This window comes from Molothrus aeneus, chromosome 5 (genome assembly GCF_037042795.1).
Source record: "Molothrus aeneus isolate 106 chromosome 5, BPBGC_Maene_1.0, whole genome shotgun sequence".
Taxonomy (NCBI): domain Eukaryota; kingdom Metazoa; phylum Chordata; class Aves; order Passeriformes; family Icteridae; genus Molothrus; species Molothrus aeneus.
This window is the reverse complement of record NC_089650.1, coordinates 67552699-68706131: the sequence shown is the minus strand read 5'-3', so window position 1 is coordinate 68706131 and position 1153433 is coordinate 67552699. Positions and strand designations below refer to the sequence as shown.

At 45.6% G+C, this 1153433-nt stretch overlaps 3 protein-coding genes and 1 non-coding gene across 6 annotated transcripts in view; 3 read left to right on the top strand and 1 right to left on the bottom strand.

Moving 5' to 3' along the window:
- The window catches only part of EXOC4 (exocyst complex component 4), a 351428-nt gene extending 144379 nt beyond the window's left edge, over nt 1–207049 (bottom strand). The window contains exons 1-10 of the mRNA XM_066550131.1: nt 206953–207049; nt 185998–186187; nt 179320–179514; nt 163084–163268; nt 160158–160267; nt 152588–152831; nt 148923–149100; nt 107280–107425; nt 103098–103186; nt 31677–31773 (exon numbers count right to left, since the gene is read on the bottom strand). Coding sequence (XP_066406228.1) covers nt 31677–31773; nt 103098–103186; nt 107280–107425; nt 148923–149100; nt 152588–152831; nt 160158–160267; nt 163084–163268; nt 179320–179514; nt 185998–186187; nt 206953–207038 — 1520 coding nt within the window. The 5' untranslated portion in view covers nt 207039–207049. The remainder of the gene's footprint in view (nt 1–31676; nt 31774–103097; nt 103187–107279; nt 107426–148922; nt 149101–152587; nt 152832–160157; nt 160268–163083; nt 163269–179319; nt 179515–185997; nt 186188–206952) is intronic.
- Nucleotides 207050–265324: 58275 nt separating this feature from the next.
- On the top strand, nt 265325–410163 carry CHCHD3 (coiled-coil-helix-coiled-coil-helix domain containing 3). 2 transcript variants are annotated; one of them, XM_066550116.1, is made up of 9 exons: nt 265325–265478; nt 267619–267688; nt 287468–287552; nt 303263–303407; nt 350201–350215; nt 351093–351176; nt 379819–379889; nt 404293–404428; nt 409469–410163. In XM_066550116.1, exons 1-9 carry the CDS (start codon nt 265398–265400, stop codon nt 409493–409495), a joined length of 714 nt encoding a protein of 237 aa, XP_066406213.1. In that variant the 5' UTR covers nt 265325–265397; the 3' UTR covers nt 409496–410163. The 2 variants fall into 2 exon arrangements, with proteins under 2 accessions (XP_066406213.1, XP_066406214.1); XM_066550117.1 differs by lacking the exon at nt 350201–350215.
- Nucleotides 410164–523218: 113055 nt separating this feature from the next.
- Nucleotides 523219–1031585, top strand: PLXNA4 (plexin A4). 2 transcript variants are annotated; one of them, XM_066551057.1, is made up of 32 exons: nt 523219–523457; nt 555888–557151; nt 578699–578881; nt 778124–778255; nt 855723–855823; nt 904083–904206; nt 907812–907965; nt 910862–910961; nt 914300–914414; nt 932345–932545; nt 941820–941916; nt 945922–946112; nt 950942–951093; nt 951701–951818; nt 957465–957601; nt 959210–959377; nt 966198–966291; nt 967157–967396; nt 968332–968478; nt 973771–974005; nt 974456–974598; nt 978707–978975; nt 982464–982530; nt 984848–984994; nt 990289–990448; nt 999191–999294; nt 1001645–1001744; nt 1004598–1004788; nt 1007293–1007462; nt 1010578–1010790; nt 1023362–1023512; nt 1024283–1031585. In XM_066551057.1, the coding sequence occupies exons 2-32, from the start codon at nt 555973–555975 to the stop codon at nt 1024376–1024378; spliced, it is 5679 nt and encodes a 1892-aa protein (XP_066407154.1). In that variant the 5' UTR covers nt 523219–523457; nt 555888–555972; the 3' UTR covers nt 1024379–1031585. The 2 variants fall into 2 exon arrangements, with proteins under 2 accessions (XP_066407154.1, XP_066407156.1); XM_066551059.1 differs by lacking the exons at nt 778124–778255; nt 855723–855823; nt 904083–904206; ... (24 more) ...; nt 1023362–1023512; nt 1024283–1031585 and adding an exon at nt 579972–581138.
- Nucleotides 1031586–1093000: 61415 nt separating this feature from the next.
- LOC136557390 (U5 spliceosomal RNA) lies at nt 1093001–1093115 on the top strand. Its single transcript, XR_010783763.1, has one exon. It is a non-coding gene; the product is annotated as a U5 spliceosomal RNA (small nuclear RNA).
- The last annotated feature ends 60318 nt before the right edge of the window (nt 1093116–1153433 follow it).

Sequence of the window (1153433 nt, the reverse complement as noted above, 5' to 3'; positions counted from 1 at the left end):
TTATTATTTTATATATATAAAATATACTATATTTTATATAATATATATTATTAATATAGTTTTATAATATATTTTTATATTTTATATAATATATATTTTATTATATCTATTTTATATATATAATAAAATATATATTATATAAAATATATTATATTTTATGTAATATATATTATATAAATTTTATTTTATATATATTTTATATATAAATATATAAATATGTATTAATATGTATTAATATATATTAATATATATTAATACATTATTATATATTATTATATATTATTATATATTATATATAATAATATATATTATTATATAATTAATATATATTATATATTTTATATATTTTTATATTTATTTTGTCCATATTTTATATAATATATATTATTAATATAGTTTTATAATATATTTTATATATTTCTATATACTATTTTATATATAACATATATTATATCATATATAATATATAATATATTATATTATATTATATTATATTATATTATATTATATTATATTATATTATATTATATTATATTATATTATATTATATTATATTATATTATATTATATTATATTATATTATATTTATAGCCTAAAACTATACTAAAAGAATAGAAGAAAGGAGACATCAGAAGGCTAGCAAAGAATGAAGAATAAAATTTTGTGACTGACCAGAGTCTGACACAGCTGGACTGGGATTGGTCACCAAGTAAAAACAATCCACACGAGACCAATCAAAGATGCACCTGTTGGTAAACAACCTCCAGAGCACATTCCACAGCCATCAGATAGTCATTGTTTACATTTCTTTTCTGAGGCCTCTCAGCTTTTCAGGAGAAAAATCCTGGCAAAGGGATTTTTCAGGAAATACGCCAGCGACATCTCCCTGATCATAGCCCTGAGTGTTTCAGTCCCACTCCACAGGCAGCGGATTTGGGGTGCTGAGGGTCTCACTGCTGGGAGATTGGGTGTGGAAGGCAAGTGCAGCAATCAGGGTGAGCCAGGCACTGATGGAGCCTCACTGAAGGCAGCCCCGGTGTCGAATGAATGATTTAGCACTTGTTAAACTTCTCCCATTGTGAAAGCAACCTATTATTTTCCTGCTCGCGCTCTGCAATGCCTCAATCACTGACAGAAGGAGTGAGTGAGAAATAATAGAGTTCATTTTCCGTTGCTGTCGTTCAATAGCTCGTTCTGTGTTACCCCATCTGCCATTGTTTCAGCAACAAGAGAGCTGATGGCTTTTTGGCTTTTTTCTCATCTTCTTTTCTGAGCCCACCTCTGATGACTCCTCTGTCTTTAACAGCCTCCAATAACATCCTGTAACATCACAAGTGTTCAACCCAGGTGTTTTTGTAAAGAAAAACACCGTGGTACAGCACTGAGGGGAGGGGTACCTGCATCACTTACTGCAGGGCAGCTTCCAAACCCAAAATTTATGCTCTTGTCATAGCAGGAATTACCAACAACCTCCAGGTCAGAGCAGGTTGGGTTTTTTTGTCTCACCTCAATACCTTCATTTTTTAGCCTTTTACTGCTCTGCCATCAGCTGGGAACCTGCCCCACTGATTTGTGCATATTTTTCAAAGTGGAAAGCACAGTAAGTTAAGAAATCAAAGACTGAAGGAGACTGGGCAGTTGTTTAAGATACACAATGGTCCTGCACACTTATTTTGGCATTTTTAACATAAGGAATCAAAATGATGATCCAAAATGGCCAGACCTTTCTGGAACATATGCAGCAGACCATGAGTGACTTTGCACCTGCACACTCACAGGACAGGACATAAATGCAGATAATGTCACCCAGAGAGCTGAGACAAGTGATTAAAGCTTTGGGTTTTTGTCAGCTCCAGGACTGGGGAATTTGATGAAGTGTCACAGATGTATTTTATGAAAAATCCCTTTGCCAGGGTTTTTTCTCCTGAGAAACTGAGAAGCCTCAGAGGAAAAGAAAAACAATAATTATCTGCTGCTGTGGAATGCAACAGGTGCATCTTTGATCAGTCCATGTGGTTGTTTCTAATTAATGGCCAATCAAACTCTGGACAGTCACAAGATTTTATTATCGTTCCATTCCTTTTCTATTCCTTGCCAGCCTTCTGATGAAATCCTTTCTTCTATTCTTTTAGTATAGTTTTAATATATAATATAATATAATATAATATAATATAATATAATATAATATAATATAATATAATATAATATAATATAATATAATATAATATCTATCATAAAATAATAAATCAGCCTTCTGAAACATGGAGTCAAGATTCTCATCTCTTCTCTCATCCTGGGACCCCTGTGAGCACCACCACAGATGAAGTTCAAGAAGATCAAGTGCAAGGTGCTGGAGTGGGTCAGGGTTTCCCTAAAGAGGGGACTGAGAGCAGCCCTGAGCACAGGGACTGGTGCTGGCGCAGGAAAAGCTGGACATGCCCTGGCCACATCAACTCAGCCCAGAAAGCCAAGAGAATCCGTGGTGGGCAGGAGCTGAGGGATGGGATCATCCCCTGTGACCGTGTCCACGGGGGTCTGAGGATGAGGGAAGAGACGAGGATCTGACTCCATGTTTCAGAAGGCTGATTTATTATTTTATGATATATATTATATTAAAACTATACTAAAAGAATAGAAGAAAGGATTTCATCAGAAGGCTGGCTAAGAATAGAAAAAGAAGGAATGATAACAAAGGCTTGTGGCTCTGGCTCTCTGTCTGAGCCAGCTGAGTGTGATTGGCCATTAATTAGAAACAACCACATGGGCCAATCACAGCTGCACCTGTAGCATTCCACAGCAGCAGATAACCATTGGTTACATTTTGTTCCTGAGGCCTCTCAGCTTCTCAGGAGGAAAAATCCTAAAGAAAGGCTTTTTCAGAAAATATCATGGCTACAATCCCCCTGTGCCCAGCTGAGTGAGACCCCACCTGCAGAGCTGCCTCCAGCATCAGAAGGATGTGGAGCTGCTGGGTGAGTCCAGAGGAGGCCTCAAAAAAGAGGAGAGCAGGAAGCCTGGTGGGGATGCTGCAGTCCAAGGGGCAGCTGAGCTGCACCCCAGGCCCTGCTTTGCCTTTGCAGGGAGCTGAGAGAGAAGAACTGGGATTTACCTGGCCCAAGGTGTCCTAATGGATTTACCTGGCCCAAGGTGCCTTAATGCATTGAAGGAGCAAACAAGCCAAGAGAACAGACTCTGGACTGATCATCAAAGCTGCAGAATCAAGAGCTCCCTCTGGATTTCATCCTCCCAGGATTTCTTCTATCACTTCACACCATCCACAACCTCTGGATGTGCAGGGATAACTCAGGGATAACAGCAGCACTTGCTCATCTCAGAGGAGATGTGGCCACACAGAGCTGCTCCTTGAGTGTCCCTAAAAACACATCAATGCCAGTTTCCAGCAACAGGATGGAACAATCACTTGAGGAGGAAAACTGGGTTAATATTTGGCCCTGTAGAAATCTTCAGGAGGGAAACAAATCTCACAGAAGGTTCTCTGCCCATGGCAAAGGGGTGGGACTGGATGATCAGGAAGGTCCTTCCAACCCAAACCCTTCAGTGGTGATTCCATGAAGGGGGAGCAGGTGTGGACAGGAATGAGGAGGTGCAGGAAAAGGGATTGGAGGTGGGAATGGGAGATGTCAGCTCACTGAGACCAATTCAGCCAGGGAATGAGAAAAGCTAAAGCAGAATGTGAGCTTTCACTGTGTCTGGATGCAAAACCCCACAAAAACAGAGAAAGCAGAAAGCTGCAGGCACTCCTGACGCTACAGACAGGACTGAATGTTTCCTTGGGAGAGAAATAAATCCCCACAGAACACACTGGAAGTGCTTGCAAAGAGCAGCTCAGGAAGCAGGGGAGCCCAGGAACACACTGTGGGTTTGTGCAAACCTCAGAAGAGCAGAAATCCATGGAGCAGCAGAGGGGGGTTTTGGGAGTCTGAAAGGAGCTCAGACCCTAATTCACACCCCAACTGAATTAAAGAGGAGTGGACAACCTCCCCAAGAGGAGACACAAGCCAGAATTGATATTTCTATCTCAGCTGGCACAAAACCAAATTGCTGCTGCCTCTCTGCAAAGATTCCCTGGGGATCTGGGATCTCTTTTTGGGGGGGTCACATGAACTCTGGTGCCTGATCCCCAGTCTCCCCCATCCCAGTGTGCCTGTGGGGAGGCAGCGGACTCAGATCCATCTGTCCCACTGCCTGGTGGGAACACAATTCCCCTGAAAAGGCCGAGTGCTGCCTTCCCAAGAATAAAAAAAGACACACTGGAATATTAAAATAAAGAATTTTCAAGTCAGCCCCATTCCAGTCAAAAATCCATCTAAATATGGTTGGGTATCACATCCCAGCCCTTCACCAGGAGGTTTCCTGAGAGCAGAGCTATGGGTGTAGCAATTCAAAACCCCTGTTAATGTATAAAAACATTTGTAAGAAGCTGAGGGTTTCCACAATTCCAGACTAAAAAGCCATAAACAGGAGCACATTAAGAAAATAACTGCTGTGCTGGTCGTATCTTGTTTTTTTTTAAAAAAAACCTCTAATAGCGTGTTTTGTCTCCATCAGCAAAGAACTGCTCTCAAATAATTGCTCTAAATGACTCTTTGAAGGCACATCTCTATTTGCAAAGCCCATCAACTTGCAGACAAGTCCCAAATCTTCCCTTCTTAATTTACTGTAAGGATGAACAAACAGAGGGAACTTAACTTGGTAATTACTGCCAGCACAGCTCAGAGAGAGCCCAGTTACTCACAATCAGAGGGAGCTGCTAATCTCCCCCAGTTCTGCTTTTAGATGAGATTTAAGGGATCCAGACAGGGAATTTACATTGATGGCAGCCAGCAACGCTTCTGAGGGCATCTCTCATCAACCAGCATCAATTTGAGAGCCAAAATGTCTTGGTTTGGAAAGCCAGGTGTCTGCTAAGGAAGGCAGGAGCCTCCCCTGAAATGGAAAATGTAAATTCCTTCTCCCTGAATATTATAATTTTGAAATTAAGGGGCTCTCAGATAAAGATATGGGAGCAGGAATAACAGTTCTTTAATAGGAAAATTAAAAATACAAATGCAATGGTACAAACAAGAAACCAACCCACTGTCAGAGTGAGAGCAGGAGCTGCCCCCTGTGTGTCAGGGGGTGGCACAGCCCCATCCCATGGGGGCTCAGCCCTCCTGCAGTGCCAGCTGTGGCTCTGCTGGAGCAGGGATCCTGCACAAGGGGGGAGTTTTCCTCTGCAGCTCCAGGGCTGCTGCAGATGGGCCTGGGCTCCCTCTGGCAATGCAGGGCAGCAGGAAGCTGCTCCTCTGGCAATGCACTGGGCAAAGACTGCTGGGCTGTCCCAGCACCTCAGATTGGATCCAGGTAGGAATGCTTGGCTCCTGCCCTGGGCGCAGCATCTCCCCATGGGATGATGGGATTGGATCAGGGACACTCAATGAACAGAAGAGATCTTTTTGGAGGGAGGATTGGCTGTGGGAGAGATAAAGAAAACTGCCCATGAACAGAGAGAACTGCCCCACCTCTAACAGACAGTGACAGAATACAGACCTCCACTAATATCTTTTAACCTAAGACACAAAATCTCACAGTTCCTTCTCAGCCCTGCGTTTTCTGCGCGTTATTAAAGCCAAAACCAACTTGACTGCACCAGGGCTCAGCTCGATCCTCCTCAACGAGTACAAACAAATTACCCAGCCCTTAAAACAGCCCCCCTGCTTATTCTGGATGCCAGCTGAACTCCTACAGGTTGTAAAGTGCTCCTGGTACTGTAATATATGAGTAAGTCTGAATCATCCCAGGACATGAATAAAGATGAGAGCATTTAACAACACAACAGACTCTTCACCATGTAAACTGTGCCACAGATCAGAGTTAGCTCAGAAGTGTTTATTCCCTATAAAAACCAAGAGAAATATTTTAACCACAAGGATATACTTACCTGCAGCAAGCAAAGAATAAAGTGGAAGAGTTAAAAGATTTAAGAAAGTCATAATTCCCCTTAAGTACATGTTAGGGCAGAAAATAAAACACAGGGTGCTCATCCTAACCTCAGTCACTGTCTAATACAAACTGAAATTACATTTCACTTTGGCAGACTTAGATGCTGTAAATATTATTTTAGAGAGGTGGCAGAGAGAGTTGGAAAGGTTTTCCCATTTTATGTTTTAATATGAACTTCTCAACTCTTCACACGTTTGTAAATAAAGCCACCGGCCCAACCCCAGGGACAGGGCAGGACTGAAGTATTTTTGGAAAAATTGCATCCTTTGGGTCCCTACAAACACATCAGCACGTTGGGTCTTCCTTCTTTGTAGAGCAAGCCTCAAATTGTTCTTATGGAACAAAAACTCCCTCTCCAGGATTTGCAAACTGGCCTCACGTGCTTGGTGAGATCTGAGAAAGTCTTCAAAAAACAGGATTTATGGTGAAAACACCAATGTGCACCTGGAGCACGAGGTCCAGGTCTGTCCAGGTACACCTGGAGCAATCCCAAAGTCTCCTCCTCCACACTGAGATGGAGCTGGCACACGCCTGGCAGGTCCCTGAGAGCTGTCAGCAGCTCGTGCCCCAATTTGGGGCAAAAGGAGCTGGCAGAGCTTCCAGGAGCTCCTTTCACAGCTTTTTGATTGATGGGTGGTGCCATGGACCTGAGGAGACCCAGAAACACACCCAGCTCCAGCCCCTTCCCCAGGCTGGGCTGACAGGATTGGGAATTCATCCATGGATTCCACAGGTGATGATGGATCATGGAAAGCAGGGAGGGTTGGGAGATTTGTGAAGAACTACAGTGCCCCTGTGCTCCCAACACTCTGAAATTCCGGAGTGAATATTCATGAATTTGGAAGCAGAGAAAAACAACTTCCTTCCAGTTTGGAGGGAGAGGAAAGCTCGATGTTAAGAGAGAAGGGGGAACATTTTACAGAGTGGGAAAAAAAGACATTAATTCCATGATCTAAAGGGATGTTCTTGGCCTTTCAGGTAAGGTCAAGGGATGTAACTCAAACCCCTGCAGTAAAGATATCCAGAAAGCCACTGCTGAGTGTCAGAGGAGGGAAATGCAGCAAGTATTCAAAATAACCAGGGGGGAGCAGCCCAGTGGCATCTCCCAGCTGTGGGGGTGGATCTATGAAGGCCTGACAGAATTCCTTGGAAGAGTTAGAAAGAATCACAAGCCAAACCTGCCAAAATTTTAAGCATCTCCTTCGACCACCCTGATCATTTTCTTACCCTATTTTGCCCAGAGAGACTTTATTAAAAATTCAAGAGATGCAAAGTTCAGGGAGAAAACAGCTAAAAACTCAACCACCAATTCTTCTCTCTCCTTTCTTCCAAACCACTGTTCCCTCAATAAAAACCCCACAAAACCCCAGTTAGTTAAAACCACACTGGTTCAAACTTGGGCTTAGCCACAAATTTGACACGGATCAATGACACCTTGTCCTGAGAAATCAAAGGATCATTGGGAAACAAACTGTTGACCCAGAAAGAATTTGTACCAGTTCCCCCCAGTCTGAGTGCTCTGATCTGCCTGATGAGGCTGACAAAAGGTGTCAGCCCCAGTGAGGCAGCTGCAGGAGGAGGAGGAGGAGGAGGAGGAGCGAAGGCTCACAAAGGAAGAAAGGCCAGCTCAGAAGAGAGGAGACCCACAAGGGAAAGGAGGGGAGAGGGAAAAGCTTTACAGCTGGAAAAGAGCAGATGACATTCAAGAGGGTCACGGAGTATGGAAAATGAGCCGGGAGATTGAAAGGTTTGTGGGGGGACGAGATGACTTTGAAAACGTTCCTTGATCTCTTTTCCTTCATTGAAATGTTTTCTTCACAAGGCCCAAACAACAAAAACATGAAGGGAAAGCTGCATCTACCAGCTGAAAATGAAGGAATGTTCAATCCAAAGTTGTATTGACTAATTCTCCTCCCAGAGCCACAAATTCGATGGCACATCCATTTGTTTCCTCCCCAGTTCAATGCCACAATCATTTGTTTTTATTCCTATTAGGAAAATGAGGCATGAGGTAAAAACCAGCCTGGTATAAACCTCTTCCTTTAAATTCCACATATATTCCACGTTTCCTGCTCATTATAATGCAGCTCAGAACCTGATCCAACACACAGCCTCTCAAATCCCCCCAGGCAAAACCGTCCGCTGGTTGAAATTTGTTTAAAGCCATGGAAGTACATTTATTTTAACTAAATGAGGATCTGACTCCCAGTTCATTCCACGGCAAGTTAGCAAATATGAGGCAATGCTGGAATCTTAATTCATTCAAACAGTAGCCAAGGGCAACTCTGGACATCAAAACTCAATTTGGATTAGGAAGGGATGGCCCTGGGTTAATTCCCAGTGTTAGAGGATCTTTAGCACCATGTGCACAGAGCCACCAAAGATGTGGATTTGGATGTCACATGGTGCTCCCATGCGGGGATGGAAAGATTTAAGATTTGGATGTCCCAGGCTGAAGAGCAGCACTGTTACTGGAAAAATCTGTGAGAGCAGTCAAACAGTCCCTCTTCCCCCCCAGTTACTCTCCTACAGCATCAGAAACTGGGATTTCTTCCCAGCACAGAATTCCACCTGCAGTTTCCTCTTCATTATTCCATCTATCCCCTCATTCTCTTTTTTGAGTGTCTTGGAAAAACAAGGGCATGCTCCATTCCCCATCTTGAATATCCCAAAAGATGTTTGTAGAATCCTGGAATGGTTTGGGTTGGAATAGACCTTAAAGCCCTTCCAGTGCCACCCCTGCCATGGCAGGGACACCTCCCCCTGTCCCAGGCTGCTCCAGCCCCAGTGTCCAGCCTGGCCTTGGACATTGCAGGGGTCAGGGGCAGCCCCAGCTGCTCTGGCAATCCCAGCCCAGCCAGGAATTCCTCATTGCCAAGATCCCATCCCTGGCTGCCCTCTGGCACTGGGAGCCATTCCCTGGGTGCTGTCCCTGCAGGCCTTGGCCCCAGTCCCTCTGCAGCTCTCCTGGAGCCCCTGCAGGCCCTGGAAGGAGCTCTCAGCTCTCCCTGGAGCATTTAAACATTTTACATTGGTAAAGCAAATTCAGCCCAGAGCTGCCCCCAGGATTCCAGAGGGTTCCTCAGCAGGGCCAGCCCAGGGACAGTGCCCACCCTAGGGCTGGGATAGGCCAGGATATTGTTGATTCCCTCTTTCTCAAACAAAAACCAGCGAGAAGCTTCCTCCAATGCCCAGTTTGCCAGAAATGTGAGCATTTCTTCCAACACAGCAAGTTCTCTCCTCAGGGATTCGTGCTCTTTGTATACCCTTGTCCTACCCAGGAGAGCACAGGAATGGGGAGTTTGTGATTCCAGAAATGAGAGTGGGGCGGATGCAGACACACAAATCAACCTGGCTCACCCAGAGCAATCAGAGCTGGCTCATTCCCACACCTCCCCAAACATCCAGCATCCATAAAAGCACCATTAGGGAAGCCTGACATGTCCCTGAACTAATTTACTTCATCCAGCAGTTATTTCTGCTCACTCCTCCTCTCCACACACAATTCCTGGAGCTTTCTGCAGAGAAATGAGAGTGGATTTTGCCCAGGAAGGTGAAAATCCTGGCAAAAGTCGGTGCCAGGCTTCCAATTCCTCTTTGCATTAGGCAGCAACTGACTCCTTTTATTCCAGGATGTGTATCCAGAGGCAGAAGAGATGTCTCTAGTGGTTTCCTGGTGCCATCCTCCCCCTCCTAAAAATATCCAGTGGAGGCTGTTCCTGCAAGATTTCATTCAAGCACTGTGTGAATTGTGAAGGGAAGGAGCTCCTGCATACCAAAGCCCATGCAAAGCTTTATTCTCCTACACAGGGAAAGGATTTATTTAACCAGAATGAAAAGGAGATGGAACACAAGACACGTATCCTCCTGTCCACCTGGGAATTCCAGCCGTCTCAATGATATGGAAATTATATTCAGATTTAATGCAGGCCTGGTTGGAAAAGGGGATGAGTCTGTAGAGCCTGTTCCTGGTCCAGCACATCTGCTCTGGGTGTGTCTGTGGATCCATGGAGCTTCCACGACTAAGGGTGGTCACAAATCATCCCTGCAATTTTTCCCTGGAATTAATTATCTACTAAATAAATGGTTTTGTTCCCATTAACAGAATCCATTTGCTCCATGCAAAGCTGGTGTTTTGCTGAGAACAAAAGACAGCACCTGAAAATAGACGTGGTTCATCCAGCTGGGAATTGAGGCAACCTCAATTGGATTTTTACTGTTTCTAATTGTCTGGATGTCTCCAGGCACGTGACAGCTTCCATGGTGTGTCCAGTTCTGGGAGCCTCGGGACAAGAGAGATCTCAAAGAGCTGGAGAGTGTCCAGGAAATGGAGCTGGAAGGGTCTGGAGAACCAGGAGAGGCTGAGGGAGCTGGGAAGGGTCTGGAGAACCAGGAGGGGCTGAGGGAGCTGGGAAGGGTCTGGAGAACCAGGAGAGGCTGAGGGAGCTGGGAAGGGTCTGGAGAACCAGGAGGGGCTGAGGGAGCTGGGAAGGGTCTGGAGAACCAGGAGGGGCTGAGGGAGCTGGGAAGGGTCTGGAGAACCAGGAGGGGCTGAGGGAGCTGGGCAGGGTCTGGAGAGCCAGGAGGGGCTGAGGGAGCTGGGAAGGGGCTGAGCCTGGAGCAAAGGAGGCTCAGGGGGGCCCTTGTGGCTCTGCACAAGTCCCTGCCAGGAGGGCACAGCCGGGGGGGTCGGGCTGTGCTCCAGGGAACAGGGACAGGAGCAGAGGGAACGGCCTCAGGCTGGGCCAGGGCAGCCTCAGGGGGGATTTTGGGGAAATTCCTCCTGGAAAGGGCTGGGCAGCCCTGGCACAGCTGCCCAGGGAGGTTTGGAGTTCCCATCCCTGGAGGTGTCCAAGGAATGACTGGATGAGCAGAAATCTTGTCCTGGACTGGATTTTCCAAGCAGTAAAGAAGCAATGCCAGGTATCCAACAGCCAGCAAATTCCATGTGGATGGGACATCAGATCCTCCAAACTCCAGCTGTCCCCAGCTCCAATGGGACACAGATTCTGGCGATCCAGCTGTACATTATCCCCTGCTGGTCTCAATCCATCCCAATCCCAGTGCCAGGCATGTTGTTAACGCTCTAATTCCTGCTTTATTAGATCCAGGTATATAAATGGCATCCCTGGGAGCCCTGTGAATTTCCATCATTATTCCTTCACTGGAGCTGTGTTCCCTGACCTGCTGAGACATTGATCACCACCTCACCCCACGCCCTGGTGGGACCCATTATTTATCTTACTCCATTTTACAGCGTGGAGTAAATAAATAGCATTAAAGTGCTAAATTTATTCATGGAAATGGGGCTGTGTTTGCATCCTGGAGCCATCCCTTAAATCAAGGAAATGCTGTTAATAGGCTGCAATGAAGATGTAAAACATCCATTTTAATATGGCTGTAATAAAGGCAGATTGCAGGAGCTGATGATGGCATTTCACATGTGGGGACAGGGATGGTGACACTTTAATATCTCCAGCTCCTGGGCTCAATTCCATGCCACGCAGCCCAAGAGGGCTGTATTAATTATTACAGTGTCATCTCGAATAAATTAATTCCAGTCGTTATCAGAGGATGCTCATTAAGCAGCAATTGCTTGGCTGCTTGAGCACATCCCACAGCCTGGGAGGGGACAGGAGCACGGTGACAACCAGCTGGTGACACATCCACGGCCATCCCCAAACCTTTTGTGATGGCAGGGTTGGGTAGGACACAAGATGATCTCCACCAGGCAGAGGGGCAGAGCAGAGGCAGCAAAGCTGTTCTGTGCTGGAAGAGCACAGTGGGAGAGCTGGGATGGAGTCCTGCAAGGAGCAGGATCCCATTTTTTTTTGGATCTTCAATTCAGTTATGAAAGCTTTTTGATAAAGGTTTGATTGCTCTGATCAAAACACTGCTCCATCCCTGGAAGAGTCCAAGGGCAGGTTGGATGAGGTTTGGAGCAACCTGGGATAGTGGGAGGTGTCCCTGCCCATGGCAGGGCTTGGAACTGGATGAGCTTTAACATCCTGTCAGCCCAAACCATTCCATAATTCTGGGATTTATATCAAGAATATAAATTCTTTAAAATCTCTTCTTACGAATTAAAAACAAATTAATTTTCCCCAAACTGATCCAGAGCAATAACGAATTGAGAGGAACATCTTGGTCCTTCTGCTGCACCAGATTCACTGCAAGGCCAAACTGAGGTCTCCTTTCACTCCTCCTAAATTCTACAAGTCAAAGTTTCCCTGAATTTGACTATTTAAAGCTCCATGTCCTGTGCATAAAGGCCTTACTAAGTTATTCTCCTCTAAAGAAAATATTCAAGAAATGCAGGTCTTCCAAGAATTAGCACCAGAACCATGGAAACACAGAATGGTTTGGAATGGGAGGGATCTTAAAGATCATCTCATTCCAACCATGGACACCTTCCCCAAGGACACCTCCTGCTCTTCCCCATCCATTCTGGGGAATGCGCCAGATTCAGACCATAAAACTAATTTTCATTTTTCATCCTAATTTTATTTTAACCTCTAAAAGTCCAGTGCTGAACCAGAGCAGGTCACTCCACACAAACACCTGCCCCTCATTAGCTGCATTCCAGAGCTGTCCTTCAGAGCACGTTGATGCTTTGTTTCTTAAGCCATTTTTATTAATTTGCATTATTAAAGCAAGTTTGAAACCAAAAATTACTACACAAGTGCCAGGAGTGTGAGCACAGAATTCAGATATCTGAATTCACAGCGAGGAAAAAAGACAACAAACTGTGTCTTAGCAAGGGATGAAAAGGGAAAATTATATCCATTTATTCCTTAGCCAAATTGCTACTTGCATTTATTCATGGGATATAATTATGGATAGCAATCACATTTTCCCCTCCAGACTCAGTTTTGGTTCATAATCAAATTCAGGAGAGGTGGCAAGAAGTGAAATTTAAAGTTTGCCACTACTGAGCCAAACCCAAAGAGAGTGAGCTTTAAATCTGTGTTTCTCTTGTGGGAGAAAACTTCAACTTAAGAGCCAGAACTTCAATTTAGAGCCAGGATTTTGCAATATTTGCTCAGAAATGGGCAAGGATCATGCTAAGCCCCACCAGGTGCCTCCATTGAAACAACCAAGAAAACTCCTCCTCCTTCCCAAAGACACCAAAAATCAACCACAGAAGTTCTCCAGAAGCTTTGCCTTCAATCTGTGTTTGGTGGTGGCCACACAAAGTAAAAAAAAAAAAAAAAAAAAAAAAATCATAAAAAACAATTTAGTAAAGCCAAAGACCAACAGGCACAGACAAAAGAAACGTGGAGGAGTGGTTGGGACGAGAAAGGGAAGCATTGGGAATGTGCTGCCACACCCCCTCCTGCCCACCTGGAACCATCTCTCTCCACAATCCGCAGGAAAATAAAATTTATAAATGTTAATGTGTTGTTTGTAAAGGTCAGGTCAGTATCTGCTGCGACACGGGTTGGGGGGAAGCAAATCCATCTCAGATCAGGTCACTGTGGGACAGCAGTGACATTAAAGAGAGGAGGATCTGAACCCTTCCCCAGGTGAATTTGTTGCTGGGATCAGGTTTGATCCCCTTCCCTTCTGCTCTGTGCTCTGGGAGGTGGCAGCAAAGTGACAGAAAGTTTAGAAGAATGGATTTTTTGGTGCAGTTGTGATGCTGGTTTGTACCAAAATGGTCAGGAAAAGGAAGAGTCCTAAAAAAAACCAAGGCAAGATGAAATTTCCAGGATTTATCCACGATGGGCCGTGGCAGTGAAAGAAGGAATTCCTATTGAAGCAGGTTTAAAGGTCATTAGGGGAAGGGGGAGCTGGTGCTGCCACTTCAGCTGGTTTTGACAACAGGTTCATCTTCATCTCGTTCAAGGAAATTACAAAAACATGGGATTGATAAGGTTGGAAAAGACCTTTAAGTCCACCCAACACCACCACCATGTCCACCACTAAACCATGACCTCAATCCACATATTTTTGAATGTTTCCATGGATGGGAGTCCACTGCTTCCCTGGGCAGCCAATTCCAGCACTTGACAACCCCTTCCATGGAGAAATTTCTCCTGAAATCCAATCTAAACCTCCTCTGGCACAACTCAAAGTTCTTTCCTCAAATGTCCAACCAGCCTTGATCTCAAACCTGAAACTTTTGCTTCCACCTACCCCAACTCCTTTTAGAAGCTTTTTAATGGAAGGTTTAACCTGAGGGGAAAAGGGAAAACAAGGATTTGATTCATCCAAATTTAGAATAAGAGAAGAGCCACTGATGTCTCAACCCCACAGGGCTCTTCAGCACTTTCTTCCCAGAAGTTTCCCTGTTTTAATTAATTGTTGTGAAATGCAGCCAAGAGAAATGAAAATCACCCACCCTCGCTGTAATATATGACTTAAAAGATAAAGCATTAAAATAATAATTATTCTAATAATAAACTATGCCAATAATTCAAGGAAATGGGGTCGCTTTGGATATTTGACTGGAGAGGTCTAAGGAAAGCTGTGAACTCAGCAAAACCAAAAGTCATGGGACTTAAAGCAAGGAAAATCATTACCCTGAGACTGCCACAGGCTGAGTTTAACCAAAAGGCTGATTTTAAACTTTTTATCAGTAACAGAATCCTGGGTTCTTCTTTACCTTGAAGACATCATTTGCATGTCATCACATAATTATAATACACACAAGTACTCCATCACTTCCTTGCTGAATGCTGGAATTATGGAAATTCTAGGATCAATGGCAAAATGTGAACAACAGCCACAAAGCTGCCAGAGTTCCTGTGGGTGGAAAAGGGGAAGCAGGATAATGAGGCCAGGTTCTTTCTGACATTCATTGCAGGAAACAGAGGGCTGGATCTTGCTCTCCTTCTCAGGTGTAACTCAGAAGGTGAAAAATGTCTGTTCACACTGTCCTCACCATGGATGGAATTTGGCTGTAGGAATTCATGTGTAGCCATGATATTTTCTGAAAAATCCTTTCCGTAGGATTTTTCCTCCTGAGAAGCTGAGAGGCCTCAGGAACAAAATGTAAATAATAGTTATCTGCTGCTGTGGAATGCAACAGGTGCATCTGGGATTGGGCTCATGGGGTTGTTTCTAATTAATGGCCAATCACAGTCAGCTGGCTTGGGCTCTCTGGTCAGTCACAAGCCTTTGTTATCATTCCATTTTTTTTCTATTCTTTGCCAGCCTTCTGATGAAATCCTTTCTTCTGTTCTTTTAGTATAGTTTTAATATAATATATATCATAAAATAATAAATCAGCCTTCTGAAACATGGAGTCAGATCCTCGTCTCTCCCCTCACCCTCACACCCCTGTGCACACCAGCACAGGGAAGCTGAAGCTGCTTTTTCCAGCTGGGGATTCTCCAGCTGCCCATCCCTGCTGGCACCATGGGGGATGCCATGCCCACATCTCCATCCCAGCACGAGCCAACCCCAATCCCACCCCCCTGGGGCAGCCGGGCTTTGTCCCCCCTCCATAAACCAACATTCTCTGCTAAACCCAACGTGACCCCGGAGCCACCCAGCCCTTGCCAAGCACTGGGCACAAATCCCTGCTGGGCCAGCGGCTTTTTCCAGACAGACAGACAGACAGACAGCCCTGGAACCTCCTTCCCTCCATCCCCCTTGGCCACCTCTGGCCCCACAAACAAAGGAAAAGCCAGGCTGAGCTTTGGGAGGACGGACATTAATGGCCTGTGACACAGCTGCCCTCTCTGGGGTCACCTGTCACACGAGGTGGCAATTCTCCCCTCTAACTTTGTTGTGACACAGATATCAAAAATGTCAAAAGATTTACTGTAAAAAGCACCTCCAGGCCAGGTTTAAGGTGACTTCCATGCTCTTGTTTTGCTTTCCTTTTTCTCCCTTCGATGTATTTTGCTCCTGACAGAGGATTTTACACAAATCACTGTAAAAATACACATAAAACTTTTTTACACCTCCCCAGCTATCCTGCTACTGGGGAATTTGAGCCTAAAAAGAAGAATTAGAAGGAGAAAAGCTCCTGGCAGAGGGCAGAACTCAGCCTCAAACTCCTAAGTTCACCCCGGTTTTGCAGGCATAACCAAAAAACCACAAACTGGTTAAATTCCAGCACCAGCTGGGCCCTTATTCTCAGCCCACCTGCAGCACCACAGCTCCTATTCCATCTCTTTGAGGAAATACCTACAGCTCCTGTGGCTTTCCAAAAAAGAAAAAAAAAATATAAAAAAAACTTAACACTGGAGTTGTTATTGTGCAATTATTTTGCAAAAGTTACATATCAGTGCTAAAAAAAAGAGCAACGAAATGACAAGGCACAGGAGCTGGAAGAATTCAAACATATGTTGGAAATGTCACAAACAGCAAAGATTGGAGCAGCAAAAGCCACCAGAAAGAGGCAAAAACCCCCTAAAACTGCTAAATATAATTAAGTATTTAATTAGGAAACCAAAGCATTACTAATATATGCTTTAAAATTTGGGAACTCGAAGCATATAAGCAAAAGCACAACCTTTCTATTTTGGGATGACTTTGTGCAGAAAATGAAGCTGTAAAAATAACTTCCCACGAAGCACAGGCTCAGCAGCCTTGGGCAGCAGCAGCACTTGGAGAATCTGGGAAAAAAGAAGTGTAAATAAGGCTCCCAAACCCCATTTCTCACAGTCAGAGGGACAGAAAAGGGATTTATTTAAAGAATCTCCCTCTCAGACTTCTGCTTCAGTGGTTTCTTTGGAGCAGGGATGTCCTGGAGGAGTTGGGATCAGAGATTTATTGTGGCATAGCTTCAACCTGGAGCAGTGGAATTGGGGAATTTGAGTCTAAAAACAATAATTAGGAGGAGAAAAGATCCTGGCAGAGCACAGAACTGAGCCTCAAACTCCTGAATTCTGCTTCACAGACATAACCAAAAAAAAAAAGCACAAACTGGTTAAATTCCAGCAGTTTTGTCCAACGTTGTCCTACTTATTTGAAGAAGAGGAACAATAAAATTCCAAAGGGGGAACTCCAGTGTGAAGGTCCACGAAGTGACAGCCACTAATGACTTTTGACAATTTGACTTTTTTCCCTTTGTGGAGCTGCTGGGAGTTGCCAGCAAAGCCAGGGAACTCTTTGGAAGTGGCCGTGGGGGACAGGGACACGGGGACATGGATCATCTCCTGAGCTTGGCTTGTCATTCCCCAGGCTGATTCCAGCCAGAGAGAGATTTATGCCCATTAAAATCCTTAGAAATAAACTGTCAATCCCAGTTATCCCAACTGGATTTGTATGAAAAAAGAGAGGAAAATAATATATTTTAAATTGCCTTTGAAATTCAACACCTGGAGGTAAAGACAAGTCTCCAACAGGATCCACCTGAGCTTTGGGAATTGGAAAGAATTCTAGGAAAGATTTTATTTCAGCTTCTGTTTGAAAGAAGAATAATGTCCCTGTTGTCACAGCACTGGACTTTTCATCTCTGTTTTTTGCTAAAATACATTAAATTAGAGGAACAAGTGGTTTTTAAATGCCTGGGTTAAAGGACATTCTGGATCATGATTTTAGGGAATTTGCAGAGATGTTATTCCCATCAAGAGACTATACATGGACAAGTGCTTCCCTGGAGACAAACAAAAATATAATCAATTTACACCTCCTCATCCAAAATCTAGGCTAAAAATACAGAATATACACACAATGCCTTAATTCAGCTTTCATTGATGCTTTGTTACCCAGATAAATTCCATGTCTGAGTGGGTGTGGAGTTTGAAGTCCCAATACTGGATAATTTATCATGGAATTATTGAACAGTTTGGGGTGGGAAGGGACCTTTCCAGATCGCAGGCAGGGACACCTCCCAGTGTCCCAGGCTGCTCCAGCCCCAGTGTCCAGCCTGGCCTTGGGCATTGCAGGGATGCAGGGGCAGCCCCAGCTGCTCTGGCAATTCCAGCCCAGCCAGGAATTCCTCATTGCCAAGATCCCATCCCTGGCTGCCCTCTGGCACTGGGAGCCATTCCCTGGGTGCTGTCCCTGCAGGCCTTGGCCCCAGTCCCTCTGCAGCTCTCCTGGAGCCCCTTCAGGCCTGCAATGTGCTGGAAGCTCTCCCTGGAGCCTTCCCTTCTCCAGGGGAACATTCCCAGCTCTCCCAGGCTGGCTCCAGCCCTGGAGCAGCTCCATGGGTTCCTCTGGGCTCTCTCCAGCAGCTCCAGGTGCTGCTGCTGCTGTTGTCCCCAGGGCTGGGGCAGCTCTGCAGGTGGGGTCTCACCTGAGACGGGCACAGGGACACAATCCCCCTGCCCTGCTGTGGGATCAGCCCAGCACTCAGGGGGTTTTGCCAGCTGACATTTTTTCCATCTTAAATGAAGCTCTGGGCCAGCAGGGCTGGAGGGAATTTTGGAATTTGAAAAGGTGACAGTTCACCAGTGTTAATCCTCATGAAGCCAGAACATTGCTCTGAACCAGAATTAATTCCTGCAGCAGTAATGGCACTGTGACATGTGCTTTCATCAAAATTCAACCCTGCTGATTAAACATCTCCAGGAATTTGGTCGTTCTACATCAGAATTATCACAGTAGGTAAAGGTCACGGGGAGCCCACACTTCTGCTCATGACACTCTGGGGTTTTTTTCACTCCCTCTCTCTGTGTTTGCCTGACAAGGCTCAGGCCCTGAGCCAGGAGAATACAAATTTGGGAGCTCAGCCTCCCCTGCTTCGTTTGCATCTGTGGGTTCATTTGGGTGTGGAGAGGGGGGCGATGCAAATGGGTACCTCTGCCTCCCCAGAGAGCTCTGCCCCATTTCCCATTTTCTCACCCAGAATCAGGGGCAGCAGCACCTCAGGGAGATTCTTCCCTCCTGCTGCAGCAGAGCCAGAATGAATAATGCTCCCTGGGGCATTGATACGGGGAGGTTTTTTGTGGATAACACTTTATTCAAAGCACACAATGCTTCTCAAAGCCTGCCTGCTTTGAGGAACTCTGCAAAAGCTTTGCTTTATCAGCACTCCAGGCATGTTGCTTGCTCTGCCAAGATTTTTGGGAAAGTTTAGGGCACTGGAAGAATTTGTGGAAAAGCACCTTTGTTTTGTTTACCTCGCTGCGTTGATTGACAATCTATAAATGATATTGTGCTCTCAAGAGCTGCTGCCTTCCATTCAAAGGACTCGGTTCCATTGCTTCAAAGATTGTGTTTGGAGCATTGTAAAGCTCCTGATGGTGGGTAATTACAACAAATTATCTGAATAATTCTAATACTGCATCTACTCCATTACAAATGACAACCAGCAATTAAAGCCATCCCAGCTTTTCAGCAAACTAAACAGAAAAAACCACTTCACTCTTGACCTGGGCGTGTCCATAAATGATAATAAGCACCCATTCTGCTCACTGCAACAATAGTTTCCCCATCCTTGACAACTTCTATTTGTTGTTTTTTTTTTGTAACAGGGAAGAGAAAAATTTTTAACAGAAATTTTCCCTAGGAGGCTCCCAAGGGATGCAGATGGGAAAAGTGGGTTTTGTGAGGTGAAGAACCCCATGGGTGATGGGGTCAGCAGTGGGGACAAGGCAGCTCAGGGGAACTTTTCTATCAGAAAAGTAAAACGTTTGAGAAGAAAGATTGGCCTGGAAGCAGAAAACACAGAGAGGTTTTCACTGTCAATCCCAGTTAGCCCAACTGGATTTGTATGAAAAAGGAGAGGAAAATAATGTATTTTAAATTGCCTTTGAAATTCAACACCTGGAGGTAAAGACAAGTCTCCAACAGGATCCACCTGAGCTTTGGGAATTGGAAAGAATTCTAGGAAAGATTTTATTTCAACTTCTGTTTGAAAGAAGAAAAATGTCCCTGTTGTCACAGCATTGGACTTTTCATCTCTGTTTTTTGCTAAAATACATTAAATTAGAGGAAGAAGTGGTTTTTAAATGCCTGGGTTGAAGGACCCTGTTCCATCCCTGGAGGTGTCCAAGGCAGGGCTGGATGGGCTTGGAGAACCCTGGGATGGTGGAAGGTGTCCCTGCCATGGCACTGATGAACTTTAACTTCCCTCCAACCCAAACCATTCCACGATTCCATAATTCTGTTCTATTCCAAACACTCAGTGCCATGAAAAACTTGGAATAAATGCCTGGGAAGCAGATAAAACAAGACTTTAGGAGCCAGGCAAAGGTGAGACATCAAAATCCCAACGTTAACCTAAGGCAGCAACCAGCAACCGAGGGATTCCCTGCAATTAATCAGCTTTTATTACCTTTTAGCAACACCTTTTTCTCAGCTCAGATGAATGACTGTGCTGCAGGTCCAGCCTGGTTGTCAGGGTGCACCACGAGACCAATTTTCCCTCGCATCCCTCAGCCTGGGCACGTCAAGAGGAATGATTGTCTCAGGGATGGCTTGCAGTGACAAACTGCACAACCCCAGGCAATAAAATGAGGAATTGTCCCAGAGTCCAGGCCTGCCTCCACCTGCTGCAAAGATGCAGCACGAGGGGATGGTTTTATCTCCTGCCTGTAAGGTGATAAAGCTTTAAGAGTGTATAAATTTCCCTACTCTGTGGAGCAGTGCTGAGTTTCTGGCTGTCCACCAGAGCAGGCTGTCACTCATCCACCTCCAAAATCCACCAGGATTTCCTCTGGGAGAGCTGTTAGAAAATCACACTTGCCAACATTTTCCCCCCTTCTTGTTGTAATTACTGTTATTTCTAGAAGGTCTCCAGTTTTTCTCTGTATAAGGAAGAATTCTGTCTTGTATCCCCTGAATGAGTTCCCTGGCTCAGGTAAAAAATATCCAACTTGGGTATCCCAAAACCAAGGAATTTTGGAGGGAGCTGCACTTATTTAGCAGCATTATTTCACCTTACAGTGAGGATAAAGCTTTAATTAATAAGGACTCTTGGAGCTGCCTCAGACCTGTCACACCTCCAGAGCAAATCCATTTGTAAAAATACAACTTGGAGAGACAAAATTGCAATAAAATGGGAAATACGGAGCTTGGTAAATAACAGTGGGAATTTAGGACTTCCAGTTTTTTTCCCATTTATTCTAAATCTGCACAGATTTCAGGACCATTCAACTCTACACTTCACTCCCAACTTCTTCCCTGGCAGTTCCAGCACCAGGATTTCCATGGACAGAGCAATTTCACACTTAGGTGTGAATGAATTTTGTCTCTGAAAAGTTTGGAAGTTACCAGAGGAAAGGAACTGTGGAAGTGCTTTTCAGTGATATTCCACAAAGTGCAATTCCTGCTGAGCTATCCGAAATTCAAGATTCCCAGGACCCAAAATAACCAAACTAAAGGCCGACTTCTGGCCTGCAAAATGTATTTATGCCTATTCTGCAGATCTCTAAAAGTCAACAGAATTTAAAGTTAAATCCCTCAGGAATATCCCAACAAAAGGTTATTTTGTGTCATGACCTGGTGCTTGAAAAACCTGTTTTTTCACAGGCTCCCATCCCTAAAAGGTTTTTCCCAAGGTTCTACCAGGACTTTCTTTTTGCCACGTCCCCATGAAAACCCTGCAAGTGTTTGTGGAGCCACATCTGATGAGTCTGAAGCAAATAATTCCAATAAAATAGGAATAAATGAGGGTCATGCACTGTAATATGCAGGAATTCAGCAGAATGGGAAAATGCAGCTTAGTGGTGAAGGAACTTCAAACCCACTTTCAAACCTAGCTCAGCTCAGGAAACTGAAAAGAGGGGAACAGTTGAAATAAACAGCTCAGATTATCTTAAATGAAAATTAAACACTTTGAAAATCTCCCTTCCTTCTCTTTTAGCATCTGTGGGGGAGACAAGAATTCACCTCCATGCTCTGAGGGAACAGCTCTGGTTTCCCCAAACCACAACACTTTGTGCAAAAGGTTTTAAAGAAAAAAGCCCTGCAAGAAGAATCCAGGTAAAACACAAAGTGAGAGCTCCCACTCGAGGTGCCCAACTCCAAGGGAATTCCAGCTCACCACCAAAGGCTTTTCCCAGAAAACCCTTGAGCTGAACACCACCACACTGATGTAAAACACAACCATGACAAAAAATTAAATTATTAATCTTTCCTTTCATTGCTCTGATTGCTCCATGGGGGATGTGGGGTCATTCCAGGCTTCAGATCTTTGCTTTTGACAGCAAATCCTAAACACAGGAATCACCTTTTCTTTTGTTCTCATCCAGCACCAGCTCTCCTGCCTTCAATCAAAAATTCATAAAGCTTGATGAAAGCAACCACAGGCGTTGTGTAACAATTTTTTTTTTATGGCAATAGTACCATAAAGTGGACCTAAACCACATTGTGTTTTCATCCTTGGATTTCCCCCATTCAGGGAAAACCCTCACTGAAGTATTTTTTTGAACTTCCATTTTTTGAATCTTCCATAGACAGATTACAAATTTAGAATTTGTCAAGTTCTTTTTCCCTTTTCTTCCACCACAAAAATCAAAGATGCTTTTCTGATTGTGCCATGGGAGCTCTTCTGTTGCTCTACAGATTTTTTTTAGCAATGCCAGAGTATTATTTCCTGTATTTGAAATGAAAGTTGGGGCTATTTAATCAAGTTTTAGCTACTACTGGAAGTTCATTCCTCAATAGCAAAGGAGCTGCTTGAAAAGCATCAGCTCCTACATGGGAAGATCTCACTTGTGATTGAGATTTTAAATGTTTGGCAATTCTTGTGGCACTTGGGGACTTGTGGTGGCCTTGGCAGTGCTGGTTAATGGTTGGGCTTGATGATCTTAAAGGGCTTTTCCAACCTTAGTGAGTCTTAAACGTGGATCTCAGTGTGGAACTTGGGTTTTTTAAGGAATTTTGTACCTGAGATGGTTCAATTGAATCAATGGATCCATTTTGCCCTTCCAAAACTTCCCTGGCCATGTGGTGAGCCCTGAGCTGCTCAGGGGATTGGACTGTCAGAATTCAGGGAATTCCTCTGGCTGTCCTGGATGGGTTGAGAGACCCTGGCACAGAGCCCAAGACTCCTGTGCCTTTGATTTTGACCCATTGAAAAAATTACCAACCTTATATGAGGATCTGCAAGCCATGAAAGTCTAAGTAGAAAAGCAGTTAGTTTGTCACAGGGTGAAAAGTAGAATTTTGGGGATTTAGAATGGGGGTTCAGGGGGCAGGATGGAGGAATCTGGGTGTGTTCTGTCCTTTTTCTTGGCCTCCATCTTCTGCTGTGATGGTGGCACTTTTGGATTGGTTTAAGGTAGAAGCTCCCTGTCTAACATAGGTGATAGGTATTGGGAAGTTATGGTAAATAATGCACACGTAGTTTTTAGTATAAAATGTTAACACCACCCCAAGGTGGTCAGAGTGCCTCTGTCTGACCTGCTGGACAGACCTCAGCAGGCCAGAGAAAGAATGTTATAGATAAGAAACAATGAACAACCTTGAGAATGAGAACAGAAGAGTTCTGACTCCTTCTTCAACTGCCAGGCTGGGAAAAGAGATTCTCTAATGCATCTCAGGGTCACTGTGAGCAGCAGAAATCCCGAGACTGGATCCTGTTAGAACCCTCCTGACTGAACTGCTCTGTTCCCAAGGAATCAATAAATCCCTGGAAATGCACATGCCATCATCAACCCCTGTGACAAAATCAGAATAACAGTGCTCAGCAAGGTGGGGAAGCTCAATCCTCCTCCAGGAGAGCACGAGTGAAATGCTGGAAGTAAATTTAAGGTTTCCCAGAGAAGCTGTGGCTGCCCCTGGATCCCTGAAGTGTCCAAGGCCAGGTTGGACACTGGGGCTTGGAGCAACCTGGGATGGTGGAACATGTCCCATGGCATGGGGTGGATCTGGGTCATCTTTAATGTCCCTTCCAACCCAAACCATTCTGTGATCCCAGGAAGGAATGAGCTAATCCTGCTTTGTTGGCTCAATGAACACAAGCCTGGTTCAAAGTACCTCATTACCATGGAATTACATTAACACTCTTTTCAGCTATTCAGCCCCAGCTCTTGCAAATGTCAAAATTTCTCTGTTCCTTCAGTTTGTATTTCATCCAAAGGGAAGGAGGAGCTGGAGACATGTGAAATTTCTGACAGGCTGTTGATTTTCCCTTTGGATGAAGCATGTTTGAAAACTCCAAACTTGACTGATCTGCTGAAGCACATTCTCTGACAGACAATATAAAATCAATGCCTCACATATTAAGAGGGTTTTTTTTTGGTTTTTTTTTTTTTGGTGTGTGAGAGTTTTTGTTTGTGTGGGAGGTGGCAGTGAGGGGGGGGGGTGGGGATCGCTTTATTCTCTGTCATGGAAAATGAACAGCCTCACCTTAAGGTTTTTATAAACTGTCATCTTTAATCAGACACACACAGCAAGACTGTCAGTTCTCATAAAGCATCGGGGGGGGAGAAAAAAAAGGCACAAAATGTGAAGCTGTTCCCCATCCCTTCTCTGTGTGAGTCCCCAATCCCTGTGATGGCCCCAGTCAGGAGGAAACCTTTCCTTAGCAGTGTCACAACAAGGAGCTCGGCTGAGGTGTGTCTTCATCCTTCACTTTGTCAGGGAGGAAAAGGGGCTGGGATTCGCCTGGGAGGAACATCCATCCCTGCTGCAGGCAGACTGAAAGTACTGAACGTCAGCAGCAGCTAAAAGCCTCCTAAACACTCATTAAATGGGGAAAGGGAGGGAAAAACATTCCCAGGGGAGGTGTCAAATTGCTCCCTGAAGGTTCCCATTCAGGGCAATGCAAAGAAGCAGCGAGTGGATGGGAAGTTGCAGCAAGAGGGGAAATTCTAAAATAAAGCTGGGAGTATCCAGGGGAAAGTTCTCCTGGTGGAAGGTGCCCTGACCATGGTGAGAGGCTGGAAATAAATGAACTTTAAGGTCCCTTCCTCGTTTCCAGTGCTGAATTTTGTGTTTCTGTAATAAGGATTTGAGATCTCTTGGTGCTGGCAGTGCTGAGGGCAGTGTCCAGCTTGGGGTCACTCAGGAGTGTCCAGTGCTGGGTCCCTCCTGACAGGAGAGACCTGGAGGGGCTGGAGAGGGTCCAGGGAAGGGAACAGAGCTGGGAAGGGTCAGGAGAACCAGGAGGGGCTGAGGGAGCTGGGAAGGGTCTGGAGAACCAGGAGGGGCTGAGGGAGCTGGGAAGGGTCAGGAGAACCAGGAAAAGCTGAGGGAGCTGGGCAGGGTCTGGAGAACCAGGAGGGGCTGAGGGAGCTGGGCAGGGGCTGAGCCTGGAGCAAAGGAGGCTCAGGGGGCCCTTGTGGCTCTGCACAAGTCCCTGCCAGGAGGGCACAGCCGGGAACAGGGACAGGAGCAGAGGGAACGGCCTCAGGCTGGGCCAGGGCAGCCTCAGGGGGGACACCAGGAGGAATTTCCTCATGGAAAGAGGGGTCAACCCCCATGGAAGGGGCTGCCCAGGGAGGTTTGGAGTGCCCATCCCTGGAGGTGCCCAAGGAACACCTGGAGGTGGCACTCAGGGCTCTGGGCTGGGGACAAGGTGGGGATTGGGCACAGCTGGGACTGGATGACCTTGGAGGGCTTTTCCCACCTCAGTGATCCTGGGAATTTGTGATCTCCTGCTCTGAGCCTCATCTTTCTCACCAGAGGCCCCATCTCCCAGCCCCAGAGAGCAGGAAGAGATTCCCTACACCACAGAAGCAAGAATTCCACTAAGTGAGTGATATTTTCCTACCCTTTGAAGGGGATCTGTCAAAATGCAAGACCTGATGAAATCTGGAGGGTTCTTTTCAAGGACCCACCACCTTCAAGTTTCCTGTGCACTTAACAGCACCTCAGATATTTTTTTAATTTGCCCTGATCCTCTGCACATTACTCAGACTCAAACACAAACTTTAGGTAGTCAACACTCCAAGTTCCCTCTCCCAGCTTGAGTTAGCCTTATTGATTTCTCTGCAATCAAGTATTTTAGGTTTGATTCAGAAAGCCAAAGGCATCAGCTCTCATTATTTAGCAGTATTTGTGCCACAGGGGGACTTGACATTTTCTATCTACTTCACTAATAATGAATAATCCTTAGACTTTAAAATACCACTGATTTTTCTTAACCTATTTGGTGTGATTTAGCATAGTTTAAATGTAACAAACTCATCTAATTTTCACACTCCTTTTGCTTCCCAAGACCAACAGTCCCTATATTATCAAGTATTAATTTTATAGTGTGCAATTACGAGATATTACAGCACATTTTAAAATAAAATGAGATGATAATTGTTATTATTATAAGTGTAGAGATGTAAAAGGGGTTATTGGTGAGATACACAGGGATTCTGAGTTATACACTGAGTTTTAGATCAATTTAGTGATGGAGTTTTTAACTCCAGCAGCAGCTGATGCTCAAAGACCAAAGGATTTTGATGTCCCATGACAACTTAGCTGTCCCCTCCCAACATTTTCAAAATAAACAGGATTTAAATTCTACATCCAGCACCCTTCATCTTTACATATCCTGATTTCAACAGCAGCTTGGCAGGATTATTCCCATAGAACGTCCCTGTTATACTCATGCACCTGGGTGGATGCACTTGCCCTGCACCTTGGGCACTTCCCTCCCAAGGACAGGGAATTCCTCGCACCTGACACTTGACTGGAGAGGGACATTCTGATATCAACAGGCAGCAAAAGTCCATCACCCCCCTCCCCAGTTAGTCCCTAAAGGGTTTTTTAATTTAATAGCAAAGCAATCCCTCTTTTATTTGCATGAAAGTAACTGGAAGGAACAGTTAATTCCAAAGTTGCTGTCAAGCCTACTGCTTTCAGTGATGGAGACTGCAGGAAGGAACAGAAATACTTCATCTTACATCAGAAGGTCAGACTACTGCTGCTCTCTTCCCCTCACCCCCATCAATCCCAAAAAACAAGAGGCAGAAAACTTTGCACACATGGAGCACTAAAACTTCCTCTTTGCGTCCCAAACCATGTCTGCAGTGGCAAATAGGGAATTTTACTTTTCCTTCTTCCCTTTTTCCCCTTACTCTTTGTTTTTCTCTTTCTCTGCAGACTCTGAGCCCCAAGGCAGTGACCAGGACACCACTGGCACAGCCCAGTCCTGCCCACCTGGCAGAGGGGAGATCCCTCCCCTTCATTCTTTGCATCCCAAGTGATGCCAGCAGCGGCAAATTGGGAATTTTGCTTTTCCTTCTTCCCTTTTCCCCTTCTTCCCTTTTCCTTTTTGTTTTCCTCTTTCTCTCCAGACTCTGAGCCCCAGGGCAGTGACACCACTGGCACAGCCCAGTCCTGCCCACCTGGCAGAGGGGAGATCCCTCCCCTTCATTCTTTGCATCCCAAGTGATGCCAGCAGCGGCAAATTGGGAATTTTGCTTTTCCTTTTTGTTTTCCTCCTTCTCTCCAGACTCTGAGCCCCAGGGCAGTGACACCCCTGGCACAGCCCAGTCCTGCCCACCTGGCAGAGGGGATCCCAGCACACCCCCTGGAGATACCAGGGGTGCCAGGATAATTCCTCTCCCACTCCTCCTTCCCAAGGTCACATCCTGGTGGGAAGTGACTCTTCCTTCCGAATCAACGAGCACTCGGCTTTCTCCTCCATCCTCCCAGCCTTTTAATTGCTGCTTGATCCTAATGAGGTGTGGCTGATGGTAATAAATGGAAACCCCCCCTGGCCTCAATATCCAGCATCCAGCACTGCTCAGCTGCCTTTGCCTCAGCACCACCATCCATCCATCCATCCATCCATCCATCCCCTCCATCTCCCACCCTTCCCATTCCTCCCCCTCCAGCCTGGAGACTGCAGACATCTGTTCCTCAATTGTCTGGTAATAAACACACTCTATAAAGCATATGTAAAATGATTATTACCCCGAGGAGCCAAGTGCCTTTCAAATGCCAGCTGAAACAAATAAACATTAAGGAAAAAAAAAAAAAAAGACATAAAAAAAAAAAAAAATCCCCACCAAACAAATGGTACGACAGACATTGCTCAGGCTGCTCCATGTTCCAGATTGAGGGTGTTGGGATTGCTCCTGCGATTCCTTCTTCCAAAGGGAGATGTTATTCCTCAGCCCAGTAACTCCAGCAAAGGATGAAGGAAGCAACTGGGCTCCTCTGGTAACTTTTATACTTTGGCACCTCCCATGAAATGTAATTAAGGAAAATCAGAGGTGGGTTCTGACTCGATTTCTAAGTGCAATTATTTTCCAGGTGTAGTTAGGAAAGGCTATTCCCAGGAATCATCTCCTCTAGAACACCCACTTGCCTCTCAGAAATACATTCTTTATTTATTCCATGTCTGTGGTGGTGTCATTAAGTGCTGCTAATTAATCTGGGCCTTGGTGTGTCTCAGCTGTCCTCGTGGAAATTAGGGACCCACATCCTGAACAACACAAATCTCACTTCCCAACTCTGGCTCCCTGCTCTAAAGGAATTCAAAGGCAAGGAAAGCTTTGAAAACCATTTTTAGGTATTTCTCCTTACACTGCCCATGGTTTTAATTAAGAGTTTCCATAAACTTTGATTATTGGGAATGGATTCATTTGCACCCTACCCAAAGTTTGACCCTGTGTTGTTTGAAAGGATTTAGAGCCAAGTTCCACCCTCAGTTTGTAAATAAAAGGGATGAAAAAGTGGCTTTATAAAGCAGCAAATCTGTCCCAGTGCTTGTGCACCTGTGATGTGATCAGCACTGACACTTCTCATAGCAGGAGTACAAAAGAGAGAAGTTCCCACTGGTGAGTGTGAATGCTCTGCTTCCAACTCTCCCCTCAGCATTCCAGGGCTGAATTATCCTTTAAAGCCATCACTTGATGTGATGCTCAGGCTTTAAATCAGCACACCAGGGTCTGTTTCTCAGTGAGCCAGTCTGTTTAATACTTTGAGAAGCACTCAGCTGCCTCATAAAATCAGAGAGTCCATGCAGTGCTGAAGCTCCTCTGGCCACGCATTAATAAAAACAAGGGGGGAAAAAACCCTTGTAAATAAAATATCGATCATTTGAATTCAAACCAGATCAATTTCGAGTATGTAAAGGGGACAGTGATGAAAGATGAGGGGGGCAGGTCATAAAGAGCCTCAAAAAGGAAAATAAAACAGGTGGAAACTTCACAGCTCTGCAGGAATTACCTCCAGGAGAGCTGGACATTTAGAAAAGGAAGATCTGGAAAAGGGCAACAAGGATCTAACCAAGAGATGACGATTGTATGATTCCACGTGCCAGAAGCCACTGCAAGCATCAATATTTGAGCAAATTCACTGTACTGAGCATTTCAGCTGCTGGTGGGACAGGCCACGGCTGTCACAGCAGGATCAGAATTCCCTGTAGGGAATTACTGTCAGCTAAAGAAATCCTGTGATCACCCCAGATTCTCTCCACCCCATCCATCATGATTTAAATCTCTCAGCACATTAAACATGAAAATGAATAAAACCACATTAAAATGGGTTTTAGCCCCAAACTCTCCCATCCCACAGGGAGAAAAGGGCAACCGGGGTCATTCCATGTTTTCCTTCTTTTCCTGAAGTTATTGATGAAATCCTCAATGCAAGGGAGTGAAGATGTTGCAGGTGGTTGGCATGAAAAATCCACTGTACACAGATACCTTCATCTCCATGCAATTATTTTTTATGAGGCAAATGATTCCTCCTGCCTGACTTGCAGGCTGGGAATGCAAAGTGAAGTGTTTGGGAGAAGTGCTATTTAAAGCAGAGCACTCGTGTTTCACTCAGATGGGAGGGAAAAATAAAGGGGGGAAAATAAAGCAGGAAGGCAAAGAGAAAGAATTTCAATCCATGGGAAAGATCTCATCAATAAAAATAAGAGCACCACCACTCTCTGGGCTTGCAAGAGGCCTGAAAATTCATTAATGATTTAGAAATTGAAGTCCACATCATCACAGTCACACCTTGAAGAACACTGAATTTCATAGTCACACCTTGAAGAGCACTGAATTTCAGTTGTCCATCTTTTCCCACCATAAACCGGCTGAAAACTACAAATTATCCTGTAGCAGATTTACTTTTAGCACATTTCTTCAGTTTAAAAGAGACAGAGGTGGAAATGAAATGTGCTTATGGAATTCTCCACTTCATTATGGGCACGTAGCAAGAAATAAACTCTTTTTTTTCAAGGCAAGATCTTGCACACCATAACACATTTTTCAGGATGTTCTCAAGATTATTCCAATCCCTGCTGTTTTAACACCAGAAATTTTGATTTGGAGGCATTTATGCCTTTTCCAAATGTGTTTTTAAGTCCTGAGGAGTCACAAATAAGCCGAGCTCTCAGCCACAGAGGTACCAGGAGGAGATTCCTTTTTCTGGGATCAGATCCCAATAATTTTTTATGATTATTTTGTGCCTTTTTGGGTTTAACATTGCAGAGAAGCCCCTGCTGTTGAGTTACTCAGGACAGTGAATTCACACAAACACAGGCAAGGAGGGAAATGCTCTCCAAAGGTGCTGGGGAAGAAAGGAAAACCCCCCCAGGAAAACAGAGCTGGGAGGTTGGCATGAACCAATCCAAACTTTGTATTATTGAATTTCCACAAAACCAACAGGACAAACTGCTAGAAAAGCAGCAGAATTCAGGTACCAGGGGTGAATGATACAGTGAGAAGAGGTTTATTCAAGGCTTGCTCTGTTTAAAGCTCCAGCTGTGACAATTTTGGTAATCACAGGCTCGCTGTGGATCAGGAATTAATTTGCAGTCCCCAGCCCACAGTGTTTTATCAATGAACTCACCTTGCAGCTCCTCTGACTTTTTAATAAGCACAAAGAACAGCAAGAAATAATTTGTGGCAGGTTGCAAATAAACTTTCCCCAGCTTAGGTCAATAAATGACACTGGTTGGTGACACAGGGTCACCCAGACAGGAAATCCCAGCTGACATCACAATTCAGTTTGAAAAAGATTTAAAGATTAAAAATATTTAAAGAAAAATATTTATTTTTCTTTAAATAAATATTTTAAAATATTTAGATATTAAATACTTACATATTTCAGAAATATCAAATATTTCTAAAATATTTAAATCATTAATAGTCATAATTAAATAGATAATTTTAGAAAATAATAATTATTAATAAAACTAACATCTTAATTTTAAAAATATTTAAATGACTAATAGTAATAATTAAATATTTAAATATGTCAGAATAATAAGAAAATTAACAAATTAATTCTAGAAAAATATTTAATATTAGATATTTTAGAAATAGCAAATATTTCTAAAATATTGAAATAATTAAAAGTCATAATTAAAGATTTAAAAATTTCAGAATACTACTACTAATAAAATTAATTAATTAATTTTAGAAAAATATTTAATATTAAGTATTTGAGAAATATTAAATATTTCCAAAATAATTAAATAATTAATGTAATAATTAAGTATTTTATATATATAATTAATTATATAGAAATAATTATATATAATATATATTATATATAAATTAATTATATATAAATAATTAATTATATATAATTAATTAATTATAATATGAACATTTTAGAAAATAATAATTATTAATAAGATTAATGAAATAATTTTAGAAAAATAATATTAAATATTTAAATATTTTAAAAATAACAATTATTACTAAATTAACAAATTATTTTAGAAAAATATTTTATATTAAATATTTAAATCTTTTAGAAAAAGTGATTTTTTTTACACGCAACAACTTCCCAACATCAACAACTCCAAAGCAACCCCTTTGCTCTGGGATCTCTGAACTGGAATTTGCCCAACATCCCCACAAATCAAAGGTTTAATCCTACTTATTCTGAAGTTTTGCAGCTGTAGAAACGTGCAGAGAGGCAGATTTTACCTGAGCAGGGGGTGAAAGATGATGGTGATGTTCCTGGCTCCTGGTTTGCACACAAACTTGGACCCACCACCTTCAATTAAGTTATCATCTGGTCCTCCTGGAAAATAAGGTGGGACATGTTGTCTAACAGATCTCGACATCCCTTGATTTTCAGAGAGTAAGTGCTAATTAAACATTTAGCAAGCGATAATTAAACAGGAATTAAATGCCTATTTCCTGGTGAAAGATCAGCAATTAACGCCAGGCTTCGCTCTCTGTGCCCTCCCAGTGCAGGTGGGCTTGGAGGTGACTTTGGGCTTCTCATTCCAGAGGATTTGGGACATTTTGGCACATCCTTCACCTCGGGCCACGGGGCTCAGGTGTGTTTTGAAGCCCACAGTGCTTGGAAAGGGTTTGGAGGGAAACAATTCCCAGAATTTTCCTGCTCCTCTGACAGGGGATGGCACAGTTCCAGCCTTGGTTTGGGTGCCAGGGACATTTTCACCCATTTATTGTATTTAGTATTACTGGCTGTCCCAGGAGTTCATTCCTGAGAGGAATGGTGGATTTGTCTTTCCAAACAAGCTCTGGGTCTGCTGATGGATGAAACCAGCACTGGGAGATAAAAGAAACAATGGGAAGGATTCCACTGATTGATGAATGGAAAAAGATATTTGCTTTTGCAAATAAACTTTGGGTTTGCTGATAAACGAAATTAGACACTGAGAGATGAAAGAGACAATGGGGAAGAAAAACCCCTAAATTCCATGAGAATTAAAAATGAAAATATATTAGAGGGAAATCTCTGGTAGCAGGCATATTGTGAAGTCTGCACCTCTCAAGTACCTCAAAAATGGGGAAAGAGAGAAGGGAAATGAGGCTGGGAAATTGAGATAAAAAGGAAGCTGTGTCCTCCAAAAATTTGAGAGATCCCAGGGGAATGCCCCATGGCCTCTCCCTTTATTCCAATAAAGCCAGAAAGGACTCCTCTGTCTCCTTTTTGGACATAAACCTCTGGTGTTTGTGGATTAATTTTCCTAACAATTCCCAGCTCTGAGTCCTGTCATTCCTGCCTGGAACTCTCCCTTCTCTGAGTTCCACCTGGGTACAGATGCTCTCTAAGCTACAGGAAAAATAAATTTTCAGAATTTGGCAGCAAAACACAACTCAGGGAACATCATTTACGCACCCCAGGCTCCAGGGTTTGGAGTAGCAATAAAACCTGACCAGTGTCACTGTGTCACTCCTAAATTACTTCCACGGGCAGCTCCTGACACCCAAGTGCCTTAAATTTGGATACTGGGAGAGAAAAGAGAGGGGAGGGAAAATATCAACTTCCTTAAAGCCCTGCATGTCCTGATAGTCCACATGGAACCATTCCTGAAGAAAATGTTTTTAGGACAACAGGCCAGACACCCCACATATAAACAAATCACCATGGAATGGTCTGGGTTGGAAGGGGCCTCAAAGCTCATCCAGTTCCAATCCCATGGGGACACCTTCCCCTGTCCCAGGCTGCTCCAAGCCCCGTCCAACCTGGCCTTGGACACTCCAGGGATCCAGGGGCAGCCACAGCTTCTCTGGGAATTCCATTCCAGGGCCTCCCCAAAAAGGAACTTGGGCAAAGTCTGAATATCCCAGGTATTACCAAGCCCTTTCCATGTGAAATTTCCTTAAAGATTGATAATAAATAATAAATACAGAAGCTAACCACATTCTTGGGACAGCTTTAGAGGCAGGGAAATGACAAAGTTTTGAAATCAAAACTACTTTAAGAGGTCATTGAAGGTTTTGACTCTGACATCTCATCTGCCTCCAACAGAAAGGATTTCTCCAAATGGGAATGAGGAGCCATACAACTGATGAGAAATTGTCACATTCATATTTTCTGGAAAAATCCCCCTGCCCAGGATTCTTCTCCTGGGAAGCTGAGAAGCCTCAGAGAAAAAGGAAAACAATATGATCTGATTTGCTTCTCCTGTGTTTTGCTGCTTTGGAATGTGGTTAGAGATTGTTTATCCAACAGGTGATTGTTTCATTGGTTTCATGGGAATTGTTTTAACTTCGTGACCAATCAGTGCCAAGCTGTGTGGGGCTATGGAAAGAGTAATGAGGTTTTATTATCTTTTAGCCTTTCTGTGAGTATTCTTTCTGTATTCTTTAGTATAATTTAGTATAGCATTCTTTAATATAACATAGTATCATAAAATAATAAATGAGCCTTCTGAGAACATGGAGTCAGATTCATCATTCCTGCCTTCGTCTGGGAACCCCACAAATACAAGAGAGGAAGTGACTCCAGCCTTCTTTTCCAAGGGAATTTTATGGGCTTTAGAACAATCAATCTACAGAAAAAGCTCTTTGGTGACTGAATTTATTTGACCCTTCTGCAGCAACGTGCAAGGACTGAGCAGGTCACCAACACCAGCATTTCATACCCTAAATAATCCCTGTAGGTCAGGAGTGTTTCCTACAAGAATTCCCAGAGATTCAAAGACGTGAGAGTAAAAGCTCCAGCTCTGAATTCCCCATGGAGTGGGAAATCCTGGGGAACTGTAAGTCTGCAGTCACAACATTTCCAGAGCTGACTCAGCTCCTGAATGAACCCTGAGCACACAGAGCTCCCTCATAAATCCTACCCAACATATGGACTTGGGAAGCACAAAGCAACTGAAAACAGAGTTCTTGAAACTTTCCTGATGGTATTTAGAAAAAGGCAGCTCTAAAAAAAAAAAAAAAAAAAATTCTGGGGATTTCAGCTGGCAGCTTAAAGAGTGAACTCTCCCAAGGTGGCAGTTTAATCGGGGAAGAAAAGAGGCGTCGAGTTCAAGGAAAAGAAAATTATTCACTTCCCCTGTTAATGTCAGATCCTGCAATTTCCAGTGGGCTCTGTGTCTGAACAGAATTATTGAAGGAGCCAGCCAAGCATGAGCTGCTGAGGCAGGGATGAGGAGATGCAGGTTCCAATTAAGAGAGGGGTGTTATTCTTGTTCCATCAAGTCACCCTGCACTAATCAATATTATTGACTGGGACGAACTCCACGGCGAGGAATAAAACAATCTGTCTGATCTGCTGGGCCAGATGATGATGGATTTGAGGAGAACAGAACCCTGGCACCGAGAGAAAAACATGCTTTTACATCTCCTTGGCTCCCAGCCTTCCATGAGTAATTGTGGGTGCTCTGCAGGTAGGTGCAGGCTACAGGGGGGGAGGGATTTTGCTTATATTTAAATATTTTACCCCCCAAAAAAGATGCTGAGGTGTAAATCTTATTCCTGGTGATGCTTTGGACATCCCAACTACACAGCAGTGCAGCTTTAATGCCACTGCTCTCCCACCTCCACTGCTCCAAACACTGGAATTCTGTCATGGAAAGTCATGGAGAGTGATGGATTCCTTTCCTTGTGAACTGGAGTTCTCCACAGGGGATTCCTCTGATGGTATCAAGGTCTGAAATGTGTTAATTACATGGACCAGCCACGATTCCTCCACTGCAGCCAATTCTCTGTGCTGGAGAGCGACCAACATCTCCATAAAATGGGCCAGGAATATTCCTTCATCCTGACTGATTCCACCAAGAGCTTCTCCTGCAGGGAGGTGAAGGATTGTTCATCCAAACAACCCAAAACTGGCAGCTCTGGGGAACACAGGGAGCAGAGAATCCCAGAATGGTTTGGGTGGGAAGGGACCTTAAAGGTCACCCAGTTCCACCCCCTGCAGCATGGGCAGGGACACCTCCCATGGGCCAGGCTGCAGAAGGTCCCTGACCTGTGGGACAGACTCCAGAGGAACCCATGGAGCTGCTCCAGGGCTGGAGCCAGGCTGGGAGAGCTGGGAATGTTCCCATGGAGAGGAGAAGGCTCCAGGGAGAGCTTCCAGCACATTGCAGGCCTGAAGGGGCTCCAGGAGAGCTGCAGAGGGACTGGGGCCAAGGCCTGCAGGGACAGCACCCAGGGAATGGCTCCCAGTGCCAGAGGGCAGCCAGGGATGGGATCTTGGCAATGAGGAATTCCTGGCTGGGCTGGAATTGCCAGAGCAGCTGGGGCTGCCCCTGCATCCCTGCAATGTCCAAGGCCAGGCTGGACACTGGGGCTGGAGCAGCCTGGGACACTGGGAGGTGTCCCTGCCATGGCAGGGCTGGCACTGGATGGCATTTTCCAACCCAAACCATTCCATGATTCCATGAGGAATGGAAATAATGCCTTTTTTTTCTGTCCTTATCAAAGACCAAGGGATCCAGTAAGAGATGAATAAGAGATCCAGTTTGGAGCCTCCCAAACCAGAGCTGAACTGACAAATTCTGCACTTTCAGTGTACCCAGGAAAATATCCCAAACTTCCCCATCTCTCTGGAAGCACCATTGTTGTAGCAGTTTCCTCTTAGGAGCAAACTTTGCTGGTTTAATCTGCCCAGTAATAAATTATGAAGAACAAAAGAAAAACAAAGAAAACTTGGAGATGAAGTGAAATTTGTCACAGAGTTAATGACACCCTCCTGCCGTGCTGGCAATGAAGTGTGCCCACCTGAATGTCACTGCAAGTGGTGACAGAGACAGGGCCATTAGTGACAGAGCTCAGTGTGTCTGAAATGAACCCTAAAATGTCAGGCTTCGACATGAAAAAGGAGATGAGCAGGGAAACTGGAATCTCTGCAGGTGCTGAAAGTCAGAACAAACATCAGGAGAGCATTAGTTTTCCATTCTGCTGGGTATGTTCAAATTTAAATGTTTGCATGGAAACCTTCATGTTTACAAATGTCAGAGAATCTCAGGATGGTTTGGGTGGGAAGGGACCTTAAGGATCATCCAGTGCCACCCCTGCCATGGCAGGGACACCTCCCAGTGTCCCAGGCTGCTCCAGCCCCAGTGTCCAGCCTGGCCTTGGACATTGCAGGGATGCAGGGGCAGCCCCAGCTGCTCTGGCAATCCCAGCCCAGCCAGGAATTCCTCATTGCCAAGATCCCATCCCTGGCTGCCCTCTGGCACTGGGAGCCATTCCCTGGGTGCTGTCCCTGCAGGCCTTGGCCCCAGTCCCTCTGCAGCTCTCCTGGAGCCCCTGCAGGCCCTGGAAGGAGCTCTCAGCTCTCCCTGGAGCCTTCCCTTCCCCAGGGGAGCATTCCCAGCTCTCCCAGCCTGGCTCCATGACACTCAGGACACAAACACCAGGTTCTGTTTCTCCTGTTGTGTTTCAGGACAGGAACACCAGGTTCTGTTTCTCCAGGTTCTGTTTCTCCAGGTTCTGTTTCTCCTGTTCTGTTTCAGGACAGGAACACCAGGTTCTGTTTCTCCTGCACTGATTCACTGCACTGGCACTCACACATTTCAATTATTTTCACATGGAACCAAACACAATTTATCATCTCTCAATTTTTTTTGCATGTTTTGAATCCTCAAAGTTCATTCCCTTTCAGAGAATCCCAGAATGGTTTGGGTTGGAAGGGACCTTAAAGCCCACCCAGTGCCCTCCCTGCCATGGGCAGAGACACCTCCCACTGGACCAGGGTGCCCAGAGCTCCATCCCACTTGGCCTTGGACACTTCCAGTGGCATTTTGGGGATTATTTCAGGCACATTATTCTTCTGTAATGATGATTTTTGCTCCCTCTCCAGCCCCAAAGTGGCAGTGAGTGACCCTGCTCTGACCAGCATGTGGGGCTCCCATTCCCTCTCCTGGAATAGGAACTGAGATGCACCAGATAACAAAATCCACCTTATCAGGATTGACAAGAATAAGCTCCAGCCAATACTTGATTACTTCCTTGCTTGAGGGGAGAAGCAATTTAGCAGAGCTTTCTGACAGAGGAAAGATTGCCTTTCTTGTTTGCTTCTCTTAATCACCTGCTCTTCTTTTAATCATGGCAAGTGGGAATTTATACATCAGCCCATGAGGAAGAAGGGGCTGATGGTTACAAACACGCTGCACCCACATTTTCACAAAATCAACAGAGATCAGAGTGACATGGAACTCCTGAAGAGCCAAAATTGCTGGGAATTAGGTGGTAAAGCACTGGCTGCTGTCAGACCTGGGGCTGGAAGGGAGCTGGGAGATGATGGAGTGACTCCAAGAGCTGCTCCAGCTCCCAGTGCCTTGTCACCAGCCTGAAAGGGGCACAGGGGACACCAAACTGGCACATCCCAAAGCCACAGCACTCCCTGCTGACCTCTCTCCACTCACTCTGGAAATTCAGCTCACCCTCAAGGTTATGAAGTTGATCCCATTTCAGTGTTTCCATCAGCGATGAATTGTCACAGACACATTTTGTGGGGATATTTTCTCCTGAGGATATTTTCTCCTGACACTCTGAGAGGCCTCAATGTAACCAATGGTTATCTGCCGCTGTGGAATGCAACAGGTGAATCTGTGATTGGTCCATGTGGTTGTTTTTAATTAATGACCAATCACAGTCAGCTGGCTCAGACTCTCTGGTCAGCCACAAGATTTTATATTCCATTCCTCTTCTTTCCTTGCCAGCCTTCTGATGAAATCCTTTCTTTTATTCTTTTAGTGTAGTTTTAATATAATATATATATAAAATAATAAATCAGCCTTCTGAAACAAGGAGTCAAGATTCTCATCTCTTCCCTTGTCCAGGGACCACTGTGAACACCACCACAATAAATTCCCAACCATAGTCCCATATTCCCCGTGATATTTCCATATTCCTAGTGATATTTCCATATTCCCAGTGATAAATTCGCCCCAAAACAGTGTTTGGGGTGATGGTCCCCAGAGTGGGAGGTTCCAACCTAAAATCTTTCAGTGAAACATTAAAAATGTCTAGCAGAAATTAAGGGATGGTCAAATCAAGAAAAGTCCAAGGGCTGAAACCTCACAAATCCTTTACAGGTGAAAAAATGGGAAAGAAGGAGTGGAAAGGGATTGGGATAAGATGCTCCAGGGCTGGAGCCAGGCTGGGAGAGCTGGGGGTGCTTCCCTGGGGAAGGGAAGGATCCAGGGAGAGCTTCCAGCACATTGCAGGCCTGAAGGGGCTCCAGGAGAGCTGCAGAGGGACTGGGGCCAAGGCCTGCAGGGACAGCACCCAGGGAATGGCTCCCAGTGCCAGAGGGCAGCCAGGGATGGGATCTTGGCAATGAGGAATTCCTGGCTGGGCTGGGATTGCCAGAGCAGCTGGGGCTGCCCCTGCATCCCTGCAGTGCCCAAGGCCAGGCTGGACACTGGGGCTGGAGCAGCCTGGGACACTGGGAGGTGTCCCTGCCATGGCAGGGGTGGCACTGGATGGGCTCTGGGGTCCCTTCCCACCCAAACCATTCCATGATTCCATGAGGAATGGAAATAATGCCTCTTTTCTCTCCTTATCAATGACCAAGGGATGCAGTAAGAGATGAATAAGAGATCCAAGGTCCCTTCCCACCCAAAGCACTCAGAGATTCTGAGCAGAACTGGAATTGCTGTTCAGGTTTGCAGATCAAGCTCAAGCCTGCTTCAACCCTGAAGGAAAAGTGATTTCCCAAAGCAGGAGAGGCAAGTCTGGATTCCAGCCACAGGACTGATGTGGCCTCTCTGACCCTGATCAGGTTTCTGCATTTCAGTTCCCCAAAAGGGGAATTGAGATTGTGGCTCCAACTTTCCCCTGGCAAAGCTGTTCTGAGAAATGTCACAAAAAAGGCGCCAACCTTTTAGTCACTGTTTTAAATTCGTGCTTTGACTTCAGCTTCCCATTAAACACAGAATAATGTCCCAAACTGATCAACAATCCCAAACTCCTGCCTGAAACAGCTTCTCCCAGCACGTTCCCGTGGCACATCCCAGGACTTGGTGCCTGATTTGGATGCAGCCCCCCAGCCCCTGCTCTGCCATATTGCTGATGTTCCCAATCCCTCCCTGCTCCCCTATCCTGCCTTGTCTGAGATCCAACACCATATGCATTTAAATAAGTTGCTCTTTAATGTTTCAAAACCTGATTTATTAGTTGCTCACACTCCATCTGCCTTGAAAAACGGCGCCGTGCCTCGGCTTTCACAGCCTGCACAAAAGGTTGGGGTTCAATTCCAGGCTCCTTTATCATTTGATCACCGTGTCAGCCACATATGTAAAGTCTCCTTCCAGCTACAGAAATTGTTTAAAATGCATATTTCTCCTCTTTTTCTTGTTGTGATTTCTTTTTCTTTTTTTTTTCCCTCCTCTCCCCCAGGCCACACGACTGAGCAGCAGGCACTTTGATTAATGGATTTGTCAACTTGCATATTTAGGATTTTGTTGGTTTGCCTAAAACTCCCCGTGTACAAATCTGAGCTGTTCCAAAGCGTGGCTGCAGCAGAATTCCTTATCCTGAGCTGGAAAAAGCACTGGAGCTAATGAGCTGTGATTACTCACACCCTGCATCCACTTTTCCACTGTTCTCTACTCAGAGCTTTCTTCCTTTATCTTATCTCCTGTAGCAGCAAATGGCTCCTACCTGAATTTTCTATATCCCTGACATGTTTGCTATTCAGTTTTAATGTCACAAAGGGAAAAAAAAAGAAAAAACCACCATGAGGTAACAAAAAGCAAGTGAAATAAACTAAGATATTTCCTGACACAGTGTCATTTGCTGGTTTATTTTCTTACAAGCTGTTTAACTCTAAAATCCCTGTTTCATCTTTTTTTGATTTTTTTTTTAAGATTTAGAACCTCCAGGACATTTTAGACAAAGGAATTGGCTGGAATTACAGAAGGATAAAATGATTTGGGTGGGAAGGGACTTTCAGGATTGTCCAGTTTCAATGGGCAGGGACACCTCCCAGTGTCCCAGGCTGCTCCAGCCCCAGTGTCCAGCCTGGCCTTGGACACTGCAGGGATGCAGGGGCAGCCCCAGCTGCTCTGGCAATCCCAGCCCAGCCAGGAATTCCTCATTGCCAAGATCCCATCCCTGGCTGCCCTCTGGCACTGGGAGCCATTCCCTGGGTGCTGTCCCTGCAGGCCTTGTCCAGGTGACAAATAAAATGTTGTACAGCCTTCTGGAAGAAGCAGACATGGAATGACGGAATTATTAAGGTTGGAAAAGATCTCTGTGATCATTGAGTCCAACCAAGAGGTCTAAAAATGCTTCAGTTTTTCACCACGTTGGTAAAAGGGAGGGTTTTGAGGCTGGCACACAGCTGGGATCCAGCAGCCCCCAGGAAAGCTGTCCTGGGCTTGTTTTCCATGTATTAATGAAGGAATCTGTTCTAATGAAGATTAATTCACCCATCTTTTGACAAGTCTTGAGAATGTTACAAACCTGGCAGGTAAAACAAGGCAGAATAAATCCTCCTCATTCCACACTGGGATGCCTCCATAAATCCCCACCAACAAAGGAACCTCCTGATTCCTCATCTGCCCCTCCATGGCAGGGAATAAATTCATTTTCCAGCAACGTGCACAATGATCCCCAGGAATATCCCAGCTTTTCCCCCTGGGAATGGCACTGGATTGCCCACAGAATGCACAGGGAGCTGTCAGGCAGCATCCTTCAACCTGCTCACCCATAATCTCTTTCAGATGGGTTTCCCCACCTCCTCATCCCCCTTGCTTTGTCTGGCCTTTGGAATTCAATCAAAGATGAATTAAGACTTTGAGGGAACAGCCCCCACCGTGGGGCCTGGCAATTCATGAGCTCTGTGTTAATTTTGTTACAGCTTTTATTTCTTGCATTTTCATGCAGAGTTGCTCCCCCAGAGATTGTGGCTGATATTGGCACCAAACCCCAGGGGCTGCAACCAAACTCAAATGCCAATAAAGAGGAGGGGACTGGGCCCTCAGAGACATCAGAAATTGCAGGAAAACAGCCAGAATTTTAATCACAACTCCTCCAAACGCAGCCAGGGATTTAGAAACGCTGTTATTGTAGGATATGACCCTAATTCAGTGTTAATCAAAGCCACTGGTGGCACAAGAATAACCTGGTGATTTAATAAAACACCATTTCACAGCAGCCACTGTGTCAGGATCAGGATGTTTCCAATATCACAAATTCCATGGAGAAGGCTGACCAGCCTTTTCCATATGTTTCTGTACATTTCTATCACCAGGGAATTTGACATTTCCACTACATAACAACCAAGAACTCGGTTTTATAAAAAAATCTTAATTGATTTCTGTAATTGTGTTTCCTTTTTAATTTCTGCTCCTGCTGCACAGGTATCAAGGATAAGAAAATTGGAAAGGGTTGTGCAGAGAAGCTGCCCCATCCTTTACAGAGTGTCCAAAGCCAGGCTGGAGCAGCCTGGGATAGTGGAAAGGGTCCCTGCCCATGGCAGGGATGGCACTGGATCACCTCTAAGATCCTTTTTTAACCCAAATCATTCTATCAATTTAGGAAAAGCTCAGGAAGTACATATGGGAAAAAAAAATCAATTATTACAAATTGCCTTATTTTTGATTTCACTGAAAAGCTTCAGCAGTTAAAAGCTAAAGAAGCCAAACTTGAATGTTTCAGTCCATCAGAAAAAAAAATAACTCATTTGTGGTTTCTGCTGATTCAGCAGCTTCCAACTACAGGAACTGAGCAGTTGGTAGTCTGAAAATCTGGAATCTTGATCTTTTAACTTCAAAATTAAAGGAAATCTGTGCTCTCATGTTCAGCTGTGGGAAGCAGAAGCACCCACTGGTACAGGGCAACCAGAAATGGCAAAAAGCAGAAAGTCAACTTGACATCAAGCAGATATTTTAAAAGAAGAGAGAGAAGAACAAAACCCAAAGTCATTCTGACACCTTGGAGCACATTCCAGGCTGCCCAAGCTGAGTTGTGGCTGCAGCCTGAAAATCCAGGGTTCCCTCTTTAATAAAAACAGATGGAAGCCACTGCTCAGTGGAGCAGAGTGGGGAGTTCAGAGGTTCCCCTGCTGGAGTGCAGGGAACAGAAGCCTCCCTGAGTCCTTCAGAGAGAGTGCAAGTCTCTGCCTTAAGCTTCTCTCATCTGCCTCACGATCATCATGAAAGGGACAGAGACTGGGGACCACTGGAGAAAAAAAGACCCTTGTGTGAAATTCTGGTCTTGTTGGAGAATGTTACCTGCCAAGGCCCCTGAGGCCTGAGCACAGCTCCTGACATTGCTAAGCTGCTGTTCACAGGTGTGTTTGCTGCATGCTACACTGGGCCCAGTGAAAGGAAAAGAGGGGCACTCCGCCCTTTTTGCAACAACAGCTCTGGAGTTTTCCCCACCTCTCAGCTTGACTGGACTTCTCCTGAGGTAGTTTTTGGTGGTCCCCACAGAAGACCCTCACCTGTTTTACAGCCACCATGACAGACAGAGATGGAAGAAGCCTCTCCATCAAGGACTGAGACATGGAACCCTGTTGTCATTATAGTGCAAGAGTTCTATTGTCACTACATTGCAAGGGTTCCACATTGCCAGAGCTTTGTACCTCCTCAATGGTTCTTGTAGGCAGCTCCTCTAGCACTGACTCTTCCTCATCCTCACAGCAGCCAACTGACTCCAGCTCCCACCAAGCCACTCTTTTATAACACTGCTCTTATTGGCTACAGCTGTGGCCTGTTAACATCAGGCCTGCTCCTGATCTTTAGTAATTGGTTCAGCTGCAACTCTTTAGGGGGTAAGATTGCATTCTGTACCACCTTCATTTACCCATACTGTATCCCCCTACAAAACCCCCGTGTGAAAAGGCCCTCCCTGCTCTTTCCAAGGACTGGAACCCCCAGCCCAGGGGAGGTGTGTGGGGGAGGCAAGCTGACCAAAGCAAGATGGATGTTGCAGGTGTGAGCAGTGGGCCAAGAAGACAACGGCTCTCGCCCACTGCTGAGAACATGGACTGTGTGTACCCTTCTTCAAATACCATTTTTTCATCAGAAAATACAATAGACTACTTTTGATTCCGTTTCAAGATTCATCCCCTTCCCCCATCAAAAAGGAGCATAATAAGAGTTTGAGTGAACTAGAACCCCGAGATCTCCCCAGATGTGTCCTGGTGAACTCCATCAGCTGGACATCAAAGGTCTTTGTCTCTACATTTGGTAGCCATGTACCTTCCCTTCTCTTCCTCCCTCTTTTCCTTACTCTTTCCCTTTTTCCCCAACTCCTCCCCAACGCATTTTGCTGTGGTCATTCAATAAAGGTACATTGGGTTTTGATTAACACTGCAAACCCCCTGTGCCGTGTCAGTTCTCTTTGCACTCTGAGATCAATTCATGAACCATCACGAAACCCTTTTGTAAGGATGGATGGTGACAGGCAGAAATGCATGGCCTTGAATTAGAGCCTTTTAGAGAAGCTGTAACACCTTAAACCACACAGACATGAAACAGAAGTGTAAGTTTTAGTTTTAAGTAAACAGAAATACATCTGAAGTGCCTTAAGACACTGCATAGCTAATAAAGGCCCTAAAGCCTGGTTTTAAGTTCAGTTAACTTAGTTCCAGTCATAACAAAAACAGCAGAACTTCGCTTGCATTTCTAGATAAAATCGAGAATATTATAGGTGCAGATTTTGTGTAAGAACTGACACTACTTTCATACCTTAGAAATGAAGCTCAGATTGGTGTAGAAAGAAGAAGAAGAGGAAGGAGGAGGAGGAAAAGATGAAGATGAGGAAGATGAAGAAGATGAAGATGAGGAAGAATATGAGGAGAAGGACAAGAAGAAGAAGAAGAAGAAGAACAATAACAAGAAGAAGGAAGAAGAAGAACAAGAAGAGGAATAAAAAGAAAAAGAAGAGAAGATGATGAAGAAAAAGAAGTGAAAAAGAAGGAGAAAAAGAAAAATAGGAAGAAAAAGGAGAAATAGAAGAAAAAAAATGAAGAAAAAGAAGAAGAAAAAAGAGATAGTGTACGTTGCTTCTGCTGGGAACATTGGACTCTATGCCAGGGAGCAGCCGTAGCTGCTTCTGTTCTGGACTTTATGCCACAAAACTTTTAGCAGGGACTTTAACACTTTGAACTCTTTGCCTTCAAGATTGGTGAACTCATGCAATAAACAATTTATAACAACCAACAAGTGCTCCTGTCTCCTTGAAGACCTAAGACCCACCAAAAGTCTCAACATTGCCCCGTGCCCTGCTCCTCACCCTCCAGCTTCAAACAGCCACAAACTCGCTCTGAACACCTCAGTGCATCAAGAAAAACCAGAAATAGAAGAGGGAGAATCTGAGGGAGGGAGGGAGGGAGGGAGGGAGGGAGGATTCCCCCACAAGAGCTCTTCCCCCACAAGGGCCACTCAGAGCTGGGGAAAGCAAACAAATGTGACACAGGAAATGGGATGGGCAGGTTGGAGCAACATTTGGGAAGAAAAAGTCCAACAGCATGGCAGAAGCTGCAGAGTTGAAGTTTCCCACCTCCTGCCCAATTCTGAGTTTGGATCAAACTCCTCTGTAAGGAGCTCATGGGCATTGAGGAATCAGAGAATCACTGATAATCAGAAAATCCTGAGCTGGAAGGGATCCAGGGATGCAGGGGCAGCCCCAGCTGCTCTGGCAATCCCAGCCCAGCCAGGAATTCCTCATTGCCAAGATCCCATCCCTGGCTGCCCTCTGGCACTGGGAGCCATTCCCTGGGTGGGACTGCAGGGGCTGAAGCTGGAATGGGACAATGAACTGCAAGATGCAAATGGAGCAGAACTGATCCCAGGGAGAGACCCCGGGAGCGCTGGTGCATTTTGGGGCCATTTTGGTTCATCTTGGGTGCAGCCCTGGCTGGGCTCTTGTGCTGCCCAAGGTGCATCCATGGAGGAGATCCTTGGAATGAATCCCTGCTTTATTCTGGGACTCTGCCCAGCCTCTGCCCTAGCTCAGCCTTCTCAATGATCAGGAAGGGATAAAAGCCCCAAAATTCCCAACATTCTGCTGGCAGGGAGGTGAGGGCTCTACCAGGAGCTGCTCCCCATTCCCAGAGCACAGCAGGACACGTCCCCCATGGAACCATCAGGGATGGAGGTGGAAAAAGCCCCCTGGGAATGAAGGACAAATGGTCCAAGGCACTGGAGGAACTGCCTGGCTTTGCTAGCACTGAACTCAGAGACTGCAGGAAAGAACAGGGAAGAGAAGCAGCTGAAATCTGAGAAATCCATTGTCCCAACATCCATTGTTCCTAAAATAATGGGCTCCAGGAGCAACCCTGCCTCAGGTGCTGCTTTTGACACACTTAACACACCTCAAGCCAGAGCTCTGAGCAAACCATTGCTATTTTTACATCTCTTTTTACCACATAACATCCTTCCCCTAATGACAGTTTTACACATATCCCTGTTCAAGAGACTTGTGCTTCATTTTATTTTTTCTTTTACTTTTTTTTTTTTTTGGCAATAGATCACATGTCCCAGTGCTCCACACTTCCACACAGGCTCCTTTCCCAACCATCTGCTTGTTGGACTAATTCAAACTATTATCAGTTTTACCTCCAAGAAAAGAGACGCACCAAGGTTCAAGGAGAGCTCCAATTGCACCAAGGGAGGGGAAAAAGCAGCACAAAAAAACCCAGTCTAACAATGAGAGAAATGTCAAGAAATAGAAATGTCAAATCCCTTAGGGTGGGGGAAAAAAAAATAAATTCCAACTCCAGCTCATCTCCAAGCACTGTATTTTGCAATGAAATTACCACTCCATAGTCTTTCCTCAGGGAAAAGCTGTTCCAGCTAATCAGAGCATTGGGTTTTTTGAAAGTTCAAAACAAATGCAGGGTTGTCTATGCAGAATTCATGCCCTGGCTGTCAGGAGCTGCCTTTAACTCTTTGCAAGCAAAAAACCTCTTGAGTCTTGTCACCAAAAGCTGTAAAATGGCTCAATGTGGAAATAATTCAGAATATTTCAGGGTTCTCATGGATTCTCGTGGTTTGGGATGGAAAGGACCTTAAAGATCATCTCATTCCACCCTCCTGGTGGAGCATCCATGAGGATCCATAAAACCTGTTTCTATTTTCCATGTAAACCTTGGAGAAAAGGGCTTAAACAAAAACAGGGCCATCCTTTTCAGACAGAAACCTAAAAGTAGTGCATTAAATATTAAATAAGGTCTGTACAGAGCTGTGACTGTGAAGCTCTTGGAGTTGAACTCCTTCATCCATGATCTCCTTGTGTCATCCAAGGGATCTCTGCTCCTTCCTCACCCTCTGCCCGGCAAACTCAGCCAAATTCCAAGAAATTTTTAATTCCAGGAGCTCTGTCAGTGTCCCTGTAACAGCCAGGAATGGGAAAATGCACCAGACAGAGATGGAAAAAATGGAAAATTGTTTTTGTTGGATAAATGAAATTCATGATTGAAATGAAATCATCGAAATGCCATCTCCTCCTCCCTGCAGATAAATCCAAAAGTGCTGCATCTCTTCTGACTGCTTTTTCTCAAGGAATTGCTTTTTGTTAGCAAAATCAGATTTAATAGTGAGTAGAATTCCTTTGGAGTAGTCCCTCATTAGTTTTTTACTATCTCAAGATCTCCATTCTCTTCTTTAAAACTATTTACACGCTGGAAATGTTTTTTTGCCTGCTACTGGGTACATTTAATTATTGATGAAACCTTCAACTTCCTTAATTGAAAGCCAGCAGGATGGTTCAACTTCATTTCTGGGATGACACCAAACACGCTGGTGGTGGTGGCACTGGAGAAGTGAAACAGCTGCAGGTAATTACAGACGTGGGGGCAGAGCACAGGAATCCACAGAATTCCTCTCCAAAACCATCCCAAAGCAAATGTGGAGCAAATAAAACCCTCCTGCCTTCAAGGAGAACAGAAGCCTCTGCACCCAAGGCCAAACAGGCAGCTCCTTTTTGACCTCCACTCCTCACTGCATTTAAATAAATCTGTTTATGGCTGTTTGGAGACCTGAAAACCAAAGCCTCAGCCTGCCATTAATATTTTAATTGAAGCCATGAATATTCATGAGCGGTTTGCTTCTTTAGAGGACAAGATCCGATAATTAAATAATTCTAATATGTAAATGTGCTCCTGTCATGACACCTTGCCTTCATCTACATTACAAAACTGAGGCAATTTTAGCTCTTTCATTATTTATGTAATTTTGGTTCTACTGGCTGATTTTTTTTTCTTCTGGACTAACTCAGGCTCTTGACACAGAAGACAAATCTCAGTTACTGGATCAGTCATTATGGACTATTCCAAAGTCATCTGCCTCCCCTGACTTTGGCATTTTGGGAGGAATTTCATTTATCATTATTTTGATATGATCCAGCTTCTGTTTCCGAGCTAATTCCAACTGTGAGCACCTGATATTTTTCACAAACCCAGGAGAAGGCAGCAACCACAAAGTCTTTTGGGATTTCAACATTTCTTAGACTTCAGCACCAATAAAAGGTACCTGGGCCAGGCTGGAAAGGGTTTGGAGCAACCTGGGGTAGTGGAAAGTGTCCCTGCCCATGGCAGAGGGTGGGATGAGCTTTGAGGTCTCTTCCAACCTAAATCATTCTGGGATTCCATGAAAAATATTTGGTTTCTGTGAGAAACTAAGTGGCAGCTATTTTCTAAAATAAATCCACTTCTTCCCTTCGCAGCTGTAACCAACAACAGCAAACTCTGGATGATTCCAGCAAGTTTTCCTTGCAGTTGCTTTGAAATCCCCCCATTTCCATCCAAACTAAAACCTAAAGGATTTCAAATGAGGACAAAAAGCTTGAAAGGGCTGCCAGGGCCATTATTTGTCCCCTTCAGCTCCTCCACACAACCTCCAAGTTCTCCCCTTCACACCCACCCCAAGCTCAAACCCAGTTCTTGCCTTCACTCTTCAGACTTCACTTCTCTACTTGTTAGAAACATTTTTTTTTCCCCCATTTCCAGGTTAAAATTCCTTTTGGCCACTTCATTCCTGTCTGTGGCAACTCCAGTTTTCAGTCTGGAGCTCCTTCCCCGCCCTCTGAGGTGCCTGATACCTTTTGCAGGCAATGGGATCAAATTCCAGCATGAAATAGTCTTTTTTTCTCAATATAAACAGCCAGAAATTGCATCCAACATTTCAGAGGATTTGCCCAGTGTCTGTTAGGCAGCTTGGAGTAATTCTGGAACCAAATGTTTTCCTCATCCCCCACCTCATGGTTTGGGTTGGAAAGGACCTTAAAGATCATCTCATTCCACCCTCCTGGTGGAGCATCCATGTGGATCCATAAAACCTGTTTCTATTTTCCATGTAAACCTTGGAGAAAAGGAGCTTTAACAAAAACAGGACCATCCTTTTCAGACAGAAACCTAAAAGTAGTGCATTAAATATTAAATAAGGTCTGTACAGAGCTGTGACTGTGAAGCTCTTGGAGTTGAACTCCTTCATCCATGATCTCCTTGTGTCATCCAAGGGATCTCTGCTCCTTCCTCACCCTCTGCCTGGCAAACTCAGCCAAATTCCAAGAGACTTTTAATTCCAGGAGCTCTGTCAGTGTCCCTGTAACAGCCAGGAATGGAAATTTTCCATTTCCAATGGGTTGGCTCCAAGTTCAGCTCAGTTCCCAGGTGCATTCAGGATTCAATTTCATCCCTTTTCCTTGGATTCCCAAGATCACCCAGCTCCTGGAGGTGATTTGATCCTCGCCATCACTACAAGGACTGACAGTCATTAAAACATCTCCTACAACAAACCTAATGAGAAAGCAGAGTCCTGAAGGGCAGTGAAAGGCACCAGGTGACAAAGTGCCAATTAAATACTGACATCATTTGAGAACAATATTTGACACAATTTGTGCTGATTTTGCGTAATGTGACCTCTTGGAATGGGACACTCTGAAGGACAAAGCAAGGGAAGGAGAACTCAGCACCTCAGACTGGAGTGTGCAGCTCCTGAGGGAAGGAACCATTCCCAAAAATACACTGCCACTACAAAAAAAACCACCTTAATAACAGCTAAAAAATAAATTCAAAAATCAAGTTTGGCAAGAACAAATCCTGCTGTAAAAGCAGTGCTGTGGAAAGAGCTCCCGCTCTATCCCAAGCACCTCAGACTGGAGTGTGCAGCTCCTGAGGGAAGGAACCATTCCCAAAAATACACTGCCACTACAAAAAAAACCCCCTTAACAACAGCTAAAAAATAAATTCAAAAATCAAGTTTGGCAAGAACAAATCCTGCTGTAAAAGCAGTGCCGTGGAAAGAGCTCCTGCTCCATCCCAGCTCCAAACTGGACACAGAGAAAAGGAGATCCTTCAGAGCTCTGTGCTGCCCTTGGCTCTCCTCAATGTGACCCTCCTGCTTGGAATATTTTCCATCTGGAGCCACTTCCCCACCCAGATGTTTGAGGTGGCTGCCACACATCTGGAGCAGCTCTGGACTGGTGGTACTGGACTTTTTGGGGGTGACAGTTTGACAACGTTGATGTCCTGCCAGGTGAACCAGATGGGTTCGTTCATTACACAGAATCAAAGAATAATGAGGTTGGAAGAGACCTCTAAGATCGTTGAGTCCATTCCCTCCTCTCCTTGGCTTTATTTGGTCCCATTCCCATGGAGAGGGGGGAAAAAGGAACTTGGGTGAGTAATTAATCTAATTACCTTAGAAAATAACGAGCTGCGCGCTGGAACAGAGCAGTCCTTGCTGGAAATCAGTCCCAGACAATCCCAAATGATCTGGAGAACCTTAACTGGGAATCTCAAGGACCTGAGGCAGCCAAACCACAGAGGCTCTCCCAGACGTGCTCTGGGAGTTTTCCAGTCCCCTCCACCACAGAATCATGGAATGTTCTGAGCTGGAAGTGACCCACAGGGAATCCTGAGCTCCATGGAAAGAGGCCAAGAGCCACCACGTGTTTGTGCCCTCTTCACAAAATCAGAGAAAATCTTGAAGGGACCCACAAGGATCAAGCCCAACTCCTGTTCCCACAGGACCATCCCAACAATCCCAGCCTGTGCCTGAGCATTGTCCAAGCACTCCTGGAGCTCCATCAGCCTTGGGAATGTCACCATTCCCAATTCCAGTGCCCAAGCAACATCTTGCCAGTGTCTACAATCGTTGCCACCACACTCAGGTGGTTCCTGGGCAGCTTCACCAGCTCTGGTTTGGTTCTCATGGCACCACCAGGACAGACCCACCCTGGAGCCTCTCAAATAAGCATCAACCTGCACAGGGTTTACTCAAAATGAGTATTTTGATACATCCCTGCTTTCCCTGAGGGTGAAGAACATCCTTGATAATCCCAGCTCATCCACAAGCCTTGGAAAGAGCGATGAAAACCATCCTTGGAGTGACACGGGGCTTTAGCAAAGCAGGGTATGGGATGCCTGCACTCCTCAAATCAGCTGAAACACCAGGAAAACAAAAATAGTTTCCATATCTCAGTGTGTTTCCGGATTTCCTTCAGGTGATGAAATTGTTGCTGATTTAAGTCTCCAGTTCTGGGCTGAGGCACTTGTTCAGGAGCCACTTGGAAATCCAAGTCCTTCATTTCCAAAATATAGCTTCAAAGAAAAAAAAAATCAAAAAAAAGCAGTGGAGAGGAGCACCAAAGATCATTTCTACCTGCTCCAGTATCTTCCTCCTGAATGAAGAAAATGAATGCAAGGATTGAAAATTCCAAGCCAAAGATGAGGAGGAGCAGCACTGAGGATTTCATCAATGAAATTATGTGAGAAACAGAGAAAAGGAGCCAGAGGAGTCAGAGAATTATTTAGGTTGGAAAAGACCTTTAACATCATCAAGTCAAACTATTTCTATATAAACACTACAATAAGCAGGGAATATTGAGAAGATTGGATTCTTCACATGAAATTTTAATTTAAAAACATCCTATCTAGAAACAGGTAAAAACCACCACATAAATCTTGGACTAAATTAACCAAATGAACAAAAAGAGATGCCTAATGCAAAGTAACCAAAGAAAAACCTAAAATAAAATGGCTGATACTGCATTTATAGCCAGAGGTCTGTTCAAAACAGCAGAACCCCCAAAAATTCACTGAGGAAAAGCAGTGAGAGGTGCAGGCGTGCTGTGGGCAGAGACATCTCCAGCTCTGAATCCTCCTGCATCTCCCACTGCCAGCTGGGGGAAAACTCACCCATCCTTGGCCTGCTCCCCTCGTGCATCCCAGGCAATCCCACAGTCCGGTCATATTGAACCATTCCTCCAAAAACACACACATGTGTGTGTATATATATATATATATGTATTTATATATATATTTATGCACACATCAGTTCCTTTTTCACCTAATTAAATCCAGCACTCAAGGCAAGATAACAAGATGTTGATTAATTTACTGATTTGATTCCAACACATCCTGGCTGCGTCAGTGCCCTCCCTCCAGATCTCCAGAATAACCTTCACTCCTTGGAGCAGGCATCATTTCCTTCTCCTTTTCACATATGCAGATGGGACAATTATCCAGACATCCATCAGGAGGGATTGCAAGAGCAAGGAATTCATTTCCAGCCTGTTTGCTGTGCACACCAGCTGAATGCACAAAGGGATAAACCTGGGGAAGGTTATTCCAGCACTCACTGAAGCTCAGCAGAACAAGGAAGAATCTGAGATATCAGATTTGACCATGGTGCAAAAATCCAGCTGGGCATGGACAAAATGTGCCATGAAATCATGGAATCAGAGAATATCCTGAGCTGAAAGGATTGTTGAGTCCAGCTCCTGGTCCTGCAGAGGACAATCCTGAATTTGGAAATAATCACAGAATCCCAGAATGGTTTGGGTCGGAAGGGACCTTAAATCCCATCCAGTGCCACCCCTCCCATGGGCAGGGACACCTCCCACTGTCCCAGAGTGCTCCAAGCCCTGCCCAACCTGGCCTTGAAAACACAAATAATAAATCACATTCTCTATCAGAACATGAGGGGGCTGAAGGAACCAGCAGGAAGCCAAACATTGGTTTGCTTTTAGAGTTTGTAGGATCGAAAACCTGCCTAGAAAAAAGATGTCCAACATTTCAAACTGGGAAAAATTGAGAATTAAGGGTATAAGACCTCATAATTTTTGTTGTCCTTATAATTTGGATTTGCAGGTCTTGTGAATAAAGATGCAAGAGATAAAGCATCAAACCCTGCAGGTCAGCCAGGCCACCCTGAACCACGGGCTGTGCTCCATGAAATTCCAATGGGCCTTGTCACCGTGATATTTTCTGAAAAATCCCTTGGCCAGGATTTCTTCTCCTGGGAAGATGAGAAGCCTCAGCTTCTCCAGTGTTTGCTCCTCTGGAATGTGGTCTGGAGATTGTTTATCCAAACATGTGAATTGTTTTTAATTAATGACCAATCACCATCAGCTGTGTTGCACTCTGAGGAGTCAGTCACAAGCTTTCATGATCATTCTTTTCTACCCTTCTGATTAATCCTTTCTCTTTCTTTAGTATAGTTTTAGTATATAATTTATTTTAATATAATAAAATATCATAAAATAATAAATCAGCCTTCTGAGAACACGGAGTCAAATTCTCACCTCATCCTGGGGACCTCACAAAACCACAGGGCCTCATAAACCAACTTCCCTCGTTTGCAGCTACTCAAGTTCAATGAAGAGAGGCCATAAATAAATTGGCCACTTCCCCACCACCTCTTTTCTTGCAGCTCTGGAGCTGTCACAGGACTGTGAAATGATTGAAGACCATCAGTTGAGAGAAAAAAAAAATTAAAAATTGAGAAGTTCTTCCAGCAATAAAAATGAAATTTATGACTGACCCAAAAGCTATTTTTTTGCAAGACAATATCTGCCAGCCCTCACAAGGACCACAGACCCCTAATATTTCCGCTCTGGGCCATATGTGCCATTCTCAGGCAAAAATAAATTTGTTAACAAGTCTGCAACAGCAGTTGGCACTTTCTTCTGCCAGTCTGTACGAACATCTTGAGACTTTCTTTAATAGGGAAAAAAAAAAGGGAAAAGAAAACGTTTTAGAAAAGCACAAACCCAGCAAAACACGCCTGAAACGTAAGGGGGAAAAAATAGTAATTCGAGCAAACATTTTAAATTAATAGACAACAGAAATGCTGGCAAAGTTTGTTGTTCATAAGCTTGGGGATCATGCAGGGGTCTTGAACATTTTAAACATTCAGTGTGACCATCTGTCACCAACACAGGCACCGAACAGAACGAGCAATTACCAGAGCCCTTCTCAGACAGAATCTGTCAAGCACAGCCAGCCTGGCTGCCAGCAGAAATCAGAGTGATGAAATGGAGCTGAGGAAAGCAGCTCATCCTCCTGGGAAAAGGGATGGGCTCCACCTGAGCAGGGCAGGGAAACAGCAGCCAGAGCCCTCCTGGTGGTGCTCAGGGGATGGCTGGGAGGGTGGTGGCCACAAGGATGTGGGCAAGAGATCCCATGGGGCTGGCAGCACCCTGGAGCAGAAAAGAAGAGAATTCAGAGATTTAGGACTGAATTCCTTCTGGAATGTGATCTGTCAGAACAACTTGGGATGGAAGGGAGCTTAAATATCATTTAGTTCCCCCCCTGGATACCTTCCACCATCCCAGGTTGCTCCAAACCCCATCCAACCTGAACTAGGACACTTCCAGGGATGTGATGTGGCACTTCCAGCAGCCACACAGCTGCTCTGGTATTTGAACCGTTTCTTCAATAATTAATTTAATGACTTAATAATTGTAACAAAAGTACTCAGAGAGAAAGGAAACACTAGGGTGGAGAAGGGAGGAAAGGTAACAGGACTGTGCAGGAGTTAATGAATTTAAGGAACAAAAGAATATTATTTATACTGACAGAAGAACTGCACTGCAGAGAGGCTCCTAATCCAAATCCATGAGGATGAGCTGAGGACATCTTCCTACTCATTCTCTGATCAGAGGTTAATGTGCAAAAAGCAGGTGCTGATGAAACCAGAGATGAAGTCATTACCAAGACACAGGAGAATTGGATACTCCACACCTTGACCACTGAATATCATTTTCTACTGCCTATTTCAGTGCATTCAGATACTGAGAATGTTTGCCAGGGGGTAAACACTGCATGACTTGGAATTTTAGAAGACAAATTCAAGTATTTTCATCAATCCCAGGAGTCCTGGGGCCACACAGACCATGGAGCCATAAGGAGACAGGGGACTGTTCCCAGTAAGGTCAGGACATGAATCCTGCTAATATTAAAGGAACTCCTGAGATGCCAGGAGAAGCATTAGCTGATCTTACAAGAAAAAAAATATTAATGAAATTAAGAGATGAGATGATAAAACACAGGAGAGGAGAAGAAAGTACTCTGAGACTGTATTAAAACATGAAATACAGAGTGACCATGATAAAATCCAGACGGGATTATCAAAATAACATCAGTAAATGTCAAAGCAGTGAACTCCTGGACTGGTTTTTCAGTAGAAGATCAAGGAAAGGCCAAGTTTTGATATAAGTGCTCCTCTACTTGAGTGATTTGTTGTCTCAATGACTGAGTGACTCCAGCAGCCTCTCCAATGCTGTCATGCTGTATTTAGAGATGATTAATGGAAATACAGCCTCCACTCACCCTCCTTCCTGCAGAACTTTCCTGCATCCCTCCAAGCCAATATTCTTTGACAACTCTTACACCACATCAGCTCATTCAGGATCAAATATTGACAGGAGCCTGGCAAACACTACAGGAGAAACAGTGTTTTATTTAATGAAGTAATTAAAAGCTGCGCTATCGATATCTGGGAGCGGAGATGTTGATCAGAGCACGAGCCTGCTTCTCATAATGACAAAATGTCTGTGATCCCGTGGAGCTCACAAAGGACATGGGGTTTCAGGCAGGAACAGATGGATACAGAGGGGAAAGGATGAACAAGGGAACTCAGCTGCTTGGCTTGATAGGTGGGGTGCTCAGAACAACACAGATCCAGCAATTTCCAGTGACTTTTTTTTTTTTTTGTGGCACCTGATACATCTCCTCAATTGGCTCATTTATCACAGAATCGACTTTAAAACAACTTTCAAACTCTTTTTTTATTTTTTTTCCCCCCAAAAAGACTTGCATTTTCTGTCTGCTAATCTGCCTTATGGAAGCTGGATTTTAACTGAAAAGTACATCAGTAAATTGGCATCCCCTACTGAGACAGATAAGAGCTTCGAGTCACTGAATAAGGATGCTGAAACTGTGACAGGTATCTCTGAAAGCTCTTTTGAAAATTCCTTTATAAATAGTATTTATTTGGCTAAAATACCTGATCAGTGCAGCACTTCTGTAATCTGACTGTTTGCAAAGTGCTTTAGTTCTTGAGATAAAAAGCTGCTACAGAACTCTGAGGATCATCTGGAGGAGCAGTTTCCATGTACGTGTCAAATGCTTTTGTCCCCAGCCAGGTCTAATTTCATGGCAATTGGGCTCATTTTGAAATCGTTTTTTGTTTTTTTTTTCAGCTTTCCAGCTACATGTGAAAAGTGCATTAGGTTGGGAGAAGTCTCCAAAGCAGCAGAAAATCCTTGTAAGAGAAAAGCAGAAAAAAAAAATTAAAAAAATCAAGCCATTAACTGCATTTGCAGGGACCTGTTGACCATGAGACTGAGATTTTTATCAGGATAAAGGCACAGGGACACAAAGAATTCCCTTCCCTTCATGTGCCATCCTCTGCCTGGGCTTTGTCCCCGGGGTATTTACAGCATCCTCTGCTCCCACCGGATTGTTTTCCCTACATTTCAGCTGTTTCAACTCTCAAAGAGTTAACGAGTCTTTCCCAAATGAGATCCCTGCAGGTGTCAACTCCTTGGAAGCAGATAGGTGCAAAGGGCAGACACATCCTTATAATGAGAGAAAGATTAAGAGGGGCAGAGAAAAGGAGCCAGCATGAGGCCCAAGGAGTGCTTTGATGAATGATAGAGCCCGGCATTAATGAGATCTGGTAATTTTACATTTCCAGAAAGCCGTGGTCGTTAGGACTGGGAGGATCGTTGCTTTATTCAGCTGGAACAGAGGAAAGTTTAGGACAAAAGGCGGCTCATCAAGGAATCCTCTCCCCTTTGAGGGAACACAGCTGGGATTTGCAACATTCCCCATCCCTGCCAGTGCCAGGTTTGTTTGGTTGCTCTTTTAAAAGCTCCAGTTGCTGCCACCCTCAGCAGACCAGGCACACCTTGGCCAACAACAGTCCCAGGAAACTCTGCTCTTTGGAAAACAAAAATAAAACCGTTGTAACCTGCCCTGGCTGGGAAATTCTCTCAAAGCATGTTCCTCACGAGCCAAACTCTGCAGCCTCTTGGTTATTCTGCACCAGCTCCAAATCTCTTTGCCTGGATTCTGGAGTAGCTGAGCTACTTCAAGGTAAGAGGGGTAAGAACTCAACAACAGCTTTTCTCTCTGTTTAATCTTGGTGCAGTTTGATTTTTTAGCTCTGTAGATAAACCAGTAAAACCTGCTGTAAACAACAGCAGCACGGAGAGATGTGGCATGTGAAGGGTCAAGGTGTACAAACCCACACTGAGATGAAATTATTGAGGGCAGCCACGATGAGAAGGCCTTGGGGGTGTCCCCCAGTGTGGGCAGCAGGAGAGGGAATTCTGTCCCTATGTCCCTCTCAGGTGAGACCCCACCTGCAGAGCTGCCCCAGCCCTGGGGACAACAGCAGCAGCAGCACCTGGAGCTGCTGGAGAGAGCCCAGAGGAACCCATGGAGCTGCTCCAGGGCTGGAGCCAGGCTGGGAGAGCTGGGAATGCTCCCCTGGAGAAGGGAAGGCTCCAGGGAGAGCTTCCAGCACATTCCAGGGCCTGAAGGGGCTCCAGGAGAGCTGCAGAGGGACTGGGGCCAAGGCCTGCAGGGACAGCACCCAGGGAATGGCTCCCAGTGCCAGAGGGCAGCCAGGGATGGGATCTTGGCAATGAGGAATTCCTGGCTGGGCTGGGATTGCCAGAGCAGCTGGGGCTGCCCCTGATCCCTGGCAGTGCCCAAGGAAGGATTGGAGCAGCCTGGGACAGTGGGAGGTGTCCCTGCCCATTTTTGAGGCATCTCTTGAGTGTCTGCTCCAAGCCCTATGAAAAGTCTTGCCTTTACATCCTTCAATTCCCTTTTATCCCTATACTTGCCACAAAAAAAAATTCAAATTCTCTTTTCCCTCAGCCATGACACCACACAACAAATCAGTCTGACCAATTTCCAGCCCTGTTTTTCTCCTTCTTTCCCCACCCAAGGAGGCCCAGAGCTGAGCTGCTTCTACCACATGTCCCCTTTCACCAGCCATGCTACAAAACTCAGCACTAACCCACAAGGAATCACCAAAACCCCAAAAAACCCTGCCCTGTCTCAAACCTTGATGCTTTTTTCCTGCCCTCACTCCCTTCAAATGGGAGATTTATTGTGAATGATCCACCTTTTGAGGGATTTCAATCATCTCAAACGTATCTGGGTGTTCTGATTGACAGGAGGCCTCCCGAGGTGGCTTTGCTCCCTCACCACCACTGTTCCTCCTCATAAATATTTGCACACAATTTTCAGTTTTTAACGAATTCCAGATATTCAGGCTTCTTTCACTGAAGCTTCTTCGTATCTTTAGAGATCATTTTAACATTTTTTCCCTGTTTAACATGTTGGTTTTGCACGTGGATAATGATCAGCACTGAGGAACAGTGGAGTCCTCACATCACCACTGCCCTAACACAGATTTGCTTCTCCATTCCCATAATGTGCAGCTGATAAAACCCCAGGATTTTAAAAAAATTATAAAATAAAATACAGAAAAAGCAGATGCTACCAAAACCTGAGTTATTCCCCTTTTTTTCTGTCTTTCTTGGTGTTTGACCACTTACAAGTCACACTATTTTCTTTGGCTACTGTTCCAACCCAACCCCAAAAAAATCTAATTATTACCAAAAGATTGAACCAGTCTCTGTTTCTCTGAGGCTGGCTCAGCTCCCATCCCACTTTCACACTTCCCAATGTGGTCTTTTAGGAGTTCAGCCAAATTTCAGAAATCTGCCACATCTGATCACCTGTTCTGGTGTTTCCTTCCATCTCTCCACGTTCTTATGCCCCCCTTGGGATTTGTTCCCTCTGACATCTGTTCCTTCCACAACATTAAGCCAAATCACTTCTATGATGATTTGCTAAATATCAACCTCATTCTTACTGGTATTTTACCTTCCTCTCCAAACTTTCCACCTTCTCCTGATGGTGGGAGCGTGCTGGAAAAACATCCATACCCATGAAAACATTTACAGCCTCTCCTCTCCAGGCTGCTCTGCTGCTTCGTTTTTATTCCCTCAACTTCGTCCCCAGTCCTGAACTGAAGGAGGGAATGTTGAGATTGGATATCAGGAAGGAATTCTTCCCTGGGAGGGTGGGGAGGGGCTGGGATGGAATTCCCAGAGAAGCTGTGGCTGCCCCTGGATCTCTGGAATGTCCAAGGCCAGGCTGGATGGGGTTTGGAGCAGCCTGGGATAGTGGAAGGTGTCTCTGAAATGCCAAGGGGTGGAATGAGATGGGCTTTAAGATCCCTTCCAATCCAAACCCTTTTTCCTGCAGTCATTCTCTGTTCACTTGGGATTTATTCCACAGCCTGACCCTCACCATTCCCTGGTTTTGCCACAGCCATTTCACACAGACCTTTCCTTGCTCAATTTTCCCCTTAAAAGAGATGTGTGGTCCACAAAAAGGCCAGATATTAATTAAATCTCAACTTATTTCACCTCCCTTCTCTCTTTATTCTGTAAGTTTTTTTGATTTCTAACCCACCAGCCATCCTTCAAAGGTATAAACATCTGCTGGACCATCCTGGCCCCTTATTCAGAAGCTCTGCAGTCATTCCTGCAATAATCCCAACAGCAATTCCAAAACTAAGCCTTGAGCTGGCTCCAGACAGGAATTCCTTTGGAGATCACCTTGGGGGCCTGTGTACAAGTCACAAACAGGACAGGGCTGCTGGGAACGTGCCTTGTGCTGTTTGATTTTCCAGCATCAGCCTCATTCCATGGCTATGGCAATGGGGAGATGCCCTCAGCTCACATCCCAGGCAGCAGACCAAGAACTCAATGTCACAACTCACTTTAGCAGTTTTTTGACCAATCCCACAAAGCAGAAGCACATTGTCAGTGGTTCCATCCAACCACTCTAAGCACAGGTACCTTTGGTTAAACAATGCCTGCTTATTTCAAATCCAACCCTGCCTGTGAGCCTTCAAACTCAATGCACAGAGCTCTGTTATTAACTCAGAACTCCCTCATATCTCACCAGATGAACTTTTCTGTAGCTTGGGGAGTTATTCTAGACAAGCATTAATACACAGACCATTGTTCTATTTGTCCTTGCTTTTCTACTTCTTACATAATTTTTCTGCTGCCCAATCTCATGGCTGCCGCTCAGCTCTAATCACAGTTCTCCTGTCTCTGAGGCTGCCTTTTGCAGCTTTCCCAAAACCCGCTGAATTTATGGATTCCCACAATCAGAGCCACCAGAGTGGCCCAGCTGCTGTGGGGTCAGTGCCACTGAGCAGAGTGTCCCTAATCCCGCGCCTTCCTCCACTGAAGCCACGCCAACTTCCCCCCATGGAGCTTCATCCATCCAGCCTGCCTCATGTCCCACAGCTCCCGAAGAAAAAACCCCAGCTGCTCCTCACAAACAGCTTAATCCTTCCTGGCACAGGAACAAGGTGCAAGGAAAATGGGTACTTTACAACTTTTCCCAACAGGAGCGATGTGGCAGTCACATTTTCTGAAAAATCCCTTCACCCAGGATTCTTCTCCTGGGAAGCTGAGAAGCCTCAGAGAAAAAGGAAAACAATATTATCTGATTTGCTTCTCCTGTGTTTTGCTGCTTTGGAATGTGGTTGGAGATTGTTTATCCAACAGGTGATTGTTTCATTGGTTTCATGGGAATTGTTTTGACTCAATGACCAATGAGGGTCAGGCTGTGTCAGGACTCTGGAAGGAGTCACAAGTTTTCATTATCATCTTTTAGCTTTCTGTCTGTATCCTTTCTGTATTTGTTAATATAGTTTAGTATAGCATTCTTTAATATAATATAGTATTATAAAATAATAAATTAGCCTTCTGAGAACATGGAGTCAGATTCATCATTCCTCCCTTTGTCGGGGAACCCCACAAATACAAAGGAGCGACACCAGGATTTACCCTTCCCATGGAATTGGGAGGTCCCACGTCCCAGCCACTGCTGTCCCCATGGGGTGTGACAAGTTTAGGAGCAGGACTGAAGGATTTCCCTGCCTCAGGAACAGGCAGGAGCTGGATTCAGTGTTACCATGGCATTTTCTGGAAAATCCTTTTTGCCCAGGATTTTCTCCTGGGAAGCTGAGAAGCCTCAGAGAAAAAGGAAAACAATATTATCTCATTTGCTTCTCCTGTGTTTTGCTGCTTTGGAATGTGGCTTGGACATTGTTTACCCACAGGTGAATGTTTGATTGGTTCCATGTGAATTGTTTTTAATTAATGAGCAATCTCAGTCCAGCTGTGTCAGACTCTCTGAGTCAGTCACAGGTTTTTATCATTCATTCTTGTGAAGCCTTCTGATGTCTCCTTTCTCTTTCTTTAACATATTTTTAGTATAGAATTATTTAATATAATATCATAAAATAATAAATCAGCCTTCTGAGAACAAGGAGTCAAGTTCTCATCTCTTCCCTAATCCTGGGGACCTCACAAACACCACAATTCAGTGAATCAGGCAGCACTCCAAATGCTGTAATCCTAATTGGAAATACCCATTTCCAGCAGAGAAGGCTGTTAACAGGATTTTAGCAAATAATATATTCTGCTCTGGATGCAATTATATCCCAGAAGTTTGTTTTCATTTTGTCACAGCAAATATTTTGGCTGTTTAAAATATTTTTTAACAATGCCACACACTTTGCCAGATGTTCCATCAAATGTTATTGAGTTTTTAACACGCCTTTATTTAATATTAGATGTAAATACATATTTGGCTCCCTCTCTGCACAGATTTTCCAGTGATTCTGTGATTCCCTCCACCCACTCCCTCGTAAAATATTAATTTTTGTAGTTATCGCTGCTCTTTCCTAAATTTGCTGATTCAGGTTTTGCAAAATCTGGGTTCTGTGATTTACCAGTGTTAATAGATGTTAAACTACTGAGCCCTTTTTCAATACAAAGTGCATCTTTATCTTGGAAGGGGAAAAAAAGGGCACATTCTAAATCTGCAGAGCCAGTTTTAATGTTCTAAGTTCAACAAATGGTAAAACTGAATAATTAGTTATTTAGTAGCTAGGAAAAAATGATCAGTTGCTTTGGGGAGAAGATAATCATCACAGGATTGACTGAACACCAATATGGGTTGGGTGGGAAGGGACCTTGAAATTCATCCAGTTAAAATTCATGGGCAGGGACACCTCCCAGTGTCCCAGGCTGCTCCAGCCCCAGTGTCCAGCCTGGCCTGGGGCATTGCAGGGATGCAGGGGCAGCCCCAGCTGCTCTGGCAATCCCAGCCCAGCCAGGAATTCCTCATTGCCAAGATCCCATCCCTGGCTGCCCTCTGGCACTGGGAGCCATTCCCTGGGTGCTGTCCCTGCAGGCCTTGGCCCCAGTCCCTCTGCAGCTCTCCTGGAGCCCCTGCAGGCCTGCAATGTGCTGGAAGCTCTCCCTGGATCCTTCCCTTCTCCAGGGGAACATTCCCAGCTCTCCCAGCCTGGTTCCATGACACTCAGGAAAGGAACACCAGGTTCTGTTTCTCCTGCACTGATTCACTGCACTGGCACTCACACATTTCAATTATTTTCACATGGAACCAAACACAATTTATCATCTCTCAAATTTTTTTGCATGTTTTGAATCCTCAAAATTCATTCCTTTCAGAGAATCCCAGAATGGTTTGGGTTGGAAGGGACCTTAAAGCCCATCCAGTGCCACCCTGCCATGGCAGGGACACCTCCCACTGGACCAGGCTGCTCCAGCCCCAGTGTCCAGCCTGGCCTTGGGCACTGCAGGGATGCAGGGGCAGCCCCAGCTGCTCTGGCAATTCCAGCCCAGCCAGGAATTCCTCATTGCCAAGATCCCATCCATGACTGCCCTCTGGCAGTGGGAGCCATTCCCTGGGTGCTGTCCCTCCAAGTCCCTCTCCAGCTCTCATTAATAACAATAATAAAAATAAATTTAAGGTCCCACTTGTACTTTTGTAGCCCCTTATTGTCACCTAATTCTGTCTCCTCTGCCAATGACAACATTGATTCTATAAGAAAACAACAGCCAAAGTCATATTTTATATTATCTTAAGGAACTCTGAGGGGACAAAGAACACTAAAACCCCACTGTTGTCTTCACAGCTCAGCTGGACAAAAGAAAAGTCAGCTGAAAATGGTTTGTCCTTCCTGTTCTTGCCATTCCGAGCTGAGCTCTGCTCCATGAACCATCCAGCACTGCCTGATAACTTGTTAAACACCAAAACCAGCCCTGAAATAATCTAAAAATGGGGGAAAAATCAGAATGGAAAGCAAACAAATCCAACAAACCAAGTTCCTCAAAACCTTTCACTCCTTCTCCTGGCTGGGAGCAGCTGGATCCCATTGATGCTCCAGCAGCAACGATGCTCCTCCAGCCAAGCTCTCTTCTCTTCAAGGCTCTTTCAAGGAGCTGTGTTCGTGTTATTATTTATTTTTTAACATGAAAAAAATCCCCCCAAAAATAAAGAAATGGCACCAGGAGAGCACAGGGAAAAGGAAATGAGAGACTGAGTGAAAGGAAACAAAAATCTCCCCCCAAACTCCAACCAGAGGCAGCTGCAGGGCAATTAAACTCAACAGTTTACAGATGTTCCTGGAGAATGCTCAGTCACAATGGCACCAAATTGATCTCCTTTCTTAAAAACTTGGTGAACAAAGCTTACTTTTCCTTAAAGGGCTCTCAAAATGAAGTTTACAGCCCTTTTTATTCCTATTTATGCCACCAAAATGCTTGAACTTCACGTTTAACCCTTCCCTGCTGGAGCCTCTCTGGCTCCTCTTCCACACTTTCAGGTCAGAGTTTTGGGAAGTTCAAGTGAAATTCAAGCCAATTTTTTTCTTTCTCATCATCCTCAACCATCCTCTCTCCCAGCAGAACCACACACCTGACTAATCATTCTTTCTATTATAAAATTCAATTAGGAATTTTGTGAGGCCACGGGGAGCCAGGGAGCAAAATAAAAAGACAAAAAAAAAGGGGAAAAAATAAAAAGAGGGATGAGTCAAAGAATTAGAGTTGTAACAATTAATTGATTTTATTTTCTTCCTGGAGCCCTTTAAGCACTTTGTGCCATATCTGAACTATGTGCTGCAAATCTTGTTTTCCAAGATTTTTCCTGATTTACTCAGGATTATTTCAGTTCATCTCAGGACCTGGGTTTAACTCTCTTTTTCTCCCTCTTAATTTCTTTACAGAAATGCTCGAGCATGGCCAATGCTTTCCTTCACAAAAAGAACCAAATAAATATTAAATAAATATTCCTATGAAGTGTTAAAGGAGAGTGGAGCCAGGTGAGGGGGCCTGCTCCTCTCTCAAGTGACAGGAGGAGGGGAAACAGCCTCAAGCTGTGCCAGGGGAGGGTTAGGTTGGATATTTGGGAATTTTTTTCATGGAGAAGGCTGTAAAGCATCAGAATAGAATGTCCAGGGTCATGGTGGAGTGACCATTCCTGGAAATATCCAATAAATGTGAGGATGTGGCTGACCCCAGCACTGAGCTAAACCTACCCAGAGGTGAAGGAGCTCCTAGGAAGACGCAGGTCAAACCTAAACCACATTAAACACGTGTCCCTTAGTACCTAAACCACATTAAACACGTGTCCCTAATTATATTTACACAGCCAGCAGGACACAAATGTGCTCAGTGCCTCTCAGCAGAGCTAATTAACCTCTGCACCCCCCGTGCTCATGCACAGCCTTGTCCTGCTCACACTCCACCTTAAATTCTGCTCAAAGCAACAGGAAAATCTCACTGCTCTCCACCAAATATTCCACTGGTGACCATTCCAGAGGTGCTGTAAGTCCCCAGGATGCTCCTGTCTTTGGGAGAACACCAGGAAGTTCTGCAGCCTCGTTAAATCTCTCAAAATCAAGATTATTGAGGCAAAGTTATCAAGAAGCAGGAGTTAATTTTGATATGTAACTACATCTAATGAAAAATCATGGATCTGGGGGGAAGAAGTGTCCATGAGGGAATCAATTCCAACCTGAGAAAAATAAACTTCTGCTGTTTCCAGACAGGATGAACTCTTGTGCCCCTTGTTTTCAGTTTGAGCAGAGTGGAGGATGTTGAACACAAAAATCAAGCCCAAAGTCTATAACAAAGATGCCTGGGAATAACTAAATCCTATTTGCACTTCCAGTTCCCAAAAAAATTGGAAGTTTTGAAGGATCACCACTTGGAGAAACAGATATGCTGCCTTTGTCCCTTCAGCTTCCACACTACAATATCCAGAAATCCATACACCCATATCCATAAATATCCATATAATCCAAATATTCATATCCATAAATATCCATATATTCCATATATCCATATATTCCTATGGCATTTGCCCAGGAGACACCAAACAGGGCTGGTTTGAAGCTCCATCTCACATCCCTGGCCAGTGACTTCTGCCAACCACAGTGGCCAAATTTTCCTTGTGTTTTTCCCTGTTTTTATTCCTCTCACAGCTGCTCATGTTCACAATTTTCTTCCCCCAGAATTCCACGTCTTTGCACCTCCTGCTCCTTTCAAATTTGGCTGATATTGATCCCATTAGTGGGGAGGGACAGACAGAACAAACCTAAAGGACTCATTTCCTTTAGGATGGGACTCATTTCCTAGAAAATCAAGGTAAAACCACAATAGAGCTGCTATCGAGTCAATTTTAAATCTACATTCATCTCATGGTACGATAACATTCATTCTCCTCACTTCTGAAGAGACAGGGTTATTTTTTCCCCAAATCAAGAGGATATTGAAGAAATTATCACTGATAAATACCTGGAAGCACAGCCAGGATCAAGATATCAATTTCTACCTCCTATCAGACATCTTTCATGTAGCAGAAAATTATTTCTTCAACACCACTCGGAGAGGGACGAGCAGTTCAGGAAGAGCACAAGTAAATGATGGATTTATAAAACAATTGCATCCAAGAATACAAATAACACAGGAAAAAAACTTGTATTCCCTCGAGTCCCACACTAAAGGATCATTTCTCTGCTCCCCTGCATGTGAATTCGAGTCTCAGCACTTCCAGCCTTCCTGGAGATTCACACTCTGCAGAGACGAGGATTATTGGGATAACGGAGTCGAGGAGGAAAAGGAACAAATCCTATGAGCACCAATGCACTGCTGGGAGAACTGGTTTTGTTTAAAGACTCCTTAATTCCCTAAAATACTGAGCATGTGCAAAATTTAGCATCAATATGAAACAGTGAAAGTTGGAAAATATCATTGAGTCCAGCCTGGGACTGATCCCCAACTTGTCCCCAGGTGCCACATCCAGGCCTTCCTTGGACACATCCAGGGATGGGGACTCCAAACCTCCCTGGGCAACCTCTGCCAATTCCCATCAACCCCTTCCAGCAGGAAATTCCTCCCAAAATCCCCCCTGAGGCTGCCCTGGCCCAGCCTGAGGCCGTTCCCTCTGCTCCTGTCCCTGTTCCCTGGAGCACAGCCCGACCCCCCCGGCTGTGCCCTCCTGGCAGGGACTTGTGCAGAGCCACCAGGGCCCCCTGAGCCTCCTTTGCTCCAGGCTCAGCCCCTGCCCAGCTCCCTCAGCCCCTCCTGGCTCTCCAGACCCTTCCCAGCTCCCTCAGCCCCTCCTGGCTCTCCAGACCCTTCCCAGCTCCCTCAGCCCCTCCTGGTTCTCCAGACCCTTCCCAGCTCCCTCAGCCCCTCCTGGTTCTCCAGACCCTTCCCAGCTCCCTCAGCCCCTCCTGGCTCTCCAGACCCTTCCCAGCTCCCTCAGCCTCTCCAGATCCTTCCCAGCTCCATTCCCTGGACCCTCTCCAGCCCCTCCAGGTCCTTCCTGACCTGAGGAGCTCAGAGCTGACCCCAAGATTCCAGGGGGTCCCTCAGCAGTGCCAGCTCAGGGACAGTCCCTTCCCTAACCCTGCTGGCCACTCCATTCCTGCTAAAATCCAGGTGCCATCGGCCTCCTGCCCACCTGGGCACACCTGGGCATGTCCAGCCACTGTCACCAGCAACCCCCAGGGACATTTCCAGCCCCTCTGGCCCAGCCTGTGGAGCTCCATGGGGTTGGTGGGACCCAAGCACACAACACTTGGCCTTGATGAACCTCACCCAGCTGCTCCCAGCCCATGGATCCTGCCCTGTCCAGATCCCTCTGCACTCTCCAGCAGATCCACGCTCCCACCCAGCCTGGTGTCATCTGCAAAGTTCTGTTGACCGAAAGATGGAATCCCCCAAATGAGAGATCTCAGAGGGGCTTTGCAGATGCACAGACCTAAAGATGCTCAGCAGCCTCACAAACTTGGGTTTGTGGTGAAATGCCACAATAAATAACCCAGAGTAAAGGGAAAACAAACGGATCTGGGATGAGGTGGAGTGACCTGTGCAAGCTGGGGAGAGGTTCTGCTCATTTCTGTAACACCAGGGATGTTGGGGTCTCCAGCTGCTCAGAGTGACCCCGAGAAAAGTTCAAAACTCTCTTTTCCCAGCCTGGCACTCAAAGGAGGAGTCAGAGCTCTTCATTTCTCGGTCTCAAGGTTGTTCATTGTTTCTTATCTATAAAATTCTTTATCCTGTCCAGCTGAGGTTTGCTCAGCAGGTCAGACAGAGGCACTCTGCCTGCCCTGGGGCTGTGTTATCTTTTATACTAAAAACTACCTGTGCAATATTCACCATAACTTCCCAATACCTATCCCCTATGTTAGACAGTGAGCTTCTACCTGAAACCAATCCAAAAGTGCCACCATCACAGCAGGAGATGGAGGCCAAGAAGAAGAAGGAGAAAGGCTGGACATGCCCAGATTCCTCCATCTTGCCCCCTGAACCCCCATTCTAAAAACCCCAAAATCTATTTTTCACCCCATGATAAATTCAGTGTTATTCTACTTAAACTGTTGTGGCCTGCAGATCTTCATCTAAGGTTGGTGATTTGCTCCATGGGTCATGATCAGAACCACAGGGGTGGTTGGGCTCTGTGCCAGGGTCTCTGAGCCCCTGGCAGGGTCTGGGCCATCCTGGACAGCCAGAGGGATGTCCTGGGTCCTGACACAGGGATTTTGGAGGTTCTTTTCCAGCAGATCTTGGGTGAGTCCCCTCTGCTCCCAGCAGCTCTCCAAGGGTGCACCCATGTGGGGTCCATGAGGAGTTGGAAAACATCCCCTGGACTGCACAAAGTCTCAGTTAGTGCAAGTGAAAACTTTTAGGGACTGACATTTCCTCTAAGGGAGTTATTGCATGATGAGAGAATTAAATGATTTAATGTCTGTTTATTTTACAAATTATTTTACAAATTAATGTAAAAGTAGAGGTGGAATAGGTTATAAAGCTGTTCTTATGAGAGTTCAATGTTATTTGAGTTTTGTGCCACTGTGGGGGGGGGTGGTCTCCAAGAAGCCCACAAATCCAGGAGCAGAAACAGGAAAAACCAAAATGTGCCTTTTTTTCTCTGATAAAGCCATGCAAGAGAGGCAAATTTACAGCAAGCACATTCATAATAATCACATGTAGTTTTTCAAAATACAAATCCACAGTAAAGAAAAATAGAAATCCAGTAGCAACAGCTACTGTAGAAGAGAAATAAGAGATAAGACATTATTTTTAATTATGATATGAGTGTCTGTTTAAGCATGCACACCTGCAAATGAACATCCATATTTTAATTTTGCCACTGTAAAAACCAGAATAATCTCTTCAGGCATCAAATAAACACCCACAGCCAGACTCTGCCTCCACTTCTGTAACACAAATCTCTCCTAAGTTTTATGTCTAAATGAATTTTTCAGACATGGCAGATACAACATCCCATTAGCACTAATGTGGGGAAAAATTAGCAGAAACTTCAGCAGATTTTTTTTCCTGCAAGCTGTTTAAATGAGTTGCTATAAATATGAAGTTTTTCTTTTTAAAAAAAAAGAAGGAAAAATGATGATTTCTAATTTATTTCCATGTTGCAGGCCTTGATCCCAGCAACAATTAGGCATATGGACATGTGATTAGTCAAAATCACTGCCATACATTCAGAGTACGGAAGTATTTACAGTTTTACTCTGAGTGGACATATGGCAACATTAAAAGATTAAGATCTGTCAATATTTTAAATACTTTAAATACTTTGAAGGCTTGTCTCTTGAGAAAAGGATGGAGAAAAACCCTTGATTACCACAGGCAGAAGAATGAAAATTCACCATGTTTTTAGCCCTTTTGGAGCCATTTTATTCAGTCTTTCCCACAGTCCTTTCTAAGGACATATTTAAGCTCCAAATCAACATCATGAGGATTTTCTGATGATGCTCAAATTTTGAGGTTATTTCACCCGTGTGTTTTCCTGTGATATATCAATTTCTACTCCTTTTTTTTTTTTCAATACCTGACCAGGATGGTCCCTGCCTGTGGAACAACTGATATTTCAGAGCTGATAAAAATGCACCAGGTGTAGGGAAGCCCTGAGTACAACTGCACTGTGTGAAGAGATCAGACCAAAGACATTTGCATCCAAAAAAAAAACCGAAAAAACGCAGCAACTGCAGCAACTGCATGATCCATAAAATATTATCCACAACACCTCCTCCTCCTCTTCCTGGGCGCAGGAGGAGAGAGCTCCTTTGGATGTCACAAGAATTAGCTGCAGACACATATGGAAATTCCATTTAGGATAAGAATCAGTGACAGGAAACAGCCAGGAGGGACTATTTGTACTGAAATCCAAGCCATTAACTCCAGCCAAGCTAACAGCAAACGACTGCTCAGGCAAGTGCCTGCTGCAGATAATTAGTTTAGAACCTATTGGAACATGAATATTTTATCTGTGCGCCACAAAACTCGTTAGGGAGAGGAATTAGGGAGCCAGGACATCGGGAAGCGAGGCAGAGGTGATCTGTCAGGTCCCTGGGAAGAGCTTTTCCTGGAGAAAACAAGTCCAGGAAAATTACAGCCACACCAATCCATTAGGGGCTGAGCTGGGGGCACAGCAGGAGTGCAGGGAGCTGAGTGGATTTCATGGCTTCACTCTGCGCTGCTGGGAATTTTGGGAATTTGGGGAATCAGCCCAGCCAGCCCCTTCCTCATCTTCCTCAGGGAGTTTTGGGAATCACTGCACCCAGCACTTTCCTCGGGGAATTTGGGGAATCAGCCCAGCCAGCCCCTTCCTCATCTTCCTCAGGGAATTTTGGGAATCACTGCACCCAGCACTTTCCTCGGGGAATTCTGGGAATCAGCCCAGCCAGCCCCTTCCTATGGGAATTTAGAGAATCACACCACCCAGAACCTTCCTCAAGGAATGTTGGGAATTTGGGGAATTGCCCCAGCTAGCCCATTCCTATGGGAATTTTGGGAATTATCTCACCCGGGACCTTCCTCAGAGAATTTAGGGAATCAGCCCAGCCAGCACCTTCCTATGGGAATTTTGGGAATTATGGCAATCACACCAGCCAGCAGCTTCCTCAGAGAATTTAGGGAATCAGCCCAGCCAGCACCTTCCTATGGGAATTTTGGCAATCACACCAGCCAGCAGCTTCCTCAGGGAATTTTGGGAATCACTGCACCCAGCCAGCACCTTCCAATGAGAATTTTGGGAATCATCCCAGCCAGCCCGTTCCTCAGGGAATTTAGAGAATCACACCACCCAGCACCTTCCTCAGGGAATGTTGGGAATTTGGGGAATTGCCCCAGCCAGCCCATTCCTATGGGAATTTTGGGAATCATCCCAGCCAGCACATTCCTCAGGGAATTTTGGGAATTACCTCACCCAGCACCTTCCTCAAGGAATTATGGGAATCTCCCTCAGGGAATTTTGGGAACCACCACAGCCAGCACCTTCCTCAGGGAATTCTGGGAATTACCTCACCCAGCACCTTCCTCAGGGAATTATGGGAATCTCCCTCAGGGAATTTTGGGAATCACCCCAGCCAGCACCTTCCTCAGGGAATTCTGGGAATTACCTCACCCAGCACCTTCCTCAGGGAATTTTGGGAATCACCCCAGCCAAGCAGCTTCCTCAGGGAATTTTAGGAATCTCCCCCAGGGAATTTTGGGAATCACCCAATCCAGCACCTTCCTTAGGGAATTATGGGAATCAGCCCAGCCAGCACCTTCCTATAGGAATTTAGGGAATTTAGGGAATCAGCCCAGCCAGCAGCTTCCTCAGGGAATTTTGGGGCTAATTTGCATCACCTCCACTCCAGGGATGTGAATTCACTCCTGAATTCTTCCTGGGAAATGGAATAATGGAACAATTTGCTCCTGTTCCCCAGCATGTCAAAGCTGGAGGGGGCATTAAAACCTCTCCTCTCTGTGCTCAGTGAATCCCTAGGAAAGGGGAACATTAAAAAAAAAAAGGATAAATGCATAATTCAGGGAATCCCAGAATGGTCAGGGTTGGAAGGGACCTTAAAGCTCATCCAGTTCCAGGGTGTATTTGGGTGGAAAGAGAACAAAAAAAAGTTGATTTTACTTTCTATTTTCTATTCTTTTCTATTCTTTCCCCAACAGACAGAAAATTAAATAGAGATGGCCACGACCTTGAGGACACTGAGCTGTAAAAAATGTCCTGATGAGCTAAAAATGCTGAATTTTCAACCCATGACGGAAACTATTTTGGCTGGATCTGAGCAGGAGAGCTTTTAAATAAAATAGGAGTTAACAAAGTAAATTCACACATCTGAATTTTCCCGTTCCACATGGAGTTGCTGGGGAAGGAAAGCCCTCAAGCAACATCCTTGTGTAGACAAATCTCTTCTGATTTGTCCTCAAGTCGTTACCTGATACATCCAACTCCTTAAATCCATCATTTCCAGCCTGAACCCCATCCAATATACATTAAAAGTGTCTCTGATGCACACACTGGAATGATTTAAATCCACCTCAAAAACTCCTGGAAAGATCAGAACTTCAGATCTCTGGTGCTGCTTCCCTTGGATTATAAAATATTGCACACCTCTCACTGCAATCCTGACACCAGAACAAAGCCTAAGAAATATAAACCAGAGCCCAAATGACAGATTATTGCAAAGTCACACAGCATGTGAAAAATCCCCAAACTGTTAAAAGTTGTATGTTTATATCTATTTTTTAAAAAATCCCTACGAATACAGGATCCACCTCATACAGAATATCCAAAGCAGTAACAGAGCTGCTTAAAAAAAAAAGCAAAGAAATGTAAACTTAGATATCATATATATGTTGTAGAAAAGCCCTACATTAACAGAATAAATCTATGGCAAATCATTCATAGCATGTATTTCCCCTGCTTTTTTAAAATTCAAACCCTGATTTTTTAAATTTCAAACCTGCTCCTATTAATCATAAATTGGAACATCATTATTTCTGGGAGATGAAGACATGCTTAAATCAGTCAGCAGCAATACTTTTAATGACAACCAACTTGTTTAATTCCATTTTTTTTCTCCCCAAAGCTGCATCAAAACAAATCATTTTGTATTTCTGGAGATGTGTGGAGCCCACCTCAGCCCAGGAAACCCTTGTTCCTGGATTACTGACCCACTCATTAAATCCATTTGTTTATTTTTATATTTTTTTTTTTTTTGGTTGTTCCAGTAATTGCTGTGACAACAGCAAGCCCCATAAAAGCTGGAGTGGTTTCTGATTTCCTGATTTCAGTGCTGCACTCCCTTTGCTGCATCTCCTGGGCTGAGCCTGGCCTGGGTGCAGGTGGCAGAGCCCCAGTGAGGGTCCATATGGGGACCCATCTGCTCTGGCAGCCAGCCAGGGATGATGGAACGCTGGCTTGGGACTGTGGAACAACCCCAGGACGCTGCAGTCCTCCCCTGATGCCTTAAATTTTAGATTTTACATTTTCCAGCTCCTGTTCTGCATTTGTCTGTAGCTCTGAACTCCCTGCAGTGTTTGTGAGCTCTCTTCACAGTTTGGGCACACAGAACCATCCCTCTGCCCTGAGAACCAAGGGCACCTCACAGCCTCAGGCCCAAAAAGTACAAACAAAAGTGAACTGGGAGGGGCAAACTGGGGGAATGTGACTTCATCACCTGAAGCTGCAATTGATCAATTAACCCCTGATACACAAATGGACCAAACTTGTATCTGCCCAAAAAACTTGTAACTCGTGAATCTTGGGAACCCTAATTGCAAAATACCACTCAAACCTGTGAAGAAGAAGGTGAAGAAGGTGAAAAAGGTGAAGAAGAAGGTGAAGAAGAAGGTGAAAAAGAAGGTGGTGAAGAAGAAAGTGGTGAAGAAGAAAGTGGTGAAGCAAAAATGGTGAAGAAGGTGGAGAAGAAAGTGAAGAAGAAGAAAGTGGTGAAGAAAAAGTGGCGAAGAAGGCGGAAAAGATGGTGAAGAAGAAGAAAGTGGTGAAGAAGAAAGTGGTGAAGAAAAAGTGGTGAAGAAGGTGAAGAAGAAGAAGGTGGTGAAGAAGGTAGAGAAGGTGGTGGAGAAGGACCAGCTACAGCCCTAAAACCTCCATCTTAGCTTTATAAATATTACTATATTCTAAAACCCCAAATTCCAAGTTTCCCACCCTGTGATATTACACACTTCTGATCAACTACACACTTATAATTCCAGTGCTATCGATCAATTTTGGAAGTCTCCTCCACAGCCTCAGGTTCTCTTGGGAGTCAGAGTCTGTCAGCACCCAAAGCCATGGAGAAGGTGAAGAAGAAGCTACTGCCCTAAAACTTCCATCTTAGCTTTATAAATATTATTATATTCTAAAACCCCAAACTTCATGTTTCCCCCCATGATATCACACACTTCTGTCCAAACTGCACACCCACAATCCCAGTTCCATCATTCCATTCTGGAAGCTTCTCCATGGCCTCAGGTGAAATGCAGTGCTCTCCTGGGAGTCAGAGTCTGTCAGCACAGAAATCTCAAATTCTCAGCATCCAGAACTCCAACACTGCCTCTGCCAGGCTCTTGTACTGCCCAGTGTGTATCTATTTAGGCCTTTAATAAATCCCCACTTTATTCTCCAGCTTTGTCCAGCCTCTGCTCCAGGCAGCCTCTCAGGCATCAGCAGCACATCCAGGAATGACAAATCCTGGGATGGGACTGTGGAACAACCCCAGGACCCTGCAGTGCCTCCCCCTCTGCCTGACCTGCAGGAGTTGGATTTTCCACTCGTGCTGCAGAAGTTCTCTGTGAGCCACTGAGTGCAGAGGTGTCAATTTTGAATCTTTCCTGAAATCTCCAGAGTTGGGAAGAAGGGATGGAGCCAAACCAAGGCGGATTGGAATGTGCTGCCAGCAGTGAGCACCTACACAGCCCCTACTACACAGATACTACCAGCCAGAGCTGGGTGAGCTCTGTGAGCCACTGAGTGCAGAGGAGCCAATTTTGAATCCTTCCTGAAATTCTTTCCATGGTGGTGTTCACAGGGGTCCCAGGACGAGGGAAGAGATGAGAATGTTGACTCCATGTTTCAGAAGACTGATTTATTATGATATTTTATTAAGACTATACTAAAAGAATAGAAGAAAGGATTTCATCAGAAGGCTTGAAAGGAAAAGAATGGCATGATAATAAAATCTTGTGACTGACCAGAGAGTCTGAGACAGCTGGACTGTGATTGGCCATTAATTAAAAACATCCACATGAGACCAATCCCAGATGCACCTGTTGCATTCCACAGCAGCAGATAACCATTGGTTACATTTTGTTCCTGAGGCCTCTCAGCTTCTCAGGAGGAAAAATCCTAGCAGAAGGATTTTTCATTAAATATGTCTGTGACATCTTTCCTCCAAGATTCCCAGGCTCAGCCTGGGAGAAATGATCTCAGTTCTTTCTTTGACTGAATTGAGAATCTCCACACACCACTGCTCCCAAAACGGGTCCAAGCTCAGTTCTTATGCAGCAGCTCCCAGGAAATTATTGCATGGAAGAGCTGGGACAGTGCCCCTACAAAGATCTGTGTCCAACTGCACTCCAACACATTGAAACTCCAAACAGGAACTCAGCTCAGGCTTAACACATCAATGGTTTTGATGCATCTGACTTTAATCTCAAATAGGCATTTAACAGGAGCCCTTCCCACAGTTAAAAAACTTCCAGACAAAGCTGGGCCTCAGATCCCACTGCTTTTATCAGTGGCATGAGGCAGGATAAGAAAGCCCTGAATGAAGCACAAGATTTATCCCTCTAATAACCTCAATCTGATCTCCACATTCTTTCAGGCCGCTGAACGCAGAGCAAACTGAAACGTGCTCCTCCAGAAAAATAAACCAGCAAGAAAGATAACAGAGCAGCTCTTTTATAGACTTCAACCCAGTGGATCAATATCCTGTTGCTTAAGAAAAGGAATGTAAAAAAGATGGGGCTTTAATTTCCATTTCAAGACCAGGGTTCAGCATCAGCCAGCATTCAGCAGCAGCTAAAGTGCTTTTTAATTTTGTCCTCGTGCCAGAGCATTCAGGGAACAACAAGCAAAAGGACAAAGCCAAAGTTCAAAGATTGAAGACACAAAGGGGAGCTGAGGCTCTTGTGCCAAGCTGTAACCTCGTTTAATTTGTTGCAAGGAGATGTATTCAGAAATTCCTGTTAATGGCAAAGAAAGAAAAGTGGGACAGGCACTCGGAAATCAAGATGTTGGAATGGGAGAATTTAGGGAAATGGGTTTCACACAGAAGGTAATGAGTGTTTGCTGGGAACCACAGGACAGGTCGCTGTGCCATCAGAGTTTTGCAAGAAACCCATTTCTGCATGTGCTGAAAGGATTAGAGAGAGACTGGGGAGAAGAAGTAAAAAACAAAGAACGGACAAAAAAAAGCCCATTTGTCAGGTCACTTGAGCTTTAAGAAATTCTCAGCAGTCCCAAAATGAATAGTTGGGATTGTTCTATATTCTCACCCAAGCACAGACAGGAGTTACATCCAGCTTCTCCCTAAAAACCATATTGGGGACAGCAGAAGATGAGTGAGGCAGAAAAGCACAGCCCAGCTGCTGGCTCCCCCTGCACAGCTGCTTTTTGTAGGGACTATAAAACAGCTCCAGAGTACTCACAGGGCATAATTTGAATTTCTCAAAGCAGCAATAGCAAAAATAGGTCACAATCCTACTGAATCCACTGGGAAAGGTTTCAAAGGGAACTGCAGAAATGGAGTGCAGAGCCAGGGGAGCCCATCCTTTCACATTCACTCTGTGCTAGCTGGAGCAGGGATATCCAGGGATCCTCCTCCAGCAGTGGAGGTGCCATTGTAAGGTGAGCTGCATCCTCCTCTTCCTCCCCCCCAAAATGGGATACAGCTTAATCCTTGGCTGGGAACTGGAATTGTGGATGAGTGACAGATCCAGAAGGACAGGGGGGATCACTGCAAGGTGGAATGAAGCTCAATCCTCTTGCAAAAAGAAGCAAATCAATCTTCAAGCAAAAGGAAGACAGGAAAGGCGGGAACCTTCCCAAAGGAAGGAATTCCTGGCTGGGAGGGCGGGGAGGGGCTGGGAATTCCCAGAGAAGCTGTGGATGCCCCTGGAAGTGTCCAAGGAAAGGTTGGACGGGGCTTGGAGCACCTTGGGATAGTGGAAGGTGTCTCTGCCATGGAATGGATGAGCTTTAAATTCCCTTCCCACCCAAACCATTCCATGATATCCAAGATATCATGGAATGGTTTGGGTGGGAAGAGAATTTAAAGCTTAAATTCAAGCTTAAATTAAGCTTAAGTTTAAATTTAAGAATTAAAAGCTTAAGAATTTAAAGAATTTAAAATAGGTTGTAAAACACAGCCTTTGGTGCTGCACATCAATGAGGTAAATCCCTCTCTGCTCCTTTTATTACTCTGGAAAATCAACATTGAGATACTTCAGACAAGGCTTATACTGAATAAATAAGAATATTTCTGTAACGCTTCCAAGCCTTACATGAGGATGCTATTTAAGAACAAAGTTTTTTGTTAACTTTTAGTATTGTTCACTTAGAAAGCTGGAATTGGTCTCAGGCAAACAGGGATGGTTTCCATAATATGTGGAAACCTGGAGACTAAATGAGTTTAAGAAGAGATGAGAAAAACAGAGCATAACCAGGAGGATGAAAATACAGAACTAAATCGGGATGGCAGTGTTTGCAGAAAGCCTTGGGAGTTTTCAGTAATAAACACAACTTCAGCTCAGCAATTAAAAGAAGTGTTTATAAAAATAAAGCTGTTCTTAAACTTACAATGTTCCTTCAGCAGTTTCCTTGGGGAGCAGAGATGTAATTGTGTATAAACAGCTGAAATTACTCTTGTTTGTAAATTGTGTCATTGCCTCTCGTTTCCCCTGTGTGGCAGTTCCAGGAAAAAACTCAGCACCAATTCATTGATAAATGATCCCAAAAAATGGTTTTTTTTCCACCATAGGTGGGTATCACTGAAAAAAAGGCAAAATTACTTGGGTTTTTATCAAGTTCCAGCTTGCCAAAATAAAAAAGTGTATCACAATGCCAGCCATAAATGAGTTTGGAATCAGTTGTAAAGGATCCTCGTTCAATTAAAGCCTTACAAAACCCTGTACCAATATATCAATAACCCTATTATTTATCACACAGCTCTAACAAGATGGAAGGTATAAAATACTGAGAGAGGAAAACACTTCACACCTGCCCACAACTACTCTGACTTTTATGCCTTCCAGAGTCCACTACAGCCTTAAATTGCTGCTGAAAACCCCAAACCTGAGCTGATTTTAGAGCCAGACACGAACTTCATAACCTTCCTTTGAATCTGCTGAGCTCCAGGGTGAAATTTCCCCCTCAGATGCTGCTGTGGCCATGTGGATGATAAAAAAATCCAGATTTTAAAAGTCCAGTTGGGCCTTCCAGTACCTTCTGTGATCATTTTCAGTGTGGATCTTGAGTCCAAAGGCTTTCCATGGCTCCAGAATCCTCAGGGGATAAAACAGGCTCTGCCACCCCCAGGTCTCCTCACAACATCCCTTTTCTCACTCTCTTCCAGCTGCCCAGGGCTGCTAAAGCTGAGCTTGGATTCAGCTGCTGCTCCAGAGGGAAGAATATGGAGGCAGGAGATGCTGAGCTCTACAAATCCCACTGAAGGAGCATGGTGCTTGAATTTGATTTTTAATGTATCTCAAAAACAGACCCCAACAAGAGAAAAGTACAGGAGGAAACAAGGGGCAGAGCTTCTTCCTAATGAGTGGATCCTTTGACAAGTGACACCAGGGTAAAGGAGCCACCAGGGCTTTTGGTTTAAGGACTCTAATTAAACCCAGGCCTCACTAATGAAGAGTGCACACAGGAATTTGTTCTTTCCAAAGCATGTGCTCTGCAACTGGGTTGTTTTTAAGATTGTCTTTAGTTTATTTGCTTTTTGGTTGTCTTTTGAGGGTGTAGCCTGGAAATCAGACGGTGGGTGAGGTGGGATCTTGGAAAAGCAAAAGTGCCCTGGTGTCACAGACGTGTTTTATGAAAAATCCTTTCCTTAGGATTTTTTTCTCCTGAGGAGCTGAGAGGCCTCAGGAACAAAATGTAAGCAATGGTTATCTGCTGCTGTGGAATGCAACAGGTGCATCTGGGATTGGGCTCATGGGGTTGTTTCTAATTAATGGCCAATCACAGTCAGCTGGCTTGGACTCTCTGTCTGAGCCACAAGCCTTTGTTATCATTCTTTCCTATTCTATTCTTAGCCAGCCTTCTGATGGAATCCTTTTTTCTATTCTTTTAGTATAATTTTAATATAATATATATCATAAAATAAAAAATCAGCCTTCTGAAACATGGAGTCAGATCCTCATCTCTTCCCTCGTCCTCAGACCCCCGTGAACACCAGCACACCCTGGCAGGATCCTGGTGCCAGAAGCAGAATTTTGACCTTTACCCAGGCCTGGGGACAGCTGAAGAGGATGGAAGCACCTTTTAGCTGCCATCCAAAGCAGTGAAAGGTTACCTGTAACTCCCCTTGACAGAGCACATCTGCCACTGACAAACACCCCAGGACAGGCTTTTGTCTTTCCTTTAATGAGGCTGGCACTAATTAAGTCTAATGCCAATGAAGTCTGTGGCAGGACTGACTCAATTGTGCACTAAAACTTGGGCAAAAATTTTTGGGAGAGTGCTCAGTGCACACAGAAACTGAGGCAGGAATTGAGGGAAAGATGTTTTGGAAATTCAGCAGCTCAAGTGGCTTCAGGCAGAAAGAGCCTGGGCTGGAGTGCAGAAAATGCATCACAAACCCCTTTGCTCAAATCTTACTCCTTTACTGAGTCTTAAATGCTCACACATCCATGGATATTTGTATGGAATTCTAGCACAAATATACAGTTCTTAGTGTGGGGAAACCTAAGGGATCATAGGAATTTAATTCGGTGCCTGAGCAGCTTCATCCTGTCACCTCTCCTGCTATGCTACTGGGCACCACTGCTGGTTAACTTGTAATTTCTGCTAATTACTAATGAATTACCAAAATGCTCCTTGCACTGGACTGGGATCTTTTGTGCCAACTGGGGAAAAGCAAATTATTCTTTAGTAAAGGGTCACAGGTAGGCAAAAACCTCAAGGGAATTCAACAGAGCATGGAATGATTTGAGGAATAACAGAGCCACAAGATTTTGTGGTGATGCTTTGCACTCCTCATGGAATGATTTGAGTTTGGGAAGGGACCTTAAAGACCATCTAGGTATAACCTGAGCATCACCTGTGCTTCCAAAACCACATCCCATATTCATTCCTGTCAAAGCACCCATTCTGCTGAAACGTGGAAGCTTTTGTCTGGCCACAGACAAAACAAAAAGACAAACAGAGCCTAGAGAAGTAACAAAGGTTAGGCTGGATTAAAAGCCCAAAGCTTTACCCTGAACCTTCAGAGCCAAGTGTGGATCACCCTGCACAAATTCAGGCACAGCCAACAGTTTGTAGCTGTAACCAGACAAAACTGGGACAAACTTGTGTGAATGGGGCAAGGCAGAGATACAGGGAAAGAACATGGGGGAAAGGGAGGAAACAGAGGCAATAATCAAACAAACCCCAGGTTAATGAGACAGTGAAGATTTACCCCAGGGAGAAACAGGCAGTGCTCTGCCCTAAACATATTTGTTCATCCTCTCTCCCTAACAACTCCCCACCTTCCCAATATTCCCAGACTTAAACACCAATTCTTAATTCTGCCTCATTACCACTGAGGGTTTAAGCTGTTAATTCCAGCCCTGCTTCAGCTGAAATCCAGGTTTGTGCCCCAGATGTGAGTGGAAGGGGAACAGGGAGGGTGTGCAGGTGTTAATGTGACTCCACAGCACGAGGACAAACCCAGCAGAACAGAGTCCTTGATTAAGGCCTGAATGAAACCATCAGGGCCCATCAAGCACCCTGCTGATGAGCAGCTATTTGGCCACACACAGAGCTGTGATTTCCATCCACTTTAATAATCAGGGAGTTGGGGTTTACTGTTAATGTGACATTGATGAAGAGAAATGAGGCTAATGTGACATTGATGAACCGGAATGACAGTTCAGCCTTGATTAAAATGAGCCCCAGTTCCTCAGCACAGGACCAACCAGGAGGGCTTGACACATAACTCAGATCTTCCAGAGAGGGTGAAACAAAGGCCAAGGTGAGGGGAAAGGAGTAGAAAGGTGCTGAAAAAGCCAACAAATATTCTCTGATGAAATCCAGGATAATACAACAATGTTCAGCATCTCAAATCTTCCCCCTGCTCAATTCTCTGAATCCACAGACAAAAGAGTCAGAGTTGAAATTTAAAGTGGAGGGCAGAAAGTGCCCACCCGACTCATCCTCACCTTGGCAGCTCATGGGGACACCACTGGGCACCAGTGTTTTGCTTTAGCAGGTTCACAGTGATGCCTCAGGGTTTGGCTTTTATATTTTCACATTCTGTGCTGCTTTAGTGTGTGGGTCTGAGCTCCATATTATGGGATGGTGAGCTCTGTGCACAGAGCAGGGAGACAAAACAATTCCTGCTCCAGCTGGGCACCAAGGACAAATGACCCAAATCTCAGCCCAGGAGCACAAACCCCGTGGGCTGGAGAGAGAAAAACAAGCAGGGTGGGACTGCAGGGGCTGAAGCTGGAATGGGACAATGAACTGCAAGATGCAAATGGAGCAGAACTGATCCCAGGGAGAGACCCCGGGAGCGCTGGTGCATTTTGGGGCCATTTTGGTTCATCTTGGGTGCAGCCCTGGCTGGGCTCTTGTGCTGCCCAAGGTGCATCCATGGAGGAGATCCTTTGAATAAATCCCCGCTTTATTCTTTAATTCTGTCTGGTCTCTGTTCTAGCTCAGCCTTCTCAAAGCATCAACAGAATCTCAGGATGTTTTATGTTGGAAAGAACTGTAAAGATCATCTTGTTCCACACCTTCTACTTGAGCAAAGCTCATTAAACCAAGGCTGAAAGTCCAAGGCATGGAGACTCCTCAGGAGCCCCGGGGGAAGCCAGCATTGGATGTGGAATCAGCACAGAGCAGTTCTGCTTGAGAATCAGGAAAATAAAGCTGTGACATTAAATAAGCCAAGCCCAGGCCTTCAAAATCAGAGCTGTAACAGCAAACAGCAAATCCTGTTTCTATAGGGAAATGCACAGTGGCTCAGCAAAACTGCCTGAAGGATATTCTGAGAATGTTAAGAAAAAAAATTAAGGAAAAATATCAAGATACAACTGCTCAAGTCTGGATTCTGTTCACCAGAACATGTTCATAAGGTTTGCCCTTACAATGGCCCCTTCATGTATTTCACCATAAAAGTTCATCTTAAACTCTCTCCACAGGGAAGTTCCTGAATGCTGGAAATACTCACAGAATAAGAGCCTTGTTCAAACCCCTCTACACCAGCTCAGAGCAGCCAGCACTCACACAGGAGTCAACAGCAATCACCCAGGTTTTCCTTCCAGCTGTGAGTGAGTTGAAATGGCCTCAACCTTCTGTAGTTACACTACTTGTTCCTTTTATAAACAGAAATATTCTTTCATTCATGATATAATTTCCTAGATTATCCATTATTAAAATTCCCCCTCTCCAAAACGAATTTACATCTGAGTTATCTCATTACTTCTGAACAAGCCAATTATTGCCTCTAGTGAACAAAATAATTAGACTTGTGCTCCCTGCATTTGAGATCTTCTCCAGCAGTCCCAGAACACAGGAGTACACAATGCAAAAATACAAATACACAGAACACTTCAATGGAGCAGCTTTTTTTCCCTCCTGAGCATTGTTTACCAACTGAATAGGTTCTTTTTTTTAAAATATATACACTCAGGTATTGAGAGCACGACACAGAAGTGAAATTTAAACTCTGCCCATCAGTCAGGTCTGAAAGAGCAGACAACTCCCCTTGGTTTGTTTTTCCACCACTGGAGTCAGAAGTCTTCCCTCTCCTATGACATCTGTGCGGCCAAAAAAATCATAAAACACTGCCCAAAGCTGGGAAATGTTTCCTAGAGGTTGGTGGTGGGATTCATGGAATCTCAGGATGGTGTGGGTTGGAAGAGACCTTAAATCTCACCCAGTGCCACCCGCAACAGGGGCAGGGACACCTTCCATCATTCCAGGTTGCTCCAAGCCCCGTTCAGCCTGGCATAACTGGGCACTGCCAGGGATCCAGGGACAGCCACAGCTGCTCTGGGTACCCTGTGCCAGGGTCTCCCCACCCTCACAGCCAGGAATTCCTTCCCAATATCCCATCTAACCCTGCCCTCTGGCAGTGGGAATGCATTCCTCCTTCTACTGCCCCTCCAGGCCTTTGTCCAAAGTCCCTCTCCAGCTCTTTTGGAGCCCCTTGTCTTGGCTGAAGACAACTTAAAGAGGTGGACACTAAAATAAAGTTACCTCCACTTAAATTCAACCAATAATCCCCTTCCACCAGGAAGCAATGATTACTAATTGATATAAGTGAAAAAACAACAAGTGAAAAGGCAACAGGCAAAAATGGAAAAGTAAACAATCATTAGGTACAAAATCAATAAATCTCAGGAACTCCAGGGGAACAAAGAGACCCCAAAATGGCAGCAAGGCCCTTCCCAAGATGGCGCCCACGTGTAGGGAGACAAAGGGGAAATGGCAGCAGGGCCCCTCCCCAAGACGGCGGCGTTCCCTGGCAACCACAGGGCTCTAAGTGATGCCTATTGGAATTCAGGACATTCCTCTGGCTGTCCTGGATTGCCCAAACCCCTGCCAGGGGGCTCAGAGACCCTGGCACAGAGCCCAAGACCCCTGTGACTTTGGTTATGACCCATGGAAAAAATTACCAACCTCTATATGAGGATCTGCAAGTCACGAAAGTCTAAGTAGAAGAATAATTAGTTTGTCTTGGGGTGAAAAATGGGGTTTTTAGAATGGGGGTTCAGGGGGCAAGATGGAGGAATCTGAGCGTGTCCAGCCTTTCTCCTTCTTCTTCCTGGCCTCCATCTTCTGGGTGATGTTGGCACTTTTGGATTGGTTTAAGGTAGAAGCTCACTGTCTAACATAGGGGATAGGTATTGGGAAGTTATGGTAAATAATGTACACGTAGTTTTTAGTATAAAAAGATAACACTGCCCCAAGGTGGTCAGTCTGCCACCGACCAACATGCTGAACAGACCTCAGCAGGCCAGAGATAAATTTTATAGATAAGATACAATAAACAACCTTGAGAGCGAGAACAGAAGAATCCTGACTCCTTCTTTGACTGCTGGGCTGGGAAAAGAGACTTTCTGACACATCTCGGGGTCACTCTGAGCAGCACAAGTCCCAAGAATGCCTTAGGATTTTAGCTTTTCTCTTTTTCATGTATTTGTAATCCTGCAGTTCTTTAGTGTATAACTCCAAGCTCCACACACAGTGTCAGCTGCTGCTTTCTTATTTTGGGCAGACACAACAATTCCTCTCCAGGCCTGGCAATCAAGGACACCTCACTGCCTCAGGCCCTGAGAGATGGAAACAAAAGTACTTTGAGGGGGAGCAAACTTAAGGTAAATTACTTCATTACCTGAAGCTGTAACTGAAACATTAACCCCCCAATATGCAAATGGAACAAACTTATAAAAGTGTGAAAACCCGTGACCCGTGGTCCATTTTTTGGGTGTAGGCCTGGGGTGGGTTTCATCTGCTCTAAATGTACCTGAAGGCACTTAAAAAAAATATACAAAAATAAATAAACCCACTTTTTATTCCCTTAATTTTGCCTGGCCTCTGTTTTTAGGTAGTCCCAGAAGGACAACAGGGAAATTGCATCAGCTCTCTCCCTCAGGAGAAAACATGGCTGACCATATTTTTCCCCCCAACCGTGCGGGCTGGGAGATAAAGGGAAAAAGATCATGGCCAAAAGAGCCCTCACAGTAAGGCTGGGGATGGAGAGAAGTTCCAGTGGCAGATAAAGCCTCACCAGGGCGTGTGGGGTCAGCACTTCCTCTGGTTACCAGGACAAAACGCATCCCAAAGGGGAAAGAACACAAGGGACAGAGAAAAACAAGGCAGGACGTGCCATAAAACACGTCCACTGCTCACACAAATCCTGGGAGAGAGGTATAAAACATCTCCTGTCTGAAGGAGTGTGCTGCTCCCAGATGAGGACAAGAGGAATTTTCCCAATTTCCACATCTCGTTGCCCTGGAGGAGGAAGGGGAGAGATGCTGCAGCAGCCCAGCTCACAATTCCATCAAGGACTCTCTGCCAGCTGTCAGGATGAACCCATGGCCTTACCCTCAAGAATTTCTGAAGCAAAAAAGATTCATTTTAATCTTCTGTATATGAGTTAACAAGCAGAGAAAATCAGATCCCTCACATCTGCTTCTGAGGCCTCTTGGATACTTCAGCGATTCCCTGCATGAGCTCGAGGAGGAATTTCTCCTGCCACTGAGCATTAACAGCACAGCAGACAACATATTGAGGGCAATAAAAACAATGCAACCCTCATTTATCAGCTTGAGGAGAAGCTGTCGAGGCAACCAGCTGAGAGGGACCCACCAGCAAAGTCAGAAACACAAGATGAAGACGTTTGGGGTTTTGGCCTTTGGTTGGAAATGATGCTCAACTCCAGCACGAAGTGCAGAGAATTGAGGGAAAGCTTTGCCTCCCCTTCCTTCCCTCTGTCCCCAGCACTGTTTATGTGCAGTGTTTGACAGGACTTCATGGACTGATTTTGCTGCCAAGTGAGGTTTGAACTTCTCTCCTTGGCTTGTGCCCTCCCCTGCACAATCCACAGCCTAATGCATCGCATTTCCCAATACATATTTATATATATTTTTAATGTACTATGTCTCTCGATAAGTATATTTTTAATTAATGAGCTATTTCAAATGGAAGATGAAAAGCAAAATCTCCTTTTCTTTTTGGAAGGGTGATCCACTAACACTGACAGTACCAGATGGCTTCCTCCTCAGAAAGCCAGACAAAGCAAATGCATCCATAAATGTCCAGAATGTCAGAAGCAGGCATCAAATAGAAAAGGTCCAAGTAAATACACACAGCTCTTGCTTCTCAGAAACCAGGAACATTTGCTAGTCCTGTCAAAGAACAGATTTATTATTTTTTAATAATACTTCCCTTCTCCAATACACTGAAATTTCTGAGCAGGGCTGAAAGCATGGAGGGGCTTTGGTCTCACTGGGGAAATAGTTCTGCACAGCTGGTTTGGTCTGTGAAAACCTTCACCCAACAGCAGCAGCTGTGCTCAAAAACCAGAGGATTTCTCTGTAAAAACCCAGCACTAACCATCTCATGTTAAAAACCCTAAAAATCCCCAACACCTTTAATTTGTGGTGTGGGGAAAAGCCAAGATCATGCTCAAGCAGTGAATCCAAGTTTAGGGTTATGGACTGGGAGCACAAAACACCAGCAGGTTCTTAATTTACCTCCATGGATTAGGTTATTCCTAATTTATCTCCATGGATTAGGTTATTCCTAATCCATCTCCATGGATCAGGTTAATCCTAAATAGTTCAGGTGCTCCTGGAGAACCAAAACCATTCCAGACCAAGGCAGGCACCTGTGTCACTGCCATCTAAACCATCTCTACCTCCTGACTTAATTAGCTGTGAATACAGATGAGTTTTGTTGAGTTTTCCTGAGTAACCCCTAACAGCAATATCCACTCAATTTAATCTGAAACCCATGTTGTGGGAAGAAATCTGGTTTTGCCTAGGGGCACTTTTAGGGAAGAGCAGAACAGACCCCACAGGTGTGAAAGGCTTGTGCTCCATGACCTGCCAGCCCAACAGCCTCCTCTTCTCCTCCCTTGCTCTAAAGTACCTATTTCTTGCCCCCAAATACCTATTTCTTTCCCTGAAATACCTATTTCTTTCCCAAAACCATGAATTTTGTGCCCCAAAATATGTATTTCTCTGCTGTCTCCACTTCTCCCTTGTGAATGCTGACCAAAACTTATTAAAAGCATATTTATGTGTTTTGTATAAAATTTTTTTTAGGTAAAAAGTTGTAACATTACCCTGGATTTTGAGCAAATTTCTACAGAAAGCAAGGCAGATGCAATTCCATTTATTGAGGCTCCTCAGTCTCCAAAGTCTGTCAATCCCAACAATTTCTGGGTCCTCAAAAAAACGATGAGATCTCCAGGACATGAAGTTGCATGAAAGACTTGAGCACTCCTTCATCCAGGGAGATTCAGAGCCTGTCCCTGTATTTCTTAAAAGATCAGGCACCACAATTGGAATAAAATTATTTTTCCCCAATTTTGAGGGCTCAGCCCAAGCTGAACACAAATATCCCAGCCTAAGAGCTGGTTTAGGATATTTCTAAGACACTGAGGAGAAATGGAAGCATTTTTAAGCAAAATAGGTCAATTAAGTGACTTTGAAATTCAAATTCCACTTTAAATGAAGAAATGACACCTCCAAGTATGCACCCAAATTTTCAGGATTTGTTCACTTTCTCCAAGTGCCTCTGCAGCTCTCCTGGAGCCCCTTTATGCCCTGGAAGGGGCTCTGAGCTCTCCCTGGAGTTCTCTCTTCTCCAGGCTGAAAACTCTTGGGGAAAAAGGGAGGGAATGAGGGAAACAAGGGAAAGGAGGAAGCTTAGCAACAAATAAAATAAAAAAGACTACACTGGAAATAACAGTCTGGAAGCCAAGCAGAGCCCTTTTCTCCAATGGAATATTTCAAATTAAAACCCTGCTCTGCTCTCCATGGGAACATCAGCAACTGGACACTGAGTGTGCCATATGTGGCTATTATCAAATTAAAAACAAAATCTCTTTTTCTGGGAAAAAAAAAAGAAAAGAAAAAAAAAATGAAGTTTAAACACTTCCATCCTCTGGTTTTCTGCATAAGCACGATCCAAAAACATTAAGTGGGTTAAACACATTAAATAACTGTAATAATCTGCTCTCAGAGTGCAGAGTAATGGAAATCTTGCAGCAAGGCTTGGAATTAACCTGCTTAATTTCCCTGGTATTACATCCACCACATCCATCCCCTCATTCTGCTTCACAACTGCATCATTAACTTCCCATCCAGACATCCCAACCTCTCACTCCAACTTGCCACTTCTTCATCCAAATGTATTATAATTTGCTTATCCACTGCCATTTTCATCAAGTTCCTATTAAAACAGAGAGAAAGAGGTTTAAATCTTCTTCCTCCACATTTAATTCAATTGTCTGCCATGACTCTGTTGTAATGACTCAGAGCACAAGACGTGGTTTATGCTTGGCTTGGACTAATTCAGAAGTTTCTACATCCAGTAAGGGGGAAAAAAGACTGAAAAAATAAAGATGAAATGAAGCATTTTTGTTCCTGGCATTTATGGCTGTACCCCACACAAGTGATTTCCTACGAGCTGACAAGGAACTGGCTAATGCATCATCCAACACACCAACCCAACAGGGCTTTGCTCAGAACATTGCCAAGAAAACCTCCCAGACCAGTAAAAATCCAGGAAATCAGCCTGGATTGATGTGGATTTCCTTTATTCCAGTGGGAAAGGAGGGAAATTCATTCCTACTTTCCTTCTGTGATTTAATTCTATGTGATTTTATGGGTTCCATGCTCATGCCAGGGGTTGGAACTTGATGATCTTTAAGGTTGCTTCCAACCCAAACCTTTCCATGGTTCTCTCTCTGACTTTTTGAAGCTACTAAATGCAGAGTTAACAAACAACATTAAAAAAAAAAAAAAAAGCAAAACCAAAACCCAACACAATCACTGTGGTTCCCACCTAAAGCAGATTTTGTGCAGCCCTGAGAGATCAGATTCAATTACTAAACCAGGCCAGAAAGGCAACTTGGGACTGATTTTTACTAATGAAAAGATGGTAAACCGAGTGTCCCCTGGATAAATTACACTAATTACATTTTAAGATGTTTTTTAAAGTGATAGGGATTGTGCTATTACAGCATGGAATTAAAAAAATACAAAAGAAATGAAAGAAATTTTCAACTAAAATCTATTTTCTTTGGTCTTTTACGAGTGTGTTCACAGTGCACTATTAAACTAGGAGAACATAATATCCCAATTAACTTGGTTTTAATCACTCCTGGCTGAGGAGAATGTGAACAGAGTCAATAAAAGAGGAGGTATCAGAAGTGGCACCTTGGATGGAGGATGAAGCTTTACCTACCACACTCCAAATGCTTCAAAGTTCCCTTGAGATGTCTCTCAAGGCTGGGAATTTTTTCCCTGGGACAGATCCATCCTCACCCATGGCAGAGATCCCCTATCCAGAGCAAACCCTGAGCAATTTGCTGGCAGTGTGTTAAATCCATCCTAATGAGATCCTCACTGTTAATTCCCTTAAACTGTTGTCCACTGAGGGGGGGGTCTGCCTTGTCCTTTTGGTCCCTGTGGAAATGATTCCAAATCGATTCCAACTCCATTTCCCTTGGGCTGTTTTATCCACAGAGTACAAGAGTAAACCCTAAATGCCAATTCCCATTTTTATAAATTCAGATTGTGTCATTTTTGGTGGATACCTTTGATGGTGATTCTTTGAGTGAGCAAAAAACCACTCCTTCATGACAGATGCTTAAACAACTACAAATAATTTTTTACTATTTTACCAAGTTTTCTATGCAAGGACTCCAGTTTTCCAAAGGAGTCAAAGCAGAGGCAGAGAAGGACACAATTCTGAACCCTGGAATTCCTTAATCTCCCTTTTTGTAGCAACTTTTAACTGGGAATGGGTATCACAAACATATTTTATGAAAAATCCTTTCATTAGGATCTTTTCTCCTGAGAAGCTGGGAAGCTTCAGCTTCTCCATGTTTTGCTGCTTTGGAATGTGATTTGGAGAATTGTTTACCCAGCATGTGAAATTGTTTTTGCTTGATGGCCAATGACAGCCACCTGTGTGGAGGCTGTGAGCAGTCACAAGATTTTGTTATCATTCCATTCCTTTCTTTTCTAGCCTTCTGATGAAGTGCTTTCTTCTATTCTTTTAGAATAGAATTATATATATAATTTTCTTTTAATATAATATATATCATAAAATAATAAATCATCCTTCTGAAACATGGAGTCAACATTCTCATCTCTTCCCTCATCCTGGGACCCCTGTGAACACCACCACAAATGGGAATGGAGCATTTGCTCCTCAAGTTCCCAGACAAGAGATCCCATATTTTTTCCTGCCCCAAGCAGGGTTTATCTCTGTATTTCAGATCTCTATCACCACTTAACAGAAGGAAAAATAAAGTCATTCTCCCCTTTCTGCTTTGTAGCTGCAGCACCTGAAATAGGAAAAGCATCTTTTGTCATTCAGAGGTAAAGGCCAAGCTCCAGCAGGTGACTTTTTGTTAAATTCCTAAATTGGATCCTCCAGTTACAAAAGTCATAAAAATAAAGCCTTTAGAAACACAAACACTTCATAGCTGCAGGAAACCAGGTAGATCTGAGGTGTGCAGGTGGCACAGGACCATTTTTACCCAGTCCAGTGACTCAGGGCACCCCCACCCCAAAATCCCTGTGAAAATCCCCAATGAAAACACAAAGCCTGAAGAGTTCAGACACACAAATGTGTGAACTGGTCAAAAATTCTGGATAAAAATCACAGGCTCTGATAAAGAATTATGGAATAATCAATAAAATCAATTATATAAACTTATATAAATGAAATGAGTTCTTGAAACAAGAAGAAGCGTAAGGAATGATAAATATTTGAATAAACCCCACCCCTGGCTTTTCTCTGTAATATTCTATTCTATATTCCAGAGAGGCTCTGGGGGAATATTCCAGCAGCAAGGCAGGATATAATGACAGAGACAATGGGAGAGCAGAGAGAAGTTTTGTTGGGATTGATGGAATAATGCCAAACTGATCCATTGAAACTCCAAGTGAGACCTGAGGTGTTTGTGAGAGGAGCTCATGCAGGCTCCTACTCACACCTCTGAACAAACATTTGACTTCTTCACTTATCAAGCAAGGAAGGGCCTTTTGTTGAGGCTTTTTCCCCCAGAGCCATAAAATACCAAAAGCCCCACCAAATTCCTCAATTAGGGTTAAGAGACATGAATTAAATGTCAAATATTTACATGGAAATGCATCTTGCAAAGCATCATCTCCTCTTTACACACACACACACACACACACACACACACACACACACACACGCCCCAGCCATTACCACTAATAGAGTTCAAAGCACTTCCCTCTTCCAGGGAACTAATTAGGAAGTAAAGATTGCAAGGAATTAATTTTTATCCACATTTTAATGTGAAAGTTGCAGTTAGGAATATCTTGAGGTTGGTTTAAGACAGAGAGGGGAATAATGTAAGAAGTTGGTGGTGGTGAATTATTTTTGTTTTCTGCACCAAAATGCTTCACTTACAAATTAACTCACATGGAAAAATAATAAAGATGGAAACAATGCATAGAACAGCACAGTCTGTTATTCCAGAGGTGGAATCCCAGGATGGGTGAGGTGGGAAAGGACCCCAGTGGGTCACTGATCCCACTCCCTGCCCCAGCAGGGCCATCTCAGGGCACAGGGCAGTGTCCAGGTGCCCCTGGAATGTCCCCAGGGAGGAGACTCCAGCCCCACTCTGGGCTGGGCCCTGCCCAGGGCAGCAGCTCTGGGCCCCTCAGTTTGAGAAGGACGTTCAGATCCTGGAGCACATCCAGAGGACGGTGAGAGGCTGGGAACACAAAGCCTGAGAGGAGCCCCTGAGGGAGCTGGGGGTGCTCAGCCTGCAGAAAAGGAGACTCAGGGCTGCCCCCATCGCTCTCTGCAGCTCCTGAAAGGTGCCTGTGCTCAGCTGCCCTTGGGCTCTTTCTCCAGCAGCACTGACACAGCCAGAGCACACAGCCTCGAGCTGTGCCAAGGGAAATCCAGGCTGGAGAGCAGGAAAAAGCTTTTCCAGCAAGGGGGATAAAGTTCTGCAATGGCTGCCCGGGGAGGTGGTGCAGTCCCCAGCCCTGGGTGTGTTTGACAGCCTGGATGTGGCACTGGGTGCCAGGGGCTGGGCTGGACTCCATGGCCTTGAAGGTCCCTCCCAACCCAGGGATTCTGGGAATTCTGTGAAGTTCTGCCCCACATCCAGGGGGAATTCCTGGGCTCAGACTTGCCCCTTCCCCTGGTGCCACCACTGGGCCCAGAGCAGAGCCTGCTCCATCCTTTGGGAGCTCCTGTGCCCATGGATCCCCCATGGATGGGCTCCCTCAGCCATGGATCCCCATGGATGGGCTTCTGTGCCCATGGATCCCCCATGGATGGGTCCCTCAGCCATGGATCCCCATGGATGGGCTCCTGTGCCCCTAGATCCCCAGGGATGGTTCCCTGTGCCCGTGGATCCCCATGGATGGGCTCCTGTGCCCGTGGATCCCCATGGATGGGTCCCTCAGCCATGGATCCCCATGGATGGGCTCCTGTGCCCGTGGATCCCCATGGATGGTTCCCTGTGCCCATGGATCCCCATGGATGGGCTCCTGTGCCCGTGGATCCCCATGGATGATTCCCTGTGCCCGTGGATCCCCATGGATGGGCTCCTGTGCCCGTGGATCCCCATGGATGGGCTCCTGTGCCCATGGATGGGCTCCTGTGCCCATGGATCCCCTTGGATGGGTCCCTCAGCCGTGTCTCCCTGCCCTGAGCAGCCCCAGCTCCCTCAGCCTCTCCTGAGCACGGAGATGCCCCAAGGCTTTTCAGCACCTTGGTGGCCTTGGCAGTTCTGGAGGAACACTTGGACTTGATGACCTTTGAGGGCTTTTCCAAGTTTATGGTTCCATTTCACATCACAGCTCCTGAACTATTTAAGACTTTAAATTTTGTCTGCTTACAGTTCCAATAACTTGAAGCCAAGTCCAGATAAATCCTCACGTTCCACAGCAGCTAAAAAGGCACCCACATTGATTTCTGTACAGCCATCCACTGGGGTCAGGCCACATGGGCATCTCCCCTTGCTGAGGGCACAGCCCTGAGTGCTGTAAATCCCTTTTTACTGGAATCACAGCTTCACCCCACCACATGAACACATCCCCCATTTTGGAAGTGTTTCCATAGTCCTCCCTGTGTGAGGGAAGAGGCCGTTTGAAATCATTCATTAAGCAGACAAAGGAAGTGCCATTTGTTGCCACAAAAATCCCATTCCTCGATGCCATTGAGGTGCAGTGAATGCAGGCCTTGCAGGGAGCTCATCCAATAACTCCTGATGACAATTAAGTCAAACACAACCACATGATCAGTGCAATTAAAATCCCCAAAGAGGAGCACAGATGTACTCCAGGCCCCCAGTCACTTACAGGATTTTTTTGATATTATGTAAAAATCCAGCCACTGAGCAGCAAGGCTTTGGTATTATATTATTAAGTAATTACAATGAGATATGAAAACACTAATGAGATCTGTGGTGAGGATTTGCTGCACCCAATGTTTGAGGGAAAATGAATCAGTCTGGCTTTCTCCAGCACGCTTGGAACAACCTCCTGCAGGCAGCTGCATGAGTTTTATGTGGAGAAAACACAGAAAAATATGGTTTCAACAACTTCCCCGCCTTTGTGGTGACTACAAGGCTCAAAAGACTGGCAAAGGAAGCGAGAAAATTTGGGAAATTGATATTCAGAACATGAATTTAAATGCAGGCCTGGTGTGCACATTGATGTGGGCAATGCAAACACCACTTGGAACAGGGAACACCCTCCCTGTCCTCTTTGCTTTAGGAAATGACACAAATGTGGCACATTAATGACTACACAGCGTGACCAATCTCTGCCTGGTGTATGATCAGACGAATTCTTGGGGAGGAGGCTTCACAGGAGCCCTCCTCACCCAAATTGAGCCAATTAATGTGATCCTGGTCACCACTGGAGACACAAACCCCAAGGACTCTGTGACAGCACCAGACATTCGCTGAAACTCTGAAGCCACTGATAAAAAGAGACCCCTTGTCATAAGGAAAAGGGGCCTCATAATTTTAGGAGGAGAGAGGGAATATCCACAGGAGAAAACCCCTGTCAAGGCAACAATCCTGGGACTCCTGAGAAGCCCTAAAACTCCAAAATGCTCTGGGAAACCGAGGCAGAGAAATGTCCCTCATATTGCCCAAAATCACATTTTCTGGTGACAGTTAATTGGGAAAGAACAACCCTAGAACCCTTCCAAGGCACCCTTCCCTCCTGCTTCAGCCAGCCCAGGTCCTCTCGGGAGCCAACTGCCAACTCCACCAAATTTATCAGGTTCAAAAATAACCTTTGAGGCTGGGAATAACTCAAATGGATCCCAAAGCCCAGCCTTGCCCTTTGGAGAAGAACATGGATTCACCCAGGCCATGTCCCAAAGGAGCTGACCACAAGGATAACCCCATGGAGCTTCCACTCCTAACATTATTAATTATTATTATTATTATTCAGCTGGAGAGGTACTCAGGGCCAGTTGGAGAGAGAGGTTCTGTTTTCCCAGTGCTAGGTGGTCCACTCCAAAGTTTTTCAATTAATGCATCCAAGTTCACACCTCTTAGGCCAGTTAAATTGGAACAATCATCAAAATGAGCCCCTTTAAAGATGGATTCAACGTGCACATGATGTCCTTCTATGACTTCACCTGGAGGACCTATAAATAGAATTTTAACCATGCCATTCCATACCATCATAGGGAACCACTCACTCTGGAATAGACAATTCCATTCAAGCTTCAAAACCAACAAAAATCCAGGAGATAAAAGATTTAAAAACCCATTTTAAATCTCAGGAGGATTCAAAGCTCAGGGAAAAAAAATCTTCTCCTTGAGGATGGTGAGGTCCTGGCACAGGGTGCCCACAGAAGCTGTGGCTGCTCCTGGAAGTGTCCAAGGCCAGGCTGGACATGGCTTGGAGCAGCCTGGGACAGTGGAAGGTGTCCCTGCCCATGGCAGGGGTGGCGCTGGATGAGTTCAAGGTCCCTTCCAACCCAAACCAGTCTCTGATTCCATGATTCTCACAGACATTGCTTTTCTCCACCCTCCAGCCTCCATAAAAACACCCTTTTCCCTGCCCATCTCCTCACATTATTACTGGATGTAAAACCCAGTCCAAGGAAACTCTCCTCACCTGGAAAACATCCATATTTCTGTGTTTTGATAAGAAAATACTCTAACACTATTCCATGATCTATTAAACAAATACTCCAACAGCAGTTGATGCACTTGGCTCACAGAGCTCTTGAGAATTTGTCAGCTTTTGTATCTTCAGACCCCTAAATCACATCCCTTCATTGATTAAAGTTCCATCTTCATCCTGCAGAAGAGAATCACCTCCTCAGCAAACATTTATCTCCTCACAAAAGGCAGGGAATAATGGATCCATGAAAGCTGTTGCCTTTTTTTTGGCAGTAATTTCTCATCTATGACACACACGGAAACACAGGAGAGCAACACCTCCAATTCCTGTGCGTGTAACATGGATAACAACCAACATTAAATCAAACGTGTAGCATTTTGATCCTTTAATTAGGTAAAAAAATCACTTTCTCCCCAACAGTTTTTCCTTATAAGGAAAAAACTCAAGACATCTACAGATCCTCCAACTGTTATTCCAACTCGAAGCCACAAAAGTCTTTGGAGCATCTGGCATGTTTTGTGCTCCGTGGCAGCCTCGTTCTGTGTGAATTGAGTGATTTATTACCACCTAACCCCAGCCTCTGATGAGATTATGCTGCCAATTTGTGCCTCCTTTTTGGAGAGAGGGCTCTGCAACCTGGGCTTTGGGCTGAGCGTGGTGAATCTCAATTAAAGGCTGACCTTTACAAGGCGAGGGAAATGTTAATTCATGCTCACCTAAATGGCTTCAGCCCTCTCTAAAAGCAGAATTTTCTGAGGCTGCCCACTCCTCTGCCACTGTTAAGTTCCATTTCAACATTATGAAGATAAAAACCTCTTGGCTGCAAGGGAAAAAAACCCCAAATGCTAATACAGCTGTCTGGGGTGCATTTGTTATGCTCCTTGAAAAACAATGGTGTCGCATTTTGAAGGGATTTCAGACACAGATTAGAGGCAGCAGAGTGACAGGGCCAGAGATTAAACACTTCTTTACCCCCTGAACAGGTACAAGAGCAGCAGCAGCTCCCTCCATGCTCACCCCCAAGGTCTCTGCTGGAATTTGCCATCCCCTGTGATGTGGAATTACTTCCTGGAGAAGCCCCAGCTTGAAAGGGATAAAATTTGCAGAAGAGGCAAGAAAGCGGCTCAGCCCCCACAGATAATTGCATTGGGCTGCTTTTTAAATTAGGATTATACACTCCATCAAATGGGAGAAAGAAAAGGCATGTTTCAGCAATGTATTTATCAAGGGCTTGCTAAGCAAGCTGGTGAAAACAAAGAAAATTGACCTGCAAAAATGTGGAGAAACTTCAAGATGAAAAGGAAAATTTGATGAAAAATTCAAATGTCAGCAAGATTTCAATAGAAAACATAAACATCCATGAGCATCTCAGGACTCTACACTGTCTAAAAGGCCAGAAGAAACAAAACACAAAAAATATACAGTGTCAATTAATCACCGTAGAAAGAAGATGGAATCACAGAATGCCCTCAGGTGGAAGGGGCCCACAAGGATCAGAGTCCAAATATATTGTATGTGTATATCTATATTATATAACTCTTCCCAACACAATGTATAAGAGAAATGTACTGCAGTTTTGGCCAGTCTGGTGACTCAAGATCTCAAAAAAAAGAAAAAAAAAACAGGATTAACTGTTCAAAATCCACCAAGCTGAATTCAGACCCAGCTGATCTGAGCTCCCATGGATATTTTATTCCTCATTTCACAGCCTAACTCTGTGCTGTTTAAATAAATGGTTCACTACTGACATTTAGGCAAAGGCACAAATTCCATGGCTCAGTACTTCCAAAAACATGTTCCTCCTAGAAAAAACTCCAGTAATTGATATAAAGCAGGGTATATAATTCACAGGCATAAACATTCTCCACCTATTCTGTTCTAATCTGCATAATACAAGATAATTCCATGTTGTCTTTGTAAATTCACCACAAAGCCCTCAAATGCTTCAGTAATCCAGATTCAAAGCTGGAAAAGAGCTGTAAATAAGTGCCTTGAAAATCAAGGAGTGCTTTGTAAACAAGGCAAAGGGACACAGCGAGTCCCAACTGTAACAACACAACCCAACCAGTCCTGCTGGAGCAGCTTCCAGCAGAATCAGTGAGAATGGAGAATTTCAGGGATTTTCATACAAGGAGGATGGTGCTTCCTCACATCAACAGGGGAGAGAAGCATGGCAGAGGTGGGAGAGCTGTGAGGATGGAGAACCCAGGCTGGAAACAGAAATCGAAGCTGATTCTGATGCCCTGAGAAGGCTGAGTTAGAGCAGAGGCTGGGCAGAGTTCCAGAATAAAGCAGGAATTCATTCCAAGGATCTCCTCCATGGACCCACCTGGGGCAGCACCAGAGCCCAGCCAGGGCTGCACCCAAGGTGAACCAAAATGGCCCCAAAATGCACCAGCGCTCCCGGGGTCTCTGCCTGGGATCAGTTCTGCTCCATTTGCATCTTGCAGTTCATTGTCCCATTCCAGCTTCAGCCCCTGCAGTCCCACCCTGCTTGTTTTTCTCTCTCCAGCCCACGGGGTTTGTGCTCCTGGGCTGAGATTTGGGTCATTTGTCCTTGGTGCCCAGCTGGAGCAGGAATTGTTTTGTCTCCCTGCTCTGTGCACAGAGCTCACCATGCCCTAAGAGAACTCCACACTAAAGCAGCTCAGAATCTGAAAAATACAAAACCTAAAACCTGAGGCATCATTCCAGCATTGATTCTCCATCTTTATTTGAGAAGCTCCTCTCCTCTTACACCACCTTGATGCCCATATTTTGGTTTTCCTGTTCCAAAAGGACCATGTGGCACCTGAGGGGTGTTTGGGCTCTGAAGTGAGAACAGTGCAAGGGTTAAAGACTCAAGAAGAGGACCCTGAGGTCAAGACCCAGGTGGGGAGGCCCAGAGCAGGTGTGGCCTGCAGGGGCTCCAGGAGAGCTGCAGAGGGACTGGGGCCAAGGCCTGCAGGGACAGCACCCAGGGAATGGCTCCCAGTGCCAGAGGGCAGCCAGGGATGGGATCTTGGCAATGAGGAATTCCTGGCTGGGCTGGGATTGCCAGAGCAGCTGGGGCTGCCCCTGCATCCCTGCAATGTCCAAGGCCAGGCTGGACACTGGGGCTGGAGCAGCCTGGGACACTGGGAGGTGTCCCTGTCCACGGCACTGGGGTTGGAACTGAACTGGGTGATCTTTAAGGTCCTTCCCAACCCAAACCATTCCATGACAGTGATGCTCCCGGTGCTCCCTGGCACCAAATATCACCCTGACACCAAAATTCCTCCTCCTGCCTTACCTTGCTCAAAATCCCCGACAGAAAGCAGAGATTTCACAGCCCCAGCCTGACTTTCAACACCTCCCAGATGCCTGAGAAGTGACAAGAATTAAGTGGGAAATTCAACCCCCCCAAATGTTCTCCAGGATTAACAGAGATGCCCTGATCCTTTTTCACAGACTCGACTGCTGGCTGAGGTCAGCCTTTAATAAGCAGCAATACACACATTTAGACACCTGGAAGGGATCAAAAACATTGTTGAAAAGGAAAGAAACAAACCCACATGGATGGGAAAAGGAGGGCTGACCCCACCCAGCAATGGGAAGCTGTTGCTGTAGATGAAATGCCAAACGTGCTCTCCCCAACACCGGGAGCTCTTTGCACTGACAAAGCAAAGGGACCCTCCTGCCTCCTTTTTTTAGGCATCTCCTTCTGAACTGTCGTGGTTTTAATAACAATCTCTGAGGAAAAATCAAGAAACAAACGATTTCCTTACACATAATCCCCCTTTTGCTGTCAAGGGCCTGACCCCAGTTTGATAATCTCATTTCCCGAGAATCAAAACGCTGGAAATTTAAGCTTCCTAGAGTGTTAATTGCAACCCTGCTCCATTGCTAATCAAAAAATTGGATGGTTTGCATGAAAATGCTGCCCTAATTAATTCTCAGTCATAAAGCAGGCTGGTTTTAATAACCCCTCCTTGATTGGGCAGCCTTTGAAGAGGCTGTGGCTCTAATCGGCTACACCGGGACCAACACACACTGAGGAAATCAGGGGTGCATTTCCAGGGGCTGGGGGAGCTGATGATGGCTTCAGAGCTGGCAAAACCCTGAAAATCCCTGCTCTCCCCTCTCCCCAAGCTCAAAGCCAGCTGTGATGCTGCTCATCACGAGACAAAAGCAGTGGTGTGACAGGGAATTCAGGATATCACATCATCACATGATTTTTTCCCCCTGGTTTATTCCCTGTCCTTCCTTCAGGAATATTTTTCAACCAGCACAGGCCACTTGTCACCACATCTCCTTTAACCAGACATGAATCCTGCTCCCTCTCCCCCTCCACAGCAACCTCTGACTGACAACACATTATCATCCCCATCTCGCAGAGGTGCTGAACCGAATTTTCATTATCCCAAATGTCAGCTTTGGTTTCTGTCACCGCTGAGCACAGCTGGCTCCCTGCAGCAGCCCCTGGGTGAATCCAAATGGAACAAGGCACCTACAAATAACTGCATTTTCCCTGGACCTGGCCTTACATGGTGCCCTTGTCATAGCAGATCCTCTCTGCCTCTGCTGCTAATCTTAATTAGCAGAGTTTCTCATTGGGTTTTTTTTTAATTGCTTAAAACCTTATGGTAAGGAATTTTTCAGGCTTGGGTGGAAAGTGGATGAGTAGCAGAGTAGGGAGTAACACAAGCCCACTTCCCAAATATAGATTTGGGTCTGAGTGGTATTCAAGGCTTTCCATTTATCACCCAGGCAGCAAGAAAAAAAATCAGTGGATTTTTTTAATTCTAAAAATTATTCACTATAATTTATTGTGTTATTATACAAGAGCTTTGTTTTACTGCCACATTTTTCATCCTTTCCCAGAGGTGAGCAACCTGCAAGTTTCCTAAAATCCCAGATTGGTTTGGGTTGTGATTAAAATCATCCAGTGCCACCCCATCCATGGGCAGGGACACCTCCCAGTGTCCCAGGCTGCTCCAGCCCCAGTGTCCAGCCTGGCCCTGGACATTGCAGGGATGCAGGGGCAGCCCCAGCTGCTCTGGCAATTCCAGCCCAGCCAGGAATTCCTCATTGCCAAGATCCCATCCCTGGCTGCCCTCTGGCACTGGGAGCCATTCCCTGGGTGCTGTCCCTGCAGGCCTTGGCCCCAGTCCCTCTGCAGCTCTCCTGGAGCCCCTGCAGGCCTGGAATGTGCTGGAAGCTCTCCCTGGAGCCTTCCCTTCTCCAGGGGAGCATTCCCTGCTCTCCCAGCCTGACATTGGATCCATCTCCTCTCCAAGACATTCATGGACCCAGGGCCTTCACTTGGAATCTCAGCAAACCATGAAGGGTCTCCCTTCCCTTTTCCTCTCTTTTCTCTCCCCATTTTCCATAAAATTCCCTCAGGATGGATTCTGAGTGTCCCAAATTGCAGGATCCCAGAGCAGTTTGGGTGGGAAGGGCCCTCCAAGCTCATTCCAGGGACACCTCCCCTATCCCAGGCTGCTCCAATCCTTCCTTGGGCACTGCAGGGATGCAGGAGCAGCCCCAGCTGCTCTGGCAATCCCAGCCCAGCCAGGAATTCCTCATTGCCAAGATCCCATCCCTGGCTGCCCTCTGGCACTGGGAGCCATTCCCTGGGTGCTGTCCCTGCAGGCCTTGGCCCCAGTCCCTCTGCAGCTCTCCTGGAGCCCCTGCAGGCCTGGAATGTGCTGGAAGCTCTCCCTGGAGCCTTCCCCTCTCCAGGGGAACATTCCCAGCTCTCCCAGGCTGTACCAGTCCTGAAGGAAATATTTCACTTCTGTACTTGCCCCCACCTTTATTTTTTAATGACAGTTGTCAGAGAACATGTGTGGCCAACTTCAAGGGGAAAACACATCACCAAAGTCTTTCTCCTGCAATTTCAGTGGAAGGAAACAGAAGAATTCCAGCTCTAAACCACTTGCAGCAGGTCCCTTTCTCCCACTGAGGGATAATGTGAGCCTCATGCTCTGCACTATTTCAGTCCAAATCAAAGGGGTTAATGACAAAGCATCACTCTGATCTTCACACGTTTTTAAGGCTATTTAAATTAAATTCTTATGTCGAAAAGTTAGCGTGAGCTAAACTTTTATAAATTCCTTTCTTTTCATGCATATGTTTCTTTGAAGATCTTTTCAGGAAAAAAGATTCCCTAACAAGTCACCCTCCCCCTGCTGCCACTGAAAAATCATCCCTGTGGATAAGGCTGTTGGGAACAGAAACTGTGCAGTGTTCACAGAAGACAGAGTGTCACATGCCTGCTTTCCACTAACCTGATTGAACAATTAAATTGTATTTCTCTTTAAAAGGGATAAAAAAATTATATATATATATATATATATAAAAAAATCCAAATGCAGATCTTGCTGTGGTCTGGGATTCAGGAAGATTAATGAGCAACCTAAAAGGGAACAGCAGCTCATAATAGAGACAGAGGTTACTGCATTTTTAACGTCAAGTTCAAAGGGAAACTTTTCTTGATGGTTCAACTGCAAAGAATCTCAGCAAAGTCATCTCATCTATTGTCCCCACTGCCTCCCCACACTGACTTTTTGTCACCTATTGCATCATGTCCAGGCTCTTCCAATTGAGCTGCAAAGGGCAGCAGGACCTTGGCCCTCTCCACATTAATTCCTCTTTTGTCCTTGACTTCTTTGTCAGCTCCTGGGCTTTGTTCTTGCCCAGCCAGGCTCTCTGAGCAGCTCTGCTGCATCCTCCTCTCCTGGAAATGCTGCCAGGGTCCTGCTCATCCCAAATGCTGCCCCAAGGTTTGTCTTGTATCCCTAAGGAATCACTCTTCCATCAAATCTGGCTCTGAATGAGCTCCAAACCCAGGACTCTCCTTAAAACCCTGCCTGTAATAGAAATAACCACAAAGATAGAAATAATAGAATAGTGTAATAAAAATAACCACAAAAATCCCCAGATCTCAGCCACGAGGCACCTGGAGGAGGACACAGGTATGGAGAAGGTCAGTTCTGCTCTCTGCTTGTTTTTAAAGCCATGTGGACAATTAGGAATGACAGAATGCAACAGGACTCATCCCAAAGGGGTGGGAAATTCTGGAGCAAGTGCTGCAGGCTCCCTGATGGCCCCAAAAAGCTCAAAATGCTCAATGGCTGCAAAATTCTTAGCTTTGAGCCCACAGAGTTTGTAACAGGGAGCTCATAACTATGGAGAAGGACCTGAAATACTCCAGGAATCAAACCTGGTAATGGGATGGAACCCTAACCTCATCCCCCTGACCTGGGGGACACCTCCCAGCCAGTCCTGGCCACGTGACACTTTGGAAGGTGAGAGCCTGAACCCCAAAAGGCAGAGAGCTGTGAGCTCCACACCTCCCAGGTGTGTGAAAGGTGAGATCCCAGTTTAGCTGGCAGGTACCTCCACACCCCTTCATCCCCACAGGCTGTGGGGTCAGGGGGTGGGAGCTGTCACCTGTCACCAGGATATTTGGTGAAAAATCCTTTTGTTAGGATCTTTTTCTCCTGAGAAGCTAAAAGGCCTCAGAAATGAACGATAAACAATGATTATCTGCTGCTGTGGAATGCAACAGGGGCAGCTTTGATTGGTCTCATGTGGTTGTTTTTAATCAATGGCCAATCACAGCCCAGCTGTCTCTGGTCAGTCACAAGATTTTATTATTATCCCATTCTTTTCTATTCCTTTCTTATATTCTTTAGTGTAATTTTAATATATCATTTTCTTTTACTATAATATATATCATAAAATAATAAATCAGCCTTCTGAAACATGGAGTCAACATTCTCATCTCTTCCCTCATCCTGGAACCCCCTGCAAACACCACCACAATCACCCTCAGGTTTTTTCCTTCTCAGTCCACCCAAAAGGATCTCAGAATTCACCACAGAGCCATTACACCCCTGCTCATCAGTGCTGAGATCACCTCTGTCACTGTGATATTTTCTGAAAAATTCCTTTGCCAGGATTTCTTCTCCTGGGAAGCTTCAGCTTCTCCATGTTGTGCTCCTCTGGAATGTGATTTGGAGAACTGTTTACCCAGCACGTGAATTGTTTTTAATTAATGACCAATCCCAGTCCAGCTGTGTCAGGACTCTGGTCAGTCATGAGTTTTTATTATCATTATTTTCTAGCTTTCTGATATCTCCTTTCTCTTTCTTTAGTATAGTTTTAATATATCATTTTCTTTTCATATAATATCATAATATAATAAATCAGCCTTCTGAGAACTTGGAGTCAATTCTCACCTCTCACCTCATCCTGGGACCCCAAAACCCCCAAACAATTAATAACCACACCCCCCTGCAGTCACCCAAGTGCCTCAAGCTGTCCCAAGAACAATCTCTGCCTCTCAAGGCTTTTTTCCACACCCTTGTGGGTTTAAGTTGTCCCTGAGGACAGGTCATGAAAGAAGGAAGGGAACACAAAGGCATCCAAAAATTCTCTAGCAAATTATAAAACATTCTCAATTAACAGCCAGCTGAAAATTATCACGGACAAGAGTTCCAGGAGAAATTCTGCCCTTGGTCATCGCTGTAATATTTGAAGAACAGAAATTATTTTCCTCTTATGATTAGCCCAGGGAGAAACTGGAATAGATGATACAAAAGAATTTGTCTTAGGATATTCCCTTGATTCTGCTGCCAAACCCAACCACTGGATCATCCAGGAAAAAACAAGGGAAATGAAGCCATGCCTGGAGCAGGGAACACTTCCCTGGGCACACACAGCACCTGCCATGGGCAATATAAACCAGCAAAAGCAGCCCAAGTGCCCAGGTTCACCATCTGCAAGCCCTGTGAAGCTCCTCAGGTGCACAAAACACAAAGAATTGGTCACTTTAGTCCATCCAGCTTCAAATTGGAGCTGCCTGAGCTGAGCTCCCAGAGCAATGCAGGGTAAGTATCACAGTAAGGAAATAAACTGCAGCAAAATATCCCAGGTAGCTCCAACACCCAAACCCAGTGCTCAAAGTGAGGTTGTTTATATTCCACCTTTTGTTTTAGGAATATTTTTAAGACCTTGACCTCCAGCTGAAAATGCTGAGAGAATAAAGAGAAACCCCTTCACAACCTCATAATAAACAAGAGCTTAAATCCTGGAGAGATTCAGGGCAGAGATCAATACCTGCCAGAGGCTGGGCAGGATATTCCAGCTCCTGCAGGAGGGAATTATCCAATTGCCAAGGATCCTTTTGCTTACCTTGCAGCTCCCCACTCCTGCTGTACAGCTCCCTCCTCTGCTCCCTCAGGTAGGCACTCATGCTGATGGCATGGGATGAGGATTCAAACCTGGAATTCAAAGGAATTCAGTCAGTTTCAGGCACTGGAAGCACCCTGCAGCTCTTCATAATAGGAAAATATAAGCACCCTTCAGCTCTTAATAATATATAAAATTAAAATATAAAAGGTATTATTTATAAAATTATATATAATATAAATATAAATATTATACATTTATATATTCTATATAATATATATTATTATATATAATATAATATATATTATAAATAATATAATATATATTATATTATATCATATACTATAATAAAATATCATATATAATATATTATATATAATATAAATATAATATTATATATTATATAATATAAATATAAATAAAAATTAATATAAATATAATATTAATATAAATAAATATAAATAAAATATAAAATGTCTTATTTATAAAACTAAAATATAAAATGTGTATTATTAAAATGTAAAATATAAGCACCCTTCAGGTCTTAATAATAGGAAAATGTTCTCCTGGAAATTAGGGACCAATCAATTATTATTTATTGTACGGCTCTAATAATCCACAAGGACCAATCCAAATATTTTCCAAGCATTCCTGCCCCATCAAGAGGATTGTTGGAAGTTATAGTAACAGAAGCTGGTCCTTCTTCTTTACCTTCTTCATAAGTTTGGGTGGTTTTGTATAATTGGATAAAAAAGTCCCCATTTGGGTGGTTTTGTGTAATTAGATAGAAAAGTCCCCATTACAAGCCACAAGTAGTTAGTTATTGGGTTAAAAGTAAAAATAATTTAAGTGACATTTCTTAATTAGACAGCTTATCCTTAAAAAACCTTGTAGAAAGAGATACATCATCCTTTTTTAGCTTATTAAAATTAAGGGCTACAAAACTCACAGCTTGTGAGACTGTAATACAGATAACAAATAATAAACATCTGAGTGCAATAAGAAATACTGTCTCACACATTTCATCCCAACCTTAGCAGAAAAAAGAAGCAAAAATTCCATTTCCTGGGAGTGCCTGGATGGGCTCTGGGGACAAGGGAGAAGGGAGCTCGTGGTGGGGACAGAGCACCTTCAAACAGCCCCAGTGGACAAAGTGTCTTGGGAATCTGAGCTAGGACAGAGGCTGGGCAGAGTCACAGAATAAAGCAGGGATTCATTCCAAGGATCTCCTCCATGGATGCACCTTGGGCAGCACCAGAGCCCAGCCAGGGCTGCACCCAAGATGAACCAAAATGGCCCCAAAATGCACCAGCGCTCCCGGGGTCTCTCCCTGGGATCAGTTCTGCTCCATTTGCATCTTGCAGTTCATTGTCCCATTCCAGCTTTAGCCCCTGCAGTCCCACCCTGCTTGTTTTTCTCTCTCCAGCCCACGGGGTTTGTGCTCTTGGGCTGAGATTTGGGTCATTTGTCCTTGGTGCCCAGCTGGATCAGGAATTGTTTTGTCTCCCTGCTCTGTGCACAGAGCTCACCATCCCATAATATGGAGCTCAGACCCACACACCAAAGCAGCTCAGAATGGGAAAAACAGAAAAGCTGAACCTGAGGCATCACAAGCACCAGACTCGGAAAGGAAACTTCTGTCACAAGAACACCTCGAGATGTTGAGGATTTGCTGTAGCACTCCTCATTCCCTCCCCAATCCCACAGCTCAGCAAGGTGGAATCAGCCTCAGAGGAACACTGGGAACATGAGCATCACACCAGGGACAGGAGGAAAGCATTTCACAGCTTTCCTGGGCACTAGTGTTAAGATTATTACTATTAATGAGGCTTTTCTGCTTTAATTTGGACTCTGAGCATTGGTGCTGTTGCAACTGAACTAACAACGATTTATCAAAATACAACAAACCCTTCTGATTTTAATTAAAAGAGTGTAAATTCTTGGCTCTGTGCTCCCCACGTGCTCCTTTCTGTCATCAGTGACACAATAAGAGCAGCATTATCCCACAGGTCTTCCAGGCACCAAACCCAGACCTCATCCCCTTCTTTTCCACAACCATCCTCCAGCTTTTCTCCCCTATTTCCCTCCTTTACCACAACCATCCTCCAGCTTTTCTCCCCTTTTCCCCCCTTCTTTTCCACAACCCTCCAGCTTTTCTCCCTTATTTTTCTCCCCTATTTCCCTTCCTCTGCCACCTCCTTGAGCTCCCCCTTCCCCACATTCCTGTTCCCACTCAACTCCTTGTAACTCCCTTCCCAATGCTGATCCTCCCACAGTGCTTTCAAAACATTTTTGTTTTCCTTAGAATTACACAGAATTACAGCCAAGTCTGGGACTGATTTATTGGGTGTTCAACTCTTGCCTGTACAATTCACTCCTGTCTTATTTCCTGATTTCTAGCTTGGAAATCTGAGCTGGCAACCTGAGCATGCCCTTGGCTACTTTTGGGAAGAGAAAAAAGTTAAAAAAAAAAAAGTTTATTGTGGCATAAATTATCCAAATTCCCCTTCATCTGAAGCTTTCTTTTTCAAGTCAACATTGCAACTAAATAAATATTTTTTTATTATACCCATTTTAAAGGAAATAAGGATTCTGAGTTTCTTCTAAATACCAGCTCCTGATTTCCAGAGAGCAGGACACAACTTCCCTCTATTCCTTGAGGACATAACTAGCAGAAATATTCAATATTAATTAAATTAGCTGAGTATTTAATATTAATTAAATGAGCTCACAGCTACCACAGGACACAGCACCAACACCTGCATCCCCCAGTGAGCAAAACACGAGGTGGAGCCCTGCCCTAAGAAACTGCTGAGGAATGAAATGCAGATTTTGTGGTGACAAGAGGAGAGATTTGGACAGAGCTAATGGAAAGGCAGGGAAAGGGGCCTGGCACAGAAAGCACTGAAGATGGGAGACAAGAATAACACTCCATCAAACACGTACAAACCTCAGTGGGCTGAGAAATTCCATTTCAAGGGAGATTTCCATAGATATGGTGACAGCTGACAGATAACCAAATGAGAGATCCCAATAAGTGCTGCTGTCACTGCAGGGATGGCATCACTCAGTGACAGCACCAGGAGTGGGGAGAGATGCTGCTCCCACGAGGTGATTCACCTTCCCTTGAACAATTAGAGCCACCTGCTCTCTGCTGACAAACTCTACCCAGCCTCAGCCTGCTCCAGGTGAGCCACAGCATCCTCATCCCTCCAGCTTTAATCCCAAACTTAGTGCTCAAACCCCAAACTTGGGGCCTTGTGCACCCAGGGACAGACATGGGATGAGCTCCAATATCCATCTGCAGATCAGAGTAAATTCCAAGTGGAGTTCTCAGCCCAAAACAGCCATAAGGGGGTTAAAAAAAAAAAAGGGTGAGGGGTAATAATCATGGGTTGACAGGGGAAGGAGACAACACTTAACCTCTAATAACAGGAGGTTGTAGGAGAGCTCATCCTGGGAGAGTAAAGAAGACTTGGATTTCTAACTGGGATCTCCGGTATTATGAGAGGACATCCACTCTTTTGGGACACCCACTCATTTTGGGAGCACAAAACAGCACTTTTAGGTCCTCTCCAAAATCCTCAAGAGGCCAAGAGGATGCCCAGCACAGGCAGGTGGTGGAAGAGAAGAAAATTCCAGCACAGCTCCCCCAAATCCAGGTGTGAATCTCCTCTCCCACCAGCGCTGCTCAGCAACTCCTCACTCCTTACTGCTGCACAAATTTCCTCTCCCAAATCCTTCCCTTGGCCACCCAGCCTCTCTCATCCTCCTCTCCCTTACACTCTCCTCCCAACCACTTAATTCTTTGCAGCCTGACCACTGAATTAAAGGAGTTAGTGACAGGATTAAGTGCTTAGTCTATGCAGTAATTACACAGTTATCTTAATTCCCTTTGTCCAGTGCCCTTTATCGCTCCCTCTAACAGCTCCTGAATTTACCATGGACAAAGAGAGGCAGAATGGATCACTCCATGCTCTGCAGCAGCTCCTGTAATGGGATTCCCAGCCCTGGAATGAGCCCAGCTCTAAAACTCAGCACTGAATCCGTAACAGATCTTCAGCTCCGGGCATTAAATCCCCATCCAGGAATTTCCACACCTCTCACACTGTGAAACTGCCATTACCAGCCGCACTCCAGGCACCAAAGGCAGCTTAGCACAGCTTTAAAAACCCCAGCACTTACTTGAAGAGAGGGTTCTTGGGCCTCTGGGGTTTCTTCTTGGCGAAGAAGGCGGCGAACTCGCGGCCGGAGCTGGCGTAGCTGAGCTGGGCCGAGGGCTCCGAGGCCGCGCGCGTGTTCTTCATGTCCAGGTACTCGGTCAGCAGCATCTGGGGGAGGGACAGAGCTCAGCAAGGCTGCAGGCCACAGGCCACCATGCACACAGCACCACCAGGCAGCTTCAGAAGGCTTTAAGCAGTTCCCCACACAGAGTAACATCGTGGCACTTCAGAGGGCTGCAAACATCTACCCTTGCTGTGGTTTAGCCCAGCCTTTTATCCCCTCATGTTCATGCAGTGCACCTGTGTGCCCTCTGCTCCCTCTGGGGTTGGTCAGTGCCCCTGGGCACCCCATGGCTCATTACCCTTAATGCTGGTCACCTGCTTTAGCCAATTAGGGATGAGGCTGGGCTGCAGCCCCACTCCCAATCACCACAAACTCTGTGCCTACATCATCCTTCCATCCCTCCCTCCAGTCACAGCAGAGACAGCCACCACACCCAGAGTGTCACCACACAATATCAGAGGAATTCAACCCATACACAGTAACATCATGTCACTTCAGAAGGCTGCAAGCAACTGCCCTTCTTGTCCTTCAGCCCAACCTTTTATCCCTTCATGCTCATGCATTGCACCTGAGTGCCCTCTGTTCCCTTTGGTGATTGCTCAGCACACCTGGGCACCCCATGGCTCATTGCTGTCAGTGCTGCTCACCTGCTTCTCACAGCTGAAGCCAATTAGGGATGAGGCTGGGCCAGCTCCACACCCAATTACCACAAACTCTGTGCCTACAACCTTCCCACCCAACCATTCCATCATGAGGTTGAAGCACATTCTGGTGATGCCTTAGAATTTTAGCTTTCATATTTTTCAAATCCTGCACTGCATTATTGTCACAGCACACGTCACAGCTGAGACAGCCACCATACCCAGAGTGTCACCATACAATATCAGAAAGCTTCACCCCACACACAGTAACACCACCCCACATCAGAAGGCTGCAAGCATCTGCCCCTCTTGTTCTTTAGCCCAACCTTTTGTCCCCTCATGTTCATGCATTGATCCTGTGTGCCCTCTGTGGTGCTCAGCACACCTGGGCTCTCCATGGCTCATTGTTGTTCACCTGCTTCTCACAGCTGGAGCCAACTGAGCTTCAGCCCCACTCCCAATCACCACAAACTGTGCCTACAACCTTCCCACCCAACCATTCCATCATGAGGTTGAAGCACGTTCTGGTGATGCCTTAGAATTTTAGCTTTTATATTTTTCAAACCCTGCACTGCATTAGTGCTGCAGTACATGTCACAGCTGAGATGGCCACAACACACAGAGTGTCACCATACAATATCAAAAGGCTTCACCCCACACACAGTAACACCAAACCACTCCAGAAGGCTTCAGACCTTGGCCCTTCTTGTTCTTTAGCCCAACCTTTTATCCCCTCATGTTCATGCACTGATCCTGTGCTCCCTCTGGGGTTGCTCAGCACACCTGGGCACTCCATGGCTCATTGCCATCAGTGCTGTTCACCTGCTTCTCACAGCTGTCACCCACTGGGGATGAGGCAGCCCCACTCCCAATTATCACCAACTCTCTGCCTACAGGAGACAGCTCAGCAGCTGGGCTAAATCAGCCTCAGTGTGTCGCTGGAATTTTTAGGTTCTCTGTAGGAAAATGACCAATACTCACCAAAATTCTAAGTGACAGAAACACAGCTTTATCTTTAAAAAAAATATATCCTGAGGACTGGCTCAAATTTCATAAAAATTTAATTGATATTCCTAAGAATGGTTTGGGTTGGGAAGGATCTTCAAGATCAGTCCCACCCCTTGCCATGACCATGTTCCAAGTCCTGTCCAGCCTGGCCCTGGACAACTCCAGGGATGGGGTTTTTGACCAACTCAATCTGCTCCAGGTCCCAAAAGGAACCTACAAAAAGTTCCCAAAAGTGATTCCATCCATGGCAGCCATGGGAAGAGGGTGGGTGAGTTTATACACTGATTATAAATATAATTAATGCTCTTAAAAACAAAGGCTTGCAATAGTGAGCAGTGCAGTTAAAATACCTTGGCTTATACATGTATTTATTTAAAATACCTCGGCTTAGAAATGTATTGATGTGCTTAAATACTTCCAACATATTTATATAGAGAAATAGGAAACATCCATGTGTGTGCTGGGGGTCCCACGTGATGGAAAATATCCTGGAAAGCTGCAAAAGTTGTCCTTTAACAGCTCCCAACCCAAACATGCTTCTTTCATCATCAAAAATATGAATTTTCATCATCAAAAATATGAATTCCCACAGCTGCCAGTGGAGTTTAGGATTGGTTTTCCAACCCCAAATCACTGAGTGAGGGGCTGGGGGCTCCCTTTGTGACATCTTCCCCCCTGGGAAACCTTTGCAACCCAATATTTGATATTATTCAAGGTGCAGAAGTAAAACCAGACTCCAAGTGATTCCATTTTCATTTCCTTGTGTCTGAAGATGAAACGAAAGCCCTTGAAAATGAACTTTTGTCAGTGAATTTCAGAAGGCTGTTTATTTTCAGGAATTTTTACCTACTCACAGGCTGTTGGGAATGTGTTCCATGTGAATAATTAGCCAGTCAAAGCCCATCAAAGAGAGTTGGAGGTAATGAAAAGAATTCATCACTCCTCTGCTGCCTAAGTTGAAACAAATTACACAGGAATAAATATCCAGGCAAATGGAATCGTGCCCCTAATTAGAAACAATTTGGGATGGCTTGGAAAAAAAAAATAATACAAACACACAGAGAAAAATCTGATTCCTAAAGCATCTCAATTAAAACTTTACCTGAGCACAGGCTTTGAAAATTTGTGTTTATTGGTAAAAATAATCACTGTGCTAATTTTTGACACTAATTTAGCAAACCCGTTTGTATTCACCTATTTGCATTTCATCTTCTCCACTTAAATTAACAACCCGAAAATCGCCACGAAAATCTAATTAAACCCTCAAACTTAATCAAGTTGGGGGAAGAAAAAGGAAAAAAATTAAGCAATTTGTTCTTCCATTATGGATGAAACCTACTTATGATGGATTCCACGACTCTGGTGTCACTTTGTATCCAGGAGTGGGGAATATTAAGTGTGAAATCCAGGACTACAATAAGCCAAGAGAGGTTTGGGTTGAGAGCAGAATGAATTATCCCTGTGGGTAAAAGGTGAAACAGAGAACTGGGATATGAGTTTGCTCTAAGTTACTCAGAAAATGCCAAAAATTGGGAAAAATTAGAGAAAAAAATTAATTTGCTGTTAATTTACTCAATGAAACAATTAACTACACAAGGCTATGAAAAAGTCAGAAGCTGGAAAAGATGATTTTGATAATTATCCTCAAAATTCATCAGATTCCAGAATGGTTTGGGTTGGAAGGGACCTTAAAGCCCATCCAGTGCCACCCCTGCCATGGCAGGGACACCTCCCAGTGTCCCAGGCTGCTCCAGCCCCAGTGTCCAGCCTGGCCCTGGACACTGCCAGGGATGTGGGCACCTCTGAGAAGATGAAAGCAGGGAAACGGGAATTGGGAGTTCATTTTTCACTTAAAAATTTCAAGTGTAGCAGAAACTGGGCCAGGAAGATCAAAGCTCTTTCTGCTCCAGTGCCCTGAATTCAACAGTTCCACAAATTCTTTGGGATGAGGGAATTAAGGGGAAATGTGGCTGAGCAGTGACAGGACACAGCCAAGGGGACAGGAGAGATCTCCAGGGAGGATGCAGGGAACCTCAGGGCCTGCAGGGGCTCCAGGAGAGCTGCAGAGGGACTGGGGCCAAGGCCTGCAGGGACAGCACCCAGGGAATGGCTCCCAGTGCCAGAGGGCAGCCAGGGATGGGATCTTGGCAATGAGGAATTCCTGGCTGGGCTGGGATTGCCAGAGCAGCTGGGGCTGCCCCTGCATCCCTGCAATGTCCAAGGAAGGATTGGAGCAGCCTGGGATAGGGGAGGTGTCCCTGGAATGAGCTTGGAGGGCCCTTCCCACCCAAACTGCTCTGGGATTCTGGGATTTGGGACACTCAGAATCCATCCCGAGGGATTTTTATGGAAAATGGGGAGAAAAAAGAGAGGAGAAGGGAAGGGGGACCCTTCATGGTTTGCTGAGATTCCAAGTGAAGGCCCTGGGTCCATGAATGTCTTGGAGAGGAGATGGATCCAATGTCAGGCTGGGAGAGCTGGGGGTGCTCCCCTGGAGAAGGGAGGGATCCAGGGAGAGCTTCCAGCACATTCCAGGCCTGCAGGGGCTCCAGGAGAGCTGCAGAGGGACTGGGGCCAAGGCCTGCAGGGACAGCACCCAGGGAATGGCTCCCAGTGCCAGAGGGCAGCCAGGGATGGGATCTTGGCAATGAGGAATTCCTGGCTGGGCTGGGATTGCCAGAGCAGCTGGGGCTGCCCCTGCATCCCTGGAGTGTCCAAGGAAGGATTGGAGCAGCCTGGGATGGTGGGAGGTGTCCCTGCCATGGCAAGTGGAATGGGATGAGCTTTAAGGTCCCTTTTCTCACCCAAAACCATTCCATGATCCAACACAGCACATTTGGCTTCAAACTGCAGCAGAAAATTGAAATCCTTTCTCATTTTTCAGCCATATTCACTCATGGGCCAGGCTGAAAATCCCAGCAGCTCTTGGCCTCCAAAAGCAGCCTCAGGTTTCCCTTTCTCCCTGCCCTGAGACATCCCTGGTGCTCCCCAGGAATCTCCATGGGTTCCCTGTGTCTGGCCAGCCCCAGCTCCCCTCTTGTGCTGCTCTCCTCATCCTCATGGAGCATTTTAATCCATCTCACATTCCAGTGTTCCACGCTGTGCTCTGGCCCTGTGCTTATTAAAAACCACAGCAAGACACAACCTGAAAATCCACTTTAAAGGCAAGAAAAACCCAGACATTAAAAATATCCACTTAAAAACCACCCAAACCAGGCCTTTCCTGCCTGTTTAAGCCAAAGGAACTTTCCAGAAGCAGCCAAGTAAGGGATTTCCTGATTTGATCCCACAACACCTGCTTAGGAATTGCTGAGGCATCATCCCAAAACCTCGTTAGACATTAATCACGTGGCTGCACAGCAAGATTTATGAGGGACTGTGGAGTTTGCAGCATCCCACTCATCTGGAACAAGGATTTGGAGTTTGTGCTCCCTGGCTGAATCCTGCCATCCTTGGGCTGTGTTTACATCCCTCAAACAAATAAAGCTGTGCATAAATGCAGGGCAACAGAGCAGCCTGCATCCAGCTGCTCTCTGGGAATGAAAAATAATAACAAGAGGTTTATTAAAAAAGGATTTTTTATGGTTTTGGAGGGGTAATTAAATTTTGAAATTCTGAGAAGTCGGGGCAGTGTGTGTGGCCTGGCTGTCACATTGAGCTGGTGACACTGGCTCTGCTCTGTCCTTCTGCAACAGTGGCACAAGGACAAATCTGCTCCTGGGACACTCCACACCCTCACTTGTGGGAAGTGGATTTGTAGAGAATTCTCAAAGCCTGACAGAGAGCTCACATCTGCATGCAAACGTTGAGATGAGAAATGCTGAGTTAGAAATGCCCTGGAATGGGACAGACATTGCTGAGAGAGAAATGGAACTGGAGATGTTCCAAAGGGTGGCTTTGCAAATAAGACTGGATACTTTGGAGAAACAGAACTGTGAAAGATGCATTGCAGTGGGACCCACCTGGGGTAATTTCAGATGATTGCTTTAAGGCATTTACAGCATGGTGTGGCTAAAGCTGACAGACCAAGAAACACTTATAATGTATTTAACACTTAAAATGTATTACAGTGTAATTAGAAAATAGTTGGTAACAGTAATAGTAACAGTAATTATGAATTTACTCTGTACATATAAGGTAGTTACAATTCCATTTTTTTTTTTCTGATTGTGATGGGGTGAATTAGAACATCTGTATTGTCTCACCCTTCACATGAGACTGAAAATGGAATAAAAGTTTTTAAAACACCTCAGGTTTTTTTTTTTTTTCTCTCTGAATCAGATAAGGGACTAATCCAACAGGCATTTTCCTTCCTTGGCTGGGCCCAGGATAAGCTGGATAGGTTTTTATGCCTTTATACCCAAGATTGACCTGAACAAAGCATGGGCAGTAAAACACACCTGGCCAGGGTGACACATAAATTCATTCAGTTTTTTTGTACCTTTTGTGAGGTTTTAGACAGGAGGGCTGAGCTCTGAATAAGTTCTATTCTATGAATTACAAGCTTTCATTGGTATTTCACACCTCACATCCCCTGAGTTCAGATGGAAGCTGCAGTGTGGACACTCTGCTCCATCACCAAACCAGTTTCAAACTCCATCCCATAAACCCTGATTTTCCTCATCCTTTCTGTACTTGGGGGATCCAGAAAATCCAAGGAAAACCAACACACCATGAATTTTTCAAGGGTGAATGAGAAGCCCAGGTAATTACTGGCCTCTCCACCTCATATTGATCAGGGGCAATATCACAGAACAGAAGACAGAAGAGTCTATTAAAAAAGAATTAAGGGGGAATAATAGAATTCATGTCCAGCAACAGGGATTTCCAGAAGATGAAAAGGTCCTGGTTAAATTATTCTTATGATGGTGACAAATTCAGCTTTAAACAAACAGAGACAAAGATTTGTGTCCACCAAGGATGTGACAAAAGCCAAAACACCACAAGCCAACAAAGAAATCCAGGCAGGTGCAGAACAATGTTCAACCAGAAATGAGAAAATCACTGACACTGGATTTTACAAGCTCCCAGAAATCTTAATTCCTCTTTTTGCCCTCTGTATTCCAAGAGAAATCCCAGATTATTCCAGCCTCCTTTTCTTTTGTTGGATGGAAACCTTCTGATTTTCAGTCTCAATTCTCATTTTCAGTTTAAAAACAGCAGTAATAGGAAGGTGATCAATGATAGCACATGAAAAGAGCTTTTCCCAGAGCAGCTGTGGCTGCCCCTGGATCCCTGGAAATGTCCAAGGGCAGTTTGGATGGGGCTTGGAGCACCCTGGGGTAATGCTGAGGTTGGAACTGGATGATCTTTAAGGTCCTTTCCAACCCAAACCATTCCAAGATTCTTTAAATGTGGCTTTAAATGTTAATTAAACTTAAATTCTTTAAATGTTAAATTTCTTTAAATTCTTTAAATTTAAATTCTTTAAATTTAAATTCATTAAATGTTGCTTCAGTCCCTTTCTGGATTGAATGGACCTGGCTCACATTCCTATGGAAAATTACTAGAGAATGGTTATTATTATAATGTTTGGTTATAAATTATAATGTTTGGGTTATAAATTATAATGTTTTGGGATTTAAATTTATAATTTATAATTATAAATTATAGTGTTTACAGTGAACACAGAAAATCACATCTCCTGTTAGTGCTTTTTATTCCTATTTTCAATAATATAATCAATGTACTGGGAGGATTTCAATGTCAGCAGAGGGAAACTTCTACTCCTACAGAAGTAGAAATTTTCTGTAGAAAGTTTCTGTAGAAAATTTCTATAGAAAATTTCTACAGAAAGTAAAGGAAGTCTTGATCTGTGGGATTATTGTGTAAAGTTGAGTTTGGAAAATTTAGGGATATTAAAGGTAATGGTAATTAATCAGTTCACTGGAAATGGCTGCAAAGAGCAAAGCTTTGATCTCCCATCTGCAAGACCAAATCAAACCCTGGCATGACTGTCTCAGACATATTTAATGAAAAATCCTTTTGTTAGGATTTTTTCCTCCTGAGAAGCTGAGAGAAACAAAATGTAAGCAATGGTTATCTGCTGCTGTGGAATGCAACAGGTGCATCTGGGATTGGGCTCATGGGGTTGTTTCTAATTAATGGCCAATCACAGTCAGCTGGCTCAGACTCTCTGGTCAGTCACAAGATTTTATTATCATTCCATTCCTTTCCTTTCAAGCCTTCTGATGAAATCCTTTCTTCTGTTCTTTTAGTATAGTTTTAGTATATAATTTTCATATTGTATAATATAATATCATATAATAAAAAATTAAATCAGCCTTCTGAAACATGGAGTCAAGATTCTCATCTCTTCCCTTGTTCTGGGACCCCTGCAAACACCACCACCCATGACAAACCAAGAAATCAGGGAAAAGAGATGGAAGGTGCACAAGAGCAGTCTGGAAATTTAATATTAAAAGTCCCATTAAATGGTGGCTTCAGTCACCAGCCGGACCCACAGGGGGTCAGGTCTATTCTGACTCTGGCAGTGGTTTGTTCTCTTTTTTGTACTATTGCATTTCTATTTTTAATTTTCCTAGTAAAGAACTGTTATTCCTGCTCCCATATCTTTACCTGAGAGCCCCTTAATTTCAAAATTATAATAATTCAGAGGGAGGGGGTTTGCATTTTCCATTTTTTGAGAGGCTCCTGCCTTCCTCAGCAGACACCTGGCTTTCCAAACCGAGACACAAGCTCTGGAAACAGGAGAGCTGTTCACAAAGTGCCAGAACCAGGCAAGAAAAGCTCAGTGAGGCAGCAGTCTGTAGCTAATTACCAGTAATTTGCTGTATCAAAAGTCTTGATAATTAAAATGCTGCAGGAATTGTGGCATTTCAATAAAAAAAAAGAGGAAGAGTTAATTGAATTGGAAGAGCTCTGAGCTTCCTGTGTCAGTTTTATCACATGGAGAACATGGGCTGAGCACACAGCTGGCAAACACACCAAAGGGAAGCAAGAAGGGAAGGCTGGAGGAATAAAATTTAAAATTTTTAGGGGCTGTGAACACCTGTAATGCAGCTCAACCTGCTTTATCTAATCTTCTTGCTGCTCCTCCAATTCATTTAACCGAAATATAATAATAAAATCCCTTCCAGAATTAATTCTTTAAAGGCACCTCACAATTCTACTCCTGTACAAGAAGAATTCCTTTTTTTTTATTTTTGGGAAAGAGTAAAAAAAAATCCCTCCCAAACTCTGCAGATAATGCTATCAGTGCTCCCCTCATTATCAAGGCTAATTTTGAATTACTGCACATCTGGGAATTTTCATTTCCCTCCAGGGAGGGAGGAAGGGAAGGAATAAACCCCAAAATTACTTGAAAAGCACAACTTTCACCCAAACTGCCACAGCAGCTCCCACAGAAGGGACCCTGGCTCAGTAACAAGTGCCCAGTCTAAGGATTTAAATTGAGGTGGTTTGGGTGGTTTTTAAGTGGATATTTTTAATGTCTGGGTTTTTCTTGCCTTTAAAGTGGATTTTCAGGTTGTGTCTTGCTGTGGGCCAGAGCACAACGTGGAACACTGGAATGTGAGATGGATTAAAATGCTCCATGAGGATGAGGAGAGCAGCACAAGAGGGGAGCTGGGGCTGGCCAGACACAGGGAACCCATGGAGATTCCTGGGGAGCACCAGGGATGTCTCAGGGCAGGGAGAAAGGGAAACCTGAGGCTGCTTTTGGAGGCCAAGAGCTGCTGGGATTTTCAGCCTGGCCCATGAGTGAATATGGCTGAAAAATGAGAAAGGATTTCAATTTTCTGCTGCAGTTTGAAATTTTTTTTAATTTTTTTTTTTAATTTTCTGTGCTGTGTTGAATCATGGAATGGTTTTGGGTGAGAAAAGGGACCTTAAAGCTCATCCCATTCCACTTGCCATGACAGGGACACCTCCCATTGCCCCAAGCTGCTCCACACCCCACCCAACCTGGTCTCTATAAATGGGAACAAGATCTGAGCTGTCCTTTTTCCCCCCCCCATCCTTCCCAGGAGTTCTGCTGGTTTATTTATATATTTCAATAAAAGAGAAACAAACACTGGTGACAAATTTATTTCAGCTACCAATAGTCAATTTGACTAACTGGGTCATAAAACAATTGGACAGCATTTATTTTTCTCCAGGCACCTCAGCTGTTCTGCAAACACAGATTACAGTGGCAGAAACCATCCAAGTAACAAGGCCACTTCCTCATTTTGCTATCAGCCTCTTGGCACCCAAACAAAACACAAAACAAATAAAGAAAAATAAATCCTTTTGGAATTTTTGACAAATGAGCCCAGTCAGCTTCAGGGTGGCAGCTTGTAATTGCTGTGGTTTTGATGACCAAATAAAAATATCTTTGTGTGTGTTTGAGTGTGTGTTTTTACATATTATGTCTGCACATACATTTACACAAAAGGAGGAGAGATTTAGATGGGATATTAGGAAGGAATTCCTGGCTGAGAGGTTGGGAAAGGGCTGGAATAGAATTCCCAGAGCAGCTGTGGCTGCCCATGGATCCCTGGAAGTGCCCAAGGCCAGGCTGGACATTGGGGCTTGGAGCAGCCTGGGATGGTGGAAGGTGTCCCTGCCCGTGGCAGGGGGTTGGAATGATGATTTTTAAAGTCCTTTCCAACACAAACCATTTGAGATGATTTTTGAAGTCCTTCCCAACCCAAGCCATTCCATGATTCCACAATTCCAGTCCATGTATCTCTTTAGCACACGGTCCTTCTTGTGTGAGTGATAACTTGGTGAAATAAATCTGGTCCAGCTACGAGCCAAATGCAGCCTAAAATGCACCAAAACAAGGAATTTGACCAAAAAGGTGATATCACCACCTGCTTTGTAGATGGCACAAAATAAAGCATTTCCCTGAAGGATTCAATGCCCCTCTCAGTTTGACTGGACTTCCTTTTGCTCATGCAGCACACAAAAAGGTCAAGGAGGAGTGGAAAGAGTTGAACAAGTAATTGAGTACAGATTTCTGCCCTGCAATTATAATTTAGCCAAGCTCCAGTGGCTCTGCACAATTTGGAGGTGGGAAAGAAGATGCTCATAAGTGAAGTAAAGTTAAACATTTTTATATCACAAAGAAAGGAGCTTCCTCCACTCGTGTTTAGTACCATCCACCTTGCAGGGAAGAATTCTAATGCACACCAAACCCAGGGCTGTGCTGAACCCAGCTGAGCTGAGCTTCTGCAGCTCAAACTGCCACAGAAAATCCAGCAAAGAGAAGGCAAAAATAAAATAAAATTAAAAAAAAAAAAGGCAGCATGTTGCTTAAATACCAAGCATGTTCAGTGCTGGGTAATACAGCACACTTTGTGTATTCCATGCCTTCAGCTAATTGCTGAAGACATCCTGCTCCAGTGTGGATGGTAACAGTAATGTGCCCTCAGTCTTCATTAAATGCCAGCTCTTAATAACAGACTCCACAAGGGCTTTAATTGCATTTAGTGGCAGCTTCTGAACTTTAAAAGTTGTTAATCAGATTTCTATGGAAATGGGATGACGAGGAAAGGTTAAGTACAGGTTTCTGAAATTTCAGCAGTTGCAGACGTATTGCCCTTAACAGGAAAGAGAAACTACCAACCTTGACAGGAACTAAACATCTTAATTAAATACTCACAAGTACAGTACTTATTTCTGCGTGAAGTTCTATTTTCAAATGTCAAACTTAATCAGGCACTTGACAAAAACATGTGATATCCCTCCAGCACAGGGGAACAAAAATACCTGGGGCTGCTTCCCTCAGGAGACACCTGCACATCTCCCAGCTCTGAGCTGCTCGTCCCAAACACCAGGAATTCAGGTTTTATGGCTTTGGAAGTGCAGGATTCCAGGGGAGAAACAGGATCTCCCATTTTTCAGCCTGTCAGCTCTCCCTGCTCGCTCCATTTATCCCTGGAACAAGGCTCACGCTGCCAAACAAACATAAGGGTCCTCATAAATCTGACTCGCAGAGATTTATGCCCCTCCAGGGCACAGCCCATCAATTAGCACCAGTCAAAAGTACACAAACTTCTCCAGCAGGAGGAAATTTAGTGTGTCTGCAGCAGGCTTTGGTGCCAGACACTCCTGAGAGCAGCCAGAGTGCTGCTTGCTGCTCCCAGCATGGTGGGCTGGGGTCTCTGTACAAATCACACAGCCATTTCACACAGACCTCTCCCTGCTGGATTTTCCCCTTAAAAGAGACGTGTAGTCCATTAAAAGGCCAGATATTAATTAAATCTCAACTTATTTCACCTCCTTCTATCTTTGTTTTATAAGTTTTTTTGATTTCTAACCCACCAGCCATCCTTCAAAGGTATAAACATCTGCTGGACCATCCTGGCCCCTTATTCAGAAGCTCTGCAGTCATCCCTGCAATAATCCCAACAGCAATTCCAAAACTAAGCCTTGAGCTGGCTCCAGACAGGAATTCCTTTGGAGATCACTATGGGGGCCTGTGTACAAGTCACAAATGGGGTGGGACTGCTGGGAACGTGCCTTGAGATGTTTGATTTTCCAGCATCAGTTTTATTACATGATTATGACAATGGGAAGATGTCAGAACCCAGGACATCCCTCTGGCTGTCCTGATGGCCCAGACCCTGCCAGGGGCTCAGAGACCCTGGCACAGAGCCCAAGATGCCCCTGTGGTTTTCATTATGACCAATGCAGCAAATTACCAACCTTAGATGAAGATCTGCAGGCCATGACAGTTTAAGCAGAATAATAGTGAATTTATCATGGGGTGAAAAAATAGATTTTTGGGGTTTTTAGAATGGGGGTTCAGGGGGCAAGATGGAAGAATCTGTCTGTGTCCAGCCTTTCTCCTTCTTCTTCTTGGCCTCCATCTTCTGTGTGATGTTGGCACTTTTGGATTGGTTTAGAATAGAAGCTCACTGTCTAACATAAGTGATGGGTGTTAAAAAGTAATTGTAAACATTGTAAACGTAATTTTTATTACAAAAAGATAACACTGCCTCTGAGGCAGGCAGAGTGCCTCTGTCTGCTCTGTCTGACCTGCTGAGCAGACCTCAGCTGGACAGGAGAAAAAATTTTATAGATAAGAAACAATGAACAACCTTGAGACCGAGCAATGAAGAGTGTGACTCCTCCTTTGAGCACCAGGCTGAGAAAAGAGAGTTTAACACATCTCAGGGTCACTGTGAGCAGAGAGACCCCGAGAGGAAGATGCCCTCAGCTCACATCCCAGGCAGCAGACCAAGAACTCAATGTCACAACTCACTTTAGCAGTTTTTTGACCAATCCCACAAAGCAGAAGCACATTGTCAGTGGTTCCATCCAACCACTCTAAGCACAGGTACCTTTGGTTAAACAATGCCTGCTTATTTCAAATCCAAACCTGCCTGTGAGCCTTCAAACACAATGCACAGAGCTCTGTTATTAACTCAGAACTCCCTCATATCTCACCAGATGAACTTTTCTGCAGCTTGGGGAGTTATTCTAGCCAAGCATTAATACACAGACCATTGTCCTATTTGTCCTTGCTTTTCTACTTCTTACATAATTTTTCTGCTGCCCAATCTCATGGCTGCTGCTCAGCTCTAATCACAGTTCTGCTGTCTCTGAGGCTGCCTTTTGCAGCTTTCCCAAAACCCTCTGAATTTATGGATTCCCACACCCAGCTCCAGCCCTGAGCCACTCACGATGCTCCCAGTGACCACTTCAAGCCCTGGGCTCCCTCCCTCGTGCTGATGATTTATTGGATTTGCACATTTATAACCTCCAGACATCCTAGAACCAATATAAAAACTGAACCAATAGAAAAACTGAGTAACCTCCAGACCTGCTAGAACCAATATAAAAACTGACTCCTGCACTCAGACAGGAGTCCAAGCCCTTTTTTAAATCTAAGTTAAGATTTATTCTCATGAACTGCGAGGATTTCAGTCTCTGATTTCAACTCACTGGCAGGGACATGTGGATTTTATTATCACATCCTGCCCTTCCCTGCAGGGCTGTCCAGCAGCCACCACAGCTGTGGGATCCACCAAGGATGCTTCATGGCAAAATGTTGTAAAATAAATATTTTGCTCCAATCTTAATCTGAGGGAAGAGCAGCTGCACCTGGGATTAGCTCCCAGGCTGAGCAAGGGATTTGAGGAGTAGAGACTTTGGCCTTGGCATAGCAAATAGTGAGAAAAGAGTGTAAATAGAGAGAAAATAGTGAGAAAGAAATGGTGGAAGGACAATGAAAGTTAATTAAAGTGAGCAAGAGAATTATAGAGCCATCAGTTGCTTCATCTTCCTCCAGATCAATTAAAAACATCATCAGAGTGACTTGAAAAAAGGAAGATGAGCAGGGAAACTTCCACCCCAGGAAACTCCCACCCACCTCTTCCTAATCTGCTGCTGTAACAGGAGACATCACCCAAAAAGGGATTTACAAACTGGTGTGAATGAGGAAAAGTGGAGGAAAAAAAAGGAAATCTGCAACAGTTAAACTCAGGGTTGTTGCCTCATTGTCTAGAAAAGGTTTTTAAACAGATGTCACAGGAAGGGCTGTGATGCTGCATTTGGAAAATCCCACATTTTGTAGATTCCTATTTCATCTCTTGCATGTCAGAACTGACTTTCAGATCTCTCCCCCTTTTCAGATTTAAGAGCCTGGCACCCACCATCCCCCTCCAACCAACCCCAAAATGCTTTCCTGACCCCTTTTAAACCCACACTGGCATTCTGTAATTGACCAAACCCTCTAAGATCCAACCACATCTGAACTCACAAGGAAAAGCACCTAAAAGAGAGACACAGCCCCAAAAATCAGAGGCATGAAGAGTTCCTACAAAAGAACAGCAAAATTCCAGGGCAGGAATGGAGGTTTCTGTAGAATGAGCCCAGTGCCACCAAGAGGTTGATGAAAGGCCACGTTCCCCTTTGACACCAACCCAGCAGCCACCATTTCAAGCCCAGCTTTAAGGCCACTGAGGTCTTTGAAATGAGAGCAGAACTACAGAACCTCTTTGTCAAACCTACAATAGCCATGGCTTTGTATCCATCCCCTGCCCAAACGGGTGGGAGGTGCAGCAGTGCTGGCAGCAGGCTGGTTTTGGAGGTTTAAAAATCACTTTTGAACAAGGAAAGTGCCCCTGAGCTCGTTGCAGAAATATCTGAAAGGCTTTGGGGTCTTTGACATTATTCCAAATACTCTGGAGCCAGAGGGGGGAGCTCACAGCATAGACAAAATTCCCATTTTCAGGCTTGGAGGGGAAAAAAAAAACCAATAAAAATTTCCAGCTGTTTCCAGCTGCTGTGCACGAGGCATTGCAGCTTTTAAAGCATCCATCAGGATTGCTCCCTTCTGCCTTTTATGCTGCTCTCTAAAGGTGCAGCACCAAAATGCCAGTGTTAAGCAGATTATAATGTTTGTGAACATGTTCCATTCCAGCAGATCCCTGAATGCCTTTCTGCATCAGGGAGCCTTTTCCTCCCCCTTTCATCAGCTTATCAAATGAAGCTCAACAGTACCAGCTCCATCTAATGATACCAGGGGCCTTGTAATGGGATTAGGAAAAACACCATCATTACTCTCAAGGAGGAATGTGACCTTCAAGACACTTCTGACTTATTTAAAGGGATGGAGTAGGAACAATGAAATTAATTCCTACATAGGGATGAGGAATGGGCAGGGAGAAGCAAGAGGCTTTCAGTTCCCAGGTAGAGATTATCCTTCCTCCTCTATTATTGGCAGGTAAAAAACCCAATTGATTATCAGAAGGCAACTGAGAAGGAAAATGCAGAGCTGGGGGTGCTCACCTGGAGAGGAGAAGGCTCCAGGGAGAGCTTCCAGCACATTCCAGGGCCTGCAGGGGCTCCAGGAGAGCTGCAGAGGGACTGGGGCCAAGGCCTGCAGGGACAGCACCCAGGGAATGGCTCCCAGTGCCAGAGGGCAGCCAGGGATGGGATCTTGGCCATGAGGAATTCCTGGCTGGGCTGGGATTGCCAGAGCAGCTGGGGCTGCCTCAGCTGAGCCTTCAGCTGAATCCTCCAATTCCAAAGCACTCCCCAGCCCTGAGAACACTCTTTGCCCTGCTGGACCCCACTGGATTTAGCAAGTGTTCAAACGATTTTAGATAAAATTTCTGCAGCCAGAGCTGCAGCCATCACTCTGTTTGCCCAGAAGAGTGTAAGTGCTGCTGGATTCACTCTGTGGCCTCCCACACCCAGCCCAACCACACATGTCATTGCTCCCTTCAGTAAAAACTGTCCCTCAGAGTGCCAAGAGGAAGTGCAAATGCACTTGCAACAGGAATCCACTTTAAAGCTGAAAGCCTCACACAAAATCCCTCCACTCTGTGTTCTTAGAGGATTTCAGCAATGTATTGGTGCTGCTGCTCAGGAAGAGCCTCTCCTGAACAGCAGCCTGACATCTGCATGCTGCCTTTCACTGCAGAACACCTCTGTCGTTGTTTGAGGTGTCAATTCACCCAGATTGTCCCCACTGCCTGGCCCTTCCTGCTGGAATTCCACACAGGCCATTTTTAATGATGATCTTTGCTTCCACTGCAATTGCACAAGAGGGGTGGGGACAGGTTTGGTTTGAGAACTGAAGGAAAAGAGGTAAAATGTTTCATGTCAGCAACTAACGTGGGCCAGAAGGCTGGATATTTGAATTCAGGTTCCAACAGCCCTGAATATTCATTTTCTTGGTGCATGGCACTGAACAACAAAGACAGGAATGGATAATTCCAGAATGGGTAATTCCAGAATGGATCATTCCAAAAATGGATAAAATTCCAAACAGAACTGACCCTGCCTGGGACAGGAGCAGGAAGACACAGCGCATGTGTTTAACACCTCAGCCCTTACAAAACACCAAATCCTGCACTGGCAAGGTCTATGTGGATGCAGAATTCCTTGGAATGTGTGTGCCACTGGCAGGGGAATGCCACAGGGTGGAGCCAGGACAAAGCAGATGGCTGAGCATCCCCTCCTGCACTCTGCCAGTCTTCCAAGCTCTGAAGTGCTGCTTGCTCAGAAGAAAAGCTGCCACTGCCACGGCAAATTCCATCCTTTGAGGTCCAGCCAGTCCCCCTGCACCAGCTCCCTCCTGCTCTGAAATTTCTGAGGTTAAAAGTGCATTTATTTACTCACCCATCACTTCAAGCTACCACAATTCTACAAAAAAAACCCTTCTTGTATCCCTTGTAGGTCAAAAAAAACTAAAAATGAAGAGGCCTGTCAGTCCATCAGTGTACATGTCCAGTTGTGTCACGGTACATTTAACATATATAAACACAACTTCAGCAAAAAAAAGCTAATTACTACATGGCTGCTAACCATGAACAAGAATTAGAAGAGACAAACCTACATTAACTTGTCTCCATTTCAGATAATTACTTGTGAGGTTTTTTAAGACATTTGTGACTCACGAGGGAGTCTGTGAATTTACTGTCTCCTGCAATCTAATAATGTTGGCAGCCAGGAGAGTCACCTATTTATTGGTGTGTGACACCAATCCCTTCCCATGGATTAATAAAAGCTCTTAGTTAGGAGCTCTCCATCCCCCTCCCAGCAAATTATTCAGAAGTATTTCAAATCAAAAAATAAATTTAAAAAAATCAGTTAAAAATCCCCACAGCATGGATGTTGAGAGAGAAGAGAAGGAAGGAAGGAGTTCCATTACTCAGCTGGACAACAGGACAGGGAGATTTGTCACTTTTATTTACGAGGGATAAAAGGATCAGGCTTAGGAGAGACCACACAGAGTGGAACAAAGCTCCAGGCCCAGGAATCCAAGAGATCCAGAGTGCATTCATGAATATCTCAGAGATTCAACTAAAAATGGCATCGAGAAGAGAAGGATCCAAGAAAGGGCAAAAAAAAAAATAAAATAAATCCAGGTCCACAGGTTGCAGCCAGACAAAGGAAAGGCAACAGGCACATTCTCAACACTCTGAGCACTTGGAAATCCTGCAGACACACAAATCACTGTCAAGGATGAGCCAGCAGCTCCCAAGTGCTGCCTTTATTCCCTTCCATTAGTCTGCTGCAGCTCCCCCGCTCCTATCAGTCAGAAATGCAGCACTAATATCCACCTTTATTTTCCAAAAGTTTCAATGCATTACAGCCCAAGTGTAAATAATTGATAAATCAAGGCAAGTAGGATGCTGGGGCATGGCTGCAGTGAGGATAAAGCTTTCAAGAGCAGGAGGATGGGTGCAGATCCATATAAAAACACACAATTCCCCTCTGCCAACGGGGAGTTTGCAGGGAAACCACCCCCTCCCCTCCTCCTTCAGCTTCCCTTGATTTTAATATTGGCCCTTCAACCAAAAGCTCATTTTAATCCAATTTTAATGTCACTTGAGTTCTTACAAATAAGGAGACCACACAGGGAGCTGATGATTTTAATTCTGGCACTTAAATCACGAGTGTGAAGTTAAATGCAACACATCCCTTCCCCCTCCTGTAATTCCACATTAAATTGCCACGTTCCTCCCAGTCCCAACCTGCAGGAATTGAATCCCACAGGAAAAGTTGCAGAGCTCTGGCACCCCTGAGCTGGTGGATTGGCTCTCTGGTGTTTCACCCTTACCTGTGGGTGGTGGGGCTGTAATCCCAGAGATTTTCCAGGAATCACAAAAAATTGGAAGAGACCTCAGGAGATCACCCAGTCCATCCCCAACACTTCCCAGGAATGTTGTCCTGTCTCAGAGATATTTGGAAGTTCTTAAGGGGGATACAGAAGCACAATAAACATCCCAAAATCACTCCCTGCTTACACACAATCTCCATTGGGACAGACAGGAAAAAAGGAAAACATTGAGTTTTTTAAACTTAAATCAAAAAGCTTTTCCTGTGTGGCATTCTCTGAAAAATCCCTTCACCCAGGATTTTTCTCCTGGGAAGCTGAGAAGCCTCAGAGAAAAGGCAAACAATTCTTATCTCATTTGCTTCTCCTGTGTTGTGCTCACATGTGGAATGTGTTTGGAGATTGTTTACCCACAGGTGATTGTTCCATTGGTTTCTGTGAATTGTTTTCACTCTTTGGCCAATCAGGGCCAAGCTGTGTCAGGACTCTGGAGAGAGTCAGGAGTTTTCATTATTATCTTTTTAGCTTTCTCCAAGTATCCTTCCTGTATCCTTTAGTATAGTATAGTATAGTTTAGTATTCTTTAATATAATATCGTATTATAAAATAATAAATAATCCTTCTGAGAACATGGAGTCAGATTCATCATTCCTCCCTGCCACGAGGGTCCCTACAAATTCAATTTTCCTGCTGGCTGAAAACAAAGCCAACCAAAGATACAGGGATGCACCAAGTGGCCTCAATAAAATGACAACTCCCCAAACAAGAGTATCAAACCTCCTCAAATCAGGCTGCAGAAGAGATCTTAAACTGTCTTCTCGATCTCAGGAAGCCCAAACCCTCCTGTGGTATTTTCTGAGTCCCCCATTGTAGGGAGGAATGAATGAATCTGACTCCATGCTCTCAGAAGGCTAATTTATTACTTTATGATACTATATTATATTAAAGAATGCTAGAATAAACTATACCAAAGAATACAGAAAGGATACAGACAGAAGGCTAAAAGATAATAATGAAAACTCCTGACTCCTTCCAGAGTCCCAACACAGCTTGGCACTGATTGGTCATCAATTAAAACAATTCCCATGAAGCCAATGAAACAATCACCTGTTGGATAAACAATCTCCAACCACATTCCAAAGCAGCAAAACACACAGGAGAAGCAAATCAGATCATATTGTTTTCCTTTTCCTCTGAAGCTTCTCAGCTTCCCAGGAGAAAATCCTGGGCAAAGGGATTTTTCCAGAAAATGTGACAGTGACACCCTCCTCTGAGCAAATGACTCCCAGTCAGTTCCAGACTCCTTGGCCAGGCTTGAACTCAGCCCTTCCTATAGGATCACACCCTGGAAAACACAATTACACTCCCTTTCCCAACCCTCTTGATGGATTTGAAGCCAAAGGCCTCCCTCCACCTTAGGTTTTTTCCTAAATCCTTGATCACAGAATCCTGGAATCATTTAGGCTGGAAAAGACCTCGCAGATCATCAAATCCAACCATCACCACGTTCACCATTAAACCCCAACCTCAAATTGATTCTGGACACTTCCAGGGATGGGGACTCCACCACTGCCCTGGGCAGCTGTGCCAGGACTTTAAAGGACTTGAAAATCCTTTCCATGAGGGAATTTTCCCTGATACCCAACCTAAACCTCCCCTGGCACAACTTGGCCACCACTGCACTACAGGATTTCATAGTACCTCATGTATTATTTTCTTCAGATAATGCAATAATCCCAGAATATTCTGAGTTGGAAGCGACCACATAGTGATAACTACACTTCATATATTTATATATATTATAAATATATATTATATATTTCTAAATATATTCATTTATATATTTCTAAATATTTAATTTAAATTTTTATTAAATACATTTATATATTTCTAAATATTCTATTAAATATTTCTAAATATTTATCTATTCCTAAATATATAAATATAAAATATATTTTAAATATATAAATTTAATATAAATTTAATCTATTTATAAATATATCAATATAAAATATATTTTATTAAATACATTTATATATTCATAAATATTCTATTTTAATACTTCTAAATATTTATATATTATAAATATATATTTTTATATAAAAATATATTTATATATTTATAAATATATATATTTTATATATTTTTACATAAAAGAGTGCTATAATTATCAATGGAGGTTTCATAATATTTTCTTCAGATTTTTCCAACTTTTCAGCTTATTTTGATTCCCTCAGACCTGACCTCATTTCTGGAACCACAGAGAGGGAGAGGAGTGTGACAGCCCATAACAAAATTCTCTGCAAGAGGAAACAAAACCCACAGAGAAGCATCTAAACCCCACGGATTTGATTTATCTCCTTAAATCTGACATTTGTCAGGCAGAGCAGACAAGAAGTTTCATTCACTTCACCTGTAAATCTGCCCATAATTCATGTGAAACACAGATTTTTGGAACGTATTTCATGCCTGAACATCTTCCCATTTCAGTCCATTTCTAGTAGTAAATTTTAAACCCATGCAGAGACAGTAAATGATGAAGAAATGGTGGAGTCACCATCCCTGGAAGTGTCCAAAGAAACGTGTGGATGTGGCTTTTAAGGGCATATTTTAGTGGTTACCATGGTGGTGGTGATGCTTGGACTTGGTGATCTCCAAGTTCTTTTCCAGCCTTAATTCCATGGTTCCAAGAACATGGAGCTGGGCACAGGGAGTTTGATTCAAGCAGCAGCTCCTCCACTCAGCTGCAGTCCCAAAAGCCTTCCCCCACCCATTCCCTGCCCCCCAGCCCTGCTGATGGCCCCTGTCCCACCCTGCCAGTGTCCAAGGCCAGGCTGGACAAGGCTTGGAGCACCCTGGGGTGGTGGAAGGTGTCCCTGCCCATGGACTGGGTGGGAACTGGACGGGCTTTAAGGTCCCCTCCAACCCCAATTATTCTGTAATTCTGTAATTCTTGGAGCAGGAAGAAGCAGGAATTGCCACTTCCCCTTCCCACCCATGATTTTACCATTCCTCCTCATCTGTTCTCTTCCTAAGGGAATCCAACCCAACTCTTCCAGCCTCTCTTCCCAGGGCAGAAGGTTGTCCTAAGATATTTGTGTGTTCTGTCCCCATCTGTCAGAGGTGGGGCAGTTCTCTCTGTTCATGGGGCAGTTTTTTCTTTCTCTCTCCCACAGCCAATCCTCCCTGCAGGAGATCTCTGCTGTCCATGGCCACTGAGTGTCCCTGCAGGGCTGATCCAATTCCATCATCCCATGGGGAGATGCTGCGCCCAGGGGAGGAGCCAAGCATTCCTACCTGGATCCAATCTGAGGTGCTGGGACAGCACAGCAGCCTTTGCCCAGTGCATTGCCAGAGGAGCAGCTTCTGCTGCCCTGCATTGCCAGAGGGAGCCCAGGCCCATCTCCAGCAGCCCTGGAGCTGCAGAGGAAAACTCCCCCCTTGTGCAGGATCCCTGCTCCAGCAGAGCCACAGCTGGCACTGCAGGAGGGCTGAGCCCCCATGGGATGGGGCTGTGCCACCCCCTGACACACAGGGGGCAGCTCCTGCTCTCACTCTGACAGTGGGTTGGTTTCTTTATTTGTACTGTTGCATTTGTATTTTTCATTTTCCTAGTAAAGAACTGCTATTCCTATTCCCAGATCTTTTCCTAATAAAGAACTATTCCCATTCCCATATATTTCCCTAGTAAAGAACTGCTATTCCTATTCCCCTATCTTTGCCTGAGAGCCCCTTCATTTCAAATTCATAACAATTCAGAGGGAGGGGGTTTGCATTTTCCATTTCTGGGGAGGCTCCTGCCTTCCTTAGCAGACACCTGTGTGTCTGTTCAAACCAAGACAGATTGCCACCAATACCCTGACCCACAGGCTGTCAGGTAATTTCTGACTCTGTCAGTGGGTTTTTTGTGCTATTATATTTGTATTTTAATTTTCCTAGTAAACTCTTATTCCTGTTCCCATATCTTTGCCTGAGAGCCCCCCCATTTCAAAATTATAACAATTCAGAGGGTGGGGTTTATGTTTTCCATTTCAGGGGAGGCTCCTGCCTTCCTTATCAGACACCTGGCTTTTCAAACCCAGACAAAGGTGAATGTGCTCCAAACACCCCTTGCCCCAATCCTAATCCCTTCCTGTCCTGCAATATCCTTCAGGATGAGCCCAGACAATTCCTGGCAGACACCAGTGAGGCTGCCAGCATTGCTTTGTACAAAATAATATAAAATTTCCTTGGATATCCATCCTTTACACTCCCCACCATCTCCCAGTGTGGATCACACTTCGCACACTCACAGCAGCTGCCACTGAGCCTCCTAAAAATGACACTTTCCTGCCTTTGCCTCTTTCAGAACCATGGAATCTCCACAAATAATTTTATTTTCCCCCTCAGTGCACTTATGTAAACATCTCACAGATCCATCAGACCCTTCCTGTCCCAAATAACACAGAAGATTTTGTGGCAGGCATCAAAATTTGCTGACACTCCTGCTGTCACAGCCCTTTTTGAAGCCCTGCTCAGCACCACAAGGATCATCACCAAACCAGAATTAACCTTTCTTCCTTCCTTTATGATAATTTTCCATCAGTTCTTAAGTTTACATCTCCTGGTCAGGTTTTTTTTGTCAATTAAAAACAAAACAAAACACACACAAAAAAAGAACCCAGCAACCAACAAAATAACCCCACTGCAAAGTTCTTTATCCATTTCAAGTGCTCTGAGTGATTAAATAAATAAATAAACCTCACAAGAGCCAATTTTTCCACTACATAAATAATTTGCAGGCTCTTTTGTAGATGTAAATAAGACATTTCTGCTTGTTCTCCAATCCTCAGCTGGAGGCTTTAAGGAGAGGCTGCTGATTTTTCCTGGCTCCTCAGTGACTTCAGACTCCTCCTTCCAAAAAAACTCTTCTGACATCGTGCCTTGGAGCTTAAATTCATTTTTGAGTTCTTTCTAAAGCCTCCAGCTTTGCCTGGGTGTTTTTGTTATCAGAAGGGAAACTCTTATTTAAAAGAGTTTCTGGGTTGTTTCCTCGTCTACACTCTCACATCTCCAGACTGGTTTCAAAGAAATCGTTTCTCTTTCCCATAATGTTGATTTTTTTTCTCCTTTTTTAACACAAAATCTTGTGCAATTCAACAAACCCACGATACCTTCTGCAGGTGTCTTGTTTTTAAGGGTCTAAAGATCCATCAAATAGATTTGCTCCACAAAACCCACAACACTCATCTTCCCTCCTACAGCCTCGTCTCAAAAATATCTCAGCTTATCAGCTCTCCTGGGGCTCCATTTCTACATTTAAAGTTATTTGTGCCAAATAAACACAGCTCCAGCCTTGGCAGCTGCAGTGTTTGTGTGTTTGGTGCTTTCCTTTCTCTCCAAAGCCAAGGTCATTCCAAGACTGGGCAACTGAGAAGCAGCAGCCAGTGAGGAATTTTGGCTGCTTAGGACTTTGGAATTTGGGTTTTTTGCTTTACCTCCTTTTCTGTTAATTTTATTAATTGATACTCAGCCTGCTCTTCTGGATGTTTAATCACAGAATATCCTGAGTGGGAAGGGACTCATCCAGTCCAAACACCCTAAAATCCCACCCTGAGAGCATTGTCCAAACATTTTTGGGAATGTGCCCATTCCCTGGGGAAACTGTTCAGTACCCACCACCCTCTGGGGGAAGAAATTTTCCTAAAATCCAACCAAAATCTCCTGACACAGCTTTATTCCATTAAATAAAAGGAAAAATTCCACTCCATTCCCACTCCTTGGTCCCCAGACAGAATTCCTGCCTACACCCTCCAGTTACTACAGCACAGATTTGGGTTTTTTTCCTTTTTATTTTATTTATTTATTTTTTATATTTTTATTTTTATTTTTATTTTATTTTTTAATTTTTTCCCCTGGATGTGGCCCCCTCTTACTCTGAATTTTTCTCTCCCTAGACAGAGGAATTCTTTAAATAAAGGCATGTTCCCCCACCTCCTACAACAAGTCTGTCTTCCCTGCCTGGTCTGCAAACAGCTTTACAGATTCCCACTGACATTTGTCATCTCACCACCTTTGCATAATGCACTCTATAATTTGGCTTTCTCCATCACAAGGGAATCCATCCACCTCGTTTTTATTTAACTTTTAAGGTTTATTCAGTGTCTCCTTTTCATTCAGTGGCTTCATCTTTAATTCTTATGCCATTTTGTTCCTCCTCCTTGCAATATGGTGTTGTTTGCAAGCCATTTGCTCACTGATGGGGACAGGTAGATGGCAAATATTTACTTTACCACCCAGGACAAATATTTGACATCTATCACCACCCAGCTTTCAGATGGATAAGAAAATGGTCCCTTCTTGAATTATCATGACAACAAGATGCAGCCACATAATATCCCTTCATCCACCTGTGACTGAAGAGCCATCACGGATTTTAGACATTTCCATTTGTAAAGATAAAACTGCAGAAAGTGTTTTCTTTGTCACTGTCTTACTACTTTTAAGATCTCTTATTTAAGTTATGTTTGCAGAAAGGGCCTATTATTCATTTTTACTCTCTTAAAAGAAACAAAACAAAAACAAAACAAAAAAAACCCCAAAACCACCACTTGTTCTCTCTGAAAAATAATCAGTAAAAAATCTCCTTTACTCTGTGCCCTGAAGCTGCTGGGTCACTGAGCTGTCTTGGATTTTATTAGCAAGAAGGTGTCTCCTGCCTTCTCTAATTGCTCCCTGCACTCTGCAGCAACTTCTCTGCAAAAAGTTCCACTTGAATCCAATTCTCTCAACCCAGGGCAGGGTTTGGAACCGAGGATTTCAGAAGTGCCTGAAACACGAATTTCACGGGAGCTGAGCAAGCTCTGGACTCAAAAACTCTTCTCTTTTTTGGGGAAGTTCATGAGTTTGGAGAACCAGGGAAGGAAAAAAACCCCACACAACCAAAAGCCCAAAACTTTTCTACTTTTCCCACATCCTCTGATGAGAGAGGTTGAGGGTTGGACAAGATGATTCTGTGATTTAACTGGAGCTGTAAATCAACCTGTAAATCTATTTAGGGTTGGGATTTCTTGGGAATCTGTTCAGCAGGTCAGAAATGGAGTTTCAAAGGTTTTAATGAGGATAATGCAGGAATGCAGAACACTCCAGTTCTTGGAGCAATTAGGTGCCCTGTCTTTAAAAAAATGTCAATTCCCCATTTTCAGTGCAGGGCAATTTCCCCATTTTCTCTTTTTCAACAAGGAGAAAATGTTTTTCTCCATTCCCACATGGAAACACAACAGCTCTGACACAGGTGCCTGGCTCCTGCAGTACATCCAACCCCTCTGCTTCAGGAGAAATGACATTTTTAATCCCCAACGTGACAGATTTTGTTAAGTAAATAATGAACTGTTATCCCCAGATCCCCCTGTTTGCAGGTTGACAAACAGCAGAATACAAATGACAACTTTATTTCCTTATCCTCCCGATCCAGAAGTGCCAGAGATACTCAATAAAACACACTTGATATTCCATAAAACACACTCTGAACCTTGGGAGATTCAGGCTGGGCTATTTCCCAGTAAAGATATGAAAATGAGCTGCCACCACCTTCTGGAAAAGGCTGGACTTGTGCTTATTTATTATAAAATATTTATAATAATCACAGAATACCCTGAGTGGGAAGGGACCCATCAGGATCATCCAGTCCAACTCCTGACCGTGTTCACACACCTTAAAATCTCTAAGATTTTAGGGATTTTATAAAATTCAAATTACATAAAATTCAAATTATATAAAATTCAAATTATATAAAATTCAAATTACATAAAATATAGAATTAAATAAAATAGAATATATAAAATATAATAATTAAAAAGAAATATAATTTATAAAAATATGGCCTTTATCCTGCAGGGTGCTGGGCAGCCTGGCCAGGAGCCAGCAGAGCCCTCAGCCCTCCATCAGCCCATCCCATTAATTGCTCCTCTGGATCAGGGCCAGAGCTCCCCACCCCATAGATCAAACCTCCCTGAAAACCCTGCAAATTCAGGAAAACCCAGCTCTTACATCAGATAGGAACAGGTGATTTCTAAACTCTTGGCTCAGTCCTGGAAACAGAATATTTTGCAAGAAGCTGTTCCAATTCTGACAGATTATGGTGGATTATTCACCTCTCACAACAATTCACAACTTGCAGGGCAATACTGGAAATAAATCTCCCTCCACCTCAAAATGCTCTTTTTCCCTGAAGTCCCCACAAGATTGATCTGACAGTGACTAAACTGATTTTTTTTGCTGTTTTTTGCTCTCAGTAAAAAGTTTGGAGAGCCCCACATTGGAACATGAAATTTAATTCATAACATAAGTTTTTTTAAACTTCAATGAAAAAGCTTTTCCTGCTGGCTGAAAACAAAGCCAGCCAATGGCACAGGGATGCACCAAGTGGCCTCAATAAAATGATAATTCCCCTAACAAGAGTATCAAACCTCCTCAAAGCAGGCTGCAGAAGAGATTTTCAACAATCTTCTCAATCTTAGGGAGCCCAAACCCTTCTCTGAGCAAATGACTTCCAATTCCTCACAACTGTGCTCAGCAGAGGAAATCATCCCCAAGACACACAATCAATAGGAAGTATTGCAGACAATAATGCAGCAGAAAGGAAGGAGCAGAGCAGGAAATTCAGGGAAGATGGGAATTTGGGGAATGAGGAAAACACACCAGGCAAGCAGTGAACAGCTCCTGAAAATCCACACCAAAATAACCCAGCCTGTTCCATCAACCAGATCACAGGAGAAGGATCTGAGAGGATATTACAGCACCAAAAGAAAACAAGATTTAAATCCAGGATGTTTTCAATCTGTGCAGGAAAGCAGCAGCATCAAGTTGTACAAATTGTATTTAAAATTTATGTATTTATAGAGGAGAACCTCACCCTCCAGTGAAACACAGCAACATGGAGAGGGAAATAACTAAAATATGAACAGATTATCCCAGCAAAAGTGATCCTAATCTGAAGCCTCAGGTTTTAGCTTTTATATTCCTCACATTCTGAGCTGCTTTAGTGTGTGGATATGAGCTTCATATTATGGGATGGTGAGCTCTGTGCACAGAGCAGGGAGGCAAAACAATTCCTGCTCCAGCTGGGCACCAAGGACAAATTGTCACTGTTATATTTTCTGAAAAATCGCTTTGCCCAGGATTTCTTCTCCTGGGAAGCTGAGAAGCCTCAGAGAAAAAGGAAAACAATATGATCTGATTTGCTTCTCCTGTGTTTTGCTGCTTTGGAATGTGGTTGGAGATTGTTTCTCCAACAGGTGATTGTTTCATTGGTTTCATGGGAATTGTTTTAACTTAATGACCGATCATGGTCAGGCTGTGTTGGGACTCTGGAAGGAGTCAGGAGTTTTCATTATTAACTTGTAGCTTTCTGTAAGTATCCTTTCTGTATTCTTTGGTACAGTTTATTATAGCATTCTTTAATATAATATCATAAAATAATAAATGAGCCTTCTGAGAACATGGAGTCAGATTCATCATTTCCTCCTTCATCCTGGGGACCCAGCAAATACCACAACAAATGACCCAAATCTCAGCCCAGGAGCACAAACCCCGTGGGCTGGAGAGAGAAAAACAAGCAGGGTGGGACTGCAGGGGCTGAAGCTGGAATGGGACAATGAACTGCAAGATGCAAATGGAGCAGAACTGATCCCAGGGAGAGACCCCGGGAGCGCTGGTGCATTTTGGGGCCATTTTGGTTCATCTTGGGTGCAGCCCTGGCTGGGCTCTGGTGCTGCCCCAGGTGGGTCCATGGAGGAGATCCTTGGAATAAATCCCTGCTTTATTCTGGGACTCTGCCCAGCCTCTGCTCTAGGTCAGATTTACAAGGCACCAACCCAAGGCTGGGATGGTTCAGAAGCTGAGGGAGAAGCCAGCAGGAGTTTGGGTGAGTGCAGAGGCCACACCTGGAGCATCCAGCACAAGGCACAGCCTGGAGCAGAGAAGGCTCAAAACTTAGCAAATGTGTGCCAAAATCACCCATTCTATGATTCTGTAAAAATACAGATACAAAATCAGGCAGATAAAGCTAAAAATTAATGTTTTCACCCCAAAGTCTCCTTTAAAACAAACACAACTACCCAGGGCCGCTCTAAAGGAACAAGTCAGCTCTGCTTAAGAGAAATTCTAATTTGGGCCCAACTTCTTTGCTCCAAAGGGATGGTCAGGCTCCCAGCAATTAATGAGCCATTTTCAGGATTGCAGAAATAAGCTGAGGTTCAGCAAATACTGAGGTGGAAATGATTTCAGATTCATTAAAGTGCATGGGCTCTGTTGTGCCAAGCCAGCACATCTCTGCAGTCAAGTCTCCCAGGCAGCCTCACTGGCCTCCCTTGCAAACCCAAATTAAGCAGGTGCAGAAATGCCAACATCATCAGGATCCTCCCGAGGTGCTGGGCCTGGGCTTATTTTGACACAGCCAGGCTATTTAGCAAGGCAAAAAACCCTGCAAATACAAATCAATTACAGCCCAAAAAAGATCAATTTTTTCCTTACAATGGAAAAGCCATTGCTTCTTTTTTTTTGTTTCTTAATGCCACATTAGCACAACATCCCCAAAACCCCAAAAAATGGCACTGTGAAGCTTAAAAGGACCAACAACCCCTGCAACCACATTTTCACTGGGCAGCTCTTTCAACATCATGCAGAGCCTTTTCAAGCAGACACCCAAAAAACTCCAAAAGTTTCAGTTCTCTGCTCACAAAGGTATTTTAAATACTCTCCACACCCTCAGGAAGTTTTGCCTTTCCAGCATCTCAGCCAGGACTACAGTGGAAAGACTTTTGGAAAGATAAAGACTTTTTTAGGAATTCACAGACACTGGATGACAGGGAAAGTGGAAGTGTGGAAGAGCCTCCTGTGTGTTCCTCAAATAGAAAAAAAAATTCCAAATTACTGAATTCCCCCTAAATTTAACTGTATTGCCCTGCCCTTGATGTGTTTGCTCACTGTGCTGCTCCTGTTTGCCAGCATCTACTCCTTCAGCAGACACTGAGTTACAACTTTGAGGGGGCTGTAGCTTGGAAATGTCAAAGGGATTCACATTCCTTCTACAGCACCTTTCAAAATAAAGCCAAAAGCCCTCAGGATCATGAATACAGCACAAAATTATGCATCCAAAAGAACAATTCCCTACCAGATCACACAATAATCCTACACAGGCCATGAGGAAATATCACAGGAGGCTGTTTTTAGACCATCAATTAATCTGTGAACCCTCAAGTTGATCTTTAAGGAAATGGGTAATTTTATAGCTCCCAGCAAAACGAAATGTAAAAGGGAAGAATGTTTAAGCAAACCTTCAGTTTGAACTCCTGGCCTTAAAAAAGCACTGCCAGAAAATGCCAAGGCTGGCACCTCCCAGGGGGCTGAGCAGCACACGAGGAGTGCACCCAATAAAGATTCCTGGAAAGGCAGAGCACATTTTGGTGACCTTGGGGATAAATATTGTAAAACCTCAACCTGCAGAATTCCTTCAGTCCCTGTTTGATGTTGGGATTTTCCTGCAAGTGACTTTGCAGCCAATGTCCAAGGGTGTTTGAGTGGCTGTGAGCACCCAAAATCGTTCTGCTGCTGCTGTGGGAGCACAAAGCACACTGGCAGTGCTAAAATTCAGATTAACATCTGGTTGGCTCTCCGAAAACACAGCTAAGAGAGAAAGCAAAGGGAGCAGAGGCAAACCAGCAGATATGAGGCACAAGAAACAAAGAACAGAGCTCAAACTCAGTCTCTGAAGAATATTAAACCAAAGAACATTATGCTGAAAGAATCATTGCTAAGGAAAGAGGGATTTGGGAATAGCAGGATCAAATTCTAACCTGCTTTAAACAACCTGCAACCTCAGAGAATTCTAGGAATCACAAAGGTTGCCATTAAGGGAAGGCTGACTGTACAAATTCCTGCAAATCACATCCTCTGATCTGCATAAACCCAGATGCACTCGGGTGCCTGTTGCACAAAGATCAGAAAATCACTGAAAGGGCTGGGAGGGGACCTTAAAATAATCCAGTTCCAACCCCCTCATCCTTCCAAACAACTCTAAAAGAATAGGATCTGAAAATGACAAATTAATAATTAACAGAAAGAGTCACAGTTCTGCTCCAGGCAAATGAAGGAGCTGCTGCTGTGACAGCCCAGTCCTGAGCCACACATGAAGGCAGGGATGGAATTCTCTCTCCTCCAATCCCACTCCCCACTAAAAACTGGTCACAATTACAATTGTAATTGTAACCAATTCCAATCAGTGTAATTGGGGTTTTTTTTAAATTTTTTTTTAAAATTCCTGGATCAGGATGCTCAAATTTTGCTTGCAGTGTGATGTTTTCCAGGGTTTTGGCCTGTTTGAAGAAGCAAAACCTCACCATGCTATGGAAGTTATTTTCACAAATGTTGCCATCCTCTGGAATCCCTGTTTTTTCCCACTGTTCCTCTGAGTGTGACAGCAAAAGTGAAAATTTCCTGAGAAATACTTTCAAATCTCTGTTTTCTAAATGCCCAAGCAGTCCTGGTGAGCACTGAAGAACTGCAAGGCAGGCAGGACACTGAAAAATCAGAGTGGGCTTGGCAGAGATGAACCCTCACAAATCCACACTTCAAAATTGGTGCCACTAAAAAGAAAAGGGTCCTGTGGGAGAGCTGCAATCCCCCTGAAATGCAGGGTCTGATTCTGAGTTTGATTCTGTTTTATTGTAATTGTTGTATGTTTTCATGTATAGATATTGAATGGTTGGAAAGGTTTATATATTTTTATTATATAAATATAATAATATTATATTTATTTTTTATTTATTTAAATAAAATTTATATAAAATTTAAAAATAAAAATATATAAATATATAAAATTTATATAACTTTTATTTATATTTTTGTAAATATATATTTTGTATCTATAAATAGTATATTTTTTATTTATAACATATATATTATTTATATATACAATGTACAATATATATATATTTTGTATATTATATATATATTGCAAACATATATAATATATTTAATAAAGTTTATGTATTGATAAAAGAAAATTAATTGTTGTTTTGTTTTTGTTTTTGGGAGTTGTATGTTTTGTATTTTGAGTATTAATTAACAAATTGTTTAATGTGAGAGAAATAGTATGAGATTGCTTATTTAGTTAGCTCAGTTGATTTAATTGTTTTAAGGTTGTTTTGAAGTAGTTTGAGGTAAAAAGAAGGTTGTAATTAAAAAAAATAAGTTTAAAGTCATTATTATAATTAGGTTTATATTGATTGATGAACTTTTTTATGTTTCTATTTTTTAATTTATTTTATGTAAGAGGAAGGAATCAGCATCACTTTTCCTGAGAGATCACAAAGTTTTGGGAACAGTCTTCACCACAGCTGTCACATCCACAGAAATCTCTGGGAACATCTTCATTTTTTTTTCATTTTTTCCACCTTAGGACTACGATGGGCTCTGAGGGAAAGTCACCCTCCTGAATTAAAGCAAATCATCAGGAGAGGAACAATTCAGAGGCACCATCATTTATCACCCTGGCAGGAAAAGGGGCTGGAAAATGCAATTTTTCTAGGAGGGCACCACCCTGATTAAGCAGTGAGGGAATGAGCACCAAATGACTGTAATAAAGTGAGATCATCCCTTTCCTGTGTCCCAGATAATTCTGTGTTGTTCCAGTGTCCTTTGTCAGTAAAACCAGACAGATTCTGGGTATTACACTTAAGGGACAGCTCTGATTTATTTATTTACTGACCTGCTGGGAGGTGTAACTAATTTGGATTATTCTCCCTGTCACAGGCAGCAAATTCCAACTGTTTGAGCCCAGGAGAGAAAATTAATGGCACAATTAACCTCTGTGCAATTGGAGTGCATCAGACAAGAGTTTTCATCTCAGGTGTTGCACAGGTCAGCCCTTGGAAAAGGCAGCACCCAGCTCATCCATCCAACCTCCTGCTCCAAGCCTTTTCCAAAAGAGCTTCAACACAGGAGAGTTGGCCCGAAAAACAGCTCTACTGTCTGCTAAAAAAAGGAAAATATTACACCAAATGTTATTTTTCTTGGAGGTTTACCTTCCTTTAAAATCATGTTATTATAATATAAAATTAGATCTGGGATTTTCCAAAGAATCCAAAGTAATTAGTTGTCCAATTCCCACAAGATTGCCAAGGGAGTTAGATCCTAAATGCCTTTGGCTCTTTTTGGAAAACCTCATCCATCACAGAAATTCATAGGGTGGCTCACCAGAAACTGCAGAAAAGCAAGGTCTGAGTTAAAACACTGAGAATTAATTTTATAGCACTTTCCAGGGCCCCTCAGTCAATGCTGCACTGGGAATAGTGGGCACCACCACCACCGCATTTTCCACTGGAAAATAACATTTCACCCACAGGACCTGTGGCAAGAAGTGATCAGTGACATTCCAGGGCTCTGGAGCACTAAAAATAAAAGGCAAAGCTCCACTCAATAAAAGCACTGGGCCCACAGAGTAGAGCACACAGGGATTTTTCCTTCTTTCCTTTAATATTTTGGGGTTTTTTTCCAAGCCAGTGCAAAGCAGAGGGAGTGCAGCTTTTCTGACTGGAAAATATGGATTAACAATGCACCACTGTTGTTTTTTAATCAGATTGCAGCTCCCAGCTTCACCCAGGGTACACCCACAGCCACAATTCTTCAGTCTCTGCCAGTAAATGAAGACCCCAAAGAGGTTTCCAAGGAATTTCAATTTCCAAACATTTTCCTTGGAGATAAACTCCTCTCTCACATTTTCAGGAATTTCCCTGCATGGATCCCTCAGAGGAGGAATCCCTGCAGGGAGGACATGAGGAGTTTTTGGTCTTTTTCCTTTCACAGTGGTTTGATGGTGCTGGGAAGGGAAATAACGCCTCAGGTTTTAGTTTTTATATTTTTCACATTCTGTGCTGCTTTAGTGTGTGGGTCTGAGTTTCATATTATGGGATGGTGAGCTGTGTGCACAGAGCAGGGAGACAAAACAATTCCTGCTCCAGCTGGGCACCAAGGACAAATGACCCAAATCTCAGCCCAGGAGCACAAACCCCGTGGGCTGGAGCTCAGGTGGGTCCAAGTGTGGGTTTTGCTGTGTCAGATCCCACGTGTGCCCCTTGGAGCCCATGGAATCTCCAGGTGGGGCTGGCCCAGCAGCCCTGGCCCAGGGACAATCCAACCTTTGGGGCCAGGCCTGGCTTTGGGCCCAGCTGGATCCTGCCCAGAGGGGCTGGGAAGGCCGAGCTCCGCAGGGAGCACGAGGTCACTCTGGGAGCTCCATGGCCAGGACAGGGGCCAGGACAGGAGGGAGCAGCCTCAGGCTGGCCAGGGCAGCTTCAGGGGGGACCCTGGGGACAATTCCCCATGGAAAGGGTTTCCAGTCATGGCACTGGGCTGCCCAAGGCAGGGCTGGAGCTCCCATTCCTGGAGGGGTTCCAGAGCCCTGTGCATGTGGCACTTGGGGACAGGGCTGTCTGATGCCTCCGGTTTGGCTTTTCTATTTGTCCCATTCTGTGCTGCTTTAGTGTGTGGGTCTGAGCTCCATATTATGGGATGGTGAGTGCTGTGCACAGAGCAGGGAGACAAAACAATTCCTACTCCAGCTGGGCACCAAGGACAAATTGTCACGGTCATATTCTCTGAAAAATCCCTTTGCCATGATTTCTTCTCCTGGGAAGCTGAGAAGCCTCAGAGGAAAAGGAAAACAATATTATCTCATTTGCTTCTCCTGTGTTTTGCTGCTTTGGAATGTGGTTGGAGATTGTTTATCCCACAGGTGATTGTTTCATTGGTTTAATGGGAACTGTTTTGACTTAATGACCAATCACGATCAGGCTGTGTTGGGACTCTGGAAGGAGTCAGGAGTTTTCATTATTATCTTTTCAGCCTTCTGTAAGTATCTGTATTCTTTGGTATAGTTTAGTATAGCAGTCTTTAATATAATATAATATCATAAAATAATAAATGAGCCTTCTGAGAACATGGAGTCAGATTCATCATTTCCTCCTTCATCCTGGGGACCCAGCAAATACCACAACAAATGACCCAAATCTCAGCCCAGGAGCACAAACCCCGTGGGCTGGAGAGAGAAAAACAAGCAGGGTGGGACTGCAGGGGCTGAAGCTGGAATGGGACAATGAACTGCAAGATGCAAATGGAGCAGAACTGATCCCAGGGAGAGACCCCGGGAGCGCTGGTGCATTTTGGGGCCATTTTGGTTCATCTTGGGTGCAGCCCTGGCTGGGCTCTGGTGCTGCCCCAGGTGGGTCCATGGAGGAGATCCTTGGAATGAATCCCTGCTTTATTCTGGAACTCTGCCCAGCCTCTGCTCTAGCTCAGAACCGAACTCACCTGGGTGCCCAAGGGAACCAGGATTTTATGCCATTTATTCCCTTAAAAACCAGACAACTACTCAGATTCCCACAGCAGAGCCTTGAAATTCATCTCCAAACGCTCTCCCAGAACTCTTGGCCAAGTGTGACCCAGCAAATGCAATTTAAATGCAGCTTTTCTGCAAGATCACTCCACTGCACAGCACCATGCCCAGATGTGAGGCACAAAATGATCCCAGTTCCCTGCTCCCTCCATCAAATGCCATTCCTTTGGATAAGGAAGGATATGGGGATGGTGGAGCATCCTTAGAGAGGTTTCTCAAGGCTCAGTGTCTGCTATCCCCAGCTCTGCAGTAGCACAACAGGAGTGTGTGGGCAGCGAGGAGGCTTCAGTTCCTCCTTCCCCAGTTTCCTTATGCTTTCAGCAATGTTTGGGCTGCTAAATGACACCAATTTTGGAAAACACAGGAAAGCATTAGAGAGAAAAACCCCCAAAAAAGGAACATATTAATTGTCAGTGTCTTCTCAGCAGACAGCTCACCAGAGAGCCTGCTAAAGAATTATGTCCCAGAGAAAATACGTGTGGGAGGGAGAAAAATATAGACCCCAAAAATTGGGATTCATCAACTACAAATTCACCACTAAGAAAGGAGGGAAGATCCCTTCCTTGGAGGCAAACAGCTCCAGCCTGAGCTGTTAACTGCTCATGTCACCAACAGAACAAATCACTGGTGGCTTCTCCTGCAGCAGGGTCCCAGTGTGCTGTCCCTGCAGGCCTTGGCCCCAGTCCCTCTGCAGCTCTCCTGGAGCCCCTTCAGGCCTGCAATGTGCTGGAAGCTCTCCCTGGAGCCTCCCCTTCTCCAGGGGAACATTCCCAGCTCTCCCAGCCTGACATTGGATCCATCTCCTCTCCAAGACATTCATGGACCCAGGGGCTTCACTTGGAATCTCAGCAAACCATGAAGGGTCTCCCTTCCCTTCTCCTCTCTTTTCTCTCCCCATTTTCCATAAAAATCCCTCAGGATGGATTCTGAGTGTCCCAAATTGCAGGATCCCAGAGCAGTTTGGGTGGGAAGGGACCTCCAAGCTCATTCCAGGGACACCTCCCCTATCCCAGGGTGCTCCAATCCTTCCTTGGGCACTGCAGGGATGCAGGGGCAGCCCCAGCTGCTCTGGCAATTCCAGCCCAGCCAGGAATTCCTCATTGCCAAGATCCCATCCCTGGCTGCCCTCTGGCACTGGGAGCCATTCCCTGGGTGCTGTCCCTGCAGGCCTTGGCCCCAGCCCCTCTGCAGCTCTCCTGGAGCCCCTTCAGGCCTGCAATGTGCTGGAAGCTCTCCCTGGAGCCTTCCCTTCTCCAGGGGAACATTCCCAGCTCTCCCAGCCTGGCTCCAGAGCAGAGGGGCTCCAAGATTCCTCTATGATCCAGCACAGACACTGAATTGTCCCAGGAACCCTCAGAATTCCCTCACTCTTTATCCTGACCCAAGCACTGACACCAGCACGTGGCTCCCAGCTCTCTCCAGCCTGATCCTGCGTTCATAAGGTTTTTTAGGAGGATGTTCCACTCACTCCTGCACTGAAGAGCCCTGTGGTGGTGTTTGAGGGTGCCCAGGATGAGGGAAGAGATGAGAATCTTGACTCCATGTTTCAGAAGGCTGATTATTATATTATATTATATTATATTATATTATATTATATTATATTATATTATATTATATTATATTATATTATATTATATTATATTATATTATATTATATTATATATTAAAAGAAAATTATATATTAAAACTATACTAAAGAATAGAAGAAAGGATTTCATCAGAAGGCTAGCAAAGAAAGGAATGGAAAAAAAATCTTGTGACTGCTCACAGCCTTGACACAGGTGGACCTGTGATTGGTCATTAAGGAAAAACAATTTCACATGCTGGGTAAACAATTCTCCAAATCACATTCCAAAGTAGCAAAACATTGAGAAGCTGAGGCTTCTCAGCTTCTCAGGAGAAAAAATCCTGGCAAAAGGATTCTTCATAAAATATGTCAGCGACAGAGCTCAATTAGCTCCACACAAAATGCCAAACTTTAAGCTAAAATTTAACAAATTTCTCCCCTTCTCCCATTGATGGAACAACATGACCAAGGGCTATGCTGGCTGTGAGACAAGGGAATAACTTCAAATGGTGTTTTCCTGAACAAGGCTGCTCTAATATTTTGACAAACTGCTTTTGTTTGTTTGTTTTCTGGCACTCCCCAGCAACTGAAAAAGGTCACTCTGTCTTCTGTGTTACTCCTCCATTCTCAAAGAAAGTCAAAAATATTTCATATTTGCATGTTCTGTACCTCAGCACTGCTCAATGCTGAGAAACCTCTCGCACTACACCAGAGTGACTGGTGCAGTTATTAGGGAGAAATCCAGAAATCCAGTTCCAAAAACGAGCTGCAGAAAACAACATCTCCCCCACAAACCCCAATCTGCAGCCACCACAAGCTCCTGTTACTTGGTGAAGACATGGAGAGATAACCCTGCTGTAACCTGAATTTTCCTGAATTTCACATGCAGAGATGCACAATGCACAGGTACAGAACATTTTCCCTGGGAACTGCACTTGTATGAGGTTGTTCTGCTGTGCTGACTGAATTCCATTCATTGGGATTTGAAGGAATTGCATCACTTGCATTTGAAGGATTGCATCATTGGGATTTGAAGGAATTGCATCCCTTGCATTTGAAGGAATCCCATTCATTGGGATTTGAAGGAATTGCATCCCTTGCATTTGAAGGAATCCCATTCATTGGGATTTGAAGGAATTGCATCATTTGCATTTAAAGGAATCCCATTCATTGGGATTTGAAGGAATTGCATCAACAACTCCTACTCCACAAACCCCAATCTGCAGCCCACCACAAGCTCCTGGTTTTGGTGAAGACATGGAGAGATAACCCTGCTGTAACCTGAATTTTCCTGAATTTCACATGCAGAGATGCACAATGCACAGGTACAGAACATTTTCCCTGGGAACTGCACTTGTATGAGATTGTTCTGACTAAATTCCATTAATTGGGATTTGAAGGAATTGCATCACTTCCCTGAGCAACCTCCTCCCAGTTTTCAGCTTCCCCCATCAGCTTTAAACACTTTTAAAACTGAGTTTTCTGCTCCCTCTGCTGCAAATGTAAGATCTCCTCTCCAAAAATTATCCTTGCACAGAAAAGCAGGTTAGAGATAATTTAGGCTTTGGGATCAAAGGTTTTCTTACACTCTAAGGTAAAAATATTTTAAGCCACTCCAGTGGAACTAAGGTACAAACACCAACGAGATTTTGAACAAAGAAATGCAGCATTTCCTCCCTTCATGCCAGTCAATGCTCATCTCTTACCTTAAACCAGCAAGAGATTATGGATCTTAAAGTGCTGCTTTTATGCATTGTAAAAGCTCTTCTGGAAGCTTTTCTGACTCCCCCTGGCACCCAAGAACAATGAAACCTTTCCAAGGGGGTTGGTTTTGTTTTTCTTGGAACACTTTTCCAACGGATCTTGGTCAGACATTGTCTGCCCAGCACAAAAAGCACTTTGAGTGCTCACACCTCCACAGGTTTGAGTTCTAGCAATGCTGCTCAGGAACAGCCAATAGAAATCACTCCAAATTTCACCACACACCAGGGCTGAACCCATCCCAAACTCCCACAGAGGACAGGAATATCCAGCCTTGATGTTCTGCTGCAGTGAAGGAACTGTCTCAGGAGTGTTCTTACTCCAAGGTTTTGTCTTTCTGGAGCAAAATCTGCAGAACTCCAACCTCAAAGTTTTTCTGGGCCTCATGGATCACAGGAAGATGGCTGCAGATTCCCCATCCCAAACCTATTCCACATATCCTTAAATTTAATTCTTCTCTTTTATTCTTCCCTTATTTATTCCCACTTCAGTTCTGTGATTTTTGTTGTTCAGAAAACCCCTCCTGAACTTCTGGCTGAACATTTCCAAGCAAATTTTTGTAAGAACAGTATCTCAAACTGCACCAAGGGAAATTCAGGTTGGAGGGCAGGAAAAAGCTTTTCCAGCAAGGGGGATCAAGTTCTGCAATGGCTGCCCGGGGAGGTGGTGCAGTCCCCAGCCCTGGGTGTGTTTGACAGCCTGGATGTGGCACTGGGTGCCAGGGGCTGGGCTGGACTCCATGGCCTTGAAGGTCTCTTCCAACCCAGGGATTCTGAAAATTCTGTGAATTCTGTAAATTCTGTGAATTCTGTGAAAGGAGCTGCAAGTTTGTGGCATAGGGAAAAGTGATGGAGATTCCTTTGATAATAATTCCTCTAGAAAGACAAACATGTGGGTAAGGAGTCAGTGAAGGGGATTGAAGACCCACACCTTATCATGTCCAAGTATTTAAAGTCATTGGGATATTTGGGTAAGGAAAAAAACTGCATCACTGCACAGTCAAACAATCCTGCAGAGCAACAGCTACAAAGCAGCCCAAAACTGAAAAAGTGAGTTAGGACATGAGGCAGAGAGCATTTTCCATCACCAGCCCAGAGCTGGAATGACCAACATAAATCCTTCCACCTCCTGTAAGTAATGCCAGGCTCACTTCTGTGACCTCCTGTTGTATTCATTGGGATTCTCATGGCAGGAAGGAATGATGAATCTGACTCCATGTTCTCAGCAGGCTAATTTATTATTTTGTGATACTATATTATATTTAAAATAATATTTTAAAATGCTATACTAAACTATGCTAAAGAATACAGAAAAGATAGTTATAAAAGGTTAAAAAAATAATAATGAAAAGTCATGACTCTCCTTCCAGAGCCCCGACACAACTTAATACTCATTAGCCATTGAATCAAAACATTCACACCAAAACTCTAATGAAACAATCACCTGTCAGTAAACAATTTCTAAACACATTCCAAAAAAGCAAAACACAAGAAAAGTAAATCAGATAATATTGTTTTCCTTTTTCTCTGAAGCCTCTCAGGTTCCCAAGAGAAAAATCCTAAGCGAAGGGATTTTTCCAGAAAATGTGAATGCCACAACCTCCTCTATCACATTGCAGGTGAAGTTCCACATCTGTGCACTATGCATAGAGGTAATCTCCAAATAAATAAATTTAAAAAGAAACCTAAACATGTGTTTAGTGTAACACAAAACATACAACACAGCAAGAATGAGAGAACAGAGATGTGACAGATGAGAGCTCTGCTGCTTGAGAGAGCCTCAGATCCCTGGGTGAGAGGCACAGCACCTGAATGAAGCCTAAGCAAGGCACAGCTTTGGTCTCTTGCAGTTAAGAGGAAGAATCAAATAAGAATTTGCTGCAAACACGCCGGCAGCAAGTGTCTGAGCTGCCTAAAGCCAGCCATAATGACAGCAGAAGACAAGCCATTAGAGCTGTGACACTTTATGAGACAGGCATGACATGGTAACACAGAACAAAAATGTCACTTTGAAAGCTGCTGATAAATCACTTGCTAGGCAAAAAGGAACCAACCTTTCCAAACACCATAAGGATGAATCCACGGGATTTTTTTTCTTTTGCTGATATTTAAGCTCTTTGGAGTTTTACAATCTGTTGTAAATGTGGCCACTTACCAAAAAAACCCAAAGACAAATCCCAGCACTGCTGAGTGTTGAGCACTACAGGTATTCTCTGGCATGGTTCTGAAGGGGTTTTGTATTTTTTTGTATTTTATGGGGGTTTTTTTGGTATTATTTTGTATTTGTTATGGCTGCAAGGTGAAAATGTGCCCACTTGAGGGATTCTTACCTGTCAGGACCCAGAACATTCCTCTGACTGCCCTGGAGGACTTGAGACCCTGGTAGGGGGCTCAGAGACCTTGGCACAGAGTCAAAAACACCTTTTGTGCCTTTGATTTTAGCCCATGGAAACAATTCCCAACTTTGTGTGAGGAGTTACAAGCCACAAGAGTTTGAGTAGAATGATAGTGAATTTGTCACAGGGTGAAAAAGTAGAATTTTGGGGTTTTAGAATGGGGGTTCAAGAGGCAAGATGGAGGAATCTGGGCGTGTCCTGTCCTTCTCCTGCTTCTTGTCCTCCATCTTCTGCTGGGATGGTGACACTTTTGGATTGGTTTAGAGTAGAGCCAGACTGTCTAACATAGGTGATAGATATTGGGAAATTATTGTAAATAAAGTACAGGCAGTTCTTAGTATAAAAAGGCAACACCATGTTCCAGGTTGCAAGGCAAGATGTATTCTATTACCATCTGGATGGCAGCTGTCTTTTGTGATGTAGGCAATTTGCTTTATCTCTTCCACAATCACTCCTCCCTCTGGGGAGACATCTGCTGATAACAGACTATTGAATGTCACTGCATGACTGATAAGAACTACAGCATCCCATTGGGAGATGTGAGCTCAGAGGGAGGAGCCAAGCATTCCTACCCGGATATAATCTGGAGATTCTGGAACACCAGCACAGCTTCTCCACTGGATTGCCCAGAGGAACAGCAGCTGCCTCTTCCACTGGATCTCCAGAGGCAGAGACTGCACCCTTCTACAGGATCCCTGCTCCAGCAGAACCACCCCTGACACTGCAGGAGGGCTGCAGCCACAATTCCAATGGGACTGCTGACCCACAGGGTGTCAGGTTGTGTTCTGACTCTGTCAGTGCTGTTTTAGTTTACTGCATTGTTTATTTTATCCTTTTATTTTCTTCCCTATTAAAGAACTGTCATTCCCTGCTCCCATATTTTTTTCCTGAGAGCCCCTAATTTAAAATGTAAAGAAATTTGCAGTGGTGGGGAGGGTTTACATTCTCCATTTCAGGAGAGGCTCCTGCCTTCCTTGGCAGACACCTGGCTTTCCAAACCAAGACACACCACCCCAAGGGCAGGGACTGTGCCACAACCCAACCTGCTGGACAGATCTCAGCAGGTCAGAGAAAGAATGTCATAGATAAGAGAAAATAAACAATCTTGAAAAGCAGAACCAAGGAATCTCGACTTCCTCTTCGGTCGCAGGGCTGGGAAAAAAGACTTTTAATGCCTCAGGGTCATCTCAACCACAGAAACCCGAGCCTTACCTGCAGGACATCCTGGATCTTCACCCACACGTCCACCATGTCGTAGAGCTTGATGTCCCCGTCGTGCTGGCTGCAGGGGGAGGCCACAGTCTGCTGCAGGTGGCCCAGCACCACGGCGTGTGCGGCAGCCACCGCGTTGAACTTGTCAAAGAGCAGCTCCAGCAGCTCCAGCAGCAACCTGGCAAGCACAGAAACACTCTGCTCAGCTTCTGGAACATTCCACAGGCTCACAGCAGGGCAAGGGGACAGGGCACTGTGGGTTCATGTCCTGTTTTGTGACATGCTGAGGTCACCTCTCTGTGGTATTGTATTTTTGGGGTGCCTCCATGGCAGGAAGGAATGATGAATCTGACTCCATGTTCTCAGAAGGCTCATTTATTATTTTATGATATTATAATATCTTAAAGAATATTAAACTATGCTATACTCAAGAATACAGAAAGGATACAGACAGAAGGCTAAAAAGATAATAATGAAAACTCGTGACTCCTTCCAGAGTCCTGACACAGCCTGGCCATGGTTGGTCATTAATTAAAACAATTCCCATGAAACCAATGAAACAATCACCTGTGGGTAAACAATCTCCAACCACATTCCAAAGCAGCAAAACACAGGAGAAGCAAATCAGATAATATTGTTTTCCTTTTTCTCTGAGGCTTCTCAGCTTCCCAGCAGAAAAATCATGGGTGAAGGGATTTTTCCAGAAAATATGAATGTGACAGGGACTCACTTCAGCTCAGGTTTGGTATCCGAACATTCTTGAGGATTTTTCTCCTCACTCCCTTCCCTATATCAGCACTGCTCACTTGAAAAGTGTCCTGTTTAGGGCTACAGGGAAGACAAAACCCATTAATAATTCCACAGTAATTAAACTGGACTAACACAATATTAGAGCCCATTGTGAGAGCCCAGGCAGGAAGAGGAAGGGAAACAACCTGCTCTTCCCCAGAAAAAAGTATGACTCCCAGGGCAATAAAAACTGACTTACTCACACAACCAGGATAAAAGGAATTCTTTTTGAGTTATTAAATTAATATGGCAGGTTTCAAATGACAGGAAATATCAGAAAGCTAAAATACTCAACCCTCATCACTTTGATTTTACTCCTATTGTACTCCTATATAGCTGGTATTGTTTTACTCCTATTTCTTAGAGCTATAACATCATCTAAATGCACTGCACTGTACCTGCTCCTATAGTTCCCTACTGCCCAATTATCATAATTAAAGCACCTTTGCAAAGTCCTGAACAGTTTGTGACGAGGCAGCACTGTGGCATTCACATTTTCTGGAAAAATCCCTTCACCCAGGATTCTTCTCCTGGGAAGCTGAGAAGCCTCAGAGAAAAAGGAAAACAATAATTAACTCATTTGCTTCTTCTGTGTTTTACTGCTTTGGAATGTGTTTGGAGATTGTTTCATTGGTTTAATGTGAATTATTTTGACTTATTGGCCAATCAGAGGCAAGCTGTGTTGGTACTTTGGAAAGAGTCACGAGTTTTCATTATAATCCTTTTAGCCTTCTGTAAGTATCCTTTCTGTATAATATAATGTCATATCATATCATATATCATATCATATATCATATATAATATAATATGATATAATATCATACCATATCATACCATATAATAAAAGAATAAATTAACCTTCTAAAAAACATGGAGTCAAATTCATCATTCCTCCCTGCCATAGAGCACCCTGCAAATACAATACAGCACCATTTTTCCTGGTGGAGAGCAGCAAAATTCTGCTGGAGCTCCCTGACGTTTAATGAGCAACTCGAGTCCCCACATAACCCCACCAAAACGTGGAGATAACACTTCCCAAATCCATATGTTAGGCACTTGTAGCTCTGACAGACAGGCTCCATCTCATTTCCTGCAGCAGCTTTGGAGCCACCACATGCTCTGTGAGTCTGCCCAGCAGGAGCTGCGAGCCCCAGGGCAGGGCAGGAGCTGCTGCCACTCCTTCTGCAGCATCCCCCAATGCTCCCAGGAACAGGGAATGGGATTGGGGACACCCTCAGGATCATCCCTGGGCACTGTCCCAGGCTGCTCCAGCTCCAGTGTCCAGCCTGGCCTTGGACACTGCCAGGGATGCAGGGGCAGCCCCAGCTGCTCTGGCAATTCCAGCCCAGCCAGGAATTCCACATTCCCAAGATCCCATCCATCCCTGAGGATCTGAGTGAGCACTCAAAGAGTCATCCCAAACCAGAAAAATCTGGAGTTTAAAAATCTGGGAGCAATTAACAATATTTTTATACACAAATGTAAAAGATGGCAGCACAAAGCTACCTGGAAAAGCTTATTAAGGAAGGAAGGGAAAGAGAATTAAATTTAAGAAGTAACACGAATGAGACCAGCAGTGGCTGTTATCAGATCTGCAGCTTTTCTGGCCAGGTTCTACAAATCATTTCTGTCTTGTACAACCAGAGGGGCTCTAAATCATTGCTCCATGGGGTCTCAAAGGGAATTTCACCACAATTTCCCCAAGCAGATCCTCAGCCTCATCCTTAGTCACAGAATGGTTTAGGTTGGAAGGGACTTCAGGGATCATCTGACAGCCTAATGAACAGTTCAGCAGTTCTGGGCACTGCACTGAGCTAAAATTTGGGGTTTTACAGAGCTCTGTTGAAGCAGCAGGGCCTTGTTGTTCTGATTTATTTTTCCCATGACAGTAGGAAAGTCTCTGAGCTTTGATTTAAAAGTGAAGCTAATTTAAGGGGTGGGGACACCCTTCCATCCTGTAATTTATTCTTTTCAATATAAATGAATTCACCTGCTTGCTGTAAATTTCAGGTGTGATTTAGGTTTAGAACCAGTTCTAATTATGTCTGTACTGCACAAGAATTCAGGACACTTTCCATAAGCATCTTAAAGGCTCACACTCTGCAACAGATGCCAAAACCCATTAAACCTTTGTGTGCCTCACTCAACCCTCTGGGCAGGTTAATGGCATTGATATATGACCTGATCCAATTTATCAATTCCAATAGACAACCAGGAGCCACACAACCTCTCCAGACTGGTTCATAAAACAAGTATCAAGAATAGGTTCCACTTGTGGCATCAGAAACTAAAATTCTGCCTTCTGACCTATCTAAAAAAATCTCATTTTCGCTGAGTTATCAGCACTGTAACTCTACAAAGTCTTCAAAGCAGACTTGTTTCCCCAGCAGTGCTAATGAGAGGAATTTAAAAAAGGAGTTTTTATCAAGCTGATGTTTTCCTTGGGAGTGATTTTCCACTACAAATATTGCACATAATGAAGATACACACTTTACTTTTGTGCCATTAATTCCCTTTGGACAATGATCACGACAATGTGGAGATGAATATTTCAGCTGGAAGAGATTCCTGCTGGAATCCTTTAGTTCCAAAGGCCACTTCCAGTGAATTCTGAGGAGCAGCACAAACACAGCGCCCAGCTGGCTCCCACACCTTGCTATTAATGTAAAACAATTAGAGACTTGGCCATACATTTGTGATGGAATTAGTTCCATACATGATTTCAAAGCTTTGCACCTGCATCAGCTTAATTGGACTCTGCTACACTCGAAATCACCGAGCTGAATTTTCTCATTTCAAGCCATATTATCAATTAAGACTTTTTTTTTTTTTTTTCCTTTGCAGCAATCAAGGGCTGGGAGTTGAAATCTCCTTACCTAGGCTGATTTTCCTGGGAAATGTTCTCCCCTCTCTGGTAGCCATTGTCAGCCACCTGAGTGGTGGAGCGCTTCACAATCTGCTTGAGCTCCTGTTCCAAGCGGTCCTGGATGGCTTTCACTGTTTCTGGGATCTTCTTCAGCTTGGCCAGCCCCTTGATGAGGATTCCCATGAAGACAGCACTGTTCTCCTCTGGATCCAGCTCTGTGTCCTCTTTGATTTCCAGCAGGCTCGAGTCTCGCACTGGAAGAGATTTTCATTTTAATTTTAGCAAGAACCCAACATCAGCACCCTGAAGAAGCAGCACAGGAGCTCCTCTGGCTCCACAGAACCCCCAGCATGTGGAGGAACCAAGGATGAACAAGGAAACCAGAAACACTTCAATTTTGGGGGAAGCAGTGATGTTTCTGTTTGCTTGGGGGCTTCCCTGGACATAAACACAACAGCCTGCACATTGGATTGATTTAGGAATGTTGTCACCAATTGTTGTGGTGTTATTCTGATGGTCCCCAGGATGAGGTGAGAGATGAGGATTGACTCCAAGTTCTCAGAAGGCTGATTTATATTATATTATATTATATTATATTATATTATATTATATTATATTATATTATATTATATTATATTATATTATATTATATTATATTATATTATATTATATTATATTATATTATATTATTATATGGAATTATATTATATGGAATTATATTATATTATAATGATATGCTAAAACTATATTAAAGAAAGAGAAAGGAGACATCAGAAGGCTAGAAAAGAATGAATAGCAAAAACTCGTGACAGACTCAGAGAGCCTGATACAGCTGGACTGTGATTGGCCATTAATTAAAAACAATTCACATGCTGGGTAAACAGTTCTCCAAATCACATTCCAGAGGAGCAAAACATGGAGAAGCTGAAGCTTCCCAGCTTCCCAGGAGAAGAAATCCTGGCAAAGGGATTTTTCAGAAAATATCACAGTGACATAGGAAAAATTCATGGTGTAAATTCTGTGTTAGGAAATAGAGGAAGTCTGGTGCAATCATAGATATTCATAAATGAGAAGGTACAACATCCCTACAAATCCCCTGAATGTGTTTCAAGGAGCTACAACCCCCTCAGTTTCCTCCCCAGCTGGTTTTCCTTGCTCTTTTCTTCACAGCAGAGGAATTTTCATTACAAACACTATCAAGCTTAAGAGACTGCTGATGAATTCAGCAAAGTTTACACTGCCCAAGTGACTGATTGTTTGATTTTATCTTTTTCTGCTTTATTACGTCTGTCAAGGGGTTGATGAAGTTCCTCAAATCTTCCAGCAAGGCTTCTGGAAGGGTAAAGTGAGAAGAATTAGAGAGGATATTGCAGATATGGTCCTGAAGTAACAGGGATTGCACAGGGAGAAATCCTGTTGCTAAGAGACAGGGGATGGGGAAGCAAGAGAGACTCTGCTTGTTTTAAGTAGGTTCATTAAGCAACATTTCTTAATTTACAGATAACACCCAGCAACAACAAAAGCATGGCTCTGTTAAAGACTGGGTGAAACATTTAATAAATATATTTAAACACTTCTGTGAAGTAAGTGTCTTCAAGGCAAACTGAATTAAAAGCATCTTGGAAGATCTACAGCCACTCTGTGCCATCCACCACTCCAGATCCTTGGATCAAAATTAAAACCCAAAAGCTGTTTTATCTGACTGGGGCTGAGCTCTGAAAAGGCTGCTGGGTGACAGATGACTCCCATGGTTTCAACTCCTCACCAGATTTTTTTTTACTTTGAAACTTTTCCAGGAAGCTGAAGAAACGTCAAAAGAAGCAGCAGAAGGGTGGAAGGAACGTGGCAGGAGTGAGGAATGGCTGCCTGAAGCTGAGCTCTGACCAGAGGGGCAGCACCAGGGCTAAGGTAAAGCAAGATCAAGAAAACGATGGCCCAAGCCTGGTGCCAATTTATAAATAATCCAAATAAATAGGTGCCAGTTTTCACCAACCTCAGAATCAATCAATCAAGAGGCTGCTTTTTTCCTGCAGTGTGATCCTAAACTCTGCACCTCTGGCTCAAACCAAGTTCATGGCTCACATGGTCTCACATGTGAACCCAGAGCAGCAGGGCAGAGTGAGGAGAGGATGGATCCTGCTCTGGAGCCAGCCTGGGAGAGCTGGGAATGTTCCCCTGGAGAGGGGAAGGATCCAGGGAGAGCTTCCAGCACATTCCAGGCCTGCAGGGGCTCCAGGAGAGCTGCAGAGGGACTGGGGCCAAGGCCTGCAGGGACAGCACCCAGGGAATGGCTCCCAGTGCCAGAGGGCAGCCAGGGATGGGATCTTGGCAATGAGGAATTCCTGGCTGGGCTGGGATTGCCAGAGCAGCTGGGGCTGCCCCTGCATCCCTGGCAGTGCCCCAGGCCAGGCTGGACAGGACTTGGAGCAGCCTGGGAAGGTGTCCCTGCCCATGGCAGGAGGGTTGGACTGGATGACCTTTAAAAAGACCCTTCCAACTCCAAACTATTCCATGATCCTCAGACAATGAACACCAGGAAGATCAAACAGTGCTTGTTTCTCTCTCACACACTCTTCTTTCAATTAAATGTGAACAAGTTGCAGGACAAGCAACTAGAAACACCCAGAATGCAGTAATTAATAATAAAAAAAAAAAACAAACATCAAAAAAAGCAAAGATAAAATAAAAGACATTTCAAACACCAATTGGAATTTAACAACTGGATGCAGAACTGTTCCTGCTCAAAGCTCTGCTCCATCTCAGACCTTTCTGCTTCATCTCAGACCTCACAGAGCTGCCAAGGACTTCGTGGCTGCAGGCCTGGTCTCTGCCCACTCTGTTATTGTAATTTGTTATTCTCCAAAAACCACAGCAGAACTCAGGCACAGACACAGAAAATGAGCTCTTTGGAACCAGAGCTGTGAAAAAACACTGGAAATGCTACAGGAGGAAAGGGTTAGACTTTAATTTTTTTTTTAAACCCCTAAGTATCTTGTTCCTCTGAGTTCAATGCAGATATTTCCCAGCCTCTCAGAGGACGGGTCCTGTCATGAGGCTGCACCCTCTCTGTAAGCAGCTTGTAAATTATTCTTAATATCACACAATGAACACCCAAGAGGGAGGAAATGGAGCTGTAGCCAAATGCGAGGACAGCATTTAGGAGGAGTAAAAGCAGCAATCTTGCTGAGAACTCTGCCAGCACACTGAGACAAACTCTTCCATTTTCGAAAGAGCAAACCAATTTCCAGCATCCTCAAATAGTCAGGACATTGATTTACATCTCTCACAAACAAGAGCAAAGTGAGCAATTCGATATCTGGGAGCTGCACATGGCTCTGGAGGCTCTGTCAGATCTGGGGGTTTGATAAAACAGTGGGAACACTGCAAACACACTGTTTTCAGTGTGTTCCCTGCACATTGTCCCATTAAACAGGAGCCCTGGGCAGCTTTGGGGGCCCATCCATCTGTGAGATCTGACAAGATCCCAGCCCTGGGTAACTGTGCTGTCCTTTTCTCATGTCTTTCACACTTCAAACATTCTCTCCTGCCATTTAATGTCATTAAGGGGATGTTTGATCACAAAGCTTTGGCCCAGGAACAAGCTCCTCCTGTCCCCTTCCTTATTTTATTTGCTGGAAAATGTCCTGATGAAGGCAGGAATGATGAATCTGACTCCATGTTCTCAGAAGGCTCATTTAGTATTTTATGATACTGTATTATATTAAGAATACTATACTAAAGAATACAGAAAGGATACAGACAGAAGGCTAAAAAGATAATAATGAAAACTTGTGACTCTCTCCAGAGTCCTGACACAGCCTGGCTGTGATTGGCCAAAGAGTGAAAACAACTCACAGCAGAATGCAATGAAACAATCACCTGTGGGTAAACAATCTCCAAACGCATTCCAGATGAGCAAAACACAGGAGAAGCAAATGAGATAATTATTGTTTTCCTTTTTCTCTGAGGCTCCTCAGCTTCCCAGGAGAAGAATCCTTGCCTTTCCTGAACCCACCCTGACTGGGCTGATCCTCTTGTCCTAACAAAGCCTGCAAACCTCTTGTGAAGCAGAACATTTAAATGCATCTCATCAAAAGCCTTTTAAGACAGCAGCTTGAAGGAATGATGATTTTGCCACATTCTCTAATAAAATTGCAGCCACTCTCATAAATTTTTCATCACCAAACCATTTCTCATCTGAAAATGCTCAACTCTGTGTTCAAGCAGGCAAAAGCTGAGCTGTGGCTTAAACCTTAAAAGCTGAACCACGTCCAGAGTTACAGAGGGGGGAGTTTCCTGATCCCTGCTCCGATGATGCCCTACCAAAACCTCTGCTCCACCTGGGATTCATTTGCTCAGTGCTGCCATTTCCCAAGGAACCACCCTGCTGCAAGGAGCTCTTTAACAGCTCCGTTCTGATCCCTAAAAAGCCAACTTTGGGAACTCATTTAAGCAAAGCAGCTGAAAAAAAGGCTCTTGGGTCTTGTTTTTCATTCCAGTGAACAGCCAAAATTTGCTGCTCCTCATTATGAAGGTTTCATTATCCACGAGCTTTTATGGGAGTCTTGTAAAATGTAATGTACTATTTTCCATGATTTATGTCCTTCTGGTGATATCCTTTGTACCTTCAATCCTTCCAGAGAAAAGCACATGAGTTCCTGGTGGCCCAAAGGCATAATTGCAGATTTGAAGGAACATCACCTGCTAATTCCTGGTGCTGAATCCTTGTTCTGACATGTTCATGGAGCTACAAATGGGCAGTTCCTGCAGAAATGGGTCCTTGGAAGATTTTGGGAATTTTCTGCTCTGCATCACTACCAAACCCAGCAGAAAACTCACTTTAAAATCCTCCTAATCTATACAAGCATCAAAATTAAGTCTCCAAATAAAAAAATAAGTGGACTGTAGCCAGTTATTTGATGTTGGGACCACACAGAGGAACAACTCATGAAATTACACAGAACGAGCAGTTATGTGTTACTTTCCTGGCTTTCACCACATGGATCTAAAAATCTCCTTGATTTTCCCTTTCCTTCCTCAAACACATCCCCAGATCATTCAATTCTAAGAAAAAAAATGATAAAGGCAATTTACCCAGGCCATAAGAAGAGAGGAAATCTTCTGAAGATTTATTGAGCATGTTTGGAGTAGAGGCACCTGTGACAATGAACTGGCACAAAGGCATTTTTTAGATTCACCTTGAAAATTGGATATTCCAAACTCTGGCTCCTGCAGGGATTCTGCAGGAGCAGCTTTGGAGGTCTCCACATGTGGAGAAGTCTCTGGTTCTTGAAGAAAAAGAACCAGGAGCAGTTTTTAGACCTGGCCTTAGAACCACCACACTGCCTGCCCATACAAACTCTTTTTGCTCCCAAAAACCATTATAAATAAATATAAATAAATAAATAACATTTAATCAGCAAATAAATTAGCAATTCAACATAAAATCTACATATCCCACCCACTGCAGTATTTATTGTCACTACCAGCTCATCTTCTGCTGGATTTCTAAGAAGTATTGTCCCAGATTTCCCAGGAAAAGGCACTCTTGGGTTTGTGAGCACCTTTTAGAGTTCCAGGAAGAGCCTGGCAAAGCAAGAACCTTTCTAAATACCCTTCAGAGTACAGAAAGTTCAAGCAGAGAAATATAAATTCATTTCTCTGAACTGGCATGAAGGGAAAGTGTTACTGGTGAGCTGCCACATCTCCAATCCTCAGGTGAGCATTTCCAAAGGATTTGTTTGTTTTACGTGCAGCAGGAACAGCTTTAATTTCCTTATGAAGATTCTACAGCACAAGGTAACATCTCCTCTGGGAAGGGAGAGCAGGAAGGACTCCAAATTTTGGCATCTTGGCTGGGATGGGATGAATGAGTCAGAGCTTTAGAATGACACCCATTAATATGCACAGACACTTTTTTCATCAATAAAAAGCCAAAGAACTTAAGTGACTACAGGCAGAAACAGCTTTTGTTATGCATAGGCATAAGTTTGAAATTCTCTGCTAGTTGTGCAGTCCTGGAAAAGGCTACTTTTAAATAAAATTACAGGGGAAAAAAAAATCTACATAAGTACATTGTGCACTTGAAGCAGAAGCATATGCATATTTTATGCAGATCAAATGTTTTCTGTTAAAATCCCCATCTTTGCCAGGCTGAGGGACACTTGCCCAGCACTTCAGTGAGTGATGCAGAGCACAAGGAGGAGCCAAGGAAGAGATTTTCTGGTGCACTAGGTGAGAAGTGCAAGAAGAGATCTGTTAAAAAAAAAACAAGATCAGGAGGGGCATCTCCTGCTCTGCTCCCCAGCTGTGAGGTGGGAGATCCCCATCAGCCCCAGAACTTCAGACCTTTTGGGATTTATTACTCTACAGAAGAGCAATATTTTAGGGGGAGAAAGTAGCAGACACTATAAATATCACTGAAAAATGAGTATTTTAACATTTAGAGGGGTTGGAACTAGATGGTCTTTTAGATCCCTTCCAACCCGAACTATTCTATTTCCAGTGAGGCTGGCATTCAGGTTTTTGTGAACAGCTCCTCAAAATCCTGTGATCTTTTGCAAGAAAACTGAACTAAACTTCCCACTGATCACCGAGCAGAACAGGAATTCTTGAGTTTTTCCCTCAGAGTTTTCATATTTTCAATTTTCATTTTCTCTTCCAGATTTTGAGTGAGCAGGCTGCAGTTTCCAGCTCTGGAAGTTTGTGACTCCTCACAAACCTCCAGGACACAGAAAAACAGCCCCAAGCTCCAAGAACCAGCCTGGCAGGAGCAGAGCTGAAGAACAAAAGCCCTCCAGGAGTAGAAGATAAGAATAATCAGACAGAACAATCTGGGAGGCAAGTGTGACAAAACTAGAAACAAAAGGACAAAAGAATTAATAAGGCTGAAAAGAGAAGGAAATATTCTCTGCATTTGAGGAATACTGAAATAGGCAGGTTTGAAAGGGGGAAGAGACTGGAGGTCACTTCTGTATTATTCATCAAGGACAACCCCACTTATGAATCTCCTGAAACAATACAAAGATTAATTTCCCCTCTCTGCAGCCCTTCCAAAAGCTCAGACAAAAGCCCCCAGTGAAAAGAGTTTTCCTTGCTGTTTGTTTCAGTAACAGGAATAAAAGATCAGCCCCAGATTATTCCTGTGTACAGCCAGACCTTTAGTCAAAGTTACAAAGCTCCCACAAGGAACAGATTTGACCTTTTGGCTCCCACACAATAAAAACTTCAGTAATATCTACACAAACCTGGCTGCCTGCAGTAAATAATGCTGAGGAAACCACACAGAATGAACTCACTGCAAATCTCTGCTGCTCAAGAGATCAAGAACACGATCAAGGTGAGAACAGGCACAGGAAACTGAGTGCATTTAAGAAGCTGGAGAGGGAAAAGATGATGTTTCATGAGGAAAAAAAGCCAGGTTCTGCTCCTGGACACAGCACCCACCCATTTTGTGACACTGCAAAATCACCTCAAAGGTTTTTGTCTCCCCTGAGCCATGAGGGGATGATTTGTCTCCTCCTGCTCCAGCAAAATCAGCTGGAGATCTACAAATGAATATATATGGCTTAAATACTCACTGCTGGAGCTTCCAGGAGTACTGAACTGGGAAGTCTCGAGGAATTTCCGAGGTGTGGATAAATTGGTGACATCCATCAGAGGCACAGGAGAGGAGTCTTTCACAAGGGACCTGCAGGAGGGGGAAGAATTAAAGCAAAGAGATTATTATTTACAATATTTGTTCCCAACAAATATCCACTTACTCCTTACATGTTAAGCCTAAGAAACAGATTAAGCCTAACAGATGTTCCCATTTCCAGGCCTTCTGTTAACTTCTAATCCTCCAAACTTCTTTATTCCCTCCAGAAACCTCCACCCTTTTTTCCCGCCCTTCACATTCATGTTTTGAGCCCACCCATGTACATCACTTCTCAAATGAACCTCCTTACTCAAAAATTAAAACATTTTAAAAATTCACACTGTATTAGTTGACCAACATGTGTCCCACTGCCCCAGCTGCTGGACGTGGCAGGGGGACACAAGCAAGAAATCATTTTTAGGAGAAAGAAATGTGGAAGGCTCCTACAATGGAGCTCAGGATGTTTGCTTAGAGGTCCAAATGCTCATGGAAATGTGAAAAAACAAGGGTTAGGCTTGGAATCCTGCAGAAGAACCACCCAAAGCAACCAGCCACCCTTGTTGCAAGAGCTGCTGTTATCAAATATCCACAATGTGCATCAGGGGAAGTGAAAAAAAAAAGAGAATCCAGAGTAAGAGAAAGGTGCCTGTAGCAGCCCCACAGAAGTGCAGTTAATTAGCAGTCCACCAGTCTGTGGCTGTTTTTAATTAAGATGAGTAAGGAAGAGACTGATGACTTGCTAGCAACCCTCCTTCCTAGAAATTTCAATTTCAACCAATCCTTTCTTTCATAAATTCATTTAATGCAACTGGCTACCTTGCCTTGCATTTTTGGCAAGCAGATTTTTATTCATTCTCACAATAAAACGCTGATTTATCTTTTCTCTGCATCTCTATTAAGTGCTGGCTCCCCTTTTGCTCCCCACCACTCCTACTGTGCAAAAATTATCTCCCAACCCAGTGTCTCTCTCTTTTTGAGCCACTTTTTTCCTTCCCTGAAACAACTCAGAATTAGGAAATTCAGGGGAAAATGGCCTGTACTATATAAATTTCCACTGACCACAGGCACCAACCAGGTAAGAAGTTTGAACCCCTTTAAAACACCTTGGAACACATCAAAACCAACACATTTCAGCTCAGACACTGAAGTATTGTGGCCTCCATCTCGTCACCTTAAGGTTGGGTGGGAAGCTTTAAAAACTTGGTATTTCCTACAAAATGAGCAGCTTTTCCCTGATCTGAGCCTCATGAGCATGACATTTGTAGGAGAGGGATAAGATCAGGGAAGGGAGAGAATGCACAAAGGAGCTGTGGGAAGCAGAAAAACCCCAAGAGAAAAACAGAGAAAAGTGAAAGAACGCGAACAGGCTCGGAGGTGCATCAACAAATCTGAATTTTCTGCTCTCCAAAGCAACAGTGCTGAGGGATTTGCATGTGTCTTGATTTGGAAATGGGGGTGTGTGTTCTATCCCCATCTGTCAGAGCTGGGGCAGTTCTCTCTGTTCATGGGGCAGTTTTTTCTTTCTCTCTCCCACAGCCAATCCTCCCTCCAGGAGATCTCTGCTGTCCATGGCCACTGAGTGTCCCTGCAGGGCTGATCCAATCCCATCATCCCATGGGGAGATGCTGCGCCCAGGGGAGGAGCCAAGCATTCCTACCTGGATCCAATCTGAGGTTTGGGAACAGCACAGCAGCCTTTGCCCAGTGCATTGCCAGAGGAGCAGCTTTCTGCTGCCCTGCATTGCCAGAGGGAGCCCAGGCCCATCTCCAGCAGCCCTGGAGCTGCAGAGGAAAACTCCCCCCTTGTGCAGGATCCCTGCTCCAGCAGAGCCACAGCTGGCACTGCAGGAGGGCTGAGCCACATTTCTCCTCACAGAGAAAAGCAAGGCTTCAAACAATTCTTCCCAAGAATATTTCTGGGTTTCACATTCTCTGAACCTCAGAGAAAGGAAAAACAATTCTTATCGTTTGCTGTGCCTGTGTTTGTGCCAAAGCAGAATGCAATATGGAGATGGTTTACCCACAGTGATGGTGTTTTGTTTCCTTGGCCTGTCAGGGCCAGGTCTGTGTGTGTGTATTGGGACTGTCAGGACAGTCACGAGATTCTGTGCAGTGTGTGCAGATTTGAGTGCTTGGCAGATTCAGTTTAGATGCAATGTAATATAGTGTAATATAATATAGAATAATACAGTATAATAAAGTAATTAATTAGCCTTCTGATATCCATGGAGTCCTCCTCATCATTCTCTCCCCTTGACAGGGGTTCCCTGCAAATTTGATACAGGAGGGCTGCAGCCACCATGGAATGGGACTGTGCCATCACCCTGACCCACAGGGTGGCAGCTACTGTTCTCACTCTGGCAGTGGTGTTTTGTACTATTACATTTGTATTTTTATATTTTCTTTTAATTTTTTTTCCTAATAAAGAATTGTTATTCCTGCTCCCATATCTTTGCCTGAGAGCCCCTTCATTTCAAATTCATAACAATTTGGAGGGAGGGGGTTTGCATTCTCCATTTCAGGGGAGGCTCCTGCCTTCCTTAGCAGACACCTGTGTGTCTGTTCAAACCAAGACAGATTGCCACCAATACCCTGACCCACAGGCTGTCAGGTAATTTCTGACTCTGTCAGTGGGTTTTTTGCACTATTATATTTATATTTTAATTTTCCTAGTAAAGAACTGTTATTCCTGCTCCCATATCTTTGCCTGAGAGCCCCTTTAACAATTCGGAGGGAGGGGCTTTGCATTCTCCATTTCAGGGGAGGCTCCTGCCTTCCTTAGCAGACACCTGGCTTTCCAAACCAAGACAGCATGGCAGAGATGCAGTTTGGGGTGCAGGGGTGTCAGGGGAGGGGCAGCTGTCCCACCCGAGGCGGGCTCTGTCCCTGCCGCGCTGCCCCACGCGGTTGGTGGAGCGGATGTAGAGGTGCCGGTGCAGCTCGTCGATCAGCACCAGGTGCAGATTCATCTTCTTGCTGTGCAGCTCCAGCCTCAGGTCGCTCAGCCCCTCCACCTGCAGGAGGGGACCCTCCAGGGAATCCACTGCTGACACCTGGGGGGAAAACAGGGGACAGTTTTTACAGTCTGGCCATCAATACATTCAGTTTTGCAATTTTCTGTGACAATCATATTTTCTGAAAAATCCTCTTTGCCCAGGATTTTCTCCTGGGAAGCTGAGAAGCCTCAGAGAAAAAGGAAAACAATTTAATCTCATTTGCTTCTCCTGTGTTTTGCTGCTTTGGAATGTGGTTGGAGATTGTTTATCCAACAGGTGATTGTTTCATTGGTTTCATGGGAATTGTTTTCCCTCTTTGGCCAATCAGTGCCAAGCTGTGTCAGGACTCTGGAAAGAGTCACAAGTTTTCATTATTATCTTTGTAGCCTTCTGTAAGTATCCTTTCTGTATTCTTTAGTATAGTTTAGTTTAGTATTCTTTAATATAATATAGTATCACAAAATAATAAATTAGCCTTCAAGAACATGGAGTCAGATTCATCATTCCTCCCTTTGTCTGGGAACCCCACAAATACAATAATTTTCCTCTTGGATTAGGGAATGTGTGAACCCCAGGATTATTCTAGCCTTAAAACCCTTCTAAAGCAGAAAATCTTGAAGTAATATTTCTTTATTTCTATTCCCAAATAAATTATATAGGAGGGTCAGACATCCAAATAATTCAGATTTAATGCGCAGCCTTCAAATATTAAGCATACATATAAAACAAGTTAGTGAAAATACAGTTCTTAAATAAAAATCAAAGCACAGTTTATCCCCAAATAAGAGGATTATTAAGTAGAAAAGTGTTAGAAGAAGATATGACAATGCTGTTTGATGGTTGCTATTCTTTCCATTACAGAAACACCAAAAATACCCATTATTCCAAATTCTGCAAATGGGGAGAAAAATGGCTTAAATTTAATTTGTTTAAACTCATGACTGAAAAAGCTTAGGAGGCCTCATCCTTTAGTCTGCACAAGGGCCATGTCCTGTGGCTACACCATTTGAATATCTGAAATAATGACCAGCTGACATCCCATGGGCGCTGAAATGCCCTAATTTTCTTTTCTATCCTAAAAAAAAATGTGGGCAAAACCCAAACACAGACAAACCCCATCAGGAATGACAAATCAGTGCCTAAAAGCAACACTCTCACTGTGCATCCCTCCCAGTTGGTTTTCTATTTAACAGAGATTTCCAGTTACTGATAAATAAATGATGGCATCCCTCTGCAGCTTCCAAACTCTCAGTGCTGATGTTGTAAGAAACTGGAAAGAGCATGTTTGGCATGCAGAGGTTTAAAATAAAATTTAAAAACCCATTCCCTGCTAACTGAGGATGCTGTCAGTGAAATAAGACATTTGCTTGCACTTCAGGCTCTGGGTTCAGAACAAACCTGTCAGCCAAACATTAAAAATTAAAAGCCAAGATACAGTGAGCAGCCAGCCCAGCCAAGGGCTGCTCCCTCAGTACCAGTAAATATTAACTCTGCTGAAAGAACATCCATCACCAGAGTATTCCTTTGCTGGCCTCCAAGCCCAGAAAAACTTGGAATATCCATGGGACAGCCAGGCTTTTTATATTAATTTTTAAGTCTCCTCACTTGCCACACTATACTGTCCATCCTCTGCCTTCCCAGTATCCATCTGGAAACAGTTGGGGAAGTTTGGCCATCACACACCATAAAACCACCCCAAAAATGATGGAAAAACCCAATTTCCTTCTCTCCAGAGGAGGTGGCAGAGCTCATCCAAGTGGAGGAGCTCAGCAGACACCACGTGGGAAACTCAGGCAGAAGTGGAAATGTTCATTCCTCTCCTCTTCCTTTGGTATTATTCCCCAAATTTCCCCATTCCAAAGGCACTCTACTAAAAGAACATCCATCACCAGAGTATTCCTTTGCTGGCCTCCAAGCCCAGGACAAAATTGGGATATCCATGGGACTGCCAGGCTTTTAAAATTAATTCTTTAATCTCCTCACTGTCCATCCTCTGCCTTCTCAGTATCCATCTGACAATAGTTGGGGAAGTTTGGCCATCACACACCATAAAACCACCCCAAAAATGAAGGAAAAACCCAATTTCCTTCTCCCCAGAGGAGGTGGCAGAGCTCACCCAAGTGGAGGAGCTCAGCACGTGGGAAACTCAGGCAGAAGTGGAAATGTTCATTCCTCTTCTTCCTTTGGCAGGAGGAGCTTTTTTCCCCAAATTTCCCCATCCCAAAGGCACCTGAATCCTCCCCAGTTGCTTCAGGGAAGCTACAACTGCCCTGAGAGTGGACCAAAAATCCCACCAGAGCAAGGAGCAGGAGCAATTTATCACATTTTAGACATTTGTCATACTGAGAAAATGAGTGATGAAAAAGCAGTCAGAAAAGAAGTGAAAAGTGACATTAAAAAAACCCCAAGACATTCAGGAAGAGTTTTGTCTGAAACACAAAGAATGGGAATTTAAACTTCCCACTCAGCTCTGGTTTTGTCTTGTCAGTTCCTAAAGAGTTCATTGCTCACGAAAAATATTAAGGTCAAAAAACAGCTCTAAAGGACATCTTAAAAAAATAAAATTGAACCTTCAACCATTTACTCATGTTCATGGAAGTCAAAGGAAGGTTGGTTTAGATGACAATAGAAATATTATGCTAAAAACCAAACTAAATATTTTTCCTTTCTGCAGTTTGGCTTACAGAAAGATGATTTAGGTCCTGGCAATAAAGCAGCACCCAAGATTATATTCCACAATAAAAAATTTGAGATGAAAACCTTTGTGTGCTGGATAAACCAGCCCAGAACAGCATAAGTGACCAAAAGGAAGCAAAGCCATCAATAAAAAAATGCACAAAATTAAATATACACTAAAGGCAGATCGACAGTGGAACTCTAGAAGGAACTTTTCTGACTTTATGGCCCCCTCAGCTCCTAACACACCGAAATTTGGATTATGCAAGAGATGCCAATCAGCTTTCCCCGATTTTTAACACTCCCAGCAGCTGCTGGCTGAGTCCAAAAGCCCTAAAAGATGTGGGATTGGATAGAGAGAGGAAGAGTTATCCTGCAAGACTCCAGTTGATAAGGGAAAAGCAGCCCAAGAAAACCTGGAAATGAGATGTCCAGAAGGACTACAAGTGGTTCCAGGCTCCAGAAAAAGCAGCTGATGGTCACTCCTGGCTCTTCTTTCTACACACACAGCTCAGTTAAATAGAAATAAAGTTATTTTTTTGTTTGTTTTTCTGCAGGGGGATCCCAGCATTGTGTTAGACTGGCTGGACACAAAAGATAAGGACAGGTAAAAGAGCTCCCCCACATGAATCTTTTGGCAGGGGCTGGGGTGCAGAGAGGAGCCCCAGCCACACAGAGCAGCTGGAAAAGGAATCAACAATAAACAAGTTGTTATTCTTGTGGAAAAAAACTGCTTTACAATGAGTAAATTGTACCAAAAGAATGGGCAGTGCCCAGCAGCACCTCCTTTAATTCCTGAATTCAGCTCTCTCTCCCATTGAAAGCTGCTCATGAACACACAATAAGGGTAATTTAGTCAAACACTAATTAAAATATTGGCCTGGATTAGCAGAGAATTTGGCTTAGATGATCTGATAGTAATTCCTTATGCTCAAATCTCCTTATCTCTCTCTACTTATTAGTACCTACAATGAGCAAAGACCCTTTAGGAAACAGAGATGAAATAAGGCTGAAAAAAGAGCTGTGCTTTGTAGAAGCTAAAAATTGCAAGTTGATAGAAAATAACCATGGCACCAGCACCATTAGGCAGCTTGTTTAAAGGTCACAGGCAGTTTAGAGCAGGACTTAATTGCCTTAAAAAGAAAACACAGCTAAACACTTGCTTAGTGTAAGAGGAAATTTGGAAGGGTTTAATTCAGCATTTTACAACAAATGAGAACCTAAGTGTTAACAAGGTATTTGTCAAAATTCTTTCTTTCCTGACTTCAGCCAAAGTTTCCCAGTCTGCTTACAGTGGAATCTGTTTATTCCCTCAAGGGTTCTGCTGAACCCCCACAGGCCTGGAAGTCAGCAGAGATAAAGACAAAAGTCTCAATTTTTTTTTCAGGGTGGAGGAAAAAAACCAAAATAATGATAGAATTATAAAATCATGGAATCATGGAATGCTTTGGGTTGGAAGGGACATTAAAGATCACCCAGTCGCCATGGGCAGGGACACTTTCTGCTGTCCCAGGTTGCTCCAAGCCTTATCTAACCTGGCCTTGGACACTTCCAGGGATCAGGAATCCACAGCTTCCCTAGGCAAGCTGTGCCAGGGCCTCACCACCCTCACAGGGAAGAATTCCTCCCTCAATTATTAATTATTTTACTAGAAAACCAAATCCTTTCTGGCTGGGAAACCAGTCTGTTCTGAATTTGGACAACGGATATAAAAACATGAACACAGAACTGAGAAAGGTTTAGAGGAAACAATGTGGTGGGTCATAATTTGAGAGAAAAAAAAAGTTGTACATAAACACAATCTGACAAAAGGGAAAAAGCTGAGCCCTCAGAATAAAAGAGTAAATAAATAAGCAACAACCCAGAAGGTTGCAGCTGCCTCGCTGATGAATACAACAATGCTGACATTTAAAAGGAGAATTGATCTGCTGCCTTTACAAGGGACTCACTTTCACAAGGTACAGGAAAAGAAAATGACTAAAAACCAGCTGAAATAAGTGTAGGCAGATCTAAACAAGCAGGTCACTGAAATTCATTTGCAGGAGATAAGGACTGAGCCTGCAAACTGCTGTGGAACAGCAAAGTCCTCACCCTGCAGCCTTGGGGACCTGGCAGGGGGCAGAGAGACACAAGAGCCACAAATTGCCTCTCTTCCCTGGAACAGAATTCCCAGAGCAGCCCCTGGGTCCCTGGAAGTGTCCAAAACCAGGCTGGACAGAGCTTGGAGCAGCCTGGGATGGTAGAAGGTCCATGGCAGGGATGGGCTGGATGGGCTTCAAGGTCCCTTCCCAAACCTGTCAACCAAAGTGCTGTGATGTTGGATTAAGCCATTTTCTGACCCAGAGATGGGGCAACTAAAATAACTTATTAAATAAGTTATTAATAATTAAAGTTATTAATTAATAATCAATGTTATTATTACAATAACATTGATTGTTATAGTGACAATATTAGTGATAGTGCTTTATGTACTTCACTGTGCACAACAAACAATAAACAAAACCATCAAAGAAGTTTTTTCTGTTGAAGAGAGAGGGGGAAATGTGGGAAGTGGATTTGTAGAGAATTCTCAAAGCCTGACAGAGAGCTCACATCTGTATGCAAACGTTGAGACGAGAAATGCTGAGTTAGAAATGCCCTGGAATGGGACAGACATTGCTGAGAGAGAAATGGAACTGGAGATGTTCCAAAGGGTGGCCTTGCAAATAAGACTGGATACTTTGGAGAAACAGAACTGTGAAAGATGCATTGCAGTGGGACCCACCTGGGGTAATTTTAGATTATTGGCATTTAAAGTATTTACAGCAAGATGATAAACCAAGAAACACTTATAATGTATTGGAATTAAGAAATAATTGGCTTCTGATTGCGATGGGGTGAATTAGAACATCTGTATTGTCACACCCTTCACATGAGAATCAAAAGGGAATAAAAGTTTTTAAAATGCCTCTCAGTTGCCCCATCTCTGACTCAGAAAAGGGCTCAATCCAACACTGTGAGAGGCAGAACAGCAGCAAGAAACACGCCCAGGTGCCACCCCATCCCTGTGCCACCCACTGCCTGGCACAGGAGCGTGACAGATTGAGCAAAAGCCATGGAAAAAACAACTTGAGAAAAGGGAGGGGAATGAATAAAGCTGTTGGACATGAGTTGTACCTGGAGAGCAGTGAGAAAATGTTTACTTCAGCAGGGTTTGTCTGTGTTCTCTATTTTTACCCACCTCAAACCTCCAAATCACTCCTAAGTCTATTAGCAATAAAATAAGCAAGGAGCTCCTGAATTTAAGGCTGCAAAATTCCCACATTTTTGATGGACAATGCAGGGAATCACAGAATGGTTGGAATCACAGAATTCCAAAACCCAAAAGCCTGTGAAGCACTCACAGCCTCCACTGCTGGCAACACTTAACAAGCACATGATTAAACTTGCTTTAAACTGCATTTATATCTTTTAATACCAACCTTGACAAGTTTTATCAAGGCTGTGTTTTTAATTCCAATATCTTTTGGATATAATGGTTTTCAATTCCAGTATCTTTTGGATATATCTTTTGGATTTAATATCTTTTAATTCCAACCTTGACACAAGTTTTATCAAGGCTATCAAGTTTTATCAAGGCTGTGTTTCATCTGTAGATTTGTTGCAGTATTTTGGTTGCAAGGTGAATCAGGATGAAGCTGAAAAGTGATGGCCCTTGAGGATGGGCCAGCCAAATAATAGGATACAAGGAAAACTTTGAAAATAATAAATCCAAGGCTTGGGAATTGTCTGCTACCAAATTGCCACAGCACAGTGTGAGGTGGCATCCAAACAAATCAGTGAATAGGAATTTTTAAGATGACCCTGAACTTAAAAACCACCCTGGTGATCCTAAAGCAGAGAGTCTTCAGGTAAAATCATGGAAAACAGGAAAAGCACCAGAGATCAGTGATGATATTCCTGAAAATTCCTAAAAACAGGGAAAGGAGCAAAGGACCCCAGGGGATGAGGATTAATGAGGAGCTGATGGACAGCACTGGGTGGATATTCAGGTGAGGGAAGAAATTGCTCCCAATTTTGTTGACCTTTCAAAATCTTGTAAGACTCAACAAGCAAAAAGCAAAGAAAGAGCTGTAAATTATGATTATGGTTCCTTTGCAATATTTTGGGAAGAGCTGAACTGACTCCCCTCCATGGCATGAAAGGATTTGTGAGCACAAAAAGGGGGGGACTGACACAGATGACTGAAGCTGAGAGGGTTGGAAAATCACTTGGAAAGATTCTTTGCTACACACACGAAAAAAGGGCTCAGTTTGCAGGAAAACAGCTCATCCTGGGACAAGCAAACTGATCTGAGGGGGGAAGGAGAGAAAAAAATATACAAACAAAAGTCAAAGGGTGATTTTGGACAGACCTGGCTGAAACACCTTAACACAAAGGACAAACAGCTTTTATTTCTCTGAAGTGTTCCAATGGCAATGACCAAACACTGCTTTCCCTCTGCCAACTTTTAAATATTTATAAAATTATGTTCCTCACTTGCTGTCCTTTCCTCCAGCTAGAGAAATTTAATTCTTTTGCATTTGCCTCAGTCACCCATCAATCATTCTCCTTCCTCCTCCACTCCTGTAATTCATCAATGTCTTTCTAGCAACAAAGTGCTGGAACCAAAAGTGGAGCTCAAGGAAGACAGGGGCTAAAAACAAGAGGTTTATCCAACTGCTCACTTGGACCTGAACACAAATTCTGCAATTTCTCCACCACTATGGACAAATGACTTCCCAGAAATGGCAGAATTATCCACTGGCATGACAGAATTACCCAAGACTTTTTCCTTTCACTTCTCATTTCCATTTTCATCCCAAATGTTTCAAATGCTTTAGTGAAAACTGAATTTATTACACCTTTCTGCCAGCTTTAAAGCTGCATTTTCAAAGCAGTTCAATCAGATTTATTTCTCCAGATTTATTCAATCTGGATTATTTTATAGTGTCCCATAACCCTTCAACAAGTTTTTCATGGTGTTGCTGCAATGTTTTATTGGGGATAAAATTCTCTTCTACATCCCAGAGTTTAAAAAAGAATTCCTGGACAGCCCAATGACTGCTGGAAAAGCATCCTCTGTATTCCAACTCTGCTCCACCTCCACCACAGCCTGATTTCTGATTAAATTTGTTAATAAATAAGCTTTTACCAGCTGAAATGAAGGGTTGTTATTAGCAGAGCCAAGAGCCCCCTGATGATGCTCTGAGGAGAGCTGGGGTCAAGCATGTGGCCATGTAAATCAGCTTTAGGTATTAAAACTTCCTGCAAGAGACTGCCCTGATAAAGCAAATTACAGCAGGAAAAGAGTGAGAGCAAGTCATTGAAACTGTGTCCAGGGGAAATAAAATAAAAGTGTTTTTAAGGGACAGAAATTTCATGTTCTAATGTGTTTAAAACTAGCCTAAAATTTATTAAAAAATAATCAAAGCAGTATTTAAGGAAAAAATAATTTTTAAAAAATCTTAAATATTTAAAAAACCCCTTAAATTTAGGGAAAAAACAGGAAAAAATAGAGAAGTGAGGTGAAAAGTGATCTAAGAATAAAAACCCAAATCCTTCTGCATAAAGAACTTATCAGTATTCTATCCAACTCAACTCAGATCCTCCTTGGGTGGCCCCAGACCTTTCAGACACACAAAGCCCACGATTTCTGTGGTTTTTGGAATCACCAGAACATATTCCAGGTGCACATGGAATTAATAAAATTCACAAAAAACAAGGTGTCTCTTCCTCACCTGTCCCTCACCTTAAGAAATCAGATTTGCCAATCATTAACAATTAACAGAAACATCACATGAAATGAGACAAAAAGAGAATTTCAAAGCAGAGCCAAGATTTAAATTTACCTATAAAAAGCCAGGATGCTCTGGATTTTTACAGGTAAATTTAAATAGGTTTCATTTCTACAGGATCCCAAACAAACCCAGCTCTCTTATCCCCACTTAATTCCAAAATATCAAATTCTTCCACGGCAGCACCTGAATCCCAGAGCTGCACTAAGGAATGCAGAAAAACCAAATGAAAGTGTTTTTATTGATTTTCCTTGTTCCAGCTGAAAGGCAGGCAGTAAATAAAATGCAGGCTGAGAACTGCATTGTTATTTTTATTTATTTCATTATTCCAGGCTACTGCAAGTGTAAGAACTCTGCTCACTACAAGGCATTTTCAATTGAAAGGCTCTCCTTGTGCCATCCTGAGGACAGCCACAGGTGGCAGCTGCAGCCAGGGAATAAAAATGAGATTTTTACATCTCAGCCATGCCCAGCGCTACAAACAGCCAGTTTTGCAAGGAGATGTTGGCACTCCAAAGGATTTTCCAGAAGATTAACATGGAATGCAGAGGAGGTTGTTGAGGAGGACACAGAATCAGAATTTGGGTTGTTAAACCTCATCCATGGCAGGGACACCTCCCACTGTCCCAGGCTGCTCCAGCCTGGCCTTGGACACTGCAGGGATGCAGGGGCAGCCCCAGCTGCTCTGGAATGAGATGCTCATTATGGGATGAGTAAATATTTTGCACACAGAGCAGAAACATTTCAATATTTTAAAGCCCTTGTTTGACTCCCTCTTCCCACAGCAAGTGGGGCTCCTTGTCCTCACTGCTCTCCAGGCTGTCCCTGCCTTGAAATTTCTCCTCTATCTCCTTTTCCTGTGCCACCTTCATTTGTTTCCCAGAGCAGCTGGGGCTGCCCCTGGATCCCTGCAATGTCCCAGGAAGGATTGGAGCAGCCTGGGACAGGGGAGGTGTCCCTGGAATGGGCTTGGAGGTCCCTTCCCACCCAAATCATTCTGGGATTTGGGACACTCAGAATCCATCCCGAGGGGTTTTTATGGAAGTTGGGGATGGAAAAGGGAAGGGAGACCCTCCCTGGAGTCCTGAGATTCCCAGTGAAGTCCCTGGGTCCCAAAATCCCTTCCTAGAGAGGAGTCGGGGTGGGGATGGATCCAATCCCAGGCTGGGAGAGCTGGGAATGGAGGGAATTCCCTGGGAGAGGGAGACTGGGCTGGGATTTTGGGAAGGGATTCCCAGAGCAGCTGGGGCTGCCCCTGATCCCTGCAATGCCCAAGGCCAGGCTGGAGCAGCCTGGGACAGTGGGAGGTGTCCCTGCCATGGATGGGATGGGATTTAAGGTCCCTTCCAACCCAAACCATTCTGGAATTCCATGACTTCTGCACAGCATTTCCACTTTTTAACAGCCCTTCCTGTTCTGCCCCTGTTGTCCCCCAGTCACTCAGCTGTGTTGTAAAGTCCTGCCTTTACAAACACAAACCCACTTTTTTTGTAAAATGCCAAATGTGCAGGGAGAAAGTGATCAGCTCCAAAAAGTCCTCCTGCTATTACTCACATCACAAAGCAGAGCAGATATATATATATATATATATGTATATAAAAATATATAAATATAATTAATTTCCTGACATTAAAAACCTAAAGTTTAAGTCTTTAACACTGGAAAAGAAAGAAAAGTAGGTGCTGGAGCATTCCCTGCTTCTGGAGAAATAAAATACTGACAGCTTTTTATTTCCTGGGAAAAAGACACAGGAGAAGGATGAGCCTATGAGGAAAACACCAATTCCTCACTCTGCAACACAAGGGTGGGGGAAGTGAAGTGAAGAATAATCAAAAAGCTCCATCCTTCCTTCTTCCCACCTTCATTCTTCCTAATAAAAAAAATTCAGGTGGAAATAGCAAAGATCCTCCCTCTTATCCCATGGATAGATTTCTGCAGTTTCAGTGTTTATTACCTGCCTCAAGGGCAAATCCAGACACAAAACCAAAGCAGCCTAAAGAGTTTTGTTCAATTATATGACATGACCTTAAATTGCTTGATTCAACAATATTTCTTCACTGTTTTCAGCATTTCAGCTCTTAAATTATAGAAACAAATGGCAAATATTAAGTTTTCCCTATGGGGACCTCATGGGTCAACAATGGAATCAGAAGAATTAAAGCAACAGCACAGATCTCCACGATCTTGAGCTAATTAATTTATTAATTACTATGCAGAGCATAATCAGTGCACAGCCCAGTGCTGGGGAGATTGGACATGAAACTGTTTCCTGCAAGGGTGAATCCCCTGCCCTGGCCACTGCTGATCTCTGCTCTGGCTTCTGGTGGTGTGGAGCACTTCCAGAACTTCTCCTCTGCAAGAACTTGGATTCCTCATTCCAGCAGCCAAGCCCAGGCTCCCAGGGAAGTGACATCAGTGTCCCTGATGTGACAGTGGGAAGTGACAGTGACCCTGGCCCCTGCTCACTCCCCTCCCTGCAGACTGTCCTTAGGAAGCTCCTCCTGGTTCAGAATTTCCCCTCAATAGCAGATCACAGAATTATGGAATGATTTAGGTTGGAAAAGAGCTCTCAGATCATGGAGTCCAACCATTCCCAGCACTGCCAAGGCCACCACTGCCCCATGTCCCCAAGTGCCATATGCACATGGCTTTAAATCCCTCCAGGGATGGGGATTCCATCACCACTGCTCTTTCCATGAGGAAATTCTCCCCAAAATCCCCCCTGAGGCTCCCCTGGCCCAGCTTGAGGCCATTTCCTCCTCCTGGCTGTCCCCTCTTGTCAGGGACTTGTGCAGAGCCAGGAGGTCCCCCCTGAACCCTTCTCTTGTTTTATATTAAACAAAAACCACCCACAAATGGCTGCACGTGCACTGAAGTGCCCCATAAAAGTGAATATTGCTGGCAGTAATTCAGTGTGTGAAAAAGCAGCTCCATTTCAGGCAAATGTACAAACTCACTCTATCAAAAAGGCACGTAAAGAAATGGAAAATAAGTATAATGCATTCCAGCTCCAACAGGCATTTTAGCTGTTCCAGACATTCCCAAATTCTCCAAAGCTTCACAATTCAAAGGATGCTGGAAATGGGTTCTTTTAGACACCCTGTAATGTGCAATTATAGGACAGCAAACCTGATCCTACTGCCTGTGCTCCTGGAATTATCAAGATGCTGGAGGAACACACAACAGGAACACCTGATATTTGTGTGCTGCTCTGGCTGGATACAGAATCAGAAAGAAAAAAAAAAAAAGCTGTCACTTAAAAAAATTAACTTCATACAAATGTAAGCTGTCACAAAGTACCTCTGCATTGTGTTTATCCAACTGGGAAAAGCTGCCAGTCTTTTATTAACAATCCTTGCCTGCATTACTCAGTCACTGCACATTAGAACCAGCAGCTGGAGAGTTTTGAGTGATAATGAAACCTGTAACAAGCCATCCTCAGCCTTCTTTTCCAAACAATAAGGGAATTAAAATTTCAATTTAAATGCAGAGGTTTGAAACACGCTTCAGTGGCAAAATTACTTCAATTAATGTGAGTGGAATACAAAGAGCAGGCTGCAGGGATGGGATGCAGCAGGCTGGAATGATGCAAAGGTCTGATTCCTACTGCATGGATCACAGGGCTACAGGAACAGCATCAATCAGGGCTGCAAGTGCAGGGGGAGGGCTGCAAACTCCTGCTCAGAGCACTCTGGGCTTCTCCTGAGCCACCAGCAGCTGTTTACCTTGAGGGATGAAACCAAAGGACAGGCAGATCTATGGACACTGTGCCTCCCTGACAGATCAGCAATGATTTTACATAATGTTCCTATCATATCAAAGGAGAAGGGAATTATCCCCAGCCAGTGAGTGATTACAACATCACAGCTCTGTTAACACAAGATGGCAAAAGCCAATGAGCCTGCAGTGCTTTTTGGCCAGGGAAAAGCTCCAAATGCAGGTGAATTACTGTTTCTTTATACAGGAACATTTGTCTTCAAATGAGAATTGCAAGTGTCAATGAGTGGCTGAAATTGAGTGTTCAATTTCCACTTGAGGTTTCTCTGCATTCCTTGATATATATTCAAAAAAGCTCATGAACTAACAGCTGCTTTTTATATCATTACTATTTGATTTATTAGAAAATATTTGCTATGCTGAAAACAAAAAAACAACCAGAGCAGCAGCAGAAATGCTGCAGAGGTCTATAAATCAGAGAGATCTAATGCTGTCTCTCCCTCATAGCCACAGGCAACTTTACTCAAGCACACATATTTATATACACAGAAGTGTTTATATTTAAAATAACCGTATACAAAACATTGCAAACCAGTAAATATCAAATACACAGGTTGAAAACCATTTCTAAAGCATAATGTATGAGAAATCTTAAGCAAGGTTATTTTTCTTTTTACATTTCCTAACACGGATTTCCAATAGGAAATAGATTATTTGTCTGGCATTTTGAAAAGAATATTTTTAAATCAAAAAGGAACCCACAAAAAACAAATAAACAAACAAACCAACCAACCAATCAACCAACCAAAACAAACAAACAAAAAAAAAAAAAACCACAAACCAAAAAAACAAACCAAAAAGCAACCAAACCAAACAAACTGGTGAAAAAAGCACCAACATTTCAACTCCTACTGATGGCAACTGTGAGTATCATGTTTTGCTACCTACACTGGACATCCTTAATTTCCACCTCCTTTTTCCCATCTGACAATTGAAAATATCAGGCAAACACCACACTTGGATTCCCTCGTTTCTGGAGCTGCTCAAGGCCAGGCTGGGCAGGGCTTGGAGCAGCCTGGGACAGTGGGAGGTGTCCCTGCCATGGCAGGGGTGGCACTGGGTGGGATTTCAGGTCCTTTCCAACCCAAACCATTCCAGGATCCTGTGACTGCAGCAGGGCTGGCACAGGAGAAGAGGAGGAACAGAAAAACAAAAGGAAGGTGGTGGCAGAATGGAAGCAGACACGAGGATGTGACAGAAACAACAAAAACCAGGTGGGTTCCACAGGCCATGGGATGGGAGTGGCCTCCAGCTGTGGGGAATCCAGCACAGAGATCAAGGTAAGGTTTACAAAATCATGTTTAAGGTGAAAGAAGATAAAGCAAAAAAGGAGGAAATTAAAGCTCAGGGTGACAATTTTCAGCTCTTTCTCCTGTTGGGTAATGACTTATTAAAAAGAAGTGAAGAGGCACAGCTAAGAGAGACAACAAAGGGCAGTGAAGGGGAAAAAAACCAAATAAAATATGGCAATGAAAAGATGGCCTTAAAGGCATTGTCTGGCAAAGAGGAGGAAGAAACAGAGATAGCACTTTTGCCTCTACTTTTTGTGGTTCAGGATGGAAAGGACCTGTGGAGAATATCAAATCCACTTCCCTGCCCAAGCATGGGCACCTAGAGCCATGTCCAGCCTGGATTTGGAAATTTTCCACACAGGGAGATTCCAAAACCTCTCTGGGTCTATGGAGCTTGAACTTCTTCAAGTGTTCAACCATCCCTACATTTTAAAAGGGCTGGTTTAGGGTCAAACTATTTCTTATGCTTCAGGCTGTGCCCATTCCTCTTCTCCCATCCCTGGGCACCATAAAGGAGAGTCTGGCCCTGTTTTCTTTGCACCCTCCCATGAAACAATAATAACCATCAAAAACATCTCCCTGAGGGTTCTCTCAGCCTCTCTCCACGTGTGAGATGCTCCTTAACCATCCCTGTAATCCCCCACTGGCCTGGACCCAGTAACTCCACCTGTCTTTACTGGAGAGGCCAGGACTGGACTGAGCATTCCACATGTCAGGACTGAGAAGAGAAAAATCACCTCTCTTGTTTTTAATTCCTAAAGACAGTTCCAGGAAAGGAAGGACTGGAGCCTGGTCAGGAAATGTGCTTGTTAAGTTTAGAAAAAGAAAGATTGTTATTAGAGAAGTCCAGGAAACTCCTGGACTGTGGCATTCAAATTCTCTGAACAGAGAGACATAATTCTCTCTCTCAAAGTTTTTTTTTTCTAGAGAAGCACAGAGAGAAGAAGAGAAAAACAATTTTTCTCTCTATTTTCTGCTCCTGTTGTTTTTGCACATGTGGAATGTGTTAGGAAGATTGTTTACCTGAAGTGATTTGTCAATTGGATTCTGCTTAGAATTATTTTGCTTCCTTGAAAATTGGAAAAAGCTGTGTCCTGACTGTCATGAGTTTTCTTTAGTAATTTTTATAGTATAGTATCTCTTTAATGTAGTGCAGTATAATGTAATATAATATAGTTTTAATAAAGCAATTGTTCAGCATTCTGTATGACTGGAGTCAGATGCCAATCATTCCTTCACCAGGGGCACCCTGATTTTACTGTACTGGACAAGGCTGGAACTGTAAGGCAAGCTAATAAAAGAGATGGAACTGAAGAGAAAAAACACTTGAAGGAAGGGAGAAAAAGAGATTAACCAGGAGCTGGAAGTAAGCAGAAAAGAAATCACAAAGTCACAAATCCAATTAGGTTGGAAAAGATGTGTGAGATGTCAAATCCAACCTATGGCAAATCCCCACTGAGTGCCACATCCAGAATTCCATGTACACCTCCAGGAGTGGGGACTCCAAACCCCTCCTGTCAGTTCATTCCCACCTCTGATCACCCTTATGGTGAAGAAATTCCTCCTCATGCCCAACCTAAACCTTCAGACTTTGTCCTCTCATGCAGCCAATGAGGCAAACCCACCTAAACTGTGCAAGAACCTCCCCTGTGAATAATGCCCAAAGCTGTGAGTGCATTCTGGGGATGGAAGAGAGGGACACAGGACAGTTCCTTCTATTATAAAAAAGAGTTTGACATAATTGGTAAGATTTTAAGAAAAATTATGATCCAGGCAGGGGTCTGGAAAATTAATTTTGAAATAAAGCATGAGACTGCAAAAGAAGGAGATGGGAGGGAAAAGGGGCAGAAAGGGGGCAGAAAGGGGATGGAAAGGGGGCAAAGAGGGGATAGAAAAGGGGCAAAAAAGGGGATGGAAAGGGGGCAAAAAAGGGGGTGGAAAGGGGGCAAAAAGGGGATGGAAAAGGGATGGAAAGGGGGCAAAAAAGGAGCAAAAAGGGGATGGAAAGGGGACAAAAAAGGAGCGGAAAGGGGGCAGAAGGGGGACAAAAAAAGGGGATGACCAAAAAAGGAGGGACAGAAAAAGAGGAGGGGCAAAAAAAGGGGGGGAGGACAAAAAGGGGGGACAGAAAAGGGGGGGGGCAAAAAGAGGGGACCAAAAAAAAGGGGGGACCAAAAAGGGGGGGACAAAAAGGGGGATGGAAAGGGGGAAAAAAGGGGGGGACAAAAAAGGGGGGGGAAAAAGGGGGGGGGACAAAAAAGGGGGGGGGACAAAAAAAGGAGGGGGATAAAAAAAGGGGGGGGAAAGAGGGAAAAAGGGGATGGAGGAGGGACAAAAAGGGGAGGGAAAAAGGGGGGGGAAAAAAGGGGGGGACAAAAAGAGGGGATCAAAAAGGGGATGGAAAGGGGGCAAACAGGGGATGGAGGGGGGACAAAAATAGGGGCAAAAAAACGGGGGCCAAAAGGAGGGGCCAAAAAAGGGTGCCAAAAAAGGGTGACAAAAAGGGTGACAAAAAGGGTGACAAAAAGGGTGCCAAAAAAGGAGTACCAGCATGTCAGTGGCGTTGAGGTAGCGCTTGCTGGCCATGCACTGCTCCAGCTTCTGAGGGACCTGCTTGATGTTCTCAATCTCATCCAGGAGGTTCAGGACGTGCTTGTGCTCGATGCCCTCGATCCACAGCTTGCGCAGCTCGTCCCGCTTGCAGTGCAGCAGCATCTTGCAGGACAGCAGGTTCTCCTTCACCTGCAGCAGCACAGCAAGGGTTAATGACATCTGGCCCTGCAACTGAGAGCAGCCCTTCCCCACTTTGGTTTTATTAGGAATTCCAAATTTACTTTATTAGGAATTCCAGAAATATCACCGGGGTAAAACCAAATTTGATTTTCTTCGTGCTGTCTTGGCGGAGGGAACTTTCCAGACCCTAAAAACTGAATTTCTCTCACAGTGAAATGTTCTTTAATGTGAAAATTTAGCTGAAGTACCACAATCAAAACCCATTTCCCAAAAATCAATTCAGTATTTTGGCAAACAGCAAGAATCTAATTTTCTATGGAAGCAAATAAGCCACCACTAATTTTTCTGCTGCAAACATTTTCCATCTGCCTATTAAATCTTTTGGCAGTCTCCTCCTTTCTTCAAGTTTGGTGTTTTTTCCCTGAAACCAGACCAGCTAAGAGTAAAATCATTTTCCCAATAACTTGAGTAATACCAGTTTTTTTATTAGAAGAGAAGTTTTAATCAGAACATTTATGAGTTCAGATCAGCATTTCCATTATTTATCAAGCCATTACAAACCCTTTCGTGCTGCCATGCAGTTTGGTTCTGAGCCTCATGCCATCATCAAAGTGGCAAAATATTTAAATTTTCTCCATTTAGGCAACACCAAGAATTTTCCTTCTCTATTCCCTCACCTCACAGCATTCCCTGCTTTCAGATTCTCCCTGGTAAGGTCAGTGTAACCTAGCTTTTCCTGCTTAATGCAAATCAACAATCCATACTAAAATGTGGAAGCAATTAGCAGCACAGCTTCACACATTGCCTTCACACCACTCTTGTTTTGTGATAAGTTATGAATACTTGGGGCCCAACCTTTTCTCAGGCTGAACTCTCACTGAATTACACATGAAGAGAGACACTCAGAAGGAGCCCTTCAATTTATTTTTAAATAATGAGCCTTTAAAGCACTCCGCAAATCCCATTTCAACTGCACTTTCTCCTACCTTGTTCACCTGAAGGCAGTTAAAAAAAAAAAAATCTATGTGAAAAACACATCAGTGGACCAATACTGGACACTGGTAAATAAAAACTGCTCCATAAAACAGCCTCTGTCCAGAGGCAGGAGGGTTTGAGATTCCTAAACTGCACTCCAGAATGTCCTTCTGAAAAAGAGAAGCACGGAAAAATCCTCAGCCAACAAAAAACCCTCATCTAGGAGGGTCCTAAAAAGCAGAGGCAAAGAAAAACACACACTGAGATCATTTCACATCAAATCCCTGTTCAATACATTAATTGGAAATGTTCCACTGGCCTGGCACAGCTTCATCAGTGGACTGCTGCTACAGAGAGCCAAATTAGGTCAGCAAACAACCGTGGGGCCAGGAGGAATCTCAGCAGACATTCCTGCTCCTGTCCTTGCAAGAAAGATCATCAGCTCCATCCACATCTGGGTGTGGGAATCCATAAATTCAGAGGGTTTTGGGAAAGCTGCAAAAAGCAGCCTCAGAGACAGCAGAACTGTGATTAGAGCTGAGCAGCAGCCATGAGATTGGGCAGCAGAAAAATTATGTAAGAAGTAGAAAAGCAAGGACAAATAGAACAATGGTCTGTGTATTAATGCTTGGCTAGAATAACTCCCCAAGCTGCAGAAAAGTTTATCTGGTGAGATATGAGGGAGTTCTGAGTTAATAACAGAGCTCTGTGCATTGTGTTTGAAGGCTCACAGGCAGGGTTGGATTTGAAATAAGCAGGCATTGTTTAACCAAAGGTACCTGTGCTTAGAGTGGTTGGATGGAACTACTGACAAAGTGCTTCTGCTTTGTGGGATTGGTCCAAAAACTGCTAAAGTGAGTTGTGACATTGAGTTCTTGGTCTGCTGCCTGGGATGTGAGCTGAGGGCATCTCCCCATTGCCATAGCCATGGAATGAGGCTGATGCTGGAAAATCAAACAGCTCAAGGCACCTTCCCAGCAGCCCTGTCCCCTTTGTGATTTGTACAGAGACCCCAGCCCGTGATACTGGAAGCAGGGCAAGGAATGAACAGAAGATCTTTAAAAAAAAACTCCCCCTGAGAGCCCAAATTGGTTCTGCTTCATAATTCAGTTTTACAGAGGCAACACCTCTGTAGCTAAACCCAAAACTAAGCCTCTTCCACCAGGAGTCCACACAAGAATTGACTACAGAAGGCAGATCCCCAGATGTCAGAAGCCAGGACATCCCTCTGGCTGTCCTGGATGGCTCAAACCCCTGCCAGGGGGCTCAGAGACCCTGGCACAGAGCCCAAGACACCTGTGACTTTGATTTTGATGCATAGAGCAAATTACCTCCTTTATATGAATTACAAGCCAAGAGAGTTTAAGTAGAATAATAGTTTGTCATGGGGTGAAAAATAGATTTTTGGGGTTTTTAGACTGGGGTCCCAAAATGGAGGCATTTGGGTGTACCCTGTCCTTCTTCCTGGCCTCCATCTTTTGGGTGATGTTGGCACTTTTGGATTGGTTTAGGGTAGAAGCTCACTGTCTAACACAGGGGATAGGTATTGGGAAGTTATGGTAAATAATATACACATAGTTTTTAGTATAAAAAGATAACACTGCCCCTGAGGCAGTCAGAGTGCCTCTGTCTGACCTGCTGGACAGAGCTCAGCAGGCCAGAGAAAGAATGTTATAGATAAGAAAGAATGAACAACCTTGAGAATGAGAACAGAAGAGTTCTGAGTCCTTCTCCAGCTGCTGGGCTGGGAAAAAGAGACTTTCTAACACATCTCAGGGTCACTGTGAGCAGCAGAGATTCTGAGCCCCAGAAGGATCTGGAATATCTGCCCCTTGTACAACTCCCACCTTGCACAGAGGGGAACATGAAGAGCAAGGCTGGGAGTGTAACACAGATTGATGATGACAAACCAGATCTGGGGCCTCCTGTGAGATCAGGTCAAAACCACTTCAATGCATATTGACCAAAACCAATAAGCAAACTTAAATACCAAAAGGTCCCTCACCCTCACAGTCATTCTTCTAGGTGGGACCCTAAGGTCACACCACTCTCTGCTTGTGCTGACCTCTGCAAAGCTTTGCACACTGTGTGAAACCAGAACACTGCCTACACTTGACTTCAAATTTAGTGGAATTGATCTCTGCTTTCAGAGTGCTGAGCTTTGTCCATAAATCCTGGGATGAACTCTTACCCTAGGAAAGCAGCAGAATGCTCTCATTTTCTTTGAAAATGTTAAATGAATTTTCAAAGCCAGAAGGGTCAGTATGTAACCCACCAAGGGTAAAAATTTGGTTCTCCTAAAGCACTTCTGGGAAAGGTTTTAAGCTGAGACTGCCACAGAGCCAGGAAACAAATTAAAGTAAGAAAAATTCAGTGCCTGTTTTGCAAAGTTTAGGTACAGCAAACTGCACAGGAAGTGCAAAATAGGAGCCCAAAGAACTCTGCTCTGCTGCAGGGACAGAGCAGCTCAAACAAGTCCCCAGCCACGAGTGCCAGAGTTATTTACTGGCACCATACCCTAAAGTGTGAGCACTCAAAATGCAGAAAGATTCAGGGGCACAGAGTTCATGGGCATTCACACAACACAGCTGAGCTTGGAAATAGCATCAAAATTCATATTCTGTGAGCAAAAAGCAAGATGATGAATCACCCAGACTATTCAGGAGGTGGCTGAAGGCCAAGATAGCAAAACATGAAAAGATGAGATGGAAAGGTGTGAGCTCAGCAGCCCTGGAGACTTCAAAAACCTGAGAGCAACATGCCCAGACAATAAATGAACAGGGGCACTGCAGAGCTTTGTGCTTCACATCCACCTCTCAGTTTGACTTTTAACAACTTCTGTTCTCAGGGAGATCCTGCTGAAAGTGCTGCCAGTAAGACACAGCTTGGGACAATGGTGGGACTGGAAGGTCCTGCAGTGACAGAGTCACTGCTATTCAGGCCTGGCTTACAATTAGAGTCATGCCAAGATGTGGGGCTGAAAGCTTAAAAATCATCATTCAACCCCTGCCATGGCAGGGACACCTCCCACCAGCCCAGGCTGCTCCAGCCCCAGTGTCCAGCCTGGCCTTGGACATTGCAGGGATGCAGGGGCAGCCCCAGCTGCTCTGGCAATCCCAGCCCAGGCAGGAATTCCTCATTGCCAAGATCCCATCCATGTCACTATGATATTTCCTGAAAAATCCCTTTGCCAGGATTTTTCTCCTGAGAAGCTGAGAAGCCTCAGAGGAAAAGAAAAACAATGGTTATCTGCTGCTGTGGAATGCAACAGGTGCATCTGGGATTGGCCCAGCTTGGTTGTTTTTAATTAATGGCCAATCACAGTCAGCTGGCTCAAACTCTCTGGTCAGTCACAAGATTTTATTATAATTCCATTCCTCTTCTTTCCTTTCAAGCCTTTTGATGAAATCATTTCTTCCATTCTTTTAATATAGTTTTAATACATCATTTTCTTTTAATATAATATAATTTCATTAAATAATAAATCAGCCTTTGAAACATGGAGTCAAGATTCTCATCTCTTCCCTCATCCTGGGACCCCTGCAAACACCACCACACATCCCTGGCTGCCCTCTGGCACTGGGAGCCATTCCCTGGGTGCTGTCCCTGCAGGCCTTGGCCCCAGTCCCTCTGCAGCTCTCCTGGAGCCCCTGCAGGCCTGCAATGTGCTGGAAGCTCTCCCTGGATCCCTCCCTTCTCCAGGGGAACATTCCCAGCTCTCCCAGCCTGGCTCCAGAGCAGAGGGGCTCCAGCCCTGCAGCAGCTCTGGGGCCTCCTCTGGACCTGTTCAACAGGGTTGGACACAATACTCCAGGTGGGAATTTAGCAAGAATTTAGTGGTAACAGAAGTTTCTCAACTCAATTTTCATTCCATTGAAAATGATGCTGAGAAGCTGGAAAAACAGAGGGAGAAACAAAAGCATAAAACAGGACATTGGAGCTTCCATCACTGGTGGTTATTGGTAGCAAAACCACTACTAAAACAGCAGCCAGGAAAAATGGAGATTTGCAGCTGGAGCACAGCCTGTGGAGCTCACACATGTTGGGTTATGGTCTTTTCTGACCCACAGATGGGGCAGCTGAGAGGTGCTTTAAAAACTTTTATTCCATTTTCAGTCTCATGTGAAGGGTGTGACAATACAGATGTTATAATTGACACCATCAAAATCAGAAGCCAATTGTTTCTTAATTACAAGACATTATAAGTGTTTCTTGGTCTGTCAGCTTTAGCCACACCATGCTGTAAATGCCTTAAAGCAATCATCTAAAATTACCCCTGGTGGGTCCCACTCCAATGCATCTTTCACAGTTCTGTTTCTCCAAAGTATCCAGTCTTATTTGCAAAGCCACCCTTTGGAACTTGTTTCCAGTTCCATTTCTCTCTCAGCAATGTCTGTCCCATTCCAGGGCATTTCTAACTCAGCATTTCTCATCTCAACGTTTGCATACAGATGTGAGCTCTCTGTCAGGCTTTGAGAACTCTCTACAAATCCACTTCCCACATTTCTCCCTCTCTCAAAGGGAAAAAACTTCTTTGATGGTTTTGGTCATCAATTGTTGTGTACAGTGAAACACATAAAGCACTATCACTAATATTGTCACTATAGCAATCTGTCTTAGGTTGAAAGATGTGGCTGAGGTTGTATTCAATTGCCATCTGTCAGAGCTGGGGCAGTTCTCTCTGTTCATGGGGCAGTTTTTTCTTTCTCTCTCCCACAGCCAATCCTCCCTCCAGGAGATCTCTGCTGTCCATGGCCACTGAGTGTCCCTGCAGGGCTGATCCAATCCCATCATCCCATGGGGAGATGCTCCGCCCAGGGGAGGAGCCAAGCATTCCTACCTGGATCCAATCTGAGGTGCTGGGACAGCACAGCAGCCTTTGCCCAGTGCATTGCCAGAGGAGCAGCTTCTGCTGCCCTGCATGGCCAGAGGGAGCCCAGGCCCATCTCCAGCAGCCCTGGAGCTGCAGAGGAAAACTCCCCCCTTGTGCAGGATCCCTGCTCCAGCAGAACCACAGCTGGCACTGCAGGAGGGCTGAGCCCCATGGGATGGGGCTGTGCCACCTCCCTGACACACAGGGGGACAGGGACTGCTCTGACTCTGACAGTGGGTTGGTTTCTTGTTTGTACTGTTGCATTTGTATTTTTCATTTTCCTAGTAAAGAACTGTTATTCCTATTCCCAGATCTTTTCCTAGTAAAGAACTATTCCCATTCCCATATATTTCCCTAATAAAGAACTGTTATTCCTATTCCCAGATCTTTTCCTAGTAAAGAACTATTCCCATATATTTCCCTAATAAAGAACTGTTATTCTTATTCCCATATCTTTGCCTGAGAGCCCCTTAATTTCAAAATTAGAACAATTCAGAGGGAGGGGTTTTATTTACATTTTCCATTTCTGGGAAGGCTCCTGCCTTCCTCAGCAGACACCTGGCTTTCCAAACCAAGACACAACGTATATCAACTCCCCAAATCCATATCCCACATGCCAAAGAGAGGACCCTGAGGGCTGGCACCTGCTTGATCTTGTTGCGGGAGTTGGTGATGCGCTCGGTGATGCTCTGGTAGGTGCGGATGGCCGTGGTCAGCTCCGTGTAGTGCTGCACGATCAGCTCGTCCAGGTCGCGGTCGCACTTCTCGTACGCCTCCTCCAGCCGCCCCTTCTCGTTCTCCCTGTCCTCCACGTCATCGCTGGTGGATAAAGTCCTGAGGGCACCAAGATGGCAAAAGTTATTTGGAGTTTATATGCACTGTGAGAAAATAAAACCCATCAAAGCTGTGGTTTGTTACTCCGCCAGTTTTCAAACCCTTCATATTATCATCGTCGCCGCTTGTAATGAAGGGATGGTGTCACAGGCATATTTTCTGAAAAATCCTTTTCTCCTGAGAAGCTGGGAAGCTTCAGCTTCTTCATGTTTTGCTGCTTTGGAATGTGATTTGGAGAATTCTTTACCCAGCATGTGAAATTGTTTTTGCTTGATGACCAATGACAGCCGCCTGTGTGGAGGCTGTGAGCAGTCACAAGATTTTGTTATCATTCCATTCCTTTCTTTTCTAGCCTTCTGATGAAATCCTTTCTTTTATTCTTTAGTGTAGTTTTAGTATATAATTTTCTTTTAATATAATATATATCATAAAATAATAAATCAGCCTTCTGAAACATGGAGTCAAGGTTCTCATCTCTTCCCTCGTCCTGGGACCCCTGTGAACACCACCATAGGATGGGACCATTTTGGGGCTGAAAACAATTTATTGCTCACATAAACATCAGTCTGAGAGGCTTTGAGATTTTAAAGGAGCGAGCAGTCGGCCATAGATCAAGAGTAGTCACAAATTTCTTTGTTACAAGGCAATAGAGAACTTTCTAAACTAATAGACAATTGCTACAGGCTTTATTTTGCTTTTCTAACCTATCACCTACACTTACTTCTGTACTGCAGATACTTTTGTCCAATAGGCTTCTGTCTCACATGCACAAATATAATTCTATTCTAACTTCTAAACTCTCAGCTTATTCTATACAACCACACCCCTAAACTTTTCACTATTTTATCAATATAGTTTCTCACTTATTTAAGGCATATTCTTTCTTACAACTATAGAAACATAAGTTTATTATTTTTCTGCTTAATATCTGTGCCTTGTATTTCTACCTCAATCCAAGCTTCTCCCAAGGCTGCAAATCAAACCCTTCCATGTCTGTGGAAGTTTCTATTTTTCTGATTCCCACACCTTCAGAGCTTTTCTTTTCCCTTTTCAGGGAAAGTTCTCTGTTGATTATCACATTGCCAGACAGTCATTAATACAGGCACAATGTAACATCTGAAATAATTCTTGATTTATTATTTATGAGGAGCTATAAGGAAAAAATCCTAACTTTAGTCTTGGGAATCAGTACAACTTGTGCAATGTTGCAGTTCCTGTAACTTATCTGCCAAAGGTAAGGGATGTCACAGGGACACAGAGAAATCCATCACAAATCTATCCAGGTCTTCCATCAGTCAGTTTTCAAACATGTAGCAATACAACAAGAAAAGGCCCCATGACCCTATTTCCCCCCTTCAATTATTTTAACCTCTAACATCATGTAGTGAGATTATTTTTATTGAAATCAATTAAGCTGGAGATTGCAACAAAACTGCTGAAAACTCTGTGAAACTGGACATAACTCAAAACTTCCTGATGTCACTCCAAACTTCTATTCATGAATCAATGCAATCTTCTCCTTCTCCCTTTGAGAGGATAAAAATCCCAGAAAGAGCAGCCAAGAACCTTTTCCTGATATCCAACCTCAGCCTCCCCTGACACAGCCCCAGGTACCTCTAAAGCACCTGCAGATAATTGAAATGAAGTCCCTCAGGACCTGTCCCTGTCACAGAGAGCAGAGATCAGAGCTGCCCCTCCTGAAGAAGCTGCAGCCCCCCATGAGCGTCCCCTCAAAGCAGCTGCTTCCAAAGCATAAAACTCACTGCATTTCATGTTCCATGCTGCATGGTAGCTACAGAAACAGGAATCCTTTCTCATGCTACTACATTAATATTCTACTCCCAAGTCTTTTAATTTTGTCTTAAATCAGCTTTTCATAAAACAAAATTAAATTACATTTTAGCCAAAGCTCTTTAAAAAGGCTCTGAGAAGTAGGAACACTAGACAAGGTTGCTCAGGGCCCATAAAATATTAATTTTAGTGAAAGGCTCCCTGCCCATGACCATCTTGAAGTCCCTTCCAATCCAAACCATTCCAAGACTAAAATGAAAATCACGTGCAAGGCTGGCATAAAGTCATCCTCTGTTAAGAGCTCCTGCAGATAAATCCATTTTCTTTGTCAAGAACTGCTTATTTCTGCTGGAACAATGTTCTTCAGCATGGCTACACTGGACACAAGGAATATCCAGCTCAGGAATTGCCATTTTGTTTGAGTTTGGAGCTGCCTGTCCCAGCAGTTAATGAAAACATCCATCCTCAGTGACCTGCAGCACAGAGCACAGGAGATCCTGCACAGAGACACACAAGGGAGCAGCAGAACCAAACTGGCCCAGAGCACAGACTAGGAAAGTTGGTAGCTTTAATCAAACCAAATTCAATTTCCCAATTCTGGATTTGCCACAGAATCCATCTGCAGTGCCAGCAGTTGGTTACAAAAGCTGAAGATCTCTCTCCAAAGCTAAGACCACACTGATGTCAGAGGATGCCATGAGGATTCCACTGCTCCAGCAAATTCCCATCCAACCCAGGCTTCCTAACAAATCCCAGCCATATTTTTAAAGCAGATTTATATTGTGTTGCCCAGTCTTTTTATCCTTGCATTTGAATTTAGCTTGTGCTGTCTATAGGAAAAATCCATTTTGTTGAAAACATCTGCCCAGCAAAGCAGAGCTGCTTGGGAAGCCTGAGAGGTCCCAGCAGTTCCTATCTCAGAAACCCCACAAGTGGCAGAAGGACATGGCCAGGACAGCTGGAAATCAGAGACATTGGAGATCCCACCAGATGATTCCTACTGAGATCATAAATGAGCATGCACAGTTCTGGTCTCCTCTCCCCCTTGAAAGGGCAACTAAACCAAGATGAACCAAAGTTTCAGGCTCAGTCAATTGTCACATTCCAGGATTTCCAGCTGCCTCTGGTGGATGCAGAATAAACAGCTCTATTGGGAAGATCCTGCTTTTAATTCTTATTACTCTTTCTTTTAGTTACTATTAATTAATTTATCTTTATACACTTTTAAAATTTTAAACCTACTTTATCTTTCTTCTAATCCTATCTCACAACAAAAAATAAGTACATTAGTAATTAACCAACACCAAACCCAACACACTAATTAGTACATTAACCAAGAAATCTAAAAAGTAATGAAATCTCAAATTAACAAACCAAAACCACTACACTTAATTACCTAGGTTGGGAATATACTGTGGGAACAACCACCACTAAAAATACCACACTCACATTCTGACCAAAAATCTTGTATTTATTTACAGTCCTTTAATCTGTTCTGGTTCAAAACATCACAGAATTATTAAGGTTGGAAAAGACCTCTAAGATCATGGAGCCCAACCATTAACCCAGCAATGCCAAGGTCATCACTAAATAATGTTCCCAGGCACCACATCCTACAGCAAAAAGGATAAAAAATTCCACACAACAACAAATTTCCCCCAACAGGCTTTTTCTTAGCTCTCCACTCACTTGAATTTGCCTTAAACACCTCTAGATTATTTCCTTACAGACAGGGTAAGAGTTTAAACCAAAACCCAAGACCCAAATGGAAAAAAGTAACAGAGATTTTTTTTTCCCCTTCATTTTACTGAAAAACACAGTAAGTTTTAGAAATGTGAGGTTTTGGGTTTAAGATTTGGTTATTTCCACTGGTAATGAGTCTGGATTAATCACTTGGAATTTGAAACTCTGTATACCTGAATTTCCCATCTAAGTCTCATGGTACAGGAGCCATTTCTTTTTCTTGCTCTGTACAAAAAAAGAAGAGAAAAGCAAGGAATACTTAATATTCTTGAGCTTATCCATGCTCCTGCTAACACTGCAGAAAAGTAAGCCAAGGGCATCTCTGCTTATTTTAGTCCTATTAAAATGTGTTGCAAGGAAGAAGAAAAGTCAACACAGTGTTTGTCAAACAGAAAGGATCCAAATTGTTTGAGAAGGGAACTTTGCAGGAAGAACTTTGAAGGGGGAATCACAAAACAGGACAGGATTATGAAACAATGATAAATATACATCAGCATTTCAGAACTCCCTGAAAAATATTCCACACACAGGACAAACAGAAGGGAAATCAGTTTAGATCCCTAGTAGCAGATGATGAACTCAGTGGGGCTTTCCAGGAGGGATTCCTGAGCACTTCACTTGTTTGTTGTTTTTTTTTTTTTAATTTTGATTTTTTCCAAATGAGAATCCTCCTCCTCCTCTGTAAGATACCTGGAATTTGTACTTGGCAGCTGGATGGCTGCAGATGCCTGTCTCATTAGCAAGAGCTCACCAGGATTACAATAATTCCAACTGGCTCTGAGTCTGCTGAGAGCCATTTTTATGCTACGGTGAAAGAGAAATTCATTGAGCCAAAACTCACAGACTTCTGATTTTACATAGTTAAAAATACAGATTACACAAAAGCAAAATGCTTCATTCACTGGAGTCACTCCCACAGATGGGAGACAGGATAGAGGAGATGATCAGACACAATCCTGAAATGTTTTTATCATGGGATGTACAGCACTTTCCTCAGGAGAAAATAAATGAACCTTGTTATTTCCCTGAGGTCACTGAATTTAGACTGGAATTAGATTAATAAAAAAAGTCCTTTGGGACTATTCATTTTAGTAGAAGTTGATCTGTAGGTCACAAGCATTTTTCATCTCCTATTTCCAGCATCCAACCCAATGAGCAGAGGGAGGAGATGGAAAGATTTTTTCAGGAGTCCTGAAGCCTTGACATTGTGCAAACACCCAAAGCCTTCAACTGCTTCCTCCAACAGCTCACATGAAAGCCAGGAATAGCTCATTTCCAAAGGTAAATACACAGGAAAAAGCACTCACATTTATATATATTTTTATATATATAAATGACAGCCATACCACTTCTCCATGAAGCTGCACCTCTCTAAAAACCTGAATGAACTCCAAGCTCTCCAAGAACCTTCCTGCTTCAGCACCTCAGGTGAAGGGACAAAGTGCCACAACCCAGAAGTCTGAATTCACTCTCACCTGTCCTCTTAAAGCAGCTGCACAGACTGTAACCATCAAAAGCTAGAGGGTAATTCACTTTTTAGTGAAGAGAAAGGCAAGATTTTTGATTTATGTACTTATCATAAATGCTCAACTAAGTACTCAGAAGCAGTTGAAAAACCCACTTGTGGTATTAAAGATTTCCCCTGCACAGACCTCAGAATTTTCCTCTGAGGAGCAAAATGAAATGGTTCTGTCAGTAAAATGCTTGGTTTTGAGAAGGCAGGCTGGGAGAGCTGGGGGTGCTCACCTGGAGAGGAGAAGGCTCCAGGGAGAGCTTCCAGCACATTGCAGGCCTGAAGGGGCTCCAGGAGAGCTGCAGAGGGGCTGGGGCCAAGGCCTGCAGGGACAGCACCCAGGGAATGGCTCCCAGTGCCAGAGGGCAGCCAGGGATGGGATCTTGGCAATGAGGAATTCCTGGCTGGGCTGGGATTGCCAGAGCAGCTGGGGCTGCCCCTGCATCCCTGCAATGTCCAAGGCCAGGCTGGACACTGGGGCTGGAGCTCCTGAAAGATGTCCCAGCCCACTGAACTGGATGGGCTTTAAGGTCCCTTTCAATCCCAGCTGTTCTGTGTCTCTTGAAGGAAGTCACACCATGTCTCATTTTTATAAGGTATAAAATTGTGGTGTGTATTTACCACAGAAGTTCAGACAAGAGCTTCAAAAATGCCATGCATTCTACAGGGATAAAAGAATTTTTCTCTACAAACCAATGTAATTTATCTGGTCCCAGCAACATCTAACACCAGCACACTCCATACACTCTGCAGGAAATTATTTCACACTACAGGCAGTGTTGGATAGCTCTTTGTGCTTTTACAAATCAATGCTTTCCATAGATCTGGCCCAGATGTTCATGTGCCCAATGAACAACTACCATCCAGTCTCATCTTCTGTCCAAAATTACTCCCACACTGTGATGAATTAATTTGGGGAGGAAAGGAAGAAAAAGGAACCTCTCCAGCATTCAAACAACACAAGAGAACAACAGGCAGATGTTGTAAAAGGACAGAAAATAAGTTATCATTTCTCCACAAGCTAATACACTTCTATTATTGTTGGGAACTGAGAGAACATGATGTTTACTGAGCTAGTCAGCAGCAAAAGAAAACAAACACCATTGTACCACTCATCATGTGGCACAACAGATAAATCCAGGAGCACAGCAATGCTAGAGGCATGATCAGCTGCAGAACTATGAAACCACTCACCTCCCTCTGCAAAAATGCTATTTTCCAGCCTCAAAAGCATCCCAGCCTCAAAACAAGATTTAACATTGTCAATCCCACCAGAAAACACACATCACACACAGGTTAATCTTTATTCTGTGTATCACTCCTGCTCCCACAAATGTGGGCAGCTTATCTGCACCAAGCTCCTACAAAAAGAGCTTTGATGTGGATGAAATGCACACCAGATTTGTCTGCTCAGTCACCAGACCAAGAAGCTCAGCACAAAGTGGGAACAACCACAGGAAATCGTATGAAGTTTAGTAAGTCCAAGTGCCCAGTGCTGCACTTTGGCCACAACAACCCCTGCAGTGCCACAGGCTGGGGATGGTGTGGCTGGGGCAGTGCCAGGCACAAAGGGACCTGGTGGGCAGCAGGACAGGAGCCCTGGTGTGCCCTGGTGGCCAAGGAGCCAGTGGCACCTGGCAGTGTCAGGAGTGAGGGGCAGCACAGCAGGGAGGTCACTGTGCCCTGGCAGTGCCAGGAGTGAGGGGCAGCACAGCAGGGAGGTCACTGTGCCCTGGCAGTGTCAGCAGTGAGGGGCAGCACAGCAGGGAGGTCACTGTGCCCTGGCAGTGCCAGGAGTGAGGGGCAGCACAGCAGGGAGGTCACTGTGCCCTGGCAGTGCCAGGAGTGAGGGGCAGCACAGCAGGGAGGTCACTGTGCCCTGGCAGTGTCAGCAGTGAGGGGCAGCACAGCAGGGAGGTCACTGTGCCCTGGCAGTGTCAGGAGTGAGGGGCAGCACAGCAGGGAGGTCACTGTGCCCTGGCAGTGTCAGCAGTGAGGGGCAGCACAGCAGGGAGGTCACTGTGCCCTGGCAGTGTCAGGAGTGAGGGGCAGCACAGCAGGGAGGTCACTGTGCCCTGGCAGTGTCAGCAGTGAGGGGCAGCACAGCAGGGAGGTCACTGTGCCCTGGCAGTGTCAGCAGTGAGGGGCAGCACAGCAGGGAGGTCACTGTGCCCTGCCCTGGGCACGGGGAGGGCTCAGCTCCAGGGCTGTGCCCAGCTCTGGCCCCTCAGCCTGGGAAGGGCCTGGGGACACTGAGCGGGGCCAGAGGGGCAGCGAGGCTGGAGAGGGGCTGGGAACACAAAGCCTGAGAGGAGCCCCTGAGGGAGCTGGGGGTGCTCAGCCTGCAGCAAAGGAGACTCAGGGCTGCCCCCATCGCTCTCTGCAGCTCCTGAAAGGTGCCTGTGCTCAGCTGCCCTTGGGCTCTTTCTCCAGCAGCACTGACACAGCCAGAGCACACAGCCTCCAGCTGTGCCAAGGGAAATCCAGGCTGGAGAGCAGGAAAATGTTGTCATTATAGTGCAAGAGCTCTATTGTCTTTACATTGCAAGGGTTCCACATTGCCAGAGTTTTGTACCTCCTTGATGGTTCTTGTAGGCAGCTCCTCTAGGCACTGATTCTTCCTCTCCTCACAGTAGACAACTGACTCCAGCTCCCACCAATCCACTCTTATATAACACTGCTCTTATTGGCTACAGCTGTGGCCTGTTAACATCAGGCCTGCTCCTGATCTTTAGTAATTGGTTCAGCTGCAACTCTTTAGGGGATAAGAATACATTCTATACCACCTTCATTTACCCATACTGCATCCCCCTACAGGAAAAAGCTTTTCCAGCAAGGGGGATAAAGTTCTGCAATGGCTGCCCAGGGAGGTGGTGCAGTCCCCAGCCCTGGGTGTGTTTGACAGCCTGGATGTGGCACTGGGTGCCAGGGCTGGGCTGGACTCCATGGCCTTGAAGGTCTCTCCCAAGCCAGGGATTCTGGGAATTCTGTGAAATTCTGTGATTCTGGTCATTCTGTGCAATGCTTTTCCTGGCACCATGGCAGGTCCCACAGGCAGTCACAGGCCCAGAGAGCTCAGCTGGTGTTGCCAAACCACAAAGCTTCCAGAGGATGGAGTGTTTTGTTCACATACATGTCCACAGCAAATGTGGAAAAAACAGGTTCCTAAACAAATCTGGAGTCTCCTCCACCTCTGTTTGCAAGTCTATTTCCTGTTTCATCAGGGAGATTCAGTTTTAACACACAGCACCCTGTGGATGTACCTCAGACTGAAGCAGCTCTATTGCCAGGGGAAGGTTTGGGTGGGAAGGGACCTTAAAGCCCATCCAGTGCCACCCCTGCCATGGCAGGGACACCTCCCAGTGTCCCAGGCTGCTCCAGCCCCAGTGTCCAGCCTGGCCCTGGACATTGCAGGGATGCAGGGGCAGCCCCAGCTGCTCTGGCAATTCCAGCCCATCCCCTCCCCACCCTCCCAGCCAAGAATTTCTTCTTTAAACCTCATCTAAATCCAACCTCCTCCACCTTAAAGCCATTCTCCTTTGTCCCATTTTCCCCTCTCTTTTATTCTACAAGGGTCAACAACAAAAATAGCTCAGGTAGAGACAAATCCATGAATTTTCAAGCTCCAAATGCCCACAATCCATCTCCATTTAGGTTTGGAAGGTGCTGAATACCTTTGGAGCATGCACAACTCAGTGTTGTGAACCTGAATTTGCAGTGCCATCCACACCCCCCCTACTGCATCTCATCCCCTGTCACTTCATTCCCTTCACAGGAGTATTTTTTGCCACCAAATCCTGCATTTGCTGCCCCCCACCCCCTTGTATTTTGCACTGTGGCAAAAAATTCAGCTACAACCTTTAAGATGATCCATTTACAGGTATCAACTTCACAATTACACTTTGAACAGCAATCAGATTTGAGATTCAGCAAGACTTTCTCTTTACACTGAGGACTCATTTTCCCCACACAGTTTATATTATATTTTTTCTCTGTTTTCTAGTGCAGATGAGCAATTCCTTTTGCCAGCCCGCTGTCAGCTTCCTACCTGCCCAATCAAACACCAAGAAAATTAGATTATGTCAATTTTTAAGAGAAAACTGTTAACATTAATGAATAATAAATGTTTCATTTCTGTAAATTTGCTTTTCCTGATGCCTCCAGCCAGGCTGGGTGGATAAGTGCCTGCCTATTTTACCTGCCCTAGGGCCAGCCCTGTTAAGTGTGATTACTGCTAAGCTATGGATGGCAAACTGAGGCTTAATTATCCATTTCCTGACTAGAAAATTTGTTTCACAGGAAGAACATTGCAGTAACAGTATGTGGGCATTATGCTTCTGCAGATTCTTTTTTATGAAGCAAAATTGAAGGAACAGATAATGCAAATACAAGGTTTAGGAAATTAATGCTCAGTTAGGACCAGATAATTCTTACAGGAAAAGAGGGTTGAAGACCCTGCTGGTTTTGTCCACAACTGTGGGTGTTCAGTGTCTTTGTGTCCCTATAAAAGCCTTTTTTCTTCTGCTCCCCAACATCTGAGCAGACTTATGTAAATATTTGTGGTTAAAGGCAGAAAAGAGTATTACAGGATGCACAGGTGCAGCTTGGAAATCCAGGAATAATCCTCTTTTCCTTCTGGATCAGGTTTCTTTGAGCGTGCAATTCACTTTTCTTCACTCACACTCGCTCATTGAAATGAAAATACTCATTAAAGACAGTGGGAAACACCACCAAAAAAAAAAAAAGGCAAGGGGATCAAATTTAAATAGTTCTCATCTGATCAGGGAAAAGAACATTTTAGTGAAGTGCAATTGAACTGAGTGCTGAATCAGTGGGGGGGAATCAAACAAAGCTCCAATTTTCACAGGAATCCACAGTAAACTTGCCACCACCTGTTCCAGGTGCTCTGTGCTGTATCACACACCTTGTTGAGGCTCCCAGTTCCTCACTTTAAAACACCTTTGAAGCTCCAAACACACAGTTTGTGGTACCAACTGCTCAAAGCAGCATGGCTGAAAGCTTGTCCTGCTCAAAGCTCCAGCTGCTTTCATGTGTGGCCAAGGCAGGACTCACTGATGTACTGACCTGTTCCTCCAGCAAAAACACCAAAAATCTGTTTAACAGCAGCAGCCCTGGGCAAAATCCAGAATTTCTGGGATACACAAGATCTGTTCCTCCCAAAGAAATTGGGTGAGATTTTCACTGTTTTATGGTTTGGGTGAGAGTTAAAGGATAATTCTTTTACTGCTCACTCAGAAATCTGCAGGAAATGAATGCTGGGGAGGTACCACACAAAAGTATTGTAAAACTCTGCTGAATATGTTTCACAATTTATCACATTAAGGCTGGAAAAGATCCATAAATTCATCAAGTCAAACTGTTTCTCCAGCACTGCCAAGGCCACCATGGACCCACATCCCCAAGTGCCACATCCACAGGGCTATTTAAGCCCTCCAGGAATGGAGGGATTTAATGTCCTCCTGGACAGCCCTTCACAGAAGGAATTATTCCTGTTATCAAAATCTAAACCTGCCCTGGCCCAGCTTGAGGCCGTTCCCTCTGCTCCTGTCCCTGTTCCCGGCTGTGCCCTCCTGGCAGGGACTTGTGCAGAGCCACAAGGGCCCCCTGAGCCTCCTTTGCTCCAGGCTCAGCCCCTGCCCAGCTCCCTCAGCCCCTCCTGGCTCTCCAGACCCTTCCCAGCTCCCTCAGCCCCTCCAGACCCTTCCCAGCTCCCTCAGCCTCTCCTGGTTCTCCAGACCCTTCCCAGCTCCCTCAGCCCCTCCTGGTTCTCCAGACCCTTCCCAGCTCCCTCAGCCCCTCCTGGTTCTCCAGACCCTTCCCAGCTCCCTCAGCCCCTCCTGGCTCTCCAGACCCTTCCCAGCTCCCTCAGCCCCTCCTGGCTCTCCAGACCCTGCCCAGCTCCCTCAGCCCCTCCTGGCTCTCCAGACCCTTCCCAGCTCCATTCTGGATCTGCTCCAGCCCCTCAATGCCCTTCTTATCACAAAGGGCTCAAAATTGCCCTCAGGATTTGAGATGGGACCTCAGCAGTGCCCAGCACAGGGGGATTCATGTTATATGTATAACATAAATATCATACACACACCAGTCCATATAATAGAATATACAGTACAGCATTAAAACTATCAAAATCACCCCTCAGGAAACAAAATTAAGGGGATTATTTTGTCTTGTTATTCTCCATGTTACACCACACCAAAAGACCTGAAATACAAACCAGAGTACAACAAGGTACAGAAAAGTACAGCCTTAGCCAAAAGACAATTGTGAACAACAAAGGATTTGTGGAGTTAAACAAAGGAAGCAGTTGCTAGAAGCAACAAATAATAATTTCAGCAGAGCATTGTGGATGTCTAGAAAGCTCAGTCTCCTCTCTGCGGGAAACAGCTGCAATGTGCCAAGGAAACTTCAGTATTAAAAAGTAGGAGGAAAAAAAAAGCAGAGTAAAAAGAAACCTAACAGAATGCAGTTACTCCCATTGCTCATGGCCATGGCCACACAGCAATTCCAGCATTTGCTTTTTCATTTGGGTTCGAGCCCTTGTGATCGCTGGAGCATTTGTGGTGCTCCGACAGCCGAGGCCGAGCACAGCCACGGGAGAGAGCAGCACCGAGCCCGAGGGTTCCGCCAGGCGGGAACGCCGAGAGCCGGGGAACGGCGGCGGGGAAGGGAGGAGAGGTCAGCGTGTGAGGGGCGGCGGGAACAAGGTACCCGAGAAGAGAGGAGAGGTCAGCGTGTGAGGGGCGGCGGGAACAAGGTACCCGAAAAGGGAGGAGAGGTCAGCGTGTGAGGGGCGGCGGGAACAAGGTACCCGAAAAGGGAGGAGAGGTCAGCGTGTGAGGAGGGGAACAAGGTACCCGAGAAGGGAAGAGAGGTCAGTGTGTGAGGGGAACAAGGTACCCGAGAAGGGAGGAGAGGTCAGCGTGTGAGGAGGGGAACAAGGTACCCGAGAAGGGAGGAGAGGTCAGCGTGTGAGGGGGGAACAAGGTACCCGAGAAGGGAAGAGAGGTCAGTGTGTGAGGGGAACAAGGTACCCGAGAAGGGAGGAGAGGTCAGCGTGTGAGGAGGGGAACAAGGTACCCGAGAAGGGAGGAGAGGTCAGCGTGTGAGGGGGGAACAAGGTATCCGAGAAGGGAGGAGAGGCCAGCGTGTGAGGGAGAGGAATAAAACACCTGAGAAGGAAGGAGAAGTCAGCCTGTGAGGGGGGAACAAAACACCTGAGGAGAGAGGAGAGGTCAGGATGTGAGGGGAGGAACAAGGTACCTGAGAAAGGAGGAGAGGTCAGCCTGTGAGGGAGGGGAACAAAATAACCAAGAAGGGAGGAGAGGTCAGCCTGTGAGGAATAAATACCCAAGAAGGAAGGAGAGGTCAGTGTGTGAGGAACAAAATACCCGAGAATGGAGGTCAGCGTGGGAGGGGGGAACAAGGTACCTGAGATGAGAGGGGAGGTCATAGTGTGAGGGGAGGAACAAGGTACCTGAGAAAGGAGAGGTCAGCCTGTAAGGGGAGGAACAAGGTAACTGAGAAGGAAGGTCAGTGTGTGAGCAACAAAATACCCGAGAAGGGAGGAGAGATCAGCGAGTATGGGGGGAACAAGGTAGCTGAGAAGGGAGGAGAGGTCAGCCTGTGAGGGGGGGAACAAAGCACCTGAGAAGGGAGGAGAGATCAGCGTGCGAGGAACAAAATACCGATGAAAAGAGGAGAGGTCAGCATATGAGGGAGAAGAACAAGGTACCTGAGAAGGGAGGAGAACAAGGTACCCCAGAAAGAAGCAGAGGTCAGCGTGTGAGGAGGGGAACAAAACACTGAGAAGGGAGGAGAGGTCAGCGTGCAAGGGCAACAAGATACTCGAGAATGGAGGACAGGTCAGCGTGTGAGGGGGGGAACAAAATACCCAAGAAGAGAAGGAGATGTCAGCGTGTAAGAAACAAGGTACCCAAGAAGGGAGGTCAGTGTGTGAGGAACAAGGTACCCAAAAAGGGAGATCAGTGTGTGTAGGGAGGAACAAAATAACCGAGAAGGGAGGTCAGCGTGTGAGGGGAGGAACAAGGCACCCGAGACGAGAGGAGAGGTCAGCGTGTGAGGGGAGGAACAAGGTACCCAAGAAGAGAGGAGAGGTCAGTGTGTGAGGGGAGGAACAAGGTACCCGAGATGAGAGGAGAGGTCAGTGTGTGAGGGGAGGAACAAGGTACCCAAGAAGAGAGGAGAGGTCAGCGTGTGAGGGGAGGAACAAGGTACCCAAGATGAGAGGCATCATCTCCCACATTCACTGCCCAGCACACGCTGCCGCGAGCCAGAGCTCCTCAGGCACTGTCAAGCTGAAAATGATCCCAGGAATTGCTGCAGTGAGGGAGTTTGAAGTGCAAGTTGTTGGGAGGATCGAGCGTTGACTTCCCAGAGGTGTGGAAGATGCGTTTAAGTGCTCTGCAAGCAATAACCCGTGACAAATGCACTCATTTGTTACTGCCTTCCCCCTCAAAGCTGGAAACACAACATCACACAGTGGCTTTGACACTGAGCATTTCAAGGACTGGGCCTTGCCGTGAAAATGTCAAGCAACACCTGAGATCAAAGAAACATTTTGAACATGTTTACCTTGTCACTATTTAAGGCCCTGTGTTAATCAGAATAAAATGCATAAGTGAGGAAACAATAAGATCTGCTCCTTTCTGAAATTCAGGGGTTTATTCAAACTTCCCCCTGCTTCCAACCTTCTTTTTATGGGTGTAAAAAAAAGAGCCTGTCCAGAGCAGTTCAGCACAAATTCTTCCTCCTGACTGCCCTTACACCCCACAAGACATCACAAGCAGCTCCATTTCAAGAGATCACATCGAAATTGTTTTATAAAGCTCCCTGGGACAAGAACAACTCTACTTCAACCCACTGTGTCTCCACTGAGCTACAAATTTCCACAGGTTCATTAAACTAAATGGACTGATTTCAGTTTTATAATTGAAAACTGTTGTCTTAAAGACAAGTCCCAAATGGGGTGATCTACAGCTTCCAGCACTATTTAACCTCAAAGTGTATAATCTGATAATTCATGTTTTGAAACCTCTCCAGAGGCTCATGGAAACCACTGTAAAAGTTGGGTCCTTATAAAACAAAGCCAGACAGAAGGAAAAAAAATAAGACTCCAAAAGGTATTTAACAATTTAACTTGGCAGCAACATATTGAATGTTTTCTCATTATTTTCATAGGTTAATGGATTGTTCCTGTGAAATTCTGGATTTGTGGAAATGAATTAAAGCATTCAGGAAAGATATTTCTTCTCAGAGACCATGAGGTGCTGGAAAGCAGGTAATCAAAAATTGTAGAGTCCAAGTCAATGGGCATGGGGAATGTATTCTAAAAACTGATTGAACAATTATAAATAATAAATCTAAAAAGAAGTGAAATCCTGAGGCCAGCACCTTCCACCCTCACCAAGGGGAACAGCCTGCAGGGAACTCCCTCTCCCTTGAGCAAAGAAATAACTCACTACAAGAACAGCAGCACCAAGTCTGTTCACAATCCTGTTAAGCACCCAGAGCAAACAGAGCATTTTAAAACATTTTCCTCCTCTACTTACATTCCATTAATCTTTCATGCTGTTTACACAGTTGGTTAGAGCATTTTCAACAGAAACTGGTGATCTTTTTATCATTGAGGACTTGCAGATGGGTACAGGAGAAATGCAGCAAAAAGGCTGAGCAGCCTCCAGCCATCTAAATAAACACTAGCAGGGAATTCTTTATTTTGCTAAATTAATCAACCTTTAATCAAATTTCCTCACCCCAATGCAAACAATGCCAGGGGAGTGAGTGATCAGCTGGTTTCTGAAACAAAGACTGGACTGCAGTGGCTTCAACAGAATTCCCCTCCTTCAGATGGCTCCAACAGCAGCACAGGAAGAGATTCAATCCCCCACACAGGAAAAGCCCAGGGACACCAAGCAGCTGCACATTTCCAGGTAGGAACAGGGATGGAGGCTGCAGACAGCCCCAGGAGATGCCACTTACACCTCCAGGCACAAACAGAGGGACTCAGCTGCCACTCCACTGGGTGAGACCCTGTCCAGGACACCACAGGGACCAGCTCTTCTTTTGGCAATTAATTTTAGATCCAAAAATTAAATCAGCCATTCCATGTATTACCACATTCCCAGGAGAAAGGCAAAGCCTTGAGGATCATCATTTCCAGATCTGCAAGAGCAGAGGCTGGACAGTGCTGCTCAGACCTGTCCCCTGGATAACTGAAGCATAAAGAGTATTTTGGGAGCCACTCCCCACGCTGCACCATGAACCCATCCTTGGGATCACACCTGCAGCAGGAGGCTGGGGGAATTTCATCATCCACCTGAAGGTTTCAAACCTGCACCACAACCAAGAGCTGTTAAAGGCAACACCTCTGAAAGAGTTAAAAGCACAATCATTTCCTAACAAAACCCAGTATTTGCACTTCCTAGTTTTGCCAGGGTGGGTTCCAGCTCTGCACTGGCTAAAGCTAAAATAAGAGCTGAAAAATAAAGTACTTGGAGCTTTTAACTTGCCACAGTCACACCTCCTGTCCTTTTCTATGTGGTTGTGTATTCACATTTACTCATTTTTAAATGCAACCAAGGGTCTGTATCAATCTACAGCCCAACACTTGCAAAATACCTGAACATTTTACATAAGTGCCTGGAGATCATTTCAAGGAAGTTTATAGTTTACAACCACACTCTGCCATATACAATTTATTTTCAGGGAATTTCTGAAGTATTTTTCTCATACAAGAACTGCTACCTTTATAACACTGGAAAACACCATTTGCAATAAAAGTGGTTTTAAGAGACCATTACAGAGCAGAATAACTCGAGTTTATTCCTTGTAGCAGCTATTTCTCAAATGCAAAAGCTCCATGTCCCTGTTCCTCACTCTCCATCACAAACTGGCAACTCAGCTCTACTGTTTTAGACACAGAAAAGACCAAATGCCAGGTCATTAGCAAAAATCCATTCAGCAAGTTCACTTATAATAAAAATAATGGCCACAAGCACTAAAGAAAAAGAATCCCACTTGTGAAAAATAAAGCATGGTCAAGGTTTTTTGCCTGCAATTTCAACCTCTGCAGAGATCTGTTGGGTGCATCTGCTTCTGTGAAAGCTCAGCACAAAAATTTCACTGAGGTCTTATGGAGTCACTGTAAAGTTTGTTTTCCCCCAATTAAAGAAGCTATTAAAGGCCAGTTTTAAAAAATAGCAACCTTTAATTGGGAAGAAAACCACTCAACAATAAATAAAAAGCAGACACATTCACCAATTAAGAATCTGACAAGATCTCTCTGTCTTAAAAAAAAAAAAAAGCATTTGCTAAATGCCAGGTTGCTTCTTTCAGAACACAAAAGCTGCTTCAACCAGCTACCAACAAAACAAAAGGTTAAGAAAAATCAATATACAAACACGTGTTTGTCCTCTGAGTGATAAAAGAAAATATTGCCTGAGTTGTCCTCCAGCAGGAGACCCAAATTTGCTCCATTATCTGCATTGTTTTTAAAAAGCCATTGCCAAAGCCCCTGGGATCAGCAGGGAATCTCTGTGACAGCATCTTGACCTTACAAAGTACCTTTTATTGAAGGAAATTGAGGATTTTTCTCATCCACGAAGGAATGAGCAGGTTTTGGAGGTGGGTGTGCTGAGGAATGAGCAGAGTGCAGCAGCACAGGGATAGAAGCTGTAAGGCCCTGATATCCAATATCCACTCTGGAAGTCACAATCCCAGAAACTGTTTACTTGTAGCAAATAATGCTCATTTCTTCTCAGCACTCTGAGGACAAGAACAAATTGAAGCTACTTCCAATAGCTGTAAAGGCACAGGGAAAAGAAGGAAAGGTCCCTGGAGCTGCAGCCAAAGTGGGAATTTAAGGGCAGACTTTGCAAACACTCATCAAGCTTCCCAGACACTCTTTATTTCCTAAAGATTTGTTGTTGTGGACAATCCCTTTATTTCTCTTTTGGGAGAAACAAGAGGGGAACTGGCCAAGAACTCAGTGTGACCCCAGCACTGCTGGGGGTGGAACTACACCTTCCTAAATCTGGGAGTTCCCTGGGAGCTTCTGGCTCTCATTATGGCATTGATCAGTCCTGTCCTGGGACAGCTGCACACTCCTGACAGTTCCAAATTACTCCATCCTTGTGGCTGCCTTTAGTCTCTGTTCTTGGCAACAACCAGAAAACCAAGGTGAATTCCATGAGTGCAGGAATCCTCCTACAGGAAACAACTCACAAAGAGCAAATGTGTTCCCTGACACAACAGGAAAAAGTGACACTTCAGAGGGACAGAAAGGAATCACAGGTGGGACTCTCTTTCCTGTTGGGTTTTCCTTCATCTCAGAGCTTTCTGTATTCAGAGCTGCTGAAAAGCAGCACCACAGAGAGCAGGGATAACTTAAAATTCCAAAACCAGAGCCCATAAAATTCCATTTCTGACTGGATTTTAGTGCTGCTATGCAAGTTAAACGTGGTCATGGATCTCACCCCGAACATTCTCCCTGGAAGTGAGGCACTTTCTCCTGGCAAGTCCAGTCACAGAACTACAAGAATCCCTAAATCTGGGATCACAGAAAAGGGAATTATTCAGTCTCTTGTGAGTAAGAGCTGCTGAGCTCAAGTAAATATCAGAAATTATCCCTTCATTAACAGAATAATTTCTGTTTACAGAAAGCCTTTCAGCTTCACCCTTCAAAGCGTTTCACAGACAATATGAAGAGATTTTGCAGACCTAAACAATGTTTATTTTTTGGAAAACATCTCTGTCTTTGCTATAACCAAGTAAAACATCAATACTTAAAGAAGCTCCTCTGGTTTTGTTTGTTTACAGCAGAAAAACGCAGTCAAAGTTTTGCTGTTTTTCATCCACTGCTCCCTTTATGGACCTTTCACACAGCAACAAGGGAGAAATAAACAGCCTACATAAACAGGGACATGCAAGAGTAAAACCACAAGGATTGGCAGAAGCCTCTATTATGCATAAATGTTCTGGAAATAAAGCCATCAACAAAAGGAAACTCAGCCACATTTCAAACCAACAGCTCGCTTTTAAGATTTGTAATATTTTTCTGAAGCTGAGTAAAATTACATCTAAGCCACACAGGCTTAGATTTGTCTGCAGTGGTATTTTATGACCATGCAAGCCACTAAAAAATTCACCTGTTGCTTGGCAAGTGCATCCTCACCTGAGCTCCTACACAAAAACGACGTCTGGAGAAAAGTGATTTAAATTCCTTTTCACACCATTTGCTTTCTGCACTTGGTTAAGCCTAAGAAACATCAATATTATTACCACAACACTTTTTCCTTCCTCTGCAATCAGTTCTACCCTCAGGTTTTCATGGTCTGCCTCAACCTGCCACGTCAAGCTCTGCAGAGAATCTCTACATCCAACCCAAGTTCTAATTAAATTCTGGAAGTTTAGTTATCAGGCTGTTCTACTGAATAATTTTAATTTCATCAAGTCAATAACTCAATGTTGTGTCTAAAAACTGGTCCTAAACTAGCCAAGGTATCAGTGCCTGGAAGCCAAAGATTGCAAGACAAACATTTCTTTTATTTGAAGAACAGTGCACTGTGAGCTCACTCTTCTGGTTTTAAATAAATTTAATAAGCCCGGATTTATTAAAATACAGGTACAAAAGGAAGACCTTAAAATACTCTTGGAAATTACAGGAAACAGGGAAAAAAGATGATTACAACAAGAAATGCTGCACAACCAGTGCATGTTTATTATTCTTCCACAGACAGTGGCACCAGCTGTTTGTTTTTTTTTAATAGAACCAACATCTCCTTCAAGTTCTGCAAGATTTCAAAGGCCAGAGTGATGAAAAAATAATTTAATTTTGTCCTAAACATTATAATTTACAGAGGATATTTAAATCATAACTTTTCCTAGATACAGAACTAGTGCAACACTAACTTCTCCAAAGTAACAAAATGAATACAGCTTCTCTCCGAGACATTGGAGTAGGAGCCAAAGTTTGGGAGCTCATTACAACTGCCAGCATCCTGCTGGTGTGACTGCAGCTGCCCACACCCACTGTGTGAGAACATTCAAAACATGTGAGAACATTCAAAAAGCTTCAGTGTGGGCAATCAGCTGCCAATCCTCTGGGTTTAAGCAGCACAGAAGATATTTACAAGCAGTTACAGAAAGTACTGGGGGGGAAACAGTGAATTCACTTCCAGGTCTATCACAGAACCATCCTCCAGCAGAACCAAGTTCAGGAATGTGAGCAGACAAAAATCAGTGGCTAAACAGGACTGGACACAACTTTATTTTCAATGCCCACAAGACGGACATGGAAGCAGCAGCACTTGGCCCACTCTGGCAGTCCCACACAGGATGGAGTCCCCCCACTGGACTTGCTGGTCCTCCAGATTTCCAGCCAGATGAATTTTACTCAGTTTGAAGGTGGGGGTCACTTATGGACCCCACAGCAATAACATGACAGTGCCTTGGCCTTCACAAATGGCATTAAGCCATCAGTGAGTTTGAAAAAGATCTCCAAGACCATTGAGTCCAACCTGTGACAGAACCTCACCAGAGCACTGAGTGTCAAGTCCAGCATTTCTTCAAGACCTCCAAGGGGTGGGGGTCCACCACTGCTCCTGGAGTGACGGAGTCCCTACAGTGTTTGAAGACCATTCTTGTGTAGAAATTTCTCCTAAAATCCACTCTGAGGCCGTTCCCTCTCCTCCTGTCCCTGTTCCCTGGAGCACAGCCCGACCCCCCAGGCTGTCCCCTCCTGGCAGGGACTTGTGCAGAGCCACAAGGGCCCCCTGAGCCTCCTTTGCTCCAGGCTCAGCCCCTGCCCAGCTCCCTCAGCCCCTCCTGGGGCTCCAGACCCTTCCCAGCTCCCTCAGCCCCTCCTGGTTCTCCAGACCCTTCCCAGCTCCCTCAGCCCCTCCTGGCGCTCCAGACCCTTCCCAGCTCCCTCAGCCTCACCTGGGGCTCCAGACCCTTCCCAGCTCCCTCAGCCCCTCCTGGGGCTCCAGACTCTTCCCAGCTCCCTCAGCCCCTCCTGGGGCTCCAGACCCTGCCCAGCTCCATCCCCTGGACGCTCTCCAGCCCCTCAATATCATCTAAGTCAAGGAGCCCAGAAGGGGACACAGCAGCCGAGGTGGGACCTCAGCAATGCACAGAACAGGTGAAAATAACTTCCCCGCTCCTGTGGTCACACAAACTCTGACACAGACCAAGTGCCACTGTCCTTCTTGCCCACCTGGGCTCGTGTTCAGCCGCTGTCAGGCAGCATCCCCAGGTCCTGTCCTGCTGCACAAACCCCCAGCCCCTCTGCCCCAAGCTGGAGCAGTGCCGGGGGTTCCTGTGGTCAAAACACAGCACCAGGCACTTGGCTTGGCTGAACCTCACCCCGCTGGTCTCAGCCTCTCCATCAGCCTGTCCAGATCCCTCTGACCCCAGCATGAAGCAAAACAGGAAGAAGAGCGCCGGGCAGGGCGGCAGGACAGCGGGACAGCCCTCAGGACAAGGCTTCCTCCAGCCCTGCAGCCTCCCCAGCGCTCCAGAGCCAGCAGGGTCCCAAGCCTGGGTTCACCCCATTCCCAGGACAGACCCCACATCCCGGAAGCCCGAGGCGGGCAGGCCTCCCCAGCGCAGCAGAGCCCGCACCCGGCCCTGGGGCACCCTCAGAGGCCTGGAGGATGCAGAGCGAGGCCGCCCCTACCTGATAACCGAGATGAGCAGCCCCGAGGGGTCCTTGCTCCTGCCCACAGTGCTGCGGTACCTCCCAACCGCGTCGCCCGCCGCCATCTTGCACCCCCTCAAACACGGCGCAGACACACGTGCTAGCACGCCGCAGCCAATCATAAGCGAGGAGAGTGGGCTGCCACCCAATAGAAAGCGAGGAGGGCGGGGCACGCGACATCAAGGCGGGGTGCTCCGCCGCGGGGTCTTCTGGGAGTTGTAGTTTTTGTGGCGGCGGCGAAACAGATTCCCACGCAAACCTTCGACAGGTGGTTAAAAATGAGTAAAAGGTTAAAAAATGATCAATCTGACAAGATACACCTGCAAAGACACCTGTGCCCAAAAGCCGTCATTCACTCTGGGAGAGGCAGGAAACGGGGTGGGGGTAATACGGCACCAAATCATCCTCTCAGAGCCTTCACAGAGCAGGGTTGGTTGAACATTGAGGGATTTAAATGTTTAGAGTTAAAAGTGGGTAAAGTGCGTGAAGTATTTAAATTAACGTGTTCTATGAATTAGTAATGCTAAATACTCACACTGTGTCATAGCCTGAACGAGTCTGATCACAAATACACCCACAAGAGTTGCTGACACTTCCTTGAATTTAATGTCCTTAAGCTATAATATTATTAAGAATAATTTCCCCCAGTTTTCCATGGGAAGGCAGTGAGGTGACCAAAAATGAGCCAGCACAGGTGGTCCTTGAAGTGAGCTCTGGAAGCAAACTGGAGTGTTTGGCACAGGAATTGTGGTTTTGGAGCAGATGGAGGTGATGGATTGGAATCTGTTCACAACCTCAAAAATGCTGCGACACCCAACCCTTGCTGTGTGAGTCTCTTCCAACACTGGATATTCTGTGATCCTACAATGCTGGCATTCCATGATACTGAACAGCAACCTCCTTGCCCACAGTCCTTGCTTTACCATGGACACGCTCCATCCCTTGCCACAGGATCACCTTTGGGAAAAGGAAAGGTGCATGTGACCCTGTCCAGGGCTGGAAATCCAAAGCTTGTTTTTCACCAAACATCAAACAAACCTCTCCCAAGAGCTGCCTCACTTTCCCCATTTCTAGGACACTTTCCCAGTCACATCCTTGTGTTAAAAAACACTGTACAAACCCCAGGATTGTTGTTGCAGAGGCGGAATTCCTTAGGAAAGGCAGGAACAACCATCATTTGCATCACTTGGAGCTGCTGGGTGTTTTCTAACCCAGGTTCATTCCATCATGTCAAACACGCTGCTCTTCCAGAAGTGGTTTTACTGCCCAAAGCTGCACCTTAACGATTTAATTGCATGGAAATTGCTGAAATCTGTAGGTGAGTCAAGAGCACTCATTTATACGAGCTGTATTTGAAACACGAGGTAATTAGAAGCATGATAATTCCTTACTTACAAGGGGAAGAATTCCACAGTAGCTGTTGAGGAAGAGCCTCTATTTATTACAATCAACAGCTGTATCTGTGATCATTAGCAGAAGGGCAGAGTAAGAGCACGGGCACTTTAATTCTGAAATAAAAGATACTTTATTCCTGAATAAGCAATGTGTTTTCAGAACAGAAGAATTACTCCAAAGTAAAGTGATTTTTATCTCCAGGCAGGGTGTGCACTTCAGTGTGTTCCTGTGTAGCTGTTTTGCCACATTTCCCCTGTGCAGACGAGCTCTCAGCCCCACAATTTCCTATGCAGCGATGCCAAAATAAAAATCTCATTTTCTGTTTTTCTGAGCAGGTTTGCCAATGCCTTTGCCCAAGGACGGTGATTTGAATGGCAAGAGATTTGTGCACTGGCTGGAGGGAGTTTTTCCTCAAACTGCCGACTTGCCAATATTGTTTTTGTTAATTGGCAATTCCCATTGACTGCTCTGGACCAGCAGGGCCTGGAGCCTGCAGAGGGGGTGAAATCGATGGGTCCCACCTTTTCATCCCTGACAGCTGCAATAATCACCTCATTTAGGAGGAACTTCATCAGGACAAACAGCAGCAAATCTGCCTCAGAACTGTGACCCGGCTGCCTTTCAATCCTGGGCTCTAATTGCTAAACCACTGCCTGCTTTCATTGAGCAGCCCTTTCCCTTCACTCCTCACCCAAGCAAAGCCGCAGGTGGGAATTTATGTTTTCTTTAAATGAAAGGGGAGAAATCGACAGAGGCCTGGCTGGTGCAGCATGTGAAGGCTGAGGTCTCTCTTGATTAATAATATATGATAAAATGAGGCTGAAGTGTCTTGAGAACATCATTTTTCCTTACACAATTTACAATGAAGGGTCTCAATCTGAAACTGATGGAAGGATAAACAGACTAAAGATTTTTTTTTTCTTTTTCACATTCCTTTCACATAGTATTTTATTGCTCTGAGGTGTATCTGGTAAAATGGGTGGTTCCTGGATTACTGAAACCAAAGAAAGTCCAAACTGACAAACAAAATGCTCATGATGAGGAATGAATCCTTGTCACAACTTGTCAACAGAGATCAGATGAGCTCAGTAGAGGATCCCCCATTCAGAAGGGACTGGGAATCACAGATGGTTTCACTCATCCTTACCATCCATCCTCCCTTCAATAATAAAAAAGGAAAGGAGGGGTGAGCTTGTACTGAGCTATTCCTCATCAGCTGGGCCATTTTCCCCCATAGTGCAGAGTTCTGCCAAAGAGAATTCTGAAGAGGCACAGGCAGAGCAGTTCTTTGGGAAATATGGTTTATTCCCTTGGGATGATGCCCTGTGCAGGCTGAGCTAGAGCAGAGGCTGGGCAGAGTCCCAGAATAAAGCAGGGATTTATTCCAAGGATCTCCTCCATGGATGCACCTTGGGCAGCACAAGAGCCCAGCCAGGGCTGCACCCAAGATGAACCAAAATGGCCCCAAAATGCACCAGCGCTCCCGGGGTCTCTCCCTGGGATCAGTTCTGCTCCATTTGCATCTTGCAGTTCATTGTCCCATTCCAGCTTCAGCCCCTGCAGTCCCACCCTGCTTGTTTTTCTCTCTCCAGCCCACGGGGTTTGTGCTCCTGGGCTGAGATTTGGGCCATTTGTCCTTGGTGCCCAGCTGGAGCAGGAATTGTTTTGTTTCCCTGCTCTGTGCACAGAGCTCACCATCCCATAATGTGAAGCTCAGAACTGCACACTAAACCAGCACAGAATGGGAAAAATATAAAAGCCAAACCCTGAGGCATCGTGGGAAGTGTTTTACAAATTCCACTGGCCAGAGTTCTGTTCCCCATGTGACTTGTGTGACACTAAGGGATTGCTTCCCTCCTTTCCTGAGGTAATTTCACCTGCAATCCCTTTCCACAGTTTATCCTCTGATATTTTCTAAGTGTTTCCTGGGAATTATTGGGAATTCCTAACCCTAAGAGATTTAGGGCTGATGTACACATGGGGTCTCTCAACCACAGCTTTAGCATTTGAAAAAAATACCACAAATGCTTTGTTATTTCATTTCAAACATTAGTGAAAATGTCAGACCAAAGTGTTCAGCCCACACCACCTTCTTACAGGTGCAATTGCCCTGAGTGTAATGCTTTAATATTGGTTATAAAGAAATCCCCTTTGACTTCCAGCAGTGTAGATGGGAGCAGAGTGAAGGCCAGAATTTCCTTCTAAGCTGTAGGAGCAGTTCTGCCTGTAGAAAGTGAGCCTAATCTTGTTTGCATCTCTCAGTCAGTTTAATAAAAATGATTTTACCCTTCTTCAGGAGTTGGTCACCCCCACATCAGCTGCATTAAGCTGAAATTGGTGCATGGGTAAAGAATCAGGTTCCAGCCACTCTCTTCTTCCAAATAATTCTCGTTTTCTTATGAAGCTTTCCCGAGCTTTGCCAAACTGCCTGAGTCAAGAATAGAGTACAAGTGTGCTGAAACATCAGGATTTGGCTCTAGGATTAGTCACACATCTGGATGACCTTGTTATTCCTCTTTACCATTAAATAAGTGTGAACTGAAGCTGGTTTATGTTGTTTTTTGGATTTTCTGCACAGCCACAATCAGTTTCTCTTTCCAGCACGTAGCTGCCATCAATTCTTTTTGTCTCTGTGAATAAGGAGAAACTCCTGGGGCAGGAGGAGAAGTTGCCTGGCTCAATGCTGGGAATCAAGGCAGAGATATGATTCAAATGTCTCCTTATTGTTTTTTGTCTCCTGACATTTCCCACATTGCACTGTGTTCTGCTGCTGCAGAAAAATAATAGCTAAGATTAAGTTAAGTGGAAAAATACTGCTGCTTTTCCAATGTCAAAGCCACAGAACCTCTGGTAATGCAGTCCCTGAAGGAAAGCAGAGCAGGTGTGAGGCGTTCTCTTCACAGGCAGGTAAAATGCTGTAAGTGAGGATGTTCACCTCCTCTTAACCATTAAAAAAAATCCAGTTATTTGGTTTATTTTTCCCCTTTATTTTACTTATCCTCACTAAGGGAATGCTGTTTTCACCATTGTCCAGAGGCATTTTCCAAGTCCTCAGGTTAATAGGTGCGGGCTGCTTGTTGGCTTCTTGAAATTAAAATCCTTAAGCCTTAATCTTCCTTTGGAACCATGAAAAACCTTGGGTATACAAGAAACATAGAAAACAACTCCCATTCCAACTCTCCCATGTTTAATTATAGCTTTTTCCCCCCTTCTGTAAAGAAGTTTTTAAATCCCACCCAAAAACTTCCTCTTTTAACCCAGCTCCATTAAGTTCCTCATGACTTGAAGATTTGTTGGGCATCAGCTCTTGCCTCAGCTGATATCCAAGCCTAAATTCCTACAGTTTGGGGGAAAACAGGTGGCTGGATAGAAAAGAAAGTCCCAGAAGTCCTGCTGGCACTGAGCTGGAACCACTTGGATCATCTATCCCAGCAAATCAGTTTGGGAGGAAGAGTTAATGGATGCCCAACCCCAGGAAAAACCCTCAGATCAGAGCTCCACCTTCTTAAACCACAGGCAGCTGAGCACAACAAATGCTGGAGATAAGGCTTCAGAAATTCCAGTGCTCACAGGAATATTTAATGCAGCTTTGGATATTTTCTGGTTTGTGTAAGTAGAAGCTCCAGGCAAGAGCAACAACAAGAACTTGAAGTGAAGTGAGTAAAACTCCTGGTAGCAGCAACGCGCTCTTGTATTTCCAGGGGAAGCAGCGGTGGTATCAATCCTCCTGAAATGAGACATCAGCCAGCCAATTTCAAGGCTTGTCTTGCAGAAAATGGGGCACAAGATGCAGCAGCTGAACAGTCCTGCTGGCCTCAAATTTAATTTGCTCCGAGGTGATATAAGAGCAGGATAATACGATGGTTGTTGTACTTCTAGAGAGATTTTGACAAAGTAAATCTATCACTGACAGGCACCACCACCCCTGTTTCACAGGAGGAACTGTGGCCCACAGATGCTAAAATCAAGCACACAACAACAGTCCCCACTTACCTGACAATCTCAAGGATTTGCTGCCAAGAGGGGAAGAAACTGGAATGATCTGTGCTCGGTCTGCAGTTCAACACAGGAATTTTGATGGATATTTAAAGGACCAATTGCCTGGTCAGGCTCTGCTCCCAGGGAACAAGTGATGGGATGAGAGGGAACAGCCTCAAGCTGCACCAGGGAACATTCAGTTTGGACATCAGGAGGAATTTTTTCATGGAAAGGGTTGTCAAGCATTGGAATGAGTGCTCAGGGAGGTGGTGGAGTCTCCATCCCTGGATGTGCCCAAGGAAGGCCTGGAGGTGGCACTCAGAGTGGGGAACAAGGTGGGCATCAGTCACAGGTTGGACTCCATGGTTTTAGAGGTCTTTCCCAACCCAAATGATTCTGTGATTTTACAGAGAAGTGCCTTTGAAAGGGCTTCCCACACTGCCGTTAGAATTCTGAACCCCTGTTTGACCAGCACCTTCTTGTCCTTCATTTTCACTAAAAAATAAAAACCAGGCAGAAAAGGGTTGGTTTTGGGGGAGTTTCTTTAAGAAAAAGCCCTTCAGACCTTCTGTACTGTAATGTCCCACTCTGAGCTTCCACGATCCTGTGTCTGTCACATGTGGCTGATGGTTTTTGGGTCTGTTGCTTTTGATGGTGCCAGTTAAATTCACCCTGAGCACTGTTGTGATCCCTCCCCCTGCCCATGCCTGGGACAGCATGAGGTCAGGACGAGAGGAAACGGCCTCAAGTTGTGCCAGGGGAGGTTTATATTGGATATTAGGATTTTTTTTTTTTCATGGGGAAGATTGTGAAGAATTAGAGCAGGCTGCCCAGGCCAATGGTGGAATGTTCCTGGAAATGTTCAAAAAATGTGAGAATGGGGAACTTGAGGGCATGGTTTAATGGGGAACATGGTGGTGCTGAGTTTACAGTTGGACTTGATGCTCTCAAAGATCTTTTCCAACCTTAACAATTCCATGATTTTATGTGCCCAGACTCAGCTCTTCAGCTTAGGTGATGGAGAAGGGTTTTACTTTCCCCTCACCCAAAAACTTTACGATGCATCACGTTGGAATTATTCCAGTTTGGTGGGGAAGATGAGCCCTGAACCGCCCTGACTCTCAGGCTGGGCAAATCTAAAATTTCTGGACAAACCCATCAGGCATCCTCAACCTGGAACCTGTTGAGCAGCAACCAATCTGCAAGAGGTCAGTGACGGCAATTCCCAAATATTTGATGGTGTGAAGGGTTTGTGGGCAGAGTGAGGATGCTCACAGAGCTGCAGGCTTTGAAAGCCTTGTGATAAAGGGCCAAGTGAAGCACCAAATCCACAGGAACAGACTTAAATCAACTTTATTGCACAGCAGCGTTCTGTGGGCACTGAATAAGGCTGAAGACTGATGCCTTCAATTTATTCTGTCAGCAAGAAGGACAAAATCAGCAAGACAGATCCTTGCAGATGAACCCCATGACTCCTTCACCACTGCAGGGTTAGAGACACAGCAGACTGGGAGATTTTGGGTTGTTTCACCCATAATCTTTCAGTCACCAAAAGATCTGACAGTGCTTTAAAAGATGTCAGTGGAGCAGAGGTGACCTTTGAGGTCCACATGACCTTTGGAACACAAGAAAGATGAGTCTCTTGCGAGATTCACTTGGAATTGCAGGAATTTAAGCTGTCAGGGCACCTGAAAAGTTCCCAGAGGTGGTGGTGTATCCAAATGATTCAGCAGAGGTTTTGTGATTCCCATTGAAAATCTGGTCAGGCAATAGTAAATGCTCAGCAAGAAAATGAAGTATTACCTGCTGTACATCTATAAAATGAAATGTAATGTGATAAAATGAACTAAAAGGTCTCCTCATCTCTGCATTAAAAACGGCATTGGTGTGACTGCTGTTGCTGTGTAACAATTCCCCTTCAGGAAAGGCAATTCCTACAATGTAGTATCATTTTTTTCCTTGTGATCTTTATGGGTTTGGGAAAGAAAAACATTTCAAGGAGTACCCAGCTGCAGGGGTCTGGTGAAAAATTAGATCAGCACAAGTAACAGGTATTTCCCACAAACTGAGAGGTGTCTGTCAGAGCAGGTGCTGGAGATGACTGGGCACTGAAGGACATTCAGCTGCTCCTTTTGCTGCCTTTCATCACCCCTTCACTGCCACCCTCCATTCCCCATCCTTCCCCAAATCATCTCCTGCTTCTCACTGTGTCCCCTCTTCCTTCATCTTCACATGTCTTCCACTAAACAGCACTGATATTTTTAAAATTGTAGTGGCACAACCTAAATTTGCAAATCACTGTGCTGCTGGTTCCTGTGTTAGATCTTTCTCCTCAACTCATGTGCCTCATCTATTTGAATTATAAACTCATCAGGGCAGAGGCCACATTTTAACTGTAGCATAGTGGAGATTTATGTAGCATAATTAAGCACCATAATAAAATACACCTCAGTGAAGGCTGAAATGGAAATTGTGGAACCCACGTTGGTTTCATTGCTCTTAAAGTGAACATGTGATGACTTTTTTCTTACTTTCATAATTTAGGTGAAGGGACTTGATGCAGTGAAATTGTCACCGAGAAAGATCTGCTGGTGGGCTGCTCACCCAGTCATACCCTGCCCCAAAAGAAATTGTTCTTCTGACTGAAGTTGTGTCCCATGTGTCCTGTTTTACCTTCCTCAGGCCTTCAGCCATTTCCTGGGCCTGCAAGAGAACTGGAGAGGGACTTTGGACAGGGGTATGGAGTGTTAGAACAAGTGGGAATTGATTTACTCTGCCAGAGGGCAGGGATGGATGGGATATTGGGAGGGAATTCCTGGCTGGGCTGGGATTGCCAGAGCAGCTGGGGCTGCCCCTGGATCCCTGGAAGTGTCCAAGGCCAGGCTGGATGGGGCTTGGAGCAGCCTGGGATGGTGGAAGGTGTCTCTGCCCATGGTAGGGGGTGGCTCTGGATGGGCTTTGAGGCCCCTTCCAAACCATTCCATGATTCTGTGATTTGGTGCCACTGTGGCAGAAGATCCCCAGACCTCTCCACCTTCTTCTGTCCCAGTGCTTGTGACACCCTCATGAAACTGAGGTCAGCATCTTTCTTGTGTCGGGGGCTACGGAACCTGGAATGTGATAACAACAAATACCCATGCTAGATTTGTGCTCTCCTGAAATTCTCTGTACTGGCAGCAAGATTCCCTCATGGATCACTGTTCCAGGGAGCAGGGTGGTCCCACCCAACTGTGCTCATGGCATTAAACAGGGCAGCCATGGATTCAGGCAGACAAGGAGAGTTGAGAAGTGCAGCACAGAGCACAGCCTTGGCTGTGTGCTTTTCACACCAAGGCAAAAAGGAACCGGAGGACATAAACACAGCCTCACTTTCATTTTTCCAAGGGAAGAAGCAATAAGTTTGTAGCCTTGGGTTATGAACTTCTCGGTCTCTCAATCACAGTCTTGGCAACCAGCTGTGGTCATTATGAGTTCAGTAAATTTTGGGAGCTTTGCAAAATGCTGCAGCCTCTTCAGCAAGAAGCTGTTTGTCTGAAGTGGGTTTAGTTCAGTGAGTACAGACATTGCAGGAAAAGCCATGGGGGTAGAGATGCTCCTTAGTGTAATTTTTCAAAGTTAATGCTCCCCTGCTTCCATGGAATAAGAAGGGGCTGGAATATCTATGAGAACTTTATTCCCACCACAGCTGGAAATATAAATCAACATGCTGCAGAAGGAAAACAAAACCCAGAGATTATTTTCCCTTGTTTGGGTTCCTTCTTTCCACAGTGTCTCCACGTGCTCAGCTCTCCCTGAGCTGGGAGAGAGCAGGGAATACACAGAGGAGCCTGGAGCCACCAAGGATCACAGCAAAGGGAGCAGCTGGGCTGGAACCTCTGGGTCCAGCTCTCTCCTCTGGAAGGTGTCCATGACAATGGATCTTGGGAATGCAGCAAAATTCTTTTTTTTTTTAAATCCCTGCATATGGTGGTGTTCACAGGGGGTCCCAAGATGAGGGAAGAGATGAGAATGTTGACTCCATGTTTCAGAAGGCTGATTTATTATTTTATGATATATATTATATTAAAAATAAATTATATACTAAAACTGTACTAAAAGAATAGAAGAAAGGATTTCATCAGAAGGCTAGCGAGCAATAGAAAGGAATATGGAATGATAATAAAATCTTGTGACTGACAGTCTGAGACAGCCGGACTGTGATTGGCCATTAATTAGAAACAATCAACATGGACCAATCACAGATGCACCTGTTGCATTCCACAGCAGCAGGTAATTATTGTTTTTCTTTTCCTCTGAGGCCTCTCAGCTTCTCAAGATTAAAATCCTGGCAAAGGGATTTTTCAGAAAATATCATGGCTACACCTGCAGGCTCTCTAAATGCCAACATTTTCACCAATAACCATCCCTTGAGACAGAAAGTTTTCATTCTGCTACTCAGGAGCCTCTTTACCCCAGCAGAGCTGCTCACTGCCCTTGTTCTCAGCCAGAATGAGGCAAGTCCTGTCCCCCACTTCAAAAAATCTGATTTTGTCACGTTTTTCTCATCCAATACACACAAAGATAACACAGCTCACTGTCTGAACCCCTGTCACAGGAAGGAGTGGCCTCCTGTGGTGGGATTAGAGGACTCATCCAACCCTGAGCAGTTCTTCTCATTCCTCTCCTCTTGGGGACTACACAGCCCCACACTGAAATCAGTAAGGCTCCTGCAGTCCCAGGCTGAAGTTCTTCAAATTGCAAAACCCACGCAAAAGGTGAAAATGAGCAAAACAAATTTTAAAAAATTAAAGAAAAATTTGAGGTCTGGCATTAAGCCAGGTAAAATTGAAGTGTTTCAAACTCATGCAGGTATCCAAGGAAAGGGGAAACAATTCAGGCTGAGAATGAGGGGTGCAGAAAGCCCTGATTAGGAGAGTGGCACCATGGGCCTGATGAAGAAATGAGAGGGGACAGCTTGGAGTTAAACATCAAAGTACAGACAGGTGAGATTATAACAGAATGAAAGCCAAGCATGGACTAATGTTCTGCTGGGAATTGTTCTACTGTGCTGCAAGGAGCAAATTTCCCATTGTCTCTGCTTGAAAATCCTCTGTGCAAAGAAGACCTTTGGCAACTCGGACCTGGGTTTGGCATAGCAAAACAACATTAATCCTCAGCAATTACAAAGTGTTTTCAGGCTGACCTTCTCCTGCCACATGGAAGCCGGGCAAGAGGAAGAGCCAGAGGTTTGGAATGTGTCTCTGAGGCTTGGATCATAATGAAAACATTCATGCTGCAATCAGAGAGTGGCTGCAGACGATGTGAATGTGCCTGGGAGAGCTTTAAAAGCTGTTTGGGGAGGCAGAGAGAAGGGCAGCATCCACAATGTGATGCTCAGAGCCAGCTGCAAGCCCTGCCTGAGACACAGCAGAAATGAGTGTTTAGCTCAGCATCCCTCTAATTAGTGCTACTGGTAATTGGCTCTATGGGTTAAAACTGGAGCCTGGCAGCTGGGCTTCTTTGAAGGTCATGACCCAGGTGAACCCAAAAATCAGCTGGCAGCAAAAAGTGGGGTCCTTAGCTGGAGGTATCCACGTGTGGTTGCACGTCCCAGGACACACTGGCCCATGTGGGGACTTGGAGCTGCCTCAAGTGGCCTGAGGTGTGGGAACCTTTGGAGAAGAGATGGATCCACAAAAACGCCGGGATCAGCAAGTTAGGACAAGTGCTTGGCTGGTTTAGTGAGGAAGAAGGGAGATTGTGATGTAGGGAAAGACTCAGCCTGGATTCTGGAATGTTCCATGGATCATTCCCTGTGATTCTGGAATGCTCCATGGATCATTCCCTGCTGTGTTGAGGGAAAGAGCCAGCAGCCATTCCAGGAGACCCAACTCTCATCTTTTAGGACTTGGCTTAGCCTTCCTCCCAGTGACTGGCCAAAAACCAATGGGAATGGGAATGGGGCTCTGTGGGGCAGGGGAACACATGGCAGAGTGAGATTTCTTAGGGCAGTTTGAGTTATTAAGGAGTATCTCCAACAACAAGTGGCTGTGTTCCTCTCCCACCTTCCTTCTACTCACTTCCAGATGGGTAGCTCAAGAAATTCCTGTGTTTTCCTTATTGTCAGCACTGGGTGGTGAATCAGGAGAAAGTTCCCTGGAGCATTTACCCAGCTACTCACCGCACTCAGGTCCCAAAATGACTTGGGCCAACAGAGGGAATTCAGGATTTTAATGAGCTATCAGATCCTGAGGTTGTAGTAGAACTACACCAGCAGCAAATCCTATTTGCTGTCCCATTCCATGCTCGAGGGCGCTGACACACTGCTCACTTCTACTGGAGAAAAGTCTTTTTGTGCTGAGAATAATGAATGGCCTGAGCCAGAGTGTGGCCAGATGGTCCCAATCAGCAGTTGTTTATAGCCAGACCTGGGAGAACAGGTCAGGCAAACCCCCTGACCCTAATGCTGTCTGTAGAAAAATAATCAATTTACAAGGCCAGGCAGAGCGACCTGTGAGCCCTGTTTGTTGATCCAAGACATAACGGCTCAATAGCTTTAATTATTAAAGCCAGAACAGAAAACCATTGATCCTCCCATTTAGTGCCATCTCTGCAGCCTCAGGGCCAGGGATTTAGAGCAGGGGAATTTGCAGGGAAAGAGAGAGAACCAACTTTGAAAGGCTGATCCACTGGATCACCAAAATTTTGGACCCTGATTTTGAAATCTGCCTCCCACCTGTCCATCCATTCCAGTACCTCAGAGCAACCAAGTGATGACCCTTCCCTGAGAACACAAGTTCCTACTTTTCAGCTTAACAAGGCATTGAAAAAGTCATTTATAGAGTTGACCCAGATCATCTTTTCTCTCCAACAGTTCACAAAGCAATCGGTGTAAAGGACATTAATCAAGTTGGCGCCAAGAGGTAATTGAAGACAGTAATTACTCAGTTTTTATAGAGCTGGAAATGTAATAAGGATTTTAAGAAAGTAATAAGTGAAGCTTTCTGCTGAGAGATCCCCTGGTGCACACAGTTTAGCCAAGGGCCCATCTTTTTGAAAATACATTTTCATGTAGTTATTACATCACTGTCTTGCTGGGACATCTCTCCTGAGCTTTTGTAAATGTAATGGGCTTTGCTGAATCTGAATCCATCATCTCTGCATCCCGAATTTCCGTGGCAGATTGACACCTCTAATGCAGCAATAATGCAGGAAGCAGCAAACACACATTTTTGTGCTTTACCTTCTCCCAGCTCCTGCCTTCCCTGCTCCAACCTGGTGGACTTCTGTCAGGCACCCAATTTTTCGCTCTGCTTTGGAAGCCATGACAAAAAGGATCTGATTAAATTTCCCAAAGGCACATTCAGCTCATGCAGCAGCTCTGAGGCTTTTTGTGGTCAGAAGTGGAGGCAAATTTTCCTGGCAGGCTCAAAGGCCATTTCATCTGCTTCAATCATAAGATTCCTCAACAGAAAGAAAAACTTGGATGAAACGGGAAATTTACCTTCACTTAAACCTGATGAAAACTGACAAAAACTCCTTGTTTATGCAGAATACCCCGAGTTCAGTGAGATGCTGGTCCAGTCATTCCCTGATTTCTCAGTCAATTTTGGGACCCATGCCACTCCTGAGTCCTCTCCTTACCTGGTATTGGTTCCTTACGGGCTCTGAAGCACAAACCTAAATTGCTCCATGCCTTTGTTTCTCCACCTTTGCTTACTTTGCTCTGAATTCCATCCTTAATTCTTTGGAAATTGAATCCCTGCTTGCTGGGCACCCCTTCTGTCCAGACTTGTCCCTTGAGTTACTGATGGGGACTGTAAACTCTTCAAGGCAAACAGCAAATACACTTTAATTTGCATATTTGCAAATTGGTTTGCGCAGCGTGGTGGCACAAGCAGGTGCTGCTGGAATAGGAAGCCTCAGTCTTGGCTAAATGGGTTAATTAGGGGGAGGTGACAAAAAGCTCAGGGGATGTCCCAGGCCCACACACTCAACCTCAAAATTTCTACCACATTTGCTACTAAGGCTTGACATGACCCTGGTTCTTTTAAAATGATTTTAACATAAGTTCCAGCTACATCTGCATTCAAACACTCTGGGCTGGGAGCACACATTCCATCACTCCAGCAGGTAGCTGCAAGAGGAAAGCTCAAGTTGAAGAATTATTTGGGATATGTCTGGTTCTGGCTCTCCTCCAAGGGCAGGCAGCTCATTACTAGCAAGGCACTTCTGTCCTACAGGGTTTTGTGGCTTTCTGGCTCTGATCTTTGATGAAATTTCATTTCATGACAGGTCTATTCACAATATCTCCTACCTAACAAGGACCACTCCCTCTGGAGGGAGAAATCTTCCATGATGTTGCTGGGATGGGATCCACCTGGCTCTGCTTCAACCTTTCCCCTGCCTTGCAGCCAGCAAAGTCCTCTGAAGCTCCAGGAGGAAAAAACTGAGCTTGAATTAATCACCTGTGGTTCTAGATGCATTTGCTGCATTGCACAACTCATCTCTGCATTCACTTGTTGGTCTCATTAGGTTTGATTAAAATTTGGTAGAGGAGTCTAGGACCTTCCAGTGACCCATTGTGGTGTCTGCTGGAAATTTATTCAGGTCAATTAGACATCTGCCACGTTCAGCCTCAAAGGCCGTGACACATGTTTGCTCAACAGGGTATGGCAACAAGGAGAAATTGAATTTGCATGCTGAGCAAGGTGCCACGACGGTGTATCAATATCGGTTTTTAATGAGATGTGCTGGCTTTCACAGGCAGCAAAAAGTGTAAATTTATGCTAAAGTGTCAACAAATGCCAGTCAAAGGAATCTCTGTGTGGTGCCTGAATGCAACAGACACAGAGGGATAGGAGGAGTCATTTGGATCAGCTTGTGGACTCCAGGAATTGAATCAACTTGGATTTATTTGGCTGCATTTGCACAAGGTAAAATCCCCTTAAAACCTGGGGGGCTGTTTTGAGCCCCTCGTGACCAGAAAGCCACTGAGGGGCTGGAGCATGTCCAGGGAAGGGTCTGGAGCCCCAGGAGGGGCTGAGGGAGCTGGGCAGGGGCTGAGCCTGGAGCAAAGGAGGCTCAGGGGGCCCTGGTGGCTCTGCACAAGTCCCTGCCAGGAGGGCACAGCCGGGGGGGTCGGGCTGTGCTCCAGGGAACAGGGACAGGAGCAGAGGGAACGGCCTCAGGCTGGGCCAGGGCAGGTTTAGGTTGGACATTAGGAAAGATTTCATCCCTGAAAGGATTGTCCAGCCCTGGCACAGCTGCCCAGGCAGTGGTGGAGTCCCCATCCCTGGAAGTGTTCAAAAAAAACATAGAAGTGGCACTTTGTGATATGGTTTAGTGGGCATTCAAGTGAAGGTTGGACTTGATGATCTTTTGAAGAGGGTGATGATTGATCATTTGAAGACCTCTTGAAGGTCTTTTCCAGCCTTACTAATTCCATGGTTCTGACTTTCCCAAGCCAAGGGTAGTTGCAGAGCCGGGAAGGGAATCCGGAATTCCTGAGTGTCCGATGACAGCAGACTAACAGAGACCCTCCCACTTACTGCCATGTGTAAAGTGAGTGCAAACACAGACACAGCCTGCAGCCAGGCATGTTCAAATGTAAAAATGTGTCACTTATTAATGCAGCTCCCTCCAAAACACATGGCTGGTTCACTCAAAGAATCCCAGAATATTTTGGGGCGAGAGACCTTAAAGATCATCTCATTCCAACCCCCTGCCATGGGCAGGGACACCTTCCACCAGACCAGGCTGCTCAAATACTGAATTTTGGGCACTCAGGATACTGACCAGAGGCCACTGATTGATTTGAATGTTTCCTTTATTTCCAATTTCTTTGGTCTAAAAAGTAACTTCACCAGTTTAGCTGAGTAGCTGCTCCCTGCCAGTTGTCCCAAATGGAGAGTATTGTACACATTTTCCATAATTAGCTAATTTAACCAGCTAATTTAACATCAGTAGCAAATCTGTGAGTTGAACACCAGCAAATGAACTCATTAAAGAGAAAAAGACTTTCTCCTTTCTTGATCTTTTTTTTTTTCTTGTTCCCTCTAGTTTTGCACTTTTAGCAAGATGCTCTGGGGAAATCAGGATTTCAGGGAAATTTGGATGATCAAATAAAGAGGGATTTATCGATGAATTAAAAAGGATGCATTGGAATGTCAAAAAGCTTTTTCAGGAAGATGCCAGCATTGTCTGTCTTGTTTAGGAGGGACCCAAGGCTAGAGGACCCCACATGGGCTTCTTTTAATTTGTTCTTCTCAGCCTCCTCAAGTGCTGCACCCTCAGAGTATCCTCTCCAGCCCTGGGGCTTGCTGTGAACACTGATTATTTCAGAGATAAATCTGAGGACTTTAGAACACATTATTGTGACTTTCACATTAGTGTGGCCCAGGACACAGGGATTTAATTGTCTACTCACCCAAAGGCTTCCACCAATCCTTCACTACTTCAGATACTGCAGTTGGACCAGATGACATCCAGAGGTCTCTTCCCACCTCAATCATTTTGTTCCCTTCTTTTTTGCTGCTGTCTGTTTGTAAAATTTTGGTGCTAATACAAGGCACGAGTGTACTCAGGTAAAATGTTACAATACTCGAGTAGCCCAGCCATAGAGTGTGAAAATTCTGTTATCTCCAGACACCTGTGGCTAGAGGTAACCTCTGTGTTATCTCCAGGTACCAGCTCTGCTCCTGATCTGTGCCTGGACAGACCCTGCAGCTGTGCTCAGGTGCAGGTGTGTTTCTTCTGAGGGTCTGAGGCACACCAGAAAGTGCCTTGGGTGAGAAAGTATGTGGGAGGTTCAGGGATCAGGAGAAGTTTAGGACGGACATTGGAAAACATTTCTTCACCAGAGGGTGATCAAGCATGGAACTGGCTGTGGTGGAGTCGCCAGAGAATTAGAATCATGGAATGGTTTGGGTTGGAAGGTACCTTAAAGCTCATCTCATTCCAACCCCCTGCCATGGGCAGGGACACCTTCCACTATCCCAGGCTGCTCCAAGCCCCGTCCAGCCTGGCCTTGGACACTGCCAGGGATCCAGGAACAGCCACAGCTTCTCTGAGTACTCTCTGCCAGGGTCTCACCACCTTCACAGACAGGAAGTTTTTCCTAATACTCAATCTAAACCTACTCTCTTTCTGTTTTAAGCCATTCCCCCTTGTCCTGTCTCTCCATCCCTTGTAAACAGTCCTTCCCCATCTTGTTGCCTCCTTCAGGTCCTGGAAGGCCACAGTGAGGTCACCCCAAAGCTTCTCAGCTTTGTCTCCAGGCTGAACAATCCCAGCTGTGCCAGCCTTTCCTCCCAGCAGAGCTGCTCCATCCCTCTGCTCATCCTGGTGCCTCCTCTGGACTCTCTCCAACATCTCAAGGTCCTGTTTGTGCTGGGAGCAGAGCTGGAGGCAACTCTGCAGGTGGGTCCTTGCCTGAGTGAGCAGAGGGATGCCACAGGAAGGGTTTAAAAGCCTTGTGGCACTTGGGGACATGGATTAGGGGTGGGCATGGCAGTGCTGGGGGCATGGTTGGATTCTATGGTCTTGGAGGGTTTTTCCAACCTCAATGATTCCATGATTCCGTGATGGGCAGGAGGGCTGGCAGGAGAGCGCAGCTCCTCACCCCACCACAAGGTTAACAAAGCACAGTCACACCCACAGCTTCCAGAAAAGCAGCTCAGGGAATTGTTCCAGGAACAACTGGATGTGATCTGGTGTAGCTGATAAGGTGAGGATCAAAGGTTGGACTCGATCTTGGGAGATCTTTTCCAGCTTCAGTGATTCCATGATTCCATGATGAGAGTTGGGCAGGAGGGTTGGCAGGAGAGGACAGCTCCTTCTCACCCTGTCACAGGGTTAACAAAGCACAGTCACACCCACAGCTTCCAGAAAAGCAGCTCAGGGAATTGTTCCAGGAACAACTGGATGAGATCTGGTGTGGCTGACGAGGTGAGGATCAAAGGTTGGATGCGATCTTGGAGATCTTTTCCACCCTCAGTGATCCTGTGATTCATCCAGCGGGATGCAGCACCTGGAAGTGATCTCAGCCCTGCTCCTCTCCAAAGCTGACCCAGCTCCCACCCTGTTCCTTCAGCTGGAGATTCCACTCTTGGCTTGGACAGATTGGAACATCCTTGCACAACTTTGAAGCCCCATTAATCCTCCCTCCAGAGTGTGTGTGTATGAATAATAGATTTTCTGTGCTAAAACTATCAAAGCTCCTGCAGCAGCTGCTCGGCTCCCTTGGGCAAATATCCTGGGAAGGAGCTGCAGCAGCAGAGCAGATTTGCATGTTTGATGCATTGCTGTGTCTCTGTTTCAAAGCACACAATCTGTTGGCTCTCAGCTCCTTGCACACTTGTTGAAGCCAAGGTGCTGGACTGCAGCACAGTAGAAAGCGTGGATTTTTTTTTTTTTTTTTTTTTTTTTTGGAGACACTGAGAAGTTTCTCCCTCCCAGGAGTGCAATTTATATCTTGATTAATCTAAAAGTTTGAGGCTTTTATGCTGAGGGGTACAAGGGGACTTTTTTAAAGGAGTGTGGGTAAGAGTAAAGAGGAAAGGAAGGCGTGTGTGGAGTCGCTTTCATCCTGGAAAATCAGCTATGCTGGAGGCAAATGCTGTGCCTCAGTGGAGCAGAGACAATTTCAGGTAATTAATGTTCTTCCTTTACCAGCACTGGGAAAATCAGGGATTTTAGTGGGAGATTTATACAACTTTATGTCAAAGCTTGGAGCAGCTGTGGAGAGGGGCTGATTCATAAGGTAAAGTTCAGAATCTGCACACAGGAGCTGCGCCCTGAGTCAAGGATGCTGGGTTGGAGCTGAGGAGGTTTAAGCCACTTTCTTCCATAGCTAGTGAGTTTTTCCAGTCATTTTTCTTATCCTGATTCAGGCATTCCCCTAAAAAACCCACATTTGGCAAATAAAGAGGCAGTAAATCCCTCACACCCCCAAAGAGTAGGGAAGAAAACCCCCACAAACACAAGCTGACAGCAGTGCAAAAAGAGATTTTTAGCAGCTCTGTGGACAGCTTGACCAGCCAAGAAAGTTTCATTGTGGAGTTTAGAAAGCAAGAACTGCCAAAAATTGAGCTGACATAAAACCACTCATGGACATGAACCTTAATATCAAAAAGTCCCTATGAAGAGGCCTTGCTGTGGCATAAGGATGAGGATTTAGATTGAAGATTAGCAAGATTTTGATCACAAAATCCTCTTTCAACCAGCCTGGCCCACCACAGCTCCCTGTGGGTATTTGCATCTGATTTCATTTCAGAACTGCCCACCCAGACACAGCTGCCCGTCCATGGTGAGCATTTGGCTCTGCTCAAGTATGGGATGGGGTCATCCTTGAACTCTTCTCCCATGTGCAAAGTCTTTAGCCTCACAAGGTCCTTGGACCTACAAAGAATCCTCCAGAAATGTCCTGCTAGAAGTGCAGAAAAAGGCAGAAAAAATCAACATTGTGGTTTCTACACCCTCCCCGGTTCTAATACAAACAATTTAATTCCCAGACTCTAATATAAAGAATTTAATTCCTGTCTTCCACCTTCTAATGTGTTATCTGTCCTACATTTGATTATGTGGGATTAGAGTGAGAAGATATTATCTTTATCCTTAACAAGAGGAGAAGAGGAAAATATTTACTTTTGTGGCTCATGTATCATCAGCTGGAAGAGCTGTGAAGGTGCCTATTGATATTCAGAGGTGACTCCTCTACTCTTAAAGCAACCCTGAATGTGAGAAACCTTTCCTCCAGGTTGTAGCTCCACTCCCAAGTTGCCTGACCTTTGGATTTGCATTTCTGTGAGTGCAGTCAGTGCCTCAGCCCAGGAGTTGTGAGGGTGCCCTGAGAGGAGCACAGAGACCTTTCACTCCTGGTTTTCATGCCTGAAGATGATGCCTCAGGTTTTAGCTTTTCTATTTTTCACATTCTGAGCTGCTTTAGTGTGTGGGTCTGAGCTTCATATTATGGGATGGTGAGCTCTGTGCACAGAGCAGGGAGACAAAACAATTCCTGCTCCAGCTGGGCACCAAGGACAAATTGTCACTGTCATGTTTTCTGAAAAATCCTTTCGCCAGGATTTCTTCTCCTGGGAAGCTGAGAAGCCTCAGAGAAAAAGGAAAACAATATGATCTGATTTGCTTCTCCTGTGTTTTGCTGCTTTGGAATGTGGTTGGAGATTGTTTATCCCACAGGTGATTGTTTCATTGGATTCATGGGAATTGTTTCGACTCATTGGCCAATCAGTGCCAAGCTGTGTTGGGACTCTGGAAAGAGTCACGAGTTTTCATTATAATCTTTTACTCTTCTGTCTGTATCCTTTCTGTATTCTTTAGTATAGTTTAGTATAGCATAATATCATATCATATCATATCATATCATATCATATCATATCATATCATATCATAAAATGATAAATTAGCCTTCTAAGAATATGAAGTCAGATTCATCATTTCCTCCTTCATCCTGGAGACCCAGCAAATACCACAACAAATGACCCAAATCTCAACCCAGGAGCACAAACCCCGTGGGCTGGAGAGAGAAAAACAAGCAGGGTGGGACTGCAGGGGCTGAAGCTGGAATGGGACAATGAACTGCAAGATGCAAATGGAGCAGAACTGATCCCAGGGAGAGACCCCGGGAGCGCTGGTGCATTTTGGGGCCATTTTGGTTCATCCTGGGTGCAGCCCTGGCTGGGCTCTTGTGCTGCCCAAGGTGGGTCCATGGAGGAGATCCTTTGAATAAATCCCTGCTTTATTCTGGAACTCTGCCCAACCTCTGCTCTAGCTCAGATTCTCAAGGCATCAAAGATCTCACTGCTCCCCTAAAAAGCAATTTGCATTCCCTTCCCTGGCAACACCTCAGAGCAGCAGGGAGGATTTGGCTCTCCAGGGGCACAGGAGATGGTTTTGTGCAGGGTGAGATCCTACAGGCAGCAGAAGGATGAACCAAAACATGCGGCAGAGACTTCTTCTCCCCTTTACCACCTGCAATTTGCAAAGCCATTGCTGGGGGCAGCCAACAAAGCCCAAACAAATCCCAAGTGCCTCCCAAACAAAAGGCTAATTTAATTTCAAATTGATTTGCGCTCTCGGTACAAGACACTTGATTTTGTACCTCTCAGCAGTAGCACAAAAATAAAAAGAGCATCTAACAGTGATTAACATCTGAGTCATGGCTTGCTGGGTATGTCACACCAGCTGAATTCGAGTGTTCCACTGGCACAGGAACTTCCAGACAACATTAAACTTTCCTGGCGGAATTGAGCAGCCCTCCTTCATTTGTGCATCTGCTCAGCACATGGTCCCTGGGCTCACAGGCTGGCTTTGCCATCTATAAAAGGCTGCTGACTTCCCATCAATAAGATGCACGTTGCTGTTTGACAAGAACAATGTGCTCAAAGAACGGGCTCACAATAGCTCCTATCAATCAGGCGCTCTGTGGAAAATCAAAGATGACAATGAAACCCACAGCATTAAATAACCCACGGTGCTGGAAATTAATCAGGAATCCTGGGTGCTTGAAAAACAAATGTGTTTTTAATAAATTGGATTTGAGCATCACTTAGAAGCCCTGGATTACCAGCTGAGTGGAGACTGGTTTGATTTGCACTGATAAACTCCAGGGGAGCTGGTGCCTCTCTATATCCAAGCCATTGATGTCACCCTGAGCCTGCTGGGCTTGGTGACATTTAAGCAATGTGGACACAATTCTTTTTAATACATACAGAATAGGTTTTATGAAAAAAAACCCAACCCAGGGCTCTGATCCTGCTCTCAGCAATCCCCAAACAATCCAGGGGTTAATAAGAACCTCTGAGCAGAATTTCAGTAACAGTTCACTCCTTGATGAAAGAGGATGAAGAGTGTGTGACATAAATTGGAGAGGGACTGGGGCCAAGGCCTGCAGGGACAGCACCCAGGGAATGGCTCCCAGTGCCAGAGGGCAGCCAGGGATGGGATCTTGGCAATGAGGAATTCCTGGCTGGGCTGGGATTGCCAGAGCAGCTGGGGCTGCCCCTGCATCCCTGCAGTGCTCAAGGCCAGGCTGGACACTGGGGCTGGAGCAGCCTGGGACACTGGGAGGTGTCCCTGCCATGGATGGGGTGGCACTGGATGATCTTGATGATCCCTTCCAACCCAAACCATTCCATGATTCCATGATTCCATGCTTCTATAAATCAGTGGTGTCCCTGTCTGAATGATTTACCTCTGTTTTCATTGCTTTTTCTTCCTGCTTCGAAATTTCCTAAGTCCAAAACCAGAAAAGGTCTTTCCATTATTTTCCAACAGACTCTTTCACTCCTTTCCTCCACCCTTTCATTCCAAGAAAACCAGATTAGTTCAGAGAGTCCCTTGCTTACCAGACTATGGACTGAGTACCCCCTCCCATATCCTGGGTCAAACAAAACACTCTCCAAGGTCAGGGAAACACTGAATATAATTCCTGCTTTTGGTTTTCGAAATTAACACCTAAAAGAAGATTTTCATCTACCAAGGACATTAATAGCACAAAACAGAGGAATTTAGCCTGGAATTTGGGGAAGACTTGAGTTCCTTTTCTATTTCACAGAGTGATGTCTCCTCTTAGGTGACTGAAAATGCAGGAGACAACTGAACCTCAGAATTTTAATTATTTAATTGACAGAAATATGCAAGAAAAGAAGAAATTTATGAAGAGCAGAGTGAGACAACGGTGAAACAAAGCTGAGAGGTGATAAATTCAAAGTTAATGTAAAAAGATATTTTATCAAAGATTGCTTAACTAATCTGCACATCTCACTGTCCCAAAATAGCGCTGAGGCTTGGAGACTTGAAAGACTGAAAGCAAAGGTGTGGATACTATTTTGTCAAATTCAAACAGGCAGTTTAAACAATTTCAAAAGAGCTCAGAACAGACAAAATACTGCCAAGCTTCAAGGTATAAACCACATCTGGACTCTCAGAGGCTGGGGACAAATTCCTCCCAAGACACAGAGCAGGGAAGAGCTGAGCCAGCTGGGAGTCAAATGGCACTGGCTGCCCTCAAAAGCAGCACCAGGAATTCCACAGCCACTGCTCTGGTCATCCATGGACATCCCCACGTGCCTATCAAAGCCTTCTTATCTGAACAGGAAACTCCTTCTTTGCCAGGACGAGCATCTCCAGCATCATTAGATGCAAAAATGGGAACATGATCTGAGTGGGTCTCATCTGTAACCAAATTCCCGTTGATTTCAGTGGGAACTATCACTCTAATCCACACAGGATTAGCAGACTTCAAAAAATATTTGAAAGCACAAAGCTTGAGTGTTTAAATCCCACTGATCTCAGCTGGAGCTGGGAGCAGATCCAAGGAGAAAGTGCTGAACCCCTCACTTGTGTGGCTTCTTGTCCAGCCCAGCCAATCTCATCCCTCTTGGACTCTTCCCTGCAATTAAACTGATAATTAAGAAATAATAGCATAATATAAATGGAGAGTCGCTGGCTAGCATGGTTAACATCAGGGATAAATTGAGCAGTAATCTGCAAAGGATGTTATTGCCATTATAAAAATAAAGATCTGTCTCCCCAGCCAATCAATTCAGCAGATATATACCAACAATCAAATTGTTAAAAATGACTTCTATAAATTACCCAGTGCTCCATCTAATGGAGCCAGAAACATCTGTGAGACAATTTAGAGCTGACATAACCATACGTCGGGAGTGCTTTTTCATCCTGCTGCCTTTCTGTTCTCTTCAGAGCTGCAGCAGGCAGCTTTGTTTAATGCCCCCGTGTGAAAGCAGCCTGGATTTTCACACCACAGTCAGTTTGGCTTGGAGAAACCTCCAGAATATATATGCATTTAATATGGGTGGAATAATTCCATTTCCTCAGTATTATTTCGGCTATGCAGTTACAATCTCCTTAATTCTTCATTAAACCCTCTGGGCTCAGGGTTGTTGCTGGGTTTTTATGATCAGCCATAGTTCTTTTGAATGAGTGTGGAAAGACACACAGAGGAGCAGTCCTGGTCATGTATTTTTTAGTCAGATATAGTGGGGATTTCAGATAAATCTGAGTGATTTAGCACCTTGCTTTGGCCAGGGGAGCCCTAGATAGGGCCCAAGTAGGTTCTCTGAGAACTTGGTCTAGTGGAAGGTGTCCCTGCTCATGGCAGGGGCTTGGAATGAGGTGATTTTTAAGGTCTCTTCCAACCCAAACCATCCTATGATTCTATGTTTATATGGCTGCTCAATCCCAGAAAGGATAAAGGGATTTAAAGGTGGAATGTTCTTCCTTTTGCAGCTTTGTCCTGGCCATGCCCCAGCCCAGCCCTCTCCAGCTGGAATCCACCAAGTGGCACCACTGAAAGCCACCAAGTGGCACCATTGGAAGCCACCGAGTGGCACCATTGGAAGCCACCGAGTGGCACCTCTGTGCCTGCAGGCTCCTACCAGGGTGTGAATTTTGGCAAGGGACGGGGTGAAATGAGTGATGTCCATGCTGGCTCCTGGACTGAGCCCTTACTGAAAGAAATCAGGAAAATCCTGGCTGGGAAGAGTGTCGTAGTTGAGATAGAGACAATACAAAGCAACACACTCCATCTCCAGAAGATTTCAAACTGTTTTTATTCCAGCATTCATGCTTTTTATACATTCTTACACAACTCATCAGTTTGCACTTTATTCATGGGTCACAAGAGACAAACAAGGTGCTCATTGGAACAGGCAGTTGCAGTTTCTCTGATTTATCCTTCTTTCTGTCTTGGGTTCTGTGTCAATGACCTGGGTAGGAAATTCTTTCAGGGGTAATCGTGGATCCTCTTATCAAACATGGATCCTTTTCATATCAAACATGGATCCTCTTCTTATCAAACATGGATCCTGTTATCAAACATGGATCCTCTTCATATCAAACATGGATCCTCTTCTTATCAAACATGGATCCTCCCATCAAACATGGATCCTATTATCAAACATGGATCTTCTTATCGAACAAGGATCCTCTTCTTATCAAACATGGATCCTCCTATCAAACACGGATCCTCTTCTCAAACACGGATCCTCTTCTCAAACACGGATCCTCCTATCAAACTTCTCTCTGGCTCACAGAAGTTCCTGTAAAACCTTTTCCACAGAAGGGTGGAGATGTCGTTGTTTTCCATGTGGGGTGATTTCAGGGTCAGGACTCACACCTCAGGCAATCCTGTGAGCTGCAGGAGCGGAGCTGGTTTTTCCCAGTCCATAGAAAGTTTGGACACTGTTGTCCAAGAATCCCTCAGTAGCCTTTGCTCTGCATCAGGAATTAAATCCCTGCCTGGCTTCCCAAGGCCCTGCTTCTCCACAGCTGTCAAACCAGCGCTGGTTTTTAATGCAGACAGCAGAGGAGAGCTCATTTCTCTGTCTGGGCACTATGTGTGATAATCCAGGCTCTGTAAATTAAATTTGGGCTGCAATTTAAGTACGCAGGGATTTGGCAAGGCCCAGAGCTGCCAGCAAGCAGACGTTGCCATGATCAGCTCAGTGCAGAGCGGACATGGAAGGGGAATAAAGCTGGGAACAGTTGGGTCTAAAATCTCATCTGTGTGCAAATGTGGCTGCTCCTAATTTTTCAAATAGGACATGCACAAGCGGGACCTGCTCCTTCTGAAGCTTTGCAGCTCTCGTGTTGGTTTAAATTAATTTTGCATGAAACTCACTTTCAAATCTTAAAATTAGCTCCAACTTCCCTGGCTCCCTCTCGTCTGCTCTACGGGCATTTTCTTCTCCCTTTCATACTTTAATTCCCCTTTCAAAAACACTCTCCCCTGCACAAAACACACTCTTCTAGAATCTTCTGTGATTCCAGTTATTGTCCCATCTCTTTTCACTTCTTTTATCCGTGTATCTCTCTTACATTCATTTTTTTCCCCTCTCCATTCACCTTCTTCCACCCAGCATCATCTGTCTCCATGGAAACCAGTTTGTAATGATTCCTACCTGAACAAGTGGCCAAACCTTGCTTTATTTTTATCCCCCATTGTGATCTTTCCCTTTGAGTTCTTCCTTTCTCTTGCCTCTCATGGTTTAGTGGTGCTGTCATCTCTGTGGATATTCCCTGAGTATTTCTCTCTCTGCAGCCATCCCCTCCTTCCTCCCATTTTCCCCTGTATTTTGGAATCCTCTGGGGTTTTGTACCCCAGTGAGTGGTAGTTTCAATCCAAGGCAGGTTTGAAACTCTCCTGTTCATCAATGGCTTGCAGGGATCTGCCTTCTATTCTCCAGTCCATCTCTTCTGATTTGCATCTTCCCCCACTTTCCCGAGGGCTCAATTTGCATATTCTTTCATCTGGGGAGCACAAATTAGGTGACATTAATCTGCTTTGCCTGACCTCACTTGATATTCAGGATCTTGTTTATCCCATCATTCATTTTCACCTTCCACTCATCTGCAGTTGTTTACAGCTTTATCTGAATTTCCACTGGGGCACTCCAGGAGCTGCAGAATTCAGCTCCAGCTTCCCAAAGGAGTCACTTCCCTCTAAACTCCTTCTATTACCTCTGTTAACTAAACACACTTAATAACACCATTCTTCTTCTTGCCTTCTGGCTGATGAAACCCAAGATCATGTTTGACTTCTCTTTTCTCCCCTTTCCTACCGAATACTGCAAAAATCCACCCCTCCCTTATTTGTCCTGACAGCTAAATTACCTTCCCACCTTTCCTAAATCAATATGCCACTGTCTATCTCTGCTTCATCAATCCCTAAAATGTTGCTCCTGTGGCACTGATGACAAGGCACTGCTTCTCCTTGAGATGCACAACTGGTGCTCAGTGACTCCTGAGGCACTGGCACAGTTTTCCAGGGAAATTGTGGCTGCTGTGGATCCCTGGAAGTGTCCAAGACTGGGTTGGATGTGGCTTGGAGCACCCTGGGATGGTGGGAGGTGTCCCTGTGAATGACAGGGGGTGGCACTGGATGATCTTTAAGGTCCCTTCCAACTCAACCCAAACCAACCTCAAACATTGTGAGACTCTGTGTTTAATAACTGATAAACATCCCAGCCTGTGCCCCATTTTCCCCAGACTCTCCAGACATGCTGAGATGCCTCAGTTGCTTTTTGTGCTTCCTGAGAAGGGAGAAGTTCACAGAGCAAGTTAATAAATGCTTAATTTTCTTCTTAATTGCTTGGTATCCTCAGCCAGGTGTTGAGGGTCCTCAGGATGAGGTGAGAGATGAGAATTGACTCCAAGTTCTCAGAAGACTGATGTTATATTATATTATATTATATTATATTATATTATATTATATTATATTATATTATATTATATTATATTATATTATATTATATTATATTATATTATATTATATTATATTATATCATATTATATTAAATTATATTATACTATATTATATTATACTGTACTAATATTATATTATATCATATCATATATCATATCATATGCTATACTAAAACTATACTAAACTATAGAGAAAGGAGACATCAGAAGGCTGGACAAGAATGAATAATAAAAACCCATGACTGACCAGAGACTCTGACACAGCTGGACTGGGATTGGTCATTGAGTAAAAACAATTCACATGCTGGGAAAAAAATTCTCCAAATCACATTCCAGAGGAGCAAAACATGGAGAAGCTGAGGCTTCTCATCTTCCCAGGAGAAGAAATCCTGGTAAAGGGACTTTTCATAAAATGTCACAGTGACAGCCAGGGAGAACCCATCCTGTAGTGGGCTGATTTCATGGCAAGGTGCATCTCTTTTATGCCAAACTCTGTACCTCGTTTTCTGACTGGTAGAGTGACAAATAGCAGCAATAATAATTCCAAATATCAACAGGCAGAGAGCCCTTGCTCCTCCACACCCTCAGTCCCCACACGGTTGCTTATCCCCAAGCACAGGAGGTGTTCCCATCCTTCTCTGTGTTATTCCCAGCATGGAATTTGCTGCTTGCACCAGCAGGCAGTGGCAGCAATGCTGATGTAACCACAGCAATCTGCCTTGGATTGTTTGTGTGGAAGGGCCCACAGGTGGTCTGTGAGTCAGAAAGAGTTAGTTGGAGAAGAGAAGCTGATAAGAGTCACCTCTGCCCCTGAAGGGAGTTCTACCAAGGCCATCAGCATGGAAATGGAGAAGAAGAGATAAACAAGGGCCCTGCAGTTGGATTTTGGTGGAAAACAGTGGTGGAAATCACCCTGCACCGTCCATTATGTTGATTTATTGTGGCCAGGGAATAGGTATAAACTTTGTGAGGGGGTACAAAAAGACAGCATGCTGCTAAAATGAAAAAAGGAGAGAAGTTCTTACATACGTGGTGTTCTTCTGTTTGTTACAACCATCTCAAGGACACACTTGAACCCGAAATTCCAACTTTTTGCACACATCTGCTGCCCATCTGAGCTGTCCTGGGAGCAGCTGGAGTGGATCCAGGGGGTCAGAGGGTTCCTGCACAGCACAGCAGGGCTGCCCTACATGCTTGAGATATCCAGAAAAGCAGCAGGGGCACCGTGCCTGAACTTTGCATTTCTGCAGCAGCACAGCAGCTCAGACACCCAGAATAATGACAGTAGGATGATGAGCTGGGTGGGGTGAGGAGAGGGAGGAGGAGGACCCACAGCACTGCTGCTTCTTGCATTGGTACTGAGCCATGGGAATGCTGGTTTAGGATCATATTTGATAATGCTGCATGTCCAAATGCTGCAAAGCCCACTGATGTGAGTCTTTATGCACTATTCATTATGGAGACAGCCTGGGAGAGCTGGGGGTGCTCACCTGGAGAAGGGAAGGGTCTGGGGAGACCTTACAGCCCCTTCCAGTGCCTAAAGGGGGCTTCCAAAAAGGAGGCAGAGGGACATTTTATACAGGCAGATAGTGCCAGGACAGAGGGAGTGGTTTCAAACTGACAGAGAGCAGTTTAAAACCACTGAGACATATTGTATTAGGAATAAATTCTTTATTCAGAGCGTGGTCAAGCACCAGAACAGGGTGCCCAGAGAAGCTGTGGCTGCCCCTGGAAGTGGCCAAGGCCAGGTTGGAGAGGGCTTGGAGCAATGTGGGATAGTGGAAGGTGTCCCTGCCCTGATGGCAGGAGGTTGGAATGGGATGAGCTTTAAGGTCCCTTCCCATTAAATTTGTTTTTGTGGTTCTCTGGTGTACATTGGCTGATCTGTCTCTGCAGGCAATGGAGAGAGACTGGAGCTGCTCCAAGGGCATTGCTGAGCAGAAGGTTAAGACAGGTGAAACAGGGAACATCTCCTGCCCAGGACAAACCAAAGATGAACTCCCCAGCTAGTTTGGTTCAATGTGGAGATGCAGATCCCTCACAAGGAATCTCTGTTGATCCCACCACCACCCTGAGTCTGGTCTGACTGGAGATGTGTCTGTGTGCAAAGCTGAGCACTCCAGGGTGGGATGAAGCACTTTCTGTCATAACCTGTCCTGTTAAACACCTGTGGGAGCCAGGCTGATGTGATCCAGCCCAGCAGAGTGTGTTCCCCTCGTGTTACAGGCTGGCAACACGTGCAATATGTCAGAGCACTTAGGCAAGGCAGTGATATCAATAAAACAAAACTCAGCTGTTCTCTTAGCATCTATTTCATTTTCCCATCTGCAGTCACAATTGGGGAATAACTAATTCAAATCAGAACATCCCCAGCATGGATTTAGCACTGCTGCTAAATTCCATGTGGTGCTACCACCACTTTCAAACCCCAGAATGAAAACACCAAGTGAAATCACCTTTGGGAGGAAAAGACAAATGAAGCATTTCCTAGACAGAGGAACACATCACATCGAGAACCAGAGGTCTGCATCAGATGCACCATGACAATTCCCCTTCAGAAAACATCCCAGTGGTTCTGTTACTCCAATTCATGCTGTGAATCGTGGATTTGCTTCCAGATGAAATGGAAGTTGCCAGGTCTCCATTTAAAGCAGACACAGAAAATAGGGAAAAATTGGGTCATTCCACTGGGGGGAAAAAATGCAGGCAGGCCTGACCTCTTCTTTAATTTAAGGACCTGAATTTTACAAATTCACTGACAGGAACATGAGAAAAATATCCCAGCTCACCCCAAAGGTGTATCTTGTTCAGTGTCCTGCTCAAACACCCAAACAGACTTGCTCGGTGTGCTCTCCCAGCCTCCAGGAATTTGTAGATAATTAATTTTGTATGTCTTAATTGCCATTTTAGTGTTTAATAACTTTTGGGGCTTTATCCACTCATGTTTCTCTGAGCTGCTTGGGACATTTCAGCACCCACCTCTTGCAGTAGGGAGGCCTTTCCTTCTCTGCTCTGAACCAATCACCTCCTCATTTCATTGATGTTCCCTTAATTCTTGGCTTCAAAAACCAGTGAACAACTGTTCAAATTCACTTTCTCCAGGACCTTCATTTTTTTATAGATTTCTAACATAATTCTCCCTTTCCTCTTATTTTTTCCCCATTTTCCCTGTGGTACCTCTATGACCATTCCTGCTGTGGGAGCCACCCCACTGATCCCCAACCTTCCCATATAACCTTTTTCTTCCCATATAACCTTTTCCTTCCCATGCATCCTTTTCCTTCCCATGTATCCTTTTCCTTCCCATATAACCTTTTCCTTCCCATATAACCTTTTCCTTCCCATGTATCCTTTTCCTTCCCATGTATCCTTTTCCTTCCCATGGATCCTTTTCCTTCCCATGGATCCTTTTCCTTCCCATATAAACTTTTCCTTCCCATGCATCCTTTTCCTTCCCATATAAGCTTTTCCAGCTCCACTTTATCCTTCCCAAGACCAGGAACCCAGTGTTACACACAGTGCTCATGGCACACACAAAACCCAAGGAAATATTGGCAAAATCAGAGCTGTCTTGACCTTCTGTGGCTGGCTGCCCAAAGAAATGAAGGAGAGGGAATGGTGATAAATTGATCAAGAAAAAAAAAAGTTGGAAAACACAGACAAGGGCTGAGGGCCCCCAGCTTCTCAAAAGATGATAAAAAATCATAAAGAAGCAGCAAAGCATCCCAAAATTTGTCTCCTAGGGAGGAATCAGTTCTCCTGATTAAGGACATTGCCTTGCCAGGCCCCATACAGGCATTTAGTGTAAATTAGGATGTCTCTGGTGTTATTGCAGAAGGCAGGAAAACCTTCAGCACCTGGTCATTCATTTGCCAAATGTTCAGGGATTTGCAGAGGTTAAACAGAGTCCATAAATGTCAGATGTCGACAGCACCACTTTCAGCAATAATAAACTTGAAGCAGAAGAAAGTTCCCTTAAAATATCAACCTTTCACCCAGCAGGGCTCCTTCCAGGCTTTAAAGATGCTGCACATTACTGGCCCATAAATATTGGTAATGAAAAGGTCAAGCAACCTGTTAGGAAAAATCTCACTGCTCGGTGAATGAGCTTGAGAAATCACAACTGGTGTGAAAATCCAGTTTTATAGCCCTGGTTCTTTTGTGTCCAGCCTGTCCTAATTCACAGAGCTAAACCTTGTCCTTGCTCTGAAATGATCTTGAAGTTGCAGTGACCGCACCATGTGCCAGAATTGGCTCAGGCTGAACTTTTAACTCATTTTTCCTGATGAGCTTAGCAATGTCTTTCAGAAGAAAGTTTTGGTATTTAAAATACCTTTTTCTTTCATGGGAAATTTTCAAAAGTTTTTTTTTAAACAAATATTTTATCTGGAGGCAAAAAAAAAAAAAAAACCAAACAAAAAAAACAGCCAAGAAAGGATATAAGAAAAATGTAGTAAGGAGTATGCAGGACATGGAAGGTCAGGCTCTGCTCCCAGGGAACAGGGACAGGAGGAGAGGGAACAGCCTCAGGCTGGGCCAGGGGAACCTCAGGGTGGATTTTGGGAAAATTCCTTCCCAAAGGGGTTGTTCAGCCCTGGCAAAGCTGCCCAGGGCAGTGATGGAAACCTCTGAAAATATTCAAAAAATGTGTGGATGTGGCACTTGAGGACATGATTTAATGGTGACCACGGTGTTCGGTTGACAGTTGGACTCAATGATCTTTTCCAAGAGTTCTATGATTCTATAAATAAAAAATATTACTCAATACAGATCACCCAATATATTTTTCCCAACGCTGCCAGAAAGCAGCATCTCTTTTTTTTTCCCCGTTTCCAAACACTGAACATCCCTGGGAAAACAAGAAGGGAATTTACAGCAGGTTTTTTATTTTCCCCGCGTTAGATTGCAATAAAGATTAGGTCGGTCAGCTCTGTGCTGCTCAAAAGTTTATTTACTTCCCACTGTGATTTCTCCTTGAAAGAGTAAGGGCAGGGTAACCTTTGGATCTTCAAAAGCTCTGTCACTGCTGTGATTACTCCAAGAGAAATTTGTGTATTGTTGGGTTGGCAGCGAGCGCTCGATGCCGCCGGAGATTCCCGTTAACAGCTCAGGTGAGCCCAGAGGAGCCGCAGCTCCTTGGATGTTTCTATCCTGCATCTCATTAATTAATCTACTCCAGCCAGCTCTTCCTGATCCATTGTACATTCCCTGCTTATGCAGCCTTATCGACCCGACCCTGGGGAAAATCAATTCTTGTAATCTATCTTATTACATTTAAATATATGTACAGAGCTTGATACGCTACAGCAGCAGCGGGGCTTGGGAGAGGCAGGGGAAAAAAAGGCTGGGAAGGAGGAGGAAAAGCCCTGCAGAGCTGCCCCAATTTAGGGCTTTTCCAAGTTCAGGCCAATACAAACTAAGAAAAAGGATTTAGGGGAAGGGGTCACTTTCATCTCAGGTGAGGGCAGGCGCAACCTGGGATGTAAATTCCCAGAAATCCATGGTGGGGTTCCCAAGGCTGCCAGAGCCCAGGAGCATTGGACAACGCTCCCAGGGACAGGGTGGGATTGTTGGGGTGCCTGTGTCTCGGGATCTTTGGTCGCTGTGACCCTGAGAGATGTTAAAAGTCTCTTTTCCCAGCCCTAGTGCTTGAAGAATGAGTTGGAGCTCTTCATTTCTCGGTCTCAAGGTTGTTTATTGCCTCTTATCTATAAAAAATTTTCTCCTGCCCTGCCGAGGTCCATCCAGCAGGACACTTCCAGGCACTCTGCCTGCCCCTGGGGTGGTGTAATGTCTTTATACTAAAAAATTCTGTACACAATGTTTACAATTGCTTTCCAATACCTATCACCTATGTTAGACAGTGAGCTTCTACTCTAAACCAATCCAAAAGTGCCAACATCACAGCAGAAGATGGAGGCCAAGAAGAAGAAGGAGAAAGGCTGGACACACCCAGATTCCTCCATCTTGCCTCCTGAACCCCCATTCCAGAAACCCCAAATTCTGCTTTTCCACCCTGTGATAACTTCACTATTATTCTACCTAAACTGTTGTGGCTTGCTGGTCTTCATGTAAGGTTGGTGATTTGCTCCACAGGTCATAATCAAACCCACAGGTGTTTTGGGCTCTGTGCCAGGGTCTCTGAGCCCCCTGGCAGAGGTCTTGGCCATCCAGGACAGCCAGAGGGATGTCCTGGGTTCCCACACCTCTGCAGGGCCAGGAGCTGGATCCTTGTTGATCCCTTCTACCTCAATGTATTCCATGATTCCATAAAAAGCCCTCAGAGTTCATGCTTTTAACTCTGGATGTCCCTGCTATTTTAATCAAAATACAAAATCTTAAAAAGCAAACCCATTTTTATTCATCAGTCCAACAAAAACTGCATCATTATCCTCCTTTTGTTGTTATTGAAACTGTTTTCATACTTAAGTAGAACTTGATAGATAAGGTGACCTGAGTTTCCTCAGAGGTTGCTGTCCACAGAAGCTGGGGCTGCCCCTGATCCCTGGAAGTGTCCCAGGCCAGGTTGAGCACTGGGGCTTGGAGCAATCTGGGATAATGGGAGGTGTCCCTGTCCATGGCAGGGGGTGGCTCTGGATGATCTTTCAGGTCCCCTCCCACCCAAACCATTCCACGATTCTGTGATTAGGATGACAAAAAATATAAAAGGCCAAGAAAAAATGATCTGGGGATGTAAATGACTCCGATCCCTGGAAAAACCCTGGTGAGATTCTTGTAATGCATCCTTGGGGACAAGAAGGAGATTAAACAAGCAGGAAGGGCTAGCATGGATTTACCAAGCATAAATCATTCCTGACCAGTTTAACCAGGCTCTTCATGGTGATGGTTTGTGGGAGTGATGCCTCAGGGTTTGGCTTTTATATTTTTCCCATTCTGTGCTGCTTTGGTGTGTGGGTCTGAGCTCCATGGTGAGCTCTGTGCACAGAGCAGGGAGACAAAACAATTCCTGCTCCAGCTGGGCACCAAGGACAAATGACCCAAATCTCAGCCCAGGAGCACAAACCCCGTGGGCTGCAGAGAGAAAAACAAGCAGGGTGGGACTGCAGGGGCTGAAGCTGGAATGGGACAATGAACTGCAAGGTGCAAATGGAGCAGAACTGATCCCAGGGAGAGACCCCGGGAGCGCTGGTGCATTTTGGGGCCATTTTGGTTCATCTTGGGTGCAGCCCTGGCTGGGCTCTGGTGCTGCCCAAGGTGGGTCCATGGAGGAGATCCTTGGAATGAATCCCTGCTTTATTCTGGAGCTCTGCCCAGCCTCTGCTCTAGCTCAGCCTGCACAAGGCATCAGGAGGACTTGGAGAGAGTGGACACTGAAGCAGGAGAGGTTCAGACTGGAAAAAAGGACAAATTTTGATATGAGACTGATCAGGCATTGGCAGAAGTTTCCCAGCGAGGCTTTGTTCACTGCTGTCCAGGACAAAAGAATGATGTGAGGATAACTGAAAGCAGGAATTACATCCAGAAGGGAAATGATTGATTCTATTCTCTTTATTTTGACTTCCAATAAGTGAGAAGCAGAATAGAGCCATCAAGGAATCAGAAGTTGATATGCAGACACAAAACCCCTCCTAAGACAGAGGGTGGGTACATTGAAGCTGATTTGTAGAACAGATGGAGCTGTTGATGTGAGCTAATTTTTTGTTAAAAAGAAATGAATGCCTTTAGAAGTGGCCAATAAAAGCCCTGGGGATTATCCACCTAAGGAAAGGCAGCACAGAGTGCTGTGTCTGGTGGTGTTCCATTTTTCCTATCTACTCATTTGAGACTGAAAATGGGTGAGTTTGCTGAATCCAGAACATCCTTCCTGTGACCCAGAACTGTTGAGTTTTATTTTCTTTTTCTTCTAGAGTTGGGATTCAATGTGTGAGATGATATTTCTTGTTTGGATTTAGATGTTTATTAGTTCTTATTTATATTATAGCTTTACAAACTATGAGTTTTACAGTACTTCACTCTAATAAGTTAAAAATGGAGCTGTATCTATCTCTCCACAAGGTCTTTTAAGGATAAACTGTCTTATTAAAAAATGACACTTAATTTTACTTTTAACTTAATAACTAACTACTTGTGATTTATAATTTGGACTTTTTTATTTAATTACAAAATACTAAAACTTATGAAGAAGAAGGTGAAGAAGAAGAATGATTAGTTACTGCTCTAAAACTTCTATTTTGTTATATATATATTACTATATCTTAAACCCTTAGACTTTAAGTTTTCTACTATGTGATATTACACATTTCTATTCAAACTACACACTCATAATCATAGTTCTATTATTCAATTTTGGAAGCCCTCTCTACAGCCTCAGGTCAATGCAGTGTTCTCTTGGGGGTCAGTGTTAGCACAGAAAGTCTAAAATTTTCAGTAACCTGGGTTAAAACACAGAACCATCCAGGCATGGACAGAAATGGGTGCATGTACCAAAAATATTGTAAAAATGCCATTTTTTAATGGAAATCTGAAGGGCCTTCTCCTTTTTTTCCCCTCTCCTTTGTTTTTTCTAAGCCGACTTGAGAGAGAAGGGACAGAGGATGTGAAGCCTTGCTCTGGCTGCCTTCCTCTGACAACAGAGGCAATGACAAACCCGAGATGCTGCCAGCCCTCCTTCAAGGGCTGGATTGATGTCCCTGCCTTGTGCTCAGACCCAGCTGGGAGAAGGGGAATTAGGCCTTGTCTTTCAATTACTGCTGTTTTGCTCAGGGCCGCACATTGAAGCCTCCCAGCGGAGAAGTCCCTCTTACCGCTTATCATCTCCGCATTGTATTTGAAAATAAAGCTTTTAATTAAAACTGGCATTTCTCAGCTTCCCACTGGCAGCCAACATCTGCCTGAGAAGGAATATCTTTTGTGACACTGGCAGTACAGAAGCCCAGTGTTAAAGAGAGTAAATAATTCACCCCTCTCCTCTCCAGAGGATTCGAGCTCCTCCGCACTTCGGGCCATGAAAGACCCCTCGGCACTTCCCAGCAGCCAGGGGGTTAATCCAGTGACCTGGCTGGATTCCAGCTCGAGTGATCTCTGTCTCAAATCCCCCACCCTGCAGTTCCACAGTGAAATAATCCCCTGTCCCTGTTCTGTCATTATAGAATCAGAGGATCACGGAATATCCAGAGTTGGAAGAGACCATGAGGTTCATCCAGTCCGGCTCCTGCACAGACACCCCAAGAATCCCACCCTGTGTGTCCCTGGGCTCCAAACGCTCCTGGAGCAGCCTTGGGAATGTGGCCATTCCCTGGGGAATGCCCAGCACCCTCTGGGGAAAGAACCTTTCCCTAAAATCCAGCCTGACCCAGTTCCACAGGAGCTGTCTGAATTCCCCCACCCTGCAGTTCCACAGTGAAATAATCCCCTGCCCCTGTTCTGTCATTACAGAATCAGAGGATCATGGAATATCCAGAGCTGGAAGGGACCACGAGGTTCATCCAGTCCAGCTCCTGCACAGACACCCCAGCAATCCCACCCTGTGCATCCCCGGGAGTGCTGTGGGAATGGGAATTTCTTGGGAATGTGGCCATTTCCCTGGGCAGAGCCCAGCACCCTCTAAGGGAAGAAGCTTTCCCTAAAATCCAGCGTGACCCAGCTCCACAGGAGCTGTTGATGCTCAGAGTTAAACAGACCTCGGCTGGCTCATGCACAACAGCATTTCCTAGGTGGGCTCTTCCCCAAAATCATGCCAAGGCATCTTTTCCCAACTCCAAGATGCTGCTCCTGCTCTGAAGACAAACCTTGTGAAGAAAGTCACCCCCAAAGCAATATTTTGGCAGAGTTTTCAGCAGCTGACAGGGACCATTTCAAACGCTGCAACCTCAGTAATGCCACAACACTGCCCGCATTATCTCACTTAATTAACACCCAAGGATGAAGAGAGTCTTAACAATTTTGGCAAAGCTCTTTAAGGGCTTGAACTGCACAATGACACAATTGAATCCTCTTCTGACATCTTTTAAATGTGATGTGGATCTTTTTGTGTTCAAAGTGAGGATCCTGACATGTAAGTTAATTTTATTATGCCTCTCCTGAGGGCAAGGGTTTTTCCTCTGCTCACAGTTGCATATTCTGATGTAGGGCAATCATCTCTCATCCTCCTCCCTGCACTTCAGGCACTTTCTGTACCAAATCTGTCATGTTCAGAATAATCCTGGTGAAGGAGAATGGGGAGAGGGCAGATGGGAATGACTTCTGGACAATGTCTCTGATGGTCATGTTAGAGGTCTGTGCTCTGACTTCTACAAGTTTCACGATATTCTAGAATTCCACCAACAAAAAAAAAAAAAAAAAAGAAAGAAAGAAAAAAACCCCAAACCCAGGTGGGAAATGGTGATGATACAAAACCAGACAATAAAAATCAACATCAATTATCCTCCAGCACTGGCAGCCCTGGAGTCATGAAAGTCAGGGAAAAACAATAAATAGAAAACAAATGTGGCCTCAGGAGCCTGTTCATAAATTTCCATGGCAATAGCTCTGCATGTTTCCAAACCTGGAATAGTCTCAACTCAGATATTAAAGCTCAGAATCACCTCTGCTAATGCACCATTTCTGTCTGACACAACTGACATCACCCTGTAAATGCTTTATGGTTTTAGCAGCTTTTCCCCTCCCATCATTGAATATTTAACAGTTCTAATTTACCATTGGGTTATTTTGGCTGAGTTGTTCATGGACTGAACTGTACAGATGAGAGGAAATTATCAGTCACACATTGAGGAACGACATTTTGTGTTTCCATCTCCAATCCCTGTTATCCCACAACCTCTTCTATCAAGGTTGGGGCTGCCCCTGCATCCCTGCAATGTCCAGGGCCAGGCTGGACATTGGGGTTGGAGCACCCTGGCACAGTGGGAGGTGTCCCTGCCATGGCAGGGGTGGCACTGGATGGGGTTTAAGGTCCCTTCAACCCAAACCTTTCCATGAATCTGTGATTTAGCTTTTCCATCTCTTCGGCAGACTGGATACATTTGCAAAAGAGAAAATGTTCCTCCAAACCCAACTGTAGCAGAACGTGGCCTTTGGTATTTTTGGGGTTCCCCAGATGGAGGAGGAATTGAGAATCTGACTCCATGTTTTTAGAAGGTCAATTTATTATTTTATGATATTATATTATATTAAAGAATACTGTACTAAAACTATACCAAAGAATAGAGAAAGGGTATTTGCAGAAGGTTTAACAAGATACTAATGAAAAACTCATGACTGTTTTCAGAATCCGACACAGCCTGACTGTGATTGGTCATTAAGTCAAAACAATTCCCATGAAACCAATGAAACAATCACCTGTTGGATAAACAATCTCCAACCACATTCCAAAGCAGCAAAACACAGGAGAAGCAAATCAGATAATATTGTTTTCCTTTTTCTTTGAGGCTTCTCAGCTTCTCAGGAGAAGAAATCCTGGCAAAGGGATTTTTCAGAAAATATGGCAGTGACAGTGGCCTGTGGCCCATTTTGGGACAATCCTGACAAAAAAAAAATATAAATGTCTGCTTTGTACACTTCCCAAAAGGAGTAGAAAGAAAAAGAATTGCATTCTCCACAGGGTCTTTTGAAAATTCTCACCCTTAAAGCATTTTAGGCCCTGGAAGAACAAATGTGACAGAAGTGGGCATTTCCCTGTGGATGTGAGGCCTCAGGCCTTGGCTGCCTTTCAGGGTGGGTCATTTAATTAATCCAGCCCCTCTCCAGAGCAGGGCCCTGCCACGGCTGCTCCGTGCTGGGCAACCATTAAAAGATAAGAACTGCAATCCAAATTTGTATAAAGATCTGAATAGACAGGGCCCAAGTTGCATGAAAGAAAGAAAAGCACAATCAGCATTTGTGCTGCTGAAAAAAAAAAAAAAAGCAGGCATGGGGTCTGAGTCTTTGCACAGGCTCGGTCATCTGTGGATGTGGCACTTCTGCAAGTTCCCTGATTGACTGGCAGTGAAAATCAGAGCTGAGGAATGGCCTGAACCTGCTTTGTGAGGTGGAAAATGGATGTTGGAGTAAAACTTGTCAAATACTTTGGTTACAAGGGAGTAGGAACAAATCACTCTTATATTTCTTCCTATTTACAAGTAGAAAATCTCTGCAAAACTCCCTGCAGGAAAGATGTGCTTACGAGACTAGACTGCAAAATGAGCAGAGACCTGAAACAGATCTTGGATCTTCATCAAAATTTACATTTTTTAATTTGAAAATTGAACCTCCAGATCCAAACCTGCCAGTGGTTCAGAGGCTGGGCTGAAACTGCAGCCTGGTAAAGGGGATTTTGGCCATCACTTGCAGAAGTCCGTGGACTGATCCAACACCAAAAGGTCTCAGGACAGCTCTGGACTTGCTGAGCTGGGTGTCCCTGTGACCACAAATGTCCCCTGAACAAGGGCCTTGTGTCTGAGCTCATCTCTGGGGACACCCCCATGGCCACTGCCCAGTAAAACCCAGCCCTAGGTGGGGACAGGAAGATGGACACACCCCTGGGGACACCCAGGAGAGAGGAGGAGAAACCCCCCTGTGGACATCACACCCCTGACAGGGAAGAAGAGCTCAGGGTGGTGGCAACTCCCCACACCAGAGTGTGGAAGGAGAACAAGGAGTTCTGCATTGCTGTTATCTCAGGGCTGAGATCTCAGGGAGCTCTGTCCCTTTTCCCTTGGAGAATAATTCCCAGCTCTGGTTTGGGTTTGGATTTTGCCAGGTACAGATCAAGGGTATCTCAGAGCATCTGTCCTCGGCTCGGCTGAATCAGAAATATCACACCCTCATCTTGCTGAGCAGAATTTTCTATTATAGGCAGGAGTGTTATTAAGAAAATGTTCACCTCCTGATATTCCCAAGGGAATGAACCACCTCTCTCACCTCTCTCACATCTCAGCAGCCCCACAGGCTGAAGAGATGCAGGAATTTTACTGCCCTTGGGAACAATCTTTCCCTGAGAACAAAACCCAACAAACTGTAATTTGGCAGCCAATGTCATCTTCAGCATAATCAAGTATTGACTTAATTAGAAACCCTTTAAAGTGATGCATTGGGAGAAAAACACTTTTTTTTTCAAAGTATTCCTCATTTGTAATTATTATTTCACTTGTGAATCTTCCACACTCCATTGAAAATGCCATATGGAAAACAAATTAGTTTGCTACAGTGACTAATGTTTATTGCCTCTGCTGCTCTGAAGTTTTGGGCCAAGTTTTTAAATCACCAGTGCTTTCTCTGGCAAAAGTGCCCGAGAAATTGGTGTGGATGAGCAAAGTGTGGAGAGGAGTAGGAGCAAGACTCCAGGGAGCAGCAGCATGTCCCACCTGGGCACTGGGAGAAATCCAGGAATTTCAGAGCAGGCAGCTCCTTATTTCAGCAGCTGCCTGAAGACGTTGGATGTGCTGAATAGGAGAGAACTGAAATGCTGCTGCTTTCTCTGAGAGAGGGATGATATCCCTGGGATGCTGGTTTTGGGAAGGTTCTTCTGAGCTGCATGGCTGTGCAAGGCCTTTGCACCTTTCTTTAGATGAGTCTTTCCACTTGGAATAATATAATAAATATAATGTAGCATAATATTATATGATACTATTATATTAAATATATATTATTGTCTATTATATATATAATATATATTATATTATATTATTGTATTAAATATAATAGTCTGTAGTATATTATATGATATTATATTATGATGTAAAATGATATTATATAGTATAATGTAATGTAGCGTAATATAATATAATATATGATATGATATGATATGATATATATGATAAATAAGATATATATAATAAATATTATCTATTATATATTATCTATTATATATTATACATTATATATTATACATTATGTATATAATATATATATATATTATATACATATAATATATGTATATTATACATATATGTATATTATACAACTGAAATGCTGCTGCTTTCTCTGAGAGAGGGATGATATCCCTGGGATGCTGGTTTTGGGAAGGTTCTTCTGAGCTGCATGGCTGTGCAAGGCCTTTGCACCTTTCTTTAGATGAGTCTTTCCACTTGGAATAATATAATAAATATAATGTAGCATAATATTATATGATACTATTATATTAAATATATATTATTGTCTATTATATATATAATATATATTATATTATATTATTGTATTAAATATAATAGTCTGTAGTATATTATATGATATTATATTATGATGTAAAATGATATTATATAGTATAATGTAATGTAGCGTAATATAATATAATATATGATATGATATGATATGATATATATGATAAATAAGATATATATAATAAATATTATCTATTATATATTATCTATTATATATTATACATTATATATTATACATTATGTATATAATATATGATATATATAATTTATATTATATAAATTATATATTATATAATATATAATATAATATATGTTATATATTACATATTATATATAATATAATGCATTTTGCTTGTACTGCACCTGCCATTCCAGGCTCAAGTGTCTCCATTTCACTTGGCTCTCCTCTGATCCTTCAGTGCTTTATTTCCTCACTCTATTCTTCCCCTTCATTAAGTGCAGGCATTGCTTTTACAGCACAGTGCCTTCCAGGCTTATCCTGCTTCCCTCTTTTGAAGCCTGTCCACAAGCTGGACTCTGTCCCACCTTCTGCTGCATTTTCCATGTGCTCTGTCCTCTTTCCAAACAGGAACATAAGAAGCTTCTTTGTTGGGAATGTTTGGTCTTGTACCACTCACTCACTCACTCAGGTAGAAATCACTGGCTCTCCTTCCAGCCATGTCCAGGTTATTGTAACAACCAGAAAAGATGGGATTTCACTTTGCCTTTCCAATCCTTCCCCTGGAGCTGGGAGGGACCATCTGGATCCGAGTGCTCAAAGCCGGTGAGAGTTTTTTGACTCCCGTGCTGTGGGAATTTAATGGAAGCTCTGATCAAAGTTTCCATGGCAGAGTCCTGCATGAGCAAGCTCTGTTCCTGACAGCCATATGGAATTCCTACAGGAGAGGTGGCATCTGGAGGATGCCCACAGGACGTGTGTTCATAAAAGAGAGTATTGGGAACGTGGATCAAGCAAAACAACTTTGGCATCCAAAGGCACGAGCACAAAGTCTTGGAGAGTGTGGGAGTTGCTCAGGACTAAGGACTCCAGGGTTTGGGCTGTTTGTATCATCATTAGGTATTATTTATTACTAATAATATATTAATCACTGTTTGGAGGACAGGACAGTTGGCAGCAGTGACTCTATTAGCCAAAATTATGAGTGTTTCAAAACACCATCTGTTGCTGGTTACCTCGAAGCCACGAAAATAGAAACTCAATTTACATACTGGACTCTGCTGAGGACACACTGCTGGGCACAGGCTCCGTGATTGAGGAGGAAATTGCCTCTTGCTGTTCCCATCCGTGTCTGTCTGGACCTCCTGCCTCCCTCTTCCAATGGATTCCGATGCTCTTGTCAGCTTCTGCATCTCTGCGCTGTGGAATCATTTATTTACTAACCCTAGATAGAAATACAGGACAAAAATCTTCTCAGTTATCACAGGCCACCACGTCATCTGGAGGGAAAAGCACTCTGCTGCTGTTACCTCAGAAATCTTTGGAATAAAAGGACATGTATAAATTTAAGCTTCCCATTCAGGACTCAAATCCTGCATTAAAAACATACAGGACACAGCACACGTCCTTTAACAGGAAACCCTGTTAATGTGGCAAAGTAAAGCACTTGAAAATTAGGGAATGCCAGATTGATTGTTGCCATGGAGAAGTCCTTGAGAGCATTAATCACTGCCTGGAGAGCTGGGATTGAAGAGTGTGCAGAAAAGGAAAATGTGGGGCCACACACAGCTCCGGGGTGTGGAAACAAACCCTCCCATGGCTGGTGATCAGAGCCACCCCATTATCCCAGCAGGGAAGGGATGTGTCCTGCAGGAGAATCCCTGTGGGATGGGGTGTTTGACATTCCTGCAGCAGGGAAGGGATGTGTCCTGCAGGAGAGTCCCTGTGGGATGGGGTGTTTGACATTCCTGCAGCAGGGAAGGGATGTGTCCTGCAGGAGAGTCCCTGTGGGATGGGGTGTTTGACATTCCTGCAGCAGGGAAGGGATGTGTCCTGCAGGAGAGTCCCTGTGGGATGGGGTGTTTGACATTCCTGCAGCAGGGAAGGGATGTGTCCTGCAGGAGAGTCCCTGTGGGATGGGGTGTTTGGCATTCCTGCAGCAGGGAAGGGATGTGTCCTGCAGGAGAGTCTCTGTGGGATGGGGTGTTTGACATTCCTGCAGCAGGGAAGGGATGTGTCCTGCAGGAGAATCCCTGTGGGATGGGGTGTTTGGCATTCCTGCAGCAGGGAAGGGATGTGTCCTGCAGGAGAGTCCCTGTGGGATGGGGTGTTTGGCATTCCTGCAGCAGGGAAGGGATGTGTCCTGCAGGAGAATCCCTGTGGGATGGGGTGTTTGGCATTCCTGCAGCAGGGAAGGGATGTGTCCTGCAGGAGAATCCCTGTGGGATGGGGTGTTTGGCATTCCTGCAGCAGGGAAGGGATGTGTCCTGCAGGAGAGTCCCTGTGGGATGGGGTGTTTGGCATTCCTGCAGCAGGGAAGGGATGTGTCCTGCAGGAGGAATCCCTGTGGGATGGGGTGTTTGGCATTCCTGCAGCAGGGAAGGGAGGTGTCCTGCAGGAGAATCCCTGTGGGATGGGGTGTTTGGCATTCCTGCAGCAGGGAAGGGATGTGTCCTGCAGGAGAATCCCTGTGGGATGGGGTGTTTGGCATTCCTGCAGCACAGACACTGCCAGGGGTTCCCTGTAGGTTCACAGACCTTGTGCAGCACAGCATGGAGCTGGAAATAAACGTGGGGCAGGGAAGGGGTTGGGATGGGTGTCACACCAGATGTTCAGGATGATCCACAGAGTGGATCCTGGTATATTAAATACATATTATATATATTTGTATATGTATTATATATATTTATATTTAGTGGATCCAGAGTGAAAACCCTGAGGAGCTCTGAGCTCTGCCAGGGCTGTGTGATCCCGAGCCAGACGCTCTCCTGCTCTGCACCTGTAAAATAGGGATAGAAGTGCTTCACTTGCCAAATGCCTTTGTGAGCAAAATGTTATTCAATATAAATTAACAATTTATACATTATATATTACATAATATATATTACATATTATATATTACATATGATATATAATATATAATATATTACATAATATATATTATACATTATATATAAAATATACTATATAATATATAGTATATAGTAGATAGTATATAGTATATAATAGATAGTATATTACATATTACATATTATGAATTTTATATTCTATACTACATATTACATATTAAATATTATATATTATTGATACCTTATTCTGATATCTGATATCATATTATATATCACATATCACATATCACATCACATATTATATATTATATACTATATACTATATATAATATAGTATATATAATATAGTATATATAATATACTATATATAATATACTATATATAATATATAATATATAATATATAATATATAATATATAATATATAATATATTAATTATATATGTGCATTTTTCAATGTAAATTAAAGCTTTTTGAAACAATAACCATAGAAATACAGAATAGTTCGTGTTGGAAGGGAACTTACAGCACTTTTAATTCCAATCCCCTGCCATGGCAGGGACCCTTCCACCATCCCAGGGGGCTCCCAGCCCTGTCCAGCCTGGCCTGGGGCACTTCCAGGGATCCAGGGGCAGCCACAGCCTTGACAGAAGAGGGATAGAAGAGATTGGAGATGGAAACACAAAATGTCCTTCCTCAGTGTGTGACTGATAATTTCCTCTCATCTGCACAGTTCAGTCCATGGCCCAAACAGCTCAGCCAGAGCAACCCAATAGTAATTTACAACTCTTAAATATTCGGTGATGGGAGGGGAAAAGCTGCTAAAACCATAAAGTATTTACAGAGTGATGTCAGTTGTGTCAGACAGAAATGGCGAATTAGCAGAGGTGATTCTGAGCCCCAGATTCTGGGCACAGAACCCCAGGTGGGGTCACAAAACTGCATTTTGGGGGCCTGTCTTTGTTTCCTCTCCCTGCTTTGTTACTTCTCCCCTATTGCAGCTGATTAAAAAAGATCTGTCTCTTTCACTGCCCTTTGATGTGAGCATTGGCTGCCCTTTACTCACCACTCAGGTTTAATATTCCCAAATTTTATTAACCAGCTATTTACAAACTGCCAAATCAAACAGATTAGCAAGCAAGACCGAAAACAAGACAAAAGATCCTGTGTTAGTGTCTGACTGAGTAAATAATCTGCCTGGGTCATGCATAATTAATCAGTTTGCTGTTTCACCATTCCTGATCATCCTGGCAAATAACACACAACTCTGGGTTTTGCTTGGATTGCCTCTGTTGCACACACAGGCAATTGGCTGCATGATTTCTTCCAGAAAGGAAAAGAGCAAATTTCACAGAACAAACCTCTGGAGAAGCTGGCGACCTCCCCACAGTAACCTGAGAGCTCTGGGCTGTGTGAGTGCAGCATTAGAGATAAAATCCTTCTCCAGAAAGGGATCAAACATCTGCAGAAATGTGGCATGATCCACCTTTCCCCAGTATGTGGCCACAACAGCTGCCACAGACAGAAATATTCATATTAGGTTGGTTTATTGTATCTTAACAAGAATCTGATTAGAAAAAAATCAGGAAAATGTTTAGTTTTAATCTGTTAGATCTGCTGAGGGACCAGCAAAGGCAGGAGGTCCTTGTCAAGGCTATGCCAAAGGAAAGGACAACCAAAGTTCTTTTCCACTTTGATTCCCACAATCCTTTTTTATGCTGTTTCCCATTTCAAGCTCATCATGGAAGGCCCACTGCTCCTTCCCTGCCAGAGTGAGGCAAACTCAGCCATGGAGCAGAGATTTCATCCAGCTCACTCTGAAAGCTCTGGCCTCACTGGCAGCAATTGTACTGGGCAAAAATTGGAGTGGCAGGATGGCTCAGTGAGGCTCAGCCAGCTCCCACTTCTGGGGATCACAGAATCCCAGGATGGTTTGGGTTGAAGGGACCTCAAAGCCCATCCAGTGCCATGGGCAGAGACACCTTCCACTGTCCCAGGGTGCTCCAAGCCCTGCCCAGCCTGGTCTGGGACACTTCCAGTGACCCAGGGGCAGCCACAGCTGCTCTGGGCACCCTGTGCAGTGTCACCACCTTCATAGCAAAGAATTTCTTCCTAAAATCACCATCTTCAGCAGACGGAGGTGTCTGACACTGGCAGTAAGATGGGGCAGTCCCTCAAACTGCCCCTGCTGTCCCCAACCCAACCTGAGCAGACACCTGAGTTTTCAGAGTAAGAGTCTGTTCCTCACCTTGATCTTCCACGTGCCCACAGTAGCAGATTAATTGATGATTTTGAAATCCTTGGCAGCTCCAGGGACAGGATTTTTAACACCATTGAATCCACTTTGCCCTCCTGCCACAACATTTCCTTCCCTTGCCAACGCTCCTGAAGGAGAACCTGCTCCAGGCACGCAGGGTGGACACAGGGGATTTACTTTTCCTTCAGCTTTGTCCCAAATCCTTGCAGATCTGTCTCATAAAATGTATTTCTCCTCCTTTAACACCCACCCTCTGTTAGAATTCCTCCTGAGAGGTTGAAAAGCTCCAATATTTGCTCCTTGTGGAAGTGTTTCAGCTCTGTAATCAAATAACCCATCAGTCATCTTTCAGTCAAGGCACAAACACTGAACTCCCTGACTCACTGTGGAGCTTTATTTCCACCCCTGAGTTTTTTCCTGGGCTCAAATCCACAGTGCACCAACCCCTGGAATACATTTTTGGGGCAGAATGTCATCACTGGTGTCCCTCATGCTGCAATCAGAGGGAAATGCACCTCTTTCAATTAGTCACTGTTCTCCTGAATTGTTTAATCTCCTCTTTAATTATTATGGCACTTTAACAACGGAGCTGTCAGCCTGTTGGAAAATTTACTCCTGGAAAAGCAAACAGTGCCAGTGGAGTAACCTGGATGGCAAATAAAGGACTTTTCCCTGCTGATTCCCACAGACTGGGTCTTGTTTAAAGCTCCTATAATGAGCTGAAGGAAATACAGGCACATTTCAATTAAAGAACCACAATCTCCCTGGGGAAAGCTCTCCAAGAAAATTGTGTAAAGAAACAATCTGACTGCTCTCCATTTTGGGTTTGGATACATGGAATTAAGGTCTCTAGAAGAATAAAATATTTTATTAGGCAGTGTGGAGCAAAGTGATGCTGATCCATTTTCCTCTAATAAACTTTAGGCCACTGGATTGAATCAAGGGTTTCACTTTCCCCCAAAGATCAACCCTAAGATTGAGGCTTGAATTTCCCTGTAGAAATTGAGGGGTTTCAATGAATGCATATCCAGGACTGCTAAGAATTGCTTTTTCTTTTGAACAGTAAACTACCAAAAACACTGAAGGATTTTACATGAATCCTACTCCATTTTAAACTGTATCCTATGCAATTTTAAAGTTTCATCCTTCATCATTTTTAAGTTTCTTACTGCTGTTTCACATGATGTTGGATATTGGATAAGCTCTATTACAGAAAAAAAGTCTATTTTACTGGCAGTGGAGGTGATGTCCCAACATGGGATGATTCTTTTCATGTCTGCTGGAAGGACTGGAATGGGATTCAGGACAAGGGCAGTGGAAGTAGAAGGATCCTACCCATAAATAAAGAGACTAGGCACAGAAAATTTAATTCCAGGATGGTGAAGACTGTTATATTTGTATACAAGCAAGTGTTTGAATCCTGATTTTTTTGTTTTATCTTTTATTACTGGGGGACAGTAAAGACCTCCCTATCCTCTGTGACTTTGGAGCTTTTACCCACATGCTCCCTCAAGGAGATTTCTCTCACATTGGAAAATTAATTTCTCTTCTAATTCTTCCTGTCTCTTCTTTCCCTCTTGAGCCTTTTCCTGGTGGCCAGACCACCCCCAGGCTGAGGCTGAGCTCCTCAGCAATCCCCACATCCCCATGGACACCCAGTGACGCTTCCATGTTTCCATGGAGCTCACCATGACCACTCTGCTCCTTCCCCTGGGCTCCCTGTGCACACCAGGCCTGGCCTTCCTTGTGGAAGAGGCTTTAGAGCCACTTCTGTGAGCCAGAGAGAAGGTTGGGAAGAGGATCCATGTTTGAGAAGAGGATCCATGTTTGAGAAGAGGATCCATGTTTGATAGGAGGATCCATGTTTGATAAGGGGATCCATGTTTGATGAGAAGAGGATCCATGTTTGATAAGAGGATCCATGTTTGATAAGGGGATCCATGTTTGATAAGAGGATCCATGTTTGATAAGGGGATCCATGTTTGAGAAGAGGATCCATGTTTGAGAAGAGGATCCATGTTTGATAGGAGGATCCATGTTTGAGAAGAGGATCCATGTTTGATAAGGGGATCCATGTTTGAGAAGAGGATCCATGTTTGATGAGAAGAGGATCCACGTTTACCCCCGAAAGAATTTCCTCCCCAGGTCATTGACACAGAACCCAAGACAGAAAGAAGGATAAATCAGAGAAACTGCAACTGCCTGTTCCAATGAGCACCTTGTTTGTCTCTTGTGACCCATGATTAAAGTGCAAACTGAAGAGTTGTGTGAGAATGTATAAAAAGCATGAATGCTGGAATAAAACCAGTTTGAAATCTTCTGGAAATGGAGTGTGTTGCTTTGTATTGTGGCTGTCTCAAGCACAGCACTTCCTGGCTGCTGAGGAAGCACAAACAATAAACAGAGATATCAGATAATGTTTTCCAGAGAGGAATTCTGCAGTTCAGCCCCCACAAAAATAAAAAAAAAACAACAAGGGAGGGAGAGAGGGAGGGAGATGTTTAATGATGCAGTGAAAAAAGTGAATATTAACAGAGAGAACTTCAAATCCCTCTCTCTCTCTTCAGAGAGAGCAGAAAGGACAGAGAATGATCAAAACCCTGATGGTGAAAGCTCAGCTCCCAGGCCTTGTGACTCAACACCAGCAGCTCTCTCCATGTGTAGGAGCATTGGAGGGTAGGACGGTCGGGACGGATGGAGACGAGAGATCTCTGAAGCCAGGTCTTGGAACTTAGGGTTTATTGCAAAGGGCCTGGGTGCAGGGGCCTTTTGGGATTTGGGGTTTATTGCACAGGGCCTGGGTGCAGGGGCCTTTTGGGATTTGGGGTTTATTGCACAGGGCCTGGGTGCAGGGGCCTGCTGGGATTTGGGGTTTATTGCACAGGGCCTGGGTGCAGGGCCCTGCTGGGATTTGGGGTTTATTGCACAGGGCCTGGGTGCAGGGGCCTGCTGGGATTTGGGGTTTATTGCACAGGGCCTGGGTGCAGGGGCCTTTTGGGATTTGGGGTTTATTGCAAAAGGCCTGGGTGCAGGGGCCTTTTGGGATTTGGGGTTTATTGCACAGGGCCTGGGTGCAGGGCCCTGCTGGGAGCTGCCAGCCACAGCTCAGAGCAGGCCTGAGAGAAGAGAGGGGCAGAGAGGATGAGAGGGTGAGAGAGTAAGGGAGTAAAAAAGGGTAAGAGGGCAAGGCTCCCGTTCCAATACCATAAATCATCTTCTGTGTTGAATATTTTAATTCTCACTGACCAATCCAGTACAATAAACCAATCCTATAGCATTTCCATACAGCCTATAAGAATCACTACATTACCATACTGTGTTACATTTTAAACCCTAAAAACTCCTCTTTGGGCCCCCTCTGCCAAGCTGTAGGGTCTGCTCTGCCCCTTGGGCCTGCCTGCAAGCAGAGGGTGTTGTTCCATCAAAAGGGGATCACCTTCAGCCAGCCATGCCATCGTTTTCCAGTTGTTCAGTAACTGAGGGATCTCAAAGCTTGCTTTGATTTCAATCTCACTTATAGTTTCCATATTCTCAAAATCTTTTGCCAGATAATGATATTTATAAGGCTTTCCTGTTTCACCTTCCCCAACACCCATGGAAGTCCCAAGCCCTTGATGTTCCCTGCAGGAGGCTCTGGGATGTGGCCTGGATGATGCCCCAGCCCAGCCAAGTTCTCTGATGAAAAACTCCACAGGAGGCAGAGCCTGGTGAAGGTCAGGGAACATTGGGGCTGACATTGATGTTAAACATGAAATCCTCCTGCTTTTGTACCCGAGCAGCTGGATCCCTGTGGATGTGGCTCTTGGGGACATGGCTCAGTAGTGCTTGGCAATGTTGGGGAATGGTCAGACTTTATCTTAAAGGGCTTTTCCAAACTTTTCTGTGATTCCCTGATTTGATGTTCCTGCTTGTTTTCCAGATTCTCAATGAAATACCTGGAGTTTGCCAGTTTGAGGTGGATTTTCTGCTTACACACATCTGAAGTGGGTTCAGATCAATCACCATCAGAAGCAATTAATAGATGGATTTTGATTGCTACACTTTTATTTGCCATTCTGCTTTTTTTGTTGTCTTTTTCCCTGGTAGAAATGCACTCTCTGCTAACCACTGAAGGGAACTCCTACAATCCCATGTACCACAATTACACCAGTCCTGAAATGAGCCCATTATTTATGTGAACATATAAAATGTTCCACTTTTACACAGCCCAACTTCCCTTTCTGTTTGCAGATTGCTCCTGAGAGTTGTGAGCTGGACAGGAGTTTATTTGCCAGTAGTTAACAAATGATTTTTGGACTGCAAATTTGTGTTCAGCCCTGCCCTCCTGGATTTAGCCAGGCACAGGAGACCACCCCAGACAGGCAATCCCTGTCCTCAGGGATCACTTGAACCCATGGAGCTCCTTGTGGCATCCAGTCCATCACTCTGCTGGAAACAGCCACTTAAAAATTCATTTTTGAAGTCCCTTGGTCGTTTCTGTCTGTTAACAAGACAAAAACCCCAATACACAACGTGCTCTATGTGACCACAGCCATCTTAATTTATATTTTATTTGTACTGAGGAATGGATAAAAAGTTATCCCTAAAGTTCAGGTTTTGGGTGCTGGAGTGAAGCTTAATTTAGATTAGAGGAGCTTTATGCATGCTTGGGAATTCTGGATTATTCACACAGAGATTACTTGGAATGGATCAAATCAGGTCCTTTTTTTGGTCACTCATTCAGTAATTAGGCCTGAGTTCATCAGCTGAAGAGAAAACACAGATAAGAAATGTTTGGGAAAGAATTTTTATTGCTCCTAAGATTTAATATTCAGACATTATAGACTTGAGTAAATTCTAATTGTGTTTCTAACTCTTCATTTAATAAATGGACCATGGAAAAGGAAAGAAGAAAAAAAAGTCTGTGAGCAGTGGGAGGAAAAAGCAGGAAATGAGACCATGAATCAAATGTGGACTTGGAGATGACAGTCGGCTTGGCTACAAATCCCACAGCTCACTTGCTGCTGATGGGAACCACACCAGTCAGATAAAAGGATATCACCATAAATTATCACAGATTAATGTGACATTATGTTAATACATCACACTTTGAAGTCCACAGGTAAATCCGAGGGTCCTGCATGTAACACATCAAGCACTGAAATCAGCTTTTCTTTTTATTTTTTTTGCTCAGAAAAAGAAAAATTCATCATTGATCAGAGTGTGAAACTGACAGGAACTGAAATTTGTGCCAACAGCACCAACAGCACCAGGGTGTGGCACAGCAGGGCTGGAGGCCAAGGTCCTGCACAGGGGTCAGGGCAACCCAAGCACAAATCCAGGCTGGGGGGACAATGGCAGGAGAGTCCTGGCAGAAGGACTTGGGGGCATTGGTGGGTGAGAGCTGGACATGCCCTGGTGGGCACTGAGAGCCACAAAACCCCGTGGGCAGCAGGGGAGGGAGGGGGGATTCTGCCCCTCTCAGGTGAGACCCCACCTGCAGAGCTGCCCCCAGTCCAGCATCAGCAGCACCTGGAGCTGCTGGAGAGATTCCAGAAGAATCCATGGAGCTGCTCCAGGGCTGGAGCCAGGCTGGGAGAGCTGGGAATGTTCCCCTGGAGAAGGGAAGGATCCAGGGAGAGCTTCCAGCACATTGCAGGGCCTGCAGGGGCTCCAGGAGAGCTGCAGAGGGACTGGGGCCAAGGCCTGCAGGGACAGCACCCAGGGAATGGCTCCCAGTGCCAGAGGGCAGCCAGGGATGGGATCTTGGCAATGAGGAATTCCTGGCTGGGCTGGGATTGCCAGAGCAGCTGGGGCTGCCCCTGCATCCCTGCAGTGCCCCAGGCCAGGCTGGACACTGGGGCTGGAGCAGCCTGGGACACTGGGAGGTGTCCCTGCCATGGCAGGGGTGGAACTGGAGGGGCTCTGAGGTCCCTTCCCACCCAAATAATTCCTGATTGTCTGCATGTCCTGAAGATACAATCCATGATTTACTCATTGTGATGCCTTGAGCTTTAGCTTTCCTATTTTCCAGATTCTGCATTAGTGTGTGACTCTGAACTCCATATAAAGTGCCAGCAAGTTCTCCTCACAGCTCCGTCACACAGAACAAGCTTGAAAACCAAGGACACCACTGCAGCTTTGGGCTCAAGCAATAAAAACAGCAGCGAATTGAGGAGAGCAATCTGGGAGGATGAGACTGCATAACCTGGAGCTGGAATTGGACAATTAACCCCAATATGGAAATGGACCAAAACTTATAAAAGTGTGAAAACTCCTGACTCACCAGCCATCTTGGGTCCATCTTGGCTCCATCCATGGCTGAGCTCTTGCACTGCCCAAGGTGTATCCTGTGAAGGCCTTTGATAAATATCTTTATTCCTTTAACTCTTCTAGCCTCTGTTCCAGGCGGCCTCTCCAGGCTTCAGTGGTATCCCTGTTGAGTTTGCGAGGTCCCCAGGAGGAGATGAGAGTTGAAAATCTGACTCCATGTTCTCAGAAGGCTGATTTATTATTATATTATATTATATTATATTATATTATATTATATTATATTATATTATATTATATTATATTATATTATATTATATTATGTTATGTTATGTTATATTACATTATGTTATGTTATGTTATATTATGCTATACTAAAACTATACTAAAGAAAGAGAAAGGATACAGACAGAAGGCTTAACAAGAATGAATAATAAAACTTGTGACTGACTCCTCAGAGTCAAACACAGCTGATAGTGATTGGTCTTTAAGTAAAAACAATTCACATGTTTGGATAAACAATCTCCAGACCACATTCCAGAGCAGCAAACACAGGAGAAGCCGAGGCTTCTCCTCTTCCCAGCAGAAGAAATCCTGGCGAAGGGATTTTTCAGAAAATATGACAGTATCCCATTTCCAGCAGAAGGCTCTGTGTTCTGTGCCACAGCAAAGAGCTGTTTCCATGCTCTGAGACCTGGCAGATGTTGCTGTGACATTCAGTGGCTGCTGAGGAGGAGCTGAGGAACAATCCCAGCCCTTCCACACTGAACACTTCCATGGGGCACACAGGACTGATGGGGTCTCTGGTGTTGAGATGACCCTGAGGTGTTGGAAAGTCTCTTTTTCCCAGCCCCAAGACCCAAGAAGAACACAGGATTCCTTGGCTCTTGTTCTCAAGGTTGTTTATTTGCTCTTCTCTAATACATTGTCTGTCTGACCCGCTGAGATCTGTCCAGGAGGTCAGGTTGTGGCACAGTCCCTGCCCTTGGGGTGGTGTTGGCTTTTTATTCTAAGAACTACCTGTACTTTATTTAAAATAATTTTCCAATACCTATCACCTATGTTAGACAGTCTGGCTCTACTCTAAACCAATCCAGAAGTGCCAACATCACAGCAGAAGATGGAGGACAAGAAGAAGAAGAAGGACAGGACACACCCAGATTCCTCCATGTTACCTCTTGAACCCCCATTCTAAATCCCCAAAATTCTACTTTTTCACCCTGTGACAAATTCACTGTCATTCTACTCAAACCCTTGTGGCTTGTAACTCCTCACACGAAGTTGGGAATTGTTTCATGGGCTAAAATCAAAGGCACAGGTGTTTGTGACTCTGTGCCAAGGTCTCTGAGCCCCCTGCCAGGGTCTGGAATCACCCAGGGCAGCCAGAGCAATGTCCTGAGTCTCGACAAGGACCACCAAGGGACACCTGGCAAAGTCACTCAGTGTGACAGTGACTGAGCAGGAGATGCTCCACAGAGCAGAACCTGACAGCAGGAGTGCAATGAGCCATGAGCACCTCACCCATCCAGGGTTCCCATGGCATTTTAAAATTCCTCACACAAGAGCCTGAATTTTATTAGTCATTTGTTCCTGGGCTCATTAGGATTTATTTGGGAATGCCTGGCAAGGCTGTCCTTCAGTACTGGTTGAGTACATCAGAAAAATCGAGTATTGAGTGGTGGAAGAAATATTTCTGCCTCAATGGAATATGTTCAGACATGGACAAACAGGACTGGACAAGAGTACTGTGATTTAACAAAGAATCAGGCATTTATAACCTGGCCATAAAAATGGAAAATGTGGAAAAGCACATGGCAGAACAAAAAGTGAAAGCTTTTAACCTAAAAATAAAAGAATAATAATGACAACCTAATCATTGTTTTGGGCACTGCTGAGGCCCCACCTCTGTCACTGTTATCTGTTGTAGAAAAATTTCTTCACCAGGATTTCTTTTCTTGAGAAGCTGAGAAGCCTCAGAGAAAAAGGAAAACAATAATTATCTGCTTGCTTCTCCTGTGTTTTGATGCTTTGGAATGTGTTTGGAGATTGTTTATCCTACAGGTGATTGTTACATTGGTTTTATGTGAATTGATTTGACTTAATGACCAATCACAGGCAGCTGTGTCCAGGCTCTGGAAGGAGTCACCAGTTTTAATTAGTATCTTGTTAAGCCTTCTGTAAGTATCCTTTCTCTATTCTTTAGTATAGTTTTAATGTAACATTCTTTAATATAATCATATCATAAAATAATAAATTAACCTTCTAAAAAAATAAAGACAGATTCATCTTTCCTCCCCATGACAAAAGACCCCAAAAATTCCACACACCTCAATTCCCGTGTTCAGTTTTGGGACCCTCGTGACAAGAAGGACCTGGAGAGGCTGGAGCAGGTCCAGGGAAGGGAATGGAGCTGGGAAGGGTCTGGAGAGCCAGGAGGGGCTGAGGGAGCTGGGAAGGGTCTGGAGAGAACCAGGAGGGGCTGAGGGAGCTGGGAAGGGTCTGGAGAGCCAGGAGGGGCTGAGGGAGCTGGGCAGGGGCTGAGCCTGGAGCAAAGGAGGCTCAGGGGGCCCTGGTGGCTCTGCACAAGTCCCTGCCAGGAGGGCACAGCCGGGGAGGTCGGGCTGTGCTCCAGGGAACAGGGACAGGAGCAGAGGGAACGGCCTCAGGCTGGGCCAGGGCAGCCTCAGGGGGGATTTTGGGGAAATTCCTTCCCAAAGGGCTTGTCCAGCCCTGGCAGAGCTGCCCAGGGCAGTGGGGAGTCCCCATCCCTGCAGGGATTTCAGAGCCCTGTGGATGTGGCACTTGGGGACATGGGTGGCCTTGGCAGGGCTAGGAATGGTCAGACCTTATCCTAAAGGGCTTTTCCAAACTTTTCTGTGATTCTCTGATTTGAAGTTCCTGCTTGTTTTCCAGATTCTCAATGAAATACCTGGAGTTTGCCAGTTTGAGGTGGATTTTCTGCTTACACACATCTGAAGTGGGTTCAGATCAATCACCATCAGAAGCAATTAATAGATGGATTTTGATTGCTACACTTTTATTTGCCATTCTGCTTTTTTTGTTGTCTTTTTCCCTGGTAGAAATGCACTCTCTGCTAACCACTGAAGGGAACTCCTACAATCCCATGTACCACAATTACACCAGTCCTGAAATGAGCCCATTATTTATATGAACATATAAAATGTTCCACTTTTACACAGCCCAACTTCCCTTTCTGTTTGCAGATTGCTCCTGAGAGTTGTGAGCTGGACAGGAGTTTATTTGCCAGTAGTTAACAAATGATTTTTGGACTGTAAATTTGTTGTAGCTTTTTCCAACATTAATTTCTAACAGTATTTTATTTTATTTTTTTTCTCCATCTAGCAATACCCTCCAAAGAGCTCTCCAATGGGCCTGACAGCCCACAGAGAGAAGCTCCTGACATATAGATAGCCCTGGCCTGCAGCAAAGACTCTTTCATTTCCACCTATTAGAGGGGAGCCATAAATTCTGGGGTACCTCAGTCCTGCTCTTTCCACTGCCACTGAACTTCCCAGACACAGCAAAATCACCCAAAGCCATTTTGAGATTTAATTCTGCCCATTTGTCCCTTTTTTTTAACCCTCCTGCTGAAATCTCTGCATATGTTCTGTAATTTCCAGCCATAGAAAACAATCATAAAAAGCCCCTGGTAGGAAAGAGCTGTTGTTAAAACCTTAATTCCTAAATATAAATCTTCCTGTTCAGTGAGGCAAGGGTTGTGTCTGGACTCTGCCAAATAAATTGGGAAGAGCTGCTTCTGATTTGGAGCTGAGCGTTTCCACAAGTGCCATCACTCACTGAATAAACACAATTTGACCCTTTAAAAACATTCCCAGAGGAGAAAAATAAAGAAAACTCATCACTATCAGTTTGTTGGTGCTCAAAATAAAGACAGAGAGATCCACATTTATTCTGTGAAAATAAAACAGTTCCAGGGATGGTGAATTCTTAACAGTGCTCAGAATGAAGACAGAGAGATCCACATTTATTCTGTGAAAAAAACCCCAGTTTCAGGGATGGTGAATTCTTAACAGTGCCCCCTCATAGAAAGTGGTTTAACATCTATAAAAACAGCCCATAAACATCACATCACACCCCTCAGGAGAACAGCTTTGTGTCTTTGAAATATTCCCCAGCAATTTTTATTTGGTAGCAAAGTGGCCATCAGCAAGATCTTAAGCCCCAAGGAAGGCAGCCAGTGCTGCAATGGTGGCTGACAGACACTTTATATCCAAATAAAAACGGGTTGGAAATGGATCAAGGAGGCAGGAGCAGCTCTATTGATGCTGGTGGTGGTGTGGGGACAGAGAAATGAGATGTGGCAGCTCACAAAGGCTGCAAAAAGCTGCTGGGATTGTGCAAAACCCACCTTGGGACAAAGGGGAAGGGAAGGTTTTGGGATCACTTTGGTGCAAATAGCCTTTCCCTCCTTGAGCCAAGAAATGAAGGACTTGGAAGGGGAAAAGAAGCAAAGAGGAAGTTTCCCAAATATCATGGTTGTTGGTGCTTGGTAGCATTTGACCAGCAGAAGATTTGGGACTTCAGGAGGAAAGAGAGGTTCCCAGAATGGCCAGAGCCAGATGCAGTTTATCTTGCAGGCTGAAAAGACAATTCATTAATAACATTATTAATCTGCTGGAAAGGAAATTACATGCCCAAAGGGACGGTGATAATGGGAATTTCATGTGGAAAAGGGAATGAGGCACCGGCCCAGGCCCAGGGTGCAGCAAGGCCCTGGAGCTCTCACCCCTCAGCACAGCAGGGAACCCTGTGTGAAAAACACCAATTACTTGTTTTTAGAGTTTTAAAAGTTTAAGAGTAATAAAATGGTTATAGAAATAGCAATATAATTAGAGTAATAATAATTTTGGACAATTTGGATTAGGACAATACGAGACAATAAAAACAAAGAATTATGGATGTCCGGGTACCTTTTCTGGGCAAAATAAGCCTGAAAAAGGACACATGTTAACAGAGGATTAACCCTTAAAAACAATAACCTGTTGTATATTCATACACCTCATCCATGATGCATAAATTCCATTCAAACACAGGATTCTGTCTGGGCAGTGTCAGCTTCTTCCTCTTAATCCTAACCAGCATCTTCAGAGCTGAGCAAGGTGGGAAGAAGTTCATTTCTCCTGATAATGGAGCAATAAATTCTCTTTCTCTGAAAGATTCAGGTGTCCTGTGGCTGCTATCTGGTGTGAGTCCTTTCTTTAGGAAAAAATTATCCTACATAGCATAGTTTCTATTTTAACCTTAGGTTATAACCTAAAACTATATTTAACACACTACTTAAGAGAATTACTACAGCATAACTTTCTAACACAATACATATAATATTCATTGGAATATTTGAGAAAAGCCAATCATAAAATAGGCATTTTTCACACGTGGAATGGTTTAGGCTGGAAAAGCCTTCCCAGAGCATCGAGTCCAACCATTCCCAGCCCTGCCAAGGCCAACACTGACCATGTCCCCAAGTGCCACATCCCCAGGGCTTTGAATCCCTGCAGGGATGGGGACTCTGCCCCTGCCCTGGGCAGCTGTGCCACGGCTGGACAGCCCTTTCAGGGATGAAATCTTTCCTAATATCCAACCTAAACCTCCCCTGGCCCAGCCTGAGGCCGTTCCCTCTGCTCCTGTCCCTGTTCCCTGGAGCACAGCCCGACCCCCCCGGCTGTGCCCTCCTGGCAGGGACTTGTGCAGAGCCACCAGGGCCCCCCTGAGCCTCCTTTGCTCCAGGCTCAGCCCCTTCCCAGCTCCCTCAGCCGCTCCTCAGAGGATTTTCAGCACCCCGGATGTGCTGGTAGGAACTCGTGTACCGCACAGATTCAGGGACAGCCATGACTACATTACCCAACGCGCACCGCGCGGATGGACACGCCCTTCCCGCTTCCCCCCTCCGCGGAGCATCACGGGACTTGTAGTCCTCGCGCCCCACGTGAAGTTCGCCCCGAAAAACTTCCCGCACCTTTCCGGGTACCTGTCTCTCCCCGGCAGGGGCGGGCCGCGCCGTTTCCATGGCGACGCGCCGGCTCAGCCAATAGGGAGCGTCGTTCTACGGGCGGGGCGGCTCGGCTGGCCAATGGGGAGCGGCGTTGCTGCGGGGCGCGCTGGCAGCGTGCTCGCCGAGTCTCCTTGGGGCCGTCCGTGTGTCCGCGGGCCGAGATGGGTGGCGGCGGCAGCACCCGGCGCGTCACCTTCGAGGCGGACGAGAATGAGAACATCACCGTGGTCAAGGGCGTGCGGGTGAGCGCGGGGCCGGCCCGGGGCTCGCCGCAGCGCTGCGGGCTCGGCCTGCCCGCGGCTCCCCTTCCCACTGTCCCTCCCCCGTGTCCCAATGGCTGCCCCCGCTCGCTTCCCGCTGCCCTCAGGGATTTCCCCTCTCGGGGGGGATAAGGAGCGTGTGGGCCGTTCTGGGGGCTCTGTGCGGCTGCAGGAGCTGCGTTTGTCTTTGCCTGACCTCCACGCGGAGCTCCTCCCTTTGCCATGTCCTGCCCTGCACGCCTTGGATCCACCTTCACTGTATGTGCCACCGCTCACTGCCTGGCTGGCCTACGAGGACATTCAAGTGCCACCCCTGCCATGGCAGGGACAGCTGCCACTGTCTCAGGCTGCTCCAAACCCTGTCCAGCCTGGGTTTGGACATTTCAGGGATGCAGGGGCAGCCGCGTCCAGCTCCAGGGCAGGTGGCAGCAATGCCACCCCTGCTGTCTGTAACGGCCCTGGATCCCTGGGATGTCCCGTGTGAAAAATGCCTATTTTATGATTGGCTTTTCGCAAATATTAAAATGCATATTATATGTGTTGTGTTAAAAAGTTATGCTGTAGTAATTCTCTTAAGTAGTCTGCTAAATATAGTTTTAGGTTATAAAAAATGTTAAAATAGAAACTATGCTGTGTAGGATACTTTTTTTAAAGAAAGGACTTGCAGTGAGATAGCATCCACAGGACACCTGAATCTTTCAGAGAAAAAGAAATTATTGCCCTCTTATCAAAAGAAAATAACTTCTTCCTGCCTCGAGGGCACTGTTAGGATTCAGAGGAAGAAGGTGACACTGCCCAGACAGAATCCTGTGTTTGAATGGAATTTATGCATCATGGATGAGGTGTATGAATATGCAACAGGCTGTTGCTTTTAAGGGTTAATCCTCTGTTAACGTGGGTCCTTTTTCAGGCTTATTTTGCCCAGAAAAGGTACCCGGACTGTCCATAACTCTTTGTTTCTATTATCTCCTATTGTCCTAATCCAAATTGTCCAAAATTATTATTACTCTAATTGTATTACTATTTTTATAATCAATTTATTACTCTTAAACTTTTAAAACTCTAAAACCAAGTGATTGGGGGTTTTCACATCCAAGGAAGGATTGGGGCACCCCAGAACTTGTGACACAACGAACTTGAGGAATTCCTGCAGCTTAGGAGTTGTTTCCATGTCAGACACCGTGTGGCCCCTAGCAGGAGTGATAATAATTTATCATTTATTGCTGCTTTTTAGGGAGGAGAGGTGCAGGAGGAGCCCTGAGAGTTCATTCTGTTTCAGCAATCTGATGTTTTCCATTTCTGGTCATTTAATGCTCTTGAGTAAATAGGTGACAGTGATATAAATGTACTATAATTTATATATTCTGCACAGTGGGGTTCATGTGCTCTGAAATGTTCATGTTCATGTGCTCATGTGCTGGGGCTGCCCCTGGATCCCTGGAAATGCCCAAGGACAGGGCTTGGAGCACCCTGGGACAGTGAAATACATCCCTGCCCTGGCAGGGAATGGAATTCAAACTCTTTAAGGTGTCTTCCAACCTAAATAATTCTGTGCTTGGATGACAGAAGTTGGAATCCAGAAGTTCTCATGCTAATAATTCTTTCCCTTTTGTTAATGTTGTCCATGGGCTTCCATAGATGTGGAATTGGAGGCTGCTCTTACCCTGATGGGTTCTGCACAATTTGAATATTTTTCTGTGCTTGTGTCAACATCAGAATGAACTTTGTCTTCCACTGTGACCACCTGTGTTGCACAAGTCCTTGGAGGGCTTTCCCAGCATGAAATTCTTCCTGGGTTGGATGCTCTGCATCTCAGAAAGGCAAATTAAATCACTGAGAAAGGCAAAACCACTGATTAATTACCAGCAACACACCCAAAAGTGTTTTATTTCCTTTACTCTTCCCTGTATCCTCTTTGAGACCCAAAATCATTTTATTCTGCTTTTTTTGTGAGGTGGGTGCTCTGAACAATGAAGGGCACTGTTTTCTGTTGGGGGTTGAATTGGAGCAGCTGCCATGTGTTGCAGAGAAGCTGCAGGCTGTGTTTTTATGGGGTTTTCCTCCATTTGGAGGGGAAATGGGGACAGGAAGGAGCTGAAGTTTCCTTGGTTGTGTTTTGCAGCTCTCCGACAGCGTCATCGATCGCATGAAGGAGCCCTCCTCAGGCAGTGGCAGACAGCACCGAGGGGCAGGTGAGCTTGGCTCCTCCTTCTCAGCTTTTCAGGGCAAAAAACAAATCAGATTTGCCCTTCAGAGCATCACAATGAACTCATTGCCCTTTCACAGGGATGGGGTTTTTTTGACATTAATTTTTCGGCTCATCTTTAGCTTGTGGACTGTTGGAGGAGTTAATTTCTCTTGGTTTTTTTTTCTGCCTGATATTCAAGTGTAAAACACAAATTAGAGTGGGTTTTCCACACTGTTATCCGTTGTTAGAGACTTTAAAAACTCCAAAACAGCCCAGAACATGCAAATATCCAAATATGTCTTGAAGGGAAAGGGAATTTTCCCTTCCCTTCTGAAGGGAATTTTCTTGGTCCTTTAATCAAAACTGACTTTTAGTTTGGGAAGTGTTGGAATCCTACATGACCTGGGTCCCTGGAATGTCCAAGGAAGGATTGGAGCAGCCTGGGATGGTGGGATTGCAATGGGATGGACATTAAGGTCCCTTCCCACCCAAACTGCTCTGGGATTCTGGGATTTGGGACACTCAGAATCCATCCCAAGGGATTTTTATGGAAGTTGGGGATGGAAAAGGGAAGGGAGACCCTTCCTGGAATCCTGAGACTCCCAGTGAAGCCCCCAGATCCCAAAATCCCTTCCTAGAGAGGAGTTGGGGTGGGGATGGATCCAATCCCAGGCTGGGAGAGCTGGGAATGGAGGGAATTCCCTGGAGAGGGAGACTGGGCTGGGATTTTGGGAAGGGATTCCCAGAGCAGCTGAGGCTGCCCCTGACCCCTGCAATGTCCCAGGCCAGGCTGGAGCAGCCTGGGACAGTGGGAGGTGTCCCTGCCATGGCAGGGGTGGAATTAAAAGCCCTTTAAGGTCCCTTCCAACCCAAACCATTCCGGAATTCCATGAATTGCTGGACCTTCCCAAGCTTAGAAAACATGAAATGTGTTTTTCCTTGAAGAACTTGTGATTTTGGGGAAGTGCTTCTGTATCCCAGACAAATAACACTTTACAAAAATAAGAAAAGATGTCTGGAGGGAGAAACATTAAAGTTCTTAAACCCATCCCTTTCTGGTAGCTTTTGGTGGAGGAATAATGGATTAAGTTCCATGGAAGAATGTGTGTCTTGTTGCTTGCCAATAATGATGAATTTATTGACTTCAGTTTGGGGTCAGAAATGAAATTACATCCACTTACATCTAAAGACAATGTCTGAAAGCATCTCAGCTTGCTTGGCTCACTTGCTGGCTTCTGAGTAATATTAAATGCACTAAAATATTTAACAAGTGTAAAATCTTTCAAGTCTGTCTGTGATTCCTAAAGCAATATTGATGGAGAGTAATTTGGTCAGGCAGCAAGGTTTAATTTTTTTTTTTTTCTGGGTGTGTATTATACCTAAAGCTTCAGACAGAGGGAATGCTTTAATTCATTTTAGCTTAGTACATATTGGAAAAACTAATAGTTTATTAGGGGAAAAAAAGAAGAATAAATGCTTAAATTATCAAGAGTGTCAGCAGCTCAGTAATTTTTTTCCCCTTTGCAGAAACAGATTCTATTAAAGGCACAGAGAATTTTTCTCCTTTTTTTCACTGTATTTATTATTATGTCTTCATTAAATAAATGAGCCAAGGCTGATTTATATCACAAAATATTGTGTAGGGGTGAAGTGAAATGAGCCCTGCTGGTGCCTCTCAGGAGCTGGGTCACAGCTTGCTTGTTTTCATCGATGAATTTTTGTAGTTTGGTGTCTTTTTTTGTGTTGCTGTCTGGTTTTGGGTGGAGTTTCAGTGGATACCTTGTGTCAGAAACATCTAAAGAGATTATTGGGATGTGAGGATTTCAAGCCTTGGGTTCCAATTGGAGACAAACCCAGGATTTAAGTGAACTTTAGGAGAACAAACTTCATCTTTTGGTTGTGAGGTCACATAGGGGAAAGCTTTCAGGGACACATTTGGGGAAAGGGGGAGATCCTTAAGGACATCCTATTCCTGCACATTGCAGTACTCAGAAAAATCAGGATTATGAATTTTAAATTTAATATATTTGAAGAGTTGCAGCATGTCCTGATGATATTAGTAATTCTGGATAGCTGGATACTGCATGGAAAACTGAATTTAAAACTGGAATGTCTGAGGAAAAATAAGAGAGAGGCTCTGCAGTATTGCTTGTGAGAATTACTTTGTGTTCTCAGTTTTTGGGAGCACCTGGAAGTTTAGAGAATTGGGCTGAATTTCTGCCAGTTAAGCAAGACTCCTCTGCAAATAAACCCTGGCAGTTCTTTGCCCTTTCATGTATTAATTGCTTCCATCCACCTTTTTTGTTCCAGCAGCACTTTTTCTCTGCATGAACTGAAAGATGAAATAAACTGACAATTGTGATGTTACTTTCTAGAATTCCTCTTATTTTTAGAACAGGAAAAAAACCCAGAAGTTTGGCAGTGCTTGGGTTGATTCCCTTTGCTGTGAGACACCTGGGAAGCTCAGAAGTTCCTGATGTGGATTTTCCACCTTTTTTCCTGCAGCAGGAGCCAGGAGAGCTTGGGTTTTGCATTTGTGTTTATTTGCCCTCCTCTATTTACAGCTCTGGGAATTCTTCCTAAAATGTGTTTTAAACTTGTACTGGAAACCTGAAATAAATGGAGTAGAAGCCTCAGGCAACACTCAGATTGTGGGTCACTGATAGCCTGAAAGGCCATTATTTTCTTTATATAGATTCATATTACTATTATTAATAATAATATCAATAATATGAATAATACATAATAAAAATATAATATTATATTTATCTATATTTATGTATCATTATATATTATTAATATTATTTATATAATATTATTAATAATATTTATATAATATAATATATTAATATATAACAATATCCCTATATAATATTATATTCTGTGTTATTATTACATTGCATATAAATATATATCTATAATACATTATAATATATATTTATTTGTCTATTGTATATTTATAATATTTCTAATAATACTATTATATTACAATATAATAGTATAATAGATTATAATAATAATATAATATTATAGTATTATAATAGTATAATATATTTCAATATTACAATATTATAATAGTATAATAATAATAATAATAATAATAATAATAATAATAATAATAATAATAATTATTATTATTATTATTATTATTATTATTATTATTATTATTATTATTATTATTATTATTATTATTATTATTATTATTATGTAATAATATTAATACTATTATTAATAATAATAATATTCCTTTTCAGTGAGGTGCCTTGATATCTTTTGGGTTAAAGGAAGTGTTTTATTATTCCAAAGGTGAAATGTTTTTTAACTCACCAGGTTGCTAAAGGTGCCAAAGTTGTAGTGCTGGCAGTGGAACAGCAGATTTTTAGTGGAGTTTTACATTCCTGTTATTGGATTGCAGGAGAATAGGGAAGATGGAATTCTGCATTGGAGTTGGAGGAAGTGCTGCTGAAATTAAAGTTTTTGCTGTCCTGGTGATGTGCAGGGTGTGCTGTGGGTGCTTTCAGGTGGCTGGGTAAGCCCTTGTCAAATGGTGCTGGAATTCCAGGGAAAAACTGGCAAATCAGGGAATTGAATATGGAAAATATCCATAATTGTGTAAAAGGAATGTGCCCCTGGATCCCTGGCAGTGCCCAAGGCCAGGGTGGACAGGGCTGGAGCAGCCTGGGACAGTGGGAGGTGGCCCTGCCATGGCAGGGGGTGGCACTGGATGGGATTTAATGTCTCTTCTAGCCTAAACTATTCCATGAACATCCAGAACCTGGTGAATTTTCATCTTGCAAGGCATGAATGAAAAAGCTGGTCCTGTATTCCCAACATCTGTCTCATTCCCAAGCAGCATTTTGAATCTGCTGTTGGGATTTCAGCAGCCCTGCACCTCTGGGCTGCCTGGTTTTGGTGCTATTCTGAGTGCTGAGACATCCTCTGCAATGAGGGATTTTACACTAAAGGCAAGCAGGAATAAAAAGCAAAAGGTGTTGGAACATCTCCTGCAAATGTGATATTTTAACCTCTAATTTATGTCACAATGAACCTCATCTGCTCATTACCCTAACATGCTGTGCAGTGATTTAATCCACCAGAAACCCCCCACCAGAACAGCTTAAATATATAATTATATATTATGTTATATTTATATTTATTATATTTATATAATTATATCATATTAATATCTAACTTTCTGAGTGCTGGGACATCCTCTGCAACGAGGGATTTTACACTAAAGGCAAGCAGGAATAAAAGGCAAAAGGTGTTGGAACATCTCCTGCAAATGTGATATTTTAACCTCTAATTGAGGTCACAATGAACCTCATCTGCTCATTATCCTAACTGTAGTCATGATATTTTCTGAAATAAACTTTCCTTAGGATTTTTTCTCCTGAGAAGCTGAGAGGCCTCAGGAACAAAATGTACCCAATGGTTATCTGCTGCTGTGGAATGCAACAGGTGCATCTGGGATTGGGCTCATGGGGTTGTTTCTAATTAATGGCCAATCACAGTCTGACTTTCTGGACTCTCTGGTCAGACACAAGCCTTTGTTTTCATTCCTTTTCTATTCTTAGCCAGCCTTCTGATGAAATCCTTTCTTCTATTCTTTTAGTCTAGTTTTAATATAATATATATCATAAAATAATAACTCATCCTTCTGAAACATGGAGTCAACATTCTCATCTCTTCCCTCATCCTAAGACCCCTGTGGACACCACCAGGATCCTAACGTGGTGTGCAGTGATTTAAACCACCAGCAACTCCCCACCAGAGCAGCTTAAATACAGAATTAAAGAGATTTAAATATGCTCCAAGAAATGCCACTTGTGTTAACATGAACCCAGAGTTTGACATGATACAGATTTGGATTGAAGGAAGTTTTTTCCAGTGAGGGTGGGGAGTTCCTGGCAAAGGAGGGAAGTTGTGCCTGACTTTGGCTTCCCTGGAGGTGCCCAAGGCCAGGCTGGAACACCCTGAAGTGAAAGTTGTCCCTGGCAGGGGGACTGGACCAGCTGAAAACTCCAAAATCCATCCCATCCCATTCTGAAATTCTGTGTTTGTGTCACTGTGCAGTTTGGCCAAGCTAAATGTAGCATGGATTTCTCTGTCTGCCCCTTCCTCTTTTTGTTTCTTTCCTTGGTATTTTATCATTCTGCTCGACTCTGTATGGGAAAAGTGGCCCCTGTGTGGGCTGGAATTGCACTGAGTGATTCCCAGCCCCCCTTCTGCTCCCACTGTTGCTTTATTGGTTGTTATTCAGTGTTGGAAAGGGAACTAAAGGAACAAATTCCGAGTTTCCAAGGGTTCTGCAAATGGAGGAATTCAGTATTTCAATCTGTGGCCTTGAACTGTGGTTTTGTTTTCTTTCCCTAAAAGACTGCCAGGGTGCAAGCCAATTTATCCCATGCCTATTGTCGGATATCAGGGGGGCATTTAATTGATTTAATGGTTTCTTATTTTACAACTGATGGAAAACTTGGGCTATTCCAGGTAAAATTTCAAGGAAATTGAAATTTCCTGAAATGGCCCTGAATGTGCCAGGTCCTGTCCTCATATGTGGAAGTAAATAGGTCTCAGGCACACTCATTGCAGTGACAGCCACTTTCTTTTGTAGTTTTTTGCCTTTTACAAATGATTTTCTGTGTGTGGCTTCTTGCAGAGAGGCAGAATTTATTTTTCAAGGAGCCTTCATTTATAAATGTCGCTTTTTGTTTCCATCTATTCTTAGAAACAGGTAATTTTTATGTACTGCCTTCCATGTGCTTTTTGGGTCTCTGGTGGATTTGGGGAAATTAAATTTCATGCTATTCTGCTTTAGGCTGCCTGTGCTCTATTAGGGTTTGCTGAGTGCAGACATTGCCTCTCCAAATCTTGTGTAGCACACAAATAAAGGGATTTTTGTCATAGCTGCTGTTTAACAAGCACATCCAAAGTATTTGCTTAGCAATGGCTTGTGAGTTAAAAGTTAAAACCTTCTGCTTTTTCCTGTGGGAGCACGAGATTTGTGCTTGTTAAAGCCTCATCTTCCAGCGCTGAGCAGGAAAATCATTTTGGGAAACAGCTGTTGTGGCTGCTGTGTGATTTTTGTATTAATTTCTAGTGTGATTTTTGTATTAATTTCTAGTGTGAATTTTGTATTAATTTCTAGTGTGAATTCTGTATTAATTTCTACTCAGCTCAATTCAGGAGGAAGAGTTAAGTTCATGGAGCCCTTTGCAAAACATCAGGAAATAATGAATTTTAAGAATTGGATCTTGATGCATTTATGGATGGAAATGGTGCCATTGCCTTTTACTAAATTGTTTTGTAGTTAAATCCTGGCAAAGCTTTAGGACTTTGAGCCCAGCCTTAGGCTGAGCTTGCTGAAAATGCAGCCAGAGTTTATCTCCTGTTTATGAGCCAGACTTGCATGGTAGGGTAGGGTTTTTGAGTTTGGGGGTTTTTATGTATGTTAAAATTAATTAAAAACCTATCTAACAACATTCTTTTTTCTTTAATTTCTCCTTAGTTTTGGTTACTTCATGCATTAAAAATCAGGAAATGCCTTTTGGGAACCATTTGTCTTTGTCAGAAATGTGCCACGTGTGTTCTTGCAGAATTGTCTGTGTTCTGTCCTATTCCTCCTTTGTCCTTCAGAGACCTTCCTGGGATTATAGGTCAGAAAGCCCAGATAGTTGGCTCAGATAGAGAGCTTTGTAATTTAAGGGATTGTTGGAATAGAAGTCATTTCAAGCAGTTTGAATGATTTTTTTTTTAATCTTCAAGAACAAAATAAAAACCATTGACCATTTTAAGGAGATAAACCCAATGAGTAAATTAGAGCTGTTTGATTTTACCAACACCAGTCTTGAGAGCACCAAGCAAGGAAATTGTCATTCAGCTCTGTAGAATCCTCTCTGGTTTTATAGCACACCAGATATTCTTATCCAAATTTATCTCTGCACTGACTGGAGGAGCAGAGAGTTTAAGTGCATTTGTTTCTTGTGTATTATTGAAAAATAGCACTTGTTAGATATAACACCCCTTCAGCCCACGAGGAGACCTCCACCTGCTAAAACCTTTAGGTATAATGGTAAATTGCTACTTTTCTTCCCATCCCAGTTTATTTACAGCCAGAGACTCCTCAGTGTGGTGGAAAAAAGCCCTTTAAATGGACGATTTAATCGCATTAAGATGAAAAGAAAAGCTTTGTTTTATATTTTTTCATCTTCAGGCTGCAGCAAAGTGTTCCTAAAACTCTTCATCACTTGTCAGCTGAGGCAGGTTAAGTGTTTTGTTGGTGCTGCTGCTTGAAAGCTTTGTGCAGTTGTTTTTTAGTTAAACAGCAGGTACCACTTAGAGATCCTTTTCCTCAGCCTCGGGGGAATGGGAAAAACTTTTCTTGCCACAGTTTTTCCCCCCCGTCCTGCTTTGCTTGTGTTCTGAACTCTTTGACTTTCAATGATATCATATGAAAGTTTTGGCCAACACCAGGCTGAAAATTGGGCTTCAGATATTCCTACCTGTTGGTTGAAATAGAAATTTAAGGAGTAAGGAAAGGACATTTCTTCCCTTTTCTTGTTTTTTGCAAGGTTTATTGTGTGCCTCTGGCAATGCTTCACAGAGCCAATTTATCAGATTCTCATTTTTAGCTTCATTAACCACGTTTGATTTCACCTCATGTTAATCACATAAAAACAAGCATTTAATCTCAGCTGCTTTTTTAGGGTGGGAGATGGTTCCTTCCCAGAAAGGTTCTGCTTCTCCTTTTATCTCTGGAACTTTTCACTGAAGGAGTTGAAGGTTTGTCCAAGATGCTTCACTTTTGGTTTCCTCCTCTTTTCCTCTTCCTTCCTTTCCTTTTCCTCCTTTTCCTTTCTTTCCTTTTCCTTTCTTTCCTTTTCCTTTTCTCCTTTTCCTTTTCTCCTTTTCCTTTTCTCCTTTTCCCTTTCTCCTTTTCCCTTTCTCCTTTTCCTTTTCTCCTTTTCCCTTTCTCCTTTTCCTTTTCTCCTTTTCCTTTTCTCCTTTTCCTTTCTTTCCCTTTCCTTTTCTCCTTTTCCTTTCTTTCCCTTTCCTTTTCTCCTTTTCCTTTCTTTCCTTTTCCTTTCTTTCCCTTTCCTTTCTTTCCCTTTCCTTTCTTTCCTTTTCCTTTTCTCCTTTTCCTTTCTTTCCTTTTCCTTTCTTTCCTTTTCCTTTTCTCCTTTTCCTTTCTTTCCCTTTCCTTTCTTTCCTTTTCCTTTTCTCCTTTTCCTTTCTTTCCTTTTCCTTTCTTTCCTTTTCCTTTCTTTCCTTTTCCTTTCTTTCCTTTTCCTTTTCCTTTTCTCCTTTTCCTTTCTTTCCTTTTCCTTTCTTTCCTTTTCTCCTTTTCCTTTCTTTCCTTTTCCTTTCTTTCCCTTTCCTTTCTTTCCCTTTCCTTTCTTTCCTTTTCCTTTTCTCCTTTTCCTTTCTTTCCTTTTCCTTTCTTTCCTTTTCCTTTTCTCCTTTTCCTTTCTTTCCCTTTCCTTTCTTTCCTTTTCCTTTTCTCCTTTTCCTTTCTTTCCTTTTCCTTTCTTTCCTTTTCCTTTCTTTCCTTTTCCTTTCTTTCCTTTTCCTTTCTTTCCTTTTCCTTTTCCTTTTCTCCTTTTCCTTTCTTTCCTTTTCCTTTCTTTCCTTTTCCTTTTCTCCTTTTCCTTTCTTTCCTTTTCCTTTCTTTCCTTTTCTCCTTTTCCTTTCTTTCCTTTTCCTTTCTTTCCTTTTCCTTTTCTCCTTTTCCTTTTCCTCCTTTTCCTTTCTTTCCTTTTCCTTTCTTTCCTTTTTCCCCTCTTTTTTCCCCTCTCCTTTTCCCCCATCCAGGAGAGGGAAGCAGTTTATCCTTGATCAAAATCTGCATTATCCCTGATCCTACTGATTGACATTTCTCCACAAGGGGACATGGCACCAATTTAGGAAATTAAAGGAGGAAAAAAAGAAAATATCAGGAGAAATGGGTAGGAAGAATTAAAAAGCAGTGGTTATTCAGAAGAGTGATTTTGGTGTTAAGCAGAAACCTAAGGAAGCTGGAATTTTTGGAGGAGCACCACTGATACCAGATCATGTTGGTCAGAACTCAGTGGTTTTGTGTTTCTGTGCCTGTGTTGAACACATTTAGTTTCGCTTTTATTCTACTCAGAAGATTTTTTATTCTACTCTGAAGAAAATAGAATATTCCTCTCAAAGTGAACCTTAGTAATTCCTGAATTATCTGGGAGCGTCTTTGTGATAATCAAATTATTCTTTCTCCCTAAGATTTTCATATTTCAACTCTTCAGCCTCTTTTTTTCCCCTGTAGTACCTTGGTTTTCTTCCTGCTTACAATTTGTAGCACTAAAAAACCACCATTTTTAGTAAGTATTTCATCAACTGAGACCAGTCATTGGCACAAGTGATTTTGATTAGCAGATCTCATTGCAGATCATTAAAAATGCAGGTGTTGGATTAATGATGTTGTGAGAATTTCAAGCATTTCAGCATTATCTTTTATTTTTATACCGTTTCTGAATAATGAAAATATCCATAAACATCATAATTACATATTGTTTGCAGCCTGTTTTCAGTTACTATTAAAAGCAGCAATACAGGCCTGCATATTGGGCTGAAAACACACATTTCAAAGTTGACAGTGCTGTAGCTGTGTGCTGATAATTCAATAAAAAAAGCTGCTTTGGCTGGAGTTGGAGAAAAAGCATCACAAAGTGTATAAATCACCTCCAGTTTCCTTGGGAGAAATAAATCCTTTCTAGGAGTTACTTGAGGGTGCAGATATTTGAAATGTGAATATTGGCTATTTCCAAGCTGACTTCTTGGCTCCTGTTGTTAATATTACATGAAATAAATGGTTTTTTCCCACTTGGTCACTGAATTCACTTCCAGATTATTCTCCAAAACAAGCTGCTCTATGGGCTGTTGGACTATGGAAATCTTGTCTTCAAGGCAAGAAATTCTTGAAAATTCTCCTTTTTAAAAGTGATTCTCATGTCCAGGACGTTGTACAAATATTTAAATTCTTTCCCTCATCCCTTTTCCAGTCAGCAATTCCAAGCCTGAACGTGCTGCACTTTCCATCAGAGCTGAATAAACAAATGGTACAATTCTGCTTTGCTCTGCTCTGCTGGATCCTTTGTAGCAGCCTCTTGTTATCAGCTGACTGAATGAACAGGAGATGAGGTTTGAGCACACCACAACAGCTCCTAAAGATCCACTTATTTCTCACTGCTGCTTTCTTTGTCCCCAGTTTGAGATGGAGCGATTGCTTTCAGAATTTGTGCAGCCTTTTGGTGCCCCTGTCATCGATAAATGAAATTAGGACTTGATATGGAGATAGTCACCTTTTTTACTTTTCTCAATATTCACTTTCTACTGGGAAAATTTTTTAAATCCCTTTAAAATTTAGTGTTAAATGGCTTTAAATGTACAATGTGGAAGCTTGATATCCTGATTTATCTTGCCATGCAACTCCAGCCACTGAGAAATCTGTTTAATGGGATCAGCAGAGCTATTGATGAGTGTTATCTTCTTTTTTCTTTCATTAACCTTTACCTGTAAGGACACTTCCACTGCTTGGTTTTTTTTCACAAAAAAAAAAAAAGGATTATGGACTCTTATGTTTTTCTCCCCCAGAATAGCTTTTAAAGTTATTAAGCAGTTTTAGCCACAGAGGTAGATATGACAAGGATAATTTATTAACAATTACAATTGTTATTAACAATTACAATTGTTATTAACAATTACAATATATTAACAATTACAATTTATTAACAGTTACATTTATTAACAGTTACAATTTATTACAATGAATTTATTGACATGTTTTTTGATATCTTGGGAATGGTGTCAGTGGCACTGTTGCAGAGTTTTGTGGCATTCCTAAAAGCTTCCTCAGAGGAATGTGCTTAGGACAGATGGGGAAAAATCATACTGGATGTGGATCTGCTGCAGAATGGTTACAAAACCTCTCTTAAAGCACCTTTTCCACCATTTTTGTTCACTTTCTTTTTCCATCATTCTTGTCTTTTCCTGGTTTAATTGTAGATTTGCTTCTCTGAGTCTCACCTCTTCCCCTTCCACCTTACCAATGCTTTTAAAATTCTGCATTATTCTTTCCATCCTCCTTCTTGCTGGATTTCCTCACTCATTTAGGTAGGAAAAGACCCTTAACATAACAGAATTATGGACTGGTTTGGCTTGGAAGGACTTTAATAATTATTTTGTGCCATGGGCAGGGACACCTTTCACTGTCCCAGGTTGCTCCAAGCCCCGTCCAGCCTGGCCTTGGACATTCCAGGGATGCAGGACCTTCTCTGGGCCAATGTCCCCACCTTAAAAGAAGAATTAATGTCACACACATTTAATCTATGGCATCAAGGAACAACTTAATGAATGGCTTTAATTAACATGAGTCAAAATGAGTGCTGGGTGCAGGTTTGGGGTGTGCTGATCTAGAAAAGCAGAGCCACCTGTCCCACAAAGAGTTGGAGTGTGAATATTTTTCAGTAAAATTCCACGCTTGGAGCCAGTGTTTCTGCCCATGGAAAGGTATAAAAATGTCTCTATGAGTGAGTGATGAGCAGCTCTGTGATCTCCTTTTTCCTGCCCAAAGTGGCTCCAGGCCAGAGCTGAAATGGGCCAAGGATGGCTTTTCAATGCCACTGCTAGTGCACAATCCCAGCTGGAGATTCCTCCTTAGAGATGATGGTGGCAGATGAGCTGAACATCAAAATTTGCTATTTTTGTAGCCCTGGCAGCGCAGGGCTATTTGGGAATGTTGGACTGAGCAGGAGTGGTTGGCATTAGTAGTGACTTCTAAGAGATGTTTCAGTTAAAAAACCCGTTTTTTACTTATCTGCTACGCGTAAAAATCCGTAATTATTTCCCTGTTCTCTGCAGTGGTAGAAGGAGTTTGTTGAAATACACGTGAAAGAATTTAAAACAGATTTTTTTTTTCCAAGAAGATGAAAAGAACACCAGTAAATTTCCCTGCACTGTCAGATAAAATAGCTTTACAATAAACTTCTGAACCATAAAGATCAGGAAGTGGACAACTTAAACTGTCCTGAAAGGACACCACATGCTTAATCCTCTTGAAAGCAGAATCATCAAATCCTTCTTATCGTTGCTTACAATATGATGATTATTTTTTTAATGTTGAATTATGGAATCCTGATGCTTTTATCCATTGTGTTCCACAAGAAAAGCCTTCCACTGTGTGTGGAGCAGGGATTACTGAAACAGGTGAAATGGGAATTTTCTCCACTGCTGTATTCAGTTGAAGGCAGGGATGGTATTTTAAAGGTGTCTGATACTTCTGTTTCATTATTTTTATTAATTATTTTAAATTAACAGGAGGGCAAAATGACTTCAAATAACAAGTTATTATCTCTATATTTGATTACAGAGCGGGGGGGGAAGGATGGGTTATGAAAAAGGTTTGGTTGAAATAATTCCCTCCCTTCCAGGGGCATCGAGAAAAATTGAAAAAGTCACGTTAAAACTCCACACAATCATTTATCCACACAGCAGGAGTTCCTGCAGAAACTAAAAATTAGGGGAATTTATATTAACTGGCTTTTTTTAACTCACTGCACTTATTAGTGGGAAATACCTGATTTTATGGGCTCTCCCATATTTTGAGTTGTATTGAACATATTTCATGTTTTTTCTCTTGCACAACATCCCTGTGTCTGTCACCTGTTTATCAAATTAAACTCTTCCAAGACAGGATATTTCAAACTATCAAAAATATGTCAAACCCACATATTTTTGGTAGAGTCAATCTCAGAAACAAATTGTTTTTATAAAACAGAGCTGTTAGCACAGGCAGGTAGAACATAATTCAAGGAGTCACAGGGGAAAACCTCCTCATCCTGTTTTTTCCAGCCCCCTCAGAAATCCAGTGTATTTTGCTTTATCCCAACATTAATGGGATATTGAAAGGAGAATTTTCCAAATATAATAAGAACTGACTTTGTTTTGTTTCTTCTAGACCATGCACTGTCTTGTTTCTAATTGAAATTAGTATAAATTGATTGATACCCACATTTACATTGGAAAATAGGGAATGTAATCTATGCAAGAGCGCCTTTGGAAAGTAAAATATTAAATATTTTTAAATTATGCGCACTTAATTGCATTGTTTTTGTATTTCATTAGCCTATGAGCTCGTCTGAAATATTTCTGCACATTACCAATATTTAACAGTTCATAAAAATTTCTGTCCTTGGAGGGGAGCTGTGTTTGTACTGAATTCCTGATTGGAGGAAGTGCCTGGAATTGGGAATTTCAGTGGAAAAGTTGCTGGGTGTGTTGGTAGTTAAAATTGTATGAATCTGAAAGTAGAGTTTATTCTTGAGAATGCTCTTTAAAAATAATAATATTTAAGGAAACCCACAGCAGGTTAAATGTTGGGTTTTAAAGCACAGAAATTACTTTTTTAGTGGTTTTAGGGTTTTCTTTCTGCTGGTGCACTGAAGGAATGGTTCATTATTGTTTCATTGAGTGCAAGGCTAATTTGGGTTATTTATAAGGTTAAAGATCAGGTACAGCAGTATTTGAAACCCACTCAATTTTTTTAGAATAATTTCTTATTTTCTCCTCTATGCTGCTCCCAGAAAATCCAGTCCTCTTTGAGAACTAAAAATTAAGGAAAGCAGGGTAGATTTAATGGTGTTGTTGTCTTCCCACCTGATTTAAACACAACCAATACATTTCCTACAGCTTTAATTGACATTGAAATTATCTCTTCCCCTATCCCAGGGTGCTCCAAGCTCCATCCAACTCAACCTTGGACAATTCCAGGGATGGGGCAGCCACAGCTTCCCTGGGCAGTGTCTGAGGGAACAATTCCTTCTGTTCTTACTGAAGATTTTTGGCCTGTGGAATTTAGATCTGGACCAAACCAGAGCTTTTATTAGGCAGAAAGAATAAATCAAGGCTATTTGCATATTATAATGTTTGAAGTGTACACATCTGGAGTTGAAATGTGGGTGGGAAATGGTTTTAATTGTGGAAGAGCCCTGATGTGTGTGAGCTGGGAAGGCACCAGGCACGTGAGGTTCCTGATCCAATATTTCTGAGCCTTAAGGTACAATCAGGAATTTTCCTGGTGATATTTTCATGAATTCCCTCACTGTGCCAGCAGCTGAGGCAGATGATGGGGCTGAAGGCAGCCCTGAGGTGCCCTGTCCCAAATATTCCTACTTCAAGGGATGGGAGAACTTCCCCTTGGATGGATCCATGGTTTGACTGCCCAGATGTTGGTTTTCAGTGCCAGAGGGGAAAGGCAGAAACTGCAGGAATTCACTGGGATTTGGTTTTTGCAGCACAAAAAGGAGTTTTCCCATGGTTGGGAGGTACCTTGGAGCTGTGTTCTCTGTTTGGGAAGTGTTCCAAAAGGATTGTTGGGTTAAGTCCATGAATTTTGGTGGAAGTGGAAGAGATTTTAGCAAAGTTTATCCTGGCTTGGGGTGTGGCTGATTGAACACGGTGCTGGAGGAGGTGTGGAGGTGCCTCATTTCTGACAAATATTTCATATTCTTTAATTCTTTACACCCTCTCTTTCCCTTTAACCTTCTTCCTTTTGAAGGAATCTTCCAGAAACCACCCCCAGAACTTCATATTATGGAATGGTGAGCTCTCTTCCCAGAGCAGGGAGCCAAAACAATTCCTTCTCCAGCTGGGGACCAAGGACAAATGACCCAACTTATGTTGGATAAGTCCAGAGGAGGGCACGAATTTAATAAAGGGACTGGAGCACCTCTCCTACAAAGAGAGGCTGAGAAAGTTGGGGCTGTTCAACCTGGAGAAGAAACAAAGATTATGTGGAGAACTTGGAACAACCTCCCGGTGTCCTGTTCACTGGACAGCGTTTTTCTTTTAAACAGCCAAGCTTAACTAGAAGGAAAAACAGAACTTGGGCATTTTTTGTGAGGTGTTTTCTTGTTTTAATTCATTATCTGAACATTACCTAGCTAAGTATTTTCTAAAAGACATTTGATTGTATCAAAGCTAAGTGTCTCTTCATTAGTAACTTAATGCACCTGCCCTTTCCAGAGAATTTAGTGAAGGTGCCTGCCACTAAATGCTGTTTGCATTAATGTATTTTTTTTTCCAAATGTAGGGCTAATGGGCAGATTCCCAGCTCTGCAGGCTGGAAGTTATTTGAATAATTTGTTCATCTCACATTGCTGATTTCTCAGGCTAACATTTCTGAGGCTGCAGGTGTCTGCTTTCCCTGAGGTTTGTTGTTTACTGCTCGGGGTGTAATCCTGACATCCTGCTGATTGTTTCTTTGCTGCTTTAGAGAGAGAGGAAAAAGGTATGGATTTGGATCTTGTGATTAACAAAGGCTGAGGAGTTGGAGTCAAATACTTCATGAGTTGTAAAAATCTTTCTGTGCCAAGCTGTTGTAGATGTGGAGGAGAAAACTGCTGATGGTTCCTCAAGAATTGGCATCATGTGAAGCTTTGCTCCCATCCTGCTCATGGGTGGCCTTTGAAATTCCAAAGCAAAGCACATTTTATGCATCTGAAACATCAGGAACTGATGGGAAGTGAGAAGTGCTTCAGTCCCTTTTGCTCCTCTGTCCGTTGTCCTTGGAACTACCCAAAAACCTTTTGGATCCTGTGGAATATCTTGGTTTTCTGGTTCTTTATTTGTCTGATTTTGAAGCACGAGTGGGCTTCAGATTAATAAAAATTAAATATTGAATAAATATTCAATAAATATTTATAAAAATAAATACAAATGGTTAAGCAAATGGCTTGGCACACTCATACAAAGGGTTAAGCAAATGGCTTGGCACACTCATACAAAGGGTTAAGCAAATGGCTTTGTAAACTCCTTATAAATATATTTTTAGTAGAAATCAGGGCTTGTGGCATTTAAAAAGGTGGTGGGATAAGCCTTTCTCAGGTTTGCCAAAGGATGTTGGATGGATGGAATGTTGGGCTCTGGAGCAGAGTGAATGGAGAAGTGTTGAAATCTGCTTTTCCACAAGGGCACAGGACAAGGAGGAACGGCCTTAAGCTGAAGGAGGATGGGTTTAGGTTTGATTTTAGGAAGAAACTGTCCTTCAAACTTTGCCTGAAGAATTAGTGGACAAATAAGAAAAGTCAGGGTGCTGTTTCCCAGAGGCCACCAAAATGGCAAAAATTCCTTGTGCCTGGACAGTCCCTGCTTGGTCTGCCCAGATCCTGGCAGGAGCTTGCTGGATTTTATCACTGTTGACCCTGTGTGGATCCAGACTCCCACCAAAGCTTCTCCCTCGGTGCCCTCCACAGCTGGGAGGGGAGAGAAAATAAATTTAATGGAATTCCCATGGAATCTCCTGGGAATGTCAGCTCTGGAGCAGCTCCTGGGTTTCTGCAGGGGGTTCCTCTCATATTCTCGCTCCATTCTGCTCTGTCCAGCTGCACAATACTTTTTTTTTCTTCTAAAATCCGTTATCCCAGAGGCATCACCACCATTCCTGGCTGGCCCAGCCTGGTGGGCCCATCCTGGAATTGGCTCTGGATGTGGAGGGAGCTCCCAGAAACCACCCCCATAGCCCCCAGCCCCAACCCTGCCCACACAAACCCAGCACAAACATTCTGTGTCTGGGAGCACTTTGGTGCCTCTCAGAGCACTGTGCTGATGCCTCAGGTTTAGCTTTTCTATTTTTCACATTCTGTGCTGCTTTAGTGTGTGGGTCTGAGCTTCATATTATGGGATGGTGAGCTCTGTGCACAGAGCAGGGAGACAAAACAATTCCTGCTCCAGCTGGGCACCAAGGACAAATGACCCAAATCTCAGCCCAGGAGCACAAACCCCGTGGGCTGGAGAGAGTAAAACAAGCAGGGTGGGACTGCAGGGGCTGAAGCTGGAATGGGACAATGAACTGCAAGATGCAAATGGAGCAGAACTGATCCCAGGGAGAGACCCCAGGAGCACTGGTGCATTTTGGGGCCATTTTGGTTCATCTTGAACTCTTGAGTGCATCCAGAGGGGCAGCGAGGCTGGAGAGGGGCTGGGAACACAAAGCCTGAGAGGAGCCCCTGAGGGAGCTGGGGGTGCTCAGCCTGCAGCAAAGGAGACTCAGGGCTGCCCCCATCGCTCTCTGCAGCTCCTGAAAGGTGCCTGTGCTCAGCTGCCCTTGGGCTCTTTCTCCAGCAGCACTGACACAACCAGAGCACACAGCCTCCAGCTGTGCCAAGGGAAATTCAGGCTGGAGAGCAGGAAAAAGCTTTTCCAGCAAGGGGGATAAAGTTCTGCAATGGCTGCCCGGGGAGGTGGTGCAGTCCCCATCCCTGGGTGTGTTTGACAGCCTGGATGTGGCACTGGGTGCCAGGGCTGGGCTGGACTCCATGGCCTTGAAGGTCTCTCCCAAGCCAGGGATTCTGGGAATTCTGTGAATCTGCCCCAGGTGGATCCATGGAGGAGATCCTTTTCATCAGTCCCTGCTTTATCCTGGAACTCTGCCCAGCCTCTGCTCCAGCTCAGCCTTCTCAAGGCATCTCTGCAGTCTCTTTGGGGGTGCCCATCCCCATTATCCCAGGTGTTTTTCCATTCCCATTATCCCAGGAGAACTCTGCCCATCAAACACCCGTCCCTGGGTGTGCTGAGGGGCCAGAGCAGCTGTTCCTGGTGTTTGCAGTGTGTTCCCTTCACTGCCCAGCTCACAGATGGGTTTGTGATGGGAGCTGTGCACTCTCACACTCACCTCACACTTTGGTTTGTCCTCCTGGAGGAGCAGGGGAAGCCCTGGGGTTCAGGTGTGACCTTGTAAATGTACCTGAAAATCCTCCCACTTTGCTCTGGGATGAAGCTGACACTGGTTTCAGCATCCTGAGGAACTTCTAGTGTTAAAGAGGGTGGTGGTGGGAATGGCTATGCAATAATAATTTAATGTTTAATAGAATAATATTAATATATTAATATTTTAGCAGTCTTGCACCCCCCAGCTTTAATATTATCTAATATTTCAGTGGTCAGCTCTATGTTTTTAATGCCCTGTTGTGTGAGCAGAGATGGCCATCAGAAATGTTATTTAACATTTAATGTTAAACACTCTTTTCCTGATCCTCTCTCAAATAAATTCCCTTTTCTTTTTTTAAATGCTTTTTCCCCTAGAACAAATCCCTCCTCCTTGTAGAACTACAATTTTTAATTATTTTTTTTTTTTGTAACTGAAACATCATAAAGCTCCCATTTGGGAGCTACCCAATTACATCTTACAATAATTCCATTGAATGATCTATAGCTCCACTTTTATTCTCTATTAGTATTTGCCTGATCGATGGGCAGCCTAATTGATTGTTCAGGTCAAATGTCTTTATTGGCTGCTGCCTGAATCCCTCCTCATTATGACATAAACCATCCTCTGGTCTGTTGGAGTTCTTGTACTCATTTTTGTACATCAGAACCATAAATTTCATTCTGTAGATGCTGGTGAACAAGATAATTAATGTTATGTCAATCAAGATAATCCCAATAAAATGGGGGTTTCCTTTTTCACCCAGCTTTTTGCTAGAGATCTGTGGAAAGGTTCATATTTCCCTTGGAATTTTAATTTTAAAATATTTTTTAGGCTGGGGTCTCAGTGGTAATTTCGAAGTTTCCCCCCACTTTTCCCTCTGTTTCTGTGATCTCAGCATTTCCTGCGCCTGGCACGATGGATATCGATTCCTGCTGCTTTTCCAAAGATATTTCTAACTGGATTAGTTGGCCAAAACTCCCATAAAATTGATGAAGCTGCTTCATTCATTCATAAAACCCTTTTGTGAGGCTGCTTTAGCGTGAGCAGAATTGCAGGGAGGCTGAACTAGAACAGAAATGTGGGATAATGATTTTGGATAATCTTTGCAGATAAATCCAGCTCCTGGACATGAGGTCACAAGAGACCCTCCGGAGCCTAAAAATGAATTTGAATTTCCCTGGGCTTGATTTTCCTGTGCAGGGTTTTTATGGCCCTTTTTGGGGTTCAGCAGTTCTGTTTTCCTGGGTGTTTTGGGGTGGGATCCTATCCTGGAACTCTGGGCTTTCATGGAGGGGGATCTGAGGCGGGAGTGAGGGAATTTTCTGGAAATCCAGAGCATGGCACAGCTTCAGTTTGGTGTAGATCAGGCTTTATTCCAGGCAGGATTAGGATTAAGCTGGATTTTGGTGGTTTTGGAGATGTCTTTCAGCCTTGTAGGGTTGTGGCTCTCCAGCTTTTCTCCCTCTGTTTGTATTCTTGAAGAAGTTGCTTCCCTGGTTTTTTTGTTGTTTACCAGATCTGACAGAATCTAAGTGAAGGAAATATTCTTTCCAGATCTTGATGAAAATCAGGAGAATTTGGGGCAAAATCTTTCTGTAGGATCTAGAGATATGAGTATTTAGGATGTTGTAAGAGCTTTGTTGTGTAAAATGCATCTGATAATACTTGATTTGTTACACAAAAATACTTATTTTGGTTCTATATGAATAAAAAGCTTCATTTTATGACTTTACTGTTTATGTCTCTGTGTCATCCCCATAGTTTTACTTTACAAAGCCATATTTCTGAAGAAAATACTTAATTTAATGTACAGTCCATGTTGTTTAATTTTTGAGAGATTGCACTAATTGAAAAGCTGTATAATAAGAAAGTTTTTTAAAGGCTCACTGGCGTGCTAAAATTTCAAAGATGGTTAAACCACAAGAAAGCAACTCCAACTGCTCTGAGGAAAAAAAGCAAATAAACAATTGAGGGCACTGTATTATGCAGTTGTTTCTGTAATTGGGGATGAGTTGTGTTCTGTTAACATTTCACTGAATTTTCTTTTAATTGCAGTTAGTGATGAAGAGCTGAAGAAAAGAATAGCTGAGGAACTGGCACTGGAACGAGCCAGGAGAGACTCTGAAGCTCAGAAGAGAAGGTTGGTTCATTAATAATAACAATATTTCAAACAAGCTTGCCTTTAATGCTTTTATTTTATTTATCTGCTTACTGGAAATAACTGAATTTTGTGCACAAACTGCCTGTGAGAGCTCAGGGGGCTGCAGCAGGTTTGGATATTAAATCCATGTTCAACAACAAATGAGCTGGAATTTCCTTGTAAGAGCTGATCCAAACTGTTGCTCTAAATCCCCTTTGACCTCTGGAGCTTGGCTTTTTTTGCTGCCTTTTAAGCTCAATTTTGCTGATTTCTCTGGAGCCCAAATAATCACTTTGAGCTGCACAGACAGAGCAGGGTGGGGTCCCTGTGACCCCAGGGCCTGAGCAAAAGTACCTTGAAATGGGAATTCTGGAGTTTTCTGGGAATTCTGGAATGCCCAGGATGTTTTGAGGTACTTTGAATATGTAATATACTGTATTAAACCAGTTCACACCAGTAAAACTCTTTTGGTTCCTCTCTGTATATTGAAATATTCCTTTCTTAGGCATGTTTTATTCTTACAGGTTGCAGTGATTCTGAAAGCCTGATCAGAGCCATCATTACTAATTAAAAATTCCTCTTTAAATTTAGAAATTTTGCTATCTGCTGAACTTCTGTGTTGATTTCTCCTTTCAGTGATTGTTGTAAATAGATAACACAAACACACTCAGTACAAATACAAATATTCCACACTGTCCTCCACTGAGAATGGGAAGAAAGGCTCATTATGATGGATTAAAAAAAATTAGGCTGTAATTAGTACTACTTCAACTGTCTGCATAGATCTCAGTTGTTTCCTACCCAGCATTCTGTTATTTAATTGAGTTAGGTTGATGGAGTATATAATTAGATAGGACTGTATTAATGTCCCAGGGAAAAAAAAAAAAAAATCAGGCTTTTCTGTTTTTTTTTGCATCAGCAATAAAGGAAATCAATAACTTCCAGTGAAATCCCCCCTCTCCTCAACTGGGCTTTGGAAGGAAAACTTGGGTTATTTTGGAGCTTTTTGAATGCTCAAGACTTCAGCTAAATGGGATTAAAATCTGGAAATATTTGGTTTGCAACTTCAGCATTTTCTAATGTGACACTTCCAGTACCTTCCAGAATTCTCCTTGCAGGGGTTGTGCCTTGGTCTGTGAAAGGGAGGGAGCAGATGGGGTAAAATATCAAAGTAAATTGATGATGATGATGATAAAGAAAGGAAAAAGATCAAAATTTGTTCACAGCTTCAATTCTTTTCCAGTTCTGATTTATTTAATTAGTTGTTTTTGGTTGTTTTAGTATCATTTTTACACAGTATTTGCAATTATAAAAATCTGGTTTTAACAGAGCATAGAGGTTTTTTTGTCTTGGATGAAACAACTGTAAAAGATGCAGATGTTTTTCTATAAGTAAAACTTAAAGTCTTTATGGGCTGAATTCTGGTGGAGGTTTGTGTTTTAAAAGCATTCAAGAAACTCACATTATTCAGGTAAATTCTTTTGTCTTTCATGTGCAGAATGTTCCAGCTAATAGAAACACGGAATATAAGCTGTAGTAATTTGTGATATAAATCCAAACACATTGATGCTGTTTTGGAAAACAGAACAAAACCCTCAGCTCTACAGTTAAGCTTCTTGACCTTGCACTTGTGATTTATTAACAATTTCATTTCATAACCTGCTAATTTTAAGAGAAATCCTGTTGGGATGTAACATCAAAATTAACTTTTTTACCTCTATATTCATCTCATGGATTGTTTTACCATGGATGGTATATTTTACATATTTATATTCTCACTTCTTTCTCTAAACCAGGGTTTTTTTCCCCAATATTTCAATGAAATAACATTTCAACATAAAAAATATCTGAAACTTTGGACTGTTTGTTTGTCTGATTCCAACTGCCTAATAGCTGATTTTGGTGCTGTTCTGTGAGCAGTGGATGAGCACATTTGGGTTTGATTGCAAAATGTCTTTTACTCATTTCAGACTGTGAAGGGAAGAAATCTTAATTTGAACTTCTAGCTAAATTATTTATTCACACATCCCTCCACAGTACAGATGGGCTGCTATATAAAGTTACAATCTGTGCTTATTTTGGGGATTAGAGCTGAAGAATGACTCTTAAATTGTATTTTAATGCCATCAACTCTCTAACAATATATGAATTACAGCTTCTATTTAACAGGACTTGGAATAATTAATAAAATAGTGATTTAGACCCACCCTGGAATATATTTCCAAAATTCTGCATTGATTCCCCTTTACTCTTCCTTTTACTCAACCCAACTGTTGTTCCTCACTTTGGGTTTTTTAACATTTTGAAATGTTTCATCTGAAAAGCGTTTTCATTTTGGAAAGTTCATTTAGAAAATTGCTGATCATTGATTTACAACAGAATTTGTAGAGTTTGCAACAGTAACTGGGAGCAGTTAATGTGGCAGAGCTGCAGTCTTAGGGTGATACTCAAGGGAACATATAAGTGAGAGGATGGACACAAAAACTTGAACTTGACAGTGGTGACAGGTAATAAATGATAATTAAGAGAAGAATTCTGAATAATAAATAAGAGAAATCCACACAACTCAATGGACCAGTGGGTGATGATTTCAATTTTGCCTTTTCTCTGCTTATTCTAGACAAGCTCAGCAAATGTTTAGCATTTTTTTCTAATTTCCCTAGAAAATGAGGAAATTTTTAATGTCATGGCTTTGAGAACAGGCATTGGGGAAATAACTAAATTTCCTTCTCCCATCAGAGAGCAGAATTTATCTACTCCATCCATTAACTTTGTCCTTGGATACAAAGCTCTTCATTTGTTGGGCTCCACCATACTGATGGTGCTCAGTAAATCTGTTTTTCAAGTTTGCTTTAAATGAAAAGTGCAGGCAAAGTAAAAAGTATTTTGAGGCAGCAAAAAGAACAACTTCTATCATCAGCATAATGATAAAATTTTAGATACTGCCAAGCTCATCAGAGTGCTGGATTCCTCCACTAAAATATACAAACCACTGCTTCAGAGGCAAGTGGTGGATGTGATTTCCCATGGAAATTGAACGTTCCTGAATGATGACTTGCCTTTTTTTCCACCCCTGAAAATCAGAGAAATTTCAGACTTTTTATTTTGCTAATCATTTAGCTGAGGCTAATGATATTTGGGCGGGGTTCAGTTTCTTGCTTGGTGAGTGTTTCCCAGCTTCCACTTGTTCAATATGATTTGGCACAGGGCAAATATTAATTTTATGTAGACTGAGGTGTTTTTGCAAGCTGCTGTGGCATGGCAGTGCCTTCAGTAGTGCAGGAAGTGTATTTTGTTCAAGTCTTCAGTACATTCACCCCTGGAATGGTGTTGGTGTGCCAGAAATCTGTCCCTGCACTTTGGCTGGGACTGTCCTGTGACGTGCTCTGATTCCAGGGCTTCTTTCTTAGAGGAAAACTCCTGCTGGAAGGAGGAATTTTAAGGCAGGAAAAGGCTTAGAAATAGACTTTGGTTTGTTTTGGTGGCCCTACAGTAATTCTGCTGCCAGCTCTGCTCTAGAAGTGTTTAAGGTATGGCAGAGGAGGAGAGGAGAAGGCTCCAGGGAGAGCTTCCAGCACATTGCAGGCCTGAAGGGGCTCCAGGAGAGCTGCAGAGGGACTGGGGCCAAGGCCTGCAGGGACAGCACCCAGGGAATGGCTCCCAGTGCCAGAGGGCAGCCAGGGATGGGATCTTGGCAATGAGGAATTCCTGGCTGGGCTGGAATTGCCAGAGCAGCTGGGACTGCCCCTGCATCCCTGCAATGTCCAAGGCCAGGCTGGACACTGGGGCTGGAGCAGCCTGGGATAGTGGGAGGTGTCCCTGCCATGGCAGGGGTGGCACTGGGTGAGCTTTAAGCTCCTTCCCACTCAAACCATTCCAGGATTCTCTGGTGGCTTTTGATAATTGAGTTTTTTATGTGTATCTGCCATCTCATCACCTGTGAGCAGGTGGTCAAACTTGGGTAACTTTTCTCTTGAAAAATCCTTTCCTTGAGTAATGCAGACGAGAACTCATTGAGCGTTGTGTGTGGGTTTGGAAAGCCAGGTGTCTGCTGAGGAAGGCAGGAGCCTCCCCTGAAATGGAAAATGCAAACCCCCTCCTTCTGAATTGTTATAATTTTGAAATGAAGGGGCTCTCAGGCAAAGATATGGGAGCAGGAATAACAGTTCTTTACTAGGAAAATTAAAATACAAATGCAATAGTACAAATAAAGAAACCAACCCACTGTGAGAGTGAGAGCAGGAGGTGCCCCCTGTGTGTCAGGGGGTGGCACAGCCCCATCCCATGGGGGCTCAGCCCTCCTGCAGTGCCAGCTGTGGCTCTGCTGGAGCAGGGATCCTGCACAAGGGGGGAGTTTTCCTCTGCAGCTCCAGGGCTGCTGGAGATGGGCCTGGGCTCCCTCTGGCAATGCAGGGCAGCAGAAAGCTGCTCCTCTGGCAATGCACTGGGCAAAGGCTGCTGTGCTGTCCCAGCACCTCAGATTGGATCCAGGTAGGAATGCTTGGCTCCTCCCCTGGGCGCAGCATCTCCCCATGGGATGATGGGATTGGATCAGCCCTACAGGGACACTCAGTGGCCATGGACAGCAGAGATCTCCTGGAGGGAGGATTGGCTGTGGGAGAGATAAAGAAAAAACTGCCCCATGAACAGAGAGAACTGCCCCAGCTCTGACAGATGGGGATGGAACACACAGCCCCAGCCACATCTCTCAACCTAAGACACATTCCCTGGGAATGAAGTGCTGGGTTTTGTTCTCTGTGGCTCTCTGGGCTCTGGAGGATGTGACATTTTATCTGTCACCAGCTGGACAACTGATTTCAGCCTCTGTTTTTGCCATCCTCATCTGTTTGGAGGAATCTTTTTAAACTGTAAATGAGCTTTGACTCCGCCCTGGTGCATGGAGTTGCTCTGTGATGGGTTATTGAAGTTGTAGCCAGGAGATTTTTTTATTTGTTGTTTTGTTGTTGTGCTTCAAGGAGGGTCTGGAGATAACTGCTCATCACTCTGGGGTTTCAGTGATGCTCTGAGTGCCTCCCCCCAACCTTTTTTTTTTTTTGTCGTGTCTCAGCAGTCCATTGCATAAATGATGAGCTCTTAGTAAACCTGGAGTAGAGTGTTGGTGCAGAACAAATTCACCAGTGAAATGTAAAGTGAGAGAAGAATGAAGAAGAGTATTGGACAAGAAACCTTTGGGAAACTGCAAACCAAAATTGTTATATTAAAATCAATACTGGGGCTTGACCTTTCTGTGCTAGTGGATACTCTAAAACTTCCTATTGATTTCTGGTGTAATGACATGTTTATTCCAGTTTCCTGGCACAGGTGTGGAGAACAAGGGGGAAAATAAAATTATGGATTTCTTTACAGTATTAATTTTATATTTCAGTGAGTTAAAGATATGAGGAGCATCTTAATGTATCTTTAGTTCATATGGGGAGCTAATTAATTGTGATGAAAATTTCTTCAAAGCATTCTTTTCCTCCTAAATGATATTTTTTTTCCCAAGTAATCAGCTATGTTGAATTGGGAAACCTGCTTTTTCTTGGAGGATTGTCCTCAGGGGGAGCAAAAAGTTCCTTTTTTAGGAAATAGCTGTTGTTTTGTGTTCTGCCACAGGGACCTGTTGGTATTGTTTGGATTAAGTGGGGAAAGAGTCTGGAAAACTCCATCTTCTCTGCTGCTGACAGTCAGAGGAAAAGCTGGGAATACTCCAAAGCAGTAAAAGTGATGATAATTGTTTTGATATAGGAGAGCTCAAAAATAAGAGTTTAATATCTCCTGGTAAGAGAAGCTGCACTGGTTTGGTCAAACCAGAGATCCCAGTTGATAATCACATCGAGGAATGCCGAGGGGATTTTTATTTTATAAAACTGGTTTTATAAAAACTTAAACCCTTTTTCCTTGTGTTGGAGTTCTGGCTGCTGAGAATTTCAGACTTTTCTGTGCTGCCAGGCACTGACCCCCAGGAGAACCCTGCACTGCCCTGAGGCCTGGAGAAGCTTCCAGAATGGAATGATGGAACTGGGATTGTGGGTGTGCAGTTTGGACAGGAGTGTGTGAGATCACAGCGGGGAAACTCAGAGTTTAAGGGTTTAGAATGCAGGAATAGATATAAAGCAAGATGCAGGTTTGGGGGCAGGGCTGGTCCTTCTTCTTCTCCTTCTCCTCCATGGGTTTGGGTGGTATTTTGTAATTAGACAGAAAAATCTGCATTGCAGACTCCCAGTGAATAATTATTAAGTTAAAAGTGAAAATAATTTAAGTATAATTTCTTAATTAAATAATTTAACCTTAAAAGACCTTATAACAAAAGATTGTTAATCATTTTGTACCTTACTAATGAAGAACTGCAGAACTCACTACCTATAAAACTATAACATAAATAAAAATAATAAACACCTAAATCTAAACACAAACTAAGGTCTCAAATACCTTCAATCCCAACCTCAAAAAAGAAAAAAAACCCAGTTCAACAAAAGAAAAAAAAATCCAAACCCCAATATTTAATGGATTGTGTGAGGATAATAATGACAACAACAACAGCAATAATAATAATAATAATAATAATAATAATAATAATAATAATAATAATAATAATAATAATAATAATAATAATAATATAGTCTTATGATATGATATTATTTTAATACAACAACAACAACAATAATAATAATAATAACAACAATAATAATATAGTTAGGAGGAACCCAACTATAATAACAACTTCAAAATCTGAAATTAAAAAAAAAAACAAACCCTTGGAGTGCCAAAGGGCCCCTTCAGCCTCAGGGCTGGGGAGATTTTGGCCTCACATCCCACCTTGAGTTCCTCCCCCCTCTCTCAGCAGACACTTCCCTTGTCTGATCTCACACTCAGCAAAAGATTTGGATTCAGATGTTTGTTAGTTCTTATTTATATTGCACTCTTTATAATTTGTGTGTTCTGTAGTATTTAACTCTAATAAGTTAAAATGGAGATATATTTCATTTTTATAAGGTTTTTTAAGGATAAACTAAGAAATGATACTTCGATTATTTTTACTTTTAACTTAATAATTAATAATATGAGACACTTAATACTTGTGTCTCGTAATGTGGATTTTTTTTATTTAATTATACAATATTATTTAACCTCATGAAGAAAGTGAAGAAGAAGGTAAACAAGAAGAACTAGGTTTTTTTTAAAACTTCCATCTTGTTTTATATATATTATTATACTCTAAAACTTTAACCTTATGTTTTTTATTAGGTGATATTATACACTTTTATTTAAACAATACACTCATAATTTTAGTTTTATCATTCAATTTTGCAAGCTTTTTTTACAGCTTTAGGTCAAACGCAGTGTTCTCTTGAGGGCCAGTGTCTGTCAGTATAGAAAATCTAAAATTTTTAGCAGTCAGGGTTCCAACAGGAGCCTTTTTGGGCAGGCAGCTCTTCAAAGCAGGGAAGTTTAGTGTGTGATTTTTACCTGCAAAATGCCAAGGAAGCATAAAAGTGTTTATCAAGTTGGGAAGTATCAAACTGCCTTAGAAGCCTGTTGAAGTTTTATTGTTTTCAGTAAAAAATGCATTGTTTTCAGAAGAAAAAAAGGTGTTTGGCAATGGCAGAGTTGCTCTCCAAGGTTTCCTGCTCTGATTCTCCATTAATACCATTATGTCTGGCTCTCAGGATATGGAGAGATGAATCTTGGAGATGGGAGGTGAAAATTGGAGAAAGCAGAGCTATAATTCACTCCTGCCTTTATAAACCCCAATTTTCAAGGGCTTATTTTTCACATGGATTTTAAAACCTGCCATCTCAGCTGACAACTTGGATACTGAGCTTCATCTTGATCAGTTTATTTCTAGGAGAGATGGGAAAATGACTTGGAGCTAGTGAGAGAGCATCCACAAAAATAATCCTGCTTCATAGTTTCAGATTCAGGTAGGAAAGAGGAAAACTATTTCCCCCCCTGGCAATTTTAAACAAACCTTTGCTTTCAAACTGCTGAGCTCTTTCATTTTGAAAAGCAGCAAATGAGCAGCAGAGAAACACTTAAAAATAGTAATAATAATAATAATGATACTAATAAAAATTTTTCTAACTGTCACTTCATTTTAATGGATAATTAATGTTGTCATAATTTCAGGACTGCTGTTGCAGTTCCCAAGGGGAAGGATATTAAGTTGGAAAGTAATTTCAAGTGGAGTTATGTGGCTAGCTAAACATACACAAATTATGTAAAGCAGTTTTACAATTCTAACTCAGGTTCTCTGTGTCCCTCAGGCATAAAAGTGGGCATTTGCTCATCTATTTTGTCTCTATATAATACTGATCTAAATGCACCTATTTTAAAAGCAATGGCTTTATGAAGTGTAATTAAAAATCCCCTCAAACAACCTCCCCCCCTTCCTACTCACCCCTCCTCCTTCCAACACCAAACACTGCCCCAAAAACACTCCCACAACTCAGGAATCTCCAAGAAAACTCAACCACTGACAAGAGTCACTGTCCTTGTTGCTCTGAGTGTTCACAAGCTGTCCATGGAAGTGCTGTTGGTAAATTGAATTAATTGGAGTGAGTTGAGGAGGTAACTGAGATTTGAAACGAGTCTTGGATCTCCTGATCAAGGCCTGGCCCAAAACCACGTGGTCATTAGCAGGGATTTTTCCTTTGACAGGTGTTAGGCTGGGGTTGGAAGGCAGCTGGGGAAGGGAGAGGGATAATGAGGGGGTTCTGCTGGATGGTGTGGCTTGGATTGAGTTTGGGTGATGTGACAAGTCTGGTGTTTGAAATAGGGTGACTGAGGCAGTGATGGTTATGTGGGACAAGGTGGAAAATAACCTTGAAATTGTATTTTCAGTCTTGGCTTGGGTTTGAGAACAGACATCATGGAATCATAGAATCATGGGATGGTTTGGGTTGAGAGGGACCTTCAAGATCATCTCATTCCATAGGAGCAGGGACACCTCCCACCATCCCAGGCTGCTCCAGCCCCAGTGTCCAGCCTGGCCTTGGACACTGCAGGGATGCAGGGGCAGCCCCAGCTGCTCTGGCAATTCCAGCCCAGCCAGGAATTCCTCATTGCCAAGATCCCATCCCTGGCTGCCCTCTGGCACTGGGAGCCATTCCCTGGGTGCTGTCCCTGCAGGCCTTGGCCCCAGTCCCTCTGCAGCTCTCCTGGAGCCCCTGCAGGCCTGCAATGTGCTGGAAGCTCTCCCTGGATCCCTCCCTTCTCCAGGGGAACATTCCCAGCTCTCCCAGCCTGGCTCCAGCCCTGGAGAAGCTCCATGGATTCTTCTGGAATCTCTCCAGCAGCTCCAGGTGCTGCTACTGCTGCTGCTGAGGGTCCCAGAGCTGGACACAGAACTCCAGGTAGGAGTTCAGCCTAAAGAAGGAACAGAATCCCCTGCTCTCTTTGTTGCTGCTGTGGAACATGTCCCAAACTCGTGTGGGAGTTGTGTGACAGTGTGGGATGGACCAAAAATGAGGGAGGATTTATTGGGATGGATCAAAGATGAGGGAGGAGTTACTGGGATGTGAAAAGGTCAGTGCCAGCTCAGGGATCAGTGCTGGAATCACTTCACTGTTCTCAGCACTGTGTATCATGAGTTAAGAGCTAATTTATATTCATGTATGGCAAATGTTAAGGAGGAGCAGTCACCCTGAGGAAGAAGTGGATATGGAATAAAGAGATGGAGTTCTCATTAAATTTAATCATGAGAAGTTCAAGCATAACTGCTCAGAAGGGTGATCCCTTCCCTCTTCTGCCTGTGCCAGAGTCGTGAGAGCTCCTGGTCACTTGTGATGGATTTGTCAGAGGGTTTTAATGGTGCTGGGTCTGGTGGCTAAAGTGGGGCCAATTTGGGTCCCTGTCATCACATTTGACTGGTTTTGCACTCATGAAATGATGATAAATCTGGGTTTGATGAGATGTGTGAACCTTTTTGAGTTCATATATTCCCATGATTTTAAAGCTTCAGCATTTTGGATTTGGATTTGGAATCTTGAAATCATGGAGTCTATGAGGCTGGAAATTCCTTTAAGATGAAGTTCAACCATTAATCCAGCACTGCCAAGCCACCACTAAACCATGTCCCGAGGTGCCACATGTTCAAGTTGTTTAAATCCCTCCAGGGATGGGGACTCCAGCACTCCCTGGGCAGATGTGCCTGGGCTGGACAACCCTCTCCATGAAGAAATTTTCCCAATATCCAAGCTAAGCCTCCTCTGGCACAGCTTGAGGCTGTTCCCTCTCCTCCTGTTCCTGTTCCCTGGGGTTAGATCCCAAATCCTCTCCCGGCTGTCCCCTCCTGGCAGGGAGTTGTGGAGAGCCACAAGGTCCCTCCTGAGCCTCCTTTTCTCCAGGCTGAGCAGTAGGAGCACCAAATATTTGAAAGCAAAATGTCCTTTTGACACCATGGCTTTCATGTGCAGAAAAATGATATTTTCTGGTAATATTTGCATGATTTGAAAGGTTTAAAAGTGAAATTTTAGAACAGTTGTTAAGAATGTCATTGCTACTAATGTTAGGAACAGCTCCTGTCACTTGTGCTGTGCAAAGTCTTATGTGAGTGGAGAATAATGTTTTTAATGAGTGAGCAGTGGTAGAAACTTCAGTTTTGAACAACTTCTTTGTGTTTTCTGTGCCTTGACCTCCCAGATAATTTGTTTCCCTCTCTCTGTCCTTCGTTAGGTGTTTGTAAAATCAGAAAAACTTGAGGTAATTTCCCCGACTTTGCAGACAGGTGAGATGGAGGCAGAGAAATCTCCATTTCACACCTCTCAGGGCTCAGCTCAGCTTGGAGATGTTTTCCTGACGTCTCTCACATCCTTTCAAATCCCTCGGCAGCTCCGCCGGTTTCCAGCCGCGGCTTTCCTTGGCGCATCCCGCTCATGAAATATTGAAACTCAGCCCTCACAGACATCACTCACTCATTAATATTGCAGCCTGCCCTAAACACATGGCTCCAAACATTTTGGGATCTTCTGTGAGTCCATCAGGTGCAATTAAGGAGCTTGTTGAGGTCCAAGAAAGCAGAAAACCTCATGAATCCTCCTCATATTGTACCATCTCCAGTTGGAGTGAGTTTTTGGGTTCCATATTGAATGATGCCTCATTACATTTTTCCCTGATTTATAGAGGATAGGATGATTTTCCTGACAGTGGACTTTGGAAGGGGGAATATTTTGATTTTTGCTTGCTTGGAAGTAATGAAAAATGACACTGTTCATGCTTTAGGCTTGAGTGAGTTTATGGTGGAACGTCACAGATCCATCAGATTGTGTAGCTTGGAGACTGTAATAAAGATAAAACAACTGGCAAGTAATCACTGCCCTGAAAAAATAGCAAAAAGGAAGTGCTTAGGCTTTGATAGTGTAATAAATTTCCAATATCTGAAAATAAGGGTTGGAAATGACAAATCACTGCATTTCTCTAAGAGTATTGTTTGCCAGTTTTGGATTTCTGTGGATTCTTGATTAATGGAGAATAAACTGTGAAGTGGCCATCAAAGCACAAAACTAATATTTTTCAGCTTTTCTCAGTGTGCTGCTGTTGTCTCTGAATTAAAAGGTGCTTTTTCCTTAATTAACATCTGCAGGTGTTTTTCAAGAACAACAGAAATGGATATTTTGAAGTAAACAAAAGAGGGAACTCTTGTGGATTTAGAATTAAATTACTCATCTTGTTATTGTGGCTAACAGGGGTCATGCTGGGCATGAGGAGAATCCTGGGCCATAAATCCACATGGCAAAATTAACAATTTGCTTTTCTTGAACTTAATTAAAAACTAGATATGAAAAGGATGGAAACCACTTAGAGTGCAGCAAAGTTTTATCAGTTTTTTTTTTTTTTTCAGAGTGTATTTTTGTTTTTCTTGTGATACAGAAAACTCCTTGGCCCTCAGAGAGGATTTCTTGTTCGGGTCTTAAATTTCTATTTCTGTGTTTCAAATTCTAATTTCTAATTGGAAAGTGGAGCCAGTTTTATATTTGCGCTTCTCTTACCCTGTTTGACTTTATGTGATGGTTGTCAGTTATTAATTTTAGGTTGTGATTTAATTGAGACATTATCTTTCCTCTTGTTTTGCCTTGTGTTACTATGTTGTTATTACTTGATTTTAAGGGATGTGGGTAAAGTGTTTCAGTCTGTTTTAGATCATGCAGTGAAATATTTGAGAAATTCACAGGTAAATTCTCTTGTGCTTAGTCTTGCATGTAGGACGTTCATAGTTCAAAAGCTGTACAATAACAAATGCCATTAAAATCCCATATTTTCTGCTCTTCCAGAAAAAAAAAAAAAAGAGAGGAATAAAAAGATGGAATGCAGAAGCAGAAATGGTTTTATGGTGAAGTGTTTTCCCTTTGGTCTGAAGCTCTGCTGGAGAGGAGGTTGGAATGGGTGGTTTGATCACATGGATTTGATTTCTGCACCTCCTGCCCATATCTCAGAAAATCAAAGTTAACAAAACCCGGCTTTTTATTTATTTCTATTTTAAATATATTTAAACTTTTTATATTTATGTATTTTTTATATCTGGGAGTGTCTTCCAGAATCCTTTTTGCTTCTTGTTGTGTGATTGCTCCTCGAGGTAATGTGGTGGCTTTTGTGTTCAACGTGAGCCAAATCTGATTTAGAGGTGGAATGTACTGCAAACATTATTTTGATTAAAGTGACTTCAGGACTAAAACAGTCCAAAATTTGTCTTACAGTGGAGCCTGAATATGACAATGTGATAACAAAAATACTCAAATTCTTGTTATGCCTCTCTGACAGGAATAAATCTTCTGAGATCCCTAAATCCTGGGTGATTGGTTTGTCAGGATTTACCCATCCTCTTACAAAAAGATACAGATATATAAATTTTCTTCACAGCATTAAGTTAAGAGTGTTGAAGTTTTCAATGACAGTGCTGGGGAAAGGCAGGAATTGTTGCTTTTTTTGTGTTAGTTGTGTGCTATAAAGCAGTTGAGAAATGAAATATTGTGAAGTGTTAACGCAGACTTTAACTGGAGCTGCTTCTTAATGCTTGATGTGTGTTTTCCAATAGCACCATGAGAAGTGATTGCCTTGCATGCCACACTTCATTAAATCAGCCACTCCACACTTCTTAAAGCAGTATTTCATAATTATTTCGAAGGATTTTATTCAAAAAGATATCAATTGTGTGGGGAAAATGTATAGCCAGCAGCCTTTTCTGCTGCTTCAGCAGCTTTTTTTAACATCCTTTCTGTATAAATGATCAGTGTAATGCTCTCTGTTGTCTGGAGTTCTGTGCTCAAACACAAGAACCATTAACTTGAGCCTTTATTTCTGCTGTAATTAAAAATGCCACTTGAAAAATTCCTGTGGAATTCCTGGAGTAGTGACAAGTATTCATATACATATATATATATATACACACACACTTTTTTAAGTTTTATTTTTTTATTTTACTTTTGCCTAGCTAATATAATTTATAGATAATAATATCATTTATTACTGTAAATCCAGCTGATGTTTGCCTTTATTTGGTACATGCTGAATGCCAGGAAAATGAATTTGTATTGCCAAGGAAAAAAGCCCTACTGGAGGTTGATGCAGGCGAATGTTTGCCATCAGCAGGATCTGCAGAATGTTTGTTTCATTAAGCTCCTACAAGCCACCCAATTATGGAACTCAAATAAATGAAAATGACTTCAAAATCCCGCTTATTTGTTAAAAACTCTGCTGAATTTCAATCAGTTGAGATGGCAGTTTAGGATATTGTTTTGGGAGTAAAAACTGCCCTAAATTAAAGTTTTTTTGAGGAATTTAACTCGTTGTGTTGTGTGATCCTGGTCACAGAAATAAGGGTGAGAGTTGATAAAAAAAGAGTTGAAATTTTTGCTTGAAGGTGCTGCCAGAAGCAGTGTTGGACATAAAAAAGTTCCTTTTTGGCCTAAATAGTAAAAAATTTGATCATGAAATAGTGTCATTTTCTTTTATGGTAGAACACCCTGCAAGGAAAGGGAAAGGAAGGAAAAAACCAAACAGTAAAATGCATTTTTTTTTTTGACTGAGGTGACCTGAGTGTTTTGATCTAGATTTAAATGAGAGATTAGGAAGAAGATCTAATTTGATAAAAAGAAGAATTAAATGTAAATATCTTAGCGCTGGGGGGTTGCTTTATATTGGCTTTTTTTTGAGTTTTTTTTTTGTTCATGAGGGTTTTTTGGTTTTTAATTTTTCATAGTTTAAAATATTGAAACTTTTGGCTGGGTTTTCTCCTATTTTATATGTAAAATATGTTTAATATCTTTTAATTACTCTGCTGTGTACAGCAGTATAAAGAAGAGACGTTTTTAATGTAAAACCTCTTTTAGGAGGTCAAATCCAAGAAGAATGAGGAAGCATCTTCCTTCAGTCTTGGAAAGCATTAAATGCTCTTTGTTGCTCACCAGAAAAAGGTGCTGAGACTACTATTTTGACACTTTTTTTCCTTTTTAGGCAAAACATGATTTCTCCAATCCAAAAGACAACCAGCATGTTTTGACTGTGCTGTGTGAAGGATTGTTATGATTGTATGAAGGATTTGTTATATCAATCCTGATGGAGTAATTTAGGGGACCTTGGGAAATCACTTAATGGAATTTGGTCCATGTCTGCATAATCTGACTTTTTTATTTTTTATTTTTTTTTAGCTGGAGTAATTGAAGATGCAGCTTAATAAACTTTTATAAAGATTCCCAGTTGGTAGCTGCATTTCAGAGGGTTTGGAGCTGAGCACTGAAGTAATACATCTTGTAATTGTCTTTTTTCCTCCCTACCTCACTTAAATGCATTCCCTGGGGAAGAATCTAATGTACTCTAATGCTGGTACCTTTTACAAAGTGACCCGACTCATTAGGATTTGTTCTCCAGAGCTCCCTTGACAACAGATAAATGCACTGAGAATATTGAAGCTTCCTCTCCATCACTCTTTCAAACAACAACAACAAAAAAAAAATCTATTTGAAACCCAGTGTTTCATAGCTCCATTACTGCTCTGAGTTCCGTGCTTGGTGTCACAGCACACAGGTTTTATTCACTGAGTGTTCCCATGAAAATGAGACACGGTGTGCTTGTCTCAAGCACTCCATTGAAGGTTTCAAATCTATTTATGGCTTGTGACATAGAAACATTGAGAATTTTCTGGGCCTGAAGTTGCCTTTATTAACTCTGTTGCAACAAGTTCAATAACTATTTTCTCTGCTCCTCTCAGGTGGCTGGGAAAGGTTGATGATGGTTCTTCGATCTTCGTGGAGCTTGGGAAATGGATGAAGTCCTTGGGTTTATGGTGTGTTTAGGGAGGAAAGCACTTCCCCAGTGCAGGAAAGCTTTTACGTGGAAATTGAGTGCCTGCTGGCTGCTGGGAAAAGGATTTTCCCAGAAAAATGGTTCCATAAAACCAGACAAAAACCCAGCCAACCAACAGAGTTCTCTGCATCTTACTTAAAAATATATTTATTGAATCAGTTTTAATTTATATGATTTAACGAACAATTGTGTCAAAACTTGTAGCTTTTGTGTATTCAGATTTTGATACTTCAATTAGAAATAAACTTCTGGATTCTTTCAGTGAGTATTTGTATTTAAGTGTCTTAAGAAGCCAAGAGTAAAAAGCATTGCTGTGACAGCTTTTAAAGCGACTTACCTGCTTTGAAACAACACTTGGAAAGTAGATTTTGAATTTCCCCTCAGCCTAAATCTCCCTGCACCTCCTGCAGGTTGAAACAAGAGCAAATGTACGTTCGGGATGAGTTTGGCAAGCTGCTGGAACGGGAGAGGATCTCCTCAAACGAGCACCTGACTCGAGCCATCCTTCGCGAGAGAGCGGCCACCGAGGAGGAGCGGCAGAAGGCTCAGCGCTTTGTGAGTCCTCACGTGCTGGGAAGGGTGGGAGTGGGGCAGGAAAGTCTCACAGATGTGTGTGTGCTTGGCAGAAAGGTCTGTGAATGGAGAATTTGAGAGTGACATAGAGGTGGAAGCAAGTTTTGGTGTAAAAGAATAGTGGATGTGTAAATTGAGGATTGCTCAGCCAGTCTTGCTGGACAACTGAGAAAGCAGAGGTTGTGTCGTGTCTCTGAATGTAGAATTTGAGAATGAAATAGAGATGGAAGCAAGTTTTGATATAGAAGAATAGTAGATGTGTAAATTGAGGTTTGCTGAGTCTGATTTATTAAAAATATGGATATTGATCTAGTACCGATATCCAACTGTGGTGGACAAAAACTCCCTAACAGTTCAGAGTTAGAAAGTGAATGTTTATTGTGGGATAGCTCCCAAATACACACCACAATTTACAGGTGATTCCAGGGTCCTTTTATCTGTACAAGTATTGAATACCCAAAACACAAATCCATATTCATAACTTTGGTACATCCCATTCCCAGATCCAGATCAATATGGATATTGATCTAGTACCTATATCCAAAAACTCCCTAACAATTTAGAGTTAGAAAGTGTGTGTTTATTGTGGGATAGCTCCCAAATACACACCACAATTTACAGGTGATTCCAGAGTCCTTTTATCTATACAAGTATTGAATACCCAAAATACAAATACAGATTCACATCTTTGGTACATCCCATTCCCTGCTCCACGTGGTAATTAGTTCAAAAGCTGTTAAGCATTTGTTCCTTGAAATGAGTCCGTGGTCCCTTTCATGGGGAGGGGTCCCAAAATGAGGAAGTAAATGAAGTCTTCCTTGTTCTGACCTTTCCACCTTTTCAATGCAAATATGACAAATGAACCTTTGATGGAACTCCCATTCCCCATCTTCAAATGGTTTCAGAACAGAGGAGGCTACAATTGTCTTATGTTCCTAAAAGCCATTTATCAGTTTCTATATTCTTCATTATAAACCCAGCTAACCAAACATTGTGCTGACAAGCAATCAATTATTAGTTAACTACTAACTCTTAACTTCATCAAGGACTACCCATTTATTTTAATTAACTCCAATAAAGCTGATCTCTAACTAAAATCTTAGCTCCTCTAAAATCTCTAAATTCCTTAAAGTTTATGTCTCAAGTCTTGCTGGACAACTAAGAAAGCAAAGGTTAAGTTGAGTCTCTGAATGTAGAATTTTAGAATGGAATAGAGATGGAAGCAAGTTTTGATATAGAAGAATAGTAGATGTTATTTCCTGTATCAAAGCTGAATTCAAAATCTCTACCACAGGGAAATGCATTTCTGTGTATCCTTTGTCAGGATGCTTGAGAAATTCCATATTATGGATGTGAAAGTCCTTTGTTTAGTTATTTGGCTGGTTAATTATCACTTGCTTCAGAATATCAAAGTTAGCAGTTGTGTCATCTGGGTTTTGCTCAATCTTCCTGGTTCCATCTGGGAAATTTGGAAATAGCTGGTGCTTCTTGGGTTCAGGTTTGTTATCACCACTGCAGATTTGCCATTTCCACTGTAGCCTGTTCATTCTTTGAAGTGGGTACTCTAAGATTACAAAATAGCAATAAGGTTTTGTTTATTTCCTTAAAAATGAAAATAGTGAGTAATTCTCACCTTCCTATAAGCCTGCTCCTTTATTTTCCTTCAATTAATTTAATAAATTGAGGATTGCTCAGCCAGTCTTGCTGGACAACCAAGGAAGCAAAGGTTATGTCGAGTTGGAAAGAGGTTCTGTGACTTAGAGCAAAGAATAAGCTGACCAAAAACAAAAAGATGTTTATACCAAGCAGAAAGATTCCACAGGCAAACAAGACATGTCCATGTGGCAAGTAGAAAAAAGTCTAGTTATCTGGCTGGGTTATTTTTAATTTTCCCTTGCTTCAGAATATCAAAGTTAGCAGTTGTGTCATCTTGGTTTTGCTCAATCTTCCTGGTTCTATTTGTGAAATTTGGAAATATCTGGTGCTTCTTGGGTGCAGCTTTGTTATCACCAGATATTTTCCATTTCTACTTGTTCATTCTTTGATGGGTGTACTCTAAGATTACAAAATAGAAATTGAAGAATTTTCCACTGCAAGAAAACTGAAAAGCAACTTTAAGCTTAAACTGTGACATACTAACTCATGTGGTTGGATAGCATTGACCATAACATGGTAATTGCAGTAGTTATGACAGGCTGTAGGTAAAAGTAAAGGTATTGGTTGGTTCTTATGGATTAAGATGCTCAGCAAAGAAAAATTTATAATGCAATGTAACTAAAACTAAGGGTCTTCAGGCCTGCCTGCAGCTGGAGCTGACAGCTGTAGTGTGCCTCTGTCACCAACCCTGGACCTTTATAACATCTTGGATACAATAAACTGCATTTTGAAGACCCCATGGAGGCTGTTACTCTCAAATATTTACAGAAATCACAGATATTCCAAGCACCTTTCTCCTCTGGCCTATTGGTAGAAGAGGAGAGCAGATCTCTTATTTTATTTCTTTTTTCATGACTAGGTAGCAGCATGCCATTTTATTTTGGTTAAATATCCCTCTTTTAAGGGGTTTTGCTGCTTGTTTCCAACTTTGGAAGCAGCTCAGTGAAAAATTCTGTTTAAAAGATTCATCTCTTGTTAGAGCTGATGTATTTAACCTTCCTGACAAGGAAATTGGAACATATGGTTGGCTGTTTTCCTCAGAAAACTGACATTATACAGTTCAGTCCATTTCAAATGTCTGCCAGATTTATAACTTCCTCTATGGAGTGTTTGCTTGCTGTAGTGAGTCTCTATTGACTCTTCTTTCTAACAATAATCATTATTGTATGAGGTGGGAATATGCTTTAAAAATACAAATATACTTGAGGGTGAATACTAAAGAAATCATTATTTTCAAGGCAAAAAGTTGAAAATACTTAATGTGAGCATTGCTGTGAAAATAAATGGGAATGACTTATGTCAGCTGCAACATAAATATTTGTTGAGCTCTCTAAATCTGGAGTAAAATCCAAAGTTTTTGAGGTTTATGGGTTGGTACCTTAGTAATCAATCACTTCAATAAGCAATAGCTTTGTCTGTGCTGTGGGATTTAAAATCTGATGTTCATGTTATTTTTCCAAATCCTGATTTTAAACCAAACCAATTCCACCTCAGTGCTGATATCTTTTCCAGCAATTTCTGGATTCTTTTTCACCTCTGTGCTAATGTTATTGTTGAAGAATAATTTCAGTGTTGTAAACAAATGTTTAATATTTTGTCATTGTAAAACATGGGAACAAAGGAGAATGGAAAGGAATTATGACCAAGGTACAGCATCAGTTATGTGCCTTAAATCCTTGGATTCTTAATGTTGTGTGGGAGAGATAAGGGTTTTGTGGCCTGGAGCTAATGAGGAGCTGAAGATTTATAATGGAGACTATTATTTGCATAATTACTGGGGGTTTGCATCTTTTTCTCCCTGTTGTGGTGATTTTGGGAAGCACAAGCTGGATTTCTCCTCAGCCAGAAGCTCAAGAAATTCCTTATTATGGATATGGAACTGCTTTATTTAGTTATTTGGCTGGTTAACTTTCACTTACTTCAGAATAAAATATATAATTTTATATATATATATATATATATATATATATATATAAAGTTAGCATATATATATATAAAGTTAGTTATATGTATATAAAGTTAGTTATGTCTTCTTGGTTTTGCTCAATCTTCCTGGTTCCATTTGGGAAATTTGGAAATACCTGGTGGTTCTTGGCTGCAGGTTTGTTATCACCAAACAGATATTTTCCATTTCCCCTGTGGCTTGTTCATTCTTTCAAGTGTATACTCTTAATATTGCAAAATAGCAATAAGGTTTTGTCTGTTTCCTTAAAACTGAAAATAATGAGTAATTCTCACCTTCCTGTAAGTCAGCTCCTTTATTTTCCTTTAATTGGTCAGATTTTGTTTCTTTGGCTTCATTGCTTACCCTAACCTGTGCATTTATTTCTTGTAACAGAGCAGAATTCCAAATCTGTACCACAGGAAAATGCATTTCTGTGTATGCTTTGTCAGGTACTGTGAAGAATTCTGTGTTTCAGTAAACTGCTCCAGCAGGTTTGTATTTTATGGAGCCCGGATTTGCTTTGTCAGACTCTTCTTGGAGAAAAACAAAAGTGTTCCTGAAGTGTCAGTACCAAAATAAATTCCTTTGCTGCTGCTAAATTGTTAAAATAGTGCAAAGGAAAAGAAATTATGGTGAGGAAGGAAGAATTTGATTTTTCCTTTGTAAAGGGTGCTAATTCAGGTTTTAATAAATAGATGTAAAGTGAAGTCACATTTCCCATTCTTGAAGAATAAATTTATAGTGTTATCCCAAAAGGTTAGAATTAGCTTTTTATACAAATGAGGGAATAAAAAAGGATGAAATGATGTGTTAATACCTGAAATACTTTTGTGCTGTGACATGTTCCATGAAGTGCCCTCAGTTCAGGGGTTGGCAGGTGGCTGCTGGGATGTCAGCTCCTGCAAAAACACATTTTGGGCTAATCCAAAGGCTTGCCAAGCAGTAATTCTGACATTTGTGCCAGCAAAAGTAGAAATTATTGTTCAGAGTGGCATTTCCAAACCCTGGAAATCCCTTGTGGGGTTAGTGTGAGGATTTAATCAACTCTTGGTGCTTAACTCAGCAGAAATTAAGGCAGCTGCTGTCTATTCCTGGAGCAGTCCTTGAAACGCCACTGGCTGGGAGCATTTTGGACACAGCTGGTTTTGCTTATGCCACAGATTTGGGATTTCCTTGTCCCACAGATTTGGGATTTCCTTATGCCACAGATTTGGGATTTCCTTATGCCACAGATTTGGGATTTCCTTATCCCACAGATTTGGGATTTCCTTGTCCCACAGATTTGGGATTTCCTTGTCCCACAGATTTTGGATTTTCTTATCCCCCAGATTTGGGCTTTCCTTATCCCACAGATTTGGGATTTTCTTATCCCACAGATTTGGGATTTCCTTGTCCCACACATTTGGGCTTTCCTTATCCCACAGATTTGGGCTTTCCATATCCCACAGATTTGGGCTTTCCTTATCCCATAGATTTGGGATTTCCTTATGCCACAGATTTGGGATTTCCTTGTCCCACACATTTGGGCTTTCCTTATCCCACACATTTGGGCTTTCCTTATCCCACACATTTGGGCTTTCCATATCCCACACATTTGGGATTTTCTTATCCCACAGATTTGGGCTTTCCTTATCCCACAGATTTGGGATTTTCTTATCCCACAGATTTGGGACTCCCGTATCCCACAGATTTGGGACTCCCTTATCCCACAGATTGGGATTCCCTTATGTCACAGATTTTGGATTTTCTTATCCCACAGATTTGGACTTTCCATACCCCACAGATTTGGGCTTTCCTTATCCCACAGATTTGGGCTTTCCTTATCCCATAGATTTGGGCTTTCCTTATCTCACAGATTTGGGCTTTCCTTATCCCACAGATTTTGGATTTTCTTATCCCCCAGATTTGGGCTTTCCTTATCCCACAGATTTGGGCTTTCCTTATCCCACAGATTTGGGATTTTCTTATCCCACAGATTTGGGACTCTCTTATCCCACAGATTGGGATTCCCTTATGTCACAGATTTTGGATTTTCTTATCCCCCAGATTTGGGCTTTCCTTATCCCACAGATTTGGTATTTCCTTGGCTCCCAGTACATCAGGGTTGGGTGCTTTGATGGTGAAGAATTTATTTTCTTCTTTTCTGTCATGTCAGTGCCGATAGGAGCTGAAGCAAATACTTCACAAACCCATCCTGCAGCCCTCCCTAAATGCAGCCAATCTGCTTTATAACAACTCCAAAAGCAGCTCCACTGAGGAAATTGCAGAGTCTGTGTGCAGGGCAATTGTCAGGGGGGGCAAAATGAGAACTGCTTGAAGTGGCTTTGCCACCAATCGAGGTGGTTTTGTACCTTTAGCTTTACTCACTTTGGAATTGTGACATTTGCAAAGCATCTCAGTGTGATTTCACCAAAGGACAAAGTGCATTGTGTGCTGGAAGTCAAGAACTGCAGCTGGTTAAAAATACTTCTTTTTTCCACACACTCTTAACGTGGATATGATGGTTTTTTCTGCCCATTCCTCTTGAAAAAGGGCTTCAGAATAAATCAAATCTTTTATTTCAGCCCAGCCATAAAGAATTTCGAGGGTGGTATGGTTCTGTGCAGCAAAGGGTGAAGCTGAATGTCCTTATGATGGCTCCAAGAATATTTGAATTATATTTCATCACATAGACCTGTTCACTGCCATATTTATTATTGGAGATTTTTGCTGCAAATCTCAAACTTGGGTCTGGTTGAGTTGGGCACAGTCTTGTAGAGTGGCTTTCAATGTGGTGGCTTTGCCATTAATAGTTTATTGATGTTCCATCACTTGAGTCATTATGAAAGTCAGGGTGAGATGAGGAGAATATGGAGTAGAAAATCAATAGTTATCCAAAGTGCAGAGGACCTGTTGTATTTCCATCTCCTAATAATGACCTGGAGTGTACTGTGAACACATTTGCTCCTCTGTCTGGACTGAAACGAGTTGTCATTAGAAGCCTTTATGTTAGAAAATGGTTTTATTGAGCTGCCAATGACATTAAAGTCTCATTTCCCTTTGAAGAGGCACAGAAATATTGTTCTGTTCATGTGCTGTAACCAGAACATTAAAATTTGATTATTGCTATCATTAGAAGTCTGTATCCATACTAATGCAATTACATCTATTTGCCCATGTGTTGTTCCAGGCTTTCATTGAAGCACCTGGTTGAGAGTGAAATCTGCTGGTGCTGAGGAATCTCATTGTTTTGTAAATTACTTTCTGCACAAGAAGTTCTATCAAAAAATTCCTCGCTCAAAAAAAAAATCAATCTGGTAGAAGTATCTTTATATTAAAAAGCACTTTTTTTTTGCACTTTAGGTCACTGTGATAATCAGATTATTGGAGATTTTTTTTTTTCCCTGGCAAAATCCTATTTGAGATGTGAAGTTCTTTTACTTGTCTGAGCCCTGAGATCAATAGACAAAATACATTCCTGGCCATATCAGAACTGAAGTGTGTTGAGTTATGTGAGGAGGAAATCTGACCTGTTGTCATAATTGAATACAGGTTGTTAAAATGGAGTCTTCTGCTCCTCTGGGCCTGAACTGGTTTGATGTTTTCCCCATCACCCTGGGGTGACTGGTCCCAGTCAGTGCTGGGCAATGACCTCCCCTTTGGGCTGCAGTTATTTTTCCTGTCCTCAATTCATTAACTCTGTCGTGAGGACGTTTCCAATTTTCCATAAACAGATTAAATCCTGACCCTTCCTGCTCTTTCCAACCAGGCCTGGACAAACCATATTTTAAGGATGACTTCACTAGGAAATACCAGGGGGAAGAATTAAATGAGTTAAGGCATTAGTTCTCAGGAGAAGAGTCTGTTTACAAACCTGCAGTATTTATTACATACCTCATTTAGCTCATTCATCATTTTAATAGAAAAATGAATCTTTTTAGATGATTCTGAAATAATTTGAGGTAAACTACACAGCCTGAGGCAAAACAGGATTGCTTGGTGCAGGGAAGGCTTTTGGAGAAGTAAGCACAAGCAGAGACTGTAATTCACAATTTATGGCAGTAAAAATATTAAAGGCTCATATTTGAACATGAGATTTAAGGTTTGGGAAGCACATGGTATAAAATTAAATCTACTGACAGTTGTTTTGTCTCTCGTTCCTCAGTTTTATAATTTAGCAAGTAGAAATTTTTCATGAAACCTTGTTGAAAGTGGAGATTTGGGGAGTTTCACTCATAAAACCTTATTTAGTCCTACACACATGGGGTTTTTTGTGATGTTTTTATGGCTTGGAAGTGGCAGTTTTGTTGCAGCAAAAACTCTGTTTCCTATGGGCAAACCTGGATTTGGTTGTTCCTGCCATAGAAGACAGGAGGAAGAAGGTATTTTGGAATATTGAGGATGGGATCTGTGATTTTTTTTGTGTGTTTTGTTTTGGGGGAAAGAAGTTTGGTTGGTTTTTAGGGAAGGAAGTGAGCTACAGTGAGCAAGACATTTATATTTGGAATATACACAATTCTACTGCACTGACTGCACTCCTATTCCTTGGAATAAACAGAATGTTGCTCCTTTGGTTTATGTCTCCCCTGGCACACATTCCTTCTTCCTCTCCCTCTTTTTTAGTATTTCTACTGCAGCACTAAAATGTTTGGGATAGAAACTCAGGTTTTTGGGGTAGGTCTTTTAGGGGATCTTAAAACAGGTGATGTGAAACTACTGTGGGAGCAAGAAGCTCTTGCTAAGCAAATAAAGTTGATAATTTTCTCACATATAAGAAAAGGCGCTGCCTGTCACATATTTGCAAATCATGAGTGATTTTCTTGTCTGGCCTTGAAGAAGTGAAGGCCCATTTGATTAAAATTAATTAATGAATTAATTAATAAGTGAACAGTTTTCCTTCCACCTTGATGGAGGAAAACAGTAAAAAGAATTTCAAATAGCCTGTGAGTGGTGCTGGAGTTGGAATCCCAGTGTAATTTGTCACATAAACTGATAAATAAATGTTTTATTTCCTCTCTGAAATTGCCAGGAAGGGCCTGGGAACCAGAAGTTGCCTTTTCCTGGGTCTCTCTTCTGTCCCTTAACAACATCCATGCTGACATTCAAAATATTTGTTTCAGTGGAACAATAGAAATAATTTTCTCCTTCCTTCAGCATTTCACTTGGCAACATGTTATAGATGTATTTTTTATAATTTTTCTGTGTAACAGTTAATGGCTTTTTTTTTTACTCCGTGTCAAAGTTTGACAGACAGGAAAACCACGGTAAAATGAGAATTTTGAAGGCAAGCACAGTACAGAAAAGGAGCATTTATTCTCTTTAAGCTTTCTTTTTGAATGGTGAATGTGTTTTGATAGTCAAGCAGCATTTAAAGCATGTTATTTTTTAATTCTTATATAGCAAACCCCAAGATATTTGACTGAAGCAAAATTAATCAGTGTTATTTCAGCATTCAGTTGAAGATCTAGTGCTTTACAAAGCCTGCTGCTCCATCAATTTGTTCTTTGGGTTGAATTCAAATTGAGTTCATTTTTATAGATTCACTGCATAATACTCTGCTCTCTCCTCCCTCATTCATTAACCAATTTGTTCGTGCTACTCCCTTTTTATTGAACGGGAACAAAATTGCCCTGCTATCTCCCCAAATGAATATCATCATTCCTTGTCATGCATGGGCAAAAAGTAAGGCTAATAATCCCTTTTTCTACACACCTTCCCTCTTGCAGGGACAAGTCTTCCTTCTGCCCTGGAGGTAGCATGAGAAGAACACTTAAAATCCTGTTCTTTGTCTATAAATATTCCAAGCCAGGCTCTGTCACCATCATATTTTCTGAAAAATCCTCTCTGCCCAGGATTTCTCTCCTGGGAAGCTGAGAATCCTCGGAGAAAAAGGAAAACAATGTTATCTCATTTGCTTCTCCTGTGTTTTGCTGTGTTGTAATATATTTGGAGATTGTTTATCCAACATGTGAATTGTTTTTAGTTATTGGCCAATTATGGCCAAGCTGTGTTGGACTCTGAAGAGAGAGTCACAAGTTTTTCATTAGTATTTTTTTAAGCCTTCTGTAAGTATCCTTTTGTGTTCTTTAGTATAGTTTAATATAGCATTCTTTAATATAATATAGTATCATAAAATGATAAATCAGCCTTCTGAGAGCATGGAGTCAGGTTCATCATTCCTCTCCACAACAGGGGACCCCAGAAAATACCACAAGGCTCCTTTTGATGACTCGTGGGCCTTTGGAGCGTGTACACCCTGCCAGTTGTGTGACACAACAAAAACCACATCAAAGCCTTGTCAGGGCTTCTCCTTGTACATGACAGGCTACAAATCCAGGGGAAGCATCAAAATGTGTTTGTTTGACACTGTGCTCGAAGCGTGACGCGGGCGAGGCTCCTCTGCTCAACAAAACCACTGAATCACAGAAGAATCCCAGAATGATGAGGTTGGAAGAGACCTCTCAGATCATCGAGTCCAGCCCATCCCCTAACACCTCAACCAGACTATAGCACCAAGTGCCATGGCCAGTCTTTTTCTAAACACATCCAGAGATGGTGATTCTACCACCTCCCTGGGAAGAGCATTCCAGTGCTTTGTTATTCTTTCAGTGAAAAACTTTTCCCTAATATCCAACCTGTCCCTTCCCTGCTGTAGCTGGAGGCTGTGTCCTCTGGTTCTGTCAAGGACCGACCCCACCTGTCTGCAGCCTCCCTTCAGGAAGGTGTAGAGAGCAGTAAGGGCACCCCTGAGCCTCCTCTTCTCCAGGATAAACAGCCCCAGCTCCTTCAAACGTTCCTCACAGGGTTTGTGTTCCCAGCCCCTCACCAGCCTTGTTGCCCTCTCTGGACGTGCTCAAGCATCTCAACATCCTTCCCAAACTGAGGGGCCACAACTGGACACAGCACTCGAGGTGTGGCCTCACCAGTGCCAAGTGCAGGGGAAGAATGACCTCCCTGGGCCTGGGCCTCTCTTCCTCTCACTTGTATTCAATATTTCCTTGCTTTCACATTAAGCTGGTTTTTTGGGTAGGGATATTCACTTTAGAATGCTCTGGTTGTCCTCATTTTGGGTTGAATTACCAGATTTAGGGGTTTTGAGGGACAGAGGGATGGAAGTCATAGGGCGGTTTGTTTTAGGGCTGTTTTCAGGAGTGGCTGAGGTCACTTGGTGTTGAGTTTTTATCTTCTTTTTGCCAGGGTTGGGGCTAAATGTGTGAGATGATATTTCTTGTTGGGACTCAGATGTTTATTAGTTCTTACCTATGTCACAGTCTCACAAACCCTGAGTTCTGCAGCACTTCAATAACAAACTCAAAATGGAGCTGTGTCTCTCTCTCTCTACAAGGCCTTTTAGGGATAAACTGTCCAATTAAGAAATTACACCTGAATTATTTTCACTTTTAACCCAATACCCAACCACCCATGCCCTGCAATGGGGACTTTTTTATCCGATGACACAAAACCACCCAAACCCATGGAGAAGAAGGTGAAGAAGAAGGACCAGCCCTGCCCCCAAACCTGCATCTTGCTTTATATCTATTCCTGCATTCTAAACCCTTAAACTCTGAGTTTCCCCCCCTGTGATCTCACACACTCCTGTCCAAACTGCACACCCCCAATCCCAGTTCCATCATTCCATTCTGGAAGCTTCTCCAGGCCTCAGGTCAGTGCAGGGTTCTCTTGGGGGTCAGTGCCTGGCAGCACAGAAATCTCCAATTCTCAGCACCCAGGGTGCCAACAACTTGATTTGCTCAGCTTGGAGAAGAGCCTGAGGGAAGTCCTTTTTAGATGTAATTTCAAGTTTTTAAGGGTTTTTTAATATCTTTTTAATATCCTTTCGTATCACTGGCTGGCTGGAATATATTGAGTTGCTCCAGTGTTGTAGCAATAGGTGCCAATACAGCTAAAGCAGGTGTACACAAATCAATTAATATTTCAGGGAGAGGATGAGGAAAAATGTGGAATGTCATGGTGAAGTCTGTAGGTTTTGAGGGATTTTATACAAATTTTAGGAAATTTTTCAGTCCTATCAAGTGTTATATAATCTGTTCTCTGGTAGCTGTACCATGATGTGCCTAGAGGAAAAACTACTCTGCCTCCTTGTTTTTTAAAGAAAAGAAGGGCTTAATGTAGGGCTTAATAAATTTGGGGATGTTAAAACACCCGTTTAGTTCAGTAATGAGAATAAATCTCCTGATAGCCCAATCTTCTTAAGGCTGAGGGTCTTTGATTGCACTCAGCCCTGCAAAGTGCAGGGGAATTTGGAGCTGGGAATTCAACCTCCTGCCAGGAACTGTGATGCTGAGGGTGTTTGTGTGTACAGTTGGGTGTTTGGGGAATCTGACACAATATTACAAGTGGAAAACAAAAATAAACTTGGAATAATGTAAAGAATAGAAAGATTTTAAGACAAAGAGGCTCCTTCTGATGCCATGTGGAGGCTGAGCTAGAGCAGAGGCTGGGCAGAGTTCCAGAATAAAGCAGGGATTCATTCCAAGGATCTCCTCCATGGATCCACCTTGGGCAGCACAAGAGCCCAGCCAGGGCTGCACCCAGGATGAACCAAAATGGCCCCAAAATGCACCAGCGCTCCCGGGGTCTCTCCCTGGGATCAGTTCTGCTCCATTTGCATCTTGCAGTTCATTGTCCCATCCCAGCTTTAGCCCCTGCAGTCCCACCCTGCTTGTTTTTCTCTCTCCAGCCCACGGGGTTTGTGCTCCTGGGCTGAGATTTGGGTCATTTGTCCTTGGTGCCCAGCTGGAGCAGGAATTGTTTTGTCTCCCTGCTCTGTGCACAGAGCTCACCATCCCATAATATGGAGCCCAGACCCACACACTAAAGCAGCACAGAATGTGAAAAATATAAAAGCTCAAACCTGAGGCATCACTTTGACTTCACACAAGACCTGATTTCAACAAGTAGCCAACAAAACTTTAATTTTGAAAGCAGAAATTGGTTTCAGCTGTCAGTGCTGTAAAAAGTTTCACACAGGAGTGATCTGGGAGAAGTTTGTCAACATAAATTTGGGGTGGCTGAACCAAAAGAAGATGATAATATTTCTTGTCTCATTACTTTCAGTAATTTAGTTGAGTTTGGAAAACCCACCCCTCTGATCACATAACAAGATGCTGCAGTGTCTTTTTTTTCGAGATATTTGAATTCAAATCACGCTTCTAAATAAATAAATAAACCTCATTATTTCTCATTTTCCTAATTATCATGCAGATAAACAGTGGGAATCGTGACATTAGGATAAGTAAGTGGCTTATGATTTTGCTTCAGAGAAAGAAAGTCTTGCTGTTCCCCCTTTTCCTCCCTTGGGCCACACAGGAGTAATAAATGAGCAAACCCAGAGTAGTTTCTGATGGATGCTTAATGGGGCTGTGCTGGAGCCAAGGGCTGCTTTCTGCAGCAGCTGTCACAATTCCGAGTCATTAACACACCTTGAATGCTTGCATTCCAAAATCAGGGCATTTCAAAGCCATAAAGGCACAAAGCCATGACTTTGAGAAAGGACTTTGGGCTGCAGGCTGAGGGAAGTATTGGAGTTGTGGGGCATGAGGAGTGTGAGTGTGAATTAAAACAATTCAAGTCATTTTGGAGGTTACAGGTTGACTTTTAAAGTTTATTTATGTCTTTAAGCCTGTGAAGAACCCATTGAGGGACTTTTGCATCCTTTTTGGTGGTTCCTGCCTTTGGAGCCAGAAAATCTTGAAAATTTTCTTGAATTTCTTGATAATCTTCTGGGAGGGAAGAGGATTATTGTGTGCAGCAATAACGAGTCATTTCCAATGTGTAAAACAACTGAAATATTCAAATATCCCAAATATTCAAGTCATGCCAGCAGACTCACAGCAATGGCTTCATGTACATAATATTTTGGAGTGAGGAAATACTTCTGTGGAATAACTATCAGGTTTTCTTGTAATACTCTGGAAAGAAGGATAATTAGTGGGGGTTGTTTCTGCCTTCATAAAGGGACATCTAAGAAGTGCTCAGATAAAGAGGTCAGCTGGATCTTTGTTTTACATCCTAGTAACTCATGTCATATTTTAATTTTCCTGCTCACTTTTATCTGCCTGTTTGAAGCAGGAGAAAAACCCCCAAACGCTTGTAGTTATTCCTTTTCAAAGTAATGATGTGGGAAGGAGATACTGAACTTGAGCAAATCATTCTTTGAACCAACTACCTGCCAGTGAGGGACTGCACAGCACAAAAATAGCAACCTTTGATAGGTCTGGAAAGTGAATTTGAATTTTTTTTTTCTATGAACCAACTTGACCTTGAGGAAAATAAGGGGATATTGACCCTCAGCACATCTGCAGGTGACACCAAACTGACAGAGAGGAGGTTTGGGTTGGAGATTAGGGAAAGTTTTTTTCCTTGTGAGGGTGAATTGGATGTGGAGTATCATGGAAAAAGCTGTTTGTAATTATCTGTTCAGAGTGTTGACAGTCTGGTGCCTGAAAGTGGGTAAAGGTGATAAATAAATGAGAATTAAAGATTACAGAAATACAAAGTTCAGAACTGAAGTTCACCACAGAAGAAATAGCACATAAAGTAACTCCTGAAGTCATGATTTTCCTGTGTTTTTTTGTTTTGGTGTTGCTTGTTTGACAGTAATTTTGTTCTGTTTTAAAAAACAAATTTTCCTTCTCTTCATCTTTGCAAAGCCCAGAGACATTAATATCATATTTTAGATATTGGGGAGAGTAACAAAACTCTTATTCCATCTGAACTGCTGGACAAACCCAGGACATTCTTTAAATTTTCCAAGTTGTCCTGAAAACAAAAATAGTTTTTACAATTGGAATTGTGACTCAGTGCTGGTTTTGTGTAGGCTCATATCTGAGTTTTAATTTTTCTTTTTAAATGTGGCTATTTCCTTCATAAATTCTGCTCTTAAATTGTTTGGTTTTTTTTTTTTGAACATGTTTCTGTCTAAATTTTTTTCAATACCCCACTTCTTCCTCAAATCTGTTTCCATCTCTGCCAGCTCCTGCTGCTTCCTCCCAGTTCTTCATTTTTGCTTTCTTTTTCTCCAGCTCTCTCCCTTTTTTCCGTCTCTTTATGGAAGAACCACGACATCCTTTTGTCCCTATCTTCAGGACAAACTTCTGCCTCTTTTCTCTGATGCCTGGGAGTTTTTTCACTCTCTAATTTAATTTTGTCCTCTTGGTCTCTATTGTCTGATGCTGCAATGTTCCAGAGTTGGTGGAAGGAATAATTGCCAGCAGAATTCCCTATAATCCCTGCATTCCTGAGAGGACTTTGTGTGTTCTACAAAGCTCTGGAGATCTCTGGGCTCCCTTTTTCTATTTAATTTTATTTTTTCTTAGGGTCTCATGGACATGGTTAAGTTAAATTTGATTTTATTGGAGGTAGAAGGAGGAAATGGCCTGAAACTGTCATGGTGGGCACCTCTGTGCTGGCTCTAACCAGATTCCTTGGAAAACTCCATGAATGCTGAAATTTCTCAGCAGGAGAAAATGAAATTCTGTTTATTATTAGTGAAAGGTTTTCTCTCTTCTTGACATGGATGAAATGAATTTGGCTTAGGCCTTCAGAAAAGGTGGAGATGAAGCGTGGAGCATCTTTGACTCTCTCTCGTGCTTCTGGAACTGTAGCTCGAGGGTCTGTGGAGTGGAAAATGAATGGAAAGTAATTTTATTTTATGGAGAGGGTGACACAAGGTTTTTGCACTGCTGGAACAGTAAGGAGACAACAATTTCTATTCCCAGTAGTTTTCAGTGCAAGTCTGATCATAATTTGGAAGGAAAAGAGGGGGTTTTAAAATCAGTTTTACTGTTCACATTTGGTTTTAAGGGTGTGATGGTTAATTATGCAGAGGAATGAAACTAATTATGGGAATCTCCAGTTTATGCTGCCTTAAAAGTTTATATTATTTGGATTTTTTCCTGTGCAGTGGCCTAGCTTTAAAGCTTTATTCCAAAGTATCCCTGCAAAGAGAGGAACATTTTCCCTGCCTACATTTCAGGTGCTTACAGGTGTCATCAGCTGTGCCAGAATTTTTCACCCTCAGATCTCTTTAGTATTAAAGAAAAACAGGTGCTTGCAGAGTGCAATCTGAGCTGGCTCAGGTGTCAGCTTTCTGATAAAGTGCATTTTCCTGAAGAAGTGTCCATGTCTCTGTAAATGCCTCTCTGGCTTGAGGGCTTCTGGTTGTCTTCCTGTTACATAATTAAGGTGATTAAACTAATATAATTAATTAAGGTGTTAAACTTCTATATTTAAGGTGCTTTTCACACAAAAGATGTAAATATTATCATGGCCCCCACATCCATGGCACACGAAAGCTGCTGATTATAAATCAGAACCATCCATGTGACAGGACAAGGAGCAGTGGTTTGAAACTGATAGAGGATTTAGGTTGGATTGAAGGAAGAAATTTGGTGTGATGAGGCTGGGAGGCCCTGGAATAGAATTCCCAGAGCAGCTGTGGCTGCCCCTGGATCTCTGGAATCCAAGGCCAGGTTCGACACTGGGACTTGGAGCACCCTGGGACAGTGGAAGGTGTCCCTGCCATGGCAAGGGGTTGGAATTTAATGATCCCAAAGGTGCCTTCCAACCCAAACCATTCCAGGATTCCCTATCAGAACATTTTTTTCCCTTTAATAATTTGTGAAGAATTGAGGTGAATCAGAGGTTTTCCACTGGGATCCCTTTTTCCCTTTTTCCATCATTTGATGTGATGAGGCTGGGAGGCCCTGGAATAGAATTCCCAGAGCAGCTGTGGCTGCCCCTGGATCCCTGGCAGTGTCCAAGGCCAGGTTGGACATTGGGACTTGGAGCACCCTGGGACAGTGGAAGGTGTCCCTGCCCATGGCAAGGGGTTAGAATTAAATGATTCCAAAGGTCCCTTCCAACCCAAACCATTCCAGGATTCCTTCTCAGAACATTTTTTTTCCTTTTAATAATTTGTGAAGAATTGGGGAGAGTCAGAGGTTTTACACTGGGCTCCCTTTTTCCATCATTTGATGTGATGAGGGTGGGAGGTCCTGGAATAGAATTCCCAGAGCAGCTGTGGCTGCCCCGGATCCCTGGCAGTGTCCAAGGCCAGGTTGGACATTGGGACTTGGAGCACCCTGGGACAGTGGAAGGTGTCCCTGCCATGGCAAGGGATTGGAATTTAATGATCCCAAAGGTCCCTCCCAACCCAAACCATTCCAGGATTCCCTCTCAGAACATTTTTTTTTCCTTTCAATAATTTGTGAAGAATTTGGGAGAATCGGGGGTTTTACACTGGGCTCCCTTTTTCCTTTGGGATCTATTTTACACTCCATTGTTCTGTTAAAGTTTTAACTCTTTGGCCTTAAAATCCCAAATTTGTACTAGTTCCTGCATTCCTTGGGATTGGGGCATGTCCTGCAGGATTAATTATGGATGTTAATAATATTAATTATGGCCACTGGGGGGTGGAAGTGGCTTAAACCCCTTCCCCCAGAGGGGTTTTAGTGTTGTGCTGCATGTTCTCATGCAAGGGCTTCCCTAAATTTCTGGAGGAGCTGCCTGTGCTTTCCTGGGATTTCCTGCTGTGTTCTTGGCAGGGTGCTGTGATAGCACTTTAAGGGAGTAATAAATAGCTTGTGTAAGTTGTTCCTTTAAGTTAGAGTTTCTATAGAACAATTTTACAAATTGTTGCATGTCACAGCTGTAAATGGGTCGAGCACATCGCCGAGTGTGGAGCTGACAACAACAACAAAAAAATCAGGGCTTGTACTGCTCGTGAGAAGAAAAAAAGCTATTTTATACTCCATTAAACTGTTACACATCATAAATAATTTATGCTCAGCCTGCTCTGTTCTGTAGCAAAGATGATAAACTCGACATTTTTGGAGCATTTTAATGGATATCATCATTTCCATGAATTTCTCTGTAACAGAAACCTCGTTCCTGCAGTACTCCCCTGGTCATTATATGGATGGAAGTGGGTTAAATGATCAGAGTACTTTCCAAAGTCAGTCCTTGAGTGTTGCTCTGAGTTCCACAAGTATTGAGAATGGATTTAAAATATATTATAGAATGTATTTGGGTTGGAAGGGACCCTAAAGATTATTTAATTCCAACTCTCCTGTTTTAGGCAGGGATGTCACCCACTTGAGCAGGGTATATATGTAGTGTCTAGATCTAATTTTGCTCATTTTAATTAATGTTCTAATTTTTATTGGTTATTTCTATTATTTCCAGAAGTGTCTAAACACCTAATGTATTATGAGTGTGTCTCTGTTTCCAGACCAGAATATTGATGATTTTTCTACTTTATACTGAACTTTCTGATAATTCATACATTTTCTCAAGCACACAGGAAGGTTTTTAGACTGTTTTGTGTTCTTAAATACACCTTTTGCTTCCCCAGTAAAAATATCTTAATTTTTTCTTAGTGAAAAACTCTCCAAACAAAACAGCACTGTAAAAATAAAACATGCTTGGAGAGTAAAAAAAAAATACAACAAAACTGAAGCCTTTTGGACAGCATTTTTTAAAATGTGGAATTTAAAAGCTGACTGAAATGTTCAAAGTTGTAGATGAATGCCTGAATGGAGAACTAGTTCTGTTTATGTTGTGGTTTTATTTCTGGAGTCTCATACTGTTGTTATCAGATCTCTAAAGTCCCATACCTCTTTGGTGTGTTCTTATGGCTGCAGAGCTTCACAGCACAGACTCCTTCTTCTGCACCTTGTTCTTTCTCAGTTCAGGCCTCCTTCCAGGCTCTCCCTGATCTGGCTAACCCACCCCCTTTTATCCCAGTCATCTTCATTGGTCACAGCTGTAGCCCAATTAAGGACATCACAGCTGCAGCCCATCAAGGACAACCAGGACCTCCCAGGGCAAAGCCTCTATACAGATATTCAAGTACAATATATTTCCTCTACTATATTCCCCCCTTTTCTTTTACTTACAGAACTAGGTTTTACATACAATACTTCAAGTACAATACATGCATTTCCCTTTGACTCAAAGGCCACGTACAACACACATATTTCTTCATGACTCAAAGGCCATGTACAACACACATAGCTCTTTGCTCAAAGGCCATACTCTTTCACAGCTCCTTGACCCAAAGGCTATGTTCTTTTGCAGCTCTTGGCTGTCTTATCTTCTACCAACTATCACGTCGGGGTCACCAATTGTTGTTGTTCTATTTCTGGAGTCCCATACCTCCTTGGTATGTTCTTATGGCTGCAGATCTTCACAGCACAGACTCCTTCTTCTGCACCTTGTTCTTTCTCAGTTCAGGGCTCCTTCTAGGCTCTCCCTGACTGGCTAACCCACCCCCTTTTATCCCAGTCATCTTCATATTGGTCACAGTTGCAGCCCATCAAGGACAACTAGGACCAAGCCTATATACAGATATTCAAGTACAATACATTTCCTCTACTATATTTCCCCCACTATATTTCCCCCTTTTCTTTTACTTACAGAACTAAGTTGTACGTACAATACATACATTTCCCTAAGACTCAAAAGCCACCTCTACTATATTTTTATGTATACAGGGTTTTGGTGCTTCTGAGTGTGTTCCTGCTGTGTTTTCCTGAGGTGTGGTGCCTGAGCTGAACATCCAAAGGGTTAAAATGGGGCTTCACTTAGAGCTGCCTGATTTTCTTCTGCTAATGAATAGATAAAATGTGATGTGGTATTTTTGGGGTCTTTTGTCATGGGGAGGAAATGATTGAATCTGACTCCATGTTCTCAGAAGGCCAATTTATTATTTTATGATATTGTATAAAAGAATGCTATACTAAACTGTACTAAAGAATAGAGAAAGGATACTTACAGAAGGCTTAATAAGATAATAATGAAAACTTGTGACTCCTTCCAGAGTCCTGACACAGCTGGACCATGATTGGTCATTAAGTAAAAACAATTCACATTATACAATTATATATAATATAATAAATTATAATCAGTCTTGGATAAACAATCTCCAGCCACATTCCAAAGCAGCAAAACACAGGAGAAGCAAATGAGATAATATTGTTTTCCTTTTTCTTTGAGGCTTCTCAGCTTCCCAGGAGAGAAATCGTGGGCAAAGAGGATTTTTCAGAAAATATAGCAGTGACAATGTGATAATGCTAAAAGGGAACTGCTTCATCTAGTGAGTGATGCAGAGGAAGTGTCCAGAATTGATATTTGACTTGGGGTAGCAATGCTGGATTTAAGGGTGAATCCAGAGTGCCATTAATAGAAATTACAGTTCAGGTTCCAGTGTTGGTGGTGGGAGTTCATCCTGAAGTTAGAAATGAGATAACACCAAATTTTTATTTTCCTGTCAAGACTGCAAGCATCCCCCAAGGGAATCTTCTTTTTGACAAATCCATTTTCATGTTTATACTCCTACACAAAATACAATCGGTTGGGTTGGAAAAGTCTTTAAGATCCTCCGGTCCAGCCATCCCCCAGCACTTCCAAGGCCACCACTGACCCTGTCCCCAAGTGCCACCTCCACATGGCTTTAAACCCCTCCAGCTCTGGGGGCTCCACCCCTGCCCTGGACACCCTGTCCCAATGCTCATTATTTCACTGATAGTACTGATAAAACACTTGATATTTGTGTTTAACACCATTGTAGTGTTGAATTTTAAATGATGGCAGAGATTTTTTGGGCTTTTGTGTGTGTTCTTCAAAGTATTTTTGTGTAGATTTATAATAGAAATGTCACCTTAAACTTGTTTTGTATTAAAGGAATAATCAAGTAGTTTTGGTCTCTGTGAGAGATTGGGTGTGTAATTACACCTTGAATTTCTCTTTGTTGTTACCTGTTCCTTTAAAACTGCTTAAACCTGGGTAGAATATTGCAGAAAATATTTTCTAGATAATGAAATTCATGGTCCTGTGCCAGGAGATGACTTTGACTGGGGAACTGTCCTCGGACAAATTAGTGATGCTTCCCTTTGTGTAGAACATTGCAGAAACAGCAACAGCCATATTAAATCTTAATCAATAACAATGTTTCACTAATTACAGGAGCGAGTTTGTATATTGGATAAATTGCTGTTTGTAAACGTTGTATTATATTAACTAAACCAGCTAATTACCAGAGCAGAATAAACATAAGGTTTGCTAAAAGCTTCCATCCGTAGCTGGGAGCAGTGGCTGCTGTCTAATATTTCAGTCAATGTGGAAAATAAGGTAATGACATTATAAATACATTTATAACACAGGACGATTTCTTCTGAAATGCATGTAAGTATTATTGCTTTACTATGAAATATGATTTATTTAATGCATTTCAGCCCCCATAATATTAAGATATAATTGAGATGGGGGGAAAAAATTGCATGCAGTCAGAGTCTGCATGGAAGTGAATCACAGTCTAAATTGCTTGTAATTTTAAAAGCACTTAGGGGAATAGTGAAATTTAGCTAATGCAGCCTTTGGTGTGAAAAATGGGAAGAAAACAATTGGCCAGTCTTTCAAGTTTTATTTGACTTCACATGGTGGTGATTTTTTTTTTTTTTTTTTGTATCCTGCTGACTGCCAGTCTGGGAATGAATAAACAGAGCTGCTAAAATTTATCTCTGTCCTGTGGTGAGAAATAGCTGCAGATGTGGGGAGGGATGGGCATTTGGGGTGAGCAGTCAGGAGCAGAGCTGGGGGGGAGCTGGCAGTGAATGATAGCACAGAGTGCTGATGATCTGAGATGGGAATTCTGATGGTTATTGCTTTCAAAAGGCTGGAGCTTTCTGGCCTTTATGAGCAGTTGTTGGTGATTTCACTAAATCACAGAGCTCCCACACGGGCACCACCAGCTGAGCTGTGCCAGAGCAATCCCACTTTCCCTGCTAATGGACACCAGCCTGGGCTTAGCTTAACATGAGCTGTCAGCTGGAGAGAGCCTGGCACTGCTCCTTGTCCTCAGGCTGGCTCCAAAGATGGAATAAACAAGTCAGAGTAACCCCTGGGGCTGGGCCATGATCGCTTGATCTCAGTAGGAGATAAAACGGGTGCTTGTAAAATCAAGCTCATTTTGGCTTTTATGATGAGTAACTTCTGTTGAAGAGATGACTTCCTGCTTTTAAGACATTTGTCATTTCTTGTGTAAAATGTATTAATGATTCCATAAAATATAAATCATGGAATCACAGAGTGCTTTGGGTTGGGAGGGATTTTTAAAGCTCCATTCCATCCCCCTGATCACAGAGAATGAGAGTGTTCACCTAGAGAATCCTGGAATGGTTTGGGTGGGAAGGGACCTTAAAGCCCATCCTGTCCAACTTCCTGCCATGGCAGGGACACCTCCCAGTGTCCCAGGCTGCTCCAGCCCCAGTGTCCAGCCTGGCCTTGGACACTGCAGGGATCAGGGGCAGCCCCAGCTGCTCTGGCAATCCCAGCCCAGCCAGGAATTCCTCATTGCCAAGATCCCATCCCTGGCTGCCCTCTGGCACTGGGAGCCATTCCCTGGGTGCTGTCCCTGCAGGCCTTGGCCCCAGTCCCTCTGCAGCTCTCCTGGAGCCCCTTCAGGTGCTGGAAGCTCTCCCTGGATCCTTCTCCTCTCCAGGCTGGACACCCCCATCTCTCCCAGAGGAAATCATCTCCCATTGCCCATAATCTCAGGATTATTGGCAGGCAGAGCATCACAGGTAGGAGGTGAAACAAGGAGTCATGGATGGCTCAGCCCCATCATCTCCAGGCTGGACAGACCCTGGGTTTTGGCCAGCACCTTCTCCATCCAGGAATTTCAGTGGAGGAAATGGAGGCCTCCAGCAGCTCCTCCGTTCCCCTTGCAGGAACTGTCCCTCACCCTGCAGCCATTCATGCAAATTCTTCCCTGATTTGCTTTAGGTATTATCCCTGTGCTGGAAAAGTTGGAATGAATGGTTTGAGCTAATCCCATTCCCTCACTGCTGGGTTGACACAGAACCGTGGCAGTGGGATCAGGAACCTTTGCAGAGGGAGCAGCTGCACCTGCAAGATGATGTCGAATCTCATTTGACCCAAATTAATTTAAATCTCCTGCAATGATTAGTTACTTTGTGAGTAGTACAGACTGGAAAATTCTCTAAGCCTTTCTAATATTAACTCCAGATTACTGGATGTAATCACTTTTTTAATAAAGGAGAACTTGGAGGCTGGCAAACCACATTTTATTTTGTGTGATTAATTAAAAAGCATAGCAAGGATGAATAATAAACATAAAGAATTGGTAGCTCCACTGAAGCACCACGGCTCCCTTGCCTCTGTGTACTTCTGCAGGCCGTTGCCAAGAGATTTTGTGAGAATTGATTAAAATAGTTTGAAATAAGGCACTGTCTATAGAAGTTCAAAGTAATTGGTATAAGTACTTTTATTAATAAAGAGAGCTTCCATAGAATGAATTCTATCTCCAGGGCTCTCAAAGGGCTTTTGCAAGTTAAATATATAATTAAGTACATTATCTCACACTATTCACTGAAATGTTTTTTTTTCCTTGGGATAGAACACAGTAGCAATTTATGGTGTGAAGATCTATGTGAAATTTTGCTGATAAATGAGAAAAACACAGTCCTTGTATTGTTGAAATCCAGTGTACAATGACAACTGAGTGTTAGAACAGAGAGAGCAAGACCAGTACAAGCTCAGCCTAAAATGAATCAGCACCATGAGCTTAGGGAAGGCTTGGATTGCCTTCGGAGCAGAGGATGTGGAATTAACATCTGCCATGGTCTGCAGCTTTGTGTGGAGCTTTAGTGACTCCTAGGCAAGGACTAAGCTCTGACTGAAGTGGGAATTGGGAGCCTGTTGCTTTTCACCATGAGGCTGCTCAGGGGAGTTGTAAGATGTTGCTCATGGTTGTATTTTTGGGTTAGGTCTGCTCTGGTGCAGCAGCCAGAGTTTATTTGGGACCAGCTTTGTGATACTGATTAGTGAAGCCACAAAATTCCTATTTTGGAGTCAGTGGATTGTTGAGATTGTGAGGGGTCCCCAGGACGAGGTGAGAGATGAGAATCTGACTCCATGTTCTCAGAAGGCTGATATGATATGATATGATATTATAGAATGCTATACTAAAGAAAAAAAAGGATACAGACAGAAGGTTTAACAAGAATGATCATGAAAAACCCATGACTGACTCCTCAGAGTCCAACACAGCTGATGGTGATTGGTCATTAATTAAAAACAATTCACATGAAACCAATCAAACATTCACCTCTTGGTAAACAATCCCCAGCCACATTCCAAAGCAGCAAAACAGGGAGAAGCAAATGAGATAATATTATTCTTTCTCTGAGGCTTCTCAGCTTCCCAGGAGAAGAGATCCTGGCAGTGGGATTTTTCAGAAAATATGACAGTGACAGTGGACATGCCTGGAGCAGTGTCTGAGTGAATGAGGTGGGACCTGGGGCTGCTCCTCCTCCTGCACTTGGGGCCCACCAACCCCATGGAGCTCCACAGGCTGGGCCAGAGGGGCTGGAAATGTCCCTGGGGGTTGCTGGTGACAGTGGCTGGACATGCCCAGGTGTGCCCAGGTGGGCAGGAGGCCGATGGCACCTGGATTTTAGCAGGAATGGAGTGGCCAGCAGGGTTAGGGAAGGGACTGTCCCTGAGCTGGCACTGCTGAGGGACCCCCTGGAATCTTGGGGTCAGCTCTGAGCTCCTCAGGTCAGGAAGGACCTGGAGGGGCTGGAGAGGGTCCAGGGAATGGAGCTGGGAAGGGTCTGGAGGGGCTGAGGGAGCTGGGAAGGGTCTGGAGAACCAGGAGGGGCTGAGGGAGCTGGGAAGGGTCTGGAGAACCAGGAGAGGCTGAGGGAGCTGGGAAGGGTCTGGAGAACCAGGAGGGGCTGAGGGAGCTGGGAAGGGTCTGGAGAGCCAGGAGGGGCTGAGGGAGCTGGGAAGGGTCTGGAGAACCAGGAGAGGCTGAGGGAGCTGGGAAGGGTCTGGAGAACCAGGAGGGGCTGAGGGAGCTGGGAAGGGTCTGGAGAGCCAGGAGGGGCTGAGGGAGCTGGGAAGGGTCTGGAGCCCCAGGAGGGGCTGAGGGAGCTGGGCAGGGGCTGAGCCTGGAGCAAAGGAGGCTCAGGGGGCCCTGGTGGCTCTGCACAAGTCCCTGCCAGGAGGGCACAGCCGGGAACAGGGACAGGAGCAGAGGGAACGGCCTCAGGCTGGGCCAGGGCAGCCTCAGGGGGGATTTTGGGGAAAATTTCTTCTCCAAAGGAGTTGTCCATCCCTGGCACAGCCGTCCTGGCAGTGCTGGAGTCCCCATCCCTGCAGGGATTTCAGAACCGTGTGGAGGTGGCACTTGGGGACATGAGCAGTGATGGCCTTGGCAAAGCTGGGAATGGTTGGACTGGATGATCTTAGAAGGTTTTTCCAACCTGAATGATTCAATGATTCTGTAATGGAATTATTCCAAGGCTTTGATCTAAAATCCTCTTTAAAACACCACATAGAGTAGTGCAGTGTGTATCAAGTACTGGCCTCAGAAAGATCTCCTTCCAAATGGTAACAAAGTAAAATAAACAGGCATTGACATATAATGATGAAAAAATGGGATTTTTATCTGTGTCTTCTCTCACTTCCCTTGGGCAGTAAATGTTTTTAAACATGGCCTTTTCATGTGTTTTTCTCTTTGAGAGCAGCTGCCACCTGCGTGCTGGGCTCTGCTGAAGTCTGAGGGATGTTCAAGGGAATACAAAAAGCACAAATTAATGCCCAAATTCTTGGTACCAATCTCAGTTCTAGCAAAAATCCTCTTCCTCTTTATCACCCCCAGATCCACAGCAGTGAAGTCAAACAAAATTTAATTTACTCCAGGAATGAAATGTGGTTTGGTTTAGAGCTCAGACTTACTCCTAGGTGTGAATAAGGGTGAATTCTTGAAATAATAGTGAAAATATTTAGCATGAAATAGAGATTTGCCATGTGTGCTAATGCCCATGCATGCATTTCTGTGTGGGGATCCATTTACGGATGGAAAATTCATATTTAAGTTGACATCTCTGCAAAAGATTCAAATATTGAAAATCAATAAAATTATGGAATTTTTGTTATTTTATACTGCTAGAAGCAATTTACCTGTATAGCTCTGGCTTCAGAGGAGGGGAAAAAAGAGGATATTTTTCTAAAGCTGCTTAGTGAACAACACATTTTCATGTTTGGATTTGTCCTTTTTTAAATGGAAACCCTGAATTTTCCCCCTTTTCCATGCTATCATCCCATGGCTTTTCCCCCTGACCTCCTTTCAAGTCCATTCACTTTGGGATCCCCCATGTGGCAAATCCCTGCAGTGCAGCAACATTCCAGCTTTCATTTCCAGAATTCTTCATTCATGTCTTTAGTCAGAGAAGGCTTTGAGGGGCTGCAAACTGACAGGCTTTGAGAAAAAATAGTTCAAAAAAGCAAATAGAATTTTCCCCCCCTTATTAGTTGTCTTTAATTTCTTTTTCTGCTTATGGGGGAATTTATTTTCAAGCTGGAGAGTGTGAAAATAAGCAGAGTACAACTGATATTGAGTTAAATATTTAAAAATATTTTTACAGCTTTTTACAGATTTTTATATATTTAAAGATTTTTTAAAGATTTTTATATTATTTAATATATTTACAGATATTTTAGCAATTCTTTATTGTTTTAAAGTATTTCTTCCTTTGAAAATCAAATTGAGTATAATAAAAAGAAAATGAACATGACTTAGACCAATAATATGTTGTACTTGAAAAGAAAAGAATAGTTTTAAAGATGTAATTTTTCCCAAAACCCATAATTTTGGCTGGTTTCATGGATAGCTAAAACCTGTGGGTGACAGTTTAGCAATTCCAGCCCTGCACTAACCACTCCATGGAACCCCTTTGTCCCCAGCACAGGTATTTTAGTTTTGGGTTATTTTTTTAATAAAGTGCCCATGAGGAACTCTACACCTACAGGAATGCATTTTGTGTGTCTGGAAGATTTCTTTATCTTTACACTTCTTGCCAGTCCTTCCAAATGCACAGAATTACCTGAAATTGCAATTTTTTTTCAGGCTCTTTAACTCAGTGGTTGGGAAAGACCTTTTGTACACAGAATTTCTTCCTTCATTTTATTTTCCAGCATGACCTGTAATGGCTCTTTAATTTCAAAGCATGACTCTGTCTAGATCAGCTTGTTTTTACCTCAGCAAAGTTAATATTAAGAGCTGCAGCTAATAATAAAAATTTCTTGGAGGAAAGCAGGCTGGAACTGGAGCTGGTGGGTGCTGATGGGGGCTGAGATAAGGAATAATTTCAGAGAATGAGCTTCATCAAGCTGAGCCTTCCGTCCATAATCATTGTTCCTGCCTTTAATTTCCTTTTACATGACCTTCCCTGATCGTTTGGGTGTCATCCCTGTAACAATTGTGCCCAGAAAAGATCATAATTAAACACAATTGGAGTGAAAAGAGAGAAATTGTTATGGTTTGGGTGTGCTGGACTTGTCACCACCATGTCTGCAATATTTCATGGGCACAAAGGTGTGGGTGAGAGGAAGGAATTTTTTATCAAAACTTGTTTTCATTTCAGACAATAATGGAATGGTTTGGGGTTGAAGGACCTTAGAGATCATCCAGTGCCACACCTGCTAAACCTGGCTCAGCTAAAAGGGCTTGGTTTGCCTCAGAATTTGTTTTTAGCAGTCAGAATCCCAGGATGGGTTGGGTTGGAAGGGATCTTTGGGGTCATCTCCTTCCACCCCTGTTATTGTCATATGTTTTAAAAATCCCTTTGTCAGGATTTCTTCTCCTGGGAAGCTTCAGCTTCTCCATGTTTGCTCCTCTGGAATGTGATTTAAAGAAATGTTTACCCAGCATGTGAATTGTTTTTAATTAATGTCCAATCACAGCCAGCTGTGTCAGACTCTCTGGTCAGTCACAGGTTTTTATTATTCATTTTTTTTCCTAGCCTTCTGATGTCTCCTTTCTCTTTCTTTAGTATAATTTTAATGGTATGATATAATATAATATAATATAATATAATATAATATAATATAATATAATATAATATAATATAATATAATATAATATGATGTAATAGAATATAATATAATATGATGTAATATGATGTAATATAATGTAATATAATATAATATAATATAATATAATATAATATAATATAATATAATAATATAATATAATATAATATAATATAATATCAGCTTTCTAAGAACTTGGAGTCAATTCTCACCTCTCACCTCATCCTTAGACTCACAACAACACCACAACAATTAATAACCACAATAACCACACACCCCTTCCTCCATCCCAGATTGCTCCAAGCCCCATCCAGCCTGGCCTTGGGCACTTCCAGGGATGGGGATATTAAAACAGTGAAAAAAAGTTTAATTCTGAGAAAAAAACCCAACCAGTAAAACCCAAATAAACCCCAAACCAAATCCAATGAAAACAAAAATGTCTCCCCAAATCTATGTTTTGAATTACGATTTTTTGTTGGCTTTTGGTGGAAATCTTCACATGATCACCACTAAGAAACTGCTTGGAGCACAGAAAATTAATGAAAATAAGTTTTGAAGACACCAACTCAAAGTTACCCTGAGGCTGAATTAGCACAAGATTTTAATTTTAATGTGTTTAATACTTTACCTGGGTTGTTTATAAGAGTGAGCATTGATTGCTTTGCATTCCCAGCATCAGTGCTGATCAAAGATTCTATAAAATTATCACTGCCAGTTTTTCTTTCTGGAAATAGAGACTGAAATACAGAGGAATGGATTTAATTAACCCTGCTGTACTAACAGGTGGGAAAATGAAACTCCTGCCCTCTGATTTTTAATTTTAGAACAGAAAAGTTCCTGCTTCTGTTTCTGGATTGATTGAATTCTTAGTCACAGTGGCATTGGAGTTGGGGCAGAATGACACCAGGTGCAGCTGATATTTTACTGTGCATTCCTCCTTCCACCATGGCTATCATGGATGTAGTGATTAAAAATAAATTTAGGACAAAATTCTGGAAAAATAAGGATCTGCCATGGTGGGAGAGCACTGTAGAAAATCCTTATTTTTATTTATATTCACCCTTTGACTCTCCTGAACACATTTAATCCTCAGAGCTCTCTGCCCTGCTTTCATTTATTAGGAATGGTTTTAATTTGAAAGCTTTCTCTGTGACAATGCAGATCAGAGTGACACAGGTTCCCCACAAATGTTCTGCAGCTCTCTCCAGTCCTGGACCTTCAAAGAATAAGATTAAATTAATTTGTTCCTGCCTTAGATCTCTCTGTGGGCATGTGGAGCTTGCATGGCCGGATTTTGTTGCATGCTGAGTGCTTGGCTTTTTAATTTTAATATTTTTAATATTTCTACATAAAAATAGACTCCATAGTTCTAAAAACAAACAAACAAACAAAAACCTCTGTGGTTTATTTAAGGCAGGAAGAATTTGTGCTAACAAGAATCACTCAAAGCTGTTAAATAAGGAGTGTTTGTAACTTGATTATTTGACAGAATTTTTGCTTCTCCTGAAGCTTTTAAGGCATTTTGGAAAAGAGGATCCCTTGAATTTGGCTCTTAAGCCAGAAGTGATGCTTGAGACCTGTCCCAAATGTGGGCACTGGTGTCAAATGTAAATAATTTTTCCTAAATAAATCAATGTTTTGGGGAGAAGGGGAGTAGGGGCAGAGTGGAGCCAGGTTTTATGATAATGACTTTTATTGATGGAATTCCAGAGTGCTTCCATTAGTGGGAATGGTTCCACAATAAATGGGGATCCAGCCTCCCCCTGCACTGTGCTAAGATGCTTCTGAGCTGGTATTTTTCATAAGCAGATCATTAATTTTTTAAAAATTTAATATTCAGGCAAGTGGGTAAGCTTATAGATGTAATTTCTCCTTTAAATCTAAATTTCCTTGCCATTATGGGTTTATGGCTGTCTAAACCTCAGTGATAAGATAATACAAATTATTAACCTACTCCATTTAACTTATTCTCTTCGATGTTTTTATTCCTTTTTATCCAGAGGGGTTTTTTTTTAATTCCAAGGCAATCTTTGAATTGCTTACAAAAGTAATTATGAATTTCTGAGCATTCCACACCTGGTTTTTTGGGGTTTTTTTTGTACCTCTGGAAATATTAGAAATCATTTTACTGCAGACATCCTGGGGAAAAGAGCAGCAGGATTGTATCTCCCATTCCTCATGCTGTGGGTGCATCTGAATTTTTACAAATCCATCAAAAGCTTAAAAAAAGAAAAAAAAATCCACCAGAAAAGAAGAAAATTCCTTCTTCCAGCTGCAATTCCCAGGTTTTTTTTGGTAAATCAGGTTCTCGAGCCATAATTTGGGATTTTGTCACCTTTTCCAGATCCATTTTTTTTTTCCCCATTTTATTTTCATTTTTCCATAATTCTTTCATTTCTGTGTCTTCTGATTTAGCAGTCTTGCTCTGAGAACATCTCAGGAGCAGGAGATGAGCTGTGGTTGGGGTTTTACCATCTCTGCTACCCAACTTTGATGAAATTTTAAATTTTTTTTTCCCATGTAAATACATCTGCAAGCAGAGGGGGCAATAAAATCCTTGGCACAAGTATTCCTCCTCTAAATAACAGACAGAAAATCTAAATTATATTCAGGGAATAGGAGGATAAAGTGATTCCTCTCATGGAGCTCAGAGCATGCTGAGGGTCCCTGTGCTTGCACCCTTATCAGGTATTTTATACAATTTTAAACCCCTAAAGGGTGAATCTTTGTCTTCAGATTTGCTTTTCTGTTGTACCAAAAAATTGAATTTAAAATATTGTTGTCACTTTTGAGCAGTTTGGGAATGTTTGTGTTAAAGCTTTGGAGTTTTTTGAGGAGCTGAGCAAAGAGGAAATCAAATATTCAGGGGTTTTGATACTCCCTGTTATATTAAAAAGAAACAAAAAAACCCCTGTAAAAGTATCAATGTCTGGTTTTGGTCCCACAGAATTCAGGGGTAGATTTGTAGCTAGGTAGTAAATTAAGTAGAAACATAAATATAAATAATTATATTTATAAATAAAATTTAAAATTAGATAAATGTAAATAAATATACATAAACAAATAATAAATACATTTATAAATAATGAATACATTTATAAATAATACAAATATATTTCTATCTAATCACACACACAGATGGTCAAAATTTTATACTCAGAGTGAGGAAAAAATCCACCTGTGTGCCTAAAGCACACACAAAAAAATTCACCCGTTCTTTTTCCAGCTTAATTTTGGTGGAATTAAGAATTCCAAATTCCTGCCTGCATTTTTATGTCACTTGACCACAGCTCCATTATTGACTCTCATTTCATTTGAGTATCCTGAACATTAAATACTTCCATTGAAAATCTGCCTGTTTGCTGCTAGAATATGGATTTAGGAATAAAAATAAAACTATTCCTTGTGTTGTCTGGAATATTTCTCTGGTTTTTAGAGTCATGTAGACTTTGGCAGAAGTAAAAGCACTGAAAGGTGAGACCTCTAAACTCCCTGAGAGGAAAAAATCAAACATAATAAAAATAAAATGTCTGGTTTCAATAGGCAGATTTCACTCTGAGCATTGCTCATTGATTTTATCTCAGTTTTTGGGGTTTTTAGGGTTTTTTTGAGTCTTCATTGATGCAGCAGCTCTGTTTATGTGAAGCACAGACCATGTGCAGCTTGGACTCTTTGGTACAGATTTAGAAAACTGAAAATTCATGTTTCTCTTAAGATTTTGAACCCTCACAGCTTAAATTTCAGGCAAAACTGCTGTGTCTGGTTTTTTCTTAATCAACTCCAGTCAAGTTTCAGGAGATGTGAGGTTTTTCCCCATCATTAAATAAGTTTATTACTCATTCTGTATTACAGATTAAGCTTTCACAGGAGCGAATAAGACACTCTTGAATTTCAGTTTACAGCAGCTGAATTTCTGCACCAAGAGTGATATTCCACATACCAGAGATTCCCAGTTCCAGGTCTCCTCTGGAATTTCTGGGAAGGGTTTTTCCCCATCATTAAATAAGATTATTGCTGACTCTGTATTACATATTAAGCTTTCACTGGAGCAAACCTTGAATTTTAGTTTACAGCAGCTGAATTTCTGCACCTGGGGTGATATTCCACATACCAGAGGTTCCTAATTCCAAGTCTCCTCTGGAATTTCTGGGAGCACTGGAAAGGTTGTTCCCCATCATTAAATAAAACAAGGCCCTGTTGAATTTCAGTTTACAGCAGCTGAATTTCTGCACCTGGGGTGATATTCCAGCTACCAGAGAGTCCCAATTCCAGCTTTCCTCTGGAATTTCTGGCAGCACTGGAAAGGTTTTTCCCCATCATTAAATAAGATTATTGCTCATTCTGTATTACATATTAAACTTCCACAGGAGCAAATAAGACTCTCTTGAATTTCAGTTTACAGCAGCTGAATTTCTGCACCAGGGATGATATTCCACATACCAGGGAGTCCCAATTCCAGCTTTTCTGGGAGCACTGGCAGGAATGACAATTCTGCTTCTACCAGAGCTTCCTGGTCAGGATCTCAGTGCCCAAACACAATTTAACTTGGGCATGGAAAATACAGCCCTGTCTACCTAGAAATGGGATGGAATGGAGGAAATGCCTGCCAGAGCTCCATGGGATAAAGAAGGGAGTGAAAAATTGTCACTGCCAGGAACTGGCTGGGTTTGGAAGGGTAAAATAGAGATTTTGTCTGTATTTCAAAACAGAGCTGGAGCCCTCTGCCATGGAGAAAACTGGGGGTGCTCACCTGGAGAAGGGAGGGATCCAGGGAGAGCTTCCAGGACATTCCAGGGCCTGCAGGGGCTCCAGGAGAGCTGCAGAGGGGCTGGGGCCAAGGCCTGCAGGGACAGCACCCAGGGAATGGCTCCCAGTGCCAGAGGGCAGCCAGGGATGGGATCTTGGCAATGAGGAATTCCTGGCTGGGCTGGGATTGCCAGAGCAGCTGGGGCTGCCCCTGCATCCCTGCAATGTCCAAGGCCAGGCTGGACACTGGGGCTGGAGCAGCCTGGGATGGTGGGAGGTGTCCCTGCCATGGTCAGGGTGGAATGAGATGAATTTCCAGATCCCTTTCAACTCAAACCTTTCTGTGATTCCATAATTCCAAATGCACCAGAAGATTCCTGTATTTTTCTGCACGTAAATAATTTTTATATCACTTTGGATGGTCAGAGATTGCTACAGAATAAGAAATGAGAAATTATTAATAAAAATAAAAGAAAATTATTTTGAGAAGAGTGGGATTTCTCTTGGAAAACCAGGTTTTTTAGCCTCTCCATCCATGGGTATCTGTGTTAATTAGAGTGTCAGGTGAACTTGAATATCTGAGTTACCACGCTGATGGATGGGATAACTTACTGATAGTAGCAAGGCAATTAAATGTAATTATAGCTATATATAAAACATGTAATATAATTTCTTGTTTTCTGTGTTGCAAAGAAGTATTTTTTCCCCCTTTTGAAATTTCTTTCTGACATCTCTTAAACCTCCGTTGTATTTGTTACTCCTCTAGCCCTAAAATTATTAAAAAGGAGAGTGAATTTCTTTAGAGTGTGGTAGAAGGGAACTTGAAGATCATCCACACAATTCAGAGAATGACCAGGCTGGGAGAGATCTTCAGTGTCATAGAGTCCAGCCCAGCCCCAAGAGCTCAGCCAGCCCCTGGCACCCAGTCTGAGGTACATCCACAGGGTGCTGTGTGCTAAAACTGAATCTCCCCCATCAAACAGGAAATAGACTTGCAAACAGAGGTGGAGGAGACTCCAGATTTGTTTAGAAACCTGTTTTTTTCCACATTTGCTGTGGACATGTATGTGAACAAAACACTGTATCATCTGGAAGCTTCGTGGTTTGGCAACACCAGGTGAGCTCTCTGGGCCTGTGATGCCTGTGGGACCTGCCATGGTGCCAGGAAAAGCATTGCACAGAATGACCAGAATCACAGAATTTCACAGAATTCCCAGAATCCCTGGCTTGGGAGAGACCTTCAAGGCCATGGAGTCCAGCCCAGCCCCTGGCACCCAGTGCCACATCCAGGCTGTCAAACACACCCAGGGCTGGGGACTGCACCACCTCCCCGGGCAGCCATTGCAGAACTTTATCCCCCTTGCTGGAAAAGCTTTTTCCTGTAGGGGGATACAGTATGGGTAAATGAAGGTGGTATAGAATGTATTCTTACCCCCTAAAGAGTTGCAGCTGAACCAATTACTAAAGATCAGGAGCAGGCCTGATGTTAACAGGCCACAGCTGTAGCCAATAAGAGCAGTGTTATATAAGAGTGGATTGGTGGGAGCTGGAGTCAGTTGGCTGCTGTGAGGATGAGGAAGAGTCAGTGCCTAGAGGAGCTGCCTACAAGAACCATCAAGGAGGTACAAAACTCTGGCAATGTGGAACCCTTGCAATGTAAAGACAATAGAGCTCTTGCACTATAATTACAACATTTTCCTGCCCTCCAGCCTGAATTTCCCTTGGCACAGCTCAAGGCTGTGTGCTCTGGCTGTGTCAGTGCTGCTGGAGAAAGAGCCCAAGGTGAGCACAGGCACCTTTCAGGAGCTGCAGAGAGCGATGGGGGCAGCCCTGAGTCTCCTTTGCTGCAGGCTGAGCACCCCCAGCTCCCTCAGGGGCTCCTCTCAGGCTTTGTGTTCCCAGCCCCTCTCCAGCCTGACCATCCAGTGCCTCGCTATCCACATTTTCCACCTTCATTCATGAAACTACAGAATGGTTTGGGTTGGAAGGGACCTTAAAGCCCATCCAGTGCCACCCCATCCATGGCAGGGACACCTCCCAGTGTCCCAGGCTGCTCCAGCCCCAGTGTCCAGCCTGGCCTTGGACATTGCAGGGATGCAGGGGCAGCCCCAGCTGCTCCCCACCCTCCCAGGGAAGGATTCCTTCAATCCCCACCCAGGTGTTTTTCCTGTTTCATTGCAGAGCCACATCTTGTTGAATAACCTGAATCACTGCAGGGTGTCGTGTACTCTGTTCTAAAGGCTGAATAAACATTTTATGAGCTCTTTTCCTCTATTTATGATCAGTCATGTTTTGTTCTGCACATTTTCTCTCTTCCTCTTAAAGGACAGAGCAAAGTTGTAACTCTTCTATCATTTCCAAATTAATCTAATTTGAACAATTCTTTGCCATTCTCAATTTCATGCAAATACCAGTGCCATTACTTGTGCAAATAGTTGGTGTGTCTCTCCACGTTTAGAAAATTAAGCATTAATTCTCACTGTGGGCTAGGACAGCCTGTGTTGCATGACAAATAGATTGGAGGCATGCAGGAAAAAAAATTACACTTCACAAATCCAGCAGAGAGCTTTGCTTTTGAGCACTCACAGCGCTGGGTAGAAAAAAAGAAAGATTGTATAAAAATTGACATGTTTTAGCAACTCCCAAAAGAGGGTGGTGGGGTTTTTTTTCTCCATTATTATAGAAGGGCTTGGCAGCTTCTATTTTCCTGAAGCATCCTATTGACTGGGATGAAACCTCTTTTTTAGAAAGCACTTTTAAGTGTTTGTTTCCCTTCCAGATGCTCTTACCCACAACAGAAAAAAAAAATAAAAAGTCTTAAAATAATGATGTTCCTTTGGAAAATGAAGGGATTGTGGAGCCTCCAAACTCTGCACAGACTGAACTCAGACTCCTGGCAGGTGCCCCTGGGAGCCTGGAAAAGGAGAGGAAGGAAAAGGAAAAAAATGAAAAGAAGGAAAGGAAAGAGGAGAGGAGAGGAAAGAAAGGAAAGGAAAGGAGAAAGGAAAGGGGAGAGGAGAGGAAAGGAAAAGGAAAGGAAAGGAAAAAATTTGACAAGAAATCTTTCCTGAGGCTGCACAAGGAGTTGACCCGAGGGCACGGCTCATCCTCCTGTATGGGATGGTGCTTCCTCAGTTTCGGGGTTATCTTCAGGAGATGCAGGAAGGGCACCATGGATAACCTGGGTGGGGACACCTCCCAGTGTCCCAGGCTGCTCCAGCCCCAGTGTCCAGCCTGGCCTTGGGCACTCCAGGGATGCAGGGGCAGCCCCAGCTGCTCTGGCAATCCCAGCCCAGCCAGGAATTCCTCATTGCCAAGATCCCATCCCTGGCTGCCCTCTGGCACTGGGAGCCATTCCCTGGGTGCTGTCCCTGCAGGCCTTGGCCCCAGTCCCTCTGCAGCTCTCCTGGAGCCCCTTCAGGGGCTCTGAGTTTTCTCTGGGTCCTTTTCCTCTCCCAGAGTGGAAGTGGGAAGGGAGAAGCCTGAGGAGCAGCAGTGGTGCTTTCCTTTGGTGAACCTGGGCCATGGAATCCCTGTCCCTGTCTCCCATGTGCTCCTCAGCACTTTTGTTCTTTTTCAGGCTGGAAATTGCTCTTTCTGCTGCCTGGAATTCTTTGGGTTCGGGATGATGAGGCTGATTTTGGGGAATTCACTGAGCAGAGACTTGCTCAAGCCATTGGATGCAGTCAGGGTTTGTGGCTCAGCAGTTTTAAGTTCCTCATTAACTCTTTATTTTCCCAGCTGATGAGATTCTGTAGTTTTGTACCTTGAGTTCCATTTCCCAGCAGTTTCTCACCCCCTTTAGCTGCTGCCCCAAACAAGGACAGGCAGCTCTGCACAAAGCTCTGGGTGTGGATCTGTCATCCCCACATAAATTCTCATCCTGAGTGTGGTATAAAAAGCTGGCAAGGTCAATTTTAAACTTATTTTGTTTTCCTGGCTGTGTAAATACAGCATCACAGCAGCTGAAAGGGGCTGAAATTTAGGACTCAAATCAGGTTTTTTGTCAGACACCACCAGAAATAAATTAGTTCCTTGGAGTTTCCTTCTGCTTATGATCTCAAATAATTGACACATGCCACATTTCAATGTTGTTCATTGTTTAAAATAATAATATATTATTAAGGGATGGTTGATGCTCTAAGGAATCCAGAGTCTGAGGCAGTTTAAAGGCAAAAGTGGGTGTTTTCAGAGGTGATACCAACATCTCAACTTTTCAGGTTTTGCTGAGCGATCGGCTTCGCTGATAACTTGTGGCAATGAGTTCTGCAGGTTAATTATGCATTTAATTGGTTTCAAATTTGTTGCTTTTCAATTTCACTGTTCACTGAATATTTCCTCAGTCTTGTATTATGAGAGGGAGTAAATAGGAGAGCCTGGCTCACCTTCTCTGAACATTTAATTATTTTGTGTACCTCTCTCCTGTACACACAGCTCTTCTCAGGGGTTTGCTCTTTATATATCTCCAGCTTTTTTTTTTTTCCAAAACTTTCTCTGCAGTGACCATAATATAAATACACAGAGAGTGATCAGAGCTCTGGGAGGATCTGAATTTTATTTCTGTCAAATCCTGTGATCTCAATGTGGTGCTGTCTTCTCCTTCCCCTTTTCTTCCTAAATCTCCTCCTGTTTTTATTTTGCTGTTTTAACACACTGGACAAGTTTGCCTTGGCTGTTTCTGTGGGAAAATTAAGGTTTTTTTCTCTGGGGATTTGTATTCAGGATAAAAAAGCTTCACCTGGCTGGTGCTGACTTTTGTTTCCAAGTTATTTTCCACTCATCCTCGTTGGATCCACTGCTGGAAATGTCCAAGGCCAGATTGGACAGGGCTTGGAGCACCCTGGGGTAGTGGAAGGTGTCCCTGCCATGGCAGGGGTGGCACTTCAAGGTCCCTTCCAGCCCAAACCCTTCTGGGATTTTACCTGCCATGAAATTCTCTGGTTTGACCTTTTAGGCCATTCCAATGCAGTAATTTTCATGAAAACCTTGAGGATTTCATTGAAGTTCATTATTATTTGCTTTACATTGTTTTGTGCATAAGAATTATGCACAGAGTTAATAGAAATATTTTTTTGTGCTATTGAATTTTTTTTTAATATCCTCTTGGGCAGCTGCTTTATTCTTTCCAGGTGTGACAAAAATCTACACTAAACTGTGTAAACATTTTAGTAGAACCGTGTAGAACCATGTTTTTGGAACAATCCCTGCAGTGTTAAACCCTTTAAATGTTGTGTCAGCAAATGTTCATGACAGGGATGTCAGAGCATGGAATAGAAATGTCAGCATCAGTCCCTCTCTTCCCTGTTTTTCCTGCCTTCAATTACTTAATTATATTCATAATTTTGAGGGTTTGTTCAGTTGCCCATTCCCAAACTCCTGGCACACTCAGACATTCACCATCTGAACAGGGCAAGGGCTTATTAAAACCAAAAATTATTATCATTTATTAAAACCAAAAATTGTCATTTTTTTTTTTACTGTGGTCTTCACAAAGCTCAAGTCTTTGTTTCCCTTTCTGTCTTGCATTAAATCAGCTTTTCCCATCCAGTTGAATATTTTCAGTGCTTAGAATATTATTTATTTCTGTTAGAATAACACAAACAGCAGCAGAGCTTGAAGCTTAATTCTGTTAAACACTGCACAGATGTGTAGTGAGTTCCAGGCTGTGCCCTGGAGACTCTGAAGTCAAATGAGAAGAGAAATCAAAGTGCAGTGAGTGGAAGTTGGACACAGGAATTCAATGACACGTGTTATAGGATTATATAAAAGGGAAATGCTCACCAATAATCGATGCATAAATCAATCCCAGCCCCTTTCAGAGCTCTTCTACTCAAGGTAATAATTCTCTGGTGCTTTTATTTCAGAATAAGTTGTTCAGTCTTGAAAGAAAATGCTGAAAGACCAGCGTTGTAATTTAGTAATTAAAATACAAAGAGCATTAAATCCTGCTGTGTTCTCCCACTTTCCCAGGGGTTTGCTGGGTCTTTGTTTGTAGGTAGTAATTTAGAGAGTTATGGTAACTACATGGTATTAACTTAGGATTTTCACACTTAGTTAAATATTTTATGGATATAAAGTGAAGAACTGCAAACTATCCTGTTAATTGTTTGAATTGAGTTTTCAGAGTGCTGGAAAAAATGAAACAGAGCTAAAAACTGACTTATTAATTGGGATAAATGTTTAGTTTGATATATGTACACACCACTAGTGTAAATATTTTCTTTACCACATTAATTTTTTGTGAGTCTCAATGCCAAAAGGTCTTTGGGGAAAGTTGGACTTTCCAAAAGTTCACCAAAATTATCTTCCCTTGGCAATGCTGAGGCTAATCCCTGAATTTCCCTGTTAAGTCAAATATTCTGTTTAGAGATGAATTTTTTTCTGAGTTACATCTGCAGTCTGAAATTACCTGCTGGTTACAATTCTTTTATTCTCCAGCTGAATAGAAAAATCTCTGGGAAATAAAATGGCTGCATAATTTGAGATTGAATCAATGAGTTTTGATGGTTTGTTTATTACTAGATAGAAGAATTCAATTTAACAAGATCAAAATTCCAAAAAACACAGCTAAAATACCTTTAAGACAACAGATATCTTTATTTTTAGTGCCTTTTTGAACATCTAAAGATGAAGGTTCTGCTTGTGTTGTATCTTTCAAACTGAGAAACACCTGATGTAATTACAAGTGGCTCAGTTCTTTGTCTTGAGCAGAAATCAATCCCTTGAATAGCAGAGCAGCAATAAATGTCCTCTTATTTGCTATTCCAAAGTGGATTTCCCTCCTTGGGCATTGTCACTTTTTGCCTTCAGTGGGAATTGGTTCTCAGGATCACAGATTGAGCAATGAGGCACCTTGTGCTGGGAGGGAATGATCTCAATTCATGCAGAGATTGGGTCACTTGATAGAAGGACTGGGATATTCACAGATGGAAAATAACCCTGGAGAATGGCCCCTGATGCTGAGAGGCCTCTAATAAACACAAAATACAGGAGGATTTCAATGGGATTCCAAATGAGATTGGCTTTGAAGTGCCTTCAATGAGGTGGTGAATTTTTATTGCTTTTATTAATGCTGCATCCCTAAGAATTATTTCACTCTTTCTGTGCATTCCATTGACTCTTCAGTTTACAAAGCAGGAGAATTGGGGCTTTTAAAATGAGGATAATACAGCATTGTTGATAAATAGTGCTGGAGTTTGGACACAAGAATGAAGAGCCCTAGGTGGAAAGCTCAAATTTACACATTTTCTCTGAATATTTGGGTATGAGGCAACTGAGGTGCAAATTTCTTCTCTCTGGCTTGGTTTTGGATTTCAGTGGTGAATTTTTGGAAGGGCAGTACTTCCTTATGTTTTGCTTTGTTTTACATCATGTTTGGTTTAAAAATGCATCAAATATTGGCTCACTGTGCTTAGCAATAACTTTTCTTTACCCTTCTGTTGTTTAATCCAGGAATTGAAAAGTATTTCTGTAAAATCATCATTGATACCAATTCTGAACACGGTAAAAAATGGCAAAAATATTTATGGTTTGCTACAATAGCAGTGTAAGAACAAAGATGGAAGTAGAACACAGTCCTAAATCAGTTTGCTGTCAGTTTTTTCCCTGAATTTTACAGGATAACGGTCCTCTTGCTCTGTTTCATCCACTTTGGCTCATGTGGAGCAGTCTGCTTCTTTCAGTTTAGTGAAAAACTCCATATTTGACATATGACTGAAACATCAGAAGCTGTCAGCCACGGTTAGAGACAATATTTGAATTGCTACAAATACCTGGCAGCAGTACAGATAGTCTTTAAAATGTTTGATCTCCTTGGATTGTGTTGGCTGACTGAAAAGCATGGATGGAGTTTCAGGAATAAGTCATGCCTCTCTTTCATTCCCAGTGACACACAGAGATGTAATTCAGATTTTTTTCAGCATCTCTTTTTCCTTTGAACCGTGGTTGGATGGAAACATGAGGCTTTTCTGCCTGTTGCTAATCACTAGAATAGTCATGAGTGTATTTTAATTTTTATTTGCAAGGAAATCAAGTCTTCAGAGTCTGTTGTTTTGAAGCTGAGCTAACCAGATGGTTCACTGGGAGTTTGGTGAGAAGTGGCAGCTTTTCTTTAGTGCTGATATTGTACAAGGATGGGTTGGAGCAACCCGGGCTGGGAGCAACCTGGGCTGGTGGAATGGGTTGGAATAAGGTGATCTTGGAAGTCTCTTCCACCCCAAATCAGGCTGGGATTCTGTAATTGTTCATTTCTGCTCACTTGGTGCAAGTGTGTGATTTTTCTGCCCTTGTTTTGGGGTAGGATCATAAAATAAATCAGGCTGGAAGAACCCGGGGTCCTCTCGAGTGAGTGGTGACTCAGAACTTCCTTCCTGCTGCTTCTGCTCCATGGGCCCTGTCCCTTCGTGGGGTCTGAAGGACCTTGCAGATGGAGGAGGCTCGGGAGAGCTTCTCTGTCTCCATGCTGGGAAGTTCTCAAACCCCAGCTGGACGCAGCCCTGGGGTGCCAGCTGTGGTCTCTTCCCTGGCCCTGTTAGAGCAGAAACCTCTGGGGTCTCTCTGGGTGTGTCTGCTCTCCCTACATCATCCACCTCCTCCTCCAGTGTCCCACGACCTAGAGGGGCTGCCCAGGGGGGTTTGGAGTCCCCATCCCTGGAGGTGTCCAAGGAATGCCTGGAGGTGGCACTCAGAGCTCTGGGCTGGGGACAGGGTGAGGATTGGGCACAGCTGGGACTGGATGATCTTGGAGGGCTTTTCCAGCCTGAGGGATTCTGAGGTTTTCCTTGTTCAGCTTTTTATTCTGGCATAGGAGAAGCTCTTGTTGGTGAGGGTGATGCCTCAGGTTCAGCTTTTCTATTTTTCACATTCTGAGCTGCTTTAGTGTGTGGGTCTGAGCTCCATATTATGGGATGGTGAGCTCTGTGCACAGAGCAGGGAGACAAAACAATTCCTGCTCCAGCTGGGCACCAAGGACAAATGACCCAAATCTCAGCCCAGGAGCACAAACCCCGTGGGCTGGAGAGAGAAAAACAAGCAGGGTGGGACTGCAGGGGCTGAAGCTGGAATGGGACAATGAACTGCAAGATGCAAATGGAGCAGAACTGATCCCAGGGAGAGACCCCGGGAGCGCTGGTGCATTTTGGGGCCATTTTGGTTCATCTTGGGTGCAGCCCTGGCTGGGCTCTGGTGCTGCCCAAGGTGCATCCATGGAGGAGATCCTTGGAATGAATCCCTGCTTTATTCTGGAACTCTGCCCAGCCTCTGCCCTAGCTCAGCCTCCACAGGGCATCAGGAGCAACAACCTCAATGAATTTCTGCCTTGGTGGAGAGTGACTTTCCTGTGGGTTTTCCTGTGCATGTTCCCATGACTCACATTTGGATTGGAATCTGTAACTCTTTTCTTGGCATTTGTACATTTCTGTTTTTCTCCTTTGGTCTATAATGAGATTCAGTAAATGAAGCTTCTTGTCACATCTTCTGTTCTACACTAGATCTTTACTTGTTCATAAATTCAATTTTTTAATTTTCTCCATTAGCCTCCTCCTCTCAATGTGATCTTTTTTATCTGCTCGACTCACTCTTTTAGGACTTCATTATTTTTAGAAAATGTACTGTAGCACATTTAGTGGTAATTACAAAAGCTTGTTTTAATTACACTTGTCAAAGACTCCGTTTTATGATGCATTATTGGTGCTGCCATTTCCAATTCCTAACAATTCTCCACCTTCACAAGTGGAAATGAACATCCCTCTTTTCAAGTGATGTGTCCACATGATTTTTTTGTGCTTAGGGATGATTTTGTGTGTACTGATAATTTAAAAGGAATTCTTTGAGGGGGAAGGGACCAGCATCAGTTCCCAAGAATATCCATAAGTTCCTGGTGTTGCCTGTTCAGTATGATGAGTGTATTTATATGCTGAAACAGAAGGTTAAAAATTAAAACTGGGGCATTAAATGTGGAAATTGGGAATTATTTTTCTTGGGACACACCATGCAGTGGAAGAGGAGAGTAGTTTTTCTGATCATAATAATTTATGCAAATAATGAAGCTTTATCTGATTTTATCTGTGCAAACGTGGAGGCACAGGGCCGTACCTGGGTGAGTGGGAGAGGAATTCAGTGGATGTCAGATGCCTGGAAACATCCAAGGTCAGGCTGCACAGGGCTCTGAGCAGCCTGATGGAGTTGAAGATGTCTCTGCTTGTGCAGGGGTTTGGGAGATGATCCTTAAGATCCCTTCCAGCCCAAACCACGATTTATGAAATGCCCAAAAACTGTTTTACAATGTGACACTCACAGCCTGGACCTGAATTCCCAGCTCTGGAATTCACACCTAGCTCTAACCCATGACTATGCTCATCCAGCAAACCTCAGGCTGGAAAAGACATGGAAAACCTCCAACAACGTGGTGGAGGAAGATCATGTTGTTTTGAGAGGATGATGTTTTGAGAAGATCATGTTTTGAGAAGATCATGTTTGGAGAAGATCACGTTTTGAGAGGATCATATTTGGAGAAGATGGTGCTTTTGAGAAGATCGTGTTTTGAGAAGATCATGTTTTGAGAGGATCATATTTGGAGAAGATGGTGCTTTTGAGAAGATCATGATTTGAGAAGATCATGTTTTGAGAGGATCATATTTGGAGAAGATGGTGCTTTTGAGAAGATCATGATTTGAGAAGATCATGTTTTGAGAGGATCATATTTGGAGAAGATGGTGCTTTTGAGAAGATCGTGTTTTGAGAAGATCATGTTTTGAGAGGATCATATTTGGAGAAGATGGTGCTTTTGAGATCATGATTTGAGAGGATGATGTTTTGAGAAGACAGTATTTTGAGAAGATCATGTTTTGAGAAGATCATGAAGATGATGTTTTGAGATCTCTCTTGTTCCCACCCATCCTGAGCTGCCAGCAGATCTCCTGTGGGATGGTGCTTAGGGAGCTGCCACCACTTCCTTTTAAACTTTAATCCATTCATTTTTCCTTCAAGCTCATCCCAAGACCTGCAGACACTCCATGTGGGCTTTCCCAGGAGAGGAGCCCTCATTGCTGTGGTCAGCATTTCCTTTGGAAAATCTTCCCTCACAAACCTGATGTGACAGGAGCTCTTCCAGCCCTCAGCCCCAAAGCTGGGTCTGGAATCCTTGGATGTGCCTTGGGAGGTCACCAGTCCCTTGGTGTCCACCTGCCCCATCCCCTGATGTTTGGTGAGATGAGCCTGAGGCAAGATCTTCAAGGGACTTTCACCTGGCTGATGTTAATTTATAAATTCAAACTGCAGTCTTCTTGTGAGGCAGATTGTTCTTTTCCCAGAAAAACCCAAACTGGAGACATCTCAGCAGTTCCACTGTGAATTTTCGGGATATTAATGAATTTGGAGTTTGGACTCTGTGCTGAGGGGCAGCTCCAAACCTGGGACTGCCAAAGGCTTCAGGAGCTGAGTCTGAAATCTGCCTACAAACCTGCATGCAACCACCTGATAATGTTTTTTTTTTTTATCTTCACCTTAAAAATAGCCATTTATGACCACACACACTTGGAATCTTGTTGCATCCAGCAGTAGATTCCTTTTTTTAATTTTAAAATTTAATTATTAAACATAAGTTTTCAACTGTTCCTCTGTTCTCCCTCACAGAGGGCAAAATAAATGCTTTTTTGTTGTATCCAGTGTGAGAAGACCTTGGTTTTGTCCCAGATGGCTCTGCCGGTGTCCCTGCAGTCAGGTACAAGGTGATTCCTGGAATTTTTTTGTAGGGAAGAAATCCATTTTTCCAGAGATGGCAACTCCTACCAGAGCTGTCCAAATCCAGGTGCTACCTTTGAAAACAAAACCCAGGTTGGCCTTCAAATCTTGGTCCAATTTCCCTGTGATAGTGAAGAACCTGTATTCAGTATTAGTGATCTGGTTTGGGTATTAAATTTGGGTGGTTTTTCTTTAGAAAACACCCAAGCAAAGGTTTTGTCTGTCAGACCTTTTCATGAAGAAACAACCAACCTGTTCCAGTACCTCATTTACACCTGAAGTGCAGCATTCAGCTAATTGAAAACATGGCTGTTCTTAATTATTTTCTTGCAGCTCATTGACATTCACAAGGATCTTGTTGCTGCAGCCCCATAAATATAATATTACTTTACAGGTTTTTATTTTGGCACTCAGTTCTCCTCTATTGGCATATTTATAGTCTCCTGTATAAATGAATAATTTTATTTATTATTAATTCATTTGAACTTTGCTGTGTCTGCGTTGCTGTACAAGTGTTAGGGGTGGAAGAAACTCTTTTTTGCTGATTTTCTTACCTGCCAACCAAATCTTCCAGTTACTTTCACAACACAGGGAAGCAAGCCTTTGGATAAACAGATTATTTAGTATTTTATACACTATATATTATATACATATATATATATATATATACACCCACTATATATACTATATATATATACACCCACTATATATACTATATTATATAGAAAATATATACTATAAATATATTTATATATATATATATATACTATAAATATACTATAGTATATTTATCAGTGACAGATCACCACAGTGAGCAATGTCAATGCAGAGCAGTAAAATCCAGCTGGTTTGATGATTAATTATTTTGGGAGGTCCCGGGGAACCAAAGCTGAAAATCAACCCAACTTTCCCAAGTTAATCAAATTTCCAGAGCAAAATCATCCATTTGGAGGGATATCCTTGGAATAAATGGAATACTGTGATCAGGGAACACAGCAAGACAGAGGAAAAGGATTAAGCTCAGCTTAAATCCTGGAGGATAAGGATGGGTTTTGTCTCTTCTGTCGTTTCCGTGCCCTTGACCTGTTGTGCTTTACACCCTGCAAAGCTGTGCCCTCGTGAATTGTCAGAAATGGGGTGAGTGAATCCAGTCAGGAGGTTCTCCCCTAGGTTTTATTCCATCCCATTGCCTTTCCAAAGTCAGTTTTAGTTCCAGCTCTTGGATAGAATCATGGGGAACGCGGTTGGAATGTAAGAACTAAACATTAACTGAGCTCTCTTGAGCTTTATGGAATATTCAGTATATATTTTCTTTGTCATTAGCCTGTTTTGAACATCAGGAATATTCTGGAGATCTTCTGTGCTTTGGGGATCATGGGATGATCAAACATGGAATATTTGCAATGGGTACCCATGGAGATGCCTTGCAGATATGGAATATGAGATCTGGAATCTGAGATACAAAATATGAGATCTGGAATATGAGATATGGAACATGAGATATGGGATGTTAGATCTGGAATATGAGATATGGAATGTGAGATACGGAATGTGAGATATGGAATGTGAGATATGGGATATTTGATATGGAATGTAAGATGTGGAATGTTAGATCTGGAATATGAGATATAGAATGTGAGATATGGAATATGATATCTGGAATATGAGATAGGGAATGTTAGATCTGTATAATGACCAATGGCATATTAGAGGTGGAATAAGAGATGTGGAAAATGAGATCTGGAATGTTAGATCTGGAATATGAGATGTAGAATATTAAATCTGGACTATGAGATCTGGAATGTTAGATCTGGAATATGGTATATGGAATATGAGATATGGAATGTGAGATATGGAATATTAGGTCTGGAACATGAGCTATGGAATATTAGATCTGGAATGTTCGATCTGGAATGTGAGATATGGAATATTTGATACGGAATGTAAGATAGGAAATACTAGATATGGAATGTTAGATCTGGAATATGAGATTTAGAATATTAGATATGGAATGTTTCTAATATTCCATAGCTATTCCATAGCTCATATTCCATAGCTATTCCATAGCTCATATTTCATAACTCATATTTTATATCTCATTAGAAAATGAGATATGAAATATGAGCTATGGAATATTAGATCTGGAATATGAGATCTGGAATATGAGGTGTTCTGGCACAAGTTTCTAGAGAGGCTGTGGCTGTCCCTGGATCCCTGGAAGTGTCCAAGGCCAGATTGGACAGGACTTGGAGCAGCCTGGGATGGTGGAAGGTGTTGGGGTTGGAATGAGATGATTTTTCAGGTCCCTTCCAACCCAAACCATTCCATGAATCCATATTTGGGAGAGGATGACCTTGGGGGGACACAAAACCTGCAGTGAATTTTAGAGGTTCTATAACCGCTGGATCTGGGGCGTCATCAGAGATTGTCTGTAAGGAGAAACAAACTGTGACCAATACAGAACATGGGAATTTGGCTGTGGGATAATTCATGGGATGAGCTCTGGAAAAGCTGTAATTTATGAGGCAAGGCTGATTTAAATGCTGGGGGACAGGGCACGTGCTCCATGGAATTCTGAGAGGCTGGCAGAGTTTAATTCATCCAAAATATGTTTTTTAGAGTATTCTTGAGGAAGTTGCACAAAAAACCCCAGCAATTTCCAAGTAGTTTTCTGCATTTTTCCAGGTACACCTGAAATGCATGTGGTGGAGTTTTTTTGCATTCTTTCTGTTCACGATGATAAAATAAATTTAATTTGAATTTTAACATTTTTTACATGCTTCAGGACATAGAAGCAAAGGTAAGGAATTGAATGAGGAAACAAGGAAAATCCAAACTTTTTAATGTATTCCTTGGGTGTTTGCTAAAAAACCCAAAAGATTTGTCTTGACAAAGGGAATCAAATCTTGTATCTGTACAATCTGTGGTGTAATTGTTGTAATGACCTTTATTAGATGATTATTAGTCACTAAGATATTTTATTAAAAAATGCTGAACCTGGAAAGTATTTGCACTGATAATTTAGGTGTTAAATCCTTCCTAGCTTGTTAAAAATCACTTGTCTGCTATTTACACTGCAGGACTTAGAGCTTTATATATGTTTAATAAATTCCTCTGTGCATGTGTGCTTTTAAAATGTATTTTCTAATTTTTAATGAGTCCCCTTAATCCTGGAAAATGGGAAATACTGCAGATGAAAAGCCAAAACCATCAATTTGCTGGGAGCAGTATCTCTTAAAAGAACACTCAGGTCATATTGGGATTGAAAAGATAAATATTTTAAATTATTCTGTATTATTTTAGATTATTGGACATGGGAGTGATCCCGTGGTATTAGTGAATACTTCAACAACTCTGGGAGTTTCCAGAGGAGTGATTCCTAATTAAACAGGACAGGAGAGTTTTGGATGCACTTTTTAGCAAATATATAAAAGGATTTTGTTTTCCCAAATATCCACCTGTTTAGAATTAGGTTTTATTAAATTCAGAAGTGATTTGCCAAGTTAATTCAAATTAAAACCAAAAATAAATCCCAGCCTGGTGTATTCTGGTGATGGTTCCAAATCCATTTGGGCAAACTTGGGCAGAGCTGTTGAGGAGGGGAGGAAAAAGCCCAGAACTATGGATAATATCCTTGATATTTTCAATATTTTTATTATTCTGTTCCTTTTTTTTAGGCCAGGCAGCTGGAAGAGAAGGACAGGGAGCTGAAGAAACACGATGCTTACTACAAAGAGCAGCTGGCTCGGCTGGAAGAGAGGGTAAAACCTTTTTTTTCCCCTTTAATGAACATTTTTCCCCTTTTTTTTCCCCTTTCTGTTCATTTCTGCTCCTGGTTATATTTACAAGATGACTTTTTTAAGGAGAGAAAGATTAAAATTCTGGCCAGAAGGGTTATTTTTGTATTGCTGCTGCTGTTTCTGGCTTAATATTGACAAGGTGGAAGGTTTGATGGGAGAATATTTGTTTTCTTCCTAACAAAGTTCTCACATTTGCCGTGGGATTTCATCTGTCACGGTAATTACAGACAGAAAAATGAAATAATGAGGTTATTTTATCCCAACGCTGATGAAGAGCCAGTGGAAATGAAGAAGTGTCACCAAGTAAAATAATTTAAGTTAAAATAACAACAAAAAAAAAGTGAAGTGTGAAGGGACATAGCGAATTTCTGCTTTCAGTGGGTGGAATTAGTGATTCCTCCATCAGTACACGGAGAGTTTAATTTTAATTCCAAGTTTATGCCGTGTTTAAAAGGCACTTCTGTGTCTTTATCTCATCACAGACTTGAAATTAAACTGTAGAAAGCAGCTTGGGAAGCTGTGGGACTTGCTTACAGTGGCTTAACATATTGCTGTTAACATTCCTGTTCTTTACAGGGTATTATTTTATAGGATGTTAATTTCAAATAATTACTGCTGTCATCATTTCCTGGCTCCCAGGTTGGTTGTAACCTCCAGCCTGAATACATTTGCCTCCTTTACCCCTCTGCCTTCTTCCTGAGCTTATCTATTGGTGATTAATTCCGATTTTTTTGTGTTAGTTGGTTGTGAAAATTGCTAACAAGATTCATATTCATTGATACAGCTTAGCAGGCCAGAAGAAAACTCCTTGTTTTTCTGGATTAGGAGGAGAACATGTTGCATAAATTATCAGGGTGTGTAATTGGTCTTAATGAATATTTTAAATCAAGGGTACATCCGATACCGTGTCGGTGTTTTGTCCTCTCTTTGTGAAGATGACATTAATGAAGTCCCATGTTCTTGGCAATGAAAAAGAGCTTGAAAGGATGAGGGAAAATCACTTTAATGATTCTAAATCGGTGCATTATTTAAACATATATTAAAAATATTTAATATATTTTAATTAAAAATTAAGATCCTGCATTAAAAAACTTCACAGGACACTTTCCTTTTTCTCCCATAATTGGCTTGGTGTTAGAGGAAAAACCTTCAGTGGGATTTTATCCAAACTGGATTTTTCTGGGGTCTTAGTGTGGAATAATTCATGGCAAAGGGTGTCTGATAAACCATGGGTCTTGGACAGCTTTTTCTTTCACCTTTTTTCACCTTTTACATCTTTTTAGATGTTTTTCTTGGTCATTTTTCACATTCATGTAGGTCATTGGCACAGTGGCTTCACTTGCTCCTGTTGGTGAAGACTCCAGTGTGTGTAAATACATTTTTGTGCTGTGCAAGGGAGATAATGAACTTTAAATAACTTCATTTGAGTTCTGCTGGAGTGCCACCCCCAGGGGATGTGAAATAGGAAATTCTGCCATCTCTTGGTTTCTCTGCTTGGTTTGGAAATCCCTGAATTCTTGTTTTATACCATGGATGATGTTTGCTCTGCATTCAGAGTGGAGTTTCTGTGCTTCCAAGCCTTCTCTTTTCATTCTGACTCCTATTTGTGAGGTAAAATCCTCTGCTTTTCCAAGTTGTCATCCACTTTGTCATCAAGGTAAATTTTCATCTCTCTCCTACACAAAAAAAGTGCTGTTCCAGCTCTGAGAGGAGTGAATTCAGTGTTCCAAATCTGACTTGGAATTTCTTCAGAGAGGTGGAGATTTCAGAGTGAAAACCTGGACAAGCAGAGGGGTCACAGCTCCTGCAATTCCACCTTCCCTCATGGGGTCACCTGGGAGCCTCTCTGCTGGGAGTTTTGAAAATTGGGATGGAAATAGGTGTGGAAATGACAGAGCATGAAAAGAGGCTGGTTTGTTGTTCCTGAGCTTGTCCTGATTTCAGTGGAAGGTGCACAGAGACAGAGCATGGGCTGCTCAGCAGAATTGGAATTTTGGAACAGGAGGTGGGGTGGGAGCAAGTGGAGCTCGGAGAATTCATGTCAGGATGAAGAAATGTTCAATCTGAGTCTGTCACCTGTGACAAAGAATGCTAATTACAATCTCAGATCATTCCCACATCAAATAAGCACACTTTAAAAACACTTCAGTTATACCTATGTGGTATTTCTGGCTGTTGCATCATGGAGTGTCAGAGCTCATCTCGATGATTAATTGGCTTTTTGATTATTTAGCCTTTTCAATTAGAAGCATCATATTTGTGTTCTTCAGTGCTGCTGAAAAAACAATGCAGACGTTGATAATAAAGGGAGATGACAACAGAACAGATTAGTGTCAGCACAGTGTGCTCCTTATGGAGAAAATTATCCATATTCAGTGCCAGATGAAGCCTGTCAATTATAAAATATTTCAGTGACTGAGGGAAGATGCTCAACCTTTACAGGGTATTAATACAGGACAAAATAACTGTGCACAAGTGACAGCTGCGATAGTAAAACATCAACAATTCTATTCTCAGGGGGAATAACTGTTCATAAATTTGGTTTATGTGCTAAAAATCTTTTGATACTTCCCCAAAACCCAGCAATTCCCCGACCAGCTGCCAGTGTTTCTAGGTCAAAGATAGCACATAAGCTATTAGTTATTACATGCTCCACAGCAGCAGAGCAAGAGCAGAGAGTTGAACAAAGCAGTTAAAGAACAACCTTGCCCTGCTCTGCATCTGACTAGGGTGTGCAGCTGTGATTTAGGTGCTCACACATGGGGCTTGGAAGGGAATTTGTCTCTGTTTTTCATTGTCCACCCACAGGAGGAAAGTGGTTCTTGACTGCAGTAAAACCCAGACATAAAACAGTGCTGAAATCACTGAGTTTTTGTGCCCCACACTGTGTTAATTATTTTACTTACAAGTGCAAGGTCCTGCACAGGGGTCAGGGCAGTCTGTTGGGAAGGATGAAAGTTTGACAAGAAAGTCTCACAGATATGGATGCTTAGCAGAAAGATTTTTAAATGTAGAGTCTGATGAAGGAATAGAGATGGAAGTAAGTTTTGATATAGAGGAAAAGAATTGCTGATAACCAAGGAGGCAAAGGGTGTGTTAGTTAGAAGGGGTTTTTATGGCTTAGAGCAAAGGATAAACCCACCCCAAACAAGAAGATGTTTTTACCAAGCACAAAGAGAGCACAGGCAAACAAGGCAGCAAATGGTGCAAGTAGGAAAAAAGTCTCAGAATTTTCCCCTGCAAGAAAACTGAAAACCAACTTCTAGCTTAAACTGTAATGCACTAACTTTGCGTGATTGAGAACAGTAACATGAAAATGGTAATTACAGTAGTTATGACAGGCTGTAGATAACAGTTCAGGTATAGATTGGTTCTACTGCATGAAGATGCTCAGCAAAGGAAAGTCTATAATGCACTGTAACCAAAACCAAAGGGTCTGCAGGGCTGCCTGCAGCTGGAGCTAACAGCTGTGGGCACAGCTCTGTCACCCACAGCCCTGGGCTGCTGTGACACCTTGGATACAATAAACTGCATTTTGGATACAATAAACTGCATTTTGGAGAGCCCCTGGCGTCCCACATCTCTCATTCAGGGTCTTATAGCAGTCCAAGCACAAATCCAGGCTGAGGGGAGAAAAGGATGGAGAGCAGCCCTGGGGGAAGGACTTGGGGACTTTGGTGAAGGAGAAGCTGGACATGCCCTGGCCATGGGCATTGGGACCCAGAACCCCCTGTGGGCAGCATGGGAGGGGTGGATTGTGTCCCTGTGCCCCACTCAGGTGAGACCCCACCTGCAGAGCTGCCCCAGCCCTGGGGACAACAGCAGCAGCACCTGGAGCTGCTGGAGAGAGCCCAGAGGAACCCATGGAACTTCTCCAGGCCTGGAGCCAGGCTGGGAGAGCTGGGAATGTTCCCCTGGAGAAGGGAAGGCTCCAGGGAGAGCTTCCAGCACATTGCAGGGGCTCCAGGAGAGCTGCAGAGGGACTGGGGCCAAGGCCTGCAGGGACAGCACCCAGGGAATGGCTCCCAGTGCCAGAGGGCAGCCAGGGATGGGATCTTGGCAATGAGGAATTCCTGGCTGGGCTGGAATTGCCAGAGCAGCTGGGGCTGCCCCTGCATCCCTGCAGTGTCCAAGGCCAGGCTGGACACTGGGGCTGGAGCAGCCTGGGACACTGGGAGGTGTCCCTGCCATGGCAGGGATAGCACTGAGTGATCCTGGTGGTCTTTCCTAACCCAAGCCATTCTGTGACTCTCTAAGGAGAATTTTTTTTTTTTTTTTTTTTAATAAAGAGTGAAATCAGAGCCCTTTTTCAAGGGAGGCCATTCCTACCCTGTGTGGCACATGCATCTCTGTCTGTCCTTACTCATGCACTTCCCTGTAGCTGAAGCTGTTCCATTTCTGGTGTTTATAGGGAAAATTGTTGATATCTTCACTCACTTGTGTGGCATTCACATTTTCTGGAAAAATCCCTTTGCCCAGGATTCTTCTCCTGGGAAGCTGAGAAGCCTCAGAGAAAAAGGAAAACAATATTATCTCATTTGTTTCTCCTGTGTTTTGCTGCTTTGGAATGTGGTTGGAGATTGTTTATTCAACAGGTGATTGTTTCATTGGCTTCATGGGAATTGTTTTGACTCATTGGCCAATCAGGGCCAAGCTGTGTCAGGGCTCTGGAAGGAGTCAGGAGTTTTCATTATTATCTTTTAGCCTTCTGTCTGTATCCTTTCTCTATTCTTTAGTATAGTTTAGTTTAGCATTCTTTCATATAATACAGTATCATAAAATAATAAATTAGCCTTGTGAGAACATGGAGTCAGATTCATCATTCCTTCTTATGTCTGGGGGCAGCCCAAATACAATACTCTTTGCCCTCTAATTCCAGTGGAGAGGTGCAGTATTTTTGCCTGGTTTCAGTGCCAGTCCCAGTGTCCATAGACTTTATTCATAACCAGTTCTACATCTCCAGTGGCCCCTTTGCTGTGCAGCTTCCATTCCCCATCATCCCTTGTAAACAATCTCCATGCAGAGCAGCTGCCATCCCAGCTTTCCTTCACCCCTTTGCTTTTTGCTTTACGACATTTTTTATGAAGAGCACACGACCCTCTCCTGCTTCTTGCTGTAGTTTTGGCATCACACAGACACACAGTGAGCTGTGTGTGCTCCTGCTCTGCCTCTGAGACTGATGGGACTCCCCAGTTCCAATTTCCTCCAGCAAACCCAGCTATTTTCATGTTGCACTGCTTCCTAATGCTAATATGCATCATTAGGAGAATCCTGCCCCAAGTCATGGGAGCAGAAGGAAATTAATTTTAATACCCTGCTGTATGACACAACTACTTAGTTTATCAGTGTGAATGAGCAAGATATGGATCCCCATATTAATCATAATATTTTCCACTGGAGCCAAATTTCCCTGCTCCAAGAAATACTTTTAAGTGTTGAGCAGTTTGGTGTGAAGGTGGTTTTGGGGTGAGGTAATAGGATTATCCTGGAGCAGGAATCTGAGGGGTGGCTGAGGGAGCTGGGAAAGGGGCTCAGCCTGGAAAAAAGGGGCTGAGCCTGGAGCAAAGGAGGCTCAGGGGGCCCTTGTGGCTCTGCACAAGTCCCTGCCAGGAGGGCACAGCCGGGGGGGTCGGGCTGTGCTCCAGGGAACAGGGACAGGAGCAGAGGGAACGGCCTCAGGCTGGGCCAGGGGAGGTTTGGAAATTGGGAAATTCCTTTCCTAAAAGGGCTCTCCAGCCCTGGCACAGGTGGAGTTCTAGTCCCTGGAGGGATTTAGACAACTTGAAGATGTGACACTTGGGGACATGGCTTGCTAGTAGCCTTGATGATCTCAGAGGGCTTTCCAACCTGAACAATTCCACAATTCTGCCATTCTGTGGGAATTTGGAGGTTTCAGTGTTACCTTGGATTCAGCACACATTTAACAGCCTAGGACTCACTGCTCTGACAGTCTCAGCCCATTCCACAGCCCCCACACAGTCTTGTGGTGGCTTTTGTGTGGGGACACTCGTGCCCCACAGAGGGCTCAGTGTCAGATCCCAGCCTGGGAATGCAGACATTGAGTTCAGGTAATGTTGATCCACTTCTCTGCACCCGTTTTTCCCCTGCCTTAAACGTTGAGGAAGGATTTGCAAATCCCAAGCTCTGCACTTAATTTGGGGATTCTGCTTTCCATGGAGGCTGTCAAGGAGCATTAAACTTAAGGTAAGATGAGCACACAGAGCACAAAGCTCTGAGCTGATGGCACATTCTATCCCAGGTGTTAAATGGTATTATCCATCCTGCTTGCTACAGTAAATAGGATTTTGCTATTATGATGTGTCAGGATTTTCAGAGAAATCAAATTTACTAGACACTAAACTGCCATCCTCACTGCTGAGCAGCTTTATTCTGGGATCTTGTATTCATCCTAATCCTGTTGGTAGGAAATGCTTATACCAATTGTGTGGGGAAATTATAACTTAATGATCTCTTCCTTTTTCTATTCAAGGCTTAGGATGGCCCAACATGCTCTGAAGTGATAGCCCCAGTGCTGAGCTGAGGAGCTGATCTGCAGCTTCCCAGCCAGGAATTGGCTTTTGCTCATCAGCACAAGTGCTCAGGTGCCAGCAATGCCAGCCCCACATTTGTTGAGATGCTTCAGAGCCTTGTTTACCTTTTCAGATCTCAACAACTCAATACTCAGAAGCTGTTTGCTGGGCTTTTTGTAACGTGGAGTTTGCAAGATGGTGATAACAGAGGGGGGACTGGTACACAGCAGGATAATAACCACAAACACTTTCATTCCCTACAAGGTAATTTAGCAATTTAAAGGGTTTTTTTTTTTAAATTTCTATTTGTGTTCAGTCATCAGTGTGTTTACTCTTTGTGATCTCACGTGGCTGTAGCAGGGAGAATTCCATGAGCAGAGGATGATTCTACTCTCACCTCTCAGAGTGTTTAGAAGTCTGTGTTTGCCAGAGCAAACATGTTTACTCTCCCCACATTTGTGTGCATTCCTTCACACGTTCCAAAGCCAACTAGCAGGGATGTAGGTGCATGTTTGGAGACTTGAGGCTGCATCCAGCCAAGTAGGAAATTATTTTGGCTGATGAGCACTTAGGGAAGAGGCAGGGACAGCTCAACAAACCTGGTGTTCTCGTTCCCATGAAAGCATGGAATTACTCCAATATTCCCTAAATATCCGTGGTTTGAAAGAAAATAGGTCCATCATTCCCACTCTGCTCCTATTTTTGAGATTCTCTTGGTATTAGTTTCCTGTTTCTGTTTGCCTGGCTCTATTTCCCTTTCTGTATCAAATAAATAAATGTATATATGCACCCACACACACAGAGTCAATACTTTAACTCTATTTCCAAGCACTTTTCCAATAGAAGCAATAAAATACATTACAGCTTCCATGTGATGAATTCCACTGACTGCCATATCATCTCATTGTTAATGAATTGTGTTATTTCTGTGAAGTTAGTGGGGCCTTTTCCTTTTTAAATGGATATTCAGCTGCCACTGTGACTTCTTGCAGCTCTCCCAAATCGCTGCAGTGGGAGACCTGAGGAGAAAATCAAGATATATTAATTTCTCATTTTGTGCTTGGGCCAAGAGACTTTTCTATGTCTCAGCTCATGTGCTGCACCAGGGAGATAAAAGTAGGAGTTCATCAGACTTTCCCAGTGCTTTGTATTTTCCACATTGCTCCTGAAAAACCACCCTTTTTAGCACTGACCAGAACGTAATGTTTTTGTCAGTTTAGCATAATAAAGCTGTCAACCCACCCAGTGATCTTGCCAACATTAGAAAATTCCTCTTTTCAGATTTCATTCTGTTTGGGGGACAGAGCTTTTGTTGAATTGCTTCTTGCCTGGCAGGTTGAGATTAGGAAACTTGCTACCAATTACAATATCTGAAACCTCCACCTGATTGACAGCTCGGGCTGGAGTGTTGGATTTAATGCTCTGCCTCCGTATCTTGCCCAGCCACAATCATTATTCTGAACAATTGGGTCTCAGCCTTGATTTCATTTTTTTCCTCCTCATAATCTTCTATTTACCCTTTCTGACTAAGTAGCTAAGATGTTTATTATGAAACACACACCTCAGCCATGCATTTTTCCCCCAAGTGCACCAAAAATGCAGAGTTTCATGTTTGCCATGAAAAATACCTGCTTCAGTCTCATCTTTCACTATCACATATCCAATCAATAGCAAGGCTGAAATGCTGCTTAATAACAAAATGAGGAGTTGTTCCACGCTGAATAGCAGCTATTGATGTTTCCCTAAATGTTTGTATATAGATTATTTTGCATTATGTATGTGTGTCTTTATAGAGAACAAAAAAAACCCTGTGATAACCAATATTCCAGGATTTTTCCTGCTGTGCACTAAGATACCTGATCATTTTAACATGGAACCACAGTTTCATACAGGTTGTTGCAGTTTTTTATTGTGCCAGCATGTGCAAAAGAAAAAAAAAAAAAAGGTTCAGAAAGACTTCTGGTTATTCTGTAGTTTCAGTTCAGGGAAAAAGATGACTTAATTCCATGTTTTTATTTTGGAACAATTAGCACAAGTCCAAGGGGTGATGGTATCTGGATGGAAACTGATAACTCAGAGCCATGGAGCTGGGATGTGTTTATAAAATCACAGATTAATTCGGGTTGGAAGGCACCTAAAAGCTCATCCAGTTCCACCCCCTGCCATGTGCAGGGACACCTTCCACTGTCCCAGGGTGCTCCAAACTATCTGGGAATGCCCAACCTGGACAAGAGAAGGCTCCAGGGAGAGCTTCCAGCACATTGCAGGCCTGAAGGGGCTCCAGGAGAGCTGCAGAGGGACTGGGGCCAAGGCCTGCAGGGACAGCACCCAGGGAATGGCTCCCAATGCCAGAGGGCAGCCAGGGATGGGATCTTGGCAATGGGGAATTCCTGGCTGGGCTGGGATTGCCAGAGCAGCTGGGGCTGCCCCTGCATCCCTGCAATGTCCAAGGCCAGGTTGGACACTGGGGCTGGAGCAGCCTGGGATGATGAAATCCCAGTAAAGCCAAGTTTATCCAGCGCCTGTCACTTTTTGAGTCAAAATTCCAGCATCTCCTCAGCCCCCCTAGTGATTGTGGGGGTTTTTTTGAGTGTAGCTTCATCTGAGCTTTTCCCCTTATCCTCCTTACAGAACAAAAAAAGCTGTCACGAGAGGGAAACGTTTAAAACAGGCAAAAAGGACCAAACGGAAGGAATTTTTTGAATGTTAAAAGCTGTGTTTATCGCTTTACATAGGATATGGCAAAATGTTTTAACATATGGGGAGTTAATGAATAAGCAGCTTTTGCTTCACCCTGCTCTGTTCTCTCCTCCCACCATCTTCCCATCACAAGCTGAAGTTTGGGAACAAATACTGTGCTAAGTTAATGTTGGATTAAAGCAACCCTCAGGGAGGGTTTCTTAATTGAGGTAACATAATTAGAAATTATTACAACTCTAAATTGAAGTGACCATTCCCCTGTGCTGGCCCTGCTGAGGGACGTCAGATCAGAGGGGCTGGAGTGGGTCCAGGGAAGGGAACAGAGCTGGGAGGAAGGGTCTGGAGAGCCAGGAGGGGCTGAGGGAGCTGGGAAGGGTCTGGAGAACCAGGAGAGGCTGAGGGAGCTGGGAAGGGTCTGGAGAACCAGGAGGGGCTGAGGGAGCTGGGAAGGGTCTGGAGAGCCAGGAGGGGCTGAGGGAGCTGGGAAGGGTCTGGAGAGCCAGGAGGGGCTGAGGGAGCTGGGAAGGGGCTGAGGCTGGAGCAAAGGAGGCTCAGGGGGCCCTTGTGGCTCTGCACAAGTCCCTGCCAGGAGGGCACAGCCGGGGGGGTCGGGCTGTGCTCCAGGGAACAGGGACAGGAGCAGAGGGAACGGCCTCAGGCTGGGCCAGGGCAGCCTCAGGGGAGATTTTGGGGAAATTCCTTCCCAAAAAGGGCTGCCCAACCTGGCAGAGGTGGAGTCCCATTCCTGGAGGGATTTAAAGCCCTGTCGATGTGGCACTTGGGGACATGGGGCTGTGGTGGCCTTTGGCAGGGCTTGGAATGGTTGGACTCAATGACTTCAGAGGGGTTTTCCCACCTTAATGGTTTTATGATTAGAGGAAAACAGTCCCTTTTTGCCTGAGCATTAGATAGTAATTATTCTCATCAGAAGGCAATAATGTTTATGAGAAATTATGCTTTTTTAAAAATTGTAAATAATCCTGCCAACCCAATGGCTGAAATAATGGAATCATAGGAACACTCTTCCTTTATTACAGGAGGACTCACTGCCTTCATTTTCACTGCTGTCACTCTGAGTGATATTTTAATTTTTCCTGCCCCTAAAAATAATCCAGTCCCATAACTGATAGATAAATTAAAGAATCCCCAGGAAATGCTGCTCAGAGTTTCTGTTTGCCAGCACAATAAACGCAGAAGGCAATAAATGTCCTCTTACATCAAGAGGAGGCGGGTAATGAGTAAATGATGGGAAAAGGGATTTTGAAAATAAATGATCAATCCACTCTAAGTTGAAAAACAATTTATTAATAGCTTGGCCTTCAGTGGGAGAGAGGGATCTGTGCAGCCAGAGGAGCTGGAGATGGACCACTGACACCTGGCAGCAGTAGATTTTTGGGAAGTCCATTTAGGTTTATGAACAATAAGCTGTAATTTAAACCCAGCTTTTTCCATATGAATTTTGCTGGTTCACTGTTTTGTTACAGGAAAAAAAGATTTAATTTTTGTTTCTATAATTTAAGCACAGAGGATGCTGGCTTTGGGGAGAGCTTTGTGTAAAAAATGCAGCTTTTACAATGCCTGTGTGTAGGGGGATAGAATATAAGTAAATAAAGGTGTTATAGAAAGTAATTTTACCCCCTAAAGAGTTGCAGCTGGGTTAAATATTAAGGATGAGGAGCAGGCCTGATTTTTACAGGCCACACTTGTAGCCAATCAGAAGAGTGTTATAAAAGAGTGGATTGGATGGTTGAGGGGAACTGGAGTCAGTTGGCTGCTGTGAGGATGAGGAAGAGTCAGTGCCTAGAGGAGCTGCCTACAAGAACTATCAAGGAGGTACAAAACTCTGGCAGTATGGAACCCTTGCAGTGTAGTGACAACCAATGGTGACCCCGACGTGATTTGGGAGAAATGACCCTGTGGATTTGAGACTAAACTACATGACCCCATGGATTTGGGGAAATGGGATTTGACTATATTACCCTGTGGATTTGGGGAAAAGGACTTGAATACTAAACTATTGGTAAAATATATCAATTGTAGTTGTTAATGTTTGTTAAATATGAGTATGAAAGATTTTGAAGATAAGTACTTTGTAAACTGAGAAAAGCTGCAGAACTGAACAAACTTTTAGAAATATATATAAATTTTTGTACTATAATATGTTGTCTGAACATCTGTATAACTATTGGTTCTGAATGAAATATGTGAATATGTCATAATGTTAATTTATTTAAATATGTACTTCTAGAAATGCTGCAACTCTGTAATTAAAAGAAAAAAGGGGAATTGTAGGGGGATACAGTATGGGTAAATGAAGGTGGTATAGAAAGTAATTTTACCCCCTAAAGAGTTGCAGCTGGGTTAATTATTAAGGATTAGCAGCAGGCCTGATGTTAACAGGTCACACCTGTAGCCAATCAGAAGAGTGTTATAAAAGAGTGGATTGGATAGTTGACAGAAACTGGAGTCAGCTGGCTGCTGTGAGGATGAGGAAGAGTCAGTGCTAGAGGAGATGCCTACAAGAACCATCAAGGAGGTACAAAACTCTGGCAATATGGAACCCTTGCAATGTAGTGAGAACAGAACTTCTGCAATATAATGACAACACTGAGGAAATGTGGGCTCTGCACCACATCCTGCTCTGGGTTTATCATTTTTTCACCAGCTCTTTCTGACATTGTTTGTGACACAGATCCTGCCTTTGGCCAGGCTTGGCCACAGGAATGAAAGTGTAAATAAAGGTTTTTCTTCTGCCTTGAGAATTCACTACAAAAAGCAAAATTCTGTATTTTTCTGTGTTCTGTGAAACTCCCTTGAAACCTAAACAAGGAATTTAAAACTGGGAGAAGGAACTGTCATTAAAGATGATCAGAGGGAGTTGTAGGAAGAAAATAGGAGAGAAGAGAGACAATCAGAGTAATGGACTTGGTGACAAGCCTAGTGACTTTTTTGCAGCCAAATTTTTGCTTTAAAGAGCAAAACCAATTGGTTTTGGGCACTGCAAGTTTCCTTTAAAATCTCTGATCCCCCATTCCTTCAGGAGAGGTGAGATGGCGTCAAGTTTCTGTACTTGTGAGATCCTCCTGGAAAAATATTGTGCCATTTTTACACTCATCCTTGCAAGGTGGAATTTTCTTCTCTTTTTTATTCTGATTGAGTTTTTTTCCACCCTCTTTGTGGGTTCTGTTTTTGGGTGTGAAATAGGCCCAGCTCTGCTCTGTTGGTCTTGGTTTTAATTGGGAATTTGCCACAGCAGAAGTGGCTGAACCCTCAGAGCTGGGGTTGGGGACAGAAATGACCCTTTGAAATTCAGAAATGCTGGTGCTGGTGGCATGTTCAGCCCCTTCAGTGTGTCAGGGAGAAATGAAAGTGCCCAGATCTCACTCCTTTGGAACCCAAAAGCATTTTCATACCTGAGAGCTGGGACTGTTGAATGCAGATCTATTCACATGCATATTGCTGGCCCTCTAAAGGCATTGCCTTTTGAAATAGAGGAGGATAATCATGTGTTTGAAATCAGGAGATGCTCTCCTGCCACTTTAGAAATCTTGATTTTTTTTTTTTTCCCCCCCCCCCTATGTCAGGGAGTTTAACCCTTTGCAGGCCAGAATGACTCAGGGAATTTGTGCACAGGGAAGCAGCAAAACAGAGCTGTGGTAATTGGGAAGCAAATCCAAATGAACCCTGGCAGAGGAGTTCAAACATTTGTCTGCTTTTCAGAAGAGAGTTATCATTGTTTTCAATGACTTACTTTTTTCATATCTGGTACCACTTTAATCCAGTTCAGAGATTTTTTTTTCCTGCAACAAAAATTGTCTATTTATTTATCAACTTAAAGCCCAAAGAAGATATTCTGTTTCCCACAGACTGAGACAATACTGCAGAATATTTTCTGTTGTTTGGTACCATATGTGTTTTTAAAAGCACTGCAGATCATTTTTGTTCCATGCCAGCTCTGATATCTGTTCATGCCAAGCTTCCTGTGGGTATCAGGAGTTCAGAGAATCATGGAATCAGAATGGTTTGGGTTGGAAAAGACCTTAAAGCTCATCCAGTTCCAACCAAGGGACCCTTCCACCATCCCAGGCTGCTCCAAGCCCTGTCCAGCCTGGCCTTGGACACTTCCAGGATCCAGGGGCAGCCACAGCTTCTCTGGGAATTCCATCCCAGGACTTCATGGAACTGCTTCTGTTTCATCCCTTGGGAAATTCACCTTTTTTTCACTTTTCTCACTGTTTTTTCACACTTCTCACCATTTTTTCATTGCCTCACTTTCAGCAGGCAAGAGAAGAGCAGTGGAATCATGCAGATACTGAGTGAATTCTCTGATAAATTCTGTACCAGGAGGCAGCACACAATTCATTATCCAGAGGCATCAGTTAAAATGTGCAGTCTTTTCCTGTAACCATTTTATTCAGCAACTTGTGAGGGCGTGATTTTCAATGGTTATTTACTCATTTCTGGCACTCCTTGTCTGCCATGTGTTCATCCTGCTTCCCTTTCTGGATCAGATTCCAGCTTTTAAGATGAGGAATTGTTGTTTTTCATATAGGGCAGCTCCTGTTTCACGTGGATTTGCTGTGCAGGGCAGTGAAACAGCGAAATGAAGCTTACAAAACTGAATATTGGGGACTGTTCTGGGTTGTACTGAAATAACTCCTGCATCAGTTTTCAGCAAATCCTGCTCTGTGGTGTTTGGGGCTGGATGTGTGTGTGGGTTTTTGGGATTACAACAATAATGGGAAGATTTTCCCTCTTTTTTCATTCCCATCTCCTGCTGGTTTTGGGTTTCTGGAGCTTTGCATTCAGCAGGTAAAGCTGGAAGAGGACACAATGAACAAAAAAAAAACTTTTTGGAAGCTCTGGATTGCTTTGTTAAGAGGAAGAGGGGAGGGAATTCTGTCCCTGTGCCCCTCTCAGGTGAGACCCCACCTGCAGAGCTGCCCCAGCCCTGGGGACAACAGCAGCAGCACCTGGAGCTGCTGGAGAGAGCCCAGAGGAACCCATGGAGCTGCTCCAGGGCTGGAGCCAGGCTGGGACAGCTGGGAATGCTCCCCTGGAGAAGGGAGGGATCCAGGGAGAGCTTCCAGCACATTGCAGGCCTGAAGGGGCTCCAGGAGAGCTGCAGAGGGACTGGGGCCAAGGCCTGCAGGGACAGCACCCAGGGAATGGCTCCCAGTGCCAGAGGGCAGCCAGGGATGGGATCTTGGCAATGAGGAATTCCTGGCTGGGCTGGAATTGCCAGAGCAGCTGGGGCTGCCCCTGCATCCCTGCAATGTCCAAGGCCAGGCTGGAGCAGCCTGGGATGGTGGGATTGCAATGGGATGGGATTGAAGGTCCCTTCCCACCCAAACCATCCTGGGATTCTGGGATCAAGGAGGCTCAGAATCCATCCCAAGGAATTTTTATGGAAGTTGGGGATGGAAAAGGGAAGGGAGACCCTTCCTGGAGTCCTGAAATTCCCAGTGAAGCCCCTGGATTCCAAAATTCCTTTGTAGAGAGGAGATGGGGTGGGGATGGATCCAATCCCAGACTGGGCTAGCTGGGAATGGAGGGAATTCCCTGGGAGAGAGAGACTGGGGTGGGATCTTGGCAATGAGGAATTCCTGGCTGGGCTGGAATTGCCAGAGCAGCTGGGGCTGCCCCTGCATCCCTGCAGTGTCCAAGGCCAGGCTGGACACTGGGGCTGGAGCAGCCTGGGACACTGGGAGGTGTCCCTGCCATGGATGGGGTGGAATGGGATGAGCTTTAAGGTCCCTCCCAACCCAACCCATCCTTTCACTCTTTAAAAAGAAAATCAGAGTTGTTTTGGAATGAAAGGAGAGCCCCGGTGTGAAATCAGAGCCTTTTTCAGGGAATGCCATTCCCTGTGTGCCAGAGCTCAGTCTGTCCTTACTCTGTAGCTGAAACTGTTCCATTTGCTGTCTTTAAATGATAACTGTTGATATCTTTTCTCCCATCTCCCTCTAATTCCACTGAATAGGTGCAGTATCTTTGACTTTACACTTCCAAATAATTCCTTGGCAGCCAAACACACCCTGTGAAACAAATCCAGCCCAGCCTGTGTTCATTGCACCTCTCCAACAGCTTCCATGAGCCTCCTTCCTTAGAAACTGAAGAGTTTCTGCTGCTCCTGTCACTGCATTTTTTAGGAACTTTCTTTAATTATATGTTTAAAATAATGTGCAGAATGCTGATGGTTTGAGAATCTCTTGTGGCTGAGCAGGCTGGAGTTTTTCAGTGGGATCTCAACTGAGCAAAACAAAATAATTCTGTGTATAGGTGAGATGAGTTATTGGATAATAGTAGAGGTTGGGCTTCCTTTTGTTAGAAAATGTGCAGAAATTGAGGTTTTTTAAAGGCCTTTTAAAAAGCAGTAAATGACCCTTTTAAATTCAAAAAACATCAGTGAATTTTTTTCTTTGAATTGTTGCCACGAACTGACAAGAGATTATTTCAGGTACTTGTAAAATTGAAAGAACTTCATGAAAAACTGAGAAATCCTTACAAGACCTGTGCTTTTATATTGGAAAATCAAGTGTAAAGTGCTCTGTGTGTTTGTACCATGCAGCCTGTGGGATGTTTTTGAAGTGGGAGTTTTACCAGTGGTTGACAGAACAAGGATTTAGTGCCAGTGTTTGAGGGGATATTTGATGTCTTTTTCCTGCAGTAGTTGCTGCAATTAAAAGTTTGCAGACATGTGAACCTCCTTTTATGTGACTGAGTTTACTGGCAGTGTTTTACTCCTCTTCTTGCCCAGGCTTAAAGAATTTGAAGACAAAATTACTGGGGAATTTCAGGGTGCAGGTGCCACAAATACAATTCCTGCTGGCAGGAATTCCTGGCCCTGCACAGGACAACCCCAAAAATCCCACCCTGTGCCTGAGAGAGCTTTCCCTACGAGGTAATTCCAGATTTTACAGTAGCAAAAGGGATGTTTCTCCTGTAGCTGCCCAGATTAAAGATGTGGGAGCTTTTGAGAGTCACTTTTGTACGTGGAGGGAGAAAAAGGAGAAAAAAAAATATTGATTATATCAAATTCATCCTCAATGCTCTCATGCTTTATAAAGCAAAATACAAAAATCCAAATTTACAAGTATTTCCATATGTTATCAGCCAGCTGGGGAATCAATACAGAGATGGAATTTATCCAGCTGGACCTGTTGCTGTGAGGAGTGAAGGAGAATTGCAAATGAAGTGGTTGTGTTTGTGGCTTTTTGAAAGAACTACAGCGTGGAATCCTTCTCTCAGCTGGGAGGTGTTATTTGGGCATGGCACAAATCTGTAACAAATCTAAATTCTGGTGTTTTTGTAAATCTCAGAGTGGTTTGGTTTGGGAGGGACCTTAAAGCTCATTTCCATGGCAGGGACACCTTCCATTATCCCAGGGTGCTCCAAGCCCCATCCAACCTGGCCTGGGACACTTCCAGGGGTGAATCCCATCCTAAAAACAAATTCCAGGATGGATACAGGGGTTGGCAGACCTTTTATAACCCTACACAGGGAAATGTTGAATTCACAGATTGTACTCCAAGAAATGGTTGTGGTAGAGTGTCAGTGTGTGTGTGACACAAAGTCAATTCACAAAAGTAGCTGAAAGTCTGTTCAGGGAAAAAGGGGAATGTCTGGAGAGATAGAGGTGTGCAGCACAATGGAACCCTTGGAATGGGAAAGAAAAATAAAAGTTACAGTAGAAAAGAATCCAATCTGTAGGACAGAACATCCCCCAAACACCAGGGTGCTCCAAGCCCCATCCATCCTGGCCTGGGACACTTGCAGGGGTGAATTCCATCCTAAAAAACAAATTCCAGGATGGGTACAGGGGTTGGCAGACCTTTTGTAACCCTACACGAGAATTTCCTACAGGGAAATGTTGAATTCACAGATTTGACTCCAAGAAATGGCCATGGTAGGGGGACAAAAAGTGAATTCAGAAAAAACAACTGAAAAGTCTGTTCAGGGAAAAAGGGGAATGTCTGGAGAAATGCAGGAGTGCAGCACAATGGAACACTTGGAATGGGAAGGGAAAATTAGGGTTAGAGTGGGAAAAAGTCTGTTTGTAGGACAGAACATCCCCCAAATAGCTGTGGGATGGCTGAAATGCAGAATAACAGCTCTGGCTTCAATGATGCCTCGTGGGAGGGAGATGGAAATGGCCACTGGGAATAAACCAAACTCAGGAACAGTGCAGGAAAAAGGAGCCCAGGAAATGGTGGGAATCATCTTCAGAGGTCACAAAACCCAGTTACAGATGAGGAAGGTTTGTAGGAGTCGGTGTTTGAATTATTTGGCCTCGTGTGTCGGCCCGCTGTAGGAATTTGGTGGGTTTTGCCTCATTGAGAGCAATGCTGTGATTTTTAAACCTCCAGATCATTGTGCTTGGTGCTGATAATTCCACTGTGTCATGCTTTCATTTTCCTAGGTCCTGGATTGATTCTGAGCAGGCTTTTAGGGAGAGCCCAGCTGCCTTAGTTGTGGCTGCGTTTCCTTCAGGAGGCAGTTCCTGAGCTCAGTGGGTCTGCTGGGATCCACTCTGGGAAAAGCACTGCAAAATTCTCCCTTTCCCTTGATTTAAACATGCTCAGAGCTCGTTTCCTTTCTTGCTTCCCTAAATTTAAATTAATTAATTTCCCTAAATTAAATTTGAGCAGGGTTCTCCACCTAATCTGAGTGTAAAATGCAATTTGCTTGGATTCAGGTGCTTATCACTCATCCAAACCAATACCTACATTATTTTTCAGCAGGGATTTTTTTATATCCTCAGCATTTTTGTTTGCTGATTCCTCCTCGCTGCTCTCACCTGGTGTTCAAAGCAGCTGCCAGAGACCATCCTTGGAAGTCCTTTAGTTGCTTCAGCATCACCAAAACCTGATATGGATCTGTAGATTTTTACAGTTTGGCTTTTGTTGTAGCAGCATCAGCTGTCAGTCACTTGGTATCAGATTTTCTGCCTTTTCTTGTGGCTGTTTTCACTTGGATCATGAACTTTGCACAATGAAAAACCTGCTCTCCATATTCACCCCCTCTTTGCTCTCCTGCTGATCCCGACCATCAAAATAGCACCTGACAGTGAGACCAAAATTCAGATTATTTGTGGCAGCAACATTCAAAAAACTTCATTGCTCTGACCAAATTAAAGTGGTTTTGAATATCAGACTCATCCTATTTGGATGCTGCAGCTCATAATTCCACAAAATGAGAATTTGATAGGCTTGATCAAGCTGGTTCCTGAGGAAAGTTCCCACAAACACCAGCTCAAAAAAAAACACAGACAAAACTTTTTAAAGCAGCGAGAGAAACAGCAATGAGCCTGTGCCATGGCATTGTTTCCAGGGTTGTTGGATTGAGAGAGACAGAATATTTTAGGAATTTTTTTTCAGGAACTTTATTCATGGTCTGTCTCAGGCTGGCGTGTGAGTGTTATTTGTGCTTTTCAAAAAATGGTAATCTTGCACTCATTATGGCCTGAGGCAGCCAATCTCAGGCAGCAGTGATGGGGGAGATCTAATAAACACAGCTAAACCCAGCTCTTTTCCATTGATTTGAAAGAAGACAGAGCTAATCTGTGATTCTTTCTGTTGGGCTTCTGCCACAAGATGAATTTCACCTCCAGCTGCAGAGCAGATTGCACATCTACAAGCCAAAAGAGATTTTCACTCTGATAGCAGATCTGAATTTCCATATTTATGGAGTTGTTCTGACTGCAAGGGGCCTTGGGAGGTCCAAGCACTTGCTCAGGGCAGGTTGGTGAGGGCTTTGACAGGGGGATTTTTGGGGACCTCCAGGGCTGGAGATATCAAAACCTCTGATGATCTCTGCCTCCAAAAACTGGCCAAAATGAGTTGGAAACAAGGGGTGGTTAAAGGGATTTCCCCAGATCTTCTCTGACTTTGAGATTTCCCCTTAAAATCGTGGCTGCTGTAGACCATGGAAAGGCTGCCCTGGACTCTGCTGAAGTTTTCCCAAAAGAGCTTCATGGATGACCTCAAATTGTCTTCCTTTGGGTCTCCAACAGCTCAGGACTTGGAAGATTTGGAATGGAAGATTTCAACTGAGCTGACTCTGTGCTGCTGTAGCAAAGCTGAGTGTTTGGGAATGATCCATGGAGAATGGACAGCTCTGTCCATGGAATAAAACACTTGGGATTGCCTGTTTTGTTCCAAAACACTTGGGAATTCCAAACACTTGGAAGTCACAGCCATTCCTGGATGGGACCCTGAGCAACCTGGGCTAGCTGGAGATGTCCCACCCCATGGTAGGGGTTGGAACTGGATCATCTTGAAGGTCCCTTCCATCCCAAACCATTCCAGGACTGTAGAATTTATGCTGATCCTGCTTTGCTTTGAGCTGTGGTTCCCTGTGATGTCATTTTTGTTTTGCATAAGTGGCCACTGGACCAGTATTGAAGAATTAATTCCATAAAAGCAACCAGCACCAGGAATTTAAAATCCTCATTCCTGTGCTGCTGTCTGCACCTGATGCCACCAACAGAAGGGAATTCCCTGCTTAGATTTCTTGGGCATCACCCCTGGCAGCAGCAATTCCCATTCCTGTGTGCCTCAAAGATGTACCACACTCATTTTGGGGGCCGTGGAGAAATAACCCCATTGGGAAAACAGAATTTAAACCATGGAATAGTGACAGGGCTGAGCTGAGAGGGGAAATTGGAAATGGGAATGATCTAAATGAGGCTTCTCATCATCAGGAAGGGCCATAAATACACTTGTGCATTTTCAGGTGCATCTCTAAGCCTGAGCACATTTGTATTAATACCACTACTACAATTACATGCAGATTAGCTGCTTGGCTGAATAGCTGTAAGAACTTGGAATAGATTTGTCCTTTTCACCAAGGTTTTCATTTTCTTTGGCAGCTCTGAGTGTTAACAAATTAGAGATCGATGTTGTAGCAGGGCAGAAAAGTGAAGTGAGCCATGGCTGGGGAGAAACTTCAGAGCCATTAATAGTTGCAGTTAAAGGTATTAGTTAGTGGTGCCTGAAAAACTGAGTTGGAAATTCAAAATAAAAGGTCAAAAATCATTCTCTTTTTCCCCATTTTCTGCTGATAACTGAGGTAAGTATTTTACCCTGCTTGCTGCACTCTGAATATCTTTGACATCCTTGAATATCACTGAAATTTTTGACAAAACCCCATCATGGAATCCAGCAAATACTGGTGGGGAGTGAATTTCCATTCTGCAGGTTGCTCCTTTGTGTTATGGAATCACAGATTGGTTGGGACCTTAAACTTCACCTCATTCCAACCTGCCACGGGCAGGGACACCTCCCAGGTTTTTGTTTGTGTGGGGGTGTGGCATTTTCAACCACTTTGGGTACATTTTGGGCTTTATTTCTCTGTAGGAACAGGCACTGGGTGGTTTCAAGTGTCCCAAATCCTCCCTTGAGTCTGTGACAGTTCAGGCACCTCTTTTGTTACAGGCACAGCCTGGTCCTGACCCAGCTTCTCCCAGGACACAGCAGACAACTTCAAAACACAGAAGTTTTGAAGTTCCAAAACTTCACTTGGAAGTTTTTTAAAGGTAGAAGAGAGGGCATTGCACTTAAATTTGAAACAGGGAGCTCTGTGCAATCACCACCAAAATCCTGGTAATTGCCTTGATCTCAGCTTCCTTATCTGGGTGTCCTCTGTAGGCTCAGTCCCAGGTTCTTTCCTTTGCTTTTTTTTTTTTCTTCCCTCTGTGGGGCTTCTCTTTCAGTTTGAATTCCCTCTCCCTGCCTTGCAGCCACTTTTCCCACTTGTTGCACATAAGAAATTCTCCTGTGCTGTAAAAGCTCATCCCCTGCTCTGTCCATTCATCTTTAATCCCTGATCTGTCCTGAATTGTGCTGGGAGGGATTTGTTGGGTCCTTCCCCAAAGGCACCTTTGATGCTGTAGTTCAGGATTGGAAAACTGGCTTGCTTTGGGCAGTGACCATTTTTTTTTTTGTGCAAAGATGCTCCATTTGGATAAATTTCATAAAATCCTGATTTTCAGCCCTGTGGCAGACCCACAGAACTTTCCCCAGTGAGGGCAGTCAGTCCCCTCATTAAAAAGGAGCTCCTAATAGGGTTTAAAAACAAGAATAAAAGCCTTAAGTGTTATGTAGGATCTCTGAATGTGGATTTGGACATCCTTAGTTTCATCTCTGGAATAAAAACTGCACCAACTGACTGACTAGAGCAGCTGGATCAAATGAGAGCAGTCAGAACTTGTAGAAAGAATAACTTATCTAAAAATTCAAGCACAGGCCTGATGTGCTGACATTTCAGAAGAAATTCCCTCATCCATAGATCATTTGGAGGCAGAATGAAGATGCAGTGTTACTTGGGAAGCTGTCTGATGTTAAATGCTTGGTTTTCCATAGCTTATTAAAATCAATTCAGGCACAAATAGAGGCTTTAAACTCAAATGAAAATGCCATTGGAATGGTCATATTTATAAAGCTGTAATTTAATGTAATTTGGAACTGGGGTGCAGGCACAAAGCAGCTGATGGTTTTATTGGGTTTTTTTTTGGTCTTTTTTTTTTCCCTAATTCCTTCTCGCTCACTTGGTGGCAGTTCCAAAGATGAAACATGACTGGAGGTTTTCAAGTTTATTTCTTCTAATCTTGTCTTTCTCTCTGTAGTCCAGAGGAACCCATGGAGCTGCTCCAGGGCTGGAGCCAGGCTGGGAGAGCTGGGAATGTTCCCCTGGAGAAGGGAAGGCTCCAGGGAGAGCTTCCAGCACATTGCAGGCCTGAAGGGGCTCCAGGAGAGCTGCAGAGGGGCTGTGTCAGAAAATAAATCCCTGGAGCCCCTCAGAAGGTCAGTGTTTTGTCTGCATGGAGGAACTCAAAGCACAAGCACACGTTTCACTCTGGGCTGAAAATCTTCAGATTTGCAAGCAGGGAAAGTTCTGAGAGATCCTGTGTCATCCAAGCTGATAAAAGATTATCAAAAGAACCAGAGGGACTGGTTCTTCAGAGGGACTGCAGGGACAGCACCCAGGGAATGGCTCCCAGTGCCAGAGGGCAGCCAGGGATGGGATCTTGGCAATGAGGAATTCCTGGCTGGGCTGGGATTGCCAGAGCAGCTGGGGCTGCCCCTGCATCCCTGGCAGTGCCCAAGGATGGGGCTTGGAGCAGCCTGGGTCAGTCTTGAGTTTGGACTAAAAATAAGTGAAAAAATTTCCTTGTGCCTTTGGAAATCTCTTTTGAGGCTCTTCAGATCTCAGGCTCTCTGTCAACAGGATGATTAAAACAAAATGCTCCCTATTATCCACAAATGGCTTTGTTAAAGATCCTGAGATGAAATGGCCACAAGTACAATTAAGGGAGAAAAGGAGCTTAACTGCAGCAGAAACGGATTTTAAAAAGGCACAGAAAACTTCCCAATTTGCCATTCAGGGAACAGGATAATCTTTGCCTGCCGATGCTTTGAGTCTTTTCGTGGGGGAGGATGAGAAGGAGAGCGAAGTCTTTAAATTAAAAATTCTCCCCTGATTCTCAAAGGTGCCAAACAGCCCAAGCCCTTGGTTCCTTTGGTGGGTGGAGCAGGTGCTGAGCTGAGCTGGAGTCAAGCTGGGCTCATTTTTGTCTTTCCCAGCACTGACTTGAAGCAAAGGGCAGATTTGTCTCTTTTGTATGCAAGTCAAAAGTCTTTTTTTTTCTTTGTCCAATCAACTGTTAACTATGTAACTATTAAATTTAATTTTTAAAAAATTAAATAGATTGCATGAATGTTATTCTCCTAATGAATCTCTTCAGGACTTTAAGGGCTTAAAAGCAAGAATTCAATGCCAAAATCAGTCGTGGTCTGTCTGCAGTAAAAAACAGTTTCACCACATTTTTAATAAAATAGTGCATATAGGTGAAGCATCTCTGGTGAAATTAAATGAGGGATCTCAAGTTCTCCTGGTTCTTTTGATAATCTTTTATCAGCTTGGATGACACAGGATCTCTCAGAACTTTCCCTGCTTGCAAATCTGAAGATTTTCAGCCCAGAGTGAAACGTGTGCTTGTGCTTTGAGTTCCTCCATGCAGACAAAACACTGACCTTCTGAGGGGCTCCAGGGATTTATTTTCTGACACAGACCTTTGAAATCAGAGCTCTTGAGAGAAATAATTCTCCTCTTATTCCTCCAGCTTTAAGAAGCTTCTGCTTCCACTTTTGCTCAGGGAAAATTATTTCAGTGGCAAACGTGGTGAAAACACTTTCACCAGTGGCCACATCTCATTTTTCTCCTCCTGACTTATGGCATTATTTATATTTTCTGTGGCTCTGTGTTTGTATCAGGGCAAATTGGATGGATTTAAAAGTGAAATGGAAATTCTCTTTAACTTCTCATTCAGCCTCTGTTCTCTTTCAGTTCACTTGGAGGGAAAAGGCACCACTTGTTACTCATTTTTACTGCAATATCTTCATTATCTTTGGGCCAGAACCTCTGGGTTTTGGTTTGAAGGGGACTTTAAACTCATCCAGTGCCACCCCTGCCATGGCAGGGACACCTCCCACTGTCCCAGGCTGCTCCAAGCCCTGTCCAAGCAAGTGAATTTCCATTCTGCAGGTCACGCCTTTATTTTGTGGAATCACAGATTGGGTTAATAATAAACCAATAATAAATGTCTGCCTTTATCTGGAGATGAGGAAATGATGCTACAGCACCATTTTTAATCTGTATTTAGGGAAATGACCACTGCACTTTTATCTGAAGGATTAGGGAGGACTTGGAAAATGAAACTTCATCTCTGGGTTACGCAGAGTTTTTCTCTAAAAGAGAATCTGAGGGAGTTTCAATAGCAGGCCTGAGCCAACAAACAGCACACTTCAGCTAAGATAACAAATGATTTCTTGATAGCTTGTAGGATTAAAACTTCTGGGCATAGAGAGCAGCTCAGTTGATCACTTGAACTGCAATTAAAAAGCAGAACAAGTACACCCCAAATATTGTTTTTATGTCAGAAATGCTCCTTCATGCTTGAAAATGAGAAAAAATTGCAATCGATCCTTACAACTGTTGTGTTCATCTTTATTGACTGGCCCAAAGAAAGATAAATGGCAGCCTAAATAAGATTCTAGTCTGTGCTGGCCTGGGAGGGGACAGGGGGTGATGGAGAACCATTCATCATCTCAGCCCTGCCCTGCCCCGGCCACGCTCGCCCAACCGTGGGCTCGTCCTGATGCCTTGAGAATCTGAGCTAGGACAGAGATTAGATGGAGTTAAAGAATAAAACAGGGATATATTAAAAGGATCTCCTCAGTTGTGGTGTTTGTGAGGGTCCCCAGGACAGGGTGAGAGATGAGAATTTGACTCCAAGCTCTCACAAGGCTGATTTATTATTTTATGATGTTATATTATGTTAAAGAATCTATACTAAAACTACACTAAAGAAAGAGAAAGGAGATATCAGAAGGCTTAACAAGAATGAATAATAAAAACCTGTGACTGACTCAGAGTCCAGCACAGCTGATGGTGACTGGTCATTAATTAAAAACAATTCACATGTTTGGATAAACAATCTCCAGACCACATTCCAGAGCAGCAAACATGGAGAAGCTGAGGGTTTTCATCTTCCCAGGAGAAGAAATCCTGGTGAAGGGATTTTTCAGAAAATATCATGTTAACACTCAATGGATGCACCTTGGGCAGCACCAGAGCCCAGCCAGGGCTGCACCCAAGATGAACCAAAATGGCCCCAAAATGCACCAGCGCTCCCGGGGTCTCTCCCTGGGATCAGTTCTGCTCCATTTGCACCTTGCAGTTCATTGTCCCATTCCAGCTTCAGCCCCTGCAGTCCCACCCTGCTTGTTTTTCTCTCTCCAGCCCACGGGGTTTGTGCTCCTGGGCTGAGATTTGGGTCATTTGTCCTTGGTGCCCAGCTGGAGCAGGAATTGTTTTGTCTCCCTGCTCTGTGCACAGAGCTCACCATCCCATAATACGGAGCTCAGACCCACACACTAAAGCAGCACAGAATGGGAAACATAGAAAAGCCAAACCCTGAGGCATCACTGTGAACCTGCTAAAGCAAAACATTGGTGCCCAGTGGTGTCCCCATGAGCTGCCAAGGTGAGGATGAGTCAGGTGGGCACTTTCTGCCCTCCACTTTAAGTTTCAACTCTGACTCTTTTGTCTGTGGATTCAGAGAATTGAGCAGGGGGAAGATTTGAGATGCTGAACCTTGTTGTATTATCCTGGATTTCATCAGAGAATATTTGTTGGCTTTTTCAGCACCTCTCTACTCCTTTCCCCTCACCTTGGCCTTTGTTTCACCCTCTCTGGAAGATCTGAGTTATGTGTCAAGCCCTCCTGGTTGGTCCTGTGCTGAGGAACTGGGGCTCATTTTAATCAAGGCTGAACTGTCATTCTGGCCCCATGACATGCCATGGATCCCACAGATCCCATCCCACAGATCTCATCTCATGGATCCCATCTCATGGATCCCGTCCCCTCCTATCCCACAGATCTCATCCCATCTCTTGGATCCCATCCCATATCACAGATCCCATCCCTTCCCATCCCATGGATCCCATCCCACAGATCCCATCCCATATCACAGATCCCATCCCATCCCTTCCCTTCCCATGGATCCCATCCCATACCATGGATTCCATCCCACAGATCCCATCCCATTCCATGGATCCCATCCCATATCACAGATCCCATCCTTTCCCACAGATCCCATCCCTTCCTATGGATCCCATCGCATCCCACAAATCCCACCCCACAGATCCCATCTCATGGGTCCCATCCCACAGATCCCATCCCATATCACAGATCCCTTCCCTTCCCATGGATCCCATCCCATATCACAGATCCCATCCCTTCCCTTCCCATGGATCCCATCCCATGGATCCCATCCCATATCACAGATCCCATCCTATCCCACAGATCCCATCCCTTCCTATGGATCCCATCGCATCCCACAAATCCCACCCCACAGATCCCATCCCACCCCACAGATCCCATCTCATGGGTCCCATCCCATCCCCCTGGGCCTGCCTGGGGTTGCTGAGTGCCAGGGGGTCACTGGTGTGAGGAGAATTTCACTTCCATTTGCTCTCTGGCCGATGATGATTTATGAAAAAATAAATGAGGGTGCGTGGCAAGCTGGGTTTGAGTGCAAATGAGTGATGAGGAGTGGGGCTGGCATTGGAGAGTGCAGCACAGCTCTCTGCTCCTGCTGATCCAGGCCTGACCTTTGCCTGCAGTGCCTCTTACCCAATTTGTTATCATTTGTGAGAAAATATTAGCCCTGCAGTACAATTTTACCCCTGTCTGGAGCTGGCATTTTATTCACTGATTTTGGTACATTTCGAGCTTATTGTTTGCAGGGAAGAGGCTTGGTAGATGAAATCTTATAGTGGGAAGGAAAAATGTTTTTCTTTGCAATTTTTCGTAGTTGGTGTTGCCTCTTTTGGAATTTCAGGAAGTGTTTTTGCAGGAGTAAGACCTGCACTGCTCATAAAATGATAAATATTCCTCAGGACATGTTTACTCACCCAGTGACCACAGACCTGTGTCATCTGTGACTTTTATGGAAGAGTGATCTCTCTACTAACAGCCTTTTCCATTTCTTTCCCCCCTAAAAAATGTTTTCATCCTATTTCTTTTCCATACATCAATGTCTTAAGCTAAACTGCTTTATTTTACCCAAAATTAAAATTGGAATGATGCTTCCCATGGACTGGATCGTGGCATCCATGTGTGTTATGGAGTCATGGAATGGTTTGGTCCATCCAATGTCACCCCTGCCATGGCAGGGACACCTCCCAGTGTCCCAGGGGGCTCCAAACTCTGTCCTTGGACACTGCAGGGATGCAGGGGCAGCCCCAGCTGCTCTGGCAATCCCAGCCCAGCCAGGAATTCCTCATTGCCAAGATCCCATCCCTGGCTGCCCTCTGGCACTGGGAGCCATTCCCTGGGTGCTGTCCCTGCAGGCCTTGGCCCCAGCCCCTCTGCAGCTCTCCTGGAGCCCTCTCTGAGATCCCCCAGAACATTTTCCTCTCCAGGCTGAACAATCCCAGCTCCCTCAGCCTGACACAAATTAAATATTTGGAAGATGCCAAATCAATATTGAGGCATCAATAACTCCAGAGCACAGGATAAAGTCCAGGTTGTTAAAAGAAGGGTTCAGCTGGTTTTGATGTAATCACACAGTGTGGGATTGTCAGGGTTTTGTTGCCATGTTAACATCACTCCCTGGGATGCCCATGACTCAAAGCCACACCAGAGTTCTTGCAAGTGCCAGCACAACTTTTTTTGCTTCTCCACACCCTGTTGCCAGCAGCACTCCCAGGAAAATGATTTCAGAGGAGTTTGGAGCTGCTCAAACTTTGCTTTCTCCTTCCAGCTGGGCAGCCAGGTGCCTTGGTTATTACAGCTGAGGTCCAGCTGTGCCCAGGCTATAAAAACCTCCTGAAAAATGCCACCTCTGTGTTATTGAGACATGGAGCAAAACAACATCCCAGTGATTTATCTCAGCCTGCAGGGTCACAGAATTCTTCAGGCTGGAAAACACCTTTGAGGTCATCAAATCCAACCATTCCCAGCACTGCCAAGGCCACCACTGAGCTGTGTCCCCAAGTGTCACCTCCACAGGGCTTTAAATCCCACCAGGGATGGGGACTCCATCCCTGCAGCTGTTCCAAAGCCTGACCAGCCTTTCCATGAAGGAATTTTCCCAATATCAAAGCTGAGCCTTCCCTGGCACATCATTTTCACACCTAGAAAACTTCTGTGGCTTGGTGAGCATCTCTCACCTGTACTTTGGAAATGAAGGATTTTGTAGAACTGAGTCAAAGCCATGCCTGGGTTTAGGAGAGATGCAAAATCTCTTCTGAAGCTGCCTGGCTTTAAAAACTGAAATTAGCAACTGATGGAAGCAATCTGGGAGTTTGGAATATTCCAGTAAATCCTCAGAGGGGCGTTTTAAAGGCAAAGAGCAAAAGGGAAATTGCAGCCACTGTTAATTTATTGTAGGATTTTGAAGCTTGACTCGAGTGCCACCCCTGAGGCAGGGGGGAGATGTGTGTGAGGAACACAAACAGGGCACTGCAGAGAAGTCCAGAATCACTATTTGGAGTTTAGTTTCTAATGAAGAAGTTGCAAAGCCTCCAGGAGCACCTTGTGCTAAATATGGGATTCTTGCCTCATGTCCTTTTACAGTTTCTTCCCCAAGGGCCATTCCTTCTGCATAATCAGGACACACTAATACTAAAAAAAACACCCCCCAAAAAAAGTGATTTCTGAAACTCTGTCATTTTATGGTTAAGTTTTGACAGTTTTTTGAAACAACTTAAATCCAAAATCAGCTTTATTGACTAGATCTTAGCATGGCTGTGAATGATACTAACTGAAATCTGTATTTATTCTGTTTTTCTTTTTTTTTCCAGAGTGCCCAGTTCTACAAAGTCACCACTGAGCAATACCAAAAAGCTGCTGATGAAGTCTCAGCTCGCTTCAAGTGAGTCCCCCCTCCTGTTTTCTCCTGGCTGAGTTCTTACCCCATTAAAATGCACAATCATTCCCCTTTCCTCCCTCACAGATCCTATCAGTCCCCCTGGCTGTTGAAAGGAGGGAATTTGGGAGAATTTGGAGGCCAATGTATAGGAACCATGAGCTGCAGAGAAATGGGATGCACACTTTGTACACATTGATTAATTTCTAGTTGATAAGAAGCGTGAATTATTCTAAAAATAGATTTGATGGAGCACCAAAAATGAGATTCCAACTTTGCATCCCAATGGCACCACGGGAAGGATTTAAATGAGGAATTTCACTCTGCCCTCAACAGTGAAGGTCAGATTAAATAATTTTTATTAGTGGTGGAGAAAGTGAAGTGAAGATCTGGTAATTGATGGATCAAAGTGACAGTGACCCTTGGCCTTGGACCTTCCCTTTGGGCTGCTTCATCCCTCAGGCTCCAGGGTCCATTTATCATTTTAGTGAGGACACAGAACTTTTTACAACCTCAATTCTCTCCTCTAAACAAGAAATGCTGCAGAAAAATGAATTATTCTGCCACGATTTTTGTAGATTTGTGGAGGGATTTTCTTCTGGTTTGTGTTTTGTTTTGGTTTTTTTGATGAGCAGGAAGAGAAAAATCCTTTCTGAGCTGCTGATAATGATACAAATATAATTTTAAAGTATAAGAAAAACTCATTTTATCTCTAAACAGCAGGAATTGTTGAATATTCTTGGGTGTGTCTATAAAAATTTTGTAGTGCTTAATGGTCAGAGTATATTGAGCACTAAATTCATCTGTCCCTTAAACAGGATGACCATTGATCAAGGTCTGATTTAAACATAATTTGGAGGGTTTTCCAGCATGTCTGGAAATCCAGGAAGGTTGGGATGAAATTCCCACCTGGTATCTCCTTCCTCTGTTACAGGGGGATATTTTCAGCTTTCTAAATCAAATTATTTTCTCATTTCACATGCATTATTCCAAAAGAGGCTTTTGGTGGGATTTGAGGTTTTGCTGAAGGGCTCTGGGTGGGTTTAGTGGGCAGAGGTGGGTTTGGGATTGGGTTTTTCCTCCTGATACATAAAGGATTTCCTGAGTAAATCCAATTCTTTGGGTTCCTTTTGTGCACAAATGGAGCTGATTGATGGAACAGGGGCCAGTCCTGAGCATCAAAGAAATTTAAGAAAAATTTAGAAATTAAAAAAAAATTAAGAAAATAATTTTATAGGGTGCAGAAATCAAGGAATATTTACTAAGGAGGATTTGGACAGGGAACCACATTCCTAACCCTTGATGGGATTGGACTTTTCTTAATTTTCCAGAAACTAAAGGTATAAATTGAAGTCATCCATTTGACTGCTCTGTAATAGCAGTACTGCAATCACTGTGCTGTTTTTGCACTTGAAACCAAATTCCCTAAAAATTACTGGGAATTTTTACATCTGTGGATCTGGTATTGGTCCATTGCCTTCCAAGAAAACAAAAGGAAAGAAAAAGGTGCCTGAAATATGCACATAAATTGTGGCAGATTTGATGAAGTGCCTGAAACACCAATATTATTTATAATTTAAAGGTTTTTCCTTACATAAAATCCTTTCCAACACTGTGTCTTTTTATTGAAGGTTTCAGTGCAGGAGGTGTTATTTTATCACTGCCTCTTTTATGGAACTTGATGGATAAATGAGGAATGATTTAGTGGGACCTGAAGATGCTCTTTTGGCACTTCTCATGTGCAGTTTAATTGCATGTGAGGATTGAGAGGACAGAGGCTCCAGTGGTGTTTAAAGAGTTGTTTAATTGGCTGTAAAAGAAGAATTAAATAAGGTTGAGCTGCTAAATTTTGTTAATGCGTAAAGCCATGTGCTGCCTGTGATTGCAGGTTCCAAGTGCAAGATTAATGGATCTAATTGTGGTATTACTAGCAAATAGTCTGACTTTATTTTAGGCATGTCTAGAATTAGGTACCCAGTTTTAGTGCTATAATTTCAATTTCTTCCACTTTTTAAGCTGCATCACTTCCCAGAGCAAGAAGTGGACGGTGTTGTTATATATTAAATATTTCCTGGATTTTCCTTCCTCCATTTAATCCCTGAAATTACATCAACTGTACCTTCATCAGTCTTTAGGGATAATTAAACTTTATTAAAAGGGGAAAAATACAAATATCCCGCATGGGTTTGGATCAGAGACCTAGCACATCTTGTGTCTGCAGTTCCTATTGCTGCCTGCATTAAACTGATATTCCAAATATCCATGAGGAATGTTTTATCTCCACCAAAGCCCTGATTCACGTTGATCAAATTGGGAATTATCAAATGCTTCATCTCTTTACCAGCCTAATTCCCATCGATCAAATCCTAAATGAGCAGGTTCAGGCAGTTCCTGCAGTCCCCAAATCACATTAAAACAACATTACAGGGCCATGCTGCCCCTCCTAAAGCTGGAATTATCTTCCCACAGTTCCATTATAACCCCAATTATTCCATTATGAACATGGCTCTGTTCTAATGAGGAGTTTACACAAGGAGAGAAGAATGCAACGTTACAGGAAGAGCTGGGCTTTGGGCAAAGATTTGAACTTTTCCTAATCAAATTCTCCCTTTGTTTTGTGGGTTTTTTCCCTTAATTTGGAGGGCTGGGAGCGGGAAATTCGGCAGCTGCAGCGGTGACATTTTATTCCCCCGTGGTGTCTGGAGCCAAGTGACATCTTCATTATTCATTTAAGAAGCAGAGAGGGCAAAGGCAGCCTAAAATAAATGTTTTTATCTTCAGTGGGTTTTGATTTCTGGTGGTGTATTTAGAATTCATAGCTGTGCAGCAGTGCTTTTTCCTAAATATTCTGCCTAAATATTCCTCTCCTGCTCTGCTGTCTTGTGGACAGCATGGGATTCCTTCTTGCTGCTGGGGTTTTTTGGGAAAAACTTCATTCCCAGCCATCCAGACTGATGGAAACCCCAAATCCTCCTGGGGGATTGACTGAGCAGTTTGGGGTGAGGTTCCCCCCAAAAATGGAATGAATTCCCCAAAGTTTGCTTGGACAGTGACAGTTGTGATCCAAAGGATGCAGCTGGAAGTGTTGGGTGTTTATTCTGAATTACACATCCAGAATAAGTACAGAAAAAGTACAGTTTTGTAATTAGGTCCCAAGTCTGGGCTCCTCCACTTTTACTGTGTACGTGTGGTGTAAATTTGTGTCAAACTACTTGAGACTGTTTCTTCAAAAACTCTGTTTATTACAACTTTATTATGAATCTTTTGGACATGATTGTCTCCATCAATTCCCATAGAATGAATGGGAATAAATGACAAATCACCAATACAATATCTTCCTTTAATTAGGATTTCTCTATCACAAAGCCCAGGTCGTTAATGTTAACTGAAAATAAAATTTAAGGCATTGTTACCATCAGAAAATCACTGAGTGGTTTGGCTGGGAAGGACCTTAAGGATCATCCAGTTCCACCCCCTGCCATGGACACCTCCCCCATGAAGTTCTGTTTGATGCTCAGCTGTGAATATTTGAGATATTCCCAATATTTCCTGGGTGTTCTGACTGATGCTGTTGTGAGCTGTGAATCTGAGAAGGAGCATAATGAAACCACAGTAAATTAATAACAGCAACACTTGGATATTCAGGTATAATTGTCTCACAAAGCAGTGGTGCCAATTCTCTGGACACTGAGGGGGGGAAAAAAGCAGGGTAGAGAGAAAATCAGCATTTTATTGATGACTTTGGAGTGAGTCCAGGGAAGTGTGGCTTTATTTCCCTGTCCTCGTTACCCTTCTGATGTTGGGGCACATATGGTGACTTTTGAAGGGCTCTTGCACTGCCTGTAAATTAAAAATGTTGATAGTTTCTTAATGCAGATATCTTCAGTCACCATCCTGGTGCATCCACATAACTCTGTAACATAGAAATCTGTGGTGCAGAGAGCCAGGCAAAGAATTTCTGCTTTATTTCTCCTTGTGCAGAGCCAGACTTCCATTTTGCACCTTAAATAACCTCATTGATTCCCAAAATGGTTTGGGTTGAAGGGACCTTAAAGCTCATCCCATTCCACCCCCTGCCATGGGCAGGGACACCTTCCCAAGACCAAATTGCTCCATCCTGGCCTTGAATTAAAAGCAGCTGCTTTTAAAACCTAAAGTTAAAACTGTAAATTACCAGTTATTTATGAAATACCACCTACTGTTTTGTCAATAACAGAAAATAGGAAGCTACCAAAAAATCCTGCAGGCTTTGTGCCTTTAGTTCAGCTTTTTTTTTTTTTGCTTGGCCAAGGGCAGTGAGCTCTGCACAGAAACCTCCTGAATTAATGTTTTCTTTTACAATTACAGCAAATAGAAGTGGTGCTTTGTCAGGAGAGAGAATCACTGCAGGCTTGTTGGCCTTGATGATGCTGTTGCTGGTGGTATCCTTGATTTTTTTGTCGTGTGTTCTGTCTGGGGATGATGTTCCCAAGTTCCTCCTGACATCCCTTAGAGAGGTGTGAGCTGTTTGTAAGTGATGCTGGAAATTAGAGAATTAAACACCATAGCTCGGCTCAGCCACCCAGCCTTTCTTAGCAACAGAGGTACCCAAAGGTCTCATTCCTCCTTCTGCTCTTGCCCCTCTTCACACACAGCTGTGCTGCCCCCAGGAGAGGTTTGTGAAGTGCTTCAAGCAGAGGTGTGTGATCTCAAACACATTTCACTCCACAAGCCAGGTGGAGGTGCAGCTTTCCAGCATGGCAGTGATGCTGTCACCCCTGTTAGCTTGAAACCAGCCCAGATTCTGAGTGCACAGAGCTGCTGCAGCTGGGAAGAGACTTCAATAAATCTTTCCAGCCTCTTGTTTTTCCTGCACATCCCCAACCCAGTTCCTTTTGAATCAACTCTTTTCTTTGCTCAGTTCTTTCACTCAGGGCTTGGATTCACCTGAGGGCTGCAGGAGCAGAGCTCACTCAAGAAATCTCTTGGACCTTCTGCTGCTTTGTACAAGAGATTGTGCTTTGACCTTTAAAAATCACCCAGTCCCAGTTTAAAGAGTGGATTTTGGTGGGCTGAGGGCTACAGGAGCAGACCTCACTCAAGAATCCTCTTGGACCGTCTGCTGCTTTGTACAAGAGCTTGTGCTTTGACCCAGGGACCTTAAAAATCACCCAGTTCCACTTTAGAGAGGGGATTTTGGTGGGCTGGGGGCTACAGGAGCAGAACTGACTCAAAAAATCTCTCAGAATTTCTCCTCCTTTGTACAAGAGATTGTTCTTTAATCTAAGAGCCTAAAAATCACCCAGTTCCTGTTTAGAGAAGGGATTTTGGTGGGCTGAAGGCTACAGGAGCAGAGCTGACTCAAGAATTCTCTTGGACTTTGTTTTGAACAAGAGGTTGTGCTTTGACCCAGGGACCTTACAAATCACCCAATTCCAGTTGAAAGAGGGATTTTGGTGGGCTGGGGGCTACAGGAGCAGAGCTCACTCAAGAATTCTCTTGGACTTTCTGCTGCATTGTACAAGAGCTTGTGCTTTGACCCTTAAAAGTCACCTATTTCCAGTTTACAGAGTGGATTTTGGTGGGCTGGGGGCTGCAGGAGCAGAGCTGCCTCAAAAAATCTCTTGGACTTTCTGCTCCTTTGTACAAGAGATTGTTCTTTATTTCAAGAGCCTTAAAAATCACCCAGTCCCAGTTGAAATAGGGATTTTGGTGGGCTGAGGGTGGCAGGAGCAGAGCTCACTCAAGAATTCTCTTGGACTTTCTTTTGTACGCGAGATTTTGCTTTGACCCAGGGACCTTAAAATCATCCAGTTCCACTTTAGAGAGGGGATTTTGGTGGGCTGGGGGCTACAGGAGCAGAGCTGAAGCTACAGGAGCAGAGCTCACTCAAGAATTCTCTTGGACTTTCTGCTCCTTTGTACAAGAGGTTGTGCTTTGACCTTTAAAAATCACCCAGTCCCAGTTTAGAGAGGGCATTTTGGTGGGCAGCAGCTCCCCTCTCAGTTGCTCTGCACCTCTAAACAAATCAGAGAATCCTTTGCCCTTCTCCAGTGATCCTTTGGACTCTCAGAATTCCCCGAAGGCACTTTGCAGTTTGTTTATGTGTGATTGTCGCTTCAGCCATGACAAGTTTGGGTTTCCCTGCAGCCACTCAGGTATTTAACTTTGTTTCTTTGATCACTGCAGTCCATTAGGAGCAAGGGCTGGATAAAACATGAATTGTGCATTTGGAGCTGGAACAAAGGGGAACCTGGTGGAATATTTGTGTGTTTGTCTTTCTCAGAGAATCTGGGCATGGGGATGTGTTTTCATCACATCTCTGAGCTCTGATGTGAAATTTCAACGTGCTTGTTTGGTCAGGAGGCAGGATTGAAGCTCTGACAGTGTGCTTGAGAGTTACATTAACTTTTAAAATCCATTATTCAAAATTTAGCACATTAATAAAGAGGGCAAGTCAGTTCTTTCCATCTTTGGCATAATCTTTTTTTTCCCCCTTTCTAGAAATCATGGATACATTCATTAAATCTCCCCTCAGGCTATCCCCAGCTTTTCCCACAGTGAGATCCTTTACTCTCTGTAATGGAGAAAGCAATCTTAAAATTAATGTTTCTAAAGCACCAAGTCAGGAGTAGGATTTTTTATTAAGTTTTCTATGAATTAATATGTAAAATAAAAAAATTTTTGGGAGGGGGGATAGGTAGAACACGATAATTATTGTAAGATGTTGTTGTGGGGGGATAACTGAGTAGGATGGAGTGGGATAACTGTGTAGGGTATTGTGGGATAACTCTGTGAGAAAGCAATCTTAAAATGAAGAAAGCAATCTTAAAATTAATGTTTGTAAAGCACCAAGTCAGGAGTAGGATTTTTTTAAATTTTATATGAATTAATATGTAAAATAAAAGATTTTTTGGGAGGGGGGACAGGTAGAACAGGATAGTTATTGTGGGATATTGTTGTGGGGGGATAACTGTGTAGGATATTGTGGGATAACTCTGTGAGAAAGCAATCTTAAAATAAAGAAAGCAATCTTAAAATGAAGAAAGCACTCTTAAAATTACTGTCTGTAAAACACCAAGTCAGGAGTAGGATTTTTTAAAAATTTTTCTACGAATTAATAGAATTTATTTTAAATTAACTGTGTAGGATGGAGTGGGATAACTGTATAGGATATGGTGAGATAGCTCTGTGAGAAAGCAATCTAAAAATTAAAAAAGCAATCTTAAAATGAAGAAAGCAATCTGAAAATTAATGTTTGTAAAGCACCAAGTCAGGAGTAGGAATTTTTTTTTAATTTTTTATGAATTAATATGTAAAATAAAAGATTTTTTGGGAGGGGGGACAGGTAGAACAGGATAATTATTGTGGGATGTTGTTGTGGGGGGATAACTGTGTAGGATATTGTGGGATAACTCTGTGAGAAAGCAATCTTAAAATGGAGAAAGCAATCTTAAAATGAAGAAAGCAATCTTAAAATTACTGTCTGTAAGACACCAAGTCAGGAGTAGGATTTTTTTAAATTTTCTATGAATTAATAGAATTTATTTTAAATTAACTGTGTAGGATGGAGTGGGATAACTGTATAGGATATGGTGAGATAGCTCTGTGAGAAAGCAATCTAAAAATTAAAAAAGCAATCTTAAAATTAAGAAAGCAATCTTAATGTTTGTAAAGCACCAAGTCAGGAGTAGGAATTTTTTTTTAAATTTTCTATGATGTAATATGTAAAATAAAAGATTTTTTGGGAGAGGGGACAGGTAGAAGAGGATAATTATTGTAGGATATTGTTGTGGGGGATAACTGTGTAGGATGGAGTGGGATAACTGTGTAGGGTATTATGGGATAACTCTGTGAGAAAGCAATCTTAAAATGAAGAAAGCAATCTTAAAATTACTGTCTGTAAGACACCAAGTCAGGAGTAGGATTTTTTTTTAAATTTTCTATGAATTAATAGAATTTATTTTAAATTAACTGTGTAGGATGGAGTGGGATAACTGTATAGGATATGGTGAGATAGCTCTGTGAGAAAGCAATCTAAAAATTAAAAAAGCAATCTTAAAATGAAGAAAGCAATCTTAAAATTAATGTTTGTAAAGCACCAAGTCAGGAGTAGGAATTTTTTTTTAATTTTTTATGAATTAATATGTAAAATAAAAGATTTTTTGGGAGGGGGGACAGGTAGAACAAGATAATTATTGTAGGATATTGTTGTGGGGGATAACTGTGTAGGATGGAGTGGGATAAGTGTAGGGTATTGTGGGATAACCGTGTAGGATATTATGGGATAACTCAATAGGATGGAATGGGATAACTGTGTAGGGTATTGTGGGATAACCGTGTAGGATATTATGGGATAACTCAATAGGATGGAATGGGATAACTGTGTAGGGTATTCTGGGATAACTGTGTAGGATATTATGGGATAACTCAATAGGATGGAATGGTATAACTGTGTAGGGTATTGTGGGATAACTGTGTAGGATATTATGGGATAACTCAGTAGGATGGAATGGGGTAACTGTGTAGGGTATTCTGGGATAACTGTGTAGGATATTATGGGATAACTCAATAGGATGGAATGATATAACTGTGTAGGGTATTCTGGGATAACTCTGGGGGAAAATTTCTCTGTGGAAGGGGAATTGGAACTGGATGAACTTGATGATCTTTAAGAACTTTTCCAAGCTGAACCACTCTGTGATTTTATGGTCTGCAGGTCCTTTCCCTTTAGAAGGTCTTTTTCCTGTTCAGGGTGGATGTGTTGGAAAGAGAAATGTGTTCAACCACTGCTGCTTTTCTCCATTTTCTGCATTTTCTGCTTCTCCATTTTCAAGCATTTTCTGCTTACAGAGAAACACAAAGTCATTTGAAAGACTTCCCTGTGAAAGAAGCAAGTGAAACTCTGCCCTCACACCTTGGTGGTCTCCTAGAATTGGTTCTGATACTCCTTTGGAGATTTATTTATAAAAGTTTATTTATTTATAAATAAATGAATTATATTAGGAATATAATTTACACTGAGAATTGTACTGGGAATCAGCCCAGTGCTGGGGAAATTCCTGGATGCCCTCACTGGGACAATCCCTGCCCTGGCTGCAGGTTTGGGAGCTGCTCCTGAGTAATGAGCAGCTCCTCCTGGTGTGTTTGGCATTCCAGGGCACATCTGGCTGCCTCCTCCCTCCCCAGGTTTATTCCAAACAAGGAATAAAGCCTCTTGATTTAATACTTTATGCTTTGTTGGGATTTCCTCTGAACACCAGTCACAGATTTCCCAATTACAGCATTAAAGCTGGGAGGTTAAACCCCACAGCAGCTCCTTTTTATTATTAATTTGTTCTGTGTTTCCTAATCTTTTGTGGCTGAGATTTACAAATACCTTTTCTAAGGATGTTTTTAATGAGGCCAAGCCATCTGTAGGATCAAATCCTACAAATCTCACTTGGGAGCCTCCAGCACAGACCTGCCTTTGGGGAAGGGAGAATATTTCCCAGAGCTGCTGGTGGGATTTTTTTAAGGAGAATTCACCTGTTCCAGGGTACAGGGTGAAGAATGAATTACAAATTATCTCTGTTACCACATGACATGTGGTTCCCCTCTTTTATTTTAATCTCCTTTCCAGCAGTGCTGGAAAATCAGGGCCAAAAATACACCACAGCCATTCTGCTTGGAGTGCACCTGAGGGAAATCACTGTTTAAAGGCAAAGTGGGCAGTAAATATTTGGGGAAATAATCTCAAATCATGGTTGCAAAGAGCTGTCAGACACAGCAAATAAGGCTTGTAAAATGAGGATTATGGTTTCTTTAAAGTGGTTAAATCACAGGATCAGAGAATGGTTTGGGTGGGAAGGGACCTTAAATCCCATCCTGTCCAACCCCCATCCATGGCAGGGACACCTCCCACTGTCCCAGGGTGCTCCAATCCTTCCTTGGACATTGCAGGGATGCAGGGGCAGCCCCAGCTGCTCTGGCAATTCCAGCCCAGCCAGGAATTCCTCATTGCCAAGATCCCATCCCTGGCTGCCCTCTGGCACTGGGAGCCATTCCCTGGGTGCTGTCCCTGCAGGCCTTGGCCCCAGCCCCTCTGCAGCTCTCCTGGAGCCCCTGCAGGCCTGGAATGTGCTGGAAGCTCTCCCTGGAGCCTTCCCTTCTCCAGGGGAACATTCCCAGCTCTCCCAGCCTGACATTGGATCCATCTCCTCTCCAAGACATTCATGGACCCAGGGGCTTCACTTGGAATCTCAGCAAACCATGAAGGGTCTCCCTTCCCTTTTCCTCTCTTTTCTCTCCCCATTTTCCATAAAAATCCCTTGGGATGGATTCTGAGTGTCCCAAATCCCAGAATCCCAGAGCAGTTTGGGTGGGAAGGGACCTCCAAGCTCATTCCAGGGACACCTCCCCTATCCCAGGGTGCTCCAATCCTTCCTTGGGCACTGCCAGGGATGCAGGGGCAGCCCCAGCTGCTCTGGCAATCCCAGCCCAGCCAGGAATTCCTCATTGCCAAGATCCCATCCCTGGCTGCCCTCTGGCACTGGGAGCCATTCCCTGGGTGCTGTCCCTGCAGGCCTTGGCCCCAGTCCCTCTGCAGCTCTCCTGGAGCCCCTGCAGGCCCTGGAAAATACAAATTAACACAGATCAGGTCCCCCTTCTCCTCCTTCAGAGGGTATGGGTGCCACTGCAATAAGTTTATTAATTCTGTCAGATTTTCAGTTCACTACCTGAATATAAAACCCCTCAGTCCCACAGATTTGTGCTAAAAGAAATTCCTGAAATCCTGATAATTTCCCCTTCCAACTGCAGCTCCTTAAACACAACCCACGTTTTCCTGGGGTCTCTATTTTGTCTATTGTAGCACAATACACATTTTTCAAGGTGGAAGGGGAATAATTTCATCCTGCATGGAAAGAAATGAGAAAAGCAGTTATTCCTTTCAAACTTCCCTTGCCACTTAGCGTGGCTCCCACTTCCAAGGCATTTAGGAGCTCCATTAAGCCCCTGGGTTTGCTCCTGTGCATGCATTAGGAGCAGAGCTGGGGTAATATGGAACAGATTTGCTGTATCATGGACACATTTATGAAGATTGATAACAGCCAGGGCTCGGTGTTAACTTTTATTTTCAAACGGGCTGCAGGAGAAACTGCCTGGTATTGCTTTGAGGCTTTGATTTATGAAAAGGTTTGCTGCATGAAAAAGACATCCCATAAAGCAGCTCTGTTGGCAGGAGCATTATAAAGTAGGGTTGTGAGTAGAGCAAACAATAACTAACTGTAATTATGTTCATTATTGTCTCTATGAACTCCCTGTACCTTTTAGGGGGGGTTTCTGCACTTATTCCCTCCTCAGCTTTTAAGTGGACTCACCTTTCCCATGGAGTGGGATGAAGGTGAGAAAATCCTGCTGGTTTCTAGTGGCAGCACCCCCAGAGAGGCTTTTTTTGTTTGTATGGAATGAAAGAGGTCACTAAAATTATACCTGATTGCACAAATGATGCCAGGAGGAGGAGGAGGAGGAGGAAAGGCCTGTGGTAAAAAATGTTGTTTCTTTTACAATTCCCATCACGGATTCATTTTCCCCTAAATTATGACTGTTCTCTGAGGGTTATTTCAGACTGTTGCATTTAAGCCCCTTCAAAACAAACCCAAAAACCCCAATAAGATGGCAAAGATCACCAGGTTGCAGAACTATTTTCCTTCTCTCAAACCATCCTTTGTAACAGGATGAGCCTCAGGAGCAGCAAGATGAATTCTTCACTCAGCAGCAATTAGCAGAAAACTTTAGTGAGAGCAAATTGAAATCAAGGGGCACGACCTAACTGGGAGAAATGTGAGTGGTTAATCTAAAGTTTGTCAAACTTGAGCTGCTTTAACTTAAAAGCATCCCTTTGCCAAACCACCTGAAGACCTTGCAAAAAGAAATAGGAGCTTGAAAATTGTGCTGAGGTTATAAAACACAAGGATAACTTTTTTGGAGCAGAGTGAAGCTCTGTTAAATAAGCCAGTGTCTAATTAATGCTGCCAGCACAGGGAGGGGGTGAGGAGAGACCTTGGAAAGGTTTTTGTGAGCTGGCACTGAGCTTTGCATCAGGATCCTCTGCCTTGTCCTCAGACTGTTCTCCTGGTGCCCTCACAGATCCAGGGAATGGTTTGGGTTGGAGGGAACATTCCAGACCATCCAGTGCCATGGCAGGGACACCTCCCACTGTCCCAAGCTGCTCCAAGCCCCAATGTCCAGCCTGGCCTTGGACATTCCAGGGATCCAGGGGCAGCCCCAGCTGCTGTGAGGAGCTGGGAACACAAACCCTGAGAGGAGCCCCTGAGGGAGCTGGGGGTGCTCAGCCTGCAGCAAAGGAGACTCAGGGCTGCCCCCATCGCTCTCTGCAGCTCCTGAAAGGTGCTGTGGAATTTGCAGGCAACCCCGACAAGGGGAGAAATGAGAAACTTGACTCCATGTTTCAGAAGGCCGATTTATTTTTTTATGATATATATGAAATTAAAACAATTAATTAAAACTATACTACAAAAAGAGAGAGGAGACATCAGAAAGCTAGAAAGGAATGAATAATAAAATCTTGTGACTGACCAGAGTCAGACACAGCTGGACCTGTGATTGGTCATTAATTAAAAACAATTCACATCCTGAGTAATCAGTTCTCCAAATGACTTTCCAAAGTAGCAAAACCTGGAGAAGCTGAAGATTCCCAGCTTCTCAGGAGAAAAAATCCTGGCAAAAGGATTCTTCATAAAATATGTCAGTGACAAGGTGCCTGTGCTCAGCTGCCCTTGGGCTCTTTCTCCAGCAGCACTGACACAACCAGAGCGCACAGCCTCGAGCTGAGCCAAGGGAAATTCAGGCTGGAGAGCAGGAAAAAGCTTTTCCAGCAAGGGGGATCAAGTTCTGCAATGGCTGCCCGGGGAGGTGGTGCAGTCCCCAGCCCTGGGTGTGTTTGACAGCCTGGATGTGGCACTGGGTGCCAGGGGCTGGGCTGGACTCCATGGCCTTGAGGGTCTCTCCCAACCTGGTCATTCTGTGAGTCTGTGATTCCATAGGAATTAATAGATTTTTTTAGTTTGTTTGGGTTATTTCTCTTCTGTCCTCATTGCAATTAGTTCTTTGTTAGTTTGGCTCATCCTCCAGCTCTCACCAAGGTTTTCCTCCTGCAAGCTCCCAATTCCTTGGAGGTTCCTGACTTTGATGGAAGATGTGACCACTGAAGGTCACAGCCCAGTGGTGGCTCTTGAGTCAAGGCTTGGAGAGAAGGGTCCAGTCCCCAACCCTGCCGTGGGCATTTCCTGAGTCACATCCACACCTTGGAGAAGTCCTGGATGGAGTTAGAGCTGTGCTGGCTCTTCCACATCCTCAGTGCACTGCCAGGGGCCCGTTCCAGCCCTGAGCAGCTCCAGGCTCTTCCAAGATCCCATCCCTGGCTGCCCTCTGGCACTGGGAGCCATTCCCTGGGTGCTGTCCCTGCAGGCCTTGGCCCCAGTCCCTCTGCAGCTCTCCTGGAGCCCCTTCAGGCCTGGAATGTGCTGGAAGCTCTCCCTGGATCCCTCCCTTCTCCAGGGGAGCATTCCCAGCTCTCCCAGCCTGACATTGGATCCATCTCCTCGCCAAGACATTCATGGACCCAGGGGCTTCACTTGGAATCTCAGCAAACCATGAAGGGTCTCCCTTCCCTTTGCCTCTCCTTTCTCTCCCCATTTTCCATAAAAATCCCTCGGGATGGATTCTGAGTGTCCCAAATCCCAGAATCCCAGAGCAGTTTGGGTGGGAAGGGCCCTCCAAGCTCATTCCAGGGACACCTCCCCTATCCCAGGGTGCTCCAATCCTTCCTTGGGCACTGCAGGGATGCAGGGGCAGCCCCAGCTGCTCTGGCAATCCCAGCCCAGCCAGGAATTCCTCATTGCCAAGATCCCATCCCTGGCTGCCCTCTGGCACTGGGAGCCATTCCCTGGGTGCTGTCCCTGCAGGCCTTGGCCCCAGTCCCTCTGCAGCTCTCCTGGAGCCCCTTCAGGCCCTGGAATGTCCTGGAAGCTCTCCCTGGAGCCTTCCCTTCTCCAGGGGAGCACCCCCAGCTCTGCCAGGGGCTCCAGCCCTGGAGCATCTTTGTTGTCATGTCTTACAGCAGCCTGAGGGAAACACCCACCAACAAGCGGTGAAAAATTACTTGAAAACTTGAAAAATAATTTAAATAATGAGAATAATGAAAAAAAAAAAAGAGTGTTGTCATTTACAACTCACTCCTCCAGCTCTAATTCCTGACCTGGTCCTGGTATGGGGAACATTTTCTTTTCTTGGGTGCCACAAAGGATGTTGAGGGCATTCTGTTTTAATGTTTCTGTAACAGATTGTATATTTCTATTACAGTATGATTTTATTTTTATTAAAAATTACATTTATTATTTTATTATTAAAACAAATTTATTAATAATATTAGTATTATTAAAATAGTAACTTTAAACTATCATGCCTTACATAAAATAACTCCAACATCAACACTACTATACCAAGCAGTACTATTTTATTTTTATTATTTTATTATTTTAATAAAATAATAAAAATATATTATTTTATTATTAAAATATTTTATTTTATTATTATAAATAAATTTATTATTAACATTATAATTTTAAAAAATATTAGTTCTAAACTGTCATACCTTAAATAAAATATCACCACCTTTAAATACTACTATACCAAACAGTACTATTTTATTTTTATTATTAAAAAGAAATTTATCATTAACATTGTTATTATTTTTACATATTAACTGTAAAATATCATACCTTAAATAAAATAACTCTGTCATTAAACACTACTATACCAAACAGTACTTGTTTTTATTATTAAAAATAAATTTATTATTAAAATTATTATTATTAAAAAATAAAGATTAACTATGAACCACCATACCTTGAATAAAATAACTCAACCATCAAACACTACTATACCAAACTTGTTAAAACTCCAGTACAAACTAGAATCCAGAACAACAAAATAACATACCCCTATTAACATTACCAATGCATTTTTCTCCATTCCTTTAATACAAACCTCACTTTACTTTTACCTAAAAAAATATACAGTACACCTAAAACCAACCACCCCAAAAATAAAAACACAACCCCACCATCTACCATAAACTAATTCAAACTGCATTAATAAAAAGTAAAACTCCAAAACATCTACAATACATCAATAACATCATTGTGTAGAAAAACACAATAAAAGTATTTTAAAAAAAGAAAAAATCATCCAGGTTTCCTAAGGCTAAAATATATTCTCAGCACCCTCTCAGTGGGATTATTGCTCTTGGTTGGAGTTGATGACAACACCTACAATAAATACATCAATAACATCATTGTGTAGAGAAACACAACAAGAAAAGTATTTAAAAAAAGAAATCTTAAGACTAAGATATCTTAAGACTAAGATGTATTAGAGCAAGGTGCAGTGGCCACTGGTTCTCAGCACACTCTCAGTGGGATTATTTCTCTTTGTAGGAGTTGATGACATTTGATTGTTGAATCATTTGATTGATGAATTTGTTGTTGCAGCCCTGCTGATTCTGTTTTATGAAAAGAGTGGCTTGACCTCACACCAACCCAAGATTTGCAGAATCACACATGGCCTTTGTGGCTTAGCAGAGTGAATCCAAGCCTGTTTTCTTAAATAACTTCATGGCCAAATGAAAAATTGGCATTTATTTTGCTTTCTCTTAAGATTACAACCTTCAGTTCCCTCGAGTAATCGTCGCCCACGCGAGCGGCGAGGCTCGAAGTGTTTAACTGGTGATTGCTTTTTCTGGACGCTGCTTCTGCCCAAAATATCTTTGATTTTTGTGGTCACTTAACAGGGGTTTAGGGCCTTTTATAGCTGAAGAGAATAGTTAAATGTATATTGTTCTGGAGAGTAATATTTGGATAATAATGAGTTAGTGTCTTGTGGTGCTTTGTGTTGAGTGCTGTAGTTGACCTTTGCTAGAGAGGAAAAAAGTGCCTGCTTGTTAGAACATATTATTTAGCACCTTTAGAAAGGCAAAACTGGTTGATTTTGGGTGGTTTTTTTTTTAGTGTGAGACTCAGTGAAGGTTTTATCACCAGGGTTTGGGGATGATGGTGTGGTGTTAGGCCTTTACAAAGCCTGCAGTGAGTTGCAGCTCTTAGGAAATAAGTGGCAGTAATAAATCCACAATGTGCTTTGCTGTCCTGCATTTGGTTTATGCTGCTCATTTGGATCTGTCTGGATTTTTTTTTTTTGTGTGTCTGTGTGCTTTACACACACAGTGATGTAAAGTTACTGTGGAAAATTTAATGCAGGGACAGGGAGAACACTAAAATAGATCATTTAAGTGGATGAAGCTCTGTCTTTTTTGCCACCTTCGTAGAGAAGCAGGGTTCAAACTGTTGCAGAATTATTTTTTCCTTTAAAAATTAGGAATACCAAGGTTTAATCTATCCAAGTAATCCTGCAACTGGCATCAGCCACTTCTATGAGAAATAACAGCAAAACATCAGTTCAGTCTCCCAGAGCCTGGATCTGCCTTTCCACGAGCTGGGGCTGGAGCTGAGGAGAGCTTTGATTCCTTTGCTTCCCTAAACCTTCAGAAACCCCCTCCAAATTCCTTATTAGGAGTAAATAGTAAGAAACTCTAGCACATGGTGTTGTTTGCAGTGATGATCCTTGACTTGTGTTCTCCTGAACAGCCAAGTGGAATCTTGCCAGTCTTCATTAAATAATTCTTTTTCGGGTGAGTAAGGCTGAGCTCAAGTGATACCACATGCAAGCTCTAAAAATAGTCTGTGATCTGGGTTGACATGATGAGGTTTGGATGCAAATGTTGGATTGCTGATCATGAAATTGGAGGGGTTGGCTCCATCCCCTGAGCTGATGGGACTCTGGAGCTGGGAAGAGTTTGGATTTTGTCCTCAGCAGTGGTGGGACAGGCTTGGGAATGATCTGGGATCATTTTTTGGCTCTGAACTTCCCAAAATTAAGATCTGGGTTTGATCTGTGCAAGGCCAAGAAGTATTTCTCTATATATTTCTATTTATAACATTTAGGTACTACAAAATATTCCACAGATTTAAAACTGCTCCTCCTTGAGTTCCTTCTAATTAAAGCCTGCAGTTGCTAAATTCTCCTTCCTACTTTGTAGCAGCATCCATGCCCCTGTTAGAAGGAATTTGTATCATTGCCATGCATGTGATTGTTTATTTTAGTATCTGCTATTCACTAAAAACTGTCCCTTAAGCTAAAAAGAAAAGTGCATCCTAAATTTGGGTAATTCCAACAATCTGCTCCCTTTGCAGCTGCAGGAACCAGCTGTGGGAGAGGTACATTTGTGCATTAATAGTGGTGTGCTCTGGATTTGAAGAGGGTTTTTCTTCTATTTGAGGGTTTTTCTTCTATTTTTGGAGGGGAGGGGAATTTTATAAACAAATAGTGGTTTGGGATCATGCAAATCGGTTCATATCAGTTTAAATCAAAGTATTCAAACTCATTTTGTCTCTCAGGGCGGATGGGAATCCTGTCTTCATTTGTTAGCTTGCTTCTTGACATATTTGGAATTTAAGCAACCACAGCAGGTCAGATCAGAGTCTCCTGAGCTGGGAGTGGGTTTTTAGGGAATGCTGTAAAAATGAGGGAAGTGTTCAGTGGTACCATTTTGCCTTCAAACACGTGGTGGTGTGGGGCTTTCCTTTGGCACATCTTGCTTGTAATCTCCTGCTGGGCACCTCACACCTTCCTGTAGAATTCTTTTTGAACTTTTGAACTAAATGTGCTTTTGATAACCCCAGTATGCTCTGAGTCCCAGCTTTTCATTGGCTGTTCTTTGGGAAAGGTTTGGATTATTGAGTCCCAGCTTTTCATTGGCTGTTCTTTGGGAAAGGTTTGGATTATTTTTGCATTGTGAACCCACTGCTAGGGAACCTGTCTGTAATCCATTGATGATTTCATCCTGTAATTCATTGATAATTGAGATCCAGCTCTTGCAGTTGTCCTTCTCTGGGCTGAGGAGATCTGCTCCTCATGTGGTGTCCTGAGGGCCTGAAGGTTCTCCTTGGCAACCAGTTCATCCAACAAATTAGGATCCACAACCAGAATATTTCTTCCTGATCCTCATCCTGTTGTCTTCCTCTTCAGTCCTTGCCCGAAAAAGGCTTTAAGGATGTGCATAACTTTCCACGTGCAAATGTGAAATTGCTCAATCCTGGAATGGTTTGGGTTGGCTGGGACCTTAAAGCCCCTCCAGTTCCTTCCCTTTCCCTTTCCCTTTCCCTTTCCCTTTCCCTTTCCCTTTCCCTTTCCCTTTCCCTTTCCCTTTCCCTTTCCCTTTCCCTTTCCCTTTCCCTTTCCCTTTCCCTTTTCTTTCCCCTTGCCTCTTTCTCCTTTCCTTTTTCCTTTTCCTCTCCTTTCCTTTCTCCTTCCCTTCCCTGTTCCAAAGGCCAGAATGTTTGAAGTAGATCTTTATTTGCTTTTGACAAGGCTGGGTAAGAGATGAAATAAATGAGAGGGTGACAAACATTTGCCTGGGATTTTGGGGTGCAGGGGTTTTTGGAGAAAGGATATAAAATAACACAGGGAAGATTAACATTGGACTTGATTATGAGTAGCACAAAAGGTGGAGTAAGCTGCATTCCAACCTTTAAGTCATTTCTTTAGTATTCCTCTGTAGATTTTACATTCTCAATTGCAGAGCAGAAACCACTGTGGTTCCCTTGCAGCATTTCAGCAGAGATTCATTAGGAAAATTCTTTCTTTGACACCTTTTGGAGAAGTCACACTCAGCACCCGAGTGTAAATAAAAGCAAGAATCAACTCTGCAGTACTTGATCTTTTGCTGGCAGCACTTCCCACACAGTGATTGTGAGGGCTGTGTGTGGGCACAGCTTGATTAGGGACCAGCATTTGTAGATATTCAGCAATCAGATCTGTGTTTTTCCTTCCCAAGCACTGGGAGAAGAACTGAACCATTTGGTTTGTGCCTCACACGTTCCGTACCCTGCCTTCGAGTCATCACCTACTGCATGTGCAAAAACAAGCTTCAAAAATAGTTTAATAGAAAGAGTAAATTAATGGAAAAACTAAAAATAATGGTGCAGCAATGAGGACCTTCATTACCATATGCCCTTTTGTCTTTTTTTTCCCTGGGGTCTGTTTTACAATTATTTTCTGTGCTACAAACCCGTCCTGTGGATTCACTCAGCAGTGATGCTGCTGGGAGAGGCTTTTTGGGTGAGGTGATGTTAAAAAAAGAAGAATCCTTTCACCAGCACCTTTTTGGGTGGGGATAAAGAGCACAAGTGCCTTGCTGCTGTTTCAGATGTGTCCTCCACACTTCAGCTCTGTGCTGCCCTTCCCTCAGGTTCTCCTGAGCTGGGCTCACATTTCTCTTGCTGCCTTCATATGCAAAAATCTCTCCACTGTGGCCTTTCCTGTCCATCTGCTCAGCTAAATCCATCTCTGCTCAGGCGACCAACCTTTATTTTACTTTTTTTTTTCCCTCCTGTCCAAAAGAAATGGAATCTTGCCCTGACTGTGTCCGGTGAAAGCAGCGCTGCAGATTTTCCTGCCCCAAATTCACATCATCCCCTTTCATCCTGCTGCTGGCTTCCTCACCAGTGTTCTCCAGGAAAAATCACACATCTTCACTTTCCCAGCCCTGCCTGTCCCATTTCTGCTTCCCTGCTATTTCCAGTTCCCTACTGACTTCTCTCTGAAGCATCTGTGACTCTACCTTTACCCCCCACTCATCCCCATTTCAGTTTCAATCTCATTTCCAAAATTCCCAGAGCAGCTGGGGCTGCCCCTGCATCCCTGGAATGCCCAAGGCCAGGCTGGACACTGGGGCTGGAGCAGCCTGGGACAGTGGGAGGTGTCCCTGCCATGGCAGGGGTGGCACTGGATGGTCCTTAAGGTCCCTTCCAACCCAAACCATTCCATGATTCCATGAAACACCTTTTGCTCTTTCTCCGAAGGAATTTCTGCTGGACACAGACAATGTTAATTGATTAAATTCCCACAAATCCTTCTGAAACCACTCTTCATAAAGCACCTGAAAACAATTCAGCTGTTCCACACTTCATGGGCTGCCCACGGGTGTGGATTGCCTCTTGTTTCACCATTTGTTGTTCCTTATCCTTGTGTTTATTCTGAGAACAGTGAGAAAAGAAACACCTTCCTTTTTTTGTTGTTTATTTTGCATTCTGCCAGGCCTGGTCACAGCATGGCTCCTCTCCTCCATCAGTAGGACTAAATAAACCAGGTCAGAACATGTCTGCAGCACCCTCCTGTGCTGCTCCTCTGGGGCTCAGTGGGATCACCTTCATTTGTAGGGTTTTGTCTTCAAGTGAAGACTTCCCTGGACTTCCCCAGCACAGCCCCATGCTGGGAACCAGCCCCACTTTGTGGTTTGGATGTGCTGAGCTGCTCTGGGGAGGAGGCACAGCAAGATTTGATCTTAGAGAGCTGCAGGCTGGGCTGGGCTGGCCTGCTTGGACACAGAGCACCAGTGTGGTCTGTTTAATTCACTGCTTCAGAAGTAGCCAAGGGTTACACAAATAAAATCAGCTGCCTTTGATAGGTGTCAGCACTTTAATGAGGAATTAAATTAAGCCCTGGGTACTCCTGCCCATCTCATGGCACTATTTTTATCTCACGCTCTCCTTTTTTGTTGCTATTTTTTCCCCCCCATATTTTTTTATGACAATTGCTTGAAGTCCTGATCTGGGGGGGATTATGCCAGATACCTGCACAGCTGGAAACTCATCAGCCATTCAGATTCCTTCAGTGAGAGTGTCAGTTTTAGCACGAAGCTCGCAAAGCTCACCGTGGTGATTTCAAATTTCCTCTTTAGTAGACATTTTGTTTGAATGCCATGAAGGGGCTCCTCTCCCCAAGCCCCCAGGAGCACAATAAGCTATGCTCTTTGAGAGAGCCCAGATGAGTACAAAGTTCCCTTCATTAAATTTTCTTTTCATGCTTTAGCATAGAATATTTCTTTTTAAGACTCTCTCTCTCTCTCTCTCTCGTTTCCTTTTGTGTTTTCATCCTATTACCTTTATGAGGTTGTGATGCATCAGCTCTCTGGAAATGGTGGGTGCACAGCTCCCTCAGAGGTTTATTCCAGCACTGAAAGATTATTCTGGCATGGGAGGTGCTTCGGGAGCAGCTGGAGAAGGGAAAGCAGATCAAGGAATTGCAAACTTAATAAAACCACGCTGTTCCTCACATGCCATGTGGCTGCTGCTCATCTTGACTTGTGCTGAGAAAAGCACAAGCTTGGAGATTTTGGGTGTGTTGGTTCTGTTAAGGAGTTCTGCAGTTGCACTGAGCTGGAGATCTGTCAGCATTCCCTGCCATTCCTGCTGCACTCCCATGGTTTGTGGTTTTCCTTCAGTTTAGTTGTGAAATCCCTGAGCAATTAATTAATTAATTAATTAATTAATTAAATGTGGTGTAGGACACAATCTTGTTTATTTTACAGGGGCAGGTCGTGATAGGATAAGGGGCAAGAGATTGAAACTGCAGGAGGGAGGATTTAGATGGGATATTGGGAGGTAGTTCCTGGCTGGGAAGGCACTGAGGCCTTGGGATGGATTTCCCAGAGAAGCTGTGGCTGCCCCTGGATCCCTGGGGTGTCCGGGGTTGGACAATGGGGCTTGGAGCAGCCTGGGACAGTGGGAGGTGTCCCTGCCCAAGGCAGGGGTGGCACTGGATGGGCTTTCAGGTCCCTTCCAACCCAACTCATTCTGTGATACTCTGGTGACACTTTTCCTGCTGCATATCCCAGAATACAGATCTCTCTCAGGGCATGGGATAGTTCAGCACCTCCTGCTCTGAGATCTCCTGGCCCTGCCTGGCACCAGACCAGGTTGCTTTATCCACTCAGGCATTTAAAACCTCCACATTTTCCCAATAGATTCCACATAATTGCTGACTTTGCACTATTGACCTTTTCTTATGAGCTTTTCTCTCAGTCAAACCCCCCAGACCCTAAAGTACTTCTGTAAAATGACCTTTATTCATGGGACCACTGAATGATTTGGGTTGGAAGGGACCTTAAAGCCCATCCAAATCCATCCTCTGCCATGGCAGGGACACCCTCCACTATCCCAGGGTGCTCCAAGCCTGGCCTTGGACACTGCCAGGGATCCAGGGGCAGCCACAGCTGCTCTGGCAATTCCACCCCAGCCAGGAATTCCTTCCCAATATCCCATTTAAGTATTAAATGATGTAATCATAGCAGCTTCAGGATGTTCTCTGTTAGGGAGATATTGCATTCCCCTTTGGAGGAATTTCCTTGCTGTTTTTTCTGACCATCCATCTATGAGTGAGTCCAGAAATCAATGGGAAACCCTTCAGAGGGGTTCCCATAATGCACAATGGAACCTCCTTTCCCAACAGGAGATCCTGCAGCCTGTGGTTTATGGCCCTCTAATGCCAGGCAGTAATTTCATTTAGTGCTTTCCCAAAAGTGCCAACAGAGCATTAGGGGAGTGGAACAAGCACAGCTGATCAATACACAGACAGTGCTCACCTTCAGATTAATCCAGGAAATGGACCTGGCTGGCTTGGAGGAAGTGGCTTTGTTCTCACAAGGACAGAGCTGAGAGCAAGTTTACAAAAATCCCCCCTGAATGGGGGTAAAAAGTCAGAGTGTGAAAACAAATCACTGAGGGGCAGGAGATGATGTGGCTCACAGGGCTCCCATATGGTTGGCAATGTACAGAATCCTTTGGAACATTCAAATAAGGAATTTTGGTCACTGATGGTGTGACTCTGGGGAAAACCCCACAATTTAAAAGCTCTTTATCATGGCTTAGAGAGTTCCCCCATTGAAATGGCTTTATTTACATTGAAAGAATTTATGCAGCCGTGCTAGAGCAGCCATTCCTTTCTCTCTTCACCTGTGTATAAGAATTCATTTTAAAATCACTTGTGAATAAAGGCACAGCAAGGTTTACTGTGGGTATTTTTAGTTAATTCAGGCTCTCTTGTATTGATTTATCAATTCACACCAGGAGTTTGGGCATTTTAATGGAGCTCTGGTTTAGCTGGACCTAAATCATCACTGCTGGGAGATGTCTACAGAGAACATCCCTGCTGTTTCTGTGTTCCCTGTCCCAATGCAGACCTTGCCATCCTCCCTCCATGTGCAGCAGTTTGTGGTTGCACATTTTGATGCCTGACATGCCTTTGAAGCACGTGCTGATCTCAGCACAGGGGGGATTAAGGGAAAATCCTCCCCTGTAAGAGTCTGCAGAAGTTTGAACTTGGAGATCATAAAGTGTGGAAGCACCTGGGACTGCATTTAAATTCTGGTTTAGATTTCACAGATTCAGATAATGAATGAAAGGAGGAAGAGATGTTTTATATAGGTACATGCTGTAAAATCAAGGTGACTTAACAGTCTCTGTATTTTAGCACCACGTCTTCAGTGATTGTCAAGAAATCAATTCCCCGGAGGAGCAGCGTTTGTGCTTCGTGTTTCATTCCCCTGATGGAGGAAATCTGCCTTGGCCAGTCAGCAAAATGAGAATCAGAATCACAGAGTGGGTTGGGTTGGGAGGGATCTTGAGGATCACCCAGTTCCAACTCCATTTCCATGGGCAGGAACAGCTTCAACTATCCCAGGGTGTTCCAAGCCCTGTCCAACCCAGCCTTGGACACTTCCAGGGATGGGGGTGATGCCTTGAGAAGGCTGAGCTAGAGCAGAGGCTGGGCAGAGTCACAGAATAAAGCAGGGATTCATTCCAAGGATCTCCTCCATGGATGCACCTTGGGCAGCACCAGAACCCAGCCAGGGCTGCACCCAAGATGAACCAAAATGGCCCCAAAATGCACCAGCGCTCCCGGGGTCTCTCCCTGGGATCAGTTCTGCTCCATTTGCATCTTGCAGTTCATTGTCCCATTCCAGCTTCAGCCCCTGCAGTCCCACCCTGCTTGTTTTTCTCTCTCCAGCCCACGGGGTTTGTGCTCCTGGGCTGAGATTTGGGTCATTTGTCCTTGGTGCCCAGCTGGAGCAGGAATTGTTTTGTCTCCCTGCTCTGTGCACACAGCTCACCATCCCAGAATGTGAAGCTCAGAACTACACACTAAAGCAGCACAGAATGTGAAAAATATAAAAGCCAAACCCTGAGGCAACAGGGCAGCCCTGAGCAGTCAGTGCCTGAACCTCACCACCCTCACAGGGATGAATTCTTTCCTCTGGAAGTGTCCAAGGCCAGGTTGGACAGGGCTTGGAGCACCCTGGAAGGTGTCCCTGACCAGGGCAGGGGGTTGAACTGGATGTGCTTTGTACCTTCCCACCCAAACTGATTCAATAATAATAAGAATAACAATAATAATAATAAAATAATGCAAGTTTTTTTGTCTCTCCTGAGATGTTTTTAGAAGGAAACCCTGAAGCTGTTGTCTGTTCCCACAGGAGATACGAGTCCCATCCCATCTGTGGGGAGCTGCAGGATAAAATCCTCCAGTGCTACCGGGAACATGCCCAGGAGACCCTGAGCTGCTCTGCCCTGGCCAGCCAGTACCTGCACTGTGTCAATCATGCCAAACAGGTGAGCTGGGCCTATTCTCACTGAAAAATGATGGAATGATGAGCAGAGGCATTTCTAATTAGTCCTTCCTCTGTGCCTAAGCATTTCCCAGTGTGTGCATTCCCAGAGCTCTGTGGAGACCACTCAGAGTTGATTTAAATGCTCAGGTTTCCATCTCTTCCCCTGGGAAGATGTTGTTTAGTGTAGCAGCTCTTGCTGTTGGCAGATGTTTCCTGTTATCTACAGTTTTAGCAGTAAAACAAGGGGATTAAAATACCTGGTAGTCTTTGCCATAAATTTGAGAAACTCATGGATGCCTCAAACTACATCAGTGACCACTTGGAATTCTTGATTTCTTCTGTCTTGTGTTATGCAAGACTCTAAAATTGCCCTTTACCTGCTCTTGCCCTCCTCTCCTCCAGTTTTGTAGGGTATGGATGCCACTGCCAATTAAAATCTTTATGCTTTATTAGTGCAGCATGGAGGAAAATGACAGTAATACACAAATCATTAAATTAAAAGGAGCTACAATTTCTCAGTTTTACTCTTTTATTCATCAGCTTGCATCTTTCAAATGCAGAAATGCATGCATTGACCTCAATTGTGTTCTTAAACAAACCAGGAAATGTGCTCACAGCCCACATGCAGGATGTGTAAAATGTGCTTCAATCAGTCTGTTGATCTTTATTTCTGCCCAAATCTGTGAGTTAATATTTGAGCATGTGAGCACACCCATCTTTTTGTGATAGCAGAGACCTGGTGAGTACAGCTGGTGTTTGATCATGGTAATCACCTTGCCTGGGCTTAACTCTGCCTGGGCACAAAATCCCTGAGACTTTGCCTCTGATCCTTCTCCGTGACCTTTTGCTTTCAAATGCTGCAGCCTCGAGCTGGTATTCCCAAAGATCTGCTGGAATTAACACTCCTCGTTGTGCCTCAGTCACTGAGAGCTCCCTGTCCCTTCCAATTCACTTATTTTAATATATCCTTTATTGGTATTTGTTGTGCCATCCCTGGACGTATCCAAGGCCAGCTTGGAGCACCCTGGGATGGTGGGAGGTGTCCCTGCCATGGCTGGGGTGGCTCTGGGTGGGCTTTAAGGTCCCTTCCCACCCAAACCCTTCTGTGAATTCCATGATTTCTCCTGCTGCTCATTTTGGAATGCACCAACATGAGAATCACAGAATCATTAAGAATCTTTAGCCCATCCAGTCCTGCACAGCCAAGGCCACCACTGATCCTGTCCCCAAGTGCCACAACCACATGGCTTTGAAATCCCCCCAGGAATGGGGACTCCAGCCCTGCCCTGGCTGCACAAGCCTTTGAGTGAAGAAATCTTCCACAATATCCAACCTCAGCCTCCCCTGGTGCAGCTTGAGGCTGTTTCCTCTTGTTCTGTCACTTGTAGCCCTGTTTTGGTTTGTTCTCTAGTGGATTTCCCCATGGCCCTGCAGCATCTGCAGCACTAATTTACTGCATGTATATTTTTTTTAATTATTTGTTTAAAGTAACCAGAAAAAAAATGGATTAATTACTTAGACATGTTTAAGCTCTAAGTCGACTTTGTATCTGATAGGAATTTCTTTGGAAGACTCTGATGAGGATGAATTAATTCATGTTCAGAAGGTGCAGGAAAAGCAAATTGCATAAATAAGAGCATTAGGTTTTTGAACCCTTTTAAACACCTTTTTTTTTTGTTGAAGATCTTTATCCAAGCCTGTCAAGTAGTTAAAAGTGTTTCCTAAATGTTTCTTATTCTGTTTCACTCATGCTTCAAGATGAGAATTCAGAGAGGCTTCTCTCATGATAACAGAGAAGGAGAAGCCTTTTATGATGGAAATATTTGCAAGCAGGAGCAATTGTTTTTCATAATGAGCTCCAGCCCATCCTCCACGTGCTGCAGCTGTAATTGTAATTATTTTTACTCACTGTTTGCCCACATGTCCAGACAGTTCCTTTGAAATAATTCTTAAACGCCGCTATAAAATCACTTCAAAATTACCTTCTCTGTGTGCCTGGTTGGGAGCCAGAGGAGGGGGATAAATGGCAGATTCAGAAATGAAAAAGTTAACTGACACTGGCTACAAGAAACAAAGGAAGAAGAAAATTTGCTAGAGGGAATAGAGCAAGATATTGAAAAGCAAATAAGTGAACTAATCCGATTTCCTGGCGGTGAGTCTGGGCACTTGTGCTCGGGCTGAGCACACTCTGTGCTTTTCATAAATTGAATTTATTGACTCCTCTTTCTTCCCTATCTTGCTTATAATTATCTCCCCCTCTCTTCTGTGTGCTCCTTATTTCTCATGCTGTCTGTAATCTCATGTCTCTATCTGTCCTTTTCTCCCCTCTTTAGAAAAGCCCAGAGAGTTGTTAATTCAGAGGGGTTTGACACATTGGTGTATCTTGCCTTGAAATCTCTTCCCAAAGTCATGAGAAGCTGGGGAGATAAATTAAACTCTGTTATTAATGTTTGCATGTTATTATAATGATAATGCCAGTAATGGAGAGGAAAACTTAACCTAATGGAGCCATTAAGGGGAAGATATTTGGATTGTGTCTGGCATTTATTTATGCTGAAGTAACTCCAGCCAGACCATCCATGGCTTTTTAATCCTTTCTCCTGGTTTTCCAGCCATGGATATGGACTTTTAACTGTTAAAATACACATTTTAGGGGTGTTTTTCTCAATTTTCCCCCTCCTGGGTTACAAGAAGTTCTGATTCTTACATAAAAACACAACTAGGTTTAAGAAATCTGTGCAATAATTTCCTGTTAAACCATTGAATTCCAGAAGGATCCAGGCCTCTGCAGGCAGGTGAGGTTTAAGAGTACTTAAAATAACAACACCAGCAGCTGCTGGTGCCTGGCAGCCTGGCTACAGAATGTTATCCTTTAGCCTTGGATAAAGTGTAAATAATAGTGTAACCACTATTTTCATTTGTTGGATCAAGTGGGTCCTTAATTATGCATCCTAAATAGAATAAAACCAGGATTTTAGCCTCATCTTCCAGTATTTTGATACCAATTTCCAGTCTAAGAGAAAAATAGATGGAATTTGTGGATCTGGAAACACTGAATTGAAATGAAGCAAAAAGACCTCATCATTTAGCACTGCCCTCATTGAAGGAAGTTTATTGTGGACCAGCTTCCCTCCATGGGGTTATGTAAAAAAAAATAATAAATTAAATGCACTAATTTTAAAAGGCAAGCAAAAAAATGCATTAATTTAAAAAGGGACCAGCTTCCTTCCATGGGCTTAAGTTAAGGGAAAAAAAAAAGGAAATATTTTAAATGCATTAATTTAAAAAGACAAGAAAAACACTAAAAACCCCAAAATGTAGATAAAGCCAAAGCAAAGCTTGGAACACCCCTGTTTGTCTGAAGGTGAAATTTTGTGGGCAGAAATCTGGATGTGATGAACAAATATCTGCATTTTCTGTCCTTTGGACACTAAACAAAAGTAGACCAATTTTTCTCAGATCCCTTGGGAATTTCCTCTGTTAACTTGTGCAGTGTTAAATCAACATAAAGTTAATATTCAGCTCAGAGATGGCTTGGAGTGAGTCTGTAACTCCTGTGCAAAAAGGAATTTTCCAGGTAGAGCTTTCCAGAAGTCTCCATGGGGGTGCCATGGATTGGAGGTTTTGGTAACAGATGAAACTTCCCCAGATTTTTGTTTGCAGATGCACCCAAGGAGCTCAAAAATGACTCCTTTTATTCCTCCAGCCTCTTTTTCTCCTCTTTGGATGCTGGTGGAAGATTTTGTGGGCACAAGGACAGGCACCACCTCTTTGTGTGGATGCCTTGGAGAATTTTAAGGTCAGAATTGTTAAGGTTGGAAAATACCTCCAGGATCATGGAATCCAAGCATTCCCAGCACTGCCAAGGCCACCACTGACCATGTCCCCAAGTGCCACATCCACATTTTAAAGGGCTTTAAATCCCTCCAGGAAGGGGGACTCCACCCCTGCTCCCTGGGCAGCTGGGCCAGGCTGGACAATCCTTTTGGGAAAGACATTTTTCACAAAATCCAGTCTGAGTGCAGCTCTTAACCCTTGCAGGAGCTGGGTGGAATAGCACAGTTTACTGGACTTTTTAGGAATAATATGAGAATTTGGTTGAAGCCAAACCTGACTTGGTTTTAATTCCCTTTGTTGTTAATTTTCCCTAATTTCCATGACTGTGACAATGCAGTCCAGACTTCCAGGGTGTGTAGTGTTGCTCAGACACTCGAATCAGCTGTTTGGAGGATTTCAAGGTTTCAATTTGGGCTTGTTCCTGACATAAAGCCTCAGAATTATCAAATCTCTTCTTGCCATTTCTTGCAAGGAGAGACTCATAATTAGTCCTTACTCATTTGATGGGTTTTGTGGCAAGAAAAAGGGTTTGGGTTGGAAGGGGCCTTAAAGATCATCTCATTCCAAACCCTGCCATGGGCAGGGACACCTCCCACTATCCCAGGGTGCTCCAAGCCCTGTGCAACCTGGCCTGGAACATTTCCAGGGACAGGAAACCTGGTCTATTGAAAATAATTAAATTATTTTTAAGGTCCTTTCCAAGCCAAACCATTCCATGCTCTGTGGTTCTGTAATGAAGCCCACACTGAGTGCAACATGTTCAGACTGTTGGGGTTTGATTCTGACTCAGCACCCAGGAAGGAGCCAGGTGAGGGATACTCAGTGTTGGATGTTTCCAGGATATTTTTCCTCAAGAGTTTAATTGCTGGGAATGGGATTTTTCTTACTCTAAGGTCAGGTGTTTTAATTTCCTTTAATAGCCACAGCACTAAAGCCATGATAGCATGAGGGGAGATGAAAATGGATCATTAGTGAGACACTTCAGGCCTCCAAACCACTGCCTTGTTGAGTGCTCAAACTGCTTCACTCTGCTTCTGGGACTTGTCTCTGGCATGATGTGTTTATCAACAATGTTTTTGCTCTGCATTTTTACTTTAAAAAATGAAGTTTCTAGGGGGGAATTGTAGCCAAACTTCAGAATAACTTGGAGTTACTGAAATGTGTTTCTCCCTGTCTCTCCCCTCCCCTCTGATGGTTTTTGCAGCAGAGAATGCTTGGGAGAGGAGGATAAAGGCATTGTCCGAATCAAGCACAAGACCATCAACTAATTTCAGCAGAAGAGCTTTTTTTTTTTTCCTCCCCAAGAACGACCCAGCAGCCCATTTGCAGGGCAGCCCAATAAAGAGAAGAAGTGGAAGAGCCATTTGAAGGGCAGCATGCTCAGGGCTCAATCAGCAGGAGCGCTCGGGAAGCCTGGCCTGGATCTCCTTCCATCAGAGCTCGCCCGTCCGAGGCCGTATCAAAGCCCACTTATTGCTGATTGAAGGCAGAGAAAGAAAAGAGCCTTTCTCTGACCTCAGAGAGGGGAAATATCCTTCAAATGCTGCTATTTCACTGGAGGATCTCCTCAGAAACATCTCTCTGTCCGAGGCAGGGGTGTAACCCTTGCAGCGCCGGGAGGGACGCGGCCGTTCCTCGGAGCAGCCCCTGGTCCCGCTGTCAGAGTTCTCCTCACAGTGCAGAATTGCAAATTGTGCTTTAACTTATTTCCCAAATGGCCTGGCTTGATGAAGTCTCTCTCTGCAGGCCTTCTGCTGGAATGATGTTTGTGACCCAACACTTTGGGTGCTCCATGGCCTTTGTTCCCATGGGATGGTTCTGTTGTGCTCCTCGCTCGTATCAAGTGCTGACGAGAATGCCTCGCTCTGTACCAACAATAAATCTATTTTATGCACAAGATTGATGCTGCAGTCTGTCTCCCTTCCCACTCCTCGGGGGTGGATGGTGTTCCCTCTGCTGTGTCAATCACGCTTTCCCAGCAGATGTTGTTGCTGAAGCTTTTCAAGCACAGACTTTCATGCACAACCAGCCCTGGTGTCAGGAAGGGGGCTTGGATTGAGCTGTTTTCCATCACAGCCACCTAAAAGGATCCCACGTGATGGGAGTGTTGTGATTTATCCAGCAGCACTTCCCTCCTTGGGAGATGCTTGTGAATGGAGCAGCACAAGCTCTCGTTGCCTGAGAGGGTGTGGGTTCCCCATCCCTGGGAGTGGCCCAGGCCAGGCTGGATGGGGCTTGGAGCAACCTGGGGTAGTGGAAGGTGTCCCTGCCATGGTAGGGGGTTGGAATGACAGGGTCTTAAAGTCCCTTCCCACCCAAACCATTCTGGGATTCTGTGAAAGGCCAGAAACCCCCTCCAATACCTCCAAACCAGCTTTGTGCAAGCACCCGGTTTCCTTTAGTTCTTTTTCTTCAGCTAAAAATTGCCACACTCCTTGTCCCAAGCAGTCTTAGAAAGGACTTTTTACACAATAGTGAAAGTAATGATGTCAAATGAGCAGCGAGTCTGGAGCCTTCTGCTGTTTATTTACCTGTTCTCCCTCTCTAATTGGCTGTGTTTGAACCTCATCCTACCGAACAACTGCGGGTGCACCTGTGGATCTCATTAATTATTCATGCAAAATATTACCAGTGACTTTCCTAATTATCAAGATGCTTTGTGAGCACTGTTTAATTAAGGAATTTTTTTTAATGCTGCCCAGAGAAGCTGGAATTTTTTTTTAAATTTTTTTTACATGCCAAGCAACTGTAATGTTGGTGGGAGGGGAAGATCCAGGAGTTCAACATCAGGTGCCAGGTAAACTGCTCAGGAGAAACAACAGGGACATAAGCACCGTGTTTACACAGTGCCTTGCTGTAGTGTTTACAAATCAGCTAACTCACAAATCCTTCTCTCTAATGTTCTCTTTTGTAACAGAGAGCCAAGAAGTTGGCAGAGCCAGCCTTGCCAGACTCAGAATTGGCAGCAAAATACAGCATAGAGGAAAAGCAGACGTTTTTTCAGGCCAGATGATGCTGTAAAATCAGGGGAAGAGCTGTGTCGGGAAGGAAGGTCTCTGTTACTGCCAAATGTTTATTGGTTTCTCATCCTGACAGCCTTGAGCAATGAGAGTCAGCCTTGCCTGCTTTGTTCCAACTGTGTTTGAGGTGTTGTGTTCTTTAAACATCTTCTGTGGCATCAGGGCTGGCATCTGCAGCCTGCCGGGCTTGGGCTTGGGCTTGGGCAAGGCTGGTGGCAGCAGCAGGGTAAGGAGTTTAGAAATGGCCCTGGTGGTGGTGTGGGCTGCAGAACTGTCCTTGGTGTGGGTTTTAGAATTGTCCATGGTGTGGGGTTCAGAACTGTCCTTAGTGTGGGGTTCAGAACTGTCCTTGGTGTGGGATTCAGAACTGTCCTTGGTGTGGGCTGCAGAACTGTCCTTGGTGTGGGCTGCAGAACTGTCCTTGGTGTGGGATTCAGAACTGTCCTTGGTGTGGGATTCAGAACTGTCCTTGGTGTGGGCTGCAGAACTGTCCTTGGTGTGGGATTCAGAACTGTCCTTGGTGTGGGCTGCAGAACTGTCCTTGGTGTGGGCTGCAGAACTGTCCTTGGTGTGGGCTTTAGAATTGTCCTTGGTGTGGGATTCAGAACTGTCCTTGGTATGGATTTCAGAACTGTCCATGCTGTGGGTTTCAGAACTGTCCATGGTGTAAACTTTAGAACTGTCCATGGTGTGGACTGCACAACTGTCCATGCTGTGGGCTTTAGAACTGTCCTTGGTGTAGGTTCCAGAACGGTCCTTGGTGTTGACTGCAGAACTGTCCATGGTGTGAGCTTTAGAACTGTCCACAATGTGGACTTCAGAACTGTCCATGCTGTGGGTTCCAGAACTGTCCTTCTTGGTGTGGGCTTCAGAACTATCCATGGTGTAAACTTCAGAACTGTCCATGTTGTGGACTGTAGAATTGTCCATGGTGTGGATTTCAGAACTGTCCACAGTGTGGGCTTCAGAGCTGTCCATGGAGTGGACTGCAGAACTGTCCATGGTATGGATTTCAGAACTGTCCATGTTGTGGATTTTAGAGCTGTCCATGGTGTGGAAAACCTTTGCCTTTAAAGTAGAGCAGTAATTCTGGATATTTCCGGTGTTTCACCACCACCTCTGCTTGTGCCACCTACACCTTCTCCTTTTGTGTACCTGCACCCCTGTCCTGCTGTAGGTGTTTGATTTGTTTGATTTTTTCCTTCTCCCCACATGCTGAAATAATAAAATCTTGGAAGTTCCCTTTTTAGCATGGAAAACCTTTGGAGAAATTTCCCTCCTGTTCATGATTTTAGGATTCTGTGACCTTTTTTAACACCTGCAGATCCCAATCCAACACCAGCTGTTGGTGACAGCAGGAACTGCTGGGACAGAGCAAGGCCAGCCTCCTTCACCACCAGCAGGGACAGAGACAGTGGAGAAGTGCCAGGATTTTTGTCCAGGGTGTCAGATGTGATTTGCAGGACCCAGAAGTCATGGATTGTCCTGTGCCAGGTGACAGCACGCTGCAGTTCCCTGCCCGTGGGCAGTCCTGTTCCATCAAAAGCAGACAAGGATTTTGATTTGGGCACAAGCAGCTGCAGATGTGGATTTTGTGACCTGCTCAGTCCATAATTTGTGGTGGTTTGTGCTGAGCTGACGCTCTGGGAGTTGGCTGGAGACACAGGAGGGGATGTGGGAGGGGAGAGCAGAAGAGGGAGAGGTCCTGCAGCCAGGAGGGTCCTTTCTGTGCCTCTCTTCACACAAAACCCTCTGGGGCCATGGCCAGCACTGCTGACACCACTCATGTCCCTGCTTTCCAGGAAAGGAGCTGGGGGCTGTTCCCACTGTCACAGCAGAGCTCAGGACAGCAGTGAGTGGCGCCAGGGCAGGATTCCCCTGGGGCAGGGGTGCCGAGCACGCTGCTGCTCTCAGCTCTCTGCTGGCTCTGTCACCTCCCTGGCTGCTCTCACAAGTGTCACCCAGGGCCTGGCAGCAAAGGGCAGCTCTGGCTTGATCACCAGAGCTCTGGAGCAGCATCCCTGGGGAGGAGGGACAGGACCTGAGCTTGGCCATGGTGTCAGGGGGACCTGGGTCTTCAAGTCCTTGAGGGAGGCAGCAAAATTCCAGGGGAACGTGGGGCACTGAGCCAGGGCTCCTCTGCAAGAACGTCAGCTCCATGTGAACAAAGACATGGTAATTAGAGAGGTAATTAGTTTGGTAATTACTAAGGTAATTAGTTTGATTCTCTCTCAAGCCAGTAACTGCTGGGAAGTGCTGGAGGGAGCACCTTGAGTTTCAGGCTGCAGCACCCCCTGAGGTTAACCCTTCACCCCCTGCTTGGGAAGCTGCAGCTGGCATTGCTGGAAATGGGAAATTTTTGAGGGAAAATAACCCTAAACCCCCAGTTTGTCAGAGGTTTTGTGCCCAAAAACTTCTGAGCCACCTTCTGATGACACCCAGAAGTGCTTGTGCCGTGGTGCCATGGTCAGGGCAGGAGTTAAGGCAGATCACCCAGCAGTGGTGTGTTTATTGCAAGGTTATTTCCTTTAGAATGCTGGGGACACCTTTGGGGTGGGGACACTTCCTGGGGAGCTGTTTGGCATTGTCCCAGTGTCACTGCTGAGGCTGATCCCTCCTCCTTGTGTTGGATCCCCCCCATCCCTTCACCCCTGGGCTGCTTTGCTGCTTCAGCAGAGGCATTCCATGGAACCCCTGACTGGTTTGGGTGGGAAGGTCTCAGCTTTCTGTGGTTGAGATGACCCCTGAGGCATTAAAAGTCTTTTTTCCCAGCCCCACAACCAAAGAAGAAGTTGAGATTCCTCAGTTCTGCTTTTCAGGGTTGTTTATTTTCTCTTATCTATTCCATTCTTTCTCTGACCTGCTGAGATCTGTCCAGCAGGTTGGGTTGTGGCACAGTCCCTGCCCTTGGGGTGGTGTTGGCTTTTTATACTAACAACTGCCTGTACTTTATTTAAAATAGTTTTCCAATACCTATCACCTGTGTTAGACAGTCTGGCTCTACTCTAAACCAATCCAGAAGTGTCACCATCACAGCAGAAGATGGAGGACAAGAAGAAGAAGAAGAAAGACAGAACATGCCCAGATTCCTCCATCTTGCCTCTTGAACCCCCATTCTAAATCCCCAAAATTCTACATTTTCACCCTGTGACAAATTCACTATCATTCTACTCAAACTCTTGTGGCTTGTAACTCCTCACAGAAAGTTGGGAATTGTTTCCATGGGCTAAAATCAAAGGCACAGGTGTTTGTGACTCTGTGCCAAGGTCTCTGAGCCCCCTGCCAGGGTCTGGAGTCACCCAGGGCAGCCAGAGCAATGTCCTGGGTTCTGACAGGAAGGGACCTTCCAAATCATCTCATCCCACACCCCTGCCATGGCAGGGACACTTTCCACTGGGCCAAGCTGCTCCAAGCCCCATCCAGCCTGGCCTTGGAGCCATTTCCAGCTTGGGGTGCAGCTCAGCACCTGGAGATGAGTTTTTCTGCCTGTGTCCTATGAAACCAGGCATTTTCAGCCCAAGAAAACCATCCCTCCTTCCTCACCACATCCCGTGGGTGGACAGGGCAGTGCAGCTGTCCCTGATGATCCCAAAATGAAGCTCAAACTGCCAGTGCTCATTTGGGAGGCTGGAGCTGCAGGAAGTGGATCTAATTCCCCAGAAAACTGCAAACGAAGCAGATTCTTCCTCGTGTTCATCTGTTGCTGGTACAGAAATAGCAGGGCTGGGAGGGACTTGGCACATGCTGGAGTCCACTATTCCATAAAAACTGATGGAGGAAATTCACAGGTTCCTTCAGCTCCTTGCCATGTTGTTCACAAGTTTGATCGTGGTGGAGGGATCAGATCTGCAAAAGGTTCAGTGGGTGAAGTGTAGTGGGAGCAAGGAATGAAAGTCCATTAATAGATGAAAATATTTTTGCCAGACATGAGAATTCACTGGGTCTCTCCTGTTTGTCAGGTAGTGAGAATTTTTTCTCCCCCCTTCTCAGTTTTAATGTTATTAACACTTGGCCTACTTTGAAAAGGTCAAAGTCAGCTTGAATGTCCTCTAGTCTGACTCTTGGTGAAAAGCAGGCAAACAAGAAATCTGTATCCCAGAGCTGCCTTTAAACAGCAGGGCCTGATGAAGGAGTTTGCAGCACTGGGTGAGCTCTGGCTGATAGCCAGGCAGTGTTTGAGGCCAGGGAAAGGGCTCTGAGCTCTGTTCTTGCTGAAAGTCCCACTCCTGGAATTGGGCAGACAAATGAAACCTCTGCTTTTGCCTGAAAAAATTACCTTTGCCATGAGAAGTCTGTGACCAGGATGCAGCTGCAGGAGCACAGGAAAGGAGCAGAGCAGGAGAGATTTTTGGTTTTACACCGTGGAAGTTGATCCTGTTGATGTTTTTGGGAATACTGTAAAGTGCTGGGAATGGGGAACCTGAGTGAGGCTGGAGCAGTTAGATGGAAATTATTTAGAAAGAAAACCACTTTTTTAGCATCAAACAGAAGGGAAATCTCCCATCTCCTGTGCCTTGGTCCCAGTTTGGTCTGGGAGGAGCAGCAAGGGAATGTTGTGGCAAATGGGTGCCTGAGTTCTTTGTTCCTGCAGGTCTGGGGTGAAATTGCTGGAGAGAGGGACAACAAGGGATATTAAATACCCTGCAGTAAAAGCAGAGCTGGCTGGGATCCTCTCCAGGCCCTCTGGAGTGGGCATTTTCCTGGGAAGCACCGTGAGGTGTGGGATGTGCCTGTGATCAGAATCATTCACTCCAGCAGTGAACTCCATGTGCTCCTTGGTGTCAGAACCCAGGACATTGCTCTGGCTGCCCTGGGTGACTCCAGACCCTGGCAGGGGGCTCAGAGACCTTGGCACAGAGTCACAAACACCTGTGCCTTGGATTTTAGCCCATGGAAACAATTCCCAACTTTCTGTGAGGAGTTACAAGCCACAAGAGTTTGAGTAGAATGATTGTGAATTTGTCACAGGGTGAAAAAGTAGAATTTTGGGGATTTAGAATGGGGGTTCAAGAGGCAAGATGGAGGAATCTGGGCATGTTCTGTCTTTCTTCTTCTTCTTGTCCTCCATCTTCTGCTGTGATGGTGACACTTCTGGATTGGTTTAGAGTAGAGCCAGACTGTCTAACACAGGTGATAGGTATTGGAAAATTATTGTAAATAAAGTACAGGCAGTTCTTGGTATAAAAAGCCAACACCACGCCAAGGGCAGAGACTGTGCCACAACCCAACCTGCTGGACAGACCTCAGCAGGTCAGACAGACAATGTATTAGATAAGAGCAAATAAACAACCTTGGGAACGAGAGCCTAGGAATCCTGTGTTCTTATTGGGTCTCAGGGCTGGGAAAAAGAGACTTTCCAACACCTCAGGGTCATCTCAACACCAGAGACCTCATCACCTTGGATGCCAAGTGCACCCTCAGGGAGGCTCTGAAGCAGCATCACTGTGAGTCACCAGCGAGCCTGGCCTTGCTGTGGGGTTGATTTTTATTTAAATGGAAGGATTTCAGTCTGATGTGGCAGCACTTCGGGGGGTTTGAGCAAAGCTGTTACCAAGGAGAACCAGACCCGTGTGTGTCATCAAAGCTCGGTGACTCAGGGCTCCCACAGAGCCCCTGCCCTTCTCTGGCTGCTCCTCCCAAAGCCTCTGGGACCTGGTGGCCTTGCAGGTCCTTCCCTTCTGCTGCCCAGAGAGGTTGGAGCTTCCTGCAGGTCCCAAGGGGACCCCGTGCTCAAGGTGAGGTCATGGAATCATTAGGTTGGAAAAGACCTTAACCATCATCAGATCCAACCCTCAGCCCACAGCCACACCATGTCCTTAAGTGCCACCTCCAGGGGTTTTTGGAACATTCCAGGTGGGACTCAAGACAAGGTGGTGTCACCTCCCTTCTTTCCCCAGCTGAACCAACCAGAATTTGAGTTTTGGTCCGTGAAAGAGATGCCAAGTGCACCATGGGTGTCACCCACGTTGGGCTTCAGGAGGAATTTCTCCATGGAAAGGGTGGTCAGGCCTTGGAAGGGACCTCAGGCAGGTTTGGAGTGCCCATCCCTGGAGGTGTCCCAGGAATTCCTGGAGGTGGCACTCAGAGCTCTGGGCTGGGGACAAGGAGAGCATCGAGCACAGCTTGGACTTGGTGGTCTCAGAGATCTCCAACGCCAGTGATTCTGTGATCAGGGGATGAGGTTTGTAATTTCAGCGTCACTAAATGCATCATTCAGCCTTTCCATGCCTCTCTCTCCGGGTGGAAATCACTCTGCCAGGCTGGAGAGCACCCCATGGGCTGGAGGACATGGAATGTGCAATGGACGCACCAGGGTGGGCTCTGGCTGTGTGGGTGGCTGTGTCTCTCCTGTTTCTGAGTTTTTCCTTGGACAAGCTGAATTAAGGAATGGTGTTGGGTCTGTCCTGGGGCTGTGTGGCCACCAAGTCCTCCCTGGGACACCCTGGCTTTGCTGGAAAGCTGAAATGGTTGGCTCAGCTGGGGAAGGAGGGGAGGTGACACCCCCTTGTCTTGAGTCCCACCGCCTGGAATGTTCAAAAAAGCTGAAATGGTTCAGCAGCTCTGCTCTTGAGCTTGGCAGGTGAGAAACAGCAGAGTCCAAACAACTGCTTTGCCCAAAGAAAACCCCAAAAATATCAGATTGTCACTGCTGTCCCCGGTGTGGATCACGTGGGGTTTTCTTCCCTTGGATCTCAGCCTGCAACAATCACCTGCTCAAGACCATGAGGTGCTGAGGGCAGGCAAGGACCCCAAAAGTTGCCTGTAGGAAGTTCATGACCCTCAAACATCAACAACCTTTTATTAAATGTGTTTAATGTTGTTGCATTAAGGGGAAAGCTGCTCTTTTTTTCAATGATTATTTAATTTTTTAGGGGGTGGTGTGATGGTGTTTGCAGGGGTCCAAGGATGAGGGAAGAGACAAGGATCTGACTCCATGTTTCAGAAGGCTGATTTATTATTTTATGATATATATTATATTAAAACTATACTAAAAGAATAGAAGAAAGGATTTCATCAGAAGGCTGGCTAAGAATAGAATAGGAAAGAATGATAACAAAGGTTTGTGGCTCAGACTGTCTGAGACAGCTGGACTGTGATTGACCATTAATTAGAAACAACCCCATGAGCCCAATCCCAGATGCACCTGTTGCATTCCACAGCAGCAGATAACCATTGGTTACATTTTGTTCCTGAGGCCCCTCAGCTTCTCAGGAGGAAAGATCCTAAGGAAAGGATTTTTCAGAAAATATCATGGCTGCAGGGGTGGTGTACAACGTGCCACAATCTGACTTCCAACCAACTAAAGGCAAGCAGCACAAACACAACACCAACCTGATGTTCTGGGGGTTCACCCTTCTCCTGGGTTTGCTCTTCAGTGATCTCTTGCCCCTGCCAGAAGTTATTCTCCACTTGATTTAAGGGATTGCAAACATTCCTTCTGCCCAGCTGCCCCTGGGGATGCCCCAGTTCCCTCCTGGTGCAGGAAGGAGAAGGCTCAGGATCCCTGAGCGGGCTCCTTAATTTTTAAATGGAGTTTCTGCTCAGAGGTTAAATCATTTCAGCTCTGATCCTCCTTAAAAGTGGTGATTAATCCCCTCACACAGAGCAGGATCATGTACAAAAAACACCAACGTGGCCCTGGGCATTTTTCCCCCTCCAGTAATGAGAGCAATTCATAACCCAGCATCCCTTCAAGATCCCAGTTCCCCTGGAGGAGACAGCACTGCTCATAAAAACAATCCTGAGATGCTCTGCCCCCCAGTTTCTGGTGGGGAAAAAGTCTGCAGAGAAAAGTAATTGTTGGTTTAAAACTTCAGCCTGCATTCAGCAGCAATCCATCACCTCCCAGCATGTTTGGGAGCTCAGGTTACTCAATATTCAGGCTGGGAATCCTCAGCAGGAAAAAAAAAAGGGACTGGGGGCACTGTGAAATATTGCCAGGGAAATTCTCTCTAACCTGCTTGCATTTCATACCCTTCTCTTTGCTGGGCAGGGAGGGAAGAGGAACCAAAGCTCAGTTCTTGTTTCTGTTCCAGCCCTGGGAGAGGCAGCAGGAGTGTGGGGATGTGGAGAGCAGTGCCTGGGATGCTGCAGGGCCCTGGAGCTGCAGAGGGGCTGTGGTGGTGGGCACACAGCTCCTGAACACACCTGGGATGTGGATTCAGGTGTTAAACACATCTGGGCTGGGGTGGTGGGCACACAGCTCCTGAACACACCTGGGATGGGGTTACAGGTGCTAAACACATCTGGGCTGGGGTTTAAGCTGTTAAATACATCTGGGCTGGGGTTTCAGGTGTTAAATACACCTGGGCTGTGATTTAAGCTGTTAAATACATCTGGGCTGGGGTTTCAGGTGTTAAACACACCTGAACTGTAATTACAGGTGTTGAACACACCTTGGGTGTGGTTTCAGGTGTTAAACCCACCTGGGCTGGGGTTACAGGTGCTAAACACACCTGGGCTGTGGTTTAAGCTGTTAAATACATCTGGGCTGGAGTTTCAGGTGTTAAACACACCTGGGCTGGGGTTTCAGCTGTTGAAAACAGCTGGGTTGGTGTTGCAGATGTTTAACACACCTGGGCAGGGGTGTCAGCTCCTAAACACACCTGGGCTGTGGTTTTTGGGTGTGGTTTCTGGTGTTGAACACACCTGGGCTGTGGTTACAGGTGTTGAACACACCTGGGCTGTGGTTTCAGGTGCTAAACACACCTGGGCTGTGGTTACAGGTGTTTAACACACCTGGGCTATGGTTACAGGTTCTAAACACACCTGGGCTGTGGATACAGGTGTTTAACACACCTGGGCTGTGGTTACAGGTTCCAAACACACCTGGGCTGTGGTTACAGATGTTGAACACATCTGGGCTGTGGTTACAGGTGTTGAACACACCTGGGCTATGGTTACAGGTTCCAAACACACCTGGGCTGTGGTTACAGGTGTTCAATCCCCCTGGGCTGTGGTTACAGGTTCCAAACACACCTGGGCTGTGATTACATGTGTTCAATCCCCCTGGGCTGTGGATACAGGTGTTTAACACACCTGGGCTGTGGTTACAGGTTCCAAACACACCTGGGCTGTGGTTTCAGGTGTTGAACACACCTGGGCTGGGGTTTCAGACCCCCATCAGTGCAGTGGCCTTGTCCCCATGGGCAGGAAATCTCCCTTTAAGGCAGACTGGGAGAGAAGCCAAACTGCTGAAGAAGGAAACACAAAGGATTGCTGCCACTCCACATAAATTTACATCGCCAAGGCCGTTCCAGGCTCCAGGGAGTCCCTTTGGCTGCAGCTTGATGTTAATTCTCTGTAGTTACAGCCACCTAAGGGGGTCTGAATGCCAAACTTTTCATTCCTTAAGGGTAATTTTTAAAAGCTGTTGTTGATCCGTGCTCAGGGAGGCTGGGCTGCTCACAGCACTCATGGGGTCACAGTGGGTCTAAAACCAAACCTGACCTTTCCTAGCCAGGGTGTGGGGATAACACAGCAAACCCCACCCCATTTGGATGTAAAACTTCTCCTGAAAGATCCCAGAATGGTTGGGTGGGACCTTTGAGATCGCCTCATTCCCTCAGTGTCAGACAAAACTTTATTTCTGACCCAGAGATGTGTTTTAAAATCCTTTATTCCATTCCCAGTCTCATGTGAAGGGTGAGACAATAGAGATGTTATAATTTATGCTATTAAAATCAGAAGCCAATTATTTCCTAATTACAACACATGATAAGTGTTTCTTGGTCTGTCAGCTTTTTGTTACTTTATGTTGTAGATGCTTTAAAGCCAGCCATCTAAAACTACTCCTTGTGGGTCTTACTGCAGTGTAAGACAAAATAAATCTACAAATCCACTTCCCACACCTCAGGAGTGTTCACCTTGACAAACCAGCTTCTCACTGGGAGAGGATCTCCTGTGGAGATGCCAGTGCAGGGCTGCCACTGCAAAAACCACCCAGCTCTTCCCTTCCTCCCACCTCCTTCTCCAGCACAGACTGCTGGAAAGGTGAGATGGAGGTGAGCAAGGCCATTTTCCACTCACATTCCTGCTCCATCATCCCACAACTGGAAACCTTCCTGCTTTGAGACACGTTGAGTCTGGATCTGTCCTAGACACTTCTTTACACAGGGGAAGCTCTCCTTTGGGGTTTGGTACAGTTACCCTAAACTTGTTTGTCTTGAGGGAAGATCACTCAGCAACCCCAAGCTGCTGCTGAGAGATGTCACAGACACAGGGAAAGAAAACACCAGGGTAATTTTATTTCAGGGTTGTACCACCCTCTGTTCATCACCTACAGCTGGAAGCCCTTGAGCCAGTGCCTCTTCTTCCTGCAGCCCCCTCCATCCCTTCCAGAGGGGTTTGGATGCTCCTTTTCCAGCAATGTCATTTATCTGCACGTGCCTCAGACTCTGAACTTGGCAAAACCCGGGTGAGGGTGAACAGAAACAGATTTCAGAGTTTTTCTGCACAAAATTAACATCCCTTTGCCCTCAGTGAGGACCTGGGGTGGTTTCCCAAATGTTCCATCCCTGCAATGTCCAAGGCCAGGTGGGACAGGGCTTGGAGCAGCCTGGGACAGGGGGAGATGTCCCTGCCATGGCAGGGGTGGCACTGGGTGGGCTTTAATGTCCTTTCCAACCCAAACCATGGGTTTCCATATTCATGGAATTTCCATATTCATGGTTTCCATGAATAAGACTTGGATCATTGTTTTGTCCATCCTGCAGCTGATGAACTGGATGCAGATGGAGCCAACTCCTTGCCCTGCTCTGGGACCTCCCTCAGCTCACTCCTCTCTCTGCTGGGAGATGCTGACACTGTTGGATCCCCATCCCAGTGAGTTCTGGACACCCCTCATGGCCCTGCACTCATCCCTGCTGCCCAGAGCTGCCAGCTCCTCTTCCCTTGCCTTGGCCTCCCCTCCTGCTGCAGCCCCAGCCGGGTAATTGATCAATAATGTGTGGCAGAAAGCTGGACTGTAAACCTGAGTGATGGGGCAGATCACAGAGCAGAGGGATTGAAGAGGCCATCCCCTGGGGCATCACAGAGGTTTATGTCTGGTAATATCTTGTGGAATAAAAATAAAACCTGACACAACATGCTGAATGATCCTCTGATGGGGGAGAGGGTTCCTGGCTGGCTGCAGTTGTTGCAGTGAGGTCCACAGGGTTATTGTTGGCCATAATTAATTCCCCTGCTGGCAGGCTGAGCATGGAACCTGCTTCTGCATCCCTGACTCCTCTTTTCCCTCAAGCAACAGGATCAAGGCGTGCAGGATGTTTCCAAAAGGAGCAGGGAATTATTTTTTTGGGTTAACTCAAACCCAGGATGAAGCAGCAACAACAAAGTTTTCACTCAGCTCTTTGTAAAGGGAAGGAAGGGACAAAAGCAGTGTTTCTTACACCCCCACAAGTTGTTTATTGGATGAGATTGACACTTCTGGGAACAACCTGTTTGCACACCAACCCCTCTCTTGTTAAACATCTTCATTAATTAACTCCATCTGGCTCGCCTGCCTTTGGATAGAAAAGCTTTCTTGCTTTGATCATTTGCTGTTTACATCTTTCTTGCCGTTTGGTAAAACACACAATAAATACTGTGTGGCACAAAACAAACAAAAAAACCCCAACCCTGAAACATGCTGAAAAACTGTCAAACACCTACAAAATGTAGGTTTTCTGATCCTGATCAGATCCTGATCCAGCTCAGTTCCCCTTGAGGACAATGGAGCCCAAAACCACGTGCATGGTTCAAGGTGGGGTTTGCCACCTCCAGGTGTTTTCTGGAGCCCCTCCAAGAGATGATGGTGTGTGATGGTGTGGCCCCAAAATTCCTTTCCTGCAGACCTGGGTCTTGCAAAGACTTGGGAGCAGCTGCTTGAGGTGATGGTGGGGTCTGGATGTCCCTTCCATCCCCCATCCTTCCTTCACCACTTTCCTGGGAAGCACAGTGGGATTTGCATGGTTCCCTGTGAACTCCCTGTGAGTTTTGGGGGGTTTTTCTGTGCCCAGGATGGTGCTGGCTGAAGCATGGGGTGGAGAAGGGACCAGGGCTCCGGAGGATGTGATGGATGCCTGAGGACAGCTGCTGCAGGAGGCACTGCTGAGCTGAGCATTTTTATGGAGTATTTTCCCTGTGCTGCTCTCCCGGTTTTGTGGCAGGTTCCCCATGGTGGGTAACTCCAGAGGATGGGACTAAAGGGGGTTTCCTTATGAGCCTTTATCACTTTGCAGCACCCTGGACTGGCCCTGCTCCCCCCTGTGTCCCCCAGGATGTCCCTGCAGCTCCTCAGGGGTGCCAGCCCTGCCAGGCAGTGCCGGGGCTAAGCAGGGCTCTGTGCCATTCACAGTCCCTGAACTTGATTCCTTCACTGAGGGTTCTGCTCCTGGGAAGCTGAGAAGCCTCAGAGAAAAAGGAAAACAATATTATCTGATTTGCTTCTCCTGTGTTGTGCTCATGTGGAATGTGGTTGGAGATTGTTTATTCAACAGGTGATTGTTTCATTGGATTCATGGGAATTGTTTTGACTTAATGACCAATCTGGGTCAGGCTGTGTTGGGACTCTGGAAAGAGTCAGGAGTTTTCATTATTATCCTTTTAGCATTGTGTAAGAGTATTTTCCCTGTCCTGCTCTCCTGGTTTTGTGGCAGATTCCCCATGGTGGGTAAGGCAGGGCTCTGTGCTATTCACATTCCCTGAACTTGATTCCTTCACCCAGGGTTTTTCTCCTGGGAAGCTGAGAAGCCTCAGAGAAAAGGAAAACAATTCTTATTTCATTTGCTTCTCCTGTGTTTTGCTCATGTGGAAAGTGTTTGGAGATTGTTTACCCACAGTGATTGTTCCATTGGATTCTGGTGTGAGTTGCTTTCACTCTTTGGCCAATCAGGGCCAAGCTGTGTCAGGACTCTGCAAAGAGTCACGAGTTTTCATTATTATCTTTTTGTCCTTCTGTAAGTTTCCTTTCTGTATTCTTTACTATAGTTTAGTATAGCCACATTTCTCTTCCCAGAGAAAAGCAAGGCACAATTCTTCCCAAGAATATTTCTGGGATTCACATTCTCTGGACCTCAGAGAAAGGAAAAACAGTTCTTATCTCATTTGCTGTACCTGTGTTTGTGCCAAAGCAGAATGCAATATGGAGATGGTTTACCCAAAGTGATGGGGTTTTGGTTCCTTGGCCTGTCAGGGCCAGGGGTGTGTGTTGGGACTGTCAGGACAGTCACGAGATTCTGTGCAGTGTGTGCAGAGTTGAGTGCTTGGCAGATTCAGTTTAGATGTAATATAATATAGTGTAATATAATTTTGAATAGTGTAGTATAATAAAGTAATTAATTAACCTTCTAATATCAGTGAAGTCCTCCTCATCATTCCTCCTTCGCCGAGGCCTTCTCAGCACAGCAATAGTATAGTTTAGTATTCTTTAATATAATACAGTAGAATAAAGTAATAAATTAGCTTTCTGAGAACATGGAGTCAGATGCTTCATTCCTCCCCTCGTTGGGCTGCCTGCATTTACAGCAGGGCTCAGTTTGCCCCTTCCTGTGGCTGGGATGTGCAGACTGACCCTGTCCTGCTCCTGTTCTCCTTCCCCTGTCCACTCCCACCCCAGGTGCTCTCCCAGGGCTCTGTGGCCACCATGAGCATCCCTGGGATGCTGGGGAAGGGGTTTCCATGGTGACAGCACATTGAAAATCTCTCAGCATGTTCTTTTCCTCAGTTTTTTCCCCCAGCTTGGGTGGCAGGAGGGGATGGGGTCCCCAGGCTCCCCAAACCTGCCCCATCCAGCTGGGTGGGCTCCCTCCCATCCCAGCCATTCCCCCAGAGATGGGAAAGGGCTCCTCCTTCTTCCCATCTCCTCAGGGAAAATGTAAAAGCATCAGGCACTGAAGTTTGGGGTGCAGGGGTGGGGGGGATTGGTTAGAGCTCTCCCAAAGCTCTCCTGAAGCTGAGTGAGGCTTTTCCCTTGGCCAGGAGCTGTGCAAGGGCTGATCTCAGGGCAGGACTCAAGGGCCATGCTGATCCCAGCTTTGGAGCTCCTGAGGAACAGCCTGGAGTCTGTTTTTTTTTTTTTTTTACAGAATTCCTCCTTCAACCCTCTCTGCCCCTTTCTCTGTTTGAACAACTTCAACCCTTGCAGTGTGAGGAGGACTCTGCAATAAAGTGCCATTTCCAGAGCAGAGGGTGCAGAAGAGCCCAGGGCTGTTTGTCCACCACAAATAAAAGAGGAAAGAGATCACTCAGCATGGCAAAGCTGTGTTTCCATGATGAAATTTTCCAGAACAAGGTGACCAAACCCAGTCTGTGTTTTGGGAAGGCCAGGCTGGCCAGGGCTTGGAGTGGGATAGTGGAAAGTGTATGGGAACAAAATGAGGTTTAAGGTCCTTCCCACTCAAATCATTCCATGGTTCAGAGTCCTTTAGCCCAGGGAAGACCTCCCAGTGCTGCTCAGGGTGCTCTGAGGCTGTGACAGAGCTGCCAGAGATAAAAGGATGTGCAATTGTGAGCTGGAGTTTGCTCTGTGCCCTGACCCTGTCTGGTTTGCTGGAACAGATGGAGCTGGGCCTGTCTGCTCCCAGGGAATGGCAACAGCTGGGAGTGACCTGAGGACACATCTGGCCACAGCTGCTGGGCTCTCCCCAGGGGCCACGGGTTAAAAAGGCAAATATTTATTCTGGTCCTTTTCTGAGAGTTCCTGAGAGGTGAAAGCCATTTAGAAAGTCAGATTTAAGATATAGACAAGGACAGGGGGTTTCTGTAATGGGGATAAGCAGCAAAGGAAGGCTGGGCTGGGGGGAATCAGGGGATCAGCACCCACATTTTGAGCTGGGGGAGCATGGGGTGCTCAGGGAGGGTTTTGGGGTAACTGCTGGGCACTGCATTGATGGGCACTGGTTTGATGGGCACTAGTTTGATCTTCACTGCTTTGATGGGCACTGGTTTGATGGGCACTGGTTTGGTGGGCACTGGTTTGGTGGGCACTGGTTTGATCTTCACTGGTTTGATGGGCACTGGTTTGGTGGGCACTGGTTTGATCTTCACTGGTTTGATGGGCACTGGTTTGGTGGGCACTGGTTTGGTGGGCACTGGTTTGATCTTCACTGGTTTGATGGGCACTGGTTTGTTGTGCCCCTCGTTTGGTGGGCACTGGTTAATGGGCACTGGTTTGTTGTTCACTGGTTTGATGGGCACTGGTTTAGTGGGCACTGGTTTGATGTTCTCTGGTTTGATATTCACTGGTTTGATGGGCACTGGTTTGATAATTCACCGGTTTAATGGGCACTGGTTTGATAATTCCCTGGTTTGATGTTCACTGGTTTTCTGTGCCCTGGTTTGATGTTCACTTGTTTGATATTCTCTGGTTTGTTGGACACTGATTTGAAATTCACTGGTTTAATATTCAATGGTTTGATGTTCACTGGTTTGTTGGACACTGTTTGATGGGCACTGGTTTGATATTCACTGGTTTGGTGTTCTCTGGTTTGATTTTCTCTGGTTTGAAATTCACCGGTTTGATATTCACTGGTTTGATATTCACCCGTTGGTTGGGCACTGGTTTGATGTTCTCTGGTTTGATGTTCTCTGGTTTGCCCTGCACTGGTTTTCCCTACTGGCCCTGTGTTGGCAAAAAGAGAAGATCAGCAGGTGAGCCTGGCCATGGTGGGGAGAGGCTGAATGTCTCTGTGAGAATGGGAGCACAGCCCTGTTCTACCAGATTTCAGAGCTTCCTGCAATTTCAAATATCCAGTAAAAAACCAAAATCACCTTTTGTTCACACGCAGAGGTGTTGTAATTTCCAATATTGGGGGTCTGGGTGCATTTTCTGTGGGACAAAGAGACCCCTGGGCCTGGCAGTCTGGGGAGGGAGAGGTGTCAGAAGGAGATGTCACAGGAAAGGATTTGGATGCTTTTGGATGAAGCCCCTGTGTTGTTCCAGACAGCTCCAGAAGATCCTTTCCCACCCTGGGGCAGGATGAACTTCACCTCACCCTTCCTGGCAGATGTCTGGCCAGTTTGCACCAGCTCTCATTCTGCCCATTAAAAGGGAATTATTTGGGATCATTGAAGCATCTCTGGTCACGCTTTGGTGGCTGGCACCACATGGGCTGGCACAAAAGTTGCTCCCTAAATCCAAGAGTTTACAGTGCCCTTGATGAGTCCATTTCCCAAACCTTCTGTTTTCACACCAACATTGGTTCAGAAAATGCTGCACTCACAGCCTGGGCTGGGGAAATCCAGGAGAAGAGCTGTGTCCTGGTTTTGGGGAAAAGGGAGGGATTGATGTCCTCTGCAGCAGGGATTTTTATAGGGGCAGCAGGGAGCCAGTGCTCCCCAAAAAATGTCTCCTGATCCTTGTAGGGAACATGGGAATACCCAGGGGGATGCTTCAAGTTTTCCCTTTTGCTGGATCCCACAGGCATTTGAAGGGTTTCTGCTCCAACCTTGTGAGTTGGGCAATGACCCCAAAATGTTGCAGGTTTAGAAATGAGTTTGTGGTTATAAATGTGAGTTTGACTCTGATTGTATCCTCCCAGTCTCTTTGTGTGACCCTTGGAAATGCTCAGGAGAGTGTTTTTTATGGATTTCAGTAAATTTCTGAATTGTGTTTCTGTCCAAGATTCAAACCAGTGGATCTGGGAGCTGCAGGTTGGTCCTGGTGCTTTTCTCTCCAAATTTGGTTAAAGGGAAGAAATTCTTTCTTGGCAGAGGTTTCCCAGAGAAGCTGTGGCTGTCTCTGGATCCCTGGAAGTGTCCAAGGCCAGGCTGGACAGGGCTTGGAGCAACCTGGGATAGTGGAAGGTGTCCCTGCCCATGGCAGGGGGTTGGAACAGGCTGATCTTTAAGATTCCTTCCAACCCAAACCATTCCATGGCTCTGTGATAAATCCAAATGTGTGCACTTCTGCATTTTTCTGGGCAAAGTCAGGTCACAGCCATGACAAAGCAGGGGCAGGCTGGAAGTGCCCACCAGGGTGTGCAGACAGACTGAACCTCTGCAGTGACTTCTGCCAGGTGGGAAAAGTCTCCCTAAATGACTCCCACTATTAAAAACCTCCTTGTTAAATCTGATTTTTATAATTTTTTTCTTTGTTTTTAGGCTCTCTGAAACACTTAGATCAGTCTGACAGCCATGCTCTTAATAATAATCTTAAACAAACTGGTGCAGCAGTTGTTTGTTAGGGTGGATTGCTTGGAGTTTCCAGGAGGAAGAGGATGGCTCAGCCTGGGAGAAGGAACAGGCTGTAGAGCATGGTGGTGTCTCAGACATCCAGGCTGGGGAGAAGACAACATTGCCCTGTGGTATTGCCAAAGTGCTCAGTGTCAGACAAAACTGACCATCCAAGCTCTCAGGAATCCAGCTAAAGCTTCATTTTTATGCCCTCCAAATGATGCTGATCTCTGACAGGGAAAAATAATCAATGTTTGGCTGGGTTTAATAAACTCCAGGCTGTGCCTGTGGGCTGCAGGGAACTCCATCACCTTCATGAAATGGGGACACAGAGAGGGATAGGAGGTCCCTGGGAGCCTCTTCCGGAGCTAGAAAGAAAAAATGAGGATCTGTGGTTGTGGTCTGGCTTCTAATCCCTCTCTAGAATCCTGGAATGGTTTGGGCTTAAGGTTAAAGAACCCTAAAATGGCTTGCATTTAAGGAACCTTAAAATGGTTTAGGTTTTAACCTTGAAATTGTTTGGGTTTTAAGGTTAAGGAATCTTAAAATGGTTTGGGTTTAAAGGTTAAGGAACCTTAAAATGGTTTGGTTTTAAAGGTTAAGGAACCATAAAATGGTTTGGTTTTAAGGTTAAGGAACACTAAAATGGTTTGGTTTTAAGGTTAAGGAACACTAAAATGGTTTGGTTTTAAGGTACCTTAAAATGGTTTGGGTTTTAAGGTTAAGGAACCTCAAAATTGTTTGGTTTTTAAGGTTAGGGAATCTTAAAATGGTTTGGGTTTTGAGGTTAAGGAACCTTAAAATTCATCTCATTCCAACCCCCTGCCATGGCAGGGACAACTTCCATCATCCCAGGGTGCTCCAAGCCCCATCCAGCCTGGCCATGGACACTGCCAGGGATCCAGGGGCAGCCTCAGCTTCTCTGGGCACCCTGTGCCAGGGCCTCACCACCCTCACAGCCAACAATTCCTCCCCAATATCTTTCCTAACCCAAATTTATTGTTCCTCTCCAAAGCTCAGCCATGGGTAGGATTCATCCCCTCAGTGTCCCTTCCTTAAAGTGGGGCTAAATCCTTTTTTCTTCAGGAAAAATGGTGTGTCCCAATGATGACCCTGAAGGTGACTGGGAAGAATTTTCCTCTTAGTGAAGGAAAAGGGACCTGCCATCCTCTGAATGCCCATCCCAGCCTGCATTAATGCAGCTGCTCCACTGCTCCAAAGCTCTGCCAGCTCGAGTGGATGTGTGCCAGAGTGTGATGGATGTGTTGATTTTCCCTTTCTCTCTGCAGCTCAAACACCCTGCATTGATTTGTGTCCTCGTTTGGGTGCTGGGTGAGCAGCCAGGCTGGGAAGCAGCTCTGCCTGTCGTCCATCAAACCCTCCCAGGGCTTTGTCTTCATTCCCACTCGGCTGCTCCTGCATGGAACTGGGGCTGGGGCCCTGCCAGGCTGTGCTGGGGCTGGAGCTGGGAGCTCTTCACCACAGCCTGGAGAAACTGGGACAGAAAAATGGCATTTGGGGTGTTCAAGCCAGCCCTGTGCTCTGTGCTGAGTGCTGAGCTCTGCACCCAGGGGCTGGGAAAGCTCCTCTCTGTGGAGAGGGGTGGGTGAGATCCCTGTGAGGCCTTGAGCTTTAGCTTTCCTATTTTCCAGATTCTACATTAGTGCGTTACTCTGAACTCCATATAAAGTGTCAGCAAGTTCTCCTCACAGCTCAGTCACACAGAACAATCCTTTTCCAGCCCCAGAACCAAGGACAGCTTGGGTTTTGGGCAGCTTCAGGCCCAAAAAGTGCAAACAACAGCAAATTGAGGAGAGCAATCTGAGAGGATGGGACTGCATAACCTGGAGCTGGAATTGGACAATTAACCCCAATATGGAAATATTGGGGTATTGGGGTTATTTATAAAATGTATATATATATATATATATATATATATATATATATATAATATTATATTATATTATATCATATCATATATAATGTAATATAATATTAAGATTATGTTATATATAATATTATAATATTATAATATATTATAAATTATATTATAAAATATAAAATATAAACATATAATATAATAATATATTTATATAATAATAGAATTGATATAATAATATAAATAATATATTATTTATATATTATTTATATATTATATAAATATAATATATATTATTATATATTATATAAACATAATATTATATATTATTATATATTATTTATATATATTTACCATAAATAATATGGTAAATAAAATATAATACTACAATAATATATAATATATAATATTTTATATATATATATTATATATATAAAATAAAATATATGGAAATATTTGGGTTATATTATAAAAGTGTGAAACTCTCATGACTCAGAGTCCATCTTGGGTCCATTTTGGGTGTAGCCACAGCCAGGCTTCTGCACTGCCCAAGGTGTATCCTCTGAAGACCTTTTAATAAATCCCCAGTTTATTCCTTTAACTCTGTCCAGCCTCTGTTCCAGGCAGCCTCCCCAGGCATTACCTGGAGGGTGAGGATGATGCAGAGCATCTCTGGATGGAGCCTTGGCATCCTGGACATGGAGAGATTGATCTCCTCCCTCTTCAGCTCTCTGTGCTGCTGCAGATTTTGCTCCCTGTTTATCCCTGTCTCCATCAAACATGGGACAGAAGCAGGGGGATCATTGGTCTTTGTGCCTCTAAGGGAATTTTTGGGGGCCATTAATCCCATCTTCAGGATCCTCAGGGAGCTGCTTGCCTGCTGATCCCTGGTCTTTGCTGGAGACAGCAGTTTTCTTTCATGAGACCATTTTTGGTTTTAATTCATTCACAAAAAAAGCTGGACAGGGAGAACCTGGAGCCCTTGGGGCTCATTGGATGCTGGGTTTTTCCTGTCCCTGAGCAGCCTGGCAGGAGCAGGAGGCTCAGATGAGTGACCACAGAATCACAGAATTGTTTGGATTGGAAAAGACCCAGAGGATCACCCTGGATCCAGCCCAGAGGGCTGTGGTGGTGTTCACAGGGGTCCCAGGATGAGGGAAGAGATGAGGATCTGACTCCACGTTTCCGAAGGCTGATTTATTTTATGATATATTGTATATTAAAAGAAAATGATATCTTAAAACTATACTAAAAGAATAGAAGAAAGGATTTCATCAGAAGGTTGGCAAGCAAGAAGAAGAATGATAACAAAATCTTGTGTCTGACCAAGAGTCCGAGCCCGCTGGGCTGTGATTGGCCATTAATTAAAAACAACCAACATGAGACCAATCCCAGCTGCACCTGTTACATTCCACAGCAGCAGATAACCATTGGTTACATTTTGTTCCTGAGGCCTCTCAGCTTCTCAGGAGGAAAAATCCTAAGGAAAGGATTTTTCATAAAATGTGTCTGTGACAGAGGGGTTTGTACGGAGGCACCCACTGCTCCCAGTGCTGGTGGCCTTGGCAGAAGAGCCAGGAGCTGAATTTCTCAGGAATCTGCTTCTCCTCTTCCTGAGGAGCACTCAGGCTCTCCCTGCTCACCCAGCTGTGCTGCTCTGGACACAGAAATCATTTGCTGGACACATGAAAAGTTTCTCCAAGGAGAAATACCACAAAAATGCCCTGCTAGGAGGCACTGAGGTAAACTTTCCCCAGCCAGGCTGTGACATCCCTTAATTGGCCACCAGCCAGTCCAAACCCTGCTCTTAGAAGCACCTTCCAAGGGATGGGGTGGATTTATGGAGCATTAACACCACCAATTCCCAGGAAAACCAATTCCATGGGGTGCTGGGATGTTGGAAAACCTCAGACTGCAGCTGGGACATCCTGGCTCCCTGCCTTGGCTGGGGGATTGTCACTGTCATATTTTCTGAAAAAATCTCTTCACCAGGACTTCTTCTCCTAGGAAGCTGAGAAGCCTCAGAAAAGAATGTAAATAATAATTATCTGATTAGCTTTTCCTGTGTTTGCTGCTTTGGAATGTGGCTTGGACGTTGCTTACCAACAGGTGAATGTTTGATTGGGTCCATGTGAATTGTTTTTAATTAATGACCAATCACCATCAGCTGTGTTGGACTCTGAGTCAGTCACAGGTTTTTATTATTCATTCTTGTGAAGCCCTCTGATGTCTCCTTCTCTTTCTTTAGTATAGCATAATATAATATAATATGATGTGATATGATGTGATATGATGTGATATAATATGATGTGATATGATATAATATGATGTGATATAATATAATATAATATAATATAATATAATATAATATAATATAATATAATATAATATAATATAATATAATATAATATAATATAATATAATATAATATAATATAATATAATATAATATAATATAATATAATATAATATAATATAATATATACATGGAATCCGATTCTCATCTCTCACCTCATCCTGGGGACCCTCACAAACTCAAGAGCTGATGTGACACTGGGGCCATCTGTCCACACTGACAAGGCCATAACCAGTCAGAGCCAAACAAAAAGTCAGATTTGTGACCTTGAGTCACTGGAGGGAGAATCAATTCTCCCACTATAATGGTAATTATGAGGTGTATCTTCCTCTCCTACCACCTGGGAAGCTTTATTGGGACTATTGATTAGGTTTTATTCATTAAACAGCAGTGGTGGGAAAAGGAAAAGTTGAGGAAAAGCTCCCACAGCAAAAAACTTGCAGACAAAACCCCCAGGGATCTGCCCTGACACTGGGGAGACCCCGGGGAGGGTGGGAGGTGAAGGCTCCCAATTTGGCTGTATTGTAACTTCCCCCAGTCAGGGGGTGGGTTTTGTTTGCTTTGCTTGAAATGCTGTTGTTTGTTGGGATTTTTTTTTAAACTACTTTGATGGTTGAGGGGTTTTCCAGATTAAAATCTTCCCTATTTATTTGTTTATTTATTTATTTATTTATTTATTTTACTTTCAAGGGATGTGCTGGAAGCTTTAAATGGTTGGGAGTTACATAACAAGAGTTCAATTACATTTTTTACAGTGAAGAGATAAGCTCTATAAAGCCTCCATGAGCTTAAAAGACACATCTTCCAGCATCCTTGTGTGCTACCCATGCCAGCCAGCCCTGGGCTATCCCTGGATTTTATCCCAGAAGCTGCATTTGCAGCCTTGACTGTGAGGGAAGTGTCTCCTGTGGCTCCCTGTGCACACACAACCCTTTTCTCACCCCATGGATTTGGGATCTTGGCTTCCCTGAGCTCACCCATCAGCTCCACAGAGCTTAGCAACACCAAATCTGTGTTTGCCAACATTTACACCCCACAGAGAGTGGGAATTTCAGTGTCCCAGTGGCTGAGGGGATGCTGCAGTCAGTGCTGAGCTGTCCTGGCTGTGGGTGATGCCTTGAGAAGGCTGAGCTAGGACAGAGATTAAATGGAGTTCCAGAATAAAGCAGGGATTTATGGAAAGCATCTCCTCCATGGACCCACCTGGGGCAGCACAAGAGCCCAGCCAGGGCTGCACCCAAGATGAACCAAAATGGCCCCAAAATACACCAGCGCTCCCGGGGTCTCTGCCTGGGATCAGTTCTGCTCCATTTGCATCTTGCAGTTCATTGTCCCATTCCAGCTTTAGCCCCTGCAGTCCCACCCTGCTTGTTTTTCTCTCTCCAGCCCACGGGGTTTGTGCTCCTGGGCTGAGCTTTGGGTCATTTGTCCTTGGTGCCCAGCTGGAGCAGGAATTGTTTTGTCTCCCTGCTCTGTGCACAGAGCTCACCATCCCATAATATGGAGCCCAGACCCACACACTAAAGCAGCACAGAATGGGACAAATAGAAAAGCCAAACCGGAGGCATCAGACACCCCTGTCCCCAAGTGCCACATGCACAGGGCTCTGGAACCCCTCCAGGAATGGGAGCTCCAGCCCTGCCTTGGGCAGCCCAGTGCCATGACTGGAAACCCTTTCCATGGGGAATTGTCCCCAGGGTCCCCCCTGAAGCTGCCCTGGCCAGCCTGAGGCTGCTCCCTCCTGTCCTGGCCCCTGTCCTGGCCATGGAGCTCCCAGAGTGACCTCGTGCTCCCTGCGGAGCTCGGCCTTCCCAGCCCCTCTGGGCAGGATCCAGCTGGGCCCAAAGCCAGGCCTGGCCCCAAAGGTTGGATTGTCCCTGGGCCAGGGCTGCTGGGCCAGCCCCACCTGGAGATTCCATGGGCTCCAAGGGGCACACGTGGGATCTGACACAGCAAAACCCACACTTGGACCCACCTGAGCTCCAGCCCACGGGGTTTGTGCTCCTGGGCTGAGATTTGGGTCATTTGTCCCTGGTGCCCAGCTGGAGCAGGAATTGTTTTGTCTCCCTTCTCTGTGCACACAGCTCACCATCCCATAATATGAAGCCCAAACCCACACACTAAAGCAGCACGGAATGTGAAAAATACAAAAGCTGAACCCTGGGGCATTTTGGGTGTTCTCCTGTAAATTTTGGGGATTGCAGCCAGCAGAACAAATCCCAGCTCTGGGGACACCCAGGCTGGCAGGCACAGGGGGGTGTGCAGCTTTCCCAGCACGTGCAGGGAAATCCCAGATTCAGCTCCCTGGGATAGCAGGGAGGGATTTTCCAGCACAAAGAGAGAAAAAAAACCAACAAACCCACAACAGAGAACCCTGAGGGGGAACAAGCTCTGACCTATTTTATCTCATGGACTGACTGGAGATGAAGGCTCGACTCCCCAGAGAAAAGCCACCTCTCCAGGCCAAATGTGACTTGTCACATGAGGGAGGACGTGGTTTTCCACTTGGACGTCCCTCCCTGCCTCAGTGCAGCCCAAAATGTTTCTCTGGGTCTGGATTGAAAGCACTTGAGATGGGGTGCCTGCTGCACCTGAATGTTGCTCTTGTGTAAGACACAGCCCACAGTCCAAAGACATTTCTTTGATCACTTTATACCATTTTGGATAAGATATTTGCTGTTAAATCTTTGTCCCATTTGTGCCTCTCTGCACTCAGATTAACTCTTTGGTGGGACATTAAGAAATCAGCAATAGAACAAACAAAATTCTGGAATGGGAGGGATTTTCTGGCTGGGAGGAGTTCCTGGCTGAACTCTGGAGTTGGGACAGGCAGGATTTGAATGTCAGTTAATGGCAACACTTCCTAAAGTGCACTGCAATTCGGGAAACCCTGGGATTTGTAAACACTGGATATATAAAAGCTGGATTTCATAGGTTATCCATGTATTTAATCTTTTTTATTCCTTTTTTCCCCCTTCATGTACCACTTTTTCCAAGCTTCAGGTTCCCAGGAAAGGAAAATAAGGTTGGAATAAGCAAAATAAACAGGTCAAGATGAGACAGCTTAGGTGGCTAGTGGAGATTGGATCTTCTGTATGCACCTAAAAATGAGTGTGGATGAAAATAATCCTAAACCCAACATCTTTAATCACCTTTTTTTTTTCTTTTTGTTTTCTTTTGATCTTTTTATTTTCAATTTTTCTTTTTATTTTTTCTTTTTCTTTTTTTTTCTTTTTTCTTTTTGTTTTCTTTTTCCTTTTTCTTTTTTCTATTTTCTTTTTTCCTCTTTTTTCTTTTTTCTTCTTTCTTCTTTTTTCTTTTTTTTTTTCCATTTTCCTTTTTTCTTCCTTTTTATTTTTCTATTTTTTTAAAATAACTGGGATATCAGACTGTTACCATGGGCAAGATGAAAAGCAGAGGGTGGGAAGACAACATGGAAATTACTAATTGCCCCCCAGGAAAAGCATCCATCAGGAATATGCCCAGCAATGGACAGATGGCAATTCTTGAGTGATTTTATCTTTGGATGCTGAACACAAAGTTCCTGCTGAAAGTTTCTTCCAAACCTTCCTGTGGAAACTGTTTGTTTAGAAATATTGGCCTTCTGCACAGAATAACAATGTCAGGGAAAAAGTCCTCCTGGAATATTTGCCATTGATTCCCCCGAGCCTGTGCATTAATCCAGGTACCATGTTCATTTTTATCAGGTTTATTCTTCCCTAGAGGCTGAGCCAAAGAGCTTCCAATTTACCCAGGTCATTAGTGATTTATATGATAATTGGATCTAAGTTGATTTTAACTATTTGCTTTAAATCTCCTGGGATTTGTATTCTTGGACATTTTAATGCCACTGGAAATTTCACTGATTAAGCAAAGACAAGTATATGTACTTAATTAGTCCTGAAACCAATTAGTCCTTTGTCAGTCAAATTAATCTTGCATCTGGACTTTAAATGAGCTCCAAGAATTTTGGGGTTTGACCTTTGTGGGCTCGAGGGTGGAGTTCAGCACATTCCCCTGGGATGCTCAGCTTTGTCCTCCTTTGTTCCTGCTGCCATGGAATGTCTGAAATGCACTCGTGGGTGACCATCAAAATGGGAAAAGGGACATGGGAATGATGGTGGAGCTGATCTCCTGAGGGTGGAAGGCAATAAGAACATTGGAGGGCTCTGTTGGGGCTTCCTGCCCCCATGGCAATGACCAAGAGGGTCTTTGTAGTGCCAGGACAGACTGACAGGAGTGGTCTGGCTGCAGCCTCCAGGATTAGGAGGCTCATCCTAATAAGGTTAGGCTCTGTAGGAACCTAATCCTGACAAGGATTAGGTTCTACAAATGAGCTATTCAAAAGATTAAAGACACATAAAGCTTTGCTCAACCTCACCTGAGGTGTTGCTTGGGCTACTCCCCCCTTGTGTTGATCTAGAGTGGGTTTTAGAGTGTGGTGTGAATTTTTAATGATTGTCTGACTTGTGGGGGAATAGGGAATTCTAAAAGCATGGTGAACACTCTAATCTATTAAAAATGTGGCTATTTTTTTGTGCTGTGGATGTAGGAGTTGTTGTTGGTTTTTACTTTTTGGGGTACACTTAATGAAGTAAAAGTTTGTAAAAAATATTGGTAAGTGTGATTGGTCGTTCCCCTTGTGGGTGTAGAGGTAAAAGCTGTACTTGTGTACAGGGTAGGAAATGTGGCCCTCTTCCCATGCAGAGTGCATGCCAACACCTTCTCCCAGTTTTTTTTTTTTTTTCATTAGGATTGGGATGGATATCCCAAAATCACAGAATAGGGAAGATTGGGAGCAACAACTGGAGATCACCCAGTCCAGCCTGCTCCAGCAGTGACTCAGGATTGTGTCCAGACAGCTTTTGAGTATCTCCAGGGAAGGAGACCCCACAGCTCCTCTGGGGAGATCTGTTCCCAGATGATCCCTCCCATCCTTGCAGGACCTCCTGAGGATGGTGATGACCTACCTGAACTTCTGCCCTTGGGCCCACAAGTACTCTGGCAAGGTGAGCATCACACCCCCACTCATCAAACTCATTGTTTTCTTCCATTTGGCTTGATCTGGTTTGCCCACAACAAGTTTTTGGGTGTAGGACACAACCTCTCCAAGAATGTGGCCTGTGGACCCAGAGGCCAAATCTGACACTTAAGAAATGTCAAAATTTTGGTTCTTTTACAGGTTTGAGGTGTGCAGCACCACAGGTGGAGGGGCATCAGTAAGAGCAATGTCCCCAGAGATGGGGAGGAAGGGCAGAGATGGGATCTGGATTTATCCTGCCCAGAGGAGGAGAAGAAAATGTGCTGGGGAGGACTGGGATGTGCTGGTGGAAAAGGTCTGGGAGATGCAGAAGGTGTGGCAGTAAATCTGTACAATTCCTCTTGTTTCCTTGCAGTCCTTCTGAGACTCTGGAAAGGCCAGATTTGGATTTTAGGCTCAATTGCAGCAACACTTGTCCACCCAAATTTATCCTCTACCCTTTGATCCTCCTCCTGCTCTGAGCACAACTGCAGCAGGGAATAGACAGAGGCGGTCATTTGGCCAAGGGTCAGGGAGGAAGTCTGAGATGGAGCCAAGAATAGACCTCTGCTTCATTCAGCTCCCTGTCCTTCTTCCCAGCAGGACAAACAGCTGGACACATCCAGCCTGCTGGCACCAGGAGCTGAGCCAAAGGTCAGAGCTTGGGCACAAAGATGCTTCTGTCTGCAAGGCTCTGATCTGGGCTGAGGCTGGCAGTCAGAGCTGCCTCAGATGCAGATGGGTCTGGGGGCTGGGAGGCTGAGGCAGAGCAGTGAATATCACAGGGAAAAGAAGCCTGGAGAGAGAGGAGTGTGAGGGGATGGACAGGTGGAGCCTGGGCAGGGTGCAGCCATGGGACAGTTCATCCCAGTGCTGGGGTCAGCAGGAGGAGCCATGGGTGGCTCAGGTGCCCCTCCTGACCCTGACTCTTGGTGCCATCTTGTCCCACCTGGGCAGTTTGCACCTCCACAGCCTGAGCTCTCCTCCCTGCACGTGATCCCACCACAATTCCATCATTTTCAGGAGAGGGCCTGCAGGGCTTTGTGCTGCTGCAGCCTCGTTGGTGAGTCCCAGGTCTGAATGCCCTGGCTGGGCCACAACTTCCATCCACCCTCTCATTCCTCAGTAATGGGGCTCTTTGTCTTGGAGGAGATGTTCAGGACTGTCCCTCTGACCAGGGAAGGATTTGGAGGGTTCCCTGCAGTTGGGATAATCATTTTTGGAAGGTGAAGAGCACAGCATCCTGATGTAGATCCACCAGAGTGAAAGGCAGGGAGAGCAGACAGGGGAAGGGAGCCAAACCCACCCTCTTGGCTTTGAGGTTTCAGCCAGACTCTTTCTCAGTAGCATCTCTTTAGTGTTTTTAACCACTGAGAGGCCTTAAAACACATGAATTAATGACTGGCCATTCTTTTCCTCTGATAACCATCCCCACTGTGCAGGACAGGACCTTGCCTTCCTGCCATTCCTGCAGCCTGCCCCATTCTGATCCCAAATCCTTCAGGTTCAGTTGTTGCCTCATCCTGTGAATTTACCAGAGGACAGAATTTGGCTGGTGCTGTCTGGTCAGGGGTTTCTGTAACTAAACAGTGGCACCTTTCCCCTCAGGATAAACCTTTTGCAAATCCCAAATGAGGAAATCAGGAATTTAGGAAACTCCTCCTGCGAACATTACCCAGCCTCTCATCCAGCTGGAGAGGAGCTGTCTGCAGGGAGCTGGCGTTTAATTCACTCCTGAGCCTGGATGGATTCTCTGCTCCCCCACTCCAGTTGGAAACCCTTTTCTAGGATGTCTGAGAGCTGTCATTTATTACCCACAGAAACTATAAGCTGAAATCTATAGCTGCAGCTTCACTGAAGGGTAATTCCTGCTGGAGCTGATGCTGTTAAAAGGAGACTCTTCCTGCACAAAGCAGCCCTTTAATGACTCTCAAATGCAGCTCAGACAACAACCACACCACTTACACCCTCTCCAAAGATCCAGGCTCTGCTAAGTGGATTAACTGCTTAGGGAACTCTCCCAGCATGGTGGCCAAGCTCTGACCTTGTAATGGACCAATTAAAAGGTCAGTGTTACTTAGGGCTGCAGGAAGAGCTTCCACACTCCCCTCTCTACCCAAGGCCAGTATTGACATTTTAATGTGTTAACAACAAAATAAATTCATCCTTTGGATTCCTCTTTGCATTTTGGAAGGCACCAAAGAGTTGGGAAGCACAGGCAGCAGGAAAACCTTGTTGTCTAAGCTTTGTTGGGAAACTTTCCATGGGGACAGATTCCTTGTCACCTGCTCTGACACTGGCTCCTGTGGCTCAAACTGGAGCCACCTTGGCTTTACTAGCTGGAAATTTACCACTTCATGTTGTGCTGGCAGCACAAAGCCACCATGGAGATTATTCCACCCTGGCCACGGGGAGCTTCCCAAGTCCTTGCATGTGTGGTGCCCCCAAATCCATGGCTGGATTTGATGTCCCCTGGCAGGAGAGCCCAGGGCATCCTGCTGTGACCACACCAAACCACCCAAATGAGTGATTCCAGGGCTGCCTGTCTCCCTCCAGGCTGTTTGAGGAAACCCTGCTGAGGATGGGACACAAAATTGTTGAGAAGGATGAAAGTTTGACAAAAAATCTCACAGATATGTGTGCTTAGCAGAAAGATTTTTATATGTAGAGTCTGATGAAGGAATAGAGATGGAAGCAAGTTTTGATATAGAAGAAAAGAATTGCTGAGCCAGTCTCACTGGCTAACCAAGGAGGCAAAGGGTGTGTTAGTTAGAAGGGGTTTTTATGGCTTAGAGCAAAGGATAAACCCACCCCAAACAAGAAGATGTTTTTACCAAGCACAAAGAGAGCACAGGCAAACAAGGCAGCAAATGGTGCAAGTAGAAAAAAGGTCTCAGAATTTTCCACTGCAAGAAAACTGAAAAACAACTTCTAGCTTAAACTGTAATGCACTAACTTGGAGTGATTGGAGAACAGTAACATGAATATGGTAATTACAGTAGTTATGACAGGCTGTAGATAACAGTTCAGGTATAGATTGGTTCTACTGCATGAAGATGCTCAGCAAAGAAAAGTCTCTAATGCACTGTAACCAAAACCAAAGGGTCTGCAGGGCTGCCTGCAGCTGGAGCTGACAGCTGTGGGCACAGCTCTGTCACCCACAGCCCTGGGCTGCTGTGACACCTTGGATACAATAAACTGCATTTTGGATACAATAAACTGCATTTTGGAGAGCCCCTGAAGTCCCACATCTCTCATTCAGGCTCTTACACAAAACTTTCCCATCTTTGGAGGATTCTCCAGCACCTTTTTTTAAAAACATTACTTTGGCAAGCAGGGAGATGGGTGGGGGGGTTAATTCCTAGCAGAAACACTGCAATCCTTCTGCTGTCACCTGCCTGTCTGGTCCCTAACCTTGAATGATGCACCCTGGCATCCCCAGGGACTTCCTCTGATTGATTGATCCCTATCTGAGCTGGCAGATGGAGGAGGATATTTACTGCCCAGCAGAGAACCCTTCAGAAAGATGTTTTATTGAGGCTGCTCAGAGAACAGGAAATGCAATAAAGCACCGAGAGACAATAGAACAGCGGTAAATACAACCTGCTACCTGCTAGAAAAGAGAAAAATACAGCCTGCTACCTGTTGAAAAAAAGGAAAATATACCCTGTTACCTGTTGGGAGAGAGGAAAATACACCTTGATACCTGCTGGAAAAGAGGAAAATACACCCTGCTATCTGTTGGAAAAGAGGAAAATACACCTTGATACCTGTTGGAAAAGAGGAAAATACAGCCTGCTACCTGTTGGAAAATGAGGAAAATAGAAAATACAGCCTGCTACCTGTTGGAAAATGAGGAAAATAGAAAATACAGCCTGCTACCTGTTGGAAAATGAGGAAAATAAATACAGCCTGATACCTGTTGGAAAAGAGGAAAATACACCTTGATACCTGTTGGTAAACAAGAAGAGGAAAAGAGGAAAATACACCGTGCTATCTGTTGGAAAAGAGGAAAATACAGCCTGATACTTGTTGGAAAATGAGGAAAATAGAAAATACAGCCTGCTACCTGTTGGAAAAGAGGAAAATATACCCTGCTACCTGTTGGAAGAGAGGAAAATTCACCTTGATACTTGTTGGAAGAGAGGAAAATACCCCCTGCTACCTGTTGGAAAAGAGGAAAATGCAGCCTGATACTTGTTGGAAAAGAGGAAAACACCCCCTCCTGCCTTCCAGGCCAGCCCAAGAGCTGGAACAGCCCATCCTGCCCACTGGCACAGGTCACTCTCTGGCCATCACCTGCAGCAAGGGATGGCTGCTGTTTGCCAGCTGATGTATTGAGCCAATAAAAGGCATTATTACATTGCCCATCATCACTGACAGCAGCAGAGTGCTTTGCAGAGAGTGATGGCTCCCTTTGGAGAGGCTCAGAGCAGGAAGAGGTGGGTGTGGATGTGTGTCAGCACGGGAGATTCCTCTGTCTGGAGGGAGCAGGGCTCTCCAAAGACAGCCAGCAGGAACAACTGCTTCATTCTGGAGTGGATTTTGTAGAAAGGGCAATGCAGCTTTCTGTGTTTTAACTGAAGTGCAGAGCACTTCAGGGGAAGGGAGTCAAACCCACCCTCTTGGCTTTGAGGTTTCACTCAGGCTCTTTCTCTGTAGCATCTCTTTAGTGTTTTTAACCACTGAGAGGCCTTAAAACACATGAATTAATGTCTGGCCATTCTTTTCCTCTGATAACCATCCCCACTGTGCAGGACAGGACCTTGCCTTCCTGCCATCCCTGCAGCCTGCCCCATTCTGATCCCAAATCCTTCAGATTCATCTCATCCTGTGAATTACCTGCTGGAAGAGAGGAAAATAACCCCTCCTGCCTTTCAGGCCAGCCCAAGAGCTGGAACAGCCCATCCTGCCCACTCACACAGGTCACACTTAGATCCCAAGGATGGATGCTCACTTTTTGGTTTCAGCAAGGCAGCTCTGAAGTTGTTTTTATCAGCAAAATTGACTGCAGCAATTTTTATTTATTTTATTTTATAAAATTTAATGTAGTTTATAAATGAAATAAAAACAATTTTAAATATTTAATTGATTTTATAAAACAAAATAAATAAAATAAAATATTTATTTTATCATTTTTTATAAATACATTTTTAAAAATTCATTATTTATTTTATAAAATATTTTATTTATTTTATAAAATTTATAAAATTTTAAAATATTTTCTTTATTTTATAAAATAAAATTAATAAAATAAAATATATTTTTAAAATATATTATTTATTTTATAAAATATTTTATTTTATAAAATTTATACCATTTAAAAATATTTTATTTATTGTATGAAATTTATTTTTTTTATTTTATAAAATAAAACATGATGAAAATTTAATTTATTTTCATCAGCAAATGGACTCCTGCAGAAGGTTTGGGGTCAGAAATGTGCTTTTTTGCCAGTCATAGGTGTGCATTTGTGCACCTGCACCCACGGGCACACCCTTCCTCCATAGCACACAAATCCATAGGGGATGTAAGAGTTTCTGGGACTTCTCCTGGGTTTTGCTGTTTGTTTGATCCAGGGGCTCTGTAGTGAAATGCAGGAGCAGCCCAGAGCCCAGAGCAGCTCCTCTCCCTCCCTCAGGTGCTCTGAGCACCCTCAGCAACCCCAGATTTCCTTTTCCCCTGGTTCTGTACCTCTCAGTGAGGCAGCCTGGCACCATTTATGGGCTGGGATTTCACCTTTGTCCTGGTTTTGGGTGAATTTGGGAGAAAACCTCGAAAGAGATTCTTTAGAAAGCAGATTCAAGTGGTCTCTCCCCCAACTGGTTCAGGAAAATATTTCCTTGGAGAAAAGTGGAAAAAACCAGTTTATTTAAAAAACCTGAAGAGCATTCAGCAGCACAAAAAAAAAAAAAGAGCAAAAGAGTTGTGGTTGAGGCCTGACCATAGCTGGTCAATGGGGTCACCTCTGTGTCACTGTCACATTTTCTGGAAAATCCCTTTGCCTGGGATTTTTCTCCTGGGAAGCTGAGAAGCCTCAGAGAAAAGGAAAACAATTCTTATCTCATTTGCTTCTCCTGTGTTGTGCTCACATGTGGAATGTGTTTGGAGATTGTTTACCCACAGGTGATTGTTCCATTGGATTCTGCTGTGAGTTGTTTTCACTCTTTGGCCAATCAGGGCCAAGCTGTGTTGAGGCTCTGGAGAGAGTCAGGAGTTTTCATTATTATCTTTTTAGCCTTCTGTAAGTATCCTTTCTGTGTTCTTTAGTATAGTATAGTATTCTTTAAAATAATATAGTACCTTAAAATAATAAATGAGCCTTCTGAGAGCAAGGAGTCAGACTCATCATTCCCTCCTTCCTTCATCGGGGCACCCCACAAATACAACACCTCTGTTCCATCACTACAGGGACCCAAAGGTGCCACATGGCTGGTGGCCCATGGTGGCCTCATTCCTGGAGCTCTGTACCTGGAATTTGGCCTGAGGAGGCCCCAGCTGTAAGAACACAGCCCTTGACAGGATAATCCTCCCTTCCTCTGCTGCCACGGGGCCCAGGGACAGCTCCAAGGCAAAGCCCAAGGGGATTATCTGGACTTTGTGGCTTTGTTCCCTGCTCAGGAGGTGCAGGGATTACACCAGGCACCGTGGCTGGTGAGTCAGCACTGATTGTCTCATTCACAAAAACAGCTCCTTTGGAACTCCAAACAGCACAGAGGAGTCTCAGGGAGACACAGAGGGATGCTAAACAATTCCATCCACAACTTTTGTGCCCAAATGACCTGAAAATGCTAGACAGTTGTAAAACTTGCTGCATATTCCCAGCCTGGCAAACAACCCTGTACCTCTCCTTTTGGCTAGGTTTGATTTTATACATATTACATTTGGTTATGCATATAATACCTTTATATATAATAAAATAATAAAATAATTGTATATAGTATTAATTTAATATCTATAATTCTATATAATATATAAATTATATATAATGTAACTTATTTTAATTATTTATATGTGTAATATATATTTAAAAATTTAAAGATATATCGAATTATAAAAATATATATTATATATTTATACATATACATATTTATACATATATAATATAAATATATACATTTAATATGTTCTAAAATATATTTATTTATAAATATATATGTATATATACAAAAATATATATAAAATTTAAATATTTAAATATATACAATATATATTATATATTAAAATATTTAAATATATATAAAATGTATTATATATATCTATATATATGATATATATATAATATGTATTTATTTATATATACTATAATAATAAACAACCCCTCATTTTATTTTACACACATATGTATATATAAATACATAAAATAAAATAAAATGAGGGGTATATATACATATATATAAATAAATAAAATTAAGGTTTATATAATATATATATATATTACATACACACAGATGCACAAACACTGAAGGCAGTTTTAAATTACAAATGGCTTTTCCCTGCCCATAAATCACACAGGAAATTGGCTGTAGCAGCCCCAAAGAAGCCTGTCCTCCCCACTGTGGCTGGAGGCAGAAGACACCCAGGGTGTGCAGCCCCCACTGCTCATCCAGGGCCCCCTGTCAGTCCCCCTGCCCCAAAAACATTTTCAGCAGGGGTCAGAGCGGGTGCAGCAGCAGCCCCAGGTCATTGCAGATGAGCTCCGGCCGTAACCTGGAAGTGAGACAGGGAGAGGAGCTGTCAGGGAGGGAGTGTTGATGGAAGTTTCCACTTCTGGATGAAGGCTCCTGGTGGTCTTGAGTTACCCCTGACAAGCCCTCGTGCTGCTGGATGTAAAATAAGTGCCAAAGGCAGGTCACAAACAGGGGGGCTGTGCTTGGGGCTGGTCCCCTCCCAGCTCAGGGTCAGGCTGAGGGCTCTGCTCTCCCCCTGTCAGAAGCCAGGACATCCCTCTGGCAGCCCTGGATGGCTCCAGCCCCTGCCAGGGAGCTCAGAGACCTTGGCACAGAGCCCAAGACCCCTGTGCCTTTGATTATGACCCATGGAAAAAATTACCAACCTTATATAGGGATCTGCGAGCCATGAAAGTTTAAGTAGAATGATAGTTAGTTTGTCACAGGGTGAAAAGTAGAATTTTGGGGGTTTTAGAATGGGGGCTTGGGGTCCCAAGATGGAGGAATTTGGGCATGCCTTGTCCTTTTTCCTTCTTCTTCCTGGCCTCCATCTTCTAGGTGATGGTGGCACTTTTGGATTGGTTTAGGGTAGAAACTCACTGTCTAACACAGGTGATAGGTATTGGAAAATAATTATAAATAATGTACACATAGTTTTTAGTATAAAAATTCAACACCGCCCTGAGGGTGGGTAGTGTGCCACTGACTGAACTGCTGAGCAGACCTCAGTAGGCCAGAGAAAGAATTTTATAGACAACAGCAAATAAACAACCTTGAAAAGCAGAACAGAAGAATCCTGACTCCTTCTTTGGTTGCCAGGCTGGGAAAAGAGACTCCCTGACACATCTCGGCATCATCCTGACCACAGAGACCCCCAAGATCCCCCTTTTTCCCTTATTTTCCACCTCATGGTGCCTCTGCAGCTCTCTCCTGTTCCCATGAGAGCTGGGAAGAGGCACAGCAGCTGCCCCAGTGCTGGTCCCAGGACTGGGACTGTACTGAAGCAAGGGATAGAGAGATGTGGATTAGAATTAATACAGAAAACTCGTAGAGATTATTGTGGTGGCTACATGGAATAAAAACTGGTAGAAATCAAAGTGGAATGCAGGGCATTGTGGAATGGGATGAGCTTCCCACCAATTCCAACCTGCCCTTCCAGCACTGGGTTTACTGGAGGGCCTGAGAGGGGTTTGGTGTGGCCTTGGTGCTTTGGAAATTCCCCAAGCTTTGCTTTCCAAGTGTCTTGATTTGAAAAGCCAGGTGTCTGCTAAGGAAGGCAGGACCCTCCCTTAAATTGGAAAATGTAAACCTAAACCCTCCCTCTGAATTGTTATAAATTTGAAATTAAGGGGCTCTCAGGAAAAGATATGGGAATGGGAATAACAGTTCTTTACTAGGAAAAATAAAAAATGAAAAAAAGAAATAAAGAAAATATAAAAACAAAAATGCAGTAATACAAAACAACACTGGCAGAGTCAGACCATGCCCTGCCCTCTGTGTGTCAGGGGGGTGGCACAGCCCCATCCCATGGGGGCTCAGCCCTCCTGCAGTGCCAGCTGTGGTTCTGCTGGAGCAGGGATCCTGCACAAGGGGGGAGTTTTCCTCTGCAGCTCCAGGGCTGCTGGAGATGGGCCTGGGCTCCCTCTGGCAATGCAGGGCAGCAGAAGCTGCTCCTCTGGCAATGCACTGGGCAAAGGCTGCTGTGCTGTCCCAGCACCTCAGATTGGATCCAGGTAGGAATGCTTGGCTCCTCCCCTGGGCGCAGCATCTCCCCATGGGATGATGGAATTGGATCAGCCCTGCAGGGACACTCAGTGGCCATGGACAGCAGAGATCTCCTGGAGGGAGGATTGGCTGTGGGAGAGATAAAGAAAAAACTGCCCCATGAACAGAGAGAACTGCCCCAGCTCTGACAGATGGGGATAGAACACACAGCCCCTGCCACATCCTGCATTTCCAGCCTAAGACACCAAGCCAGCCAGGGATGGCTGTGTTGGCAGCTCCCAGCTCTCAAGCCACACTGAGCCAGTGCATCATCACTCTGCTGCATCCTTCTGACAGCAAAAAATACCTTGAAGGCTTCATCTTGGCTCATTTCCTTTCCGGGATTTTTTTTTTCCTTAGAGGAAACACCCCCATGTCCTCTAAAGAACTGACATTTTCTCTGAACCTTCTGCCACACCATACCCCTGAGGAAGGACTTTCAATAATGACATATCAGTGTCCCTAAGTCCTGTAAAGTGTTTTAAAAACCAGCCTTAAGGGTTTGATTTACCTGAAGGGACCTCATTCATGCCCCAGCAGGTTGGGGATTTTTGTCTTTCCCTCCTAGTTCCCCATCAATTGAACCTGGACTTTTTGTCCATCAAGCCCAGCATAATTAAAAAGCAATTTTTGTCTTTTTTCTTTTTCTTTTTTTTTTTATTTTTACAGTGTCTTGATGATTTATAGACAATGAGATTTTATCAGTAGAGCACCACATTAAGAAAATGCTTGTTAATTATCTTCTGCTTAATATGATAATTTAGCAAAAAAACAACACCTATTAAGAGCTCCTCATTAGGTGAAACACTTCTCATTTTTTAACACACAAAGTGTCCAAGTTAATGAGGTTCACCTTCGATTTGTAGCTCGCTGGGAGATTAAAAGCTCCCTCCATTTATAACTCCTCACACAGGTCTGTTTCTAAAGGCTCCAACTCCTGGCTGGGGCTCTGCCTCTTCAAAGGCAAGGTGACAAACCCCTCTCTCCTCCCATGAAAGCCTTTCCAGCCTCTCCCACACCCTCCTGCTGCTTCTTTTTCTGTGGGGTTGGTGCTGCTGAGGTGGAAGTTGGACAGGACCAAAGCCAGCCCGTGGTGGGAGGGACAATCCAAAGCCTGTTTGTGTCACTGAGCCCCACCTCTGATCTCTGTGACGCCACTGAAACTGGTGGAGTTTGCCACTTTTCAGGAAAATCACACTTTGGCTGCATGGGGTGGAATTCCCTCTTTTCATTCTGTGTTTGAGGAGAAGCTATTTTGGGGAGTAAACCTGGTATTTGTGTTTTACCTTAGGGTGGGGCTTATTGAGAAAGAGGGGTCTTGCCTTCTGGAGAAGTGGCTCCCTCATGAGATCCCTCCTTGTGAGCGTCATTTTTACAAATACAAACCAAATTCAGGTGTTGCTTCATCCTTTTATCCCCTTTCTCCTGGATAAGGCCACGTGGCTGTGCTGATGATTCTTCCCACAGGATCACATCATTTTCATGGAAACCTGACCTTTACAGGTGGGACAGGAGGCTGCTGCTACTGTTCAGGAGAGCTTTTGTAATTTCAAGGTACATCTTACCCACTTTGTCCAGCTGGAAAATCTCTAAAATCCCAGTAAATGCTTCTAAATTCCACCTCAGTGTCTTCCTTTCTCATTGCAGGGCTGGGAGTTGAACTTGAGGGCCCTCCTGAGTCCCTTCTAATTCAGATTATTCTGTGATTTTGGAGCAGATAGTAATTCCATCTGTGTACCAAAAGCAGGCAGCATCCAGCATTTCCATTATAAATGTTTAGGGAAAATATTCGTGACCAGACAAACTCCCTCAAGTTAAGATTTCCTATTTTTCCCCCTCATCGTTTCTCCCAAACTTTGCCACCCACCATGAATATTCAGCCTGGCTTTGTACAAACCAAGAGATGAAAAGAAATTCCTCCATCCTCCCCTTTTACACCCTTCCTTTTCATCCCTCAGCCATTCAAGCCTGGCCTCTCTCCGAGCAGATCAGCCAGTTTAATTTCATAGTGGCCCGTGGATTAACGATGGTATCGAGCCTGTGAAATGCCTGTGAAAATCAGATTGAGAGGACCCACAGTTATCTCCCTTGGCGAGCAGCATCTTAGATAAGCTCCACACTGATGAGAAGGCCTCTTGCTGGTGTGGGGATTTTTTATTTTTTTTTCTTTTTCACTCTTGCAAACTCATCCTGAAGCGCGAGATGCGAGTTGGGTGCTCTCTGTTTTACAGCACGTCACGAGTAATAAAGGCTCGGCAGCCCAAATGAAGAACTTCTTGACAGCTCTGTAAAATATCCTGTCTTCAAATTATGCCTTTGGGGACCTGTCTCCCACCTCGCTGCTGTCAAGAGCCTGGTGAGTGTGGAGCTGCCTGGAAATGAGTCAACAATTTGAGCGGGCAACTGGAAGGAGTAAAACCCAGCGCGGGCTGTATTTGATTAACGCCGAGGCGATGAGAAGGAAGAGTGGGAAAAAAGCTTCCTTTTGTCACTGCAGTTAACAAATCTGTCTCTGAGCACAGGCAGCAGCTGCAGGAAGAAGGCACTTTATGCATTGCCCTTTTTCAGGACAGATCACTTGAAACACTTTAGTCACGCTGCTTTAATCATCTTCTGCAAAGCCCCAGTAATCGCAGTCTTCTCACGCAAGCCTTGTAAGCGAGCCCCTCCAGGCTGCACGGTCGTGTAAATAAATAATTACATCCCAAATTCTGCATTAAAAGGACATTAAGGCCACAAAGATGAAGTTGGGAAGGGGCAGGATGCTGGTGGCCTGTGCCCACGTGGGGACAGGCATTAGGAGAAGAGCTCTAATTGCACGAGGGTAAAGGATGGGAAGATGTCACCAAAGCCACCCCTCATGAGGTGCTCCCGTGGCCTGGAACATCACCTTTGTCACACCTCTGGCTGGTTACATGCTCAGCACTCATTTCTTTCATATATAGAATGTACAATGGATGCAATTAAATGTGTTTTAATTATGAGAGCTGTGAAATTCTTCAGGGAGAGCAGGAAACGTGGTTTGGGTTATCCCTCCACAAAGCAAGGCAGTTTTGGTGACACTTTCCAAAGCTGGGACATTTTTGGATTAGGGCGGTGGATGGACACATCCATGTCGTGCAGATGGGATGTGGACAAGGCAATTTATTACTCTGGTGAATCAGGATACATTTATAGCCAGGAACATCCTGATCAGAGGTAGAAGAGCTCCTGGACAAAACTGTGTGCCCATGATTGAGGAGCCTTTCCAAGGGAAACCCCTGGATGTGCTGCCTTTGGCTGGTGTAAAGTAAATTTTCATCATAGCAGCTGGAATTGGGCTGTTTTGGATTTGCTAACACAGGGATGTTTGGTTATTGGTGAGCAGCTCTTGCACAGAGCTGAGGCCTCTAAAACTCCTCACCCCACCCAGCCCTGGGGAGGCTGGGGCTCACAAGAGCTTGGGAGGGGGCAGCTGACCCCAGTGACCAAGGGGCCATTCCAGACCAAGAGTTTGGGAGGGGACAACTGACCCCAGTGACCGAGGGGCCATTCCAGACCAAGAGTTTGGGAGGGGACAGCTGACCCCAGTGACCAAGGGGCCATTCCAGACCAAGAGTTTGGGAGGGGACAGCTGACCCCAGTGACCAAAGGGATATTCCAGACCAAGAGCTTGGGAGGGGACAGCTGACCCCAGTGACCAAGGGGACATTCCAGACCAAGAGCTTGGGAGGGTTCACAGCCAGGACATCTGACCCCAGTAACAAAAGGGCCATTCCAGACCATGTGGTCAGGATATAAAGCTGGGAGGAGGAGAGGGACGTGGGGATGGTTGGGGTGATGGTGTTTTGTTCCCAAGTCACCATTCCATGTGATGGAGCCTTGCTGTCCTGGCAGTGGCTGTGATGAGAATTGGGCAGTCAATTCCTCGTCTTGCTTTGCTCCTGAGTGGCTTTTGCTTTCCATATCAAAATATCTCCATCCCAGCCCATGAGTTTTGTCACCGTTACCCCTCCTGCTGTCTCCCCATCCCATGGATGTGTAGAGCTGTTTCCAGCTGGGATTTAACCATGACTCTGGATTGTTTCTCTGCTGAACCCACAGCCCAAGGAGATGACCTTGAGCAACCCCATCTGAATTCAGAGCTGATCCAACTTTGCAGCTGGCCTTGCTTTGAGTGGGGAGCTGGGCCAGACACCCCCAGATGTCCCTTCCAGCCCAAGGCATTCTTCAATTTATTCTTTGTTTCTTGCTGACTGCATGGCATTTTCACTTAAAGCTTCGGGGTTTACAAATCTCCAGTTTCCTTGACTTATTAAAAGAAGAAAAACAGTCATAAAGATCCCATTTTTTTCTTTTTTTTAGACAAGGTCTGTTTCCTCTATTGCAGAGGACCTGCAAAGGCTGTGGTCTGCAGCTTGATTCAGATCAGGGACTAAATTTTGGCCTAAACTCATTCCAGAAACACAACCTGACCACGACTCGACTTCTTTTTGCCCTCTCATCCTTTGTAGAAGGTCTCAGATTCATTAATGCATTTCAAACATTTAAATCCTGATTAGTAATTTTAAGAATCAAATCTTGATTTTTCATTTCTCCTCCTTCAAAAGAGAATTTTTGGGTTGTGACCAGCCCTATTTCAGCCCTGGCTCTCCCACAAAAGTCCCTTCATCTTGCACACACAGAAAGTAATTTAGACTAAAATCTTCTTTGTTGACCATTGATTGAAACCAAGCAATCCACTTTGTAAAAATGTTGAATAGCTAAAATTGCAGCTAAAACCTAATGGTACCTTAGAGATCTAACAAAGAAAGCTCCAAAAAAGGCTCAGCTTTGGAAAGAAATGAGTTTTTGCAGTTGAAATCAAGCAGCCCTAATGGATGTATGTTTTTTATCTATGTATCAGCTCCAAGAATTTGATGTGAGGATCACACCACAGCTTCATCTCAGGAGAGTGTTTTGAAAGGAAATTCATAATCCCATGGAGAGAAGGGATGGGGTCACCCCCTGAATGACAGGGAGAAACCTGGTGCCTGCCTCTGTAAGAAAGTTGTGTCCTGGGAGCCAAACTCTGCAGACAAAACCCATTCAGCCATGTAATCAGAATTATAATGTAATAGTATATTTGAAAGGGGTTGGATTCAAGTATCCACACTGGCAATTTGGGCCTTTCCTAGGTTTGATTTTAAAACACCTATGTTCATTTTGCTCAGGGTTATAAACATTTTCTTTCTTCTTTTTAGCTTTTCTCCTTTTTTTTTAATAAGGAAAAAGGCTGAATTTCCATGAATTCCCCCTCTGTGCCTGCTCTGTTGGTTGTCACCAGGACTCATCTCCGAGATTCATTCTGCAGAGTTGTGCTGAGTGTGATGGGTGCTCTCTGTTGAGCAGCAGGTGAGAGTAGAAAAATCTCATTTCTGTCGCCTGACAGTGGGAAAACTGTGGGATGGGAGCACCAGGCTAGGTCAGTGCTGACAAACACGGGCCAGGATTTGGGCTGGGAGCAGGATTCTTGGAGAGGTTTTCACCCAAGCCCAACAGTGCATCCCAAAATGATGCCTTGTCATGGTTTGGACAATCAATATGTGTCCTATCAATCCACAGACTCTCAGCCAACATCTGCTCATGTCAAGTTCTTCTCTCTCATTCCTTCTCTGTTCTTTACTCTTGCTGGTGACAGGGCTGTAAGGAATGTCCTGTGATGGATGTCCAAGGACTTTGGGTTTGTTTAGTTTGGAGAAAAGGAGGCTGAGGGGCTCTCTACATTTTCCTGAGGATTCAAAGCAGAAAGGGAGGTGCTGATCTCCCTGGTATCCACTGACAGGACATGTGGGAGTGGTTCAAAACTCTGCCAGAGGAGGTTTAAACTGGGTATTAGGAAGAATTTCTTCACTGAAATGCTGGAAAAGGCTTCCTAGAGAGATGATCAATGCCCCAGACCTGTCAGTGTTGAAGAGGCATTTGGACAATGCCCTTAAAAGCAGGCTTGAACTTTTGGACAGCCCTAAACTGGTCAGGCAGTTGGGCAGGATGGTGACTCTAGGGCCTTTCCAACTGAAATGTTCTATTCTATTCTATTCTATTCTATTCTATTCTATTCTATTCTATTCCATTCCATTCCATTCCATTCCATTCCATGTTATCCTCCTTTTTTGTTCTAAATTCTATATTCCATTCCATTCCATTCCATTCCATTCCTTTCCTCAGTCATTGCCTGGGAAGCCAAAAGGGGCCCAGTTTATGAGTTTATGGAGAAAAATTTTCTTTCTCCAAGTTCCTCTCCTAAATGAGAGGGGACCATCACTGGGGTGGGCTATCAAGGCAAATCTTCCAGGGTTTATGCAGCTGCTTTCCTGGATGGGTGAGGGGAAGGAGCATGGCCAGTGCACACAAATGACTCAGGGGATGTGGCCACCATGACCAACAAGCTTTTCTTGAAAGCTGAAGTTTTTGGAGAATTTTTAACTTAGCAAACACATGGCTCACAGGGAGTGGAAAAAGCCATTTCCCAGGTATCAGAATGACTCCACCTCTTTTTTCTCATGTCAAAACCCTATTCCAAAGCATGGAAGAGCCAGCCCTGCTCCTCTAGAAAGCTGAATCAATCTTTTCTCATGGTTTGTCCCATACATTTTCACTCAGAATGCGTTGCACTCATTTCGTATAGAAATCTGAGCTCCCTCCCTTCCTCCCTCATTCCGCCTCCTCTGGCAAATAACAACCCAAATAACCAGGTCCCCAGCATCAGCTGGGCCAATTAAACTTTGGCAAAGTAATGAAGATCAGGAGGCAGGGTGTGAGCAGCCCGGGTGGCCTGACAGCTTCGAGGAGCAGCTGAGGATGGGCCTTGGCATCAGAAAGGGAAAAAAAAATGAGTCTTCCTCTAACTACCTTAGGGGTCATTAGCTGAGCCTGCTGGTGCCCTCACCTGCTTCTCCTGCTGACCCCCTGACCCCCCAGACATTATGTTACATCCCTGTGCAATGCTGAGTCTGTGGGTGAAGTCTGAATTTTACTTGTGTTGCTCATTCAGCATCATTTAAGCTGCACTTAACTTGAGGCTGCTCCTACCCCTGTGAGTTACTCCACGCTTGGTCACAGTAAATTTCATATTCTACTCCTCACCTTCTCTGTTAAGATCAGCCTGCAAAATGGTTGTGTCCTCCTGAATGCCAACAACTGCCGTCACTTCATTGTCTCAAAAAAATTCAATGATCTCCTATGTCTGAATCAGTAGTCAAAAAAAACAAACATTAGAGGGTGCCAGCCTCAAATTTGGTGATTTGCCCCAGTTGGAGATTTGGTGCTTTTCCAGCTCTGCAAAACATGGTTTCAAACTACCTTTGTATGAGCCAAGATTAAAAAAAAAATTATAGAATCAGAGTGGTTTTGGTTTGAAAGGACCTTAAAGACCCTCTTGTTCCAACCCCTCTGCCATGGCAGGGACAGCTTCCACTAGGCCAGGTTGCCCAGAACAGTCATGCCTGCATTGCTTACTTTCTATATTTATATATTTATATATTTATATATTTATTTCTCTAAATCTGTATGGATGATGCTGCTGTAAACATGCTTCCCTGGTTTCCAGAGGAATGCTTTGCTCCTCACAGGATGTTGCAGCCATGGAGGGTGGTTTCAAACATGAATTTTTATCTAGCAATGACACATAATTTTGGCCACAGCCATTCATGGTGTCGGGCTGGCGTCAGGTGTTATGGTTCCTGTTTATGGGTCCCAAATGAGGTCAGAGGTTTTGCTTTAATCCCTATAAATCCAGGCTGAGGGATCAGCTGCATCCCAAAGACAGACCCTGCTGCTCCCAGCTGGTTTGATGGGAAGTTGTCAGGCCACTGCCTTGCTTTAAATCAACCTGACTTTACCAAGGCTTGGGTTAAGTGTGTGACATTTTGGTGCCATCCTCTCAGGTACCTGCAAGGTGTCTGCACATGGTGGTGGCACATATTCAGGGTGAGAGACACTATTTTCTGGAATGATCTCCAAATAAAAGTAGCTGTTTCTTGTGCAGCTACCTCCAAATGACCACTGCTGTCAATTTGGCATAGTATAACCTGAATTACTTTCACAAACCAGAATTATTCAGGGAAGAGCAGTGAGAGGATCAGAGAGCAGGTGTGTAACTCCACTAGGCAATGACAGGCAGGAGCACATCCTACAGCAGATCCTAAAACACTAAAGATCCCTGAAGTCTGTAAAAATCAGAGAAGGAGGGATATAATGTTGGGCAGTAAACTGGGTTATGACTGGGGAGAGTAGCACTTCAGGCTAAATATCAGAGGCATCAATTCCTGATGGCCAGGGAAAGAAAAATGATAAATACTTCAGCACTTGGGGTATTTAAATGTGTCCTTAACAGGACAGTGCCACAGTGCTGCTGTGATTCTGCCTCTGGCTGGACACCACAGGGGCATTCCCAGCCCTGAACTAATTCCCAAGCTGATTTTGGAAAGCCAGCTCACTTCTCTAAGTCTCTTGTTCCCTTCCCACATTTTCTTGACTATTTGAATTTTAAACTCGACAGGGCAGAGATTAAACTTTGAACTTAAACCCCTTAAACCCTGTTGTGCCTTGCATTGTGGCATTCACATTCTCTGAACAGAGAGAGACAAAACTCTCTCAGGTTTTTTCCTGGAGAAGCACAGAGGGAAAACAGTTTTTATCTCTGCTTACTGGTGTTTTGCACATGTGGAATGTGTTGGGAAAATTATTTACCTGAAGGAACTTAGTAATTAGATGCTGGTGGAGATTGTTTATGTTAATTAGCCCATCAGGTCCAAGCTGTGTGGACTGTGGGTCTGCAGACAGTCACGAGTTTTTCAGTAGTATTAAGTGTGATATAGTATAGTAGTATAGCATCTCTCTTTAATGTAATACAGTATAGTTTTAATAAAGTGAGTAGTCAACATTCTGAAGCCTTAGAGTCAGATACCAACCATCACCTTCATCAGAAGTCCTGATTTTACTATATTGCATAAGGTGGCCTTGGTTTTTGGGCACAGCTGAAACAAAACCTGTGTTCTCCAAGATGCTCTGAGCAGCAGCAGCCTTGATTTTTGGGCACTGCTGAAATAAAACCTGAGTTTTCCAAGGTGCTCTGAGCAGCAGCCTTCATTTTTGGGCACTGCTGAAATAAAACCTGTGCTCTCCAAGATGTTCTGAGCAGCAGCAGCCTTGATTTCTGGGCACTGCTGAAATAAAACCTGAGTTTTCCAAGATGCTCTGAGCAGCAGCCTTCATTTTTGGGCACTGCTGAAACAAAACCTGGGTTTTCCAAGATGTTCTGAGCAGCAGCCCTGCCACGGGGAGCCAGTCTGCCTGCAAGGAGGGTTGGCTTTATGAATACAACACAAAGTTTGCCCTTGGGATCCCTCTGTCTGCTGTTGCTAATGATCAGTGATTTTCCTGCTCATCCTGCTCACCGAAAGCAACAGGGAGAAGCTGTGAGCAGCCCAGCTGCATTATGGATGAGCTGGGATTGAGATGGGCTGCCCTGTGTCACTGAGATGTCACTGAGATGTCACCCTCGCTGCTGGCCCACCCCTGGAAGTGCCATTGGTCACTAATTGGCTCGGTGGGTGTGGAGCTGGCTGGAATACTGTAGGGATGTGCTCCCTGTGGATGGAGTGACAAAACTGTTGGAACTCAGGACATCCCTCTGGCTGTCCTGGATGGCTCCAGCCCCTGCCAGGGGGCTCAGAGACCCTGGCACAGAGCCCAAGACACCCCTGTGACTTTGATTTTGATCCATGGAGCAAATTAGCACCTTTATATGGAGAATTACAAGTCAAGAGAGTTTAAGTAGAATAATAGTTAGTTTGTCATGGGGTGAAAAATAGATTTTTGGGGTTTTTAGAATGGGGGTTTGGGGTCCCAAGATGGAGGAATCTGGGTGTACCCTGTCCTTCTCCTTTTTCCTAGCCTCCATGTTCTGGGTGATGTTGCAATTCTTAGATTGGTTTAAAGTAGAAACTCACTGTCTCACATAGGTGATAGGTATTGGGAAGTTAAGATAAATAATGTACACGTAATTTTTAGTATAAAAAGACAACACCACCCTGAGGGCAGTCAGTGTGCCTCTGTCTGACCTGCTGGACAGACCTCAGCAGGCCAAAAAGAGAATGTTACAGATAAAAAATAATAAACAACCTTGAAAACTACAGCCAAAGGATCCTGACTCCTTCTTCGACTGCCAGGCAGGGAAAAGAGACTTGTACCCATCTCAGAGTCTCTCTGACCCAGCAGAAATGCCAAGACAAAACAATCTTTTGTGCCTTTAAAAAGGAAATAAGCCCAGATGTTTCTCTCTTCCATTAGGTGAAAAAGGCATCTCATAGGCTTGGGGGCCTTCACCTCAAACTAAAGGATGGCCACTTGGACTGGAGCCAAAAAGTCCCATCTGGGCAATTTACTAGAAAAAGAGGAGAACAAAGAAACCAATGGCTTTTGTGAGGTGTTGTACCAGGGGCAGGTATTGTGTTGTGCCTCTTGCACCTGGGTTGGTTTTTCTCTGTAAAGAGTTTGTTATTTTACCTTCCATTAAAACCTTTTTGCTTCCAACACTGCCACAGAGGCCATCCTGCTGATTTTATGCCTCCAAAAGTAGCTGAGCTGTCTTAGGTGTGAAATAGATCTCCAAGAGCTTATGAGACCTAAAAACTCAAAAAAGCTCCTATTTCAGAATACAGAATGTGCCAGCCCTGGGTCCCGCTCTGTGGGCAGAGGGGTGGGGAAGCAGGGCTGGAAGAAAGGCTGGCCAGCATCACAAGGAGCAAAAAGGAACCTCCAGGCTTGGTTTGGATGTAGGGAAAGGTGTGTTTGTGGGAGTTTGAAGCTCTGGTATTGATCAGCACCTAAAAGGAGCCCAGAAACAAAGGCTTCCTCCTCTTAAAAGTTCACTTGCAGAAAATAGTAGGACTTGTTCCTTGGGAGTCAGCTTGCCAGGGAAAGGTTGATGTTCCCACCTTGCACAGGAGGGTGGGAACAACACTTTGTAGCATGGAGGATGAAGCTTGAAAAAAAGGAGAGAGATTTCTCTCTTCAGCCCCTTTCTCCACCTGAATTGAGAGGGAGGGCCGGGGAGGCCTGGGAGGGGAAGATTATTTCTCTCTAATCAACTCCACGGAGCATCTGCCCCAGAAATGCTCCACGGTGTGAGGGATTTCCCTCACAGAGACTCCCTGTGGGTAAAGCACTTGGCCAACTTCCTTTTGGCCTCTTTGATGGCAAAACCCCCATTCCTCTGCCAGGCTGCTTTCAAATAATGCATTCTGTGTAAAAAGAAGGCCACAGATGCAAATTCTGCAGTGGGAAGAGGACACCTGGATGTTCTCTATGTTTAGATACAGGTTACTGTGGAAACAGATTGTCCAGAGAAGCTGTGGATGCCCCTGGATCCCTGGAAGTGTCCAAGGATGGGGCTTGGAGCAAGCTGGGATAGTGGGAGGTGTCCCTGCCCATGGCAGGAGGTTGGATTGGGATCATCTTTAAGGTCCCTTCCAGCCCATGGCATTCCAGCCCATGGAATGCCATGATTGGAAGCTAAGCCAGTGTTGGAGGTCCCCAAATTGTGACTGTTGCTGCACAAAGCACAAGCAGGGGATGGTTAGAGTTGGATGGAAGGCAAAAAAACAGTGAAGAGAGCATGAAACAAAATCAAGGAGCAGGGAAGGGGCAGAAGCTGGCATCAGACACTGCATCAGGGAAAGGGTCTGTGCAAGCAGCAGGCACAGCTGAGTTCCTGGTCAGGGACAAGCACCAAGGAGCAGAAGGCTTCAGTAAAGAAGGGATACAGGAAAGCCTTATAAATATGATTGTCTGGCAAAAGATTTTGAGAATATGGAAACTATAAGTGAGATTGAAATGAAAGCAGGCTTTGAGATCCCTCAGTTACTGAACAACTGGAAAACAATGGTGTGGCCAGCTGAAGGTGATCCCCTTTTGATGGAACAACACCCTCTGCTTGCAGACAGGCCCAAGGGGCAGAGCAGACCCTACAGCTTGGCAGAAGGGGCCCAAAGAGGAGTTTTTAGGGTTTAAAATGTAACACAGGATGGTAATGTAGTGATTCTTATAGGCTGTATGGAAATGCTATAGGATTTGTATCTTGTACTGGATTGGTCAGTGAGAATCAGAATATTCAACACAGAACATGATTTATGGTATTGGAACGGGAACTTCGCACTCTTACCTTTTTCCTCTCTGATGCTTTTGCTCTCTTACCCTTTTATTCTCTTATCCTTTTACTCTCTTACCCTCTCATCCTCTCTGCCCCTCTCTTCTCTCGGGCCTGCTCTGAGCTGTGCCTGGCAGCTCCCAGCAGGGCCCTGCACCCAGGCCCTGTGCAATAAACCCCAAATCCCAAAAGGCCCCTGCACCCAGGCCCTGTGCAATAAACCCCAAATCCCAGCAGGGCCCTGCACCCAGGCCCTGTGCAATAAACCCCAAATCCCAAAAGGCCCCTGCACCCAGGCCCTGTGCAATAATCCCCAAATCCCAGCAGGCCCCTGCACCCAGGCCCTGTGCAATAAACCCCAAATCCCAAAAGGCCCCTGCACCCAGGCCCTGTGCAATAAACCCCAAATCCCAAAAGGCCCCTGCACCCAGGCCCTGTGCAATAAACCCCAAATCCCAAAAGGCCCCTGCACCCAGGCCCTGTGCAATAAACCCCAAATCCCAGCAGGCCCCTGCACCCAGGCCCTGTGCAATAAACCCCAAATCCCAAAAGGCCCCTGCACCCAGGCCCTGTGCAATAAACCCCAAATCCCAAAAGGCCCCTGCACCCAGGCCCTGTGCAATAAACCCCAAGTTCCACCACCTGGCTTCAGAGATCTCTCATCTCCATCCGTCCTGACCATCCTACCCCTCGATGCTCCTACAGGGTGGGTTCAGAGCAAGGATTCAAAGCACAGCACAGCCTTTCAAAGCTGCACATCACAGAGGTGCTTCCCACCTGCTTGGTGTCTGGCTGCTGGTGTAACCCTGGTGGGTCTGTCCTGGGTTGGATGGGCAAACGGCATCCCTGTGCCTGCACAAGGACTGGTCCCCAGATTGCTGGGGGGGCTCTGATGAAGCCACATCGTCACACAGTCTGGATTCCACCTCCCAGGGGGGTTGAGAGTGTGTTTTTCAGAGCTGATTTGTTAGAGCACCGTGGCCATTTCAATTGTAGGAGTTGTTGATAATTTTTCATAATTCATCATGCCTCCGCCGGGCCTCTCTCCAAGAGCTCTGTGTGGTTTCAGAGGGGATTTTTCTCCATAACAACCCCTTGTCCCCTTCTGCCACCGATCCTGGGGTTTCCCCTCGATGGATTTAATAAAAATGCTCTCCAGGCTTTTCATCAGCTGAGAAAAATGAGCCCTCCTGCCTGGCTGCAGCTCTGCAAACTTTCCAGCTGATTTGGTGACGCTGCGGCCGATCCTGCTGCAGCTCCTCGTGCTGTGCGGAGCTCAGCTTTGAATTCTCTGCATGCTGAGAGCAAACAGGGGCAGGAGAGGAGGTTCCTGTGCACATCCTGGTAACTGCAGCAAGGAATTTATTTAACTGCAGCAAGGATTTCTATTACAGGGGGTTCCTGTGCAGATCCTGGTAACTGCAGCGAGGATTTTATTTAAATAAAATGCAGGCATGGCACTGTGGCAAAGCTGGCTGGAGCAGATGGAATCCCCCTGGCCTGAGCTGAAGCTGCTCCAATGAGCACTGTGTGCCCTACACTGATGACTTCTGATGGATTCTCTCTCCCTCCAGCCCAAATAACAGGCCCATAATTCTGTGTCTGAGCTCCAGCTCCAGGGAACAGCTCAGTGTGAGCTGTGGGTTTGCTGGGTTCTTTCCCCCCTAAATGGATCACATTCCAGAATTTACCCAGGTCTCCTGACAGCTGTGTTTTCTGATTTGGCAGGTTTTAGAAGGGGGTTTGGTGGTGTGGCTCTGGTGCCTTGAGAGGCTGACCTGGAACAGAGGCTGGACAGAGTTAGAGGAATAAAGTGGGGATTTAATAAAGGTCTTCCAAGGATACACCTTGGGCAGTGCAAGAGCTTGGCTGTGGCTACACCCAAGATGGACTCTGAATCAGGAGTTTTCACACTTTTATAAGTTTTGGTCCATTTTCATATTGGGGTTAATTGTCCAATTCCAGCTCCAGGTTATGCAGTCCCATCCTCTCAGATTGCTCTCCTCAATTTGCTGTTGTTTGCACTTTTTTGGGCCTGAAGCTGCCCAAAACCCAAGCTGTCCTTGGTTCTGGGGCTGGAAAAGGATTGTTCTGTGTGACTGAGCTGTGAGGAGAACTTGCTGACACTTTATATGGAGTTCAGAGTCACACACTAATGCAGAATCTGGAAAATAGGAAAGCTAAAACTCAAGGCATCAGCTCCACTACCTGAAGCTCAATTGATGGTTCTGCCCCAGAAAAAATGCTGGAGAAGGCAGTTCCCTCATGGATCTTCTCCATTGTCTTGGGAAGGAGCTCCTCAGGTGGACAGAGCTGCTGAGCTGCACAGCCACAGCCTTTTGGATGAGGTGGTGCTGTGCCCACCTTGCCCCCTCTAGACTCCCACAACATTTCAGTGTCTGTCAGTGCCCTGGAACCCAACCAACTGGTTTTTCTGCAGCTCAAACCAACAAGTCTGGTGGTCCTTGCACTGGGATCAGCAGGAGGGGAAGGAAGAATTCAGGGCAGATTTGGGGAACTTTCACCCCCTGGGAGCAGCATGGAAATCTGGGGGTTGCCAGGGGAGGAACATGAAGCATCCAGGGATCAGCAAGTTACACCAGGGCAGGGGATGCAGGTGGAGCAATGACTTGAAGGCAGAACTTGGTAGAGATCCAAAGCCATTTCCAACTGAAACTGGTTTTGCTGCAGCTCAAACCAGCAAGTTTGGTGGTCCTTGCACAGGGATCAGTATGAGAGGAAGGATTCAGGGCAGATTTGAGGAACTTCCAGTCCCTGAGAGCAGCGTGGGCATCTGGAGGTTGCCAGAGGAGGAGCAGGAAGCATCCAGGGATCAGCAGGTTACAGCAGGACAGGTGATGCTGGTTGAGCCAGAACTTAGTGGAGATCCAAAGCCATTTCCAACCCAAACTGGTTTTGCTGAAGCTCAAACCAGCAAGTCTGGTGGTCCTTGCACTGGGATCAGTATGAGAGGAAGGATTTGGGGAACTTCCATCTCCTGAGAGCAGTGTGGAAATTTGGGGGTTGCCAGGAGAGGAACACAAAAGCATCCAGGGCTCAGCAGATTATACCAGGACAGGGGATGATGGTGGAGCAACAACTTGGAGCCAGAACTTGGTGGAGATCCAAAGCCATTTCCAAGCTAAAGTGGTTTTGCTACAGCTCAGCAAGTCTGGTGGTCCTTGCACAGGGATCAGCACGAGGGGAAGGATTCAGGGCAGATTTGGGGAACTTTCACACCCTGAGAGCAGCATGAGAGTCTGGGGGTTGCCAGAGGAGGAACACGAAGCATCCAGGGATCAGGACAGGGAATGCAGGTGGAGCAATGACTTGGAGCCAGAGCCTGGTGGAGATCCAAAGCCATTTCCTCCCTGCAGGTCCCCAGTCCCCTGCAGTGACACGGGGACACTCGGGTGTGACCGTGCAAGGAGCTGAGCCCAGGTAACAATCTGTTCCCAGGGAGCCAAGATGTGCCTGCTGCTTGCCCAGCCTTGGAGCCTCTGGCAGGCTGCCTGCTCCACGTGGAGATGGGAGCAGAGTTAACTCCACCATTGCCACCAAGGAGGTGCACAAAGAGGGCTTGGAAGTGCCCGTGGTCCTCCTGTCTCATTCTGGCTCTTCCTGAATGGTCAGTGCCTGATGCCAGCTTCTGCCCCTTCCCTGCTCCTTGATTTTGGTTCATGCCTTCTTCACTGTTTTTTTTTTCCTTCTTCACTGTTTTTTTTGCCTTCTTCACTGTTTTTTTGCCTTCCATCCAACTCTAACCATCCCCTGCTTATGCTTTGTGCAGCAACAGTCACAATTTGGGGACCTCCAACACTGGCTTAGAGTCCAATCACAGAACCATGGAAGGTTTGGTCTGAAGGGCTGAGAAGGATTTTAAGGGTGTTAAATAGGGTCTGGCCTGGCTGTCCCCTGTCCTTGGGGCTCAGTGGTCCCCACAAACACGTGGTTGTCTCCTGACCCACCAAGGCAAAGAACAGCAGGAACTTTGCACCTCCTGGGTTACAGGAACAAAGTTATTTCCTACTTTATTCCACCTTCCAAGGTGATTCCAATCCCAATTCTTCCCCATCTATAATTTCTTTAAATTCATTCTGCAATGCAAAGAAATAGTTATCTGAATTTCAGGCTGTGTCTGATTCTTTTCCCCTGAATTTATGGTCTCTACTGCCTGTCCTGTGTTGCAGGTTTTCTCTTTGTACCTCCCTTCCCACTCTCTCCATGTTATGTGTCCCACCTATGACTGCTGGATTAAGAGAAATGGTTTTCCCTAAAGATAATGGGGAATTTTCAGCCCTGAAAATACTGGAACAGCCCTGTAGAGAAGTATTTGTGTACATACAGACATATATATTAAATATACTTTTGAATATTTAATACTTTTAATGTGCTTTAATTTTTTATATATATATTTTAATCTATCCATTTGGTCTCTTCTGCTCTTTAGGGCTAAGAACCAAATCTGCCTTGTGGTTTCTGGCCATATGAAGCTTTTGGCAGAAGCTTGTAAGATTATATCTTTCCCTTTCAAGGCCATGCAGACAATGTCTTTTGTACATACTTTAGCTCTTCCCTGGTCAAAAGTGAATATAAAAATCCTAATGTAAAAGTTAAGCCAAAAGTGGATCTTCTTTGATGGCTCATCCCTGACAAATCAAAGGGAAGTGGGCCTGGCACTCCCATTCCGTGCAAATTTTCCCTCATTTTTCTGTCTGTTTCTAAGAAATAGTTTTTCTAAGGAAGTGTTTTATTATGAAAAAGCCACTTGAGACTGGTGGCAACCCCTCCTGTGGTCTGGCTGAGCCCTTTCCAGAGGGCAGCACTATTTCTATGTGTGTATCCACCCCAATTTGCAGCCACCCTACAGTCCAGGATCAAACCTCCTCTTCTCTGGCAGGAGCTCCTTACTCCTCCAACTGACAAATTTGTCTTTTATCTTGTCTGTGCTTTCAAGAACTGAGACTAATGGTGATCTCAGGCTTATAAATCTCTGTCCATACTGCAAAGCACTAAGATTTGCTGTAGGACACACGGGTTTATCCATCCAGAGTGTGTAGGAAATGAGGAAATGTCCCTTTAAAGCTGCAATGTGAATTTGGGCATTAGAAAACATAATGATTTCTTGGGTAGGCATCTGTCCAGCTCAGTATCCACAGTTTTGCCATCCCCTTTAGGGATCATAGAATCATGGAATCATTAGGCTGGGAAAACCATCTAAGATCATCAAATCCAACCATTCCCCAGCACTGCCAAGGTCACCACTGACCATGTCCCCAAGTGCCACATCCACATAGATTTAAATCCCTCCAGGGATGGTGATTCTGTTACCTGGAACAGCTGTGCCAGGGCTGGACAACCCTTTCAGGGAAGAAATTTTTCCCCAGTATCCAGCAGAAACCTCCCTTGGTGTAACTTGAGGCCATTTCATCCTGTCCCTGTTCCCTGGAGCACAGCCCGACCCCCCCAGCTGTGCCCTCCTGGCAGGACTTGTGCAGAGCCACCAGGGCCCCCTGAGCCTCCTTTGCTCCAGGCTCAGCCCCTGCCCAGCTCCCTCAGCCCCTCCTGGTTCTCCAGACCCTTCCCAGCTCCCTCAGCCCCTCCTGGTTCTCCAGACCCTTCCCAGCTCCCTCAGCCTCTCCTGGTTCTCCAGACCCTTCCCAGCTCCCTCAGCCCCTCCTGGTTCTCCAGACCCTTCCCAGCTCCCTCAGCCCCTCCTGGTTCTCCAGACCCTTCCCAGCTCTGTTCCCTTCCCTGGACACGCTCTAGCTCCTCAATGTCTGTCACGACCCCAGCACTGGACACAGGGCTGACCAGCTGAAGGATGGCCACAGCAAATGGGTGACATCACCTGGGTTCTGTTCCCAGGCTGGCAGGGTGTCAGGACCCAGGATATTCCTCTGACTGCCCTGGAGGACTCAAGACCCTGGCAGGGGGCTCAGAGACCTTGGCACAGAGTCACAAACACCAGTGCCTTCTATTTTAGCCCATGGAAACAATTCCCAACTTTGTGTGAGGAGTTACAAGCCACAAGAGTTTGAGTAGAATGATAGTGAATTTGTCACAGGGTGAAAAAGTAGAATTTTGGGGATTTAGAATGGGGGTTCAAGAGGCAAGATGGAGGAATCTGGGCGTGTCCTGTCCTTCTTCTCTTCCTTGTCCTCCATCTTCTGCTGTGATGGTGACACTTCTGGATTGGTTTAGAGTGGAGCCAGACTGTCTAACATAGGTGATAGGTATTGGAAAATTATTGTAAATAAAGTACAGGTAGTTCTTAGTATAAAAAGCCAACACCACCCCAAGGGCAGGGACTGTGCCACAACCCAACCTGCTGGACAGATCTCAGCAGGTCAGAGAAAGAATGTCATAGATAAGAGAAAATAAATAACCTTGAAAAGCAGAACTGAGGAATCTCGACTTCTTCTTCAGTCATGGGGCTGGGAGAAAAAAGACTTTTAATGCCTCAGGGGTCATCTCAACCACAGAAACCCGAGAGCAGGGATTTGAGTGTCAGCAGGACTCAACACCTCTGGCTTCACCTGAGCCAGGTGGGTATGGGCCAGCTCCCAGCAGCTGGTGGCTACTGGGGGGGCATTGCTGTGCTGAGCTGGTGTGACCCAGCAGTCATGGAGTCATTGTGCCTGTCCCATGGGGAGGGGGACAATGGGTCCCAGTCAGGTCTGTCTGCCTCCATCCCTGCCCTTGGAAGCTGAGCACTCTCTGTGGAAGGACAAGACAAAGAAAACAGAGGGGGATGCTTCTTATAATGGAAGCTGTGCTCCCCTCCCCTTATTTCCAGTAAGTGAGCAGGAAGGCCAGCCCTGGCCACCAGAGAGTATTTAGGAGTAATTGAATCACTGGATTAGCTAATGCAGCATCCATTAGGAGTCCATGCCATCCCCAGAGGACTCAGCAGACATAAAGGAGCTGCAGGAAGCCGTGAGCATTCCATGTATGTACATAAACCTCCTGCTTCCAGACTATAACTTTCTTCCTGGCTGACAACACCAAGGTGCTGCTGGCCCTCCTCCATCCCCCTCGGCACCAGGTCTGAGCTTGTCCAGATGGCCCTGGAAGGTAGAGAGAAGCCCAGGCAGTCACTCAGTGCTGCTACAGCTGATGTGGGGGTAGGGGGAATGGCAGCAGGGCTCCTAACTTGGCTCCTCTGGGTGTGGAGAGGAGCAGTTGGGAGTGCTCGGGCGGATCCAGGCTGGGGAAGGTTCTGCCGGGAGGAGCAGCCGGCTCCAGACTTGGCCCGGGGCACGGCGTGCCTGGCAGATGGCAGGGAGGGGTGGGTGAGCAGTGTGAGGCAAGATTTCAACACAGAAGGCGAAAACACTGCTCACCCAGCCAGGGGAAATGTGCCTTGCCCAGGGTGCGCTGGCAGCCGTCCCCGCGCTGTGGCCGGAGCTGGTGCGAGCCCACGGTGAAATAAACGCGGGCAGGAGACCTTTCTCCTTTTTAATGCCTTTATTAAAAGTGATCAGCTCGGGTGGGTGGTGTTGGGGAAGATGAAACAGGAAAGCCTTATAAACATGATTGTCTGGCAAAAGATTTTGAGAATATGGAAACTATAAGTGAGATTGAAATGAAAGCAGGCTTTGAGATCCCTCAGTTACTGAACAACTGGAAAACAATGGCATGGCTGGCTGAAGGTGATCCCCTTTTGATGGAACAACACCCTCTGCTTGCAGACAGGCCCAAGGGGCAGAGCAGACCCTACTAGCTTAGGAGAAGGGGTCCAAAGAGGAGTTTTTAGGGTTTAAAATGTAACGCAGTATGGTAATGATTCTTATAAGCTGTATGTAAATACTTTAGGATTTGTATCTTGTACTAGATTGGTCAGTGAGAATTAGAATATTCAACACAGAAGAAGATTTATGGTATTGTAACGGGAACCTTGCCCTCTTACCCCTTTTACTCTCTTGCCTTTTTTACTCCCTTAATCTCTTCTCTCATCCTCTCTACCCCTCTCTTCTCTCAGGCCTGCTCCGAGCTGCAGCTGGCAGCTCCAAGCAGGGCCCCTGCACCCAGACCATCTGCAATAAACCAAAAGTTCCACGACCTGTCTTCAGAGACCTCTTGTCTCAGTCTGACTGTCCTGACCATCCTACCCCGCCAACACTTCTACACAGGTCCGGCGTCCCTGCCACTGCTCCCAGGAGTGACTCTGAGGAGGAGGAGATAGAACGCAGCTTTGTCCACTGGTCTGTGGGCAGAGCTAGGGATTCCATCCTCACCAAAGCATAACGAAATTCACTTCTTTTTGGTTTAACATTTGAGGTCCTCTGGCTAGCCAACATCCTCCAGGTTAGGGTGAGGGGTAAAAAGGGTCTTAGAAGATACTAGATTCTGTTCCTTACGTCTAGTCATCACTTTGATTCATCAATTTTGTGTTGGCTTGTTGTTTTAGGGGTTTTTGTCTAGGTTTGGTGAGGGGTCTCTCCCGTTGCATGCTGGATCCAATATCATTTGCATGCTGACTCAATGTCCCTTCCCCTTCACTGTCTGGCGTCTGGGTGCCATCCTCCAGGAAGCAGCAGGGTGTCACTGACAAAAGGGGGAATTCTTAATCATCAACGACAGGTAGTTAATGAAAACAACAGGTGATTGCAACAACAAACAGTTAGAACTCCACCCTGGCAGCAGCTGGCCCAACCTGTGAACTCTGCAACCTTTTAAACAAAATGGGCAGCTGTTCTACTCATAACACACAGTGTTTGTGGGCACCCAAGTTGGGCTGGGCATTTTCTGTGTGTGTTTGGAGCTGCTTCTCCTCCTTAAGGATGTTAGGAAAATTAATCTACAAACACCACAGGTTTATGTCCAAAAAGGAGACAGTCCTTTTACTTTATTGGAATAAAGGGAGAGGCCATGGGGCATTCCCCTGCGATCTCTCAGATTTTTGGAGGATGCAGCCTCCTTTTTATCCCAATTTCCCAGCTGCATTTCCCTTCTCTCTTTCCCCATTGGCTGAGGTACTTGAGAGGTTCAGACTTCCCAAAACGCCTGATACCAGAGATTTCCCTCTAATGTACAACCCTCCCTTTTCATTTTTAATTCTTGTGGAATTTAAGGAAGTTTTTCTTCCCCATTGTTTCTTTCATCTTTCAATGTCTAATTTCATTTATCAGCGAACCTAAGGTTTATTTGCAAAAGCAAATATCTTTTTCCATTCATCAATCAGTGGAATCCTTCCCATTGTTTCTTTTATCTCCCAGTGCTGGTTTTATCCATCAGCAGACCCACAGCTTGTTTCTAAAGACAAATCCACCATTCCTCTCAAGGAGCAGCAACACCCTCCAGATGCTGCAAAGTTAAAATGTGTGTGCTCTGAATTCTGGAGGAGGGAAAGGAGGAGCTGGCCTGGGTGATGGAGCAGGGATTGGAGTGCTGCAGGTGGGTCTGAAGCTTCACCTCCTTCCAGCTGGGCCCACTGGGTTCAGGGTGCATGAAATTGCTTTAAACAGCATGGATTTCATGCTAAGCTTTCCAAAGAGAGAAGCACAAGTCCCACTACGTGAGAGGCTTAAATCTCAGCAAAAACAACACATGGGGCTGCTAATCCTAATTCACTTACACAAGCTGCTCTATCCTTTCTCCCACTTTGAAGTGTCCTTATTTAACAGGCAAAATAGCAGGAAGTTTGCATGATGGAGCCTTTCCCAAACTGGGTGAGCTGTTTCCCTGTCTGTCTCTCCCATGGTGACCAGTTCACACGTTTTTGTGGGAAGGGGAGGCCCTGTGGCAACCTAAATATAGATGCACAAAAGGAAACAAATGCTACCCCCTGTAAATTTTGCCATCAGCAGCTGGAGTGGGACACACCATTGCTTAGCAGGAGATTAGTTTTGCAGGCTCCGTGTGTCTAAAGGGAGAATCATCTATTGTTTGCCATTTAAGATTTATGGCATCTCCGTTCAGACTGAATAATTTATCCTGAATGAGCCCTGAAACCCTTTGGCAGTTGCAGGGAGGAAAAAAACACACCCCAGGAAAAAAAAAAAGTTTCACCCTAATAGGAAAAAATCAGCAGGCATTTGGAGAGGGGGGAGGGGGTGGTGAAGGGTTGGTTGCACTGCTGGAGACCTCGGTGGTTCTGTATCCTTTGTCATTACTTTATAATGATGAACTCCATCGTTAGGAGCCATTCATTCCCCCTTAGCCTGTGTGATCTGAGCCTGGTTTGATGGGATCCAATTTAGCATTTCACTCTGGGCTCCATTCCATGGCCATTTGGGTTTGGAAGTGAAAGGCAGTTTGATGGTGCCTTGATGGTGCTTTAAACTGCTGTAAAAAACGCTGGCGAGGCACTTCAGTGAGGATCATCATCCCGGGCCTGCTCTTTGAGGCAGCTGCTTTTCTTTGTCCTAAAACTTGGGCTGAAAGTGGGTAGGGGTGCCTTGTGCCCTGTTCTGGATTGTTTATGGGGTGAGAAGGAAAAGGGGGACCCTGTGCCAGCCCCTGGGGCTCACCCTGGTGAAGGAAACTTGAAAATTGCAGGAGACTTCTCCACTGTGGTGTTTGTGGGGTCCCCAGGATGAGGTGAGAGATGAGAATCTGACTCCATGTTCTCAGAAGGCTGATATAATATATTATATTATATTATATTATATTATATTATATTATATTATATTATATTATATTATATTATATTATATTATATTATATTATATTATATTATATTATATTATATTAATCATATCATATCATATCATACTAAAACTGTACTAAAGAAAGAGAAAGGATACAGACAGAATGTTCAACAAGAATGAATAATAAAAACTCATGACTGACTCCTCAGAGTCTGACACAGCTGATGGTGATTGGTCATTAATTAAAAACAATTCACATGTTTGGATAAACAATCTCCAGACCACATTCCAGAGCAGCAAACACAGGAGAAGCTGAGGTTTCTCATCTTCCCAGGGGAAGAAATCCTGGCAAAGGGATTTTTCAGGAAATATGACAGTGACACTCCTGCACTGAGATCTGCACCTCAGCACAGCTCCCAGTTCCACCCCAGGCTAAGAGAAGAGAGTTCATCTGGATTCTCCTGGTTCTGGGGATGGAATATCAAGCGCTGCCTTGGTTGTATCCCATGTCTTGGTGACTCCTGAGCTCCAGCTGTTCCCACAGCCAAACCACTGGGGCTGGGATTATGGATTTGAACGGAGCAAGGCTTGCCCCAAACCTCAGCATCAAGCTGGTTTAGGGTTTTTTTCACCTTTTTTCCTCTCAAATATCTGACTTTAACTCTGGTTTTGAACTTCCTGGTTCTGGAATCAAATGCAGCAAACCGCTTTTGTTTCCATTTCCATCCAGGCTGAAGTGAGGATGTGAAATATTCCCCTGTAAACTCAGAGTCAGGCATTTAAGAGAAGCTTTTCTCTAGATAAGCCTTTGACCCTCCTCTGGGTTACTCAGTTCAGTGTCCAGAGGTGATTGAGCTCTCTAAACATTGGGTTCAGCCCAAGGCACTCCCTCAAATTGAATAATTTTCCCTTCTTCCAAGGCCACCACATTTCATTAAGCTGTTGCCATCAGACTCCTCTAGATTTTTTAGGCTGGTGTGAATCAGGAATAAGTCAGGGTAAAGCTCTTTTTTCTTTACTTACTTCCACCCAAGCGTGTTATTTGCAGAGCTGTTCTCCGTGGATTTAGTGGCTCTTTGATGTTTGGGACTCAAAGTACTCATGGAGTTGCTTTGCTATTTTTCCTGTCACCATGTCCTACAAGGCCCTTTGGCTTGACCACGATTAGTAAGGGAACACCAGAGGATTTCCCTTCCAGGTCACTGCCTCAAAGTCAATCCAGCCAAAGGATATTTCTGCTGTCCAGGTCACAGGGTCACTTGTTCAAGGGAAATTGGATGACTTTTCCAGCCTTTTGAGCAGTCATGAGCAGCAGTGACAGAGCAAACCCAGAAATGGCATCACTGAAATCATCCAGCATCTTTTCTGTCATCCCAAAGCAGAATGCCAAGCTCCCTCCAGAAGAACTGACTTTAACAGAAGTGTGAAAGACAGTTGGAAACCCCCTTTTTATTTTTATTCCATGGGATTCCATTGCAGTTCCAGCTGGATGAAGACATTTCTAACTTTACATTCTTACAAGTTTTCAGTTCAGTGAAAATGTTAACTCGGGAAGACAAAGGCTGGGAAATGAGAAAAAATGTTTCCAATGGATCATTCTCTGATGCCTAAAGAGAATTGCTCCATTTTTTTTCTAGATATATTTCTTGATAAGCATCTTCCTCTAGGATCTTAGAGGAAAAAGGGTGGTGGAACCTTGTTAGAATTTCATATCCCTGCTTACGGCAGGGGGTTGGAACTACAGGAACTTTCTGGTCACTTCCAACCCAAATCATTCTGTGATTTCTTTTTTCCTAGGTTTCTTCCTATTTTTTTCTTTTTTTTTTCTTTTTTTTCCTTTTTTTTGTTTTGTTTTGTTGTTGTTCTTGTTTTATTTTCTTTTTCTTTCTTCTCTTTACTTTTTTCTTTTCTCTTTTTTTCTTTTGTTTCTTTTCTCCTTTTTCCTTTTTTTACTTCTTTGTTTGTTTGTTTTCCAAAAACATTATCAGCAACAGAAATCAAGCAAACAAAAATCCAACAACTTTCTGTAGGACAAGTCCCCTGACCAAGGGGATGATTTATTCCAGGCAGGAAATCTCTCACTGTGGGAGAATAAGGCTAAAGGCAGGTGAGAAATTCTCCCATCCAAACATTTGAGGTTTGAGCCACTGAGCTGCTGGGTTTGATGTTGAAGATACTACTGGGAAAAAAAAATAAATTACTGCTTTGAGAAATAATTTGTGATGGGAAAATTACATTTATTCCTAAATGCGGGGCTGAAAAAGGAATCCTCCCAGAGGGTGGTGGGGCACTGCCCAGGCTCCCCAGGGAATGGGCACAGCCCCAAGGCTGCCAGAGCTCCAGGAGTGTTTGGACAACATTCTCAGGGGGTGCAGGGCCAGGAGCTGGACTGGATGATCCTGGTGGATCCCTTCCAGTTCAGGACATTCCATGATTCTGTGAAACTGTGAATACCATTTTAACTGTACACTATGGATGAGCTCATGGCCAAGAACTGCCAGCCTCCAGCCATCCCCTGCCTTCAAAACCATACATTATCTTTATTATTTTTGTTCCCAAACATCATCTGCTTTATTCCCTTTATAAATATTTTGGGATGTACAGCACCACAAACTACAGAGTTCCACCAGAGCTGAAAGCAGCTGGGTCAGGAGCAATGCAAACACAAACCTGGGGAAGGCACTGCCTCCAGCTGGGGATAACAAAGCCTTGTTGGAATGGACAGAATGATCTCTTGGAGGCCAAATTGACTCAAATTGGAGCTATTTCAGCTCAAGTTGTAATTATTTATTCTCTGTTTACCCCACTGTAATTTCTTTGGATCTCAGCTTTGCAACTGCAGAGTTCTCACATCATTTTTATCCTGGGGAATCTGAGGGCACTTTGAAGGGCTGTGTGAAATGATTGTGGACTGGCTGTCACCAGTGGAAACTGATGTTAGGGACAGAAACCAAACCCTGCAGGGCTGATGGAGAGCGCTGCAGATGATTTGGAATTTTACCTAAATGTTAGCTTAACTTTCCCTTCATCCAATACTATCTCCCAGTTTCTTCAGGCTCTGAATCCCTGGGAGCATCAGCACAGGTGTGAGCCAAAGCTTGGACTTTACCAAGGAGATTTTGTCTGGCAAAACACTCCGGGTCCAGCCCAGGCATAGAAATGGATGGGCAAAAATGGGGAAGAAAAGATTCTTTTTGTTTGCCCGGCAGGGAATTTCTGTTTAATCAGCAGTTGTTTGCAAAACCAAACACTAGCTGCCATGAGCCAAGGTCCAGGAACATCAATATCTGGGCTCTCTTCCAGGGCTGTGGCTGAGCTCCAAATGGTTTGTGAGTGAGGAGGAGGAGGGAAAGTGGCTCCCAGAACTCTGCAGTTGGTGGGATTGGTGTTTGCTGCAGTGCAGGGACAGGGACAGGGACAGGGGCAGGGACAGTGTTCATCTTGCTTGAGTGAATCCCCTGGAGAGGGGCTGGGAACACAAAGCCTGAGAGGAGCCCCTGAGGGAGCTGGGGGTGCTCAGCCTGCAGCAAAGGAGACTCAGGGCTGCCCCCATCGCTCTCTGCAGCTCCTGAAAGGTGCCTGTGCTCAGCTGCCCTTGGGCTCTTTCTCCAGCAGCACTGACACAGCCAGAGCACACAGACTCCAGCTGTGCCAAGGGAAATCCAGGTTGGAGAGCAGGAAAAAGCTTTTCCAGCAAGGGGGATAAAGTTCTGCAATGGCTGCCCGGGGAGGTGGTGCAGTCCCCAGCCCTGGGTGTGTTTGACAGCCTGGATGTGGCACTGGGTGCCAGGGCTGGGCTGGACTCCATGGCCTTGAAGGTCTCTCCCAAGCCAGGGATTCTGTGATTCTGTGAATTCTTGGAATTCTATGAACCTTCTCTGGTCCCAGCTGAGGATTGGCACAGCTGCCCAGGGCAGGAGTGGAGTCACATCCCTGGCATTTCACAGCCCTGTGGATGTGGCACTTGAGGACATGGTCAGTGGTGGCCGTGGCAGTGCTGGGAATGGTTGGACCTGATGATCCTGGAGGCTTTTCCAAGCTACGATTCCATGGTTCTGTGGTTGGGGTTGCTTTGTGAAGCACTTCAGTTGTTCCTGTTGATGGAATTCCTGCATTGGCCACCCAAAACCAAGCACAGATCTCCCCTCCCAAGGAGAGGACAGAGCTCTCAGAGAGTTCTAACCCTAACCCTAACCCTAACCCTAACCCTTGTAAAAAGCCAGGAATGGTTCCTGATGGATGCAGAATTCCTGATAAAAATCAGGAAAATTCCTGATCAAAATCAGGAATATTCCTGATAAAAATCAGCCCAGGGGGCTCCTGCATGTTCTTTGGGAAATCAGATCTCCTCACTTGAGTGCTTGGTCAGGAGCCCCCTTGGTCAGGGGGTTTTTTCTATAGGAAGTTGTTGGATTTGTTTGCTTGATTTCTGTTGCTGATACTGTTTTTGGAAAACAAACAAACCAAGAAGTAAAAAAAAGGAAAAAGGAGAAAAGAAACAAACAAACAAAAAAAAAAAAGTGAAAAGAAAAAAGTAAAGAGAAGAAAGAAAAAGAGAAGGAAAAAACCCAACAACAACAACAAAAAAAAAAAAAGAAAAAAGAAAAAAAAAAAAACAAGGAAAAACACAAGAGAAAAAAGAAAAGGAAAAAGACTAGGAAGGAAAAAGGAAAAAAAAGAAAAATAAATGAGAAAAAAAAGATAAAAGGGAAAAAAGAAAAAAGATAAATATTAAAAAAAGACCAAAAGAGAAAAGAAAATAGGAAGAAAGAAACAAGAAAAAGAACAGAAAGTAAAAGGGAAGAAGAAAAAAGAACAAAAAGGTAAAAAAGAAGAAAAACAAAAAGAAAGAAGAAAAGAAAAAAGAAGAAGAAAAAATATAAAAAGCTAAAGAAGATGAAAAAAGAAAAAGAGAAAAAAAGAAAAAGAAAAAGAGAAAAAAGATGAAAAAGAAAAAGAGAAAGAAGAAAATATGCAAAGAAAAAAGAAAAAAAAGAATAAAGAAGAATAAGCAAGAAAAAAGAAGGGGGTTCTCTGAATGGGCACATTTTTAATCAGAAATATTTTTTTTAAAAAAAGAAAGCTCCAGTTTCCCTACAAACTGATAAAATGCTGTTTCCAAGTGTCCATATTTTTAACAAGTCCTCTCCATGTGACAGAGTGACACAAGCCCAGTGTTCTGCAGCTGCCCCAGGAGCTGGGCTCCCGTCCCTCACCTCAGCCCCTGTTCCCCATCCTCTGCCTTCCCCTTGGGGACCCCACAGCTCTGAGGGGCTGCAGCCTCCTGGGGCATCATTGTGGCATTCAGGCTTTGTCTTTGCCAAATGTGAGCTCTGGAAATCCCTTCCCAGCTGAGTTGGCCAAACTGCAGCACTTAGGACCAGAGTGAGAGTTACCACCAGCAGCACGAAAATTCAGCATTCACCAGGTGTTTGTTTTATTTCTCTTTTTTTTTTTAACCCACTGAAAACGTGATATGTCTTCAGCAGTTGATGCTTTAAGTGTCTGTGGCTTTTCAGATATTTTTTACCTTATTTTTTTCTTTTTACTGTTGTTTGTAATGTCTCTGAAAGCCTTGAAAAATGTCAAATTTCCATCAGTTTGCAGAGGATGAGGTTTGATATCCAAATTCAGACTCAGATGCCATGGTGGCTAAATCCCAGGAGTGCTAAAAAAAAAGACTGTAAGAGTCATAGGCTGACAAATACATTTTAAATCTTATGGTATCTTTTCCATATTAATAAATAAACAACCCAAAATCATGAGAGTGACACTGATGAGAGGAGGTGGTTTAAGAATATCAAGACTGCAAACAGGTGAGGAAGAAGGTGAGGAACAACCATTGATTATGATAAGAAAGGGTAAAAAGCTGCCTAGGAAATTCTTTGTAGGGCAAATGAAGGTGGGAGAAAGAGTAGGGAAGTTGTAATTATTTATTCTCTGCTTTCCCCACCATCATTTCTTTGCATCCAAACTGACAGGAGATCAAAGCCAGAGAAATTTGCTTTGGATTGACCAACACTTTATTTAAATTAAAATAAAAAATCTGTTCTGTTTTGTTTTCCCTCCAGATGAATATTAAAGGGTGACATAGCTGACATTCCAGCCCACTACAACTTCACCTCCTGTTTGGAGCTAAAATGGAACAAATTTAAGTAATTTTCTTACTGTGGGCATGAAAGGGACTGTGGGCCTCTAACCACTGCCTGTGGGTTTGACTCAGCCATCCATAAACTGCAATATCCACTCGTTTATTCCTTCTCATTCAATTGCCTCCAAATTGCTTCAAACTGGCTCCAAGGCTGCTGGGGAAAGAGGAATTCTGCCTGATCCTCATTAGAGGGGCAGGAGTGAGGAGGAAATGGGAACTCTGGGCTCCTTCCTTCCTTCCTTCCTTCCTTCCTTCCTTCCTTCCTTCCTTCCTTCCTTCCTTCCTTCCTTCCTTCCTTCCTTCCTTCCTTCCTTCCTTCCTTCCTTCCTTCCTTCCTTCCTTCCTTCCTTCCTTCCTTCCTTCCTTCCTTCCTTCCTTTTACATTTCAGGCATTTTGGAGATTAAAAAAATCTATCAAAAATGTAATTTTTCTGTCTCAGAGTGATGGACAATCCATGGGTCAGGTGCCCTGTGGTGTGGACATTATGGACACCACAAGGGTGGTGCACATGGGCTTTTCCCTATTGCTGGACAGAAAAACTCTGGAATTTACCCTTTTATTTTTTTTTTCCATCCTAGATATGACAAGCACTGCATTATTGATGCCTTCCCTAATCCCTCTCCACACCAGCTGATGGATGAAGAAACATCTTGAGATGTTTTCTGAGGTGCTCTGAACACAAAATCCTCAGAAACTGGGCTGCCCCACTGGACAGCTTTGCTGGTTCTCCATTCCCAGTTTGATAAGAGCAGCAGAGCCAGGGTGTAAAAAAACCTTCTGGAGGCTTCTGCTCCATCCCTGGGCTGAGCATGGATGCTCTGGAGATGGGAATGGTGGCAGCTTTGCAGAGCAGCTCCCTCATTTCCTCCAGCACTCTCAGGGCTCCACTGAGCCAAGCAGCCAGAGCAGAAAATGCTGCATTGCACCAAAGGCACCGAGACAGGGAAAGAGAGAGAGAGACAGAGAGAGAAATCCCCCAGTCTGACAGGAAAAGGCTGTGCCTGTCCCACTCCTGACAGGCTGTGCTGGGCCATGGAGCAAGGCACAGCTTCCACCCAAACAGAGCTGGGGAAAGCTCAGCCCCAGCCCTGGGAGGGTTTTTAGGTTCTGCACTTCATGAGGAGCCCCCCTGAAAGCTCCTGTCTCAGCTCAGGCACCTTTGGCATCTGCAGAGAGGCAAGGAAACAGTTCCAGCTTGCTGCCTGGAAATGAGAGCTGCAGTGTTGGCTCGGCTGGGGAGGGGTCAGTGCAGGCAGGGACAGATGATTTTCCACAGGATGGGTCTCTGCCCCATTTCTGTCCCCTCTGCTCCCTGTCCTTGGCACCCTGCAGTGGGCTGGGTCAGCTGTGCCCTCTCCAGCCACCCCTGCAGGAGTCTCTGCAGATAGGGAGAGCAGGGGCTGGCCCAAGCAGGGGCACAGAGGTGGTGACAAACACCAGAAATTAAATCTGCTCCATGTCAGCCTTACCCAGCACCCTCAGACTGAAGGAACATCCCTCACATCGTCATTCCTGCTGGAACTGGGCTCAGCTCCTTCTGCCACAGCTGCGGGGTGGAGGAGGAGACCAGGCTGGTGCCCATCCTGATGATCTTGGCCAAGAGTCCAGACCCTAGAACTGACTCCAGGACAAAAATCCAGACCCTAGAACCAATCCCAGGACAAGAATCCAGACCCTAGAACAGACCCCAGGACAAGAATCCAGACCCTAGAAGTGAATCCCAGGACAAAAAACCCAGACCCTAGAACTGAGCCCAGGACAAAAACCCGGACCCTAGAACTGACCTCAAGACAAAAATCTAGACCCCAGAACTGACCCCAGGACAAGAATCCAGACCCTAGAAGTGACCCCAGGACAAAAATCCAGACCTCAGAACTGAGCCCAGGACAAGAATTCAGATCCTAGAACTGACCCCAGGATGAGGATCCAGACCCTAGAACCAATTCCAGGTCAAGAGTCCAGACCCTATAACTGACCTCAAGACAAAAATCCAGACCCTGGAACTGACTCCAGGACAAAAATCCAGATCTTCAATGAGCCCAGGACAAAAATCCAGACCCTAAAACTGACCCCAGGACAAGAATCCAAACCCTGGAACTGACTCCAGGACAAGAATCCAAACCCTGGAACTGACTCCAGGACAAGCATCCATACCCTAGAACTGACCCCATGACAAGAATCCAGACCCTAGAAGTGACCTCAAGACAAAGATCCAGATCCTAGAACTGAGCCCAGGACAAGAATCCAGATCCTAGAACTGATCCCTGGACATGAGTCTAGACCCTAGAATTGACCCCAAGACAAAACTCCAGACCCTAGAACTGATTCCTGGACAAAAGTCCAGATCCCAGAAGTGACCCCAGGAAACCTGCAGGAAATCTTGCCAGATGAGAAGCGCTTCCTTAAAAAAAAAAAAACAACCAAAAAACCAACAAATATGCCTCTTTTGAAAATGCTCCTGCATAATCAGTGACCAAGCTGAGGGCTACAGCTGATCTGTTGTCGCAGACATCTTTCATGAAAAATCCTTTCTTAGGATTTTTCCTTGTGAGAAGCTGCAGTTTCAGCAACCAAAAGTAAACAATGGTTATCTGCTGCTGTGGAATGCAACAGGTAGACCCGTGATTGGTCTCCTGTGGATGTTGGGATTTACTGACCACGCATGGCAGAGCTGGCTCTTGCTCTGTCTGAGACACAGATCTTTGTTATTCATTCTTGTCTATTCTTAGCTTAGCTAGCTTCTGAAGAAACCTTTTCCTTTCTATTTCTTTTTAGTATAGTCTTAATGTAGCATATATCATAAAATAATAAATCAAGCCTTCTGATCATGGAGTCAACATTCTCGTCTCTTCTTCATCCTGAAAATCCTTGTAACCATGGTCACAATCTGTCACCTCAAAGCCATGGAGCCATTGGATCTCCCAGCCTCATCTCCTGGCACTGTGTCCCTCCCTCAGGAAGAACAGCAGTGGTCCATTGGTGCCCATGGAAATGAAGGTCACAGAATCCCAGGATCACTGAGGTGGGAAAAGATCTCCAAGGCCATGGAGTCCAAGCTGTGGCAAATCCCCACCGTGTCCCCAGCCCAGAGCATTGAGTGCCACATCCAGGCCTTCCTTGGACACCTCCAGGGATGGATGGGGACACCAAACCTCCCTGAGCAGTCCCTGCCAGTGCCTGGCCACCCTTTCCATAAGGAAATTCCTCCTGATGTCCAAAGTCATGGATGAAGTCATTGTGAGGTCTGTCCATTCCCTCACTGCTAGAAGACCATCCTGGTCCTATCAAAATCAATCTCTTGTCCTGGAGACAAGTCCTGTCTCATATTCAGGTGATTTGGTCTACAAATGGTTAAATTTGGGGGTTTTGTCCCCTTCACCTCGTGGGTTATCATGGAGGGGAGTCCCTGAGTAGCTCTTGGCTGTTGAGGTTCCATCACTGAGGTACCAAAACTGGGCAGCCAGAGCAACCTCTGACCATGAGCCCTTGTCCTGCACACCTTTAATATCCTAAGGTTTGTCTCCAAAGAAGTTGGAATATCCGCGTGCTCTGGAAATGGACGCAAGGAGGGAGGTTGGAGATGGAAAAACACAAACAAACAGGGAAAAAAAATCATGAATTTAAGCTTTGAGAGGCAATAGTACCTCCTGCAGAGACAGTAAACAGAGATGAGTTTTTTCCAAGGAATACCCAGTAACAGATCCTGGAATCAGTGAAAGCTCAGAGTAAACACGGGGAGGGAGGCAGGAGCATGAAATGTGTCACATGAACAGAGAAAAATTAAATGAATCTTTTCCTTCTTGTCTTCTTGATTATCATTGTTCATCTGCACATCAAAATCACATAATATTGTGTGTCTGGGGAAAGATAAATCGCATTGCCAGCAGGAAATGGGGTGGGAGGAGCACTCCAAACCCCCATTTGTCCTCAATCTGCTTCAAACCCTCAGCTGAAACACAGTGGGACAAACCTTAAAAAGAGTCAGGCACTAGAGATGATGGGACACGTGGAAAAATCAGGTGCAGACTGGAGCACAGAGACTGGGAATCGATTCCTGAGGGAATTTGGAGGATTAATATTTAGGTGGCCTGTGGGAAACCCTTGAGGAGGATTTGCCTTTCAGAGCGTTAGGCTTGGGCTTCCTGGAGCTCCATCCTCTTTGAGGGGCAGGAAATTTGCCCTGTGAAAAAGAAGCTCCCAAAAATCTCTGGCTGTTTTTGATAATTGGAGGATTATTGTCAAGAAAAGGTCGAAGCCAGAAGTTGGGATGCATTTGAGGTGTTGGGGCTGGGTTGGACTCGATGATCTTGAAGGTCTCTTCCAACCCAGTCATTCTGTGATTCTGTGAATTCTGTGAATTTTATTGTCCTATGTAGCAGAGTGATGCATTCCCGTCTCTCCTCCACTTGGTTGGAGACATCACATTGCAATCATTAAAGATCTTGGACATTGCAGGGATGCAGGGGCAGCCCCAGCTGCTCTGGCAATTCCAGCCCAGCCAGGAATTCCTCATTGCCAAGATCCCATCCCTGGCTGCCCTCTGGCACTGGGAGCCATTCCCTGGGTGCTGTCCCTGCAGGCCTTGGCCCCAGTCCCTCTGCAGCTCTAAAATGTCCAATAAACTCTCCCTGGAGCCTCCTCCAGGCTGAACAATCCCAGTCCTCACAGGGGCCATGTTCCAAGGCTCAGCCTGGCTGACCTCTTTCCCATCTTGTATTTTAGGATGTGTTGCTGTCCTAGGTTGATAAGGAAGTGAGTTTTTTGGGAGGGCGTGGTCAAACCAATGGGTGCTCAGTTATGAATATTGGCACCTGGTGTGGCCACTGAAGGCATGGATGCGCCTCTGAGAACACAGGGGGTTTCAACTCTGTCTCCTGTGGTACAAGAGGGACTCCCCTCTCTCCTTGGTGAACTGGGAGTTGATTATCTGAGGGCTGGTAACTTGACTGAGAATCCAAGGTTTTGTGTCACTGTGCTAGGGTGGAAACTGGGTGGGAGGAGGAGGAATATTTCGGAAGGTTTTCATTTTGAATTTTGTGTATGTTCCTTTTATTATAGTTGTAGGTTAATAAAGATTTTTTCCCTTTATTTCTAATTTTGAGCCTGCTCTATTTCTGGTCACATCTCACAGTAGCCATTAAGGAGAATATATTTTCATGGGGGCACTGGCATTGCACCAGCATCAAACCATGACAGTTGCATTACCTGTGATTGTTTGTCTTGAGGAGGGACCAGGGGATCAGTTTGGATTTTGGTGGGACAGGAAGCCACCCTTAGCACCCATGGATTGAACAAACAAGGGGAGGGACATGCAGTGGGGGGAAATTCTCTGTTGTTCTCAGGCTTGCCTGAGGGCAGTCAATGAGGATGGGCACGTGTCACCGTTATATCTTCTGAAAAATCCTCTTTGCCCAGGATTTCTCTCCTGGGAAGCTGAGAAACCTCAGAGAAAAAGGAAAACAATATTATCTGATTTGCTTCTCCTGTGCTTTGCTGCTTTGGAATGTGGTTGGAGATTGTTTATCCAACAGGTGATTGTTTCATTGGTTTCATGGGAATTGTTTTGACTTAATGACCAACCACAGTCAAGCTGTGTCTGGTTTGGAGTAGTCATGAGTTTTTCATAATTATCTTTTTAGCCTTCTGTCTGTATCCTTTCTGTATTCTTTAGTATAGTTTAGTGTAGCATTCTACAATATAATATAATATAATATAATATAATATAATATAATATAATATAATATAATATAATATAATATAATATAATATAATATAATGTATATCAAATTAGCCTTCTAAGAGCATGGAGTCAGATTCATCATTTCCTTCCTGCCACAGGGAAGGAAATCAGGAATTTTCCTACTCCGAAATAGGGGGAAGGAATTTTCCTACCCCAAAAATACCCCAGTCATGGAGATGCTCTCCTCTGTTCCTGATGCTAAGTGGGAATGTCTGGCTGTGGAATCAGCTTTGAACCCCTCCATTGGTGGCTCAGCAGTGCAGCCATGCCCCCACTCTTCCCCACAGAGCCCCTGGAGATTTGTGCTCCCAGCCCTGGAAGCTGCAGGTTCAGATCCCTCCATCCAGCAGACAAGGCACAATTATATCTGGAAGGCAGGTGCCAGGTACAGATCCTCCTCACATCTCCTGCTGCCTTCCCCCATGGCCCATTAATATCTGTATTATCCATCTTCCACAACCTTCCTGGGGCTGGGGCCTTGCTGGGCTGTGCTGGTGCCTCTGGATAAATCAGCCAGAGGTGTCCAAGCCCTGCAGCCCCAGGGCTGAGCACACTTTGTCACAAAGGCCAGGGGGTCACCAGCCATGCTCAGCTCCACCAGCTGAGCTCCAGCCCTTCTCTCCCTGCTGGGAGAGGTGACAGGCGGTAAGAGCATCGGGGCTAGCACGGTCGGGATGGATGGAGACGAGAGATCTCTGAAGCCAGGTGGTGGAACTTGGGGTTTATTGCACAGGGCCTGGGTGCAGGGGCCTTTTGGGATTTGGGGTTTATTGCACAGGGCCTGGGTGCAGGGGTCTTTTGGGATTTGGGGTTTATTGCAAAGGCCTGGGTGCAGGGGCCTTTTGGGATTTGGGGTTTATTGCACAGGGCCTGGGTGCAGGGGCCTTTTGGGATTTGGGGTTTATTGCACAGGGCCTGGGTGCAGGGGCCTGCTGGGATTTGGGGTTTATTGCACAGGGCCTGGGTGCAGGGGTCTTTTGGGATTTGGGGTTTATTGCACAGGGCCTGGGTGCAGGGGCCTGCTGGGATTTGGGGTTTATTGCACAGGGCCTGGGTGCAGGGCCCTGCTGGGAGCTGCCAGGCACAGCTCAGAGCAGGCCCGAGAGAAGAGAGGGGCAGAGAGGATGAGAGGGTGAGAGAGTAAAAGGGTAAGAGAGCAAAAGGCAAGGGGTAAGAGATAAGAGGTAAGAGCACAAAGTTCCCGTTCCAATACCATAAATCTTCTTCTGTGTTGAATATTCTGATTCTCACTGACCAATCTAATACAATACACAAATCCTATAGCATTTCCATACAGCCTATAAGAATCATTACATTACCATACTGTGCTACATTTTAAACCCTAAAAACTCCTCTTTGGGCCCCCTCTGCCAAGCTGGCAGAGTCTGCTCGGACCCTTGGACCTGCCTGCAAGGAGAGGGAATTGTTCATCAAAAGGGGATCACCTTCAGCCAGCCACACCATTGTTTTCCAGTTGTTCAGTAACTAAAGGATCTCAAAGCTTGCTTTCATGTCAATCTCACTTATAGTTTCCATATTCTCAAAATCTTTTGCCAGACAATCATGTTTATAAGGCTTTCCTCTTTCATCTTCCCCAACAACAGGCAAAGCTGCCCCTCTCCTTGTCATGTCACAGGGCTGTGTTTTGGCTCCCCAGGGCAAGTGGGGACAGTCCCTGCCCCAGACTGAGCTGCTGAGGGTCAAGCCCAGGCTGTGACACCTGCAGTGCCCACAGGTCAGACCATCACCATTAACAGAAAGCCCTGCACAGCTCCCTCTGCTCCCAGCTCCTTCCAAACCACCTCTCCTTGCTCAGTTTTCCGAGCAGCTGAGCTGAGGGAGAGGAGTTTGGAGTCAGATGTGAAAAGTGCCAGCACCATCAGCACAGGTCACTGAGTGTGTCTGAGCATCCCTCAGGCTCTCAGCAGCATATCTGACCCTCCCTGTCCCTCACAGGGGCTCCCTGCACTGGGTATTCATGAGGTCCACCCCAGGGTTCTGTAGGGAGATGTTTTTAGATGCCAAAAATGTCTTTTTTTTCTGTATTTTTTGAGCTGCTCTGGGCTTGGCCATTGAACCTCTACAAGTGGCTGCTTTCACTGCTGTTTACGACCACTCCATGGGAGCTCACCCTGCTTCCCTGCAGGGATTTGTTGCCTTGGTAGTGAGCAAAGGAAACTCAGACAGCTTTAAGGGGAGATGATTGTGACTGTGTGATGCAGCCCCCACAAACCAGCCACTCAAACACACTCATTGAACTCAGCTCCTTTTCTTGTCCCCCTGCTCCCAATCCCCCACCTTCCCCCAAATCCCACACCCACAGTTTTTTCCAGAGGACTGATGTGTTTATTTGCACAGTGCCAGGTTGGGATTCCTGACTTTTTTCTGCTTTTTTTTTTTTCTGGGTTTTTTTGAAGCACTGGGCGAGTTATTTGCCTGACACCCTGGGTGTCAAGCCCTGCTCCTGTAAAACAAACAGGGGATGATGCTGGGAAAATAAATACAGAGCTGGCTGGCTGTACATAAAAATAGCTGAGGTGGTGGGGGAATTTAAGCACCAAGCTGTGTGCTTGTTTTGGTAAGGACTTGCAATGAATTGTGCTTATTTCATCCGGAATTTGTGGAGCTTGGTGGGGAATCCTTGGGCTGCCATCATCCATCCTGGCCTTTGGAAATGCCTTGCTACAATTTTTACACCAGCTGAGGAAATATTCCCCTGGTAAAACGGATTTTTTTCTCTCTTTTACAGGCTACCCACGGGATGATTAAGTCTGCAAAAGACCTCAAAGATCATTAAGTCCAGTCATTAACCCAGCACTGCCAAGCCCAACCACTAAACCACATCCCCAAGTGCCACAACTGCACATTTTTTGAACATTTCCAGGGGTGATGATTCCACCTTTTCCCTGGGCAGCCTGTGCCAGGGCTGGAAAACCCTTTCAGGGAAGAAATTTTCTCAAATACCCAATCTGAGCCTGGGACTGCAGGGGCTGGTCTGTGCTAAAAAATAAGGGAGGGCAACTGCCTTCACCTCAGGAGGGAAGGACAGATTTTGTGCCATCACAAACTTGGTATTTTGAGTAGGGATGATTTTGAAAATCTGTTTAAATAAACCTTAAATGCACAACCCCTCATCCAAGAGAGCACCAACAAAACAACCCCCAGCAGGTATTTTTTTGCCCAGATGTTTCAGGGATGTGATTTTGGTGTGGTCCCACAAGCAGCTGTGCTGGGCCACTTTTTGGATGTGGGAAAAATGAGCTGCACAGGGAGGCTGAGGTTTCCTAAGCTGATTTTGCACCAGGAAAAGAAATTTTGTGAAATTTTTCTGTAAGCAAGATGCACAGACTTGCAGATGTCAGGGGAGGAAATCCATGGATTTCTCCATAAATTCATGGGAAAAGCCCTGAGAAGGCAGGGCCAGACCCAATCCTCTTGCAATTCATTAAATCCTTCCTCCTCCTGGGGCAGGTGCTGGTCGAGGGAAGGGGCAGGAGGTGGAAAATGCTGCCAATTTTGATCCCATTTTTGATCCCATTTTGATCCCATTTTTGATCCCATTTTGATCCCATTTTGATCCCATTTTGATCCCATTTTGATCCCTTTTTTGATCCCATTTTTGATCCCATTTTGATCCCATTTTTGATCCCATTTTGATCCCCTTTTTTGATCAAAACCATTCCAATCTCAGCAAAAACCAAGTAGCTCTTTTTCCAAGTGGCTTCCAAAGCCTAACAAAAAGGGTAATGACCCTATAAAGCTCAGCCTTGGGTGATTTGGGGGCAGCCCAGCTCAGGCCCCAGAATGCTGAGAGCCCCCAAAGGACAGGGGAGGAAATCCTGGATTTCGGGTGCTGTTCTTGAGTACAGGAACACCTACAATCTTAAAAACTTCCCCTGCAAGGAAACTCTTTGCACAAAACATGGCTTTGCCTTGCTCTTCAGAATAATTTCCAAGACTTGTGCACAGCCAGTATTTCTTCAAGACAGAAAAGGACTGAGCCTGTCCCCAAAGCAAGGAGCTCCTCCAGGGTGCCCTGGACAATAACAGAGTGAGGAAGAGGAGGAGGAGGAGGAGGAGGCTGGTGCTGCCCAGCTCCTGGGACAGTCCCCTTTGGGGAACCAGGCCCATCTGTGGAGCAGCCACCAATTGGGATGGGGCCATTAGAGATCATAAATAACATGGGACGTGTGGAGCTCCAGGGAAATAAGCCCTGGATCCCAGCACCAGGCAAAGGGATCATTTTTCCTGTTACTTACAGCAATGCTGTGCCTGCCTGACCCCTGCTCCCTCACACACTGATGCATGCTCACAGTTCCAGGGCCAATCTTCTCCTCAAGCAATGGGAAATATGCACCAAGCAGCAAGAACCAATTGCTTCATTTGTTTCCTTCAGAAACCACTGACCTCCAGCCATTTCAGACCTCATAAAATACATGGAGAGCTCTGGGTCCATCCAGAACTGGAGGAGTAGGTGTACTACTAGGACATACCTATATCCAGGTATCTTCTGTAAGGAAAGAAAGAGAATAACCCTCCTGACTTGGGTATTTGCTCAAAGCAATTCCTCCAGAGAAAGCAGGCAAACTGTTTTACAGCCTACCAAAAGCTGCAGGCAGCATGGGAACAAATTCATCTCCTTTTATGTTTTTTTCCACAATGAAATGTAGACTTTCATTCCCAGCACTGCCAAGAGTTGTTGCAGCACCATCACTTTCTGTCTGTCTTAATAAGTGCAGTCCTGTTATTTCACAGCCTTGCTCTGCTCTTTTTTTCTTTTTCTTTCTTTCTTTTTTTTTTTTTGAGTGCTTTTACCATTTCATTATTGATATTTCCTTTCTGCTTTTAGGTGGGTGATGCTATAACTGGGAACTGCCACCTTAACCAAGCTTGCAGTCAATATTCATAGATCCAGCAGGCTCTGGCTGTCAGTCTTTCTGCTGCCTGCTCTGTTTCATTTCCCACAGTTTTCATCCCCCCGAGGAAGATTTCATTCTTCCCTTCCCTTCCTCCCTAGCAGAATGAGCTTTTTTTTTTTCAGGATTTGGAGAGCTAGAAATGCTTCCAATAGCTGATTCTTGAGCACAGGTGAGATCACAGAATTGTTTAGGTTGGGAAAAACCCCTCAGATTGTGGAACCCAACCTTCAAACCAGCACTTCCAAGCCCACAACTCAACTGTGTCACCAAAAAATACAATGGTATGGATAAGTGTTGCCATGATATTTTATGAAATAAAATCCTTTTGCTAGGATCTTTTCTTCTGAGAAGATGAGAGGCCTCAGAAACAAAATGTAAACAATGATTATCTGCTGCTGTGGAATGCAACAGGTGCATCTGGGATTGGTCCATGTTGGTTGTTTCTAATTAATGGCCAATCACAGCCCAGCTGTCTCAGACTCTCTGACAGTCACGAGCTTTTGTTAGCATTCCTTTCTATTCCTTTCAAGCCTTCTGATGAAATCCTTTCTTCTATTCTTTTAGTGTAGTTTTAATATATCATTTTCTTTTAATATAATATACATCATAAAATAATAAATCAGCCTTCTGAAACGTGGAGTCAAGATTTTCATCTCTTCCCTTATCCTGGAACCCCTGCAAACACCACCACATTTGGTGACCCCAAGTGAAGAAGAATTCTACAGATAAGCAGAGTTCTTCCCTGCCATTGCCAAGCCAGTTCCTGTTGCCCTGATTTTTTAAGATTTTCTAAGCCTTCTGATGTTTATATTCTTGTAGTGAACTTTCTCACACACCTTCTGTAAATAACTCATTGTTTTACATTCTTTTGTGGAAGAGGAAAAATTTGATAGACTGTTGGATTGCCCATAGTCATTGGAGAGGTGGCACTGTCACCCTCCAATCCACTGTCACTTTTAGAAAACTATAAATGCTGAAGTTAAAAAATAAACTCCCCTTTTTTACCTTGAAAACAGCAGTATGTGCACCTTGTGTTATTTTGTGTCCTAGAGTGACAAGATCCCTCTTGGAAGGACAGTGTGGAAATGGAAGAGCTGGGAAATGGAGCTGCAAAAGCCTTGCTGGGGGTGTTCATCTCACCACACCAGCACAGGCTGGTCATGCTCTTCTTGGACGGGTTGGTTTGGTCACAACACCCACTTCGACAGCCAAATAAATGCTTTTAGACATAAAAGTGCTGAATCCCGAGGAATTTGGAGCATAAACATTGCATGTATCACAAAATAAAAAAAAATATAGATAAATAAATAAATAAATCACCCTTTCCTTCTGTTTGGACTGGAGCTGTTTGAATGAAAGAAAAATAAATTATTTTAGATGTAAAAAGGGTGGCAACCCAAGAGAACACTAAGATTGTCTCTATCACTGAATCAATAAATAAAGAAATGAATAAATAGATAAATAAATAAGCCTTTCCTTCTATTTGGACCAGAGTTGTTTGTGAGACAGGAAAATTAAAATAAGACACACAAGTGTGATTCAAGTCTCATCAAGTGTAATTCCTCTGAAGGTTGGATATCCAGCCTGAACAAAGTTTGGGTCTCTCTCCACAAAGAGCAGAGTTTCATTCCAGCCTAAGTTCAGCATCTGGGACAAAACATCTCCTGGAGATGTTGCTTTTTGAGTTTTTATTAAAATCAGCCCAGGGTTTCTGAGTTAAAAATCCTCTCAGCCTTTTCCTGGGAGCTCCCTGGAAGCTCGAAGCCATGGCTGATGCGGAGAGTCCTGTGATAACCCCCAGGGTCAGGCAATAAAATTCAGTTTGGGTATCAGCCTAACCCCCCCAGCACCTCCCAAAAACCTTCCTCAGGCTGCTGAGACACCAGGAGCAGCTGGATTCAAATTCCGCGTTCCTCTCAATGCACTTTGTGCTGGTGGGGAAAAAAAGCAACCTGCAGGAAAGATTCATGGAAAAAAGTCTCAGAGCTCCTGGCTGAGAGGGGCTCTGTGCTCAGAGGGAAACCTCTCTGGCAGTTTGATTGCTTTTGGAATCAGCAAAACGGGCTGAAGGAATTGTATTTCTTCAGCCAAGGAAACGGAAGCCAAGTGGAGATGGAATAATAGTCTTCCAGGAGGCTGGAGACACTTGAAAAAGTGATGAGAGCAATTCTGGTTTTTCTAGGAGAAAAATAATAAGAAGTGAGTTTAATTTTCAGCAAAAAGAGGTTCAGTTAGGATCCTAGGAGAGACTGAAATTCATGTTCACAATAAAATGCTAAAGTGGCTAGACAGGGATGGCTGTGAGATTCCCTGATTAGAGCTTTTCATCTGGGATAAACTTCTGTTGAGCATGAGCCATGTCCCTGGTTCAGCTTTGATCCAAGGGGCTCACCTGTGATTCTGTGATAGATTTCTTGCAAAGAAAACTGATCACCTTAAACCCAAACTGATTCCACAGTTCATTTCTCCCCTTAGCATGAGACTTGGGGTTTGGCCCAAGGGTAACAGGCAAAGCTTCTTTCTGCCTTAATTTATCATCTCTGTCCATCCAGGCTGCTGGACGATGAGGCTGATTTTAGGTTGGAACCCCTCAGTCTGGGGCTATACTCAAATTCTATCTATATCTCTACAGAGAAATGGAAAATTCAAATTTGAATTCCAATTCTAATTCTAATTCTAATTCTAGGTTGGAACCCCTCAGTCTGGGGGGTTAGACAAATTCTATAGTCAAATTCTCTCTATATCTCTACAGAGAAATGGATAATTCTAATTTGAATTCGAATTCCAGTTCAAATTCCAATTCCAATTCTAATTTTAATTCTAACTCTAATTCTAATTCTAATTCTAATAATTCTAATTTTACTCTAATTCTAATTCTACCTCTACATGTGAGATAGAATTCCTGTGGGTTAATCTCTCCACGTCTCTTGATCAGATTTCTCCAGGAGGGTCTCCAAAGGCTCTGCTGGGAAATGCTGTCAGGTTTAGAGGGAATTCAGTCCACCTGAATGTGCCTTTTAAAAGGTTTCCAGAGGGTACAACTGGACTGATCCTGCATGGGCTGGCTTGATAGCAAAGGTTTCTGGAGTCTGCTCCCATCCTTGCAGCTCTCACTTCCATAATCATGTATCTCTTTAATGACTTGGCTGGAGATGCTGCCTGCAAGGCAGCCTTGGGAATTCTTCCCTTTTCCAGAGGCCAGGTTAGGATGATAAAGATATTCAACGATCAGTGCATGCTAATGTTGAGCTATCACATTACTGACAATTGTCAGGTTGCTTCCCTTTGGACTGGCTGGATCTGGTGTTTTTGTACAGTGTATTATGGGCTAATTAATGCTGTTAATGATAATGGTTCTCCTGCAAGAAGCCTGGAGTCTTATCTCTATTAATCTCCTTGTCACCATCCTTTTATCAACCCATTAAAGGCAAGCAGGCTGCCGAGTGGGGCTATCAGCCCCAGCAGGATAATTCACTTACACCCAGATGGAAAGCACTCCACAGAGGGAGGATGGAGCCTTCCACTCATGGTGGGGCCTGGGCTCTGCTCTCCTGCCTTCCCCTGCCCTCCTTTTCCCTGCACTTTGAGCCACCACCCAACTCTGCTTGAGGTTAGAGGGTGATTTATCATCCACAGGGCATCTTGGCAATCTTTAATATCTGCTGGAGACACGGTGTTGGACATTCTTCTAAACCACAAATCAGCAAAGCTGCTTCTTCTTATTTTTTTTCTTCTTTTTTTTCTTCTTCTTCTTCTTCTTCTTCTTCTTCTTTTTTTTTTTTTTTTTGTTTTTCCTTTTCTTTTAATCCACCACGAAGAAGAAAACACAGTGCTTGGAGAGCATTGGTGTTCAGGGCACTGGCAAGAGGAGGGTAAGTGGTGTTTCATCTGGGGAAACTCAATTGAGATGTTCTTTCCTAGTCAGTCCCTACCCCCAAGTGGGAGAACAGGAAATTCTCCACATTGGCTCCCTGACAAAAAAAAGGAAAGGGGTCTTTTGTGTTTCTGTGGTGGTGGAAAGAGCCACAGACACCTTTCCCAGGGGAGAAATGATCACAGCAACAGAAATCCATTGGACAGATAAAAGCAGACTCTGCTTATGCTCAAAAGCAGCATAAATAGGAGCTGGGGAGGTCTGAGGCTGGAGAGACAAACCCTTTCTGATACGTGTCTCTTCTCTGTCAAAACAGCTTAATATTTTTTTTCTCAAATGCAGGCTTGAAAGCTGCCTTTGTAAAGGAAATGTTTAAACACAAAGAGCTTGAAGAAGATGTAGGGATAATCTTCAGGGATCTGTCGTTGCAGAGAGGGACTTTGGAGAACACAGGCACGGTCCAGCCATTCATGTCACCATCACCACTCCGGAGTGGAAAAGGAAAACAGTTCAGAGTTTGAACTGTTCTGGGGTCCTTCTGCAGCCCTCTGGCTTCACAGCCTGCAGGGCTCACCTGTGCTGGCTTTGCTCCTCAGCCACATCCACCCAAAATTTGCTGCTCCACACAAAACCCTTCCACTGGTTCAAGACACCCTGAGACGTTGTGAGGCAACAGGGAAATCACAAACGCTGGCAGAACAACATCAGTGCCTCCCACCAGCACCCTGCAAACTGCCAGCCTGTTATTTTTACTCTTTTCCTTCGTGCTTTTATACCTGGGGAGCTGGGATTCCTGTGGGCCATGCAGGACAGAGCCAAGTCTCATCTGTGTGTGTGACCTGTCACCGTCACGTTTTCTGGAAAAATCCCTTCACCAGGATTTCTTCTCCTGGGAAGCTGAGAAGCCTCAGAGAAAAAGGAAAACAATATGATCTGATTTGCTTCTCCTGTGTTTTGCTGCTTTGGAATGTGGTTGGAGATTGTTTATCCAACAGGTGATTGTTTCATTGGTTTCATGGGAATTGTTTTAATTAATGACCAATCATGGTCAGGCTGTGTTGGGATTCTGGAAGGAGTCACAAATTTTCATTATTATCTTTTAGCCTTCTGTAAGTATCCTTTCTGTATTCTTTAGTATAGTTTAGTGTACATAACATAACATAACATAATTAATATAATATATCAGCCTTCTGAGAACATGGAGTCAGGTTCATCATTTCCTCCCTTCATCGGGGGACCCCAAAAATACCACAGGGACCTGTTTGGTGTGGCAGCAGCCAGAGACAGATGCACAACCCTGCTCCTCATCAGCTGAGGGCAGAGAGCCAGGAGCAGCCAAGGGCTGAGAGGTGTGAAACGACAGCATCCCATAAAACAGCTAAAAAATCCTCTTCAGGTTAAGACAGGCAGTGCACCAAGGCACCCTCTTAGGATGATGTTTCCCCAGTTATAGAGTGAGGGGAGATCAAATCCATCTTGTGGAGGAGCTGTAAAAGTCCAAATCTTTCCCATGATGCAGGGGCTGCAAATGTTCAGCAAATTAAGATCCTTCTCATTTTGTAGGATGAGTCCTTGACTTGCCTTTTCCCTGTGCCACCAGACTCAGCAATAAGAAAAATAACTTATTTCACCCTAGGAGACAAATCCATAGGAAATTCATGGATTTCTTTACCCCTCATCCAGCTGTCATCTTGTGCACCACACCAAAAAAAAAAAAGGAATTTCCCAAATAATCACTTCCATCTGATCAGGCAAATGATATCCAGCCTTGTCCAAAGATGGATGGATCAAGGAAAATGTGCAAGTGGTGTATTCCTGGTGTCTCCAAAACACCCAGCTGCTGTATGAACAAAATTCCTTGACAACAGATTATTTTGGAAAAATTCTGAGTGGGGCGTAACTGTGGGGATGCCATCAAATCCCAAATGATCCTTTTTTCAAGTAACAAAACCCTGTTGAAATGTTTTACCTCACCTGGAATTCTGAAGAAAAATACGTTAAAAAATTACATTTATCATGAAAATCTTGATTTGAGAGGTCAGGTTTTCCTAAGCTGGGCTTTGTCTGGGTATGGTTCAAGCCTAGCACAAATCTCCTGGGTGACATAGAGGACACAGCTGGCACAGCTGGCAGGTGACTCTGCAGAGGGGCTGATCCAGACTCTGTGGCTCCATCAGTCCCTCTGGATGTGCCCAGATGGAAAAATTCTCAAATTCTGCCCCCTGGTTGCAAGGCTGCAGTGAGAAAAAGAAAATCCTGTTGCCCTACACACCCTGAGGCTTTGAGGAATTGTTCTTATTAGGGAGAGCTGGTGGGAAAACAGAACAAAAAATCCCAAATCTGCACCAAACTTCCACCCCCCTGAGGCTCTGAAAGTGCCCAACAAATGGCTCAGCTCCTCCTAGATGAAGTTTTGGACACCTGGAAATTTTCTGGAGCAGCATTTCATCTTCATTTCAGCCCCAACCCCCCCGATTCAGCCACGAGTTTTGATGGGATCTGATTGAATGTGTGCCCAGGAAAAAATATGAAACATAAACATGGGGATGGCAAAAATCAGCTGGACATGCCTGCTCATCTATTTACCTCAGAAAGCCTCCCTGGAGACAATGCCTGATTTTCTTCCACAAATGAGCAATAATCAGAAAGGCAGTGTTGGCCAATGGCTGCCAATTTTTGCAAACACCATCCCTGGCTTCAACATTTGTCCCCATTTATTTTGCATAAGTATTTTCTTTTTTTTCAGACTCTGCTAACTCTTATCTCTGTCTTTTTTTGTTTTTTTTTTTTTTTCTCTTGCTGGTGTCTTTCTTACAGCTCTGAAATGCAACAGGTGAAACATCTTAGTCCAAAAGCTGCTGGAAACAACAGGAGCCTCTGGTGTCCAGCAGGCTGTGAGGTAGGGATGGAATTAATTAATATCTAATTAATAATTAGAATAATAATAACAAAAAGTGCCATGTGATGATTACAGCTCCTAGCTGGATTATTCCATATATCCAGATGTGCTCCTAGACAATCCATGAAATCTTCTCTCAGTTCCTGCTGCTTGCTTGCCATGCTGTTCTTTCCTTCCATTATCTTTATTTTTTGTTTTCCCTGCTGAGTAAATTGCATTTTTTGGGATGTACTTCCATTGGAAGCAGGAGATATTATTGCAAAGTGTGTGGGAATACAAGAGCTGGTCTTCCACAAGTTTTGTGGATGTGGAATCCCTGTCCTAATCCTGGATACAAGGTCTGGGAAGGGTCCTGTGATCCAGTTTGTCACCCCTGGTTTTTTAATCTTTATAACCATTTTAACCATTAAACCCTCTGCAATCTTCTATCTCTGCTATTAATTGTTGTGATGATGTAAATTGGGAGCAGTTTTATTCCTGGACAAGTCAGGAGGAGCCTTGATGTCCAAGGAAGTAAAAAAGAAACTTTCATAAGTGATCCTTGGCACATTCCTTGCCCACAATCCCATCCAAGAGCAGGGCACTGAATCCTTGGTTCCCTCTGATAAGGTAGAGATGGATAAAAAATGTATAAAACAGTGGTTCTGTAAAATTATTCAATAGTTGTAACCCCCCAGCCCTGCTCACAGGGCAGGAAAATAAATAATAACAGTTTACTATTTGTCCAATGCTCTGCAAATCCATAAAAAGTCATTTTCTCTCTCAAAGACCATTAAATAAAACCCCAGAGTCTTCAGGGGCTGGAGAAATGGGGCAAACACTCGATGTGGGAGCAGAGGGAGCCACAGAGATTGCTCAGAACAAGAACAAAGGAGGAAGGATTTGAGGAGAGGTGAAGCTCAGAGGAAGGACAGAAAGGTGGAAAAATCCCCTTTACTAAGAACACACACAGCTGTGATTTTTACATATTTAAAAAAAAATTCCACATGAAACAAAATGAAGAAAGCTCCTTTGATGGGTTTATTGCTCTGTTTTTATGGATCTGATTCTTGTTCCTACAAAGGTCTCATTCCATCACTGACCCTCAACAAAGTGATTTTATGGTGTGTTCACCCTCCCTTAAAATAACCCCAAAATGTGGGGTTTTGTATAGGAATTGAGTCAATCTCTCCAGTTTCCCCACATTTTAAATGTCACTCTCAAACCCTTCTCCAAGTTAATTCATTGGGATAAAAAAATAATTGTTTCAATGGGGGAAAAAATAAGAAAAACCCTTCTCTTAATGCAACATTAAATTATGATTTAAAGCCACAAGAGCCAGAAAATGTAGGGTGAAAGTTCCCAGAGCCCACTGAACAAGCCCTACCCAAAAAGGAGCTGTGATTTATTGATTTAGGCCTGTTCACATCCACCCAGCACAAAAATCCCAGAATGGACGTGGCACATGGGAAGTTCTGGAGTGGCTGGGAGCCTTTTGACCCACAAGTGTCTGGAAAATCAGAATTTATCTATCTAGGCCAATCACTCCAACAGCCCTGCTGAGCTGTGGCCAAGGACAATCCCCCACATGTTGAGTTTTAATTTTTTTTTTTTTTTGTTAAGGTTGGGATTAAATGCGTGAGATGGTGGTTTTTGTTTGGATTTCAATGTTTATTAGTTTTTATTTATGTTATAGTTTTATAAATTGTGAGTCTTCTAGTATTTATGCTAATAAACTAAAAAACTGGAGTTGTGTTTTTTATAAGGTTTTTTAAGGATCAATTGTTCAATCAAGAAATTATACTTAAATTATTTTTTATTTTTAACTTAACTAATTACTTGTGGTTTGTAATGTGGACTTTTAAATTGAATTATATAATATTACTTAAACTTATGAAGAAGGAGGATTAGTTTTTGTTTTAAAACTTTTATTTTGTTTTATATATATTGTTATATTTTAAAACCTTAAATTCTAACTTTTTTTTACTATTTGATATCACACACTTTTATTTAAACTAATCACTCACAACCTTAGTTTTATCCTTTATCTTTGGAAGCTTTTTCTATGGCTTTAGGTCAATAGCCTTCTTTTGGGGATTAGTGTTTATTAGTTTATTTTAAACAAAAAGTCGAAAATTCTGTTTATTTCAAACTCTATTTATTTTAAGCAGAAAGTTTAAAATTCTGTTTCTTTTAAACAGAAAGTTGGAGAGAGGTTGGTACCTTCCTCACTTGTCTGGAGTCAAAAATTGTGAATTTCTCATCCCTGAAAGTGTTCAGGGCTACCTGGATGGGGTTTGGAGCAACCTGGGACAGTGAAAGTGTCCCTGCCCATGGCAGGGGGTGGCACTGGATGGGCTTCTCAGTCCCTTCCAAGCCAAACCAGTCTATGACTCTATGATTCCATGAAAAATAACAGTAACAGTTTTAGCTCACCTCCCCACTGATTTAAGACACTAAAAACTGATCTGAAAAGGTCTTTTCCTGCTGGTTTTTTGTGGGTTTTTTTTTGTTTTTTTCCTTTCCCACCTGATTTTTTACCTTAGAAATAGCAAAAAGCAAAGACACAGAAGAGTCACTGTGGTGCCCTGGAGGGTTTTTTTTTGCTCTTTATCAGAGACATTCATAAGTCCACAACAAAATTTCTTTCTCCTACCTTGTTCTGAGGCCCTGGAGCTGAAGGGGAGATAAAAATGAAGCAAATGCCAGCTGGAAGGTGAATTGGAATCCCATCCCCTTCTCACTCACTCATTGTCCATCTCTTTTGACACCTTGGACCCTTCTAGCCACGGGTTTGTCGGGTGGCTTTGATTTTTTTTTTATTATTAAAAAAGCCATGGAAGTTCTTCTGCTCCCGTGGTGCCATCCATCTTGGCAGCACTTTGAGGCCATTAGTTAATTGAGCTTCTGCACAGTGCTGTGAGGGGGGGAGAGCTGCCTGAGTTTTAGGAGATTTGTGGGAAGGAGGAGGCTGAATTTCCCTCCCCAAACCCCACAGCTGGGATTCAGCCAGCTCAGATAAAGGTGCCCCTGCAGGAGGGGGTGGTTGGAGTCCTTTGACACTTTGCAGAAGGTTTTATCTTCCCTTACAGCAAATCTCTGTGTTTGGCTGGTAAAAAGAGTTTGGGGAGGCGAATCCAACGTCAAGGAGTTCGGACAGGACTGAAAAATAAATTTGTGTTGGAGGCAAGAGTGATTTGCAGCAAGCCAGGAGCACAGGCACTGCGAAGTTTTGTGTTTCCTTGCAAACCTTGCTCAGTTTGTGGCTTAGAGCCAGAAATGACATCCTGGAGATGTCTGTAAAACCACAGATACCACTGAGAGATACAATAACCAGGGGGCATCCACTCTGACAGGCAGGCAGCACTTTGTAAAAACCAAGCTGAAAACAAACACCAGGACACCCTCCAGGTGGGAGCTGCTTCTGCTGCTTGCATCCTCACAGCAGGGATTTGCACAGGGTCAAAAAGCTGTTGGACAAATTCCTGAGAGCAAAACCCCAAATTCTGAATGTTTGTAAATATAGAGGGCCCTTTCCCAGGCATCTGTAGTGGGGGCTCTTGCTGGATGGGAGCTTGTTAGGGTAATTCTGGGGTTTAGGGGATGGGGAGTGCTGGGTAACATCAGTATCCATCCATCCCTCCATCCATCATCCATTCCTCCATTCATCCACCACCCACCCACCCATCCATCCCTCCTGGTGCCCTCAGATCCCACCTGGGACACCCCAGTGGCCCTGGGGACACCCCTGAGCTGCCAGACCTCCAGCACAAACATTCCCTGCAGCAGAACCTCTGCTGGCTGGCAGAGAGGGCAGGGATTGTTGTTCCCGCTCCTGATCCTGCAGGGATGGGTTTAGGGTCAGTCACCTTGCAGGCAGACTCTGGGCACACAGGGATGAGGGAAATCTGCAGAAGCACATCCCAAAAAGCACTTGCTCTGTGGCTGAGTGAAGCTGCAGTCCCTGGCAGTGTTTGTAGCTCTCAACTTGCCTCTTATTGAGGCTTCAGAGCAGAGGCAGGGCTGGGCACCAGAGCACAGAGGGTGGATTTGGGCTCAGGCCCATCCACGCACCACTGAGTGTGACAATCCACCAAATGTGTGACTGGAAAGAGCAGGGAGAAGAGGGGGAGGCACCTCTGCCAGCCAGATCCAGCCTGGGCTGATGCCTTAAATTTTAGTTTTTCTATTTTCCAGCTCCTGTTCTGCATTTGTCTGTAGCTCTGAACTCCCTGCAGTGTTTGTGAGCTCTCTTCACAGTTTGGGCACACAGAACCATCCCTCTGCCCTGAGAACCAAGGGCACCTCACAGCCTCAGGCCCAAAAAGTACAAACAAAAGTGAACTGGGAGGGGCAAACTGGGGGAATGTGACTTCATCACCTGAAGCTGTAATTGATCAATTAACCCCTGATATGCAAATGGACCAAACCTATATCTGCCCAAAAAACTTGTAACTCATGAATCTTGGGAACCCTAATTACAAAATACCACTCAAACCCATGAAGAAGGTGAAGAAAAAGGTGAAGAAGAAGGATCAGCTACTACCTAAAACCTCCATCTTAGTTTTATATATTTTATTATATTCTAAAACCCCAAACTCCAAGTTTCCCACCCTGTGATATGACACACTTCTAATCAACTACACACTTATAATTCCAGTTCCATCATTCCATTTTGGAAGCCATGGATGGCCTCAGGTGAAATGCAGTGCTCTCCTGGGAGTCAGAGTCTGTCAGCACAGAAATCTCAAATTCTCAGCATCCAGAACTCCAACACTGCCTCTGCCAGGCTCTTGCACTGCCCAGGGTGTATCTATTTAGGCCTTTAATAAATCTCCACTTTATTCTCCAGCTCTGTCCAGCCTCTGCTCCAGGCAGCCAGTCCAAGGCATCGGGGCACCCCTGGAAATGCCTCACTGGGGCCCAGGCAGGAGCACAGCAGGATTTCCCCTGGTGAATACAGCAGGGTTCCCCCCTTCTGCTGTCACAGACATTCACAAACACAAATCTCACCCTGCCAAACTTCACCCAGGCACTCTCTGGATTTCTCAATGCACAGCTTGGAGTGTCAGGCACCAAATGCATTAAGGCTGCTCCAGCATCTCCCCTGCTTTAACAGCTCCTCCTGTGTCCCTTGGTGTCACTCCATCATCATGACTCTGGCAGCTCTGGAGCTGCATTTTGCTGTCACTCTGCAGCTCCTGCAAAGCCTCAGAGAAGCAGCTATACAACATGGCCCTGAGGTGCAGGGGGATACAGCATGGGTAAATGAAGGTGGTATAGAATGTATTCTTACCCCCTAAAGAGTTGCAGCTGAACCAATTACTAAAGATCAGGAGCAGGCCTGATGTTAACAGGCCACAGCTGTAGCCAATAAGAACAGTGTTATAAAAGAGTGGATTGGTGGGAGCTGGAGTCAGTTGGCTGCTGTGAGGATGAGGAAGAGTCAGTGCTAGAGGAGCTGCCTACAAGAACCATCAAGGAGGTACAAAACTCTGGCAATATGGAACCTTTGCCATGTAATGACAATAGAGCTCTTGCACTATAATGACAACACTGAGGGATGGATATTTTCTCTGATATCTCCCCTCATCCCTTGTCTTGGCTACTTCTTGTAAGAGGGGAGTCTGGCCTGTGAGACTGAGATGGGAGGAGAGAGAAGGATGCAGCCCCAAAGAGCTCCTGGTTTGTTATTTGGGGTTTGGTTTGGTTTTTTCATTTGTTTGGGTTTTTTTGGAAGTGTCCCTGAAGATGCTATTCCTTGGTGAATTACTCTCCACTGTATAAATTCCTACTGGACCTTCCCTTTGGTTTTTCTTGGGTACCAGAGCATTGGAGAGGACTAGAGGAGTTCAGGAACCCTCTGAATGGTTCCTTTCAGGCCTGATTTCCATGAAGCAAAGCCCTGGATGGCTTTTTTTTTTGTTCAAATTCACATCAGGTGGTGCCTTGTGCAGAAGGTCTGAGCTGCAGCTCTCGTGCCAGCCCTCTTCCCTCTGACATCCCCAGCACATCCTCGGATAGAAGGAGACAGCAGGAGTGCCTTGCTGTCACTGCAGCTTGTGATGACTCCTGGAATGGGTTTCGGAGCAGGATTCATCCCAGCTTCCCTCTGAAACCTGGCCTTGTGAAAGGTGCCCCTTCCCATGGCAGGGCAGCTGGGACTGGGTGACCCTTAAGGTCCCTTCCAATCCACTCTATAATTCTGTGAGACAAGATCTGGGGGGAAACTGCAGGTTTTGCAAAGCTGGAACTGTCAGAGATAATTTTAACCTCTAACCTCACCCACATTTCCCTTCACATCATCACACTGAGCATTGCCAGGATGAGGGATGCCATTATTCCCATGGCAATGACCCTGGGGCTCTGGAGGGAAGGATGCTTCACATGGAGCTGCTCTCTTGGCTCCACACCATGTCCAGGGGCCACCTCCAGCCTGCTCCAGAAGCTGTCTGACCCCCAAAGTCCATCCTTGGGCAGAGCTGGGAATGAGGGCTGCAGAATTTCCTCTTTTCCATTTGCCTTCTTGGAGCTTGGAAGGAGCACACCAGGGCTGTGCCCTGCCTGAGGAGCTAAAGTGTCACCTTGTTCTTCTAAGTTCTTCTGAGCCTTGTGATGTTTGTTCTTGTAATGAAGTTTCTCACTCACTTTTATGCAGATAATTATTGGTTTTACATTCCTCTCTGGAGGAGGAGAAATTTGATGGACTGTTGGTTTGTCCAGTGTCATTGGAGAGGCGGCAATTTCATCCTCCAATCCACTGTCACTTTTGAAAGTCTATAATTATTGGAGCCAGTGTGAGAGCCTGAATGAGAGATGTGGGACTTCAGGCAGCTCAAAATGCAGTTTATTACATTCAAAATGTCACAGCAGTCCAGTGTCATGGGTGACAGAGCTGTGCCCACAGCTGTCAGCTCCAGCTGCAGGCAGGCCTGCAGACCCTTTGGTTTTGGTTACAGGGCATTATAGACTTTTCTTTGCTGAGCATCTTCATGCAGTGGAACCAATCTATACCTGAACTGTTATCTACAGCCTGTCATAACTACTGTAATTATCATATTCATGTTACTGTTCTCCAATCACTCCAAGTTAGTGCATTACAGTTTAAGCTAGAAGTTGTTTTTCAGTTTTGTTTTCAGTTTTTGTTTTCAGTTTCCCCCTTGCAGTGGGAAATTCTGAGACCTTTTTTCTACTTGCACCATTTGCTGCCTTGTTTGCCTGTGCTCTCTTTGTGCTTGGTAAAAACATCTTCTTGTTTGGGGTGGGTTTATCCTTTGCTCTAAGCCATAAAAACCCCTTCTAACTAACACACCCTTTGCCTCCTTGGTTATCCAGTAAGACTGGCTCAGTGATTATTTCCTTCTGCATCAAAACTTGCTTTCATTTTTATTTCTTCTTCAGATTCTACATTCAAAAATCTTTCTGCCAAGCACACATATCTGTGAGACCTTCTTGTCAAACTTTCATCCTTCCCAACAAGTCAGGAAATAAACCTCCCTTCTTCTTACCTCGGAGTTCCAGTGTCTGTGTTGTTTTACTTCGTGTCCTATTGCGACACTGAAGCATCACATGGAGTAAATAATGATAATAACAGCAAAGCTATTCTGGTGTGGCACGTGCCCTTTTGTGTCTGATTAATGCTTCCCCAGGGCACAGAGCCCTCCCTGAGCCCATCCAGCAGTGCTGTCCCTGTTACCATGATACTGCTATTGTTGCCTGCTTCTCCCCTCTCCCTCCCATTGATGAGAGCAGAGAGATGATGGATGGCTGGATTAGATGCTGCACACCTACTTCAGGCTGACAAAGTGATATTTTTCTGTCCTGTTGGATGCATCTCTCTCCCATTGTGATCAGGGAACAATCGTGGCAGGGCAGTGACTGTGCTTTACACTGATGTGTGCTGCATCCTCCCATTCATGGCATTCAAAAAGAGAAAAAGCAGGCTGGCAAATATCATCAATTACAGCAGGAATGCTGCAAGGTGAAATGGAATAACCATGTGCTTCACTGTTCAAGGTTCACTGAAGGTCCCAGGCAGGAGAAAGGAGGCATTGCTGCTGGCCTTTAAGGACAGCTACCTCTCTCTGCTCTGAGACTGAGTCCCATGTAATCCAATTTCACATCCTGCCTTTAAAATGTTATTGGATCTTCCTGGAATTCACAAAGGTTGGAACTCCCAGGAGGGGTACAGCAGAAGCCCAGGACTCCAAAATGTATTCACAAGGCTGGAGCAACACAGCAAAATTTTTCTCTGACCTTGTTCTCAGGCCCTGGAGCTGAAGGGAAGATAAAAATGAACAGGTGGGCTCTAGAGAAAAGCTGGGAATTAAAAGTGTCCTCTCTGGGGCTGGATTTGCTCTTGAGGGGCTACACTGTGCAGCTGAGTTTCCAACAGAGCTCTTGGTTTCAGGTCTATCATTTCCAGCACCCTGGTCCAGTGGAAGGTGCCCCTGCCTGTGGCAGGGGGTTGGAACTGGATGGGCTTTAAGGTCCCTTCCAACCCAAGCCATTCTTTGATTAAATTATTTACTGCTGGTAACAGTGACTAACTTTCAATCAAGGCAATCAAGGATCCTCTTCTCCCATCCCTCTTCCCATTCACTGAGACCTTCTGTAGGGTCTCCCATTGCCCTTGGGTAACACTGCTGCCAGGGCACAGCCTGATCTCCAGAGAGCTGGAAGATCATGGGCAAATAAACAACCCCATCCCAGTGCATTCCACCAGGGGAATGTGGCCTCAGAGAGAGGAGGAAGGATGGGTGGCACACCAAAGCCATCCTGGGATACCAGCCTCTCTCCTCCAACCAAAAATAAACCACGAGTGACCAAAAGACCTGTCTGAAGCACCACAGAGATGCTGGGAAGCTGCTGGAGTGGCTGGGCCTTGCAGCTCTGCTGTCACAGCCGAGAGAGGAGAGGGGATAGATATTTCTGAATTCCCAGCTGTCACAGCAGCAGGATTTCTGTGGGGAGCATTTATTTGGAAATCTTGCAGTGACTTCTTTTACAAATATAGGCCCGGGATTTCCAGGGAAGGAGCTGTATCAGGAAAGATCTGGCACACCCTAAATAATAATCATTATTATTAGTGTAATTATATTAATTACTGTAATTACAAGCAGGGCAAGACACTACAGGAATTACAGATGAGTAGGGTGCATGCAGATGCCAAATGTTAGTGGGTTTTCCCTTCCTCTCTGCAGTCTGAAAGCATCTGCAGTGCTTAGGAAGAGGAATGCACACACAACACACCCAGCACACGCACGGCTCCAGCCCGGTGTCAAGATCAGAGTGTCAGGTAGAAAATGCTGCCAGAGCCTGGTAGGCAAAAATTGACAAGGGAATCCAGTGTTATCTGGAACTGCTCTCTCCAGAGAGGCTGAAAATCTTTGATAGGTTCACTCCAGGGGAAATAACTTCGGAGGATAAGAGGCATTGATGTGTGCTGAGCAAAGGCAGCCCGCGTGCGGCAGCTTGGAGCTGACATGCATTCTTCTTTTTCCCAGCTCTCTTTTTTCCCTCTGCTCATTTTCCCTGGGTTTTTTTTTTTTTTTCTCTCTCTCTTTTTTTTTCGCCTCCCTTTTTTCTAATTTTGCTTTATTATCGTTTTTCAAAGCAGCCTGGGATCTTGCAGTGATGGTGAAGGATAGAAAGGATTGAGCTGTGCCAGTGGGGGGAATGAGGACCAGGAGATGAGGGGAAATGTCAACAGGCAAATCTGAAAAGCAAACGTGGGGAAGGGCTGTGTATCTAGGCTGGTGTGTGTGTGTTTGTGCTGATGGAGCCTCTGATGGAGCACAGGAAATATTTTCAGGATTTTTCCCCATCTTTGGAAAGGAGGGAAAGGTGGACCCTTGTAGGAATGTGCCCCTTGTTGATGGAGTGACATAACCATCCTTTGTCACCTTGAAAAGGAAATAAGCCCAGAAGTTTCTCTCCTCAATTAGGTGAAAAAGGCATCTCATAGGACCTGGGGGACTTCACCTCAAACTTAAGGATGGCCAATTGGACAGGAGCCAAAAAGTCCCATCTGGGCAATTTACTAGAAAAAGAGGAGACCAGAGAAACCAATGGCTTTTGTGAGGTGTTGTACCAGGGGCAGGAGAGCCTCTTGCACCTGGATCAGTTTTTCTCTGTAAAGAGTTTGTTATTTTGCCTTTAATTAAAAGCTTTTTTCCCCCAACACTGCCACAGAAGCCATCCTGCTGATTTTATGCCTTCCAAGGTAGCTGAGCTGTCTTGGGGGTGAAATAGATCTCCAAGAGCTTATGAGACCTGGCTTGAGGAGATTCCTACTTCAGAGCCTCTTTGGCCAGGAAAACCTGCAGCAGTATTCCCATCCTTTTGCAATCCAATGCTCTGTCCTTGTACCTCAGGGAATGCTGCTCCTGCCATGGCACAGCCCACACCACTCTGTGAGGGTTTGCATCTTCTTTAATACCTTCCAGCTTCTCCACTGCTGCAAAACCATGATGTCTCCCTGTTCTTCTAAAGTTCTTCTAAGCCTTCTGATGTTTGCATTTTTGTAATGGAGTTTCTCATGTGCTTTTCATGTAAATGATTGGTTTGCGTTCCTTGATAGATTTTGCATTCCATTTCTGGAGGAAGAGAGAATCGATGGACTGTTGGTTTGACCAGTGTGGTTGGAGAGGTGGCAATTTCATCTTCCAGTCCATGGTCACTTTTAGAATTCTATAAATATTGAGGTCTGGAAATAAAACCCCCACTTTTTGCCTCGCACATCTCAGCGGGTGAGCGTCGTTCATTTCGTGTTGTGTGGTGACGCCATGACCTGGGCAAGCACAACCCCTCTGGCACAACACAAATTCTGAATTCTGCTCCAGCACAGCCAAGCTGTTGGATGAGCTCACTGTGCTCACAGGCTCTTGGAATGTCAGCTGCTCAGAGTTGACCCTGAGATGTGTCAGAAAGTCTCTTTTCCCAGCCCAGCAGTCGAAGAAGGAGTCAGGATTCTTCTATTCTTGTTCTCAAGGTTGTTCATTGTTTCTGATCTATAACATTCTTTCTCTGGCCTGCCAAGGTCTGTCCAGCAGGTCAGTCAGAGGCACTCTGCCTGCCCCTGGGGCAGTGTTATCTTTTTATACTAAAAACTACGTGTGCATTATTTACCATAACTTCCCAATACCTATCACCTATGTTAGACAGTGAGCTTCTACCTTAAACCAATCCAAAAGTGCCACCATCACCCAGAAGATGGAGGCCAAGAAGAAGAAGGAGAAAGGCTGGACATGCCCAGATTCCTCCATCTTGCCTCCTGAACCCCCATTCTAAAAACCCCAAAAATCTATTTTTCACCCTGTGACAAATTAATTATTATTCTGCTTAAACTTTTGTGGCTTGCAGATCCTCATCTAAGGTTGGTAATTTTTTCCATGGGTCATAACCAAAGTCACAGGGGTCTTGGGCTCTGTGCCAGGGTCTCTGAGCCCCCTGGCAGGGGTTTGGGCCATCCAGGACAGCCAGAGGGATGTCCTGGGTTCCAACAACAGGCTTTGTGGTGTGAGGTCTGTGGGGGAAGCATGTTGCTCCCACTCTGCTCCACCCTTATTTCTGTTTAGGGGAACTGGTGTTTTTTGGGGGGTCATTTGGGACTTCTTGCATCTGCCTGCAGCTTGCTGAGGGCTGGGTTATGTCTGAGCTGCTCTATGGTCAGGAAAGAGGAAGATTCACAATTCTTGTCTCCCAGCTGGGCTGGGTTGCACAGGGGATGTTCCTCTTTCTCTCCATGCGCTACGAAAGGCACCCAGACAGCTCATCCAGGTTCACTCATCCCAGCTGATGGCACAGAAAGTTGGATGGATGGAACCTGGACAGGGATCATTCATTCCCTTTCCAAGCCTGAGGATTTTTCTTTCATCCTGCTCCAGTTTTGGGGTTTTTTATGCTCCTGCAGGACAGAAAGGACAGGAAAATGGTGCTGTAGGGGTTCAAACACCTTGGGGACATTGCAAAGTCTCTGGATGGAGAAGGGGGATCTTTAAATGTTGCTATGGGGCATCCAAAGTTCTGGGATGTGATTCCAAACCTTTCCTTTTGTATGAACCCACACAAACCTGAACCCGGACATGGGCACGGGGGGATGCAATGAACTCAAAGCCTTGTGGGACCACCACAGCCTCTCCTCACCCTCCAAACCTCCCTCCCCTGGGGACCCTGCACCCCAAAGTTCTTCTTCTCTGACTACACCTGCCCTTGGAAGAGGATTGTTTTATTTACAGGTGTAGCACAAGGCAGGAGCTCAGTTTCTCACCAGGCTAAAGTAAAGGAAAAGACCATTCCCAGGCCCAAATGGCTCTTCTTTGTTTTTTTAATTTCCTATTTTCTTGCATTCACCAAATCCCAGACAGACTCAAGGGGCTGTATCTTCACTTCCATCATACTGTCCAAAACCTGTGCACCATCCTGGCTAAACCAGTTCCCTGTGCTCTCTGTGTGTAAACCTCCAATTTCAGAGCTGTGCTGGTTTCACCAACCCCAGAAAGGCTGAACAAAGACAGTAATTGTTACTATTCATTGCATTGCAGCAGATTTTACATATGCCAAGCAGAACTGCCGTTCCATCCTTTTGGGAAGTGCAGCTTGGCCTCTTGCTCTCCAGCAATTCCCACTCCAAGTGCCCAAACCCTGCAATCTGATCTGCAGAAGAGGGAGATGTGGCAGGAATTGCCCTTCCTGTGGATATAAACCCATGTTTTAACAACAAGGCCATCTCTGTTTGCTGTCCCTCTTCCAGTCTGAGGATCTGGAATGATTGCTCAGGGAATGTGGCTGACTTATCCCCCTGGAATTCTCAGAAGGATAAGGACTTATGGAATTTGGGAACAACAGAGAGCCTCTGTTAAGTGTCCCATCAACATTTCTCTGTCCTGGCTAAGCACAGTGCACATCCTCACTGGGGTTATAAAGGGAATTATGGATTTTAGGGGGATGAGTACCCAAAAAAGCTGCCTGTTGTTTGAAATCACCATGGATTGCAGTTCTAGGGAAGCTTTGGCTTTACTGGAGCAGGATTCCCTGTTCCTCCAACTCACTCTGTTCATGACATCTTCACAGGGCAGAAATTTTATCACAAGAATCTGTGAATTTGGCCAATCTGGCATCAGCAGCTCTCCAGGCATGGGGGGCTCTTCATTTCCAGCAAGAAATCAGGGGGTTTGCTGCACAGGTGGAGAGGTGGTTCCAGCCCTGAAGCCTGTGCAGACACATCCCAATTCCACCAGCAGATCCGTCCCAATTCCACCAGCAGATCCGTCCCAATTCCACCAGCAGATCCGTCCCAATTCCACCAGCAGATCCGTCCCAATTCCACCAGCAGATCCGTCCCAATTCCACCAGCAGATTTACCCCAATTCCACCAGCAGATTTACCCCAATTCCACCAGCAGATTCACCCCAATTCCACCAGCAGATTCGTCCCAATCCCACCAGCAGATTTACCCCAATTCCACCAGCAGATTCATCCCAATTCCACCAGCAGATTTACCCCAATTCCACCAGCAGATTCACCCCAATTCCACCAGCAGATTCATCCCAATTCCACCAGCAGATTCATCCCAATTCCACCAGCAGTTTTACCCCAATCCCACCAGCAGATGTGTCCCAGTTTCCCCAGGATGGCTGAGCTGGTGGGATGAGGTGGTCTGGGCCATCAGGAGCTTGGGCAGAGCTGTGGGTTGCAGGTAGCCCAGCTCCTTTTGGCCAGGAGCCTGCAGCCTCAAAACTCACAGGGAAGTCATCTGAAAGCTCACAAAGTATAATTGGTTCCGGAGCCAGCTCAAAGTCATCTTTGTGTCCCAGGAGATGTCTTCCAGATTAAAAAAAAAAAAATTAAAAATTAAAAAATCCTGCCTTGCCTTTGAAAAACTCTCAAATGCCTTCCTGGATTGACTTCTTACAACACTGTGGGCTGAGCTATGTGAAACATTTCCTCCCAGCTATTGCAGAAGGAGGCAGGCTGGAACTGGAAAAGCCTTTCCCAAAATCACCCAGCAGACTTGGAGCTTCCTGCACCGAGAATTTTGGAGCTCCTGGATTCTGGTTTCATGCTCAGGAGGCCACGTTTTGTCTCTGGATGAGGGAAAGCAGCCACATCCAGGGAAGCTTTTAGCCTAGGATCAGTTTCCACCTGGAAGATGCAAGAATTTGTTTTGGAAAAAATTGTCAGGCAACAGTTATTTAGAAGGAAATAATTCCCAGTGAGGGATTGAACTGACCTTATAAACTGTGCAAGTGAACTTGTGGGCTCCTTCCCTCCCCTGATGGAATTAGCTCCATAAAATGCTTCGCAGTCCATTTCTTGTGGTCTGCATTTATACATATTTTACTCCATAAACATACATTTAATGTCCCCTTGGAAATTATTCCCTGCCCGTACTTATAGCTCCACATCATCCTAGGGCAGCAAGTGGATGAAAAATAATTGAAACCATTAAGATCAGCTTTTATTTCAAAGGAGGGGAAAGAAAAAACCCCACAAGGTAATTGTTGGAATGTGTATTTTTTAAATTACACAGTCCCTGGGATGCCTCTGCCACCGATGTGTTTTAATGCTGTAACAAAAATGAGGTTTTCCAGTGAGTTGTGATATTACATTTCTGACCACGTGGCACCAGAGGGACCTGGTGACATCTGAGTTGTGACTCCACCTCCATCCAGGGACTCACCTCCATCCTCAGGCTGCTTTCCAACATTTCCAACAGTTATGTTCCCACCTTTCCCTCAGAACTGCAGTTCTTTGGGATTCTTTCTCTCCAGTTTAAATCCTAATGTTATCCCTAAAATTATAACCCCTCACTTTTCCTGGTTTGGCATGAAAAGGGTAACCCTGACTGTTGTACTGATCCTAAGAAATTTGAGCTAAGTTAGGTTCTTCTTTTTCCTCTTTTACCAGTTCTCTGCATCACTCTAATTTCAGGTGAGTCTGCATGAGATTTAACACAGGTTGGTATTTCTGTGGGTAGAATTGATGTGAGTGAAGATGTGTGAGGGACTGAAGGGTGACAAGATGGGATCTTCAAAATTAAACTGATAGTTCAGATTGATCTCAGGTGTGCACATGCCCAAACAACAGAATTGTATTTATTAACTGTATCTCACCAAATTCACCTGTAATGGCACCTGTGACATCTACACTGGGGTGAATATCACATTTTTTGAGACAGTTAACACAACCCTTTGTCCACAGTGAGGGTCCTGGTGGTCATTTCCCACTGACCCTCTGACCTCCAGCTGTGCCAAAAATTCCCACCTGAGTGAACTCCCCCCGGCCCAGCTCCCTGGTTTGCTTTAATTACAGCTGCTCCTGCTCGTTGTGGGCTCCTAATTAGATGTAAGTGGCAAAGAAAGAGCTGATCTGAGCTGCTGCTTGAGAAACACAGCCTGAAATCAAAGAAATTGGGGTCAGCACCTGACTACACTTCTCTAATGCTGGCTGCTGATTAGCTGCTGTTTACATGAGTGGCTGCAGCTCCTGTTTCTGGGGGAGGCTCCTCTGCAGTGCTGGGCAGTGGGCACTGATGGATTTGTCAGCTCACAGCTTTTAATTGGCTGGAGGGGGTGGCAGGACTCGCGGGAGTGGGAGAAATGTTGATTATAACGTTGGTTATAACATTACTAGAACCCTGTGGGGGAAAATGAGGCATGGATGGGGTGAAATAGGAATAAGAGCAGAGCCTAAATCAAGCAGTTGGGTTCTTTGGGTGTTGTGCATTGTCCCCCAAATGATGGAGGGGTGGTTTGGATGCCCAGCTCAGCCTAATTCCTTCCTAACTCAGCATGGCCTGGCCATGGTCCAGCAGCACAGAACCCCCAGCTTGGGCTGCAGGGGAGGGATGAGGGATTCTGCCCCTCTCAGGTGAGACCCCACCTGCAGAGCTGCCCCCCAGTCCAGCATCAGCAACACCTGGAGCTGCTGGAGAGATTCCAGAGGAACCCATGGAGCTGCTCCAGGGCTGGAGCCAGGCGGGGAGAGCTGGGGGTGCTCACCTGGAGAGGAGAAGGATCCAGGAAAGGTTCCAGCATCCATGGCAGGGGTGGCACTGGATGGGTTTTAAGGTCCCTTCCAACCCAAACCATTCTCTGAAATGAATGAAGTTTGAGGATTCAAGACATGGAAAAGAATTTGAGAGATGATAAATTGTGTTTGGTTCCATGTGGAAATAATTGAAATGTGTGTGAGTGCCAGTGCAGTGAATCAGTGCAGGAGAAGCAGAACCTGGTGTTCCTGTCCTGAAACAGAACAAGAGAAACAGAACAGGAGAAACAGGACCTGATGTTTGTGTCCTGAGTGGTTCATGGAGCCAGGCTGGGAGAGCTGGGGGTGCTCCCCTGGAGAAGGGAAGGCTCCAGGGAGAGCTTCCAGCACATTCCAGGCCTGCAGGGGCTCCAGGAAAGCTGCAGGGACTGTCCCCCTGCAGGGACAGCACCCAGGGAATGGCTCCCAGTGCCAGAGGGCAGCCAGGGATGGGATCTTGGAAGAGCCTGGAGCTGCTCAGGGCTGGAATGGGCCCCTGGCAGTGCACTGAGGATGTGGAAGAGCCAGCACAGCTCTAACTCCATCCAGGACTTCTCCAAGGTGTGGATGTGACTCAGGAAATGCCCACGGCAGGGTTGGGGACTGGACCCTTCTCTCCAAGCCTTGACTCAAGAGCCACCACTGGGCTGTGACCTTCAGTGGTCACATCTTCCATCAAAGTCAGGAACCTCCAAGGAATTAGGAGCTTGCAGGAGGAAAACCTTGGTGAGAGCTGGAGGATGAGCCAAACTAACAAAGAACTAATTGCAATGAGGACAGAAGAGAAATAACCCAAACAAACTAAAAAAAAATCTGTCAATTCCTATGGAATCACAGAATCCCTGGGTTGGAAGAGACCTTCAAGCCCATGGAGTCCAGCCCAACCCCAAGAGCTCAGCCAGCCCCTGGCACCCAGTCTGAGGTACATCCACAGGGTGCTGTGTGCTAAAACTGAATCTCCCCCATCAAACAGGAAATAGACTTGCAAACAGAGGTGGAGGAGACTCCAGATTTGTTTAGGAACCTGTTTGGTTTTTTTGCTGTGGACATCTGTGTGAACAAAACACTCCATCCTCTGGAAGCTTCGTGGTTTGGCAGCACCAGCTGAGCTCTCTGGGCCTGTGACTGCCTGTGGGACCTGCCATGGTGCCAGGAAAAGCATTGCACAGAATGACCAGGTTGGAAGACCTGTTTTTCTCATTGAATTGTTGAATGGTTTGGGTTGGAAGGGGCCATCAGGATCATCCAGTTCCATCCCCTGCCACGGGCAGGGACATTTGTCATTGGACCAGGTTGCTGCAAGCCTGGCCTTGAAGAGAGGGAATAAAAAATGGGGATGTTTGTGCAGCCTCTGGGAGTTGTGTTGGAGAAGGTTGGTTTGGGGAATGTGTAAAATCACATAAACCCAAACTTTGCCTTTCTCCTTCACACACAAAATACACAGAATGGCCAGGCTGGAAGAGACCTTCAAGGCCATGGAGTCCAGCCCAGCCCTGGCACCCAGTGCCACATCCAGGCTGTCAAACACACCCAGGGCTGGGGACTGCACCACCTCCCCGGGCAGCCATTGCAGAACTTTATCCCCCTTGCTGGAAAAGCTTTTTCCTGCTCTCCAACCTGGATTTCCCTTGGCACAGCTCGAGGCTCTGGTTGTATTGGTGCTGCTGGAGAAAGAGACTGAGGTTTGAACTAATTGCTACAAGGAACCAAACAAAAAAAACCAACAAAACCAAAAACAAAAACCGGAACAAGCTAAAAGAATCTGTCAATTCCTGTAGCTGAGGTTTGTGTTCTGCCACAAGCTCGAGGCAAGAATCATTGTCACACCCAGCCACGGACAGTGTGTGGGTTTCTCTCTGTGCAAGAGCCGTAAGTTTAAAAAATTTATTGATTTTATAATTAAGGAACTCTGCAATACATAAAGTTAAAAGCCGTGCAAGCGTCTACACGGAGACCACATAAAGATAAACAAACATTTAGATTTAACACAGCATAAGTGCAATAATCACCCATAAATGTAGTCATCACCAACTGTTTAATATAGATCAGTAGCAAACAAAAGAATAGATGGGATGGAAATTATTATTTGTACTAGGGGAGCTGCAGAGGCCACAGGCAAGATCACATCTCTGCTGTGGCAGGCAGCACCCACATGCATAATGAGAGGCAGCCCTGGTGAAAACAGCTCCAAAATTAAGTCCAAATTCAAGAAGAGGAGCAGTGGAAGGAGGGACATGCTCCCATCTGGAGGTCACCAGACTGCCAGGGTGAAGCTGAGTCCTCCTGGTGCCCAGATCCACTTCCACCCCAGAGCATACAAATGAGATTACACTGGCAGTTGGTTTTATTTCTTTTATATAACTTTTATATAACATAAAATCATCAGGAAAAATAACGTGATTTCTTCCCAGGCTGTTTTGGCAGGGGTAGAAGCACTTTTTCAGCTGAGTTCATGGACCACCTGCCCAGTGTGTGGGGAGAAACTCTCCCTCTTTCCTTCTCTGCTTTTTTTTTTGCTCTTTAGACATCACAAAATGTTCACTGAGCAGGAACTCTGGACATGCTGTCCCAGCAAGGAGCTCACAGGGTCGTTTTTCTTCTGCTGCTGCAGTCACAGGGTAGGATTCGTCTCATTTAACTGGAGATATTTATATTTAAGATACCTCCCTTGATGCTCAGCAGAAAAAAAAAATAAAAATCCTTTTTTAGCTTTATAGGGAATGTTCAGACATTTATCCAAGGCATGGCAGCCCCTGAGTGTGAGCTGAGGGCTGTCTGCAGTGGGGTGATGCCTCAGCCAGGGGTGCCCATTGTGGTGGACGTGTCCCAAATCCCCAAACCTTTCTCTCATTTAACTGGAGAGATTTATATTTAAGATACCTCCCTTGATGCTCAGCAGAAAAAAAATAAAAATTAAAACCCCTTTCTTAGCTTTTTAGGGAATGTTCAGAGATTTATCCAAGGCATTGCAGCCCCTGAGTGTGAGCTGAGGGTGATGCCTCAGCTGGGTCCCAGGGATGCCCATCGTGGTGGAGGTGTCCCAAATCCCCAAACCCCCAAATCCAAAGCCTCTCTCTTCCCTGCTGCAGCAGAAATTTGGAGAATGCTCTCCCAGACCATCCCACAGGGCACAGGAGGGATGAGGAGTGGGATGGACTCGCTGTTGGTCACCACCTCCTGCCTTTGCCCCATCTCTGCTGCCTGGGACATTTCCTCTGCCATGTGCTGCCCCTGGCATCGTTGGCCTGATGAGCCTTTCATGGTTTCTCCAGCTCCTTGAATATAATGGAGGTTAACTTACCACCTTAAACTGCTGCAGCATGTCAAAGCCATGAGGAAAAAGCTGTGCATTGTCTCTCCTGTTGCCCAGCCTCCCTCTGCTCCAGTGAGGGCTGTGGTCCCAGGATGTGCAGAATATGTCAAGTTTCACGTTGTCTAATTCCCCCCAAAACAGATTTTTCAGAAATAAAGACAACTCCTGTGGCTTTGCAATTAAATATTAAAAGGCCTTGATTAAAGAGCCATAAATCACTGAAAGGCCTTTAAATTTCTGTGATGTCTCCTGGCCTGACATTGCAATCTCTGACTGCAATCTCATTTTGCAGTGGTGAGAGACAGGTACCTCCAAATATTGGCCATCAGCTCTTGATGTCTACAAGGTAAAGGATAATGGGGAAGGAGTGAAAGAAACATTTAAATCAGGGTAATAAAAATGTGCCGGTGGGACAAGAAGTGAGCAGGGGAGCTGGAAATGGGTGCAGCAAGTGTGGAATGGGGCAAAGTGTAAGTTTAAAATCTCCTGGTGTGGTGGAAGGTGGCCCTGCCCATGGCGGGAGTGGAATGAGATTTTAAGATCCCTTCCAACCCAAACTGCTCTGTCATTCTCTGATTTTCACCTGTGGCTTTGTCCTGCTCAGTTCAGGGATTCCTGTGCAGGATGGAGGCAGAGCTGTGGTGCCTGCAGGGCTGGGGGTTCTCCCTGCAGTCCTGTGTGCTCCAGACCTGCTGCCCTGGAGAGGATTCCTCATCACATTCCCTCTGCTGTGGTGCAGGAATGAGCTCCAGAGTGTTCCATGAGCACAGCTGGCCCTGGAGTGGAGCAGGGGCGGGCGTTTATTCATCCCCATAAACTCCAACTTCGCCTCGTTCAGCTGAGACCCATCTGATGCTCTTTAAGCTCTCCTTTCAAGCCCACCATGAGTCCATTCCTGATGTTCTGGGATGCAGAGGGAGATGGAGAAACATCCTCCTCTCCACTCTGGGCACCAGGACTGACAGATCCCGGATCTGCTCCTGGTCTGTGTGTAGAATCCTGGGATCTTCAGGCCTGGAAAAGTCCTGTGCAGGAGCACTGGTTCAGGGACATGCCAGGAGAATATTGGCAAATTCTCCTTCTGTTTTGGAACCCCCAAAACCCTCATGCCTGGTCTATCACCAGCCAAGGGGGTGAAGAGGGGCTCCTCACTCCTGCCCCTCCTGTGCTGCAGAATTTAATGCAACGTCTCGAAACATGGCAAGGAAATGAATTATTTGGAAATGATGTGCAGGAAGGGAGGGTCAAACCTAGTGGATAATTTATTCATTACTAATATCTCCAGCAGCTGTAATTGAGGTGCTCTTTTAATTGTCCAAGCCACTCCAAAAAAACCCCAGCTTTTCTAATAATGGCTTGGAAGGTAACTTGTCATTCAGCTGTATAAACCTCTATCAAAGCTTGGTTTTGACTGGCTGATGGCATCACCCACTGCCTTGACTTTATTTTAGCTTATTAAAATTGATCCTAAATAAACCTGATCTGTCCCAAATTTTTTTTTCTTAAATTAATTTGAATGCAATTTGTTCTCAGCGAGATTTTCTGCCATGTTGCATCTCGCAATGCAAACACGAGTTTGTTGGGTCACTCTAATTAATTTGATTTTGTATCTCAGCCCTCCCACCCATCACCAGCACTAAATGGAATTATTTAGAAATAACAGAGATAATGCTGGCAAAATAACATGCTGTGACAGGACCAAGCTTTGCTTCTTTAGGAGAGAAAAAAAAAATAATAATACACAACATATTGAGGTGGTTTATTTTTTGATTAAACGCTTCTGCTTCGCCTCGGCATTTATCTTTCTGAGACAGCTCCAGATCAGAGCAAATGCATCATTCCATTACCATTATCTCCCTGTACATTTGAGTGGGGGTCCCCAGATAATAAAGGGCTACAACGTGCGTGGCCAGCTCACACCTCCAGCAGCTCTGATTCCTTCAAGAGGATTTCTACAGGAGGAGTTGGCAGGGAAGGGAAGGGGGGGGAGGTTTCTGCCTGGTTGCTTTGTGGTGGGGGGGGGAGGCAAATGGCTTCAAAGAGATGAGTGGAACAACTTAATTCAGAGATTTTTATAGGAATATTGGTGTCAGGAGCTGCACACAGCGACCTGGGCTTGAGGAGATGGTGTTGGGTGGTTTTATTCAAAAGCTTTGACACAAGAGCTGAGCAACTTGAGGATGTGAGATATCCCCTGCTCCTGGAGGGTTTGGAAAGAGGAAGGGGAGACAGGCAGGTGTTGCAGGTGATCCAAAGCATGGGAGGGATTTGGGGTGAATGAATTCCCAAAAGGAGCATGATGGTGTAGTGGTTTTGTGCAGATTCTTTGTTTCTTTTTTCTGTTAAGGTCAGGATTAAATGCCTGAGATGTTATTTCTTGTTGGGACTCAGATGTTTATTAGTTCTTATCTATGTTACAGTCTCTCAAACCCTGAGTTCTACAGCACTTCACTCTCACAAACTAAAAATGGAGCCCCATCTCTCTCTCTCCAAGGCCTTTTAAGGATGAACTGTCTAATTGAGAAATGACACCTGAATTATTTTCACTTTTAACCCAATAACCAACCACCCGTGCCCTGCAATGGGGACTTTTTTATCCAATTACACAAAACCACCCAAACCCACGGAGAAGACGGTGAAGAAGGAGAAAGTGAAGAAGAAGGAGAAGGAGAAGGAGAAGGAGAAGGAGAAGGAGAAGGAGAAGGAGAAGAAGGAGAAAGAGGGGAAGGAGGAGAAGAAGAAGGAGAAGAAGAAGGAGAAGAAGAAGGAGAAGAAGGAGAGGAAGAAGGTGAAGAAGGAGGAGCAGCACTGCCCCAAAACCTCCATCTTGCTTTATATCTATTCCTGCATTCTAAACCCTTAAACTCTGAGTTTCCCCCCCTGTGATCTCACACACTCCTGTCCAAACTGCACACCCACAATCCCAGTTCCATCATTCCATTCTGGAAGCTTCTCCAGGCCTCAGGTCAGTGCAGTGTTCTCCTGGGGGTCAGTGCCTGGAAGCACAGAAAGTGTCCAATTCTCAATAATCAGCATTCCAACATTTTGGGTTCACCAGTTTGTGATTTCCCTGCCAATGCACTGGTTTGGGTGAGTGGTGGATTAAAATAATCCAGAATAATCCTGGGTGAGAGAAAAATCCATTGTGCCCTTGTTGCTCCTGAATTAGGGAGAGTTTTCCATGAGGTGGGGTGGTGGGGAAAGCAGAGAGGGGAAGGTCTCAGCATGACCCAGAAACAGAATAAATACTGGTGAAAGGAACATCCACAGGGATAACACGTGTTAAAGGGTGTTCCTCTATAGAGGGGGGATTTTGCTGATGTGAGTGTGGGTGGTGGCCCCAAGCACCCCCAGTGGCTTTGGCCAAAGGCTGAATTCCAGACCATTATCCCAATCTGCTTGGAAATATACATTGAAGTGGAAGGAGGTAAAAAAAAAATGGAATTAGGAGGGAAAAAATTGGAATCTGTACACTTGAGGCGCTGCACCATCAGTTTGTAGCACTGCAAAGGGACCACAGGTCTGCAAAGGTGTTTTTGGGCACAGTCCATTTTCACCACAGATGAATCCAGCCAGGATGACAGGAGAGAGAATTCCCTGTGTTTGGTACAGGTCCTACCAGTGAACAAAGGGGAGAAAGCAGATGTCTTCATGTGAATATTCACTTATATTGAATATATTTCTATTTTTACTGAAGTTTTTAGGAAGGGTTGACTGCACCAGCCCCAGTCCAGCATTCCAGAAAGGACCTGCTCTTGTGAATTTGGGAACATGGTAAGAGGTCCTTTCTGAAGGGCCCAGCAGCATTTCTCAGTCTGTAAGCCCAGGGTACCCCACACCAGCTCTTTAACAAGTGACACTGCCCATCAGGGAAATATCTTCCTCTTGCCCTTCCTGTTTGTTTCCTCAGTCTCTCCCCCCTCTTTTCTGTCATTTCTCCCTCTGCTCTCCCTCCCTGATGCCATGGTGATGGAGCTGACACGTAAGAACAGCTATTCTTCACTGGGGTTCCCACAGCATCCCGAGATGAGCTCCTGCTCCTCCCCCTCTCCTGTCTCCCACCTTCCCTAAGTGGGTAAATCTGAGTGCTGCCAAACCCACGTGCTAAAAAAGATGGGCCAACATTCCCCCTCCTCCCTCCCTGCTTCCAACTGGCTCTAAAAGCATGAATTGCTGCAAGGAAATAAAAAATAGCATAAACGTTGGGCTTGGTTTGTGGGTTTTTCTGGTTTTCTTCGGAGCTCGGGGTTCTAACGAAATAAATCTTTCACTCCCTGCTGTCTGCAGGGCCCACTGCTGGTTTGGGGCATTTTCAGCCAGATTTGACAGGCAGCAGGGAGATCTTATTCCTGAAAGTTTTTGGAAGTAGTTTTTGGATGGGTGGATGTTTCCTGAGTGAGAGAAATGCCAAGGTAGGATTTACAAATCCCCCCTATTCAGGATTAGCCTCCAGCAACATCCACAATTAGCTGTGAGATCTGGTAGGCTGTCAAGTGCATTTTATGTATCCTTTCCCCACTATCTGAGGGAGGCAAACTTCCCAAAAGACCTTTCTAGAGTGTTACCAACTGCAGATTCTGTGAAAATCCCTGCAGCTCTATCCTGGCTCCTCATCTCTCTCCTGGTACCCACTGGAGCTGCACCAGCAGCAAGTCTGGCCCAGGTTCTGCAATCCCAAATCAAAGCCCTAATCTGTGGATAAGGCCCTTCCCTTCTTCAGGCTGTCCTATTTCCCTTTGGATTTATTCTGATTTAAGGGCTGCTTCTTCTCAGATGAATCCAGCCTTCCCCTCTGTCCTTCCAGACACTCTCCAGCTCCTCCCGGGTGTCCCTGGGCTGTTTTCCTCTGATTTCTCCATCTCATCCCTCCATCCCCACTCCTCCTTCCCCTCTCTGCTTCCAGACACTCTCCAGCTCCTCCTGGGTGTCCCTGGATTGTTTCCCTCTGATTTCTCCATCTCATCCCTCCATCCTCACTTCTCCTTCTCCTCTCCCTTTCCAGACAGTCTCCAGCTCCTCCTGGATGTCCCTGGACTATTTCTCTCTGACTCTTTATCTATTTCTCCATCTCATCCCTCCATCCCTACTCCTCCTTCCCCTCTCTGCTTCCAGACAGTCTCCAGCTCCTCCTGGGTGTCCCTGGGCTGTTTCCCTCTGACTCTTTACCCATTTCTCCATCTCATCCCTCCATCCCAACTCCTCCTTCCCCTCTGTCCTTCCAGACACTCTCCAACTCCTCCTGGGTGTCCCTGGGCTGTTTCCCTCTGGCTCTTTACCCATTTCTCCATCTCATCCCTCCATCCCTACTCCTTATCTTGCCCCAAAGCTCTCCAGCCCTCCTGAGCAGGGATTGATTGCTCTTCCTCCTGGTATTGTCCTCCAAAATGAAACAACAATGAATTCCTCCGACTTTCTGTGGTTGTATCTTATCACTCCACCTGCCTGCTTCCAATATTATTCCCTTTCACTCCTTTCCCGTTGTCCCCTCTCAGATCCCCTCGTTTAATTGGCCAGCCCCAGCCTGGGTTTTGTAGTCTCCTTATCATGATGGGCTGAGTGCTCCCCTGGCTCCCATCTCACCCTGCCTCCCTCCACCTGCCCCTCTCCCCTGTCCCTCCTCCTGCTGTTTTGTTTGGCCAAATGACAGCCTCGGTGTGACCAGAGGCGATAATGGTCGGCAAATATTTGAAGGGGGAAGGAGAAAAATTGTCCCTGGGGGAGTTTGAACGGGGAGGGCAGGGATGGGGAGGGTTGGGATGGGGTTGGGAAGATGTGCAGATGATGCTGTCGGCCTGAGGACATCATAAATCCCCTCTGGGTGGGAGGATGGGGATGGGGAAGGAGTATCTCTCTCATCTCTCTCATCCCTTGGAATGGGCAGGTGCTCTCTGGAAGGGGCATTTTGCTGGGGAGATTGGAGTTGGAGCAAGGGGACAGAGAAGAGGGGATGGGAAGGGAGAAAACAGGAATGAAATAGCAGCAAAGAGGGGAAACGGGCTGGGAACTCTGGAAATCTTTAACTTGAAGGGTTGGTGAGCTGGTGCCTGAATCCAAGTGCTAACATGGACTGGAGCACACACTGATGGGAAGGAGCTCTGGAGAGGAAGGGGACAGTCAGACCCTGCAGGTCTGTGGCTCTTGTGAATTGCTGGATTTGCCCCTGGGACAATATAAAAGGAGATTTTGCTTCCCTCAAAAACACCCAAAAAAGTGATCAAAAAAATGAAGGCAAACCTCACGTCTGTTTGACTTCGTGCCTGCTGAAGGGCTGGGAAGAGAGAGATGTTGCATAACTGGTAAAAATGTTATTTATAAATATTCTAGTGAAAAATCTGCCCCAAAAAACATCCCTGCAAAGAGTGGCAGGGGAGTTAAGGCAGTTGCCGGAGGCTGTGCAGCAAAGCAGTGACAGAGGAGAAAGGGCAGGTGACACCCCTCTGCTCCATGCCAGGACACCCTGGACTTCCCAAAATATCCAGTGTGCAAAGCCCCAAGACTCCAAGGAAATGCTGGGCAAAGCACAAGTAGAGGGTGGCTGAGATGGACCCTCCCAAGAGCTTTTTTCTCCACCCATCACCCAAAATTGGTTGTACAATGCTGCAAAGGAGGGGAAGGCAAGGTGACCAAGTGACACAATCCTGCTCTTCCCTGCAAACTTCTCTTACATTTTTTTGGGCAGCACTCTCATCCCATTTTCTGTCAGCACAACCCTTCCTGAAGCTGGCAAAAAAATGAGAGAGTGACAGCCCTAAAGGTGTCACTTAGGGGCAGAGCTCACCCTGAGCTCACCCAGAGCCCTGGCCCAGCTTTAAACCAGCTTGCACAGCATTTCCCACCCTCCACCAGCACGATAAAGACATCCTTTGTCAGCAGCAGGGATGGTGACAGCTACCCAGGAGAGGCCAATTTTATCCCGTGTACCAACAGAGAGGGGCAAGCTGGAAGGACCTGAGAGACTGGAGCGCAGGAGGGGGTGACAAAGAGACCTGGAGGGAGAAGATTTCGAGTTGGCAGCCGCGTCCCCGGGCTGTTTTGTGAAGGACTGGCCCGGTTTGGGGGGTTTTGCCGGTGCCACCAAGCGCGGCCGCTGCAGGTGGCGCTGCGATGTTGGGTTTGAGCGCTGCCTGCGCTGCGCTCGCTGCAGCCCGAGCTGGAGCAGCCAGCGCCGGCTTCCAGCCACTTAAACACCGCGCTGCTTTAACAAACTTGTAAAATGGCGGGGGAAAAGAATCATGGAAAAAAATCTCCGCACAAACGAACTTAGATTTTCCGTCTCTCTCCCCTTTTTTCTTATTTTTTTTTTTATTTTTTTTTTTTCCTTTTTCTTTCTCCTGATTGGCTTGTCCTGTGTTGTTGGAGCCTTGAAGTGTACAGGTGGATGTCCTGGCAAAAATGATTTTTTTCTATTCTTTGGGTGTTGGTGGAAGTGATTCCTATGTGCCACTGTGCGTGGCTCAGATAACAAGGCAAGAAATGAAAGAATGCATCAGTGAGGGAGGAACCACAGAGAGATTCAGGGAGGCTGTTGGCACACAGGGCTTCAGGGGCACTGGGGGATCTTTTGGGGCAGCAGGAGGGGAATCAGGTGTGTGGGGTTGTTTGGATGGAGACAAGAGGATTTTGCCTCATCCCCGATGATGCTGAGGCAGCTTTGGTGCTGTTTGGTTTCCCCCCCGGAGCAGAGCAGGGGGTGCCCAGCACCTCTCTGTGATCTCTGCTGTGACTTGGGGGGGGAAATACCCACTGGATGACACCAGGGTGAGCCTGAACCCTCCTCGTCCTTGGGCCCTTTTGCTGCAGAAATTCCCAGGTCAGGGGAGGTCATTTGGGTTTTGCAGCCCTAACCCTCTCCCGCCCCCGCTGCCCGGTTCATGAGCAGGCCTATAAATAAAGTCTCATTTGTCACTCACTCCTTCATGAACCCAAACAGCACGGGCATCTATTGACTCCTGCCATTGTCTTAAGAAGCAGAAAGAGCTGCTATTAATTTCTTCCTCCCTACCAGCTAGTGGGAAGTAATCTGGGCATATCCAGATTATCCGTGTTTAGGGAACAGGTTTTAAATGTGAGACCGAATTTCCTTGAGATTTTCATATGTTTTTATTAAATGGAGCTGTGAGCTAGGCTGGACACTCAATAATGCTGTAGCACTCAGAGCAGCAGTGATCTTTAGAGGTTACTAACCTGCCATTGTATCTCTCAGATTCCTGTCTGGCTCCTCCGTTGTCATTTCGCTGCGTTATTACTCTTCAGGCTTCACATCGCATTCATTTCTCTGAATGAAAACAAATGACTCCTTGCGAGAGGTAGGAGATAAAGAATAATAAATACATTTTATGCACCACCTTAAAAAAAAAAGAAAAAAAAAAAAGGGGCTCTGAATCCCCCATCCATCCATCAGGAAATGTAAACGGGAGCTCAGGCAAAACACACACACACACAGAGGAGCGCGCCGGGGAGATAAAACTTGTTTTAAGGAAAACATGATATTGTTTCTAAATAAATATCTTGGAGGATGCAAATAGACAGCCCCCGGCCCCCATGCTTTGTGGCATAAATTTAAGATAATTAAAAATACTAAGCTGGGATTAAGCCTGATTTTCTGTCAATGGTGGAGGCTGTGGGGAGGAGGGGGGAGTCCTGCTGTGCTTGGTGCTGCACAACCCCTGGAGAGGCGATTCCTGCCTCTGATCTCGGGTCTGGATTGCCGAGGGTGCTGGGACCCCCTTCCCCAGGCACCCCCTGCCTCCCTGCCTGATGCCTTTGCCTTCTGCTGGGGAAGGGGAAGCTGCAGGGCCGCTTGCAGAGTTTTCTCCCCGGCCTGAGCATGGCCAGCCCCCCTGGAAGCAGAGGAGATCTCCCCCAGCTGCTTCTCCTCTTCTTCAGACCTTTGTGAGGAGCCCATCCTCGGGGAATCGGGGCTCCCTGGGGAGCAGCCCTGTTGCTATCACCACCCTGAGAGCATCCCTGCCCTTCCCACACCTGCTGCCGGCTCTGGCATCACCTGCAGGGAGGAGTGCGGCTCTCACACGCGGAATGAACTTTTGGGGTGGGCTCTGGGGGACACCAAACTCAGGTAGGAAGCACCAACAGCTTCTGAAAAAATCCCTTTATTCCTGCGGCTGCCGGGAATGGAAGGGAGCCGGGGCCAGGGGAGCAGCTCGCAGCCGCTCTCCGGGATTGTTGCTCACCCCGGCTCGGGGACTGATTTTCCCCGGAGCCTCCCCACGCCCCGCTCCCCTCCTCGCTGCCTCCAAGCCGGAGGAGAGCCTCAGAGAGGGAAGGGAAGGCACGGAAAAGGGAAGGGAGATACCAAGCAAAGCCGGGAGAGGCTTTTTTGGAGGAGCAGATGGGGGCAGGCAGCGAGATGCTGTTGATTCCGCGAGTGGGTTTTGGGTTTTATTCCTTTTTTTTTAAATTTTTTTAATTTTTTTTTTCTATTTTTCGGGGAGGGCAGAGACGTTTCCCAATTAGCCCAATCAGGCTGGAGATCCTAGGTGTCAGTAGTGAGTAGGAGCGAGGGAAGGCACCGGAGGAGGAGGAATCCAGGCAGCCGGAGTTCCAGCCGGGGGAGAGCGGCGGCGGCAGCCCCGGGAGGCGGCCCCGCTCCCTCCCCGTCCCCATCCCTTGCCCCAGCCCCTGCAAACTTTAGGACGACGAAAAGCGCCTTGGGGGACCCCCTCCAGAGACAACCTGCGCTCCTCCGCCTTCTCCCCTCTCCCGGAGGTGGGTGGGCTGGAGAAAGGAGGAGCAAGAGCGGCCACTCTCTCTGCAAAGCTAAAAAAAAAAAAATATATATATAGGAAAGAAAGAGGAAAAAAGGATAGAAAGGGTAGAAAGGGATTTTTATTATCGCTTCAATTTTTTATTTATTATTTTTTATTATCCCTCCCCCGTACATTGGGCTGCTGTTGCCACAGCACTTCTACACCTCTCTCCGGCTATTTTTTTTTTTTTTTTTTTGTAATTTTTTTTTTTTTCGGAAAGGGGTGTGTGCCTGTGTTTGCAAAAGAGCCTGGGTGTCCAAGCCGGCTCCGCAGCCACCATTGGAGAGGAGGGCTAGGGAGGAAGGAAGGGCTGGCTGGCGAGACAGCCGCAGTGCGAGCCCTCCCCGGCGGGCGGGCGGGAGGCCGCGGAGCCGGGCATGGCCCCGTAGCGCATCCCCTGCCTGCATCCCCTGCCCGCACCCCGCCCGCAGCTCCGCTGCCCGGCTCCCCCCACTGCTGGCTGCTTTAGAAGCGGAGGGGGGGAAGGGCTGGGGGAGGGAGGGAGGGAGGGGAGGGAAGGGGTGATTTGGGGGGGGAGTGAAAACTGGAGCTGCTTTCCCCCCCCCCCAATCCCCCCCCACCATTCTCCCCCCCCTCCTCCGGCTCTGGGCGAGCCAGACACGGTTTGCCCAGTGCAGAGAGAGGGGCTCCGTGTTCCGCCTCCGTGGAGTATTTGGGATTGGAGAGAGACACACACGCGCACACACACACACACACACACGCACACAGAGACCATCTGCAGTGTCAATGCGGCGCCTGCTCTGAAGACTGAAGTGGGGGGAAAGGAGAGGAGAGAAATATAATATATATATATATACACACACATATATATATATATATATATATATACACACACCAAAACCCACCCAAAGCAAGCCAGGAGCATTCCCAGGTAAGGAGTCCTCCGCCCCGCCCGGGCAGCGGGGGCTGCGGGAGGATGCCCCGGAGGATGCCCCGGAGGATGCCCCGGCAGGGCTGGCGGGGCTGCAGCGGCACCTGCCCTCCACACCTGGCGGCAGCCAAGGGAGGGGGTCTGGGAGGTGCCCCCACCGCTGCTCGCCACCCCCGAGTCCCGGGAAGGGGGTCTGGGATGGAGGGCAGGGACCCCCGCGGGCAGCGGGCTGAGCCGGGGGGCTCGGGCACGGCCCCTCCCGGCCCGCCCTGGGAGGATGCTGGGCGGGGGGCGCGGCGGGGACCCCCCTGCTCCACATCCCCGGCGCGGAGGGGACGCGGTGCCCGCTGTCCCCCGTTCCTGATGGCTTTTTCCCCATGCACAAGGCTCAACTTTTCTCCCCGGAGGTAGCGGCTCAGCCCGCAGCCCGTCCCTCGTCACCCCCGGCATCCCCCGGCTGCGGGTTTGCCTCCCCTCGGGGGGTGTTTTCCCCCTGCGATGCTCCGGAGCTCTCCTCGGGCGAGGAGCTGGAGGCATTTCCAAACTTTTCCTGCTCGCGGTGAGGTTGCAGCTGGACGGGGCTGGAGGCAGAGCCCAATTCCCGGGGAGGATAATAACACCTCCCGGGTGACCCATGGATGGGGACAGGGGACAGCGGCCATCCCTGGTAGTGAGCCCCTAAGAGGGAAGGGCAGACCCTCCCGGCTTCCCTTCCTGCAAGGTGCTGGAGAGTTTTCCTGCCCAAATCCCGGCTACGGAGTCAGCGCTGCCGAAGCTGCCTCCTTTCCCTCGGTGCATGTGTGTGCTGCGTATCGATGCTCTGCGTTTATCAGACATATGCCCTTAAATGATGTACACCGGGAGAAGTGATCTGAACACCGAGCCGCGCGTTGTTTTGCTGGAAATCCACGTTGTTTTGCTGCAAATCTAATGCTCCGGCAGCAGCTGAGTTCCTCCCAGACAAACAAACCCGCTTGCTCAGCCCCAGCAGGGCTGTTTGGGTTTGTAGCGGCTGCATGTGGCTGCTCCATCCCCAGCCCGGAGGAAATCCTCCTCCCGGGGCTCCATCTGCTCGCTGTGCCGGGAAGGGATGGATGAAGGGATGCGGGGCTAGGACCCCCGAGCGGGGCTCGCCCTAATGGCAAGGAGCCGCTGGAACGCGGGTGGCTCCGCACCTCTCCCGCAAAACTTCCCCACCCCGCTCTGCTTCCCAGCCTGGCTCGCTGCAAACGCACCTGACTGCCCACGGCTTCCCTCCGCCGCCGGGAAAAGAGATTTTGGGAAAAGCGAGGTGGGCGTGTGGTGCTCCACGGGTCGTGGGGTGAGTGGTGCAGAGAGGGGAGGTTCGGAGCGGGACCCCCGAGATGCCGGGGGATGCTCTCGATCCGCGGGAACAATGACGGTGCCAGGGGATTTTTACAGCCGATGCAAACTGCTCGCAGCCTTCTAGGGACTTATCTTGAGCGTGCACGAATATTTCGGAGGGCGGAAAGCGTGCTAACTTATTTTCCTCAGCTGCCCTCTGTTTCAGCCGGGTGTTGTTTGTAGAAATCCGGGAGCGGGCAGGACCAGCGGGGCACGGGGGGCTCGGGCTCCTGTGCTTCTAATTTCTGTGATTTTAATTACGGCGTGTGCCTCCCAGCGTGGGATTAGGTGCTTCCTCCCCCCGCCTAAGCCTCTGGCTGGAGGTGCAGGGGATGCGAGCAGCGTTTTGCTTGTGGTTTTGTGTTATTGTTTTTGGGTTTTTTTTTTTTGCCGGGGGAAGTGCGTGTTTGTTTGTTTGTTTGTTTGTTTGTGTGTGGGATCCTTCGCTAAGCCGGGCTTCAAGCGGTGCAACAGATGTGTGTGTGTGTGTTTCTCGTGTGCAGCCAGGTTTAAACACGCAACCCCAGCCCCGGCACGAAAAGCTGGGCTTTCCTCTCCTCCTCTGCCCAGACCCACCCTCCGTGAGGTGTCTCCTTTCCGAAAGGGTCACTCCAAGGCTTCTTCTCTCCCTGTCCCATCCCGAACGTGCGGCGCTCGGCGATATCGATACCACGCGAAATAAATGCCAGCCGCATGATCTAAGTGTTGTTTCTGTCCAAGACGGGTGTTTTAGATGCTCAGTCGCGGTGCTGTAGGGAAGCATTTGCTCGAGGATCGCAGGCACTGCTGTCAAACGCGCTGTGCGCGGCTGGGGAGGGATGCTGCGAGCCCAAAGGGACGCGCTGAACTTCTCCGCGGGGAGAGCGAACATTTGAGCTTTTCCTCAGCGGATTCACCTGCCTGCAGCGCAGAGAGCAGAGAGGGGGTGGGTGAGGCAAAGCCAAGGGCTGAGCAGAGGCAGGAGAGCGGCTGGGCTGAGCTGCGCTGCTGGGAAGGCAGGAGCCGTCTGTGGCAGCTCCATCCCGGGGGGCTCAGCCTTGCCGGAGCCGCTTTCATATCAATTCCTCCACTTTCGCAGGCTGACGAGGGGGAGGAGAGATGCCGGCGCCCCTTTTGTGTTGCATCTTTTTCCTTTTCCCGAACCGCTTTGTCTCTGCCTCCCGATGCCGAGGGGATGCAGTAAAACCGAGCTCCCGCTCGCCGTGCCGGGGCTGGATTCGTGTGATGAGCCCGGCAACATCTTACGATGCTCGGGGTGTGCTGAGGGTTAAAGCCATGTGGGAATCAGTTTTTTGTGAATAAGGGAACCCTGAGAAGGATGCTGTGGTGCTCCACGCTGATCTGACCTGGGGAGGGTGTCAGAGGTGGGGCTGCTGCTGAGTTTTGGAGTTTGCAGTGCCAGAGTTTGGGGCTTGGCACTGCCCACATGTGTTTGGGAGCGGGATGGCGTGGTGTCCTGGGAATCATTTGGCTGCTCTTGACATGTTTATTATTTATAACCCCTCTAAAGCGGGCTCCCACATAGCTGAGACTCCAAAGTCTCATGTGCTGCCCATGAATCCCCCTCCCCACCTAAGGATGCGTTTTGGGCTGTGACTGTTCCCCCTAGCAAAGCCCTCAAACTGCTTCATGCTCTAACACAAAGCATCTGGGGAACCTTTCTGGCTCTCTGAAAGGCTTCAGAGGGCTCTTTCTTACTCCTTCCTTCTGGCTGGTGAGACTCGGGGAAGGGGCAGCAGCGCTCCAGGCGCCCAAGGCAAGGAGACTTCCCGTCTGTGCGGAGAGTCGGGGCAGCCCAGCGCCTTCCTGCAGGGCATCAGTGATGAGCGTGCTTCCCTGCCTGGCTGTCTTCCTGTGAAAAGTGCTTTATATCCCTCGGCTTTGAGCTCTCAAGGAGCCTGTGACAAAAAGAAAAAAGAAGAAGGAAAGAAAAAAAAAAATTACGTCGTGCTGCCCACATGTTTTTCACTCAGGCTCTGAGTGGTTTTAAAACAGAGCCATTCACTCAATTCCTGTGGTATGGATGGGAAAACTGAGGCACAGGGTTTTAAAACATAACCATTTACTCCATTCCTTGGTGTGGATAGGGAAACTGAGGCACAGGGTTTAAAACAGAACCATGCACTCAATTCCTGTGGTATGGATAGGGAAACTGAGGCACAGGGTTTTAAAACATACCTGCTCACTCAATTCCTGTGGTATGGATAGGGAAACTGAGGCATGGGGTTTAAAACAGAACCATTCACTCAATTCCTGTGGTATGGATAGGGAAACTGAGGCACAGGGTTTAAAACAGAACCATCTATTCCATTCCCATGGTGTGGATAGGGAAACTGAGGCACAGGGTTTTAAACCATAACCATTCACTCAGTTCCTGAGTAATTGGGAAACTGAGGCACAGGGTTTTAAAACAGAACCATCTGCTCCATTCCTGTGGTGTGGATAGGGAAACTGAGGCACAGGGTTTTAAAACATACCTGCTCACTCAATTCCTGTGGTATGGATAGGGAAACTGAGGCATGGGGTTTAAAACAGAACCATTCACTCAATTCCTGAGTGATTGGCAAACTGAGGCACAGAGAGGCAAACAGCTCAGTCCACATTTATTGATGAGGAATTCTCACTCACCAGCCTGAAATGCAAACTGAGCCCCCAGTGGGATTTTGATGAGAGCAGGGAGTGGTGCCCTGCACTCCAGTCTGTGCTTCAACAGCCAAGAGCAGCCCTTGGACACAACAGGACATTTCCAGGATTGAATTTTTTCCAGTTAAAATGGCAAATGGGTGCTTTGAAGTGAGAAAAAATAATGGAATTACAGAATAGTTTGGGTTGGAAGGGACTTTAAAGATCACCTAGTTCCAGTGCCCTGCCATGGGCAGAGATAACCAAACATTTTGGGTTAGAAAACTGGCCTGGGAGCAGCTGTGCTTTCATGGATCTCAGTCCCAGTGCCTTTAAAATTTGCTGCAGAATGTTTTGAACCACCTTTGGGAATGGAGACATCACTGCAAAAATGATGTGCTGAGTTCCCCACAGCCTGTGTGGTGATTCTCTGTACCTGGCATTCTCCCTTGGGGTTTCTTTGACTCATCCCAAAGAATAGTCTGGGTTTTTCTGTTGGTGCATGAGCTCTGTGAGTTTGCCTCATCCTAAAGGGGCTGAGCAGCCACTCAGGTACGAGGTGCCAGCTCTGTGTCCCCTGCCAGAGCACCCAGTGTCGTGTGGCTCCGTCCTGAGCCCTTTCCTTGGTAAACACCTCTGGGAGCCCTCAGAGATGATCTGAAGGCCCTGAACATTGGTTTGAAAGCCCAATGACCACTTTATTTTAGGCACCTGTAGCCCTCCAGTTCCAGCTGATGTGAACATTGCCAGGGTCATGCTCCCTTCCAAGGGGATTCCTGGAGCCATGGAGGAAGCCAACTTTTTGCTGAAATATGATGATCCCAGCTGTTCCTACCTCAAACACCTCAAACACTTTGTAGAAGACACCAAGTTCTCAGAGCCTGAAGACCTGGGGGAGAGCAGTAACTGGGTTCAAACCCCCATCCCACTCTGCTGCCCCTCAGCAGGTGGCTCTGACCTCACCTGGAATCACCAGAGAGGGAGAGAGATCATTTGCAGACTCTGTGACTTGCTTTTACTCCAGACTTTGCTGCTGAGAGGGTTTGCCCCCCTTTAAAAAAGTGGTTTTCAAATGCTTCATGCAGTGAAACAAAAATCCAGCCCCAAAAGTCGAGTGGCTGAGACTCCCAGGCTTCTTTTGCATGGGGATAAATAAAAGGTCCTGATGAGTGTGGCAGGATTTGCACTTGTGACCCAAAAGGGAGATGTGGGACCTCTGCTTCTCCTGCTTTTCATGCCTGATCTCTGAGTTTCCTTCCACCTCTATTGTCCCCACACTGATCTGCTGGGGCTTTCCCACCCAGCCATTGGCAATAAATAAATTTCTGGGATTTGAACTTGCCAGGAGAAATGTGTGGCTCTGATGCAGATAATACAGGTTAGCTTTCCACTACAGGCATTTGCACGATCTAAACCCACACAGTTCCCCCTCCTCTGCTCTCCTGCAAGGTCCAGAGGAATAAATCTTGATCCTTGAGCCAAATGAACATAAATGTTTGTGAAATGAGGCTCCACGACCTCTGTGTTATTTCTCCTGGAGCTTAAAACACTCCACAAGGGAGGAAAGGTGAGGCTGGTGAAGATGTTTATTCTCAGTAGTGCTTTCCTGGGAAACAGTGAGGTGATGCTGGGCTGGTGACCACCTGTAGATGGTTAATATTTATATATTTGCTGGTTTTTCTGAATGAGGAACTCACACTTGCTGCCAACAGCCCCCTGATGCTCATTCATGCCGAGCCTCGCTGGGGACCGGCCGGGCATTCCACTGCTTGGTGACTTGGTTTTAGAGTTACAGGGATCAGGAGGATGAATTAGCAGTAAATTACAGCCTGGATGGCTTCATCCTCAGCAGTGACAGGGTTTAAATTAAAAATATCTTGCTGGGATGAAGCACCAGTAAGTCAAGCTCTGGTGTTGTGTCAGCGAGAGCTCAGCCCCGGTGGAGCAGGAACACGAGGAGCCCTCACATCGATTCCCAGCTGAAATGGGAAATTGCCACTTTGTTTCTCCCATCAAATATTCTTCCTTTCCTTTCCTTTTTGCCTCTTTCCCCAGCTGGAGGGAGGATGGCCAGGCTGGGAAGGTGGGGGAAGCTTTGCGGATTCGCTGCACGCGCGTGTGGCCCTGTTTGACTTGGTTAGAGCATATTTGATTGTGAAAAGGGATTTATTTGTTTTTTGTGACAGGGGATTTGTCTATAATGTAGTGCTGGAAAGAAAACTCATTTAGAGACTAAGGAGGTGTATCCTGTTACAATTGCCTATTGATGGAATAGCAAGTGCTTGGTGTGCTACACAGCTTCATTTTACTTTAGGGAAACTTCTCCTGGGCTGCCAAAGGGAGACTTGGGTTTGATGGAGAGCTGTCCCACGGCCCTCAGGGGCTTCTTTGGCTTCTTATTTCCCCATCTTTCAAGTGGGGGAGGTCTCCTAGAAGTGACTGTCCCTTCAGCCACCACCTAATTCTTCCTTTGCTCCAATGATCTTTAAAAATGACTCATTTTTTGTGAAGTGAGTAAAACCAGGGGGAACTCACCCACCAGCTGAGGAACGGCATCATGTCCATGGATAATTGTCACTAATGGGCACTGTGCCACCCCTGGGCAGTGCCACCTTCTTCTGCTGGCTGGGAAGAGGCTTTCAGATGTGCTGAGGAACAGGAGGTTCTGTATTCAAGGCAAAGGCTCTGCCCCCACAGCCCTGACAGGGAGAGGAGGTGAGCTGGGAATACAACCCCACCAACTGTGGAACCAATCTAAAGCTTGGGTTTTTCTTTAATGGACAATCTAGGGAAGAAAAACCCACAGCCAAATCAGGGTGGGCATGTGTGCCTTGGAAAAAAGGAGTTTTGGGGCTGTTTTGGGAAATTCCTCCTTAAAAAAAGAGGTTTTGGGCTGTTTTGGGAAACTTCTATTTGTCAGGGTTTTGGTGCAAATTTCTGTGTCTTGCTAAAAGCAGAGCAACACGTGGAGTTTTTAAGCTGTTCTGAGTTGTGTAAGTGTTGAGGGGTATTTGCATGGATAATTTGGGGTGTTTCCTCCTTTTGGTTGTGCCTCACCCTTTGCACTCTCCCATTTCCTCCTGGCTGGACAGTGAGTGGAGCTATCCCCTGTCACAGCCTCCTTTCCTTCCAGCCCTCTGGATCCCAGCAGCGATTTGGGGGGTAGTAATGACCTCAATACCTGATGCTTTTGAGACGTTCTACCCCCATCCTTCCTTGGATCCCAGGAGTGGTTTGGGGGGTTGCAATGACATCAATACCTGGTGTTTTTGAGACTCCATACCCCAGCCCCCCTGGATCTCAGGAATGATTTGGGGGATTGCAATGACCTCAGTACCCAGTGCTTTTGAGGCTTCATACCCCATCCCTCCTTGGATCCCGGGAATGATTTGGGGTTTCTAATGACCTCAATACCTGGTGCTTTTGAGACTTTCTACCCCCATCCTTCCTTGGATCCCAGCAGTGATTTGGGGGATTGCAACGACATCAGTACCTGGTGCTTTTTGGACTTCATACCCCAATCACCACTTGAACCCCAGCAATGATTTGGGGGGTTGCAATCACCTCAATACCTGATGCTTTTGAGACTCCATACCCCCATCCCTCCTTGGATCCCAGGAATGATTTGAGGATTGCAGTGACATCAGTACCTGGTGTTTTTGAGACTTCATACCTCAGCCCCCCTGGATCCCAGGAGTGATTTGGGGGGTTGCAATGACCTCAATACCCAGTGCTTTTGAGGCTTCCTGCCCCCATTCCTCTTTGGATCCCAGCAATGATTTGGGGGATTGCAATGAGTGTTTTTGAGACTCCACACCCCAATCACTGCTTGGATCCCAGGAATGATTTGGGGATTGCAATGACCTCAGTACCCAGTGCTCTTGAGCTTCCTACCCCCATCCCTCCTTGGATCCCAGGACTGATTTGGGGATTGCAATGCCATCAGTACCTGGTGTTTTTGAGACTCCACACCCCAATCACTGCTTGGATCCCTGACTGCTCCTCTCCAGCTCATCTACACAGCTTCCCCAGGGGGGGCAGTGCTCAGGGACAACCTGGAGGGGCACTTCTTGCTCTAAGTCCATCTGTGCCACCACTGAGGCCACCTCTGGGAGGGCATTCACCCTGAAGACGGCGGGATGAGCTCTGAGTTCTCTCCTGTGCTGAGCTGCTATGGTGATGAGTTGCTATAGAAACACATATTTAGCATTATTATTTATTATTGAAAGGTGCTTCTTTTCATCCCTTAAAAGCAGGGTTGTGCCCAGCAGACCCCAGTGGTGGCTGTGGGACACTGCCCACCCTGTCCATGTGGGATGGGGGGGTTAAGCTTCCTGGGAATGCAGGTTTATCCACGCTGGAGGCAGGGAGCCGTGCTGTGCTGGCCCAGCAGGATGATCTGGTTAAACAAATCCCCCAGTTTGTTCCTGTCACAGGTCCCTTCCCTCGTCAGATCCCTCCTTTGGAGGGGGATTTGAGTGTTGTAATGAGCTTACTCATCTCCAAACTGGTAATCTCGTGCCACCACTCGGGGTGCATCAAGTTCTGGGACAATGTCTGCTCATCCAGCACAAATGCTGCATTCACAGCCCCTCGTGGGCATTGCCTGGTGAATACCTGCTCTTATCTCTGCCTCTGCTGCTCCTCCTTGCTTGCTGGAGTCCCTCCCTGTCTGCAAGCCCCTCCTCTGGTGCTCCTGTGCTGGGGTCCGGCTCAGCTGAGCCCCTCTGGATCTGCAAGGGCCAAGCAGAGCAAGCCCTGCTCAAGGCATGGCTCTGCCTGCCCTCACCATCACTTTCCAGTGCCCATGGGTGGGATGGATCCTGCTTTGGAGGGTCTTGCTCCCCAGGAATGGGTGCAGGTTTGCTCTGCAGCAGGGACCCCGTTTATCCAGCACATGCCTGGGTTTTTATCCACCATCCCTGGCTTTTTTATCCACCATCCCTGGGATGCTCAGATCCCAGGGATGGTGGATAAAAGGTGCAAGAAGGGATTCACAGCATTCACAGGGATTCACAGCTTCCCCTGGAAACTGGCAGTGCTGCAGAGGTGGCTCTTCAAGAAAACCTCCCTCCTTCCCTCCTGCTGTCCTTGACAGCCTGGCAGCCCTGAGGATGCTGCAGTGGCTGCACAGGGGTGGCTCAGTGGGGACAGGAGGTGCTGGGAGGATGGAGAGGTGTCCAGGGGCACTGGGAGTACTGGGGCTGCTTTCCCTCTCTGGCTGGGGCTGGGCTTGCAGCAGGGATTAGCTGTGCAGTTCTTTTCTTGTTCCCTGGAAATTGCCTAGTGGGAAAAAAAAAAAGGCAAAAAAAAAAAACAACAAAAGAAAGGGAAAAGGAAAGAGAAAAGGAAAACAATACAGCTTTTCTGGATGCTGAATGAACAACTGGGAGGTGAAGTTGTGGAGCAGCTGCAGGGGGTGGCTCAGCCCCTCCTCTCACTCCCTGCACAGGTGCTGCAGCTGCAGGTGCTCCCCTGGAGATGGGGTGGGGAGGGATGCAGGAATGGCTGGACCACTGCAGGATGCTGGGGAGGCAGAGCCCTGGGCTTGGGGGATTCTCTGCTGCTGCTGCTGCTGCTTGCAGGGTGAGTTCCCTGAATGCCTGCAGGTCTCCACCTTTGGCAGCCTTTGAGGAAACAAAAGGAGGTTCTTGAAAGCACCCCCTCAGGCAGGAATAAAACACCTTCCTTTGCAGAGCCCTCTCACTGCTTGAAGTCATTCCCTTTGGGCTTTGCATTTTCCTTCTTGGAAGCTCTGCTCCCTGCAGGGAAGAGGAAAAAAAAATCCTGGGGTGAAGGAGCAGGGCTGAGGGGGATGGGGGCCCTTCCTGGAAATGGAGGAAGGGATAAAGGGGTCCAGTGGAGGGGTCTAGGGGTGAATGGAGACCCTGGTAACCCCTCATGCAGGGTCACATCCAGCCTGGCTCTGCTGTAGGGATGGTTGGGAGCATCCTGTGGGGTGGGAGGTGCTCCTGCACATCCCAACCCCTTCTCCTGGTGAGGGGAGGCAGCCGAGTGGGGTTTCTCTGAAAGGAGGGGGGCTGGCCATGGGAAATGAGAGCTTGCTGTGCCCTGGTCGGGTCACCCCTGTCCATGTGGGTCTGGAGGGTTTGGGGTTTGCTTCCACCATCCCCGTTTTCCACTCTGAGCTGCACCAGCTGCTTGGATACGTGATTTGGAGAGGTAGATGAGTGATGGAATGGATTTGGGGCTGATTTGGGAGCCCCTGTGAGTCCCACCAGCCCTGAGACCACCCAGTGTCAGATCTGTCTCCAAAGCCCACTGAGGGTGGAGTCATTTTGGCCATCTTTGCATCCTCTGGCTTTCCCTTGCTGATCTCCAAGGTCACTCCCAGAGATCAGGAGCTGCTCACCTGGGCCAGGAGGCACTTTTGGAGCTGCACCCTCTGCCTGGGTGAGGGATGGAGAAGGCAGGAGAGCCATGGCAGGAGCTGGGGACTTAAACCAGCACCCCTTAGAGCCACTCAGGAGGGATTTCCCCCCTCCTTTATGAAGGAGTTGCTGCCCTTTCCTGCCTCAGCAAGGCAAATGGGATGCCCGAAAATGAAAGCACTGACTTTTAGGACAAATTTCTCTCTGCATAATATCTCAAAGAAAGCAAGGAGAGGAAACAGCAAGCAGGCCTAATTAGGTAAGTATTCCCCATTAGGAAGGGGAAGGAGCTATCAAGTCGATTTCCATTTCCTCCTTGTTTTACATGCCTGATTGTTCCGCCTCTCCAGGAGGCGGTGTGTGAAGTAGGTCTCTCCTTAGCTTGGAGAAGTAAATAATCAGGGCACCACGAGCTCCTGAAGCTCTTCCCAAAGCTTTCCAAATCTGGACTGAGCTGAGGATTTTTAGCATCTTCACCAGCTTTCCAGGAGCTCCTCAGCATCCATGAGACCTGGCAGGGACTCGTTTTCCCCCCTTCATGCTGAGAACCAAGGTGGGCAGTGGGACTTGCATATTCCTGCTGATATTTCTCCCTGTTTGACCTGTTCTGGGTGGAATTTCTGGAATTTCCTGGCTGCTTCCCAGTATAAACTTGGGTGTGAGTACATGGAGGTGCATTGGGAAATGAGATTGGGATCACCACCCAGTCCAGCCCTACCTGAGCCCAGCGTGTCCCCATGATGTCCCCATGTCCTGCAAAGCTGCTCTGATTGGGATCAGCCCCTAAACCACCACTCAGGCCATCCCTACCTTAGCCCAGTGTGTCCCCATGATGTCCCCATGTCCTGCAAAGCTGCTCTGATTGGGATCAGCCCCTAAACCACCACTCAGGCCATCCCTACCTTAGCCCAGTGTGTCCCCATGATGTCCCCATGTCCTCCAAAGCTGCTCTGATTGGGATCAGCCCCTAAACCACCACTCAGGCCATCCCTACCTTAGCCCAGTGTGTTCCCATGATGTCCCCAGTGTCCCCACGTCCTCCTGGCTGTGTACTCAAAGCTGCTCTGATTGGGATCAGCCCCTAAACCCTCACCCAGTCCACCCCTATCTGAGCCCAGCCTGTCCCTATGATGTCCCCATGTCCTGCAAAGCTGCTCTGATTGGGATCAGCCCCTCAACTCCCACACAGTCCACCCCTATCTGAGCTCAGCATGTCCCCATGATGTCCCCATGTCCTCCAAAGCTGCTCTGATTGGGATCAGCCCTTAAACCAGCACCCAGTCCACCCCTACCTGAGCCCAGTGTGTCCCCATGATGTCCCCATGTCCTGCAAAGCTGCTCTGATTGGGATCAGCCCCTCAACTCCCACACAGTCCACCCCTACCTGAGCTCAGCGTGTCCCCATGATGTCCCCAGTGTCCCCACGGTGTCCCCACGTCCTCCTGGCCGTGTACCCAAAGCTGCTCTCCTGGCTGTGCTCTCTACTGCCTCTTAGAACAACACATTGCAGCGTGGGCTGCAATTATGGAGCCATCAACGGGTTCTTGTGACACATTTTGGCGAGCCTGGGGACGCTTTGTGTGCACCAGCCTGCGAGGGAAGCTCTCTCCTCCCCCCCTTGTGCTGCCTCCCCCTGCTGCAGAGTCTGTAAGTGGTGTTATTAAAGGCTGTCATTGGCACAGTCAATGGCTGACACAAGGCAGCCCTCAGACTTTGACTCATCACACACACACACACACACACACATACACACTTTGCAATGCATGAGCCACAAAAAAAGCCCATTTCTCACCAGCATCACCCTTTCCCCAGCTGCTTGGGCCCTTTTCTGCATTCATTTCAGAGAAGAAGCCTTGATTGTCCTGCAGTGTGAGGAAGGGATTGGAGTTGCATCATGCTGCCTGCACGTTTCCCAGCTCTCTCATTATCTTTTGCTGGAAGTTGTGATGCCTTTTTTTCCCTAAATACAACTCCATATATATAGATATATATGTGTGTGTGTGTGTTTTATACATATACATAAAAATACACATTTATATGCACATTGCTACACACAAATGCAAACTGCACATGCTTTGGAAATGCCAATCTGTTCACCCTGCACTTTTCACAGATCACTGCCAATTTTCTCTCACAGTTCAGGAAAGGTTCTGCAGGTCCAGATTTTTGGAGAAGGAGGAGCAGCCTTGCTGCAATAGCTGGAATTAGGAGGGATTTAGGCATAAAAAAACCCCAAAATTTTACTTTTTCCTCCAGCATCCCTTGATCAGATGCTGGTGGCAGAGAGATGTTTTCCAGCTGGTAAGGAGGAGAGGGAAGAAAGAAAAGAGTTTGAGGTTTTCCTCCACTGCAGAACTGGGAAGAAAAAGAGCAAATTTGGACAAACCTTTGTGTCTGGGCATGTGCTCCAGTTGGGCTTGGCTGCCTCGGTGCTTTTCAGAAGGTGCTGGTCCAGGCCCTGCTGGTGACAAAGGAGTCTCTGAGGGGCTCTCAGGGGTAGGGGATGATTGTGCAGCATTTCTCATCCTTCCCAGTGGCTTAGCTGGACCCTGGCCACGAGCACTCAAGTGGGGCAGCACGAGGTGCCACGAGCCTGGAGGAGATCCCAAGCAGATTGGAGCTCCATGACAATCTGCTTTTCTGCTTTCCAGTCCTTGGCTGTGCCTGGACACGTGCAGAGGTCTCCCTGCCTCCAGCTGGTTGATGCACAAGGTTCTTGGAGCCACATTTCCCCCACTCACAGCCCTGCTGGCCACTCAGGCTGCTGCCCTGTTCTGCTGTCCTGCTCTGCCTCCCCTCCTTCTGGGGATTTGTGTGGGAGGATAATTCTGAGGCTTCTCCAATACTTGTACAAGGGTATGGAGAAGTGACTGTGAGATGCTTGTGATGCCTCAGGTTTGGCTTTTATATTTTTCACATTCTGTGCTGCTTTAGTGTGTGGGTCTGAGCTTCATATTATGGGATGGTGAGCTGTGTGCACAGAGCAGGGAGACAAAACAATTCCTGCTCCAGCTGGGCACCAAGGCCAAATGACCCAAATCTCAGCCCAGGAGCACAAACCCCATGGGCTGAAGCTCAGGTGGGTCCAAGTGTGGGTTTTGCTGTGTCAGATCCCACGTGTGCCCCTTGGAGCCCATGGAATCTCCAGGTGGGGCTGGCCCAGCAGCCCTGGCCCAGGGACAATCCAACCTTTGGGGCCAGGCCTGGCTTTGGGCCCAGCTGGATCCTGCCCAGAGGGGCTGGGAAGGCCGAGCTCCGCAGGGAGCACGAGGTCACTCTGGGAGCTCCATGGCCAGGACAGGGGCCAGGACAGGAGGGAGCAGCCTCAGGCTGGCCAGGGCAGCTTCAGGGGGGACCCTGGGGACAATTCCCCATGGAAAGGGTTTCCAGTCATGGCACTGGGCTGCCCAAGGCAGGGCTGGAGCTCCCATTCCTGGAGGGGTTCCAGAGCCCTGTGCATGTGGCACTTGGGGACAGGGCTGTCTGATGCCTCAGGTTTGGCTTTTCTATTTGTCCCATTCTGAGCTGCTTTGGTGTGTGGGTCTGAGCTCCATATTATGGGATGGTGAGCTCTGTGCACAGAGCAGGGAGACAAAACAATTCCTGCTCCAGCTGGGCACCAAGGACAAATGACCCAAATCTCAGCCCAGGAGCACAAACCCCGTGGGCTGGAGAGAGAAAAACAAGCAGGGTGGGACTGCAGGGGCTGAAGCTGGAATGGGACAATGAACTGCAAGATGCAAATGGAGCAGAACTGATCCCAGGGAGAGACCCCGGGAGCGCTGGTGCATTTTGGGGCCATTTTGGTTCATCTTGGGTGCAGCCCTGGCTGGGCTCTTGTGCTGCCCAGGGTGGGTCCATGGAGGAGATGCTTTCCATAAATCCCTGCTTTATTCTGGAACTCTGCCCAGCCTCTGCTCCAGCTTAGCCTCCACAAGGCATCACTTGAAGCCTTTTCACTCAGTGATTTGCCTCTTGATTTCACTTGGTCCTTGTCTTCTCTCCTGTCTTGCTTCTCCCTCCCTGGGAACACAGGCAGCAGAATCAGCTTTATTTTCTAAAAAGCAGAAAGGTCTCCAGGTGTAGGGTTGTGCTCACCTGTCTCTCCTGCACTGCTCTCTGCCAGTGAGTGACTTCTCTCACCACCCATAATCAGCCTCTCCCCAAGGTCTCTGTGTTGCTGAGCTCAGGGTGAAGGTTTTACAGCCACTGCCTCTTCTCAAGCACAGGAGAAAAATAATCCCTTCCTCAGCTCAAGGAGCAGCTTTTAAACTGGTTCCTGCTGCTGCTGAGGCAGGGTGGCTGCAGGAGGGGCCCAGCCCAGCCCCTGGCAATGCTGGGATGGATGGAGGATGTGTGTGTCAGGCTCCCCACGCAGAGGAAGGAATCAAATATCTGCCCTATCTCAAATGCCATGCTGGGCTCCTCTGGGACAGAGTTATTGGTGAGGAGGAAGCTGACCTTCTCCTGTGTTTATGAACTGAATCTCTGGTTCAGTTTGGGTTTGATTTCTCCCCCCTCCCCTCCTGTTACAGAGTGCAGTACTCCATTTCAAAGGAAATAACGTTTTCTTCATTTTCTCTTTTGCTGGGATTTTTTTTTAAAGTGCTGCTCAAAATGAACAGGATTCCTTCCCCTCAGCTTTCTGTGCTTTACCCTTGGCTTGTCGCTCTGGAAGTGGATGTTGCTTGCCCATGTTTTTTGGGGCACCAGGGATATTCCCCTGTTACAGCTGTTGAGGTTGCACAAATTCTCCTGGAGCTGGGAAAACACATAATTATTTTAGTAGTCAGACCCCAGCGAGTCTGAGAATTAAAAATTCTCCTCATTTCCCTCAGTGCCACATGGATCTGTCCTTCTTCCTCCTGGCTGACTTATCTCCAGCCTTCCCTGGCACAGCTTTTGCTGCAAATCCTTTCCTGCAAGGGCTGGTCTTGAGCATCCTCAGAGCAGCAAGTCCTTTGGAGCCCCATTTCCTTTTCCTTCTGCTTCTGCCAGTGGAGAGCAGATTTTAGGAAGCTCAAGAGCTCTGTCTCTCCTGTGCACAGGTCCCTTGGAGATATTTAAAGGCACTTTGCTGAAGTTCACAGGTGACTTTTGAAAACCTTGGCCATTGCATTCACGTATATATATATATATATATATATATATAAATATAAATATATATAAATATAAACATAAATATATATAAAATATCTGTTCTCTCTTCGCTCCTGTTTTCTTTCTCTGTCAGGAATCCAGCTGTGCAACATGTGGCACTTGTAGGGCTTGGAAGGCAGGAAGATCAAGCAAACACAGAGCTTTCAACAAGAAGAGATAAATTTCCAGAATAAATTCAAGCCACGTAGGCCCAGTCTGTTTTAGTTTTAATGCCCTGCTGGTAGTGATGTGTGGGAGCTGCAGATATAAAGCCAGGGAGAGAAGAAGAGTTTATTTGTATTATTTCTGGCACCTTGATAGAAAGAAAACCCCAGCTCTGAGTTCGTGGGGCTTGGCACAATGTTTGTCTGCATGGTCTGGAGCAGCAAACTGCCTGTTGAGCTCTGCCTTTGTGCCTGGCTGGAAGGCAGAGGAAAAAAAGGGAATTATCTGCCCTGACTGTTGTAACTGGAAGAGGAAAGTGCTGGATTTGTGGCGGTGTGTGGGATGCAGATGGCCCCAGCGGAGAAATATCTTGTTATTAATAACCCCCAGAATTGTGATAACAATTTCCCACCTGTGTGGAAACGCCACCACGGTTTTTATCACAGCACAGGAGCTGGGGGCTCCCTGCTCAGGCAGCTGCTGGGGTTTCCTATTTTCTGCAGAGACAGAGGGCAGGGCAGGATTTGGGGTGTTGAGCCCTGATCATAAATTTGCCCCAGAGTAGAAATATCTTGTTATTAATAACCCCCAGAATTGTGACAGCAATTTCTCACCTGTGTGGAAACGCCACCGCGGTTTTTATCACAGGAGCTCTGGGCTCCCTGTTCAGGAAGCTGCTGGGATTTCCTATTAGGTGCAGAGACAGAGGGCAGGGCAGGATTTGGGGTGTTGAGCCCTGATCATAAATTGGCCCCAGAGTAGAAATATTTTGTTATTAATAATCCCCAGAATTGTGACAGCAATTTCCCATCTGTGTGGAAATGCCTCGCAGGTGACAAATTCTATATCTTACAATATAGAATATCTAAGACAAATCTTATGAATGAAGATAAGAAATCTTGAAAATCTTATGGAATGAAGATATCTATATCTCATCTTTCTCTATAAGATAAAAAGCACAGCAGCACTCAGCACAAAACACTGCTGTTTTCAGCCTAATGCCAACACTAACAACTCAGACTTCATCCCTCTTTCCCTCGGCCTTTTTCCTCAAATCCAGAGTTCATTTCCATCCCTGTTTCCCTCTGCCTTTTTCCTCTAATCCAGAGTTCATTTCCATCCCTCTTTTCCTCTGCCTTTTTCCTCTAATCCAGAGTTCATTTCCATCCCTCTTTCCCTCTGCCTTTTTCCTCTAATCCAGAGTTCATTTCCATCCCTCTTTTCCTCTGCCTTTTTCCTCTAATCCAGAGTTCATTTCCATCCCTCTTTTCCTCTGCCTTTTTCCTCTAATCCAGAGTTCATTTCCATCCCTCTTTTCCTCTGCCTTTTTCCTCTAGTCCAAACTAAAACATTACAGGGTCCAACTCTTGAGTCAAGGGCAAAATACAGCCCAGCCTCCTGCCTGAGTGATGCTGGGTCATTGAAACCCACCTGCAGCCAGTCCCCAGACATGTCCCAGCCACACAGGAGGCAGGAAAAGGCCCTGTGTCCTCCAGCCCTGGACCTGAGCCCGGGGAGATGGAGCACAGGTGATGCTCTCCAGGAGCAGGGAGGATGCTCCTGCCTCACGTCTCAACAGCTGTGACTGCATCCCCAAGGGTAATGGGCACAGGTTTACAGCTTTTCACAGCATTTGAGGCTTGTGTGGCATTCCAAGTGCAGCTCTGGGGTCCTGTGAGGAGAGGGAAGAGAGCAGCAGGTCCTGTTTTGGAGGGAGTGGAGAGGTGCAGACAGTGCCAGGTGAGGCTAAGGGGCTGGAGCACACATTGGTACAGTGCTTGTGGGGTTTACTGTTTTAGCACCTGGGCATCTGCTTAATAGTGTTTCTTCAGCTCTTAAAAGCTGTGTTATCAAGGCCTCCATTTCCTGTGAGCAGGATTTTTATGAACAGAGGTGACCTTTGCACGCCCCCCACATTAAAAACACCTCTTGTCTCAGCCACAGGTGCCTTTATCCTGTGTGAGCAGAGATGAACAAAGCAGATGGTGTTTGGATCTGGATTAAATTAAAGTTCTGCTTGCAGCTGGCTTAGCAAACAAATAACTTTCTTCTGGGTAGCACAACCCAGATCTCCAACCTCTCACTGCAAACTAAAGTGTCCTTTGCAGCCTGGCCTGCTCACGTGCCCCTCTGTGCTGCTGGGTTTCTGTGTACCACCTGTCCTAACACAGCTAATGCTTTGTGGTGATGCATCTGCAATGATGAGGCTGTGCAAACAGCTAAAACAATTGCATCACCCTCCCTGTGGCTGCTCTGGGGTGTGACCATGTTCACAGGGGTCCTGGGATGAGGGAAGAGATGAGGATCTGACTCCATGTTTCAGAAGGCTGATTTATTATTTTATGATATATATTACATTAAAACTAGACTAAAAGAATAGGAGAAAGGATTTCCTCAGAAGGCTGGCTAAGAATAGAATAAGAAGGAATTATAACAAAGGTTTGTGGCTTGGGCTCTGTCTGAGCCAGCTGGGCTGTGATTGGCCATTAATTAGAAACAACCCCATGAGCCCAATCCCAGATGCACCTGTTGCATTCCACAGCAGCAGATAATCATTGGTTGCATTTTGTTCCTGAGGCCTCTCAGCTTCTCAGGAGGAAAAATCCTAAGGAAAGGATTTTTCATAAAAGATGTCTGTGACACTGGGGTGATTTGTGGAGCTGCTGATGGCACCAGGCACGATCTGTGCAGATGAAGGGTCAGGTCCATGAAGTGCAGGGCACCTGCAGCTCCCATCTGTGTCTGAGTGGACATGGGGAGATCTCTATGGGAGGAAAAGTGGAGATTTTGCCTTTTTGCAGCAGCAGCAGCAGCAAGCTGCCCACATGGAGCAGAACGTGCTGGCTGTGTCTCCTCTCATTGCTGGTCAGTGTGGGGGAGCACAGGGATGAACTGCAGGAAGCTTTAGCAGCAGAGCAGCAGGAGCAGACACCTCCTCCCTTCCTCCCCCCGGCCTCCCAGGCTGGGTGCCAGCAGCTGGGCTCTGCTGTATCATTTCAGGACATGCTGGATGCATCCCTGCATCCCACAGCTGAGCAGGGTGACCACTGAACTATTTAAAGTCGCTCCAGCGCTGACACTCGGGTGTGCAATGCAAATTCTGCTGATGCTGGGAAAGTGCTGGGGCAGGGGATGGGTTAGGACTGAGGGGAATTTATCACTTTTGGGTGTGTGTCCCTCAAACAAGCACCAAAGGAGATAAGAATAGAGAAAATCAGAGGTGAAGGAGCTTCCCCTGGTGCTGCATGAGTGGCTCTGTGTTACAGTAACTTTTTTGAGTTAGGTCTAACAAGCTCTTAGAAGCTTATAACACACTTAAGATAGCTCAGCTATCTTTGGAGGCATAAAAATCAGCAAGATAGCTTTTGTTGCAGTGTTAGAAACAAAAAAGTTTCATAAAAAGCACAATAACAAACAGAAAAACTGAGCTGGGTGGCAAACATTTTTGCTGTTAGTAAAACACTTTACAAAAGCAATTAGTTTTTTTGTTCTTTTCTTTTTCTATTAAATTGCTTAAACAAAACTTTTTAGTTTTTGTCTAATTAACTATATTTAAATTTAAAGTGAAGTCCCCTGGGTCCTATAAAGTATCTTTTCATTTAATCAAAAAAATTAAAAACTTATAAAGCTCTTTCCTTTTAAAATGACAAAAAATCATTTTGTCACTCTATCAACAAAACCCACACTCCTACAGCTCTGCAAAATAGAAGTTATTGCTGTGGCACGGAGCTGGGAATTCAACCTGTGGGATGAAGATTTGTCTCTGCTTTTCTGGCTCTGTGTGACCTTGGGCAAGTCACAGAATCACAGACTGGTTTGTGTTGAAGGGACCTTCAATAATTTTGGGCAGGGACACCTTCCACTAGCCCAGGTTGCTCATCAGGATCGAGTTCTCCTCCTCTCTTGGTAAGCTCAAGTGTTGTCTGATCCATCCTAGGAGCAGCGGGAAAAGCAAAACTTTTCCTTGCAATATTTGTGTTATTAGATGTTCAACTTGGTCAAATTTAGACAGACTTTTAGCCATGGCCACAAGAGAAGGAGCATTCTGATTTTTCCTCCCTGCTCCAAAACGTGCCACCTTTTCAGTGAGGCAGAAGGAAGAATCTAACAGAGGTCAAATATAGAAAAAAGGAAAAAAAAAGTTAAAATCAGTAACTTGCAAAAACTTTTCCCCTAATTTAGTTCTCAGCATTGCCCAAGTCATTCTGAATGCAGCTTTCCACAGAGCTGGTAGCCTGAGGCAGACACTGAGCTCAGGAAATTGTCCCCTGAGTGGTTCAGGTCTGTCAAAGTAATGAGGACCTTAAAAGTGAGCCTTGGCACAGAACATGTCAGACAAGCTGAGCTGTAGGTGTTGCTGCTAATGCTCACTGGAATTATGCATGCCCACAGTGCCCTGCACGGGAATTGCATCATTTTGGTGCAAAAAATAAATGTGTCTGTACAGGATGGAGTTGTGTATGTCCCTGCAAACACAGCCTGTGTGTGTTTGTGTGTACAGCAGCTCCTCTCTAATCTGCTTGTTAACAACCAGAGCATGTGATGATCTCCTCACCCACATGAGCACTGTTCTGTCTCCTGCCTGCCTCTGATCCTGGCCATAGGTGTCCTGTCCAGCTCAGCAGCAGCTCAGGACTCTCAGGCACGATTTGGGATTATTTATCCTGCAGCAACAGCCGGGCTGGGCTCTAAGAATAACTTTCCATTGGCCTTTGGATGTGTTGGCAATAGCTGGGCTCGTCACAAAGTCACTGGGAGAGAAAATTAGCAGCAAATTAATAATAATTTATCCATGGTTTTATTTCTGGAAGGAGGAATTGAGTTTTGCTGCTGGTTCTCTGCTTTTGTGGTCCTCCTGTGCCACCTGTAAATTGGGACATCACAGGACAGTGGTGGGACAGATGTCGGGCTGCTTTTTATTTTTTCTTTTCCCTTGAAATGCTCCCAAAGCTGGAGCTTATCAGGGCTTGTGTCCACAGTGCCTCATTACAGCTCTCAGCACAGAGAGTCCTTCCCCAGTGCTGCTGCTGGGCTGGAAATTGGGTCTCAGCTGGAAGTCTCTGCTTGGAAAACGTGGGGCTCTCCATCAGTGCTGTCCCTGTGCCTGCCTCTTGGCTCAGGAGCAGCTCAGCTGCCCTTCAGCCTGCTCAAAACATCCAAGTCAAGTGGGGACAGAAGTTTTTTTTTTTTAACCAGAATGCTCTGAGGGGAAGTGTCTGAAGAGGGCAGATCTTGTTTGGTCTGATCTTGGGTGTTTCTTCTCAGGGAGCACCTTGCTCTGGATGCAGCAGCTGTGCTGTGCTGTGCCCTTAATTTTGAACATCACAAAAAGTACTGTTATGCCAGAATGGTTAAAAATGATAAACAATTGTAATGCAGTTTTTATGGGGTTTGTAAGGGAAAGCCAAGAATAGCACACAGGAGATTAGCATTAGTTTAAAAAATGTCCATTTGGTGCTGTATTATTTGTGAAGGACAGGTCGTGCTCTGTAGCAATCTCATATCTGCAGAAGATGCCTGGAATTAGGGACTAGTGAGATTTGGAGAAGAAATATGGACTTTTTATCCTTCTGACACCCCTTCAAGAGCCCTTTCCAATCCCTTGGAGGCAGCAGGAATAGACAGCTTCAGCTGACATGTGAAAGTTTTGAACGTCCAGACTGGGACCTAATTGCCCTGGGTGCTACAAGATGGAAAAAAAAGATTCACCTGACCTCATCTGACCTGCTGGAGGGCTGAAAGACAGGGAGCAGTTGGTGGAAGAGCTGTCATGCAGAAGGCAGAGTGATAAAATGAACAGTACATGTGTGCCCAGGAGGTTCAGGGTGCCTAAAAACCCACCCAGAAGAGTTTAGGAATTTGGCCAGAGTTAGGAAGTGCAGAGCAAATTAAAAAAAGGAGGTACCTGAAAGTTTCTTTTTCAGAATCTCCTGTCAATATCAAAATTCTGCTAATGGTTGCAGTGAAGTGCAGCTTTTTTTTAGGGTTGGGAGAGCAAATGCCAGTCAGCACTGCTGCTTCCCAGGGGCGTGCTGGGCTGGAGATCTGGCTGGGATTTGGGATGGCCCAGCCACCCCTGTTTTATGGGGCTGGCTCATCTGCTCCCTTTAGCCACTCGCAGGAGAAGCTGAGGATGAAGAATTTGCTGTGTCAGATCTTTTCCCTGGCCCCATCCAGAGCTGGTGGCTGCTGCTCCAAAAGGGGCTGGATACCTGCCATAAATGAAAGCAGGAGATTTTATGCTGAGTAAAGCATAAAGAGAGACTCTGTTCTCGCCTCTGCTGCAAACCTTGCACCACAGAAGAGAAATTATCACAGCTCTGACTCTTCCTGCCAGCAGTACAGCACTGCTAACAGCATTTTCTTGATGTTGCCTCTCCTGCTGTGTGTCCAGCCCATTTCCTGCGAGGTTTGGTGCAGTTGCAGGATTGATGGTGCTTCCCTGGGGGGATCCTGGCTCTCCAGGAGCACACAGCTGTGCCCTGCATTAACCACATCAGCCTGGCCACTTGTAAACTCCTCATCTGAGAGGAGTTCCCACGTGCTGTGAGCCAGCAAGTGCTTGATTTCCACATCTTATTCCCCATCCCCATCCAGGCATTGAGCAACCTGGTCTATGGAAGGTGTCCCTGCCGATGGCAGAGGGCTGGAACAAGATTTCTTTTAGGTCCCTTCCGTCCCAAACTGTTGAGTTTTTATCTCCTTTTTTGCAAGGATTAAATGTGTGAGATGGTATTTATTGTTGGACTCAGATGTTTATTAGTTCTTATCTATGTTACAGTCTCTCAAACCCTGAGTTCTACAGCACTTCACTCTAACAAACTAAAAATGGAGCCCCATCTCTCTCTCTTTACAAGGCCTTTTTAAGGATAAACTGTCCAATTAAGAAATGACACCTGAGTTATTTTCACTTTTAACCCAATAACCAAACACCCATGCCCTGCAATGGGGACTTTTTTATCCAATGACACAAAACCAGCCAAATCCATGAAGAAAAAGGAAAAGAAGGACCAGCACTGCCCCAAAACCTGCATCTTGCTTTATATCTATTACTGTATTCTAAAGCCTTAAAGTCTGAGTTTCCCCCCCTGTGATCTCACACACTCCTGTCCAAACTGCACACCCACAATCCCAGTTCCATCATTCCATTCTGGAAGCTTCTCCAGGCCTCAGGTCAGTGCAGGGTTCTCCTGGGGGTCAGTGCCTGGCAGCACAGAAATCTCCAATTCTCAGCAGCCAGGGTTTCAACACCAAACCATTCTGGGATTCCCTGATCCTGCTATCATCTCTGATTTTCCCGGTCCTGTTGCTTTTACTTTTTCCCTCAGAGTGCTCTGCTCCAGCTGTGTTTTGAATGTATAGCAAAATCTCAGACTTTGAACGCTGGGGATTCTCTGCTGCCTTCTTTGCCAGTGTTTTCCCCTGCTCCAAATTTAGATCTCAGTGCTTCCACAGCCAGCTGATCAAGGTTTTGGTTTATTCCCTTGAAGTCTCATGCTTTATCTCACAGAGATCTGGAGAGTGAAGTAGCCAGTGGCCACCAAGTCCCTGTGAATGCAGAGTGGCTCTCCCTGCCAGGAGGCAGCTGAAGAACAGTGAGATTTGGCTCCTGAGGATACACACAGTGCTAATTGTGAGCCTTCAGCCTCAGACAGGGGACTTGTGTCACACAGATCTACCCAAAATTGCCAGGCAGGGGGAAACATCCACCCACTGCCATCCAGAGCAGCATAAACTCTGCTAAAACAGCTTCAGCCAACAAGGAAAGAAAACAGCTGCCTGGAAATTTGTGGGGAAAGCCAGGTCACAGACCCTTCCTGGCTGTGCTAGGGCTCCCACCTGAACCAAACCCTGATTTTCTGATTTCTTTTGGGCTTTTTCAGAGCCCCCAAAGCCTCAAAGGGAATGTGTGAGCATAAGCTGAGCTTCTGAGGAAGGAAATGCCATTTTCCTCAAGGCTGTCCTAAAATGCTGGAATGGATACACGAGCTGGGGAGACCTGCTGGGATGAAACCCAGTTCATTTTCTTTTCAATATTCATCACTCCTTTAGGGGCAGAGGCTGGGTTTATTCCTCTTTGTGTCTAGAGCTCATCAGGGTCTCCTTCCCAGTGAATTGCTGTCCTGGTTTCTGCTGGAATAAAATTAATTTTCTTCCTGGGATGGTGTGTTTTGGATTTGGTGTGAGAATAGTGGTGATAACACACTGAGGTTTTCAGTTGCTGTTAAATAGGCTTTAAATGAGCTCCAGGACTTTTCAGCTTCTCATGGCCTGACAGGCAGAAGGCTGGAGGTGCACCAGGAATTGGGAAAGCACAAAGCTGACCCTGAATATTAGGAATATTCCATAAAATTTTAATTTTTTTGGCCAACCTGGCACTACTAACCCCATGAGAGCTGCATGTCAGTGAAATGCAGCAGAGAAACTCTTAGTGCTGGGGAGAACAGAGTGCCAGCACTGTGTGATGGCTTTGCTGGGGACAGGAACGAGACAGAAGTCAACCTGACACTCTGGCTTTTGGCAATATTTCCCTTTTCTCAGTGCCTCTATGATCTCACACCCACAAAAGCTGGGATCAGCCAAGCTAGGCACTGCTGTGACATGAAATCAGTGACCTTGGGTGCTCTTGCTACACCAGTTTGTTTGTTGGGGGGGGGTTACATTTCTCCAGTTACTGTGATAAGGAGTAATTTTCATGGATTTGTCCTCAGGAGGCTGGGAAATACCTGTGTCATGTCATTGGAAGGTTGGGTCCCTTCCAGTTCTGGATGTTCCATAACACCCAGCCCTGGGGACTCACATCCCTGTCTGCTCCAGAAAAGAGAGTTTAACTCCAGTCTTTGGATTTGTAGGTTATTTCCATGACCTCAAAACTCCATTCTCGTTTCTGTGACGCTGAATATTTGTGTTCTTTCATTCAAGTCTCTGTAGCAAATTCCTGGAGGAGCAGGGAAAACATTACAAACCCCTCTTCTCTCCCAAGCACAGAGGAGCACAGCTCTGACCTGCTTTTGCTGGTAGAAAACCAAATTTGAAATGCAGGCAGAAACAACATCCACATGCAGTTTTATCACATGGGAAGAGCTGGGAAAAAAGGGAATAAAGTCCCACTCATGGCATGTGTTAATCCCATCATTTAATACTCTTCTGGCACAGACACGGGTAACAAGGTGATGGGCAATATCTGAGTGCCTGAGAAAAATAATCTGTGTGATGAGGGAAGGCTGTGTTGTCCCTCTGTATTTTAATTCTCTTGCAAACAAACCACTCCTGAAATAAATCCCTTTATTTGGGACAAGCTGCAGCTCTTGCAGGGATCTGTTCTTTTTGTAGAGCTCCAAAGTAAAGCTCCTCTGGTGTGGGGTGTCCCCAAAGTGAGACTTGCCTTCAGCATGGGCAGGTTGTAAGTTCAGGGAGAAAGGATTTAGCCAATGTTAGAATCCAGTCTTTGTTGGGGAAGCTCTTGACAATGTCCCTATATGGGTTTTTCTTGCCATGTTGGCTCCCAAAAAAAGCTTCTGTCCATGGTAATCAGGGTTTATTAAAGGAAACCATGAACAAAAGTCTTTAGATGAGATTAAAGGGATTGTGTAGCTGCACTTGGTGCTGAATTGCTCTGTGCTGGCTCCAGCACTTGGAGTCTGCCTCATTCGCATCTCCTGCATCCCAGGCATGAACAGCCTGTGAAAAATGCCTATTTTATGATTGGCTTTTCACAAATATTCAAATGAATATTATATGTGTTGTGTTAGAAAGTTATGCTGCGTTAATTCCCTTAAGTAGTGTGTTGAATATGGTTTTAGGTTATAACATAAGGTTAAGATAGAAACTATGCTATGCTATGTAGGATACTTTTTTCCTAAAGAAAGGACTCACACGAGATAGCAGCCACAGGACACCTGAATCTTTCAGAGAAAGAGAATTTATTGCTCCATTATCAGGAGAAATGAACTTCTTCCCACCTTGCTTAGCTCTCAAGATGCTGTCAGGATTAGGAGGAAGAAGCTGACCCTGCCCAGACAGAATCCTGTGTTTGAATGGAATTTATACATCATGTATGAGATGTATGAACATGCAACAGGTTATTGTTTTTAAGGGTTAATCCTCTGTCAACCTGGGTCCTTTTTCAGGCTTATTTTGCCCAGAAAAGGTACCTGGACTGTCCATAACTCTCTGTTTCTATTGTCTCATATTGTCCTAATCTAAATTGTCCAAAATTTTTATTACTCTAATTACATTGCTATTTTTATAACCATTTTATTACTATTAAACTTTTAAAATTTTAAAAACAAGTGATTTGTGCTTTTCACAAGCCTGAGTGCAGGAAAAGTGTAGCCACATTTCTCTTCACAGAGAAAAGCAAGGCACAATTCTTCCCAAGAATATTTCTGGGATTCACAATCTCTGAACCTCAGAGAAAGGAAAAACAATTCTTATCTCATTTGCTGTGCCTGTGTTTGTGCAAAAGTGGAATGCAACATGGAGATGGTTTACCCACAGTGATGGTGTTTTGGTTCCTTGGCCTATCAGGGCCAAGTGTGTAGCCCCACATTTCTCTTCACAGAGAAAAGCAAAGCATGACTTCCCAAGAATATTTCTGAGACTGACATTCTCTGAACCTCAGAGAAAGGAAAAACAATTCTTATCTCATTTGTGGTGCTTTTCTTGTGCCAAAGTAGAATGCAACATGGAGATGGTTTACCCGGAGTGATGGTGTTTTGTTTGCTTGGCCTGTCAGGGCTGAGTGTGCAGCCCCACATTTCTCTTCACAGAGAAAAGCAAGGCACAATTCTTCCCAAGAATATTCTTATCTCATTTGATGTCCCTGTGTTTGTGCCAAAGTAGAATGCAACATGGAGATTGTTTATCCACAGTGATGGTGTTTTGGTTCCTTGGCCTGTCAGGGCCTATCAGCGCATGCGTGTCAGGACTGTCGGGACAGTCACGAGATTCTGTGCAGTGTGTGCAGAGTGAGTGCTTGGCAGATTCAGTTTAGATGTAGTGCAATATAATATAGAACATTATAGTATAATAAAGTAATTAATTAGCCTTCTGATAAGATGGAGTCCTCTTCATCATTTCCTCCCTCGCTGGGGCCTACTCAGCACAGCTATAGAAAATCAAACACAGGAGCGTGCTGCCTCATTAGCTGGGCTTCATTAGCCACCCTGGCACTGCCCAGGAGCCCTGGGTGCTCCTGGCTTCCTCCCAGCCAGGTGAGGAACTCACCCCACCTGGGCTGCCAGGCCCACTGTCCACAGGGATGGGCTGATTTCTCCCTCCCTTCCTCCCAGAGCTGTGTTTCAGCTCATTTTGGTTGTGTTCAAGGCTTTAACATGTATTTTTTTGCACTGAGCTGGACCCAGAGTGGGACTGCTTCTATGGCTTTCTGTATCCAGGCTCTTCCTGCTGACTTTGTGGTGTCCCTGCTGCCACACGTGGCCGTGGCAGGGGACCTGGTGAGGTGGCTCTGTCTGACACCTTTGATGGCAGGAGGGCTGTGTGTGTGTGTCTCTGAGGGAAATGCTGTGGTAATCACATGTTCTCTGAGCAGAGAGAGGCATAGTTCTCCTAGGATTTTCCTGGGAAACTGTGAGAAGCTGTGGAAAACTTGGAGAGAAGAATTCAAACAATTATTATCTCTCTTTCTGTAAAAATATCTATTAAAAACATTATTATAATAAATAGAAATAGAAATAGAAAATAAACAATGGGGTTTTTACAGATATTTGGTTTTTTTATAGTTATGCTTCTCCAGAGTGTGCTGTTCATAGGTCACCAATAGGTGAGAGAAGATTCACCAAGGCCAATCAGGTCTTAGGTCCACCATTGTTTCTATAAGAACTGTGCATTTCTAATAATAAGGTGTCTTTTCATACCCTCTGAGGATGGAGTCTCTGTATCACCTTTGGCTGTCCCTGATACCCCTTTGGTGATAAAATACTCTTATGCTCACCCAGTGATGTGTTCCTTTCAGGAGCTGTCATTGGAGTGGGGTAGATTTGTCCCAGACTCCAGTTTAGGGACATGACCATGGATTTTGTGAGATTGTCAATCAAAACCCAGCTCTTTCTTTCCTCTCTCCCTGTACACTTCCTCTTGAGTCCTCCCCTCTCTCTCAGCTGACAGATCAGTCCTTTGTGTCCTCTTTATTCCTGATTTATTCCTACTTCCTCAGGCATAACTCATCCTTGACTTTGTCCCCTTGCACACTGCTGCATTTTGAGGATGTATTCATCATTTCCTAAATTTCCCATCTAATAATCAGAGTTAAAAGACATTTGGAGTTTCTTCCTCTGAGACTCTTTCACATCCAAGCTGTTTTTGCCCAGAATCCCATGTATTTACCACAGTTTCATGTTCTGGAGTCTTGGGATTGTGTCCTGGAGATGGCTAAGCAGATCTAAACTGCAACCTTTAACTCAGTGGTCTCAAACCTTTGCTGGAAATGCTCAATAACAGCAAAAAGAAAAAGTAACCAGGCTGTGGGGTAGCACCATAACTTGCTGTTTTCCAGGGGGAAATCAGTACTTAAACCAAACTCTGGGAGTTCAAGGCATCTTCTGGGCAATGTGTTGTTTGCAAGCCATAACGTCGTGATTCCGCGGGCAGGACGGTGGTGTGAAACCTCTGAAACAGCTGTCTGAAACAGCTGGATTTGCTCTGTGACCTTCCCAGGGACCTTGGATGTGCTGATGGAGAGGTGATGTGGCAGGAGCCACGTCGAGGGCTGACCTGGCCTCACACAGGAGCCCTGTGGTGGCTCATGGCATCCCTGCTGGCCATAACCCCAGTGGAAAAGGCACTTTGGGTTTATTTTGGAAACAGCCAGCTCAGAGCCCAAGTCCAGCCCTTGCTGGCTGTGGCCTTTTGTTTATTTGCTTTGTTTTTAGGATATAATTACTCTCTTGTAGTCTCTGCATGTCCATGGCAGTGATTATTGCCTGCCCAGCTGCTGTGATTCCTGCCATCCAGACACAGGGAAAAAACCCCATCCACAACCCTCTTCTCCTTGGTGCATCCTCTGAGGGCTTGTACAAACCCTGCTCTATTCTGCAGGCTAAACATCCAGGCCTCCTTGCCCCTGACCTCTGCTGGTATTTATTAATTAAGCCAAATTATAAATTCTGAGGCTCCAGGACTGATTGGGGCTCCAGGACAGAGGGTACAGCAGGAGCAGATGGGAGAGGAGAGAGTGCCAGCAGCAAGCAGAGAGAAAATCCTGCTCCTAGGGTCACTCAGATGGCTGCTAGAAGATGGCAAAACAGCCCCAGGCTCTCCCTGCTTTGTCCCAAAAAGCTGCTCCTGGTGCTCTCAGACTGCTGATGCTCTTTCCTCTGCAGGTGAACTTCCTCCCCCATGAGGTTCAGTGATTTGGAAAGCATCCTTGCCTGCTGTAAAGCCTTCCTGCAGTTTCTCACTGGAGTCTCTCTGGTTTCCAGATAAAATTTGCTGTCTTTTCCTGGAGGGATCACAGAATGGTTTGGGTTGGAAGGGATCTAGCAAGGCTCTCCTCACCATTCCTTTCTCCTGTGAGTGATAGCCTGACCTCAAATCAATTCTCACCTGCATGAGCCTTGAAGAATTTATGCCTGGAGCCTGTCTCTTCCCATTTTGTATTACCTGTTTGTTTGAATGGGCAGATTTTATCCCATTTTTTGCAGGTGCTGTGATGAATTTTGGGCAGAGGGGCTGCTCGGTATCAGCCTTGGGATTGCAGCAGTTCCCATTTCCCTGCCCTGCAGCTCTGCTGACTCTGCAGAGCAAAATACAGTAAAATACAGCAAAATACAGAAACTCCTTCCTGAAGTTTCTCACTGGAGTCTCTCTGGTTTCCAGATAAAATTTGCTGTCTTTTCCTGGAGGGATCACAGAATGGTTTGGGTTGGAAGGGATCTAGCAAGGTTCTCCTCACCATTCCTTTCTCCTGTGAGTGATAGCCTGACCTCAAATCAATTCTCACCTGCATGGGCCTCGAAGAATTTATGCTTGGAGCCTGTCTCTTCTCATTTTGTGTTGGCTGTTTGTTTGAATGGGCAGATTTTATCCCATTTTTGCAGGTGCTGTGATGAATTTTGGGCAGAGTGGCTGCTCACTATCAGTCTTGGGATTGCAGCAGTTCCCATTTCCCTGCAGCTCTGCTGACTCTGCAGAGCAAAATACAGTAAAATAGAGGGGTAAAACAGATACCTTTTTAGTACTTGAAAAGAATAATTTCTCCCTAGATCTGCCTAGCTCCTGATCAAACCAGTGCCTGTTAGAAAGGTGGATCATAACTCATCAGTGACGGGAGCTGGTGTTCAGGGTCACCACGTGATGCTTCTGAACACAGGGCTCAAACAGGGACAGCTTCCCTCTTCTGCTGCTCCCTCAAGGATGGGTCCTTTTGAAAGAGGAATGGTTGTGTGGGGGGAGCTCATCCCACCACTGCTCTATCCATCATTATAAAGGTTATTAACAGCCTACGTGACCAGCCTGCCTATCCCTGCAGAGCCAGTCCTGCAAACTCTGCACTATAAGCTTGGTTTTATTAAATATTTGCTTGACCAGAGAGGCAAAGCAGAACAGGGTAAACATGACTAAAGTAAATGTGGGCTGACCTTTGTCCATCATCCATGCAATGCCTGCGGCTGCTGCAGCAGGGAGGGCAGCAGGAGGTGAAGGTGATGCTACAACAGACTGGGAATTCTGGCTGCTGTGAGAGAATTTTGAAATATTTGGGGTGGCATAAAAGTGGTGGCTGCTCTACAAGCCCAGACTTATCCTTTCCACTATCAGATCTTGGGGTGTTGTGAGGTTCCCAGGATGAAGTGAGAGATGAGAATTTGACTCCATGTTCTCAGAAGGCTGATTTATTATTTTATGACATTATATTAAAAGAAATGCTATACTAAAACTATACTAAAGAAAGAGAAATGATACATCAGAAGGCTAAACAACAATGATAATGAAAGCTTGTGACTGACTACTCAGTCAGACATAGCTGATGGTGATTGGTCATTAATTAAAAACAATTCACATGGAACCAATCAAAGATGCACCTGTTGGTACACAACATCCAGACCACATTCCAAGCAATCAGATAATTATTGTTTACATTTCCTTTCTGAGGCTTCTCAGCTTCTCAGGAGAAAAATCCTGGCAAAAGGATTTTTCAGAAAATATCACGGTGACAAGATCTAATCAGCCTATGGGTCAAAAGAATGTGGGATTTATTCTCCCTATTATTTTTGAAGTAAATTTTTCAGTTCCACTGGTGTTAGCAGAGCTGCACAGACCTGAAAAAGCTGCACATCCAGGCCTGTGTCACTGTCACATCTTCCTCCCTGCTGGGATCTGCAAGCAGGGATTTTTTCCTTGCCTCCTACTTGTGCCAGCCTGGCTGTCACCACTGATGACAGCCCTGATTTCAGCAAAGTCACTCTGTGACAGAGGGGTTGGGACACTGCAGGATGGAGCTGTGTTTGGCTTGTGTCCTTTCTAAAATCAAGAGCAGCTTTGTGAAGTTCTGATCTGTATGACAGGGGGGTGAAGGGCCTGGCCACCAGGTTTGTGTGGTCAGCACTCAGTGAGGAGCTTGGCTTGTGAGGCCTGGTAGGACTCCATGTCCTACATGCTCTGTGGGGCCATGAAGGGGTAAAGCTGTTCTTAGTACAGAAGCAACCAAAAAAGTGAAGGAAAAAGGAGCAGATGGATGTGCTGAGTAGGAAGAGGTGTTTCCATAGGGCTTGGTGATGTGCCCACTAAATGTTTGAACCCCACACTGCTCCCATCACCGTGGTCAAAACCTGGGAGACTTTAAGGGACTGAGTGGTGCAAGGAAAGCCTCTTTTCTCTCTTTGGAAAGGTACCAGGGTGGTTCTTGGGTTGTTGTTTTTCCTACTTCATGGTGCTTTAGGCTTTTTCACTGCTGGTAGATAAACAACCCCTTTCTCCTCAGTCAGCTGAGATCCCCAGGAGAGCTGGAATCTCTTTTAGATGATGTTCCCTTGGCTGTGAAGTGGGTGGAGAGTGGTCTGTAGTGAGAGTCCAGGGCAGAGAGGACACCCATCACCCCTTTTGGTCCCAGCCCTTTGCAGATGTGGCAGTGACAGCTGGCACACCACAACCCCTGGGTCTGTACTGCAGGCTGGGCTGCTGTGAGGCAGCTTTGATCTGGATTCACAGAGCTCCTGCCCAAACAGAGCTGTTCTGGGCTGGGATCTCCCTGAAAGGATGTTAATGTCACACCAGAGCTGGCTCCTTCCTGGCAAACTTCAAGGGCTGCGGGAGAGCTCAGCATCCATCTGGCCCCATTCCTGTAGGCAGATCCCTGACCTTCTCCAGGCTTCAGTGCCTCGTCCAGAAGAGCAGGATAATAATCCTTCTCCAGTTCTGGTGTCTCAGATAGCAAATCCACAGCTGGGCTAGTGCTGGCAGTGCAGGCAGCAATGCTGGGTGATGTTTTTACCATTACCCTTCTGCACTTGCAGTCAATATTTATGCTGCACCGTGGGGCACGTGGGTGTGTAATGGAGAGGGAAAGGGTGCTGATTTATTACTCTGCTGTGTGATTTCTGCTTTTTCTCCCAGCATCTTTTCTGTCAGGAGGGTTCCCTTTGTGCCGGTTTTAAGTAGAGAGCTCAGAGTGGAGAAAGGGAGGATTAGCAATTAAATACGCTCTGATGATGGCATGGTTGTGAAGGAGGGAGGAGGAAGGAATACTCCATAGTAATGTACTTTTGTTTTCTTTTTTCTCTGCTTGTAGGACAGAATCTGCCAGGGAATTGGCGTTTTGAAGAGTTTTACAGCTTCTAATCCTTGTTGCCTTGGGAATACAAACCTCTCTAATCATGTCGCCAGCCATGTGGAAATGGACTTGCCTGGTTTCTCACCTCCTGCTGTCCACCACAGTGTCACCTCTGGGCAGACAGCAGCCACCCCATCCAAAGAGGCCCTTCATCACCTTCACTGGAGAGCAAGCAGAGGGAAACTTCAACCACTTGGTGGTGGACGAAAGGACTGGGCACATTTACTTGGGGGCTGTCAACAGGATCTACAAACTCTCCAGTGACCTGAAGGTCCTGGTGACCCATGAGACTGGTCCTGATGATGACAATCCCAAATGTTATCCTCCCAGGATAGTCCAAACCTGCAACGAACCCTTGACGCCCACCAACAACATAAACAAAATGCTCCTCATAGACTACAAGGAGAATCGGTTGATAGCCTGTGGGAGTCTGTACCAAGGCATCTGCAAGCTCCTGAGGCTGGATGACCTCTTCAAGCTGGGAGAGCCCTTCCACAAGAAGGAGCATTACCTCTCTGGGGTGAACGAGAGTGGCTCTGTTTTTGGAGTCATTGTTTCTTACAGCAACATGGACGACAAGCTGTTCATCGCCACGGCCGTGGACGGCAAGCCGGAGTATTTCCCCACCATCTCCAGCAGGAAGCTCACCAAGAACTCCGAGGCTGATGGGATGTTTGCATATGTCTTTCACGACGAGTTTGTGGCCTCCATGATCAAGATCCCCTCAGACACCTTTACCATCATCCCCGACTTTGATATCTACTACATCTACGGCTTCAGCAGTGGGAACTTTGTCTACTTCCTGACTCTGCAGCCTGAGATGATCTCCCCACCCGGCTCCACCACGAAGGAGCAGGTTTATACCTCCAAGCTGGTGAGGCTTTGTAAGGAGGACACGGCCTTTAACTCCTATGTGGAGGTGCCCATTGGCTGTGAGAAGAACGGGGTGGAATATCGATTGCTGCAGGCTGCCTACTTGTCCAAGGCTGGAGCCATCCTGGCCAGGTCTCTGGGAGTTGGCCCTGAGGATGATATCCTCTTCACAGTTTTCTCCAAGGGGCAGAAAAGGAAGATGAAGTCCTTGGATGAGTCTGCTCTTTGCATCTTTGTCCTGAAGAACATCAACGACCGCATCAAGGACAGGCTGCAGTCCTGCTACAGGGGAGAGGGGACGTTAGATCTGGCCTGGCTCAAGGTCAAGGACATTCCCTGTAGCAGCGCGGTAAGTGGAGCCCTGAGCACCCCACCTTGCCCTCCTCAACTATCAACAGGTCTTGTCTTCAAATAACCAACAGGTCTTGTCTTCAAATAACCAACAGGTCTTGTCTTCAAATAACCAACCTTAAAGCAGAGGCCAAGGAACTGAGACTGCTTTGTCCCAGCTCTGGCTCTGTCTCCAGCTCACCACACCACCCAATTTAAACAGTTCATCCCTCATTTAGCTCATGGACAAGCTGGTGAAGGTGTCAGAACAAGCAGACATGCTGTGTTTGCTAAACCAAGGGGGCCTGGAATATTTGGGAGGGACATACCTGTTGTAGTTACTTCAAGGGTGAAATCACTTAGACCCAGGTGCACTCTCGACTCACACCCAAACCAAAACAAGACCTAGAGATGTCACAGCTTGTGCCAGTTTCTGTGCATGCGGGTGTCATTTTGCTTCCCTGGGCTGTAGCTGGGGCAGGATTTATTCAGGGAACTTTATGAAGCCAGGGCTTCATTTCTTCCAGGGCTGAGAAGCACTGGCCGTTAACCATCAAAGCCCCTCGCCTTCCGGTCTCCAGCCAGCTCTGCACTGAGAAATTAAGGCCTGGCTGCAGATCAAGGATTAAACACTGCAAGATTTAAGGGCAGGATTGGGGAAGAGGCTGGTCTGTCTGACCTACAAATGGTCTGAAGAAATTGCCTCGGTTTATTCTGAGTGCCACTGCAGGAATGTGCACAGGGCTGGCTTTGATGGCAGGCACAGACAGGGGCATTACAGCCCAGGGCTGCAGGAGCCTCTCCCCAGGCTTTGATTCCCACCCTTAATGAGCTCTTTCAAGTAAGAGGCCAGTTCCAGTCTGAGCAAAGGGAATAGGGAGAAAAGTCAGAGTGCTTTCCTGCCCCAAAATCTCCAGGCAGGCAATGGGATATGGGATATGGGATATGGGATATGGGATATGGGATATGGGATTTCTCCTTGGTGCTCCAGCCTTTTTTGCTGGGGGATTCTCCTGATGCTCCAAGGATGGGCCATGAGGAATGTGGATGGCAGTCTCATTGCAAGGACACTGATCCTGCCTTACTCTGCCCTAATTCCCCTTTACACCCCTCAGTGTCCTTGCTTGACCTTGCCCTGCCCTCATTCTCCCACACCAAAGGGACAAATCCTTGATTTCAGTTGGGATCTCCTCTGCCTAGACCCTCAAATCTCCCTGTGGAGCATTGCACAGGGAGAAAGGCTGTGCCCAAATCTGGCTTTGATTTTTTTGTTTAGCCTCAAGGCCTGTGCACATTCAAAGAGCTGCCTTTAGATTTAAGCTGGGAGCTTCCCACCGGAGTTTCTTTCCTGGGCTCTTAAGCCTCTCCATGCATTTGCATATTTGCTCTGCTTGTGCTCCACACTAACGTTTGCAGTGCTGGACCTCTCCAATTAGGAGGCTTGAAACCACTCACTCCTGCTTTCAGTGGCTTTAGACAGGAGCAAAAAAAGCCAGCAGCTTTCTTGTGTCCCATGGGGTGAGTCCCAAACCAAGAAAACTGGTGTCAGACTGAGCAGGGACAGGAGCGCAGAGCTTGGAGAGAGGACACGGTGGGGAAAAGTGTTGGAGCATATTTATGAGTGTACATCTTCACTGTGAATCAGAGGCACTGCAAAAGGACCTGGAGATGCTTGAATTAAAAGCAGCAAGTCTGAAGTGTGTAACTAAGTAGGCTGAACTCCCCTTAAATGAGCCTGCTTAGAGCTGCTGGCAAGCCCTGCCTGAGATCAGCTGTGCTGCCTGAGGAAAGGGGTATTAGTGACTTGGCTGCTGAAAGGGGCTGCACAGTCCAGCTGCTAAGCTTGGAAAATATTTGATGGTTGGTGAAGTGTTTTGGAGGCTGGATGTGTGTCTATGAGAGCCTGGTCTCCTCTGCTGGTGTCCTGCTTGCCAGCCAAGCCCCAGCTCTGCTGCTCTGCCACTCACACATGTGTTAGAGGCAGCTCTAAAAGCAATCACAGAGCCATCAGTGAGACTTTCCCTGTGTTTGAGGGGATGTCAAATGTTTATCTGGTGGTGCAAACAGAGCCTTAGCCTACCTATGGTCCAAGCTGGAACTGAATTTCAGCTTTGCTGCCCTGCCTCTGGCAGCTGAAATCCTGGATGAGAACAGGTCCTGCTGGGCACTGAGCATTCCAAAGGGACAGAGGAGAGATTTGGATTAGGTGTTAGGGAGAAATTCTTTACACAGACGGTACTGAGGCATTGGAACAGCTTGCCCAGAGAAGCTGTGGCTGTCCCTGGATCCCTGGCAGTGCCCAAGGCCAGGTTGGACGGGGCTTGGAGCAACCTGAGATAGTGGAAGGTGTCCCTGCCATGGCAGGGGTGGAACTGGATGATCTTTAAGATCCTTTTCAACCCAAGCCATTCTGTGATTCTTTGTAGGACTGAGGAGCTGGTTTCACTGCTCTGTCCTTGCCTATCGAGGCACCAATTTGTTTTAGCAACAAATATTCTCCTAATTTTTCTAATATTTCTAACAGGGCAATAACTGACTCAAGGGGGATCCACATGCCTGGATACTTCTGCTCCTGCCTTGGTGTAATCCCTGCTCAAGGCTATTTCAGGGCTAGAGAAACCTCCTGGGGACCATTCCCAGCACAACTCTGCACACAAATAATTCCAGGGATGTGGGGGAACAATGCTCTGGTCCCCAGCAGCAGATTCTGTAGCTCCTCTGGTCAGGCAGCTTGCTTACATCTGGAGCTGAGAGAGCTGAGGTCAGGAAAGACCTTGGCTGGACAAAGTTTGTCTCATGGTCAGAATTCAGCAGGAGGCATTGAGTCCCCAGACGTCCTGCAGGGCTGGATGTCCTGGAGGCTTGTTCCAGTCTGGTTTGCAAAGGTGAAGGCAAAGACAAAACAAAAAAAAATTCTGTGATGAGCCTGTGGTTGCCCCCAAGTGCCTGTTGTAGATGGCAGCAGGGTGGTAGCAGAATTTCTAGGGTGGGAAAGGTGAAAGTCCAGAGATGAATGGAGAATCCTCAGTATTCTTTCTTCTCCCATCCCTGTGTTACAGCTGTCCTCCCATTCATCTTCAGCATAAATCGAAAAAAAAATGACAGATTTTTATGTCTGGGCAGTTGATTTGCAAATTGGTGATGTTCACTCAGGTGATGAATGGTCTCAGGTAATACCTCTCTGCAAAAGCAGGATGATAGCTTATATTTAAGCAGTACACTTGACCCCAAATGCTTAGAAATTCATATAATCAGAGAAAAACGAGGCTGGGAAAAAAAGGATTCCTCTGAGGTCATCTGATTTGCCCTTCTGCCCTACTTCTAACGCTTCTGACAGATGTTTGTCTCACCTGTTCTTAACCTCTGGCTATGGAGATTCCTCTCTCTCCCTAAAATCTGTCTGTGCTGTGAGGAAGCTTTCCCTCATGTGGAATCTAAATCTCCTCTCTGGATGTTGAAGCCCTTCCTGCTTATGCAGTCAGAGGGCACCTTCAAACCCTGTGGACGTGCAGGGTGTTGGCAGAGGCAGGGCTGCTCTGGAGGGGAAAAAAAGGCTTCTTAAAACAGAAAAGCAGCTTCATGTTGGGTAAAGAAGGCTGTGGTTTCAATGTCCTTCATAAACTTTGTAATGGAGCAGCCTGACCTGGTTGAAGTTATCCCTGCTCATGGCAGGAGGCTGGACTGGGTGAACTTTTAAGGTCCCTTCCAACCATTCTGGGGTTCTGTGACAGTGTTGTGGAATGCTGGATTTCTTAAAAAACAAAAGGGGGAGAAAATAAAAGGCAGTTTGAGAGGAGAATGGAGATGTAAAAGTGTTATTTCTGTCCAGGACTTGATCATTGGGGGATTTGTTGATTGCCATCACAATGAAATAAGATTATTGGGTGCATTTTGAAGCCTGGTGAGAGTTCCACTCCTGGGATGCTCAGCAGAGGAGGCAGGGGAGCCTTTCCCTCTACCTTGGGGACCAGGCAGGTGAAAGCTGTGAGACAAAAAGTGGATGAAGAAGAGGAGGGTGCTGGAGACTGACCCCAAAGCAGCCTGAGGGTGTCAGGGCTGTGGGGAGAGGAGAGGAGCAGGGATCCTGCTGGAACTTTGGCCGGCAATGAAGCCCCAAGCCAGGGGTGCTGCTGGTGTGTGACCCTGGCTGTCAGCTCAGGAGCTGCTCACATCCCAGGGCTGCTCTGCTGGCAGATCCTGGCCTCATCCTCCTCCTCTTCCTCATCCTCATCCTCATCCTCATCCTCATCCTCATCCTCATCCTCATCCTCATCCTCATCCTCATCCTCATCCACCTCCCAGCCTAAGAGACTCCAGTCCCTGCCATGCAAAGCTGTCGCCTCCACCACTGCAGCTTCCACCAATATCTGCCCAAGATAATCAGAATGTCAGTCCCCAACTCCTGCCTGGCTTCTGCCTTTTGCTGGTATTTTCCTTTCCTTTTGGCAGGAAATGGGGTTTGACTGTTTAAATTGCTGCATTCAGTCTCTTCCTGTTTTTCATGGCAGCGCCGTCACTTGGGGGAGAACAGAAATGTTTTCAGAGCTGACTGGCCAACAAAAGGCCTTGTGTGAAGAGCTGGGCAATATTTTCCCAACACTTTGCTACCAGAAGTGGATGTTTGGGTCCCAAGCCATTGTCTGAGGAGTGACTTGGCTGTGAAGGCTTCTTGTGGCTGTTGGTAACTCCCCAAAACCTCTCTGCAGATGCTGCTGGTGAAAGCTCTGAGAGTCCTGCACCATCTCCATGCATTTGTTCCTCAAGTGGGTTCCTCCTGCTCTCTCCTGCCCACCCCTGATGCCCACCAAGCAAGCACTGCTGTTGTCATGGGGTTTAGCTGCATTCAGGAGGAGTTTTTGGGGATTAGTTTTTGGATTTGGGCATGTTTGGGGGCCAGCTGGGTGCACTGGCATTTTCCTTTGGCAGCATTGAGATGAACACTGCCTGCTCCTTGGGGATCACCCTTGGGCTCCCTCCTGCTCCATCCCACCAGGTTAGGAAGGGCCATTTCCAGCTCAGTGGAAAGACTGTGTGTAAGGTATGGGACAGTCAGCTTGACTCCTGGGAAGGGGAGAGATGACTGAGATTTTGGTTTTTTCAGCCTATTTCATATTCGTCTTCCTCCCAGGGCTTCTCTTTGCAATCAGTGGTGTTAACAGGGCTGGCCAAGATTTTTCAGCCTGTTTCATGTTCCTCTTCCTCCCAGGCTTGTGTTCACCATCCCTGGTGGTGACAGGACACAGAGCACCTCTGAGGCACCAGTATGGGGAGCAGCAGGAGGTTGTTTTACAGGGGGGTTGGCAAAGGCAAAACCCCTCAATTTGTGGCCCAGGGTCTCCTGGATCTTGGTGCTGTGCCCATCTGTGGCAGGAGGAGGAAATATCTTTGCTCTTACATTTCTCTCTGGCATGGTGGGAAGAAGAACAGGGTCAACTAGAAAGAAGGACCAGCTGGATCTGCTGGAAAGAAGGGGTGTTTCAAGGGGAAAAAATCACTTTACAAGTGAAAACACAGGAATTGCCACCCCTATCTGTCATTTCTCCCATTTTCCTTTAAAAGAGAAAGGTTGGGGGAAAGGAGTGTTAGCTTTTGGTGAATCCTTGGGATGAGGGAGGTGTGGAAGGAGGTCCAGGGGCTTTGGCAGCCCTGCCCATTTCTTCTGGCTGCACTGGTGAGGACGTGAGCCTGACTCTTTCCCAGGGGGATGGATCAATCCCAGGGATGAGTTATCAGCTTCATTTTACCTCACAATCTCCCTGTTTGCCAGTTGAGCTATCCTAAATAAATCCCTGTGTGTGTCAGTGCCGCTGGTGCTTGCACAACAGCACTTTTTGCTCATGCCAATGTTGCAGTGTTGTGTCCCCAGGACGAGGTGAGAGATGAGAATCTGAATTCCAAGTTCTTAGAAGGCTGATATATTATATTATATTATATTATATTATATTATATTATATTATATTATATTATATTATATTATATTATATTATATTATATTATAGTCCATATTTATATTATATCATATTATATTATATTATATTATATTATATTATATCACATTATATCATATTATATTATATTCTATACTAAAAATATATTAAAGAGAAAGGAGACATCAGAAGCCTAGACAAAAATGGATAATAAAAACTTGTGACAGACTAGAGAGTCTGACACAGCTGGACTAGGATTGGTCATTAAGTAAAAACAATTCACATGCTGGGTAAACAATTCTTTAAATCACATTCCAGAGGAGCAAAACATGGAGAAGCTGAGGCTTCTCATCTTTCCAGGAGAAGAAATCCTGGTGAAGGGATTTTTCTTACTATATCACAGTGACATCCCAGCTGGACAGACCATGCACAAGTTTTGTGTACATGTCTTTACTCCAAAGTTTTCAGGCTGGTGTTTCTGACTCAAAGGTTTTGTGGACAGCTGAGGTCAGTTCTTGGTCAATTTTTAACAGCATTTTCTTCTTCTTCCTCTGAAAATGCAAATAAGAGCAGGAAACCCCCACAGAAACGATAAAGTTCAGTTTTTGGAAGGGCAGTACCCTGAGCAATGCTGTAATGCCTCTCTGGGAATGCTCACTGGAGCAAACAGGCTGGTGGCTGCCAGATCTGTGTTTGTGCTCTTGCTCACATCAGTTTGTGTTGGATGCTGAGTGTGCAGAGCTGGTGCTGTGATAAGGGGTGACAAGTGTCCTCCTGCTGACACTGGGGCTGGAGAGGGTGGGATCTGAGCTGGGGAGGAAGAGGGACACAATCACTTCTGATTGTGATGGGGTGAATTATAACATCTGTGTTGTCTCACCCGTCTCATGAGACTGAAAATGGAATAAAAGTTTTGAAAACACCTCTCAGCTGCCCCATCTGTGGGTCAGAGAAGGGTTTAATCCAACAGGTAGGGCTCTGACTTCAGGGTTTCTGCAGCTGAGCTCTGGGATTTGCAAGTCTCCCCCTGCACCTTCCACCTCCAGCAGGCCTGAGCATCACCTCCCCTGCAAAGCTGGCTCTGCTCCGGGGTGAAAAACTTCCACAGAGAGGAATTCCAGTTATTTCCCCACAGGAGGCAGCTCAGGGAGATACACAGCTGGTATTTCTCATGGTTGTGGTGGAAGTGGCCAGAGATGTCTGGGGCTGTGCTCTTTGGAGAGCAACTGAGTTCATGTCTCCAGTGTTCCCAGTAAGGTCCTGGCTCCTCTGAACTGGGATTGGGAAATTCTCCCCACAGTGGGGTGAGCTCAGGCAGAGTGTGGGTTCATCTCTTTGCCCTGGGGGTTGGTTCTCTCTCCCAAGTGCCACCTCTCTGCTTTCAGCCAGCAGGGATAGAGACTGGTCTCTGCCTCTGCAAAGTGCTCTGCGCTCCAGGCAGGGAGAAAAGGGGCTTTGGGTGCTCTGAGGGAGAGCAAAACAAAAACTCCTAATCCCCCACATCAACAGAAGCTTGCATTTAAGGGCTGTAAATCAGGGCCTAATTGCTTGGAGAGGATGATTGCATTTGAGGTATTAAGTAGGTTTCTCAGTATTAAACACCTGTCCTTGAAAGGATACTGCCTGACCAGTGGATGCAGAAATAAGTCTGGCAGTAATTAATTACCTTCACCCTGAAACACCCCCATGCTGAAACCTCTCCACAAATCCTCATTGTCCTGGGGGGAAAAACCCAAACATGCATTGGAAACAACCTTCTCAAACCCACTTATTTCCTTCCAAAGCACAAACCAGGAGGAAAGCCTGTGTCTGAAAGTGGCTGGGTGCCAAACCCTCTGACAGAGCTGCTCTCTCACGTCGGGGTGACCCCGCTCACACAAAATGTTCATTGAGGGCAGAGCAGGGCCCAAGGCTGCTGTGTCTGAGATATTCCAGGCACAGCTCCCTCCCCCAGCATCCCTCCCATCCCTGCACCAGCTGGCTGTGCCTGAGCAGCTCAGCATCACCCCAGGTGCTGCAGCTCCCTGGTGTGCAGGTGAGCAGAGTCCCAGACCCTCCATCCCTGCGCCATCTCCCCACCACACGGACAATTAGATTTATTCCTGGAAACTGCTCTTTGCTGCTTCCTCTGCCAGCAACCCAGGCTGTTTTCTTCTGTGGTCGAGCCCTGAGGTCGTCTGTGGCTCAGCTTTGCATTTTTGGAGGCCTCCACGTGATCTGCTCACATTGTCTTCCTCGCCAGGAGATTGGCGACTTCGCGAGGCTGACCTCGCCTTGCCTCGCCAGGAGGTCGCCTGTCAGGCCAAGAGACTTGTGCAAGAGGGTTTTTTTTTTTTAATTAGAAAAAAAAAAGCAGAGAAAGCAAACCCCAGATGTCCTGGAAGAGCCAGAAGCAAAATGACTCCAGCTCCCTTGGTGAGGCTGCTGCTATTTAAAGCAGCCGGAGCAGGGGAGGTTGTACAATGCCCATTCTGTTGAGGAGGGGTTCGAGGGTGTGCTGGATTCAGCTTTGCTCTCTGGGATAAATCCTGCACAGACCCTTCCTCCCTCTCCTGATGCCAGTGGAGCTGTGGGGGTGAAACACAGTGCAGACTCTGTCTCAGAACTTGGAGGCTCAGTGAAGATATTCAGCCTCCGGGAGCACTCTGATGTGTGTGTCTATTTATTGATATTCCAGGAGTATAACATAAGACTTATCTGCTTTTCCCTCCCTGAAATGTCTCTATTTATCCAAATTGCATGGATGGGTTCCTATTGTACCTGCTAGGATAATACAGATATTGGAAGAGTGGATAGAGTGCAGATGGAGATGCAAAAAGCTCTTTTACTCACAGAGAGATGCCTGAATCACATCTGACCACATTTCTGCCCCAGACAATCCCAGCCTGGCACCTGCATGGCTTTGCTGTTGGAGGATATAGTTTTTCCTCTGAGTTTGTTTGAAAAGCATTTTACTGAGAATGGGACTATGACCATGTTCACAGGGGTCTTAGGATGAGGGAAGAGACGAGGATCTGACTCCATGTTTCAGAAGGCTGATTTATTATTTTATGATATATATTATATTAAAACTATACTAAAAGAATAGAAGAAAGGATTTCATCAGAAGGCTGGCTAAGAATAGAAAAAGAAGGAATGAATAACAAAGGCTTGTGTCTTGGACAGAGAGTCCAAGCCAGCTGAGTGTGATTGGCCATTAATTAGAAACATCCTACATGGGCCAATCCCAGATGCACCTGTTGCATTCCACAGCAGCAGATAACCATTGGTTACATTTTGTTCCTGAGGCCTCTCAGCTTCTCAGGAGGAAAAAATCCTAAGGAAAGGTTTTTTCATAAAAGATGTCTGTGACATGTGACAATCTTTGGGTAACCTGGCAACAACTTTAGGACAAAATTTGGTGTTTGCAGAGCCAGCACAGACCTGGTTGTGCAGCTGTATCCAGGTTCAGGATGGAGCTGGAGTTCCATCTCTGGAAGTGTTCAAGGCCAGTCTGGATGAGGCTTTGAACAACCTGATCCAGTGAAAAGTGTCCCTGCTCATGCCACTGACTGGTCTTTAAAATTCCTTTCAAGACAAGCCATCCTATGATTCTTTATTTAAAGAAACACTCAACACTAGGAAAGGCAAGACAGCCAGATAGGCCTGGAACTGAATGGTAAAGACAGAGTTTGCCCTGTTTCCTCCATGCAGCACTGGGAGCTGGTGCAGCTGATGGAACATGTGGGTGACATTAGATGAGTACATTGCATTTCCCCGTTTCAATGTCATTACCCCGTTGTTGTCAGTGATCCAAAATATAATAGGATTTGTACAGCTGATTTATCCTGTAAACAAGCAATATTAGCCAGGCACGTATTTAGACAAGGAGAGAGAGTGGGAGAGGCAGAGTGAGGGAATGTGCAGCAGGGAATAATAAAAATTCACTTCTCCTAATGAGGGAATGACCCAGTGTGGTGGTGTTTGAGGGTCCCCAGGATGAGAGAAGAGATGAGAATCTTGACTCCATGTTTCAGAAGGCTGATTTATTATTTTATGATATATATTATATTAAAAGAAAATTATACACTAAAACTATACTAAAGAAAGAGAAAGGAGACATCAGAAAGCTAGAAATGATAATAAAAACCCATGACTGACCAGAGTCCTGATACAGCTGGACTGGGATTGGTCATTAATTAAAAACAATCCACATGGAACCAATCAAAGATGCACCTGTTGGTAAACCATCTCCAGACCACATTCCACAGCCATCAGATAGTTAGATTTACATTTCTTTTCTGAGGCTTCTCAGGAGAAAAATCCTAGCGAAAGGATTTTTCAGAAAATATGTCAGTGACAACCCAGCACTCTTGGGTTGGGGCCCGTTGGTTGGGGATCCCACTCCAGGCAACACAGGGCTGTGATTGTGATGGTGTCCCTGCTCCCAGGGCTGCCTGCAGCCTCCCAATTGCTCAGTCTTTCTTCTAGGTTCGGGAGCAGTTGGAATTTCAGTGAATTGACACTGCCTGGTACAAACGCTCTGAATTCCTCAAGCACCAAGATCTGCCCAGATAAGCAGCTACAAGCAGGAGATTTTCCCTTTCAGGGCTCGAGTGCTTTAGTTTGTTGTTCAAACTGATAACCAGGCCTCTTTAAATCCATCTTCTGTGAGATGATGGCACCAGACACATCTCGATTCTCCCCGATACAGGATCTCCACTCTCTGTTATTTGTTGAGCAGAGCCAAGCTCTCACCATTTCCAGCAGCACATACATCTCACTCATTACAGCACTTAAATCACCTTTGCAGGACCGTGGTGAGGCTTAATTAATGCTTTTAAGAGGCTCAGGGCTCTCGGGGTGAAGGTGTTGCCTGCATGCAAAGCAGCCTCGTTGTTTAATTTCTGCAGCGCCGTTGGCGCGGGCGGCACTTTGCAGCCCAAATGATGATTTTTTTTTTGTTTTTTTCCCTGTGTAACAAAATAATAATTATAGCAATTGTGATTGCAGCAACAGTGAATTGCTGGTGGTGCCATCAAAGGGAGGCAGCCAGACTTTATCTGACCAGGTGCTGGTGTGTGTTCAATAGGAATGAGAGGGCTGATCAGGGACATCCTTTAGGATAAATGCAGCACCTTCTCTCAGTGGTGTTTTTCTGATACCCAAAACCCCCTTTTCACCTAAGATTTCCTCTCACTGGGACTCATTCTCCCCATCTCACCTATATATATACCAGTGCTGCTGTGTTTCAGGTGTGTAGCAGAGCTTTGCTGCTGGAATAAGTTCTTACAGAAGAGCTCTAGCAGCTTATTTGATCAATACTTCCCTTTTGAAAAATCCCTAAATGCTTATTTACCCAACAGTCCGTGCCAGTTTCAAAGGCAGAGTCTCCACACTCAATAATCTCTTTTTTTTTAGGGGTGTGAAAAATTTTGAGTGAATTTTTCAAAGCAGTGATCTGAGAGCCACAGAAATTATATTCCTCTGTTTATCCCTCAGCGCTGCAGCCACATGATCCTCTGAGCCAGCAAGGGGAAGTTTACGGGACCACAGGAAAGCTCAGCTTCCTTTTGCACCTTTTACAGTCACACTTGCTGCTCTTCAGGTCACATCCATCCTCCTGGCTTGCAGGAATGAACCTCAGTGGCCACACAGCTCTGGGGTGTAGTTTTCACCCCACCTGCATGGCTTGGGGTGCTGATGCTGAGATTTGGAATTGTGATGCTGGAAATTTTCTGAAGAGATGGAAATGCAATATTGTGAAACACGCCAATCACTTGTTTTTAAAATTGTAAAAGTTTAATAGTAATAAAATGGTTATAAAAATAGTGATACAATTAGAGAATTAATAATTTGGACATTTTGGATTAGGACAATATGAAACAATAGAAACAAAGAGTTATGGACAGTCCAGGTACCTTTTCTGGGCAAAATAAGCCGAAAAAGGACCCACGTTGACAGAGGATTAACCCTTAAAAACAATAACCTGTTGCATATTCATACACCTCATCCATGATGCATAAATTCCATTCAAACACAGGATTCTGTCTGGGCAGTGTCAGCTTCTTCCTCCTAATCCTGACAGCATCTTCAGAGCTGAGCAAGGTGGGAAGAAGTTCATTTCTCCTGATAATGGGGCAATAAATTCTCTTTCTCGGAAAGATTCAGGTGTCCTGTGGCTGCTATCTTGGTGTGGGTCCTTTCTTTAAAAAAAGTATCCTGCACAGCATAGTTTCTATTTTAACCTTATGTTATAACCTAAAACTATATTTAACACACTACTTAAGGGAATTAATACAGCATCACTTTCTAACACAACACATATAATATTCATTTGAATATTTGTGAAAAGCCAATCATAAAATAGGCATTTTTCACAAATATGCAAAAGGGAGATTTGGCTGACACAGTGGTGTTTGGGATTTGGGATGGGAAGGTCTCCATGAATCTAATATTTTATTTATTATGTTTTATTATCTCAGTCTGCATTGCTGCTGGAGGTACTGTCCCTTCTCAGACTTCTGGGGTCTAACCAAGGCACTGGAAATACCACTTAAATAACAATATGAGTTTCCTTCATGGGGACATGAGCAATTTCCCTCTAATCACAGCATCTTAAAATGGTAAGGTTGGAAAAACTCATCCAATTCCACCCCCCTGCCATGGATAGGGACACCTCCCACCAGACCAGGTAGCTCAGAGCCCCCAGCAGCCCAGTGCTGCTTCCAGAACAGTCCCAGCAAATGTGGGAACCAGAGATGGAGAACAAGCAAAAAACAATCTTTGCAATTGTGTCACCATGGCTGTGACAGACACAGCTGAAAGCAGGGCTCTGCATCTCTGAGGTGTGACACAAAAAGTAAGGAAAGCAGCCAGAATTATTTAAATTTTGTATTGTTGAGCTCCAGAAAAGTTGTAGGGGCTCACTAATGGATTTAGCTTGCACACATCTTTGGGCACTTAAAAAGGCAGGACTTGGAGGATGTTACATTTATAGCACAAATTTACAGCACAATTCCTTTTATCCACAATTACTGATAATCACCCAGCTCTGCTGAGCAAAAGGCCTGAAGACTGAAGGAACCTGTTGCTCTCTGCAAGAAAGGCAGCCTCCTCTTCAGGAAATTGCAAATTTTACGATGTGGAGGAACATGGTGTGGACTGTTGGGGAGCCTCACACTCCCAGCAGAGCAGGAACATAAATGCAGGCATAAAAAGTCTGTACTCCATTAAGATTCTGCAGCACTCTGGAAACTTGACACCAGCCCTTGAACTGATGCTTAAACTCCAGACCTAAAAACCAAATGCCCTGTAGAAGTTCTAGTCAATTTGAGTAACTTTCCCTCTTGTTCTTTTGTTCCTGAGATGTGTCTGAACGAAAACCTCTCCAGCACAGTGGGTGCAATTTCTCTGTAATTGGTAAAGTTCCCGTAACTGCACTGTCATTTGTATATGGTGACATGTAATTGCACAGCAAGCACTGCTGTGGGTGCACAAGTGAAAAGCAGTGTGCAATTAGAATGTGTTTCCAAATGCTGGCTCTTGATCTGCTCTATCACAGAGCACCCTGGGGGAACAGGGCTGGGTATTTTTGGATGTCATCACACTCCAGACTGACCACTGAGGAGGGGTGGGTTGGTGACCTGTGCTATCTTTGGTCGCTGCCTATCTCTTTGAACACAAAATTTTGAGATGCAGATGACAAAGATCTGCAACCAGGCAAACCTGCAGCCTTTTCCTGACCCAGGATAGGGAGTGTTGGAATCCTGGATGCTGAGAATTTTAAACTTTCTGTGCTGAAAGGCACTGACCCACAAGAGAACACTGCATTTGACCTGAGGTCGTGGAGAAGGCTTCCAAAATTGATTGATAGCTCTGGAATTATGGGTGTGGAGTTGGTTAGTTGTGTGATATCACAGGGTGGAAAACTTATAGTTTGGTATTTTAGAATATAGAAATAAATATGAAGCAAGATGGAGGTTTTAGGGCAGAGGCAGGTTGTTCTTCTTCACCTTCTTCTTCCTTCTTCTTTACCTTCTTCATCTTCTTCTTCCTTCTTCTTCACCTTCTTCCTTCTTCTCCATGAGTTTGGGTGCTGTTTTGTAATTGGACAGAAAAGTCCACATTGCAGGCTTCAGGTGATCAGTTATTGGGTTAAAAAGGAAAATAATCTAGGTTTCATTTCTTAATTGGATAGTTTAGTCTTAAAAGAACTTGTACCAAGAGATTGTTGGCCATTTTGCGCCATGTTAATGAAAGGCTGCAGAATTCATGGTTGTGAGACTGTTTTAGTGATAAGAAATAATAAACACCTGAGTCTGAACATGAACTGCCATCCCAAGTGCCTTCAATCCAGACCCAGAGAAGCCAACAGGGGAGGGCAGTGACAGGCATCAAATGCCAGGAATGATGTGGCAGGAGGGGAAAGGCAGAGAGGGGCCCTGTCCATCCTGCACTGGGATTTCACACTCAGCCCAGCAGCAGGATGAAATGGGATGGTTCTGCTGAGCTTCTGTGGGAAGAAAGGGCAGGTGGACCAAAATCCACTGATTTCAAAGGAGGCAGGATGGCCAGAGCAGAGATACTGCAGGAGGGAGAGTCAATCCCAGTTTCAGGAATGCCAAGTGCTAATGCCATGGGCGGGCAAAGCAGCACCCAACCAGGAATTCACCTTGCACTCAAACATGCTCAAACCACCAAGAGAATGTGTGCAGGCAAACAGGAGCAGCACAATCCTTGGGTAACATCCTGCTGCTGCTGGAATTTAAATTCCTGTGATTTGCAGGGAGATGGTTTCCATTATTTCCAGCTCTGCTCTGTGGCGATTTATGGTTCACCCCTGCTGCAGGTGTCCTAGACCCTAAATTTCTAAGCTTGTGTCCCTTCAACTACCATGAAGTTCCTGCTGAGAGGTTTTTCTATGTCTTCCATCTCTCTAGATTTTTAAATATCCTATTGAGTGGACATGTGCCCACCTTCACCCTCATTCAGCTCTTGCAGCCAGGTGATGGAAAAGACCTTGGATGTCTCCTTGCAAAGACTCAAATGCCTGTAACTGTTGATTTCTTACTGCTGCTGGCTGCCTGGCCCTGCTGGCAGCACAGACATCCATTAATGTGTGTTCCCTCCATCCTCTGCCTCAGCCAAGCCTGAGATAACAGGAGAGAGGAGCCAAGTACCTGCCACCACATGAAGACAGGGCTGTTAGGTATTAGCTGTAAATCAAAGGCAAGACTTGGCCACTGGGACAGCCTTTATCCCTGGTGAGTCTGTGGAATTGCTTTGGAGCCTGCTGAGATATCTGGGAAAAAAAGGCTCCAGTGCTTTGACTGAGGAGGAAGGTTCTGCTGGAGTGAAAGCAAGGAGGAGTGAGGTGTGGCTAATCCTTTATCAAGGCTCTTCCCCAAATGTGGATTAGGCTGTGTTTGATTATCAGGAGCTGTTTCAGAGGCAAACAGTGAAAGCAGATGTTTAAGGGACAACTGGTGTATTATGAGCACTGTTTGCTCCTGTCCCCTGATATTTGGTGCTTCTGCCACTCCTGTAGTGCCAGCACAGCTCATTCCTGTTGGGAATGAGATGAGGACAGGCAAGGAGGGGATGGAATCAAATCTCCCACCCTTCTGCTGAATTTGGGGGTTTTGGGGGCTCAGTCAATCCCTCCAGGACTGAGCCAGCACCAGCCTTGTAAAGCCATCCTCTCCAGGAGGGCTTGGATGTGTTAATTATTTATTTGATAAGTTTAATCCTGGAGGAGGCGAACTCCTGCCAGAATCCTGTAAATCAGGGCCATTCTTTTGCACATCCTTCCTGTTTCAGTGGTGACTGTGACACTTGGCCATGGAGTCAGGGCTGCAGGTAGTTGGTGACACAGGCAGAGGTGGCAGGAGCAGAGCACAACCAGGTAGAGAGGCAGCTGGTGGGACTGGGGAGGGCATTTCTACCCTGGGAGCTGCCAGTCCATCTCAGATGAAGATATTTTGGATATGCAGACCACCTGTGCTTCTGAGTTTCCTTGGGGCAGGGTGGTGGTGAGAAATATTCCCTCATTTGCTAGTGGGAATTCAGCATGGAATGATGAAGTGGTTGATCCCAGCCCAGCATTCCAACTGCAGGGCCCCCATTCCCTTCCAAGTTACCTCTGGCTGTGACTTTCTGGGTTGGATTTTAACTGCCCAGGATGTGAGAATTGCTGATATCATTCCCACCTCTTTTAGACCTTCCCTTTGCCTCTCCCTGCTATCCCAGCCACCGCTAGAAGTGAATTCCTGCCCTCACCTCCCCCTTCATTCTGCAAAGTCGTTAACGTGAAATTGCCAGGCAGAGAAGCTCCAGAGAGTTTAACGTGGCTACTTTATATTGCTGCTAGGAGTGTCTGGAATTGAAAATAAACCTGTGCTTGCAACTCCTGACCCTTTCATCATAAATCCAAACTTCCTTACGTGTCTGTCTTTGCTGCAGAGGATGACTGTATTTCTGTATTTCTGGCTCTACAAAGGCCTGTGTGCAGCTGAGAGCCACAGCTGTGCAGGAGCTGGGTGCTGTTTATTTGGAGGGTTTTGCTTGCTGGCATTTTTTTTTTTTTTTGGCAGATGATCCCCCAGAGGAAATAACCCAAATATCTTCAATGAAAATAGTTTTCGTGTGGCTTGCTGGCCTTGCTCCTGTTCCTGGGGGAGGGCTGTCCACATGGCAAACCAGCAATGCTCTGATTGCTTCTCTGGCACCCAACCAGCAGCACACAGAGTTCTAGAATTGTTTGGGTTGCAAGTGACCTAAAGACCATCAAATTCCACCCCCTACCAGTGGGCAGAGACACCTTCACCTATCCCAAGTTGCTCCAAGCATTGTCCAACTTAGTCTTGGGCACTCCCAGGGATCCAGGGGCAGCCACAACTTCTCTGTTCCAAGGCCTCCCCACCCTCATCATAAACAATTTCTTCTTTAAACCTAGTGTGACTTTCCCTTCTTAAAAAAAAAAAAAAATCTGCCCCTCTATTTCTGTGTAAGTCCTTCTTATAAGGATGAGTTCTCCTGTCAGTAATGTCAGAGGAAAAAAGATGAAATAAATAAGGCTTAAATTTAATTTTGTGTCTGTGTGAGATTATCAGCCCCATTAAGGGCAGGTCTGAGTTCAGCTGGAGTCCAATCAGGTGCAGGAGGAACTACCCAGTGGCAATTAGATTAATGAAACCTCAACAGGTTGGAGACAAATCAGCCACAGGTGTTTGTGTTTAATGCTGTGATTTTGGGGGCTGTGTCCTCCCAGGCTCCTGCCTGGATTGGGAGGGTCTGGATGGAGTAGAAAGGCAGCTAGAGGATGCTGTGGGTCCTTTCTGGTCTCTGCTTCAGTGGAAGGGTTGGTTTTGGCTGTACTCCTTTGACTGTGCCAGCTCTGCTGTATTCATCTCATTTCACCGTTTGTCTGAGTAATTTTCTCTGGTTTGGGATGGAGCTTTGCACCCTGCACCTTGGGTAAGAAGTCTGCTGGCACTATGAAGCTTTTCATTGTCTTGGTGGTGAAGAAAGCTGTCTTGTTTTCCTTGGAAACTTTCCTCCCTTTCCCCTCTTTCTGCTGTTTGGGATTTTCCTGCTTTCAGCCTGAGGTGATTCTTTCCAGCTTGTCAGAGTGAGCACTTAGGCAGCTTGATCATACCCCTGAAACACAAATTGTGCTCATCTCTGAGCTTAAGGGTTTCTGGGCAAATTTGGCCTGACTTGGAGACCTGGACTCTTGGATCTTACATCCACAGGAAAATTCAGCTTGGAGGGGCCTCAAGGGGCCACACAGTTGGGCTGAGGGCATTGAAGTTTGGGGCTGATTTTTGTGGGTGGAAATTTTTGGGGCCGATTTTTGTGGGTGGAAATTTTTGGGGGCCGATTTTTGTGGGTGGAAACTTTTGGGGGCCGATTTTTGTGGCTGGGAACTTTTGGGGGCCGATTTTTGTGGCTGGGAACTTTTGGGGGCCGATTTTTGTGGCTGGGAACTTTTGGGGGCCGATTTTTGTGGCTGGGAACTTTTGGGGGCCGATTTTTGCGGGTGGAAACTTTTGGGGGCCGATTTTTGCGGCTGGAAACTTTTGGGGGCCGATTTTTGCGGCTGGAAACTTTTGGGGGCCGATTTTTGCGGCTGGAAACTTTTGGGGGCCGATTTTTGCGGCTGGGAACTTTTGGGGGCCGATTTTTGCGGCTGGGAACTTTTGGGGGCCGATTTTTGCGGCTGGGAACTTTTGGGGGCCGATTTTTGCGGCTGGGAACTTTTGGGGGCCGATTTTTGCGGGTGGAAACTTTTGGGGGCCGATTTTTGCGGGTGGAAACTTTTGGGGGCCGATTTCTGCGGGTGGAAACTTTTGGGGGCCGATTTCTGCGGGTGGAAACCTTTGGGGGCCGATTTCTGCGGGTGGAAACCTTTGGGGGCCGATTTCTGCGGGTGGAAACCTTTGGGGGCCGATTTCTGCGGGTGGAAACCTTTGGGGGCCGATTTCTGCGGGTGGAAACCTTTGGGGGCCGATTTTTGCGGGTGGAAACCTTTGGGGGCCGATTTTTGCGGGTGGAAACCTTTGGGGGCCGATTTTTGCGGGTGGAAACCTTTGGGGGCCGATTTTTGCGGGTGGAAACCTTTGGGGGCCGATTTTTGCGGGTGGAAACCTTTGGGGGCCGATTTTTGCGGGTGGAAACCTTTGGGGGCCGATTTTTGCGGGTGGAAACCTTTGGGGGCCGATTTTTGCGGGTGGAAACCTTTGGGGGCCGATTTTTGCGGGTGGAAACCTTTGGGGGCCGATTTTTGCGGGTGGAAACCTTTGGGGGCCGATTTTTGCGGGTGGAAACCTTTGGGGGCCGATTTTTGCGGGTGGAAACCTTTGGGGGCCGATTTTTGCGGGTGGAAACCTTTGGGGGCCGATTTTTGCGGGTGGAAACCTTTGGGGGCCGATTTTTGCGGGTGGAAACCTTTGGGGGCCGATTTTTGCGGGTGGAAACCTTTGGGGGCCGATTTTTGCGGGTGGAAACCTTTGGGGGCCGATTTTTGCGGGTGGAAACCTTTGGGGGCCGATTTTTGCGGGTGGAAACCTTTGGGGGCCGATTTTTGCGGGTGGAAACCTTTGGGGGCCGAGGGGATCACCTGGAGTAGTTTTGTGGCCACCTGGCTCTGTTGGAAGGTGCATTTCCAGTTTGGTTGGGTGGTTCCTTCTCTGGCACACCTTTCCCTGCTGATTATGAATTTCCTCGTACTGAAGCTGGGTTGCAGATTTATCTTGGACTTGTTGCTGTCATTTTGGACTAGCAGCATCCTGCCTGCTGCTGCTGGAGGCTGCTGATCTGCTCCCTAATTGCTCTTTTAGCTCTGCTAAAAAGGGCAGTCCACAAACACTAATGACTCCTGCAGGCCAGAGCTCAGGCTAGCTGATCCCTCCTAATGGCCCTTTGAATTCCTCCTAGGTTTTATGTATTTATAAACACATTTAGGACGCATTATTCTTCTATTCAGCAAAGCCATCTGTAATTATTGCCCGTAATTGCTGGGTGAGGATAAAATGAATCAACTATCAGGCTTTTACTGCTGGTGAACTCAAGCAGGGACCATCACTTTTTTTAGCTGTGTTTCCAGGAAGATGTGAGCTCAAAGAAAATTGTCATGGTCCTTTAGTTCTGATATATCAAAACTAGGCAACCTTCCTGTACACTTAATTATTGCTTCTCTAGGCCTTAGCAAAACATTTTAAGTGTTGAAATCTGTGAGTGACTTCAGAGAAGTTAACAAACTCCAACTGCTCTGACAGTTTGTGCTGGGATATTTGGAGTTTTATTTGATTTATTCTGTGGAGATCTGTGACCTGTATTAGCTTCACCTGCCTTGATGGTGCCTGAAGGTGGAACAGCTGGCAGTGCCACATTCCTGCTGTGTTTCTGGAACTCCCTGAAGCCCAAGGAAACGGCCTTAGGGACAACTGGACATAACATTAATTTAAGTGAAGGGATCCCAGTGGAGCATCCATGTGGTGAAAATGCTGCTGAGTTCAAATGCGGTGGGTGTTGGAGCTCAGGCAGCAGTATTGATGGACAGGGGTTTTCCTCTGGTTGTCAGGAGTTCATGGGTATCTCCAAAAAAAAAAAAAGCTGGAAGTTCCCTGTGGTAGCTGTGGAAACTTCCCTTCTCTCCAAAGAGCTTCAGGGGTTTACAGCATCCCAGTTAAATCCCAGAACGGTTTGGGTTGGAAGGCACCTTAAAGGAAGGAAAGATGGACGTTAATGTGCTTACAAACAATTCCATGGGTGAGGGGTCTTTAGGAGGAATGGGTGTTAATGTCTTTGAAATGGGCCTCAATGTCTGTACCAACCACAAAACCCGGGAATTTGGGAATTTTAGTTACGGTTTGAACTCCTGAACTTTAGGGTTGGACAAATGGGTCCGGGTAAAGTCTGTGGCACTTCTGGATGGTAGATTCCCTGAAGGCAGACTGCCAAAACTGCTGAGTTTTGGGGGAAATGATAGGTTCAAGGGGGGATATGTGGGAGGTGGATTGGGAAGGCTGCACCTTCCTGGTAATGGGGAAAGGAAGAGGGTGAGTTTAGGATAAAAGGAGGCTGTGTCCTCTGAAACCTAGAGAGTGAAACCCCATGGGGGTATGCCCCAGTGGGCTCTCTCTCCATTTATTCCAATAAAATTGCAGAAATCCTCTGTCTCTTTTATGGACACTTGCATTTCGCAGAATGGTTTTCTCCACACTATGGGCAGGAACACCTTCACCTATCCCAGGTTGCTCCAAGCCCTGTCCAACCTGGCCTTGGACACTTCCAGGGGCAGCCACAGCTTCTCTGGACCATGTGTGCCAGGACCTCACTACCCTCACAGCCAACAACTTCTGCCCATCTAATGCTGCTCTCTGGCAGTTTGAAGCAATTGCCTCTTGTCCTGTCCCTTCATCCCTTGTCCCAAGTTCTGCTCCAGCTCTCTTGGAGCCCCCTGAGGTACTGGAAAGGGCTTTAAGTTCAGGATATTTGATTCTCTCCCTTCTGCAGATTTGGCCTGGGCTGACCATCTCTTTCTTGGACAATGCCTGGACACTCCTTGGAGGACGATAATTTCCAAAGATTGTAACATAAGCAACTTTGCTGAGTTCAGAATTAGGAGAGGAGTGGTTATTTAGGCTTTGTAGATGTGATCCTTAGTGTTGGATCCTGGGTCTAGAGGACAGGTCAGGGTCTATTTTATTATTTGCCAGTGCAGATTTAGCTTAGTATTTCTTAGTCTGGATCTACAGGAATGGTGTACTCTTTTTTTTTTCTTTTTTTTTTTTTTTTTTTTTTTGACAGAACTTAGGGATGTTTAAGACATTTTCAGCAGAGTTTCACTTGATTGGTGAGTCTTGACTGGTAAAACTGACTGGTACAGCAGTAGGAAAAAGGCTTAATGTAATGTATCCTGCTGGGCTGTCATTCAAGAGAACCAACTTTCCAGTTCTCCTTCTGGCTGTAACTCATTGTGTAACTTCAGAGAGTTTTTTTTTTTCCTTTTTTCCACCTCTTTCTCCAGTCCTCCTTGATTTTTGTCAGCCTGCATAAATTACAGGCATGTTACGCAACAGATGGATACTTCCCAAATGGCTGAAAAATTGGTGACTTCAGCTGTTTACCTCCTTTTTCTTTCTTCCTTTGCAGCTGTTAACAATTGATGACAATTTCTGTGGCCTGGATATGAATGCCCCCTTGGGAGTATCATCCATGGTGCGAGGGCTCCCCATTTTCACCGAGGATGGGGACAGGATGACCTCGGTGATTGCCTACGTCTACAAGAACCACTCCCTGGCTTTTGTGGGCACCAAGAGTGGGAAGCTCAAAAAGGTAAGACCTACATGGCCCTCTAACTCAGATTTTCATGTTTTTATGGTGATTTAAGTGTTGCGTCGAGCACGAGCGCGGTCCTTGTCCTAAGGTGCTCCTATTTTGAGGATAAAAAATGGTTTGGTTGGCAAAAAAACTGGTTTTCACCCTCAAGGGATAAAGATGATCTGAGAAAGGATAAAATCCTCGTTCCAAGTGGTTATTCATCAGGAAATTAATGCTTCAGAAGTCAAACCACAGTTGCAGATGGACGTGATGTGATTTGCATCCAACAGAATTTTTGGTGTTCAGACCGTCTCTAATTGAGTCATTGATCACAGGGTGTCTGTGCATACTGGAGAAAATCAGACTGGGGCTGAAGTTTGGGAAACAGGATCCATGCCCTGGAGATCTTTCTTCAGAGCAGCGTGACTGGGTTGTGATCTCACCACGAGCCCAGCACGGGATCGGCGGCCGCCCCGCTGACATCAGGCTGGGGTTTGTGCTGAAGGAAGAGGGTTTGCTTCAAAGGAAAGCTGTGTTCTGAGCCATAATGAGCTTTGTGTTTATGGCTGGTGCCACACAAACAGAATGAAGAGTGTGTTTGTGCTCCTCTTTGGGCGTTCTCACTGAAGTGTGGCCATTGCATGGCTGGGGTTTGCCTCGTGAAGCCCACAGAGAGGCTGGGGAGGTGGAATCCTCCACCTGTGGCTTTCCCAAGGAAAGAAGAGTTGTTGGAAGTGGGCCAATGATGGGCACTGGCTCCATTTCAGCCCCTCTGTGCCAGTCTGACAGTGTTGGTCTGAATGTTCAGCCCAGGAGTGTTGTAAGACATTGCCTGTGTGAGGAGGTGGTGGCTTGGCCATGGTCATGGAGATGGGGGAGAAGCTGGGAAGGGAGGTTGGCCAGAGCCTGGTGATGTTTTAGGATGTTGTTTCCTCTTTAAATCCCTTCTGTGAGTGAAGACTTCCAAGATGGGGCAAATAAGGTGATGTGAAAAGATGACCCACTGTGGCTTGTGGGGAGTAAAGGGAGTTGTTTGCACACAGATGCTTAAGGATAATCTGGAATCTCTGTTTTTTTTCCTCTACCTGTTTCTTCACTTGAAAAGCAAATCTGGGCTGTAAATTCAGATGGCATTTCCCCCATGCTGAGGGAGGAATGGGATCCTGCCCACTGGCAAATGTCTCTGGCTTTGCTCGAAGCAGAGGAAAGACTGCTCGTGCTTTTGAAAAGAAAATATGGTAGTTTTTTTTATTATTATTCAGGCATGTGAAAAAGGAGCCAAATGGTTTTAAAAAATGGTCATAATAAAAATAATCTCCTCCCCTGGCTAATTAGCTTTTGCTTCCCTGTCATGTGTGATATCATAATAAACTGTTCAGTTCTCCAGTCAGTCTCTTGGAGGGAGGGAAATGGGGCAGCTGAGATCTGAATGGTAAATATCAAAAATACCTAAACTCTTAATGACTGTTCTCCCTGCACTCACAAGCTTTTGGTTGGGGGTTTTTTTTGGCTTCAGGAGAAGAAAACTCAGCCACAGCTCTGTCTTTGCCTTTGCAGGTCGCACTGCAGAGTCCAAGATCTGATTCCTTTTTCCTTTTTAATAGGGGAAAATAGGAGAGAAAGCTTTCTGTTCTTTATGGAGTGTGGTGGGGAGCGGGGACAGCCTTATACGGTAAAGAATGAGCAGAGGAGAGCAGAAGTGGCTGGTGTAACTTGAGAAAGGGAATAAAATTAAGCTTTTTCCTAACATGCTGAATATTCTACTTGTGGTAGTTCCTACTTTGGGTGAGTTGGAACAGGGCTGGAGCCTTGGGCTGAGATTTGCTCAGGTGAATGAACTTCCCCCAAAGAGGCAGAACACAAAGCAGAATGAGGCTCCCCCTAACCATGTGTGATTGTTTTGGACCAGTTGATCCAGACTCCTGGAAACCTTTAGGTCCAGCCCAATCTTTGCTGTGTCTACTGCAATCCCTGACTCTGCTCCTCACATTGTCCCCCTCCAGTGCTCCTGAGGGTGTCTGACTCTGGGACAGCAACCTGTCACCTCCTCTGGGTGGTTTGGCACTCAGGAATTTCCCTTGATGCCCCTTGGCCCTGGCCATGGCCCTTTGGATGCTTTGTTTTCCACCTTGGCTCATCAATCAGGTGCTGCCAGTAAAATGCTGCATTGGGATTGCAGCTCCAGCATAATATCCATTATTTCAGCACAAAGTTTGTTTTCTGTTCAAAAACACTGGTAAACTGGAGAAAGCCTTGTAGGATTAGATGAAACTCCTGGACATATCCCAGAAGCTGGGATTTCTTTTTTTTTTTTTTTTTTTTTTTTGTGCTGTTGGCTTCTACCAGGCATGTCACACTCTACTGCTTCTCCTGGTGCAGTGCAGCTCCTCGGTCAAGCTGCAGTGGAATTTTTGGGATGGCATGAAAGAAGAGTTCTGAGATCATCCCCAAGATAGCAGGATTTATTCTGTGCTTGGAAGACTCACTGCAAGTCATTACAAGATGCTTTTGGAGAAACTTTGCTGCCTTTTTTTTCCCTGCAGTTTCAGTATTTTCCTCTCTGTGTGTGGTTTTTTTTATGTATGAAAGTGGCAGACTGTGTATCAGATTTTGATTTATGTGATCCATGAATGCTCTGCAAAATACCCACAGTCATAAAGCAATATCTGTTAGTTGATATACAAATGTCACATGTGTCAAAGGAATTTATCCAGTGGCACGCACAACTGAAGGAAAATATTGTGCTTTACAGGAACATATCATTAAAATGAATACTAGCAGAGTATCAGGAGTCTGCCCATGTAACCAAGACAACAAAGAGGAAAAGAAAAGGAAAAACCAAGATAGAGATAGGGTAGGGAAAGTGTGAGTGAAACCGAATGACACGCTTGGCCCCAGCTATTTCACTGCCCCAGGCAAAATACATTCTGCAACTCCTGCTCATTCACAAAGCTCCCTGTGCAGTCCATCAGGAAGGAACAGAATAATGTGCTGGAGAAATATTCCCTCCAATTCTGCTGCCTTGTCCACGGCACAGCCCTATTGTATTTGTGGGGTTCCCAGACGAAGGAGGGAATGCTGAATCTGACTCCATGTTCTCAGAAGGCTCATTTATTATTTTATGATACTGTATTATAGTAAAGAATACTAAACTAAACTATACTAAAGAATACAGAAAGGATACTTACAGAAGGCTAAAAAGATAATAATGAAAACTCCTGGATCTCGCCAGAGTCCTGACACAGCTTGGCCCTGATTGGCCAAAGAGTGAAAACAACTCCCAGCAGAATCCAATGGAATTATCACCTCTGGGTTAACAATCTCCAAACACATTCCACATGTGAGCACAACACAGGAGAAGCAAATGAGATAAGAATTGTTTCCCTTTTTCTCGGAGGCTTCCCAGGAGAAGAATCCTGGGCGAAGGGATTTTTTCAGAGAATGTGAATGTGACACAGCTCAGCCCTGCAGAATGAAGAAATAAATAGGATAAAAATGAAGAGCTGTGGAAAAGGAAAAATTCTCCTTGTTCATATAAAAACTGTTGTCCTTGCATTAAAGGTTTCATGGGGTTCTTGAAGATGGAGAAGGGGTGGCCCAGGGAGGAGAAGTTCAGTCCTTTGCTCTGCCAGGAACTTCTGGTGTGTCTCCACATCTCATTTTCTCTTCTGAAAACGGCAGGGAATGTTTTCCTTGCTGGAGAAAATGAATGGATTAAGTGCTGTGAGGTGTGTGATCACCTCAGCAGCTTAATTCAACAGATCAGGTGGGATGGAAAACCAGCTCCTGACCCACTCATGGCATAGTTTAGTGAGAAATATTTAATCTTGCTGTGCTTTAGTTAGAACCCAGTGTCTGATTTCCTCCTGTGCTGGCTGTCCCATGTGTCTGTACCACTTTGGTGGTGAGTGTTCCCACAGTTTAGTGCGATCCAGGGATCCTGATGGGCTTCCTTGGCTGCAAACCCCTCTGCACCCTGGGGAATGCTTCAGGCAAAACCCGTGGCTTAAATGCAGTTGGCAACCCTGGAGTTTTTAGTGATTTCTTCCAGGAGATGCAAAAAGAAACTTGAGTTTAGCAAATGTCTGGTTTGTCTCCCTGCAAACAGCACAGGAGCTATTCCTGGCATTGTTCTCCCTACAAACCACTCTGCCGTAAAACAACCAGGTGCCAAAATTCCCTGGCTTTTTATTTTTTCCTTTGCTCACTCTCTCATTCACACTCAGCTCTTCAGTGGCAGGAGAAAAGCAGGGACGTACCCATGGGCTTGGTTTGGAATTTTCCTGGTGCCACTTATACCTGGCATCACTAAGAGAGTGTAGCAGTATTCCATATTCCTTGTATTCCTTCCCCAGGCATTTAATTTATGAGTCACTACTTCTGTAGAGATCATTTCCAGTCAAAGAAACACAACTTAGCTGCAATAATTCTGTGTGGAGATGCAGGTGTAAAGGGAGAGTTGAGCTTACAAAAATGTCAGCCTGGGAATAGCCCCAGGAATTGCATTTCTCACAAAAAAAAAAAGATCTGGTCTATTTTGAAATGTTTATTTGATAATGGAGTAATAGAAATTTTCATTTATTTGAAACTTCCCTGTAAGAAATTGTTTGGTTTCTTTTTATTCCATCCAAATATTTCACTCAAAGCCTTTTCTATGCTGAATTCCTTGCAGAGAGAGAACTATAACTTAAAAACCAACACTTTCACTCTGTGGGCTGTATTTAATTTTTCATCAAATCCAATCAGTTTGTGGTCTTTGAAGGATTTTTAGATGTGGAATGTCATGTGGGGTGAAGGTTTTCTTTTGGATCCAACAGCTCTGAAATCTGGCCAGCACTTGCAACCAGGTATCAACTCTGTTTAGGAGAACATCCCCAGTTCCATGGTTATCCATCCTCTGGATAACCCTGAGCCCTTGGGACTCTGCTTTCCTTGGATCCAGAGACACCACAGGGAGAATTTAAAATCAGAGAGCTCGGATTTGCAGTTCTCATTTTGGCCCCTCTCACTGTGGTGTTGGGGAAGTGCTAAGTTGTGACTGGAAGTGTTCAAGGCCAGGTTGGATGACGAGGTCTCTCGTGTGGAGATGACCCCAAGGTGTTGGAAAGTCTCTTTTTCCCAGTCCCAAGATGAAGACAGGATTCCTTGGCTCTAGTTCTCAGGGTTGTTTATTTTCTCTTATCTATGACATTCTTTCTCTGACCTGCTGAGATCTGTCCAGCAGATTGGGTTGTGGCACAGTCTCTGCCCTTGGGGTGGTGTTGGCTTTTTATACTAACAACTACCTGTACTTTATTTACAATAATTTTCCAATACCTATCACCTATGTTAGACAGTCTGGCTCTATTCTAAACCAATCCAGAAGTGTCACCATCACAGCAGAAGATGGAGGACAAGAAGAAGAAGGAGAAGGACAGGGCATGCCCAGATTCCTCCATCTTGCCTCCTGAACCCCCATTCTAAAACCCCAAAATTCTACTTTTTCACCCTGTGACAAATTCACTATCATTCTACTCAAACCCTTGTGGCTTGTAAACCCTCACACAAAGTTGGTAATGGTTTCCATGGGCTAAAATCAAAGGCACAGGTGTTTTTGACTCCATGCCAGGGTCTTGAGTCCTCCAGGACAGTCAGAGCAATGTCCTGGGTTCTGACAGTTGGATGTGGCTTGGAGCAGCCTGACAGAGTGGAAGGTGTCCCTGGCCATGGAATTGGTGTCCCAGTTCCAGCCAGGGGGTTGGGATTTACCTCCCATCTGAGGAGGGGGCAGCTCTGGGATTTCCATGCTTGGAATGTCAGTGATAGCTGTAGGCACAGCCACAGATCCCCACTGCTCCTCCAGGCCAGAGGGGGTTTCTGAATACACACAAAACAAGAAGCCCTGCTCAGTTTGGATGCTCCCTGGAGGGAATTCTGCAGCTGACAGCTCTGTGTGAATGCCAGCAGGGAAACTCAGCTCCCTTCTCCTTCCCTCTGCTGCCTTTAAAGACTTGGGGATCTTTTGAATTTTATTTTTTTTTCCCCCAGCTGTTTGGCAGGTGGACTTGACTGCTCTGAAAATGTGCTGGAGAGGCTCTGGCTCCTGCTGGGAAGATGGTTTCTGCAAGAGGGGCTAGTTCACCCAGGCCTTTCCTCACAGCTTCCTGAGCCAGCAGGAGTCCAGGCGCTTCACTGACTGGTGATGGAGTGATGCTGGTTCCTGTCAGAATTTGATGTTTGTAGTTGTCTGTGCTCTACCTTGATGTGCAGCCCCTCTTTGAGAGGTTGGTGCCAGCTTAGACACCTGGAAATTAGTTAATTTTTCTGGCTGAAGCACTCAAAGTTGTGGTTTTGGTAGCTGTGGTGAACTCAGCACTTGTTACTTGTGCTGGGTGAAAGGGGTGGTGGGAAGTTGTTGGTTTCTCTGGGTCTGGATTGAAGGCACTTGAGATGGCAGTTCATGTTGGGACTCAGGTGTTTATTATTTCTTATCAGTAAAACAGCATCAGTACTGTGAGTTCAGCAGCTTTTCATTAGAAGGCACAAAACGGCCAACAATCTCTTGGTACAAGGGCTTTTAAGACTAAACTATCCAATTAAGAACTTACATCTAGATTATTTCACTTTTAACCCAATAACTGATCCCACAGAGCCCACAATGGGGACTTTTCTGCCACTCAAACCCATGAAGAAGGAGGAAGAAGAAGCATGAAGAAGAAACCCAGGACAGCACCCTGTGCCCTCCATCTTGCTTCCATCCACAACACACTAAAAATCCCCAAACCTAAATTTCTCACCAAGTGATACACCTAAACTGCTCTCCATAATCTATTTCACTCTTTTGTGGATTCCAGTCTATCTTGAAGTCTGGGAAACTTTCTCCAGGAATGCAAGCCAAAGTCAGTGCTGCCCCGGGGATCAGGGCACCCCAGAGCAGACAGAGAAATATTCCCAGTGCCCTGGGTTTCCACAGGAATCAATGTGGACATTGGGCAGTGGTACAATTTCTCCTGGGTCATGCAATAATCATTGTCTAGTGATCCTAAAGTCCTCAAACATGACCTAAACATGAATAGACTCTGTTTCCATGGGTGAAATCAAAGATAAAGGATATGCAAATATGTTGCCAATAGATGGAGGGAAGGTGATCACCTTGGGCTCAATTGCCAGGCCACATCCAGATGCTGCCCCCAGTTTTAGGCTACTCAGAGCAAAAGCTTTGTTGACAACCAGAACAAGTTCAGGAAACAGTCAAGAGTTTGGCCAGGAGCTGGAGAATCTTCCTTGAGAGGAGGGGAAGAGAGGAATGAGTTTATTCAGGCTGGGATGAGAAAATGTGGAGGGACCAGGTTACATCATTGCCATGCCAACAGGGAGGTTATTGAGGACTTGGAGATAAGTTCTTCATGTTGGTGAGTGAGGAGAGGATCTGGAACAGCAGCCATAAGTTGGCATGAAAAAATTCCAATTGGACACCAGGTAAAGCTTTTGTCCATGAGGACCTTGAAGAAGCAGTTCCTGTTCTTGGAGACTTTCAAGGCCAGAAGGGACAGAACAACCTGGTCTAATCTTCTAGCAGAACCTGCTTTGAACAAGAGGCTGGGTTAGATCTTGGGTCTCTAGCTGCTCAGAATGACCCCAAGATGTGTTAGAAAGTCTCTTTTCCCAGCCCAGCAGTCAAAGAAGGAGTCAGGGCTCTTCATTTCTTGGTCTCAAGGTTATTTATTGTTTCTTATCTATAAAATTCTTTCTCCTGTCAAGCCAAAGTTTGCTCAGCAAGATTGACAGAGTCACTCTGCCTGCTCTGGGGTGGGGTTATGTCTTTGTACTAAAAACTACCTGTACAATATTTACAATAACTTCCCAATACCTATCACCTATGTTAGACAGTGACCAATCCAAAAGTGCCACCATCACAGCAGAAGATGGAGGCCAAGAAGAAGAAGGAGAAAGGCAGGACACGCCCAGATTCCTCCATCTTGCCTCCTGAACCCCCATTCTAAAAACTTCAAAAATCTATTTTTCACCCCATGATAAGTTCACTATTATTCTACTCAAACTTTTGTGGCTTGTAATTCTTCATATAAGGTTGGTAATTGTTTTTTCCAAGGGCTAAATCAAAGGCACAGGGGTCTTGAGCTCTGTGCCAAGGTCTCTGAGCCCCCTGACAGGGTCTCGAGCCCTCCAGGGCAGCCAAAGGAATTTCTGGGTTCTGATGTTAGAGACCCTGTGAGGTCCCTTCCAGCCTGGGTTACCCTGTGATCCATCCTCTGCCCTAAATCCACACCAGAGGGGCTCTGTCCAGGCTCTGCTGCTGAGCTGGTGCAGCCAGCACTTGTTTGAAGCACCCTCTAAGGTATTTCCATCACTGCAGGTGGCTGCTTTGCCTCTCACATCCCTCATTTCCCTCATTTCCATTGCTCTGGGACTTCCAGCTACAACTTCTCCACGTCTCACACTGCAGCTTGTTGCAGTGTAAAACTGCAGGAGGAAAACTCCTTTTTTTTTTCTTTCTTTTTTTTTTTTCCATGTGACATGAAGGCTGCTGTTCCTGGGAAGAACTGTAGCCTGCTTTTTGGCAGAGAGCAATTAATTTTCCATGTCTCTCCTTCGAGTACCCCTCTCTGCTTTCTGACTACTCAGCAATCTCCGTGCTGGTGTGCAGGGTTTGGCTGAGCTGTGCTTTCGCTGGGTGCTTTTCCTACATGTGTTGAGTGCTGCTCTTTTTTTATTTTTATTTTTTTTTTGGATATTCTGGTTTAGCTGTGACTCAGAGTCTTGTCAGAGATGGAATCTTGTGATCATGCAGCAAGATTTGCAAATAACTGTCTAATCCCTCCAAATTCTACACCAGCAGTTCTGCACTGTGTGTTTTTGCTCCCAGCTCCAGGAGATAGAGCAGGCTCCAGTGAGCCCAGGGGAGGCAGCAGGCCGTGCCTTCACCTCTTCAAACCCTTCCTTTAAACGCAGCCTGCATTTGACAGCTTTGCAGAGCTGGGTTTCCCCTCAGAGGGCTGTTGAGAGGCAGGGGGATGTTAGTGACAAAAGCAAACAGGAGGGGACAGGTAACAATGTCCTGCTGCCGGTTCCTTGCCGGAATCCATGGGTCCTGCAGCCTCCTGGGGGGACAGCTGGCTGTGTCGCCTGCCCTGTGGTGGTGGCAGGTGATGTTCTGCATGGTGTCAGCAGCTCTGTGCGGTGTCAGGCTGCAGAGCCAATGGAAATCGTGCAGGGGTGGGATACAAGGAAAAGCAAATCCATTCCCATGTCCCTCTGGTCCATTTGCTTCTCTTTGTCCCTTTGTTCTCAGGGAAATGCTGTGGCTGGGACATCAGGCGATCAGCTTTGGTCTTCACCTGCTCCTTCTGCTCTCCAGCCTCCAGAGAGGCTGTTGAGCTCTCCATGCACTCCAGTGAATTCCCAGATGGGTGCCCAGCCAAAAAGGCTCTTGTGATGCCTTCCTCCTCTCTAGCCCCTTCCTTTTTGCCTGGGATAATGACTTTTCAGGGAGCCCTTGAAGTGCCTCTTGCATCTGCCTTTGATTTGAATGCCTCTTGCCTGCTGACCCTTCTTAAGGGAAGTTGGCTTAAGTGTGGTTCTCCTAATTAGTTTTGCTTTAATTTAATCTTTTGAAATCATTTTATCAAAAAGAGGAAACCTTCTCCCCACTCCCTTATTTTATCGGCCTGTTTTCATGCACGGTCTCTGGGTTTATTTCTCTGTTTCTCTTGTCTCTAGATAGGACATCATTTGCATATTTGATTAAGCTCCATATGTTATCAGGGAGCCAGTTGAAAGAAGAGCAAGTCCCTGATAAGGTGCTGTGCATCCATCTCTCCTTTTCACTTTGCATGTGGTTGTAGCAAGATGATCTTTTTAAGAAGTGGTCCTGATGATTTTTTTTGGGTGATTCTTCACATTGTCTAAATTTTTGTCTGGACTCCTCACTAAGTAGTTAGTGCTAGGAAAGCATTGAAGCTTTAGAAAATGGATGTAGTTTATTGAAATGCCATCTTTCTACAAACCCTTTGCAGAAGACCCCAAATGAGCCTGGATGCTGATCACTGGCCCTTGGCTGCTCGTTTTTCACTGTCCTCCACTCCATCCTCCTCACCACCCTGCTGCTGTATCTGTGCCCAAAATCAGCTCCTCTGGCCAGATGTCTGATCTCTGCCTCAGCTGCTGGTGGGGGGAATGCAGACAACACAGTTTGACAGCTCCTGACCTTAGGAAGGGATGGGCAGAGGAGCTGGGCACTGTTAGGGATGTGAACCTGGCAGTGAGATCCAGGTTCAGTTTTGCAGAATCCACAGAATTCACAGAATCCCTGGGTTGGGAGAGACCTTCAAGCCCATGGAGTCCAGCCCAGCCCCAAGAGCTCAGCCAGCCCCTGGCACCCAGTCTGAGGTACATCCACAGGGTGCTGTGTGCTAAAACTGAATCTCCCCCATCAAACAGGAAATAGACTTGCAAACAGAGGTGGAGGAGACTCCAGATTTGTTTAGGAACCTGTTTTTTTCCACATTTGCTGAGGACACCTATGTGAACAAAACACTCCATCCTCTGGAAGCTTCGTGGTTTGGCAACACCAGCTGAGCTCTCTGGGCCTGTGACTGCCTGTGGGACCTGCCATGGTGCCAGGAAAAGCATTGCACAGAATGACCAGAATCACAGAATTTCACAGAATTCCCAGAATCCCTGGCTTGGGAGAGACCTTCAAGGCCATGGAGTCCAGCCCAGCCCCTGGCACCCAGTGCCACATCCAGGCTGTCAAACACACCCAGGGCTGGGGACTGCACCACCTCCCCGGGCAGCCATTGCAGAACTTTATCCCCCTTGCTGGAAAAGCTTTTTCCTGCTCTCCAACCTGAATTTCCCTTGGCACAGCTCGACGCTGTGTGCTCTGGCTGTGTCAGTGCTGCTGGAGAAAGAGCCCAAGGGCAGCTGAGCACAGGCACCTTTCAGGAGCTGCAGAGAGCGATGGGGGCAGCCCTGAGTCTCCTTTGCTGCAGGCTGAGCACCCCCAGCTCCCTCAGGGGCTCCTCTCAGGCTTTGTGTTCCCAGCCCCTCACCTCCTGCTCAATGGCAAGTGGAATATGAACCAATTATGTCCTGGAGGGCATCAGGCACAGCTTTGCTGGGTGGTGCAAGGAGGGGGTTGTTCTGCCTTGCTCCCACTCTGAGTCCTGTGTGCAATTTTGGATGCCACTGTATAAGAAAGATAATGATAAAGCCATTAGTGTCCAAAGGAGGGCAATGAAGATGGGGAAAAGCCATTTGAGGAGTTTCTGAGGTCATTTGGTTTGCTCAGCATGGAGAGGAGGAGTCTGAGGGAGACCTCATTGCAGTCTGCAGCTTCCCCCTGAGGGGCAGGGACTGCTCTCCTCTCTCTGTGACCAGGGACAGGACCCAAAGGAACATCTGGAGCTGTGTCAGGGATGGTTTAGTTTGGAGATTGGGGGAAAGTTCTTCCCCAGAGGGTGATGGGACACTGAACAGGCTCCCCAAGCAATGGGCACATTCCACATTCCTCTGTCTATGACCAGGGACAGGACCCAAAGGAACATCTGGAGCTGTGTCAGGTTTAGCTTGGAGATCAAGGAAAAGTTCTTCCCCCAGAGGGTGGTTGGGCACTGAGCAGGCTCCCCAAGCAATGGGCACATTCCCAAGGCTCCCAGAGCTCCAGGAGCACTTGGACAATGCTCTTGGGCATGCACAGGATGGGATTTTAGAGTGTCTTGAGCAGGACTGGAAGATCCTTGTGTGGGTCCATTCCAACAGAGGATATTCTGTGGTTCTCTGAAGCTCTTTGCAGGATCCCGTTGTGCCTGTGGGGAATGTTCTGCACAGAAATTTTGTGTCCCCACTCTTCACTCTTCCCGTTGACTCTGCTTTGTTGAGTCTCAGCTGGGCTATTTCCTGCAGGTAGCTGCTGCACTCTGGGCTGACACCTTCTCCCAGGTGCTGGAAGTCACTGCTGTGCAGGCAGCAGGGCTGGAGGGGCTGAAAACAGAACAGCCATGGATGCACAATTCTGAAATGTATTTTGTACAAATATGTGTAAGAATGCAAAAAAATCTCTTTAAGTAAACACATGCCTTGCAGCTTTTGTTCTCTGAGTATTGCACTATGAAAACAATTTGCCTTAAGCTGCTCTCCCAGCCCACCCCAAGGAACCCTCTAATTTGAGAGCAGCTGTGGGATGCCCCTGAGGAAATACAGGGGAATGAGCATTTAACAGTCATTTTCTCCTCCTTTCTGCTGATGTTCCAGCTGGAGGATGCTTTGTTTGGGTTGTGACCCATAATTAGGCATTTGTGGTGGTGATCAGAGTCCAACTCCTGGCCTGGCAAAGGCAGGGCGAGTTCATAGCAAACAAAAGTAGTGTAATTAGTTGTGTTGGAGCTGGAGAAGGGACCACAGCTTGGAAAAAGAGCTTTTCCCTCAAATGACAACGAAGTGTAGGAACCAGAGGTTTGATTTACGAGCCAGCTTTTAATTAGAGGGCAAAAAGGAATGTGCCTCTCTTTGTTAGGATAAGCAGCAATGGGCTGGGGATGGTTTGAAGATCTCTCTCCACATCTCCCCTGCACATACCCCATGTCCTGATCAGTGCAGAGGTTGTGAACCCCTGAGAGGGAACTTCAGTGCCACCAGCACATCCAGGAGTTGTGAGTGCTGCTGGTGGGGCTTGAGAAATACAAGCAGGAATAAAATAAAATAAAATAAAATCCCCCTTGCTCCTTTCCAACTTGAGCCCTCCCCTCACGCTTCTTTCATTTTGGTTTAAGGACTCTGGATCTGTCGTGTCCTATTCTGTGGTGGCAGCCTGGCTGGAGAGAGCTCAGGCTCTGGTGGATTGCTGGGGGTTGGACTGGTGTGTGAGGAGTTGTGCTGGTATTTGCAGGCAAGCTTTGCTGGATTGCTGTTGTGCAAGGGGTTCTGCTGGTGTTTGGAGGCAAGTTTTGATGGATTGCTGGTTGTTGGGCTGGTGTGTGAGGTTGGTTGTGCTGGTTTTTGGAGGCAAGCCTTGATAGATTGCTTGTCTGTGAGGAGTTGTGCTGGTTTTTGGAGGCAAGCTTTGCTGGATTGCTGGTGTGTGAGGAGTTGAGCTGGTTTTTGGAGGCAAGTTTGATGGATTTCTGGTTGTTGGACTGGTATGTGAGGAGTTGTGCTGGTTTTTGGAGGCCCCAGCCCACCTGGTGTCTGTGGGAGTGAAGATGTGCTGCTCTGTGGGACTCAGGGATCTGTTCCTGCTTGTTCTGACACTTGTCTTTTTGTTTTGCTTTGGGTTTTTTTTTCCTTTAACCTCCCAAACCCTGCTGATGACCTCTCACCTCTCCTAAATGAAACCATATGGAAGAGCTGCAGGTTCCTGGCCCTCTTTGGAATTAGGAAGGCTTTGATTGCTGGGTGAGGGGTGTAGAAATATGGACTGAAGGCCAGACCAGGGCAGTCCATCAAAGATGAGATTTGCCAAGTCCCCCTGGGATGCTGTGCCCAGGGTGACCCAAAATAATCTGCCTGGCTGTGACAGCAGCAGCTAAACCTATAGACCTGCCTGTAACCTGGTGGTGTCAAATCTAGGTTGATGTCAATGACTTTTTTCTCATTATTTGACTCTAATTTCTTGGATTGGTTCATCCTGGCAAATGTCACTATGGCACCATGGATGGTCTTTCCTCCTCTAAACTAAAAAAGGCATTGAATTATAAAGAGTTGGAGTGATATTTGAATTCAAAACACTCCCAAAAAAAAGGTTTGCCAGCTGGGTTGGTGTCCACACTTGACTAGAGATGGCAGGACAGTGTTTGTGGAGATACCCCTTAATCCATGGAACATCACCCCTGAGAGCTGTTCGCCAGGAGGCACCAAGCTGGGATCCCCCTTGGAGCAGCCAGGCTGGAAGTGTGTGCTGGAATCCACTGGAACACTCCAAGGCTCTAAAGAGAGATGGTTTGGGACCCCAGGGGGTGCCAAGAGAAGCCAAGTCTATGTCACTGTCATATTTTCTGGAAAAATCCTTTTGCCCAGGATTCTTCTCCTGGGAAGCTGAGAAGCCTCAGAGAAAAAGGAAAACAATATTATCTGATTTGCTTCTCCTGTGTTTTGCTGCTTTGGAATGTGGTTGGAGATTGTTTATCCAACAGGTGATTGTTTCATTGGTTTCATGTGAATTGTTTTGACTCATTGGCCAATCAGAGCCAAGCTGCATCAGGACTCTGGAAAGAGTCAGGAGTTTTCATTATTATCTTTTAAGCCTTCTGTCTGTATCCTTTCTGTATTCTTTACTATAGTTTAGTTTAGTATTCTTTAATATAATACAGTATCATAAAATAATAAGTTGGCCTTCTGAGAGCATGGAGTCAGATTCAGCATTCCTTCCTGCCATGGGGCACCCTGCAAATATAATAAAGTTTGGAGAGGAAAGCTGGGAGCAAGTTCCTCTGTGGGTTTGAGCTCTGGTTGCACTCTGTCGTGCTGAACGTGTTCTGCTGGTGATTCCCAGGGCTGGGTCACTCTGGATAACAAAGCAGCAACTCCTGGGGGGTTCTGGTGGCTTTGGGAAGCTCTGCTGAGGGTTGTTTTTGCAGCTGATGTGGTGCATTGGCAGAGAAGCCCAGCACGCTCCATCTGTGGCACCCTGGCCGCTGTGCTGGCATCCCACCCTGCTGAGATCCTCATGGATGAGCTCTGGAGTCATCCTCCTGACTTCTTGTAATTTTATTAATTATTTTAAAATTGAAGCTGGCAATAAATTCCAGTGATGTCAGAGGAAAAAGGTTATCACTGAGACTAGCAGAATTCATCATATGAATTTTTCAAGACCCCTCCTGATGAAATCTAATTAAACACCACCACTGGCACTGTGCACATCTCCCTGTGTTTGTCATGTGGCTGATCAGGGCTGGGTTACCAGGGGGAGTTTATGGCTTGTGATATCTGCTGGGGTGGATGTGGTTTCACACAGCACAGGCACTTTGATCTTTTCCCCCCCACTGCTCACAGATTTCTGTGGGTTTTTCTCGGGTTTCCCATGCCACTGATTGATCTCCTCGGGCTCTAAGGGAAGGGGTTGAGGACAGAGAGACAACCTGAGTGACAAGGACACTTCTCCTGCCCTTCTGGGAAGAGGTGGGACCCTGGCACCCTGTTAGCTTGGAGTGTCTCTTACAATGAGAAGAACTCATTTTGTTGTTTTCTTATGGAACGGAGCAACATTTTACAAGAAATAAATAAACGCAACCCAAATGCAGCCCCGTGCCAAATCAAAACTGATTGCTTCTCCCTCCTCTCTCTTTCAATACAACAAACAAGCTGTGAAAGTTGTGTGGTCTATGAAACAACCACTTATGGTTATTTGACCTCCTCCCCTCCCCTTCCCTCCTTTCTTTTTTATTTTTATTTAATTAGTTCTCTTCTCAGTAGATATTTCTACTGTGAGATAGAAAAGTCAAAATGTTTTGATGCTTTCAAGCCCCTTCTCCCCCTGCAATGATGTAAATTAATTCCCCAAATCCCACCTAAATTCTGAATTTTTAGCTAATTTTTCTATTAATGGAGAGAGAGAGGGAAAAAAAAAAGAAAATGTTTGCAAATTTGTATGTCTGTTTTCCTTGCACGTCTGTCTTAGTCTGCAATATGTGGAGAGGTGGGAGATCTTATGAGACTGCTGCCTTTAGTCTCTTTGTTAAACTTCTTCTGCCAGGTTAGCATTTTTGTCTGCTTGGAAGCTGGAGGATTGAACTCACCTGGGAGCCCCAGTAGTGAAATAAATTATCATAATAGAGCAGGAAAAGAATATATTTTAAGATGGTGAGCAGTGCAGGACTGCCCTGGTGTATTACATCTGTTCATGTAGAGATGTAAGATGTGGCTTTGGCTTTGGGGCACACGGCTGGGATATTCTTGTTTTGAGGGGAGGGGGCTGAAGGGATGCAGCTAAATATAACATAAATACAGTCCCAAACACATCCTGACACTGATAGCAACTATAATAGCAAGCTAAAGCTGAGAATTGATTGTTAATTCTTTATTTTTAAGCCAACCTCTCAAGAGTTTTTAGAGGAATCTGGTTCTTCTTAGGGGACTGGCAGAGAGATGGAGGGCAGGAGATTGGAAGATCTTTTGTAATTAATATTCCAATGCTCTGCTTTAACAAATTGTCAGCACAATGGGTGGAAAGTGCAGGTGCAGGGCTGTTCATCAGGGTGTTTTATGCCCTTCTGTTAAAAAAGGATTAAGCTTTAGCTTGAACCAGGGTACCTGGCAAGGGGGATCTGAGCTCAACCCCTTCAGAAAAGCTCAGAGCAACAGGAGCTGAACACCCCCAAAGTCATTACACAGATTCTGTCATTTTTTGTTAACCAACATTGATGTTCTGTGGGGTTATTTTTCCCCCTGGGGTTTTCACCTTGCTCATTTTGCAGCCCCTGCCCCTGTGGTGAAGCCTTTGTGCTGCTTCCTTCCCTGTTAAGGAAATCTCAGGCTCTTCCCTCTGCAAGCCCTGCCTGACATTGCCATGGCAGTGCTGCCCTTCTCTTCACTGCTAGGAAAGATGAGATCACTGGCACTAAATATATCCCCTTGTCCATGCCAGGGATGCTCTAGCAGACTCTGCAGTGACTTATTTTCTATGTTTTGTCAATTCTCTGTGGCAGGTGATTTCATTAACTGCTCTTTGATTTGTCTTGCTTTTTGTTCTTTTCACTCTCCTGATGGAAAGGTGCTGGTGGCCACCTTGAAGTTCCTCCCTCCAGCTCAGCCTTGTCACCTGGTTCCCAAATTTACTTCTCTGTTTTTATTTTTTAAATAAAAATAAGCTGCAAAATGTGGAATTGGAGCCAAACTGCCCAAAAGTTCCCTCTCAGGGTTTCAGGCTGTGGTGGGATCTGCTTCCAGTTATGTTCCATGGGTGATCTCTGGATGATCTCAGGCTTGTCTGTCTGCTCTCCCTGTTTATGCTGTAGTTATTAAGATGAAGAGTGGGGTGGGAAGATGATGTTTGGGGCAGGACTGAGTTCCTCCTTTACAATATCTGGGCTGGGGATGGTGTCTTAGCAAGGTTTTCCCCATATACATTCACTGTGACCATCAGTGTGTGCTCCTTGTGGATCACCCTCACATCTGCAGTGTTTTATGAGCAGTGTGACCCCCCCAGCTCTGCTGTTCTGTCATCTATCCCCTTTCTTCCACTAATCACCTTGCCTCAATGTCCTTTCAACTTGCTTTTTAGGATATTGCAGTTCTCCCTCCTCCATGCCCTCTGTTCCTTACCCATAAGGAGCTTCCTTCAAGCCCCCACAATATTTTACTGCTGGGGTGACCCTTTGGCTCTGTTCACCTTTGATGTCCATCTACAGTTTGATCAGACTAAAATATAAGAATCCTGAACTCACTTCCTGCTTTTCTACTGACTTTCATGGACCTAGCTTTTGGAGAGTGGGGTTTCAGCTCATTAAATGGGGAAATCTCCATTCCCAGGAAGTTCTGTCAGCTTCCTTCCCACTCCAAGGAGAGAAATCAGACCTTTCAGCACACAGCTCATCTCATTCTGTAAGAGAATGAAACTGCCTTAAGCAGGGCAGGTGAATTATGTCCAAAAAGGTTCTTTTCCTCTCCATTAGAGCTTAGGAGAGCTGAGGACAACTTGTTCAGATGTGCTTATCCCTTATTTCACTGTTCCCTGGCTGTAAGTGACAGTAATGGTGTTTCTCTGCTTTGATAAGGGTCTCATCAACAGTTGGTGGCCGTGAGGTGCTCCGACATTATGATAATAGAAAAGCTCAGTGCAGGCTTATTTTTTGCAGGGTTTTCCTGCTGGAAATTTGATTAACATGTTCAGATGGGGCCAAATTTTTTGGTCCTTCATGTTTTCTTCATTCTACTGCAGGTGGAATTTAACCTTTTCTGTGAAGGTCAGGGTCTCTTACCTGAGGCAGGCAAAGAATATATAGAGGAGGTGGCTCAAGAGGAGGTGGCTCAAGAGTAGGGACACTGGGCTACAACTTCAACCCAGGTGATTTAGAAGGAAAAAGGGGCTGGAACAGACCTGGCACATCAGCACCCCCTAATCCATGGTTTCCTTTTGATGTCCTCACAAACTCTCCCTAAACTGCTAAAAGCTGAGGGAAAAACCTTTAGTCTTGTTTAAAAGGGAATGGAAGCCTGTAGGATTTATGGCACCTGCAGTGAACAGGGGCACTACCAGTGAGTCCAGGGAGGAGGCTGGGGTCTCCTTGGGATCACACATCTGACACTCACAGGTGAGTTTTGCTGCACTGATAGCTCAGGTTTTATCTTTTGTATTTTTCACATTCTATGCTGCTTTAGTGTGTGGGTCTGAGCTCCATATTATGGGATGGTGAGCTCTGTGCACAGAGCAGGGAGACAAAACAATTCCTGCTCCAGCTGGGCACCAAGGACAAATGACCCAAATCTCAGCCCAGGAGCACAAACCCCGTGGGCTGGAGAGAGAAAAACAAGCAGGGTGGGACTGCAGGGGCTGAAGCTGGAAAGGGACAATGAACTGCAAGATGCAAATGGAGCAGAACTGATCCCAGGGAGAGACCCCGGGAGCGCTGGTGCATTTTGGGGCCATTTTGGTTCATCTTGGGTGCAGCCCTGGCTGGGCTCTTGTGCTGCCCAAGGTGGGTCTATGGAGGAGATCCGTGGAATAAATCCCTGCTTTATTCTGTGACTCTGCCCAGCCTCTGCACAAGGCATCAGCAGCAGCACCACGGGATGCTTTGGGTGGCACAGCACATTTGAGGATATTTTGGAATGCCCAAAGGATTTCCACGTGATTTGGAGACTGGAGTTGGCAGGATGGGGTGGATTAAAGAAGTGAGAAAGTATTTAGGCATGCAAAGATGAAATCAAGATACTTTCAGGTGCATGCTTGCACTTACAGGAGGCCCTGACACCCAGGAACTTGCAATCAAAAGGGCACAAGTTACTGGAGCAGACCCTGAAAGGGGGTGAGTGTGGAGAGGAGCAAATTCCATGGAAGGAGTGGATGGGAAAGGCCAGCTTGGGGTGGGGGGTGATGTGGAGAGCATGAGGAATTGTCACTGTCATATTTTCTGGAAAAATCCCTTTGCCCAGGATTCTTCTCCTGGGAAGCTGAGAAGCCTCAGAGAAAAAGAAAAATAATATTATCTGATTTTCTTCTCCTGTGTTTTGCTGCTTTGGAATGTGGTTGGAGATTGTTTATCCAACAGGTGATTGTTTCATTGGTTTCATGTGAGTTGTTTTGACTTAATGCCCAATCAGGGCCAAGCTGTGTCAGGACTCTGGAAGGAGTCAGGAGTTTTCATTATTATCTTTGTAGCCTTCTGTCTGTATCCTTTCTGTATTCTTTAGTATAGTTTAGTATAGCATTCTTTAATATAATATAGTATCATAAAATAATAAATTGGCCTTTTAAGAACCTGGAGTCAGATTCATCATTCCTCCCTTCATCTGGGAACCCCACAAATACAATAAGGAATGGTCAGAAAAAACCCAGTGTGACATCATGGCAGAGCAGGAAGCCTTGATCTATTCCTGGCTCTGTTGCTGATTGCAGCATGACCTCGGGCAAATCACTCCCCTCTCCCCATCCCTGCCCTGCTCCTCCCCGAGCTCTTCAGGGGAATGGGCTGTCACTTGCAATGAGCCTGTCCTGAGCACAGCCACCCTTTGATTTCATCCTGATGCTTCCCAGGCTGCTGAACCCAGAGTTCAAAGCTGGGTGCTGTTTGTGGGCTTCAGCTGCTTTCAGATGCAGAAATTTCCACGTGCAAAAATTCCCCCTGGTGGGAGTGGGGGCTCCTCTCACGTGTGTTTGTGCAAGGGCTTGGGCTGAGCTCTGTCAACACAAGGCTTTCCCCAGCTCCCTCAGTATCCCTGATTTCCTTGCCCCCTCCCAACAGGTTGGTCATAAATTAGGTTCTGATGTGGGGATTGGATTTCACTCCAGCTGCCAGAGCTGTGGCACATCTGGGGTCCTCCTGTGGTTAATGACTTCACAAAAATGAAGCAATAAAGGTTATGATGGCTGTGTTTTAACCCCGTGGCCCTCGTTCTGCTCAACAGGAAGGTTTCCCTGGAACAGTTAAAAACCTGCTGTCTGCATTTAAATATCTCCCAGTGATGTGCCATCTCTGAGCAGCTTTTTATGAAGTGATTTGAGTTTTGAAATTTAACAAAGCTGAAGCATTTTTTCATTCAGGTTTTTCTTCATAAAAGATGAACTGGTTCTCTTTAACCTGGAAAAAAAGTCCTGTCTCTAATTTATGCCATGATTTAGAATTTACATACAACAGAGCAGGCAGTATAAAGAAGAAAGGGGGGAAAAACCCACCTAAAATTGAGGATTTTTGGTGTGAGTCAATAATGCTTTTTTAAGGGATTATTTATCTGTGAAGAGCAGTTCCCAGCTCTGGACACCAATGATCCCTTCAAGGGATGATGCTTCCACTCTCCACAAACTCAAAGCCATGGTGAGGAAAACTCAGATGTGACTTTGGGCACTGAGCTCATGCTGCATCAGAAATGCTGACATTTCAGAATGTGTAGATTCCTAGAAATCAAGGTGTCTTTTCTCAGTCTTCCTCTCCTGATAAATACCAGTTGCCTAAAGAATAAATCTACTGTTTTTTATTGAAGGGAAGTGAAGTTTTGGTGCTCCAACCAAACTGTGGTTGTGTCTGCTGGTTGCTGTGGATGCTGCTAAAGCTGCCACTGTAGGATTTGGCTGCCCAGCAGATCAAATCAATAAATGTATTTATCCTCCCAGCTCTGCTGATAGGTGTGGAACTGGAACTGTGTCTGAGTTGCAGAGGGAGCAAAACCATTCAGGCTCTGAGCTAAAGTGGATTTACCTGGAAAAGGGCAGATATTTAATTTTGAGAGTGGTTCCCATCACCTCCTAGCCAGGATGTCCTTGTGTACAGTCAGTGGACTTAAAAGCATCATTTGTGGATATATCTTGGAGATATCTGCCTATTTTCTATATAAATAACTCCAGTCCTTAAGGGGAGAGTCACAAAATTCCCTTCCTGACTTGCTGCTGGGGTGGCTCCATGGGGGCAATCACAGCAGAAACTCTGGGTTTGCACCAAGCTGCACAACGGGAATGAACCTCAAGGTCCTTGGGCTGACAGCAAAATTATTCCCTTAATCGCAGCAGTTGTCCTTAACAAGTTATTCTGCTGCACTTGGGGAAGAGGGGTTTTTCCCTGACCCTATTTCCACCCTAAATTGTGTTTTACCCTTGCTCCCAACATACTCAGGATGTACTGGTGGTGCTTGATGTTCCAAATTCTTGCTAAAAGGCAAGAAAGGCATGGCAGACACACACCCAGAGGAGATAAACATCTCCCATTTATTTATTTAACGCTTTATTCATTACAGAGGACACTCATCTGTTATGAAGTGTATTGACTTCCCCTCCACAGGAGATTTCCAGGAGATTTGCTGCTCCAGCACAAATCCTGAGAGGGCCCTGGGTCAGTTTTTGAGGAACAGGGGGGCTGATGTTGGAGCTAATGAGCTTGTTATGAGACATATCCTGGGATCTCTGGCAGCTCCAGCCTCTGCCACCGTGTCCAGCCAGCCTGCAATTAGGAACAAGGTCTGTGACACTGCTTTATCCTAAATCTGCAACCAGAAATAAATGTTTGATTTTCACTGAACACACAGAAACTCCCGATCTGCAGAGCGGGAACAAATTTTTCTTCTTTATGACTCAAAAATCTTTAGAAGTCCAGAAGTCCTCAAGGACTTACCTTTAAAAGTTAGGTAAAATTGGATTTTTTTTTGTTTTTTGGCAGAGCTGCTGCCCATTTTTTCCAGGGATTCAGAAATCAGAACAGTGTTACCTCAGGTAGCTGGAGCTATAACCCAGGGCAGAGTGCTCATGAGAGCTTGTTAGGTAATTGGTATTGATAAATTGCTGTGGTGGAAGGTAAAAGATTATCTGGATGCCTGTGACAGATGCAGACACACAGACCTGGGGCCATGTTGCCTCCTTGCCATGGAGTCATGGAGTGGTTTGGGTTGGGAGGGATGTTAAAATCATCCAGTTCCAAGCACATCTCCCAGGTGCTCCAAGCCTCATCCAGCCTGGCCTTGGACATGTCCAGGGATGGGCAAGATGGCTCTTGGCTGGAGCTGGAAGAGCTCAGTTGTAATTCAGAATGCAAATCCAAGATGCCAGAGCATTCCTGCAAGTGATTCCCTCTCCTTTGATCCTGATTAGTTAAATCAGGGAATACAGGTATGGAAGTGACCTCAAGAAGTCCCCCGTGCCCCAAAGCAAAGCCACTGCAGCCAAACCATTCCTCTGGGATGTTCCCATTAACTCAGCCACTGCAAATTCTCAGGCCAGGCCCCTGGAGTCCAGTGGCCTCTGCCTGACTCGGATCATTTCTGACTGTTGGGTTTGCAGGTTTCACCCTTATTTTATTTTAATGAATGTCACAAGCCTGCAAGCTCTGTCCTATATCTGGGGACATGCTCTTCTGGGGGATTATCCAGCCATTGTCAGAGCATTCATCTGAATTACCCCATTCATTTCAGCCCTATTCACTCCCAGCCATCCATTATCCTCACCTTTCTTTCCCTACCCAGAATATCACCCCAGCTGCTCTTTCTTCTTGCCCTGGAAACTTTAAATATAGATAGATATGTTAATTGGAATCATTGCAACAAACGGTCCCAGTCACCCTGCAATTCAGGGAACATTTCGTGTTGCCATTTAAATGATGAAGGTTTCTTTCCTTTTTTTTTTTTTTTTTCTTTAGTGCCACTGACAGCTACTTGTGTTTAATTCATTTTGATTTTGTTAGGAGGGGGAAGTTATCAGGATGGTATCATTAAAAATGCATGCTTGGGTTATTCATGCATGTTTCACATATCCCTGTGTATGATCCATCATAATTCAACATTAGCCAATGGGGATACCAAGTGGAAAAGGGTCTGCTGAGCATACACATAATTCAATTACACCTGTGACGTCACATTGATTGGATTCTTAATGACACCTCTGAGCTGTGCTGGGAAAAAGGAGGGTCTGGGAAAAAGGAGGGTTTCCACCCAGGCTGCAAGGTTTGTGCTCCTGATCCTGGCTGGCACAAGTTTTGGCCTAGGCAGGAGCTGGGCAGCTGCTGGGAGCCGAAGGACAGATGTGAAGCAGCTCAGGCAGGAACCCTGAGTGCCACAGGAGTTGTGCTGCTTGGGCTGTAGTAAAGAAATGAGATGTTGTTCCTGGTGTTTTATCTTAGCAGGACAGCAGTTCTTGTGTGTCTTGGTTTGAAAAGCCAGGTGTCTGCTGAGGAAGGCAGGAGTCTCCCCAGAAATGGAAAATGTAAACCCCCTCCCTCTGAATTGTTATAAATTTGAAATTAAGGGGCTCTCAGGCAAAGATATGGGAATAGGAATAACAGTTCTTTACTAGGAAAATTAAAAATACAAATGCAATAGTACAAATAAAGAAACCAACCCACTGTCAGAGTGAGAGCAGGAGCTGTCCCCTGTGTGTCAGGGGGTGGCACAGCCCCATCCCATGGGGGCTCAGCCCTCCTGCAGTGCCAGCTGTGGTTCTGCTGGAGCAGGGATCCTGCACAAGGGGGGAGTTTTCCTCTGCAGCTCCAGGGCTGCTGGAGATGGGCCTGGGCTTCCTCTGGCAATGCAGGGCAGCAGAAAGCTGCTCCTCTGGCAATGCACTGGGCAAAGGCTGCTGGGCTGTCCCAGCACCTCAGATTGGATCCAGGTAGGAATGCTTGGCTCCTCCCCTGGGCGCAGCATCTCCCCATGGGATGATGGGATTGGATCAGCCCTGCAGGGACACTCAGTGGCCATGGACAGCAGAGATCTCCTGGAGGGAGGATTGGCTGTGGGAGAGATAAAGAAAAAACTGCCCCATGAACAGAGAGAACTGCCCCAGCTCTGACACTGGGAATAGAATATACATTTATTTTACAATCCAGGACACTGTGGCAGAGGGACAATGTGTCACCTTGCCGCAAATCCTCCTGATCTGGGATAGCTCTGCTCCCACTGGAGCATTGGTTTGGTTAAAACCCCTGTTCTCCTTGATGGGTGATGTGGAGCAGTGCATGGTGGAATTCTCTGCAGCTGAGGAGGGAAACAGATTGATTTTTGATTGATTGATTTAAAGACAATGCAGCTGGTGGCCCTTTTATCTTCTCCTCTTGTCATAGATCCTGACTTAGGATAAATCAGTAATTACACCTTCCTTCCCCTTCACCTCCACGATGGTCTTTCACCCTGTTAGTGAAATGAATCCCTTCTTTCCAAAGCCTGCTAGCAATATCCACAAAGAGGCAGTGCCATTTCTGGGCCTCCAGGTTCCAGAAGTCAGGGAATGTAAAAAGGTTGTAAAAAAGTCCATTATTTTGATAGCAAGGATGGGCTCCCTCTGTGACAGGAATGTTTGGGCTGGATATGAGGAAAAGGTTCTTCATCCAGAGGATGTTTGGACCCCAAGGCTGCCAGAGCCCCAAGAATGTTTGGGCAATGCTCTCAGGCACAGGGTGAGATATTTTGTGTGGTCCTTTTTGGGGCCAGGAACTGGACTGGATGATCCCTGTGGGTCCATTCCAAATCGGGATATTTTATCTGTAATTCCACCTAAGGCAGCACTAGGATGCTGAGCTCAGTTGGGATGTCCTGGCACTGCTGCTCCTTGGCATCAGTCAGGTGGAGCAGGGATTGCTGATGCAGAGTTTTCTTTGATGGTCCTAAAAAAATAAAAAGGAGGGAGGCTCGGCATCCCTCGCTGCCTCTCGCTGCAATATATTTAAAAATAACTCCTCTGTGAGCGTGTCCCAGCACCTCTCTGCCTCAGCACTTTTGAAGCTCTGGTGCATTCCAACCCAACACTGGATTATCTCCATTTTACTGGTGCTGGATCATGAGCTGAGAGAACTCAAAAATATCTCTCCTTATGGTCATGGCTGGGAGGAGAAATCACTCCTGACTCCCAGAGCTCTGCTTTAAGCACATGAACATTCCAGCTACCAATCCTATTGATTTTCAATTATGGCTCAAATGGAAGTGGTTGTAGCTTTGTGCTTACCCTCGGGAGGCTTTGCCGTGTCATTGCTGCTGGAGGAGCAGGCGTGGGGAAATTCAGTGCTGATGTGGACGTGTGGTTTTGGGGCTGGAGCTCACTCCTGGGCAGAAATGAGGGTTAAACCAACAAAATCCCTTTTTATGGCACTGGATGTGCTCTTGGGGGGTGTGGCATGGAGAAATCATGGCTATAAATACAGAGCCAGCGTGGCGTGGCACAGAGTTATTGCTGGCATGAGAGTGGGGTATTTTTAAATTACATGGGGAGACTTGATTTCAAATGGGAGCAATGCTGAACCTTGCTGGCATGTCCAGGGTGGGCCAGGCAGGAGGCACATGAGAAGCTGGAAGCTGCAAAATTCACACTCTCCCTTCCCTGATTTGTAGCTTGGTCAGTGTTTGCCATGGCTGCTGTGAGCAGGTGGGTGTGAGGGTGGCCTGGAAAAAACACAATTTGGGTTTTGAAGGTACCTTCCTCCTTGGATTTCTCAATTTGCCAAAGGCAGGAAATACTGGAAATACAGGAAATACTGGAAATACAGGAAATCCATTCCCTTGGCTGGGGATGCAAAGGAGTTAATTTATAGAGCCAGGTTAGGATTATGGAACCACAGACTGGTTTGGTTTGGAAGGGACCTTAGAGATCATCAAATTCCACCCCCTGCCATGGCAGGGACACCTTCCACTATCTCAGGTTGCTTCAAGCATTGTCCAGCCTATCCAACCTAAGATGCAAATGAGTTAAATAATTTATAGAGCCAGGTTAGGATTATGGAATCACAGAATGATTTAGGTTGGAAGGGACCTTAAAGATCATTCAATTCCAACTCCCTGCCTTGGCAAGGACACCTTCCACTATCCCAGCCTGCTCCAAGCCCTGTCCAACCTGGATTTGGACACTTCCAGGGATCCAGGGGCAGCCACAGCTTCTCTGGGCACCCTGTGCCAGGGCCTCCCCACCTGCCTGTGTAAAAAGTCATTTTTCCTCTGTTCTAAAAGCTTCCTTTAGTCCCTGGAAGGGGCTCTGAGGTCTCCCTGGAGCCTTCTCTTGTCCAGTCTGGACACAGCAGAGGAGCTCCAGCCCTTGGAGCATCTTCCTGGCCTCCTCTGGATCCTCTCTGACAGGTCCATGTCCTGAGAGCTGTGTGTGGTTCTCCACCTGAAGTCTCACAAGGGCTGAGTAGAGGCCCCATCTTTCAGAGATTCCCTGAAATCCCTCAATTTTCCCCACCAAACCCAAGGATTGTTATTCCCCCCAGCCTCAAGAGCTGGGATGAGTTTGCCAGGGTTTGGATTTGCCTGGGCCTTGACATGCCCTGCCCCACATGTGTGGGGTGCCCTGTTCGCTGTGTTTGTTGCCCTGGCTTTCCCTGAGAGCCATCAGGGTGTTATTTATAGCAGCTGGGGCAGCTGGAGCCCAGCTTGGGTTTCCATCACCTGCTCCCCTGCCCTGCAGCAGGGCTGGGTTTCAGCCCAGGGTCAGGAGCTGACCCTGACCTATTGCTGCCCTTGGCCACAGGGCTCTGGCTTCATCCTCTTCATCCTCATTTCCCCCTCAGGGCAGAGCCTGCAGGGAGTGAAATGCAGCAAAAACCTGAATTATATATTGCAGGATGATCTTAGGAAGGACTAAAGGGAATATTCTTCAAGGTTTTATACCTCTGTACTTTGTGTATTTGCCTTGAGCCAAACCCATTTCTTGTTAATAATATTAAAAATGAGCACCTTTTCTGTGCAGGAGCAGCCTCTCTTTGGGATGTGCCCTCTTGAAGGTCCAGAAGATCTTTTTGGGGTCCTGCAAGTCAGTGCTGAGCATTCCTGAATGGCAGGAGGAGAGAATCTCTGTTAGATGGAATCAGGATCCTCACAGGGAAGGTTCCAGGCTGCTCTGATCTGTGGTTTTTATCTCACTTCTTCTCCCTGGAGGGGAGCAAGCAGCCCTACCTGCCTCTTTTCCCTCCCTTATCAGCAGCATCTGGCATTATCACATATGCTGTATCTCCTCCTTGCAGTGCTGACATGAGGGACATCTCCCACGGTTGACAACAGCATAAAAAAAGTGGGGAATTAGCAAAGCCTGGATGAGTGAGTCTCCATGACTGCTTCCTTTCCAGCCTGAACACCAGCCCTGTGGTGTTCAGGAGGTGACCACACTCCTCCTGCCTCTTCCATGGATATCTGGAAGGTGCAAACTCTGTCCACGTGCTGGCAATAACCAGGAGACAGTGGCCAGAGTGGCATGCAAAAATAAACTGACTTTTTATTTTGCCATGGAAGCTGCTGAGAGCCAATTTGATTTTTTCAGCCTGAGTGTGCCTGTGAGGAGGCCTAACAGAGGTGGAAGGGCTGCAGCTTGATTATAGGCTCCCTTTCCCTGTTTTTTTGAGTCCCAATTGGAAACAGCTCCCCGCAGTGGCTCTGCTTCAAACCCTGCTCCTTGGAGCTGACTCTGCATCCCGGTGGGAGGCCCTGGCTTCCCACAAGTTCACAACCTTCCCTCCCTGCCCCTTGCAGCTCCCTGGAAAAGCTCTGTGAGCTCCCTCCTCCCTCTGCCTCGCTGGGGAAATGCCCTTTGTAATGCTCCCAGCTTTTGTTTTTTGCATGAGCTGTGTTGGGGTGAGCTTGGCAAGCCTGCCAGAACATCATGAATAAGTTAGGAGGGAAGCAGAGCTCGGGGTGTGCACAGGCAGGGAAAGCAGGCTTGGTGCTCAAACAGCCTCCAGAGTGCCTTGTAGTGGCATTTTATACCCTCTTTACTTCTATGCCCTTGTTGATCCCAGATTTCTTCAGGAGTCTTCACTTGTAGCTCCCCAGTCATGGCTGTCTTCATTTTTCAAATTTGGTGCCCTATCCTGATATTCTGATGTCTAAGAGATTTCTTGCCTCAAATAAAACATCCTCAACCCACAGAGTTCATGGCAGAGTTTTGTGTCTCCTCAAAGCCTCTGCCACCACAGCATCCCATTGCCCAAGGCTCCTCCTGCAGGCTCTGGTTCTCCCACTACAAGAGAGAAATGGTTAAAAGGGCAGGGAGGACACTGTGGTCATTCACTGCCACCAAATGCACATGGCCCTGTAATTATTTTTATTTTTTTATGTGATTTTCCCAGGAGACGTAACATCTGCGATGTTGAGGTGAAATTTCCCAAAACCATCTTTGGACAATTGGCCAAATGGGGGAGCACCTTCCTCTTCCTGGAAACATCTCAGCTCCTCTTCTACTCAACTGCTGGTGCTTTTTGATTCCTGAAGGAATCAAGGAGTTCTCAACCTCAGGGATGCCTCTGTGCCAGTGAGGACAGCCACACTTTGCTCTCAGCCTCTGATGCATCAGCCAGATATTTTTGCATTTTATCCCATTCTCCCTCTCTCTTTGAGCCCCTTGTCACCATGATTTCATTCATGCTGTCCCTGGAGGGTCATTGCCAGTCACCTCTGTGCAGTTATTTCTGCACAGTTGGGGCTTTGTCATGAAAAACAAAACTCTCACTCTGCTTCATTCCCAGAGCTGCTGGATCAGTTCCTGATTCCTTCCTTGGCTTCATTTCAAACCACAGCAGGTCAAGGAAGGAGGTAGATCAATGTCCTCTCCAAAATGTGACCTGCTCTGGATTAGGAGGACTTTTCTGACTGCTACATCAGGACTTGTTGAAGGGTCAGGGAGCAGAGCTCCTGTATAGAGATCTAGAAGTGGAAATGGCATTTTGGGTCAAATCTCTGTCCCTGCCATCTCATCCCCTTGTGTGGTTCTGATTGCAAACCTTGCAGGCTCCGTCCTTACCTTCATAATTTTCTTGGCTTCATTCTTTCTGCTTGGCCCAGCCCAAGGGTTCCTCACTGCTGGTGAGGGAGAGGTGGGATCAGCTGGACCTAAACTGGGAGAGAGACCCAGGAGCTGGACACAGGAACTGGGCCTAAATTCAGACCCAGGAGCTGGACACAGGAACTGGGCCTAAACTGAGGCCCAGGAGCTGGACCCAAACTGAGGCCCAGGAGCTGGACACAGGGACTGGACCTAAACTCAGACCCAAGAGCTGGACACAGGAACTGGGCCTAAACTCAGACCAGGAGCTGGATACAGGAACTGGGCCTAAACTGAGGCCCAGGAGCTGGACACAGGAACTGGGCCTAAACTCAGACCAGGAGCTGGATACAGGAACTGGGCCTAAACTGAGGCCCAGGAGCTGAACACAGGAACTGGGCCTAAACTCAGACCAGGAGCTGGGCCTAAACTGAGGCCCAGGAGCTTGACACAGGAACTGGGCCTAAACTGAGGCCCAGGAGCTGGACCCAAACTGAGGTCCAGGAAGGTGCCACCTCCACCAGATGTCCTTGCTGGAGCCCAGAGGTGACATCCTAGGGCTGGGCCAAAGGCACTTTTCGGTTCAGAGTCAGGAGAGAAGATCATCCCAAACAAGGAGAGGGTTTTCATCTATTTGCACAAAGCTGGTGAGCTCAGGATGCCCAAATGCTGCCCTGTGCAAGGTGTCTGTGGGATGCAGCTGCTCCTTTGGGGGTGTGACCCCAGCCCCAAAGCCACAGGTGTCACAGAACCATTGTCCCAGAATTATTTGGGTTGGGAAAGACCTCCAGAATCATCACGTCCAACCTGTGGCCACCTTTTCAACTAAAGCAGAGCACTGAGTGCCTCCTCCAGTAATTCCTTGGACACTTTTAGGGATGGGGACTCCAACCCCTCCTTGTGCAGCCCATTCCAGTGTTTGACAACCCTTTCCATGAAGAAATTCCTGCAGATGTCCAACCTGAGCCTCCCCTGTTTGCTGTGATGGGAAGTGATCCCAGCTTTGGAGTGATGCTTAAAAGTTGCCTCTCCCATGTTTTTTTTTTCTATAAAAAGCAGCAAAACCAGTGCATTGAGCATGTCTTTTCTGCAACTGCTTCCACCAGGAATATTTGATAGAGATGTGTGCTCACTTCACACAGAGGAGCTAAATGTGATGAAGGGATTTATTAGCAGATAATATGAAATGTGCTCCTGCTGCTGCCTCCTCTGATTTCATGGTGCAGGACAAGGTTAGTTTTGCCTTTTTGTTTGGTTTTCCTTCTGAGTGCTCCTCTGATGGCTGCTTTTCCTTCTGCTCTGTGTCCTGGAGGAGCTGAGTCAGCACAGAGCACCCAGCCCTTGCTCAGAGGAATTTGCACTGGTTTTGTTTGTTATTTTGAGTACAGCCAGTTCTGCTTTGCCTTTAATTGACAAGCAGGAAATATCTCTTGGTCTTTTCAGAGAGCTGAGTCCATTGCTTGGAGGAGGGGGGAAGCTCATAGGAAACTGGGGTTTGAGTGATTAGCAAACAGAACATGATTTTGTTGCAAATGTAGCTCTTAATACTCAAGGTGTCAAATACTCTGAGTAATGATCATGTTTTAAATATAGTTTATAACTTTCTTCTCATGCATACACCTCCTACTGTATCTGCATGGTGGAATTTACACCCAGGGTGGCTGTGTATAGATGATGTCTCTGTATAATTACACCTCCAGAGGAAGAGAGAGATCTGTCGCTGTTTATTTTTAAATATTATCTATATCTGTGCATCTAAAGAGAGAGAGGGTTTTTACACAGATGGAATCCCTTTTAGGTCACATTTCAATAATAATTACAGCTTAATGATGCTGCAGCTATTTTATTTTATCTTGTATTATTTTAGCTGCTTCTAATAATTGCTAATTTCCCTACCACAAAGGTCATGGCGCGGATGAGAATAAACACGTCGTAAACTGGGCGTAGTAAATAAATCCACTCCCCAGAAGCTGTGGTGCTGAGCACAGTTAGAGTGCAAGGACTGGGAAAACAGGCTTGCCAGTCATTTTCTGCCTGTAATGATGGCAGTTGTGTAATGAAAGATCAGACTGTGGTAATTGATTGAGGTGTCTTTGATGTGGGGTTAAACTCTTAGTAAATCGTGAGTAGCTACAGGACCCTTTTTATAAGACCTGACTGTCTGGGTTTGGAAAGCCAGGTGTCTGCTAAGGAAGGCAGGAGTCTCCCCAGAAATGGAAAATATAAACCCCCTCCCTCTGAATTATTACAATTTTGAAATTAAGGGGCTCTCAGGCAAAGATATGGGAATAGGAATAACAGTTCTTTATTAGGAAAATTCAAAATGCAAATGCAATAGTACAAAAAGAAACCAACCCACTGTGAGAGTGAGAGCAGGAGCTGCCCCCTGTGTGTCAGGGCGTGGCACAGCCCCATCCCATGGGGGCTCAGCCCTCCTGCAGTGCCAGCTGTGGTTCTGCTGGAGCAGGGATCCTGCACAAGGGGGGAGTTTTCCTCTGCAGCTCCAGGGCTGCTGGAGATGGGCCTGGGCTCCCTCTGGCAATGCAGGGCAGCAGAAGCTGCTCCTCTGGCAATGCACTGGGCAAAGGCTGCTGTGCTGTCCCAGCACCTCAGATTGGATCCAGGTAGGAATGCTTGGCTCCTCCCCTGGGCGCAGCATCTCCCCATGGGATGATGGGATTGGATCAGCCCTGCAGGGACACTCAGTGGCCATGGACAGCAGAGATCTCCTGGAGGGAGGATTGGCTGTGGGAGAGATCAAGAAAAAACTGCCCCATGAACAGAGAGAACTGCCCTACCTCTAATAGACAGGAATAGAACACACACCCCTCCTTTCCAACCTAATGCACTGACACAAAGTTACTCACTGGTTACACCTCCACCAATGCCTCCAGCTTGGATTTGTAAAGCTCCATCACCTATCCCCTTCCTCCTTGCTGTTGTGTTTTGGTGTTATGTGTCTGCTGAGATTTTCCTGAACTGGAGGAGAAATCAATCTGCTCCCCGTGCCATCAAGTGTCATCTCTGATTGCTTTTGGAGACAGGAGACAAGATTTGGATAGACTCAGTACTACCAAAATCTGACCCTAAAACTTGTGACTGAGAGAGTTTCTTTGGTTTTATTTGTTTGGACTCCTGGATGAAGATTACTGGTAGACTCTGGTTTAGATTAGATTCTGGTTTAGATTAATGGTTGAAGAAAATTTGATGGGCCACAGAGGGCTGGGGCTGAGTGGCTGCTTGGTGTAAGGAAATGATCAGAGAATCCCAGAATGGTTTGGGTTAGAGGGGACATTAAAGGTCATCTTGTTCCACCCCCTGCCATGGCAGGGACACCTTCCACTATCCCAGGCTGCTCCAAGCCCCATCCAGCCTGGCCTTGGACATTCCAGGGGTCCATGGGCAGCCACAGCTTCTCTGGGAAACCTGTCCAGGAAATTCAGGAGCAGTCTCTGATCAGCACTGCCAGGGATGGAGCTCATGGAGGGTGATGAGCTGCTGGCTGTGCCAAGGATTAACAGGAGAGGGAAGGTAATCCCAAGGCAACAGGTGGGATATGCTGAATTTGCAGGACAGAGAGCCCATCCCAGAGGGAGGGATTGGGCTGCTGAGGTGCCAATACCTTCACACAGAGCAGCTTATTTTGGGTGTGTGTCTGGGCCCTGTGAAGCCATCATGTGTGACTGTGCTCACAGGGGTCTTAGGATGAGGGAAGAGACGAGGATCTGACTCCATGTTTCAGAAGGCTGATTTATTATTTTATGATATATATTATATTAAAACTATACTAAAAGAATAGAAGAAAGGATTTCATCAGAAGGCTGGCTAAGAATAGAATAGGAAAGAATGATAACAAAGGTTTGTGGCTCGGACTCTCTGTCTGAGCCAGCTGGGCTGTGATTGGCCATTAATTAGAAACAACCCCATGAGCCCAATCCCAGACCCACCTGTTGCATTCCACAGCAGCAGATAACCATTGTTTATATTTTGTTCCTGAGGCCTCTCAGCTTCTCAGGAATAAAAATCCTAAGGAAAGGATTTTTCATAAAAGATGTCTGTGACAATCATGGGTTTGGAGTTTTTTTTAGCTGAATGGGTAAAATCCTGGTCCTGCTGAAACTTCTGTCAGAGTGAACAGCCCTGGGGATGTCTGGGGGAATTCTGTGGCAGTGGAATGAAGCATCTTTTCTGGAGAGAGTGCTTGTGGGAGGAGGGGAGTAGATTGTTCTCACCAGCTTCCATCCTGCTTTCTGCACTGCTGCTCCCATCTCAGTTATCTCCACCACGGTGCTGTTTTTTCCTCCCTCCCTCCCAACTGTGCTGGCTCTGGAGGAGATAAAGCACAGCCTGACACATTTCTGTCTACAGCTCTCCCTCTGCATGGCTGGGCTCCTCACACCTGCCTGCTGGGAGGAGCAGAGGTGGGAGCAGCTTCGGCTGCTTGGCTCCTGCCACATGATCCCAATCCCCATCCTCAATCCAAGGTGGGATGTTCCTGTGAGACAGGGAACTGAGGCAGGAAAAACCTTAATGTTTCAGGGACTGCTGGTTGATCTGGCTGCTTAAAAAACCATTTTCAGGTGCTGGTCCGTTGAGGGTAAATGTTTCTGCAGGTCAGATATTGGACCTGAGTCTTTTGGCCCCCACAATTGTGTGATCAAACTCTCAGCCATGCCTGATCCTTCATTATCCCACCCAAAGCATTCCATGACTCTTTGTTTCTATCTCCTCACCTGGGGTGATGAGGTGGGTTTGGGGTGCCTGGAGGTCTCTTTGGGCAGCAGCAGCCTCTTCCTCTCTCACACACCTCTATTATTTCAAGCAATACCTTCACACAGCATCTGAAGGAGATTTTTTTTTTTTTTTGGAAGCAGAGAACCTACTGGACACATCCTGGATATTCTGGGGGTTTCCAGCAGTGAGAGGTGGTGTTGCAGGAGCTCCTGAGGATCCCATTGAGCTCCTGACCCTTTTCTCCTTCCTTTCCCATAGTTTGGAAACACCAGAGAGCAGTGACAGGCAGTGCTGTGTGAGCACCCTGTGCTTGTGCTGCTGCTGCTTTCCATTGATAATTCACCCCGGGATCAGCATTCACAATTAATTCAATTAAAGGGGCCTCATCACTCATTTATGAGGAAGGGAGGCTTACAAAGGGCTGTGCACAGGGAACATTTCTTTGTGTGCTAAGGATGGAGCTGTTTCTAGCTGGGTGCTGCTCTTGTGGGGTCTGTGGTAGGGAACTGGGCATCTTCTGGCATGGGGAGGGCATCAGACTTGGGGGGTTTATGCAGTGATATAGCAGAGAAGCCTGACCTAACACTGAGCTGTGCTTTTGGCATGATTTGTGAGGTTTTGGGTCCAATCTAAACCATTTTAGTGGGGCAGTGCAGTGCAGGGATCCCTCCTGGGGGTGCACAGGTGTATTTGCCTCTGGAATCCCCAGTTCAGCCCTTCTAACTTTGATAACAGCCCCAAATTTTATATGTTTTCCTCTCCAGCTCTGTGATGAAAACACTTTTTGTGTCTTTAAAATCTGCCTCTCACAGATTTTAACTCTCTGTCCCTGTCCTCACTTGCATCCTGCCCTTCAGACCCTCTGTCCTCTCCAGCCAAAGCTGGAGATGATCATCACGAGAGCTCTTCTCTCTCTTCTTCCACATCCACATTGAGTCTGTAGCTGTTCTATCATCAGGGAGAGACTTTTCCAGCTGGGGATTTGGGGATTTACTTGGGAAATTTGGGGATTTACTTGGGGATTTGGGCTCACACCATTGACCAGCTGGAATGTGGGTCTTTAGCTTTCCAGATTCTGGCTCACAATCTTTCTCCTGGAATGAGTTGGGAAGGGAGGGAAATGTTTGGCTTTTGCACTCAGGTGAGGCTGGATTTTTTTGGGAATTGGGAAATTTGCCTGACAGTGCAAAGGTGTTGTAAAAAAGGTGATTACTTCACCCCTGCACCCCTGGTGCCCTTGGGAACTGGGTAAACACTCCTGGTAAATCAAAGTCCACCAAATGCCAACAGGATTGTGTCACCTCATGGGCAAAAGCTACCTGTGAAAAGGATTTCTGGGTGGCTTTTGCCTCAAATTGCTTTTCCTCCTTCTGTTGTGGCTGTTTGAGGTTCTCCAATCACCACCACAGCTCCACACCATCTCCAGGATAATGAGGATGGAGCACCTTGCTGTGCCCAGCTCAGGGTGGCAGCTGCTGGTGCTCCACATTTCCTAGAAGTGACTTGACAGGGAGCTGTTCCCAGACTCTGTCCTTTTCCTTCCTTATTTCTGAGCAAAAACATAATTTTGACAGGCCAGTGATGCAGAAAATAACTTGCTGCTCTCCAACTGTTGCATCCCCTGACCCCAATTAGAATGTGGTGCATGTAGAAGTGTCAGCTTCTTGCTTTCTCTCCGCTCCCCGTCTCCCTGACCAAAATTCCCATTACAAAGATGACACCTGAGTGCTTCATGGGGCAGAAAGAGCCGCTGACCAAAGAGAGAATCTGAGTGGATGTGAAGTCCAGCTCCTCTGGGGGTTTTCTGCCCTCGGTTCCAGGACAAGGAGCAGGAAAACTGTCAGGAAAGGAGCGTGGTGGTGTTTGTTGATGGTTGGGTTGGATGATCTTAGAGATATTTTCCAACTGTAGTGACTTTATGATGGAATTAGATATTCCGACCTATGGGAATATTTCCCCTTCACCTGCCTTTGTAGGGGTGGATCCATAGGATTGATATGTAAAGTTCCATTGGAATGTAAAGTTTCAAGGCCAAAGCCTTGAAGCTGTGGCTGCCCCATCCCTGGAGGTGTTCCAGGCAAGGATGGATTGGGCTCTGAGCACACTGGGATAATGGGAGGTGTCCCTGCCCATGGCAGGGGGTGGAACTGGATGGTCTTGAAGGTCCTTTCCAACCCAAACCATTCTGTGATTCCATGATAAATCTCTGTGTTCCTTGCAGACCTCCAGAGCTTTTCAACAACTGACGCCCTGAGGGCTGTGAAGGATAAGTAATAGTGTCTGTGGAAGGGGTGTGAGGCAGCCCATGGACCAGAGGGATTCAGCCCATTTCAGGGGGATTTGCCCATTTCAGGGGTATTTCAGTGAGATTCAGCCCGTTTCAGTGGGCTTCAGCCCATTTCAGTGGGATTTGCCTATTTCAGGGGTATTTCAGTGGGATTCAGCCCATTTTAGGGGTATTTCAGTGGGATTCAGCCCATTTCAGTGGGATTCAGCCCATTTTGGGGGTATTTCAGTGGGATTCAGCCCATTTCAGTGGGATTCAGCCCATTTTAGGGGTATTTCAGTGGGATTCAGCCCATTTCAGTGGGATTCAGCCCATTTCAGGGGTATTTCAGTTGGATTCAGCCCATATCAGTGGGATTCAGCCCATTTCAGGGGTATTTCAGTGGGATTCAGCCCATTTCAGTGGGATTCAGCCCATATCAGGGGTATTTCAGTGGAATTCAGCCCATTTCAGTGGGATTCAGCCCATTTCAGTGGGATTCAGCCCATTTCAGGCCCACTTCATCCAGAACTCCTCCTCGTGTTCTTTTACCACCCCATGACCCTGCCCTTCACGTCGAGCACCCGCTGGCAGCTCCCTCACGTTCTCCTGCAAGCTTGGCATGAACTCAGGCTGAGAGAGCAGAAAGCAGGGCTGGATTTGTGCCTGAGCTGGCTCTGGCTTCTCCTCCCACTGCTCTGAAAGTTGAGTTTTTGGGATGGGACATTGGGCTCGTTCCAAAGTGAGGCACAGCCTCTCCTCAGGTTATCTGAGTGTGATTCAAGGGGATGGCAGGAGGGCAGAGCTCCAGCCTCTGACTCATTCACTCTTTTCCCACTGCTGCTGTAATTCAAGTGGAAATCTCAGGAGATGGTGAAACCTTCAGGCATGCGAAAGATGCCAGGATTTGAGTGCGTGTGAATGAATCCAGGGCTCATTTCTGAACTTGGAAAAGCAGGGTAGCATTGCTGGGATCTGCCTGCTGCTGTGGAGGGGCAGAGCAAGGGAGAATGGCTTTCAGCTGGGGGAGAGAAAGTTTAGATTAGATATTAGGGGGAGAAAAATCATTATTGGAAGGGTGATGAGGCCCTGGCAGAGGTTTCCCAGAGAAGCTGTGGATACCCCATCCCTGGAAGTGTCCAAGGCCAGGTTGGACAGAGCTTGGAGCAACCTGGGACAGTGGAAGGTGTCCCTGCCCATGGCAGAGAGAGGAATGAAATGATCTTTAAAGTCCCTTCCAACCCAAATTATTCTGTGATCTTAATGGTTGGGTTTGATTTCAAATGTCTTTTCTGACCTAAGGGATTCAATGATTCTGTGATTTTTATCATGGTAAAGCTCAGGACCAGCACAGGGACACAGCTGAGCATGCAGAGCAGAATGTTCCATCAAAGCTCCTGTGGGATTTCCCTCCCTGCTGGGTGCCCTGGGACCTCCTGTAGTCCCTGAGGATGGACCTGGCCATGAGTTTTCCTCCCTATCAGGCTATTGGGTTTCATCAGCACGCTCTGGATATTCCTGCTGGATTCCTTTGTGCTCCCTCTGACACTCCCTGTGGCCTTTTTAGGCAGATATTGAGGTGAAGGTGGAATATGCTCCTGCCATGGGGTGATGGAGCTCGCTGCCAGGGTCAGTGCATCCAGACCTCCCTCAATCCTGCTCCTGACATTGAGTTTCTAGTCAGGCTGCTCATCCTGACCTTCCCTGCAGTGCAGGGCACAGGGAGGGTCCATCCCCCAGGCCGGGGTGTTGGCTGTTCCTCACAGCTCCCTGCTTGGAGGAACCTCAAAGAGTTCCAGAAACCCTCCAGTGCTGCAGCAAGGAACATCCTGCTGGCTGGAAACTCTGTGAAGAAAATCCAAGCTCTGATCAGAAAGCTGATCAAAATTTTCAAATCAAAATACCATCAGGATTTTGATTTGAAACAACTGAAGTGTAAGTCATGCCAGAAAAAAAACCAAAAACAAAAAACCCAAGTGTGACCATGTTCACAGGGGTCTGAGGATGAGGGAAGAGATGAGGATCTGACTCCATATTTTAGAAAGCTTGATTTATTATTTTATGATATATATTATATTAAAACTATACTAAAAGAAGAGAAGAAAGTATTTCATCAGAAGGCTGGCTAAGAATAGAAAAAGAAGGAATGATAACAAAGGCTTGTGGCTTGGACTCTGTCTGAGCCAGCTGGGCTGTGATTGGCCATTAATTACAAACATCCAACATGGACCAATCACAGATTGGTCCTGTTGCATTCCGCAGCAGCAGATAATCATTGTTTACATTTTGTTCCTGAGGCCTCTCAGCTTTTCAGGAGGAAAAATCCTAAGGAAAGGATTTTTCATAAAAGATGTCTGTGACACCCAAGCACCTTTTTTTTTGGCCCTGGAAGAGTTCTTTTGTCCATTAAACAACAGCAACAACCACCACTGCAGCTTCCAAAGCTCCTGAATGAACTCTTTCCTTTGTTCCTGCTGTGTGAGGAGCAGGGGATGCTGAGGTGTTTCAGAGTTTCAGCTCTGAGGAGGTCTTTAATCTGAAGGAATCATGTAATCTGTGAGTGACAGGCGTAATTGTGACACTGATTGAGCTGTGGTGGCTCCACTCAGAAGACTTTTGTCTCTGTACTTGGGATGAGTGGCAGATGAAAGATCTGCTTCCTAATTTGTGCCATGAGAGCAGGAGAAATGATGTGGGAGGGAAGAACTGAGCCCTCTGAGCGGATCAATCCCTTCATTCATTTTCTTCTGCACTCTGCATTGGGATGGTGAAGACTGCTGCTCTTGGAAGGACCACTCCAGATGAGGAATGGTCTTCCATTCCATTTCTGATCCTTCTTTATTCTGGCATGAAGAAGGATCAGAAACTCCCCCTTTTTCTGACCATCTTCCCCAGAGATGATAACCAGAACCAGAGGGAGAAAACAGAAAATCTGTTCTGCTCAACACTGCTGTCAACAAAGCCCTGCCTTGGCTCTCTGGCTGGAGAGCTCAGAACGTGGTGAAAAAATTCAGTAATGTTTATTTTACAGAAGATAAGCTTTAAGCTGAATATATGATGGTGTTTTGGCTGACAGCAATCAGAGATTTTTTTTTCCCTAAAATAAGAAAAGAGCTGCCCAATCTCCAGCTTCATTTTAACATGAAAAATGTTGGTGGCTTGACAATGGTTTAAAAAAGGATTTCTGGATGAAAACCTAATGAATGGCTCAAAAGTTGATTAAGAAGGAGGGGAGATGCTAAGTCAAAGTTTTCTAGCTAGAAATAGTGATTTATTATCCAGCTATCTTTACAAATGACAAAATAACTAATTAGATACAATTTGTCATCAGAACTTAAAGCTGCCATGGGTGTAAGATGGAAGGTTTTATGTAGAATTCATAGTCTCAAATTCTGATTTAAATGTAGTATAATGTGTATTGAGAGTTAGTCAAACACACTGAGGCACTGGGAAAGGCTTAATCAGATTCTACAGTTCTGACCCCCTGTAGATTTTTATTTTTTTTCTGATGAAGGATTTGAAAAGGGCGTTTTGGAAAGATGTTTTATATGGTAGTAGTCTTCTCCCATAAAACATCAGCCACAATAATTATTTTTATGCAGATCCTGAGGCACAGAAAGATTAAATGACTTTCTCAAGGTCAGACAGTGAGTAAGATGCAGATCCAGGGAATGAAGGTGAGTTTTGATTCAGTTTTTGATTCTCAAGTAGCTCTCACTCAGATCTCCAGGGCTGGATGCACTCAGTCATTCTGGGTCTGATGCCCCAGCATTTCCTATCCCAGTCAGGAGGATTTCAACCCTGGAAGTGGATAATCCCAACCATTTTTTGATTTGTCTTTGGAATCAGCATGACCTTCATGAAGCTGTTGATGAGCACGTTGTCCTTGGTGGGTGAACTCCCCTGGGATCATTGTGGTGATGAATGGCTTCTCCAGTGGCCTCTCAGTACTTAAAAGGAATTATAAAAAAGGGGAGAGTGATTTTTTCCATGGGCAGATGGTGATAGGACAGAGAGGAATGGTTTCGTACAGGCAGAGGGCAACTTCGGATTAGGTGTTAGGAAGAAATTCTTTATTCACAGGGTGGTGAGGCCTGGAGCTGGCTTCTCAGACAAGTTGTGGATATCCCATCCCTGGAAGTGTTCAAGGCCAGGTTTGATGGGGCTTGGAGAAAACTAGGGTAGGGGAAGGTGTCCCTGTCTGTGGCAGGGGCTGGAACTGGATGATCTTTAAGGTTCCTTCCAACCCAAACCATTCTGTCATTCTTATTTGGCTGTGCTGCCACTCAATATCCGAGGTGAATATTGTGGGAAGGGATCAGGCAGAGACTTTTCTGCATGGCTTTCTACTGATAAAAGACCTGTCCTTAATTTCAAATCCTCACTGGATGATATTCAGACCATTCCCTGGGACCACCCGGAGACTGGAAACCTCAGATCATTCCTGGATCACCTGGAGAGTGTCACAGACTGAAGTGCTGTGACATTGCTGCCTGTAAGGACACATGTAGTGGTGAATCTTGCATTGCTGCTGCTGCTGGCCAGTGCTGGGGAGGGATTTGCATTCTGGCCTTTTTGCAAATCTCTGTGTTCAGCCAAGTTCAGCTGCACCAGCTCCCAGGGGACACATGAGCTGGAGAAGTTGTTCGCTCGCTTGGTGAAGTCAGATATGTCAACCGCATTCCTCTCTGGACATTGTTTGTGTCTCCAGATATCTCCTCGTGAATTATTAGCTATGGAAAAGACTTATTGCCAAGATACTGGGCTTAGTTTAGTCTCCTGGTCACTGCAGGTTTCTTTGCAGATATATTTTGCTCTGAGTGTCTCGAATTCTGCTCCTCCCGAGGTTTCCCCCCGGCCTCTCGCCTGCAGTCTGGTGGTTCTTGCTGTCAGGAAGTTATCCCTCATGCTCAGGCTATTTCTTATCAGTCTGTCACTTTTTCATCTCATTGAGCTGATAGTTCACCCAGTGCTAGAGCTGTCTCTCTGTGTCCTTTTGCCCTGGTCTCCCCAAGGGAGTCCCTTCTTGCACTAAAAGAGACTCAATGACTTTACAGGTCTTTTTCTGCCCTTGTGCTCTGGCTGTTTAGAGTCTCAATCTCAGAGTCTCAAATTCAGAGTCTCTAGATCCAGTCTCAAAGATTCTGGATCTGACCTGCAGTGAACTCTGACAGAATGAGCTAAAGAATAGATTTTACCAAACAGAACAAGGGAATCATTTAGGTTGCAAAAAACCCCTCTAAGATCATCAAGTCCAATGATTCCCTCAGCACTGCCAAGGCTACCACTACACAGTGTCCCCAAGTGCCACATCCACATGGCTTTTAAATCCCTCCAGGGATGGGGACTCCACCCCTGTCCTGGCCAGCCTGTTCCCAGGCTTGGCAACTCTTTCCATGAATTTTTTTTCCCTAATATCCGACCTCAACCTTTCCTGGTGCAACTTGAGGCCATTTCCTCAAGTAAGCGATGAAGATATTGGAGTTCATAAATCCCAAGGGTTTAGACATTCTCATAAACATGAGAATTGTACCCATGAAGGTGTGAAATGGTCCTTTCTGTCCCGGATGTACATTATTTCTGGGGCCATGGGGAAAGCCTGAGTTATTCCAGCACTGAAACTGTTTCTCAGATTTGCAGCAGGGATGTGAAGAAACAGGGAATAAAAGGCAGGAAAAAAAACTCAAAAAAACACAAGAAAGATGATTTTTGATCCTCATCTGAGGAACCAGGAAAAGGCTGAATCTGAATCTCCTCATAGATTCAGTTCAGGGCTTGGACACCACAGAAATCTTCCAGACACCCCATCCATTTAGGGCTCATAAAGGCAGCTATCCCATCTTGGCTCCAGATGTGCACAGATGTTGAGCAGAGCCTTGCCCTGCCGTGCACCATCATCTGGCATCCCCATCCTCCTCTCTGGAGGACACCTCAGCAGATGAGCAGCTGGACTGGAGAGGAGAGCAGCAGTGCTCAGTGCTGATGAAGCACTAATGTAATTAATAGCCTCTTACCGTCCTTACATTACCAACAACGTCAGCGTGTCAGGAACTATTTACAATATAACTTACACAAATGTCATTTTGCTACACTGAGCACTTCATATTTTGCAATTCTCTGCCACAGTAATAAAATCAGTCAGCCAGTCGGAAGGGAAACACACCCAGGAGATATCATTATTAATGGCACTGGGCCAGGCTTTCCACGAGCTGTGCAGGAGGCAGAGGAGCAGAGAGGAGCTCATTCCTGCACTGAGATGCCCTCAGGTCTCTGCAAGGATCACTTTGAATCCAGCTGAAGGAGGGCTCAGTTATCCACTCAGCAAACTTTGGAAGGGTTTGTCAATTATCTCTCCTCGTGGTTAACATCATCCCAGTGTGTTACCCAGGGCTCTGCACAATTGGGTTTTAAAGGTCTCAAATAATTTCATTTGTCTTGAATTGATTGTTTCCTTCACTAAAAGATCTTCCTGCTTAACATCCTGAACCATCCAAAGGCCCCTTGGCCTCGTGGGCTGGGGATTCTGCACTGGTTCTGAGTGAAGGTGGCTTTGATGCCCTGGTGCTTTGTTTTAAAGTCATAAATTAGTAGATGGATAGGACCTTGGCATCCCTAATTGGTCATTTGCAGGGAGTGCTGGTCTCTGACACTGTAGTCCTGGCTCATTGTGGCCTTGCAGCTCTTAGAAAAAAGGGAGGAAGTGACTTTATCCCCAGGCAGAGGGTGAGTGGAACAGTTTTAAACTAAGAGGAGAGGTTGGCATCAGTTGTTAGGAGGAAATTCTTCCCTGTGAGGGTGGGCAGGCCCTGGCACAGGTTGCCCAGAACAGCTGGGGCTACCCCTGGATCCCTGGAAGTGTCCAAGCCTGGCTTGGATGGGGCTTGGAGAAACCTGGGGTAGTGGAAAGTGTCCCTGTCCATGGAAATGGGGTTGGAACTGGGTGATCTTTAAGGTCCCTTCCAACCCAAACCACTCTGGGATTCTATGATTCATGGGGGTGTGAGGACACTTTATTACTGAAGGTGCCCAAATCTCATTGTTTTAAGGCAGAATATGCTGAAATATCCTAAAAATCTTCCATCAGGATGCAGCTCCCAGTGATAGCAGTGCAAAAATTCCTGCTGATTTCCCTGGGAGCTGCACAGATCCCAAAAGGACTTTTCATATCCTGTTGTCTTCTCTGATGAGAAGAAAGACTTTCCAAAGTGCCACCTTTCCATGGATTCGTCTGTTGGCATTGATCTTCCAGAAAGGCCCAGCTTTGCAAAGCTGGGATCAAATGATTTCTTGCTGTTGTCTCTCTGTTTTCCTCTGCTAAATCCTAAACTTCTCCATGCAAGTCTGCCATATCAGGATCCAGGAATATTTGTGATTTTTGTAATGGGTATGAGACCCATTATTATGGATCTCTATGCAAGCAAATTATGTGACAGCATTTGAAGGTATTTTGCTGTGGTTTCAGATCTAACAGCAGCCACGCCAATTTCACATTTGTCTGTTAAAAAAGAAAAAAAAAACACATAGGAAAAATAAAAAAAAATCCCAGCACTTGATGGATTAAATAGTGCATTGACTGCCTAGAGCATTGGAGGTCTGGGTGGGATAAAAATGCACATCTAGAAACATATATTGAAATCAGTGGAATTACATGAAATGTAGAATTTGCCCCTTCAGTCCTCACTTTTCACTGTCACATTCTGATTCCAAGGCAAGGCAGGGATAGATCATGTACAGAATGGGGAAATGTGGAGCCTGTGTCAGCTAACACAGGTGCCCGAGCTCCTGCAAGCTCTTGAGCTCTTGCAGAAGAACTGATGAGCAGAAGTGGCTGCAGGGAGAAGCCTCCAAGGGCTCAAATCAAGCAGAAGTGTCAGTCAAGTAGCCTGACAATGCCTGGAAATCAGCTCTGAATTCTCCAGGAAGAGCATGAAGGGAAAATGATGCCATTTGTTTGCAATTCTATTACAATGCATCAACAGATCCCTTGCAAAATGCTCCTAATGAAAATGGGCATGATGGGTGTGCACAACCAGAGGCTGTGAGGAGAGAGGGGATCTGGGCCTGGATTTGCTGCTGAAATTTGGAAGTGGTTTGGTCAAGCTCAGATGGGTCTGATATATCCATAAAGTCAAGTGTTGGGAGAGCATGGAAGTGAAAAATGTAATTTTTGGTGCTGAAAAGGAGGTTTTGGTAAAGAAGGAGCTGTTATGGAGTGGTTAAGTGGTAAAAACAGCAAAATGTGGACTCAAGACATAAAGTCTGAATGGATTAAAAATCACCTGGAACTGAGGCAGGTCTCCTACCAGACATAATTCCTCTGTTTCCTTTTCCTGCTGAGAAATCCAGCTTTTAGCTCTGTTTGATTTTGTTGTTGTTGGGTTTTGGTGAGTTCTTTTTGGGGCTGGAGGAATTTCCATGGGAATTGGATAGAAATCAACTGTTCATTGTCTTTTTTGCTGTAAGAATGAGGGACTTTTGCAGGGAATGAGTCACCTCTGGAATGATCTGGGCCTGGATTTGCTGCTGAAATTTGGAAGTGGTTTGGTCAAGCTGAGATGGATCTGACATATCCATAAAGTCAAGTCCTGGGAGAGCATGAGGGTGAAAAATGTCAGGTTTTGGTGCTGAAAAGGAGGTTTTGGTAAAGAAGGAGTTTTTATGGGGTGGTTTAAGTGTTTGGTAAAAACAGCAAATGTGGTTTTGGTGAAGAACAAGTTGTTATGGAGTGGTTAAGTGGTAAAAACAACAGAAGTGGACAAAAGATATAAAGTCTGAATGGATTAAAAATCACCTGGAACTGAGGCAGGTCTCCTACCAGACATAATTCCTCTGTTTCCCTTTCCTGCTGAGAAATCCAGCTTTTAGCACTGTTTGATTGTTGTTGCTGGCTTTTGATGGGTTCTTTTTGGGGCTGGAGGGATTTCCATGGGAATTGGATAGAAATCAACTGTTCATTGTCTTTTTTACTGTAAGAATGAGGGATTTTTGCAGGGAATGAGTCACCTCTGGAATGAAAAATTGCAACTTTAATTATTTTCACATTATAATTTTTTCCAGTCATACCAAGGACAAGCAGAACCTAAATCCTTCTCCCAGTCAGAAAAAAGCAATTAGGCTGCCATAGGAAAAGAGTTGATATGGGATGACCTGTTGGGGATCTGAATAAAACTTCTGAGCCAGGTGACCTCAAGGATTACCTGGGATTTGTGCTCTTTTGGGGAATTGTTCTGTGGACAAGGAACCAGCTGGTTCTGAGGGTTACTGGTTATCTTCTGGTCTCTACTTCTTCTGGAGTCTCACCTTTTCAGGCAGAGGTGGGAATTGCTCAAAACTTTCTGCAGTATAATGTTAGTCCCTGTTGGAGGTTACCAGCGTTTCCCTACGAGTGGAAAGGTTGAGTGAGGCTGGAAGCAGGAGTGTGATAGCACAGAAATCCCACTGTGCAGTCCATTTGTCCCACAAATTGTGTGTCAAAAATACCAGATTACAGCCATGGAACAAAATGCCAGGTCTGGAATGCTGGAATTTTGTAACATCACACATCTGCTCATGTTGGCTTCAGATCCTGAAGGATGCATTGCTTTCTCCCTTAAAGGACTATTGGGCAGCAGAACAACAAATTCCCTGAAGGATTGGCCCAGAGCATCTGTATTTTTTTTTCCTCCACCATGCAAATATGGGTATTGTGGCATTAAATAGAGCCTGGGATGGTGGGAATACTCTGCTGCTTTGGCACTGAGAAGCTCCATTAAAGAAGGGCAGGAAATTGGGTTCCCTGACCCTTTTTCCCTCCCTAGGATGATGCCTAAAAGATCAGGACTAATTTGTGTCAGGGCAGAATTTCTACTAATTATATATTTTATTTATGTAGATTTTTTTCTCCTTCCTCTTCATTAGTTTTTTTTTTTTTTCTTTTCCTCCCACTTCTGCTTCTTCCATTTTCTCTTTTCCCTAATGCTTCCCTAAAGCAAAATAAATGAACTTATGGTAAAACACAGTTTTTATTGTCTGCACTGAAATTTCACTGAAATTTTACACCTGCTATTTTTTTGTCTGGACTGAGACAGAGGTTAAATAAGGTAGAGTTGTCTTTCATCTTCACACTGGTGCTTGAAGTGCTGCCTGGACAAGGTCACTTTTAGGACCAGTCCAGCCCCCTGTGTATCCAAAAAGTGAGCAGGGCCCTGAGGAAGAGTGTGAAGATGAAGCAGCTCCATTTTCCCAGCTTCCAGTAGGGTGGGTGTTGTAAGGAAGAGTTCTGAGGGAATTTTTTTAAAAAAAGTCTTTGGGATTTGCCTCAATTTTTCATGAGGGGCAGCTGAGGTGTCTGAGCATCCTTTGGAGCATGGAGGTGGCTGCTGTCTCCTGGGAGGATGGAGCTGCTCTCTTCCTTTCTTTTCTCCATGCTTTAGGATAGATGATGCTTTTATGAGCCCCAGGAACATAAAAGAGACCTGCTGGCCCAAAGAGGAGGAAAGAAGGGGGAAAAGAGTGACTTTAGGGCTGTTTGGAGGGAAACTGGGCAGGCAGGAGGGTGTTTTTAATTAATTGTTTCCATCATTCATGTTTCTGAGAGCACCTGCACAACCGAGGAACTGAACCGGACTCACTGCTGGATCTTTTCAAGATTGAAAAGCCCTTGACTATTTCATGGCTTTATCTGAAGGGTAAACACAACACTGAGCTATTTGACAGCAGGACCTGGCTGTTGTTATCACCTCTTGTCCTTCTTCTACTTTAAATTTACATTTTTATTTAAAGCTATTTTCTCTCCTCCCAGTAGATGGAAAACCTGGAGTTATCTCCAAGGTTATCACTGGCTGTCCCTTCCCAAGGACTGTAGCACAGGTAATTTGGGGAAAGTCAAGCAGCAGGGAGAATGTGAAGGGAGCTCAGAGCAGGCAACAAACAGATTTAAGTGGGAGGAGAGTCCAATAACCATGAGATGGAGATTTGCCTTTGGAACAAATAAAGAAGGCTCCCTCTTTAGTCAGATCTTTTTTACCCTTTTAGAAATAGCAAAACCATATCAGCCCTGGGAGAAAGGGACAGCCCAGGCTGTGGTTGATGCTCCAGATGTGAGGAGGACACAAAGAGAAGGAAGAGCTGCAGATAACTTCTCTCCTATCAGCACTTGAGGGAAATTCATTGCTTGGATCTAGACCTGGGGGGGGTGAAGCCTGGCCTATCACAGTCCTGCTGTAAGGCAGCAGCTCCCCCCTGTCTAGGTGACATGGCAGGTGAATAATCTCTTTCAAACACTTGCTTTTATTCATGGGGATTGAAGCTTCCTTTTTGAAGCATCAAATCCCACGGTGGAATTCTGGGTGGTGTACACAGGAGAAATCATCTTTTCTGTCGCTGCTTGAATTCCTCAGAACGGGGTGGGGGGGAAAAAAGAGGCTCCCAGGAGCAGTTCAACTTTTGTGGAGGTTTGATAAAACCATCCCTGCTTCTTGTTGGTTTTCATTTTCTTTTAACACTCTGTAATAAAGGGAAAGGATTTCCAGGGGCTGTTTCTGGCTAAGGTTCTGCTGGGGATGGCTTTGTGCTCTTGGTGCTTTTTCTCCCCCCTCTCTCCTCTGGTGTGGCTCTTGCCCTCAAGCCTCCCTCTTTTTTAATTTTTTTTCCCCCTAAGAAGAGATTTTTTTTTTTTTCTTCTGCAGAGATAAACATGATGACTATTTCATGAGCATGGAAAAGCTCAGAAGCACTTGCAAAGTCCCAGCTCTTGTTTGATTTGTCCTTTGGACAAACAAGAGACAGTTCATAACTATCCATGGAGGAGAGATTTGTTTGATTCCATCAGCAGCATTGCAGGGAGTTATGGTGGATTTGGGCTTTATTTGTCATTTTGTTTTGTTTTGTTTGGTTTGGTTTTTTTATAAGTGGAAATATATAAGGGAGAATTATTGATTTCATTCTCCCACAACTGTTAATTAAACTTCTCTTCCACAGGTTTAACTCTTTTCTGATTCACTTGAAGACCTCTCATCTTTAAGGGAAATTATTTTATAAAGTATAAATTACATGTCAGACTGTTTTTAGGCACTTTCAGGCTGGTTAGTTCAGAGACAGCACTGCAAAAAGGAGGCAAATTGGGTTTTATTGGGGGACAACTTCCTTTCTCTCCCAAGCTGGCTGTTTTGTTTCATAATGGAATTTCTGACCTGCAGTCGAGTGTGTGTGGCTTGACAGGCCTGGGCAAATGTGATATCCCAACAGGATCCACGGCAGCTTTTCTGTATTATTTACTCTTATTTACTTATTTATTCTATTCCTGAAGTGGAAGTGGCTCTTACTCAATATAGAAACCCACACTGTGCTGTGTGATAATGGAGGATTTATTCCTGTTGGGTGTAGAAAGGAGCCCCAGTGCACAACAACATCCCAGTCACTCGTGTGCTGCATGAGATATTTCCAGAAATACTTCTCCATCTCACCTCTTTTCAGTTCTTTTTCCTTTGTGTGAGGCTGGAATAACCCTGGGAAGAGGGTTTACCATGGATCTCACTCACACTTTGCTCTTGGGAACTGACACAAGAAGATTTTATGGGTTTTTCTCTTTGTTTCACTTGGATAACACAGCTGAGATCCACAGCCAGGAGGTGGGAAGGGCAGAGAAGGGTGACAGAGAATAGGAGGTCACTTGTCCATACCTTGCCAGTGGAGGTTCAAGGCTGAGAGAGCAGAAAAATGGGCATGTGTTTGTTATGAATGTGGATTTCAGAGGGGAAAACATCCCTCTGCCCATTTCCACCACAAGGTTTCCTTCAAGGGGAAAACAGGAGAAATCCTAAAACTGATCTTCCCTATCCTTAGGTGCCTTTCTGCCCAGTCTGGGTTCAGCTAAAAACAGTGTCTGGTTGGTTAGCCTGGGTTTGGGTCTTTTTTTTTCATTTCCCAGTGCTGACAACACAGGTGTCCATGAAGACTTGAAAAAATCCATCAATTCTGGAATAAGTGCTGAAAAGTGGATGTAGGCAGGGTTCAGATTTCAGCCCCTGGGCACAAACCTGTTAAAAGCTTGAAAATTAAATACTTCAGGGGGATAAGGAACTTGGAGCTTGTAGGTAAATGCAGCTTTTAAATAATAATTTATGTCAGTGGTTTTAGTTCTGTATATTTTATCCTTTTGGTTGTTTCCTCTCCCTCCGTACATCAGTGTCTTACTGCAGATGGAATGAAACCTGAGCTCAAAGGCAGACAGAAAACTGGAGGTAGAGTATTACTCACCCCTGTTTTACAACTGACTGAATTTGGGGATTCATCTGTATGACTGTAGGACACAAAATATTTCCTCTGAGTGCCTGATTCTCCATTTCTCCCCAGCTGACAAAAATCAAGCAAAACCTGTATTTTCCACCTGGGAGGGCAGAAGGTTTCCAATAAAGTCCATGGTGCAGGGAAATGAGGGATGCAGCATCTCCCAGGGCTGGGTGTAGGATCCAGTTAACAACACACTGGACAAGCTGTTCTGATTTCAGGGTTTTCTCTGTGCCATTGCCACCAAATTTCTCAGAATCCTTGGCCAAATGCCTCGACCTGGTGTTCAGGTTCATCTTTTTAGAAAGTGAGGCAATCCTGATAACATGCATGTGACAAAGGGGGAACCTTGAGCCCTCCAGGAGGCAGCAGCAAATCCAAACTGAAGGCATGGCTTTCTAACATTGTCTAACATCATTTTGGGTTTTTTTTTTTTTGCTTGGTTTTGCTTGTGGTTTTTGGGTTTTTTTTTTCTCATGAATGTGCTGGTCTGACCTTGCAGATATAACCTCACCCTTGTAGCCATGCATGTACCCTGAGAAATGCTGGAGTGATTATGCATGAACATCAATTAATCCCCAGCATGTTGGGTGTCAGGGTATGGGGGGACATTTATTCCCTTCCAATGCTTGCCTCATGCATGAAAGTGTAGAGAAAAGCCCACAACACTTAGAATTTTGTGTATTTTTTTTGCCTGTTCCCAGGAACTCCTGTTTAGATGGAGGTTTTCTCAGCCAGGGACCACTTCCAGCAGTGTGCAGTGCCTGGCACAATGGGCCCCTGCTCTTGGTGGTGACCTCCAAATGTTGCCACAATAATAATAATAATAATAATAATAATAGTCTGTGGCTTTTGGCACATCACCTATTAATCACAGCAGCTGTCAGGCAAAGCATTAGATGGGAATAGCTCCCTGCAAGAAAAAACAAATACAACAACACCCTGTGGCTTGTGGAGCTCGAATCCACACTCTGGAGGGTGCCAGGGAAGGAAGGAAGGGCTAAGCTGTGACATTTCACTCTGATTTGTTAACCTTGGCTGCTGTTCAGCTGCTCACTGCTCAGCCCAGGGGGTCTCCAGGGACATCCAGCATTTGAAATATTTACAGTGAGCACAAGCTGCAGGGAAGGTGCACAGAGGCACCAGGGACACAGCTTGCCATGGGAAAGAGGCATTCCTGGCATGGTTTATGTGCTGATCCTATAATAAAGGCAGGTGGTGAATTTTTCTCCACTGAATTTTGTTTTCTGCAAAGAATTTTTTTTTGCTTCAGGTCCACGGGGTGATCCCTGCTGGAAAGAGCAGGGAGCTTTATCAGGCACTTCCCTCAATCCCATGAAATGTGGGGGTCTGATGCCACAGACCACTTGTTTCTCTGCTCAGGAAAGGAGGTGAATGTGTTCAAAATTCACCCTCCAGAGGCATTCCCTGAAAATTGCTCCCCATGTTTATGCTTGATGAAAAATTCCCTGCTGCTACACTGGTCCATCTGCAGAAAGCAAACTGGTCCATTAGAACATCTGCAGAGAGCAAACCCAAACAAATGAGATTACTGTCAATTTGTGCTTATTTGAATTACTGGATAAGTCCTAGTCATGGATCAGGGCTAAACATGTACAAATAATTGATTTTAGGTTCAGTGGCTCAAAGCAAAAACACATGGAAAATCTTCTGGTTGACCTAAACTACTCTTTTTTCTCGGTTTTCTGTTAAAATGAAGGCATTTAAAAAAGCAGCAAGAGAATGCAATGCTTTAACACAGAGCATAAATATAAGTATTTATAAATATTAAAGCTTAAATATTTTAAGCTTTGTGAAATATTTTTCTCTTAACTTTGATAATTTCTAACTTTTGTCATTTAAAAAAATCTACTAAAAAATTCCTTCGAAATGAAATATCAACATCTTCGATGCTGCAATTTTACAAAGAAACTTCTCAAACTTTTCCCAGCTATTAACAAATATTTTGCTGTGGGTAGTGCTTGCCCTGTGTTGATTGATGCCAAGTCAACATCTCTGTCCAGTTGTAACTCAGACCCCAATGTGAGAGATGCTGTTCAAGGAGTGAGCAGGAAGATTTTTAACTGAGGATTCTGACACTTCCTGCTTGAGGAATTTATTTTATTTTATTTTATTTTATTTTATTTATTTTTTTGCAGAGGCCAAGGGCATTATGGAGTTTTGATCAGTTGGGTTAATTTTGCACTGTGAAATATTGGGGGAATTGGGGTGAACTTGAACTGGAGGTTGATTTGAACCCTCTAACCAAGACCTGCTGTTCTGGGGTTGAACCAGAGCTGAATTTCAACCTTTTCTTCTTAGAAATGACACCATTGCAAATCCATGGAAGATTTGGCATCTCACAGGCTCCAGGCAGGAAAGAGCAAAGTGTTCTTGGACCAGACCAGTGGGAATAACCCAAACCAAGATCCCCTGTGTGCAGTGCTGAGGACTGAGCTGTTCACCTCCTCCAGGTGCCACCTCCATGAGCACAGTGTGTCCCTGTGTCCTCCACCCCAGCAGCTCCCTCTCACAGACATCTTTTCTGAAAAATCCTTTCCTTAGGATTTTTCCTCCTGAGAGGCTGAGAGGCCTCAGGAACAAAATGTAACCAATGGTTATCTGCTGCTGTGGAATGCAACAGGTGCATCTGGGATTGGTCTCATGTGGTTGTTTCTAATTAATGGCCAATCACAGTCAGCTGGCTTGGACTCTCTGTCCGAGAATGATAACAAACAAGCCTTTGTTATCATTCTTTGTTTTTCTATTCTTAGCTAGCCTTCTGATGAAATCCTTTCTTTTATTCTTTTAGTATAGTTTTAATGTAATATATATGATAAAATAATAAATCAGCTTTCTGAAACATGGAGTCGGATCCTCATCTCTTCCCTCATCCCAAGACCCCTGTGAACAGGGTCACAGCTCCCTCTGGACCTTTTCCACCTGGTTTGTTCCCTACAGCCAGCAATGCCAGCTGAAGCTTTTGGGGCAGCTTTGCAAACCACCAAGGGCTAAATTTGTTGGTTGAGGAGGCTTTGGAGCTGCTTGGGTTGAGGTTTTCCAGGAGGAGAAGTTGTGAGAATGAGGATGGTGGCAGAAGTGAGTGTGCCTGGAGCATCCCTGGCACCCCATCCCTGCCACGGAGGAGGCATCAGGGTAGGAGGCCCCATGGAACAAACATGGAACAAATCATGGAACAAAGAATTTCCCTATTCCCTGCCTCTGGGAATGCCTGGCCCCACCCATCCCAGTGCAGGTACTCTGGGAAGGGAGTGCAGACCCCAGCAGAGTTTATTGGTAAATGCTACCACTGATTAAAACAGGCTTGAGCTGCTGTAGGAACAAGAGGTTGCCATGGAAACAGTCTCTTGATGTGTCCAGGTTTTAAAACCACTTTTCCCTCCTCTCCCACCCTCAAGGCTTCTTTTCTGCTGTTGTTTTTGTTGAAGATTTGCTCTCCTGGGGTGAGGTGGTGCAGGTGGGCTCTGGGGACCAGGAAGGTGCCAAGAGGAGCTGCTCATCCCAGGGAGGGCTGGGAGGGTGGGAGACCCTCTCTGCTTGTAGGGACCCTGCAAAATGGGGTGTGGATGGACCCTGGAGGGTCACAGTGTTGTGGGGGCATGTTGGAACTCAGCACATCCCTCCAGGTGTCCAGGGTTGCTGAAGACCCTGTTGGGGGGCTTGGAGACTCTGGCACATAGCCCAGAGCACCTGGGGATTTGATTTTGACCCATGGAACAAATTACCAGCTTTGTATGTGGGCCTGAAAGTCACAGAAGTTTAAATAGTATAATAATAAAATTATCACAGGGTGAAAATATAGATTTTAGGATTTTTGGAATGGGGGTTATGGGGACAAGATGGAAGAACTTGGGCGTGTCCAGCCCTTCTTCTTCTTCTTGGTCTCCATTTTCTGCTGTGATGTTGGCACTTTGGGATTGGTTTAGAATAGAAGTGCACTGTCTAACATAGGTGATAGGTATTGGAAAGTAATTGTAAATATGTTATTTGTAGTTTGTAGTATAAAAAGACAGCACCACCTTGGGGGCGGTCAGAGTGCCTGTGGCTGCCCTGCAGAGCAGATCTCGGCTGGGCAGAAAGAAAATTTTATAGATAATAATTAATAAATAACCTCAAGACCGAAAAGTAAAGAGCTCTGACTCATTCTTCAGACACGTGGGCCGAAACAGAGACATCCTGCACATCTCAGGACAGCAATCAACAGCCAACAACCCGAGAGGGGCAGAGGAGAATATGCCAGGGAAACCCTCCTGCCATCAGAGCTGGGATGCTCTGAGCCTCTGCAGGGCTCTACCCCACTGGAGCGCTCATCTCAGTGGTGACTCTGCTCCATCCCCTCTTGGGAATGGTGGCAGTGATGGGAAGCCACCTTTGGAGCAATGGCAAATCAAGCCAGTGCCATGAGTGGTTCTGAGAGGCAAAAGAGGAGCCCCCTCCTCCTTCCCCAGCCCTGCCTGGGCTCCCCACCTTGGGAGAGGAGCTTTCATTCCTCTCAGGTGGGTGAGAAGCAGCCCCTCCCCTGTGCTGGTGTCATTATGCAGCTGTGCTGAAGGGCCATTGAGGGCCCCTGCAAAGCTCTGAGGAGAATTTTCCTCGTGGATCATTCAGCCCTCTTTTCAGATGTGGAATTTTTTATTTTTGCCAACCTCCCACTTTGTTTTTTGTGTTTTTTTTGGAAACACAGAAGCATCTGCATAAGCATAGGCTCCTCCCTGTGTGTTGCTGCTTTTGTCTCTTCCCTAGGAACTCCCCTGGCTCTTTCCAAGTCCATCCTAAGCTCCTCAAATCCTGCATGAAACTCCTCTCTGCAGGAGCTATTGAGGATATGATACTATAATGTTTTATATTATTTTACTATATTGTATGAAGGAGTTATTTCAGTGTTTTACTGCATCCAGAGCGGGCCTGGGAAATCCTAAACCTGGGGTGGCTTTTCTGTCATGTTCTAAAAGTTCCAAAGATTTTCCTCTACAACTCCCTGGAGTGGAGCCAGGTGAGGGTTGGGCTCTGCTTCCAGGGAATAAGGGACAGGCCAAGAGGAAACGACCTCAAGTTGTGCCAGAGGAGGTTTAGATTTGATGAATTTCTTCACTGAAGGGGTTGTTGAGCCCTGAGAAGTGCTGGAATTGCCACCCCTGGACGGATTTAAAATCTGTGGATGTGGCACTTGAGGACATGGGTCAGTGGTGGCCTGGGCAGTGCTGGGGGAGCAGTTGGACTCGATGCTCTTGGAGGGCTTTTCCAACCTAAATGATGGCAGGAGTTATGAAATCTGAGGTAACCTTCCATGGACTTGCTAAAACACATGGAAAATCTGTTAATTTTTTTCAGTATTGCATCATTGTCCAGGCTTCCTCAGCAGGAAAGAAGATAATGCCACAGCAGTCTCTATTTGTGGTTTATTTTATGTATTTATGGTAAAATCCCCAAGTAACAGAGGCCATAAAGATAAAGAATAGAAAGAATGACCTGCCAGGCCTCCCCCTGGGCTTCATGGAATCACAGAATGGTTTGGAAGGGACTTTAAAGACCATCAAGTTCCAACCCCCTTGCCATGGGCAAGGACAGCTCCACCAGAACCTTCCACAAGCCCTGCTGGGCCATTTCTGCATCCAGGTGTGTGCCTCACTTGGGTCTGAGCTGCTCTCCAAGGGTGCCTTCTCCCTCTCACTGCCTGATGCAGCAGCAGTGACTGGTTTCCTAAATTGCCTTAAATTTATGTGAATCCAGGTCTGAACGCTCCCTGTGATTTCAGAAGAGTTAATTTGGAAACTTCTGTGTCATTTATCCATGTAATTCCCCAAACTTGATCTGCACTGACTTATTTTAAATGACAAAATGGGTATTTTTGGACAAAGATCTCCTAATGCTTTGCTTGCCCAGCAAGACCTGATGATAAAATGGGGAACACCCAGCAGCCAGAATTGGAGAAGAAACCTCCAAAAAGCCCAGCCCTTTTGCTCCAAGCTTGTAGGAACTTCTGTACATCCCCATGTTGTGTGTTATTTCTCAGGTTTTGAAATTTCAAGGCCTCCCTCAAAGCTTGGACAGTTCCTCACTTTCATGGCATCTTAAAAGGGAGCAGGGAGGCCCTGGAGTCCTTCAGCAGGAACGTCTCAATCAAAGGTGCCATGAAAGGAGTTTAATTTCAAAAAGCTCTGAATTACACCTTGATCAGGAAGGACGTGGCAATGGTGGAATTGCTGAGCTCAGGAGGTTAAAGAATGAAGGGGAATTCACAGTTCACATCTGTGACACACCAGGATGAGAGAGCCTCCATCCTCAGAGCAGCTATCAAAGCCATTTCCCTGTTCCCCTGCTTTTGGGAGATTTTTAATTACTCTGATGTTGGTTAAGAGTCACTTTATGGCCAAAGAAGTGGATTCTTAAATTCAAGGATGTTTGTTTTTTTTTGCTCCTAGCAATAATGGCTGAGCAGCAAACCAACCCCAGCAAGGCAAGGAGGATGCAGTGAGCTCAGAGCTGCTCTGAAGCCAGATCAAATATCAGTTCACATTGCAGCCCCTGCCTCTACCTGCACCAGCATGATGACAGGAGAATTGCTTTGAAACCCCCTTAAAAAAACCCATCCAAGACAGTGCTCTCCTGGGAAAGCCTCTCCTTTCCAAACCTTCTATTCCCCGCAGCTCTAATGCCAGAGGTGGCAGGTGGTGAACCTATGCTGTGGGGAGGGCCAGGGGAATTGGAGAAGGGGAATTAGGCAGGTGTTCAGCAAGGCAAGCAGCAGCCATTCAGCACTGGAATTCCTGGCTTCACCTCCCAGCCACCTGGAGGGACCTGGGCTCTGGTGTCACAGCAGAAAATTGGGAAAATACTGGAACAAGGAAGGGCTGGGGCCACACAGGTGAAATGCCCAGCAGGACTTGGCTGGGAGGGCTGTGTTGTAATTGTGGGGAGCCCCGTGGCAAGGAGGAATGATGGATCTGACTCCATGCTCTCAGAAGGCCAATTTATTATTTTATGATGCTATATTATATTAAAGGATGCTATACTAACTATACTAAAGAATATAGAAAGGATGCAGACAGAAGGCTAAACAGATAATAATGAAAACTGGTGACTCTCTCCAGAGTCCTGACACAGCTTGGCCCCAATTGGCCAAAGAGTGAAAACAACTCACAGCAGAATCCAATGGAACAATCACCTGTGGGTAAACAATCTCCAAACACATTCCACATGTGAGCACAACACAGGAGAAGCAAATCAGATAATTATTGTTTTCCTTTTTCTCTGAGGCTTCTCAGCTTCCCAGGAGTAAAATCCCAGGTGAAGGGAATTTTCCAGAAAATATGACAGTGCCACAGGGGTGGAGGAGAGGTCAGGGGTGTAACCTGGCTGAGCTACAGCCACACAAGATTTCCTTGGAGCAAAACATCCTTGGGGGAATATGGGTTTGGGGTGGTGCATGTAATATGGGCACAGCTTTGTCCCAGTGTGTGCAGCTGCCCTCAGTGTCTTGCTGGCAGTCCATGATCTTCCTGCTGGCACATCAGAGCCTGGCTTATCTGGGGAATATTGCATAAGCCTCACTGGGGATCTCAAGAGCAGATTAATTCCTTGAGCATCTTCCTTCTGGCTGCTGGTGAAGTCTGCTGCTCTGAGGAGATCCAGCTGGGCAGGGCTGAGACCTCCCCCAGACAGGCAAGGCATGGCAAGAAGAAAGATTTCCCTTCCTCAAGAGCCCAATTCTGGATTTTTGGGAGAAATCCTTTCTTGTGGCAGCTTGCAGTGTCCAGCTGCAGAAGGGACCTCTCTCCAGGTACCACAGTGATGATGATGATGATGGCGATGGTGAGACAGTCAAGTTAAGGCAAAGATAGAGTGTGATGAAGTCCCTCTCCCTCCCCCAGGCAGAGCTCAGACTGGGAAAATGCTTTGGATGCTGTGGCCTGTAATTATGTAATTCCTCCTCGTTATCTTTTCTAATTGTTCTCAGTGCTGTTTCCTAAACTGATTGGAAACAATGGCAGATGGGGGTGAAGTGGGAAGCAGACGTGAGCATGGCAGGCTGCCAGCATAGTACAGGGCTCTCCAGAAAGGGAGAGAGGAAAGGAAAAAGAGGGAAAAAAAAATATCCACGGTGGAGACTTGGATGCCAGGACCTGAATGGAGGGGACACCTGAACCACTGCCAGGCTGGGAGGTGCTGCCTGGGGATGTCTCATTCAGGCTCATGCATATGCAATTTTCTGTCTTGCATTCAAGAAATCCCAAGCCTTCCCCCATGCCTGGCACACCTCTGCTCCCCCAGAGCTTTGCTCTCCTCCTTTCTCTCCAGCACTCCAGTGATGCACTTGGAGCCCTCACTGGGGGGGGCTGTGCCAGGACAATCTGTGGCCTTCTCCCTCTGGCATTGAGTTGTTTGTTTGCTTGTCTATGGGAGAAATAGGTTAAAAAATAGGAGAATTAGGCTTGCTGCATTTGGGGGTGAGTGCAGGGCAGAAGGAGGGCTGTGGGGGGAGGTACTGCAGTGGGATTTCCTCATTTTTGGCACAGGTTTCAGGGGAACCACAGGGTGCAGCTCCCTGGGAGCTCCTTTTCGTCATATTAACTAATTTTCTTTGCTGCTCATCCCCCACTGCCCTCTCCTTGTGTGGGTGAGGGTTTTTTTTCAGGGATGTGCATCCCAGAGGTGCTGGATCCAGCAGAGATTTGGGGATCCAGCAGAGCCCCCTGCTCTCCTCTCACTGCCAATCCTCTTTTGCAGCACGGTGGGAAGGGGGAGCTCACACTGCTGCTGTAATTTTTATGTGGAGAAGGCCAGAACAAGCCTGGGTGCAATTCTGAGCACCAGTTTCCTGTGGCAGGGGGAGAGGACAGATGTCTGTGGGGTGATGGGGCATCCCACAGTGGCAACATCACCACCCCTGCAGGGTAAATCTGGGTAGATCTTGTCTGCAACTCATCTTTTCCTTTCTCAAGAACATTGCTTCAGTACCTGTTGAAGCCATTTGTGTATCTGACCCATCTTGCATCCCTAGTGCTGCTCATTTTGACTTTTCCTTGGTTTTTTTTAATGCTCTTACAACATATCTGATTGTGAAAAATGCCAATCGCTTGTTTTTAAAATTTTAAAAGTTTAATAGTAATAAAATGGTTATAAAAATAGTAATACAATTAGAGTAATAATAATTTGGACAATTTGAATTAGGACAATACAAGACAATAAAAACAAAGAGTTACAGATGTCCAGGTACCTTTTTATGGGCAGCACAAGCCTGAAAAAGGACACCCATTAACAGAGGATTAACCCTTAAAAACAATGACCTGTTGCATATTCATACACCTCATCCATGATGCATAAATTCCATTCAAACACAGGATTCTGTCTGGGCAGTCTCAGCTTCTTCCTCTGAATCCTGACAGCACCTTCGAGGTGGGAAGAAGTTCATTTCTCCTGATAATGGGGCAATAAAAGACCTGGCACTGGGATGCAGGGGCTGGTGTTGGGATGGGGACTTTGGGAGGAGCAGGTGTGGATGGGGAGGAAATATCACCTCCTTCCCAGGTGCCAACCTTCCCTCTGCAAGAGGGAAATCATTCTCCCTCCAGCCCCAGGATTGATTATTTATTGTGTGTGTGTGAGGTGTGTACTTCCATCACTTTCACCACACATCTGCATTACTTTCTTCTCTCTTTTTGCAGAACACAATCCCAGGACTGTCTGTTGGGAAATACAATCAGAGAAACTCATGTTATTTCACACTATTGTTTTTCTTCTATTAGTAGTATTTTTCTTTTTTTCCTCCCTTTTTTTCTCCCTAACTCATGTTATTTCAGTGTGTTTCACACTATTGTTTTTCTTCTATTATTAGTATTTTTCTTTTTCCCCCCCCTTTCTCTTCCTTTCTTTCCCAGTGTAGAACAAACACAGCGAGACTGCCAGAAAACTGGCAAGCTTCAGCAAACCAGGGACAGTGATTTTTTTTTTAAGTATCTTAATGGAGTTTGTATTTTTTTAATTGTTTTCTCAGCCTGCAGAGAAAACAATTAAAAATTGTTTTTCTCTCTTTTTTTTAAATACCTGCAGAGAAAGCCTGCAGGTATTTAATAAAAGAGGGAGAGAATTCAACAAACCCCCTCCCTTCCTCCTCTTACCAACCCCTTTTAGAAAGTCCATGAACCTACAAGAACTCTTCTGAGTTATCCATATTTCAGAATTGGATCTGCTGAATTGCTCACAGGCATTCATGAAGGAGGTGGAATTATCCTCCAGGTTAAGTTTGGGATCAAAATATTTACACAGCAACCAGACTCACCTGCATCAGCACCCTTGCAGCACTCCTGCTGTCCTTCCATCCTTCTCCCTGTTTTTTAAGCTGGAATATTCTGTCTTCTAGTTAAATCTCCTCCAGGTCCCTGCTCCCTGCAGACCTTGTTTCCTTCTGCACACAGGCAGCAGCACCAAAGCTGTTTTCCCCTCCTGGTCTCATGTTGTGCCAGGAAATGTTGGATATCTGGAAAATTCCTTCACCAAAAAGGTTGTCAAGCACTGGAAGAGGCTGCCCAGGATAGTGGTGTCCCTATGCCTGGTGGGATTTGGGGATATGGGTTAGTGATGGACTTGATGATCTCAGAGGGTTTTTGGAGCCTAAATGAATTTGTGGTTGGTTTTGCCTGGATTCCTTGTGTGTGGGGGGGTGCTCAGCTCAGAGGTGATCTCTGGATCCACCCTCCTCCTGTCCTGGTCCCAGGTTTCCCCATTTGAGCCATTAAATGGAGCTCCTGGGAGCTGCAGAAAGCTGTTGTGAGATGGGTCTTGTTCCTCCTCTGCTTCAGTGCAGCACAGGGAGGCTGTGGAGGGCATGGGGAGAGTCAGCCCTTGGTTGTGGGGGCAGTCATGTCTTGATTTCTGGTCATCAAAAAATCCAGAGACATTTCCTTAGAGCTGAGCTGGGAAATCCCAGCCTCTTTCTTCCAGCCATGTTCCTCTGCAGGACCTTGCTTTGGTTCTGTTTACCTGAATTCCCCAGCTGCCTGTGGATTTGCAACTCATTTTACCCAGTACAAAATCCTAAGTTGATTTTTTTAGGTTTTTTTCCCCCCTTCAGGAGTAATGTTTTTGTTTGCTTGCTGTTTTTAATGCCTTTCTCTTTGGGGAGTCTGAGTCAATACGCTATATTTTTTTTTTGCGGTGAATAAACTTTGCTGTCTCAGTTTATCCTTGTGAATGATTTTTACAACTTGCCAAACGCTCTCTGCTTTGCTTCTCTGGCTTCAGTCTGATTTCTTGTGGTCCTAAACCCCCATAGGTTGCTCCCAACTCCATCCTGTAAATCCATATCACTCCCATTTTCTGTGTCTCTCCTACCAGGGCACTGAAACTTCTGGAAAATAGCTTTCAACCTTGAAAATGAGCATTCAGAGCTGTCTGTAGGTGTAAGATAATGAGGCAAAACATTCACCAGGGGCTGTCATTTACTCCTTCTCCTCAGTGATGACCCAAAATCCAGAGCAGAGGGTAAGGCTCTTGCTGGAATGAGCTTCCTGATGCTCAGCTCATCTCACAGAAGTGCATTAAGCATTAAGGTATGGGCTTAAATAAACAACACAGAGCTCAAAGAGCAATCCTTCATGTGATGAAGACCTATTGAATGACTAATTTCATTTAAAACCAGGCCTCAGAGCCATCCTCCAAGAGCTCTGTGCATGTATTTCCAGGGAGCCTGGGTTTTTCTGTCTCTGCACAGGTCAATGCTGCCATGAACTCTACAGGAGAGGGGCTGAGCTGTGTCCAGGCTGTGGCATGTTCAGCACTAACACAAAATTATAGATTATTCAAAGCTGTCAAGCTCTCAGTGGCCTACAGAGCAGGGGTGCAGGGTATCCATCTTTTGGATCCTCCTTGAACAACATCAACCCCCTGAATCAAACCCCCGGATTGAGAATCTCCTGAAACACAGCTGAAATGGGCTGTGGCACTGCTGGTGCCATAAAAATGTTGCCAAGGTCCCTCACAATCTCTGTAGTTTCATCTCATTTTCCAGACCCATGTTAAACTCTGACACAAAGATCAGGAGCCCCCAAACCTTCTTCTAAAACCCTTGGGAAGCCCACTCACCTCTGAGCCCTGAGAGGAAGCATTTGCAAGGCAAAAAAGCTGCAGTAAAAATCCCCACACGAAGCTGAATTCCTGGAGTTTATTTTCTAGGTCTGAAAGTGACAACTTGTTGGCCTTGAAGATTTTTCACCAGCGCCAGAATAATCCGGAGGGAGAGATTTTCTACTTCTTTCTCAGACCATGGGATAATTAGCAGATTTTAATGACTGCTAGAGAAAGCTGGCTAATGAGCTATTAAAAACACCCCTTACCCAGCCCCTAAATGAAAGCCACAAAGCAGTTGGTCATCGTTCTGACCGTGTGCATCTTAAAGATATTTTTCTTTTCAAGCGAATTGTGGCTGCTTGGTGTTTGCTGGGGAAAACTCCAATTGGGAATGCAGCAGGATGAAAAATGGTCTGTTCTGCTTCCACAGAAGTGTGGAGTACAGCCAGAGCCTGGTGCAGGAATTGCAGAATCCTTTAGGTTGGAAAAGGCCCTTAAGGCTGAGTCCAACCATTAATCTAACACCATTACTAACATTAACTACTAACTCAGCACTACTGCTGATTCACTCATGAGAAATCCTTGGCTCTCTGTGGCCTCTTGAAGTCCAAATGTGTCCTGTGAGCCAAATTCCTGCCACATGGATACTGATATCACATGGTAGCACCAGGGCTGGGACCCTTTGGTGCCACGGCCTCCTGTTTTTAGAGCCATTTTCACACTTGGTTTAGTGAAACCTTGGCAGCCAGGCTGCTCTGCCTGGCCTTCCATGGGGTGCTCTCTTCAGGTAACAGGGAGAAATTCTTCCCTGGGAGGGTGGGGAGGCCCTGGCACGGGTTGCCCAGAGAAGCTCTGGCTGCCCCTGGATCCCTTGAAGTGTCCAAGGGTAGCTTGGATGGGATTTTGAGCAGCCTGGGATGGTGGAAGGTGTCCCTGAAGATTTTGGAAGATTGTTAAGGTCCTTTTCAACCCCTGGAGAGGTGCTGGGAACACAAACCCTGAGAGGAGCCCCTGAGGGAGCTAGGGGTGCTCAGCCTGCAGAAAAGGAGACTCAGGGCTGCCCCCATCGCTCTCTGCAGCTCCTGAAAGGTGCCTGTGCTCAGCTGCCCTTGGGCTCTTTCTCCAGCAGCACTGACACAGCCAGAGCACACAGCCTCGAGCTGTGCCAAGGGAAATTCAGGTTGGAGGGCAGGAAAAAGCTTTTCCAGCAAGGGGGATCAAGTTCTGCAATGGCTGCCCGGGGGGTGGTGCAGTCCCCAGCCCTGGGTGTGTTTGACAAGCCTGGATGTGGCACTGGGTGCCAGGGGCTGGCCTGGACTCCATGGCCTTGAAGGTCTCTCCCAACCTGGTCATTCTGTGTGTGAAGGGGAGAGGCAAAATTTGGGTTTATATGATCCCCAAACCTTCTCCAACACAACACCCAGAGGCTGCATGAACATCCCCAGGTTTTATTCCCTCTCTTCAAGGCCAGGCTTGGAGCGACCTGGTCTAGTGGCAAATGTCCCTGCCCATGACAGGGGATGGAACTGGATGATCCTGATGGCCCCTTCCAACCCAAACCATTCAACAATTCAATGAGAAAAACAGGTCTTCCAACCTGGTCATTCTGTGCAATGCTTTTCCTGGCACCATGGCAGGTCCCACAGGCAGTCACAGGCCCAGAGAGCTCAGCTGGTGTTGCCAAAGCACAAAGCTTCCAGAGGATGGAGTGTTTTGTTCATGTAGATGTCTGTGACTGTGTTCACAGGGGTTCTTGGATGAGGGAAGAGTTGAGGATCTGACTCCATGTTTCAGAAGGCTGATTTATTATTTTATCATATATGTTACATTAAAACTATACTAAAAGAATAGAAGAAAGGATTTCATCAGAAGGCTGGCTAAGAATAGAATAGGAAGGAATGATAACAAAGGCTTGTGGCTCAGACAGAGCCGGAGCCAGCTGGGCTGTGATTGGCCATTAATTAGAAACATCCAACATGGGCCAATGACAGATGCACCTGTTGCATTCCACAGCAGCAGATAATCATTGTTTACATTTTGTTCCTGAGGCCTCTCAGCTTCTCAGGAGGAAAAATCCTAAGGAAAGGATTTTTCAGAAAAGATGTCTGCGACAGATGTCCACAGCAAATGTGGAAAAAAACAGGTTTCTAAACAAATCTGGAGTCTCCACCACCTCTGTTTGCAAGTCTATTTCCTGTTTGATGGGGGAGATTCAGTTTTAGCACACAGCACCCTGTGGATGTACCTCAGACTGGGTGCCAGGGGCTGGCTGCGCTCTTGGGGCTGGGCTGGACTCCATGGGCTTGAAGGTCTCTCCCAACCTGGTCATTCTGTGAATTCTGTGAGTTCTGTGATTCTTCCTGAGCATGCTGAGTGCTGAGGTGAAGGGAGGACACAGCCAGGGTGCTCCGTGCTCCCCACGTGTCTGTCCTGCGTGACTCAGGCCGCGGCAGGAGATCGCCCTCGGTGCCTCCCGTCTGTGCTCCTGCAGACACTGACAACTGCTCCTGCTCTCCACAGCAGAGGTGGACAGCTTTGCAGAGCAAAATAGCTCCACACCCTCTGGCTGTGAACTCTGATGCTTCTTAGCTCAGCTCTTGGCATGTTCTCCCTTCATTAGTGCCCCTTGCCTCCTCCCAGGGTTGTTCCCCTCCCTCTTCCCCTCTCCCCTGATGTAAAGTGGTTTCAGAGGGACAAAATGTTAGCGTGACAAGACTGAGGCCCCTTTTGCTTTTTGAGGTGACTTCTTCTCCTGTCACTTGCCATTCCCTTCAAGAGCACTGAGGTTGTGCAACCCATTGAGCTGGGGTGGCAGCTCCTGCTCAGGGGCTGTCGCTCTCCCCATCTGCTCCCACCACAAATCCTGCCCTGCCATGCCAGGGAAAGAGCCTCTTCCCTGCTTTTGGGGAGATGCTCACCTCTTCCACCTCTTACATGAGGACAAAGGACTTCACTATGACACAAATGAGAGCATGTGGGGTTTTTTTAGGGATTGATAAGTGACAGGGTTTGTTCATCTCCTCCAGCCCTGACATCAGCTGCAGAGAGGTCTCTGAGTCTCAGCTGCTCTGAGTGACCCCAAGATGTGTTAGAGAGTCTCTTTTCCCAGCCTGGCAGTTGAAGAAGGAGTCAGGATTCTTCTCATTCTCAAGGTTGTTCATTGTTTCTTATCTATAACATTCTTTCTCTGGCCTGCTGAGGTCTGTCCAGCAGGTCAGACAGAGGCACTCTGCCCACCTTGGGGCAGTGTTATCTCTTTATACTAAAACCTACGTGTACAATATTTACAACAACTTCCTAATACCTATCACCTATGTTAGACAGTGAGCTTTTACCTTAAACCAATCCAAAAGTGCCACCATCACAGCAGGAGCTGAAGGCCAGGAAGAAGGAGGAAGAAGGACAGGGCATGCCCAAATTCCTCCATCTTGGGACCCTGAGCCCTCATTCTAAAACCTCAAAAATCTATTTTTCACCCCATGACAAACTAACTATTATTCTACTTAAACTCTCATGACTTATAATTCTTCATATAAAGGTGGTGATTTGCTCCATGGGTCATAACCAAAGGCACAGGGGTCTTGGGCTCTGTGCTAAGGACTCCGTGCCCCCTGGCAGGGGCTGGAGCCATCCAGGACAGCCAGAGGGATGTCCTGGGTTCTGACAGAGAGGCTCCATATTTGCTCCTTCCTTAGGTGTTGGTGGGCACGAGCTGGAGTCTCAACTGGATTAACTGGTGTCACCCCAGTGACTTTTCATGGGGTAGTTTGGGTGTTGCTTCTCCCCAGGTCCCACTCAGCAAGCAAGAAACATGGAGAAATTAAGTCCTCCTACATGGCTGATTTCCTTTTCCAGCCCCTCATGTGCAGCTCTCCGATCTCACAGTCTGTTGTTATGGAAATAATGCAATTACAGTCACTGTGAGTAACGAGGAAACACAGTCTGCCACAGGGAAGAAAAGGAGACCAATTTTCCAAGGTTTCCTTAAGTATTTGGTGAGAGGAAGAGGAAGGAGAGACACAAGTGCCACAGGGCAGACCTGTATTGGTTTCCAGCTCTTATCCTCTTTCTCCCCAAGAATTCACATCATTTTTTTGCTCTTCTGTAGAGAATGGCTAAACCTTGGCCAGTGTGTTCACTGCTGCTTGGCTAATTAGTACTTCTTAATCAAGCCAGTGAAGGTGGACAGCGTTTCAAAACAAAGCCAGTCCCCAGCCTCTGTGCAGCTGTTGCCTCTGATGCTTTTCAGCTTTGGCTCTTGATGTATTAATTCATTATTGCTCCCCCGACCTTCAGAGGGCTGCTGGCACCTCCTGCCATCATCCTTCCCTTCCATTTCCATCCTTCCTTTGCACTTCCATCCTTCCCATCCATTTCCATCCTTCCTTTGCACTTCCATCCTTCCCTTCCATTTCCATCCTTCCTTTGCACTTCCATCCTTCCCTTCCATTTCCATCCTTCCCTTCCATTTCCATCCTTCCTTTGCACTTCCATCTTTCCCTTCCACTTCTATCCTTCCTTTCCACTTCCATCTTCCCTTCCACTTCCATTTCCACTCTGCACTTCCATCTTCCACTTCCACTTCCATCTTTCCCTTCCATTTCTACTCTTCCCTTCCACTTCCATCCTTCTCTTCCATTTCCATCCTTCCCTTCTATTTTCATCCTTCCCTTCCAGTACCATTCTTCTTCTGCACTTCCATCCTTCCTTTCCATTTCCATCCTTCCCTTCCATTTCCATCCTTCCTTTGCACTTCCATCTTTCCCTTCCACTTCTATCCTTCCTTTCCACTTCCATCTTCCCTTCCACTTCCATTTCCACTCTGCACTTCCATCTTCCACTTCCACTTCCATCTTTCCCTTCCATTTCTACTCTTCCCTTCCACTTCCATCCTTCTCTTCCATTTCCATCCTTCCCTTCTATTTTCATCCTTCCCTTCCAGTACCATTCTTCTTCTGCACTTCCATCCTTCCTTTCCATTTCCATCCTTCCCTTCCATTTCCATCCTTCCCTTGCACTTCCATCTTTCCCTTCCATTTCCACTCTTCCCTTCCATCTCCATCCTTCCCTTCCATTTCCATCCTTCCCTTGCATTTCCATCCTCCCCTTCCACACCACTGCTCCATCAGCTGCTCTCACAGGTACCTGCTCCTAGGCTGGCTCCTGTAGTAGAGTTTCCAGCTCTCTGCTCTTGCAAACCTCTGGAATTCTTCCAGACCATGGTACCAGGAGTGGTCTGTGCTGAGGGGTTGCCTGAGAGCCTGGGGGAAGGTTGATGGAGCAGCCCTATGGAGCCTAAATGCTGCTGCCCTTTCCAGTGCCAACACATCAGACAGGGGTGCATTTGCAAAGATAATGTAAAAAGAGATGTGAAACATTGAGGGATGAGGCACAGAGGAGGAGATGGAGGCTCTGTTTGAGTGTTGGTTATCAAGTCTGTAGGATATACGGAAAAATATTTTTATTTCCTGTGCCTTTGTTCAAAGTCTTTAAACAGGGAAGATGAAACCTTGATTTTAACTGTCCTAGGGACGGGAAGATGAAACCTTGATTTTAACTGTCCTAGGGACAGGGACTATTGCTGTCTCTGGAAGCATCTGACTTGGGGTGATCACTGATTTCTCTGAAGATGAAAATGTTCTTTTCTTTAAACTATTTTCTGTCAAGCAAGGGCTTGAATGGCTCCAATTGCTCAGGCCTGGGGCAGTGACCCGTTCCTGAGGCCAGTTTGCAAACGACTCTGTGCTGCTCAATCCGACAACATTCATTCCTCTCTCCTCCTTCCACCCAAAAAAAAAAAAAAAAAGCTTCAGGGAGAGAAAGACAGGGAGAAACATAGTGGAAGCTCTGGAAGGGTTGTCTCAGTTCCCAGCAGTCACATTGCTCTTGTCAAAGCCAGCCAAGTGGAACTGGTGACACTCACCAGAAGAGCTGCTCTAAATTAAGCAAAGCTGTACAAAGTTTGTAAACAAGAGCTGGGGGCTCCAGGCTGCAGGAGGGAAAGGTGGCAAGTGTGGTTTGTCCTGTGGAGGAAACTAGAGTGGAGAAGAGCCCTCTGAAATGGCTCTGCTGAGATCTGCATGGTGTAGGAGTTCCATGGGTCTCCCAGTTTGCTGGAAAAGCAGATGCCCCATCCCTGCAAGTGTTCAGGACCAAGTTGGAGCTGGGCTTTGAGCAGCTTGTTTGAGTGGAAGGTGTCCTTGTGATGCCTTGAGAAGGCTGAGCTAGAGCAGAGCTAAAGAATAAAGCAGGGATTTATTCCAAGGATCTCCTCCATGGATGCACCTTGGGCAGCACCAGAGCCCAGCCAGGGCTGCACCCAAGATGAACCAAAATGGCCCCAAAATGCACCAGTGCTCCTGGGGTCTCTCCCTGGGATCAGTTCTGCTCCATTTGCATCTTGCAGTTCATTGTCCCATTCCAGCTTCAGCCCCTGCAGTCCCACCCTGCTTGTTTTTCTCTCTCCAGCCCACGGGGTTTGTGCTCTTGGGCTGAGATTTGGGTCATTTGTCCTTGGTGCCCAGCTGGAGCAGGAATTGTTTTGTCTCCCTGCCCTGTGCACAGAGCTCACCATCCCATAATATGAAGCTCAGAACTGCACACCAAAGCAGCATAAAATGTGAAAAATATAAAAGCTAAAACCTGAGGCACCACCTGCCCATGGAAGTGGGCTTGGGATGAGATGATCATTAAGGCCCCTTCCAACCTAAAACCATTCTGGGATTCTGTGGTGTCCTCTGGGCCAGTGTGAGGAGCAGGGACCTCACTGGGAGTTGGACAAGAAGCTGACAAGATGTACAGGAACAGAACAAGTAGAGGAAGGGTTGATGAGGTTTTGCTTAGGGAATTATTCTTGATTTTGAGTGTCCCATCCTTTATTGCAGTGAGGATATTCACCCTGTTCTGGATAACAGGACAGAGATGGACTGGGATGGAAGCTCATCATATTCACATATTTTTATATCCATTTTACAACACTAGGCAGAGTAAGGAGGCTTTAATGTGAATTGGAGCCCCTGTTTTCCCAGTCTGACCTATCCAGGTGTGTTTGACACATTGTCTGACTCCCTGAAGAATCCCTCTAGAGGGTAGGAAGAGGTTGAATTTGCCAGGCAGATTACAGTGCCCTGTGGTTACCTTACTCTGTGGAAATGCCCTGCATTATGTTTACTTTTGATGATTTCTTCTTGATTATGATGGAATTTGATGATTTCTCCATAGGCTCTCCTACAATAGTTGGAGATACTTGGAGTTTTTTCCCAACCTTAACAATTCTGTGATGCTGTGACCTGGTGATTTGGTTTGTGGGCACTGAGGGCAGTGAAGGATAAGTTTGAGTGTGCCAGCAAATTGTAATCTTCTTTTCCTTGTTCTGCTTCCCCTCTTCCCAGCTAGAAAAGAATCTCTGTTGTGTGTAAGGTTTATCATGCATTGGCTGTGTCTCATCCTGGAGAAAACCGCTGCCCCTTGTGACTTGGGGGATCTTTCAAGATAAAAGAGCCCTGTAAGAAAATGCTTTTACTGTTGAGCATTTCATTATAATTACAATTTATTTTGAATCGCGTCTTACAGCAAGAATTTAATCTAATTTTGATTATCCAGAGGATTTAAACCTCTTCAGCTCCTGTTTTAACTTGCATAAATAAAACTCCTATCTTCCTTAACTTATATTCCTCAGCAAGCCCTCCTGGTAGGGAGAAATTTCTTTATTGTACACCATTTCCAGAGCTATTGGCATGAGGATATTGTACAGAGTTTAACAGATGAAACACAGAGGTCTGGATAACTTTTTCCTCAAAGAAAAAGCTCCCCATGGCTTTTTTTTTTTTTTTTTTTGTTGGGGAAGGCACTTTATCTTGCTGATGTATTGCATTACTCAGAGTGCCACCTTTAATTCCTACCAACTGCTAAAAGGAGGATCCTAAATATTCCTCCCTTAAGGGGCTCTTGCCAAGCTCAGTGCAGCCCAAAGTATGCAGTGAAAAAGTGGGATGGGAAATGAGAGTCAGGAAGGGCCTGAGCCAGTTGCTGGTTTCCTTATTAACAATTAAAGTTTGAGGCAGAATCGAAGAGGGATGTGGTTGTCTCTGTCTGAGACAGAAAATTGCTTCTCATTTCTGATGGATCCTGCCAGTCTGTGCCAGGGGCAGGGCTGCTGTGGCTTACCTGGAAAAACTCCTGCAGCCAGCATGGATTTCGGCTGTAAATGCCTGGGAAAATGCTGCATCCAGAATGTGGAGGGGAGGGGTGAAAATATTTGGAGTGCTGTGCTCAGGTCCAGAATTTGACTGTTCCACCAAAAACCCTCCTGCCACAAAGCTTTGTGTTCCATTTACTGGAAAACCACCTGATAACACTAAATAAATCCCTTTTGGTGTTGACAGGCACTATAAAATATTGAATGCAACCATGATAATTATATATCTAATTTATTATTTAGCTGTGTCCATTTCCACTGTATAAAACCAGCCTAAAGACCAGGGTGGTGGGTACAATAACAATAAATATATGATCTTCTAAATGTCTAATGTGGGTTTAGCCATGGTGATTCCAGATTGATGGAATGAGTGTGTAAAATCTTCAAGAAGAAGTAAAAAAATCTTCTGCATCTCCAGATAGATCCCAAAACAAATGGGCCCCTGGTTTTCTATAGAAATCTCTTCATAGGATCTGAAAAGAAACAGCAAAATCCCGGTTAAATACTAGTTAGACACAATTATTGTTCTTCCTTTAATCTAATTAAGCCTTCAATTTAGTGAGAAAAGCAATTAGCATCTGAAAAGCCAAGAGGGGTGGTAGAAACAGTGGAGGAGGCAGGTCCCACACAGTGGGAGAGAGGAAAAAATGCTCTCAGTACCAGTGCAGAAGGGAGATGCCATCACTGTATATGGCCCTAAAACCAACAGCTCTGTGCAGCCCATGGTCTTTAATTCCAGTGAAAACAGGAATTTTAGTTCCCCAAATTGATTTTGAAAATATTTTATGAATTTACAATAAAGGCCAGGAATGAAGAAACAAAAATCAGAGCAGGGTTGTTATTTTTTTTTAATGAAAAAATGTTCCTCCCATCAGTTCTGCTCATGATCTTTTTTAGCTCATTTTTGTGGTAGAGTCGTGGTTTTGTGCTAACTCTGTAGTTTCCATGAGGACATTGGGTTCTTTGGATGAAATGAGCTGTGTTTTGGAATGATCCTGCATGGAATGATCCAGGGGTTTGCACGGATATCTTGTAGAGCAGAGTTACAGCAGAGTTTGAGCTCCTTCCCAGAGAAACAAGGCGAGAATGGAAAGTGCCAAGGTCTGGTTTAATTTGTGATTTGTTGGCTTGTGGGAAGTTTGATGGAAGAAGTGATTGCAGTGGAGACTGCTGGGCTGCTTGGGAGCTGGGGCACGGATTGGGAGAATGCTGCCACCAAGGCAAGGTCTTCACTCAACACAGCTTTTAATTATTTAATTGTCTCTGGCAAAATCCAGCATGGGGCAGTATTTGGTAGTAAAAGTTTAGAGATGTTGGGAGATTTTTTTTTTTAATGTGTGCGGTGGTTTTAGTTTGAAACCGGGCAGAAACTTCCGTGGTGCAAAACCAGCACATTGTGGTAGTTGTAGGAAAATACAATTTAATTAGTTATTTGTCTCTGCATGAAATCCAGCGTGGGGCAATATTTGTAGTAGAAGTTCAGAGATATTGGGAGATTTTTTTTTAGTGTGTGTGGTGGTTTTAGTTTGAAACTGGGCAGAAACTTCCGTGGTGCAAAACCAGCACATTGTGGTAGTTGTAGGAAAATACAAGTGGAGACTCAGAAAATGGTGAAAGGAATAAGCAGTTAAGGCTAGGAAAGGAAAAAAAAAATGGAGGGAAGAGTTGAGAGGCAGAATAACCACACTTGGGAATATTATTGCAAGGGTCTTAATTCCAGGACATGGACACAGTGATTCCAAAGGTGTTTTGAGAAAATATTGCTGCATAGGGATGCTTTTGAGAGATGTGACCCAAATCCATATTAGCTGGATGCACAGAGGGAGGAGGAGTTATCCTAGCAAAGACAGGATCCATGGGGTGGCACTGAGGGATGCGTTGGCCAAGCAGCGAAGAGCTGCCGTAAAAAACTGCCAAAATGTGAGCCCAGCTCAGCAGTAAGAGGATCCCAGCCTGGAAAGTGCTGGGAATGGGATTATATCGAGTGCTTTCCACACACAAATGTATTTCAGAAGGTGTCACAGGAGTAATTGAAAAACATCAATAACCATTGATAAAAACACAGGACTGGACACGCCTGGCGGAACCTCTGTCCTCTGGTAGCCAAGAGTGAGGATCCATAAAGGGCTGAAATGAATTGTTATTCTCTTGCTACTTAGATGAGATTCACGGGAAAGTTGCTGATTTTTGCATGAAAAGATGACCTTGTCCTGCAACCAGATAAATCTCTAAAGTCTTTCCACCCGTTGGAATTGCTTTATTGAAGTTGTGAGAGGAATTTATTTGGTCCTCAGTCAGGTAGTTTTGCTGGAAGCAGCATCCTTAGCTGAAGTTAGGGATCCCAAAGCATTAATTTTCCTCTAACTTTTAAGCTAAAATATCTGGGCTGGGTTAGCATTTGGACAGGAGCTTTAAAACCCAAAAGTGGCAGAAGTTGGAGCAGAGGAACAATGGGGTGCATGGTATTTGCTGGAATGTGCTGATGTTTTGGCAGGATGTTAATCTGGAGTTGTTGAAGTTGTTAAAGGTTCAGTCCTGACTTCCTTGTGGTTGTTTTAAATGGACAGTGCCCCACAGCCCAGACCAGCAGACTGAGGTTATGGACCTCAGCATCCTGGCCAAGTCCAGCTTAGGTCTTCAAAGCAACTTGAGTGGGATTAACTGCTCTGTGGGCATTTTCTGAGTTCTTGGATTTATGGACTATTTTTTTATTAGGACGGTCATGCACAGTGTTTTCCTCATAGTATCTACGGATTACTTTGCTTTTTTCTCACCTGTTTATGTGGCTCAAGAAGGTGCCTGTGGACCAGAGACTAAAAATCCACTGAGTCCTAATATTCTCCAGATCTTCAGCTGTTGAATAGGAAGGAGTATTAAACTGATCATCTAGAGATGATGTGAAGGGGTTTTAAGACCACCTATGGAAACCTCTCTGGGAGAATTTGGGTTTATCTTCATATAAACCAGGGCTGAGATTCAGAATCCTTCTAGGAGATTGAGTCTAAGGTCTTCACTAAATGACCCCTTTTCTCTTTTTTGGATGTTTTCTATCCATGGCTGAGAAGGGAAGAGTTAGGACAAAGCTGCAGGAAGAGAGATAAGGAAAGAGTGAAGGCAAAAGTGATGTGCACTTTAGAATCATGGAATGGCTTGGGTTGGAAGAGACCTTAAAGATCATCAAATTCCAAGCCCTGCCATGGGCAGAGACACCTCCCACTATCCCAGGTTTCTCTAAACCTTTTCCAACCTGGCCTTGGACACTTCCAGGAATGGGGCAGCTACATTTTCCCTGGGCAAACCTCACAGAGAAAAATTTCTTCCTAATATCCAATCTAAATAATCCCTGTTTCCCACGTGGATGTTGCATGGGTAGGCAGAGGATTGGGAAGGCTGTAAAAATTAAGGGATGTTGGATGACTTATGCAGTTGCAGAGAGAAAAAAACTGTGTATCAGGAGCAGGAAAGCAGATGCAGGAACGTTATGGGATGGGGAATAAGGATTTGGTTGTTTCACCCTGGCACGTGAAGTGAGGAAATGTCCTGACACTGCTTTGCTGTGGGAAACAAAGGGGTAGAAGTGGGACATTAAACCTGGGACAAAGCAAGCGAGAGGAGAGGCACTTGTGTCCCATGGGAATGTGGGGCTGCAGGAAGCTGAATCCCTGGGTCAGGAGCTCTGCTAGGACTGGGCTCTGGTGTCTTCTCATGTGTAACAAAACATTTCAGCTGTCTCTGATGCTGTGCTGCTGATTCCTGCCTGAAATCCTTGTCTGATCATTGAGCAACATTTGGAACTCCTGTTCCTGCCCTCACCCTCCCCATGAATTTTGGATTGATTTATTCAGCCTGCATCTCAAATGCCCAAACCTCTTTGGAGCCTGATTGCTGTCTGGTGGTGGCTGCTGGTCCCTCCCAGAGCTCTGATCCTTTTTGCCCATTTCCATCCCCCATCCCAGCAATGGGTCAGCTGGGAGAGACAGAGGGTTGATTCCTTTAGGAATCTCTGTGCCTGTGATGGGAACTGTGTTTGCACTCAGATCTCCTGTGGGTTGGTCAGTGAAACAGGTGAGTGTAGTTTGCAAGTGGTGTTTCCTCAGACATTATTTTTAATGCTTCTGCTTAGTCCACACTGGACTCCCCACATTTTTTCCCTTTTCTCTCAGATGTATTTGATCAGAGGCTTCCCTGTAGTGCTGGGAAAGGCCTCCCTCACCAAAATACCTCTGTTCTTGAAAGCTTTATTTGAAGGATTTAACACTGATCTCTCCACTGAGCCACAGTCTTGGTGGTCCTAGGAGGGACCCCGATTCTGCTGAGATTTCTGCTCTTGCTTTCAGCTGGCAGTGCCACCTCTGTGCCCTGAAAGGTCAAAGTAAAGCCCTGACCTCATGTGGGACAAGGTAAAGCACTGGCCTCATGTAGGACAAGGTCTGCACTCTGAGTTTTGTCCTTTGCCCCAGCAGAGTCTCTTGTGCACCTTTGGGAGGAGAGTGTAAAAGCATCTGGTGAAGCTGATGCCTGAAGCTTTAGCTTTTATATTTTTCACATTCTGTGCTGCTTTAGTATGCAGTTCTGAGCTTCATATTATGGGATGGTGAACTCTCTGCACAGAGCAGGGAGACAAAACAATTCCTGCTCCAGCTGGGCACCAAGGACAAATGACCCAAATCTCAGCCCAGGAGCACAAACCCCGTGGGCTGGAGAGAGAAAAACAAGCAGGGTGGGACTGCAGGGGCTAAAGCTGGAATGGGACAATGAACTGCAAGGTGCAAATGGAGCAGAACTGATCCCAGGGAGAGACCCCGGGAGCGCTGGTGCATTTTGGGGCCATTTTGGTTCATCTTGGGTGCAGCCCTGGCTGGGCTCTTGTGCTGCCCAAGGTGCATCCATGGAGGAGATCCTTTGAATGAATCCCTGCTTTATTCTTTAGCTCTGTCCAGCCTCTGCTGTAGGTCAGATTCTCAAGGCATCAAACAGCAGCTCTTCAAAGGGATCTCTAGTGCCTAGGATGTTATAAATCAGCTCCTTCCCTTGGTGTTAGCAGTGAGGATCTCAGCCTCAGTGTTCTGGGAGTTTGGAGGGTTTTCCTCAGACCTTTACAGACCTCAGAGACCCTGCAGGGGCGGAGTTCAAGGGTGGCTAAATCCCCTGTCCTCTGCCAGCAGCCTGCAGTCACTACCCTTTCCTAAGGACCAATTTCATGGGTGGTATTTCCAAATCCAGCAGAAAATCCCAAACCATGTGAGCAAGGAAGAGAGGAAATCCAGGTCTCTATTCATGCCACTTAAAGGAAATTTGTGTGTGGATGCAGCTGGAAATTCCCCCCGTAGCTGAGTTTGGGCTGAGGGTGGTGGTCCTGCAGTGTCCCAGTACCGAGAAAATGAGAACTGGGAATGGAATGGGAACTGGACCCCTGGATCCATTTGGGATGAAAAGGCAGCACAGATAAAATCCTCAGTAATATTGATGTGGGTAATGCCAAGGTCAGCCTGTCCATCCCTGACCACTGTGCTGTGAGCCAGGCTCAGTGGGGTTCAATGAGATGAAACTTTACCCTGAACCTGATGCTGGAGACAAACCCAGTTTTACTTCCAGTCTGCCAAAGCTGCTGCAGCTCCACCTCAGCTCCCCCATGGCAGATCCCTGCTGCTGCCATACGGAGGAGTCTCGCAGAATTAAGCAACAAACTTTTCATTTTAGCCAACTTCTGGCCTGAGGAGCTCTGTACCTACACTGAAGTCCTAGAGGATGTTAAAAAATAGCTAAATATAGTAACTCTGTGCAGAGGGGCTCATCCTCAGCTGTGCCATAGAATCACAGAATATCCTGGGTTGGAAGTGAGCCACAAGGTTCATTAAGTCCAACTCTTGCACAGACACTCCAAAATCCCACCCTGGCCCTGGGAGCAGTGTCCAAACTCTCCAGGAGTTCTGGCAGCAATGAGGCTGTGCCCATTCCCTAGGGATCCTTTCACCGTCTGGGGAAAGAGCCTTTCCCTGATATCCAGCCAAAATCTCCCCTAACACAGCTTCATGCCATTCCCCCAGGAGCTGTCATCTCAGTGACACTTGGATGCACACCAGGGTTTGTCTCTGCTAAAATCCAGAGGAAGTTTCTCTGTTGAGCACCCTCAGTGCTGCTTCAGAACCTGCTTTTCATCCTCAGAGGTTCCAGTTTGTCAAATTTTTTCCTTTTTTTAATTTTTTCCCTCTACACTTCTAAGCAATTCTAGAGAGCAAGAGGGATAAGAGGACTAAAGCTGGTGGCTTGGGACTTGATAAATATTTTCCCTCTGGAAGATTTAGTGTTTGCAGAAGGTGAGTGATTGATTCCGCTGGTCACTTAATTGAAGCAAAATGAAAAGCGAATTTCCAATAAGCTAAACCATTATTCATCCAGGATCTCCAACCTGCACCCAGGCAGCCCTCACTCAGCAAACCCCAGGCTCTGTGTGAGTTACCAGTGGAGGGCTTGGGAGGATCTCTCTTTTTCACTCCTGAGCCCTGGAGGGGCATCACAACGCCAAAACACTGCTGAAGATTTTCCTTCGGCTTTGGTGGGGTGCTGTGAGCACTCAGATACCGCAGTGACAGGAGATCCAATAAATATCCTGGGAGATGGATAGCTGGAGGGGAAAATGAAGTTGGACTCTGTGGCATTTTATTTTCTGAAAATTCCCTTCGCTCAGGATTTTTCTCCTGGGAAGCTAAGAAGCCTCGGAGAAAAAGGAAAACTATTATCTCATTTGCTTCTCCTGTGTTGTGCTCACGTGTGGAATGTGTTTGGAGATTGTTTATCCAACAGGTGATTGTTTCATTGGGTTTCTGTGAATTGTTTTCACTCTTTGGCCAATCAGTGCCAAGCTGTGTCGGGACTCTGGAAAGAGTCACAAGTTTTCATTATTATCTTTTTAGCCCTCTGTCTGTATCCTTTCTGTATTCTTTAGTACAGTTTAGTATAGCATTCTTTAATATAATACACTATCATAAAATAATAAATTAGCCTTCTGAGAACATGGAGTCAGATTCATCATTCCTTCCAGCAAATACAATAGGACTCCACTCACTCTGTTCCTTGATGTCTTGGGGGAAATTTTGCTGATGCCTGGTCAGAGTTTCAGAGTTAACTTCAGCAGAGTTAGGGGTTGGCTGCTGGGTTTCCAGCACAGTGAAATGAGATGAATTAAAAAAACACAAGCATGGCACTTAATTGCAGCTCCTCCTGGTACCAAATCTGTCAACCTTCAAACAGTGACATGACAGCAAACAGTGCAATACTCCATGCAGATGCAGCTGGGATGGGTAAAACGTGCAGGCAGGAGCTGGATTGGTTTTTATTTCCATTTGCAGTGAGCTTGTATAGAAATTATAGGGTGTCCCTGTCATGGGAATGATTGATATTTGACTCTGAGGTTTTGAAATGTTGAGTATTTATTTTATTAAAACTATATTAAATGATACTATACTATACTATATTTATATTACAAAGCATATTAAAGAATACTTACTACTAACTAAAAACTTGTGACTGTCTGTAGTTTGACAGTCTACACAGCTTGGACTTGATAGGCTAATTAACATAAACAATTTCTACTAGAATTTAATTATTAAATTATTTTAGGTAAACAACTTTTTCAACACATTCTACATGTGCAAAACACCCGTAGCAGCAAGCAGAGATAAAAATTGTTTTCTCTCTGTGCTTTTCTCTCCAGGAAAAAACCTGAGAGAGAGAATTTTGTCTCTCTATTGAGAAAATGTGGATACCACAAGCCTGGAATCCAGGAAGGCTGTGGGCAGCACAACCCACATCCCTGCCAGGCACTGAGTGCCAAGTCTACCTGGCCGGGACCCAGAACTGCTCCTCCTGAATTGTGTCATGAGAGAGGAGCTGGTGATGAGACAGGGTGACAAAGGCCTGCCAGGAATGTGGCAGGAGGTTTATGCAGCCAGGTAAAATGTCACTGTAGGATTCCACAGCCCTGGAAGTGCCCAAGGCCAGGTTGGATGGGGCTTTGAGCAACCTGGGATAGTGGGAGGTGTCCCTGCCCATGGCAGGGGATTGGAATTGGATGATCTTGAAGGTTCCTCCTGACCCAAATCCTTCTCTGTAATTCTATTATATGGTTTTATGATTAGTGTTAACAGAAGGGTCTCCTCTCTGGGGGGAAATTCTGGGCAGCAGAGAGGCTGTTCTTGTTGAGCAGCTGCAGTTTCATGTCAAAGCCCAATATAATCCCTTCAGAAGTCCTGCTGCAGTGCATGTGGGCAGGGTGGTAACTTGTGAGGAAAATGATAGGAGTTTGGGGACTAAAGTTTAATATACAGCTCCTATAAAATATAATAATCGTGGCCTCCACATGTGCAAGCCAACCCCCACACATGGTTTGGATTAGTGGTGGGGGTGGGTGGAATGACCATGTTGGAGAAGCAGAGCACCTTCAGCACTAACACCACATCTCCTGAGCTAAAATGTGATCCCAGCAGCCTTAAAAATGGGATATTCATCTTTATTCAGAGCCAAACATGAGTAAGGACTGTAATCCCAAGTCTTGATGCAGAGATCACGGGTGCAGAAGGGAAATCTTGGAGCTGAATGGGGATCCCACAGTTAAAACCCAACCTGCAGCAGTGTGTTAGTGATGGTATTTCTTATTGTGGCAAATGGATTGTACAGAGAAACTAAAGCAATGCAGAGCCTGAACTGCTCACTGAATTAAGATCTGCCTTCAATGTGTGACTGAATTTCTGGGGCTGGCTTTTGTCATGCTTCCTTTGGCAACCATCCCTGTTCATCTTCACTTTCCCTGTAGCATTCCAGTTCAGACTGCCAGGACATCCCACGCCTGATGGGATGAATTGCCCAGACCTGCAGCCTTCCAACCAGAGTCAGAGGAGCTCAGGGAGCCACGGGGACAGAGCTCAGGGATCAGCTGTAACCATGGGCTGTGTGGCAGCAGCATTTCTCAACTCTGGCTGATTCAATTAACTTCACTCTTTGGCCATTGTGCTCATCAACTCCCCTTTATTATTAATGTAAAAACACACCATGGCAGGAGAGCTTTCTTTGGGGCTGGGTGGGGATGTGTTTCATTAAAATAAGCAGGTCCTGCTTAGTTCTAATTCCACAAATTCATCCCAGTGGTACCTGAGACAGGTGAGCTGCTCGAATGCTTTGCCATCCATGACACTGGGGACTATTTTTGGGGAAAAGCACAGGTTTCTTACAGTGCTCTAGAGAGATGCTCTTTTTTAGGGGGTTAGAAGGTGAGGGATTATGGGGATTTTTGAAGAAATTTTGAATGAGGTAGAGACAGGACCTCTGAGTTGTTTTTGATGATGCAATTTATTTTCTTATCTTCTATATAGGCAGGAAGGGTGAGTTCAACTCATATCTTCACTGCATGGCTCAGAACGTCACAAGACCCCTAGTTAGGAGACCTTTTAAGGAGTTATTGACCAATAAAACACTTCCAACAAGGATATTTATGTTTTTGACCCAATCCTTAAATACTTGGTCTTATGGACCCATGTTACAGTGTGAGCTTTCTTAGCCAATCATGTTATAGCACACAAACCTACAGTACTGCATTCTAAACTCCTTGTTTACCTCTGTAACTACTTCTATTTTTTTCTAGATCTTAAACTCTAAAACTCTAAACTTTCCTCTACTTAGCTTAACGTGTCTCTGCTTCAAACTATAAATCCACATTCTCGCTTCTAGCACCTCAGTTTGGAAGCCTTTTCCAAGGGCTCAAACCAAACCTGTGTTTAATTCTAAGCTTTGGCTTAGAATTAAAACCAAAGTTTATTTGGTTTTAATTTAATGGCCAAAGGAATTCTCAAAGTTCTGAGAATTCCTTACATTTCAGATTCCAACATGGGGTGGATCATGAACCCCATGTGAGTGTATGTGCAGAGGTAATCAGAGCCTTCACCATGTGTGATTTTATGTCCATACCTGCTTTGTTGCATCTATAATATTTGTGTGGTGACTTGCAGGTGTTTTTTTTTTTAAATGAATTGGGCTTGGAGGGGTCACCCCCTTGGAGGGGTCACACTGACAGCCACAACACAGCCTTGCTGAGGTGTATTGTGGCTATCAATGTCTCTGGCATCATTTGCCCTTCTCATCCTTGGATGGAAAGGAGCTCAAAGCCCTCAGCCCAAGCTGCTGCAGCATCCCTGTTTCTCTGAGCCTGTCCACTCAGCTGCTGTCTCCACAAACCCACAGACTGCTGAGGAAGGAGGCAGGTGAGTGATGGCAAAGTTAGTTGTATTTTCCAATGGCTTTCCCTCGGCGCCGCCGCCATCGACCTGGGCTGAACCCACGGCACTCACAAAAATGAGAACCATTTCTCATCCCCAAGCCTCTGCCCCGGGCTCTGTCTTTTTTTTCAAGAGAAATGCTTAAACACTTACCAGGCTCCATGTGCTGAGGGAGGCTGGGGAGCAGGTCCAGCCAGCCGAGCTCCTGGGAGCTTTGGGATGAAGCAGAAAAGGAGCTGCTGCCCTCAGCAAGGCCAAAAAGTGTCTCCTCACCTCTGAAATTTGGTCCAGTAACATGCTGGATTTTTCTGCCTTGTCCCAGCCAGTTCTAGGTTCTAGAGAAGGAAATGAAAATTATGTATGTTTATAACCAGACCTGCCCAAAATATGGGCAGAAGGGCATTTTCATGCTCCACCATGGAATGATGCTGCTGCTCAGCCGCTGTGGTTGACAGGGAGCAGCAGTGGCATCCAGGGTATCCTGAAAAGCCAGCAGCTTTCCTTCTTCCAGCCCTGTTGGGTCTGGCAGCATGGCTGCATGGCTCACAGTCCCCAAAATGCATCCAAATGAGTGGGAATACCCACTGCTGAATCAGTGCCTGTTTTTCTCATTGAATTGTTGAATGGTTTGGGTTGGAAGGGGCCATCAGGATCATCCAGTTCCATCCCCTGTCATGGGCAGGGACATTTGCCACTAGACCAGGTCACTCCAAACCTGGCCTTGAAGAGAGGGAATAAAACCTGGGGATGTTCATGCAGCCTCTGCGTGTTGTGTTGGAGAAGGTTGGGGGATCATATAAACCCAAACTTTGCCTCTCCCCTTCACACACAGAATGACCAGGCTGGGAGAGACCTTCAAGGCCATGGAGTCCAGGCCAGCCCCTGGCACCCAGTGCCACATCCAGGCTTGTCAAACACACCCAGGGCTGGGGACTGCACCACCTCCCCGGGCAGCCATTGCAGAACTTTATCCCCCTTGCTGGAAAAGCTTTTTCCTGCTCTCCAGCCTGAATTTCCCTTGGCACAGCTGGAGGCTGTGTGCTCTGGCTGTGTCAGTGCTGCTGGAGAAAGAGCCCAAGGGCAGCTGAGCACAGGCACCTTTCAGGAGCTGCAGAGAGCGATGGGGGCAGCCCTGAGTCTCCTTTTCTGCAGGCTGAGCACCCCCAGCTCCCTCAGGGGCTCCTCTCAGGGTTTGTGTTCCCAGCCCCTCTCCAGCCTCGCTGCCCCTCTGGTCCTGCTCAGTGTCCCCAGGCCCTTCCCAGGCTGAGGGGCCAGAGCTGGGCACAGCCCTGGAGCTGAGCCCTCCCCGTGCCCAGGGCAGGGCACAGTGACCTTCAGCCTCTGTGGAAGTTCAGTCCCTCAGAGTGGCAGCAATCTCTGAGCTCCACTCGTGTCCCTGGAATCCCATCACAGCAAGAGAAGGGATGGTAATGTAACTCAGTGCCAGGTTATTCCTTCACTTATTTTGTCCAGCCAGAATGCTCCTGCTGAGGGTAATGGAGTTTCCCCTTGTTGCAATAGGACATGAAATGAATGACATGCAGAAGCTGGGACATCCAAGGTAAAAAGAGTGTAGCTTACTTCTGACTCCAACACTTATAGACTTTCAAAAGTGACCATGGATTGGAGGATGAAATTGCCACATCTCTAGCTACACTGGTCAAACCAACAGTCCATCAAATTTCTCCTCCTCCAGAAAGGGACACAAAACAATCATTATTTACATGAAAGTGTGTGAGAAACTCCATTACAAAAATGGAAATATCAGAAGGCTTAGAAGAACTTAGAAGAACAGGGAGAGACCCCTCTTTCCCCCCCTTCTTGGAGAGTGTTTCAGAGTCTAATAGATGCTGCTGACAGTATATTTTCTGTAGATACCACTCAAGTTTCTCCCAGCCATCCCTCATGATAATCAGTCAATATCCTTCTTTAGAGCCCTTTCACCCTCCTGCTTCTCACCTTTGCTGTTTATCTGAGCCCAGCTCCACAGCTGAGCCCTCCTGAACTCCACACACTCTTTCCCCAATTTGCAGAAAGCTGGATTAGCTTTTCAGTAGCCTGGGTCATCTTGTGAGAGGGGAAAAAAAAAGGTGTGTTAGAGGGCAACCAATTTATTTGTTTAATATTCTGAGAGCAGCAGCCTCTTGTTTCCCCCGTCACGTGTGCCTGTGTATAATAAATCTTCTGGGAAGCAGGGGTAGGATAGATTGGGGAGCTTTTTTAAAACAAGCCCATGGTGTGTGGATTCATTTGGTTTGCTGAATGCCCAGGCTGCAGCAGAGTGCACAGAAAATTGCTCTGGCAGGATCAAGAGGTCTGGGATGTTTGGCAGCAGGAGCCGTGGAGGGCAGAAAGTTTCACAGCTCCTCGGTGCTGCAGGTGGCAGGGAGCCCTCAAGGACGTCACATCCATAATATCCAGATTTGTGTTGGTGTTTGCTGCAGTTTGGGATCACACCCAGCTCTCCTGAGCCCCAAACAGGGACCTGGGCACCTTTTTCATCCTACATCTTCAGTTAACAGGCTGAGCGTGGCCTTTCCTTGTGATTGGCGTGGCAGCACACGAGCCACAGGAGATGCTTTTCCCAAAAAATGCACTGGAGGTTTGTTTTTAGCCCAGCTGTTTCTACAGCCTGTAAAATACACTACAAACTCCTCATCTTAATGCCCAAAAGGATGTAGCCACACACCCCTCCAGTGGCACTAATAAAATAATGTAAAATGAAATTAATCCACCTGCTAAACCCCGACATGTCACCAGATAATTATCAGCAGCATACAATCTCCTCCAAGGAAGATCTTATTCTATTAAAGAGAAATTGGCCTACACTTGAGCTGCAAGAATGACAATGTGCTCTTTAGATGAGGTTTCCAGTCTTGGAGTTAAAGCATACAGAGATCTCTGATAAGCAGCTTTTTTTTTTTTTGTCCAGAAAACTCCGAGGCTTATTCTGAAATAAGACGATTATAATTATTTTCAATAATGATTGTTTTTGCAAACTTGCATCTGGGGTTTAGATGCCATCTAATCTTGCACAGTTAAGAGTTCTTGAAGGTCAGGTCCATCAGAGGTGATGGACTAACACAGAGTTGGTGGTTTCTGGAGTGAGCCTGCAATACCTCCAGAGGAGTTAATTTGCAAATCCCACCTGACCTGAGTAATAAAGGGATCCATGATACACTCCCAGGGATTGTTGGTAGGAAGGATGTGATCACCAAAGGAATGAGCAATCCCTGGCTTGCTGGGTGATGTGGGAAGCACCCTCTCTCAATTTCCCTACCTTTTGGCAGGGATGTTCATTCTGCTGTCCCTCTATCCCGGGAGCCTTCAGCTGGTGAGATCAGCATGGGACAGATTTTGCTGGATTTTTTTGGAGTGATGGGACCACCCCAGTGCACTCCTGGCAGCTGGTACTATTCTGTCGAGTTTCCCATGTGGATCAACTTAAGTTCAGTCTCATTAAGGGCCTCTAAGTGAAATCAAATGCCACTTTCCCTTTTTTACCAGACTTTGCAACATTGTTGTGTGAGATCCAGTGGAGGAATGAAGATTTTTCACTCCCCTTCTCCAGCCCTGATGGGGCTCTGAGCATCCTGGTTTAGTGGAACCATGGCAGGGGTTGGGATGAGATGATCTTTAAGGTCCTTTCCCACCCAAACCATTCTGGATCATGCTTAGAGCTGAGTCAGGACCCTCATTGTTTCTGTTTTGTCTTCTCATTGAATGCCCAGGCTGCCCAAGCTCAGCTGGAATCTCACCCTGTCCTACATCACTGCAAAGCATGGATCAGCTGTGGGATGCTCTGACTGAGCTGCTTTTTCCTGAAACATCAGCGTGAAGCCTTGTCTTGGTTTGGAAAGACAGGAGCCTGCTAAGGAAGGCAGGAGCCTCCCCTGAAATGGAGAATGCAAACCCTCCCCACCCCTCTGAATTGCTATAAATTTTAAATTAAGGGGCTCTCAAGCAAAAATACGGGAGCAGGAAATAACAGTTCTTTAAGAGGGAAGGAAAAAAAATAAAAGGAAAAAATAAACAATGCAGTGCACTAGAACAACACTGACAGAGTCAGAACCCAACCTGACACCCTGTGGGTCAGGGTGTTGGCAGCAGTCCCATTGGAATTGTGGCTGCAGCCCTCCAGGAGTGTCAGGAGTGGTTCTACTGGAACAGGGATCCTGTAGAGAAGGATGTATTCTTCCTCTGAAGATCCAGTGGAAGGAGACGCTGCTGCTGCTCCTCTGGGGAATCCAGTGGAGAAGCTGTGCTGGTGTTCCAGAATCTCCAGATTATATCCAGGTAGGAATGCTTGGCTCCTCCCTCTGGGCTCACATCTCCCAATGGGATGTTTTAGTTCTTATCAGTCATGCAGTGACATTGAATAGCTGTTATCAGCAGATGTCCCCTCCCTTGGGAAGTGTGAATGTGGTCACTCAAAAAGAGACATGAGGCAAACTGCCCACTTGACAAAAGATAATCTGCCATAGAGATGGCAATAGAAAACATCTTGCATTGCAATCTGGAACAAGCCCTGCCAGAGGTGGGATGGAGGCTGGAGAGGGATTTGGCCCACCCTGGCTCCCAGCATCTCCCACCCCTCTGCCAGCAAAGTGGTCAGTGAGTGGATAAATGAAGGAAATCCTCTCTCTTCCCACCAGGAGGAAAGGGGCTCCAAGATTTTCAGTTCATTTATGGAAGCAGAGAGACACAAATCAGAGCTGTCCCCTGGGGCAAATCTCAGTGTAATCACAGCCCTGTTACAGGACACCAGAGACTCCACAGTGTGGGGCTGGCAGGAGAACCTGTTCTGAGGGAATGGCAGGAGGAGTGGGCCTTTAAAAGCTGAGCTTTGCACTCAGGTATTTGTTTAATAAGTGTGTGGCCAGATGTTGGTGCTTGGGAAGGCAGAAATTCCCCTTGCACGTGCAGCAGGAGCAGATGAGGTCTGCAAAGCTCTCACATTATGGTGAGAGTTTATGAGCCTTTCTCCAGAGACTCAGAAACACTGGGTTTAAATAATTTTATTCTTTTTAAAGTATGAAACTCTCGAGTGTGGGGACCTCTGTTCTGCCCCAGCCCATGGAGAAGGGAACAATGTACGGACAGCAACAGCAGCTGGATTTCTGCTCCCAAGGGGGATGGGATGGGATGTTGGTGTTTCCTTGATCTTGAATGCCTGCTCACAGGCAGCCAGAGCCCTGCAGCTCTGCCTGAGCTCTTTCCACCCAACAATCATCTCTTTTTCCATGGCTTCTAGGCTCCCAAAATCCCAGCGCAGCCAGGAAGGGGTTTTGGGATGGCAAGGCAAGGTCAGGTTTTATTGGAAGGGGTGTTTAAGAAGAGACACATGAACAGCCTGTGGGAGCAGGTCCAGAGGAGGCCACAGGGATGCTCAGAGGGCTGGAGCCCCTCTCCTCCCCAGCCAGGCTGGCAGAGCTGGGGCTGCTCACCTGGAGAAAGCTCCAGGGAGAGCTCAGAGCCCCTGGCAGGGCCTAAAGGGGGCTGGAAGAAAGAGTGAACAGACTTTTTATCAGGGCCTTTTGTAACAGGACAAGGGGGGATGGTTTTAAGGTGAATAAGGTTGGATTTAGATAAGTTATTTAAGAAAGTTTTTTACAGTGAGGGTGGGGAGGCCCTGGCACAGGGTGCCCAGAGAAAGCTGTGGCTGCCCCATCCCTGGAAGTGTCCAAGGCCAGGCTTGGAGCACCCTAGGATAGTGGGGGATGTCCCTGCTTAGATTAGTTGACCCTTAAATGTCCCTTCCAACCCAACCCATTCTGTGATTCTGGGTTCCTAGATAATGATTGTACTCATCCCACCTTCCTCACCTTCTAGCATTTCCCATTTTCCCTCAAAACACCACCAGCAGCCCACCAAAGCACTACAAACCTCTTGGGATCCCTGTCCCCTGTGGCTCTGTTCCTGCAGGGCTCCATGCCTGTGGCAAATGCATTCCCAAGGATAACCCTGCACTTGGAGCTTAGCTGTGTTTGGAATCTTTCCTGCAGAAAAGAGGGGTCCCTGATGGCTGCCAGAAACATCACCCAGCTCGTGTGACATGGAAACGGAGGTGCAGGCAGGGTCTCGGGTTTCTGTGGTTGAGATGACCCCAAGGTGTTAAAAGTCTTTTCTCCCAGCCCCGTGACCGAAGAAGAAGTTGAGATTCTTTGGCTCTGCTTTTCAGGATTGTTTATTTTCTTTTATCTATGACATTCTTTCTCCGACCTGCTGAGATCTGTCCAGCAGGTTGGGTTGTGGCACAGTCCCTGCCCTTGGGGTGGTGTTGGCTTTTTATGCTAACAACTACCTGTACTTTATTTACAATAATTTTCCAATACCTATCACCTATGTTATACAGTCCGGCTCTACTCTAAACCAATCCAGAAGTGCCACCATCACAGCACAAGATGGAGGACAAGAAGGAGAAGGACAGGACATGCCCAGATTCCTCCATCTTGCCTCTTGAACCCCCATTCTAAATCCCCAAAATTCTACTTTTTCACCCTGTGACAAATTCACTATCATTCTACTCAAACTCCTTTGAGTTTGTAGTAAATTACCACACAAAGTTGGGAATTGTTTCCATGGGCTAAAATCAAAGGCACAGGTGTTTTTTACTCCATGCCAAGGTTTCTGAGCCCCCTGCCAGGGTCTTGATTCCTCAAGGGCAGCCAGAGCAACGTCCTGGGTTCTGACAGCAGCATGGGCAGCGCAGGAAGTGTGTTTCCTCTCCCAGGCAGGCAGAGCAGGAGCTCCAAATCAATTTGGGAAGGTGCAGGAGCTCAGGCACTCTGCCTAATCCCTTTTCTGAGCACAGCTCACCTCTGTGCTCTCCTCCTCCCCTCTCCTTTCTCCCCAGTGATTCATTCCCACCCTCTCCTCTCCCCTCTGCACATCCTCTTTGAACTCTGCCTACTGATCCCTCCTGCAGTGCCCAGGGTGTCCTGCAGCTCAGGGTTTGCAGGTGACCTGTGCTGGGGGATAAATCTGTAGGGGGATGCAGAATTGGTAAATGAAGGTGTTATAGAAAGTAATTTTACCCCCTAAAGAGTTGCAGCTGGGTTAAATAGTAAGGATTAGGAGCAGGCCTGATGTTAACAGGTCACACCTGTAGCCAATCAGAAGAGTGTTATAAAAGAGTGGATTGGTTGGTTGAGGGGAGCTAGAGTCAGTTGGCTGCTGTGAGGATGAGGAAGAGTCAGTGCCTAGAGGAGCTGCCTACAAGAACCACCAAGGAGGTACAAAACTCTGGCAATGTGGAACCCTTGCGATGTAGTGACAATAGAACTCTTGTACTATAATGACACCATAAATCCTGCTGGGACACTCCAAATATTGTGTTATCTATAATAATAATGGTCAGGAATGAAGGCTGTGGGGATGGGGGACACCCCTTTGCCAGTCCCTGCAGCATCCTGAGGAGCACTGTGGGCTTTTTGGAGGGGGTGGGATTTATGTTTGTATTTCCAGGTATTTGTTTTTAAGGTAAGGCCACACAAAACAGGGACTTTTGAGTAGAGCATGGAGTGAGAGGATGAAGGGAATAGTTTCAAACTGGCAGGGTTAGATGGGATATTGGGAAGGAATTCCTGGCTGAGAGGGTGGGGAAAGGCTGGGATGGAATTCCCAGAGCACCTGTGGCAGACCCTGGATCCGTGGAAGTGCCCAAGGCCCAGTTGGATGGGGCTTGGAGCAACCTGGGACAGTGGAAGGTGTCCCTGCCCATGGCAGGGGGTGGAATTAAAAGCTCTTTAAAGTCTCTTTCCATCCAAACTATCCTATGATTCTATAAATCTTTCTGTGAGAGTTTATTGATTTTGATGGGGGGACTTTTGTGCTGAAAGCAGCTACTTTGTCTTCGATCAGGAGGTAAAACTATGTACTTTGCCTTTTTTAATGAACTCTTGCCTTGCAAGGAGTGGTTTTTCCTGCCATGTTCATTTAAGGAAACCCAAAGTGAAGCCTCCCCACTGACAATAAAGAAGCCTCCCAGTGTCACTCACAGAAATATCCAAATATGACATTTTATCTGCTTGAGCAAAAATAAACAGAAGCCCAAACTTGTGGAATTTGCTGTGAACCAGAAGTTGGGGTCCCCACGTAACTCTGGCTTCCCAGCTGTAGGGCACAGAAATTTGGGGTTTCAGACCCAAACCTTCCTATGGCTCAGGTGGGAGCTGGGATTTCAGATCTGTTTTGACAGGAGGATCCTGAGCTCTCAGGCAGCAGCAAATCCAGTCTTGCTGGAACCAATTTTCTTTGAAACCTCAACCCTTGTCAGCGATGTTTCTCCTTGTGGATTTTTCCAGCTTCTCTGCTCCTTTTAGGCTTCAAAAAAAGCAGGGGCCAGGCTTGAAGGCATATTGCAGGTGTCCAAAACCCAGTGCCCATGGAGGTGTTTTTGGTGCCTGATCCCAAATGTCCCCTCATGTTATGTCACAGACATCTTTTATGAAAAATCCTTTCCTTAGGATTTTTCCTCCTGAGATGCCTCAAGAACAAAATATAAACAATGATTATCTGCTGCTGTGGAATGCAACAGGTGTATCTGGGATTGGTCTCATGGGGTTGTTTCTAATTAATGGCCGATCACAGCCCAGCTGTCTCGGACTCTCTGTCAGAGCCACAAACCTTTGTTATTCATTCCTTCTTTTTCTATTCTTAGCCAGCCTTCTGATGAAATCCTTTCTTCTATTCTTTTAGTATAGTTTTAATGTAATATATATCATAAAATAATAAATCAGCCTTCTGAAACATGGATCAGATCCTCATCTCTTTCCTCATCCTGAGACCCCTGTGAACAGAGTCACAATGTTGACAGAAACCTTCCCCTGCCTTCAGCGTGTTTCTGCTCATGGGTTCAATCAGGGCTCTGCTAATTATTCCCCTTGATTAATTGCTTGGTAATTTTGCTGTGTGTTATGTGTTTGTTAGTCCAATGGTGCAGCAGCTGCTGTGTCCTCCTGCCCTGTGTGTTTCTCCTGGCCCTGCTCTCCCAGGAAAAGCAGAGGCTAAGCAGGGACAATCTGCTAAAATGGAAGTGGCACTGCTGGCCCCAGAGCCTGTGATCACCTCTGCAATTAAACCTTAACGAAGGCCAGGCCTGGCTGGGCAGGAGATCAAGGCAGGTGCAGAGGATGGAGTCAATTTTGGCAGGTGCCTGAGAGCCCTGACCTCCAAATTTGAGGTTGCTGGTGGTTTGTTGAGATCTCCCACCCTGCTGAGGGCTGGAGAGATGCACCAGGTAAAGACTGGCTTGGATTTTCAGGCTGTGCCAGGGTTAGAAATTCCACCAGGCACAAGCTGTGGCCCATGGCTGTCCCCACAGTTTCATTTCCAGCTCATGTCCTGATGAGGTTTGGGGTAGTTTGGGCAGGAGTTCACCCCAAGACAGACTCCCTGGTAGGAGTGTGGGCATGAACTGCTTTAGGAAGCAAGGAGAATATCAGCTCTAATCTGATTTATTGGCTTATCCACCAATGTAGCCACCCACTCCTCCAGAAAACACAGGGGAAAAGGGTCTAGACCTGCTCTTCTCCCTGCCAGCAGCTGCTCCCCCAAAACTGCTGGCACCATGTGTAAAACCACAAAGTTTGGCCATTTTTTGTGCAATTTCTTCATCATCTGGATGTCCCTCTCATTAGTGAACGAAATGCCTTTTTTGAGATTTAAGTCACACTTGGCCAGAGGCCTGAGCATGATCACTACAAATAAAGCTTCCTCTACTGAGCCTCCCAATAAAGCATCTGTACTTATTTAAAAGAGCAATAAAATAACCCTCCAAAGCCCTATGAACCCTGGGAAATCATTGAATTATCTAGAAAATAGTAAATGCTGTTTTCCATGGAATAATCACCCAAATTCTCAAGACTGTTTTGGGGTTTTTTGTTTGTTTGCTTGTTTTGCTGTAAGAAATCAGATAGATGGGGGAAATTGGGCTTTTTGCAAGTGGTTCATTCGAAATCCCCATTCCCCATCCTAATAATGCTTGATGGGAAATTTTCAATTAGCCCTGATCATTATCAACATTTTGCAAATTAGGGAGACTCAGGCACAGAGGCGTAATCATTTGTTTATGGGTGTTGTGCATGTCAGAAAGCAGATTAGGGCTGTCCCCTGGGCCATTCCTGATAGCCTGGCCAGTTCCACTGGGGCTGAACTCCACGCAGGCCTGTTCAGAATGAGAAGAGGCTGTTTGTTCAAGGCTATTTTTAATTATTTTTGTGTCTTTTAAAGAGGAAACCCTGTCATAGATCTGGGAATCCAGGCTGTCTCTGCATGTAGTTGTTCCTCCAGCTCTGGTCTCAAATTCAGGTGACATGGGAAGTGTAGAATGTGTGACTGCAGTTTTCCAAATAGACCTTCCTGCTATGGTCTGAGACCTTAATTTTGTTTGATCTCCAAAATTAAACTTTGAAATTAAAAGAATCTTCCAAAGCAGAGAGAAAAATAATCTCTAAACTCTGTGTCTTTTTGGTTCATAGAATCATGGCATGGTTTGGGTTGAAAAGGACCTTTAAGGCCATCTCACTCCAAGCTCCTGCTGAACTCAGGCACACCTTCCACTACACCAGATTTGTAACTGCAGCACTCCAGAGCAGCTTTGATTCAAACCATAACATTTGGCAGGTGATCAGTCCATAAATATCCTAATTGCTGATAGAGTTTTAAATTAAATATGTAATGAGATCCTTTTCCCCCTTTCCATCTATTTTTCACTACAGTTGCAGAAGGAATTTTTAATTTTTTTTAAGTGAATCGAGTGAGAACAGGGAAAATAAAGTACAACAAATGGGCTGCAGAGCTCAATTCAGCTCTGCTTAGTGCCTGCTCATGCTTTATTAATTGTGAGAGCGCTGCTGCCCCTCATAGGTGTTGAGCTGGGTCCCTGGGGAAGCTCATCTGTGTTTGTGTTTGTGAGGAAAGACATGGCAGGCTTGTTTGGACAGATCCTGGGATGCACTAATTAGAAGTTAAAGATCCACATTCTGGCACGAGATGGGAATGCATTAGAGCAGGGAGCACTTCCTAATGCTCTGACTCCTCCGCAGCACACGCCGCATTAAAGCCCGTGGTGCTTCTTTGATCCACACCACCAAAATAATTCCAGGGACGAACACAAATGAGGGATAATAACTAATTTAACTGGACTTATTGGAGAGAGACACTGCAGAAGATTAGGATATCCAGAGCAGACTGTAATTGCTGGGAGATTGGGGTCTGATGCCTGTTTATCTATTCTATTAATCTTTCTCTGCATCTGTCCTTCCACTCGATCAGTTGCCCATTAGCCATCATTTAGCTCCTGTTCCTGTCTTTCCTGCCTTCAGTGTCTCACCCTTTCTGTCTGCTTGTTAGCTAGAACAGATGTAAGGAAATTGCATTCTGCACAGAAGGTAAATGGCAGCTCTGAGCGGGCCAGATTTGGGTTTTGAATGTTCTGGTGTGACTTTGAAGAAGTTAAGAAACTCTTCAGCATTCAGAGTAGCACTGTGGCACCAAAATTGGTCCCCCACCAGTGATCCACCCTTCAGTACTTGTTAAATCATCTCTACAGGATGCTGGTGGATAAGTGAGATTCCAGGTTTTAAGCCATTGGGATCATGACTGGATAGTGTCCATTTCTGGGGAAGCACTTTCCCCATTGCAGCTGATTCTTTCCTTTTTTTTTTATTCTCTTCTTGTGAGCCTGACTTGATGTTCAAATGCCATTTTTAGGGAAGTGCTGAGGGGTGAAGAGCCAGGACAGGTCTAGGTTGAGCACAGTGGAATTGCCAACATTTGCCTGCCATCCATCCATCCATCCATCCATCCATCCATCCTCCCTCCTGCTGTGCCTCTTCCTATCCCTGCCTCTCCCTGTGCTCTCCCACTCCTTAGCCTGTCATCCCTCTGCTCTTCTCCTCAGCCCTGGACTGTTTATTTAGACTCCATTTACCTATTCACTGTTGATTTTGCACGTTAAAATCCCTGCCCATCTTTGCTTAGCTAATGGGGATATTCTCTGGATCTCATTTTCTAATAGGGCGTTAATTAGACTTTTCTAATGGGATCCCTTTGGAATCGCACATTGCATCCACAAGAGACCTTAATGCTTATATATTTTTTTTTTCTTGTGGGAACCAAAGGAATTGGACATGTTTTCACTCTGGTCTTGAAGCCTGGCCACCAAGCTCCCAAAAAACAAGGTGTACCTCAAGAGTGGGGCAGTGAATGCCCCTCTCTGTCATCAAAAATTCCCTCAATTCCGTCTAGAGGGAACACACACTACACAGGAGGAACAAGGAGATGGAATTAAGGAGATATATTGATGTGTCTGTATAAAATGAAGAAAACATAGGCCTTGGAGACTTCTGGGAATCTTGGGCTTGAGTATTCTTAAAGCTTCCATGGATTTTTGCCTGTGTGTTAAAAATATTGTTAACCCCTTAGGAAATTCAGTGCCTGGAATCAATGCACATAACACACAGGTGCCTAATAATGGAAAATGGGATTGATGGGTTGGGCTGGTAAAATCAGCCCAGCAGTTAATTCTGCTGCCACAACAAGCCTGTCAATAATGCTCCCTGCTGATTCCTGCAAGGATTTAGGGATACTGCAAGACATCTGGGAAGACAAGAGTTGAGTTTGCCTCAGCAGAGTTGGAAAAAAGATGGGAGTTCAGCTCCAGCAGGGAGTGTGTGTTCTCTAGAACAGGTCTGGGCACTGAATCAGGGACAGCACATGGCAGCACCTCCCACTCCCAAATGCTGGAAAGATATTCCCCAAAACCCCCACAGCCCCAGCCTCTCGTCTCCCTCCCAGCTATTCCTGGCTGCTTTGGGGCACACTGACAGACTTTCTGATCTTTTCCAGGTTGGTAGACTGAAAGAAAGTTTTTCACTGCATTTCAGTTCCCTCTGGATCTGACCTAGCACTGATTCTGGAGTGTGAGCAAAGCAATCCAGAATTTCTTGTTTTATCAGGAAGGATAGAATCTGAGAAGGAATAAAAGTGATTTTTCTTTACCTGACCCTTGTATGGTGGTGCTGAGACCATGTGTGAAAGGACACATGGAGAGATTAATTTTGTGGGAGGCAGCATTTGGGAGACCCTGTCCTGCAGGAAAACATCCCAAATGATGGGACCTTGGGAAGGTGAGCTGGTGCCCCTTCCAGTCTCATAATATCACAGTCATCTCACTCCTTGGAGCAGCTCAAGTTGCCTCTGGGTTTCTCTTCAGGTGATGAAGTATTTGGCTCTCTCCTGCTTCCGTGCCGGGCTCTGAGCTGGGATTTGTCTCCTGGATGTGTCCAACACCCTGAGCCATGAAGCAGGAGAGAGAGCAGGATTGCACCATGCTGATGTAGCCAATCTTTGGGTCCTGTGCCCAGGGGTTTTGCCTCCTCCATGCCTCGTGAGCAGGAGTGAGGTTGGGATTGTGCTTGGAAAGAAAACATCTGGCAATATTGACTTACAGATGTTGCTCATTTTTCTCTCTGTAATATCCTCCATCAGAGATTTGGTTAGACCTTTAAAGATCACCAGGTCCAACCCCCCTGACATGTTCTTCAACAAGAAAATGTTGCTCAGAGCCCTGTCCAAGCTGACCCTGAACGTTTCCAGGGATGGGGCAGTCACCACCTCTCTGGGCAACCTCTGTCAGCGTTTCACCACCACCACCATCATCAAAAGATTGCTCCTTATATGGATGTTTCACCAGCCTGAACTCTTTGTTTGCTCAGAGGTTGTCCTTGTTTTGAAGTTGATCCTCTTTTTTCTTCGTTAAGCTCTGAGCTCATGAGGAAATCAGCTGTTGGTTGCTAGGCTGCAGCAAGCCCCAAAGTGCTGATGGAGCCGGGCTGTGTCTGAGAAATTTGGGTCTGAGGCCAAATTTCAGACACCCACAGATTTCAGGGCAGTCTAGATGTGACTCTTCAGTTCTTTCCCTTCGTGGGAGGTGAATCTCTAATCTCTTCCTCGGCTCTTCCCAGACACGGGGATTTTGGGGTTACGGATCAGATCCACCTCTGTGTCTCTAAATAACAATAAGGGGATTATCCTCCTTGAGGGGGTGGGAATTGGAGGCAGGAGTGGGCTCTGCAGGAGACTCTCTGGGACCCATATGTTGGGTGGATGGTTAATTTTTGCACCAGGCCAAAGACCAGCAAATCTGCCTTGTGTCGATGCTGGGTGCCCCAGATCCTGTCCTGCCCGTGGTTTATTAAGGATCAGGAAAATTGCTGATGGTGCCCACTCCATGGAGAGGGGGGAGGTGTCTGGGCAAGTCTATTACATCTGGGCTTCTTTCCAGCGTGAATAAAAACGTTCTGTATGTCCAGAGTTATCAACATACTCTTTTTTATTCCTGTCAATTAATCTGATCCAAATAAGTCGCTGCTGCTTGTGGAATAATAGCCTTGAATGTAAAGTCTTATTTCTCATCTGCTTTGTGGACTACACTCCAGTGTTGCTGGCCCCAGAATGATGCTGTTCAATTATTTTGAGCTAAATCAAGCCTTCTTTGGCCTAAAAACCTGCCAGCCTTGCTGAAGGAGCTCAGTGGTGAGGAGGGAGCATCCCAGCTCTACCCTGGTTCACACACTGCTTTTCCAACCCTGTCCTGGCTCTTGGCACCTCTTGCCCTTCTCCCCGTGCTGTTTATTTTTCCTTCCCACAGATGAAAGGCAGGGAAGCAAACAGCACCAGGGCTAGATTGTTCATGGCTTATTGAACAATTAGTTTCAGCTCAGGGTCTAATCTTCCAGCATTTCTTTTCTTCCCTTTGTGTGCCAAGCGTGCCTTGCAAACTTGTTGGCTTCAGGACTCGTGTGGTGCTGGGGCTCTGGGCTCCAACTCGGCTCAGAGGGCTGCAGTGCCCACAGCAAAGCAGGTGTGAACTGCTCTGGCTGCTCTGACAGGAGCAGGAGTGGGGCTGTAAGCAAAAAATAAAGAATGAAAAAGGAGCATTTGCTCAGGCTGGGGTATGCCCCTCTGGCATTCCTCTTCCTGATGTCTCTCCATCAGCTGGATTCTCAGAATCTCTGCTGGTCAGAGTCACTCTGAGATATGTACAAGCCTCTTTTTCCCAGCCTGACAGTCAAAGAAGGAGTCAGGATTCTTCTGTTCTCATTTGCAAGGTTGTTTATTATTTCTTATCTATAACATTCTTTCTCTGGCCTGCTGAGGTCTGTCCAGCAGGTCAGACAGAGGCACACTGACTGCCTTGGGGTGGTGTTGTCTTTTTATACTAAAAACTACACGTACTTTGTTTACCATAACTTCCCAATACCTATCACCTATGTTAGACAGTGAATTTCTACCCTAAACCAATTCAAAAGTGCCACCATCACCCAGAAGATGGAGGCCAGGAAGGAGAAAGAAGAAGGACAGGGCATGCCCAAATTCCTCCATCTTGGGACCCTGTGCCCCCATTCTAAAAACCCCAAAAATCTATTTTTCACCCCATGACAAACTAACTATTACTCTACTTAAACTCTCTTGACTTGTAATTCTTCATATAAAGGTGGTGATTTGCTCCATGGGTCATAACCAAAGGCACAGGGGTCTTGGGCTCTGTACCAGGGTCTCTGAGCCCCCTGGCAGGGGCTGAAGCCATCCAAGGCAGCCAGAAAGAATATGTCCTGGCTTCTGACACTGGATGAGGTTTTTTCAACCTTTTAAGCCCTTTTCAAGGCTCTCTGTGGTTCCTTTGGCTGGTGGGCTGTGTCAGGAATGCAGGATCTGGCTCCCTGGAGTGCTGGGGGGGTGTCAGGCATCAGGACATGTCTTGGCAGGGTGGGACAGTGCCAACACCATCCTGTGGCACCACAACAGGGCTGCACGTGCTCCTTGCTGCCTCCTGAATGAGCTTTGCTGCCGTGTGCCAGGAGCTGGAGTGTTTGTGCTTCTGGAGGAGGAAGGGTTTGGATGTTGTCTCTCAGGATCTCAGGGCCATCCCAAGGCTTGGGACTGGGGGAGAAACCTGACTGAGAGGAGAGCTGTGCCTCATTTCTTGCCCAGCACCTTCCTCCTCTGGGCTCTGCTCTGTCTTACTCCAGCCTGCCACATTTCTCATCCCCAGCGTTTGTGGCACTGTTTGTTTGGGATTTTTTCCAGCTGTAGCAATTCCTGACCTCTCCCTACACAGGCTCACACGTGAGTGGATTTTTTTCCTCCCACATTTGGGCCCTCCTAACCCCAGCTCAGCAATCTTGCTACTGTTCACTACTCCATAAAGAGGGTTCAGTTCGCGTGACCCCCCCTCCCTCCCATTAGCTGCTCCAACTTAAGCCTCGGGCAAATAGTCATTGAGGATTTATTTTTATTAAAAAATAAAAAAAAAAGTTGGATTAAATATTCTGATGAACAAGAATAACATTAGCAGCTGTGCCTGCTCAGCCAGTGTGATCCCATCCCTCAGATCATAAGCTGATTGCCTGGATGGGTCAGTCAGTTGTGCCAGCAGCCCTGCACTGATAATGCTTCACATGTTGTTTTCATAGTGCACGAGGGGTCTGGGAAGGGTTGTGATATCCAGAGAGGCTCCATGGGTGCAGAAATCCTTTCTTCAGATGCCTCTGAGTGCTGTTGACCACGTCTGAGGGCTGTGACTGCAAGAGCCCACCTGGCAGAGGTGCCATGCACGGCCAGGGTGTGCTCCCTGCAGCACAGAAACTTCTCCATCACCTGGAGGGGGTGATGGGGACATGTCGCAGACATCTTTTCATTAAAGATCCTTTCTTAGGATTTTTCCCTTCTGAGAAGCTGAGAGGCTTCAGAAACAAAATGTAAACAATGATTGTCTGCTGCTGTGGAATGCAACAGGTGGTTGGTCTCGTGTGGATGTTTGGAATTAATGGCCAATCATGGCAGAGCTGGCTCTCTCTCTGTCCAAGCCACAGACCTTTGTTAATTCACTCTTTTCTATTCTTAGCTGGCCTTCTGATGAGAACTTTTTCTTCTATTCTCTTAGTGTAGTTTAAATATAATGTATATCATAAAATAATAAATCAGCCTTCTGTAACATGGAGTCAGATCCACATCTCTTCCCTCATCCTAAGACCCCTGTGAACACGGTCACAGGGACACTGGGGAACCTCAGCTCAGTTGGGGAGAGGTGACCTGGAGCCTTCTGCTCAGGCAGTGTGGAGCTTTGCCTCTGATGGCTCTAAAGGGAGGCACAGGGTGGAGGGAATGTGGGGCAGCAAATCTCCTGCCACACCCTGAGGAGCAGGGCATGGGTGATGCTGTCACCCCCTGACACGAAGCTGAGCAGTGTCCTTGAGTCACTCTCGTTTCAAGGTGCTCAGTTATTACTGGGTCAGTAAAATCCCTTCCTCTGCCCCCACAGCAGCCAGAATTAGGGTTTCTTCTGCCTGAGGAGCAGTCCCCAGGCCCATGCTCTCCCTCTTTGTGTTCCAGTGTTTGTATTAATGGTATCAACACCTTAAATCCTGCTGCTGCTGAACCCTGGGCTGGCTGCTGCTTCACAGGGCCCTGCCAAAAGCTGTGGGATGCCCTTTGAAGATGGGGAAGCAGGAGCCATAAAATTATGCAGCCTTATTAGTGGTGTTATTATTTCTTCTCTGCAAACATCTGAGACTCTTCTTATTCCCGCCCCCCGCTCCCAAATCCTCTGGCAGCTTCCAGGAACCTGCAATCAGAGGCACCACTCAGCAGCCCCAAACTGCACGTGGGGGTCCCAAGGGGGGAGAATTCGTGTCCCCTTCCCAGATTCATCTCTCCAGGAGGGCCATGTGTGCCTCAGAAGCTTCTGTGCCACATAGCTCTGCTGCCAAGAGATAAATCCCAGCGTGGGCACTCAGCCTGGCAGAGGGGAGCATCCTCCTGGGGTGCCAGCCCTTGGGAGCTGGGCAACTCCCAAGAGGAGAAACAGAGGAGAAAGCCCAGTTTTCACTGGAAATCATGGAATTACAGACTGCTTTGGGTTGGGAGGGAACTTAAAGATCATCTCATTCCAAACCCCCTGCAGGGATACCTTCCACTATCCCAGGTTGATCCAAGCCCCCTACAACTTGGCCTTGGACACCTCGTTCTCAAGTTGTTTATTATTTTTTATCTATAAAATTTTTCTCTGGCCTGCTGAGGTCTGCTCAGCAGGTCAGACAGGCACAGTTACTGCCTTGGGGCGGTGTTGTCTTTTTATACTAAAAACTATGTGTACATTATTTACAATTATTTTCCAATACCTATCACTTATGTTAGACAGTGAGTTTTGGGGAATTGACAATTGGGAAGCCTTTTCCCAGCTGGAAAGTGGGATCTTGTACCCTGCAGATGTTGCCCTGAAGTGTGGGGAGGTGGATGAGGTCTTGCTGGGGTTTTCAGCCTCATTTTTGTTATTTGAGGCTTTGCCACAGAGGAAACTTCCCTGGTGGAAGTGGAAACTGCTCAGAGGCACTGCTGAGCCACATTCTCCTTGTGGGACTGGTGTCACCTCCAAATGACAGATCCTGCATCAGCATCAATAGCTTCTAGCTGAAAATCTGTTTGGTTTTTTGTTGTTTTGTTTTGTATTTTTGTGGGATTTTTTTATTTGCTCGTTTTGTTTTTGGTTTGTTTTTTTTGGTGTTTTTTGTTGTTTGGTGGTTTTTTTTTGTTTTGTTTTTTTTTTTGTCTTTTTGGCTTTTTTGGTTTAATTTGTTTTGTTTTTTAGTTTTGGAGGATTTTGTTAGTTACAGTGTATGAAAAACAAGACTGTGACTTTGTCCATTTGTTGGTCTGGGATTTTCTCTTTTATCCTGGAATATCTTGCATTATTTTAGGACCTCTGTCTGGATGTGTTTAAAAAAAGACTGGCCATGGCACTTGGTGCTATAGTCCAGTTGAGGTGTTAGGGCATAGGTTGGACTCGATGATCTGAGAGGTCTCTTCCAACCTCATTATTCTGGGATTCTGTCTCAGTGCTGCAAACTAGACAAACTGCAAATATTACATTTCTGCTCTCTGTAATCTTCTAAGAATTCCTAGTGGATGCAGGACTTCCATCAGGATTTTCATCCCCATGGCAGGGAAGTTGGAATCAGAAGATATTTCCAACCCAGCCCCTTCTGTAATTCTGTTATTTTATGATGTTTTTTCTCCGTGGGGAGGACACTGTCACAGGGATGAAGAGCAGAGTGTGATTCTCTTCAGAGAGTGATGGATGTGGTAGGAAATTGGTAGGAAATGCTGCATGAAGGTGTTGCTCCCCTTATTCTGCAGAGAAAACCCTTTTTTTTTTTTTGTGATTGGAGAGAAGCAGCTGCTCTGTCCCAACAAAGCAGAGCTTCTCTGATGCTTCAGGAGTTGTTCTACAAATATCCCTGGGTTCCTTGTGAACAGGACTCGTGTAAACCTCGTGATCTGTGAGTTGAGGTTGACCAGAATTTAACAGGCAAAAAGTCAGGAGAGGCTCTCCCAGCCTGGGACAAATATCCAACATAGAATCATGGTGATGTTCAGGCTGGAAAAGTCTTTTGGAATAATGGAATGAAATTGTAGAATTGTTTAGGTTGGAAAAGCCCTTTAAGATCAAGTCCAACCTTCCCCCAGCACTGCCAAGGCCACCACTGACCCACGTCCTCAAGTGCCACATCCACTGAGCTTTTAAATCCCTCCAGGAATCATGACTATGATTATGGGAATGGGATAAGAGCAGAGAGTGGGCCTGATGCCTAACCCTTGGCTTGCACCAAGAAGATGAGGAAGAAGAAGAAGAACTTTCATACAGAAAGTTGCAGTGGGATGGTTTTGTTGAGTTGCTGTGGATGATTTTTCCACCCCTGCACATGTTTAACTCATTTTCTGAACTCTTTCCCCAAATCTCCTGCCACTGGCACCCAAACTGCACCAGGGAAATACCTGTTCCATATTCTAGTGCGGGAGAGAATTGGAAGGAGAAAAAAAAAGGGGCAGAGAAAGGAGCAAAAGACCCACTTATGACATGGGAGATTAAATAATTAGCAAATGTGGCAGGAAAGACGATGAAAAACAAGTGCAGTGATTCATGTTCTATGTCTCCTACTGTAGAGAACACTTTCAAGTGTCAGACAGCATGACAGTCACTCTTTAAAGCCAATTAAAGTTTTATAATAAATAGAAGCCTTTTATTTTTTTTAATCTCTCTCTCCCCATGAGATGATGGAGTTCACTGGCAAGAGCTGGGTGTGATGCATTTGCCAGAAATCCACAACAAATGGATACAGAGACCTGCTTTTCAAAAGCCTCTTTTATGCCAATTATTTACCTTCCTTAAATTCAGCTCTGGAGGGGAAAGGAGCCGTAATAATATCGCATTTTCTCATTGTGCTTTTCATTGGAGGAGATTACAGCCGATAACCTGGAGAGGGCAGGGAGAGGGGCTCTCTTTTCATGCTCGGGCAAGGTGATTTTCAGGAGCTCGGAGAACAGCAGAGCAAGACGTGAGCTGGCAGCAGATTTTGGGATCCCCATGGGCGGGGATTTCATTTGGAGAAGGCAGGTTGCTCTGAGCTCTGCGGGTGGAGGTGGGTTTGGAGGTCAGGTGGGGGTCCAATTAAGTGAAGCAGGGTCATTTTGGAGCCCAGGAGAGCAGAGGATGCGAGTGAAGGAGCTGGAATTTATTTTCTTTGTGCGCCATCTCTCCGAGGGAGACTGGTGCTTGTTGACCTCTTGGACTGGTGATACTGGAAGATGCTGTGAATTGTGAGCAGCTCTGCTGAAGGCTGTGCAGAGGAGGGGACTCTGGTTTTGTGGCTCTTTTTCCTTCCCCTCTAAGGTGACATGGACTTGCACAGGATTCATTTCACCAAACTCCTCCTTGGCTGTTCCTCCTGCACAGCTCATTGTTGTTTTGTCTTTGTATTAATGGTACTTCTAGCCAAAAAACAAACAAAAGAAAGGATTTCCCACCACTCCAGGCGGGGGGTAAGATGAAGTTCACAGCTCTGAATAAAGAGATCTTGCTGGGGAAGAAGCTGTGGGTGATGCTCCTCTCTGAGCCACCACAGCCTCTTCATCCTCCTCTTTCCCCATTTCCTCTCCCATCGACAGCGCTTGCGTTGGCGCGCCTTTATCACACACATACAAAAATACACCTCCAACCAATTGAAATGTTAATCCAATTAACACTCAGAGAAAATGAAAGGACACTGAAATTGAAGGTCCCCCTCGCCGTGGCCCCCAGTCTCCCTTGGCTGCAGTAGCTCTGTGAAGCTCCTCAGACTGGAGCCCACGATTCCCCGAGCGGCGCCACTTTCATGTTTTGGAGTGGGCAGGTCTGAGATGCAGGCAAACAGCTCCTTTGTTCCCCATCTCCTCAGCTTTATTCGGGAGGGTGATGAAATTATTCCTTAGCTTTGCTGCCAGAGGGGAGCTGGAGGAGCGGTGTTCCCGCTATTAGGCAAAGATCCCTTTAATTGGACAGAGTGAATATTCACTCTTTAATAACGCCGGGGCTCTAATCCTTCATTAGGTGCCTGCATCCCCCCTCCCCAATGGTTTTTAATGACCCGTTGCCTGCATCATTAATATCACAAGTGCTGACACTGGGAGGAAATGCAACAATCAAAGGGACACCCTCAGAGGTCCGGGAGCAACAACATTTTCCATCTCCCCTTTGTTGTGGGAAATGTCCTGCACAGCCAAACTGGCTTCAAGTTCTGGCCTCCCGCGGTGGGCAAGGGTAGGGTTAACTCCTGCAAATTGCAGGAGCTCAATTAGTTCAATTAGGAGCTTGATAACTAAAGCAGCTCTTCCTGAACACTGTCTGGGACCTGTGGGCTCTGCCTGCAGGCTCTGAGCAACTCCCACACTGGCCTGTTCCCTGGGGCTTGCAGCTTTTGAGGGCAGCCTCACTTCCAGAGGGAAGGTGGGATTCCCACCACCCTTACTCCATCCTGGGCTGGAGCAGCTCTCTGTAGGAATCCATGCCACATTACTCCAGCATATTCTTGAAGGCAGAGTCTGGTCCAGAGAGTCCCAACTGGGAGATATTCCATAAATCAGAAGAAAAATTGTAAAATCCTTTTTTTCCCTCAGTTTTTTTCAGTGTTCTTTTGAGTGCCTTCCCAGCAGTGCATGAGCAATAAGCACCATTCACATCCATCCATCCCCAACTGTAATTTTTTTTTTTTTCCTGCGTGACAGCACTTGCCTTTTGATAATCTCAGAAGGAGACGAGGGGGTATTAACATAACAAATCTGTGGCTGTCTAGAGAGTTCCATGTTGCTGGCACGTCACAGGATGTGTACGTTGAGCGCTGCTCAGTTCTCATTGTTCTAAATCCACCCAGTGTATTAAGACCTAATGAATTACTACCTGACAAATTAAGCAGCTGCTGCAAGGAGCCCGTGTTGGCAGTGTCCTTCTCTCCCTCCTCCTGTGCTATTTGGATTTTACAGCTTTTTATCCTCGTGCTGTCAGTCTTGGGGAACACTTTGGTGACTCTGCATCATGGTGAGTGCGGTGGATGCTCTTCAGAGCCACTGAATTAAAGGTACATGTGGTGACACTGGGAGCTGGATGTGGCCAGTGTGATCCTTTATGAGGTTTTTAGGCTTAAAATGGGAGGTTTTGTTCATAGAATCATAAAATATCTCAAGTTGGAAGGGACCCACAAGGATCACAGAGTCCAATCCCTTGTGAACAACCACATCTGGGAAAGGGCACAGGGAAGGGCTCTGGTCTATCCCACTGTGCTGCACTCAGGAGAGAAAAGCTGCTCTCCCTGCAGTGCTTTAGACAGCTGTGGAGGGGGAGAAGTGACTCATCTCTCTGGGTTACATTAGATGAGAGAAAAGTGTTTGTCTAAGCTAGAATTTAATGAGAAAATAGGGGTTAATAACCTCCAAGTCCTGGCTGTTCTGGGAATATTAGCTTCAGTTTTCATGTCCTTTTCCATCTAATTTATACCAGGGTGGGTACAGCTCACAGAGATGCCCCAGCTGTGATCTCTCCCTGGTGCAGCACAGGGCTGGGCTCGGAGCTGTCACCTTCTTCCATCAAGGCACAAGGATGCTGCTCTGGGGAAAAAATTATGTTTACTCCCAAGTTTCCTTTCACTTTCTAAAGTGCTCAGTGATTAACTTCCCAGTCTCCTCGCAGTGCAGACAGTGTTTGTGCAGCTTTTATTACCTGAGCTGCTCTGGCAGGGGAAGTTGTGTGCCGTGGGTGAGCCGCTCGTCTCTCCGGAACATCTCGAGCGGCCGCACGGTCTCTCCTTCCATCCTCATCCCTCCTGTCCCCTCGAGCTGCTGCAGGAAGGGAGGCAGACTCCTCTTGCAAACCACAGGAAGATGCTTTCCTCCTCCACCCCATCAGTCCTCTCGTGGCTGGCACCACCACAGAGCGTGCCAAGCCAAGGCTTTTGTGCAGCATGCTGGGGCGGATGCTGTGTGCGGACTGCCTGTCTCAGCCCTGCAGGATGGATGGGGTCAGAGCTGGGGGGATGCTGATACCTGCTTATCTTTCCATGCCTGCTTGCCCCAGCCCAGCATCTGTTTGCAGCAGGTTCTCTGCTCTGCTCTTTGTTACTGTGCTGTGCACTGAGGGGTGTGGACTGGAAAGGGTGAGGAAGGTGGGATGTTGGAATTTAGGCTTCTGAGGTCTAAGCCTGATGCTGGAGTGGTTTATAATCACACCAATCTCCTCCCACAGACCCTCTAGTCTCAAAGGCGCTGCTCATGTGAATACATTCACAGCCAGGTGGGATGGGACTTGGAGCAGCCTGGTCTGGTGGGAGGTGTCCTGCCCATGGCAGGGGTGTGACCGTGTTCACAGGGGTTCTTGGATGAGGGAAGAGACGAGGATCTGACTCCATGTTCAGGAGGCTTGATTAATTATTTTATAATATATATTACATTAAAACTATACTAAAAGAATAGAAGAAAAGGTTTCATCAGAAGGCTGGCCAAGAATAGAATAGCAAAGAATGATAACAAAGGTTTGTGGCTCGGCTCTCTGTCCGAGCCAGCTGGGCTGTGATTGGCCATTAATTAGAAACAACCACATGAGACCAATCCCAGATGCATCTGTTGCATTCCACAGCAGCAGATAACCATTGCTTACATTTTGTTCCTGAGGCCTCTCAGCTTCTCAGGAGGAAAAATCCTAAGGAAAGGATTTTTCAAAAAAGATGTCTGCGACAGAGGGGATTGGAACTGGTTGAGTTTTAAGATCCCTTTCAACCCAAACCACTCTGTGATTCCTTTTCCTGGAAGGTGTGAACCTCCAGGCTGGGCTTTTCTTTTGAGTTATAAAATCAGGCACACCTCAAATGGAATATATCCAGATAGTGAGGCTGTGACACTGCCCAGGGACTCCTCCATGCTCCTTTCTGTGCCACAGAAAACAGGTGGCACTGGCTGGGTTATCATCTGTTCTCAGATCATGTGAACATCATATCCTTCAAAATGGACACATGGATTCACACACACACCTCATTGCAGAGCTCGAAATCACACCAGGCACTTTGTCTGTGCACAGTTCCCTGCTGAGCTGCTCTAAGAACCAGCTCCCAGGGCAGAAGCACGCTCAGATATCTGTGTACAACCTTCACACGCAGGGAACATCCGAGGGCATGCTCCTCCCCATGCAGAGCTGGAGGCAGTTCTGCATTTTTCCGTGGCTCCTGGATCCTGGCAGGCTTCCCCACGCCAAAAGGCTCTGACTGTGCCTACTTTGCAGGTGCCACACTCTGTCTGCAAGCACAGACGTCCCACAGAGGGATCCTGTGTGGCCAAGAAGCCCAGCTGTCCCCAGTCAGTGTGACAGCTCCGTGTGTGACATCAGCCTCAGCTGCCCTGAGCACACGGAGTGACGCAGATCAGCCTGGGAAACGTGTGTGCACCCTGGGGGAAAAATGGGGATCTGGGAGTCCTGCTGCCTTGGCAGATATGGAAAAAGAGCTGGAAATCCTAAGGAATGCTATCATGTCTTGCTGTAATGTCACAGCTCTTTTTGATCCCTTCCATGCATGGGGTGATAGAATAATTTGGGTTGAAAAGGACCTTCCAAGGTGTAGTTCAACCCACAGCTTCCACTGCACCAGATTGTCCAGAGCCCTGTCCAACATGAATTTTTCTAGGGATCAGGCATCTGAGCAACTTGTGCCTCATCATGCCCACTGTCAAAAAATTTCTTCCTTACTTCTAATTTGAAGAGCTCCTGCCTGTGTAGCTGTGCCTGAATAGTCCCTCCCTCCCCAGTGCTCAGGGAGAACACCCCCAAATTCACAAAATCTTTGTCCTGGTCCAGCTGAGACCCTGCTCCTCCAAAACCTGTGGAGGGGACTCCTTTGTAAAGGGGTTGCACCATTGGTGCCTCTCTGGCAAAAAGATGAAAGAAGAAGATGGAACCTCTAAGAGCCTCTGGCAAAACTCCTGATCCTTGGAAGGAGTCCTATTACAAGTTTTTGTCATATGTCAAGTCCAATAAAAGACACAACCACATGAACTGGAACAGCTTTACAGGCCACTAGGGACTATTTCTTGATTTATTTCCTTGATCTGCTGCAGACAAGTGTCCCTTTCCTGCATTTGATGGCATTTTATTGGTATCACCTTTTTTGCCAGGCCATGTTCAATCATAACCATCCATGACAGCGTTTGACAAGCTTCTTACAGTTAGTACAAACAGAACCCAGCTTCCCAATTTCAGTGCACTGCCTTCCCCTTCCCAGTTTCAATTCTCTCCCCCAGCTAGCCCAGTTTAATCCACTTGATTATTTTTTCTTCCCCTTACCCCCTCTATCTACTCGGTCCCATCTTCCTTCATTCCCACCATCCTTCCCTCTTCTCTTTGCACTCCAACCCTGTAACCTGTGGCCAACCCTTCTCTGATGCTGATCCCTCTTTGTCTTCATTCATCCCTGCCTTCCGTCCCTGCTCCATCCCTTCCCCAATCTGTTCAAGGCTCCTGTTGCAGACACTCTCTCAGCTCTGGAACAGCACATGACACTCCTGGCAGTCGTTCTGAGCTTGGCTGCTGTCCCCAAGTTGTCTGAGGCTCTTCTGAGAATGATGAGAAGCTGCTGTGTGCCTTCAAAGTCACAGCTAATTGCATTAGCTCCAGATCATGTAACTCCTGTAGATGACAGCTGCCAAATTTAGGAGCACTTGAGAGGTCTTATAGAAGATGACGGGGATGGTGTGCTGGATTCAGCAGAAGGGAAGTCCTGGGTGTTTGTAAAGGCACTGGTGGTGGGTTCTGTGTTTTTCAAAATTTTCTGCTCTCTTATTCTGGCTTTATTGGGAGTATTATCTAAATAATCGATGTATTCTCAACATTCTCTATATATTATCTATATATTATCTATTTATCTGCCCATTCTTAAGCCCAGCATTGCCCACCATCCCCACTTAAAATTCAGGATATGTAGGAATAAAATCTAAACAGAGTAAACCCTCACCTCCCTCATCTCCCTGTGTCTTTTCTCCTCCCTGTTTTTCTGGTGGTGTCTGAAAGCAAATTGCAGTTTCCAAACCATCTCAAGCCCCAAAGCACTTGCACCAGAGGCATCTTGGTGTTAAATACTGGCTTTGAGACCTGCTTTGCTCATCTCTGTCTCAGTGCTTTTTATATCCCTGTGTTGGCAGAATTTAGGAGAAAAATAATGAAATTAAACCACCTCCACCAAAAGCTTGAAGTGGCTTGGATTAATATTTCCCTCTCCCATGACACTGAAGCCTTGAGGTGGGAGTTTTCTCTTTTTAGTCAGTCTCACAAGACCAGCTGCTGTGTTTTCCTCCTCATGGAGGATATTAACAACACCTGAACTTGAGAGCACAACTTTCTCTGGGGAGGTCACACACAGAAGTTCACAGAAGGTGGCATCCTTTTTCTCTGGGATCATTGATGATTCCTCTGTCTGGAGCAGTCCTCTCAACCTGAGAGCAAAACAAGCACCCACAATGCAGCAGGAGATCTAAACCCAGTTCTGGCAGTGCTGAAATGAAGGCTGTGATCACCCAGCCCCTGTAGCTGGAGGGCAGAAATGTCACAGCCAGAGTGATCTGGGGATAAGGCAGAAATTTTATCTGCTGAGATCTCACACAGCTCTGTTCCTGTTTATCTCAGGATCTGATAGGAGCTCACACCCCAGTATCACAAAATCCTGTGCTTTAATTTGGCCTCAGAAAAGACATTAATAATAAAAGACAATATTAAATATAGCATGGTTGCTATTCCTCCCTGCACATGCACTGCTTCCTTTGGTGGAGCCCACAAGAGATCTCATAGCAACTTTAGCTCCAGCTGCATGGGAAGACCAAGGAGAACTTTTATATCTTGTCCAGTTCCAGGTCACCTGAGATGTCTGAGTCCTGCTGAGCAGGATGATTGGTGTGAAGGGATGAGTGCTTGGTGTTTGCAGCTCATTTCTGTCAGCTCTGTCTGGACACTGTCACAAAGTGTTTTTTTAGCACTCTTACAGATGATTTTTTTTTTTTTTTTCAGGTACCACAGTTTATGTTCATTTTTACAATGAAATTTGATTCTCAAAAGTCAGTTTATGTGGTCAGGCTGTGAAATTATAATATGGGGACCATGCCTTCAGTCCAAAGAACTTGAAATTCATTAATGATCACATAGAGCAGTTGGATCTGCTGCATGGCTGCATCTGCAACGCAAGCAGATTAGGATTGAGATATTTGAAGCCACCTAACAGATTTAAGAGAAATGGAAAAAAAAGCCCCAAATCAACCCCTAAGTAAACCCTTCCTGCTAGTTTGAAGGAATATTATTTTAAATCCCCTAATCGGCTCTGAGATGAACCTCTAAGCAGCATGTTCAGGGTCAGATGGGGAGTCTCTCACAAGGGGGGCACTAACCCAGATCTGTGGGGCTCCAACCCCACAGCATCCTCCACTCACCTGCCTTAGGGAACAGGCAATCCCTCAGAGCAGGCTTTTCCCAGGGAGGAGAAACCAAAACCACCCTCCTCCCAGCACTCTGCAGGGCCATTCACTCCCTGGAAAGCATCAGCCACTTGTGGGCCAGCTGGGAATAATTAAAAAAATAAATAAAAAACTCCACTAAAAACTAAATCTTAAGGAAATTTTTGTTTAGTTTTCCATGCAGTAGGTGAGAGGAAAGGCAGCAATGCCTTGCCTCACTGGAGTGTTGGATCCAGTGAGCATCACTCTGATGCTTCCCACGTTTTGCAGCCAGACGGCTCAAGGCTGTGTTAATCTCCCTTCCCTGCCTAAGCTTTTCTCAAATCCCTGTGCTCACAATCCCCCCATGGTGAGAGATCCCCCTTGTTAGGGAAGGAGGCACTGAGGTGCAGCTCTGGCAGGGCACAGATGGGAACTCTGGGTATATCCCAAATTTCCCTAATGCTGACAACTCGCATGCAGAGCTCTCCCATCAATAATCGTGGGCAAAGCAGAGATTGCTGATTTTTATTTATTATTTTTTATTATTTATTTTTATGCAGAGAGGAGCAGAGATAAAAACAACCTGGTTGATTCAGTTGTGAGTCTTGTATTTTTGGGGTGCCCTGTGGTAGGGAGGAATGAGGAATCTGACTCCATGTTCTTAGAAAGCTAATTTATTATTTTATGATACTATATTATATTAAAGAATACTATACTAACAGATACTAAAGAATACAGAAAGGAATTTAGAGAAGGCTAAAGGATAATAATGAAAACTTGTGACTCTTTTCAGAACCTCGACACAGCCTGACTGTGATTGGTCATTAAGTCAAAACAATCCCCATGAAACCAACGAAACAATCACCTGTTGGATAAACAATCTCCAAACACATTCCAAAGCAGCAAAACACAGGAGAAGCAAATCAGATAATATTGTTTTCCTTTTTCTCCGAGGCTTCTCAGCTTCCCAGGAGACGAATCCTGGGCAAAGGGATTTTTCCAGAAAATGTGACAGTGACAGTGAGCACCAAGCTGAGGCTCTGGGTTGTATTTGTATTCAGGGCAGGGCACGGGGATGCTCAGAGGGAAACATCCCAAAGGTGACTCCCAGTTCTCCCGATGACAAATGGCTGCAAACTGATCCAGCAGATTCTTCCCAGCGTGGAGCAGGCTGAGGGATGTCAGCAGTGCTCAGAGGTGATGTGAGGGCATTCTGTGCCAGAGGTTTTTCAGTCAGTGCCCACTGTACTGTCACATGGGCACAGAGCTGTTCAGCATCTCTGTCAGGCACGGCGAGCTTGTGCACAAGATGCTGCCACGGCCTCTGGGGATGTGGGGAAGGTCAGCTGGTGTAATTTACTCTGCATTAATTCTCCAGAGATATCAGTCTGTCTGCTCTATCCCTGATTCTCCAGGGTGCTCATGGATGTCTGGGAAATGCCAGGACATCCTTCAGTATGGACTGAATCCTCCCAAGCTGGCACTGCCAGGTGAACTGCACCAGGGAGAACAGGAAATATGGTTAATAAGGTTTGTAAGATTTTCAGCACAGATTTAAGAAGATTTGTGCCACGTTGGACAAATCTCAGAGGGTTCATTAAGTGTTTGAGGCTCAGTTCTTATCTGGTGACACACATGAACCTTTGGGATATTTGGTGGTGAATGCAATGTGCCCGATTTGCCTCTGAGATTTTCAGGTTTGCCACTGAGCTAGACTTCACATCTGAAAAGTCTTTCTCATGTGAGCTCAGATGGCTCAACTTCTGGCTGAGATGGAGCTGTGAAGAAACTGTGAAAGGAAAAGCAAGGGAGTCGATAGGTTTGGAAACAGTCTCGTGAAGCAGAGGCAGCGTCAAGGGGAGGGAAAGCTCCATTTCCTTTTCAGGTCAGCTCTGATTTTCCTTGTCATCATCTGGGCACGGGCAGCCCCTGGAAAGACATCCCTGTCTTGGTCTGGATGTGCCTTGCTGATGTCTCGTGTCTTCCAGTGCCATCTGGACCCCGTTTAGCTCAATATCCCCAGGGGCTTACGGCGAGCTGGAGATTGGCTGGGCAAAGCTTCAGAGAAATCACATCTTGGTGTGTGATGAGCTGTGCTCAGAAAGGAAATCCCACAGCTCTCAAACACCCTTTGGAGAGGGCAACAGACGTGTCACGTGGGCAAGCTGGCAGAGCTGGCATTGGAGCTGCCCAGCCAAGCTCTCCGGGCATGTGGAGCATCCCACACTGGCAGAGGAGCAGGGATATTGGAGCAGGGATGGACCAAATGGATCTGAAAGCTGATGAGTGGGAGGAATGAATCCTGGGATCAGGAGTGGATTGGGATTCTGTGTCTTCTGTGTCTTCTGTTGTGAGCTGAACTCTGGTTTAGAATGTGAACATTGGAGAAGCCATAAGCAAAATGTGGAGCCTTGCCTGAGCTCAAAGAGCCCCTGCTCTCTGTAGGAAGCTGAATCCAGGCTGGAGCACATCCAGCATTTACCTGACAGCCCTAAACTCCAGGACTGACTCATTAATTCCAGACCATAATGAAAGGTAAATGCAGATACAAATTTATGCTTCCCATCTCCAATTCTTCAGTTTGAAGAAAACCCAAGCTTTGGGGTTAATAAAATAATACTGAAAGGTACAATACAGATACAATTTATGCTTCCCATCTCCAATTCCTCAGTTTAAAGAAGACCCAAGCTTTGGAGAGGCAACAGGACCCAAATACCTGAATTTTACCATTTACCCTTTCTTTGAACTTTTGCTTCTTTTTTATAGAATCCTAAAATGGTTTGAGTTGGAAGGGTCCTTAAAGACCATCTCATTCCAGTCCCCGTGCCATGGGCAGGGACACCTCCCACCAGATATTTGCTATCTTTAGATCCCTTCCTGCTTCCCTCCAGAGAGAGACACAGATTTCACTGGGCACAGTGACTGTTTCACTGTAAAAAAATTAAAATTCTTGCTTCACTGCTGTTGTAGAAATAAAGCCCAGGAGAGGCTGGATTAGACTGGGCTCAGATCTGAAACAGGAGACAGGATGGAAAGAATATAATCCTTTTCCTGGTCCTACACTGACCTGGACCTCACTCTCCTTCCCTTCTGATGTTTTCCTTTTCACTCTCCTCTCCCTTCCTAGGAGAAATTTAAGGACAGATCTTTAACATGCAGAATTTTGGGTTCCTTATGATCTGGGAGGGTGGATAGGACAACAAATCTCCCCCAATTTCCCGTGTGCATCCCTCCCAGAGCCTGTGTGTGTCCCAGCAGGACCTGCCGTGTCTGCAGCCCTGCTTTTGGCTCTCAGTCAGCCTTGGCTCCTGTCCAGAGGCTTGCACCAGGTCTGGCATTGCTGGGATGGACTGCCAGACACAATCCTCAGATCTCCCCGCTCCTGAGTTAATTCAGGGCTCTCCGTGGATTAATTCCAGAGCCAAAGACAGATATGGAGAGCAGTAATTACCTCTCTCCCACACGGATCTGTTCCCTGAGATGGCACACGGTATTTTCGTGTCACTGAAAGTTTCTCAATGCTGAGATCCTGCTGTGCTGCCTAATGAATTAAAAAAAAAAAATAAAATTGAGGGAAATAAAAGGGAAAAAGGGAAAAAAGGGGAAAATGGAAAAAGAGGGATAAAAGAAAAAAGGGGGAAATTAAAGAAGTGGTAAAAAGGAAAATGGAAGGAAGGGAGGGAGGAAGGGAGGGAAGGAGGGAGGAAGGAAAAGAAAGGAAAGGAAAGGAAAAAGGAAAGGAAAGGAAAAAGGAAAGGAAAAAGGAAAGGAAAGGAGAAAGGAAAGGAAAGGAAAGGAAAGGAAAGGAAAGGAAAGGAAAGGAAAGGAAAGGAAAGGAAAGGAAAGGAAAGGAAAGGAAAGGAAAGGAAAGGAAAGGAAAGGAAAGGAAAGGAAAGGAAAGGAGGTAGGTTCAGGATGTTATTGTAAATGGGGTAATAGTTTGACTTGATCTTAGAAGTCTCTTCCTATCTTAATGATTCTGTGACCAAACTGCTGTTTCCAGCTAAAAATCTCTCCATAAATCCCCATCCCAGTTTGCTTCTTTGTGACCTGTGCCCTGTGTAAAAGCAGTTTAGGTGTCAATTTGAAGTGCCCAGACACAGCCTGGGCACCCCAACACGAAACTTCAAGCATGGAGAGAAACTCCACAAAGATTTGATGTCCTGGAGAGCTCCCTGGGTGGAGGGGATGAGGAGTCTGCCTGCTCAGCTGCTTCCCCTTGGGGGAAAACACCCTGCTTGGCTTTGCTGCATGCCCCGTGGCTGGGTTTTGGGGCTACAAAACCACGTCAGATGCCCTGGTGTGTGTCCAGGTGGCCCAGCCAGGCTGATTCCAGCCTGCTTGGAGAGGGAGATGCTGCTGCAAGCAGCTCCCCTTCCAGGCACACATTTGGGCGGCTGTTTTTAGAAGCGAGCAGATGATGTGCTAATTAGAAACAGGGCCAGAGCCATCCCGGCTGGTTTCAAGTGTCTCTCCTTTCATCAGGGCCCAGACGGGAAAAGGAGCTCCCTGGCTGGGGAACAGAGCTCTCCCTTTGCTGGGAGGAACAAAAGTCCCACAGAGAGAGATGGGAAAAGAGCACCAGGGCTGGAGGCAGAGAAAGTTCACAGCAGTGAAAGGCTCCCAGCAGGGAGCTGGGGGTGCTCAGCCTGCAGCAAAGGAGACTCAGGGCTGCCCCCATCGCTCTCTGCAGCTCCTGAAAGGTGCCTGTGCTCAGCTGCCCTTGGGCTCTTTCTCCAGCAGCACTGACACAGCCAGAGCACACAGCCTCCAGCTGTGCCAAGGGAAATTCAGGCTGGAGAGCAGGAAAAAGCTTTTCCAGCAAGGGGGATAAAGTTCTGCAATGGCTGCCCGGGGAGGTGGTGCAGTCCCCAGCCCTGGGTGTGTTTGACAGCCTGGATGTGGCACTGGGTGCCAGGGGCTGGGCTGGACTCCATGGCCTTGAAGGTCTCTCCCAAGCCAGGGATTCTGGGAATTCTATGAGTTCTGTGACTGTGGCAAGAGGAGGAGGAAGCTGGAGTTGGGACTTTGGGGTTGGTGGTGTGACCCCATGTGGACTGAGGGTACCAGCATGCACTCTTGGGCTTGGTCCTTGGCATCAGGGCAGGAGAACACCTGCCTTGGCAGCAGAGGGTTGGTTGGTTTTGGTTCACAGGACATGGTTTGGCAGTGCTGGACTCGATGGTGTTTGAGAGCTTCCCCAACCTCAATGGTTTTGTGATTCTGTGATTGTAGGACCCATCACAGCCCACATCAGTATTGAAATCAGTGCACAGTACTGGGTCAGATGTGAATGTGAGCTGTATCCTGGCTGCCCTTCCAAACTCATGAAGGAAAAGGCTTCCCATGACTGTTTTACATCTTGGTTTTCACTGTTGAGTTTGACTCAGTCCTCCTGAATTGCTGATGCTACTCAAAGGCAGGTATAGAATTAGGCAGGGGATGGAGGGTGTCCAGACTTAGCCTAAATCTTAAGCCTGGATTCTGTAGTGGTCCAGAATCCCCTCTACTTTGCTTACATGGTCTGTGCTTGTGGATGAACTCCAAGTTTCCTTTCAAGTTTATTTTCCTGGTGCATCTCCCAAAGACTAGATTGTACCATGTAGGAACAGCCCATCTGGGGATTCCCTGCATATCACAAAAGGAGGAGGAGAGATTTGCTCCAGTTCCTGCAATTTTTGGTTTTCTGGCAGCACAGGGGAGTGAAAAACTCTCTGTGGGTTTTGTCTACAGCCTTTTGAAGTCAGTGGGAAACTCCTGTTACTTTGGGAGGCTCCAGGCAATGTGCAGAGTAATTTTCTTGCAGCAACATTGGGTGAGTTTTATTCCAATCCCAAAAATTCTCTCCTCCTTCTACAAAGGCAGCATCTACCTGTCACTCCCTTCTTTTTTTCTTCCATGGTGCCTTTTGCTCTCTCTTTTATATTATCCCATTCAAGTCTAACAAACCACAGGGGAGTTTCCAAACACACAATTTTAAAGCCTTGTGGTCAATAAGAAATTTATTGGCAGACCCTACTGAGGCCAGAATGAAATTCAGCTCTTGCACCCAGGTTTTCTTGGTGAAGGGTTTGGCAGCTGGATTTACCTGACAGCCCTGAAGTCCAGGATTGACTCATTTAATAATTCAAGACTATAATGAAAGGTACAATGCAGATACAAATTTATGCTTCCCATCTCTGATCCCTCAGTTTAAAGAAAACCCAGGCTTTGGAGAGGCAACAGGACCCAAATATCTGAATTCTACCATTCACCTTTGTCCTTTCTTTCCACCTTTGCTTCTTTTTTTATAGAATCCTAAAATGGTTTGAGTTGGATGGTGGTTCCCACTGGCAGCTCTGGGAAAAAGGGATGGGAACAGAAAATCACCAGGGATTGGAGAGGGTTGTGCCCCTTGTAGTGCAAATTCACACTGAGGCTCTTGATTTACCATGTTTCTGATTAAAAAGGCAATCCTATATCCATGATTTTCATGTCAGGGTCATGGTGGGGTTCTTGGGGGTGTCCTGTGCAGGGCAGGACTCGATGATCCTTGTGGGTCCCCTCCAACTCAGGATATTCTGTGATGGGCTGAGGGAGATGAATGAGGAGCAGGAAAAGCAGCTTGGCAGCCCAGGCCACTGAGCCAGCACCTTCCACAAATCCTCAGTTCACTTTGCCCTGAACTCTGGAGTGGCTTGAACTCCATCTGGCCCCCTCCAGAGCAGTCATTTGCTCTGTTCCCATCCTCTCCCAGCGAGCTGCACAAACCCTCTTCCTTCCCTGCTTTAAATAAGTCCCTGTTGCTCTCTGGGCTAATAACTTCCCCCTCATTTTTGCAGCTGTGAGGTTGCTTGATGGAGAGGATAATAAGTATGTCTGAGCTTTCAACTAAAAACCCAAACCAACTGAAAAACAACCCAACCAAAACCAAAAACACCCAAAGGAGATAAAAAAGAAATCTTCATTGGAGAGAAGTGAACTAAAGTTTCCCATGCAGAGCAGCAAAGCAGCTCTGCAGCCTTCTTGCTGCCACTATAATCAGAAAAGCATTTCTTTTTTCTTGTACCAGCGTGCATATCAGCACTTAAAAAGGGAAAATAAATTACGAGGAGTGGAGCTGGAGGCAGGAATCATCTCCCAGGAAAGAGGAATGAAGCCTGCAGCTCCATTTAGTTAATATGTTCTCACGAGGCGGGGGTGCTTGAGCGTTTTATATGAGCTCCTAAGCCACTGCAGGCAGGGAGTTTCTAGAGGTGGTACCACGGAGAGTAAGTCACTAGGAGAGCAGGTGTTATTTCTAAAACAAAGATTATGGTTTATGGCATTGCAATTACAGACTTCTTTCCAGCACTGTTATTGCTACTGCTGTTGGCTTCTGCATTCAGGCAATGTTTGGGTTTCATTTCAAAGGAGAAATTGATGATGCAGTTATTATCCCTTTGATGCAATCCCACTCTCGTATAAAGGATGCATAAAGTTCTGCTCCCTGAATACGTCTGGCAGCCGAACAACGGGGTTGAAGTTGCTTGTGGTTCCTTTTTCTAGTTAGCACTTTGCCTAAAAACTTTCCCTCCACCCTTCCAGCTATCTATGGGGAGCCCAGCCTGATTTCTTTATGGCTCTGGCACTTCATCAAACCCCAGGATCTGAATCCATCCAATTCATGCCTTCCAATCGGGCTTGGCCTCTGGGGCTCCTCTTCTGACATTGCACATGGACTTAGTTTTGGGCATTGCCTTCTGCTTCTTCTCTCTCCCTCCCCTCCCTGGGTGCTGAGCAAAGAGCAGTTCTCAGGCTTTCCAAATTTAATGAGGTTTTACCCAGCCCTCAGTGCATTGTTATTTATAGAGGTTTACCAGGAGGAGAACTCAGAACTGGTGTTCACCAGAGCAGATGTTCTTTAGAGAGGATTGTTGTCTGCAGACAGTACCTAAAATATCTGTTACTTCAAGGGAAATTTGAGGGCAGATGTTGGTGGGTTTTTTTTGTGGAGCCAGGGCTGTCACCTCCACTTTTATCAAAGCAACTCCTTGCCTGCTGGTCAGCTTCCAGTCTGGAGAGGGGAAGGAAAACATAGGCAGAATTTGGTGTTTCCAAACTGCAGCCATTGGGAGGAAATGGATTTGATTTTTGAGATCTCAGCCCACATCCAAGCAATTTTATCCCACTGGGACTTGGCAATGCACTGCCTGGAGGGAACAAGCGTGAAAGGACACGACAGGTCCTGGAAGTGTTTCTTGCCATGAGCAGGAAAGAACATTTATTTGTGTCCTCAACTATTTGCTTGAAAAATCAAGCTCCTAAAAGGGGAGCTTAAAGCCTCTTGTAAATACTAAGGGAAGGACTTGCCTGGCTGTGCAGGCAGTGCAGGAGCCCTCAAATCCCCACAGCTTCCAGGAGTTTTAGTCCTCTGTTGTTTAACAGAGACCTGGGAAATCACAAGCAAAGCCTGGTTCCTAATGGTCGATGATATCAGCAACACGGTTCCAGTTCAGCAGCACCAAACATTCCACGTCTGATAATGGAACTTCCTGGTGCATTCAACCAGAAAAGTAGAAACTAGATTGAAATAAAGATGCTACTGCCCCTGCCAGGCTTGGGGAGTGGGGTTTTGCTGCTTTCTGCACAGGGACACCCAGCCTATCTCAAATACATCTGGACTCTGCTGCTGTTGTTACTCCATCGGAGCGTGTCCGGCCAGAGATGAAATAGCTGGATACTGGTGAATGCACCATGCTGGTTTCTGACTCCTGGGTTTGAGTCCAAAGCGGGTCAAAAGGAAAGAAAAGTCCTTTTTTTTTTGGTGTGTTTTCTTATCCCAAGGGTGGAGTTTGTCCACATCATGTAACCAGGCTGACAGTTTGACCTCGGTGGATTCAAGTGTGCAAGAGGAGGCCAAGGCTGTCCATGCATGTGAACACAGAATCAAGCTCTGCATCCTTCCTCTAGGATTTTAGAAGAGCCAGACAAGCATTATGTGCCTAAAATAGCTTTATTCCTTCTTCTTATTATTATTGTTTTCAGCACAAAGCCAGCTCTTTACTGAGCAGGTTTTATTTTCAGAAGAATGTGGACTATGCAGAGATTTCTGGTATTTCTATCAAAAGCAAAAAAATCCCCAATGAAATAAAGAAGAAAGAAAAGAATACTGGAAAAGAAAATATACCAGCTGGGATTGGTGATTGCTGTGGTTTGGTTGCTTGTCCTCCTTTGCTCCAGCAACAACAGCTCCAATTTGCCAGAGAATCACAATTTTCCTTATTTGAGACAGAATTTGCCAATTTTCTCCATTTGCCAGGGAATGACGTGATGCCTTTTTTCCTACCACTCACAGTGTCCTGTAATGAGGGGTGATGTTCAACTGGAGACCTCAGGCTGCCCAGGAGCATGGAATGTGAGGATAAACTTAAATTGCAGCTTTGACTGGGCTGCCTGGATTATAGAGAAACATTTTTTTGGGGTGATTTCTCTGGATACATCCAGTATCTTATGGCTTTCCATAGCTGAAATCTGTTCTTGCTCTGTGTTTTCCAGCAGATCCTTTTGCCTCCCTCTGCTTTCTGTAAACCCCTTGGAAAAGTTCCACTGCCCTGGAGGACATCTCATGGTTGTCTCCAAAAGCCTTGTGATGTCTCCATAGGGTGCAGTCATCCCATACCTTTGTGTGGGGAGGGATGGGAATTTCTGAACTGAAACCCTCTCATCCCACCTCAAAGAGCTCAGGCGGATGGTGCCCAGAGCTGCCCATCTCTCACTTTGCTGAGGGTGATGAGTGACCAGCTCAGGATGAAGGAAAGCACAGTGGAGCCTGAGTTTAGGGTATCTAGACAAAGCTATGAGATCTGAGGGGTCACAGAGAGATTTGGGACCAGCACATTGACTTCAACACCTGCTTGTTTCTAAGCAAACCCCAGCAGGAGCTGAGAATAAACTGGCCCCATTCTTCCCTTCTGGTGACCAAGGTCAGGACACCTTTGAGGTGTTCAAGACCAAGCTAGACTGGGCTCAGAGCAACCTGCTTTGGTGGAAGATGCTCTTCCATGGCAGGGAAGTTGGGATTGGATGATCTTTTAGGCCCTTTCCAACCTGAGCCATTCTGTGATTCTGTGACCATTTTCACTGACCCACCTCATGAGCAGCTCCACTTTCATTTCTGATGTTCCCAAGCTGAGCTTCTCTCCTAAATTTCAGAACCCCTGAGACCTGCACAGGCTTCACAAAACAGAAGCAGTTTAAACAGAAACAATGCAAAACCAAGTGCTGGGTTGAGACTTTTTTTTCTCTGATACCCTGCAACCAACCTAAAATCTTTATATCCTCTGTGCCCTGCTGACCTGGCCTCAGCACCTTTGGTGCAGAAAGCATCCCAAATATTGATCAGGAGCACGATGGGGACACTTCCTTGCCTGTCCCTTCCTGCACACAACACGTCCACAGGCACACATTGACATGCAGGGTTTCCATTGCTGCTCTTAACCCAGGCATTTACAATTCCTCTCGCGCTCCTTGCGCTTTCTTCTTAAAGAAGGCAAATAAAAGTGTGAATAATCAATTTCCTAACTGGAATTAAAAACGGCTCCAGTTAAAATAAGGGAAAGCGTGAACCAGCATGTAAAGTAGGATGGAGGGGTTATCTGAGCCCCCATTAGTATCCTGCTCATGCAGGAGAACAATTAACGTGTGCATGAGAACGATTAAGCAGAAGGTAAATTACACGGAACGCGCCCATCCACCAAACAGGAGGGCTCGTGGTCAGGGCTGGTGTGAGAGTTTTTATGGCTCAGTTGAAACAAGTGCCAGGAAAAAAAAACCTTGCTTCTCTGCTTGCTCAGGGCTGGAGACCAAAATAGGGTGATAAAGATCCGGTCTCATCTCGGGCTTTTATCAGAAGTCGGGCAGTTCTGTCTGAATAAAGGCAGAATTGCGGTGGGTTTAATGAGCTCTTTAAAGGGAGATTTTAAATTCTCTTGCTTGTGGAGCGTGATGTCAGTGCTAGACCAGGGGCTGGGAATGGGGTTTTGTGTGTGACTCACCAGTGAACGTTTCCTGGGGCAAATCTTTGCCTTTGATTGTCTCCTGGGTAGAACGATGAGGGCAATGGCTCCTTGTCAGCTTGAGATGCTCTTTGAAATATTCCTGTGGAAAAACTACCAGACAAATGTGAAATGTGGGGCTGCCAGCCTGGAACCCGAGGGATGCAGGAGGCTGGATGACCCCAAACCCTGTGCACAGCTTCTCAGGTATGGTGGAAGGGATCACGAGAGCTGTGGCCTGCAAAGTGGCCAATTTAAGGAAGGATAAGTCCTACCATGAAAGAGAAAACAGAGCAACAGGATGTTTTTGGTTGCTTCTCCATGTGGAAGATTTCCAAGATCTCTCTAGTGAGAGCAGGTAATGGATTTTGAAGGTGATCTCAAATATAAGAACAACTCTGCTCATTAAAGTCTCCACAGCCACTACAGCAAATCACAGCAGACGCCTTCCAGGAGTTTTGACAACAGACATCAACCATCAACAAGGATAAAATAAGGACAAGTCAAAGGCTAGTATTGATTCCAGGAGCCTTTGAATTAAATCCTTGTTGGCCCACTCAGCATGTGGAGCTCAGACCAGTTTCAAAATGCCTGTTCTTTGTGGCTGTAAGGCTCAGTGATATATATCCTTAAAAAAAAAAAAAGGGTGAAAAAAGCAGAAAAAAATAGATTGGCTCTTGCTGTAATCAATAAACAGAGAAAGGGCAATAGAAACAAAGTGGTAATGGGAGAAGTGTGTGTAGGGGAGCCACTCTACTGGTATTTGTAACAAAAGAGGGTGATAAATGAAGAATAAAGATGAGATAGTTCTCAGTAAAAAAAAAAAATATTAAGAAGAAATAAAAAGCAAAAGCCTAATTTTTAAGTGGAAAATTTATCCTAATGAGGGCTTTGTGTGCAATAAAAATATTATCTCCATGCTGTCAGATAAAGGTAAAAATGTACTTTGGTGCAATTTAAAGAAAAGTCACAATCTTAAAAAGTCTCCCCAGTCTTCCACTTTTTGTTTTCTTATTGGAATTAGCATTTTCCTCACGGGTTAGGAAAGCTGTTTCAATAGTACAGCTCAGATCTGTTGGAACGAGACCCTGAAAGGACTGAAATCAGTCAGGCTCATCTCATCACCCGAGCAGAAGAAAGTGCCCAAAGTAACTCAATCCCAGTGCTGCAGAGAGGCTGAATTCAGATGCCAAACTTGCAATTTCACAGCCTGGTTGTTTACAACTTCCTCATCATTTATGGCTCATTAGGATGTGAATCAGAGGCTGCCTCGTCCAGGTGATGTCCTCATCCATGGATTTGCCTGGTGTTAAACACCCAGGGGTGCTCCTGGCCTCTGGAAGGGAAATGTGCCTTTTCCTTCTTCCCTGGGGTCTGTAGCTCCTTTTCTTTGCTGCATTTGAGGTCTGTGTGCAGCCTCTGCTCATCCTCTGTCCTGGGGGGTTGTTGTATGATTGGAGTCATGTGGAAGGCTTTTATAATAATTTTATAGGGGGTCAAGAGGCAGCGAGGAAGGCTGTGGACCATCAAACTCACAGGCCTGACGTAGTGACCTCTGTAATAAAACTCAATCATTTCCCTTCTGCAAATCCCAGGGGAAGGGGAGGAAGAAATGAAGGAAAAAAAAAAAAAGCAGAAAAATAGAAACCAGAAAGAGCTCTTTCAAAATTCATGAAAGAGGAAAGTGAGGTTTTTGTTGACATTCATGTTTGATGAAGAGTAAGCACGCAGGCAGGACGAGTTCCCCCGTAAGCAAACACTGCTCTGGGCTGTGTCCCGCTTTTCCTGCTCCAATCAAGTGATCTAATTAGCTCCAGGAGACTTCAAAGCGTGGGGGGCAACAGCAGGGGGACAGAGGGGACAGATCTCAGGTGGGGTGAAATCTTAGATGGCAGGGGAAGAATGGTCTTGGGGTGGCACTTTGTGGGTGGGAGAGGAGGGGGCCTGCAGGAGCTGAGCACAATCAGCGAGCGGAAAGGAGCTGATTTCATCCCTCGCCATTCCCCACCAAGAATGAAAGGGCAGGGGATGTTAAATCGAGTCCATTGAATCAGATTAAGGGAGATTAGCTCTTATGCTGTTGCTAGACTGGGAGATCAGTTGACTAGTTTTTTACTAATTTTCCCTCTTGGGGTTCGGCGTTATCTGAGATTGATCAAAACCCTGGGAGCATTTTATCTGGAAGACAAGGGCCTCCCTCCCGGGCCTCAGATCTAAGCCCTGCATTCTGAGCCTTGATGAGCTGCATCTTGCTCAACGCCCCTTCGTTACAAAGCCTGTGTTCACTTGACACGGCTTGAAAGGTGCTCATTCAAAAAAATTTTCTTCCTTCCAGACGTATTTTGAAACAACTCTGAATGAGTTGTTTCAGCAGGTTGATGGGGGATGCTGTGGGCTCGGGGTACCTCATTGTGTCTATTCATGTAGGAAATGGAAAAAGGGATTTTTGAGGTTGTCTTTGTCTGATGCTATTTTTTTTTTTTTTTTTTTTTTTTACAATCAGGGGAATAGGAAACAGTTATCTTTAATCATTTTTGCTTAGCTGTTGACATATGAACGTTCTTCCAGAGCATAACAGAGTGTGAATTTAAAGGCAGTGAGTTTCTCCAGAAGACAAATCCTCAGGGAGGCAATGTTTCCACTGTTTTAATATAAGTGGATGAGCCCCTGGTTAATGCTTTGGGCTGCAATTTAGGAGTTCAAGGTGCAATTCCCAGCTCTGATGTAAAATATCTGCAGCTTTTGATGGGTCCCCAAAGGTCCCATCTGTTGCTGACCAGGACCATTTACAGAAGCACAACGTGGGTAAAAACCACACAGAGCAGGGGATTTCTGGTTTGCAGCAATTATTGCAGCTCTGCAAGGAGCTGGATGGGATTTCACTCTTAAGACCATTGTTCCCTACCTGTGACATGAGACAGTCCTGTCCTCTTTGCACCTTTGCCCACTTGATACCTTCAACAAAACACTGAATCAGAAAAGGCAGCTGCAGTTTCACAGAATCATGGAATATCCTGAGCTGGAAGGGATCCACAAGGATCATCCAGTGCAGCCCCTGGCCCTGCACAGACACCCCAGCAATCCCACCCTGTGCATCCCTGAGAGCATTGTCCAACTGCTCCTGGAGCTCTGGCAGCCTTGGGGCTGTGACCATTCCCTGGGGAATCTGGGCAGGGCCGCAGCACCCTCTGGATGGAGAAACTTTTCCTGATCTCCAACCTAAACCTCCTTGGTGCAGCTCCAGCCATTCCCTCGTCCCCCGTCCTTGGTCACAGAGAGCAGAGATTGGAGCTGCCCCTCCACTGCCCCTCAGGAGAAACCTGCAGCCTTTGATGAGTCTCCCTTCAGTCTCCTCCAGGCTGAAAGAGCCAAGTTGGCTCTTAAAGTGGTGGTTCTGCTTTTGGGAAGGATTTTAGGCTGTGTTTTTCTTCATCATCTGGGTTCCCCTTGTTGCAGGTGCATGGAGGGGCACTGTAGTGGGGGTGGTGGTTTTCTCCAGGACAGGAGGGAGGCTCAGGAACATCAGCTGGAAGTAGGGAGCTTCCAAATGAGGCTGGCTTCTGAGGGAAACACTGAGGACAACACACTTTGGAGTTCCAGTGGAGACCTGCTCCCTCAACAAGCATGCATATCTTATTGCAAAGTAATGTTGGAAGCAGAAAAATAAGGTCTGGGTCCTCTGCCACAGATCCTGACATTTAAAGCTTCTCTTCCTCATGGAATCATAGGATGGCTGGGGCTGGAAGGGAGCTCTGGAGATCAGAGAATCCAGCCCTGCTGCCAAAGCAGGATCAGCTGGAGCAGATTGCACAGAGTCACATCCAGGCACGTTCTGATTATCTCCAGAGGAGGAGGAGACCCCACAACCTCCCTGGGCAGCCTGTTCCAGTGTCCTCAAGTTCCCTACCTCCACATGCAGGATGGTGTCTTGCTGGCTTCACAGAGGAGGTTGAAGTTCCCTCAGGTTGTTTGTGGTCAGAGCAGATGGATTTGTCACCTTTCCTTGCTTGGGCATTTCCTTTCATTCACCAACCCCATCCCAATAATTGCACTTTAAATATCCTCACTACTCAGTCCTGGCTATGGGAGGGCTTCTTTTCCCCTGTCCTGGTCTGAAGGGACCTGTTTTGACCTTGACTGACCAGTCAGTGCACATCCAGCAAGTTCTGCCAGTTAATCCTGGCCATCTCTGACTGTGAGATCCTATATTTGGAAGGCTGCATGCAGGGCCAGAAATTCCTAAATTGTTGCTCAGCAGGTCACCACAGATCCATTATGTCTTGTTTGGCTGCCCCCATGTTCTCCCTTCTGCAGCATCAACCTGGCTGTGCCTCCTGGAAATGCATGGAGGAATATCACAGGGCAGAAAATGCTGCAAATATAATCAGAAGTTGGCTGGACTCAGCTTTACAACCAGGAACAAAGAATTTCCTTCAGTGCTGCATCAGCTCTGGAAGTTCCTTTTGGTGAGCTGCTCTTAGGAACACACAATTTAGTGGAATGCATCCTTGATAACAAACCAAGAAAATCAAAAAACAAAATGCCCCAGTGCTCTCGGGCGGTGCTGGGGCAGAGAATGTTTCTCTGCACTGAAATCCATCCCAATTCAGGAATATTTCTGAAAGATCTGGTGAGTGATGCTGCGTGACAAAGGATCACCCTTGGAACTCTAAGTGAAATCCATTTATGGAATCATATGTGACAACAAAAATGAATTCATCAGGACCAGTGATCCTAATGAACGTGATATCCCTGTCCTAATGAAAACCTAAAGGAGTTCTGCAGGGAATAAAACTGTAGAGGTTCACAGAAAAAACACATACCCTTTAAAATAAAAAATAATTTCAAAAACCAACCAAGATGCAGCAATCAATCATTTGTAAAAATCTTGAAACTTTTTTTTTTTTAATTTTCATTTCTTTGTTGCTTCCAACAAGGAAAAGTGAATGTTGATTGTGCTCCCTCCCTTCACAGCTGCATGCATGTCTTTTTGATTTGGGCTGGCTGGCTGGATCATTAATTGAATATAGTAAGGTCTTTTCAGATCTTGGAAAAGAGAAAGAAATAAAGAAAAAAAAAAGGGGAAGAGTTTTTTATTGCTGTTTATATTCCCCATCAGGGCTTGACAATCCAGCCTGTCTGTTCCAGAGGGCTTGGACCACCTGAGTCTAAGTTTAGATCATATCCTGCTACATTAAACTCCACACATAATACGTTGGCCACATGGGAAAATTTAAGGAAAATGAGATTTTATTAAAACCAGGAGACCGCCTGACTGCAGAGGGATATAATAACAGTGTTATGAGGTTCTTATCTCACATGAAAGTTTCACATTTCCCTGGTTTCCTTTCCTTTATGCTACTGTGGCCTCCCCCTCCCCCAATTCCATATGGGTGTCTCATTATTCAATGCAACAGCTGAAAAGGCAATTAATAACCCTATCACCACAAATGTTTGATTGTTTAAGGAAGGCCCCATAGAAGTTCTAAATTAGCACAATGGCATCAAAGATTCCCATCAGCATCCCAAACACTGGTGGGTCATGCAATCCCCCTTCCCAGAGGGAAGCAGATGGAAAGGGGAGAGCAAAGTTGGTTTGTGTGTCAAGGAGAATGTTTTGGGCGTTGAGCCTGAATTCCTTCTGCTTTCACATTTTGAAGATTCTGTTCTGTGAGGTTTTCCCAGGTTCTGGAGGACATCTGGATTTCATGGTCCGCCAGGCACATCATGGTTTGCTCTGGAAGCACCACAGATCTCGTGCTAAGGTCTGAGCAAGCCTCTGTCACAGACACATTTTATGAAAAATCCTTTCCTTCGGATTTTTCCTCCTGAGAAGCTGAGAGGCCTCAGGAACAAAATGTAACCAATGGTTATCTGCTGCTGTGGAATGCAACAGGTGCATCTGGGATTGGGCTCATGTGGTTGTTTCTAATTAATGGCCAATCACAGTCAGCTGGCTCAGACTCTGTCTGACACACAAGCCTTTGTTATCATTCTTTCCTTTTCTATTCTTAGCCAGCTTTCTGATGAAATCCTTTCTTCTATTCTTTTAGTATAGTTTTAATATAATATATATGATAAAATAATAACTCAGCCTTCTGAAACATGGAGTCAGATCCTCGTCTCTTCCCTCATCCTCAGACCCCTGTGAACACAGTCACAATCCTCTTTGTACAAGTCTGCTGGAGCTGAAAGTGACATCCCCCTCCTTGGGGACAGCTTTGGAGTCCCACTCTTGGATGGCTCCATCAGTTCACGTTCATACCTGGTGTCCTGTTCTGCCCTGGCCACACTGCCTGTGCCCATCCTGAGACATTTCTGGGATGTCAAAGGAGCTCTGACAGCCTCAGCTCTTCTCAACACTTGGCTCTGGTTGGACTCCAGCAGATCTTCTTTAGCTGATGGTGTGGTGGAATTATCAGAAAAGGGGGACAAATCCAGACTGGCACTGACTGTTGGAAGAGAAAAAAACTCCATAATTCATCTTCCTTGAATGAACTTATGAACTTCCTTCATGAAACCTGAGGATTCTTCTTGGGATTTCCCCCCCCCCCTTTTACCTCCTTCACTCAGATAATCGCAGAAGTCACCAAAATTCACTAAAAAAACATGTGCTTGATCACCCCAGTCTTCAGAGACTCACCTCAGCCTTCCCCAGGGAACATCCCTCCAGCATTTCCCACAGGTGCTCTGATCCACACATCGCTCTGCCTGGGGTTTGCTGCTCTAATTATCCTCCTGAGATCCATTCCGTGGCTGGGAGCTGTGGGAAGGCTCTCCAGAGGCAGCAACAGGCAAACCTCTGGCATTCCCACTATTCCAGATAGGTGAAATCTGAGGGAGGTTTTCTAATAAAGTTCTTCGAGCGGGGAAGGGTTTTGTAGCACTGCTGGATTACATCTGTGCTCCTTCCCAGGCCATTCCCAGGGCTTTGTCAGGAACAGATTAGATATTAGATTAGGCATTCTGGAGAAATTGTATGAGAACTAAATGCTTTTGATGAGTTTTATGTTCAAAGCAATGCATTCAGGGCAGGGAAGGAGCGCTGGCTGCACACTTTGCACAGTTATTACTTTTTATCAGTTCGAGTCACTTATCTCTTAAACGATTTCTTTTATCATTTCTGTGTTACTCCACTCCTGGCATTCTGCATGGGATGGTGTCTCAGGGACAAAAATGCAGCTTCTATGGCTTCTCCAGTCTCACCTTGGAGTTGGGGACACTTTTTCTGGGTAGCCCATCTGGGGAGTCCTGGGTTGCCTTCTCTGGGGATCGGCTGTTTACAGAGCAAGCAAGGTATTTAATTATGGTACTTGCACCCTGGTGGTTTGCTGGGAATTGTAATCAAAAGAGGAGGCTTAGTGAAAAGCTTAATACAGCCTGTGCAAGTGATTTTTGCCTGAGGGGACGAGGAGAGTTGAAAGGAGCTGCAGTGGTCAGAAAAACAAACATACAACTCAAACTAATGAGACAATTGCCTCTTCCTATGCCAGAGCTCCTGTGGAGACCTCGCTGCTCCCTCACAAGGTCCACGAGACCTTCTCAGGGTGCAAGGTCATTTCCTTTCCCTTCCTAATGAACTTCCAGGGAGGAAAAGGTGGGGAGAATGTATTGCTGTGCTTTTGAGGGATTTGTGCTGTTCTGAGCACAAACCCCAGTATCCTGGGCTGTTCTCTCATGGCCCTTCTATCCCTGGGATGAGCTGGATGAAATCCTGCTCTTAGAGATGGATGCTGTGTTCCAGTGTGTTCTCACAGAATTCCCAGAATTCCTGGCTTGAGAGAGACCTTCAAGGCCATGGAGTCCAGCCCAGCCCCTGGCACCCAGTGCCACATCCAGGCTGTCAAACACACCCAGGGATGGGGACTGCACCACCTCCCCGGGCAGCCATTGCAGAACTTTATCCCCCTTGCTGGAAAAGCTTTTTCCTGCTCTCCAACCTGAATTTCCCTCGGCTCAGCTGGAGGCTGTGTGCTCTGGTTGTGTCAGTGCTGCTGGAGAAAGAGCCCAAGGGCAGCTGAGCACAGGCACCTTTCCTGTGGGTCTTCCTCAAAATGGCACCACTCATTTTGGGCAGGCTGGAGGAACCTGGGCTGCTCAGAGATATCCAGGGATGGAGACATCAGACCATTCATGGAAGAAGGGATTCATCCCCTCTCTGTGCCTGCTTGGAGTGGGATAAGAAATCAGAGGACAAAATGCAGCGAAAATGGGGAGAACCCCAGGGGTGGCAGCAGGCTGGAAAGGCCCCCAGGGGGACAGGTCCTGATGTGTCCCATGCAAGGGGAGCTGGGCTGGCTTTGGCCAGCAGCAGGAGCAGCTGTGGTTGTCAGAGGGCTTTTGGCACAGCAGGGCTCCCTGATGTGGCTCCTCTTTGTTCCACAGGGTTCAGAGCACAAAAATGCAAGGACCCAAATGCCAATGGATTCCTCCCACTGGCGGCCCCAAACCATTCCCAGCCCATACCCCTGACTTCTCTCAGAGGGAAGAACCACTGCAATCACTCATCTTACTCATCTTAATCACTCCAGCCCTTCCAGTTCCACCCCTCACAAGCTCCCACTGACACAGGGATGGCTGTGGTGTGGTATTTGTTGGGTCCCCAGGACGAAGGAGGAATTGATGAATCTGACTTTATGTTCTTAGCAGGCTAATTTACTATGATGTGATATGATATGATATTATAGAATGCTATACTAAGATTATACTAAAGAGTAGAGAAAGGATACTTACAGAAGGTATAACAAGATACTAATGAAAAACTCATGATTTCTTCCAGAGTTTTGACACAGCCTGACCATGATTGGTCATTACGTCAAAACAATTCACATGAAACCAGTGAAACAATCACCTGTTGGATAAACAATCTCCAACCACATTCCAAAGCAGCAAAACACAGGAGAAGCAAATGAGATAATACTGTTTTCTTTTTTTCTCTAAGGCTTCTCAGCTTCTCAGAAGAAGAACTCCTGGTGAAGGGATTTTTCCAAAAATATGATAGTGACACTGTGGGGATGCTGTGACCACTGTGGGGCAGGTTTTGGGAGGGATAATCCAGGTGCTGAGGTAAAAACATGAGGACATCCCATTATTTTTTGCATGGAGCTGGTTGCTGCTGTGAAGAGAACTGTGTCTGAAGCTTGTGGTTCCTCTGCTGAGAGCTGATGGATCAGGAAGGGTTTGTGTCCCTGGATAGGTAGCATGAAGGATTGGGAAATGTCTTCACTCTCTGTCCACTCTGGGGATTGCAAATGCAGTGGTGGAAGAAAGGCATATTTGGGGAAATATAATAATGTGATTATATTTCCCCAAATCATGACGTTTGACTTTACATTTATGGGATTTTTTTTTCCCTGCAACAGGAATCCCAAATTCAAGAAGGCATTAGCCCACCTTCTCAGTCAGGTACTTGGGTGTGTAAGAAGGTCCTTCCCTTTGGATTTTAGCATTTAATTTGTCACTTGGACAAGAGGTGGACACACTGACGGATCATGTGTCCCTGGAATTGGGATTGCTGGCTGGCTGGGAGACAGTGCCACATAACCTGGGAGAGGAACACCTGGAAAGAGGAGGGAGGAGAAATGGCAGCAGCTATGGGAGGATGGGGTTGGGATGAAGGATCACCCTCATCCTCTTTTGTGTCTCATCAGCGACCCTTGTCCCAGCAATGGCGGATGAATTGCAATACATTGCAATTACATGAATTGTATTACAGATGAATTTGCTCTACAGGGAGCAAAGAGAAGGATTTTAAAAGCAGAAATCTTCCCTGTTTGTTTTGTTTTTTAAGGTTAAGGCTGAACACTTTAAAAATTCCCACTCTTAAGCAGTTTGCATGTTTGTTTCTAAAGGTTTAATGAAGGAGGAGGGGTGTCATCACTTCTAATTTGTAAATATAGATGTGTGTGTGTCCCTGGTTCAGTGAGGGGTGTCCCTGATCATGGCAAAAGGGCTGGAATTAAATCATCTTTGGGGTTCCTTCCAACCCAAACTATTCTGTAATTCTAAGTGGATAGTGGTGCTGTGACCTGGAAGTGTCCCAGGCCAGGTTGGACAGGGCTTGGAGCCACCTGGGACAGTGGAAGGTGTCCCTGCCCGTGTCAGGGGGTGGAATGAGATGATCTTTAAGGTCCCTTTCAACACAAACCATTCTGGGATGTTGTGACTTGTCCAGAACATGTTTCAGCTGAGTTGGGAATGGAACTGGACTCATGAATCCATTTCTCCATACACATCTGGCAGCCTGGGACCCAAGGTTTATATTTATATACATTTAGATTTATAAATTATATTTATATTTATTATTTTATGTTTATAATTTTATTTTTATTTTTTATTTTTATTTGTCTCTCACAGGAACTGCCAAGAGATGCAGCTCCAGGGCTGCTGGGAGGCAGTGTCCCTGTCCCCTCTGGGGCAGATAAAGTTTGCTCTGGTGGCCACAGCAGCCTGGCTGCATTGGGATGGGGGCAGGGAGCAGAGCCAGCCCAGTAATTTGGTGTTATTGGAAATATTGCTTTTTGCAGCCCAGCATTTGGTTTTCATTTGGTGCCTTGCTCAGCTCATTTCTGCTGGCGCTTCACTTCTGATCCAATTGAGTTATCGATGCAGGCAGGGAGAAGGAGGCAAACAAGATTGGTGTCACTTTTTTTTTTGTGGTTTTTTCCTTTTTTTTTTTTGTTTCTCTACCTCCCTCTTGCTTCTTTGCTTTCAAAGATCAAAAGAGGACAAAATAAAACTTTCTATATAATGAAACACAGGCAGAGGGAAAAATTGTTTTCAGTCTTCCTTTAAGGTTGCTGTTGGTATCTTTGATTTAGGCACCAAGGCTTTAATCAGAGCGTTGGAGACGACACAAAAATTATTCATCTAACCAAGTTCTCCTCTCACTCTCTTTCTCTCTGTTTTTCTGTCTCTCTTTTTTTATTAATGTGGGTTTAAAAAGATTCTCAAACTACAGTGCTGGCTCAATTTTGTTTTCCCAACTAATAACCCAAAGCAGGATCAGCTATTTTGCAGCTGACAGATCTGTCTCTAAACTAGATTGTCTTTCTTGCTGAGTTCATCCATCATGTATGAAGTTAAAAAAATATAGAAAAAGATAGAAAAAAAAAGAATAATAAAAAATATTTATTTTCCACAGGCTCATCTCTCCCTGCAGCAGCAATGACCTGAGCTCACCCATGCCTTGGCAATCCCACTCCCAGCATGGGATAACCAGGACACCACTGCAATAGCAGACATTTTTTGGGGTGATTTTCCTGCTCCCAGGGGGCTCAGTGGGGTATTTATGGGATATTTTATAAGGCATATCCATGGAGCAACCAGTGCTGCTTGTTCCTCTGAGGGAGAACTGGAACATCCTTGGGCAGCTCTGTTGTCACTCTGCCCCTTTTGTGGCACTTGGACCTTTCTGGTGTTTTCAGAGTCCCCCATCATAGGGGGGAATGAATGAATCTGACTCCATGTTCTCAGAAGTGTAATTTACTATTTTAAGATATTATATTATATTAAAGAATGCTATACTAAACTATACTAAAGAATACAGAAAGGATACAGACAGAGGCTAAAAAGAATAAAGAAAAACTCGTGACTCTTTCCAGAGTCCCAGCACAGCTTGGCACTGATTGGCCAACGAGTCAAAACAATTCCCATGAAACCAATGGAACAATCACCTGTTGGATAAACAATCTCCAGCCACATTCCAAAGCAGCAAAACACAGGAGAAGCAAATCAGATAATATTGTTTTCCTTTTTCTCTGAGGCTTCTCAGCTTCCCAGGAGAGAAATCCTGGGCAAAGGGATTTTTCCAGAAAATATGACAGTGACAGACCTTGTTGTGGAAAGGATAAAAAATGTTGGTGGTGAGCACTGATGTGCTTAACCTGCACCAAGGGCACCTGTTGGAGATTAACACAGAAATTCAGCTTGTCCTGGATATCCTGTGGACTTCCATCAGACAGTGGTGTAAGGACTTCCTGAGGTGAAGGTTATATCCTGAGCAGTGTTTAATAGCTCTTAATGGACTCATCCTCCCTCAACCACCCAAGCTTTAATTTATTTTTTCTTTAATTCATTCATATTTTGTTGGCCTGCCTGACATCCTGCCCAGACCAGTTCTGTAATTTAATTACACACTGGATGAAAAAGTGCTTCCCTTCTTTTGTCTTCAACCTGCTGCCTGCTGCTGCCTCTGCCAGATCCCTTTGCTCCTGTGTGCCAGAAAAGGAAAATATGTTTGCTCTTCCCTGCCTCTGATCTGTGATTTCATAGACACCTCATCACTTCTCTCTTCTCCAGGCTAAAAGCTACTGGTCCAATATCTCCTTTTCTGAAGCTGTTTTGTACTTCTGCTTATTTTATGCCCTTCTTCTGCATGAAGATAACAAAATAAATATGAGGCATAAATATAAAAGCACCTGTTTGTGTCAGGCCTTCTCTCACACTGGCTGTAGCAGATCAATTCTGCATGGTACCAACCTGGAGCAATCTGAGCCGTGTTTTCCCCTCTGAGGGACAGGAATTATCCACAGGGATATGAGGAGGAGGAAGGGGAGAAAATTAACAAAGAAGGTTTTGAGGAATCATATCCAATTTCCAGGCAGCAGGGGCTGCTAGAGGGGAGAACATCCTTCCTTAGAGGGTATGGAGAGTCTGGTCACAGTCTTTAACCCAAAGTTGTCAGATCTCTGTGGTGTTGGCTGTGCTTGGTTTCACCTTTTTCTCTAAAACTACTTTTTTCCTTGGTTCATTTCTTATTTTACTCTTCTTTTTTTTTTTTTTTTTCCCTTTTTTTTCCCCTGTAATCTTTGCCTCTCCAGGCAATCTTTGCCCCCCTTCCAGGACAAAACCCAACCATTTTTTGGAAGATGAATGAGAAATTCCAGAAGGGAGAGGAAACCCACAGAATCTGGTGGTAGAAGTGCACCATGAGGGGAAACCAGGACATGGTATCTCGTAACTGCAGTCCCCCAAAGGGAATATATTTGTTAAACATTATAATTACCCTTCAATGCTGAACTCCACAGCAGTTGAATCCACGGCAATGCACATTATCATTTCTGAAATGATGCTTTCATTTAGATAAGGCATGCAATTATACATCTTGATTAGGTCACTGTTCCCAGGAGCTCCAGCTTATTTATGATGAGTTGCCCCCTTTTGTAAATCATGTGGTGAGGCTGTGAATAAAGACAGATTCCCTCCCTCTGCTCCTTACCCCTTCCTTACCCTCCACAGACCCTTTTGCTCTTCTTCTTCTTCCCTCAATGCACACTTTTGTGCGGCAAAACCAAAAACCCATCAATCAGAGAGAGAAAAATGTCCTGTACGTAGTGGGGACATTGCCATGAGAAGGGAGATCTGGGAGTTCTGCTCATCCCTTGGTTTCTTTGTGAGACCTGCTAGGGGTGGTATTGAATCTGGGATTCCCACCCACGCATTTTAGACCTCTAAAATTGCCATTTTTGACTTCTAAAATTGTCATTTTTTTGCACAGCAGTCAGCTCAGTGATCAGTGGCACCTCCTGAGGGTGCCTTGTCTCAAGCCCCGACCTGGGGATGTGGTTTCCAGCCCAGCCCATGAGCTGTGTGTTCTCCAGAGCTCAAATAACTGCACTGGCAACAGACCCCACACAGGATTCCCCTTCCCTCCTCACTCCCCAGTTCCACTGAACCAGTGCTGAAAACTCCCCCAGTTTCCAAAGGACAAATGGAAATGAGGTCTGATCCTGTTGATTAACAGAGAAGTGTTGATTGAGGCAAGGAAAGTAGGATGAGAAAGTTCCCAGGGAGGACAAGTGGTGTGGAAAGAACTAAAGAGAAAGAGCAGGAAAATTATATTCTTGAGCTGTGTCTGGAGTGCTTCTGTCACAGACACATTTTATGAAAAATCCTTTCCTGAGGATTTTTCCTCCTGAGAAGCTGAGAGGCCTCAGGAACAAAATGCAACCAATGATTATCTGCTGCTGTGGAATGCAACAGGTGCATCTGTGATTGGTCTCATGGGGTTGTTTCTAATTAATGGCCAATCACACTCAGCTGGCTCAGACAGAGAGTCCGAGCCACAAGCCTTTGTTATCATTCTTTCTTTTTCTATTCTTAGCCAGCCTTCTGATGAAATCCTTTCTTCTATTCTTTTAGTATAGTTTTAATATAATGTATATCATAAAGTAATAAATCAGCCTTCTGAAACATGGAGTCAGATCCTCATCTCTTCCCTCAACCTGGGACCCCTGTGGACACGGTCACAGCTTCTAAGGAGCACCTTCCTGCTGGAAACTGGAATGGCCTTTTGTTTCTCCAGGCTGTTCTAGTAAATCCAAGCTCAGGGAGGGAATATTGAGGAAGCACAGTCAGGATGAAGCCAGTCTGCTTCTATGATATCATTTTAGATAAATAAGGATCTTATCAGATAATTATTCAGGCTGGGGAAGAACTTTGAGGCCAGCCATTCCCCCAGCACTGCCAAACCCACCCCAAGTGCCACATCCACATGGCTTTTGAACACTTCCAGGGATGGGGATTCCACCACTGCCCTGGGCAGCTTGTTCCAGTGCTTGACCACTCCTCTAGTGGAGAAATATTCCTGATATCCGACCTAAACCTGCCCTGGCCCAGCCTGAGGCCGTTCCCTCCGCTCCTGTCCCTGTTCCCTGGAGCACAGCCCAACCCCCCCGGCTGTGCCCTCCTGGCAGGGACTTGTGCAGAGCCACAAGGGCCCCTGAGCCTCCTTTGCTCCAGGCTCAGCCCCTTCCCAGCTCCCTCAGCTCTTCCTGGTTCTCCAGACCCTTCCCAGCTCCCTCAGCCCCTCCTGGCTCTCCAGACCCTTCCCAGCTCCCTCAGCCCCTCCTGGTTCTCCAGACCCTTCCCAGCTCCCTCAGCCCCTCCTGGTTCTCCAGACCCTTCCCAGCTCCCTCAGCCTCTCCAGACCCTTCCCAGCTCCCTCAGCCCCTCCTGGCTCTCCAGACCCTTCCCAGCTCCCTCAGCCCCTCCTGGTTCTCCAGACCCTTCCCAGCTCCCTCAGCCCCTCCTGGTTCTCCAGACCCTTCCCAGCTCCCTCAGCCCCTCCAGACCCTTCCCAGCTCCATTCCTGGACCCTCTCCAGCCCCTCCAGGTCCTTCCTGACCTGAGGAGCTCAGAGCTGACCCCAAGATTCCAGGGGGTCCCTCAGCAGTGCCAGCTCAGGGACAGTCCCTTCCCTAACCCTGCTGGCCACTCCATTCCTGCTAAAATCCAGGTGCCATCGGCCTCTTGCCCACCTGGGCACACCTGGGCATGTCCAGCCACTGTCACCAGCACCCCCAGGGACATTTCCAGCCCCTCTGGCCCAGCCTGTGGAGCTCCATGGGGTTGGTGGGCCCCAAGCACACAACACTTGGCCTTGATGAACCTCATCCAGCTGCTCCCAGCCCATGGATCCTGCCCTGTCCAGATCCCTCTGCAGAGCCTCCCCACCCAACTTGGTGTCCTCCCCACACTGACTGAGGCTGCCCTCAGCCTCCTCATCCAGGTAATTGATAAAGATATTAATGTATGAAAGAGAACTCTTCTCCCAAAGATTTCAGTGTGGGATGGGCATAGATAGAGGCAATCCAGAGTGAATCAGGATACAGGAATGAGAAGTGGGACAAATTCACCAGGCTCAGGAGAGAGTGAGCAGGACCTGAGCAGTCCTGAGAGGCAAGACAGTGCCAAGAATAATCCTACATGGTCGGGGGAGAGATGGGCTGTTATTGATTGGATTTTAAACAGCTCTCAGTTGCCTTAACTGTTTCCATCTGCCACCTTCCAAAGCTGCCTTGGGGCCAAAGTGCAAGTCCCATCCCAGATGACCTGGAGGCTCTTTCCTGACTCTGGCTCCTCTGCATCCACAGTTCCTCAAAGAACACAGCACATCTTAAGCAGATTAGTGTAATCTTGATCTTCCTCCCTTGCAGATCTGTGATCCTTTCTCCCCCTCTGTGCATCCCAGCAGCTCATAATCACCTTTTGGGGTATTAAAGAGGTGTTTTCACTTGGTGCACTTGGCCAACCCCACTCTCCCCTCCCAATTTTCAGAAGCAGAAGCAGAGAGAGGAGAGGTGCAGTCAAATGGGACAGTGTTTCCCATTTGCAAATATTTATTTGCAATAATTATCCATTTTTTTTGAGATTAAAAGAGCCATTCACATGTGGAAAGCAAACTGTCTTATCTCTCTTTTTAAATAATATGTTTAGAAAGTTTGACCGAGCATGAAAGTTCATCCTTCAATATTGCGACTTGTAATCCAACAAGAAATATTTACTGTGTTATAATTGGCATCATTAAGCTTAGGTGACGTTATTAATACTAATTAATACTAATTAAACTGCTATAAACCTAGTTTGCAGTTACATAAACACATCATCTCCTGAACCGCCTGCCTACATGTTCTGGCATTGGAGGGGGGGGGTTGGATAAAAGCAAATTCAAATGCAAATGATATGAACATACTTTAATCAGAGGATCAGAGAAATCAGACACAGGGAAGGCTGATTAGGGCTGCTCTGTTCTCCAGAGGCAGGGCCAAGACTGTCTCCCCACAGAGACTCCCAGGAGCTTTGGGCAGTCTCACTCTAAATGCCCCAAGCCATGGGACTTCTCCTCTGTGTCTCAGGAAGAAATATTCCCAAAATCCCCCATATCAAGAAATGGGACTTGATATTCTGTCAGAAGCCAGGACATCCCTCTGGCTGTCCTGGGTGGCTCCAGCCCCTACCAGGGGGCTCAGAGTCCCTGGCACAGAGCCCAAGACACCTCTGACTTTGATTTTCACCCATGGAAAAAATTACCAACTTTATATGAGGATCTGCAAGCCACGAAAGTGTCGCAGACATCCTTTATGAAAAATCCTTTCCTTTGGATTTTTCCTCCTGAGAAGCTGAGAGGCCTCAGGAACAAAATGTAACCAATGGTTATCTGCTGCTGTGGAATACAACAGGTGCATCTGTGATTGGCTCATGTTGGATGTTTGTAATTAGTGGCCAATCACAGCCCAGCTGGCTCAGACTCTCTGAGACACAAGCTTTTGTTATCATTCCATTCTTTTTCTATTCTTAGCCAGCCTTCTGATGAAATCCTTTCTTCTATGCTTTTAGTACAGTTTTAATGTAATATATATCATAAAATAATAAATCAGCCTTCTGAAACATGGAGTCAGATCCTTGTCCCTTCCCTCAACCTGAGATCCCTGTGAACAACATCACACGAAAGTTTAAGTAGAAAGATAGTTAGTTTGTCACAGTGTGAAAAATAGAATTTTGGGGTTTTTAGAATGAGAGCTTGGAGTCCCAAAGGTGTGCCCTGTCCTTCTTTCTCCTTCTTCCTAGCCTCCATCTTCTGGGTGATGGTGACTTTTGGATTGGTTTAAGGTAGAGATATATTGGAAAATAATTGTACACGCAGTTTTTAGTATAAAAGACAAAACTGCCCTGAAGGTGGTCAATGTGCCACTGACTGACCTGCTGAATGGACCTCAGCAGGTCAGGAAAAGAATGTTGTAGATAACAGCAAATAAACAACCTTGAAAAGCAGAACAGAAGAATCCTGACTCCTTCTTTGGTTGCCAGGCTGGGAAAAGAGACTCCCTGACACATCTCGGGATCATCCTGACCACAGAGACCCCCAAGCCATGGGACTTCTCCTGTGTCTCAGGAGGGAGCTGCCTGCAGACTGACAGAAATGGGACTCGAAATTCAGCCTCTGCTTTCCTGCTGGGGCAGAATTCAGCTGCAAAACAGAGAAAATCCATTCTCGACTCTTGAGGAAGGGCTTGAGATCACACCCAAGGGCAGAGAGGAAGAGAAAGGCATTTGTAAGGCATCTCTAAAGCTGTCTGTTAGGGAAGCAGAGCTGGAAAATCATCTCCCCCTCTTGGTTTGGCTTTCTGGCAGCGCTGGGCAGTCCTGTCACTGCTGGCAAGAAGTGGCCATAGGCAGCACCCAAAAGCCCAAATGTTTGACCCAGTTTCTCTACAGCTGGGAAATCCATCTTCTGTCTAGAATTTCCCTGAGTTTGGCTACTTCAGGAATATCATGAGGACAGCATTTTCCCTGATCCATTGGTATTTGGGTCCCATCTGGAGCCAGAAAGTGCAGAATCATGTGGAGCATTAAAAATAGGAGTGCCCTGAGAAGGCAGCTCCTGCTTGCTCCAAGTTCCTGCTCTCTCCTCCTTTTCAATCACCTGTTTCCCACTGGACCAGAAGGGTGTGGGAGCATCTAGGGCAGAGACCAGAGCAGCCCTTTCAGGATGGTGTTTTTCCAAAGGAGCCCATGGCAGAGGCACTTATTTCAGAAACTGCTTTAAAGTATTGCAGCTCCATTCCTTGGCCTGTCTGTGGCTCATCTGCAGAGTGACACAGATCACCAAAAACTCCTCTTAAACAAGATTTTCTCAGTCCAAACTGATGGGGAAAGATCCCTACAACCATTGAGAAGTAGCTCCCCAAAGCAAGGGCATGTTTCCCATGATGTCTGCATTACAAACATTGCTCTGTTGGTTGCTGGCAAGGTAAATGAATAGTGGAGGCTGCTCAGAGAGACTTTTGGGTCTCAAATTCACAGCTGTGACTGTCAACCAGCAAATCCATCTTTATCCCTGATGTTCATTAGCAAGTTGGGGTTCCCAGCTTTGTTTTTCCTTCCTCTGCCTCCCCTGGGCACTGCCCAATGAAGTTATCTGGGCTTTTCTAATGGATGTGGTTAAAGCCAAGCACAAAGATTGAGATCTCAGCGCAATCAAAGATTTTTGTCCAGCTCCAGCTACTCTCATGTAGTTTTACTGACCACTGAGTCCTCCCTGAGAGGCAGGTAGGTCCCACAGAGTTCAGACTGGGCTGGGTGAGTGTCAGGACAGCAGGGATAAAACTGTGTCCTTCAGGCCACTGGGAAGGGATGTGACAGCAAAAGCTTTGTGGCAGCTTGGGAACCACAGAGCATTGCTGGGCTGTGCTGCCACCCTGGATCCATCAGCCCCATTTGGCCTGTCTGAGCTCCCCAGATACATCTTGAAGCAATCCTCAGGCTGTTAGGAAAGGAATAAGGTTTGTTTCATCAGATGAAAAGCATAATCTTCTTGGGCAGCTCCATGTTTGTGCTAATGGGCTGCAGCTGCAGAGCTGTGACATGTCAGATCTCACCACACACACACACCCCGTGCGTGGACAAATGCGCCCACATCTGGGACATGGAATAACAAAATTTCTCCTAAAATCTACTTCACAAAAATGCCCATCCCCACCTGGGAGCATCCTTTCAAATTTCTTTGAAGAGAAGGCCCAAACTCATTCCTTTTCTCAATATTCCACTAATGATGAACATGTTTGTCTAGGGTTTATGGAGTGAGAAGTTCAGAAGGGAAGCTTTGGTAGCATCCCCCAAAACTTAAGAGGTCATGGGTTGGGAGAGGAAAGACTCTAAAGCTTCTCTAAAAACTTTCATTTCTTGGAAAAATGGATCTTGAAGCATCCTGTCAGGAAAACCTTAAGTTTGGCTGGACCTGGAGTTAAACTGCTTTCCCTGATGCCTTGAGAAGGCTGAGCTAGGACAGAGGCTGGGCAGAGTTCCAGAATAAAGCAGGGATTTATGGAAAGGATCTCCTCCATGGATGCACCTTGGGCAGCACCAGAGCCCAGCCAGGGCTGCACCCAAGATGAACCAAAATGGCCCCAAAATGCACCAGCGCTCCCGGGGTCTCTCCCTGGGATCAGTTCTGCTCCATTTGCATCTTGCAGTTCATTGTCCCATTCCAGCTTCAGCCCCTGCAGTCCCACCCTGCTTGTTTTTCTCTCTCCAGCCCACGGGGTTTGTGCTCCTGGGCTGAGATTTGGGTCATTTGTCCTTGGTGCCCAGCTGGAGCAGGAATTGTTTTGTCTCCCTGCTCTGTGCACAGAGCTCACCATCCCATAATATGGAGCTCAGACCCACACACTAAAGCAGCTCAGAATGTGAAAAATAGAAAAGCTAAACCTGAGGCATCCTCCCCTTGCAGGATCTGGTTTCTGGGAACGCCATCCCTGACACAGCCAGATGTGGAGTGGTTGGTGTTGTAAAAAATGGGGTGTATTGTTTAACAAAATTGTCACAAGATGTCACCAGGATGTGGATAAGCTCCTAACATCAGTACCGAGGTACAAAGTGGTATTTTCATGGTGGAAGGCTCCTCTGTGTGTCTGGGGCTTCAGGAGGGCTCAGATGCCCTTTGGTAGAGCCAGTGTTGGCCCATTTAGATGTGAAGTAAGGGACATCTCTCGAGGTGCAGGGTGAATGATCACTCAGCCTCTGCCCCTGTTAAACCTGAGGTGCTGCATCCTGTATTTAAGTGAGCTTTATTATCTCCTTCCCAAGTTTCCACATTTCTTTCCACATTTCACACGGGGTGGGTGACTCAAGAGCAGACAGAAAATAAAAACTACTAATTTCTGCAACATCTTCTTCAGAGGAGAGCAGCCTGGGGACTGCTGAGTGTAAAACCCACCACGTTCCACATGTCTGTGCACGTCTCAGGGCTGCTCTCAGTGTTTTTTTGGGAGAGGGAGGGACGTGTCACAGAGAGCCCCTGACCTCCAAGCTCCTGAGACCCTCCCGTGTCTAATCAGGGGACACATGAAACAAGCCAGGTCATGGCAGTGACTCCTGACTCACCCTCCCAGCACGGGGGGGACCAAGCAGGGTCATGTTTTCATTACTGCCTGTGGCTCTGATGCTCTCAGCTCTCTGGAGGTTAAGTCAAGGTCTTGGCTTTGAGATTTTTTGTTGTTATAACCTTACACGGGCAAATACTTCACGTGAAGTTCTGGCAGGCTGGCTGTGGCCAAGAAAATGCCATTTTCTGCCCAGGCTGCCAGAAAAGCAGAGCTCTGGCCATGGCAGCCAGGCTTTGGCTAACAAACGGTGGTGAGTGCTGTGTTTTGGCAGCCAGCTTGCTTATCAAATTGATATAGGAGCCTATAAGCAATTGCATCTGGATTTCAATGGGTTCCCCAGCCTGCTCGGCTGCTTGGGATCCACGCCAAGGGAAAGGAGAGGAGTTGTGAGGAGAATACCCAATTTCCCTCTGTGAGGACTGATTTTAGTTTAATGCAGCCTCCTCACCCTTAAATCCAATTAAAAGCCTATATTATGTCAGTGGAAATTTATGCCAATCCTAATATAGTCTAATAAGCCTCAAAATAGCACTTTGCTAGTGAAAAGTCCTGTGGTTTAATTTGATTCTGAGCCTAATAACAGGCTTAATATGAGGGAATTGGCCCCTTTTTCTCTTCTAACGGGGCTCCACATGCCTGCTCCCCTTTTAGGAAGGAAAAGGTTCTCTCCAAAGCTGGGGCAGGAGACAGCTCACCTCAGCAGGTTGCCTCTTTTCCACTTGTTTCATTTGTTGGCTGTGGGAAGTCTCTCTAAAGGCATCCCAGGTTGGAATCTGTAATGAAAAGCAGTGAATATCAGACTGCAAAGGCTCAGGTCTTTCTTTCAGGTTTTCTGTGCCTTACTTTTCTTAGGCACTGTGGTCAAAATCATTACCTTGACCATCACTCAGTCCCAGCTCAGGATCTGACCTTCAGAACAAGCTTTTTGCAGGTGCCTTTCACTGACAGCTTCAGAGACACAGCTCTTTCTATCCATCCATACCCCTAAAACTTTCCCTGGCCCCATCCTCTTTCAGGATTTCTGTTCCTAAACCTCCCTGTGCCCTCCCTCTATGCCAACGTTGCAATGTCCATTAGCAGCCCATGGTGTCCTCTTCCCTGGCCATTTGGGAGATGTTCATTCTCTTAGAGTATTTCAGAAAAATTCTCTTCAACAGCCTCATTATTGTCCCACAGCTTGTTCTCTGGGATAAACTACATAAATCCCTGATTCCTTTAGGCTCCAGCATTAACACTTCATAGAATCACAGAATATCTCAAGTAGAAAAGGACCATAAAGATCAAGTCCAATTTCCTCCTCCTCCTCCTCACAGATCTACCTGAAACTAAACCAGCATTGTCCAAATGCTCCTTGAAATCTGACAGGCTTGGTGAGACTTCCTTTCCCTGCAGGGTGTTCTCAGGAGATAAAACCTGCAATGTTTAGGCAATGGTCATTCTGGGGATGCTTTGAAGGAGCTTGTTTGGGTGGGAATCTGATCTTTTCAAGATGCTGATTAGAATCAGAGAATCACAGGATGGTTTGGGTAGGAAAGGACCTTCAAGATCATCCAGTGCCATGGACAGGGACATTTTCAACTGTCCCAGATTGCTCCAAGCTCTGTCCAAACTGGCCTTGGACAATTCCAGAGATCCAGGGGCAGCCACAGCTTCTCTGGGCTTCGCCACTCTCCCAGCAGAAAAATTCTTTTTGTAATATTTAATCTACAACTGCTTGGACCTGCTTCTGGCTGCTGAACCCTTTGCTGAGCCCATCTGCTCTGAGGTACCGCTTGATTTGGAGGGGGGCTGTCAGCTCCAACCTCACACCCTGCTCCCCTGCCCTGGCTGTCCTGCTCAGCTTTCCTGCACACACTTACCCAGCTGCTGCTCTGCAGTCCACAGATGACTGAATTTCGGGGGTGGGCGGGGTGATTTTGATATAGCACTTACTAAAATGTGTGGAGATAAAAGCCTCTGCAGGAACATAAAAGGCCCTTTGTACTTGTAAGTTGTTGCTGTTATTTTTCGATTAAGAACAATAGTAAACAGAGCTGCCTCCAGGAAAAGAAATAAAGGGGAAATAAGGAATGATTTGATCTTAAAATAAGAGAAAACACTTTTTTTTTTTTTTTGGAGCACCTAGTAGATTTAGGTGCCCAAGCCCCTTTGAGTCAAGCAGTCTGACACCCAGCTGGCACAGCTCTTCTCTTCTGCCTGAACCAAAGACCACAAACCCTCCCCATCGGGTCCAGTCCATCTCTGGGCTACTCTCTTGGCATCAAACAGATTTATGCTGGTAGGAAATTTGGCCCAGAGCCCTGATGAGCAGCGCTGTGCCTCGGCAGTCCCAGGTGGCAGTTTTGTGTCTCCGGCACCTCTTATTCCTCCTCTCCTTTGTACAGAAGGCGACTTCACGCTGCCACCCCTTTATCCCTGTCCCTGCCCAGCCCAGCCCTGTCCCCCCATCTACCTAGGGGCAGGCTGGTGGGTTAAGGGAGCTTTGTTAATGCCCTAATCCTCACGTGTGCTCAGCCTGACAAAGCTCCGTAAATGTCCCGTGTCCAATCGATTGCCGCACTCGCTCCGGCTGCTCGGCAGCTCCTCCAGCCAGGGCCAGATTGCTCTGGCAAGCTCATCCATCCTGCAGGAATGGATGGGGGCAGAAGGGTGGGGGATGGATGCCTGGGATTGGGTGTTTGGGATTGTGGGGGGAGGGAGAGCTGGCAGGCAGTGAGCAAAGGCAGGGTTGGAGTAGTGCTGGAGATGGCGATGGGCACGGAGCTGTCGTCTTCTTCATCCCAAAGCCTTCCCTGCTGATGGTGACCCCATGCCAGATCTCATGGAGCATGTGGGATTTAATTGCACCACTCCTCGTGGCCATGGAATGCTCAGCTGGCCCCTCCTCCTCCTCATCCATGTCCCTCAATTCACTCTTACCCCCCCAAATTCTTGTGCATCCTCAGTGACCAAGGACATAGAAAAATGAAATTATTCTGCCAAGGTTGGTACTTCCCATCTCTGCCCCAAATTCTGCAGTTTCAATTCCTTGCCTAATTCTTCCCATAGCTCAGGACAGGCAAGTTTCCAAAATTTCTTGGGCCTGAAAATGTCTTTATATGCGAGGTGGAGACGTGGAAGTTCTCTGATCCAAGGGACTGGGTCTGCATTAGGAAGTGTCATATTTATTTCTAATCCTAGAAGCATTTAAATGCTAGATATAAAAATGTGATTTTTTTTTTTTAATGCATAGTGGAGCTGTTCAGGATTCTTTTCAAGGGTTTTATGGCTCCTTCTGTGCTCTGCACATTTAAGCCCAGAGTGACTCAGTCATCCAGTTTCATAGAGGACAAGAATCCTTGTCCCAGTAAATTACTTTACAAACTTCTTGAAAGGTTCCTAAAGTTTCTTAAATGTCTCTGGCTTATTGAGGCAAGATAGAAGAATGTGAGAAGCAAGGGGGAAATGGATTTATTTCCAAAGGCTGTGCACTGAGAGCCTCACATGTCAGGAAATTGCATTCCCTCCTTGTTTCAAAGCTTTGTGCAGCAGCACAAGTCATGCTGGTGTGTCCTGTGCCCCTTCCCTGTACTGCTCTGTCCAGGAGTAGGCTTTGGGGTGCTCTTCCATGGGAAAAGGTGACATGATTTGGGAAGTTTCCATTCCTTGCATTTCCCCAGCCCTGGTGCTGGGTATTTCATCTCTCCCTTATTTACCCTTATTTTCTTGTGTTCCCCAAGGCTTGTGAATGCAGCCCAGCAGCAAAGACTGACCTGCTCCAAGAGGGCTGAAGAGGGGCTTTGGACAAGGGTCTGGAGAGGCAGGACAAGAGGGAATAGCTTCAGACTGACAGAGGGCAGGGCTAGATTGGATGTTAGGAGACAATATTGTGGTTGATAAGAAGGAAGATGTTCAAAGCCATGGTTTGAACCTTTCATGGGGTTATAAAGCAGCACTGAAAGCCAGTGGCCACCTAGGGCCATCTGCTCTGCAGCCCCTCAGATTCTGAAATCCTGAGTCAAGCATCAGGAACCATCAGATGAAAAAATTGTCATCAATTTGTACTTTTTTGATTGTCTTATATTTTCTCTGTTTGTGGCTGATTTCCAACTTCCTTTCTTTATCTTGGCTTCTCCTTGTATTCTGGAACCCCTGGAGGCCGTGCTTTCTGTTTGATGGTGTCCATAAATGGGTGGCTGCTTCAAGACTGGCCCTGCTCAGTTTGAAGTAGGTGAGGTCGTATTTTCAGGCCTCACCTACCCAAGAACTCAGAATTCCCTTTTACACAAAGAAGCCAACACTGGGGTTCCAAATGAAACACTTGAATCCAGAAGCTGGAGAATCCAGAAGCCTGGAAATTTTTGAGTCAGGTTGGATGGGACTCTGAGCAACCTACTCTAGTTGAAGACATCCCTACTGATTGAAGGGGGACAAGATGACCTTTAAATGTCCCTTCCAACTCAAATGGTTCAGTGATTCCATGAATTCTGAATAAACTCTGAGCTGCCACGAAACCTCTCTGGAATCAGGAGAGCAGACAGGGAATATCTCACACCAGACAGTGCCTTGGATGAAGCCAAACTCTCTGGAAGGCTCCAGGTCAATCCTTGCTCTGTGATGGTTTAGTTGCCATAGAGACAACCAGGTCTCACTTCATCCCCCAGCACTGTTGCTATTCACTGGTGACCCCTCTGGATTAAAGTTGGAGTGTTTTGGATCATTCTCTTTATTTTATCAGTGCTGTAGCAAACCGCCTAATCCTAGCTGTACCTCTCAGGAAGGGAAAAAAAATAAAAAGATAGAGACAAAAAGGAGCCAACTTCCTTCCCCACCATTTGTTGTAGAGGCCAATTATCCGAAGGGGTGACAAGTAGAAAAATGAATTAACCAGAGCTTTGTAATGTCAGCGTTATTTATCGTGTCTAACTTTGCCCAGCTCAGCTGTGGATCAGCAAAGAAGTGCTTTTATTCTCTCCTCCTCTTTTTGATGCTGTTTTTACCTTTCCTCCCTTCCTTGGCCTTCTGTCAGTCCTTTGCTCTGCCACACCATTGTGACCATGTTCACAGGGGTCTTAGGATGAGGGAAGAGACGAGGATCTGACTCCATGTTTCAGAAGGCTGATTTATTATTTTATGATATATATTACATTAAAACTATACTAAAAGAATAGAAGAAAGGATTTCATCAAAAGGCTAGCTAAGAATGGAAAAGGAAAGAATGATAATGAAGGCTTAGTCTCAGACTCTCTGTCTGAGCCAACTGGGCTGTGATTGGCCATTAATTACAAACGACCCCATGAGACCAATCCCAGATGCACCTGTTGCATTCCACAGCAGCAGATAATCATTGTTTACATTTTGTTCCTGAGGCCTCTCAGCTTCTCAGGAGGAAAAAAATCCTAAGGAAAGGATTTTTCATAAAAGATGTCTGTGACAGACCATCCTTACGGAATCTTTTTCTCCTGCTCCAAACCAGGTGGGTTTCCCAGCTGAGATGAGGGGCTGGGGAAGAGATGCCCTGCAGGAGGTGCAGGAGGGGAGATCTCCCATCTCTCATCTTCCCCTCTGCCCCTGTGATAATCAAACCACTCTGTTGGGTTTATCTCCTTTCATCTCCAACTCACACAAGAAGTAGGTGCTGAGACTGGAACCTCTGTTCCCCTTTTTTTTTCCCCCTCTGCCTTTTCCTGTGCACACTTTGCTGAGTCTACGCCCTCTCCCACCTGCTGCAGTGAAGACTTTTCAAAAGGAAAAAAAAAAAAAAAAAAAAGGTACTTGCTGGCAGGAGGCAGGAAAACAAGGGACACTCAAGCAGGATCCAGCCTGAAAGCAATGCCCTGGCAAGGAGCCCACAAACACTTCAGATGTGAAGCACCGAGTCACAGAGCAAAGAGGCAAAAAATGCATCCTTGTAAAGCCACAGTGAGGCTGCACCTGCTCCAAACGGCTGCAGCCAGTACACTGTGACACTTCAAAGCTGCCAGGGAATGAGATACTGGAATCAGATACCCCTGGCAGGGTGTAAAAGTAGCCAAATCTTGCACTGAGGCAGCCGGAGTGCTGCTTGACGTAGGGAGCAAGCCTGGAGGATAGTATGTGTGTATCCAAATGACAGATGATGGGGAAAGAAATAAATTATCTTGCAGTGTGTCTGTCCCTGTATGAGTGTTGCTGGCTTCCCTGCATGGATTTCGAGACCATCTTCACTGTGAATTTCTCCTTCCAACACCCACAGCCTGCAGAGCCTACACATGCATTAATAAATCAGTCAGGTTATTGGCTCCAGAGGTGATAGCTGGGTTTGCTGGTTCAACTGGGCCGGTTTTTGCTGTTTAAAATCCAGTTGTTTCCTCTCTGAAGGTATCTTGGTGGGGTAGGCCAGCCCAGATCCGACAGCACGTCAGGAATTTTCCTGGAGGAGTGGGCAGCTGCACCAGTGTGGCATGCAGGCTGTCAACTGGCAGTAAATCTGCTTCAAGCTCTTTTGTTGTGCCAAGCAATTGCTGAATAACTTCTCTGAATTACTTCCAGTCGATATCTCTTATATGAAAAGCTCACAGAAAGCTTATTATGTTCAAAATTCGCCAGATACGGATTCTCACACGCTAAACATCCATTAGCAACTGGATAAAGGCAACTCTTGGGATCACATTTCTATAGGGGCAGCTTTTTGCAGACATGCAGGTGAAGTTGGCTTTGTGTGAGGCATCTTGGATTTGTTCTCATCCAAGTGAAAATAAATTCTTAATAAAATCTGGTGGTTGAGGCCAGGCATGAGATGAGCAGGACTGCAGGCAAAGCCAAAACGTGTAATAATCCTGAAGAGGAGGGGAAATTTTGTTTGTTTGTAGGTGATTTTTAGCCCCATCCTTCAGGGGTTAATTTTTGGAGAGCTGAGATCTTTGAATGGTGAGAAGAGCATCTCTATCCTTGCTGCCTGGGCATGCTCTCAGTGCACTCCTTGCCACGAGGCTGCTGAGTCTCAGGATCTCTGGTTGGTCACAGTGACCTCGAGATACGTTAGAAAGTTTTATTCCTCAGCTTGGTGGTCAAAGAAGGATTCAGAACTTTTCATTTCTCGGTCTCAAGGTTATTTATTGTATCTTATTTATAAAATTCTTTCTCCTGTCTTGTCAAGGTCTGCTCAGCAAGACAGTCAGAGGCACTTTGCCCACCTGAGAGGCGGTGTTATCTTTTTATACTAAAAACTACATGTACAATATTTACAATTATTTTCTAATACCTATCACCTATGTTAGACAGTGAGCTTCTACTTTAAACTAATTTAAAAGTGCCACCATCACCCAGAAGATGGAGGCCAAGAAGAAGAAGGAGAAAGGCTGGACATGCCCAGATTCTTCTATCTTGTTCTCTGAACCCTCATGCTAAAACCCCCAAAAATCTATTTTTCACCCTGTGATAAATTCACTATCATTCTACTTAAACTTTTGTGGCTTGTAATTCTTCATACAAGGTTGGTTATTGTTTTTTCCAGGGGCTAAATCAAAGGCACAGGCATCTTAGGCTCTGAGCCAAGGTCTCTGAGCCTCCTGGACAGGGTCTCAAGCCATCCAGGGCATCCAGAGGAATTTCCTGGGTTCTGACAACTGAGTGGGCATTTCAGTGGATTTTTTTTTTTGTTTTAAATGTGAGGTGGTTGTTAACATACTGGCTAAAATGTCGTGGCAGGGTTTTCAGATGTGGCCAACACAGGGCTGATGCTTCTCCAATTAGAGATCCTGGGATGCTGGGGAAGCAGCAAAGATGACTTGTCCCAAAATGACCTCTTCCAAAGAGCTGCCAACAGCCAGATTCTTGCTTTAGAAGGAACAAGAGACTGTGCAGCTGGATCCCATGAAGGTGAAATTATTTCCCATTGTCCAGCTGCTAGAAATGACTTTAAAATAACCGGTTAAGTCAATGCACCAATTACTCTGTGGTTGCAATCTCTAGAAGGTAATTGAGATCTCATTTGTCCTGGCAAGGGATCTGTCTTTTTCCTGTTGACTGGATGGGAAGCCTGAGATGACAATTTCCAGCTCAACATTGTGGCTAACTAAAGCTCAGTGGGGTAAAAGCAGTCACAAGCTTGGTTTTGACTTCATTTTTCTATGCTAGGTTCATTTTTTGTGAAAGGGGTTGTCAGATCTCAGAAAGAAAAAGAAAAAGTGGAGTGTTGGAAAAGTAAAAACTAATAATTTATATAGCTTTTAGGGCCTCCTATTTGAACCAACTTGTGTTTGAAACAAAAATTATCTTTGTTAGACTTGATATTGATTATGATGGATTCAAAGCAGAGCCCCAAAACCTCCAATCTTTCAGTTTTGAGGAGCTTTCAATGATGAATCAGACTATTTTTCTGGCCCCTGCAGAGTTGATGTTCTGCACCAAAACCCACCATCCAAACTGCCAGCAATCTGCTGCTGTCTGTGAGCTGAACTTCTCAGAGTTAGTCCTTACTATTTTCTTCTGAGAAGACAAATCTTTAGATGACTTCAGGCTGAGTCACAGCTGAAGAAGACCCTGAGATCAGCTCAGTTGGTTGGAGGATGGTGCTAATAATGCCAAGATTGAAGGTTTGGTCCCCCCATATGGGCTCATTTGGGAGCTGGACTCGATGATCCTGGTGGGTCCCTTCCAGCTCAGAATATTCTGTGATTCTGTGTGATTGTTGTGGTGAAAAGCTGGATTTGGCTACAGTGAAGGAGGAGATCTCCTTCACTTGGGCTGGTGGCTTGGATACCTCTGCAGGGACGCCGAAGGTTGGTCCACCCGGGCTTGGTGACCAATTGTTTTGACCTCTTCCAGCCAGAAAAAGGTTCCACCTTTGCCATCTTCTGCAATTGGTCACCAAGCAATTGGTCACCAAGCAATTGGTCTTCTGGTCTTATCCTCTTGATGCTCCAGGCCAACTGGACACCAGTCTGCTGCAAACTGGAAGCCATGGAGTGGTGCTGGTTTCATTTTCATCCCATGGCTGTCGATGCCACTGGGAGCCCAAAGCACAGCCAGTGGTGGCAGCAGGGGCTGGGAAGGGGCTGGTGTGATGTCCTAAATCACTCTGTGTGTGTTTTTATGCCTGTGAGTTCATTCATCTGGGATGGAAATCTGAGCTGAACCTGCATTAACCCCTGAGCAGTGACTATGGGTAACATGGGAAGGAGGTACCTGCACCTCTGCATAACCTCTCATGTCACTGGTCTGGCTTCATTGCCACAGAGATGGCAGGGAAAGAAATGAGTGGTGATTCAGGCCAGTCATAGTTGGTATCATCCAGGCTCTTGGCCAGCAGGGATTTACCCAGGGCTGATCTTCCCTCTGCATTCAGCAGCTTGAGTGATTTGGCCAGCAAAGCATCCAAAATCCCAGCATCACCTGATGGATTTTATCCATCTCTCTCCCCACTCTCCCATCCTTTCATCCTCCTTGGTGCTGGCAGAGCAGGAGTGCAGGCTGCCATGCGGGCAGCAATCTCATGGCCAGGGGGATTAAAAGGGTCTGGGAATGTGGGATGATCCCTGGAACTCCTGGGGATGCTCCCTGGAGCTCCCAGCCTTGACTCCCTGCTGCTCAGAGCTGGATGGTACCGTGCCTTGCAGGCAGAGGATCACAAACCATTGTGTCCCTTGTCACCCAGCTGTCACCAGGCTCCTGGCTGCAGCAGGGCACAGGCAAGGATGTGGTTTGTTTACTCACTGCTGAGGGTTCATTAGCTCCAGCCCTTATTCCTGGAAGTTTCCAGGATCCCAGGGGAAGCTGACACGATGCCCTGGGCACCCCTGAGTGGCAGAGGAGGAGAGCAGAGGGAGGAAGGAGCTGGAAGCACCCAAGGCAGTAGGGCTGGGAAAGGACATTGCTCCATTTCCACAGCAGACATGCCCCTGAGAGCTGGAGCTCCTTGCCCCAAGTAAATGCCTGCATTTATCATTGCCAGGGTGATTTCTTGGCCACCCAGGCTCTTCTGGTTGTCCCATTTTTACTCTTCAGTTGCCACCACCTCTGGAGAGCAGGGCTGCCCAAGCCCTTAGGGAGACCAATCTCCATTGCCTCGTGAACAGCAGCTCCCCACTCTCCCCACTTCCATCATCTGCATTCCTCTGACACCCCTAAAAATGCCCTCTCCCAATGGGGGAAATAGATTTGTAGAAAATTCTTAAGTCTTGATAGAAGGTTTATATAGTATGTATGTGCATATAAATGTGTGTGTGTGTGTGTTTGTATGTAAATATGTGTGTGTTTGTATGTAAATATATGTATGTTTGTATGTAAATATATGTGCATTTTTGTATGTAAATGTGTGTATGTTTCTGTGTAAACATGTATGCATGTTTCTATGTAAACATGTATGGGGTTTTTTTGGATGTGTTTTGGGTTTTTTTTTTTAAGAGTTGTGGTTCTTTTCTTCTGATGGCTGGAACTGGAAAGGTAAATTGAGGAGCATCCTCTGGATGCAGTGGAATGTTGAAAGAATATTCTGTTAAGTTGATGACAACAAGAGGTTAGTTTTTGGAACTATTGAAAGAGAAGGAAGTCTAGGTTGTAGATGGTTTATGTTTTCTATGATTTTGTTGATTGGGCTTAATCCAACATCCTGAGCCTTGCCTGTTTGCTTCACCAGACTGGAGATGGATCAAGCTCTAATTTGGGAGAAATGGATCTCACATCCATTATTTAGATCTCTCCATGCCTGTGCATGGAGAAGTGTGTTTAACATATTTTGTTTGTTTGGTGCAGGTTGAAATACACCTGTTCCTCCTGACACTTTGATCTCCACAACTCCCTGATGTTGTAGAGAGCTGAGGGTTGGTCTTGTTTCCCAGGTAACAAGTGATAGGACAGGAGGAAATGGCTTCACTGAGCCAGCTGAGGTTTAGATTGGATATTAGGAAAAAAAATTCTTCATGGAAAAGATGGGAACAGGCTGCCCAGGGAAGTGGTGGAATCACCGCCCCTGGAATGTCCCAAAAATGAGTAAATGTGTTGCTTAGGGACATGGTTTAGTGCTGAAGATGGCAGTGCCAGACTGATGGTTGAACTCAATGATCTTTTCTGGCTTTAATGACTCCTTGATTCTGTTCTTTGATGGTGTCTCTTGGTTTGAAGCCGTGGCTTTGTTTGCATATTCACTTTCCCCATGTTCACTGCTCATTTAGGCACCCTGGGAACATCTGTGAGAATTTCAGAGGCTGAATGAATTTTCCATTGCTGCTGTGTCTCACCCTGAAATCAGCTGCATTTCTCCAGTGGATTAAGGGATTTTCTGTACTTTCTAATTTATACCAATCTTGATATTCTCAGATATGAGCTGGGTTCTCCCCTCACTCGTCACTGCTGTAAACTGGGAGTGAACTTCACTGAAAGTTTTACATGGGCATGTATTGACAGAACAAGGATGTTTTAAAGTTTTAAAGGGTGTTTTGAGTGTTTTAAACTAGGAGAGGAGATTGGTTATTAACCAGAAATACTTGTGAGGGTGGTGAGGCCCTGGCACAGGGTGCTCAGAAAAGTGGTGGCTGTTCCTGGAAGTGTCCAAGGCCAGCTTGGATGGGGCTTGGAGCAACCTGGGATAGTGGAAGGTGTCCCTGCACATGGCTGGGGGTGGCACTGGATGATCTTGAAGATCAAACAATTGTCTGATTTTAAGAACTTATCTATCTATCTATCTATCTATCTATCTATCTATCTATCTAATCTCTCTATCTCTGTGGTGCTCCAAGAGGAGGAAACAACTCTGATTATGCTGTTTAAAATCACAATGTGCCCATCTGAAGTATAAACCTGGCATACTGGTGCACACTGGTTGATTTCTAACCCCGGATGTGCATTGGCTGCAAATCCCCTGGAGGGACCTGGGCTGGAAGTTCCTTTAACAAAATAAACTGTTTAAACTCTCAATTTTCCACCATGTGATATTACACACTTCTATTCAAACTATACACCCATAGTCCTCATTCTATAATTTAATTTTGGAATCTTTTTCCACAGCTTCAGGTCAATGCAGTGTTCTCTTGGGGGTCAGTGCCTGGCAGCACAAAAAGTTTAAAATTCTCAGGAACCAGGGTTCCAACAACTATTGTCTGATTTTAAGAACTTAAAGAACTTAAGAACATCCTACTCGGGATGGAATTTCCTTTAACAAAATCATCTGTGCTATATTAAGTTCTGTGTGTAAACAAGTGCACAAGGTTTGGCTTTCTAGAAATAAACCCAGAGGCAGCAGTTTGGGGTGTGCTGTGTACTAGGGCAGCAAAGTGCAAGGGAAATGAGAGACCAGAGCCTCGAGGAGTTAAATGAACACTTTGGAGCTTAAGAACCTCCTGATGCTTCATGGGAAAATGGGAAAATATTCTATTTAGAGACTCTACTACTCACACATCAGATGTTTTCTCCAGTTCTCTCTCTCTCTGTGTGTAATCTTTTTTTTTTCCTTTTTTTTTTTTTTAAATTATCATCGGGGGCAATTTGCATGAGAGGGATCTTTGTCTGTGAAGTGCCCATCTGCTGTGCAGCCCCACCTCCCCCCTGACGACAGAGCCATCTGCTTTTGACATCACAGCCACGCAGGGCCGAGACCCAGGCAGCCTCAGGCACCTGATTAACACCTTGCCTCCATGCCACCCTGATACCTGAAAGGGTTCCCAGCTGCTTTCCCTGGCTTTTTCCCCCCAGACAGGGATGAGTGTCTCAGGGTAGGCTGGGCTGGTGAGTGGGAGGCGCACACAACCAAAGTCAGGAGCGGTTTTGAGCAGGGACTGTGATTTTTGATTTGCCTTTGTGTGACGCGTCATGTGAAGGAGAAGTCCCCTTGTCTCTGCCTCCTGGGAATGGAATAATAATAATTATGAGGCTGATGATCACTCTTGTGAAGCAGTGCTTGATTAGCTTCACTTGCATCTGCTTGAGACACTTCTAATTACACAGCAGTGTCCTGGTGTCATTCATACTCCAAACTAAAACTGATTTGCCCTTCAGAGCTCGTCCCACCCCAGTTAGGGATGCTCAAAACCAGACTGAGAAGAGAAAATATCCACTACAGACCTCATCTCTGACCTGCTCAGGGCTTAGGTACCACATGGATAAGCACAACAGATCTGAAAAAAAAGTGTATCCAACAGCCCAGATGGTCATGGCTTGGTGAAAACAGTGGCACCTTCCAAAGTGCCAGCACTTGTCTGGCTGTGTGTCCTCGGGTGGGTAACAGCACGAGCTGTCACCAGTGCTGCACATTGAAGGAATTTGCTGTGCTGAATTAAGAGAGTTGCCTTCAGGTTAAAGCCTTGCTGCATCTGGATTTTTGGGCATTTATATTCATTTTCCTGCCTAGAGTCCTTGTCCAGGTGGTGCTTGAGGTTTGAGGTTTTCATGTGTGCTGTGGTTTTTTTGTTCGGTTTTGGTTTGGTTGTTTTTTCCCCCCTCTGTATAAATCTGCAGTGGGTTTCTCTCCTTTGGGAAGGAGCAGAACCACTGCAAAGCCTCTCTGGTCTGGCTGCCATCCACCCAGAAACCCTGAGCAGCTCCCAGGCACGTGGAGGGATCAGCTGTAAATCCAACACGTCCGGGAAGGGCTGTGCTCTGCACAAGCCCCGCTGGAGCAGGCTGGGAGATCCCACTTTCATTTCATGGAGTGTGGAAGTGCTGCTGCAAGCTCTTTTTCCTGGTTATTTTAATCACCAAAAAGTGCAGGGTGATGCTAACTGAAAACTTGTCTCAAATTCAATTTTGATTTACTTTTTTCAATGAAAGCAATCTGAAAGCAAGGCTTGGATAGGAATTTGGAAAATGTTGTGGGTTTAGGGTTTTGAAATGAAACTTGTGAATTACTCCTCTGGGAACCGAGCTTATCTTCAAAATTCACTGAAACAAAACAAGCCAACTGTAATATTATTGATTAACATCAGCATGGGGGTGACATTGGTTTTGATGATAATAATAAAAGACTAAGAACAGAAGAGGGAAAAAATATGTTTTGTTTCAGGTCAAGCAAGTTGTTTTGTTTTACCTGACCCATTTCCCTTCACTAGTCTTTCATTTAACTAAGAAAAGCTCAGGAGACAAGTGGTGTGGATTAACCCTGACCAAAATTAAGACCAACAAGAGAGGATTTCCTGGGCTTGTAACCAGGATGTTTGATCCTGGGAATGACCCTGGCATTCAATGTCTGCACAGCCACTCCTCACCACACTCCCTCAAGACAGGGAGGTTAAATCCTGGAGTGAAGTGCTTCTGAGCAGGTTCCCAGCCTCTCCAGCCTCTCCAGCTTTGCATGGGAAATACCAATGCACTATCCCAAATTCCTCTTGAATCCAGACCTATTCTTCCCCCTTCTGCCACAGCCGGGGGGAATTGAAAGAAGCAGCAGGACAGATTGTTCCCCAAAGTGTTCCTTGCTCGCCAGCATGTCCATTAATCTCATTGCAGAGCTGCTGCTGCTGCACCAGGTGCCCAGATTATTCTAATATTGCCACCATGCCTGCCAGGAGAGGCTCGTGCTGGATGATAACACTCCTCTAATCCACTTACTGAAGGTGCTTTCTGGCTGCAGATTGAATACAGCTTCCCCCTCTGATTGTGTCTCTGCCAGTGCCACTGCAAACTCTTAATCCTTTGCAAGCATCTGTCAAATTCTTCTCCCACCCAGGACCCCCTCTTCTGGTGAGCCCTGAGTTTCGTGGGAGGTGAAAGCCAGCAGCACCTTGGGGGATCAAATGTGCATTACATTGAGCTATGCTGGAGGCACATGGGTGCTTTGAAAGCTCCAGGGAGCGGGAAGAAAATCCTTTCCTTCCCTGTTGGAACCCAGGACATTGCTCTGGCTGCCCTGGAGGACTCCAGACCCTGGCAGGGGGCTCAGAGACCTTGGCACAGAGTCACAAACACCTGTGCCTTTGATTTTAGCCCATGGAAACAATTCCCAACTTTGTGTGAGGAGTTACAAGCCACAAGAGTTTGAGTAGAATGATAGTGAATTTGTCACAGGGTGAAAAAGTAGAATTTTTGGGTTTTTAGAATGGGGGTTCAGGAGGTAAGAGGGAGGAATCTGGGTGTGTCCTGTCCTTCTTCTTCTTAGCTCTTCTTCTGCTGTGATGGTGGCACTTTTGGATTGGTTTAGAGTAGAGCCAGACTGTCTAACATAGGGGATAGGTATTGGAAAATTATTGTAAATAAAGTACAGGTAGTTTTTAGTATAAAAATATAACACTGCCCCAAGGGTGGTCAGTGTGCCTCAACCCGACCTGCTGGACAGATCTCAAAAAGTCAGAGAAAGAATCTTATAGATAAGAGAAAATAAACAACCTTGAGAACTAAGGAATCCTGTCTTCTTCTTGAGTCTCAAGGCTGAGAAAAAGAGACTTTCTAACACCGCGGGGTCATCTCGACACCAGAGACCCCATCACTTCCCAAATTTTGTCTTAGAGAGGGCGTCCTGGAACAAACCCACGAGCAGTCAAACGCTGAGGCATCCCCCTCCCTTTCCTTGTCCTGGAGCTCGGGGAATGCCGGTGCTGGTGGGAGCTGGCAGCGTGCCGGGGCTGCACAGAAGGCTGGGGGGCTTGTGCCATGTGGGAGCCGGGCAGACTGGGAGCAGCTGTTGGAAATTCAGCGAGTTTGGGTTTGTTTGCAAAGCAGAACGTGGGGGTGAGAGGCTGGGGGGGAGCAGGCAGCCTCCCCGACTCCCCCTCTCTGGGGTGGAGAGTTGCTTTTCTTCTCAACTTAGAGAGGGGTTTTTTTCTGTGCCCCGTGAAATAGGGGAGTGATGGAGTTATTCAAGTCTATTGAAAGCAGCGTGCAAAAGCTGCTTCATTTTGTGGTGCAGGTCTCCACCCAACAGGCTGGTGGGGCTTGAGGGCATTTTTAGCTTTATGCTGGGATTTTTCTACACCCATGCTCGTGGCTGGTCCCTTTCCATGCAAGGGTGGCCTTCGCCCAATTTCCTTAGTTGGTCAAATTAATTGACTCTGTTTTATTAAACAACTCATAATTGAAGTATTGAAGGCTTTTGGGTTGCCTTAAAGCATTGATCTATTACTGTGCTCGTCATTGTTTAAAGTAAAAAAATGTCTCAGTTATCCCTTTCTTCTCCTTGGGAAGTCCAAAGCAGTGAAGCTTTGCAGATTGTGGATGTCACAGAACATCATACATTTGTTTTCCCCTTTTCTAGCAATTTAACACATTGTGCTTTTGCAGAGGTTCAAAAGTTCGCTCAGCAACAGTTGGTTCCTGGAGCTCGTGCAAAGGCCTGTGAGGAAACTAAAAAAAAAACCCAACCAACACCATTCCATGGCTGCAGGACATAACAGCAACAAACCACATGTAATGCCCTTAATGTTGCTCAAATTATGCAAGAATGCAACCCCTCAAACCCCAGCAAACCCATGTTTTCTGTTTCCTCACCATATGTCAGTGTGTTCTGCGAGTTGTTAGAGGTAAAGCCTGACCTTTACATGGGGCGCTTTCTGACTTTCTTTTAATTTGACCCAGCAGCTGGGATCAAAGCCCTGGTATGTTGAAACAGCCTAAAAATATGGAAAAAATCCTGTTTGTCCTTCAGCACGCTTTAGTGTGCAGTGGGGAGAAGGGCTGGGTGAAGGGCTGGGTTAGCAGATGTTGCCCACACAGCGCCTGCCATCGGTGCCACCTCCAGAGCCCAGAACCAGGTGTTGAGCTCTGCTCTCCTAAATGCATGCAGATGTTTGAGGGCCTGACAGATGGGACCCAAAATCGTGGGGAATACACCCAAACAGTGAAATCACTGAGTGGGGATGGCTGCTGGGGTTTGATGGATTGTGGGGCTGGTTCATGAGTCAGGTGGAGGGAAAGGGGCATCCCCTCCTGACAGGAGAGGTGAAAAATGTCATGGGGTGTCTGTTGGTTGTGAAGGATGGTGGGTGAAGGTTCCTCCTCGAAAGATGGTTCAGGGAAATCATTAATTTACTGGGTTTTATCTTGTTCTGAGGTAATTCAGGAGTGGGCAGCAGTGCACAGCCTGCCAGGGAAACTGGGATGAGCTGGGTGCTCCTGTGGAGTGATTCTGCTCTCTGGTTTGGTGATGGGAGGGCACTCAGGGGGATGGGGCCAGGCTCTTCCTGAAGCTCCTAAGGGTGACAATAATGCCCCTAAAGCATAAAAAATTATGACAGATCTGATGAGCAGCCCTGAGTTCATTAACATTGCCAAAATCAGGCCCTGACCCTGATCATTGCAGGGGAGCTGGACTATGTGACCTTTAAAGGTCTCTTCCACCCCAAACCACCATTCTATGATTCTGTAATTCTACAATCAGGATTTGGACATGCCCATGCATTTATCCACAGATTGTTGCACACAGCAGTCCCTGGGTACACTCTGTCACCCCCTCTTGACCCAGTTCCAGCAGAGTTTTCCCCACAGGTCCCTTTTGTAGTTGTAATAGAGTCCCCAGAGCATCCCAGCCAGGCTGGTGACATGGGAGCTCACACTGTGTGTCCCCAGACCTCTGAGCAGCCCACAGGAGCACTCTGTGCACAATGAAGGTGGCAGACTGTCAAAGCTTTAGCTGTGCTTTCCTGACTCCTCAGCCAGCTTCCAGAGAGGGGCTGCAGTATCTTCTGGGCCGTCAGCCATGCCAGAGAGCCAGAATTCTGGAATCTGTCTCTTGGCACTGCTGCTGGCTGCCGTGCCTCCTCTGTCTGCTGCTGCTGCAGGCACTTTGCAGGTCTTGTCTCTGGGAGGATGCTAAACACCCTCCCCGCCCCTTTGAATGCCCACTTTGTCTAATTACCAGCACATTTGCCAATGTGGTTTTGGCACCAGCCAATCTGTTGTGTCTCAACAAGGGCTGAGCTGCTCCAAGGGTTAACACCTCCCAAAACCCATCCTCAGTAAGCAGAGTTGGGGGCAATCCCCCTGGTTTGGTAGCAAAAGGATCTGAAAGCACAAACCGAAGCTGTGCCATGTCATTTGGGGACAGCAGAAGTGATTGTGGCTCGTTTTATGTTCCAGCTGGGAGTTAACAGAGGAGCCAGGATCTGCAGTTTGACTTTTTGCTCGGCATCACCGCGGTGCTCCTGCGCTCCCCCGAGCACCTTCCCTCCAACAGGAAAACCAGCAACACCTCCTTGGAGGAGATTTATGAGCCAGCAGAGCTGACACCACTTTGCTCAGTCCCTCAAGGCACAAGCAGGGCCCCAACCCTTATTTTTTAGCAGCGTGGAGGGTCCCCTTAGCGGCGATAAACGCGGCGTGGCGTCGAACTTCAAAGGCTGCTGGAGCAAACTTCTCCAGCCTGGTGCCACATGGCGAGGAGGGACAGGGCTGGAGTGACAGATGCACCCACAGATGCACAATCAGGGGACAGATGTGCCCCTTGGCAAGGGGCAGGGCTGCAGGAGAAGAGGTGCAGACCCCAACTGCTGTTTCACGCTCCATCCCTTTACAGGCTACCCTATATTTTGTAGGGATTTTACTTTGGTGGAAATTTAGTGGCAATTCCTGCTGTGGGGTGGAGCCTGTTCGGGGTGTTCCCATCTTCTGGTTGGGTTTTGCTCTAGGGGATTTGGGTTTTTTGTGGTGTGACCTGGTGAACAGCAGGTGGGGACAGCTGGAGGGTGCTGGTGGAGCCACACCTCAGAGCATCCCCAGCTCCACTCCTCAGGATGGTATTGAAACAAAAGGATCGAGACAGTGTGAAATAAATGCCATTAATTTCCCCTTAAATGGAGATTTCTTTCGATGCCTTCTCACAGCACTTTCTCTGCAGAGTGCCCACACTCGCTGCTCCTTCCTGGGGTGCACTGGGACCTGCTAATTCCACCCTGGAGGTGTTAAACTGCATCTGCACTAGGTGCTAAAAGGTGTTCAGTCTGAGGAATAAAAGGAAACACGGAAAGAAAGAGCAATAATTTCTCCTGTCTGTGCACTGTGTGTGTGGCTGGGACATCTCCCTTGCTGCTCTTAGTGTTTTTCAAGTCTGGAAAAACACAGAAAGCAGGAGTTTGTGTGTCTGTGAAGGCAGGAATTCTCCCATAGCCTGGCAGCAAATCTCATCTCTTGGTCCAGGCTGGGAATAAGCTTTATTGTCCCTGTGTCGTCCCTTGTTTGTTTTCCATATTTTGCCATTTAACTGCAAATCCTGGTGGACCTGCCTGACAGGAACACTGATGCCATGTGCCCTGCAGCCACGCTGCTGCAGCTTCTCCATGGTGAATTATCCAGCATTTCAGTGCTGGGAATGAGTATAAAAGTGTATAAAAGTGGAGGAAAAGAGTACAAAAATGGAGAAGACAAAGCTTTTCTTGCCCTATTCTCCATGTTTATTTCCCAGGTGTCCACAAGCAGGTATCCACCACCTTCCCTGGCTGCAGATTGACTCCCTGCCTGGATGGCTTCTCCTTGGACTCTGGAATTTCCTGCCTTTGCTCCTTGACCAGAGCTCAGGCTGCCCAGGGCAGACCCTTGGAGGCTCCTGGGCAGAGCTGCATCAGTCTTGGCAAATTTGAGCAGGTCCAGAAGCAGCCCCTGCTCTTATACCCCAAACTGCAAACACTCAGGGAGGCAAATAACCGCAATTCACAACAAAACAAAGTTGTTAGGATTCTCCTTCGTGCTGTTAATGAAGGTAATTAAGCTGCATGCAAAGAGACAGAGGTTGGAAGGCATGGAGAGCAGGGCATGTTTTCACCAGAACATGATGTTCATGGTTTCCTTCTTTAGGAGGACCTTTTATCCTTTCTTAGGGTGAGGGGAAGGGGTTGGCAGGAAGAGCAGAGCTCTTCCAGGGTTCTGTGAGATATGCTACAGCTGCAACAGGTTGGAGGAAGGGTTTTTAGGGGTGGGTGCGAACAGGGCTCTTCCTGCATCTGTGAGCTGAGTTTTTCTTTACTGTCAGTGGTGTCCTCCTACCCTGACCCTGATGGTGGGGAAATTTTATCAATTCTTCCACTGGGACAGCACTGGCAGCCCCCACCACCTCTGGCTGCATCCATTTGGAAGGCTGGGGACAGCAGGGTGTCCTGTCTGTCCATCCTGACAGGCAGGGGGAGGTTGGAACTTGATGGTCTTCAAGATCCTTTCCAACCCAACACCACTGCTCAGGAAAAGGGAGGGTGTGACTTCCTTACCACAACACAATCTCTCCTCCCTTCCTACAAAAAGAAAACCCCAAACCACCAGCCAACAAACAAATAAATAAACAAATAAATCAGTTTCCCGCTGCGATGGTGGCTGAGGGTGATGATGATGATGATGAGAAGGAGGAAGAGGCTTTCAAGGCAAGTTGTGCCAGTGGATCCCAGGCAGCAGAGTTGTCTGGTGCCTGAGGGGGATGTCTATGAGCAGAGGGAATTTGTGAAGCTGTGCGGAAACCCAGGGCACAGGGAATATTTCTGTGTCTGCTCTGGGGTGCCCTGACCCCCAGGGCAGCACTGACTTTGGCCCTCATTCATGGAGAAAGTTTCCCAGACTTCAAGATGGACTGGAATCCACAAAAGTGTGAAATAGATTATAGAGAGCAGTGCAGGTGTATCACTTAGGTGGGAAATTTAGATTTTGGGATTTTTAATATGTAGTGGCAATAGAAGAAAGATGGAGGGCACAGGGTGTCGTCCTGGGTTTCATCTTCATGCTTCTTCTTCCTCCTTCATGGGTTTGGGTGGCATTTTGTAATTGGGTAGAAAAGTCCCCATTGTGGGCTCTTTGGGATCAGTTATTGGGTTAAAAGGGAAAATAATCCAGGTGTCAGTTCTTAATTGGATAGTTTAGCTTTAAAAGCCCTTGTAACAAGAGATTGTTGGCCATTTTTGCGCTGCTTTTCCAGTGCGCTGAGCCTGGTGTGAACAGCATGCAAAACTCTAGATAAGACAACAACAAACAAGAACCTGAAGACTGAAAAAATCCAGTGGGTCTCTCTTTCCTGACACAAGACCACTCCAGGAGGGTCTCCCTGGACAGGGGAGTCTCCTGGGAGGGCCCAACCTGAGTCCCAGAAGTCAGGTGTGAAAAATGCCTATTTTACGATTGGCTTTTCACAAATATTCCAATGAATATTATATGTGTTGTGTTAGAAAGTTGTGCTGTATTAATTATTTCAGAGTAGTGTGTTAAATATGGTTTTAGGTTATAACATAAGGTTAAAATAGAAACTATGCTGTGTAGGATACTTTTTCTAAAGAAAGGACTCACACCAGATAGCAGCCACAGGACATCTGAATCTTTCAGAGAAAGAGAATTTATTGCTCCATTATCAGGAGAAATGAACTTCTTCCCACCTTGCTCAGCCATGAAGATGCTGGTTAGGATTAAGAGGAAGAAGCTGACACTGCCCAGACAGAATCCTGTGTTTGAATGGAATTTATGCATCATGGATGAGGTGTATGAATATGCAACAGGTTATTGTTTTTAAGGGTTAATCCTCTGTTAACGTGGGTCCTTTTTCGGGCTTATTTTGCCCAGAAAAGGTACCTGGACATCCATAACTCTTTGTTTCTATTGTCACATATTGTCCTAATCCAAATTGTCCAAGTTATTATTACTCAAATTATATTACTATTTCTATAACCATTTTATCATCATGAAACATTTTAAAAATTTAAAAACAAGTGATTGGCGTTTTTCACATCGGGGAATCGGCAACAGGTACCCCAACAAAGCTGCTGCCGCACGCTGCAGATGAGGTGTGTGAACACAAATCCACCTCACCCAAACTTGGGGATTTGTGAACTCACATCCACCCCACCCAAACCTGGGGATTTGTGAACTCACATCCACCCCACCCAAACCTGGGGGTTTGTGAACTCACATCCATCTCACCCAAATTTGGGGATTTGTGAACTCACATCCATCTCACCCAAACTTGGGGATTTGTTGAACTCACATCCATCTCACCCAAATTTGGGCATTTCCTCCCCAATCCTGTGGGCTGTGGAAGCAGAGCTGCTGCACAAGGCGGCTGCTGCAGCCTCCCACACCTCATTGTGGATTCCTGGGGAGTGCACGATTGGAAGGGGGAGCAGGTGCAGCCTTTGGAGGAGGTGGGACCAGCAATTATCAGCCCGAGCGTTAATTGTCGAATTAACATCACACTGTGTAACACGAGTAAATAAGAGTCGGCAGTTTGGGTTTCTCGTGGAAACCTTCATTGCAAGGGCTTTGTGTCTGCTCTGATCTCTCTTACAGAGCCTGGCAGGAGTGGCTGGTGTTGTCTGAAATAGCCTGGATGGTTTTTCCTCCCCACAAAGCAGGATTCAAAGTGGGATGAACATGCAGAACTGGCCTGGACATAATTTCTGCAGAAGTGCCTATGTTAACACAGTCTATTAAATCTGGCTGCAGGTTGGGTGTGGGTGGCTCTCCATCCTTTTGGAAATTTTTGTGGGTTTTCTGCTGGTAACTTTGACCAGAAGCTGTTAAAAACCCACTGTACATGCCACACTCAGAGGCATCTGCGTTTCAGGAGTGGAGTGACACTGGGAGCTGAACCCCCCTTTTCTCCAGGCATCTTCATCTGCCAGGCACTGCAGGTCCTTGGGGATGATTATAAGGTATTTATAGTTAAGGAGATGGATGACTTGGTCCTAACAGTCTGAGTGATATCTCAGCAATGGCAGCCTTAAACACAGACAGCTAGAGGTCACATTTGATTACATAAAAACTGGATTTCAGCCCAAGCAGCTGGGAGAGATGTTCCTCCCTCCTTGAGAAATGACAAGTGCAAAAAATAAAAACCTCCATCCTTCCTGACTTGGGTTCCTGAGGCAGACAAGAGCAGAGTGCAGGGTTGGGTGCCAGTGGCTCTGTTATCCTTGGCAGCAGGAAGCAACTTGTTAGTGGTGGCAGCAGAGCCCCAGCTGGCAGGGTGGAGAGGCTGGGTGTCCCCAGCATCCGTGTCCCTGTCCCCTTGCAGGGAGGGCACCAGGACGTGTCTGCTTTCTGCGCTGGTCGTTCATTTGTGGGTGTGTAAATTCCTGCTGCTATTACATGGTGAGGTGATGCAGAACAAAGCTGCTGATTAACACATGCAGGAGCCATGGATGCTCCTGGGAAGGGACAGGGACTCTGCTCCATCCACTGCCAGCTGGGCAAGGGCCTGGCCAGTCCCTCCAGAAGGAAAATCCTAAGGCTCAGGCATCCCTCATGCTGGGGATGGTGGGGTGGGGTGTGCAGGTTGGTACTTTGCTCCCCATGCCCCAGAATAAAATAAAACGTGTGTGGGACAGATCTCCTGCCCTAAATGAACTTGTTGGCATCTTCTCTGTGGTCAGCCCTTCTCACAGCCTGGCAAAAAGGGACTGGTCCAAGCTGGAGAATGCGACCGTGCCCACAGGGGTCCCAGGATGAGGGAAGAGATGAGGATCTGACTCCATGTTTCAGAAGGCTGATTTATTATTTTATGATATCTATTATATTAAAACTATACTATAAGAATAGAAGAAAGGATTTCATCAGAAGGCTGGCTGAGAATAGAAAAAGAAAGAATGATAACAAAGGCTTGTGTGTCGGACAGAGAGCCTGAGCCAGCTGAGTGTGATTGGCCATTAATTAGAAACAACCACATGAGACCAATCCCAGCTGCACCTGTTGCATTCCACAGCAGCAGATAACCATTGTTTACATTTTGTTTCTGAGGCCTCTCAGCTTCTCAGGATGAAAAATCCTAAGGAAAGGATTTTTCATAAAAGATGTCTGTGACAGGAGGAGACCTGGTTTTGTGTGGAGAGGGCAAGAATAGAACAGGAGAAGGGACAGGAGGGTGGGAAGTGAGAAGAGAGAGCCAGAAACCAGAAAGCTCTGCTGGTTGGGAGCCAGGCACCTGCACCTGAGGGGAAGAGAACAGGACAGGTGAGAGCAAAGTGGGGCTGGCTCTGAGCCGTTGAGGTTTGCTGGCTTGGTTCCCTCTTGCAGAGACAGCAGAGAGCAGAGCAGATCCATCCCTGCATGGATTTTAGCTGGACGCTGCTCAGATGGAGAGCTGCCAAAAAAGTGACTGACCCTAGAAGAAGCCTGGGTCTGGGAGGGATCAGCTCCTGCAGGAGCCACAAGATTTGCAGTTGCTGTGGTCCTCTGGCTTTGCCACATCATCAAAACCAAAGAGGCTGAAGCTGCATCCAGGTGGGGACCAGGGTTGGAGGTGCTTCCAGCCAGGAGGGCAAAGAAGGTGTGATGGTGTCCTGCTTATCACCTTTCTCCTTTCCCTGTCAGAGTTTTCCTCACTCTCAGTCCCCAATTCCTGCAGCTCCAGCAGGAGCTTGCCTGCAATCCTTCATCCCCTTCCAATCTGGTGTGGTGCTCAGCCAGGCTGGGCTTTTCCAGACCCTTTTCCAGGTGAGCTTTGGTGTCTGTTGAATAAGGCTGGGACAAAAAGGAAGGGCTGGAGGTCCCTCTGTCTTGCCAGAGCTGAACAATGATGGGGAAGGGAGGTCAGACCTGGCCCCATGCAGGCAGAGCTGCAGGGAACACATCAGCAGCAGCTCTTTTGTGTCCTCCTGCCCTCCAGCTGGAGGGGTAGTGGCAGGCATGAAATTCCCCCTGCAGTCCTGTCAGCCTGATGGACAGAGTGGCCCCTTGGCCCTCCTGAGGGTGTGGGGAGGCCAAGCAGAATGGAAAGGAGTTGTGCCCTGAGGGAAGGAGCAGCTTTGTGTGTCTGGGGTCCCTTCTGCAGCCTGTGCTGGGCTTATCTCACACAGTTATATCACCAGTGTTGGACACAACCTCAGCTCCTGGGGCCACAGGGTTCATGGACAGGAGTGCTTGCATTCTGTATGTCCCTGTGGATGGGGAATGTAGAGCACAGCTACTCCAGGTTCATCATCACCTTTCCAACAAGCTGCTCTGTGAAGGTTGAACATTTTTCCTACCTCTTAAGCAAACCCAGATCCCTGTCAGGAGCACAGCCAAAGTCTCTGAGGTTTTGTAGAAATAAACAAAAGCCACGTAGAGTGAGGCCAGCTGCTGAGCCCAGATGTGGGATGGTGGCCACATGCTGCTCCTCTGTGCAGACCTTGCTGTCACCTGGAATAATACTCAGTGCTGGGAAGCAGGAGGTGTTAATCACACTGATGTGAGAGACCCTCCCCTCCCCATTTGTGCAGCTATCCAGCCCTCCAGCAGTGGTATTTGACCCACCAGAGGCAGGGAGATGTAGATATCATAGTCAGGGTGCAATAGACCTATTCTTCCCAAGCTGTCACTCTGTTTAGGGTTTTATCACAGAGCTGGTTCTCCACAGCTGGAAAAGTATGAAAATATGTGTTGGGTGTCTTGATGGAGGCCCAGGTGGTCCTGAGCTGGTTGTCTCCAGCTTTGTGTAGTAAACCAGAAACCAGAATTAATTAAACCAGAATATTCATGTCATAAGCTAGAATATTTGTGTATTAAACTAGAATATCTGTGTATTGAACCAGAAACTCACAGGTGCATGAGCACAGGACCCGCTGCAGCCACACATGGGCAGGCTCTGACCTGACCACTTGGCACTGGACATCTGCATCCTGCTGGGAATGGAGTGACTCCTTCAAAAGTCCTGAGGGTTCTCAGCTTGGAGCACTTGGTGTCAAACAAAGGAGAGGTCCCAAACATCACAGAGCCATAGAATGGTTGGGGTTGGAAGGGACCCTAAGGATCCCATGGTGTTGCTCTTTGTTCCCTGGTAGCCAGATGGACCCCAAGGCAGAACCCTAGGAATGAAGCCCAGGCTCTGGTAATTCCTTGAGGCTGACTAAACATGGATTTTGGGTAAGTTCTCCTGGCCAAAACCTCTGGCTGATGTTTGCATTTGCTTCCTGAGGATTCAGTGTCCAGCTGAATCAGTCAGCTGGACAGCACTCCTCACTTACTGCTGACTCTCAAGCTCAGTGGTTTTGCTGCTCTGAGAAGTTATTCCCACCATCAGACTCTCTCAAAATGATCCTGCCAAGATGCTCTGAGTCCCCCTGTTAAGCAGCAGGAGAATTCAGGCTGTGCCTCAGAATAATTATGCACAAGTCACAGTGTCAAAACAAAGGCAGAGGATCCTAAAACACTCATGGCTGTGCTGCACTGTTCCCATCCGTGTCCTTGAGACACTTCAGCACCTTCCAGAAAAAGAACTATCAGGTGCCAAATGCTGGCTGCAGTCCCCTTCTCTCCCAGGTGCTGCTTCTCAGGAGATTTAGACTTGGCTGGGAAGGGAACAGGGGTTATTCAAGGCTGTTTGCTGTGGGATGCTGGGGTGATGCTGGGACAGGCTGTGGCACTGGAGCCTCAGGACAGACCCTCGTGGGGTCAGCACCAAACTTTTTCTGTGGGAAGGCTGCAGGCTTGTCACAGACATCTTTTATGAAAAATCCTTTCCTTAGGATTTTTTCCTCCTGAGAAGCTGAGAGGCCTCAGGAACAAAATGTAACCAATGATTATCTGCTGCTGTGGAATGCAACAGGTGCATCTGTGTTTGGTCTCATGTGGTTGTTTCTAATTAATGGCCAATCACAGTCCAGCTGTCCAGACTGTCTTGGTCAGTCACAGACCTTTCTTATCATTCTTTCTTTTTATATTCTTAGCTAGCCTTCTGATGAAATCCTTTCTTCTATTCTTTTAGTATAGTTTTAATATAATATATATCATAAAATAATAAATCAGCCTTCTGAAACATGGAGTCAGATCCTCATCTCTTCCCTCATCCTCAGACCCCCGTGAACACGGTCACACAGGCTCTCCTGTGAGAGAATCCTGACACAGAGGAGCCAAGGTCCTTGCAGTCTAAGCAGGAGCACTTCAGGTCCCTCCTGTTTCAGACCCTCAAAGTCTGTTTGTATTTGCAGCTCTCTGCTTTTGGAGGTGAGCTGTGCTGGTGTTCACAGGGGTCCCAGGATGAGGGGGGAAGAGATGAGAATGTTGACTCCATGTTTCAGAAGGCTGATTTATTATTTTATCATATCTATTATATTAAAACTATGCTATAAGAATAAAAGAAAGGATTTCATCAGAAGGCTGGCTAAGAATAGAAAAGGAAAGAATGATAACAAAGGCTTGTGTGTCGGACAGAGAGCCCGAGCCAGCTGGGCTGTGATTGGCCATTAATTAAAAACATCCAACATGGGCCAATCCCAGATGCTCCTGTTGCATTCCACAGCAGCAGATAACCATTGGTTACATTTTCCTCCTGAGGCCTCTCAGCCTCTCAGGAGGAAAAATCCTAAGGAAAGGATTTATCATAAAAGATGTCTGTGACAGTGAGCCACTGCAACCTGGAAATGCTGGCTCCAAGGCCATTTGGGATGTGGAGGCAAGTGACAACACCACATCTTTGGGTTGCCCTTTACATCAGCTCTTTCCTCCTTTGCCTCTATTCCCACACTTTTATTGCATTTATTTTTTATGGGACCTTCTGAGGGAGGTACAGACATGAGGCTGTCATGGAGCAACTGTCCCATGGTCCTCCAAAGCCAGGGACACCAAATCTGCCAGCTGGGGTGAATTTAGGGCTCCTTCCAGCCCATCTTCCCTGTTACCACTGACAGTAGGAGCCTTGGGAGAGGCGTGGACATCACCAAGACATTTTCCAGACTATTTTGGCATCAGGCAGTGCCAAAGGAATCAGCAGAGCTGTTTCTCTGGAGAATGCCCCGTGGGGCAGGGGTCTGGCTCTCCATCCTGCTGCCACCATCCAAGGCAGTGTCAGCAGCCTGGGAGCTACCAGCTAGGGGAGGCTGATGTCACTTGGGGCCCCACGTTGTGCTCAAAGCCCTTCAGCCTCAATTTTCAGCATGGGGGCAGCCAGGGCTGTGTCCCACTGGCACAGATTCCATCATCTCCATTCCCACCCCATCATCTCCATGATGGGTACACACATCAAGGTGGATCCATCCTCTCCTGCTGCTGGTGGGGCCACTACAAGCCATGGAGCCAGAAGTTCCTTTAATCAATGTTCTTCCTTGGGGTTTTCAAATGTTTCCAGGCAAGGTGATTTTTAGGCTAAAAAAAAAAAAGCACAAATTATCTCAATAATTGATATGTTGCCACTGTCTGAGGCCCTTTGGGTGCTGGAAGCATCCCAAACTGGCTGTCACTGGAATGCTGCTCATGCTTTAAGCTGTAATCAGCCAGGTGAGACCACCAGGTACTGGCAGATACCATCCAAGGAGAGGTTATTTTATCCAGCCTATTCCCCTAATCCCTTTGAGACACGCTCCTGGGGCTTTGAAGGGGATTTGGGATCCTGCAGCAGGGATCATCCTGTGGGATCAGCCCAGGGATGGAGGAGGGGGATGGTGCCTCTGCTCCCAGGGTTTCCAGCTGCCTGTTGTTCTGCTCTGATGTCAGGGAGGCAGCTCTGCCAGGGAAATCACAAAGGCAGCCACAAGTGGGGCTTAAAATAGCTCTCCATGGAGGAGAGAGGGGAGGGAGGGGGGACAGGGCTCTGCCTGCCACATTGACAGCTTTCCCAGGGAGCCTGGACTCTGCCTGCCTGTGCTCTGCCTCTTCCCAAATGGAAACCCCCCGGGGGAGGAGGAACCTCCTGCCTCTTGGATTCTGCAGAGAGTTCAATGGGAGCCAGCAGAGTGCCTTGGTGGCCAAGAAGGCCAATGGCTCCTGGTCTGGATCAGGAATTGTGTGGTGAGCAGCAGCAGGGAGGTCATTGTTCCCTGCCCTGGGCACTGGGGAGAGCACAGCTCGGGTGCTGTGTTCAGTTCTGGCCCCTCAGTTTAGGAAGGTCTCAGAATCTCTGCTGCTCAGAGTGACTCTGAGATAGGCACAAGTCTCTTTTTCCCAGCCCAGCAGTCAAAGAAGGAGTCAGGATTCTTCTGTTCTCCTTCTCAAGGTTGTTTATTATTTCTTATCTATCACATTCTTTCTCTGGCCTGCTGAGGTCTGTCCAGCAGGTCAGGCAGAGGCACACTGACCACCCTCAGGGCAGTGTTATCTTTTATACTAAAGACTACATGTACATTATTTACAGTAACTTCCCAATACCTATCACCTGTGTCAGACAGTGAGCTTCTACCTTAAACCAATCCAAAAGTGCCAACATCACCCAGAAGATGGAAGCCAGGAAGAAGAAAGAAAAAGGACAATCTTGGGGTTTCTAGCTGGTCAGAGTGACCCTGAGATGTGTTAGAGAGTCTCTTTTCCCAGTCCAGCAGTCAAAGAAGGAGTCAGGATTCTTCAGTTCTGTTTCTCAAGGTTGTTTATTGTTTTTTATCTATAAAATTCTCTTTCTGGCCTGCTGAGGTCTGTCCAGCAGGTCAGACAGAGGCACTCTGCCTGCTCTGGGGCAGTGTTATCTTTTTATACTAAAAACTACATGTACATTATTTACCATAACTTCCCAATACCCATCACCTGTGTTAGACAGTGAGTTTCTACCCTAAACCAATCCAAAAGTGCAACCATCACCCAGAAGATGGAGGCCAGGAAGAAGAAGGAAGAAGGATAGGGTACACCCAAATTCCTCCATCTTGGGACCCCAAGCCCCCATTCTAAAACCCCCAAAAATCTATTTTTCACCCCGTGACAAACTAACTATTATTCTACTTAAACTCTCTTGACTTGTAGTTCTTCATATAGAGGTTGGTAATTATTTTTCCATGGGTCATAATCAAAGTCACAGGTGTCTTGGGCTCTGTGCCAAGGTCTCTGAGCCCCCTGGCAGGGGCTTGAGCCACCCAGGACAGCCAGAGGGATGTCCTGGCTTCTGACAGGAAGGATGTTGAGATGCTTGAGCACGTCCAGAGGGGGCAACAAGGCTGGTGAGGGGCTGGGAACACAAACCCTGTGAGGAACGTTTGAAGGAGCTGGGGCTGTTTATCCTGGAGAAGAGGAGGCTCAGGGATGCCCTTATTGTTCTCTACACCTTCCTGAAGGGAGGCTGCAGACAGGTGGGGTCGGTCCCTGACAGAACCAGAGGACACAGCCTCCAGCTACAGCAGGGAAGGGACAGGTTGGATATTAGGGAAAAGTTTTTCACTGAAAGAATAACAAAGCACTGGAATGCTCTTCCCAGGGAGGTGGTAGAATCCCCATCTCTGGATGTGTTTAGAAAAAGACTGGCCATGGCACTGGGTGCTATAGTCTGGTTGAGGTGTTAGGGGATGGGTTGGACTCGATGATCTGAGAGGTCTCTTCCAACCTCATCATTCTGGGATTCTTCTGTGCTTCTGTGATTCTGGGAGGTTTCCAGGCAGCTGGGAGAAGGAGACAGAGTCAAAGTGGCATCCCGGTGGAGGGAGGGGTACAGCCTCTTCCTGGCTGGTGGCTGGGTTCATTCCAGAGCCAATTCCCCCTTCCCACATTCCCACTCCTCCTGTGGCATCCCTGAGATGCCAAGGGCAGTGATTCCATGGTGTTTGCCCAGCCAAGTCCCTGCAGATGCCAAGGTTGGAGGCTTCAGGGATAAATGAGGTGGCTCTTCAAGCTGAGGATGTGGACACCACACTGAGGGCTGATAAACCAAGAAACACTTATAATGTATTGTAATTAAGAAATATTTGGCTTCTGATTGTGATGGAGTGAATTATAACATCTGTATTGTCTCACCCTTCATATGAGACTAAAAATGGAATAAAAATTTTTAAAATGCCTTGTGGTGTTGTGAGGTCCCCAGGATGAGGTGAGAGATGAGAATTTGACTCCATGTCAGTCAGGAGTTTTTATTCATTCTTTGCTAACCTGATGTATCCTTTCTCTTTCTTTAGTGTAGCTTTAGTACAGCATTCTGTAATATAATATAACATCATAAAATAAATAAATCAGCCTTCTGAGAACATGGAGTCAAATTCTCATCTCTCACCTCGTCCTGGGGACCCTCACAAACACCACACTTCAAGAGCTGCCATCACACTTGGTTAGTGCCAGTTTGGAGAGGTGTGAAGTTAATGCCAACACACTTCCTTATGTCTGAGCTGAGGAGATGTCCCCTAGAGAGGGTGGGGTCCCTCCTGGCCGCCCAGCTGTGGCAGCAGGGGCATTTTATGGTCCACAGATGCATTTCCTGCATCCCTTTTTGGCAACACCCAGCAGAATAATGCCCTCACAAGCACCCTGGCTCTGTCTTCTCTCCACAGGCTGGCAACTCTAGAGCTGATATCCCACCCCACCTCCAACCAGCTGGGTTTTTTATCATTCCTTTTGCCAAGTTGCAACCTGTGTTGTGTGGTTGTGCTGATCCTTGTCTTGCACTCATAAATATTCAGTGTATGCTGCAGGAGGCTTTGGGCTGGAGCATGTCACACAGCAAGGAGCCTGATTTTGCTGGGCACACAACACTACAGGAGCTTCCCTGACCCTCCTCCCAGGGGATAACGCTCCCATTCTGCACGTTTTTGTCCTTAAAATGGAAAAAATTCAGCCAGATAAACCTTTAGTAGATCAGGGCTGAGGGGGTTTTATGTTGGGGCAGGCAATGTTTGCAAACTTCTGGTGCAGAGAAATTATGAAGTGCTCTGAGATAAGGTACCCGCCCTCTACATGACTCCAAAAATGCACTTTTCCCTTTATGATTGTCCCAAACCCAAAATATCCTCAGTTTTTGCCATCTGGTCCATGTCCCCTGTGTCCCCAGCAGTGCCAAACTCGACCTGTTCCAGCCTGGCTGCTGGAAGCTCTCCTTGGCAAGGAGGCTGAACGTGACTCATGGCAGTGTCCATGTCCATGTGTGCAGCCTCAAACATTCTGTTCTGCTCTTTCCCCCATTTGGGGCCCTCCTTTGGGGATTCCACATCTGCTGTTAACCCAAAGCTTTAAGCTGATGTGAGGCTGCAGCCAACTTTCTGCTTTGGATTCAACTTGCCAGGGGTTAAAGAAGATCACTGCTCTTCTCTGTCCTGTGTCCCAAACTGGATTTGGGATGTATTCCATCCAAACTGGGATTTGGGTGTATCACAGAGTCATGGAAAGGCTTGGGTTGGGAGGGACTTTAAAGATCACCAGGGACACCTTCCACTAGAGCAGGCTGCTCCAAGCCCCATCCAGCCTGGCCTTGAACACGTGAAACAGGTATTTAGTGCAGCATCACTCTCAGGCTGTCTGTCCTACCTCCCATCCTCTAATTTAGGGACTGTCTTGCCTGAATCAGATGAAATTCTCCCTCAAGTTTCCTATAAAATCAGACATTTTGTGAAAATAATTGGGAATTTTATAATATGAGAACTGCTTTAAAATCATTGAATCATTGAATGGTTTTTCTTGAAACAAACCGTACAGATCATCTTGTTCCAGCACCCTGACATGGCCAGGGATGCCACACTCTAGTCCAGGTTGCTCCAAGCCCTGTCCAACCTGGCCTTGAACATTTCCAGGGGTTTTGAGCACCCTGGGATAGTGGGAGGTGTCCCTGCCCAAGGCAGAGAGTTGGACCTGGATGGTCCTGAAGTCCTTTCCAACCAAACCATTCCATGATTCTATGATCTCCCTGACAAGACCTTTTCAATAGCTTGGTTGGCAGTGTATTTTTACTTCTTTGAAGCCTTGGAGCTCAGGCCTGCTCTCTCCAGGATGGGAGTTTGGGGCACACTTGTCGTTTTGTTCTGCTTTCCTGGCTATCCAGAGAAGATACACTGAGAAATTCTGCTCACTTCTGATTTTATCATCTTTGTAGCATTTAGAGTGTGACCATCACACCTTCCACACCCATTCAGCCCACCTGGGTGAGAGATTTGCTCTGGCAGGTTTTCCATCCCCAGATCTCCTTGGCTGGCTCCATTTTGCACTTTAACAAGGAACAAGCACTTCATAACTTATTCACTTCATAGCTACAGAGATTAAACTCTGCTTGACCCTCAGACCATAAACCTGAGCACATTTAATTCATGTAACAATGAACTAAATGCATTAATGAACTTGCACAACAAGCTCTGGATTTGTCAGGTAAATTGTAGAGTGTTTGACCACAAACCTGACTCAACATGACCCATTACCAGAGGTTTGGGAGCTGCAGGTGGGGATGGATACCAGCATTCTGTGTGCCAGGAGGTTCTTGCATATCCAGCCTGGGCAGCCATCCCTAAATCCAGCATCTGGAGTGAAATTCCACCTAAATAGATTCACCCTGTGAATCTAGGAGGGGTTCTGTGTGGTTGCTGAGTGTTTTTTTGGGGGACCAGCAGAGGTTGCACAGCCTCCAAGGTGTTTTTGCACCCCAAAGGGCGTTTTGGCAGGTGGTGTTACCTTTTCCATGGATTGTGCTGGGAAAAGGGCCTGGTGGTGGTATTTGTGATGAATTCTAGGGACTGCTGTCCATTGCCTCTCATTCCCTGTCATGGGCAAATACCCTTTGGTGTGCTGGTGCTGTTTAATCATTCCAGGAGGGATGCAGATGGAACAGGCTGAAGCACAAACCTGTGACAACACAACACCACATTTTCCCCCCCAAAATCCTTGCCATATTTTGCCCCCAAGTGCACAGAAAATCACCTCCTATGGAGTCCAAGGAAAGAAGCAATTAAAAAGTGCTTGGTTTTCCTGCAGCACTGAGAACAACAGGGTGCAGCAGGATGCAGCCCATGCCCCGGGATAAATGTCCTCAGGAGAGCTGTGGCTCCCTGGAAGTGCAGGTGGCTGCTAGTTTGAACAGTATCCACTCTTTGAATGAAGCCAGCAGGGGTGAGGAACAGGGATTTGTCATTTCTAGGAGGTGGCTTTGGGTCCCTGCCAGCTCAGCGGGGTTGGGAAGCTCCTCTCATCCAAAGCAGCAGCTGCAGAGTCAGCCCCAGCCAGAACCTCCCCTGTGCATGGGGAGGCTCTCCAAAAACAGGGGATAATTGGGTTGGGAGACACCTGACAGCTTGCCCAGCCCATCCCACTGAAGGCAGGATCCACTCTTACCCATATCCAGCCTGACAGAAGCTCCTCCAGCCTGTTCATCCACTTCCAAGCTCCCCAAACCACTAAAAAGCTTCTTCAGTGTCTAAAGCCAGCCTCCCTACTGTTATCCACAGAATACCCGCCCCAGACAGGGAGAAAGATTTATTTTCTTCATTTTTCTGCTCCACATTTGAAGCTGATTATTCTGCTTCCCCTCTAAACAACTCTCCAGTTCCTCCTGTGTTGCCATGGAATTTCTGGCTCTCCAAGGTCCCCCTTGAGTCTGGTGCCCTGGAGTGCCCCATTCCTGGCCTTGGCAGCACCATCAGGGCAGCTGGACTGTGCCATGTGCCCACGTGCCCTGGGATTGGGGTCTGTATCTCCTGCAGCAGCTGATTTAAGCACATTTATCCCCCTTTTGCCTCAGTCCCACAGTGCCACCGAGCCTGTGCTCTCATTTCTTGTTTCCTGAGAGTATTTGCCCTCCCTAAGTCCAGTCCTGTTTCTTTTTCCTTTTCCTGAACTGTTCCTTCTGCTCATCCAGCTGCTTTTGCATCCCAGGCTCTCCAGTGCTCTCACAGCCTTTCCTGATTTAACAACCTTCTTCCTTCATCCTGGTCACCCAGGGAGTATTAGCCAGCCAAAGGGCTTGGGTGTCTTCCCACAGCTCCCAGGAGCTTGATGCACCCTCCAAAAGCTCAGGCTGCCCTAGGTTGGTGCTCTGCAAAGGAGGGATTGAATTCCCAGAGGCAGCAGAAGGATGAGGTCTCTTAGACATTGCTCACCTACATTTCCTTCCTCCTGCATCCCGGGGTGGGAAGGATTCCTTCCCTCACCCAGGACTCTGGATCCACATGCCCAGGATTTCCCAGCTTGTGGACAAGCAAGGAAAAATGGTTTTGAGGCAGGCAAGAGGATCTGGGTCAGGGATCCTGAAAACAATGGAGAGTTTTCCTCAACAAGGTGCCAACCACCCTTTGAAGTGTCAATCACATCATTGGGCATTGATTTTTCTGTGAAGCTCTCCCTGCTGCTGCCCTCCCAAGAGCCAGGCTTTCTGCTGACAGGCTGTCTGGTGTGGGATTTTCGAGGATGTGCAGTGCAAAACTTCCACAAGTTGCCTGCCTTGGATTTGGGTTCCTGGAAATGGGGCCACCCCTGCTCCCCAAATGAGAGTGTTCCCATATCCTGCTGCTGCACTGGCTGGGAACTGGGTTTGCACCAGCAGAGCCTTGGATGCCTGGTCCTGGGGGCTCTTCTTGGCAGGGAATGGAATTTAGGAGGTGATTTTGCCCTTGATGCTGTGGGATAAACCCAGAAAACTTCCACGTGGCACAACAGTGGGGTTTTCCCCATGGCCTTGGATGGCATTGGACTGACAAGAGAATAGGTCTAGATTTGATATTAGCATGAAATTCTTCCCTGTGAGGGTGGTGAGGCCCTGGCAGGGGTTGCCCAGGGAAGTTGTGGATGTCCCAACTCATTCAAGGCCAGATTGGATGGAGCTCTGAGCACCCTGGACAAGTGGAAGGTGTCCCTGCCCATAGAATTGGATGATCCTTTAGGTCCCTTCCAACCCAAACCATCCCATGATTTTATGATTTTAGTTTTCAATATTTTTCCTTTTTTGCTGGATCCCATCAAACCTCCAGATCCCTCCAGGACATATTTAAATTACTTTTCACATGTTGTAGCAGGGATTCTACTTTTACTCAAAGCAGTGGATGTCTCTGCATTTAAATGATGACGTTTTATTTTCCTGGGACTGACAGCTGGGAAGTTCTAGGTGGCTCCAGCTTTATAATTACCTCTGTCTGTCTTGCCTGTGTGTTCATGCACACTCACACGTGCACTTGTGCTCAAGAGGAAGCAGTGAATGCAAGGAACAGCTGGATCCACTATGTGACACGTCAGGAAGGATTGTTTTTCTTTAAACATCTTTTTATCTCCATCTCAATGCTGCTTTTCCTGAATGAAAAACCCTGGAAATCCTCAGCCTGTTGAGGGGAAAAAAAAAATAATGGAGGTTTGCTAAATATTGGTTGTGTCTGTGTGAACTTGGCTCCTGCCTGGGGATGGTGTATCAAGGAGAGTTCCCCAGGGGCTGGACTCCTGGGACTCTTGTGAGGAGGATGCCTTCAGGTTAAACTTCATGACAGGCAAGGCAGAACAGCCCTGGGGATGGCTGAGATTGAGCCAGAATTGTGTTTGTGCAGCATTCCTCCTCTTCCCTCTGTCCTTCCCACTCCCTGCTCCATCCCAGTTGGATTTCCTCATGCTAGACCATTCCTATCCTTTCATTGCAAAGACATTTAAATGTTCCATCTTCAGGCAGGTGTCCAGCAGAGAGATATCTCCTGGTCAGAGAGACCTGATCCCTGTGGATGCCCTTCCCACTCCCTGCTCCATCCCTGTTGGATTTCCTCGTGTTGAACCAATCCTATCCTTTCATTGCAAAGACGTTTAAATGTTCCATCTTCAGAAATGGAGAAACCATCCCTCTCCAGAGCATCTGTCTCTCCAGCAGAGAGATATCTGCTAGCCTGGCCAGAGAGACCTGATCCCTGTGGATGCCCTTCCCACTCCCTGCTCCATCCCAGCTGGATTTCCTCATGTTGGACCATTCCTATCCTTTCATTGCAAAGACATTTAAATGTTCCATCTTCAGGCAGGTGTCCAGCAGAGAGATATCTCCTGGTCAGAGAGACCTGATCCCTGTGGATGTGTGGGCAGGCAGAAGGTGGGGGTGAGATTTTGGGAGTGAGGCCTTTCCCCATCAGCCCGAGAGGCCGCGGAGTGGGGTTTGGAGAGGCCTCATCTCACAGTCTGTTTCCTTTTCCTTTTAATGTGTTTGCTCTCTAATGTGTGTTGACACAGTAAACACACATGTTTGTACAAACATCCCAGCTGAGGGCTGCTCTGAGAGCCCCTTGCAGGGGGTGGGAAATGTGCCTGGCAGATGTTGGGAGCCTGGCAAGCTCCACTTGTGCCAGAGGTGCTGGGAATGGTCCCCACTGGGAGGAATTCCATGGGACAGCAGGAGGAAGAGTGTTGGATTTTCTGAGTTCCCCAGATGGAGAAGGAAATGATGAATCTGACTCCATGTTCTCAGAAGGCTAATTTATTATTTTATGATGCTATATTATATTATATAATGCTATACTAAACTATACTAAAGAATAGAGAAAGGATACAGACAGAAGGTTAAAAGATAATAATGAAAACTCCTGACTCTTTCCAGATTCCCAACACAGCCTGACCCTGATTGGTCCTTAAGTTAAAGCAATTCCCATGAAACCAATGAAACAATCACCTGTGGATAAACAATCTCCAACCACATTCCAAACACAAAACACAGGAGAAGCAAATCAGATAATATTGTTTTCCTTTTTCTCTGAGGCTTCTCAGCTTCCCAGGAGGAAATCCTGGGTAAGGAGATTTTTCCAGAAAATGTGACAGTGACAGAAGAGGAGGCTTTTGAGGGATTTTTTTGGATTGCTGCTGAAATACACAGGAGTCCAGTGCTGTCCAGGGGCAAAAAGTGTTCCATTGTGGATTTGAATGTGAGATGGTGAGGAAAACATGGATAAGGGTGGGGAGAGGTGGGGGGAACTGGACAGAGCTCCCATGGAGGAGGCACTTGGATGGAGATGGAGCTGAGATTGTGGGAAATGAAGGGCAGAGCCAAAGCTTTTTGTGAGGTGCTGCCAAAGCTCCCTTCAAACCCAACGCTGGGTGTTGCATGGGGCAGGAACCAAGCTTCCCCATGGAAGTGGTGGAGTAATCACCCCTGGAAGGGTTCAAAAAGCAAATAGAATTTGTGATCTGGCTCAGTGGGGCGGTGGTATTTGGCTGAAGGCTGACTTGATGATCCCAATAATTATCTGATTTGCTTCTCCTGTGTTTTGCTGCTTTGGAACGTGTTTGGAGATTGTTTATCCAACAGGTGATTGTTTCAGTGGTTTCATGGGAATTGATGGTGATTTGATGATCTTGGAGGTCTTTTCCAAGCTTAATGATTTTATGATTGTAATTTCTTCCAGATTCCCCTCACAGTTGATCAATGTGCTTTGGCACCTGAATTGATGCTCAGAGTTGTCTGTGGGATTTTTTTCCCAACCATAAAATGCAGGAACCAGGGTCGTGGGGGGCTGAAAATTGGTTGAATGATGTTAAAACTGATCCCATTGTGAAATGATAGAATATCCTGAGCTGGAAGGGACCCCCAAGGATCATCAAGCCCAACTCCTGGGTTTGCACAAGACACTCCCAACGCCTTGCACAAGACACCCCAACAATCCCACTGTGTGCCAGTTGAGTATAACAAGAGAAACAGAGATTAAAGCACAGTTCTTGGACCCTCTGGTTGCAATAGGCCACACTGAGCACACAAACAAAATTAATTAATTAATTTTGCCCTCAAAATTAAGACTTTCTGTACTAGCCCATGCACACCTTTCAGCACAGGGAAGCCAGGAAAGGGAGAGATGAGTGAAAGTGAGCCTGGCCCAGCTGTGAGAGATGCCAGACACTCACTCAGCCTGAAATTTGTCTCACCTAATGCTGGTCATCAGCACTGAATCGAAATGAGCTGCTGTTTATAGATAATGGAGAGAGACTGGCACCTCCAGAGAGCAATTCACTCCATCTGCCTGAGACACCTATTTAGGATGGCACAGATCAGCCCTTGGTGAAACCTGTCTCTTCCCATCCACTCCAGGGGAAACCTGCCTGACTCATTAGGTGAGATGTCTAATTTTGGGGAGGACCATGTTAAACAAGATGAATCCCACGTTTAGTGCGTGCCTGGAGGGTGACTCTGGTGACAGCAAAATGTCTCTGGAGCCAGCAGAGCCTGGCTGCTCTCTCCTCAGCTGTTTTCAGGTTGGTTTTTTTGCCCCTCTTTGCACCCAAAATATCCTGCTTTGAGCTGGGTTACTGTGAGTGACACCTCATTTTGTCACAGTCAGGGGAGTGGATGGGGAAGTGTTTGTGACAAAAGTGGAAAAATTTGGAGGATTTCTGCCACGTTTCTCCATCCTTGAGGCAGCTCCTGCTGTCCAGGCTTTGGAAGGGAGAGAGAAGTCACTGCTCCCATAATGGGACAGAGGAGGCACAGAACAAGTGACAGGGAAGGGCAGGGTGGGACTGGCACAGGGTTTGATCCTCCTCAACACCAGGGATGGCTGTGCCCATGGATTTTTCCCTGATGCTTCCCTGCCCTAGGAAGGCCAAGGGCAGTTTTTAACTCTTTGGTGGGTTAGAAACCTCTGTGGTAATGAAACCATACAGGTGGTGTTTGAGGTGGGAATTGGCTGTCCCCAGTCCCACTGGTGTCCCCCTGGGAATATTTCCTGGGAGTTGGCTTCAAAGCTTCAGAAATACGGGAATTTGGAAATTTAGTCCATTTTCACACCTGTCATCTCTGGGTTTTTTCTCCTTCTAAACCCCCCTTCCAACCCTAAAAACCCTTCTGTGCCAGGACATGCCACCAACTCAAACTCATGGATCATTTTGGATCATTTTGGATAATTTCACCTCTGGGGAAGAGCTGACATCCCCCTAAAACCCCCCAAATCTTCTGTGTGGGGGGCTTGGAGCAAATCCTGGCTGCAGCCTGTGGGACAAAGCTCTGCTCTGCCCACTGGGATCTCTGATGGGAGGACAGGGCAGGATGAGACCCTTCCCAAATCATTGTTCCAGCTCCGGGACATCTCAGGGAATTGGGATCCCTTTAGGAACCCACTCCATAGAGCTGCTGACACCCTGTGGCTGTCGGGGAGAAACGCAGCGACTTTCACGGGAGGGTTGGGCAAATTTGGGCTTGAAAAAATGTTCTTCCAGGAAAAAGAAAAAAAAAAAAAAGCGACTGTTCTAGGAATTAAAAAGAGGGAAACCAATCCAGCAGACATTTCCCAGCTGTGCTGCCGCAGGGACAAAGGTGGCAGCTGGCTGGCTGGCTGCCTGCTCGTGGCTGTCCTTGCTCCTCTCCCAAGGCCATGGGCTGAGGGCAGGAAGCTTTGAAGAGCTCTCATTTTGGGGTGGGGAAAGGCCAGGGCCAACAGAGATATGAGACATGGCCACTTCTTCACCAAAATAACTTAAACTCTTTCTCCTTCCTTCTCCTCTCATGGTTAGTCACAGCTTCCACACAGAACAATATTTTCCTCTTGGTGTTTTCCTTGCCAGCCTCCAAGAGGTCTGTGTGAAAACAACAATCTCTCCCTTTTATAAGCCACCAACTCCTCCTCCTCCAGGAGAGAGCAAGAAAAGGAGAGGAAGAACAAAAAAAAATTAGGAGAAGGAGAGGCAGGATCATGCTCTGCTCCTCGAGACAAAAAGGGATGGGGGGAGTTGTTGGCCTGGGATAAAATTGGCAGTGTGATGAGTTTTAGCTGCAGCCTTTGAAGATGAGAGGAGAAGCAGCTGATTGTCATGGAGGGAGCAGGCTTGGCCCTTTAAACAACAAAGCCTGCAAAGATAGATAGCCCCAAAAAGAAAAGGCTTCACACTGCCTGCCTCTGTCACTGCCCCACAGAAAAATGTTCTGAAACAGAAATAGCAGCCCAGGGGGAACCATTAAGGGCAGGATGAGAAGCTCCAGTCTCCTGCCATGAATGCTGTGCCCAGGAGGGTGCAGGCAGTGGGAGGGGGATGGCTGCTGGTTCCTGGGGCAGCTGGATGGGGTCTGGCCTCCATCACCCAGGCTGGCACTGCCCTGCCCCAGGGATGCAGCTCTGCGCTCCTGCTGTGGAAATGAAGCACCTGAGCCAGCCCTGGATTGCTCCCCATGGTCCCTTTTGGGGCTTTGTCCATTGTCTCACCCTGTTTTAAACAGCCTGGGAAGAGCTGCAGGGCTCAGGGCTGTGAATGATGCCAGGGCCCCAGGAGGCACCGAGATGGGGCTTTAATGGCACATCCATGATGGAGTTCTGCCTCCTGCATCCCTGGTGGGATTGTCCCCCCTCTCTGGGACAGCTGGTGTGGCTTTTCATCCCTCTGAACTCCTTGGAGAGTGCTAAAATCCAGTGCTGGGGCCAGAGTCAGCCAAAAAAGGGCAGGAGGGACCCCCAGATGTGACAGTGTTCACAGGGGTCGCAGGTTGAGGGAAGAGATGAGGATCTGACTCCATGTTTCAGAAGGCTGATTTATTATTTTATGATATATATTATATTAAAACAATACTAAAAGAATAGAAGAAAGGATTTCATCAGAAGGCTGGCTAAGAATAGAACAGGAAAGAATGATAACAAAGGCTTGTGGCTTGGACAGAGAGCCTGAGACAGCTGGACTGTGATTGGCCATTAATTAGAAACAACCCCATGAGACCAATCCCAGATGCACCTGTTGCATTCCACAGCAGCAGATAACCATTGGTTACATTTTGCTCCTGAGGCCTCTCAGCTTCTCAGGAGAAAAAATCCTAAGGAAAGGATTTTTCATAAAAGATGTCTGTGACACCCAGACAGAGGGACAGCCTTTGGATGGTCCTGGGGCTGGCAGGGGGACAGTGGGGACAGAGGTGGCAGTGGGACAGCCACTGCAGCTGCGCCATCTGCTGCACACGTGGAGAAGCTCCGGCCAAAAAGGAGCATTTTGGGTTGGTCGTTTCCAAAAATAATCAGCAGTCCAGCCCCAGCCCCTTCTCCTTCCCTGTGACCGTGTTCACAGAGGTCTGAGGATGAGGGAAGAGATGAGGATCTGACTCCATGTTTCAGAAGGCTGATTTATTATTTTATGATATATATTACATTAAAACTATACTAAAAGAATAGAAGAAAGGATTTCATCAGAAGGCTGGCTAAGAATAGAATAGGAATGAAAACAAAATCTTGTGACTGACCGAGACAGTCCGAGACAGCTGACTGTGATTGGCCATTAATTAGAAACATCCAACATGGGCCAATGACAGATGCACCTGTTGCATTCCACAGCAGCAGATAATCATTGTTTACATTTTCCTCCTGAGGCCTCTCAGCTTCTCAGGATGAAAAATCCTAAGGAAAGGATTTTTCATCAAATGTGTCTGTAACACTTCCCCTCCTTTTGCAGCAGATGTTGAGGCAGAGCTGCTTTTTTGCCATCTCCCGTGGACCAGGAAAACTTTTGATGCAGTTTGGGAAGGGTTAGTTTAATACCTGTTAAAAAACCCTTTTTTCCCCTCCTCCTTTTCTGTCCTATGAGGCCGATCTGGAGAGAGAGAATAAAACAAAGGAGCTCCAGGCATTTGTCAATCAGTTTTCCCCGGGGCTCCGTGGAGCATCCTCAAGGGATTGTGATGATCTCCAAACCTGGGGTTGCTCTGTTTTGTTTCAGTTTCGTGGAGCTGATCCAATTTCACCACAACAAAATGCCAGAAATGTGAAAGGCTTTCCCTGAAAAGGAGATGAGGGTTTGAGAAAGAAGGAGCAAATGGCAATTCCGGTAAAAAGTCAGTTTTTCAGGGAATCCTCAATATTGCAGATGTTTCAAGCTGTTGTTTGGGTAAGGTCAGTGTGTACCTCACAATGCAGAGGGTTTTGCATGTTATGTCTCCTTAACTCAGGATTTCAGTACAAAATACCCCAAACTTTGGGAATATGAAACACCTGCACTATTCCACTCTGGCAGCACTTCAAGGAAAAGGAGTCACTCCTATTTTGGAGGTTTAAAGTCTTTTTTTTTTTTTTTTTTTTTTGCTGCAGTTGCCAGCACACATAAATGTCCTGCATCTCTGGTGCTTCTGGTGTGGGGTAACCTTGGGAGAGCTGGGGGTACTCACCTGGAGAAGGGAAGGATCCAGGGAGAGCTTCCAGCACATTCCAGGCCTGAGGGGCTCCAGGAGAGCTGCAGAGGGACTGGGGACAAGGCCTGCAGGGACAGCACCCAGGGAATGGCTCCCAGTGCCAGAGGGCAGCCAGGGATGGGATCTTGGCAATGAGGAATTCCTGGCTGGGCTGGAATTGCCAGAGCAGCTGGGGCTGCCCCTGCACCCCTGCAATGCCCAAGGCCAGGCTGGATGGGGCTTGAAGCACCCTGGGGATGGAACTGGATGAGTTTTAATGTCCCTCCCAACCCAAACCATTCTGTAATTCCATTATTTGCTCCACCCCAAAGCTGGAGCTGATCCTGGATACAACTGGCTGCTCTTAGGAGTGATTCTGCTGAAACCTTCAATGCAGGGGGGCTCAGCTCTGACACCCCTCACCTTCCAGCCCCTTTTTTGCTGTGTCTGTGGGGATGGGGGGACCCTGCTGGGACACAGCCCGTGCAAGGACAGAGCCAGGAGAGCCGTGTGAACGAGGGAAGGAGCAGCAGGGATGAAAGGAGCAGTAATTATGCATCTCAATGCCCTCCCTCCCCAGCAGCCCTCTCAGGTACATCTGATCCCAGAGCTTTTGTGTCCTGACTGGCACTGGCTGTATTGATGCTGAACTCCTGACCTTGCTTTGTCTCCAGCCACGACCTGATGTCAGAGTGGCTTTGGGTCGGGTTTCAGTGCCCGGGTTACCCTGAGGTCCCAGAGAAAAGCGATCCCTCTGCTTGTGTGAGGGACATGATCCTGCTGTCCCTCCCTGCCCACAGGACAGGGTGGATGGCTGTGGAGACAGGAGATGCTGCCCAGGCTCTTCTTCCATCACCAGAGGTGCAGCTGAGCTTGCTGCATGCTCTCCTCCTTGATGGACATGCTCAAAAGATTGGGAAAATATCCAGTTTGGGAACCCTGGTGCAGTGCTGTGATTGGCTCGGGGAAGCAGTTTTTTCCCAAATTCTGCTGTCCAAATGCACCAGGGGAAGTTTAGGTTAGAAATCAGGAAAAAATTCTTCACTGAAAGAGTGATTGGGCACTGGAATTGTCTGCTCAGGGAGGAGCTGGGGTCACCTCTTGGAACCCTGGCTGCTGAGAATTGGAGATTTCTGTGCTGCCAGGCACTGACCCCCAGGAGAACACTGCACTGACCTGAGGCCTGGAGAAGCTTCCAGAATGGAATGGTGGAACTGGGATTGTGGGTGTGCAGTTTGGACAGGAGTGTGTGAGATCACAGGAGGGAAACTCAGAGTTTAAGGGTTTAGAATGCAGGAATAGATATAAAGCAAGATGCAGGTTTGGGGGCAGGGCTGGTCCTTCTTCTTGACCTTCTTCTCCATGGGTTTGGGTGGTTTTGTGCCATTGGATTAAAAAGTCCCCATTGCAGGGCATGGGTGGTTGGTTATTGGGTTAAAAGTGAAAATAACTCAGGTGTCATTTCTTAATTGGACAATTTACCCTTGAAAGGCCTTGGAGAGAGAGAGAGAGACACAGCTCCATTTTTAATTTGATATTGAAGTGCTGTAGAACTCAGGGTTTGTGAGACTGTGACATAGGTAAGAACTAATAAACATCTGAGTCCCAACAAGCAATGCCATCTCATTTAATGAGATCTACATTTAATCCCAGCCTTAACAAAAAAGAAGCACAGACTCTGCACAGTCACCATCCCTGAAGGTGTTTAAAAAAGCCTGGATGTGGCACTCAGTGCCATGGTTTAGTGGATGAGGAGGTGTCTGGTCATCGGTTGGACTTGATGATCTCAAAGGTTTTTTCCTACCCAGTTCATTCTGTGATTCTGTACTTCAGCAGTGGTGTCTGGGCCATGGCAGTGACCACCCCAGCAATGTTTGCACTTTGTCCCCACAGGTTTTCAGGCAGGTCCCTGTTTGTTGGTGTCCCCTGATGTGTCCCAGGGATGAGCAGCTTGCACAGAGGCAGAGAGCTGTGTAGGTAAACAGCAAACCCCAGCAAACCTTCAGAGGATGGGGGAGCTCTGCAGCTCATGGGATGCTGCTTTTAGAGCTCATCAGAAGAGCACTTGGCTGTTTGGCCTCAGACAGGACATTGTTCTGCTACTGACACAAGTTTGGGGAAAGATCTGAGGCACAAAGGGAGCTGCAAACCTTTGAGTTGGCCCTGTTGGTAGGGTAGTGACACTTCTCAGCTCTGCTCTGACTCCCCTGCTGGGCTGTGGTCCTTGTGCACCACTTGGCTCAGCTGAAGCATCCCTGGAAATGGTCTGTTAGGTCCTTTTTGTGCTCAGCTTTTCCAGACTCTCTACCTCCTGCATTTCCCTACATTCCTATTTTGCTTCCTGTGGTTTTGGCCTGGATCAATGCTGCATGATGGTGATGCCTTGAGAAGGCTGAGCTAGAGCAGAGACTAGACAGAGCTAAAGAACAAAGCAGGGATTTATTAAAAAATCCTCCATGGATGCACCTTGGGCAGCACAAGAGCCCAGCCAGGGCTGCACCCAAGATGAACCAAAATGGCCCCAAAATGCACCAGCGCTCCCGGGGTCTCTCCCTGGGATCAGTTCTGCTCCATTTGCATCTTGCAGTTCATTGTCTCATTCCAGCTTCAGCCCCTGCAGTCCCACCCTGCTTGTTTTTCTCTCTCCAGCCCACGGGGTTTGTCCTCCTGGGCTGAGATTTGGGTCATTTGTCCTTGGTGCCCAGCTGGAGCAGGAATTGTTTTGTCTCCCTGCTCTGTGCACACAGCTCACCATCCCTTAATATGAAGCCCAGACCCACAACCCTAAAACAGCATAGAATGTGAAAAATATAAAAGCCAAGTTAAGGTTGGAAAAGACCTCTAAGATCATGGAGTCCAACCTAAGACCACCACTAAATCATGTCCCCAAGGGCCACATCTACATGGCTTTTAAATCTCCCATGGTTTGTGTGGGGTTTGGAATGAGATGATCTTTGAGGTCACTTCCAACCCAAACCAGTCTGTGATTCTCTGAATGGAGAGGACCAACAATTTATCTGGTGTTCCTGGAAGGAAAAAAAAAGCATGAGAGACATTTTTGGGTCCAGAGTCTGCTGGGTGTGATAGGACAAGGGGTGATGGTTTTATCCTGAAGGAGAGTTGATTTAGATGAGATATAAGGGAGTTTTTACAACTGGCTCACGTTGTCACAAATGAGGGAGCAGTGGGAGGTGAGAGGAGCTCTTGGGGACACTAGACCTCAGTGAGACCTTTGCTGAGGTTGGCTGGTGGAAGAGCTGGGGCTTGCTGGGGTCAGTGCTGCTCATTTGGGGCTGGATGGGGAGAAAGGGGGTCTGTGCTGGGGCTGGGCTGCAGAGAGCCCTCCTTGGTCAGGTGTCAGACACAAAATCAGAGGTAGATTGGGAGCATCCTTCAGTCTATGGGAGGTGAATGGAGGAGGCCTCGTCCACTGTTTCAGTGCTGGATCAGTTTTCTGGCTGCTTTCATGAGAGGGGAGAAAGGTCAAATGTGAAGTTTTGTCCCCAGATGGTGCTTCCCTTTTATCTGAGGCAATATTGGAAGATAAGCATTCGCTTTCTCTTTTTCTCTCCTCCTTCTATTTTCTGTGGATAAACATAGATTATGAAGGTTAAAAAAGCTTTGAGGGATGTTCTTTTTATCTGATATTAAGTTCTTAATAGGTCACCTTGGCATTGAGGAGCCCAGGAGCTGAAAGAGTCAGCAATTGAATCACAATAACCTTTGCAGAGCACAGCCCTGTCAGTGGGGCTGGGGCCCAGAGATATGTGGGACCTCATTATCTCAACCTTAGCCCCAGGGGTGTCAGCTGACAAAAGGGGCTGGGGACAGCTTTTCTTCCAGGTTCCCCTTTCCCCTGGCCCTGGAGATAACCTGTCCCCATTTTGCTGACAGGAATTGTTCCCATGACACCCACCCAAACCCAGTGCTCTCAGTGAGGCAGTGAGGAAAGAGCTGTGGGTCCCAGATTTCTCTCTTTTCAGTGATGCACTCACAGCCCATCACTCTGCAATTCTGAAGCCATTTAGCACCAGCATCTGACACAAATATCAGTGCAAGAACAGCCAATCTCACTTGACTGGTGATAGCATCTCTGGGATACGGTTTTTGATTTTTTTTTTTTTTTTAAGAGAAAGTGCCCAAATCCTCAGCAAAGCAGGAGCTTTGGTCTGCCTCTCTTAAGCTTGAAAGGGAAATTGCAAATGTGTCTCTCTATCTCCAAGATTGAATGTGACAGGCTGCGATTGAGTTCGCTGCCCTCGCTGGTGCCTGGAGCTGCCCAGGGCCCTGCACCACCCGAGGTGTGGAAATGCCCCCCTTGGGATCAGATCCCCTGGGTTATCTATCCCAGGTCCTTTTGGGGGAATGCCTGTGGTCTCCACAGACTCTGCTGGGTGTGATAGGACAAGGGGTGATGGTTTTATCCTGAAGGATGGTTGATTTAGATGAGACATAAGGGAGTTTTTACAACTGGTTCACGTTGTACAGAGAGCTGGTGGATGCGCCTTCCCTGGAATCATTCCAGGCCAGGCTGCACGGGGCTCTGAGCAGCCTTATCCAGTTGGAGATGTCCCTGGCTGTTGAACCAGGTGACCTTTAGAGGTGTCCCTTCCAACCCAAGCATTCCATGATTCTGTTTTTCTCTCATGTCAAGCCAGTGCACACATGTGCTCATCTCTCCATCACCCCTTGGTGATCACATCCTCAAGCCAGGAGGATGATCCTGGATGATCCAGGTGTTTCTGGGTGCCTCCACACCCCCTGTTTTGCCTGCCTGGATACCCTTTCACACTGCTGTGCTGATGTACGCCTTGCTGCCTGCATCTCCACAAGAATTCCCGCGTCTCCATGAGAATTTCCGCGTCTCCACTCGTCCCTCCTGTTGCCAAAGGGCAGCTGGCTCCCTCTCAAGTGCCACAGTGTGGTGAGGATCTGTGGGTGTCTCCAAGCTCTCCCTGTCTGGCCACACTCAAAGGACCCTTTGTGGTGCTGCCCTGCACCCCCTTCCCCACGGCTCCCAACTCTCGGGGTCAGCGCGTTCCCGGAGGGATGAGCTCATCCCTGCGGGAGTCTGGTCCCTCAGCCCCATGAACAGACACTTATAAAGGGCTTGCATTCATCATCCAGCCTGTCTTGTGCTGCATCTGTCTTCATTCCATCCCATATTACTCCCTGCCTGGGTTTTTGAGCTGTCCCACAGAAGGGTTTGTGCTCCGGGCCAGCTGCGTTGGGAGCGTTGTGTCTGGTCAGTCCTGGTCACACACACTGGGTGAAGTTTCTGAGGCAAAACTCTGAGTCTCTCTGGTGTTGCAGCTTGTCTGAATTATTTTTATCTGGGGTTTGAGCCCTGCTGAAGAGCTGACCAGATTTGAGGGAGCATTTTGGTTTCTGCAGCTCGCGAGCTGACACCTGTGCTCTCACAAATAAAAAATTAATTTTCATACTTTTTTCATTATTGTTCCCTTAATCCCAATCAGAACCAGTGTGACCCAAAGCAGTCTCTTTATGAAGAACCAGGAGTGATGGCAATAACAGCTATAAATATTTAAAAGTTAGCAAGTTCCCAAAATATTGGCCTTGTGAAAGAAATTCCACCAGTTTGGGAGAAACAGAAGCACCTGATTGGCACTGGGGTGACCTTGGAGATTATCCACTGGGATCATAAATATGAACATCCAGCAGCAGGACTCTCTCTGTGGGACCTGAACTTTACCTCTGGGAATGTCAAACAGAGAATCCTTATTTTCCATGAAGGACCTGGAGTGGCTCTGCAGAGCACCCATGGCAGGATTTGTGCCTGAGAACGACCCATGGATGAAGAGACAGCTCTGTTTCCAGTGGGACTGAAATCCTGCAGAGCTTGGGAGGCAGACACAGAGCCTGGATAGGCTCCTGTGGGGCACTAGCAGGGTTGTCCCACCCTTGTCCCTTCCACAGGATGGTGAGTGGTGGCTTATCCTTCCCTGATGGAGTTTCATTCCCCCAAAGCACTCGCTCAGCTGGACAGAGCTTGTAAGAGCCTGAGGCCAGAAATTTGGGTGTTAAATCTGGTGGCCGAAGCATTCCAATGGCCTCTTCATTTGGCCAGGCACAACTTGATGCAGACATTGTCCTTTAGAGATGCCACTGATGCCAGCATGGAATTTCCTAGGACCCACCTGCAGGTCAACACCTTGAATACCCACCTTCATTTTCCACTGATAGAGGACAGAACACAGTTTTTCAGGCTTAAATAACTTTAATTTCAGGTTGCAGGTTTGGGGTAAGTGGAGAACAAATGTCCAGGTGATTCCTTGAGAAGGCTAAGCTGGAGCAGAGGCTGGCATAGTTCCAGAATAAAGCAGGGATTTATGGAAAGGATCTCCTCCATGGATGCACCTTGGGCAGCACAAGAGCCCAGCCAGGGCTGCACCCAAGATGAACCAAAATGGCCCCAAAATGCACCAGTGCTCCCGGGGTCTCTCCCTGGGATCAGTTCTGCTCCATTTGCATCTTGCAGTTCATTGTCCCATTCCAGCTTCAGCCCCTGCAGTCCCACCCTGCTTGTTTTTCTCTCTCCAGCCCACGGGGTTTGTGCTCCTGGGCTGAGATTTGGGTCATTTGTTGTGGTATTTGCTGGGTGCCCAGGATGAAGGAGGAAATGAGTGAATCTGACTCCATGTTCTCAGAAGGCTAATTTATTATTTTATGATACTATATTATATTATATTAAAGAATGCTATACTAAACTGTACTAAAGAATACAGAAAGGATCCAGACAGAAGGCTAAAAGATAATAATGAGAATTTGTGACTCTTTCCAGAGTCCCAACACAGCTTGGCACTGATTGGCCAATGAATCAAAACAATTCACATGAAACCAATGAAAAATCAATGAAAATGAAAAAAACAGTAAAACACAGGAGAAGCAAATGAGATAATATTGTTTTCCTTTTTCTCTGAGGCTTCTCAGCTTCCCAGGAGAAGAAATCCTGGTGAAGGGATTTTTCAGAAGATATGACAGTGACAATTTGTCCTTGGTGCCCAGCTGGAGCAGGAATTGTTTTGTCTCCCTGCTCTGTGCACAGAGCTCACCATCCCATAATATGAAGCTCAGACCCACACACTAAAGCAGCACAGAATGCGAAAAATAGAAAAGCTAAAACCTGAGGCATCACAGAACAGAATCTGAAAAATATAAAAGCTAAACCTGAGGCACCACAGGGTCTGTGGGAGCAAGTGCACTCCAAATGCCTGGGTCTAGGGTGGCCACTGGCAGCAGGAGCTGAGGAGGAGGAGGAACAGCAGGTTTGGAGCCCTTGCACTGATCCCAGCCCTTGGTAGGGACTGGACTGCAGAGGCCTCACTCAGCCTGGTGCCATAGGTGAGTGCCAGCAGCCCTGTAATGGATTGCCTGGCAGGGCTGGGAGCTGAACACGGATGCTTGGCAGGCCATTACCTTGAAAAATGAGCTGTGCCGAGCTTGCCTTGTGTTGTTACAAACTAATGATTTGCATTGATTAGCACATGGCTCATGAGTGTCTAATTTATCAATCAGGGAGCGCCGGGGGAGCGCGTGTAAACCATGCTCTCAAAAATGATGTCATCTGTCAAGGGGCTCCTGCATGTGAGAGCTGCACATACCTGACAGCTCTCCCTGCTGAGGGACAGGGACCTGCTCATGTCCTTCCCTTTCCCTCTGCTGTTTCACGCTGGGGTGAGCCCTGCAGCTCAGGTACACTTCAAGCTGTAATTGTTAATTTTTATGGTGCTGGGAGCAACAGCCAGAAACCCACTGTGTTAGGTGATGTCCAAGCCCAGAATGAAGGGCTTGAAGAGAAAGTCATTCTTTGTGGGGGGATAGAATATAAGAAAATAAAGATGGTGTAGAAAGTAATCTTACCCCTAAGGAGTTGCAGCTGGACCAATTAGCAAAGATTAGGAACAGGCCTGGCTTTAACAGCTGTAAGCAATGAGAAGAAGAGTGATGTAAAAGAGTGGGGTGGCTGGGTGAGAAGGGAACTGGAGTTATTGGAAACACCAAGAAGGTGTGAAACTTTTGTGATAAGAGGGACAACTTTTGTGATATGGAACCCCTGCAATAAGCTGCCAACAGATCAAGGGCACCCTCAGTCAGTTCTGGGGTCACCCCAGGCTGGGTGGGATGTGCATCTGCCAGAGGGATCTGGACAGGCTGGATCCGTGGGCTGAGGCACAACAGGACCCTGTGCTGGGCTGTGCCCTTGAGTGACCATCACATCCCGTGCCACAGGCTCCATCCCACAGCTGGACTTTGGATGGGAAAAGCAGTTTATCGTGGGGGGATAGAATGTAAGAAAATAAAGATAACATAGAAAGTAATCTTACCCCTAAGGAGCTGCAGCTGGGCCAATTATCAAAGATTAGGAACAGGCCTGACTTTAACAGGTCACAGCTGTACCCAATGAGAAGAAGATGCCATAAAAGAGTGGGGTGGGTGGGTGAGAAGGGAACTGGAATTAGGTGGCTGCTTTGTGAAGGAGAGAGTTAGTGCTCTGAGGGGCTGCCCAAGAGGAACACCAAGAAGGTATGGAACTTTTGTGATAAGGAGGCAATGGTATGGAACCCCTGCAATAAGATGACAGTAATTCTTTCACTTTGTCTAATTTAATTTGTAACTCCATTGCAGCCAGGGGTATGTCTTTCAGTAAATGTTAGTGGGGGTCCACAGTGGGATGGGACAGCAGTCCTGTGCTGTGGACTGGGAGCAGCAGTCAGAAACTCACTGTATTAGGTGATGTCCAAGCCCAGAATGAAGGGCTTAAGAGGAAGTTGAAAAAAGGGATCTCTGTCATCTTGGAATTTGTGTTTGGGTTTGAAGAACCCTCTGGCCCAAAGTAGGTGGCTTTAAGCTGACAAAGGGTCGATTTAGGTTGGATATTAAGGAGAAGCTCTTCCCTGTGAGGGTGGGCAGGCCCTGGCACAGGGTGCCTAGAGAAGCTGTGGCTGCCCCTGGATCCCTGGAAGTGCCCAAGGCTGGGCTGGATGGGTCTTAGAGCAGCCTGGGATAGTCAGAGGTGTCCTTGCCCATAGGAGGGGGTGGAATGAGCTGAGCTTTAAGATCCTTTCCAACCCAAACCAGTCTATGATTCCACGATCCCAGTGGATCCCACTGTGCTGGATGTGTGTAGGACAGTGACCCACCATGGAACCACAACACCCAGGAGCTCTGTGATGCACAGTGACCCACATGTCTCCAGAAAACCAAGCAGGTGCCCACCAGCATCTTCTCCCACGTTTCTTTGGCCCTCCTGAAGCAGGAGCCCTCTCTGCCCTCTGTGCTGTGCTGGCTCTGCAGGGGTGATCTCCTCCTATCCAGCAGCCAGGCCCAGCTGTATTTGACCCAATTTTCCAGGATTACACCAGAGGTCAATGGATTGACTCCAGTGCAGGGATTAAACCCTGTGGCCCTGCCCAGTGAAGGCCCTGTGCCCCCTGGCCTGGGGTGGGGATTACACTGCAGTGCCTGCAGATGATCAGGATTAGCCAGCAGTTATTCTAGGAAAGCTGTCTTCTTCAAAACCCTCTATTGCTGCTGGGAGAAAAGGCCCTGGGGGAAGGCTGAGGAAGAACCATTCTCCCTGGCTGCTGCTGTGCTGTAGGTGCAGCAAACAAGCCTTGTTTGCCGACAACAAGATTTGTTCTCTGAGATTGGATTTGATGATCTTGGAGGTCTTTTCCAACCTTGGCGATTCTGTCACATGAGACCTTCTGGACAAAGTAAATACAAACCAGGAACCTCATGGAATTGCAAAGGCCAACCTGCTTTGCTGTCCCTTCTGTTTTGTGGGGTGCACTCAGGGGCACCTACATTTTGGGAGGGTGACTTTTACTGGGTGATAGAGACAGGACAAAGAGGAATTCTTTTAAAGTAAAAGAGGAGAGATTTAGATTAGATATTAGGAGGAAATTCCTTACTGTGAGGGTGGTGAGGCCGTGGCACAGGGAGACCAGAGAAGCTGTGGCTGCTCCTGGATCCCTGGAAGTGCCCAAGGCCAGGTTGGGATGGGGCTTGGAGCAGCCTGGGACACTGGAAGGTGTCCCTGCTTATGGCAGGGGGGGAACTGGATTGTCTTTAAGGTAACTTCCCACCCAAACCATTCCATGATTCCATGACTCTCCTGTCCAGATCAGCTCTCCCCTCTGCTCGGAGTGGCCCCTGTCATGACAGGAGTTTGGGTTCTGGACAGCACTGAGAGCAGGAGCTTCAAGAACACTGTAAACACCTCCACATGGCTGGAGGTGCTCTGAGATCCGTGTTTGGATGGGCTGGCATGGTCCAGCCACACAGCACTTTAAAACATGTGTACAGGAGAAGAGAGAGAGAGCTGTTGGCTGAGGCAGGAGTTAAGGGTGTACCTCATGCCTTGCTTTTTCAATTAGTGTTTCTAAAAGCCTTTAGGATCAGTGGATAGACAGGGCTATTGAAATGCCATGTTTTATTAGGAATTGATCTCCTGTTAATAGGCTTTAGGCAAATTAGAACAGATTATTTTACTGGAAAAAGGAGGGAAATGGGCAGAACATGGAGTGTCACCAGCCCCTTCCCTGTCTTTGCTGAGATCAATAGAGCTCCATAATGAGACCCAAATCAATAGAAAAGCAGGAATAGGTGATCATCAGAGGGGCCTGACATGAACTCGTACACTTCATGCTGTGTCCTTTCTCCCTCTCCATACCAGGAACAGCAGCCAGCAGTCCTGGCATCCTCTGGGGAACATTAGGTTCATAAAACAGGGAGGAACTGCTATTGGAAAAGCAATGAAGTATTAGTGGCCCCTGTGCAGTCATAAGGCTCTGGCTGGGCCCTTCTCAGAGCAGCCTGGATTGATGTGCTGGGCTCCAGGGCTGCTTGGATCCCCTGGAAATGCTGTTTGCAGATCCTTAATCCAATAGTGAGAAATGATGATGGTGATTTCAATGAGATGCCCTGCAAGAAGGAGAGGCAGGGACAGCAAAGGAAGGATGCCTCAGAGGATGGGGAGGACAAAGCTTCTCCTCCCACCTCTTGCTTTCCCGGCCCAAAACGTTTTCCCTACTTTCTGAGGCAGTCACGGTCGCTCCCTCTCACCCTGGCAGAGGTAGCAGGGCCTGATTCCACGACCTGAAGGATTTTCCCTTTGAAATCCACCCTTGCAGCCCATTTAATCCCCTCCCTGGGGAACTGGGGCAATTTCATGGCCAAAATAAGGCACCAGCATGACTTGAGTGAGAGCGGCTGGAAGCGCCAGGGCAGGAGGTGATGAATTCCTTGGAACTCCATCAGCCCAGGGGCTGCTGACACTGCACAAAAGCAGAGTGGTGGGGAGGGATGGCTTGGCCGAGCTTGCCATGGTTCACCAAGCTCCTCTTCTGCTTAGTTATTCGTTTAATTATTTGTAATGACTCTCATCCACCCAGCGTCTGCTCCTGCTGCCCGCCTGGCCAGTCGTTGTGATCTGCTCCCCACCACGCTCCCAGCAGCCCTGGATGGTTTTAAAGTGCTTTATGCAGAGATATTAATTGAAGGGGACCTTATTTTAACTCTGGTGGGCCAGGAGTGATGGTTTTAGAGGAGCAGGAAACAGCTGAGCCCAGTTGGCACAGTGGAAATGATCCTTTTTTTTTTTTTATTTTGCTGCCAGAGACCAGTCCAAGCTGCTTGGACAAATAAAATAGAAGTGAGGTTGTAGCAGGAGATTGGGTTAGGAGTGTGTTTCTGAAGTGAGTCTGAAGATAATTTTGAAAGGACACATTGCACTAGATCAGGCTCCAAGTCCCATCCGACCTGGCCTTGAACACTTCCTAGGATGGAACATCAAAAACCTCTCAGAGCAACCTGTGCCAGTGCCTTTTTCTTGAATAAACCAAAACTGGATCATGTTAACATGCTCCAAACACTGATTCAGTCTATGGGACAGGCTTTGATGGGCCTGGAGTAAAGCTCCTGAAGTACATCTGTGTGGATGGATTTTAGCAGGAAATGTCACTTTATAGGAAAGAATAGAGGTGCTAAAAGAGGTGTGTGGGCCTCTCTGGAAGGGTGGTGTTTCTGTTGCTCTGCTGAGTTTAAAGATATTTTCTTTTTTGCCGCAATCGTGATTTATCTTCCAGCAAAGGCACCAAGCGCTTGCTACCACCAATTCCTTTTGTCCTCCAATCCTGCTGCTCTTTCCTTGACAATTTTGAGTCCATCCCCATGATTTGGAGAGGGTTACTGTGTCCCTCTCTTTGATAACTACGTGATACCAACCTCTATGTCCCTCTTAGACGTGTGATTGAGGCATCTGCCACCAACTTGCTGGGGAAACTGTCCTCGAGCATCAGCCTCCCGTGGATCCCTCAGCAGCTGGGGAGGCCCAGATAAGGCTGAAAACCACCAGCCAAGTGATGGAAGGTATCTTTTACCTTCTTTCATCTACCAGACCCGTGGGCTGCTTGCCAGGGATGCCTGTGGGTGTAGCCATGGCCAGGGTGGGAGCTCAGAGAAGGCCAGAGCCTGTGTCTTTAAAGATTAATGGTGTTGTTTGCTCATTAAGGAGATCGTTTTGAAGCCAGAACATTCGAGTGCAAGCATCTGTTTGCTACTGGGAGAGGATATTTATTGTCTGATACTTCAATGGATGTAAATAAACAGCCAGCCCTAGATAATGTTCAGACAAACAAACAAACAGCTGCCAGAATGGGTCCCTTGGTAGTTGACCTTCGGGAAGCATCACGCTGATGTTTTAATAGCAGCCAAGCCCAGGGAGTGAAGCCTTCCAGGAAGAAGAAGGATTAATGTGCAGCCTGAGAGTGCTGGGCCCTGGGAGCTCCCACATGTCCTGGGTTAAAGGAGGACAAGGGAGCTGAGCTGAGTGTGCCCGTGTTCACAGGGGTCCCAGGATGAGGGAAGAGATGAGGATCTGACTCCATGTTTCAGAAGGCTGATTTATTATTTTATGATATATATTACATTAAAAGTACACTAAAAGAATAGAAGAAAGGATTTCATCATAGGGCTGGCTAAGAATAGAAAAAGAAAGAATGATAACAAAATCTGTCTTGGACAGAGAGTCTGAGACAGCTGGACTGTGATTGGCCATTAATTAGAAACATCCAACATGGGCCAATCCCAGATGCACCTGTTGCATTCCACAGCAGCAGATAATCATTATTTACATTTTGCTCCTGAGATCTCTCAGCTTCTCAGGAGGAAAAATCCCTAGGAAAGGATTTTTCATAAAAGATGTCTGTGACAGCTGAGCATCTGGGGCTCTGAGGGGTGGGCATGTCCAGGACAGACATTCAGGGAGGGGGAGCAGGTGGATGATCCCATTGTGGGGGTGATGGGGGTGTTTGTGGACTGTGGGTTGTGGTGGACTGGGCATTTTGAGACTCACATGTAGTCCTGGAGCCCCCTCTGTCACTCGTCCCCCTCCCAAGGAGCTCATGGTTCACAGGCAGCTCCCAGAAGCGACCCCAACTGTGCTGTTAGCCAGGTTCTCATCTCCTACAGCCCCCAAAAACATCTTGAATATGGGAATGCCCATCATTCAGTCAGAAGAAAACTCCGTCCATGCAAGCACCCCAGCTCCAAGTGGGGCTGGGGGCTGATGCCAGCAGAGAAGAGCAGGAGCAGAGGGAAGGGGGGGTACATTCTTCAAATTCCCTGCAGCTGGAAACTTGTGTTTCCAAGCAGAGATTGTTTCTGGGTCCCTGACTTTAGTGGTGATCACCTGCAGGGTTTGATGAGAATCTTCCCATTTTTCCTTCACAGGCTCTTCTCTGATTTTTTTCACCAGCCCAAATGCCCTGGTTCTAGCAGGAGCCTTGGAGCCAGGAATAAATCTCAAAGAGAAAATCCAGTTGTGTTGTCTGATTCTCAGGACTGTGCAGAATGTGTAGAGAAGGTGGAGATCCTCAGGGCTCTGTGCCTGGCGTCCAACATAAGAAAGAGAGTGTTTAAGACAGCTAAAGGGATGGCTGGAGTTAGGGGCTACACTTGTGGCTGCAGTCTCCAATAATCACCTCACTGCTGGCACAGGGCTTGCACAGGCTGTGCAGTGTAGGTTGGTGTCTGCCAGATTTTCTGGCCTTTTTCTGAATTTTCCTTTTTATTAGCCACCAGATTTAACAGAGAGAGGGGTTTCTGCATGTAGAGCTGTTGGGCTGTGGGAGTGTGACACGTGTGTGTGTTTGCACATGTACAGCACAACAAGCCCTGTCCTTCTTTCCCTCCCTCCCCCTCTGCAAAATAATGAATTTTCTGGCTATTAGGCCAGCAATAGCTGTTAAATCACTTCCGAGTAGCTCTGCATTCCTGGTGTGAAGCCTCTGCAATCTTTTACCTGCACCAAATGCACAGGGGAGATCCCTGGGGGCTGTGCCTCCTGTCTCCATGGTTTGTTAACTCCTCTCCAGCCTGCCTCTTCCATCTCCGTGCTCTTTCCCCTCTAATGGGGCCTGGCAAAAGCTGAGGACAGTGACTGAGCCCTGGGGTGATAATTGGCTGCTCAGATATCTGGCAGCCTGCAGATCTGACCACGGTGGTGCTGGAAAATCAAGGTCAAAGTGGAGATGTGAGGTTTGTTTAGCACAGGGATCAGCAGAGAGCGAGGATGCTGTGACAGGAATGAGAAGCCACCAGGGACTGAGGGGAGGCAGAGTGGAGACAGCAGAAAAAGCTCCCTGAATGCTCCTTGAGAGGGAGAACTTGGAGCTGGAAAGGCTCCTGCTCTGGGGGTATTTGGTGTGTTGGAGCAGAGCCCCAACAGGGAGCCTCCTGTGCTCCTCAGCCTGCAGCTCCTCCTGCCTCCTTCCTTTCCCCTGCCTGTCCCAAGGGGAATGACTCAGCCCAAGCCTCTTGGCATCTTTGCCCTTGGCCTCATGGGTGATTTACATCAGGGTCCATTTTCAAGAAGGAAGAACTCAGAGGAGCTGAATTTCCCTGTGAGGGACCACAGAAATGAGCAAGCCCCTGCTTCCAGGCAGCCAGAGCTGGTGGGAGTCAGGGATGTTCAGCCCTGGGCTTCAGACCATGAATTCTTTGTGCTTCAGGGATGTTCAGTGCTGGGAAATAGGCTCTGAATTCTTTGTGGTTCAGGGATGTTCAGTGCTGGGATTTAGACCCTGATTCTTTGTTTCAGTGATATTCAGTGCTGGGAATCAGACCCTGAATTCTTTGTGCTTCAGGGATGTTTAGAGCTGGGATTCAGAACCCAAATTCTTTGTGTTTCATGGATGTTCAGTGCTGGGCTTTAGGCTCTGAATTCTTTGTGTTTCAGTGATGTTCAGTGCTGGGATTCAGTCCCTGACCCCTTGGTGCATCAGGGATGCTCAGTGCTGGACTTTATGCCCTGACCTCTGTGTGTGCTGATGCTGGATGTGTGCTGCTCTCATCAGCAGCTCCATCAAGATGACAAATTAACTGCAAATCCTCCCCTGTCATTGGAGCAGCCCAGCAGCCAAGGCCAGCACGTGCTCCCACTTCTGGGGAGTCTGATGGATAACATGCAGGATCTGAGCATCCCTGAGCACCCTCCACACCCTTTGCTGGCACAGAGAGCCCCTCTAAATCCTTTCTGCTTCATTTTCTTTATCTTTCCTGGGGAAATAATATTCCTTTGTTGTCCCACAGCAGGTGAGTAGATCAAGGAAGGACAAAGATAACAATCTGTATATCACTGCTGTCCTTTACTCATACAGGCTTTTCAGACCCTTTATCGTTCCCTTCTCTTTGACTTTCCAATACAGAAGATGATTCAGGCTCAGTTTCTTGGCTGAGAGGTTGATACAGAAGGAACAAGCTCAAGGACTGTGCCAGGGAATAGTGGGAACAGGTCTTGACACCATAAGTTCTCCACAGCTTGTTATTTCCCTTGGATGGGAAGGGTGCTTTTTGCTCAGCTATCCAACTGCAGGCTGGGAATCTTTGGTCAGGAAGGAATGGAGGTGATAATGTGGGGCAGGATGAAGATCTCCTACAACTTTGTTTCCTTTAGGGAAAGGGTACTGTGGTGTTTGTGTTGCTGCAGGATAGAACGTTTTCAGAAAGTGAAAGGCAACACATGGGAAACAGAGGGAGATAAGGAATGTGGAAACATGAAACATGTGGAAACATGAAACTCTGAAACATGACTGTGGAGTTTGCTGCTGCACAGAGCCTCACAAGGTTCAGGAGAACTCCTGAGAACAGCTGTTTTATCATGACTTGTTCTATATTGAAAGGGATTGCAAACCTTCTCCAGCTGCTTTTGAGCCCAAACTCCAGAAATTGTTTTTAAGCAGGCAAAGAAAAGTCTGTAATTTTGTGCATTTTCTTCTGCATCACTGGATCACTGTCAGGGACAGACTGGGACTGTTTGTCTGGTTCCTCCTCATAATCCCAGTTATTGATGTCCCTAAGTGACACCCTGTTATGAGAGGTGTCTGGAATCATAAGGTACCACATTGGTGCAGGACTGATTTCAATACCTGATATATGCAATCAGCAAGAGAAATAGTCTGTGTTGCACTGAACACTCTGCAATAATAAATTGCCCCGTGGAACATTAGCAATAAGAGCAATAATATTATCTGAGTGGCATTCCAGTGAGTCACTCCTGCAGATTTGTGTGGTTTTTTATCTCCTGCTCATCACCACCACAGATCCTTCCCTCATTGCCATCATTTTGAGCATGGTGGATTTGTCCGGGCGATGACAGGAGCACAGTGACAGTGCCAGATAAAAGCCAGCATGCTCTGCATTGTTCTCACAGTGCTCTTGTGTTGATGGGACCAGCAGGAGTGATGAAATCTGCTTCTTCCTCTTGGTGGGGAGGCTGGGAAAAGTTCACTTCTTGTTGACAGTGGTTGCTGTCTGAAAGACCTGGGGCAGAATACAATTGTCCAATAATTATTTTGTATATATATAATATATATTTTATATATATATCTATATATCTGTATATATGTAGACATGCATATATATATGTCTCTATACATATATTTATAATAATATATAATATATATGCATATAATATACATAATGTACATATAATATAATATATCTAATATATTATATACATTATAATATATAATATACAATATATAATATGTAATATATATTATAATTTTTATATAAAATAAATATCTAAAATATATAAAATATAATTACTATAACTATAACTAGAAGTAAATGTATAAATATAAATAATTATACAAATAAAAATATAGATAGAAATATAAATATATATATATATATATATATATATATATATATATATATATATATATATATATATATATAAAAATTTTGTGTATATATTAAAAGTAGATATATATTTCTGTGAGGGTAGTGAGAGAGAAGGCTTCCCAGAGAAGCTGTGGCTGCCCCTGGATCCCTGGCAGTGTCCAAGGCCAGGCTGGACAGGGTTTGGAGCAGCGTGGGATGGTGGAAGCTGTCCCTGCCCATGGCAGGAGGTTTGGAATGAGATGGTCTTTAAGGTTCATTTCAACACCAATCATTCTGTGGTTCTGTAATTATTTGTTTTCAGTGGAAGGAGGGAACAATGCTCACGCTGTGCCTGTGTTCTTGTTGTTGCTGCACAGATCCGTGTGGATGGCACCAGCAAGAACACGCTGGAGTATGAGATCGTGCAGGTGGTGGACACTGGCCCCATCCTCCGGGACATGGCCTTCTCCATGGACCACGAGCATCTCTACATCATGTCTGAGAAGCAGGTAAGGAACTCCAGCAGCCTGTGCTGCTTTATAAACCTTTACAAACCTTTCAGCTCTGTCCTGCTGTGGACATCAGGCTGCTCATTAATTCTGCCAGTGACCACACTTCCCACAAGGATGGGCTCTGTTGTCAGTCTCAGGGTTTTTATGCTCATAACCCCATGGCATTTATATACTTTTGCAATACTGAGGGGCCAGGGGCACAGAACTCAAGGGGCAGGAACCACCCCCAGAGTTGTTTTGTCCTGCTGGCTGCTGGACAAGCTGCATTGTTCTCCATCCCCACCCAAACTGTGGCTGCATCTGCCACAGACACAGGAAGGTGTAGCACTAAATAACTGCCTCTAACTGGAGTTTTTGGAGAGGCTGGAGCCTCTTTGGGACACTGGGCAAGAGTGCAGGATGCTGCCAGCCAGGATGCAGACCAAGTTTAGTGTGGTGTTCCTGTTGTGTTGTCAGCATTGTGATCGAAAATGTTGGCAGCCAGATCCCAGGGAAGGAATAATCTGGGCATTCAGCATGGAACCCTGGCTGATTTCAGTGGAATTCATGGCCTTGGGAAGTTTGCTGCTTGGGGTGGGGGTGGGAGGAGGAGATACTTTTACATGAAGAATGCACTGTTTATACTGAGTCCTGTGGGTGTGCAGCGTTACTTGAGCTATCATACCTGGCTGATTCACAGATGCTCGTGAGGAGCTCTAAATCCACAAAAAGAATGGGAGCAATGAGGGATTGTGGTGGGTGATGGTAGTTGTCCTGGAGTGGAGGCCAGCAGTCTGAGGGGGACATGCTCACCCATACATGTTCAATGATTTATTAAACAAGTATTACTGGTTATATTTTTCATCTACAAGGGTCATTTCTTCCTCCTGCACCACGTAAAATCAAGTGGTTTGTGATGTCTCCAACCATTTCCCTCTACTGTGCATATTTCTACCTGAAATTTGGTGTGGGGAGGGAAGCAACTCTGTAAATTCCTCCTGATTAAAGAGGCTGAGAGATGCCATAACTCAGGAGACAGGACAGGAAGACAGAGCTGGGATTCCTTCTCATCTGCTCCATGCTGGGCAAAGAGGGGATTTCACTTCCAGTCCCGAAGTGAAAACAGTTCCAGTCACTTTTTGGAATGGGGTGAGAAGCTGGAGGCAGGTGATACTGAGCTCCTGTAAGACTTTGAGCATGACACCGTTCCTTTTCCTCATCCTTTTGCTGTCTGGGCCCTTTCTTTTTCCTTCTGCACAGAGTGGGGCTCCTTGAGGGCCAAAGCCCTGGAGCAGAGCAATGAATGCACCAATAACCAACCCAGGGTTTTCAGGTGTGCTCAGTGTCCTCCTTGTGCAGGCCCACCTGAGGTCACCTCAGATGTCGGGATCCAGGACATTGCTCTGGCTGCCCTGGGTGATTCCAGACCCTGGCAGGGTCTCAGAGACCTTGGCACAGAGTCACAAACACCTGTGCCTTTGATTTTAGCCCATGGAAACAATTCCCAACTTTGTGTGAGGAGTTACAAGCCACAAGAGTTTGAGTAGATTTAGAATGGGATTTAGAATGGGGGTTCAAGAGGCAAGATGGAGGAATCTGGGTGTGTCCTGTCCTTCTTTTCCTTCTTCTTCTTGTCCTCCATCTTCTGCTGTGACGTTGGCACTTCTGGATTGGTTTAGAGTAGAGCCAGACTGTCTAACATAGGTGATAGGTATTGGAAAATTATTGTAAATAAAGTACAGGTAGTTCTTGGTATAAAAAGCCAACACCACCCCAAGGGCAGGGACTGTGCCACAACCCAACCTGCTGGACAGATCTCAGCAGGTCAGAGAAAGAATGTCATAGATAAGAGAAAATAAACAACCTTGAACAGCAGAACTGAGGAATCTCGACGGCTTCTTCCATCACAGGGCTGGGAAAAAAGACTTTTACTACCTGAGGAGCCATTTAAAACAATGAAACCTGAGACTCAGACACCACTGCTGCCTTTGCACAGCCCTTCAGATTTACAGACACTCCCAGGGGCTGTCTCAAGCCTCTGGGGGAAAGGGCAGTGGGACAAAAAACACCATTCCCTCACATCCTTAAAACATGAAATCTGGAACAAGAGGAACAGTTCATTTTTCCTCCAGAGATTTCAAAAAACTTCTTTTTGCTGGTCCATTGACTTACCTCACTTCCCTGACCATGACAGCATGAGCAGGTTCATTTTGGGCTTGGCTGTTCCAAAGCACAAGTCAAAGCTGGTGTTTTTATGACCCCAAGCCCTGTAGAGAGCTCTTGGCACCTTAGTTAAGGTGTTTAGGGCATGGGTTAGACTTGATGATCTCAAAGGTCTCTTCCAACCCAGATATTCTGTGATTCTGTGAGCTCTGAGCCCCTGTGATTTATCAATCATCTCCTCCCACCCATCTTTGACGCCCATGGGTGTCTCTGTGAGAGAGGCTGGTGAAAAAGGCAGTGGCTGTTGTTATTTAAAATCTGATGTGAGCCTGTGAAACGCTCAGTGCTGCATCAGCCTTTGCCCAAATCTGATTTTATCTGAGGCAGGCAATGTGAGTGACAGCGCTGCCATCCCAGCAGTGCAGTCACTACCTGTGTGCTCGTGACAGAACACACTTTAAATGCTGGAATAAATTAACATTTGGAGAGCCTCAGTGAGTGGGTGCAGGGGTTTGCCTTTGCTGGAGGCAGGATTATGAAGAGGCTGCCCTTGGGGAGCAAATATCCCACCCACTCTACAAACCACATATAGATCTTTTATAAAAGGGTGACATCTGACTTATCAGAGGTTTTCACTGCCCCCAGTGGTATTGGGAGATCTGATCTGTGGAGATGAGGGACAGGGGGGTGATGGCTTACCCTGACCTTTTTAAAGATAGACAGGCACCAGGGCTTGTGCTATCCCTGGGGAAGGAGGAGGTTTCTCCTTGTTTTTTTGTTTTTTTTTTCCTCAGCTCAGCCCTGTCTGTGCCCCAGAGATAAGAGTGGTTCTGTTATTACCTGTGTAGTTATTAAAAGCTGTTTTCATAAAATCATAAAATCATTAAAGTTGGAAAAGGCCTCTAAGGTGATCAAGTCCAACCTTTGACCAAATACTCCTGTGCTCACTGAACCATATAATGAAGTGCCACTTCTACTTGTGTTTTGAACACTTCCAGAGAAGGTGATCTCCACCACTGCCTTGGGCAGCCTCTTCCAATGTCAACCAGTGCCTCTTCCAATGCTTAACCACTCTTTCACTGATGAAATTTTCCCCAATATCCAACCTGAGCCTCCCCTGGTGCAGCTTGAGGCCATTTGCTCTTGTCCTGGGGGTGGTTACCTGGGAGAAGACACAGACCCCACCTCACCACAAGCTCTTTTCAGGGCGTTGTGAGGAGCAATGAGATCCTCACTGACTGTAAGAGCCGAAATGAGGGATGTGGGACTCCAGGGGCTCTCCAAAATGCAGTTTATTGTATCCAAAATGCAGTTTATTGTATCCAAGGTGTCACAGCAGCCCAGGGCTGTGGGTGACAGAGCTGTGCCCACAGCTGTCAGCTCCAGCTGCAGGCAGCCCTGCAGACCCTTTGGTTTTGGTTACAATGCATTATAGACTTTTCTTTGCTGAGCATCTTCATACAGTAGAACCAATCTATACCTGAACTGTTATCTACAGCCTGTTATAACTACTGTAATTACCATATTCATGTTACTGTTCTCCAATCACTCAAAGTTAGTGCATTACAGTTTAAGCTAGAAGTTGGTTTTCAGTTTTCTTGCAGTGGGAAATTCTGAGACCTTTTTTCTACTTGCACCATTTGCTGCCTTGTTTGCCTGTGCTCTCTTTGTGCTTGGTAAAAACATCTTCTTGTTTGGGGTGGGTTTATCCTTTGCTCTAAGCCATAAAAACCCCTTCTAACTAACACACCCTTTGCCTCCTTGGTTATCAGCAATTCTTTTCTTCTATATCAAAACTTGCTTCCATCTCTATTCCTTCATCAGACTCCACATTTAAAAATCTTTCTGCTAAGCATCCATATCTGTGAGACTTTCTTGTCAAGCTTTCATCCTTCCCAACAACTGATCCTCCTTTCCTCCAGGCTAAACAGCTCCAGCTCTCTCAGCCAATCCTCACAGGACTCGTGCTCCAAGCCTTATGGTTTTGCCAGACTTGGCTCCACCTCTCACAAGAGTGGAAGCCCCTGTGATAAAGCAAATTTCTCCAGCTTGTCCCAGTCTGGACATCCCAGTTAAAGGACATCCCTTTGACTTGGGACACCTAAAAAAGAGCTGTCACTGTAAATCTGGATACAAGAACATCTTTCTCATGCTGCCAGAATAATCCCCTAGCCTTTTTAAGGTCAATTTCTGCATGGGAGAGTTTTCCCCAGTGAATTTTGGAGCCCTTGGTTTGCACGTGGGGTTTTCCTCTGGAGCTGGACTCCCTGGGCTCCAAGGGAGATGGAACCCAGCTCAGCCCTGTGGTCTGTGGCTGAAACAGACCCTGCCTTGCTGCTCCCTTGGGCACTGGGAGGTGACAAGCAGCATTGCCCACTCAGTCAGGGGTGCAATGCTCTGGGGAGCAGAATGCAACAGCTTTTCACCATTGGCTAGAAATCCATATTTTATACAGACAGTGATTGAAGGAGGGAGAGGAGATTTGTCACTGAAACCCAGAGACAGGGCCTACAGAGGTCCCATCATTTCCCAGAGGTGTGGACATCCCTGTGCTTTAGGTGTGAATGTGTTTCAAGTCCCTGTTGACAGCACAGCAAAGGGTTGGTGCACACATGGGAGCTGCCAGGATGGATCAGGAGATCATCCCTGTAATTCCAGCCTTCAGAAACACTCTGAGGGAGCTACAGCCACTATCCCAGCTTGCTCCAAGCCCCATCCAGTCTAACCTTGGACCTTGCAGGGGTCCAGGGGCAGCCACAGCTTCTCTGGGCAGCCTGTGCCAGTGCTCATCACCCTCAGAGCCAAGAATTTCCTCCTGATATCCCATTTAAAGCTACTCCCTCTGTCTGAAGCCATTCTCCCCCTGTCCTGTCACTACATGCCCTGCTACCAGCTCCTCTCCACATTTCCTATGGCAGTGCCCTGGAGGCTGGGGCTGTTCCTTTCTCCTTTTTCTGTTTCTGGAGTGCAGAGGAGCCCTGTGCCTCACATGCTGTTCTCAGGGGATGAGGAGCAGATGGGAAATGCTGGGAGAACAGGAGGGTCTCTGCTGCAGCTTCTCTGCATCTTCCCTGCTCCTCATCACACATGCCTGGGCTTCCTTCCCTCCCCTCATCATCTCTGAGTTTCTTTCTCTTCCCAGCTGAGAAACTCCCTGGAAGTCCTTGCAGGGATGGAGATAATTCTTCCACTCCTTTCTCATTCTCCCTGCCTTTCTCTCTGATCCTTTGCAGCCCTTTCCTCTCATTTCCAGGCTTGCACTTGCTTTTCCAGCCCTCCTGCATTGCTGGCATCCCTGTTTCTCTGCTCTCCCAGCTGTCTCCACACTGCTGTCTCCTTGTTCCCTTGCTGCTCAAGTGTTGACACACACACAGAGCCCACCTCTGCATGCCAGGAGGTGCAGGATGCTCACTCCCCTGTCCCACCTTTGGAAGGTCACCTCCATCACTCCCTAAATAACTTTGTTTTAGCAAGTTGGGCTCCTGGGTTCCTCCCAGCATTTTACAAAGCTCATACAACACATGGAAGCAACTCCAAGACAGGAATCTCAGCCCTTCCTTTTGATAGAGAGGGATCAAAGGCAAGAGCTGCAGGAAATAACCTTAAAGGCTTAAAATCCAGAAGGTAAAGAGAAAGAAGTGTCAACTTCATATTATTTAAACCTCATGGTTTTGAGCTTTCTTGTACTTTTGGTTTACTGAAGGTTAGGGAAGACTGTTCTGCAGCCAGGTTTTGAGCAACCTTGTGTTACTTATGAGCAACTTTACCCATCCCTGGAAGTGTCCAGGACCAGGTTGGACATTGGAGCAACCTGGGATGGTGAAAGGTGTCCCCGCCCATTGCAGGGGTGGAAATGGGTTTTTATTTAAACCTCATGGTTTTGAGCTTCCTCTTACTTTCGGATTACTGAAGGTTAGGGAAGACTGTTCTGCAGCCAGGTTTTGAGCAACCTTGTGTTACTTATGAGCAACTTTACCCATCCCTGGAAGTGTCCAAGGCCAGGTTGGATGGGGCTTGGAGCAACCTGGGATGGTGGAAGATGTCCCTGCCCATTGCAGGGGTGGAAATGGGTTTTTATTGTGCCTTAAACCATCCTGTGCTTCAGTGTTTGCCTCAAGGAAGGAGATTTGCTGTCCCTCCCTGTGCAGGCAGGTTTGTTCTGTGGGTCAGCTTCACGCTCCAGTGGAAAGCTGTGCTTTTCCCCTGTAAATTAGCAGAAAGTCACCCACAATCTGTGAATAAATCACATCTGTGCGGTGCTATCATTCCCTAAAACCATTACAGTGTGTCGGAGGTGAGGCTGGTAGGGTCATGCGTAGCAGAAGCAGATGGGTATTTTGGAGGCTCTTTTAAACTTTGCCAGGGAAATATCAAATAAATATGTACTTCAACTAAAGCGTGGCAGAAAGCACATTTGGTAAAAATTAAGTAACTGTACTGCAAATCATGTTGACAGGGTCTTTTTGGCCTTTTTGTGTCTGTTTCTCATTAAAATGGGGAAGGCTTATACCTATTTATCTCCTGAGATTTATTCTTCTCCCCTCAGCCGCTGAGTCACTATCAGCAGCAGAATTATTGTTTGCAAATTAGCTGCCAGAGAGGAGGGGGTGTCTGGCCAGTTTACTTCTGGTTTCATGACCACTGATTAAAATCTTGTCTGCTGCTTATGTTATTGTATCAATTAGTTAAAGCAATCATTAATAACTTTGCTTAATTATGGCTTAATTTCTTCAAATGTGGTCTTTGCACAAGATATCAAGCAGCATTAACTCTTGGTTTTGGAGTGGCTGTTTCTAGGGGATTGTCAGTTTAAGGCTGTCCCCAAAAACACTGGCTCAAGATCACAAGTTTTAAAAATAACTCAAGAGATTTTGTTTGTTTGTTTGTTTGTTTTTGCATTTTAATTTGCATTTGTTTGGTTGTGAGCCATCAGGTTGTGTGCAGACCATGTTTTTCATCATTGGGCCAGAACCAGAAAATGCAGGAAGATCTTGTTTGAAAACAGAAAACTGAGGTTATCTAATAGGTGTAACTTTTTAACCTGGGGGTTTAAAAGCAGCAGAGACTCCCAGAAACTGTAAATTTTGGTGCTGTCATTGCAGATTTCTGTTATTCTGCTGTCATGGAGTGTTGGTTTAGGAGGGGCTCTTAAAGATGACCACTGTGCACATCCACTCTTTGGAGGTGGTCAGGTCTCCTGCAGGACTTCACTACTCAACTTCTGGAAGGTCATTGGCAGCATCATCTCTTCACTGGATTAATTATCAGGCTGTTAGGAAGAAATTTTTGGCTGTGAGGGTGGCAGGCCCTGGCACAGGGTGCCCAGAGCAGCTGTGGCTGCCCCTGGATCCCTGGAAGTGTCCAAGGCCAGGCTGGATGGGATGGTGGATGGTGTCCCTGGTGGAACTGGATGATCTTTAGGATCCCTTCCCACCCAAACCATTCCATGATTCCATAGCTGGCTGTTCCCAAACCAGACTGGCATCCTACATAAGATCAGGGCCACCAGAACTTCCAAGGCACCCAAAACATGGTTGAATTTACCGTCTTTGCAAAAATGTGTCACATTCCTCTCCCTCTAAATCCTCCAAAGCAGAGAACTCCAAACCACCCATCTCCTTGCCAGCTGCCCCACTCTTGGGCAGCCCTGCACAAAAGTGATAGGCAAGAGCAGTTCCTAGAGTTCACTCAATGCCTCCCGAGCAATGAGTGTAATCCCAGTTGGCAGCAAAGGCAACTTTTGTTCTCTTTGATTGTTCTTTGCTGCCCCTGGAACGCTCCTCATTACCCTCAGCAATATCAGAGGCTGAACTCCGCTCTCCCTCGCATTTGCTTTCACCTAATTAAGGGCTTGTTAAATAAGGTCAGATGCCCTCTGAGAAATGGCTGAATAGATGGAAAATCCCGCATGGATGCTCAGCTATGGATGGAAAAGACACTGTGTGAGTGAGTGCCTGTGTTTCTCAGCCAAGAAGGATAAAAGTGATTTGGCCCACTGGCAAAAACAGCAGTGCATTGTGCTGCTGACTCTTTTGAAATAATTCTTTATCAGCAAAAGGCAAATTATTGAAAAAAAAGTAATAATTTAGCTTGATTTTAACTCATTTGCTGCTTTCATGTGGGTGTTTTGGAGTAAGCTGGGATAATTAAAGGAGTAGGGAGTCCCTTAACCTCCTGCTGGGTTGGTTGTGTGTTCCAGAAGGGATGTGAATAACTGAGAAAGCTGAGCAGGAGGGGAACAGATTCGACGTCTTGGAGGTGTCCCAAATCGTTCATGGCAAGGGAAGAAATTCCACTTGGGGCTGTCTCCATCCCATGAGATACATGGGCAACTGGAATTCCAGCTCTCACTGTCCCTCAGCCTTAGGTTTTTCACACTTGAATTAAGCTCTTTTTATGCTTTGGAAAGGTTTTCATGAGCCAGTTGATGCTGTATTGAAGTGCCTCACTTTGCCCTAAAACCAGGACTTTGCAAAGTGCACTGGAAAGGAGGAAAGGCTGGGAGAAAGTCCAGGATTTGGGAGACCTTGAATAATTTCCTGCCTTGCTCACAGACTCCTGGTACTCTCAGACACACAGTATGACTTTTGGGCTTGGACTTGGTGATCCTTCCAACCCAGGATATTTAGGAATTTATGATTCAATGACAGTTGAGGGCAACAAGGCTGGAGAGGGGCTGGGAACACAAAGCCTGAGAGGAGCCCCTGAGGGAGCTGGGGGTGCTCAGCCTGCAGAAAAGGAGACTCAGGGCTGCCCCCATCGCTCTCTGCAGCTCCTGAAAGGTGCCTGTGCTCAGCTGCCCTTGGGCTCTTTCTCCAGCAGCACTGACACAGCCAGAGCACACAGCCTCCAGCTGTGCCAAGGGAAATTCAGGTTGGAGAGCAGGAAAAAGCTTTTCCAGCAAGGGGGATAAAGTTCTGCAATGGCTGCCCGGGGAGGTGGTGCAGTCCCCAGCCCTGGGTGTGTTTGACAGCCTGGATGTGGCACTGGGTGCCAGGGCTGGGCTGGACTCCATGGCCTTGAAGGTCTCTCCCAACCTGGTCATTCTGTGACATCAGCTGTGGGCAAACTCTGTAACTCCCTGTGGCCTGAAGGTACAGAAGATATTTCCAAGATCAGGACCTCTTTTGGAACTCTCTGTAGCACGTGCCACTGACCATTGAAAACTCAGCTCTCCTCCTGACCTGTGCCCATGCCCTGATGAGAGCTTTGGTTCCCAAAGGTCAGAAGGACTTTTGCTTTGTCACCATCAGATGTCCAGTCTGAGCTTTGCTGTGCATCAGAGAGAGAAATGCTCCTTCAGAGAATAATTTGTGGCCACCTAAGTGACATGATTTAAAGCTTCCTTGGTCCCATCTAGAGGAACCTTGATGAGCCCAAGCTGTGTGGAGAGGACCAGCAGGGAGCAGTTTGACAGCTGTTCACTGGAGGGAAGGATTTCACACAAAATGCAGGTTGGGATCCCTTTGCTTCATGCTTGGCCTTGCTGATCCATGCCAGAACCATCCCAGAAAAATTACCTCCCTGCAAGCACATTGCATTAATCACTGGGCCCAGCTGTGGGGGAGGATCTGCAGCTGCTGCAGTACTTTGGGTTCATGGATCCTGGTCGTGGGCAGAGTCTAAACCCTCCCTGCTGGCAGGACATGAATTCCTCTAACTCTGGGTTGGAGCACTGCTGGTGAAATTTTGCATCTGATGAGCAGAGGGGCCAAGTGACACATCCTTGGTTGTGCCTGTGACAGAGCAGAGCATCAGGGCTGAGTCTCTGGGTCCCCCCTGGGCCAGGATTTGGGTGCATTTAGCCCACATTAACACAATTTATTGCCTGTCACACTAAAAGACCTGTGTTCAGACACAGTGGTGGCATATTTGTGCCTGAACTCTCCAGTTGTACCCTGCTCTGCGTGTTCAATATTTGAGGGTAGAACCACAGTTTTCCCAGTGCCATCTGTGGATCTGCATTTGGCTTGAGCTGCAGCCTGAACTAATGTCAGCATCCATCTCTCAGCCTGCCAAAAAAGCCATGTCCCCATGCCAGGATAGTTCCTCCACAGGCTGCTCAGAGAAGCAACACAGGAGCTGGAGGATTCTCAGAGGGTTCTGAGGGTGCTGTGTTATTTAGAGATTGGTTTAATTCATCTTTGGGATTCCTTGCCTTAAGGTGTGTGGGGGGGACACACCTGCAGGGCTTTTCCTGCTGTCAGGACATGAGGAATGGGATGGGTCATTCAGTCTAACCAGGTCTCCTTCCTCCTGCACCTTGTTTGTAGGTTTTAATTATTCCCTCTGGTTCGTGGGGTCTGCTGACAGCTCCCCCCTGCCTTGTAAAAAATGGGTTGTATTGTTTAACAAAATCGTCACAAGATGTCACCAGGATGTGTGGCACAGGAGACAGAAAACAAGGAAGGGTGGAGGAAGGAGTGAGCAATGCCCAGAAATGCAAAAAAAACACTTGCAGAGTCACTCCCTGGGTGAGGAAAGGCAGGGACTATTGATCCTGGGGTGGGAAGCCATGGAGATGTGTCCCCTGGGGCACAGTGCTGCCCAGCACATGGCCTGGGGGTCACCTGGCACTATTGATTGTGCTGCTGCTCCTCTGTGCAGTCAAACACAGGCTGCTCACTACAGCTGCTGGGCTGTTCTGGGAGAAACAAGGTGGATGCGTGGAGTTTAATGCATCCCTCTCATGTTTTAAACAAAAAAAAAAAAAAAACAACTCCCCACTCTCATCTCCCTGAGTGCTGTCAGACTGGTAGGTTGTGTTTTCAGCTAGGAATAGGTCAGAGTATTAAGGGCAGCTCAAGGAATTTAGCTGGAAATCTGAAAATCTCCCTCCTCCCTTCCCCCAGCCCCTGACCCTGTGACAGACCCAGGAGAAAGGGAGAAGAAAGAGGAAACCTAAGAAGTTGGTGATTACATGTGAAGCCTGGCAGATGTGTAATCCTGGGCTCCATTAAACATCTGTCTGCTCCAATCTCCCTGACAGCCAGGTCCCCTCCTCTGCTGCCCTTGCAGGTCACCCAGGGGCACAGGGTGTTAATCACCATCCTCTGCTTTGGGTCCAGATGGGGCACCAGAGCTCCCAGGGAGGGGGATTTGGGCAGGACAATGCCCAAAAAGGCTCAGAGCTACGGGCACATCCACAGCTCTTGGGGTGGAGTTTTCCCTCTAACACATCCTTGAGCGCTTTCCCAGATCGGTGTGATGCCTCAGGTTTTGGGGTTTATATTTTTCACATTCTATGCTGTTTTAGGGTTGTGGGTCTGGGCTTCATATTAAGGGATGGTGAGCTGTGTGCACAGAGCAGGGAGACAAAACAATTCCTGCTCCAGCTGGGCACCAAGGACAAATGACCCAAATCTCAGCCCAGGAGCACAAACCCCGTGGGCTGGAGAGAGAAAAACAAGCAGGGTGGGACTGCAGGGGCTAAAGCTGGAATGGGACAATGAACTGCAAGATGCAAATGGAGCAGAACTGATCCCAGGGAGAGACCCCGGGAGCGCTGGTGCATTTTGGGGCCATTTTGGTTCATCTTGGGTGCAGCCCTGGCTGGGCTCTGGTGCTGCCCAAGGTGCATCCATGGAGGAGATCCTTGGAATGAATCCCTGCTTTATTCTGGAACTCTGCCCAGCCTCTGCTCTAGCTCAGCCTCCACAAGGCATCAGGTGCCTGTCTGGGACCATTCTCTTAATTATTGCATTTTAAACATTTTTCCAAAGTTCTTTCCATTTCAGGCTCATGTGTCTTATTACTTTCTTTGAGGCAAGTATTTGCTCTCTTGGGGCATTTCCTTGCACCATAAGTGCACAGAGTTATCATTTTCTAATGCATTTTCTATTTTTCATGTGATATCCCTGAACTCCTAAGCACACTCCACGTTAGTGGATTAATAGGAATTTCATTGTAAGACTCAGGGAGAATTTTTTTCAATGCTCCAGAGTTTGCTGTGTCTTCTGCACTCATGGCTTTGAGTCTTTCTTGCTGTAAGGCCCCTGCTAAGTATCTTTCATCACTTTGTATTACTTGATACAGTCATTATCATCATATGTAGTAGGGACTTGAAAATGAAATCCATTCCAGAACCTGCCCTTGAAAGCCAAACTGGCTTTTATGTTCTTTTCTATTAAAAAAAACCCTTTAAAGTCATACTGTAATGTTATTTTTTTCCCTATTTTTTTTCAGGGTTTGGGTTTTTTTTCTGGGTCTTGTGATTTTTCATCTTGTGATTGGAGACAAGAGTACTCAGCTACCCTGAAAATTATTTTCTTGTTGTATTTCCTAACTGGATGAAGAAATAATGGGAATACTTGAGACCTAAATTAGTCAATCAGTCGTCTTGCTTTGTTGTTTATTTTTTGCTTTTTGCTTTTGTTTCTTTGGTTTTTGTTTTTGATTTTTTTTCCTTTAGAAAGACATTTTGAACCAGCAATCTGAGCACTTGGTCAATACTCTGCTGTATTTTAGTTTGCAGCGTAAACTTGGCTTTCACTCGTGTTTGGGTGGTTGGGAAAATTTGAGGGGACAGCAAAATCCATGCAAAAAGTTGTGTGGATGGATCAGTGGCTGTTTGCACACAGAAAAGGGAATTTCTCTGCTAAATGTCCCTCATGTCATTGCCTGGATAAAGGCCATGTTAAGATTTTTTTTTAATAATGGGATTTTTTGAAATAATGGTCTTTAAACTTTTAGTTTTACAGTCTCATCCCAATTGCAGCATTTCTCTCATCAATCCTAGGAATCCTTTCCTTCAATTCACCTCCTGAATTTCTCACATCATTCCTAGGAATCCTTTCCTTCAATTCACCTCCTGAATTCACTTATTTTCCTACATAAACACCTTCTCTTGTGCCCCTCCTCTGAGAGTCTGGATCCATGGATGCCTTCATGATGGATTTATAACTTGCAAAGCCCTTTGGGATTCTGGAGGATGAAAGACAGTGTTTGTACAAGATCCCTGCCCTCGTGACATAATTTGGGAAGCTTTCCCTGGAAGGAACCTTCCAAGCACTTGTGGGTTCACGTGTCAGTAGTTTCTGCCCCTAGGAGGGAAGGTAACCCGTGTGTTCCCTCCAAGCATCACACCAGGAATGTGTTTTGATGGAGCATGGACTCCAGGGTGATTCACATAATTAATGCTGGGTTCACGGAGCACTGGAAAGAGGGAGATGTTTGCACTGACCTGGGCTCCATCAGGACAAGGCTTCCTTTATTCCCACATGTTATATCTTTGTTTTATTCCACTTTTTGGTTAAATGCAATGAAACAGTGAACAGTTTCTGGCTGTGAAGCCAAATCCTGCTTTGTGCCCGTAGATCTCAGCTTTCTTCCTCTCCCCAAAACAAGAATAACTCCATTCAAATTGATAGGTAATAAACCCTAAAGCCATTCCTGGGCTCTGGGAGGTTTCCTCCTCCTCTCCAAGAGCATTATCTCCTGCTGAAACTTAATTCACATAATTAATGCTGGATTCATGGAGCACTGGAAAGAGGGAGATGTTTGCACTGACCTGGGCTCCATCAGGACAAAGCTTCCTTTATTCCCACAAGTTACATCCTTGTTTTATTCCACTTTTTAGGTTAAATGCAATAAAACAGTGAACAGTTTTACTACCTTGTGCCTCTATATCTCAGCTTTCTTCTCTCCCCAAAAAAAGGATAACCCCATTCAAATTACTAGGGAATAAACTCAAGTAATCCCTGGACACTGGGAGGCTTCCTCCTCCTCTCCAGGAGCATCATCTCCTGCTGAAACATCCACCTCAGGCCATGAACTGGCAGCTTGGCCATTAGGATCCCCTTGGCAGTGACTGATTGTGGGGATCTCTTTTGCTGTGGAAAATGTGGAACTGATTGTCTGGGCGACCCCGCTTGACCTGGGCAATTCTGCATTTAACCTGGCTTTAGACATAATAAACTGGAGTAATTAGCAGGGAAATTCAGTGGTGACACTTGTAATTGATTGGAAATTGCAGTCCCCAATGAGAGCAGAGCTGTGGTGAGGGCTGTGCTGGGAAGGGGTGGTGGGGATGCTGTCAGGAGGCAGGAATTGCAGGGAAGGAATGTGGAGCCTGCTGGAGGTTTGCTTTTCTTTGCAGCTGAGAATGCTGCAGGTTTGCTTTTCTTTCCAGCTAATGGCCTTGGTGAATACACTATCCATCACTAATTACTGATCCATCCACTCAGCACTTTCCCAAGGTTGAGCTCACACCTCTGGGAAAATCCACCTCAATCTCTGCACAGCCCATCTCAACCGTGGGCTTGCAAAGAGAAAAACACCTTTTGTGCTGCTCATCTGAAAATCCAGCAGTTTGTGGCCCACCAAGGAGGCAAAGATGGGGCATTTTTGGGAGAACGTTTATTTCAGATCATGGATTGATGGTATCTTATCTCCTGTGTCAACGTGGATCTGTTTGAAGCACAAACCTTCCCAGGCTTTGTGCTTCTAGATTGATGACAGCTGAAAAAGAAAATATTTAAATTAATTTCTCTTTCAGAATTGTGTTTAAAAGTGGGAATTTTGCTGTCCTGGCTTGAGGCAAGGCCTCAGGACTGTGTGTGTGCACACCTTGGAGCAAGGTACCTGTGGCATGGGAGCAGGAATGGCCTGGGAGTGTCCCCCAGTCAGCCTTGGATGTGGTTCAGGGATGACCACAGCCAGTGACAGTTCCTGAGAGGCATTTTGGCTGCAGCTGCTCCATTTGCAGGCCAAGGGAGCCAAATGAGGTGTAATTCTGATATTCTGTGTTCACTGGCCTGAGGAGCAGAGTGAGGGAGGCACATGAAACTTCCCAGTGTAGGCACAGCTGTCCAGAGTGGTACAGAATTGTATTTGCTGGGAAAGGCCCTGATGAAGGCAGGAATGATGCATCAGACTCCATGCTCTCAGAAGGCCAATCTATTACTTTATTATATTATACTAAAGAATACTAAAGTATACTAAAGAATACAGAAAAGATACTTAATGCTAAAAATATAATAATGAAAACTCCTGACTCTCTCCAGAGTCCTGACATAGCTTGGCCCTGATTGGCCAAAGAGTGAGAACAACTCACACCAGCATCCAATGAAACAATCACCTGTGGGTAAACAATCTCCAAACACATTCCACATGTGAGCACAACACAGGAGAAGCAAATGAGATAACAATTGTTTTCCTTTTTCTCTGAGGCTCCTCAGCTTCCCAGGAGAAAAATCCTGGGTAAAGGGATTTTTCCAGAGAATGTGAAAGCTACAGTGCAGGGCTGTGTGATTTGTGTGGGAGGGTTCAGGGTCTCTGCTATTCCAGTACTTAAAGAGAGCTTGTAAAGAAAGAGGAAGAATGATTATTTGCATGGACAGGAAGTGATAGGACAAGGGGACAATGGTTTTAAATTAAAAAGAGAGATTTTAATTAGATAATAGGAAGAAATTCTTGCCTGTGAAGGTGGGCAGGCCCTGGCACAGGGAGACCAGAGAAGCTGTGGCTGCCCCTGGATCCCTGGAAGTGTCCAAGGCCAGGTTGGATGAGGCTTGGAGCAGCTTGGGATGGTGGAAGTTGTTCCTGCTCATGGCAGGAGTTGAAATTAAATGATCTTTAAGATCCCTTCCAACCCATTCCATGATTCTGTGATACTTCACAGGACAGGAGCCATTGCAAGCTGTCAAGAATTCAGTGGGTTTTTTCTCTTGTAGTGCTAATTAAACATTTAAAATCTTGATGAAGAGCTTCTTATAAACAGAAGTAGAAGAGAAAAGTGGGTCCATGTTTAGGGAAGGCTGAAGCAGCCACTGGGAGAGCTGGCAGCAGCCTCTGGAGGGGGATGTATCAACCATATCTTATGGAAAAAGGTGAGAAAATAAAATGTAGGGGTCACTGGCCTCTTTTATCTCATAACAGGGACACAGCCTCAGAGGTTACAGCTGTTACACCATGAGAAATATCCATTTGCTGAGGTTTTTTTCTTCAAGGAATGGTTTTCTTGAGGCGCACCCTCCTCCCACCAAAAGGAACCTCTGGAAACCAATCCTGGGCTTGGGGAACACTTTCCTGTGCTGGATCAATAAATAAAAAGGGAAAAGGCAATACAGTGACACCACCATATGCACTGAAGCATCCCATGGAGATTGTGGAGTCTCCAAACAAACATTAGATGTGTAAACAGTGGAACAGCATTCCTTCACTGCAGACCCACTTATTGCCTTCCTGATGATTTATTTTCATTAATTTTCATCACTAAACAGACAAAAGTGCTTGTGGCAAACATCCCTGCTCCCTCACAACTCAACATCCCCCCTTCCTCTTTTCCAGATTTTCTTTTTCAGCTGACAACCAATCCATCAGCTGCTTCTTTGTGGCACAAAGTTTGCACAGCCCAAAATTTGCAGAGGCTCCTTTCCCAGTCTTCAGTACTCTGACACTTTTGGGATGTTATTCTTTCTACTTAGAGGAGCAGTGGTAACAGTGAAGATGCAAAAAGATCTTTTAAATACTGAAGTATTTGTGTCTGATGGGTATTTTTGGGTTTGTAGCCTTTTGTTTGCTTCCTCCTGTGCAGTTTGGAAGGAAGGAGGATTCACACATGACAACTGCACTTTGGAATAATTTTTCCTTAAATCAGAGGGACTATGTGTAGGTTTAGGCATTGGCAGTTTTACCCCAGGATCCTGGAAAAAGAGAAGAAGCATTTTTACTGGGTGCTTGGATGTGGCACTGGGTGCCAGGGGCTACCTGAGCGGTTGGGGCTGGGCTGGACTCCATGGCCTTGAAGGTCTCTCCCAACCTGGTCATTCTGGGAATTCTGTGCAATGCTTTTCCTGGCACCATGGCAGGTCCCACAGGCAGTCACAGGCCCAGAGAGCTCAGCTGGTGTTGCCAAACCACAAAGCTTCCAGAGGATGGAGTGTTTTGTTCACACAGATGTCCACAGCAAAAAAACCAAACAGGTTTCTAAACAAATCTGGAGTCTCCTCCACCTCTGTTTGCAAGTCTATTTCCTGTTTGATGGGGGAGATTCAGTTTTAGCACACAGCACCCTGTGGATGTACCTCAGACTGGGTGCCAGGGGCTGGCTGAGGGGTTGGGCCTGGGCTGGACTTGATGCTCTTGAAGGTCTCTCCCAACCTGGTCATTCTGTGAATTCTGTGAAAGTCATGTCACAGAGGCATTACCTGGCACTTTTAGACATTTCTACATCCAAACCCAGTGGGATCACCTTATCTGCCAGGGAAGCCTGGCTGGGCTGGAAGGCAGCCTGGGCCTGGCAGGGCACAGCACCATTCCAGTAATGCATCCACAGATGGGAGGCTGCCCAGGGGCTCTGGGATAATGGAGTGCCTGGGCTAATGAAATTAACCTGGCATTCACAGCATGAGTGGGGAGGAGGGAAACTGTCCCTTTCAGTCTTCCCAATCATCCCCTGACATCTCATTCCAGCCCAGAAAGGGAAGGAGGCAAGGGGGAGCCTTCCAGCAGAGTGAAAATGTGCTGCTGGGTTGGAATCTTATTTTATAGCTAACTAACCAACCATGGCCTGCAATGTGGACTTTTTAATCTAATTATACAATAACACCCAAACCCATGGAGAAGAAGGTGAAGAAGAAGGACTAGCACTGCCCCAAAACCTCCATCTTGCTTTATATCTATTACTGTATTCTAAACCCTTAAACTCTGAGTTTCCCACCCTGTGATATCACACACTTCTGTCCAAACTGCACACCCACAATCCCAGTTCCATCATTCCACTCTGGAAGCTTCTCCAGGCCTCAGGTCAGTGCAGTGTTCTCTTGGGGGTCACAGAAATCTCCAATTCTCAGCAGCCAGGGTTCCAAAACTGCTGCACAGATGCAGTGCTGGGGCTTTCTGGAAAACCAAAGGGGGCTGGGCTGTGGTGGCTCCAGCTGGGTGACAATGCCAGCACAGGCTCGGGGAGCCCTGAGCTACCATCACTTGGCAATACATTTGTCACTCCAGCTCCAGACAGCAAATGAGGCTGATTTAATTAACCCAGGGAGCCCTGCTGGCCTTGTCTGCAGAGCTCAGGACAGCAGGATGTGGATGAGGGGAGGCAGGGAGAGGAGGGAGAGGGGAAGAGGGCAAAGACACGAGGCTGGTGGAGCATCAGGAGCCATCTCAAAGCACTTTGCTTCTCACCACTGAAAGCCCTTCACAATTAGTCTTGATGTGATTTACATTTACTTTAAGGCATCTGCATAATGGGATGTAATGCACAGGAAATGCAGTCATGAGCTCCTGAAAGCTTTTGGGGACTGACAATTCCTGCAGGGCACAAAATCTCCCTTTTCCCTGCAGCTGGAAGTGAGTCTGCCCTTTACAGAGAGCGTGCTCATGGGCTAAAATGCCCAAAATTTACCTTTCAGTGTGTCTGAACAATCAGTTCTATTCACGAAGCATCCAGACTTGCCCTTCCTTTTCCACTTTTTTGATGGATTTATTGGGACCTTGGACTTCTTACTTAAGCACCAAGCAGGAGGATTTTCATCTCTAGATTTTAGAATTCTAGATCTAAATTCATCTAGATTCATTTTTCAATCTCTAGATTTCCATTCTCATCCAGGTGAATGTTGCTTTGTGACAGGGGCAGACCTGGGGCTGGGGGAACTGAACCACCTCTCTCCACACCTGGCAGAGCTTTGGTGGGCAGGTTTGCTGTGAGAGACGTCCCTCCTGCTTGTAGAAAGTCACCTTGGCCAAGGAGCTCTGAAATTTTAATGCTCCCCACCAAATATTGACTCTCTGAGGGCGTCTGAGTAAGCCCTTAGTGGAGAAGTCGATATTTGTCTGATGTTTCAATGGATAATGTTGCTTTTCTCTGAATTTCCCCTGGACTCTGCTGGCCTCTCCCAAACTCTCTGCACAGTGGCAGAAGCAAGATAAAAACGTGGGAGGAGGAGGGAGTGCTCCTCTTGGAGGGTTGTTTAGTGCTGTCCACTTCTCCCTGCCTTAATGAGGCTCTTTGTTGGGTTCCTCTCTCTAAACTCAGCCTCTGAGCCTGGTGTAATCACTTCCAGCACACAGCAATCCTTCCCCATTTGGCTCTCCCTCTCTCTCTGAGGATTTTGGACAGCCAAAATTTACCATGGACACACAGAAACATTGCAAGAAATGCAAACACATCAGCAATTTTCCATGAACAAACATTCCTCTTTTCACTGGAGATCAGTGCAGGATAATCTTGCCACTCCATCCTGAGTGGGTCTCACCTGTCCTGTTGGGAAGAGAAGCTCCAGGTGAGATTGTAGATGAAGTTGTAGCCATAAATTGGTAATAGAAGACAAATGTGTCACTATTTCCCTGCTTTACTGCAGCTCCTCAGTTGAACTCTGCAGCAAAGGCTCCATCCTGCCCTTGGACATGGTCATTCTGCCTCCTTGGGTAATTTAACATCTGTCCCCTACAAGTCTGAGCTGCAGAAGGATCCCAGTGGGGTAGAAGTAAATACATTGCCTTGCAGGTAGCAAAATCACTGCTGCAGGTTAAATTTCTGCCAATTTACCAACCATTAGGGACTCAGTCTAAGTTGGCTGTGCCTCCTAAGAAAGAATAATCCTGTAAGCAGTGTAGCTCTAATGTACTGAACAATTAAAGAACTTGTTTCTGATTGAAGTTGAAATTCATTATATTTCCATTTGCAAGGCGAGCTGGGCGGGTTTCAAAATAAGTGCAAAAAGGAGCTAATTTATATTTCTGTTCGTGCTTGTAGTAGCTAGTAAATAAATCCAGGTGCTCAAGGGGAGCTGGGAGATTTTAATTTCAATGGCAGCTTGGGTGTTTGGTAACTGTGGGAGTCTGGAGCTAAAATAAATGCAGAGGAACAGTTTTGAGCAGCAAAGAGCGTTGGATTTGTGGGTGCATCTTCTTCGTTGTTTTGATTTGTTGATAGAATCTCAGAATGTTTTCTGGTGGAGGGGACTTAGGGATTCAGTCCAACGCCCTGCCATGGGCAGGGACACCTCCCAATATCCCAGGGTGCTCCAAGCCCTGTCCAGCCTGGCCTTGGACATTTCCAGGGATGGGGCAGCCCCAGTTTGTCTCCCCAGTAGAGATTTTATCCCATCCAACTGCTGCTTGATGCCTTCACAGATGTGTGGCACATCTGGAAGACATCCCTGTCTGGGATTGACGTTTCTGGGGTGGTCACCTCAGCAGGGCAGCCTGGGCTGGCAGGAGGTCTGATCAATATTTATGTGGCCAAGAAAGGGAGTGAGTGATGCTGGTATGAGCAGTGTCATATTTAAAAGGTGTCTCCACTTAACTGGAGGTCACAGTGTACACTCTCCTTGAGTGGTGGCATCATTTCATAAAAAAGCTTTTTCATTAATTAAAGTCCCTTAACCTTGCGTCGTGCTCAGGGTTTGGTATAGAAGCTTATTTTTTTCTGATCAATATATATTACCATATTTCCTAGAAAGAAGCTTTCACCCCCTCAATTAGCTGAGGAAAAAATAATTGTGCGCATTTGAAAGCATTTTTGTGCCTCTAGTATCCATTAAGTAGATCAGAGCTGCAGTTTGCTTGTTCTTATGGACTTTTGTCCATATCAGTTACCCAAAGGAGCAGAAAGCATTGTTTGCTCTCATTCAGATGACATTTCAATAAATGCCAGGGGAAAATGATGATTCTGTTCTGCCTTTTTTTATTTTTATTTTTATTTAAGCTTGCAAGAGAGGGTATGAACTCATGAAAATACCCCAGACCATAAATCAGGAGTTTTTGGGTTGTGATTTCTATTTGGTCTCCATATGATCCCCCACAAGTCACTAAAGGCCACCAAAAGCTCCTTGCAGCAAGGTCTGGCATTTATTCTTATGTAACACCCAGGGCCACTGATTTTGGTGAGGTTTCCAGGCAGGAACATGCTTATTAATTTATTCTCAGAATTAATGGAATCGAGCAGGAGAGGAGAACTGTTTCATCTCCCAAACCTTCCCTTGCTTCCAACTCCCAGCACTCTGGGAAGCCTTTGGGCAACTTTGCACTCCCAACCCATGGGCAGAGCCCTGCAGGTGAACTCACCCCCCCTCCTCCCCAGCAAAATGTCCTCCTTCCCTCCTGCTGGGCTGGAATTAATATTCTTATTTCAATCCCTTTGTACAGGAAAAGCTAAAAATTAATTGCCTGTGCACAGGAGAGGTGAACAAGCAGATGCCCAGGAAAGCACAACAGAATTATTGAGTGATTCTGCTTTAATTAAGTGCATCAGAGAGCTGGGAATGGTGGGGCCCCGTGCTTGGTGCCAGTAACATCATTGAGAGGAGGATGTGAAGGGATGGCTGCTGCCAAGGCATGATGGAAGGTACTCAAGGAATATAGAAAGCTGTTTTAATTCTGGCTTCCTTTGAGAAAGCTGCAGCTACAGCCAATAACCATAAAACCACTGGGGCAAAGCTGCAAAAGCACCAAGGGCATCCCTCAAGCACTTATCTCTGTGAGTCCTGTGAGCAGGGACACCTTTTATCAATGAGAGGGGAGCACAGCAGAGCTGCAGATGTGAATTCCTTGCCAAAAAAAGGGGCTGCAGGCAGCATTTTTAACCTCTGCCTGAAGCTGACACCATCCAAACCCATCCAAGAGGGAGGAATTTTGGGGCATCCTCCCTTCTGAGCAGGTGAAGCATCCAGAGAAAGCATCCAGACACACCTGCTGGTGATGGGAGAGGAGAATTGGTGGGAATTGGGTGAAATACACTTGATTTCCTGCAGGTTCAGCTTTAGGATAACATGAGGGACCCCAGCAGTGGCTGCTTCACAGCAGAGCTTTGCAAAGAGAGACAAAGCAGCTCATTTTAGGGAGTTATTTGCAATGTCTGTCAAAAAATATTTTTACTTCAAGTCTTTATACCACAGCTAAGGGATCTTGGCTTGTCTCCAGTGTCTGTGTTTTTCCTCCTCAGGATTCCCTGTGATCCTTACAGAGATGTTGGAGACTCTGGCTCTGCCACCAAGGAGCAGCTCAGATTTTTGTCCAAAGCTCACACCCAAAGCAGAGCCCAGGTTGTTGACAATTATTCCAATAATTCTGCCACAGAGGCAGCACGTGGCTTTGTCTCTGCTGGGCAATAAATACATTTTTTCCCCCCAGGGAATGAATTCTCCTCCCTTTGGGAGGGTGCAGCATTTCCCCTTTCATTTCTTTCCATCCCGAGCTTGCCCAGGTCGTTGCTCTGTGCATCTCAGGTGGCCTGAACAGTGATGATTTTGGGGTCTGCCACCCAAAAAATGGCCAGAAATGGGTTCTGAGAAGTCACATAATTATATCACTTCTTCAGCTTTAACTCTGAGTGCTTGGACCGAACATTCTGGCAAGCTCAAGCTGTCCTTTACTTTGGAGTGCCATGGTTTGATGCTGGTGCAATGCCAGTGCCCCCATGAAAATATATTCTCCTTAATGTCTGCTGTGAGATGTGACCAGAAATAGGGCAAAGCAGGTTCAACTGGGGAACTTCCTGGGGAAGGCTGTGGTACAAGAGGGACTCCTCTGTCCTTGATGAACTGGGAGTTGGTTACCTGAGGGGTGGTAACTGGATTGAGAATCTAAGGTTTTATCTTATTGTGCTGTGGTGGAAATTGGGAGGAGGAGTCTCGGGTTCTCTGCTGGTCAGTGACCTTGAAATGTGTTAGAAAGTCTCTTTTCCCAGCCTGGCACTCGAAGAAGGAGTCAGAGCTCTTCATTTCTCAGTCTCAAGGTTGTTTATTGTTTCTTATCTATAAATTTTTTTCTCCTGTCCAGCCAAATCCACTCAGCAGGACAGACAGAGGCACTCTGCCCATCCTTGGGGCAGTGTTAGCTTTTTATACTAAAAACTACCTGTACATTATTTACAATAATTTTCCAATACCTGTCACCTATGTTAGACAGTGAGCTTCTACTCTAAACCAATCTAAAAGTGCCACCATCACAGCAGAAGATGGAGGCCAAGAAGAAGAAGAAGGAGAAAGGCTGGACATGCCCAAATTCCTCCATCTTGCCTCCTGATCCCCATTCTAAAAACCCCAAAAATCTATTTTTTCACCCCATGATAAATTCACTATCATTCTATTTAAACTGTTGTGGCCTGCAGATCTTCATCTAAGGTTGGTAATTTGCTCCATGGGTCATAATGAAAACCACAGGGGCATCTTGGGCTCTGTGCCAGGGTCTCTGAGCCCCCTGGCAGGGGTCTGGGCAGTCCAGGACAGCCAGAGGGATGTCCTGAATTCCAACAGAGGAGGAGGAAGAATGTTTTGGAATGTTTTTCATCCTGAGTCCTGTGCGTGTTCCCTTTCAACATATGGTAAATTAATAAAGTTTTTTCCTTTATTCCTAAGCTGGAGCCTGCTTTGCTCTGTTTCTGGTCACATCTCACAGCAGCCATTAAGGAGAATATATTTTCATGGGGGCCCTGGCATTGCACCAGTGTCAAACCATGACGTTAGCTATTGAGATTTTCTTCTCACCTTCTTCTATTCTGGCTCCCAGGCTCTCTGTGAAGGACACATCACACTCCAGGCACACAGATCCCACACTGGGAGATGACCCACCTGGAATTAGCAGTGTGGCTCAGACATCAAGGGGTGTCAGGATGACTGCACATAATCTCCCATTAATTAAAGCATTTTAGCCCTCAGTTCCAAGGCTTTAAAGACCCAAACCCACATCACTGCTGTAAGAAATGTGTCTGGGGATGCCAGAGGTGAAAGTGCTGACAGAGAACTCCAGAGAAATTAGGAAAATCAGTGATCCATGGCAAAGCCCTTCAAGGACATTTGTGGGGTTGTTTCTCAGAGTGCATCAAGCACAGAGGGAAGCAGGGAATTTGTGGGAATGGCTCCCTGGGGGTGCTGAGTCGTGGAAGCTCCTTGGCTTGGTTCTTATGGACAAATTGCAGTAGGGATCAGGACATTCTTCCTAAAATTTTGTTCATCCCCTGGGTTATTTCCATCCTCCTCTGACCTTCTGGGCACTGCACTGATTCAGCTGCTGATCCTTAGATGTTGGAGGATATTCTGTTAAACGTTGCAGTTGTGCTTCAACGCATAAAGTTGTTCTTCAAAAAAGAACAAAGTTGTTCTTTTTGAAAAAGTTGTTCAAAAAGTAAAGTTGTTCTCCAAATCACAGAATCATTAGGGTTGGAAAAACCCTCTAAGATCATCAAGTCCAAGCATTAACCCAGCACTGCCAAGCCCAGCACCAAGTCATATCCTTGAAAGCCCCATCCATGCATTTTTTGAACACTTTCAGGCTTCTGTGTAACAGGAGGATAAATTTAACAAAAAGCCCAGATCAAGTGCTAAGGGTCTAGAAACGGCTAAAGATGGACTTAAAGTTTAAACCACACTGAAGGAAAAAGAAAATGTAAATTATCTCCACTTATCATCATAACTGGAACCTCAAAGGTGCTGTCACGGTTTGGTAGAGGTGCAGTGGGGAAGCTGGGCATGGCCTGTGAATGCAATAACAGAGCTGCAGGAGAGCAGTAAAACTGAAAAATAACTTCAAAACTGTGGAGATTTTGGCACATCCACTCTGGTGTTGCTACCAACAAACCTGGGACCACAGGGAGCCTTTGGGCAGGGTTAGGATTGTGGCCAGAGAGGAAACTGCAGGGAAAAATTAGGGGGATAATGGGGTCTCCACTGGAATTTTGTGCACAGTGGCCTTTTAGGGCAGCCCTAATCACATTTTGTGCATTTTGTCACACTCTGGGGCAGTGTCCCAGGTCTAGCACAGCATCTCAGTGCCTGAAGGTAGAGAGGAGATCATCTGGCAAAAATCAGCTCCATAACCTGAACGTGAACAGCCATTTCCAGCATCCAAAGCAAACTGGACCTCTTCCTTTTTATGTGCCCACAAAAATACTGCAATTCTGCACTGCTCCTTTAATTTTTATGACAGTTTGCTTCTTTCTGTGGCGTGCAGGAACTTGCAGTGTGCTCATAACAACATAAGATCACAGCATGGTCTGCTTTATATCTGCATATGTACAGAGACACACAATGTTTCTCCCAGCATGCAGAAAGAATAAATTCTTGAGTAATTTTTCATTGTTGCCTTTATGAGCTTCAAGAAAAAAAAAAAAAAAAAGAAAATAAACTCCAAAAGCCTCTAAAACTAATAAATAATTTATTCTGAAGAAATTGCAGTTTATTGTGCCAGACTTTAGATAGCTTGGAGTGCCACATGTGGGATCTGGGACATCTTGTCTATATTCTCATTATATAATTTTTATTATTTTTTTTCAGGGAGTCCATGAAGTTTGTGTGTGTGTACTTGCATTTGTGGGAGAGCATGTGCATGTGAAGGCAAGAAACAGCAGCAAAGAGATGTAATTTCTATCTGTACATGAATCATAGAATGGTTTGGGTTGGAAGGGACCTTACAGGTCATCCAGATGAATATTTGTAAAAAAAAGAGATGAAACCCTCTGTTTTGGATGTGCAGGCTCCCTTCATCATCCAACACAAATGATGGATTCTTGACACCTCTCTCCAGAGCAGGACTGGTCACTGGTGGTCACTGGGGCTCCTGGTGAGCTTTTTTTTTCAATCTAAACAACCATTTAAAACACACCAGATGAACTGTGTCCTCTTTGTATGGGTAAACACATGTGGGGTTTGTGCTGTGGACCATAATAATATGATTTTATGTGGCTGCATAATTAGCAATTGCAGTTTTCCAGGTGAGTACTCATGGTGGCTGCATGGACAGAAATGTCTGACCACAAGGCACTTTATAACATTACCCAGTGAAATGAGACACTAGGGAAAATAAACCCAGAACAAAATGACAAAAAACCCCTCATCTGTGTGGGCTTTTTGAGGGTCTGCCTTAGAAACACCAAAAAAGTGACATTCAGGGTCATCTTCTTGCTGTAGCTGAGGGGCTGAGGTTACCTGTGGAGTCACAGAATCACAGGATGGTTTGGGCTGAAAGGATTTTAAAGCTCATCCAGTCCAAGCTCTGCCATGGGCAGGGACACTTCCCAGCAGCAGATCAGGGAGCCCAGGGTCTCATCCAACCTGCATTGGCAACCAGGCTGCTGGGCCTGGCCTTCCAGAAACAGGGCTTTGCCACTGACCTCTGGGGTAAATCATTTCTCTTTTCTCTCTTTGTCATTCTGATCTGTAGGAGATCAATCTATTCAATTTCCAGTGCCTTGAAGCTCCTTTCTCCCTGAATTTTCTGCCGCTCTCATCATTTAGATGTGGACCTGAATGTCTTTTACTCCACGTGTGCAGCAGGGTTGGGGTGGACACCAGGGTGCCCTCCACCCAACCAGTCCATCACTCCCTTCCTCAACAGGACAGAAAATGAGATTTTAAAAACTGGTGAGTGAGCATAAAGGCAGTTAAATAAAGCAGAAAGGAGAATTGTGCACAGAAGCAAAGGAGAACAAAAGATTTATCCTCTATTTTCCATCAGCAGGTGATGTCCAGACACTTCTCAGGAAGGAGGACTTCAGTATGTCTGACAAATATTTTACTAACAAATCCAACTCCTCTTCCTCCTTTTTCTTAGCTTTTATTGCTGAGCAGACACCATATGGTCTGGAATATCCCTCTGGTCAGTTTGGGACAGCTATCCTGGCTGTGTCCCCTCCCAGGATCTTGCCCACCCCCCGAGCCTGCTGCTGAGGAGGAAATGTTGGAGAGACAGCCTTGATATTGTGGCCAAAACACTGGAGTGTTACCAACACCTTCCCATCTGCCAGTCCCCAGCACTGAGAGGGATCTGGGAGAATTAACTCCATCCCAGCCAGGCCCAATTTGAGGGCACAACACCTCCCAGCAGGGAAACCTTGGCACATCAATAAAATAGCAGAGATAAACGACTGCTGTGCCACCAGGCTCGTGTCGTGGCTGATGCTTAAAATGAAACACCCCCAAATTCACATGGAGTGGAAAACAGAGAGCTGGGAAAAGCACTGCCTGAGCTCCTCCCTTGCTGATTCCAGGGGCTGGTTTGCATTGGTAAAGCCAGAGTAAAGCCTGGGATGTGACATCCCTGCAAGATGAGGTCTTAGGGAGATGAGGCAGCCAAAGCAGAGGGGCACAGGGTCACTGCTGCTCCCGATTGCTGCTGCCCATTGCTCAGGCACGCTCCAGGATCAGCATTTCCAAGCAAAGCTGGATCTGTATTTCCCCTTAATGTGCCACTGGCTGCTTGTCCTGACCTCTTCCATGCTGCCTATTACCTCAGCTCTGCTTCCCCTCCCTTCTGATCGAATTACTAAAGCACACAGTGGAGTCTCTTGGCTCAACAAAATTTAATGACAGTGACAACAGAGGAGGATAATAAAGATAAATCAGCTGCTCCCAGGAAGGAAAGATGAAGTAAGAGCAGAGTGAGTTAGAAGGATACACCATGTGGTGACCCTGGCGTGTGCATGCCCCTCATCATCCCTTTTCTCCCAACATCTGTGAAAGAAAAAGCAAATTTTTCCTGCTTTTTGGGGGGATTTGACAGGGAAAGCAGAGAGCAGAAGGGACCAAGGCACTGGAGATTTCTGCCTTAGGCTTGTACTTGCCGTGGAATTTGGGGTACATCACCACCTCTTCTCCATCTCCTCCCAAGGCTGGAGGCTGAGAAGAGACCAGAGAAGTTTTTCATTATGGAAAACTGTAACAAAGATCAGATCTGGAGTTTTGATCTCCTCCCTAGCCCTGTGTATTCATGTGATCCACACAGTTAGTAAAGGGAAATGGAGTTGGAAAAGGAACTCCTTCGTTCTCAATGCCTATAAACCCCTGGTCACAGCAAATCTTGTTAATCCAGCCTTTTCTGACAAGATTTCTCATGGAAGCCAATGGAAGCAGAGCCTTCAGTGACTGTGACTACTGAAATCTCTTCTCTGACATTCACCATGTTTCCAGTTGCAGAGCATTTAGTTTTTAATGATAATTCCTGGGGAAAAAAAACAACCTCACCCTTCAACTGCAATACTCTCTCCCCTCCCACCAGGTTGTTAAATGTTTGCAGCCTTGCCCTAAACAGCCCAGCACAAAACAGTGAGCTGTAGCTGAGACCTCCTGCAAGCTCAATAAACTTAATGGACGTCCTCAAGAACTTTTAACTGGGAAGATTTAGTTCCTGAAGAAGAAGAAGGAAACAAACAGCCAGAGCAGCTTTGTCTGCCTGTTGTCCCTCATTTTGCCAGAAACAGCTGTTCACGCTGGGATTAGCTCAGAGGTTTGTACTGAGCAGAGTCTGACTCACAAGAACAAAAACAGGAGATCATTACATCTCAGTGCAGGCTCCAACTGCTGCGAGCTGCACGGGGAGAGAGAAAATTAAACTGGAGTGGGAGCTCAATGTGCAGAGATGCTGCACAACTTCTGTGTGTGACAGAGCAGAGGGAGGAGGGAGCACATCCAGCTCTGCAGGGCTGGGATGGAGCTCCAGCCAGGGGCATGGAGGAGATGACTGCCAGACTTCCCTTCATGCAGCCCCTTTGGTCAGGATTCCTGTGAAGCAAATGCTCAGAAGAGGAGGAACAAAGTTAATTATTTTACAAAGATGCTGCTTACGCACAAATTCTCCTTCCCTCCAGACAGTGAGTGATGGGAACAATTTCCCCATCTTTTTGAGGCAGGTGGCACAGTCTTCACCCTCACTGAATTTCTCAGTGAAGGATAGTCTCTGAGTTAGGTTTGAAGCATTATTTCCACACTTTAGTGGAAGGTGTCCCTGTGTGTGACATTCACATTCTCTGGAAAATTCTCTTCACCCGGGATTTTTCTCCTGGGGAGCTGAGAAGCCTCAGAGAAAAGGAAAACAATTTTTATCTCATTTGCTTCTCCTGTGTTTTGCTGCTTTGGAATGTGTTTGGAGATTGTTTATCCAACAGGTGATTGTTTCATTGGATTCTGCTGTGAGTTGTTTTCACTTTTTGGCCAATCAGGGCCAAGCTGTGTCAGGACTCTGGAGAGAGTCAGGAGTTTTCATTATTATCTTTGTAGCCTTCTGTAAGTATCTTTTCTGTTTAGAATAGTATAGTATTCTTTAATATAACATAGAATTATAAAATAATAAATTAGCCTTCTGAGAACATGGAGTCAGATTCATCATTCCTGCCTTCATCAGGACATTTCCCAGCAATGTCCTCACTCTGTGAGATGACAATGAATCTGTTCCAGAAGGTGCTCAAAATAACCATTGGAGACTTAACAGAGGGGAAATCTGAGCTTTCATCTGTCTCCCCACTTGAGAAGAAAGAGATGGAGCTGGGGTATAAATAACCATCCCTGCAAGGCAGAACTGGTGGGGCTGAGCACTAAAACACAACTCCAGGTCTTTGGCCAAGGTGGAAGGGTAGCCAGGGCTTCAGGAGCATTAATTACAGCCAGCCAAGGTGCCTGGTACCCCTGAGGCTGCAGCTCCAGGGCTTGTTGTCAGGAGGTTTTTCTCATCAATTTTGGTGCTCTATGGTTTAGCCATTGGGCCATGACAATACTGAGTTATTTGATGAGGAGTACAAAAATAAATTAAGGCAAAAAAAAAAAAAATTACTTAGCAGCAGCCATCAGCAGATGATGGAAGTGCAGCCTGCTCTGTTCCAGGCAATGATGACTTACCCATGGAGGAATGGGCTTACTGAGCATTTCAGGGCACTGTTTATTATGTTACAGGGCTGAAGGGTGGGGGGGAGTCCTGCCTGAAAGACAGAAAGACAAAGAAAGGTGACCCCGAGTTCACATCAGCACTGAACGGGGGCTGAGAGCCTGTCTGGTGAAGCCCTGTGGGCTCCTCAGGACTTACAAGAACAGTCTGCAGAGCTGTTCCCACCCACAAGCCATCCCCTGACAAGGATGGGTAGAGCAGAGCCCCTGAGCTGCAAGCACAGATTTAATGTGAAAGACTGTCCAAGCAACCTTTTCATCTCCTGCTTTCCTCTCCTCCCCTCCAGGGCTTTCATCACTGTTAGAAAAGAAGTTATTCGAAGAAAGGAAGTTGTTGTTAAATCAGTAGCTGCTCTCTGATATTCCACATGCTATTAAATTGTCATGTTGGGTAGAGGGATGCTGGTTCCTTGTTTATAGCAATAATAAGGTGAGGATGGAGAGCTCTCACTTGATTCTGTCTTGTGTTTCAGCCCATTTTTTCTAACCCTTATATTTTGCCCAACATGATTTCCTAAACCAGATCACCCATTTCCATGGAGGCATGATGGAATGGTTTGGGTGGGAAGGGACCTTCAAGGTCATCTCTTTCCAGCCCCAATGCCAAGATTGATGAGAAAACCCTCCTGACAACAAGCCCTGGAGCTGCTGCCTCAGGGGTACCAGGCACCTTGGCTGGCTGTAATTAATGCTCCTGGAGCCCTGGCTACCCTTCCACCTTGGCCAAAGACCTGGAGTTGTGTTTTAGTGCTCAGTTCTGCCTTGCAGGGATGGTTATTTATACCCCAGCTCCATCTCTTTCTTCTCAAGTGGGGAGACAGATGAAAGCTCAGATTTCCCCTCTGTTAAGTCTCCAATGGTTATTTTGAGCCCCTTCTGGAACAGATTCATTGTCATCTCACAGAGTGAGGACATTGGAAGGCTCTGCCACGTGCTGTATTGATCCCTTGACTTGATTAGTTGGTGTATTGAATACCCCTGCTTTTCTAATCTAATTAATGCAAGATAAATACTCCATGCAGGGGCCTGGAGTCACGTTCCAAGAGTAATCAGGGACTGGGACTGATTAAAACCAGAAGGCTTCAAGGATAATTTATGGACTACTTGACACTGCTGGCAGTTTGGGGTATTTTGGAGGGCTCTGTGTTGTCTCTGGCTCAAAATTGCCTCCTTGGCGGGCTCCAAATCCAAATTCCTGCTCAACCCTCAGTAAGACAGCTTTGGGTTTGGAGGGGTTTAATCTCTGGGGTGAGACACCAGCCTGGAGGTGAGGACATCTGGTTTCACATCTCACCAGCAGTGAGGACACTGTGCCAGAAAGGCAGATGTGTCACTTCATCTCTGACCTTCAGAAAATCACATGTCATGGTCTGATAAAAATGCTGAGCACCAGGCATGTGAGGACTTCACTCTTATTTGGGAATCTGTAAGGAAACATGGCTAAATTATTGACATGGAGTTCATTTCCAGTTTGTCCCTGTTTCAGTCCAGATCTTGGTGTTTCAGGACAAAAGAAGGCTCTGGATAAAGAGGGATAATAAAGAGGGATAACCGGAGCAGGGAAGGTGAGAGTGGTAATTCATGTTACGTGCATTAATTAATTAACTCACTAGGAGGGAAGGAACACCATCACTGCTGTGAGGAGCAGGGAAAAGAGACAGAGGGGATTTTCATGCCCAAACCAGTGTGCTGCAGATGTGGTTGAGATCTTGGGGGTGAATTTGGTTCCAGTCCCCTCCTGAGGCAAGCCCTAACTCCTCTGGAAGGAAGCCTGGCTGGGTGGATTGTGACAGAGGATTCATCTTCCCTCTGCTTTGTCCTCCAGCTGTGGTGGCTCCTGTGACACCTGGCCATGGGATGTTCACCCTCCCACACTTTGATGAGCAGCAGGAGAAGTGAGGAGTTCAGGGGTGGAATTCCAGTGCAGTCTGTAGAGAAACTGCTCTAAAATGTCTCCAGAGTGTGGGACAAGAGTCTTCTGTGAGAGGTGGTTGAGCCAAGCTCCACCTGCCCCCATTGCAATTACTCTGTGTTGCTGTCACATTTTCTGGAAAAATCCCTTTGCCCAGGATTCTTCTCCTGGAAGCTGAGAAGCCTCAGAGAAAAAGGAAAACAATATTATCTCATTTGCTTCTCCTGTGTTTTGCTGCTTTGGAATGTGGTTGGAGATTGTTTATCCAACAGGTGATTGTTTCATTGGTTTCATGTGAATTGTTTTGATTTATTGGCCAATCAGAGCCAAGCTGTGTCAGGACTCTGGAAAGAGTCAGGAGTTTTCATTATTATCTTTTTACCTTTCTGTCTGTATCCTTTCTCTATTCTTTAATATAGTTTAGTATAGTATTCTTAATATAATATAGATCATAAAATAATAAATTAGCCTTCTGAGAACATGGAGTCAGATTCATCCTTCCTGCCTTTGTCAGGACATTCCCAGCAAATACAATAATGTAATGGTCCCTTCTAATCTTAAAAGTTATTAATTTGTATGATCCCTGAATTAAATATCCTTGGGCTTTCGTTTTATGTCTGGGAACCCCACAAATACAAGAACTCTGTGGTTAGAACAGCATGACCATTTTTTCCAGGGAATAGGGAGCCTGGGCACGGGGTCACTGATAGGAATGGCAGGGCCATCTATCCCAATCCCTTCCTTTTGCATGGATGTTTTCCCAGGCGGGAGCACAGCTCGTACAGCCAGGGGAAGGCAAGGGCAAGTTCAGCAGCCAGATGTAATTGCATTTTCTTCCACAATTGCCTGCAGGGCTGAACCACGGCCCTCCTGCGCCTGCCTCTCTCCTCACAATGCATCAGAGAGAATTGGTGTAAAATCCAGTTAAAAGGCCACTCTGGGGTCCCAGCTGCTGCTGCACAAATTGCGGATGAATTTCCCCTCTCCCGTATCCGCCTGATGGGTTTTGTCACCCAGCCCCATATGGCTGGGTTGGATTTCTGCTCCCAGCCTGCTCTGTTGGTCTCTCCTCACAGCCCCTGTAGCTGAGCTCTTTCTGCACTTCAGGCTCCCTGTTTTACAGCGCTGTCATTACACCAAGATTTCTCTCCCTACACGTGTAAAAGGGAGCCTGAGATTAATGGGGTGTTGGAGTGGATAATCACAAATCCAGCTGCCCCAAGGTAGCTGAGAACAGAGATGGTGCAGGGCAGGGGGAAAAGGGTAGTGGGGCCTGAGGGAGCTTTGTAGGGTACATTTATCACACTGTTGGCAGAGAGATGCAATTTATATGGATGGAGCATAAATCCTGTTGGAGTTGCAGGAGGCTCCATATGGGCAGCTGAGCACCTGGGCCTGTGCTGGTGCTGGAGCCTGAAATGTGCTGCTGTGGCCATCCTGCCAGCTCTCTGCTGCTCCTCTTCCCTTTCCTGCATTTCCTTTTCCCTTTCACATCCTGGTAATTTCCATTCTCAGCCCTCCCTCTCTGTGGGTGCAGGTGAGCAGGAAGGGCATTTCCCTGTGCTCTGCTCACAGGGACACATCTCTGCTGGAGTTACTGAATTATTTGGAATAATTGGAGTTAGTGGATTACTGGAAAAGCTCTGCTCACCAAGCTATTCCCCGGGAACAGGTTCTGCTCCAGGGATTTTTCTCAAAAGACCTTACAGAACCTCAGAATGGTTTGGGTTGGAAGGGACCTTAAATCTCGAGTGCCACCCCTGCCATGGCAGGGACACCTCCCACTGTCCCAGGCTGCTCCAGCCCCAGTGTCCAGCCTGGCCTTGGGCACTGCAGGGATGCAGGGGCAGCCCCAGCTGCTCTGGCAATCCCAGCCCAGCCAGGAATTCCTCATTGCCAAGATCCCATCCCTGGCTGCCCTCTGGCAGTGGGAGCCATTCCCTGGGTGCTGTCCCTGCAGGCCTTGTCCCCAGTCCCTCTGCAGCTCTCCTGGAGCCCCTTCAGGCCCTGTAAGAGGCTCTGAGGTCTCCTTGGAGCCTTCTCCTTTCCAGGCTGAACAGCCTGAGAATAAGGATGCTGTTGCACTGATTCTCTTCCTAGGTTTTGTGCTGTACCTTCATACCCTTCCCAAAAACCTGCCAAGCACATCTCCCCTATATCATTAATTGTCCTCCTAACATCTTTGCCTTTTCACAATCCTGAAAAATACTTTTCCTTTTGGTTTTACATTTTAGAACACAGAGCACCAATTTCTCCATTATTCAGTCCCTGTCACTATCCAGTCACTCTTCCCTGGATTTCAGCCATCCTTTGTTGCACCCCCAGCTTCTACTCCCAATTTAACAACCACAAATTTGTTATTCAGCTCCAGTCTGCAGACACACACACACACACACATGGAGAGGTCCCAAGAACTTGGAATAAGGCTTGGAAATGAAATAATAAATAGAGACCCTCCTCCCTCCCTTCCTTCCTCACACATACTACGTGTTGCTCCAGCAAACGTTGAATAAATCACTGAGCTATGGGGTAATAAATCTTTCATGAGATTAGGACCATCTGAACCTCAGCGATTGTGTGGGGAATGTATAAATTCACATGCAGATATAGAGTGCAGGAGGAGAAAAAAAAAAGAATCTTTAGATTAGTTATTAACTTTGGAAACACTTGATGAGTTTTGATTCATTAAGTGTTTCAAAGTCTTGTTAATTTAATAAGTACCGATGAGGCTGTAATGTAAGACAACAATCAGTAATTTGGAGGGGGGAAATAATAAAGTAGTCATTACACAGCAGAATGTTTAATCAAAGAATGTGGAAACTTACAGTTTCACATTAATTTGAAAAGGTTGGAGATTTAAAATTAATATTAGCTCTGACACAGGGAGGCTTTCTCTACAAGCAGATAGGGTTTATATAATTGCTTGGAATTAAAATGCCTGTAAATTTAATGGCTTCACCTCTATAACTGGATCCTCAGGCTCTATAGGTAGAATTGAAATAGACCCAAACCAGTCACAATCCTTCAAATCCATTTGGAATTTTGGCTGCAAACCTCAGGCTTTGGTATTCTTCTGGTGTCTTGTTCTGGGATGGAAAGAGCTCCCAGGAATCTGAGACACACCAAGGAAAACTCAACTAAACTTTTGTCTACCATGGAAACCATCTCTTCTTGCCCAGAAAGTTTTGGATGATCTTGGATCCCTGGAAGTGTCCAAGGCCAGGTTGGATGGGGCTTGGAGCAACCTGGGATAGTGGGAAGGGGGAGGGAACTGGGGGGTGGAACTGGATAATCTTTAAGGTCCTTTTGAACCCAAACCATTCTGGGATGATTTTGTGATGACGATTTTCATCGGATTTGTTACCTGAGGCTCCATTGGCAGAGTTATTTTTATGCTGTGACCTCTCTCACTCCCTTAGCTGTCCGTACCAGGATTCCACAGATCCTTCCCAGGATCCTCCCCAGGATCCTTCCTGTGTCTCTGTGCTCCCCAGGGAGGCAGCATGGACAGCTTGTTTGCACACAGCCACAGGCATTTCACACATCCAATTTTATCCCCAGCTCTGTGTCTGCCTGTACCTGTGAGCGTGTGGGATGTGTTTGTGCTGTACCTGTTTGTGGGACAGGGAAAGCAAACCCAGGTGGGCACTGGTGCTGAGTGTCCAGCCCCAAGACAAACAAAGTCATTGCAAAACTCCCTCTGGAAAAAAAGGGCAGCTGGATGAGTTCTTGGAGCTGTAGGTGCTCCACCTTTTTCCAGGCAAGCCCCATAATTCTAAGACTTATTATTTTCACATTTCTCCCCATCCTGACAGGGTTGGCTCTACCCATGACTCTTCATTTGGTGTGGTTCTCTAGAGGACAGGGTGACACTGTCCAGCTAAGCAGAGTGGGAATGATGGTCTGACAAGCAGCAGGAGCAGATAAATGTGATTTAATTTGTCCTCTGTCTAGACTCAACTTAGGTAAGCAGGACAAATCTGTCCAGACACAGTTTGTCACTCTTTTAGTGTCTGTCCAGGCTTTCTCCTCTTCAAGGACAGAAGGAGAAGGGAGCAGCCTCCTCTCACAGCCAAGCTGCTGGAAAATCCAGTTGGGATTCAGCTTGGATTCACCATTAGCAGGCTGGAAAGGTGGACTAATTAGATGGATTTCAGGCCTGTGTGGGCTCAGCTTTGCCTTGCTGCTGCTGGTGTCCTGTGGGACTGCTGGATATGGAAAGGAGCTGACTTTGGGAAAAGCAGAGCACAAGCCCTGCCTGGCTTTGCAAGGCTCTGCTTCCAGCATGCAAACCACCAGCTCTGGTCTTTGGGTGCAAAGGGAATTTCCCCTCTGCAGAAACTCAAAAAATTCAGTGTGTTTCTGCTCTCCCTGGGGGATCCTCATTGTACTCTGGAAAGAGAAAACCCTGGACAAAACAAAGTTGGGCTATTTGAAGGATTTTTTTGTAAAGGGAGAGTCTATGTTCAACCACTTTGGAGAACAACCAATCTTGGATGCATATTTTGTCCTGAAAGCTATTGTTTAAAGACATGTTGACTTTCTCCTCTCTTATATATAGAAGTTCATTTCTTTCCCTTCCTTGCAGGAGACGAAAATGAAATTATATTTTCCTTTACAGACCACTTGAACCATTCTCATTGTTTTTCGTTAATGTCCTTTTGGTAAGGGGAAGGGAAAAAAACCCAGAAATAGCCAAATTTCAGTTTGATCCCAGTTCCTATATTTATTCTGAGGGCTGGCAGACATAACAAGAGAAAATTTGTTTACTATAATTTTTTTCCTCTAACTTCTGCCCTTGTACAGCTTCAACATCCTCCCAGTGTTTGACATTATTTCCTGTGCCCACTGAACACTTTTGCTCTGTATTTTTGACCCAGTTTCCATTGGCTGCACCCTTGGGTTGACAGGTCATGCTTTTAAATGATCCCTGTTCTTCCAAATAATGTCCTCTCTTAACATTTTTTTTAATGATTATTTTTATTATGTGCTTTCATGGCACCAGGAGATGAATAATGATAAGGAGACAAAGACACCTAATATTTATAAGATTATTTCAAACTACTGTGTGTCCTCAGGTGGTTTTATGCTCAGCAAAGAGATTTATTTTGGGGTGAATAGTAGTTTCCAAATATATCTATATGGAAGCATGGTTGATTTGTAAGCTCTACTGATCTTCCCACAAAAAAAAAAAAAAAAAAAAAAGAGATTTTTTTTTTTTCCCTGAAAGAACTGAGTTGTGTGATTTTTATGGCATTCCCTTGATGTAGGGATGCACTTTGTTCTTCCTGTGCTATCCATTAATTCCATGCAATGTTCAGGTAAACTGGAGGGCAGGCAGCCTCCAGTGCTGACCTGCAGCATCACAGCTCCTGCCACATTCTGGGCCAGTGGATAGGGAAGGGGATGAGATGAATTGCAATGAAATTTATCATTTTCCTTTGTCCAAAAGTCCCGAGTCCTCCCACGACAATGGAGTGGGAATGAAAGGATTGGCTTTGAAGAGGGAACTAGAGGGAGCAAAAAGCTACAAAAGCCTCTAATGACCATGGGCACAGGGAAAAACGTTGATGTAGGTGAGGGAAGATGAAACTGATGATTCCTGAAGTGAGTTTGATCAGAAAACTGGCACAGAAGGAACCCTGGAGGGGCTGGGAGTTGGGTTCTGTGTGCAGGCACATGTTGGGGTGTTGGCTTGAGTGTTCAGACACCTGGTTCAGCAGCAAGTTGTTACAAGAGTTATTTTGAGGCTGGAATTGAAAATTCAATTTATTCTGCTGTTCTGTTTTATTTGTGGGGGGGAAAGGAGCATATCCTGCAAGAGAAACTCTAAACACAGGGTTTTCTCTGGCCTGAAAATGCATTTTTAGAGCCTTTTCTGTGCAGCTAAGTGGACAAAGCCAGACAGGGAAAGCTCTTGATTTGAGTCAAATTAAAGAATAGGAAGAAAGGTCTTGGAATGCTGCATTGGCCACCTGCAAGCCTGGAGAATTATTTTGATTTTTTTCTTTGAACTTTAAAAATTATGGAAGTTACAATATGGATAGAAAATATGAGAATAGGTTAAAAAATGTTACAGTGCTTGAAAACACTCTTCTCATTTACCTGTCTCCATAAATTCACCAGTGCTAACCCATAAGTACAAATAAATGATGGTATGCATGGGGAGATGTTTTCAGCAGCAGAGGTCAGATTATACCACAGGATGAAGGTAAAAACCCAAATTTCCTGGTGGTTTTGGGGAGCTCTGGTGCCCAACCCAGAGCCTACTCGGATCTCAGCTCTTTGGCTGCCCTGTGGGATGGGGCGGGAGCACTGTCCTCACTCTGACACAATTTCAGGATGAATTTTGTTCCCTGTAGCCAAACTGTTTGTGTCCCTGACTGGCTTTTGTCATCATCACAAAGGTCCAGTTTCAGGGAGGGATGGGCAGTGCTGAGGTTATTGAGAGCTGTATCTTACACCTGCAGAAAACGCTTCAGAAAGGGGGAGAAGCTCAGATCTTGCAGCAGAGAGGTGGAGGAAGGAGTGCTCAGGTGACAATGACAACTTTCAGTGATGGGGATCCCTTGTGGTCTTGTTTGCAGGGGTCCCAGGATGAGGAAAGAGATGAGAATCTTGACTCCATGTTTCAGAAGGCTGATTTATTATTTTTTTATATATATTATATTAAAAGAAAATTATATACTAAAACTGCACTAAAGAATAGAAGAAAGGATTTCATCAGAAGGATAGCAAAGAATAGAAAGGAATGATAACAAAATCTTGTGATTGCTCACAGCCTCCACACAGGTGGCTGTCACTGGTCATCAAGTAAAAACAATTCCACTTGCTGGGTAAACAATTCTCCAAATCACATTCCAAAGCAGCAAAACATGGAGAAGCTGAAGCTTCCCATCTTCTCAGGAGAAAAGATCCTGGTAAAAAGATTTTTCAGGAAATATGTCAGTGACATTTCCTGGGCTGTGTCTTCATTGATTAGCCCCTGATCATGGCTCAGGGACTCCTCACAGGGTGGGGAAGGTAGGGGTGGAATGAGAGCAGCTTTGTGTGTGCTTGGTGGTGGATCTGCAAGGAAATCCTGCAGCTCCTCTGCAGGGAGGATGCTCTGACCCCACATTCATCCAGCACTCAAAGTGTCAGGACAGCCAAGAGCTCTGATCAACCAGGAGCTTTCAAATCCACCATCTCCCCACCACCTTCCCAGGAGGGATGGCCCAGAGCATATTTTGGCAGGAACAGGGCTGATTTTATCTCTCACACCTAAGGATTTGGCTCTTTGACCTTTGAGGTGCAGCCTGAGCTGGTTGGGATGGGGACAAGGACATTCTCTGTGGTCTGGTGTCACTGTCACATTTTCTGAAAAATCCTCTTTGCCCAGGATTTTCTCCTGGGAAGCTGAGAAGCCTCACAGAGGAATGAAAACAATAATTATCTGATTGCTGCTCCTGTGTTTTGCTGCTCTGGAATGTGGTCTGGAGATGGTTTACCAACAGCTCATCGTTTCATTGGTTCCATGTGAATTGTTTTTACTTAATGGCCAATCACCATCAGCTGTGTCAGACTCTGAGGAGTCAGTCACAGGTTTTTATTATTCATTCTTGTTAAGCTTTCTCTTTCTTTAGTATAGTTTTAGTATAGCATTCTATGATACGATATGATACGATATAATACGATATGATACGATATAATACGATATAATACGATATAATACAATATAATACGATATAATACGATATAATATAATATAATATAATATAATATAATATAATATAATATAATATAATATAATATAATATAATATAATATAATATAATATAATATAATATAATATAATATAATATACAATATATAACTCAATATAACACAATATAACATAACATAACATAACAATCAGCCTTCTGAGAACAGGGAGTCAGATTCTCATCTCTCTCCTCATCCTGGAGACCCCACAAACACCACAGTCTGTGCTTGGCCATGCTGTGGAGTTTGGGATGCTGTGGTGAGTCAGTGGCAGCATTGCTGATGGGGAGGCTTTTCCTGGGAGTGTTTGCAAAGCAGAGGCTGGCCTGGAATTCTCTCCATCTGCTGCAGAAGCAGGGATGGTGCTGCCCATGCCATTTAATGCCAGGGATTTCACACCGAGCTGAGCAGTCCTGGGTCACTTTCCAACAAACTCCAGAAGCCTTTGCAGGACAGCTGTCCCAGAGGGAGCATCCTGCTGTGTCCTGGATGGACACACAGACCAGGCCAGACGGGCTTCTTGATCAAACCCTGCAGGAATTTCTCCAATCCCTCTGTGGTCCCAAACCATATTTGGCACAGCAACTGTGATAACGTTAAGGGACAGTCAACAACCCAGCCTGCTGCTCCTCAGTGCTGCCAGACCCTGCAAGCAGCACAGAAATGCCAGAATTCTCCTCAAAACAGCCACATATTTCAGGACTGTTTCTCTCTATTCACCCTACCAGGAGCCAAAGTCTGGCATTCCTGGCCAATTGTCCATCTGAAAGGGTCATCAGGGGCACTGGAGTGGATGTTGGGTCTCTGATTGTGGCACAGGCAACACATTTTGGAGGCTGATATCCTACTCCCCTCTAAGATACTCCATAGACCATAAGATGCTGTTATTTTTATGAATTTTGAATTCCCATCTATGGCGTGTCTGGCTTTATCCATGACTTAACCTCCCTTGCTCCACTGTCTCTTTTTACCAAACAAGGTGAATTAAATAACCCTCTGTCAACATTTTGAACCTTCCACTATTTTTCCTGGGATGTTCAGTGGTGGATCCTACAGAAGAGACCCCTGCTGCTGCCCAATATTCCAGGCATCACCTACTACTAAATTTCATAATTTTCCTTTGGGATACCTCAGCCATGAAGGGATCTTAAATCTATTGATGCTGCATCTATGGAAGGGTTTTAATTCTGCTCATGATAGACAAGTCCATCCTAGCAGCACATGCCAAAATGCCACACAGCCAGCACTTACTTTGCATAATAATTAAGAAAATCAGGAATAAATAGCCTGTATATGCCACAGGAAAAATGTGGGGGGATTTTTCTACATCTACAAGTCAGATAATGTGTTTAGAGAAAATGAGTTAAATGGAAGCATCACCCTGTAGCAGATCTAATAATCAGCTTAAATGTCTGCAAAAGAAATGGAGAAAAAAAAACATTGTGGATATTCAAGTCTAGCCCAAAACTGCACATGATTTATTCAATTTTGAGTTGATCCAATAAAAGGTGGCAATTTAATCAATTCTATTTAACATTTTATACACAAAGACACAGATAAAGAGGAGCAAGAGATGGGTTGGAAATGGTTGGTCAGCTTGAGATGGGAGTTGGACCTACACAGTCTGAGTTCCTACAGACATCCCTGGAGTCTGTGCTAGAAAAGGTCATTTCTAGCAGTAGAGCACCAATCCTTCAGTCATTGTAGGAAGAGAGGACATTCAGGAGGCGAAGGATGAGATGGAAGACAGACAATCAACACTGTCAGGGCCAGTGTGACAACCCAGCTGCTCTGATCACAGCTTTGTCCTTTTGTTATTTCATTTCCATTACTTATATTCACATTCATAACTTCCTCTTTTACTTGCCTTTTTTTTTTTTTTTCCCTGTTCTCCTGCCTCCCTCCATGGCTGATAACATTTTTTTGGAAGGAATGAGACAGAGAGTGAAGGTTCAGAGTGTCTCATGCATGCAGAGCTTTCCAGACTGCTGCTTTTGCCATCCCCATCCTGGAGATGAGATGCAAGATGGATCTTCTTTTCCCTTGACTTGTTTGACAAACCTAATGTGCAGCTGCATAAAATATTTTCCCTCCAGGCAGTGGAAATGTCAAACTGTGTCTCTGTTGGTGACATGGGCATATTTAAATTGGGTTTTTCTTACCAGACAGCACTTTAGGGGACTTTGTCCTGTCAAGTATCCCCCAGTGTTGGGCACTGCAGGGGATCTGGGGCACAGTGCACACGCACATGCCTGGCACAGGGGTGATGCAGCACTGTCTCTAATGTGTACTTGAACATCATTTCTGCAGGATTCGTGTGGTTGAAGCACACACCTCAATCTAGATTAGAAACAGAGACTCTCCTATGAAGGTAGGCAGAGAGAGTTGGGGAATTCAAGCTGGAGAAGGGCCTGGGGAGACCTTCCAGTGCCTCAAAGGAGAGCTGGAGAGGGACTTGAGACAAGGGCATGGAGTGATAGGGCAAGGGGCAATAGCTTTATATTGACAGAGAGAAGGATTAGTTTGGATAGTGGGGAGAAATTCTTGTCTGGGAGGGTGGTGAGACCCTGGCACAGGGTTCCCAGAGCAGCTGTGGCTGCCCCTGGATCCCTGGAAGTGTCCAAGGCCAGGCTGGAAGGGGCTTGGAGCAACCTGGGATAGTGGAAGGTGGAGGGATGGAATGAGCCCCATCTCTCTCTCTCTCTCTCCAAGGCCTTTTAAGGATAAACTGTCCAATTAAGAAATGACACCTGAATTATTTTCACTTTTAACCCAATAACCAACCACCCGTGCCCACAATGGGGACTTTTTAATCCAATGACACAAAAACCACCCAAACCCATGGAGAAGAAGGTCAAGAAGAAGGACCAGCCCTGCCCCCAAACCTGCATCTTGCTTTATATCTATTCCTGCATTCTAAACCCTTAAACTCTGAGTTTCCCCCCCTGTGATCTCACACACTCCTGTCCAAACTGCACACCCACAATCCCAGTTCCACCATTCCATTCTGGAAGCTTCTCCAGGCCTCAGGTCAGTGCAGGGTTCTCTTGGGGGTCAGTGCCTGGCAGCACAGAAAAGTCTGAAATTCCCAGCAGCCAGGGTTCCAACATTCTGTGGATGAGTTTTCTGGGAAGGATGAGTTTTCCATGTGTTGCAGATGTCAGCTCATGTTGTGGGGCACGTTCCTCCTTGTTTCTTACATTGCTGCCCCTGAATTTTTTTTAGTCCTGGAGGTGTTTTCATGCAGAAGAGGAGATTTTAAGCCTGAAGGGGAACACATAAAAAAGAAACCCACAGGGGAAATGGTGAATCAGGCATTAAAACATGCTGGGAGCCAGGGATTTCATTCTAATGCCATGGGACAACATGCACATGCCAGTGCTTCCAGGATGGCCAGAAATGCCTGATTTGCCCAAAGAATCTTGTTCTGTTGTCTCTTCTGATTCATTTCTGATCCCTTAAGCAGAAGAGGACTGGCTTCCTCTGTTGATGCCCATTTGAAAATAGTGTGATCACACAGTGCCATGCTGAACTTGGGCTCCCAGCTCCTTCTCTCCAGGGAATCAGTGTCAAGCAGCTCTGGCTATGAGCTGAATGGAATCTTCCACCCTTTTCTCAAGAGAAAGCAGAGTAAGAGATTTTCAAAGCACTCCTAGGTGCCACACTAAAATCCAGACACTCAAGATTTATTCCAGGGTCCATTTTTAAACTGGTGTGTTTAGATGTGCTCAGCATTTTTTATGGTGCTGTTCTATTTATCTATTCATAGTTTCTATGTCTGTTTAGCTGCTGTTGGATGATTCAGAGCAGTAGCTCAGCTAAAAAAAAAAAAAAAACACAAAATAAAGTTTTAAACTGGAATAAAAGTCAATGAACAACGTGCTCAGGTTTAAATATGCGGGTTGAAATTAAATTCTGGTTGAAATATGCTAGGTTAAATTAAATTCACATAAAGCTTGTGTGTAAACAAGTCCAAAGTCTAACTTAACTTCTGTGGACATATAAACTGGTGGTTTTGGATGAGCCCAGCACTCAAATATACAATTTATAGTGCTAAAGTTTTGCCCCACAGTGTGTCAGCTCTGGTGATGAAATCCACATTTATACCATGTTGCAAGAGGAGAAACTAATGAAAATTGAGGAGAAACCAATGAAAAACCAATGAAAACACAGTTTTCCTTTGCTTTTACTGGTTTATGATATTTTTACTGAACTGAACAAATGGAAATTAAAGGAAAGCAATGCAAGCAAGCCTTTTTCCAGGGTGGGGACAGCAAAACTTGTGCAAACAGCATTTGCAAAAGCAGCCCTGCAGGTTTTACATCTTGTCACCAGCACCTAGAGCATATCAACATTTTGGAGTTGGCTGTAACACAGGCCTGGGGGAATAAACACAAGGATACAGCTAAACGAGGAATATAAATATCAAACTAAATATAACTCAGAGGAAGAAATGCAGGAGCTGTAACTTGTCAGGTATTTGCTCTAATGAAGGTTGATCTGTGAGGAATTAGCACCAGGGAGATCTGCACACCAGATGCTCCACAGTCCAGGGCTGGGGAGTTTTAACTCCAAAGTCCACCCAGGGCCAGCTCTGTGTGGCACAGAGGTGTCAGGAGCTCTCAGCTGCCTCTCACCACTGTGGATCTGTGGTTTTACTAATCCAGGACTCAACCAGTCCCTGGCTAACAATATGCTGATGTAGGTCTGACCACTTCTCCACAGCTGATCTTGGTTTTTGGCTTTGTGACCAGTTTAGGTTGAAATCAAGGAGCAAAATCTGATTTGTTTTTCCTGGAGATCATTAATGGGCAGCTTTTTGTGGGGGGGGGGAGGGTTGTTTGATGATCAGTGAGCTCTGGAATTCAGCAGTAGGTAGGAGACAGCTAAAAACTCTCCCATGGGAGAAGGAAGTCTTTGGTTTTACTTAGAGCAGAAAAGACACCACAAAATCAGAAGTACAAACCCCCTTCTGTCAGTGGAACAGATGTGGCCCAGTTTCCCACTGTGTTGAACGACCTTGGTGGAAATGCAGAAAATCAGGCCAGTGGTTCATTTGTTCATTTTCATCCTTGGACCTCACTGACCTCCTGGCCTTCAGGCCTTGCTAGAGCTGTCTTGAGCTGTTTGCCCTCCCCTGATGCTCATCTCTCTTTTTCCCTTCTGACTGCTCTGTGCTTCTTCCCATCCTCCTGGATCTGGTATCCAGAGGTTGCCTGTGTCCCTGCCCATGGCAGAGGGATGGAGCTGGATGATCTCTAAGGTTCTTCCAGGCCATTCTGTGATAACCTACAGAAACGCACAGATTTCTGTGATAATCTGACTCAGCACAAGCAATTCTCTAAGCTGGGTCCTCTGGATTTCTGGGATGGGATCAGCCACAAGGAAGTGAGTCCAGGACAAACTGAGTTACAGATGTTTTATCCAAGCAGCATCTTATTCCGTGTCTCTCCAGCTGGCTTTCAGCAATTCCTTGCAATTCTGCACTCATTCCTCTAAGTTAATTTCAGTGATAAATACCTGATATGCAGCTTAACAGGGAATCTGCTAATCAGGTAAATAATTGACTGTCAGCCAGGATTCTTGGAAGTCTTGCTGGGATTGCCTCTGTGTGGGGACACAGCAATGCATGCCACCAACAGGATCCTTACCTGGCGTGAAACCATTTATTAAAGCAGGATCAGGATTATGAAGCATAAATTGCTCCTAATTTCATCAGCTTTCTCTGCTGCCCCAGGAGCCTTTCCTTGTTTGTCTTCCAGACTTTGTTATTTAACCAGACACTGATCAGGTGACGGTGAGATAATTGCTAGGTATCAAAATTAACAAATCAATTAATTAAGAGGAGACCTAGGACTTCCTCTGGCCAGCAGTTCTCCTCCACTTTGCTGAGTTGGAACAGAAATCACTGCCAGCTTTATTTGTGCAGAGTTGTGTGATTATCTGGGCAGCACTTGCCCTCTTGGGAAAATTACATTTGTTTGCATTTGCTATGCTTTTCCAGAAGTCCTCCAAAGGTTTGTTTGGGAATACTAGCCAGCTCCAGATGAGCAAGCTGAATAGATAAGGTTGTCCCAGCCAGCTGGGGTCCAGGAGTTTGCTCATTGTCCCCTGCCACTGACCCTGCTGTCACCACCCAGCCCATGGAAATTGTGGTTATTTTCCATTCAGAGACAACTGGGAGAATTTTCTGGAGGATATTCAGCTCCCAAACTTGCAAGCTCCTGCCTGCCCACGGTCCCCATTCCCCATCTGCTGCACAGCCTCCCATTATGCAAATAGAGGCAGCTCGCTTCAAGTTTATTTCTTAATTTAATAAATGTAATTTAATAAATCTTAACACGATACATTTCTGATGAATGGAAGGATAGCTGAGTGCACAAAACAGCATCAGCTGTCAGACAGCCTGAGTGTTCTCCAGGAGCTCAGACTGCTCTGAGAATTGTTTCTTTTCAGAAGATTTTGCCAAATCAGATCTGTAGTCATGCCTGGGCCTTGCTTTTGATCATGGCCAGGAGGAAAAATTACTTGACCCATTCAGTTCCAGGAGAAGGAGGAGATGGCTGGAAGGAGAGGGAGCTGTGTGCAGTGTGACACTGGACGTGGTTTTCTGCCTAGGACAGCAGTGTCACCTCTCCTTGATCTCCCCTCTGTCCCTGCACTAGAGATTCCAGCTCAGGGCTTCCCCCCTGCTTGTGACAGCACAAGTGAGTGGGCATTGCATTTATCCCCTTCTGCAGAATTAATTCACTTCCTGCTGCAGCCCACCCAGATTTGGGTGTGCAAGGCACCAGATGTTTGAGAGGATCTTCTTTTGGGGTGTGACAGTTCAGCCTGGTGATCCCTATTTCCGAAGAATACCCTCAGGATCTGATAGGACTTCAATCTTGCAAGGTGGGAGTGGACTGTGGCAATCTCCTAACCAAAAAAAAAAAACCACAAAAACCAAAAAAACCCCAACAAATCAAACCAGGGACTTCCCTGAATGAGCTCCTCTTTGAAACAGAGCAAAGGGTAAGAGGGGATCAGGTCTTTTTTATGTCTCCACCAAGGGGACCCATCAAGGTGTCCACTCTGGGCTAGACACCTGCTTGAGGGCCAGCAAAATTCTTGTCTCAAGAGCCAGCTCAAGTTAGGTTTAAAGTCCAAATCCAAAGAGGAGGGTCAGCGTTTAGGAGATTTTGCCATCTTGCATCAAGGCACCCTAAAGGAGTTTTAAGCTTTCTGCACTGGGGGCTTTACTGTACGTGTTTGGATAATAAAACAATCCCCATGCTGATAACCATAAAACTGTCTAAATATGATAAAAAACACCATCCACAAGTAAAATTTTCCTGCCAAGTAGCAAGGATATATCCTTTTGCTGAAGCAGGAAACCAAACTGGGAACTGAACGATTGAAACTTTGGCAAAAGTAAAGAGGAAAGAAGCAATTCATTGGAATCTCATTATTTGGATGCCATTCCTGCAAGGATAATTTTTCTGACTTGTCCTGTGTCATGATAACCTCATGCAGAAAGATGGAAGAGTCCAACTTTTGTTTTTCCCCATTTTTCTCTTTTTTTCTTTTTTTGCATCATTATCATAAAAAAAAATCCCAAAACCCAATCAACAAAAAACTGCCCTGCCTTCATAAGGAATCTTTGGGTCAAATGTTCAGCCACTTGAAAAAATATATAAAATAAAACACATGTATGTGCTGTGGAGGCAGTTCCTGGGTGATGGGTAACATATGCAAAAAACCATCATCCAAATGCAAGAGGAGGCTCTGGAGGCAACAACAAAGATAGATATTTTTGGTCACAGAGAAAATTGTGCCTTTTATTTTTTACCTCATTCAAAATTTTTCATGAATGCATTCATCTCCCTCTTAATATCAGTCTTTCATTTATAGATTTTTATTTAAAACTTGACTGTCATTGTTTGGGGAAGACAATGAAACCAAATTTGAGTCAGTTCTCACTCTTGTTCTGTGATTTTCCAGGAAGGAAAAAAAATTCTGTGTAAAAATGTCTCTATGTAAATTTATTAAAGTGGAAAAAAACCAAAGAAATGCAAATCAGAAAAAAAAAAAAAACCAAAAAAGCAACCAAAATACCAAACCCAGAAAAATCTTAGATTTCTTTTACTACAAAGAACTGTTTAGGTTGGAAAAGACCTCCAAGATCATCAAGTCCAACCATTAACAAAGCATTTCCAAAGTCACAGCTAAACAATGTCCCCATGTGCCACATCTATAAGTCCTCAAACCCGGAGCAGAAAAGCCATTGTTCCATCTGATGGTCCCTTGTTAGGCTTTAGGATTATTAGGAGGATAAAAGAGAAAATTCCTCTTCCTGTTGAGTTTGAGTGTGTGGGAGAAGGGTTTGAAAACTCATATTTCAGGCCCAAAGTTCTTTTCAACCATCCAGCACCTTGGCCTCTTTCCTGCAGGTGCCTCTAGCAAAACTTCCATGGTGTCTTGGTTTCAAAAGACAAGTGTTTGCTAAGGAAGGCAGGAGCTTCTCCTGAAATGGAAAATGTAAACCCCTCCCCACCTTTTTCTGAATTCCTGAGAGCCTGTAAATTTAAAATTTTATAAATTTTAAATTGAGGGGCTCTCAGGCAAAAAATTATGGGAGCAGGAAATAACAGTTCTTTAACAGGGAAGAAAATAAAAAGATAGAATAAACAATGCAGTAAACTAAAACAGCACTGACAGAGTCAGAACACAGCCTGGCACCCTGTGGGTCAGGGTGTTGGCAGCAGCCCCATTGGAATTGTGGCTCAGCCCTCCTGCAGTGTCAGGGGTGGTTCTGCTGGAGCAGGGATCCTGTAGAAGGGTGCAGTCTCTGCCTCTGAAGATCCAGGGGAAGGAGAGGCAGCTGCTGTTCCTCTGGGCAATCCAGTGGAGAAGCTGTGCTGGTGTTCCAGAATCTCCAGATTATATCCGGGTAGGAATGCTTGGCTCCTCCCTCTGGGCTCACATCTCCCAATGGGATGCTGTAGTTCTTATCAGTCAGGCAGTGACATTCAATAGTCTGTTATCAGCAGATGTCTGCCCAGTTGTGGAAGAGATAAGGAAAACTGCCCCCTGAACAGAAGACCACTGCCATACAGATGGCAAATAGATTACAATTTTCTTGACAACCCAGGACACATGGGAAGCATGGGAATGGAGTGCCTGGCTGATATTAGCATCTGGGGAGGGCCCTGAGCACAGAAATCCTCTATGGAAAGGAGAGCTTGGCAAGAGGGACCATCTGTGGAGGAGCAGAGTCATCCTCCCTTGCAATCACTCAGCGCTGCAAATTCCCGGAAAATTCCTCCCTGTGCATCAGGCCCGGGCGCTGGGAGGGGACACGTGGGGCCGTGGGTGGGTGAAAAGCACACAGACTTCCAGCAGCTGGCACTCCTGCTGCCACCCACGGCAGAAAAAGGGCAAGGGAGTTGGAAAAACACCAGGCCCAGCAGAGGGAAGCTGCCAAAAATCCACCTCGTTCCTGCCGGCCGGCTCATCCGCAGCGGGGCCTTGCTGACACAGGACTGGGTTTTCCCTGTCCTCCTGCACCCTGATGCACTCAGGGAGAGCTCCTGCCCCAAATGGAGGCTCAGCTGGTCGAAATTCTCATGGTTTATAGGATAGAGAGCTGAGATGGCCTCATGAGGTTACAGAGAAAAGGGATGCAGGCCCTGGAAGCTGCATCCAGCAAGGGCCCAGCTGTGTGTCGTCCATGCAGGGTGAACGGAGGGGATGCAACGTGAAGAGATGGGCTGTGAGGGGGAACTTATCACCTCCAATAACTCCTGGGGGTTTAGCACTAGAGGAAACTGCCAGAGATCCAGCCAGGAGCTGTTATCACCTCTGGTGGGAAGATCTGGCTTGGCCCTCGCTGACCTCATTTCCCTGGCAGCATCATCTGGGTGCTCATAAAAGTATCAGGGAGATAAAGGAGGTATCTTTGCAAGAAATGTCTCTGTTGACTGCCAAGGAAGCTCTTTTTCCTCACAGGAGCTTTGTTTTCTCCGTCTGAGTTTGATTTTGTCTGACTCTCTCTGCTTTGGATGCAGTTCCCACATCCAGGATGCAGGAGGAGGGTTCAGGAAGTCTCTGGGCTTTTCTCAAATTCTCCATTTCTCACCTCTCTTTTTTTGGAACTGCTTTCTGTGTTCCTCCTGTTTCTGCCCTGATAGGAGTCCAAGGTGGGGGTTACCATTGATTCCATTAAATTCCAATTAATTTATTTATTTGCTCCCTGGTACCCTGCCTGATGTATCCATTAGAAGGGAATTGAGAGCCAAGGGAGAACAACTCTGATGGATGAGACAATGTGTGTCTGTTCCCAGGTGCTTCTGGACAGTTCTCTGAAGACAATTTTTTCCCCAATTTTTCACCAAGTGTCTCTCACACTTGGTCTAATTTTGCAAGGGAAGATGCAGAAAGTCCTTGGCAGTTATGCATCAGGAAAACAAAAAAAAGACAAAACTCAAGCTTTTATTTTAATTAGGCTTTCCTCGGGAGATACAAATGTATATAAATCCCCAGGGTTTGGCTCTGATAATATGAATTCCCAAAGGACTCAGCCCCATGTGCTGAGAAGTGTACAGGGAAAGGGTCAGTGATGGTGACCCTCTACATCCCTTTGTGGATCTGGACACGAAGGTGCCTAAATAATTGTCAAATAATAATTCTCAGATTAGGCTTGATTTGGCTCTGGTGGCCTCTCTGGGGGTGCCTGAAGTTTGGCACTGGGTGAGCCTTGGGTTCCTTCTGAAAAAAGATTTATCCTTTATCATGGTACAGGAGCCAAGTACCTTTTGGGATACCCCATATCCCAACCACCCTCTGGGCTGGAGCCTCTTTCCTCTTCCAGTTTTGGGCCTGTATTGAAAAATAGAATAGAAAGAATAGAAAGAATAGAAAGAATAGAAAGAAAAAATGGAAATAGAAAGAAGAAAATCTCTTGAAGCAGCACACGTCCCAGTAAGGCTGACTCTGGTAGAAATGGTGATGGGTAATCACAAGTATCCTAAATATATATTTTTTAAAAAGCTCTGGCCAGGAGGTCACTGGTAAATCAAGTTTCAGCCAACATTATTTGCTTAAAACTGGATTCAGTTTTATTCATGACCTTTTTTTAGCCTTTTGCATATTAATACAAAGGATAATGACACTGATGAATATTGTCCAGTGAATGCAGGGAGGGCCTGAGGGGAAAATGAGCCATTATCTCCTTCCCTCCACATCCAGGTGCAACCTTCTGTCCATGTCTCCAAGAGGCCCCAAGTGATTTATTGATACAGCAATCTGATTTTGGTAATTAAAATTGATTTTCAGCTTAAGCTTTGTAAATACAATGATCCATAACAGACGTGGGTCATGTTCTGGGGGAAAGGGAGAAGAGGGAATCAGGGAATTGAGGATGCCAGAAGGAGTGATGTGGATGACACACAGTGCTGGAGGAGGAGAGAGGCAGGGTGAGGTCTGTGAGCTGGGCTGGGCTCTGCAGGGCATCCCCTAAAAGCCTTGCAGAGTCCCTGGGAATGTGCTGATCCCACTGTTGGGTGGCAGCAGGGCTGCCCTGAACTTGGATTCCAACATTATCAGCTCTGGAGGCTCCGAGGGCTGCCAAGAAAAGCAGCTGGGCCTGGGAGCAAAATCCTGCTTGCTGCTGAGATGTGAAGTGGAAAAGGAGCACAGGGAACAGCTGGCTCCTGGGAGAGCTGGGGGACTGTGATTGAAATCCCATCACTCAATCCCTCTCCTTTAACCTCCTCCTGATGGAAATCCACTGATCTCAGAGCAGCCCAGAGAGGTCACAAAGCCTGGAAGAGCTGGGGGTGTCCAGCCTGGAGAAGAGAAGGCAGAATTTATTGTGGCTTTTCAGTACTTAAAGGGAGCTTAGAAGAAAGAGGGAGAGTGGCTTTTTACTGGACAAATCCTCATAGGAAGTGGTTTAAAACTAGAAGAGGAGAGATTTACATTTGGTGTTGGGAGGGAATTCCTGGCTTGGGAGGGTGGTGAGGCCCTGGCACAGGGTGCCCAGAGAAGCTGTGGCTGCCCTGGATCCCTGAAAGTGTCCAAAGCCAGGTTGGACAGGGCTTGGAGCAGCCTGGGAAGGTGTCCCTGCCATGGTAGGGGTGGGACTGGAGGATCTTTGAGGTCCTTTCCAACCCAAACCCCTCTGAGACTCCATGAAATTTGTCTGTGGCTACAGCTGAGGGTTGAGAGCAGAGCATCTCCTGCTGCAGGGCTCTGCCCACTCACTCCTTGAAGCATCCATCTTTTCCCAAAACCTTTCCTCTTTTCCTGTGGCAAGGACAGGCTGTGCCCACCCTGCACATGCACAAAACTCCTCTGCTTTGAGCCAGAGGGATTTGTGCCCCTTTTGGCACAAATCTGAGCTCAAGCACCTTTTCCTGCTTGTGCTTCAATTTCCTCACTCATTCAGGGTGAGGAAAGTTGGTTTTCCTTCTGAGAGCAGCCTGTGCTGCCTTTGAACAGTCTGGAGGAGGAATGATGTCCCTGGGCTGTCCCCATCCCGGGCACTGATAAACTGAGCTCTGCTGGGAGATGTGCACGTTGCAAAGGGCTGGGAGCTCTCTGAAATCCCAGCAGAAGAGATCTCTAAGCCTGAAGCCCTCCACCTCCTTCTTCCCCAGGCCAAGCACTTAAATCACTCCCTTTTGAGGTTGAGAGGGAACATGGCAAGCCAGCCCACACACTGGCTGTTTTCTGCTTCTGAGCCATTTTTCCAAGCCAGCCCACTTTTGTAGCAGGGCTGCTTCCATTAGCTGATAATCTCACTGTACAACTTCTGCAATTGCTTTTGGGAAATCTCAGTGCATAACATCTATTACATTTCCCTTGCCTACCTTGGCAGTAATGCTGCAGCTTCAAAGAACTCCCCATAAGTTAGTTAAGCAAAAAGACCTCCTGCTTGTAAATCCATGCTGGCTGTCTCCTCTAATCCAATTATGCTTTACAAGGTGCTTCCCTCACTAAATCCTGAAAAATTGTTTCTGATATTTTTACCCACAATTTATGTTAAGCTCCTCGGTGTATAATTGCTTGTCTAATCTTGTGCTCCTATTTTTGAATAATGGGGTTAGGTTTGACATTTCTGCAGTTCTCCTGTGTCATCTGAGAACTGCTAAAATGTTATTACTCAAGACTTCACTCACGTGTGTGTGCTTATTTCCTCCAAAACTGGTGAAGTTCATGTACCTGAACCATGTCTGCACTGATAGCTTTGGTTGCCATTAATGTTCACTCATCAGCTGAACCCCCTTTTTTGAAACAGGTGGGAAATGCAGATGGAGCAGCAAAAGTCCTACTCACAGTAGTAATTCTGCTTTTACTCTGAGTATGAGAGCTGGGACTTAATTCAGTCTCCATCTTCAGGCACCAGGAACCATCAGCAAAAGATGTGGGGCTTTGTGCTGAGGGTCTTTCTGGCAGAAAAAATCATTCCTATTATTTTCTGGAGAAAACAATGCTCAGAGGAGACTTTATTACACCCTACAGTTACCTAGAAGGAGCTTGTGGGGCTCAGTGGGTCAGGCTCTTCTCCCAGACAAGTGACAGAGAGGAAACAGCCTCAAGTTGTGCCAGGGGAGGTTCACGTTTAATATCAGACAAAATTTCTTCACTGAAAGAGTGGTTAAGCTTTGGAAGAGGCTGCCAAAATCAGTGGTGGAAACATTTAAAAACTGAGCAGATCTGGCACTTCACCCTATGGTTTAGTGGGTATCAGGGGTATTTTGATTGAAGGTTGGATTCGATGGTCTTGGAGGTCTTTTCCCACCTTAATGATTCCATTGCAAGGGATCATGAAATGGGTCCCCCACACCCCAGAATCTGAAGGTTTTGCCACTCAGATCTGGGATTCTTTGGGGTTCAGGAAGACACAATACCCCTGATTATGAAGCTGGCTTTAAATTTTGAGCACACCAGCAGGTAACAGGCAATATTAGAGGAGGGAGCTGAGCAGGAGGAGGTTTATTTGCCTGCCCTTTTCCTGTTTTCAAAGGCAGCAGCAACTTCCCAGGCAAATGTCTCTGTCTGTGACAGTGGCATCAGCTGGGAGTGTTTTTTCCACAGCATTGGCAGGGAGCTCTGTTGAGATGTCACATCATCACACAAGCAAGGTTTGGGGAATAATCCGTGCTGTACCATCAGCAACACCATGGGTTTGAGCCAGATGAAGGAAAGTGGCATCCTCTGTGCTGGCAGCCAGGCAACAAAAGGGATGGAGCTGCACTGGGGATGGAGCAACAGATGGGTTTGAACCTTAAATAGACTGGTCTTTTCAAACCAAGAGGAAGAGTTGTGGTTCCTCATGCTAGAATCCTTCCTAGCCAAATATCACATTTGCAATCCTCAGCCTTTCCCTAAAGTTTAACTGAAAAAAAAAAAAAATGAGGAGAAAAGAGCAGAACAGCTTCTCCAGCAAATCCCTCCTTTAAGGCCAATGTTTTTAACCTCTAAAAAGGAGGAAACAGCTCCCCAAGCCTGAGCTCCAGGTGAGATCCTCCTCATAAACAGCACTGAGCAGGTTCCAGTTGCCAGTCCTGCTGGATGAGGGAATGGTGGCTGCAGGGACCTGGAGAAAAACACAGCAGAAAAGGTAAAAACTGAAATCCAGTTTGTTAAAGGTGGAGCTGCACTCTGACCCCCCTCCTTTCCCAATAACCCGTGGGGTTTGTCCTGAGCTTATCAACATCCAGCAGCCAGGGGAGCTCAAGGATGCTCTGGGAATTCAGCTTTGTTTTCCAAGCCTGGGAATTCTTGTCTAACAACCAGGAGAGGTTTTAATTTCCTTCCTTTTGGTGGACAGTTTGAAGAGCATCTCCTGTTCTCATGAAAGGTGAAAATTAAAGGTGAAAATTAACTGTCCTCACTCACCATTTCTGCCTCTCAGGATGTGCAACCCAGGATTTCAGTGATCTCTGGTAACAGGGACAATCATTTCTCAAGCAGGGACAGGTTCTGCAGAGAGATCTCCCAGACTTCTACTCATTAATGACTTATTAATGCTGGCTCATATATATTTATCCAAATTATGATCTCTGGGGGATTATTCTGCATCACACCCTTCATCTCCTGTACTTTGGGTCCGAGTTCTGCCCACCTCCCACCCCTCCAGCTGTCCCAGATAAATTGCTACCACTGGTATTTCCAGCAGAACTCCTGATCCTCTAATTCCTTTCTGGGGGGAAAGGTTTATTTTGGAAAAAAAGATTATTCTTATTACTCCAAAACCAGCTCAGCATTTCTAAGTTCAGGTGCACAACTTGCAAATTACAAGTTTTTTTGCCTCCACTCTGATGTGCTGAGCCTAAAAACAGCTCCTTGCAATCTGTCAGGGCTCAGTGGACTGAATTCTGTGAGCCAGCATCTCCCCATGGAAATTTAATTTTAGCCCTTGCAGTGGGTCCTGGCAATGATTCTCTCCATTGTTGGACAGAATTTCCCCAGGACAAGGACTAAAGTGGTTATTTATGTTTTTATCCTCATTCTTTCATTTTAAACAGCATTCCTGGAGATGCATTTGTAAGCAAAGACAGGAAAAAAAAACACCCTCAAAAAAAAATTGAAACATTTTGCAGCTTAATGCTTTAATGTGATTTTTAATTTAAAAAATAGTATCTGTCTAGACATTTAGAAGCCTTAAATTATTCAGATTATAAACCATTCTCTAGGTGCTAGAAAATACAGATACCTAATACAAGGCCCTGGCTTTTATAGGATACTTTCCCCTTTTATGAAGCATCTCACTGGAGCTGACAGCAGAAACAGGAGATGGAGAGGGCTGGATATTAGTTTTTATTAAATCTGTCAATTTCTAAATAATTAAGGAAGCATTTGATATAAATTGTACTTCTAAATCATGCTTTAATCTCAGTTATTTTGCCAAAATGGTTTCTTACTGAGCCTTTATGCCTAAAAGCACCCCTGGGCATTTGCTCCCCATCTGTGGGGTGGTGGGGGAGCTGGTGGCCTTTAGCTCAGCTTTTGGCTTTCCCCCACCTTGTCACTCAGAGGATAAACCTCCTGATAGATGGCAGTGCCAATAAAAAGGTTAATACTTTTAAAAGCTAGATAGATCTTTGTTTAGCTGCCATTTTGTGGCAGTCCTGCAGTTCTGTTAGGAGGAGTTTGCCCATCCCTGGGTTGACTAATTGGTCTCTGAGCTATCCTTTGCAAGGAGGGCCATGCATCAACTTCTGCTTGACAAATTGTATGAAAAAAATAAATTAAAAACCACAAACAAAGCCAGGGAAATGGAAAAGTTAATTCTAAACTATAACTAAATGTTCTGGTGAAATGGAATTTTACTGAGATCTGACCTGTCTGGAGTCACAGGAAAATGAATCAGATTCTTTTATGAAAGGATTATGATTTCTGCAGACATTATCTGGGGTGGAACTGTTCAGCCTACATTCAAAAAAACAATTTTGATGATATTTCGTGGGCTACTTTGAATTTGAAGTTAGGGATTCAGATGTGGTGGTCAAGTTGTAGGAACTACCAGTGATGGGCTCACTGATGCTCCAGACCAACATCTTGGAGGAAATGAGAAGCTGTGGCTGCCCCTGAATCCCTGGAATGTCCCAGGCCAGGTTGGATGGGGCTTGCAGCACCCTGGGACAGTGGGAGTTGTCCCTGCCCATGGCAGGGGGTGGCACTGGATGAGCTTGAAGGTCCCTTCCCACCCAAACCATTCTGGGATTCTGTGAAATCAGTAGGAGAGGACTGGGGGCTTTTTTGAAACCCTGGCCTAATTAGGTGAGAATTGAATTAATTACTCTCAACTTGGTAAATATCTTTTACACCACCAGCCAACATCCTCCTCTTTCCCAGAGCTTCCAGCATCACAAATGCTCTAGATTTGTGAGAGATCCCAAAACAACAAAGAATTCAGATTCATGCACTAATATTTGGGGAATTTTGCCGGAATTTCCATAGAATCACAGAATTGTTCAGGCTGGAAAAAACCCTCCAAGATCATCAAGACCAACCATTAATCCAGCACTGCCAAGGCAAACACTGAGCCATGTCCCCAAGTGCCACATCCAGGTGTTTATTGAACACTTCCAAGGATGTGATTCCTTGGGCAGGTTCCAATGTCTGACCACTCTTTATTTCCCTGTGAATTGTCTTAAAAGCCTGTGCTGTCAATAGCCCACAAAACCTCTGACATAAACAGGAAAATGAGGTGGAAAAGGTAGCCCCTAACACAGCAAACTAATTGCTGGGATGTTTATGCATCAGCAGAAAACAAAACACATCTAGGGCGATGATAAACTTCATCTCTGCTGTCTGTGTGGCTCATCTGGAAGAGGCAATTCATCCTTGTCTGGCAAATATGGCAATTACTGTCCCAGTCCCATTACAGGCCTGGTCACAGGGTCAGACAACTTGTCTTGTGAAATCTGCATCCTGATGGAGAAAATGGAGTTTAAAGCTGAGCGAGACGAAACCCGTCTGCAATAAAAATAAAAAAAAAAAAATAATAATAATAATAATAAAAACTTTTTACTTCACATAAAGCCTGTGTGCCTAGCTAAGCTCTTTTCAGCCCAGGCTGACAATTATGGTTGGAACTATTTGGTGACTAGTTTTAAATTCATGGGATTGAAAGCTAAAAAAGACTGGTGTGATTGTCTAATGTGATCTGCATAACTCAGGTCACAGAGCTCCTCGGGGAGATGTCTGCTCTGAGCCCTCAGCTCAGCAATATTTCATATATTTTAGGAAAACAAACTGAGCTGAGCTAAATGTTTCCAGGGATTCAGAACATGCTTTTCTAAACATCCCCCATTAGCACCAGGCAATCCCAGCAGTCCTGGAGCTTCACAGCATCCTTGGGAGCTGCAAATAGGATCTAACTCTTGCTGTGTATGGGGAGGAGAAAAAAAAAAAAAAAAAAAAGACTGCTCCAGATTTATCCCCCCTCCCTTCATAAGGAATGGGCAGAAATAGTCCTTGGTGGGGTTTGTGTCCATCTCAGAGATGCTTCGGCTGCATGGAGGGAATTGGAGATTAAATAAATTCTAAATAAAGGGTCTCTGGCCAGGGAGGGATTAGAGCTGGGTTCCTACCTGGCTTGTATTCCTTTCTTCCCAGACTATTTCTGTTTGCAAAGGTATAAATAAGATCTTCAGACAGGAAAGGATGTTTGGAGTTGCTGATTCAAGGAGTAGTGGGTGAAACAAGAAATAAAATAAGTGTTAAACCTCACTTTCCCTTCACCTCCTTTTAGGACAAACGCCTATAAAATCTGTGTGTCCTCTGGAGGAGATAAAGGAACAGGAGCATGAACTCTTGTGTTCCCCGGAAACATGAGCCAAAAAGGTGATATTGTAACTCCTGGCATTAAAGCAGGACATCTATAGCTCTCCTTAGGTAAAATCCCAGGCAGCTGCAAGCAAACTCTCCTCCTCACCTATTATTTTGGTGAGATTTGAACCTGATCCTCATCTGGCTTGATAACACATCCCTAATTTCCTGCTCTCCATAAATGCTGAGGAAACCACTCTCCTGCCTGTGCCGGGTGAGGGCTTTTCTCCACGCCTGCTGTTAGGTTAATAAACCAGGGGCAGGGATTGCTGCTTTGGGAAGAGGCAGCCTGTAATCCTGGGGAAGCAGAGGTGAAATTGCTCCTTCAGGACATCCATTATTGCCACCAGGCTGCACCCGTGTGGGTAGGAGAGAGACAGACAGACAGATGTCATAGATCCTGTAACAGGCCGGGGAAAAGCTGTGGTTATAATTTTATGGTTCACTGGTGTGAAATGGAATCTGAGAAATAAAAGAAATGTTCCCCACAGCCCCTTTGCTGTGCTGTACAAACCTGACAGGGCTTAGGAACACCGTGAGCTGGCTGCCAGGCTGGGGGTGTGCACAGGAGGAGTGGGATTGGGGACCATCACTGTGAAAAACACCAGTCAGGTTTTTTTAAAATTTTAAAAGTTTAATAGTAATAAAATGGTTATTAAAAACCAATGTAATTAGAGTAATAAAAATTTTGGACAATTTGAATTAGGACAATATGAGACAATAGAAACAAAGAGGTATGGACAGTCAGACAGACAGTGGGATTGGGGATCATCAGTGTGAAAAACACCAGTCAGTTTTTTTTTTTAATTTTAAAAGTTTAATAGTAATAAAATGATTATAAAAATAGCAATGTAATTAGAGTAATAAAAATTTTGGACAATTTGGATTAGGACAATACAAGACAATAGAAACAGAGAGGTATGGACAGACAGACAGACAGTGGGACAGGGGATCATCAGTGTGAAAAACACGTCACTTTTTTTTTAAATTTTAAAAGTTTAATAGTAATAAAATGGTTATAAAAATAGCAATGTAATTAGAGTAATAAAAATTTTGGACAATTTGGATTAGGACAATACGAGACAATAGAAACAAAGAGGTATGGACAGCCAGACAGTGGGATTGGGGATCATCAGTGTGAAAAACACCAATCACTTGGTTTTAAAATTTTAAAAGTTTAATAGTAATAAAATGGTTATTAAAAACCAATGTAATTAGAGTAATAAAAATTTTGGACAATTTGGATTAGGACAATATGAGAGAATAGAAACAAAGAGTTATGGACAGTCCGGGTACCTTTTTCTGGGCAGCACGAGCCTGAAAAAGGACCCACATTAACAGAGGATTAACCCTTAAAACAACAGCCTGTTGCATATTCATACACCTCATCCATGATGCATAAATTCCATTCAAACACAGGATTCTGTCTGGGCAGTCTCAGCTTCTTCCTCTGAATCCTGACGGCATCATCCTTCCTGAGTGAGGTGGGAAGAAGTTCATTTCTCCTGATAATGGAGCAATAAATTCTCTTTCTCTGAAAGATTCAGGTGTCCTGTGGCTGCTATCTGGTGTGAGTCCTTTCTTTAGAAAAAGCATCATACATAGCAAAGTTTCTATTTTAACCATATGTTATAACCTAAAACTATATTTAACACATTACTTAAGAGAATTAATACAGCATCACTTTCTAACACACAACTTTCTAACACAACAATATTCATCTATTTATATAATATTCATTTGAATATTTGCAAAAAGCCAATCATAAAATAGGCATTTTTCACAATCAGCACCTCTGCTGATCCTGTGCATGCCACAAGGCTGTTGTGGCTGGAAGGAGGCCAGGGCAGTGTCCAGAGCTCAGGAGAAGGGATCTCAGCTTGCCCAGCTTCCCTGCACTTCAGCCAGTCTGTGCATCAGAGGGTTTCTTAGCCAGGCCATGTGTGGCCACAGCAGTATTTAGACAGTGGCCAGATTGCTTTAATAAAACTTGTGTCAATTCTCATGCCAACCAAAGGATGAGTGTGTTTGACCTTCAGGCAGCCACTTGAGTGCTAGGCCTGGCTTTCTCCTCATCCCTGATGTTTTTTATTCCCCGTTCCCTTCCTGGAAGGGCCTGAAAGCCACAGGTGAGAAGCACTGGCCCTGTTGTGAGTGTGTCTGCATTGGCTGGAGAAAAGGAGGAGTAAGGAGCAGCAATGAGAAGGTCAGCTTTGCTACTGAGATGGAGAAGCCAAATGCCCTGAGCTCTGCAAGGCGACTCCAAACTCTTTGCAGCCACTGGCTTCTTTTTGGGGTGAGGGTGAGACATGGATGAAGGGATTCAGGGGGCTCCAAACTCTTTGAAGCCACTGGCTTCTTTTTGGGGTGAGGGTAAGACATGGATAAAGGGATTCAGGGGACTCCAAACTCTCTGAAGCCACTGGCTTCTTTTTGGGGTGAGGGTGAGACACGGATAAAGCGGTTCAGGGGACTCCAAACTCTCTGAAGCCACTGGCTTCTCTTTGGGGTGAGGGTGAGACACAGATAAAGGGGTTCAGAAGACTCCAAACTCTTTGAAGCCACTGGCTTCTTTTTGGGATTAGGATGAAACACAGATAAAGGGGTTCAGGAAGGTCAGCAGTGTCCTGCCAAGAGGCACAAATGTCACCTGCCTGTGAGCCAGCCCTGCAGGGAGGTGCTGGGGCAGTGAGGAAGCTTTGTCCTCCCATCTGCTGGAGGTGGAGGGCAGGAGAGAGTCCTCTGAGCTGCACAGGGTGTGTTGTGTTTCAGAGGTGCTCTCTGAGCACCTGGCACTGCTCCTTGCTCTCCTTTCTGTCCCCTTGCATGACATGCCAAGCACGGCTCCCTCCTTTGTGGCCAGGGACAAAAGGGTATGTGGGGAGTGTATCATTTCGGGTTTTTTATTTTCTGGTAAGCACTGTGAAACGCACCTGAGCAAATCCTCCAGCCCAAACCCTTTTGTAAGGGCTGCCCACAAGGGAGGCAGGTGTAACCAGAGCCCTGGAGCCAGCGTGCCTTTGATCTTTGAAGTGGAGGGCTCCTTTAAGGTGCCTTAGCGGGCTAATCCCGCTCCCTTTCAGGGTGCCAGTTTGGGAACCACCTGGATGGACTTGGCAGGGGGCTTTGTGGGGTCTCTTGGGTCTCTGTGCTTTGTGCACAGGCCAGCTGGCAGCGTTCACCTTGTTCATGAACGTTTTCAATAGATTTGGGCCCAGTATTGATCCCTGGAGAATACTACTAGGAAAACCCTCAGGCTCTTTGAGAGCTACCAAGTATTAAGCCTTCTCAGAGATCTCTTCATGCTATTTTTAGGGTTTGGGACTTTTTTTTTTAAAATGGGAACAGGCTGTGGAGTTGTCTCCAGTGCTGTGTGGAAAGGTAAAGACAGGGCATCCACAAAGAAAACTTCATTATTTCCTTCAAGAATGGATCACCTATTTCCTCACAGATTGACAAATATGCTATGTTTTCCTAAAATCATACTGCCCAGATGTCATTTGGCATCCAAGAACGCCATCCCCCTGTCCCTGTCCCCCTGGACGGCGGCTTTTGTGAACTCAGGGCTTGGCTGGAGGAGCTGAAACGGGATCTCCCTGTTATATACAGCACCAAAGCTGTACCTCAAATCAAATTTGAATAGTTCCCTGCAGGGACAAAAGTTCTGTTTCTCTGCAGAGCCTCATGCCAGCTGTTTTTTTTCCCCAGGAAATCTGGGCGCCCGGTCTGTCGCTCCATAAAAAGAAAGGTGCGGTGGGAGTCTCGTCTTTCTGCTTTGGCTGGGGAGGAATGTGAAAAAAACTCACCAGGGTACAAATGAAACTAATTGGAGGAATAAGAACCTTGTGTGCTGCTGCACAAGCTCGGGGATGGTGCAGAGGCCTAAATTTGGGGTTATTACCAGGAGTCAGGAGGGTTTTACAACTCCACAGGTTTCCCAGGTTGATCCTGTTCTAACTTTGGGCTCTTCAGCAGGGAATTTAGGTGTAAAGCTGCAATAAACAGGCACTGGTTAATGCATGGCTCTTCTGAGGATGACCTTGCACACCTGAGACCTGAGTTATCCTACATCTAAAATGCTGGGGACTACATTCATGATTTAGGAGCATTCAGCCTCCCATTCTAAGGATTCCTGAGGGCTAGAAGGGGTAATATTAAGGAATGTTGAATAAATCTGAAATCCCTGATTTGGGCCAAATGACATCTGGGCAGTATGATTTTATGAAAAATAGCATATTTGTCAATCTGTAAGGAAAAAGGTGATCCATTCTTGAAGGAAATAATGAAGTTTTCTTTGTTATCCTACATCTAAAATGCTGGGGACTACATTCATGATTTAGGAGCATCCAGCCTCCTGCTCCAATGATTCCTGAGGGCCAGAAGGGGCAATATTAAAGAATGTTGAATAAACCTGAAGTTCCTGATTTGGGCCAAATGACATCTGGGCAGTATGATTTTATGAAAAATAGAATATTTGTCAGTCTGTAAGGAAAAAGGTGATCCATTCTTGAAGAAAATAATGAAGTTTTCTTTGTGGATGCCCTGTCTTTACCTTTCCACACAGCGCTGGAGACAACTCCACAGCCTGTTCCCATTAAAAAAAAAAGTCCCAAACCCTAAAAATAGCATGAAGAGATCTCTGAGAAGGCTTAATACTTGGCAGCTCTCAAAGAGCCTGAGGGTTTTCCTAGTAGTATTCTCCAGGGATCAATACTGGGCCCAAATCTATTGAAAACTTTCATGAATGAGCAGGAAGTTGATATTAAATCCCACAGATAAAATATTCAGTGGAACAATGATTAGCTCAGCATTAACCACAACCAGGGCACAGAGGTTGGGCCACTTTGGCTCCCGCAGACAAAACAAACACAAACTTTGCTGTGTCACAGGAAGGAATTTAGGTCAGGCTGGGAAGTGGGAGACTGAAATGGATGAGGGGCCTGTTTCTTCACATCTTTCTAATGGGTTTTTTCCTTGTCTGGCCTGTTGTAGAAGCAGGTTGACATCATCCTGCATCCTTGGAGGAGTGGGAGAGCTGTAGTCATGCTCTGTGGCCAGATGGGAAAAGCAGGACTAAAGGCCCACAAAAATTATTTGTAGGAAGTGGGAAGGTCCTTGTAGGGTTTGAAAGCATCTCAGTGTTAATTTATCAGTAGGAATGTTGAAGAATAACTTCATCAGGACCTCTGAGCATCTTCATGGGGTGAAAACAGCAGGTTAAAGGGCTTTACAACCTGGAAAAGAAAACCAAAATAAACATCAGTGGTTGGAAGCCAAAGCCTGATGAATTAATGAAAAGTAAGGTGTGTGCAAGCTTTTAATGGTGTGAGTGATTAGCTGCTGGGACAAGCTGCCATTTGGAGGATTCTCCCTCTCCTGGTATCTTCACATCATCATGGGAGATCTTTCTAAGGCAAGATGCTTCAGCTAAACCCAGATTATCTGGTTCAGCCTAAGAGTAGGTGGGTAGTGGCCTGTGATGTACAGGAGGTGAGGACAGATGATGTAGTGTGGCATTCACATTCTCTGGAAAAATCCCTTCACCCAGGATTTTTCTCCTGGGAAGCTGAGAAGCCTCAGAGAAAAAGGAAAACAATAATTACCTCATTTGCTTCTCCTGTGTTGTGCTGCTCTGGAATGTGTTTGGAGATTGTTTACCCACAGGTGATTGTTTCATTGGATTCTGGTGTGAGTTGTTCTGACTCATTGGCCAGTTGTTTTGGCCATTGTTTTGACTCGTTGGCCCAAGCTGTGTTGGGACTCTGGAAAGAGCCACAAGTTTTCATTATTATCTTTTTAGCCTTCTGTAAGTTTCCCTTCTGTATTCTTTAGCATAATTATAATATAATACAATATAATATAATGCAATATAATACAATATAATGCAATATAATATAATACAACACAATACAATATAATGTAATAATAAATTAGCCTTCTGAGAACATGAAGTCAGATTCATCATTCTTGCCTTTGTCTGGACATTCCCAGCAAATACAATAATGTATGGTGGACATTCCCAGCAAATACAATAATGTGGTCCCTTCTAATCTTAAAAGTTTTGCATTTATATGATCCTTGAATGAAATATCCTTGGGATTTTGTTTTATGGCAAGATGAATGCCTGGGAAAGCTGGGAAAACACGTGTAGTGCTTCATCCACTGAAATATGGGCACTGGGATGGAGCAGCCCTCACTGCACTCAGTAGGAATTCTGCATTTCAAGCCCCCTTTGTAAGTTAAAACCACACAGAGAAGGAGCTGGGTTTTGCTGGGGTCTTCTTCTCTCTAATTCCATACCAAAATAAAAAGCAGGGATATCTAAAGACAAATGGATGTGCCCTAAAATAGTGATCTGCATCTCTGTCTGGCCACCTCCCCTTTTGGTAGCATTAATTACCCCCCAAACCTTGAGGGGGCTCCCACAGGTGCCAGCTGAGCAGGGAGTGCTGTCTGCTTTTCCCTCCTTTAATAAACTGACACATACATTTATAGGTTTGGGAATTTTCACATTTTCTCCCTGAATCCTGCTCAACTCTGGAGTGAAACCCTCAGGAAGGCTGCTGGTGGTGGGAGCTCTGCAGAGGCAGAGGTGCTGTGACAGCCCTGAAAGCCCCAATTGTGGGGCTGTGGGTTGGGTTGGTGTGTGTTTGCTCAGGAACAGCTGCAAGCAAACGTTATCACAGCTCTCCCTGCCTCACATCTGGAGATTCTGGGCTGCAGATTAAGCAGTGTGACCTCAGAACTCTTCAGCTGATGTTATCACTCTGATTGATGCTGCCTGTGGAGCTCCTGTCAGAGAGATTTGAACGCACTGCTTGGAGAATGATGTGTGGAAGGAGAGGGGGTAGTGATAGGAGGAGAAAATTTGGGGTTGGGTGTGTGTGAGGGTGTCTGGGAGCAATCCAAATGCCCCTTTTTGTGGCAAGAGATGTGGGCTCTGGGGAGCTGTGTGAAGATCAGTGCCACTGCACCCTCACTCAGCTGAAAGCAATCGAGATTTCTGAGCTACCTGCCTCTGATAAAACAGTCACAGGTCAACCTGATGTACTGTGTTTGTCACCTGGGATGAGCCTGAGGGATGTGGACACCCCTGTGCTCAAACAGGGAGGTGACACCCTGCTAAAGGCAGTGATTTAATAGCTTTTGGTGAGATAAGGCCCTGAGAGCCCAGGGAGGGGACAAGATGGTGAAGGCTACAAAGAGATGACCACCATGTAGCCTCTCCTTTTTCCCAACAAGTGGCTAAAAATGGTAAATAAATGGTTAAAAGAGAAAGGATCAGGACAAGTCTGATGAGGAGAGGCTGAGGGAGCTGGGAAAGGGGAGCAAAGGAGGCTCAGGGGGGCCCTTGTGGCTCTGCACAAGTCCCTGCCAGGAGGGGACAGCCAGAGGGGTCAGGCTGTGCTCCAGGGAACAGGGACAGGATGAAACAGCCTCAAGTTACACCAAGGGAGGTTTAGGTTGGATATTTGATAAGATTTGTCCATGGGAAGGGTGGTCAGGCATCGGAACAGACTGCCCAGGGCAGTGGTGGAGTCCCCATCCCTGGAAATGCTCCAAAGCCCTGTGGATGGGGCACTTGGGGACACATCAGTGGCGGCCTTGGCAGGGCTGGGTTGGACTCCATGACCTTGGAGGGCTTTTCCCACCTTAATGATTCTTAATGATTCTTCACCTTAATCTGATCAGAGGTACAGGGTGGTTTCCATGGGGGAGGTGACTGGAGAAGCAGGAGCTCCTCAGCCTTGAGGGAGGTGAGCTGGGGTACATGGAGACATTGGCAAACTTAGGAGTGCCAGGAGGGGATGGATAGGGCCTGACTGCTCAACACCTCTGCAAGTACAAGAATTACAGGGCATGAAATAAAACTGTTGAAAAATCAAGCCCTGAACAAATGAAAGCAGGTGATTCCTCCAAGCAGTGGGCGCTGTGGATCTGTGAAAATCCCTGGCACAGCATGCTGTGGATGCAACAATGCAATTTCAAGGATAAACCAAAATAATAAATTATTAAATAAATAAACAGCTCTTGAGGTTATGATGGTTATGATATTTTCCCTGAATGAAAATAGCCAAAGGCTGGGCAGCTGCTGGGGACATAAATGTTTACTCTGGTCTTATTCTTTCAGGCCATGGCTGATGGAACTGGGATATGTAGGGTGTTGGTCCCAGCCAGTACAGCTGCTCCTGTGTGGAATTATGGGGGATTCAAAATCTGATTGTGACTGAAAAAAGGGGCATTTATCAAACTGCACCAGTTCCTGTAGCCTGATAGTGCTGGCAGGGGTGGCATCCTGCACAAGGGAGTTGGATCAACACAGTCCTTCAGGAACTGCCTGGGTCAGGAGTGGTGGAGCCAGAAACCTGGGAGAGGGTCAGGATGCCAGGGGAGAGAGAGGAGGCAAAGCTCCTCCAGGTAGTGGGATGAGGATGAAGATTAGGATGGAACTTCATAGCCCAAGGAGATATTTTTCGGGTTTTGTGTTGTTGAAATGGCTCCCAAGGAATTAAAGAGTCTTTTTTTTTATTTAACCCTGTGACCAAAGAAGAAGTTCAAATTCTTCAGCTATGGTTTTTAAGGTTGTTTATTTGCTCTTACCTATGACATTCTTTCTCTGACCTGCTGAGATCTGTCCAGCAGGTCAGGTTGAAGCACACTGATTGCTCTTGGGGTGGTGTTAGCTTTTTATACTAGAAACTATGTGTATTTTATTTACAATAATTTTCCAATACCTATCACCCATGTTAGACAGTCTGTCTCTACTCTAAACCAATCCAAAAGTGCCACCATCACCCAGAAGATGGAGGACAAGAAGAAGGAGAAGAAAGACAGGACACACTTAGATTCTTCTATCTTACTTCTTGAACTTCTATTCGAAATCTCTAAAATTTTATTTTTTCACCCTGTGACAAATTCACTATCATTCTACTCAAACTCTTGTGGCTTGTAACTCCTCACACAAAGTTGGGAATTGTTTCCATGGGCTAAAATCAAAGGCACAGGTGTTTGTGACTCTGTGCCAAGGTCTCTGAGCCCCCTGCCAGGGTCTCAAGTCCTCCAGGGCAGCCAGAGGAATGTTTTGGGTTCTGACAATATTAAATGTGTAAAGATGGAATTTGCAGTGGTGACAGCATTGAATAGGTGGGAATAGACACAATGAGATACCTGAGAGGGCTGCTGAGGAGAATTAATTTATGGGAAGATGCTCACTGATAACTGAGGATAAGGATCCCTTCCCATGATGGGATGTTGGAGCCAGATGATCTTTAAGGTCCTTTCCAACCCAAGACTTTCTCTGATTCTGTGGTGGGAACATCTGGAAAGAACAACATGACCTGTAAAGCACTATCACCAGCAGAAACAACTCCTGACTTCTCCCTGTGTTTTTTAACTTTCCAAGCCTCCACCAAGAGCCTTCAAGGGATGCTGAGCTTTGACAAACCCATTGCAGTGGCATGAATTCCTTCAGAGGTCCCAATTAAATCTATTTATAGCCTTTTTGGAGCCTGGGTAACAACCTCTCCCTTGCTCAGCAGCCACGCTCCAGTGGCCACACAGGCACCAGCTCTCATTAGGCCTGGCCTGGCCCTGCATAAATTGTGACACGAATCTCTTTTTTTGAAGGCTTTTGAGCACAAATGTTTAGCCAAAGCTCATTTGTTTCACAGTTTACAGAGTGAAACACTTGACCAGGGGATCAAGATTTAGTGTAAACAAGGCAGGGGGAGTGTGATGGTACCTGGATGAAGCAGGGACAAACAAGGACGGAATGCTGCAGGCAGAGGAAATGAGGCAGAGCTGATGGTTTGTAGGGTGGGGAAGAAGGTGTTTGGTTTCATCAGGTTTGGGCAAAATCACCTCTCTCTCCTTCCACACCTCTGAGCTGGTGAACTCTGATTTTTACAAAGAACTTTAAAGATTCCCCCCTTTTGTGCCAATGGGATGCAATCCCAGCTGAGGAAGGGTTTGGCAACCTTGGTAAGGGAAAAATGGGTGAATTTGGTGGAAATCTGAACTGAAACCTCTGAGTGCGTGAAACACTTTTCTATCACCGGCCGGGGCCTCTGTACAAATCACAAACAGGACAGGGCTGCTGGGAACGTGCCTTGAGCTGTTTGATTTTCCAGCATCAGCCTCATTCCATGGCTATGACAATGGGGAGATGCCCTCAGCTCACATCCCTGGCAGCAGACCAAGAACTCAATGTCACAACTCACTTTAGCAGTTTTTTGACCAATCCCACAAAGCAGAAGCACATTGTCAGTGGTTCCATCCAACCACTATAAGCACAGGTAACTTTGGTTAAACAATGCCTGCTTATTTCAAATCCAAACCTGCTTGTGAGCCTTCAAACACAATGCACAGAGCTGCATCATTAAGCTTCAAAACTTCCTAATATCTTGCTAGATAAACTTTTCTGCAGCTTAGGGAGTTATTCTAGCCAAGCATTAATACACAGACCATTGTTCTATTTGTCCTTGCTTTTCTACTTTTTAAATAATTTTTCTGCTGCCCAATCTCATGGCTGCTGCTTAGCTCTAATCACAGTTCTGCTGTCTCTGAGGCTGCCTTTTGCAGCTTTCCTAAAACCCTCTAATTTTGTGGATTCCCACACTTTTCAACCCCCAGGATGCCAACCAAGCTCCCAGCAGGATGCTGTGTCCCTGCTCCTCCTGGAGTGGTGTTTTTGGGAGGGGAGTCACTAAGAGAGGAGGAATTCTTTGAAGAAGGGACAGCACAGGGCAGAGGCTGAGCGGGGAAAACTGAGAACTTGCCAAACCTTTAAGAAAAGGACTGAGATCATCTCTGTTATCTGTCTGTTCCTTTGTAAATACAGCCAGGAGAGAGAGCAGGGATGAGGTTGGTGTGAGGGCTGTGACAGAGCAGATGGGGAAAAGCTCCTGCTCAAACCCCTGGCACCACACAGGGGTTTTGGAGTTCTGCAATGGTTCACAAGCTGTGGAACACAGGGGATTTTCTACAGCACTCCCCTGGAAATTAAAGAAAATATATTTTGTGTTGTGACTGGTTATTCTGGTGCTGTGATTAAGGAGAGGCCTGAACATATCTGAGGATTATTCTCAGCGATAAAATTTGAGGAAAAGCAGAAAATGAAGTGCGGCATTGGTGTGGGAGTCACCTCACCCAGTGACTGTGGTGTACATTGTGTCTCCACCTGACCTGGCTGTCCTTTATATCCACTGAACAGACACAGAAACATCCAGGGTGTGATTTATCTCATCCCTGCTTGACATCTGAAACAGAGAGCAGACAAATCCTGCCCTGCAAAAGGTCTCTCCTTCAACAGAGCACGAGTTCCTAGCTCAGAATTGGACTCTGATGTTGTAGACAGAGTTTAGTGAGAAGGCAAAGCCCTCCCTCTTCTCACCTGCCACGACAAAGCTGTTTCCTACAAGCTGCAAGACAGACAGACTTGATAGATCAGAAATGAAGCCCAGCATGGTTTACATAGAAAACCCCTGATCTGAGGGGTTTTCTGAGCCAGCTGCAGGGCTGGGTCCTGCCAAGGGGTGGATGAAGAGAAGAACTGCGCTGCAAGGTGTGCAAAGCCAATTTCAGTCCTGTAGGAGCAGAAATCTCATCCTGGGAGCTTCTGATGGGAGCTGCCAGCACTCAGCCTCACCTCAAAGTTTCCTGGAGCTGTTGCCACAGAGGCTGTAGGCACCAAATCATTCTCTTCATCTTTCCATCTTCTTGGTGTGAGTGTTGTGTGGTTGTGAGTGGGGATTTGCTCAGTGTCAGAGTGGAGAAATCTCTCACCAAAGGTGCCTAGAACAGAGACAGGAGAGGAGGAGGAGCAGCAAACACACAACTGGAGGTAGGGGTGGACAAGGATATTTGATCAGGTAATTTATCCTGTCACACAGCAGGACACTGACCCCCACTTTAATTATTGTGTCATTTGTCCTTGACAGCTACTGCTGCTTCCAATTAACACCCTTAATTAAACCCCCCAGTTTTTCCAAGGATATAAGCATGGATTTAGTGGGAAGAGGGCTACAATGGAGAGGCAGAGCTTGGAGGGGTCTGATGAGAAATGACAGTCCCTGTCCCAGTGGGACTGACAGGTTATGTGCTTATCCTGCAGAAGTGGCAGGCTGGGATCACACCCAGCTCCTCTCCCAGCAGTCTGACATCTCCCTCTGTGTGAGTCCTGTTTCTCACCAGGGTAAATAAATAAAAATTATTTATTTACCCTGATGATATATGAATATAAATGAATATAAATATAAATATAAATATAAATATAAATATAAATATAAATATAAATATAAATATAAATATAATTTTTTTTTTTTGCCTTCCTCTATTTAATAAACTGCATTATCATGAACACTCTATTCAGGGCTTTGAAATCAAATCAGCTCCACTCTTAATCTTCCTGCAGTTTTTTTGGGGTTTCTCACCAGGGTAAATAAATAAATAAATAATTTTTATTTATTTTTTTTATATTTATTTACCCTGGTAAGATATAATAGTACTAATACTAGTACTAGTACTAATACTAATAATTTATTTTATTTCATTTTAATTTTATTTAATAAATTATTAATTAATAAAATAATTTATTTTATTTCATTTTAATTTTATTTAATAAATTATTAATGTTAATAAAATAGATTAATATTGATATTAATAAATTATTTTATTTAATGATGTATTTTATTTTATTTTTTATTTATAGATATATAATTTTTATTTATTTTCCCTCTCTGGGCTTTGCTTTTCCCTGTTCCTGCTTTTTTGTTGGGTCTCTAGGTCAGGTAATACGGCACAGGATATCAAACATGACAGAGGAAATCCAAGTCCCTTTGTCTATAATTCAGGCCAGAATAAAATCAGCATCTTGGGATGCTGTGCAGGTGACTGAACACCCTCACTGACTCTCATAAAGGTGCAGAAGTGCTTCAACCTGTGCTTCCTTCAGGTGGTTTTTTGCCTTCCTCTATTTAATAAACTGTATTATCATGAACACTCTATTCAGGGCTTTGAAATCAAATCAGCTCCACTCTTAATCTTCCTGCAGTTTTGTGGGGCTGGCTGAGCCTTGAAAGATAGCAGCATTCACAGAACCCACATGGCTTGACAGAGCCACTGTTCAGTGTTTTGGAAATGTATCTTTTGACTGTTGGGAAGGAAATTGGCTACTTAAGATGCCTTTTTGTACATTTAAATTAACTTAGTCCATCAGACTGAATAAATCCTGCCTCTGTATTAACATCCAATTATAACAACAGAGATTCAGCAATGATTCAGGTTTTGACCAGAATGTTGGCAGTTTAAGGGGGAAAAAGAAGTAATGTATATTGAAATAAAAAAAGTCAAAAATGGGAGCCAGAAAATTGTGACTGAGCACATAGCAGGAGCTTTTGTGAATGCATAATGGCAGAAGCAGGAGCCAAATTTCTAACAGGATTAGCTGTTCCTGTCTATCAGATCCAAAAAACTCAATAATTTTGTTTTAAATGACTTTTTGTAACTCATTCATACTAAGAATAGGGAGGGGAAGGCAGGCTGGGAGCTGGAGAATCTGCAGTTTGGAATTTAGGCAGGATCAGAGGTGAGGTGTTGTGTGAAACACCCTGAAGGAGCAGCTGAGCTCTGAACCATTCAGCACTTTGCAGATTTTGCCAGATTTTTAAGATGTCCTTGTGAGCCAGAAACTCCTGCGTGATTTCTTTGGGGAGCAGTGAATGAATGTGTTGATGAGGTGAAATATCTCTTCCAATCCTGCTGCAGCCATGGCAGCTGGGCCTGCTCATTGTCCCTGAGAAGGACACAAGAGTCACCTTCCCCTTGTCCAGGCCTGGCTCTGGGATTGCATCTCACTGGGACAGGGACCATCTGTCCCTCTGCTCTGCCCTGGGCTGATCTTTGGAAGCACAGCAGCTCCTGGATGCCCACCACGTGTGTGGACAGGCATCTGAAGGGACCTTGCCTTTTTATCTTCAATATTCAATGAATCCAGGGCCCGAATATGTTGTATTTAATAACCTAATTTACAGCACTTTGCCAAGAAATGGCAAATTCCAGTCCTCTAGGACTTCTCTCTTGTTCCTATATCAGAGCCAGCAGCTCCTGGATGTCCACCAGGTGTGTGGACAGGTATCTGAAGGTACCTTACCTTCATATCTTCAATATTCCCATGAACCCAGAGCCTGAATATGTCGTATTTAATAACCTGGTGCTCACTGAGGAGGTGTTAGCTGAACTTCCTCCTCAAACTTGCTCAGATGCCATAAACCCCCACCTTCAGAGACACTGAGGCAGCTCCTCCTTCTGCTGCTGAGACCTCACTTCCAGCTTCAGCTCTCCTTGATGAAATGGGGAAATGTGGGGATGCAATCAGGGAATATCCTGAGCTGGAAGGGACTCGTGAGGATCATCCAGTTCAGCTCCTGGCTCTGCACAGACACCACAGATCCCACCCTGTGCATCCCTGAGAGCATTGTCCAAATGGTCCTGGAGCTCTGGGAGCCTTGGGAATTTGACTATTCCCTGGGGAGCCTGTTCAGTGTCCCACCACCCTCTGGGGGCAGAAACTTTTCCTGATATCATATATTTTCATAATATATGGGATTTAAGCCCTGAGAACAGCAGCAGTCTGTTCTTACATCCATATATTGCTCTGGCACAGTGAGACTAAAATACCAATGAAGCTGTGACCACTGCAGGAATAGAAATTACTCCAAACTGGCTCCTAATGCCCCAAAATGAAAGAAAGACATTTTCCTTTTCTAATCCTGCTGAATCCCTGCTTATATCTGGGCAGCACTCTCAGGCACGTGGTGGATTCTTGGAGTTGCCCTTCAATCAAGAATTGAACTTCAATGATCCTTGTGGGTCCCTTCTAACCCAGGATATTCCAGGATTCCGCGGTATTTGCCGCAAAATGTTGAATCCGGGTTTCAGTCCCACAAAGATTCGGGGGTAGGGACCCTCACTCACTCTCAGGCACGTGGTGGATTCTTGGAGTTGCCCTTCAATCAAGGATTGAACTTCAATGATCCTTGTGGGTCCCTTCTAACCCAGGATATTCCAGGATTCCGCGGTATTTGCCGGAAAATGTTGAATCCAGGTTTCACTCCCACAAAGAACCAGGGGTAAGGGCCCTCACCAAGGTTGGGAAATGACCTTGAAGAGTTTGTCAGGCTCTCCAAGGATGGAGAAGGGGTGGAGGGAGTGAGCACAGCCTGGTTTGCCATGGAGATTTCCACCTCCAGCACTGCCTTGGTCCCTTCATCATTATTCATCAAGTGAATAATGGCAAGGCTCTGTAACTGGGAGGCTGCATGGACTTCCCTTCTGCTGACATTTTAGTGGCTGTTCCCTGGAGGGACACAGTCAGCTCTCAAACCCTTCAACGTGGAAAGCTGAGCTGAATTAATTACAGTTTATGCTCCAAAAAAGAAAATAAGACCTCTGATGTGCCTTATTTGCTTGATGTTCTTCCTCTTTTCAGCAGACGACCCTTAGGTGGCTTTTCTTTCTGCTGCAGCTCCTTTGTTTTTTGTGTTTTCTTTCTGCATTAATTGGGAGGTCTGACACTTCCAGCCCAAGACATTTATCAGCGTGGTACAGTTTTAATTAATCTCACCATAAAGCTGCTAGAGGTGAGCTCCTAAAAGGACTTTTAGGGCAGGAATAATGCACACAGAGACACACCCTGGTGGGATTGACAGGATTTGGGATGTGGGGGGCTCGTGACAAATCCCGGTGGGCCCTGGGACAGCAGAACAAGCCAGGTGTGCTCCTAAAAGCAACACATATCCCACAAAATATCCCCAAAAACACTGAAAAGAAAATATTTCTGCAAAGATGAAGCCTGGGTTCCCAGTAGGTTTCTCCTGCCAATGAGCTTGGCTATCCTTTGATGGCTAATTAACTAATAAAAATAAAACATACAGAGACCACCTTTTATCTACTTTTTTTACAGCAATTGCCAAGAAATGGCAAATTTCAGTCCTCTAGGACTTCTTTCTTCTACCTATATCTGAGCCACAGGTGGATTTTAACTCTGAGCATTCAAGCCAGGATCAGCAGGTGTTGGAAAAGTTCATTTTCTGATCTAAACTTCTCAACCAAGGCTCACTTCTACCAGACAGGTGTAAACTGGCTCAGAAATGAGGTTGGATGGAACTATCTAGAGCTAATGAGGATAAATCAAGCAGCACCATATGTCAAACTGAGGGTGGTTTGGGTGGGAACTTCAGAGCCAAACCCAACTGTGCTCACAAAATTCTAATTACCAAGTGGGAATTGCATCTGGATTGAGGAATGGCAGATTTAGAGTCTTTCAAAACTAAATTATCTGCTTCTTCTTCAAGTCCTCTGGTGGCCACAGTGCAGACATGGCCAAGCTTGATGTGATTGAGATAACTCACAATATATTTTTCTCAGGTGGAAATACAAGGTGGGAATGGCTGACATAATAAATTATAATGTGAGCCTTCTAACTTATAAATTTATAAATTATAAATTGTAAATTACAAATTATAATGTGATATATATTATATTATATATTATATAATACATAATATATATAATAAATGATATATTATATATTATATATTATATATTATATATTATATATTATATATTATATATTATATATTATATATTATATATTATTATGTGTTACCTTTTGGTATCTTCTTGTAAAAACTTTTATCTTTTTGGAATTTGGATTCAACACAGACTATTGGGCTCAACAAGTTTAATTGGGTGAAAACCTGAGGCATAAAATTTATTCTTCATGAATAGGTGATACCTTCTTGATCAGAAGCTTAAGGAAGGTGAAACAACTTCATTCATGGCCAAACAATCTTAATTTTTAAACTTCTTGAAAGAATCATAGAATCTTGGAAAATACCTTTAAAATCATCATATCTAACCTTTAATAATTGCCACAGCTACCATAACTAGAGAAATCTGGATTACTCCCTCCCTGTCTTGTTCTTATAACTTTTACTGCTCTGTGGTTTGTTCTGATTGTGTTTTTATGCTCATGGCTATAGATTCACTTGAGAAAAGTGAGTTTGTGTTGGTTTTTGTTTGAGTTTTTTCCCCTCATTCTCACTTTTTCATTAAAGGCTTTCAGTAGCCGCAGTTGGCTCCTCTGGGTGACTTGGCACAGGCTCTGGTGCAATGGTAAATAAACCCCATCGTGTTTCTACCTGAAGTTTTCTAAAGCTTCTGCCATTTGCCAGAGGCAAAGCTGCACATTTTCAGCTTTTGCTTATAGACTATCAACTGGGATTTGGGGGTGAGAAAAACAATTTCTGATACAACCAGAGAAAGGTCTTCGTACGGAGCTGGAATTTTGCCTGATATATATTTATATTAAAATAAAAATATAAAAATTAAAAAGCCAGTTCTTGGTTCATTTACAGATGCAGTTGAGATGGATCTTAGTCTGTCACTCCACAGCTCAAACTCTCCTGAATGCAGTGCCAAGTAAAAAAATTGTCCCTGGGATCCAGGTGCATTCCCTCATCATTTGTCAGGAGTAACTGTTCTGCAGTTTAGAGCTGGCAGCTCTCAGTGGTGTTTCATCAGGATAATGCCTCCCTCCATCATCTGAGGGAATAAACTCTCCCTGCTGACAGGAACTGGGGTGAAGACACCAGCAATTGACTGGATATTACAGAGGCTCTCTGAAGCTTATTCAATGGAAAAGGGACTAGCAGGTCATTGGGCCCAAATTGTGTGTTTGGCTTCAAAAGCTGTGAGGGGCTTACAAAATGTAAGAGGAATCAAAATCTGTGAGACAGGAGGTCAGGCTGGGCAGTCCCTTCAACCTTTGAAACCTCTCGCTGAAACACTTTAATTAAAAAGGAAAAATAAAAGAAAAAATAGATGATAAAATGCGATATTTTGGCAGTACCTGGGTGTTTCAGGTCCTACTCTAATGCCTTCTGAGCTGCAGAAGCAGGACTACAGGAAGAAAATATCCAGCCTAGTAGCCTTTGTCCCTTCCCTGCTGGGAGCAACCTCTCCAGGGATGGGACAAGAGATGGTTGGAAAAATGCACAGGCAAAGGGGAGTGGAGCTAATGCTTCCCTGGGACTAGCAGTGGTGGTGGCAGTGGGGACTGGTGGTGGCAGGAGGTCATGGGAGAGAGAAAAAGACATCACAAGACCTCAGTTCTCACGGAAGCCAGAAAGAAACAGAGTCCAAAACCAGAGAGATCAATGAGATCCAGGGAGTTTAACTTACTGCAGAAGATCTCAAAATGAATTAACTTAATTTCAAGGTACCACATCCCCCCAGCCTGCCTGATTTGCTGATTGCTGGGAAATCCTGCAAGTGATGAAGGGCTACAGGGAGAGGGAAAGGCCACGGGGAATGTGGAGCAGGATGTGGATAGGGATTGCTCCAGGCTGAGCTCTGGAGGAAACCCATCCCCATCCCTCTGCCTGCCCTGCGCTGCACAGGTGTTCCTGCAGGAGGACAGGTGTAGCCACATTTCTTTTCACAGTGAAAAGCAAAGCACAGTTCTTCCCAAGAATATTTCTGATATTCACATTCTCTGAACCTCAGAGAAAGGCAAAAAAACAATTCTTATCATTTGCTGTGCCTGTGTTTGTGCAAAAGTGGAATGCAATGTGGAGACTGTTTACCCACAATGATGGTGCTTTGTTTCCTTGGCCTGTTAGGGCCAAGTGTGTAGGCCCACGTTTCTCTTCACAGAGCAAAGCAAGGCACAATTCTTCCCAAGAATATTTCTGGGTTTCACATTCTCTGAACCTCAGAGAAAGAAAAAACAATTCTTATCTCATTTGCTGTGCCTGTGTTTGTGCCAAAATAGAATGCAATATGGAGATGGTTTACCCACAGTGATGGTGTCTTGGTTCCTTGGCCTATCAGGGCCACGTGTGTTGTCACAGACATCTTTTCTGAAAAATCCTTTCCTCAGGATTTTTCCTCCTGAGAAGCTGAGAGGCCTCAGGAACAAAATGTCAACAATGATTATTTGCTGCTGTGGAATGCAACAGGTGCATCTGGGATTGGTCTCATGGGGTTGTTTCTAATTAATGGCCAATCACAGTCAGCTGGCTCAGACTCTCTGTCCAAGCCACAAGTCTTTGTTATTCATTCTTTCTTTTTCTATTCTTAGCTTCTGATGAATCCTTTCTTCTATTCTTCTAGTATAGTTTTAATATAATATATATGATAAAATAATAAATCAGCCTTCTGAAACATGGAGTCAGATCCTCATCTCTTCCCTCATCCTCGGACCCCTGAGAACACGGTCACAGTGTGTTGCCCCACATTTCTCTTCAGAGAGAAAAGCAAGGCACAATTCTTCCCAAGAATATTCTTATCTCATTTGCTGTCCCTGTGTTTGTGCAAAAGCAGAATGCAATATGGAGATTAGTTACCCAAAGTGATGGGGTTTTGTTTCCTTGGCCTGTCAGGGCCAGGTGTGTGTATGTGTGTGTGTTGGGACTGTTGGCTGAGATTCTGTGCAGTGTGTGCAGAGTTGAGCGCTTGGCAGATTCAGTTTAGATGTAATGTAATATAATATAAACTAATATAGTATAGTAAAGTAATTAATTAGCCTTCTGATAAGATGGAGTCCTCCTCATCATTCCTCCTTTGTCGGGGGCAAAAAATATCCACTACAGACAGGCAGGAAGGGGACAGGGAGGGTGGCACCTCCACCCAGCCATCCTGAGCAGTGTGAGAAGCCTGACAGGTTTTCCCTTCCCTCCTGCAGCTCACCAGGGTGCCCGTGGAGTCGTGCAGCCAGTACGAGACCTGCAGCGAGTGCCTGGGCTCGGGAGACCCCCACTGCGGATGGTGTGTCCTCCACAACACGTGAGTACCAGCCCAGCCCTGCCTGTCCCCACCACCTGCCCTCATAGAAACACAGCTGATGCCTGGAGAGGCTACCTAGAGCAGAGGCTGTTCAGGCAGGTAGTAGTTTTCTTCATTAAGTAGGGATTTAAGTGGTTACCTGAAGGTAATACATGTACCTGAAATCATGTTTCATGAAAAAACACAACTTACTTGGTAGCAAAGCCATATCCAGCAAAATGAAGTGAGCAGTGGCATTATTAAAACCTAAGAAAACAGTGATGGTTGGATGATAATCCAACCCTTTAAGATGATAATCTTAATCCTTGATTCTAGTGCAGACTCAATAATGGAAATGTTTTGAAACTAACAGGTTCAGGGTGTTCAATGTAACAGTTTTCTTAGGACTAAAATGTGCTTGCTTACCTCACTGCATCATCTATTACCACTGTGAGGAAAAAAGTAAATATGCTTCCTTTTTCTTATGTTTTGCACTTAGCAGCACACCATACATGGTTTATTTTCAACAGCCTAATAATCAGTCAGCTCAATCCAGATTATTAATCTACTTTCCTGCACAGGAATTTCCTATTAAAGTAGGGGTTTATTAAAAGGCCCTCAAAGGATACATCTTGGGCAGTGCAAGAGCCTGGCTCTGGCTACACCAAAGATGGACTCTGAGTCACGAGTTTTCACACTTTTATGTTTTGGTCCATTTCCATATTGGGGTTAATTGTCCAATTCCAGCTCCAGGTTATGCAGTCCCATCCTCCCAGATTCTCCTCTCCTCAATTCCCTGTTGTTTGCACTTTTTGGGCCTGAAGCTGCAGTGGTATCCTTGGTTTTTAAGCTGGAAAAGGATTGTTCTGTCTGACTGAACTGTGAGGAGAACTTGCTGACACTTTATATGAAGTTCAGATCTACACACTAATGCAGCACAGAATCTGGAAAATATGAAAGCTAAAACCTAAGGCATCAAGGTAGAGGGGCAAAATGCTGTCTCAGTCCCTGGCTGAGCCAAATACCTCCAAAAAAGTCTCTGGTGTTTGCTGGAGAGAGACTTTGCTTAATTATGAAGGGTTTTTTGGAAGACAAGGGGAAAGAAGGGTGCAGAAGCTGGACAGAGCTTCTCCACCGGTTTGCTGGTGTTTTGAATTCAGCACTCCAGCAGCTCTTCTCTGGGTCACATTTTCCTGGTGGCTCCCATTCCATTTGAGGGAATTTGACTCTGGCCCATTCCATTTGAGGGAATTTGACGCTGTCCCACCACCTCCAGCTTTGCAGTGCTGACCTGACCCTCTCCTCTTTTGAACATGTCAGGATCTCCATTGCCCTTAGAGAGGAATCCATGGGGGTCCACTCCAAGGGCTCCACTCCAAGGAAGTTTTCATTGGGACCTTATGGTTTAACAAGCCAAGCAGGGGCCTCATTCCACTCTCCCATTATTTTGTTGTACTGGTTTATCCACTGCCTCATGAGGAATGCTGGATCCAGGTGTCCTCAACATTGGGATATCAGTTCATTCTTGTTTTTCCTTAGGCTTTCAATGTAAGTGATGCCAAAGCCCTGGGGAGGGAGGTGTCAGCTTGGCTGAGCTCCTGGCCCTGAGTGGCAGGGAGGTCTCCTTTGCCAAGCCCCTCTGAGCACAGACAGGGGCTGGGAAGTGCTGGGATCTGTCCAGCCCAGGGCTCCAGCTGAGAGTGGCTCTGCAGGGTGCTGTCACTCCGAGGCTCACGATGTCCTTGGCAGCCTTGGAGGGTTTTTCTGATGGCCTTGTCGGTCTTCACCCTCTGAGCTCACCTGAATTCTTCCTGTTGAGTTGCAAACTCTCCAGGTGGAGACAGGGATCCAGTTGATGTGATAGACTTTGCTACCTCTCCTTGCTGGAACAGAAGGGAGCAAACCTGGACCATATTCCAGCCTTCTGTCGATCTTCTGAATGCTCTGCTTCTGTCAGCTTGTGTGACCCTCATCCAAAACCACGGCAATCTGCATAATTTCAAATCAGATCTGGGGGATCCATCCCAAAAGACGCCCAAAAATGGGGCTCATGCTCTGGAATTGTTCAAGAGAACCTTGGCAAACCAGTCCTGAATTGTGGTGTGGTGGGTAAGAGCCCAGAAAACTTTCATCTTGCTGAGTTGAGGATATTTCCATTTGACACAGAGCTTTATGGTGTGTTCCCACCCCATCTCACCCTGCATCCATCTCCAGTGTGTTTGCTGCCAGTGAAGGGACAGCACAGAGATATGCAAGCAGCATAAAGAGGCATTAATTTGTTCACTGATTGTACCACAGCAATGCTGGATATTTCATCTCCTTGCATTCAGGGTCAGTGGCAACAAAGAGTCAAAACATGCAGCAATAAATCCCCAAAAGAGAGAGAAGGGGCACAGAGAGCTGCAGAGTGAGGAGTACTGGAAATGAAATGGAGGGTGATGGGTGGGGCTGGCAGATTGAATTTGGTCAAAAACATCTCTGTGCAGGCTCAGCCCTTGAGGGAGGAGTGTGGCTGGAGTCTGGACCTGGCTGATGGCACTGTGTCCTCCTCCCTCTGGCCACTTAACCTCTGATTCCTTATCTGGAAAAGAGAAACACCTCTTGTTTATGTACCTCGCAGCAGGGTCACTGAGATTGACTCCCTGAGGGGATTTTTTGAAGCACTTTGAAGGCAAATGTTATCAAATCCCACTTCAAGTCTTTTGCTTCCCTCTCAGTTAAGAAATCTGATTTTCAGTCCTAGTTTGGGAGGGGTTTTCAGGGCAGCCTCGGGTGCTCCTTTCTGAGTCTCAGTTTCCTCATCCTTTTGGGCAGCCCTGAGAGCAAAGGAGCCAATTACATCCCACTCAACAAGTTTTGGCTGCACAGGATATTCAGGGTAAGGATATTGGAATACTGAGTCTCTAATTAGAAATTTTTGCACATCAGGACCCCTCAAGCCTCATTAACAGACTTTTCCTCAAGTGGGATACGTCATCAACAACTCCTGCACAAGGATCCCTGGGGAAAAATGCCATCAACGTTTCCCATCCTGGCTGCCAACCCTTCCCTCTTCCCTCCCAGTCAGGAATCCCAGGGGATTCCCAGTGCAGGGCTGAATCCAGTGATGGGGAAAGCAGGGAGGAGGCAGCTGGGCTGTGCAGGAGCTGGGCAGGGTTGGGAGCCAAATGTTTGGGCAAAGCCATGCTGTTCCCTCATCCTCCTCCAGTATAAACCATTAAAAGGAGCAGAGGTGGACTGGGAGACAGGTGAGAACTGTCCAATGGGTACAGCAGGGTGGTTTTTTCTCTCCCATGCACACCACTGTTGCTACAGGACACGAAATAAAATGGCATCTACACTGGAACTTTTAAGGTAAAAAGAAGGGAAGTTTATTGTCACAGACAACTTTCATGAAAAATCCTTTCCTTAGGATTTTTTCCTCCTGAGAAGCTGAGAGGCCTCAGGAACAAAATGTAAACAATGGTTATCTGCTGCTGTGGAATGCAACAGGTGCATCTGGGATTGGGCTCATGTGGTTGTTTCTAATTAATGGCCCATCACAGCCCAGCTGGCTCAGACTCTCTGTCCAAGCCACAAGCCTTTGTTATCATTCTTTCTGATTCTATTCTTAGCCAGCCTTCTGATGAAATCCTTTCTTCTATTCTTTTAGTATAATTTAAATATAATTATATCATAAAATAATAAATCAGCCTTCTGAAACATGGAGTCAGATCCTCGTCTCTTCCCTCATCCTCAGACCCCTGTGAACACGTGTCACAGACATCTTTTCAGTAAAATCCTTTCCTTAGGATTTTTCCTGCTGAGAAGCTGAGAAGCTACAGCAACAAAATGTAAACAGTGGTTATCTGCTGCTGTGGAATTCATCAGGTGGATTCTTGATTGGCCCATCCTGAATGTTTACAATTAATGGCCAACCACAGACCAGATAGCTTGGGCTCTCTGTCTGAGCCACAGATCTTTGTTATTCATTCCTTTCTATTCTTAGCTAGCCTTCTGAGAGGAAACCTGTCCTTCTATTTCTTTTTCGTATAGTTATAATGTAATATATATATATATCATAAAATAATAAATCAAGCCTTCTGAACATGGAGTCAACATTCTCATCTCTCCCCTCATCCAAGAACCCCTCTGAACACTGTCATAAACATGGTCACAGTTTATTTTTTGCTTTTAACATTTATAGATTTTCAAAAGTGACAGTGGATTGGAGGATGAAAGTGCTACTTCTTTAATGACACTGGACAAACCAACAGTCTGTTAAATTTTTCTTCTTCTGGAGAAGAATGTAAAACAATAATTATTTACATAAAACTGCATGAGAAAGTTTATTACAAGAATGTAAACATCAGAAGGCTTAGAAGAACAGGGTGACACACCTCTCTTATTTTGGAATATTCCCTACAAGGGCTGATGCAACTCCTCTTCCCCAGACCCCCATTTCCAGCTCTCCTCAGCTCCCACTCCCCATCCATGTTTTCCCAGCAGAGCTGGGCTGTCTCTGCCCAGGGCAGCGTGCCAGGGCTCAGGAATTGATTTCCACAGCTCTGCTGTCCTAACCTTACACTGAGAAACTCGAGTCCTCTGAGAGAGAGGCAGAGACAGACAGACCCACAGACAGGAGAGAGGGGGGAGGATTGATTGGCCTCTGCCCCGTGGAGAGGAGCTGATACAGAGCAGGTTAACTGAGCTTTTCATCTCTGTATCTTTACCCCCATCTTGTCCCCCCTCCTTTTCCCAGCCCTGCTCCCTCCCGGGCTCTCTCAGGCCTCTTTAGGTGGTGATGAATCATTTACTTGGTGTAAATTGAAATTGTGGCTCTTGCTGGTAGGGGGAGGGAGAGGGGCTGTGGTTGGGAGCAGTGGGGATGGAGCAGAGCTGGCACTGGGTGCCTGCTGCAAGGTCACAGCAATGTCACCAGCCTGGATGGGGACTGCAGAGAGGGCTGGGAGCAAAGGGAAGTTTTCTGCAAGCCTGAAATGAATTCAGCAGCTTCCTCCTGTGTCAGAGGCAGCACTGCCCAAAGATGCCACCCAAATCTGGCCACTCTGGTAATCCCCTGGCAAGTCACTCCTGCCTCACCCATTCCCAAGCTGTAACCACCCCTCTTCCTTCTTTCCCACCAATAGCTCAAACTCTTTATCCCCAGAGCAGGGGTAAACCCCTTCAGCTACTGAAAGAGCCCTCCCTAATTCTAGATTGGATATTTGGAAGGAATTCTTCCCTGTGAGGGTGGGCAGGCCCTGGCACAGGGTGCCCAGAGAAGCTGTGGCTGCCCCTGGATCCCTGGCAGTGCCCAAGGTCAGGCTGGATGGGGCTTGGAGCAGCCTGGGACAGTGGAAGGTGTCCCTGCCCATGGCAGGGGGTGGGATTGGATGATTTTGAGGTTCCCTTCCAACCAAACCATTCCATTATTCTATGCACATTCCCTGGTCCATCTGCATGTGTTCACCAGGTAGGTTTTCAGCCCTGCACAGCATCTCTGGGTTCTGTTTATCACCCCAGACTGGAAATTTGGGGCAGAAAAGCAGCATCCCTGTAGAAAAGGGCAACATTTTATTAGAGGGAAATCCACTGTTGGGTTCAAAGGGACCTGTCCCAGGCTCTGCTGTGTTAGTGACACTCCTGGATTTTGGCTTTGCTGCCTCATTTCATCCCATGCAACATCCATCTAATTCCAGGAGGAATAGCTGAGCACACACAAGCTGTCCTCAAGGAGAATGCAGCAGCCCCAGGCAGAAGCCTCCTTCTGCTCTGGAATCTGCCCTTGCAGGTCTGGGGACTCCTTGTCTGGCAGGTCATTAATTGCAATCAGAGAGGGAAACAGTCCCATTTTCTGGGAGAACTTGTGATATTTCAAAACTTTTTTTTTTCCCCTCCAGCTCGCAGTGGCCAATTATTTTTTTTAATAAGAAATGTTCTTGAAAGCTGTTCTGGAAGGGGCTGATTCCATTTAGTAATTAGAGAATGATTCATTTAGGCTTTGGAAGTCCTCGTTTTGGGGTTTGATTTCATTTTTTTAGCAAATTGCGTGAGATTTCAAAATAAAAAGTCATTCTGAAAGGAAGCATTATTATTTTTTTTAATTTTATTTTTTCCATTAGAACGAAACATTTGGGCATCTGTGATTTCTTTCTCCCCCAGAAACCTTTACCAGCCCTAGAGACTGAGCAAAGCAGTCAACAAGAGCTGTTGGTTTAGAGGAGCTGACATTTGCTGTGGAGGGAAGAAGGATTGTTTAAGCATCTCCAGTCTGTCCTGCTTGGAGATATCTGAGCCAGGAGCTGGCTCTGCTCCCTGCACTCCTCTGCTCAGCTCTGAGGAGCTGCTCCTGTCCTCTGTGTGTCCTTCTGGCACCCAGAGCCTCCCCAAGACACCCAAGCTGGCTCTGTTGGCGTTGCAGAGCATGTGCCAGCAGATCCTGCTGCTCCTGAACCTTGGGAATGGGAGCCAGTGGCCTCCTGAAGGCATCCTCACCCCATGGAAGAAGCAATGACATAAATCTCTCATGTCTGGGCCACCTTCCTGGATCACTCTGGGTTAGTCAAGGGATGGCCAAAATCTCTCACACACAATTCCTCAGGTGGAGCTGGTCTGGATTGACTATTAATTTTTTGGATCCTGTTATGAGACACCTCAGAAGTCACTGTGATGTCTTGTGGAGGCTGAGCTAAAGCAGAGGCTGGGCAGAGTTCCAGAATAAAGCAGGGATTTATTCAAAGGATCTCCTCCATGGATTCACCTGGGGCAGCACCAGAGCCCAGCCAGGGCTGCACCCAAGATGAACCAAAATGGCCCCAAAATGCACCAGCGCTCCCGGGGTCTGTCCCTGGGATCAGTTCTGCTCCATTTGCATCTTGCAGTTCATTGTCCCATTCCAGCTTCAGCCCCTGCAGTCCCACCCTGCTTGTTTTTCTCTCTCCAGCCCACGGGGTTTGTGCTCCTGGGCTGAGATTTGGGTCATTTGTTGTGGTATTTGCTGGGTGCCCAGGATGAAGGAGGAAATGATGAATCTGACTCCATGTTCTCAGAAGGCTAATGTATTGTTTTATGATACTATATTATATTAAAGACTGCTATACTAAACTATACTAAAGAATACAGAAAGGATACAGACAGAAGGCTAAAAAGATAATAATGAAAACTTGTGACTCTCTCCAGAGTCCCAACCATGCCTGACCATGATTGGTCATTAATTAAAACAATTCACATGAAACCAATGAAACAATCACCTGTGGGATAAACAATCTCCAACCACATTCCAAAGCAGCAAAACACAGGAGAAGCAAGTGAGATAATATTGTTTTCCTTTTTCTCTGAGGCTTCTCAGCTTCCCAGGAGAAGAAATCCTGGTGAAGGGATTTTTCAGAAAACATGATAGTGACAATTTGTCCTTGGTGCCCAGCTGGAGCAGGAATTGTTTTGTCTCCCTGCTCTGTGCACAGAGCTCACCATCCCATAATATGAAGCCCAGACCCCCACACTAAAACAGCACAGATTCTGAAAAATATAAAAGCTAAAACCTGAGGCTCAATAAGAGAATTTTTTGGTTTTCCAACAAAAAACCAGCCTTGTTCAGAGGGGTTTGATGCCATTCTCTGGCACAGACACCCACCCTGGTGTCCAGGACTGACCCTCCACATCCTCCTGCCCTCCACCTCTTCCCATCCACCACAGTCCCTTGTGTGGACAACTCATCCACCCTGAAACTGCAGCTCTCCTTTCTAACATGACATGAAGGGGGAAAAAAAGCCATTTAAACAAGCTGTTTTCCAGTGATCACAGTGGAGGGGGAGGGAGGTTTATTACCCACGCTCAGACTCACTGCCAGACCAGGAGAAAAAAAAGGGAAAAGTTCCAAAGTGCAGCTCGTGGTGCCTGGGCTCAGCAGGTAACCTGATGCACTGCCTCTGGCAGAGCTCATTGATCCTCCCTGGCTTTAACTTTCTTGGTCTAAGTCTTCTGAACCACCAGAGAGTCTCAGGTAACCCCAGCTGCCTACACAGGCTGCAATAAGACCTTTCTTGAAGGGTCTTTTTCTTGTTCGACTTTCTGCTGTCTGAAAGCCTGTGACTCTTTCAGGCTGAGAGGTTTTGTTCTTTCTTTTTCCCCTTTTTTACCTCCTTGTTTTTGCCTCACAGTCTTTTCCTCCAGTGCTGCTTCCAGAAGGGGCTGTGTGGGTCAGGGCTGCAGGGTCTCAGAAGGGCAGGAGGTTGGAATATCACTCCTGAGGTTTAACAGTGAGAAAAGAGGGATTTCCTGACTCTTGCAGGGGTTTGTGATCCTATAAACCCTCAGCTGTCCCTGCCTGGTACTCCCCATGCTGTTTTTTCCCAAGGTGCAGACTGGATTCCCTCCAATAAGGCAGCAATTTGTGGGTGTTTTGCACTTGCCTGGAATGATGAAAAAGTCATAGAATTAGGGAATATCCCAAGCTGGAAGGGACCCATATTGTCACAGACATCTTTTCTGAAAAATCCTTTCTTTAGGATTTTTCCTCCTGAGAAGCTGAGAGGCCTCAGGAACAAAATGTAACCAATGGTTATCTGCTGCTGTGGAATGCAACAGGTGCATCTGGGATTGGCCTCATGTGGTTGTTTCTAATTAATGGCCAATCACAGTCAGCTGGCTCAGACCCTCTGTCCAAGCCACAAGCCTTTGTTATCATTCTTTCTTTTTCTATTCTTAGCCAGCCTTCTGATTAAATCCTTTCTTCTATTCTTGTAGTATAGTTTAAATATAATATATATCATAAAATAATAAATCAGCCTTCTGAAACATGGAGTCAGATCCTCATCTCTTCCCTCATCCTCAAACACTTGTGAACACCATCACACCATATGGACCATCAAGGTCCAGCTCCTGGCCCTGCACAGAAGAACAGCCCCCAAAATCCCACCAGGTGTCTGAGAGCATTGTCCATACTCTTCCTGAGCTCTGGCAGGCTTGGTGCCATCACCACATTCCTGGGGAGCCTGTTCCACTGCCTGACCACCCTCTGGGTCTCATATTCATAGTTGGTGCCACTTTTATAGAAAAATCTTTCTCCTTTCCTGCCCCAACAGAGCCCCATTCTAAATCCCCAAAATTCTACTTTTTCACCCTGTGACAAATTCACTCCCTGTGACAAATTCACTATCATTCTACTTAAACCCTTGTGGCTTTTAACTCCTCACACAAAGTTGGTAATTGTTTCCATGGGCTAAAATCAAAGGCACAGGTGTTTGTGACTCTGTGCCAGGGTCTCTGAGCCCCCTGCCAGGGTCTGGAATCACCCAGGGCAGCCAGAGGAATGTCCTGGGTCCCAACACTTATGAAAAATGGAGCTGGTGTTCCAGAGGGAACAACAGCAGGGGAGCATCAAAGCATCCTGCCCCAGCCCAGGGAATCTCTGATCTGCCTGCTGAGGTACAGCTAAAGTACCCATCCTTTCACACCTTTGGACAAGGAAATAGCCCCAAATGGGACAGCTCTGCAATGGCCTTTTGAAATGAGATCCCCAGGGAGGAGGAGGAGGGAATTTTCAGCACTGGGATCGTGGCTATTGATGGTGATAAAGCCCTGGGTGAATCAGAGGCTCCTGGGAATCCTGTTTCTCTGCGGATAACACTGAATAAACCCCTCTGAGCAGATCCCCAGTCCTGGAGTGTCGCCACATTTCTCTTCACAGAGGAAAGCAAGGCACAACTTCCCAAGAATATTTCTGGGATTCACATTCTCTGAACCTCAGAGAAAGGAAAACCCATTCTTATCTCATTTGTCTGTGTTTGTTCACAAGTGGAGGAAAAGGCTGATGTCTCATTGTCAGTTCAAAGTGCTGGAAAGCCACGAGTCAGCCTCAGCCCAAGTGGTTCAATTAAGGGCTGTGGCCAGGGCATTCCAGGAATTTTCTCAATATTTTTCGATACTATCAATGGATTTCTAATAGTTATTGGTGACTTTTTTTTTTTTTTTTTTATTTTTTCTTTTATCGGAACCTTTCTCTGAGGTCCAGAGAACATGAATCCCAGAAATTTCTTGGGAAGCTGTGCCTTGCTTTTTTCTCTGTGAGGAGAAATGTGGCGACACCAGAGAATTGACCCTCAATGCCATCGTGTCCCCCTTGGGAGCACTCTTCCTGCCCTGGTGAGCCAGGCAGTGCAGGGCAGAGCTGTGCCCTTCACAGGTTGATTATCTCAGTGCCTGTGACTGCCTGAGGCAACTCAGGGACAGCACTGGGCACTGTGGGCCATAAGACGCAGGCGTGTGGTAAATGTGTTTTGATAACAACCTTTCCTTTGATTAGCTTATTTTGCTAGAGGGCAGTGGGGAAGGGTGGGAAGATAATTAGTTTGTGCAGTGAGTTCCAGCAGAAGCTTTCTCATCCTGCAGCCTTGTGAGTTTGGTGTCCTACTTGGGATTTGTCTCCGTCACAGGAACGTTGGCAGTTCGGGTTTAGCATTGCAGAAAGTTCAGCCCCTTCAGGGGAAGGTTTCTGGGTGAAATATCCACATATCCCACAGGAGACATCCAGGGAGGGAACAGGGGCTGGAGAAAGCTGCCTGGCCACCCCAAGCAGCCTTAAAAATCTCAAAAATCACTGGAGATGAGATGCAAAGTTACAGGGACTGTCACACAGAACGAGTGTTCCCTGACTGGAACTGCAACGTGGATGTTGGCAGAGCCAGCAGGGAGATTCAGACCTCAGGAACCAGCAAAATAAGGAATAATTCAGGTGCTTAAACACAGATAGATTTGGAATATAAGGAGACTTTGAATTATAGGTGGTTTTATGTACACAAGGAACTTGATTCAGTGCTGCAACTGGGGAGCCTCCGGTGTGAGACCTGGGGCTGACAAATATGGCACAGAGTCTACATTTCTTCTGTAGGATAAGATGGGATCCTGAGGCCATCTCAAGTGACTTTAGAGCTCTGCATGTTTGGGATGTTCTGCCCTCTCCAATTCCCGGAATGGACAAAATTCTGTGGTTTTTGCGATGTGACCCCTCTCATTCCTCCCCTGATGTTTGTAGGGAATCTCTCTCTTTTAAGGAATCTGTGTTGCTGTCAGGTACTCCCTGGTGTTTCTGCAGCCAATGAGGGAAAGTGGCACATAAAACCAGCCCTCCCCAGGGTGGGGGGACATGGCCTTGTGCTGCCACTGCTGCCTCTGTGACATTTCATCAGCCTCCACCTATCACAAGTCTCAGACAGGAATGGAGCAGGGGAGGGTCGGGGAGAAATTCCTCCTACAGAAAAGCACAGCAAACCTTTAAGGTGTGTCTTTGTCCAGCCTCAGTCTCTCACACTCCTGCCCATAAATTCAGGCCATCAGAGAACCATTTGTGTGAGAAGAACCCTTCAAAAATCATCCCATTCCACCCCCTGCCATGGCAGGGACACCTTCCACCATCCCAGGCTGCTCCAAGCCCCATCCAGCCTGGCCTTGGACACTTCCAGGGATCCAGGGGCAGCCACAGCTTCTCTGGGCACCCTGTGCCAGGGCCTCCCCACTCTCCCAGCCAAGAATTTCTTCCCAACATCTTCTGCTGCATATTCCCATATTCAGTGACCTGCCACCCAATCTCTCCTTGTGCCATCAGCACAGCCCCTGAATCTCCCTATTGCTCCCACATCCCCTACACTCCATCCCCCAAGCAGAGCTGCAGAGGTAGATGCTTTTCTTTTGACTTCTGTACCAGGGAAGAAACAATAATAATAATAATAATAATAATAATAATAATAATAATAATAATAATAATAATAATAATAATAATAATTTGGATACAAGAATTGGGTTTTTTGGAACTGTCTCCACAGGGCAGTGGTGACACCATGAAGCCTGCCAGAGCTCAGGCAGAGTTTGGGCAACACTCTCATACACAGGGTGCGATTTTTGGGGTGTTCTGTGCAGGGCCAGGAGTTGATCCTTGTGGGTCCCTTCCAACTGAGGATTCCCTTCCAAGCAGAACTGTGGTCCAGGAGGGAGGTTCTGAGAGTTCACAGGAGCTTCTGGGTTTGAAGCTGATTCTCTCATCCTGCTGTGGGGCTTTTTTTTTTGTGGGGCATCCTCCTCAGAGTATTTGTCTTCCTAAGCCCAGCAACATCTGCATTTCTTTTGCTTGGTGAGTTGCTCTGAGCAACTCATGTTCCTGTTTCCTTGAGCATCTTCTCTTCCATTGCTTCCAACTTCAGATATGGATGCAAGAAACCAGGATATTCAAAGAAAACATGTTTTCTTGCCATCCTCTGCAGGGAAGGCCAAATTCCCAGTGAAGAACAGAAGTATTGGCTCTGAATTTCTCCTGCCACTGCTTCCTTGTGTGCTGTAGGGACATGGGGCAGCCCCAGAGCAAACAGTTTGTCTGTTTCTTGCTAGAAAGCATCCACCTGGTAATGGAAGGAAGAGCAAGTTTCTTTTAATTTCCCTCCAACATTTTCTTCCCTGCCTGGGAAGCTTCACCAGCAATTAGCACATCTTTTTGGTCATCTTGTGGCAAAAAATAAAGAGGAAGCTGAGGAAAAGTTGCTCTGAGCAACTCATGTTCCTGTTTCCTTGAGCATCTTCTCTTCCATTGCTTCCAACTTCAGATATGGATGCAAGAAACCAGGATATTCAAAGAAAACGTGTTTTTTCTGCAGGGAAGGCCAAATTCCCAGTGAAGAACAGAAGTATTTGCTCTGAATTTCTCCTGCCTCTGCTTCCTTATGTGCTGTAAGGACATGGGGCAGCCCCAGAGCAAACAGCTTGGCTGTTTCTTGCAGAAAAGCATCCACCTGGTAATGGAAGGAAGAGCAAGTTTCTTTTCATTTCCCTCCAACATTTTCTTCCCTGCCTGGGAAGTTTTGCCCAGAAATTAGCAAGACTTTTTGTGGGAAAAAAATAAAGAGGAAGCTGAGGAAAAGTTGAGATAAATATTCTGAGGAGGAGGGGAAATGCTGGGACAGAGTGGAGGAGCTGGAGGATGATCCTGCCTAGCCTGGATAAAGGGATTTGAGAGGTCAGGGATGTGGGAATTGCTGTGGGCTGAAGGACTGAGTCCCTGTTGTAAGACAAGATCTGGGACAGGTTCTGGCTGCAGAAAACACGTCCTGGAGCCCTTGGAACATTGAGAAAGGAACGTCAGCATGATCCACTGCTCACAGGATTTTCCTTAGGCAAGAGAGAGCAGAATTAATTTCCTTGCTCTGCCGTGGTACCTTACATGAATCTGGACAAATTACTGAGGATGGGATTTATCTCATCTGCTCCTCGGTTTCCTGTCTCTGCAGACAGTGGAGACAAGGACTTTTCCTGAGCACATTCCTCCTAACCCTGAGCTGTTGAAGGCAGTGGAATAATTGCCCTCTGGAAGTGCCAGTTTCTTTTAGAAGCTACTGAGGAGCCTTAAATGACCATTTCAAACAAGGCCTGACTTAAAATTACTCAAATCCTTAATTTTCCTGTGTTTTAGTCCCTTGTTTGTAGGACAGGAGCAGCAGCTCCTCATCACTTGAGTGGGTGTGAGATCCTAAGGCTTAGAATATTTTGGACAAGGGGTGGATTGCAGAAGTCCTGTAGGGAGCTAGATGTGATGACTGCAGTAAAATACATATATATATATATATATATATATATATATGTATTTTACTGCAGTAAAATACATATAATGTATTTTATATATATATATATAATGTATATTATAATGTATTATATATATATATAATACATTATATTATAAAATACATTATAAAATTATTTAAATATAAATAAATGTATAAAATATACTATAAAATTATATTATAAAATACATTATATATATTATATAGATATATATATATAAAATGCATAAATATCTATAAATGCAGTAAAATATATAAGTATATATAAAGAGAAAACATATATCAAGCATGTATAAAGCACAAAAATAATAGTTCCATCTCACAAGTGTCTGAGTAGGCTTTGAGTTTGTTTAATTAGAGCAGAAGGAGCCTTGGCAGACATGACAAGGTGCAAACACACGTGCAATTCCTTGATTGTCCCAGTGAACCCCCTTCTGTCAGAGCAGGGGTGGCAGCAGAAGGGTTAAGGCAGACAGGGATGAAGCAAACACTCCCCATGCCTTGCTTCTCCCTCCCATATCTCATTCCCAATGCCTCCTGCCCCTCTGCCCCAGGCAGTGGAAGAGATCTGCATTTTAATTGAGACATGTGAAGAAAATAACCTCAATCTAACTCAGTCTAACTTCCCATGCCTGGAAGGCCTCTCCCTTGCTACCTTGGTGCATATTTTAGGGTGAGGGTGGCTTAGAGCCCCATCCAACCTGACCTTGGATGGTCCCAGAGACCCAGGGACAGCCACAGCTGCTCTGGGCAGCCTCCGCCAGTATTTTACCACCCTTATTGGAAAAAAAAAATTTCTATATCTCACCTAAATTGACCCTCCTTCAGGTTAAAACCAGCATTAATGAGGGCGCTGGATTAGTGGGACCCCTGTATTAATGAGTCCCCTTTATTAAGGAAACTTCACTCTAATGGCTCAGAGCTGAGGTGAGGAGATGATCACAACAAAACCAAGCTCCTTTTGTCCTTCAGACCCAAACCCCCACCACAAAGAGGTTTTGCCTGCAGATTTTCTCAGCTGTAGCTGAGGGACAGGAGCCTCCCTGTGTGGCATTCACATTCTCTGGAAAAATCCCTTTGCCCAGGATTTTTCTCCTGGGAAGCTGAGAAGCCTCAGAGAAAAGGAAAACAATTCTTATCTCATTTGCTTCTCCTGTGTTGTGCTCACATGTGGAATGTGTTTGGAGATTGTTTACCCACAGGTGATTGTTTCATTGGATTCTGCTGTGAGTTGTTTTCACTCTTTGGCCAATTGGGGCCAAGCTGTGTTGAGATTCTGGAAAGAGTCACGAGTTTTCATTATTATCTTTTTAGCATTCTGTAAGTATCCTTTCTGTGTCCTTTAGTATAGTGTAGTATTCTTTAATAATATATTTAATAATAATTTTATTTTCATAGATTTATATTTATTTATTTATGTTTATACATAGCTATATATTCAATAACAATACATTTGAAGAAATAATAATAATAATAATAATAATAATAATAATAATAATAATAATAATAATAATAATAATAATAATAATAATAATAATAATAATAATAATAATAATAATGTGTTTTAAGGTAATAAATCAGCCTTCTGAGAACATGGAGTCAGATTCATCATTCCAGCAAACACAATACCCCTGGACCTGTCCTTCCCTGTGGCTCCCCAGAGCTGGGAGCAGGCAGCCAGACACGTCCTGCCCCCAAGACCACTTTGGAAGGGCTGTCAGCCAGCCCTGCCAGGGAGCACAGGGTGATTTTGTGCAGGGCAAGAGGGCAGGGTTTCAGTTCAGATAACACTTGCCTGCTTTGTCTGCTCCCAGTGTGTTAGAGCTTGCCTGGCCTGATAAGGTGTTATCAGAGCAGAGCATCTCTGAGATGTGGCAGGGCCAGAGGTGGCTTTTCTGCAGGTGGCCCTGGCCCTTTTCCACCCAGCACCCCTGAAGAGGCAGCCAGTTAATAACAGGAGGAGGAGGAGGATGGTGTTGGGATGCTTGCCAGAAGCTTTAGCTCTGTGCTTTTCTCAGGGAGAAGAGAAAATTCAAACATGGATACAAACAAATCAACCTGATCCCTTCCTCATCCTCACCCAGCCCCAGCCCTGCAAACAAGCTCACAAATAACTTTCAGTGTATGATTAGGCAAGAAAGCAGAAATGATTTTTCCATCTTGAGGCTCTTGCCTCATAAAGTTTATTTCCAGAAGATTTTCTGAATTTTGCAGTATCTCTGGGCAGAGTCTCAGTGTACCTGGACCTGTGTGGTGGAGAGTTATTTTTTACCAGAATTGTAGGGCAACAGTAAATCTTTGTTCTCTGTTCTCCTCTCTGCTTTTAAGGACATTAAAAAAAAAATCTGGACCTGAAGAATTCCCTCCTGGGCTTATCTATAGAAGATCATAGAATTACAGAATCCTAGGATGGTTTGGGTGGAAAGGGACCTAAAAGATTATCCAGTCCCATCCCCTGCCATGGGCAGGGACACCTTCCACTGATCTTGGACACTTCCAGGGATCCAGGGGCATCTGGATCAGGATCAAAAGGGGCTGATGAGAAAGGAAGGGGAGTGGACCCACAGCATAAACTCATCTGTCCAATTGACAAAATATCATTTGATGGCCTCTTGAGCTGTTGAGGAGCACATCAGTTCCATTATTGAGCGTTTTACTTGATCTGCTATTGACTGGGGTGAGCTGGAGAGGACAGCCTTCCCCACTTCCCCCATCCCCAAATTTAAAAATAAGAGAAGTAAATGCTTTGACTTTTTTATTCTGCCTGGATGTTTAGGGAATTTACTGCTAATAAAAAAAACCCAAAAACCAAACAAGAAAAAACCCAACCCTTAAGCGTGAAAACATGAGTAGAATGAATTATAGCAAAATCAATTAATACTAACAGTGTCTATTAAATATTGCACTCTGGAGCTTTGCAGGAGTACATTGCTGCTCTGATATGATCATGACATCATTAACATAATATAAAGAATCAAAAAATCAATAGCTTGCTGGAGCCCAAAATTAAGGCCAAGCAGTGTGTTATAGCATATCTTTAAAAATCTGAAATAGCAACTTGTCTCTGTCATGTACAACCCATTTGCAGATGAAACATCTCTCCCAAAGTGGATGGGAATTTGTTTGGCCTGCCTGCCACTCCTGTAGCTGCCCCTTTAGGATACTTGGCATGAAGTTATCTCACATTTTCCAGCACAAACTGAGCAGGAAAACTGAGCAGGGTTACACTGGCATAACCCTTGAGGAGAAAATCTGAAGAGGGTTACATTGGAGTAACCCTGGAGGAGAAAATCTGAGCAGGGTTACATTGGTGTAACTCTGGAGGAGAAAATCTGATCAGGATTACATTGGAGTAACCCTGGAGGAGAAAATCTGAGGAGGGTTACATTAGCATAACCCCGGAGGAGAAAATCTGATCAGGATTACATTGGAATAACCCTGGAGGGGAAAATCTGATCAGGATTACATTGGTGTAACCCTGGAGGAGAAAATCTGATCAGGATTACATTGGAGTAACCCTGGAGGAGAAAATCTGGTCCAGGGTTACACTGGCACAACCCTGGAGGAGAAAATCTGAGCAGGGTTACACTGGCATTGTTTTGGATGAGAAAATCTGATCAGGATTACATTGGAATAACCCTGGAGGAAAAAATCTGAGCAGGGTTACATTGGCATAACCCTGGAGGAGAAAATCTGAGCAGGATTACACTGGCATAGTCTTGGAGGAGAAAATCTAATCAGGGTTACACTGGCACAACCCTGGAGGAGAAAATCTGGTGCAGGGTTACACTGGTATAATCTTGGAGCAGAGAATCTGAGCAGGGTTACATTGGCATAACCCTAGAAGAGAAAATCTGGTGCAGGGTTACATTGGAGTAACCCTGGAGGGGTCCAGAGCAGGCCCAGGGTCACTGCACTGCTGGACAGACTGACAGATCTCTGTAGGGTGGGAACATGCACCAAGTGTCTTCTGCTGCTGCCTTGGTTTCTATTTTACAGTGTTCATGTTGAGGAGGCTCTTTTCCTTGGCTTACCAGGTTCAACTCTTCTGCTTGCATTGAGGAAAAAACAAAAAAAACACCACAAATAGAGATAGGAGAGGCTTTCAGGTGGGCTAGGAGAGGTGTTTGGGCAAGAAGGGACTGGTGTGGGTCTGCCAGAATCATAAAATGGTTTGGGTTGGAAGGGGCTTCAAGGACCATCTCATTCCACCCCCTGCCATGGACAAGGACACCTTCCACCATCTCAGGGTGCTCCAAGCCCTGTCCAACTTGGCCTTGGACATTCCAGGGATCCAGGGGCAGCCACAGCTTCTCTGGGCTCCCTGTGCCAGGGCCTCACCACCCTCACAATAAAGATTTTTTTTCCTAATCTCCAACCTAAATCTGCCCTCTGTCAGTTTGAAGCCATTAGCTGGTGGTAGGAGAACATCTCTGCACATTTCTGAGGGCAATCAGAGAGACTCCAGTGGGGGGAATCCTGTGGTCATATTGCATATATTTACAGCAGGAATTAAAACAACTCCATAGAATATTTTATTAGATTTTATTAGGCACTGGAAGACAATTCCTATTGATGCAAATTTATTAGGATGGAGTTTGGCTTGGGCCAGCTATGGCTCCTTCAAACAATTCCTGGACGTGTTTGGGCATGAAAAGGATCAGGGAGGGTTTCCAGGAGGTGTTTTGGAAGTTAATAGGGTTCAATAACGTGGCTGTGATCAGACCATGCCATTTGGCCCCAGAATTAGGGAATATTTCCTGGTATTGTTCAGTGCACTGATGGGATGTTGCCACAGCTCCCAGTTGCAGGGGGACAGTGGGAGGAAAATCCTGGAGGAAAGACTCACACTGTTGAGATAACGGGCTAAAACATTTTTATGGAGGCATTTTCTCAAATGCAAAGCCAGAGAAAATGTTTTAGTGCATTAGTTAAGAAAACAGAGTAGGAAAATTTGGGAGGAATAAGGAAACCTTTCAAAGAATGGGACTGACAGAGGAAGGAAGATATTTGTTGCCAGTTAAATAAAAATTAGACAGGGAAGAGGTTTTAAAGGTTGAAACTCATTGTCTAAAGGTGAAGTCATAACATGCCTTTATCCTTGGAAGGCAATTGGATTGGAACTTGATAAAATTCAGGTTAAAGCATCAAAAATCAATCCCAATGAATGTCCCTTTTAATCAAGGCACGTGAGAATAGGCAATCAGACAGAATTAAATATATACTTGCTCCTGTGCACAGTCTGCTTCAAATGAAGATGCTAATGGGATACACAGCCTGAAACCTCGATAAAGGGAAGCTCATTTATGGCATAAATCACCCAGGAACAATAGAGGAGGCCAAAATGATAAAGGAAGGGCTTCCATGTTAAAGAAAATGTAAAATCAAAGAAAGAAAATAAGGTCAATGTGCGCACAAGTGACAAGGTGTCCCCAGGGAAGGGCAGGGTGTTAAGGCTGCTTTATTGACCACTTGAAGGCTGTGACAGTGACAGTGACACGCTGAGAGAAATGCAAGAGGTTGGGAGGGCAGAGAATGTGGTAATGAGAGGCTTCAAGTGGCCTCAGTACTGAGCAAATGTCACAACGCCCGGAGCTCCTACCTGCAAACCCAGGAACAGAGACACAAATGTGGATTTAGTCTTGATTTACTCCCAGGATGTGCTGCAGGACACAGATATTCAGTGCATTGCTCCGAAAGGGCGACCACGTGCTGCTCAAATCCTGTAGAGGCAGAGTAAAATAAATAAATAAAAATTAGCGGAGTTCAACTTCAAAGTGGAAATAACGTAAAATTGAGGAGCTTGTTAAAAGGAGCAGATAGGGGGAAAAAAAAAAGGTGCAGTGCCTCACAGTATCCTGCATAAAAACATGAGGTAACAGGCTTGTGAAGTTATATGAGCTGTGAAAAAAGACCTAAAGATAGTAAAAGTGAATGAAAAAAGGAATTAAAATACCTACTTAAATGGCAAAGTCAAGAGACATTATTTAAAATAAGAAGTTGCACTCAATGAAAGAAAAAAAACAAAGAATAAAAAGATCACTGAGTGTGGGGTGTGAATTGCAAAACAATCATCAGGCAGCCCACATAGGAAACACATTGCTAACCTCATAAAAATAACTGATTAAAATTTAACGAGGTTCCCCCGGAAGTTTACTTTCCAAAGGGCACAAGCTGTGTGAAGTGGCTGCTGCTGAGGCCTCAGCAAAAAAATGCTTTTACAGCATAAAAGTGATGTTCACTGCAAGATCTTGGGAAACTCTGGTGTGAAATTGCCGCATTATTAAATCTGCTCTACACCTCATTGCCTATTCTGGCCTTGATGGAAGAATGAAAGGTGGAAAACATATATATTTGGGTTTGTTTTTTTTTTTTTTTAATCAAACTCCTGAAAGGTTCAAGATCTGGAATTTGAAACCATGAAATTTGAATCCAGGCTGTGGCTGTCCCATCCCTGGAAGTGTTCCAGGTCAGATTGGATGGGGTTTGGAGCAACCTGGGATAGTGGAAGGCAACCATGGCAGAGGGATTGAAATTAGATCATCTTTAAGATCCCTTCCAAGGCACCATTCTGGGATTCTATGATTCTATGGAATATTTTTATTCCCATTAATTTGGTTGAGCCATGATTAAGAATAGATGAATAAAAAAAGAAGCACATGACACGCTGGGGGAGGGCGGTGGGTGTCACAAGTCAATTATTGCTCCTTAAATAAATCAAAGTCCATGTGATAGGGATGATGTGGTTAATACAAAGGAATTTATGCTTTTCCCATAGCTAGGAACCTCAACAATGCTGTCATGGGACAGGAAGATGAGCCCTCTGATAGATCAGCAGCCAGTTCAAAGGTGGGAAATAAAGACCATGAATAAAGGGTTGTGGTGGAGGGAGGGAGTCTCTGAGAGGGTCCCATGGGAATGTCTGCTGAGGGTGTTTGGTGTATTTATAAATGGGCTAAAAAATGGGTGAAGAATGAAGTAGAAAAGGTAATTGGTGCTAGAGAGGGTTTTTCAGGGTTGTCAGAGGTACACAAGGAGAGATTGTGTGACTTGGCAATTTTCATCTTAAAAGAGAGATGACTGAGAGGGCCACAATAGATACAGACAATCAGGAGGGCAATGAAGACAGGGAAGAAGGGATGATTACTGCCCATTTCTCATAACACAAGATCTGGGGAACTTTATATGAGATTATCAAGCGAAATATTAAAACAAACAGAAGAAAGGACATTTTCATACAGTGTATCATTCATCTGTGCAGCACTGAGAGGCACATTATGGAGGCTAGCAACACAACTGGCTGGAAAGCAATTAGATAAATTAATGAAAGAAAGATCTGTTGAGAGCTGTTCAATACAATGACATCAGTGCAGGCTCCAGGGCAGGCAGCCCCTTGCCAATGCTGGCTGGAAACTGGGAGCTTAAACCAGGAGAATTTTCACTTTATTATCTTTGTTTTGTCATTTTTTTTCCTGCCATTGGAGTGGGAGAATGAATGAAGGGCTCTATGGATGTTTGGGCTGAGCTGTTGTAGCCATTTCTACTTTTCTGCATTTTCAAGAGCCTCTGAAATGTAATTTTGCACATGAAAACCCCCTGATCTGTGTCCTCAGCTCTCTGAGTCTCTCTCCTGCCTTCACCCAGGTCTAAGTACGTGTCACTGCAAAATTAAGAGGAGATGGCACTGTCACTCCTCAAATGTAAGAATTTCTCCTCTGAATTTTGGGTCTTTTGGGCCTAGGGAAGGAATTAGGACTGGAATTAATAGCCTGAGCCTGGCTGAGCATTCCAGTTCATCTCTGTCCTCCTTGACAAGTCCATGGGCAGAAATCTCTGATTCTTTCCTTTAAACACCCATGAAATCAGAGGGAACAATTCAAGGTCATTACAGAAGCACAAAAAATAGAATCTGTACCTCAGGGGCTGTGTGAGACCAGAGAATGGGACATTCCTGGGTGGGAATAGGGATTAAAACTTCTCACAAAGTTCTGAACCAACTGGTGCTTCCTCAGAGCACTCCAGCAAATCCCTCCATGGGTGCTGCACGTGCTTTAATTAGATATTGAATCACTGACTAGAAATGAGACCCCTCCATAAATGTGTCCTTGCTAGTGCAGTCCCCAGCACAGACCCAGAGCTGCTGATGTAGAGCCTGATGAGCACCTTGGCCTTGCCCATCCAGCCAGGAGGAGTCTGGACACCCTTTGCAGACATGGAGCCATCAAACTGCTCCTCCCCATGCCCAGCACTCCTTGGAGGTGGCCGTGGCTCTGCTCTTGGCAGGGTTGGGTGCTCTGGCTCTTTGGGGTGGTGTTCGGCCATTTCCCTGTGGCATTTCCCTGCAGCAGAGGCTTCTCTCCCATTCAGCCACCCCGTGCTCTTGCTCCCAAACTGCCTCTCAACAGCTGTGGATTTTGCTGGCTCACAGTCCAGACTGAATTGTGTTTGATTAGCTCAGTAAATCCAGGAAGGGGAAGCCAAGATTGTTGCAGAAGCCTTTCAGCAGCAGCAGCGGGGAGTCCAAATCCCCATTAAAATGTGTGCTCGACTCATCTCCACTCTCTCATTTTTGCTGTGTCCCTCCATCCCCTCCTTTGTTTTCCTGCCTTTGATTGCAGCTGATGAAGTTTGGATCAGGGCTGTCGTGCTGGGTTCATTATGAAGTGGTCTTTTCCCTGCAGAATCCATCAGGATTCCTGGTTTTTCCATCTAAAACTTGAGGTTCCACGGGCGAGTGATGTTTCTCCTGTGGATCTCAGGTTCTACAGCCTGAAAAATAAAAAAGTTGACTCAAAGTTTTGCTCCTCCCTGGCCTACAGGGAGGACATGTGCTGGATTTATGGATTTCCTTTGGATGTGTGATGGGGGATGCTTTAAGGGTGGATTTTGAAGGACAACTTTATCCGCTCATCTAAACGGTTCCAGTGTGAGGTGTGTCAATGTCACAGCCACCAGCTGGGCTAAAATTCAACCTGCCACTCACTGTGACAAGGTCGTGAGCGATAGCAGGGTGGAGAAATCCCTGAGCTGAGCTGCAGGAAGCCTTCAGGGAATTACTGCATGGATCTTGCTGGACCCCAGACTCAATCATAGATTTGAGAAAACCCTGAATGTGGATGTCTTGTGAGATCTGTGCCCACTGTGAGCTCTGGGATGAGCTGGTGGGCTCCTGTTCTGGTCAGACTGGGAATAAAGGAAGAGTTATTTTAACAGGATCAGTTTCTTGTGCCAGAGAGGGATCTGACTTGCTGCTGCTGCTGCTGCTGCTGCTGGCTCCTCTTTTCCAGCCACCTCCTCGGTCCTGAGGATCCCCTTTCTGCAAAGAATCCCCTTTCCTTCCATGTGGCAATTGTCAAAGACCTGAGGGGGAAAGTAAGGAAAAGGAATCCATAAAGCAAACACAAACTGGGATTGAGCTGTGTTTGAAGGGATGGAGGGAAGCTGCAAGGAAAGAAACACCAGCCTTGCAGCAGGATGGAAATAATCATCGACCACCTGAATCACCCAGCATCCCACAGACCCTCCAAGAGAATTTCCTCTTGTGTTACAAGAAAAGCTCTTTAGAAGAGCTTCTCAGGATGAATCACAATTCTTGTTCCAGAGGAATTAAGTTATTAAATATCTTTAGAGCTCTCTGAGTCTCTCTCCTGCCTCCACCCAGGTCTGTGTGTGTGTGTCACTGCAAACTGGCACTGTCACTCCTCAGATGTAAGGATTTCTCCTCTGAATTAAGTTATTAAATATCTTTGGAGCTCTCTGAGTCTCTCTCCTGCCTCCACCCAGGTCTATGTGTGTGTCACTGCAAACTGGCACTGTCACTCCTCAGATGTAAGGATTTCTCCTCTGAATTTTGGGTCTTTTGGACCTAGGGAAGGAATTAGGGCTGGAATTAATAGCCTGGGCCTGGCTGAGCATTGCAGTTTGTTCCTGACCTCCTTGGCAAGACCACGGGCAGAAATCTCTGATGATTCTTTCCTTTAAACACCCTTGAAATCAGAGGGAACAATTCAAGCTTATTACAGAAGCACAAAAAATAGAATCTGTACCTCAGGGGCTGTGTGAGACCAGGGAGTGGGACATTCCTGGGTGGGAATAGGGATTTGCTTCTCACAAAGTTCTGGACCAATTGATGCTTCCTCAGAGCAGCTCCAACAAATCCCTCCATGGGTGCTGCACATGCTTTAATTAGATATTGAATCACTGACTAGAAATGAGACCCCTCCATAAATCTGAGGTCAGCATCTCCCACCTGCTGTGCCTGAGCTGGCTGCCTCAGTGCAGGCAGAAGGTCTGTACCTGCCCCTGACCTTCCTCTAATTATTTGGAATCCATATTATGGACCTTGCTGCACAAGGCAGCCAATGCCAGGTGTTAAATTAATAAGCTGAACCAGGTTTTCTGATCAGTGCTCTGGGCTGTTTGCCATTGCTTTTTCTCCTCAACATCTGACAAAATAACCCAGGGCTTTGGTCAAAAAGTATTTTGTGATATTGATAGGACTTTGAAAGTGTTTGGTATTTTTTTCCTGCTGGGTAAGAAAGAAAAAAAAATATGGGGGAAAACTCACCAAGTCAGGGGAAAAAAGTAGGGGGAAAACTGATCAAGTCAGGGAAAAAAGTAAGCAGAAAGCTGATGTTGGGGTAAAGTGTGTAAAGGTGGTCACAGACAGCTACTGGAGGTGCAGTGCTGGTAATTTAGTGCTGTTGAACTGAAAATACAAGGAGATAAGGTGCTGGGAAGATTTTAATCCATACTGGCACAGATTCAGCCACGGGATGAGCAAGGACAACTGCCCAGCTCCTACCCATGGTTGTGGATTAAAGTCTTATTCAACAGCAGGCTGAGGAACATCTCACCATTATGGCCAAAACAGCTAAATGCACGTGCTGGAGGTAAACAATTAACAGGCTGGGGGAGGGAATATCAGTGTGGGACAGGGATTCTGCAGAGTGGCTGGTTGGGAGTGAACCTGTCACCTGAGACTGCCACCAGGGAAATCCCTGACACGGGCATTCATTTGCTTGTGGAGTACTTCCCCTAATAGAAGAGGCAGCAACACATCAATAAAGCATCCAGGAGGGGCTGGAGAACATCCTGGAGGAGATGCCTGGAAAACACAGAGGGGGTGACTTGGGAAGTTTGCCCCAGGTTCAGATTTTTGGGGTGAATAATTGAGAGGGGCCCAAGGAGCTGCTGCAGGCAGAGCTGTTGGGCTGGACCTACAGTATCACTGATTTGCTGGTTCTGTGGAGAGATTTTATGGCTGTTTTTAGGGCTGTGTTTGGGGTTGGAAGGCTCTGGTGTGCTCAGTGTGGTTTTTGGGATGGCTTGGCCACATCCTCCCTGTGGAGGAAGGTCCTATCACTCTCACCCTGCAGGGTCTCCCATGGGGAATCTCCTTTTGGACTCAATGATCCCTGAGGGTCCCTCCCAGCTCAGGATATTCTGTGATTTTCTGGTTTTATGCTGCTTCTGGCAGCAACAGTTCAAGGTTGAACAGTTTGAGGCAGAGCATCCTCCTTGTGCACCTTACCCTCTGCTGCACAGAGATTTTTAGCATCAGGACAGGAGGTAGAGGACAAAAATAATTGAGAAAGTAATAGTTGATTGATGTCTCTAAAGTTCATGGATATCTCTGTTTTTTACATCCAGCACCCTCCTTTTGGTCACTGTGCCTTCTGCAAGTGTGTTAAAAAGAGAAAACACAAAGATTACAGAATTGTGGTATTTTTGGGGTCCCCAGGATGAAGGAGGAATTGATGAATTTGACTCTATGCTTTTAGAAGGCTAATTTATATTATATTATATTATATTATATTATATTATATTATATTATATTATATTATATTATATTATATTATATTATATTATATTATATTATGCTATACTAAAACTATACTAAAGAATAGAGAAAGGATACTTACAGAAGGCTAAAAGATAATAATGAAAACTTGTGACTCCTTCCAGAGTCCTGACTCAGCTGATTGTGATTGGTTATTAATTAAAACAATTCCCATGAAACCAATGAAACAATCACCTGTTGGATAAACAATCTCCAACCACATTCCAAAGCAGCAAAACACAGAAGAAGCAAATGAGATAATATTGTTTTCTTTTTTGCTCTGAGGCTTCTCAGCTTCCCAGGAGAAGAAATCCTGGTGAAGGAATTTTTCAGAAAATATGGCAGTAACACAGAATTTGTGCTGGAATGGACAGAGGGGAAGATTCTCTCTAAAAGGCAGCAGTGATAAAACCAGATCTTCCATCCATCCATCCATCCATCCATCCATCCATCCATCCATCCATCCATCCATCCATCCATCCATCCATCCCCCACACGTAATAATCCTGATTGCAGCAGACATCTACCTCCAGGTATCTCTCCACTCCTCCCCATCAGAACAGAAATCCATTCAGAGCACAGGGAGAGTGATTGGTGTTGTGTGGATGCTCCAATGGATTTTTTATTGCACTTTCCATGCAGTTTGCAAACCCCCAGCCATCCCAAGGCTGCCTTTGCTTCATCAATTCTTGTGACTGCTTAATGCTGATGCTGTAGAGTTTGGCAGCCTCCATTAGGAATGGCTTTCCCCATGATATTAACAGGCAGGGAAGCTTTGTGCTGATGGATAAAGCCTGGTGTAAAACCTGATTGGAATCAATCAGAGTAATTGTCTGGATGTGTGGTGGTTAATAGGAAACCTCCTGCATATTATTGGCTGGTTTATGCAGCACAAGGATTAACTTCTGCTGCCTTTCATGGCTCACATCCTCTCCCGAGCTGCTGGGGGAGTTGATGGATCTGTTGGGAGGTTCATGGAGCTTGGGGAGTGCCCTGCAGCTTTTATTTGTCCCACTGATTATTCTGCTTTTCTGTCTGTGGCTACCAAATGGGCAAAAGGCAGCTGGCATCCTGTTCCTTGGGTGATCTGAGCCCAGAGCAGGGCTTGGGGAGGCAGCAAGGAGCAGAGGTTCTCTGAGCCTCAGGCGTGCCTCAGACTCGCACACTGGCCATTAAACACAGCCCTGAATCCATCCAGGTATTCCCATAGCTGTGTTGGGGAGGAAACACAAGGAGACACCCACCAGGAGCCTGGGATCCCTCAGGATCAGGGTGCAGAGCCAGCCTGGCAGGGCTGAATGTGAGCAGGCACTGTCTAATCCAGCCAGGGACCACCACAACCACCCTGAAACAGGCTTCAGAGGCAACAAACACTGTGAGGTGTCACCCACAGCCCAGGAGGACCCAGACAGCTTCTGCCTGATGAGGAACTCTGTGATCAGACACTCAACTAAACCCTCTGTGGCTGCAGGAAGCAACTGGACCACAGCACCTGGCATGGTTACACATAAACTGGAAGCAGCTTCCTTTTTCCTTTCCCTCTCCTTTCCTGAAATTTCCTTTCCTGAAATTTCCTTTCCTTTCCTGAAATTCCCTTTCCTTTTCCCTTTCCCATTTTTCCTTTCATTTTTCCTTTCCATATTAAAAAGCACATTAAGCTTCCTCAGGGAAGCATCTCCCTAGCTGTCTGGTAGCTGTGGGTGCATCATCCTCTGACCTGCATCTGCACCTCCAAATTCTACTGAGGGTGTTCTTGGCTGGCCTCTGGGTTAGTGAGGACTCAGTTTTCTCCCTGACACAAAGAGTGGGCTTTTCCCCACTCTGTTTTGGAGAATTTATAATGATTAGGGTTGATAAATCCCCACAAAACACAGAGACACCACTGGCATTTCATGAGTAAGGGGCTGACTCTTGCCTCAGGTCAGGAGTAGTAACTTTAATTTAAATTCAGTGCTGGAAACTTCTGAATCCCTGGAAAGAGATCTTTCTTGCCAAAGAGCAGGAGGAGAGGGAGAGCAGGGTTTGGCCAGGAGAGGCCAACTCCCCTCAATGACCAGAGCCCTGGGTACCACCTGAAGTGCAGCAGGCTGGGGTCTGAATGAGCTTCCTGAGCATTCCTTTCTTCCCTCAGTGAGTCGAATACTATTAACCTTTAAGGCAAAATTATATTTTGTGCCTCTGGGAAGCAGTAACATTTCACAGAGCTGCACTGGGGAATCAGGTAAACAATTGTTAACTCTCTCCAGCCCCGTTTCGAGGCCGTCTGTGCAAGCCCAGCCAGGCTGAGAAGGTCCCTGAGCTCAGGGACCCCTGAGATGGAAGGCCCAGCTGGAGATCCTCTGTCCCTGATTCAGGCTGAGGTCCCAATTTCATGTGGCCGTTCAGTTGAACAGAATCATAAAATCCCAGAATGGTTTGTGTTGGAAGAGACCTCAAAGATGATCCAGTTCCTACCCCATGCCATGGGCAGGGACACTTCCCACTGTGACCAAAAGCTCTGCATTGTTATTTTGCCATTTCTGAGGTCCACGCAGATTTTGGGGAAGAGGCCTGGCTTTTCACAGCTGAGGATGTGGTTTTTGGGAGTCACGTCATAAGAAACCATTCATGAACCTGTGCTGTGATATCTCTGACAACAAATCTGCTGTTTGTATCACTGCTATTAAATAAAGCCATGCTGGCTTTGAATTAAACACCCAACTGTGCTTAGAATCTGCTTCACCCAGCAGCTGTGACAGTCCAGAGGCTCTGACCAGGTCCTTGGACAGAGTGTGGGACCCCAGCCCACCAAAGGCACGTGGACATTTTACTGTCAGGGTGGAACTGGTGTTGAACTCCACCAAGCCTTAGTGTGCTTTGCACAAGAGCTTCTGAATCTGTTGGATACTGGGATCCATTCCTGTGGGGAAGAATTAAAAAATAAACTAACAAGCAAACCCAAAAAGAATTAAAAAGTGAGGCCTTTCTCTTCAAGCCAGTGCTCCCAACAGCAGGCAGTGCAGGTTGGGCAACCAGCAGCAGTGAGGGGGCTCTGAGCCACTCCAGCCTTGGCAGGAGCCACAATCCCAGGACAAAGTCAACACCTTGGGTGGAAAATTAAATCAGTGAAGCAGCAGGAGCCAGAAAGCAAACGATGCACCGGCAGCAGAGCCGGCTTCCAAATTGAAATATGTTTGCTGGGGATTGTCCATTGGCTTGGGGAGTTATTATTTCCATTTCTCTAGTTATGAATTAATTTCTAGAGGACTTAATCATCCCCTCCCTTTTCCCCTCCACAACCCCCTCTTCCCTTCTCCTTCTAATTTTCCACTTGACTGGGGATCCTCTGACAGTGAAAATTCAGGCTTAGAGGAGGTCCATGCAAGCTGCTCCACTAGGTTGGATAATCTCATTGGAACCAGTGGCTTGGATAATAACACCTTCACCTCCTGCACAGCACCTGATTCCAGTGGCACTTAACACCCTGGGCTGGAGGGATGGAAACACAGGAGAAGGGGAAGGGGCAGAGCCTGCACCCAGCACCCTTTGTCCCCTGGATCTGCCCATCTGCCAAGGACACTTCTGCAGTTTGAGAAGCCTTTTTAAAAGCCTTCTCCACTGCTGGGGTATCACAAAATCATTGTGTTGGAAAGACCTCAAAGATCATCAGACTCAAACTTTGTCTTGAACCCCCCTGCCCATAGAGCCAAGTGCCACATCCACTCATTTTTTTAACATTTCCAAGGATGGTGACTCCACCACTTTCTTGAGAAGCCTGTTCCAATGCTTAACCACTCTTTCAATGAAGAAACTTTTTCTAATATCCAACCTGAATCTCCTGGCACAACTTGAGGCCATTTCCTCTTGTCCTGCTGCTTATTACCTGGAAGGAGAGACTAAAAACTGGGAGGTGCAATTAAAAACGTGAGTTCTGCCACCAACCCATAAGATGGATAGCTTGAATTGAGGGTTCTGGATTGGATGTTGATCCTGAGGGACTTCAGGCAGGACATTTTTGCCCTTCAAGTGCATAATTGGACTTCTGTCTATCACAAATTATCATGTTGGGAAAAGATGTCTCGTATGGGTGGATGAGGGACAACATCATGAAACTGTACTTGAATTCCTGTCTCCTTCAGCATTCCCAGCCTTTTCCAACCACCTACCCACACTGGATCCCTCCTGTGTTGTAGCACTGTATTGTATTTGCTGGGAAAGGCCTCGGTGAAGGAGGGAGTGATGAATCTGACTCCATGTTCTCAGAAGGCTCATTTATTATTTTATGATACTGTATTATATTAAAAAATGCTAAGCTATACTAAAGAATACAGAAAGGATACTTACAGAAGGCTAAAAGATGATAATGAAAACTTGTGACTCCTTCCAGAGTCCTGACACAGCTTGGCCCTGATTGGCCAAAGAGTGAAAACAACTCACAGCAGAATCCAATGGAACAATCACCTGTGGGTAAACAATCTCCAAACACATTCCACATGTGAGCACAACACAGGAGAAGCAAACGAGATAAGAATTGTTTCCCTTTTCTCTGAGGCTTCTCAGCTTCCCAGGAGAAAAATCCTGGGCAAAGGGATTTTTCAGAAAATGTGAGTGCTACAGCACTGCCCCCCAGCCAGAAGGAATAACCCCTTCCCATGGTCACTCCCATCACATCCCCCTGTCTGGCTCACTCCAGGTGTGACCAGAGAGCAGCACCATGTGAGCTGTGTCCAGAAATTCCAAAGGGCAGGGAACTAGGGAATGAGCCTGGGAGAGGCACACCTGGAATGTGTAATGGATGGCTCCATCACCGTGCATCTGACAGCCCAGGCTGCTGGAGGTCACTCCCAGCACCAGGGCGATTTCTCAGTGCTTAACCCACCCCCTCCAGCCATGCACAGAGGGGGGAAATCCATCCATCACCTGCTGACATCGTTTTCCTGGCAGCTGAAGCATGAGCAGGGGTTCCTGGGGTAGCCTCGGGTCAGGGAGTGCTTCCCAGAGCCTCACGGTGTGAGGGGGGCTGTGCCTGACCTGATTGCTTCAGGAGAATTACCCCTAAAATAGTAATAATTAAAATTTTAAAAAAGCCAACAACAACAACAACAACAACAACAACAACAATAATAATAATAATAATAATAATAATAATAATAATAATAATAATAATAATAACAACTACTTTTGGCTGCATGTTTAAACTCCCAGAGGGATGAAGCCAGGATTGGTTTTAAGGTATTTTGGAGCCCCAAAATTTTCTGTTTCTGTTTCTTATGGCTTGGTTCTGGATGGTTCCTCCCTCCACTCCAAACCACTCTGCAGACCCAACTCGAGAGGAGGCTTAGGAAGAGAGAAACTCAGCTTGTTCCTTGGCTTTTTGGCTGGATCAGGCTTGGGCAGAGAAAGGCAGAGAGATTAAAATTAAAATACTTCTTGCTCTAGTTTTCCTCTTATTATTCTGCCCCCCAAATTCCAGTTCCTAGAAGGAGCTGTGGTGTGAAAGGCAGAATTCTTATTTTTGTTTTTGTCAGAGCTGGGGAGAAATGCTGATTTAAGTAGCTGGGAAGCTGCAGCTTTGATCCAAAGCCTGTGCATTGGTCATGTGAGGGTCTGAAAACTGCCATGGAAACACAGCTTCTCTTTATTTCTGATCTCTGTTCACCTTTTGAAGGCTGTGCATCCAGCTCAGCCCAGCCTTTTTCCTTGCTCCAAGGAGACAAATAGCTTAGGGATGGATCCAGGGCTTCAGGCATGGCCTGAGTGGGGTTGGTGGAGGTGCATGGGTGCCTTTTTCAGGTAGCAAATCCCATCCCACTGATTTCACAGCCCACAGGGAAAGCCAAGCCAGGGCTGAGAGGTTCCTTGGCTTATTTTTCCCAGCTCCCTGCACAGTCTCCTCTCCCACCAGAGCCATGGAGCTTCTGGAGACTCCCTTCACAGGCCTGTGTGGGAATGGGGACACAATGCAACTCCCTCTGTGCTATCCTGTGGCTTTCCCTGCAGAAAAGTCTGGGCCCAGAAGGAGGAATTGTCTCTGCCAGGAGCAAATACTGGAGTCACAACACCCATCAGTGTAGGCTCTGCTGCTGGAGGACGGATGGATGGATGGAGGGATGATGATTGGATGGACAGATGAACAGATGGATGGATGGATGGATGGATGGATGGATGGATGGATGGATGAGGAAGAGGAAAGGAACTTATCAGCAGTGTAAAAATAGAGATACTGATGAAGATTAAAAGGAGTGATGGGTTGGGAAGAATCTGGTTTGAGGAACTCTGTGGGATCCCCTCTGCCTTGCACCTTTCTGGGTAAAACTGCTCCAGAAGTTTCCAGGGGTGGGAGATTTGGATGAAAAGTGTTCAGGCCTGATCAGTCTGTGGGTGTGGCATTCATATTTTCTGGAAAAATCCCTTTGCCCAGGATTCTTCTCCTGGGAAGCTGAGACGCCTCAGAGAAAAAGGAAAACAATATTATCTCATTTGCTTCTCCTGTGTTTTGCTGCTTTGGAATGTGGTTGGAGATTGTTTATCCAACAGGTGATTGTTTCATTGGTTTCATGTGAATTGTTTTGACTTAATGACCAATCAGGGACAAGCTGTGTCTGGACTAGAAGGAGTCATGAGTTTTGATTATTATCTTTTTAGCCTTTTGTAAGTATCCTTTCTGTATTCTTTAGTATAGTTTAGTTTAGTATTCTTTAATATAATACAGTATCATAAAATAATAAATTAGCCTTCTGAGAACATGGAGTCAGATTCATCATTTCCTTCCTGCCACGGGGCACCCCAAAAATACAATATGTGGGAATGCTTTCCCTCTCCTTGCTGTGCGCCCACAAGGCAGGACAGCAGATGCTGACAGCAAAAGAGCAGTGAAATGAGGTGCTGGTGAGCCTGGCAGGGATTCAGTGTCTGTGTGAGTGGGGACTCCTTACAGTGCCCTTCCCATGGCTCCCTGACCTTCTGGAAAACCTCCTTGAACACAAATTGTCCTTGAACACAGATCCTCGTTTGCCTTTTAAGAGACAAGGCTGAAGTGGCACCAAACCCTCCCACCTGGAGGACTTTTTGGCTACGTTTTCAACAATCACTTCAAACTCTACTGCCTTGAGAAGCAGTCCAATCATCTGGCTCCAGCTGCTCTGGTTGTTCCTGTGTCTTGTCCTTTCCTCCTGCTGGCACAAGTGTTTGTGGAGCCATGTGGGAAGGAGCTGGGGCTGGAAGGAGCCATTTTCTGTGCTGAGCTCATGTGGGTTGGTTCCCAGTGTGGATCACCCAAGAGCTGTGGGGCTGCTGGTGCCAGCAGGAGGAGGAGGGCAGCACACAGGGCTGGGTCACTGCTCCTTCTGTTGGCTTGCATCTCTTTTGAGTGTTTAAGGCATCTTTTTACGTTGAATTTTGAGCATTGGTTTCCAAATTCTTGTTACTATTTTGCCCTTTGTCTGCTGCAACAAAAGGACCTTGAAGGTCAGCCTGTTGTTTGTGAGTGTTTGCAAGTTGTTATTTATTTATTTCATCCTTGAACACAGACCTGATTGCCTTTTAAGAGACAAGGCTGAAGTAGAACCAAACCCTCCACCTGGAGGACTTCCAGGTCTCACTGCAGCCTTGAGGAAGCCTCAGCACCATTAATCAGCCCCAGTCTCTGAGCAGGACACCCCAAATTTGACCTTTCTGAAGGCAATGGCACCTCCCATCACCTTCGCCAACAGATATTTGGCATTTGGACCGCAGTGACAGGGAAAACACCCAATTAATTTCCTTGGAGTTACTCGAGAGAAGCTCCCACGAAGAATTTGGGGATGATGCTCTGAATCAGGCCAGGAACAAAGAACCTGAGCCTCTTTGAACAGATTATTTGCATCAGCCCTTGCAGAGGAGAGCATGTAGGAGCAGGGGAGAGTGTAGGTGTTATCAGCCCAGGTTCTGGGGAAGACACTCACAAATATTATTAGCATGAATAGGAAGCACCATGATAGGATGCTCTCTGGGAAAAGTAATTTTGTTCATTAATTACTTGCCTTATCTAGCAGACTCGTTCCCTTTTCTCTCTCTTTCTTCTTCTTTTAATTTTCTTTAAAATGGCTCTAAGTGAATTCAGTGCGGGGAAAGTTATTTTGCTGCCTCCTCAGAGAGAGGAGCTTGTATTACTCAGGTAGCCTTCAGCTGAGCCTCCAGGGGTTTCTCCATCTCCATTTGAAGCTCAGCCATTCAGGGGCAGATTCCAGGCAGATTCCTGTGATTCCTTTCTTGTGGACCACCTCAGTGCTGTGGACTGAGTGCAGTTCTCATGCCTTTGGCTGAAGTTCTGCCTCTTTTCTGTGGTTTTTGTGCTCTGAGATTTTCCTCCTCCTTTAAGCTACCACGCTCTTGTTGTGCCTGGCAAGTTCAGCAGCAAAAGGAGCTGGAGGGCTGTGATCGAAGGGGCAGCAAAGCAGAGATCCTGCAGCTTCAGAGATGTCCTTTCCTTGTGTCTTTGACCCTTGCAGGATGTTGGGAAGGTCAGAGGATGGAGGGAGGAGATCCCCATCTGTGCTGACTATTTTCAGGCTGTTTTTACAGCAGGAAGTGATTTAGGAATGGATTTTTGGAAGGAATTCTTGGCTGTGAGGGTGGGGAGGCCCTGGTACAGGCTGCCCAGAGAAGCTGTGGCTGTCCCTGGATCCCTGGCAGTGCCCAAGGTTGGGTGAGGCTTGGAGAATCCTGGTGTGCTGGAAGGGTTCCTGCCCATGGATTATCTTTATTGTCCCTTCCAACCTGAGCCTGTCCATGAATCCACAATCCTGTGATTCACTGAGGAACTCCACTTTTCCCTATTAACCAGCTGAGGAGTGGGTTTCAACATCACCGTCCACAGAACCCCTCCCTCATTCCCACACCCTCCTTCCCCCTGTGCCAGCAATCGATTTCCACTCTTCTATTGGACAAAGGGTCCAAATTTCCAGGGATTTGCATGTGAAAAATGCTCAAATTGCTGGTTCCTGGCTACACCCCAGCCATGCATTACCTGTGTGGTCCTTGGGGCCTCCTCTGAACCTTCCTTCAGCCCCTTCGTTAACCCCCTCTCAGATTTCAGCCCCCAATTTGTTGATCTGTTCAGTTTTTCCAGTTGGACTCTTGCCTGCAGGTACAGCCTGGCTTGCCACGGGCTCTGGCTGGGCTGGGAATTCTCAGATTTTCCCTTGGAGAGGGGAGAAATGGAAAATCATTGTCTCTTAGCCTGTCTTGATGCAGGACAGGATCTGGGCTACTCATGGTTGCATTTGATGCTCCAACCCCACCTCCCCCAGGCAAGATTAGCAGAGCCAAGACAATCCACAGCTCTGGAAATTTGGGGAGGGGGGAAAGGAGAAGGGGCAGAAAATCCCCCAAAGCAAAGGGGAGGGATGCTGAAACTTGGGGGAAAGGAGAAGGGGAATGAAATCCCCCAAAGGAGAGGAGAGGGATGCTGAAACTTGGGGAGGGGACTCAGGGAAAGGAGAAGAGGCATGAAAACCTTCAAAGCAATGGGAAGAGGTGCTGAAACTTGGGGGAAAGGAAAAGGGGCATGAAGTCCCCCAAAGCAGGGGAGAGGGATGCTGAAATTTGGGGAGGGGGCTCAGGGAAAGGAGAAGGGGCAGGAAATCCCTCAAAGCAATGGGGAGGAATGCTAAAAATTTGGGCAGGGGGCTGGGGGAAAGGAAAGGGGGTATGAAATCCTCCAATGCAGGGGGGTAGGGATGCTAAGACTTGGGGAAGGGGCTCAGGGAAAAGAGAAGGGGCATGAAATCCCCGAAAGTGGGGGAGAGGGATGCTGAAACTTGGGGAAGGGGCTGGGGAAAGGAGAAGGGGCATGAAATCCCCCAAAGCAGTGGGGAGGGATGCTGAAATTTGGGGAGGGGGCTGGGGGAAAGAAGGGGAATGAAATCCCCCAAAGCAGGGGAAGGGATGCTGAAACTTGGGGAGGGGACTCAGGGAAAGGAGAAGGGGCAGGAAATCCCCCAAAGGAGAGGGGAGTGAACTGAAACTTGGGGAGGGGGCTCAGGGTAAGGAGAAAGGGCATGAAAACCTTCAAAGCAATGGGGAAGGATGCTGAAACTTGGGGGAAAGGAAAAGGGACATGAAATCCCCCAAAGCAAAGGGGAGTGAACTGAAACTTGGGGAGGGGGCTCAGGGAAAGGAGAAGGGGCAGGAAATCCCTCAAAGGAGGGGAAAGGGATGCTGAAACTTGGGGAGGGGGCTCAGGGAAAGGAGAAGGGGCAGGAAATCCCTCAAAGCAATGGGGAGGAATGCTAAAAATTTGGGCACGGGGCTGGGGGAAAGGAAAAAGGGCATGAAATCCCCCAAAGCAGGGGTGGGGGATGATGGAACTTGGGGAGGGGGCTCAGGGAAAGGAGAAGGGGCATGAAATCCCCCAAAGGAGAGGGGAGAGATGCTGAAACTTGGGGGAAAGGAGAAGGGGCATGAAATCCCCCAAAGCAAAGGGGAGTGAACTGAAAATTGGGGAGGGGGCTCAGGGAAAGGAGAAGGGACATGAAATCCCTCAAAGCAGGGGAGGGGGATGCCGTTTGTGGATCTCTTGGCTTTGTAGGGCGGGAGATGGAGGAGCAAATCCCTCGCCCCCACGCCCCGGGGGGCTCCGGGGGTGGGCTGGCACAATTGCTGGGCTGGAGGGAGGAGCCCACCTGGGGACAGAGATAAGGGGCGGGCGGGGGGATTGCGGTTCCGCAGCGTGAGCCGCACGAGTTATCAGGGCAGAAACTCGGCTTCTATTACCATGCATTAGAATAGATTAGCAGGCAGAGCAATTAGCAGCCTCGCTCCCCTTTGGCCAGGCGACAGGGGCGGTGGTGCTGGGGGGAGGCAGCTTTGGCAGGGCAGATTTTGCCTCCCCAAACTGCAGCACAAGGACAGGGATGGAGTTCTGCTCCTTCCACCCAGGACTGCCCCGCTGGGACATTGAGAAGAGCAGCTTTGGATGGTGGTCTGAAGATTTTTGTGGCCTGTGGCCCCTTAAAAATTGCATCCCTGGGAGAGGCAAAGCTCCAAAGAGTGAAATTCCCAGTGATTATTCCCAGCAATAATCCAGATTTTTTGAGTTTCTACTTCCAGGTCCCTTTGGAAAAATCTCCAGATCTCTTGGTGCCCATATAGTACCTATTAAAGATCCTACAGCTTTTACTTCCCCCAGTATGTTTCCCCCCCTTTGTCCAGTTCATCTTTGATGCCCTACTGGGACATTGAGAAGAGCAGCTTTGGATGGTGGTCTGAAGAATTTTGTGGTCCCTTAAAAATTGCATGTGGGGAGATGCAAAGCTCCAGAATGAATTCCAGATTTTTGAGTTTCTATTTCCAGGACCTTTTGGAAAAATCTACCTCCTGGCGCTCAAATAGCACCCATTAAAAACCATACAGCTTTTAATTCCCCCAGTGGCTTTTCTCCCCTTTGTCCAATTCATCTTTGATGCCCTGCTGGGACATTGAGAAGAGCAGCTTTGGATGGTGGTCTGAAGATTTTTGTGGCTTGTGGTCCCTTAAAAATTGCATATGGGGAGATGCAAAGCTCCAGAATGAATTCCAGACTTTTTTGAGTTTCTACTTCCAGGTCTCTTTGGAAAAATCTAACGCTTGGTGCCCAAATAACACCCATTAAAGACCCTACAGCTTTTACTTCCCCCAATGTGTTTTCCCCCCTTTGTCCAGTTAATATTTGATGCCCAAACAGCATCTTCTGGGTAGTTGAGCCTGTTTGTGGTTAGAACCAAAGATGAAATATTCAACTCCTTCCTCAGATACTCATGAAGTTACTGAGAAAACTCCTCACCAGCAGGACAGGTTTCCCAGCAATAATCCTGTGCATTATCCCAAATTTGTCACTTTTCCTGGAGCATCTCCTGCCTTTTTTTTTTTTTTTTTTGGTCCAGAATGGAGTATCCTGGGCAGTTGGTCAAATTTAACTTCTTGGTGCCAGGGACAGCTAAATTTCAGCCATGCCCTGGGCACCCTGAAGGCGAAAGAGAGAGGGCAGGGAGGGAGTGGGGTATTCACCACATGGCCATGTAAAGTTTAAGGTCAATTATGTCTGTGTCTCGACATTTATGGCATTCCTGTTCTCAGGACCCCCAGGGAGCCTGGAAATGTCAAAACATTGCTAAAACTGACCTTAAACTTTACATGAGAGTGGGACTGAGTCTTCTCCCTTTTCCTGGCTCCAGCCAGAAAATTGCTTTGGCTGCAGCAGAGGGAAAGGCAAATTTCAGCTGCTCCCTCCTTCCCCAGCCTTGCTCCCCCTTGGTGATAAATGCACCTCAGGAGACCCAAAGCTGACTCTGAACATTGGTCAGATTTGGGCTAAAACAAACCTCTTCATCCATCCCCAGATTCCTTTAATTGCTCTGTTCTCCTCTCACCCTTCTTTCTGACTGGAAAATCAAAAAAAAAAACTTTTCCCCACTGAGGAATGAAGCTGTCACATTGCATCTCACCCTGAAAGAGGGTGATGAGCACTGATGAGCCTGAGCTGGATAATTTGGATCTCCAGAGCCTCCCAAAGCCAACCATCTCTGTCCTGAATCTTTCCCAGATTGCTGCCCCCAGCCTTGGCTGAAAATGCCATTCCCAGCGTTTGCACTTGGCTTCCACCGAGCTCCCTCTGCTGATCACTCCCCAAAGGCACCTCAGACCTGCCTGTTCCTCACGGGAACAGGGACAGGCACCCCTGGGTGATGCTGGCAGGCTGCTCTGGGATCCATCAGCCCATGCTTGCTTGGGGAGTGTGGGGCTTTGTAGAGAGAGAGGGGGAACCCCAAGGGCTGCCACCTCCTAGGTTCTGTGCTGCTCCAGCTTATAGTATGTCCTGGTTCAGGGCAAATTTTGGAGAGAACCCCCAAAGGGGCTCCTCTAGGAAAGCAGATTCAATCGGCCTCTCCCCCCACCTGGTCTGGGAGAAAATACCTCCTTGGAGAAAAGTGGAAAAAACCTGTTTATTAAACAATAAAACCTCTTGCTGTTGCGAAAAGAGATGACAAACTGAGAAATCCCCTCTCTGGGCTGCAGTTCAGCTCAGTCTCTTATCAGTCCCTCTGGTGCTGGAAATGTCGCAGGCCAGGCCTGGCCCGGTGGCCACAGGTGGGAGCTGCTGATTCTCTGCTGGGTGTTCAGGCCAGAGCAGGTTTAAACAGCTCCAAAGAAAAGGGAAAAAAGAAAAAAAAAAAAAAAAAACAAAGTCCGGGGAACTTCTTTGCCTCAGCAATGGACTATAATAGAACCTTGAGTTAACCAGGACTTTGAGATCTTCCTGATGTGACTGGGCAAACTCTATTGGCTGGATGGACTATGAGGACTTAGTCTCTCCACGTTTGGTAGCTGTACTCCTGTCCTGGTTCAGGGCAAATCTGGGAGAGAACCCCCAAAGGGGCTCCTCTAGGAAAGCAGATTCAATCGGCCCCTCCACCCCACCCCCAACTGGTTTGGGAGAAAATACTTCCTTGGAGAAAAGTGGAAAAAACCTGTTTATTAAACAATAAAACCTAAACAATATTAAACAGTGAAACCCCTTGCTGCTCCAAAAGAGATGACAAACTCAGAAAGTCCCTCCATGGGCTGTAGCTCAGCTCACTCAGTCTCTTATCAGTGCTGGAAATGTCGCAGGCCAGGCCCGGCCCGGTGGCCACAGGTGGGAGCTGCTGATTCTCTGCTGGGTGTTCAGGCCAGAGCAGGTTTAAACAGCTCCAAAGAAAAAGGAAAAAAACACAGTCCAGGGAACTTCTTTGCCTCAGCTAGCTAAACTAACTAAAAGCAAAGGAGAGCTCTGTCCTGCTGTCTGTCCATCCGCAGACAACACAGGCCAGGAGCAGGAATGTGGAGGAGTGAGTGCAGTGTCTGAAAACAAACTGCTGCTTCTTCTCTGCCCCCTTCACTCTTTGGAACAAGTCTTAAAGGTGCAAAACTTATTATTCAGCATAAACAGAACAAGATGATTTGGGATAAAAGCATCATATAGTCAACCTAGGACAGGTATTGGCAGGGAAATGCCCCAACGAAGGAGGAATGATGAGGACTCCATGGCTATCAGAAGGCTAATTAATTACTTTATTATACTATATTATTCTATATTATATTACACTGTGTATTCTATACTATATTATACTATGTTACATTACATCTAAACTGAATCTGCCAAGCACTCAACTCTGCACACACTGCACAGAATCTCGTGACTGTCAGCCCACAATACCCACATGATGAGGTCTCTGGTGTTGAGATGAGCCCAAGCTGTTGGAAAATCTCTTTTTCCCAGCCCTGAGACCCAAGAAGAAGGCAGGATTCCTTGGCTCCTGTTCTCAAGGTTGTTTATTTGCTCTTCTCTAATACATTGTCCGTCTGACCTGCTGAGATCTGTCCAGCAGGTTGGGTTGTGGCACAGTCCCTGCCCTTGGGGTGGTGTTGGCTTTGTATACTAACAACTACCTGTACTTTATTTACAATAATTTTCCAATACCTATCACCTATGTTAGACAGTCTGGCTCTACTCTAAACCAATCCAGAAGTGTCACCATCACAGCAGAAGATGGGGGACAAGAAGAAGAAGAAGAAGAAGGACAGGACATGCCCAGATTCCTCCATCTTGCCTCCTGAACCCCCATTCTAAATCCCCAAAATTCTACTTTTTCACCCTGTGACAAATTCACTATCATTCTGCTCAAACTCTTGTGGCTTGTAACTCCCCACACAAAGTTGGGAATTGTTTCCATGGGCTAAAATCAAAGGCACAGGTGTTTGTGACTCTGTGCCAAGGTCTCTGAGCCCCCTGCCAGGGTCTGGAATCACCCAGGGCAGCCAGAGCAATGTCCTGGGTCCCGACACTGATACACACACACCTGGCCTTGATAGGCCAAGGAAACAAAACACCATCACTTTGGGTAAACCATCTCCATATTGCATTCTACTTTGGCACAAACACAGGCACAGCAAATGATAAGAATTGTTTTTCCTTTCTCTGAGGTTCAGAGAATGTGAATCCCAGAAATATTCTTGGGAAGAATTGTGCCTTGCTTTTCTCTGTGAAGAGAAATGTGACGACACTGCTTGGCCTAGGAGAAAAGTTCTGGTGTGTTACAAGACCAAAGACTTGACAAAAAGTCACTATTGCTGTTATTTCTTTTTGTGGGAAACAGAAAATCACAGAAGGGTTTGGGTTGAAGGGACCTTAAAGCCCATCCAGTGCCACCCCTGCCATGGCAGCGACACCTCCCACTGTCCCAGGCTGCTGCAAACCCCATCCAGCCTGGACAGGAACAATTCCAGGGATGGGACATCCCCAAATCACCCTTCCCCTCATGCCTGCACCCCCTCTTAGATTTCAGATCCCCAATTTGTTGATCTGTTCAGGTTTTCCAGTTTGACTGGTACAGCCTGGCTTGCCATGGGCTCTGGCTGGGCTGAGAATCCTCAGATTTTCCCTTGGAGATGGGAAAAATGGAAAATCATTATCTCTTACCCTGTCTTGTTCCAGGACAGGGGGAACCATCTGGGCTACTCATGGTCTTCCAACTGAGACCTAAATCCCTGAAATTCACATCTTCTGTAGCCTGTTCCTGATTTTTTTTCTAGAAAGGAGACCACTGGAGGCGGTGGTGGGAGTGAGGGAGGCAGATGGATAATCTGAGGGAAAAAAGAAGGGAACAGGTTGAATTTTAAGGAGAAAAACTAAAGAGAGGTGAAAAAAGAGTGGGAACTTTGCCCAAGCTGCAAACACACCACTGGGAAGAGGTGAGGATTGGGATGGGGCAACATCTCCATCTTGCACAAGGGGAGGACACCAGTGTGAGGGACCCTGCACCACAATAAGCTCAGGAATGAACAGTTTGGGGGTGAAAATGAGAATTCGAACATTAAACTTGTATCCTACCAAAATATCCCACCCTGGCCTGGTGACCCCTCCTCACTGGTGTGACTGGGGGTGCCCTGACTGCCCCCCAGCACTGGAGGGAAGGTGTGAGGAAAGGGGGGCTGAGATCATCCATCAGAGGGTGAGAGAATTCATCCCCTGAGGGAAATGTCACTGTTTAGAACCAGAAAGGAAAACTGAAATGTCAAAATCTTTTGCAAAAGAGTGATTCCAGCAAATTACCTGTTTGGAGGTGGTGGAAAGGTGTCATTTGGGGCTGCTGGGATGACCCAAACCATTGAGCTGTCTCTGAGCTTTGCCATCAAACACAGATTTGTCACGTCCCTCTCCTTCCCTGAGAACCCACCTGAACACCCATAATCAAAAGAAAGCTGCTGTGCATCAAATGGTGAGGCTTCTCCAAAAAGGATTCATTTCTTTAGAATTTATTTCTGGGAATTAAAAATTTTTGATGGTTTTTTTTTTTCCCCACTGCATAAAAAAAAAATACATTGTGTGCTAATTGCCACTTGTAAAAAGGCCCCAAATACTCTGTTCTGAGTAGCAATTTCTGATCAGATCCAATCACCACTCTTTTGTCTTGAAATTTGTTATTAATTAACAGAATTGCAGATAAGACCTTTTCCATTGCCAGAAAACTGACTTTTTTGGGTCTCACATTCAAATAGCTGGATATTTTAGTCTTCTTCTTGGGAAATTATGGGGAAAAAAGTAAAACAGAATCCAAACCTTCTCCTTTTTCAACAGTTATGGTTATGAGCAAGCAAGGCTTGGTCAGGTGAAAAATAAAGGTAATTTTTGGGGGGCTGAGAGGGGTTTATGTTTGTAGGGTGGTGGTTTGGGTTTTTTTTGTCTACAACAAGATGATGGAGATGAGAGTGGCCAAGATTTAGGGATTTAATGGCCTGATTTAGAGATTTAATGATGATTTCTTGTGTCCCAACTGGGACCTCCACCTCAGGCTTTGCCCTGCTCTCAGTCTGTGCCTCACTTTCCTGTCTCTGCCTGCTAATTCCAACCTCATGGAGGTACCCTGAACTTTAATTAGCTGCAGGCAAAGCCCTCTGCGATTCTTGGGGGAGAGACACGAGAGAAGAGGAAAGTATTAATTGAACATTATTAAAATAATTGGTTGGTGGCTGGCGAGCAGAGGGTGAGCAGCAGTGGTATTTATTCTTAATGGGAGCTGAGGAGGAAATCACATTTCTCATGGCTCAGTGGTAGGAGCAGCTCCTCAGTGTTTGTGCTGATGGTTTTGGACCAAGCAGGACACTTGGAATTGTTGAGGACACAGCTGATGAGGAAAGAGCAGCTGCTGGTGAGGCACCCCGAGGTGTGTGGTGTCTGCATCACAACCAAAACAAGCTCAGGGGTGGGAAATGCTCTTTTAGGAGCCTGGAGTGTGGTGCCACTGGGTGGGAGCTACACATCCCCCAGTTATAGCAGGGAATTAGGGAATGTGGCAGTGGAAAGGGATTTTGGTGTATGGGCACCCTTGGAATGTTGGGGCTACAGGTATTTTATTTGGCAGTAAAAAGGGGTTTTTTTTCTGTATAAACAATAATAAACACACCAGGTGAGAGTCACAGGAGCTCCCAGGGCAGACAGTGATTGTCACCAGGGACAGCAGAAATGATGAGTTGAGCTTGGGATATTTCATCATCCCTCCCTCAGCCCAGCTGCCTTCCAGGTGACCACTTTCATAGGCAGGGCCTGGAAATACTTATTTATTAAAAGTCCATCTGCCTTTATTTACAGTTTGCTGAACTTCTGGGGCTGCCACGTCCCCTCTGGGCAGATCCTTCTGTGACCAGATCCTTTGTCACTTTTGTTCCTGCATCTCAGCCTCACCACCCAGGGATCTGAGGCTGGTGCTGGAGGGAAAGACTTCTCTGCACATGTTGGAACAACTTTCTCTGCTGTTTTTTCCTCTCTTTGGAGAGGACAGAACATTTTTGGTGGCGCAGAGGAAGGCTGGAGGGAGAAGGTTTCTTTGTGTCAGGTATCTTTTTCTACTCACCTGAATTGAAGGATCACAGAAGGATTTGGGGTGGAAGGGACATTAAAGATCATCCAGTTCCACCCCCTGCCATGGGCAGGGACTATCCCAGGCTGCTCTAAGCCTCGTGCAACCTTGGACACTTCCAGGGACACAAGGGCAGCCACAGCTTTTCTGAGCAACCTGTGCCAGGGCCTCACCACCCTCTGAGCAAACAATTTTTTCATAATATCCAACCTAAATCTCCCTTCCTTCAGTGTAATCCATCACAGGAGACCCCAACACGTGGAGAACCTCAGCTGCAGGTGCTGGGCAGACACCTTGGGTGATGTGTGAACCCACAGGGTGCTCCAGCTTAGGAGAGGTGAGGTGGTCATGGTAGAGGAGATGGAGGAAATTTGTCCATCCTTCAGATGGACAAAATGATCTGAAGAGGAGCTCTTGGAGTCTCGGTGGTCAGGAGGACCCCGAGATGTGTCAGAGTCTCTTCTCCCAGCCTGGCAGCTGAAGGAGTCAGGATTCTTCTGTTCTGGTTTTCAAGGTTGTTTATTTGCTCTTATCTATCACATTCTTTCTCTGACCTGCTGAGGTCTGTCCGGCAGGTCAGGTTGAGGCACACTGACCACCTTGGGGTGGTGTTAGCTTTTTATATTAAAATTACCTTATTTACAACAATTTCCCAATACCTATCACCCATGTTAGACAGTCTGTCTCTACTCTAAACCAATCCAGAAGTGTCACCATCACCCAGAAGATGGAGGATAAGAAGAAGAAGGACAAGGCATGTCCAAATACCTCCATCTTGGCTTCTGAACCCCCATTCTAAAAACCCAAAATTCTACATTTTCACCCTGTGACAAATTCACTAACATTCTATTCAAACTCTTGTGGCTTGTACATCTTCACACAAAGTTGGTAATTGTTTCCATGGGCTAAAATCAAAGGCACAGGTGTTTGTGACTCCGTGCCAGGGTCTCTGAGCCCCCTGCCAGGGTTTTGAGTCCTCCAGGGCAGCCAGAGGAATGTCCTGGGTTCCAACAAGGAGCCCTCATCACCCCTTTCTGCATGCACAAACCTGCCAAAGCCACTGGCAGGTGGCTCCATCCCCTCAGATTTGATTCCTGAGGCAGCTGTGGTCACTCACCTGGGGTGTTGACCCCAGAGCCTGAACCCTGACCCAGAGCCCAGCGCAGCAGAACTCCCTCACCACCAGACTCCAGCACCAGGCACAGGTATTTAGAGCTTTTCCAACTGAGGAACTGCATTCAAAAAGTCAGACAGTGAAAGTCAAAAGTTAGGAAGTGGCAGAATTGAGGTCACCGTGGAAAAAAGGAATAATAACCTGTGATCCTGTAATTAAAATCTGGCTTGCAGTGTGTGAGTGCAGGCAGCAGATTTGGAAGTACAGAAGCTGCTTTCAGTCTGGCAGTCCCTAATTCCTGAGACCCTGACACAGCAGCCTTAACATTATGTTAAACCCAGGCTTAGTTTGGTTTGGTTTTTCATAAATTCATGCTTTGGATGACGTTATTTTCACCCTATGGCAGACATCAAGGCTGCAAGGCACATCAGTCTAATATGCAGCAAGAGTTTGGTCTGAAAAGTTTCATTTTTTAAATGTGTATGACCTGTAAACAGCAAGGTAAAATGTGGATTATTATATTCCTGCTTAGTGGTGGGATTGGGAATACAAACCACATTCCTGGATGCTTAATCCATATCCATAGATTTGAACTGAGGCTGTTTAATTTTAGAAAATCCAGATGTTTCTGTTGTGCTGCAACTGAAGGAAATAAATGGGAGATAACAGAACATCTTGAAGAATTTGAGCACTTGTGTTTCGATTCTGAGCCCAAAAAGGCTTCCCTTCCAAGCTATTCCCAGGAGAGGAGCTCCCACACCCTGTGGAGCTTTAATGGGATTGCTGTGGCTGTTTGTTTTATGGAAGTGCTTGGAAAAATCTCAGGTCAGCATTTTGCCTCTTGGCTTTCATGCCACCATGGGGGAGTTAGAGTTTTGGGGGTATTTAATGGGCTATTGGTCCAAGCCTCTGGAGAGTGCCCGTTTAAAATTCCTGATCCAGCATGTGGCAGTGCCAGAGGAGATTTAATGGGATGAGGGTTCCTGGGGAGGAGAGAGCAGGAGCTGCAGTGCTCCTTTTGCTCCCTCAAACCTGCAAAGTGTGCTGAGAATGGCCTAAATATCCCTTTATGGGTTCTTCCTCTGGAAATACAAAACTTTGCCAGAAAGATAGAGAAATTGGAGTTTGGAGTTGGGGTGTTCACTTCATCTAGTCATTCCTTAGAGAGAAGCCAAGCCCTGAAGTTTTAGCCAGCCCCAAGGTTTGTAACATTTGGATTAACCACATATAGAGATTTGTGGCATGTGTTTCCATGGATCCTCATCTGCAAATCCCCGTGCACAAGGATGCAGTCTCTGCTCCAAGGAGTAGGGATGCTGAGGGGTGATCTTGGAGCTCCAGCAGCCCCCAGGCTCTCACACAAGTGAGACTCTAAAGTCTGGGAGCGGGTGAATAATTTAACATCCGCACTTAAGTCTTTATAGCTGCTTTTAATGGGGGGTAATAGCACTGCTAATAACAAAATCCATTGAAGACACCCTGTGCAAGTCCATAACATTAACTTAATGGCAGGAGGTAATTGGCATGCAGCTGGAGCTGTCCTTTTGGATTAACCCTGAGGATTTCCAGGCAGACACCTTCCTTGGAGCAATGGCCTTGGCAGCGGGTGTGGAGTGAAATACAGATGTGGTTTATGTTAAACGAGAGCAAACCTGGGTGGAAGCAGGGCAAACAGCCACCAATCCACTTTTCTGGGTTGTGTTTGCACCACACAGGTGAGATGAGGGGTAGTGACAGCACTGAAAACATCAACAGTTAGTGGGTGGTGTGAACTTCAGGCATTTGTGCAGCCTGGGTGTGTGCACACACAGATTTCACTGGGCTGTCACTTGTTGGAAACACCTGAATTTTTAAGATTCAACTCTCAGCACTTCTAGTCAGCCATTTTCAAGACATGTAGAATTATACTCTTTTCTGACCTAGAGATGGGGCAACTGAGAGGTGTTTTAAAAACTTTTATTCTATTTTTAGTCTTATGAGAAAGGTGAGACAACACACATGTTATAATTCACCCCATCACAATCCGAAGCTAACTACTTCTGAATTACAATACATTTTAAGTATTTCTTGACCTATCCCAAAAAGGCAGTTGCAAAAAGCACCTTAATCTGCAGGGACAGTTGCCTGGGAGGGTGGCTCCATCCCAGAGGTGAGGTACCAGCAGCCCAGAGGCACCACACAAGTGTGCAGCATTCTCAGGAGGGACAAAAAACAACATGGGCTGTGCATGGCCTCTCTACAAGGACAGCCCTGTCTGAGGTGTCCCACAGCCCTTGGACAGCAGAGTTTGAAAGGCTGGGGGTTTGGCCTAGGGAAGGTTGTGCTGGTGGGTGGAGAGACAGAGAATTCCTGCAGCTGGGATGGAGCTTTCACCCATCACCCTCCCTCCTCTTACAGGTTCCTTGTGACTCCCCAGCCTGCTTGAGCAACCCCACAGCTGCCAGCAGCAGAGTTAATGCTCTCAGGCACGTGGTGGGGCTCTTGGGAGTGTCCTGTGTGACCATGTTCACAGGGGTCCCAGGATGAGGGAAGAGACGAGGATCTGACTCCATGTTTCAGAAGGCTGATTTATTATTTTATGATATATATTATATTAAAACTATACTAAAAGAATAGAAGAAAGGATTTCATCAGAAGGCTGGCTAAGAATAGAAAAAGAAAGAATGATAACAAAGGCTTGTGTCTCGGACAGAAAGTCTGAGCCAGCTGACTGTGATTGGCCATTAATTAGAAACAACCACATCAGACCAATCCCAGATGCACCTGTTGCATTCCACAGCAGCAGATAACCATTGTTTACATTTTGTTCCTAAGGCCTCTCAGCTTCTCAGGAGGAAAAATCCTGAGGAAAGGATTTTTCAGAAAAGATGTCTGTGACAGTCCTGTGCAGGGCCAGGACTGTCCTTGTGTGATGATGATCCTTGTGTGTCCCTTGCAGCTCAGGATATTCTCCACGATCCCATGAGCGCGCCAGGGCAGGAGTGTGGTTTTCCACTTGTGCCGTCCCAAAGAGCACAGAGCCGACTTTCTGGCCACAGGCAGGAGACCTTTCTCCTTTTTAATGCCTTTATTAAAAGTGATCAGCTCGGGTGGGGAGAACCGACAGAGTGACTCAGAAGAAGAAAAGTTCAGCTTTGTCTACTGGTCTGTGGGCAGAGCTGGGGGCTCTGTCCTCACAAGAGCATCAAGAGATTCCTGTGTTTTCCAGTTTAATATTTGAGGTTCTCTGTCTAGCTGATATCTTTAGGTTAGGGTGAGGGGTAAAAAGCATCTTAGCGGATACTAGATTCTGTTCCTCATGTCTATACATCACTTTGATTCATCCATTTCATGTAAGCTCATTGTTTTTAGGGGTTTTTGGCTAGGTTTGGTGAGGGGTCTCTCCCATTGCATGCTGGATCCAATGTCATTTGCATGTTGACTCTATGTCCCTTCCCCTTCACTGTCTGGGTGCCATCCTCCAGGAAGCAGCAGGGTGTCACTGGCAAAAGGGGGAGTTCTTAACCATCAATGACAGGTAGTTAATGAAAACAACAGGTGATTACAACAACAAACAGTTAGAACTCCACCCTGGCAGCAACTGGCCCAACCTGTGAACTCTGCAACCTTTTAAAAAAAATTGGCAGCTTTTTCTACTCATAACACCCTGCAGCTCAGGATATTCCCCACCATCCCGTGAGCCGGAGCGCGCCAGGGCGCAAGCATGGTTTTCCACTTGTGCCCTCCCAAAGAGCACAGAGCTGACTTTCTATCCACACTAACTGCTGCTCCCACCTCTCAGAGCTGTCCCCACGCTGCCAGCCTGGCCGTGTGCTCACCCTGTCCCTGTGTGTTCCTGTTTCCCCAGCTGCACGAGGAAGGAGCGGTGCGAGCGCTCCAGCGAGCCGCGCAGATTCGCCTCGGAGATGAAGCAGTGCGTCCGCCTCACCGTGCACCCCAACAACATCTCCGTGTCCCAGTACAACGTTCTGGTGAGCAATGACAACCCCCTGCCCCCTCTCCTCGGGTTTCACCTGCCCGTGCAGCGTGGCAGATCCAGGGATTCAGCAGCAAGAGGTTCTCCAGACTCTGTTAACTTCCATAGCGTCTCTGCTGGTGCAGGGAAAGATTCACCACAGGAGGACGTTTTGGCATTGGTTATTCTCTGACATTTTGGCATTGGTTATTTGTTTAAAAGTCTTGAAGTGGACTATGGAGAGTCTTCCTTGTTGTCTGTGAGGGCAGGTCTGAAGGGACTCTGTTCCTGCAAGTGCTGTGTGGTGCCCTGGGAGAGGAGTTAATGAATAGCTCTAGGCAAGGGACATTTTTGTGGTTAGAAATTGCATTCTAGAAGAAAGCCAAGTGAAGGATGATATGAATTATTTCAGTGAGCTCCAAGTTCCTGTCATTTTGGATGGAAATGTCTCCTTCTAACCCCCCAGGAAGTCCATCCTGCTGCAGCACTAGGCATGCAGATCAGAGAGGCAGGATGCTGTGCAGAGGAACCCGAGGTTTCCAGGGCTCCTGCTGTCTCCTGTGACCTTCCACAGCACAAGGTTTAACCTTTCTGGCCTCGAGCTACTCAGTCAGCAGCCAAGGAAACCACACAGTGAATGCTGGCAGAGCAGCACATGATCCTGATCATTCCTGGGCTTGAGGCAGGAAATCTCTGCTGAGGATCTGACCAGTTTGTGGTTTCCCTCCTGACTCATGGCAGCAGCACCAGGTGTGGTGAGATCCCAACATGCCCCAAGAAGGAGACAAGAACCCATTTCTCTCAGGCTACCAGTGCTCTGTCTTTTTGACCATGCTAATTTGGGCTGCAATTAAGTTAATAACCCAGGCCCTAAAAGCTCTATCTCTAGGCAAGCTGGTCATTAGCCCCACACCCTGAAAGGCCTAAATGGAATTTAGGCAGCTGCCAGACCCCTTCCAGGTGACACTTTTGGATTTCTCCAGGGATAATGAAATCAGCCTTTCAAAGCCTGCATGTCCAATCATTGCTGCTTTGTTTCAGCCTCTTAACTTTGCTGTGACTTTACTTTCCCCAGGCTTCAAACAAAACTGATCTGAGACATCTTAGGTTCTTTGTTCTTCTGGGAGTTCAAGGTTTCCTTTCCATGTTCTCTCAGTAGCTGTTGAATTCTTTCATGTTGGAATAAATCCTGGGGGACTGGCTGGCTCGGGGAGACTGAAAATGATAACAGAATAAGAGACCTTTTCCTCTGGGTTACTCCCGGGGTGAGTCAGCCCAGAGCTGCTGGGATCAGAAGTTGCCATCATCTGTTACCCAACAATCTGCATGGGCCTTTTGATGGAAGTCTCAGCCCAGTTCCAGCTAAACTGGTGACCCAGCTCATCCCATCAGCAGAGGCAAACCAGGAGGGGAACAAACAGAGGGTTGATGATGTCCTGGGCAGATCTCAAATCTAGAATGCTAGGATCTTGAATTCTAGCAAAATGTCAGTGACAGTGAGTTCTTGCCCATGGAGGCAGAGCAGGCGTTTGTGTGGTCAGTCACGCTTTTGAATTTTGGGCACTGACAGGGCCTTGGAAAACCTTACCTGAGTCTGTTTCACTGCTCTGGGCTCTCTGAGAAGAGCTGCTTGCTGAGGGAAGGCTCCATGCTTTCCCTGCTGTCCCAGGAGTGTGGGATGTAGGACTTCTTGTCTGCTTGGGGTGTGCACTGGCTCATGGAGCTTGTGGCCAAGCGCTGGTCTGCCCACCAGTGTCATCTTCTGCATGGCACAGCTTCCTCCTGCATCATCCATGCCCAGAGGGAGATTTGTTAAGGAAAACAGATTCCAGATTCCACTTCTCCACTGCTAGCAGGGAGAATGAATTCAGCCTCAGTGCTAAACTCATCCAAACAACCAAACCTTTTTCCTGTTCCCCATCCAAAACAAAAAGTAAAAAAAAAACAAAAAGAAAAAAAAATTACCTTTCCCACTGCCATTCCCATGGCCCCAGAATGATCCTATGGCATCCAGGGCTAAGGCCTGTTTGCTCAGCCTTCCTCCCTGATGGTCCTCAGTGTGGAGAAACAGCTCCAGCCTTTCCCTAAGAGAGGGAAACACACTGTGTGGGAGCACTGAGTGCTATGTCACCTTCTCATCCGTCCTGCTTTGTCACCTGAACTGACCCCTGCTCTTTGTGCTGGTACAAACAACACCTCAGCATGCACCTGTGTCTCCTTTCAGTGCCTGTCACCTCAGAGGGACCTCAGCCAGCTCAGGGAGGAGGCAAGTGTGGAGAACATCTGCATTTGAGCCTGTGATGAGTGGTTGGAGCCAGTGTTTGGTCACAAAAACACTACACTTACACCAATTCCCAGGTGCTAGGGGTCCCTGGGGTGCTCCTCTGTGTTCAGGCATGACCTGGTGAGTTGAGCAGGACCCTCAGTGATGGAGAGCTGTGGGACAGGACCTTTGTTTGGGAAGCTGACAGCATGACTGTGCTCTTCCAAAGCATGGACATGGTGCAAACCAGCCCCAAGATTCATTTTCCCATAACCATGAGCAATGCCAGAGGATGTTGTGAACTCCAAAAACATGGGCAAATCCTCCTTCATGGCTTTTTTCCCATATGGAACCCCAGGATAGCACAAAGAGCCACCTGGTTCTTTGGTGGGATGGGCAGGAGAGGTTTCTGTGCCTGTAGAGACAGGGGATGTTTTTGTGGTGGACTGAAGGCTGTCGTGACTGTGTTCACAGGGGTCTTAGGATGAGGGAAGAGACGAGGATCTGACTCCATGTTTCAGAAGGTTTGATTTATTAATTTATGATATCTATTATATTAAAACTATACTAAAAGAATAGAAGAAAGGATTTCATCAGAAGGCTGGCTAAGAATAGAAAAGGAAAGAATGATAATGAAGGCTTCGTCTCAGACCTCTGTCCGAGCCAGCTGGGCTGTGATTGGCCATTAATTAGAAACAACCCCATGAGACCAATCACAGATGCATCTGTTGCATTCCACAGCAGCAGATAACCATTGTTTACATTTTGTTCCCGAGGCCTCTCAGCTTCTCAGGAGGAAAAATCCTAAAGAAAGGATTTTTCAGAAAAGATGTCTGCGACAGGCTGTAACTAGACTCTCCTCACACAGGAAACTTGGGGACAGAGTGCTCCCCCCTGCTGGTGCTGGCAGAGCAGCCCGTAGAGAGTTAGACTGGAGCGCTCCAGTTTCTCTGGAGTCTGCAGAGTGCCTCTTGTGAGTAGCAGTCACCTTCCTCAGAAACCCTGGGGGCCACGGCTGGCTCCAAAGACTCCCTGCCTAACCTGACACCTGCATGACAGACAGCGAGCACTCCCTCCCCTGCACCTCCCAGCCAGCACTGGGACACTGTGCAGCTGTCCCTGCACAGCCACCTGCCACCTGTGCCAGCACCAGCATCTCGTGCCCTCCCCTCCTCACTGGTCCCTCTCCCCAGTCGCTGCTTTCTGCTGAAGGAGGATGCTCTCTCTCTAGCAAGAGGCTCTTTGTCCGACCTCTCCAGTGTAATTCTCTCCTGCTGGTCCAGCTCTGTTGTTTGGCTCAGTGTTCTCTCTTCTCTCTTTTTCTGCTTCTCCTTCTTTCCCTCCGTCTTTGCCTGCAGCTGGTCTTGGAGACCTACAACGTCCCCGAGCTGTCTGCAGGAGTCAACTGCACCTTTGAGGACCTCTCAGAGATGGATGGGCTGGTGGTGGGCAGCCAGATCCAGTGCATCTCTCCAGCTGCCAAGGAGGTGCCCCAGATCATCACAGAGAATGGTGAGTACCCCACAGCTCCTCCACCTGCGCCTCTCCCTCCCATCCTCACCCCACACCCTGTGTTGGTCCTTGATACCCTGTGAATCTGACCTAGAACAGAGGCTGGGCAGAGTCACAGAATAAAGCAGGGATTCATTCCAAGGATCTCCTCCATGGATGCACCTTGGGCAGCACAAGAACCCAGCCAGGGCTGCACCCAAGATGAACCAAAATGGTCCCAAAATGAACCCAAGATGAACCAAAACGGCCCCAAAATGCACCAGCGCTCCCGGGGTCTCTCCCTGGGATCAGTTCTGCTCCATTTGCATCTTGCAGTTCATTGTCCCATTCCAGCTTTAGCCCCTGCAGTCCCACCCTGCTTGTTTTTCTCTCTCCAGCCCACGGGTTTGTGCTCTTGGCCTGAGATTTGGGTCATTTGTCCTTGGTGCCCAGCTGGAGCAGGAATTGTTTTGTCTCCCTGCTGTGAGGAGACCTCACTAATATGAAGCTCAGACTCACACGCTACAGTAGTACAGAATGTGAAAAATAGAAAAGCTAAACCCTGAGGCATCATCATCAAAGGAGGACTTGGCTCATGAGAGCCTGAGGAGAGGGCAAGGAAAGCCCTGGGAGCAGGAGGGACTCTGGAGCTGTACATCATGGCAAAGTGTTTCAGAAGTGCCAGCCTTGAGCTGCAGCCCCAGCAGCTGCCTTGAGGTGCTCCTCTGTGTGACACGAGGTGTTTGCAGGCTGCCACCGAGTGGCAGTTGCACGAATCCAGCAAAGACACGACATGGATGTGAGCTATTCCCTCTCCTTCTGGCCAGGCTGTAGTTACACACCAGGGGTACAGGCTCTCAATGCATCCCACCCCGTGTAACAGACAGAAATTCCTGCAGAGCTGGACAATCCTGCCTGTAATTTCACCCTGCTCCTCCCAGATTTAAGTCTGTGTGCTCAGCTCTCTGTCTCCATTCCTGGCCTTTACTGCCTTCAGCTGTTCCAGGTTTGCTTCTGGCTCCTTCTCCCACAGTGGTCCAGCACAGAAAAATGCTTTGTCTCCAAGGGTGCTTCCCCTATCCACAACTTCCTGCACTTTTCCCTTTCCCTTTTCTAACAAACTTTCTGGGTAATTTCAAGAATTCCTGTGGCTCTTTACAGGGACTTATTACAAAAACCTTGACCCTGCTATCACCCCCATGAGACACTGAGAGGATGCTGCCAATTTTTGTCCTTGGCTTCCTGTGAAATTTTTGCTGTAAAATTTGCTGTAAAATTTGCCTCTGGAGCTCCTCAGACCGCAGAAAATGAGGTGACATGAACTGTCACTGTCACCTGTGCTCTCCCTGAGCTGCACACAGCTGCTGTGCTCTCTGCTGCAGCCCCAAAACAAGCTCCCAGGAGGTTGTCACCACTCTCAAGTCCCACTGAGTTATCAGTCATGTTTGCTTACCAAGACAGGCACCAGAAATTCTTTCCTTGCTATGGACATCTGTCCCAGGCCAGGCTATCATCAACCAGCAAACAAAAACAGCAGTGAAAGGTGGAGACAGGACAAGAGGGAGAGATTTAGCTGCTTTCAGGGCACCTGCAGCTTGTCTCAGCTTCAGAGCTGCTGCTCTGCACCTCTGCAAAAACCAAGTTCTCCCCGCAGTGCCAGAGTCTGGATTTGAACCAAAGGACGTGTGACTATCACACCTGGGGCCATCCAATCCTCATATCCTGGTTTAAAATACCTGCAAGATGCTGGCAAAGTTGTTAAATATGGCAGAGTAGACGTGCAGCAGGGCCAAGGAAGATGTGTCCAGTGGAGTGTGTGGGGTGTGTGTGCCCCAAGGTGGGTGAGTGAGCACCAGGTGCTCGTTGTGACCCCTTGTCAAGTTTGCTCTGGCCTCACTGATTAATGAATCTCTCAGGTGAGGAGGAAAATTATGCAATTATAGACTGGTTTGGGTTGGAAGGGCCTGAAAGATCATCTCATTCCAACCCCCAGCCATGGGCAGGGACACCTCCCACTGTCCCAGGGTGCTCCAAGCCCTGTCCAGCCTGGCCTTAAACACTGCCAGGGATCCAGGGACAGCCCCAGCTTCTCTGGGCACCCTGTGCCAGGGCCTCCCCACCCTCACAGGGAAGGATTTCTTTTGTAATATCTCATCTAAATTTGCCCTCTTTCAGTTTAAGGCCATTCCCCCTTGTCCTATCACTCTGTGCCCTTTTACAAATAGCAGGGAAAGGGCCACACAGGTAAATCTTGAATTAAACCTGGATCACTTCCCAGCTGACTGCCCAGCTTGGAGCAGTGGGAAAAGGGATGGGGAAATGGTGTGGAGGAGCTGAGGTGAAAAGGGAAAGCTGCAGAAATGGGTGGATCCCCCTATAAGTGCAATGGATTTCACATCTCTCACACTGAGATGGGTTCTTTGCAGCCACAGGCAGAGGGGAATGGAGCCTGGGGTGAGTGAACATGGAAGGAATGTCCACATGCCCTTTTTCTCTGGGAATGTTGAGTGAACCAGCAGTATGGACCAACTTTAAGGACAAAATTATATTTTAATGGCCTCCAGATTCCAGACATCTGCACTCATTCTTTGAGCTTGGTTTTCCAAGCTATCACTCTCCAGTCCAGACCCTGCTACCAGGCACAATAATTTCCAGTGGCAAGGACACACTGTACCTGTGGGAGAACTGGGCTCTAGAAGGATTTTATAACACTTTTTACATCTGTTTTACATCTGTACTGAGGACAGCCCAGCCAAGGTGCTGTGGGATAGCTCTAGAAGGTTTTTATAACATTTTTTACACCTACTGAGGACAGCCCAGACAAAGTGCTGTGGGGCAGCTCCAGGCTCAGGCTGGTGGTCTGGCCACCAGGGCTAACAGAGCAGTCACACCCTGATGTGCCTATTTTTCCCTCCAGGTGACCATCACATTGTCCAGCTGCAGCTCAAGTCCAAGGAAACGGGGATGACCTTTGCCAGCACCAGCTTTGTCTTCTACAACTGCAGCGTCCACAACTCGTATGTTCAGTTCCTTTGGCAGCATTTTCTCATGGGCACGTGTCCCTCGGGAGGATGTTCAAGTGTGGAGGTGACCAGGGGCTGGGGTCACTTGTGTGGTGCCCACAATGGTGGGTCCCTCCTGAGATGACTCAGAGCATGGGAACCACTTTTCCTGCGGGCAGAGCATCGAGTTAGGAACAATTTGCTACAGAATTGAGTCAAAACTGAATTGTGCCCTCAGCACGTGGCCCCCTAATCTTCCTATTGCTCATTTCTTTGTGGATTTTCGGCTCCTCATATGCACCTCCAACCCTCATCCATGCTGCCAGTCCCACCAGTAGCCCACCCCAGATGGTTGACATAGACTTAAACCCTCCCATCTGGAAAAATAAAGCTTATGGTTCCTGCAGGATATGCACTGAACCCATCTGATTCCCTCAAGACCACGTTACCCATGATGTGAGCACCTTTCCTTCCTCACATCCTGTTTTTCTCAGATTTTGCTGCCACCCAGGGCTGCTCAGGAGCTGCCCCAGTGGAGCAGACCCACAAATGCCTGCAGAAGATGTCCTTGCAGCAGGCTGCTCCAGCCCTGAGCAAGGCTGAGTGGCTCTGTCCCCACCACTGAGCCGTCACAAAGTGCCAAAAGCAGATAATTACTGTGGCTCAGCAATTCGCAAGGAAAGGCAAATCTTATTTCCATGTTCCTGCTGCTTTGACAAACAGTGTCAGAAAGCAAGTGTTGGGGAAGGGGGGGGGGAGAGCAGCAGAGATGGTGCTGTTAAATATTTATGGCGTGTTTTGGTTTCTTACTTGACAAACTATAATACGCTATCCATTTTTAATTCGATGTATCAGAGCAAGCACTTGTTACCAATTTGAAGAATAAGTTGCTGTACCAGAGCTGAGAGTGGATTGGGGTTGAGAAAGATTTCACAGAGACAGGAGAGAGGGGGTGTGTCTGCCTGTTGAGCTCACACACAGGAGCTCTGGAGTTTTTCTCTCCTGCCCATTAAAAACCCAGTGGCATAGAAGGACCAGGAAAATTCACTTCCCTGAAGTCTCCTCAAGGTACACTCCAGGCACTGCAGCTGAATAGAATCATAACATTGTTAAGGCTGGAAAAGCCCTCTAAAGCTGGGCCCTCTAAAAGCCCAACCTAAAATTGCTGAGGCTGGAAAAGCCCTCATAGAATCATAACATTGTTAAGGCTGGAAAAGCCCTCTAAGGTTGAGCCCTCTAAAAGCCCAACCTAAAAGTGTTGAGGCTGGAAAAGCCCTCATAGAATCATAACATTGTTAAGGTTGGAAAAGCCCTCTGAAGTTGGGCCCTCTAAAAGCCCAACCTAAAATTGTTAAAGTTGGAAGAGCCCTCTAAGATTGGGCCCTCTAAAAGCCCAACCTAAAATTGTTAAGGCTGGAAAAGCCCTCTAAAGCTGGGCCCTCTAAAAGCCCGACCTAAAATAGTTAAGCTTGGAAAAGCCCTCATAGAATCATTAAATTGTTAAGGTTGGAAAAGCCCTCTAAGGTTGAGCCCTCTAAAAGCCCATCCTAAAAGTGTTAAGGCTGGAAAAGCCCTCATAGAATCATAACATTGTTAAGGTTGGAAAAGCCCTCTAAGGTTGAGCCCTCTAAAAGCCCAGCCTAAATTTGTTTAGGTTGGAAAAGCCCTCTAAGACCCCTAAATTGTTAAGGTTGGAAAAGCCCTCATAGAATCAGAAAATTGTTATAGTTGGAAAAGGCCTCTAAGATCACCAAGCCCAAGTCAACCAGCACCACCACCATGGTCACCATTTAACCTTGTCCCCAAGTGCTTTTTAACACTTCCAGGGATGGCGACTCCCCCACTGCCCTGGGCAGCCAGTGCTTTACAACCCTTTCCAAGAAAAAAAATTCCTACTATCCCATCTAAACCTCCCCTGGCACAGCCTGAGGCAGTTTCCTCTCATTTTGGCACTGGTCACCTGAGACAAGAGCCTGGCTGTCCCCTCCTGTCAGGGACTTGTGTAGAGCCACAAGGTCCCCCCTGAGCCTCCTTTTCTCCAGGCTGAGCCCCTTTCCCAGCTCCCTCAGCTGCCCCAGACCCTTCCCCAGCTCCATTTCCTTCCCTGGACACTCTCCAGCCCCTCCAGGTGTTTGTCATGAAGGTCTCCAGAGTGTGAACGACCAGGACTGTGCAGAGAGCTGGGTTTGGTTGCTGCTGAGCAGACATCACATTAAATTTAAAGGGAAGTGTGATGTAGGTCCAGTCAGTGCTGTAACACAGCCAGGGGAGGTGTCTGCAGCTCTGACTCTGCACAGCCCCTGGGGACAGGAGAGCAAAACCTTGTAAGATGAAGGGAATGGATCTTTCCTGCACCCAGAGGAGGTGATGCCCTAAATATGCCCTCTGCTTCTCAGCTACCTGCTCCAGTAGTCTTTACTTCTCCTCTGAGATGAAAAATATGAGTTAATATATTGGCAGGGACCTCATCACCCTGAGCAGAACTCACACCAATAAACCTGTGGGACCCAGGGGGAGAAAATTCCCTGCTTCATCTTTGGTTTTCTGGCTTTGGTACATCCCAGGTTGTCTCTGGCCTCTGTGTCATGTGTGGGAAAATTAACCAGACTGAATTGCTGTGCTGGTGCCCAGGGCAGTCAAAATACAATAAATATTTATTATTCCTCTAGTTGCAATGATATGAATGCAATCTAAATTATTTAATCCTATCAGGCATTTGAGATGCCAGTGACAACTAGCTCAGGCCAGAGTAAATCCAGCTCTTTGGATCAGTGCAAAGCCTGTGTCCTCCTGCAAAAGCAATGTTCTCCAGGCTGTGGAGAACATTTCCCATTTTCCTCTGGGAAAGGCTGTCAGTGATGCCTTGGACTACCTAGAACAGAGGCTGGACAGAGCTAGAGAATGAAGTGGGGATTTATTAAAGGCCTTCAACAGATACACCCTGGGCAGTGCAAGAGCCTGGCAGAGGCTACACCAAAGATGGACCCAAGATGGACCCAAGATTCACAGCAGTCACGAGTTTTTTGGGCAGATATAGGTTTGGTCCATTTGCATATCAGGGGTTAATTGATCAATTACAGCTTCAGGTGATGAAGTCACATTCCCCCAGTTTGCCCCTCCCAGTTCACTTTTGTTTGTACTTTTTGGGCCTGAGGCTGTGAGGTGTCCTTGGTTCTCAGGCAGGGCAGAGGGATTGTTCTGTGTGCCCAAACTGTGAAGAGAGCTCACAAACACTGCATGGAGTTCAGAGCTACAGACAAATGCAGAACAGGAGCTGGAAAATGTAAAATCTAAAATTTAAGGCACCGTAAGGACCCAGCTGGCCGAGTGATTGCTCTCTGTGTCTGTTGCAGGTGCCTGTCGTGTGTGGAGAGCCCCTACCGCTGCCACTGGTGCAAGTACCGGCACGTGTGCACCCACGACCCCAGCTCCTGCTCCTTCCAGGAGGGACGAGTCAAGATGCCCGAGGTAGGCACAGGGAACGTGCCACACATCTGGGATGCTCAGGGCTGGTGTCACCTGCACAGAATCCCTGGGTTTGGGAGAGACCATCAAGGCCATGGAGTCCAGCCCAGCCCCTGGCACCCAGTGCCACATCCAGGCTGTCAAACACACCCAGGGCTGGGGACTGCACCACCTCCCCGGGCAGCCATTCCAGAACTTTATCTCCCTTGCTGGAAAAGCTTTTTCCTGTAGGGGGATACAGTATGGGTAAATGAAGGTGGTATAGAATGTATTCTTACCCCCTAAAGAGTTGCAGCTGAACCAATTACTAAAGATCAGGAGCAGGTCTGATGTTAACAGGTCACACCTGTAGCCAATAAGAACAGTGTTATAAAAGAGCGGATTGGTGGGAGCTGGAGTCAGTTGGCTGCTGTGAGGAGAGGAAGAGTCAGTGCCTAGAGGAGCTGCCTATAAGAACCATCAAGGAGGTACAAAGCTCTGGCAATATGGAACCCTTGCAATGTAAAGACAATAGAGCTCTTGCACTATAATTACAATATTTTCCTGCCCTCCAACCTGAATTTCCTTTGGCACAGCTCAAGGCTGTGTGCTCTGGTTGTGTCAGTGCTGCTGGAGAAAGAGCCCAAGGGCAGCTGAGCACAGGCACCTTTCAGGAGCTGCAGAGAGCGATGGGGGCAGCCCTGAGTCTCCTTTTCTGCAGGCTGAGCACCCCCAGCTCCCTCAGGGGCTCCTCTCAGGGTTTGTGTTCCCAGCCCCTCTCCAGCCTCGCTGCCCCTCTGGCCCCGCTCAGTGTCCCCAGGCCCTTCCCAGGCTGAGGGGCCAGAGCTGGGCACAGCCCTGGAGCTGAGCCCTCCCCGTGCCCAGGGCAGGGCACAGTGACCTCCCTGCTGTGCTGCCCCTCACTGCTGGCACTGCCAGGGCACAGTGACCTCCCTGCTGTGCTGCCCCTCACTCCTGACACTGCCAGGGCACAGTGACCTCCCTGCTGTGCTGCCCCTCACTGCTGACACTGCCAGGGCACAGTGACCTCCCTGCTGTGCTGCCCCTCACTCCTGGCACTGCCAGGGCACAGTGACCTCCCTGCTGTGCTGCCCCTCACTGCTGACACTGCCAGGGCACAGTGACCTCCCTGCTGTGCTGCCCCTCACTCCTGACACTGCCAGGGCACAGTGACCTCCCTGCTGTGCTGCCCCTCACTGCTGACACTGCCAGGGCACAGTGACCTCCCTGCTGTGCTGCCCCTCACTCCTGGCACTGCCAGGGCACAGTGACCTCCCTGCTGTGCTGCCCCTCACTCCTGACACTGCCAGGTGCCACTGGCTCCTTGGCCACCAGGGCACAGTGACCTCCCTGCTCCTGCTGACCTTGTCAGTCCACAAAGCCTTCTCCACCTCCAGTCCCACCCTTTCCCTCCTCTGCTCTCCCTCCCCTCTCCCTCTGCAGGGATCTCCTCTCCCTTCTGCTCTGCCAGACCTCAGGGACCTGATCCCTCTCTCCTGCACACCACAGGCAGTGTAGTGTGGGAAATGGATTTGTAGAAAATTCTCAAAGCCTGACAGAAGGCTGGAATGGGACAGACATTGCTGAGAGAGAAATGGAACTGGAAATGTTCCAAAGGGTGGCCTTACAAATAAGAGTGGAACTTTGGAGAAATAGAACTGTGAAAGATGCATTGCAGTGGGACCCACCAGGGGTAATTTTAGATGATTGGCTTTGAGGCATTTACAGCATGGTGTGGCTAAAGCTGTAGAAGTGGCAAGAAACACTTATAATGTCTTGTAACTAAGAAATAGTTGGCTTCTGATTGTGATGGGGTGAATTATAACATCTGTATTGCCTTACTCTTCACATGAGACTGAAAATGGAATAAAAGTTTTTAAAATGCCTCTCAGCTGCCCCATATCTGGGTCAGAAAAGGGCAAAATCCAACAGTGTGTGACACCTTGGAAACTCATCACAAACTCCTGGTACCAAAGGTCTGGGAGGGATGGCAAACACTGGTTGTGCCTCTCCTCCAGGAGAGAAAGAGGTGACCAACCCGAGGCTGCTGAGACCTGGGGAGGATTTAGGGCTTTGGCCATGGGGTCAGTAGATTCCAGCTGTGTTTGGAACACCACTGGGGCTTTGTGGGTTTGGTGCCTAATGGCAGAGGCATCCAACTGCCCCCACATTGCCACTGACTGAGCTGAACTGCAGCTTGGGTGTTAACACAGAGCTGCAAATGCTGCCTGGCTGGTGTTGTAAGCAAGGAGCCCTTGCAAGCAAGGAGAATACAAATAGGAAGCCACTTAATTCCTTCCTGGTGCCACATGTAGTGTCTGTGACATTGCCATTCCCTCCCACCCCTTCTGTAAATGCTGGTGGAGCTGTCACATTTGTGCTGGTTGAGATGTCCTGCATCAGATGTCCTGACCTGCTCTGGCACTGGGAAAAGCCATAAATACTGATGAGTTCTCCATCTAGCAGGATTCAGGATTTTCTGTAGAACTACTGCAAAATGTGCTGAGGAGCTGGAGGGTTTGATGCCCTGAGCTTGGTGGTGGAGAGGTGAGGAAAGGCAGCCCAGGGTTATTCCAAAATTTGGGTTATTCCAAAGCCTTGTCACACTTTGGCCAGTCCTGCTGGCCACAGGTTTCTGTCCCATCCACTCCAGGCACTGTGGGAACCTCATTTTCTGGCTGAGTGGAATGTTCTGGGTCACTTTGTCTCAGTTTCCCACTGTGCAATGTCACAAACGCCACCACCACCACCCCTGCTCTCCTCTGCTGTGTTTCAAGCACAGGACTCACCCTCCCAGCTCTCCTCCCCTCCAGTCCCCTGCCCAAAGTGAGATGCCCACAAACCTCAGTGGATCTCCTGATCCACCAGAAAGGAAATCATGAGAGTTATCCCAGTTTCTTAGGGAAGGGAAAGGGGATGGCACAGCCACTGTTCTTTGCTTTGTCCTCTCCAAGGTGTTTTTCTGCAGAACTTGGGAGAGGGAGGAATTCATCAAACTCTGCCTGGTTTTTAGCTTCATCACCTCTCTTCCAGTTCTGTTTCTGAAAGATGTCCTCTTCAGGAGGCAGCTCCATTCTGGGGGGCTTTGTCAGCAGAGTTTGCTTTTCCTCTCTTCTTCCCCCTTTAACAGAGAGTTCCCTGCTAAGCTTTGTGTATTCCCTTTCTGATCTTGTAAAAGTGAGATTTTCATGGCAGCAGGAAGAGGCACAGACCTGACTTTGGAAAGCCACAACTGATCTACAAGGCAATGACAGCATCATGGATGTTTCACTGTGTATGGGAGCTGCAGCATTTTTTTGCCTTCTCTGGGCACAAATGGGATCTCATTCCCCTGGGATACAACATTTGGAATAATCTGCTAAACTCAGGAGCTGGTTTTGCTGTCTGCTCCACAGAGGAAGCAATGGAATGACAAAATCTGCAAGGATAAAGGCCTGGCAACTCCCAGAACTTTCAGAGCTTGCTGTGTGCCTGGCAGTGTGAGAAATACCCTTCAGCTTCAGGCTCCTTCTCATTCCCTCTGTGTGTTTGTGGCTCTCAAGGGCTGGGGAAGGATGGCATCACCAATGCCCTCTGACAAACAGATTTGCAATCACTCTGTGGCCAGAAAGGTTGGATTTTTTGTTTTTTCTTCTTTTTTGTCAAATGGCACTTTGAAGGAATGTCTATCTCCCACGCTTCTCCTCAGTGATCTCACTGAAACTTCCACTGCCTACTTTTCACTGTCACCTGCAATTCTATCACTTTCTGTCCTGTGCACTTGAGTAGGTTCTCTGAACAACAGAAACCATTCAGAACCCTGAAGAAGCCCAGCCTGGCTCCTCATTGCCAGCCCAGACTGTGACAGTGTTCGCAGGGGTCCGAGGATGAGGGAAGAGATGAGGATCTGACTCCATGTTTCAGAAGGCTGATTTATTATTTTAGGATATATATTATATTTAAACTATACTAAAAGAATAGAAGAAAGGATTTCATCAGAAGGCTGGCTAAGAATAGAAAAAGAAAGAATGATAACAAAGGCTTGTGTCTTGGCTCTCTGTCCGAGCCAGCTGACTGTGATTGGCCATTAATTAGAAACAACCCCATGAGCCCAATCCCAGATGCACCTGCTGCATTCCACAGCAGCAGATAACCATTGGTTACATTTTGTTCCTGAGGCCTCTCAGCTTCTCAGGAGGAAAAATCCTAAGGAAAGGATTTTTCATAAAAGATGTCTGTGACACCCAGACCTTCCCCTGGTTCCTGGTGAAGCAACATGACTCACATGTTTGACAGGACCCAGGTCTGTTCCCATCTTCAGCAGAGCTCAAAGTCACCCTCACTATAATTGTGGCTCCATTTTCACTGGCCTCTCACATCCATTCTCCTTTCAATCCTTTCCTCTACCAGCATTTGGAGCCCTGGAGGATGAGGAGAGGGAAGGGTTTGCCACCACCCAGGCATGAGTACCTGCTAAGTAAATCTTACTGGGAAGCATGGGGTGGTTGTACCATCCCATCTGCTGTCTCTCCATGAGTTTGCTGAGCAGATTACCTCAGGCATCTTCCCAAAACAAATATTGGTGTTACTCTGTCACATGCACCTATGCCAGAAACTCCTTCCCTCTGGAGCCATCCCTGCTGGCACACCAAGACTTCTCCCTCCCCATCACTGTGGCCTTCAGCTTCTCTTGCTATGCCCACCCTCAGGTGATTTTTTACTCCCTCTGTTTTCCTGTACAACATCTTGCTATCCTGTGGGAAGAGGCTGCCCACTCTCCAGATGGTCTGGGTTGCAAATGGGCTCATTTGGGCTGGCACCCCTCAGCCCTGGGCCAGTCTGGAGTGCTCTCAAAAGAAGGTTGTGCCCTTGTGTCCTCCTGATTCCATCATTTCCTTAGGATGCCTCACAAATTTCTGGGCTCAGCCTTTCATCTAGGCCTCATTTATGTTCTCTGAGAGGATCTTGGGGTTTTTGTATTTCCTTGTAGTATGAGCTGCTGGTTGGTGCAGGATGCTGGATGGATGTGAGACTGATCCAGAGGGGCAGCAGAAAGGCTTTGGCAGTGACCCACATTGTCCAGAAAATGCTGTAACCTGCCACCCAAGGGCAGCCTTTGAATTGTCTTGTGGATAGCTGGGATCAGCCAGCCCCAGGCTGGGAATGGCAAAACAACCAGAGATGGAGAAAGGACAGAAAATGTCTGTTCCCTCACCATCAGCTCTGAGATATGACTTTCTTACTTGTCAGGTGAATCAGTTCTGTCTGTAACAGATCTGGATCAGCCACTCTGGGAGCTTTGGGAAAGCCCAGGTTTGCTCCAGTGAAGAGCTCCAGCTTAGTCATAAAGCAGGAGTATTTATGATTATGGCACTGACCTTAATCACAGAGGGTTCATGATGTCCCCAGATGATTTGTAGAAGAAATACTTCACCTTGGCGTGTAATTTCCCTTTACAGCAGGGTTTTGAAAGCCTGGCCCACTCACTTGAAATATACTGGGTGACTTCTTGCTTTAGAAAGGGGAGCTGATATTATTGTTACTGAGGCAGGAAGGGAAAGCAGGAAGGAAAAAAGGACATTTTAATACTGGAGTGGATTGTTGTTGCTGCTGTTGTTGTTTTTCCCAAAGAGCAGATGGCAAAAGTAGAGAGAATTAGTCTCAGAGATAAGTGGGAGGGGACTTCTTGGGGTTTTTCTTTGTCATCCTGTCTCTGCTTTTGACATCTGCTGCTGACCAGAGCTGAAGTCAGAGTGCAGGCTCAGAGTCTGAGCACAAACTATTGCAGATTCCCACTCTGAAATCAACCCTTACCTGACACAATCCCCAAGCAAGAGACCTCAGCCACTTCCTTCTGTAAATGGGCAAGACAGTCAACAAGAACTGGGGGGAAACTGAGGCAAGAGGGGTAAACCAATGGATTTGAGGATATCCAGTGTGCCAGGGGCTGTAGAAACCACACCTGTCTCCTGACGTCAATTACCCAATGCTGATTGCATCATCTGTCTTGTCTCCATTCAGATCTGCTCTGATCCAGGGAGACTTTTTCATGTCAATGTTTCTGTACAAGGAAGGGATGCTGGGATAGCCTGCTTGAGTTGATGGGATAAAGGAATAAATCTTTTATTTGTGCCTTTTTCTCTGAGATGAACATTATCTTGTTCCGGGCCTTGCAAGGATTTTAGCTTTGTGTAGGGAAAAAAAGAAGGGGAAAAATGGCACAAGCCAAAAGCAAACCTAGATAACAAATCTGTTATTCACCAGGTTTAACAGATACATAATAATTTAATTACCTTGAAGGAGGTTTTCATCTTTCCCTGCTCAGCTGACATGTGCGTGTGTTTTTCTTTCTCCCCCAAACAAGCCTTTCATTAAAAAGAATTTTCATCTGCTGCCTAAAAAGGGGAGAGAAGAAAAGATCCCTCACTGAGGTGTTTTATGTGGAGTTGTACGTGCTAATGACAGCAAAGCCCATATAAAAGGAACAACTGCTTCAAATATTCATTTGTCAGGAGTGATGGGGAGCCCTGTGAGCTGCGTGCTGGAGAGCAGCTGCTGAGGAGCAGAGCATGGCTTTTGCTCCTGCCTTGGGCCAAACCAAGAGCTGTCCTGGTGGCCTCCATCACCACTGCACTGATTTGGCTCTGCCTGGCTGCTGGTCCTTCTTGGGAAGGTGTTTGTTGGGAAATGGAGTGGAAGAAAGGGGGGGAAAAAGCAGGTGGAGGGTGATGATACCTGAACTGACTGGCAATTAAGAGGCATTTGGATAATGTTGTTAGTAACAGGCTCTAAATTTTTGTTAGTTCTGAAGTGGTCAGGAAGTTGGGCAGGATGGTGGTTGTAGGCCCCTTTGAACTGAAAATACAATATTTTATTCTTTTCTGCTCTATTAGGGAAAATTATTCTATTCTATTCCATTCCATTCCTGTCCCATCCCATCCCAATTTATTTGTTTAATGTCCATGTCTCCTCATTGTGGACTTTGCAATAAACTCAGCAGTGCCTCCCCCATCCTGCTGCTCCGTCTCAGACTCAGAGGGGACTTTGACCCAAGGTCTCCAAAACCCAGATGTGTTTCCAGGCCCTCCAAATGTCCTGTTCTGTCCTCTTTGTCAGGTGCAGAAGGAAGTCATAGCACCCACCTGCTCCCAAAATGCACCCCAGTGAACTGGGTGGCTGCACTGGGGAGGGGACAGAGGACCTGCTGGGCCATTGGGGGAGCATGGCCAAGTCCTTGCTCTCTTGCATCAAAAACCCTTCTGGTGATGCATCTTCAGCTGTTGCTGTGGCAACTGCTCGGTTTTCATCCCTCTCCTCTTTCCAGCTTCACTTAACCCATCTAGAGAGGCGACTGCTGGAAGCCTCAGCACGGGGAGAGGAGAAAACCCATCCCTGCTCAAATTAATGCACCTCTCCTTTCTCAGGGGCTGCAGTGACAGCTCCAGCCAGGCCAATCCCAGAGCTCCAAACCCTTTTCTGGCTTGTCAATTATCCCTTCACTTATCCTGGCACCTGTCTGTCATTAAGGGGAGGGTGTGAGGTGGAGTTTCTATGGCAACTGCAGGCAGCTTGCTGGGCAAGGCAGGGGTGATGCCTTGTGCAGGCTGAGCTAGGACAGAGGGTGGGCAGAGTTCCAGAATAAAGCAGGGATTTATGAAAAGGATCTCCTCCATGGATGCACCTTGGGCAGCACCAGAGCCCAGCCAGGGCTGCACCCAAGATGAACCAAAATGGCCCCAAAATGCACCAGCGCTCCCGGGGTCTCTCCCTGGGATCAGTTCTGCTCCATTTGCATCTTGCAGTTCATTTTCCCATCCCAGCTTTAGCCCCTGCAGTCCCACCCTGCTTGTTTTTCTCTCTCCAGCCCACGGGGTTTGTGCTCTTGGGCTGAGATTTGGGTCATTTGTCCTTGGTGCCCAGCTGGAGCAGGAATTGTTTTGTCTCCCTGCTCTGTGCACAGAGCTCACCATCCCATAATATGGAGCTCAGACCCACACACTAAAGCAGCACAGAATGTGAAAAATATATGAAAAATAATATAAAAGGCATATAAAATATGCCTTTTTTTATACCTTTTATATGCCTCAGGTATATTATTTTATACCTGAGGCATCAGGGGCACTGGCAGCCACCCCATGCAGGTAGGATCTGCACACATTTCGTGGCACCTGCAGCACAGGGGGTTGGTGTTTAGCATCTGTTTCACTCCTAGAAGGGTTTCCAAGCACGTGTGATAGAGCTTGGTCTGCTCTGCATCATCTCCAGGGAAGGCAGGGGTAATCCAGGAGGAGGCTGCAGCTGGTGGTTTGAATCCAGCTGTGCCGTGGGTCTCCCGGTGGTTTGGCATTTCAGGCTGTGGCATTTCAGCCCCCATCCATCATTACAGCACTTTCCCAGAAAAGGAGATGTGTCCTGTAGTGGGTACATCCTCTTCAGAGGGGGTGCTTCACATAATGATGAGAGGAAATTAAACACAGAAAATGGAGGCTGGGCAAAAAGCTCCCCTTTGTTCAGGGAGCCTTGTTAGAGCATGAAAATGCTGCTCACAGCCAGTGTCAGAGCCACAGGTTTGATTTCAGCAGATGAGAGTTGTGTTTCTGACTCTGAGTTGGCTTGGACACGTTCACCTTTCCATGCCCCTGGTTCCCTCACACCTTCTGATTTGGGTAAGCACTTCCAGTTAATGGGTGCTTGTACCATCCTTAGTTCCTGGAGCTGTGATCTCACAGTGGGGGCTGCTCATGAGAAGCCTTTGAACACGTACAAAGAAATTAGATAATTTGCTGTTGTTTGCCAGTCACAATGACTTGCACTGAGGTGAAGAAGAAGGAAAGTGTGAAGAGGCTTCTTCTGTTATTTTTGGGTATCTTTTGCCATCTCTGAGCCTTTCTGCCCTGCAGTCATCCAGCTGGCAGGGGAAAAGGCTGGTAACTCGTTCCATTTCTGCAGTAACTTTCAGCAGAGTTTGAGATGCATTCATTCTTAGAATCATAGACTGGTTTGGGTTGGAAAGGACCTTAAAGATCATCAAGTTCCAGCCCCCTGCCATGGGCAGGGACATCTCCCTCTATCCCAGGTTGCTCCAAGCCCCATCCAGCCTTGCCTTGGACACTTTCAGGGATCCAGGGGCAGCCACAGCTGCTCTGGGCACCCTGTGCCAGGGCCTCCCCACAGACAGAAAAAATAATTTCTTCTTAATATATATCTCATCTGTCTAATATCTAATCTATTTCTCATCATTATGGCGGTGAATCTTCAGGAAATCTGCCCTGATGCACAACAGCTCCATCCTTTCTCCTCTCGTTGAGATGTCCAACCAAACCACCACAGGATCTGAGAAATGATGGAAAGGATTTTTCTGAGAGCAGTACATCCTACCTTAATGCACATCTTGTTTTCTTAGAGCTCAGCCTCACCTTGTGAGTGACTAATCAAGGACCTGCTCGTGTGATTTCGAGGAGCGGTTCAGGGTTGGAATGAGAGATACAAGAAACATCTGACACTCAGCACTGCATCCCTGCTGTTTTTCATAACAGTTGGGCTGCTCATCTTTGTCATGCAGGATCATCTATCCCACAGGACAGAGTGATCTCAGAATGCAGCAGGCTAATGTTCATCTGTCCCTGCCAACACAGCATCCTTGACAAAACACCAGGAAGCGCTTATGTTGTTTTGAAAGCCCAGCTCAGTGCAGTGCTATTGTAATGCCTCAAGTGGCTACAGGGTTTTCTGGCTCTCTGGATATCTGTCAGGACTGCTGGGATCCCTGTGGCACCCTGCAGACTGAGGGAGGAAGGACAATTCCCCATTCAGACAGTCCATGGTGATGTCTTGGCTTGGAAGAATTTGCTTTTCTCCATTGTAGCATCAGCCGCATTCACTGCTTTGGGGGCTGGCCAAGGAGAAACATTCTCAGGATGTTGAGGCTGCAGATAAGAGGTGAGGCTGGAATGTGTGTCCTGCCTCTCTTGGGGCACCTCCAGGAGCCCAGGCCCTCCTTCCCTGCCTACTCTTTGAGCACAAGTCCATTTGCTTTGGCTTGGGTGTTATCTCATGCTGCCGTGGGTCTCAGGGAGGGAGAGGATGATAAGAGCTGTGATATCATGGTCCTGACCTTCCCATTGTGGAAGACAAGCTGTGATGATTCCCTGGGCTTCTGTCCTGGTTTCTAAAGGAAGTGACCTCTGTGCAACCTCCAGCCCATCTGTTCCTCTGTCTTCTCCATCCACTGCCAAACTCACTGACCATTCTGGGCCTCGTTGGGCCAAAGACTGGAGCCCCCAAAGTTCCAGAAAGTCTGGAGTTCTCAGGTTCCTACTGGCTGTAAAAATGCACAGCTTTAGAGGAGAAATTGGCTTTCAGTCCTCTTAGGAAGAAAGCGCTACTGCTTGGGCTCAATCCTTGTTAGACCCCGGAAGTCCCCATGGGAGAGTGTTGTCATGGGAATGCCTCCCACTTCTGAGGAATTCTTAGTTGGATAATGTCCCTTATGTGTGCCAAACCCATTTCTTGGCACTGGTTAATAATGAACTTCATTGAGGAGTGACAGGTCAATGCCATTATCGTGGAATCAGAGTGATTTGGGTTGGAAGGGACCTTAAACATCATCCAATTCCAACCCCTCTGCCGTGGGCAGGAACATGCACGGAAGTTCTTGTGAACTTCTGGTAGAACTCCTTATAGAAGGACAGAAGGCTGGCTGGGAAGGGTGCAGAAATATATAGGCATAATTAGGGAAGGAATTAATTACTGTTTTATGAGCTGCCTGTGCTCTGCTCCGTGCCTTCCACTGCTTTGCATGATCCAGTTTTCCTGTGTGAGTTGTTTGGAAGAACTCCCTTACTTAACCAGGGTTTTCCTTTAACAAAAGGCAGATTGCCCAAGTAAATACATGGTTTTCTTGTCTCTTGCACACACACCACCTTCCTCAATGCACATATTCATATTATTTATTATTTCCAAGCTCAGGAAGCATCAGGACTGAGGCTAGTCACATGTCCCCAATAGCCTCTTTCCAGCAAGCAGATGGACGTCGTGACAAAACCATTGACTATTTTTGTCACTGGTCCACTCCCCTAATCCGGTGACCAGAAGGCTCCTGCTCTCTGGATCATTACTTCTCCTTCTGAGAGTGTGTCAAAGCAGCAAAGGGCTGAAAGAAAGCTGATGTTGTGTCTCTATTTAAAAAGGATAAATGTGGCGCTTGGATAATTATGGCAGCCTGACCTTGATCCTCGTGAAATAATGGACCAGCTAAGAAAGACTCTATTAATAAAGAATTAAAGGAGGGTAAAATCATTAATGTTCATCAGCAGTGATGTGTGGACTGACTTCAGAGGCAGAACAGTCCTGGGTTAGGATCAAGCTCTCAACAGACCTGGGTCATTTCCCAGCACTGCCTGCCTGGCCTTGGGGGAATCACTTTGCTCCCAATCACCAGGAGTGGGCAGTGAGCCATGGCAGGGGAGGTTGCTTATCTTCATTTAGATCCTGCTTGTGAGCAGCCACTCTCTGGTGATCAGCATCACTCATCACTCCCCAGCCTCCACAGTACCAGGCCAGGGACCCAGCGCAGCTGAGATGATGATCTCCTGTCCATCAGTGAGGAGGTCTGCTAGAGGTTTCCCTGAGAAATTTTGGATGTCCCATCCCTGGGAGTGTTCAAGGCCAGGTTGAAACCACCTGGGATAGTGGAAGGTGTCCCTGCCCATGGCAGGGGGTGGAACTGGATGATCTTTAATATCCTTTCCAGCCCAGCCCATTTTATGACCTGCTGGTCTCCCTCCAGCTGTGGTATCTGTGCCCTGATCTGTGCAAGTTGCCACTGACATGTGTGGCAGTCACATTTTCTGAAAAATCGCTTTGCCCAGGATTTTCTCCTGGAAAGCTGAGAAGCCTCAGAGAAAAAGGAGAACAATATTATCTGATTTGCTTCTCCTGTGTTTTGCTGCTTTGGAATGTGGTTGGAGATTGTTTATCCACAGGTGATTGTTTCATTGGTTTCATGTGAGTTGTTTTCATTCATTGGCCAATCAGGGCAAAGCTGTGTCAGGACTCTGGAAGGAGTCACAAGTTTTCATTATTATCTTTTAAGCCTTCTGTAAGTATCCTTTCTGTATTCTTTAGTATAGTTTAGTATTCTTTAATCTAATACAGTATCATAAAATAATAAATGAGCCTCTGAGAACATGGAATCAGATTCATCATTCCTTCCTGCCACGGGGCACCCCGCAAATACATTAGACATGTGCAGCTGCCAGAGGGCACAGAGCTAAAACAGAACCAAATCTTTCCCTACCCTGGTCACCAGCCTCCAGGCCAACCCCCTTTTGCCAGGCACCAGAACCCCTTGCAATGCCTGACAAAAGAGAGCTGGAATTTGCTCCTGAGTGCATGGAAGACTCTTGACTAGAAAGGAGCCGCCAGAAGTGACAGAGATGCAGGGACTCAATTATTCCTTTGTTGTCTCTGCAGATGTTTACACTTCCCATAAATCCTGTTGCTTTCTCCTCATCAGCTGCCTTTAAGGTTCGGAGCGTTTTCCTCATGTATTATTACTTTTCCTGTGCCAATAAATAAGCACACCATCAATCAAGCTAACAACACTGTAAACTTAGGAAATGCAGATAAAATATATGGTGCATTAAAAAATTCTTTGACCGGGTGAGCTTTTTTTCAGAGCTTGTATGATTGCTGCTGGTGCCGATGTAAATTTGGGAGAAGTATATCCAGAAATTTATGGAGCTTGGATTCCTGCCTACAAGGCATTGACCTGATTCCACTTTATAACATAATAACATTCCCCAGCACTGTTTGTGTAAATTTTAAATATAATTTTTACGACGCTAAGAATTAGTGGTATAATAATGTAAACACAGTGTGGACTGTAACTCACCCCTTCTCTTCCTGCACTGGGGATGGAGAACTCCTTGCTGCTTCCTTCTCCAGAATATCCAGGATCTGGGAAGCTGTGCAGGAGTTTAAAAGGCACCAGCTTGGTAGCCCTGGGTTTGCAGCAGTACGGGGTGGTGACCCCATGTGACTGTGCAGAGGTGTGAGAGACAACTTCAGGAAACAAATTCCAGGCAGTCCCTGCTGCCTCTCATTTGTAAACTTGCTTTTTTCCTGTGTTTTATCCAGGTGAAATCTGATTTCTGCAAGGTCAGTGAAAGGTCAGGGGGTTTTTGCCTCTCTTTTGCCTGTTTTCCCTCTCCTTTTTCTCATTCCTTGTCTGCCTTTTCTTTCTCTTTCCTTGGTCTATTTTTGTTTTGAATCTAGGTTTTTTTGGTTTGTTTTTTTTTTTTTTTTAATCTAGTTTAATTTACAGGGCATCCAGATGCTGTGGTCTAGATATCTTTATAAAAACCCAATCCCTGCCTCTCAACTCTTACCCTCTTGACTTGATTACAGCAGAGTGGGCGGGTGACAAAGCCAGAGGGAACACAGAGAAAACAGAACATTGCAGCTCGGCAGAGCAGATGAACAAAAGATGTATTTATTTACGTAATAACTGAGTAAATAACATTCTGAGTTTCATTTCTTATGGGGTCCCAAAGGGCCTGAGTGAGTCAATCTTGGTCACCGCTTAGATTCACAGTGTGGTCATTTATTTTTTCAGGCAAGATGCCTTAGATAAGGTACAAAGATGTTTGCTGGATGAGAGATATTGAAAAGAAAGTCTTAAAAAAACCCTGTGAAGTTAAAGAAATGGATTTTAATGGCAGAAGAAAAGAGGAACTGGATGCTTTGAGTAATGATGGAGTTAGTGCTGGAATTAAGTAATGAAGGAGCAGTGAAGGAATTAATGGTCTGTTCCTGAATGGAGGTGACTCCTACTCTTCTTGGAGAGGAAGGGTAAAAACCCATTGCCAAGGGTTGAGTAATGAAATAAAGAAAATTTATATCTGGGCAGTGGTGCCCCCAGTGCCCTCAGCATTCGGCGAGCTTTATTTTCCTTCCATAGAAAGTGGAGATCCAGCCAATGCTGCCAGGGATGCTGAGGGAGGAGTACAAAGGAAAAGCTGGAAATGTTCCCTCCCCTGGATGCTCTGGCTGACAAGAGATGCACAAGTGGGGATGGGTGAACCCCAGTAAAAGGTGGGGGCTGTTGGTAGGTGGGGGGGTTCGTTGTATTAAACCTCCATGGATGTGTTCCCTGTTCCCATGTGGAATGCCTGCCACCCAAGGCAGATAAAACTCCTTCTCTGCTGGGAACTGGAAAACACTTTGATGATCCTTTGGATCATAATCCTGGCCAAAAACACTAACAGAGAGTGAAACTGTGAAAATAAGTTGGGAGAAAACCTGTGCAGTATCACAAGGTTGCGAGACATCCTGACATGCCTTTTCCTAGAAGAGAAACTTGGGGTATTTTGTAGTCTCCAGCTTATAGTGGGAAAGAGCACAGTGAAACCTCCATAAAACCATAACTCTGGATGTATGAAACACCATAAAGAAACCAAACTAGTTCAGGGCTAAGACCACACAGCCTCAGAGAAGCCTCCTCACCCTCTTTAGCAGCGTCCTCTCAATGGCTCTCACTGGAGACCAGATTGAGCTCAGCTCTGATGAAGGCCATAACACACATGTGAGAGAAAAGGTCCTCATATTTCTGAGACTTTATTATTCCTGCTAGCTACAACAAAAACACATTTGCAGGCACTCTATGAGGAGTTATAAATAAAGAAAATTAAACTACCATCGACCCAATGAGTACAGCTCATTTCGTGCAGTGGTTTCACTGCAAAAGCTCTCTGACTTGGTAATTGGCAAAATTTTGGTGATGTGAGGTGTGCATCGCTGCTGATACCAGTAATTGGCAAGGGTGGAGGATATTATTTTAAATGGACTGACTCATTTGAAAGCATTCAAGAACTAGAATGAAGCCACACACACAAAATGAATCAACAATGATTCTCTGGATTGCCAGCTCCCCTTAGAGTCAGGCAAAAGACTTAATTTATTATATATCAAAGGCAAAAGGGGATGGGATTGTGCCCATCCTTGGTGCAGTTGTTGGCAGTCTATAATTTTATTTCCCTACATCCTGTGGAAATTGTATTTTTCCAACTAGGTGATGTCCATAGCAAAGGAGAAGGGTGAAGAGAAAGTGTCTCCACTGCAAAATGTCCAAAATAACTCTTTTTTACAAAGCCTTCTGCTTGGGTCTACTCTGGTCAGCTTGATGTTTTACCCTCAAAAATACACATCTGGCCTGTTTTACTCCCAAAAATACAAACCACCCAAAGCTTGACAGAGGCTGCAAAATGAGTTCTGTGTTTGAATCTGAACCCAGAGCCTGGTCCAAGCTCTGAGGTTTTATGCAGTACATCACCCAATGAAATTGCCTTTTCCCCTCCCCATTTCAATTAGAAAGAACATTAGGTCAATCAGATAAAGCCACATTGGGAGGATTTCCTCTTTATGGCGCTTGCCTCTTCAATTATCTATAATGAACTTCCTCACAGCACTGCAAAGCTTTTTATATGCAAACGAACCCTGTTTTGGGGCTGCCTCAATCACGGCTCGTTAATGAACTTGAAACAAGTGTTATCGGAAAGGTTACAGCACCAGTGGTGGAGGGGGACAGGATAAAGCCACACAAGAAAGAACAGGCTGGAGGGCTGGGATTGGCCTGCAGGTAGCAGAGTGGACTATCTCCATCCTCCATGCCACAGCCCCCACCAGAGGCTTTTCTCTGTGACACACATCAAGTGAAATGCCCGCTCCTGGGAAACGGCTGCTCTGCGGCTGATAGGGCTTCCCCACCCTCCTGCCCCACTGATTCCCTCTGCCAGGGCATCTCTCTCTCAACTCCTGGAAAAAAAGAAAAAACAAATCAAACAAGGAGAGGCTACTGCCAATGTCTTTCCTTGTGCCGGGAGAAAGAGAGGGAGCTGAGGCAGAGGCCCCAGGATTTGTTGTGCAGGGGAAGGGGATGGGGAAGGGTCAGGGGTGTTGGAGACATAAGGTCCCAAATGGTGTTTGCATCTGCTGGTGTGATCAGTAATGAAAACTCTTCAACATAGCCTGGATCGCCTCCTTCTTCTGCCCTCTGGGGTTTTTATTGGTCTTAAATCAGCCAGAATTATAGATTATGCCTCACTTTTTTGTGCTGAGTAGCTGCAGGGAGCCATAATGGTGGTGTGCCATGGTATGGTAGAACCATTGGACCCAAGCTTGGGAAGACTTTTCAGATGGTTAAACCTTGCTCTTTTATCAAGAAAAATGCTTCAGTGACACTTTACCCATTGTGTCTCAGCACTAGGAGCTCCCTGGAGAGGTTCCATCACAGAACAGAATAGCAGCAAGGACAGGGAGGGCTGGAACAGGGAGCATCTCCTCAGTCCTGCAGCCCCAAGAGTGCAGAGGGTGGCAGTGATAAAACTCATCCCTTCATTGCAGTACCCCATGGGTTTTCCACCTCCAACCCTTCCTCCCTCCAGCCAGGTTAATGGGATGGCCTATGAAGCCTTGGCAGCACACATCAAGCCAGGCCTTGTGCCAGATTATCTCAGGCAAAGAGCCACTGGATCCAAGGTGGTTCAGCTCCACCCAGCTCCAGGGGCTGTCCTGGTTCTGGTGCCGGCCCAGTTTAAGCCCCTCAGTGGCTCTCAGTCACTTCCACCATGAGCATCACCCTGTAAATGCAGATGAAAAATCATCTCTCAGGCTCCTCAGTCTGGCAGCCCCTTAGGACAGATCCTCAGATCCTCTTTGGGCCTGGGGAAGGTTCTGGACTTCATTGCAGGGATGTCTTGGGTGATTACTGGATTTTCTTCCTGCCTCTGGCCAGGGATGAGCTCACATCCTCCACATGGTGAGTGTTGGCGCTGGTAATTCTGTCCCTGGTTGGTGTAAGTACAGATGTTGCACATCTGATCCATTTCTTTATCTCCCTCAGCTACTTGCATCATTAAGATGCTCCCACCATCTGCTCTAACAAGACTCCAGGCTCTCCATGAGCCATAAATTCCACTTTTTTACCCTTCAGTCCCTTTCCCTACTTTTCTGCCCTGAATCAGTAATTTTCCTCCTGCCCTTCCCCTGTCTCTGCTGGAACCAGCTGGACCTGGGTTTAACTTTGGGCAGGACAGGCAAAGGCTGCAGAATTTCCTAAAGAGCTGATATCACCCCAGAATCCATGAAAGGGACATCTTGCAGCTGTTGACTGGGCTATGAAGAAGCAGAGCATGGCCACTCTGACTAATTAAGCTGTGCTAATTAATGAAATTTTAAATGCAGCCACCTGCTAGGCTGCTTTGGGTGCCCAGGGTTCACCTTGTGTGAGGGACCCATGAAGAAGCACCACATTAGCAAGATCCACTTGGCATTTCTCCTTTTGTGAGCCAGTGGAAAGCTTTTCCAAGGGGTCTCCATGCTTTTTATGACCATTGTTTCTTGGCAGCTGGGTCTAAATCTCTGTAATGAATATTTTCTCATCTCCTGAGCCAAAATAAATTCTCTTTTTAACAACCCTGACTCTGTAGGTTCCAACAGGTCTTGCTGGAGCTGTGCCTTTTGTACAGTGGTGTGCTGGCCGTTGGGAACTGAGGAATTGTGCTCAGATTTTTGCTTTATTCACTTTTATCATGGCATTGTGACTGGGTTAGGTCTGTGGAGAGAACATGATTGCTTTTCCATTACCTGAATAAACAGAGCAGGTGTGAGAAAGCACCAGAGGTGGCTTCCCTGGGTCCCGGAGGCTGAAACAAGCCAGGGAGATAGGAAAGGATGGTGTGCAGGAAAGGAGGAAGGAAAGCAATCTTTGCTCACCTCTTTATCTGAGCCTTCCCAGGAATGCTCCTTGAATAGCTCAGTAATAAACCAAGGCCCAGGGAGCTGCCAAAGCTTTGTACCCAGGCAAACTGAGAAGGCTGGGAAGCACCACAGGACTCTTCCTGAGGCTGGGAAACCCGTGTGCTGACTTGGTTTGGTGTCTGCTCTCTCCCCAGGACTGTCCCCAGCTGCTGCAGGCTGGGAAGATCCTGGTGCCCGTGGAGGTGATCAAACCCATCACTCTGAAGGCCAAGAACCTGCCCCAGCCCCAGTCAGGCCAGCGGGGCTACGAGTGCATCCTGAACATCCAGGGCAGCGAGCAGAGGGTGCCAGCCCTGAGGTTCAACAGCTCCAGCGTGCAGTGCCAGAACACCTCGGTGAGCTGCAGGCGACACACGTGCCCACAGCACTGTCCCCAGGGGAGATGGGGTCCTCTCACAGCCCTTCTCACCTCATTCAGGCTGCTGGAGTTGTTAATCAGGAGGAAAGAAGGCTCAAGGGAGAGTTTATTGCTCTCTAGAACCACCTGGAGGTTGTGGTGAGGTGGGGGTTTGGCTTTTCTCCCAAGCAGCTGGTGATAGGACAAGGGGAAATGGCCTCAAAATGCCAGGGGAGGTTGAGGTTGGATATTAAGAAAAATTTCTTCGCTGGAAGAGTGGTTAAATGTTGAAATAGGATGAAGACAGTGGTGGAGTCACCATTCCTGGGAGAGGTTCAGAGGAGGTTCAGGTTGGGTATTAAGAAAAAATTATTCACTTGAAGAATGGTTAAACATTAAAAGAGAATGAAGGCAGTGGCGGAGTCACCATCCCTGGGAGAGTTCAAATGAGGTGCACACTTCACAATTTGGTCTAGTGGGTGCAGGTTCAGTCAAAGATTGGATTTGATGATCTTGGAGGCCTTATACAGCTTTCATGACTCTGTGGTTCCAAACACAGCAGGAAAAGGTTGGCTGGTAGCTTGAGATGCCCTTTTTTCTCCTTGGGCTGGCTGGTGCCACCACTCAGTTGTTGCTTCTCCCCCTGGATCCCATCCTCAGCTGTGACCCACAGGCAGCAATATCAGCTTAACCTGCTCTTATTCCCACACAAAGGGCTTCCAGTGGGACAGGTGTTGCTGTCAAGGTGAGAGTGAAGGTTATTTTGGGGGAGTTCGATGATAAAACCCCATAAACAGTCTGACAAGTGCCAGCATGTAATGGGTCAGGAAAAAGGTGAGAACACAAAATCCCAGAATGGGTTGAGTTGAAAGGGACCTTGAAGATCATCCAGTTGAACCTTAAAGATCATCCAGTTCCAACCCCCTGCGTGGGCAGGGACACCTTACACTGCACCAGGTTGCACCAAATGCCATCAAAGGATGGATGGGATTAGGCTGAGTCAAACCTTCCTCCAGCCCTCACATTGCCCCCCATGTCTGTCTGTCTGTGCCCACCTCCAGTTCCCCACCTGAAGGGCAGGACCTGTGACTCTCCTTGCAAGGAACCTGTGTGAGGCATGACAGTGCTGTCACCACAGCAGTGTCACTTTTGGGGACAAACCCAGTCAGCACCCAGTACAATGGAGGCCTCTGCTTCTCCAGAGGTTTATCCATGTCTCCAGGATATGCATTGAGTCATCTCCGTTGCTGCTGCTGTGAGATGATTTATTAGTCAAAGAGCTAATTACAGGCTTTAGCCACTCCACGCTGGGCAGTGCTTGTCACAACATATTCTGCTGCATTAAGCAGGGCTGAGGACTGCAGGCACTTCACACATTTTACATCTGTTGCAAACAAGCAACTTCCCAACCGATGCTGCTCTTTTATTTGTTCCTTTGTCTCCCTCCCTCCCATCTCTCCCTGATTTCCATTACTGGTTAATGACCTGTGAGCATTCAGGTTTCAGGTTAGAAATGGACAGACTGGGAGGTTCAGGAGGGATGCACATTTTCTTTGGAGTGTTATTTTTAAAATGGTGGAAGCTAAGGGGGAATTGCATGGTGGTGGGCAGAGATTATATCTGTCCAAAGAGTCTTAGCAGGCAAGGCAGACCTTTAATGACCCTTTAGAGTCAGGAATTCTCTGGCACATGTAGGCATTCCAATGAATTATCCCATTTAAGGATTATTTAAGCATAGTTGGGCTGAGCAGGAAAGTAGCCCCAGCCAGCCTCAGCATCCCACTTTGCAGAACCCAATAAAAGAGTGGTTTTGACAGGTAATGGGGATTATTCCCACACTACCTGCATGCTCCAAGAAATTGCCAGTGCCTGGGAATGGAGAAGTGGGGTTTGATGAGTCCCCAGATGGATTTGTTCATAGGATGCCTGAGTGCTGTGACTGCACCATTTTGGCTTTAATGTCTGTTTTCCTAAGGCTCTGCCAGAGCTGCAGAGGGTGGCAGGGCTGAGCCTCAGGCTGGTGCCAAGGCACTCCATGACCTCACTGCTGGTGCTGTCTGCAGGATGCTTGTCCTGTGTTTTTGGTGGCCCAGGTGGATTTAATTCTTCTCCAGGGACAGAGGCTCATTTGGGAATAAAACCAACTCTTTTCTATCCTGTTTCTGCCTATTTTCTCCCTCTGTCTTCCCCTTTCCCTCTGCCTTTCTTTCCTCCTTTTTCCCTCTTTTTGCTTCTTTTGTCTTTCCTTTCCACCCCTTTTCTTTCCCTTCCTTTTGAAGGAGCTTTGACTCTCTGATTTGAGGTCTTTCTTCTTTTCTTTCTTTCTTTTTTTTTTCCCTGAAAAATGTTATTTCATTGTTGCTTGGAACTTGCCAGACACTGAGAGAAAGAGATGTGGAAGGGAGAGACAGACAAAAGAAAGCAGCAGTCAGAGAGATACAAAAAGGTAGCAGAGAATCCCTGGCTGGTGGAGCAGGTGGCAGAGGACACAGACAATGGGGAAGGAGTGCTGGAGATCTGTCTCCATCATGATTATTTCCTTCCCTGCCAGAATTAGCATTCAGGCCGGAGCCACTGCAGCACAATGAGCCTCTGCTCCGGGGGTCACCTGGCTTTGGAAAGAGCTGTCTGAGCCTGTTTGCAAATCCAACCAACCCCCTCTGACAGAGCTTTTTACTCAGCAGAGTTGCTGGAGGAGGCACTGAATGTAGCACCTGCATTGCAGGCTTGGAGAAGGTCCAGGGGAGGGTGGGAGGATGTGCTGTGATGGTGTGTCCCTGAAGGGATGCTGTCCTGCCAGCAGATCCCTCTGTTGGTGCTGCATGCTAGACTAAGCAATCAGCCCTGCCTTCTTTTCCAAGATCTGCCCTCTCCCATCTCACACGAGGCACCCAGGAGCTCAAATTTGCCTCTCACAGAAAAACATCTGCAAAACTCAGGATTTTTTCTACTTTCGCATGGGATAGAATCAGGGAAAGAGCCTTAACTTTTGCTCTGCATCTCCTGATCCCTCAGGATTTACACCAGGGGTCAGAGCCAGCTTAAGCACCTTTTCAAAGTGGCTCCAAGTTCAGTGAAAGATGCTCTCAGGACACCCAGGTGTGAGCAGCCTGTCTGTCAGTAATGCCACATCCAGCACTGATGATCCCTGGGTGCTCAGCCCAGTCAGGAGCCAGATCTGCCTCTCTGCCTGTCTTTCCCAGAGATATTTCATTTGATAACAGCAATAAGTCTCTGCAGGCAGCACCATTCGGGACAATTATTGTTCTTGTCAAGTGGTTTGAGACTCTCAGCTCTGGGCTTTGTCCTCTGTCACACCACCCAAGGCACACAATTATCACTCAGAGGGACCCTTCCTTCCATCCCTTATTGCACTGGTGATAGCTCTGCCAACAGCCTGGACGTGGAGGGATGGGAGGGGATGAAAAGCAGGGGAGCTAAGGAGACACAGAAATAAGGAAGTAAAAATGTCAGCAGGAAGGGCTGAAATTGCTGGATGTATCAGGGCAGAGTGCAGTCTTCCCAGTGGGAAGCAATGGGAGCCCCAGCACTTGCAATCAGCCCAAAATGATCAAGGAAGAGGGAATGGGGAGGGCTGACCCACCTGAGCATGCCATGATCAGTGCCATTACCTGCTCCACTGGCTGATCCCTCATCCTTGCTTGGTTCCTGCCCACCCCTGGCCTTGGCACACCCTGGTTGCCACCAGCAAAACCCCTGCTGGTGATTTTGTCCTGAATCCTTCTCAGCTCTGCCTGCTGTGAGACCCGAGGAGGTGCAGCTGGAAGTGCTGTGTGGCTCAGGGACAGGAGAGCAGGTCAGCTCTATTTGTCACATCATTGCACTTCAGCAAGAGATCTCGGCAGCATTTGACTCCGTGGTGTGGCTCACAGTGAAGGGAGTGATAAAAAAACATAAAAAGTTCCAATAAAAAGCAGAGCTGAGAAAAAAAAATGAGGAGCTATTCACAGAAATCATGGGAAAACACAGTTGTGGGTGGCCAAAAGACAAGCACAGGGCTGTGAGTTGCAGAATCAGGGGATGGTTTGGGTTGGAAGGGATCTTGAAAATCATCTAGCTCCAAACCTCCCACTGGGAATGTCACCCTCATGCATCCACTTCTCTAATTATTATTTATCTATATTTAAATGAAAGACAAAGCCCAATAATCACGTGGACCCTGTTTGTGGGTGATACCCAGATATAAAAATTCAGTCCCAGCTCTGGGAAGCAAAGGTGCAAGGAAACAGAATGACAGTGAGCAGGAAGTTTTCTGCCTTTGTATGGCTGGAAAATTGATGCAAGGAAAGATTAAATGGTTTCCATAGGATCATGCAAGGGGTTGATGGCAGAGCCAGGTACAGGAATCAATCCCTGGATTTGAGCTCTAATCACAAAAGTCGTGTCAGAGAAAACAGACCAACACTAAAATTCTGCTAAAATTCTGCAGAAGTTTTCCCACTATTGGACATGTTTGAGGCACAAGGAGGGATATACCATGAAACCAGTCTGGATTTATCATCCTGAGTGTGCTCAAGGCAAATTACCAAAGGACAGGATGCTGCAAGTGGTCAGGCATGGATATGGATTTGCACAAACTGCAGGAGTATCTGATGCTACTGGAGCGTTTAAAAGGCAAAAATAAGGATACTTGTGAGCTCTAAACATTGCTCCTGTGAAGTGCAACAGCTCCTTCTAGTAGATTTTTGGCATTTCCTGAAGAGAGCCAGTTTGTGTTCCGGGCAGCACAGCCTTTCCTTCTCAGTCAGCTCCCCAGATTGCCCATGATTTCCTGCTTTGATGAGATTATTGTGATTAGATTCCAGACTGGGCAGACTTAGGGGTCAGATTTGCATCCTCTGGGATGCTTTTCCTGTGTTGGAGGCAGTTGTTCCAGGGAAGGTGGAGGGACAAGCCCTGATGGTATGAGCACTGCTCAGGAGCGTCCGGGAAGCTCCGCTCTCCTGGAGATCGATGCTCCAGCCCTTTTTTCTCCCCTGAAACACATTTCCATCTTATTGTCATGGCTGAGCAAGTCCTTTTCAAAGACTCCTGTTGAGTTCAGTGGGCTTTGAAGAGGGGTCACAATGAGTGAGCAGCTCCTGTGGTCTGAGGAGGACGGAGCATTTCCTCGTGGCTCCTTTGCAAATTGCTCTGTTCCACTGCCCTGCAGCCCACACAGCATTGGATGGGGTCAGGCAGGGCCAGTGTGAGCATCCTCATCCCAGCTGGCTTCATCCTCACAGCTCTTCCATGGGATTCATCCCCTCACACCCCTTTCCAGCTCTGGATCGAGACTGCTAGGTTAAAAAGTCTAATTTGTCTAAAAGTCACCTCCAAGGACAGATAAAAGGAAAAGGACTTCTTGGAGTCACTTGTTTCTTTAAGCAAGCCTGTAGTATTTGTTTTTTGTTAATTTTTTTTTCTTTTTTTAAACAAAACAACCCCCCTTTTCTGTTACCAGTGACAGCTGAGATCTACTTTTCTGAGCTTTTATTAGGGGAAATCTTTTCTCTGTTAGTGACATGTGGTAAATAGCTTTTTTCTTTATTAATATTATTTTACTCTTGTTATTCATTGTGGAATTTCCAGCAGGCGCTGAGTGTTTATTAAGGAAACGTGCTTGGCTGGGGGATTGGCTCTGCTGGTGGATGGGTTCTTGTGTTGTGTCAGTGGAAGCCCATTCTCATGAGGTCCCTGGAAGACTTGCTTACACTCTCCAAGTGCCTTGGCAGCTCACTTCTGAGCTGCAAAGCACATACAATACTGAACATTGCTGGAAACAGAAAATATGTACTGACACCCAGACACTTACTGAAACTTGTTTTAAAAATACATATCTATGCTTACACTAGGAAAAAAAAAGCCATAACTTGCTGAAATCAATGATCTCCAGTTTTTAATACCAATATTTGTCTTATTTTTTTAGAGATGAATATAGAATTTTTCAAAACTAGATTACTTCTTACGAAGAAAAGTGAAGTTCTTGCTAAAGCGAAACAGCGAAGGTGGTGTCAAAATTACAAAACATTTCCTGGTGATTCCTTTGCAAATTGCCAGTGTGAGCATCCTCATCCCAGCTGGCTTCATCCTCAGAGCTCTTCCATGGGATTTATCCCTTCACACCCCTTTCTAGGGGGATGGATTGAGCCTGCTGGGTTAAAAAGTCTAATATGTGTTTGCCCCTGGTGCTGCAGACAGACAAGATCTAAAATCCCAGCTGAGCTCCTGCTGCTGGGATCTTCCATGGGAAGAAAGGCTCCAGAGATTCCAGCTGCCTGTCCCTTGGCACCCTGCCTACGCTCTGCTTCCAGCTCAATCCCAAAACACACACGAGGCTCTGGTGAGGCCCTTTCTAAGACTCATTTTCTGACTTCAGGATGACCAGTTATTCTGAATATATCCCATTTTCCATTCCCAATCAGCGTTTTCAAAGTGCTGTGCAAAGCAGGTGTTCCTGAGTGGCAGAAGTTTGATTATTCACCACTCTTCAGGCACTTCCCATTCCTGTCCCCCATCCTTGCATCCAGTGGTGTGGGTCCAGACAGCTCTGCATCATCTTGGATCTTGCTGGCAGTGCCACCCAAAATTGTCCAAAAAATGCAAATCCTGAATGAGACTGTCTACTGCAAAGGACCTGGCTCACCTGGCCTGCTCTTTACCTCCATGGAAACCACAAATACCCATCAATTCCCTACAAGTGGATCATAATCACAGCGTTTTGCAGATTAATGGCTAATTGTGTTTAGTCTGTGCAAAGAGGAATTACTGTGCAAGCAGCTCCCACTCTGCTGTAATGGACAGAAATCACCAGTTACCATTTACTCCCCAATTATACAGCAATTAATGGATCCAGGAAAATCTACCTGCAAAGCTCAGAGCTTTGGCATCTCTGTGGATAATCACAACAGGAGTTTAAGGGATGGGGAACTCCTTAGTGACTTTTTTGGCCCAGCCAAACCAGCTTGCTGAGTTATATCTAACCTTGTAGTGGGGAGAATATTTTCCTTTCAAAGTGGGACTTTGTCCTGCTGTGGATCCCAGTGCAGTGTGAGATCCCTGCTCTTAAAATTCTGCAGAAGTTTCCCCACTATTGGAAATGTTTGAGGTACAAGGAGGGATATACCATGAAACCAGTCTGGATTTATCATCCTGAGTGTGCTCAAGGCAAATTACGAAAGGGCAGGATGCTGCAAGTGGTCAGGCATGGGTATGGATTTGCACAAACTGCAGGAGTATCTGATGCTACTGGAGAGGGTAAATCCTATTGTGCACTGTGCTCAGCAATAGTAGCAGGCACAAAATGTGTCTCCCCTTCTTTCTTGCTCCCTTCTGTCCTTTCATCAACCATCTCCTCTCCCACCATCAGGCTTTGGCCTTTTGGTGAGGTGTTGGGTGGGAGCTGCTGATGGAGCTGGGCAGTGGGGTGAACCCTGGGTGAACTGGCTTGAGATAAATCAAAATTTAGGTGGAAAAAAGCTCTCAGCACCACGTGGAGAGGGCCTCCAGAGAGCAGCTTCCATTTCCTTCCTTGGGGTCACCTCTGTGTGCTTTGACTGCCCCTGACAAGTGTTTAATTCTGTCCAACTCTCTCAGAAGTTTTTTGCAGCTTTTTAAGACATATTTGCTGGAAACTGGATACTCCTTGTTCCAGCTGAAGCTTTTCTGGATCCAAGTAGGGAAAAGTGATTGCCTCCTGGGGTTTACACATGTAATGAGCTCTATCTGCTCCATCCCCAAAGGAGAATTGTTTGGGTTTTGGCAGCAATATGGCATTGTTGATTTACAGTCTGTTCATGATCTCCAGCAGTCCCCAGACCCTCTCCTGCAGCACTGCCCAGCCACTCCAATTTCAGAGCAGTTTGCATCAACTCCTCCTACTGAAAAAAATAGTCCCCATTTGCCAGTATTGAATTTCATTTGGTTGATTTTGGCCCAGTTCTACAATTTGTCAAGTTTGTTTTGAATTCTTAACCCTGCTGTTGGAGGTTCTTACAGCCCCTCCAGAACAGTCATGAAATCATCCAAGTCAGTAGTGAAAGTACTGAGTAATGCCAGACTCAGGACAATATTGCTTTTGAAACATCCTCCCAGCTTGACATGGAATTATCTGATTTTTTTTTTGTTTAATGGTTTTTGCATAAACCTTATGGTGGCCTTTCTTAGGTCATATTTCCCTGGTTTGTTTATGGGGATCTGCTGTAGGATAGTAGCAAACACTCTCCTGAAATCAGGATAAATCACATCTGCTGCCTCCCCTTTATCCACAAAGTCATTAAGCCTGTCAAAAAGGAAATTAGATTGGGTTGACACAATTTGTTCTTGACAAATCTGTGCTGGCTGATTTTTATCACCTTATCATCTCGCAGGTGCTTATAAATTGATTGTTTAATAATTTGATGTACTTTCTTTCTGGAAAGCCAAGTTAGGCTGACAGGTCTATAATTAAACAGTGGCTCCATTTGCCCCTTTTTCAGGGGGTTTCCCTGATCTTGAGACTTTACTCAGCTTCCAAGAGTTCTTCAAGACATCCCTAGTGTAAATAACCTCACCTACCCTCTCAGCACCTGTGGGATACCCAGCAGAGGCACAGCTGGATGGAAGACCCAGAATATGGAATTTACACCTTAAAGTTGCTCCCAACTTGGAAAAATACTTTTCAAAGCTGTGCTCTACACCCAAAAAATGGATTTCAAAGTTAAGGCCCATCACATGCAAACCCACTTAGATCATGGAATATTTTTCTGGCTGATAGGCCAAGAGGGAGTGGCTCTAAGTTAAAGAAAGGTTCAGATCAGATATTAGGAAGGAATTCCTGGCTGTGAGGCTCTGGTTGTCCAGAGCAGCTGTGGCTGCCCCTGGATCCCTGGCAGTGCCCAAGGCCAGGTTGGACAGGGCTTGGAGCAACCTGGGATAGTGGAAGGTCTCCCTGCCAATGGCAGGGGTGGAACTGGATGATATTTAAGGTCCTTTCCATCCCCATTCTGGGATTCTATGAATGTTCACCTAATGGATAAATGGATTTTTATGAGGGGCATGGTTGGAGCTCCACAGCTTTGGGAGCTTCCCATTGCATTCTGGCAGGTGCTGCTGATTAGGGAGGTGAGTGACAGTTCCATTTCTCTTGTTCTCCATGCTCAGCACCACCTCTTGCCTCATCCCATCCCCTCCCCACCTCCAGGCACTCTCTAACTCTCTAAGTCTGGCTTTGGGGTTTTTTTTTTTTTTTTTTTTTTTTTTGGTTTGTTTTGTTTTTCCTCTCCCACTTCTAGTACTCGTACGAAGGGATGGAGATTAACAGCCTGCCAGTGGAGCTGACAGTCGTGTGGAACGGGAATTTCAACATTGACAACCCAGCACAGAACAAAGGTAAAGAGTTATTTCAACTTGTCCTTGGAAGCAGTAACCTTAGCAACGGGCCCTCGCTCCCTACACTTAACAAAGCCGCCACCGTCTCCCCGTGCTGGCTGCTGCACACTTGTTCTCTGCACTCTGCAAATTACCAATTCCTGAGTGCTTTGTGTGCCTCCCCCCAGCCCTCCAGTTCTCTCATTCCACCTGAGAAATGCGACTCTCCCTCCCACTTGTGTTGCTCTCCCTCTCCCTTCATCGTCCCTGCCTCCCGCTTCTCCCCGCATCCTCGTGCCTGCTTTTCACGCCCCTCCCTCTCCAGGTTTTTTCTCCCCCTCTTTTATTTCTCCTGAACTGATGCTCTTCAAGTTAACATGCCAGGAGAACGGGCTCTCTGCTCAGAGGCAATTTAGTAATGAGAAGGAGAAGGTAGAAAGGGAGCAGGAAGGCTGCAGCTCTCCAGTGGGAGAATTCTGAGCAAAACAAAATGATGATGATGATGATGATAAAAAGGATCTGAAAACCACCTGTGTTTAACCACCACCAATGGCACAGGTTTGGTGTGCCCCTCACAGAGGGGGTTGCACATCCAGCCACAGCTCTGAGGCAGGCTGGGTGTTTCTGGAGATGGATGGTCTGCCTACATCTTCTTCTTCCTTCTTGTCTTTCCACCCTGGAACCTTCCCCCCAGGCAACCCCTCCCCTTGGCTGCCCTGCATTTGCAGCTCACACCTGCAGATTCTCTTCTTCTCACATCATCACCTCTCAAGAATGTCTCCCTCCCTCTCTTTACCTTGTCGTGGACACTTCCCACACCTTCTCCCACTCAAGCTGTCCCCAGCAGGTTCTGCCATGGTGCTGTCACACAGTTCCACGCTGTTTTGGTTTGAAAAGCCAGGTGTCTGCTAAGGAAGGCAGGAGCCTCCCCAGAAATGGAAAATGTAAACCCCCTCCCTCTGAATTGTTATAAATTTGAAATTAAGGAGCTCTCAGGCAAAAATATGGGAGCAGAAATAACAGTTCTTTACTAGGGAGGAAAATAAACATAAAATAAACAATGCAGTAAATCAAAACAAGACTGACAGAGTCAGAACACAACCTGACACCCTGTGGGTCAAGGTGTTGGTAGCAGTCCCATTGGAATTGTGGCTCAGCCCTCCTGGAGTGTCAGGTGTGGTTCTGTTGGAGCAGGGATCCTGCACAAGGGTGGAATTTTCCTCTGAAGATCCAGTGGAAGAGGCAGCTGTTCCTCTGGGAAATCCAGTGGAAAGGCTCTGCTCATGTCCCAGAATCTCCAGATTGTATCCAGGTAGGAATGCTTGGCTCCTCCCCTGGGCAGAGCATCTCCCCATGGGATGATGGAATTGGATCAGCCCTGCAGGGACACTCAGTGGCCATGGACAGCAGAGATCTCCTGGAGGGAGGATTGGCTGTGGGAGAAATAAAGAAAAAACTGCCCCATGAACAGAGAGAACTGCCCCAGCTCTGACAGGTGGCAAATAGAACACACATTGCTTGGCAATCAAGGGCACACACCCACTCTCATGCTGAGGGGTGAGGTTCCCACCAACACCACGTTCAACCTGGAGAGCAGCACAGAAAGCAGCTCTTCTCCCCATGGCACAACCTATCTTCCCTTCTCCCCCTCTGAACGGCAGAGATCTGGCAACAAAACCCCAAAACTGTGACTTTTGAGGGTTAAATCCACTCAGCAAACACAACAGGCTGGAGATTCCTGCCCAGCTCTGGCACTCAGGCACAGCCTGTGCTGAAGGTGCCACCCTGCCTCTGCTCTGAAGTTTTCTCCTTCTCTCCAAGCTGTGCCAAGGTGTTTCCAAGACAGTGCTGATTTCCATGGCCCAAAGAGTGCCATGGGCTGGGAGAATCTTTAACAGTGTGGCTTGGAGGTCAGAATTTGAATGCTTGCCCCAATCCTGCTTAGTTTTGTGCTACCATAAAATGAGCACCCCTGACACAAGGTGATCCACACCAAAGATGTAAATCCTTTTCTTGGGCTGCATTGAGCTATCCTAAGTCATGTGGGAGTGAAATAAATCTCATAATCATGATGATCATATTTTAGGACTGTTTGTGCCACTAACATAAAACAGACTAGGGGTGAACTCAAGAATCATCTTCTGCACAGGCCTTTTTTGGGTTATTCCAAACCAAAATGTTGCAAATAATGACTAGGAAAAAATCTGGGAAGCAGCAGTGGCTGGTGGCTCTCCCAGATGAGTAATTTGGATATTATCATCATGGTTTGTGTCAGGAAGAGAGTTTAGGCATGTTCCCAAAGAGATACCACATGGAAGCAGTGCCACACAGAGGTGACCGAGATGCCACTGCTTTCACATCCAGCATCACCATGGGCTGGGCTGGGAGGTTCAAATTCCAAACTGACCCAAACCTGCTAAATTAGCTACAGAGATCCCTAATTGTAGCAGCTCAAGCAGAACAACTCAGCAAATTTGAAATCTCACAAAAAACTAAGGAAAGAGGTGTATCCCATGAGGTCTGGAAAACACTGTGTTTGACAGATGTTTTGCAAGCTTTTTGGGGTACTTTTGGGTACTCTTCTTGCACCCAGCATGGAGAAGTAAAGAGTTTCTGAGTTTTTTCTTACATTGGCCAATACTTGCTGACTTTGAGGGGGAAGGTATGGAGAGACAGGGACTTTCAGCATAAATATTTCCAAAGCCTTTGATTTGGGATTGTATAAAGATAAAAACCACTTTAATAACCCACAGACACAGTGAAACAGAAGCTCAGAGGGAAAATCTCTCAATATGCCCACAAATGAAGGAAAGAAAAAAGTCTGAGAGCCTTGACTCTGTCACCTTCATCTTCCAGGAGGAGAATTCTGCTATCAGTCTCCTGTGTAAGCCAGGCCTCAGTTTCTACATCTGTAAAATAAGGATAAATAACATGATCTCATTTTGTAGGAGGACTTCAATATTTTTAGGTTCTATTAGAAAAAGCTCAGAGTGCTTCTACTTAACAGCTCAAAATGGAGCTAAGCATTAATCACTGCTGTCTGTATTAGAGTGGAATCAACTCTGCTTCAAAGTGGGAAGCAGACTGAATTTCTGGAGCAGAAGGAAGGGTAAAGGCTGGTTGTGAATCCCTGGAATCAGCCTAATAATGAACCACTGTGTATTCACTGTTACCTTTTGGGATTTCTGTCAAGTGGGAAACCTGAGGGGCATCACCTTAACACAAAATCCTGGGGAGATTCACACCCAAGTTTAATCTGTGGGTTGGCCAGTGTTGCTATAGGACATGAAAGAACAGAAGCTCAAACCGCTGCTCTCAAGGTGAAGAAAAAGGGAAGTTTATTTTGTGACTCTAACATTTATAGTTTATAGTGACTGTGGATTGGAAGGTGACAGTGGCACCTCTCCAATGACACTGCACAAACCAATAGTCCATCAACTTTCTCCTCCTCCATACAGGAATGTAAAACAATGAGTTATTTACAGAAAGTGTGTGAGAAAGTTCGTTACAAGAATGTCAACATCAGAAGGCTGAGAAAATCTTAAAAAACCAGGGTGACAGGCCAGGTCTACAAAATTCTTTTAAGATGAAGTGCTGAGTCTGAGGCAAGTTGTTGGTGACACTTTATGACATTCAGTCCATGAGAAAGGAAGGGACTGAGGCCAAATCACTGCCCAGGCATCATTTCCTCCAACCTCGTGCTTGTAGATCCTCACCTTACCTTCTGCTCCCATACCTCTTCCTCTCCCATAGCTCTTCCTCTCCCATACCTCTTCCTCTCCCATACCTCATCCCTCCTGCTCTCAGTTTCCAAAACCACCTTTGATGAAGAATGAGCTAACGAACGAACTTTATTTCAAGGAGGATGTCCATGTTTTTCCCCCATTACTCACCTCCCTGGAGAGTTGCTGTTGTACCTCTGACATGAGCAGCCCAGAACACTTTCCCCCCTTTCTCCCACTGCCATCCCACCCTCCCCTGAGCTGCCTGCCTCTCTCAGGCCCTGTGTGTTTGCTGTCCCTGCAGTTCACCTGTACAAGTGCGGGGCCATGCGGGACAGCTGCGGACTCTGCCTGAAAGCCGACCCTGACTTCGAGTGTGGCTGGTGCCAGGGACAGAACCAGTGCACGCTGAAGCAGCACTGCCCAGCCCAGGACAGCCAGTGGCTGGAGCTCTCCAGCACCAAGGGCAAGTGCACCAACCCCAAGATCACGGATGTAAGTCGTGGATCTGTGAGAAGCTGGGGATTTCCCTTTCCTTGGTTTGTTTTCCTGGTTTGGGCTTGGGTTGGTGATGGGGAGGTCACGGCTGAGTTCTCATGGGCCAGGAAAAGCCTCTGGGGATATGGGGCCATGGTGGCTTCAAAGGCAGGAACAAAATTTTTACAAAATTTTTTTTTACAACACAGGGGTGACCCTGGGTTTTGAAACCCTGGCTGCTGAGAATTTCAGACTTTCTGTGCTGCCAGGCACTGACCCCCAAGAGAACACTGCACTGACCTGAGGCCTGGAGAAGCTTCCAGAATGGAATGATGGAACTGGGATTGTGGGTGTGCAGTTTGAATAGAAGTGTGTGATATCACAGGGTGGAAAATTTAGAGTTTAAGGAGTTTAGAATACAGTAATATAAAGTAAGATGGAAGTTTTAGGGTGGAGGCTGGTCCTCTTCCTCTTCCTCTTCCTCTTCCTCTTCCTCTTCCTCTTCCTCTTCCTCTTCTTCCTCTTCTTCCTCTTCTTCCTCTTCTTCCTCTTCTTCCTCCTCTTCCTCCTCTTCCTCCTCTTCTTCCTCCTCTTCTTCTTCCTCTTCTTCTTCCTCTTCTTCTTCTTCTTCTTCTTCTTCTTCTTCTTCTTCTTCTTCTTCTTCTTCTTCTTCTTCTTCTTCTTTTTCTTCTTCACCGTCTTCTCCATGGGTTTGGGTGGTTTTGTGTAATTGGATAAAAAAGTCCTCATTTCAGGGCATGGGTGGTTGGTTATTGGGTTAAAAGTGAAAATAATTCAGGTGTCATTTCTTAGTTGGACAGTTTATCCTTAAAAGGCCTTGTAAAGAGAGAGAGATGGGGCTCCATTTTTAGCTTGTTAGAGTTCCCTATTGATCATGTTGACTGGGCCAAAGTAAAAGCTGGAGGAAAGGTTCAAAAAGGAAATGAGAGAATAGGAAGACCATAAAGACAAAGAGCAGAATAAGGGAGATAAGGCAGGGGAGGCAAGTCAGGCCTGAAATCTAAAGGGATTTTTTTCTGCTGTCTTAGGATGCCTTTGTCATAATGCCAGGTATGTTTTCAGGGTCACAGGACTGGCAGCAGGTGAGATCTGAGCCTTGAAAAAGAGGGCTCCATCCCTTCCAGCTGCCTCCTGCCTTGAGCACCTCTCAGTCACCAGGCCTTACTCAACATGAGCACCTTTTCAACGTGGCCAGGGCCTGATTTACAAATGGGAAAAGTCAGGAGGGAAATGAAAGAGGGAAAACATGGGAAAATGCAACAGAGGAAAATCCAACCTCCACAGTGGTGCTTTAATAGGGATAGTTAGGTGTGTTATTTTCCTAGAAAGCAAGAAAAGCTTTTTAAAGTTATATTTGATTCAGATTCAAAAAGTATGTGTGTTATGGAAGAGCCCTAAACCAATATCTGTGCTTGAACATTTGGGGAGAGCAAAGGCTGGGTTAAATCTGTTTTCCTAGATGTTACTGAAAATAACCCCTTTCCCTGTGTTTTGATCCATCTCCCTCCCATTCACCAGCTTTCAAAGCTCTCTCTCAGTTGAACTGTTGGAGTTCAGTTTATTCTGATGTTTATGGCTCATTCTGGTGTTTCCAAGGTGAAGATTTATCTGAGACTGGTAATTCTGACCCCACCTGGACCACCTGAAGCTGTGAAATCAAACCCAGGCAGCCAGAAAGGACATCTAAATTCAACTGAAAATTCAGCTTTGAGTTCTTGAAAATCACTTGGAGCCAGGGGAAACATTTTAAAAATATTTTCAGATTCTCAGACCTTTTGAAACAATGATAGAATTTGGTATGGGGCAGCTGATGGATGATCAACTAAAGCAGAAATCCAAAACACAAGGACCTGGGTTTGCAGGGGTTCTGAATGTTCACCCACATTTCCCTGCCATGCTTTAACCCTAATCCTTCATCTCCAGCCTCATTTTGAAGAGCAAACCCCTCATTCTCCACCCTGCAGCTCCAGAGTGCTTCAAATTCTGCTGGCATTTCCTCCAACAACTCTCTGAGCTCAAACAGATCATTGCAACACTCACTCATGAAATATTCCAGCTGCCTGCTGCAATCCTAAGTAGCTCTTGGAAGGCCTTTTTCTGAGCCATTAGCATGGAAGTAATCTCAAGTGACTGGATATATATTGCAGCTAATGGTAGGACTGGAGCTATGGGGTGGGAGCATCCAGAGCCTGGAGAGGAGCCAGGGCTGGATCTCTGCAGGGAAGAACACGTGTACTCACACTTGTAGGGGCACTCACACCCCCTGCAGCAGCAGATCTCCCTGTTTCTCTATCAGCTCTGGCATTTACAGAGCCACTCAGGGAAATTAAGGGACTTAGAGACTCGCTGAGCCACAAAAACCTCCTTTAGGAGTGACAAGCAGCAGTTGATGTGAGCAGAGACTGGAAATTGAGATGCAGCTCTGGGTCTTCCAGAGGAAGCTGAGGCTTCCTTGCAGCTTTTGTTTCCCTGCCTGGATTTTCCTCTCCAAAACTGACAGGTCTCGTGCCACGTTTTTCACCTGTGGTAGAACAGGCTCCTCCTCTCCTGCTGTGAAAACAACCTGGAAACACCTTCCTCTTGGTTGAATCTATCCCAGAGCTGTGAAATAGGGTTAAAAAAATCTTCCATGGGATCCTGGGAGAATCCCAGGCCCTCCTGACTCCAGGAAATAAGTGGTTTTTAAGGAAATAAGTGGGTTTTGAAGCTGGCCTTCACAAATTAAATATTGCCCAGGGAAGGATTCGGTGGTGCTGTGTTGGCTTTGCTCTAGGAAGTTTCCTGTTGATGCTTTTTGAGTCACAGCAAGAATTTTTTGAAATCTTGTGCTTTAGACAGCTTTCCCTCTCCCTTTCCCTTTCCCCTTTCCCTCTCCCTTTCCCCTTTCCCCTTTCCCCTTTCCCCTTTCCCCTTTCCCTCTCCCTCTCGCTCTCCCTTTCCCCTTTCCCTTTCCCTTTCCCTTTCCCTTTCCCTTTCCCTTTCCCTTTCCCTTTCCCTTTCCCTTTCCCTTTCCCTTTCCCTTTCCCTTTCCCTTTCCCTTTCCCTTTCCCCTCTCCCTTTCCCTTTCCCCTTTGCCTTTCTTTTTTCTTTCCTGGAAAACCACCACAAATACCTCCTGGTTCTCTTTAGAGTCAGACATAAGTCACACTCACTGAGGAGTTGGTTCACAACACCTAAAATTAATATCCTAAAGTTAATATCCTAAAATTTAATATCCCCTAGAGGTGCCTGGCTCTCCCTCCTTTTATGAAAGGTTGGCCCTTCTAAAATTCACCCTTTAGGTGGGAATTGCACCAACCCTGGTGCCAGGCTGGGTACTGGGAAGGGGTTGGGAGCAGCAGGGCATGGCTGCCAGCCCCAGGTTCCCACCTGGCAGAGCCAGGGGCAGGTGGGAATGGCCCTGAGACAGGGAATTCCCATTTGGTCACTGCAGGGAGAGCTGTGCCAGCCCTGGCAGATGGCAGCCATGGCATCCTGAGCAGGCAGCAGGGAACACCCTGCTAGGGAAGTGTTTGAACCCCTCTCAAGTGAGCAGTGGCATGGCAAAGTGGGCAGGATGAGGAGCTGCAAGGGCAGGATAGAGATAATTAAAGGCCAGCCCTGTGATTCTGGTGTTGTTCCAATGCTCAGGAGACAGTTCCAGTGCTGATTCCCACCTGGCTATGGACAAGGGGGATGGAGCAGGACCCTGTGAGGGTCTGGTGCAGGGCCAGGCTGGGATGCAAACACCATTCCAGCAGCCCCCAGGCTGGTTGGGATGGTTGCTCCTCTCATGCTGAGACCCAGAGGCTCCACAAATAATCTGTCCATGCTCCCTGCATGCCCTTCCAATGGCCCCAGGAGGGAAACTGGAGCTCTTTCAGGAAGAGGTGTTGGCACAGAGCAGCTGCTGCTGTCTCAGTCACCATCCACCTCCTCCACACCTAACCCAATACCCTGTTCCTGCTGTGGCTTGGCTGTTTTTTTTCCAGGTGGACATTTTCAGCTGAATTTCTGATGCATGACCATTACCTCCATGTGCTTTGGGCTGGGAATTTAGGATTTCAAGTGACTGGCTCAACCCTTTATGTCCTTGTCTTGTCCTTTCTCCCATTTCTCTCCACCGTGTCCCTCTGCTGCCTTTCCATGGCTCACATCTACAAAGTGCAAAGCTCAGCTGCAGCTCCACAAATCCCCACAAAAAAATCTTCAACTCATCTCTGGATGTTTTGCAAGTAGTTAAAAGAGAGTGAATGAGGTCTGGGGCAGAATTTTGCATACTCTGTGTATCTGAAGTAGGTTTGTTCAGCATTTATAGTAAGCGTCCCTAGTGATCCCAAAAGTTGTCTGTTCTTTCACCTGACAGGTTTTGTATTTTTGTTGCCCCCAGATGAAGGGAAGGAATGATGAATCTGACTCCATATTCTTTGAAGGCTAATTTATTATTTTATGATACTATATTATATTAAAGAATGGTAAACTATACCATACTAAGGAATGCAGAAAGGATACTTACAGAAGGCTAAAAAGATAAAAATGAAAACTCCTGACTCTCTCCAGAGTCCTGACACAGCCTGGCACTGATTGGCTAATGAGTGAAAACAATTCACAGAAACCAAGGAAACAGCCACCTGTTGGATAAACAATCTCCAAACACATTCCACATATGAGCACAACACAGGAGAAGCAAATGAGATAAGAATTGTTTTCCTTTTTCTCTGAGGCTTCTCAGCTTCCCAGGAGAAAAATCCTGGGTGAAGGGATTTTTTCCAGAAAATGTGAATGCCATGGACAGGATTCTGGTGCCTGCTTTGATCGTTCTCCTTTCTCTTGTCTTGTTTCCCCAGATCAACCCCGTGACAGGCCCTCGTGAGGGAGGGACCAGAGTGACCATCCGTGGGGAGAACCTGGGGCTGGAATTCCAGGATATCGCCTCCCACGTCAAAGTGGCTGGCGTGGAGTGCAAGCCCCTGGTGGAAGGGTACATCCCAGCAGAGCAGTAAGTGGGGTGTGTGGCACAGCAAAGGCCACAGCACATCTAATGACATTCCTACCTGTAGGGCCTTCCAAGGAATCCATTCCAGCCTGGGAACTGAGGGATGGAAGAGGCCATTCCTCACATGCAGCTTGGGATATTCCATTTATTTAATAATCCAGTTATTACTGTGTTTGGAATGCATATTTAGGTGATCCTCATGGCAAGTGCCTTGAAGTTATCCTGGTTTTCACCAAGCAGTCACTCCAAAGTGTTCAATTCCAGTTTGGAAGGCAGCAATCCTGAAAAGCCTCTTGCTAAATGCAGGAATGATCATTAAACCTTAGAGCTGCCTCCACCATGCCAGGCTGGAGCTGAGAGGGATGGAGCCAGACCTCAGCCCAACATTTCTCTGTGTATTTAAGTGGAGTTAACTCCACCTCAGCACTTGTCCCACACAGAAGCCACCACTTTCTCAAGAATAACTTCATCCAAAATTTGGATTCTGGATGGGACAGTAGAGGGTGGATTAATCTTCAGTCCATCCCCCAGCTGTGTGCACTCTTAGCTGCAATTCCATCTTACCAAAACCGCTCCTCAAACTCTGCTCCTCTTGGTATTTTCCCCTCAGGATCGTATGTGAGATGGGGGAGGCCAAGCCCAGCCAGCATGCTGGATTCGTGGAAATCTGCGTGGCCGAGTGCAAGCCCGAGTTCATGGCCAGGTCTTCTCAGCTCTACTACTTCATGGTAAGTTCCTGAAAAAGTTCTCCTTGGCCCTGAACTCCTTGGCCTTTCTCCTCTTTGCTCCCTCTGTCCATTGTCCTTCACCACGTTGAGCCTCCGAGCTCTTCGCTGCCGTTCCGGTGCACCAGATTGTTCATTCCATTTCCTTTCAACATCTTGTTCCCAGCAAAAATAGCTGGTCTAATTAAAGTTTTAACAACCTAATAATAGTCCAGATTATTAGTCTAGTTACAGTTCCATGCAGCCGCGGTCCAAATTAATACAGAAAATTCTCATTAATAGTTAAAAGTGCTGTACAGGAAAGAATAAAAAAGAGCTAAAAAAGGGAAAAATTTCCCTAGTATCTTTTTTTTGGGGGGGGTGTAATGCTTTTGCTACCAACACCCCTCTGCTTGGAGCCACCAGTGTTGTCCAGAAGAAACTTGGGGGCTGTCACTACTCATTACAACCCCAGGAGCTTCAGCAGCATGAGTGTGACGGTCTTGATTGGGTTTCTTTCTCCTCCCTCCTGGATTCTCCCAGGTGTTTATTCATCCCATCCACACCAGGAGCACTGGGATCAGGACAGATCCAGCTCAGGCTGCTGGTGAGCTGTAGGATGTGACTGGGGTTCAGTGCTGGTTTTGGATGCTCCATGATGAAACAGGAGACACCTGCAAGCTTCAGCTTCAGTTCAAGTGCAAACACATGTTGTACACTCAACCTGTGCTTTATTCCTCCTTTCTGATGATGTTTCTTGTCCAAGAGACCTGATTATTCCTCTAAGGCCCCTTGCTGGGGACATGCAAGAATTGTCTGGCCTTGATCTGTTCAGATCTGTGCAGGTTTGAGATGAGAGGGTCCCTTTGTTCCCATCAAAAGCTTTCGGCTCTTGCAAGAGAATGGGTCTCTTCTGAAATTATTCACATGCCTGAGAATTTCTTTATGGTAAAGGGAACTTGTAATGAATGCAAATGTCTTGGATTCCCCCCTCGAGCTACAGAGGTTTCTCTGTTCTCTGCATTTCCCAGTGTCGGGTGTTGCGGTGGCGGGGGCCGCAACACTCGGGTGTTGCGGTGGCGGGGGCACAGAAAACACCTTGAGAGAAAGCCTCTACCAGGCAGCCAGAAGGGCTCTTTCCACGACATTACACTTCAACGTGTCACCTTTGCTACTCCTGGAATTACTGTCTGCTTTTGATCATCCGTGTCCATCTGTGACAGCTTTTCCCTCCGCTTGCCGCCTTCCCTGCTGCCAGGGCACGAGCGCGAAGCCACCGGGGTTTTTCTCCTCTCAATACCTCCATACCTTTGTGATAGACAAAAAAAAAAACCCAAAATACAGGTACTCTCCAGCCTGCCCATCATATTCCCTCTGCCGTGTCTGCTGCTTTCACAGCGGGAGCTGTGTTTTTTTGGCTTCCTCGGGTTTTTCTGCCAGGAGGGCAGAGATGCTGTTGCAGGAATCTCGACACGCCTTGGCATCCTGCAGCGGTGCGTGGCAGCTTCAAGGGAAAGAAGATGTTTGAAAAGCAAGGAAGGGGCAGCACCTGGGAGATAAATGTCACTTCTTGACTCACAGCAAATCTTCTGGAAAATTGGTTTTTGAGAGGTTTGAAGGAAAACTTGGTTGGAGTTGGCCAATTGGTTCAGCCTTACCCTGTCTTGCAAGAATTCGAAGAGATGATGGTTTGGGCTCAACAGAGTATTTGATTTCAGTGTTTTAAGAAAGAGGTGGCTTAGTTTAGAGATGCCAGAATGGTTCTTCTCCACCTTTCTAACCAGAACTTTTAAATTCAAATAGCTGCTCGTTTGTTTTAAACTCATCTGTGATCAAAACCTGCAAATTGCATTAGAAAGTACAATAAGCCAAGAGGGAAACAAAGCTGAAATGAAATTTATGATGATCTAAATGAAATATATTTTTTTAGTTATTCATTTTCTTGCTGTGATTATTGTCCCAGTCTTTCAATGAAAAAAATATTACATTAACTGAAAAGTTTACCTTTATTCTGGCTTTAGATGAAAATATTTTGTCTCAGTGCAGGTGTTGTGGGCTGCTCCACATTTCTTCTAATTCTGCTCCTAAAATCCTTGTTTTGGGGAGCATTTCCCATCCATCCCTTTCATCTTTTCCCCTCTTGCTGCTACTGTGGAACCTCTAGAAAGGAAACCCAGGTGCAGAAGCTGTGTTTGAGTCACATCTTGCTCCTCCTGTGTTCCCAGGAGCAGTGGAATGGGAACCAAGGTCCTGACAAGCTCCATGGAGGGCAGTTTAGACCCAGCTCTGATGGTGCTGCTCTGTGGAAAACCTGTGTGCAGGAGATGCTGGAGGAAAGAAAGGGTTGGGGAGCTGAGGAAAGTTGGTAAAATCCTAGAAAATGCAGAAAATTTCCTGTCCTCTTTCCCTCATTGTCACTCTCCAGCCTATCACAGATCCACAAGACTCTCTTTACATTTTCCACCACCTTCCACCAGTGAGGAAATGGTGAATAATCTGGAGTTTTGCTGTGAATGTGCTGTGCAATATTCAGGAAGGCCACTGTGAATAATTAAAGGTTGATCACAGCTTTGAAAGCTGAGCCACAAACCCATTTGTAAGATTGGCTCCAGGCACAGCAGGGCTTTGCCAAGGAGCCTTCCTGCTGTGGCTGTGGCCTGTGAGGATCCTCAAAATGCCATGGCTGCTTTACCTACCCCAAGGAGAGGGCAGGGAACCCACCCAGGGGTGGGACAAAGTTCTTTTGAGTCTTTAACTCAGATGTTCTCTATGATTTTTGAATCAGATGCTGCTGCAGTGCTGCTGTGTAGGCTTTGGGCATCAAGTTGGCCATTCCCAACTCATTTTCTGCCAGCATCAGCCATCAAGGTCAGCAGGAATTTGTACTGGTGGGGGTGGCCATCAGTAAGGGAGCTGCCATCAGAGCTTGAGGTGGTATCCAAAATATAAATTAGCAGTCCTGAAGTGCACCCTTTGCATTTCCATACTCTTCCTGCAGTTTTTATCCCATTAAAAGAGAATGGTAGAGAATATTCCCAGAAAACCACGCTCCAGGCTTGGAGAATGGCTGGAATGCTGCCCAGTGGAAAAGGACCTGTGGCTGAACATGAGGCCAGGTGTGTCCAGGTGGCCAAGAAGCCGATGGGCACCTGGATTGTATCAGGAATAGTGTGGCCAGCAGGACCAGGGCAGTGCCCACCCTACTGTGCTGGGCATTGCTGAGACCCCACCTCAAATCCTGGATCCAGTTTTGAGCTCCTCAGGGAAGGGAACAGAGCTGGGGAAGGGTCTGGAGAACCAGGAGGGGCTGAGGGAGCTGGGAAGGGTCTGGAGAACCAGGAGAGGCTGAGGGAGCTGGGAAGGGTCTGGAGAACCAGGAGGGGCTGAGGGAGCTGGGAAGGGTCTGGAGAACCAGGAGGGGCTGAGGGAGCTGGGCAGGGGCTGAGCCTGGAGCAAAGGAGGCTCAGGGGGCCCTTGTGGCTCTGCACAAGTCCCTGCCAGGAAGGCACAGCCGGGGGGGTCGGGCTGTGCTCCAGGGAACAGGGACAGGAGCAGAGGGAACAACCTCAGGCTGGGCCGGGGCAGCCTCAGGGGGGATTTTGGGATAACTTCTTGATGAAAAGGTTGCCAAGCACTGGCACAGGCTGCCCATGGAAGTGGTGAATCATTGTCCTTGGAAGTGTTCAAGGTGCTTAGACAGGTGCTTTAGTTGTGGCCTTGCCAGTGCTGGGTTAATGCCTGGACTTGCAGATCATAGGGGTCTTTTCAAAAACCTCAAAAATTCCATGATTATAAGTATAAAACCAGATTCCAAGCCATCAGGTGAAAATCAGCCAGGTTTAAACAAAGAAAGTGCCCAGCTCTGACAGCAGATCCTTCTACAGAGCTGTAAGTCCGGTTTTCATGTTCTGCCCTTCCTCCAAGAGCTGCATTTAGAACAGGAGCAAAATGGAAAAATGGAAATCTTGCCGCTGTTTTTCAAAATGATTAAACCAGAGGGGCCTGGGAACAGAGGTGGCTCTGTGTATGTGAGAGTGGGAGCTGTGGGGTGTGTCAGGTGGTTTTATAAACATGGATTAATGGTCTCCAAAGCTCAATAAGGTGACTGCATGATGTACCTGCTCGCTCAGAGGAGCTGAGAGCTTCAAGCACTTGTGTCATCATTCTTAAAGAGAGGGGAAAGAAATAATCTTCATTTAAATGCATATAGTAGCTTTTCACTTGGGACTGAATGGAAAGTTTTTCTATTAAAATGCAAATGAAAGAATAAACTGTAACACCAAATTTCTCCCTGAATATTGATGTCTCCTCTCTGCATTGTGGTAACAGGGTGATCTGTGCCTTCAGAGCGCGAGTATTTTATCTTGATTTGGGGAAGAAGGGAGGGTGGCAAGGTAAGAAAAAGAGTTTTGAGATTTGGGGCCTCTAAAGGAATTGTGCCCCTTTTTTGATGTATTAACACAATGCTGTGTTAGGCTGGGAAAAGAGGCTCAGAAAATCAGCAGGAAAAGGGAAAAGGTGTTCAAAGGACAGTGCTGCTCCTGTGGCTGTTGCATTTCAGAGAAGCACCACCACCATGTCTCAGTGAAGGACAGCTCAAGGCTGCCTCAACATCCAGGTCAGATAAGAGAAAGATTTAGGATCGTGTATGGCCATTTTACACCAGGGCAGGTCCAGGATGGACATCAGGAGGAATTTCTTCATGGAAAGGGTTGTTGAACGTCGGAATTGCACCAGGAGGTGATGGAGTCCCATCCCTAGAGGCATTCAAAGAACAGCTGGATGAGATCTGTTCTGGTTGTCAAGGTGGGGATGGGTCACAGGTTGGACTGGATGACCTTGGAGGTCTTTCCCAACCTCAGTGATTCTGGCATCCTGTGTGGGAGAGGCAAGAGCAAACTCAGACGTTCTGCTGAGCCCTCCTCCATCCAAGGGGGAATGGCTTCCCACTGCCAAAGGGCAGGGTTAAATGGAATATTGGGAAGGAGTTGTTCCCTGTGAGGATGGTGAGGTCAAAGAAGCTGTGCCTCATCCCTGGCAGTGTCCAAGGCCAGGCTGGACAGGGGTTGGAGCACCCTGGGATAGTGGGAGGTGTCCCTGCCCATGGCTGGGGTGGGACTGGCTGATCTTTAAGGTCTCTTCCCACCCAAACTCTCCTGTGATTCTGAGAATCAATAAAGTTGAGCGATCTTCTCAAAACCAAACCATTTTCATCACTTGTGAGTCCCACAGTTTGGAGGTGGAAATTCCCCATTAAGCTCCAATCAAACCAGTTCAGTGCCTGAGTTACCCTGCAGAGCTGGTGGTGTGTGACAGCAGAAAGAGCCCTGGGCTGTGCCAAACAAGCAGTGGAGATGAGAGGTTGTGACCCAAGGTGCTCCAGGCATGGACCTGTCCTTGTAGGAATATTTCTGAGTGGGTACAAGGGCAGATCTCATTTTGGAGGAGTGAGAGTAGACTGGGGTTGGGTCTGAACTCATCCCACCAAAACTGGCACTCGAGCAGAGTGTCTCTGACAGGTCTGGTGTCACCACAGGCTCCTTTATCAGCCAGATGTGGCCAACTTCAGAAGCCCAGATTAATCCTTGGGGTTGCCTCCCTCTCTCCAGCACTCACAGGAGAGGGAAGGTCTCTGTGCTGTGTCTCCAACACCTCCCTTTGCCTCCACAGACTCTGACCCTCTCTGACCTGAAGCCGAAGCGAGGACCAGTGTCGGGTGGCACCCAAGTGACAATCACAGGCAACAACCTCAACGCTGGCAGCAATGTCATTGTGACCTTTGGGAGACAGCCCTGCCTCTTCTACAGGTACAGATGAGCCCTCCCTGCTGCTCATGCCTGAGTTCAAAAGATTAAATGCCACTTAAAGTCAGGAAACTTCTCCTGCAGCCCTGACACCTTGTTCCTCAAGCGCCTCCTTTGCTGCAACAGGACTTGTGCATTCTGCACCATGCACAGCCTTGCTGGCCATGTTTTGGGGAGAGAAAATAGGATTTATTTCATTGTTTTGACTGGTATTTGATGTGCTTTTTCCCGTGGCCTCTTGTCAGATTTCAGTACAATTCTCCACGGTCCTGCGCTCTGCTACTTGCTATGGGAGTGCGTCGTTTAAAAGATTCATTTTCATGTCCCTGCTTTAGTGGAGGTGACAAAGAAAATCTGACAACATCAGTTCGAAGTACTAAACCACCTCCCTTTTATCCCAGAACAGTCCTGTAGTGCTAAGAAATGGATGATTTGCAACATTTCAGCTCCGTGTTGGCTCCTGCTCAATGGCGCTTCAGAGAGGCTTAATGTCAGTGTTACCTGCTGGATGTTCCCTGATCCCTGTGAGAATGAGTCTGAATCCCATTCCCAGGGGCTCCTGCAGCTCCAAACTACCCTGAGCAACACATTTTGCTGCCAGTAGAGATGGGGGCTGAAGATGAAGTTGGCACATTTCTCCCAAATATGTCCTTGGCAGAGGAAAAGCTCATTCACAGGAGACCTGGGAGCACTGCCCTGGGGCAATGCCCTTCCCTCTCCTGGCTGTGGGGATCCTCTTTAGCAGCCTGTCATGACTGTGGAGCGATCCAGCATCCAAAATTCAGCAGGGTGAAGTCACAGGCTGTGATTTGAAATGCCAAGTGGGAGCCACAGCTGCTTGGAGATGCTCACTGAAGGCTGGGGAATTTTAGGAGGGATTGAGCATTGTCTTTTGGGGGAATTTAGAGGGCACCTGGAGGGTGCAGTCATTGGAGGTGGCTTACACCCCCATTTTAGGGGTATAAGGTGAGGCTGCATCACAAATCACAGGACTGGGAAGTCTGAGAATGTTTGGTGCCTGGATTTTTGACTCATTTTGAAAGGAATGCGGACCTGGAGCTGGTTTTGAGCCCTGCCAAAAAGGAAAAGTTTATGCAGAATCCTCTTTAATCATAAAATGCTTCCCACTATATTAGCACTTCTAGAGGTCCCAGGCATGCTACAAACTGCACTTAAAACAAGACTTACAGTCCTAATGCAAAGCAAACTTTATGATCCCAGACCACAAAGCTGAGGTGCAAACACCCCTTTTACGAGCTGCTGCTGCACATGTCTGCAGGCAGGAAGGAAACATCCATCAAATATTTAATCACAGAGAAATACTTCTGCAGAGAGGCCTGGTTTGGACTGCCCTTGGGGTTCAGATTTTACTCTGAGTCCTGAGAGATGAGTGCTCTTGTGGTTTTATTTAAACCAGTGAAAAGGCAATGCCACTTCCCCAGAGACTGCTACAGAAACATAAATGGGTCACACTGAGTTCCACCTCTTCAGTGCACAGGACATAAGAATAAATTTGGGGCCACAGGACATAAGAATAAATAGTTGGGCTCTTTTTGGCACCATCTTGCTGCTGGTAGCACCTGGTTCACATTTACTTTCTCCACCTCCCAGGAGATCCACGAAGCACATTGTCTGTAACACCACAGCCTCCTATGAAGGCTTTGAGAAGGTGAAGGTGTCTGTGAGAGTGGACAAGGCCAAGATCCATCAGGAGCTGCACTATGAATATGTAGAGGATCCCACCATCCTGAGGATCGAGCCTGAGTGGAGCATCTTTAGGTGAGAATCCCAGGAAAACCCTTCTCCCAACTCCCATGGTTTTTTAAAGGAGCACTGCACTGATAACTTTGGCCCTTGGTGTAGAAAATTGATTTCCAAGCGTTGTGTCCAGCAAGAATTTGCGCAGGGAAACTTTCCAGAGCCAATAGATCCCTCAGGGTGGATTAGAGTGAAGTGACACTGAATGATCAGTGTTTGTATAATATAATATAATATATATGTAAATATATATATATATATACATAAGTAGATATATACATTATATATGTAAATATATATTATATATATATATGTATATAGGTTTATTTTAGAACAATTTGGTTTTAAGGGGAAGCAGCTACAAAGCCATTTTGGTTGTTATTATCTCTAGCAATATGAAAATACAAAAGCCTAAAAATATCACATAAGAAAATGGGTAGGAAAGAAAATGAAAGGATGAGAATAGAAAAATTGCACCACTCATAGGTTCCACAGAACTTGGTCATTGCAATTTTGATGTCAGTCAGTTGAAGTGATGGTCACAGACTGGATCCATCAGAGGACAAGGGGCATCCCAAAGAAATTATGAGCAAAATCCCCAGAACACAACCTCTGTTGGGTTTATACTCAGCTGGAATACCCAGCGGGGAGTTTCCCACTGGATGATGGAAAGCTGTGGATCAGGGACACCTAGATGATGGAATGTGGTGCATCATGAGTTTTTGACACCTCCAAAGTCGACACAGCTGCCCCTTGCACCAGCCCAGTTGGCTCCATTATGTCCCATCCTGGCCCAGCAGCAGAGTGAGCACCTCAGGGGCTCTGTGTGAATGTCCCAGCACTGCCCTGGCCAGGGGAGTTACCACAGCTGAGCTCACTTGATGCCTCAGGTTTTAGCTTTTATATTTTTCACATTCTGAGCTGCTTTAGTGTGTGGGTCTGAGCTCCATATTATGGGATGGTGAGCTCTGTGCGCAGAGCAGGGAGACAAAACAATTCCTGCTCCAGCTGGGCACCAAGGACAAATGACCCAAATCTCAGCCCAGGAGCACAAACCCCGTGGGCTGGAGAGAGAAAAACAAGCAGGGTGGGACTGCAGGGGCTAAAGCTGGAATGGGACAATGAACTGCAAGATGCAAATGGAGCAGAACTGATCCCAGGGAGAGACCCCGGGAGTGCTGGTGCATTTTGGGGCCATTTTGGTTCATCTTGGGTGCAGCCCTGGCTGGGCTCTTGTGCTGCCCAAGGTGCATCCATGGAGGAGATCCTTGGAACGAATCCCTGCTTTATTCTGGGACTCTGCCCAGCCTCTGCTCTAGCTCAGCCTTCTCAAGGCATCATACTTGATAGGGACAAAGTTCCCACCTCCCAGGGTTGGCTCTTTCCTTATCTGGTCCCACACCAGCTGCAGCCTGAGCTGAGCTGAGCTTGCCCCTGGCACCTGGGTGGGTGCTTTGCCCATGGCAGCTTCCCCTGAGTATTTGAGCCACCAGCATCCCAGTGTCTCTTCTAGAATCACATTCTTGTCCCTTGACCTGGGAGGACTGGACAATAGTATCACGTTTATCTCATCCCAAGTTCCCTCCACACTCCAAATTCTGTTTGTAGGTGTATTTGGGATGGGGTGGTTCCCGTGGTCATGGATGAGCAGCTGCTTCTTTGCAGTTTGCTACAGTGGGAAAATGTCTTTCCATGATTTTAGCAATATTTAAGCCATGAACCATTCCATTCTCTCACACTTTGCAAGATGTAATTCCTACCTTTCCCACAGCCTTCATGGACTTGAAATTCCTACAAGTCCCACAGCCCTCATGGACTTGAAATTCCCACATTTCCCACAGCCCTTATGGACTTGAAATTCCTATATTTCCCACAGCCTCCATGGACTTGAAATTTCTACATTTTTCAAAGCCCTCATGGACTTGAAATTCCTACAGTTCTCATAGCCTTCTGGACTTGAAATTCCCACATTTCCTCCAGCCCTCATGGACTTGAAATCCCCACATTTCTGCCAGCCTTCATGGACTTGAAATTTCTACATTTCTCACAGCCTTCATGGCCTTGATTCCTCAGGACTAAGCACTGCCTGCTTGGCCATGGTGCCTGGAAGCCCCAGGGCTCTGTCCTGAGATGAAACACAATGGGAGCCCTGCTCCCTGCCCCATCCAAGAGCCTTTCTCCTCGTTAGGGATCCCTTTTTCTCTTCACCCCCTTGATGCTGCTTTGGTGAATTCACAGGGCTCACATGAAGGTGCCTGAGAGCAGCGTTTGCCCTGGTTGTGGAAAGCATCCAAGCGATCCCCAAACTCTCAGAAGCCTGGAGGAACGGCCTCAGGAAGGGAGAAATTGGTCATTAAATGCACTGGTATTTCCTTGAAAAGATCCAAAATAAGAAATCCTAGTCTCCCCTCATTCATCCAGGCAGCTCTCTGCTTCCCTGTCAAACTGGACTGATTGGAGTCCCTGGGGATTAGGAGCAGGGCTTGTAAATCCCCCCACTTCAGCTCCCATCCCAAAGATGTTTTCACAAATCAATTAGTGCCTTTAATTACCGTGAGGGAATTTACTGATTTAGCTGGAGTCTTTGAGTCTTTGCACATTGGGCTTGAAGCTTTAATGTCAGGATTTTCCATCTGGGGCTTTTATTTCCAGTCAGAGTCCAGGTTATCAGTGAAATGAGAAATCACTTTACTCCCTTAGAAAGCCAGTTCAGTGCTGCTTAAAAAGGTGCAAGATTGACAGCCTAGGAGAGTGAATTCCTGAAAATCCCCTGGAAAGCTGCAGCACAGGGACCTTCCTCTTCCTCTTCCTCTCTGGCCTCAGGTGTGGCTGGGATGTGAGGAGTTCTCCACAGCCTCCTTGCTCCTTGATTTCTCTGCTGAAGCTGCCAGGCAGAGGAGAAGGAGCAGCCAAGGAGATGCCTCAGGTGTGATAGCAAAGCTTTGCCCAGCCTGGAGGTGCAGGGACTCTGTGTCCCATGGCTGGATGGGTGGGATCTCCCATCCCAAATCCCAAATCCCAGAAAAAATGGAAATAAGGGTCAGGTGTTTGTTTAGGGAGTACTGGGTTATTTTTGGGGTGTGTAGCTGCCTGTATGGATGGGATCTCCCATCCCAAATCCCAAATCCCAAATCTCAGAAAAATGGAAATAAGGGTGAGGTGTTTGTTTAGGGAGTACTGGGTTATTTGTGGGGTGTGTAGCTGCTGGGATGGATGGGATCTTCCATCCCAAATCCCAGAAAAAATGGAAATAAGGGTGAGGTGCTTATTTAGGGGGTACTGGGTTATTTGTGGGGTGTGTAGCTGCTGGGATGGATGGGATCTCCCATCCCAAATCCCAGAAAAAATGGAAATAAGGGTGAGGTGCTTGTTTAGGGGGTACTGGGTTATTTGTGGGGTGTGTAGCTCCCTGTATGGATGGGATCTCCCATCCCAAATCCCAAATCCCAAATCTCAGAAAAATGGAAATAAGGGTGAGGCGTTTGTTTAGGGGGTACTGGGTTATTTGTGGGGTTTGTAGCTGCTAGAATGGATGGGATCTTCCATCCCAAATCCCAGAAAAATGGAAATAAGGGTGAGGTGCTTATTTAGGGGGTACTAGGTTATTTGTGGGGTATGTAGCTGCTGGGATGAGTGGCTGGGAGTCTCGTCACTCATGGAATTAATAAGGCTGGAAAAGACCTCCAAGATAATTGACTCCAATTCTTTACCCAGCACTGTCACATCCACCACCAAAATGTGTCCCCAAGTGACACATCCACACAGCTTTTGAACACTTCCAGGTACTATTTGAGCATTTCCAGGGATGGAGCATTTTTTGTGTACAACCTCTCCCCTTTGCTTTCTTCATCTGAAATCAGGAAGCATCAACTTGTGCATTTTTAACCAGACCTCCCCAATTTCATCCTCTTTCTTAAGCACTTTTGAGTCACTCCAAAGGTTGGACAACCCTGGAGAGTGAAGATGGAATATCCAGGATTACCAGGGGGGTTTGTGGTGTCAGGGAGAGTTTTAGGTGCTGTAACTGTGGGGCTGAGCTGCTCCCAGGGAGAGATGATTGCCACTAAACCAGCTTTGCAAAACCAGTGAATGAATGCACCAAGCCTGGCTTAAAACCTTTATTTTTCAGAACAATAAAGAAAAGATTACTGCTAATTTATTTCCGTAGCCAAAAAAAAAAAAAAAAAGTCATGCTGGGCTGGCAAGTAAATAAAATTTTATGAGCTCCATTAATACTTTTGATCTGAGTTTGATTTGAGTTACATCCAGCAATTACTAGAGTCTGAAGGCAGAAAATGATACTCTCAGGGTTTTTTGGGGCAATAAACTGTTAAATTCTGAGGGCTTTTGGCACCTCTGTTATTTTGCTGGGCAGCAGCAGGTCTCCAGGCTCTGATCCCACCTGGCTGAGCATCCAGATGCAGACACAAATGCCATTGGCCGGCGATTTTCAAGGCAAGAAACAGTTTTATTTCCTTTCTTTTCAAGCCAGAGAGGGTTTAGGGGTGATTTTAAGTCTTCAGCAAACAAAAAACTGCTTTACCTTTTTTCTTTCCCTCTCTCTGGTCAGGTGCTGTGGCTGTGTTTATTACCTGTGGTCTGAGCCTGCAAGCTCAGATTCCAACCCAAATAGAGGATTTTTAACTTGTGGGTTTAAAGCTGTGTGTACGGATTTGGTTGATTAAATAAAAGGATTTGTCTTTATATAGACACACATACCTGTAGGTGTGTTCACACATTGGATTTTTGTGGAACACATAAAACTTTCAGCCAAGTAAAGATATAAAATCCCATCTAGCTTGAATCAGCAGAGATTAATTATATTCGTAATTATATTATTATTAAATTATATAATAATAGCAATAAAATTGTATTTTTATTATTGTTATAAAGGCTCACAGCCAAAATTCAGAAGATCCAGGACAGTGGAGAAAGAACAATTTGGTTTATACACTTCTGGGTTTTGAAGAATTCTCTCTGGATGATGTCAGGAATCTTTACAGGGAAGCTGAATTTTGGAGAGAGGATATTTTTTTCTGTAAAGCAGGGAAGGTCTATTGTAAGCAGATGTGTGACTTCATCAGGATCCCTTGTGCATTCAAAAAAACTCATCCAGATCTTATGGAAACAACAAAACGTGGGTTTGCACTGTAAAATTTCCCATTATAGTTGATATTTCAGAGAGAAAAAAACTTGAGATACTCTGCAGAGCTCAAGGTCAAATATTGCCCTAACCATGGACCAGTCCAGCCCTTGAGTGAAAGACCACGAGGATCCTCCCAGAGAAGTGTCCCCAGACATCTGCTGAGAGATGTGGTTGTGCCAATTCTCTCTGGATGAACCCCAAAAGTGTTTGGTTCATCAGTGTGGGTGCCACTGCAGGGGCTGGAGCAGAGCTCACCCAGACCTGGCAGCTCTCCTGTGAGTGTTTGCATTCACTCCTGCCTCCCCAGCTGATTAATAATGGAAGATAAATCAGGAGCACTGCAAACAAAGGTCAGAAACGGGGGAGATTTGTTGCCTTCTTCCTCCCAGGGTGTTTATTCTCCGGTGTTTTCTCATTTATAATGCACATGCTTCACCTTTCCTGTATGTGCAGCTTTACCTGGGGGCAGGAAAGGGATTCTGAACTTTCTTCTCACAACCCCATTGATTTCCACATGGCCTCCCCTTCCCAGCAGGAAATAAACTGCATCCTGGACAGTGTCCAAAGGGAGTTATAGAGGCAGGTGCTGAAACTGCTGAGAGCACTACTCACCCTGGGAAACCCTCAGAGATGGGGCTGTGTGCTGATGGCATTTCCTCCCCCTGTCCTGGCTGTGTGAGCCCTGACAGGGGAAGGTTTTGCTTTCTTGGACATCTCTTCTCCTTTCAGCCCTGGATCACTCTGCCCCCACCTCCTGCTGTACCAGCCCTGCATCGATACCCAGAGGCTGCCTGATATGGCAGTTTCAGCAAGCGTTTTTCTTCACTTATTGTAAGAGCCTACATGAGGGATGTGGGACTCCAGGCAGCTCTCCAAAATGCAGTTTATTGTATCCAAAATGCAGTTTATTGTATCCAAGGTGTCACAGCAGCCCAGGGCTGTGGGTGACAGAGCTGTGCCCACAGCTGTCAGCTCCAGCTGCAGGCAGCCCTGCAGACCCTTTGGTTTTGGTTACAGTGCATTAGAGACTTTTCTTTGCTCAGCATCTTCATGCAGTAGAACCAATCTATACCTGAACTGTTATCTACAGCCTGTCATAACTACTGTAATTACCATATTCATGTTACTGTTCTCCAATCACTCCAAGTTAGTGCATTACAGTTTAAGCTAGAAGTTGTTTTTCAGTTTTCTTGCAGTGGAAAATTCTGAGACCTTTTTTCTACTTGCACCATTTGCTGCCTTGTTTGCCTGTGCTCTCTTTGTGCTTGGTAAAAACATCTTCTTGTTTGGGGTGGGTTTATCCTTTGCTCTAAGCCATAAAAACCCCTTCTAACTAACACACCCTTTGCCTCCTTGGTTAGCCAGTGAGACTGGCTCAGCAATTCTTTTCTTCTATATCAAAACTTGCTTCCATCTCTATTCCTTCATCAGACTCCACATTTAAAAATCTTTCTGCCAAGCACACATCTCTGTGAGACTTTCTTGTCAAACTTTCATTCTTCCCAACAACTTATTTCTCCCCTTATGAATGAATGCAAACTTGTTTTGTTCTTCCTTCCCTCTTTACGGGACCATGAGACGTGGTCAGACACTTTGCAACCAACATTTAGGAACACAGATCACCCATTCCTGGTGTGATGGGTTCTGACATCCATCACCTGGGTTCATTCTTTAATTCCATTTCTTATTCTCCAGTGGCAACACTCCCATTGCTGTGTGGGGAACTCACCTGGACCTCATCCAAAACCCCCAGATCCGAGCAAAGCACGGTGGAAAGGAGCATGTCAATGTGAGTATGACTGCAGAGCTGGAATATTGGTAATATTCCAATAGGAGGGGACATGCCACGCTGGGGACAGGGGCTGGCTGACACCTCTGGAGCTTGAAATCTCCTATTGCAGCCCAAAAAAGAAGGCATGGTTTGTTTCCAGAAATATTACCCCATCCCTGAAGGACACACGCACAAAAAGAAGGTTTTTGGCAGGGCTGGAACCAAACTTCAGGGCCTCCTGAGACCTTCACCTTTGTCTTTGCTTCTCCAGCTTGCTGGGATTCATTTCAGGTAACCTGATATCCAAACTGGAATCCTGAGCACAACTGAGCATGCACTGCACAAACACTTGTGGAAAAACAGCCAGAGTGTGAGACCTAATTGGAAGGAGGTAGTGAGGTTCTGACTAATCTGTGCTGTGCAAAAAATCTTCTTCAAGGGAAGAATCTTCTATTTCCAGAAGGAAACAAAGTCAGGGGAAGATGCTGACACTGGCAAGAGAGGCTGAGCTCTCTCTCCAGAGGCACAGGAGGCCCTGTTGAAGTGCAAACTGCTCCACACACCTGCCCCAGCAAGGCTTTCCTAACCCCTGCCCAGCCTTGATTGTGTGTTGGGGAATAAGAATAACCCATTCTCCTCCCTCTCCCTGAGAGCCATCTGCCCACCAGGAAGGGTGGGGGCATTTCCCATAAACACTCCTTGGTTTTGGTCTCTTTTCCCCCAGAACTGTGAGGTGCAGAACAGCACAGAGATGACCTGCCAGGGTCCCTATTTCCCGTAAACATTTTGGGTGTCTTTCCCCAGAACTGTGAGGTGCAGAACAGCACAGAGATGACCTGCCAGGGTCCCTATTCCCATTAATATTTTGTGTCTCTTTCCCCAGAACTGTGAGGTGCAGAACAGCACAGAGATGACCTGCCAGGCCCCAGCTCTGGCTGTGGACCCCAATCACCAGTCTGAGCTCGCCGAGCGCCCGGAGGAGTTTGGTTTCATCCTTGACAATGTGCAGTCCCTGCTGATCCTCAACAAAACCAACTTCACCTACTACCCCAACCCTATCTTCGAGGTTTTCAATCCCTCAGGGATCCTGGAGCTGAAGCCTGGAAGTCCCATCATCCTGAAGGTGAGATGGGCACCAAGGACTGGACTGAAATTCTGCTTCTTGCCTCTCTGTGCCTGCCAGCAGCCCCATAAATCATCCTGATTGCACCCCAGAAATTTCTTCCATTCCAACAACATCAGAGTCACCATCAGCAAGCACCAAGCACTTCCCATACTCATAACTAAAAATTATAAACTCCCATGTGCAGCTTAAATTTGTACCTACTGCTGTTCACCAGAAAACATCTTCTACCCTTGCAATGTGGCTGATAGTGAAATACTCAACTCTGTTTCATTTCTTGTTCATTCAAGACCTTCCTCTCCCCCTTGTTTTAACCCAAATCAGTCCCTTACAGTTTCTGTAAACTTCACAGCAGTACAGAGAAGGAATTTTATGATGCAGCATCCTGTATCACTATTTTTACTCAGTGAATATGCAAAGAAGTTATTTTACCTGCGGATGCTTTTTGCATGTTTGGAAAGGGGTCTGCCTTGCTTGCCTGCCTATGTTTAGTGAGGGCTTTATTGTGCAGGACTTAGATGGAGCATTTCCCACTCAGCTGCAGAGAGGGAGGAGCAGGACAGGCCGTTGTGACTGCTTTGAGTCTGTGGCCACTCATGCTGCTCTCTGCATGAGTTTCTAAATTGCCTTTTCCTCTCTGTGTGAGCAAATGGCGAGCTACAAATGTCATAATGGAATCATATTTAGCTTGGAAGGGACCTTAAAGACCATCTCATTCCAACCCCCTGCCATGGGCAGGGACACTTTCCATTAGACCAAGCTGCTCCAAGCCCCATCCATCCAACCTGGCCTGGAGCAGTGTCAGTGCCCAGCCATCCACACCTATCAAATGCAATATCAACACTTGTATCCCAAGAATGAACCGGAGGGGGAAAGAAAGATCTTTGCTGACATTTATTTGGTTATTTTGGGGTGTGATGTTCCTTTCTGTGCAGGGCAGGAATCTGATCCCACCTGTGGCAGGAGGCAATGCCAGGCTGAACTACACTGTGCTGGTGGGGGAGAAGCCCTGTGCGGTGACCGTGTCAGACGTGCAGCTCCTCTGTGAGTCCCCAAACCTCATTGGGAGGCACAAGGTGATGGTAAGTGATGCCTGAACCCCCAGCCCCTTCTCCCTGGGTGGCCTGGGAGGGCACAGCAGAGCTGCAGAGCTGGCAGAGGGCTCCAAGGGGTTTGCATCACTGTTTGAGTTCCCAGAAACATCAGGGTCCCTTTTTGGTGTAATATTCTCATCAAGGGTAGCTTGGAGAAGTAGAACATTGGAAAAGTGACCTGGAGGTCTTTGTGGACAGTGAGACACCTTTCATGATCAAATCCCAGTAGGAGAGTTTGCCTCTCTTCTGTTTTTGTATGGGCTGTATGAACCCTGGATTCTCATGTGAGATCACGTTTAACATGTTCCTACATGAAATTGTTAAATTCAGCACAGTCTCCATCACTTTGTTGACAGGATGGTGACTAAAATTTGCCTTTATGTAAGAGAGAAAAAAAAAAAAAGCAGCATGTGGACAATAGTGTGACTGGACTCCAGAGTTTTGACTTCTATAAGACTCAGTGTGCTCCTACAAATCCTTCCTGAATGAAGAATGGACCTGGTGATTACATCAGAGGGAGCTTCTCCTCCTCTCACCGTTTATTTATTTACTCCTTTTTTTACTTTCCTCTCAATAATTTGAATTCCTAGATGCTGGTGCTTGATAAACATCATATCAGCAAACAGCCTGGAGTTGTACCAAGCTGTGGGTGGGAACAACAAAAGCTGACAACTGACATCAGTGTTTCTCATTCCTTGTGAACAACTGTTCTTCTGTTGTGCCTCCCAAAGCTGTATCTGTCACATATTAATTTATTTATTTCAGTGAGACTCAGAGAGTTTGATCTTTAAAAAGATTTTTCTGGGAACTTTTAAGGAAGCAGAGCTCATGATGACCATTTTGGGTCGTGTTTGTGGCTGCTGATGGGATCCCTTGCAGTGGCTACTTAACTTCTCTGTGCCAAAGTTTGTCATCTGGAAAATAGAGGCAATAATCCTCTCCAGCCATGCAAATACACCATGACTCTCGATTCATTGCAAAGCACATTAAGACTCTCCAAGAAGAGCAATAATGAACTGAGAGATTTTCTCTGTGTGAAAACCAAAGCTTTTGAGCATGGCAATAAATGTTCCCTGTCATTTTCATGGATATGATTAAACATATGGTTAGTCAGAGACAGACAAAGCCAATCCTGGGGAGACAAAACTCAAAGCCAGGTGAGCAATAATCAACCCCTGGGGATCCAGGATGATGGACATCTGGCCAGGCTGCACTAATTGGGAAGACTCCCCTGCTCCTGCAGCTTTGGACAGTTTAAGTGAAGCAAAGATTAAAAAACAGTCCTTTTTTGAGGATGCTGGACTGCTGGGAAAGTGGGAAGATGATGGAGGTGCTCAAAGATGGACTTTGCATCTGGAACCAGGGCTGGAAAATGCCTCCTCCAGCATGGCACAGCATCTCTGCTGCTCAGGCTGGGACCATGTTTCACACAAACTGATGCCTCAGGTTTTAGATTTTCTATTTTTCACATTTTATGCTGCTTTAGTGTGTGGGTCTGAGCTCCATATTATGGGATGGTGAGCTCTGTGCACAGAGCAGGGAGACAAAACAATTCCTGCTCCAGCTGGGCACCAAGGACAAATGACCCAAATCTCAGCCCAAGAGCACAAACCCCGTGGGCTGGAGAGAGAAAAACAAGCAGGGTGGGACTGCAGGGGCTAAAGCTGGAATGGGACAATGAACTGCAAGATGCAAATGGAGCAGAACTGATCCCAGGGAGAGACCCCGGGAGCGCTGGTGCATTTTGGGGCCATTTTGGTTCATCTTGGGTGCAGCCCTGGCTAGGCTCTGGTGCTGCCCAAGGTGCATCCATGGAGGAGATCCTTGGAATGAATCCCTGCTTTATTCTGGAACTCTGCCCAGCCTCTGTTCTAGGCATCAAATCATCTCTCTGATGCCCTCCTCTCGATTTTGCCAAAGATTTACTCTCTGACCTTGAGGAAATTGTTTAACAAACCATTTCTTGCAAAGTGAGGTGGCCACGAGCTGAGAGGGAGCCATGGGAATGAATCAACTGGTGCAACACAGAGATTATTTCTAAGTGAAGGGGCAGTGGCAATGACACACGTTGATGTCAGCACGCTTTTTATCTGTCTTCTTTTGAGCTGCCTGATTTTGAGCTGTCTTTTACACAATGACAGAGTTAAGTATTTGAAAAAAACATAGCAAGGAAATAAAAGGCCTGGATGATGGTTAAAAACAAGACTGACTAAAACTCAGAGGCAAGTTTTTCCAAGGAAAAGAAAGAGATGTGAGAAAGATCCACAAGTGGCTATGCCAGAGAAGGTCTGCAGGGAAGATGTGGAGCATATTTGAAGGGTTGCTGGTTTCTGACACAGCCTGGAAAGTACACCAGACTCTTTATAATGAATGGAGAGATGGTCAAATGCAGCAGCTGAAGGTCAGGGCATGATTCATTTCATTCTTAGAGGGATGATTTTATTTGCACCAGGAAAGATACTCCTTCAGAACTCCTGAACTCCTATAGGTGGCCACTAGGACTTCATTGGAGAAAGCCAGGCTCTGACAGAGCCCATTTAGAACATTTAGTCTAATTCAGGACAAATTCATGATTCATAGTCTTTAAAAATGGGCAGATTGTTGCTCCTTGATGAGTTCATGGTCGGTCTTCTGGAAGGTAAAAAGAACTTCCTCCAGAACCACTTGGTGGATTAAGAAGTAAAGGACAGCTGTATGCGCATATTTTCTTGTGTTTCTTTTAAAAGCTCACAATAACACTGCAGCCTCGTAGAACTTTCTTCTTCAAGAGCCAGATTCCCTCAGATCACGGCAGCTTCACTTGTGGATTGTGAGACCTTCCCAGTGATGAAACCACCTTTGAAGGGGAACACGCTGGGCCTGACTTTGAACACCTGCTTTTTTGGAGCTTAGATCCCCTTGTCATGAATGGAGAGAAATGGGAACTTCCACTGAATGAAACGCCTCATCCCAATGTCAAAGGTGTCGGGAGCAGCTCACATAAATCACATCCTGAAAGTGTTTTTTCTCTTTGTTGGCTCTGGAATCATGCTGCAGTGTCAAACTCGGATGTGCACGCGGACTATTTGGTGAGAGAAATCCCACCCGTGGAGAGGGGCTGTTCTTCCAGCTTTGAGGATGGATCTGCACTGGGATTTGGGATTGGGATTGTTTGAGTTTAGTCTGATATTCCTTGAATGGACTCGTCTGACTGCAGGGCTTGGAGAAAGAGAAAATGAGAAAGAATTAAGCAATTTATTGATCCACTGACAGCGTGACAGGAAAGCGTGTGCGCTGTGAGAAAATTTTGGGACAGTGGTCTAGGGCAAAAGGGAGCAACTTCCAGTGCATGGATTAGGACGTGATTTTGGCAGTTTGCCTTCTCAGTTGAGCAGGCCACATTCCAACAACAAACCTCAGGATTTATAAGTGAGTTGGATCTTGGACCTTGTATCTTGAAATAGATGGGAAAACTCATTACTGCTGCATCCCAGCTGTATGCCTGAGGTTCCTTCATCACTGAAAATGCTCTGCAAGCCATCAGTGTCATGGTAGCAATTGGTCATTTTGAAACTGTGACCTGAACAGATGAGTTTAGGATTAGTTCTTTTTTTCATTGTGGATATTTCATCTCTCCAGACCCCCTCCCAAAATGGCATGAGAGGGATGGATGGAAATCATCTGTTTTCAGACATTCATTTTGCTCTTGTCCATGACATAAGGATTGTAGTTGTGTCTCTTTGGCCATTGAGGAGCAGCCTACACCTGGTGGTAAAGCAAAACAACCTTCTTCCTTGAGGCTGCAACTGGGGCTGCAGTAACTTCTAGGAGATGACAAAGTCACTGAGATTCATGTCCCCAGAAAGGATTGGGGTGGAGAGCACCTGGGAAAATTCATTAATTCATGATTCTGCCATGTAGTCCCTTCTGCTGGCTCCAGCTGGGCCAGTTTCTTTCTTCCTCTGCAGCCTAGAGAGGAAACCTGAGTAGGTGCCTGAGCTGAGATGGAGGAAGCCCTGGGATTAGTAAATGCAGGCAGGCTGGAGATGAACTGAGAGCCAGTGGGATGCAGGACAAGGCTGAACACCAGGCTGGGGTGTGGGGGAGAAACGTGAGGAAATGTGAGGGAGAGCTCCTCACAACGGGGGAAGAAAACAGTTTAATTCCACACTGCAGTGATCCCAGGTGCAATGGGAGCAGGAAACAGTCATTCCTGGGGTCTTAATTGCATTGCTGCCTGGCAATAAGAGTTTGCCCTTTGTGCAGGGCCAGCTGTGCCTCTCTGTGACGTGATGGAGCTCATCATCCTTCAAGCTCTTTGCATGGCACCTTCCCAGCTTTCTGCTGACCTACAACCAGCATTCCCAAACCACAACACAGCCCTAGAAGCCTTTTTATACTTCAGTCCAGCCAGAACAGCTTTTCTCCCACCACTCAACCTTTGCCTACTCTTCAAATAGCTTTGAACAGCCTTGTAGTAGCCTAAAGCCAGTGGTGTCCTGTGGGATTCCTGCTGGGAGTGGTGTTCATGTTGTAAAAAAGGCCTCTAAGGGACTTGCTTCAGCAGAACATTTTGCTCAGAACAGGAGTGCTTGCAGGGTTTCTTTCTGGTTGTTAAAACCAAGGCCCTTTCACAGCAGCTTCTTCCAGAGGCTGGAAGCAGCTCTGGGAACCTCTGGAAGTAGATGGAGAACAAAAAGCTGTGTTCAACTCCTACTGGTGAACATCTGCAGTCATCCTGACAACGTACAGCTAAGACAGGGGCTGTAAAGAGAATGGGCCAGGCTTTGTGGAGTTTGTGGTGGATTTTCACTATCCCAGAGGCTTCCAAGTACAGTTTTATCTGGTGGGAGAGTCAAAAGAAAATAGTGACTCTGATTTCTGCAGTCCCACTGTACTCAATGAGTCAGCTCTCCTCTGCCCCATTGTGGGGTTAGGACCCATCAGACCATACCTCAAGCTCTGTTTTGTGTGTGTATTTTGGGCCTGAGTGACATCAGTGCTCCACCCAACACATCAGGATGGGGAATGAAAAATCCAGAATGAAATCCAAACTGATTTGGAGAAATTGTTACTCGTGACTTATCTCACCATAAATCCTTTGGTGGCTGGGTTCATGGTGACTGCCAACAGAGGGGATTCTATCATTTCAAGTGTTTTTAAGCTGTTCCATATCCAGATACCTCCCCTTTTTGGCTTGGGAGACAAGGGGCTGTCACCATTCACCCTCAGCCAGGACGATGACAGAGCTCCTCTGCGCTCCTGCTCAGTTTGACAGTCTCTTTGCTGCTTTCCCTCTAGGCTCGTGTAGGAGGGATGGAGTTCTCCCCAGGGATGGTCTACATCTCCCCAGACAGCCCTCTCAGCTTGCCAGCCATCGTCAGCATCGCGGTGGCCGGCGGGCTGCTCATCATCTTCATCGTGGCTGTGCTGATCGCCTACAAGCGCAAGTCCAGGGAGAGCGACCTCACCCTCAAGCGCCTGCAGATGCAGATGGACAACCTGGAGTCCAGGGTGGCCCTGGAGTGCAAAGAAGGTAGGGTGAGGGAGGCAGGATGACACTGTGTCAGTGTTGGTAGAAGGGAGACATCCAGTAATAAAGCTTTGAGACAAAATACCACAGTGTTGAGCTACGGTGTTGAACCCTGTGGGTGCAGCTCAAGCCTGGATCTAATCTGACTTTCCCTGTTTTCCCTTAGTTCAGACTTTGTCCACCCTCTCCCAGAGTTCAGGAAAGTTCAGACTTTCTCTCACCCAATCCTCTCCTAACTGGGTTTGATAATTCAAAATCCACAGAAAGCCTTGGCACACATCCCTGGGGAAAGGCTGTGTGGTGGGAAAGGCGACCCTGCTCTCGTCCACCTTCTTCCTCTCCACATGTTGCCTTATTCCTTATTCTCATTCATGAGGGTCAGGGGTTTTTCCCATTCTGGTGAAGCTGATCTGGATTTTCACTGCTCCCTGAGTTGTTCTGGTTTTGTGCCAGCCTTTGCAGAGCTGCAGACAGACATCCATGAGCTGACAAGTGACCTGGATGGAGCTGGGATCCCTTTCCTTGACTACCGAACCTACACGATGAGAGTCCTTTTCCCTGGCATTGAAGATCATCCAGTCCTGAGGGATTTGGAGGTAAAACAAACAACATTTCCTGTTTCTAGATCCTCTCATGCCTCCCTGTTCAGTCCTGAATGCCAGAGATTCTGTTTCAGTGGTGGGGATGTGATGACTTAATTATGCTGTGTCCTACAAGGTGTGAAACAGGTCTTCATTAAAAATCTGGGTTGAAAGGGGAAACGTTTGCTGTTATCTTAGATCATATTAGATCATAAAATCATTTAGGTTTTAAAAGACCTCTAAGACCATCAATTCCAATCATCAACCCAATGCTGCCAATTCCATCACTAAACCATGTCCCCCTGTGTGACATCCACACACTTTTTGAAAACATCTAGGGATTGTGATCCCACAACTCCCCTGGACAGTTTGTTCCACCATCACATCATCCTTTCAATTAAGAAATTTTTTCCAATTTCCAATCTAAACCTCCCCTGGCACAACTTTAAGGCCGTTTCCTCTCATCCTGTCACTTGTTACCTGCTAAATTCTGTCTGATCACTCACTTATTTGGAAAACTCATAAATCATAGGTCTACTCAATTAAGCTTCTCTTTGGTCTTAACTCTTCTGTGGCTTGAGTTTTAGACTGGATTTAATATTTTCTGCCATGCAGGGGCAAGGAAAACCTGTTGTATGACAGAGGAGCATGTTTGCCTGTGTCATTCAGCTTTTCATGACCCTCACACTACTATGAGGCCAGGTTTTCTTTGTGGCAACCCCTATAAAAATAACCCACCCCTTTAAAAATAACCCCCTGCCACTGAGGTTCGCCTTTGCTGCATTCTGGTTTGCAGTGAGGTCAGAAAACCACAGTGTCAGTCTGCCCATACCCTGCCCACATCTTCCTCCTCCGCCCCAACGCTCTGGATGGAGATTTGTGAGATATTGTCCACAAATCTTGGGGTCTACACAGATCCTGTATCACCTGAGTGGTGACAGGAGCTTGATGGGAGCCCAGGTGAGTTCTGCCAGGCTAAAATCTGCTCCAGGCTCTGGCAGATGGACAGGCTCTGCTCTAGGAATACCTGGGCTGGAGAATCAGGAGCCACACCATGGCCAAGGTATTGGCTGAGCTCTCTGCAAAGCCTTTGGCAGGCTCTGAGCTCCAGAGAGGTTCTGGCATGGGCCTGGGAGATTGCTGGAGGCCAGGCCTGGGCTTGGTTGGCAGGAAGGAGGAGCAGGAGCTGGCACAGGCAGGCCCACGCTTGGCTGGCTGTGTAATCGGAGATGCCTGCTCGGCTGTGCTCCTGCCACGGGGAAGAGCCAAAATTCATCCGACTGTGTGGAGAGAGACATTAAAAAACCTGATCTGTCAGCAAGGAGGGCTTGTGGGACTGGGCAGGAGGCTGAGTTACACGTAGCTACCATACAGATTTGGAGTGCAGGTTGAGTGGCATCCAGCTGCTTTCCCTCAGGATGAGCAGATCCAACAAAGGAGGAACGAGGGGGGCTGAACCTCTCTCTCACACGTGTGCGCACACACACAAACACTTCCATCATCTCCACAGCCAATTTCCATCCCTACATTCATTAACCCCATCCACAGAACAGCATCTGACCCCTGCAGAGGCCTTAGCACGGATGCTCCCCTATGTAGATACACACTGAGCTAATGTTTCAATCCAACACCTTTGATCTCTTCTTCCTTTCATTCCATTTGTTGTGTTGTTTTTTTTTTCCCCCTTAATCCTTTGTAAAGCTTCACCAGCTCTCTCAGTGTCAGCATCTTTGGCTACCAATGTGAGGGCAAGCTCCCATTCTGCTCCCTTCTCTGAAGCACCCAGAAGGAATTGCTATTTATTGCAAAAGGCCCCAGCACAGATCCCACAGTGAGGTCTTATTTATTTCCAGTTCATTTGCTAATTAACTGCTTCCAGATGCAGCACAAAATACTTTTCTTGTTATTTTGTTTTAATTCTCCATAATAACCCTGGGATAGACAATATTAAATGTTCAAGCGAGTGAGTTAAAAATAATTATTGGCGGGATGGGTGGTGGTGGTTTGTTGGTTGGTTGGTTGCCTCAATCTATTTAGGAAGTAATTTATTTGTTGGATGCAAAAAGAGTTCAGAACTCTAATTTCCAGAATTAAAAAGTAACAACTCTATAAGGGGCCTTGCATTGCTTGGCAGTTTAAGCAAGCCAACTTCTTTTGAATTAAAGTGCCAAATTTGGGTGGTTATTAATTCACATATGCCTTGGTGACATGTGTTGCTCTGGGGTGAGACCCTCCAGCTTCCAAGAAAGGTTTTCAAGGGCTAGAACAGCTTCAGCAAGTAGAGGGATGAGTTTGAGGTTCTCTGTTTAGTTTCCATCTTTGCCTGGAGCCAGAAGGATCAAAAAGACCTCTGTGGAGCCCAAGGTCCAGCACTGAGGTTCTAAATTGTTCTATATAAAAATGAGTTCATCAGCCTCTCACAGCTGAGAAATACAAGACTTATCACTCACTCTGTCTCCAAAACACCTCAGCTCCCAAGCCCAGGGGTTCTGCTGGAGCTCAGGGTGTCCTCTCACACATTCACCTGCCTTGCTCTTCACACCAAGGCCCAGTTCCATGGTCACCGTCTCAGCCACGGCCTCACTGCCTCTCTTCATCTTCTCAAAACCTCACCCTGGGCTCTCTCTCCCATTCGCTCTCTTTCTGCCTCTCTCAGCTCTCTAAAGCTGAGCCCCAAACTTTTGCAAGCAGGATTCTTTCAGGAATGAGAAAGAAGTCTTGGATGAAATCAGAATAAGACTTCAGTCTGACTTAAATAAAAATATAACGTGGCATGGTGACACATTTAGGCACCAGAAATCCCTTTTAGATGTATTGATAGCCCTTGAAAACCTTTCTTGGAAGCTGGAGGGTCTCACCACAGAGCAACATATGTCACCAAGGCATATATGAATTAATAATCACCCAAATTTGGCATTTTAACACAAGCAGGCCCCTGGCTGGGTAATAATCAGCATAGACCCCATGCATTTCAGAAGGCTGACCATAATAATCTTTATTAAGAAACCCATACTTTTATACCCTAGTTCACTACAGGTAGACCTAATTTGTCCTCTAATTAAAACACCATCACCATTGGCTAATTAAGAAACCCCCCTTTGGTAAACAAATCTCCATAACACATTCCACACGTTCACAATACCAGGTTGCAGCAAGTGAAGATAAGAATTGTTTCTCATTCTTTTCTCTGCTCCTCTCACAGCCTTTCCCACAACAATGCCTGGGAAAGTTGTGTTTCTCTCTGTGGCCAGAGAGCTGCTGCCTCAGATGTACTGATCAGAGAGGGGAACACAGGACTGGAAAAATCATCTGGATGTGGCTGGGAGTCTTCTCAGACTTCCTAATCTTTAATGATGTATGGATTCCTATCTTATCTTTCCTTAGCTGTGGAGCTAGAGGAATGAGAGCAGAGAGAGAGTAACAACAGGACATTTGACAGTGGGAAAATGAGGGAAAGGGAAAAACTCCTGTGAGAACCCAGGACATTCTTCTGGCTGCCCTGGGTGATTCCAGACCCTGGCAGGGGGCTCAGAGACTTTGGCACGGAGTCACAAACACCTGTGCCTTTGATTTTAGCCCATGAAACAATTACCAACTTTGTGTGAGGAGTTACAAGCCACAAGAGTTTGAGTAGAATGATAGTGAATTTGTCACAGGGTGAAAATGTAGAATTTTGGGGATTTAGAATGGGGGTTCAAGAGGCAAGATGGAGGAATCTGGGCATGTCCTGTCCTTCTTCTTCTTCTTGTCCTCCATCTTCTGCTGTGACGTTGGCACTTCTGGATTGGTTTAGAGTAGAGCCAGACTGTCTAACACAGGTGATAGGTATTGGAAAATTATTGTAAATAAAGTACAGGTAGTTCTTGGTATAAAAAGCCAACACCACCCCAAGGGCAGGGACTGTGCCACAACCCAACCTGCTGGACAGATCTCAGCAGGTCAGAGAAAGAATGTCATAGAAAAGAAAAATAAAGAAGAAAAGAAAAAATAAACAAACTTGAAAACCAGAGCTGAGGAATCTCGACTTCTTCTTCGGTCGCGGGGCTGGCAAAAAAGACTTTTAATACCTCGGGAGCCATTCCAGCAACACAAAACCTGAGAAACTCCCTTTCTTCTTGCACAGGTCCCTGGCTACCGTCAGGAACGGGTGGAGAAGGGCCTGAAGCTCTTTGCCCAGCTCATCAACAACAAGGTGTTCCTGCTGTCCTTCATCCGCACGCTGGAGTCGCAGCGCAGCTTCTCCATGCGCGACCGCGGCAACGTGGCCTCGCTGATCATGACGGTGCTGCAGAGCAAGCTGGAGTACGCCACCGACGTCCTCAAACAGCTCCTGGCCGACCTCATCGACAAGAACCTGGAGAGCAAGAACCACCCCAAGCTGCTGCTACGGAGGTAAGGATGGCTGGGCATGGAGGGAGCCGGGCTGGGAGGGCTGTGCCTGTGTTGAGGTTTTTCATGAGCAGGATGGGAGTGCTGGGAGATGTTCCTTGAGGTTTATTGTAGCCTCATTACATTTTTGAGACAATTGGAAGATGGCAATAGCTGATGTACAACCAGCAGGGGCCTAAGATTGCTTTGTGTCTTAGTTTGAAAAGACTGTCTGCTAAGGAAGGCAGGAGCCTCCCCTGAAATGGAAAATGCAAACCCCCTCCCTCCAAATTATTGTAATTTTGAAGTTAAAAGGCTCTCAGGCAAAGATATGGGAACAGGAATAACAGTTCTTTACTAGGGAAAATTAAAAATACAAATGCAATAGTACAAACAACAAAAAGAAACACTGCCAGAATCAGAACATGCCTGACCCCCTGTGTGTCAGGGTGGTGGCACAGCCCCATCCCATGGGGACTCAGCCCTCCTGCAGTGCCAGCTGTGGCTCTGCTGGAGCAGGGATCCTGCACAAGGGGGGAGTTTTCCTCTGCAGCTCCAGGGCTGCTGGAGATGGGCCTGGGCTCCCTCTGGCAATGCAGGGCAGCAGAAAGCTGCTCCTCTGGCAATGCACTGGGCAAAGACTGCTGGGCTGTCCCAGCACCTCAGATTGGATCCAGGTAGGAATGCTTGGCTCCTGCCCTGGGCGCAGCATCTCCCCATGGGATGATGGGATTGGATCAGCCCTGCAGGGACACTCAGTGGCCATGGACAGCAGAGATCTCCTGCAGGGAGGATTGGCTGTGGGAGAGAGAAAGAAAACTGCCCCATGAACAGAGAGAACTGCCCCAGCTCTGACAGATGGGGATAGAATATCTCATTTCCAACCTAAGACATTTTGTTACAGAGCATTTAAAAAACTTTCTAGTCAATAGCATATTGCTAAAGCTTACAGACAATTTTTCTAGCCAATTACTAAAAGCACATGTACACCTGCTTCACACAATGCTTGCTGGTATGCTTTCTATTAGCAATACACACTTAAGCTTAAAACCTTCTACCTAAACCATTATTAAGCTTAAAAGCTTCTATTATCTTGCTAAGCATATTTTTCTGCAGTCTTAAGGTCTTTCTTAGCCAAGCCTAAAACTCAAGCTATTTTTTCATGTCCTTGCTTGCTTGTACTATTGTAACTTTTTCTTATTTCAGACTTTGCAGCTGCACCTAGTTCTAAGTTTTCTGTTCTTTCTATTCCTAAGGCCTCCTTTTACAGCTTTCTGGAAGTCTTCTTACCTTGACTATTTCCCACAGTGCCCACATAAACATCATAATCATCTTTGGAGATGTAGATCTTGCTCTGTCTCCTCCCTAACCAAAAGGTAGTCAATGATCAAAAGTTACAGAATGAATCCACCTCTGGATTTTCATGTGGATACTACAGAAAGTTTCACAAGGAGAGAAAGAGCTCAATCCTTATTTTGGGCTCTTTGCATGCTTACAATTTTAATTTATGCTTACATTTCCTTTAAATCTGAAAGCTCCAATCATGTTGTGTAGGAGCTATAGGAATATCACATATATGGTCTATATATGTGATATATGAGAGGATGTCAGCTTCCAGCTCCTGCCTGGGATATGGATTTCCCGGCTTTGCTTCTTGTTCCTGAGTTAACTACAGACACCTGGAGAGTCTTCAGCTGCATTTTGGGATCTCATTTCTCTCCCAGAGCTGGGAGTTCGTGGAAATCAGCAGCAGAGAGAGGCAACAGAACTGGTTTCATCCAGGGAACAAGTTTGAATTGATGCTTCTTGGCCTGGCCTAAGGTCTAGACTCCACAGTTCTGTGGGAAACCTCAAGTTTGGAATCTCCTGCTGTGTAATTAATGTCCTTTCCTTGCCTAGGGAAGTGCACCCTCTTCTGCCTTTAGGATCAGATTCCTCTCCCTTTCACAGACTGGATCAACCCTCCTGGTTCAAGGAGCCTACCTAAAATCAGGGAGGGTTTCTGGAGATGAGTGGCCTTTGCCACAGCTCAGAGCTGACTCTGAGGAGCCCCCAGATGATTACAATGGACAGCTTGGACACAGAGGAGATCTCTGGGGCCTGCTGGGCTGGGGGGATTTTTCATCTGGCACATAGCCCACTGTGCAGAACCAGCAGAAAAGGAGCAGAAGGCACTTCCTGGCATTCACGGCAGCAATGCCAGGGGCAGAGGCTTTGCTTTGGTGTCAGTTGACTCCCTGATGTGATCGAGCCCTACAGCCTGGCTGGTGACACCCTCCAGCTGTCCCCAGGCTTCCTGCCTGTGCTTCTTCTCTGATGCTGGATGGCACTGCCTCTCCCCTTCATTTCCTCCTTTTCCTTCCCCTTTCTCCATCTCTTTGTCTTCTCTGCTTGCTCACTCTGAGCATCCCATCTTCCCTCTTCCTCCTTCCTCCAGCCTTTTTCTAAGTCTAATCCTCTCTGCTGGACATTAATTGTGGCCTTTGGAAGGAGAGCCAGTGAACAAAGAAGGCACATCCAGTGTTCCAAAGCCTGGGAGCACCAGGAGAAGTCAGAGAAGTCCTGCACTGGGCAGCACCAGAACAGAACGTGCGAATAGCTCAGTGCCTTGGGTCAGATGTTGGTGTGAGGCCCTCGGACAGCTCTTTGGAGAAGCTGGATTCAGCTTGGTGCTTCCCTTCCCTCCCCCATGAGTCTGTGAAAGGGAATCTTTTGAAGTTTTGGAGGAGTTTGACAGAAGAAAGGAGATTAACACTGTTCCAGTGTTCATCCTGCATGACATTTATGGCCCCAGAGAGATTTTCTGGGCAGTGAGCAGCAGCAGCAACAAGGAAGAATGTCTGCATGGCTTAGGTGAGACCCACTTTAATTCTTCCAGGCAGGGACTCTTCTTTTTTTCTTGGTTTCCCCAGATTTCTCTTGTTTTTTCTCCAATGCATGTGCTGAAGCCAGCACAAGTTTCTGCAGGAGAAGCTCACCCTGAAGCCTGGAGATGGATTTTTGTTTGATTGAGGACAGAGCGCCCAAGGGCAGAAGGATGAGCTCTGTGTATGTGCCACAGTGACACATTGAGGAGTGTAATCACTCCCAAATGCCAGGGAGATAGGCAGTGCCAGATAACTGCTCCCCAGAGACTGAGATCTGTCTCTCCTGAGTATTTATCCAGCCTCCGTGACATATGGCCTCGCTCCGAGCTCCTCAGATTTGATGGATTTATCCGCCCTGAGCTCTTTGGAGAAAATTCCCTCAAATGTCATCAACTCCTCCTCGTTGTTGGAGACACTGGAAAACAGACACACACAGGGACTTGTAGTCACAGGAGAATCAACAGGGCAGCAAGGGTTTTCCTGCAGGTTTCCTAAATCCAAAACTAAAACAGGGATCCTAGGATGTGCTAAATCCTGATGGTGCCGTGCCAGACTTCCCACTGGGCAGGAAGATGGACAAAGGCAATATTTTGATAGGACCAGTGTGACAAACTCATTCCCAATTCTCTTTTTTCTCCACTTTAGGACAGAGTCTGTGGCTGAGAAAATGCTCACCAACTGGTTCACCTTCCTCCTCTACAAGTTCCTCAAGGTAAGAGGAGGAGCATGCCTGGAAAAACAGCTGCTGTAAACCATTTCTTCTTGGTGAGGATCAGTTGGGGTGAAAACTTCCCAGATAACAAGTTAAAGGCTTTTTTTTTTTTTCATTTTGCCTCTGGAAGGAGGTCACTGCCTAATAGGAGATGGGCTATTTTCTGACCCAGGGAGAGCAAAGAGGGACACACTGTTAGAGAGGCAACTTGTTGGTCCCTCCCTTGTACAGAGGTGGGATTTAAGGGTCAGTGTGGAAATGGGAAGGATTTCAGAGCCTGCCTGAGACCTGTGTGGAAAATGCTGTCCTTTTAACAGCAGACTGAGGTCTCCATCATGTGGTGACCCATATTTCCAGTGCACAGGGGATGGAGATCTCCTTCCACCCCAGCTCAGAGGCAGCACTGAGACACAGCCCCACAAGGAGTGGAGGGGCACCCATCAGCAAAGCTGTGAGAAAGAACTTGAGTGCAAGGATTTGAGGCACCCCCTGAGCTCTCTCATTCCTCCTGGAAGGTCTCCTTGGGCTTTGTGTGGTTGAAAAAACTCTTTCAGTCTTTGAGCCCTGCCTCTGACTGCGGGGGGGATACAATTTCCCCTGCAGGACCCACACTGAGCCTCAAGAATCACAATTGCCAAGCTCAGAGCCAGCCTTTCTGGAAGGAGCTGAGCTCTGCACTGCTATCCCCACTCCCACTGCAGCTGCTAAATATCCTCCCACCTCACATCCTCATTTGGACAGAATAACCACCTCTGCCAGGCAATTTGAGGCTGTACAAATAAACCCCAACCCCCCTGAGCCTTCCCCAGACACAACCAGTTCAAGGACGAGCACATGGGAAAGTTTTGAAGGTCCCTGGAAGGTAATTTCAGTGACTCCAGTATCAGATCCCTGCTTTCAGCTGAAAGGAAAGGATATAAGGAGGTGACTCTCTAAAGAGCTGCTTTTATAATAGGCTTTTTTCACCCCACTCAGCTACTTGTCTTCTTGCCTTAGCCTGAACAGAGGCCTGATAAGGGCAGGAGACAGGCACACAGAAGCAATATGCTGCTGGCAGATAAGCTAATTAAGTGGGAGACAGGTGTAGGGACCGAAAAAGGGGCCACTTCGCCTCGATTATTAACTTGTTTTCGCTGGGATTTACACCAGAGGAAAATGACCTGGCTGGTTGAGCTGGGACACGAGAGGAGAGGGCGAGGAGGGCAGGAGGGAGGGAGGGATGAAGGGGAAGGGAGGCAGGAGCAGAAAGCTCCTCGGGGTGCAGCAAGGGAGGAAAAGTGTGGGAAGAGTGAGTGGAAATGATGAGGAGGAGAAATTAGGGACAGATGAGCTGGGCTGTGCCTGCCTGGGGGTGCTTTTTGCTGTCCTGTGCTGGGCCCACACTTCTGTCACCTCCACACGGGTCCAGAGGCACATCTGGGCCTGAGAATTGCTGTTTGCCTGCAAATTGCTGTTTGCCTGCAGCATGAGAGTGCTCGGGGAGTCTGTGGACTCTGCCCAGACACCCAGGACGTGGCACCAGCCATCCATCTCCCTTTAAAACCTGCTTCCAGGCCATTTGGGACCCATCCCACTACCTGCTCCACCAGTGCAAAGCCCTGGCCTGGTGGCAATCACCTGAACAGGCCCAGCATTGCCAGGGAACACTGACACCATGACACTCAAAGAGTCACAGAGTAAGCTGAGCTGGAAGGGACCCACAGGGATCATCAAGTCCAACTCCTGGTGATGCACAGGACCATCCCCAAAGGTCCCATCATATGCCCAAGAGCTTTGCACCATCAAGTTCAGCTCCTGGTGCTACACAGGACCATCCCCAAGGGTCCCAAGGCTCGGAGATAACTTCTCCATGTGCTCCCACTCCCATTCCCATCCACATTGACCCCACATCCTGACGGGACACAGACTTTTTAATGACAGAACAGTGCTGGTGTCCTCTCAGTGCCCAAATAGTGACAGCCTTGAGTGATCCTGAAGCCCAAATGAAGCTGGTGGGTGATGGAGCAGCAACATTGCATTTGGGAAATCCACATCACAAAACTTCCCTCGTGTGCCCAAGAGCTTTGTACCATCAAGTTCAATTCCTGGGGCTACACAGGACCATCCCTAAGGGTCCCACCATGTGCCCAAGGGCTGGTTGCACTCTGTGGAAGCTGGGGGTCACCTCTGATCCTGTGCTGTTGGAATGGACTGGTTCCCATTGATATCCACCATGAGCCATTTGGGTTGGCGAACCGAGGCACTCACTGGGATGCCCAGGCTGGACTCTCAATTCCAGCCTGTAGTTTCACCTGGTGGTTACCTCTCATCCCTGCAGGAGTGTGCTGGAGAGCCTCTCTTCTCCCTTTTCTGTGCCATCAAGCAGCAGATGGAGAAGGGCCCCATCGACTCCATCACGGGGGAGGCGCGGTACTCGCTGAGCGAGGACAAGCTCATCCGGCAGCAGATCGACTACAAGACCCTGGTGAGTGCTCTGGGCACACCTTCCCCTGGGCTGATCCACAACCTTCTAATGCCTAAAGGGCATTTAGACAGCAGAAACCAGTGGTTGAACCTCTGGGGTGATTTATTCTTGTGTTTTAGTAGGGTAATTCTGCCTAAGGGTGGGCACGAAAATTTAAAAATGATGAGGATTTCAGCATCAAGGAATAGTCAGAGGTGCACGGTGCAGGTCAGCTCTAGAGCTGGTGCAGCCCTCCCTCCTGAGAAAGCTCAAGTCAAAGAAAAAGGAACTTGATTTAAAGATTTCAAGGGAAAGAAAACCAATCCCTGCCACTGAGCCATTTCTCCCAAAATGGAATTGTCTGCATAGGGTAAGATACACATTGCATATGTGCAGCTTTAGCTTCTGCTCTGAGATTACACCCTCTTCCCACTTGATTAAAGAGCATCAATTAAAGAGCATTAGATATCTCTTCTTAGGGTGTTTGTGGGCCTTCATTCTTCCCTGGATGCATTAAATCCACTCTAAGTCTCTGCTGGATGAAGAACACTTTCTAAGCCTTCAATGATCCTTGTAATTTTTCTATTTCCCATCTTTATTCTCAGCAAATCCCTAGTTTAAGGACAGTCAGAAGATGCTCTAAACTTATCAGATTATTTTATTTGCGCTTTCAAATGAGGGAAATTCATCTCACTTAGCTCCAGATACCTCTGAGGGCTGTGTCCAATCACAGAATCATGAGGTGGTTTGGGAGAGGACCCTAAAAGATCATTTAGTTCCAAGTCTTAGACCTTAACCTGTCTTAGACCTGTCTTAGACTTTAGCCCAGGCAGGCTGATGCTGGAAATGCCCTTCCATGTTCTTCAACTCCAGTCTAGAGCTGAGCTTTGATTGAATCGAAGTCTGATGAAGGGGTGGACTTAATTCTTAAATAAGGCCACAGTTGTGTTCTGCATATTAAAAACGTGACTTTCTTACTGAATTGGCAAGAGTGCTGCTTCTCTGCTGTTATGTGTAGCTGTCTAAAATTTCAGAAGACTGATCACACATGGAGAAAATGAGCAGAAAAGAGAAAAAAATGCAGCCACAGAACGATCACTTTCACCGAAGGAAATCCCCCCGATCCTTTTAGGCTTGATCTGAAGCAGCCAGCAAAGGGTAGTAATTATACATCAGGCTGAACAAAGCTCTCCTCTGCTGGCTTTGTGCTGTTTGATGATAATCAGCTCTCCCTCTTACATCTCAAGAGCAGACAAATATACCCCGATAGGAATCTCAGCAGATTTACAGAGATCAGCTCTGGTGAAGGAGATTAGGAAGGAGCAGAATATGAATAGGATTGTTCTTCGTTTCTGTTTCTCTTTATTTCTGTTTTATTTTGTCCTTCTTCTACCTTCCTTGAGCTGCCTGACATCTTTTATTAAAAATATACAGTAATGAAATAAAGCCAGAACTGATTCAGTGGTTGCAATATGGGAATTCCAACAGAAAAATGGAGAGAGAATATTTACAGAGGCCTGGAGTGACAAGACAAGAGGGAATGACTTCAAACTGAAAGAAAATAGGTTTAGATTGGAAATTAGGAAAAAAAAATTCTACCCTGTGAGGGTGTTGAGGCCCTGGCACAGGGTGCCCAGGGAAGCTGTGGCTGCCCCTGGATCCCTGGAAGTGTCCCAGGCCAGGCTGGACAGGGCTTGGAGCAGCCTGGGATGGTGGAAGTTGTCCCTGCCCATGGCAGGAGTATAGAATTAGATAATCTTTCAGGCCCTTCCAACCCAAACCATTCTACAATTCTATAATTCTCAGAATGCTTTCCTGTGCTTGGCTTTTTTGGGGTCTTTCTCCTTTTTCTCCACCAAGTCTCACTGTATGAAAACCCCATGGAACATTCCAGCCTAATACAGAGGTGAGAGAAGGATTTCTGTCCCTGAGACTGGAACTGCAGAGATATACTGGTCTCAGGAAAAAACACACAAACTCAGAACCAGGGTCACCATGGGAGTAATCACAAGCTGTGCCTTTATTATTTAAATGCCACTAATGTGTAGTGGAAATCAGGGCTTAGCTGAGCCAAGCTTTGCATGTATACAGACACTCAGAGACAGATCATGGCTGGAAGAGCTGGCAGATAAAAAAAATGCCCAAGGATGGAGTAAAAGGTCAATAAACACAAATCCAGAGAAATGAGATGTCCCAAGGCCACACAGAGTCAGTAGGAGAGCAGGGCTCGGAGATAACTTCTCCATGTACTCCCACTCCCATTCCCATCCACGCTGACCCCACACCCTGATGGGACACAGAGTGACAGAACAGTGCTGGTGTCCTCTCAGTGCCTAAATAGTCCCATCCTTGAGTGACCCTGAAGCCCAAATGAAGCTGGTGGGTGATGGAGCAGCAGCAGCCCTGCATTTGGGAGATCCATATCACAAAACCTCCCTCAGAGTGACCAGTCCTGTAGGAACACAAGCCATCACGGGGTCTCTTCCCCACCAGCTGACATCAGAGATTGTGTTGAAGGCTCTGAGCAGCACTGCTGGAGCAGTGGGATTTGGCTTTGGCTTGAGTATGGAGAAAGGTTTCATGCTCCACATGAGAACAGCTGGAAAACTCCACTGGAAAGATGGGGAATATGTGCCAAAGCCACTGTGCTCTGGGAGTGGGGTTGGCTTCCTTTACTGGGGTTTGAATTCCCTAAAATGTTGGAGGGACACCCTTGACAGTCATTGTAAGGAACACAGAGGTGTTTTGGGGTTTTCAGGGGTCACCAACTGCCCCATCTGTGCTTGGAGCACACGAACAGCCCTTGGAAGAATTGCCTGCCCTGCTCCTTCTTCCAGCTGAACTGGAAAAGAGGGAAGCAAGAATTACTGCAGCCAGGGTGGGATTGAGTGTGGCTCACTCAGGCAGAGTTTTCCTGGCACCTTCTAAAGTTGATGCATCCCTGTGAAATTCCGGGATAACCCAGATCAAGTACCCATTGTCACCTTCCAGCTGGGTGCTGGTGTGGGGACACTGCTCAGCACCTGCAGGAGATGTTGGGGTCTTCTGCCCCAGCTGCTGGCCTGGCAGGGCAGCTCAGATCATTTTAAAGAACAGCAAGTGCCTTCTGTGGGGAACTGACCCAAAATCCAGCTGTTTTTATCAGAGATTATAACACCACAGAGCTTCCCCTTACTGGCACCAGCTCATTTCAGCTGAGCTCAGACCACTGAGAGAGAAACCTGGAGAGTAACTTGGTCCCCAGAGCCAGGTGTGACCCCAAGGAGCTGTCCCAGGCTGCCATCACTGCTCCATTTCCCTGTGATAGAATAATTTTAGCTGGAAAACATCTTTAAGATCATTAAGATCCTAAACTAAACACCAGTGCAGGCTCTCAGCAATCAGCTGGGATTTTCTGGATGCACCCAAGAAGTTTGCAGAGGAAGAGGTTCCTGTGGGCTGGGAATGGGCATAACCCAGGAGAGCTGCAGACCAACTAATGGCCTTCAACACTGGATTCATTTCAACAGTTTTGTGTACAATTCTGTGATCCTTTGAGATGAAAGATGCCCCAGAACTGTAAATCTCTGCTGTTATTATGATCTGAATTGATGATTCTTTTTCAATACTTCTGGAAGTAACATACAAATAATAGCATTATGATCTAATCAATATCTCCTATTTACATCTCCCCTTTCATCCAGCAAGATCACAGAGCTCTTTGTAAGCAGTATCTTCACAAGTCCCTCTTGGCTGAGCACAACATCACCAAAGGGAGCCTGGTGAGGCAGTGTGTAATTAGGCTGATAGGATTTCACCCCATTTTTGAGTTCCCACTGTATTTTTGGAGGTGAGGATGGAAAGTGATGGACAGTCCAGCACCTCTTGCATGCTACAGAAGGGAATTTAAGTCAAGGTAAAATTTGTCTGAGGCACCAAAACCAACATATCTGCGCTTGTAAAAGTGCCACAGGAACATTTTAATGACCATGTACAGCCTGGAGCATCACTGAACACCCCTTTCAAGTGCAAAGGTGTGCTAAGTTTATAAAACTTCACAGACTTCACACTTGTGCCACCAGAAATGAGCAGAATGGTCAAGAGAGACACAGGCAAGGCTTAGCAGGGAGATTGCTGTTAAATACTCTGTATTTAAGGTATCCCCCCTCACCACATGCTTTGCATTTATTCTTGGACAGAGCGGAGAAAATCAAATTTTCCTTCTGAGAAAAGAGAGGCCTCTCCACTTGGGTTGATTTTCTTCTTCTGTATGTGAAAGCAAAGGTTGCTGATGCTGGTTTGTGTTTCATTTCTTAAGGAGCCCTGCATTTCAGATTAATAACATTCTTCTGAGGAGAGTCTGCTCAGCTCCATGGCTGTGCAGATGGACAAACATAAAGCTTTTCACTGGGATTATCAAGACCAGGTGGCAGTGCAAGGAGGCCACTCCTGAATTATGTCACCTTGACATCTCAATGAACATTTTTTACTGAAAGCACTCAGCTGGTGTTCATGGATTTCCTGCTGTTAAGAAAGAAATTCTTCCCTGTGAGGGTGGTGAGGGTTAGGGTCAGAGGTGCCCAGAGAAGCTGTGGCTGCTCCTGGATCCCTGGCAGTGCCCAAGGCCAGGCTGGATGGGGCTTGGAGCAGCCTGGAACAGTGGAAGGTGTCCCTGCCCAATGCAGGGAGTGGAATGAGGTGATCATTGAGACCCCTTCGGACCCAAACCCTTCTGTGACTCCATGATTAAATAGAATGAAGACCCTCCGAGGTGAAACCATACCTCTGTGCCTATGTGAGGGAGGGAATACCCTTGGTACCCATTTTTATGGCAGTCATATTTTCTGGAAAAACCCCTTTGCCCAGGATTTTCTTCTGGGAAGCCTCAGAGAAAAGGAAAACAATATTATCTGATTTGCTTCTCCTGTGTTTTGCTGCTTTGGAATGTGGTTGGAGATTGTTTATCCAACAGGTGATTGTTTCATTGGTTTCATGGGAATTGTTCTGACTTAATGACCAATCAGGGTCAAGCTGTGTCAAGGCTCTGGAAAGAGTCACAGGTTTTTCTTTAGTATCTTTTTAGCCTTCTATCTGTATCCTTTTAGTATTCTTTAGTATAGTTTAGTATTCTTTAATATATTCTAGTACCATAAAATAATAAATTAGCCTTCTGAGAACATGGAGTCAGATTCCTAATTTCCTTCCTGCCACAGGGCACCCCATAAATACAACAGTTTTTTGCACCCTAGACCCCCTCCTGTAGGATGCAGACACCACGAGGGGGGGCAGCCAGAGGGTTTCAGTGCCCTGTGCAAGGTGTGGTGCCTCTCCCTCAGGTGCTGAGCTGCGTGAACCCCGACAACGTGAACAGCCCCGAGATCCCGGTGAAGATCCTCAACTGCGACACCATCACCCAGGTCAAGGAGAAGATCCTGGATGCCATCTTCAAGAACGTGCCCTGCTCCCACCGACCCAAAGCTGCTGACATGGACCTGGGTAGGAGATTGCTGCTGGCCGGGGTGGGGGGACAGGGGAGCTGGGAGATGGACAAACTCCATCCAGAGACTTTGCTCTGGACAAAGAGCAAAGAGGTGTTTTGGGGTTTTCAAGGGTCACCAACTGCCCCATCTGTGCTTGGAGCACAAGAATTTTGTCTTATATATCAAGAGGTCTATTATCATTATAGTGCAAGGATTCCACATCAGCAGAGTTTCACACCTCCTCAGTGTTTCTCATAGGCAGTTCCTCTAAGCACTGACTCTTCCTGGTCCTTGCAGTAACCATCTGACTCCTGATCCCACCAATCCTCTCTTTTATAATACTGTTCTCATTGGCTATGGGTGTGGCCTCAGCATCGGGCCTGCTCCTAATTTCTAATTTGGTTAAACTGCAACTCGTTGGGGGATAAGATTACATTCCAGACCACTTCCATTTACCCATACTGTATCCCCCTACACAAGAACAGCCCTTTGAAGAATTGCCTGCCCTACTCCTTCTTCCAGCTGAGCTGGAAAAGAGGGAAGCAAGGATTACTGCAGCCAGGGTGGGATTGAGTGTGGCTCACTCAGGCAGAGTTTTCCTGGCACCTTCTAAAGTTGATGCATCCCTCTGAAATTCCAGGATAACCCAGATCAAGTACCCACTGTCACCTTCCAGCTGGGTGCTGGTGTGGGGACACTGCTCAGCACCTGCAGGAGATGTTGGGGTCTTCTGCCCCAGCTGCTGGCCTGGCAGGGCAGCTCAGATCATTTTAAAGAACAGCAAGTGCCTCTCTCCACACCCCCTGCAAGGCAGAGAAATCACAGTGAGAGGGCAGAGGGGACATTTTGGTGATGTTTATGCTCCTGGCTTAGGAAATATTTGGCCTTAAAAAGACCAGTACCATGCTTTTCCGCCCAGAGAATTCATCCTTGGCAAAGGTCTGGAAAAAGCATGAGTGGGGCTGTTCTTGTTCTCTTGCCAAAGATCCCTGGAAAAAAGATACCTGGAGAGAGAATGCTGGGAGTAATCTGAATTTGGTGTCCACAGGAAGGTGTTGTACCACACCTGGAGAATATGGAAAAAATGTAGAAAAATCTGGAGGATATGAAAAATTGTAGAAAAATCTGCTCAGGCCATTGCTGAGATGTCTGGTGGAGAGCTGGGGACTCCATTGTGGCTGAATCTGACAGAATTTGCTCTCAGTGACCTTCAGTGAAAGAGACTGGGCTGTAAAATGATGAAGTCTATAAAACCAGCTGAGCTGTAGAGGAACCAAAAGGAGAAGGAATGGACCAAGGCCAAGAAACGATTCACAGCAATAATGAAGGCAGCAATGAGAGGTCAGGGATTGAAGTTAAGTGTCTGAGTGTGCGTATGTGTAGGGGAGGGAGGAGTTCCTGACAGAAATTGCCCATCAAAGGCAGTTAGAATAACGAAAGAAGCTGCCAAAACCAGCAGCAGTAAAGAGCAGATCACGTACATCATCCAGAAAAGGACCCACGATGGCTCTGGAGTGCTGAGAGGTGGGGAGAGCCTGGGGGAAGGCAGGGCAGGGTGCCAGGGCACAGCACACCACAGGAATGGTGTTCACAGCCGCATCTCCTGGCCCATCTGGTGGTCACAGAGAGCAATTCCTGCAGGTCTCAGGCTGGGTGTGGCTGGGGATTGTTTGTTCTGCTGTGACGGTGAAGGATGTGTCCATAATGAGATGCAGGAATTTTACCTGCACACTGTAAGTACAGGGATTAACTGGATTCCACTTTAGTTCTGGGAACCAGAAGCGTGTGTGTTTGTGTGTGTGTGTGCAGGTTTCCAGCTGGAGGCTGACAATTCTGCATCCAGAATTGCTGCTGGTTTAGGAAATAGTGACCTCTTCAAGACCAGACTGCACAGGGCTTGAAGCAACCTGGTCTGGTGGAAGCTGTCCACAGAAAGGGGTTGGAACTTTCAGATCCCTTCCCACCCAGCCCAATCTGTGATTTTATCACATCCTGAGTGGTTCTGAGGAGCAGAAAGTTCCGGAAAGTTGGCATGAGCATGTGCACCCCCTCAGAGAACAGGCTTGCCCACAGTGACAGCAGACTGGCTATTGGGCAGCTCTGGGAAACAATTAAATTAGTTTATATTTTAATTGTTAAAATATAAACTAATTTATATATGCCTCTCGATGAGGCAGCTCGGGGGGGAAACAATTAAAATATAAACTAAAAACCCCTTATCCAGTAGAAGATAGCAGCAATGCAGATAACAAGGTGGGAGGAGCATGGGTGAAACAGGAACAAGAGTGTAGCATTCACATTCTCTAAAAAAATCCCTCCACCCAGTATTTTTCTCCTGGGAAGCTGAGAAGCCTCAGAGAAAAAGGAAAACAATTCTTATCTCATTTGCTTCTCCTGTGTTGTGCTCACATGTGGAATGTGTTTGGAGATTGTTTACCCACAGGTGATTGTTCCATTGGATTCTGCTGTGAGTTGTTTTTACTCTTTGGCCAATCAGGGCCAAGCTGTGTTGGGGCTCTGGAAGGAGTCACAAGTTTTCATTCTTATCTTTTTAGCCTTCTATAAGTATCCTTTCTGTATTCTTTAGTACAGTTTAGTATAGTATTCCATAATATAATATAATATAATATAATATAATATAATATAATATAATATAATATAATATAATATAATATAATATAATATAATATAATATAATATAATATAATATAATATAATAACCTTCTAAGAACATTGAGTCAGATTCATCATTCCTTCCTTCATCTGGGGGGAGCACAAATACAAGAGGGTCCACACACCCAGCCACAGCTCCATCCCAGCTTTTCCTCAAGGAAATGATGCTCCTTGGCACCTGGCATCCTTCAGAGATGCTGAAGGCAGCAAGGGGAGTGCAGAAAGCCCTGCAGGCCCTCAGGAGCCATCCCAGAGCTCTCAGGATCAGCCTGCACTGAGCTCAGGGCTGCAGAGGGGCTGGAGCAGAGCAGGGCAGAGCAGATGGCTGCAATCTGGCCTTGGAACCCGTGGCTTTCAGACAGCAGCATCATTTCCTGCTCCCATCACCATTTTCTGGGCTTTCTGTCCATGCTCAGGCCAGATTGCTCACATGGCAGAAAGCAAACAAGCTAATGAGTTGTTTTGAGCTGTTAAATGCGGGGTAGCTGCAGGCAGAGGGACTTGTGTGTGTGGCAAATGTCACAACGTTTGGCAGTTGCCCAGGCAACTCCTGGAGGGGGTTGTCAGCTGAAAGCCTTGATTTTTGGACACCCTGAGGTTAGGTTTTAGTCCAAACCCCCAAATTGGAGCCCTCTGAGTAATGACTTCTTTCCACGGTGATGATTTTTGTTATTATCATTTTTAAAAGATCTCTCCCACACATGAAACACCCCATCTTTGGGAAAGCAGCAAAGTGTGAGGGTCACAAAACAGGAATGTGGCTTCATGCCGAGGTGTTTGCTCTTCCCTGGGGTCTGGATGCTTTTTGGAAGGTGGTGCTGAGGTCAGAGGTGGAGGGAGGGAGGGAGCTGTTGGCTTGGCTTGCTCTCAGTGATGCTGTCCCAGGTTCATTGTGGACCATGCCAGGTGAGATTTCACTGCCTCACCAGCCCTGCAGTGCTGGGATGTGGGTTCATTTAAACTGGAAGCATTTAGACTGGGTCTAACTTCAGTATGTGTAGGGTAAGACAGAGAGTTTGCATTCATGACTCCTGAAGACAGGCTGGGAGAGCTGGAGGAGACCCCAGAGAGACTTCAGAGCAACTTCCAGTGCCTAAAGGGGCTTCAAGAGAGCTGGAGAGGGACTCTGAGCAAGGGCCTGGAGTGACAGGACAAGGGAAAATGGTTTAATACTAAAAGAAGGGGAGTTTTAGATTAGATTTTAAGACAGAAATTCTTCCCTCTGAGGGTGCAGAGGCCCTGGCACAGATTACCCAGAGAAGCTGTGGTTGCCCCTGGATCCCTGGAATGTCCAAGGCCAGGCTGGACAGGGCTTGGAGCACCCTGGGACAGTGGAAGGTGTCCCTGCCCATGGCAGGGGTGGCACTGGGTGATCTTTAAGGTCCCTTCCAAGCCAACCAATCTGTGATTCTATGATTCACTCCATACAGGATGAAATATTTCTCTGTCATTTTTCAGCTCCATGTTCTGAGATAAACTTTTGTTCCCATCCCTTTCTCCACCCCAGAAACAGAGCTGAGTTTCTCCTCTCTTCCTAGACCTGGATCAGAGGGAGATGTAACATTTCCTGTAGGATTTGAGGTGCAGGGTGACATCTCCCCATCTTCCCTCTCCCCACAGAGTCACCCCCTAGCCAGGCATTGCTGCATTCACCTCATTGCCAAAGGGGCCCTGGAATTTCCTTTTTCCCAGTCAAGTTTAACAGAAAGGTTGTTCCTTAAAAAAAAAAAAAAAAGAGAGAGAAAAAAAGGAGCAAAGAAGTAATTCCTGTGTGCAATAAAAAGATACACTATCTGCTGAATGAAATATAAAGGCTTCACAGCAGCTGTCTCCTGAGTTTGCATTTACCACTGCTCCTGATTGGAAGGCTTGATAAAGTTAATGGGATTTTTACCTCCCTCCCCCTCTCCTCCCTCTCCCTGGAAGGTGGGAGTGTAACAAATTGGATTGGAGTGTGTCTGTCCTTTGTGCTGGATCCCAGCAGAGAGGGGACAGGGTGCTGCCAGCAGGACAGAGCTGGCAGGGCTCACTTAATGCTGTGAGCATGGATGGCAGGGTCACCTTCTCCCTTCCCATTTCCTTGCAGGTCTGTTTGAGACCCCCTGAGCTCGTGGAGAAGGGGAGCAGTGAGGCCAGGAAGAGTTGGGGACAGCTGGGGATCCTTTCCCTGTCATTGCTCAGGTGCTCAGTGAACTATCAGAGGTGAAGTGATTTGTGTTTGAGCAGGGAAATCAGGCTGTAAAACTGAGACTGGAGACTCCAAGCCTGCCCTGGAGGTTTTCCTCCTTGTTTTGTGCAGTCAGGCTGGCCCTGAGTCTTCCTCACACAGCCCTTCTCTGCAGCAAGGCCAAGGAAGGGCTCAGGAATCCCCTGATTCTCTGCACAAAAGGTTTGAGGAAACATCTCAGGGTGTCCCTGGAGCAGGGGGAAATATGCTCTGAGCACCTTGCCCAGCCCTGGGATACAAATAAAGCCCAGGATAGGGAAAGCTGTGCTCAAAAACCTGTGCATCCCTCCCAAAACACGAGTGTGTGTCTCTCCAAAGGTAAGCCAGGGCAGAAAACATTCAGAAACAGGAATATGCAGAGCCATGAAGGAAGGAGGACAAAGTGACACTGTCCTCATGACCTCATGAGGAAAGCACACAAGAAACACTCTGTGACAGCAGAATTGGCTTTGGCCTTGAGTGGGGCACTTTCTAAGAGCACCATTTCCCATCCCAGCCCAAACTTCAGCATTTTTTGCTTTCTAAGCAGTGTCTAGGAGCAGTTGGATGGCAGAGATCTGGCCCAGGTGGAAATGAGCAGAGAGCATCATCCTCAGACCCCACAGGGGTGATGTAGGTGCAGTGGTTTTCAACAGTTTATTCTATTTCTTTACTTTATATTTGGTGTATGGTATGGGATATGGTACACTCAATGTTATGTTCTTTAGTTTGGGTGCTGATAAGGCTGGTTTTGAAGTGAGTTTTGTTGCTTGATTCAATTTTTTTAGGGATTTTATGTTTTTAAAGGACTTGTTTTTTAAGACCTAAGATGGTGTTACAGGACATAGCACGAAGTGTAGGGTAAGTCTCTAATTATTTAGTGGTGGTTTTTGTTATTGTGAGTACACAGTGTTTACCTTGGTGTGTTTGGGGTAGTGTGATGTAGTTAACTTGTTAGGCTTTTCTATATTCATATTTGGACTATTGTCTGCTATTCTGTATGGCTTTGTTTGGTTTGTTTGATGGTAGTCTCACAGTTATGGATAATCTGAGAAACGCTGTTTATGGTTAGGTTTATTCTTTGGTCTTGTGCTTACTTGTAGGTGGTATCTCTACCTCCTTAACGTTCCTGAGCTTCTTTCACCTTTAACATTTGTTTTTCACAAGAGTGTGTACAGTTTTCTAGTAGCTAGAAGCTCTCCATCCCTTCCATCAATGCCTCCCATGCAAAACCACCCCAGCAGGTGAGGATGTGAGGAGCTGCAGGAGCTGAAGGGCAGTTCAGGATCAGTTCTCAGCCAACACAACCTTTGCTCACCCTCAGTGTCTCCAGCCAAAGTAACACCCAGCAATAAACACAGTTGCTGACCTCTCCCTGCTAATTTCAATGAATAATAAAGGCAAGTGCAGCTTTCCCATTGCATTTTAATTATGTGATAAGAAAAGTGCTGAAACCAAGAGAAATTCGCAACGGTCCTTGCATTTTTATATTGGGAAAAACAAACAAGGGTGGCAGGTGAAGTCTCCATATCCAAGAGTTCATTTTAATTAACTCCTGCAAATGAATGGGCTTTTTGCTGTGGCTCTGGCTAAGCTGTATTTGGTTGGGTCACTGTGACTGAAATGTGACAACCAAGAATGGTCCAGGTTGATGAAGGCACAGGAAGAATTCCTCTCCTTTTGGTCATGTTCATGTTTTCCTTGCTTTAGGCAATTCCATGAGCCCTCTGTGAGGAAAGCTGTAGCAATCCTCCTCAGGGCTCCAAGATCTCAGAAGTCTTTTCTAACCTTAATGATTCTGTCATTTTATGGAGTGTTCTTCAGGATTTGAGCAAAAAATGGCACCCTGGGAAGTGAGGGGCTGCTCCAGTGCTGCAGGAATTCATCATTCCAGGGCAGAGGCTGCAGAAGTGGCAGCAGCAAGAGCCCTCCTGCCCACAAGCAGGTGCTGAAGACTTGTAAAATTTACATCCTCCATGGAGCAGAAGTTGGATCTGTCCCTGGCTTTTCCCCCCAGTTGTGCCCCTGCTATTGTTGCCTAATATCAAAAGAGAAAAACTCTTGCAATGGAGTTAAAATACTAAAATAAAAAGCAGACCTTTATCTGGAAGCTTCCAGGGGTCTCAGTGGTCATGAGTACACCCAGTGTTGCCTTTCTACAAGTTTTATAAGTTTAACAAATTATCATATCAAACAAACATTTGCCAATTGGAAGAGCAGTTGGTCAGACAATTTTTCCCCTGGATTCAGAATTCAGGCAGTTTTCCCCCTGGATTCTGCTCCATTGGAGTTGATCCAGGGCTTCTTTGCCCCATTTCTTGTTGTGTCTTCTCAGATTCTGACCAGAAAACAAAATGTTCTTCTTGTAGGTCCTCTCCTTGAAAATAAGACTAAACAGTATTTCAGGAATGTGCTAGAAGCTCAGCTTATTATTTTAAAATCTAAGAGGAAGGGCAGGAAAAATCCTAGGAGATAGGTAACTATGGAATAGCAATCTACACAGCTACAAACATATGAAAAATATATAAAAAAATTTTGGACATTGCCATGCCTGTACCTAAGGGCTTTCTGCTGCCCATCAATGGATTTGAGATGGAAGAAGCATTTTGGGAGCACCAGTGGGCATGAGCTGAGCTCAGCACAGGGGTTCTGTGCCCAACCAGACTCTGCTGTGCCCAGGGGACCCCTGTCTGGGCTGGGTCCTGGTAGAGACACAGATCTCAGGCACTGCTGAAGGCTCTGTCTGTGCTGTGAAAGGAGACAGCACCAGGATTTCTGTCCCTGGAACAAGTGGCATTTGCTCCTGTCCCATGGGGATGACAAACACAGCAAGGGCAGGCTGGTCTTGGGGACAGCCGTGTTGGAGCACAAGCAGAGCTGTGAGTAAATCAAGAGTTAAGGACTGTGAGTAATCAGGGTGTAGAGATGATGAGTGATGTGCCCACACAGGTGTGTCCACGTGGATTCTGGGCACAGAGAGTGCCAGGGCTCTGTCCCTGTGATGCCATTTTTGTCTTTTTCTTTCTATGCTCCCTGTATTATTCACTCATCGCTCTCTGCAGCTCCTGAAAGGTGCCTGTGCTCAGCTGAGCCTGGGCTCTTTCTCCAGCAGCACTGACACAAGCAGAGCACACAGCCTCGAGCTGTGCCAAGGGAAATTCAGGTTGGAGAGCAGGAAAAAGCTTTTCCAGCAAGGGGGATAAAGTTCTGCAATGGCTGCCCGGGGAGGTGGTGCAGTCCCCAGCCCTGGGTGTGTTTGACAAGCCTGGATGTGGCACTGGGTGCCAGGGCTGGGCTGGACTCCATGGCCTTGAAGGTCTCTCCCAGCCCAGGAATTCTGTGAATTCACACATATATTGGTAGCCCTGTAGCCTATTATATTTGTGGCTAGATTTCCCAGTCATTTTCCATGGCCTTTCCCTAGGCAGAAAGACAAAACAAATCCCAGAGCCCCAAGCCCCAGGAGGTGCAGGGTCCCAATGCTATCTTGGTTCTTCCTGGGAATCAAGGTTGAAAACAACTTTTTGAGTTACATTCTCATGGACAAAGTACATCCAGTGCCAAGGGGAGGCTCTAGAGAAGGGAATTGCATCACCACTTGTCCTCCTAACTGGTGCTTTTTATCAATTATGCTAATTTCCTAAAACCTATGCAATCATACTCCCCCCTGGGAGGGGTGGAGACTTTTGTGAACATCTTTCCACAACTGCCCCTGAAGGCCTTCAAATCAAGATCAGCTCTTGTATTACTAAATATTACTAAAATTATCTCGAGTTTCATTTCCAGGTTGGGAAAAAGGCAACAAACACCTGTCTTATTTATTTATTTATTTATTTATTTATTTATTTATTTATTTATTTATTTATTTTCTCCTTGCAGAGTGGCGGCAGGCGAGCGGGGCGAGGATGATCCTTCAGGATGAGGACATCACCACCAAGATAGAGAACGACTGGAAGAGACTCAACACCCTGGCACACTACCAGGTATCTGTGGGAGAGGGTGGGCAGGAGTTGGGTCTTCTTTCTGCCAAAGCAAAAAGCAAAATGTTACTGTCTTGCCCAGGGAAGTGGTGGAATCAGCACTCCTGGGAGCATTCAAAGATTTGTGGATGTGGCACTTGGGGAGGTGGGCTGGTGGTGGCTTTGGCAGTGCTGGGTGAACAGCTGGGCTCGATGATCTTAAAGGTCTTTTCCAACCTTAATAATTCTGTGGTTTTTATTGTGCTAGGGAGCAGAGGTAAGGAGTGGTTGAGTGGGAAGTAACTGGGCAGAACCCCCATGCTGTCCTTGTCCCATTTATCCTGAACAGCACTAGAGAGGAAGCCAAGGGTAGAAAAAAATCTTTTTTTCCCTCTCAAAGGACACCCTGGTGAGTGGAGGTGGTGAAGAGGAGATGAGAACAACACAAGTTAACATTTCTCATGCAGGCAAACAAATCAAGGCCTCTCATGCCCCTTTTTCCAATGTATCCATGACTTTTTAATGCAAGCAGAAATCAGAAGGAAGAGGGAAAAATGGAAAGAGGGAGGCTTGGTGGCTGGAAAAGGGAGGTGGAAAATGGCATGGCTGGAGAGCATGGAGCAGTGGAGTTGTTATTGCAAGGAACTTTTTGATCTTTAACCTGGTCCAGGTGACCTGCTCTGCTTCCCTTCCTCCCTGCATGACCTGAAATTCATAATAGAGGGTTAGAGATGTCTGAAAATGTCTTACACAAGTGGTAGATTTTTTAATGAAAAAAGTGAAGTTTTGGTCAAAGTCTTCTCCCTTGAAAAAAAAAAACACCAGCAAAAAAGACCTCATTAAATTTAATCCGATGCTGATGATTTTGTCATTTCCTCCATCACACCTCAGCAACCTCTGTTTCATAACAAGATTATTTTCTCTTGTCACTTAAGAGCTGAGCTGAGGAGGCAGCAAGCAATAATTTGAAAAGGAAACAAAACTTTTACTTCAGATTGACTAAAGCATTGCTGGCTGATTTTGATTTGATTTTCTTTTTCCCCCAGACAGAGCAAGGATGTTTCCTGCTTTATTTCATCAGCAAACCAGGCACAATTTTCTTCCCTCTCTGTGCTTTTTCCATGTTTTCTTTGCTTCAGGCAATGAGCTCCCAGCTGTATGATGAGCTGGGCCAGGTCCTCAGGAAATATCATTTTCCTGGCTGTCCTGGAGGCTGACACAGATCATGCTGGGACAGACACTGAGATTGCCTTTGCCTCAGTTTCCCCATCTGCGGTGTGGGGCTAAAACTACAAAGAGCCAATAATTGCCTTCTGTGATAGCTGAGGGGCTATTTAATTAGCCTCTGCAGTGCTTTGAAGATGAAAAACTCCATGCAAGTGCTAATTATTATTATTATTATTACACAGACAAGAGTTAGATGTCGTTAGAAGGGATTTTTTTTACCCATCTCCTCTTTATGATGTCTTATTTATCACAGATGTTCCTGATATGGCTCTTTTGAGCCATGGGCTTGTTAACATTTCTGACATGGGACCCACATGATTTGCCTTGTTGTAGAAACAGAAAGCCTGGCTCCTTTAAAAAAGTCCTGTGGTCCCTCAAAACATTGTCCCACGACATCCTGGACATCGGGCACTCCAAACCTGCTGCTTTGTCACCCTCTGACACCACAAAGAGAAAGAAGTTGTGGCTGTCCCTTCAGCCCAGCAGTGCCTTTGTCACAGGGAAGGGTGACAGGATCATAGTGGAACATTGCAGACAGGAATGTTTGAACCAGGCACCCAGATATCACCTGCAATCCAGGAGGAAGGAATGGAACATTTCACATCGGTTTTATCATCCTAATGGAACAGCCAAGCCTGTTTGCAGTAGCTCAGATGATTTTATTATTCTCATGCTCCTTCTCTGCCTAAGAGCTTCCCTGGGATGAACCTATTGTCAGATTTACTGAGGTTAATGCAAAAACCACCCCTGGAAGTGCTTAAAAGGCCTCTGGATGTGGCCCTTGGGGACATGGCTTAGTGGTGAACACAGTGGGGCTGATTAATGGTTGAACTCCATGATCTTAAAGGCCTTTTCCAACCTAAATGACTCAGTGACTCACACTGTCGTCACTGGGCTTTGAATCAGGGCCTGGATGGAGCAGAATCTGTTTGTCACCACTTGTCCCTTTGTCCAAGTGCAGATTCTGGCTGCAGATTTTGTCCCTTTTTATTACTAGACCAACTCAACAAAGCAAGAAATCAAAGCTTTGAGGGTAAACTGTGCCCTGCCTACAGAGACACTGATTTGCAGCTCATGCTGCCCTGGGCATGGTCCTCAGCCACTTTTCAAAAGTTCATTGACCCAGTTTATCCTTTTTTTAATGCAGGTCCCAGATGGATCTGTCGTGGCTTTGGTCTCCAAGCAAGTCACTGCCTACAACGCAGTCAACAACTCCACGGTGTCCCGGACGTCAGCCAGCAAGTATGGTAAGGGTTTGTGTGTCTTGGGTTTCTGTGGTTGAAATAACCCCCAATGTATTAGAAAGTCTTTTCTCCCAGCCCCACAACCGAAGAAGAAGTCGAGATTCCTCAGTTCTGCTTTTCAGGGTTGTTTATTTTCTCTTATCTATGACATTCTTTCTCTGACCCGCTGAGATCTGTCCAGCAGGTTGGGCTGTGGCACAGTCCCTGCCCTTGGGGTGGTGTTGGCTTTTTATACTAAGAACTACCTGTACTTTATTTACAATAATTTTCCAGTACCTATCACCTATGTTAGACAGTCTGGCTCTACTCTAAACCAATCCAGAAGTGCCACCATCACAGCAGAAAATGGAGGACAAGAAGAAGGAGAAGAAGGACACCCAGATTCCTCCATCTTGCCTCCTGAACCCCCATTCTAAAACCCCAAAATTCTACTTTTTCACCCTGTGACAAATTCACTATCATTCTACTCAAACTCTTGTGGCTTGTAAATCCTCACACAAAGTTGGTAATTGTTTCCATGGGCTAAAATCCAAGGCACAGGTGTTTGTGACTCCGTGCCAAGGTCTCTGAGCCCCCTGCCAGGGTCTGGAATCACCCAGGGCAGCCAGAGGAATGTCCTGGGTCCTGACACATGTGCTGGGATGGACTGGGAGAGCACTGGGAAGAGATCCCAAACATCACAGTGGTCACCAGACTCTGAGCACCAGCAGGGAAAATGATGGGTGGGTGATTAGTTGGTGAAATAAGGCAGGAGGAGAGGATTTAGCCATCTAAAACTCTGGCAGCTCGTTCAAAGTGTTGGTCCAAGTGGTTGCTCCTGGGAGGTTCTCCTCCCTCATTAATGAAAGGAGGAGTCTGTATAATTAGCTGTCTCCCTCTTAGATCACCACATGTCACTCTTTAGAGTTTGAGGTCTTTATCAGCAGATCTCAAGGCAGTGGATTGCTGTTCCCACTGTCCCTGTGAGACAGCAGAGTGACACAGCTGTGGAAGGGACTTCAGGTGGGAACTCCTCTGGAGGGCCAACAGGGACCTCCTGAGTGTCACCCACCCCCTCCACACCTTCCTCCCTGCACTTGAACTGCATCCAGCCCGTGTGCCTCTAAGGTGATGCTGGACAGCAAAGCAAAACATCCCTGATGCACAACCAGAGTGCTGCAAACCCCCCTCCAACCTGAATGCTGCTGTCATATCACTTTATTAATATTTTTAATTTATGGAAGCATCTCCAATCCTCCTTACTCCCTTTATCTTAAAGAAAAGAGCAGTTACTCAATGTCCAGAGGTGCCCCCTTCCACTTTCTCCAAGGACATAAATGATCCATGAGGCCTTATTAATATTCATCCTCTTTGCCATGTTGTTGCAATTACTGAAAGACACAGTGACCTTTGGAAAGGAAGACTTGAGGGGGGTTAATTTCTGTTGGATTTCTTTAATTCTTTTGCCATTTGATTTTTTCAGGAGGAGGGAATAGGGAAGGAGGCAGGGGGAGGAGAAGATGTGGTGGGTCAAAAAGTGATTGTTAATTGCAATTAAGAAAACAGCATCCAGAGAGAAAAAGGATATTCCATCTGATAATTAATATGTAGAGATTGGTAATGCATTAATGAGGCTGATTCAGATCTTGCTATAGAAAGGTGCAACACTTCTGATAATTATGGTTGGAAAAGGCAACATTGCTGGAAGGTCAGGGAGAGGGGAATGCCTTGTGCCATCACTCAGAGGCAAAGAAAGGTAAAATTTTGAGCCTAAAATATTCTTGGAGAGGAAATTTGTGGCTGTCCACCTGGGGTTCTGGCTGATTTCTGTCAAAACAAGATTTTGGAGCAGGGAGTGAGGATGGCTGGGCAGGAATTGTTTGCTTTGATACCAAGGGAGGGAGGGGGAGGCAGCTCCTTCTAAATCTGGGGATGAGGAGCTAAAAAAGAGATCACATTAGAGACATCAATATTTTTTTGTTAAGCTGCATGGCATGGCATGGATAAAATATGGGAAAACCAGTCACATAAGGAACTGGTTACCAAAAAGAACTGGTGCTACCCCTGAATCAAAGTGTCTGACAGTGACAGTACCACTTGCCAGGGAACATGATAAGAGGTAAAGATTATAGAGAGCTGGGAATCATTGTTTGAACCTCACTTAATTTAGTAGTGTAGACATTGACATCACACCTGGCTCGTGGTTGCTGAGCCAACCACATGGACAATGCTTTGAAAAACACTTTTGGTGGCATGTCACAAACAGAACTCCTGAAAACCCCAATGCCAATGTTATGAATATGAACGAGGCCAAACTTTCTCTGGAGAAAGAGGTTCTCATTTATTAAAATAGCTGCAAGGAACAGAGTACCCAGGATAAGCCCAAGCACCCACACAGCGAGCCAAAAACAGAACAGTGAGCTACCCCCAAGTGCACTGGGTTCACCCCAGAAAACAAGTTTCCAAAAAGAAGAACTTTGACCCAACTGAACTTCCCCCATTTATAGCACCCTTCGAGTCCAGGATTGGTCCATTTTGGATCCACATGGTGATTGGTCCATTTCCAGGCTTCTCATTGGTCTTTACTGCCGTTCATTCTGGACCAATTGTTTCTGCAGGGCTTTGAATGATGGTCAGATCTTCCATCCAATCCCTCTTCGACCTCCCTTTGCCCCGCCAGACTGCCCCTTCCACCAAACCCTGGATGCTTCTCCTAGAACATTCTAATAACCCCCTCCACTCTTAATGTAATGCAATTAATATAACATAATTAATACAATATAATTGAACTATACCCTAATTTAACTTAACTTTTCCTTACAACACCAAGAGCTGCTGAGACACGTGGGGGACCCCTGTTTTTGTGTGTCTCTGCAGAAAACATGATCCGCTACACGGGCAGCCCCGACAGCCTCCGCTCACGCACCCCCATGATCACCCCCGACCTGGAGAGCGGCGTCAAGATGTGGCACCTGGTCAAGAACCACGAGCATGGAGACCAAAAAGAGGGTGACCGAGGCAGCAAGATGGTTTCTGAGATCTACCTGACCAGGTTACTGGCCACCAAGGTACGTGGTGAGGGCAGGGGACAAGGGGAGCTTGAGAGCGGGGTGGAATTTCTTGTCGGCAAGAAGTGAGAGGCCGCTCAAAGGATGCCAAAGTTGGGTAAAAAGAGAGGAACGGAAGGGAGATAAGCAAGGGGAGAGTTCTGAGCATGTGGGGAAGGAGATTGAGCTTTGGAAGCAGAGTCCAAAAAGAGACACTGGAAAAGCAAGGAGGAGTAACAATCCAGGGCCATGAGATTGGTGGGAAAAGCACAGCAGGAGGTGCTGGACTTGTCAAATATACTGGTTTGTAATTTGTACCAAAACTGAGCAAGTGAGGACCCAGGGCAGGTGCTCAGAGCAGGCTCCAAAGATGTGTCAGGCTTCAATCTGAAATGGCTCCTATATCACAAAATCCTGAGTTTTGTGGTACAAATCCTCCTCCACATTTTCCCTGGGCCAATAAAGACTCTTGTGCTGATGACTTGGAGAGGGTTACATTGACCTTACAGTGAGACATGAAAACTCAGCATGCACAGAGAGAAAATAGAGATTAAATCAAGCGGGGGCAGAGCAGGGGCATCCTGACCTGAGTCTCCAAACACATCCATAACTTTTTCATTTTTGTCAGGTATTAATAGGCACAAACACAATTCCATGTGTTCACGCAAATGCTGCCTGAGTTTGCCCATCAGACACATTTCCATCACTAGTTTAAGTCCTACTTTCCAGATTTACCTGCTCATTTATTCCTCAGCTCATTTTGCCTCTGATGTCTGGCTCTCCCTGCAGCCTCACTCAGGCTGGCTGAGCTGCAGAGGGATTTGGAGGAAAGGCAGCTTTGTCTTCAGCCCCTGGTCCATGCCCCATTCCCTGGCATCAGGAGGCTTTTATGGATCACACAGCATGTGAAAAATGTTGAAAAAGGAAAGTGTTGCTCCCCAGGGCTCAGGCCCCAGCTGGTGTAGACCAGCAAGCATTGGACTGGTGCTGATTTATGTTGTCTGGGGATGCAGCCCCTACCCCACCACTGAACTGCATTTGCTTTCTGTTCTGGGTCACAAACTCAACACTTGGGTTGGGTTTTTTTTGTTGGGTGTTTTTTTTATTGTTGTTGCTTTTTTTGTTTGTTTGGTTTGGTTTGGTTTTTGGTTTTTGGGTTTTTTTTTGTTTGTTTGTGTGGGGTTTTTTTGTGGAAATATCAGGAAAGCAGCTGCAAAACCTGCACAGCAACAGAAAGAGTAGGAAGGTTGGGGTTTTATTGTTTCCCCTCTTGGGCCGAGCAATTTTCGTTTCTCATTGTGACCGTTTGAGGGAGGGAAGGAGAGAGAGCAGTTGCTGTAATACAATCCCCAGGAAGACTTCGTTAAACTGACAATGATTTTTATTCTGGTAAATCCCTGACCTCTGATACCCAAGAGCCTCTCCCCTAAAAGCCTCAAAGGTTTTTGTGGCATTTGTGAGGGTGAGCATGTAGAGAACTAATTCCCTGCAGGAACTGAACCTGAGAGCAGCTCTTCCATGTCAGACCAAGAGGATTCCCCCTCCTGAGCCCTTTCTGAGTCAGATGTGCTGCAGGGCTTTGTTCACCCTGCAGGAGTTCACACAAACAAAAGGTGCCTCTGTTTGTTTCCAAAAGAATAAATCAAGTGGTGAATCAGCCAGAGACACCAGCTTTCTAATTAAGTGTTTGTTAGCTCTAGGTAAACTTGAGTCACTCTGGTGGAACCCGGGGCTTTGTTTCTAGAAAGGAGACATTTCTTCCCTAGGCCCTTGGAGAAAGGGCAGAGCTGTATCTTGCAGGAGAGGAAATTTTTCATATCAGGGAATGTTTGTTGGAGATTCAACCGATTTTCCGTTATTTTAGTGCCCTGCCTGGTTCCACCCCAAACCCAGCCTAGAACTCCTCAGCTGTCTCCTTCTCCAAGCCTGGCCACCCTCAGACATTCCAGCTCCTCTCCTTCCTGCTGAAAGTCAATTGTCCTCACAAGGGTGACTCCAAGCCCTCAGTCTGGGATTCTCCTGCCTGTGGGGAATAAAAGATGAGGAGGCCTCTTGGGAATGAAGTTTGTGTTATTTAGGACACTGGTCACACATTAACCACTCTAGGTTCTCTTGTCCTTTTTGTCTCTGTGACACCTTCTGCTGTGCTCTACAGCCTTCTCCAGGCTTCTCTTCCCAGTTTAGGTGGCCCTGAGTGAAAGCCAGCCTGGAAAATCACTGGGTTTTGTCTCATGGATGCACTAAAGCATTGAGGATGGGATGCAGAGAGAGGAATCAGTGTGGAAATGAGGTGTAATGGTTCTTGCGATGATAAATATTCCTGCTTCAAGACATTTGTATTGAAATTTCCAGGTCATGTCACATTTAACTGATATTAGAGACCCCTCAATTTTCACACACCAAGTCACACCTTGGTTTATCCACAGACCTGCCCTGTTTTAGTGGGGTACCAAAATTCAACATCCTCTGCCCACTTGTACCTCATGTTCTTCTTTCCTTCCTTCCTTCCTTCCTTCTCCCACCAGGGCACCCTCCAGAAATTTGTGGACGACCTCTTTGAGACCATCTTCAGCACTGCCCACCGTGGCAGTGCCCTCCCCCTGGCCATCAAGTACATGTTTGATTTCCTGGATGAGCAGGCAGACAAGCACAACATCCATGACCCCCACGTGAGGCACACCTGGAAGAGCAACTGGTGAGTGAGTGAGACAGCCCAGCACAGCCCAGCATGGACACTGGGCTGGAAGGAGACTAGAGGGAAGTGTGGTTGGCATCTGGCTGCTGGAAGAGCTGGGGACCCTGGTGTGGGGCTCAAAGGACAAGGCTCAGTTCTTGTCAAACCAATGGAGAAGTCAGAAGATCCCAAAATCTGAAGGATTAGCACTTTGGCCTAAACAGGTCCCAGTTTGCCCTGTGTTACATGGAAATGGCAGGATTGGTGAGGGATTTGATGAGGAAAAATGAAGTTTTTAATTGCTGCAGTGCCCAGGCTCTGCATAGGAATATGCAGAATATGCCAGAATATGCCCAGGCTCACATAGGAATATCTAGGGAGGCATGGGAGAGGATTCAACACCACTGCCTTCATCTGCACTGGGTGTTTTAATTCCCAGCCCTATTTGTTTGCCCACACAGAGGTATCTCAGGGCAGCTGAGAATTTTAAGGTATCCAAGACATCCTCAAAGGATGTGGAGCACCTACAGGAGATTTGTACCCTCCTGGGTAGAGGCCAGGAGAGCATCTCCAATGGTGCAAGGTATTTAAAGGGCCTGGAGCTGGATGTGAGTGTTCTTTGGAGTGAGTAACAAAGGGTGGCATCAATGACAAAGTGTGACATCAGTGGCAAAGTGTGACATCAGTGGCAAAGTGTGACATCAGCCCCCTGCTCCAGCTCCTCATCCCTGCAATGGGACAGTGGGAAAAGCCAGGATCGGTGGAGAAAATTCCCCTTTCTGCTGAGTTTCCCGGTTGGAAAGAGCTCCCTGGGGAATGGCTCCCTCCCCTTCTCCTGAGCAAACACAGGGACTATAAAAGGAGCAGCAGAGGAGAGCCGTGGGGCTCCCAGCTCATGCATTTTTTCCTTTTCCCAGCCATGCAGTTGGCAGATCGTCACAGCGCCGGTGACATAAAAAAAGAAACCCCATGCACCAAAGAGGCTTTCAACTAATGAAACATTAGCATATTATTAACATTATCTGCGGCACTAATCTAAGGCTGATTGCAGCCACTCAGCCTAAATGAGCAGGAGGTTTATTTAAGGGGGGAGGGGGGAAGGCAGAGTGTGTGTGTTTGTGGGAAAAGGGGCAGTGTGAAGAAATCTGTTCAATCAGATCAAATTAACTCAAAGTCGCATCACGGGGCTCCGTTATTCCCAGCCAGGGACATCGTCCCCTCTCCCCTCCCCGCAGCCAGGCACACAAACACACACTCTGCTCCTCACCAAACACCTGCACAAGGGCTTGTGCAAGGTTCACCCATCCACCTCATCCCCCCAGTGATGATTCTCCATTCCCAGCCTAAATTCCCACAACTCCATTGTGTCTCATTGCCCTTTTTTCCTTATTCTTCCCTGAGGACTTGTTGGACAGGCTGTCCAGAAAAGCTGTGGCTGCCCCATCCCTGGATTCAAGTCCAGGTTGGATGGGGCTTGGAGCAACCTGGGATAGCGGAAGGTGTCCCCACACCTGGATAATCTTTAAGGTCTCTTCCCACCCAAAGCACTGTATAATTCTGTGTTTTCCAGCATCTCCCTCTTCTCCTGAACTTGGCTGACCAGATTCCCTGTGTGGGGCTTTCCTTTACATTTGTTCTGTGATTTTGCTGCTCAGGAGAACACACAGAGGTTTAGGAAAACACGGTGTCAACCCTCTGTCAGGAAGGTTGTTACCCAAAATCCATCAGGCTTGAAGATGAGTTTTTTACAGTGTTGTGAATGCAATGAGCAAATGGGAGGAACTGGGGGAGTTTGTCCTGGATATCAGGAGAATTTGCTAAGCTGAAATGATGCAGAGTGAAGGTAGATTTAGAAATCTGCCTGAGAAAGAGACAGGGGCTGGGCTCTGTGCTCAATGACACATCCCAGCTCCTGGGCCTGATCACTGCCGTGCATCTGCCCTGACAAAAGGCTCCAGGCAAAGGCTGGTACATGTACCTCAGGGCATCTCATACAAATGAGCTGCTCTTTGGAGAAAAAGGGGGAAAGGGGCTTTGGATTGCAACTGGAATAGCATTTCCTTGGTTAGGGCAGATATATTTTCATATCAAAGGCTGTGATACTTGTTTCCCAGCTCCTTTTTTTTTTTTTTTTTTTTCCTTGAGGCAATGGGGCTTTCCCTGTCATGTAGCAACTGCTTCCTGCTCAGGGTACTGGGATCTTGTGCAGGCTTGGGCTGGAGCAGCAGAGAGTGACAGGACATGGTGTCCTAGCACACAGGGTGTGCCATGAGCAATTCCCAGTCTCCACCTGGGAGCTCTACCTACCTTTCTTCCCATGGGATTGCTGTGAGGGCTAAAAGCCAAGTCCCTCAATGACAAATGTGTAGAATACCAAAATGGTTTGGGTTGGAAGAGACCTTAAACTCATCCAGTGCCACCCCCTGCCATGGCAGGGACACCTTCCACTATCCCAAGTTGCTCCAAGCCCTGTCCAAGCTGTTCTTGGACACTTCCAGGGATCCAGGGGCAGCCACAATTTCTCTGGACAGCCTGTTCCAGTGCTTTATAACCCAGACCATAATAATTGTTGTGGGTTCAATGTCTGTCTTCATCTGATGGAGCAACCAACAGGGTCAACTTTCCATTGCAACTTAACACAGAGAGATTCAGAGTGTTTGTCATCATCACCTAAATTTTACTCCCGATAATTTATGGGCACCTTCAACAAGATTGTATTAAGACTGAGAAAAATCTGCCTTGTAAGGATTACAGGGACAAAAGGTGATGTCTCCACCATCCCTAGGCTTGGTAGGGAGGGATTCATTTCATAGCAATGTTTATCCCAGAATCTTCATATCCAGATCCAGAGTGTTTGTCATCACCTAAATTTTACTCCCATTAATTTACGAGCACCTTCAACAAGACTGTACTGACTCGAAGACTCACAAAATCTGCCTTGTAAAGATTACAGGGACAAAAGGTGATGTCTCTACCATCCCTAGACTTTTTAGGGGAGGAATTCATTGCATAGCAATGTTTATCCCAGAATCTTCATATCCACAACGTGATCTTTGATCCCCACCCTCCATTTGCTGCTGAGGTGTCTCCTGTGAGCCGTGCCCTGACTGTGTCCCCTCTGCCACCTCTCCTGCAGCCTCCCCTTGCGGTTCTGGGTCAACATGATCAAGAACCCCCAGTTTGTGTTCGACATTCACAAAAACAGCATCACAGATGCCTGCCTGTCCGTGGTGGCTCAGACCTTCATGGACTCCTGCTCCACCTCAGAGCACCGCCTGGGCAAAGACTCCCCCTCCAACAAGCTCCTCTACGCCAAGGACATCCCCAGCTACAAGAACTGGGTGGAAAGGTGAGTTTCAGCTATGGAATTATGTCGATTCTTTATCTTATTTTTCTGCCTGGGTCAGGGTCGGGATTAAATGCGCAAAGACGGCATTTCATGTTGGGACTCATATGTTGATTAGTTCTTATCTGTGTTACAGTCTCACAAGCTACAGTAGAGTTCTACAGTACTTTAACAAGGCTACAAAATTGTCCCATATCTATCTCTACAAGATCTTTTAAGGATAAACTGTCCAATTAAAAAAACTACACCTAAATTATTTTCACTTTTAACCCAATAACCAACCACCCATGCCCACAATGTGGACTTTTTTATCCAGTTACAAAAAACTACCCAAACCCATGGAGAAAAAGGACCAGCCACCACCCCAAAACCTCCATCTTGCTTTATATCTATTACTGTATTCTAAACCCTTAAACTCTGAGTTTCCCACCCTGTGATCTCACACACTTCTGTTCAAACTGCACACCCACAATCCCAGTTCCATCATTCCATTTTGGAAGCTTCTCCACAGCCTCAGGTCAAATGCAGTGTTCTCTTGGGGGTCAGTGCCTGGCAGCACAGAAAGTCTCAAATTCTCACCATCCAGGGTTCCAACAGAATGACTTAGAGTGACACAACCAAGCTCTGCTTTGTGGGTGGAGGTAGGAGGCAGCATCACTGTTACTTTTGGAAACTGCCCCTGGGGTTTTTTTGTCTTTGGCTTTTGCTAAGGGGAAATCTCCACCTTAGCCTTTTATTCCTCTACCTTGCAGCAGAGATGAAATTTAACTAATGGTGGGAGCTGAAGGTGTTTGCCATCATTGTTTCCTTTGAGGAGAAACTCTTGAGAAGTGGCAGAGGGAGGAAGGAAGGGGAGGTGATGTGTATGAGCCCTGGGAAGCACCCGGGCTTCTCAGCCTTTCCACACAGGCCTGGAGTGGTTTGCTGCTCTCAGCACCATTGTGACAGTCCCCACACTGCCCAGATCCCAAGGGATTCATAATTATCCCCCAGAAAATTCCCTTGGAGGCTCTTCTGTGCCTTGAGTGAGATGCCAGACAATTGACAGGCTGCTGACTGAAGCTCTGCAGGTATTTTATTTCAGGTCAGAGGTCTTTCCAAGCATTTTGTCCACACTCCCAAGACCTGTGGCTCTACTTCCTCTGCTGTACCAAGGCAGAGGTGCCTGGCAAAGCTGCTCCACAGGGAATACAACCAAAACATCTATTCCTGCAGCATGTTGGGGCCTCGTTTTCCATAGGGTTTCCCCCAGGACAAGCAAACAGCTCATCCCGTTCTTCATCCAGCAGGAGCTGGGCTTTGCTCTCCAATATTCTGCCCTTGCCTGGTGTTATTGACAGGTTTGGGAACTGCACAGATGGGGAGCAGTTGCTGCTCTGTAAATACAAAGGCGGGTTTATCCCACAGATCATTCCTGTGCACTGCATCCAGCTTCCAGCCACAATTTCCTCTGGATGACTTCCCAGGCATGGCCTAAAGTTGACACCATGTCCTGCAGGCTGTACAAGGCCTCTGCTGCTGCAGACACCTCACACTGTGCTATAAATCCCTGTGTTGCCTTTGCTGGGGATGATTTTCTCTCGTTTTGTGACAGGAGTGTGGCTGATCAAAGAGCTCTGTCCCCTACTCGGCACGGGGCAGCTTTTTTTCCAACAATTCTCCCATTGGTCTGTGATTTGTCTGGACAATTATTTTTAGATGTGGTTAAACACTTCAGCAAATGTCGTTTCCAGGCAACCTGCAAGGCTCTTATGAGCTACCTTGCTTAATTATGACCTACTTTTGGTACCGTGTCCAAGTTTCTTAGAATGTATTGAGGCTGATTGCTGGATTGACCTGGATAATGGGAAGCAAGTGTTGGAGGTTCCATTTAGAAATCAAGTTTGCACCAACAGTGACCCAAAGGTGTCATTCTCTAGTGATGCTTTAGCAACACTCTGTGTGGTTGGGCTGTTTCTGTAGACAAATAATGTTTTTCATCTCAAAGTGGTTGATTTTATCCCGGGAGATGCTACATTTGAGTGACAAACTGAGGTATTTAAGTGGAGAATGGGATATTTCCTTATGCAACAAACACCTTTTTTCTCTTTTTTTTCTTTTCCCTCTGGATAAACAAAAAGCTGCAGTTTCCATTTTGGTGGGTTTTTTTCCCAGTATTGATTTCACTTTACAACTTTTTGGAGCTTAATCCTGGTGCCCAGTGATCTTCAGCAATAGGTGCTGCATTTCCTTGGAAGTTTTCCCAAACAACTGGGTTTGCAAACGAGGTACATAACACCTCCTGCTGCTTGTAAACAGCCCTGGATTCCTGTCCCCAGCATGTGCTGGATTGTTATCTGCACTGATGTCTGACAACTTGAACTGAAGCCCAAGGGGAGACTGCAGGTTTTGGAATATGGTTAGAGCTTCCTCCCTGCTTTTATTTTTGTGTGTCAGTTCCACTGACTCAAGGCAGTGGCACCTGGATGCTGTGGGAGATGAAAGAAAAAAACCTATCAGGGATGAATAAAATATAATTTGAGTTCTACCCCGAGCTAATGAATTCCTTCTCTCTGTTCTGCAATTGTGCTTTGAGGGAGTTTTTCCAAATCCAAAGGCTTCCAGTGCTGGTTGGAGCTATTTCTGTAGTCAGCATCAGCTGGAGATGGCATCCTTCAAGACCACTAGACTTCTTCAAAGAGTGAATCAGGAGATAAAAAGTCAGGGAGTTTAAGAAGTGGTTGAGTAAATCAGAAAAACCTGAAATCAAACAAACTTCTTTGACAAAGAGGAAACTCTAAGAGGGTAATTAGTCAGTGGTAGATTGTACACAACTTGAGGCACTCTGGATTAAAATATGCCTGGATTTAGAGGTCTGGAAATGGAGCTGAGCTGGGTTACTCCAAGCCATCTCTTTTTCTTTCTTTTCTTTTCTTTTCTTTTCTTTTCTTTTCTTTTCTTTTCTTTTCTTTTCTTTTCTTTTCTTTTCTTTTCTTTTCTTTTCTTTTCTTTTCTTTTCTTTTCTTTTCTTTTCTTTTCTTTTCTTTTCTTTTCTTTTCTTTCCTTCCTTCCTTCCTTCCTTCCTTCCTTCCTTCCTTCCTTCCTTCCTTCCTTCCTTCCTTCCTTCCTTCCTTCCTTCCTTCCTTCCTTCCGCCACTTCCGCCACTTCCGCCACTTCCTTCCTTCCTTCCTTCCTTCCTTCCTTCCTTCCTTCCTTCCTTCCTTCCTTCCTTCCTTCCTTCCTTCCTTCCTTCCTTCCTTCCTTCCTTCCGCCACTTCCTTCCTTCCTTCCGCCACTTCCTTCCTTCCTTCCTTCCTTCCTTCCGCCACTTCCTTCCGCCACTTCCTTCCGCCACTTCCTTCCTTCCGCCACTTCCTTCCACCACTTCCTTCCTTCCTTCCGCCACTTCCTTCCGCCACTTCCTTCCACCACTTCCTTCCTTTTCTTTTCCTACCTTCCTTCCTTCCTGGAATCCTTCCTCCCTTCCTGGAATCCTTCCTTCCTTTTCTTTATTTTCTTTATTTTCTTTCACCTTTAGGGCTCACAAAACTCAGAGCAGGGAATGAGAAGGAGGGCATGAGAAGGAGGAGGCAGGGATGAAAGAGCTTCCCTCCAATCCTTCAAATATTTGTTTTCCACCTGGGATTGTGCCTTGGGAAGGGAATAGTTGCAGCTTCTGGCCTCACCAGTGGTCTACGTCCACAGGGTGGTCAACTGGAAATTTGATTCCAAAAGATTTCAACATCAAGACTTTCAGGAATCTTCAGTGTTTTTATTTGTTTGTTTGGCTCATGTTTTAGCGTGGGATTTTCTCCTGTTTTCAGTTACTTCTTTGTGGTGAGTCAAGAGTTGCCTTCAGAATTGGGATGCATGACAATGACTAATTAAGAAATTTTAAAATTTACCAATTTTTGTAATTTCCTGTTGACCTAATGGAAAACTATATAAGAAATAGACATCTTCCATGACATTTTGGGAGCTCGGTTGTTTTAGTGCCCATTTCTATAATTATTCAAGATAAAGGATTTGCTGACAACAGCAACAAAAAAAATTATTGTGCATCAGTTAAATTTAGTTGAAGATTCTCCCTGCTCATTGCAGAGGGGTTGGGCTAGATGACTTCTAAATGTCCCTTCCAACCCAAACTATTCTGTGATTTTTTGAAAGTCCTTTTGTAACATTGTTGGAAGCAGAGGTGGACTCTGCCTGCTGAAACAATCCAGCTGAGAAATTCTGGCTTTTGGGAAAAAGCAGGTTCCCTGTTCAAATGAGACACAGAGAGCTGGAAACACGTGGTTAAAAAGTGTCCTGGTGCAGGCACATCTTGGATTTCCTGCTGCAGAACACGAGGCCTGATGAGGCAGGACAATTAACCCAGGAAATTGGGACAGGCTATTTAGCTTTTGTTGAAGCCACCACGAAGAGTCAGGCTGTAGTTCTAAAACAAAGTGGAGGCTTTTCAATTATCATTAAAAAAAAAAAAAGGAAAAGAATGGTAACGATAGAGCAGAATCTCATCTGACTTCAGTTAGTAAAACTCCATAGGCTCTGCTGAATTTACATTAGAGCAGCTTCAGATCTGCATCTTTTCAAGTTTACTTCAAATGTCCCCTTTGAGCCTGGAAATCTGGAGAACTTGGGAGCATTTGATGCAATCCCCAAGCAATACAAAGGGGAGCCTGTTCTAATTGGGACTGTCTCATTAGCATTCAACACCACACTGAAAAATGACAAAGGGCTGTGGCTGACCTTTCATTTCTCTCCATGCTGCCAAGCTTATGATAACACTTGTTTGAACTTCATTAACACCATTTAATTGCCTGCATCACAATCAATATGATGTTTCCCTACTGAAGCCTGGCACGGAGGCAAGGATGTGGGAGACTGAAAAGGGGCAGAGCACAAAAAGCAGAAGTCAAAGAGTTTTTCCATTTCACACTGGTGCCCAAAACACCTGCAGGGCTGCAAGGAGAGGATCTGGTGCTCGTTTTTTTTTTTTTCCCCTCATCCCTGCAGGGACTTGGTCTCCTTTTGGCTGCTTATTGTGCATTGAAAAGGGCCCCTCTAAGAAAAACTTAAAGGAGACATCACAAGTGTTCTTAACTTAGGAGTCATCCAATGAAGACCATTCAAAATACGTTTGACAGATTCAGCATCAAAAGAAGCCTAAAGTGATCAGATATGTGGGATTCAGAATTAGAACATTTGCATTTCATTGTGTTAACCTGGGTGCAAATAGTGCCTGACACAGCTGGTGCTACTCCTGACAGCCATGATCCCATCTACCTTTTATCCTTAGAAGTACAGATACTTTTAGGATAAGGGGGAACAGTTTTAAACTAAAAGGGAGAGATTTAGGTGAGATTTTTGGAAGAAATTCTTTACTCAGGGTAGGAAAGCCCTGGCACAGGGTGCCCAGAGCAGCTGTGACTGCACCCTGGATCCCTGGCAGTGTTCAAGGCCAGGCTGGATGGGGCTTGGAGCAACCTGGGATAGTGGAAGGTGTCCCTGCCATGGCAGGGGATGGAACAGGATGATCTTTAAGGTCCTTTCCAACCCAAACCATTTTTGAATTGAATATTCATGCAGCAGCTTTTTGTCCCATTATCCTTTAGATGTTGAGGTCTAGGTCTTGTTAGGAAGAGCTTTATGAGCATGTTTGGAGTACACAAAACAGACATCCTGTACCCATTTGGGATTTGCACCTACCTGCTGTGTCAGCCTGGGGTTTCAGGGCTCTCAAGTCACTAGGAAATCTCTACCTGTGCAGTGCTTGTGATGTCTGCTGGCCACTTTGCAGCTAACTTTAGAAAGAATGACAAACTGGACCAGTTTAAAGCAATAAAAAGTTGCGTGTACCTTAACATTGTGAGTTATTGAGGTTTTAAGGAGAAACTCTGAGGGCTTTAAAAAAGAGCATTCACATGAGGGGTGCAAATCCTGGCTCTACTTTAAAAAATGAGTTTTCTGTGCCCCCTCTCTCTACTGGAGAGAAGGCTCAAGAAGTAGCATACCAAAGGTCAAGGCAGGGGGTGTTGTCGGTGGAGATAATAAAAAACAGTGCTGGAAGGGGCCTCGGGAGGTCAACCTGACCATCTCCTGCCTCAGGGCAGGATCAGCTCTGTCTAAAGCCTTCCTGACAGATGCTTGTCTACCCCCATCTTAAAGGCCTCCAACAACAGAGCCTCTGCTGTCCTCGGGCAATTCATTCCCGTGCTTCCCTGTCCTTCCCATCAGTGTTTTCCCTGCTGGGCAGCCAAAATCTCCCTGGCTGTAATTAAAGCTCAGGCATCGCCATGGCAGGGGGTACAGCTCATTCCCTGCCTCTCTGGGGCAGCTTTTGGCATGTCTGAAGATTGCTCGCTTGTCTTTCTTCGCTTTTCATCTCAAAAAAAAAAAAAAAATCACCCCCATGTTTTCTCATCACGCTAAAAAAGCTGTTCTTACACAGTGCAGCTTTCAGCTGGCAAGATGAAAATGCGTCCATATGGGGAGGGTGCAGCCCCACACATCCTCTGCTCTGAGGTGGTGCTGGGTGATCTCCTCTCCCAGAGGCTCTACCTGTGCACAAATTCACTCTTCAGCCACTGAGGCAGAGCTGTCCATCAGCCCTCCACTCTTTATTCCCAGGGGACAAGCAGCAGGAAAAGCCATGGAAAAGGCAAAATAAAAGCATTACCCTATCTAGGGCTTGCACACACAGAATTGTTCCCTCCAACAGCTTGGGTTGGAAGAGATCTTGAAGCTCATCTCATTCCTGTCATGTGCAGGGACACCTCTCACTATCCCAGGGTACTCCCAGGCCCCATCCTGTTGCCACATTTCTCTTCACAGAGAAAAGCAAGGCACAACTCTTCCCAAGAATATTTCTGGGTTTCACATTCTCTGAACCTCAGAGAAAGGATAAAACAATTCTTATCTCATTTGCTGTGCCTGTGTTTGTGCAAAAGTGGAATGCAACATGGAGATGGTTTACCCACAGTGATAGTGTTTTGTTTCCTTGGCCTGTCAGGGCCAGGTGTGTTGCCCCACATTTCTCTCCACAGAGAAAAGCAAGGCACAATTCTTCCCAAGAATATTCTTATCTCATTTGCAGTGCCTGTGTTTGTGCCAAAGTAGAATGCAATATGGAAATTGGAGATTACCCAAATGGGGTTTTGGTGATGGGGTTTTGGTTCCTTGGCCTGTCAGGGCCAGGTGTGTGTGTGTGTGTGTCAGGACTGTGGGCTGAGAGTCACGAGATTCTGTGCAGTGTGTGCAGAGTTGAGTGCTTGGCAGATTCAGTTTAGATGCAGTGTAATTTAATATAGACTAATATAGTATCATAAAACAATTAATTAGCCTTCTGATAAGATGGAGTCCTCCTCATCATTCCTCCCTGCCACGGGGTTCATCCTGTTTCGATACCATCCAGCCTGGTCTTGGACACTTCCAGGAATGGGGCATCCCAGATTTCCCTGGGCAATCTATTCCAGTGGCTCTCCAGCAGCTCAGATGCTCCCCAGGAACTCCAAGTGCCATTCTGTGTCAGTGCATGTCCTTGCACTGCTTCAGTGCATCCCAAAGAAAAAGAGCTGGTCGTTCCCAAGCTTTCCACCAGCCCTTCCCTGCTGGAAGAGTCCCCCATATCCCTTTCACACACCTCTCCATCCTTCAGTGGTCTGGATCCAGCCGGCTATTGCATAACCCTAATTATGTTATTGCTGTAATTGCGTCTGCTGTCTGCAGCACATGGATTCGTTACAAGCTTTTCATATGCTAAAATGATTATTAATGAGTGCAGTCCCATCCCAGCGACAAACAACAGCCATGACAAAAAGATCTTTTGGAAGGCAATTAGCTCCATGCTAAGCTGCCTAAACCATGGGCTGTGCTGGGAAATTTCGGGCTGGGGAGGGAGCACTGGCAATGTGGCTTTTCTCTTCTCTTTTGATGAGTTAATGAGTTACTGAACGGCAGCAGGCACAGTCATTCTTGTGAAACAGCTCCACTAAGGAGCCTTTCCCTGTCGGTGCCGAGGGAAAGAGCATTTATCCCTGGATAAACAGAGGACAAAATGTATTCCCAGGTCACTGTGATGGATGCCCAGGTCGCTGTTGTGTCGCTTTCCTTGGGAAAACAAAACAAAACAAAACAAAACAGAACAAAACAAAACAGAATAAAAAACAAAATGCAACCCAGGGAAAGATGAGGTTGGAAGGAACAAGAATAATTATTTTTTTCAGTAGAAGAGTACCAGCTGTATCCTGGTACGTCCCTTCTCCATCCTGCAGTGGCTGTGGAGGGTCTCCTGGGCTCTCTCTCCATTCAAGGCAGGCAGAGGTGAGTTGCTGTTCCTATGATATCTGTGAGGACACATCCCATGGCCTGGTTATCCTCACATCCTGGAGTGCTGGAATGATGGGTTCGCCCCAATTCCTCATGATTTTAATTGCCTATGAAGTCTAATGAAAAAAAATTTCCTGTGGTCACATCAGAGGATGGAGAACCTTGAGGTAAGAATGGAGGCTGCTCCTGTGAATTCAGGGAAACTCAGACACATTAGGCTGGATCTTCTGATCTCCATCTGGCTATCCTCTGGAAACAGCTGGAGAAGGATCCACTGGAGATGAGCAAAACTAGAGTACAGCAGTAGCAGCAAATCTGCTCAGGATTCTCACTCCTGACCCTTTGGGGGCAGATTAAACTGCATTTACTGCTTTGCTTTGCTACCTTTCTGTCTCATTCAGAGAGAATATGGCTCAGTGTTGTGTTCCCAACCTTCTGCTGGCTGTGGAAGTGTGTCATAGTGATTCAAAGCTCAGACACATAAGGCTGGATCTTTTGATCTTCACCTGAGTATCCTCTGGAAACAGCTGGGGAAGGATCCACTGGAGATGAGCAAAACTGGAGTACAGCAGAAGCAGCAAATCTGCTCAGGATTCTCATTTTTGGGAGCAGATCAAACTGCATTTACTGCTTTGCTTCGCTATTTTCTGTCTCATTCAGAGAGAATAAAGCTCAGCATTATGTTCCCAACCTTCTGCTGGCTGTGGAAGTGGGTCAAAGACGTGTCCCTACCTCAGGTGAGACCTGGTGTCCCTCCACAGGTGACAGGACACCTCTCTGCCCCTGGCACTGCCTCCCAGCCCAGCTCTGCTGTGGGAGCTGTCAGCTGCAGGGTTGATGGAAGCTGCACAGGCAGCCCTGCAGGTTCCAGCAGTGGGAATGGAAGGGCCTCTGGGGTTTGGTGACAGCTCCTCAGTGGTTTTTGCATTAGGGGTATGCAAATGGCAGAGAGGCTCTAAGTACGTCGGAGGATCTGGGCTGGAATGGAAGGTAAATAAAGACTCAGCAGGGATGTTGTCATCTCCCTGCTAGGATGCTTTAATACACACATTCATCATTTCTTTAGAGAGCACAGTGATGGCTTCATTAGAGACTCTTCTGCATAAATAAGTTACTGGGCCATGGCAGAATTTGGATGGAAGGATATTATGTCTTCTCACTCAACTAGATTGAGGCATTGGTACGTGTTTGCTTCCACTTCTTTTTCTTTTATTTTTGCCACAAAACACCTTGGTTGAATGGGAGATGACTTTTTAGGTGTGTGATACCAGGGAATTGAGTCTGGAGGAGACCAGGATACTTTGGTGGGTGATGGCCTGTGACCCCAGAACACTGAGATCACATCCTGGCAGTCTGTCATGGCCAGAGCCCTGAAACTGTGATTCCTGAAACTCAGATCTGTGCATCCCATCCTTGGCACCAGGGAACATTTCCTGCTGCTTTTCCTTGTTTGGATGAGTCACAGGAGTGTTGTGCTGCTTGGAATGATCTCTGCAGGGCTGGAGAGGGGTGGGGAGCTTTCAAACCCTTGTGAGTCACAGACTCAAGAGTCTGTTTGCTGCCAGGTGGAAAGGAAACAGGACAAACTTGCAGAAGGAGTTGATAAGTGTGTCTGTGCTCCAGTTTTTGGGAGCACCCTGTCCCTACACCCACTATCCTGCCACCACTTGGTGACAGCTCAACCAGAGAGGAAAAGGAGAATTTTAACTTCTTGTAAGAGCCAGACTGGCACCTCTCATGTCCTCCACCAACCCCATTTATTTTTTGCTGTGGTGAGCCCCTTCTCATTTCACCCATCAGGAGGGTGTCTATCCAACATTCATGAGGAGCTGCTCTCTTTTCAGGGGCCATAAATCAATGTATTTCACTGCTTTGCAGCCTGTTTTCCTCACAGGTCTATGAATTGTGCTGGTGGCACATGGATTTTTTTTTCCAGTGCCAAAGCACACCTTGCTTTTTTGACCCTAAAATTCCTTGCTCTTTGACCCTAAGATTCCTTGTTTTCTCAGCCATTTTATGGATGCCACCAATTCCTGTGTGCAGCTCAGATCTGATCTTCTCCAGCAGGTGATGCCAAGACCTGTTTAAATTTTCCTGTGAGCAGCAAAGGTCTAAGAAATATTTATTCCTCCTGCTCAGCATCTTCTCCTGGGGGTAATTCTGCAGGACAGAGCCTCCTGGGATTTCCAGGTGTTCACTTTACTCACAGACAACTGTCCAGGTCCACCTGGGGACTGAGGGCCAGGCAGAGTGTAAAGAAAATCAAACCCACACCACTTTTCACTGGAGCACTGGCAATGAGGAATATTTAGACCACAGGACTGAGTTAGCCTAAGATTTCTGGCTGGTCCTAAGCCCAGAAGACAAAATGCCAGGACTCCAGGGAGAGAGATGTTTTTGTGCCTGCTGGAAGTTGCAGTAAAATTAATGAGGTTTGCACAAGTTTTTATGGTGAAACAGAGTTTAGCTTTGGAAAATGTCAAGCAAGAAGGACCTCTGCCCCCTGAGCCCCCCTCTGCCAAGGATTACATCAGCATCCCACCACCAAAAGCAGGTTATCAACAGAGACTGACTCATTGGGGTAAATCAGGGTGGGATTGAAGGGCACAAAACCAGACTGAGCACAGCTGGAGCCTCCTGCTGTGGAAGGGTTTCCCCCCATGCTCTTGCCCTGCTCTGTCTTGCACAGGCCACTCCAGCAGCTGCTCATCCTGCTCTGTCACGGAGTATTTTCCCACTCACCCACCTCAAGCATGCTCACCACACAGCATTTCCATGTCCAATGTCCAATTCCCCTGCAGTGGCACACAGCCTCCATCTCAGCAGGTGTCTCCACGCTGTTTACAGGACACCTGTCAGCTCTTTTGGCTCCCCGTCCCCTCTGCCTCCTAATTATAAAATTGTGGATTGCTGCAGCTATGGGCTTTTTTTTTTTTTTTTTTTCCTCCTTCTTCTTCTTTTTTTTCCTTGTGCACAAAATGTCAAATTGCAGAAATTAAAAATGTAAATGATGGTGTCTAATTAACCAGTTGACAGCAGAGCACAGCTGCGAGTGACAGTGACTGATTACCTTCTGCAAACCTTGTCCTCCAAGACCTGCCTTACCCAGGGGAGGAAGGACATCAAAAATAGCAACTTCCTTAAAGAGACATCACTCTGCAGATGAAGCCTGCTGGGCAATGGTTCTGGGGGATCCAGATCCTATGGATAAACCCCCCCCCCAGTCCTCCTTAGCTCCAGGGGAATGCTGTTGACTAGGAAAAGCAGATTCTTCTAGGAAAAGCAGATTTTTTCCCAGTCAGACTGGAGTTGAAGGCTGCTGCCACAAATATCAGGCCACCTTAAAATATGGGGCAAAAAGGAGATGCTGAGCAAGAGAGTTGTTGGGATAGACTCGATTGAGTGTGGGTGATGTTAGCAATGGGGGCAGATGTAGTGGTGAGAATGGTGCAAGGAAAAAATACAAATATTTTGGCTTTTTCTGTGTGTGGGAGTGAAATCCTGAGCTGTCAGTGGGCAGCAAGGTCTCTCTGGGAAGAGAGGCAGGGCTAAAAACGCTTGAATGTCTGACAAAGTGATCCAGCTTCAATCCAGCTCCTATTGACTGGGAAAGTTCACAGGATACTTTTTTGGGGCTTCATTCTCAGATTGAGGTGAATACAAGACATATGTGCAGCTCAGGATGAGTGCTCAGTCATTTCCACCTTGGCTAAGTCTCCTTTCTTGCTGTAAAAGAAGAGCATGAGCAGGTATTTCACTGAGGAACCAGAAAAGCCCAACACAAAGTGTGGGGGTTCTTTTCTCCATTTTGTTTGCAGATTTGGGGCTTCATTCTCAGATTGGGGTGAATATAAGACATACGTGGTGCTCAGGATGAGTGCTCAGTCATTTCCACCTTGGCTAAATCATCCTTTCTTGCTGTAAAAGAAGAGCATGAGCAGGTGTTTGACTGAGGAACCAGAAAAGCCCAACACTACGCGTGTGTTTTTTTCTCCTTTTTGTTTGCGGATTTGGGGATTCATTCTCACATTGGAGTGAATAAAAGATATAATAAAACCTGGTGCTCAGGATGAGTTGCTCAGTCATTTCCACCTTGGCTAAATCATCCTTTCTTGCTGTAAAAGAAGAGCATGAGCAGGTGTTTCACTGAGGAACCAGAAAAACCTAACACTACGCGTGGAGTTTTTTTCTCCTTTTTGCTTGCGGATTTCACTTCTTGATCTCCTGCTCTTCCCCTCAAGAAACCCCTGTGTTTGTGCCCCTCAGGTACTACTCAGACATTGCCAAGATGCCAGCAATCAGTGACCAGGACATGAATGCTTACCTGGCTGAGCAGTCCCGCATGCACATGAACGAGTTCAACACCATGAGCGCGCTCTCCGAGATCTACTCCTACGTGGGCAAGTACAGCGAGGAGGTGAGAGCCTGGGGACACCTCTGGGGGCCAGGGGAGAGGAGGTGAGAGCCTGGAGGACACCTCTGAGGGCCAGGGGAGAGGAGGTGAGAGCCTGGGGACACCTCTGGGGGGCCATGGGACAGCCTACCCATCCGCTGGTGGGTCACTGATACCTGTCTGCATCCTGGCTGGGAGGGTGGAGGATTTAAGGAATGAGAGACAAGGTTTGGGGTTTTGAAAGGGAAGGTCTGGGATTCTGGATCCCTGTTTTGTGTCTCTCTTGTTCAATCAGGCTCAGCTGAAGTTTTTGATGGTCAGATGTTAACTCACTGGAGCCCTGCTTGAGCTTCACATCCACAATGGGCAAAAGTTGCTTAAGGACTGTGCCCAACATCATTTCAGATACCCTAAAACACCCCAAAATGGTCTAACACAGACTTCAAGGTGTCCAGCATGGTTCTATATATTGAAGGCCATGTGAGACCCCTTAGGGAATCTCAAGTGGCATGGCCAGGTGATGGATAAAGCTCATAAATAGATAAATAACAGATCTCCAAGATAAGAATCCGTTTGATTGGTTGCAATCCAGAGGTCTGCATTGAGTCAGATCAAACCCAAACTCCCTGCCTAGTTCCCTCCTGGATGATTGACTTGCCTTGCATGATCTAAGCTAAGCCTTGGACCTGCCTTAGAGAAAGCTCAACCTCCTCTGCTGCTTTAAGATGCTGGACTCAGCCATTTTGGGGAAAGAAACTGAAATCCCAATCATTTCTTCCTCTCTCCTTTTCCAGATTCTCGGAGCCCTCGATCAAGACGACCAGGCTGGAAAACAGAAACTTGCCTACAAACTTGAACAAGTTATAACCCTCATGAGCATAGACAGCTGAGAACTGTCCTGCCAGGGACACCCTGGGAAGGATAAACCAAGTCGTGCCTCACTCAAGATCATCATCTTTACCAAGTGCAAGTTTTGATGGGCTATAAGCAGAGTCACCCGAACAGCGCTCCTCTCTCTCTCTCTCTCTCTCCTTCCCCTCTCTCTTTCTCTCTTTTCCTTCTCTTTCCAAATCTATGGACAAAGCAACAGAGCCCCAGGGGTTAAAAGAAAAGACTGCAGAGGAATTTTGGCTCTGGGGCCATGAAGACATTTGGGTGGAGCTCTCCTTTTCACAGCTTCCCCTCTGCCTTTTGCCCTAGAGAGAAACTATTGAACACACACGAAAACCCTACCAACCCTTGCCCAGCATCGCATCCTCGCTCTGCAGAGGTGAAACTGGGGGGTAACTTCTGTCATGCTGCTTTAACTGCCCTCTGAGGGCTGTAGCCTCTGGAGAGGACATGGAAATGAACTCAGTATTACTCAAGTGTCCCCAAGGGGAAGGCAGCGTGCCTGCAGGGCAGAGCCAATCCAGCTCCTCTCCTGCAGAGCCATTGCAATTCTATCCCTCGATAGCAACCCTCTGGGAGAGGAGGCTCCCCGAAAAATGCCACAGCTTTGTCCAGAGCAGGGCCACCGTGGCTCATCCTGCCGGGGCAAACAGCTGCTCTCCTGAGGCAGGGAAAGGGTCAAGAGGGGACGAGGAGACCGACGCTGCCCTGCCCATGTGTTTCATATGGTTCTTCTTATTTTCCCAAGAGCCGCGTGTCCCCCTCCGTCTTTCCCGTCGTGTCCTGTTGGTCGTAGCACTGCAGCAAAACGCTCTCTCTGCTGGGTGGCATCCTGTCTGTGGTGGTGGTCCTGCTCCTCCTGGCCATGGAGAGCACAGCATCATGCCCCCCTCGTTCCCACCTTGGCTTGGAAAGCAGGAGCCACAGGCCTCGGGTTGTTCCAGGCAAGGAGCTCAGCCTCAAAAGAAGAACCAGAAGGATTTTTGTTTTGTTTTGTTTTTTAAGCTGTTCTTTCCATTTTGTTTCCTCAACTGGAACACAGCTGTTGTTTTCCACAGTGGAATATCAGAGGGTTACCGAAATGCTTGCTGTGAAGTGAGGTGGTGCACGGGGCTGATGGTGAAGCCTTCCTTCCAAGCCGCTCCTAAGAGGAAATGTCACCACACACTTTGGAAGGAAATCTTGGAAGAAATCCAAATGAAACACTGCAAAAAATTCTTCTACCTAGATCCCCCCAGCCGAACTGCCTGTCTCCTGGAGGTCTCTGAACTGCTGTGAGCCCATCTGCCTTTTGGTGCCAACTTCTGGCCTTTCCTCTCCTCCATTTCTGGAACCAACAGGCCTTGCTGAAGGCACAGTTGCTGCCTAGGAAGGATTTTATCTCTCTTTGCACTTCTTATCCCTTCAGGGATCGTTGTCACCATGGGACAATTGTGGGGGATCACCCTGTCCCTGTGCCATCCTCTGCTCAGCTTCTCCAGAACATCTCGACTTGTTTCATGGCCAACCAAAGGGGAGTGAGCTCCTGCATCTCTTTGGCCTTCAGCTGTTCCATTCACACGGCTGCCAGCCCAGGTAACACCATCACTAGAGACCCTCGGGGTGTGGAGAACCTTCCTTGTTCACCAGGGAGGCGAGAGCTGGGTCAGCATTCATCTCCCCAGCCATGAGCAGAGCTCCCTGGCAGATGGAAGAGCGGCTGGAGGAAGCCGACGTCCACCTCACCCCATCCTTGGAGCAACAGCCTGGATCTGCTTTGCACCTGGAGGGAGGAAGGGGTGCAGGGTGTATAAATTGATTACAGAGCGAATTTTTTTGGGTTCATTCCTGTCTCTTGCTGTCAAACCAGAACCTCTTGGGAGTGACAGATCCCGAGTGTGATGTGGTGCAAGCAGGAGTCAGGCAGCGGGAGGGTTTCCTTCAGCCAAGCAGATACACACGTAGGCGAGTCCAAAACCACTCAGTCCAACACTGAACGTGTCTGTGGGGAGAAAAATCACCAGATTCACATTGAAACAGCAAACTTAGGGACACGTCTTGGTTTTAAACCCCCAGACATTTCTCTCTTGATTGCAATTCCAATTATTTTGTGCGTGTGCGTGTGTATCTGTGTGCGCGTGTGCGTTCCTTCCTCTTTTTTTTTTTGGTTCTGCTTGCTTTCTGTGGGATTGCTGAGCTGATGGACTCATCATGCACCTTATGGACATCTCAGCAGTTTTAAGAGGCCTGCGCATTGGGGATGGTTTGGGTTTGGTTGGTTCTGCCATGGTTTTGTTGATCCATTTTAGTAACGTCGGCGCATGTTCCAGATCCATTGATTAATGGCTGTGAAAGTGGGAAGTCCCCACCAGAGCCACTGGTAAGAAAATGACAACAAACAACACACAAACACAGTATTTTTTATAAGTACGTAAATTTAAGAAAAAGAAAAAAAAAAAGGGGAAAAATTTAAAAAAAAAAAAAAAGGAAGAAACCAAAGGTTTTGACAAACAAAGTGCCACAACAGATAAATATGGACCCTATTGTCATGCCTTGTACTCACAGCTGGATGGTAGGAGTCTAAGGACAAAGAGCTGGCTTGGAGGGAAGTGGTTATGAGTGATGGGCGATCCTGCCTGGACATGCGCACATGAGAGGAAGAAGAAGCTGTTTAACAGAAAAACAAAAACAAAAAAAAAGTATCAAAATGAACTGGTGTGATCCTATACTGTTACTGAAGTCAGAGGAACACCACAGGGGAAATCTGAGACTCACCCTGTTTCTTTTCGATGTTTTCAGGGCTGTGTTTTTGGTTTGTTATGGTTGTTTTCCATAGTTGTTATTTTATTTCTTCTTGCTGGTACGGAGTTTTTTCATCTGTATATTATATATATATATATTTTTCGAGGAAAAACTTGAACACCTCAGAGACACTGAGAATGAAACACTTAGGGGAAATGGGAAGCACCAGGAGATTGGTGTCTTAACCCTTTCCAAACTTCCCATTTAGGCATTTCTGCTTTCCCTCCACCCTCTTCTTTCCCCCATGCCCAGGATTTGAAAGAAAATCTGCGTTTTGCTTCTCTTTCATCTCCTCTTTATTTCTTTGTCTTTCTGTTTCTCTTTAGTTTGGTGTTTGAGCTGGATTTGCTTTTTTGCTTGGAAAATGTGCCAGAATTGTGATGTAAATGCGTGGGCTTCCTCCCCTGTCCCCTTCAGTGCCCTTCCCATTTCCAACCAGTGTCCCAGAATCCCCCAGTCTAAGAGAAGTCTTGGCATCTTTCTTCCCAGCCTCACCTGTTGAGCTAACTATTTTTTAAGTGCATGTAAAATACAACTTAAAACAAAGACACAAGCAGAAGAATGAGCCCTACTACAACACGGATGCTTTATTTTCCTTTGATTTCTGTTCCCCCCACCTCCCTTTCAACACTTGACCAAAAATTCCTGATAAATAAGTAGTGTCCCACACTGTTTTTCAAGCCCCATGGAGAGAACTGGAGCCAAAGTTCCTAGAAGCCCATGGAGAGGCTCCTAATATCCAGAATATTCCAGATGATAGGCTGATCTTTACGGGCATTTCTCAAACACTGTAACCAAATAATTAATGCTGGCACCTGCAGCACCATCAGAAACAGGGGAAAGGGAACTCTTGAAAACTCTTTGAGGTTCTATGGAGAGAGTCAAGATTATTTCTTCACTGCAGGGTTTACAGCACAGAAGAATCGAGGAGAAATTCAGCCACCTTCCTCTCCTAGCACAGAATCATAGAACGATTTGGGTTGGAGAAGACCTCTAAGATCACAGAGTCTGAATGTTAAAACATGCCCCAGTCCTTCTCTTCCCACTCTTCATCCTGTCCTGAACATATCCAAAGGTTTGGTCCCACCCAGCACACATCAGCCTTGCTCCATTAGGTAAGAGGGCTATGCCAATTTTCATCCCTGTAGTGGTACCACTGCAGTTGTCTTATCTTGCGTCTTTGACACTGAAGACCATAAATTTATTGGGTCATGAAGGAGATTTACCAGCAGAGTTTTGTTTGGTAATTGCTTAGATTGAAAAGTGTTTCCCAATCTTCTGCATTCACCCACAAGAAAATGTTTGCCATGAAGGGAATGAGGCCAAGCAAATCAGATAATTGTAATTATTTTTAATAGTGCTGTTGAAAACCAATAGATCAAATTTGAAGAATCCAGTCAGTGATCAGCCTTACTGTTGAGTCCCCTTTGAATTTCCTGGAGTCTGGGATTCCTGTGAGGTAAAAACTCAAGCGCACAACAGCCAATATCAGAAGGACAATTGTTCAGAACTAAAAAAAAACATGAAATGTAGATCTGTCCTTCTCCAAGGTTTTAACAAAGTGCTTTGGGAAGAGACACTGCTATTTGGGGGCTCTTCCAAAAGAGGAGAAATGAAGATATAAGTAGTGAGAGTTGTATTTCAGGGCAGGTGGAGGCTTTGGGATGTTCTAACTCTTGCCATCCCAACTTGGTGTGCTGTGGAGCAGGAAATTGGTCAAACACACGAATCTCAACATCATGGTGTGAACCTCAACCTCCTGCCCATTCCCAGCCTGAATTTTCCTGCTTTGCACCTGATGCAGCTCCCATTTCAGGGTAGTGCTTGGTCCATTAAATCCTGCAGTTTTCCCTCACCTCTGTGACTGTGCAATGCCCCTTTCCCCCCAAAAAATCTTGCTGTCTTACTGGGAATAGCTACTTTGTGGAGAATGCTTTGAAAATAGAGCTTGTCAACTGTGTTTTATTTGGGATGGCCCAGTTCTCTACACTTGGTGAAGCAGCCAAGGGGACACAGGCTTACAGCAAAAAAAGAAAAGAATTTGTAGCAAGATGTCAAAAAAAAAAGTTAAAAATAAAACCAAACAGGATTTACACTTGGAAAAAATAAATAAACCTACCAAAAACCCCACAGAAGTTACAAAGCTGGTCTGTCTAATCAACCTGTCACGTGTTTGATTTCTGTTGTTGTCGCTGTTTGTTCATTGTTTGGTTGGTTTGGTTTGGTTTTTTGTTGTGTTGTTTTGGTTTGTTTTTTTTTTTTTTAATCTTCTGTTCTAAAAATGGAGAGTTTACCTCAAGAAATTCTTTCTGCTTGGAAACAGATCACCTCAAAGATGCTCGCAGCAGAGAGCAGTGTGCAGGGAAGCTCAGTAAAGCAAACTTGGGTGTGGAAAACAGAGGGAAAACCAGGACATTCAGGCTCTTCTCAGCATTCCCTTCTTTTACTGGTGTGGTCTGGCATTCCCCAGTGGAGAAGTTGCTGTTCACTTTTACACAGACTGAGGCACAAGAGCCAGTTGGAGAAATCAAGGCACATGTCCAAGCTTGAAGTCCTTTCTGAAGTATCTTAAGAGAAACATGGTGTTATTTAAACTTTCTATGCTGCTCTTTCTCCATTCCCTGGAGAAATTCCGCTTTCCAGCCCAGGCTGGGGTAAGGAAGCAGAGAGATTAGGTGCTAGCTAAATGCCCCCAGTGTTTTCCCCAAGGATTAGAGAGGCAACTGGATTATTTAAGGTCACAAGAGAGGCCCTTCCTTGTGTCTGCCCCCGTGTCTTGGACATACACGTGAGCCCAGAAGTCTCATTCTCTGTTTTGCTAAAGCTTCCAACTCAAAATCAATGGAAAGACATTTCCTTTCACCACAGTGTCACTAACAGCCTCAAAGAGATGTCAAGACAGCATTAGAAAGGAGGTTGGGATCCTTTTTCTTAGGTTGTTGTTGTTGTTAGTTTGATTTTCTTTTGAACTGATCCTAGTTAAAAGAGAAAGAAATAAAATCTATACTATTTAAATTGGAATCCCGTTGTTACTTGGTAAAGGCAAAGCTTCTGTACCTTTGTTATAATTAATTGTATACCTGTGTATGTAAATATAAGGCATTCCTATTTTGCAGTCCAGAACAAAAAAAAAAAAAAAATCACAACTATTTGTAATATAGAATAAAGTTTATTAAAAAAAAAAATAAAGAAATAAAAATGCCCCAGGCTGTGATTGCTGCTTTCTGTGTCAAATGGAGTCAGAGGGAGGGAACTGAAGTCAAAGAAAAGCTGGAAAAAGACCTTAAAGATCATCGAGTCCAGCTGTTAACCCAGCACTGCTACAGCCACCGCTAAACCATGTCCCCATATCCACATTTTGGACCAAACCAACCTTCCTTCCTTCCTTCCTTCCTTCCTTCCTTCCTTCCTTCCTTCCTTCCTTCCTTCCTTCCTTCCTTCCTTCCGCCACTTCCTTCCGCCACTTCCTTCCTTCCTTCCTTCCTTCCTTCCTTCCTTCCTTCCTTCCTTCCTTCCTTCCTTCCTTCCTTCCGCCACTTCCTTCCTTCCGCCACTTCCTTCCTTCCTTCCTTCCTTCCTTCCCTCCTTCCTTCCTTCCACCACTTACTTCCTTCCACCACTTCCTTCCGCCACTTCCTTCCTTCCTTCCTTCCTTCCTTCCTTCCTTCCTTCCTTCCTTCCTTCCTTCCTTCCTTCCTTCCTTCCTTCCTTCCTTCCTTCCACCACTTCCTTCCTTCCTTCCTTTGTTGTCATCTCTCTTTTCCTTCCCCCATCACACAAAAATACATTTATTGGATTGTTTGATTTTTTTTTTCCTTGCAGAGGTGGGATCCAGTCAGGTCATTCTTTTCCATTTGCTTTTGAGGTGTCATCAGCTCTATTAAAAAAAAAAAAATAAATAAGAAAGGTTGACAAGCTGACTAATTCAGGGGATGCTACTAAAGGGACCACTTATGAGGTTTGTGGAAGGCAAACAGCTTTCTACAGTCTCAGCTCCATGGAGACCATGAAAAGGAAGTGAGAGAGTAGATTTCAGAGAGGGAAAGGAGTTGAATGAAGCTCTGAGAGCTTCAGGCTGGTTCTGCTTAGCAATGCCTGGGTACCTATAGAGGAGCAGCACATGTACACCTGTAACTGACCACATCCAGCCATGGAAATGAGACATCTCTGGCCTGCTGCTCCTTGGGACACAGAGGAAAAGGCTTGGGGCTCAAATCATGTCAATTCTTTTGCTTCTTTTCTCTGCCAAGGTTGGGATTAAATGTGTGAATGGTATTTCTTGTTGGGACTCAGATGTTTGTTATTTCTTATCTGTGTTACAGTCTCACAAGCTGTGAGTTCTACAGTACTTAAATAAGCTATAAAATGGCCCCATATCTATCTATATAAGGCCTTTTAAGAATAAACTGTCCAATTAAGAAATGACACCTGAATTATTTTCACTTTTAACCCAATAATCAACCACCCATGCCCACAATGTGGACTTTTTTATCCAATTACACAAAATCACCCAAACCCATGGAGAAGAAGGTGAAGAAGAAGGACCAGCACTGCCCTAAAACCTCCATTTTCCTCTCAATATATTGTCATATTCTAAACCCTTAAACTCTGAGTTTCCCACCCTGTGATATCACACAGTTCTATTCAAACTGCACACCCACAATCCCAGTTCCATCATTCCATTTTGGAAGCTGCTCCATGGCCTCAGGTCAATGCAGGGTTCTCTTGGGGGTCATTCCCAGCTCACTCAGTCCCAGCAGTGTCACCCTCACGAGCATCCCCCACCAGACCCCTCAGGCCAGCAGGGTCAGTTGTGGGAATTGATGCTACAAACCTCTGGGTGCAAGGAGGAGCTTCAGGTTTGGGCTCTTCTGAATTATCAGTGGGTTCAGGGTAAAACCCAAACCCACCTCCAAATAAAGAGCTATGAAGTGTTTTGTTTTTCAGGGTATTGCTTAAACCTAAACTAAAATATCTCATTAAAACCTTCATTTCTGACAAAGTGGTTGTATTTACACTTCCACCAGAGCAGTTTTAGGCTATGTCTCCACCAGAAACTGCACAACAAGAGAGAGAATGTCCCTGTAGAAGTAACAGCTTCCATGTCAGTAAGACCAGACAGGAAAAGGAAAAGGAGGAGAGGAACCTGAGGCATGAAAAGGTGAAATGGATTGCCTAGAATCTCAGAAGCAAAGCTCTCTGCAGCCCAGTACCAATCTCAACCCACCCAGACACTGTTTTTGTGGCTGGCCACAGCTGAGTGTTGCAGATTTGGGAGAATCCATAGGGCAGGGCGTGGTTGGCACCAATATTGTGACCCTGCTGATAAATCCTGGACCAGTTTCCTCTTGTCTTCCATGCCAAGACTGGGGAAACAACAAAACACCAACTATTCCCACGAAAACACCCTTCCAAATATTAAATGGAGCTGCAATTACCGAGCACAGCCAAGCAAACAGACTCCAGGCTTGTGGGAACTCCCTGTTGTCAGCTGGAAAATGTTTGTTTTTGGGGGGATTACATGTGTGGGCTCGCTGCTGCTGCTCAGCAGAGAATTTCCATGTGGATTTAATGAAAGAATAGGAGGAAGGAGGAAAGGCTCTGACACGGATCTGTCTGCAGCAGGGCAGGGCATCACTCTGATGCTCCCTGGGACCTTGGCTGTGGTCACATCTGTGTGACAGAGACTGGAGGCAACAGCCTCTTCTCCCAGTTTCAGCCTCTGAAATGCCTCTGTCCAGCTCCCAGATGAACTCAGCTGGATACTCTAGGCCAAGCAGGTGTTTACAAAGCAGGCAGAAGCCACCTTGCCATCATTAAAGTTGGAATAGCACTCTAAGATCACCAAATTCAATTGTTAACCCAGCACTGCCAAGCAACCACTAACCCACATCCCCAAGTGCCACATCCTTTCCCTAAAGTTTCTCTGTCCGTGCTGGATTCTCCCTCCCAGAGGCTACAGAAAAGAGGCATTTTCAAAGCTTTCAAAGCTTTCCTGCTTTTATGGTCCATGAGAAATCAGGGCCATTTCCTGCACCTCAGTCCTTGCCTTCCTCCAGCTCCTCCAGTGAGGAAATGGTGACCATTTGCTTCAGGTCTGTGACATCCCTGGAGTGAATAACATCCCCCAGGTGTCCCACAGAAACCTGGCAGGGGAAAAGGCCCTGCAAAGTTCAGAGATGGTCTTTATCTCCCAGGTAACTCCTCTGCAGCTCAGCTTCCCAAAGCAATCCCAGATGTCAGCTGAGAGGGACCATTTCCAGCACCCTGGGGAGGATTCAAATTGCCTTTATTATTTCCTGTTTCCTGCTTTCTGACTCTTTCCAGGCTCAGCTGCCTGGATTGCATTAAGATGTTCCCCTCACCATTCCCCATCCTGCTTCAGCAGAGAATGACTCCAGCACCAGCTCTCTCTGGATATCACTTGTCCAAGGGGTCCCTTCCCTGTGTTCAGCCCCAGGTGCACCTCACCAAGGTGGTGACAAGGGTAGGGACCATAACTCTGAATCCTTTGCCATGCAGAGAGCTGCCAGCTTTAGTGCCAAGGTGTTCCAGCTTATTGAGTGGCAAGAAAATGACCCTGGGATCAATGAGGCTTTATTCATAAAACCACAGAATGGTTTGGGTTGGAAGGAAACTTAAACATGATCCAGTTCCATCCCCCTGGAATGGGCAGGGACACCTCCCACTAGATCAGGTTGATCAGAGCAGGATCTCTGCAAAATCACCTCTTCTGATGAGGAGTTTTCTGAGTGGCTGTGGGTGTTTTCTCCTGTGGGGCTTGTCCTGTCTCTCTGTGCAGCCACCAGTGAAAACTGAGCCCTTCCAGGATCCAGTTAATGTCATTACAGCCCTGCTGGCCCAAACAGATCAGTGACTGACAGAGGGAAACGCTGGAGTTTCCTCTGGCTGGCTCCAGGGAGGAGCTCACCCAGCTGCACAGGATTGCACTGTGCCTTTCCAAAGCCAGGTGGGATGAATCCCAGCAGTGGCTCTCCCTTGACCTTTTTTGCTGTAATTGTTTTAGGAACAAACTCTCTTGTTCTCTGCACAGCAGAGTCCTGAACTTCTCTGCCATGTGCTATGTGTTCCCACAATGAAACAAACATTTGGGAGGGAAGCAGGAATCAATTTGGTCTTTTGCCTTCAGCAAAGACATTCAAGGAAAGAAAATTGAGAGAAGAAAAACAACAACAACTTCTTCTTTTTCTTCTTTTTTTTTCTTCTTTCTTTTTCTTTCTTCTTCTTCTTCTTCTTTCTTTTTCTTTCTTCTTCTTTCTTCTTTCTTCTTTCTTCTTCTTCTTTCTTCTTCTTTCTTCTTTTTTCTTCTTCTTCTTTCTTCTTTCTTCTTTCTTCTTTCTTCTTTCTTCTTTCTTCTTTCTTCTTTCTTCTTCTTTCTTCTTCTTCTTCTTCTTCTTCTTCTTCTTCTTTTTCTTCTTTCTTCTTTCTTCTTTCTTATTCTTTCTTCTTCTTCTTCTTCTTTCTTCTTTCTTCTTTCTTCTTCTTTCTTCTTCTTCTTCTTCTTTTTCTTCTTTCTTCTTTCTTCTTCTTCTTCTTTTTTTTCTTCTTCTTCTTCTTCTTCTTCTTCTTCTTCTTCTTCTTCTTCTTCTTCCTCCTCTTCTTCTTTTTCTTCTTTCTTCTTCCTCTTCTTCCTCTTCTTCTTCTTCTTCCTCTTCCTCTTCTTCCTCCTCCTCCTCCTCCTCTTCTTCTTCTTCTTCTTCTTCTTCTTCCTCTTCTTCTTCTTTTCTTATTATTATTCCTATTATTATTATTCCTATTATTATTATTATTATTATTATTATTATTATTATTATTATTATTATTATTATTATTATTTACCCCTTTTAATTTCCTGCCTTCTCATAAATTCTAGTGGGAAATGTACTCACTGACCTCACAACTCCCCAAACCAAACACGATGCCAAGACTTCTCCATGGGCCAGCTTTCCTTCAGTTTGCCATCTGGGATGCAGCCCTGGTTCCTACAGCACAGGCAGGCAGGTCAGCACTCAGGCACAGCTCATGACACACAAACATGTGGTGGGCAGGGACGTGACAAGCAGAGAACACCAGCAGGCATCATGTTTTTCCTGGCTACATCTGTGCTGGTAGATAAAAAGAGGCCAAGGTGGAGAACCAGGCTCTGTGATGAGTTGTCTGTGGTGTTCAGCTGTTAGCAGGCCCCCAGCACAATTTTTTGGATGATTTTCTCCCAGAAAATGGCCAGGCACAGCTTGGGATGAGCATCTATCATGGATTTTTTTCTTCCCTTCATGGGTAAACATGCATCCAGTCTGGCTCTCTCTGTTCCATAGGCTCTAAGACATTGTGGCTTCAGAGGGCCAAATATACAGAACTAGACAAAAAAAAATACTGGGAAAAGGTCTACTAGGTCAGGAGGTGTTTGTAAAAAAATATTGGAAAATGAGGTGCTTTAAAGGGTCAGTCTGCTCTGACAGTGAGACTGTGGTGTTCATTTGTTTGGGGCTGGTGAGGGAAGATAATGAGCCCAAAAAAATTGTCTGGAGTTGGATTTAAATTTTGAAATGCAGAGTTTGGGGACAGAGAGAGGATGCCAGAGGGAAATCTATCCACTGGAAAAAGTGCTACATCCCAGGACAGCCCAGCTTTGTCTCAGACTGGCTGGTGTCAGATTAGTCCTGGACACGGTGTCCTGTTGGGTTGGATGAACTTTTGCTGGAGGAGCACTGGGGTGCCAAAGTACAGACCATGAGCTACCACCAGGACCTGTCCTTCTCTGGAATGTTATGGACCAGGGCCACAGGTGTGGAACTGAGCCAGATCTCATGTCCTGGATTGCAGAAATGCATTTGCAAGGTTTAGGCCACAGTGTGCTCCAAACAGCTTTTGGTTATTCTTACCAGAATAAGAATAACTGGAATTCCTCAAGGTTACTAAGACATAAATTGTGCTAAATTAAGAAAAAAGAGGCTGAGGAACAGAATGCCAAGACCACAAGAATTAGGTAAAAGAGAGTGGTGAAGCACCTGGACTGTAACCAATCACATATCCTGAGAAGTGCATGCAGAACATGTGGACAAGACAGAGGCACCAATCAAGAAATGTGTAATCAGTGTGTACAGTAGTTTTAGAATGCAGAAGTTTTATTTTAGTATAAATACAGCATAATGTAAACAATAAACCAGCTTCTGCTTAATTATATTGGGTACTTGTCCAGGAGTCCTGATCTCACACACTGGATCAGGACTGGTGGCCCTGAGTTGGGACTTGCTTGTCTGCAGTTCAGGACAAACCTGCAGTGTTGGGAAGGATGAAAGTTTGACAAGAAAGTCTCACAGATATGGACCCTTGGCAGAAAGATTTTTAAATGTGGAGTCTGATGAAGGAATAGAGATGGAAGCAAGTTTTGATACAGAAGAAAAGAATTGCTGAGCCAGTCTTACTGGATAACCAAGGAGGCAAAGGGTGTGTTAGTTAGAAGGGGTTTTATGGCTTAGAGCAAAGGATAAACCCACCCCAAACAAGAAGATGTTTTTACCAAGCACAAAGAGAGCACAGGCAAACAAGGCAGCAAATGGTGCAAGTAGAAAAAAGGTCTCAGAATTTCCCACTGCAAGAAAACTGAAAAACAACTTCTAGCTTAAACTGTAATGTACTAACTTTGAGTGATTGGAGAACGGTAACATGAATATGGTAATTACAGTAGTTATGACAGGCTGTAGATAACAGTTCAGGTATAGATTGGTTCTACTGCATGAAGATGCTCAGCAAAGAAAAGTCTATAATGCACTGTAACCAAAACCAAAGGGTCTGCAGGCCTGCCTGCAGCTGGAGCTGACAGCTGTGGGCACAGCTCTGTCACCCACGACCCTGGGCTGCTGTGACACCTTGGATACAATAAACTGCATTTTGGATACAATAAACTGCATTTTGGAGAGCCCCTGGAGTCCCACATCCCTCATTTCAGCTCTTACACGGCAGGCAGCTTTCAGCCCTTGGGAAGAGCCACATGGAAAATCTCCAGGGCTCACCAGGGTCACCTCAGGGGCCACACCATGGCCTGTGCTCCTTCTTGGTGATGGATGACTCGGAAAGAAGAAGTTCAGGCACTGATCCAATTACATTAACAGCACCCAAGTTTGCTCTGTGCTTTCCCAGTGCCCCAGCTGAGCCAGAATCCAGGGAAACTGGCTCATAAACCTGCCCTGCTTTGCATTAGCAAAGGCAATCTGATTAACTCCCCAGCAGGAGCAAGGCACAGCTCCCAGCCCCAGCTCAGCTTCCACATCAGAGACCTCTGGTGAATTGGATCCAGAGGAGGCAGCTGTGAGTTATGGGGCTGGAATTCCATCAAGGGCTTCTGGGGAGGTCACAAAACCACCAAACAGCTCTCACAGCCTCCCCCCCTCTTCCCATGCACCATCCCCAAACAGAATTACAGCCCCATAATTCAAAGGGGGTCTGCTTGTCTGCAGGAGTCATCTGGGGCTGTAAATCCATCCCCTTTCCTGCCACTCTTCCATCTTCACAGGGGCTTCCAGCCTTCACCCAGGGCTCCTCACTTTCCCCACCCATCCAATCTTCATCTGCTTTCTCTTTCTTTTTCTTCTCAATGGAGCCATAAAAGCAGTGGGTGTCTCACACTGCTGACCACTCACAGCCAATCCCCTTCCCTTCACCCTGGAGAGTGAGAGCAGCATTCACTCTACCCCTCAATCCTATTTATCCACAACCCATTCCCTGGCACCAGCCAGACTGCAAACACCCTAAACCTCCTCAATGAAAACACACCCTGGTTCTTTTGCAGTTGGGCCAAACAAGGGCCAAACAACAATTTTCCCTTAATTGTATTATTTTTGATGGTTTAGGGGACAAGGAGGTATTTGAGTACACCCCTTTATAATTTTGGTGGCCTTTACATGCAGATGTTTACAAAACTAGTCTGAAATATTTCAGCATTATAAGTTAGATAAAATTAAGTGATTCCAAACTTGCTCTGTTTCCAAACAACAATTTCCCCTTAATTGCATTATTTTGATGGTTTAGGGGACAAGGAGGTGCTTGAGGACACCCCTTTATAATTTTGCTGGCTTTTACGTGCAGGTATTCAGAAAACCAGTCTGGAATGTTTCAGCATTATAAGTTAGATAAAACTAAGCGATTCCAACCTTGTTGTCTTTGTGGGGTGTTTTGGGCACCCTGGGCTTCAGGTCTGGTCCATGTTTCCCAAAGATTCCCTTCAGTTGTTGACAAACCAGACTGCAAATCCTTTGGAAGTTAAATCTGGGAAGCATCATAAAATACCCTCAGCACTAATTCAGCAAGAAAAAAAAAAAAAAAAAAAGTCCATAAAGGAAGGATTTTCTAGGGTCAGGCACAAAGCTGAGACTGGAAGATGATGGTCACCCCATCTCTTCTACCAAACCTGCTGGTCAGTCTGAATAAGTAAGATAAAACTGGGTTTGGGCACTTCACATCTCCTCAGTCTCCCTTTTTCTCCTTCCACCAGATCTTTAACAACGTCCTGCCTTCAGGAATTTGGTGTGATGGGTCAAGAAGCAGGACCTGGAAGTGCTGGACATCCCAACATGAGATAGGACAGGGCTCAGGGATTTCTCTGTCATTTTTGTCACCTTTCATGCATTTTATGATATAAATGATCACCAACTCCCTTGAAGACAGGAGGGAGTTGTGCCCATGTCAAACCACAATGAAACCAGCAGCAGTTTTGCTGTGTTTGCTTAAACTTAGTGCTCTTGTGAGCTCAAAGGTGAAAAGCCAAAGGGTTTGTGGTGCTCTGACCTAGGCAGCAGCTCCAGAACACTTGGAATGGTTTTTCCTGACAAATGGTACAAATTTTGAGGGTATCTTGTGCTCCTGACTCTGAAAACAGCACTCTGGGGAGGTTTTTTCACTACTCAAAAGTACAGGCAGGGTCATACATGGGCTTTAGGCCATATAACAAACCCTGAAATGTTATGGGACAAAACATCTGGGAAAAAATAGATGAAATTAACTCTGAACTCTTAAAAAAACCAACTGATAAGAAACCATCAAGAGTCTTGGTGAATCCCAGCAGAAAAGTGCTCTGTACACTGGATTGTGCCCTGTGATCAGCATTGTGCAGTTTCATTTATATGTATAAACTCTTTAGTTACTAAGATTACCCCATGTAATATTTGACAATACAGCCCCTTTGGGAAGCTGGCTGTAAGGGGAAGGAATAAAACATTGTTCCAGATTTCTAGCCTGGGGAATTGCCTTAGAGGCTTGTTTTGGTTTACTTTTTTTTTTGCTTTGCTATTTCTTACCCCCCTTTGGAAATCTCTCATTTTTTTCTTCCTTAGGACAGAATTTCAATTAGCAGAAGGATAATGCCATTGGGAAGCACTGAATATCCTTGGAGATAAATCTAGCTGGGAATTGTCAATGCAATATCTGAAGCAGCCTGACAGCAGAGGTCCTGTAAAAGCTTAGATTACCCTTAAAAATAATAAAAATACCAATAATCACGGTGCCTTTCAGAGGGGGAATGAAATGGGTGGGAAGGAGGTTGTTTTTTTGAATTGCTACATTCAACTGCAAAAGAGGATGATAAAAGAAAAAAAGAGTGTATTAGAGACACCCAAAGTGCTGCATCTGCCTCATAAAATGTCTAGATAAACCCCTAGGCACACCTATAAACTCCTTTTGGGTGGATATTTCCATCAGCCAGCTGAAAGTTTCTTATTGAACCTTCCCCCACGAGAGGGTTGACAGAGACCCATGAAAGCTGCAGGAACCCACGTGGGGTAGAGGACACTGAGATGGTTCTGGAGCAGTCCTGAGCATGCAGGAGCATTCATTTGGTGTTTTCTCATTCCTAAAAAACAGGATTTTCAATGTAAGGCAACTTTCCTATTTTTGAAGTATGGGCTGATCCTAAGACGTTTTACATGACCAGTTAATGGCAGATTTGGGCTGTAAAACTGTGTTTCTTCAGTCACTGTTGCAACTGAATGGGCACTAAAAACATTGGTTTTCAGCTCCTAAAAACATTGGTTTTCAGCTCCTTCTCTCTTTTTTTGAAATTAGCCAACTTGGTTGAGAGTGGGATTTCTGCAGTAAGTTGAGTGTTTGTACCATTGCCAATATCTCCTTTAAATATTTTCAGGATAAATACCTGCAGCAGACAACTGTGCACAGCTCCAGGCACCTGGCCAATGTCTTTGAATATTCACAATCAGCAAGGAGAAAAGAGGAGGAAAAAAAAAATCTTTCCAGTCAGGAAGCAGAAACAAAAATCATAATTAAAACATTAAATGCAGAACAAACCATCATTGCTCTTTTTGCAGCAATTTGGAGTCTAAAAATCCTGTTCACAGAAATGCTGGAAAACATGTGACTAGCATAGATTTGATGAGGAATGTGACATAATTCACAGGAAAAATGGCAAATTCTCAGTCTGGGGGATGAGTTAAACCTCAAAAATAATCTGTCTAGTCCCACAGTTTAAGCCTGCATGGGGCCAGCAGCAGTTTTTGGAGGATGAACTCTTCCCTGACACTTTTCTCAGGGTTAGATTTTGGCTTCTTTAAGAACAGCAGGAATTTCCTTGTGATGGGATGGGAATCCCTCTACATCTTCATCTCAGAGGAGAGAGGACAAAGTGTAACTCAAAATAGTGGCACCAAAGGGGAGGAAACCACTCCAAGCACACAGAGAGAGGGTTCTGATCTGGGGAGATGCTGTCAGCAGCAGAAGACTGAACACAAAGAAGATTTGGGTTTCCCCACAGGCCTGCTGAGCAATTTTTTTGGGACCTCTGCTTTGGTTTAAGCCCATATTAACCCTTCAAGCACTGAAAAAAGCCCAGCTCAGCCATCACTACTCCCTGGTCCTGCTGGTGGCTTCCCTGTTCTTAGAGAAATCTCCCATTTTTCCCTTTCTCAGTGACATGAAAAGACAAAAACCCCAAAAATCCTTCTAAAACCATGATGCCAGTAAGTGCTGGTGAAGCAATATTTCCTTTTCCAGACACAGCATGATCTTAGGGGAAAATAATCCTGTTTCTGCCTTTATCCACCTCTATAGAGATCACTCCAGCAACATCCACTGGGACTGAGTGTCACCTGCAGTCTGAGCCTTGCAGGACTGAAATACCTCAGCTCTCCTCCTCTCCTGGCTGCTGTGGGCTCAGCAATGCATGAAAGCACCTCTCAAACTCAATTTATTTCAAGCACAAGCAACCCTGATGGATTAATGTGCCCTAAGACACCAGCAAATCGTTTGGGGGACTTGGGAAAGGAGCTGAGCCATCCTCAGACACCAAAGCCACACTGGTTTGGCCATGGACTCCAAACTTGCCAGCCACCAGCATCACAAAGATTCCAGGTGAAGTTTCCTCTGGAGAAAAGCCATGGCCAGCCCTCTGAGGCCAAAAAGTGTCCCTGGAAAGACCTCAGGTGAAGTTTCCTCTGGAGAAAAGCCATGGCCAGCCCTCTGAGGCCAAAAAATGTCCCTGGAAAGACCTCAGGTGAAGTTTCCCCTGGAGAGAAGTCATGGCCAGCCCTCTGAGGCCAAAAATTGTCCCTGGAAAGACCCCAGGTGAAGGTGAATTGGTGCTGGAAGGCAGATCCAGTCCACAGGCACCCAGATGAGAAAAGTGCCTGGGGTTGTGTCTCCAGGAGGAAAAAGGAAGGTTTGCAGCTCTTCCCCTTGCCCAGGGGGGAAGTTACACAAGCCTCACGAGCAGCAAGCTAAGATCAAAGGGGAGAAAATGAGGAAAAGAGAGAAGAATGGAGAAATGGGAATAAATTATGCTAGGGTAGTGCTCCAGGGTTTGCTCTTTCTTGTGATAAAGCTTTTAAGTCCACAGTCCTGTGGAATGCAGCTTTTCTTCTCTTCCTTGTCTTGTGAAGGGATCCCTCCTCTCTCCCTTGGCTTGGACACATGAGGTGCAGGAATTAAAAATAATAGAATTAATAATAAATAATAAAAAGAATAGAATTAGAAATATCTCTCCATGGCTGGGCTGGTCCCTTGGAGTAGATCACCTGCCTTCTCCTGGTTCCCAGGTGCACCTGAGCCGGATGTCTGTCAGCAAGAGAGAAAAAATGAAATTCTTACTCCTTGTTGCACATCTTGTTTATCCCCTGTGGTTTTAACCTGTTTTGGGCTCAGAGGAACCTCCTCACCTTAATTCATCAGCAAGGCTGAGCCATCAGGTGGATTCAAGAGGGCTGAAAATGCCAACAGCCCCACACAGGGCTGGTAAAAGAGACATGGGAAACACAAGATACAGAAACCTGTGGCTCTGCAGAAGCACCTGGAGGCTGGGCATATAATTCAGGGTGCTAGGAATGGTTAAAGAAGTGAAATACAAGATTTATCTATCCCCTTCTCTTCTTCTGCCATGGATGGTTTTACAGTGAGAAACAACAGGAAAAAGGAGAAGGCAAATACAGCTCACAATACTCAGCACTGAGAAAGTGAGAGGGCTGAGCAGCACCTTTTGGAAGCAGAACAAAACCAAGAATAATACAGGGCCCAGAGGGCTCTGGAGCATTACATTTTGTAATCAAAAATCTGCTTCAAACTTTGCCAGCTTCTCCCTTTTGCTGCCCACCTGCCTCTCTCTGTGCCCAGGGAAGGAGCAGAGCAGAGCAGAGGGCTCTCCCTTCCCACTGCAGTGTTTGTATACTGGAAACACTGCCTCCCCTTGCTCCAGGGGATCTGTCCCAGCTCACTGCTCACAGCCCAGGAAAATTGCCAGGGATGGGTGATGGCTGAGAGGAACCCCATGGGGACAACAAAGATGACAGCAGCAATATTGAAGAGAGTGTGTTTGGCTTCCCACTTCAGCCTCAAGTCTGCTTGGGAAACAAAAAAACAAAAAAAACACCTTGGAAAAACAAACAAAAAAATCTGTTTATTTCCCAGAGAGGAAGAGGAGACAAGTGACTTGGATCAATGCATATTCAGGGTTTGATAATAAGTTGCTCAGAAGTTTGCCTGCAAAATGATTTTATACTTTTTAGGTAGGTCCACAATACTTGCAAGATCACCTAAGACTTGATCTCTCCATGGCAATGAAGTGAGACAATTCCCCAGAGGAGCCCAGACTCAGCTGTGGCACAAGTGGAAGCAAACAGGCTCCTGATGACTGATTGCTGAAATATGTTCAATATCTCTGGGGAGCATCAGCTGGCAGCAGCAGAGCTCATGGGCTTGGGGTCCTGCAAACCAGGCTGGGTGGGAGGGAGGTGAAATCCCAGCTCAGGTGACACTTGGGTGGCACTCTTGGGTAGCTGTTGATAATTGCTGCCCCGAGATGTGCAGGATGTCTCTGCTTTGGCCCGCGCAACTGAAGAACGAGTCTGGACTCTTCACTTTTCGGTCTTGAGGTTGTTTATTAATTATTATCTATAAAATTTTCTTTCTGCCCAGCCAAGATCTGCTCAGTAGGGCAGCCACAGGCACTCTGACCGCCCCCAAGGCGGTGCTGTCTTTTTATACTACAAACTACAAATAACATATTTACAATTACTTTCCAATACCTATCACCTATGTTAGACAGTGCACTGCTACTCTAAACCAATCCCAAAGTGCCAACATCACAGCAGAAAATGGAGAAGAAGATGAAGAAGAAGATGAAGAAGAAGACGAAGTAGAAGAAGACGAAGACGGAGAAGAAGACGAAGTAGAAGACGAAGAAGACAAAGACGAAGAAGAAGATGAAGATGAAGACGAAGAAGATGAAGAAAAAGAAGAAGAAGAACACGAAGAAGAAGAAGACGAAGAAGATGAAGACGAAGAAGGAGGAGGAGGAGGAGGAGGAGGAGGGCTGGACACGCCCAAGTTCCTCCATCTTGTCCCTGTAACCCCCATACCAAAAATCCTAAAATCTACATTTTCACCCCGTGATAATTTTATTATTATACTATTTAAACTTCTGTGACTTTCAGGTCCTCATACAAAGCTGGCAACTTGCCCCAGGGGTCAAAATCAAATCCCCAGGTGCTCTGGGCTGTGTGCCAGGGTCTCCGAGCCCCCCGGCAGGGTCCTCAGCAACCCTGGACACCTGGAGGGGTGTGCTGAGTTCCGACAGCACCAGCTGGGCAAGTATCATTTTTTGGGGGGTACAGGCTGGGTATTTTGGCTGTCAGGATCAGAATCCAGCTCTCTGCAAGGCATTTGGTGTTCAGGGCACTCCCAGAAGCAGATCCAGAATGTTTTCCTTCTGCTGGTCACTGACAATTTTACAAGGCATTTTCTTTACCTCTGAGCAATGTCTCCTCACATATAATCAGAAATATAACATACACATAATTTCTCCAGCTACTACTTCCTAAACTGAGTGGGTTTTGCACAGCTTTCAAGTGTTTCCAGCACAGCAAACTGTTCTTTTATCAAACTGCTCTTAAATTGGGCACAAATGTTTCATGTGCTTTCAAGTTTACAGCACATCACAGGCCTTGGGTTTATAAGTGACAGGGCTTAAACCTGAATGAAATTAATAGGACTTCACAAATCAAACAGGTGCTGAAATATTTGGGTAGTGATTTATAGAAGTCAACAAAACCAACATTTCTGCTTTCAGGGTAATGTTAGTTATACTTGAAGGGAGGAACAGCATTTTGAGGTCTGGAGAAAATACAGAAAATCAGGGGGGGGATATCAAATATGGTCTGGAAAAGGAAAATTTTGGGGAACAAGATGGGGGAAAATACCAAGAAGCAGCTTTCTTGCTGGTGTCAGGTTAATTACACCTTCCTATGGTGTCACAAAAGAACAGGGAGCTGTAAGAGGTGTCTGTGTTGCTTGTGGGGTGTTTGAGTCAGGAGCCAGCCCAGCACTGGCTCTGATTAGGGCCTGTAAATGCTGTTATTATCATCAGTAACAATCAGGATCCCTGAAACAGAGGCAGAACGGGGCTGGGGCTGCCCCGCTGATGCTTCTACAGCTAAGGCAAGGAAGACAGAATTCTTAGAAGGGCATGGAGTGTCCTTGTAAAGGGCAATTTACAAGGGGTTTTAAACAGAAATAAACAGGTTTATACTGGATATTGGGAAGAAATTTTTCCCTGTGAGGGTGGGCAGGCCCTGGCACAGGTTGCCCAGAGAAGCTGTGGCTGTCCCTGGATCCCTGGAAGTGTCCAAGGCCAGGCTGGACAGGGCTTGGAGCAACCTGGGATTTTGGAAGGTGTTCCTGCCATGCCAGGGGGGGAAATTGGGTGACCCTGTGTTAGGTTGAAAGATGTGGCAGAGGGTGTGTGTTCTATCCCCATCTGTCAGAGCTGGGGCAGTTCTCTCTGTTCATGGGGCAGTTTTTTCTTTATCTCTCCCACAGCCAATCCTCCCTCCAGGAGATCTCTGCTGTCCATGGCCACTGAGTGTCCCTGCAGGGCTGATCCAATTCCATCATCCCATGGGGAGATGCTGCGCCCAGGGGAGGAGCCAAGCATTCCTACCTGGATCCAATCTGAGGTGCTGGCACAGCACAGCAGCCTTTGCCCAGTGCATTGCCAGAGGAGCAGCTTTCTGCTGCCCTGCATGGCCAGAGGGAGCCCAGGCCCATCTGCAGCAGCCCTGGAGCTGCAGAGGAAAACTCCCCCCTTGTGCAGGATCCCTGCTCCAGCAGAACCACAGCTGGCACTGCAGGAGGGCTGAGCCCCCATGGGATGGGGCTGTGCCACCCCCTGACACACAGGGGGCAGCTCCTGCTCTCACTCTGACAGTGGGTTGGTTTGTATTACTGCATTGTTTTATTTTATTTTTTATTTTCTTCCCTAGTAAAGAACTGTTATTCTTATTCCCATATCTTTGCCTGAGAGCCCCTTAATTTCAAAATTATAATAATTCAGAAGGTGGAGGTTTGTATTTTCTGTTTCAAGGGAGGTTCCTGCCTTCCTTAGCAGACACCTGGCTTTCCAAACCAAGACATTACCTCTCTTCATTCCTTTTTCCACCTCTGTCACCCACCTGGCTGCAGCACTTCCCCAGCTCTGTTTCATCCCAGCCCCTCCAGCAGTTTTTCCCTCTCCCACCCCTATTCCCTGCACCTCCAGCAGCCTCCTGAATCTCCATTCTCCAGAAAAGCCAGAGAGCTTTCCTCTGGCCGCCACCCCCAGTTATCCTTCCCACCCTGCAGCTGATGTCTTTGGGTGGTCAGGGTGGATAGTCCCTCCTTCCCCCAGAGATTCTTCATGCCCTATTTATTCCTTCCCTGCCCTCAGCCCCCTCAGGAGGTTTCTGTGAGTCCCTGGCTGGGGACAAGCTGAGCTGTGCCATCATCCATCACAGTGACAGACACGCTGTGGAAGGGCTTGGTGGCACAGAGCCAGGGCTAATGGCCCGAGACACCACTTGCCTTCACTCCCAGCTGCTCTGGGAGCACTCCCAGGTGCCAATCCCAGCTCCCCATGGCCCCTGAAGGAAGGATGAGGTGGTTCAATGTCACATTCACATTTTCTGGAAAAATCCCTTCGCCCAGGATTCTTCTCCTGGGAAGCTGAGAAGTCTCAGAGAAAAAGGAAAACAATATTATCTGATTTGCTTCTCCTGTGTTGTGCTCACATGTGGAATGTGTTTGGAGATTGTTTACCCACAGGTGATTGTTCCACTGGATTCTGGTGTGAGTTGTTTTGATGCAATGGCCAATCAGGGCCAAGCTGTGTCAGGACTCTGGAAAGAGTCAGGAGTTTTCATCATTATCTTTTTAGCATTGTGTAAATATCCTTTCTGTATTCTTTAGTATAGTTTAGTATAGCATTCTTTAATATAATATAGATCATAAAATAATAAATCAGCCTTCAAGACCATGGAGTCAGATTCATCATTCCTTCCTGCCACAGGGCATCCAGCAAATACAATAGTTCAAGGCAGGGGGAGATTTGTAACAGTGGAGCTTGGGAACAGATGCTGCCAGCAGCTCTTTGGTTGTGCCACAGTCAAGACACAATGGCTTTGAAACCCTCCTGTGTGCCCCAGGAGAGCTGTGGTTTGTGGTCGTGCTCTGTCCAGAGCCCAGGGCTTCTCATGGGTGACCAGCATGGAATGGCCACAGCCCTGCTCTGCTTCACCAAAGGACTCGGAATAAGCATGGCATCAAAATTTGGAGTAAAATTACCTAGAAATGGTATTTTTGAGCTGAGAATATCTCTTCTCCCTGAAGTCAGCTGTCACTGTCCACTATCCCATGGTATTTCTCCCTGGTTCTGGATGCCAGCTCACCTCTGAAGGCAGCAGGAAACACCAATGGGGCCAGGAGGAGTCTGTCTGGCTGAATCTGGTCTTTGCTTTCTGTGGCTTTGCCTTCACAGAGAGCCAGAAACAGGTTTTTTTGCTCCCTATTTTATTTCCTTCTCCCACAGCCTTCAGATAAATGCTGTTACACAGCCTTTATTTCTTAAATGGCCTATCTTGCAGAGGGAGAGATGATCTTGTCAAAACTGAACAAAACCCCGTTTTCACCATGAATCTGTGAGGTAACAAAACCGTGAGGGAACTTTGAAGTGCTATGGCACCAAAAATTGCTGCCTCCACAGCCTGTTCCTGCACTCAGCTCAAGGATTTTGCCTTCCACCACCTCAGCCCCTGGGATGGATCCCTTGCAATTCCATCCTTTCCAGAGGGTTCAGACAGGAGAAGACTTTAAGGGGCGCCAAGAATTGAGTGAATCTTATTTGTGTGAGGTGAAACTGTAGAGATCACTTTGACTTTTCAAAGGAAGCAAAAAGTGTTGTGATCCAGTATAAAAATTATCTTTTTGTGTGGGAGTGGGTGTGTAGGAGATGGAGCCATCACTACCAGTGTTCACCAAGCAGCCAATAGAAGGGTCCATAAAACCACCACCTCTTCTACCTACCATGAGCCACAGAAAACTCCCCAGTACCTTCAGCTGACATTAAAAGCCTGTAAAACCTCTGAACCCTTCTGTGAAGACATCTCATAGAGTTCTCAGCCATGCAAGTGTTCAAAAGATGAGTGAATCTGGTATTTTGTGATATGGTTTGGTGGGCAGGGTGCTGTTCAGTCAAAGGTTGGACTTGATGATCTCGGAGGTCTTTTCCTACCTTAATAATTCTATAATTCTGTGCAGCTCATTAATGGCCCCAGTAAATTCCCCTCCCTTTCCCTTTCCTGATGTTGGGACAAAAGGTGTGACCTGTGGGGGAGGCAGACACTCCCTGACCGATCCAGCCACTGCAGGCTCTTAGGGGCTGTAACTGCTTTCTCTTTTCACCTTTTATGTGTGTGACATCCCCACCTGCATCCCCATTCTCCCATCCCAAAAGAACCCCGCTGCCCGTGCTGATTGCTTTGCTCAAATGAAACCAACCTTGATTCCAAATTCTGTTTGCATCCCCTTCCAGGCTCATTTGCTGCTCTCAAAGCTGGGATTAAGTGGAGGGAAAAAAAAAACAAAAAAAACAAACCCCCCCCCCCCAAAAAAAAAAAACCAAAAAAAAAACCAAGGGAGAAGTTAGCAACATTTGAAAGCAATTTAACCAGAGAGCAACTTTTAAATGAAGCCATTTAAGGGCAGATCCTCCCAGCTGTCTGGGTGTCCCTGCTGAGCCCACTGCAAATCAGAGTTCAGGACATCCCTGTCACTGACTGCAGGCTGCCAGGGAAGATGCATTAGCCAGGAATGTCCAGAGCATGATTAATCTCTCCCTCCTCATTGGGATGCTGCTGCAGTTGCCACAGATGTTCAAGAGCCTCCTGGCAGTGACAGATCCCTGCGTGGTCCTGACTCCTTACCAGGCAAGTAATGACAACAGCCACGGATTCCCAGGGCTGTGTCAGCTGGATTTTATGGGTTTCTTCCTCCTCTGGAAAGTTCTGTGTATTTTCTGGGAGGTTTCTTTATGAGTTGTGATGTGTTGGAATCATGCTTTGGCTCTTTCCCACAGTTCACAGGGGTAGATTGGAGATCTGGGGAAAACATCCTCCTTTCTCATCATCCCAGCCTGGAACTTCCCCATGGAGGAGGGAGGTTGTATCAGAGCAAGGAGGGGAGCCCAAGATCTGTGTTTTGCCTCCAACCATTATTTTATTTTTAGGGAGAACTGGCCAATCCTGCAGGCAGCTTTGCTTTCCTTGCATTGCCCTTCCTGATGTGGCAGCAGAGCCAAGAACCTGCAGTGGGGCTGAGCCTGCACCTCCTGGGAGCCCATGGAAAACCAAGCATGAGGTGGGAGAAGCCATTCCCTGGGAGAAGGGGAAGTGACCAGTTCTTCAAGATGCCTGAGAACCACAGAATCCCTGAAAAGTTTGGGTTGGGACAAGAAAGACTGTCACAGACATCTTTTCTGAAAAATCCTTTCCTTAGGATTGTTCCTCCTGAGAAGCTGAGAGGCCTCAGGAACAAAATGTAAACAATGATTATCTGCTGCTGTGGAATGCAACAGGTGCATCTGGGATTGGCCCGTGTTGGATGTTTGTAATTAATGCCAATCACAGCCCAGCTGGCTCAGACAGAGAGCCCGAGCCACAAACCTTTGTTATCACTCATTCTATTCTTAGCCAGCCTTCTGATGAAATCCTTTCCTCTATTCTTTTAGTACAGTTTTAATGTAACATATATCATAAAATAATAAATCAGCCTTCTGAAACATGGAGTCAGATCCTCGTCTCTTCTCTCATCCTGAGACCCCTGTGAGCACCACCACAAAAGACCAGCTCATTCCAACCCCCTGCCATGGGCAGGGATGCCACCCACTAGCCCAGGTTGCTCCAAGCCCCATCCAAACTGGATGGACACTTCCAGGGGTGGAGCAGCCACAGCTTCTCTGGGCAGAATTCCCTTTATTCCTCATCCTGAGTTCTCAGGATGCCCCTTACTGCCCTCAGGTTTGCTTCCCCTGTGCATAAACAGGGGTTCTGCCCTGCAAGGTGAGATTCCTTGGTGTTAAAACCAGAAGATCCTGTCTGACCTCCAGAGAAATCTGACCACTCTCTCTTAGCCTTTAGGCAGGCAAAGTTTTCTTTCATTCTTTAAAGGTCTCAAGGGCAGGAGTTATCAACTTATCTCACTCCTTGCCCAAGATGATTCATTTTGCTGATGATCCATCCCACAAAAAAAAAAAAAAACACAACAAAATGACAAGTTTGCTTCACATTTTCATTTTAAATTTTCCACCTTCATTCATTTTCCACCTTCCCCTTCATGCCATCAAATCTCATTTTGCATTTGTTTGCCAGCTGCGTTCACTCAGTGCTGACAAGAGCCTTCAAAGGAAAACCCTTCAGCTCCTCCTCCTCAAGTACAACCCTGTTTACAAGTCAGCAATGAACTTATTTTGTGTAGAATTACAAAGCTGCAACCCCTGCTTGGCAGACAAAAAGTCACTCAGAATTCTTCCCACTTCTCATATTATACCCAGCAAGGTGTATCCCACTGTCAGAGATGAAATCTTAGCAGCAACCATGAGAAAAATTACTCCCCACACTGCAGTGGCCATGCAAGCCTGAAATGTGAGCAATGTCATGTGCATATAAAACACTTCTGGACTCTGTGGATAAAATCCTGATGTGGAGAGAGGCAGCTGTGAAGCACAAGGACTCCAGCAGGTCCTGAGGCTCTGAGTCTCCTTTCCTGTAGATGTTGCTGCCTTTCAGCTCACTCTTAGTTCTCATTCAAAGGGGAAAATATCCACAGGGCTCATCCAACCTTCTTTTAGCCAGATCCAGGACATGTGGCTGCATCCCATCCTTGGCACTCTTTAAGGTCAGAACTTTTGGGTCCTAAATCAAGAAGCCTCATGCACTCCCCAGGCTGTAAAGGCAGCTGTGGGTGATTAGCCCAAAGAGAGGTGCCCATCTTATGCTTTAAATTGAAAGAAAGTAGGTTTAGGCTGGGTTTTGGGAAGAAATTGTTCCCTGTGAGGGTGAGGAGACCCTGGCACAGGTTGTTCAGAGAAGCTGTGGTTGCCCCTGGATCCCTGGAAGTGCCCAAGGGCAGGGCTTGGAGCAGCCTGGGATGGTGGGAGGTGTCCCTGCCATGGCAGGGGAGTTGTAATCAGATGATCCCTCTTTCCAACTCAAACCACCCTGTGATTCCATGATTCTGTGATTCTATGATTCCATGACTCCCTGCCCACACCCAGCCAGACAAATTCCAGGCAGGTCCTGGGTGTGCAGAGAAACACCTCAGTGGTGCAGCAGATGAAAACAGAGCCAGCAGCATCTGCAGAGGGCAGGACCCCACATCTCTGAGGCACAGCTGTCTCCATTCCTCTCAGGGGGTTGCTGTCTCCAAGCTCTGGTACAAGCCATGATTGCCAGTTGCTTTGATGCTGATTAAAAAATGCATAAAAGGAACCCCCGAGAGCCAAAGCTGTGCTGGCACCGCTTCCTTATGGTACCAGGCGTGATGGATCCCGTCTCAGGCATGGTCTTGGGAATAATATCCAGCCTCTCCCATCTGTCTTCCACTCCCATATATTCCCTGATAACTCTCTCTGTGAAATTGACTTTCTTTGCAGGTCAGCACAATCTCATTTTGTGTTGGTGAGGAGGCAAATACAGTGTGCAAATTGGGACATGAGCATTGTCTTGGTTTGAACAGACAGGTGTCTGCTAAGGAAGGCAGGAGCCTCCCTTGACATGGAAAATGCAAACCCCCTCCCTCTGAATTATTATATTTTTGAAATTAAGGGGCTCTCAGGCAAAGATATGGGAACAGGAATAGCAGCTCTTTATTAGGAAATTAAAAATACAAATGCAATAGTACAAACAAGAAACCAACCCACTGTCAGAGTGAGAGCAGGAGCTGCCCCTTGTGTGTCAGGGGGTGGCACAGCCCCATCCCATGGGGGCTCAGCCCTCCTGCAGTGCCAGCTGTGGCTCTGCTGGAGCAGGGATCCTGCACAAGGGGGGAGTTTTCCTCTGCAGCTCCAGGGCTGCTGGAGATGGGCCTGGGCTCCCTCTGGCCATGCAGGGCAGCAGAAGCTGCTCCTCTGGCAATGCACTGGGCAAAGGCTGCTGTGCTGTCCCAGCACCTCAGATTGGATCCAGGTAGGAATGCTTGGCTCCTCCCCTGGGCGCAGCATCTCCCCATGGGATGATGGGATTGGATCAGCCCTGCAGGGACACTCAGTGGCCATGGACAGCAGAGATCTCCTGGAGGGAGGATTGGCTGTGGGAGAGATAAAGAAAAAACTGCCCCATGAACAGAGAGAACTGCCCCAGCTCTGACAGATGGGGATAGAACACACACCCCCAGCCACATCCTGCATTTCCAACCTAAGACATTATTCTATAAATTAACTTTTCCTGGGAACAAGTGCAGGTAAAGGCTGATCAGGTGATTGAGGGGCAGCAAGGCACATTTTAGGAGAGGAGATTCACCATATTTCATTTCCTGAAGGAAGTTATCACTCAGAAAAATCCCACTGGACTGCGTGAAAACAAGGGAAGTTGGTAAAACCTCTTCAGACAGGTGACAAGAAGGGCAGGACTGACACCATTAGCACTGAAAGAGAGAGATCAGGGAGCTCATGAATAAATTTGGGCTGATAATTAAGAAAAATTAGTTAAATCATCAGAACCAAAAGGTTTAGAGGAGATATCAGAGGAGATAGGGTAAGGAACCAAGCTGCTTAAATGGATCTTAATGCCTTTGTTTAAATGATTTTATTTAAGAGACTTTATAACATAGATATCATAACAGCAGAGGACAGAGGCATCTCACCGGTCTTGTGTCCCTAAAACCATCCCTCTCCATTCCATCTTCTGTTTTCCTTGCAGAAATGCAGAATAAAGGAGCCAGAAACTCCACAGCAGCCAAGCCCAGCCTGGGTGAAGCCAGCCCAAAGCAAGGCTTAAATTTAGCATGGAGGCTTGGGATGAAGGAGCAGGTGGAAATACCTCACATCCCAGACAAGCACCTGATTAATGCTGGCAGCCAGAGGGAGTCAAAGGGAGGACTTCATAATTCCTAGGCCACTAATCTCACCATCATCTAACATCCAGGAGAGGATGGATCCTGATTCTTCCACGAGGGGGTCTGGCTGAAAAATGTGAGTGCCAGAGTGAGCAGCCATTGATTATCTTTATGAGCCAGCTCCTCTCTGGCTGTGCCGTTGGATTCATGGTCACTGCCCCATTCCCACTGCCCTTCCCTGCTTCCAGAGCCTCCACACCTCCCTGCCAAGCCTTTCCCTGCTGGACGATCCCAGCTCTGCAGAGATGGGGCAGCTGAGAGGCGTTTTAAAAGATTTTATTCTATTATCAGTCTCATGAAAAAGTGAAACTTAAGAGGTGTAAAACTCAACGCCGTTCTATCAGAAACCAACTTATTTCCTAATTATAAATGTTTTTCAACCTATTAACTTTTGCCACGCAATGCTACTCATACTTCTAACACCAATCAACTATTATTTTACCCACATGGTCTAACTACAATACATCTTTCACAGTTCTAATTCTCTAAAATATCTGGTCTTTTTTCAATGCCATCTTTAAAGTTGTTTCTAGTTTTGTTTTTTTTTCTGCCAAGCCTTTCCCCAGCACCTCAGCATGTCAGGAGTGCTCCTGTCTTCCCTGCAACACAAATTTTCCTGCTCATTGCTGGGTGTTAAAGACAGTTCTCCTTCTCCTGACCTCTGCAGTGCTGGCTCATCCATGCAGAGAAAGTGGATGCATATCCCATTATCCCTTGAAGTGTTTTATAGCTTATGTTAAAGCTTTGGAGTTTGGACCCAATTTTAGGATCACGATACCTCTAGGGGGAAAGTGATGGGATGTTATCTGAAAATCATACTAACCATCAGAAGACAGATCAAAGTATTTATTTTATTTATTTATGAAATCTGAACTAGATGGTACAGCTAGGAAAAGAATGAATAGAAGAAAAACAAGCCAAACAAAAACGAACAAAGAAACCAACAAACCAACCACAAATATACCTAGAATTTAAATGATGTGAAAACCATCTTTTTTCTCTGAATTCTTCAGCTAGCAAGAGGACAGACATTTCCCTGGTTTCCCACACAATCCTCACTCCTTGGAGGAGCCCATATCCATTTTTGGGGATGTTATGAAAAGGAACTATTTACAAGGGAATCAAGTGATAGAAAGTAATGGTTTGAAACTGATAGCAGGCAGGTCTTGATGTGATACTAAAATGGAATTTTTCCCTGTGAGGGTGGGCAGGCCCTGGCATAGATTCCCAGAGAAGCTGTGGCTGCCCCTGGATCCCTGGAAGTGTCCAAGGCCAGGCTGGATGGGGCTTGGAGCAACCTGGGACAGTGGAAGGTGTCCCTGCCATGGCAGGAGATGGCACTGGATGAAATTTAAGAACCATTCCATCCCAAACCTGTTAAGGACTCTATGACCAAAATTCAAACTCTCATTCATCAGCTGAAGCAGTGAATCTCCTCACCATCATCTCACTCTGGGAATACTGGTGTCAAACATTCAGAAATTATATCTTGAATGATTTTGTGGAATGATTGCTGCACAGGCAGGAGAGACCTTGTAACAGCTTGATCTGGGTGAGGTCTACAAGAATAACCCATATGAAGGATGGAGCAACTGGTGTCAGCCCAACCCTGCAAGGGGTGTCAGTGCCAATTCAACACCAGAGAATCCACTCCTGAAGTCTAAGGGATGCTTGGCCAGGTGCCATAGGCAACATTATTGACTAAAATTGCTCTTTTTTCCCATATGCAGCTTAGTTCACATCCCAGCAGGGGCCATTTCAGCAGCTGGTGGCTTTTCTTGCAGTACCCGAGTCAATCATTGACTGCAAATTAATTCAAATAGTTTTGGGTACTCATTTTCTGCAGTCTGTTCTTGGAATCCATTTGTTTATCCCATAAGGCAAGAGAAGATTATTTCCTTGGCCAGACAGGCCTTCACCATGAGTTAGACTTGAGTAGAGGAGAAATGCAGCAGAGGACAAATGTGCAGACTCCACTGCACCCAGAGAATTCACCCAGAGCCCTTTTAAATCCATGCTCATAAAGAAAAGACAACTAAACACTGATTTCCTTGTCCAAACACTGATTTCCTTGTCCAAACACTGATTTTCACTGATTGTCCCTGGTCCCCAGTGCTGCTGTCAGATTCCCAGTGCCCAGCCCAGGCACACCCAGAGCTGATATTTTTCTAAACACTGCCCTGGTCCTCAGGACATTTGTGACCCCAGAGATACCCAGCTCAGGGCACAGTAAGCCCAGAGTGGTTTTGGTTTTTTTTGTTTTGCCCCCAAAAATAATCCTTCCATGCTGCATTTAGGATAAAACTGCCCAGCATCATTGCCATGAGTTTTTTTAAAAAATGAGAGAACTGAGGGTTGAAAATAGCCCCAGAGTAAATGTGTTTCAGAGATAGGTCCTTGATGAATGGGATTTTCCCTGCTGAAATCAAATTGTGAAGTCAAGCATTAGAGAACTAAAGTCCTTTTCTGTATTTTCTATTTTGTCATGGTTTGTTTTCTGATAGGAGTTACCAGTGTGACAAAAGGATTTATCATTTTTTTGTTTTAACTTCACTCTTCAGCGAACTCATTATATCATAAATTCCTTCTCATGCAACATCAGGCTGTTTTACTTTTATGACTGTGCCATTAAAGAAAAGGGAAAAAAAAAAAGAAAGAAAATCAAGAAACTCCACAACCCAGATCAGCTTTTAACTTTCTGTGAAAAGCAATGAAATCAGCTAGAGTTCCTAAAAGTATCATCTCCATTTTCATCTTCCTTCAGGAGTATGAAAATTGTATCTGATCAATTTTCTTCTGCCATAATAGTTAATTTCTAATAACTGGGAAATGTCGTAAGACTCACTCAGGTTATTCAGCCATCCATTTACTGGTGCCATTCCTCAGTGTTTTCATATATTCCACAGTGAAAGCTATTAAGTCTCTTCTGTCATTCTGAAACCTTTTGCTAGATGAGGAAAAGTGAATTAAAAGTTAGTTATATAACCTGCAGAACCAAATGACAACTTAAATATAGCACACTCTGCAGTATGTGAACTTAGCAATTAATCTGCAGCTAATATTCCTCTTATTTGTCATTAATTTGTGAACAAAATGGTTTCTCCCAAGGTTAACATTTTCATTATCATCTGCAAACGATGGTACATCACCAAAGTTCAAGCCATTTGAATGTAGAGCACTTTTTACATTTTTTAAATATTCCTAATTCAGTTTTTATTGCTCTCCTGAAAACAATTAGGCAGAAAATGGATTATTCCTCTTTCAATGAACAACTATTGGAAACATTCTGAAATTTCATGCTTTCAGGCACCAGTGGCCACAGAGAGAAATATGCCCTTTCAACCAAGCCCTTAATTATTTTATCAATTGAAAGAGGAGCTAATATATTGTTGGCAATACACAAAGCACTGTCCTCCAGATCTGTGTGATTTTATCCATGGGCTAATCCTGGAAAACAATTACCTGCCCCAATCCAGTGATCTACACAAAGAGCTACAATAATGACACTACAGTGCACCTCTGTCCCTCCTCCAGAACAAAAAAAAAAAAAAAAACCTTTCAAGGGTTTTGTTTTTAGGAGCTGCAATAGAACTATTTTTGTCATCTTTTACAATCCCCTGCTTTCCTGTATTTGCCAGTCTATGCCAAGTAACTTGGAGACAACTTTAATATTTGTTCTGGAGAAGGCTTTTTGCTTTCCCCGGTGATCCATTCCCATTCTTTGGGCAGGAGCAGAGGATTCTGGCTGAGTGTGTTTGAACCTGCTGATTGATAAGGACAGGTCCACGTGGGGGTTTAATTCAATTAACTAATGGAAACCATGGGCAGAGTCCTCAGATTTGACATGAGGTCGTGGTTGCTTTCCTTGATTCATCCCCTGCATGTGCTGCCCAGTGATTCTTAGAAAATGTGCCACATCTGGACCAGATTTAGCACACAATAAACACATGAGATAAACTTTTCTTTGGAGACCAAGGAGTTGGATGTCCAGGGCTACCCTCCCCTGCACTTCCAGCAGACTGGATCTGTTCAGCTTTTTGTATTTTGAGGGGGAAAAAGTCATTCATGTAACACTGGGAGAAGAGACTCAGGATGCTGCCTAAGGAAAAAGATGGGAAACAACGAATTTGGTTTTATTTAAGAGATGGACAGTCACAAACTGAGGCCAAGTGCACCCCTACATGTTCAGTTGCCATGGAGATAGGCAGGTTTTTATGAACCTCTTCCCAAAAAAATCACCCCAATTAGATCTGCCTTCATGCATCACATATGCCTGAACTGTTCCCTGAGGTTCCTTAAGTACTTGTGACTGATTCATTCTCCTTGCTGACATCTAAAGAAATAACCTTTACTTCCCAGTTCCTGGGCCAGCTTCAGTTCTGGTTTCATCTCTCCACAGTTTCCCCACAGCCCAAAATGGGTCACTCATTGCTGTAATCCTAAATTCCTGCCAGGGATCACCCAAGGAGAAAGGCCTGTCAAAAAGCATGGAAAAGAACAAAGTTTGGAGGCAGGAGCATGGGGAAGAGGAGGAGGAGGCACCAGGGTGTCTCTCTTGTGCTGCTTGACAGCTGCAGAGGTTAAAAACATTGATATTTCCCAACCTGATAGTGCTCAGCATGGCAGAGGCAGCTTTGTCTGGAGCAGGGAGTGGGACAGGCCAGCTTTAGGTTTCTCTTTTTATTCTGAGCTGTTCTGTTCAGCCCTGAGTGCCTCGAGGTTGCACATCTGCCATCAACAGGGCAGCACTCTGTGTCTCCCAGCACATCTCATCACCTTCAGACAAAACCTTGTGAGACTGGTGAGTCCTCCCATGATTTCAGAGCAAGAAAAATGAGCACAAACGACCCTCTGCAGACCTGGGTGGGATTCCTTTGACTGAGTGCAAACATCTGTGCAATAGGTGATCACATTTGGAACTTTTTAGGGAAATCCTGGCATTTCCAGGGAATGATTCAGCTCACCCAAATGCAGTCAGGATTAAGGGCAAGGCTGATTTTACTCCAGTGCCTGTCAGAGGAGAGTTCAGCACAGCTGGAGGCCCTGGCAGTAAGGCTTGACTAAAATTAATTTCATGCAAACCCCTCTGAATTCAGCCTCATGCTGGACCCACAAGCTCACATTGACTGGTACCAATCATGTTGGGAAATTCTAATGACACTGACTAATTTAGTTTTACAGAGAAATGCCACTTTTAGTGATTAATCTTTAGTGAATTGTTGCAAAATTCAGGGGGGTGGATGAAATGAACATTTTGGAAGGCAGAAAGAGCATTATGTTAATTAGCTGCAATCATAAAGGGAGGAGAAAGCTTCTCCAAAAGCTGCACTCCTCTGATTTACAAGGATTTCAGCTGATTTTGCTGAAGCTGATTTTGTTCTCCATCTGAAAGGTCATTTCCAGCCTAAATGAGCTTAAGTTTTAAGGGGAGAAATTACTATTAAAAACTCACATTAAAGTGCAAGATTCTTGCATAACTGCATTATAACTGGTCACCAAAACAATAATAGGAACTCTTCTGGTGGCCAAAGCAATTTTTCCTGCACATTTTGTGGTGATTTGGAAGCTGAAAGCCACAGGATTACAACTCTGACCTCCACAAGTTATCACAAAATCAGCTCAGCTTTGAGACTCTGTGGTCACATGAAGAGTTTCCAGATGCAACACAAAGATTTTCTCTGGTTGGGCTGATATTGCTTCTAAACACTCCCTAAAAAAAAAAATTCAGGCTTTGTGCTGGTGATTCTGAAATCAGGTGAGTTCTCAAGAAGCTCTTCACAGGGATGGTTTAAGTCAAGGCCAGAGGACATCTTTTGTGTTGTTTAAAACCACCCAAGCCATAAAAAAGACTCTTCACTTTGAATTTATGAACCCCATTAACTTCCCCAGGAAAAGTCCCTCTCTCTTATTAAATCATTCCCTGGGAAGAGACAACCACACAAGTCATCCTTGGAGGAGGGAAAACCACAGCACTGCTTTAGAGGCTTCCAGATAAAAATTAATTAGCAAAACATACTGTGTAAAATCAGCAATATGCAAATGAGAGCAAATCCGAAGGCGTGTGTGCAGGGCTGAGCTGGTGCTGAATTACTGCCATATTTTGCATAAAAAGTATAAATAGTTTACCTGTTTCATGAAATTTTCAAAGATTTGTGATGTAATTGGGGATAATAATGATACCATTAAATATACATACAGAGATAAAAAAATATTTTGTATAATTTATGGCTTCTGTGGGTTCTGCACTCCCAGTTTATAGATCTAAAAGTGGAATTATTTTTTTTTCAATTTTAATTAAGGTTTAACAGGTTGTGTGCTCGTGAAGCTCTTAATATTCTCAGCAATAGGGAAATATATTTCTTGAGAAGGGTTGAGGATGAACTTCACTGAACATTTTTGATGGTTTTGAACAAAGCTTGCCTCATGAGTGTCCTAGGCAGCATTTTTCCCTTAAAGGTGTAAATCTTAAAAGTGTAAAACTTATTTCTGGGCTAAACAGACAAATGAGGATATGAGGATCATAAAGTCAGCAATCATGTATGTGTCTTGGTTTAGGGTAAATTTGGGAGAGAACTTTTGAAGGGGTTCTTCTAGAAAGTAGACTTGATTGTCTCTTATTTTAATTGGTTTGGGAAAAATACTTCTTTGGAGAAAAGTGGAAAAAAAGTGTTTATTTTACAGGTAAAGAATTCACTAGCACAAAAAAAAAAAAAAATTAAACAATAAAACTTCTTGCTGCTCTAAAAGAGATGGCAAACTCAAAGTGTGTTCCAATCCAGACCCTTTTCCAGAGCTGGCAGCTGTGGGTTTGGGGACAGCAGGGTCAGCACTTAGAAGGTGTGTGGGTTTCCACTCTTGCTAAGCCCAGACATGAATTTTTCTCATGTACAAATTTTTCTCGTGTACAAATGTGTTATGCTTAAAATAACAACTTTATCTACTGCCAGGAGGAGAGGAAAGAGCAGGGAAAGAGTCCTGGACTATGGGAATAAATCACACAGACTCCATTTTCTTCGTGGTGGAAAAAAAGGCCATTCTTTAATCACATAACTGCTTTTTATACAATTTTACAGAGCTCGTGTGGGACTCCAATTGGTTAGGAGATTTCTTGACAATTACTTTATTGGTTAGTAATTGTTATTCTGTATTGATTGGTCACTCAAATTCTCATGTGTGTCTACATGTAGAGAAAGTTGTTTGTGTGAAAGATAGTTTTCATTTTTCTGTGACTGTAAAAACAGTTTATACAGGTGCTGGCTGTTTTTTACCCAGGAATAGATTGTTATGTTAATGAACTGCTCACACCAGGATTGCTTTCACATGGGAACTTGCAAATGCCATCTTCGACAAGGCCAGCCACTGATTCCAGGAGAGCAAGCCTGATTTTATGAGGCCTTTCTCTCGGAATCTCTGCTGATCAGGATGATCCCAAGATTTGTTAGAGAGTCTCTTTTCCAGCCCAGCATTCGAAGAAGGAGTCAGGATTCTTCTGTTCTGCTTTTCAAGGTTGTTTATTTTTCTGTTATCCATAACATTCTTTCTCTGACCTGCTGAGGTCTGTCCAGCAGGTTGGGTTGTGGCACAGTCCCTGCCCTTGGGCTGGTGTCAATATTTTATACTAAAAACTACGTGTACTTTATTTACAATAATTTTCCAATATACCCATCACCTATGGTAGACAGTGAGTTCCTACCTTAAACCAATCCAAAAGTGCCAACATCACCCAGAAGATGGAGGCCAGGAAGAAGGAGAAAGGACAAGGCACACCCAAATTCCTCCATTTTGCCCCCTGAACCCCCATTCTAAAAACCCCAAAAATCTACTTTTCACCCTGTGATAAGCTAACTATCATTCTACTTAAACTTTTGTGGCTTGTAGATCTTCATATAGGTTGGTAATTTTATCCATGGGTCATAACCAAAGGCACAGGGGTCTTGGGCTCTGTGCCAAGGTCTCTGAGCCCCCTGGCAGGGGCTGGAGCCATCCAGGACAGCCAGAGGGGTGTCCTGGGTTCCAAAACCTTTCTTTATGATTTTTCTACCTTACTGCAACACTGGACAATTATCCATGACCTGTTTGGTCTGGTGTTGAGTGCAGCCAGGGCTGGATGGAGCCCAGCTCCATTCCAGCTGGGATTCCTTTGGTTTGACCTTAGACATCCCCTGGCCACCAAGCAGAGTTTGTGTCTGAGCCACCCAGCCCCAAATCATTCCCATATCCAAGGAAAAATCCATAATTTTTCTCCTGGAGGCCACAGCTGCAGGATGAGGTGTCTGGAGATGCTCCTTTCTCCCACTGCTCACAAGGTTTGTCCAAGTAACCAGGCAAGAGTGGATTTTATTTTCAGGGTCCCTTAAATCAGGACTGATGGAAGCTCCTCAAGCTGCTCAGCAGCCTGGAGAGTGAAAAAGCTCCAGGGAGATCTTACAGAACATTCCAGTATCTAAAGGAGCCATGAGAGAGCTGGAGAAGGACTTTGGACAAAGGATGGAGGGATAGGGCAAGGAGGAATGGCTTAAAACTGCCAGAGGGCAGGGTCAAGTGGGATATTGGGAAGGAATTCCTGGCTGGACTGGAATTCCCAGAGCAGCTGGGGCTGCCCCTGGATCCCTGGCAGTGTCCAAGGCCAGGCTGGACAGGGCTTGGAGCACCCTGGGATGGTGGAAGGTGTCCCTACATGGCAGGAACTGGAACAATATGATCCTTAAGGTCCATTCCCACCCAAACCATTCCAATAGTCCACAATTAGATAGCTTATTATGAGCAGACATAATTTAACCCTGCTCCCACACTGGGCACAGGTGAAGCCCTTGCACCACATCTAGAGGAAAGATTTCAAAATTTCAATATTTCAGTGCCTTTTAGCCAGGAAAATAGTTCCAGTGATTTTCCAGTTCATGTTGTGCTCCTAAGAAGAGGAGCTGTGCAGAGATTGCTTTGCATAAAAGACATGAATTTGAGTTGTGGATACTGTCATCAGACATCTGAGATGGGGGAAGATGAATCCCATCACAATTCCACTCGGGCAAGTGGGCAATTAACCTTTCTTTCCCCTTTCCACGCTGAGTTATGGATTTATGTGGTAAAAGGGGCAACAAAGAAGTGCTTTAACGTGAATTATTTACCCCAAAGAATTACCATGTGCCCTTCCATCATCTGAGTCGCGGCACGGATCTGATTAACAAAATGCATCATGTAGCAGGGGCTCTTCTCATGGAGAGTGGGGCAGGAGGGAGCAAAGTCTGGGATTTTACTGTGACAGGGGGGTTTAGCCCATGAGGAATGACAAAGGACAAGAGAATCACAGTGCTGGAACAGGGAAAGGTCCCTTGACCACCAGGGATCAGGAAGAAGTTGGACAATGGTTTGGCTCCCTGACAAACAATGAGCAGGATTGCTCGAGGGTCAGAACAATCTTCCCCAATTTCCCTCACTTTTCACTGTTTCTTTACATCAAAGTTAATCTTTCTGCTGCAATTTAACCCCATGGCTTTCCTCTCCCGCCTCCAATGTCTGTGGAGAATCCTGATTTATGTCATAAAAGGGACTGTGAGGTGGACACCACTGTCAGAGAAAGGGATTTAAATTTGAGTGCTCGTCCACCCCATATGGATGTAACAGAGAAATTGGTAGGAACCAGGAGGAAGAGCAGCGGAACAGGGAGAAAAATAGGTATCTTGTTTGTTTTCCTTTTTCATAAGGGGAAAAAAAATGAAACTTATAAAAATTGCACGAGCTGGGTCACACAGGAATTCTGCAACAGAGCTGGAAACTGCATCCAAGCCTTGTGAGAGCCTGCAGGAGCTGTAACAGCTTGGTGGCCAAAACTTTCTCCTTTTCCAGCAGCTGCAAAGGAGAACCACAGGACCAAACCAACCAAAAAAAATGGAAAAGTGCAAAAAATTCCCTTCCTTGGTCAGAAAGGATGGCCACCTGCAGAAAACCAAGGGACAGCAAATACAGATATGCAGGCAGGAGTGTTTAGGACATGGAGCAGTGCTGGGTTTGGCAGTGCTGGGGTAACAGCTGGAATTGGTGATTTTAGAGGTCCTTCCCAACCTAAATGATTCTGTGTTAGAGGCACAGCAGAGATCTGGCATGGAAGGTGTGACCTGGCTGATTTCCATTTACCCTGGGTCATTTTTGTACAGCTGTGTGTTCCCAGGGTTCTGCTTCAATCCCAGCTGATGCAAAATCCCAGACTTGTCTTACCTGGTGCTGGAAAATGAAGGATACAGAGGATTTCCCTTATTTGTTGTCCACCACCACTCAGATGGTGCCCATAGCACCTCATTCCTGCCCAGGATCAAGCAGCACTGGTGCATTTTCCACACATTCTGCTAACTGGGATAGGTCTTGAGAGAGAGAAAAAGGTGGGGACACACGTAAACCAAAACCAATTTATCCTCTCCTGAGCATTCCTCTTGCCTTCTGGCCTCCCTGTTCTCACATCTCCAAACTGGGGATGTGGAGATGGAGATGAGGGGTGGAGAACTTGACCACATCCTCAAATTTCAGACAGAGAGCAGGAAAAAGCTGAGGTTAATATTGCCATTCCAGGTTGTTTTATCAAGGAAAAGGAGGAGATGAAAAGGAGATGAAAAGTCTCCCCTGCACGAGCCATCTGGCAATTCCAGTGAATACAGACGTGACCAGGAAGCTTCTCCTGACCTGGCAGCCTGTGGGACAGTGGGTTGGGAGTGGGACCAGCCAGGATGGGTGTGTGACCCCTACAAGAACCCTCAGAGCCTTCTCAACTGTTGGAACAACCCAAGACATCCCTCTGGCTGCCCTGGATGGCTCCAGCCCCTGCCAGAGGACTCAGAGACCTTGGCACAGAGCCCAAGACTCCTGTGACTTTGATTATGACCCATGGAAAAAAATTACCAACCTTATATGAGGATCTGCAAGCCATGAAAGTTTAAGTAGAATGATAGTTTGTCATGGGGTGAAAAGTAGATTTTTGGGGTTTTTAGAATGGGGGTTCAGGGGGCAAAATGGAGGAATTTGGGTGTGCCTTGTCCTTTCTCCTTCTTTCTGGCCTCCATCTTCTGGGTGATGTTGGCACTTTTGGATTGGTTTAAGGTAGAACTCACTGTCTAACACAGGTGATAGGTATTGGGAAGTTATGGTAAATAATGTTCATGTAGTTTTTAGTATAAAGGATAACACTGCCCTGAGGGTGGGCAGTGTGCCTCTGTCTCTCCTGCTGAATGGACCTCAGCAGGCCAGAGAAAGAATGTTATAGATCAGAAACAATAAACAACCTTGAGAATGAGAACAGAAGAATCCTGACTCCTTCTTCAACTGCTGGGCTGGGAAAAGAGACTTTCTAACACATCTCGGGGTCATCCTGACCACAGAGACTCCGAAACTCAACCCCTTCTCCACAAGAACAGGAACAGAGAGAAGAAAACAACCCAACCCAAGCTCCCCACCAGAGACTGATTTATTCTGTGCTGGCAGGAAAATGAGGAGCCAACGTGAACTGCAGACAAGAAATGCAATTAAAAGGGAAAGGAGGCATTGCCTGAAATGGCTGTTTCCAGCAGGCAATATGCTGTGGATTACAACGGCTCAGGCCCGGAGTGGCAACATATGGCAAAACTCCCTCCGTCCCACATTAAATCCTGGCATTTTGCAGCTGTCAAGATTAAGCTGTTTGTATGAGTAACACTGTAGTTTGCTTATAGGGAAATAATATGTAGCCAGTTATGATTAATCAAGGTGTCCAAAAGCTGCTGTGGGCGACTGGAAAAGATTGGGTTCTGTGGCAGGAGCTTTGTCTCTTAAATTATTGACATATTTTTCCTTTTTTTTTTTTTTTTCTTTTTCTTCTTCTGCGTGTTTTCTTTTTTTTTTTTTTTTTTTTTTTCTTCTTTTCCCTCTCCTCCCCAGGGCACACAGGCAGTTGGGAAGAGGCAGATTTTATGCCCGTGGTCCTCTCAGGAAAAATCCAACAGATAGGGCTGGCTCCATCCATCAGCTGAGGGATGATGCCTTTGCTTCATTGACCCAAGTGGGCACAAGGCTGCTCCTTCCAGAGCAGAAAATGTCCCTTTTCTGAAAAAAAACCCACCAAAATCCCTGCCTTTGGAAATCTGGAGGCTTTTCTCCGCACAGGATCATGTTATTTTTGTTGCTAGAGATGCTGGCTACCCCTCTCTCCTGCCAAGAGAAGTTGTGGATGCCTCACCCCTGGAAGTGTCCTTTGGACAGGTGTTTGTGTGCCCTTCCTGCTGGATTCTCCATTTGGGAGGATTCTCTTGTGCTTTTTCCGAGTCTTGCCCAAATCTTGTTTTTCAAATTGCACATAAGGCAGCCAGCAGCTCCTGATGGGAAGACAAAGAAGCAGCTCTGTTCCTGGCTATGCCTCTTGGCAGGGAGGCTGTAAATCTTGGTTATTTAAGGGCAGAGAACAGGTGATGTACAGCAGAACAACTCCATAGAAATCAATGGGAAGTTATGCTAGAAAATGCTGCAGGTTGTTCTGGAGATCCTCCTGGGAAGGGTTTTACAACCAGCCTGTCCTGGCTCTGACACTTTCCTCTGTTCACTTCAACAGAGCACCCAAATCTCTCCCTCTTACCTTGGGCAAGGTTTTTACCCAGCTTTCTACACAAACACACAGGACGAGCTTTGGGATCTGGCCTAAAACATTTTTACACATCCTATCCTTTCCTAATGATAACTCAACAGCCTTTTAATCTGCAGATTCATCACTATTGTCCTCCCCCCACAAGCCCCCGAGGAGATTTATCCCTCCTCCTCCTCCTCTGCCCCATCCACATTTGTTGCTGATTAGTCAATATTTTCAGGCTGATGGTTTGGAATAGGACGCCTGGCAAAGGCAGCCACCCCATCTCCCTGGATGAGCCACTTATGGGAAACAATCCTCTCCATAGGAGGCTGTTAATAGGGGCTGCAGGGAGAGTTATAGATAATCAATGCAGAAATCACATTTGTAAATGGCCCCTGTAGCTGCTTAATTAAGCACGGAGTTCTGGCATCAGGCATTAAAGCGCTTTAAGGCCTATTTGTCTTCACAGAAAGTATCCCAATAATATATTTGCAATTCTCTGCCAACCCAGCCTAATCTCACCTGCCTTTTGTGGATTAACAGGATAAAGTGATTTGAATAAAAGTGAGGAACTTCTGGGGCAGGTGTGAAATCAATGACAGTGCCAAAGGAATATTTGCTTTTGATGCTCCACTGAACAAATTTTTTCTCTCTTTTAACTTTCCTCTTGCATCTGACACCTGGGATGTGCTCTGCAAACCTCTGAGGCACCAGGAAACTTTCCCTTCCTGACAGAGAGCTTGGGATGTGGCAGGGAGCAGATCCTCAGCCAAATTATTCCTGCAAGAGGGAGAAAATGAGGGATTCAGAAGCAGGTAGGAGAGTCAAGTTGTTTATGCTGCTGTTGTTGTTATTATTATTTTATCTCCCACACTCCCTCCTAACAGATGTTCATTTTGAAGATGTCTTTGGGGATTGTTTTTTACCCTCCTCCTCTTCTTATCTCTCTTGCAATTCCTCCCTCTTCAGTCCCTCTCCTGCTTCCATCTCCGGTGGAAATTCAGTCTTGGAGCGTGTGATCAGCTGCTCCTGGGAGACTGGGCTGGATCTCAGGAGCACCTCAGTCCAATCAATGTCCTTCCCAAAATCCACCTGCTCCCCAGGTGCAAGACATCCAAATTCCCTCTCAGGTTTCCAGACAGACAACAGCTGGGACAGAGATAATAAATTGCACATTTCCAAGGGAAGCTCAAACCTGCAAAGTTTGACCAAAACAAATCCCCAAATGTTGAAGTTTTTCTTCCTTTCTCTCCACTTTTCCACAAGTCACAGCACATATTTTTAATTTTTTTTTTTTTGGTAAATTTTCAGTCTAAAAATGCCATGATGAGGTGCAAGCAATGCCACAGAAATTAGAGTTGGGATCCTGGACAAAAGTGACTTCATCCCATATTAATAATATCAATTTTCATCTTGCTAAGAACCTCAGCTATTTAAAATAACTTCTTGCTCTCTGACATTTTTATTTGCCTACTGCCAGAAAATCTTGAATAAACCCATGGTGGTGGCACTCTTTCAGTGAATAAACCTGTCACGACTTTTGGGGGTGACTTCAGACCTCCCTCCTGCCAGGAACTGTGAAATTTGAAGGAATATTGTGCAAATCAAGTGGTGGGAATGCTTCCAGGCATGAGGAAGAATTTATTTGGCTGCTGCTGAGCCTGGGAGAAGCCAGGCCCGTGGGTTGTCTGCAAATAGGTGTCATTTTAGACATCCCATTCCCTACCTGGCCCCAGCACAATTTCCAAAGGGTTTGGGAGTCTCAGTCTGTGTCACATCTGCTAGCCTGGAGCATCTCAGATGGCACAAGGAAAGGAAAGGCATGATACTTGTCTAGGAAGGAAATTCAGATGTATTTTTGAAGATTATGTCAAAGGGAGCTGCAAAACAAAGCCAGGCTGTGCTAGACAAAACAATGAGGTGTGGAAAGCCCAAAATCTTATCCAGCCTCCTCCATACTACAGCATCACCCCAGGGAAAATCCCATCTCAGGGATGTGACTGAGCTTATCCCAGCCCTGTGTTTAATGATCAGGGTCCCTTTTATCACCAGTGCTCACCATTTGTCCTGCGCCTTGTCAGGGGGGGGAAATTGAGGCAGAAATCATCCCTGTGCCAGAGGGGTGGGTGGTGCTGGGGTATGGTCGTGGTTCATGGGCTGTGACCCCCTCTGTCCTCCCAGCTTTCATTAATCTGCTGGTGACAAGGGTCATAAAACACTGGGTGCTGCCCCTGCCTGCACGGGGAGGAGGTGGCAGGGATGTGGGAAAATCCTGGAGGCACAGAGCTCTGGAAGCAGATAAATCCTTGGGTGGGAACAAGGCTGGTGTGTCCTGAGTGTCTGCACATCCTCTGCAGGGAGCATTCCATGGGGGTGTAAGAGAGAGAGGGAAAAGTGGGAATTGGTGATTGGAAAAATTAAACAAAACATCCTCAGGCACAAGGTGGGGATGGTCCTGTGCAGGGCCAGGAGCTGGACTCGATCATCCCACAGGGTCTCTTCCAACTCGGCCTCTTCTGTGATTTGGGATAAAGAGAGGAAGGAAGTGGCGAAAGGAAGTGGCGGAAGTGGCGGAAGTGGCGGAAGTGGCGGAAGTGGCGGAAGGAAGGAAGTGGCGGAAGGAAGGAAGTGGCGGAAGGAAGGAAGGAAGGAAGGAAGGAAGGAAGGAAGGAAGGAAGGAAGGAAGGAAGGAAGGAAGGAAGGAAGGAAGGAAGGAAGGAAGGAAGGAAGGAAGGAAGGAAGGAAGGAAGGAAGGAAGGAAGGAAGGAAGGAAGGAAGGAAGGAAGGAAGGAAGTGGCGGAAGGAAGTGGCGGAAGGAAGGAAGGAAGTGGCGGAAGGAAGTGGCGGAAGGAAGTGGCGGAAGGAAGTGGCGGAAGGAAGGAAGGAAGGAAGTGGCGGAAGGAAGGAAGGAAGTGGCGGAAGGAAGGAAGTGGCGGAAGGAAGGAAGGAAGTGGCGGAAGGAAGTGGCGGAAGGAAGTGGCGGAAGGAAGTGGCGGAAGGAAGTGGCGGAAGGAAGGAAGTGGCGGAAGGAAGGAAGGAAGGAAGGAAGGAAGGAAGGAAGGAAGGAAGGAAGGAAGGAAGGAAGGAAGGAAGGAAGGAAGGAAGGAAGGAAGGAAGGAAGGAAGGAAGGAAGGAAGGAAGGAAGGAAGGAAGGAAGGAAGGAAGGAAAGGTTGGTTAAGAAACTAAAGAAAGTGAACAAGCAAGAATAATTAAGAGTGATATTAAGAAAGAAGGAAGGAAGGAATCTGAGTCCTAGAAGTAGGTGTGAAATAGGGTGAAGAGCTTTTCTTTGCCTGCCCAGACTCCCTTCACACGGAAGATCCCACAAGGACAGGTCAAAGCCTCTGGGGATCTTCCCAAGCTCCTGTTGCTTGCTAGGCTTCAAAGGAGGAACTCCAAGGAGGTTCAGCCCAGGGGCCATGACTGCCCAACCCCATTCCATGAAGGAGCATGTGCTGCTGAAGGCTCAGAGCTGCACAGGCAGAGCTGACTGATGATGGGAGAAGCTGCTTTGAAGCTGCATGGAGCCCTGGGTTTGAGTTTTATGAGGAGAGGACTCTCCAAAAATGTGTGCAAAATGAGGCACCATTCTCTGCCTTTGGTCCATCACTTCTTTCATGGCCCTGAGCCATACAGGACCAAATGCAGCAAGGCCAAAATCTACCCAAAAGAGAATCCCTTGTCCCTCCTGGTGTCATTTACAGCTCTTGTACTGGACATCAACTCCAGAAGATGTTCGGGAACATCCTTTGGCTTTTGTGGAGGAGGAGGGAGTGAGCAGACCCATGGGGGTGGATTTCTGGGTGGTATCTCCAGCCAGGGATAAGAATTCTGTATTTTTTACTGCTTCACCTCTCCTCTCACATCCTCAGGCTCTTGCCCTGTGGAGTGTGAAAAGTTTCCTCACGGATACCAAACACTGGCGTTCAAAACCCACAAAGGGCTTGCGGCGAGCAGGGATTTGGTTCCTTCCGTGTATTTCAGGCAACGTTTTTCATCCACAAAGCAAGAGATGAACACAGCTGCTCCCTGCTGGGCTCCATTACCGCTCCCTGGCTGAGCTGTTCCCTACTTGAAGACAGCAAAGGGAAAAGATTTCCGTACCCAGCTCAGAGGAGCGGGCAGGCTGGGTCAGGGGGACAGTCAGGACCCACATTAACCTCTCAGCAACTGCAAAATTCCCTGCAGGATCACTGATGGAGACAGCAGGCCAGTTTAAATCTCCGTTTCCTCTTTTTCCCTTGAAGATTTAGTGCTGTACGCGCCACAGCTCGTTGGTTTTGGGGGAGGTTTGCTCCCATTTGGTAAAAACAGCTGTTAAACTTGCAGACAGGTTCCAATCCAGATGCTAAATATCTTCCCCTTCATGTCTCTTCCTGCTTCCATAAAACCCTTCTCCTCCTTCCTCAGTAGTGTAAAATATATGAATAAAATATATGAAATAAATGTAAAATATATGAATGAAATCAGATTTTGCTCTCCTGTATTCATGGCTAAATGGGGAAATCTTTAAATTTGTCCTCACCATGTCCTCTATGACCCTGCTTCTTGATCTAATGGTTATTAGTCTACCAGAAGACTGAATTCCTAAGGTTATAATGAGTCTTAAGAGCTTAAAGCAGAGATTTTTAAAACTAAGTACCTCAAAAATACCTGTAAGTGATCACCTTTACTCCTAACTATTGAAATAAACTCAAAATAGACTTGAAAACACTTTGGAAAATGAATATTCCCAGGATGGGGGCCAGATTGATTCCAGAATCCATCATGTTAAATCCTGGACATGGGAGATATCCCAGGAGATGGGACAACAGTTCAATTGCTCTTCAGTGCTGGGAAATGTCCTCCTGGCCTGTCATCTCTGGGCCTCAGTTGCTCTGTCTGGAGAAAGAAATTCATATTACTTCTGTTTCCAAAGTCCTCTGTGCCCTCCCATTCCTCTAGGGTGGAAAAGCTTTATTTTTCAGTATTTATGCCAAAGATGCCCATCCTTTACTTAGTGACTATTGCTCCTTTCAGTCCTAACACTGCATAGGTAAAAGCTTCAGCTCATCCCAGGACTGATTTTCTCCTAAAGTTGACAAAATTCTGCATAAGCAATGCCAGAGTTTTTCTGGAGATGCCAAGGGATCAATTAACAGCAGAATTTGATTTTTTTTTTCTGAACAAAAACAAAAAAATCAATTAAAATATTTTGGGAATACAATGTAAATACTTTCCAAGTCCTTACAATAGGTGCTGTTGGACTTCCTCCAGAGGGTTTTCTGGGGAGGGGGTGAAATTTTTACAGTTTGTTAGCTGAGAGTTCATCAGAAACGTCATTTTTCCAAGGATGTTTATCAGCAGGAGGCATGGGATGCCCCACATATTTCTGGGAATAAATTTCTCATGCCATCCATCACACTCCTATGGCCAAGGTTTGTAGAACCTGGGATCTGCAGCTCACTGGGCTCTAACTTCCCACTGTGCTCTGTCTTGCACATCTCAGATGGATATTTCCACCTAAAATTTAGCATCTCCTATCACAGAACCAGGTTGGAAAAGAGCTTTGAGATCATCAAGTCCAACCTATGACATAACACCACCTTGTCAACCCAACCATAAAACACCTGAGTTTTGGGGTCTGTGAGGAACAGGTCTCCATGGGATTTGGGTGTCCATCCCCTGCCAAATCCAACAAAATCCTAAAGCCACCAAAAAGTGCTTTATCTCACCCTAAAGTAGAGGATTTTGTGAGCCCTGGGTTGATCACTGACACTGATGCTGAGATCTTCATGAGCTCACACATGGGTTTGTTTATAAATCCATCCTTAACTACAAAAGCCATCGAACATCTTTGTTTGCACAGCTAAACTCCCCTCCCCTCTGCAGAATCTTTAATTTACAAATGTGCACCTGAGCTGAGTGTCCTGGCTCCCTGCAGGCAGCTGGGCTCGAGCTGAGATCATCAGTGCAGTTAAAGCTGTCGTTCAAGCGACGAGAAGCGGATGAGAGATGAACCACACGGAATTTCAGTGCCCACATCAACTGTCTCTCCTGATGGAGATCACTGAGGGTGACGTGCTCAGAGGCAGATTCTCTGTTGTAACCCTGGGTGATTGTCCAGACTCCTTCCCTAATCACTGCTGAGATTGGCACCTGTATCCTGCCTCCCTTCTGCATGCCTCATGTGGTGACATGTCTTGGTTTGAAAAGCCAGATGTCTGCTAAGGAAGGCAGGAGCCTCCCTTGAAATGGAAAATGTAAATCCCTTCCCTCTGAACTGTTATAATTCTGAAATTAAGGGCTCTCAGGCAAAGATATGGGAACAGGAATAACAGTTCTTTATTAGGAAAATTAAAAATACAAATGTACAAAAAAGAAACCAACCCACTGTCAGAGTGAGAGCAGGAGCTGCCCCCTGTGTGTCAGGGGGTGGCACAGCCCCATCCCATGGGGGCTCAGCCCTCCTGCAGTGCCAGCTGTGGCTCTGCTGGAGCAGGGATCCTGCACAAGGGGGGAGTTTTCCTCTGCAGCTTCAGGGCTGCTGGAGATGGGCCTGGGCTCCCTCTGGCCATGCAGGGCAGCAGAAGCTGCTCCTCTGGGAATGCACTGGGCAAAGGCTGCTGGGCTGTCCCAGCACCTCAGATTGGATCCAGGTAGGAATGCTTGGCTCCTCCCCTGGGCGCAGCATCTCCCCATGGGATGATGGAATTGGATCAGCCCTGCAGGGACACTCAGTGGCCATGGACAGCAGAGATCTCCTGGAGGGAAGATTGGCTGTGGGAGAGATAAAGAAAAAACTGCCCCATGAACAGAGAGAACTGCCCCAGCTCTGACAGATGGGGACAGAACACACACCCCCATTTCCAACCAAAGCATGACAAAACTGCAATTTACCCCAAGCCATGGGACACCACCACCACCATGGTCAGCTTGAGGGTGTCACCTCAAATTCTGGTTGTCCAACCCAAGAATGTGAGGAACCCTGGAGACACCACGTGTGGATTGAAAAGCACCTCTCAGGGGAGACTGATTTCACTTGCTCTGTATAATTTTGTTATGATACTCAAAATCAGGGCATTATAGAAAGGTGTGAGGTGGAAGGGGCATTAAAGATCATCTTGTTCCAAACCCATGGGCAGGGACACCTCCCACTAGACCAGGTTTTATTCCAAGCTCTTTCCAACTTGGCCTTGGACATTTGTTGGGATGGGACAGCAGAGCCCAACTCTTGCTGCAGCCTTGACGGAGTGAGGCGGAAATATCCACAGATATTCATGTGGATATCCATGAAGGTGTGAGCTGGAAATATCCATGGATATTCATGTGGATATCCATGAAGAGGAGGAAATATACACAGATATTCATGTGGATATTGATGAATGTGTGAGGTGAGAATATCCCTGGATATTCATGTGGGTATCCATGAAAATGTAAGGTGGAAATATCCATGGATATTCATGTGGATATCCATGAAGAAGAGGAAATATCCATGGATATTCATGTGGATATCCATGAAAATGTAAGGTGGAAATATCCATGGATATTCATGTGGATATCCATGAAGAAGAGGAAATATCCATGGATATTCATGTGGATATCCATGAAGATGTAAGGTGGAAATATCCATGGATATTCATGTGGATATCCATGAAGAGAAGGAAATATCCACAGATATTCATGCAGATATCCATGAAGGTGTGAGGTGGAAATATCCACAGATATTCATGTGGATATCCATGAATGTGTGAGCTGGAAATATCCACAGATATTCATGTGGATATCCATGAAGAGAAGGAAATATCCACGGATATTCATGTGGATATCCATGAATGTGTGAGGTGGGAATATCCATGGATATTCATGTGGATATCCATGAATGTGTGAGCTGGAAATATCCACAGATATTCATGTGGATATCCATGAAGAGAAGGAAATATCCACAGATATTCATGCAGATATCCATGAAGGTGCGAGGTGGGAATGATGCACTTGGATTCTCTGCTGTAAATCTCAGCATCCTTCCACCAACAGACCCCACCCTCCTGCAGTACCAATGGCTTTCAACCTCACCACAGGAGAGAAATTAAGTATATACTGACAAAAGAACTATTTTGATCCATGTCAGCTGCAGATTGGCCCCACCCCAGGCCTGCACATGCCCATAGAAGCAGAAGATGAAGCAACTGTTATGAAAGATTCAGTAAAGGAATACAAATGCACATTTGTTGATTAAGAGTTCCCTTTGGCTTTGCCACTGAATCCCTCTACAAAAATACTCCTGTTGTTCTCCTCAGAGGGATTTTTTTATCCTCTTCTCCACCAAAAATTGAGAAATATGTTGTGTGAAATATCAAGACTAATTAGACCAAATGGTGCTCAGATCTGTTGCTGGTTTTCTGGAGGATTGCTGACAGCTTAGGAGACTTTATTTTTCTTTCCTGTTAACTGATTACGAACAATTCTCCACACGGTTGAAAATTCCTATGGAGGCATTAATGAATGTGGGATGGCTGTGGGAATGGAGAAAGTGTGACAGCATGTGTGGAAGGGTGTGGGGTTGAGAAAGGGGATGGGATTGTTTCTGGAGTGCACATGTGGGGAGGGAAGGAGTGTCTGTCCTTTAAAGTGTGTGTTTGTGGTTTTCTGAAGCAGGCAGAGGTTTAGGGCAGCATTTCTGAGGGTGGGGAGGTTCTCTCTTGTGGTGGGAGAGATGGTTTGCATGGGGAGCTGCTGCTCTGTGGGGCTGGGGTGCAGATGGTGCTGCAGATGTGGAGGAACATGAGGGTTTGGGATGCAGAGCTGGCTGTGGGATGGCCTGGAGAGCTCAGGCACAGCTGGCTCACTTGTCTGAGAATGGCAGCAAATAATCCAGGAGTGGCTGCAGAAAGGACCATGGCATGGAGCTGTGCCAGGGAGCGTTTGGGGATCGGGAAAAGGTTCTTCACCAGGAAATGGTCGCAGCCCCAAGCCTGGCAGAGCTCAGAAAGGGTTTGAACAATGCTTGCAGGAACAGGGTGGGATTTCTGGGGGGTTTTGCAGAGCCAGGAGTTAAACCTGGGGTAAGCACCAGGCAGGATGAAGAGGTACTTCATAAAATGACAGTGCTAACATCAGTGAAAATGAGGATAAAGAGCCCAGGAATTGGTTTAGGGTGGGAATTAGAGTTAAAACTCACCCTTTGCTGTAGATCAGCCTCCCTTCAGGACCAGAAACAGAAGTGTTCATTTGCCTCCCCCTCACTTGATCTGATGGAGGGACTGTGACAGGGGAGAGAATGACCTTACACCGCAGCTGATCCTGGACACGCTCACAAGGATTGTTTCTGAGAGGAAATGTAGAAATCATCTCACTTCTGCAAGAGAAACTCCAGCTCTGCTGTTCATAAAAGCTGCGACTGGGCCTCCTTGACTTTTGGGAGGGCTCCTGAGCTGAGCAAACACCTCGGTGTGGAGGCTGAATCCTCCCTCTCCACGGCCCGTGTGCTGTGAGTAAATGTCAGCCCTGCAGCGAATCCACAGAGCTGAGTTAGCCCCAGATTCATGCCCCAAGGAGGGAACTGTTAAAATGAGTGCCCCACATAGAGGAGTGCTTCAAATCCTCTCAGGCAAATCCAAAATACAAAATGCCTCTTCAGCATCCTCTTCCCATCATGCCAGACCTTGCAGAGTGCAAAGCTCCACCGTTTCTATGATCAGGGTTGGTGCAAACCCTGAGGTGAGATGTGAGAATCCAAACCTTGTCTCCAGCTCACAGAGGTCCCTCAAGGAGCAGGATCTAAGCAGCACCCCTGGCAAACCTGGACTTCACCATCTCCTGCTCTCATCCCAAATTTGTCCCAGTCCTGGCTCCTCTCTACCATTCTACCAGGCTTCCATTTGTGTTTTTCTTCTCCTTTCCTTTTTTTTTTAATTTTTTTTTTCCTGGTGTTAGTTCCCAGCACATTGAGCTGACAGCTGCATTAAGAGACCTGAAAATACCATAGCAGAACTAAAGCAATTATTGTAATGTAGTTTAACAGAGGCTGTAATGAGAGACAATTAAAAATGTGCCAGTCTCATCACAATTTGGTGTTCCTTTGACCTTCCAGGGGTACTGTCAGATGAGGAACTGAGCAGCCCCTCTGCTGTTCTCTTCTTTTTTTCTTGTCAGAATAAGGAGCAAGCAAGGAAGAAAGCAAAAATCAACCAAATGCACCAGTACCTTCTCCAGGGCAGTGCCTGGGTCACCTTTACCCTGATAGTCAAGGGTAGAGAGATGCTAATTTATCATGGAGTAAAGTCCATCAGTCCCTGATCCATCCACATCAAGCCTGCCTGGTAGACCCCACCACTGCTAAGGTGAAATTTAGGATATAAAGAGGCAGGAGAGTGATGTGGGTCTGGAAGAGGCCTCTGAATCAGCAGGCAGAGGTACATTGCTCACAAGCAATACCCTGGAGGACAAAACAGAAAAAAAATTTCAAAGTTTAGAGATGAGACACAAAAAGGGTGTTAAAGTGGTGCCTTTTGTCCCTGTAATGATGACTCACGAAGATGCAGTCAGGTCAGAGAGGGAGCTGAGGTCCCACAATCCCCATCCCTCAGCACCAATTCACCCCTAATTTTTTGCATTTCAGGCTTTTTCCCTTCCCTGCAGCCTCTCTGGATCCCCCAGCTGCTGTTCACCTTCCTGACCAGTGAATCCTTTCAGAAAGGTCTCACCAGGGTGACCCAAACCATCCCACACCCACCAGGGCCCTTCCCTTCCCTGCCTGCTGCAGACCAAATGTCCCAACGCCTCCACACCCGCACCACAGAGAGCAGCAGGGCAGGGCATCCACCTGAAAATAAGATTTGCTGGGATTTTATCTCCCCTTCTCCCCAGTGCTGTGAGTGTGCAAGTGCCCTGACCAGTAACACCATCACCAACACCTTCCCCAGGCTGTGAGTTGGAAAACACGCTAAAATTAGATTTTTCTCATCCAGATAAAATCTAAGCCTTAAAAATGGAGGAAGGATTCCTCATCTCAGCTTTAAATAGGCTGTGTGGAGAGGCCAGGTGAGTGTTTCAGCAGCCACCAGACCAGCACCTGCCACCAGATTGAAGACATGAGGCAGGGCTCACTGTCAAGTTTATTTGCAAGGCACAGGAAGATTTGTGGGCTCAGAAAAGCCAAATTTCACTCTGGGGACAGACACAGGAGGGCTGTGGCTGTGCTCTTGGTGTAGTTTTATTTTCAACACAAAGTTTATCCCAGGCACTTGGAACAAAGTGGACTTCCCTATTTTCCTGCCTGGAGGGAAGCTGTGAGACTGTCAGGGGCAAGATCAGGACCAAAAAAACAACATCTGAAAATGAGAGCAGCCTTGCTGGTAAGATCAGGACCAAAAAACCAACATCTGAAAAGGGGAGCAGCCTTGGAACTCTTTGGAGAATTCAAACTACTTAAAAACACCAAGTAAGAGTGGCAGCAACACCTGGGTCAGGAAAGGGATGGCATGGAAAGCATTAGAGCATCCACCAGCTCACATTAGAGTGCTGGGGGGTATCATTAGGAGGTGAAATCTCCACAGATAAATATCTGCAGGGTGTGCTTTGGCAGCAGCCCTCAACTGCACGTTCCAGGGAGACATCTCTGTCGCCCTGATTTCTTAAGATTTTTTTAAGCCTTCTGATGTTTACATTCTTGTAACAAACTTTCTCACACACTTTCTGTGAATAGCTCATTGTTTTGCTTTCTTTCATGGAGGGGGAGAAATTTGATGGACTGTTGGTTTGTCCAGTGCCATTGGAGAGGTGGCACTGTCACCCTCCAATCCACTGTCACTTTCGGGAAATCTATAAACGTTGGAGAAAATAAACTTCCCTTTTTTCACCTTGAGAACAGCAATGTGTGTGTGGTGCTGTTTTGTGTCCTATAGTGACACATCTCCTTGGTTATGGACCTCCACAGGGCAACCTCTGGGCTCTAGAGCAGGGAAGAGACTCTGATCCTCCACACTGCTCTTCTGTGACACATCCGAGAGCGAAAAGAGGCTTGAGAAATTCTAAAACCAAGGAAGAGATCAGGAGGAGGCGTTCCCACGTGGCAGAACCCAATGTGTTTGTTTTGTACTGCTCTGAGGCTTCTCCCTGTAGGAACAGGGCCAAAACCACAGGAAAAGATGTTCTTTGGAAAGCAGGCTTTTTGTGCTCATCATTAAAAGGGGCTGTGGGAAGTTACGGCTGAAGGGATGAACCAAAATGCAGAATGAAGTGGAAAACAGCCTGGCATTCAATTATGTTCTCATGAAACCAAGACAAACAGGTCCCTGAGCCCAGCAGTTATCAAGAAATATTCCTCCTTTTTTTCCATTTCTGACTTTGGAACAGCTTGGAGACAACAGCCCCAGACACCTGCTCTGTTTCCTGCCTTGATTTTGGAAAAACAGTGGGTGCCAGACAGCTCACCTGGCCTGGAGGTCACAGGAGTGGTGAGGCACTTTTCTAATGCACCACCTGAGGTGGGGGACATGGCACAGGACCAGCTGGAGAGCTGTGCCCCTCTGGGCTGGAAGTGCAGGCCAGGTGGGACACGCTGGGACATCTCCGGTGGCATTTGCTGGCTGTGTGGGTGCCATGGTTTAATGCTGGCCCAATGCCAGTGCCCCCATGGAAATATGGTCTCCTTAATGTCTGCTGTGAGATGTGACCAGACATAGGGCAAAGCAGGCTCCAGCTTAGGAATAAAGGGAAAAAACTTTATTAACTTACAATGTGAACAAAGGAACTCTGAATGAAAACCTTCCAAAAACATTCCTCCTCACCCCAATTTCCAACACAACACAGTGACACAAAACCTTGGATTCTCAATTCAGTTACCACCCTTCAGATAAGCAACTCTCAGTTCATCAAGACCCTTTAGATAATCAATTCTCAGTTCACCAAGAGAGGAGTCCCTCTTGTGCCATAGGCTTCCCCAGGAAGCACAGTTGGAACCTCTTCTGCTTCCATGTCACACGTGGCACCACCCAGAGAACATTTGTCATCCTGACCTCTTCCTTCCATGTTGTCATGGTTTGATGCTGGCCCAGTGCCAGTGCCCCCATGAAAATATATTCTCCTTAATGGCTGCTGTGAGATGTGACCAGAAAGAGAGAAAAGCAGGCTCCAGCTTAGGAATAAAAGAAAAAAAAACTTTATTAACTTACAATATATAAAAGAAACACACAGAACTCAGAATGAAAACCTTCCAAAAACATTCCTCCTCCCCCCACAATTTCCAACACAACACAGTGACACAAAACCTTGGATTCTCAGTTCAGTTACCACCCTTCAGATAAGCAACTCTCAGTTCATCAAGACCATTTAGATGATCAATTCTCAGTTCATCAAGAAGAGAAGAGTCCCTCTTTTACCACAGGAAACACAGTTGAGACCTTTTGTGTTTCCATGTCACACGTGGCACTGCCCAGAGATCATTTGCCATCCTGACCTCTTCCTTCCATGCCCAGTGCTCTCACCACTGCTCATGGACCAGAGTTGCTTCTAGGGATTCCCCTTTTAAGGGGGAAGGGTCTTGATGAACTGAGAGTTGGTAATCTGAGGGGTGGTAACTGAATTGAGGTTTTGTTGGAACTGTTTTACCCAGTTCCAATAAAAAAAGCACAGTCTCTCACTTTTGGGACACCTGTGCCCCCTCAAATTCATCCCCTGGGGCCGAGGGGTCTTGAGAACAGAGATCTTCTTCTTCACTGAAGATCAATGCCACCCTCCTCACCCCTTGTCTCTGTTCACGCCACTCCTTCTCATGGGCAGCTGAATCCCACTCCTGCAATTCCAGCCATGATAAATGCAGCTGGCTGTCTCATGGAAGCCTTCACCCTCCTTCCTCTGTCATCTGCTCTCTTCAGCCCCATTGAGGGGAAAGCTGAGCTTCCCCCAACTCAGTTTGGAGCATTCCACGTCACACGTGGCACCGCCTGGAGATCATTTGCCATCGTGACCTCTTCCTTCCTTGCCCAGTGATCTCACCACTGCACATGGACCAGAGCTGCTTCCAGGGTTCTCCTTTTAAGGATGCTTTGTCCAGTTCCAAAAAGCACAGTCTCTCACTTTTGGGACACCTGTCCCCCCCCAAATTCACCCCCTGGGGCCAAGGGGTCTTGAGAATAGAGATCTTCACTGAAGGTTGAGGGCACCACCACCCTCCTCACCCCTTGTCTCTGTTCACACCACTCCTTCTCATGGGCAGCTGGATCCCACTCCTGCAATTCCAGCCACGATGAATGCAACTGGCTGTTTCATGGAAGCCTTCACCCTCCTTCCTCTGTCATCTGCTCTCTTCAGCCCCATTGAGGGGAAAGCTGAGCTTCACCCAACTCAATGTGGAGCGTGCAAGGAATGGTGAGGATGCAGAGCAACTGCTCAGAGAGGAGAGGGTTTTTCCAGGAGAACACGTGTTGCTTTTGAGACACTTCTGTGTTCCATTCTATTGCCACAAGACACTTAATTGCAGGGTGTTCTCCTGTGTTTTTTCTGGCACTGATGGGATCAATTTTAGGCAACAGTGCATCCTTACAGCACCTGTGGAAGCAGGGTGGTGAAGGCTGCAGAGACAGGTATGTCACATAATGCTTTTGATTTCATTATTAATGCTGTTTTCTGTGCTGCTTTGCACTGTTAGTATAACCAGACTAATAATCAGTATTTTGATCTAACTGCTAATACTGTAATTAAGCCAAAAATAAGAGTTGTTTTTTTTTTTTCCTGCAGACAGAGTGTATCCTGTTAACAAGATTCTGAGGGTCAGGAAATGAGGGGGCCCTGAACCTGCAGAGCTGCCTCTCTGTGATCAGCCACTTTCTCTTTTTTATCTAAATGAACATGCAAATACATACCACAGGCCCACTCTTTTTGCCAGTTACTCCCTGCAATCCTCTCCAAAACTGGCCTATCATTTTCCAGAAGGCTCAAGAAGAACTGGGTAAAATCCTTGCAGGTTTGTGTCCTTTAAAATTAAAAAAATCCTGTGTCTGGGGGGACAAAAATGCAGTGAAAAAGATTGGATCAAGATAACCCTGCTCATTAAAGTCAGGAAATGGTACAATCTGTAGGGTCTTAACTTTCAGTCCCAAAATAAAAACGCCTTTTCCTCTCCCTTTTATTTCTTCCCAAGCCATTTCAACGCTGCTTACTGCTGCAAAAGTGATCTTGATAAACTTTAAAAATGCTGCAGATCCCCTGGCTTTATTGGAATTCCCCGTTACAAAAATATCTCAGCTGAGAACTGAGTGTGCTGGGCACTGAAAGTGCTCAGCTGTGTGTTGCAGCTCTCAAACAGACAGCACAGATTTGCTGTTGGGTCTTGGGTTTTTCAGAGCAGAAGGAATTATTTATTTTTTAAGGAAGAAGATTGACAGCTTGTTGAGGGGGATGATCCTTCCTCTCTGATGAGGCCACATGTGGAATGCTTCTGGAGTGCAAGAGAGGCATGGACATGCTGGACATGTAACTATAAATAAAGAAAATCTGTTTAAAGGAATTAAAAAAAAAAACCAAAACCAAACCAAACCAACCAAACAAACAAACAAAAAAACCCAACAACAAAAAAAACCAAAAAAAACCAAAAAAAACCCCAAAAAAAACCCTAAAAAAAACCCCAAAAACCAAAACACAACACTTCTTTCTGTGAAGGTGATTGAACACAGGAAAAGGTTACTCTGAGAAGCTGTGTCCAGGCTTGGAGCAACCTGGAATAGTGGAAGGTGTCCCTGCCCATGGCAGGGGTTTGGAACTGGATGGTCTTTAAGGTCCCTTCCCACCCAAACCAATCTATGATTTAATGTTGCTGTGAAAAACTGGAGTTTTATCCCAAACTATAACCAAAAGCATGAATCATCCATGGAGCCAGATGGGTGACAGCAGGAAAGGAGCTGTGCAGGAATTATTAGACCATTGGTGTTCTTGTGGTATCCAGAAATAAGAGGTATCCCACAGAACCTGATGGAGTAGCCTCTGGAAAGAAGGAGGGATCTCTGTGTGAAGGAGTTTTGATGTTAACTGGTTCTTTTTGACACATTTCTGTCTCCCTGCCACCTGCACAGCCACACTTCAAACACCTCCCCAGCTGGAAATAAGCTGAAAAATAGTAGATGTTTTCCACCTATTAAAGCACTTTCCTAAATAAACCTGGGGTAAGCACCAGGCAGGATGAAGAGGTACTTCATAAAATGACAGTGCTAACATCAGTGAAAATGAGGATAAATTGCCCAGGAATTGGTTTAGGGTGGGAATTAGAGCTAAAACTCACCCTTTGCTGTAGATCAGCCTCCCTTCAGGACCAGAAACAGAAGTGTTCATTTGCCTCCTCCTCACTTGATCTGATGGAGTGAATGTGACAGGGGAGAGAATGACCTTACACCGCAGCTGATCCTGGACACGCTCACAAGGATTGTTTCTGAGAGGAAATGTAGAAATCATCTCACTTCTGCAAGAGAAACTCCAGCTCTGCTGTTCATAAAAGCTGTGACTTGGGCTCCAAGCACTCCTGAAGCTGGGAGTAGATTTTTTCCTGGGAGAAGGTCACTGCAAACTGCAGGAGAAATGCAGAACTGCTTTTACAGAGGCCACAAACCCACTTTTCTTCAGAGCATCTCCATGCTTGTTGTCCATGTGGCAGTAAAGGCTGACATGGCAGCTCAGAATTCATCTTTTCAGAAAGAAAAGTTCAGATTCTTTGCCCTTTACAAAAATGTTTAACATCAGGAATTTTCCACTCTCGAGAGTGAGCAGATGGGAGGAACTTCCCTTAAATGCCATCTGCAGCATGACCATAATTTCATAACTCTCTCTGTCATGAAAGATCCCTTTTTAAGTCAAAAGAAGCCTGATCTGGGGGAAAAAAAGGGACATCTGAGCCTGCATTCCTTATTTCCCTGTATTAGCACACAAAGAGGAGGTAAACACTGTGAATCCAGCTTCGGCAGACTGACGGGTGGCCTGAATAGGTACAGATATTTTTGATGACATGAAGGAGCATGAGGGCCCCAAGACACCCAGGTTTCTTCCTCCACACCTCCAGTGACCACTCCATGACACCTGATCCTCACCTGTTTCAGGAAAGGGTAATTTTCTCCTTGGAAACTCCTCTCTCTCCCCCCATGGACACTAGAAAGCCCTTGGAAAACCAGCTTGGATGAGATACCTGTTACATGGCTAAAATTGGACATTTTATCCAAGCCTGCACAACTCAACCCAAGACCCCGCAGAAGCAAAGAACTGATTTACTGGGGCACTCAGCTGGCCTCTGGGATAGCTCTGGAAATGCCAGATCCCAAATATCTTCTCTTGGAGATGCAGACAGAAAAGCTAAGACCCTCCACCACAACACTCATCCTGCAGGACAGTGCAGGATGGTTCAGTCTGCATTATTGGGGAATGCACACCAGGAATATTTCGACAGCTGAAGGCTGCTGGGCCCTAAAATTTCACAGCTACACATTTACACAGCTACATATTTATCTCAGAATAACATGGCAGGAAGGGAAGCTCTGTGTGTGTGGTGAAACTAAAATTCTAAAAATCTAAAATTCAGTCTCCACCTGATATAAATAAAACAAGTTTTGGAGCAAGGCAGAAGGAAGGAAGTGGGCAGGAGGAAGGTGTCCGTGGAGCAGTTTCTCAGCAGAGACTAGGCCTCTCTGCTTCTACTTAATTGATTAATTCCTCCTTAGCAGAGTCATCTGTTTGATGTGCTTTTCCATGAAAGAAGTTCAGGAAGTTCATGGGAGTTAATCCGTGAAGATGGCTGGAGCTGCAAAGCCGAGCATCTGATTAAAGGACGCCGAGATCGCTCACAGCTTAGCTGCTTTCAAAGTTGTTCCCAAAGTCTTTGCTAACCTTCATATTTCAAAGTTCATTTCTTGGCACTGGGGAATTTAAAGGGGAAGGTTCCTTTTTAGCAGTGGGATTATTACTGTGATCAAAAAGCCAGGGGAATAAATTCTGAGGGAGGCCACACGCGAAGTCGTGCGTGCCCGTAAAACGCAGTGGATAAAAGATCCAGAGGAAAACCCACACACACACAGGCTTCTGTTCCACAGCCTCTCTCTCTCAGGTTCAGCTGGGTGTGTGTTCTATCCCCATCTGTCAGAGCTGGGGCAGTTCTCTCTGTTCATGGGGCAGTTTTTTCTTGATCTCTCCCACAGCCAATCCTCCCTCCAGGAGATCTCTGCTGTCCATGGCCACTGAGTGTCCCTGCAGGGCTGATCCAATTCCATCATCCCATGGGGAGATGCTGCGCCCAGGGGAGGAGCCAAGCATTCCTACCTGGATCCAATCTGAGGTGCTGGGACAGCACAGCAGCCTTTGCCCAGTGCATTGCCAGAGGAGCAGCTTCTGCTGCCCTGCATTGCCAGAGGGAGCCCAGGCCCATCTGCAGCAGCCCTGGAGCTGCAGAGGAAAACTCCCCCCTTGTGCAGGATCCCTGCTCCAGCAGAACCACAGCTGGCACTGCAGGAGGGCTGAGCCCCCATGGGATGGGGCTGTGCCACCCCCCTGACACACAGGGGGCAGCTCCTGCTCTCACTCTCACAGTGGGTTGTTCTCTTTTTTGTACTATTGCATTTGTATTTTTAATTTTCCCTATTAAAGAACTGTTATTCCTATTCCCCTACCTTTACCTGAGAGCCTCTTAGTTTCAAAATCATAATAATTCAGAGAGAAAGTGTTTACATTTTCCATTTCACAAGAGGCTCTTGCCTTCCTTACCAGTTTTCTTTTCAAACCAAAACACTATCCAAGCCATTCTGCTCTGAATGCAGCACTCATCCCAAACATAAAGTCAGAGCCATCCCTCCTCGTGCCAGGGCTACCTGCCTGTGCCCAAGGACCTGGAGAAGCAACCAGCACAGGAGTGTTGTCTCTGCAGGGGTGTGCATTGCTGCTGCTCCCAGCAGAGCCTGGCCAGCAGCATGGAAAGAGGAGCAGGAGCTCCAAGGGGACCATAACTCAGGTGTGCTGGTGCTGAGTGATGTAATGAGGTGACAGAAATCCTCTGCTGGTTCCCTGAGAGGCAGTAACAACGCGGGATGATGTGGGAGGCTTGCAGAGGGACGTCACACTGCCGAGCGATTCTGTGACTAAAGAGCAGCTGAAATTCAGGGGAAATAAGTGCAGGGTGGTGCACACGGGGAAAAGAAAGCAATCCTAACTTTATCTACAGTGATGAGCTTTGAATGGGCTATTACTTACTCAGGAACGAGTTGGTGTTTATAATGAGCAGTTCTATGAACATGTCACCTCCGTGCTCAATGGCGGTGACAAAAAGCAAATTGAATGTTAAGAATTAATAGCAAAGGAATGGAGATCAAAATAGAAGCCATTATTACACCCCTGTGTAAATTCAGTGCGTGTCTGCCTCGGGAATGTTTTGAGCAGCTCTGCTGTTCCACCCACAGAAAGAATGCAGCAGAACTGGGAAAGATGTGTAGAAGGCAATAGAGTGATCAAAGGTACAGAACAATGAAGTACTCCAGGAATATTTCATCTGAATAAGAGATGACAGCAGCAGAGTATGATAATAGTATATCAGATTATGAGTGGCATGAAGAGGATGAAAGAGAGCAACTATTGTTTTTTGTTCCTTTGAAAAGACAAAAAAAAAATGGGTGCTTGAGATGATAGCAGGTCAGAACAAAGGACTTGCTTCACACAAGGTGAAGGTAATCAAGAGATAATCCCCCCTTGCCTAGGGATACTGCAAGTGCTGGAAGTTTACTCAATGGAAAAACGTTCAACAACTTAATGGGAAAATATTCATGGGGTTCCTCGTAAATACAAAGATACTTCAGGAATAATTATGATTTTGTTCTCTAGAGGGTATAAAGATATCTGCATTACCCAGTGTTTCACCTTATACTGTGTTGGGCAGACCCAGAGTGTGGGTGATGTTATCAGTGCTTGATTTCCTGTCTCCTCCCGGAGGATTTATTCCCCTAGAAGATTTATGGGGGAATCACCATGCCAGGAAGAGTTCAAAAATGTGTAGATGTGGTGCTTAGGGACCTGGTTTAGTGATGGGCTTGGTGATAATGGGTTAGACTCAGTTATCTTAGAGGCATTTTATAACACCAACTATTCTATGAATCAGTGGTGAAGAACCTGGGACTTTGTCCTGGCTTTTCAGGAGGGCAGCTCTCTGGAATATTTTCTGGATCAGCTTCAAGGCTCCTGAAAAAGTTTTTCCTCACTAATTTTTCACATTTCCTGAATTATATTATGCAGGATTTGAAGACCTCAAAATTTTCTCAGGTTCTTGGAGTTTTGAGGACAAACCAAACCTCACTGCTCTGCAGTTGTGTTATGAAGCTGATATTGCCTCTCTGAATTAGGGGCAGATCAGGAGAGGAAAAGGATTTAACTCTATTAAAGAATATTTTCTGTGCCAGAATTCAATTCTATAGGACCACATAAAGCCCCAGAAGCAGAGTCACAGTGCAAAGGGAATGAGATCTGCTGTCATTCCTGTATGACCTTGTCCATGGCACAGCACCTCCTTCATCATTCACCTCTTCTCTTCTCTTCTCTTCTCTTCTCTTCTCTTCTCTTCTCTTCTCTTCTCTTCTCTTCTCTTCTCTTCTCTTCTCTTCTCTTCTCTTCTCTTCTCTTCTCTTCTCTTCTCTTCTCTTCTCTTCTCTTCTCTTCTCTTCTCCCTTTCCCTTTTTATGGAAAAAAACCCATTTTATTATGGGACATTAGTGAGCTAATCTAAAGAAATTTAGGCAGGCAGATGATTCAGAAATATTTCTCTGTCCTCCAGCAGCAGAAACAATCAGTGGGACCCTTGTCTGCTATGGACAGAGCTGGATATTTTCACTGGTGAGGCACAAGAGGGTTTGAAGAAGGCAAAGCCCTTCTGAAAGAGTAGAAATGCCAGAGTTCAGGTTATGAAGTTCAACCAGGTCATGGAATGACTGTGGACAGGTGTTTTACAGCCCTACAGGTGCCCTGCCTTGTTCCCTCTCTCTCCAACCCTCATGAAGGCTTAGCTGAGGTACAGGTTAATTTTTATGATGGATTTACCTTGTCCATTTGCAAGCCAAGGTGCACTGATATCTTCATCCCTGGAGAAGTGATGAGGGGCCACACACACGAGAGCCTGCAGCACCCAGGCTGGTGCCAGAATCATCTTGGGACCCCATGGGCTGGGTGTGGAGGCAGAACAGATGGTTGTGAGTGCTGTGTTTAGAAACATGGGACAAGGAGGTGCAGCAGGAGTCAACAATTTGAGGTCACGCAGCCAGTGGAGATTCAAGCCCTGTGTCCTGCATGACATCCCCTAAAACTCTTTCCTTCTGACAGCCCCTGGTTGGAGAGCAGCACGAGCAGCACCCAAGCTGGGCTGGACATGGGAATTTGGAAATGATAGCCCAGTGGACAGGTGGAGCAGTCACACAGAGTTATCATCTGTGGGGGAAAAAAATCTCTGCCCAGAGGTGTTGGGATGAGTCAGGCTAAGGATGCTGTAATTGAATAAAAATACTTGTGCTTTCCTGCAGTTCAGCTAATCCACATTAGCAGTTCACTCAGATTTCATTCCCTCTGACAACAAGAGCACAGAATCGAGGGATTTTAGGGCAAAAAAACACACCAGGTACATTTTTAACAAAAGATGATTTAAGTGAAATGTGCTGGCCACCTTTCCCCTCTCCACTCAGACTGACCTTCCCCCAGTCTGGCTTTAGAGAAGAATTTATCTGGGAAGTGAATATGCAGCAGGTTGCCCTTCCCTGGACAGATCCCTGTCTCCAAGCACACAGCAGGCTGAGGTCAGCACAGGGAGCTGAATTTTCATCAGGAACAGATCCTTTTATTGTGGTTTGCAGTTCTGGACACAGAGATCAGGAAGGAGATCAGGTTGCCTGCTCTTACCTTTATCAGGACTTTCTTTCAGCAGGTGACATCATCTTATTGATAAAGGTCAGCTCCTTTCTGAGTCATTGAATATTAGAGATGGCTGGAGGCAGGGGGAGGCAGTGATTTGATGTGACAGGGCAGGAGGGAGCACACCAGCAGTGCAGCAGGACACAGGCTGCAGGAAAGGGCCATGCCATGATCCATTGTGACAAGGGGAGAGCTGTGGATGGATGGTACAGCAGCCTGGAGTGACCCAGCAAGGGCAGGAGAGAGAGAGGCAAAAACCCCCATGGTGTGTGTGCAAATGGGACAAATCCAGAAAGGCAAAAACCCCCATGGTGTGAGTGCAAATGGGACAAATCCAGAAAGGCAAAAACCCCCATGGTGTGAGTGCAAATGGGACAAATTTAAAGAGGCAGAAACCCCCATGGTGTGTGTGCAAATGGGACAAATCTAAAGAGGAAAAACCTCCATGGTGTGAGTGCAAATGGGACAAATCTAAAGAGGCAAAAACCCCCATGGTGTGTGTGCAAATGGGACAAATCTAAAGAGGCAGAAACCCCCATGGTGTGAGTGCAAATGGGACAAATCCAGAGAGGTAAAAACCCCCATGGTGTGTGTGTAAATGGGACAAATCCAGAAAGGCAAAAACCCCCATGGTGTGTGTGCAAATGGGACAAATCTAGAGGCAAAAACCCCCATGGTGTGAGTGCAAATGGGACAAATCCAGAGAAGTAAAAACCCCCATGGTGTGAGTGCAAATGGGACAAATCCAGAAAGGCAAAAACCCCCATGGTGTGTGTGCAAATGGGACAAATCTAGAGGCAAAAACCCCCATGGTGTGAGTGCAAATGGGACAAATCCAGAAAGGCAAAAACCCCCATGGTGTGTGTGCAAATGGGACAAATCTAGAGGCAAAAACCCCCATGGTGTGTGTGCAAATGGGACAAATCTAAAGAGGCAAAAACCCCCATGGTGTGAGTGCAAATGGGACAAATCCAGAGAGGCAAAAACCTCCATGGTGTGTGTGCAAATGGGACAAATCTAAAGAGGCAAAAACCCCCATGGTGTGTGTGCAAATGGGACAAATCTAAAGAGGAAAAACCCCCATGGTGTGAGCGCAAATGGGACAAATCCAGAGAGGTAAAAACCCCCATGGTGTGTGTGCAAATGGGACAAATCTAAAGAGGCAAAAACCCCCATGGTGTGTGTGCAAATGGGACAAATCTAAAGAGGTAAAAACCCCCATGGTGTGTGTGCAAATGGGACAAATCCAGAGAAGTAAAAACCCCCATGGTGTGTGTGCAAATGGGACAAATCTAAAGAGGTAAAAACCCCCATGGTGTGTGTGCAAATGGGACAAATCCAGAGAGGCAAAACCCCCATGGTGTGAGTGCAAATGGGACAAATCCAGAAAGGCAAAACCCCCCATGGTGTGAGTGCAAATGGGACAAATCTAAAGAGGTAAAAACCCCCATGGTGTGTGTGCAAATGGGACAAATCCAGAGAGGCAAAAACCCCCATGGTGTGTGTGCAAATGGGACAAATCTAAAGAGGCAAAACCCCCCATGGTGTGTGTGCAAATGGGACAAATCTAAAGAGGCAAAAACCCCCATGGTGTGTGTGCAAATGGGACAAATCTAAAGAGGTAAAAACCCCCATGGTGTGTGTGCAAATGGGACAAATCCAGAGAAGTAAAAACCCCCATGGTGTGTGTGCAAATGGGACAAATCTAAAGAGGTAAAAACCCCCATGGTGTGTGTGCAAATGGGACAAATCCAGAGAGGCAAAACCCCCATGGTGTGAGTGCAAATGGGACAAATCCAGAAAGGCAAAACCCCCCATGGTGTGAGTGCAAATGGGACAAATCTAAAGAGGTAAAAACCCCCATGGTGTGTGTGCAAATGGGACAAATCCAGAGAGGCAAAAACCCCCATGGTGTGTGTGCAAATGGGACAAATCTAAAGAGGCAAAACCCCCCATGGTGTGTGTGCAAATGGGACAAATCTAGAGGCAAAAACCCCCATGGTGTGAGTGCAAATGGGACAAATCTAAAGAGGCAGAAACCCCCATGGTGTGCGTGCAAATGGGACAAATCCAGAGAGGCAAAAACCCCCATGGTGTGTGTGCAAATGGGACAAATCTAAAGAGGCAAAAACCCCCATGGTGTGAGTGCAAATGGGACAAATCTAAAGAGGCAAAAACCCCCATGGTGTGAGTGCAAATGGGACAAATCCAGAGAGGTAAAAACCCCCATGGTGTGTGTGTAAATGGGACAAATCCAGAGAGGCAAAAACCCCCATGGTGTGTGTGCAAATAGGACAAATCTAAAGAGGCAAAACCCCCCTGGTGTGTGTGCAAATGGGACAAATCCAGCATCATCTTCCTTAGCTGAGGACGGAAGCGTTTTTATTCTGTGAGATCTTCTGACATCATAACCTGGTCCTTTCCTTGAAGCTCATCTCATTCCACCCCCTGCCATGGGCATGGACACCTTCCACCATCCCAGGGAGCTCCAAACCCTGTCCAACCTGGCCTTGGACACTTCCAGGGATCCAGGGGCAGCCACAGCTCCTCTGGGCACCTTGCCAGGGCCTCACCTCCCTAACAGGAGAGCATTTCTTCCTGGCATCTCATCTAAACTTACTTTATTTCAACATAAAGCCATTAATTCTTTGTTTTAAGATCCAGAGCACAGCAGTCCAGGCTGGACCCAGGATGTGGATGCAGCAGAGCAGGGGAGAAGCAGCAGCAAGCAGGGACTCTGCTCTGTGGAAAAGAGCCTGTGATATCCATCACTTGCCATGTGCTGCTTGACTAACCTGAACATGCATTTAAAGACATCAGGTTTGCTCCCAAGAGATTTCTCCTTCCTCCAAAGGGCTGTTTCTCATGCATTCAGCATCCAAGCATCTTGAGGAAAGGGCTCTCTGTTCCTGCAGGCTCAGGAAGGCAGGGACAGCTGGCAGCTGTTTCCTTCCAGCCCTCTTCCTTTCCCATCCTGTGAAATTTCACACCAGCTGTGGTCACCTGTTTGATTTCTCTTTGAGAGCCTGCCTTCCTCCACAAATTAATTTTGATTATTGTCTTTCCCAGCAGGGAGGGAACTCTTAGTGGTGTGAGCCTGCAGCATTCAGTCTCTTTATACTTTTCTCTTTTTCCCCTGCACTGAGGCTAATTTTGAGGCTGCCTTGCCCAAAAACAACCCTCAGACCCAGTTCTGAAGTGTCATCTCCATTACATCACAGCTGCCTGCAGACAGGGCTCGTGGCTCCCAATCCACTCAGTTACTTGTGATTAAAACTGATTGCAAACCCCATCCTGGCTGCTCAGCCTGGGAATTGGGAACATCTTCATCATTTCTGACAGCTGATCTTGAGGCCTTTAGATGAGCCTGCCTGGCAGGACAAGATCTTCACAGGCTGCTGGGAGTGGGAGAAGAATATGGATCTGTGAGAAACACATGGTGATATAGGGGGAAAAAAAAAATATAGGTTAGAACCCCCCAAGCTGAAATTTGGCAAAGGAGGAGGTGAAAATAAAGCTCAGCTCTTTGGACTGCCAGGAACATCCCTAGGAATAGGTGATGGAGGAAATGGTGAAGCAGAGAAAAGCAGACCCCTGTCCAAGCCTTCACTCAGTTTGGGGCATCAGAAACTCATGGAATCAGTGTGAATGTTCCTGGAAAAACAAAGAAACAACTGTTTTGCTTCTTCCCAACAGCAGCAGTAGCACATCACAGTCTCTGGACTCTCCTGCACTTCTGCATCTGCTGCTGCTCCATCCTGTTCCCTTTGTACAGCTGCAGCCGGGCAGCCCCTGCTGGGTCAGAGCAGGGCTGCAAAATTAAATTTTGCAGAGTGATGGAGCCTTAAATGTGCTCAGAGGGTTTGGATCTTGCTCCAGATTGAGCTTCACAACCTTTCTGCTGGCCTGGATTTTGGCTTGATTTCAGAGATTTATATACTTAGAATTAACTATGGACTTTACATTTAGTATATCATAAATGTATTTTTAAAATTAATTAAGAAAATATTTTAAAATATCATAAGTATTACTTATCTTTATATCATAACCCACTTGTTTTTCCCCACCTGGAATTAACTATATTATTTATTATATAATTATATAATTATATAACATTTATTTATGTAATTATATAATTTATTATATAATAAATGTAATGTTTTAAATTAATAAATGAAATCTTGTGAAATATCATAAATATTACATATCTTTATACAATAACTCACTTGTTTTTCCCCACCTGCTCTTGTTCGGGATGCAGTGCTTTGTGTTGAACTACAGCCTGATTTCCAGAGTTTGTTCTGAGGTGACAGAAAATCCACCAGATTGCTCAGGACCTTCTCCCAGCATGTTAAATCCTCTCCCTGATTCACCTCAGTCTTTACCTCCTCCAGCCTGATTTGAGCAATGTTTTCTCTCATTTCCTCTGAAACTCCCCTGCAGAATCAGCCAAACATCTCCATAAGGAGGTGCCTCTCCAGTGTCACCCCCAGGAACTGAACGGGGTAAATTTGACACATTTCCCGCTCAGAGTTTGTCCTCCAGACTTCTGAGTCACTTTTGCTGCTCTCTCCTGATGTCTCTCCAAGCACTGGATGCTCCCTTGCAGGCACAGACATCAGAGCAGGGTGTCCCCCCTTCTGCCATGCCCAGATGAGAAATGATTCTCCTCATCTCGCTCACCACGTCCCGGTTCTGCATCCAGGGGCTGAGTCAGCCCTGCTCAGGGATCTCAGGCTTTGCTCTGAGGTTTTTTTCTCAAATCATTGCATTGGAGTTGCTGCCTTCCAGCACAGATTCTCCCGCTCCTGCCCATGCTCCAAGAGATTTTTTTTTTAATTAAAATAAACCTTTGCAGGGGTCTGTGCCCTGGGACCATCTAACTCAAGGCATGGAGCTGATGTGACCCTGCCAGCAGCCCAGTCACAAAGATTGTCACCACAGAGACCCAAAAAAGTCGCATTTTCTGCATCAGCAGGGGCTCTCAGGATTTCCCTGGATACCTGGCAGTGTCCAAGGCCAGGCTGGACAGGGTTTGGAGCAGCCTGGGACAGTGGAAGGTGTCCCTGCCATGGCAGGGATGGCACTGGGTGGGATTTAAGGTCCCTTCCCACCCAAACCCTCCTGGGATTCTGTGTTGGTTGGAACAGGAGCTGAGCTGAGCCAGCCCAGGCACAAAAGGCATTTGTCTCATGTTCCCCTAGAGCTCATTACCTATGTCTCATTAGTATTCAGCTAATTTGCATACCCAGGGTGCACCGCGGGCCAGTTGCACAGCTCTGCTCACAATTCCCATTTTTGCCATGGGAACACTTGGGTGGGGACACAGCACAGGCTGTGACACTGCCAGGGGACCCGTCTGGGGACAGCACAAGGTCAAACTGGGGGTGGCACAGGTCACCCTGTCCTGTAGAGGAACATCCATGCAGGGCAGGGTCTGGGGAGGGACACAAGGGCATCCTCTGGTTTCTCTTCAGATCGAAGAAATCTTTCGCCTTTTACTAAAGATTTCCGTGGAGAGGAACAGTCACGAGTGACTGGGAATTTTTGGTGGCTCTGCTTTGGCAGAGCTGCTCTTTTGTGGTCAAAAAACAGAGTAGATCTAGTACACTTAATAGCACAAAGTGTTGTAGAGAGGAGGTTACGATGGGTTGGGTGGTAACCCAGGCTGTTCCAGCTGAGGGAATGAATTATTTGTGCTTAGGATCCTCCACTCTTGGGAAGGATGAAAGTTTGACAAGAAGGTCTCACAGAGATGTGTGCTTAGCAGAAAGATTTTAAAATGTAGAGTCTGATGAAGGAGTAAAAAAGAAAGCAAGTTTTGATATAGAAGAAAAGAATTGCTGATAACCAAGGAGGCAAAGGGTGTGTTAGTTAGAAGGGGTTTTATGGCTTAGAACAAAGGATAAACCCACCCCAAACAAGAAGATGTTTTTACCAAGCACAAAGAGAGCACAGGCAAACAAGGCAGCAAATGGTGCAAGTAGAAAAAAGTCTCAGAATTTTCCACTGCAAGAAAACTGAAAAACAACTTCTAGCTTAAACTGTAATGCACTAACTTGGAGTGATTGGAGAACAGTAACATGAATATGGTAATTACAGTAGTTATGACAGGCTGTAGATAACAGTTCAGGTATAGATTGGTTCTACTGCATGAAGATGCTCAGCAAAGAAAAGTCTATAATGCCCTGTAACCAAAACCAAAGGGTCTGCAGGGCTGCCTGCAGCTGGAGCTGACAGCTGTGGGCACAGCTCTGTCACCCACAGCCCTGGGCTGCTGTGACACCCTGGATGCAATAAACTGCATTTTGGATACAATAAACTGCATTTTGGATACAATAAACTGCATTTTGCAGAACCCCTGGAGGCCCACATCTCTCATTCAGGCTCTTACACTCCCCCCTGGACCTCTTGCAGTGATTCCAGAGGAGACTTCAGAGATGCTGGAGCCCCTCTGCTCTGGAGCTGGGGGTGCTCACCTGGAGAGGAGGAGGCTCCAGGGAGAGCTCAGAGCCCCTGCCAGGGCCCAAAGGGGCTTATGTAAAAGGAGGTGTGTGACTTTTTACCGCAGCAGATACTGATAGTATGAGGGGAAATGGTTTTAAACTAAAACTGGGAGATTTAGGTGGGATATTGGGTAGAAATTCTTTATTGTGAGGGTGGGCAGAGAAGCTGTGGCTGCCCCTGGATCCCTGGCAGTGCCCAAGGCCAGGCTGGACAGGGCTTGGAGCAGCCTGGGACAGTGGAAGGTGTCTCTGCCATGGCAGGGGTGGCACTGGGTGGGCTTTAAGGTTCCTTCCAACCCAAACCATTCCTTGGCTCTGCTTTTACCTCCGAAGCAGCCCCTGGTGCCAAGGGAAAGAAATAGCTCCTCCTAAAGTGATGTACATCCAAAATTATGGGTAAGATTTGCCAAGTTAAGGTTGTGTGTTTACCAAAGTGGAACCTTTATCTTGAATTCAGTATGCCCACTCTTTGGGACCGTTTTCACCCCAATTAATGGTGAAAGGAAGGGAAAGAAAAGGAATACTTTGGACCATTCACACCCCTCTCCTTCAAGAAATGAGTTTCCTGCCTTTATTTTTTGCCTGCCTTCATTTCCTGCCTTGATTCCCCCAAAATTTTCTGTTTACACAAGTGAAACCCAGGGTGCCCAATTTTCCCTCCCAGAAAACCCCTCCATGTCTGGGTGAAGTGTGGCATCTGTCTGAGAGCACAGGGAAATGTTTTCATGTGTTCACAGCAGCCCAGAGTCAGGTCCTGCTGCATTAATTGTGACACTGAGCATAGCACTGAATTTATTTGGAATAATAAAGGGAAGTCTCCCAAGTGGGAAGTGTCCAGGGCACACTACAGACCCTGAATGAGATGCCTGGCTTGCAAGGTCCTGGCTTGAAGTGTTTGGCTGCCAACAAATCATTGCTGGCATCTTGGCAGTGCTGTGAACACCACAGACATCCCATCTTTTCCTTTGGCTCCTGCCCTGGGAGCCTCTCTTGTCATCATCTCTTGGTCATTCTCCACAGACACAGTTTGGATGCATTTGTGGCTGTGGTTGTGGTCACCTTGCTGTTCTGGAGGCCGTAAAAATCACCTTGGAGACCTGCATGGACATCCCTGGTGAGTGGAAAAGGCTGGAGGGAAAGATGCTTGGGTTTACAGGCTGTTAAAAATGAAAATAAACTGTGTTGCATTGGATCTGTGGGAGGTGGATGATTGTTCTCTGCAAAGGCAGAGTTTGGAGGGAGAAAACATTCCCACATCTGCTGTGGGACCTGCAAACAGTCCCTCTATGGCACAGAGTCAGAGCCACTCATCCCTCACATGAGTGGGATGAGGTGGAACAGAAATCCAGAGGAATTTGCATCACCAGGCTCACATTTTCCCTACAGCTTTTTATGGTTTAGGCTTTCAAACCCAGCCTGGCTACCCAAAGCAGACTCCTGCTTTTAAACAGCACTGAAATTGAGGGGCAGAGATTCCCCCACAGGATGCCTGGGATGCTCAGTGTCAGTGCCCAGCCAGATTTAACATGCAACCTGCAAGCAAGAGGCTGCCAGGGACAAGCAGCAGCTTTGAAGGTCACCTCGCCTTCAAGTAAATAAATAAATAGCAAATAAGAAATCAGTCAGCAATGAATAAACCAGAGACATTCCACTGGCTTAGACTTGATTTTTTTTTTATATATTTCTTCCCTGCTCTTTTCACTTTCACATCCTCAAAGGTTGGTGCTAATAGGAGACCCCTCTTATTGTTGATGCCCACTGCAGCACCCTGGCCTGTCTCAGAGGCCCTGGGACCAGCCCAGAGCCCAGGCTGGGAGCACAAATCCTGTCATCCCTGCAGCTGATGGCAGTCCTTCTGTCAGTCCCAGCCCAGGCAGGTGGGAAGATGCTCTGCAAATGCTGGGTTTGCCTCTTAGTAGTAGGGAATTATTCCATCTGGGGAATAATGTGCTCTGACTCCATGATTCAGGAATGCTGAACAAATGCTTTATTAAGCTATACCATATTACACTAATACTATGCTAAACTACATACCAAAGAGATACTGCACTAAAGAATATTTGTGGGATTCACATTCCCCGAACCTGAGAGAAGCAGAGAAAAGAATGATCAAAACAATTCTTACCTCATTTACTGCTCCTGTGCTGGTCACAAGTGGAATGCATTGTGGAAGATTGTTTACCTGAAGGGAATTGATAATTGGATTCTGGTGTGAGTGTTTTGATTCACTGACCAATTGAATCCAGGTGTGTGTGTGTCGGGACAGTCACGAGATTCTGTGCAGTGTGTGCAGGGTTGAGTGCTTGGCAGATTCAATTTAGATGTGATGTAAAATGTATAATATAATATAATATAATATAATATAATATAATATAATATAATATAATATAATATAATATAATATAATATAATATAATATAATATAATATAATATAATATAATATAATATAATATAATATAATAATTAAATAGCCTTCTGATAAGATGGAGTCCTCCTCATCTTTCCTCCCAGACATCAGGCAAAAATATCACCTATAAATACTAAAGAGATACTATACTAAACAGATACTCAAGAAAAACCCATGACTGCCTCCAACCATCACAACACAGCTTTTACCCAATTGGCCAATCAATCCAAACAACCCTCACCTTCAGCAAACAATCTCCATAACACATTCCACATGTGCCAAACAACAGGAGCAGCAGGGAGAGATAAGAATTGTTTTGTCTTCTTCTCTAAGCCTCTCACTGCCTTCCTCAGGAGAAATCCTGGGAGAGAGAATTATAAGTACCACAGTCTTTGCCTTTTACACCACAATCCTCCTTGCTGAAGGGCCGTGGTGGTGCCAGGTGTTTGTTTTCCTGCTCCTCCCTGCCGTGCCTAATGAGATCCTGGCTCTGCAAGCTCGGAGTTGACTTTTTCCAGCAGTTCCTGCAGCATGGCCACATGGCCACTGACGAGACAGTCTGAAATCACACAGAGAGCTGTGCCAGAGCTATTTCTGATTGTGTTGGTGCCGTGCTGGACCCATCTGCTGCTTCTGAAGGGCTGCTCACAGAAGAAGCGCAGGAGATGGAGACTTGCTTCAGCTCCTTCTTCTTGATCAGAGAGGCTCACAGCCAAGGGGGGGGCTGTGCCTCACCTCTCAGAGAGCCCAGGTTTCTTGGGCACCCATCCATTGTTAATTATCAGTAATTTTCCTTTTCCTTCATCACTTTTTTTTTTCTTTTAAGAGCCACATCCAGTGGCTCTCTGCAGGCAGGAATCTGGGTGAGCTGACAGGACAGTTTCCCAGGGATGGTCTCCATGTGTAGATGCTGCACTAATTGAGCCCAGTGCTGTCCCAAAAGGGACAACGCTCACTCAGGCAAATTTTTGTCACGCTCCAAGTCATAAAACTCATTTCCTGGCATCAGACTTGGAAAACAACACATTGAGGGGCATAACATTCCCAGCTGCCAACCAGCACAGCCTTACCAGGACTCAATATTTTGCCCATGTCACGGGCTACTCCCACAGGCAGTCCAGCAGAAGCCAGAGGTGGATGACAGGGAAGTTTTGTTCCTCTTAAAGAAATGCACCCTTGAAACGTGCTCCTCTTCACAGACCTTTCCTTTTTGGTCTGCCTGTCACTGAAACTTTTGAAAGGAGATCAAACCATCCAGATGAAGTTGAGGCTCAGGACACTCAATCAGCATCTCACATTGCTGCTCTCCACCTCTCCCCTTTGTGCTGGGTACATTTATATATCTATAAAAATAAGGGATCCCATATACTTTAGGATCCCTGACCAGAAATGTGAGGAAGAGCTCTCATTCACCAGCAGTGTGAAGAGGAGCTCTCCATATTCTATGGGAAAATTCCATGTTTTCCTGCAGGCTTGTAACCATGGAGTTCATCCTGCAGTGCAAGGAAAAGCAGGGTGCCTGTTTAGGGAAAGCCCTAACCCTGAACCCCATATGGTAAGAAACTATAACTTCTAGAAGCAATAAAAAGAGCATCCCTGAGGGAATGAGGGACTGTGGGGACAGGCAACAGATCTTGTAGAGACTCTAGGAATAAACAAAACTGGTTTTGTTATTAAAGAAATACAACCTGATGATGTTTTCTTCTTTCTGTTGTAGCAGGAAGATGTCTCCATTTCTTCACATCACAATGAACAGGGTGCCCAGAGCAGCTCTGGGCGCTCCTGGATCCCTGGAAGTGTCCAAAGCCAGGCTGGATGGGGCTTGGAGCACCCTGGGATGATGGAAGGTGTCCCTGCCCATGGCAGGGGGGGCACTGGATGACCTTTAAGGTCCCACCCAAACCATTCCATGATTCTATGATAACCAGCCCTTTCCCCATGAGTTAATGTGTGTGTGATGACCAAGACTGGGAACAACCAAGCTGACACATCTGCTAACTCCTCACCTCATGGGCACATCCATCACCTCAGGCTGATCCACCCCTCCAAGCAGCTGCTTCCCAGCCCTGCACTGAGATGTTCCCACCAGGAGCATTGTCACTTCCAGCTTTCCCAGCAGCCCAGGAAGGACAAGGAGGATCCCAACATAAATCAGAACCCACCAAAGCTTTCCATTCCCTGCAGCTCTGATGGGGTGGCTCCAGGCCTGACCCTCCCTACATGGCTGGCAGTGCCTCTGTCCCCAGACTGGCAGGAGTTGTCTCCTAGAAAGTGGAAAGTGGCTGGCAGGAGACCAGGTGATCTTGTCCTGATTTCCTCACTATTGACTCTTCCCCAATTAACATGATAATTGTTACCCTGTGGACCAGACATGATTAATCAGTAATTTTCCTCTTCCTTCCTTAGTTTTTTTTTTTTCTTTTTATTTAAGAGCAGCTGGGAAATGTCATTCTCTCCTCCAGTAGAGTTTGAAAGCTCCTCCATCTGGACAATCAAATTCCCGATTTTGTAAACACAGGGAAAGGAGGAGGGACCAGAAGAATGGGGATCCCCAGGGAGCCCCTCCACACCCCTCCTGTCCCTGCCTGAGGTGACTTTCTGCCCCTTCCCTCATTGTCCTGGCCTTTAGGAGCAGAGCCAGCCACTCCACTGAAGGGGAACTGAATAAGTGACTGTAAATTAAAATTAACATCCAGCAGCAAGGAGTACAAAGCCATGATTAATGGCCTTTTAATGCTCCACTGTTCCACACTCAGAGCACTTTGTTTTAATGGTGCATGTGGGGCATGGAGGATGAAAAGTGAGTAGATGTGAGAACAAAGCACATCTCAGGAATTCTCACCTTTAAGAAGAGATAATCCAGCTCTCTTTAGCTTAGAATTACACAGAGAAGCCTCATATCCACCTCATCTCATCGAGTGCATCACAACTAAAAATGGAAGGGAGCAAAGTCATTAAAAGAAATGTCCTCTAACCAGCACTTACCCAGATAATTGTTTTTCTGCTTTGGGTTTAATTATAATGTGGACCAATTGATTAATTGAGTAAGTTTCTATAACCTCCTCCACCCTTGCCCTAAGGAAGGCTCCAGTCAGACTTGCTGAATGATAATTATTTGTCTTTCAGCCTGTTTTAAGAGTTACAGCTTCTTCAGGGCCATGTCCATGGGTAACACTTCCAGCTGTTCATCATCCCATGTGTTGATATGTGCCAATAATTATCCACATCACTTGGCTACAGGAAAACTTGGAAGGGCCAAGCAGGCAGCAGTCATTCTTAAACAATCCTTTTTTGTCTTTTTTTTTTTTTTAATTAAAAATTGCCTCCTAAAAGCATTTTCAAATAACTTCTGTCCAAGAACATGATGACACCACACTCAAGTTTATCCAGTGTGACTGCAGCCAGCACCTAATGACAAGTTGTGATTTGCAGCAGGGATGATCAAGGTCAAACTGGATGAAAGTGTGATCAAGTGAGATAGCTATTAGTGAGATAGTTATTAGTGAGTGAGATAGTTATTAGTGAGTGAGATACTTATTAATGATCCCCTCAGCTCTTGGAATAGCTACTCCACCTGCTGTTCTGTGATGAGTAGACCTTTCCTCATGATCCAGTCTGGATGACTTTTGGAAAAATGAATCAGGTTCTTCAGGCATTATCTCGACTGTAATAACTCAGATTATTGATTCCCCTGGAGCAGATTTTCCCTGGGGAGGAAAGGGTTGGATGAGGAGTTCATGTGGTGATGTCCACACGTAGATTCCTGCAGCTGCTGGGATGAGCTCCATCCTTCCACTCAGGCTGACCACACGACCTTTGGCTTTGGGAAGAGTCTGCTTCAAAACCCTCCTGCTCAATAATGCACTGCAAAAGGTCTCTGGTGATACAGATCCCTGCATTTCCCCAGGGATAAACTCCTGCTAAAGGAATAATCTGCATCAAAGACAGACTGTTAGAAAGAGAGCAGCAATACAACAGCATCAAACTTGGCAAGTGGCTCCTCCAGGAAACCAAAGCATTTTGAATTTTACAGCTCCCCACCACACTGACCCTGCTGAGGTTTCTTTTTTTTTTTAATTTTGCAGGAACAAGTACAGGGAGATTTATACCCGGGAATATTGCTTGACACAAATTGAATGGTGGGTATAATTATGTATAAAAGCTCTCTTGTTGCAGAAAAAAAATTAAAAAAATCTGGTTTGTGGGTTAAAAAAAGGAAAACAAAGGCAGTCTATTCCACAGTCAGACAGAGGAGATGTTTGTTAGTGCTGCTATTGATCAGTAACTATGGCAAAGCCCTGAGAAGCTCTAATATGAGTTTAATACAAGGAGTAACTGCATGATCTCATTGCAGGATTCATGATCCAGAGCAGGATTTGAGCTGCTGATGGCCAAATCTTTGACCTCCTCTGCTCCCCTTGTAAATATCTACTGGCAAAAACTCCTTGACAGTCTCTTGGTGCAGCTGGTAGCCCTGGATTCCCAGCTGGTTCCCCTGGGGAGTGCAGAGGTCCAGCTGGTTTTTCTGGAAGGGAGGCTCTTCTGGAGCATCCCACGTCGTTCTGGATGGCAGAATGTGCACAGCACTGCTTCCATCCCAGCTGGGAAAGCTGACAGCACTGGGAACTCTACCAAGCACAGGAATAGCAAACAGGATGCTGTGATGGCTGACAAAGGCAGGGAAATATCCAAAGGAGGCAAATCACCAGCCCGTGTAGCCCATAAACCTGATGGTACCACATTTTGGAATTTTGGAATCAATAGTTCACTACCACAGGCTATCTCCCTACAAAATCAGAGCACATTTGGGATCTACTTGGGGCCTCTTTGGGGCTCAGTGCCCCGACAAACTTCTTAAGAGATTTTGGGTTTTTAAGAGGTTTTGGGTTTCTCCTTGGGAAAACTTTGGCAAAGCAGGAGGACACATATTCTATGAGTGGTGTTATTTTCATGGCAGTGCTGCTGATGGTACCAGGAAGGGTTTGCAAACAGCAGGAACACTTGTTGTAGGGTAAGAGGCTCATCACTGGTTTGATGAAGCCTGAAAGCACATCCCATGTCCCAACATACTCTGCTCAGGAATCACTGGCAAGGGCTGAGGACAGCTTTTCTCTGCTGTGCTCTTACCAAAGCTTTGGGTTTTTGGAGTAAAATTGTGATTCTCCCCCTTTCTAAGATGGAAAAGGCACCTGTGCCAGCTCACTGCTGCTCTCCCTCCATCTCATCCCATTTATGCTGATACCACTCACTCACATCCACACACAGATGTGATCCTCACAGTTTTCCCTTGTGAAAATGGAAAGTATTCCAAAATGGAAGGTATTCCACCTGGGAGGCATGGGATGGATTATACCAGTCTGGCACATCAAATCCTGATGACTAAAAAATGCAGAACATTCATAAATTTCAGAATTCTCATGCCTGAACCTTTCTCCCTGCTGTCTTGGTCAAGATCTCTGGATGTTTTGGAAGAAAGACAACTTGCCAAAGTGGAATAATTTGCACTTCAGTGTAAACTGAATTCATCCTGAGTGCTGCTCTTTCTCTAATTTTCCTGTAAGTGTCAACTCCATCCATGTATTTATGCACAGGAGTGACCTCCCTGACAGAAAATCAGCATAGTTAGAGAGATGGAGAGTGCTGAGATTGTGGAATCATAGAATCATGGAATGTTTGGGGTTGGAAAGGACCTTAAAGATCATTTAGTTCCATCTCCCTGCCATGGGCAGGGACACCTCCCACTATCCCAGGGTGCTCCAAGCTCTGTCCAGCCTGGCCTTGGACACAGATATGAGGTATTACATGCTCCATTCATTAGAGCCAGCAAGCAGATCTGCAAATTGCAGGGGTCCAGGGGCAGCCATAGCTTCTCTGGGCACCCTGTGCCAGGGCCTCCCCACCCTGAGAGGGAAGAATTTCTTCTTAAAATTCCAATCTAACCCTATTCTCTGTCAGTCTAAAGCCATTCCCCCTGTCCTGTCCCCCCTGCTCTTGCCCATCACCCCCTGCTCTCTCTCTGTCTGCAGGAACCACCCAGTCCACCATGGCACAAACCTTCCCCTGCTGCTCAGACCCTGTTCATCACCTCTGCCTTAATTTCCCTTTTCATTCCAGCCCTCCCCTGCTGACAAGGGGTGTGACGGTGTTCACAGGGGTCTTAGGATGAGGGAAGAGATGAGAATGTTGACTCCATGCTTCAGAAGGCTTGATTTATTATTTTATTATATATATTATATTTAAACTATACTAAAAGAATAGAAGAAAGGATTTCATCAGAAGGCTAGCTAAGAATAGAAAAGGAATGAATAACAAAGGCTTGTGACTGACCAGACAGTCCAGACAGCTGGGCTGTGATTGGCCATTAATTAGAATCAACCAACATGGACCAATTAAAGATCCACCTGTTGCATTTCACAGCAGCAGATAACCATTGGTTACATTTTGTTCCTGAGGCCTCTTGGCTTCTCAGGAGAAAAAATCCTAAGGAAAGGATTTTTCATAAAATGTGTCTGTAACAAAGGGTTCTCTGTGGCTGTCACTTGCCAAGGGATCTCTCCTGCAGATATGATGTGTTACACACTCCATTCATCACAGCCAGCTTGCAGATCTGCAAATTGCATGGCCAGACCCACAGAGGGCCTGACAAACTGCACTGGAGGGCAGCTCCTTCCCTCCAGTATTCATCTTCCCCTCCTCACTCCCTGACTCTCCCCATCAGCTCTGTGGCTGTCCCAGGGCTCACTCACCTCCCCACCACTCTGGGTTTTCCCTTATCTGCTTTGCTGTGATGCCAGTCTGAGATTCATGGCTCACTCCCAGCACAGGGACTCAGGACCCAGCAGCAACAGGCAAATAGATCATGTCCTAATGAAGGGAAGGTTCCTCTGAGCCACTCTGGCGCCTTTGCCAGCAGTTCTTCACCAGGACAGCGCTGGGCACAATCCTATCAAAGATATTACAGTGAAGAGTTATTGGAACATAAGTGGTGGCAATGATCAGCCCCTGACACCAAAAATAATGTGAATATTACTACTCCTAACAAAACAAACCTGTTCACGTGGCAGGCTGGTGAGTGGGCTGAGTTCCCATGGCAACTGTCGGGCGCTGGAGCTTGTAGGAAGAAAGTAAATATTCCGTTTGAAATGGTTCAGATTCCTGCCACCAAGTTCACACAGCATGGAAACATTCATCAGATCCCTTCGTTAGCAGCACAAAATGCCCCCCATCCCCCCTGGCAGCTTCCCAGACTGAATAATCCATGTCTGCTCTGCCTTTGAGGGCTGAAACTCGCACAGAGGTTTTAGGGAAGGGATTCCAGATGTTGGATGCTTTCACTCGAGCTGTCTGCCTGCTCCTCCCCTTCAGCCCTCCTTGCTGTTGGCTCCCTGTTCCCTCCTAAGGTGGGAGCAGGAGCTCCATCAGGATTTCTGCTGCTCCCTTTGGGTGTGGCACAGGCAGCCCTGAGCCCCTCCCTGGGCAGCCCAGTGCTGCACACATCTGTGTCACTGTCATATTTTCTGAAAAATCCTCTTTGCCCAGGATTCTTCTCCTGGGAAGAAGCTAAGAAGCCTCAGAGAAAAATGAAAACAATAATTATCTGGTTCGCTTCTCCTGTGTTTTGCTAATTTAGAATGGAACTTAGACATTTTTTACCAACAGGTGAATATTTAATTAGTTCCCTGTAAATTGTTTTAACTTAATGGCCAGTCAGGGCCAACTGTGTCAGGACTCTGGAAGGAGTCATAGGTTTTTATTATTGATTCTTGTGAAGCCTTGTATCTGTATCCTTCTCTTTCTTTAGTATAGTTTAATAATATTTTATATTCTTTATATTTATATTCATAATATAAATAGTTTCATTTAGTAAATAGTTTTTAGTATAGTTTTATAATATTTCATCATATTTATATTTATATTTATATTTATATTTATATTTATATTTATATTTATATTTATATTTATAGTGTTCTTTAGTATAGTTTTATAAATATAATTATATATTATAATATATAGTATAATATAATTCTATATATAATATATATTAAAATATAATATAATTATGAATATAATAATAATATAATATAACATAATGTCATAAAATAATAAACCAGCCTTCTGAAAATATAGTCAGATTCATCTCTTCCCTCATCCTAAAAACCCTTACAACACACATCTGGACTTCAGGACTTGTAGGGGGATAGAATATAAGAAAATAAAGATAGTGTAGAAAGGAGAGAACAGTATGGAATCCCTGCAATAAGATGACAGCAAGGACTGGCTTTTGATGAATTTCTCCAGAATTGTGGAATCTGGCCTTAAGCCTGGAAAAGGCCTCCAGTGTCATCAAGTCCAACTTCTGACCAAACAACAGCGACTAAACCACAGCCCTGAGTGCCACATCCAGTCATTAGTGACACCTCCAGCCATTAAAATATTATTAAAGTATTGCCCAGGGGTGGGGATGGATGATTTGTGCCTTTGCCTCTCAGCTCCTTCCAGGGGACAGAGGAGTTGTTGCAATGTTGATTTAACTCAGTGAGAAAGAAATCCAGGGCACTGCAATGCCAAGGACTCGGAGAGAGCTCTCACAGAAACAAATGTCCTCAGTAAACGCTGTAGGGACAGCACAGAAAGGGTTTGGCTGTGGGATTTCCTTCGTGGTGGAGCTGATGGTGCTTATCCTCAGAAGAAACTGGAAATTGCAGCCCACAGGTTCACCTGCCTCTGTGCAGATCCACCCAAGCTCTTCTGGGGAACTTTCTGGTGATGGCAGCTCACGGCTCGGGACAAAGCCAGTTGCATCCAGAAATTCTGATGGGAAAAAAAAGGTGATTAAATCATCTTTCTGTAGTTTCAATGTACCAACACTCCCCCAAGCCCCCTCCATCCCTCTCCCCCTTTGATACCTTCTTCCACAAGGCTGAGATAACCTTTGACACCCAGAACAAGCACTCCTGTGTTAGATTATTGAGAGATTTGAATAGGAAAACCTCAAGCCCAAAAGCAGCCCCTGAAGTGCTCAACCCTGGCAGAAGGGATGGTCAGGAAATTCTTCTGCTCTCCACAACATGCAGGGTCAAGGACCTGTGGTTGTCACCTATACCCAAGCTGTGTGTCCCCAGCATGGTCAGGAGGGTGGTGGGCACAAGGAGAGGTCACAGCTCTCCCGAACCCACCAGGGAAAGGGAGATTTAAGGTGTTTTTGGGGAATGCAGCCACCCACCAGTCCACCCACAGCACCTGCAGGGTGCAGAGTGCCTGGAGAGAGGGAAACCATCAGTTCTCCTGCTCTGGAGCATGGCCAGATCCCTGAGTCAGTGTATAAAAACCACTGGGAATGAAAATAAATTCGATTTCATATTTGGTTTGCAGAATCAGAGGGTCAGACACCCAGCCTGCCTCTGTGCCACATTCTTCTCTCTTCTGAGGAGGTGGGAAAAGAAAAATGCTTCACTTCTCTGCTGGGAAACAGAGCCATAGTGACTTGTCCAGGGCAAGCAAGGGAAAGGAAGATTCACACATTTCATTAAAGGCTGGTGCCTGCAGCTACTTCTGCTCTGTGCACCCTGTACATTGCTGAAAAATCACCTCTGTGAGAGAGAGCTCCTCTCAGGACAGGCCAGATTAATCAGGACCCAGGAGTCGCCATCTCCTCCTTGGCAATGAACTGGAGCTGCACATGCTGAGCTCTGACAGGAAATAAACTCAATTAATTCCAGCCAGGAAAACTGGGAATAGATCCAGACTTGGATCTCTGTCCAGCAAACACAGCCTGACCATGATGTGCTACCTTCCCTTTCTCATGGAAACCACCAGGGCAGGAATGTTCCTGGGGATAGGAACAGAAGCTCTTCCAGGGATTTGGGGTTAGGAAGCTCCTGAAATAGTTTGAGATTTTTAGTTTTAATTTTAGTTTCAGTTTTAGGGGTTTTTTTTAGTTTTAGTTTTAGTTTTTTAGTTTTAGCTTTAGTTTTTTAGTTTTAGGTTCAGTTTTAGTTTTGTTTTTTTAGTTTTAGTTTTAGCTTCAGTTTTTTAATTTTAGTTTCAGCTTTAGGTTTCTTTTAGTTTTAGTTTTTTCATTTCAGTTTTAGTTTTTTAATTTCAGTTTCAGTTTTAGGTTTTCTTAGTTTTAGGTTGTTTTGGTTTTAGTTCTAGTTTTTTAATTTTAGTTTCAGTTTTAGGTTGTTTTAGGTTTAGTTTTAGTTTTAATTTTAGTTTTTTAAGTTCAGTTTCAGTTTTAGTTTGTTTTAGTTTTAGTTTTTTTAGTTTTAGCTTTAGTTTTAGTTTAGTTTTAATTTTAGTTTAGTTTTAGTTTTAGTTTTAGCTTTAATTTTAGTTTAGTTTCAGTTTCAGTTTTAGTTTTAGTTTTAGTTTTAGTTTTTAGTTTTAGCTTCAGTTTTTTAGTTTTAGTTTCAGTTTTTTAATTTTAGTTTCAGCTTTAGGTTTTTTTTAGTTTTAGTTTTTTCATTTCAGTTTTAGTTTTTTAATTTCAGTTTCAGTTTTAGGTTGTTTTAGGTTTAGTTTTAGTTTTTAGCTTTAGTTTTTTAGTTTTAGTTTTAGTTTTAATTTCAGTTTTTTAAGTTTAGTTTCAGTTTTAGTTTGTTTTAGTTTTTTTAGTTTTAGCTTCAGTTTTTTAGTTTTAGTTTCAGCTTTTAAATTTTAGTTTCAGCTTTAGGTTTTTTTTAGTTTTAGTTTTTTCATTTCAGTTTTAGTTTTTTAATTCCAGTTTCAGTTTTAGGTTTTCTTAGTTTTAGGCTGTTTTAGTTTTAGTTCTAGTTTTTTATTTTTAGTTTCAGTTTTAGGTTGTTTTAGGTTTAGTTTTAGTTTTTAGCTTTAGTTTTTTAGTTTTAGTTTTAATTTTAGTTTTTTAAGTTTAGTTTCAGTTTTAGGTTGTTTTAGTTTTAGTTTTTTTAGTTTTAGCTTTAGTTTTAGTTTAGTTTTAATTTTAGTTTAGTTTTAGTTTTTGTTTTAGTTTTAGTTTTAATTTTAGTTTAATTTTAGTTTTAGTTTTAATTTTAGTTTAGTTTTAGTTTTAGTTTTAGTTTTAGTTTTAGTTTTAGTTTTAGTTTTAGTTTTAGCTTTAGTTTTAGTTTTAGTTTGCATGCTCTGGTGCAATTCCCAGGCATGATTTGAGGCTTGGCCATGGATATGTGCAGCCACCTCAGGCAGCAGCTTTGGAACTGGGCATTGTTTGTTTGTTTTTAACTAATTTTCAGGGATCTGAACTAGGTAGGGCACAAATACTGAAAAAAAAGAGATTTTATTGAACCCAAGGACTTCAGAACCAGCCTCTGGAGACACCAGAACTGCAGAAAGTTGGGGAAAAGAGGCTTCAAAATGGACTGATTTTCCAAGAAAACCGTGGATGGTGCTTAACTTGTGTTTGTAAATGATGTCTCTGACTGGTGAGATTCTGATCCAAGGGAAATGTGATGGCTCCTGTGTGATATTAGGGGGAAATGAGGCCAGGGAAGGGACAAGAGGGTGACCTGAGGACATCTGGCAGCAGGGAGAAACTGGAGGCAAGAGCAGGAGCACAGAGTGTCAGCAGGCAGGGACAGAGGTGAGCAACCCTTCAGCCTGAGGACATCCAAGTTCTCACTCAGCTCCTAAAATTCATGGAGGGGGATTAAAGGCAGCATTAATATGCATGCAGCAGCGTGCTGCTCCTCTGCGATCTCCTGACTCCGGTATTTTTAGAAAATTTGGGTTGCTGAGGAGCAAAACCTGTCCCTCAGGGTTTGTCTGCCTGTTGGGATCCTTGCCCTGCCTAATGAAATCGTGAGAGGGAGGGGAGGACATTGACCACTGTGGGGAGAAACTGGAATTGACAGGTTGGGAGGAAGGGTCCCTCCTTTCAGCAGAGGTTCTCAGCCCAAGTGTGTGGTTTTGCCTCCATGGCAGGGCTAGGAGGGCTCAGGGAACTCTAAACTAGACAAAAGCAGCCCAAAACCTGTGGAGACCACAGCTAAAGGTGTGTGATGGGGCTTTTCTGGAGAAAAAGAGCCAAATCATTTCAATATTATTGCTGGTCCAGCCTTGGTCAAGTCAGGCTCAGAGAGAGGAGTCCCTGCAATATTTTGGCTCCTGAGTGCTCAGGAGTCTCTCTCACATCCATTTTCGGGGACAAAGGACAAATCCAGATGTCTCCACCTTGCTCTAGAGCTCATGGGTCTCTCTCACATCCATTTTTGGGGACAAAGGACAAATCCAGATGTCTCCACCTTGCTCTAGAGCTCAGGGGTCTCTCTCACATCCATTTTTGGGGACAAAGGATAAATCCAGATGTCTCCACCTTGCTCCAGACACTGCAGGAACACTTCCAGGGGTGGGACAGCCAGAGGATCTTCCTGAATTCCTACAAAATCCCTCTCAGGCATTTACAGGATCCTTCTGAGCCTCATCTTCAGGGTTAAATTCCTGTGCATCAGTTCCTGCTTCTTGTCCTCCTGCTTGGAATCCTTGGGGTCACTTAAGCCCAGAATCTGTCCCAGGGTATTTGCCCTGGCCCTCCACCCTGGGTTTCTCTAATTAATAAGTTGTCTCAATGTAATCTTAATGTGATGTAATCATCATTTTGAGTAGACAAGATATGCATTACTGACTTTTGATAGGGTTCAAACACCAGCTCTGATTTTTGCCTCTCTCTATTATACTTTTTTTTTTGAAGTGTGCTGTGAAAATGTGTCACCCCTTGTGATTACACTAAGGGGAAAAAAAAATGCAGAAGTGACACAAATTACTAATTACTTTATTATGCAGTGATTAAAAAAAAAAAAAGGAAAAGAAAAGAATTAAAAGCTAGAAGTTGCTTCAGCAAATTCTATTTTTAAAGAAATAATTATTGAGTTTTCAAATGTATTAAATTAGGTAATTCTCTGCCAGATTTCTTCCCCAATTTTAATCTTCATTCTTGGCTGTGTGGCTGGCTCTGCAGTCAATGCTCTGGTGGGGTGATGTGCTCAGCCCCATATTATTATTATTATTATTATTATTATTATTATTATTATTATTATTATTATTATTATTATTATTATTATTATTATTATTACATATTGTTAATAATATATTAATATATAAATAATCTAGTTGTCTATATTTTCTCCATAGCTAACAGGCAAAACTAGTTATCATCATCTCTTCCTTCACAGGTAGCTCTTTTGAGCTTGGGTTTGTTATCTTTAATCTGTTGCTTGTTGCCAACAGACAGAACTAAGGAATTAATTTTAGGCACTTAGCTAGAGTTATGTGAGATGGTACATATTAATTAATATCCATATTAACATATAATATCAATAATAAAACAATAACTAATAATAACAACAATATTAAAATAATAATAATAATAATAATAATAATAATAATAATAATAATAATTATTATTATTATTATTATTATTATTATTATTATTATCATCATCATCATCATCATCATCATCATCATCATCATCATCAGTATGGGAGCACTGTGCCAAACACAGAGCCTGTGAAAGGTGCTGTGCAAGCACAGTGCTAGAGAGACAAGGCAGCCTAAGCTCCCACATTTTCCAGAGATGCCTCATTTCCTACAATTTCTATCCACGTGGTCAGAGGGGTCTGGGGACAGACCACACCACAGAGAAAAATCACTTTTGCGCCTGGCTGGGTGTTTTTGGAGGGTCTGAAGTGGGAATTCTCTGCTCTGGGTCTGGGAGGATCTGAGCTGCCAGGATTTCCCACTTTCCTCATGCCAATGGTGAATTTTCTCCTTGCAGGGGATGTGGGAAAACCAAGTGGGATGTTCTCACTGACTCCAAGGGAGATCAGGGAAGCAAGCAGGGATGGAAAGGGTGCAGGAACAACTGAGCTGTGCCCATGGAGGAGCTCCCAGGCCACCTCCAGGACTCTGGGGAGCTCTAGGTCATGGTGAGCACACCAGGAGACACCCCAGGATGTGCTGGTGATGCCCTGAGAAGGCTGAGCTGGAGCAGAGCCTGGGCAGAGTTCCAGAATAAAGCAGGGATTTATGGAAAGGATCTCCTCCATGGACCCACCTTGGGCAGCACAAGAGCCCAGCCAGGGCTGCACCCAAGATGAACCAAAATGGCCCCAAAATGCACCAGCGCTCCCGGGGTCTCTCCCTGGGATCAGTTCTGCTCCATTTGCATCTTGCAGTTCATTGTCCCATTCCAGCTTTAGCCCCTGCAGTCCCACCCTGCTTGTTTTTCTCTCATCATCCCATGTTGCTTATACTTTTTGGGCCTGAAGTTTATAATGGCTGTCCTTGGTCTCAAGCTGGAAAAGGATTGTTTTGTCTGCCTACCCTGCGAAGAGAACTTGCTAATACTTAATATGAAGCCCAGACCCACACACTAAAACAGCACAGAACCTGAAAAATATAAAAGCTAAAACATTTGGGGATGGAGCAAGGCTGGAGGAGGTGACAGGCCCTGAGGGGAAGGAACAGCTTAAAAATCAGGAGGAGAGATCCTGGTTAGTGAGAAGGCAGCAGTGTGAAGTCTGCTTGGAGATACCATTCCTCAATATCCTAGATCCTGGATTCAATGAAAGACACTCAGGTTTCTTCTTGATTAGGTCTCAGATTCAGGAGGGACAACAGCAGTGACTTTATCCCACCTGAAGATAATGGCAGTGACTTTATCCAACACAATGCGTGATGAATCTCAGCTCTCTAAGGATCAGCTCTGTAAAATCCCATTTCTCTCCAATCCCAGGCTGCAAGGAGATGTTTCCTGTCCCCCTGGATCCCAGCAATTCATGCTGGCAGTTTCACAGCTCTTCAGCAACGCTTAGGTACCCTCTCTGCCAGGATAAGTGCTGCCTAACTTCATGCCAAGCTCACTAAGTCCTGTTTTTCTTTATTTTTTTTCCTGTCATGCATATTTTGGTGAGCCTGTGTCCCCCAGAATCTCCCAGGACCTCCCCTCTCCCCCTTCTCTGTAATTAAACAAGAACTGTTGACAGATGCTGTCGAAGCCAGTTCCAGCTCGCCAGAAATTTTCAGCAAATAATAACAAGAGCTCAGAAATGAGAAGTCAGAAGAATTCAATTCAATATTCAAGAGACAAATTCTCAGCAGTACCTTAATTCAGAGAAGCATCACTGACACCACACAAGAAAAAGGAAAAACAATGCCTTAATCTTTCTTTTTTTTTTTTTTTTTGCTCTGTGATGAGACACCAGAATAGAGAAGGGGAGAGTTTCACAAGGTTGGTTTTTTTTTTCACTTTTTACCTTCAGATTTGGGTCACTTGCCTTGCACAGGGTGTCTGAGCTGGAGGATCTGCTGTAAATCAGGGGATTTCAGTAAAAGAGGGTGCACACCCAAGATTTGCCATGGAAAAGTCACCAGGGAGACAAATGAGGTGTGGAAAAGGATAATGTTTGGAGTGAACTCCCTGATATCATTTTCCTTGCCAGGAGTTTGAAACACCACAGGGTCAGAAAGGATTTGTGGTGGACATTTCTCCAAGCAAGGAATTTGACAGATATTCCTGCTCTGCTGAACTTGCTTTGCTGACTGCTCCCTAAGTCCTTTAAACAATGCTGCTGTGATTTGAAATGTCACATAACCAAAAGCATCATAATTGCAAAAAACATTCTCATTAACAAAAAAGTTCTCCTTTCAAATTCCCCTATTCAGGCCGCTCTGTAAGCTTTTAATCCTTCAAGCACCAGTAAGTGACATCTTTGCTAAGAATGGCCAGTTTGCATCAGCTGGGGAGAGGCTGGGGAGGGGATCTGGGTTTGCTGCAGATGGAGGGGCAAGTGTTTAATGTCAGTTCTCAACTTCCAAGAGAAATTCCTCTTTTCAAACTCACAGCTACAAGTTGAGAGGCTCAAAAGCTCAAGACCAAGATGATGGGATGATGATGATGATGATGGTGATGATGATAATAAGAGGAAGTGATCTATCACAGAATCCCAGAATATCCTGAGTTGGAAGGGATCCCCAAGGATCAGCAAAGTCCAACTCCTGATCTTTTTCTGGGGGATGTGATTTTTCATTTGTGCCAGTGCATGGGGAGGTCACATCCCTGGGCTCACAGGGAATCATCTGAATAGGTCAGGAGGAGACATGAAAAATAATGGGGTTTGTTTGTCAGTGAGACCCAGCTACAACCTCAACCAAAATGAACCCAAATTCAGATTAAATTCTCCCAAATCAAGCTCCACTTGGTGCCCAACTTCCAGACTGGCCTATTTGTTATCCTCTGTTTTTCCTCCAAAATCCAGAAGGCAACAGAACAGCTTTCCCAGGATCCAGTGACACTCCTGGGGCCATCACCTCAATTATACGGGACAGCCAGACCATGCTCATACTGAAATATCCCATCCATGTAGGTTTGGTGTCAGCAGAGTGATCCAAGACTCATCCCAGAAGGGTTGGGGAGGATTCCCTACCACCACTATGGTGAGATGTGGGGTGCCCCAGTACTGGAAATAAGAAAAATTTAAAACAAACAAGGAAAAGACCTCTTCTGTTGACTTTGGAAATGACCAGAAATAGGTTCACTTTACAGCAAAGCTGAAAAAGAACCCAAAGTGTGAATACCAAGTAGGTTGCTTTTGACCCAGAATAATTATTTAAAAGGGAAATAAAACCTACAAAATCTGAAGAAGTCATGTTTGTGACTTGCTGCCCTGAAACCAAGCAGTTTTGTTTGCATTTGTGTTTTAAAAGCAAAATATTTCAGTCAACGGGGAAAAATAATTTTCCTCCATATTCATGTTTTCAGTTTTGGTCCTTTTCCTCTTCGAAAATTGGGTCAGTTCTTTGAATTAAAATCCTACTTTGAAACACCTGAAACATTCTTCTTGAAATTGTCCAAGCACAAAGGGTTTTTTTATTATTTTATTCCTGGAATTCCCCTTTCACCTCCTCGTTCTAAATTACTCATTAAATTCAATGCGAATTTAGGCTCATTTGCAAACTGCTTGTTTTGTTGGGAGCTTTTTTAAGGGTATTTACTACTCTCTGTTTGTACACCTATGTGAGAGCGCATAAATATCTGTGCATGGAATGTGATTCAATTTTGAGTCGTGGAGAAAGATTCTCAGGGAGACTGAGACAGAAGGAATTGCCTTTTCAGGAGGGGGGTAGAACTTATTTCTTTGCAGCTACAAGGACGAGCAAGGAGAAGGCATTTCAGACATCCTGCTGCCAGTGCCTGCCAGACTTTGGCTCCCTGGAGAGACGAGGCAGAGCATCCCAAATATCAAGTGTCTGAACGTGTCCCTCTGTCACCACCAAATCCTGCCTGTCCCAGCTGGCACCAGGGAATTGCTCCTTTCCCGACTCTGCTGAAAATCAAACAATCCATTAGGGCTTCGCTGAGTGGATCTGACATTCCCAGGTGTGGATTAACACCCCCTCAGGGCCATGGTGCTGTGAAAATCAGTGAAAATCAGCTCATTGAAAAGTCAGCTCATCGTTTGTGCCTCGCTGCCCATCCATGCTCCCAGTGAGGAGGAGCCCCAGCACCTGCCAGCCCAGTCCTCAGGGCCTTCCACAGTGGTTTTCCAAGGTGTTTGACTTTCCCTGGAAGGGATGAAGGGGAAATGATGGTATGCTGTGAGGTGTTCAGGGATAAGAGGAATACTTTACCAAAACTGTGGGAAAAACAAAATCTCTCCAATAACATTTTTAGTATTAATTAAGGCATTACTCTGTTCTGGCCAGGATGTGCAGCAGGACCCATTTCATCCACACATTGCCTGGGTTGTGAAGAGAAAATCACTCCATCACATGTGATCTTCACTAGATTTTTCACAAACTTTATACAGTCAAAATCCAGACAAATTCATTGGTTCAATGTTCATTGGTCCCAAATTGCACAATTTTTAGTATTTGATTTCCTATTGGTTATTGATTCCTTCACCTGCGATGTTAATGAGGTCCTCATTCTCTTATGTCTCCTTTCCCAGGCCAGGAGTCTTGCACCATGCCAGGGGTGATATTTGGAGTTGATGTTCATTAATGGTTGTTATCTTGTGTGGGAGTTGATGTTCATTAGTGGTTGTTATCTTGTGTGTATCTTTTGTGCTACTCCCAGCCTGTTGAAATGTTAAGCTCATCAGGCCTCAAGTCTTTTGAAAAGAAACTTCAACTCCTTTCCGTCTGGGCAAAGATGAATAAAAAACCCTGACTAAAGCCATTTTAAAATAGTAGGAATTGTGTAGTTTCCAACAGTATCTCAGGGTATTCCCACCTTGATGTGGTTATTCCTTTGGGTTTTGGTTTCACAATGTCTTTGGAGATGGAAGCAGATTTAAGTTCCCTTCCTCTTGTAAGACTCCCTGTCTTGCACATCACCATCATGGAAATCAGGGTTGTGTTCCTCCATCCCTCCCTGGATAATGCTGAGCATCACTGCTGGAAATGATACAACTTCCAAAATTTTTTAACTATCTAAGAATTGTGTCATTTGGGGCCAATGAACATTGAAACAAAGAATTGGTTTGGGTTTTGTGTGGATAAGTATGTAAAAATCAAATAAAGAACCATCTGGGCAATGTGTGGATGAAATTATTTCTACTGCACATCCTGGCCAGAATAAAGTAATGTCTTAATTCTGGAACACTAAAAAAATGCAGTTGGAGAGGTTTTGTTTGTCCTGCAGTTTTGGTGACATCACCATGATGGTTTTTGGTCTGCATTCTCTTCCATTCTTGGTTCTTCTGCTTATCCAGGCACAAAGCTCCATGCAAACCTCACCAACACAGCTCCATCCCAAAGCTCACCTTGTGCTGTTGGAGACTGAGACCAATCCCACCCCTCACAGAATCCCATGGGAATGCAGGGGAGCTGCAGATCCCATGCTCTGCCAGAGGAACCACTGCTCACATAAATAAGGGATCAGTTACAGAGCAGACAGGAGTAATAGGAAAAGAACAGCCAGAGCAGATCCAGCAGATCATTCCAGCTCAGTGTCCTGCTGCCAGGAGTGGCCAGAAGTAGGTGTCAAGAGATTATCTGAAAAAACCCCATATAAGTGTGATTTTGGTCCCAGTGAGCCACACATCATGAATGTTTTTTGAGTTTTTATATTTAACAGCCCTGGCTGGGTTTTTCTGCCCATAAATTTGCCCAGTCATTTATCTATGGGAACACTGACATGGATTCAGGAGATGAAGGTCCTTTGATGTGCCATGTTGGACAACAATCCCAGGCAGGATCTGAACCATCATGTTTAGTGTCACTGCAGCACTCAGGCTACCCAGGACACCTGCAAGGGAGTGGCAAAGGTGACATCAGCCCTAATGGGCTACAAATGTACTGGCCTGAAGCAGGACTGGTGTGAAAGGCAGCTCAGGGAGGATTTTCTGGTATCTCACTCTCCTGCCCCACTCTTGCTTCTTCCCTTCCAGCACTTTTTTGCCACTCCAAGTGTCTGCTGTTCATTTGCAGCCCAATCTCATCCCTCCATGTACAAAAACCTGCACCAGGGGCTGTCACACCGAGGGGCTTTCACCCCCACCCTTCACTGGGGCCAAACTCAGGCTGGGATTTTTGGATGTCACACCAAGGGCTCCATGACAGAGGTGAGACCTCTTGGGAGGCCACATCCTCCTGCATCAGCTCAGGTGAAGGTCTCATCCTGCCCTTCTTTCTCCTTGCATTTGGATGCTGTGGGTATTGTTTCACCTTTTCCCAATGATCGCTCAGGGTTTAGATTTTATATTTTTCACATTCTGTGCTGCTTTAGTGTATGGATCGGAACTTCATATTATGGGATGGTGAGCTCTGTGCACAGAGCAGGGAGACAAAACAATTCCTGCTCCAGCTGGGCACCAAGGACAAATGACCCAAAGCTCAGCCCAGGAGCACAAACCCCGTGGGCTGGAGAGAGAAAAACAAGCAGGGTGGGACTGCAGGGGCTGAAGCTGGAATGGGACAATGAACTGCAAGATGCAAATGGAGCAGAACTGATCCCAGGGAGAGACCCCGGGAGCGCTGGTGCATTTTGGGGCCATTTTGGTTCATCCTGGGTGCAGCCCTGGCTGGGCTCTGGTGCTGCCCAAGGTGCATCCATGGAGGAGATCCTTTCCATAAATCCCTGCTTTATTCTGGAACTCCGCCCAGCCTCTGCTCTAGGTCAGCCTTCACAGGGCATCACCAACAGCTGAACCTTTCTGTGAGGCTGGCCCTGGAAATGAGCTCCTGCAGCCTGCAGAGGATGCATTCCTTACCTTGTGCCTCTGGAAGGAATCAGGAGGGCTCAGGGAGCACCCAGGGGCAGAGGCACAGCTCCATCCCCTCCCCTCCCAGCAGATCTGTCCTTGCTGAAGTCACCAGAAGCTTCCCAAGCCCATCCCAAGGTAGCTGTACTCCAGCAGAGTTAACCCCTTCCTCAGGAACACAAACCAGCTCTGCCCTGCATTACAATCAGTGCCTTTTGAAAGCCCTGATTTGCCCCCTCAGCTTCCCAGCATCCTGCTGCTCCTTCTGGCACTGCTCAGGCTGGATTCTCTCCTTTAAAGCCATGGGGAGGCAAGGGCTTAAAACAACAAACCCACTTAAATTCAAGCATTTTGTGAGGGACACAAAGATCTATTCTTTCCTTTAGCCACAGCTCTCTGCATAGAGGGCAGGCACAACTTCCCAAGGATATTTCCTGGGAATTGCAGCGAGGAACCTCAGAGAAAGAGAAAACAATTCTTATCTCTACTTGCTGCTCCTGTTGTTTTTGCACATGTGGAATGTGTTAGGAAGATTGTTTACCTGAAGTGATTTGTCAATTGGATTCTGCTGAGGATTGTTTTGTTTCTTTGGCCAATCACTCAAAGCTATGTCCTGACTGTTGGGAGACAATCACAAGTTTTCTTTAGTATGTAATTTAGTATAGTATAGTATACTTTTTATATAGTGCAGTATAATGTAATATAATATAGTTTTAATAAAGCAATTGTTCAGCATTCTGAATCAATGGAGTCAGATACCAATCACTCCTTCATCAGGGGCACCCTGATTTTACTATGCCTTCCCTGCCTGCCCCCAACCAAAAAAAGACTTCCCCCAAATCCTACAGGATTTTGAAATAAGCTGGGAATGTTGGTAGTGCTTTGTCTGTTCTGACAAACCTCAGTGAAGGAGTGTTTCATTGGGTTGGTTTTTGCCTTATTCCAGTCACTATTCCGGTGTGATCATGCAGCTCAGGGGATGTCACAAATCCAGAGTGTCTGAGGGGTGTTTAACAAACCACACAACCCTACACAGGGGGAGTGGGAGCCCTTTTTGCAGCTAGGAAAGCAAGGGACAGACTTTCCTCTTTTTTTTTTTTTTAATCATTAGGTTGGAAAAGATCTCTAAGATTGTCCAGTCCAACCATTAACCCAGCACTGCCAAGTCCACCACTAAACCATTTCTCCAAGCCCCAAATCTACACTGATTCAGTGACATAACAGAGTGACAGAGGCAGGAATTTAAACCAAGTGCCAAGCTGGTCCCTAGCATTCTGTTCTAACAATTCAAGGTGCTTTAATCTCTCCTGTATCCAGAGACAAAAGGGTTTGGAAACCCTGGATCCTGCTCTCTCCTGTCTGCATGAAAACCAACAGTTGTTCCTTCACTTTGCACCTTTAAAAGGACAAATATTTTCCCTTCCTGCATCCCAGACAGGAGCAGGGGTGAGAGCAAAGGCTCTGGGAGAGGGTTCAGAGTGGGATGCACAGGGGTGTTCAGCCAGCAGTACAAGGACATTGAAATGGAGTGAGCAAAACTGGGTTCATTAGCTGGCAATTAGCTCTAAATTGATGATCATATGCTGCAATTGAGCTTGGAAGGGAAAGGTGGATCTGCCAGCTGGAGACAACAGAGTCTTTGGAGGTTGATCCCTGCTGAGTGGGGCAGGATTTATGGGCAGATCAGTCCAGTTTTGTGTGCTCTGGACACCTGAGAAAAATGTTGAGTCCACTGCTGTCAAGAGAAGGCTTTGGACAGGAAGAGGGGGACGGTGGTTTCCCTTTTTTCTTGAGTCCAAAGAGAATTGCAAGACCAAGCTGGACCACCCAGGTGCAATCCCAGCATTTTAGTAATTCCAGTCACTTAATAATCCTGGTGGTTTCCTGATCCCAGTTTCCCCAGAGCCATCCCAGCCAATCTGTTGCCTCATCCTACCAGCTCTCCAAATCCAGGTGCCTCCCATCCCTGGTGCCAGTGCAGCCTGGCCATCAGGAGTGCTTCCCTTCCCTACCACAGCTCCCTCCTCTCTAATTCCTCTAATCCTGGCTTTTCCTGACTCCCTCTCACCCCAGAGGAGGTATATATTATATTATATTATATTATATTATATTATATTATATTATATTATATTATATTATATTATATTATATTATATTATATTATATTGTAGAATGCTATACTAAAACTATAGAGAAAAGCTACAAACAGAAGGCTTAACAAGATATTAATTAGAAACTTGTGACTGCCTAGAGTCCCCACACAGCTGGACTGTGATTGGTCATTAAATCCAAACAATTCTTCTGCTTTATTCTTTAAATAAAAAGAATAAAGAATAAAATTATTTCTTTATTATTTAAAGAATTAAATAAAATTTAAGAATTAAGAATTAAATTAAATTTAAGAATTAATTTAAGAATTAAATTTAAAATTCTTTATTATTTAAAGAATAAAAACAATAAAGAATAAAGTTCACCTGTTGGATAAACAATCTCCAAACAACATTCCAAAGCAGCAAAACAGGGAGAAGCAAATGAGATAGTATTGTTTTCCTTTTTCTCTGAGGCTTCTCAGCTTCCCAGGAGAAGAAATCCTGGTGAAGGGATTTTTCAGAAAACATGATGGTCACACTGCATCTCCCCACCTTTGAAGGGCCAGAAAAGGGCTTTTATTGGGAGCCAGCTCCCGATGTGAGCAGCTCAGAGCAATTGATGGACCCTCAAAGCCATTGCCAGGCTACCTGATGCTTGAGGCCTCTTCCCCAGCCTTGCAGAGGAGGAATCTCTCTCTCCCTCCTGCTGCCAGACCTTCCTCTCTCTCTACTGCCCTCCCCCTCCTCCTCCTGCAGCTGAAGACAAGCACCCAAAGCTCTCCTGCTCTGTGCTCTGTCCTGGGCTCCCTCCCACCCTGCTCCTCCAGAGCCCAGGTCCTGCTTGTTCCCATGCTGGGGGCAAACACACCTCAGCTCCAGCTTCAAACAGATCTCTGGCCAGCCAGGACATCTCTGGGGGCTGCCACAAGCCACCAGCCCAAGCAGTTTTGCAGCAGCTCGTGGAGCTGGAGGCCTCCTTAAACCACCCTGCTCAGAGAGGGTGTGCACCCAGAGGGTGGCAAAGCAAGGCTGGAGAGTCCTGGTCCCTCAGCAGAGGTTGTCCCCACCACCCTGAGGAGCTGCAGGAGGGCAGAGCCTGGTGACATGTGGGGCTGGGATGAGCAGGGAGTGTGTGAAAGAAAGGGTGCACAGAGAGCAGACAGTGGGGAGAAGTTAATCATGAATGTTTTCCTTGCAGGTTACTGATCTCCCTTGCACATGGACTCCCCGGGGCTGGAAACCTGGTGAGCATGAGCTTGAGGAGAAGGGTTTAAAATGAGTAGGTGTTGTAGTCATTAATTTGTGGCTCAGTCTAGAGCCATCCATCAATTAAACCTCAGCCACTGCAGGCTGAGCAGCAGCCAGGTCCTGTTTCCCTGGGCACAGAGCAGGGAAAATAGATGGTCTGGAAGCACCTACATGCCAGGGGCTGCAATGGCACTGCCCAGCCCTGAGAGCACAGCTGTCCTTGAACACACCCAGTCCCTACTGGGGCAAACTGGGCCATGGATGTGGGGCTCTGTGTGTTCCCCCTAGAAATCCCATCCCTAAATGTCAGTCCTGCAGGCCAGGCCCGTTGACTCCTGCACACAGCTGAGATGAATGCTCCTCGTGGTCCATCCATCCCAACGTGCCTTTCCCATTGTTCTCATCCCTCCAGGCCCCTGGTGACAGACTCTTGCCATTAGATATGATGGAGAGGGCTGTTGCCCCTACACAGGCACACTCCTGTGCTAGGGAGGCTCTGGGAATAATGGGAGCAATGAAATAAATGAAATAAATCACCCCAAGAGCAAGTGGCTGTGATGAATTAGGAGGTGTTAAACGCTCAGAGCAGACAGGGCACTACCAGCCCTTTTCCCCAGCAAAGCCACAAAGACAAGGGGCTCTGGGGCTTGCAGAGCCTGTAATTCCCTTTTCATATTTTGCCAGGAGTGCTTTCAGAGCAGGTTTGTTGATTGAATTTGTCAGCCACCATTCTGGAGATGGCAAAGCTGCTCTCGCTGCCTTTATTGTGGAGCTCGCACGAGGCAATTCCAAAGCATTTGTATTCATTCCAGGCAGCATTAGGTAGCTGATGATTCAGCCAGCTGCCAGCAGATAGCTGCTCTCTCCTTGAGATGACTGAGTAATACAGGAATAACCTGGGGATTTTGCTCCCTTCCGGGTTTTATTTATTTATTTGGGGTGGATCTCATTTATCACCGGCGCGCAGGAGCCGAGTTGGGAGCTCTGGCATCCCCTTGGGCGTGGAGAGCAGGGCAAGGCTGCTCCTCATTTCCTTTGGACAGCTCTGTCTCACCCATTGGAGATGAAACCTCACTGAGCTGAGGAGCTGGGCTGGGAGATTGGAAGGTGTGTGCAGAGAAAAACACAAATTCCACACAGATGGGAGTTGTGGGGAGAGGGAGAAAAACAGGGATTTCTGGGTGTGGGGATGGGTGAGAAGGGAAGAAAGTGGAAAAATCAGGTGGGAAGAAGGAAAAGGGAGCTCTGTACTTCTACAGGGGAATTGGAAGTTGTGTGGGGAGAGAAAAACAGGGATTTCTGGGTGTGGATACGAGTGGATGTGTGAGAAGGGAAGAAGCTGGAAAAATCAGGTGGGAAGAAGGAAAAGGGAGCTCTGTACTTCTACAGGGGAATTGGAAGTTGGTTTTGAGGAAGGAAAAATAGGGGTTAAATAGGAAAAATAGGAAGGAAAGATAGGGTTTTCTGGCTGTGGATACAAGTGGATGTCTGAGAAGGGGAGAAGTTGGAAAAATCAGGTAGAAAGAAGAAAAAGGAAGTTCTATGCTTCTACAGGACAATTGGAAGATGTGTTTAGGGAAGGACAAAGAGGGGTTAAGTAGGAAAAATAGGAAGGAAAAATAGGGATTTCTGGCTATGGATAGGAGTGGATGTGTAAGAAGGAAAGAAAGTGGAAAAATCAGGTGGAAAGAAGGAAGAGGGAGCTCTGTACTTCCAGAACAGGCTGGTGTGGTGGATGCTGAGGGTTCCTGGGTGCATGGAACCTTCTGGAAGCAGGCAGAGGTGACTGTCTATTGCAGGAAGTCCTGACCAACTGATCAATATGATCAAGCAGAAGCCATTTGTTGTTTACATTACACACATATTTATGGACTCTACAAACTACTAAGTACACATTTCTTAATTGGTGCCTTTGTCTTGTTCCCTCATTTTCTGCCTGCATTTCTCAAGTACATGACTGGTTACAGTCCAGGTGTTTCATGTCCCTCTGTTATCCAATTTTTACTGTCCTGGTATTTGGTTTCTCAGCCTCTTCTTTCTTAATTTAGCACAATTTATGTTCCAACAGCCTTGACGAATTCCTGAGGCTTTGATAACAAACTTAGGAGCAGGCTGGCTGGTGCACCATTGGAAATCCATTGCCACAATTGTCCCTTGCTCTTGAAGGGCTGGGCTTGCCCCTGAGTGTGTGCTGGGACTCCAGTGGGTCCCAAAAGCCCTGAGCCTGCTCTGGAGCCTGCAGGATCTGGAGCAGAGCTCCTGGCCTTGGATGCATCCCTGGGATCTCCTCCTGCCTGCAGGAGTTCAGCTCCTTTCCCAAGGCCTTGGCCTGGCCCCCATCTCCACACTCTGGAAGGAGATAGGGAAATTTTGGCCTCCTGAGAGAGGTGTGTGAGATAAGTGGGCTTGAATCTCCCTGAAGCAGCTCTGATTTCTCTGTGCTGATTACAGAGGGAATTTGATGACAGCCTTAGAGCAGACAGAGCCACAGAGCAGCCCTGGATCCAGGCTGCACTCACAGCTCCTCTGCCCCCACTCTGGGCACTCAGGATTTCTCCTGCCTTTCCTCTGGGAGCCATAAACCAGTTTCTGAAAGTGGGATTGTCAGTTTTCTGTGCTCCCCCAGTGACCCCAGGCACAGGACAAACCTGCCCTGAACTCAGGACACTTTTCCACAGGAGCACACTCAGATTTTCCTTATTTCTCTCATTCCCTGAGTTGGACACTGGTGTCTTTCCAAACACCACGAGGGTGCAAGAGGGAAAAACATCTTTCCCTTGGATCATTACCCGAGTTGGTGTCTTTCCAAACACCACAAGGGTGCAAGAGGGCAAAAACATCTTTCCCTTGGATCATCAGCAAGGCCAACCTAGCACTGACAATTTCCAGAAATTAATCAACTTGCCAAAACTTGGACACAGGCACAGAGCATCAGGAAAAGAAGCATCCTTTTCATCATCATGGCCAGTGTATGGTGCCAGACAAGTGCAGATCCCAAATCCTTTGTCCTGGGGGTAAAGTTCACTTTGGTCACTCCACGTGGTCAGTGCTCATGGCTCTGAGACTCACAAGTGTTCTTGGTTGATAAGGAAGTGAGTTTTTTGGGAGTTTGTGGTCAAACCAAGGAAACCTCTGGCAGAGCAGGTCCTTATCTCCATCTCCACTTCAGGACAGAAAAACTTGAGTCTCATCCCCTAAATCACCTTTTCTCCCGAGATGTTCCTGCATGGAAGCCTGGGGACGTTGCTACAGCTCTCAGGGACAGAGAAAAGGGTTTGGTAACTTCCTCCTGAGATAACCTGAAGGATCTCCTTCCACATCCATATCCTTGCACTGCCTCTTTTTCTGACCTTTCCCCACCAGCATGTGTTGAATTTCCTTTCCAGAGGACAAAAGTGGAGCTGTCCCTCAGGGTCAGGCAGTGATGGGCCACAGCCCAGCTCTTCTGTCCATCCCTGCATTCACTGGGAGGAAAACTCCTCCTGTCTGTGAGGCAGGAACAGAAGGGAGAAGATGAAAGGGGGAGAGAGAGGGAGCATTTCAGGCTTGTAATTCAGTTACAGCACAGAGAATCAATTCGCTGCAGCTCAGGGGCCTGCTTGTTTCTGCAGGAACACAGGAATGAGTCCAACAAGGCTGCTGTGACAATCCCAAAGGCAGGGGAGGATGCCAGGCCAGCCCTTCCCCAGGTGCTGCCCCAAATCCAGCCTGTGGAATCCTGCACACAGGTGAGATGGGGTTATGGAGGGGGAAGCATGGCAGCTGGTCTGTACCAGACACACTGGGGGGAAAAAATCTGATTTTGGCAAGGTTTTCTCTGGCTGAAAAGAGAGCAACAATCTCTTGGGGATCCTACACACACAAAATAGCATTTCTGATGGCCTGGAAGAGGGAGCATCTGAATGGGATTGCTCATGGCTGAGCTGAAGGGATGTGGCATCCTGTTTGCTTCAGGCACCTGAGAAAAATAAATTAATCCAGGATCAAAATTTATCCAGAAATGTACAAGAGCAGAGAGAAAATAATGGGGAGAAATGTGGGGCAGAGGGTGAGTTGTGTCCCCCAGCAGTCCCTGTCCTTCCAAGAGTTAGGTGGGTGTCACTGTCACATTTTCTGAAAAATCCTCTTTGCCCAGAATTTCTCTCCTGGGAAGCTGAGAAGCCTCAGAGAAAAAGGAAAACAATGTTATCTCATTTGCTTCTCCTGTGTTTTGCTGCTTTGGAATGTGGTTGGAGATTGTTTCATTGGTTTAATGTGAATTGTTTTAATTAATGACCAATCAGGGCCAAGCTGTGTCGGGACTCTGGAAGGAGTCAGGAGTTTTCATTATTATCTTTTAGCCTTCTGTCTGTATCCTTTCTGTATTCTTTAGTATAGTTTAGTTTAGCATTCTTTAATGTAATATAGATCATAAAATAATAAATTAGCCTTCTAAGAACATGGAGTCAGATTCATCATTTCCTTCCAACAACAAGAGCCCCAGAAAATACCACAGGTGGGCACTTTTCATTTCTCTTGTCTGTGACAAGACCTGGCCACCAACTTCCATCAGTGCTCAGCGCTGAGGACCCAGAATTTCACCCAAATTCCTTTAACTCTCAAAATCTGCCCAGAATATTCCTGAGGAATCTCTGTGTGAAGCTGCTGATGTTCCTGGCTTTGGGACACAACCCTACCTCTGGCTGGGCTGGGCAGCTCTGTTCTGTGTCCCCTGCACTTGGCAGAGACCTCAGGAGTGACAAATCCCAAAAAGGATGGGAAAGGAGCAAAAACAACACCAGACTTGAAGCACAAAGAGTTGAAAGGTCTCAGGTGGTTGGGCCTGGCTGAAAACCACCAGGCACTGCTGCCACCCTTCCCACTGAACCTCCCTGGAAAGGGAAGAATGAAACCCATTCCCTTTCCTTGCCCTTCTCTAGGGCAGACAGGGCCATGCCAGTGGCCAGGGTATCACCTGGCTGGGGGCACATGGGGTCACACAGGACAGGGGGAGGATGTGCTGGGAGCTCAAGAGCTCCTAAACCACTCAGGACTGCAGGGGGGATCAGAGCTGCCTTGCTTGAAGAGCTTGAACACATCCAAGGACTGGAGTTATCCAGCACTTCTGGTCTGTGAAGAAGGAGCAGCACAAGAGATAAAGGCAGAGCAGTGAAAAAATGTGGGTGCTGCAGGAGCAGGTGGGAATTCACCAAGTCACATTCCCTGAGTTTGGGAAGGAGGGAGAACAGCTTGGCCCAGCATCCCACTGTGCTACCTGCAACACAAAACCTTCATTCTGAACATGCTTTTGAAAGCAAAACAGTTTTAATTCCAAGAAAGTACAAGAAGACAAAGCAGAAATGAGCATCCTTTGACCAAGCACATTTTCTCTCTTTTTTACCTTTTTTGAAGCTTTCATTATTCAAACATTGCAGTCAAGAATGGAAAATTCAGCCTTGCAGGGGCAGGTTGTTGACCATCCTGCTGTTCTCAGTCTAACCTTGCCTTGTATTTAACAGAGGCCTAGGGGTGCTGGAGTGACTCTGACACAGAGTGTTCAGGATGGAAAAATCCAGAGATGCCCACTGGAGCTCTTCAAACCAAGGATTCAGGAGCCTGAACTGTTGGCTGCTCCTCAGAGTCAGTCTATAGCTTGATATCACCCAGTCCTAGGCAAAAATAAAAGGAAGGTTGACTCCTAAAATGCATTACAAACACTCCCTCTGGTACAGTGTCCGTGGGTATAAAGCAGCAACTCCAGGGCTATCCCTTTTTGTCACAGAGATCCTCTGGGAATTTAGGTGGAGACTGTGGGGAAAGTTTCCCAGATTGGGGCACTTTGGGAAGCTGGAGGTGAAAAGAATTGCAGTTAGGAATGGGACAAAAGCTCCAGCAAGCCCTTTCAGAGCTGTCTCCTAACCCTGAGGGCACCTGGTGGCCTCTGCCAAGGGGACAAATCTCAGTGAGAAAGTTCTGAGAGCTCCTTGTAGTGACCTGGCTGGCCAAACTCTGTCCTTTGTCAGACAAAGGACACAGGAGAAGCACAGAGTGAAGGAGGAAAAGGTAAAAAAAAGATTGATGGCCACACCAGCCTCTTGCAAAGCATCTGCTGTGGTGGTGCCAAATGTCACCTGTGTCACACTCCTGTCCCTATAGGGAGAATCCTTGCACCAAAACCCCTCACCCAGAGCCTCACACTGAGGAAGGGGATTTGGCTGCCTGGTTTTTGCTGCTGAAGGTTTTTAGGGAAGGTCCCTGCCCCTGTCTGCCCCACACTTGGGCAGGGGGGCTGGCAGTTGTCCTGCAGATGAGGCAGAGGTTGATCCCTGCCCTGCCTGACCCAAGGGGAATTGATATCCGCAGAGGATTTTAAGGGATCTGTGGGGGTGCTCCCGTTTAAGAAGTGGAATTCCTTCAATCTGGACAGAAAGAGAAGGATCAGCCCCTTTTCGGGGAGCTGCCAGCCCCAGTGCCCCCAGCGCCGCTTCTCCCCATCCCCTGCAGCTGCGGGATTTGGGATGGCTGCGGTGCAGGGTTCCCTCTGCTGGCCTGAAAACCCCACGGCTCCGAGCCCACGGAGGCTTTCAGCCCAGGGAAATGTCTGTTTAGAGACATTTATCGCATTTATTTTATTTAGACGTTTATTTATTTTAGAGAATCAAAGGGGAGCTCTGGCCCCAGAGGGTCCCTGACCTTCCCCCAGTTTCAGGACCCTTTTTGGACCCAGGGCAGATTCCATTCCCTCAGCACTGAAGCTCCTGATCTTCTTCCCATCCCAAATCATTCCTGCCTGTTTCTCTCTGATTTAGCAATGCCACTCTCCTCCTCATGCAGCACAAATCCCACATGTGCAGGGAGGATACAGGTGACCAAAACCAAAATACAACATTCTCTGTGGCTGGCCAAAATTCAGGTCTGGACATCCCTGGGAGCAGCTGGGGATAGCCAGAAGAGCTAAAGGCAGTGGATATCCAGGACCTGACCCTCCTGCCTGGGATGAGGAACCTTTCCCTGCTGTCCTTCATGCCACAATCCCTCTGTGGGTGTTTTAGGAAAGGAAAATGTGTGCAAAGGGAACTTATCTCCATCTTTAGGAACTGCTGATAAAGAAAAGAAGGATTGAAAAAGAGATAAAGCGAGTGTTTAACTTCACTGAAAGGTATTTGACCAGCCCAAGCAGAAGCACAAGGTCTTAGAGGTCAGAACATGGAACAACCAACACAAATAAAGGGGAAACTCCAGCCCTGTGATTGCACCCCAGGGCCTCTGCTCCATCCTTTGTCCCACACACGAGCACCTATCTCTCTCCTCCCCTCTTCCAACTTCTGTCTTTATTATTATCAAAGTGAAATTTATGAAGAGCTCGAGGCACTGGCGATTTCCTGGATTTCAATATAACTTCTTGCAATCTTAAGTGAACAGCTTGGTTGCTTCTGCCTGTCAGGGAATTTAAATTGCAAATTGAATAGTGAAATGCAGCAGCCAAGGGTCTGTGTCAGTGACTTTGGAGAGCAGAGATATCGCTTAGCAACTGGAGGCAGAGAGGGATGGAGGCTGCTGTGTAAACACGGCAGTGGAGGATCTGGATTTTGGGATCCCCTTTGCCCCTGGGGTGCCAGAAGAAATCACCCATTGGTGAGCTGGGGGTGTGACTTGGGAAGGAAACACCACAATCCTGGCTCTGCTCAGCCTGGGCAAGGGCTGGCAGCTTGCAAGGAGAAGTATTTTCTTTGTAGGCACCAGCTCCAGCAGGTGACAGAAAAGGCAGGGCTGTCCCCAGAGAAGCAGGGAAATGGCCAGAGCTGGCAGCCACTGGTTGAGATTTCCAGTTTCAGCTGGAAATGAGGACAAAATCATCACAATTTGGCCAAGCACCAGCACTGGAGCCCACACAGGTTATGCAAACTCTACATGAGAAGTTTTTTGCCACTCTTGTGGAGGAGGTATGGCCCAGCTTTGAAGGTGGCCCTGCTTTGAGCTGGAGGCTGCACCAGACACCTCTAGAAGTCCATTTCAACCTGTGCTATTCAGCAATGCCATCTAATGTCCTTTTTTTAATTAAAGATGTTAAAAATTGGCTTCCATACTGCCAGAAATTATAACACAGAAGAGTCCTGAGGAATCACTTAAGCCTCCCCCTGCTCCCAGCAGGTTGAGGGACATCCAAAACTGTGCTGTCACCTCTTTACTGGGGCTTTTCTTGCAGGAAGGGGCATCCCACATCCCTCATGGACATTCTGTTCCTATCTGTGTTGTTAGAAAATGTTTTCCAATGTTAATCTTGCCTAAATGAGCTTCAGCAAGCTTTCAACCCACTGGCTTGAAGTTATTGCTTAAAAACACAAACCTTCAGTGCAGCCACCATTTAAAGGCACAGCAAACTCTAATGTCCTGCAGCAGTGCATTCCACCAGCCTGTTGTGCTCTGAATTAAAATTAATAATGGCTCTTCATGGAGAATCCAACAGGCCAAGAGGGAAGGGATTCTCCTAGTCTGTTCTCCCTGATCACAATCCCTGAAATTTCGCATGGAGAAATCATCATGCAAGTCCACCTCATCCTAAATATCTCCAATAAGCAGAAACAGAGCTCTGTGACTCAGTGGACCTTATCCAACACCCTGTGATCATGGACATCTTTCCTGAAGAAATTCAGGAAAGAGAACTCTGAAAGAGAAAGATCTCAGGAAAGAAATCTCTGGGTGAGATTTCCCAGAGCAGTTTCCCTGTAGGACCTGAAGGAGAGACATAGGCATTGTCCAGGAGCTGTTCATCTCATCCTTTCCATGGATCTATTCCCAGGTGGGTTGGATTGCTCCATAATGGCGTTTTTTCCTCCCTACAAAGGGATGAAGAAGGAGGAAGGTGCCTGCAGTGCTTATTTCCAAAAAAGCTTTAGGAAAATGAGCCTTGGCTCATATATCCCACACAGGGAAATGACCTGTGGGCCTGGAAGCTGTAGGACCTCACAGGAAAAGGCCTGGTAAAATTATTGGAAATAATGGGATTAATTGGAAATAATTGGAAATAATTTTCCAATGGGAAACATGTGTTTTGGGAAATGCTACAATCAACAGGGAGAATTTATTTCCACTGAGGCTGTGCTGAAGCAATTCTTTGGTGTTCTCCTTGGGGGACTGCTCTTAGTGCCAGAACAATGTGGTCCTGAGGAGAACAGGTCCTGGAAACCTTGGCAAGGAATTTTTGGGTGAGGATCAAAGAACCAACAGCCACTAGACCATAGAATTATATCAAATTCAGGGTGACCCCAACGTCTGGGAATGATTGGCATCTGGCTCCATTGATTCAGAATGCTGAACAATTGCTTTATTAAAACTGTATTATATTACATTAATACTATATTATAACCATACTAAAGAGATACTATACAAAAGATACATACCAAAAAAACCCCATGACTGTCTGAGACAGTCAGGACCCAGCTTTGACCCAATTGGCCAAGGAATCAAAACAATCCTCAGCAGAACCCAATTGACAAATCACTTCAGGTAAACAATCTTCCTTACACATTCCACATGTGCAAAAACAACAGGAGTAGCAAGTAGAGAGAAGTATTTTCTCCTCTTCTCTCTGTGCTTCTCCAGAAAAAATCCTGTGAGAGGATTATGTCTCTCTCTGTTCAGAGAATGTGAGTACCACATTATATAATTATATAATATAAATAAATTATTTACATTATAAATAATAATTATTATTTTATTATTATCTCTGTTCAGAGAACGTGAATGCCACATTCACATTAAGGTCAGAAAGGACCTTAAAGATCACCTGGTTCCACAATGGGCAGGCGTGCATATCCAAGGCTATTCAGGGAGTATTTCCTGTATTTCTCCACTGTTCCAGAATAACCCCAAATTATTTCCCCCATTGTAAAACACCCTCATAGGCTGTCACTTAAAAGGAGCAGGGATATTTCTCTGTCCATCCCTCACCCCCATGGGTACAGCATTGTTTGCTGCCTGGCCTCAAATGCTGGCATGGCTCCAGCTGTAGGAACCAGAAAGCCTCACCCAGGAACCAACTGCAATTTCCCAGTCAGTGCTAAATTCCCTGAAATCCCACACTTCCTCTGGAAGGGTGTTGACATTTGCTCAGCTGCTTGTCAAATGTCTGGAGATGTGAACGTCTCAAACAGGAGCTGTTGTCATGGAAGGAACACAAAGACAGGTATTTAGCATGATTTGGGGAGAGGTGTCTGGTGAGAGGGTGTTTTGTGTCTGCCTGCCTTTCCCCAGGAAACAGTTGGTGCCAGGGTAGCACATCAGATGGCAGAGGAGTTTTGTGGGATAAGCAGAGAACATTTCGATGTGGAAGACCAGCAGAGATGTGGAAAATTCCCCTGTCTCTGTCATTCATTTTCTTTCATGAAAAAAGGACTTGACAGAAGGTTGTAGACAGGTGGGTTTGGTCTCTTCTCCCAGGAAATCTGCAAAAGGATCAGAGGATACAGCCTCAAGTTGCACCAGGTGAGGTTGAGACTGGATTTTAGGGAAAATTCTTCACTGAAAGGGTGATTAGGCATTGGAACAGGATGCCCAGAGAAGTGGTGAAACCACCAGCCCTGGAAGGGTTCCAAAAATGTGGATGTGGCCCCTGGGGATGTGGTTTTGTGGTGGTGAAACCACCAGCCCTGGAAGGGTTCCAAAAACATGAATGTGGCCCCTGAGGACATGGCTTAGTGGTGGTGAAACCACCAGCCCTGGAAGGGATCTGAAAATGTGGATGTGGCCTCTGAGGACATGGTGTAGTGGTGGCCTTGGCAGTGCTGTTTAATGGTTGGAGTCAGTGATCTTGGAGAGTTTTTCCAACCAGTGATCCTGTGTAGCATCAGTGACACTCAGGTTTGGCTCACCCAGGTGCCAATCACAGCTTCTTAAATGGGGGGAAAACAGAAGTTTCCAGCATCTTTTCTGTTTCAGGATGAGCTGAGTCCTTTCCTTGTGGTGTAACCCTTAGGAGCTAATTAGTCTTTGTGCCCTTCATTCCCATGGTGAGAATGCCATTCCTGTGATTTCTTTATTGAGCCTGGGCCTTGGGCAGTTTTTTATCCTCCATGAACCTCTCCAGGTGAGAGAGCTCTTGACACCACCCTTCAGAAACCACCTCGAAATGAATTATATCCCTGTCCCGAGGAATTCCAGTCCTTAACCCCTCAAGCCCAGAGCAGCCTGAGGGAAGGGGAGCAACATCCTGGGGGGGCTTCAGAGACCCCAGTGTGTCCGTGTCTCGGGTTTTGTGTTGCTGAGATGATCCCCAAGGTATTAAAACCCTTTTTTCCCAGCCCCGTGACCAAAGAAGAAGTTGAGATTCCTCAGTTCTGCTTTTCAAGGTTGTTTATTTTCTCTTATCTATGACATTCTTTCTCTGACCTGCTGAGATCTGTCCAGCAGGTCGGGTTGTGGCACAGTCCCTGCCCTTGGGGTGGTGTTGGCTTTTTATCCTAACAACTACCTGTACTTTATTTACAATAATTTTCCAATACCTATCACCTATGTTAGACAGTCTGTCTCTACTCTAAACCAATCCAGAAGTGCCAACGTCACAGCAGAAGATGGAGGACAAGAAGGAGAAGGACAGGACATGCCCAGATTCCTCCATCTTGCCTCCTGAACCCCCATTTTAAATCCCCAAAATTCTACTTTTTCACCCTGTGACAAATTCACTATCATTCTACTCAAACTCTTGTGGCTTGTAACTCCTCACACAAAGTTGGGAATTGTTTCCATGGGCTAAAATCAAAGGCACAGGTGTTTGTGACTCTGTGCCAAGGTCTCTGAGCCCCCTGCCAGGGTCTGGAATCACCCAGGGCAGCCAGAGGAATGTCCTGGGTCCCAACATCCATGGAGTGAGTAGAGCCCCATGTCCACGTGTGTGGCATCACTGGGGAGGTTTGTGCAGTGCTCTGTGCCTGGGCTGGAGTTTCAGAGCCTCGTGAATTTAAATCCCCTACGTCTCATTTTCCAAGAGCCAGCCTCTAAGAGAGGGGCTCTTTCCCTGCAGGCTGAGGTTAATTGGCTTGTGCTTTTAAAAGGATAAAGCTGCGGAGGCTCGGAGTCAGGGCTGTTCTCCAGATTTCCATTATAATCTACATTGCAGGAAAATAGCTTTCCTGATCAAATCATCTGTCCTCTCGGAGCAGAGGATAAAGAGCTGGTGATGTGGGAAATCTGCAGAGGGGGAAATCTGCAGTGTCTCTGCACGACCTTGCTGGACAGAGGAGAAAGAAGAAGCAAAGACTTTTCTCTGCTGTGAGGAAATGTGAGAGAGGTGCACAGCAGCAGTGAGCTGAATTAGGGCCATTCCTGAGCTTGGTGTTATGCACCTCTTGGAAAAAAAAAAAAACAAATAGGAAAACAAGATGGTGCACAAGAGTGGGAATTCTCTGGGAAATTATGTGAGTTTGGGACCAAGCCCAAAAAATTATTAAAACTTGTGGCACTCCTGTGTGACAGTGTTCACAGGGGTCTCAGGTTGAGGGAAGAGATGAGGATCTGACTCCATGTTTCAGAAGGCTGATTTATTATTTTATGATATATATTATATTTCAACTATACTAAAAGAATAGAAGAAAGGATTTTATCAGAAGGCTAGCTAAGGATAGAAAAAGAAGGAATGATAACAGAGGTTTGTGGCTCAGCTCTCTGTCTGAGCCAGCTGACTGTGATTGGCCATTAATTAGAAACAACCAACATGAGACCAATCCCAGATGCACCTGTTGCATTCCACAGCAGCAGATAATCATTGTTTACATTTTGTTCCTGAGGCCTCTCAGCTTCTCAGGAGGAAAAATCCTAAGGAAAGGATTTTTCAGCAAATATCATGGCTACACTCCTGGCCCTTGAGAACTGCCTGAACCTTGTCCAGGTCAAAGACAGGTCTCAAACACCTGTGGAGAGAGCAAGCAAGAGGTCGCAGTGGAGCCTCCCCAGAGCCAGGGCTGCTGTCTCAAGCTTGTAGCTCATTCCCCAGAAAGCCTGGAATATCCCCTTTCCTTTCAGGACTGGGGATATATGGTTTCCATGCAGCTTTTTTAAAATTAAAACAAAACCAAGACCAAACCACCATTATTTTGGCCAAGAAATCAATTTATTCTATATTTCACAAAAGCAGCAGCAACCTGAAGGAAGACAAACGAAGAGTGAGGACGAGGACTGGGAGGAAGAACAAAGAGTTTTTCACCTCTTCATTCACCACCTGTGAAAAGGGAACAGCAAGATTCACTTCCCAGATTTGTCTACTTCAAACTCTCGATTTTGATATTTTCCTTTGATTTTTCAAACTCTTGACTCTGGTCAGCACCCAGTTCTCCAGGCAGCCTTCATCCCAGCAGAAACTGCAAGGAAAGCTTTTTCCCCAGTCACACACAACCCTCCTGGTCCTTTCAGCTCCCATCTCTGGGAATTCTCACCAATGTACTTGGCCTTGCACACCTGGCACCTGAACATCCCTGTGGGTTCCCATCCCAGACCCAGCTCTCACAAGCACACAGCACCTTCTAATACAACTTATTTTATGGCACAGGAAGAAAGTTCACTCAGAGAAGTTCACCTCACCATTCTAGCTCTCCTGAAAATTCCTTTTTCTAAATTTCTAAAAATCATACTTTAAAAATTCTTTAAAAATTGATGGGACCAAAACACCCCAATGCTCAATGCCTGTGGTGAAATTCCTCATCTAACTGAGTTTTTCCAGGTCCAGTTGTGATGGCTACAACCCATTTCCCACAGAAAAAGAGGAGTGCCTGGCAGTCTCTGGGAAGAAAACTTAATTTCTCCATCCATCCCCTATGTGGAGATGGCCTTGGAAAAGAGGAGGATTCATTGCATTCTGTGGGCTGCAAAGCTCAGGGTCAAGTTTGCCTGGTTCACCTTCCCTTGAAGTTTCTTTTCTGAGGCCACCAGTTCAGACTAGAAAAGTGAGTAAAGTACTGAGTGTTCAAGGCTGGGCTGGATGGGGCTCTGAGCAGCAGAATGTCCCTGCCCATGGCAGAGGGCTTGGAGTGAGCTGATCTTTAAGATCCCTTCCAAACCAAAACATTCCATTATTCTATTCCATGGAAAGGGCCTCAGTTTTCCTTTCTCCTCTAGCTCTTACCTGGCACACACCCAATCTCGGGTTTCTGTGGTTGAAATGACCCCCGAGGCATTAAAATTGTTTTTCCCAGCCCTTCAACCAAAGAAGAAGTCGAGATTCCTCAGTTCTGCTTTCCAAGGTTGTTTATTTTCTTTTATCTATGACATTCTTTCTCTGACCTGCTGAGATCTGCCCAGCAGGTTGGGCTGTGGCACAGTCCCTGCCCTTGGGGTGGTGTTGGCTTTTTATACTAACAACTACCTGTACTTTAAAATAATTTTCCAATACCTATCACCCATGTTAGACAGTCTGTCTCTACTCTAAATCAATCCAGAAGTGTCACCATCACAGCAGAAGATCGAGGAGGAGGAGAAGAAGGAGAAAAACAGGACATGCCCAGATTCCTCCATCTTGCCTCTTGAATCCCCATTCTAAAACTCCAAAATTCTACTTTTTCACCCTGTGACAAATTCACAATCATTCTACTCAAACTCTTGTGGCTTGTAACTTCTCACACAAAGTTGGGAATTGTTTCCATGGGCTAAAATCAAAGGCACAGGTGTTTGTGACTCTGTGCCAAGGTCTCTGAGCCCCCTGCCAGGGTCTCGAGTCCTCCAGGGCAGCCAGAGCAATGTCCTGGGTCCCAACAACCCAACAGCCACATAAATTAGCACCAAGGCTGACCAAAGTTGTGCCAGGTACTACAAGGGGACAGAAAATCCTCCCCTCCTGAGTGTTGCATTCACATTCTCTGAAAAATCCCTTTGCCCAGGATTTTTCTCCTGGGAAGCTGAGAAGCCTCAGAGAAAAAGGAAAACAATTCTTATCTCATTTGCTTCTCCTGTGCTTTGCTCATGTGGAATGTGTTTGGAGATTGTTTACACACAGGTGATTGATTCATTCTGTTGTGAGTTGTTTTCATTTTTTGGCCAATTGGGGCCAAGCTGTGCCAGGACTCTGGAAAGAGTCAGAAGTTTTCATTATTATCTTTTTAGCCTTCTGTCTGTATCCTTTCTGTATTTAGTACAGTTTAGTATAGCATTCTTTAATATAATATAGTATTTTAAAATAATAAATGAGCCTTCTGAGAACATGGAGTCAGATTCATCATTCCTCCCTGCCATGGGGCACCCCACAAATACAATACCTGAGCATCCCACTCACCCACTGACACTCACCTCCCCTCTGCTGCTCAGCACTCCAGGGAAGTGCCATCCAAAGGCCATCTCCACCCCATTCACCCTCTAAACCGTGCTTAGGATTGGGGAGAATAACAAATGTTGAGATTTCTCCCTCTCCCGCGGCCATATATTCTCACTGCTGAGCTTCTGCCCATAAAGTTTACAAGATGTTTGCCACAGGGGGTGATTTGTATCAGAGAGGATGTTTACCTATGGTAAATCAAAGCCTGCTTCTTTGTGTTCTCCTGAAATTTCAATTACTGAAACTATTCCTTCATTTCTTGCTTTGCTGTATGTTTTTCTCATTTAGGCAATGAGCACCACCGTTCAAGTTTGTTCCTGTGTGACTCAAGGTTTTATATGACCCTCATTTTGCCTTGATGCTTTATGCTCTGCCTGGGTGTATTTCTCTCTTTGTATTCCCATTTTCTGCTTTGAGCTATTTTATAACACCTTGCTCCCGATGAAATTGCTGCTGCAGCTCCAGGTCAGGTTGTTTGGGTTCAGGAACAGGACTGTGAGCTTTATGAAAGGTTGCAGCTGTTTCCCCTCCACTTTGCATCACTTTCTGACCTGAACTGCCATGTTCCACCCCTGTTGGGAAAGGTGGTCAGGGCTAAAAAAGAGAATTTCCAGGGAGAGCACTGGCAGGGAAGTTTAGGGCTGGTGTGCATTGCCCACCTGGAGAAATGGCTTGGTTACACTGTGGAGACTTGGCTGGAGAAACTTAAAGGGCACAGGACTGATGCAGACCCAAATCCCAACAGGGAAAGCTCTGCCTGTTCTCTAGGACTGATGCAGCATCCATGGCAGATAGAATAATCCTTTTATCAATTTCCTAACTTGTAAAATTGCTTCCTTCTCCAGGCAGAGCAAGCTTGATAACCATGTCTGGGCCCTAGGTCTGGTGTAAAATCAAGAGTCCAACCTGCCTGACATGGACCCTGAGATCAGCTCAGGTGGCTGGAGCGTGGTGCTGATAATGCCAGGGTTGTGGGTTAGATCCCTGTGTGGACCATTCACTCTAGAGCTGGACTTGATGATCCTTGTGGGTCCCTTCCAGCTCAGAATATGCTATAATTCCATATCCAAGCCCATCCTGACTGGTACCTAAGTGCTATTTCTCTTTCTCAGTCCTTTTAACATTTTGCAGGGACTCTGCCATCAGAGCTCTCCATTCTCACACCCATTTTTGCATGGTTTCCATGCAGCTTTTTTAAAATTAAAACAAAACCAAACCCAAACCACCATTATTTTAGCCAAGAAATGAATTTGTTCTAATTATTGTACTGCTTAACAATCCCTTGTCTGTTTTGGAGCATAGCTCTGACCATAGCACATCTTGGCCCCTTGCCTGCAATTATTGTTGTCTGAGATAATGTTTATGATTGAGTTCAGCGAGTTGTGCATTTCCTTATCTTTCCACATGTCTGTGAATGCCAGTATTTGGAGTCAATCCAACAGAATCCCAGGATGATTTTTCAGAGACAAGCCAACAAGAGAATATGAAAAGGGAAAATGTGATGGCAAGGGCGAGAATATGAAATTTCTTCTACAGATGCAGCGGGTTTGATAAACCCTGGGCATTGCAAGCTCTGAATTTTGGGATCCAGAAAGAACCTAAACAAGACACAAAAATGTCCTGTGTGCACTGGGACATAATGGGAAATCTCCTTGTCCTGCTGTGTCCTCTCCGCAAACACAGAAGAGTAGAAATAAGCTATGTAAAAGAAGAATTAATTTCACATTAATGAAAAAAATTGTTCCAATACAGTTGGACTTCTCATCAATTATAGAACATTGAAGTCATTTTGGAGGCAGGGACATCAGTGATTGTGGTTCTCTGAGGTGTTGTGCAAACTTCAGGATATCCTTAAATGATGTTCCCTATTCTATCAGCAAATGGGAATATCAGCAGAGACTGAGCAGAAATATTTGCTATCACCACGTGCAAAGTGCTTTGAGATCCTGGTATGAAAGAAATGGAAGATGAGCAAAGCATCTTCCTCACTAAACTCCTTAGCCATGGTAATTCTACACGGTCATCATTCACAGGAAGAATGTTTTATTTGGGAAGGAATAATCACATCTTGCTGCCAAAACATGAAATCCAATTATGCTGTGAACTAAAGGCTGTTTTAAAGGGTTTATAATTTCTCAGCTTTATCCTCATCAGGATATAAAGTGGGTTTTCTTCCCTTCCTTCCTTCACTTTTAGAAGGGCTTAGTCCATTTCCATCTTCCCTGAGTGACAGATTTCCCTTCTCAATGGCAGAGTTAACAGTTGGACTTTGCTTGGGATTTTGCCTCACACCTTCACTATTTCCCCCCAAAAAATCAAGGCAAACCTGTGCTCCCTGCTCTGGTTTTATTGTTTCCCACTGAATATGAAATGTAAAACCATGGGAGTATGAAATTGGGAGTTTCTGCCTGTTTCATCCTCTTGAACAAACTTTGTGGCTAAACTTTGGATCCAGTCCCTGTAAAATATCCATCCATGGGGAAATACTTTTTTAAAGAAGTGGTCCTTTCTCCTTTCTCCTTTCTCCTTTCTCCTTTCTCCTTTCTCCTCTCCCTTTTCCTTCCCCTTTCCCCTTTCTCTTTCCTTCTGTCTTGAACAATAACTAACAGCTCCCTAAGAATGGAAATTTTGTGTTTATGGTGTGTCAAACTCCTCTCTATCCACTACTTTAAAACAGAAGGACTAAAAGCTCATCACGACTGAGAATTTAAAGGCAGGAGAATGGGGTTTGTTCCTGTTGCTGCCACAGATTTTTATTAAAAATACAGGTTTGGGAAACATATGGAGTAAAGGTGTTCCTTGAGGTGAGACAACAGGGAGATGGGGTCAGGGTGGGATTTGGTAAAATTCTGCTGCTCTAGAGAAGGGTTTGTCATACATGAGAGGAAAGAATCTCATCAGTGGATAAAGCAAGAAACTGAAGTTTTAAAGAATGGCTCAGGATAAGAAACAGCCCTGGTGGCATTGGTGTGCTTAGGGAGGTTGGCAAGCAGGTGATGGCAGTGGTAGGGCTGCCATCCTCCAGAGGCTGAAGAAATACATTTGTCAGGAACTAATTAGGTGGAAATGACCCTGCCTTGCTGTCTTTCCACCTCTTTACAGCCCTAATTTCCAGTGACTGAGGAAATCCCTTGCTGGGTTAAGCCTCCCTCTATTAAACCCTGTCTGTATAGATTGTAAATCCTCTCAACCAGGCTGAGCCTAAGCTCAGGGCTGCAGTGGAGATTCACTGGTACAGCCAGACCTAGTTCCAGTTCCAGGCAGCTGCAGGAGACCCCAGAACCAGCCCTGTCAGCAGGGACAGATGAGCACTGGGCTGGACTTCTGACAGCTCTGCCTTGTGGAGTCCATCTGCCTTTTCCCTTAAATTAAAATGGGGAGCTCCTGACCCCCAAACTGGGCTCCAAATCCAGTGTTCAGAGCTCCCAGGACTACTGAAAACACTCCTGTGCCTTCAGCCACAGAAACCTCTGGCTTCTCCTGCAGTTGCAGTAGCCTGGTCTGAATCCCATGACAGCTGGAAAGCTCAAGATGGATGAGCTACTTGCCTTTCCTCCCTGATTCCTTGATTCATTAGTTAATGTCTGAAAAGCACTTTGGAGCTCAAGAGTGTTAAGTGCTATTATTATTAGAGACCTTTCATATGAATGTTGATTGAAAAAGATAATTGTTACCTTTCTACCTTTCATTCTTTTTTTTTTATATATTTTTCACATTTTTATTAAAGAGAACAGTAACTGGCTTCCCCAAGAGGTGGAAAGGAAGAGTTGGATGTGCTACTGACACAGGAGATGATGGTGGAGTTCTGATGGAGGACACTAAGAATGGAAAAAAATTGGAAAAACAGGATGGGGGCTCCCATCTCCAGAGGATGTAACAGAACTTATGGAACAAGGCTTCTACTGCTTGCACATTCCAGGCCATTTCAGTTCCTCTTATATGAAAGAGAAGGAATGGTTTGGTTGTGTTTTGCCAGTTGGTTCAGCTGCCCTCTCACAGGCATTGTGCTCTGGGGTGTCCAGGCTGGGTGTCCTGTCTGACACTGGGCAGGGGATGGATGTGTTGGATGTCCTTTTCCCTGCATGGATGCCTCCCAAACCCCAGCTCCACAGACCAAGACACTCTTATCAAACCAAGTCAGAAATGGCTGATGTTGCACCTACTTCAAAGACAAAGTCAGCACTGAAGTGTTTCTTTGTTTGTTCCCTTGTTCCTTTGGTCCTTGGGCCAAGAGATAAAAATCAGGGCAGGGACCCAAAGACTCTGCAGGCTCCAAATCCATGGATATTTCTGAGCTTGGCTGGGTGGGACCTTTGGGGAAGCAAATTTAACTGGCACTGTGTCTTGGATGGTGGTGGACTACAGACCTTTTAAGGTCTTTTACATCCTGAATTATTCTGTGATTCTTAGCATGGGAAGAACAACTGGATCTCTGGGTATCCATCCCTTCCTGCTGGCTGCAAAGGGAGAGGAGTGAAGGGCTAATTCAGACAGAGGGATCTACACCAGAGACCTGTGAAGCTGTGGGTTCATTATCATGCAACCAAGTTTGAATGTCTTTTCACAGGTACCTCCAAGAGGTCTTTCTCCACCAGGAGCAGGTAGAGTTTGGATAAATGGAATAAAAGTCCTATTTTTGCATGGAGAAAAGAAAAATAATCCATCCACTGTCTTCTGCCTCTAGGAAGTTTTGCCATGATGGGTTTGAAGGATCTAACTTGAAGCTTTAGGCAGAAAATCCTGAGTTAACTTGAGTTGTATCTGTCCAGTGCTTCCCTGACCTTCCTGGATGCTCAAATGGCTGTTCTGACCCACTTCAACTCAGGGGAAGGTGAACTTTGAGACCTGGAACACGCTCAGCCATGGAGGACAAGCAGATACCCCTGGAGATCTGCAGCTGGAAATGCCCAGCCCGCAGGAGGAAAGATGAAATTTCCTCCAGGGCACTGTCCAGTTCCCGTTTAGCACACTGGGAACAAGCCAGACTGCCCAGGCTCAGCTGCATCCATGTCTTGTCTGCCCTCACACCATCATCTTCTTCACCCCACATGGGATTTCCATGGAAAGAAGCAGAAGAAAGAGACCCAAAACAGAGGCCATGATGCTCTTTGCATGGATTCTCTTTCCATGGAAAGAAGCAGAAGAAAATGACCCAAAACAGAGGCCATGATGCTCTTTGCATGGATTCTCTTCCCATGGAAAGAAGCAGAAGAAAATGACCCAAAACAGACCATGATGCTCTTTGCATGGATTCTCTTCCCATGGAAAGAAGCAGAAGAAAGAGACCTAAAACAGAGGCCATGATGCTTTTTGCATGGATTCTCTTCCCATGGAGACCAAGACTGCCAGCATTCCACTCTCCTGAGAGGGGCAGGAAGGGGACCATGGGACCATGGGACCAGCCAGGCCTCTCCTGGCTCTAGGACAGGTGGGACCAACCATGGGCACAGTGCAAAATTGGTGTTTAAACAGAGGCTCTTTCCCTGGAGCCCTAGAGTCATTTTACCCTGGATCCACCACAGCATTGTCCTCCCTTTTTCCAGCTTCACTTCCCCTCTGATGGCTCCACCAGGTTGGAACTCACCTTTCACTCTCCCAGGTGGAAGCAAGGAACAAAGTGAAAACCTGTTCCACTTCCCCCTGCTCATCCCTGCCCAGATCCTTTCACTTTGGGTTAATGGGACCCAGAGATGCTCATTTTGCACAGCTGTGGAGTAAAATCATTTACACAGACCAAAGATATTGCTCTCACAAAAATAAATTTGCCAAACTGCTATTGCCCCATCTTCCCATTTTTATCGAGCTGGGGCTGCATTAACATTAATGAGATGTTAAAGGAGAAGGGGAAAAAAAAGGAAGAAAGAAAGTCTTCCTGAGCAAATAATAACTACTCAGTCATAATTCAGAGGAAAATTATGGCTCTGTTACATGTTTGAAACTTTCCACTGTATTTCACTCCTGCTTTTGCTAAATTATGTGCAAATGATGGAAGTCCATACATACACATGAATGTGCTTTGCAAAGTTGAAATGTTTTCTTTGCCTGGAAATTATTTCCTTTTGCAGCAGCTCTCTATCTTGTTTCTTTCTCCTGTTCTCTTTCCGTCCATGCAGTGCAGATGAGGGGAAATTCCTCTTTCTTCCAAGTTCCAGCCTTGTTTAACTGGGACAAAGAAGTCATTTCATGACTGAGTGGAAGGGACAGCAACTGAGATTCTGGACTACAGAAGAATAATCCCAGAAATCCAGATCTCATTGCATTGTTATTTTTGTTGAGATTGGAAAATGGCAACACCACTCGGTTGAACTCTATCAATTTTTCTTCTCTGCATCATGGGCTTGTCATTCTGGCCCAGAAAAGCTTTGGTTTATTTTCAGTCTATTTTCCTGTTGTCCTGTAGGTTCTCAATCACCTGGAAAATACAGAGTGAAGCAGCGAAAGCTACAGGTGTAAAGAGAAAATTGTAAGTTGTTTTGGACTTTCTTGATGAAGAGTCTGAGGGGGAGTTATTCTGGTGTTATGGATGGGCTCAGCTTGTGCGCATCACACCAGGGACCTGACAAAGTGCTCTGAGAGAGGGCAGCCAAAGCCAAAGGTAATTCCCACCTTTCCTGCTTCAGAAAAACTCTCTGACAGCAGCAGATCTGAAGGAGAGCTGCTGACACAGACACCTCAATGATGTGTCTATACTTGTTTCTGCAAAAACACCAGGCTGCTCAAAAACACACGGGTTTTGTAGGGAGAAAATAAAAGAGTCCAAGCTGGGATTTCCCCTTCTCCCAAGAAAAGGAAAACAAAACAAAAGCAACCCCAGAAAACCTCATGGTAAAGTCTTTCTCAGGGAAATCAGTTTGCTCTATTCTCCTGGGACAAGAAAAGCCTCGACACAACATCTTTTCATCTGGCTTGTGGTCACCTCTGGTTACCTTTTCCTGCCATGGTTTAGAGGTCCTCCTCTAATTTCCCATCCTCTCCATTAGCAGGGAATGCAGATAAAGCCAGCAGCAGAACCCTGTAGTCCCAGCTCCTACCTGGCAGATAATAATGCAAATTACATGTGGTTTTGGAGGCCAGGGAATGTGGGAATACCTCAGGAACACTCATCCTTTGCTGACAGCAAAACATAGCAGCCCTGTATCAGAGATGTGCCCTGCATTTACCCCCAGGAGCTGAAAAAACACTTCCAGCCCATACAACCCACGGCTCACCAGGAGACAGATATGCAGTAATAATTCCCCTATTTATAATTTATTTAAAAATTTAAAACTACATTTAAAATTATTTAAATTTTTAAAATTTAAAAATTTGTGATTTATTTTAAATTTTTAATTTTATCTTATGTATTATTAATATATTTATTATAAATCAATTATATATATAAATATATATAATTTTTATATATTATAGATTTAAAATAGATTATATATAAGTTTATATATATAATTTATATATAAATAAATAATATACATATAAATATATATACAAATATATATATAAATATATATACAAATATATGAAATCTTTATTATTACGAAATGATAAAGGGCTTTGTTTAGGAAAATGACACAGTGATCAGGTTCCACAGTAATAATTCCCCTATTTAGTCTTCTGCAACCCACAAAACTTATCTCTAAATGTGAATAACCACAGACTTGGAGTGCTGCATGGAGCACATGATGCTCTAGACCTGTTTGAAACCCTATTTAAAGCAGGCTTTGTTTTTCCTTGTGTAAGTTGAACTTTAGCCCATGATGCCTTCCTGGGCTTTGGCCACAGATTTTTCCTGCGCTGAGCCTCAGGACTCCTCAGAAAGTCTGGAATTTGCTCCCATTGCTGCTGCAAATGAAGCTGACTGAAAGCGTGATCCTATTCTACCTCGTTTTATACAAACCATCTTTTCTCTTCATTTACCCGAAGCCTCTGTTTGAAATCTCTGGCCAGATCCACTCCAGACCGGAGGCCACGGGTTCATTCTCAACTTCTTCATTTTTTAATAAACTTCTCAGTAAGCCTCACCTCTGTTTCAAAGCTGGCTACAGCATCCCTGAGCCCCGGGGCTTTGCAGAGCTTTGGCTTTCCAAATGAAAGCCTGATGCTGGCTCATTGTTCCACAACCCCTGCTCCAGCCTGACCTAAGCCCCAAAGCCTAGGATGCAAGGCAGTGTCAGGATTACTCCTGCCTTTGGCAGGGAAAACACATCAGAAAAGAACAATTAACACTTTGTTAATGTGCCAAGGAACAGACTGATCTGTGTGCTGGCCAAAGGCAACAGAGCGACTGCTGTTTACCTTGATGTGTCTGTGCTGCTGTGCAGCAGCTCTGATAGCACAGCTTAGTCCCAGCCTTAGAGCACAATGACAGATGAGAGGTCCTCCTCTAATTTCCCGTCCTCTCCATTAGCAGGGAATGCAGATAAAGCCAGCAGCAGAACCCTGCAGTCCCGGCTCCTACCTGGCAGATAATAATGCAAATTACAGCGACAAAAAGTGGCGAAAATCCGCGGCAGGAAAATAGATGAATAGGGCTGATCTGGGCTCCGTGGGACAGCACCAAATGCCCCTCCCAAGGGAGGCTCAGGTTCTGCTCAGATCTCTGCTGCTTTCACCAGGCATTAACATTCATTCCCATCTGGGATTGCAGGCTGCCATCGGAGCCCTGGCATGCTGCTGTCACCAAATGTGACACAATACCTCATCAGAGAATAAAGGAGTTTTTGCAAGTCTCTCAAAAACTATTTCTGCCTTCGTGTTCTGCATCCTGTGCCTGGCTGGGAGAGTTGAAAGGAGTCTGATACTTAGGGCAGATCCCAGATTAGGGTCAGCAGATGTCTCTGCATTCCACTTCACATCCAGTCCCTCCCATAAACCCTTCTTCATATGGACAATTTAATACCAAACAGGGAATATTCAACTCAGATCAGCCCAATTTCTCTGCTGGCTCCCTTTTACCCCAGGCTGTTGCTTTCCTGCCCCTCTGGGACTGTTCCCTCCAAGGATGTACCCACTGTGCTCTCCGGGGTCTCTGTGGTCCTGGCTGACCCCAAGATGTGTTTGAGAGTCTCTTTTCCCAGCCTGGCAACCAAAGAAGGAGTCAGGATTCTTCTGTTCTGCTTTTCAAGGTTGTTTATTCTTTGTTATCTATGACATTCTTTCTCTGACCTGCTGAGATCTGTCCAGCAGGTTGGGTTGTGGCACAGTCCCTGCCCTTGGGGTGGTGTTATCTTTTATACTAAAAACTATGTGTACATTATTTACAATAATTTTCCAATACCTATCACCTATGTTAGACAGTCTGGCTCTACTCTAAACCAATCTAAAAGTGCCAACATCACCCAGAAGATGGAGGCCAGGAAGAAGGCTAAAGACTGGACATGTCCAGATTCCTCCATCTTGCCTCCTGAACCCCCATTCTAAAAACCCCAAAGTTCTACATTTGCACCCTGTGATAAATTCACTATCATTGTATTTAAACTCTTGTGGCTTGCAGATCCTCATATAAGGTTGGTAATTTTATCCATGGGTCAAAATCAAAGTCACAGGGGGGTCTTGGGCTCTGTGCCAAGGTCTCTGAGCCCCCTGGCAGGGGCTGGAGCCATCCAGGACAGCCAGAGGGATGTCCTGGCTTCTGACACTGTGCCTCTGGATAATTCAGGGATTCCTGGAGAGAGAGGGGCCAGTCCTGTCCTGCTGAATCCACGGTGGGATTGCTCTGCCCGCAGCAGGAATTGCTGCCTTTGCTCCTCTCTCTTTTCATTTTGGCTCAGGCTCTCCCTGCCAGACCTCGGAGCTGAGGAGAGGCAGTGATTGATCAGGGGAAATTTCACCAGCAAAGATGCAGTCCTACAACCTTCACTCGAGATGGAATGGAAGTCACCAGGATAATAAAGATGGATAGGTGGATAGACAGACGGACAGATATGGAGATAGACAGATAGATAGATGACAGCTTGAATCTTGTATGTTAAAATTGTGGACAATCTGTCACCCAGCCTCCCTTCCCTTTTTTATCCCTCCCCTTTCTTAAATTATGCCTATTACTCTGGTGAAATTTATTACAATGTAAGAAATAATGACTTTTTAAAGATATTTTTTACTTTTTATGCAGAGGTGTGAGGGCTCCCTGAAAACAAATGGATGAAGATGTGAAAGCTTATTGGATTGTCACGTCGGATACATTATCCCCAGGGCTCTGAATGAAGAATTAGACCATGGAGATCTTATTTGACATTAGATGTTTCAATTTCTCCAAGAACATTAGGCATGTTGGATTCAGCACTGAATTCAATAATAAACAACAAGCATTGACCCTCCCCCCATCCCCTTTTACCCCTTAGCATTTTAAGTCCAAGACATGCTATTAAGATTTATTTTACATTTTTATTATTGTGCTCACAAGGAAAGGGAGATCATATTTGCATAATTCATTTTTATACAAACCTCTCTGTATTACTTACAGCTGCCCATTCTTCCCCCCTCTAATATATGTGTTTATGTGGCAGTAAAACAATGACATTGGAACAACACACTGGGAATTATTTACCCCAACCCTGCAGGTGTTGCTGTCTATTTATTAACCCCTGGGAATTATTTTGATGGAAATCCCTTTGGATAATGCTCATCAAGAGGCTGAGGTTGGGCAGTCTGTTCCTAGAGAGGAGGCAGGAGTTTAACATCAGCCCCTCTTGGGGTGGTCAGGGAGTGGCCACTCGCCCATGGAAGCAGTTTGGGCATTTATAGGGGTGGATGTGGCTGGGATCAGGGTGCAGGATGAGTGCTGGGACAGGTTCCCTGGGGTGCTGAATGTGGGGATGGGCACTGGATCACCCAGCATTCTACAGAATTTAGGGCTTTCCCCATGGATTTCTCCATATCCTCTGGACCACACCACCACAGCCCCACACACTGCCCTGCTGAGCCTCACCAGACACAAATCCAGGTTCTCCACACCACCTCAACTCCCAAGAGCTGCTCAGACCTTCCCTTGTCAGGCTGTTTTTTTCTCTGGGAGCTGTCCTGGTCCTTTCCCAAGGGAAATTCCCGCTCCCCCAAACACACCCAGGGAGCTGCACCCCAAACTCCCTATTTTTTTTTGTGTATTTTCACACTCTGCACTCACTGGTGGTGCTGGTGGTGCTGGTTGAAGGTGGTTGTCATGGAAACTCCCTTTTTCTGCTAATTCTGCAGGATTTCTTTCTGCAGCATCGATCTGTGAACGTGCCTCCTTTTCTTGCTCACCCTTTAAAATAACAGCTATTGGGAATATTTGAGGAATGTAAAATTTGCCAGGCCAGGGAGCTTCTCAGAGTGGTTGATATTGAAATTATACCTACATCCAATAGCTTCACCCTCCAGCTGCTTTCAAAGGCAGCCCAGGAAGTCTCAAGGAGGAAGAATTTCCTGACCAAAAGGTTTTTCCCTCAACCCAGTGGGAGCAGTGATGGGTTCTGCCCCTCATGCCTGTCCAACCTACAGAAATTCCCACTCTTTTTCTCCTTCACAGCCTAGTCCTGCTCTGAGACCTAAATTCATGGTATTTTTGACATCCTGGCACAGCATCTCCCACATTTTAGCTGTGGAGAAACCAAGCTCAGGGTTGAGTTTTTCACTTTACCGTTGCTCCACTCATTTGGGAAGAGGCTTCACCCTCCCTCTAATACTCAGAATAAAATCTGTGATTCACTTTAATAACTGCTATTTTAGATACCTTCTTTTACTCTCTAAAACATCTTTCTTGATGTTTTCCAGGGTCTTTGTCTGGTTGGGAGCATGAAGACAGGGTGTGTCTGGTGAGGAGGGACAGCTCTTTTTGACAAATGATCCACTCATTTCACAGAAATTTTCGGAAAACAAAAAGGAAAAAGAAAACCAGGTTTTAAACCTTTCTCTCTTAAAAGACCCACAGATGAGGGATCCCCCCAAAAGCAGGAGAACCATATTATTAAATTATTCCATCAGGGGCATGGCAGATGGATCTGGATTTCTTCACTAGAGGAAATTTAATCTTAAAATCTCTCTCCAGCTTGTTTCTCTTTCTCTAAAAACATGGGTGGCCATTTTTAGGCTGCCATCAGAGTCCCCTAAGGTGAGCATAGACATTTTCTGTGGTGTTTGAGGTCAGGGGAACAATGAGGAGCAGGGAATATCTGCACTCCAACATGCTGGATTTAATGACACTTCCATCAGGAAACACTCCCCAGAGCATCCCTCACATCTCTCCTGAAGTCAAATTGAAAATTTATTCACCCAGCTGGGGATTTATCTCACCTAGCCTCTCCTATTTCAGTGCAAGCATCACCCTCTGAGCAAGCTGTCTGGATGCTCTTTATAATCAGGGGAGAGAGATGGGCACTTCCAGAATGAGATTTGTCTGCCCTGCTTTCGACAGCTCTGTCTCCAGACGAGATGCTCTGGACACCAGCAGGGCACGTTTCTCTCCAAGAGTGATAAAAGGGCTTAGAAATGCTGTCAAAATCCTGTTGTGGGACAAAGGGAATGTGGGAATCCAGGACATTGCTCTGGCTGCCCTGGGTGATTCCAGACCCTGGCAGGGGGCTCAGAGACCTTGGCACAGAGTCACAAACACCTGTGCCTTTGATTTTAGCCCATGGAAACAATTCCCAACTTTGTGTGAGGAGTTACAAGCCACAAGAGTTTGAGTAGAATGATAGTGAATTTGTCACAGGGTGAAAAAGTAGAATTTTGGGGATTTAGAATGGGGGTTCAAGAGGCAAGATGGAGGAATCTGGGCATGTCCTGTCCTTCTTCTCCTTCTTCTTCTTCTTCTTCTTCTTGTCCTCCATCTTCTGCTGTGACGTTGGCACTTCTGGATTGGTTTAGAGTAGAGACAGACTGTCTAACATAGGTCATAGGTATTGGAAAATTATTGTAAATAAAGTACAGGTAGTTCTTGGTACAAAAAGCCAACACCATCCCAAGGGCAGGGACTGTGCCACAACCCAACCTGCTGGACAGATCTCAGCAGGTCAGAGAAAGAATGTCATAGATAAGAGAAAATAAACAACCCTGAAAAGCAGAGCCAAGGAATCTCAACTTCTTCTTTGGTCACAGGGCTCAGAAAAAAGGGTTTTAATACCTTGGAGCCATTTCAGCAACAACAAACCTGACAAGGGAAGACCATCTATCCAAGCTAAAAAATTATTCTTATACCAATAAGTGTTTTAACAGTCTAATAGTTCAAGTTATCCAATTAGTACGATAAAATTTCATTAATGATGTTGTTCAAACTGATGTACAGAGCCATTCCTGCCTTCCCAGCGTCCATCCCCCACCTCTGGTGTTCTGCTTACCCTGCTGTCAGAAGCCAGGACATCCCTCTGGCTGTCCTGGATGGTTCAAGCCTCTGCCAGGGGGCTCAGAGACCTTGGCACAGATCCCAAGACACCTGTGACTTTGATTTTGACCCATGGAGCAAATTACCAACCTTATATGAAGAACTGCAAGTCAAGAGAGTTTAAGTAGAATAATAGTTAGTTTGTCATGGGGTGAAAAATAGATTTTTTGGGGGTTTTTAGAATGGGGGCTCAGGGTCTCAAGATGGAGGAATTTGGGTGTACCCTGTCCTTCTTCCTTCTTCTTCCTGGCCTCCATCTTCTGGGTGATGCTGGCACTTTTGGATTGGTTTAAGGCAGAAGCTCACTGTCTAACAGAGGTGATAGGTATTGGGAAGTTATGGTAAATAATGTACATGTAGTTTTTAGTATAAAAGATAACACTGCCCTGAGGGCGGTCAGTGTGCCTCTGTCTGACCTGCTGGACAGATCTCAGCAGGCCAGAGAAAGAATGTTTTAGATAAGAAATAACCTTGAGAATGAAAACAGAAGAATCCTGACTCCTTCTTCAGCTGTTGGGCTGGGAAAAGAGACTTTCTAACACATCTCGGGGTCACTCTGAGCAGCAGAGATTCTGAGACCCTGCCAGTGTTCCTCTTCACCCCAAAGGGGACAGATCCAGTGTTTCTCCATGGAATGAGGAGGGGGGATTTAAAGCCATCACCACCCTGAGCTCCTCCCTGGCAGGGGTGTGATGGCCATGCTGGGGTTTCTTCTCCTCACTCTTGGTTTGTCCATCCCTCTGTCCCCACCCAGGGCTGGGGTTTACTGGGCAGTGGCCATGGGGGTGTCCCCAGTGCTGAGCTCAGGCACAAGACCCTTATTCATGGGACACTTGTGGTCACAGGGACACCCAGCTCTGGGCACAGCATCTTTAGAGACATCCTGAGCTCCCCCAGTGTCAGGTCAGCTCAAAGCCTGTGGCCTTTCACTATCAATGGCTAAAATCACATTAGTTGAGCTGCAAAGGACAGCACAGAGGTGTCCCAGGGTGTGTATCCAGCGTTATTCCCAGTGGCATTAACCACAGGGCACTGACCTCTTCTTGTACATGACCACTGTTCCATTCTCTCCACACCATCTCCAGCCTAAAATGTGCTCCAGACTTTCCTTCTGTGTTTATTTTTTTTTTTCCCCACTGAGTTGTGGAATAATCAGGCTTAAATCAGGTTTCAAGTGACCCATGGCAGCCCTTGCTCCAACCCCATCAGGATCAATAGAGAAAGTTCTCATGTCAGAGTTAGCTGAAGTTGCTCTGCAGGAGAAGCATTTTCGTGGAAAACCTCTCCAGCTTGATACTAATGGTGAAATAAGAAATATCTGCTCCATTTCTGAAGTTGATTCTCAACCCTTTACACTCAGCAACTGTTACAAGGAGAGGTTTCAGGTGCCCTGAGCATTTATCTCCTGGCACAAAAGAGAGGTCAGAATCCAGTGTTAGCTCCACTTATCTGTCACCAGCATTGATGGGAAGCCTGCTCTTCCCCAGCACCAGGAATTGCATTTCATGGACACGGGATCTGAGAAAGCATTACCCTGGAGTTTGATCCTGCCTTGTTTCATAGCATGTAGAGATGTGCCTTCAGCTTTGAAGGGAAAAGGAGAAGGCACTTAATCAATAGCCATGTGAGTGATAAGCACATAAAAAAGATGAGCTTGGCCAGCCTGTATAATCATCAGCAGGACCAGATGGGAAATGTATTATTCAGGAAGAAAGATGACCATGGTGGGGATGGTTTTTATGAGGGTCAAGACTGCTTAAGGAGTACTCAGTTATCTCATGGAGCCTCTTACCTGGAGCATTCAAAGCTCTTTATTAGGATGAGGAGAGAAATAACAATGAATATTTTTGGCTGTGTCCTGGAGAGGACAGAAACAGAATATTTTGACTTCCAGAATCTCCTGTCCAGAGCACAGAAAAGGGCAGAAAAATGTTATTTTTACTTCAAAATGTTATTTTTACTACAAAATCTCCTGTCCAGAGCACAGGAAAAATCAGAAACCAGGTTGTTTCAACTTCCAAAATCTCCTGTCCAGAGCCCAGGAAAAGAAACCAGGTTGTTTTAACTTCCAAAATCTCCTGTCCAGAGCACAGGAAAAGTCAGAAACCAGGTTAACTTCCAGAATCTCCTGTCCAGAGCACAGGAAAAGTCAGAAACCACCTTGTTTTAACTTCCAAAATCTCCTGTCCAGAGCATACAAATATGCAGAGGCCATAAAGATAATGCAACAGGAATTTTTTTCATTTTTAATTTTTTTTTCTCTTCCATGACAAACACTTTTACACTGATGCAGTGTTGCTGTAGAACTGGAATCAAACAGGCTGAAATCTGTAACCTGCTCTCAAAGAACCTTTTCTTCCTCCACCAACGCCAGCAGCTCCTTGTCAGGTTTAAACCTGCCTGACTTCAGCCTTGCTGCAGCTGTGCAGTGCTGAGTGAAGAGGAATACTCAGGATGCACTTCCAGCTCCAGCTGTGCTTCTTGAAGTGCTTACAACTCCCAAAGGCACCTGCAGCTCTTTATCACCTTCCTCCTGCTTCCTCCAGCTGATCAGCCCAAGTGCTGGTGTTGCTCCTTCCTAACTCCCCGCGTTTGAAATGAACTGGAGTAGCAGAAATGCACTTTTTAAAGTGTTTTTAAAGCAGCCTGGCTCACTTTGGCTGTGACAGGTTGGGGAGCAGGATCACAGACAGCCAGTGCCTCTTGGATAGGGATGAGGTGATAACAGCCTCCAGCTGAGAGTATGGCAGAGGCAGGGCTCTCTTCAGACCACTCAGAGGGATGCTCATTCCAGACAGAGAGAATTAAATTAAAGGTGCAGGACTGTTTAAGCAGCTCCCTTCTGTACCAAATCCATGTCATTGTTTAAAAAAAATTAAAGTACATAATTGTCACTGTCATATTTTCTGGAAAAATCCCTTCACCCAGGATTTTTCCCCTGGGAAGCTGAGAAGCCTCAGAGAAAAAGGAAAACAATATTATCTGATTTGCTTCTCCTGTGTTTTGCTGCTCTGGAATGTGGTTGGAGATTGTTTATCCAACAGGTGATTGTTTCATTGGTTTCATGGGAATTGTTTTGACTCAATGACCAATGATGGTCAGGCTGTCTCGGGACTCTGGATAGGCACAAGTTTTTCATTAGTATCTTGTTAAACCTTCTGTCAGTATCCTTTCTCTATTCTTTAGTACAGTCTTAGTATAGTATTCTTTAATATAATATAGTATCATAAAATAATAAATTAGCCTTCTAAGAACATGGAGTCAGATTCATCATTCCTTCCCATGATGGGGGACCCCAAAAATACCACACATAATCACTCCAGTAGTCATAGTAAGAATCACAGAATTATAAAATCATGGAATGGTTTGGGTTGGAAAGGACCTTAGAGATCATCTCGTTCCAACCCCCTGCCATAGGCAGGGACACCTTCCACAGTGCAGGGTTATCTGAGCTGTGCAGGGTTATCCAGGCAGCTGGCTGAGAGCAGGGCAAAGCTGCCTCTCTGAATACACAGGGCACCATGATCCTCCCACTGATGTGCTTCTTTGAGATGGAAGCTGTGATCCTGATGATCCCAGAGTCCCCAGGAAGGGCATTACAAACCAGAAATGTCTCTTGGTCATGGAAGATGCTGGAAGTAAAGCCTCATCCTGGGACCCCGTGCTCAGCAGAGATGATTCCCACTATGGGAGAGAGGCTTTGGCTTTCCACTGCTCTGCAAAAGTTGTTAAAGCAGGCAGTCTTGGCAGGAAGGAGCAAAATCCAGGAAAAACAGAGGAGAAGAATCCCATGCCCAGTGCTTTACAGATGATCTCTGCATCTGAAGCTTCTCTCCACCCCCTAGACCTGCCCTGGCTTCTTTGGCTTCCTGACCCCTCCTGCAGTGCTGTGCCCCCCTCTGGAGAGCCCAAAATCCCAGATTGCTCCAAGCCCTGTCCAACCTGGCCTTGGACACTTCCAGGGATGGAGCAGAAGAGCCAGGAACACTGATTTTCCTTCAGTATTTATTGACTGTGGTGACTCTGCTCTTGTGAGACAACAGTTCTCTCCTAGCACAGGTTGATACATCACGAGAAAATCATGATTCCAGAACTTAATCTGGAGCAGGCTGAATAAACCTGCCCATTCAGACCAATGGTTTTACACCCTGGAAGGGACAAGGGCTGTGTGATAAAGCTACCCAAGTGTCCTCTCAAATCCAGGCATTGTGTGCCTGATGTCACTCAGGGCCCAGAAAAGCCAAGCAGTGCCCCTTGAGTTGCCATTCTCGTGGCTGGTCCCTCCCCATGGTGGAGTTTGTGGTGACAGAATTAATGTGGCTCTAAAGGTAATTTGAAAGCGTCAAGAGAGGGAAATTATCACATGAAAATGCAAATCGTGCCTTATCTGGGCTGTTCCATGGCTGCTATGATTCATCATCATTTCTTCATCTGTTTTTTTTCTTTTCCAGGTGAGTTCTCAATTAAAAAAAAAAAAAAAAAAAAGAAAGAAAAAGGAAAGAAGGAGTAGTGGTAGAGCAGAGCTCCAATTGCCAGGAAAGATTTATGGCTCATTTTATCTGAATGTGAAACATCCTTCAACAGTGCAGGAATATTAAACATTTCAAATCACCAGCTATCACTCAGCCCTGTCTCTGATGGTGACCACACATTCCTCACACTCAGCTCAGGTAGCTCTGCCTTGTCCCCCAGGTTCAGGGCAGCACCCTCCTCCCACCAGCTTTCCATACTGGACCAGGGGTGTAAAACTCTATTTACACCTCAAATTCCACTGAAGCCGCACAAATCCACCCTAGCAGAAGATCCACAGTGCTGTTCTCCACATTTCTC

Excerpts from the sequence above, each read along its gene's own strand:
- CHCHD3 (XM_066550116.1), top strand. The coding sequence starts at position 265,398 with ATGGGTGGCGGCGGCAGCACCCGGCGCGTCACCTTCGAGGCGGACGAG. Across the intron at positions 267,689-287,467 it reads CAGACAGCACCGAGGGGCAG|TTAGTGATGAAGAGCTGAAG; the intron begins GTGAGCTTGGCT and ends TTTTAATTGCAG. Across the intron at positions 351,177-379,818 it reads TGGCTCGGCTGGAAGAGAGG|AGTGCCCAGTTCTACAAAGT; the intron begins GTAAAACCTTTT and ends TTTTTTTTCCAG.
- PLXNA4 (XM_066551057.1), top strand. The coding sequence starts at position 555,973 with ATGTCGCCAGCCATGTGGAAATGGACTTGCCTGGTTTCTCACCTCCTG. Across the intron at positions 982,531-984,847 it reads TCCTCTACAAGTTCCTCAAG|GAGTGTGCTGGAGAGCCTCT; the intron begins GTAAGAGGAGGA and ends TCATCCCTGCAG. Across the intron at positions 990,449-999,190 it reads AGCTGCTGACATGGACCTGG|AGTGGCGGCAGGCGAGCGGG; the intron begins GTAGGAGATTGC and ends TTCTCCTTGCAG.